Raw genomic sequence first — 1,153,433 nt, forward strand, 5'->3', positions numbered from 1 at the left:
GCAACTGCAGTTGAGTTCATCTTTAAATATTGTACTTTAAGTTTATTCCAGTAGAAAATGTTATCTTTCTGATCCATGAGCTACTTAATATGAGTTAAGCCTTTGTTCCTCTTTGCTTATATTGGATAATATCTAGATTTTGAGGAGATATAAGTATTTAATTTTTTAAAACCTGCATTTTGTGAACTAGAAATTATTCCTGCATTATTGGGTGAGCCTAGCTATGTGTGTATTACCTCATGTAATAACCAATTTTCCAAGGAAGCAACTCAGAGAAGGCATAATTGGAGAATTGTGTCACTTGCATGAAATTGAGGTATTTAATCTTTGCATAATTAAAATGACCCTTGGGCAGCCCGGGTGGCTCAGCGATTTAGTGCTGCCTTCAGCCCAGGGTGTGATCCTGGAGACCCGGGATCGAGTCCCACATCGGGCTCCCTGCATGGAGCCTGTTTCTCCCTCTGCCTGTGCCTCTGCCTCTCTCTCTGTGTGTCTCTCATGAATAAATAAATAAAATATTAAAAAGAAAATTAAAATGGCCCTTTATAATGAATCTGTACCTTGTTTTGGAAACTCATGATTCAGTGACAGTAATTGTAACTGTATGATGTAAAATAAGGTCTTGGTGGCACTAAATATGTAAAAATATTTACTTACTTCCTCATACTGTTAAAAGAAACCAAAAAATTAGCTTATTTAGTCTCTATCTGAGATTTGGCTTTGAACAAACTGCTCATTTAATATTAGAATATATCGTACTGCTCTTTCCTTCACCCTTGGTGTTTTTAATTCAATGTTAGAGAAGAATGATCCAGTCCTTACTTACAACTTTCTCTGAATATTATTATTTTATATTCCTTTGTAACTAAGAGTAAGGTAGGTGATAATTGACAGATTATATAACAATGACTTAATAATGATACCAAGTAAAAAATGCCATATAGTGACTCTTGAATCAGAAACTCAACAAAGGCTTTAGTTTGAAAATAGTGGGCAAATCCTTTTCATCAGCATGAATTTTTATGTAATCTTTGACAACATAGTTTTATTGGCAATAAATAAACTTGAGATACATGGATAAATTGAAATGGTTCTAATAAAATGAAGTGTTAGTATGAAACTCTGGGATCCTTTTCCTTGTCTCAATTCAGTCACTAACCATCAAAGTGACACCATGACAATGCTTTGATCAAGTTCCTAGCTATAAATTAAAGGAGAAGAATGAGTGTTCCTCTCATTGTAACAAATATGTATATTTAAGAAATTGTCTTAATAGATGTAAAATATTAAGACAACCAAGTCTTAAATATATCTATTACCATGTGAGTAAAGGAGGAAAATAGTAATATGGGTTAATTCTAAATAGTTTTTTGTAGAACTATTACTTATTTCATAAGTGAGAGAATTAAGAGAATGAAAATGGATGGTGGATTTCAGTGCTCTCTTTTAAGTGATAGGGAGGGATGAGAAGCATCTCATCCATTAGTTTGGATCCCTGATCCCAGCCTAACAAAAGAACAAGAAGACCCACTTCCTTTATCACTGCCTTATAATCCTAGCCAGAAGGATGGGGCCAGGTGGAAGAAATATTTGTGTATGCCAAGGTTCCTTAAGGTTCCTTGATTTTTGACTTTGTAATGGCTTATATTATATTAGGGGTGCCAAATTTGCCTCATGAAGTGCTTGATTTAACCATGTCCTCAACAAAATGGAATGATAGTAAGAATAATGAATGTACTCAAAGATGCAAATTTTTGCCAAAAAAATTTAACTCTGCTGTGACAGTAACACTTTTTTTTTTTTTTTTAAAGGATGTGATCTGGTTTCTACACATCAAAAGATAGAAAAGTAAAATAAAATTGTACTAGTGAAGGTATTTCTACCTGTATGATTTTGGGCAAGTCTCTTAAACTTTTTATCTCAATTTCCTTATGTGTTTTCTGAAACTTTTGAACTTCCTGATCTCTGTAGTATTCCATGATCTGAGCATACTGTGATTCTGGGCTTTAAGAACACAGAACACTTTAAGAGACCTTGGGGATTTGAGGCGAGAGACATAGGGGTGTAAATTGGTGCAAGGAATAAGACTAAGTACCAAAAGGGAAATATATTATGCATGAAAGACCTGGATTTGTGGCTATTTTTGCTGGTCAGTAAGGGAGGAAATTCTTGCAGAGCAGGAATTTTCTTTATTCAGACCACAATATGGATGTCTTAAAAATGCAATCATGTTTGGAAGATTTATACTCTGGTGAAGAGAGAAGATCAGATAAGTACATGTGTAGGACTCCAAATGAAATGTGAAAGGAAAAAATTATTAAAGGTCGAGTCACCTTCCCCATATATTATAATAAGGGTAGTATTGGGAGGGGATTCCAACTGTATTTTAGGAATAAAAAACAAGAAGCCACATTCCTAGACTTAATATGTATAAATACAGTGTAGAAGGGCAGTTTTTTGGGTATACTTGACAGTACAGTAGGGGTCCTAGCTGAAGTTCATTCTTTATGGTAGCTAATTTAGACATGTCTGAGCCTCTTTGGAAACCTTGTGGAATTTGCCTGCCGGGTGTTTCTTTGTAAGGGGAATTTAAGATTCTTTTTGGAAAGAACCCATCCTGAGGGAAGAAGTCAGCCAGATGAGCTGACCCAACCATAGCCCAGTCATTGGAGTTGGGGGTGGGGGTTCTTTTTTATGTTTTGGTAAACTTTTACAAAGATACATTTCTGGATGCAGAATAAAAATGAAAAGAGCCATTTCACTAAATTCTATTAGGATGTGAATGTTCATTGCAGCATTAAGTGGGTTGCATTGATGAGATGTTATGCTAAAGAGGAAGAGACACATTCTCCCTAAATTAGTTTCAAATAGAATAGCTCCTGTCAATCTGTGGCTTCATTAGATGAGGTGGCAGATGGTGAAGATGCCACAGCATTGCACAGGTGGTAAGAAAATACAGAGGTGGCTAGTGAGAAGTCCAGAAGGGACAGTAATGGAGGTAACTGATAACCGAAGTTGCAGTGCCAGAGGGAGTTGACTGACCTAGGATTCTAGATATATAAAAACACCTTAAACATAAGAATCAACAATGATATCCAACTGTAAGAAAAGTAACAGAAGTTATGAACAGAAATAACAAAGGTTAAAATAAAGATATGGAAAACTTGTAAACAAATAATAAAAACAGGCATAATTTGAGCTAAGAAGGTTAGAGAAGAACAAGATTATTAAACAATAATGAAAGTATTATGTATTGAGATTTTATAGTGTGTCAGTAGAAAAGAAGATGATAGGATTAAGAATGAAGGCAGAATGTTAATTATAGCACTGAAAGACAAAGATAATTTCTATAAAACATGTTTTAAGAAAGAGAATTGTGCTGAAATGGAAGAATGAAAAGGCAGCAGTTGACAAGAAACTCCTAAACTCCAGGCATTGTTTTAAAAACAAAATACATTATTTCATGTAGTCTTTTCTTTTTTTTTTTTTTAAAGATTTTATTTATTTATTCATGATAGTTACACAGAGAGAGACAGAGAGGCAGAGACACAGGCAGAGGGAGAAGCAGGCTCCATGCAGGGAGCCCGACGTGGGATTCGATCCCAGGCCTCCAGGATCGCGCCCCGGGCCAAAGGCAGGCGCCAAACCGCTGCGCCACCCAGGGATCCCTCATGTAGTCTTTTCATCAAACTATTTACCCTAAACACAACTACTAAATGTCGAACCTGGATTTGAACCCAAGTTGTGCCTCCTCTGAAGCCAATCTTTTTCTCCCCTTCTCTTGGAGAAAGAATAAGGACTAATGTTAGAGTTTCAGTCAAAGGCTAAAGATAAAAGTGATCCAACAGCAGGCATCTTAGTTCAAGAAATGAATACCATAACCATGTTGTCGAAGAAAGGAAATGATTCTGGCTCTGATGTTCTCATTTCTGAGTTCAGAAAGACTTTTGAGTTTGTCTAAACAATTTTTTGGCTGTTTTTACTGACATATGGGAGAAAGATGAAATAATCAACAAAATGAAGTCAGGAATTTCAACCAAATATATTTTTAAAAAGGGAAAAGGTGGGCAGCCTGGGTGGCTCAGTGGTTTAGCGCCGCCTTTGGCCCAGGGCCTGATCCTGGAGACCCAGGATCGAGTCCCACATCGGGCTCCCTGCATGGAGCCTGCTTCTCCCTCTGCCTGTGTCTCTGCCTCTGTGTGTGTGTGTGTGTGTGTGTGTGTGTGTCTCATGAATAAATAAATAAAATCTTTATTAAAAAAGGGGGGAAAAGGTAGAGAATTAGAAACTAGAGGACAATAGCATCATCAAATGACAATCCTGATTTCTCTAGGAATCTGGTTTTAGAGATAAGCAGAGGAAATGCAACATGGGAACCCTCAGAGAGCCAGTAAATGCTCTGTTAGCCAAAGTGTTACAAATGGGTGCTCTGTGAGCTATGCTCAGCAGTTTTAGAGGCTCTGTGGATTTTTGGTTGTATATAATAAAAAGGTTTTATTGAGACATGCTTTGAAGAAATTATGTGCCTGATTACTGCTGAAAAAACATAAAAACTTTACAAATCAGTGTAATCAGTTTTATCACAATTGGGTTAAATGTTGACAATTTGATTCCAATGGGAGCTATGAAGAGTTAAGAAATTTCAGAGAAAGGAAAAAAAATGTTTTGGACTTAATCAGTAAGAAAATACCACAAGGGACACCGGGGTGGCTCATTTGGTTAAGGGTCCAACTCTTGATTTCTGCTCAGGTCATGATCTCAGGGTTCTGAGATGGAGCTCCAAGTCAGGCTCTGAGCTCAGCATGTAGTTTGCTTGAGATTCTCTCTCTCCCTCTCCCTCTGCCTCTGCTCTCTTGCTCTCTTGTTCTCTCTCTCAAAATAAAGACATAAAATCTTTAAAAAAGGTAATACCACAAGACTTTGTGATATTGGTGCTAGGATAGACTAATAATTCAAAGGAATAGAATTGAGAGACCAGAGACAGACCACACTTGATTCTTGACAAAGCTGTTACTGCAGAGGAGTGAGGAAAGGACAATTCTTCATTAAGTGATATTGGGTCAATTGGATACTCATATGGAAAAGAAAAGAAACTTGAGTCATGTCAAATTATATAAAAAATCAATTTCAGGTTAATCAACCTGGTTGATCAAAAAAGTAAAATAATAAAGCTATAAGAAGTAGCAGTAAGACATTTATTTATCATTTTAGATTAGGCCAGAGTTTCTTAAACAGGAAACAAAAGCTCTAATCATATAGGAAAATATTGGTAAATCGGGCTACGTTAAATTAAGAACATCTTTTCTTAAAAGATACCAGTAAGAAGTGAAAAGGCAAGCTCAGAGTGGGAGAAGATATTTGAAATACATTTGACAAAGGTCATTATACATATAACTGACAAAAGGATAGATATTTCCTATACATATAGCTGACAAAGACTATATAAAGAACTCTTGTGAATCATAAAGAAAATCAGACAATTGAGTAGAATAATGGGCAATGAGTGAATGAAAAAGAACTTCACAAAGAAGATATCTATTTGGTCAAAGAACATATGAAAAGATGTTCAACTCTTTTAGTAAACAGGGAAATGCAAATTCAAGCCTTAAAGACATACTTCTAACACCTAGCAGAAAGGCAAACGACAAAGAAATAAACAACCATAAAACTGACAATACTTAGTGTTGGTGAGTTTGTAGAGCACCTGGAACTTTCATTGCTATTAGTGTAATTTTTCAGGAAACTATTTGGAAGTATCTATTAAAACTTAAGACACGTTCCTATGACCTAGCAGTTCCCTGCTAGGTATATATCTAATGGAATTGTGGACACATGTATATTAAAAGACAAGTTAAGATTTTCCATAGCAAATATTTAGGATAGTAAAAACGTGGGAACCATCAAAATGTCCAGAATTGATTAATAAATGGCATTATATTCATGCATGGATTACTGTACAACATTAAAAGTGATTACTGCTATAGGTATCAACATGGATAAAGCTCAAAAACATAATGTAGATGAAAGAAGCAATTCTTAAAAGAATACATAAAAGAATCCACATAAAGTTCAATAGCAGGCACTACCCAATTTATGATACTAGGAGTCAGGACAGACTTCCTTAAAGAGAAGGGCAGGGTGATAACTGGGAAGGGGTGGGACTTCCAGGGTGTTGGGAAATTTTGTTCCTTCCTTGACCCATGAGTAGTGAGTTGGAAGTAATAACATTGTGATAATTCAGCCATATTTATACTTCGGATTTTTTTTTTTAATTTTTATTTACTTATGATAGTCACAGAGAGAGAGAGAGAGGCAGAGACACAGGCAGAGGGAGAAGCAGGCTCCATGCACCGGGAGCCCGACGTGGGATTCGATCCCGGGTCTCCAGGATCGCGCCCTGGGCCAAAGGCAGGCACTAAACCGCTGCGCCACCCAGGGATCCCTATACTTCGGATTTTTGCAAATTTATAGTGCTATGTTATATTTTAATAAAAAATTATTTAATTTTTAAAAAGACCCTAACAAATCATTGTAACAACATTCCCATGCTCATGGGGAGGGGAGAGGAAGAATTAAAATGACAGAGCTGATATCATCTTGTCATTCTGTGAGTTCCCTGGCAGAAAAAGGAAAATGTATCTAAAACGAATCATGAAGCAGAAAAAAGAATGGTCAGAATGCAGGTGGAATTTAGTTATTAAGATATTTTCATATGTTAATAATGAGAGAAAAGAAGTTAGTATTTAAAATAAACAAAAAAAGGTACAGATAAAGTTATAGCAATTGTCAACAAAAAGTTTCTAAATATATCAGAAGAAGAACAGCATAATATTTAAAACGTAAAGTAGAGGTTAGTGTAGTAAAAGCATTTGGTGTACTCTTCAGGAGGAGAAGGTTAAGGATTGACCTAGTGCCAGTTCTTACTGATTTACTGTTATGTATGAGCCTAACCAGCAGATTAAGTGGGCATTTCTTTGGCTTCTGCTGATGGCTGACAGTGTTGTAATTTACAACTGTTAGCCCAGTTTATGCCCCTGAACATCCCATTTTCCCTAGACCCCTTTCCCTTGTAAACTGTTTGGACCTGTCGTCTCTAATATTTCTCTTCCCAGGAGTATAGTCACTCCATTTTGGGGCCCATTACTCTCCACTGGCTAATTTATAATTTTGAGAACCATCAAATTGCATAGAATTCATCTCAACAGGAATAATACCTTTAGGGAATCACTCTACACTAGTAATTTTCAATTCTGTTCTACTTTTAAAAACTAGTGGGAAGGAAATGAGTCACCGGAGTGAAAAGTTTCAAAAACAGAAAAAAAAAAAAAAAATCAAGCAGTTGGAAGAATGGAATGGGGAAGATAAAGCAGTGAAGGTTACAATCTGAAGACCTAATGCTGGAAAGCAAGGATGTGTAGCTGAAGAAATGCCAAAGGAGGTTGAAAGCTTATACGATACAAGCAATTATTAACATAAGGCTTAATACATCAAAAGAAAGCTTTAGTGGCACCTGGGTGCCTCAGTAGTTGAGCGTCTGCCTTCAGCTCAGGGCATGATCCTGGGTCCTGAGATTGAGTCCTACATCAGGCCCTATAGGGAGCCTGCTTCTCCCTCTGCCTATGTCTCTGCCTCTCTCTGTATCTCTCATGAATAAATAAATAAAATCTTTTAAAGAACAAAAAGCTTTAGTAATCTGGAAAACTTAAAGAATAGGATAAAGCGGAGATATTGTATGGGTTGCTCCATTAAAACAAATTGCTGTTTCAAACAACCATATAGTTATGAGTCAGAAAGGAATATTCCTTCAGCAGATAGTGTAGGGAGAATCAGACACAGCCAGTGATGGGGAGGAGGAAAATAGGTAAATTTTAATTGCAAAGAATATATTTCTTTAAAGGTACAAAAAGTAAGAATGAGAGCTATGATTTCTGAGAAATCAAATATATATATTTGATATAAATAAAAAATACTGAGAAAGTTAAAACTGAAGCAGAGAAACAGTAATAATTACAGGAGTGCTTTATATTTGCATAACACACAGTCTATATCATATTTTCACTTCTACTCCTTTGTGGTGTTTTAGGTTTATAATCCCTCACCTCATGAAAGTTGGCTTTAGAAGTGTTTCTGTCTGCAAAAGGAGTAAAGTAATGGTGAAACAATGTAGGATATTGACTACTAAATGGGCACTAAGGAAGCCCTTGATGGAATGAGCACTGGGTGTTATACTATATGTTGGCAAATTGAATTTAAATAAAAAATAATTTAATTCAGGGTTTTTATAGAATTAAATGTTTAATTATTAGGCACTCAGCTGATGTTAGTTGTTACTATCCAAAGCTACACTGCTCATTAATGGCAAGCTTGTACTCAAGTCCAGTTTTTCTGCCTCCAAATCCAGTGCCCTTTCCTTGATACCTTTTTATTTTTCCTCCCAGATGAGTTAGAATCTGGGCCTCTAGCCAAATTGAGGTCCTGAGAGTCAGAGCCAAAAAGTAAGAGGGCAGTCTCTGAGGGATTGGTGCAGAGATGGGGCATGATCCAGCTCCCAAGTCATTCAATCTAGGTTAGCAAGCAACAGTCAAAAGCATAAGGCCCAGAGGGGCAGACAAAGAGCAAGCATCAACTCTAAAGTGTTTGTTCTAACATGGAAATCAGGGAAGATAGTGATAGTATTTTGAGATGGGAAACTAGTAAAAATCCCTCAGGCAATGGTCTGTTTTATTATTGTTACTTTTTGGCAGTGGGGATCCAATTGTAAGTATTTATGGAATAATGATCTACTTGGCTTCTACCTCTGGCAGCTGTGACTACTTCACACCTTACCTGCAGGTCCAACCTCATCTCCATTTTCTATGCCAGTTGTGGCCCTTGCCAAAGAGAATCTTACGAATCTGCTAACCAAATAGCATCAAGTGCTTCTTTTAGGTAGACACAATCTGATGCTGTGCTTTGTTTCCCTAAACAAAGCCCTGTAATACAGTAGTTGTTTGAGATTCCATAAATTTCTTTGAGAGTGGTCACCTTTATGCTAAATCTGAATTCTGGTGAATGAAGCTAGATCTCCATTGCCTGAAGCTTTCCCTCTCGGTGGTGAAACTCTGCACCTTTTCTGTCTAGTAGTTTCATCTGTCATTTACTGTCTAACCCACTGCACTGCCAGGACCGTTATCTGTTGCTTACTCATTTGAGCTTATAGTTACACTTGCCTAATGCATTCTTTTTTTCCTGACTTTCTTTTATTTTTTTAAAGGAAGGTATTTTTATTTTAAAGATTTTATACATTTATTCATGAGAGACACACACACACACAGAGGCAGAGACACAGGCAGAGGGAGAAGCACACTCCACGCAGGGAGCCTGACATGAGACTCGATGCTGGGTCTCCAGGATCAGGTCCTGGACTGAAGGCGGCGCTAAACCACTGAGCCACCCGGGCTGCCCTTTTCCTGACTTTCTTGATGAAACCTGTCATACTGTATACTAAACGTTTCTCTAGTTTTGACATACATGATATATTAATCTTAAAAAATAACTCTTAGCGAACACTAGACATTTCTATATACCAGACTCTTTGCTTATACCTCTTTTCTTATTTAATCTTTCCAACAACCTATGATATCGGTACTATATTGTTAGGCTTAGTTTTCAGATGAAAAAACTAAGGCTCAGGTTAAGAAAAATTTCTAAGGTCACATAGCTAGTAAGTGGGAAATTTGGGATCCAAAATCAGTAACTCCAAAACCTAAGATCCTAAACATTATGCTTCATGTTACTGGTAAAAGAAATAATAAAAGAGAGAACATGTGGAACAATTTGGAAGAAAACTGTTCTGTAAAGACAAACTATAATTAGTAGTATTAAAACTGAATTTTCCATCTCGATGCTCATTTTCCACAGAAGTATCAGTGAGATACTATTTGAGTTTTTTGAGGTTGTCCTGTGTCTGATAAGAAGATAGAGACAGTGAGACAGGATAGAATTTATTTTTTTTGAAAAATATTTTGTAGTAGTCAGTATGTAGGATGCAAATGAATGGGAATTATAGAGTGTGGAATAACCCACCATAATCAAATATTGAGACATAATCATTATAAGAGATACAAATAGTCACAATTAACACTGACCAGGTATGGGATGGGATATTATGAAATGTACTATATTGAGGATCATTTATAAGTTAAAAAGAAAGTCGTTGGTCATTAGTGACTAAGTAAGTGGTAATCAAATGTCTTACATATCTCATACAGCCTTCTTAGATTTAAGGGGGACCCTTAAAACAGAAAAACTAGAACAAATAATATAATTTTATTTGTTCAGGACTGAAAATAGTTGTTCAGATCAAAAATAGTTGTTCTTACCTTCTTTTAAAAATTCACAAGCCCCTTTGCAAATCTAATAAAAACTACATACTCTCTCCAAAGGAAAATACATAAAGTCCATATCCTCACACAATTTACCATACAATTTTATGCTGTGCCCTGAAGCCTATTCGTAGACCTAGGCTAAGATCTTTGATTTGGAAGAACTCTTCTTGACTTGGGGAGAATTCCAGTGCAAGATTAAATCCTAGTGAATATCTTTTGCCAAGTACCCTCAAATAGCTGTGGTATTAGTATCTTGATTATGCATACTTATTTGTAAATAGAATAGCTGCTGCTGTTTCAGAATCTGAGGTTTTTCATGAGAGGCGAGTGTAAGTTCACAGTCTTATTTATTCTGTTTTTGTTCGCAGTTTTGTATAGATAATCCTTTTTCCAAATTCTGGTGGACAGTTCTAAGATGGGCAAGATATCTTTTGAAATCTTTTGGTTTAGCTGTTTTTTGTTTGCTTGTTTGTTTTGTTTTAATTAGGATATATTTCTTCCTTATGCCACAAAATTACAGTAGGTTGTGTCACAGGCATTTTCACAGTTCAGGCAGGTTTTGGGCTCTGATTTTAGTGTAATTATCAAACCCACTGACAGGGTGTGACAGGATCTAGACACCTAATACCGACTTAGGTAATCAGCCAGCCATCTTTGCCATTTTAACGTTGCATTAATGCTCTGGGTACCTCTTTCAAGTCATTCTGCCTTGAGTATTTATTCTAATAATATTCTTATGTAACTAAATTCTATCCATTTTCCTCTTCCATTTTAAATAAGAAAATGAATACACAAGTTCTGTGGCATCCACGTATAGATTGGAGATATTTTGAGCCCTTTTATTATCCTTAGAGTAGTTTATTCTTTACAGTCCTCTTTGGCTTTATCTTTTGTAGCCACAAGAAATTGACATATAAATAAATTTTACTCACACAAACCTGAAAGGGTAGCCCTGAAACATGTCTATATTATGCTAGGCTAGATGAGGAAGTCTGTTTTGTCCCTCTTCTTTTTTCTGAATGACACCAATATTTTCTTCCATTTGTGAATTTAACCTGATGCATGGATAAAGCTGAGATTCATTTGTCAGATGAGAGGAACATTTGGATCCCTAAAAAATAAAGCTAACTTATTTTAAATAATTGTTTAAGCCAGCTTAGATGTAAGTGGCCACGTGGGCAGGGAGGTCTAGGTAGATCCAATGGCACTTTCCTCAGTACTGGCAATAACTATTATAAGATGAGTAGGGCTGACTTTGAGAATGAGAACTACAGAGTGTGATGGTTTATATTAACAGGGATTTGTCTCTTTGTGTGAAATTACCCCCCCCCCCCCAGCAAATTCAAAGTGGAAAATGGAATACATTTATTTTTTGGTAGGTGAAGGAATAATAACTGGTTTGAATCATCATCTGTGTAGGTATTATGGAAACTTTTCCACCTGTCTCTGCCAGTGAACATGGAATCTGACATCAGTGCCCTGTTATTCTACTCCCAGACCTCTCTTGAGAAAATGCTGTCAAAGAGCTGAGTCAGGTCATTGGAAAAAAAAATACATGGGTACATATGTGTTGTAGGTAACTTACTAATAACACCTTAGGAATATGATGTAAAAAAATGCAATGTAGAGGAGACCATATTGACATTCTGAATCAAATAAATCAGTTCTTGGCTATGGACATCGAGCATACTTTCCAGTATGGCCCAATCCAAGATGTATTACCAAATCTGCAGACGTGAAAGGTCACTGTGGTCACCCACTGGGACAAACATAGATCCTCTGCACATACAGTTCTAATTAGTCAGGGTTTTAGGGCAGGGCACCAGTCATTTGTACTCGATGGTGATAGTTTTATTGATTCTTGACAACTCAATGACTCTTTGAAGGATGCTGTAGCTGCTAGATGGAGAAACACTGCAGGAAATTAAAGGAAGAGGCCCAATTTCTGAATGAAATTTGTAGCCCATCCTTTCAAAAATTCTTTACTGGTGGAGTTTCCACAGAGTGCATTAACTGTCTCTTTCTGGAAATTACTCAGATGCTATGTTGAAGAGTAACTTATGAAATATGTTTTCCTAAGTTGGCACTCATCCAGTTTGGTACCATCTTCTCCCAACCTGTTTGTGCCTTAGCATGGACAAGTGTCTTCCAATAAAAGCCTCTGCTCCAGCAGGTAGGAATTTTCAGGGTATCTCTCAACAGGCCACCCTTATTCTGATCTACAGCAAACCTTTTTGAGTTAATTTATTGTCTTTCAAATTTGAGCTCTGCTTTAAGTGAGAGAACTGGGATTTGAACCTAAACCTCTCTGACTTTGGCAGACTAAATAATATCTACAAGTCAGAAAGACTTGAGTTAGAGATCCTGTCCTGTCACTAGCTAGTTGTATCAGTTTGATCAAGTTATTAACTCTTCTGAAGCTGTTATTTTTCTTTAAATTAATTTGTAATAATAGCTTGAAAGCTTAAAGCTGGACTAAAATGAGATCAGAAACATAAAGTACTTGCCACAGTGCCTGGCATATAATAAGTAATAATTAGTAGTTAATACTGCCACTTACAGATGATCATGTAAATATACTTATTCTTGAAGGTTTTTTTTTCTTTTGCTTCCATGCCCTTATCATATAATGAAATTTTTAAACTCAGAGAGCACTATTTTCTGTCTTGTAAAATCTTAATATTGAATGGTTAGTATATATGTATATATAAAGTAAAAATAGGTATTACAAAGATAGGAAAAGAAAAGAGGAAAAAACAAAGGGTAGGATATTAAGAAAAGTGTGTCATCTTATCTCCAAACTTTAGATTGAGTTAAATGTAAGATTTTGGGAAAAAAGATTTAAGTAGTGAGAATTGTTTTGAGAGACATCCAATGTTATGGATGAAAGTTTTAAGATCCGCTGTACACCACAAATTCCTTTGGAAGGCAAGGTTGTTGTTGATTGCTTATATTCTTTGCTTAAATTTATTTTCAGTCTGAAACTTCATAGGGGACATTTAAAAACATATCCTATGAAACAAGCCTTGGCACTGGACGTTCTGTCTAAATGGATGAGTTCTGTAAAGTTGGATCAGCTTTACTTTTTTACTAGTGGGGATTTGTAGGTAACTTACTATTTTCTCAATGTTATCTACTATTTGTTGTAGTAATATTGGCTTATATTTGGTTACTAATTCTGTCACGTAGCAGTAGTGAGACTTTAGTAAGTTACCTAACCTCCCTTATCCTCAGTTGAATTTTTCTAGTTATGAATTGAAAATAACAATACTTACTTTGCTCTTTTGCTGTGAAGATTGAAAGTAAAGAGTATGTGAGGCAGAGAAAGTAAAAAAGTATATAGATCATGAAATATTAAAGTGGTAAAGGTGAGTTCTTCCTCTTCTAGAATATAATAAAAATATAGAGTACCTCATGCACCTGGCTATTGGTTGTATATTAATATAAATGTGAATTCTTATCAAGGTATATAGTTTATAAGATAGTATTTTAGAAATTCTGATAATTAAACAGCTATTCACATATAAAAGTTGAATAGGAATATATTAACTTTTTGAAATTATTATTATTATTATTGTTGTTGTTGTTTTAGGACAATTGTATGGAGTTAAAGGAGGCTATGTGTCCTAATAATAGTTAAGGAGTCAGGAGACTGTTCAGGAGATTAAGCAGGAGACTTCTGCTTTTCTGAGCTATTTCATTTTTGTGCTTAAATTGGGTTACACTAAAAAAAAATTCTGATTCACTACAGATGACAGCTGAGCCAAAAATGATGCATTTTTGCTCTCTAGTTGATGCATTATTTTAACTCAGTCTTTAATTCCTTTGGAATCCAAATATTATAAATTCAGGATAAATATATTTTAAATCCTTGGAAACAATTTTATGCACATGTTTTTTCTTTCATACATGCAGTTGGGACTTTACAGTCCTTGTTTCCAACACTTGTTTTCAACATTTCTGTGGTTTTGTATTGCACTCTAGCAGATCTGTGGACCGAGAAGAATTAGGAATAGTGACTATGGTAGAAGAGCCAAAAGGAGAACATTTAGCCCAGGGAATTTGTGAAATGCTCTTTATCCGAATATATGCCTTTGGCTGGCATATAACAAGCATTGTCAGGAATTGACATTGATGCATGATTTTTGGTGCCATGCTCTGTTAAGCAGGATGGTTTTTTTTTCTTTTTTTTTTAATTTTTATTTATTTATGATAGTCACACACACACACAGAGAGAGAGAGAGAGAGAGAGAGAGAGAGAGAGGCAGAGACATAGGCAGAGGGAGAAGCAGGCTCCATGCACCGGGAGCCCGACGTGGGATTCGATCCCGGGTCTCCAGGATCGCACCCTGGGCCAAAGGCAGGCACTAAACCGCTGCGCTACCCAGGGATCCCTAAGCAGGATGTTATAAAAGAAGTAAAAATAGGATAAAGATTTCTATTTTTTTAGGGACAGGACAGAACTCTGTGTGTGTGTGTGTGTGTGTGTGTGTCTGTGTGTGTTTGTGAACTGCCTCTGGGCAGGCCTGTAACATTGGTGGGTAGAGCTGAGTTTCAAGTCTGGTATTGATAACTTGGTATCTCCTCCAACACTGAAAGAATGGGGCTGGCAGATTTCAGCTTTGCTGTTGTTGTTTTAACTATTAGTAGTCATTCTCCTTGAAGCAAAAACTGTCCTGAAAAAAAAAATCTGATGCTTTAATAGTATAGGTCTCCTATTTTGTGCAGTGTGATGAAAGTTTTGATCAGTTTGATTTAACACTTGATTTTGAATAATGCAAAACGATTTAGAATCAAGCTGAACTAAAGTGGAATCAAGGTAAGTTTTTTGAAGATCTCCCAGAGAGCTGGGTGATTTCTGAGAACAGGTAGAGCAATTGTCTTGTTTTGCAGCAGAGAGAATCAAAAATCAAAAAGGTTAAGAGAATTACTCTACAATACTGAGCTAGCTAATGATAAAAATTCATCTTTTAATAAAGAAAAAATGCACGATGACAATTCAATACATTATTTTGATAAGGAATGAATACCTAGATGTACTGGGTCTACGCTACCTTGGAAATCTTATGTACTTCTTATTACTTTGTTTTATCTTTTTTTAAAAATTTATTTATGATAGTCACAGAGAGAGAGAGAAAGAGAGAGAGGCAGAGACACAGGCAGAGGGAGAAGCAGGCTCCATGCACCGGGAGCCCGACGTGGGACTCGATCCCGGGTGTCCAGGATCGTGCCCTGGGCCAAAGGCAGGCGCCAAACCGCTGCGCCACCCAGGGATCCCCCTGTTTTATCTTTTTTATTGGTTTTGTCATTGTCATTGGAGTCATCTTTAAGGTAAGCCCACCAAACTGACTGAAACACAGAGGAAAAACGTATCTAAACGGCAAGAGACTTGGGACAAGAATGAAGTGAGGTACAGAAGTATAAGATATGGGTGTCATTGATAAAGTGATTTAGTTTCTGATGACATTTTGTTGCTATGAAACTTATGTGCTGATAATCCTTTTTATTTGTGAAGAAGTTAGGACACATCTCCTTGCACATCTAAAAACAAATTTCATTCCGTAACTTCCAAATATTTTAAATCTCTTTGATGCCATTTTCAGTGGCACATTTAGAAATTTAAAACTAAATCTTTATTTTGGTTTTCTTTTATTTGTAGATGATAATATTCTGTTATGGAGCGAGGTATCTTTTTTTCTTTATGATATGATTATGATTGTCAAGCAAAACATAAAGAAGTCAATTTAAACAAAAAGAAATGTTTTGCTTAATGATCATCTCCCCTGTATAATGGCACTGTACTGAAATAGAAGAAAAAGCTGATAAAGAATGGTGATATGTTCAGTAAGATTATCATTGATGGTTACTGCTGAATTACAGGCTAAGAATGTTATTTTTTGCCTTCATCCCAAGTCCGAAAATCTTGCTCCAGGAAACCAGAAGACCACGAATAGCACTACTGAATCTCTGCCTCTCCTCTCATACATTGCCTGACCTCTCATTCCAGAGCCTAACATACACTACACCTAATAGCAGGAGACTGTTACTTTGTTCTGAGAATATAGAACTATCAGGTAACTCCATTTTAAGAAGTGTGGTGGCCAGAGAAGAATTATTACTTCCTTTACTTTGTGGCCCTGGTGAGAACTCAGGAGGTGAACCTAAAAAATGAGTGCCAGATGGCTGTAGAAAAGATGTACCTGGGGTCCACTGCTGTCTAGAAACTCTAGAAGGAATGCCTTTGAAGTTGATCATCTACAAGCTGGACTTTGTATAGCCCAGATATCTACCCCCTTGGGGGCAGGAAAACTTGCTCTTCCATAGTTGTCACCAGACTAATCTCTCTATTGAAAATGAGCCAACTCAGTTGAGGCAACATGGCACCTAGAAAAATGCTTATTGTTGTATTCACTCAATTAGGTCTGGGTACAGTCTTCATCCATCAGTGAAGTGAAGAATTCTGGAGGGCAGGAAAGACCTGCTGAGACTAAGGGCCAGGTCTCCATTTGTGCAAGCCAAGGGAAACCTGGCAGGGCCCTACATGTGAAGGATTAATACTGGTCCTGAAGGACAGGGATTTTGGAGCTGAAAATAGCATAAACTTTAGCCAGAAAGCAAATTGGCTGGGATGAAATAGTTTGATATGAAAATTTGATTGAACAAACATATGTTTGTATTATTTATATATATATGTGTGTGTATACATACATATATATATATAGAGAGAGAGAGAGAGAAATAAGCTACTGTCACTGTATTCTGGGATATTATCAATAAATGTATATTATTATCATCATGTTATTTTTTGGGTGCCCAGTGATTATATTTTGAAACATTTATTATTTTTAAGCACTTCTGTATTTTCCTTATTTTTTTCCTTTTTATTTCTAGTTCATTTTCAGCCTATGATTTCTGCTATGTATTATTTACAATAGTAAAAGAGTTAGAGTAACTCAAGTGTCCAGACATTATATATTAGTTTTTGGGGTTTAATATTTCAGAAACGGTATAGTTTGGTGAAGAAAAATTGAGTATTGCTCTATATCAAGCATTGTGAGGTAAGTACATTTATCATCCCATTTAGAAAATGAGGTAACTAAAGTCTTTAGAGAGCCTAGAAAAGTGAATAGCTCATTACATAGCTGTAACTCCCGATGGAGCTAGCATTATATCTAAATAGACTGGTTCCAGAGAAAATGTTTGTGTATCATCATGGGACATATAAAGCTGAAAGAAAGAATTGCAAGTCATTAAAGATGAAAAAAGATCAATGAAGTATGAAGATAGGGCATGATGAAGTGTTCACATGGATGTTAATGTCACCCCAGGCTGATGGTAGATCTAGGGAAAGAGAGAAATACAAGACAGGGGGTATAGCTCTGGATACCTTGATACATATATGAGATAAACTAAGGGTTGGTGAATGATAAATAGAGGGTAATATATTACTACCACTATCAAAATAATACCAAGCTATTATTTATGGAATCCTTATTATGTTTCCGGCTTTTTGTGGAACTTTTGCAAAGCATTGTCTCAGGGAATCTTTTTTTTTTTTTTTTTAAAGATTTTATTTATTTATTCATGAGAGCCAGAGAGAGAGATAGAGAGAGGCAGAGACACAGGCAGAGGGAGAAGCAGGCTCCATGCAGGGAGCCTGATTTGGGACTTGATCCCAGGACTCCAGGATCACACCTGGGCCAAAGGCAGGCACCAAACCGCTGAGCCACCGAGAGATACCCTGTCTCAGAGAATCTGTGCAATAATTCTTCAAGGAAGATACTATTTTTATTCCCATTTTCTGGATAAATTAACTCAACTTGATGAAAATTGAATGAATTGCCTAAGTCTCCTGTTTCAAGTCATCTAGGATATCTTTGTGAAATGATTTTCAAAGAAGCTACCCATTTATCCATCCGTCTGTCCATTTGCTAGGTATTAAGCTCTATCAATATTTGCTAGTATTAAGTTTTAGGGATAGAAAAGTATTTTAAACCTTGATCCCTGCCTTGAGTCTGATGAGAAAGAAAGATATGGGGACAATTAGTAAAACCTCTATTAGATGTATGATTTAATTATTTTTAAAATGAAGGTGTTGCTCTGTCTTTAATATTTCTCCCAATTCCAACTCTGTGATTGTAGAAACAGCAAGAAGTAATCAGTAAAAAACAAAAGTATACGCAGCTTGGTAGTATAAAACTTGAACCCACTTAACTGTTGTTTGCATAAGACTATCCATTTTCTCAACGCTATGCGGTCTAGCAAATTTGGCAGCCAAGGAACTGAGCATGAGGCAGCTGGGCATGATTTTGGATGGGAGACTCAAATTCAATGTTGGTGAAGTGTTTACAGTTTACATGTGCATTGCAGGTGTGTGACATCACTTCCTATGACTGATGCAAATGCTGGGAACAGTGGCAGGAGACTGATAGCCTGCCTTTAACCCTTTCCAAACAAGCCATCTTGTGGGCAGATGTTGACCACACCTTCTTGCTCATCTTTCTAGAAGAGCCTGGAGATGAGCCAGTTTTCGCTGATTTCAGCCTTGATATTAGAATGCGTAAGCCACTGAGCCTCTTCAAGAAATGGAGATAGGAAACCAAGTGCTTTTTTTAATGCCTCAGGTGATGAAGATGAAGGGATAATCAGCATTATTTTCTTGCTTAGACTATAATTCAAACTAATCACTGAGATGTATGATGATTTGAAATTTTGGAGAGGGTGGTAATAGTCTTCCTCTGGAGGAGAAAGTTCTGTTAAAGAAACAGTTTGCCAAACTACTAGTGTAAATAAAATTGCAGAGAGAAATATTAAAAGTATTTAAAGGAACAACATGTTTTCATTTTTTCAAATAGTTCTCTAGTTTATCCAGTGCAGGCTTTCTATTGACATAAGGGAAACAAACGGAATAAAAAGTTGTGGTAATGTGAAATTACCTCTATGCAGTTATTGAACAGAATATGGTTTTGGTTTTTGCATGTTCTGAAGTGTTAAATCAGGCATTAGATACAATGCCTAAACAATTTAGAATTATGACAAAAAGGTTGCTAGAAGTGGCTAAGGATTTCTCATATTGCCTATATTATATACTTTCCTATAACACATGTGTACATGTACATACTCAGGTAAACTAAAAGTAAATGTAAGTTTTAAATGAATAAACATAATAATACTTAATTTAAAGTAGCCTGTATTTTAGACTTTCCAGTAATTTGTAGCTTTCCCTCTCTTTACTTCATATTATAGAAGATTTATTAGGCTACTTTTTACCTTGGACATTTATAATGTTTCAGGTAGTATTGTGGCTGTTACTTTTACATACAACTTTAATGTGGTGGTTACTTACTTACAGGTTATCACTGGAGAAGGCTGAGCCTAGTTTTGAGGACTCAGTTTATTATTAATCATTATTTCTGGAATCTTAAGGGCTATTTGAACAACTGGAGGAAAATGGTGTTTGAAAATAGGTCCTATTGAAGAAAATGAATAGCCGTATTGCAGCTTGGTTCTTCTTCCCATATCAGAATTGATACTCTGGATAAGTGTCTCTTTGGATCACATTATCTATGAACTGCCTTTGACAAAACTGCTAGCTCTCTTGCAGCTGCAAGTGCTGATTATTTTGCTTGGATTTGTAGCTCTGTGATGTTTTCTGGCATGCATGATTTTATAAAAGGTTTAGACATAGCCTGCAATTTTTTTTTCAATTCCTAGACAGTTCTGATTGAGTAGGTCTGATTAACATCAGTTCAGAAGTTTGAAGCCAAACCTTCACAACCCTGCTTTTGAAAGGTGTTGAGATTTGTGGGAGGGGAGATTACTTTTAAGGAAACTAAGCTTCCTTATGTTTCAAATTTGAAGATGAAATGAGATTGTGTCTGTTAATTTGCAGAGCTTTACATACTGTAGAGACAGGATAGCAGAAAGAAGGATATAACATTTTTTAAAGCAATTTCATTTCACAGTATTAAACTGTAATCACAGCAATGCTAGAAAATTTAGATGACAACTTTATTTTTCTAGTTAAACTCACTTCTCCTGTTCATATGATATAGGCCACAGGAGTTAGTCTTAGAAAAATGCAAGAGAAAACCTTAGAGGAAATTTCTCTTTTATTATCTTAGGAAGATATCCACTTCTAAGATGTTTTTCTTTGACAGTTTGTGTTTATGAGTAGTCTGTGATACTAACTTACAATCTCCTTCCGTCATGACCGTGATATGGCATGTCTAAATACACAACTGAAATTAGAATGGTGAGTATACCTTGGAAAACTCAGAAGCCAACTGGAGATCCTGCTGCAACCAAACTCAGGCACCTAATCAAAACCAGGTTACCGTTTTTAAATGAGAAAATTAAAATGACATGTACTGGCTCTGCTGAAGAGCCTTGGCCCCATCTTACTGGTAGTGGCAATTCATAATCATGCATTGGGGAGGGACAGAACAAAGATGATTGTTACTGGCTGTATTGCACATTTTTTCATTGTCTTTCCAATATTTTGGAAATAACCTTTCTTAAAGTGATGAAATTAAAAATATCCCAAATGTACAATTTGTTAATCATTTTTATAACTTTTTATTTTGAGATTCATATGCAGTTATGAAAAGTAATACAGAGAGATCCATATATCCTTCACCCAGTTTCCCCCACTGGTAACATCTTGTTTAACTATTATATAATATCATAACCAGGAAATTGACATTGATTAATCGATTGGCCTTATTTAGATTCCTCAGTCTTAGATGGATTCACTTATATTGTATGTGTATTTAATTTTGCTCAATTTTATTACATGTGCAGATTTAAATCACCATCACACTCAAAATACAGAATAGTTCTGTCATAAGTATCCCTAGTGCTAGCTATTAATTTTTAATGGAAGATGTACTCAAAAGATTTATTCATCAATTTGAGTAACTTCTCAGAGGCTATGTTGTATCTAACATAGTTTTGAAAGACAGTAAATGACCAAGAAGACAAGAAGTTAACCACACTAACTCCAAGGAATAAACTGAAACTGTGGGAGCTGATCTCCTTGTGAAGTTCTCTGGGAATACAAACAATGAATTACCGCGCAGCTTTAGAAAAGAGAAATTGCTGAGCAGAGAGTGGAGAAAGATGTTAATGGTATCTGGAACAAAAAATAAGGCAGGGCTTTAAAGACACGGGTTAGGTAGGTCTTTTGCACAGTTTTAACAAAAGGAAGTTAAAAATTACAGGCTCAGATTCTTCTGTGTAAAAAAGAAGAAAAGCAAAGTCAGCAAGAATAAAAAAAATCATTACTGGTCTGCATTCTGAAAAGAGCTTTCTCCCCTTGGGAAAACAATAAAAAATTATTTGCCCCTGTATCAAATTTAGGACCACTTACCAAAATGGCTAGCTTGGCAGAGGCTGCTGCTTAGCTTAGAGCTCAATTGTGCGATTCACTTGTAGCTCAGCATGAACTTTCCTCATAGACAATAGACATTTGTGTTCACACATTTGAAAATGAACTTACACAAACAAGTACAATTTATACAGTTTCTTAAAACCATAAAACATTGACACTTTTAAACTAATGGATTTTGGGCTACACTCAAAGCTTTGTGTTCTTTGCTGCTACTCTTTATATCTAGGGTAATGAAGACCATCTATAAAGTGAATTGTTAATAGCAGAAAATTGTGAGAAGTCAGTCATAAAAGCTGCATGCCAGATTTTTCCCCCTTCTTTTGTCCCTTTGGAATTAAAGATATTCCTTTCGATATGGTGGTTTAGCTATAATTAAAATTCTGTTCTTTTCTACTAATAGGTGGAAAAAACGGACATACTACTAATTAAACTATTAGACTTACTACCTCATTGATCAGCTGTACTGAGGTTTATCTTTCAAGACCCAAATTTACTGCTAGATCTAAATGGTAGAGATCTAGGGAAATGAATGACCTTGAAATACACCAAGTAGGATGTTATTTCCTTAGAAAATCCTAGGAGAGGGACGCCTTGGTGGCTGAGTGGTTGAGCGACTGCTTTTGGTTCAGGTAGTGATCCTGGGGTCATTGGATTGAGTCCTGCATCTGGCTCCCTGCGGGGAACTTGCTTCTCCCTCTGCCTATGTCTCTGCCTCTCTCTGTGTCATGAATAAATAAAATCTTTAAAAAAATAGAAAAGCATTAAGAAAATACTATTATCTGGTAAATTGCTTTGGCAATTTCTCTTGTAAATCAAGTATCTATAGTAATACCACTTTCTAGTTCTCTTTGTTTTAAAATGTTTTGGTATAAGGAAACTCCCTCCCCCCTTTTTAAATAAAGTTTTTATTTTAATTCCAGAATAGTTAACATACAGTGTTATATTAGTTTCAGGTATATAGCGTTTTTTTGAGAAAACTCCAGATTCTCTTCTATAAATAATAATGAATTTTGTGTGCAATAGAAAAGTGCATATATCCATTTATGGTTTTTAGTAAACATATATAGTTTTTATTAAAATTTCAAAACATAAATAGTGCTTTGCATTCCCATATACGGATCTCACAGAAGTCTTTGAAACTCGAGTCAGTAATTCCTCAATTCCAATAAATCTTAGGATGAAAAACTCAGGTCCTTAGGAGGTCAGAAATGAGTCTTTCTTGATAGCTTGCCTAAGTTTATGATTTTAGTACTAAGCCTTTACTGAAATGCTGGATAATAGGTAAGTTAACTATTAAAAGAAGCAAAAGTCTATAAACTTCATTTTCAGTACTACTAATAAATAATGTCACTTAATCTTCCTTTCTTTCTTGTATCTTTGTTTTTAGATTAAAAAAAATATATTTAATTTATTTACTCATCAGAGACACACACACACAGGGAGGCAGAGACATAGGCAGAGGGAGAAGCAGGAACCTGATGCAGCACTTGATCCCAGGACCTGATCATGACCTGAGCCAAAGGCAGACTCCCAACCACTGAACCACCCAGGTGCCCCTTTGATTTTAGAAGTTGAGTTTTTCCTATACCTATTCTTTTGCATTGCTGGACTGATATTTATGTGACCTCTTTGCTCTTGTTTCTCCAGTCATTCCTGTTTGTAGCAAAACTTTCCTCCTCACCAAAATAATCATGGGCTAATAGTTGACCTCAAATAGGGGCAGTGACTTATCTAATAATACATAAAACCAGATCTTAATTATTTAAAAATGTACATTGGTGGATAATATGACTCCCATTTTACATCTATATTAGAGTGGGCTGTCATAACAAAATACCACAGATTAGGTGTCTTATACAACAGAAACTTAGTTTCTCACAGTTCTGGGGGTTGGAAGTCCAAGATCAGAGTGCCAGTGTGGTCGAATTCTGATGAGGATTCTGTTTCCAGCTTGCAGACAAGCTTGCAGACAAGCTTGCAGACTTGCCTTCTTGCTGTGTCCTCACGTGGCAGAAGAAGGCAACAAGTTCTCTGATATTTCTTCTTCTTTTTTTTTTTAAGATTTTATTTATTTATTCATGAGAAACACAGAGAGAGGCAGAAACACAGTCAGAGGGAGAAGTAGGCTCCATGCAGGGAGCCCCACATGGGACTCGATCCCAGGACTCCAGGATCAAAGGCTGGACTGAAGGCAGGCACTAAACTGCTGAGCCACCCAGGGATCCCCTGATGTTTCTTCTTATAAGGCCACTAATCCTATCAAGAGGACTCCACCCTCATTACCTCATTTAAATCATATTATCTGCCAAAAGTCTTATCTCCAAATACTATCACACTGGGGATTAGAGTTCCAACATATGAAATTTAGGGGGACACAGTACAGTCCATAGCAACATCTCTGAGAGAGGAATATAGTGAAAGGTATATAGGGACCAACTGTTCAAGGAAGACTGGCCCTCCAGCTATGGCTCAAGTGCTTAGAAAAGGAAGCAAGTAAAAATTACAGATGCAAGGGTAACAACAAAGAAAGTAGGGAAGAAAAAGGGCAGGTAGGGGCACCTGAGTGGCTCAGTGGTTGAGTGTCTGCCTTTGTCTCAGGTCATGGTCCCAGGGTCCCGGGATTGAGTCCCACATTGGGCTCCCCTGAGGAGTCTGCTTTTTCTCTCTGCCTGTGTCTCTGGCTCTCTCTATGTCTTTCATGAATAAATAAATAAAATCTTAAAAAAAAAAAAGAAGCAGGTAAAAATCAGATGTGAGGGGAAAAACAAACAAATAAAACAGGATTTCTAGAAGTAGAATTTTATTCAGCACTCAATATCTGTTTGAAGAATAATCCTTTTCAGAATCCAAAGTGGACAGATTGGGGACCCAACCAGGGAAAGACTCTGTTCCTCTAGAGGTAAAAAATGTATTTTATTTTAGTAAATTGCTCAGTTTTGGATTTAGGATGAAAGGTTGGAGAGCAATTTTAAGCATTGACCTTAAGTGCTACTGAACTAACAAAGAGTGGTGAAGATAAGTGATACTTAAAAAGGTTTAATATTTTAAACTTAGAACAATCTACTAAGGTGAAATTTGCTTATAATTTATCCTAGCATGATATGCTTAAGGTCTTGGAATTATCTCCTGGGTAGTATTTAATGAGTTTGCTTTTACTGCCATGTATGATGAGTCTTAGACCACATTGGATAGCAGGGAGAGTTCATACTGCTGAAAAGAACTGGGTTTGAGTTGAGATGCTATCATTGTGATGACTTTTTTGCTTATTATCACAAAGTTGTTGACAGGGAGTGATCTCAAGACAGTGGCAGACTTGAAAGAACACTGGGATGATCCACAGTTAGGTATTCCATTGCATATCAGAAGAATGGTTTTAAATTATGATATGATTCTAGCATTTTTCTTTTATGGAGATATTTTCTGTAAGATTGGAAAGGCACCAGCCTAAGAATAGCAAATCAGGGGTCTAGCTCTCTGACAGACTGTCTTCCTAGTCTCCATCACTGAGGAGGAGTGGTTCAGAGTATGAATCCTAGTGTCAGAAAGTTCAGTAATGAATCTGGCAGTGCCATCTATGAGATTGGGGGAATTACATGAACCCCCCTAGTTAAGCTTCAGTTCTGCCATCTGTGACCTTGGGGGATTTACATGAACTTACCTAGTTAAGCTTCAGTTTCCTAACTTGGTGCTTGTGAGGATTGGTTGACAAATGTAAATAAAGAGGTGAGTAGAGGAATTGGCACATTATCTGCAATAATACCTGTTATCACACTGATAATTCATCAATGTAATGATTGACCATAAAGGTTGGAAAGAGTTTAAAAATAACTATCAAGCCCAGTTTTATTTTACAAACTGCATTGATGACTTTAAGAACTAACTTCCCCTTTCCTCTTACTAGTGGTTAGTCATGACCCTTGTTTCTACTTTCTTAGAATGCCAGGGAACAAAAGTAGATATGTACATTCCCCCATCTTTTCTTACAATAAAGATTCCTGTAAAATTAAAAAAGCAGATGAAGTGAAATTCGAATGAGAAACAGTAGCATACATTCACCTTTTGGGCGGAAAAATCAATTAATTTTGGTTAAGTATGTATTAATTAGACCTGAACATACAGGGCTTATTTTTGTGCACAAAACTAAATTGATTCAAGATGGAGTCAGTTCATTAGGTTTTATTTATTCGGCCCATTATCTAAATAGAGTTGGGTTATTTGAGTTGTTTCTTGAATCAGGAATTTTAGGCATAAATTGAGAATATTTCTATATATGAATATATTAAGCAATTTATATTTGATGGTATAGTATACTGCCAAGAAAGAATTAAAATCCAAGAACTTGAAGGAAAAGATCTCTACCTGGCTCCATGCTAGGAACTTATGTTTTTAATGGCACATTTAGATAAAGTTGTAAAGATGGATTTTACTCTGAGAGGACGAAGTACCCGTGACAGCCACTTCTAATAGTGGGTATTATGACCAAGTCTGGTACAGTAACCAAACCACAAGAGAGACAAAACTGTTTGCCTGCGAATAAGGAAGGATAGTTCTGTTTCATTCTATCCTTTTCGTATTACTTTCTCCCATACAGATGTGCAGCCTCAGATCAAAATTCAGCTCCTTTTAATATAGTATATTAGTCTAATGAGACTCAATAGCTCCATTGTGCATTATTTTCTCAACATCTGTTAGCCACAGTTCCTGAACTTAACTTTAAAGCTTTCCCCTTTGCTATTAAAGTCCTATTCATTTGCAGTTTTTTCATAACCCAATAAAACCACTCTTTTGCAGCCCAAATTTAAGATACTTTTTGTTTGCCTGCGGCTGACTATGCAGACAAGCTCAGTGTCAGCTAAAGTGTTAACAGGTTATTCTAGACTCTGGAGTCATAGTAATTGCCTAAAAACGCTAGATGGCACAGGAGAGATATAAATGGATCAAGGAGTACAGCCCCCAAACTTTATGTATTTTTAAAGAATTCTTAGGGTTAAAAAGAGCCACACTTTAAGATATTCTTATATGTTCTTTTCTATTAATTTTTCTATTGTTGTTTTAAGCTTTATCCTTGGATTTTTAGAACTGGATAATGTGAGATAAAATTCTCCTTTTTAGCTTGAAAGCAAATACTTAAAAAATTACTGGTTGAGTAGTGCCTTTATTTCTTTTATTTATCATAGAAAACACACATATACATGCTATATGTATAATGATATATATGTGTTTGTTTATGTGTGTGTTTATATATGTGTATGTTATCTTTATGATGAATTAAACATGTGCTGTTCCAGGAAACTTGGAGATAATGTACACCATGGTGTGTATAAATATACATGTGACTCAACTTATTGTTTTAATTATGTGACTGACTAAATAGAGTTGAATTATGAGAATACTTTTCTAAGAGAAAACATCTAACCATAGAAATTAGTGTTATGTAATTTCTATTTTTTCTCAACTTGCAGTGAATACATGTATCCTAGGAAGGTTCCATATGTATTGTGTTTATTAAATATGAGGTTAATTTATCATTTCCTTTAATGGAAAAATGACAAGGTATGAACAGGAAAGTATATTTAGTAAATACTGAACATTGGGATTCAAAGCTAGTACTGATTACAAGAGTACTATTAGCCTTAGTTGTAGAAATTCTACTGATTCATAGGGAACATTATACATGTAAAACCATGGACTAATCAGTGATTTGCCGTTGAACAATTTCTCAAATTTAGTGGAGAAAAACTATAAAAAGGAAGCTTAAAACAGGTCATGCTAAAAAGAGTATTACTCAGCCATAAAAAAATGAAATCTTACCATTTGCAATGATGTGGATGAAACTAGAGAGTAATACGCTAAGAGAACTAAGTTAATCAGAGAAAGACAATTATGATTTCACTCATGTGTGAAATTTAAGAAACAAAACAGATGATTATACAGGAAGGGAGGGAAAAATAAGATGAAATCAGAGAGGGAGATAAACCATGAGACTTTTTAAAAAAAAAGATTTTATTTATTTATTCATGAGAGACCGGCGGAGACATAGGCAGAGGGAGAAGCATTATGATGGACATTATAGGAGGGTGCTTGAAGTAATGAGCACTGCATGTTATATGGAACTGATGAATCACTAAACTCTCCTCTGAAACTAAAAAAAAAATTACAACAACAATAGCAAAAGATGTGTAGAGAAAGCTGGCATGATTATCAGAGAATGAACAGATTCTCATTAAGAAATATATCTGGATTATTTGAATTTCTTTTAGAAAGTCTTTGTCAACTACTGGTAGCTTAAAACCTATAGAAGCTGTTTTAACATCTGTTCTTTAGCCTTTCCTAAGAGTAGTTGAGTTCACTGGGACCAAATATTGTTTTCTTATTTGTAATATGGAGAAAATAACACCTACCTTGAAAGGTTGTTTTGAGAATTAATGGTAATACATGTAAATGTATATCAATTTAAATAACCTTAGGCTTCACAGATTAACAACTTTATTGCTAAGTTAGGTAATTGAGAAATAAAACTCGTTAGAAACACAGAACTACTATATCATCTCTAATCATAATTTAAAAAAATATGTAAGTCCACATATTTCTCATAGTCATTTGTAAAGAATTGACCTGCAACTACTTTTAACTTTTCTGTATTTTATTTTGGAAGGTATGATTGTACAGTACATCATAAATCACATATGAGATAGCTATATTTTAAAAATCATAGTTACTAATATTTTGGTAGAGGTATCATTCTTTACTGAAGAAAGTATGTGTTTAGGGTTCCACAGACATGGGTTCAAATTTTGGTCCCACCACTTGTAAACTAAGTAATCTCAAATACTTAATTCTCAAGGTCTTATTTTCTCATTTGTAACATGGGATAAATACCATCTTATCATACAGAGTTGCTAGGAGCTAAAAGGATTTCTCACCCTCAGCACTATTAATATTTGGGGCTGAATAATTCTTCACTGTGAGGATTGTTGTGGGGGTTGTCCTATATTCCTTGTAGGATGTTCAGCAACATCTTGATATCTACTCACTAGATTCCAGTTGCACCTCTCCCACAGTTTTGATAACCAAAAGTGTCTCTAGACATTGACCAATGTCCCCTGGAGGACAGAGTTGTCCCCTGATTGAAAACTATGTTATGTATACACCTTGCATAAAACTGAGTAAACACTCAAATAATGATTATTAATAACTATTATTCCTTTTAAGTATTATTTCTTTTTAGCTGAGCAATAACTCCTAACCTTGACATTAAAGACCTCATTAGAAAATGACAGAGGTATCCAAATTATGTAATTTAGGGACCTTTGTTTGAAATAGGAACTCAATAAGGATATTTTCATGAAGTTACTGATTTATACTTGTGGGTTAACTCAATGAGTCAATCCATTTAATAATACTTTAAATCAATCAGTTACAAAATATAGATGGCATTAAATAATCAGTAGAAGCAAAATTATAGTAATTGTCACTTCTATAGAGAAAATTCTTAAAGGACATGTATTAAATAAAGAGACTGATCTGACCCCTTTGTGGGCCTATCATCAGGATGCTGAACAGCAAGAAACCCAGAAGTCCTCTTTATCTCTCTGGATATATGGCAGTCACTCATCAGGCAATTAAGTGTTCCACTCTAATTTCAAGCACTGTTTAGCCCTGTGAGAAGTCAGTGCCATTCTTTAGTGATTCGAATGGGAAAGATAGATAAACCAACATCAGTAAGATCTGATTCATGGACTACATTGTGTGGAGGATCTCTGAATCCATTAGGAAAGTAAGGGAAAACCTCTTGGAGAAGGTGAAATCTGAGCTAAACAATGAAAAGTGTAATAGAGTGGGAGTTGGAAGAATGGATATTGTGTATGTATAATAGCAGGTGAGTAGGGTGTAGAGAATATGGTGTATTTAACATAAGTCGAGGAGATTAGTGTCTTAGGTGAAAGATGTGATTGAAGGGTCAGATGGCCATTTTAAATACTTCATACACATTCTAAAGTATATGGAATTTATCAGGAAAGCTATAATATCCATTAAATCACTATAAGCTGAGCTATGACTTCAATTAATTTACATTTTAGATCAGTATGGTGTTATATATAGGAGAGACTGGAGGGGGAAGGCAAATGAAGGAAAAGGGAAACTAACTATTTAGAAGACATTGCAGTAATCCAGATAAGAAATGAGGAAATCTTAAAACTTCGATAAGAATAGAAGAAGGAAGAACTAAAGCACATTTAGCAGGTAAACTTGAGAGGAACTATTTCCTTGAGAGGAACTTCAAATGTAAATGAGGAATGAGAAAATATGTAGTACTTAGAATGACAGCTATGGTTCTGATTTGGATGATTAGAGAATGGTAATTTCAATTTCAGAAACAGGAAATAGAAGGGAGGATGATGGGTTTGTAGTGCTGGAAGAGTATGGGAAGAGACAGATGTTGGGTTCATCGTTGGTCATAAGTGTGAGTTGTTAGTAAAATATCTGAGTGGAGAGTCCAATCAATTGATAGATAGCATAGGTTTAGAACTAAAGGAAGACGTCAGCCTGGATCTAGAAATACAGGAATTTTCAGGATATAGATAGTAATGGATGGGTTTATTAAGAGCATGAAGACTAAGACTTGGACTGAAAACAAATCACGGGCAATATGAATACTTAGGGTAAATAGAGAAATTAGAACACCCAAAGTAAACTGAAAAAAAAAAATGGTGATAGAAGACAGTAGAAGACTATAAGAGTAGAGGTAGAGAACTCAAAAAGAGGAAAAAGTTATGAGTATAAGGGGAAGAACGCCCATTGAACTGACATCATTTGTGCTTGCTAGGGTAGTTTGAATGAGAGATCCATAGTAGTTGGGTAGTCAGGTCTGGGGACAGAATATGGAGTGTTTTTCAACAGTTTTAATTTTGAGTATGTTCAGTTTGAGTTACTGCTTTTCTAGCTTCTACATGCTACATTACTTTCTACTGTCTTATATAAGGTAGAAAATGGGGTCAGAGACTGTAGGTCTCAGTAAGGTTAAATAATCAATATACTGGCATTAGAAGACAGAAGGAAGAGCAAAACATACATTTTGTTATTATCTAATACTGATATCTGATAGACTAGTTATTTGAATGTCGACTGAAACTAGTTTCAGGCACATGGATACTGCCTAAGTAGAAGTCAGGAATTTGAAGATCTGTGTGGTAGTGGAACTGCTGAACTGAAACAGTCTGGTAAACTCTAAAGATGTCAGTTTAGAAGAAGAAATTTCTAGAGAATTAAAGAATAATATGTTTTATTGCCTATAATTTAAAACACAAGCATAAGCAGTGTTGTATGTATATGTGTGTGTGGGGTGGGATGTGGTTTAAATTTAAAAGAACCAAATAAGGAATATATATGTTTTGGGGGGAGTATTGGCAAGCACTTGTGAGGCTCCAATCAAATCCCAACACTTTGGAGGTGTTGAAGCCAAGCTTTAAGCTCTCTTTGTCTCAGATCAACACCAGATGGTATGGTGATTAGTGTACTGGATGCGGAAATGTTTTTTCATTGGTAAAATTTGTTATGTTCAAGATGTTTATCTGTGATTGGCTAGGTATATTGGACTGAGACTCCTTCATAAATGGGATTTCAGAATAGTATACTTGACAGCCTCCATTCCTTGAATTTTTAATAAAGATTTTATTTATTCATGAGACACAGAGAGAGAGAGGCAGAGACAGAGGCAGAGGGAGAAGCAGGCTCCATCCGATGTGGGACTCAATCCTGGGACTCCAGGATCACACCCTGGGCAGGCACTAAACCACTGAGCCATCCAGGGATCCCACCTTCATTCCTTGAGAATGAGCCCTCAGTTTAGGATCTCAAACCATTTGATCTAAGTGCACTCACCTGAAGGTTTTTGTTCTTTGCCCAGCTCCTACTGGGCTAGCTGAATCCTGCCTCTAGAACATTGCCTTTTCTGCCTTGCATTATCCCTTTATGGAGGATGCTGTTGAATACCTGAAACTATAGAGAGCTGGTACTTCATTGAGCCTATACAAGTGGTTGCTGCATTAGTATTTTTATGACTTCCTTTAATTAAAAATTTGTGTGTGGCAGGATTTGGTCTGAAAGCATTCATCTATGGCATTATTAAATTCAACATCAAGGCTGGAAATGAGGAAAGCTATCTATTAAAGCCAGTATCTACCTCCAAAAATATGGTTAAGTGTGGATTACTAAGTCACTTTGTAACCATCTGATACTCATTCTTCTGAGTGAGATAATGTAAAATTGCTTATTCCTTCATAAGTACCTGAGAAAATCTTGACAAGTCAATGACTGAGCTGTGATTTTCATGTATAATAGGCCAAAAATAATATTCACCTCATGAGTAATAGTAGCTTATATTTTCTGAATACTGTTCTGAGAATTTACACATATACATTTGGATTTAATCTCCATGCCACCTTATGAAGTGGTTAAAACTATTGTTGCCATTTTTTGGATGAGGACATTGAGACACAGTGAAGTTAAAGTAGTTTTTGGGTTCGAGATTATACAACTAGTAAGTGATAGGCCTGAGATTATGAGCTGAGGCAGTCTGGTTCTAGAAGCTGTGCTCTTAAATATATCCCTCTGTATTAACTCTCTAGATTAAATAATATAATTTATGTGAGATATAGTTATTAAAGTATCTGTCACTAGATAGACACTCAAATATTGATGAAATATGAATTGGTCTTAGAATGATACAAACTTCATATATATTTATGTACTTGTTTTATTTTAATGGACCTGCATTTATGAATTAATCACAGCATTCATGTACAATGTATAAATCTGATAGTAGGAAATCACTAAGATAACCTAAAAAGATACTTATGGTATAATGAATACTTCTTTAATATGCTTTAGTGTGCAACCTTATCATGCATGTGTTACATCCGTGTTTTACTTTGGTTTTATTATTTTTAATAGATTCAGTAAAACTTTATTTTGAACACAGTATTCCCACAGTTAAAAAATTCAAGTCTTTTAATAAAGCTTACTTGCTTAGCAATGATTGTTATTCCAAAAATTTTTCTAGATTAAGAAAAATCAACTTACTTTTTAGTTAGAAATTTCAAAAAGCAATCCTGACTTTTCCACTAATTGTTGATTAGACCTTGAGAAATATAATTGGAAACAAGGTTATTTTTTCTGTATTCTACTTTCACATACTAATTTTTACTGACTGAAGTATTTTCTTGGCTAAGTTTCATTGGAACTAGGCAAGAGATTAAAGAGCTTGCTTTTCTTTCATTTCTCTTTCTTCTTTTTCTCTTCTTCTTCTTCTTCTTCTCCTTCTCCTCCTCCTCCTCCTCCTCCTTCTCCTTCTTCTCCCTCTTCCTCCTCACACTCTTCTTTCTTTCTTTTTCTTTTCTCGCATGAAGGGAAATACAATTCCCTCCCTCCCCCTGGGTACATATCAGCTCTAGATAACCCTTGTGAAATTAAGAACTCAACAAAGAAAGGTAAAAACATTGCATCTCAGTTTTAGAGTTTTCACCAATATGTTCAATTCACCTAATAGCATCCCAATAGAATGGCCAGGGGAATATGGAGGAGAAATGAGATTTCATTCTGAGTTTTAGAAGGGGGAGGAGAGAATGTTTGTTCCATGTGCTCACTCTTTGGAAAGCAAAGGATAGTCTGTTTGTCATTAATATTAACATGAATTAGTGTTGCTTACTTCCCATTGGAGCTCTTATGGTATAAAGATACAGTGGGCCAAACTTAGTCCCAAGAAAGATGGGTAAATATTCCAGAAGAGCTATAGACCTAGTGTTTGAAAAATGTAAACATAGATGAAAGAACAAAGTATATAAGAATGATGGAGACTTTTTTCATGTCTGCCAATGTGCATTCAGTTGAGGTACATTTTATGTGAGAAATACAGTGAGGAAAGTAATAAGAGTTGAATGGGTTTTCTATGTAAATTGAATTGATTTGCTCTTTTCTAAAAATTAAGTCATTAAATGAATGTTAATGTTTCATCATAATGTGTTTCAGTTTATAAAGTAGGAATTTGAAAATAAGTTTTTTCCTCCTTATACATTAGTTGGTTATGTTAAACTCTATAAACTAATAAGGAGAACAGATCTTCAATAAAGCAACCATTTAAAGACCCCAATTCAAGGTAGAAATGAAAATAAACAGTAACTTTTGTAGTATATAATGTCATAATGATAGCTGACATTTATGATGATAGTTACTATTGATTAGCTATTGTTTATAATTTTATAGGAGTTATTTCATTCATTCAAAGCAACCCTATTAATATCCTTCTCACTCTATGTTTGAGGAAACTGAAGGTAATAGAGATTAACTTTCCAAGATCTCATGCTTAACTGGTGGATTTGGGACTTAACCAAACACATGTAATACTGCTTTTACATAGTGTTGTTTTCTGAACTGGACAAATTTTTGTGAACTTTTCTGTTTCCCTAGAAGATGTAGAACAGATAACTTGAGAAGACTGAATGCTCTGCTCTTGTATTAGAAGCTGGTCACTTAATTTTTATGGTATGTATAATATATCAAGTAGAAACTTGACTTGTTGAATGTTTCTGGTAAATGTTGTTGGAGGATTATCATAAACTCTTAATCCTAGTCATATCAGGATCGAGACCAGTTGTATAACTCTGCCTATTGAGCAGTAGAACTCTTAATAAACTCTAAATGCGAAATATGTTACGATTAGTGCTTTTTAAAAGTGACTTTTTCTAAAGGTCAAGGTCAAGGAGTCAAGGTTGAATGGTAGATAGAACAGGTTATAAGTGACCATATGATATGCTCTTGGGCTTTTTGTACTGTTAAGAGGCTCTGACCAGAAGGGTTGATTATTTCAAATAGAGTGATAATTTCTCCTTAGACTGACATCAACCTCTTGAATTTGTTTGCAAATAATAATAAAAAAAAACAAACAAGGATATTTACGATTAGAAGATAATGAAGAACATTGACAATGACTAATATCATCTAATTTTCAAAGTTAATATTGTTGAGTGCTTACCCTTATCAGAAGCTAGCTAGACGTTTTCTATTAACTTTTTAAAATCCTTTTAACAACTTAGGAAATAGGTACTATATTTAATCCTTCTTTTATAGAAGACAAAACTGAAGCATTAAAACTTTCTAAGGTCATACTTACTAAGAAGGAACATCAGAGGTATTTTCCATTCAGCATACTTTTCTAATCTTTCCTCGGGCTATATTAACTCTTCTGCCTTTTGTCATAATATTGTCCAAAGGACTTGGAGTGTCTGGACATTGCACAGAACATCTTACTATGTCTTATTGGTCTACTATACTGATGGTATCATAGCAGTTGAACCAAATGCACAAGAAAAGGCAAGTACATTGGAAGACTTGGTATGTAGAGGAAGGGGAGGAATCTTATGAAGATTCAATCACCCATAACATTAGTGAAGTGTTTTAGAATCTAACAGACTGGGACATGTTGCAGTGTTCCCTCCAAAGTAAAGGACAGCTCATCTGTATCTTGTCTTCCCCTAAGAAAGAAGCATAGTGCTTCATAAACCCCTTGATCACTTTGGGCTCCTGTGGCAAGGAGGCAGTTAGCAAGAATGGGGTCAGCACTTGGGCCGTGATAAGTGACCCTGTTCATCAGGAAGAGGTAGGGTTGCTGCTAGACAACATGGGAAGGGAATACAATGTTTGGAATTTAGATGATTCATTTGAACATCTCTTTGTGCTTCCATGCCCCTCAGCCATATCCTGAGGAGAGCCCGAGGAGAGCCACAGCCTGAATCCTGAAACATAGGAATTCAGACCCACAGAGATGAAGGTCTGAGTCCTTCTACCTTGCAGTTTGCCTACTCCATGCTCTCAGTGTTTCAATGAAAATGGCCAGGGGATTATGGAGGAAAAATGTGATTTCAGTCTAAACTTTAGAGGCAAGAGGGGAGGCTATTTGTTCTGTGTGTTTACTTTTTGGAGAACAGGGGATTGTGTCACTAGAATTAGCATAAATTAGAGCTACTAGCCATAGATAAGGGGAGTCTAGAAAAGGAGATGGAAAGAGGGATGTTGATTAATAGTTACAGCTTTAAGAGATATAAGGGTGGGGGCTGCAGTGGATTCCACTAAGACACTTCTCTGGTAAGTGTTCTCAGAAAACAAAAGCAATCAGAACATGGTAGAAACTCTTTCCAGGAGGAATGAATTTACAACAAGAGGGAATCAATCTGCGAAGTGCAGTGGTAGACTGTAGAGGATTCTCTTGTTTTCCACCCAGATTTTCAAGCTGATGGTTCATAGCTCTGTCGTCCCTCATTGAAAATTTCACCTAGCCCCAGGGCAGTTCCCCATCCAAGGCTATTACACAGAAAATTTGGTTTGTTTCTACTTCACAATGTTTGGGCTTCAGCTAGGAAGACTTGAATTCTGGGAATGATTCTGTGGTTGGGATGTAGGGAGATTTGGAGGCATCTATTCTCAGATGTCTGAAAGTCGATGCTGGTTGTTGGCTGAGATCTTAGGTGTACTGTCGGTTGGAACATCTACACCGTGGTCTCTCCATCTGACCTCTCAAATTCCTCTCGTTTGAACTTCACAGCTGGGTAAATGGGTTTCAAGAGTTACTATCCCAAGAAAACGAGGCTTAAGTGCTTAGCTTTTTATGATCTAGTTTTAAAAGTCATATACCATCAATTCTGCTGTACTCTAGTGGTCAAAGAAGTCACAAAAGTCCACTCTGCTTCAAGGGGGAGAGGACACAGACTCCATCAATTGACGGGAGTAATACTGATGTCACATGTAAGAAGACCATGAAGGATGTGAGCTATTGTTGTAGCCATCTTTGGCTACAACACGATCAGCCATTTCAAGGAAAAGATTAAGTGCTTCTCTTGTCTGTGCATTCTGTCTTTTCCAGCACATCCTTGGTGTATTAAATTTCTTATAACAATATCTTGAACAAAGCAATTTCTTGAAAAACAAAAAGCAGAACATGAAACTGTGAAAGTCACCTTCCTGCTTCTTGAGTGAAGTCTAAATTCCTTAAGTTAGCATTTAAAATCCTCCAAAATTCAGATATAATCCCTTTTGCTCCTTACTTTCTACTACTTTTAGGCATATACTGTAGCTTATGACTGACCTATATACATAATTTACCATTGTCAGAATGTGTCCTGAGCTTTTCACTTCTGTATCTTTGTTCATACTTTTTCCTAGTCTTAGAATTCTGCTAGAGAGGTATCTTCAGTGTTTACTTGATATAGGCCTACTCATCCTTTAAGTCCTTTGCTTCATGCCCAAACCAGGAGTGATCACTTCTTTCTCTTTCAAGACTACTGAAGCATTGGTTAATACCAATTATGTGCCATTTATCACACTGTGCTAAAACTGCATGTTATTTTGGGAGGAGGCAGTGCTTTATTGTGATTTGGTTTGATAGTTAATGCTACTGCCACTGCAGAAAGGATGTCCTTTCTCAGCAGAATTCAGAGGAGAGACCATATCTTTCTCTAATCTTCTTGTTTCCATGAATTATTTATTTATCATAATATATCTAAAAATCCTAAGCACTTTGCATTGTCTTATTTCTTCTAGATTTCCAAATATTCAGAGGGTTAGTTCATATCTTACTGAGTTTCCAGGGTACCTAGAGTATTAATATGGAGACATACAAGCTATTTGATAATGTTGATGAGCCACAGAGTGATTATTCTGAGGTAAAGTTAATTGGAATTAGTGACATATTAATTTCTAGGGAACAATTTTCACATGTACTAAGCATATATATATATATATATATATATATATATGTATATATATATACGTATATAAACTTTTGTTTTTAAGATTTTATTTATTTATTCATGAGAGACACACAGTGAGAGGGAGAGACAGAGAGGGAGAAGCAGGCTTCTTGCAAGGAGCCTGATGCAGGACTTGATCCCAGAATCCTCGGATCATGCCCTGAGCCAAAGGCAGATGCTCAACCACTGAGCCACCCAGGTACCCCTAAGCATTTTTTTTTTCAATTTCATAAAATTTGTGAGGAAGATGAATTTAAACAGTTCAGGATTTTTATAGGTTTAATTCTGCTAATATTCTTTCTAAGAAGGGTCTATAGTAAGGCAGCATTTTCTAAATTTATATAGGTGCCCCTATGAGTTACAGGTCCAGAACTCTTTCTAGGAATTACTTCTTAACTGTAAATATTACAGTGTGAGTCTGCCTTTTGTTGCTTTGCCTGAAGGAAAAGTTGATTCAGCAGGACCAGTGAGTATTTGTTCCAGAATTTCTGAGTTTGGAACTGAAAGAGAATGGAGCCAATCTTGCATGGGTTCCTGGACTGTGGGTAAATTATGACACTTGGTAGCCTTCCTTCTCACTATGTAGTGAAAGGAGACTGGTTTTTACTAAGGAAGAGGAGAATTAAGCAGGAAGGAGGGAAAGAGAATATGTCCTAGGAGCTCTTGAGTCCTTTGATTGAGCTGCTTCTGAGCCTAGTCACATTCCTGACCTTAGGTTCCATGTGACATTTCGTATTCCTTATAAATATTCTCTAGTTTCCCCAATTTAGTTCTTTTTCTTTCCCCACTTACAACCAAAAGTACAGTTAACCCTTCAAAAACAGGGGTTTAAACTGCATGGATTCACTTATATAATATAGTACCATAAATATATCTTCTCTTATGATTTTCTTAATAACATTTTCCTTTTTTTCTAACTTACTTTACTGTAAGAATACAATATATAATTCATATAATGTACAAAATATGTGTTAGTAAACTGTTAATGTTATCGGTAAGGCTTCCAGTTAACAGTAGGCTATTTAGTAGTTAAGTTTTTGGGAAGACAGAAGTTACATACAGATTTTGAACTATGTGGGGGTTGATACCCCTAACCCCTGCCTTATTTAGGAGTCAACTGTATTCCAATTAAAATGCCTTGTTTTCCAGAGCATTTTATGGGGTTAATGTTACATAGAACTCACTTTGGATAAGGTGGCTATCAGATAGTAAAAATTGAAGAAAAGGGGCAGCTTCTCCAAAGCTCAGTGTATGACAGATTGAACAAAATTGTGACTCATCTAAATTCTTAATCTGTAGCACATTTTCATTTTGTATTTATATGTACATGTTTTAAAACATAATCATAAAATTTTGGAGCCTCAGGGGTCCTTGAAAATATTATTGAACTTTAGCATTTTATATATAAAGAAATGGAGGTCCAGAGAGTGTCAGTGTTTTACTCAAAATCACACATTTAAACTACACATATTCCATACATTGCTCTCCAGGGTAACCCCATTGTTAAAGACTCTGAATGCAAATACACCTCAGTAAATCTTTCCACATCTTGCTTGTTTGCAAGGAAGTGATGTGTGCAACTTCCTGCACACTTCTCAGAGGCTTACTACTTTCTCTGAACTTTCTATTTCTTGTTTTACACTCGCTGGATCATGGTGACACCTTCAGCAGTCACTTTGGACACAGAGATGGAAACTACAAATTGAGATAGAGGTGCCCCAGCAGCAGAGTCCGTGAAGCCTCACAGCCTCGTAGAGCAGAACCTTTACTTATCGTGGAATTTTACACAAGAGAATGACCAACTTTTGCTTTGTTTACGCCATTGTACTTTGGCTCTTTGTTCTAAATTGTTTATCTTATACCTTAGATAATATACTTCTAAGAATAAACCTTCATGAGGTTGTTGTAAGATTGCAACAGGTAAGTAGAATAAGAAATGAATACACAATAGCTTATTATTTTAATTTTTACTGAATACCTGGCCCCCTTTTGTGACTGACACTTCAAACTCTGTCCTTGGTTCCTGAACTCATCTTTGTGTTTTCTTTAGTAAGTCATTTTATCCATGCCAGTAACTGTAGACCAGGGATACCCCACTCTAAACCCATCCTAGATATGGGAAACCTGTTCTGAGTTAGAGTCCTAATTGTCGAGGAAGTGAATTTATGGAGTTACAGAGGTGATACTAGAATCCATATCTTATTATATCTTGCTCTCAGGGAGAAATTAGTTCATTTTGAAGACTAAATGATTGTGCTATTTATTTTGTGTTCATCTCTCAGATTGTGGTGGTATATATTATGAGAAGGAATATATGTGTTCATTTACTCTTGCCAAAGATTATTAAATATGGGCAAGGCTCACATTGGGAGGTGAGAGATAATTTGACTGCTTAATTCTCCAGCCACCACCAAGAAGTATACAAATAAGTACCCAAATGAGCAGTGATTTTGGTCTGGAATGATGCCCAAAAGGTGATGGTCCAAGATGATAAACTCATTTGAGTTCCTGAAGTTTCACTAGTTTTCTCTTTACTAATGCCATTTTCAAAATGTACAGATATCCTATTCCTTCCAACAAATCAGATTTCAAAAATGTAAGAATCATGAAGATAAAGAGAGTGGGGAGAGACAATTTATATCTTGTAGTGAAGTTAGGTTATATTTTATTTTTGAATTTTAAATGAGATCCAAAGTGCCTTTGTACCAACATATGAAATAATCTGCTCCTTTGTGATTAATTAATATCACACAGTGGTAATGATCAGGAAGACAAAGATACGCTTAGAAGCAGGACCTGTTAACCTTAATACAGAAGATGCTGGCTTGCTTGAAAACTCAATGGTTAGAGAACGATTACTGGAGAAATGCCTCCTAGTCTTGAGCCAATGCAGATCTGGACAGGGATATATAAAGACATTATTAATTTGGATGAAAGTTTTGTTTTTGCCAGTATATCTTTTATTTGGCTACAGATGAGAGGATTGTTCAGAGCTTTTCAAAAGACCTTTAGTATGCTATTTATTAGAGAAACATTCATTTAATCAAATAACACTCACTTTATAGAGGAAGAAATATTCCTCTGCTTTGAGGGCCATAGGTCATACATTGGAGTATGGCTTTGGTCACTGACAGTGCTGACATGATGGGGGTTTTTTTCTCTTTTCCTTATGAAGATTCTTTCTGTAACCTCTGGCTGCATTAGAAACTTCACTGCTTAACAGAAACAATTGTTCTTTGTTCTTGTGGCCAAATGAAAGCTCTTGTTTTTTCAGTCCAGTTCTGCTGGCAGGTTAGATGCAATCAGGGGTGTCATCAAGAGGAGATGAAAATATGCAGAATACAACCACTTGTTGTTTTTGGAGGCAAAATGCCCACTTTTTTGGCAAAGTCAAGGCTAAGCACATGTGAGAGCAGAGAAGGCTAAACTATGGATCTTTCAATATAATGATGGTTAATGCTTTGCACAAATTCAAAGTGATAGTTGAAAGCATCAACATTTCTGACCACTTTCCTAAGATAGACACTTATTTAGGCAGACTTAGACATTTTTACATGTCTTAGAAAACCTGAGCTCAAATTTGCATCAAATACATCCAGAATGCTAACACCTTGGTGCTTATATATTTGTTCAAGAATCTTTCACTTGATGTCTTCAGTAAAAAATCCTATAATAAAACTATTTGGGGAGGAAAAGTGGCCGAAAGTATGTAGAGAAGTCTCATTTGTTACAGGTTTTAGGATTTTTAATTAGGTTGATATCACAAAGGGGTAGGTCTTTCCCTCTCCACAAACACTTCATTTTTCATCATATTGATTTTCCTGCTGTTAAATAGCTCTCTGGTTCTGTGGTCATTATTCATGAATTATCCCCATTAAAATGCAGTGGTACCTACTCTTTTAGTTGTAGACAAAAGCTAGGATATTGGGAAGATTCACATTTGTGTTTGTAATTCCCGATTGTACTTAATCGCAAAAAAATTAAGATAGAAGCTAAGATCTGACTCAGGAAAATACATCATGACCAAGACATATTGTTAGAAGCTGTATCATTAGTGTCTTCAATGATATGTGGGTGGTGCAAATGCAGAGAGAAGAGGGGCTGAATCAGCTCATGTTCTAGAATGCAAGCTGTCAAGGGACCCATTAGAGAGAAGGGAAAGTCATTGAGGAGCCACTGGAAGAGGAACTTTGAAGAAAAAGGAAATGGCCATTCTCCTTAAAGGTAGCAGTGTTTGAGGTCTAGGAAGAGACTCTTAAGAGAACCAAATGAGAGGAGTCTCAGGGGAATTGTTAAGGAAAAAGACTACTCTCAAGCAGAAAAATTTTAAAAGCATACATTTAGCCATCTGGAGTTTTTTTTAAAAAGGAACATTTTATTTTGTATTTTGAAAGGAAAGATTTTACTTTTAATGAGAAGTCTGCGTTTTATCTTAAAGGAAGAATACATCTTCAACTTAATTATTGTCCACAGAAAAAGCCTCTTCCTGTGTGTCTTTTGTATGCTTAGTATATACACTCAACACACATGTTTTAGTAAAGTTCTATCTGGCATGACAGACACATATGAATGGATGATGTTATATGTGCTCCCAGAGATTTTTTTTTAATCTTAGGTCATGGTTGTAATAAATAATATGTTGGACTGAACCAAAAACTCTAGTGGTCCTCAGAATGGTTCTCTGAAAGCACTGATTGATGATATGTATTGTGGAGTCAGTATTTCCAAATCTCGTGCTACTAAGGAAAGTATCACATTACTGTTAGAAAAATAATAGCCTCAGGAATCAGATATAAGTGCCTATCATGACATTTTAATCTGCTACATTGGTCCAATGATACTTGTTTATAGGCTTGTTGTGAGGATTAATTGAAATAATCCATATGAAAGTATTTTTAGAAGGATTAGATTTCTGTGCAAATGAATAGCACAAATAAAAGTTGTGTATAAGGATATTATGATACGTCAAAGACTCTGGGAGAGCATATATATAGTATTTACACTACAGTTTAAGGACTGGAAAAATGTGTTCCAGGCTCTGGCAGATGTTCTTAAATCAAATGATGTTTTTGTGAAAATTTATGTAAAATGTTCAGCTGATGTAGGATTAAACATGAAAAGACAGTATAGTGGTTTTGCTTTTGGTTAAAAAGAGCCATTTCAAGATCTTGTGTTATTTTAGTCATGTGTTTTAGATCTGGTAATGGATGTAAAGGGAGTTTCAGAAGAGGCTATTAAACTATTTACATTTTGAATGTTTATCCTGGATTCTATTAGGATTTTAGACATTTTACAATAAAAGCACAAACAGTATATGGCAAATTACAAATTAGAAGTTGAAAAATAGAAAAATTAAATAAAAAGTAGAAACCAAAGGAGAAAATAAATGAATATAATTAGGATTTACAGAGTTGTTATGGTTTTGCCACAATTGTTATGTAGTTTTTTCAACGTATAAAGTAAATTTTTAAATAGAATATGTAAAAACACAGAAAACTGTATAAAATGAAAAATAAAAATCTCCCATAGTGGCACTTGGGTGGCTCAAATGGTTGAGCGTCTGTCTGCCTTTGGCTCAGGTCATGATCCTGGTGTCCTGGGATTGAGTCCCGCATCATGCTCTCTGTTCAGCAGAAGAGCCTCCTTCTCCCTCTCTTTCTGCCTCTCCTTCAGCTCATGCACTCTCTTTCTCTAAAAATCTTTAAGAGAAATCTCCCACAATTTTTCCAGCCAGAAGTAACTATTAACATTTTGATATGTATCATTTCAGCAATTTTGCTCTCTATTAATACAAACCTAACTTTTATATACACATTTGGGCTCATATTTCACACATTGTTTTCTTTACAGTACATTTTCTATTCCTTTGAAAATTCTTTGAGAAATGATTTTTTGTGCCTACATAACCATTACACAGATAACCATAACTTACTTAACCAGTATCCTAGTACTAAACATATATTTTTTCTTCAAGATTTTTTGCTATTGTAAATGGCCCTCAACATACTTTTGTACAAATCTTTATGTCAAACCTTATAGTTTACTGAAAAAAATTTCTAGAAGACAATAGATTTTTTTAAAGATTTTATTTATTTATTTATGAAAGACACACACACACACACACACACACAGAGAGAGAGAGAGAGAGAGAGAGAGAGGCAGAGACACAGGCAGAGGGAAAAGGAGGCTCCAATGCAGGGAGCGCAACATGGGACTTGATCCCTGGACCTGGGATCACGCCCTGAGCTGAAGGCAGACACTGAACCACTGAGCCACCCAGGGATCCCCCGACAATAGATATTTTTATTGGGTCACAGGTCACAAAAAATTGCACAGGTGTGCAATATAGTGATTCAACAGTTCTATACATCACCCAGTGCTTATCACAAGTGTACTCCTTAATCCCTATTACCTATCTCATCTATCCACCACCCACTTCCTTTCTGGAGACCATCAATTTGTTCCCTGTAGTTGAGTCTGTTTCTTGGTTTGTCTCTCTCCTTTGTTTTTTTCTTTTGCTTATTTTTTTTTCTTAAATTCTACTTATGGTGAGATTATATGGTATGCATCTTTCTCTGACTGGCTTATTTCACTTAGCATTATACTCTCTAGCTCCATCCATGTCATGGCAAATGGCAAGATTTCATTCTTTTTTATGGCTGAATAATGTTTCATTGTATGTATATATACCACATATTTATCCATTCATCTATCAATGGACACTTAAGTTGCTTCCATATCTTGGCTATTATAAGTAATGTTTCAGTGAACATAGGGGTGCCTGTATCTTTTCAAATTAATGTCTTTGTTTTCTTCAAATAAATGCCCATATCATATGATAGTCCTGTTTTTAATTTTTTAAGAAACCTTTGTACTGTTTTTCTTAGAGTCTGCACCAGTTTACATTTCCACCAAAGTGCACAAGAATTTCCTTTTCTCCACATCCTTGCCAACACTTGTTATTTCTTATTTATTTTTATTTTTTGATGGTAGTCAGAAAGTCATATTTCATTGTGGTTTTAATTTGCATTTCCTTGGTGATTAGTGATGTTAAACACCTTTTTATGTGTCTGTTGGCCATCTGTATGTCTTCGGAAAAATGTCTATTCAGGCCCTCTTTCCCATTTTTAAATTGTATTGTTTGTTTCCTTGGTGTTGAGTTATAGAAGTTCTTTATATGTGTTGGATATTAACTCCTTATTGGATATATCATTTCAAATGTCTTCTCCCATTCAGTAGATTGCCTTTTTTGTTTTGTTGACCGTTTTTTCTTCTTGTGTAAAAGCTTTTAGTTTGGTGTAGTTTTGTTTATTTTGCTTTTGTTGACCTTGCCTAAGGAGATTAAAAATTCCTACTGCAGTATTTAAAAATTCTTAATATAGTCAATATACTAATCCTTTGTCATATGTTATATAATTTAATTGTTTTTCACCTGCATTTTAACTTTTTTATGTATTTATGAATTAAGTCTATCTTTACAGTCATAGATAAATGCTGTCTATAAATACTTCAGAATCCCAGAAACACACAATTAGGTTGACATTTCTTTGGAAAATTTAGGACTCTATACAAGGCTCAGCATATTTTTATTTGTCCATGAGGTGGAAAAATCCACTGCATTATGACCTGTGAGCATGGTGAGGATATTTCTTAAGAAATATTTATGAATGTGTTTCAGAATTTTAGTGAAGGCTTGCTTAAGTCTCCAATGTTCCACTCCCTAAATTAAGCCTAAGGTGATTTTGATCTGGAAATATTTGAAAGAAGTTGTAAGCAGTTTCTTTCCTACTTTTCACTAAAAATAAAAATCTCTGTTTATTATTATAAAAGATAATCTTTGGATATCATTTGTGATTTATGACAATTAAACCATATTGACAGAGTTTTAGAGTATATCCTATTTTCTGTGGTATAAGCCAAATATCTAAATTATATAAAAGTTATTAAGAAATATGTGCTTTTCCAAATTGTGTCTGATTTTTCAGAATTGTGAACTGCTCTGACTCTGGCAGTGGTATTAAATAGCAGGTTTTGTATGAACATCAGTAACCAAAAATCTTTATCTCTTACATAATATACCACAAATAATCCAAGGCTGAGGAGAAATCAATAAAGCTTTCAAATTCTCTTATATAATTTTGAACCAACTGTAACATGAGATGACAATAAGTGTAATATAGTTAAGAGAGCTGTGCTTCAAGGCTTCTGCTTGTAAGACATTGGTCTCTAAACTCTGATATACTCTGAAAGTGTTAAGGAAGAAACTGATGTAAAGTTTACATATGGTGCTCAATAAACAGATTCATAATTTTGGGACAATGAGGACTGACACACAGATATGTCTTTCTCTGAACTCAGATTGCATTTGTGATTATTTCTAATCTGTTTAGGATTTAATTATTCTCTACTTTTTGATTTACATGTGCCAGTTTCTTTTCCAACTAGAGTGGAAGCTTCCAGAGAACACTTACCACATCTAATACTTCTTTTTATGTCCCTGATATTTTTTTAAAGATTTTATTTTATTTATTCATGTGAGACACAGAGCGAGGGAGAGAGAGGCAGAGACACAGGCAGAGGAGAAGCAGGCTCCATGCAGGGAGCCCGATGTGGGACTCGATCCCGGGTCTCCAGGATCACGCCCTGAGCTGCAGGCTGCACTAAACTGCTGCACCACCGGGGCTGCCCTGTCCCTGATATTTTTAACAGCCTACGACACTTATTAAGTGATTAATAAATCTATTGACTAATTAAAATTCTTTTGCAGATGTTTTCTATCACTTTCTTTTTTAAGTTGAAAAACTATTTCATCAGGAAAAAAAAAAGTGATCCAACTTTATGTGTCTATCTACCACAAGTCTTTGGGCCAAAAAGACTCAAGAGCAGTGATGCTCTCATCAAGGTCATTCCCAAGTCCAACATCCACTAGAAACAGTAAGTAGGAAGACAGCACATCCCCCACCACAGTTTCTTCACACAATGAGGCATGCTGGGAGAAAAGAACATAAATGGGAAACTATAGAAGTATTGAAGAACAAGAAGAACAGGAAAATGGGCAGAGCAGAGGAAAGGAAGAAGTGGTTTGAACTTAGCAATGTAAATTAAGGTCCACAGTTCTGAGGGGACTGAATTTACAGAGCTAAGAACGTCCCAGAGACAGGATACCATGAATGGTATATTCTCATATACAACAGTAGCTCAGGATTTCAGCCCACACACATCCCACTTTGATATTCTGTGTTGTCAAAGTCCCTGATGGCCTCCACTGCGTCCTCTACCCAGTTCATGTGTAGGAAGGAAAATCTTTCACAATGTCACATTTGTCGACTAAACCACACACCTCAAACTTTGCCTGAAGCTATTTGTTAATAGAGGTGGGGCTAATGTTGCCCACATGCAACTCTGGAGTTTTTGCTCTTTTTCTTGCTGGCTTCCACATTGATGTCCACCCTGTGCAGTTTGTAGGGTAGAGGTTGCGTACAGATCCTTTGCTGCCATCTTGTCCTCCACGTGCCCAAATAAGTTTTTTTATTTCTTTAAAGATTTATTTATTGGTTTGAGAAGAGAGAGAGAGAGAGAGCAAGAGTGGGAGAGGCAGAGGCAGAGAGAAAGAGAATCCCAAGCTGACTACATGCTGAGTGTGGAACCCAGGGTGGGGCTCTATCCCAGAACCCTGAGATCATGACTTGAGTGGAAACCCAAAATCAGGGACGCCTGGGTGATTCAGCGGTTGAGTGTCTGCCTTTGGCTCAGGGCATGATCCCGGAGTCCTGGGATCGAGCCCTGCATCAGACTCCTTGCATAGAGCCTGCTTCTCCCTCTGCCTATGTCTCTGCCCACCCCCCCATAAATAAATAAAATCTTAAAAAAAAAAAAAAAGAAACCCAAAGTCAGGGGCTTAATGGACTGAGCCACCCAAGCAACTCCAAAGTGATAGTTCTTAGTGATGCCACATTCTAGCACCTTCCCATACTGCTTAAAGAGTGAGCACATCTTCTGCTCTGTGGCCTTCTTGGGCATGTTTCCAAGGAAGAGCTTCATTATTTGGACACTGCCTGCAGGGAACTCAGCAGGGGCTCTTCCTTGTGGTGCAGATGTTTCTGACAAAATGATAAAATGGCAATGGCCACATCAGTGATTCTGGGTAGAAGCTGCTATCATTTTAGATGGACTGGTACTCAGGTAACCCTGCATTTAGGTTATACAGCGACATCATTATCAATGCAAGAAGCAATGCCTAAAGCTGGACCAGTTAGGCCATTCTTCTCTGCTGACATTGGACAAATCACAGGGGAGAAATTGGATAGTTTCTTACTGCTATTCGGACTTGTCTGTACATTAGGCTTTCTGTTGCAAAGAATGAGAAAAGCATTTTTTTGGAATTATTGAAAACCTAGAATTTTAGCCTTAATAAGCCTTATAGTCTGTTGTCTTGGAATTTACTCATTTCTCTTTATAAACAAACATCTTTTATCAATATAAAATCTTAAATTATTAATATTTTAAGAAAATGTATCTTTTATTCCAATTTGGAACTTGAAAACCACACTATTTGAAAGAATTTATGACAGATTAAATTTATCTCTTTGGGTTGATTGAAAGGAGGAAATTAGAGTTCTGGCATAGCAGAACTTGAGGTTTTCTAAAAAATTCAGTAAAGAGCTTTAGTCTTAAGTAAGAGTGTGTGCGAGCCTGCATGTGTGTGTGTGTGTGTGTGTGTGTGTGTGTGTGTGTATTTTGTGGGAAAGGGTTGGGAAATATGTTGAAATCTCGTTTGGAAATATGTTGAATAATGCCTCTAATTCCTTTCCAGTGTTAAAATTTTGATAATGTGATGACCTTAAGCTCTATAGCTGATTCAAATAACTTTAATTACTTTGAGATGTTTCCTCATTTTAAAATGGAGAGATTGAATGGCTAATCTGCCTCAGTTTGTAGGAAACAGGGAAGATCATACTTGTCTGACTTTAGAAAATGACAAAGCTATAAAAATGCTTTTGTTATCATTGCTGTCTTTGAACTCATGATACACGTTTACATATATTTAAATTAGTCACTCATACTACTCAGTAATATAAAAATCCTCATATTCTGCTGACAGTGACCTGAGTTATGGTGGATTACGCCTGGAAATTATACATGCTGATGAAATTTTAGTGTGTGCTCAATTGTAAGCACTAACCCTAAAGTAAACCTGTTCCTGAGGTACCTGGGTGGCTCAGTGGTTGAGTGTCTGCCTTGGGCTAAGGGTGTGATCCCAGTGTCCTGGGATTGAGTCCTCGCATCTGGCTCCCCACAGGGAGCCTGTTTCTCCCTCTGCCTATGTCTTTGCCTCTCTCTCTCTCTATCTCTCTTGACTAAATAAATAAAATCTTTAATTAAAAATAAACAAACAAACCCATTCCTCACTACCTAGTAAATGTTTCTGAACTAATTATTGAGCTGCTATCAGCTGGAGTTGCTGACAATCATTAGGAACTTCCAAGCTCATTATGTGTTCAAAAATACAGCACTTGGCACCTTAAGAACTGCTAATTATGCCCAGATCCTAATCTTAATTTTCCAATTTATTGTGATTTCTTCATTATGTCCTAACAGTCTGAGTAAGCAGCTTATCTCCCAATATTTCCACTTGCCTAAACAGATGTTCTCTTTAAACAGATGTTGGCGCTTCCTGGGAAGGAGCCAGCCCTGTTTGAAGAGAAGAAATGATAATTTACTTAATCTTGTATAAAGCTTTAGGGGGAGGAATTGCATTGTTCTTTCCCAAACCCCTCCTCATTACCCACTGCCAGTGAAATTCAAAACACACAAAAAAGTAGAGGTAGCTCTGACTTTCTTTCTTTTGTTCAATTTTTTCTTCCTATCATTTCATGTCTCCCTCCATTTTTTCTTTTTAAAGTAGTGTTCTTGTAGTTTAAACTGATTGAAGAATTCAATTCATAATTAAAAATCTGATTTAAAAGTTTGAAAATTATACTGTAATGTTCTCGTCATGTGTGTACAGTCAATGACAAAGATAAAATAGTCAATAGCATAAAATAATCTAAAATTAGTTGAGCTTATAGTTTCCTTACATCTCCATAATTTGTGTTGAGTGGGAAATCCATGACAGATACTGAAAACTAAGAAATTTCCTATGAATTGTGAATTTTGCAGTCTGTATAGGCTTGAAGTTTAATGTTATAAGAGAAAACAAATATGACCCTAAAGGATTATCTAACCACCTCATTCATGGGTAGAAAAAGCTAAAGTTCTGATAAATCCAGTGACTTACTTAAGGATATATGCAAACTGATTGTTGGTAGATCTACAAAGGAAAACAAGCTTGTTTCCCCACTATTTAAACATTTTATTTAGAAATCGAATTTAAAGAATTGATAACAGTCTTTCCCCCAGGTCCTGGCAAGGTATTCAGTATATGGTACATGTTCATTAAATATTTACTTTTAAGCAAATGCTTTTGTTTTATTAACATCTTTCTCATTAAGAAGTACTATTGAATCACAGTTATGGGTGATGGTTCAGGTACCACTATTATCTAGATTAAAAATCTGGCTCCTCAGTCAACAGTTATATTATCTTGCACAAATGATCTAATTTTCCTGTGCGTCCATCTCCTAAATTTCTGCAAAATGAGGATAATAATTAGATCTGCCTCATAGATTTTTATGAAGAGTAAATTAAAGCACTTGAAACAATGCTTGGCTAACACATAGTAAATGCTTGAAAATGGGAGTTATTATTCTTTCTTTATGAATCAATAAAACACATTTTTATAGGAATGAAAGTATAATTTTTCTTTCATGAATACCATATAAAAATTGAGGCATAAGCATGTAATGGAGGTTATGAGGATGGGATCGAGTGGGGGTAAATTGCTTATTTTACAAATACATCTTTATTGGCAAAACCATTGACTGTAGGTTTCATTTAGTTGGAGAACATTTTTGGTGAGTCCATTTGAGTGCCATTTTTTATATTCTTTATATTCTTAGTTACATAACAACATAATCCAAAATCTTGAAGTGACTTTAGAGTTTCTATGGACTACTTTTATCCTATAGAAATATTGGTTTTGTTCCACTCTACAGAAAAGTTAGTATAACAAACTATTGAATCTAAGAGTAATTATAAATAAGAAAAAAGCAGATGAGACAAATTAATATAACTTTATTGGATGTACCCTATTGCTGGGAAAATAGAAGGAAGAGGTTGTTTGTACATTCTTTGCTCTCTTGTGGCCCTGTCAGGATTTTAGGAAGATATGTAGATTTTTTAAAAGATCTTATTTATTTATTCATGAGGGATGCACAGAGAAAGACAGAGACCTAGAGGGAGAAGCAGGCTCCCTGCGGGGAGCCCGATGCAGGACTCGATCCCCAGACCTGGGATCATGCTCTGAGCTGAAGGCAGATGCTCAACTGCTGAGCCACCCAGGTGTCCTGATATGTAGAATTTTAAAGAAAAAGACTAATGTTCTTGTGAAATTAGTCCATCTGTTTTTTAAGATTTCATTTATTTATTTTAGAGAGAGTGAGAGAAAGAACGAGTGTTGGGGGTGAGGGAGAGAATCTCAAGCAGAGAGGGGGAATCTCAATATTGAGTTTGGAGCCTGATGCTGGGCTCTATCTCATGACCATCAGATCACAACCTGAGCTGAAATGAAGAGTCAGATGCTTAACTGACTGCACCACTCAGGTGCCCCTAGTTCATCTATTTTTTAAGGAAGAAGCTGTTATATGGATGCTTATCATAAAAAAGTAATTTATTATATAATTTTTGCCAACAGATAAGCAAAATGGTTAGGTATTTTATTTTTCAGGTACTTTATTTTCTCTAAATTGGAGAGGAAAAGATTCATGATAGCAGTGGATCAATGAGTGAAACAATCAATCATGCCTTGCTCTTTGTGTTTTAAAAATCTTTATATGATTTTAAAGTCATGTTTATTGAAGTATAATTACATATTATAAAACCTAACCTCTTTTAAATGTAGTTTGAGTTGTGATAGATGTACACTGTCATGCCATCAGCATTTCAGTCAAGATATAGACCATTCCTACTACACTAAAAATCTCCCTTGTGACCATTTGCAGAAAACCTCTATCTCTCACTCTCAGTCCCAAGTAATCATTAATCTGATGTCTATCCCTAAACTTTTGCCTTTTCCAGAATATTATATACATAAACCCATATAGTACATAGTTTTTGGTGTCTGGTTAATTTCACTTAGTATAATATATTTGAGATTTGACCATATTATTGCATGTATCAGTAGTTTGTTCTTATTTATTTTGGAGTAGTATTCTATTTTATAGGTTGTCTTTTCACTTTGTAAATGGTTATCTTCACTGTGAAGAGGTTTTTTACTTTGATATCCCATTGATTCATTTTTAAAAATTTTGTTTCTTGTATTTTAGTTGTCATATCCAAAATACCATTGTCAAGATCCATGTGTTTATTACTATATATTCTTTTTAAGATTTTTATTTATTTATTCATGAGAGACACACAGAGAGAGAAAGAGGCAGAGACACACAGACAGAGAGAGAAGCAGGCTCCACATGGGGATCTCGATGTGGGACTTGATCCCAGTACCTCCTGGATCACGCCCTGGGACGAAGGCAGGTACTAAGCCTCTGAGCCACCTAGGCATCCCTCCTATGTATTCTTATAGGAGTTTTGTGGTTCCAGGTTTTATATTTAAGTCTTTAATTGATTTTGTGTTAATTTTTGTGAGTGGTATAAGATTTGGGTCTAGTTTCATTCTTTTACATGTGAATGTGCTATTACCTAAACATCATTCATGGAAGAGTCTTTTTTCCATTGATCATTCTTGAGTTCCTTGTCAAATATTAGTTGTCTGTACATCCTTCAGTTTATTGCTAGGCTCTTGATTATGTTCCCTTGATCAATTTTTCTGTTTTAATGCCAGTACCATCTGTTTTAATGACTACAGATTCATAGTATTGCTTGAAATCAGGAAGTATGATGTCTCCTGCTCTGTTTTTCTTTCTCAGGATTTTCTTGTTTTGTTTTGTTATTTAGAGTCTGTGGTTCCATACAAATTTGAGGAGTGTTTATTTACTTCTATTAAAAAAATAACATTGGAATCTTGATAGGAATTGCACTGAATCTATAGATGTCTTTGATAGTATTAACATTTTAACAATATTAATTTTTCCAATCTATAAACAAGGGATGATCTTCCATTTATTTTGTATTTTCTTTGATTTCTTTCATCAGTGTTTTATAGTTTTCAGAGTAGAGATCTTTTACCTTCTTAAATTTATTCCTAAGTATATTATTGTTTTTGATGCTATTGTAAATGGAATAAATTTTTAAACTTCTTTTACAGAAAATTCATTGCTAGTGTATAGAAATTCTACTGAGTTTTGTATGTTAATTTTGTATCTTGCAACTTTGTTGAATTTAGTGGGATCTAACAGTTTTTTCTTTTTTTTTTTTTTTTTTAAATATTTATTTATGTATGATAGTCACAGAGAGAGAGAGAGAGGCAGAGACACAGGCAGAGGGAGAAGCAGGCTCCATGCACCGGGAGCCTGATATGGGATTCGATCCCGGGTCTCCAGGATCACGCCCTGGGCCAAAGGCAGGCGCTAAACCGCTGCGCCACCCAGGGATCCCCTCTAACAGTTTTTTCATTGAACTTTAGGTTTTTCTATTTTTAAAATCATGTCATCTGCAAATAGAGACTGTTTTAATTCCTCCTTTCCAATAGTGATACTTTTTATTTCTTTTGCTTACCCTATTGCTCTACTTAGAACTTCTAGTACTGTGTTGAAAGGAATGATGAGATTGGACACTTGACTTTTTTCTGATCTCAGGGGAAAAGCATCTAACCTTTCACCACTGAGTAGAATGTTAACTGTGGGCTTGTCATATATGGCCTTTATGTTAAATGAGATATGTTCCTTCTTTGCCTAATTTGTTAGAAATTTTTACTATGAATGGATGTTGAATTTTGTCAAATGCTTTTTCTGCATCTATTTAGGTGATCATATGATTCTTTTCTTTAATTCTATTAATGTGATGTATCACATTGATTGATTGATTTGCATATGTTGAATCATTGCATTCCACAGATATAACACATGTGATTATGGTGAGTGGTCCTTTTATGTGCTATTGAATTCAGTTTGCTAGTATTTTATTGAGAATTTTTGCATCCATTCATCAGGGATATTGGCCTATGGTTTTCTTTTTTAGTATTGTCCTTTTCTGGTTGTGGTATCAGAATAGTACTAGCCTCATAAAATGAGTTTGAGAGTGTTTTCTCAAGTTAGATATTTTGGAAAAGTTTGGAAGTGTGAATATCATTAAATATTTGATGAAATTTACTGGTGAAGATATCTAGTGCAGGGCTTTACTTTGTTGAGAGATTTTCAATTACTGATTCAGCCTAGTAAGAAGACTTACTGATTCAGTCTTCTTACTAGTAATTTGTTTAGATTTTCCTTTTTTAAAGATTGCTTTTGAAAGAAAGAGAGAGAGAGAGGATGAGGAGAAGTGGGGAGGAGGAGAGGGCAGAGCCAGAGGAAGGAACAGATTCCTGGCAAAGCAGGGAGGCTAAACCCTACATGGGGCTGATCCCATGACCCAAGCCAAAGGCAGAAAGGCAGATGCCCGACCCACTGAGCCACCCAGGTACCCCTCTATTTAGATTTTCTATTTCTTCCTGATTTGGTCCTGTCAAGTTATATATTTCTCAGAGTTTTTTCATTTCTTCTAGGTTGTTCTGTTTGTTGGTATATGGTTGTTTCTGCTATAATCCTTTGAATTTCTGTGGTATCAGTTGTGATTTCTCCTTTTTCATTTATAAGTCTGTTGATTTGGGTGCCTTCTCTTTTTACCTTACTTAGTGTACCTAAGGGTTTGTCAATTTTGTTTATATTTTTGAAGAACCAACTCTTAGTTTGGTTAATCTTTTTTATTGTTTTTCTGTTCCCTCTTTTATTTATTTCTGCTCTAATCATTATAATTTATATTATTTTGCTAATTTTGGGCTCAGGTTGTTCTTTTTCTCATTACATAAGGCGTAAGATTAGGTTATTTATTTGAGATCTTTCTTGGTTCTTAATGTAAGCACTTAATGCTGTGAACTTCCTACTTATAACCGCTTTTACTGCATTCCACAAATTCTGGTAATGTGGTTTTCTTTTGTTTGTTTCAAGCAACTTTTTAATTTTCTGCTTAATTTCTTCTTTGATCCATTGGGTTGTTCAGGAAGAATTGTTTAATTTTAATATGTTCATTAATTTCCTAGTTTTCCATTTGTTATTGATTTCAGATTCATGCCATATGGTCAGAGAAGATACTTGGTTGATATTTCAGTCTTCTTGAATTTGCTAAGACTTGTTTTGTGAACTAAATTATTGTTGATTTATTGTTGATTCTAGAAAATATTCCATGTATGCTTGAAAAGAATGTATATTCTTCCATTGTTGGATAGAATGTTTTGTGTATGTTTGTTAGGTCCATTTAGTTTATAGGGCTGTTCAGACATTTTGTATTCTTATTGACTTCTTGTCTGGTTAATATATCCATTGCTGAGAGTGAGGTACTCAATTCTCCAACTATTATTGTGTTAATGTTTATTTCTACTTTTAGTTCTGTTAGTTTTTGCTTTATATATTTAGGTATTCCTGTGTTGGGTACATAAATATTTGCAATTATCATATCTTCTTGATGGATTGGCCCCTTTATTGTTATATAATGGCCTTCTTTGTATCTTTTTAGCATTTTTAGTTTCAAGTTTATTTTGTCTGATACAAGTATAGCTACCACTGCTTTATTAGGGGTTACTATTTGCTTGAAATATCTTTTTCCTTCCCTTCACTCTCCGTCTATATGGTTTTAAGGATAAAGTGAGTCTTTTGTAGACAGCCTATTGTTTGATCTCATATTTTAATCCATTCAGCCATTCTGTGTCTTGTAATTGAAGAATTCAATCTGTTTACATTTATTTATTTATTTATTTATTTATTTATTTATTTATTATTTGTTTATTTATTTGTTTATTTTAATATATATTGTGTGCACAATGAAGGAAAAGTGATGCACAAGGGGTGAGGGTTGAGGGAAGGGAGGTGAGTTAAGGGTGGAAATAAAGACAGGGTAAGTCAAGTATGGCCCTACTCCTCAGGGAATTTGCATTTAAATTATTGATGGAGAAGGACTTACTATTGCAATTTTGTTAATTATTTTCTAGTTGTTTTGCGGGTCCATTATTCCTTCTTATCCTCCTGCTTTTTTTTTTTATGTGTGTTTTTATGTCTTTTGTATCAGTATACTTTAATTTCTTTATCATGTTCTTTTGTGTAATTACAAGGTTATCTCTTGTGGTTACCATGAGATTTACATAAAATATTTTAAGCTTATCACATCCTGTTTTAAACTGATGCAAGTTAGCTTCTTTAGAATTAGTAAACTTTACACTTCTAGGTTACTACTGTTACAATGTACATTTTTTCATGTTGTGTAACTAATAACAGATTATTGTAGCTATCATTATTTTTACTATTTTTTAGAGTTTCAAGTGAATTATGGACCACTTTTACTGTACTGAAGAATCTAACTAGACTATATATTTACCACTACCAGTGAGATATACACTACTTTTTTGTGTTTTTATGTTAGTTAGCATTATTTTACTTCTACTTAAAGACTCTTTTTAACATTTCTTGCAAGGCAGGTATAGTGGTAATGAACTCCTTCAGCTTTTGTTTGTTTGGGAAAGTGTTTCTAATTTCAGTTCTGAAAGACAGCTTTGGTGGACAGTTATTTTCATTCAATATTTTGAATATGTTATCCCTTTTTTGTCTGGTCTGAAAAGTTTCTGGTGAGAAATCTACCTTTAGTTTTTCTTGTATGTAACTTCTGTCTTTCCTCTTTCAGGCCTTAAAATTCTTTTTTTCCCTGACTTTTTTTTTTTAAGATTTTATTTATTTATTCATGAGAGACACGCAGAGATAGGCAGAGACACAGGCCTCTGGGGTCCTGGGATCATGCCCTGAGCCAAAGGCAGATGTTCAACCACTTAGCCAAACAGACATCCCTTTCCTTGACTTTTGACAATATAATTATGTATCTTGGTGTACCTTTATTTATGTTTAACCTATTTGGCATCTTTTGGGCCTCATGAATCTGGACTGTCCATTTGTCTTCAAGTTTGGGTAGTTTTCAGCTATTATTGCTATTTTTGTGTGTCTTATGAATTCCTGGCCTTTCTTTACTCTTTTTCATTCTTTTTTCTTTGCTCCCCTGACTGAGTTAGTGTCCAATATCCTAACCTCCAGGTCACTGATTCTTTCTTCAACATGATCAAGTCTATTTTTGAATCTTTGTGTTGAATTCTTCAGTTGTTGTATTTTTCAGCAGTTACTGTATTTTTGAACTCTAGGACTCTGTGTCTTTTTCTTTCTTTCTTTCTTTTTTTCTTTCTTTCTTTCTTTCTTTCTTTCTTTCTTTCTTTCTTTCTTGATGGTTGCTCTTTCCTTCTTGAAATTCTCATTTTGTTCATGAGAATTTCCTTCTCATTGTTTTCTTAATTTTGTTTGGTTATCTGTCTGTGCTTTTTTATAGTTCACTAAACTTCCTTAAGAAGATTGATATTCTGAATTCTTTGTCTAACGGTTCATAGATCTCCATTTTTTTAAGGGCATATTGGAGTTCTATTAGTTTCCTTTGGTGGTATCATATTTAACTGATTTTCATGATCCGTGATTCCTTACATTGGTATCTGTGCATTTGAATAATTGGGATCCTCTTTCAGATTTACAGATTTGCTTTGGCAGAGAGACAATCTTTCACCAGTCAGCTTGGTTTGGGTTTCTAGGTGTGTCTTCTAGTAATGTCCTTGGGCTGGTGGGGCCTGCTATTATGGTCTATTTTGGGCTAAGGCAACTGTTCAAGCTCTGAGGATAGGGACGGGGATTGTATCTGTAGCTGAGAACAGTTGGGTAGGACTGCTGGCTTGGTTCCCTGCCCATGTGAAATGATAGGTTGGGCTTCATAGTTGCTTGAATTCTCTGGTAAGGCTTACTAGATATTAGGAACTGGGTACTATATTCACTAGTAGATGGGGGTAAGAATTAGCTTCCCTGATCTGGCAGGGCAGCAGGATGGGACCCAGGGCTTATACAGGTCATTATTTGGGCACCTGAGTCAGTCCAGAGTGTGAACTGAATCCCCTGGTCAAGTGAGGCCACCAGTTTTGCTCTGCAGATTGGGGAAATCACAAGCTGTGCTCTTTGTCCAAGTGTCAGTAAACATAAGACTGAATGGGCTATGTATCTTCCCATGTGCTTTGGTTGGATTCCCTGGTTTGACAGGTTGAAGGTTGTATTTTGCAATGAGTAGGACTATGAATTAGATTCCTCTGCCTGGAGGCAGTGGAAGAAGTAGCCCTGAAGTCAATAAACTTCTTTGTTGTCTTAATTAAAGCCAACCTGCACCCCAAGTTCCCTGAAGAAATAGGGCCACTGGCTTTGCAGAAATTATCTCCTGCTTTTCTGATAAGAAAGAGTGGGGATGTATCTCAGCTCCCTTAGCTGGGTGGGTGGGAGAGAGGCTCCTTTGGGTTACTATTAATTTCCCAAACAGGCTTCTCAGTTAGGAGGAACTTGGAGCTATCCAGCCTTGGATATAAATTTATCCATTTTCCTGTAGGTAGCATAGCAATACTCTATGCCTCATATTGGCTTTTCTTTTGGGGGGTAGGGTAGCGATCAGCTTTTCTTGCCTGACTCTTGTTCCAAGCACTGCTTGGTCAGCACAGCTTCCAGAAGTGGTTTCCAGCCCTTCTGGTCAAATGGGGGTAGAACACATTCTTTGCAGTGGATGAGTCTGTTTTTCAGCTTCTTGGGCAAACCAGGCTCTAGAGCCTACAAAACTCCTTATTTGAAGATCTGAATCTAGCAGATCTACACCCTACCAGATTCTCTGTCCAGAGTATACCCTTGACTTGGTTCTGCAGATGAGCAAAATTGCTGGTTGGGATTATTAACTTGGGTACTGAAGGTATGAATTCCATCTGACGAGATCCATGTGCTGTTTATCTCAGGTGCCTCCCTGCCTTCTCTATCGTAGATTTCCAGCAATTGAACACTGCAGATTCCTTTACAATCCCTGTGATGCAAGATCAGATTAGGGTTTCTGGCCAAGTGGCACACAGTCATGGGGATTTGGCTTGTTGTACCCACTGGGTTCTTTTTTTTTCCACTGGGGGAACCAGAGGCTCAGGGGAGACCTGTCTGCATGGTGCTACACTGAACTAGGGGAGGAGCAGTGTGGTCAATATGTAGCTGCTTCTCTTATTCTAACACAGTCTTTCTTGGCCTACGTGGTGCAGGGGAGTACATTAGCATTATCCCTATATTCTTGGATTCTCTCGGTAGTGTCTTGTTTTTGAATAGTTGCTAGTTGTTCTTGTGAGGGAGAGTGAAGTCAGAAGCAACCTATGTCACCATCTTGGTGACATCACTTGAAAAGTTTTAGGCTATATCCTAGATTCAAGTATTTTATCAGACGTGGGTATTACAAATATTTTCTTCTTGTCTGTTGGTTATATTTTAATTTTTAATTATCTTTTGAAGAGCATAGTTTATAATTTTTGTGAGGCCTAATTTGTCAAGTTTTTTCCTTTTATGGTTCAGATTAAAAAAGTAATCTTGGTCTATAATTTATTTGGAGTCAATTTTTATATAAGATGCAAAGTAAATATGAATATTCTTTCTTTCTCCTTTGGCATATAAATGTCCAATTGTTATGGCACTGGTTTTGGAAAGAAAAACCCACATTGAATTATCTTGGCACCATTTGTCAAAAATAAAGTGACCATATCTGTGTGGGTCTATATTTAGGTTCTCCATTCCAGTTTATTGATCTGTATGTCTAATCTTTAAGACAGTATCACACTACCTTGATTTTTATAGCCTTATATAAATATTAAAGTCAGGTAATGCAGATTCTCCAACTTTGGTTTTCTTTTCAAGAAGAAATGCTATGTCATTAGCATGTCATATACATGCTTTGGCATTGTATAAGTTTCAAATCAGCTTGTAAATTTTTACCAAAAAAAATCTATTGCAGTTTTGTTTGAGATTATGATAAATCTGTTGGTCAATTTGGGGAAAATTGGTCTCTTAACAATATTGAGTTTTCCAGTGAATGAACATAATATGTCTCTCCATTTTATTTAGGCCTTTAAAAATTTCTCTTGGGATTTTAATAGTATTCAGCATAAAAATCTCACATTTGTTAGATTCATCTCTAAATACTTCTCATAAACTATTTCTACTTAACAAATACCTCATGATTTTAGAGTGTGGTGGTAAGCAGGTATGTTTACCAGTACTCCAGTTTTCCTTTTATTGGACTTATGTCATGCTTATCTTTTACTGCCTCTTTGAAGATAAGCCTACTTTGGCCACTAAAACATTTCTAAGCAGAAGTCTAAGAGTTGGTGAGCAAGTCACCCTTCATCTTGCCCCATCACTATGAAAAAAGTACAGGAAAAATGATGTATGTTCATATATGTAATATGTGCCAGGATGACTGGAACGTAGGGTACGAAATGTGAGGAAGCCTAGAAAAGTAGTGATCAAGATCATGATGACATTTAGTACTGAGCAAAAAGTGTTTGAGCTTTATTTGAAAAGCAGTGAAGGAACTTCTGATGGTTTGTGAACAGGGGAATGAAATTACTTCTAGAATGGCAAATCTAGAATAGGAAGGAGTTGGTTGAAAAAGAGGAAATACTAATGATAGAATGATTAGGGAACTATTCCACCAGTTTGTTGAGATGAGGAGAGTTGTCTATGTTTGTAATAGAGCAAATAGAAAAAAGTCACTATTAGAGAGAAATAGTAGAATTGATAAATAATTGAATGTAGTAAACAGAGAAGAAAAAAATCTTTGAAAGAAAATCTTCTCTGGCAGTAACATAGATGACTTTTCTTTTGGGGGCACTCTTTGGTAAATACACACGTTTACTGTATCAGTAGAGAGGGGGCTATCATGTAACAATCACCTTCTTAGAATTTCAGTTTTTGCTGGAGTGTTCAATGGGGTTCATATTTTCTTCATGGGATGGTATGAAGGGTGGGAAGGAGAGTACCAGAGAAATATTCTAGATTCTAAGACTCAATAAGAAAAACTTCCTGACTTGGTATATAGAAATAGTGAAGGTGTTTTGTTTGGTCAGCTCTTTTACTTGGTACTTGAAGTACTCTGTGAGCAGTCATGAGTGGGCTATCCCTGGAGTATTTCTAACTTTGAATCTAGGACCTCTTATGAGACTGAGTTTCATTTTTCTTATTTTTCTAATCAGAGCTAGAGGGTAAGCTTGCTAACATAAAAGACAAAATGTGAACATAACTGTGTTTATTCTCATGAGAAAATCTGGTGCTTTTCCAGCTTTGCTTTCTCACGTGAGAGACAAACATATTTTCAACAGTTTAAGTGTCCTCTCCCGCCTCTGTTCTGCCCAGACTCTGTAGAGCTTAAAGCTGGGTTGCCTGTGAGAGTGGTTGTGACCTGCTGCTTATTTTCAGAACATCAGTTTTGCTGTCTGGTGCATGGAATTTCCTCCCTAGATTTTGGAATTAGAGTTCTAGTAATGCCTTAGAGCAGAGCCTTGCTGTAATTTATCCATTTTGCCTCATAGCTCCCCAATGCTTTGAGATATATTCGTGCACAGTGAAGGAGTTTTTACATATCTTGTATTATTTGTCGGTTCACCTGGAAAGTATACACATGTAAAAGGCCATTCATTATAGTTGCCAGCTTTGTCAACAGTGTATGTCCTGAGGACTGATCTGACTGCCACCAGTATGCTGCTTAGATTTGGCTTGGGGAATCCATGTCTGTGTTTTACATTTTTAAAATGAAATTCTGTAGTATGTAATTGGCAGTTAAAAAAAAAAGTGCTTATATTTGAACACTAGAATCTAAGGCAGTTTTGGAGCTAAATCTTGTTGCTTCTCTTCAGTGCTGAAGAATGTATAAAGAATGACTTTGGAAGTACCCTAGCTAGGAGCTAGGAGTTTCAGATAATCAGTACAATATTTCTCATTGGAACAAAGTAGGTCTTCTCCCTTGCATTTGCTTAATTTAGTGATTAATAATAATGAAAAGATATACAGTGAAAATAGTGTCCTCAGCTGTGTATTAAAATCTGTTGTCAATCTAGTATGTTTTAAGAATTGAGAAGAGGACTGCAGCTGTCTGCTGTGTCTGCCAAGTGGTATCCAGACACCATGGTGGACTTAGACAATTTGCAGAAAAGCTCATCATCTCTAGGCATGAACTCTCTCTTCCTATTCCGTCCATTTCTTTTATTCTTGATCTCTGGTCTCTCCGCATACCTCTTTGTTTTTTTTCATTTAGATCAATTTCCAAATTTCATTCCCTTTTTCCTGACAAAATGGTAATGATTTTATCTCCTATAATATAGAATTTTTTGGCATATTTTTTACTGGAGTTCATTTTGCCAATATACAGTGTAACACCTAGAGCTCATCCCGTCAAGTGCTCCCCTCAGTGCCCGTCACCCAGTTACCCCATCCCCCCCTGCCCATCTCCCCTTCCAATACCCCTTGTTTGTTTCCCAGAGTTAGGAGTCTCTCATGGTCTGTCACCCTCACGGATATTTGCCACTCATTTTCTCTCCTTTCCCCTTTAATCCCTTTCACTATTTTTTATATTCCCCATATGAGTGAAACTCATATAATGTTTGTCCTTCTCCGATTGACTTACTTCACTCAGCATAATACCCTCCAGTTCCATCCACGTTGAAGCAAATGATGGGTATTTGTCATTTCTAATGGCTAATATTCCATTGTATATATATAGACCACATCTTCTTTATCCATTCATCTTTTGATGGACACCGAGGCTCCTTCCCCATTGGCTATTGTAGACATTGCTGCTACAAACAACAGGGCGTAGGTGTCTCGGTTTTTCACTGCATCTGTATCTTTGAGGTAAATCCCTAGCAGTGCAATGACTGGGTGTAGGGTAGCTCTATTTTTAACTCTTTGAGGAACCTCCGTTTAGTTTTCCAGAGTGGCTGCAACGGTTCACATTCCCACCAACAATGCAGGAGGGTTCCCCTTTCTCCACATCCTCTCCAACAATTGTTGTTTCCTGTCTTGTTAATTTTCACCATTCTCACTGGTATGAGGTGGGATCTCATTGTGGTTTTGATTTGTATTTCTCTGATGGCAAGTGATGCAGAACATTTTCTCATGTGCTTGTTTGCCATGGGTATGTCTTCTTTGATGAATTTCTGTTCATGTCTTCTGCCCATTTCATGATTGGATTGTTTGTTTCTTTGCTGTTGAGTTTAGTAAGTTCTTTATAGATCTTGGATACTAGCCCTTTATCTGATATGTCATTTGCAAATATCTTCTCCCATTCTGTAGGTTGTCTTTTAGTTTTGTTGACTGTTTCTCTTGCTGTGCAGAAGCTTTTTATCTTGATGACTTCCCAATAGTTCATGTTTTCTTTTGTTTCCCTTGCCTTCATAGAGGTATCTTGCAAGAAGTTGCTGTGGCCAAGTGCAAAAAGGGTGTTGCCTGTGTTCTCCTCTAGGATTTCGATGGATTCTTGTGTCACATTTAGATCTTTCATCCATTTTGGGTTTATATTTGTGTATGGTGTAAGAGAATGGTCCAGTTTCATTCTTCTGCACATGGCTGTCCAATTTTCCCAGCACCAGTTATTGAAGAGACTGTCCTTTCTCCAGTGCATAGTCTTTCCTGCTTTGTCGAATATTAGTTGACCATAGAGTTGAGGGCCCATTTCTGGCTTCTCTGTTCTATTCCATTGATCTATGTGTCTGTTTTTGTGCCAGTACCACACTGTTTTGATGATCACAGCTTTTTAGTACAACTTGAAATCCAGCATTGTGATGCCCCCAGCTCTGGTTTTCTTTTTCAATATTCCTCTGGTTTTCAGGATCTTTTCTGATTCCAAACAAATCATAAGATGATTTGTTTCAACTCTCTGAAGAAATTCCTATTTTGATAGGGATTGCATTAAATGTGTACATTCCCATGGGTAGCATTGACATTTTCACAATATTAATTCTTTCAATCCATGAGCATGGAATATTTTTCCATCTCTTTGTGTTTTCCTCAATTTCTTTCAGAAGTATTTTGTAGTTTTAGGGTATAGATCCTTTACCCCTTTGGTTAGGTTTGTTCCTAGCTATCTTATGCTTTTGGGTGCAATTGTAAATGGGATTAACTCATTAATCTCTCTCTTTATTTCTCTTTCTTCAGTCTCATTGTTAGTGTATAGAAATGCCACTGATTTCTGGGCATTGATTTTGTATCCTGCGATAGCCAAATTGGTATGAGTTCTAACAATCTTGGGGTGGGGTCTTTTGGGTCTTCTATGTACAGTATCATGTCACTGCAAAGAGGGAGAAATGACTCTTCTTTGCCAAATTGAATGCCTTTTTTTTTTTTTAATTGATTGCTGAGGCTAGGACTTCTAGTACTATGTTCAAAGCAGTGTTGACAGTGGACATCCTTGTCTTGTTCCTGATCTTTTTTTTTTTTAATTTCTTTTTATTTATTTATTCATAGAGACAGAGAGAGAGAGAGAGAGGCAGAGACACAGGCAGAGGGAGAAGCAGGCATCATACAGAGAGCCTGACGTGGGACTCGATGCAGGGTCTCCAGGATCACGCCCTGAGCTGCAGGCGGCGCTAAACTGCTGCGCCACCGGGGCTGCCCTTTTTTCCTGATCGTAAGGGAAAGTTTCCCAGTGCTTCCCCACTGAGAATGGTATTTGCTGTGGGCTTTTTATAGATGGCTTTTAAGATGTTGAGGAATGTTCCCTCTATCCCTACACTCTGGAGTTTTGATCAGGAATGGTTGCTGTATTTTGTCAAATGCTTTCTCTGCATCTATTGAGAGGATCATATGGTTCTTGTTTTTTCTCTTGTTGATATGATCTATCACGTTGATTGCTTTATGAGTGTTGAACCAGCCTTGCATCCTGAGGATAAATCCCACTTGGTCATGGTGAATAATATTATTAATGTATTGTTGGATCCTATTGGATAGTATCTTGTTGAGAATTTTTGCATCTGTGTTCATCAGGGATATTGGTCTATAATTCTCCTTTTTTTTGGTGGGGTCTTTATCTGGTTTTGGAATTAAGGTGTGCCTCATAAAACGAGTTTGAAGTATTCAATCCCTTTCTATCTTTCAGAACAGTTTTAGTAGAATAGGTATTGTTCTTCTTTAAATATTTGATAGAATTCCCCAGGGAAGCCATCTGGCCCTGGACTTTTGTGTCTTGGGAGGTTTTTAATGACTGCTTCAATTTCTTGCCTGGTTATTGGCCTGTTTAGATTTTGCATTTCTTCCTGATCCAGTATTGGTAGTTTGTGGTTTTCCAGAAATGCATCCATTTCTTCTAAATTCCCTAATTTATTGGCATATAGCTGCTCAATATATGTTTTTAAAATCGTTTGTATTTCCTTGGTGTTGGTAGTGATCTCTCCTTTTTCATTTGTGATTTTATTAATTAGAGTATTTTCTCTTTGTTTTTAATAAGGCTGGCTAATGGTTTGTCTATCTTATTAATTCTTTCAAAGAACTAACTCTTGGTTTTGCTGATCTGTTCTACAGTTCTTCTGGTCTCTATTTCATTGAGTTCTGCTCGATTCTTTATTAACTCTCTTCTTCTGCTTGGTGTAGGTTTCATTTGCTGTTCTTTCTCCAGTCCCTTTAGGTGTGAGGTTAGCTTTTGTATTTGAGTTTTTTCCAATTTTTTGAGGGATGCTTGTATTGCAGTGTATTTCCCTCTTAGGACTGGTTTTGCTGTATCCCAAAGATTTTGAACAGTTGTATCTTCATTTTCATTAGTTTCCATGAATCTTTGTAATTCTTCTCTAATTTCCTGGTTGACTCATTCATCTTTTAGCAGGATGCTCTTTAACCTCCACATGTCTGAGTTTCTCCCAAATTTCTTCTTGTGATTGAGTTCTAGTTTAAAAGCATTGTGGTCTGAAAATATGCAGGGGACAATCCCAATCTTTTGGTATTGGTTGAGACCAGTATGTGGTCTATTCTGGAGAAAGTTCCATGTGCACTTGAGAAGAATGTGTATTCTGTTGCATTCAGATGCAAAGTTCTGTATATATCTGTGAAATCCATCTGGTCCAGTGTATCATTTAAGCTCTTATTTCTTTGGTGATGTTGTGCTTAGAATATCTGTCATTTGCAGAAAGTGCCATGTTGAAGTCTCCTACTATTTGTGTATTATCTAAGTGTGTCTTAACTTTGGTTATTAATTGATTGATATACTCGGCAGCTCCCACATTAGGGGCATAAATATTCATGATTGGGCAGCCCTGGTGGCTCAGCAGATTAGCACTGCCTTCAGCCCAGAGTGTGATCCTGAAGACCGGGGATCGAGTCCTACATCGGGCTCCCTGCATTGGGCTCCCTGTGTCGGGCTCCTCTGCCTCTCTCTCTCTCTCTCTCTCTCTCTGTCATTCTCTTTCTCTGTGTGTGTATGTCTCCCATGAATAAATAAATAAAATCTTTGAAAAAAATAAATATTCATGATTTTTAGGTCTTCTCGTTGGGTAGACCCTTTAATTTGATATGGTGTCCCTCTTCATCTCTTACTACAGTCTTCGGGATAAACTTTATCTGATATGAGGATTGCTACCCCTGCTTTCTTTTGAGGACCATTTGAATGGTATATGGTTCTCCAACCTTTGATTTTCAGGCTGTAGGTGTCCTTAGGTCTAAAATGAATCTCTTGTAGACAGCAAATAGATGGGTCTTGCTTTTTTATCTAGTCTGAAGCCCTGTGTCTTTTGATAGGATCATTAAGCCCATTCACATTCAGAGTTACTATTGAAAGATATGAATTTAGTGTCATCATAATACTTATTCAGTCCCTGTTTTTGTGGATTATTTCTTTGGGCTTCCTCTTTCTTTTAGGGTCCCTCTTTAATATTTCTTGCAGAGCTGGTTTGGTGGTCACATATTCTTTCAGTTTCTGCCTATCTTGGAAGCTCTTTATCTCTCCTTCTATTCTGAATGAGAGCCTTGTTGGATAGAATATTCTTGGCTGCATGTTCTTCTCATTTAGGACCCTGAATATATCCTGCCAGCCCTTTCTGGCCTTCCAAGTCTCTGTGGAGAGGTCTTCTGTTAATCTAATATTTCTCCCTATATAAGTTAGGGATCTCTTGTCTTTTGCTGCTTTAAGGATTTTCTCTTTATCTTTGGAATTTGCAAGTTTCACTATTAAATGTCAAGGTGTTAAACGGTTTTTATTGATGGGGGGGGCGGACCTCACTATCTCCTGGATCTGAATGCCTGTTTCCCTCCCCAAATTAGGGAAGTTATCAGCTGTGATTTGCTCAAATATGCTTTCTGGCCCTCTGTCCCTCTCAGCGCTCTGGAACCCCAATTATACGTAGATTTTTTCCTTCTGAGGCTGTCATTTATTTCCCTTAACCTTTTAAAGACCTCATGGTCTTTTAATTGATTTTCTCTTTTTTCCTTAGCTTCCCTCCTTTCCATCAACTTGTCTTCTATGTCACTCACTCTTTCTTGTACCTCATTAACCCTCATTGTTAGGATCTCCAGTTTGGATTGCATCTCATTTAATTGATTTTTAATTTCAGCCTGATTAGATCTCAATTCTGCAGTTATGAAGTCTCTTGATTCCTTTATGCTTTTTTTCCAGAGCCACCAGTAGCTTTGTAATTGTGCTTCTGAATTGGCTTTCTGACATCGAATTGTAATCCAAATTCTGTAACTGTGGCAGAGAGTATTGTTTCTGATTCTTTCTTTTGTGGTGAGTTCTCTGCTCAGTGCAGAGTGGCTGTATGAGCAGGCTGAGTTAAGAATATCAACCAGACCTAAGTAAATTTCACCCTAGATGATTCTGTTGAGGTCAGAGACTAGAAATTGAAAACAAAGATCTGAACAAAATAAAACAAAAGGACCACTAAAGTGAGAAACAAATTTTAAGACAAAGTAGTAAAAAATAGAAGGCCAAGAATCCCAAAGAAGAAGAGGAAAAAAAAAGATAAAAGAAAAAAGGAGAAGAAAAACCGTGGTGGGGGGGGCAGACTGGGAGATGGTGGTGGTGACAAAGTTGTAGTGGAGGGAGAATGTAGTCTACCTGAGGGGTTCTAGAGGGTGTTCCTCTTGTTTCTGAGTATATTAAGTTCTGTATGTTAGAAGATGCTCAGTTCCAAATTTATATAAACCAGAAATACTTGTAGAAGGCCCCAACATTGACCACCAAAACATAAATGAGATAAAAGAGGGGGCAGAATGGGAATGAGGAATCTCACAGAATGAACCAGCACAGTATACCACTTGTTTCTCGGTGCATGCTGATCATGCTTTAGAAGGTATTAACTTCCACCAAGTGTAGAACAAAATGAGGCAGAGAAAACAACACACACACACACACACACACACACACACACACACAAATCTTGTATATCTCCCAAAATTTAGTTGAGTATGTTGAAGGGAATCTAGAAGTGGAAAATATATCTAGAATCTGTAATTGTAGAAATATGAAAGTCAAAAGAAGCATGTCAAAAATGAAGAGGTGGTAAAATATTGTAGTCTGATATAAGAATGAGTTGTACTGGAAAAAGGAAGAAAAAAATATAGGAGGGGGACCCTCTAGTTCTATATACTATAAATCCCTCTGACTTCCCCTGCAGCTTTACAGCACTGCTGGGTCAAGAACTTGCACTTCCCCTGTCCTTCCAGCTGGTCTTCTGGGGGAGGGGCTGCTGTGCTGATTCTCAGGTGTGTGCACCTGGGGGAGCTGCCCTGCCCCTTGCCAGGTGCACGGCTCAGTGGCAGCTGTTTACCCCATGTGGCCCCTGTTCCTTGGTGGCCCCGCTCTATCCTAGGCACAGGGTGACACCGGGAGGAACAACTACACTGGCCGCGGCCAGCTCTCCAGCTCTGGAGACAGCTCCCGCAGCAGCTCCCAGTCTGTAGCGGCCTAGATGCTCCGGGGGTGGGGTGGGGGCGCTGACCTGCACAGCTTGGGGGCACCCGGTGGCAGGAGCATCCTCATTGTCCTGGGCCCTCCCTGACTCCGCCTATCCCAGGGGGAGCACAGGATCCTGGGCTGTGCCCCCTGGTGCCCTGGGATCTGGGGCCTGCGCTGCTGGAATCGTGCTCCTGGGCCGTACTCCCGAAAGCAGCAGGGTGCAGCCCCCTCCCCCAGAGCCCACCCTGAGCTTCTCCGAAGGCCCTGCCTGGTTGAGTGCCTGGGCGCACTCCAGCCCTTTACCAAGCTCGGCCCACAGTCTGTGGCTCACTCTCCCCGAGGCGCACCTCCTCTATCAATGACTCCGGGAACCTGGAGGCTCCACTGCCCACTCCTGCAGTCCTGCCTGAGTTCCCTGCTAAGGGCCTCTCCGTCCTGGAAGAATCTGGTGCAGATTTTTTACAGTTCCTGCTTCTCCGGGGCTAGGCTTTCCTGTCCCAGAGGCTTTTGCAGCCGGCCTTAGCCCGGCTCCTCAGGGCCCCTCCCCCACTTGATTCTTTTTATTTTATTTTTTTCCACCTTCCTACCTTGTTGGAAACGAAAACCCTTCTCTCTGTAGTGTTCCAGCTATTCTCTCTTTAAATCTCAGAATTTAAACCTCAAATTTGTAGGTTTTCAGTATGGTTTGAAAGTAATCTAGGTAAGTTGATGGGACCAGGTGAGTTGAGGACCCTACTCCTCCACCATCCTGCCTCATACCCATCATATAGAATTCTTTTTAGACATGATGAGATATAGGTGCTAGTTGTCCTTGATATGTTTATTTGTCCATTTTTGGTTTTCATTTCAATAGTATATTTATGTCTTTGGGTGAACTTAGGACATTAAGGTACCATTTAGGGTACTTTTCCTGAAACACCTAAGTAACAAATTTCCCCTATCTAGAAGTGGTCATAGCAGTCCCCAGAGTCCTTATCAATAAATAACTTGATACTAAAAATTACCTACTTACTACATAAAGCATGGTGGAAAAATGGAATGGAAACTGACATATGAATTTGGTTCAAAATATAAATTTAATATATGTATATGTTTTTGTCAATGGAGACTGACAAAGGAAGATTGTTTTCTAGAGGTTATTGTGGTTATTTGACTTTAGTTGAGAATATTTTTAGACTCAAAGTACAAGTAACATAAACTATATGTTCTCAGGTTCCAAGTGTTTATTCATAGGAAGAAATATCAACTTCAAAGGAAGCTTTCATATGAAGAAACAATTTGAATGAACAGAAAAATGATGGACTAGAGAAGGCTGAATTTGAGAAGTAATGATAATATACCACTATTTCATTTTGCATAAGAGAGCATTAAGAGATGTTTAAAAAATAAAAATTTGGAGTTAGAATTTCCAGACACCTGAATGTTGAATATGATCTGGTGACATAGATTCTTTTGGTATTATCCTAGTCAGTGGGTAAATTAGATAGCTATAGATGTAACTTTAACACTTATAATAATATAAATACTTCTAATGCTTGATATTTTTCTAGTAGATCTGGTAGATAATGGAAAATATCTTTGTAGGACTAAACTTACAAGACTGCTTAATTTATATGAGGGAGTAATGTAGGTGCTAGGATAATCTGGTTCACATTTACCCCTCTGGTTCCTATATTATATATCAATATAGAGGGGATAGTTCAACACTCAATTAGATACAATCTTTCCCCAGTGGATTTAACACTAAAAATAAATAGATTTCCAATCAGAATGTGGTGTTATTCATTCATAAAATGAAAATAATTTCAAGTAGGAGCATGTGTGTGTGCAAACTCATACTGCTGATATATATATGGCACATGTTTTTTATTGCCACACAGGGATACAAATGAGAAAATTAGGCTATATGTCTTGATTAAAGTTTCATTATATGAGCATTTAAAAAAACAGTGCCCATGAAGCAACATTCTGATATTTTACCCTGGCTTTGCTATCCTTTTGGGTAGCAACGTGTTCCTTGTCTAACAAACAAGCTTGATGTTATTAGTGCCACAAGGCTCTTCCCATGTGGTATAGATCTGTCTCATTTCTCTGAAATGTATTCTCTTGCATTCCAAAGTCTTTCCTATATTTCCTCTGAAGAAATCATTTCTAATTTAGAAAACTTTGTAGATGGAATCCATATATCATTTTACTATTTAGTGGGGAAGGAACTTTCTTCTTTGGATACTGGATAATAATAGATTTTGTGGGTATTTCAGCAATATGGCTAGATTCTCTGTGAAAGAATTGCTTTCATGCTGTTATTTAAAAGAAGAATAACAGCCTTTGTTATTGAAGGAATTGCTTCTTTTCATCGAAAATCCTGATGTATCTAATTGACTCCGAGGATATTCCCTTTCTGTCCATGCTGAGATTCTGCCTCCAGCATAGATGTTGAAACCACAGATGTCCACTACACCAGACTAGAAGCATTATATTTAAAATAGTTTCTTACTTTCAAGCATCAAAATTGAAGATGTGATCACAAATAAAAACTCTTTTTTGTATAATAGTTTAAAAATGGAGAGACATTTCTGGCAAAGATGACATTCTACATTTTGAGCATTTTTAGGGGAGATGAGAAGCAGATTGTCATTGATTATTCATAATATGTTCTTAGAGAAGAGTTTAATAAGCACAATGTTCTAGAAAACACAGCTTTGGAAGGGTCACGTTGCCTGGCCACATGTTACATATTAAGGAGAATTAATACGATTGGAGATAATTTCTGCTGTGGTGTTACTGCTGCTTGTTAAAGCAAGAGCTGGAGGGTATGTGAACTAAATGTTCCTTAGTTCATAGGGTAGTGCATGATACATTTCTTTTTAGCTCTTCACACAAAGTTATAAATTGAATGAGCTGTAAAAGAAATCCAAAGGAATTTTCAGAGCACAAGTGTTTATTGAGGGCTATTCTTGATCAAATAGCTACTTGGCTATATTATCTGAAGAGCATCACATAATCTCTAACTGCTTTAATTACTTCATAGGTCAGTTACAACTCAGTCTGTGTCTACATTGCACCATTGCAACTATTTAAAATCAATGGACTGACTCTGAAAATGAGTTCAACTGATTCTGTCTTTCCCTTGAGTTGACAGGTTTGTTTGGGTGCTATGTAGACAAAGCCTCATTTATCAGCAGTAAAATCCCATCCATTTAAACTACTGATACATAATTTGTGTTGTTTTGACTTGGGTGGATCTAGCGTTTATCTTAGTATGTTCTGTCAAAGATAATAAAATTAGTATGCTAATAGCATAAACTAAATAACTATAGAGGAGATAGGATCAAGATGGAGAAATGAGCACATGATCTTATTTTCTCCTCTACCTCAAGTTCCTAGATTAAACAGAGAAAATATTTAGATATTTTAAAATAATGAGTCCATAATAACACTATAGAAGAAAGAGAATGACTGTAATAAAACATGGAATCAGTTGACTAAGGAAACTATGTACCCCCCCCAAACTACACAATAGGATCATGCAAAGTATATGAGGCGATCCCTAAGGGGTCTCTACATTTAAGAACTTCTGATCTAAGGGACAGACGAATCCCTGGGGAAAAATAAAAGCAATTGATTGGGATGTCATAGTCGGACAAGCAGATGAATTGTTCTACAACCAATTCCAAAGTTCCAAGCTGCTATTTTTTCCTGGGATTGTGAATGTGAGGATTCAGGTCACAGATAAGGTCTGGTCCTTGGTGGCTTATGATATCCAGATAGGATAGAAAGCCTTCACTTCTGGGGGTGCCTAGGTGATCCACTTGGTTAAGTGTCTGACTCTTGATTTTGGACTCTGGTTATGATCTCAAGGTCATGAGAATGGAGCCATACATCAGGCCCCTTGCTTGGCAAGGAGTCTGCTTGAGATTCTCTCTCTCTCTCTCCCTCTGCTACTCCCTTCCATGTGCTTTCTCTCTCTCTCTCTCAAATAAAATCAATAAAATCTAAAACAAAACAAAAAATAAACAAAAAACTTCATTACTGTAAAATGTCTTGCTGATACTTCTTGTTGGGTAGATTGTCCTACTTCTTTACCATAATGGCAAGATACAGATCACAGTAAATAGAAATAATATTTATAAACATATGAACAAAGATAATCAAATACAACCATGTGCATAAATCTAAGAATCATCATGCATTAGTGACAGTGAACTGAATAAATAGAATACCCCAAAGAAGGAAGCCAGTAAGGTGTGTAGGAAAGTGCTTGGAAATAAGTATAAATAATACTCCCAGTGGAATGAGAAACTATATCTCATCCATGAAACAAGAAATCTTGGAGATTAAAAACAGCGTAACTGAAGAGATAGGTTTAATAGCAGATCTATTGACTCAAGCAAGAATTAATGAGTTGTAAGATTAAGCAAAATAATTCCAGCATATAGCATAAGGAGGATAAATAGATGGAAAGGATGAAAAAAAAAGTTGAGATAACCAGAAGTTAAAATATCAATGTTATAGAAGTTTCTGAAAGTGAGAAATAATCAAAGAAATGATAGAAAAAAATTTCCAGAGATGAAGATAAATATGAATTTTCAGATCAGCTGTGAGGGCTGAGCTAAGTGAATGAAAAAAGACCCACTGCAAATAGGTATAATGTGATGAAATCTCAAAACTAAGGAAAAAAATAAAATTCTAAATATTCAGAAAGTAAAAATAATGTATTTCTTATGATAAATGGAAGTTAGACTAATGTTTGATTTCTCATCAGCAACATTGGAGACCAGAAGGAAATGAAATATCTTAAGAGTTTATTTTTTTAGAGATTTTATTTATTTATTCATGAGAGGCAGAGACACAGACAGAGGGAGAAGTGGGCTCCTCACAGGGAGCCTGATGTGAGACTTGACCCCCAGACCCGGGATCATGACCTGAGCCAAAGGCAGATACTCAACTGCTGAGCTACCCAGGTGTTCCTCTTCAGAGTTTAAAAGGGAAATAGTTTTAGATACATAGTTCTATACATTCCTAAGCTAGCTTATAATATGTGGGGGTAAAGAGTTAATTTTTTTTCCAGATTTACAAAGGCTCAGAATGTTTAATAATCACAGAAACATTCTAAAAGAAGTACGGAAAGGTCATTTAAGAAAAGCGTAAGAAAAACACAGATACAAGGGAAATAAGTAGGGTATAAGAAATGATAATACATAATAATAAACTATGTAAATAGTGTTAAAATTGTAGTCATACCTGCTTAAAGATTTATTTAGCACATACTATTTTTCAGGTACTTATTTATTTAGATTCATTTATGTTAGAGAGAGGGAAAAAGCACTAGTGGGAGAGACAGAAGGGGAAAAGGGAGACTCTTAAGCTGACTCCACACTCAGTGCAGAGCCAGAGGTGGGACTCGATCTCACCACTCTCAGATCACAACCTAAGTCAAAATGAAGATCCAGCTGCTTAACCAACTGTTACCACTCAGGCCTCCCCTAGGTACTGTTTTAGAAATAATAATTGATAGAATGTTTAAAGATTCATGTTACAAATATAAGGAGGAACACTGGTGTACTCAGGGTAATATGTATATCTCCTGCATCGCCAAAGGAAAAGGGTAAAATGAGAAGAATTAATCCAGCAACAACAAGAAAGGTACATGGGAAGCATCCAGAGGCATAGTTTATTAAAACAATAACAGAGAAAACAAGATGGAAGTAGCAAGTCCAAATATATTGAAATACATTGTCATAGTCATAATCATGTTAAAGTTGTAATTGTATTAAAAGATTAAATTCTCCCATTTAAAGGTAAAGATTTAGATTTGGTTAAAAAAAAAGATCAGGTTATTTGATATATCTGACAGCCTCAGAGTCACCCAGCTATTTCCTTCCATCTAAATACAACACTTAGCTCTATACTAACTCACTTCTACTGCCTTTATGGAGTCCAGAGAAAAAGAGGAATGTCTCAAAAAGAATTGTAGTGTGGCTTTTGCCACATGGGATTGAGTGTAATCCAATACACAAAGATCCATAGAGAGACCAAGAAAGTTTTTGAGAGAGCTACAAAGTATCAGCATGGATTAAGAGACAGTGACACTTCAATATTTAGAAGAACCTTTTCATCTTTCAGTTTTCTACAACCTGGAAGCAGGCTTAGAAAGCACTTATCAACTGATAATGGGATATTCCCCAATGCCTTCTTTGGATATAGCCAAGGAAGAGGGAGGATGTCCTAAGAATTGATCCCATAGCAAGGAAAATAATGGACTTGGAAGTCTACTAAGAAGCAAGACTTGGGACTAATTAAGACACATTTTCTGTGCCAGGGTAGGGGGAACTATCCAGAATGATTTAGAATAGCTATAGACCAGTGGCTGGTATTTGCCTTCCATTCTTCCCCTTTTGAAATAGTGATGCTTATTGCATTATCTTGTCCCATTTCCACCATTTGTGTTGAGTGTGTGGGGTAAGGGAGTAGATATATTGTCTTTATGGTTTCAAGGTGTATGTCCACAAAGGTTTATATTTTACTCATGCTGCCTGTCCATTGAGGATTGGCCGTGGCTTTACTTTTGGACCCAGGCTGATAGAGCAGCTTCAGTCTGAGGCATTGGTAGTCTCATGGCTAAGGGGGAAAATGAGGATGACAGAGCATATGCTAATTCTCAAAGTTTCCAGCCAAAAGCAACCAGTGACAATACTGTTCATATTTCATTGCCATACAAGTCACATGGCTACTCCATAGTGGAGAAATGTATTATCCTCCTCTCATAAGGAAGATCAGCCATTACAGGTTAATAACAAGTTAAAAAAAAAAGAAAAGAAAACTAGATTGTTGTAGTGCCAAATGTAGTCTGTGTCATTTCTGCATAGCTTCTGTAAGTTGGTATAAAAGCACGTTGCTTATTATTATGATTAAAAGAGAAAACTTTTTATAGTGAGGTAACTTCAGCTTTTTTGGGTCCTTTGTGTGCTTGCAACATGTATAATGGCATGTTCCACGTTATGTTGAATGTTTGGGGATTGAAAGTAAAATCCTCAGTTTGCCCATTTGGCTTTTAAAACCTTTCTGAATTCTTAGGATTTATCAATTGCTTGATTATAAAGAGTACCAGTTTTTGAGTATTTAAATTCTGACTGCTTTTTTTTTTTCTGTTGTTTGAGCTCTTAGAATCTGTTTTATTAACAGCAAAATGGGAAGAATAACATTTATATTTCTTTGCATATCTGTAAGGATCAAAAAGACATACTTTGAAACATCTGCTGATTCAGGTATTCAGTAAATTGGTAACTACTTATTGTTACTGTTTTTCTTGGTGCTGTTGTTCCTATCCAGGAAATTTCTTAGATAATCAGCCCTTTGCAGGTTAATTTTTTTTAGTTATTATATATATATATATTCTATATGTACTATTCAAATAGATGACAGTAACATGAGTCTTTTTTAGTATAGTGGTTCCCAAAGCCCAAATAATGGCGGTCAGATAAAAATACTATCAACCCATTTATTATTATTGTCAGCTAAATAAAGAAATTTAAAATACTTTTCAGTAACAATAATTTTTATGGACACAATAATTTGGAAACTACATTATCATTAGGAGAATGACATATTGGGCCAGTCATGAAATATTATCATAATTAGCCAGCATCATTCCAAGGAGTGTACTCAGATATACATCCTTCAGAAGGTAGCCTGTAATGTTTTCACAGCTGGCATATGTAAAATTTTGTCAGATTCCTTAACAGTGTTGTTACTTCTCTTTTTTTCTATTATTCGAGCTCTAGGCAATATATGCTATAGAATTCAAAATCCAGAATGTTTTTGCTCAAAAGGAACCACTAAAAACCCAGCATGCTGAATCTTCTTTGAACTCAGAGGAAGAATCACATGAACAATGCAATTTGAGAAGAACTACCTGTGTTCTAGGAAGGCAGAAGATTTGCCCAAGATTTATGAAGCTTTGCTCCTTGAGATAAGATGTGATAAAAGCCAGGTTACCTCTGGAAAGGTGTTTCATGAAATCAGCCAATGACACTCAACACTGTCTTGAGAGATGTAGAGTGTACATAATTGGGAGACTTCATGGACTCCATTTTTTTTCATTAAATTGTATTTATTGATTCATGAGAGACACAGAGAGAGAGGCAGAGACATAGGCAGAGGGAAAAGCAGGCTCCCTGAGGGGAGTCTGTTGTGGAACTTGATCCCAGGACCCTGGGATCACAACCTGAGCAAAGGCAGATGCTCAACCACTGAGCCTCCCAGGCGTCCCCATGGACTCCATCTTTAAGCAGTTTCCAATGGATACTAGAAGGTAAAATAATAAATATGTAAAACTATGATGTAATATTATGTCAGATTAGGCAAATATGCTGTAAAAATTCACAGAAAGGTATAATGAAGATTTGAGAGAAATAAAGTATGAATTTAGCCTTGAAAAATCAAAATGTTACAAATTATGGGAAGATCATGAGTAATGGTAGAGGGTGGGGAAGAACTTGCTTTGTAAAAAAGTGAGCAGATCAGAGTAATTGTTGTAGGGCTTGATCTCATGACCTAGAAATCATGACCTGAGCTGAAACCGACACCCAGCTGGCTGAACCACCGAGGAGCCCTTTTGTTTTGCCTTTAAGTTGGTTAAAGATTAAGAATATAGGATCTTTATTTTTATGGATCTCAAAACTAGTGGCAAACACATCTATATGAAAACAATACATTCTCAAATAAGTACGTATTTAAAATTATGATCAAGTCTGAAGGACAGAAAGTGAGTTTGAAGCACAGTAAGTAGAAAAGAGCAGCATGAAACTGAGGATGAAGTCTTTGGGTGAGAATCATGGTACTATAGGGGCTTTTGTGCTAAGTGTCATGGAAAAGACATTTTCTTATACTAGCAACGGGCAATCTATTTAGTTTTGCATTTTGTTGTTTTTGTTAAAACTCCATTATTAGAGAAGTTTTAGGTTTAGGTATACCACGGTATATTTATTTACCTGCCAAAGGACATTTGGTTGCTTCCAGGTTTTGGCAATTATGCATAAAGCTGCTACAAACATTCATGCACAGGTTTTTATGTGGACATATGTTATCAGCATTTTGGGGTACGTACCAAGGGGTGGACTGTGTGGTAAGAGTATATGTTTAGTATTTTGAGAAATTGCCAAACTTATTTCCAAAGTGTTTATACTATTTGGATTCCCACCAGCAGTGAATGAGAGTTCTTATTGTTCCTTATCTTCCCCAGCATTTGGTGACATTAGTATTTCGGATTTCGAATATTCTAATAGGTATATAGTGGTATCTCGTTTTAATTTGCGTTTCTTTGAGGATATATTATGTGGAGCATCTTTTCATATGCTTACTATATGTATATTTTCTTTGGTGAGCATGTGTTCAGGTCTTTCACCCATTTTTGAATCCGGTTTGTTTTTTATTATTGAGCTTTAAGAATTTTTGTGTATTTTGGGTAATAGTCCTTTATAAAATGTGTCTTTTGCAAAATATTTTCTCCTAGTCTGTGTCTTTTTTTTTTCTAATTTTTATTTATTTATGATAGTCACACAGAGAGAGAGAGAGAGAGGCAGGGACATAGGCAGAGGGAGAAGCAGGCTCCATGCACTGGGAGCCCGATGTGGGATTCGATCCCGGGTCTCCAGGATCGCGCCCTGGGCCAAAGGCAAGGCGCTAAACCACTGTGCCACCCAGGGATCCCTCTCCTAGTCTGTGTCTTACCTTGCCATTTGATATAATGTCTTTTGCAGAGTAGAAGTTTTTAATTTTTTTTTCTTTTTTTTTTTTCTCCTTTTCATAGAGAGAGAGAGAGAGAGAGAGAGAGAGAGAGGCAGAGACACAGTTAGAGGGCTCCTGGCATGGAGCCTGACATGGGACTCTATCCAGGGACTCCAGGACCACGCCCTGGGCCAAAGGCAGGTGCTAAACCACTGAGCCACCCAGGGATCCCGAAGTTTTTAATTTTAATAAAGTCCTGCTTATCAATTATTTATTTCATGATCATGATCATGTTTTTGGTGTTTATTAGTTTTGCATTTTTGAAAAAGCATTCTGGTTGCTATGTGAAAAAAAAAAGTTTGGAGAGAGATAAAACTGGATACAGTAATAATAGAATGCTACTATAGGTATATAGAGGAGTTACACAGAATGGCAGAGCACAAGACCTACTTGATTCTAGTTTCCTATGACCAAGGAGAATATGAATTAATCTGCAGGCCACTAAGGCAATGTTAGATTTCTCTATGGCTTTGTTCAGTACAAAAGGCGTCTTGACAGTGTTTGGAAAAAATAAAACACATTTATTCCCATCAGGTAATATGACCTTAACTAATCATTGTGTCTCTGTTCCCTTCTCAGAAGCTTTAGCAAATTATCAGAAACTCTTCTTTCTCTGTATTTTCATCTTTCCCCTTTATTTCCTTGGAATAATGTCATGTTTCTAACATATAACAAAAAATAAACATGCTGGTACGAATAAAGAAGCAGACTTCCAAAGTAGGATTAGGAGTCATAGTAAATCTCACATTTTAAAAATAGAGACTCATTATCTTCAAACATGCTCTGTCATACTCACATGTGGTACCAGGCAATGGTGTGATGAGTTGTCCCATCACGTGTGCTCCAGCCGTGGTGGACACACACCAGACGCACATGACTTTTGAATCAGGGAGTAATTCAAGAGGCCCATTAGGTCATTTTGAGCATTCTGCTGCCAGGGTTGCATTGTTCCTTAGCAAAGAGCTTTAACCTCCTGGCCTAGTTGGGATTTAAACAGCTCATGTCAAACAGCTTTTCCCTCCTTTTAGGGTCTCTCTTTATCCTAACTGAAGCTTATGAAATGTTTTTTCATTCTTTATTCTTTTAGGTTAGGCTTTTTCTTTCTCAGTTTTCTTTTTCATGCTATATAAAGATATAGAATTTAATCTAATTCTTTTTTATTTTGGCATGTCTGAGGCTTAGGCAAAAACAAGCTATTGCTATTTTCAGCAAAGCATGTCAAGGGAGTTTTGCCTTTGAAATGTTCCATTTGCTAGGTAGTCATAGAATCTGGTCCATGGGATCAGTATATTATACTAGATACCTAGATAGTCCTTCAGAGCTACTCAGAAGCCTTCTGTGTCCCTCCTGTTACTTGCACACCCAGAGCAAGACTACTCAGTCACATTCTCCCTTCTGCAAATGTATCCCCTGGAACTACTCTTTGGAAATCTATCTATCATGGGTAGCCAAAATGACGCTATTTATAAAGTGGGGTCCGTCTCTCTATTTTTAGGTAAGTGTACACCACACACTTCAAAAATCTACAGCTTCATCCTGCCCAACTTGATTTGCTTGGATAACTTTTATATTATATTCAAAAGAGATATGTGTCTCGGAATAAAAATTCATCAGTTCATGTGTGCTAAAAAGAACATTGGTGTGATGTTTATTGGTTTGTAAATCTGCCAGAATGTAAAGAATGAGATGCTGCTTTCATGTTGACCATCATTTCTATCCTTAACAGAAAAGAAAATGTTATTTCTGCTCATCAGTACCTATAATTACAGGCATTTCTGCATTTAATTTTGACTAATTATGTAAGACAATGTTTTGATAGACTTATCTCTTATATATTAATATCATCACCTTATGAAAAGTATATGGACATCCTATTCTTGTGTATTCCTAAAACTTCTCTTTCAGTAAACACTGACTCTTTGAAAATATTCTTTGCATTGGACCTTTTTAAGGTCAAACATTTTAAAAAGACACAAAAACTAAAGTCTTTTCTCTCTGTGTCTCTCATGAATAAATGAATAAAATCTTAAAAAAAAACAACTGAAGTCTTAACTTTACACCATTAGTGGTTTCTCTCTTAAAACTAGGAACTTTTTGTTGAGCTTGAGTTTAGATATCTGGTTCTGTGATTTTTTGAGATGCTAGTCTGTGAGTTTTTGTCTTCTGCACTTTCCCTCTTCATCCCACTACCGGTAGTCCTTCCTGTGGATGGTGATTGTGTAACGCCTAACCGCTGGGAGGCCTGTGGCAAGACAAACAGTAGAAATAGTTCACAAGTCTTTAAGGACTTAATGGATGACAATTATTGGTTATAAAATAATTATGTTAAAGAATCATGAGATGAAAATTATTTCCTTCTTATATATCTTTAACATTTACTTAGAGAAGGAAAAGGGAGGGATATATGACCCCAAGAACATAGCAGAGGCTGCCTTGATTTTTCAGTGTGTATGGGCTGAGACTTTAGGGAGTAGAGGCTTCATGCGGTATCTAGTTTGGTGAGACCACGGGCAACTTTGCAGAAGCTTTCCAAGCATGGCAGAAATTATGAGGCTACTGGACATGAAGAGACTAGGTTGAGAGTCACAAGACATCTCAGTGCTAATCTGGGTGTACCAGACCACTAATTTACCTAAGTGCTGTAGGTAACCAGAACTCCCCAACATCTTGGTACTACATCAGTTCTTTGGTATAGCATCTCTAAACATTGGCATGGACTACAGAATTTCTTTAATGTCTGTCCATAAGTTTCCCACTGGTTTATTGAGATGACAACTTGAAATGTAAATTAAGTTGCTTTATAGAAGTGTTGATTATTTCTCCCATGTTTGGATTTGTGACCTGATATTTATATTCTCTACATATATGAATGGTGTTCTTTTAAGTCACTACTTCCATAGGAAGAATTAGCTTAAATCTTATAAATGCATATCCTAGAGTTTTCAAGGACATTGCTATCTGGGACATATGGCAAATATGTCCTCTTGGAACATCAGTCTTTAGAAGAAAGAAGAAAGCAGGCATTATTTCTAGGCCACTTTGACTTCTGAATTTTAAGAGAATTTGTTTTTTAGGAAATCATTGTTATCCATACAGTCACTAAGAAAACCCATGATTTACGATTATTTTGGTTGAACTGGCATTTCAGTATATATTTTCCAATATTTTTTTCTTCAAAATTGAATTGTGTATGTATGTATATGGCATAGCATTTTCTTTCTGGCTCTTCTCTGTTCTGTTAGCTTTAATACAAATGGAAAAAGCACAAAGGAAAAATAAAAATTGAGGGAGACAGGAATTATTGGCTTCTTTTCTACATTTAGATTGTTGACAAAATATGTACAGCTTTAGATAGGTCAAAATGTTATAATTGAGTATTTAGTGTAGGACTTTACTATGCCAAGTCAAAATCTGGGCAATTTCTGTTTATTAGTTGACAATATATGCTTGGACCTGGCTACCAATTCAGATTGCTCAGTAAGCCTTACCAAAGAAGGCCTCCCAAGTACCATCTTTTCAAGAGCTATGGTGACATAAATTAAAGAACAAAGGACCATTTTGGAAGAATTTTCTGATGGATGACATTGAAAATTATTAAAAATTTTTGAGGGACGCTTGACAGTGGTTTATCCTTCAGCCTTATATTATTGTGATAATTGATATCAAACTGTTCCAATTACATATGTTTGCTTCTCTGTATTCATGCATATACATTTGTTTCTGTTGTAAGAAATACCCCAAAGAACTATAAAACAATAGGGAACATATGGCTGAACTGAAGAGAGAAAAACCTAGGGGAAAATGAAATAGAAGCTTTCAAAAGGACGGAGGACTATGAATTAGGATTGTTAGATTTACCAAATAAAGAATACAGTTAAATTTGAATTACAGGTAAATAATGTATATTTAAAAAATATAAGTATGTCCCAAATTTTGCATGGAATGTAGCTATAGTAAAAAGAATATTCATCATTTATTTGAATTTCAGATTTAGTGGAAACCTGTATTTTATCTGGCAACTATACTACAAAGTAGGCATGGTTTGTGGATCACTTCCTCTTGTGGGGTGGAGGGGGAGTAGCTTCCTTAGAGAAGTCAGATGTAGGGTCTAGAAATAGTGGAACAGTCCCAGGACAAATTCAAGAAAATCCTGCATCCTGGAGAGGAATGTGGGTGAGGCCTAGTATCCTAGTATTTCCTGCTTTGAAGGAATTCCTCTGTATTCTCATGAGAGAGAAAGAAGTCAGTGGATTGGTGAGCGGACGAGTAGTAACTGATTCTTAGAAATGACCATTTTAGAAGGGAAAGAACAATAACAACAACCAAAAAGTAAAGAGTTTTGAGTGGTAAATAACCTGATGTTAAGAATGAAACAGAAAGGGGCAGCCCTGGTAGCGATAGCACCACCTTCAGCCCAGGGCCTGAACCTGGAGACCTGGGATGGAGTCCCATGTCGGGCTCCCTGCGTGGAGCCTGCTTCTCCCTCTGCCTGTGTCTCTGCCTCTCTGTCTCTGTCTCTGTGTGTGTGTGTGTGTGTGTGTGTGTGTCTCATGAATAAATAAATAAAATATTAAAAAAAAAAAGAATGAAGCAGAAATCTTGAAAATGCCCACCTTGGTTATCACTGAATCTCCTTCTGAGCTCTCTATTCCATGTGCTTCCTTGGAGAAAAAAAGAGATGTGGATGGGACTGGATTTCCTAAATCTCAGCAATTAAGATTGAATAGGAGAGAGTCTGGGGTTTCTTTTTTTTTTCAATTTTTTTTTTGCATTTATGTATATTTGCACTTTATACATATGTAGACTCATATAGTAAAAAGTAGTGTAAATGTAGCTTTTTTCTTGGCGATATAAGTAATAACTCTAAGATTAGTGAACAATGCAGTATGCATCTTAAATGTAATGTAGGCCAATATTTTGTTCATTTTTATTTCTCGTGCATTTCCTTGTTCTTTACTCTGGATTCAGCAAATGTATAATTCATAGTAATTAATTTAAATTTTCTTTTGATGTTTGATCTTCGTCGGCTTTTAAAAACCAAATACTTTACACACCAGAGATTCTTGTTTTAATCCATGAATGTAATATTATGTATTTCATATTCCCCTTCATGTGCTTGCCATTAGTAAGCCTCCAAATTCTGTTCTCAATTACCACAGATATGCAAAATGTATATATAGCAGAAACTTGCTAATTTGTAACTTAAAAGCCTGGAAAACAATGGGCTTAAATTAATTGGGTATCTGTTTTTTTTTTTTTTTTTAAATTATAAAACAACTGAATGTTAACTAGGTTGGGAAAGAGCTGTGCTTTATATCATGCACTATTTTATATGAATAGGTAATGGCTTACATGAGACTTCTGAGTTAGCTCACAACTATAACTGTGATGCATATATGTGTATGCATTCAGGTAGTGGTTGTAGGTCACTTTGCCAGAAGTCAATTTACTGAATGACAAATTCACTGAGTTACAAGAAATTCTTATAATTGTACTTTTTCCTTGTTCCTGCCCTTTCTTTCCATGTAGTTATATGCAAATGGGTGTTTTCCCTTAAATGCAATTTGTTAAATTCTCTGTGTGTATTTATATTTGCTCTTGTCGCTGGTGGCAAATGGTTAAGTTGGACATTTGCATTAAAATATTAGGCTAATGGGCAGCCCCAGTGGGGTGGCGCAGCAGTTTAGTGCCGCCTGCAGCCCAGGGTGTGATCCTGGAGACCTGGAATCTAGGCCCACGTAGTGCTCTCTGCATGGAGCCTGCTTCTCCCTCTGCCTGTGTCTGTGCCTCTCTTTTTCTCTCTGTGTGTTTTTTCTCTATGAATTAAAAAAAAAAAAAATTAGGCTAAAATGTTAGTTTGGGCCTTTGGTACTGAGGAATGCTAAACAGAGAACTAGAAAAGAGCTTCGGTCTGATGATGAGGAGGCCTGGAATCTGGCTTTGCCGTTAAGGAGCTCTGTGACCTTGAACAAACAATTCATCTTCTTAAGGCTTAGGTATCCTGATCTCAAGGTATTATCAAGTATCTCAACTGCGAAATGGATCTACAGGAAAGAATGAAGTGGATTTGCATTGCGTACAGAATGAACTGAGGAGAGCTCGTGGTCCCCTTTACCCATGGAGAAGGGTGTTACTCATGTAAATACTACCTGTTGTGTGTGTGTGCTGGTGGATAGAGTTTGAGGACGTGGTCTCAGATCCCTTCTAGCCCTGATAGTCTCTGATTTCATGATCTTCTAGGCACACTAGAACTGATGTTTTTGGTGTAGAGTTTCTGTGCCTGTGATTTAAGGGAGTTTCCACTTGACAGTTCTCCAGGAGATTTACAATGTGGATTTGGATAATATGCTTAAGCTAATAGGATAGAAAAAAACAGACACTTACAACAGTTTTATTAATAAAATAAACCTTCCTGTGTCAAAACAAAATTGTTTAACATATGTGTATATACCCTTAAGTCATTCATGCATTCAGCAAACACTTATCATGTACCTGCTATATTCTTACAGTCGATCTGGAGCATAGAAGATAACAGTTTTCACAAAGAACTCACAATCTTTTAGGAAGATGTCATGCAACCAAGGATGCAAATGTAATGAGTGTGGTAAGTCACAGTGTGATGAGTTCCTTGTGAGTTATATACAAAGTTATATTGGATATGACAAATCTTAGAGTGGTAACACTCCACAGCTTTGTGAGATTCCTTCACCATGGATCACATTTTGCTGTCCAATGGATTTGCCACTGTGGCTTCAGCTGACTTGACCTGACCCCAACACAGTACGTCTAGAAGCTGGACGGTGGCCTGTGGAGCAGGGTGGTAGGAAAGAATAATTCAATAGAGATAATGGTGCCTAATTGCATTGATAAATTATTCTTTTCCAAATAGTTTGAATTCAATATGTAGAAGAGATGAGGCATTTGATAATGGGAACAGAAGCTGGAATGCTGTGGTATATAATAAAGAGGGAATGTGAGAAAAGGGCTTAACATATTCCTGTTTCTGAGGATAAGATGACATGTCAAGGAACTGCCTTGGGTCCTTGGTGCTGTTCTATTTCCTGAGCAGCAAATGCTGTCTGCCTGAGGCCTAACTGGGTGGTTATTCTGGCTTCCCTTGGGGTCTCTTTTTCTCATTTATATTCCTGTTCTTACAACAAATGTCCATTTATTTGTAGACTGAGTCTGTTTTTGGCAATGTGAAGTACAGGACATAAAGGTACAACGAGATGATGAAAGAGAGAGTCCTGATTCTATATCAAGAAGGACATTATAGAGGAGAATGTGTTTCATATGAAACTTGATGGACATGTAGGGTGGGCCAAGGGAGGATGGGAGACCAATTGTGCAAGTGTAAGGAGGCAAGGAGAACAAGTCAAGTTCAAGGAACAAGTAGTAGTTTAGCATGATTGGTACAGAGGAACTGGGTGGGGGTAGGGTATGAATATGAACTGCCAGATAAGGATCAAATACTGCATTTTATACTGTAGGTAGTGAGAAGTGACTTGTGGAAATTTCCAAACAAGTACCTCAGTAGCATGTGGAGGATTTATTAGATAGGAATAAATCTGGGGGATAGTGCATTGTTGTATAGATGCACAACAACTATAACTGTGATGCATATATGTGTATGCATTTAGGTAGTGGTTGTAGGTCACTTTGCCAGAAGTACTTATACTTAAGTATAAGTATAAGCTTATAAGTATATAAGTACTTATATACTTATATAAGTATAAGCTATAAGTACCTTAATTAGGGCAGAAACAGTGTGTGTAGGGAGTAATTCTTAAAGAGATTATATGAGCAAGAATTGGTAACTGATTGAGTGAGAAGGAACCAGGAGTTTTGGTTCAGGTGATTGGTAATGGTCAAGGTAATGGGTTTCTTGAGCAAGAGAACATGGGAGAGAAACAAATTTGGTGGAGGAAGATAATAAATCCATTTTTAGTTCTTTTGGATTTGAGGCATAATGTGTATTATTTTTTGATTATGAGGTCTAAACTAATGATGGAAGATTCTATAGAAATCAAGATGATACAGAAACTATTTTAGGTTCTGAGTGAATCTGGCTTTGCTCTTTTTTTTTCTTAATTATGGGGCTCTCTCAGCATAAATTTATAGTAGTGAGAGATGCTCTCTTAAAGGATTGCTGATTTTGTAGTTCTTTGCCTTCCAGGTGACTCTGGGGGGCAGCTGGTTGGGGCACACTGGTTTCAAGCCACGTCTTCCTATTGAATGCCATAATACACTGCACCGGGCCATATAGTGGTGGGCAGAAATCGGGAGGGGGGGCGGTGGGCAGGAAGGAGGCAAAACAACAGCAAACAAAAACTTCTTTTGGTTTGTAATTTCCTCTTGTTGCTCTCTCACTTACTCTAAAGGTAAGATGATGGCCTTTAATTTCTATCTTGTTCAGATTCTTTGACTCAGAGAGAAGTTGTGCTCCTTTCTGAAGAGAAGGATGCGTTATATAATTTTAAAGCGCTTATTACTCTTGTCCTCTCAGCCTCCTTTGTCCTCTCAATAGTTTTTAGGTTCCCTTAGTGGTTCTTTTATTATACAATGGTGAAATTGTTTACCATTAGAAGGAGTTCATTGGGTGAAATGTACCCAGGGCTTACTTAAAACTGATGCTGCATGCATGCATGAACTGCTTCCAGGGTTACTCACTCCTTTAGCTTTTGCTAAAGGATCTGTCAGTCAATGAGTAGCTGCTGACAGCAACTTTTTAAGACTCTTTTCTCTTATCCATAACACATTAAACACTTTGAAAAGAGATAAGCAAACGTTTTCTCACAGTCTGTTGTGCATGTTTCCTTGCTGCACATTTCAGTATAATGAAATTCATGTTTTACAAAGAATTTCAGTGAAATGGATCAAATTTCATTCTTTACCATTTTGTCCATATGGGTATGGTTTCCTAGAAATCCATGACATATAGAGTTAGTGTGATTATAAGTTTCCATTTTAAAGATGAAGGATCCTTATTATGTTCCACAACTCAACTTCAGTTCTCCTTGTGAAAAATGTTATGTTTCTGTTTGGATCTATCGTCTTTTGTTTTGTTCATCTTCTCCATTAATGGGAATCTAGCATTTTGAAACCAGGAGAGCCATTAGTAGTGGCTTTTTTTAGGGGAGTACCCTCACTGTGATGCAATACCCAAGAAACTATATGGAAATAGGCTTTATGATGATAAATTACTGTTGCAAAAAAATCTCAGTGACACTGATAAATATTAAAGAGCCACTCTTGCCCCCATGGAAACCATTTTATTTAGTTGCTTCTAAAATCTATTCTCTGTACTTCTCTTCCCTTTTATTTATGAGCTAATTTACATAACAACAGAGTCTCTGGTCCTTGGGAGTATGTGTGCCCTTGCTACTGTTCTCTACTTTGAGTTGTCACTGTCTCTTTGCTGAGAAGATGAGTGACAATGAAGTGAGGAGTAAATGGCTACTGGAGCAGATGAACTCTGAGAAACAAAGGTCCCCTTTTCATGCAAATGTTCATAGTAATTTAACAGAAGGAAGTAAAAAAGAAACCAGGGTACAAGATATCAAGAGAACTAGATGGAATTCAAGGTTGTTTTCTGGAGCCTTGACATCTCTTTAAGAGTGTCATCTATCAAAGCATTTCTTTCCCTTTCATATAAAGTGAAAACACATTTCCATTTGGTAGGGAAACATGGAGGAACATAAAATCTAACCTCAATCATAGGATCTGGGTGTACACTCACACCACCAGTCCCCTCAATGTCATTTATAACTTTGTCATTCATCCCTAGGCCATAAGAACCTATATAGGTATGCTAACTTATTGCCCAAGTTATCCACGCTGCCTAGGGGGGAGACCTGCTCCTCTTCCTTTCTTACTTAACTCTTGCTTAAACTTTCTATACCTTCAAAGCTCAGCTCAAACCCTGCTCTATCATCCTTAGAGACTTTCCTGGCTCCAGACTGATCATTCCTTTTTAAGAATTTCCATTGAATTTTGAATTAGTGTCTATAACTTAATGACAGATTTCTTTCTATGAGCTAACTTTTCTCACCAAAATTTGTTGAGGAGAGTGACCATGTCTTATACTGCATTGTTTTTTATCCATATAGCTTTGGGTGTAATAGCAGATATATAATATGTAGCTCTTAGATGGACTAGCTGCCATTTAAGAATCATGAAACTAAAAAAGATACATTTATATGAGAGATACAGCCTCCATGATCATTTTTCTTCTAACTTTAAAATTCATGGCATCTTGTCTTAAAGATAAAACATGGCTTGCTTTTAATTAGTTGACTATTCAGTGATGGCATTGATCCCGGAATGGCTAATCTGTACGTTTCAGTTAAAATATAGTTTTAAAGATTTTATTTATTTATTCATGACAAACACACAGAGAGAGGCAGAGACATAGGCAGAGGGAGAAGCAGGCTCTCCATGGGGAGCCTGATGCTGGACTCCATCCCTGGATCCCGGGATCATACCCTGAGCCAAAGGCAGATGCTTAACTGCTGAGCCACCCAGGCGTCCCAGTTAAAATAATTTTTAATTCAGAGATTTGATGCCTACTCAGATATTTTATTTGTTTATTTGTTTTTTTTGTGGGATATAGTATAATAATAATATTTGTAATAACAAATTCTCAGAGCTTTCCTTGTGTTCAGTATCAGCATTTTAAGTATAATCTTGTTAAATCCTCACAATAACCCTATGAGTAAGTACTATTGTTATCATCACAATTTTATAGAAAACGAAACTGAGTATTATGTAACTTGCCTATAGTTACAGAATTTGGACCTTAGCAGGCTGGATCTGGGGTTTGTGTTCTTAACCACTGTTATATTTTGCCTTTTTTGCTGCCATTGGATTATCCTTTCTTGTGAATGATGTCCCTCACCTTCCAAACTCAGAGACCAGAGATTCTGAGAATGTTTCTGACAAGACTTCTATTTTATATCTTAATACCATACAAAACTCAGGAATGGATTTGAGTTGGATAACGAAGTTCACTCTAAGTAAATAGTTTAAAAATTAGTGAGAATGTGGTACTAATAAAACATAAATAAAAGCCAGTAGGTCAGGTAGTTTGATTAGAATTCTTTTTAATTACCATTTCTTTCTGTTAGTTATTTGTTAAATTATGGAAGGGATGAGTGATGATGAAATTATATATATAAATAAATAAATAAGCTTTTTATAAAGCTAAAAGAAGGAACATATAAAGCTGTTGGGAAAATATATAATATAAAGAAAATAATCCCTGGACTTATTTCTCTTCATGTTATAGGGAAAGATTTCCTAATTAAGAAGGAAAAGATTCCTCTTCACTCTGATATTTATTTATGGAGCCAAACTTGTGTTCTGGGACTGAATTACTATTGTAGTGTAGGGTATTCTTTAAGTAAGTTGAAGAACAAGAGTTTTTTTTTTTTTTCTTCAAATGTGTGTTTCTATGCCAGTTTGAGAAGATTATAAGAGTCATTTAGACTATAGATGTATTTTCTAAAGTAATATATGGTGAAGTTAAGGCTCCAACACTGTCCTGTCATACAGAGAGATGGGAAGAATTATAGGTGGGAGCATACTTTGAATCCATGTCCACAGTGCAAAAATGTGATTCCAAGGACACTCCTTGTGGAATTTCAGAGACTTTTGTTTGCTATTCACTAGAGAATTAAGCCTGGTCATTCATAAATCAACCCTTGTTGGAGAAGGTGAGATGTTCTATGTCAGCCAGTATTATTGTTCTTACTAAGTAAGGTACCTGTTTTTCTAAGTTTAAATTATAGAAACCAAGCACAACCACCATGAGTCTAGAAATTATTTATTTATCTGCCATATATTTACTGGGAACCTTCTGTTTGTCAAGTACTATACTAAGTACAAGAGATAGAAAAATAATGAATCACACATTCTGCCCTTTAGGATGTCATAATCTGGGGCAGAGGAAGGAAGGAGGGGCAGGATGAGGGAAAATTTGAAAACCAATATTACAAATTGCAATAAACATATAAAGTGATGTCTAGGTTGTTCAAACATTAAAGAGCAGGACTGTAGAAAGATTTTACACAGCAGGTAACATTTTGAGCTAGCACACACACCATACACCTATCTCAGTAGAAGCATGGTAAGGAACAATTTTCCAGAGGGAACAGGTTATAGAAAGGCATCAGAGCATGACAAAGTAGGGTTATGTTGGGGAACGGCAATTAGGAAACAAAAACTACAGAAATGTTCTTCCATTCTGTTATAGCCTGTAGTTCTCATTAATTTAGAATGTTTGACATATTTTTCTTTCTTTTTTTAAAAAGATTTTATTTATTTATTTGGGAGAGAGAGAGAGAGGGCATATGAATTGGGACAGTGGCAGAGGGAGAAGCAGACCCCCACTGAGTGGGAAACTTGATGTGGGGCTTAGTCCCAGGACCCTGAGATCATGACCAGAGCTTAAGCAGATGCTTAATGACTCGGCCACTCAGGCACCTCTGATCTATTTTTATTGATTCATCTTTAAAACTTCCCTCTGAGAATGTGTCTTGGGAGTTCACATCAGGTTTGAGCTGCTATGCATGATAGGTTGGTCTTGGTGAAAGACTGGCCTGGATTTTTCTGGGGGCATATGCTGAGCACAGAGGTGCCTATGTTGTAGACAACAGATGATGAAGGAGAATGTATGTGATTGTTGGGTCAGAGCTATGGCCTTTAGGGGAGCTGATGTGCTGTTCCCTGTATGTCCAGTTGCTCTTTTGCATTTCTATGCATTACATTCCCTGTTCCATCTGCTTCAGATGTCCTCCTCCCCATTTACTGCATGAGAAAATCTCATTCTTGTCTTGAAATAAAGTGAAAATTAAAGGTTACTCTGTGGAAAAATTTCTCTCCTGATCTGTGCATATTACACACATACACTTGGCTTAAGCCCTGTGTAGGAACATATATAAAGCTTTTCTTTCTCATTTTATAGTGTAAAGTGTTTGTCTGAATTTATTTTAGTCATCTAAATTAGTCACGAGTCAAGACAACATCTGACTTTCAGAAACCACAGTCATCATAGTTTGGTAATAATTTCATCAGTATGAAGTGTGTGCCTGTGTGTGCGTGTGGTGTGTATGTGTGTGTGTAGAGGGAAGGCATAAGACAGTGGGCTTTTCATTCACAAGTACAAAATAACCTAAAGATAAAACATTCTGATGTTGTATTCTGCAGTTTTTCCCCCCGAAAGCCACTGTATTCCCTCAAAATCATCCTTTGTAGAATGCTTGACAGGATGCTTGGTGCCCTGCTAAAAGCATAATCACTGCAGACACATTGTCTGTGGTGTTAAGAGGCAAATATTATGGCCATAGCCATGGGTTTAACCTTTCAATTGACATCTGAATATAGGCAGTTGTTTTAAAGTAGTAATTAGCCGAACTCTCCAGGAATTTCTTTCCAAAATGCATACTAGTCCTTATGTGTCTCATTATTTTGCTTATGCAGGCTGTCTTGTTCATCTAAATAAATATATGTGGTCATTATCTGGTTTCTTTAGGACTTCTACATTAATGTTCTGTTTGTTTGCTTGTTTTAGAGAGCAAGTGTGTGTGCATGGGTATGCCAGTGGGTAGGGGGAGGGGTGGAGGGAGAGGGTGAGGATCGCAAGCAGCCTCCACACTCAGTGGGGAGCCTGACATGGGGCTCTATCTCGTGATCCTGAAATCATGACCTGACCTCAAACTAAGAGTTGGATGCACAACTGACTGAGCCACCCAGGCACTCCCTTACTTTAATTTAATAAACTTAGGAAATGATGGCCATGCCTGTAGGCTACACAAAAGTCAAAGATATAATGTAACAATATGGAGATATTTATTTGGTTTCTGGAGTTTATTTTTAACTTAAAGAAGAAAAGAAATTCTGATATATTTTTAGATTATGATGTGCTTACACGTGAGGAGATATACTCTAGAGATGTAAATACATGTTGGCAAAAACAGAAAAGAGTAATTTGAGAATTTGGCTGACAGTGACTTCCTACTTTGATCCTATAGTGGGATTTGCCCATTCCACAATTTGCTCATTCCACAATGTCTGTCATAAGGTGATATTCTAGCCTTCAGACTTTTTTTTTTCACTGAACTGTTCTGATTTGCTCATTCCACAATATCTGTCATAAGGTGATATTCCAGCCTTTAGATTTTTTTTTCACTCTTGCTTAAATAGACAGCCAAAATATTCTGATGGTATTGTTATGTTCTCTCTTCAAAGAGTATAGAACAGGGGATAAGCCTAGAAATATGTGGAAAAGCAAAACTGTTCCTATTCCTTGTTTCTTCTTACTAATAGAAATCAGTACATACACAATTAAATGGACAATTTATAAAAATTATATGCATTTCTTCTTGAATATAAACATCTTGAACTTCCTCACTTTTTTTGAATTGTAGTGATTTTCCACTATAATATATGCTTTGTATTTTTCAATTCTTATAAACAAAAGTACTATGGAAAATAAAAGCATCAAAGATATAATAACTTTTAAAACATTCTTTGCTCAGTTTATGGTGAGAGTCACATCAAAATGAGATAGGCTGTCCTTGAGCCATTTGGGAGTTTCCCACTCACATAATGGACATACTTCAGTGGTAAATTAGATTACTGTGTGGATAATCTGACTCATTCATTGAAGGAGTCAAATTAATTGATTCCATTGTTTGGCCTTTGTGTTCATAGGATGAATTATAAGTAGAACACATTTGCTATCCAGACTCCCTTTCCTACCATGCTAGAGACAATTCTGACCAAGCTCAGTAGAGGACAGTAGATCTCTTCGGTATCTTAACTGACTTGCCAATTCCTCGTTTTCTCTGTAAAACATACTGATTATGGTCCAGAGCATATGCAAGTGTCCTACAAGCTGGCTCCTCTGTGGTGTTCTTATGTACCTTTGTTCCTATAAATTTTAAGTTATTATAATAAAGAGTCAGTTGTTTTATTCATAATTAAGGTGCTTGGGAAGCAGATTCTGAGATGGATATTGGCCTGCTGGAAATTTGTTAGAGTGTGCTCTTGAATTAACACCTGTAGAGGCAAGGGAAGGAAGCAGGCTTCAAGCAGAGGAAGAAGTTGTGCTACTTCAGAGTCTTAAAAAAAACCTGTGGTCCACTTCCACAGAAAGGTGAATCTGGAATGGTCCTTTAGAGATTTCTCAAGTTGGAGGCCAGTAGGCCCAGCCAGACCTTATTCCTTCTGTGTTGACTGGCTGTTGGCTGTGGGCTACCCCAGAAAGTGGTTTTCTCTTTAGCAGAGGCAGTTCCCAAGGAGGGCTGGCACCTAAGGGCTATTTGTACAACACTCCCAGAAACTGAAGGAATAAGGCCATTAGTCCTGAAAGGGAGTCTGAATAACATATTATAGATTTCACTAAACTTGTTATAGAGATTGTAGTTATTGGCAGCACATTTGTTTAGTTAAACATTATTTATTTATTTTTTTTAAGATTTATTTATTTATTTATTTATTTATTTAGAGGCAGAGGGAGAAGCAGGCTCCATGCAGGGGGCCTGACATGGGACTTGATCCCGGGTCTCCAGGATCACACCCCTGGTTTAGCGGCACTAAACCGCTGCGCCACTGGGACTGCCCAAGTTAAACATTATTTAAATCTGCATAAGATAACATTCAGAAAATGATAATTTTTTTATATGGGATGTAAATTGATTGTGTTTTAAAAAATAGAATAAAGTGTTAAAAATCAAAATAGTTGCAAAGTATATAAATATTACTATTTTTGTAGGTTATTGGTGAACTTTATGAAATGACCTTTTTATAGGTCAAAATGGTTCAAAATTGACAATTCTATATGGAAAACACTAATATAAATGGTTGGAATATAGAAATGAAATGAAATGGTCAGAAATCTAGAAAGAGTCCACAAGCAAGTTATTTTGTGAGATTCTTCCAGTTTTAATTTTATTTAACATAAAATTAAACTGAAAATTACAGACTCAGTGGTATGGGTTTAGTTTTTTGAAAAGATATAGTACACTAATCAGTGACATAATCAGAGGAAATCCTATGACTTTACATCAACAAAGGGTCAAGGAGGTACCCTTAGACATTTCAAGTTAAAATGAAACTGCTGTTCCTAATCCTACTGATAAGAAGAGGGCTTCTACAGTCCTAAGAGTCTCCTCTCAAGCCATCTGGTGGGGTTTGGAAGTAATCTTACTGCCCTAAAAATGGGATTATCTTTTCCCTTGGGTGACCTTGGCACCTTTACACAACAGAATTCTACATTTTTTTTTGTCAGGCTAAAGGCCACTCTGAGAACCAGGAACGGTATCCTAGTTTCTGAGACCCATGCAGCTTTCTAGAATTCTAAGCATCAGTTATTGGCTGTCTGCTGTTTCTTCCTGGTGTCTGTGTTATTTTCTATTCCTTTCAATTTGCTGATTGATGTTCAATTTCAAAATAGGAATGGCTCCAGGAATAAGAATGTGCAGCCTAAAGTGCGTATAAGCTAGAGAATTCTAAGGAAAAGAATCCCAAATTACCAATGAAGAATTAGGTGTAAAGTGATTATTTACTTACAATTTAAAAAATTACAAAAAATTGCTAACTTAAAACTTATAAATAGTACAATAATAACTAAATTAAGAAATATTATATTTTTATTGTCTGTCATACCTCGATAATACTATTTTCTTACATTTTATGCTTGCATACACTTTGATTACTTTTTCAAATGAAAACAATTTTGTGGTTTTTTTGGTAGTGTTCTCACAGAGGAAAATAAAAGGGTAATTTGATCATTCCTCTAGCATGGCTGATTACGTATACATTATTGATAGTTTATTTTTTAAAATATATTTTATTTATTTAAGAGAGAGAGAGCAGAGGGAGAAAGAGCGAGAGCGTGAGGGAGGGGGAAGAGATAGAGGGAGTGGTAAGGGGCAGAGGGAGAGGGAGAAACAGACTCCCCACTGAGCAGGGAACTCAACATGAGGCTTGATCCCAGGGTCCTGGGATCATGACCTGAGGAAAAGGCAGACACTTAACTGACTGAGCCACCCAGGCCCTATTACTGACAGTTTAGAAAAACTTTCATCTTTACAAATCATTGTTGGTAACCTTTTGACAATGTTTAAGGTTGCTATTAAAAAGAGGAAAACCTCTATCAAGTTTCATGTATAAACTTTCTCAGGATATAACAACTTTTTTTTTCAGTATCTAATCTTCAATCCTCTGATTTCATAACCTTCATAATCACTTTGTCATTGATGATATCACTGGAGTGTTTTACATTGTCTGAATGTTAGCATTTTGTATAAAATTGACAATCTTTAAGCATTTTTCATATATTTCATTTGACTTATAACTTTATTAGTTGAAATTATAAATCTGCATTGAAGCAGAGTTTACCTCCTGTGCTTGGCTTTTTTTTCCAGTTTCTTCCTTTTTTTCCTATTTTTTTCTCCTTCTGGAATTTTAGCATACCACTCAGCTGAGGACACATATAATGATAATAGAAAGCTCAAAAAACAATGAAAAACTCAAGTAGATTCACGAAAAAAAGTACATGTTAATAGGTTAATGAGAATAAAAGTCTTCTTCCACCTAAACCTGGTTGATTTTCATAATCTGGTTTGAGATTATTTAGTGTGTAAGTGAACAGACTTAATTTATTGGAAATTATTCCACAAGAATTCCAGACACCATACCTTGACATATGGATACTTTATATATTTTAGTTATTGGATGAGATGTTGGCTAAATCTATTACATGAAAGTTTCTGTCTTGCATTTCTTTGGGTTCCGATCTTCTCCATAGTTCTACTTTCCTAGTGAGGCAGACTTTAGGTTCTTCAGCATCTAATATTACTCTTGATATTACTTGCTTACCTTTTAGAACTGTTAGACAATTGGTTTATGTGGCACGTATGTGGTAGAAACAATTTCAGCTAGCCAGAAGTGGGCTGAGGTAAGGTAAGTTTCTATATGTTATGTTTCACACATTTTCCCTGGTGTTCTCAGCATTCTAGAAGCTATACTGAGCCCTACTGTCTAGTACATGCTCATTGATGTGTTCAGAAATTAGAGACCATTCACTGAAATCTCACTGTAGGAATAGGAAAAATGTGAGATCCTAACAGGTGAGTGGAGAAACATAACATCATTATGAATGAAAAATGTTTTTATGTAAAATTGCGACTTGCAACTGCAGTGTGATAGCCACTTTTTTCCTAATGAAATATGAGAAAATATTTGTTTATTTAAAAAAAATGTTCTTCAAAAACTGTTTTTAACTTTGAAAAATTGGTTTAAGATTTCTGTTCTCTGCCTTTTAAATAATTGCATCAAGCCTCCAAAGAGCTTTCCTTAAAGATACATGCCTGTTTTCAAGAAACTATGAGTCCATGATTCTCAAACTTTGGAATCTTGAATTAATCTTTTTACTTGCAAGATAGGATTTTTTCCTTTCCCCATATTTTAACAGCAGTAACAGCAAATACCAAGTATATGTGTTTATGGTGTGCAGGTCTTTCCGATGAAACTATAAAAACTGAGGCCCCACATTTCCTTGTGATTGATGATTTATTACCATAGTTGAATAGTTCTTTTCATTGGCATAAGATTTTTTTCAAGGTGTACTTGATCATGATTAATGAGCCTCACAAAATCCTAGAGTCTCCAAAATCCGAAGTGTGTGGCTTATCCTTAACAAGTGTTAATTACTTAAAGAAAATTCAATGAACCTTAGTTTTTAAAACTTTTATATAGTTGCATTCTAGAAAATAGTTCTATTACATGTAGATAAAATTAAAGATAATTTTCTTTTATTTGAATAACTTTAAATGATTTAAAAATGATGAATATACAGAAATAACTTATGAGTGATGTATATGTATAGAAAATAATATGTAACAATCCATTAAATTAAATTATACTCAAGAATAAGCTTTCAAAGTAACTAGCCAATTATGCAGATTACTATATTCCAAATGATAAAAGTTTTTGGTATAATATTTCATATAACTTTTCGTGGTCCCAAATAGCAGTGATTCTCAGTGGGACTTTTTTGTTTTATTTTATCCCAAACCAAACACTGTTCTGATAGGTGTAATAACCAGAAGAGATTGAAAACTCTCAAGCAAATTTGATTATTTATAGCTAAGTTTACTTTCTGTATTTCTCTAATTATGTTAGTATGGCTGTTTCTTCATGGGAATATTTTTGTCTTGAAAGTAAGGTAAATATAGAGTACTTAAAAAAAAGGAAAAAAAAAAAAAAAAAAAGGAGAGAGTACTGTATCCTAAGAAATATCCCTGTGATGCTAACATACAAAACGCTTGGCTGTCTTTCACTTACTGGGCAGTTATATTAAATAATAATATATAACAAGTGATTAGTTTTGATTACAGCTATTTAATTGGACTCAATAACTGATAATCCTTACATTTTAATGCTGCTATAGTTGAAATGGCCTGCTGTAGAGTACATTTTTTTTAAAAAGATTTTATTTATTTATTCATGAGAGAGAGGCAGAGAGAGAGACAGAGACACAGGCAGAGGGAGAAGCAGGCTCCATGCTGGGAGCCCGACGCGGAACTCGATCCCAGGTGTCCAGGATCACGGGCCAAGGCATGCACCAAACCACTAAGCCACCCAGGGATCCCCATACATTTTGTTTAATTGAGAAGTGTTCTTTATAAAAGTGACAAATTTATAAAAATAGAATTAATTACACTTGGGAATTTATTGAAGCTTTATTTTGTTAAATTTTTATTGTAGTCCCATCTAGAAAGAAACATTTTTCTGAGTTTTCAGGCTTGGTGATTCTGCTGTCCAGTGATGGAAAGCAAATGATGTACTCTGTTTGGGTGAAAAAGTTAAACTGCTAAAATTAGAAGAATGGCAGCAGGTTTGACAGGCTCATGAGAATATGAAGAAAGTATTTTATAAAAATCCTTAGCTGGACTACTTAAATTATTAGCCATAATTATTAATACAATTATCTGAGAAGTTGAAATTCAAATAAACATTAATTAGTACATATTTTTTGAGTTCCTATTTTGAGTATAGTGCTGAACTGGGTATTGTAGAAAAAACAAAAGTGGTATTTATTATTACATCTGTCTGTAGGAATATAGTGAGGCATTTAGTGAGGCAGAAATAATCCATATAAAACAACGTAACCCACTTTTCATGGAATATATTATAAGAATACATTTTATTGCTCAGATCTCCTCACTGACACCTAATCTTTCAAAACATCAGATCATATCAATGCAAAAAATAGTGATTACTTGAGATGCACAATGATACAATAGGAAGAATCTGGAATTAGGAATCAAAAGACTGTGTCGGATTCCTATTTGGCTCAAAGTTACCTTCTTTCAGCCTACATTCGGTGTACCCCAATTCGTTGCTATAGCAACTAGCTGGGGCAGGAGTAACGTGACTGAACCTCATCTCACTTGCATTGAGTACCTGTCACTATGCACCTTCTCAGATGCTTCCATGTGGGAGATAAGGAAGCCCACACAACTACTCTGGTTGGTGTGCAGCCCTCAAAATGTGAGAAGCTAAAACTAAGTGGGGAACCTTTGGTCAATGGGGAATGTGAGCTAGTGAATAAATATTTGTTTCTGCTGTCCCTTGAGTATTCAATTCTGAGATGCATTCTTTACACTCCTCAAAGGTATCAGTGGGATGAAACCCCTGTTGTTATCATTGAAATGATCTTTATAAGGCATCCTTGAACTCGCTTTCAGCTTCTCTCCCTCACTACTATGATGTTTTCTATTCCTATCTCTTAGGGTCTATTCCTAAAATAAATTACTTGCCCACAAACCTTCCTCTCAGGTTCTGCTTTCTTTGGGAAATACAGTGTAGATATTTACTAAGTGTGTGAACGTGGAAAAAAAAACCCATTTCAAGAGGTAGCCTGGATTGCTTGGGTTCAGGCTCCAGGCTTGTTAGTGACTAGCTGTAGGACCTTAGGCAGACTACTTTAACTCTTTGTGCCCTGGCTTTCAAAATGGCAATAAAGTTAATGCCTACGTTTTAAGTATTGCTGTGACGATTAAATATAATACAAATTTCTTAGCAGTACCTCATTCATGGTAAGTGAGTCTGCAATGATTTCATTCATGCTAAGCACTTTAAATAATGCCGGGCACATTAGTAGTTTAAAATAATGCACATTTATTATCTTACAGTCAGGAGGTCAAGTCCTTGAGTTCTGTGTTTCTTCTGGAAGTTCCAGGGGAGAATCCATTTCCTTGCTCTTCCAGCTTCTAGAGGTTGCCCACATTCCTCACCTCAGGGCCCCTTCCTCCAAACTATTCTATTGTCATATCTACTCTGAGTCTGACTTTCCTGCCTCCCTTTTATTGGGTTTACCAGGATAATCCAGGATAATCTCCCCTGTCAAGATCTTTGACTTAATCACATCTACAAATTCCCTTTTGCTGTGTAAGGTGACACATTCATAAGTTCGAGGGATTAGGATATGGATATCTTTGGGGAGCAATTATTCTGTCTACTATAGTACTCAACAAAATTGACTGGATATATGCCTCTGAGTCCCAGTTACATCATTTATTACAATCAGAATGGTTATAATCAGAATGATATGATATGATAAGATTAAACAAGAACAGTCTATATTTATTATATAGATTTCTATCATTACAGAATCATGCTTTAGAATTGAGCTTTCAGTAATGTCTCTTAATCCTTATACTGCTTCATAGATAGCTTTATTCCACTTCATGTTAAGTCTGAGCCTGGGTCATACTAAGAAATTCTCAGTTTCTCAAACTCCAGTGGCTCAACATTTGCCCTTACTGTGCTATATTTTATTTTTTACTTCTTTTTCTCCCTTAGAAGGCTGTAAGCTTCTTGAGAGGCTGTGACCCATTTTTCCATGAATATCTTGTGTGCCCATATCTAGAACAGTAGAATATTTAAAGGGTAGTTATTACATCTGAGATTGTTTCTTCTAGAACTATTGAAAGAGTTGATCATAAATATTTTGCTTTTAATCCACTAAACAACAGAGATACAATAATCAGTATTATATTACAATTGTCAAATATTTTTGTCGTAATATTTTGAATGGATATGCTAGGGAAAGTATTTTTAGGAAAGTATGTACTACAAATCAGCCTTAATCGCTATGAGCAGAACACATAAATTAAATACAAGCCAAGGTCAACTTCTCCCTCAGAAAGCAAATACAGAACAGATGATTTCAGAATTTGTGTGAAGGATGGAAAAACAAGCCCTTTGAAGCCACTTCTCTGGTAACATGCGAATGCAAGAAAGTATCACTGCTGCACGGTTTATCTCTGCAGCAAAAATATGCAGCTGCATAGGCAAATTAGGTGGTGCTTTAGGCAGTCTGGAATTTTGCCTGGAGTGCCTCAGGTGACATGAGGTTTTGACGGTGCCCTGAAACTACATGCCAGAATGCTAGGAGTTTCCAGTCTTAATTTTGTCATGAAATTAGGTGTGAATGTGATGACTGATGTAATGTATGCAGTACTATCAGATTTATACTTGACATTAATATGTTGCTTCTGGGTACAGTAGTGACTCCCAATTTTCCCTGTCCCTTGGTCTTTTGGAAGGAAGCCATACAACAGTATGATGTCAGGCCAAGACTCTCTTTCCAATTGCTGAAATGGCATATGGTATAGGACACTGCAGTATTTTGTGTGGTCTACGGATTGCATTTCAAGCTCTAAATGTCTTTCCTTTGCATTAGTAGTGTTCCTCAGTAGGATTGTGATTATTATATGGAAGGAATTTTTGTATAATTAAGATTTGATATGCTCAGATTTACAGAATCATTGAAATTTTAAGATTTACTTAAGATTTAGAATAACAAAACCAGTTTCACTAATATTGGTTTTCTGTGATGTTCAAAGTTCCCCAAATTGGAAATTTACATGTGAGCCCCTATGATGGTTAGTTTTATGTGTCCACTTGATCAGGTTATAGGATCCAGTTGTTCAGTTAAACACTAATCAAGGCATTGCTGTGAAGGTATTTTTTTTTTAGATGTGATTAACATTTATATGAATAGACTATACAGATGAGTATAGACATAATGGGAAAAATTGTGTAGAAGTTTGGAAACTACTGGCCTTTATAACACTTGGAAGTTTTTATTTTAAAATTTCTTCCTTTCAATTTAATATTTTAAGTAATATATACAGATTTAAAAATTTTAAAACTGTGTATAAAATAAAACTTTGAATTGAATGTCAGAGAGTTAAATATAGTTTCTGACAATAGGATGCTTTGCAAAATTACTATAAAATGTTATAGGGGTACCTGGTTGGCTCAGTTGGTCTCAGAGTCATAAATCTGAGCCCTGTGTTAGACATAGGGATTACTTAAAAATAAGTAAATAAGTAAACGAATAAAACATCATCTATTTGTGGCACAGCTGTGTAAAGGAATTAGTATTAGATTATGTAAGTCTTGAAGCCATTCTTATTGATTCCAGTTGGAGGGATAAACATTACCACACATAAACACACCTACACACACATACATATACACATATAAACATATTCATTCATTGATTTATTTAATTACTCAATTGTGGGTATAAATTTACAGAGAATAGTTTAGTGGGTAATCAGGGCATTTTATTCATTTAGGTCTAGTAAGGGAAATGTTTTCAAAAGAAATGTCCTTTAGTTTTAGATGATGGAGAATAACAGGTGAATAAGCTAATTCAAGACAAAGATTGTTTCAATAGGAACTATAGACATAGATCCTTTACTGATGATCAGCAACATCTTGCTACATTTGTTGGGAATTAAAGTACAATATTTATCATTGTGTTAGCTACAGAAAAGACAGTATAATAGTTCTGTGAATGAATTTTGGAGCTAGGTTTGGATTTCAGCTCTGCAGCTTGACTCTATGGAAAGCTTACTTAATCTCCTTATCTATAAAGTAGGGATATGTAATAGTAAATGATTCTAGAGGATTCTAAGGATTAAAAGACCTACTATAAAAAAATAAAAGAGCTACTACCATATGTGAAGCCAATAGAATAGTGGCTAGCACCTAGTAAGTGGTCAATAAAATAATGATGCTCTGGCACTTTCATTTTCATATAGCTTTTAACACAAAATCAATTTTTAAAAAAGCTAGGAAGGAGTTATTTTGTCTTAATATTTTTTAAGTGTGACTAAAGCTGACAGTCCCCATATATTTTGTGAAAGTCATCATTGTGCTACATTGAATAGAATGAGAATTAGAAATATCTAGAATGTGTTACATAAATCCATCTCTATTACCCCTTAAATATGATTTTGTAAGATGTTGAAATTTCATAATTTCAATTTTGGGGTACTAATCCATGTTATTGTTTTAATTTTCAAAATTAAAATCTTCAGGATGCATTAGATGTCAGAGACACCTAAAATAAATCAGTTTAGAGACTGAAATGTAATCTGGGTGCTAATAAATACATTCTTCTTTATACTTAGCACACACATTCTGAACCAACATTCATCTTTTCATACAATTGATAAAGCCATGAATAGTACTACTCTGCTATAATGCTTTTTCTTGTAACATATAGAAGTCCACACAGCCTTTGAACACATGTCCCACTCAGTTCATTTTTATGAGAATTATTGCATGCAAATGAGGATGAATAATGCACGTTCTGTTTTCATTTTTTGCTAGAGAGACCAGAATACCTTAATATAAATTACATCACTAAAAGTAAACTTTAAATATATTTTTTGCCTACTGATGACCACTTATTGGTTAGACTATTTCATTTCATGTTTCTTCTTGACCATCTTTTGAATAGACCCAGTGTTTGTAACAGAATTTCTTTGGTCACATCATCTATGCATGTATAATTCCTCACATAGGGCTTCCTGCCATCTGTTTCACATTTTATTTCCCATGTATGCCTTCTTGTTCCATCATCTGTATTAGTTTGGAACTAATTCTTGGGTAAGAGGTAATGTTCTTTCCTGAATCTGTTCTGAATTGCCAAGAGTTTGAATATGTGAAAAACCTTTATGAAAAAGCAGTGAACATTAGGGTATTTAGTGAAAATTATCCTACTTTGAATATTTTATGCAGAATTATTTTTGAGATTTAAGTTCAACTAGTCTTAGTGTTTACTAACTTGATCTAATTTATGAGATCTTTTTAAAAAGATACAGAAGAATTATACGACAGTGCAGTGTTTGATAGCCATGGTAACAAGTTCATAGAGAGAAATTTGGAACTTGTGCATAAAGATTTCAAAAAGCATCCTGTTATATAACTAAGCTGATAACTAAGCTTTTCTTTCAGCTTTCATATAAAAGAGAAACATAGTGTATTGGTACTATCTTCTAAGTAGAGAGGTAAGTCAGTAACTGGAAGCTTCTTCACCTTTGCCTGTAGACATTTGCATTAAGAAATTAGAGCAACCATAGTGATTAACACTGAACATGTTGGGTAACTGGGCATTAGCAAGTCTATACTATTTATTGAATTACAGAGTATGTATTGTGTATCTGTTTAGTTATGGAAGTTTTTAGGTCAGTTTTCACAGGCTGTTCAGCCTCCAGAGAGTATTGAGGAAGTTTTAAGAGACGCTGATAAATTTAAGACTTAATGCCTTGATGTATGTCTTGTCCTGCCTGGGTATATTAGGAAATAATGGAAGCCAAGGACAGCATTTCTTTATACTTACCAGAGGCACTGATAGCTGTATGTCCTGGGGTTTTCAGGTTTAGAGAAGAAGAACATAAGTACATCCTTAGTCTTCTCTCTGAAAGGATGCCTTGGGCTTTTGAAAAGAAGATAGCTCTTCCTATGGATAATTTATTGAAGTCTTACATCCTTTCACAATGAAAATTAAAGATAACGTGTTCTCCGGGAGATGTTAATTTTTACCTAAATTAAACATTCATAAAAAGGTTCTCATTAGACTGGGTCAGGTTTTTTGGGACCTGAACACAATCACAATGTTCCACAGTGTTTAACACCCAGATAAAATGTGAACAGTTTGATTTATTTGTGAGCCCATCTACAGCAGATAGTGCTGGGATTAAGGGTATTTTGGGGCAACAATCTGAATGCCCCCCACAGGCATAGATTCTGAAATATAAAATCATTGCATTTTAGAGGTGGGAACAATTTAGAAATAAAAGATCTGGTCATGTCGGTTTCTATGACATATTGTGATGACTTCTGTGCCATTTTCCCCCTGATTAATTATGTGGATTTTTAAGAAACACTGGATTATGAGGAACATATATTATGCTAAATGTCATGGTCTTGTTCATGTAATTTACACATAATAGAAAAGAATAAAATTAACTCTATTCTTACACTCTATAAGAATGTTTCATTAGTAAATTAACAACTCCAAGAGATGTTTAATCATTTTTCTGTTGAGTGAAGTTTGCTGTGTTACAACCTATTTCTGTATATTCGACCACTCCATTGTTGAGAAGTAATTTTTTTAAAGGTCTTTCTCTCCCTGGTGCATATTTTACTAAGCTGTTATATTAAACCTTCCCTCTGTTATATCTTTGCTGTCAGGTGATGCTAAAATAATAAAACTGCTCTGTGTGTAGTTCAGCAAAATGTAATCCATTTATGTTTGACTGAAGAGTCTTTAGAATAAATCAACAAGACATGTTACATATGTAATTATTTCAGGAAACAAAGTGGCCTTAAATACTGTCCTTTCCATTTAGCCTTTCTATGATTTCAGTTGTTCCCCAGTTTCATGAACTGGCAGGAGTAAACAGTTAAGTGCCTCCCTGCAGGGTTATAGTCTGTTGGAACTCTCATAACTAATGTGTAGAGCAACTACACATTATCTAACTACTTATCTACTGGTAATGGTTGTGACCCAGTGGAGTATTTTCATAAGGTTTATGCGTGTGTGTGTCTATATACACACACACGCATAATACATACATAAATACTATGTATAAAGATGCATGCATGTTTAAGCTTTGCTGAAGATATTAATGACATTTGTAATGTGATGAAGGGAGAATATACCATGTGCTGCTTTCCCTAATGGCTGAGATAAATGACTATTACTTAGTCCTCAAATGCAAACCATCCCAATCTGAAAGCAGCTCTGCAGAAGAGGAATGTGCACCTCATTTTGGGGCAAAGAATTATGCAGAATGTGTCCAAGACACCTGCAGAAAATTAAAGACTTTACTTCTCTGTATGTGAAATTCTCATGAGGTAATTACCCTCAGTGTCAGACATAATACCGCTCCCATTAGACAGAACACATTGAGGAAAAATTGAATAGACTTTTTGTAGGGAGTGCTCCTAAGGATTAATAGGGCTGTCTAAAGCAGTAATTGGGAGGTTTTCCCCCACTTTGCATGCAGCCATCCTCACTTGTGTCTTTCAGGTTTATTATTAGGCCATTGCCATTCTATTTACCATGGAGGCACAAGCATCTTCCTTGTTAACATCTCCTGCCAGCACCTTTGTTTCTTTGGAATGGGCTGCTGCCTTTAACCACTTCCCCTTTTGTACTGGCCTTGCCTTGCCTCCCTTTATTTCTCTCCTTGGTCACAGTGCCAAGAGCTGGCAGGAAAGGGGCTCCTTTTCCATGCATCGCAAAGATGAAAGTGACCAAATAGGGCTTGATCAGCTAAAGCATCTCACTTTGTTCCAGAGTCTTTCATCCTTCAGGGAACTTCCTCAGCGGGAATGGAGCTGAGAGCTAATCTTTTTGTGTTTTGGCATCTGTAACACCAATATCCAGTTTATAGATCTATACAGCAAATGGTCTCTCTATTTGGATTTTTAGTATGTCTTTAATTATTGCATGATAAGATTTCTGAACTAAAAGGAGATTCAGAAATCTGTGTCATATTATTTTTTCTGCGTCTCTAACATATGGGACTATGTTAAAGGATTCATACTAAGTTGCCACAAATTATATACTGTTTATCAGTAGCAACGTTTGGTTCAGGTTAGAGTAAAAGTGGACTTTAAAATATTAGATGTACAATCAGGATTTTGTATATCAGAACGACTGGTTCAGGTTGTGTGTATGTGTTTGTGGGTACGTGTGAGTTGTCAGGAGGAGGCAGGGAGGTTGGGATGGGAAATGAAGAATATTTAAGTGGGCTAATGATTTTGAAATTCTCCTTCTTGGATACTGTACTTGAAGCAGAGATTTTTAGTTTATTACCTTTGCCTCTCAGTGTATAATTGAAGGCTTTTGTATTTAATGAAAAATATCAGAATGAAATGTTTTCTGCTGGTTATGTAGACAAATGCAGTTAATTGAGCTGAAATAAATCAATGAGAATGAAGAGACACCACCTGTCCCTCATCCTTCTTTATTCCTAGGTGTCAGTTTTGTGACTAAATAATGCTATTTCAACCCACTCTCAGGACAATCAGATGATTTAGAAGATTACTATTGTCGAAATGTTAATTTTAACATATTTTACGTTAAAGTATATTCTTGTCTATTAGAAGAACTTAAAGACATTGAATATTTGATTCTGCTCAATATTCATTATCTTCTTTTTTTGTTTTTAAGATTTATTTATTTATTCAGATTGAGAGAGAGGGAGAGAGAGAGAGAGGCAGAGAAAGAAGCAGGCTCCATGCAGGAAGCCTGACGTAGGACTTGATCCCAGGACCCCAGGATCACACCTTGGGCCAAAGGCAGGCACCAAACTGCTGTGCCACCAGGGCTGCCCAATATTCATTATCTTCTACTTGTGTTTCTTATTCTTCTTTCTAGACTGTAAAGTTCTTAAGGATAATATTTTCTGATCTTACTTTTGCATATGTCCTGCTTTCGTAACACAGAATATTGTCAATAAATATCTGTTAAATAGAACCTTTTAGGGTAATTGTGATGGTTTTCATAAATAATGTTATCAGCAGCTACGTAGATAACACTTTTAATTTAGAGAGGACTTTACTACTTTTCACTTTTACACTAAACAATGTTTTTTTTTCTGATACTAAGGATAAAGAATAAAATAAAACAGTGACCAAGGAAAATTTTAGTTTTAGATATTGATCTTTCAGGAATTCTTTTTACAATTTAGTGACATGATCAATCCTTATCCTTGTGGCCAATTTCATACATATGCTTATATCTATATAATAATTATAAATTATATAAATATAAAATAAACAATATAACATTATAGTATAACATCTATAGGGATATATAACAATAATATAATTATATATATTTTACATATATATAAAATCAGTGCAGTTTGCTCTCTGTATATAGTCAGTACAAGTATGCTCCAGTTAAGGAGAACAAAACGTGGACATTTAAATTTGTAAAACTGATAAAAAAATTTTTATTATGATAAAAGGATTCAGCATAGACAGGTCTTACAATGCATTTAAATACAATTCAGTATTTTAAATTTAGACACAGAAGTATAAACTGCATAACACGATGCCTCACACTTAGTAGGTGCTCACTAAAAATGGCAGCCACTATCACTCTTCTTGTTTTTGGTTCTAGGCATCCATATAATAGTGGATCCAACAGGGAAGTTTAACTTCTACTCAGAATATGTCCTGATTCAATATTACCTCTCTGAGCTTGGACAAAATTTTTACCTCTAAAGATAATTTTTTTCATCTCTTGTGATATGTGAACTCATTTGATAAATTGTAAAATTCTATATAAGGAGGAAAGTATCGTTATTTGGGAATGTTGTTTTCTGGCCAGTTTTTAAAGACTACATCTATAGTATAACCTTGATACTTATGAAGCACATTTACCTGCTTATCTACTATTCTAAGATTCTTCTGATCTGTGGCTGATAGATTTTTACTAGAATGTACCACAGTGAGTTGTATGAGATGTCAGATATAAAGTTTCTGGGACTGAGATTTTCAAAATGGCTGATTCAGGGACACCTGGGTGGCTCAGTGGTTTTGTGCTGCCTTCAGCCTAGGGTGTGATCCTGGGGTCCAGGGATCTAGTCCCATGTTGGGCTCTCTACATGCAGTCTGCTTCTCCCTCTGCCTGTGTCTCTGCCTCTCTCTCTTTCTGTATGTGTCTCTCATGAATAAATCAATAAAATCTTTAAAAAAATGGCTGATTCAGATAAAGGCTTATTCAGCAATACACGTACATTTTTTTAAAAGATTTTATATATTTATTCATGAAGACACACAGAGAGAGGCAGAGACATAGGCAGAAGGAGAAGCAGACTCCCTGTGAGGACTCTAGCGTGGGACTTGATCCCAGGATCCGGGGTTCATGACCTGAGCCAAAGGCAGTCGTTCAATGGCTGAGCTACCCAGGTGCCCTTAACCTACATTTTTAAAAATTGTCAGTGCCAACTGAATGCTGTAAAGGAGCCAGACTGACAGTTCTATAATGTGTAATACCCCCTCTTTATTACATCGGACATACTACGTTTACCAGCCAGCCTTGGCTAGGAGCCTCTGTGCCAACCTGGCTAGGACCACCACAGGCCATGAATGGGCTGTTCAGTCAAAAGACCTCCTTGATTTCTGCCCTCTCCTCCCCTGGGCAGATTTTAAGCAAAAGCCTAATTAGTGGTGGTGACACCTGCCCACCAAAGAATGATGGAAGACCATCAGCTCGTGTCTCAAAGATCACTGAATGTCTAGTAGGTTGTGAAAATATTTGGTCATGACTCATTCACCACTTGGACTAGGTTCAAAGTAGGAAAACTCATTCCTAGTTCCTTCAAGTAACCAGCTACCTCCTGTGAAGAAAATACATAATACCACCTAAGTATAATCTTACACCTTCTAGGATTTGGGCTCTTTTGCAGGTTAATAATTGTACACAGCCATATAAATAAATATTCTTTTAGTATGGCAAATCTCTTTGCATGTGTTTGTTACATGACATTAGCTACAAAGATGATGAAATTTTTAAATATATTCATGTTGAAATATTCTTTTTTTTGCCTATAATTTTCACACTGATGAAACATGACTTATGAAAACAAACAGTAAACTTTTTTCCCTCATGAATACGTACAAAGTGAAGCTAATAATTTCCCTCTGCTTTTTCTAGAAAAATAGTGATTTTATTTTTTCTGTGGTTTTTGAATCTTTAATTCTTTATATTTTTGGAGGTGACATAAATAAAGTGGCATGCAGAAAACATTGTGCAAATTTTTGTTTATACTGTGTTCAATATTTTTTAGTTCCCTGTATCCTCCTTCTACTTTACTCCATTTAGAGTCTTTTTTAAATTTTTTTTTTCCTCTAGTGGCCATTATTGTTAGACTATTTTACTTTTTTCCTAGCTATTTACTGCTTCCCTATTTTATGTTAAGGGATTTAAAAACAACAACAAAAAATCAATCTCAAAATGTCTATTAGTTGAAATTTTTTTCTCATCAAAGATTCTATATCTTTTAATGCATAGGATATTTTCCTTAGAAACATTTAGAAAATACTTTATACAAAGGAGTATATAAATTCATATGTACAAAAAAATTATAAAAATAAAATAAACAGCCATGTATCCATCATCCAGGTTAAGAAATAAAACATGCCCATAACCCTCCCAGATCACAATCTTTTCCCTGTCTGTATTCTGTGTCCAACTACATGTATATAACCTAATAGTATGTTTACCTTACTGGTATTAAACTCTGTGAAAGTGGAATCATAATGTATGATGTATGTTTTTTATACCTTACATCTTTTGCTCAACATTATTCGAGATTCACTTTTGTTGCTATGTATAGTACTATATCACTCATTTTCATTGAGTAGGGAATTTCAATATATGAATGCACCACACTTTATTTCTCCACTCCACATAGCACACATAACAATGTAGCAACAATAGCTTAACACATTTTGTTGAACATTTGTTTTGATAAACATTTGTGGTTTGTTTATAGGAACAATGCTGCTTTGCATATTCTTATACAAGTCTCCCAGTATGTAGATGTAAGATTTTCTCCTAGGAGTAGAATTACAGGGCTGTAGCATGTGCGTATGTTCAACTTTAAATGCCAAATATTTTCCAAAGTGTTTGTTCCAATTTACATATGCACTAGCAGTGGCTAAGTGGACAAGTCCTCTTGTCCCACATTCTGGCACAGATGAACATTGACTCACTTTTAAATTTTTGCATAAAATTTTACCTCCATGTAGATTTAAATTATATTTCCTGATTACAAATGAGGATGAACACATTTTCATGATGCATTTGTTTCTTCTTTTGCAAAATGCCTGTTTATGCCTTTGCAATTTTTACTTTAGGTTGTCTTTTTTTTTTTATTAATAAGAACTTTTACACATCCTAAGTACTAATCCGTGTTTACAGATGCTGCATATATCATCTTACAAGTTACAGCTGGTCCGTTTATTCTCTTCATGATGTATTTTCAGGAACAGACATTCTTGATTTTAAAGCAGCCAAATGTATCATTTTCTTTATGATTGTATCTTTTATATCTTGTTAATGATTTGTTAATATCCCAAGCTTGCTAATTGTCAACTTAAAGGTTTATAGATTTTTGTTTTATAAAAAGGAAGTACTTAATATATCTGGAATTTCAGATTTGTGTATAATGTGAAGAACCCTATTTTTCCTTGTTTTTTTTTTTTTTCCTTTTTTTCCCCTCAGATGAATAGCAACTCTCCCAGAAGCTCTGTTGAAGAGCCCAGCCTTTGCCACCAACCTGCAATGTCAGCTCAGTTAGAAGTCATTTATATATTGTGGATTCATTTCTGTTATCTCTCTATTCACTCATATTCTTTATCTTGATATTTTGTATCTGTTATATTTATGATACATTATAGTAACTCTTTGATATATGACAAGGTATCTTATTATTTTTCAGGCATGTTTTTGTTGTCTCTGGGCCTTTTTAATGATGAATTTTGGAATTAGTTTATTTTATCCCATTAAAACTCTGGATTTTGACTGGAATTGCTTTTAATCTATAAATCAATTTGGAAGAATTTACATCTCCACAATTCTTGATATCCCTATCGAAAAACATGATATGTCTTCCAAATACAATTTAAAAAGCAGTTACTTTCAGTGGGGATTTATAAATATATTCACACACATTTTACAGATGTTTTTAGGTTTACTTTTTATGTTTCTTTTTTGGTCTTAAACATATATTTGTATATATTTTAAATTGGCAAACATTATAAACAAACAAAAAGCACACAAATTATAAAGTTCATCTTAATTTTTGAAATACAAACCGTGTCTATCCACTGGTTAAGCAACAGAATATTGGGAGTTCTCTAGAAGTCTCATTTATGTGCTTTCCTGGTCATAACTTCCTTCTAATGTTTCTCTCTAGCTGCTCATTTATCTCTCTTTTCTCCTTCATAGTTAAACATATGAAAAGCGTTTTCTAAATTTGTTATTCCACTTCATTTTCTTTGTCGATTTCTCAACCATCTGCAGCATGGCTTCTGCCCCTCTCCTAACTGCTGTCACCATAATTGGCAATGACAGTAAATCTAAGGAACATATTTTAGGTTTTATCATAATTTTTTTTCTCAAGAATATATGTTACATTTGACCATTCTTTTCCTCATTAAACTTTCTCTTTTCACTCTGATTCAAAACTCAACATATATCCTCCTACCTACTTAGCCACACCTTCCTAACTTTTTAAAAAAAAATTTTCCAGAATTTGCTCTACTCTGAATTCAGTTCTGGGTCCTATTTCATTCACTCCAAATATGCAGCTTGGGTAATCTTATCCATTCCAATTCCAATTCTCTCAATTATTCTTGATAGACTGATGGCTCCTCATACCCTACTGCATATGCCATAAGTCATATAAATGTTTCCCAGGTACTAAACACTCAGTATCGCAAGTTGAACTCACCATGTTTTCTATCCTGCCATCCCTCTGAAGTTCCAGTCATAGCAAATGCCACACAACTCAGGCAGTTGTCCAAGGCAAAAGAACTCTAAGAAATAAAAAACAAACAAAATAAACTAAGTCTTTCTTGATTGCTTCTCTTTTTTTACTTCAGCCCCCAAATCTGGTAAATTATTATTTCCTGTTGACTTTAATGCCTTTTGAATTTCTCTACTTAATTTCATCTCTACTAACATCGCCAGAGATTAGCTTCTGTCATCTCTTCCTTGAATATCAATATGTGATTTCCAAGTGATTCCCAGCTTCCTGCAGTCTTTATTCTGTTGCATTGGTCCAGCCAGAGTAGTCTTCATGAAGAAAAATGTGATCATCCTGTCCTTTTTGAAGACTTCCAATTGCTTCCCATTTAGTTAGTTAAAATAGGCAACCAACCAAACAGACAGCAACCAAAATTCATTACACAGTCAACATGGACATGAACAATTTGGTATCCTCTCCTCTCCTCATTTCCTCCTCATTTCCTCCTTTTAAAAATTTCCTACCACCTCTATCAGAGAACACCTCTTCCCCAATTTTCTACCACATTGCTTCCCTAATGTTCTGCATATCCCCTCTCCTAGAACTCATTATATCTTAATATCTACAGGTTTACTTTTCTGAATATCCTTTTCAGTAAGCTCTGTGAGTAGGATTACCAAAGTTGTTTGATTTAAATAAATTTTTATACTTTTATTTAAATTTTACTTAAATACAGTGCAATATTGGTTTCTGGAGATTACCCAAGTTTTTAACAAAAATACTAACAAAATGGTTTTGACTACTGTAAAAAGGAAGTTATGATGTAGAAAATATAATGACAGTAATCTATATTATTATATTTTAAAATGATATTTTGCAGTAAAGTTGAATTATTTATCATAACATAGTAATATACTTAATCTGAGAAAAATACATTTATGAGTTTGATTTTTTCTCTTTTCTTTTTATTTAAATATAAGACCATCTTGTTTAAAATTTATACCTGACAAGGCTTTCTGTGAAAGCTGACCCATATCCATTTATTCACTGTTGTATACCATGTACCTAGCACAGGGACTGACACATACTAGGTACTTGCTAAATAATTGTTGCCTGACTGAATGAATGGAGAATGTAGGGGAACAAGAAGAAATAATTAAGTATTGGTATTTATCTGGGGAAATTAGGAGGGCTGTTACATGTCTATTAAGATCAAACATACAGCAAAAATAGCAGGTATAGTATGTGGAGAAATATTTGGAGATATAGTGCTTCCACACTCATTACTTTGCCTTGGTCATTTTTTTTTTTTTTTAAGTAGACTCCAAGCTTGGGGTGGAACCCAATGAAAGGCTTGAACTCAGCAGCCCTGAGATCAAGACGTGAGCTAAGACCAAGAGTCAGACGCTTAACCGACTGAGCCACCAGATGCCCCTGTGTTGGTCATTTTTGACCTCCTTTTCAAAATAGCAATTCAGCGAAATCCTCGCTTTTGAAAGAAATTATTTTGTTAAGGAAAATAGATCTGATCAAGCTATTTTTCCTACAACAATATTGAAGTGAAATTTCTCTTGTATCATGCTTGGCATGTAGCAGCTCTGCTTCTACCTGCCTCTATTGATAAGAATCAATACTGAGGCAACTGTGAATATTCTCTGGATTGGTAGTAAGCAGACTTTATTTGTAAAAGACCAGATAGTAAATATTTTTAGTTTTGTGATATCTTTCCAACTACTCACCTCTGACTTTGTGGTGGGAAATCAGTTATAGGTGCTATGTAAATAAGTGTGTGTGGCTGTGTTCCAATAAAAATTGGTTTACAAAGCTAGTTGGGCCATAGTTTTGTAATCCCAGATCTAGAGGAAATATTGAAGGGAGATGGAAAGTTTATGAGAATAAGCCTAGATTAGAGCTTAGCTCTTTATTTAGAGTCATTTTTCTTCTTTTATAAAAGATGGGAGACAATGAACAGCAGAGTCTATGTCAGTGAGAAGAGGAGGAATGCAAATGTACCTCCAGTCCCTATTCTGAATTGGCAATTTCACCAAACACATGACTTTGCTTTTCCAACCTCCTCTGTGACGCCTTTGACTTTCAGTTTGAAAAGCAACTGGTTTAGAAAAAATAGTTTCTTTGGAATAATGGTTTCAATATTTATTTTACATGAGCAAGATATGTTTGAGATAAATTTGGGCTACTTCCAAGGTAGCTCCAGGGACTTCTGTGGTAGATCTGTAAGTGTTTACAAGGCAGAGTTTGCAAATTATTTTTAAATCAGGAATAGCTTGGTAACTGAATGTTTCCTCATTGAAAGGGCACTGGATATCCCCAAGAAAAAACAAGCACACTAAGAACAGTCTGACCACTTCAACAGAATTTTAATAAGTTCCAGGATATGTGGCAAGTGTGGATATGGCAAAGAAAGCAGCCGTTTTTCTGCCATATGCATCCACCCATGTGCTATATGTGTACATCTTAATACTGTGTCATCAGTGCTATAATCTAGTTTGGGAAATAAATGTCAATAAGAAATCTAAAACTAAATTCATATTTTTATTGTAACATATTTTTGAAAAATTCTATTCCATGATTTCTCTTGATGCAGTAAGAATTAAACTATTTCATTCAAGTCTTATGTTTGGCACCCTAGTGGGACATTTTCTCAGCATTGTTATACTCTACCCACTTGGGTTACATGATATCCTAGAGTAAGAAACTGGTCCAGTTCACAAACAGGCTTTGTAAGTCTTTAAGAGAATATCATTGGAGACTGAGGGTTGTATAGATCCAAGATTTTAAAACAGTGAAAGAAATAATAGGATGGTGGCTTTTTAAAAATAAATTAAGACTTATTTTTAGGGCAGTTTTAGCTTCAAGAACAGTGGCTTTTAAAATTTTAGGCTCACCAGGGGAGCTTGTGCAGATGCTTGGGATTTATGTCTAGAAATTATGATAGTGTATATCTGAAGAGATGCCCAGGAATCTTCATCTCTTATTCATCACCATAGATAATTCTGAGGCAGTTGGTCACACACTTCCTTTGAGAAACATTGCTCTTAAAGCTTATTTTCTTTTGTGTCTCATGGGCCTGTAGCAAATAGCTCATTGGGATAGAAATTGTATTTCACCTTTGGGTTGCCTCCAAAGTGTTCTCTGGTGTATGAAAAATTTTATGATTTGAATTGTGCACTTCATTCAGCAAGATCCTACTGGCTCACACATTCAACAGTAATACCATGGAAGTTGTACTAAAGAGGCAGATGCTTGGATCCTGCTGTTCATGTGATAGAAGTGATCATATTCAGCAGCAAAATCCAGAGAGACTGGATGAAACCTAATCAGTCAAGTCAGTTTCCAGAAATATGATCCATTCCTAAGAATGAAGAACAATAGAATCCATCCATTAAAATCATTACATCAGTCTAGCATTTGAAGAAGAGATTTTTATGTTTCTGCCTTGTTTTATATATAGCCAGGGCTCTTAATCCTATAATTCTCTCCACTGACTGCCAAGATGACATTCTAAGAATGAATGGAAATGACATTTCATGAATTTCACACTTGAAATGATTAAGGATTATTTGGTGGTAAAAGCGGATTTGTTAATAAACAAATAGTCTGGAGACATATACTATTATGGTTGACGAGCTATAGTTATTTCCCTAAAAGCTCCATTTTATTATTTGAATAATATCTAATAGTAAATATTTAGGAGAAATGTAACTCATCAAATTATATTTTCAGATGCCCACTTTCCTTTCTTCCTTTCTCCTCATCCTGTCCTCCCTTTCCTCCTTCATACCTTTTCTTCAAAATGTATACATTTAAGGAAAAGCTTTGTTAGATTTTGTAATGGCATGGGCTAGTGAAGTTCTTTCTCTAAAATTTTGATCCTGTTGTTGACTAAAAATTTTAAACAAATATTTTAGCTTTTTCATGACTAGCATTTCCTTTTTTTTTAAGAGTAAGAAGTTTTTTATTAAGAGTAAGAAGATACTGGCTGCACAGCTCCAGGTACATAGGCAACTGAAATAATATAGAAACCTTAGCTTAGGGGTGCCTGGGTGGCTCAAGGGGCTAAGCATCTGCCTTCAGCTCCGGTCATGATCTCAGGGTCCTGGGATCCAGCTCCACTGAGGCTCTTTGCTCAGCAGGGTGTCTGCTTCTCCCTCTCCCTCTGCGCTCTCTCAAATAAATAAAATCTTTTAAAAAAAGAAATCTTAGCTTATCCTACAGTACTAATAGGTAAACACAAACATTCCCATTTTCTATAAGAGATTATGTTAAAGTGATTTTTTTGAAGTTGACTTTTATAGATTTATTTAAATCAACATTATTTTGCTGAGGTGAAATATAGCATGTGCCAGAGAAGAAGCCTCTTTCTGGCACTTATATTGACTGTAATAGTGCCTGACCCTCTCTGGTGAATAACTGCTCATAAAAATAAATTGTTGACATTTGTGGAGAGAATATACTCTTTCATGGCTCTGGCAAGCTCCTTAACTTACATTTGATCCACCTTACAACTGGGTCTCTCTTTGCTGCAATATCATAATGTTGGTCAATCATTATTATTTTTAGCTCTTTAACCATATTTAGAAAATATTTAATTGTACATTATGCTGAAAGGATAGAATAATTTTGTTTTGTCAGCACAGGCATAGTTTTTGCTCATTTAGATGCAAACCATAAGAACATCTGTCAACAACTCTTTGTTAATAAGAGCCCCAGGATTTCTTTCTGATGCTCTCAGAGACCAACACACACCAGCCTCTGAACCTGCTTTGTGACTTCCGTATCCCTTCTGTAAATTTTGCTGTCCAGCCCACTGTGACATTGAAGTTCTTCAAGTAATTTACTGTCAAAAAGATATCAGGAGGAAGATAATGTTTAGATGAAGAAAACCTAGCCTATAGTAAAACAACTGAATAATGTCAGAGTCACCTTCTTAAAATTGTAATAATTTAATGAAATTAATATTATCCTGCAGGAAATAGAGCATTAGAGACTAGACCACGAACCAAAGACCTGGCAGGGTCACTGAATGACCAAGGCAAGTAATTTAATCTATCTGAACTTCATTTTTTCTGTAATTTCAGACAGAAATTTTTTTTAAAAAGTTCAGAAAAAATTCATAAAATGAATTTTTGTAATCAAATGAGATAATCTGCTTTACAGTCCATTGTGAGCTGTGAATTGCTACACAATGTATGGAGATACCATTCTTGGTGTTGAATTCATCATATTCATTAGATTAAGAATGTTATAAATGGAAACTTTTGTCTAAAAATTTGAAATTGGAAATTTCAGTTTCCAATGAGTGAATGGTTTATAGTTTATTTAGCAAAAAGCGTTTTGTTGTTGTTGTTGTTGTTCTCTAGAAAATAATTTCCACACACTTTTTTACCACCATAGAATACTGTGTAGTCTAGTAATGTGAAATACTCTATGACCGGATTGGATTATGCTGTGAATGTTCTTTTCTCTGTATGGACCAAATCCTAAGAGTGGAAAAATCCAAGTCTATTTCATTTGATCCTTATGAAAGTATTTCTCTGCTCTCACACCACATTCTCAGAAAATGATTGCCCCTCTGGTAGGTTGAAATACTAGCCAGAGTAGAGCTTTGCAAGTATTAAGGATAAAGTACAGTTAGAGACCTATACACAGTGGTTAAAACACTAATTAATTAGTCTTTCATAGAACCTGGACAAGAGATGATAAAACTAGGAGCACTCTCTTGGGATGCCTGGGTGGCTCAGCGGTTAGGCACCTGCCTTCAGCTCAGGGCGTGATCCCGGGATCCAGGATTGAGTCCCACATCATGCTCCTTGCAGGGAGCCTGTTTCTCCCTCTGCCTGTGTTTCTGCCTCTCTCTCAGTCTGTGTCTCTCATGAATAAATAAGTAAATCTTTAAAACAAACAGACCAACAAACAAAAAAGTAGAAACACTCTCTTCTCTTCCTATCCTACTCCATGTGAAAAATGTGTAGTTTACAATTTGGGAAGTAGGATAGTAAAGAAAGGTTGTATATATTTTGAAAAAGTTCCCATGGTGTCATTGTGGTGACCTTCTTGTTAAGTCATTTTCCCCTCCTCCTCCTCTTTATTGTTCCTCTGTTTTGTGACTGTATTTGTACTTCAAAAATTTATAAAAAATAAAGTTGTGCCAGAGATAAGGACATTCTCTTCTGTGAGAAACAGATGAGAAATTTGATAAGCATTTAAGAAACTGAAATTTGTTGAAACCGTGGTTTTAGTACAAAGATAAATAGCAGGCAGATATGTTCCTTTTATTAAACCATATTTGTAGTTTTTATTTTGCTAGGATGAGTTGAAAGATGAGAAATGCTAATGTCTGGGTTATTTTAAAAAGCTATTAAGGAAGAGATATACAAAATATGTATTTGGGCAGGTTATTGTATATGAGAGTTTGCGAATTTGTGACACCTGTTAACTTTAGTTATTTCCTTCCATCCCCAAACACTTGTAATCAAAAACAGGTAGTGTATAAGGAGAGAATTCATTGAGTACCATCATGGCCGTGTGGCCTAAGTTTTGTGATCTTGAGCTATAAAAAAGAGCTTCTAAGACTAGAAGAATAAAAAAGAAAGAAGAAAAAAAAATGATACCACTATGGAAAAATAGACAAGAAATTTCTCCTTTCTGTTCATTTCATGACAAATGATATACTATGTACCTATGCCAATTTCAGTGATCAAGTTACTGTCATGAAATATGGATTCTGACAAGGATTGGGATTTTGGCACCATAATATTGAAAGCAGGATTCATTGCTGAGACATTGGGTTAGGAACTGCAGAGGCAAGGGACACTTTCTGAGTCCCTATGAAACATGGGTGTATGTGTGGGTGTTTTATAGAAAAAGACGTTTCAGAAAATTCTCAGTTTCTGTATTCATTCTATGGATTTGATGTTTGCTTTGTTGATTACAGTCTTATTTGAAACTCTTTGTATAGTCTTATTTGACACAAGAAGACAGTATTGGCTACCCTATAAATCATGTTTTCTGGATATCTCATATAAGGCCAGTATGAACTAAATCGAGATAAACTAGTGATCAGGGCTGTGAGGTTTTATGGTTCAATTCTATAGGAAAGATCCAAATAGTTAATTAATTGTGCTTCCTTTATTTCAAATAATTTAAAGTTATTTAAAAACTATGGAAAATAGAACAAATTAGAATCTGATAAAAATATTTGCAAAAGAAGAAAGTTAAAACCACTGTAAGGAAATGACTTAAGATGGAGAGGGGGTTGGCAACGCACAGAAATACTTATGTCAGAAGTTACTCAGTTGCTTTGGGTGAGTACTAAATGGAGCTCTAAAATTTCTAGTAGCCAATAAGAAATGTTTATTCAATTTCAAGTGTCCATTAAATAAAACAAAAGTTCCTCAGGAGAACATTAGATTATCATAGAGCAGCAATGAAGGAGCTATTCTCCTTCCTTACATTTTTTAAAAAATAAAATACATGTTATAGAATACTAGTCTTCAAAATAGTCTAATATTCTATAATTTGGAAATCTCCAAATCCACTATATGAGGCTACAATGCCAAGACAGTAGAATGACAGACTTCAAATCAAAAACCCAGAATTTCATCCACACGTTAATTCTGGGCTCTGTAATCATCATTTATTATTTGTGAATGGCTTTGTTGTTCTCTTATCCTGAAGTGATAAATAAATAAAACAGTTAACATTCGTATTTGAAGAAATTGGCTTTGCTCGTCCAATGGAGGCTCATAATATTTTATAATCTCTTCCAAATGGAGAGGATATGCAATATTTTTCTTTTTTAAAAAAAACATTCAGTATTCTTCACCTGGATAGTTTTTTTCTGCCTGATACTCCATACATTCATTTATGACTCTTTGCAATGAAGGGCTGCATGACATCTGTTTCAAATCAGATTCTCCCTAATTTTTATGTATGCCCTCTTGTTCCATGATCTGCATTAAAATTCACAAGCAGACATGATCTATTCCACCCTGGATTTCATCTTCTGTACTACAGATCTATAAAACCTATCTTTACTGCCTTGTTTCACAGGTCTCTTCTGTAAGCATTTGTCTTCTTGGCATTTCTTTCTTTCACCTTTGACCTGAAATCAGACAAGTTTTGGGTTTTCCTTTTGGCATGTCAATGGCTAAAGCATCTTTCCATAAAGGAGAAGAGCTAATCAAGTTGGCAATCCAAGAGAGGTCTGTGTATTCTCACTTCTCAGATTTGCAACACCTTCTCATCATTCTCTTAGTGCCCTTTCTTATTTCTGTGGAGTTTTAAAAATAATTCCCCGGCACAGTGAAGACATCTGGACATTCTGAATAAGTGTCTGGTTGTACATTGTGTATGTGTTTTCCTCTAAAAGGAGGCAAATTCCAGTCCTTGTGCTTGTGTTCATTCTTATAGGATTGGTAAAATTCTTACTTTGAATGGAGTCATTCTTTCCCAGCAAGGTAAAGCTTTTGGAAATTTTGTTGGAAACATCTGTGTGACATCTCTTTTATCCTGGAAAGCAGCCTGCTCCTGCAGTGCTGAGGGATTTGTTTAATTAAGAGGGACAGAAGCCTGCTTTGAATCGCCAAATGTTACCACTCTAAATTTTCTAGTCTTCTAGTAAGAACTCTGGTCTTTGCAGCACATGATTGAGAAATAGAAGACAGGGTTTTACACTTTCAGGGAATATCCTTCCATTTGGATGAATGCATTCTGAGATAAAAACATAATGAACAACTTTATGACTCCTATATTCCATTAGAGCTAGCGGATTGAGTGTACTTGAACAATGATTTGCTCAGTACCTACTATTTTTTAATTTTTGGCTAGTATACCTATATTACTCGTAGCTTATACTTAAAGAGATGGTGAATAGTACATTGCTCATGACAGTGAGTTCACAATCTAATAAGAGAGACCTTATTTAACCACTTAGAAAAAAAATGAGTTGATTGTTTTAATACTGATCTTTAGAGACCTTTAGCGCAATGGAAGAAAACTTCCATCTTCACGTAACAGTCTTTTACTTTTACTTCTTTAAACTTTGTTTTCAAGCTCTGTGGTTTGAAACATGCTTTGTGGAGGAGGATTACCAAATGTTTTGCAGTATCTTTGTTGTTCTCTCCATTTGTTCAAATATCTAAAAATTCTTTTGCATTTGTAGAATCAGTAATTTATAATGCTTTGGCTTAGTCCTATTGCAAGTGGGTGGACAAATTAAAAATATTTTGGTTTGGTCTTTCATGTAGCCTCAAGCTACTGTAGTTACCTACTGACAGTTTTGTGTTGTTCTTGCCTGGTTATAACTGGAATACCAGTTAATGATGAATTATTATGTGGAACATTCTCTTGATTGACTGGAGCTTTAAACTATGGCCTTTGGCATTGAAAGATGTATTAAATTGGGGTTTCATGCTAGTTAGGAATCATGCTATTAATTATAAATTTAGCCATCTTCCTTTCTTGGTCCACTCTTCTATATTTTTCTAATAAACATTTTTAAGAGGAGACTGTGATTAGTATTTATGCCTAATCTTCAATATGCAATTGTTCTTTTAATATGTTCCCTAAACCTTTATATATAGTTGTAATTATCTTGCTAACAGGAAATATCAGGAATACACTAAATCATGTAAGTTGTAATTGGTTGGGTATTAAGAGAGCATCAATATTAAACAGGGGTTAAAAAACCATAGGCTGTGAGTCAAATCTGTTCTACCACCAGTTTTTGCAAGTGAAGTTTTATTATAACGCAGCCACACCATTTGTTTATCTGTTGCCCTTAACTGATTTTGTATGTGAAGATAGAGGCCAGGAGTTGCAGCAAAGGCTGTATGGAATGCAAAGCCTAAAATAATTATCATTTGTGCCTTGAGGATGGCTCTGTTTATCACTGCAACTTCCCAGTGCAATGGTGAAGTCAGAGTTCAATTTATTTTTCTTATAGTATCTGAACACTTAATTGTCATAGGCAGACTAGGACATATGAAAATCTCCTAATATAATTTACAAAGTCACTGATTTCACATATATAAATATATTTCAAACTCCTTATAGCTTGATGTGACAAGATGGCCGACTCTTGAGTGATTTAGTATTTTGATACTCTTAGTAGATAATGATATAATGATATAATTAAGTCATTAATTTTAATGACTTCTCAGGAAAAGGAAATAAAATTAGTTGAGTGCCTCCTATGATTTAGACTCTATGCTAGCTTCTGTCCCCAGGTGGCATTTAAAACCTAGAAAGTAGAATATCAGCAACATAGAGAAAAAAGGCATGCTGAGGTCCAAGGGAGACACTTTACTTCTTATATCCTCCTCCATCCAATTCTCATTTTACCAATGAGGAAATTAAGTTCAGCATGGTTAAATAGCTTGACTAAAATTAGAAATTAGAAAGTGGCAGAGTTGACATCCTAATATAAGGTCTGCAGGTTTCCAAAGCCCATGCTTCTTATGCTAAACCATGTTCCTTAGTATTTTATATATAGTATATCAAGATGTAATATGTCTTCAGAAAAATCTGCTTGATTTTTGTGGCCTCTTTTTTTTTTTTTTTTTTTTTTTTTAAATAGAACTAAGATCTTTCTCTAAACTACTTGCAACATCTTATTAACCCAGTATGTAAGAAAGTTGTTAGGGTTTTCCCAGATGAACGGCGGAGAAATTGAAAATGGCAGAGCCAGGCAGTAGGTTGGAGAGTGCTTTAATGGGGATCGCTCCCGGGGAGGTTCCGTGATGGAGGGGCTTGAGTCAGGGAAGTCACGCCCAGGCAAACCGCAGGGGGGTCTATAAAGAGTTTTCCGAGGGAAGATGGGGGCAGGGTGGCATTCCAATTAGGGCAAGGGTTACAAGTCTTTGTAAGCTAAGTTAGGGTAGGGAGGTAAGGTGGTGTTGGTGGGAAGATGGGGATAGGGCGGCATTCCAGTTAGGGCAAGGGTTACAGGTCTTTGTGTGCTAAGGTAGGGTGGCAAGGCGGCCTTATTGGGAGGTTGCTGGCCTGGGGTCGGCCGTTTTGAGGTCACCAGTCTTGCCAGCCCAACAAAAGTATCGAGCAGGTCTACTGTAATATCATTGTATAAGGGGAAAGAAAGATACCAAAATCAGACCCACTTCAAGAAATTAACAAAGTTTTATAGGAAAAGGAACACTAGGGCTAAAAGCCCTCTCAATTGTGACTAGATATGTTATATCCCTTTGGCACATGTGGAAAAATGTTAATTTCTCTCCTAATTTCTTCTGTACAGGCCACTCTTTTCCAAAGGCTAATATTTTTATATGACAACAGCAAAGAATGATAGTGAGCCAGCAGGACAGTGAATCAATTTTCGAGCTTATTATAGGCCCCGATGTAACAAAATGACCTATCCTGCCATGTCCCTTGATGCTAGTTCCTTTGGTTCCTTTTAATGGCAAACTTCTGTAAGAGTTCCTGTTGATACTCTACTCCTTGACACTAACTTCATTTGGAGAGAAATTAGCAACTTCACAAGAACTCCAGACTTGTAGAAATATTTGTAATACTTTAGTTCTTTTGTGACAAATCATTGGCTCTCTTTAACAAGCTGACAATGAAATGAACTTTCCTAAGAATTGTAAAATTTTCGGGGATGACATATCTGTGGATTGTCACTTTTGTCATCAATTTTTTCCTTTGCAATATGGCTTTAACTTGGCTGACTGAATCAAACCCTGAAGCAATTATAAACTGGTTTATAACTTATTTGAAATAAAAGTAAATCTTTTATAAATAAAAGTATATATATATATAGCTTAGGTTTCAAAATGGTTAAATCTAGTTAATTATAATTATAATCTTGAATTATTTTAATTGTATTTCTTTTTTTGCATATAGAATTCAGATAATGGACTATATTTATTAATTTCTTATTTATGGTAATATAAAGCACATTAGGTGAAAATAAATTAGGGTGTAAATACTTTGTTTACTACTTTACATAGGTATAACAAATTCTAACTTATTTAGGGGTTCTGCTGCCAAGTGAAATCTGGTGGTCCTGATGAGACAAAATAAGAGAATGGATTGTTTGGGCTCAACTTTTTGGGTAGTGCTAAGCATATAAGATTGATGGGGGAGTATACACTTTAGAGGATGTGGATAAAAAGAGCTGAAAAAATACATATAATCCACGTATTCTACATATAAAATTGTAACTATATCATAACAGAAAACATATGTGGTGCCATTAGTTTGACTTGAATTACTGGACATGCACATAGGCCCTTTTTTCCAGCATTTTAAATAAGGGCATACGATTCTAAACGTTGTTTTAAGAATATATGTCAAACTAACCTGATGATTAAATAGTATCAAAAAATAAAAAAGTTTGGGAGGAAACACTGTCATACAAAATTTGGACCTTAAATTTATAAATAAAGAGATGAATTTCAATAATAATTAAGCTGGCATTTAAATACTTTTTTCTAAATGTACAAATCATGCTAATCTTGTTGTCTGGATATGATTAGCTTATTATGACAGACTGTGAGGTCATTAAGAAAATTAACATATTCCAGGTGCATTATTCTACTGGCATGATGCCATGGGGAAAATGTGTTTATTCATCTGAAACCAAGAAAAATATAATTTAATTCAGATGTGCAAGATAAAACTCAGTGCAAAACTACTAGTGGCATTTCCCCCCATTGGCACCAAAAAGCACAATCTGAGCTTTTAACAATGGTTAGCAAATCACAAATGTATTTTACAGGCGTGTTCTCAACCCCAAATTCCATCAACATAGTGAATGAGGGATATAATACATTTTTGAGCACTGAAATTTTTTTGCAGAAATAATCATATATCAACTTTTATGAAAATTAGGTTAATGAACATATTTACACGTAAACACTTATCTGATTTATTAACTTAGTAAAAAATCTTGAGTGCCTGCTATGTGTCATGCTTTGATTTTAGGTATTTATTAATGAGTAAAACATCTCTCAAATTAAAATACCTTTTACATTTAGTTTGCTCTGAAATAGTAATTATTTTTTGTGAATAAAAAAATTAATATTTAAAAAAATGTTTTACTTCCCAATTATTTGACTTTTTATTTAATTCCTAGTTGGTTTTGCAGTATTGGAAGAGACCCAAATATTTAAATGTAAAATATAATATTTTATTTTTCTTTTAAATATAAGAAAAAAAGGAAATACTGATATTCTTCCTAGGAAAAATAGCATAAATTAAGACTATATCTTGGGATGTCTGGGTGGCTCAGTGGTTGAACATCTGCCTTCAGCTCAGGGAATGATTCTAGAGTCCTGGGATGGAGTCCTACGTGGGGCTCCCAGCATGGAGCCTGCTTCTCCTATGTCTCTGCCTGTGTCTCTGCCTCTCTTTCTGTCTCTTGTGAATAATTAAATAAAATCTTACAAAAAATAAAATTAAATTTAAAAAAGAATATGTATATCTTGATTTAATATGAAATCATGAGTTCCTCAAAATAATTTTAGCTTGTTAAGTTTTTTGCTTCACAACTGAATTAATATTTCATATTCAAAATGTTTTTTAAGATTCTCTTTTAACCTATTTTGTCAATTTCTCTCACACTAACAGAGGAGAAACTGACATTTACAGAATGGTACAGTGTTCCTGACAATGTAGGTATAAACCATATTTTTCTGTAACACAAATTTTCCCTAATAAAGTAATCATCGGGCAGCCTGGAGGGCTCAGCAGTTTAGCACTACCTTCAGCCCAAGGCCTGATCCTGGAGACCCGGGATCAAGTCCCATGTTGGGCTCCCTGCATGGAGTCTGCTTCTCCCACTGTCTGTGTCTCTGCCTCTCTCTCTCTCTGTGTATCTCTCATGAATAAATAAATAAAATCTTAATTTTTTTAAAGTATGCATTGGAATGCCAGATTTGAATACACCTAAATTATTATTATTCCCCAAAGCAAGTCTATTTTAAGTCACTTCTTTCTTAATACTAGTCTAATACTAGTAAGTTGCCTTTGTAAGAAGAGAAAAATATCCAGTAGGAATTTAACTTTTGGTAAGTTACATTGAGGAGTGAGGTGGGAAATTTTCCTTTTAGAAAGGAAAGTGTACTAGTATTAATAAAGTTATATTTATTAGTATAATTATCATTGATAGATTAGTATTTTTACATCACAAGGTGTTGATACATCATACTTAAGCTTGAAAAATGTGATTTAGAACTATCATCTGGGATATATCCTTATCTGTCTCATCTTAAATTTCTTTATTTTTTTTTTAAGGCTTTATTTATTTATTCATGAGAGACACAGAGAGAGAGGCAGGGACATTGGCAGAGGGAGAAGCAGGCTCCCTGCATGGAACCCAATGTGAGTGAGACTAACCCCAAGACCCCAGGATCACACCCTGAGCCCCAGGCAGATGCTCAACCACTAAGTCACCAAGGTGCCCCTCATCTTAAAATCTTGATTAAATCCTTAAATCCTATTTCTATTTCTGCTTTCAGTTTTAGGGTAAAACTGCTATTCTGTGGAATATCAGCCAAACCTAAATGTTCATAGTCCCCCTCTCCTGTTTTTTCATAAAATATGGTGAATGTGAGTGAATTCTTTTAAAAAAAATAATAATTTTTAATTTTTTTAAAGAAGGGTGAGAAAGAGATGGGTAGAAGGAGTAGAGGAAGAGGGAGAGAGAATCTTAAGTGGATTCCATGCCCCAGTGATATGGGAAAGCTTGGTTCTTGTCTCACGGAGTCAAAGAATGAATCTCAAGGACATAGGAGATTGAATAAAGGGATTGAAGCTACTAAATAAAGATAACAGAGAAAGCTCTCAGAAGTTGAGAGGGGTCCCAGCTGGGGTTGCCACTGAGGGCTTGTAGGATTGGTCTTTTATTGAGAGCCTAATCAGGGAAGCTAAATCCTTTTAACATATCCATTGATACCACCATTGAATAAGGACTAGTGATAACATCTTTAATGGCTTACTTCCTTTTTAGAGTCTGATGATTTTTTTTCTTGGTCATAGATGACTATCATAAAAAGACACCCTCCCCACCCATACCTAGGGCATGGTTGTCTGGCTTGTTCCCTTTTCTCTGGTATCCTTACACCTCAGCATTTTGGAGATTTTTGTGAGCCTGCTTCTGTGGCCCCCTACCTAGCTCTGCCTAGCCCCATTTATCCTTAACTCACCATCCGAAAGCCCACTGATGAGGGACTCAAGGGGCTCAATCTCACAACCCTGAGATCTTGACCTGAGCTAAAATCAAGTGTTGGATGTTTAAGCAACTGAGCCACCCAGTAAGTTCTTAAATAACAATTCCATTACAAAATAGTTTGGAAAATTGCTGACATTTCTGCTCTCTAATCTAATTGACATATTTTTAACATTAAGCCTATATACTCAAATTTTATCTTTTTTTCCTGATTTAATAGTCTGTGTGAAAAAAATGTCATTTACTTTGAATCTTCAGTGTTTTGAAGTAGAATTAAAAAGTTCTTGTGTTTGTTAAAGCCTCCACAACTATTTAGAAAAGTATAGGCTACAAAAATCAAAGAAAACTGAAATGTTATCATGAAGATTGATAAGATTGAGAGCTAAGAAAACAGAGGACTCAATACAAGTGGTTTGAGATAAGGAGTCTTTATTCATTTATGTGGTTCTTGGTGATCAGGAAATTAAAATGAGACCAGAGGAGTCATTGCAGATTTACAGTGTCATTTCATGAGGTACAACTGCACAACTGCTAAAGCAAGCCTTTCAAAGTCTTTGAATTCTTGGGAGACAGGCTTCATGAACCCAAACACAGAAATGTACTTGAGTAATAAGCCACATTACATTGTTATCTCTACAGCTCTTAATCAGGCATATGCTAGATCTCTTTAGCTATGACCTTGGCTGTGCCTTTGGAATCTACAAATAGGCATTATTATTTTTCCATAAAAGAAAAAATGGAAACTGAACAGAGCTAATGTCTGCAGGACACTTACCATATGCCTTTGCTCTGCAAATTTTTATTCTGACAGAAAAAGAACCTGTCTTGAGGAAACCAGGCCTTGTGGAGGCTGGTCACCACTGCTTTAACCAATGGGTCAACAAGCCTGATTGTCTAGGCTTATGAAACAAAATGCTTGTTTGGTTGAGTGTAAAGTAGATATGTGGGATTTTGTCAAATTTCAAATTGTGTCATGGGTTACCATTCTTTGCATTTTTCTAAAAGAGTTAATAAAATGAAAAGATATGAAAATGATAGATGTGTTTAGAGGAAAAAACAGTTATCACTCTTATTTGCTGAAGCAATTCCTCTAGGGGAAACTTTTTGTGTGTGTGTGTGAAAGATTTTATTTATCCATTCATGAGACACACAGAGAGAGGCAGAGACATAGGCAGAGGAAGAAGCAGGCTCCCTGCAGGGAGCCCTAGGGGGGACTCCATCCCAGGACTGGGATCACACCCTGAGCTGAAGGCAGATGCTAAACCAGGTGTCCCTAGAATGGTGTTCTTAGAATGGTTCCATAAATGTATTTTTGCATCTGATATAATCTAACTTTATATATAACTTTGAAAATAATCTCATGATTCTGAATTTTTCAACAGATTTCTCTTTTTCTCACACTCATTTTAGTTATATTTTCCTCCCTCTGTCTTCACAATATTCTTGTGGAGGCCGAGAAAAATTAAGGCCTTCCCACCTAAAATTTAGCATTAGCACAAGTACAGCCATCTTAGGCCCCTGTGAATAAGAGCTGAACTTTACAGGAAAAACTGCAGAATGTCCTCAGCAGGGAATCCCATATCAGAAAGACAACAGAGTCCACGCCCTTAGTAGAATGAGGACAGAGCTCAATGCCCTTGAAAGCCCCATTATCAGAATGTAAAGGGAACTTGAGAAATTCCTCCACCCCTTCTGAAAATCCCCTAGACCAACCTATAAAAAACCCAGCTGTCCCTGCTCCACTGTGTTGGGTATACTTGGACCCAAGCTCAAGCTTGCTAATAAACCCTCATGCGCCTGCATCCGTGTCGGCTCCTTGGTGGTTTATCGGATTCGCAATCTTGGGCACAGCAATTCTATGATTTTTTTTAACAGTATAAATAGGAGTCTTTGACCAATACTTTCTCATTGTTATGCATGGTTTAAATAATTTAATTCTGGAAAAGAGACTTAATTTTCAAAACTTTTTCAATGTTCTGAACTGAAAGAAACTTGAAAAGTCATGTATCATTCCTTACATGATAAGGGATATATATGTCTCTTCTGGACTTGCCCTCCAAGTGGGGAAATATCATGTATTTTTTTTAAAGGACTAGATCAACTGAAATTAAACCTTCTTATCAGAATTTTATAGAATAAACAAATGTGAAATAGGAAAAAAGTCTAACTTAAAGACACAACTAAGAGAGAGAGAGACGGATCTAAACTGGGTTGTTTTTTGTTCTGTTTTGTTTTCTGCTGCAGAGATATATGAACTTCTACGCTTTCTCCTGTTTTCTAATACTTGCTAGGTTATATTCTGTCCAAAACAGACTATTTAGATATTGTCTTTTGGAGAAACTCAATTTACACTTCCTTTCTGGCTATTATGTTGGTAAGACTAACCGACAGTGTCTCCTTACATGTTTAATATGCTTATGTTCTTATTAGAGGAAATTCTCCAGTGCTTTTTGTTTCTCAAAAAATATTGACAAATAAAATAGGAAAATATTTTAATTTTAATTACAGTAGAAAAGAGACCCAATTTGACTCTGTTACAATACTTTTAGCACTTAAGGCCCAGATTATTCTTCCTGTCACTTGAAATAAAATTTAAAATTTTATATATATAATTATATATATAATTTAATCTAAGTTTAAAATTTTATATATTATATATATTTAACACAAGTATATACTTCAAATGAACTGTTTTAATATGAATAATAATGAATATATGTGCCTCAACATCTTAGCTATAGTATTATTTGTAATATATGAGTGATTTTATTCCCTTTTATGCATGTTTTTATTCAATATAAGTACAATCTTAATCCCTTGACTGAGAAATCAAGTTTTTTTCTTAGTGCGCATGTGTGCAGGGGTGAGGGAGTGCGGGGGAGGGGCAGAGGGAGAGGGAGAGAGGGAATTCCAAGCATGGAGTGCAGAGCCAGCTGCAGGCTCAGTCTCAACCCTGAGATCATGACCTGAGGCAAAAACCAATAGTTGGGGGCAGCCTGTGTGGTTTAGTGCCGCCTTCAGCCCAGGGTGTGATCCTGGAGACCCAGGATCGGCCCCCTGTGTGGAGCCTGCTTCTCCCTCTGCCTGTGCCTCTGCCTCTCCCTCTGTGTGTGTGTGTGTGTGTGTGTGTGTGTGTGTGTGTCTCATGTACAAATAAATAAAATCTTAAAAAAAAAATCAAGAGTTGGATGCTTAACTGACTAAACCACCCAGGCACCTCGAGAAATCAAGCTTTTGAATAATTAAATGATAGACTAATCATTTAAACAGATAATTTAACAATAGAACTAATATATTAACAAATTGGAAAGTGTTGCCTGTGCTCAATAAAATGAGTTTTAGAAATATCACATGCTGAATGAACACTTCTAGGTAGGTTTCTAAAGATTATAATTACTAGAGATAATGATAATCAGACTGTTTCAGTGCTGATAAAAATTAATAGAAAGATAGTTTTAGGATGGCATTCATATGAAACTGAACATAAGTCCTTTGTTGAGTAACTGTCTCACATTTTCTATGATTCATTTAAAACTCATTATTTGATAGTGCAGTTAAATGAATTCAATTTAGTTGATGGTTTCAGAATTAATAACTATTTAAAAAATTACGATGGAGAAGTTGAGGCTGAGAGAGGCTTGTTTGACCAAGTTCATAAAATTTGTTTTCAGGACAGAACCAGAATGAAGGCTTAGCTACTCCTAGTGTTGTCCTTTCATACAAAACTAGACATACTATTTTAATGTAAATAAACTTTTGGCAACCCCCTTCCACGCAAGATGAATTTATCCTCATCCATGGAAACTGAACATGTTACATTACATAGCCAAGGAGAATAAAAGTTGCAGGTAGAATTAAGTTTGTTAACCAGTTGCATTTAGAGAGTGTGTCCTTTGTTATCCATGTGTGCCCAGTATATTACAAGAGCCCTTGAATATGGAAGAGGAAGGTAGAGGAGTCAGGGTCAGGATCAGGATGATGTGACGTGAGAAAGATTTAATGGCCATTGCTGGCTTTGAATATTGACCATCAGGGCCAGGAGTTAAGGAATGCAGACAGCCTCTAGAAAGGTGAAAAGCCCAGAGAAAACAGATTCTCCCCAGAGCCTTAGAAAGAATGCAGCCCTGCAGACAACTTGATTTTAGCTCAGTGAGACCAATTTCGGGCCTCTGACATCCAGAAGTGTAAGATACTAAATCGCCTAAGATTTTAGGCCACTAAGTTTATATGGCACTTTGTTACAGCGGTAATTAGAAACTAATACACATTAGAAACAGAGATAGAACATTTTAAATTATAAGTAAAATTGAATGATTTCCACACATGAGGAATGAAAGATCTTGTTAAAGACATGCTAAGAATAAAGAGGATAGGAATGGATGCTTTCTCTCCTGTAGGGTTCACAAACAAGTTCATTCTCTCTCAGTTCTTTCTTATCAGTGAGCATCGTACAGCTGGCATATTTTTATCCACAACTGGGAAATAGCACACATTTGTGCTGTTATCTCCTTTAGAAATGGTGTGGCCTGCTTTGTTAGGTGAACATCAAAGTTTCCACTCATGATTGTGCTTTAGGAAACTTAATTATTTCTTAATTTTTTTTTTTTTAATATGTGGAATGGGAGTAATGCTACTCATATCCTACATAAGGTTGGGATTTTCTCTTTGAAGACCTAATGTGGTAGAAAAATTCATTTGCATGTTTATTTTTTACAATAGAGTTGGCTAGTCTATACGACAATCCTGATGCTTTGTTCTTGTTCATTGACAAACTGATTTTCAAAAACTACATTGTTTTCTTTTCCTTTGTTTTTGTTCACACAGTTAAATTTGCTTTATTTGGGATTATTTGGGTTCACTGCTATTTTCATGACAGTTGAAGGACTGTAGTAGTGACCTTCTGCTTCCACTGTGGCTATAATAGCTTCCATCTTTTGTTTTTTAGGTCCCTCTCAGCAGTCATGCTGAAAGCAGTATTATTAAGACCAGGCAGATTTGATTTCTTGGAAAGAATCCTGGGAACATTGTCATATGAACATTACTAAAGTTTGTATCTGATAAACAAGGATCTTACTCAGACTCAAGCAAGACGGTTAGTAAGCTGGCATAGCTGGGAAACAGGTCAGCATCACACAACAGTATGTTCTCTAGTTATTAGCCCTTCACAGTGGTTGATTCATTTTCTTGCAGGAGTTATACTAAATGGTGTTACTAGACTAAGGATTAAGGACCCAGTGGTGCCTTGCAATTGCAATTTTTGTCTTTAAGGTATTGTGGTGTGCAATTTTGAAAAATCAAAGCTTAATTTTAGTCAAACTAGGCACCTGGCTTCTTTTTGTATTGACATGAGGAATAGACACCTTAAAAACTATAGAGTCATTACTCTTACACTAATGGATAGATTTAAAATTGATAGATTCTGGTGAGAGTTGGTACATGGACATATGACATTATTTATAAAAACTGTATATATAAATTTGTTAATGGCTAGGAAATACTACTACATATCAATAACTTTATTAGTATGCCTTTAAAGATGGTTGAACAATTTTATTTAATGCTAGTATTGTAAAATAAAGTGTTTGGCTGACCTTAGGTCCTGGAATTTCCCAAACTCTAGGATTGTCTTTGTTATATCTGGGATCACACCTGAGTTTATGCTAACAAGGTGACTCATGGTGGGCCATAGATAATTTCAACATGGCGGCTGATCAGCTGGCTAGGGCTTTGAACCATATGATAAGACTTGAATAAGACTGCACTCCTGACCTTGAGGGTGAGAAGAGAGCTGGAGATTGAATTCAATGGCTCAATCATTTATGCCTAAATCATTTCATTTAGGTAATGAAATTCCAATAAAACTCTGGACATCTGAAACTTGAATGAACTTTCTGTTTGGTGATATACATCAGTGTGCTAGGATTATGATGTGTCCTGAGGACACAGAATTTTTGCATTTAGGACCCTTCTGGATCTCATCCTATGTATCTTTTCATTTTGATGGTCCTTATTCATATCAATTATAATAAAACTGTAATTATAAGTATAGTGTTTTCCTAAATTCTGTGAATTGTCGTAGCCAATTATTGAACTTGATGAAGTAGTGAGAACTCCTGAATTTGTAGCCAAATGATCAGAAGTGCAGGTAACCTGGGAACCCCAGAGCTTGATTGGTATCTGAAGTGACAGATGTCTTGTTAGGATTGTGCCCTTAACCTATCAAATTTGACGTAACTCCAGGTAATTAGTGGCATAATTGCAGTATAGCCAATTAGAACTTTCTTCATACATAGAAACACATATATATTTATGTATGTCTGTATCATTGGGCTAATTGTGCTGTTTCAATTTGGAATTTTGATATTTATTTATTTTTGTCTTGATGCATAGTATATGGAACTAACATGCTTTAGAATCATTTTGTAATTCAGTGAATTTACATAGCTCTTCATAGATGAGGCATGGGGAAAGGAATTATCCTAGTCTTTTTGATGAAACTAAAATTATTTGTACTTTAATTATTATCATTATTTTTAAAGATTTAAAAAACTTATTTGACAGAGAGAGAGTACAAGCATACATGGGGAGAAGCAGGGAGAGAGGGAGAAGCACACTCCCCACTGAGCAGGGAGCCCAACATGGGGCTCTATCCCAGGACCCCAGGATCATGACCTAAGCTGAAGGCAGATGCTTAGCTGACTGAACCACCCAGGTGCCCCTGTTCTTTGATTATTAAAATGCCTGCTCCATTCACTACTAAACTGGGCTTAGGGAATGCTGGGACGGTTGCTTGATAATCCAAATTAGGCACTGATATGCATAGTGTTGGTAGGTTAAGGGTTAACTGATCATACCTTAAATAGTATCTATATCTTAGACACAGTACTGTTATGGGGACAAATATCTCCTTTGATCATTATCCAAATGCATGCTGCCATTCATTATAATTATTAGAATTAATCATTAAAAACTTGCCTAATACTCTTTAATTGAAACAAAATGGTCATATGTTAGTTTTTTTGTTTCAATTAATACTACCTTTATTACCAATGGCAAAACTGAAACATGGGAAGTTCATGTAAACTGAAAGTTACATAAGTTGTGAGTGGCAGAGCCAGTATCAGTTTCAGTCAGCCATGCCCTTGTCCTTGACCACTGAACCATTCATTGGCCAAGTGTGTTCACACCTCACATTAACAGTGTTGATTTTCAAACACTGTTATAATTAAAATATAATTAGATATATTAAATTCAGTGTCAGTGATTCATTTATTAGTAGCATTTACAGAGCACCTATCCTATGTCAGGTACTGGCTGGTTACCAGAGATATAACTCAAAACAGAATTGTTTCACTTTATTTCAGGATAGGGACATCTGGGACGATTGCACCAGGTGTTCCTCTCAGCCCCAACTCCTCCAGCATACCCATGGAGGACATCCTGGGCTTGGCTTCTTCTGTGCCCTTTCCTATGGGAGAAAGGCATAGTGTTACAAGGAAAAGATGAAAAGAGCAAAATCAATTCAATCAGACTAGGAGAATACCTTAAAAGAACTGCATACAACTGATTTTTTTTTTTGTCTACATTTTTATATCCTTTTATTTTTAGTCCTTTTCATTAGAAAATCTACTTACATTTAAATGGGATTTTACAGTTCTGAGGTTAGGTTATCAGAACATTTTCATTTTGAAGAATCCTAAATATTAGTTGCCCTTATGTATTTCTTTCTATTTAACTTTTCTTTCACTTGACATTTTGAGATCACTCAGGTCCCCAATTCTGGTTCTTCCATTACCCCAATTTTCCTAGTAACTATAATGTATTAGTTTTGACTTTCTCTCCCTCCCTGTCTGTCTCTCTTTTTAACACACACACACACACACACACACGCACACACACACACATGCCATTAAGGAGAAATGAATTTAAAATATAATACTGTTTCATACATAAATTGCCTTTGAGTCTTTATAGGGATTCAAGTCAAATTTCTGTCATAGGAAGACTGGAAAATAAAGCCATACAGTATTTAGCTAAATTACATTATAAATTATATGTAAGTATTTGGAGCAGTGTTATGTATATTTTTAAATTTTGTGCCTTTATTTGAGATTGGAGGTTCTTTTTAATCTGAATGTAGTATTTATGTGTGTCAAAGTGATTATTATACACATTTAACTAATGGGCTCATTAGATTTTGCATTATTTAAAAAATGTGCAGTTGCTCTATGTTGGCATACAGGCAATTAAAAAAAAACAAATTTTATGTCATTTGTTTCAAGAACTGTTAAGGTATTTCAAGATACTGTTTAGCTGGAATCTGCATATTTTACTGAAGTGGATAATTGAGATAATTACTTGAATTATTCCAGAAAAACTATCTTTCAATCAACTGTATCATCTTCTGATTTTTTTTTGCCAGTTTAATCCAATTATATTTTCAGTTTTTAACATCAAGTTCTATATACATAAACATGCCAACATATTTTTTTTTACATCATGTGGGACTGCAATTAAGAATTATTGTTAAATAATAGAATAAACAAAATGGATATTATCTCAAAGCCAAAAGGCGAATATAAAGTGCTTTAGGAATAGTTCACTTAGGGCAGCCAGGGTGGCTCAGTGGTTTAGTGCTGCCTTCAGCCCAGGGGGTGATCCTGGAGACCTAGGATTGAGTCCCACATCAGGCTCCCTGCATGGAGCCTGCTTCTCCCTCTGCCTGTGTCTCTGCCTCTCTCTGTGTCTCTCATGAATAAATAAATAAAATCTTAAAAAAAAAGGAATAGTTCACTTAATAAAATTAATATTATATCAAAGCTAAAAGATAAATCTATAAGGTTTTAGCAATGTTTCATATAAGCTTCCTTCTCTACATGTTCATTAAAAAAAAAAACTGTAGGAGATTAAAGAAAGCTGTGTCTCTTGTTTCTACTCCCTTCAGCCTTCTCAGGTCAGTAAAACACAGGTATGTGTGTGGGTGTTCTGGGCATTTTGATGGAAGTTAGAAGGTCTGCTCACTGCCGTATATCTGGGAAGAGACACACTGGTTCAGGGTGATGGCAATATGCTATTTCATGATCTATGTAGTACATACAAAAATGTTCACTATTTCCTTTTTCCTTACATTATTTATTTATATATTGTTTACTTTTGTCTTGGTGCATTATATTCCATAATTTTAAAAAGAAAGCAAAAATGCAATCTTATTAAAGGATATAAAACATAAACTAGGCAAATTGAGAGAGCTATGGTGCTGGGTAGAAAAACAATATAAGCCTAGCAGTTCTTTTGATTTATATATTTCATGCAATTCTAGGCAGAATAGCATGTGTTCTCAAAAATTAGATAAAATTAGTTGCAAATACATATGAAAAGAAGGATGAGTAAAAGAATATTAAGCAGAAACTTGCCTTTGCTTACTACCAAATCATCAGAATTAAAAAGCATGGCATCGACACTGTAATAGAAGAGCAGATTACTTTAACACAATAGGAAACGAGATGTAAAATCAAGGGCATAAAGAGATTTAAAATAATGTGAAGATGATATTACAGTTTAGTGGAAAAAGAACAAGCTATATAATTAAAGATGCTGACGTAGTTGATTATCCACCTAGCAAAGACTTTAACAAAGCTGAGATTTTAGAGGATCAAAGGTAAAAATCCAATAAGAAATATGTCATTCCTAGCCCAATATAGATTTGTCTAAGCAAGATAGGAAACTCAGAAAAGATAAATATATTTGATTTGAGAAGGAAGAGTAAAAAGTTTGAATGACAAGACTATATTAAACTCAAAAGGCAAACTGTTGTCGAGGAAGAAGAACATTATCTGTGACTGTCTGATGGTTGGTATATCTAATTGGCAAAAGACTTGTAAATTGAAAATATAAAAATGTATTTGAAAAAATGGGTATGGAGTATGTATTATGCATAGTATTTTGTCTCTATTAAGAATTTTCCAAAAATTATTCACCATATTGGGAATCACATCATAATTTATGGTTTTGAATTCATTAACACAACACATCTACATATGCATTTGTTTATGACAAAATATATTTATTTTTATTTTCTTATTTTCTTTTTTTTGAGGTATAACTGATAGATAATATTATATTAGTTTCAGGTATACAACAGCCTTTTGGGTTTTGTGGGTTGAGTCCTGTTGGTTTCAAAGCCAGAGGTTTTAGGGGTTCATATCACCAGTGTATGTCTTAAGTGTTGGGGTGGAGAACAAACCCTTTGCTCCTCAAAGAGATGCTCTAATTCGTAGGTTCCTCCCGGATTGTGAGTCCCTGCACCAGGGTGGGGTTTATGGTGAGACCCTGTCTCAGCTTCTCCTACCCACCTGGATATGGCCCTCTTCTCATTTAATGTGAAGGAGCTGTTCAGGTAATTCTCAGGTCTTTTTCTTTTCTTTTCTTTCTTTCTTTCTTTCTTTCTTTCTTTCTTTCTTTCTTTCTTTCTTTCTTTCTTCCTTCCTTCCTTCCTTCCTTCCTTCCTTCCTTCCTTCCTTCCTTCCTTTTTCTTTCTTTCTTTCTTCTTTCTTTCTTTTCTTTCTTTCTTCTTTCTTTTTTTGTATATGTTTTTTATTGAAGTTTGATTTGCCAACATATAGTATAACACCCAATGCTCATTCCGTCAAGTGCCCCCCTCAGTGCCGGTATGTAGCCATAGATTTGGTGTGTCTGTGGAAGGAGCTTGAGTTCAGAATTTCGTCACCATCTTGGAACACCTCTCTTCATTTGTCCATTATTGTAAAATGACATATATAGAGAAAAAGTATTGATGGTATTTCAGCTGAATATTTATACTGGATTTTATGACATGTCCCACAAATGAACAGGTAGGTATTGAATGCTTACCCTGCCAATGTACTGTTTTCCTAATAAAGCAATGAAGTAGTCAAGATTTCGAGGTAGATGGAACTGGAGGGTATTATGCTGAGTGAAATAAGTCAATCGGAGAAGGACAATCATTATATGATTTCTCTCATAGGTGGAATATAAGAAATAGTGAAAGGGATTTTAAGGGAAAGGAGGGGAGCTGAGTGAGAAAAATTAGAGAGGGAGACAAACCATGAGAGACCCCTAACTCTGGAAAACAAACAAAGAGTTGTGGAAGGGGAGGTGGGTGGGGGGATGGGTTAACTGGGTGACAGGCACTGAGGAGGGCACTAGATGGGATGAGCACTGGGTGTTATACTATATGCTGGCAAATTGAATTTAAATTAAAAAATGTAATTAAAAAATTAAGTGAAAGTTTTAGTACCAAGTATATTGATAAAATGGTAAGATATATAAGGCATTTCATTTATCAGGGGTTAAAGATTATTCTTGGAATGTTTAAAAAAATCTGATCAGAAGGATGAACACTGTGTTTCTTAATGAAACAGCTCAAAGAATTGCAAAATGCTTTAATTAATAAAATAGAAGAAAAAATAACCTTTCTACAAATTGACCAAAATCTAAGTACCTTATCTATTTGGTTTATGAGTGAAATTTGAGTAATATTGTCAAGATGGTGAGAAATGTTGAAATTTATGTAATGAACCGGACTCAAGTGAATTTTCATCTTGATAATGAAGTTTTACTTTTGGCATATAAAAGGTTCATACAGAATAGTCATAGAGTATATGTGCTGCTGAAGCAAGCATGAAATAGTCATAGTGTAAACATTACCTTCAAAATTACTGATGATGGCTATATAGGGTTGTTAATATAAGTATTTATAAGTTATTTCACAGAAAAAAATTCTTTTATCCAATGTCATTGTTACACCAAAGGTGTAGCACAAGCTATGATTACTCACTGTACAAGTTTTCAGTCCATTTTAGAAACTAGCACCAGATGTTGTAGGAGTTCTTTTTTTTTTTTTAAGATTTCATTTATTTATTCATGAGAGACAGAGAGAGAGAAGAGAGAGAGAGAAGCAGAGACACAGGCAGAGGGAGAAGCAGGCTGCACGCAGGGAGCCTGATGTGGGACTTGATCCCAGGTCTCCAGCATCATGCCCTGGGCCAAAGGCAGGCGCCATACCGCTAAGCCACCCAGGGATCCCCAGGAATTCTTTACCTTATACTTTGACAGCTCTTAATCTAAAGGGTGTAAGTGAAAGACTCAACAAATTAATGAATCTTGTTTTTAATTCTATTAAAAAATGTATGATTGACCACTTGATTAATAGATGATTTCATATATTGTAGAACAGTCTCATTCTACACACAGTAGATGATGCTCCAAAGTTAATAGTTTAACATTTAGAAATATTCCATATTGTTTTATCTTTGTTATTCAATCAATAAAAAATAAACATCATAATTAAGTAGGGCACTTGGATGGTATAGCTAATTGAGTGTCTGACTCTTGGATCCCTGGGTGGCGCAGCGGTTTGGCACCTGCCTTTGGCCCAGAGCGCGATCCTGGAGACCCGGGATCGAATCCCACATCAGGCCCCCGGTGAATGGAGCCTGCTTCTCCCTCTGCCTGTGTCTCTGCCTCTCTCTCTCTCTCTCTGTGACTATCATAAATAAATAAATTAAAAAAAAAAAAAAAACATGTCGTGGTCTCTGGGAGGTAAGATTGAGACCTACATCAGGCTCAACACTCAGCATGGAGTGTGCTTGAGGTTCTCTTTCCTTCTCTGTCTGTCCCTCCCTGCTGCTTTCTCTCTCCCTCTCTCTTTCTAAAGTAAATAAATATATCAGAAAGGGAGACAGAACATGAGAGACTCCTAACTCTGGGGAACGAACAAGGGGTGGTGGAAAGGGAGGTGGGCAGGGGGTGGGGGTGACTGGGTGACGGGCACTGAGGGGGGCACTTGATGGTATGAGCACTGAGTATCATGCTATATGTTGGCAAATAGAACTACAATAAAAAATAAAGTAAATAAGTCTTTAAAAGAAATAAGCATCATAATTGGTATTAGTGAAATTGTAAAAATGGTACGATAGCTTTTGAATGGGTTTGCAAATTCTCAAGGATGTGGGTAGGTGAAGGGAAATTTATAAATTCCGCTTATAAATTATAAATAAGCTTATTTTAAGCAAAAAAAAACTTACTAAAATGTTTTCATTTCCCTATTTGCAGCCATTTATTTAATTTATTTAGGATAGTTTTTTTAAAATTTTATTTATTTATTCATAGACACAGTTTTAAAGACTGACTTGAAAATACTGCTTTTACTTGAATGCTCATTGAAAAGGTTTAATGGGTCAGATTTAAAAAATCTCCACCTCAGTCTTTTCCAACTCAGGTGGTGGTAACTTCATCTTTCTAACCCAAAAGCTCTGGAGCCATTCTTGATGCATCTTTTTCTTTCAAGCCCCATGCCTGATAACTTCAAGAAGATCTTATTGGCTGTCTATTCAGAATCCAACCACTGCTCACCACCTGCATGGCCACTACTCTGTTCTTTTGGGTTAGCTACAATAGACTCCTAACTGGTCTCCATGCTTCTATTCTTGTGCCTGACCCTCTCTCCTCAAAATAGGAGACAAAATTACCTGGCTCCTAGGTTAAGTCATGTAAATTGGATCTTTCTTCAGTTGAAAACTCTGTGTGGTTTCTGGTTTCACCCAGGGGCAAAAATCCAAAGTCCCTGTGTGACCTATGTGATCTTGCTCCTCAGTGTCAATTCTCTTTGCTTCTATCTCCTTCTTTCCTCTTGTTCGAACTAGAGCAGCCACAGTAGCTTTCTTGCTGTTCCTCCAATGAGCCTGATAAGCTCTTACTCTAGTGCCTTTCTTTGCTCTAGATATTACCTTTCCCTGGATAAAAATCTTTCTCCATGTAAAGCTTCAACTTACTTCCTTATCTCCATCAAGTCTTTGGTTAATAAGTCCTATCCATACCACTTTATTTTATTATAGCAATCTCTCCTCCTTCCTCCTTTACAGTTGTTTTTTTTTCTGTGCATTTATTGCCCTATAACATACTTTATATTTATTATTTACTATTTATAATGTACTTTCTATCTTTATTTCCTAGAATATAATCTCCTCAGGACAAAGGATCTTTTTCTGTTTTGTTCATTACAGTCCCTACCAAAAAATTACTAGAAATGTATAAGAGGATATTTGAATCTTTTAAAAAATAGTATTCAAATAAAATATTATTTTTTTTTCCCAAATAAAATATTATTAAGTAAGAGATACTGGGTCTCATTGCATTAGATTAATGCAAATTTTTTTAAAAAAGTATTTCATATTATTATTTTTAAAGATTTTATTTATTTATTCATGAGACACATAGAGAGAGAGAGAGAGAGAGAGAGAGGCAGAGACACAGTCAGAGGGAGAAGCAGGCTCCAAGCTGGGAGCCCGATGTGGGACTCGATCCCGGGACTCCAGGATCAGGCCCTGGGCTGAAGGCAGGTGCTAAACCGATGAGCCACCCAGGGATCCCCATTTCATATTACTTTAAGCTTATAATGTTTAATTTCTTTTGTAGCACAATGATAAGAAATTTATGTTGTAAAAATTAGATGTGGGAATAATTTAATAGTGGCTTACCTGCTATTTTAATTTTTAATTTTTATTATTTTTAAGGATTTTATTTATTTATTCATGAGAGACAGACAGAGAGAGAGACGCAGAGACACAGGCAGAGGGAGAAGCAGGCTCCATGCAGGGAGTCTGATGTGGGACTCCATCCCTGGTCTCCAGGATCAGGCCCTGGGCTGAAGGCAGCGGTGCTAAACCGCTGTGCCACTGGGGCTGCCCTGCCTGCTGTTTTTAAATCTTATTCTGATGCTATCCCCAGAGGTTTACTGTATATTCTTTTATTATTGGTTCTTTTTTTCCAGTCTATTCTTCATGCCTCCCTGACTTGTTGAAGGATGCATTCTTCCAAGGTCTTTTGAAGTGCTAGATGTTGAATATGTGTTAAATGTCAACATAAGGATTTGTTTTCTGTGATTCTTAATCACTACTCTATCTTCTATTGTGTTGGCCTTCTTATTGTTACATAATAATTTTAGAGGCTTAAGTCAACATTCATTTGTTGTTCCACAGTTTCTGTGGGTCAGGATTCTAGGTACAATTTAGCTGGGTATCTGCTCAGTGTCTGATGAGAATATAATCAGCATTGGCCAGGGTTACGCTATCATATAACATATAAGGACCGAGACCCTTCCAAGGTCATGTGGGTTGTTAGCACAATTCATTTCTTTGCAGCTAGCTCACAGAACTCACAGGAACTTCTTCAAGGCTAGCAATATAATCTCTCAGACCTCTATATTATTTTTAAAGGCTTCACTAATTGGATCAGACCCACCCAGGGTAATTTCCTTTTCTATTAACTCAAATGAAACTGACTGGGGACTTCAGTTACATATGCAAAATGCCTTTCGTCACATCCTATCTCTTAAATGATACTCTGTCACCTTTATTATATCCTATTGGTTAGAAGTGAGTTATTAGTTTCATACACATTCACAGGATAAAGAGATTACAAAAAGGTGTGAGTCATTGGAGAGCTTAGAATTCTATCTACCATACATATCATCCGTAGGAAAGTAATTAAATTAAAAAAACTTATAAATGAGACCTATTTCATTTGTAATAATTTGATATTTCCTTTACTTCAGTCATTTATCTTGTTACTTCTATTTCAATTAAAGTTATTCCCTCTTTATTTCATCATGTTCAAATAAATAAGATAATACAATTTATTTATTTATTTAGTAAATATTTTATTTATTTACTCATGAGAGATACAGAGAAAGAGAGAGGCAGAGACACAGGCAGAGGGAAAAGCAGGCTCCATGCAGGGAGCCTGATGGTGGGACTTGATCCCGGGACTCCAGGTTCAGGGCCTGGGCTGAAGGCGGCACTAAACCCCTGAGCCACCTGGGCTGCCCTATAATTTATTTTTGCATTAGTTTTATTTTGCTATTTATCTATGTCAGCATTCTTTAAAATTTCCCCAAATTTCTTCTACAGAATGGCTTTTCTTCTTTTGTTTTATTTTAAAATTATTTATTTTAAGTAGGTGCAGGCAGATAATTACTTCATGGTATTATTTAATATTATTGTCCCCTAACATTTTTATGTTGATATTTTTAAAAATTATTTATCAGGAATATTTTTATTCTATTCCCTATGTTGCAATTTGAAACTATATGTGTAAATAGGTGATATATCTATGACTTTGATTTCAACATAGCAAAAAATTATTGCATTTAATTTTAGGATGGTGAAGGATGCATTACTAAATATTTCTAATAACAAGTGGGCACACAGATAAGCTTTAGGATTGTTTAGATAGAAATTTAAATGACACATTTGAATAAAAAAGAACCAAAGACTCTACTAAAATACTAACATATAAAATTATAATCTGAAAGGAGGTGGAAAAACTTTTTGAACAAATGTAGGAATGAAGAAAAAAATACAGTAAACCATTTTAAGTGAGAACTGAAGTTATGCATTTGGGCAGGAATAAGACTGAGATGCTGGTTTGAATCCCTGATTAAAATCATTATTATATGTGTGTGCCTAATGTGCACATTCTTTTTGCTATTTCCATGATCATTCAAATGAACAATAGCAGGCAGTGCAGTTAAGAAATAAAGAAAATGCGAGTAAGGCTTAAATACATGTAAGTCAGATATCGAGTAGAGTATTGATCATGTGCCCACTTCTAGCAGCCATAAGAATATATGTCACAGACCTTCATCTGCATGTGATTGAGAGGCCCCAGGCATTTTCACAGAGGCCTTGCTTCCCATGGGCTGCTTCTAGTGTGTAACAGCACAACAGGGACACTAAGGCAGGCCTGTTCCTACCAAACACAGAATTCCTCTGATGGGTGGCTGTGGCTTGGCCATCCTGACAGTCTGGTTGAAGCTTCTTCGAATTGCATGAAAGTCTATAGGATGCTTTCACCCAACCTTTCTTTTGACTTCACTTGGAGTCAGGTTTGTTTGTCTTGATGTCTCCTTCTCCCTGGCTCCCTCCCCATTTCCTCACACAGGTATTTTCCTTAATAAAATCTTTACCTCTTTAATCCCATCTTGGATCTACTTCTAGGAGGACTTGAACTAATTTCCTCTTATTTCAACAAAATGGAACATTAGAGTCATCTCATAAAGGTCTAACACAAATAGAATTTTTGAGTATTTTTCATTTCTCTGACTTGTAAAGTAATTATTTCAGGTGGTAGCTTTAAGCCTTTATTCATTCTCAAAGGAATCTAATTACATCCCTGGGATGGCAAATGTCACTTATGATTATATGTTTTGGCTTAGCCTAGTGGTTTCTATTATGTTTTTTTCTAAAAGTAGGGGGCAGTATCTTTTTTGGTTACCAAACCCATTATCTCCACTGTGGTTTACATAGTTTTAAGTTGCATTGAAGGCATTGGGAGATTTTTTTTTTTTTTTTTTTTAGATTTTATTTATTTATTCATGAAAGACACAGAGAGAGAAAGGCAGAGATGTAGGCAGAGGGAGAAGCAGGCTCCAGGCAGGGAGCCTGATGTGGGATTTGATCCTGAGACCATGGATCACCCCTTGAGCCAGGGGCAGGTGCTCAAATGCTGAGCCACCCAAGCGTCCCGGCACTGGGAGATTTTTATGATGATTGCTCTGAGATGGAAGATTGAGCTATAGGATGTCATTATTTTCTCAAAGCAGTGCAGGTTAGCACTGTATCTGATGTGACACCAGGAGCCATCAGTGTGGATTTAGTTAAAAACAAAAGGCTGTGGGAGGTAGACTTATTTACAGATAAAAATAGTTTCTCTTTAATTGGGAAAATAAAGCAATTTTCTTTTTTTGTTTTTTTTAAACATTTTATTTTATTTTTTTTATGATAGTCACACAGAGAGAGAGAAAGAGGCAGAGACACAGGCAGAGGGAGAAGCAGGCTCCATGCACCGGGAGCCCGACATGGGATTCGATCCCGGGTCTCCAGGATCGCGTCCTGGGCCAAAGGCAGGAGCCAAACCGCTGCACCACCCAGGGATCCCAGCAATTTTCATTAGTTTGTCTAGACTTCTCAGAAGAATTGTGAACATCTTGAAGAAACCAAATTCCCTGTTCTAGTATTTTTTTCTCATGATTAACACTTATATATCCCTCATTGTCAGTGGAATGTCCCCTTTTTTCCTTTCTTACCAGATTAATAATACATGTGTCAGAAATACTGTGACAAGGCTAAGTGAGAGAGCAAATGCGTATTTGAGGGCCTGTAAGGTTAGGAAAGTCCTTAGAGATTCATTTGTTAGGTTCAAGAAAAAATGACCATTGATTAGAAAGAATTCATGAAGTCACTTTTAGTTCTGTAGTTATCTTAAGTCAATTCCTAAGTTTATTGTCAGGGAATAGGAAGCTGCAAAATCAAAAGTCTATATTGGTCTAAAGGAGACAATAGCTTTATTTCCTAATGCTAGCTGCTAACCACTCAACCTTCCCAAAGTTAATGAGACATAGTTAAAAGGAGTGAGACTGTTTCAGGTCCCTTTGCAGTCATGTTATGCTAAAGTAACTCTGACTTATTTAGTATTTCTCATATTAATATCATATTGAATTTTATGAGCAGATCCCTTACTGATCTGATAAAATTATACCTGTTAAAGAATATAAATTTTAATTATGATAAATTATGTGATTTTATTATTTCAGGATGGTACTTATTTTCTATTGTTTTTCATGCTTCTTAATGTCCAGGTTAACATTGGTGATGTAACACAAGAGCAAGATCAAAACCTGAGAGTGCATGCCTCATTAAGTTTTATACCCTGAGTGCTTTGCTTGCCTCATGTTAGTCCCAGATCTAACTGGGACTGTCTTTCCTTCTATGATCCTTTCCTTCTATGATCACACTATTTGGCAGGATCAACTTTCTTAAGGATGGTTTATTCTATACCAATGCACCTCAGTTCCTTGACTTGACAGACGCATCTTCCAGTAATTTTGTCAGCTGACAAATTCTGTGTCTGTCTCTCACTGCATCTAACTTTGATAACCTTCAGAGAGTAATGGCTATTGCTTCGTTATGGATGCAGATTTCTCTTTTGTCCAACTTTAATCTAGAGACATACAGAGAAATGGGTTTTATAAAACTTAGTTCTAGCGTACTCAAGTCATCACAGTACAAAAGCACCACAACACTTATTTTGTAAACTTCTCCTGCTTTCTGTTATTGCTTCAGCTCATTCATATCAAGAGTTTAATACCATCATGTCATTAAATCATTTCTTGTAATGTTTACTTGTGAATTCATGTCATGAATTTCAATAATTTCTCAAACATTGTTAATTAACCTTTCAGCTACATTTTTGCAGCTCTAAATAATTCTTTGCCTTGTGTCAGGGACACACAGTCTCATATTTCTTCCTTCCTTGTTGGGTAGACTTCTCCATTTTTATTTATAGGTTCTTTTCCTCTTTATGACCTCTAGAGGTTGGAGTGCCCAATACCTTGCTTAGTTCTTACCTTTTCTACCTATTTTCACTGTGCAGATGTTCTTACTAATTCCCATTGTTTAAACATCATGTATATCCTGATGACACCCATATTTATATTATTAACCCTAACCTTTATTCTAAACTCCAGACTTAGGTATATAGTTTTCTACTTGATACCTTACTTTCAGTGGTTATGTTTGACATCTCAAACATGTTTGAGTTTGAGATGTCAAACATAACCATCCAACAAAGAACTCTATCAACTTCCTTAAATCTGATATTTCCCAAATTGTTCCTAAAATTAATTTTTTAAAAATTTTTATTTATTTATTCATGAGAGACACAGAGAGAAAGAGGCAGAGACATAGGCAGGTTCCATGTCAGGGAGCCCTATGTGGGACTCGACCCTGGGACCCCAGGATCAAGCCCTGGGCCTAAGGTAGGCACTTAACTGCTGAGCCACCCAGTCGTCCCTGTTCCCTACAATTAAAGGATACTATTATTTACCCAGTTGTTAAGACCAAAAATTTCCAAGTCATTTTTTAGTTTCTTTCTTCACCTTACTCTATCTAGTCTTTCCAGCTTTTCTTTAAAAACATTTCCCTTAATTTGATGGTTTCTTGCTGTATTCTCTTCTATCACCCTAGTACCAAACCAGTACCACTTTACAACTAGACCCATGTAATAGCCTCTTAAAATGTTTTCTTATTATCAAAGGAAAGAGTGCCCTTTATACTCATTTCTTCACAGAAGTCAGTTTGTGCTTTCAAAAATGTAAATGGATTCCCATCATACTTATTTTGCTTACAAGAGTATATAATTTAATGTCTTAGAGATAGGGTTCCTACTATTCTCTTTTGCATCTTTGTCTTGTACCATTCTGAACTATTTGTTTCTTGAACATATCCAAGTCATGACTCTAGTTTGGTTTTTGTCCCTCTTGAACGTTAATTCTCTTGCTTAACCTATTCTTGAATTTTTTTCTTTCTTTGGATTCTGGAATGCCATTTCTTTTAGTTTCCATCTGTCTTTTTGGCTACCCTTCTAAAATTTCTTCTGATCACATGAGTATGCCTATAGTGGGCCGAGTGCAGATGATGCTGGAATTGGGTCCATCTGGGACAAAATAGACCCTTTCCTTGTACTGGAGGCATTACTTTGATAAGATTGGGTGAGAAAAGACACAAAGGTAGATGAAATTCTGAGGCACTATTTTAACATTGTGAATACTAACTATCCCATTTATATTGGTTTCACTGGTTAGGGTAGAAATTATGTAATGTTAAGTAAGCTCCAGAAATCATGAGAAATCTTGGATGACCTACCAATTTCAATTCCAGAACTACCTATGATGGATAGAATATGGCCTAAGAAATGTACTTTAAGGCTTTTATGATATTCTTATTCAAATCAGTGCCCCATGTACCAGGCAAATTCTCTTGTACCTCCTCAATAAAAACTATTATCATGACTGCTAGCTTTCAAGGGCTGCACAATTTGGTAAAATAATTCAACCAGAGATGTTGCAGTCTGATTGATAAATGCATGCATGTTAAAAGTAGGTAATTGTCTTAAATTTTATCATATGCTTCCAGGGCTTAGCAGTGAGGAAGTGTAGCAGCAGGGAGTGAATGATGTGAATGATGTGGGAATTTCATTTACTATGGCAAGACTGATAGAGGAGTTAATGTTTTTAAAAAATATTATAGAGCTTTGTGAATCTAAAGTTGATCCTTTTTATTCTTGTTATTCATATATATATATATATATATATATATATATATATATATATATTTTTTTTTTTTTTTTTAGGTTCCCAAACCAAGAGGATTATGACATTTAGCTAGTCTTGACTTTAGAATTAGAAAAGAGAAACCTCTGTGGTAGCAACAACAGTCAGGGCAATTAGATACTCAGGTGTAAATGAGATGTTTTTGTTTTCATATAACACTGGTAAATCTTTTTTCTCATAAAGATAACATATTCTAAAAGTTGAAGTGTCATGCTCTGAAAAGATGGTTGCAGGTCTTGGAGGTTTATTCAATAGGCTTTCAAAACATGAACTATCAGCATTTATATTCTAAACATAGCAGAGTCTTATCTCTGAAAATAAATCTTCTGTGGCATTTTCCATTCTAGTTACCATGAGAGCAGAGACATTAGAATCTCTTGCAAACTCTCCACTCATGTCAGAAAGAATGGCGTACATTTTAGCTTCCTAAACTCAAGTTGTTTCTGCATCAGATTACTGCTTTGCAAATGAGTAGCATTTTTTTTTTCTGCTGTGGTCTTGTGGTCTAATATTAATACATTTTCACAATGGAAACCCGATGGATTAGATCATTTTCTTAGGTTTGTGTCCCAAGGGATATCTAACCTATGTTGCTTGTTTTAATTAAATTACCACATTTTCCATATGATTAAATGCTGGAATAATGAAGACTTATGGGACTAAATGTTAACGCACCATACATTAATATGAGCGATGGGGGTGGGGGAACATACAATTTTACTTTAAGTAAAATATTTCAGTAGCAAATGTTTCACCTCTTCCCTTTTTTCCCAGAGTAAATGAGAGTTTCAGCACTGCAGAGCACCAACCAGTAGAGCCTCCTGCAGTGGCACTCAATGAATGGGAAAGAGCATCTTTAAGATTTTCTTTTAGACCTTGCCTTGGAATATGGAAGGAGATTCTGGATATGGGCCAATGTTTGTAGAGTAGTGATATTGGCTGACTCCTATTCCTGCTGGAATAGGACCACTTGCTCTTTTTTTTCCCTCTACATGTCAGATATACTTATATCAGCTATGTAGACCTATCAGCCCCTCAGTATGGATAGTCATGGGGTATCTAATAGGAAAATTGTGTACAACCACTTTAAATTTCAACGCAGAAGAGTTGGTACAATCTTTTTCCTTTTTCAGTATCATCATGATAGCCTCAAAGTCAAAAATAATTAGACAAAAAGGGAAAAGAATATACCTTGATTTGTATGTCAGAAACGTTCCCTAAACTATGGTTATTAAACTAAAAATAAACCCTCTAAAACCGTAGTAAATGTTGTGCATACTTTAGCCAGAAGTGATTACATTTAGTTACATCTGAGATCAGTTAGGTGTTTTATTTTCTGTTTGTTCAATGATAATTCTAACCTAGAATTATATATTTTCGTACTTTAACAAGAATTTAATTGAGTAAAATTTAATTGAATATGAGAAGGACTGTAAATATATTGACAAAGGTTTTTTTCTTAGACTAAGCTTAAAGAGAGAAATTCTAGCATCGTTAAAGAGTTCTAACAGTGTTTTGTTTGCTTTTTTCCTTTGGACTTCTTGAGAAAAAAGATTAAAAAGGAAAAAATCAGGAAAATAGCTTTTGATTTTTTTTTTTTTTTTTTTTTTTTTTTTTTGGTAAATTACAAGGGTAGAATAGGGAAAGAATATAGACTTATTGGGTTCAAATCCTGGTAACTTGCTAGCTATATAAATTGGGCATCAGTTTTTTCATCTGTATAACATGGTTATGAGTACTTACCTCACAGGATTATTCTGATTAAATGAAATGCTTCTTTTGAAGGATCTAGTAAGTACCATGTAGTAAATTCTCAGTAAATGTGAGGTCCCATTTCTTTCCTCTTTCTCTCTGGAAGCTTCCATCATATATGAGTGAAAGAAATAAAGGAGAAAATGCTTTTTTTTTTTCCTTTCCCCTTTTAAAGCCATAAAGTATTTAAGGGAAATACTATAGTAGATTCTGAGATGGATAAAACACATGCATTTGGTTTATTAACGTTCTAGTTAAGAGATTTATTTCCCAGCTCGTTTAAATATTTTGAGAAACATACTGTTACATTTAAACATGAAATCTGTCTCCCTTACACTTCATGAAGCTTTTCCAGTTTCCTGTCTTCAAGTTAGGAAATGATGAGGTTGAAAGCATTCTGGCCTCAAGACACTGACCACGAAAGTTCATTCAACTTCTCATAAATGCCTCAAGACTTTCAAATGTAAAACATTTGGGCAATAGACTTAGTCAGGGGGGACATGATACCAGCCTCTTGTGTTGTGCCATTCATCAGAACCTGATTTGTAGAGTACAAAGTTTCAAAGATTGACTTTTCTTCTTAGATGCTGCATACCATTCAGACTGTCTCATTCCCTGATGTTTGTACTCCTTCTTGCCCATGATTCACTTCCTATTCTGCCCAGCTTCATATCGTCATAGTTATTCTGCTTGTGGTTTTTCTCCTCCTTTAAGGTATTTTTCAGAATTTAGAGTTGTGGGAAGGCAGTATCAGTTTTGACTCATTTAAGGGACTTCAATTTATACTTCTGACAAATATTTGCCCTAAATAATTTTAGTAGAGCACTCTGATCTTAATGTGTTGCTGGTCAGTAATACCATCAGTGTTGCCCCTCTCGGTGTAAACAAATAGGATCTCCTAGTTAGTAACCATGGAGAAAGCAAGGGTTTACAAACATTTATACACAGTTATAAAGCTTCCCTGGAGTAAAATGGATGCAACTGAAGGGAAGATAAATTATCTTTAAGGATGTTTCTCAGATTGGATTGTTCTTAATAAATAATTCTGTTCTCTCTTGGAGCCAAATTTTGCTTTTGGTTTGTTGGCCTGTTCTGTGTGTTCACAGAGGGAGGTCCACATGGGAAAGCATACTCTTGCCTCAACTTTAAAGAATTTAGAAAAAGTAAAACCATGCTTTGCTGTGAAGGTGTATTTCTATCAGTGGATATTTCTTGAGTGCCTACTGTGCGATTATCATGAGTGGGAGCTTTTTAGGGAGAGAGCGAGGTGGAAAAATTAGTCAGTGACACAGGATAGCAGATATCAAAGTACCAGATGACTAGACATTACTATAGAACAGTAATTCTCAGCAGGGGTGATATTGTATCCCGCCCCTACCCCCAAAGGCATTTGGCAGTGAATGTCTGGAGGCATTTTTGATTCACAAGTAGAGGGGAGATGCTTCTCATATCCATTAGGTGCAGCCTTTGTAGGATGTTTAGTGGCATCCTACAAAACACAGCATAGCCCCACAGCAAAGAATTACCTTGCTTAATAATGCTGAGCTTGAGAAACCCTGCTGTAGAAATGTCAAGGAAGAGAGTCTGACAAGTAGAAAGGCCTTTCTTTTGCAAAATTCTGTCATAATATAACTTAACCCTTTAAAGATGCTTATTTCTTTGAAGAATTTGGAAGATATTTGTTATCTTTGTTCAAGAGCTGTTTAAGTGCCTTCTAGTTGTTAGGTAGGTACCAGAGTCCTACTTATTATGTGCCTCTTAGTGTCAAAGGTTTTGTGGAAAATGCTTGTTGAATTTTGGCTTACAGCCTCTCTCTTGGGCTCAGATAGGAGTCCATGAGACTTGGTGAGGTAACCAATGTCCATGATGCACAAAATTCTATCTTTTCTCAAGGTTTCCTTTACTCATTCCAAAACTATCACATAAATTATCTCCCAGAAGGTGCCCCCACCAATCCATCATACCTGCCAAGACATACCTGTATCCCACTGGAAGACAGGGCTAAGTCCAAAGTTGATATCCCTGCACTTATTTGGGTGCTTTGTAATTAAAAAACAAATGAATAAGAGGGGGGGGTGGAATATGGAGGGTGGGGAGACAGGGAAAGGAGAAGGGGAGAGCGGAGAGGAGAGGGCACACATGCATGAGGGACAGTACTTTTGACATCAGTTTATAACTATTGTAATGTGCCAGATTTGGGGGAGGATCTTTGGTTTGGCTATGGTGGTTCCTTTTCTTCAGAGAAATGTTTCTGATCTTCACAGAGTTAGAGGATTTTCCCATATTCTCCCATACAGTCTCTGCATCTCTCTGTGTATTTATATTATAATTGTCTCTTTAGGTGTTCATCTTCCCTAATAGGCTGCAAGCAACTGAAGGGCAAGCAGTGTGTTAGCTCCCTGTTGCTAGCTAGGACAGTGCCTGCTGCATGATAGGCATAAATACCTGTGCAATTGATGAAAAGCCAGTACCTACTATGGTGCTTCACCAAACTTCAAACAAGGAGAACACTTAACGAAGTTTTCCATTTTCTGCCTGCCACCTCTTTCTTGGTGGACAATAAAGGGATATATGGCATATTTTCTTCTTATTTCTTTTACCTATCAGCCCAACCACAGTATAGGCTTTATTTTTTTGCTCCATCTCTCTTGCAATTTCTCATTGTAAGTCTCTTTTCATGATTATTGTCTTTATTTGTATTGATTATGTGTTTTATCTCTTCATTGAATTATTGGCTCTAGGATGACAAAGACTCTGCTATATCTTTGTTTTTTATATCCAAAGTACTTAATTTCACTAGGGCACGTGAAAATGCCTAGAGTTGCTGTAAATGTATTAAGATTGACAAAAGAAAAAAAAAAAGAAAAAAAAAAGAAAGATTGACAACAGCTAGGGTTTGGGCTTTTGTCTCCTAATGCAGAGCACTATGAATGAATATCTATCTATCTATCTATCTATCTATCTATCTATCTATCTATTTATTGTGAAAAGGCAGAAAAAAGTGAAATGAGTAGGAGTTTTAGTGGGAGGAGAAAGAACAAGATTTTAATGGGAAGTGAAAGAACAGTAGGATAAAGCTTACATTAGAAGTAAGATAAAGGACATGGGGGAGATGCAGAAAATGACTGAAGATGGAGAGTAGGGGGCGGGAAGTGTATGCCATCAACATAAGTTTGTTCCGGGAATCTTGGGTTTCTGTTCAATTTCTAATTTTTTGTGACACATAAGTAGCAGACTCAAAAGAGATAACATATTAAGGAGCAATTATCTCAACTCTTTAGTCTCACTGCTACTCTGTTGGAGAAATTACTTCAAATAGAGAAATAATTATGCCATTTTTCATACTTAGCTCCATAGTGCTGAATTAAATTTGTTTAGGCAAGGTCTAATTTTTCTCAGATACTATGGGGACTTCTCAGTGTGGGGTTTGCAAATCTGTTGCTCATGTTTTCACTTTATGGTAACCTTAATTATTAAGTAAACTTAGAGATAACTGATTTTCTCTCTCCTCTCCTTTCTCTATCAATCAATTATTATATCTTAGCAATTGGAGTGAACATATATCATCTGATTTCAAATAAAAATGTAAAGGCATGCAAATCATTTCCCCATGGCTGAAGCTTTGCTCTTACATCGTACATTAGTAGACACACTCTTTCTCATTGCAGAATTATGAATTGTAAAATATATGCAACATTCTTATACAGTTTATGATGAGCAACTGACAAGAGGGATTAAATCAGGAGGCAAGATGCTCTGCTGGAATTGACTGGAGTCACTGCTGTTGAAATGCCAGAGCACAGTATGTGCATATTTTCTCTCTTTTCTCACTGCCTAATTGAGAGAGGCGTTAATGCAGTAAAGAGTGCTGAAAGCAAAATGCCAGCTTTGTGAAACAGGAAACAGATATGTCCAATTATTTTTTGGTTGGACTACCGTCCATGATAAAGCAGAACAAATGTTGCTGCTTTGCCTGTATTGAAGTTATGAACAACAGAGAAATTTGGCACGAATTCAGCAGTTGATAGCACCAAAAAAACACCAAGAAAATCAAGGCTCCGGTTATTTGGATTTAATAAGGGCCTCAGTTGATAAGTATGAGTTGAATAAAATATTCAGTATACATTTGGTCTTCTGCATTGACTGGTATATACTGAAGGAAGAGAAATATTGATCTCACATTTCACTAGTGCCTTTAGGATTGGGAGAATGAATTTTTTTCCCATTGTCTCAAATTGCTTTGGATGAGCTCTCTCTAAAAAGATAAGTTGCAATTATGGAATAGTGTTTAGTCTTAACATGAAAGAAGATTGGATAGGCCAAAGTATCATCATTAAATACAATGCACGTAACATACTGGCTCATGTTAATTAGTTTGTTAGTGAAAAGCAAGGAGCTCCAAGTGACTGTGGGAAAGTGACTTGGTGATTTGCTATTGCTGGTCAGCCTCACAAAAGGAGAATTGTCTATTGTGAAAAAGTAGAGAATGGGAATCAAAGAATCTGATAGAACTTGGATATGGTAGTAGTTAGTTAGAGCATTAAGTAGGAGGGAATCTAAAACCTATCATTGATTTCTTGAAAATATAATTTGATTTATCTCTGGAGTTCCAGAGGAATCTAATGGTTAGAAGATTGGTATTTTATCACGTAAACTGTTTTTTCATATTTATTCGCATCATTCAGGTCAGCAAATTTAAATCTGGCAAAAAAATGAAAGAACCCACATTTTAGACACCAGAATTTATCTTCAGTACAGCACACAAAAACATAATGCAGAGCAGAATCACAAGAAGCTGAACTTATTATGCAAATTCCTTATTAAAGCTTTCAATTTCTATCTAGGTGGTGCTGCTGCATGTACATTACTTCCTTGGTTTGGCTACATGAGGAAGTCATAATTATAGAATACAGATTTAAATTATTCTAATGAATAGAAACCATACTCAACTAGTATATTTTGACTTTTATTAATAGTATAAAAAAAGCTTAGAAGAGAAGATGGCAAGCTGGAATCGCCACATGAAGGATCTGCCATAGATAGCATTTAAAATAATTATACAGATTTTATTTTTTTAGTATAATTAATGTCCATTCAATGGCTAATGACCAAGATGTAAAGAAAAAAGTAGAGCATAGTCTTCTTTGAGCAAATGTAAATCACTTACTATCAAACAAAGAGCAAAGTACTTTGTCAAGTACTTTTATTTTATTCCATTAATTTTGTTCTATTCATATTATAATTTATGCCCCAAACAACTTGAAATAAATGAGTTGCTGACATTTTTATTAGGTTAAATTATTTATATCCCACCCTTCATCTCTTCCTCCATCCCTTCCTCCCTCCCTCTTCCTTTCTTTCCTTTCTTCCATATTTATTGAACAGCTAACCAATTCCAGGCATTTAGGTATATGCTAATGACACAATGAGGATTAAGGCTGAAATAACATTACCGATATATATGGACTAAACATCAATTGAGTAATTGTCAACATATCCTTCAGATGCAAACTCTTGACATTGTTAAGTTTTAACATTATGAGGTAAGGTTCCATTTCATTAGGGGATAAAAGAAGCATTTGAACACAGAAAGGCAACTCAGACATAAAAATAAACATACTAAAACAATGCTGTCGATCTGTTACATTCCTTATTTTAACATCTTGAGGGTACATAAGTATTTCTGATATAATTGAAGAAGTCAATATTGATTTCTGTCTAGCCTGTTAGAGTGATGGAGTCAGGGAACTGGAAGAGATTGTTAGAAGACATTAGTTCCATTCCTCTGCTTTTGTGAAATGTATAATTTGCCAGAGTAGCTCTGTAAGTCAAGTGGGGAATAGTGGAGTGGCTGGTTTCTCTTCTACTTTTATTTATTTATATTTTTTAGGTGAGTGTAATGTAGGTGGTATTTAGCTAGAAATCCCTTGGTCTGATAGGACTCTTTCCTTGGATTACAGGTTCTTTAACTCAGCACTACTGATGTAGAACCTGAAGAAGTTAGAAGATCTTCACTATGACTGTCAATGGGCAAGCCAAATGCCTTTCAATCACATTGAATTTTTTATTCATATATCGTTCAAATAATAGAAGAAAGTTCTTTTAAAATCAAATACTATAGTATACCCTTCTTTGTGTAATTTTGTAAACTAGTTTTCTTCTTTCCTCCCTTCTCCCTTACTCTTCCTTCCCCTTTCCCTCCCCTCCTGAAATCAGAGTTCTGCTTAGATAAGGGTAATGTGTCTTGAACTCACTTATACAACAACACTGAGATTTTGGTTAGAGGGTATGAAGATTAATGTGACATGATTCCTATCATTTAAAGCTCAAAATCTAGCAGGGTCAGCCATATAAACAAATAAATCGAATTCAATATAATAAGCCCTATAGTAAAAAAAAAAAAAAAATAAGCCCTATAGTATAAACAAGTGCAAGTTTCAGAGCTTAGTACAAAAGGGAGATAATAAAAATACACTCTTTTTTTTTTTAATTTTTATTTATTTATGATAGTCACAGAGAGAGAGAGAGAGAGGCAGAGACATAGGCAGAGGGAGAAGCAGGCTCCATGCACCGGGAGCCTGACGTGGGATTCGATCCGGGGTCTCCAGGATCGCGCCCTGGGCCAAAGGCAGGCGCCAAACCGCTGCGCCACCCAGGGATCCGAATACACTCTTTAAATAAATGTTTTCCTCACTTTACTTTCTCCAATTAAATAACTATTCTTACAGTATTAAAAGACAGTGGTTTGTATTGAGAGTAGAATTATTTAATAGAGTGTTCTAGACACAGTACATGAGATGGCTGAGAATGGGAGAAAATGCCTTGGTTTTGTTTTCTGTTTTTTGCTATTTTACCACTTTTGTGTTAAGTCCCTTAACATTTCTTTCCAAACTATCTCTAATTCTGTCTTCCTTTCCATTCTACCCTCATGTGTTCTTTTCTTTTTTTGCAATCCTCAAATTCCAACCATTTCTTAGCTTTTTGAAAAGTAAAAACTAAGAAAGCTTTAATGTCTCTTTAACTTAAAGTCTCTCCACTTGTTTTTACACATGTCTGGAGTCATATTTAATGGATAAAAATAATCAGGATATTTGTCTACAGGCATAAAAAAAAAGACTCTTCATCTAAAAAAAAATAACAAATATCTCAACTTGACAACAAATAATTAGGAAAATCACAAAAACTTGGGTCACCTGGGGTACGACAGTCAGTTGAGCCTCTGACTCTTAGTTTTGGCCTATGTTTTAATCTCAGGGTCCTGAGAATGAGCCTCACATTGGTTCTGTGCTCAGCATGGAGTCTGCTTGAGTTTCTCTCTACCTCTGCCCCCTCCCTGCCATTGCAAATAAATAAATAAATCTTAAGGAAAAACCCCACCACACTCAAGAGATGGGGTTGGTCTCTGTCCTTCTTGGGAGTTACTGTGGTGGCTCTTGAGGTAGTAAAAAATTTATGGATGGGACATGCACATTTTAAGTCACTCTACCTTTAGTTATAAAGATTTTCTAATGCTAATTTTAAGAAACCAAACATCAAAACTTCAGAAAGAATAAAGGGGAAAATTGGTTGAATTGTTCAGAAGGTAAGAATTGGCTGCAACTTAGAATTCCATCTAATTCTCTTAGTACATGTTGGCCTGATACATTTTCTTCAATAGAATTGAGATCCATTAGAGTAATGAGGATGTAGAAGTACAAATTTTACTGTTGTAGGACTATCTTGATCATCTATATCACATTGCACTGATCAAATAATTGATTCCATTCACTATTTGGTGGTGGCCTTATGAACAATGAATTAATTAGTTTTAGAATAATTTGTTAAGTCTTATTAATATTTTGTTACTTTACTATTTTAAAGCCATTTCCGACAATAGTAACAAAGAATATATACTCTGTAAGCCATTCAGTTTTGTTTGTATAGGATGATATTGATAATATAGGGTTCTGATATTACATGAGGGTTTCTAATAGTCAAGTTATTTTTTATCAAATCCATTTTAAAGAATAAATAATATGTAATATGTCATACCTGTTAATACTTATTTGAACAGGGATCCCTGGGTGGCGCAGCGGTTTGGCGCCTGCCTTTGGCCCAGGGTGTGATCCTGGAGACCCAGGATCGAGTCCCACGTCAGGCTCCCTGTGCATGGAGACTGCTTCTCCCTCTGCCTGTGTCTCTGCCCCCCTCTCTCTCTCTCTGTGTGACTATCATTGAAAAAAAAAAAAAAACTTATTTGAACATATTTTTCAGGTACACATAATCTATGCTTTACAGAATAGTGATTTATGTGGTTCGATTAAGAAAAGGAGGTTGTTCAGGGCTTAAACGCTCCTGTGGGTTTATTATGCATAAAATCCTGAGATTTAAACATTTTACTGAAGTGGTTCCATGATCATGCAAAGCAAGTTATTCTTGGCTGCCTAAAAAGAAAGTAAAACACATTCTTGGTCTTATTTCTGTCTTTTATTCCCACCTGATGTCATCCTCAAATCGTGCAATATCCTTAAACCGGGAGGTTACAACTAATTCCAAACAAACTTTATTGGGGACTTTCCTTCCTGCAGACATTTCCTAACACAGAAAATACTATAAACATTCTCAGAGCTCCCAGACTGTCCTAATGTTTGGTTCTCTTTGCAAACCCTCAGCCTTGGTCTGCTACACGTGATTGTCAATCAGAAACCTTCCTTACCCTAGCAGAACGTTGCATGGCATACTGAAAGACTTCCATTAAAGCAGACTCAAACAGATGAATGCTGATATACTGGGGAAATAAACAGAAGGAAAAATGGCACGTTTTCTGGGAGGCAGTCAAAAGCAGTTGGGTTGCTAGGCAAGAGGAAGTCATATAAACAATTTTAGATCCCAAATTCTATTTGGATATCTGAGTGAATCCAGTTGAGTTCATGGCAAAAGTGTAAAATAAAAAAAATTAAAGGAAAAAAGAAATTCTTGATGTGTGTCAATCCCATTCCTTCAAGTTTTGCTTTCTTTTAGTTTCCAAGTTTCCATTCTCCTCAATCAAACTGTATCATTGCTTCAGATAGTTTGCATTTGAGATTTGTTTTGGTATTTGTGAATAGTTATAAATTGTATAAAAAGAAGCTGCAGTTGCACTTTATTTTTCCAATAAGGATTTAATTTAGGTTTAATAGGACAGTTATCATATGTTAATTAAATATTGATGGATTATGAGAAACATTTATTCTGGTTTATCAACAAGGTACAAAAATATGTTTTTAATCTAAATTTGGCATTTAGCTACTTTGCAGATTCTTCTGTAGAGAGATAAAGTTCTTCAGAGTTAATAATATGTTTATTTTGCTGAGATAAAATTGTACGTGACAGTTCAAGTATTTGTATTTGCTATCAGGTTTATAGTTATATTACAGAGATGTATGTGGATATGTTTTAGATCAGTGAGCACTGGATCTTCCAACAGCAATTATATATTTAAAAATCAATTGATCTTTTTTATAGCTACATTTGTATTTTTGGAATTTGTCTCTAACAGGTAGTTACAAAATGCTACCCAATAGAATCTCTTCTTTTTATGAATTTTTCGATGTACTTTTTATTAAGAAATGATATATTTTAGGAATGTTTTCTTCACATCAACACTTGTCATCTATAGGACCAATTGTAGTCTCTAATTCAGCTTATTTTCTCTCACCATAGTTATGAATACACTTGATTGAATCCACCTTTTTTGCATCAGAGCCAATATTCCTCCTCATCTCTCTCTTTCTTTTTTGTATGAGTGATTATAACCTACTTTTTTTTCTGTCTCCTCTTGTATCATTTTATCCCTAAAGTCTCCCCTAAGGACTTACAGCCTGGCTCTCCACCAAAGTACATTGTCTGGAGTTAGAGATCTTAAGAGTGCTGAGTTAACTTATCTCTTGAGTTTCTAGGCACTTTATAAAAGACTACACAGTAAAACATTGAGAGCCAGTAAAAGTAGAGAGTTGAAGAATTATCTGAAAAATGTGACCAATATGCACAGCAAATCTGGATCATTTCATCTCTGATTTTTCCCCCTCAATAACAGGATTATCTGGGTCTTGACACTTGCATTAAATTTCCACTTCTTTGGGCATACAGAGTTACAGCCAAAGGCAAGAGGTGATTTTGAGTTTTCTTTTTATTAAAGCAAAATATCTGAAATCCTTGACACATGAGCTCTTATAACATGTCTCATTGTACTTAAAAAGGAAGAAAAAAAAAAAAAAGCTACAATTACTTGTGTGCTAAGGAAGAGAACACAAGGTGGCAGGGCCACAGCAGAAATTGCATCGATATTGTGAGAATACACATACAGGTTGGGTCAGAGATATAATTTAATTTAAATCATGATATGATATGATATAATTTAAATTCTCTGGGAAGTGCATTTTTTTCATTCAAATTTCACATAATGTATTATTTTCTTTACCAGTAGCAAATCATTAATCCCTTTAGAAGGCACAAAAATCTTAGTTTCTAAGTTAAAATTCATAAGGATTGCAAGCAGATACACTTAGCATTGTAAATTATTTACCTGAAGTGTGTGTTGCATTATTTTTCTTAGCTTTTTATGACATAAGCTTTACTTTATTTCAAAAATGCCTTAGGAATAATTCTATGATCCAGATGATTTGAATATTCCTGATCTCTGTTATACTTCAGAGTTTTTTGGCTCTGTGGGAATTATGGCATTTTCAGCATTTTATGAAATAGATCAGTGAGTTTTCCTTTGTGTGGTTCAGCCAAGAGAAGTATATAGTAGTGATAGATATTCCAAGCCTTTGATGGTAATAAACTGGAATATTTATATTCTGGAGAAAATGAAAGTGCTTATGCTAGTTAAGGTAGCAGAACTTCTGTAAAATAGAAGTACAATAATTTCAGTAACTTAACACAATGGAAATTTAATTCTTGCTAATGAAAAATATTAAACAAGCATACCTGAGTGGCAGGCAGATTTTGTTAAAACATTGATTGAGTAATCCAGTTTCCCCTATATGTTGGTTCATAATCTTCAACATCTGACTTCTAAAATTACCATAGAAGGGAAGGAGCATGGGAGATTGCAAATGTTAGGTTGTGTAGGTAAAGCGTGGCAATAGTAGTTATCACTTCTACTCACATTCTGTTTGGCCAGAACTCAGCCATATGGCCTCATCTAACTGCAGAGGTTGCTGGGTAGTATTGTCTATCTGCATGTCTATGAGGAAGAAGAATTAGGTTTGGTGACCACCTGCCTCACCTTTGCCATAGTGCTATTGGTGATTTTAACTAAATTACTACAAAAAAAAGATTAAGAATCATGGCTACAAATAGATATTTGGGAAGATGTATGTATCAGTTAGGGTTCAACCAGAGAAACAGAAGAGTAGGAAACATATATTAAGAGAATTGGTTTAATGTGTGAGCACCGGCGAGGCGAGTCTGAAATCTTAAAAGTCATCAGGAAGGACAGACTGGAACTCTGTTTTGGAAGAAGCTGCAGTCCAGAGGTGTGGGATAGTTTCCTCTTCATGGAATCCTCAGCTCTGTTCTAATGGCTTTTGCAACTGATTGAAATAGGCCCACCCAGATTATCTAAAATAATTTCCTCACTTATGATCAACTGATTATGGATTTTAATCACATCTACCAAATACCTTCATAACAATGCCTAGAGGGATGCCTGGGTGGCCCAGTGGTTACGTGTCTGCCTTCAGTTCAGAACATGATCCCGGGTTCCTGATCACCACAGGAAGCCTGCTTCTCCCTCTGCCTATGTGCCTGCCTCTCTCTATGTGTCTCTCGTGAATAAATAAATAAATAAATAAATAAATAAATAAATAAATAAATTCTTAAAAAACAAATAACAATGCCTAGATTATTTTATTTTTTATGTTTATTAAATAGCTGGGGACTATAGTCTAGCCAGCTTGGCATAAAATTGAACATCACAGTATTTATATATGTGTATATAGTTATAATATTTGATTGTTAATATAATTAAAAATTATTTTACATTTGTCTTTTGACACTTAGAAACTATACAGACACATTTCCATATGTACTATATTTTGGAAGTGAAAACATTCTTCTTTGCAGTTGTACATTTAATTAGCAAATAAATAAAATGCAGCATGACATCAGTAGGATAAATCCAGCTTTGAAGTGAAACAGACTTGAGTTTCAAACCTTGTTACACTGTTCACTAGTAATTCTGTGACCTTGCACAATATTACCCAATCACTTTGAGGCCAGCTTTTTTTTTTTTTTTTCTAATGTAAGAGGAAATAATGATTGAATTTGTGTATAACATATTACAACAGTCCTTGGTTTGGGATAGTTGTTCAATATATAATAGGTATTATTAAATGAGATAGGAGATAACCTATAGCCAGGGCTGGACACTCTCCTAGAATGCCAAGATTCAGAAGCCAGGAAAGATTGCTATGACATTGTCTCTCTACCTTAAGGTGGAAGTGACAGGCTGCATCATGCCTGAGATCGTCATTCTTGATGATCATTCCTGATAATAGGAGAGGCAGTGTTCAGAGCAATGTTAATGTCATGGAAAATGATTTCTAAGGCCGTAAAAGTCTTTCCTTAATCTAGGTCTTTGCAATGAAAATTTTAGCTGTTCTCAAGTAACTCCTGAAGAGCAATGTGAATGTCAGAATTTCGTTCATTGTATTTATTCTTTTTTTTTCATTCAGTAAAATATTTATTGAGTTTTTACTAACTCCTTGGCATTGTTCTAGATGAAAGTAACAGAAATATATTGAGATTTGTGGAGAGGTGAGCTTTAGAGTAATAGTTTACAGATTGGAAAGGTGGGGCAGGTAGTTAAGTATTTCCATTAACAATGTCCCTGGTCAGGGTGGTGTTGTCTTCTGCTGTTACAATTTATAAAGGCTCATGTAGCAGGTTGGGTTTTCTTGATCTCAATTACTCTTTTTTTTTTTTTTTAAGATTTTATTTATTCATGAGAGAGAGAGAGAGAGAGAGGCAGAGACACAGGCAGAGGGAGAAGCAGGCTCCATGCAGGAAGCCTGATATGGCACTCCATCCCAGATCCTGCAAGCCCTGAGCTAAAGTCAGATGCTCAACCACTGAGCCACCCAGGCGTCCCTCAATAACTCTTCTAACCTTAACATACTACTTTAAAAAAAATTCCTGAGAATCTAAACTTTTCTATATGCTATTTAATCTATGCCTTTGCTTCTTAAAATAATTTTAAAAAGCAGTCTGGTTGCTATTTCCTGTATATGACTTTTGATAAAAGGTCAATATCTTTTTTTTTAAAAGATTTATTTATTTATTCGTGATAGACAGAGAGAGAGAGAGAGGCAGAGGAGGGAGAAGCAGGCTCCATGCCGGGAGCCAGACATGGGACTTGATCCCGAGACTCCAGGATTGCGCCCTGGGCCAAAGGCAGGCGCCAAACCGCAGCGCCACCCAGGGATCCCCCAAATGGTCAATATCTTAAGACCAAATGCTAGAAATCTAGGTTCTAAGAAACATCTGAATGTGAAGTATGTGAAAGTGGCCATTAGTTGATTGGAGAACCATGTGACTAGTGATGGTTTTCATAGTTGGATATAGTTAATATTGTTTATGAATTCAGTAGTCAGATTCTTTCAAAGGTTTTAAAATAATTCATGAAAAACTGATTATCTAAGTCAATACCTACAGTACTTGTGGAGACAGGCTGGGAAAGACTTTCACAATGGCCTATGTCTGACAGACTACTTTGGAATGTTAATAATAGTGTGTAATTGCATGTGACCAGGAAAAATTACTTTATATCATATACTATTAATTGTTTTAATATAAATTTATATTATATATAGGTAGACTTTCTCATTTTCCCACTTACTAAGTATCATATACAGTTTACCTCAGAAATAGTTTAGGTTTGGTTACAGATTATTGTAATAAAGTGAATATTTTAATAAAGAGAGTCAAATGTATTTCTTGGTTTCCTGGTACATATAAAAGTCATGTTTGTACTATATTGTAGTCTATTGAGTGTGCAAGGCATTGTCTTAAAGAGACAATATGCATACCTCAATTAAAAAAAGCTTTTTTGCTGAAAATTGCTAACCACATCTGAACTTTCAGCAAGTCATAATCACTGATCAGAAATCACCATGACACAATAATAATGAAAGAGTTTGAAATATTGTGAGAATTATCAAAATGTGACATGGAGACATGAAATAAGCAATTGCTCTTGGGAAAATGGCACCAATAGATTTGCTCCACACAGCATTGCTACAAGCCTTCAATTTGTAAAAAGCACAGTATCTGTGAATTGCAAAATGAGGTATGCCTATAAATTTAAAAAGACATAACTTGTCAACAAATGCATTTTCAAATGCCACATGTTTGGTTTAGGGACTGCGTGTGTAGTCAGTGTCAGCTAAAACATAAAACTACATTTTTTTGGTATTAAAAATAGACCAATAGAGCAATAATCCTATATTTGGCTGGCTTATTTTTATAATTTTCTTACTTTTTCTATGTGAAAATTATACATATATTGCAGGAATTTATATATATTTTTCCCAACAAAGGAAAAAAGACAATAAATTTTCTCTTATTTTTTCACATTTTAGAGACTTCTTAGTTTGCTATATGAAAATATTGATCAGATGTGTGCAATTTACAAATAAGATGAAGGTATTCTTTTCAGCATGTTGGCCATTTTATAGCAAAGAAAACTGATGTTTAGAGATGTTTACCACTGCAGAAAATCAAGTGTGAACCTGGCATTGTGGATGAATCTCAAAATGTGTCTGTATGTGTATGTCACACAAAGATTTGATAGCTAGATGTCTCTTTTTTTCCTTTCTTTTGTCTTTTTTCTTTGAACAATCACTTGTATTTAAAAATCTGGTAGAACTATTTATGACTTTAAATATACTTGCACCAACTTCCTTCCTTTCACAGAATTATAAGTGGCATTCACTTTGGATTTTCAGTGATTGTTTCACTGAATTGGCTTTTCATCAACAGCAATAATGTGATTTTATTTAAAGAAAGCAGTAATAGAAAATAGATATGAATAGTGACCTTTTTGGCTTGTCTTGTAAAGTTTATCACGGCTCTATGACCTAAGAGCATTTTTATTAGTATTATTACTTGCTTACTATTATAAACTGGTATGAGTTGTGCTATTCTCTGCGAGACAGACCCTCTCCTCACCCCCTGGGACTTGAAGAACACTCTTTTCCATTTACTTGGTAGTTTTGAAATGTCCAAATGAATTCCATTTCTTTTAGTTACAATGTTAAAGTTAACTTAGTGGGATCAAACCTCTTTGGATAATCCTTTGTAAAGTGTGCCTGGATCCCTGTATATTTGAGGAAGAGCTTTTGCTTCATTGCTGCTTCTTGGACAACAAGCTGATATTGTCCTGAGGCAAGATCTACATGTGTAAGGAGCCTGGCTGGCTCCATATCATCTTTGTGGATAAGCCCCTCTGGCTAAAACAAGCCATGTACTAGTTCTGTCAGGCACTGGAGGAGCAGAAGCAGGATCTGAGAGTGAAGCAAGTGGAGAATGCAGAGAGAGAGTATGTGGTCTGCCTCCCACCCAGCTGGGGCAGCCAGTCACATGCTTAGGAAGCACCCTGACATCAGCCTCTGGGCCAGCAGGGTGAAGTTTTCACATGGTGCTGAGACTGAGTCAACAGTGGGCTCCTCCAGGAATGGGGCTCATCTGACCCAGCCATCTACCTTCTCAAGCTGAGCATCTGTCACTTTGGAAGCTTTGCATCTTTTTGCTCTTTGCTAGCCATTGTGGGTATACTTGAAACGTTTTTATGGGGGCTGGGGTGGGAGCTTGCTGGGTCCTGATTTTGGTGGTTTTATTTTTGTGTTCCATATTTAATAAATTTCATATTCTCTTTAAAAAAGGTATAAAGTTGTATTTAATAAAGGAATCAGAAGGAGTTGACACCTGTAAACTGCAACAACATTACATGGAAGAGGTCATAGAAACTGGTGAAGTTGTAGCAGTTTGAGTGGTTTGTAAAACTATAGGAATTGAAGACCTAGAGGGAGTGCTAATTCAAAATTATTTTTTCCATAGTGTCGCTTTTATCATCAGAAGAAATTTGGGTATTTTTAGTGTATCTTTTCATACACTGTATAGCCCTCATTGATTTTCTGACATTCATGACATCTTGAAGTCCTGAGAACCCTCTTGATGTTAATTTTTATAGTGCATAAACCAAATAATATGCTAAATGCTCGCAATGTTCCAATCCTAAAATCACATTTTGCAACCAGATGATCCTTATAAATTTGTTTCCCAGAAGATCATAATCCAGTATTGAAAAATTGTATTTTAATATCAGATGTTTTCTTAGTTAGCATCTGTTTTGTAAGGTTCATAATTCAGTAAAATGTCATGTTTCAAAGAACAGAGTATTTTTAAATAATTAGGAATGGGTAAGCCAAATTGGAAGTCTGACAAATTTTAGCTCTTTGAATATGAGGAATGTAGTGGTAGAAAGAGCAGAAAGAGGATCTGGGATAGAGTCTGCTCTGATATTATAGGTAAGAGAAAAAATTTCACCAGAAAGAGCCAAATGAGATATATTGTTATGCATAAATCATTACACAGCTGTGTAGCAGACAACTCATGTTGGATTCATCAGACTGTTGGTGAAAAAAACAGTTTTGGAAAGTGGGGGAGGGGCCATGGAATAATGGGAACAGGTAAAAACCCCATTATAATAGATTTCATGAGACAACTAAACTGTTATGTAGTGACTGGAAATTTTGCTGTAAATATTTCCATTTTGCAGGAGGGAGAAAAAGCTTAAGCAAAGCTTATCCAAAACAAATTAAGAAGAAAAAAAAAATCAGTGCTTTGAAAGCAGAATTAAAAATTGAGTGGTGATTGGTATACCTATATTTTTGTGGTCCAGTGGCTTGTTTTATTGTTCTGTTTGGAAAGTTTATAGATTTTTAGAGTGTAGAGCATTGGTATTCTTGAAGAATGAAGATATAAGAGACATTAATCTAGTATTGTTGATATAGTAAGTTCACAAGGTATTAAACAAATAAATAAAACGAAAGTTAATTGCTGCTTGAGGCTGGGCTATGGTGGCGATGGGAACATAACATTATGACTGATTCAGCTTTAGTATGCACTTCCTCGTCTTTCTTGTAGAAGAAGTACACAGACATCAGAAAGGATGAATATCTATCATTTATAGTAACATGGATGGAACGGGAGGGTATTATGCTGAGTGAAATAAGTCAATCAGAGAAAGACAGTTAAATGGTTTCACTCATATGTGGAATTTAAGAAATAGTGAAAGGGGCCATAAGGGAAGGGAGAAACTGAGTGGGGAAAAAATAGGAAGACAAACCCTAAGAGACTCCTAACAGAAACAAAGAGTTGCAGAAGAGGAGGTGGGTAGGGGAATGGAGTAACTGGGTGATGGGCATTAAGGAGGGCACGTGATGAGATAAGCACTGGGTGTTATACCATATATGAGCAAATTGAATTTAAATTAAAAAATTGTGCTCTAAAACTGAAATCATCATCTCTTTCTCTGCTTCCCTTTGATGCTCTTCACAGAAACTTGAAAGTCAAAGGACCTGGGCTCTTAAATTTACTCAGGTGGTTCCAAGTAGTATAAGTGGTTTTCAGTGAAGATCCAACAAACTGTTTAAAAAAATTACTTCCCTCAAAGAAGGTACAAACTCTCGCTATAAAAATTATTTTTTTGGTGATGGTGGATCATTTGGAATAGAATGATAATAAGAAAAGAAAAACACTCTTGGATAGACAATCTCTTGAACTCCATACATCAGTGTTCTATAAGAAGCATCTTAGGTTTGGCCCTTCTACAATATTCTTCCTATACTAAAAACTAAGCCTTTTATGTCCTGTCTGCATTGATAAAATAAGACATCATTCCCCTCCTAATTACCCATTGCAGACACTCACATGTGATATCTTTGAAAATCACAGTATTTTGGAGACATAACAGTCATTTTATAGATGAAGTAAATGAAGATCATACCAATTACTCTTTGGGCAGGTATTAGGCTTCAGGCATCCTAACTATATTCATTTTCTTCTATTTATAGTTTTACTACTCCCCAGTTCTGAAAACTCAAGATTTTTTTTTAAGATTTTATTTATTTATTCATGAGAGACATAGAGAGAAAGAGAGAGGCAGAGACACAGGCAGAGGGAGAAGGAGGCTCCATGCAGGGAACCTGATGTGGGACTCGATCCCTGGTCTCCAGGATCACACTCTGGGCTGAAGGCAGCACCAAACCAGGCTGCCCCTCAAGATTTTAATCCTATTCTGCACTGGGTTATAAGATTCTTCTTACAATTAATGTTAATTAAGCACTTGCTAAGCGTAAGAGCTCTAGGAAGGCAAAAGATCTAGCTGTGACCCTCACACCCTTCTGATGACCTTTGATCATCTGAAGTACTTGAGAAGTTGTATAGGAATGTAAGTTCTTTGTTTCCATTTCATACCTTTTGAAAGAAAATCTATGTGTGTAGGTCTCAGGACTTTATATTTTAAAAAATACCCCAAGATAAATAAAATGATGAGATGCATTTGGTACTGTAGCTTACAAAATACGTACACATAGAATAAAAACTAATTATTTGGTGCTATGGCTTGATCTTCCCCACACCTCTTTCCTCCTTCAGCTCTTTCCATCTCAGTCAATAACAACTGTCACCTACTGAAGTGCTCAACCCAGTAAGCCTACAGCCATCACTTCTGTTTCATCTGTTCTATTGGTTTATTCTACTTCCATTGTTTCTAGAATTTGCTCTCTTCCATCTGTTCTCTACAAATATAGCTGAACTGATGAATTTCCAAAGTGAACACATTCATTCCCCTCTCCTGTGTAAAACCTTCTGGTAGCCTATATCAGTGTTGCCAAAGTGCGTTCTCTGTAACTATATAATAGACATAAAAAAAGAAATGAAAGCCCTGTCCTAGATCACACGGGCTGCTACAATAAAATACCACAGACTGGGTAGCTTAAACAACAGAAGTTAATTTTTCAAAGTTATGTGGGCTACGAAGTCTGAGATTAGGGTTCCAATATGGTTGGGGTCATTCTAGTGAGGGCCCTCTAAATGGCTTGCAGACTGTTGCCTTCTTACATGCCTCAAATAGTGGAGAGTAGAAGCCTTGATGTCTTTTCCTCCTCTGATAGTAGCATTCATCCCATCACGGCGGGCGGGGAGGGGGGGGGTCTCACCTTACCTTCATGACCTCATCTAAACCTGCTTACCTTCCAAAGACCATGCTTCCTAATACCATCACATTGAGGAATGGGAATTGAACCTGTGAATTTTGTGGGGACACAATCATTTGGCTCATAGCAATCCTCACAGTCAAATCAGCTTTTAAAATGTTGAGTTAGCCAGATAAGGATTTTAAATGTTACTATTTTTATACCAGGATTTTGGCTCTTACATGTATTATATAACTTTAAGAGGGTGGGATATATCGTAGGCACTATTTTCCAGAGATCTTCAACTATAGAACTCCTTTTCCTACAGAGTATCCTGAGGAGCTAATGTCTAGGAAATGCACTCTGGTGTTGCTGTGTCTTGGCACTGGACATCTCTAGGGTTTTTTTTTTTTTTTCCAATCTCATTACAGAAGCCCATTAGTAACTTGGCATGTGTATGAGACTACTGCTGTAAGGGGACATTTCATATATTACTGTGTCTCTTGGGGCTAGAAGGTAAGAAATGTTTTCTACATGTTTTCTCTTGACTTGTCTCCTGCTCTTGGGAGATTGTAATTTTTAAGACATAATGACCTAAGAATATTATGGATATTTGAAAAATATCATAAATGTGAATGGACTTAGTGTTCTACAGTAAGCCAAAGTATTGTATAACCAAATAGATTCTAACTTCATGATAAGATTCAAAGTCTCCATTAAAAAAAAAAAAAAAAAAAAGATAAATGCGTTCCTGTCCTTCTGGACAAAAGAATCAGAAATGAAACCAATTTCTTTAATTTTCTTACCAGCTTATTAATTTGATGTCATGTAGATACTACTTATACTTTATGTTATTGACGAGTCAAGGAAATGAAGTCATTTGTACACATTGGAATTTTATTTAAGCATCCATTGAGTTCAGTTAAATAAGCCTACATCCAACTTTTAAGTTAAATGTAACTTTAGTCACTCTTTATTGTTTATATATATTTTTTATAAAGTGAATAGAGACTTTTTTGTTTTCAATATGCTTAATAAATAATATTGGAAACTAGATTTTAAAATAATGTATAAACATATAATATTTTTAAATGAAAATAATTTAAGAGTGGAAAATGGAAAAATCATATAATGTTTTCAAACTGTCAGTGCTGAATAGTTGTATATTTTAAAAATATACAGGCCTTTGTTTTACCGGATATTCGAAATTGTTATAGTCAAGAGGGAAGAAAGATACAGGCCAGAATGTTGGGCATTTGCATGTAATGTAAAAATAGGTCACCTTTGGAAGGCATGTAGAATATGTAACCATTTGCTTATTTGTTGCTACTTATGGTAACAGTGTTCCTGAGAGCTAAGATAAATAGGATTTGGAGAATGATTTCTTTCTTAAGAATTTAAAAATGGTATACACTTATTTATGGATAATTTTTTCTTGGTGTATACTAAAAGAATGTCCAATTGATTAGGAAACATTGCATAAATTTATTTTAAAGTATATTTGTTACATTTCCAATAATATGCTTAATGTATCTTTTGTTTAAACCTCTAGACACTTTTTGAGGTCAAATATCTTTAAGTTTAAAACAATGGGTTCAGTTGTTAAACGAAGTACAAAAATATACTAGCTTCCTATTTTTCCAGATCTTCTGATGCTCTGTAGTGTATTTGTTATATTTTTAACATAAATTTTCTTGCTTTCTGTAAATGTAAACATATATGAACCCCATATCAAATGATAGATGGTTGCCAATGAGGCAAATTTAGGGCAAAATCAAGTATATTAAGTCACTTCATGTTTTATTAATAATAGAGGAGTTCCAGGTTAGACTTGGAAAAATTTAAATGGAGAAATGGAAAACATTACATTGCAAAGGAATGTTGATTAAATGTGATGGCAGTAATCAAGATGATTTCATATACATGATTTATTATGAAATATATAAAAAAATTACATTAAGTCAAAAAGATATTTTTATTCTTTGCAAAGTGAAGTTTACCCAATTTATCCTGACTGCATTCTCTATACTCAACACTGTTTCTGCCAGCTTGATTTGATATTCTTTTTTTAATTTTTTGGTGTATTTTGAATAATGAATAATTTTCTCTTATTTGTTTCTTTTGTTTTGTAAAATGAAGTCCAGTGTAATGATGGAGACATTTAATTGTTACCTTATAGATGAATTCTAAAATATTCCTTATTTCAAGTTAGACATCAGTTGTCACTACAGAGAAGTTACTGCATCAAAGATCTCTTTGAAATTCTAAGTACTTTGGGCAGCCTGGGTGGCTCAGTGGTTTAGCACTGCCTTCAGCCCAGAGCATGATCCTGGAGACCCAGGATCAAGTCCCACGTCGGGTTCCCTATGTGGAGCCTGCTTCTCCTTCTGCCTGTGTCTCTGCCTCTCTCTCTCCTCTCTGTATATTCTCATGAATACATAAATAAAATCTTTAAAAAAAATTCGAAGTACTTTAAAATAAGTACACACACCCAAATAAAACCAGAATCCTCATATTGCTGTTTTAATAATAGCTAAGCATATTATCTTTTTATTTTTTTAGAGGTAGGGACAGAGGGAGAGGGGAGGGGCAGACGGAGTGGAGAGGGGCAGAGGGAGAAGGAGAGAGAGAATCTTAAGCAGGTTCCATGCCCAGTGCTCAGAGCAGAGCCTGACTTGGGGCTAATTTCACAACCCTGAGGGAATGACCTAAACCAAGATCAAGAATGAGTGGCTTAATGGACTGAGCCCCCAGACACCTCTAAAGCATATTATCATTAGAGATAAAGAGTTAATTAAATTCATCAAATATTTTTTTAGCACCTACAGTATCTCTCAGAATGCCGATTGTATAATTGGCACTCCATTGACACTGGATTTTTGGAATGAGTGGGCAGATGGAAGCATTTTGTTAGCTGAAGCAAGTTTCGTATAAAGGTATGTAAATATTACTTGTTCTCGAGATTCTTTCAACTAGCTGGGGATTCAAGGAAGTAGACGGAAAAACAGGCATTTAAGGAAGAAGGAACTGAATGTGGAAGAGAAGGAAGTGCAAATGCTTAGGAAGTACATAGGCTCAGCTTGTGGCCCCAAATGCTCTGAGTTTAGTGCTCTTGTAGGGTAGATTGGAGACTAAACCTGGAAGAGTGACTTGACTTCTCATTTTAGAGATATTTTAACCTAGACTACATTTATACTTCAATGGTTAGAAAATATGAGGATCTTAGAAATGTTTTGATTGGAGAAATGACATGGCATTAGGGAGCTAATTGGATGAGTGTTCACCAAGTGAACTGTACACCTGAGAAAGGGAAGCTGCCAGAAGTGTTACAGACCAGACACAAACCAGGCCATTTGGCTACAGTCTATGCTATGTTTCTCAAATTAGTATTTTTATTTTCTGAATTCTTAGGCTAGCTTTCCATTGTTCACTGGCAACTCTACAACACTTTTTTTCTTAGCTTATCTTAGCTAATGCTCTCTTAAATCCATATCATAATATCTTTCCTCTCTTTCTTAGGTAGGATATTTAGCTAAAGGGACCTTATTAAAATATCTTTTTAGTTAAGATCATGCATGCATGGGTGTGTGTGTGTGTGTGTGTGTGTGTGTGTGGCATTGACTGCGATTGCTGTTCATCCTGGATATCATTAGAAACTCTGAATAGATGTAGGTCATAATTGGAAAAGAAAAAAAGTATGTATGATTGCCCTTAAGATAACTTATCTTTTTTGTATTTATTATAGTCAGATTTGACAAAGTCTTTTGGAACATGAGCTGTTTTCCAGGTATTTTCATTCACTAGTGATAATGAACTTTTGTAGTGTATAATAGTCATTTTGCTAACAGATTACAGATAGTATGTAACTTCATAATTGCAATACTGTGGCTTATATATTGTCTTACTTCTTTCTTAGAAGAATAAATTGAGGTATAGAGACATTAAATATTTTTCTATATGTCAGGCAGCTAATAAGTGATAAAGTAAGTAATGAAATTGGTCTGGTTTCAAATAATACTACTTTGTCACCAATTAATATAATTGAATCCTTGTAGAAATAGCTTTATGCAGTCTATTATTATTCCCATTTATTTTTAGGTTAGAGAATAGACTCATCTGGGTAGAAAAAAAGGCTAAAGTCAGATTAAAACAAAGGATTTCAGGCTCCACATTCCATGACCTACATGTTGTATTAACTTTCTCAACTTTAGGACTAAGAAACAAAGTAAAATAAATAATTTGGAGCCCCAAGATGCCTATTAATCAGTGACTTCTCTAAAATATTACTTTTTGTTTGTTTGTTTCAATCATTCATACCCCAGCTTTGTTTCCATTAATTATAGTCTCAAACTCAGTGGTTTATGGTGTTAAATTTATTAACGAATACATATTTTTAGTAAATTTAATTTCTATTGTTGTCTAGCACTGGGACCTTAGAGCTCCATATTCTTCCCTAGAGCTTTATTTAATGTTGCCTCTAGTCATCTACTGGAAATGGTATGTATGACCTTAGGCATCTTCATGGTAGATTTTCCTGCCACTTTCTTCTGTCTATTCTATGCAGCTGCCTAATGAGTCATTTCAATGTCTACTTCATGTTTCCCAGCTGCATTTCATTTAGTTACCCAATATATTGCACATGCATGAAGAAACACTTATAAGGTTCGTGTTCAAGAATGCTTAGATTAGTGGGTGGCTTAGAGAGGGGGAGGAGGATGACAGAAAGAAATTAATGGATTCCCCACAGAAAGGTAATACTTTAAAATGCACAATAAAGAATTTCTTGTAACCCAGATCACCCCATCGACATACATAATACAGTTTGAACATACACCTATGTTAACTTTTGAAACAACTCTTAATTTATTAAGGTGAAAGAGCTTGTTAGCATTTGCTTCAGCGTGCACAGGAGAGGTAAATGATTGGTTTAAAAATGTTTGATGATGAAGGGTTAATTGTTGGGCCTTAGGGACTTAGGATTCTTCAGAATTATGTTTTAAAATCTATAATACAAGCTTTAAAGCACCACCTGCAAAATGAAAAAGTATTCTGGTGCTTGAAATATATTGATATGAGCTAAAGTGAAGCTCATAAATTTTGTTCTGTTTCTCTTCTGAACAAACACAGCTTAGGATTGTATAATGCGTGCCTGGGGTGGTCTTGGTCATTGTGCTGTCAGAAAGCAGTGTGCTGTGTTCTTCCAGAAATATAGATGTGATACATCATATGCTGGGAATAGTGGTTTTTTTTTTCATGATTTTTCAGTTTTATTCTCCCTTCCTTTGGGTACAGTTTTACCTTAGTATAGAATAAGCAAAGTATTACTAATAAACAGTGAAAGGGCTGACCTACAAAACCATCTTCAAGGGTTAAACAGATACTTGGCACTAATCATATGTTAGATCTAAATGAAAGTAGTGAATATTAGATAGCATTCCTCTTAGAAGTTTAAAATGATATCCCCAAATCTGGTTTTGTCCAATGGATGTTTGGCCCACACATTGTTTTTTAACAATTTAATTAGTTTCCAACATTCAAAATTGGAAGGTTTTACCTAAAATATCAGAGTTCTGGCTTCTCTTAAAAAATATGAAGGTCTGGCAATATTGAGAAGACCTTCCCGCATGACCATAGTTGATGAGAACTGCAGAAAATACCCACTACACACATTTGCTAGAATCTAAATTCCATGAAGACTCATGAAGAAGGAACTGTTCCATGAAGAAATGAAGTCCTATGAAGTACCATGAAGGACTGGTTTGTGGGTTGAAATAATCTGAATACATGGAAGAGTGTCTGGCTATAATATGTTTAATACATTATCACACAAATCAGTCTTTAATCTCTTACTAAACATTTGTTGAGCAACAGAGTATAGGTTCACCAGGATGATACCCACGAATCATTACTGTATTGTACTGAAAACACCTTTTCATTTATGTTATCTCTTTGGGCCCCTTCTCAGGTATTTACATTTTTTGTTGCTTTTTAAAAATTGTAGTAAAATATACAAAACATAAACATTACCATATTAAGCATTTTTAAATGTACAGTTCAGTGGCTTTAAATATATTCACATTATTGTACAATCATCACCAGGACTTTTCCATCTCCAGAACTTTTTTCATCTTCCATATATAGAATATGGTTCGTATAAGGAATATCTTTCTAAAAAGACTTATCTAAGTCATTGTAGAAATTTTTATTTTGGGATCCTGGATGGCTCATTGGTTGAGCATTTGCCTTCAGCTCAGTTCATGATCCTGCGGTCCTGGGATCAAGTCCTGCATTAGGCTCCTCCCAGGGAGTCTGCTTCTCTCTCTGCCTATGTCTCTGCCTCTCTCTCTCTCTCTGTCTCTCATGAATAAATAAATAAAACCGTAAAAAAAAAAGGAAATTTTTATTTCATTTTTAATAGTTTTGGGGAAAGAAGGTTGGCTACTCTGGTGAACATTTAAGCATTACTGTAGCAACTATACATGGAAGATTCTTTTGTTTTGTTCAATTATGTTTATAGAGATTTGTTAACCTAATGTTTTCATTTATAGTGAGATTTTATCTTCAGAAAAGTAATTTTTTTCTTGCCCAACCTTTGTCTTTAGATTGATGTTCTCACATAACAATCCAGGAATGCAGATATTATTTGCTAATTTTAAGAAACTCTGGTTTGATGCGATTAGGTGATTGCTGGAATATCAGCCCAGGTTTTCTGTTTAGCTCAGTGTACTTTCACTGCACCAGGAATTCCTGATTATAGAAATTTTTCAAAATGGTTCAAAACCTGTAATTTTAAAAGATTTTGGGTAAATATATATATTGCATATTTATTTGTTCTTGATGTTGAAAGACCTCTGAAATTCTTTCAACAGCTTAGCCCAGTCCTGGAGATGATGCAAACATTTTGCCATGGCAATTCTTTGGATTTGTGTTCACTAGCCTATGTAAGACAACTGCTTGGTAATGGTGGAAGAAGTTTATAAATCTTGTTGAAAAGCAAACATCGAGATCACAAACAATATAGATATTTATTAAGGACCCACACTTGTAAAGCCAAGATTTCCTTAAAAAAAAAAAAAATGAGGCATTTTGCTCTGACAAGAAGACAATGGAATTTAATTAAGTTTTGTATACCATATACTTTGCAGTTGGAATCCAGTGATGTAATTAAGTCGTCTCACTTTTCATTGTAAAATGGACTTGCAAAAGCTTGTATTTTGCTCATGGTTAGTAAATTTTCAGTGAAGTTTTGTTAAATTAGTTAAACTATATATTATTAAAATCTCTGAAGTCATATAACAGGCTTAAATGCTAAAGAATATGATATTAAAGACATTTACATTATTATTTGTTATGTTTTATTTCAAACAAATTAGTAACCCTGTTCTTAGATATAATACTTAATGAGTCCTGTGATTCATCTCTTGAAAGACTGACATATAATTGGTAATGAAGTTATCTGCTTTTGACAAAAGTTTCTCCTATGACTTTCTGATGATATTTTTAAAAGGCTGGATTTATAAAATCCATAAATTTATGTGTCTTTTGAGGAAGGCCACTTTTATATTAAATCTAATTAGTGATGAGGGCAGTTTTCAAGTTTATCATATTCTCACAGTTATAACATATATTTTCTGAAATTATGCCCTTTATCATGATAGCAGCTTCCTTATTTTTTTACTTCTATTATTTTGTCTGATTAGTTCTCTCAAATTTCAATCTTTGTGTTCTCTGAGCTTTCTCTAGTGTATTATTAGTGCCATTGATTTCTCAGATTAATCTTAAATTAGTTATTTTCATATTTAAAACATTTAAATCTTTTAGCAAGTAAATACATGCTTAAGATGCATCTGCTTGCTTAATAAAAGCATGGAACAGTGCTGTATCTAATGTAAATGACCTTCACAGAGGATTGTTTTATAATATTCCATAGATAACAAAATTATTTTTAGTAGTAATCATGAAATGAAATAGATACTAATAGCAATAATAGAAAAATAAATGAGTTTTGTATGTATAATCATGCCAGTAAAAAATTTAGAAAACAATAAAAGTAATAGATTAAGATTTTTTATTTCCATAAAAATACTTTTTTTTTGAAAAATAGAAAAGAAAGAAATGAAGAATGCCTTCAAGAGAATAAATTCTTCAAGATTTGGAGGGTGATTTGTGCATAGAATTACAATATTAAGGTAACTCAAGTACTGTTTCTTCATCTTTACAATCACTGTGCTTTCAGTGTTTATTTTGAATTTGTAGATGCAGATGTATATTGAGCCGTAGATGTTGGAGTTCTGAACTATGCCCAAAAGAAGCTCAAAGTATTTCAAACCATTGTGAATTTACTCTTGAAATGAATGAGGGCAGCAAGGATCACAGAGTTTGTGTGTCAGGGCTGACTGGGTAACTCAAAGTTTTCCAAATTAATCTGCCTGTAGAATATTATTTTCATTAAAGCTAAATAGTAATCAAATGCTAATTTGGATTATATATGTATTTTACTAAAACTCAACAGTAACAGCAATTACATTTAGAACATAAAAGCAGAGATTTGCATACTATAGCTTATGGGGCCAAATCTCCCATGATCCCAGGTAAGCCATTTTTGGGGAGAGCAAGAGAGAGCAAGAAAAGGTTCAGACACCATTTCTGAGCATGCGCATCCACAATGGGACTAAATTCTGTTGTGTATGTGAGTGTTGGTTTTAGCACACTATATTAAAAGCAAACACAGTCTATGCCATTTTATTTTCCAGGTGCTGTGTATCTTAGGTGTTGACTTTCTCTGTGGTAAATGTGGTTAACTTGAGTGTGGTTCAGAAAATGTGTCTCATGTGCTTTAACCTCTTTTATTTGAGCAAATAATCCAAGCTCAGATTTAAATCAAAACCTTCGAGGAATTATATTTCTTCAAGCAGCTTCACCTTGATAGAGTTTTGTTATCTCTTATATTTTTATTAAAGATAGATTTATGAGCAGAAAACTGTTGTTACATAAATATTTGCAAGCTGTGTCTTTGAAATAATTTCTCCCCTTTTGATCTAACCTTATATAAAATAAAAAAAGCTGTTGATAATAGTTAAATTTCCTTGACTTTTTCTTTAAAGTGCATTACTTTATTTATAGGGTCTCAAAAATGTTTCTGTATATTAAAAAAGTAACTATCATATTTTAGCAGACCAGAAATATATCTTGTAAGGAAAATCCCTTTGGTACTACTGTTAGCTTTAGCCATATGGACTATCATGTTCTTGGTCTCTCCGAGGACCTGTGCCCAAATGGAATAGTCTTTGCTTTATCAATAGATATTTTTAAATTTATGCTGCAATGACTGCAAATTTTGCAGCATAGTCTACTTGGTTATATTATTTCAATTATGCTCATTCTTTAATGTAGTCTTTTTTATCCATTTTGTGTTTATCATACTAAATAAAACACAAGTAGGAAATACCAATTTTAAGTCTTTAAACTATATAATTGCATCTGTAACTAATAAAGGGATATGACTGTATACTTAGTGCACTTTAAGTTTTCAAAGCTTTGAGAAATAAAAAAAAACCCATTAGATCATTTAGCGTGTAATTTAGAAAAGTTAAGGCCTAAGAACTGGCTTTTATATACTCTTGATGTAGGACCAAGAAGGTTCTGGGGCTGGTACACTTTAGTTCATTGTGACCCTTTGAAATATAAGGATCACCAATCAGCCATTTTATGTCTAAGAGAACTAGACTATAGGCTCCGGGAATACTTGAATACTGATGAAACTCAAGTTAATAAAAATATAGAAATTAATTCTGAGTTTTATTTTATGTCAGTAGGCGTTCAGCTGTTCAAACTGATTTTTCAAAGGAATTCACTACTTTGAAAGATTCAGGCCCAGATAACCAACTAGTTGATTTGTAATTTGGAAGTAATAAAGGATTTCCCTCTGTTAGGATGGTGCAGATAACATTTTATGCCCAGTCTAAAGGCAGTTGACCAAGAGTAGTATGAAAGGACCAACAAAAATCAGGAATGCAGTAATTAGGATAATCAGTGGAAAGAAATCAGTTCCTATGTAAGGTGACTTCCTCACCTTCTTTTCCTTCTCTTCCTCCTTCATCTTTTCCTGCTTCTTCTTACTTATTTTAATATATATCTTTTGTAATTTTTAGTTTTATTTATTAGATATATACATGACAAATCAATAAGCAAAAGGCCTATATAACATATTGGAAAGTTTTATAAAAGACATGAACAGGTAGTGAAGTTCCTTCTGGGCTTCTCTCCAGGAAGAGAGGACTATTGCTCCACTATTTCATTAAATGGGGAAGTATTTGCTATTAATCTACAAGGAATCCTTTGCCAATTGGTATATGTACTGTCTCTGCATCTTATAATAAGATCACCTTTTTGTAAAGGCACGTGGGATCTTTTCAACTCCTATTTTAAAGCCAACAAACAGAAAAGCATCTCTCTCTCTCTCTTTTTTTTAAAGAGTTATTTATTTTAGAGAGAGAGAGAGAGCACGTGCACAAGCAGGGGGAGGGGCAGAAAGAGAGGGAGAGAATCTCAAGCAGACTCCCTGTTAGGCATGGAGCCAGATTTGGGGCTTCATCCCAGGACCCTGAGATCATGACCTAACAAATCAAGAATCAGATGTTCAACTGACTAAGTCACCCAGGTGCCCCCAAAGGAATAGCTCTTGTGGCAATTAAAAGGTGCTGTTTTCACATAATTTGGTCAACTTGGGAAATACTCAAACCTGAAACAGGACTTCATACCATACTGCTAAGAAAGTTATAGCACAGCTTCCATAGACTTTTCAAGGTTGTGACAAGAACAGGATGCAAGAATCCCTCTGCCCCCTCAAAAAAGGGCACATCTGTGGAATGGAAAATTAATTGTGACCAGGAAATATATATGGATATAGTTTTGGTTGTGATTTTTAATAGTGGATCAACCAACCAACCTACCTGAAAGAAATGCAAATGGACTACCTTCACATTAAACTGCATAATCTTGCTCATAATTAAAGAAATAAAAATTCAGACATAAGAACTTGATTCGCACTTATTTTCTTAATAAAGTACCTGTTGATGTACAATATGTAAATATATAGAATGGAGAAGTAATAGTTCTCATTCAAAGATAGTGACAAATACCCACCATTTGCTTCAACGTGGATGGAACTGGAGGGTATTATGCTGAGTGAAGTAAGTCAGTCGGAGAAGGACAAACATTATATGTTCTCATTCATTTGGGGAATATAAATAATAGTGAAAGGGAATATAAGGGAAGGGGGAAGAAATGTGTGGGAAATATCAGAAAGGGAGACAGAACGTAAAGACTCCTAACTCTGGGAAACGAACTAGGGGTGGTGGAAGGGGAGGAGGGCGGGGGGTGGGAGTGAATGGGTGACGGGCACTGGGTGTTATTCTGTATGTTAGTAAATTGAACACCAATTAAAAAAAAACAAAAAAAAAAAACAAAGATAGTGCCATCAAAATCATTTTTAACCTCTTTAATGGCAGCTTGTCACATCTATAAAAATATAAATGTACATTACTTTGACCTAACAATTTCACTTCTAGGAATTTATCATGTAGTTTATCTTGCACATGTATGCAAGGGCATTTCTACAGAGATATTTTCTGCATCTCTGTTTATGAAAGCAAAAACTGGAAAGTACCATAATGTTTTTCATTTATTTATGAAATAATATACTATATATATATATATAGTATATATATATATATATATATGTAGTATATGTATATATATATTGGTGTATACCATGGAATATTATACAACCACTAAAAAGGATAAAGAGTAAATCCATTTGTTTACATTAAGAAATCTCAAATATAATTCCAACTAGAGACATCAGTTCCCAGAGCAGTGTTAAAATTTAATAGCAAATTTATTAATAAATTGAATAACAGTGTTAAATTCAGTATGTGAATTTTTGTTAAAATGAAAAATATAGATAGATTATAATTCTGGAATGATGCAGAGTAACTTAAGTGTATTCTCTTGGGCAGGAACATGAGGACTAGAGAACTACTTTTCCCTCTATTAACTATACTATTTGAATATTTACCATGAGTTTTTTTTTTTTTTTTTAAGAAATCAAAAATCTAGTAGAAGGAGTGTAAATGGCATTTTATAAAAACTAATGTTGGACATCTCACTGAAATGTCTTCTAATCTAATTTTGTTGTATTTGTGAAGTTATTTTAAAATGCATCAAATCTAATAGTGTTTATGCAAGGAAGATTTCACATCAATGTTTTACCACCTCATCACTGATACTTCCTTATTCTATTGGTAATTTTGTTGATTATCACAATGGATGCAGAAAAAGCATTCAATAAATTCAATATTTTACCCACATACACATGCCTATATGTATTTTTGTATGTGTGTATTAAAAATAGTGGAGAACTTCACTGATTCTGCTTGTATCTACTAAAATTCAATGCAAAACATTATACTTAATTTTTAACTTTAGAAGCATCTTAAAAAGTGATGTTTGCTATCATCGCTACTGCTCAAGTTGTAATCATTTTGGAGGTTCTGGCCAATATAATGTGATTTCTTTTCTTAACTCATGGATTACTGGATCGCTTGGATGTGATTTTTGTGGTGTTCAAGTATGTGGTATTTTTGTCTTTTTTTGTTTTAGCTCTATTGATTTTTGTCTTTTAACTTCATAGGACTGTGATAAGAAAGAGAGTCTTAGAATAGCATTTATTTGGAATTTGTGGAAGCTTTATTTTTATGGCTTACTATATAGTCAATTTCTTCTTGCTGAAATAGCCCCTTTATAATTTTTTTTCAGTGAGAAACTGACCAAAATTTCTGTGTTCTTGATTTCTAAAAATGTCTTTAATTCACTCTAACTCTTGAATGGTAGACTGGCCAGGCATATAATGAAGTACAAGGTAATTTTCCTAGAGTCATCTAAATATATGATTTATCTGACTTCTGTCACATATTTCTGTGAATAAGAAGTCTGCCATCAATCTTATTGGTGAAGTTTCCTTATAGAAAATTTTGCCTTTTTCTGGAAAACTTAAAAACTTTTCTTTGCTGCAAAAGGTAGCAAATTTCATTATGATGTGTTGAGATTTGGTTTACACATATGGTAGGTTTTTTTCAACCTGAAGATTGATATCATTAGTTCTGGGAAAAATCTCAGCTCTTACATCTTCAAATACTACATCTTTGCAGTCTTTTCTATTTTTCTCTTTTTGGAATTAGGCAGATATATATGGTCCTCAAATTATTTCTCATGTCTCTTGATTACCCACCTTCTCCCTCATCCATTATGGAAAATTCTGTTAGTCCTGTCTTCCAACTTATTAATTTGGTTTCTAATTTTCTTTAAGATTTAGCCTACAGTTTTAAGTTTTTAAAAATTTCCCTAATGACTCTGTTTTTTTAATTTCTAAAATTTCTAATATTTTTTCCTGTCTGCTGTTTTATCATCACATATTATTTTTTTCCTTAAAATATTTTTTCTTTTTATCTCTTTGAGTTATTTAAACCTAATTCTCTGGGATGCCTGGGTGGCTCAGCAGTTAAGCATCTGCTTTTGACTCAGGGCATGATCCTGGAGTTTGGTGTCAAGTCCCCCACCAGGCTCCTTGTGAGCCTGTTCTCCCTCTGCCGGTGTCTCTGCCCCCCACCTCTGTCTTTCACGAATAAATAAATAAAATAAATAAAAATAAGCCTAATTCTCCTAATATCTTCTCAAATTATGTTATTAGTTTGATTTTCTTGATTCAAATTCTCTCATGTTGGAGGCAGTAAACCCTCTTAGATATTTATTAGTTTGTGTGTTTGCTTTAACTCCTGCTGTGCATAATATATGCTCTATGAGGGCATGATTTGTAACTATTTGTTTTTCACTATTGTTTTCTTAGCACTGGCAGAGCACCTGGCATATAGTAGGTACTCAATAAATATTTGTTGCATCAGCAATTCATGTACTTTTGTTCTTTGTAAATCTTGTTTGTAAACTTATCCTATATGGGTTTTCCATGGTCTATATAATTGCTTTCTGTTTGTTTCTGCCCTAGGCTTATAAGAACATTGTAGCTGTTTGGCTTAAAACTCTTGCCCTGTGTAGTGGCACATATCCATGCCACACACCCCTAACTTTGCATCTGTTCTGGGCTATAGTCTGGCAGTTTATTTCTACCCCTTTCACAGGAAGAAGGCATAGATCTGGCTTTCAGGTTTATGCAGGTCTCACCCATGACCTCTTAGCCTGTATTTGGCTTTATATTCATGGACTACATGACCAGATTTTCAGTTGCTTGCTTTTCCTTCTCAGTTATACTTTTCTGCTTTATGGATATATATCTGTTCAATTTATAAATTTATCTCCATATTTTAAACAAAAAGGAGCCATTACCTGTTATTTCTGTATTTTAAGAAGAGATAATTTTCATGTTTTTTTCTCTAAAGCTAGAATATATGTGTGTGTGTGTTTGCCTATAAAATCAAGAATTATTTATTAATCTCTTTATTTCAGCACAAAAGGAGAACATATACTGTCCTAGCTGTCCAGTAGAGTTATAGCACATAGATTTGTAATATCTTCATGAAGGATAGCCATCCTGTCTAAGTTCCAGAAATTGCATATATCTGTGTAGTCAATAGGAGCAAGAAATACGACCTTAAATCTAATTCATGTAAATGAAGTAATGTAAGCCTGAACCATGAACACCGTTATGTGAGAAGGCTTAGATATCTTTACTGATAGACTATGGTCCTCAATGGGAAGAAGCCACCTGCATGTAGATCTGTGTAAGATGTAGCACAATCTGGTCGCAAACAACACACTGTGCATGCATTACTAGATAAAACTAGCCATCTTATAAAACAAAGACATTCTGTTTCTTATAGTGGAATAATAACAGCTCCTCTTAGAGAATAGTAATTTAACAAGATTGATACCACAATTATACTACTGCATCAAATCCTTAAACTTCAGAAGTTCAAGTAAGGCATTTATGGTGGGTGCTTTCACTTTCAACTTCTTAAACCCATATTCTCCCTGGCCAGGTTGTATATTTAGGGAGAGAATTAAAAATAGGTCAAAAGAAGAGGTACACAATCACTTTCAACATGATTCATACATCTATAGGCATTCATACAAATGCCAAGTAAGGCTTCTGGACGAGAGCAGGCTTTCCTACAGCATGAATACCTTTAATTATGTTGTTTTTTTTCAGTCCTCAGATGAGTTTCTTTTTACCATTTATCAGTGTCTCCTTTCATGTCTTTTTTCAAACATCTAATTGGAATCTGTCATTCTCTTAAGTTTACCAAACTTCATCTAGCTTCCAAACAAACATTTCTGAAATATCAATTTTTCTCTGGAACACTTTTCAGAACATTTAGAAAAAAAGAACACTTTCTATTTTCTATCCTAGACTCTCTCATAAACATATAGTATTCATAAAATGCTCTTATCACCCTTAACTATTTTCTCCAGTGATTGCCCATATGATTACTATATCAATATACATGAATTTAAGTCATATGGTCTATTTTGTCCTTTTGTATATGTAGATAATGATTTTGTGGTTGTGCCTTATAAAGCATCTGAATAAATAGTAAAAATTTATCTGGATATTCAGCTTTATGGTGGTTGGGCTTTATATGCTTATGCTTAGCTGGCTTATATTTTTGCATTTAACCTGTAGATTTGATGTTCTATAACTATATAGTTAACATAAGTTAACAAGGAGACCTATTATCTATTATCTATTATCTTTCTTTGTGTATTCTTTTGTTACTATAAAGTAACTTATTATACAAGTAATCCAGACAGTACAGAATTATGAAAAAATAATATGAGTATCACTTTGCTCTTCTAATCCTACTTGTCTGAGGTAACCAATTCTAAGAATTTGGTAATTGACTCTGAAAATATTTAAATAGTACTTTCTCCATTTCTGGTATGATTCTTAAAATTTGATTTTATTGCATGTTAGTTTTCTTATGATTTTGCTATTTCTTAATGGTCCTCTTTGGCAGCACAATCTAGTTTCAACTTTTAAATCTTTCTAGTTGATATAAGAGTTTCTGGTATATTTTGCCAAATGTGGCATCTACCATTAGCTAGTCAAAAATGATAGTACCATTGAGTTTTCTTTTTATGTATAACATTGCTAAAATATTATATCATGAACTACAGTGACTTCTGTAAATGCTCTAATATAAGTTATTGGAGGCACTTGCTTATAATACCTGCCACAAACAGGTAAATTATACTTTGATACTTTCCCCCTGAATAACATTTTAGCCTGAATGATCTTACCACAGTTCCAGTTGCACCAGAAGGGTCTATTAAGTTACTGTACTTTTCTCTTAGAGAAATCAATACCTATTACCTTTAGGTTACACTTAAAAATATAGGATTGTTTGAATTAGTATGAATGTGTCTTAGTATCATGTAAATGTTTTTTTTTAAATTATTATTATAAGGAATCAATCTAAGTCAGGCTTATAAATAGAAACTTACAGCTAAGAATCTGAATGGACAATAGGAGAGTCAGCACTTCAACTTTTACATGTTTAACAGAAGATTATGGAATTGTCCTACAAGCATAAGCTAAATCATGAAAATTTACATTTTCCTTCTGTAGGACAGTTCCTTCTAACATTATCCTCTGAACAACAGCTCATTTTCTTGTGCCAGTATTCTATTCCCTGAGCTGCAGCTTGGCAGCAGCCAGGTCTCAAATTTCAACCACATGTATTTCAAAAAATCAAAAGATCCTTATTTGGCACTTTAGTCACATATCTTTAAAAGCAGTGTTTGTGCGTCAGATTTAAAAATAATTGAAACCAGGGGCTTCAAAAAACCAAACTTTACTTCCAAGATGTTTCAACTTCAACTGATTCCAAAAACATTGAAAGCAACAGAATGGAAACGAGAATAGAAACTTCATGCAGACTGCAGCTTAATATACTGACAGAGCCAGCAGAAATAGGCTCAAAATGTGTGCCCTACCCCCAAGCCAGGATGAGGATCCTTATAGTGCCTTGACCCTGTTTGCATGATAGCCTGCCTGAAAACAGGTTCTGCAAGTCTATGGGATCATTTTCTCTAACACTGAATGAACTCATACCCAAAGATGGGAACATATGTAGCTGTTTTGGGTTGGTTATCCAATATTAAAAATCACATTAAGAAGTATATGCATATATATTTCATGGTCAAAATTGACTTTCCATTCCTCAGACTTGCCTTTTTTTTTTTTTTTTTTTTGGAGAGATTCTTATTTTATGTTCTTGTCAGAACCTTGAAAAATCCTTTAAGGCTGTGTGCATGTCCTTGTGAGCAGCATGGTTTGGAGTTCTGTTTCAGTTTTGAGTATTTGTCAAGTTGACCTAATCATGTGAAAACAGCAGTATATAATTGCCTTAAGATATGTTCTTTTGTATTTGTTGGTTTTAAGCTGAAAAGAGCCCAGATGCCTTTAAAGAGAAAGAAGAACTTACTGTAAAATGCAGTTAAAGGACTTACAGAAGTTAGGAGAGGATTCCTTGTAGATTTATAGTGCATGCTTCTCCATTTTGTGCAGTAAGGTAGCAATAATCTCTCTGGTCTAAAAGGGTAATTACTCTTCTCTTCCTGAAGAGAAGCTAAGTAGGAACTTCACTCTGACTGTAGAGGAAATAGGATAATAGAGATATATAAAAACAGTAAATAAAGGAAAATGACCTCATTTTTATGTAAATGTATTTACCTCTAAAGTTTCATATATAAACCTCTGGTGTATGATTGAGGGGCATAAAACATGTTATTTTAATCAGACAACCTTTTATTTTAGACCACACTGCTAATTTAATAATTTATGGTTCTCCCAGATTCCATTCTTTCTTTGTTCCAAATGTTTTTCATATTGTGTAGATGCACCTTTACAGAGAACTCCTTTGATTGTTCCCTGATTAGCAAAAATCCTCATTGAAGCACCATTTTCTTTCATTCAATCAATGAATGAAAGGTCCAAGTACCTTAGACTGGAACTAAACCTTACAGTTTTACAGTTGGCCTTCACATCCCTTCTATTCTTAAAGCACATCATCCCTTCACCTCTTCTTTGGCCATCTTCACTTGTAGAGTAGAAAAATCTCACTTTTTAAAGCAGAGCATATTGCAAAGAGAACAGACAACCAAAACTGAAATTTTAACATCATCACTTATTTCTGTAATCTTGGAAGAACCATTTAGTATTTATAAAGTATCTCTGTGCTTCCTATCTCTAGGGTGATTATACTTCCAAGTGAGAAAATCCAAAGGAAACATTTTTGAAAACTAAAACATGATCTACGATTAATTTCCAAAGTGCAACAGAGTCCTAACTACATTTTATTTTCATAATTTTATATTAGAAACTGGTTCCATGCTTGCACGTGTTTGATGACTCCTAGCCATGGATTATTAGCTGCTGACTTGGATAACTCACTTAATTTCTTTGTAAATCAGTTTTCTCATTTGTTAAATGGGAATAATGCTAATAGTGGCCCTCTCAAATAGTTCTTGTGGGAGTTTCAGTTGAGTTAATTCTTATGAAAAGTTTAATGAAGAGTTAATATTTGAAAAAAATGCCCAGAAGAGTACCTCCTGTGAAGGAAATGTTCTATAAGGGTTTGCTGAATACATAAGCACTACATTAAACAAAGTTAAGTAGTTTTTTTTTTTAATTTCAGGATTTATTAGCAAACATGCATTGTTGTTTTCTAAGAGAGAATATAATAGAGTTTCTCAAAATTATTTCCTGAAGTAAATTTCTTTTGATGAGTACCTTGAAAAATGCTGCCCTTTACCAATAATTATTTCATTTCTTCTTAATAAATGGTGATTTTTTTCCTCACTGCCTAGCTTCCTATTAGGGAGGTATATGCGCCTTGGCAAGCCTTATTTAATTTGCATAGCACTATATAAATAATAGTGAAAGGGAAAATAAGGGAAGGGAGAAGAAATGTGTGGGAAATATCAGAAAGGGAGACAGAACGTAAAGACTGCTAACTCTGGGAAACGAACTAGGGGTGGTAGAAGGGGAGGAGGGCGGGGGGTGGGAGTGAATGGGTGACGGGCACTGGGTGTTATTCTGTATGTTAGTAAATTGAACACCAATAAAAAAAAATAATAATAATTTGCATAGCACTGAAAATATCTTTTTTTAAAAAAATATTTTAGGCAATTTGAGATTCACAGCAGAATTGAGTAGAAAATATAGAGTTCTACACCACACAGGTACATTTGTTATGATTGATGAACCTACTTGGACGCATCATTATCGTCCAACGTCCATAGTTTACATCCTGGTTTTGTATATTGGGTTTTTGACAATGTATAATGACATATAACCACCCTGATAACATCATGTAGAATATTTCACTGACTTAAAAAATCTTCTGTGATCTGCCTATTTATCTTTTCCATCCCCATTATGTCCTACAACCATTGAACTCTTTACTGTTTTTAGTTATGACCTTTATAGAATGTTACATGGTTGGATTATACAATATGTAGCTTTCTGAAATTGACTTCTTTCATGTATGCAACATAGTGTTTGTATTTAGGCTTCATCTGTTTCTTTTCATGGTTTGATAGCTCATTTATTTTTAGCATTGAATATTTTATTCTATTCTCTGGATATATTATAGTTTATTTATTTATTTAAAAAATTTTTTAATCCCAGTTAGTTAACATACAATATAATATTAGTTTCAGGTGTACAATATAGTGATTCAACACTTCCATACATCATCCTGTGCCCATTATAACAAGTGCACTCCTTAATCTCTAACCTCCTATTTCACTTAGTCCCCTGCCCCCGTCCCCTCTGCTAACCATTAGTTTGCTCCCAATAGTTAAGAGTCTGTTTCTTGGTTTGTCTCTCTCCCTCTATTTTTTCCATTTGCTCATCTGTTTTTTTCTTAAATTCCACATATGAATGAAATTATGCGGTATTTGTATGGTATTTCCCTAACTGACTTATTCCACTTAGCATTATGCTCTATAGCTCCATCCATGGCCTTGCAAATGGCGAGATTTCATTCCTTTTTATGGCTGGACAATATTCCATTTTATGTATATGTATGTATGTATGTATGTATCTATCTATCTATCTATCTATCTATCTGTCATCTCACGTATTCTTTATCCATTCATTAGTCAGTGGACACTTGGGCTGTTTCTGTAATTTGGCTATTGTAAGTAATGCTGTTGTAAACATAGAGATGTATGTATCCCTTTCAATTAGTATTTTTTTATTCTTTGGCTAAATACCTAGTAGTGCAATTGCTGGATAGTTCTATTTTAACTTTTTAAGGAACCTCATACTGTTGTTTCAAGAGTGACTGCACCAGTTTGCATTCCCATCAGCAGTGCAAAAGGGCTCACCTTTCTCAGTATCCTCACCAATACCTCCTGTTTCTTGTGTTGTTTATTTTAGCCATTCTGACAGGTGTGAAGTGATATCTCATAGTTTTGATTTGTATTTCCCTGATTGCGGGTGATGATGAACATCTTTTCCTGTGTCTGTTGGCCATCTGTATGTCTTTGGAAAAATGTTTAATCATGTTTTCTCTCCATTTTTTTAAATTGTACTATAGTTTATTTATTCATTTGCTTACTGGAGGAAATCTTGATCACTTCCAAGTTTTGGCAATTAAGAGTAAGGCTGCTATAAACATACATGTACATCTGTTTTAACATGGACATAAGTTTTCGATTTCTTTGGGTAAATACCAAGGAGCATGATTTCTGGATCATAGGGTATGAGTATGTTTAGATTTGCCAAACTGTCTTCCCAAGTGGATGTACCATTTTGCATTCCCACCAGCAATGAATGAGAGTTCCTGTTGCTCCACATCATCTTCAGCATTTGGTTTTGTCAGTGTTTTTGGATTTTGGCTATTCTAATAAGTATGTAGGAGTATCTCATTGTTGTTTTAATTTGTAATTCCTAATGACAGATGATGTTAAACATCTTTTCATATGCTTAAATATCTTTTCATTTTCATTTTGATTTTCCATCTGCATATCTTCTTTCGTGAGTTGTCTGTTCAAGTCCTTGGCTAATTTTTCAGTTGGATTGTTGATTTTCTTGTTGAATTTTAAGAGTTATTTGTATATTTTAGATAACAATCCTTTATCAGATATTTCTTTGGCAAATATTTTGTCCCAGTCTGTGTCTTCTACCCTCATTCTCTTGACAATGTATTTTGTAAAGCATAAATTATTAAGTTTATAAATTCCAACTTATCAATTATTTATTTCATTGATAATGACTTTAGTATTGTATATAAAAAGTTATTGCTATAGCCAAGGTTATTTTTTTCCTATGCTATCTCCCAGGAACTCTGTGATTTTGTATTTTACATATACTCCATTTGAGTTCATTTTTGTGAAGGGTATAAGGTCAATGTATAGAATCATTTTTTTCCATGTGGACCTCCATTTGTTCCAGCATTACGTGTTGGAAAGATGTCTTGATCCATTATATTGCCTTTGTACTTTGTCAAAGATCAGTTGACTGTATTTATGTAGGTATATTTATGGGCTCTGTATTCTGTCCCATTGACCTACTTGTTCTTTTGCCAGTACTACACTGTCTTGATGACTGTAGCTTGATAGTGAGTCTTAAAGTTGGGTAATGTCATTCATCCAACTTTGTCCTTTTTAAATATCGAGTTGGCTATTCTGGGCCTATTGCTTCTATCTATAAACTTAATAATTAGTTTGTTCATATTTAAAAATTAGCTTGCTAAAATTTTGATTTGGATTGCACTGAATCTATAGATTAAATTGGGAAGAATCGACCTCTTGGCTATCAATACTGAGTATTCTGTCCATGAATGTAGAATATTTCTCCATTTATATAGTTCTTCTTTGATACCTTTCACCAGACATTTGTAGTTTTCCTCATATAGATTTTGTACATATTTTTTAAGATTTAAACTTCAGTGTTTCAATTTTTGGATGCTCATGTAAATGGTAATATGTTTGTTTTTATACATATGTATATGGTTTCTTTTTAATTAATTTTCAAATTCCAGTATACTTTACATACAGCATTATACTAGTTTCAGATGTACAATATAGTGGGTCAATTATTCTAAATTGAATGAATTTATAAAACTCTCTCCAGACTTAAAAAGAAAAAAAGAGAAAGGCCTCAAATAAATAAAATCACAACTGTGAAGAAATAACAACCAACACCACAGAAATACAATCACAAGAGAATATGATAAAACACTATATTCCAAAAAATTGGACATCCTAGAAGAAATAGAGAAATTACGAGAAATATATAAACTTCCAAAATGAAACAAGGGGAAATAGAAAATTTGAACAGATCAGTTACCAGCAAAAGAACCCCACAAAAGTCCATGACTTCACAGGAGAGTCTACCAGATATTTATTTATTTATTTTTTTTCTACCAGATATTTAAAGAAGAGTTAATATCTTTTCTTCTCAGACTGTTACAAAAAATGTAGAAAAGGAAGATAAACTTCAAAGTTAATTTTATATGGTCAGAATTACCCTGATATGAAAACCATATAAAGACACCACTAAAAAAAGAGAACTGCAGGCCAATATCCCTGATGAGTGTAGAGGCAAAATCCTCACTGAAATACTAGGATACTGAATTTAACAATACATTTAAAAAATAATTCACCACAATGAAGTGGAATTATTCCTGATTTGCTAGGTGGTTCAGTATTCACAAAACAATGTGATACTTCCCATCAGTAAGAATTATATGATCATTTCAAGAGATACAGAAAAAGCATTTGACAAATATAACATACATTCATGATAAAAACCTTCAACCAAGGAGGTTTAAAGGGAACATATCTCAACATAAAAAAGGCCATATATGACAATCCATAGCTTATATCATCTCAATGGAGAAAAACTGTGAGCTTTTTCCTTATGATCAGGAACAAAACAAGGATGTCTACTCTCACCACTTTCATACAATATAGTCCTTGAAGTCTTAGTCACAGCAAACAGACAACAAAAAGAAATAAAAGGCATCCAAATTGGTAAGGAAGAAGTCAAACTTGAACTATTTGCAGATGAGATAATACTATATGCAGAAAACTCAAAAGACTCCACCAAAAAACTGCTAGAATAAACAAAATCAATAAAGTCTCAGGCTACAAAATTGTATGGAAATCTTTTGTATTTCTCTACACCAATATTGAGGCAAAAGAAAGAAATTAAGAAAATAATCCCATTTATAATTGCACCAAAAATGACAAGAGACCTAAAAATAAACCTAACCAAAGAGGTGAAAGACCTGTACTCTGAAAACTATAAAATAAATTGAATATGACACAAAGAAATGGAGAGACATTCCATGCTCATGGATTGGAAGAACTAATATTGATAAAATGGCTGTACCACCCAAAGCAATCTACACATATAATGCAATCACTACCATAGCAGCATTTTTCACAGAATTAGAACAAAAAATTCTAAAATTTGTATGGAACCAAAATAGAACCTAAATAACCAAAACAATCTTGATAAAGAAAAACAAAGCTGGAGGTATCATAATTCTGGACTTCAAGTTACATTACAATGTTGTAGTAATCAAAACAGTATGGTAATAGCACAAAATAGACACAAAGATCAATAGAATATAATAGAACCAGGAATAAACTCATCATTATATGGTCAATTAATCTTTGTCAAAGCAGAAAAGAATATCCAATGGGAAAAGGACAATCATTTTAGCAAATGGGATTGGGAAAATTGAACAGCACCATGCAAAAGAAAAAAAACTGGATTACTTTCTTACACCATAGACAAAAATAAACTCAAAATGGTTTAAAGACCTACATGTGAGACCGAAAACCATAAAAATCCTACAAGAGAACACAGGCAATAACTTCTTGACAATGGTTATAGCAATTTTTTTCCAGATAGGTTTCCTGAGGCAAGGAAAACAAAAGCAAAAATAAACTATTGGGACTATATCAAAATAAACATCTTCTGCACAGCAAAGAAAACAATCAACAAAACTAAAAGGCAACCTGTGGAATGTGAGAAGATATTTGCAAATGGTATCTAATAAAGAGTATACAAAATATATAAAAACTTAAACAACTCAACACCCATAAAAAAATAATTCAGTCAGAAATGGGCAGGAGATATGAACAGACATTTCTCCAAAGACATCCAGATTGCCATCAGACACATGAAAAGATGCTCTTCATCACTTATCATCAGGGAAATGAAAATCAAAACTACAATAAGGTATCACTTCACACCTGTCAGAATGGCTAAAATTAACAACTCAGGTAACAACAGGTGTTGGTGAGGATGCACAGAAAGGGGAACCCTTCTGTGTTGTTGGTAGGAATGCAAACAGGTACAGCCACTATGAAAAACATTATGGAGCTTCCTCTAAAAGTTAAAAATAGGACTACCCTATGATCCAGTAATTGCAGCAGTGAATATTTACCCAAAGAATACAAAAATACAATTCAGTGTTCATAGCAGCATTATTTACAATTGCCAAGATATGGAAACAGCCCAAGTGTCCATAGATGAATGGATACAGGAGATACACACATATGGTGGAATATAATAGAATATATATATAATGGAATATTTCTCAGCTATCAAAAAGTGAAATCTTGCCATTTACAAGGACATGGATGGAGCTAGAATATAATGCCAGGCAAAATAAGTCAAAGAAAGACAAATACCAGATAATTTCACTCATATGTGGACATAAGAAACAAATCAAATGAATAAAGAGGGAATAAAAGAGGGACAGAGATAAACCAAGAAACAGACTCTTAACTATTGAGAGCAAACTGATGGTTAGTTACTAAAGGGGAGGTGGGTGAGGGGATGAGTAAAATAGGTGATGAGGATTAAGAAGTGCAGTTCTTATGATGAGCACCAGATGATGTATGGAAGTGTTGAATCACTATATTGTACACCAGAAACTAATATAACACTTTAAGTACCTGAAATGAAAAGAAAAACTTACATTTCTGCAGGCAGGTCTACTTTTAACAGAGTTCCTCAATTTTCATCCATTTCTCTTTCACTCTGAGGATGGTTTCCTAGGGTGCAGGATTCTGGGTTGGTAGTTTTTTTTTTTTTTTCTCCACATTTTAAATATATCACTTCATTCCTTTTGCTCACATATTTCTGAGGACAAGGCAGATGTAATTCTTATCTTTGTTCCTCTATAGGTAAGATTTTTTTCCCTTCTGGAGTTTTTCAAAACTTTTTTTTATCTATCTATTTATTTTTGTAGTTTGAATATGATATCCTTGGAATAGAGTATATTTGGTTTTTGTCTTTTGTATTCTGTGTGGTGTTTTTTGAGTTTCCTGGATATGTTGTTTGGTGTCTGATATTAATTTGGGAAGAGATTTTAGGTCATTATCTTCTGTTCCTCTCTCTTTTCTCCTTCTGGTATTCCCATTAAGCATATGTTACCACATTTAGAGTTGTATCACAATTCTTAGATATCCTGATTTTGTTGTTGTTATTATTTTACTATTTTTTAAATAGTTCTGGAAATTTCTTCTGTCACATCCTTAGGCTTAGTGACCTTTCCTCAGCCATGTCCAGTCTACATTGAAGACATTCTTCATTTTTGATGCATTTTAAAAAATCTCTTAACGTTTATTTTTGATTATTTCTTAAAATTTCCATTTCTCTGTTTATATTATCTGCTTCTTATTTCCTGTTGTCTACCCTTCCCATTAAATCCCATAGCATTTTAATCATAGTTTAAAAAATCTCTGATTTTGCAACATTCCTGCCATATATTGATTCTGATATATGTTCAGTCTCTTCAGACAATTTTTTTACCTTTTAGTATGCTTTGTAATTTTTGGTTGACAGGTGGACATGATGTACTGCATTGAAGGAATTGCATTTAATAGGACTTTAGTAATATGGTAACAAGGGGTAGGGGAAGGGGAGACATCTGTAGTTTTATTATTAGGTCTAAGTTTTTTGGTGAGCCAGTGTCCTGGACTGTGAAATCGGCCAGTGTCTCTCAGTTGATTTTTTGCCTGCTTAACTTGGACAGGTTGGTTAGAGTAGCCTGAAGTTGGGTATGTCCCTTTCCCTGTGTGGATTAGATTCTGATAAAACCCTATCAGGTTAGTTTCTGGTAAAATAGAATAGAATTGAAAGCTCTGGTGTATATTAAAATGGTTATTTTTTCCCTCCCTCTGCCAGAAGAATAAGGAGATTTTTCTCTGTTATTCACTGTGAGGCCCTGGTAGAAATAGAACTCTTAGAGATAAAACTTACTAAGTATGGGAGTTGCCTTATGACTGCCATCTCCTTGGAGTTTTAACTTGCAGACTTGTCCATACAGAGCCTCTAGCAATTTAGCAATTACAGTTTAGGTTTTCCTGCCTGGGTTAATTCCCGTGGACGTTTTTGCTTCTTTAAGTTCTAATTCTCTGAATCTACCTATTTGTCTCTCCATTTTGCCTTGTGATCTCACTGTCTGACACATCTTAGAAGAGTTTTTTCAGTTTATTCAACTTCAACTTGGAATCATGACTTCTAAGCTCCTTACACACCAGACTGGAAACCTGAGGTAATATCTTTTTTTTTAATTAAAAAAAATTGCAGTGGCCTGCAAACATTAATAATGTATTACTGCTGAGAACAGGAGTGATACTTAATACTATTAGTTGTATTTCTAGATACAATGGTTTTTAATTTTTAGACTGTATATAATATTTGAGATTGGGTTACTTTTTCAGTATAACATTTTATTTCTAAAATTACTTCTGCCATCTTTTGTCTTTCATTTTTCCTTTATTTGTTTTAAGTATTTTATATTTACTATATTTCTGGATTTCCATTTCTTCTTGAAATATATTAGGAGTATTTCTCTAATCTTGGCATAAGATTAACATATATTTTAATTTAAATAATCATAAAATCAGATTAAACAATTTTTTGTTATTTCTGTTTTTGAAGAGTTTCATTAAACAATTTCATTGGGGAGAAATTTCAATTGTGAAATAATATATCATATGACATTTTATAGTATATAATACATTAAACGCACTGCACTGTTTGTATATTATGATTGGCACTACTCCTTTAAGTTCATTTGTTACCCTAGGGAAAAAAACCGCTGAAGTATATTGGATGAGTTCAGCATTTTTTTTTGGGGGGGGGGTTATCTTTTGAAGCATTCATAAGTACCCTTTGTTTAAAATACTAAATAATCTATCTACTGTAAACATTAGGACCATGCACATAGTTTTTCTTCCTGGTATCTGTATAGGCTTGAAACAGAATGTACTTATGGAATTTACTCAATTTTGTTAGCAAAATATTTTAGCCAATAAATAGAGCCAGGAGAATTTCTTATGTCATTAATGTTTTATTGTGGTCTTTTATCATTTGATTTATCAAGTTAGGAGGAATCAGTCTAATAAACTAATGGAGCTTTAAAAAAAGAATAATACCATTTTTCTTTAAAAATAAACCGAACTTTGTAATTATATCTTTACTGAAAAAAATCTGACTAGACCTACTTAAAATCTGACCTGGAAAGGACATTCTTTATAAGTCTAAAAATTGTACAAAATCAAATGTTCAGGGGATCCCTGGGTGGCTCAGTGGTTTAGCACCTGCCTTCAGCCCAGGGCATAATCCTGGAGTCCCGGGATTGAGTCCCACATCAGGCTTCCTGCATGGAGCCTGCTTCTCCCTCTGCCTGTGTCTCTGCCTCTCTCTCTCTCTCTCTATGTCTCTCGTGAATAAATAAATAAAATCTTTTTAAAAAAATCAAATGTTCAACAAAAGCCTTATCCAGAAAGAAGGAAAGAAGGAAGGAAGGAGGAAGGAAGGAAGGAAGGAAGGAAAGAAAGAAAGAAAGAAAGAAAGAAAGAAAGAAAGAAAGAAAGAAAGAAAGAAAGAAAAGTACTATTTGTTTTTCTTATTTTCTTGGATTTCTTGGATATTATATATATCTTTGACAGGTATTTATTTCTATATAATTATATCTAAAAGCAAAACATGTTGTTGTCCATACCCTTTACCTATATTTTTGTATTCATTCATGTCTTCGCTTTAATATAAACTGATAAATATACACATAATTGCTTAAGGGAAGATACAATATTAAAAAATGTATAGCATACAAAAAGTATCCTTAAAATACCATTTCCCAAGGTGAAGTAAATATATTACTCATAGAATATGAAAGTAGTGTTAGAGACAGGCACATGAACAATCTTTTAAATTGTTAATTATTGAGATCCCTGGGTGGCGCAGTGGTTTGGCGCCTGTCTTTGGCCCAGGGCACGATCCTGGAGACCCAGGATCGAATCCCACGTCGGGCTCCCAGTGCATGGAGCCTGCTTCTCCCTCTGCCTATGTCTCTGCCTCTCTCTCTCTCTGTGACTATCATAAATAATAAATAAAAAAATTTAAAAATAAAAAAAAAATAAATTGTTAATTATTTTTATGTGAATTAGAAAAATACATTCACATCTTGATTTCAGGAGAGATAGGATAGCTTTAAAAAAGTAGACCATTAGGGGCCCCTAAGTGGCTCAGCTGCTTAAGTGCCTGACTGTTGATTTTGGCTCTGGTCACGATCTCAAGGTCATGGGATCCAGCCTGGGGTTGGGCTCCACCTTCAGTGAGAGTCTGCTTCTCTCCCTCTTTCTTTGCCCCTCCTCTTGCTCGTACATGCTCTCTCTTTCTAGAATAAATAAATATTTTTTTAAGTAGATCATTAGAAGGAGACCTGTTAAGTTATTGATGGTGCAGTATGTGACGGTATGCCGAAATGATAAAGATGAGTGAAGTATGGAAGTTTGGGAAACAGTACATTAGGAGTAAATATGAGCATTATAATAGCATTTAAGTTTATATATGATTAATTTCAGTAGCCTATCTTTGTAGTGTATTTGATTACAATTTAATTCACAAAAAAAATGAATGATATCAAGTAGCTCAGTTCAGGTTCAGGTAAAACACATTTATCACTCTCATACAAGGAGGGAAAAAAACCTAAAAATACTAAGTTGCATTTATTCACTAAGACAATTTTAGTGTAAGTGCTTTACAAACTCAAATTTTTGTACACAAAAAAGGAGTGAAGGCACATACTATGACTTATAGAGCTTTATAGAGCTTAAAGACTGAATCCTTTAATTCTGTAGTGATTGATCTCTCCCTTCTAGTTCCCTCTGAAATAAAACCATTTGCCTTAATGTTACAGAATCTCATCAATATCTTTCCACCTTCAGTGTATAACCCATACCCTAAAAATTGTCAAGCTTTGTAACATAGATACACTCTTAATGAGTTTGCGGTGTACTTTTAGTAAAAGCAATTCTGAAAGTGGATGGGGGAAAAATAAGATGTTTAGGGATAGAATACATTGGCTTTAATCATACACATTACTCATACAACAGCCTTTTACAATTATACAATTTCTACCATGCTCTCTAATATTCCTATTTGTTACAGTAAGTTACGCTTAATGGACTAAACATCAAGGTCTTTTTAAAAAAGTTTATTGTGACCCATTAACATTTATTTGGATATTACCTTGTGATATAGGGAAATATTGCATTTTGTTGTGATGGAAACAACTTTGAAGTTTGAGTCCCAAATTTTTCAGTTTTTGTAGAGACATATAATCATACTTGGAAAGGAGTGGATAATTTAGGGGGAGCTCAGACTTTTAGTGCTTGAAGAGAAAATTACAGAAAAGGTACTTGAAGTAAGCTCAAAACTTTTACTTTGTTCATTTCTTCATTTGTACGTGATCTATGCTATTCTCCCACTAAAGAAGATGTGTTAAGCATCTCCTTGACTTCCCAGATGATGCTGGAATCTGCTTCTCAGTTTCTTTGGGTTCTGTGTATTCCCTCATCACGTGTTATTTGGTGAAAATACTTATAAGGAAATTAAAAACCTACAAGGTAATGATTTTTCTTATTAATGATAAATATATGAAGTGATTTACTTCTTAACATCAGGGTAGTTTTTATTTCACAAACAACAGCCATTTAAAGGTGAAGGACATGTTAAGGATAATCTTTGACTATTTTCCTTGGTGAGCAATTTTTAAATCTTTAAGGATTTTTTTTGCCACTTCATAAAATATAACAACATACCTGTTTAACATATGAATACATCAATTGAAATAAAGAGGAGAAGAAAGGAGAAGAGGAATAGTGGGAGAATTTCTCTTAGGGAAAGACTTAGTATAGAAATGGACATGTGTGGAACTATTTTGTCAGAAAGATGTAGATCTGTATAAACCCGAATGGAAAAAAGAGAAGCTAAGTTGATTTACAACAGAAAAAATAAGGTTAGTTGTAGATATGGCAAGGCAGGTAAGAAGGTGGTCCAAGATGAAGAAAGAGGTACCTGATTTCTTAGCAGCTGAGGTTTATAATATTAAATTAATGATCTCACCTTATGACATAAAATTCTGTCCATTGCCTCTTGTTTTGACTTTGAGTTGATAGTGCTAAGGAGAGGGAAGAGGCAGGACTCCAATGAGAAGGATGATATGCTATAGATAAAGAGCATTGCTTCTAGGATGGGGAATGCAGAACATGATTTAAGAATTGAATTGAACATGATGAGATTAACACTAGGTATTATACTATATGTTGGCAAACTGAATTTAAATAAAATATTAAACAATGAATTGAATAGATGTCTGTTTCTTATCTTTGTAACGCCTACTAATTTGAGAATCTAATGATTATGATTTTTTACTGTTTATCATTACAACTTTAAATAATATATTACATCTCATTCCATTGACTCTGATCTGAACCTTGGTCCATTTCTGTGTAGGGTTAAGAAAACTTTTTTTTTCCTACCTTTTCAGTGTCTGACCGCCTTTAATTATATTTTTATTTTTGTAACACTTAAGATTTTTTTTTCATATTGCCTTTCTCTTTTACAGTTGTATTTTCTTGGATTCTTGTATCTTTTTTTAAAATAAATTTGATAAATGTATTTTTTTCAAAAGATTTACTTATTTATTTTTGAGAAAGAGAGTGAGAGAGAGAGTACATACCTGAACACATAAGGGACACATAAGGGAGGGGCAGAGGGAGAAACACATAAGGGAGGGGCAGAGGGAGAAAGTCCCTTGATCCTGACTTCACAACTTGAGCTGAAAAGCAAGAATGAGTCACTCAACCAACTGCACCACCCTGGCACCCCATAATATGTTTTTTAAAGTAGGCTTCATACCCAGCATGGAGCCCAATATGGGGCTTGAACTTATGACCCTGAGAAGAAGACTTGACCTGAGATCAGGAGTCTGCAGCTTAACTGACTGAGCCACTCAGGTACCCTAATAAAATATTTTTAAGTATCATTCAAGAAAATATGATAGAGAAACTTTTTTAGACATTGATTTATGCATATTTCTCTATTGTCTTCCAGTTGATTATCCATTTGTTGGGTATAGAATTCTAAGTTCAAATTATTTTTCTTTACAAAGTGAAATTGTTGCTTATCTTTTAAAATGGGATTCAGTGGCATAGAGGGTGAACTACAGGGCTGCCAACAGCAGCAGGTGATAGAGAGTTTATTGCATTTGGGGAGAAGTAAAAAATTAGTTATGGGATCCTGAGTGCATAAGACTAGAAAGGCAAAAGGCTCTTCAGATGCGGTCATTTTTATTAAAGGTTCTGACCTCATTCCAAGAGCAAAAGAAAGTTTTAGATAGTCTATTCAAGAGAAACAAGAAACACTTTAGAAAACTCATGCTGCTGATATCATGAAGAATGAGTTGAAGGGAAAAGAGCCTGGATATAAAGAGGTCAGTTAGGGAAACTTTAGGAGCTTCATGTGGGAGCCCAGGTCTAGGATCTTGGCCATGGTAGTCAAGCCAAATGGAAGGATATGGTAGATATTTAGGGGCAGATTCAGTGGAGCTTAGTGATTTTTGGGACATAAGAAATGAGGAGAAGGAAGGACTTAAAGATGATCCTCACTCAGGCTGTGTCATCTGAGTCTAGAGTGAAACCTGGAATAGGGACAGGTGTACAGGGAAAGTGCTATTGCTGATAATTTGTTCAGTGTGGGACGTGTTGAACCCAGCTGAACCAAGAGTCAGCAATAAAGAGGAAGAAAAGCTGATAAAAATTACAAGGTTTGGGGGTCAGTTCCAGTGCCATTGGTGTTAGATTCTTACCTGGGTTGCCCTTCATGCAGAAAGCTGAAGCATTTTATTTTTGTTTTTATTTTTGTTTTTATTTTTTTTTATAAGGTTAGCCCTTTATTTTTTTTTTAATATTTATTTATTTATGATAGTTACACACAGAGAGACAGAGAGAGAGGCAGAGACACAGGCAGAGGGAGAAGCAGGCTCCATGCACCGGGAGCCCGACGTGGGATTCGATCCCGGGTCTCCAGGATCGCGCCCTGGGCCAAAGGCAGGCGCCAAACCACTGCACCACCCAGGGATCCCTATTTTTGTTTTTATTAAGGATCAAAAACTATCTGAGCAACTCTAACTAAACCCATAATGTGAAATCAGTGCTCTATATAAAGTAGAGAAACAAGCTATTTTAATAAATATAAACAAAAATAAATGAATTAATAACATTGCTATTTTGAATTCAAGAAATATGGGAAGATAAAGAGGTAGATGGATAGTAGGGCAGGGTTTCTAAAAAGGCATATTAGAGGCTTGGTTTCTTTGAGATTTTTTGAAATTGCTCCCAGGGAAACATGGACCATTTATTTCTTTATATCTAGATCTAGATCTGTCTATTTATTTATCTATCTGAAATAGAGAAAAATGAGGTTTTCTTAAGGGAATTGGGAGAACCGGAAAACCTAAGCTAAAAAATTAAGGAGTAAAAGAGGATAATACAGCTGAACTTTCATAATACGCAAACTATGTGCCAGATCCTGTTTTAGGAGTTTCCCACATGTGAAATGCACTAATCCTCATATGGAAGCTAATGCCTTTATCATCCAATTTCACTAAAGAGTATATACTGAGGCATGAAGCAATTAAATAACTTTTTTAATTTCACACATTTAAGAATTTGTGGAACTAGGATTTAAACCTGGAAGGTTGGCTCTGGAGCCCACCCACTTATTTCTTATTATATAAACTTCAGTTAAGTAATATCTGCATATGATATAGTCATAAATAAAATATATGTAGATAGGTAACATATCCCACCCAGGTCTATATTTACTAGAACCACTATTAAATAGAACCACTGGTCTATTTACTAGAACCAAATGCTTGACTGAATGTTCAGGTGCTTTCATTAATACACCACAGAAATCAATTTAACTGATATGTATATGGCTTTATCCATGTTATAAGTATATATATCTAAGGTAGCACACATGAAGTTGTGAATAATGATAGAATCGGAAACCCACTAAATTTGTATATACTTTGCATTTCTGTGATGAAGAAAGGGGGAAAATAATTTAACGGTTGGTTAGAAAATTTGCAGGATAGGCCAAGAAAGTGACATTACTGGGTTGTGAGAGTCCCTAGAAATAGCAAGGATGGAAGCAGAGTGACTTTAGAGTGACAGAAGAAGTAAGAGAAGTTTTGAAAATTATTATTTGTTTGTTTAGAATTTTCACATGTGAGTTGCTCATAACATGGGCATTGCTAAGCACAGCTATTTTAATCCCTTTACCATGGTTTAATATGAATAAAATAAAAGTTTGTCTAAATAAATATACATAGTCTAATTTTGAATTTTTTAAACAACTACAGAAAATTTCAGTTGAAAATATTCATGTGCATATTTTCAAGAGAAATGTAAAGTCATTTAATGCTGCCTGTGGCAGTTTTCAAAGTATGAAGATAAATAAGGATTTAATTTTCTCACTTGAATATTTTCCTAATTTGATGAACATGCTGGAAAAGTAGAAATGACAGCCATTTAAATGATCTTCCAGAGAAGCATAAAGGGGGCTTCACAATTTCATTTTTTCTTAAAGGCAGTTCTGTGGGTGTGTGCCCAGGCATACAAACATTTTATAATTAATGTTAAAGCTTTAGAATATTGTCTTAGATTCAGTCATCTCATAACTGTGAAGAAAAGGATAAACCAACTTAGGGGCTCCTGAGAATTTTTAAGCAGGGGACATAATTCATAGCATCCAGGAGACAAATTTTTTTTTTATGTAAAAGTATAAGAAGAGATGAGTCATGAACATAAAAATATCACATTATGAGAAAAAAATTTCTAGACTCTAGTAAGGGCAGAGGGTTGACCTAAAAGAATTGGGTGTATTCAAGTATCCCTTATGTTTCTAATAGACTTTTGTTGTTTGGTTTTGACTTAACGTCAGTGACAGGAAATAAAGGTTGAAATGAAATACCACATCACCGACATGTGACTCACAGCAAATAGCAAACAGGTCAGACATTCGTCAATGCTAAACACCTCCCTGATACTTGTCATTTAGGTAACTGTTGAGGGTTTTTATAAAAATAAAGTATTAAAATTAATTTTAATAATTATGGTCAGTTTATAGTCACCATAGATATTTAAAAACATTTATATTATTTTGGATGGTACCCTCTGACCCAGAAAACTTATGTATGTATGAATGAATATGCATAATTGCTTTGGGAGACAGCATATTAACACAATTTATTCTCATACCATTTGTTTAGTGGTTGTCTATGTGCAGCTGGATAGCTTATTCCTGGTTTATATAAATAGTGGAACCAAGAGGTAGAATAGTCACATGCCAATTCAGTTGTTCATGTGCTCTCATTTTTTTTTTTTTAATTGGTGTTCAATTTACTAACATACAGAATAATACCCAGTGCCCGTCACCCATTCACTCCCACCCCCCGCCCTCCTCCCCTTCCAACACCCCTAGTTCGTTTCCCAGAGTTAGCAGTCTTTACGTTCTGTCTCCCTTTCTGATATTTCCCACACATTTCTTCTCCCTTCCCTTATTTTCCCTTTCACTATTATTTATATTCCCCAAATGAATGAGAACATATAATGTTTGTCCTTCTCCGACTGACTTACTTCACTCAGCATAATACCCTCCAGTTCCATCCACGTTGAAGCAAATGGTGGGTATTTGTCATTTCTAATAGCTGAGTAATATTCCATTGTATACATAAACCACATCTTCTTTATCCATTCATCTTTCGTTGGACACCGAGGCTCCTTCCACAGTTTGGCTATAGTGGCCATTGCTGCTAGAAACATCGGGGTGCAGGTGTCCCGGCGTTTCATTGCATTTGTATCTTTGGGGTAAATCCCCAACAGTGCAATTGCTGGGTCGTAGGGCAGGTCTATTTTTAACTGTTTGAGGAACCTCCACACAGTTTTCCAGAGTGGCTGCACCAGTTCACATTCCCACCAACAGTGTAAGAGGGTTCCCTTTTCTCCGCATCCTCTCCAACATTTGTTGTTTCCTGCCTTGTTAATTTTCCCCATTCTCACTGGTGTGAGGTGGTATCTCATTGTAGTTTTGATTTGTATTTCCCTGATGGCAAGTGATGCAGAGCATTTTCTCATATGCATGTTGGCCATGTCTATGTCTTCCTCTGTGAGATTTCTGTTCATGTCTTTTGCCCATTTCATGATTGGATTGTTTGTTTCTTTGGTGTTGAGTTTAATAAGTTCTTTATAGATCTTGGAAACTAGCCCTTTATCTGATATGTCATTTGCAAATATCTTCTCCCATTCTGTAGGTTGTCTTTGAGTTTTGTTGACTGTATCCTTTGCTGTGCAAAAGCTTCTTATCTTGATGAAGTCCCAATAGTTCATTTTTGCTTTTGTTTCTTTTGCCTTTGTGGATGTATCTTGCAAGAAGTTACTATGGCCGAGTTCAAAAAGGGTGTTGCCTGTGTTCTTCTCTAGGATTTTGATGGAATCTTGTCTCACATTTAGATCTTTCATCCATTTTGAGTTTACCTTTGTGTATGGTGAAAGAGAGTGGTCTAGTTTCATTCTTCTGCATGTGGATGTCCAATTTTCCCAGCACCATTTATTGAAGAGACTGTCTTTCTTCCAATGGATAGTCTTTCCTCCTTTATCGAATATTAGTTGCCCATAAAGTTCAGGGTCCACTTCTGGATTCTCTATTCTGTTCCACTGATCTATGTGTCTGTTTTTGTGCCAGTACCACACTGTCTTGATGACCACAGCTTTGTAGTACAACCTGAAATCTGGCATTGTGATGCCCCCAGATATGGTTTTCTTTTTTAAAATTCCCCTGGCTATTCGGGGTCTTTTCTGATTCCACACAAATCTTAAAATAATTTGTTCTAACTCTCTGAAGAAAGTCCATGGTATTTTGATAGGGATTGCATTAAACGTGTATATTGCCCTGGGTAACATTGACATTTTCACAATATTAATTCTGCCAATCCATGAGCATGGAATATTTTTCCATCTCTTTGTGTCTTCCTCAATTTCTTTCAGAAGTGTTCTATAGTTTTGAGGGTATAGATCCTTTACATCTTTGGTGAGGTTTATTCCTAGGTATCTTATGCTTTTGGGTGCAATTGTAAATGGGATTGACTCCTTAATTTCTCTTTCTTCAGTCTCATTGTTAGTGTATAGAAATGCCACTGACTTCTGGGCATTGATTTTGTATCCTGCCACGCTACCGAATTGCTGTATGAGTTCTAGCAATCTTGGGGTGGAGACTTTTGGGTTTTCTATGTAGAGTATCATGTCGTCGGCGAAGAGAGAGAGTTTGACTTCTTCTTTGCCAATTTGAATGCCTTTAATGTCTTTTTGTTGTCTGATTGCTGAGGCTAGGACTTCCAGTACTATGTTGAATAGCAGTGGTGAGAGTGGACATCCCTGTCTTGTTCCTGATCTTAGGGGAAAGGCTCCCAGTGCTTCCCCATTGAGAATGATATTTGCTGTGGGCTTTTCATAGATGGCTTTTAAGATGTCGAGGAATGTTCCCTCTATCCCTACACTCTGAAGAGTTTTAATCAGGAATGGATGCTGTATTTTGTCAAATGCTTTCTCTGCATCCAATGAGAGGATCATATGGTTCTTGGTTTTTCTCTTGCTGATATGATGAATCACATTGATTGTTTTACGGGTGTTGAACCAGCCTTGTGTCCCAGGGATAAATCCTACTTGGTCATGGTGAATAATTTTCTTAATGTACTGTTGGATCCTATTGGCCAGTATCTTGTTGAGAATTTTTGCATCCATGTTCATCAGGGATATTGGTCTGTAATTCTCCTTTTTGGCGGGGTCTTTGTCTGGCTTTGGAATTAAGGTGATGCTGGCTTCATAGAACGAATTTGGAAGTACTCCATCTCTTTCTATCTTTCCAAACAGCTTTAGGAGAATAGGTATGATTTCTTCTTTAAACGTTTGATAAAATTCTCCTGGGAAGCCATCTGGCCCTGGACTCTTGTGTCTTGGGAGGTTTTTGATGACTGCTTCAATTTCCTCCCTGGTTATTGGCCTGTTCAGGTTTTCTATTTCTTCCTGTTCCAGTTTTGGTAGTTTGTGGCTTTCCAGGAATGCGTCCATTTCTTCTAGATTGCCTAATTTATTGGCGTATAGCTGTTCATAATATGTTTTTAAAATCGTTTGTATTTCCTTGGTGTTGGTAGTGATCTCTCCTTTCTCATTCATGATTTTATTAATTTGAGTCTTCTCTCTCTTCTTTTTAATAAGGCTGGCTAATGGTTTATCTATCTTGTTAATTCTTTCAAAGAACCAACTCCTGGTTCTGTTGATCTGTTCCACAGTTCTTCTGGTCTCGATTTCGTTGAGTTCTGCTCGAATCTTTATTAACTCCCTTCTTCTCTTGGGTGTAGGATCTATTTGCTGTTTTTTCTCTAGCTCCTTTATGTGTAAGGTTAGCTTTTGTATTTGAGTTCTTTCCAGTTTTTGAATGGATGCTTGTATTGCGATGTATTTCCCCCTTAGGACTGCTTTTGCTGCATCCCAAAGATTTTGAACGGTTGTATCTTCATTCTCATTAGTTTCCATGAATCTTTTTAATTCTTCCTTAATTTCCTGGTTGACCCTTTTATCTTTTAGCAGGATGGTCCTTAACCTCCATGTGTTTGAGGTCCTTCCAAACTTCTTGTTGTGATTTAGTTCTAATTTCAAGGCATTATGGTCCGAGAATATGCAGGGGACAATCCCAATCTTTTGGTATCGGTTCAGACCCGATTTGTGACCCAATATGTGGTCTATTCTGGAGAAAGTTCCATGTGCGCTTGAGAAGAATGTGTATTCAGTTGAGTTTGGATGTAAAGTTCTGTAGATATCTGTGAAATCCATCTGGTCCAGTGTATCATTTAAAGCTCTCGTTTCTTTGGAGATGTTTTGCTTAGAAGACCTATCGAGTATAGAAAGAGCTAGATTGAAGTCACCAAGTATAAGTGTATTATTATCTAAGTATTTCTTCACTTTGGTTAATAATTGATTTATATATTTGGCAGCTCCCACATTCGGAGCATATATATTGAGGATTGTTAAGTCCTCTTGTTGAATAGATCCTTTAAGTATGATATAGTGTCCCTCTTCATCTCTCACTACAGTCTTTGGGGTAAATTTTAGTTTATCTGATATAAGGATGGCTACCCCTGCTTTCTTTTGAGGACCATTCGAATGGTAAATGGTTCTCCAACCTTTTATTTTCTGGCTGTAGGTGTCCTTCTGTCTAAAATGAGTCTCTTGTAGACAGCAGATCGATGGGTCCTGCTTTTTTATCCAGTCTGAAACCCTGCGCCTTTTGATGGGGTCATTAAGCCCGTTCACATTCAGAGTTACTATTGAGAGATATGAGTTTAGTGTCATCATGTTATCTATTCAGTCCTTGTTTTTGTGGACTGTTCCACTGAACTTCTTCTTAAAGGGGAATTTTAAGAGTCCCCCTTAAAATTTCTTGCAGAGCTGGTTTGGAGGTCACATATTCTTTTAGTTGCTGCCTGTCTTGGAAGCTCTTTATCTCTCCTTCCATTTTGAATGAGAGCCTTGCTGGATAAAGTATTCTTGGTTGCATGTTCTTTTCATTTAGGACCCTGAATATATCCTGCCAGCCCTTTCTGGCCTGCCAGGTCTCTGTGGAGAGGTCTGCTGTTACCCTAATACTCCTCCCCATAAAAGTCAGGGATTTCTTTTCTCTTGCTGCTTTAAGGATCATCTCTTTATCTTTGGAATTTGCAAGCTTCACTATTAAATGTCGAGGTGTTGAACGGTTTTTATTGATTTTAGGGGGGGATCTCTCTATTTCCTGGATCTGAATGCCTGTTTCCCTTCCCAGATTAGGAAAGTTTTCAGCTAGAATTTGTTCAAATACATATTCTGGCCCTCTGTCCCTTTCGGCGCCCTCGGGAACCCCAATTAAACGTAGGTTTTTCTTCCTCAGGCTGTCGTTTATTTCCCTTAATCTATCTTCATGGTCTTTTAATTGTTTGTCTCTTTTTTCCTCAGTTTCCCTCTTTGCTATCAACTTGTCTTCTAGGTCACTCACTCGTTCTTCCACCTCGTTAACCCTCGTCGTTAGGACTTCTAGTTTGGATTGCATCTCATTCAATTGATTTTTAATTTCTGCCTGATTAGCTCTAAATTCTGCAGTCATGAAGTCTCTTGAGTCCTTTATACTTTTTTCTATAGCCACCAGTAGCTGTATAATAGTGCTTCTGAATTGGCTTTCTGACATTGAATTGTAATCCAGATTTTGTAACTCTGTGGGAGAGAGGACTGTTTCTGATTCTTTCTTTTGAGGTGAGGTTTTCCTTCTAGTCATTTTGCTCAGTGCAGAGTGGCCAAAAGCAAGTTGTATTGGGAAAAAGAGAAAAAGAGAGGAGAGAAAGAAGGAAAGAAAAGAGAAAGAGAAAAAAAAGGGAAGAAAAAAAACGAAAAAAGAAAAAAAAAGAAGAAAAAGAGAAAGAAATAGAAAGGAGAAAAAAGAGGGGGTGGGGGAAGGAAACAAATCAAAAAGCAAAAAAAAAAAAAAAAAAAAAGAACCACGGGGGAGTATCTTCTGATTCTGTGTACTTTAAGTCCCTTGGCTTCTCCTGGAAGTTGTCCGTCTCGCTGGTCTTCTGGGGGAGGGGCCTGCTGTGCTGATTTTCAGGTGTTAGCAGTTGGGGGAGCTGCTGTGCCCCTGCCTGGTGCAGGGCTCGGTGGGGGTTGTTTACCCCGTGAGGCCGCAGGAGGAACAGCCCCAGTGGCGGGGCAGCTCTGGAAACCTGGATTCAGCTCCGGCAGGAACTCCGTCTGCAGGGCCTGGAGGCTCCGGGGCGGGGCCGCTGATGTGCTCAGCTGGGGCAGGAGCGTCCTCGCTGTCCTGGGCCCTCCCGGCCTCTGCCTGTCCCGGGGGAGGCCGGATCCTGGGCTGTGCCCCCGGGGCCCTGTGCCTCCAGGCCTGTGCGGTTGGATTCGCGCTCCCGCCCCGCAGCCCCCTCCGCGGAGCCGCCCCCGAGCCCCCCCCGAGCTGCTCCCCCCCGCAGCCCCCTCCGCGGAGCCGCCCCCGAGCCCCCCCAGCTGCTCCGGGTCCCGCCGTGCGCGCTGCAGCCCTTAGGGAGCTCGGCGCACTCTCCCGGGGCGCAGGTGTCTGTTAGTGTCCCCGGGAGCCCAGGGCATCCCCGCCCTCCTGGGTCCTGCTCCACCTCCCCGCGAGCCCCTTTCCCCCCGGGAAGGTTGGTGCAGCTCCTGCGTCTCCGGGACGGGGCTCTCCTGTCCTGGGGACACTCACCCCGGCCTCAGCCCGGCTCCTCGCGGGGCCCCTCCCCCTCGGAGGCCTTTGTTTCTTTATTTCTTTTTCCCGTCTTCCTACCTTGATAGAAGCGCGAACTCTTCTCACTGTTGCATTCCAGCTGGTCTCTCTTTAAATCTCAGGCCGAATTCATAGATTTTCAGGATAATTTGAAGGTTTTCTAGGTAGTTTGGTGGAGACAGGTGATTTGGGGACCCTACTCCTCCGCCATCTTGCTCCTCCCCTCATGTGCTCTCATTAATGCACCACAAAAACCAAGTTAACTAAAAAACTTTCCATGTAGTTACTTAGTGTGGCAATAGAGGCACTATTAGGTTCAAATTATATTTAAATTTATTGTCTAGAATAATTTTCCAACTTTGAGTAGCATAGGAACCCAGTCAATTTATTCATACCTGAAGGCTTGCTCTGACAATCTGATTTAAAAGCCTCACCCAGGAAATTTTTTATTTGGTTTTTATTAAACGTTCTATTTCCAAATTTTATCCATTCATCATTTTGGAGAACTTGGGGATAAAAATTATTAGCATCAAACCATCTTGAGCTATGGTTATTTTTTTTAAAACTGGGAGAGTTATTTTTCTTACTGAACATTTATAACCTTTTCCTGCCACTGAGTCATAAAAATTAAATCTAAAATCTTGCAATTGTTAAATTAAACGTGCATTGGTGTCTTTTGGATGCACATACAAAAACAAATAAGCAGTAAACAATAAGTAAGGTAAAGGATTAGTTGAAAGGTGACTCAGGTGCTCTCATAATCAAAGAGATTACCAGAAATTGATACTCTTGAAGCAGAGCCAGGCAGCTTGGGGGACTTAGTAGTAGGACTTTAGTGGAGCTTCTCTCTCAATCTATAGTCTGAAAACTATAGTTCTCATGACAAATACAAAACACCAAACACCATTGCCTCTTTTGTGCAGCCTGCAAGCCAAGAAAGGTTTTATTTTGTCTTAAATTTTTGAATGGTTGAAAAAAAGAAAAAGAATACTGTTTTGTGGCACACAAAGACTATGTAAAAATTAAATTTCAGGGTCCATAGATAAAATACTTTGGAAACATAGTCCCACCCATTCATTTATGGATTGTCTATGGCTATGTTGCTCTGCAAAGATAGAATTGTAATGACAGAGACCTTGTTGCCTGCAAAACTGAAAATATTTACTATCCGGGCTTGTATAGGACAATTTACTGACCCTTGGCCTAGAGAGAACTGACTTATAACTAGTTTCTAATAACCCTCCGTGGTAGTGTCTCCACTTGTTTCAAATAACTAGAAGAAAGAGTCTGATAAATTCAACTAAACTTGGATCAAGTTTCCATCCTCTGACCTGTGATCATAGATGGGAGAGATTAGTTTATAATTGGACTAGCCTTGTGGGGTTTTGTTTGTTTGTTTTTTTTTTGTTTTGTTTTGATTTTGTCTAAAGCAGTGGAATCTGTTGCAAACAGAAGGGAGGATGAGTGAGGAAAGCCTTTGAGCAAACAAAAGCAATGGCCATTTCAACACAATAAATTATCATTGCCATCTTTTCTCTAATTCCTTCATTAATGCATCTTATATTTCAGTAAAAAATAAGCACTTACTAAGTATCTACTTTTTATATTCCTTTCATTGACTTAGGCACCAGATAGACATACAAAACTGTTACTACCTTTGAGGATCTCATTGTTCTAAGAGGAAGACAAGTATTCAAAAGGTGAAATAAAAGACTATGTTTTAGATATCGCAGAAGAGATATAAGACAAATGGAAGAGGAGCAAAGAGAAAGAAACAACTGAATTTTTTTTTAAATTTTTATTTATTTACGATAGTCACAGAGAGAGAGAGAGAGAGGCAGAGACACAGGAAGAGGGAGAAGCAGGCTCCATGCACCAGGGAGCCTGACGTGGGATTCGATCCCGGGTCTCCAGGATCGCACCCTAGGCCAAAGGCAGGTGCCAAAACGCTGCGCCACCCAGGGATCCCTGAAACAACTGAATTTATCTTAGAACTTTAAGAACATTATTAAAGAACACATGAATTTTGAGCTGCATCTTTAAGGATGACGTTCCAATTATTTATTGCTTTAAAACAATTCTAAAACTTAGTGGCTTACAACAACAATCATTTATTTTACTCATTAATATGTATTTTGTGTAGTGCTTGGTAGAAATGAATAATGTTTGCTGTATTGGGACAGCTTAAATAGTGACTAGAAAACCTCCTTTCAAGGTGACTCCCTTACTGTCTGGCTAGTTGGTGCTGGCTGTTGACTTAGAGGTGCTTGGGTCTATAAATAAGCCTCTCCCCAGGCTGCTTGGGATTCCTCACAGCATGGTAGCTAGGTTCCAAGAACTAAGGAAGGTCTCAAGCAAACAAGGTGAAGATATGTTTCATTTTTTTCTCAACTAGCCTTGGACTTCATGTTGTGTCACCTGAGACGATCACAAAGTCTCCCACTCAGGTTCAAGAGGAATCAGATATAGACAAGAGTCTCTAAAGAAACATGACAAAAATAGATTAAGAAGCAGTTGTGCTGACATTGTTTATTACACCATGCTAAATAATTTGTATTCTATCTTGGTTGTTTGTTTTATAATACTTAATAGAACATAATCCTTAAAGATGCAGCTCAAAATTCACCTATTCTTTATAACGTCTCTGGAGTTCTGAAGGTAAAATCAGTTGTTATTTCCTTGGCCTTTGCTCCTTTAACACTTTGTTTATATCTCTTTTGTAGTGCTTATTACATAGTATTTTATTACTTCTTTGGAATAACTATCTTCATGCAAGTATAACAGCAAACCTACAGAAGTATTTGAATAGTAGGGCTATATTATCAGTTTTGCTTTGTAAGAGATTACTCCCCTTTTTTTGCTTTGTTATATCCTTGTAGTTAGGAGTATAAACACAAATATAAGTATAACCATATCTTATAAAATGAAATTTTACTAATATACTGTACTTACACCACTTACTGTAACTTCACTTTTTTTTCAAGTTGTCACAGGTTGAATGTATGGCCAACTTGGAATTTTTCTGTGATCAAATGGAAATACTTCTTACTAAATACATGAACCACAAATCACAAACCTGAAATGTCAAATTTTGCAAGTAAAGCATGTGGGTATTTATCACCAACTTTGGCCTAAGAGTTTTCAGTTTTCAGGAATATCCCTGCTCCTTGTATATCCTTTTAATATATCCTTAGCACTTGATTGATCATAATTTTGAAATCTGTGGTTTTTTTTAAAACTTAAATTTTTTTAAACTCAATAAAACTTTAAAACTTCTTTTTTTTGGGGGGGGGGGGAACTTTTCTTATGCCATACAGCTTGAAACTAAAATATGAATATTCAAGTGTTCCTAGGGTAAGAACTGTGTCAGTGTTTAATTGCTGTGTAACAAAATACCACAGACCTAGATGCTTTATTAGCTTATACTTTTTGTAACAAAATACCACAGACCTAGATGCTTTATTAGCTTATACTTTTGTAGGTCAGAAGTCTGGGCACAGTGTACTCCAGGTCTTACAAAGCTGAAATCAAGATATTGGCTAGTGCTGTAATCTCATCTGGAACTCTTCAAAGATAACATGGTTGCCAGAGAATTCAGTTCCTTGTGGTTGTAGGACTGAGTTCCCAATTTCCTTTCATCAGTCAGCCAGGGATCATTTTCAACTTCCTAGAGTCTGACTGGATTCATGTGACTCCCATCTGTTTAACAAGGAATGGACACTTTCCTCTGTATCATATTCCTGTTGCACTTCAAATCTCCTTCTTCAGGAAGAGCCCTGTACCTTTTAGGGATTCATTTGATTAAGCTGGGGCCATCCCAGATAGTCTTTTTTTCATAAAGCCAAATGTGCCACATCACATAATCTAATCAGGACAGTGAAATCTATCAAAGTCACAGTGCCTGGTGGGGAGGACTCTTGGGTGACAAGTGTTCAAAATGGGACACTTTTGAAATGAAGGGGAGGCACTAATACTTTTTGCTAATGATCACACTGAGACAATAGGTAGATACTAGTGATGTCTTGAGAAAGATATGGTTATGTTTATACTTAATTATTTTCTTTGTTTTTGTCTTTCATTAACCCTAAAGTGTACATGTTTACTTTTTATTCCTTTTTATTTTCTTTTATTTTCAAATTTATTACATAGTTTTTGAAGTATGCATGCAACGTGTAAGTTATGAAGCACAAAAACTTGAAAACCATTAATCCAACATTCAACTTAGGACTTTTTTTTTTTTAGTTTATTTATTTAGGTAATCTCCACACCCACTTCAGGCTTGAACCCACAACACCAAGATCAAGAATCATGAGCTTTTGCAACTGACTCAGCCAGGTGACTCTCAACTTAAGATATTGGACATACTAATATTGTGTCTGCTTTTGGGCTTCTCCTTGGTCCCATTGCTCTGCCCTTCCTATTTGTTCCACTATTATCTCTGGCTTCTGGAGATAGAGTTTGGTTGTTATCACATTAGATTTGAACTTTGTCTGAGAGAAGAGAGACCACGGTGTGTGGAGTTACCAATGTAAAAATTACCAAGATACAGAATAGTTCCCTATGTTTATTGTGGTAGTTTAAAGTTAGCATGGTGCTGACCCCCTAAAGTAGAAAAGTCACCATCATTTAGAGTCACCTACATTAATGCCTTTTGTAACTTCATGTATTTAGTGTACTATTCCTGGCCATTTGCTACCTGGAGGTGAACCTTATGACCAGGTACTTTCATCTCAAGGCTCTGCTGTCACCGATCATGGTCCTCCAATTTTCCTCCCTGGTCCTTCCCCATCTGCTCCTTCCATAGTCATCCATCTTTTACAGCTTCTGCTGCATGAAATTGTATCCACTAAATTCCTAGAAGAATCCTTCTTTTGACTATTTTGAGTTATATATACAGTGGATACTTCCCATAATGCAAACTCATTTGCATCATGTTGTATATAAAATCATTGAAATGTCTTCCTTGGTGACATCAGGAATATCATATTTTTTAAATCCTCATAATTCTTTGGTTTGTAGTCTTACGATATTAGCAAGTTAGTTTTAAGCCTGAGTTTCACTGGCCATCTCTGTCTGCTCTCATCTCTAAAACCCAATAAAATCATAAACTACTTTGCATTGATAATACTGTATTTTTCCACTGTCAAAGATGAGTCTTATCCTATGTACTTCCAAAGAATTATTTTTAAAGATACAAAACATTAATATCCAGTTTGTCAGGACCGGTCTAATTCCTAGAATTTTAGTTTTTCCACTTTTCACAGCTAGTACCAATTGATTGCAGTGGCCAAGCTCAGTTCTACTGCTGGCATATGGGGGAAATTCTGGCTTTAAAAGGAAGAGTTGAGTAGTTTTAGCACAACACCGTTAGACTGAACATAAAGCCCTTCTGCTTGTCTGACTCTGACACTTGCACCATTCTCATTATTGCCATTGTGCCTTGTTCTGGCTAACCAAACATTTTCTCTACTCAAATCTTTGCCTAGATATGTGCCTTAATGGGACTGGAGCCTTGCTAGCTCATGTCATGCCCTTTTCTTACTCTTGATTACATAGCCTGGGATCCATAACTTGGTGCTACAGTATCCAGACACTAGTATCCATTTTCTTCCATTCAGGGCACTCTTTGATCCTGACCACTGTATGGCAACTGCTCTTTAAATATTGTATTTTTCCTCCACTTTTCAGAATGTGCAGCTCAATCTCTGCCTTCCAGTACCTGACTACTGTCACCGCACATCTATTTTAGATCTCTGTCTGTAGAGAACTGGACCATTCTGCTTGGAACTCCAGAAATGAGGCAGAATGGGAGCCATATCAAATTATGTGCAATAAAATATTAAATTTTATATGTCGATAAGGTAAGTTGACAAACATTTATTATATGTCTACCATAAAGCAGGCTTTGTGCTGGACAATAATTTTTAGTGAATTCAATCCCTCAGTCCCTTGCTGTGGTTTGTCCTCCTTCTAGTAAAAGTCTCAATCTTGCCTGCACTTCTGTTCAGTTTTCATAGACAGTTTCTTTAATCAAGTTATAATTTCTTTATCTTCACTGATTATTCCTAAAGAAAATAAACTCCTTATCTAAGATCTGATTAATAAACTCATCAAAATGATCACAATGCGACTTAGACACTTAATCCTAACCTTATGAGTAAGCTAACTTTTTCAGCTCTAAGTTCTCATCTCATATTCTCATATTTGAATTATAATAAATTATCAGTACTTGGCAAACTGTTATTATCACCTGCTACTAATCTTGTATTTTCTTTGAATTCACATGATATTAATGGCTTCCATCATGTAGCCCTTGCTAAACAGCTGCTTTCATCCCTTTGAAGTGCAGCTTCCTAAAGATGCTCTTAATGGTCTTCTTTCCCTTCCCAAAGTCTCTTAGATGTTCCTACTTTCACTCTTCTTTCTTTCATTTCGTCCTGAAGTGTTGCAAATGACTAAGAAGATAAACCTACAGACATAATTTCTTTCCTTTTTTTCACCTTCCTTTGCTCTCCTTCTTCTGGCCTCATTTCTATCATCATGCTCTACTTCTTTGTCTTTATTCTGTAATTCCTCCCTTCGATGGTCCTGATTATAGATGATAGCTGAGACTCACCAGACGCTTGGCAAAAGCAAGGGGAACACAGTTCAGGTTGTGTTTTTCCTAACTCCCACGGGCTTCTTCCTCCAGATGTTCTCAGTGCTCTCCCTGCCCCCACTAGTTTTGCCTACCTGTGCCTCCGCACCATACTTCTCATGCTCTGCCTTCTGTGCCTCTGAGTAGCCCGTGGGAGTTACTGCAGCCCACTCTGTAACCTCTCAGTGTCACCACTCTGATTCTCACGTGTAAAAACTATCCTGTCTCCCTTGCAGCATTCCTTTGCAAATTATTTTAGGTAGAAAATAATTTGAATATGCAGTCATCTCATGTACAGATTTATTCCTCAAGACCCTTTGCCCACCAAGATGAATAAATTGGGACATGGATAGATCAAAAGACTTTGGAATAGACACAAGGCAGTTAAATGTTAGAAGTTGAGCCTGTTGCTAGGTCTTGACTTGTAAATTCAAAAAATGTGGAACAAATTGGATGTATGGAATATCTCTATTCATTTGATCTAGTTTATTCTTGGCCAGAAATACTAATTTGTAAAAATGCCAATCTACTATTATTATGTTGGACTTAAAATTATCATTAGGAAGGTCATTTCAATTTTAAATGAAAAGATTGCAGGTTATTTTGTTTTGGGTTTGAGTACCAGACCAAAGTTCAGATAGAAATATCTGTCTTTTTACATTTTTTGGCTTGGATGTGGACTTCGAGGGAACTTGAAATTTAGTTTTATAATCCTTATAAGAGTGTATTGCTTAAAAAGAGAGGGTCTGTTGTTGTTAAGAGTATATTGCTTAAAAAAAGAGGATCTGTTGTTTCTTTTCACCTAAGAAAAGTGAATCTATACCATCAATTTCTAATATCATTTCCATCATTATAAATTAATTTTTATTCTAAAATAACACTTTACAAGCATATCTCTAAACAACTTTGATAACTTTCTCTTAACCTGATTTCTAATCCTAGTAAAAATATAGCTGTATAACTCCTCCAATATATAAAATATCAGAAAATATTCCTGATGGCTTCAGAGTGAAGATCTTAATTTCCAGAGACAGTCTTTATGTAGAAAGAATCTTTTGGGCCATGTCTACCCAAGTCTGAATAACTAAAGGTTGAGTCAAACAAAAAATAGATGTTATGGTCCCTAATCAACTAAATGGCTCACAGTCTTTTTTCTTAAGCTATTTCTAAATGATATGATTGTGATATGATATGTCAAATTGCATACAGAATAAGTTGAAAGTGAAGGTACATTTATTTTAAATGTTTTGTACAGTATCAAGCATAAGGCAGCTAACAATGATATATAGGCTACACTCCAAATAAACAACACTTATGAGAACCTTGTATGTTCCTGATATTTCTCTAGTGCTCTGCAGGATGGACATCATGGTGGTCCCTGGGGGCAGTAGTTCTAACTCTTGAGGCATTTAAACCTTTGTTTGGGAAATAAGATGAAAACAAGAGAAAGAATGTATAAATATAAAATATAACTATTTTAATCCAGCTTCTCATATCTTAAAATGTTCTGCAAGTGATCTTAAGACTTTTAAAATTAATACATTCATATTGTGACATATTTATGATCCATAGAGTTATTTATTATTTGTGAATTTTCTGTTTGTTTTACATAGAGACAAATTTCTCACCTTTTATAAGGACTTGACTTTTTTTCACTAAAGTTCTATTTAGTGACTAAGAAATAGTATTTGAGTTTAGAACAAGCTTTATAAAATGAACCCATGTAACTGGAAAGATTAATGAATCTTCAAAGAATGACTTCACCAAAATGAGTGAGTTCAATGACATTTTAAATGAATTTTTAGGGTAAAATTTACTCCTTAAAACTGTAATATATGTAATGTTTTCCTTACAAAAAGTATAAATCCCTAAAGATTAAGGTCCTTTAGTATAATACATTTTTTTAACAGGTATGACTACTCTCGTGTTTTTTCTTAGTCTATTTGCATGTGAAACATTCTCTATATTCTTTTAGTGTGAAAAAAAAATTCTCTCTGAAGTTCCTACACTGGAAAGTGTGAAGCTGTATTTACCCTAAAATTCATTTAGTTATTTATTAATTTACAGAAGATCACTGAGAAATGTAGTTTGTATTTTAGTGGCCTTTAGAATAAATAGACACACATGTAGGATAAATTGCTAAGATATAAGGAGAATGGAATAATGGAAGAGAGGCTGAAGAGAAGTAGGATGAAACATAAAGAGAGACAAATTCAGTAGAGAATGACACTATTTTGCATATGTATTTTTCAGAATCAAATGAGAGCATTTTCTGTAAGATATTTTTCTCCCAACTGTTCATGTGATTTAAATTATTTTTCAGCATATAAAATTTTAAATTTATTTGAAAGAGAGAGAGAAATGCACAGGGGGAAGGACAGAGGGTGAGGGAGAGTGAGTCTCAGATACCTCGCTAAGTATATAAAAGTCATAGTTTATCAGTTTGAAAAACAGTATTCAATGACTTGATATTTACTTTTGTTTATAAAGTATATAACAAATAATAACTTAAGGTTGAGGAGGGGATCATATACCTCCTCCTCTCTTCTTAGCACTCACTAGCCATTGAAAATTGAATATTATTTCTAACTCTCTTATGTTATGAGTGTTCAGGATACTGGCTTAACATACCAGTTCAAGTGATCACTTGCCATGCAGTCAAACTGATCCTCATGGACATTAATTTTGTGAATCACATTCTCCCTACAGCTGGCCTTCCATCTCTTGTTCTCTCCTAGGCTTTATGATTTAGGTAAAATGACATCTTCTAGAAGACTTTCCTAGTTCCAAAGGTATAAGAACACTATGCATATCTTTATTATAAAACTTAACATATTTTACTGAATGTGCCCCTTATGTCTCTTAAAGTCTTTCCCATGTAAGATGGCAAGTTATTGAAGTGGTTATGGGGTGAGAGAATGAAAAAGAGAGCAGACACTATATAATTAATATATCAGTCACCTTGTTTTCTTTAGGACCTAAGAGAGAGTAGGTGTTCTATAAATATGTTTTAAATAAGTAGGGATGAAGCTATTTCACAATCACCAACTGGTCTTACTCCCTTTTAAGGCCTGTCTTTTAATAATCTGCATTGTAATAACTAGTATTTTATCTAATGTAGAGGTAGTTATACTTTCATCTTTTGTCTGTTAAATTTATTTTATTTTTTTTTTTTGGTGATATTGTGGTGATATTTTTCACGGGTCATTTATAGACAAGTGTGAGGACCATTGAATTTAAAAATCACTTTCATAGTCCAAAGATCTTTTCCAATATTGTCAAATAATTCAGCAAATGAGAGACTTTGGTGATTTAAGGAGATTTGTTAAAATACTATGGATTTTTCTACAACCTCATAGTTATTCCCCTTCCCTTAAAAAAATTATATTCCTTAGAGTTATCTGGAATGTGGAAGACAGCCCTTCATGTAAGTGTTTATTTTCTAAAAGGTCTCTTATAATTTTGTCACAGTTTGGGGGTTTACATTCTTAAATTGGCATAATACTTGCATACCTTTCCCTCAGCCTAGCAAACTTCTAAAGATGATTTGGAAAGTTGATATGAATGAGAAAAATTGATACTCTTTTTTTTTTTTTTTAATTTTCCCACAGCATGGGAGTGTGAGGGTGGAAGATAGCAAAATGGGCTTTATTAGGGAGAGTATATGCCAAACAGGCCCTATGTTGTAGCTAAAGTTCCACTTTGAGAGAGTGTATTTAAACTCCATCCCCATGTCTGGAAATGTTGAGCATAATTGCAATCTGACGCTGGATGAAGTAAATGTTTTCTTAGAGTAAATGTTTTCTTGCCTAAAGAAAGCCCCTTTTATTTAGGAGGACCCAGGCGCCTGCTGATGAAGAGGTCTAGATCCTCCTGTCTGGGAGTGATAGGCATTCCCCTGTTTTTGTGCTGTTTTTGCCAGCAGGATCCTATGATTCCCAAGATGGGAATGCACTCAGTTCCTGGAATTTTCACCATCCTAACACTCACTTGGTCATAGGTAAATTGATTACTGTAGCTTAGTTGCTTTGTGAACAAAGCACTCTGTCTGTTTTGATTCTCAGTCCTCACTCTTCATCTGTCATGCATCATATATTGTTTTTTTCTGCACCATTACCCACAGTGACAGACTAGACAAGGCTGTGTCATTGACTGCAGACTTCATTGCAGCCCCTCCAGAATTGAAAACATATTGTTGATTATTATGTTTAAAGTTCCTAACCTGCATGCAATCTATTTAGGGTAAGAAGATTTTGATGTTAGCTTTCTGGTTTTGTGAACCATGACAAAACTTAAATCTCTCAGGCTACTTGCAAGGAAAACCAGATCTTGACCATATAAAGCTAAGAAAAGACAGGAGAAAAAGAAATATAAAGTAAAAGAGCTTATGGCAGAATATCCTAGGAATCAATTCACAGAAATTGCCAAAAAGTATATAATTTAAAAATTAAACTTAGTTATTATCCTATTTCATTTCAAAGGATTTGAGTCAGAGTAAAAATTATATTTTTTCTGGTTTAGAAATAAAATAGAAATATGAAATAAAGTATTTTTTTAACTATCCTACCAGAACTTATTTGTTTAAATGTATTTTCACCTTCAAAGTAGATGCTTTAGGGTGCTAAAGCTTAATCACACAGTCTGCTCCTTTACATTGCTTTTCAAATTCTACTGCATGTATTTTAGGGCAGCTCCAGTGATGGCAATTATTAGTCTTTTGTGGATTGTATATATTTTTTGAAATGGCTTAAAGTCCTTTGTTTACATATTTCATCAGTAGGGAGCAAATATAAGCTAGATAATATACAATTTTTATTCTAGATTGTCACATAAAAATATTACAATTGATTTTTGTGTATATTGCTGATAAAAATCGAGTCTAAGATAATGCCAGAAAAAGTTTCAATAATTCACTTGTATATATATTTTCTTTGTTTTATGTTTTACTCCCAAATAATAATTTAAAGACCTTTGCCATATATTTCAAATCTATTGAAAGATAACCCACCAGCCATCACATGACTTCTGTCTTCTCTATTCATACCTAGGCTTCTTTTAGGGAATTTATACCAGCTGAATGTAAAGAAAGTTTCCAAGTTTTTTTCTAATTCGGTTTGAATAGAAGATAGTGCCACTTTTTTTCACAGTGGAACTACTAGCTTTACCTTGTCATATTCAAAGGGTAATTAATTATTTCTACTTCCACTGACTGTAACTTTCAAGGTATCATATTGTTCCATCCCCTTATTATCAATGTTATCATCATTTTCCAATGATCATTTGCCAATTTTCTGTTTTTCTTCTTTGCAATGGCAAATGATAATCTTCATATTTTCTCTGATACCAAATTATGTCTGCTTCATATTCAGCAAATCCACATGACTATTCCATTACATTGCTCTATACTCATTTTTCTAATTTACATTAAGTTCATATGCCACTTTACTTTGATAATTAATGTACTTACTTGAAAGGTCCATGTTTAGCTGTACATTATGTTGGTCATGGTCAGGAGCTGGATCTCAATTACTTTTAGTAACTGACTTTTATGATTAATAAAGTACCAGGCACAGTGGCACTATGGAAATGAAGATGATTCAATATATAAAACAGTTATTAAAGACCATGACATTGTTTATATGTCAAGAAAAGCAATCCCAACAGGACACATGCCAGCGCAATATTTTACTAACCCTATAAGTGAACGATCTGACAAACATTTTAGATGCAAGCTCACCTTGAGAGATCCTGTTTTGACTCTGTTGACCTTTCCAACAGTCTGCTCTGTTCATCCACATCTGTGATTTGAAGGTATAAGCAGAAAGACGTTAAGAGGAGTCAATCATCAACTGACTTCAAAGTCTTCCAGAAAACATATCACCATACATTTCAGTATTTCTTTGTGAAATACAGTGAACTTGTTGAATATATTTTCATATTGTTTGAAATGGATTATGTCAGACATAGCTTTAAAATGATTGGTAGCAAAATGTGTCATACTATTAGCTTTGTGATTATTTATCCTTATAGTCAGAGCGCCCAATTCAAAATGTTCAAATTGTGGAAGAGAGTGTGACTCTGATGTAGTAAAATATAGATCAACATAGAGAAAAGAGATTAGTTTCAAACCGAAAGGCTCTTCATAAGAAAAACATTACATGCTTTGTGGTCTTAATGACAAACACTATAATGAATTAAAATTACTTCCCTAAGTCTACAACCTTATTTTTGTATTTAATAACCCTCCTCTCCCATTATAAATACTGATTGAACCATTCAGAATCAATTCCAGATTGATTATTTTCATAAGAAAGTAAATTCTCAAAGGATGCCATCTAATCAGAGTGCCATCCTCTGCACATTGCCTGGGTTTCATATTATCGATGTCAGTGCAGGAAGGGTTATAGATTCATTTAGAGTCTACGATATGAAAATTTTTATGGTCTTCCTAGCTTCAGGGTTATCGTCTTTCTGCATAATCTGGAATACAAACTATGTCATTAATTTATAAAGTTACACAATAAGTTTTGTCTTGAGTTTAATTATTTTCAACTTAAAAGTAATATAATTCAAACAACAATTCAAACAGATACTCTTCCTTAATTCCTCCTCATCATAAATACATACATTATTTTCAAAATCCCTGTGGGGAAGTAAAGTGAGGCCTGGGAGAAATTGTTTCCTTCCACTTAGATGTACATGTTAAAATCAGGAATTTGGTTTTTCATTTGTACTATTTCTATAATATGGTTACATTTGTAAGATAAATTTCATCAGCTGATGATGTGTAATTGAGTCTTCTCAAAGAGGTGTTTGGACTCTGGAGAAATTCTTACGGGCTCTACTGCCCAATTTCATCATTTTTTTTTTTTTTTCTGTATGTCAGTGTTAAAGCCCTTGGAGGTAAAGGTTGAACCCTCCTCCCTGCCAAATAAACAAAGCTTAACACTGACGAATGCCTACAGTACTTTGTTCTAAACTATGTCAATAATAGTTCAGTACATTATTAACAGGAGCTTAATAGAGGAAGAATTGCATAGTCAAATATTGTATTATTTTTTTTACATAGCTCCATAGATTTTATGACACATGATCTATTAAAAAACCAAACCAATAACTTAATTATTTGGTGGGGAGAAGGTTAAAAAGCAACACTGCTACAGAAAATGTACCATTTTTTTTAATATACCAATTTTAAGATATTGCTTAATATTAGCTGGATTAAACAGGACATTTGGGAAATTCTGCGTTGTAAATTTACCTCTTGGAAATTCACATTGGGCATTTGTAGATTAAAAGTTCTATCTATATAATAGCATTTGGAAATTGTAATTCTAAAAAGTGAAGTACAGATTTTTTCAAAGGAGATACTTTGCAATATGTTCTTTTTTCTTCTATTGTAATCCCGTCCTTTGCCTTTTCACCATACAGTCTTTAGTCACAACAAAATATACAAGTTTCCTGAACAAGGCATTTTTTTCCCTTACCTTTGTGCCTTTTATATGTTGTTTTCTTTGTGTGGAATGAAATTTTATCCACTTCTTTTTGATGAATTTTTATTCTTTCCTTAATATTGTTTCTTTATTATTCATTTAGAGGTCCATACTTGTTACTATATAAATTCATACTGCTTTTCTTTTAATTCTTACTATGCAGATAATAGCTGAGGTTCTTAACCTTACAATTTCTTCTGCGCTCTGTATACAGGTTTGGTTGACTTTTTCTCTTTAAGATTTTCTAGAAATATTTTATTTATTTGAGAGAGAGTAAGTGAGACAGAGAGCATGAGAGGGGAGAGTGTCAGAGGGAGAAGCAAACTTCCCACTGAACGGAGAGCCCAATGTGGGGCTGGATCCTGGGACTCCAAGATCATGACCTGAGCTGAAGGCAGATGCTTAACTGACTGAGCCACTCAGGTGCCCTTAAAATTTTTATAAAAGCAAAAGCAACCATCTTATTTTCTTAAATAAAAACAGAATTATTACCTTTAATAAAAATAAAACTTGGGCAACAGGAATATTCTGATTATCTAATGTAAGCATGGTCCATGCTGCTGCTCAGCACCAGACACTTAAAATTAATCAAGAAAAGAAATTGATTCCACTTGTGAATTGGCAAATAGATTGGTTCCTGGTCTCAGGATTTTTCTTTTTGTGGGTGTGTGGTGGGTATATGCTCCCAATTGTTGCCTGCCGTTCAAAATTAATGTCATTTAGTTTAAGCATATTTTACAATTCACCTCACCAATTCACTCTTAAGGGAAGAAAGAAAGGTGTCGTCTACTATTTGCTACAATAAAGACATTTCTGAGAAGCTGGGATGGCCTGTCACCATCACAGTCTTGGATGATATCACAAATAGATTAAGAATGGGGAAGACATCAAAGAGATTGCTTGTATTATTTGTTCAAAGAAGAAAAGTTGGGACAAAAAAACTCTCTATTTTTCTTTTACTGAGTTTTTTTTTTAAATAACTGGAAATAATAGCCATTTTCCTGGGTGAAGTAGCCTACTTACTAAAACCTAGTGCAGAATAAATTTGCTAATTTGGATATTCTAAATGGCCAAAGTTAAACTTTTATATGCAGAAGTTAGTGATACTTAAAAGAGGCCTTGAGAGGGGATCCCTGGGTGGCTCAGCGGTTTAGCTCCTGCCTTTGGCCCAGGGCATGATCCTGGAGTCCCGGGATCGAGTCCCACGTCGGGCTCCCGGCATGGAGCCTGCTTCTCCCTCCTCCTGTGTCTCTGCCTCTCTCTCTCTCTATGTCTATCATAAATAAATAAATCTTAAAAAAAAGAAAAGAGGCCTTGAGAAGTATAACAAAGACTACTTAACTCATCCTGTGGGAAACATTTATTACCCTTGCATCTTGAGGTTTCCTGTTACCTTTTTATGCACCCATTTTTTTCTTTCTACCTGTAACACCATACTTTTATATCCTGGTATGTTTTGCTTTTTCTTCTCCTAGATTGTGAATTCTTGCAGAATGGAAGCCAACTATGACTTATTCAATTTTGTATCCTTTTCACACAGCAACTGGCACTGAGGAAGTGCAAAAAAAGGTTCAGTGAATGAATGGAACACATATGTGAAGTAAGAGAAAAAGGATTATATGGGAAGGTAGAATTGAATAGTGGTTAGGCATCTATAGCTTTTGCAGTTAGGTAGATTCTTGAGTTCACTTGCCAGAATTATGACTTTGAACATCTATTTAAACCTTTATAAACCTTAACTTTTTTATCTTAAAGCCAAGAAACATGTCTACACCATGTTTTTTTTTTTCTTTTTCTAGATCTTTTTTTGTTTGTTTTGAGAGAGAGAGAGAGAGAGAGAGAGAACACAAGCAGGGGAAGGTGCATAGGGAGAGGGGGAAGCAAACTCCCCCACTGAGCAGGGAGCCCAATATAGGGCTCAATCTAAGACCCTGGGATCATGACCTGAACTAAAGGCAGCTGCTTAACTGACTGAGCCACTTAGGCACCCCTACATAGTAGTTTTTTTAAGAAGATATAGATAAATGTCAGGTATATAAATACCTAAGTTCAGTACCTGGTACATGGGAAAGTTTCCATTGTGTTACTGTTATTTTATTAACAAGAACTGGTACTTTGGCAAGAGTTAATATTGTGTAGAAGAGCAAAAAAGACCTTTTTAAGTGTCATTTGTTCATAAGACTTCCCTCTACTCTCTGTTACCTGCATTCCAGATCCCTTACGCCAGAGATAACAAACTCTTACTATTCCGAGCTTATTTTTCTCCCTTTCTGTCTTTATTTTCCATTTGTAGTCTTGCTGGAAGAGGCTCAGTGAAGGAATAGAAATTGGGATGATGTAATTTCGAGGTGGTCCTTTGTAGTGCTGGTTCTGTATATATGTTATATGCTTAGTGGTACATGATGATACAGATATGAATTAATAATTCACTTCCCCCTAACTTTATTATTGACCAGTAATCTCATTACTGCCTTCACACATTTATTCTTTTCAAACTCAAATTCCCATCTCTTTGTATATCTTTGTTAGCTTTAATAAAATTAATTTTTAAAAAAGATTTTCTGAGTACAGCTGCCAAGTTGCACAGCACTTGGGGACACAATTCATATTGTACTCTTTGTCATAGAATCTATGAGAATGGCAGCCTTTGTAGCACAATTCCATTCACATAGAATGCAACTTGAATGGTATCCCCTGGACACTGACACCAAGTATCACTGTGAGCAACAAAAGCATACTAGTGGGATGCCTGGATGGCTCAAGGAGATAAGCATTTTATTTCTCACATGCTCAGTGGCACTCTTGCTGAGCTATAGAACCCACAGGGCCAATATGGTGCTGTGTTTTCTGAAGGGGAGTTGGAAAGAATGCTTTTGTAAGAGTATTCTGGGTGTCTAGAATTGTGGCACCACTCCTGTAGGGTATGTGAGAAAGGAGTATAATATGTGTCTCTTGAAGTTTTGGGATGTCTTTAAGATAAGGTACTTGTTCTTGAATCATGCTTAGAAATTTCTACAAGACAAGAGAATCTACAGACCAAGATTGCAGTTGTGCACATTCATAGGCTTGAATGAATATTGGCATGGGGATGCCTGAGAAGACACCATCTCTATTCCATCCAAATTATCTGTAATCTCAGAGGGTTCAGAGGAGAACCCTAGCATTTTTCAAGGGTTGTTAATCTTCTATGTTTTTCTGCCCTATATTTCTTTATTTAATCTGTAATTTTATTATTTTCTTCTTTATGTTAGCAATGAGAATTGTTGTGGACTTTCTTTTGTTGTTGTTCTTATTTTTCTAGTTCTTAAGGTGTATTGTTAAGATAGTGATTTGAGACCTCTTTTCTTATTTAATGTGCTTACTACTATAAATTTACTCTGAATATTGCTTTTGCATTACATAAATTTTTCTGTGTTTTTTTCACTTTTCTCTAAGTATTTTTAAAATTTTCATGAGACTTTTTGACATACTGGTTGCATACAAGTGTATTATTTAAATTTTCAGCTATTAAAAAATTTTTTTTCAGCTATTTGGGACTTTTCCAGTTTCCCTTCTACTGCTGATTTCTTCATTTCATTGTATCTGGAGAGGATATTTTGCATAATTTAAATAAAGTTTATTGAATTTTTTTGCAGTTTAATGTTTTGTTGTGAAGATTACTTCATATGCACTTGAAAAAAATGTTCATTCTACTGTTGCTGATTTGAATGTTCAATATACATCTGTTGAGTCCAGTTGATTTGTAATGTTTTTCAAGTTTTCTGTTTACTTATTGATCTTCTGTCTAAATGTTTTATCCAGTATTGAAAGGGGGATTTGGAGTTTCTAGCTATGATTGTAGAACTGTCTACTTTTCTCTTCATTTCTATCAGTTTCCTTCATTTTTTGTGTCTCTGTTGATTGGTGCATATGTGTGTATAATTGTTTTATCTGATGTTGAATTATCTCTTTTATCAATATACAATGCCCTTCTTTGTCTCCTGCAATGGGTTTTGGATTAAATTCTAATTTGTCTGATATTGATGTAGCTATTCCAGTTCTCTTGGTTATTATTTACCTGGAATATCTTTACTTATACTTTCACTTTGAATCAATTTGTGTTTGTATCTGAAATAAGTTGGTTCAAAATGAAAGGATGAGTAATGGTTTCTAGTCTAGCATGCTATCATTTCATTCTGAGGGATTCCCTTTAGCGTTTCATTTAGCCTTCATGATTTCTGATTAGAAATCTGCTTATAATCTTAATGATAATTCCTTGTATAGATGTTTCTTTCTTACTGATTTCAACATTTTCTATCTTTGGCTTTTGATTATTTATTTATAATGTGTTTCAGTATGAATCTTTACACTTAATTATTTTGGGGTTTATTTTGGGGTTCATTGAACTTCTTGAACGTGTAGATCTATGTCTTTTATCAACTTTGGAAAAATTGTAGCCATTATTTCTTCAGATATTTTTTTCTGCCTCTTTCTTTTCCTTCTGGAATTCTCATGGATGTAAAGGTAAATTTGATGGCATCGTACAGGTCTCTTAGGCTTTATGTGCTTTTGTTCATTCTTTTTTCTTTCTGATTTCAGATTGGATGATTTCAATTCAAGTTTGCTTATTTTTTTCCTTCTCTTTGCACAGGTCTGCTATTGAAACCATCTAGTGAGTTTTCATTTCAGTTTATTGTAGCTTTTAGTTCCAGAATTTGTTTGGTTCTTTTTGCATTTCAGTCTCACTGTTGATACTATTTGATAAGTCTAATATCTGTGCTTTCTTAGGGAGAATTTTATATATATTTTTTCTGTGAATGAGCCATACTTTCTTATTTCTTTGCATGTTTCATGATTCTTTGTTAAAAATTAGACATTTTGAAAATTACAATGTGACAACTCTGGAAATCAGATACTTTGCCTTACTCAGGGTTTGTTTTGATCTATGCTGTGTGCTTTAGCTGTTTGTGTGCCTAGTGACTTTCTAAACTATTTTTGTAAAGTCTTTCTTCTTTGTCATGTGTGGTTTCTGAGAAGAGGAGTGAGAGAGCAAGAGAGTGAGAGGAAACAATAAATAAAGAACAAAAGAAAGGAAGGGAGGGAGGGAGGAAGGGAGAAAAACAAGCCTGAGCTTCTTCCAGTCTTTGCAGATTGTGTGTGTGTGTGTGTGTGTGTGTGTGTGTGTGTATGATGGACATTCCTTTAATGCAATGCCAGGTTGTTTACACTCTTAGTTTTCACTTCTTACTTGCCCTGAATCGAAAGATCAGTTGGAGCTGAAAGCTTAGGGTCTTCTCAGGTTATTTTTGAGTTTGTGTCTTAGTTCACTTGGGCTACCATAACAAAAATATCATAGACTGGGTGACTTAAACAAGAAACATGTATTTCTCATAGTTCTGTAGGCTGAGAAGTCCAAGACCAAGGCACTAGCAGATTCAGGGTATAGTGAGTGCCCACATTGTAGTTCATAGAAGGTTGTATACTGTATACTGTGTCCTCACATGATAGAAAGAGGGCTAGCAAGCTATTCTCATTCACTCAACTGTATTTTTTTTTAATGTTGGCTGTTCATATATCTTAACAATGTTTTTGAGGAATACTTATTACTTTTCCAACTGAATGATTTTTAGTTAGGTAAAACAAAGTACCTTAGGTCATTCCTTCAGTTATTCCTTAATGAGGTTATAAAAGACAAATACAATTCTTCACGAATAAGGTCTTCTCTCTAGAACCAGAAAGTAGGAATGAGAATGTTGTTTATCATCTTCAAGGCTGCTGCCAGGCCAGCAAAAGAAGTGATGTAAGCAAGGTCAGCTAAAAATGCCACAGAGATTACCTGGTGGTGTTTGTTTGTTTGTTTGTTTGTTTGTTTACAGTAACCTTTAATATGCAATGATTCTGTACTTTAAATAATATTTTTACATTTACCATTTTTGTAAAAATATACTTAAGAAACTTCAAATATTTTAGTATTTCTTTAATTTGTTATGCAAATTCCACCATCTTGTCATATAACCCATATATCATGTGATTAAATGCTCCTTCCTGAAATAATTTTTAACATTTTTCTCTATCTTTAGCTTTAATGTCTTGATTCAATGCCTAAAATATTTGATTATTCCTTATCATTTTGAGGCTATTTTGCTTGACATGTATCTATTTTTAATGTTGCTCTCAAAATATTTTCTTTATTTTTACAATTACAGTATAAGGCATATAATATAAAATTTACCATTTTCATAATTTTTAAGTGTGCATCTCCAAATTGCTGTGCAACCATCACTACTATCCATCCTCAAAACTTTTTTCATCTTGCAGAATTAAGCCTCTATCCCTATCAAACAATAACTCCCTATTTTCTCCTTCCTCCAGCCTCTGGCAACTATAATTATACTTTCTGTCTCTGTGAAGTTACCTCTTTGAATTTATGAGTGACTTATTTCTCTTAGTGTAAAGTCTTTAAGGTTTATTCAGATTGTATTATGTGTCAGATGCCTTTCCTTTTTAGGGCTAAATAATATTCTTTTGTATAAATGTACTACATTTTGCCTATCTATTATCCTACAGGTGGACACTTGAGTTGCTTTTACATTTTTAACTATTGTGAATAATGCTGCTATGTATATATGTGTATATCCCTACCATTTTTACATTGCATTTTTCTTGATTTGCATTTTCTAGGTTACTATGAACCGTTAACTATTCTCAAGAATTCTAACAAACTTGGTTTTGACAGTTTTGTTTGAGTTTTTGATGTTTTTGTAAAGAGACAGCCCTTGCAGCTACCTAATCCATCATTTTCACTGATGTCAACTGTCATTCTCATTTGTTCAAAATTATACAGTGGAGTTTTCCAGAGGCTGTATGACATATGATAATTTTGTCACTCTAACATCACTTTGAGGCAAGTCATTCAGAGTTAAAGAAAAGGAATAGAATATTTGAAATGTAGACATGATGAACTCTTTAAAAGATACTTTGTTATAGCATTTCCAACTATTGATGTAAAACCCATTTACACATCTGATGTTGAAATATTGCAGTATATTCGTTGGGAAAGCATATATGAGTGTCGAGAAGATAATATCACCTTGAGGGGATCCCTGGGTGGCTCAGCAGTTTAGCGCCTGCCTTTAGCCCAGAGTGTGATCCTGGAGTCCCGGGATCGAGTCCCACATCAGGCTCCCGAGATGGAGCCTGCTTCTCCCTCTGCTTGTGTCTCTGCCTCTCTCTCTCTGTCTGTCATGAATAAATCAATAAAAATCTTTAAAAAATAATATCACCTTAAACATTTGACTTAGCTAAATGTCTTCTGAATAAATGACAAAACTAAAGGAAATCATGACACTGCTACAGTTGAACAATATGATAACTCATTAAATTAATGATTTAGCTGCAAAAATAACTGAATATCTTATCTACAGGATTGTACATTTTTTGCTTTTTAAAGATTTTGTTTTTTTGAGAGAGAGAAATAAAAAAAACAGAGCACAAGCGGTAGAAAGGGAGAAGCAGGCTGCCCACCGAGAGAGATCCCCATGCATGACTTGATCCCAGGACACTGGGATCATGACCTGAACTGAAGGCAGCTGCTTAATGGACTGAGCCACCCAGGCACCCCATATTATACTTTTAAAAAAGATTTATATATTTATTTTAGAGAGAGAGTGTGATGGGGAAAGGGGCAGAGGAAGAGGGAGAGAGAGAATCTCAAGCACACTCCTTACTGAGCATGGAGCCTGTCTTGGGGCTTGATTGCAAAACCTGAGATCCTGGCCTGAGTCGAAATCGGGAGTCAGAGGCTCAACCAACTGAGCCACCCAGGAGCCTCTGTACTTTTGATTTTATAATGGAACTATCTATAGATATCAGTGGACTTACTGTTTCACCTTTATTTGTTGATTTTAACCCCAATTAGTCAGAAAGGAGATCTTTTATGTAAATGCTTAGCAGCAAACACTAGTGGTACTTCAATAACCATTTTTTTATACTTAACAATTTTTTATTCCATTTTCTGATACCAAAGGATTTTGGTTATTTCGCTATGGATATTGAGAAAGAAGTGAAAGTATTTTATTAGACATTCACGGGGGAAGAAAATATATAATGGATGTGGCAAATGGGCCAGTGATATGGAATGGAAGGATGAGGGTAAGAACAATCTTTTTTAATAAAATTGCTTAAATCTGAAAGGAAAAAACACTGAGGTCTTAGAAGAGTGCTGAAGCATTCTAGTAAGCAAATGGACTTGATACAGGTTTTTGCTTTCTTTTCATTTTACGACTCAGTTTTTGAAAGATTTGGGCAAATGTTATTTAAGAATTAGATCTTTCATTTTCCTGCTTATAGACTAATAATTGGGAAATCTCAATTAATGAGAAAATGGACAAAGTATTCTAAGAAATAGCTTGAAAGAGAAACATGGCTCCATATTTTTTTCTATGGTTTGATGATTAAAGTTTCATCTGAGATTAAATCTTTTGAAATTTGCTTTTTGTTTTATGCAACCCCCCATGTTTATTAGCTAAACAGTTCTGTGTTCCTTTGTAAATATTTCTTATTTATTCACTGGTCTCGTGGCTTTGATATTGGACAGACAAAAATGGTTGGAGAAAGAGAATCTAGGCTTCTTAGATATGTTTTCCTTAATAATGTTAGCAGTGATACATTTGCCAATTAGAGTATAACTTGAGGGTGAATTTTTTAATGTAATAGCTATTATGAAGCATATTATTTACATTGTAAAATAACTTTTTCAACTCAGATGATTTTTCCTTAGAAAGCTTGTACTGAAAAAAAAAAGAAAAACAAAAAAAAAAAACTTGTACTGGTGATACTGAATCCAATGGTGAGTAAAACTGATGATACCTTGGTGTGAACAAAGACAGTGGCACCAAATTATACTAGTCATTTTATTCTTTATTGCCATGCCCTCACATTAAAATTAAATGGCAGTTTCATTTAGAAATGTCCTTGATAAAGAAGTAAAAATTACTAATTTTGTTAGTGTTTGACCTATTAGTTCACTTTTTATAACATTTTATGAGGTGAAATGGAAGATGTGCACAAAGAACTTCTGTTCAACAAAGTGTAATGATGACTTTGGGGAGAAGAATATGTGAGATTTATGTGAGTTTTGTGCTGAATCAGCCCATTTTTCAAGGTACAAAAACTTCACTGAAAGAATAACTAATAGACAATATGATTTGGGGACTAGGATATTTGACAGACAGATTCTTGAAAATGAGCAAAATAAGCCTGCAACTACAAAAAAATAAATAACTAAATAAGTGATGGCATTTATTATCAAAGATAAAACTTGAGCTTTACATTAAATAATGAGAATTTTAGAATATTTGTGCTTAATAGTGTGAGCTTAACAGTTCTCCAAAACTAAAAGAAAAAAAAAAATCCTGTAAGATTGATGGTAATATTAACTAATATGATTTCTTGACATACCAACATTTGTTTTATCTGCATATCTCAGTGAACACGTATTATTTTATTTGAACAAGTATTTTTTTAAATGATCAGTGTATGCTGTTATTAAATCAGGCATAGAAAAAAGATATATTAAAAGGCACTATAGACCACAGAGTCTGAAAAGTTTATTGATCTTGTTTCAGAGTGCACAAATTTTTAAGCATCTGATTTTTTTGTGGTAAAAAAATACATAAAATTTACTACCTTAACTATTAATTGTACAGTTTAGTAGTGTTAAGTATGTTTATGTTGCTGTGGAATAGATCTCTGGAGCTTTCTCATCTTGCAAATCTGAAACCCTATATTCATTTAGTAATAACTTGCCTCTTCTCCCTCCTCTTACCTCCTGGTAACTGCCGTTCTATTTTCTGTTTCTTTTTTTTTTTTAATTTTTATTTATTTATGATAGTCACACAGAGAGAGAGAGAGAGAGAGGCAGAGACACAGGCAGAGGGAGAAGCAGGTTCCATGCACTGGGAGCCCGACGTGGGATTCAATCCCAGGTATCCAGGATCGCGCCCTGGGCCAAAGGCAGGCGCCAAACCGCTGCGCCACCCAGGGATCCCCTATTTTCTGTTTCTATGAAATTAACTATTTTAGATATCTCTAAAAAGCAGAATTATATTTGTCTTTTTGTGACTGATTTATTTCACTTAGCATAATATACTCAGATTTACACATTTTGTAGCATGTGACTGGATTTCCTTCCTTTTTTAGGCTGAATAATGTTTTTTTTTATGAATATGCCACATTTTATTTATCCATTGATCTGATGACAAACATTTGGATTGCTTCACCTCTTGGATATTGTGAATGGTGCTGCTATGAACATGAATATGCCGATATCTCTTAGAGACCCTGCTTTCAATTCTTTTTGAGTTGTAGAAATTTTTTCTTTTTTTTCTTTTTTGGGAGAGAGAGTTATAGAATTTTTTGAATTGCTTTCAAATCTTTTACATATAATATACCCCAGAAATGGGATTACAGGATCATATGGTAGTTCTTTTCTTAATCTTTTTAACAGCCCAATACTGGTTAATAGTGGTTGGACTCTTTTGCAATACCACCAATACTGCTCAATGGTTATAATTTCTCTATATCCTCATCAATATTTACTCTGCTTTTTTGTTTGTTTTATCTTGTTTTTGGTAGTAGGCATAATAATTAGATGTGAAATAATATCTCATTGTGGTTTTGATTTGTGTTTCTTGATGATCAGTGACATTGGGCATCTTTTCATATGCTTGTCAATTATTTGTATGTCATCTTTGAAGAGATCTCTAGTCAAGATCTTGGCCATTTTTCTAATAGGGGTATTTTTGTTGCTGAGTTGTAGGAGTTCTTCATATATTATGGCTATTAACTCCTTATTAGATATATGATCGGTAAATATTTTTGCCTAGTTGCAGCTTTCTTCTAATTTTCTTGACATTATCTTTCACAGATAGAAGTTTTTTAATTTTAGTGAAGTCCAGGTTATCAAATATTTCTTTCATGGATCATGTCTTTGGTTTTGTATGGTAAAGGCCATCACCATATTCAGGGTCATCTAGATTTTTTCCTATGTTATCTTAAAGGATATCTTCAAGGATATCTTCGTTTTACATTTAGTTCTGTGCTCCATTTTAAGTTCATTTTTGTGTGGACTGCAAGGGCTGTATCTATATTCACTTTTTAAAAATTGCATTTGTGCTCTCTATTCTGTTCCCTTAATCTGGTTGTTCTTTCACCAATAACATACTTGTTCATTACTGTAAATTTCTGTTAAGTCTTAAAGTTGGGTAATGTCAGTCCCCCAAATTTGTTCTTTTCCATCAATATTGTGTTGCTTATTCTGGGTTTTGTGCCTCTTAAGAAAGTATGTTGATATCCATAAAGTGACTTGCTTGAACTTTGATTGGAATTGCAGTGAATTTATAGATCATTTTTGGAAGAACTGACATCTTGTAATATTGAGTTTTCTTATTCATGAACATGAAATGTCTTTTCATGTTTATAATTCTTTGACATTGTTTTTCAGAGTTTTATAGTTTTCCTCATATACATATTATACATATACTGGAAGATTTATACCTAAGTATTTCAGTTTTCTCAGTGCCAATGTAAATGGTATTGTGTTTTTAATTTCAACTTCCAGTTTTTCATTGGAAGTATATAGGAAAGCAGTTTACTTGTATGTTGACTTTGCATCTTACAACCTTGTAATAATTGCTTATTAGTTTCAGGGTTTATTGTTGTTTTGTTTTGTTTTTGTTGATTCTTTTGGATCATCTATATAGACGGTAATGGCATTTGTAAGCAAGAACAGTTTTATGTCTTCCTTCCCAATATGTATTTCCTTCCTTCCTTCCTTCCTTCCTTCCTTCCTTCCTTCCTTCCTTCCTTCCTTTCTATGTATCTATCTATCATGTATCTATCTTTTTTTGTTTTGCCTATTCCTATTAACTAGGATTTCCAGGACAGTGTTGAAAAGGAGTGGGGAGAAGAGATGTTTTTGCTTGTACCTAATCTTAGTGAGAAAGCTTTGAGTTTCTTTTTTCTTTTTATTTTTTAAAAGATTTTATTTATTTATTCATGACAGAAGGAGAGGCAGAGACATAGGCAGAGGGAGAAGCAGCTCTCTGTGGGGAGCCTGATGTGGGACTCAATACCGGTACCCTGGGGTCATGATCTGACCCCAAGGCAGATGCTCAACCACTGAGCCACCCAGGTGCCTCACTACTGTGCTTTAAATGTTATTGTTCCTTACTCTCCCATTTAGAAGTGGAAAAGTAATCTCAGATTGCTGACTCACCTGATCATACCTAAAGCCTTTGTCTTTCTACTTCTCTACCAGTGTTCTTCCTTAAATTGCATGTACTTATTCTTGTCGATGTACTCATTTCAGGGGAGAAGGATGCATGCCGCAAACTATTTTTGTGTGTGTGTGTGAGAAACATACTAAAAGATAACAATATGATGTTAAATGGAATCCTTTAAGGAATGTTAAGACAAAAACCTAAGAAAAGTGGTCATGTTCAAGGCACCCAAAAAAGATAAATTGTGACAACAGTTCAGATACCACTAGAGCTACAGGATTTCTATCATCTATGTAAAAGGAGTTTTCCCTCAGTGAAATTTAAGCAGCCTTATAATTTATTTATCATTATGATGGTTTTAATAGTTGGAATTATTTTGCCCTTGTCCAGCTTGTGGAGTGTTAGAGACACCGTTATGTCTTAAATTAGAAATATATTCTCATAAGAAACATTTGAACAATAAAACATGACAATTTCTTTTCAAATGTTCTTTGAATTCTTTCATTAGCTTCTAATTCAAAATAGTACATTATTTCAGAGCTTAATAGAATAGAGCTTCTAGGATAGAAATGCCCTATTAGAAACTTTTACACTACTGTTTCTTTAAGTGGTGTAATGATGAAGACATGAGCTTTTGTGTTCTGAACGGACATTGTGCTTCTCATATGCTGTTCAAAGCATTGGCCAGTCTATATTTCGCATCAATCAGAATCATCTAGGGGGCTTTTTAAAATAATGAACTCATGAACCCCACCTGTAACCTATTGAATCAGGATCTGAGTGTGACTTCATAGTCTCAATCTCAATATTCATGACATAATTTTTGTTCATCCTATAATGTAAAGCCACCCAAGTAGAAGAAAGCACTTAAGTAACCTTTTGCTTCAGGAAGTTTTTTTTTTTTTTTCAGGAAGTTATTTTGATGATAAAAGGACTAACTCATTATGTGCACTTACCAAGAATAGTCTAGGGTTCTGATGATAATAGAGCCTAGGTAAGATGGTAAGACCCGGTCTAGAATCAAATGCAAGGATATCTCAGTGTATCAGACTAAATTATTGAGGGTACAAGTCTTTTAAGATTGTTGTGAATGAATAGACTTAGCTAAGACACTTGAGGGAGGGTAGGTTCATCTCTGATTCAGAATTACTTAGGACAGCTGCACTGGTGAAGGCCTGGAGCCCTTTCCATCAGTGTGCCTCCATTAATCTCAAATATGTGCTCCTCTGAAACTTTTATCTGATTGGTAACTCCATAATTATAAAGGAAAAAAGAATCTCCTAATCTGCATCTTCACTGCTTTTGTACTAATCCCTTGGTGAACACAGGGAATTTTTAAAAAATGGTGTTAAGGAAACATTCACATTTTAGCCATTATGCCTAAAATTTATCTTTTTATTCTTCCTAAACCTAATTAAAATTCATTTGTAGTAAAAATAAACTCATTTACATATTTCAGTTCTAAAATCGTAATGGAGGCATTATTTGAACCAAAACTGCAGTCATGAAAAAGAATTTACTTGAGCATAAGGACAATTTACCAAAAACACTATTGTAAGTTTTCCATCATTGTAAGAGGAAAAAAAGAGAGAATTCTTAGTAAAGAAAGTTGCATGTAATGCATAAATCTGTTATCAATGCAGATGACTCCTAATCCCCACTCTGAAGAGAATGTGAACAGGAGTGTATCCAAGTGTTCTTTCATATATCAGTGACAAGAATGCTTATGGAACAGGAGAAGGGAGTGAAATTATGGTACTCTTTAGCCAAGATTCCTCTCAGTGCCAAAAAAAAAAAAAAAAAATCTCAGGACTCTTTGGCTAAAATCAATTCCAGAGAGTTTAAAATATTTGTGAGAAGAGTTTGTGACACAATTTGATTATGTTTGCTTGTATTAGAAGTCCTTCCTACAGTGTGGTAGTAAATCTTATTAAGTAGTATTCTTAGTTTTCATTACAACAAAGCCAATATTTTTCTTCATCAAGCTACACCTTCAAGTACAGCTGTAGAAACCATAACAAGGGAAGAAAAATTTGCATTTAATGACTAGAAATTTCATCATAAATTTTATAAGACTCCATATTAATAAACTCCAGAATAATATAGAGAGTAAAAGAGATGAGTACAATATATTAAGTTAAAAATAAAACACCTGATTTTTATATATAATTTGGCACTGTAATAATTATTTCTGGCACATGTATCAACACAATTATAATTGAAAGTAATGAATCATTCAAAATTGAAAAATATATTTCCTTTTAATGTCATTTATGTAAAATGGATAGGGTTATATATTAATAGCTATTAATAGCTATTCACTTTAAAGTACCTGAAATGTGTCCTATTTTTGAAGAAGAGTGACTATATGATCTCTTCTTGAAAAGAGATTGGAATATATCAAACATCCAAAGGCTATAAAACACCTTTTGTAACTGTTTTTACTTTGTTCTTACATTGGTCTACAAGCCATTGTAAAGATTTTGAAGAGTAATATAGTCACTGACTCCTCATAGAATTCTTACTTATAAAATCATCCAGTTCGATTTTTTGGTTTCTGTTTCAATTCAGGTGTAAATTTTGTTGTTACTTTTATTACCTACTGAATATATATCTGTTCATCTCAAGTAGCTATTGGAAGGTAATGACTCCTACCTGTAGTCTTCAGCTGGAGTCTAAACATTGACCTTTGACAAATCTCCCCAGTATTCAATTGAGGGGATGCTGTTTTCGATTTTGGGATCTTGGTGGTTGCTTGTGTCACAGTAGTAGAGAGATGGACTTTAAAAAAAGGGGGAGGAATGCTCTTTTATGTAAACTCTCTCCTTTTTACCAGGCTGATGAAGAACAAAGGCTGAGAGGGAGGAATTGGGAATGGCAGAGATGTAATTTTCATGTACTCATAAGTGAAAATGTGGGATGAATGTTGCCAAAACAACTTTTGGAATGGCATTCTCCTTTATTTTCTCAAACTTAAGCACTCTTTAGATATTAATAGATTTTGTGGGCAGGGTTAGGAATTAAAGACTTTTCTAAATATTATTAAATATGCTTCAGAGGGATATGTTTGTGCAGTTTGAATGAGGAATAATTAAATCATTCAGCCATTCAATCTCAATTGAGGTTAAAGATATTTGTATTTATATGTGTTGTATGGCATTTTACTTTGATACATGTATATATTCACTCTGTTCAGATTAAAACATTATAGATGTTCTTAGGGTACAACATAAACAGTTTAAAACTCTTGGGAATGAATGACTATATTTTGCTATAACTGAGGGATATAATGGAAAAAAAATAAGTGGATGGTCAGTGCTCTGGTTGATCCATGGCCAGCCAGGTTCTGACTTCATTGACACGTTTCATGGAGAGGGTGTTTTAATGAAGGATGGAATTGTAGATAATTTATTCCATGCTATGAGGTTAACCACAGCCTCTAAGAAATCACAAAACTTATTTTTCCTGCAGATGTGCTGGAACTAAAAGCAAGGATTGAAATTCTGAAAGCACTGTAGTTTTTTCTGACTTGATTTTATTGTGAGGCATACGCTGATTAAGTGGACAGATGGGTGTGTGTGTGTGTGTGTGTGTGTGTATTAAGATATGTAGATATACATATATTTCTGCTTTTTCTTTTAAGAACACTTCTTTTTATTGGTGTTCTGTCAGTATAATTGAAACACTTTCAAAGCGGTAGCATGCTGCAAGTGTAAATGTGCCCTGTATTTGTGCTGCTTCCTTGCATAATGTTTTCACAGGGAAGTCTTCCCCAGTGTTATTATTTCTATTTGTACTCCAGCATTTGACTCTCACCTCTTAGCTCAGCAATGTAGAGCCATCATTATCACATTAATAAGGTAGGCTCATAGTTTTGAAACTTTGAATGTTCTTCTCTCCCCTTATTTTCAGTAACACCTGAAATAATTGGGTCATAATTGGGTCATAATAATGGTGGTATGCATAGCAGCTTGACAATTCTGGACCTAGGCCAGAGAAAAAGAGATATTTTGGAATTAGCCACATAAAAAACAGATAAAAAAATCTCTTCTGGGTTTTGAGTATCAAAATTTTAGCCCCTGAGGGAAACTGGGGAATACAGAATGGATTCAGACATAACAGGGAAAAATAAAAATGTATGTTGAAGGAGAGAAATTCTTCCCATTATTGAATTTAGATGGATTCTTTAGAATTGGGGAGGGAGATGGGGAATGAGAAGGAAAGCAAGATGCAGAGCATTTAATTCCATTTGTCTTCCCCCTTTCTTTCCATCTCCCCAGCCCTCATTTTCTTTTCTCACCCCTACTGCTCCAGGCCTTTGACAATCTCAGTCTAATAGAATAAGAGGTGACTTGAGGTTCTAGTTTTCTAGGATTGTGTGGTTAGAAAAGAAGGGTAACTAAACCTCAACCTCAAGGACTCTTGGCCAAGAAATGCAGGGCTTGGTGGAATATATACCTCATGCCAATGTGGTTAGTTGATAAATGACATCCTGACACTAAATTATCTGTCAAAAACTTAGATACAAACCTGGGGAATTCGAAGAGGGTTTCCTAACTGAATAATACTAATTTCTGACAGTCTGGTAGAATGTAAGCTCAAGAAATTGCATTGTGAATTATAGAAATATTTCATTTTAAAATATCTCATGTATTCATTTGAGAGAGCAAGCACAAGTCAGGGAGAGGGTAGAGGGAGAGGGAAAAGCAGATTCTCTGCTGAGCAGGAAACACAACATGGGGCTTGATCCCAGGACCCTGAGATTATGACCTGAGCCAAAGGCAGACACTTAATTGACTGACCCACCCATGCACCCCTGAATTATGGAAATATTTTAAATTAGTTTTTCTTTATACATAAGTTTGTGGCCTGAAATTGGTAACTGAATAACCATGGGATTAGAACACAGGATTTAAATGAGATGTTAATCTGAAAAAATCTAATATAGAGTTTGTGTAGCAAAAGGAAAGTAAAAGATTTGGATATATTTATAGGTAAGTTGGTAATAGGAGCCTGGACATATAATGACATGTCCACATTGGAGAATATATCTGTTCTTCTGTGAATCATCACTTTATGTAGAAAGGTAATAAGATTTATTTTTTAATATGGTATTCTTATTCTTTCAGAACAAGAAGAGAATGGTACATTGATACCTATATATCTACTGTAGGTTATGTGGAAACATTGTTAGCCTCATTTGCTGCACCTGTATCTTGTCATATTTCAAGTACCTTGTATTTATCTGTTGTGAATTCTAAAATCAAATGTGTCCTTACTGGTACCCAGCAATCATACTATATTACCCTCAACTTTTTCTTTCTTTAATGCTTTTTCCATAACTTCTCCCCTTTGATACCTCCTGATTTATTTTCAATTTCACAGAAATAAAAGAGGGGATCAAAGAGCTCTTATACGTTACCACCACATTAGTGTCCCATCATCTATAACCATGTACTCTTGCCCCTTTGCCTGTTATTGTGGATGTATTGTCCATATCCAAGTCAGTATTTTGCATTATATCATTTCACTCAAAAACCGCATTCTATTAATTGTACCTTCTTTTGCTTCATCACTTCCCTCTCACTATTGGATTATTGCTATCATCCTATAAAAAATCCCCCCCCAAAAAAAACAAGACTGTCCAATAACCCCCAAAACTATAATGGCTTCCAATTAAAAAATTCTAAAATAACCAAAGCATTCTTTGATCCAGTCTCCCCATTTCTCTTTCAGTTTTGGCTCATTTCTCTCTTCCATTTTATTTAATTTTATTTTTAAAAATTTAATTTCTCCGATTGATTTATTTCACTCAGCACATCATATGGTCTCATTTATTTAGGGAATATAAATAATAGTGAAAGGGAATAGAAGGGAAGGGAGAAGAAATGGGTAGGAAATATCTGAAAGGGAGACAGAACGTGAAGATTCCTAACTCTGGGAAACAAACTAGGGGTGGTGGAAGGGGAGGAGGGTGGGAGGTGGGGGTGACTGGGTGACAAGCACTGAGGGGGGCACTTGACAGGATGAGCACGGGGTGTTATTCTGTATGTTGGCAAATTGAACACCAATAAAAAATAAATTTATTATTAAAAATTTTTAATTTCAGTATAGTTAATAGTGCTATATTGTTAGCCTCAGGTATACAATACTATAACTCAACAATTCTACACATTACTCAGTGTCCATCAGGACAAGTCTATACTTAATCTCTTCACCTATTTCACTCATCTGCCCACCCACCTTTTTTCTGATAACCATCATTTTTCCCCTATATTTAAGAGCCATTTTTTGTTTTGTCTCTTTTTTCCTTATTCAGTTTCTTTGTTTCTTAAATTCTACGTGAGTGAAATCATATGATACTTGTCTTTCTCTGACTGACTTATTTAGCTTAGCATTATACTCTCTAACTCCATCCATGTCCTTGCAAATAGCAAGATCTTATCTTTTTGATAGATGAGTAACATTCCATTATGTATGTGTATACACAGATACACACCACCTCTTCTTTATCCATTCATCCATTCATCTATGGACACGTGGGCTACTTCCATATTTTGGCTATTGTAAAAAATGCTGTTATCCACATAGGGGTGCAGGTATCACTTTGAATTAGTATTTTCATATTCTTTGGGTAAATATCTACTATTGCAATTACTGGATCACAGGGTAGTTCTGTTTTTAACTTTTTAAAGAACTTCCATGTTGTTTCCACAGGGGCTGCACCTGTCTGTGTTACCACTAACAGTGCAACAGGGTTACCCTTTCTCAGCATCCTCATCAACACCTGTTATTTCTTGTGTTGGTTGATTTTAGCCAACTACCAGATGTGAAGTGATATCTCATTGTAGTTTTGATTTGCATTTCCCTGATGATAAGTGATGAAGAGCATCTTTTCATGTATCTGTTGGCCATATGGATGTCTTTGGAAAAATGTCTGTTCATGTCTTCTGCCCATTTTTAAATTGGATTATTTTGTAGGGATAGTTGAGTTGTATAAGTCTTTTATATATTTTGGATACTAACCCTTTATTAGATACATTATTTGCAAATATATTCCATTATTCCATGGGTTGTCTTTACTCTTGTTTTTCTTTTTTCCTTTGCTGTGCAGAAGCTTTTTACTTTGATGTAGTCTCGATAGGTTATTTTTGCTTTTGTTTCCCTTGCCTCAGGAAACCTATCTAGAAAAAAAATGGTATGGCCAATGTCATAGAATTTATGGCCTCTGCTCTCTTTTAGGATTTTTATTATTTCAGTCTTACATTTAATCCATTTTTAATTTATTTTGTGTGTGGTATAAGAAAGTGCTCCAATTTTCTTCCTTTGCATGTTGCTGTCCAGTTTTCCCAATACCATTTCTTGAAGAGATGGTCTTTTCCCACTGGATATTCTTTCCTCCTTTGACAAAGATTAATTGAGCATAGTTGTGGGTCCATTTCTGGGTTCTCTATTCTTTACCATTGATCTGTGTGTCTGTTTTTGTGTGAGTACCATAGTGTCTTGATGACTATAACTTTGAAATATAGGTTGAATTGTAAATAGCAGAATTGTGATGTCTCTAGCTTTTCTTTTATTTTTTTGAAGATTTCTTTGGCTATTCAGGGTCTTTTGTGGCTCCATAGAAATTTTGGGACTGTTTATTCTGCCTCTGTGACAAATGCTGGTGATATTTTGATAGGGATTGCATTGAATGTGAGGATTGCTTTGAGTAGTGTTATAAAAATTTTAATAATATTTGTTCTTCCAATCTATGACCATAGAATCTCTTTGTTTCTTTGTGTTATTTTCAGTTTCTTTCACAAGTGTTTTATAGTTTTCAGAGTACAAGTTTTTCACCTCTTTCAGTAGGTTTATGCTATCTTATTACTTTTGGTGCAATTGAAATTGTTTTCTTAATATCACTCTGTGCTGTTTCATTATTAGTGTATAAGAATGCAACATATTTCTGTAGTCAATTTTATATCCTGAGAGTTTACAGAATTCATCAGTTTAGAAGTTTTTTGGTGGAGTCTTTGAGGTTTTCTATATATAGTATTATGGCATCTGGCAATAGTGAGTGTTTTACTTCTTCCTTACCAATTTGGATGCCTTTTATTTCTTTTTGTAGTCTTAGTACTCTGGCTAGAACTTCCACTGGTGAGAGTGGAAACCCTTGTATTTTTCTTGATACTATGGGAAAAGCTCTCAGTGTTTCCTCATTAAGAATGATATTATCTCAGGGTTTTCCTGTATGACATTTATTATGTTGAAGTATGTTTCCTCTAAACATACTATGTTGAGAGTCTTTTTTTTAAATTTTTTAAAATTTTTTTGAGAGTCTTTATCAGGAATTGATGTTGTACTTTGTTAAATGCTTTTTCTGCCTCTATTTAAATGATTAAATTATTTTTATCCTTTCTTTTATTGATGTGATGTATAACATTGGTTGATTTGTGAATATTGTATCAGTTTTGCAACCCAAGCTTATAAATACCACTTGATTATATTGAATGATTTTTAAAATGTATTTCTGGATTTAGTTTGCTAGTATTTAGTTGAGGATTTTACATCTATGTTCATCAGAGATATTAGTCTGTAGTTCTTTTTGTGTTTGTGTGGCTTTTTATTTTTTATGTTTTTAAATGTAAATAAAATTTAATTTACAGTTAATCAAAGTATTTTTTTGCACAAATCAAATGAAATATAATTCAGAACTTTAAGGCAAAACCATTGTCTTCGTTAATTAGTTCATACAATCTCATCTTCCTTTCCCTTTCAGAGCCTCTGTGTTTCTTTTTTTTTTTTTAATTTATTTTTTATTGCTGTTCAATTTACCAACAAACAGAATAACCCCCAGTGCCCATCACCCATTCATTCCCACCCCCCGCCCTCCTCCTCTTCTACCACCCCTAGTTCGTTTCCCAGAGTTAGCAGTCTTTATGTTCAGTCTCCCTTTCTGATATTTCCCACACATTTCTTCTCCCTTCCCTTATATTCCCTTTCACTGTTATTTATATTCCCCACATGAATGAGAACATATAATGTTTGTCCTTCTCCGACTGACTTACTTCATTCAGCATAATACCCTCCAGTTCCATCCACGTTGAAGCAAATGGTGGGTATTTGTCATATAGCTGAGTAATATTCCATTGTATACATAAACCACATCTTCTCTATCCATCATCTTTCGATGGACACCAAGGCTCCTTCCACAGTTTGGCTATTGTGGCCATTGCTGCTATAAACATCGGGGTGGGGCAGCCTGGGTGGCTCAGCGGTTTAGGGCCTGCCTTCAGCCCAGGGCATGATCCTGGAGACCTGGGATCGATTCCCACATCAGGCTCCCTGCATGGAGCCTGCTTCTCCCTTTGCCTGACTCTGCCCCTCTCTCTCTCTCTCTCTCTCTCTCACTGTCTCTCATGAATAAATAAATAAAAAAAAATTTTTAAAAAAAACATTGGGGTGCAGGTGTCCCGGCGTTTCATTGCATCTGAATCTTTGGGGTAAATCCCCAACAGTGCAAATTGCTGGGTCGTAGGGCAGGACTATTTTTAACTCTTTGAGGAACGTCCACACAGTTTTCCAGAGTGGCTGCACCAGTTCACATTCCCACCAACAGTGGGAATTCATTTCATGATTGGATTGTTGGTTTCTTTGCTGTTGAGTTTAATAAGTTCTTTATAGATCTTGGAAACTAGCCCTTTATCTGATACGTCATTTGCAAACATCTTCTCCCATTCTGCAGGTTGTCTTTTAGTTTTGTTGACTGTATCCTTTGCTGTGCAAAAGCTTCTTATCTTGATGAAGTCCCAATAGTTCATTTTTGCTTTTGTTTCTTTTGCCTTCGTGGATGTATCTTGCAAGAAGTTACTGTGGCCGAGTTCACAAAGGGTGTTGCCTGTGTTCTTCTCTAGGGTTTTGATGGAATCTTGTCTCACATTTAGATCTTTCATCCATTTTGAGTTTATCTTTGTGTCTGGTGAAAGAGAGTGGTCTAGTTTCATTCTTCTGCATGTGGATGTCCAATTTTCCCAGCACCATTTATTGAAGAGACTGTCTTTCTTCCAATGGATAGTCTTTCCTCCTTTGTCGAATATTAGTTGACCATAAAGTTCAGGGTCCACTTTTGGGTTCTCTATTCTGTTCCATTGATCTATGTGTCTGTTTTTGTGCCAGTACCACACTGTCTTGATGACCACAGCTTTGTAGTACAACCTGAAATCTGGCCTTGTGATGCCCCCAGATATGGTTTTCTTTTTTAAAATTCCCCTGGCTATTCGGGGTCTTTTCTGATTCCACACAAATCTTAAAATAATTTGTTCTAACTCTCTGAAGAAAGTCCATGGTATTTTGATAGGGATTGCATTAAACGTGTATATTGCCCTGGGTAACATTGACATTTTCACAATATTAATTTTGCCAATCCATGAGCATGGAATATTTTTCCATCTCTTTGTGTCTTCCTCAATTTCTTTCAGAAGTGTTCTATAGTTTTGAGGGTATAGATCCTTTACCTCTTTGGTTAGGTTTATTCCTAGGTATCTTATGCTTTTGGGTGCAATTGTAAATGGGATTGACTCCTTAATTTCTCTTTCTTCAGTCTCATTGTTACTGTATAGAAATGCCACTGATTTCTGGGCATTGATTTTGTATCCTGCCACGCTACCGAATTGCTGTATGAGTTCTAGCAATCTTGGGGTGGAGACTTTTGGGTTTTCTATGTAGAGTATCATGTCATCGGCGAAGAGGGAGAGTTTGACTTCTTCTTTGCCAATTTGAATGCCTTTAATGTCTTTTTGTTGTCTGATTGCTGAGGCTAGGACTTCCAATACTATGTTGAATAGCAGTGGTGAGAGTGGACATCCCTGTCTTGTTCCTGATCTTAGGGGAAAGGCTCCCAGTGCTTTCCCATTGAGAATATTTGCTGTGGGCTTTTCGTAGATGGCTTTTAAGATGTTGAGGAATGTTCCCTCTATCCCTACACTCTGAAGAGTTTTGATCAGGAATGGATGCTGTATTTTGTCAAATGCTTTCTCTGCATCTAATGAGAGGATCATATGGTTCTTGGTTTTTCTCTTGCTGATATGATGAATCACATTGATTGTTTTATGGGTGTTGAACCAGCCTTGTGTTCCGGGGATAAATCCTACTTGGTCATGGTGAATAATTTTCGTAGTGTACTGTTGGATCCTATTGGCCAGTATCTTGTTGAGAATTTTTGCATCCATGTTCATCAGGGATATTGGTCTGTAATTCTCCTTTTTGGTGGGATCTTTGTCTGGTTTTGGAATTAAGGTGATGCTGGCCTCATAGAACGAATTTGGAAGTACTCCATCTCTTTCTATCTTTCCAAACAGCTTTAGGAGAATAGGTATGGTTTCTTCTTTAAACGTTTGATAGAATTCCCCTGGGAAGCCATCTGGCCCTGGACTCTTGTGTCTTGGGAGGTTTTTGATGACTGCTTCAATTTCCTCCCTGGTTATTGGCCTGTTCAGGTTTTCTATTTCTTCCTGTTCCAGTTTTGGTAGTTTGTGGCTTTCCAGGAATGCGTCCATTTCTTTTAGATTGCCTAATTTATTGGCGTATAGCTGTTCATAATATGTTTTTAAAATCGTTTGTATTTCCTTGGTGTTGGTAGTGATCTCTCCTTTCTCATTCATGATTTTATTAATTTGAGTCTGCTCTCTCTTCTTTTTAATAAGGCTGGCTAATGGTTTATGTATCTTATTAATTCTTTCAAAGAACCAACTCCTGGTTTTGTTGATCTGTTCCACAGTTTTTCTGGTCTCGATTTCGTTGTGTTCTGCTCGACTCTTTATGAACTCTCATCTTCTCCTGGTGTAGGATCTATCTGCTGTTTTTTCTCTAGCTCCTTTATGTGTAAGGTTAGCTTTTGTATTTGAGTTCTTTCCAGTTTTTGAATGGATGCTTGTATTGCGATGTATTTCCCCCTTAGGACTGCTTTTGATGCATCCCAAAGATTTTGAACGGTTGTATCTTCATTCTCATTAGTTTCCATGAATCTTTTTAATTCTTCCTTAATTTCCTGGTTGACCCTTTCATCTTTTAGCAGGATGGTCCTTAACCTCCACGTGTTTGAGGTCCTTCCAAACTTCTTGTTGTGATTTAGTTCTAATTTCAAGGCATTATGGTCTGAGAATATGCAGGGGACGATCCCAATCTTTTGGTATCGGTTCAGACCTGATTTGTGACCCAATATGTGGTCTATTCTGGAGAAAGTTCCATGTGCACTTGAGAAGAATGTGTATTCAGTTGAGTTTGGGTGTAAAGTTCTGTAGATATCTGTGAAATCCATCTGGTCCAGTGTATCATTTAAAGCTCTTGTTTCTTTGGAGATGTTGTGCTTAGAAGACCTATCAAGTATAGAAAGAGCTAGATTGAAGTCACCAAGTATAAGTGTATTATTATCTAAGTATTTCTTCACTTTGGTTAATAATTGATTTATATATTTGGCAGCTCCCACATTCGGAGCATATATATTGAGGATTGTTAAGTCCTCTTGTTGGATAGATCCTTTAAGTATGATATAGTGTCCCTCTTCATCTCTCACTACAGTCTTCGGGGTAAATTTTAGTTTATCTGATATAAGGATGGCTACCCCTGCTTTCTTTTGAGGACCATTTGAATGGTAAATGGTTCTCCAACCTTTTATTTTCAGGCTGTAGGTGTCCTTCTGTCTAAAATGAGTCTCTTGTAGACAGCAGGTAGATGGGTCCTGCTTTTTTATCCAGTCTGAAACCCTGTGCCTTTTGATGGGGTCATTAAGCCCGTTCACGTTCAGAGTTACTATTGAGAGATATGAGTTTAGTGTCATCGTGATATCTATTCAGTCCTTGTTTTTGTGGATTGTTCCACTGAACTTCTTCTTAAAGGGGAATTTTAAGAGTCCGCCTTAAAATTTCTTGCAGAGCTTTTTGGAGGTCACATATTCTTTCAGTTGCTGCCTGTCTTGGAAGCTCTTTATCTCTCCTTCCATTTTGAATGAGAGCCTTGCTGGATAAAGTATTCTTGGTTGCATGTTCTTCTCATTTAGGACCCTGAATATATCCTGCCAGCCCTTTCTGGCCTGCCAGGTCTCTGTAGAGAGGTCTGCTGTTACCCTAATACTCCTCCCCATAAAAGTCAGGGATTTCTTGTCTCTTGCTGCTTTAAGGATCTTCTCTTTATCTTTGGAATTTGCAAGCTTCACTATTAAATGTCGAGGTGTTGAATGGTTTTTATTTATTTTAGGGGGGGATCTCTATTTTCTGGATCTGAATGCCTGTTTCCCTTCCCAGATTAGGAAAGTTTTCAGCTAGAATTTGTTCAAATACATAATCTGGCCCTCTGGCCCTTTCGGCGCCCTCGGGAACACCAATTAAACGTAGGTTTTTCTTCCTCAGGCTGTCGTTTATTTCCCTTAATCTATCTTCATGGTCTTTTAATTGTTTGTCTCTTTTTTCCTCAGTTTCCCTCTTTGCCATCAACTTGTCTTCTATGTCACTCACTTGTTCTTCCACCTCATTAACCCTCGTCGTTAGGACTTCTAGTTTGGATTGCGTCTCATTCAATTGATTTTTAATTTCTGCCTGATTGGATCTAAATTCTGCAGTCATGAAGTCTCTTGAGTCCTTTATGCTTTTTTCTAGAGCCACCAGTAGCTGTATAATAGTGCTTCTGAATTGGCTTTCTGACATTGAATTGTAATCCAGATTTTGTAACTCTGTGGGAGAGAGGACTGTTTCTGATTCTTTCTTTTGAGGTGAGGTTTTCCTTCTAGTCATTTTGCTCAGTGCAGAGTGGCCAAAAGCAAGTTGTATTGGGAAAAGGAGAAAAAGAGAGGAGAGAAAGAAGGAAAGAAAAGAGAAAGAGGAAAAAAAGGAAGAAAAAAAGAAAAAGAGAAAGAAAAAGAAAGAAAGGGAAAAAAAGGGTGGGGGAAGCAAACAAATCAAAAAGCAAAACAAAACAAAAAACAAAAAACCGACGGGGGAGTATCTTCAGATTCTGTGTACTTTAAGTCCGTTGACTTCCCCTGGAACTTGTCCTTCTAGCTGGTCTTCTGGGGGAGGGGCCTGTTGTGCTGATTTTCAGGTGTTAGCACTTGGGGGAGCTGCTCTGCCCCTGCCTGGTGCAGGGCTCAGGGGTTGTTTAAACCGTGAGGCCCCAGGAGGAACAACCATGGTGGCGGCAGCTCTGGAGCCCTGGAGTCAGCCCCCGCAGTAGCTCCGGAGCTCTCCGTCTGCAGGGCCTGGAGGCTCTGGGGCGGGGCCGCTGATCTGCTCAGCTGGGGCAGGAGCGTCCTCGCTGTCCTGGGCCCTCCCGGCCTCTGCCTGTCCCCGGGGAGGCCGGATCCTGGGCTGTGTCCCGGCGCCCTGTGCTCCGGCGCCTGCGCTGGTGGATTCACGCTCCCGCCCCGCAGCCCCCTCCGCAGAGCCGCCCCTCCCCCCTCCGAGCTGCTCCGGGTCCCGCCGGGTCCCGCCGTGCGCGCTGCAGCCCTTAGGGAGCTTGGGGCGCATCTCCCCGGGGCGCAGGTGTCTGTTAGTGTCCCCGGGAGCCCGAGGGCATCCCCGCCCTCCTGGGTCCTGCTCCACCTCCCCGCGAGCCCCTTTCCCCCGGGAAGGTCGGTGCAGCTCCTGCGTCTCCGGGACGGGGCTCTCCTGTCCTGGGGACACTCGCCCCGGCCTCAGCCCGGCTCCTCGCGGGGCCCCTCCCCCTTGGAGGCCTTTGTTTCTTTATTTCTTTTTCCCCGTCTTCCTACCTTGATAGAAGCGCGAACTCTTCTCACTGTAGCATTCCAGGTGTTCTCTCCTTAATTCTCAGGCCGAATTCATAGATTTTCAGGATAATTTGAAGGTTTTCTAGGTAACTTGGTGGAGACAGGTGATTTGGGGACCCTACTCTTCCGCCATCTTGCCCCTCCCCCTCTTGTGTGGCTTTTTAGCTCTATAGTGTCACTTTTGGTCTCTCGTTTCCCCTTAGAAGAGTCCCTTTCAGTATTTCTTGCAGGACTGGCTTAGTGGTCATGAACTCCTTTAGTTTTATTTGTCTCAAAACTCTGACTGGTAGTCTTGCTAGATAGAATATTTTTTGGCTGCAGATTTTTCCACTCAGCACTTTGAATATATCATGGCATTACTTTCTGGCATGGAAAGTTTCTGCTGAAAAATCTGCTGATAATCTTATGGGGTTTCCTTTGTACATAACTGTTTTTTGTCTTGCTGCTTTTAATATCTTTTCTTTATTATCCATTATATTTTTGCCATTTTAATCACAACATATTCTGTTGTGGATCTACCTTTGTTGATTTTGTTGGGGATTCTTTGCCTCCTGGATCTGGATATCTGTTTCATTCCCCAGTTTAAGTAAGTTTTCAGCTATTATTTCTCTAAATTAATCCTCTGTCCCCTTTCCTTTCTCTTCTTCTCTGATTCCTATAATGCAAATGTTATTGTGTTTAATGGAGTCACTGAGTTCCATAAGTTTGTTGTTTTGCATAATTCTTTTTTCTCTCTGTTCTTCAGCTTGATTACATTATTCTGTCTTCTAGGTTATTATTAACTCATTCCTCTGCTTTTTACAGCTTGCTGTTCATTCCAAGTATGTTTTTCATTTTGTTTATTGAGCCCCTTATCTCTGCTATGTCTTTCCTTATCTCTGTGTTAATGGACTCATGATGTCCTCCACTCGTTTCTGAAGTCCAGTGACTATCCTTATGACCATTGCTTTAAATTCTCCATCAGGTGTTACTTAATCTGTTTCACTTAGATCTCCAAACATGGCCTCATCTTGTTCTTTCATTTTTCACAAAATCCTTTGTCTTCTCATTTTGTCTAAGTCTCTGTGCCTGTTTCTCTGAGTTATTAAAGTCAGCTATGTCTCTTGTTCTTGAGGGTAATGGCTTTATGAACAAGAGATCCTGTAGTGCCTTGCAGTATAGTATATAGTATAGTGTCCCCTGTTCCCCAGTGCCTGGCATTTCTGGAGTGTTTCTAGTGTGTAGTCTGCTGTTGTGACCTGGCTGCTTTATTCTGTAGGCCAGTCATATAGAGGTTTCCTTTGCCCATTGTGGGCAATGTTTTGTCCTTGCCCTGAATGTGGTGAGTTTTAACTAGTTATGCTCTCGTCTGCTTGTGAAATGAGACTCAGTTCCATTGCTGCTGCCACTGGAACTGAGGTCTTGCAAAACTCCCATGTCAAGAAACATGATGTAGGCAAGAGTTTGGGCTAGGCTTCTCGAAGAGGAAGCTCACTATGGTACTGAGGGAAGTACCATAACTGGGAAAGGTAGTTCCCAGTAGTTCTCTAGAGCAGGATAGGGGTGAGGATTGGTATAAGCAAGTTAGGTAGTGAATGTTATGTTGCTTCCCACAGGTGTCACTATGCTTATGCTGAGAGGTTGGGGAGGGAAATGGTGCCTTCTAGTTCCTTTGTTTCTGGAGGGGTATCTCCATGAAAGTTTCTTCTGCGGGACATAGTCGAAGATGAGCTACTAACCTCCCTCATGTGTGCCCCTAATGCTCTTTAGAGTGCTGTTTTCAGTCTGTATGTTCCCAGACTGTTTGCCCTGGTTTCCTTCCAAGAGCAGCCACTATGTCCTTGGAGCTCTCCCAGAGCCAAGCCTGCTGACCATTAAAACTTCAGGCTTTAGGCTAGAACTCAGAAATTGGTTGCTAGAACTCAGAAAATTCAGTCCCGCTTGCTTCCTACACCTAATGTGGTAAGGATTTGTTTATCCCATATGCTCCCCTGTGTACTAGTTTGTCTCTTACCCTTCTTCGTAACCATGGCTTACTCCACACTGTCCCAGCCATGATTTGTTTCTCTTCTAAGCTGCATCTCTGCATTTTCTACCTTCTTTGATGTGGTTTCTCCTCTACTGTTAGTTGTAAAGTTTGTTTTGCCAGTCTTCAGATTGATTTCTGGGGTATTTAGGATGATTTAATGGCTATTTAGTTGTGTTTGTGGAATGAGGCAAGCCTAGGGTCCTCCTCCACCACCATCTTCTTCAACCTTCCCCCCATAGTTAGTTCTTAATCTAATTCCTTTGACTTCTGAAGCATTGGGCACAAGTGAGCTCTTTTTTTCTCTTGAAAGACTATTTTCACTTGTCTTCTATTTTCCCACCTAGTTCACTAGCACTCCTTGTTTATAAAACGTTCAGAAAGATGAAAAGAATTTCAGAATTTTGCATATAGTACATTTTTAATCTCAATAAATAAAGGAATACCATTACTACTGGACTTTAATTGCAAACATTTGCAATGAAATGAAATTGCCATGACTAACTAATGTTTGACAAAAACCCAGATATTAAATTTTAATTTCTATTTGATGGACTTTAAAACAAAGAGTGGTGTTATTTTACTTCTTGCTTATTTTGATAGAGATTAATGAAATTAATCCAGCTAGTTTAAGTGAAGCATGAAATAAGGAATATACAAAAGATATGAAAGAGATGCTAGTAATAATATAACTAACAATTTAGTGTACAGAACAAAATTATCAATTAATATGCTATGAATTTGGAATTTTGATCACTGTGAGAAAGAAAAGAGTTTGCCAAAATCATAAGAATGTAGTCAGTATTTGGGAGGAGGGACTTTATTTCTTTAAGAATAAAATAAACATTTTATGAACTATTAAAATTTCTTACTGGCTTTTTGGCAAAACTTTACGTTTTTTGTTTGTTTTTTTATATTCCTTTAAAATCAACATTTATGTAGGCCTTGGTGTGTGTTATTCTTTGTAATGTCTATCCAAAGATGCTTCAGTAGATGATCTGGTCTTTCCTTCTACTATTACACTGGTAAAAGAAGAAGCTTGAAAAAATAAAAGCCAACTATAATGTGAATTAAACTTATTAGGAATATCAGCTTCAATTAATATTAAACACCAGCTCAACTTATCTTAAATAATAAGGAATTTATTACTTGGCATGATAAAAAAGTCTGGAGTTAAGGCAGGCTCAAGGTTAAAATTCCAAGTTAATATTTTTATGACCTAATCAAAATCCAGGTTCTTTTCACTCAATATTAAGACTGTTAGTTAACTTTAATTAGAACATGATCACAGTAGGTCTAAATATCTCATCTTTATACTCCTAAGATGTAAAGGAAGAAAAAAGGCTTGTATTTTCCATCTATCTATATCTATCTATATCTATATCTATATCTATATCTATATCATCTATATCTATATCTATATCTATCTATCTATCTATCTAAAACTTTCACTAGATATCTCTAGCAGAATTCTTTTCAAGTCTCAGTAGGTGGTGATGAGGAGTGGGATAATCCTGTTTAGCCTAAGGCAATCATTATTTCTATAGTTCACAAGGGGAAATGGTGAGGACCAGAACAAAAATCAGTACTCAACAGACATGGAAAAAGAAAACAAAAAACAAAAAAACTGAATAGGCAGCCCACCACCTTTATTACTGTCAGGAACCAACCTATGTGCCAAAGAAATTAGCCTTAACAACAACAACAACAAAACAACAACAAATAATAATAATAATAATAATAAATAATAATAATAACACTCACATTTATTAAGCTAAAAGCAAAACATTAGAAAGCCCACTGAAATGTATTTCACTCTAATTTGTCATCAGTTAAGCATACCAGTAACTCCAATTGGTAAATATTTTATACTTTTTCAAAGATTCCTCTGTATGTGCAAATCATTATAGGCAGGCAAGAATTAAAATAGAGATGTAAATAGGTGAGAAAATAGAGGCAGCCAAGTTATGCATCTCTCAATATTTCCTCCATAAATAATACACAATAGCATTAAGAAAAAAGTAAAATTACACAAAAACAGCACTTTCAGTATAGCTTGAGACAGAGTGCCAAACTTTAATATCACTGTAAATAAAGAAAACCAAACCCCAGTGAATGATCTCATGCAGAAGTGGTGATGTGGGCTGGATCTCATGACCCTGAGATCATGATCTGAGCTGAAACCAAGAGTCGGATACCTTACCAACTGTACCACCCAACTGCCCAGTATGAAAATATTTTAAAAATATCATGGTGTTCTATATGTTGACTAATTGAATTTAATAAATAAAATAGAATCTAAACCGTTTTAAAAATGTCTTGGTAAGTCAAAGAAAAACTACAGAAAAGGGACTTTGAAATATTCATGATACAAAGCAATAATAGACGCATAGATTTTAATGAAGAAAAAGACAAATATAAAGAAGAAGCATTTTTTTAGAAACTAAGTGTCAAAGAGAAAAAGCAGCAAAGGGTGAAACTTACATCCTGCAAAATAAAGGGGAACAAAGTATTGAAATACACACAACTTTATTCTTTGTCAAAAAAATAAAAGTCTGCATAAATATTTAGACTGATAGAAGAGGATGTTATCAAACTAGGAATCTTTCCCCAATGTCATAAGAAACTAATAACTAGATCCATACAGAGTTACTACAAAAAAATCATAAAATGTGATCCTACACACCGAATTAATTAAAATTTTACTCCTACTCTAAAATTATGAAATAGAAGAAACCTATAAGACAACATTCCAAACTGAATTAAATATATTAGAACAAATATTTAGGGATACAAATACAGTTTTGAATCAGAAATGCAAAAACTATAGGCTAAATAAACACAAAAATGGAAGAAATTAGGAACATTCTCCTATGTATGAAGACTAAGTTACCAAGTGTGCATCAGAGAATAGATGCACTCAATAATTTTGCAAGGAACTTTGAAGGAAGTTAAACAATCAAGAGAATGTAAATGTGATAAAGGAAATTGTTTTTTTTTTAAGAGAAAAAGTGGTGGAAATGGAAGGTATAGAAAGGAAGGATAACATTTATAAAATGAGTATCTCTGAAGAAAAGTATAGAATAATGTAGCAGAACTCATACTTAAAGCTGTAATCTAAGAAAAATTTCCAGAAATAAAATAATCCCCGAATCTACAAATGAGAGGTTCCTATAAGGTACATAGGAAAATAAAGTTAGAATGTTCAACTCCAACATGTATCCTTATAGAACTATTAGACTTCAAAGATAAAATAAAAATCAAATATTAAAAACAGCAAAAGAATTATACTGGTGTCATGATTTTCAAAAGCATCATACAAAGCAAGGCAGTAATAGGAAAGATGTTTTTTAAAAAATTCAAAAAAATATGTTAGCCAAAGATTTTATATCAAACCTATTTTTCAAGCATCAAGGGTCTAGAAAAAACTTTTAACATACAAAACATAGAAAATTCTACATATGCATAAACTTTTCTTTTAAAATAAACTAGCAGATGAGTTTCATTCTTTAAGAGATTACTTAGAATACTACAGTAAAAGGACTAATGGTGAGAAATACACACACAGACAGAGACATGTATGTACATACACAACAAAATATAAGAAAGGATGAAGGGATGCTTGGGTGGCTCAGCGGTTGAGCATCTGCCTTCAGTTCAAGGGGTGATCCTGGGGTCCTGGTGTCAAGTACCCTATTAGGCTTCCTTCGAGGAGCCTGCTTCTCCCTCTGCCTGTGTTTCTGCCTCTCTCTCTCTCTCTCTGCTTCTCATTGGGCACAGGGGAATTAGGGAAAGTTAAAATAAAATATAAAATAAAATAAAAATAGATAAGTTCATTTATTGCTGTTCAGACAATAGATGGGAATTAAGGATCCCATTAAAAGCTGACAAACTAGGGCAGCCCAAGTGGCTCAGTGGTTTAGCGCTGCCTTCAGCCCAGGGCGTGATCCTGAGACCTGGGATTGAGTCCCACATCGGGCTCCCTGCATGGAGCCTGCTTCTCCCTCTGCCTGTCCCTGTGTCTCTACCTCTCTCTCTATCTCTGTCTCTCATGAATAAATAAATAATTTTTTTTTAAAAAGCTGACAAACTAGACAGTAAAAGATAAAATAAGGAAACAGTGGATTAAGGAAATAAAAAATATATGTGTACAAATAGGTCCACTAGGAAAAAGATTTTATTTATTTATTCATGAGAGAGGTAGAGAGATAGGCAGAAGGAGAGGCAGCTTCCTGCAGGGTGCTTAATGCTGAACTTGATTCTGGGACCCTGAGATCATGAGCTGAGCGAGCTAAGCCAAAGGCAGATGCTCAACCACTGAGCCACCTAGGTGCCCATAAGTCAAACCTTCCTAAATACTGTGTGTTTATATTGTTACTCTGTGTGTGTGTATAAATATATTTATCTTGTAGAGAAAGAAATACAGCAAGAATAATAGGTATAATTTATAAAACATTATGACAAAGTTAAGTCAAATATATCAGTTATATATATTTAACTCACTAAAAGAAAAAAATAATTTCAATTTGGTTCATGACAAAAGACTCAACAATATGCTGTATGTAGAAATTCATCTCTAAAAGAAATAGTTTAGGAAGGTTTAAAATGAAGGCATGGATAAAAGTATACCAGGGCAGTGGGAACAATAAAATAGCAGGATAGCTGCTATCCTCTTAGCAGCCAATATAAAGCAAAAATCATTTAAGGTTATAAGGGCACTTGTACTAAAAATCACAAATCACATGATGTTTTAACACTTATAAATATTTATGCACCCAATAATATAGCTACCACTTCTATGAAACAAACTACATAGACAGAAACAGACAATATGAGACTTTAACATATTACTCTTAGGATGACGTATATGAGGTCCTCCTTCCAAAGACCACCAGTACATTCTATAACTTAACAACTTGAGTTTAATGCTCATTACATTATGGAAAACAGTACACCATGGGGAAACTTAGAGTATGCCAAACTTAGAGCATGCCTTAGAGTCTTAGAGAAAAGACTTACCTTAAAGATTGGGCTTATTTATGAGATATGGAAAGAGTTTATAGAAAGATACTGTCAGGAAAGTTTATAGAAAGATACTGTCAGGAAGTGTGGGTAATTCTATTTGTAGTTTATTGTATTTTATTGTAATAAATTTTATCTAGAAGGAGAGGAGTAGGAGTGAAGCTATAGCAGTAAATGATAAAAGGGCAGAAGTTGCTCATATTAACTGGATAGGGAAATATTTACCATTTTATGGTTTATATAGTGACCTTATTTTTAAGTCTCTGCTTAGACAAAATTATGAAATAGTCTTGTTTTTGTTTTCATCACAGCTACAAAATGACCTTGTCAGGTATCAGGTGGTTTTGTCCAAGAGTGGATCAACAGGCCTAGATGAGAACACTAGGCCAACTATAACTCTTTAAGTCTAGTTTCTGGTTATCAGGATCTGCTTTCTTCTTTTTTAGATAAAATGCACACAGAATAAGAAGAAAGTGGAATTACTAAAAATATAATCAGTAAGTTGAATTCTATAGTAACATATCAAATTTCATACCCTCATAAGAGAATACCTCTGTGTTTGTCTATGTATGTCTATGTAACACTTCATAAATGTATATGTATTAGGTCACACTCACATACACACAGAAACTTCAGTAAATCCCATGAAAGAGAAATATCATAACAATGCTCCTTAATCACAACACAATAAAACTAGAATTTTTAAATAAAATCATAAACCAACAAAGCTCTTTAACCTAGAAATTTAAAAAATACTTATAAAACTTTCAGATTAAAGGAAAGATAAAATTATAGTATTTTTTTTAAAAGTACAGAATACATGGGGTGCATTAAAATACTCCAATCACTAAACACTGTAATAATAAAATGAAGTGTTAAAATAAATTACTCATTTAAAAACTAAAATAATAATAATGTAAGTCATAAGAAGGCACAGAAATGAAAACAATAGAGATAAAAGCTAAAATTAATGAGCTAGAGAATAGAAAAACTGCAGATCTAATTATTAAATAAAAATCCTAGTTTTAAAAAAAGACATCTGCTTATTTGAGCAAAAAGAAAAATACAGGAAGCTTAAACCAAAAATTGATGAAATTAGTTAGCTATAAGAGATGGCTGAAATAAATGGAAAGAATGGGAAAGAGGGAATGATATAGAAGGAATGATGAAGGAGAGATATTCCAAGCATACGTTTTTGTTTAGTTTGACTTTTAGTACATTGGCTATATTTCCCATATGTAAAATATATAAATAAATAATTAAAATCAACTAGGACATTGGAAGAATACAAACTAGAATAAAAATAATAAATAATAAACATACCTATACCAAAGACAATTACACTAAGGTGTTAGGGAAGAAAAAAATTAACAAAATTAAATTTTAGAAAACAGCAATTTGACTTGATATTTTAAAGCCAAAGACAAAAATGGATGCATACAAATGTGGTGCTATAGTTGGTAAATATTTCTTCATAAGGTTATGGAGGAACAATTCTGAAGCTACTTTATGTGTAAACATATTGTGGATAATGAAACCTAGGTTTCTCACTATCAGAGAAACAAGTTACAAATGGAAAGAGAAAATACTAGAATCAACTGTGAGCTTGGTTTGGATCAGATAATCAGATATGTGTGTGTAGAAATACACAGATAAGTATATAGTCATCCTCAACCTTTGGTGGGGTTGCAATGTTATAAATCCATCATAAATTGAAAATATCCTATGTCAAAATTCATTTAATTCACCTAACCTACCAAACATCATAGCTTAGTCTATGATGTAAGCATAGACTTACATGCTTACATTAATCTATACTTGGGAAAAATCTAACACAAAGCCTATTTTATATAAGGTATTTAATATTTATGTGATTTATTAAATACTGTATTGAAAATGAAAAACAGTCCTGGTTATACAGATACGTAATGGATTAAAATGTATTGGTTGTTTACCCTTGTGATCACCTGGCTGCCTGGGAGCTGTGGCTGGCTGCCACTGCCCAGCATCATGAAAGAGAGTATTATACCACATGTTTCTAGTCTGGGAAAAGATCAAAATTCAATACTTGAATTATGATTGCTACTGAATGCATATCATTTCACATGATCATAGAGTTGAGAAAAATCATAAGTCAAACCGTTATAAATTGGGGACTGCCTGTATATTTATAGACATAATATTACCTAGTTTTGCTCACTGAGAAGCAATAGCCTCAGTCGCAATGAGATCAGCTAGCTTCCACATTTTGGTTTCTAAATACCATTCTCTGATGAAAGGGATGGGACCAATTTGGACAAGTGTTTGATCCAGGCCTTGGTCCAGGAAAGCTCAAAATAAGCCTTCATATTGAAAGGACACAGGTACAAGCTTGAAGGAGCTCCTAATGGCCAAATCTAGGATAATTGGAACCACAGAAGAACTGATTACATTAATGAATGTAATTCATAAAGCCAAATAAAAATCTGTGAATTTGGGGCGCTTGGGTGGGTCAGTCAGTTAAGCACCCAACTCGGTTTCAGCTCAGGTCATGATCTTGTGGTTTTGGGATGGAGCCCCATAGGTCTCAGTGCGGTAGTCTGCCTCAGATTCTCTCTCCCTCTTTCTCTCCCTCACTCTTTGTCTCTCAAGTAAGTAAATAAAATCTTTTTTAAAAAGTCTGTGAATTCACAGTGTTATAGATAAATTAATAAATAAAATAAGAGTTCTCTCTCTTTGAATAAAATTCTAAATAATAAATGGTGAAGGGAGGGCAGAAATTAAAATTAATATACCATAGTAATAATTGTTGCATCAGTGGCTGCTAAAATGAATCAGGAGAAGCATGGTTGGTACACAGGATTATTGTGTATCTCAAAAATATCTACCTAACAGATACTTATATAGGAAAAGTAATAATTGTATAGTGGAGTAACCTAGTAGATACCATCTTAATCAAGTGATCCAAGTTATCACTAGTAACAGACATATTGCCATGCCCTGTCCCCTGATTTGATATACTGAAAGGAGCATAGTATCACTTATGTGGACTTCTTACCAAAATAACTCAAAATCAATTTTGGGGGAAATAGTCAAACTGAACAGTTAAGGCTGTTCTATGAAATAACTGGCCATTTTCTTCAAAAGCATTAGGGTCTTGAAACCTAAGCAAGAAAGAAGCGCTGTAATAGATTATAGAAAACTAAGGAGACATGATATTTAAATGTAAATGCCCTTATTTGGATCCCAGATCATAAAAGGATATCCATGGGACAAGTAGTTTCTCTAGATTATTTAATAGTATAGTATTACTGTAACTTTTCTGATTCACATACTTTCCTATTGTTGTGTTTCTTATTTCTTACCTTTTGGAGAAGTTTAGTGAAGGGTAAATGGGAATTATTTATATTATTTTTGCAACTTTTTATAAGTCTGAAGTGATTTCAAAATGAAAATTTGAAAAATAAAGCACACATTGTGATATACATAATGATGGCAGAATGTATATATTCAAAATTAGCACAACTGCATGTGAGAATAATTTGTTCAAGGGGTTGTCAGAGAAAGATTCATTAAGGAAAGTATAAGGTAATTGGTTTTGGAAAAAAATTTAAATCATCTAGCTGAACACACATTTTAATATGCTAATTTGAACATTCCAGTTGGGTAATATAAATGTAGCTTTTCTCAGCCTTATCTTTTTTTTTCACGAAAACATTTGTTGACATAAGTTCTAAGAAATATAATTTATTAAACACCAATGCAAGCAGCGGTTTGCTAAGAAGATGTTTTTAGTATGGGATGAACATGAAAGATTAACCTTCATAGAAGTTGAGTCCAATCATCTGCTCCAAAACATAACTATGCATAATAGGGATATCAGCCTTTGTCCAGTCCGTTAGCCGATCCTGAGGCACAGGCACATCTGGGTGTATTCAGTGAACTAATGGGACAGGCCTTAATACAAAGTCATTTCACTGCATTGAGGAACCTCCTGGAAAAGACTTCATGCTTTGGCCGTAATTGGCAAACTGACAAAATGGAAGAAAGGTAGTTTTGCAGAATCTGTCAGCAAAACAACAATAATCGATAATGGTGACAATGATGAAGATGATAATAAACTGATTCTGGACAGAGCCTTATATGCTGAGTGGAAGAATGGCAATGAATAGACTTTCTCCCTGGCTGGGGTCTATGCTTAGAAACCAGTGAGAGAGAGAGTTGAAATAAGTTGAAATACCACTTCAAAGATGCATTTCCCTACACTGAATAAAACATAGGAGTATACTAACGCTATATTCACACCAACCATTCTTGCAAAGATTTGTAGCTTTGACTCTGTCTGAGTCCTTTTGCACTTCCAGGTGATGCCAGCAGTGGCTGAAACTTTTCCTTTGCTCTTCTTGGTGGAATATTAGCAAAACTGGCCAGCAAAGCAGCAATGGGAAGAACTTGATCATAAGCACATTTGTCACATACACCAGAAAAATCTCTGGAGTACATATAGGTTGCTGACATTGAGACAATTTGAGTTCTAGCCATTTTTGAAACTTTTAATGGTTTTTGTTTGGTGCTGGGGAGACCAGAAAACAAGGGTCTCTTCTTCCCATTCCTTCTATAGATCCACAGAAGTCAGATATGACTGTTTTTCTTTGGTCTCAAGGCTAGCTTGGCCTACAGAGTAGAGTTTCAATAACCAGTGACTGTCAGTATACTTTTAATTAAACTCTGAGCAAATCAGTAAAGTCATCAGAATGTATTGAGATTGTTATACAACACAACCTCTATAGCTAAACAAAATAAAGCAAAACTTGTTTCTGAATATGTTCTGTAATATGTCACCACTATATTATTGTTTTACTCAAAATTGATGACCCTGTACCTCTAGCTGCATGTATGGGCACATGTGTGTTATATGGGAAGGGTTCTGGGAATGTTGAGTAGAAAGGTATGAGGTGACTGTATTTGTTTGACTTATCTTTTTAATTTGTTTAGTTATATTTTGTTAGTGTTACATCATTTGAGCTCTCTATGCCACTTAGTGATATATTTCTTCTGTATTTTCTTCATCGAAACCTGTGTATCTTTTACTCCCATGTCATAATGGTAGAGAGATGCATGAGTTATAAAATTCCTTCTGTCGGCCATTTGGATAGTTGCCTTTTATAACATCCTCATTCTTCTAAATATATTCCAGGGGAGTCTGGATTTGTGTGTGTGTGTGTGTGTGTGTGTGTGTGTGTATTTTTGCTAGTGGTTCTATGTACAACTATTCAGGATATACATATATATTGAATCACATGTCCTGTCTCAATTTACCTTTTCCTGGATATATAAAACTGTATAGTTGCTCGAATACAGTATTATATATACCCTCAGACCTAGAAATTTAATGAATTTCCCTGATATTCATGTTTCATATAACTCCAATCCAAATAAAGCACCCTATTCATTTTGCCACTGAATAGGAAATGATCCCAGCTATGGAATACCCAACATCCTCTCTGGTTTGCTAATAGACTTTTATTAACATATTTTTGAAAATTAAGCTCCCTAGCTGAGAAGGGAGATTCTTCTTCCAAATGTCTAAGTTTTCCTTGCCTCCAAGAAGAATAAGACAGCTACCATTGAGCACAGCTCTGGGACTTCCCAGTCATCCATGAATAGTCTTCTCACGACTGGGGACATTCTCATCCAACTGGAGAGTTTTCTGTTACTATGTGAAAATCTACCCTGAGTCTCAGGCAATATGGATGTGAATGAATCTCTTGAGATGTTTGATACCATCTTACAACTACTGGGACTAATAGGGATTTTGGAAGAATAGTGGAAAGATGAACTGAACACTATTATATAATTTCACTCAAATCTGTATTGCACAAAAAGAACAAATATACATACATTTAATCTTAGTTTAAAAAAGTACTCTTATTCCTATATATAACTCCCAAAACTTTGTTTTCTATCTTAGTTATTCCAAGCTTTTTTTTTTAAGATTTTATTTATTTATTCATGAGAGATACAGAGAGAGAGACAGAGAGGCACAGATACAGGCAGAGAGAGAAGCAGGCTCCATGCAGGGAGCCCAACATGGGACTTGATCCTGGATCTCCAGGATCACACCTTAGACTGAAGGCAGCACTAAACCACTGAGCCACCGGAGCTGCCCTATTCCAAGCTTTTAGTACATATTTCTATTTCCAATATTGTATATCTAAGCCATTGTTTAAATTCCACTTATTATAATAATAGATAAGGAAAAATAACATGTTCATGAAAAAACTTCATAATTCAAAAATATTCTATCAAATGGATTATCTCGTTTGGTCTTGAAATAAACTATGAAAAGTAAATGAGAATTTTATTATTATTATTATTATTCATTTTTTGGTTGGGATACCAGAGGATTTAAATGATCTGCTCATTATCATATAAACACATAGTAACAGATTATAGGAAAAATGAAATTGAAGTCTAGGTCTTGTAACTACAAAAATCAGGACTATTTCAACCATGCTGTGCTTATATACTAACCTTATTGAATCTTTCTTCTTTTTTCTGATATTGTTCATATTTTTCCATATTGTTCAGTTGCCTTGATCCTTGCTCTTTGTATGATGACTTCTTAATCATTCAGTCTTTTAAATTCTCCATTCATGGGGCATCCAGATGGCTCAGTGGTTGGGCATCTGCCTTCAGCTCAGATACTGATCCTGGGGTCCTGGGATCCAGTCCCTGCATCAGGCTCCCCACAGGAAACCTGCTTCTCTCTCTGCCTGTGTCTCCCTCTCTGTGTGTGTCTCTCCTGAAGAAATAAAATCTTAAAAAATTATCCATTCATAACTTCTTTTATCATCCCTTCGTAGTATTATAAAATCATAGATCGTTAATCTTAGAAGGTATACTTTACTCCAGATTCCAGAGAATGTTTTAATTATTTTCATAAAATCCTGGATTTATATTCTACTTTTTACTGAATACCTACTCAAATTTTGATCTGAGTTCTGCTACCTGAAGCAGAGCATTTGCTCAATAAAATACTTACCAGTTCTTAAGATTTAGGGATCAAAACTGCATTTGTTTTTAATTCATCTATTAAGCCATGCAAATCTTTAAGACAGTATGTTTGCAATCACACTTCAAACGATGTCAGTCAGTACAGTAGATTTTATGATGGATAGGATGTTTTTAAAATTATTGAAGGTATAATTTATTTTTATAAAAGTCAGTCAAAGAAATTCTCCTTTCACATAAATGTAGAGGTAAGCATTCAGAAATCTCATTGGACTTGATTTTGTTTTTCTTGACTTCATTTTTTTCTTTTACATTTTCCTTTCTCATGTCTTGAACTGCAAAAATAAGTTGCTTGTTGAACATTCTGGTATAGTTTAGCATTTATGTTTTAAGTAAGTTTTTCCATATGCTTGTTTTTGCCTCCATGAGGTCTCTTTGTCTCAACTTTCTTCATCCCCTACTCTTAAATTAAAGAAAAAAAAATCTTTAGCTTTCCTTGTTGTGTTTGGCTACGATGTGTAGAATCAGTCATACCCAGCTCTCTACTGTAAGTTTATAATTTTAATTAGCTTCCTATAAGCTGACTCCATTGCCCAGTTAAAATAAGTTTCAAGTTCCTCAACTCCCAAGAAGTGGGATGTGCAGGAAGACAGTGATTAAAGGATTAAAAGGAAACCTCTAGAACTCTTATTTCTTTGAAGAAAATTAGGTCAGTTTTTGCCATGTTTTCTGCTTGGATTCATAGTTCATGGCTGGCCATCAATATTTGATGATTTAAAATGGCTTTTGGCTCTCCCTCTTTAAAAACAAGATTAGTTACGTATGTCATATGAACTCCTACATTTGTGGTAGCACACACTAGAATTAAGGTTATTACTCTTTTTTCCATTACTGTATGCTGTCTTTACTCAGAAGTTCCTTAAGAATACTCCTTCTTGGACTGGAATTTTGAATACTTGGTCACATATTGTCCCGTTACTGTTCATCTCAGCACATTCAAATCTTCAAAGGCAGAATCAAAACAAATATTGGGGCATGGTAGAGACAAAGATAAAGATTTAATATCCTTTGAATAAAAGTAAACGAGGCAGCATCTATATAATCAAGAGACACTGGGATGTAATTGAAAGATGTAGTCATTCCAATTTTCCAAACTGTTTCACCAATGTCCTGTTAGAGGCAGAAATTAGGAAAATGATGTGACCAGAGTAGCAGATAATATTTTGAGAATGAAATTTGCTTATTTTGATTTCCATTTTACTTCTGTTCTAGAAATGAATTCAAAGTCAATATAAGTTACATTACTTAGGTATGCATTTTATTCAAAAACAGAACTAGTAAGTCTTTTCTCATTCATTTTTCTGACATCATTCTGTTCTTCATGTTCTCTAGACGATCAGACATAGGGGTTTAGAAGTATCACATCCAGTATCCTCAGTGACTTTGGACACTTTGGGGTCAGAGATGAAGTCCATCTATTACTTACTTCAGTAGTAGTTTGGCCAGAGTTTTTTGTTTTTTTGTGTCAGTTCCCCACCATTCATTTCTTACAGGTTTTCACGAAGAAGGTCAGAGGCCATGAGCCATAAAGTGAGCTGCATTACAGAGAGGGATCCTTTTCTTAAGGAACTTATTACTCTTTTATATTGGGCAGTGAGCATGCTTGTCCTTTGCTCTGTACCGAAGCATTATCTTCATATGCCAAGATTGTTCACTGTACTAGCATTCTCCATGATAGTCTGAGACAAAGGACAGTTATTGCTTTGCTCACATGACATGTAAGTATGAGGGATGAAACCTATGGAGAATTGTATCCCAGTACCTATCCAAGTCATTCATACATGTAAAAGATAAGCACAAGATGTATTAAATATAAAATTGTATAAATAAATAAGGGTGGTGAGTAAGTGATATTGTAAATGTTTTGAAGAAAATAAAGCAGAAATGTTTTTGACCTTATGGTAAGGAAGTTCTTAAGCAAGTAATTTTTTTTTCTTAAAGAAAGAAAACATTGATAAATGTGGTTACATAATCATTTTTTAATTTTAGGAAAAGGTAACAGAGTTTCTCCAATAACAGAATTGGAGAAATTATATATTATTGTTACTGGAAAAATTATGATATTATTAATATTAAAGTCAAAGTCTTCCCAGATTTGTCAGTACATTTGATTTTCATCTAGTTGAATTATTCAGGATGATGGTGATTCTGGGATTTCCTCTTCCTGTAATGTGATTATTTCATTATCATGAGGATAATAATTAGCAGTACGAACTGACCAACAAACTGTTTTGCCTTGGAAACAAGTGGATAGAATTGTCTAACTTATTTGCTGAAGAATTCACCCTTGGACTTTCCTCTAGGAAGTGATTACTTTACAGTTAATAACTGCATTAGATGTAGCAATGATTTTGATGCTTAGTAGAAGTGGAACCACAAACAGATGTTTTGCATTTTTATTTATTTATTTTTGTTATGTGTTTTTTTTTTTTTTTTTGCATTTTTAGATGGTGAAACTTTCATTTGGAGCATTGGTAGACCTTGAGTATTTTTTATTGTTTATTCTCAATCTCAGTGATGTTTTGTATGATTATGAGGCTGGTAAACAGAAATGCAAAGTGTCCCAGAAGCTAGAAAATAGGTTTATGTGGCTTACACAGTTTTTGGTGAAGACATGACAGAGCTGATACTGAAACCAGTTTTTACTTTTCTGGTGTAATATAATATAAACACACACACATACTTCAAGCAAATTGAAAAGTATGGAGAATAATATGTTAAGTACTCATGCATCTTATTCTAGGCTGGTGACATCTGAATGGCAGATAGTATTTGCATTTTTAAGGAATTTTTTAAAAGATTTTATTTATTTATTCATGACAGACAGAAAGAGAGACAGAGACACAGGCAGAAGGAAAAATAGGCTCCTCGCAGGGAGCCTGATGTGGGACTTGATCCCAGGATCCTGGTGTCATGACATGAGCTGAAGGCAGACACTCAATTATGGAGCCACTCAGGTGCCTCTGGGTCTTGATTTTTTAATTCAGCATGATAATTTGCTTATTAATTGGAGAACTTAGTTCATTTATATTTAATGTAATTGCTGGTATGATTACATACATGTCTATCATTTTATAATTTGTTCTTTATGCTGTCTATTCTGTTTTTAGTACCTTTGATCATTTTCTATCTTCATTTATGTTAATTACATATTTTTAATATGCCACTTCTCTTTATTTTAGCTATAACTCTTTGCATTATTTTAAAGTATTTTTCTCTGGAGATTATAAAATGCACCTATGAGTTATCACAGTCTAATTAGTGTTCAAAATGGGGGATCCCTGGGTGGCACAGCGGTTAGGCGCCTGCCTTTGGCCCAGGGCGTGATCCTGGAGACCCAGGATCGAATCCCACATTGGGCTCCCGGTGCATGGAGCCTTCTTCTCCCTCTGCCTGTGTCTCTGCCTCTCTCTCTCTCTGTGTGACTATCATAAATAAATAAAAATTAAAAAAAAATGGACTACATTATGTAAAGTATGAGAAGCTTGTAATAGTTTAATTCCATCTGACACTGCCTTCCATCCTTTGTAGTATGTTCTCCTATATATTAGGTTTATTTATTAAAATTAAATAGGAAAGCATTATTATTTTGATTCAGATACTCATTTATCTTTTTAAAAATTTAGAAAGAGAATGACAAACATAACTCATATTTGTCTCCATTATTGTCATTTTTTATTGCTTTATTCTTTCTTATAGATTTGAGTTTCCACCTGATGTGGGGTTTTATCTTTTTATCCCTTCAGTACATGACAATGTTGAATAGAGATAGTGTGTTCACCTTTTTTAAATTGTAGCTTCTAATGTTCTTATTATGAATAATATGATTACAGGTTTATCAAATGTATTAAGGTAAAGCATTTTCCTATATTATCGGTTTGCTAAGAGTTATTTTCTTGAATGAGTGTTTAATTTTATCAGAATCTTAAGTATATTTAATGGGATAATCATGTTTCCCTTTTTTAATATCCCAATGTTGTAAAGGCCATTTCTAGAATTTCTATCTTAAAATCAATCTACCTTGTCCTTGGACAAGGTAGCCAGGGACGCTTGAGTGGCTCAGCAGTTGAGTGTGTCTGCCTTTGGCTCAGGTGGTGATCCTGGGGTCCTGGAATTGAGTCCTACATCAGGCTCCCTTCAAGGAACTGATTCTCCCTCTGCCTGTGTTTCTGCTTCTCTCTGTGTCTCTCATGAATAAATAAATAAAAAATCTTAAGAAAAAAAGAGAAGGTAGCCATTTTTAATAATCATTTTTAGATATAGTGTAGAATTTAAATTGCTGTTTTGGATTTTTATATTTATGTTAATGAGTAGTATGGATTTTCTAATTTTTCAAATAATATTTTTCTTTTTCTGGTTGAAAATTCCTATGTAGTTTTACAGTTCTTTGGGTAACAGTATTTAAAATTTTTTTTTAAATTTTTATTTATTTATGATAGAGAGAGAGAGAGAGAGGCAGAGACACAGGCAGAGGGAGAAGCAGGCTCCATACACCGGGAGCCCGACGTTGGACTCGATCGCGGGTCTCCAGGATTGCGCCCTGGGCCAAAGGCAGGCACTAAACCGCTGCGCCACCCAGGGATCCCGGTAACAGTATTTTAATGGCAATTGTCTCAATTTTTGTTTACCTGAAAGTACCTTAATTTCATTCTCATCTTGATTATTTTTCTGAGTGTATATTAATTGTCAAAAATTATTTTTGCAACACTTTGAATGTATTATCCCATCTTTTTTCACTTCTATTGCCCTATAAGAGTCATTTTATTTTTTATAATACTTCCCTAGTAATTTGTTTTTTCTCTTTAGTTGCTTTTTAGTCTTCTTTCTCTTGAGGTTCTCTAGTTTTTACTACTATAAATTTAGCTTTAGATTCTTTTTCATTTACTTCATTCTGTTCTTGTTTCATGAAATATTTAAGCAATCTCTTGAACAATTAATGTCTCAGTCATTATCTTTTCAAATTTTGCCTCTATAGTCTGTCTACTCTTTCATTTTTGAAATCTTATTTGGATTTCCTCATTCTGTTCTTGATATTTTTTTCCTATTTTCTACTTATTTGTCTCCCTGTGTTCTAAGCTATGCTTCTATTTTACTCCTGAATCTCTGATCTTTTTTATTAGCTATTTCTTTCTCTTATGTTTTTAAAAGATCATTATGTTTTATTAATTATTTTAAATATACTTATTTTGTAGTTTCATCTGAGAGGGTTATTGTTTGAAATTCTTGGTGTTCTAATTCTGTTGATGTTATGCTTGCTGACTTTTGCTTATGGTGTTTTACAATTTTGGAGTAAGCTTTTTTTTTTTTTTTTTTTTTTTTAAGCATAGCTTTATGTGAATCCTGGAAAACTTGAGGAAGGATTTGATTTACTTCTACCCTTTTATTGTTAGTTTTTTCAGATTGAAATGCTCTCTCTCCAAATAACAAATATTTTAAAATCTATCATACTTCATGGTAGATCCATGACTACACTTTTCTTCATCTTCTACCTTATGATTTTCAGTAAACTGGCCCAGCAGAAGAACACTGCACTGATAAATGTAAAAATTGCATATTATTTCATTTAAAAAGTATATTGGTTATCTGAAATTCTGAGTGATAACATAGGAAAAGGAGATATATAAGTAATTAAAGTATTATAAATACTCATTTACTGTGCCAAAGTAGAATATTTACTTAAAACAGGTCTAGGGATCCCTGGGTGGCGCAGTGGTTTGGCGCCTGCCTTTGGCCCAGGGCGTGATCCTGGAGACCCGGGATCGAATCCCACGTCAGGCTCCCGGTGCATGGGGCCTGCTTCTCCCTCTGCCTGTGTCTCTGCCTCTCTCTCTCTCTCTGTGACTATCATAAATAAAAAATAAAAATTAAAAAATTAAAAAACAAAAAGAAAAACAGGTCTACTCTATAATTTTGAGGAGGGGGTTACTAGTATATTACAGTAATTAAGAAAATAATTTCTATGATCTGTGTTTCCAGGCACTGAAAAGTTACAGGAGTAAGCTACATTTGAAGTGTATAAGTGCCAGAGTGTATATTAACATAAATATTTTGTTATATTATTAGTAAACATGATAATAAAATAATTTATATTTATCATTTGGCAGTTCACATAATGGTTCCAGAGAAGCAGTTTATTTGATCTCTAGAAATGTTCTAAAGGCGGTATGAAAAAAAAAAAATTAAAAAAAAAAAAAAAAAAAAAAAAAATAAAGGCGGTATGGCCAATATCATTAGACTCATTTTCCATACAGGTAAATTTAGCTTTAGTCTAATTAAATTTCTGTGTAATAGTTGGAGGTAGGATCTGATTCCAGGTTTTCTAACACTGAGTCCATTACTATTGTAATTACATCTCTGTGCTAAATATACAAAGAATAATCATTTTAAAAATACTTAAATTATTTTTACACTGAGTTTTACTAATTATTTTGATTGAGTTTAGGAGCTTGTAGAAATCTTTAAAAAATCTCAAGGAACAGAAACATTGGAACCCAGATTTTCATTGAATTTTGTTTTCTTCTGTGTGTGTTATATAATGTAATTGTAGCTTTTGAAGGATCCTAATGTGTTAAATGTTGAGTCTCTGAACACCACGTTTATCATATAATAAACAGTAAAATAATGTGTTCTTTTAATTAATTTAACAAAGAAAAATTATGTTAAAATGATCTTTTTTTGTAAAATGATCTTAAACTGTGGCAATGTAGATATTTTTGTTAAATCTAACAATAATTGACTAATGAATGAAGCTAGAAGATTTCTATTTTTGATATTTTTCCATCTAATTGGGTATAGCACAGTCTTAGCATCTGAGATTTTATTTTTTCCTATTCTTCAATATTGTTTATTAAATTAAATGAATGTACAGGAGACTATAAATGCCCAATACTTCTATATCTATATATATACTTATATATCTATCTAAAACTAAAAAGCTAAGATGCCTTGAAATATAATCATCTTTCTGTGGATTTTCTCATAACTTTACAAGAAATTCTATTTCTTGTGTCAACCTGAGAACAGATGCTCTTCATTTTTTATTTTAATTAATTATTTAACTTTAGAACACAAGATTTTTTTTAAGTTTCTATTTATTTATTCATGAGAGACACACACACTCACACACAGAGGCAGAGACAGAGGCAGAGGAAGAAGCAGGCTCCATGCAGGGAGCCTGATGTGGGACTCAATCCTGGGACTCCAGGATCATGCCCTGAGCCAAAGGCAGATGCTCAACTGCTGAGCCACCAGGGATCCCAGGAACACAAGATTTATTTAAATATGCATTTAAAAAAAATACAACTTGATCCAATTACTCCTGGGCCTAAGGTCTTCCAAATAGGGTGAGTTTTTTTTTTTTTTTATTTGAGGTGTAGTTGATACACAATGTTAAATTAAGATTAACATTAATTAACATAAACATAACATTAATTTAAATTAACTTAATTTTAATTTAAATTAACATAAACATTAACATTAATTTTAGATGTATGACATAACTTTAGTGATTCATCTTCTCTCTAAGTGTATCATTTGTCACTGTAGTATAGCTACTGTATGCCATAGTACAGTGCAATACGATTGACTATCCCTCTGACTGTCCCTGTGACATACTCATTCCATAACTATAAGCCTGTATCCCTCACTCTCTTTCATGCATCTTGCCCATCCCTCTAGCCCTTCCCCTCTGGAAACCATCCATTTATTCTCTATATTTATGGATCTGTTTCTGCTTTTTGTTTGTTTATTCATTTTTTTTATTTTTTAGGTTCCACATGTAATTGAAGTCATATGGCATTTGTCTTTCTCTGTTTGACTCATTATTGTCACAAACACCAAAATCTCACCTTTTTAATGGTTGAGTAATAATCCATTGTGTATATATGCCACACCTTTATCCATTCACCTATCTTCCATATCTTGCTATTGTAAATAATGTTGCAGTAAACATAGAGCGCATATATCTTTCAAAGTATAGTGCTTTTGTTTCTTTGGGTAAATACATAGTAGTGGAATTACTGGATCATATAGTATTTCTATTTTTACTCTTGTGAGGAACTTTCATATTATTTTGCACAGTGGCTGCACTAGTGTTAATTCTTAACAGGACATGCTTCCTTTTTCTCCACGTCCTTACCAATACTTGTTATTTCTCGTCTTTTTGAACCTACCCATTGTATAGGTGGATACCTTATACAGGTATAAGGTGATGTCTCATTGTAGTTTTGATTTGCATTTCTTTGATGATTAGTGATATTGACATCTTTTTTCATGTGCTTGCTGGCTATCTGTATGTCTTCTTTGGAGAAATGTCTGTTCATATCTTCTGCCCATTTTTTAAATTGGATTGTTTTTTGCATGTTGAGTTGTATAAGTTTTTTAATATATATTTTACATATTAACCCTTTATTGGACATATCATTTGGAAGTATATTCTAATTGCTTCTCAGCCTTTTGGCTAAGATCAAGTGTGGAAATATATTCTAACATTCAGTAGGTTGCCTTTTTATTTTGTTGATTGTTTCCTTTGCTGTGAAGAAGCTTTTTATTTTGGTATAGTCCCAATAGTCTATGTTTGCTTTTGTTTCCCATGCCTCAGGAGACATAGCTAGAAAAACATTGCTAATTCCAAGGTCAAAGGAATTACTGCCTCCATTGTTTTATAGGAATTTTATGATTTCAGGTCTTACGTTTAGGTTTTAATCCATTTTGGATTTATTTTTGCATATGGTTTGAGAGACTATCTTTCCCCCATTGTATATTCTTCCCTTCTTTGTTGTAGGTTAATTGGCCATATAAGCATGAGTTTATTTTTGGGCTCTCTATTCTGTTCCATTGACTCATGCATCACTTTTTGTCCAGTACCATAGTGTTTTGATTACTACAGCTTTGTAGTACGTCTTAAAATCTGGGATTGTGATACCTCCAGTGTGCTTTTCTTTTTCAAGACCACTTTGGCTACTTGAAGCTTTTTATAGTTCCATACACATTTATTTATTATTTCTTCTAATTCTGTGAAAAATGCTATTTGTATTTTGAATGTCTGAGATGTTATTAAGAAAGCTGTACGGGGATCCCTGGGTGGCGCAGCGGTTTGGCGCCTGCCTTTGGCCCAGGGCGCGATCCTGGAGACCCGGGATCGAATCCCACGTCGGGCTCCCAGTGCATGGAGCCTGCTTCTCCCTCTGCCTGTGTCTCTGCCTCTCTCTCTCTCTCTCTCTCTCTCTGTATGACTATCATAAAAAAAAAAAAAAATTAAAAAAAAAGAAAAGAAAAGAAAGCTGTATGAATTAAGCCTTGGCAAAGTGTTATATCAAATACTAGTACTTTTTTTTCTTGCAACCCTTTTCGTAGAAATGCATATGTATATATGTAAAAAAGTACATATGCATAAAAAGATACAATGTATTTATCTTTTGCTTTATTTCCTAACTTCTAAAATAGCCTGATAGTCTAAAAAAGAAATTATAGATGTTGGTATAATTTTGTCAAAACTATTTTGATTTGAACTGTGATTTTGTGTATTTTGCTATTGGTCTTTGAGTTCTTTTCAAATTGGGGCTCTGAGCTCAGATTAGTGTACTTTGGATATAATTTATAAATTATAGTTGAAGTATAAATGTTTATCAGTAAATGTAAATTATTGAGTAATATTTATTTAGCATATTTTTAAATATACACATATCTTTAATGATATCCACATGTTTCTAACTGCTGTTATCTTTGATAAAACTGTATGTTTTAAGCTAAAAAGTATGTGTTTGTCTATTCATTTATATGAAGTTGTTCATTGCAAGTTATTGATCTCATGAATTATAGCATTTATATTATTATTTGATAAATACTTAAAATATTCAATTGATTTCATGAGTCAGGTATCATCTTGCATAGTGATGTAAAATAAAAAGTTAATTAGAAACAGGAAATGGGCAGTCCAGGTGGCTCAGCGGTTTAGTGCTGCCTTCAGCCCAGGCTGTGTGTTGGCAACCCGAGATCGAGTCCCACGTCAGGCTCCCTGCATGGAACCTGCTTCTCCCTCTGCCTGTGTCTCTGCCTCTCTCTCTCTCCCTCTGTCTCTCATGAATAAATAAATTCAATTTATTTACTTTTTTAAATAATTTATTCATGAGAAACTAAATTAAAAAAAGAAACATAGGAAATTTTAAAATGTTTCAATGTAATGCTTTAAGGATAGTGTATATTATGTTATCAACAGTAACCTTTATGAGATATCTAGAGGCTACACGGTACTATGTGGCATCTCAGATCTGGAGTTGTTTGTATATTTTTGCTTGATTTGCCCTTCTAAATTTCTCTTCCATGTTCTTTTCTGCTTTTGCTTAATTTATGAGACCCCTTTTATTTCACTGAAGTTATTTATTTGGTCTTTCAAACTATTTTGATTCCATAGAGTCTATTAAGGTATGTAAAATGTATGGAAAAAGATGATAACTAAAAACTACATAAAATATCTAATTTAGAAGAATATTGAATTTGAAACTGATTCAATTTCACCAACTCTTTGACTACAAAAACAAGAATTAATTGTAAATTAATTTTTATTAGTAGAAATGTATGTATAAGAATTGTTACATATTTATTTTTATTTAATATAATAATTAGATATTGCAGTAAGAAGCACATTATATATAATAGACCAACTTCAAAGGATCTGACTTATCTTTATAAACATGCACTTATTAAAGAATCATTCATATTTATATTATAGTGATAAGGAATTATAAACTCTAATAAAATATAAATTGAATATATAAACAGTTCCCTCTTCCCCCAAATAGTCATAATTCAAATTTTTCTCCAAAGGTAATTGTAAATCTAACTTATGTTGGAGGTAATGCCACCATGAAATAAATCTGTCGCTGTCACAGTAGGGCAAGGGATAGTCAAGAAAAACATCTTTCCCTGACAGTTCATTTTCTTTCCATGACACAATTTACAAAAGGTTTCCACAGGTCAGCTTATGGGAACATAAGGGCAGTTTCATTTGAACATAGCATTTTCTCACAACAAAACTATCTGGCAGTGTTTGAAAACCCCTTGCTAGTTGGAACGATCTAAGATACAGAGATCAAATTTTTAAGCTAAACCAGAAAACAGTGTCAGGAGTTCAACGCAACACTGATAAACAGTCATCTCCTGATGCCACATGTCACAGCTGATGGAGTCCTGCAGATCCATTTCTTTCACCATCCGCCTGACACTCTGCTTTATATAGCAGTATTTTAGGGCATAGTGAAGGGCTTGGATGTTGAACAGTTTTTCCCACTGAGCATCTGTCCTTGAGACTCTCATGCATGTGTTATTTACTTTGTTGTGTAGCATATCTTCAGGCATGCAAAGAGGCATGGTGCATGGAATCAGAGTCAATAAATTGCTGTGATTTCATGAGTCTGTATCCAACCATACTATCCAGCATATGTGAAACTAAGCAGCTCAAACTTCCAAAAGAAATACAAATAGAAGTTTTCACCAAGAGGTACGTACTATACAGGAACATACTATCTTATGATAAAACTGAAGAGGAAGAAATCAAAATAATATTCATGAAATTCAGTAGGTACTTTAAAAATAATAAAACCCTACATCTACATATACTCAAATATGCTGTTCCTTTTCTCAGACTGTCAGTGTTTTTCTCATTCCAGTTCCTTTCATGTTGTCTTCCTTTTTCACTGTTTTCCTTCTTTTGCCTTGTCAATTTAGAGGAATACTAGATTCAGTATGTTTTCATTAAAGAAATTGAAAGCATCTGAAAGTATTCAGAGAGGCAGGCAGTGCGTTAAATGAGTCCTAGAGCACTTTAACTTGCGGAAACAAAGAGAAGCATTCCTGTGTAATATAATCATTTGAGAAATTAAATATTAATAGTAAGCATTTGGAAATAGTACTATTAATTTACCTTCAATAACTTAATTTTCCCACTTCTATTCTGGATTTTACATTTAATGATTCCAGAGTACTGAAGATTTTTATTTTTTATATCTTTATTTTATTTTTCATATTTTTTAGTTACTTTTGCGAGTGTCAAGCCTCTACAGTACGCAGTAGCAAATATTATCGTGGAAGTAAACAATACACATAGTATTAGCACAAAATGATCTTTAAGTGTAAAATAGTCGAAACAAATAAATGCCTAGTTATTTAATTACGTGATACAAAGCAATTGATTTAAAAAGTGAAAACATCTAAAGAACACAAAAAATAGAGATATTTACAAATATAGGAAGATTACCGACTTTTTAGCTTGTTTTTTAAATTTTGTTTATTTTTATTTATTCATGAGAGACGCAGAGAAAGAGAGAGAGGCAGAGACATGGGCAGAGGGAGAAGTAGGCTCCCTGCAGGGAGCCTGATGTGGGACTCGATACAGGACCCAGGGATCTGTGAGGGATCACGCTCAACCACTGAGCCATCCAGGCATCCCTTTCAGTTTATTTTTAAATCTAGATTTTTTGTATGTTGCCAGAGGTACAGAACACAAAATTTATTTTTTTCAGTTATTTTTATTTGAATTCATGTCATGAGAATTTGGTAGAAAATATGGCTCTCTATTCCTGAAATACACAGAAGCCAACTTCAATAATTTTTTAATATAGACATTTAAGTTTGTTCTTTTAATATGAATATATTAGGAATGCCACATGGATTTGAACTTTATCAAACAGAAAAGATTTCAGTGTGATTACAGTTAGTGAAAATAATTTTTTAAATTATTTTAAATTTTTTAAATTTTTAAAATATTTATTTATTTATTTATTCATGGTGGAGAGAGAGAGAGGTAAAGACACAGGCAGAGGGAGAAGCAGGTTCCATGCCGGGAGCCCGATGAGGGACTCCAGGATCGCGCCCTGGGCCAAAGGCAGGCGTTAAACACCTGAGCCACCCAGGGATCCCCGAAAATAATTTCTTGTTAGCAAGGTGTACTAGCAGAATGCGAAATGGCTATTAAAATATACATTTTAATTGGAATTACATATCTCCAAGAGAAGATCATGGTATCAGCAAGGTGGCACAGTAGAGATTGCAGCCTTCATCTCCTCACAAAAAAAACAATTAGATACCTATTCATGACTGAAAATAGCTCTGGAAGCTCAGGAGTCCAGTTAAGAAGCTACAGCAACACAATGGAGGAAATAAAACAAAACAAAACCCTAAGAATAACTACACAGAAAGTGTAGGAAGCACAATTTCATTTTGCCTGCATCATCCATCCCCTATGCTGATACAGTTCAACACCAGAAGTTTCCCTGACAGGGGAAGAGGAGAACAGAATGAATGACCAGCATCCCTAGTATTATAGGGTATTGCCTGAAGAATGTGCTTTGATTTTTATCCCATGCAGGTTGCTGGGGAAATTGGCATAGTGGAGATGTCTGGAGATTCCTAGGAACAAAGAAGGATGGGGACTATCAGTGTCAGCCATGTGTTAGGTGTAACATGATTCCCAGTGGCCTGCTCTGCAGAGAACCCAAGTAGCCTTTGCTGTTGGGGACCTCACAGCCCTTGTGGCTGCCATGGACATCCAATAGCTTTCACCACTGAGGACCCTGCTGTGTTCATTACCGTGGATCACAGCAACTTTTTCTATGAGAATCCCAGTAGCTTTTGCTAGTGAGTCTCTGCTAATGCCAGTGAACAGCCATTTCAGCCACCATGGATCTTCTGCAGTTGCACCAGTGAAAGTCCTACTTTTTTTCCCCTTTTGCCTTTGCAGACTACAGCTACCTAAGATACCACCTATCTGGAGCCAGTCCACCTAATGCCACTACAGGTGCCTTGGCCCCAGAAAACAGTGTGGGCAGCATGTGTGCACTCACGGTTTACTTCAGCCCCTGCCACCAGCCCTGGCTCCTCCTGCTGTGTGTATGCCCATGACTAACTGGTGCAGCCATGTGTGCACACACACTTGGCCCCAGTACTTGCTGTTAGTCCTCATCACTGTACACATGCTCACAGCTATCCTTAGTAGTCATGCACATTTATGCCATTAGTTATAAACACCTGTTGCCTACCTAAGTGTACCCTCCAATGGACCTGGTGGTGTTGCTGAGGACACCCAGCTATCTTGTATACCACATTACTTTTGCTACCAAGGACCACAGAGTTGCTGACATTGCAGACCATAGCAGTCAGGGCCATCAAGTCACTGTGATCTCAAGACCCATAGCTGCCACATACCTCACATTTAGAAACCTGTATGCCATCAGCCATGGCACCATAGAATGCTTCTGTATAATCCCCTGGTCAGTGCCTCTGTACCCCCTTCCCTCAAGTGACGGTCTTTCCTTACTGAAGCTAGTACATAAAGTCTTGAATATGTGATTTCTTCTTCAAATGTGCAGGTACCACTGCAAGAAATAAGGAATACAATAAATCAGTTAAGATACTACCAAAAATACAATAAACTTTCAGTAACTGATGCCAAATAAATGGAGATCCATGAGTTGCCTGACAAAGATTTCAAAATGATTGTTCTAAAGAAGCTTACCAAACTATAAGGGAACACAGATAATTTAATAAAATCAGGAAATAATATAACAACAAAATGAGAAGTTCAACAATGAGAAAACATTAAAAAAATCAAAATGTGGAGCTGAAGAATACAAAATATGAACTAAATAATGCAATAGAGAGCTTCAGCAGCAAACTTGATCAAGCAGAATCAGTAAGCTTAAACATAGGCCATTTGAAATTATCCAGTCAATGAGAAAAAGAAAAAAAGAATGAAAAAGAGTGATGAATGCCTACTTGATTAATAGGATTAATAGGATTAATTGGTTCAAAGGAACCAATACATATATTATGGACGTCCTAGAAAAAGAAGAGAGAGAGAAAGGACAGGAAGCTTATTTTAATAATCAGGGGTGCCTGGGGGCTCAGTCATATAAGTTGCCTTTGGCTTAAATCATCATCCTGGGTACCCTGAGGTTGAGCCCCATGTCAGACTCCTTGCTCAGTGGGGAGTCTAATTCACCCTCCTTCCACCCCCATGCTCATTCTCTCTCAAATAAAATAAAATCTTTAAAAAAAAAAAAAAAAACAATAACTCAAAGTTTCACTAATCTGGGGAAAGAAATGGATATCCAGACTCAGGAATCTCAGATAGGTTGAACATAAAGATATGGACATCAAGACACACAATATAATTAAAGTATCAAAAGTCAAAGAGAATTTTGAAAGCAGCAATAGAAAAGCAACTTGTTACATACAAAGAAAGCCTCTTTATAAGGCTGTTTATGGATTTCTCAATATAAGCTTTGCAGGTCAGGAGAGAGTGGTATGGTATATTTAAAATACTGAAACAAAAACATTGTCAACTAAAGAATATTCTGCAAAGCTAACCTTTAAAAATGAAGGGAAATATAAAGTATTTCCCAGAATAAAAACTGAGGAACCCTGTCACCATTAAACTTGCCTTACTTACAATAAATTGTTAAAGAACTTCTTTAAATGAAATGAAAGACACATTAAGTGTCTATGTGTGTAAGCATATGAAAGTATAAATCTCACTGGTAAAGTAAATATATAGTTAAATTCAGAATAATTTAATATTGTAATGTGGTTTGCAAATCAGCTGTATCTGATACAAAAGCTAAATGAAAAAATTTAAGAATACTAAAATAATAAAAGTTTGGTAACAGATGCATATATACAAAGAAGTAAACTCTGACTTCAAGAACACACATGAAAGTGGTGGGGGGGACATGGTAAAAGTAGAGAGTTTTTCTATGCAATTAAACTTAAGTTGTTATCAAATTAAAATAGATAGTTATAAATTTATAAGAAAACGTATACAAGTCTCAAATAATCATAAAAGAAAGAACCATAGTAGACACACAAAAGATAAGGAGAAGGGAACCAAAGCAAACTTAAAAAATCATCAAATAAAATAAAAGAGCAAAGAGTAATAAAATAAATGCAAACCAGACAAAATCAATTAAAAATGGCAATAGTAAATCCTCATTTATCAACAATCACTTCAGATGGATTAAACTTCCCAATCAAAAGGCATTGAGTAGCTGAGTGGGTAATAACAACGAGTTCCAATGAAACACTGTCCACAAGAAACTCTACACAGAGACTGAAAATGAGGGGATAAAACAAAGGTATTCATTCAAATAACTAAAACAGAGCAGCGTCGGCTATACTTATATAACATGAAATAGACTTTAAGTCAAAACTATCCCAAGAATCAAAAGTCATTTTGTAAAGATAGTTAATTCAGTAGGAGGAAATAATAGTTTAAAAAAATGCACCAAATGTTAGGTCACATAAATATATAAACAAATATTTGCTCAGTTCATGTCTCTGTGTCACATTTTGGTAATTCTCACAGTATTTCAAACTTTTCCATTATTATTTATTGTTGTCATCTATGATCAATGATCTTTGATGTTACTATTTTAATTTTGAGGGGCTTCATATACCATGCCTTTATGGGACAGTGAACTTAATTGATAAATGTATGTGCCTCACTGCCCCACCAACCAGCTGTTTCCCTGTGTTTCTCCCTCTTCTCAGGCCTCTCCATTCCCTAAAGCACAAAAAATTTGAAATTAAATCAATTATTAAACCTATAATGGGCTCAAGTGAAACAAAGTGTTCAAGTTGCACATCTTTCACTGTTGAGACCTACTGGTCAGAAAAAAGATTCCTTTCAGAATATTATTACTCATTGACAATGCACCTGGCCAGGTGCTCTAATGGAGGTGGAAAATGAGTTTGTTGTTTTTACACCTGCTAACACAACATCCATTCTGCACCTCATGAATCAAAGAATAATTTTGACTTTCAAGTCTTGCTATTTAATAAAGACACTTTTAAGGGTATTGCTGCTGACAGCAATTCTTCTGGTGGAGCAGCTGTAAATTGAAAAACTTCTGGAAAGGATTCACCATTCTAGATGCCATTAAGAACATTTGTGAATCATGGGAAGAGGTCAAAATATTAACATTAACAAGAATTTGGAAGGAGTTGATTCCAGCCTCCATAAATGACTTTGAGGATTTCAAGACTTAGTGAAAGTGCAGATATGGTAGAAATAGCAAGAGAACTGTAATTAGAAGTGGAACCCCAAAATGTGATTACTGATTACTGCAGATTAGATAACACTAACAGATTAGAACTTGCTCTTATGGATGAACAAAGAAAAGTGAGGGGGATGAGTGGCTCAGTTGGTTAAGCATCTGACTCTTGATTTCAGTTCAGGTCATGATCTCAAGGTCATGAAATTGAGCCCTGTCTTGGGCTCTGTGTGGGCATGGAGACTGCTTAAGATTTTCTTTCTCTCCTTCTGTGCCCCACTCATGTGCAAAATCTCTCTTTAAAAAATTAAAATTAAAAAAATAAAAATAATAAAAAAGATTTCTTGAGATGGCATCTATTCCTGATAAAGATGCTGTGAAGATTGTTAAAATGACAGCAAATGATTTAGAATGTTACATAACTTTACCTGATAAAGCAGTAGCAAGATTTGAGAGAGTTGACTCTAATTTTGAAAAAAAGAGTTTGTGGGTAAAATATTATCAACCGCAGTGCATATTCATGAAAGGACATCGATTGATGCAGCAAACTTCATTATTATTTTGTGAAATTGCTGCAACTTCCCTAACCTTAGCAACCTCTACCCTGATTAGTTAACAGCCATCAATATTGTGGCAAGACCCTCCACTGCAAAATGATTGTGACTCACAGAAAACTCAGATGATGGTTAGTATATTTTTAGCCAATAAAGTTTTTGTAACTAAGATATATGCATTGTGTTTTAGACATAATGCTGTTGCACACTTAATAGACTATAGTATTGTGTAAACCTAACTTTTATGTGTTTTGGGAAACCAAAAAAGATTATTTGACTTGTTTTATTGTGGCAATCTGGAACCAAATTCTAAGTTTCTCCAAGGTATGCCTCTGTTACAAAGCTATTGTAATCAAAACATGGTAGCAGCATAAAAGCAAACATACAGACCAGTAGAATAGAGAACACAGAATAAACCCACACATTTAAAGTCAACTGGTCTGTAACACATAATACAAATGATAGGTTTTTTGATAAGATATATTGGAAAAGATGGATATCTAAGTGCAAAAGGAATGAAATTGGATCCCTATCTTACACCATGTATAAAAACCAACTCAAAATAGATTGAGACTCACATATAAACTTTATAAAACATAGGGGAAAACCTTCTTGACATTGATCTTGCTCTTGATATTTTGGTTAGGACACCAAAAGCATGGGCAACAAAAGCAAAATAGGCAACTGGGATACATCAATCTAAAACTTTTTCACAGCAAAGAAAATAATTGATAAAATTAAAAGATAACCTTTGGAATGGGAAAAATATTTTCAAACCATACATCTCATAAGGAGTTAATATTGAAATTATATGTCATGAAACCAAAGTGATATATCACTTCAAAACTGAGTACTATCAAAAGAAAACAAAAAATGAGAAGATTGGTGAAGATGTGAAAAAAGAGGAACCTTTATACATTATTGGTTGCAAAGTAAATTAGTACTGCTGTTATGGGAAATAGTATGGAGCTTCCTAAAAAAAATTAGCACAGAGCTATCATATGATACAGGAATCCCACTTCTGGAATTAACCAAAGGAACTGAAAACAGAATTGTAAAGGAACATGTGCACTTTATGTTAACTGCAGTGTTATTCATAATAGCCAGGTGTGGAAACAACCTACATGTCCTTTGATGGATGAAAAGCAAGAGATGCTATTATACATGCAAAGGAATATTATTCAGCATTACAAAAGAAGGAAACCCTTCCATTTGTGACAACATGGATGAACTGGGCGGGCATTATACTAAGTGAAATAAGCCAGACACAGAAAGATAACACTACATGATCTCACTTAAATATGGAATCTAAAAAAAATTGAACTCAGGATGCCTGGGTGGCTCAGCGATTGAGTGTCTGCCTCTGGCTCAGGTCCTGATCCCAGGTCTGGGTATCGAATCCCACATTGGGTTCCCTTCGAGGAGCCTGCTTCTTCCTCTGCCTATGTCTCTGCTTCTCTCTCTCTCTGTCTCTCATGAATAAATAAATAAAATCTTTAAGAAAAATTGAACTCATAGAAGCAGGGTGTAGAATGGTGGCTAACAGAGGCTTGGGGGAGGTGGGAAAAAACAAAAGTTTAATTATTTGGGATTAATAATTTTTTTGAGATCTAGTGTACAACACATGATAATAGTTAACAATATTGTTACTGTATGATTGACATTTGCTAAGAGAATATATTTTAAATCTTTTTTAACACACACACTCAAATGGTAACTATGTGGACATGATAGATATTATTTATCCAATTACCTGATTATAGTGATTATTTCACAATGTATATGTATATTAAAACATCAAATTATACCTTAGATATACATATTTTTTACAATAATACACCTTAAATATATGTAATTTTTGTATGTCAATGATGTCTTAATAAAGCTATCAAAAACCCATAGCCAGGGCAGCCCCGGTGGCTCAGTGGTTTAGCGCCACCTTCACCCCAGGGCCTGATCCTGGAGACCTGGGATTGAGTCCCACATCGGGCTCCCTGCATGGAGCCTGCTTCTCCCTCTGCCTGTGTCTCTGCCTCTCTCTCTCTGTGTCTATCATGAATAAATCAATAAAATCTTAAAAAAAAAACCCATAGCCCATAAAAATGTACACTCACTATATAAAACTATTTTAGAATTAATATATAATTTGAATATTGTTTATATAACAGACATTTATTCTCATCTGAAGTTATTTGTGTTCATAATGTTTATTTGGGTCATTGATATCCAGATAATTTGTGAGATGTTTAGAGATATTTAGAATTCAATTTATTTTGTGCTGAATTGCATCTAGGTATACAAAATAAAAAGACTTGTTCAAGAAATATAATTAATTAAGCATTAAAGCACTAGCTAAATAGCTATTAAAATGAATGTACGGATGCATCCTAAAGGGGGGTGCAGATGTACATCAGGTAGGCTGAAATAGGGAAGAATTCATGCTGCAAATAGATCTTGAACTAATATATTGTGGTTAAAAGAGAAATTAGTGTGTTTCTTCAGAAAACACAGAGAAGGTTAATGTACTGGAGTAAAGCACAAATTACTATTAATAAAGCAGGTTAGTTAAGGTAAATGGAGTTAGGCTTTGAAACCTTTTTTAATTATTAAAAGTTACAAGCATTTATGAAAGGAAGATGAAGAAATTAATTACCAGCATAGGGCCGATCTTGATCTCCCACCCATAACCCCCGGTTTATGTTAAAGCAAACATGAGACATCATGTAACTTCATGTATAAATAATTCAGTATGTTTCTCTAAGAGATAACTATCCTTTATCCTTTTTAAAAGCCATAGTACTCTTATCACACCTAAAAATAATAGCAATTCCTTCATAATATAAAATATCCAATCAGTGCTATGAAAAACAGTAATACAGAAATGGGATTCCAAGTTTATCCTGTAGGCATTGAAGAATCACAGGCATTTTTATTATGCTGGGGAAGAACGCTATGAGAGAGTATTTCCAGATGGGAGTCAGGAGAAGTGACAGGACAAAAATAACTGGAAACATATGGAGTTTCAAGAAATGGTTGTAATAATTCTTTGATTACATTCTGTCTAATAGAGACAGAATATTCTCCATACAGAGCAGAAAATGAAATTGTGGATATTCACAAACGTAAAGTGTTAGCTGAGCATTTATTATATATCAAGCACAATTTTCTGTGGTGGGTTAAGTTTATGTATTATGGAATGAGACAGATTGACCCTTGTTCTTTTATATACTACATTCTAGAGGTGGAAGATAGGTAACTAAACAAATAAAGAACCAAATATTTGAAATAATAAAAAGTGCCACAAATAAAATTAAATAGAAGTTAATTATAAAATGAAATGATAAATTTTTTTTAAGAGAAAATGCCTTTATATTTCCCCCCACCCACAAATTAGGTCAGAGGCCAAAAACACAGGCCCCAGAGACCAAGTATGTAGCACCAAGACTCCTGTTGAATTTATCAGATACCTTGTCTTCCAACTCAGTCCTCTGACCTATCTGATTATTTTTGACAAGTGCAATCCTTTCAACAGAACCATTCAGAACACTTCGTTTACACAAAAGCTCTTCAGAAAGGATCTCTCTTAACTGCTCCAAGGATCTCTCTGCTGGTAACAGCTCTTCTGTAGTTGTAGAAGGATAGTTGAACCGCCTCCAGGCTAACCTGTTCCAGCAGCCAATCCTCCAGGGAGCCCAGTGCATCCACGATCCAGGAGCATCCACTGAACTCTGAAACTTGAGTAGTAAGAAGATGCCAGCCTTGGAAGATCTAAAGACCTTCCCATGGCAAGTGTTATGGACTTGTCTAGAGAGAAGAACAAATAGAAAATCAATGAAGCAGAAATGATCTTGATCTGTCCAATGAAGTATGTGATGGCTGAGGGAAGAGTGGCAGGGCAAGATGATATAGGGCTTTGAAGATAATCTGGATTTTTTTTTAGCATGCGATGGGATGATACTGAAGGATTTGAGCATGTAAATAATTTGAACTACTTTTTAATGTAGTCATTGTGGTGAGAAGAACTGAATGAGACTGAAGTCTGGGATATCAGCAATAAACCTTTATCCTTCTTCAGGATTATTTATACTTAAAACAGTGAAACTAAAGCAGCCAGGATCAATCTGTTCATTTTAGCAATTTTTGATTATAGTATTTCTATTAATGAATCTGCAATGACAATGACTGAAAAGGTAAATGACTAGAACTACACTTCATTCCTGAGTATGCTTTTCTGCAAATTGAAAGTATATGTACACAAAAGAAAAAAAATTATGATGTGTTGACATTTACATTATGATGTGTTGACGTTAGGTTTGCATTATGAAATCTGATTATATCACAATAAAAATGAAACAATAACTAAGGAATAGCTAAAATATTCCCTCAGATCAGGAAATAAAACAAACAGCACTACAAATAACATTTTCATATGCTTTGAATGGAATGTCAATAAAATATTACATATAAAACCTGTGAACATGTAAAGCAGGCCTTAGTGGAACATTTAGCTTAAAAAATTCCTTTTTTAAGAAATAGGAGAAAATAGAATGATTAAAAAACTTAAAACTTTTGAACGCCAAAGACAGCAATATAACTTGAAATTTCAAAAGAGAAATTACTATCAAAAGAGCAAAAATAAGACTGACAGAAATAGTAGAAACCAGAAAAATCAGGAGATTATATTTCTATAACAATGAAAGAAATTATTGTCAACTTGGTCATTGAAAAATATCCTGCAAAGATGAATATGAAATAAAGAGTTCTTACCTATGCTATGGGAACACTGGGGATTCCTGCTTCTCCGGCACAGTTTGGGACTTTTGTTCTCTGTGTTTAAGCAGTGATCATACTCTGATTGCATGCTTGCACCACCGAGGAAGGGTTTTTCTGATTCCTTGCCTCCTATTTTCATATGTATACCTGGGAGAGATCCATGGAAAGCTGAATGTGAGTGTGACTTCAGTCTGGGTCTGGGATATCCTGGGGTTCTAACATTGTCATATACCTAGACTCAAGAGATAAATTAAAATTTCAGCTTATTTTTCCTTACCCATTTGTATGGTAGCTACAGTTCTTATACTTTGCCACAGAAGAGACAATCTGTACTTTGTCTTTTCTCAAAGGGACTTCACCTCTGTGGAATTCATCCTTTTTGGCTTCTGTGTGTTTATCTCTCTCATGAAATCTAGAAAACTTATTTTGCAGTTGATCTGGATTTTTAGAGTGGGACTCATGCTCTTCCAATTTTCTTTAAAGATATTTTTAAACACACAGAAAATACAAAGATTCTTCATTATTAGACCTACAGTAAGGAAGATAATAGAATATGTTCCTTCAAATAGAAGGCAAATAATCCTAGATGTGATCTCAGATATTAAGAAGTAATGGTAACCAATAGTAAAGGCGAATATGTAGATAAATCTAAACAAATTTTGACTTCTCTAAAAACAGTAATGGCTTACAGGCTTAAAACATTTTTATAGATAAAATACATTACAACAAAGGTACATAAGTTGGGAAGAGGTGGACAGTAATAGACTTAAAGTATTCTAAAATCCTTGCATTTTCCTGGAGGAAATAAAGTGCTAATTTAAATAGTCATGGATATTCATCTCTAAGTGCATGCCTGGGTACGTATTATAATCTCTAGAGTAATTGTAGAAGAAGTAAGAGATTAATAATAGAGTAATTCAATACAAAATAAACATTCAACTCAAAATATGAAATGACAGTAAAGCAAACACAAGGTAGCAATTACAAACAGAAGTAAAATGGAAGACTGAATTCAATATTTAACAATGAGTATTTCATAATGATTAGAGGCTAACATCAGAAAAATGTATACCTTCAAAATACATATGCATGTTATAGCATATTCTTAAAATGTACAAAAATAAGTGGATTTGAGGGGTATTTGGGTAGCACAGTCAGTTAAGCATCCAACTCTTAGTTTCAGCTTATGTCATGATCCCGGGGTGGTGAGATTGAGTCCAGAGTTGGCTCTGCATTCAGCGTGGAGTCCATTTGGGATTTTCTCACCATGCCCCTCTCTCATTCTCTCACTCTAAAGTAATAAATATTTTAAAAAACAGTAAAGTAAATAAATAAATCTTTTTAAAAAAGTGGATTTGAATTTTAAAAAGATGTTGCCACACATTTAGTGGGAAATTTTAATACACCTCTGGAAATTGATAAAGAAAAAAATTATCAAGAATATAGAAGATTGAGCAAGCAGAGAGATAAAGAGCAAAATACATTATTTTTTCATTCATTTATATTTTTAAATTTTCATATATTTTTAATTGACATATAATTGACATACAATATATTCAAATGTATAACATAGTGATTTAACACTTATATACATTATGAAATGCTCACCATGGTAAATATAGTTATCATCCGTCACCATACAAATTTATTATAATATTATTGACTGTATTTCCCATTCTATATTTTATATCTCCATGACTTACTTATTTTATGACTGGAAGTTGTCATAATCTCTTAATCTCTTAATCTCTTTCCCTTATTTCACGAACCGCCTCTCCACCCCACTTCCCTGTGGTAACCAACCACCTGTTGATTTCCTGAGTCTATGAGTCTGTTTCTGTTTTGTTGGTTAATTTGTTTTGTTTTTTAGATTCTACTTAGAAGTGAAATCATATGATATTTACCTTTTTTGTCTGACTTATTTCACTTAGTATCATGCCCTCTAGGTCCATCCACATTGTCCAAATGGCAAGAGTTTATTCTTTTTTATGAATAAGTAATATCCATTATATATGTATAACATGTATACTACATCTTTATCCATTCATCTATCATTGGACACTGGCTGTTTCCATATCTTGGCTATTGTAAGTAATGCTGCAATAACTAGAGGGATACAGATATCTTTTGAAATTAGTGTTTCTTGTTTTGTTGGGGTACATACCTAGCAGGGGAATTGCTGGATTTTATGGGTTTATATTTTTTAATATTTTGAGGAAGCTCTGTACTGTTTTCTATTATGGCTGCACCAATTTATATTCCCATCAGCAGTGTATGAGGGTTGCCTTTTCTCCACATCCTTGCCCACACTTGTTATTTCTTGTCTTTTTGATACTAGCTGTTCTGACTGATGTGAAGTAATATCTCATTGTGGTTTTGATTTTCATTTCCCTGATGAATAGTAATGTTGAGCATCTTCTCAGTGTTTGTGAGCCATCTGTTTGTCTTTTTTTTTGGAAAAAAGTCTACCATATTCTCTGCCCATATTTAAACTGTATTATTTGTTTTCTTGTTCTTGAGTTGTCTGAGTTCTTTCTATATTTTGGATATTAATCCTTTATTAAACATATCATTTGCAAATATCTACTCCCATTTGGTGGGTTGCCTTTTTGGTTTTGTTGATGATTCCTTTTGTTGTGCAAAAGCTTTTTAGTTGATGTAGTTTCAGTTGCTTATTTTTGTTTTTGTTATCTTTGCCTGAGAAGACAGTTCCCCCACAAAAGAGATATTGCTAACACTGATGTCCAAGAATTTACTGCCAATGTTTCTTTTTTGAGTTTTATGGTTTCAGGTCTTACAGTTATGCATTTAATCTATTTCAAGCTTTTTTTGAACATGGTATAAGAAAGTGGTCCAGTTTCAGTTGGTTAAACGTTTGCCTTTGGCTCAGGTCATGATCCTAGGGTCCCAGGATCCAGTCCCACATCAGACTTCCTGCTCAGTGGGGAGTAAGCTTCTCCCTCTCTCTCTGCTCCCTCTCATTCATAAATAAATAAATAAATAAATAATCTATTAAAAAGAAAAAGAAAATGGTCCAGTTTTATTCTTTTTCATGCAGGTGTGTGGCTTTTTCAAAACCATTTATTGACGTGACTGTCTTTTTCCCATTGCATATTCTTGCCTCGAAGTGACTATCTTTTTCCCATTGCATATTCTTGCCTCATTTGTTATAGATAAATTGACAATTTAAGCGTGGGTTTATTTCTGGACTTTCTATTCTTTTCCATTGCTCTATGCCTATTTTTATGCCAGTACCATACTCTTTTGATTACTTTAGCTTTGTAGTATATTAAAGTGTACATGAAACATTTGTAAAAATTAATCTTAGGATAGGGAATAAAATATGTGTCAACAAATTTCAAGAGAGTGAAATCATACAGTGTATGTTCTCTACCACAGTAGAATTAAGCTATAAATAAATAGTTACCAATGCTTACCACATACTTGATAATTAGCTAAAGCATTTCTAAATTATCATAGTGTTAAGGATCAGCAGTTATTTTTGGCAGGAGAAGTGGTCTGTTAATTGGGAAAAGTACTTTACTTCTTAATCAGGTTGGTCATTTATCTGTACTCTCATGTGTTATGTACCTTTTGAATATTTGTTATACTTCAAGTGAAAAGTGTGTATAAAATAGTAACATTTGGGATCCCTGGGTGGCGCAGCGGTTTGGCGCCCGCCTTTGGCCCAGGGTGCGATCCTGGAGACCTGGGATCGAATCCCACGTCGGGCTCACGGTGCATGGAGCCTGCTTCTCCCTCTGCCTGTGTCTCTGCCTCTCTCTCTCTCTCTCTCTCTCTCTCTCTCTGTGTGTGACTGTCATAAATAAATAAATAAATAAATAAATAAATAAATAAATAAATAAATAAAATAGTAACATTTAAAGAGACTAAAGGAAAACATTACAGAGTTGATGTGCAGTTATATGTATGGGAGACTGATCTGTGGCAAAAATAGCATCATAAATTATTGAGCAAAGTTGGGCAAAGATGAACTTTGTGATTGTCTTGGGAAAACAGCCTACTAAATAAAGAATACAAAGTTTTAGAAAATTGAACCTATACATCAGAGTATATATAATACAATCCAAATAACTAAAGCTTAAATATGAAAAGTAATACAGTGAAATATGTGTGTGTGTAATATGCATACATGTACACATACAGACAGAATAATGTCTGTACCTATGAGGAGGGAAAAGACTTACTAAGACAAAATGTTCCAAGCATAAATGAAAACTTATGGATGTGACCATGTTAAATGTATGTTGAGGAACATGAATGATGGATTTAGAGAGTACTTAAAATGATTTTGGTTTAATATCTAGAAAGTACAAGAGAACTTCTAATCAACAACAATAAGAAAAAGTAAGAAACTTCAAATAAGTATGTAAATAGATAATTCACAAAGAAGAATATATAAATTGGTTAATTATCACAAAAAACAGGCGATTTTCAATCTTGCTAGTAACCAGATGAAAGAGAAGAGGTTTTGTTTGCCAGTTTAATTATAATTTTGGTTTCAAATTTAAAATATTTTTTATTTATTTGAGAGAGAGGGAGCACAAGCAGGGGATAGAGCAGAGTGAGAGCGAGAAGAAAACTCCCTGCTGAGCAGGGAGCCAGATATGGAGCTCAATCCTGCGATTGATCCTGGAACCTGGGATTACGACCAGAGCTGAGGGCAGAGACTTAACCCATTGAGCAATCCTGGCACCCCAGGTTTCAAGTTTTTATTTAAATTCTAGCTGGTTAACATTTAGTGTAACATTGGTTTTGAAGTAGAATTTAGATTCATTATTTACACGTAGCACCCAGTGCTCATCCCAGGAAGTGCCCTTCTCAATACCTATCACCCATTTAGTCCATCCTCCACCTACCTCCCTTCCAGCAACCCTCAGTTTGTCTCTTATATTTAAGTCTCTTATGATTTGCCTTCATCTCTCTTCTTTTCATTCCTTCCCCTATGTTCATCTGTTTTGTCTATTAAATTCCACATGAGTGAAATTTATGGTATTCATCTTTCTCTAACTGACTTATTTCACCTACCATAGTACTCTCTAGCTCCACTCACATTGTTGCAAATGGCAAGATTTCATTCTTTTTGATGGCTGAGTAATATTCCATTATATGTATGTGCACATGTATGTGTATATGTATATGCATGTGTATACATCTTTATCTGTTTATCAGTTGGTAAATATTTAGGCTCTTTCCATAATTTGGCTGTTGTTAATAATGTTGCTATAAACATCAGAGCCCATGTGCCCCTTTGAATCACTATTTTTATCCTTTGGGTAATTACCTAGTAGTGTATGCTGGATCATAGGGTAGTTCTATTTTTGCTTTCTAAAGAACCTCCATTCTATTTTCCAAAGTGACTGCCTCAGTTTGCATTCCTACCAACAGTGCAAAACAGTTTCCCTTTCTCTGCAGCCTTGCCAACACCTGTTGTTTCCTGTGTTGTTAATTTTTGCCATTCTGACAGGTATGAGGTGGCATCTCATCGTGGTTTTGATTTATATTTCCCTCATGCTGAGTGATGTTGAGCATCTTTTCATGTGTCTGATAATTGTCTGTATGTCTTCTTTGGACAAATGTCTATTCATGTCTTCTGCCCATTTCTTGACTGGATTATTTATTTTTGGGGTGTTGAGTTTGGTAAGTTCTTTACATATTTTGGATACTAACCCCTTACCAGATATGTCGTTTGCAAATGACATATCCAGGTTGCCTTTTAGTTTTGTTTATTGTTTCCTTCACTGTGCAAAAGCTTTATATCTTGATGAAGTCCCAGTGGTTCATTTTTGCTTTTGTTCCTCTTGCCTCCCAAGGCAGGTCTAGTAAGAAGTGATTGCAGGTGATGTCAAAGAGGTTATTGCCAGTGTTCTCTAGGATTTGGTTGGTTTCCTGTCTGACATTTAGGTCTTTCAGTTTAAATCCATCAGATTGGCAACTATGAACATGTCAAATAATACCAAATGAATGTGTAGATGTGTGGAAGCAACAGGCCTCATGATCCGCTTACAAGAGTAAAACAATTTAGTCATTCTGTAGAGCAATCGACAAAACAATGAAATTATACATTAATATGGAAATTATAAGCATATCTTCCAGAGAATTATTTGCACAAATCCATAAAGTCAAAAGCATGAAGGATGTCAGTGCAGCTTCTTTGTGGTAGGGAGGAGTTAGTGATAACCCATGTACTTACCATTATAGGAGCACATAGATTAAATATAGTGGGCATATATGTAAAATATTTTGAACCATTAAAAACAATTGAAGTAGAAATAGCTATAGAAACTTGGGTTGATGCTAAAAATTGATTTTGAGTAAGAATTTGAAAACCAGTATAGATATAGCAAAATACCACCCTTGTATATTAAAATACATAGCACATACACAGGAAGCCTATCTTTTGTGAGAGTACCTGAATATGCAAGAAAATTAATGAAGCAAATTAAAAGGTATACATGGGAGGGAGAGGTGAAAGATGTGATGAAAAAAATGAAGGAGAAAAGTAATATAAAACAATATAAAAGAAGGCTCTTGGCAGGACTGATCATGATACTGTTCCATGAACAGAATAGTTATGATGAACTCACTAGGGTCAAATAAAACCGTATGTGCAAAAGGAAAAATTGCCATGAGATAGATTGTATGCCACCATTTTATATTGTGGGATGTTAGGCTTTTATTTTCAGATAGTTTCCCCTACGCTAGCTACTTCATTATTTTTCACATAGACGTAAAAGTGAAATTGAGCTGAGTAAAATAGGGTAAATTCTTGTTTGGAGTTTCTTGCCATAATGAATCATTAAAGTCATGTAAAAATTATATCAAAATACGATCTTTAAAATGAGAAACACACTGGCACTGAATACCAGTTAATAAGTTATCATACATTTTATTCCAATTTTTGAATTCTCAGGCCAGTTTCCTAGAAGTACTAAGTACATCACAGGAACTTAACAAGGTATACATCACAGAAGAATTCTTATAATTCTCAAAATTTTCTTCCACAAATTGTTGATTGTTAATCACACTTAAAATGCAGGACCATCCATAAAAGCAAATTTAATATTTACTTTTTCTTAAATGATGTAAATTAAGAAAGTTATGCGTATGCTTTTTTAGAAGCAATAGTTTTAGCATCAATATGATAAGGATTCTTTTTTTTCTCTCTCTGAAATTCTCAGGTAAAGATTGGTATTCTCATTCTGTTTGTCTTAGAATGCAAGCTGTGTTAAGTGTAACATTGTGTAAGTGAAATGAAAGATAAAAATGTTCTGAAGTATATAAGCTGCACAAAAGTAACCTCATAGGCACAATTACCATATGTTTTTGAGCTAAGCTAATGAGAGAACTTTGTTCAATTGCACATTGGCTCAATCTGAAAATAATAAAACCATGACTTCCATGAGTTAAAAAACATGCCCCTCTAACCTCCCTTTCTCAACCTCTAGTTTCACTTATTGAAAAACAAGGAAAACAAATAGACATGTGGCCACCCACATGGTTGTGTAAATTGAAAAAAAAAGTGAAAATAACGTGCGACAGAATGCCTGAGGGGTTTGCTTAGTCCTTCACACATGGACTTAATCACTTTGGCAAATTCTCTCTCCCTCCCATCTGAACTTTATAGACCATTTTTCAAATGAAAAGTGCCCTCTCTTCTTTCATGTTTTAAGAACTAGTGGCTGAGGGAAGAGCTTGGAAGTGATTTGGGAAACTGTATCATCAACTAGGAATTTTGCTGCTTTTTACAATTCATTGGAAATGTGCCAATAATGTGGGATGCTGAAAATTTCCGAGGAACTTCTTGGTATGTGTGATGGTGTGTATATGTGTGGGGAGGATGTGTATGTGCATATACACACTCATTATCTACACCTAAGTCTTCTGTAAAGCTGGGAATGTTTAAATTCCACTGGATACATATACCTTTTAAGGGCAAATCAATAGTCCTTTGGACTTTCACTTTTAGAGTTATTTCTCAGGGCTTACTGCTAATGCATATCAGTGATCAGAGCTAATGGCCAAAATCATGTGATTTGATTAACAATGAAGAGTGGCTTAATTCTAAACCTACCTGAAAAAATTTCAGACAAGACCACTTATTATTTAAAAGGGAAAACAATAAGCTCTGTAGTGAAATGGGGATCTTTCCTTTCCTAATAATTTCATGGACAGTTCAAGTTTACATGAGAAATATGAATAACTTTGCAGAGTGACAACTGTAGGTCCATACAGAAAGATTTAAAAAAAAAAAAAGAAAGAAAGAAAGATTTCATGGATATGTATACACAGAGCTGGTAAAAAAAAAAAAAAATTGCATCAGGGTGTTCATGTCATTTAGCAAATTTGTGGTCAGCAGGCACCTTGGCCTGATTAAGGTGCTCTTGTGAGTGTTTTGTGGATGAATTGTTTACCTTCGCTGTAATTTCAATCCTTTCTAATTCCCTTGCTTTATGCATGTCTGTTTTGTAAGTTCCGTTCCTCTTGGCATGCTTCCTATCTATGAGCTGATATATGGCAAAGACCCCTCCACCTGTCAAAACACTTTTATATCACCACTTCCCTATATTTGTCAGTCAAGTAATTTTAAAGGTCAGCTAATATTTTCTGTAAAGAACCAGATAGTGTTTTAGGCTTTGCAGGCCAGAAGGTGTCTGTTCCAACTACTTTAGCTGTTGTAGTGTGAAGGCGGCCATAGATATGTGAAAGAATGAGAGTAGTTGTGTTCTAAAAAACTCCTTTCTTTACAAAAATTGAATTTGACCCTTGGACTATAATTTGCTGAACTTTGAGCCATAAGACTAATCAGATGGGAGAGAATCTTCCTCTAATTTGCTGTAAGGCTTAGAGGACTAAATAACACAGACTTTACATTCGTGTAAACAAACTTTTTTTTTTTTTTTTTTTGCTGCATAGTGGTGAAGAGCATAGGCTTGGTGACAGTTAAACTATAAGCTCTATGGTCTTGCAAAAGTGACATACTTTCAAATCTTTATTTTTCTCATCTATGAAATAGGATAATAACAATATTATACTTCAAAGAGTTATTATGAGATAAAGCAGAAAATGTGTATAAGGGGACAATATAGTTATATTTTAATATAACTTAATCGACATACATGGCTTTGTATAGTATCTGGCAGATAATAAGCCTTGATAATAATTATATATTGTGATGTTTTTATTGTTCTATTTTAGTATTTAAGGCAGTATGTGACATATTAATGATAATATATATTTTTTAGTGAGTGAAATATCACAAATAAATCATTTACTTATTTATTTACTTACTTATTTATTTATATTTTTAAAGGTTTTATTTATTTATTCATGAAAGACACACAGAGAGAGAGGCAGAGACATAGGCAGAGAGAGAAGCAGGCTCCATGCAGGAAGTCCAATGTGGGAATCGATCCCTGAATTACAACCTGAGCCAAAGGCAGACGCTCAACTGCTGAGCCACCCAGGTGTCCCTATCACAAATAAATTTAATGAATATATGTTATATGCTATTGCAAGATACAAGATAAAATGTAAAGCTATTTTATTGTCTAATTTTTTAAGTTTTCTTTCATGGCATGCGTCAACTTCAGAAGCTATATTTTTTAGAGTTGCTAGAAGAATTATGTGCTGAGACTCTGGTAGGAATAACTTAATAATTTCCTGCATAACTCTAACTTATAAAGATAATTTTGCTCTGAAATTTATCTACTCAAAAAATATACCCGTGAATGTAGCTTCAAGTGTTCTTTGGTAATCACAAAACAGAGTTCTCTTTTTTTCCCCCCGAAGATTTTATTTATTTATTTGAGAGAGAGAGTGAGTGGGAGAGCACAGAGGCAGAGACAGAAGGGCTGAAGGAGAAACAGATTCCTGGCTGAGCAGGGAGCCCCACACAGTTTGGTCCCAGGACTGTGGGATCATGACCTGAGCTGAAGGCAGATACTTAACCATCTGAGTCACCCAGGTGCCAAACAAAATAGAATTCTTGAGAACAGTAGAAATAAGGATGTATTTTATTCTTTGTTTGATCATCTTAACATTTTCTATTGTCCCCCAATTGTAAGATTTTTTTTAAACACAGGGTAATGATATACGGAATTAACTGAATACAGTTGACCCATGAACAATGTGAGGGTTGGGGGGGATGTCCCCTTGCATCTCAAAAATTCATGTATAATTCTGAGTCCCCCCTAAAACTTAACTACTACTAGCCTACTGTTGACTGGAAGCCTTATGAATTACATAAACAGTCGATTAACACATATTTTATAGGTTTATGTATTATATACTGTATTCTTACAGTTAAGTAAGCTAGATAAAAGAAAATGTTATTAATAAAATCATAAGAAAGAGAAAATACATGTATACTACTATACTGTATTTATTGGGGAAGAGGAGAAACCCACATGTAAATGAACCTGCACACTTCAAACCATGTTATTCAAGGGTCAGCTCTACATTATATAAGAAAAGATGTCCTGGTTTAAACTTAGAAATTTTTAAAATATTTTATTTATTTATTCATGAGAGACACACAGAGAGAGAGAGAGGCAGAGACACAGGCAGAGGGAGAAGCAGGCTTCCTGCAAGGAGCTCTATGTGGGACTCTATCAGGGATCCTGGAATCATGCTCTGAGCTGAAGGCAGATGCTCAACAGCTGAGCCACCCAGGTGTCCCTAAACTTAGAAATTCTTAAGTTATAGTCTTTAATTTATGATTTCAATATTTCTGATTAAGACTAGTTTCCTTGTATACATTTACTAGAATCACCAGGAAGAATAAAATAAGACAAATATAACACAGGTAACTTTAGAATATGGAGAGCTAAAAGGATTTCTCTCATGTGCTCCCCAGTTATAGTACTTATATTACTGGAATGATGCAAAGACAGAGCTCAGCTACATGAGTTGCTATCACAGTAATTTATAAAATGAATTCACTTGAACATTTCTAAGTTTTTTTCCTTGTTCTTCTGGCAGAGCACTGCTTCAAGTATCTCTTTAGATATTGTGAAATATTATACATTGGTTTTTATTACTAATAATGATAAAACAAATTAAAATAAGAGCAAAAGCAAGGAAGCAAAATAGAAACTATAAGCAGCAAACCAGGATTCCTAAGCTTGAAAGATTCCATGGACTTCATCCTTTCTATTTAGCAGTTTATTACCTTATTATGCAGAAAATTGTTTTAAGTTTATAATGAAAGCTATGAACATCTGATGATGACTTTTCATACATATGCACTTTTTTTTAAAAAAAATTATCAATTTTTGGGAGAGTAGGGGGAGGGGCAGAGGGAAAGAATCTTCAAACCAACTCCCCATTGAGCTTGGAGCTTGACTTGGGGCTTGATTTCACAACCCATGAGATCAAGACTGGAGCTGAAACCAACAATTGGATTCCCAACCCAGGTGCCCCACATACGCATTCTTATAACAGAGATAAGGTATCTAGTAAGAAGAAGGCATTTGAAATGGCTTTCAGAAGTGAATCACCTAGCTGAACAATATTTATCTAAATTTATAGATCTAAATCTGATCTTCTAAGAAATGCCCCTGTTTCTTCTTCATTGTCTTAGTCCTAGCATAACGGGGACACATAATTTCCCCAGACTCTAAATTCAAATTGATGTTTGCCTCATCAATTCAGTTGGAGATTTTCACATTCCTTGAAGGGAATAAATTAAGAGCAAATATTTTTGTTGCAGTATGAAGCCAAATTGAAATGGTACAAAATATGAATCTAATAAGTATTTATGCTCAAGTTTGATTGACTTAATAATATGCATTTAGTTAAAACTATTTCTTGACTGCTGCTTTAGGAAAAGTGTAATGTACTAAATTCAGCATGTATTTTTAAAATTCTTTCCTTGTGATGTAATTATTTCACTGATAAGCCTTGGTATACAGCTTTGACGATAGTGCCAGACTGAATGCCTGGGATCATTCCACTGGACCATTAGACTGTGGCTAGTGCCACACAGATCCACAGAACCTGAGGACTTGCCCTCTTCCTTGCACATAAGGGCAAGAAACTCCATCAATATCTGTCAATTTGAATTTATTCTCATAATAGGTGGATCAGTATGAATGCACACATAGTGTATTATTTTTGAAGTTAGAAATCTATGCTGTGTGTTTAGATATCTTCTATATTTTTCTGAGCAATGGTAGAAGATAAGATTTATAGTGATATACAAAGAAAATTTGGTGGTAATGCTACCTAAGAACATTTTGGGAAGTTTACAGCAATTGTCCAAACAACCAAGCTCTTGTCTTCACCTTCTTCAGTTTTCCAGATTTCATACTATCCTTTAAAATGATAGCTTCTAGACTAGTGAGTTTCCATATGTGTCTTTTAATGCAATTCAAATGCCCTACTTTATGTATATATCCCTGTGTTTTATTACATTATTTTCAAAAACATTTTCTCCTGATAAGTTTCCTATAATATTCTAAGTCCCGTGAATAAAATCATCTAGTCTCTTTTATCAGGAATATTGTAGTATAGGCAAAACTTAAAAAAAAAATTCTATTTAAAATACAGATCACAACATATGAAAGATATATTCTTGATCCATAAAGAGCATGTGATGTACATTTTGAGTGAAAATTAGTATTTAAATCCATACTTTATATTAGTGTTTAGAATTTATTCTGTCAGTTTAAGACAATTTCTGATGGTTAATGTATACATAGTAGTATATATAGACATATACTTCAGTACAGTGTAGAAAGTGAAGATAGTTTTTCAGCTGCTGGTAAGTTAATGAAGAAAGAAAGAAAAATGGATTCAAGTGGGGTTTACATGCTGTAACAGTTCTATAGTGCAGGGGGAAATGATGAAATTGCCCTATAAGGACTCTTGCCCTTATAGGGCAATAGGACTCTTAGATAATTTTCTCCTTGACTTAAACTCTGTACTTTTACCCCTGTTTAGCTTTTAAAATTTCCTGTAGTGTAAAAGGGAACCCTATTACACTGTTGGTGGGAATGCAAAAGGTACAACTACTGTGAAAAACATTGTGGAGGTTCCTAAAAAAATCATAGATAGAACTACCCTACCACCCAGCAATTGTACTACTAGATAATTATCCATAAGTTAAAAAATACTGTTTCTAAGGGGCACATGCACCCTGATGTTTATAGTAGCATTATCAACAATAGCCAAATTATGAAAAGAGCCCAAATGTCCATTGACTGATGAATGGATAAAGAAGATGTATACAATGGAATATTAGCCATCAAAAAGAATGAAATCTTGCTATTTACAATGATATGGATGGAGCTAGAGTGTATTATGCTAAGCAAAATAAATCAGAGGAAGACAAATACTATGTAACTTCACTCATCTAGAGAATTTAAGAAACAAAATAGATAAACATAATGGACAGAAGAAAAAAAGGGAGGCAAAGAATGAAAGAGTCCTCTAACAATAGAGAACAAACTGAGAGTAGCTAGGGGTGAGGTGGGTCGGGGATGCACTAACTGGGTAATGGGATTAAGGAAGATACTTGATGTGATGAGCACTGGATGTTATATTAAGTGATGAATCACTAAATTCTATTCCTGAAACTAGCATTACACTATATGTTAATTGACTAGAATTTAAATAAATATCTGGAAGATTAATAAAATAAAAATAAATAAAATTTCTTCTAGTGCAATTGAATAACACCAAAATTTTAAAACCACTTTATTTTTTTTAAGAGCATTAGAGAGTGGGTGTATGCATGAAGAGGAAGGGCAGAGGGAGAGAGAATCTTAAGCCAGTTCCACGCCCTGCATTGAGTCCAAGGCAGGGTTCAGTCTCTACACCCTGAGTTCACGACCTGAGCAGCAATTAAGAGTCTGATGCTTAACCAATTGAGCCACTGAAGCACCCTGAATAACACCAAAATTTTAAAATATAAATGGCAGAAAATTTTAAATCTGGGAAAAACAACATAGTTGCTTTTTCATTCTGTCTTTGCTGCTCATGCTAATGATAATTATATTTTTTGTCTTCATTATCCTTCAAGCCTTCCTGTAAGTGAGCAGTAACACTGCCGTCACTGCCTGTCTGTAGGAGTTCCATAACTTTCCCTGGTGTAGAGGCTCCATTGAGGATAATGCTTGTCTTATTCTTCATCATTGTTGCTTTTGCCCAAACTTTCTGGGAAAATGGGAAGTGTTGAAAAGTATGTACTCTCCCCGGCTTTTTAGGGAGGGAATTGTGGGACTGGGATTTTCTCCACACACATTTCATCAGATTCATGACTTTCCTTGAGCACTGATTGGTTGGCAAATTGCAGAGAGGTCCAGATTACTGAACTCCTAATGGGATACCAGAAATAGATAAACATGACCAAGGATTTCCAAGTCTTTAGCCAGCCAGTTACAGGATGAGACCATAACCCAGAGGCTGCAGTATGTTTTACACATTATTTTAAAGCCCTAGACAACTGGACTTGAATTCTTGATATGTAGGGATTTTGCATTAAAAAGATCAGACAAGGTTTGGCTGGCTTGTGCCTCAGAATGCTGGGATCAATTATTATTTGGGAATCAGATTTTTTTTTTCTTGATAGGAAGCATTGTGATGGAAGGTATTATTACATTGTCACATTGTTTTAGGAGCTGAGCTCCAGGCAGCCTTTGCTCATCCCTGGCTGATTTAGCCTGATCAGGACTGATGGGAGACCAACTTCTGGTTCTTGCCATAAACCTGCTTCATCATCTGGGAAAGTGCAACTGCAAACCATTATTTCATTTTTTTGAGAGTTTATGATAAATTTAGCTGGCACACTGAATTCAACAATAAATTAAAGGCTTTCATATTTTATTGTTTTTAAAAGAAGAGCTCTCAGCACCACAGCACAGTTTCACAAAATTTGTGATGAAGGTTTGGCACAAAAATATTAAAGTTTCATTACCAAATATTTAAACATTAACTCCATAGCTGATGGTCTTTCGTTATGAAAATCTGTTTTATTAACTAACATGATTTGCCCAATATTAAAGGGTTTGTCTCTTCCTTTGGTCCTTCATAAGCAAAATAAAGTTCAGAGGTCAATATTCTGATAATTCAAATAGATTCATGTTTACATTAGTCTCCTGTGCTTTTATTTTATCTAGGGGATAAATGTCCTCAGCTAGTCCTTTTATTATAACAAATATATATGATTCTTAAAGTGAGGAATTTTTCTATTTATTTTAACATCTTCACCTTAGAACAAATATAAATTTCACCTACTAAGTGGGAAAATTTGGAAGACAGAGAGTACTTTTCCCCCATTCTCCCTGTCAAAACACATCCCTCTAATTTAAGCACATTCCAAAAAAATATTTGCACGTAATATAAATAGATAGTTTGTAAGCTTTTGTGAGTCTATACAATCTTACATAAATTAAAATGTCTGCATAACTACTGAGATATATACACAGCATTTACAACAATTTCATATAGTTAACTCTAGGTTTATGACCCCATCTCAGGCAGGAATTGGGCCTTTTAATTTTTTCCCAATGGAATTTATTTCTCTGTCTATAGTGGTGGTAGTAAATATTGTCTTACCACTTATATACCAAATATTAGGTAAAATTAGTTAAAATTAGAAATAATACTGTTAACATTAGTGAAGCTCTCCAAAACAGGTATTCTAGATCAATTATTTCTTTTATTATAAAATAACTCTAAGAGATAGGAGCTATTATTCTCTAAGCTTTAGGCTCTAAGACTGAGGTAGGGTAGTATTAAGGTCCTACTGGAGGTAGCCCACAGCTACCTTGCACACGATGGTAGAGTCAGGACAAGAACCTGGTCTAAGGAGCTCATATTCCCCACCACTACCCAATGATACTCTAACAAAGATTTTTGAAACTCATTCCCTGTCTTAACTTGTAAATGTCCAGAGAGTTGAAGCAGGGATATCACACCATCCCATTCTTTTGGAGCCCATAGTGTAACTACATACCCCAGTGTAACCATATACCCAAGTAAATAATTCAAACATTGTGATATGTATTACAATAAGTGTATATACCAATGTCCACACGAGGCCAGAAGAGGGAGCAGTGCATTTGCCTGGTGAAAATAGAGAAGGCATGCTGGAGGAATTAATATATGTGCTGGATCTTAAAGGACTTGTAGAAAATGCCTGGGTAAAGTTGTAGGAAGAACCCCACAGAGCAGTAAACAGAATGTGAGAAGGCTTGCAAGTGTAAATTTCAGAAAAGTATTTTACTTGACCAGGAAATTCAATTACTTCGTATTTTCCTATCCATTGGTAGTCTGAGGTTTAATACCAGCCTACTTATAGAATTCTAATTACTTTTTTTATTTAAACACAGTGGGAGGGCCAGAAGCTAGCAAAACATTTAGCTTCAAAGAAACATACATAATTATTTCCTATTTAGATACCATTGGTTTAGAATTTTTTTGTGCATCAGATTAGAGTTATAGATCTAATGAGGTAAAAGGACCTGATTTTCTCATCACTTTTAAAAGAAATCTTATGAATTTACAGTGGATAGCAAATACTGCATTTGGAGAGGAGAGAAATCAGCAGAAATAGAAATCCTGACAATGCTATGAAATAATTAGATCTAAGCTTCATGAGGACAAGAATTTTGTCTGGTTTGTTCACTGCTACATCAATGGTACTAGAATATTCCTGGTGAGTCGTGGGCACATAACAGATATTTGTTGAATGTTTTTGAGTGAAATAACAAGCAGATATGAAGAAAACATACCGAAACAACTAATATAAAGGCATATAGTCAGCAGTTGTCCTTTGGAACAGTGGTGGCAACAACAACAACAAAAATACATCTGCAGCTAGGTGTATGAAACAGTGTATAACCTGTAATGTTCTGAATGAAGATCGTGAAAAGACAGGAAAAGATTAAATCATACCAAAAAATAAAATGTGGAGAATTTGAATTTTTAGAAAAAATTCAAAAATGATTAGAATAAAAAGTCATTGCACAAAGCGATAAAATTCTTTTTTCTTGAAAGTTTTCCTTTTTTAAATATATTCCAACAATGTTAGTAAATGAAGTGTTGCTGTATTTTTGAGTGTTAATTTAAATACGCAATAACTATAACTTCTACAATATTATTTTGTCTTAAATATTCAGGCAAATTTAAAGTTGACTGTCCATTGAAAACAAATCATCTAATACTGAAAAGTACTTAAAATCACAACATAGTTGAGGATTTTTTCCCCCAGGGTTTACTTAAATAGTTTTCATTACTATAGGGTTTAGTCGTTTAATGAGAGTCAAAGTACTAACTACTTTGATTCATTTTGAACAATTAAATATGAAAGCTTTCTCTTTTTTCCAGCAAGTGAAACAAAAATAATTCAGCGATTATGTGCCAGCTGACATTGTAAATCAAAACACTCATGATCTAAGCCATTAAGCAGGCCTTCCAATATTGAATATGGCTTTTGAGAAGTCTTTTTTTTTTTTTTAGCAGAATAAGAATGATTTTATTCTTTCTTTGTGAATCAGATATATTTTATTTCTTGGTCTTATTTTAATGTACTAACGAGGCTCCTCTACAACAATCTTGGAGCAGGAATGGGGCATTTTTTTGTCTCATTCCTAATTTTAAATACAGTGAATCTGACATTTCATCGTTTTATTCTGTGGATGTTTTTTATTGGTAATTTTTATATACTTAATGAAGTTCCATTCTTTTTGTACTTTACTAGGACTTTTTGAAAATTAATGAACTTTCAGGACACCTGGGTGGCTCAGCGGTTGAGCTTCTGCCTTTGACTCAGGGCATGATCCTGGGGTCCCGGGTTCCAGTCCCACATCGGACTCTCTGCATGGAGCCTGCTTCTCCCTCTGCCTATGTCTCTGCCTCTCTCTGTGTCTCTTATGAATAAATAAATAAAATCTTTAAAAAAATAAAATAAAAAATTAATGAACTTTTAATTTTAGAATAGATTTAGATTTATAGAAAAAAAGTTAAAATAATACATATATCCTTCATCCATTCTCCCTTGTTTTATAAACATTTTTCATTAGTATAATACATTTATAATAGTTAATATACTAGTGCTGATATATTATTATTAATTAAAATCTATACTTTATTCAGATTTCTTTCACTTTTATCTCACATATTTTTTCTCTTCCTGGATCCTATCTAGGATCCCATGTCATATTCATCTTCATGTTACCTTGCCTTCAGCTACACTTGGATGTGATAGTTTTCCAGACCTTTTATATGACCTTGACAGATTTGGGGGGGGGGGGGCAGTACTAGAAAGGTATTTTGTAAATTCCCTCTATTTGTATTTTTATGTTTATGTTCTCTTATGAGAAGTTGACAGAGAAGAAGTATGGTGTGACGACACCATATCAAGGATCCGTACAATCCACGTGATTTATCAGAGTGTTAATCTCAGTAACCTAGTGAAGGTTTGTAAGATTTCTGCACCGTGATGTTCTTTTTCTCTCTTACTACATTCTATGTACAGGCCACTGCACAGTTGTGTTCTACCTCCCCAAGGATAAAGTATCTATATAAACTGGAATTCTGCATGGGATATTTGCCTATTCTCCCCCATATATTTATTTATTCAGTCATTTATTTGTATCAGTATAGAATCATGGATATTTATTTTATACTTGATCATAATCCAATACAACTCATTTTGCTGCTCAGATTGTTCCAGCTTTGGCCACTGAGAACTCTTTCAGTTGGTTCTTATGTCCCTTCGACACATCCCATTATCATGCTTTTGAGTACTTCCTAATTTTCTGGCACTGTACAATGCTCCAGATTCATCTTGCATATTTTCTGCCTCATTTCTAGAATCAGCCATTTCTCCAATGATCTTTGGTTCTTTTTATTGAAAGATAGTATTAGAAACCAAGAACAAGGTACTAGAGGTGCTTGTTGCAAGTGAGGCTTCTAGGCCTTCTCAGATGATGGAGGAAGTAAATATAAATAGGTGGACCTAGAATCTTTATTTCATACTACATAGAACCTACCTCAGGACGTTTCAGTAATATGTTACCTTAAATCCTCATATTTGATTAAATTGCTTTGCATTGAATTTTCTATTATCAACAATTCAAAGTACTCAAACAGATAAGAATAAATTGGGAATAATGAAGATTTAGGCTATGTAAAATTCAGTGGATTTACATTCCAGTATATCTGCTTTAACTCTGTTTTGTTGGTTATCTTTCTCAACTTGTCGTGGTCATACATTTTATATATTACTTTTATCTGTCACATCTAAACAATCTGTTCAATATGTGAAATAAACTATTTTAATGAATTAAAATTTTCCAAGGGCTCTATCAGCATAGAGCTCAACACAAAATGAATTAAATATAAATAAAATAAAATATTTTAAATAATATGCTTCTATAATTCTTTTGATTTATCTTTATTATAATTATTTTTTATATTTCCCGGACATGATAATATTATACAAATGCAAGACTATTTTTTTTTACCTGATACCTGATATAATAATTAGGAACTTCAAATGTTCTATATATACTTTTAGGTGAAAAATATAGTTGGTTATAGCTTCATTCTATATTATTATATCTACACTACAATTAAACTGTTTTTGAATATTTGCTTGATCTGTGTTATAAGTAGATAAATCTATATCCTCCTGTTTTACAACCCCTCCTCCAAAATACTTCATGATAAACCATGTTAATTAAAAACTTACTATATATCAGGGATTTTATTAAAGTTTCAATTCTTTTAACTATGTTAATAGGTAGGTATACCAACCCATGTTGTAGATTAGACAATTAAGATTCAGATAGATTAGTCTCATACCCAATATTACATAGTTACTAAGTAGCTTCAGGGGTGTTGCTAGCCCTATATGACTCTAGAATCACTTAATTTACTCATTGAATTTTCAGGTTCCACAATTCTTTCATCTTCTGTCTTTTCCTCTCAGTGCTTGCCCACTTGTGTATAAAAACTATTGTGTTTTAATCTTCCCTAGAACACTTTTTGTGGGCAAACTAGAGAGGAAAGTGGGACAGAAGGAAGGAGAAATAGAGCTTTCCCATGGCCAGAGTCACTGCTGGAATAGATCAAATCAATAAATTTTAAAGAGTAAGCACATGTGGATAGCAGAATGGACTTGTTGAAAGTGGCTTCCTCAATGTTCTGTAGTGAAAACATGGGTTATAGATGAATCTCTATGCTTTTCAGGGACTCTGATAGTGTGGATCCTACTTGTAGAGGCATGATTCTAAAAGAAATCCACATGTTCTTTTGAGATTCTAATTTATTTGCTTCTTTCTTTTCCTCTGTAGTTGGGTAGGGGGGGAGGTAAGTGGCACATCTTTTTTAGCCTTCCATGACATGGCCCATATGGAACTCCTTTTGTCTGACAATTCTTTTGATGCTAAATTGGTAATGATTAATCCCTTTTAAATTAGATGCATTATCACATTTGCTTGCAAAACCTTTTATTTTAATTTAAATTTTTTTTTCACTTAAAATTTCTCAGTGACTGAAAACTTAGAAGGAAGATTCGTGAGACAATGAAATTATGACAAATTTTTTAGAGTAAAAATTCAATAAGTAAATCATTCTTTTAGTCCTATGGAGCCCAAAGAATAATTATATAGAAATGCCCATAATGAATATAATACATATTTTGATTATTAGACAATCATAATATGTCTAATGTCAATTATTAGACATATTTGATTAATGACTCCTTTGATGTTATCATAGTAAAATTTTACATGGGTCAGAAACACTTTGAGTTATGTAGTAATACATGAGGACAATTCACCTTTATCTGAAAAAATGGAATATATTGTACGATAGATTCAATTATGTAAAATTGTTAGAGTAATTCTTTATACCTTTAGAGAGTATTGAGTAGTAACGACTGAACAGTAGATTTTCTATAGCCAGATGAAAGTAAAAGTCTGGATATTTGAAATGTTTCTGTTTATGCAAATCCAAGCAAACTGCAAGTTTGAGCACTCTAAAAATTTACAGCGAAATAATAATAGCAAGTTGTATTAGGTATTTAAAGAAAATCATTTCCTCCCTCCTGTAAATTAATTTTCCTCACCAATTCAATTAAGTAAAAAATGAGAAAAGCTCACTTTAAACCTAATTGGTAGATTAAAGTTTTAATATGGGAAAGCCTTCAGGTCAGCAGTATCGGTTGGATATAGTCTGATGGAGGTGTGATCACTGAGTAGGCGATTTTTTGAAGATGCTTTTGTTTTGCAAGCCTACTTTTTACCCCTTGTAGTTCATGTTTATGGTGTCATTCAAGTTCCTCAAATCAATCATTTCCTCCTGTGTTTGTATTGTATAGCAAAGAGAAAAGAACTTGTGGTGTCTTTGAAAAATTAGTGATGATCATTAAGAGTCTGATGACTATTTGAAAAGTATGGCAATAGCTTACATAGTATATAGTCAAGATGAAGTTGCCAATTATAATACATACTACTTTTATGGCCTTGGTATTTACTTGGTAGCTTTTTTGTTATTGAATAAACCTGAATAACAAGGAAAGTATAAGTTTATTATTCATATAAATATACATGTATAAATATATATATTTTTTCCATGTGTACTGAGAAAGATGTTAGGTACTTTTAGTTTCAAAGAGATAGAAAAACTAAAATTTTTACACATTGATAGAGCTCACAAGAATAAAATGCAGGGCTATATTTTTCTAGATTTTTTTTCCCATATTATTGGACCAATTCCCTTCTATGTACATGGGCTCATGGCTTTTCCAATAAGATTTATGTCAGTTTTAAAATAGCTTTAACTCAAAGCCTCTGCATATTTTGCAGAATTGGAATGTATCTTAAAGACACCACTACTATTTATTATATATATTATTATATAAAATATGATTTTTTAGAATTTTTATATTTTTATTATTTATGTATAAGTAATGTGTGTTTTTGAAGCTAAATGCTTATACCACTTATGTCATTGCAGTAACTGTCATAGGAATATCAAAGTGTGGTTCATGATATCCATATAAAATTATTGCACAATTAATTTTATTGAACTGTTATATGACAAAATGCTATTTTTAATGATGAGACACATTTGTTTTTTATATTTGTATATTCTATATGTAATATAAATTAAACAAGAAAAAACAGACTGAATTTTCAAATTAAATAAATTATCAAAATAATTTATTATAATATAATAAAAAAATTAAAAAAAAGAATTTGTATTGTTGATACTATTTTGTTTCCATTTTTAGAAGAGTTAAAAAATTCATAGGACTTATGAATACAAATATAATACATTAGTGTAAAATATTAAGAAGATTATTTTTCATTATTCTATAGCTCTTAGATTATTCATTATTAAAATACTGAACATATATATAAAGGAAAATGGAATGCATAAACATTCTTCTGGGTAATCTCAATATGGATAGTTTGCTTCAATTATTTAGGTATTTTAAATCTTACTTGAGCCTTATAATATACATAATATACCTAGAATAGGGGCAAGGTAGGTTCTTTTCCCATTGGTAAATGAAAGGCCATAAGAACTTAGAATTTGCTGATGTACAAGAGGTCATTAAAGAACAGAGACAAGAGTTAGGAGTCTTTCATGTTCTGTCTCCCTTTCTGATATTTCCCACTCATTTTTTCTCCTTTCCCCTTTATTCCCTTTCACTATTTTTTATAGTCCCCAAATGAATGAGATCATATAATGTTTGTCCTTCTCTGATTGACTTATTTCACTCAGCCTAACTTTGGGAAACGAACTAGGGGTGGTGGAGGGGGAGGTGGGTGGGAGATGGGGGTGACTGGGTGACAGGCACTGAGTTGGGCACTTAATGGAATGAGCATTAAGTGTTATTCTATATGTTGGCAAATTGAAAATCAATAAAAAATAAATTTATTAAAAAATTTAAAAAGAAAGATACGAATTTGGTGCATCATAAAAAAAAGAACAGAGACAAGAATAGATATAAGCGCTACTGAGAATGTGTATTCTTTCCATTTTAACACATCTATTATAAAATATATAACATAGAGTTAGGAAATATATTAGGAAAATAGTTCCCTAAGAATAGTAATATATATGTTATATATGGATAAATTTAGTAAGAAATATGCATGCCTATTTGAAGAAAATAACCATATTTTACTGAGGGGAATAGAAAAAAATTTTGAATAAGTGGTGGGAGAGATGTTTCTGGAGAGGAAAAAGTCAACTCGCTCCAAGCTAACCTATAAACTTAGCACATTTCTAATCAAACTCCCAGTGGGACTTTTTTGGAACTTGTCAAATAATTCTAAAGTTTATCTGGAAAAACAGCTAATGAATAGCCAGAACTTTTATTTTGAAAGAAGAACAATGCCCCCAGCAGATTGTAAAATGTACTATTAAACTATAAAAATCATATTCAGTAGGGTTGTGCCAGACTAGACAGAGAGATCTGTGAAACAAGACAAATGCAGAAGCAGAACAGCTATATTTGGAATATTAGTATATGATAGAGATGACATTTCAAACTAGTGAGGAAAGAATGGATAATTGAATAAATGGTATTGAAGCCAATTGGAAACAACCTCACACCTTACACCGAATTCCAGATGAGTTAAATATTTATATGGAAAAACTGAACTTAAAATGTACTGGAACAAAATATAACTGAATATTTATATATTCAGAGATTTTCTAAGACCCGATACCTAAAAAAAAAAAAAATTCACAAATTTGAGTACATAAAAATGTTAGAATATAATATAGCTAATTACCATACTTCAAGTTAAAAAGGTAATTGATAAACACAGAGCTAATGACATTAGTAAATTAGGGATCTTATTAATAAGAAAAGTATGACTATATAATATAAAAATGAGTGAAGAGCAAGTGTAAATTCACTAAATGAGAATTACAAATGAACAAAAATCAAACAAAAATGTTCACTAGTTTAGCAAAATAAGCAAATTAAGTTAGGGCAGTGATTTTTTTCTAATGGAAAAATCAAACTGATTTTTATTATTGAGAACATAAAAGTTTTTAAGAAATTCACATAGCAAAAAAAAAAAAAAAGAAATTCACATAGCTAGCTTTGCAAATGCCTATTTATACACTGATAGTAAATCAGAATCTTGTGAATATTTTTCTGTTAAAAAATATCTAAATTTCTAATTGATATTGATGTGATAGGACAATAACATGTAGACTTCGATTTCCATAGCTACTCAAGTATTGGCCTTATCAAGTGCCAAATTGTGTAGAGGCTATGGGCATCCTAAGATGACACTGCATTATTAGTAACATTGTTATTTTGGTCTGATGCTCATGAGTAATCTTGAAGAGCCTAGATTCCCAAAGAGTAGAAGGTCTACTATGCTATAATTGGACTATGGTAGGGTTTTTTCAAGGAAAGAGCTGTGAGTTCCAAGTACTCTTTTCCCTATTATAAATGCATTCTTGACACTTCTTTGAATTGCTTTGTGTCTTTTCCTCTCATAAGCTTTCTTACCACCTTGAGAGAAACAGTGGAGTGTAGTGGTTAAGAATATGATCTCTGGAATTAAACTGCCTGGATCCAAATCCTAGCTCTATCACATAGGAGGGTGACCCCGGGCAAGTTACTATTCCCCAGTGTGCCTTATTTTTATCATCTGAAAAATGGGCATCTTAAAGTTTTGTGAAATTTAGATTAATTCATGAAGAGTGCCTAAAGCAGGGTCTGGCTTATAGGCAATATTATAATTCTTAGCTATTACTATCTTATTATGACATATGAAAAACATGGAGACTTCTCACCAAATCAGTATGCCAGCATGCTAGTTCAGCAGGGGAGGAGAGAGCACAGAAGCTTGGGACCAAAGACTTAGTTGGTTACATTTGTAAATTGGATTGATGTATCCTCTAAAATGTGTATGTGCCTTCGTTATCACATAGGGGAAACTATGGCTACAGAAATGGGTTAGAAATTTAGACTACCAAACCCTGGTTTCCTTATCCTTGAGGAAATGGTGTTTCTTATTGATAATTATCTACACATGTGGATAGTATTTAATTTTTTTGTAATTGTAATTTAAAATAAATTGATATAATTTCTAATAGTGCAATTTGGATTGTAAATAGTTTTATTTACATTTTTACATTATTTTTCAAAAATATTTTATTTATTTATTCATGAGAGACACAGAGAGAGGGGCAGAGACACAGGCAGAGGGTTAAGTAGGCTCCATGCTGGGAGCCCTAAGTGGGACTTGATCCCGGGTCTCCAGGATCAGGCCCCGGGCTGAAGGCGGTGCTAAACCACTGAGCCACCCAGGCTTTCCCTTTATGTTAATATTTTAAAACTAAAGCTATTTTTGTAAGAATTCAGAATTTGAAGATCAAATAAAACAAAGTCTTTAAAGCTACCCTGCTTATTTTTTTCCTACATATTTTCTGTTGTTCATGCTAAAGTAGTATTTTTTAAAATTGTGAAGTAGGTAATAGGTGTTGTGTAGAGGGATACCATAGGTAGGTCTATTTATCTTAAAAAGTAACTCAATATCTTGAAGTCAAACTGAAAAATACTGCAGACAGTAAGAGGTTTCAGATGCTAATGATTTCCATGGATGAATCACATGACAGCTGAAAAAATACCATAAAACATCATAGCATAGACTAAATGGAAGTAGAGTTTCACAGCACTTCATGAGAAAGTATGTTTGTTTGTCCTTATTGTAGGTTTTTCCAAATCCAAATATACAAAAAAGCGGTATTTCAGAAATTAAAAAGAAAAAAAAACGTAATAAAAGTATCTTAAAATATTTGTTATACTTAAATCCATACATGTTGTTTGTAATTGTTTCCCAACATTTTCTTTTTTAAAAAATATTGAAATGTATGTAAATTTAAGGTGTACAATGTGTTGATTGATACATTTATATATTATATGATTGCCATTGTAACAATAGCACTTCTTGTTGCAAAATTCTTTTAATGATTGTAATAATTAAATTCTAGTCTCTTAGCAAGCTTGAAGATAATAATACAATATTTTGCATATATTCACTATACTGTGCATTAGATCTCTAGAACTTATTATTTATTTACTATTTCTTGTAAGTTCAGACCTTTAAACATCTGTCCTATCCTCCTCTCCAGAGCCCCTAGTAACCACCATTTTACTCTGTGTTTTTGCAAGTTGGGCATTTTCAATTCCACATATAAGTGATATTATACAGTACCTGTCTTTGACTTCTCTCACTCAGCATAATGCCGTTGCTATGACTACAGCTTATACTGGATCACAGGGGTAGACTCTGTGAGTTTATTCCACAGCCCAAGGTAAAGATAAAGGAAATTAGGACTAAGGACTCTCCAGGACTGCAGTTCTGTCTACTGTTTGCTAAAGAACCCCAGAGACTCTCTGTAGCAGTGACATTGTTATGGTTGACCAAATTTTCTTTTACACTTCTCTGGTAACCAATAATTTATAACTGCAGCATATCTTTTCGGTTTTATAAGATATGTGGCAAGGAAGTTTGGGACTCTCACAAAATCCTGTTGGGGCAGAATGGGTTTCTTATAATTGTTTTATCAAAGATGCATCTGGTATTTCTCAGGCTCTCCAACCTGAGGCTTTTGGTTCAATAGGTATGGGATGAGCAGGTGGGGACAGAGTCTCATGATCTGTCTATAAGAGAGTATTGTAGAAATAATTTGCCTTTAAAAAGCTAAAACCTCTGTTACAATTAATGAACCTACACACTGACACATCATTATCTCCGAAAGCCTATGGTTTCCATTAAGTTTCACTCTTGGTGTGGATTCTATGGATTTGGACAAATTTATAATGCCATATATCCACCACAGTACATATTATTATGAGGGAGGCTATGCATCTGTGGGGTCAGGGAATATATAACTCTCTTTTTTCACTCAATATACCGTAAACCAAAATTGCTTTAAAAAATAAAGTGTAAAAAAACAAAAGCTAAAACTAAAAAAGTGAACATCAGACCTTGAATATTTGAAATAAGTAGATGCTGAAGAACATTGTATGTTTATGAGATTTTGAAGAGCAGATTTGAGAATATGAGAAAGAGATAACCAGATTGGTCTAATTTTAATACAGATTTTCAACCTGTTTTCTTCCCCAGTGATGCTTAGTGGTTATTTAACTAAAGTGGTTATTTTATTCACCTTCCTTGTATTTGTTATATTTTCTGTTAAAATCCCCACCCATTCTCAGTGTGAATCCTTGTATTACCACTGTGCTAGGTCAAATTTTGTTTCAGTAGCTAATAAGGAAATTTTATTGGGTGTACAATCACTCTAAAACCTCCAGTTTACCTCTTTCTTTTCTTTATGCTAAAGTGGAAGACAGTTTCTTTCTCTTTCACAAGGAAATTTCTTCAGCTGTGCTTTAAGCATGTTCTAAGACTTTTCTTCAGCAATTCTTCTCCCTCTCCTATGCCCTGTAATTTTGAGCTCTTGTCTTTTCTTCCTTGATAGCTCTTTTCTTATTCCCCTAAAGAGTTCAATTCTCACAATTCTGCTTTCTTCACTCGCTACACCATCTGTTTTCTCTCTGTATCATGACCCAAATCCTTATAAGAATCACTGGTTCTTCTGTCTCCTTTTCCTTATGTCCCACTGATGTCCCATTTAAGTTTTTTAATCCTTATTGACTTCTTCCCTCTTCCTATGTTATATCCCAATCATCTACATCTTCAAAAGACTTGTTGTATTTGCCCAATTAGCACTTCCTGTAGTTCTTATCCTCTGGCTTCCAGAACTCCATTCTCTCTCTGCTATTATTTCTGTAGTTCTTTTTCCCAAGACTCCTTTAATAACTTTTCTTCTGTTAAAATATTTACTTTTCAAAAAAAGTAAAAGCAAACAAACAAAAAAACCACGTAACTCTAATACAAATATAAAGTATTTTATTCAACTTATCAGTTAATGAGAGAACAGGTAAGATGTTACAGAATGTTCAGAATGTTTTTAGATAGGTGGAAAGGGGGGATCCCTGGATGGCTCAGTGGTTTAGCCCCTGCCTTTGGCCCAGGGCGTGATCCTGGAGTCCTGGGATCAAGTTCCACATCGGGATCCCAGCATGGAGCCTGCTTTTCCCTCTGCCTGTGTCTCTGCCCGCCCCCCCATGTCTCTCATGAATAAACAAATAAAATCTTTAAAAAAAAATGTGGAAAGGTGTGTGTATATATGTCTTTGTGTGTGTAGTCAGTTTAATAAACATTAGGATTAAATTCCTGTTGGATGGTTAGTTACAAAACGTTTTTATATCTTATGGGCAATAAACCTTATCTTTTGTGGTTGTTTATCATATAGTCCCATCTGTCCTCCTCACACCCATACCCTCCCTCTGCTTATAGGATAAAGAGAAGGAATAACCTTTTGTTGTGTTTATGGTGACTGGGATTGTATTAATTTCCTACTTCTGCTGCAATAAATTACTCTAAGTTTAGTGGCTCAAAACCACACAAATGTATTATCGTACAGATCTGAAAGTCAGAAATCCAGAATGAATTTCCCTGGGTCAAAATCAGGGTGACAGCAGGTACAGCATGCTTGTTCCCTCTCTTACCTCTAGAGGAAAATTTTGGTGATTACATCCACTGTCATAGTTTTCACAACTTGTGTATTTACAACAACAGCACAGATTTCTCTTTTGATTTCCAGACACCATATCCTACTGACCCTCTACCTAATTCACTAATCGATTATCTCACGAACATCTCTGCTTTAGTCAATTCAGATTACTGTAACAAAGTGCCATAGACTGTGTAGCTTATGAACAACAGAAATTTATTCCTCATAGATCTGAAGACTAGAAATCCAAGGTCAAGGTGCCGTCATAGGGTCTAGTGTTGCAGACTGCTATTTTTTCTTATTCTTACATGGCAGAAGGGTTGAGAGCACTATCTTGGATCCCCCCCTTTTTTTTCTTGAAATCTTTTATTTTTTTAATGACTAACATATAATGTATTATTAGCTTCAGAGGTAGAGGTCAGTGATTCATCAGTCTTATATAATATCCAGTGCTCATTATGTCACATGCCCTCCTTAAGTCCATCACTCAGTTACCCCATCCCTCCTTTCCCTCCCCTCTTGGATCTTTTGTTTAGGGGCAATAATCTCTTTCAGGAGGGCTCTACCTTCATGTTGTAATTATCTCTCAAAGGCCCTACTTCTTTATATCACTTTGAGGATTAGGATTTCAACATACGAATTTTGTAGAGATAGATTAAGTTCATTGCAACTTCAATAATTCAGTGTTGATCTTCTACCTCAGATATGCTTCTCCTACAACATCTCCTATCTTAATAAATACCTTCATTCATACAGGGATAGATTCAATCTTCCCCCCATTTTCTCTTTTTCCTCATGTCTATTAAGTTAGCAAGTCCTGACAAGTCTACATCTATAATATATCTCAATTTGTTCTTTCTGCTAACATTATTAGTCTTGGCCATTATTACTTATTGCCTGAGTACTACAGAAGCTTGCTTTCTTTCTTTCTTTCTTTCTTTCTTTCTTTCTTTCTTTCTTTCTTTCAAGTTTATTCATATATTTAATATCTCTACCCCAGTGTGGGGCTGGAACTCACAACCCTGAGATCTAGAGTTGAATGGTCTTTTGAATGAGCCAGCCAAGTGCCCCCAGAACCTTTTTCTAGTTAGTCTTTCTTCTTCTTCACAATTCCTGTCTTTAACTCATTCCCTGCTGAACAAACAAAATGATTTAGTTCAAATGTAAATTTCCTCATCCCCTATGACAATCTGGCTATAGTTACTTGTGACTCTTAGGATAATACTAAAAATCTTTAACAGGGTTGTGTGTAATTTGCTGTCTGCCACCCCTGCATTTTTCTCTTTCTCTCTAGGTTTATTTTTTTGCTGTGCCTTCAACCTCCCATACCCTGTGCCCTAGGTATTAGTATGCCACTCCACTTCCTAAGGTTGCTTAAAGATTCCAAGCTTCTTATGACTGTAGGACTTTTTAAAGAGTTGATCTGTATATGACTTTCTTCCTCCTCTACTGTTTTTGATCACCTTCTACTATTCTGTCCTGCCCTAGCTTAAATGCTGCCTCCTTGATCTGTTAGCCAAAGAATAAGTGCATTGTTTATGTTTCTCTCTGTGTTCTTTCATGGCAGCCAGTATTTCCCCTCACAGCCTTTCTCACAATTGTAATTTTATACTTACCTGTAGTATTATTTGTTTAATATTGATCTCCTGTATTATTTTAAGCTCCTGTATAGTAGACGCATCTCTTACTTCTTTGTATATTGCCTAGCATAGAACCAGGCACTTGCTAGCACTGAATAATTTACATGTTGAGTAAATGAATCAATGAGTAAATAAGGGAATGAATCAATTATTCTTAGTATACAGTGGCTGATTCTGTTTCAAGTTTCTTGAATGACATCTGCATAGAACTTTGTGTTCCCATTCCTTTCTAAAAGTCCATCTAAGTAAGCTTTGACAGCAAATACATTTTCCTGACCATCTATCTTATTTTTCCTTATCAAGACTCAAATTTTGATTTTATATATTTGAGTGCACTCGTACTAAGTACCTGGGCCAAAACCACAACACAATAAAACAGAACTCTGCATTATTATATCATGCAATTCTCAAGTCTGAATGATGGCATTATTAGTCCCTCTCAGTTTGCTTAATGTGAAATACAAAAAAATTCAGGAGAAACACACTACCACAAATGATAAATCTTATATGCAGTGTCCTTCGCTGATTCAGCCATAAACCTATGGAGTCAAGAAATTGTTTATTTGAACTGGTTGCAATTGGAGTCATAAGTCAGGCAGTTTTGGGTTCATTGAGAAAAAGCAATCAGTTAGACTACTCATTCTAAGAAAAAAAGAGAAAAGAGCTCTCTGGTTAACATGCATATCTCTAGACATGTTCTTCAGAAAATGCAGAAAAGCATTTTAGTGCTTCAGTGATAATGAATTCTAATGGACAAATGCTACCATGGGATAAAATGGAATCTGTATCCTTAAAATTACAGTTTGTTTGTTTTAGTTTTTGTTTTCAGTTAACAATTTTAATCTGACTTTTAGATTTTCTGAATTCTACAAAGTCAAACCACAAGAAGTTTTACTGGGAAGAAAAAATATAAAGATGATCAAAGGAAATATATAAAGGAATAAGAAGAAATGCCATTTTAATGAAATAGGGAGCAAGATGAAATTATAGGCACCACTATAGAGCTTTATATAGAAATAACACTTGGTAGTGACATTGCTTTCATATTCATGATCTCTGTAATATTAACATATTTTATCTTCTTTTCCTTAGTGGACAATATAAACCCATACCAAAAGAAATCTCATTTTATCACTCATCTTATAAATAGACTAGCTTTTTAGGTATTTGAAATCTGGCAGTTGTGGATAGATGCTTAACTTAAACCAATCAGCATTAAATATGCGTATACTGGTTTTGAATTAACTCAGAACATGAACATTAATAAAATTTTGAACTAAACAAAGATTATAAGTTTTGAACCTAGTTGGATTAAATGGGTATTTTTAAAAATAAAAAATGACTTTAAAAAATAATTTTTAAAAGTAACAAATTACATATTGGTTTATATTTACAAAGTGCATTTTTGTTTTTTGTTTTCTTTGCAAAGCACTTTTATGATTATGGCATACTCTTCTAGTTTTTCATATGAATAATAAAGAGCAGAAATTTTAGTGGATTATTGAAGGTCATGTATCTCTATAAGCATAATATTATGAGTAATATAGAAGTTCTCCAAAAGATTTCTTTAGAATATTGGAATAATTTGGTTTTAATGAAGATATAAATGTTAACTCTTTGCACCTTAATATATTTAATTTCAGTATTTACATTTTAAATAGGCTCAAAAAATCCCATAATTCTGACTGTGGAAAGAATTGGGAAGAAAAATTTGTTTATCACATTAGACTTTTAACAGGAGTCTCCATTTTGCATTTTTGATGAAACATGTTAATGAGAGGAAGAGTAGGCACTATTTTACATTGTTAATAATTGAAAATATATTCCCCAAAGGACATGAAAAATAATCAATTAAATTTTAAGTCCTACTACTTATAGTCTATAGCCATAAAGTATTAAATTACAGGGACTGGTTTTAAAGAGAAAAGTCTCATATATATTAAAAAAAAAACCCACTCACCCTACAAAAATTTATTATAAAGCCTAGGACTATTAAAATTTTAAAACACATTCTTGGCCCCTTGATTTACATTTTTGGAATACCACCTACCATCCCACAACACTTGTAATCTTCTTTACATTCAGATACACTGTGTTCCACCTGACCCCTCCTTTATGAAGTTCAGAAGAAATTCTTTTTGTGGGCCAGGGTAATATTCTCAGGGTGTAAGTTTATTTGAACTCTAGACTCTAGAGTAAATGAGTTTTGTTCTTTTATTTTTCTACTGGTAATAAATAAACTCATTCTTTTAAGGTGCTCATTTTCTACTATGGGTTTCATGGATGGGCTACAAATCCAGGGGACTTTTTTTTAAGCCGTTGAGAAAGTGACTTATAAAACTGATTTTTATCACAAATGTTGCAAAGCTGTAAATATATACCTATCATATATCTTGAGTTTCAATAAACTACTTGCCCATTGTCTAATGCAAACCTGCTTGGGGCAGCCCAGGTGGCTCAGAGGTTTAGCGCCGCCTTCAGCTCAGGGCCAGATCTTGGAGACCTGGGATCAAGTCCCACGTCGGGCTCCCTGCATGGAGCCTGCTTCTCCCTCTGCCTGTGTCTCTGCCTCTCTCTCTCCCTCTCTGTGTGTCTGTCATGAATAAATAAATTTTAAAAATCTTAAAAAAAAAAAAGAAAACCTGCTTGAAAGGTGTAGAAACTGAAATCTGAATGACATCTTACAAACTCCTGCTACAGTATCACAGAATTTCCACATATATTTTTAAAAATACGTATCCTATCTATTCTATTTTTCTAAAGACTAGCTTAAATTGAACTCTGTGCCTAAAAGAATACTAATACTGTTGTACTTTGCTTTTTTTTCCCCCCCGGTGTCATTCCATATTTTGTCATCAAGGACATCTATCTCCTATTACTGAATATCTTTGCGAAAGTAAACAATATAAGAAGAAAATTCATTTGACTTAACAAGTGTTTGACTGATTTAAAAACATAAGACTCAGAGTTTCTTAGGCTTTTGATTCTTTTCAAGAATGGTACTTTGTAAAACAATACTAGCAAATCAGGTGTTAAACCAGGAAGTGACATAAAGGGTGTCCAATATGTATTTCCCTTTCATAGCATTCCTAGAAATAGCTAAAACATTGGACAGCATTGGGGCACCTGGGTGGCTCAGCCAGTTGAGCGTCCAACTCTTGATTCTTAGCTCAGGTCATACATGATCTTGGGGTCTGGGATTGAGCCTTATGCAGACTCCATGCTGGACATAGAGCCTGCTTAAGATTCATTCTCTCTCTCTCTCTCTTTCTCTCACTCTCTTACTCCTTCCTTTCTTCTACTCCTCTTATACCTCTCTCTCTCAAATGAATAAATCTTTAAAAAATAAATAAAATGTTGGATAACATTGAATTATATTAAGAAATCAAAATATAGGGCATGTATCAAACCTCATATGGTTAACATTTTGAAAAATCTAATTTCCTGACAAACACTAACATTTCATTTCTTTTTTCTGGGCTATAATAAAACCCTTCTTACTTCTGTAAAGATCTTGCCCTGCCAATTTGCTCATTCTTTCATCCTTACTGAAGCCATTTGCAAACTCATTTGGGTATAGGCAAGAACTTCCAAAATCTCTCCAGTTTAAACAAGCATTTCTTCATCCCCATCTGGAGCTAACCTTTTTTATAAACACATCACTATGTCTCTATAAATTATTGGGGACATTTTAGAGTGATGACTCAATATATTGTCTCATATAGCATTTTTATAATGCAGTGTGAAGCAGATACTTCTCCCCCCATTATCTTTTCATAGTCTTGATTGATTTAAAGAGTTCTGTAGTACATCCCTCCTGAACAGGATAGAAAGAGGGTCTCCCACTCTTCTCACAAATTATTACCTTAACCTGGCCTCATACTGCTCAATTTTAAGTATTAGCTATCCAAAATATTCAGTATCCTTTTTGAGGATAAGTAAGGAAATTTACATAATAAAGTATTGACTGATAACTTTAGAAACACTGTGCTAACTTAAGAATGACATTTCTTTGTTTTGCAATAATTAAGACATCACTGGAAATGGCTCTTGTGGAATGCTGCATCTTTCAGCTTTTTGGACTATATATTACTTTATTTCTCCTGGCTCGGTTCCTTATGTTAACAGTTTTACAACTGGTTGTTGAAAATGGCTATTTGTGTATAGTATGGTCATATATAAAAGCAGTACTGAAAGCTGCTGCTTTAAATTCTGAACTTATTTGGTTGACCTATTTTCTGTTTGGTTTAGACTTCCACTCAGACTTCTTGGATGATTTTTTTTCATTCAGTGATGACTTTATCTACTTTTTATAATTTTTAAGAATTAATTAATTAATTAATTAATTGTGGGGTGGTGCAGAGAAGGAAGGGGAAGGAAGAGGGAAAGAATCCAAAATAGAGCCTGTGCTGAGTGCAAGCCCCACACAGGATTGCATCTCATGACCCTGACATCATGCCTTGAGCCAAAACCAAGACTTGGACACCAGCCTGACTGAGCCACCCAGGCACCCCCGCTATTTATTAATGATACCAAAAAGACAAGATTTCTACAAAATTGTGGAAGAAGTAAGTCATTCTTCATTCTAAGGGCATTGATTTTTAGAATATTCTCAATACTGATAATACAGATCATTTTTGTTTCATGCTCCAAACCGAATTATTTAGCTTTCTCTATATCTAGCAAAGTCAAGTCTCTGATACATGTTGGATTGGATGGAAAATTGGATTGATCAACTCAAATTCACTACTAGAAGTCATACATATGCATATATAACACATACTGTACAATCAAGTTTTATGACCTTCTTAGCATGAATCAATGAAAGGGAAAAAACCCTATGCAGAAGCCAAAGGTAATATGATTAGGTAGATGCTACATCACAGTAACTTTTCAAATATTTCCTATTTATTTTAACTCTACTCTTATATAAAACTTCTCTTTTCAAAGTAGAGCATGAACTTGGCTAGTGGCACAGTATGCGGTACAGTAGCAGAAGCACTAGTAACCATGACAGTCTTCTAAAATGTTAATTTTATAAAACAGTAAATAATTTTAATCACTGACATGTTATAGATATAATGAAAAGCTTATTAACAATCTTCACATATAAACTTGTGACTTCAAAGAAATCTCCTGACTTTCACAGTCCATCTCAGAAGATGTCTCTCTTTTTTTTATCCTTAGAGGCACTTAAGTGAACCAGTTTACCAAACAAGTATCTGAATTGTCTCCACTGAAAGTAGCTGATATAGCTGATATATTTTGATTTGAAGTGATTCCCCATCTGAAAAGAACTTGTTTGCTTTTAATTTTATTTATTTATTTATTTATTTATTTATTTATTTATTTATTTATTTTTGCTTTTAATTTTAACACAAATATTTAGAATGATTTCAATCTGAGTTTTCCAATAGACTTTTAAAATGTGAATATACCATTAGGAAAGGATGATCAATTAATTTGCTATTTTTATCACAACTTGTGCTTTCAACAGATAAACAACTACATAAGGTTTTAAGAAAAAATAATTGTGAAATATCTATGTAGGCAAGATAGTATGTCAGTAATTATGTGGAACACCCTGATTCTCTCCCCATCACAAACACTCATACATATATATACTAGTAATAAGGATAGTCATATGGCACTGAATAACTAAAGGATTATATAAAAAATACCGATAATCTTGGGGGTGACTGGGTGGCTCAGTGGGTTAAGGAACTGACTCTTGACTTCAGTTCAGGTCATGATCTCAGAGTCCCAGGATCAAGCCCTTGTTGGATTCTACACGGAGTGTGCAGCCTGTTTAAGATTCTCTCTCCCTCTGCCCCTCTTCCCACTTGCATTCTCTCTCTCTCTCTCTCTCTCTCACACACACACACACACACACACTCATATTGATAATCTCATGAAGTAGAAGGTATAACTAATTGGTTGTTCAGCGTTGAAGATAAAGGTGCCCTAGTATTCACTGGTGGGAAGCAAAAACGACATTTTTGTCCAATCTGAAATGTATCATAAATTGATTCTTTCAAGAGAGTTAAGTTTGCCAAGTTGTGTGGAACTAGGTGCAGGCCTTATAGTCTAACGCATCCTGGGAGCAATTTGGGCGCTTCTCTTATGGCTCTTAGTTCCCTCGCTACATACAGATTTAAGGCTAAGAATTTTTCAAAAGCCTAGCCTAGTGCCTTGACCTAGAAACTACTTAATTACATTTAAATCTTTTCTTACCTCTCCTCTTATACATTTTGATAATTTACTACTAGGTTGACAGTAATAATGCCACTGGCCAAAAAGATTTATAATGAAATTATGCCACTGCTCCCCTACTTTGTAGTAAGTGGAACATGTTCAACTAGTTCACATAATCAAAAAGATTTACTGCTACACATTTGTGTGCAGTAATGCTTTTTCACTCTGAGTTTTTCTTGTTTTTATCTGAGGTCTCTGCCTGTACTGAGTCAATTTTATTATCATTACCAGTACTTTCAATCTTTTGGCAACATCTTGGTAGGCTCAGGGAGGGCAGCCAACCAGCAGAAGAAAGCAAAGACAGAAACAGGAGTTGGTGGGGAGGGTTGAGGGAAGAGGGACCAGGAGTTCAGCCAACCAGTCAGCCAGGGGGACTCAGCTAGTTCCAAGAGGTCAGGCATCAGTCAGCCAATGTTTGATAAACAAATGAACTCAGCTACTAGCTTCAGACAGCTTCATTCTACTGAGTTCCATCTTGGGAGAGAGTTGACCTGACTCTTCCTTAAGTTCCAGAGGGCCTTCCAACTAATCGCTGTGTTCTGGAGCCAAATTTTGAAGAGCATTACATATATGGCAGAAATTATGTCCTTTTCATCTGTGTGGGGAAGATAAAAATATGAAACAAAATTCAAAGGCATTATCCTATTTGCCAAATCTCCTGATCAATAATGGTGTAATCATATTCTAAATCTCACAGGACAAAACATATGGTTGAATTTTTATTATTTTCACTTATTATTTTTAATTTGCTTCTTTATGTTTTAGAATAGTATAAAATTTACATTCAATTTTCCAGATGGTCCAAAGAACTAGATTCCTCTCCCAAAGTTATCCCATGTTCTACAGTCTCTAATTAACACAATACTTCATATTGTTCTCTCTTTCTTCCTCCAAAACAAAATTTTCCTATGTTGTCATCATACAGGTCTCTCGATCAAGAAATCAGCATTGATATAACATTGTCATTCAGTTTCACCAACTATCTTATTAATGTCTCTTTTTCCTTACTTGTCCAGGATCTTATTCAGAAAGGGATGGTGCAATTAGCTGTCATGTCTCATCAATTTTCTTTGCATTACTCCTCAGTCTTTCTTTGCCTCTCATATTCTTCATAGTCTTGAGGAATGCAATCATTTAATTCTACCAGGTGATCTCAACGTGTGTCCCACTGATGTTTCCCCAGGCCATACTTTTTGGCTGAAACATCACAGAAATGATGGAGACACATGATGTCAGCTTGCCCTATGACTTGTGATATTAACTTCTGTTACTTACACTAGTTACTATCAATCTTTTTTTTTTTTCCAGTATAGTCATTATTTTCCCGAAGACTAATATGTTGGGGGTGTTATTCCAATATTTCCTAATATACTGTGTCTCATCAAACTTCTAGCCACTGGTTTTAGCATCTATTGATAATCCTTAGGTTTATCAGTTACTACTATGATGGTTACCAAATGATGAATATCTATTTTGTTCATTCTTTCTACATTGATTAGTTAGAACTCTACTGTTTTTTTTTTTTTTTTTAGTATTTTGTGATTGAGATCCTTTTCCTTTGTAAAGTAGGGATTGATAATATGATTTCAAAATTTTTGAAATCAATGAAAGGAGCAATTATATTTTTAAATTTAAATAATTAGTATACTAACTTCATATTCTATAGAGTATCCCTAAGAAGGAAACAAAACAAAACAAATGATTACTTAAATTTAAGTGAATTAAAACTGATACATAATGAAAAAATTCTCAAAAATACCAAATAAAAATAAAAACATAAAGAGTCCAGCAAATGAATTTTGGACATTGAGTGTATTCATAACTATAACAGAAAGTTATAAACTGTAGATCATGCTACATACCATATCATATCATACCATGCTACATATCATGTAGATCATGATCATACCATCATTTGACACATTTTGGTGGTAAGTCAAATGAAATATGTGCATTTTAATCTGATATGTGTAATGATATACATAATTATGGTATTTTTTAATTTAGGTGTTCATCATTGACATAAACTCAATTGATGATATTGTAAAGTAAATGAATATATGTAATATGAATATGTATAAATATATATATTTTTCCTTTTCTCATAAGTCCTTCAATAATAGTCACTTTGTTTCTTGGTATGACATACCATTTGATATTCATTCAACACATATTCACACACAAAGAATAGATGCCCAGGATACTATGTGGTAAAACCCTAGATCTGGCACTCTAGTAGATGAAGTTTCCATTATTTCTTATTTTCTTTCATCTGGGTAATTCTTTATGATGGTTTTTCTTCTTTCTTACCATATATATTTCCCTCTCCATCTTCTTGCTTTTTCTTTTGGACAAAGACCACATGTAGAAAAGAGAAACTTAAAAAAAAAAAAAAGAGAAACTTTTTCTGATTAGAAATCATTTATTAGCATGACATCTGCTTATAGCCTAAATTTAGATATAAATCTAGAAAGATATGTGATATATACACAATGCTCAGTCTCAGTTAGCTTGAAGGTATTGATAATTATATAATTCTGTATGATCTGGAAAAATATTATACAGCTTATATGAGTCTACTAACATTAGAAAAAGAAGTTACCACCAATAAGAAGCCTAGTTATATATCTAGGGCTATGAGTTGGAGAAACCAAGTAGGGAACATTTAGTAAGCTGTGAGAGGCCTAACGGAGCCTTTTGGTAAGAGATTATCAGAGTTGCTAGGTTGATTTGATAGGGCCTAAAATTAGTGAAAGAAATGACGTAGGTGGTATTTTTAATATTATCCTCATCATTATTTTTATCCATGCCTTTGAATTTTTCTGCAAATGAAGCATAACCTTCTTTACCTTTTATCATGGTAGCAAAATGATTATTTGAACCACTATTGTATATGATATAATCCATTACCTGGCTCTTCCAAAATTGAACTCAGTTCCTGGTAACAATCCATTTTCACAATAACAGTCTATATAACAGAGACCAAATGCATTAGCATCAGTAGTCTCAGTAATCTTTTCTTGGCCTAACTTCATTGGCCCACATGCAAGGTTAACTGAGGGATAATTTCACAGAGAAATTTAGAAATAGTCAAAATTTCATGAATCTTTTATTGAGCTTATTATGGAATTGAAACATATTAAGAAGACTGGAAGACTATAAGAGAATTGGAATTGGAAATATTATCTAGGGCAGCCAGGGTGGCTCAGCGGTTTAGCGCCACCTTCAGCCCAGGGCCTGGTCCTGGAGACCCAGGATTGAGTCCCACATCAGGCTCTCTGCATGGAACCTGCTTCTCCCTCTGCCTGTGTCTCTGCCTGTGTGTGTGTGTGTGTGTGTGTGTGTGTGTGTGTGTCATGAATAAATAAATAAATAAAATCTTTTAAAAAAAGAGAAAAGATTATCTATATAAGATCTATCTACTTATACCTTTTAATTGTGTTCATGTTATCATTGTTAGGGAATAAATAGGTTGTATGAAAAATAGTATTTTAATGTAGAAATGTATTCCAAAGTTGGTTTCAGTGTTTCTTTTTAAACAACTGCTTGTCATATACTTACATCTACCTAAAAAATCCCATCTAATATTCCATTTAAGATGTTAAAATCCTTGGTTATGCATTTCCCATTAATACCAATTGATTATCTACAAAATATTTTTATTGGTAGCAAATTTCTCTTGGTTTCCTCAAATATTGTTTTTTTATATTTTAGCAAAATGGACTCTATTAGCAAAAACATAAATGGCCTTCTTTCTAATTTCTTGGATTTCCAGTTAGCTACTTTTATTTCTTCAAGATCTGTCTATTCTTGGCTATGATAATTGGATTTCTTGTCTTGTGACATACTTTCTTTAGGTAGTCTTTAGTTTTATCATCTTTATCTGACTCCTATTTCCCTCCTTTCTCTTCCTACATGGACATGTGTGTATGCACATACTATACTCTACCATTACCATTACCATCAATAAGGCAACAATAAAACATAGGGCAATAAGAAGTATTTCCAAACAGTGAATAAAGAGAGCTTGAACACTGGAAGTACTTAATATATGTTGGATACTGAATACATAATTTTTCTGACTTCAAGTTAATCTATCAATAATCATCTAACTTAGGCTTACTTAAATTTCTTAGAGCTTTATTTCTTTATCTGTAACATGATGGGAATTGTCCTTTTATTCCTTCATAGTCCTTCCTTGGTTGTGAGGACCAAATAAAATAGTAAGAAACACTCTGAAAATTGTCTATTACTTAAAACTAATTTTTATCATTATCATAATTATAAGAAAAGTGTAGTTCTAGTCATTGTAGGCCCATATGTAACTGAGTAGGTAATAGCTTGCCTAATTTGAAAGCAAGACCAAAGATTATATTTTAATTCCTGATGCCTTCTAATTTATGGTGATTTAAATGTAAAGTTTTAAAATGTAGTGGGGGTGCTTGGCTGGCTCAGTTGGTAGAGCATGTAACTCTTGATCTAGGAGTGGTGAGTTCAAGCCCCACTTTGGGCATAAAGTTTACTTAAAAATAAAATTTATAAGAAAATGGTTTGAAATAAAAGATGTACTTTTTGTCACATGAATGTTAGAATAACTCTGGAATCTTTGAGATAAAATAATTCTTCATAAAAAAAAAATAATTCTTCATGATTTATCTCCAAGGTCACAGTTTCTAAAAATAGTTTTAAAACTTCATTTTATATGTACAGCTATAATAGAAAATGTGGAATTGTAGTCAGTAGCAGTTTTATTCTGGATTACATTATTTCCTATTCTACTTTAAGAGCAATTTTCTAGATGAGCAGTGCTCACAAAGCATACTAAATTGTAACAAAGAAATCAAGGAAATAGGAAAATGGAAAATTTGATTCAAAATACTATTGACTAAAAAGAAAACTTATTACTTTAAGTTTGTTTTGGGCTCTTGGTCTTCTTGTTAACAAGGTAGAATTTTCTCTGCTATGTTTAAGTGAAAATTACTAATATTTTCTCTACATAGTACCATTGAAATTTCAAAGAGTTCATCTGGGATATTATTACATTTTTAATACAGAAAACTTGTTCTTACTCAGAATCTAAGAATATCTGATTTTTTTTCTGCAACAAATACAAAGTATGAATGATCATCTATGAGTTAACTAATAGTCATAGAAGTTTCCATTTCAAAATTTTTTTATAATTAGCTACGATATTTATTTTAAAACAACAAAGTGTATTTTCAAGGGATATATTTTATTAAACTTTGCCATTTTTGTACTATTTAAATATAACCAGTATGTTATCAGTTTAAAAGTATTAAAACTATTGAGCATTTCAAGTAAAACCTGTTGTTTATTTCATGTTTTTTAAAAATCTCTCTAGTTTTTTTTTTTTTTAATATCTTATTTATATGTTCATGAGAAACACTGAGAGAGAGGCAAATACATAGGCCAAGGGAGAAGCAGGCTCCCTGCAGGGAACCTGATGTGGGACTCAATCCCAGGACCCTGGGATCATGACCTGAGCCAAAGGCAGATGCTCAAGGCTGAGCCACCCAGGTGTCCCAATCTCCCTAGATTTCTATCTGAAGACCTCAGACACTCTGCAGAAGAGTGTGTGCCATTTCTAAATTCACAAAATAGAGATTGAAATAAATTGTCCTGTTTTTTATTACAACTGATGACTTGTAAACAGACATATTCACTATTTTAGAAAGTTATAAATTGTAAAAATGCCATTGGAAAATCTGTTATAAGAAATATTAAACACCACATTATCGCTTTCTCTTCTGACCATCTATTTCCTTTTTCTCATTGGTGTTCTGACTACTACAGGAAAGGTCTGTAAATTAGGCTTTGATTTTCTATATAGGACTTCCTAGAACTGATGTTATCCAGACTGACAATCTTGGCTTTTTATTTGGAGTCCTTAAACTGTTTACATTTAAAATATGTGGTTTTAAACCTACCATGTAATTATTTGTTTTCTATTAGCCCCATCTGGTCTATGTTATTTTTTCTCTCCTTTTCTCCTTCTTTTTGGATTAAGTATTTATTGTTGTTGTTGATGTTATTCCATTCTTTCCTCTTCATTTGGCTGAGCATTATACACTCTCTAGTTATTCTTTTTGTTGTTGCCAATGAGTGTACAAGAAACACTGTGACTTATATGAATTAAGTTTTTGGGCAATGTGAGGACCTTAGAACATTTGAAGTCCATTTTCACCTCCTGCCTTTTATTTTATTCCTTTCTTGTATTTTAAGTCTCTCTAATAATTCCCGTTCCACAACTTATTACTATCATGGTTTTACATGACTGTATTCATTTGTAACTACCAAATATCTATACTTTTTATCGTTTTATATTCCTTTCTTCATCTCTGCACTTCCAACTGTGATTCATTTTTCTTCTAATTGAAGAACTTCGTTTAATATTTACTTTATTACGTCTCTTCTGGTACTGAATCCTCTTAAAAGGTTTTGGTGCTGTTGCTATCTATATGTCCTTCCCCTCTTTTCTTCTCCAACTTTATTTTGAAAATATTCAGACCTAGAGAAAATTCGAAAATAGCACAACAAAATATATCTTTCACCTAGGGTTGACCTATTTTTAACATTTTGTTGCATTTACTTTCTTTCTCTACTGATATTTGTCTGTTGGACTGTCTGCCTCTCTCTCTGCCTATGCTTTTATTCTTCTTGCTGAACCATTTGAAAGTAATTTGCAGATATCATGACATTTCTCTGAATATTTTAACTTGCATATCCTAAGAACAAGGGCATTCTCCTTCGTAACTATAGCATTGATATAACCAAGAATATTTATTATCTTTAGCATCGATTCAATAACATAGTTTAAAATATAGTCCATTCTACAGTTCCTGTGATTTTTCCAAAAATGTTCCATTTAGAATATAGCCAGTATTGATACATTGCATTTGGTTTTATGTACCTACTCCTTTAGTTTGGAACAGTGATCTATATTTGTATGTCTTTTGTATGACTTTGTCATTTAAAAAAGTTAGATGTCTTTCTTATATTTTGGATTTAATGAATTGAATGAATTGTATCCTAATGATTATATTTAGATTAAAGAGTTTTGTCCAGAATTTTGCAACAATTATGTAATACTGTATACCTCTTGTATTACATCGATACTCTTTCATTCCATTTTTTTGATTACTTGGTTAAAACAGTGCTTGCTAGCACTTTCAATTGTAAATGCAATTCATTATCTATAGGATGGTATGTTGAAATTGTATTCTGTTCCCCAATATTCATTGAATGGCATTACATGCTTTGATGCTCCTTCATTGAACTCATTCTTACCATTTCTCTGTCATTTAATAGATTCATGGATTTTAAAAAAATATGTTGTGATATGCTATTGTCAGTATTCTTTTCTAATGCTGAGAAATGCCCCATATTTGGCTAGTGAAATAATACATTAGAGTTTAAACATCCTCATTTTGAAGATATACTTACTCTTTTAACAAAAACTTGGTATTTTTTCATTTATCTAATAGTAAGAATTCTGCTATGTGTGTGGAGATATCTTACTGTGGATTTCATTTGCATTTCTCTGATTGGATATGAAATTGAGCACATTTTGATATGAAAAATATCAATTTAGATATTGTATTCTATGAACTGCCTATTCAAGTCTTTTGTACCTTTTTAAAAAATTGTTTGTTTTGTTAATTTATAAGAATTGCTTATTCCTTACATTCTGTGTGCAAGTTTTTCATCAGACATATGCATTGCAACCATCTTCTTCCATTCTTTTGTTGTTTTCACTCTCTTAATGTTTTCTTTTGATAAATACAAGTGTCTAAGTGCCAAATGTTAGATGAGTATAGAGCAAACAAAACTCTCTTACATTGCTGGTAGGAGTATAAATTTATACAACTGTTTTTGAAAACTTTGGCACTGTCTACCAAAATGAAGATATAAATACCCTGTGACACATCATCCTAATCCTAGTTATAAACTTTTGAGAAATGCATATATATTTTTACCAAAGGGCATATGAAAACTGTTTAGAATGGACCAAAATGTCAGCCTCAACATCTCTGAGCTTTCCTTCCCCACTCCCCCATAATCATGGCCCCTCAAATTGCTACTGCATTAGTAGTGGTCCAGTACTTCCAAACAGATTTAAAATACTTTCCAGTTTTTCTAGTTACTCTTGGCAGAAGATTAGTCTGCAGCACACTACTCAGTCATTATCAGAAGCAGAAATCTTAAAGTGATATTATGTATGTTTCACATATCTAGTCCTAAATCATTAAGTAGGATCATTAAGTTAGAGTAAGAAAAGACTCTAATAAAAGAGCAGCTTTTATTGCTATAAGTTGTAGATATAAATGCAGAGTTTCTGAGTTCAGACTTAATTTCCATGTGCCTTTTGTATAGTATCAGCACTAATAAAAACTGGGTGGTCAGGGTTTTCAGCTTTCTTAGGGATTCAGAGTCAACCTCTAGCCTGTCTGATTATTTTACAGCATTGACTTGCTGGTGGGTCTGGGATCTCTGGGAGTGTTACTGCTATTGTGTGTTCACTGTTCCAGAAGTTCAGTGCTCTGCCTTGAAAGCAAGAGCTTCGGTCTCATTGCTCCTTTCTAGCTGTGTTGATCATTTTCTCTATGTGACACCAAAAGGGCCATTTCAGATAGGTTTGTCAACACAATAATTTCCAGAATATTGATGTTAATTAATACATATACGTAACAAGTAACAGTTATTATTATTAGTACCCAAAATATTCAGTGATTAAACATATTCAATTGAAGTCTCTAGGAGAAACATAAACATTTTACTTTCCTTGAAACAGAACATTTTTGTCTCTTGAGATTTAGAAAAATAGGGTTCCTACATTTTTCAAGATTTTATAATCTGCTGATTTGCTTTGAGAAAAAAATTTTGGGATTCCCCAGTGTGCCTTTTAAATGTTAAAATGTTGAAGTCAGTAGGACTGGACCAAGTAGAAAAGCAAACATCAAATACTGCTGAAATGAGTCTTGCCAAGGGATGATCTGGATGACCTAATATGGGGTTTTGCCATCACTAACACCTAAGACTTGAGGGACTTTTCGATTAACTACATTGGAGCAGAGACCTAGCTGTCTTCATTGGAAATTTCTGTGTCTGGTGGGGTATAAGGTCACATAGTTACTTCATCAAGTAGTGTTTTACAAAGGGAAGGTGGAGAGATGCAGCATAGGCCAACAATAATCTAAAATAAAGGCTAATCATTATATACCGCTAGCAAGTCCTGTTACATTTAAACTTAGATACAGATAAATTCACCAAATTCTCTATTCTTCTCTTTGGTACAATACTCAGAATGTGTTAAAATGTATTTGCAACTTAGTTGGCAAAACTAGGAAAATGTGAACTTTCATGGATGATTGAAGAATAAAGTTGTACAGCCCAACAAATGGCAATTTGACAATGAAGTAACCTCCTTCTGTATCATCTGTGATATTATGTGGAATGAAACATAATGATGTTGGCCATTGGCTCTCAAGTGAGAGTCGACTATATATTCTTCCCTGCTTGGGGAATAGGGTGAGATTAGGAATTGAAAGTCTGATAGGCACTTGGGACTATCACAGGGAAGTTCAGTAGTGCTTTCTTATCCATGGGGGATACATTCCAAGACTCCAGTAAATGCCTGAATCTTCAGATAATACCAAACCCTATAAATATTATGTTTTTTTCCTATATATAAATAGCTATGATAAAATTTAATTTATAAATTAGGCATGGTAAGAAATTAACAGCAATAGCTAATAATAAAATAGAACAATTAAAATAATATGTTGTAATAAGAGTTGTGTGAATGTGGTCCCTCTCTCCCTCCCTATCCTTCAAAAATCTTACTGTACTGTATTCACCTTTCTTTTGCAATGATGTAAGATGATAAAATTCCTATGTGATGAGATGAAGTAGGGTGAATGGGTAGGCATTGTGATGTAGCATTGGGCTACTATCGACCTTGTGACAATGTGTCAGAAGGAGGGTCATCTGCTTCTGGACCCATAGTTGACCATGGGTAACTAAAACTGTGGGAAGCAAAACCATGGATAAGAAGACTACTGTATAATTGCCTGCTTTTTTGTGATAATTCTTCTGTTTTCCACATATACAAAACAATTACATGGAAACACTTTTTGTTTTTTTTGCTGAAAGACTGAAAAATCCTGGTTTACATTAACTTGCAAAAACACAACACTGACATTTTATACAGTTGAATTTTGGGTCCCTGGTGTGGTGTTACAGGAGTTCATGTATTGAAAAACAAAAGAATATACATATACATGCACACACTCACATATATATATATGTGATATATAAATATATATATTTTGTAAACAATTTTATTTTTTGAAATTTAATCTATAGATATTCTTCCACTCTATAAATGCCAATTATTAAAGGTTACTCTTTGAAACTTTATTGATAATAGAAAAAGACTAGAAAAAGTACACATTTTTAGCAATAGATCATTGATTAGATATGGTATGAGGTATATAAGATATACCTATAAAAGAGATTATTAAAATAAAATGACTATTTAAAAAACAGTACATTTATTGTGATGAACAATGAATAATGTATTGAATTGTAGGATCATTATATTATATACCTGAAGCTAATATAATGCTGTCCATTAATAAATTTTAAAAATAAAAATAAAACAATGCCAAGTTATTTCTGTAAAGAACATCAATTTCAATAAAATACAAGTCAGCAAGATAAAAGATTAAAAAATAAAAGAGAGATTATGTACTGAAAAGTAACTCTCTTGAACTGTTTATAACATGTTCCTTTTATATTAAGAATTCCATATATACATCTGTATATGTAATGAGAAATTATGGAAGGAGAATTAGAAACTCCGGAGAGTGACTTCCCAAGGTGGGGACAAGAGTGAGGTGGCACAGTGATGGTAGAAAAGCTTTGCATGCCTTTCTATATTTTTTTGGAATCATGCAAATATAGTACTTCTGAAAATAATATTTAAATGGAAGCCACAAAGGGAAGACCAACTATAATTTATATATAAGAAATCTAGCAACAATGATTAGATTGATTTTGTGGGGTTTTTTTTTGGGGGGTGGGGTTTTTTAAAGATTTATTTATTTATTCATGAGACACACACACACACACACAGAGGCAGAGAATAGGCAGAGGGAGAAGCAGGCTCCATGCAGGGAATCAGATACTGGGACTCCGGGATCATGCCCTTGAAGGCAGAGGCTCAACCACTGAGCCACCCAGGCATTCCTGATTAGATTGATTTTGAATTGTGCCAGAGTATTAGTTATTTTTCACTCTTTTGTACTTGATAGATTTGTCGGATTATCTATTTTGTCTTAAAGATATATCTCACAAATTGCAATGCTGACAAAATCCCATACCTTACAAAGATCAAATTCCCTGCTTTTTCTTTGTAAGAACATACATGGTCAGAACACTGTATTTCTTTTTTTTTTTTTTTAAGGTTTTATTTATTTGAGAGAGAGCGAGAGAGAGCACATGCACAAGCAGGGGGGAGGGGCAGAGGGAGAAAGAGAAGCTGACTCCCTGTTGAGGAGGGAGACCCACCCAGGACTCCATTCTAGGACCCTGGGGATCAGGACCCGAGCCCAAGGCAGATGCTTAGCTGACTGAGCTACTCAGGTGTGCAGAACAATGTATTTTCAATAGTCTGTTTTTAGTGTAGTATCAAATGGCATACTGGATATACACATTTTTTGCATCACAAAATGAAATACGATAGCTGTGACCCTTCAATTTACATTTTTTGCAATCACGGAGCAGCTTGCAGCATTCTATCCAATCTTTTTCCTGGTTCCCTAATGTGATTAGCTAATTTAAAAATGTTGGTTTAATCCTTGTCTGTGTATTCCATGAATGGTGATACGACAATATATATTATATGTATATCTGCCTATCCGTCCATCTATAGATATATATGTAAATCTTACTTATATGTATATTTGCTTCAAACTTACGGTGCATAAATAGGACTTTAAAATACATTTCGTGTAATGGTATTTAAATGAACGTCATTCCTGATGAAAGAATTCTCCTTGGGAAATTTACATATATATTCTGGTCTTTCCTTAATACATACCTATAGACTCCTCTTAAAATTATCCTTAGAGACGTCTTAAGAGACTCTTTTTAGAATGAAGTTTAACATCTTCTAGTCACATATATTTTGCATCCAAAATAGTATTATTCTGCTGATGACTGAATTGGTTTGCTAGAGCTGCCATAACAAATACCACACAGTGGGTGACTTAACAACAGGAATTAATTTTCTCACAGTTCTTGAGGTTACCAACCTGAGATCAGGGTATTGGCAGGGTAGGTATATCCTGAGGATTCTCTCTTTTGGCTTGTGGATGACTGACTGTCCCTCCTCCCTTAACAGGGTCTTCCTTCTGTATGTGTCTGTTTCCAAATCTCTTCTTACAAGGACACCAGTCCTGTTGGATTAGATCCACCTCAATAAACTTATTTTAACTTAATTACCTCTTTAAAGGTCTTATCTCTCAATACTGTTACATTTTGAGATACTTGGGGTTAGGACTTTAACATATAAATTTGTAAGGGGGGCGACATAATTCAAATCATAATGATTTACCTTACCTACCACCTTAATTCAAGCAGCTTCTTGCTGTTTCCAAAAATCAAATCGATCCTCAAAGGATGGAATTTTGGCACTCCAATCAAGGTTCTTCAAAGATTGAGACACTTATTTAGGCCATCCTACTAAAAATTATTTTGAGCAATGCCATCTCATTAGAATAAAGGCAAAAATCTCTCAAAATGAACATTCATTTGCATGTAACTATTATTACTCAAAGTTTGACCATAATAACAAAACACTTTCAAGAAAGAAGAGGTTTAATACAGATAATTGATTAATACACGGAGTTAGGTACTTCCAAAGTTGATGGGAGGGCTGTTGAATCAAATGTCTACGAACACAACAGGTTGCTCCCAGGTTTGCTCTGCTTCAGGCAATCCGGAAGGTAATGGCACTGTCCTAGTCTGTCACTGGAAGTAACAGTTGCTGTTACCCACAACTATCCGAAGCAAGTCAGTGGGTGGATGATTTCTAGAACAGAGGCTGCAGGAGGTAGCGGAGGTACAACCCCAGATGGGCTGAATACCACGAGCAGGACAGCAGTGCTGCAGGCAGAAAGTGGAGGAAGTGGCTTCCATTACACTTGCAGAATCTTATTCACATTCTTCTCACTGACTGAATCTAAATCTGATTTCTCTTCCAGCAAGGCTGCCTAGGAAATGTGTATCCAGTATTACAGACCTGTGATTCAGGGTAGAGAAAATCAGACAGTGAATACTTGGGAACAGACAAGCTGGCAAGCTTTGGTATGTTAATTAATAATTAAATCCTTACACGATGACCATAATTTATATTCACATTTTGAGAGGAAAAAATAGCACATCGAACACGACTTTCCCATTTCCCGATATGCGTAATTTATTTGCAATCTCAGGACACTTGTCTGTATTCAGCAGATGTTTTAAAACAAAAGATGTTTTAAAAAGATTCAGTGAAGACTGGAAGATTTATTTCAAAAATCAGTGCAATGTGTATTTGAATTTTCCTCAATTATTGCAGCTGTTATTACCAACTATTGGAATTAAGGCTTTAAGAAAGTAACTTCATTTTTTAAATAATTTCGATCCAGGCGCTAAGAATCCGCTAGAAAATATGCTTCCTTTTGATGAGTTTTTGATTAGTAGAAGTCAGAAAAACTTCTGAATGGTGCAAATACAATATGTCCTTAATTTTGCTTTCTCTTGGGTTACAACACAGCTTTACTTCATTCTGTTCTCTTAATCTACTATTGAAAGTAATTCTGGATATCTTTATTATAATAATTATTCTTTACTTATTTTCCATAGTTTCAACAAACTCTTCATATTATCACAAAACACAAGAAAACAAAACACCAGACTTCTCTTCCAGAAGAAGCTTCTGCTTGTGTAAAATGAGTCTAGTGGCTCTGGAGGGAGGGTGCAGGGAGGTGATAAGGAAAGTAGAAAAAGAGTTGTGAAACATGATTCATTTCTCCTAAGATTTTTTCCAACTCTCATTGCCTAATTTTCCATACTTCTGTTTGATCTTACCTACGAGGATATCTGCTGATGGTAGTATGGAAACGGAGAACCCATATAGAGATATATAAGTTGGTCATTTTGAAAGCTTTTAGATGATGTGACTAAAAAGTGGAAGTTTCTGCCAACCTCACACCTTTGCGTGATTCCATAATTTCTTGTTATGGTTAGCTTGGTAGGCATGAAAAAATACCTTCTCTGCTCAGTGAAATATTACCAGCTCCCAGAGTGTGTGCTACTTTAGATGAAGATAATATACAAAAGATATTGCCAAATGTTCTCCTCCAAGATAGGAACAAAGTGCTTCTGAGACAGATGCAATCTCATTATAAACAACAACTTGGATTGGGGATATAGAAAACTGAAGTTCCTTTGCAATGGATCATTAAGGCCCTGACCATATACAGGTACATGGAATTCATAACTGGTGTTGCTAACGTTTAAGCATTTAATTTAGAAGTTTCTTTGCACTTTAAAGAAACAAACAATCCAATCATGAAATGGGCAAAAGACATGAAGAGAAATCTCACAGAGGAAGACATAGACATGGCCAACATGCACATGAGAAAATGCTCTGCATCACTTGCCATCAGGGAAATACAAATCAAAACCACAATGAGATACCACCTCACACCAGTGAGAATGGGGAAAATTAACAAGGCAGGAAACAACAAATGTTGGAGAGGATGTGGAGAAAAGGGAACCCTCATACACTGTTGGTGGGAATGTGAACTGGTGCAGCCACTCTGGAAAACTGTGTGGACGTTCCTCAAAGAGTTAAAAATAGACCTGCCCTACGACCCAGCAATTGCACTGCTGGGGATTTACCCCAAAGATACAGATGCAGTGAAACGCCGGGACACCTGCACCCCGATGTTTATAGCAGCAATGGCCACAATAGCCAAACTGTGGAAGGAGCCTCGGTGTCCAACGAAAGATGAATGGACAAAGAAGATGTGGTTTATGTATACAATGGAATATTACTCAGCTATTAGAAATGACAAATACCCACCATTTGCTTCAACGTGGATGGAACTGGAGGGTATTATGCTGAGTGAAGTAAGCCAGTCGGAGAAGGACAAACATTATATGTTCTCATTCATTTGGGGAATATAAATAATAGTGAAAGGGAATATAAGGGAAGGGGGAAGAAATGTGTGGGAAATATCAGAAAGGGAGACAGAACGTAAAGACTGCTAACTCTGGGAAACGAACTAGGGGTGTTGGAAGGGGAGGAGGGCGGGGGGTGGGAGTGAATGGGTGACGGGCACTGGGGGTTATTCTGTATGTTAGTAAATTGAACACCAATAAAAAAAAAATACCTTCAGGAAAAAAAAAAAAATTTGGGTTATTTACCCAAGGAAAATAAAGATATTAATTCAAAAAAAAAAAAAAAAAGAAGTTTCTTTGCACTTTAAAAGTGATATTGCATTGTCATAGTAGTATAAGAATTAATTGCTCATGTTTCCTATTGTAATAAATAGATATGAACTTCACAATAACTAATTTTCTTTTAACTTGGTTGTGAAACACGAATATTTAAATACTGATGTCATTTTGTAAACATAGCTGCCTTTCCTAATGCCATAGAAAGCGTCTGTACAATATTTTCATTTTGCTTTGTTCACACAGGAAAAGAAAGAAAGGCAAAAAAAAAAAGGTAAGGAAAAGAAAAAGCAAATTATTTAATCATATTTTGAAAACAGAGATGTATGAAGTTCTCATTTCTAATTTTGGCCAGTCTATTGAATGGAATTAACCATTCTTTCTACTTTCATTTTGAGAATCTATTATTATTTATATTTTTATGAAGAAATATTAAGAAAACATCAGTACCAGGATAACTGGGTGGCTCAATTGGCATCTGCCTTCAGCTCAGGTCATGATCTCAGGGTCCTGGGATTGAGCCCCGCATTGGGCTCCCTGCTCAGTGAGGAGCCTGCTTCTCTGTCTGTCCACCCCCACTCACACTCTCTCTCTTTTTCTCTCTTTCTCTCATAAATAAAATCTCAAAAAAAAAAAAAAAAGAAGTAAGAAGAAAACAACAGTAACAGGGGTGTCTGGGTGTCTCAGTCCATTGAGTGTCAGATTCTTGGTTTCTGCTCATGTCATGATCTCAGGGTCAGAAGATCAAGCCCCATATGGGGCTCCATGCTCAGCAAGGAGTCCGCTTCTCTCTCTCCCACCTCTTCTGCCCCTCCCTACCTCTTCACTTGCTTGTGCTCTTTCTCTCTCTTTATCTAAAATAAATAAATAAATAAAATCTAAAAAGAAGAAAACATCAGCACCATTTAGCATAATACAGAGAAGGAATATGTATCATATGCAATAACATCTGTACTATTTTCAGAAGAAAAAATGGGTATAAATGAGATTTTTAAACAGATTAACTTTATATAATAGAACTGAAGCCTATAATTTCATAACACTTTTTCATTTAAAAGAGAAAGCAAAGCGGCCCCTGGGTGGCTCAGTAGGTTAAGTGTCTGACTCTCAGTTTCAGCTCAGGTCCTGATCTCAGGGTTGTGAGATGGAACCCGGGTTGTTCCACGAACTCAGAGAGGAATCTGCTTTAAGATTCCCTCCCTCTGCCCCTCCCTCCACTCTCCTGTGTGCATGTGTGCACGTGAGTATTCTCTCCCTCTCTCAAATAAATAAATAAATCTTTAAAAAAATAAAAGGGAAAGTAAAATCTCTATATAGAAGATAATACTGTGATATTTTTAGCCATTGCACATTACATCACTGTTATTCCCTGCTGACTCAGAAAAGATATTTTAAACGTTTAATATATGGTCAACTATCATGCACAGTGATTTATTTTTAAAGATTGCTTTGGCTATCCAGTAGTCCTTTTCTACGTGCATTTAGAATCAGATCATCCACTTATGAATAAAAAGCAGTTGGAATTTTAATATGGATTACCTTGAATTTGCAAAGCCTGATATTTGGGGAGTATCGCCATCTTAACAATATTAAACTCTTCCAATTTATAAATATGGAAGCTCTTTCCACTTACTTGGATTACTTTTAATTTCTTTCAACAATGTTTTGTAGCTTTAGTCTTGCTCTTCTTAGGTTAATTTTATTTTTGAGATTTCTTTAAACATCTAGAACCAAAACAATCTTCCATTAATTAATATGAGTTTCTGTGTGTGTTGGACACAAGATCAGTGCTCATCCAGGTAGGTTAAAATTGTGCCGTGGCCTGCACTTCCTACATTTTCTTAGAGCTTTAAGGTTATCAGGACATGACAACCTAAGGCCTTCTCAGGTCTTTTCTGAGCACATGCACAGCCATGAGCATGTGCATGAGTTTCTAGATTCCCAGGAAAATGTTGATGCTTTTCAAAGCCCATATGGACATCTCATTCCCAGCCTTTCCTCCAGGTGTTATTGTTTGCCTCACTGTTAATTATCACCTCAGCTGTAAATATTTTTGACAAATTCCCTCAGAAGTAGCCATAGGCTTTAGAAATAAGCTGGTCAGTTCCAATAAGTGAAATAAAGAGAAACCTTTGTGTTGGTCTCCTAGGGAGTCACAGGTCAGAACAGATAATTATAATACTTTGTGAATGAGGTTCATTCTCTTCTCTCTGGCGCTGGAAACTTCAAGACTTTGGTTAACTTCAAGGTGTGAAAAGTCGATTCTGACAGCTTTTGCCCATTTTTAAAAATTGCTTTATGGAGAGGCAGGATTTTCAATCCCTTATTTGGCCATTTTTACTGATGTGCTAACATCACCGTATGATAATTTTTACTAAAAATCTTTGCCCTTTGATAAAGGGTAATTGATTAACAAATTGATAATCTTATATTCTTAAATTTTTTGTTAATTGATGGAAACTTTTTTTTTTTAAGTCTCTGGTATTATCAGCCATGCCGATAAGACTGACAGATGTGTTTGTACAACCTCAATTTATTCACCAGACATTAAGTAAATGCATGTTCTATGTGAGGCACATGTCTTACCAGACACAGGATATACAATTAAGTAACCCAAAGTCTACAAGTATCTAAATAGCACAATCATTTACACATTTTTGCCACTAAATATTGATATCACATTTCTCTGATCTGAATAAATTTACCCATTGACTAAGTCATTCAAATAAAATAACAAGATTAATTTAGCACCTGGGTATTTCTAATGTTGAAAGCATAGTCCTATTAGGGTATAGAACAAGCGCTCTTAAAACCAGACATTCTCCTTTAGTTTGTTTAACTTGGACCAAGGACCTCATAGCCTGAATGACATGCTTCATTCCAACTTTTAAACTGTCAACTGAATTAAGATGTGTTGATGAATATTAATTTCTTTCACCAAAAGCTCTGACACTGAGACATTCCTGTTGTCTGCTTGTTCCATCAAATAATGAAAGGTCTTGGTGATTTCCTCCAAAGTGTGGATGTTGGCACCTAGAGCTGAGGGGCATATTTCAGACAACCTGTGCTATAAACTACTCTGTTTTGCCATTTCTGGATGGCCTCGAAGGTGCCTTTACTCTATTTCTGCTGCACGTGTTTGATACTGTAGACCCCTTTTGAGACTATTCCAGGGATTATTTATAATGTACTGATGTTACCTTATTAGTACCTGCTATTTCTGCACAGAAGCATGAGGTTTGTTGACACTTGTTTTACTGCTGAAACTTTATTTTTGGTGTCTGGTGGACCACTATGGAGTTTCACTACTGAAATGTTGTGGCAACCGGAATGAAAAGTCATCCCATGTTCATTTCCCTGTGGGCTCCAAGGGTTTAAATAAGCACCTGAATAAGCTTTAGAACTTGACAGATAATGCGATTTCACAAAGTTATTGCATTCCTGTTTCAATTGGCACTTTTAAAACTCTCACAAACAGTTTGTGGTGTTGGTAACTTTCCTTTGCAGGAGTATTTCAAAAATAGGTCCAAACCTACAGCACAAATGTGAATTTATAGAAAGGAGAAATATTAAAGCAATTTATTATTAATTTTGGAACAGTGTTTTTTTGGCACTGATAATTAATTTCCAGAGCTGGCTCTCTTGTGATCTAGTGACTTACACGCAGAAACTACGTAACATGATGGAAACCTTCACTCTGCTTTGCAGGCAAAGCCTTTTTCTTCAGTTTCTTGATGAAGAGCTCCAAACTAAGGGACTTTGGGCAGTCCATAGTTCATTTTCTTCTCTGCCCTTTAGATGTTTCTGTACCATCTCTTTTCTAGCTTAGGATGGTCTAAACATTTTTAAATGAATGTATACAAACTGAGTTTTAACTTAAAATACATCATGGGGGACAAATTTTAACAAAACTATATTTCCATTCTTTGAGGGCAGTTGTGTTTTTTTAATTAAAAACTTTTCCCCTATAAAAATATAACCAAGACTCTTTTATAGTTTCATTTTGCTTTGGTTATAGTATAAGCTATAAAACACAAAGGCTGGAGCTGTATGCAAAATAAACTGAAACTTTTATAAAACCTAGGGTAAGAAAGTGACATTTCTCATATGTGTGTTTGCATTTATGTGTGTGTGTATACATATATATGTACAAATTACTCATCAGTATCTATATGCATACACTGCATATGCATGTATATGCATTGTGGATACCTACTGTATATCAATATGTATATGTGTATATATATATTTATGTATATTTGTATATACATGTATATATGCACATATATGTTTGAAATGGCTAAAATTCAGGAAAAGGTAAGTAGAGTGTAAGTCATCTCATTCATTCATTTAGCAGCATTTGCTTTTAATTCCTTAATGCATGCCAGTTATGACACTCAATGCTGAGATACACAGTGGTCTATTAAAATATGATCTTCCTTTCAGGTTATTTACACTATACAGGTGGTTACAGACAGGTAAACAGAGATTTGGAATGGCCTTCAAAAACTGCTGATAGAGCAAACTGAATGTACTAGAAGAGGAATCTAAATTGCTTGTGAAGACTTCCTCGAGGAAGTGCTATCTATTGAGATCTGTAAAGTTGAATCATCCTTAGTTAGACAAAGAAAGTGGGTGATGAGCAGAAAGTGAGGAGGCAAAGCAGAAGAGATGGGAAGTATATCTGAGGACCAAGATATAAGAGAGCAAATAGCCAGACGAAGCATGAGGGCGTAGAAAATGATATAGCTGGAGAAATAGGCAAGGTCTAGATTAGGAAGGTTCTTATAACTTGTGTTAATGAGTTGTAAGTAGGAGAATGAGATGATCACATTTGAGCATATGGCAAAGAGCTATACAATGATGAGACTGGAAAGCCTAGTACAATATAGCAATCAAGGAATTTAAAATCATGTGATTAATATCTAATAGTTCTGACTTTTGTAGTCAGGTCTCCAGGTTTGCAATAATTACGGCTGATCTTGTTTTATCCTATAAATTCATATCATATGTGATAGTGAAGATCACTTAAAAATTCTGGTTGACTTCACTATAGATGATTTATCACTCATTAGAGACAGTAGATGTCCTTCTCTTCTTAGTTTAATATGAATAGCAATTAGGCAAACTGAGTTAATAGTAAGTTGTCATAGAGAATTATTGATATACAAAAGTCTATTTAAGGATGAAAATTAAGGTTCTCTGTATTTTGGAGTATCAACTGTGGACTGGTCAGATTACCTTACAAAAAAATACCAAGGAAAAATTCCTTTATGTTATAAACATCATCAGGCTCCAAGTGGGGGCAGGGCTTAAGGAGAAACAGTGATTGCATATACAATGAAATTTCAGAGTTTCCAAAGTTGTCAATGGCTCAAAATACCTGTGCAACTGGATTTCCAAGATTTCTGGAATTTCCACTTTTTAGTCAATTCTTTGAGTGGATCTGACTCTTGAAGCTCATTTTAAAATGTTCTCATATCTCCTTGAAAGAGTTATCATATATGAATATATGAGTTCATTATCCTTGATTAGTCTGTCAACCTATTAGACTGTGGTCCAAGAGATAATAGAGTTGAGAGGAAACAAGAATCAGAACACATGTATTCCGTGTGATAGACATAGGTTTAGGAAACTTGGAGATTTTAGAAAGCCAGGCTCGAGTCGTGAACAATAACAGCAGTCTCACTACCTAGGGATGGAAGGAGGGGACCAGGTTCTCAACATTTAGCAGTTTACTAAGGACCAATTAAGGAGAAACATTCATCTTGAAACTGCTAATTGCACACTGGTTCTAAGTATAAATTTAATCAACAGAATTTTAACACAATTACAGCTATCTGGACAATACCTTAAAATTAGCTGTAATGAGATGAATTTTACAATTAAAGTTTATAGAATCAGTGCTTACTTGTCTGCAGGGCAATTTTCCCCCTTGAAGAAGAAAGCACAAAGGCTCTGGGCTTGTCACACACTTACAATGGCCTCTGACTGCTTTGATGCCTGAGTAACATCAAGAAGTCAACAGCCAATTAGATTTCAGAAACCAGGGGTGCTACCTGGGTGGCTCAGTAGCTTAAGCATCTGCCTTCAGCTCAGGTCATGATCCCAGAGTCCTGAGATTGAGTCCCACATTGGGCTCCCTGCTCAGCTAGGAGTTTGCTGTTCCCTCTCCCACAGCCTGCCTGTGGCCACTCTCCCCTGCAACTTGTGCATGTGCTCTTTCTCTCAAATAAATGAATAAAACCTGTAAAAAAAAAAAACAAAAACAAAAGAAAAACAAAAAACTCTGAAATGATTTAACCCAGTGATTTCTAAGGTCAAGGTGTGTGTTCTTACCACTACTTGTTCACTTGTGTAATGTAAGTAATGAATGATTTGCTCATAAGTATTTCATGAATAAATGAGCAAATGAAATAATTGCTTTTTGAGGAATTCTTGCATTCTGTGGAGGAGCATTTGAGGTCAGCATGGTGGGCTGGCAGAGGAGAAGGAGGGGAGGTCTGGTAGCTGGGGCTCCTCCTCTCAACCTGAAGAGAACAGAGCATCTGTTTTAGTGATTAGGACTCCATGTAAGATTTCCTTGAAAAAATTCAATTTTTTTTTGTAGAAGAAGAAAAATGAATGAGTCAGTTTTTCTCATCTTGCCATTAAAACACGGTCCACAGAGGGCTAAGCTCAGGGTTATACCCATATTAGAGTAAAACCAGGCTGTGACCCTACATGGCTTGTTTTCTAACTCCATGTCCTTTATTCTCCACGATACACGTTTACAATATGGTCAATGCAAATGGGTATTAGCTTCTTAATTAAGAAAATGTATTATCCTGCAATACAGAAAGCATGCTTTCTCAATCATTTTTGCTTACTTAGTCATCTCCTTTAATTTCAAAAATTCATGGCTAATGCTGATATAGTAGATGACTTATGATGTATTTGGTGTGAATTAAAAGTAAGCCCTGTCCTTTTTTTAATGGCCTCTCTAATTCTCATTTGTGGATGAATCACATGAGATGAATGAGATTGCTTTTGATAAATTTACTTCTGCTAAGTAGAAATGGCTCTTCTTGGGATAATAATGGATATGGAACACACACCCATACTTGATCATATTTTTGAGTGTTGTGTGCTTATCTGCATGCGTGTTTTCCTGTATCCTATTAGTGGCATGGATTGACATGAAGTATTCCTGAGACAAGAGATTGCTTGGTAAACTTGCTGAGGGCTGTAACCATGGTCTTTTTGATAGGCCTGCTGGAAGTAAACATTCTTTTATTAGTTGGAAGCATGCCCATTTTCAAATTTGTTTAAAGGAAAAGGAAATTTTCTCCTCACTGCTTATTCTATTTCTAAACATCTTGTAAAGGCCTCTTTTTCATCTTTTATTACAGGACATTATGGGGATGGCAAAAATTAGACTTTCCTGGGCACTTACAAATCTAGTGTTTTGAAAGGTATATTACTTTTTCCACTGGAAATTAATGTAATGAGAAATGTTTTACAGACATTCTAAACTATAAAAACACAAACACATTTCGTGTGTGGCATTTCTTTTTCAATGGAGCATTAGTCTCTGGGTAAACCTATTCCTCCATGGTCCTGACACTGTGGCCTGTGCCCTCACAGCTCCCCAGCTTGTCTCCCTGGCTCACTTTTCTCCTGAATGGTCTTTGCATTTACATTTACACTTACTTTCCTTTTATTTTTTTTTAAAGATTTTATTTATTTATTCATGAGAGACACAGAAAGAGAGGCAGATATGCAGGCAGAGGGAGAAGCAGGCTCCCTTTGGGGAGTCTGATGTGGGACTCAATCCCAGGACACTGGGATCATGACCTGAGCCAAAGGCAGACACTCAACCACTGAGCCACCTAAATGCTCCTTACTTTCCTTTTCAATCTGCATTTCTTTCTTGTTTCCTTTCTCTAACTATTCCACTTCTTTATTAGCTGGTATTCCCATATAGCTGACATCTTCTTTTAGACTTGTTAGATACATTTCTATTTTTCCTGTAATTGTATTATTCTTCCATCTTGAGGACTCCTCAGTTTATATCCCTATCATTCATTGCCTTTTCCATGTGCATATAACTTCTTATTGGACTTGCCCACTGGAAAGGGCCACAAGCTATTCAAGCAAGGTCATATCTGACTTCTCTTTCTCATCTCAGTGGCATCGTCATTAACCCTTGCCAGCTGACATGGGAGTTTTTCATTCTATCTCTTATTTCCCAACTTACTCTATGCATTACCAAATTCTATAAAAATTCAAGTCTGTCCCTTTATTTGAAGTCATTCTTAACCTGTGTTCATTCATCAGGCTGTCTATTCCTTTTTTGTCTTTGTATGACAGGATGTTGTTCAAAGGTGCTTCTTTTTTTAATATTTTATTTATTTATTTGAGAGAGAGAGCAAGAGAGAGAGCATGACTGGGGGTGGGGAGGGACAGAGGGAGAGGGAGAAGCAGACTCTCGCTGAGCAGGGAGCCCCATGTGGGACTTGATCCCAGGTCCCTGGGATCATGACCTGAGCCAAAGACAGATGTTTAGCCAACTGAGATACCAGGCACCCCTCAAAGGTACTTCTATTAGATTTAACAATAAATAACGCATCCTCCTTCTCTTAAGGACATTTGCTAATTAATAGGGTCTTTAGATCATATAAACTAATATTAATAACAGGAATAATTATTACAATATTGAATGAAATAAATGATATTTTAATTGGTTTCAAGTGGTGGCTAATACAGACTAAGTATTATACGGGTGTTAAAAATTTAAATTGAAAAATACAATTTGGCACTGTGGCTATGAGAAAGAATATCCTTATTTTAGGAAATACACATTGAAGTACTTAGGAGCAAAGATAATGATACATGGAAATCACTGTTAAATCATTCAGAAAAAAATTTTATGTACATACAGATACCTGCAAACACACACCGTATAATATATAGACTTGTATAGATAGGTAGAGAATGAAAAAGTGAATGGGGGAGACTATTAATCATAGGTGAGATAAGGTAAATTTTTGCAATGTATATATCAATTTGAATTTTGAGTAAAAAGTCTGTTTCTGAGAGAAAAAGTTAGTAACAGCAACAAAAATAGTTATTTGTACCAAGCTATATTTTTCCACTTCATCTGCAACCCACTTTTCCCCCTTCTCCTCCTCCCTAAAGAGGTTCGTGTCTCATGAGCCCCTACTCTCTTTTTCAAAGAGGGGAATGCTTTGTGGTTTGCAGAGGGAGAGGGAAGAGGCCATTGGTCTTTTTGGTAAGGGGAGAGTCATCATTGTGATGTCTATGTTTTATTTATATGGGTAACCTAAGTAAATTCCTTTAAATGTGTGAGTGTTTTCACAGACTAATAGAAATTTTTATTTACTTGCATGGTTTATTATTTTCTTTGTTTTTAACCTTACTTATCCATAAGCTAATTTTCCACCACAGGATACTAAAAAGTTAATTATGCCAATACTGATTAAAAATGAATGACATTCGGGCAGCCCAGGTGGCTCAGCGCTTTAGTGCCACTTTCAGTCCACGGCCTGATCCTGGAGACCTGGGATCGAGTCCCACATCAGGCTCCCTGCATGGAGCTTTCTTCTCCCTCTGCCTGTGTGTGTCTCTGCCTCTCTCTCTCTCTCTCTCTCTCTCTCTCTCTCTGTGTCTCTCGTGAATAAATAAATAAAATCTTTAAAAAATTAATGATATTCAAAATATTTAAATACTTAACAACCAGTAGGGTCCAGGCACTAAACAATCAAAACAGACACTGTCATGTGGGTTGACCTGTGAGATCAGAAGCCAGGTGTGCAGTGGCAGGTTGAGCTGAGTTGGGACATGCTAGCGGAAAATTAGCTAAGATATTCATACTTTGAATAAAAGAATGAGAAACATCTTTTAAGATAAGAGATAAGAATAAAAATAAAGAAAAGAATGGATGATACTTAACTGGTTAGATAGTTTTAAGTTCTGTCCCCCTTGGGTCCCCAAAGTTGCTGTCCTCATAGAGACTTTATAGAGCATGGCTTTACATGTTATATATTTTCTATCAGGTATAATGATATATGTTTTACAGACAAGGAAACTGAGTCACAGAGTGGTAGATAACTATGAAAATGCTTTTAGGGGCACTTTGGGTGGCTCGGTTAACCGTCTGCCTTCAGTTCAGGTCATGATCTCAGGATCCTGGGATTGAGTCCCACATTGGGCTCCCCGCTCAGTGGGGAGTGTGCTTCTCCCTTTGCTCCTTCCCTCTGCTCATGCTCTCTCTCTCTCATAGACTCTCTCTCTCCCAAATAAATGAATAAAATCTTTTAAAAAAAACTTTTAAATTATGAGTTTATTCTCATTGTTAATACAGTAAATTCTACTCTTCCAGAAGAATTAGTTTTAATTAAGTACATTGGTTTATTTAGTCTAACACTGTCTTAACTATACATTTATGCATATATTTTTAATAATTATGTACACTGCAATCAGTGATCTTATCTAAGTTGCTTTACACACATTTTCTAAATTAATTTTTTTTCAAATAATTTAGTGATAATCCTAATTTGAATTATTTTTGGGGGAGTAAATACTCAGAAATGTGGAAGTTGGTGTTCATGATTTTAGGTCAGCAAATTCTTTCAAGCTTCAAAACTTGCCCTATGTCATTACTGTATGTCATTGTGCAATTATTTATTCACTGAATTGATATTTTAGTATTTGCAGTGTACATTGCACTCTCCAAGACTTTCTCTAGCTTTGCATTATTAACATGGATAAAATTAAGCATTAATTTAGAACATTCTATAAAATGAAGCATACACTATAATGCTGATATTATCTCTGTAGTGGATAAAGGTCCTGGAAGTAAAATTGAATTCAATAGATTACCTTAGTTGTTCCAATGTGGTTTTACTAAAACCATTAAGCGTGAATGAAAACAACCTTTAAATGTGGATAATTTGAATACTTTCTATACATTTTTAATGTTCTATTTTTCTTACTACCTTCCAATCATTAAGTTAAAAAAAATAAAGCAATTAACTTTTGAATACATACTTGAAATTCCCCTAGGGGCCTAATTCTGAGGAAGATTAAACAAGAATAATAGAAGAAAGGCAGGCTAGTTTTGTGTTTCCCATGAGCTGCTGTCTGATTTTCCTCTGGTCTTCATTAGATTTACCTTATGCTCCTTATAGTATCTGGGCTGGTGCTTATTTCCAAATTTCATTAAGATAGTCAATTTTGCTATTACTTTTGGACTTTTAATCTGAACCTCACTATTTTTTTTTAGTACTTGTTTACTCTGAATCTATAATGTGTGGCAGGAAAGCCAAATTAAAGGCATCAGTATAGATCAAGAATTGGAATGTTTAAGAAACTTTAAAAAATGAATTTTACACTAAAACATTTTTTAAAATATTAAAAAAGTTCTCTCTTTCTCTCTCTCCTTCTTTCTTTTATTTATTTTTTAACTAGGATTTATTTGTGTCTTTTAGCCACACAGGGGATGATGTCAGATGACAATAGAGTGTTATAATGTCTATATGAATTATCATAATAGATTACAGACTAGAGACAGTCCACCATGACCTCACCAAGGAAACTAGGTTAATATAGATTTATATGTTGGAAGCATACAGTCTGAAGCTGTGCTGGTGAGTCAGAGAGTAGATATCTTAATTTGAGTTCCCACCACCCTCCTATCTCTAAAACACTAATTCATCAACATCCCATAAACTACATTAGTCTCAGAAAATCACTGGCAACAAATTTTATTTTTAGATAGGTGACTAGGGAAGTTATTTCTTACTGTATTTTAAAAATATCTGTATGGTTTTATATTTTTAACCTAAGAAGTACTTTAAAGAGTTAAAGTTTTATTGTTTTTATGGTTGCAGCGTTGAACCTGTGTGCATGTCTGCTTAACTGCATATGTCACTTTACCAGCAGTGATTTACTTTGGGCTTCAATGGTACAACAGTGGGTACTGGTTGAATGGAAGAAATTTATGTATGACTAGTGGGCAAATTACATCATTGAGTGGAGAACTTCTTTTTCAACACTTATTCTACATTGGACTGACAAACTTAAATTTTAAGAAAAAGTTGTCTATGTAGAAATTACACATTTGGGTTATTATGTTTGATAATTTTGTGTGATAGACTAAAAGTAGCATTTCCAAAAGTGGCAGGTGATCCAAAATAGCTTCAGTTAGGGACAAGAAGGCAAAAAGAATTTATGTTGACCACACTGAAATGAAAGTTGCTTTCACTTTAAGTACTACTTAGTCTGGAGTGAATTAATTGCTCTCTGCACAGCCAGTGGAAACTCAATTATAACATACTATTAGCTGACTGTCTTTTAATCTTTACATCTTTAGTCATTTATACTTGAAATACCTTCAGTTGAATCATCCCATCTGCAAACATTTTACCTTAAAACTGATAAGATAGTCTCAGATCTATTTATTATACATTTAAAACATATATGTTTGCAGTAAAATTATTTTTGATATTAATAAATATTAATTTTGTGATTTATCATTAGTAGTCAAACAATGCTTTAATATTAGCCCGACATGACTATCTTAGCTTATGAAATTCAGGATGTTTTCAGTTTTTATACATCAGTACAGACAGCAGCTAGATGATGGAAAACATGTTATTTTTCCTCATGACTGCTTTTCATGTGAACCATGAATAGGAAATATTAAACAGAGAATGAGGGTTTTAAGATTAGGCCAGCCTAATGATAAAGATAACACATCAATATGAGTGTCCAAAAATAATTGAGCAAAAGAACACATGAAAAATGTAGAGTTCTTTTCCCTTCCAAAGCCTTTTGCTTATCAGCTCCAACTGTTAACATATGATATCCCTTTTTATCAGGTTGAAACTAAAGTACAGGTTTTGGATTTTTTGTTACCTTTCTGAGTTCTCTCTTTTTTCACCTTGCATGTCTTATTTTTTTTTTTTAATCTGTTCTGAGAAGTAGGTAACTACTTTCCACTTTCTTATTTGATTAATAGTTTCTAATTTATATGTTTTTACATGTATGACATCCAGCTCTATTAAGCTATGGAAAAGAGGGAAAAAAAGTCTAAGAGAAAAGGATCCTAATATAACTTAACCAGAAAAGACAAAGAGGATATCATTGAGATTCTGAAAGAAATATATATGTCTTTTTATCCACTTATCTCAGAAGCTTAGTACCATACTATTTTGCTGTCTCAGGTACCATAATTAACCAACTATGTTACCTTTTTTCTTTTTTTTTTAATAACACTTATTTTAATGACTTTTTTTTTTTATAACACTCCCTGGGTCAATGTAACACTGACTTTTCTGATATGCAATGAAAAGATGCTTGTTGGTCTATCTAGCTTAATGATGTTACATCCTAGTCAAAACTTTTAGTCATGTAAATTTCTTCTAACTACTTTTCTTCGGTTTATAACTTTGATCTTGCCAGGTTTGGGGTCTCTTATCAAATGCCCAGGGATTTTTTTATTTTATTTTATTTTTTTTTATGATAGTCACACAGAGAGAGAGAGAGAGGCAGAGACACAGACAGAGGGAGAAGCAGGCTCCATGCACCGGGAGCCCGACGTGGGATTCGATCCCGGGTCTCCAGGATCGCGCCCTGGGCCAAAGGCAGGCGCCAAACCGCTGCACCACCCAGGGATCCCGCCCAGGGATTTTAAATGAGAACTGGATGTACAAGTGGGTTTGACATTTGTTGAGTACCAGCTATGAATTGGAGCCAGGGGTGCTTTATAGGATACACCACTTTCCTTCAGGTCTGGGGAGGAGCCATTTGCCGTTACTTAGGCAGACAGTGGAAAATTAGGAGTAAAATATTTTCTTCACTTCCCTGTCCTCATCCTCACACTAGATATGGAAAATTTGAGGAAGTCTCAAAGCATCAAAGTGACAGCAAAAGAAGAAATCATTGTGAAAAATTAGTTAATAGAAAAACAGTATAATCTGGACTATGAAAATAAAGTATATGAGCAAAGAGAGAAAGCCTCATAGATTATTACTTTATGAACCAATAAGTTTTTAGAACAAGTTTGTCCATAGAAAGACATTAGGTACAGCAATAAGAATGGTTTGAGATGAGAGGAAAATATGTGTGGCTAACAACGGAGAACAATGACATAAAAAATGAATGCACAGGATTAAAGCTCTACCAGAGTGGTCAAGGGCAGATTTGACACTACAGAAAACCAAACCAGTTAAGGAGAATTGATGTGGGAAAGCACTCCAAGAATTCAGTTTATGTAAATCAGAGAAACAAGGAGAAAGCAGGCCTTGAAAGCAGGCCACAGATTTTCAATCTACAAATAGTAATAATTTCTCAAAATACAGGACAAATGCATTAAAAAAATAGAGTGTAGTTAGAAGGACAGTTACTGAACTTGAAAAATAAAACATGAGATGGAAGATTTAGAAGAGTCAATATTTACATGCAAATAAAGTGAATGAAGATGTTTTTAACAGAAGTCCTAGAAAATTACTTTTACTACAAGGAATTAATTCGACAAGAATTCAGGTAAAAAAGCCTATTATTTATGAAAGTTATAAAATGATATCTTTAATAATAAATTACTAAAGACAATAGAGCAATATCTGACAATATAATTTTAAAGTAGAAAAAGAAACTCATTATATGCCTTTCCATGAAGATACACACATATGAAAAACAATTTTTATATCTATAACATTTAAGAAAATATATTATTCAGGTAACACTTCTGGAATCATAGCGTAAAAAAAATATAATTCCAAAGAAGAATTAAAGTACAAAGTAGCAAGTTATATTAGAAAAATCTTGCCGTCACTGGTTAATAAAAAACATTATCCCCTAGTAGGAAAGAGGATTACATGATTACATTGATGAATGAAAGTATAATCATACAAAATATAAACAAATAAAAAAAGATGTTTAAAAGGTTAAAGAAACAAAAACCATAAAGGAGAGACAGAAATGTGGGGAAAGCAAGGGCTAAATAATTTCACACCGATCATAGTGGAAAAAATATTTTTTAAAGTTTTGTATTGGTATCAATGAATAAATCTTATTACAAATAGTAATAAAAAGCTCTTGAAAGCATAAAATATTACAAAACATAGATCAAGTAGATAAAGTAGAGGGGTTAGGCTAAAGATGTACTCATCAAGTTTAGTAAATTTGACAATGAGGTTTGATTATTTTTTAAATAGAATCTAGTAGTATTATGGTGGGTATTCATCCTTTCTGATGGCTGAGTAATATTCCATTGTATACATAGACCACATCTTCTTTATCCATTCATCTTTCGATGGACACCGAGGCTCCTTCCACAGTTTGGCTATTGTGGACATTGCTGCTAGAAACATCGGGGTGCAGGTGTCCTGGAGTTTCATTGCATCTGTATTTTTGGGATAAATCCCCAGCAGTGCAATTGCTGGGTCGTAGGGCAGATCTATTTTTAACTCTTTGAGGAACCTCCACACAGTTTTCCAGAGTGGCTGCACCAGTTCACATTCCCACCAACAGTGCAGGAGGGTTCCCCTTTCTCCACATCCTCTCCAACATTTGTGGTTTCCTGCCTTATTAATTTTCCCCATTCTCACTGGTGTGAGGTGGTGTCTCATTGTGGTTTTGATTTGTATTTCCCTCATTGCAAGTGATGCAGAGCATTTTCTCATGTGCGTTTTGGCCATTTGCTTCAACATGGATGGAACTGGAGGGTATTATGCTGAGTGAAATAAGTCAATCGGAGAAGGACAAACATTATATGGTTTCATTCATTTGGGGAGTATAAAAATAGTGAAAGGGAATGAAGGGGAAAGGAGAAAAAACGAGTGGGGAATATCAGAAAGGGAGACAGAACATGAGAGACTCCTAACTCTGGGAAATGAACTAAGGGTGGTGGAGGGGGAGGTGGGCAGGGGGTGGGGTGACTGGGTGACGGGCACTGAGAGGGGCGCTTGATGGGATGAGCACTGGGTGTTATTCTATATGTTGGCAAATTGAACACCAATAAAAAATAAATTTATTAAATAAATAAATAATAAATAAATAAATAAATAAATAAATAAATAGAACCTATCTTCTAAGTATAAGAGGTAGCAAAAATTCAAATTACTTTAAATACTAAAAAGAAAAACCATATATAAATTGAACTCAAATAAAAAGGTGGATCTCAGGATCCCTGGGTGGCGCAGCGGTTTAGCGCCTGCCTTTGGCCCAGGGCGCAATCCTGGAGACCCGGGATCGAATCCCAGGTTGGCTCCTGGGGCATGGAGCCTGCTTCTCCCTCTGCCTGTGTCTCTGCCTCTCTCTCTCTCTGTGTGACTATCATAAATAAATAAAAATTTTAAAAAAAGGTGGATCTCATATTAAATTTAAATTTTAAGTTGAGAAAACTCTAAAATGAAGGAAAACCATTTGATTAGGATATGTTGAAATTTAAGGTGACTATTATTACATCTCTTGGATAAAAAAAATAGCAAAAATATTGTTAAACAACCATTTATATACATTTAATATATATTAAATATTAAATATATGTATATATTATCAAATATTTATTGAACATATTGAATAATATACTAATATTAATTAGTATTAGTACACCAGATCACATCAACAAAATCAATAATGAAATTGATTAAAGTACAGATAGAATAAAATGCATCACATAGAACATTTTGTAGATGTAGGATGTGCTTTATATTTATGTATTTATTTAATATTTATAATTGATAATCAAAAAAGAATTCCAATAAATACAACAAGGCAAAAACTACCAGGGTTCTATTTTTTCTTTTTTTAAAGATTTTATTTATTTGAGAAAGAGAAGAGCACAAGCAGGGGGAGCAGCAGAGAGAGAAGGAGAAGCAGGTTCTCCACTGATTTGGGAGCCCAATGTGGGGCTGTATCCCAGGACCCTGGGATCACGACCTGAGCCGAAGGCCGACTCAACTGACTGAGTCACCCAGGCACCCCTAGGGTTTTATTTTCTGATTAAGATATAATGAAAATCAATTAAACTGATTAATCCAACAATTAAAAGAATCATAAATAACAGATCAAAAAGAACTAATATATCTTTGTACAATCCCAAGATTCTAAGTGATTCCTTCTTTTTAACATTATTCTGCTTTTTCTATCATTCAGGAAAGTATATGGGGATTCAACTGAATTAGAGTGACTGCATTACAGACAGAGAATTGTTCAAAATCAAATTTCTTGCTACTTAGGCTATTAGTCTCAAAATAACCCTCTGCCCTCCTCAAATCTTGTGAACACTCTACTCATCCACTCATCTAGAGGCATCTTCCATGTTGTCATACTGATTGCTGTTGTTCCGAATCCCAAAGGATTATGTATCTCATCTTAATCTCTCTGAGATTTTTTTAAGATTATTTATTTATTTATTTATTTATTTATTTATTTATTTAGAAGGAGTAGTGTGTGAGCCATCAAGAGCATGGGGAAGGGCAGAGGGAGAAGGAGAGACTCAATCTCAGGCTGACCTGGTGCTGAGCCCAATGCCAGAGAATTTCTCAAGACCCTGAGGTCATGGCCAGAGCCAAAATCAAGAGTCAGATGCTTACCAAATGAGCAACCCAGGAGGCCCAAGATTTTGTTTGTTTTTTTAATCCATCTTTGCTTGTATAGCTAGTCTTGTTGGAAATTACTTTGATTGTTCCCAACTTTGTTGTTTTCACCGAATTCATGTAGCAGGGTGAATCAGGTGTCAAATAGATATTATTTTATTTTATTATTATTGAAATATTATTATTGAATTATATCTGCAAGAACAACTCACACATTTCATTTTTGATTACGATTAAGAATAAATGAATTTGTGACACATTTCTTTTTTTTTTTTTTTAATATGTTTGCTCTAACCATGGACTTTTTTCTCAGAAGAAAAATTCGCCATGCAAATTACTGAGGCAGGCTTAATTTCATCTTTAATATACAGATTGGACTACATTTAACTGCTAATGACATCTGTTTTGTCATTTCAAAATCTGTGTTTCTATAGGGTTTAGACTCAGACTCAGGATTTTTATCTTGTACAGAAATTACTATGTGCTTTTTTGAAGAAAATTATTCATAGGTTATCTGAAAGGAAGGCAATATATTTGTTTCATCATAGCATTGGAAACCTTGATTTGAAGAGAAAAAAAATCCTGTGTCCATCCTCCGGATAAGGCCTGTATCACTGCTGACAATCAACCAACCCCTGAGGTTTGATCAGCTTATACATCTTAACAAAACTTCAACTCCTGAGTCCTTCCTCAATAAACCAAGTGCATCTAGTTCTCCACCACCAGGCCCACAGTCCACTCTCCTCGAACACTGTTAAGGATAAATCTACTAATTTCTCTAATTCCTGATTCCACTAGTCAATGTCTAAAATGATAGCCTTTGACTATCAAAGGCATCAAAGGCTATCATTTTTTTTTGCCACATCAGTCACCCGTAATGCTCTGTACCTCTTCTATCTTAACCCTTCATTCTTACTATGCTGGAGTTGGTCTAAGTCAGTGCTCTCCAATAGAAATATAATGTAAGCCACATACACAGTTAAAAGTTTTCTAGTAGCTGCATTTTAAAAAGTCTTTAAAAAGGTGAAATTAATGTTAATGATACTGTATTTAACCCAATAGATGCAAATATTACTATGTAATTTGTATTGACTGATTATATATTGTGTATTAGTTATATATTTAATAATATATAATCAGTATGAGAACAATTTACAAAATATTGTATATTCTTCATTATATACTAAGTCTTTGAAATCTGGCACATAATTTCCATTTAGGACATTTATTTCAAAGTAGCCAGAGTCCAATGTTCAGTAGCCAGGTGTAGCTAACAAATACCATATTGGGCAGTGTAGTCCACTAGGAAGGTAGCATTGATTCCTAATCCTTTCTTTATTTCCTGGATTTCAAATTTAGGGATAAATTTAACATTACCTAGAGACATCCTACACAAGACTTTGAACATAGGAGTGAGGCTGAGACCATCATTCCTTTAGAGTGGCAACTGGCAAGCCATGTTGGATGTGGTGAGTGTGATGGTGGGGCTCCACATTCTGCTTGGTCACTTCCTCCATGGGGATGAGGCAGTGCTGGCAGTAGACTGGGGGGAGCAGTGTCAGAAGCCACCCCTTCTTTCCTTCCACTTGCATTGGGCTCCTGCAAGATTCTCTGAATATCCGGTTGTCTTTTACCCTGTCCTTTCTTCCTTTAAATAACACCTATTTCAAGAACTAGGCCAGGAAACACCTTCTTGGGAAGCATTCCCTTGACTGTATTTACTTTCCTACCAACATATACTTCTTTACTAAGTACTTATCACACTTTTTATAATGCCTTCTTAACTCATCTGTCTTAATGAAGGCAGGGATAGCCTCTTTACTATTGCTATTTTTAAAAAAGATTTATCTATTTCAGAGAAAGAGAGAGAGCATGCAAAAGTGGGAGGGGTAGGGAGAGGAAGAGACAATCCTAAGCAGACTCCACACTGAGTGCAGAGCCCCACTCAGAGTTTAATCTCAAGACCTTGAGATCAACACTTAAGCCAAAACCAAGAGTCAGATGCTTAATTGACTGTACCAGCCAGACACCCCACTATTGCTGTTTAATTATTGCTATTATTATTAATTAAATAATTTAGCATCTGACGCATGTTCTGAGCCTATGTTTATTAAATGGATGGCAGAAGGATGGAGAGAATAACAATGGGCAGAGTATTTAGAGCTAGGAATAGGATGATTCTGGGGCATGTGGCACAAAAAGAGTTCTTTGATTGTAGTTTTTGGTGGCATGGGCAGTTTCTGTGTAACTTAAGGGTCCTTTGTGGTCAGCATTGGGGAAAAATATACAAAAGTGTAAACAAAGGAGCATCAGGTGGTTCTAAATACTTGGAGAAATGCTTGGTGTTTAAATACGAACAACAGGGCAGCCCAGGTGGCTTAGCGGTTTAGTGCTCCCTTTAGCCCAGGGTGTGCTCCTGGAGACCTGGGTTCGAGTCCCATGTCCGGCTCCCTGCATGGAGCCTGCTTCTCCCTCTGCCTGTGTCCCTGCCTCTCTCTCTCTCTTTCTGTGTGTGTGTGTGTGTCTCTCATGAATAAATAAATAAATAAATAAAATCTTTAAATAAATAAATAAATAAATAAATAAATAAATAAATAAATAAATAATAAATAAAACATTGCTCAGGGTTGAGCAATGCACAGAGTTGTTCTAGTAGGTGTCTAATGAGTACTCACTGACATTAACTAGGTAATGTTAGTAATGTAGATAAACAAACATGCGTTTGATCCTGACGTTTCTGCCTAAATATTTCATTACCTCTAACAACTATTTTGTCTTTTCTAACTTAACGATATTAATTTTGTACTTAACTGAGTCTCAGTAGAGATGAACTGACCAACCATTTGTTAAAAGAAACACGTTTTCCTGCCTTTTGATTATAGCCTCCAAGGAGGAACAAATCTCAAAAGGAAGATTCTTCTTTGTAATGAATGATAATATAACTATTGCTTCTAGTATCCAATCACTTGGAGACCACCCAGTTCTCTTTGTTTTGGACTCCTAAATTCATGCCTTAAAAAGGCTCTCTTTCAGTATACATTTATTTCATTCTGGAATGTCAATCAGATCTTTCATGACATGTTTTCGTATTTCTTTTGGTTGTTGTGTTTTGCACTTTAACTGTTGGCAAAGTGTCTGCAAGATTGATTTGCAATTTATTTACAGTTTCTGGAAACTTGACAAAAAAAATGAAACAATGATGGAATATGAGAAATGAGTTTAATTGAAACTTAGGAGATTTACTTAATAGTTAAGGACTTCTATTACGAGTTTTGACATTTAAGAGAGATTTTGTTGAAACTGTATCTTAATTTAGGATAAAGAGTTAAAAGATCATTCTGAGTTGTATATAAAAATCCTACAATCATATATTCTCTTTGCTCCAAGTCACTACTACTAGCTATTATAGTTGGGGTAAAATTCCAGGAGGGAAAATACTGGTAAGAAGAAGGGGTGAGGTGAAACCATGGAGAATCCAGATGGCACTAAATGTAGAGGCATAATGAGGATTTGTTGGGCTATCCGGACCCCCCCCTTCATATAAAATCCTTGGATTTCCTTTTTAATCTGCTTTTTGGCTATATCTCTTCTTTTCTTATTTTGTCTCAAGTATTGAACTCCTACTTTTCTTTCCATAGAAAATGCGAGTTATTTTCCTTTGAAGCCCCTCCCTGCCATTTCACTGTGGAATAGAATTCAGTTTCATTCTCACACTTTTGATTACAAAATTGGCACAGAGGCTTTTTGTAGATACTCTAATAATTTATCCTGAGAGCAACAGGAAGAGATAGATGCTAAAATTCTAAAGATTTTTAATAAAACTTCTCCCTATTACTCATTAGAATGTATTAATAAATAGAACTGAGCTCTGATAGTTTTCACATAATTATCACATCTTACTTATTAAGAATCTCAATATGTCTTCAGACTTCCTTTTGATTAGACTAGGGACCTGCCTTTATTGCTCCAATCTCCCTAACACTAGTTAAGACCTGTTTTTTTTTTTTTTTTTTTTTAAAGAGCTAAAATTTTCCACAGGGGGCTTTATTGAACAACATGTCTGCGGAATGTTAGTATTATATGAACGAAGAATTCTCTGAGGATCTAAGTTGAGTCAATGCTCTAACATAGGTATTGAAAAGATTTTCAGAGATTTTGGTATGCTGATGTGTGAGGAAACGCTAAGATGAGAAAGAATATTGAGTATTTCCCCAGCCAGTTTAACTAAAGAAAGGTCTTGGTTTTTGCTTTTTTTTTTTTTTTTAATTTTCAACTGAGAGTATTGTTATACCACAAACGTACGTTTCTTTTTTTCTCAATAACTTGAAAAGGTACATTTCATATACACAAGAATAGTAAATGTAGCTTTTTTTCTTAAAAGACTTTATTTATTTATTCATGAGAGACACAGACAGAAAGATAGAGAGGCAGAGACACAGGCAGAGGGAGAAGAAGGCCCCATGCAGGGAGCCCCACGTGGGACTGGATCCCGCGTCTCCAGGATCACGCCCTGGGCTGAAGGTGGCGCTAAACCACTGAGCCATCCGGGCTGCCCATAAATGTAACTTTTAGTTTCCAAAATACTCAGGCAATATCAACCTTCAATTCTGAAGTAATCTAGACAGTTTTTCAAGAGTCTATTGTGTTTACAGAGATAAGTCTGACCTTTCTTTTGGGGAGAGAAGAACTAGTGAAGTCTTCTCATTACTCTATAATCCCTGCTATGGTGGGAAGGCATAAAGAAGTCAAATCAGGAATTGTCTCTCTAACACTTGCATCTTTCCCCTAGATATAGTACTTTCTACAGTGTCACTCTCATTTTGCTCAGTAAAGTAGTAGTCGCCTAGGTATCCTAGTAGGAATGAGTTTTAAATAAAATTAGTAACAGCATATCCACCTTAGGGATCCTGGGGGAGCAGAAGGTAGGAAGACTGCTGCTGTCAAGGCCTTTGAAAGTACTAGGATCACAAAGAAGCCACGACAAATAGAGTGGGCTATTCCCAGCATCAGAGTATATGTGAGAAAACTCCCCTCACTCCCTAAACTGAGGGCAAAACACATCTGTCATCTTTTAGTGCCTGCATGCCTTTCCACAATGGCCACCAGAAAAGAATGGTGTTTTCTTGTCTGCCTTTAAAATCTTCCAGGATCCTGTCTCATTGGCCAAGTCTACACAAACCTACAAGTGAGTCTGTAAAATATCTATGGGCTCTAATGGTCTCTAATCTAGGAGAGAGATTAGAAGAGATATAAAACCTGGAGATAAAACCTGAGTATCAATAAACATGTAGTATACCTGAATTATACGGGTAACAAGTAGAAATCTATAAGGAGACAGTTGTATGGAATAGTGAATGGCCTGTATATAGAGAAAGGAAAAAGAAATTACAAAGAAACAATGGTGTTCCTTATTCCACTGCTTGGTATAATCAGTTATCAGAAAGCATCAAATAAACCTATGGTTCTTAAAATACAGTCCCTGGCTCAGCAGCAGCAGCAGCATCACATGAGAATTTGTAGAAATGCAAAATCGTGGGCTGCCCTAGACAATCTGAATCAGAAACTCGGGATGGGGCCTAACAATCTGTGTTTTAACAAGCTCACCAGTTATTTCTGACACACACTAAATTTTGAGAACCGCTGGTATAAAGTTTCTGAAAAGAGTATTCCATGACTATTACTTTGACTCTAGGAAGGGTAAAGAATGCTTGAAGCTTTTTAAACTCTTGCTAGAGGCTAAAATGACTGAGTTTCTGTCCAAGAATATCTGGGTAGGGCTGAGAAAGTCAAAGTAAACAAAACCAGCTGAATTTTGTATTTTACGTGGTACTAGTGTAAGAGTGGGAAGATCTGTGCTTGGATTGCTGCAAAATGAGTTGGCACTTAGAACACAAATATATTAAAAGGAATCAATGTAAATAATTCGAGTTTTTATACACTCACTGCGTAAAAACGGATGAGTGTGGGGCATGGATATGGTTCAAACCACCAGAATGGCCAGACCAATTCCATGGTAGTCTTGAAATTCATGCATCCTGAGCAACATTGCAGAGCCTTGGGTGGCTTCTGTTTTGTGTTTGATCCACTGTAAGCTTCCCTGCGTTAACCCTTCATCAACTCACGAGTAGCGTCTTGCACTGATGGAACATGAGGATGTGAAGACAGGCTTTACAGCCACCCCAAGACTATTATAATCAAAGGAATGGTTTATTACTTCCCAAAGGGATCTCTTTCTTTCCCCACCCTTACTTTTAAAAATAACTAAAACAAAACAAAAAAAAAGAAAGAAACAGTAATCAGCTAACAAAACTGAGTGAGTTTGAACTCTTCTGCACAAATTAAAAACAGGTTTTCAAACTGTCTTTTTTAATTTAAATATTGCTTCTGTATAAGATTTTCCAAAGTCATCTAGCAGGTAGCTCAAGGGCAGAGTTACTCTAGCAGCCATGCTTCCCTGGGGATTGAAAGGAATGACTTCTGAAACCAGGCATTTCTTAGCAAATCACATAAAAACCTCACTGGAGACTTTTGCTGCCAGGAGACAGATTTTAAGCATCCAACGGATGAAACCTCTAAGACAATAAAGAGTGCCAGATGCACCAGATTTGGATTTTAAAACTGCTGATGTCCACATTTAACCTAAACATGCTTTATCCAATCTTGAAAAACTAATGTACTGCTACATTCTTGCTTGTGAGGTAATGTCGTTTTGGCGATATTTTCTTTCCTGTTAATACAAATCAGAAGGCGAGCTGTCTGTATAAAGCAAAGAAAAACAAAAATAAAAATAGAACATCCTGATTAATACTGGGAAGTGGTAAAGAAGGATATTTTTTTAGGGGGAGGACAGTTTAAAACGGAGGGAGAGAGAGAGATGCATATACTTGTCCCCTATTTTGAAGGAAAAAAGGTTGAGTTGCTCAATAATTATATTTGATTTTATGTCTAATAATTCTATAGTTGAGTGCCCTCTATAATAATCTATATATATAATCTATATATATAATCAGAGCCAAACTAAACAACGTAAGATATTGAATTTTTGTCATGGATCAGGGTTTTAAAAAGTAGCGGCTATTACATTGCTATACATATAGCAAAGTTTGGGGAGTGATAGAACAGTTCTGTATCTCGATTCTGGTATTGGCTACATTGCTATATGCATTTGTCAAAACTAGCAGAACTGTACTTGGAAATGGGTGAATTTTACTCTAGTAAATTAAACCTTGGTAAGAAAATTGCTCTCCATAGTTTAGACTGCTGAGAGATGCATCATTATTCACAACATCTCTGAAGTTACTGTTACTAAAGCATAGTCATTTAAAAAATTTTTAATTTGTTGAGTTAAATAGTACAAGAAGTATGTTTACAGTGTGGGTTAAGATCAAGAGCATCTATAAGAAAAAGATAAATTGATATAAAACAACACAAGTAGTTTAATTTAGCACGGAATACAAATGTTTTGATATAGCGTTTTTGAGTTTTATTCTTCATATTCCTCCAAAAGCTAGATTCATCTCCATTTTAAAAAAGGGTCAAATGAGATGACATTGGCAATCTTCATCATAAACATTTTACACATTATATAAATATTCCATGACATGAGCAACCAATTATTTTTCAGAAATATGTGCACAGACTTTCACATAGATGCTTAAATATGGGGGACTCTGCATTAACCGATGGTGTAAAATTATCTTATATCCGTTTCACTTTCACAATATGAAATTAATGATTTTGGATTTTTTATTTTTGCTTCCGTGTTTTGCTTTATTAAACATTTTAATAGGGTCTGTTTTTGAAACTGATTGTTAAAATGATTTTTAACATGGGTATTTTCAATCTCTTTAGACTTTGAATTCTATCTCCTCCTTTGCCTCCTCTCCCAGCCAAGCCATTTCAATCTTCTAATGGGTCCCTTATTTTTTTCTTGTTAAATCTTAACAATCTGTTACTAGCTCTAGGCTGGTCTGGCTCGCCATAGAAATATATGCTCTCTTTGAGTTTTAAGTGCTTAAGGGCTTTCTGGGTCAGATAAGGGCCATGGGTTAGCGCCAAAGGAACTGGAAATGTTCGTACCTAAAAGAAATCTGAAATGAGAGATTATTACGGAGAGAGTGATGAAGTGAGAAGCCAGGAAGTTTGTATGTAGCTTACTGTATTTGCTGTTTGACAAAACCATCCTTTGAAAATAAAAGCCCACTTTTCACTTAAAAGAAATGGATTGCATCATACCACCATTCTTTCATCTTACACATGTCCCAATGCATTGATTGGCCCAATTAATTAATTTTCTTTACCCAATATTGTAGACTTATAATCCATTTTTAACAAAGAAAAAAATATCTGTTGCTGTGATGCCCATCATTTCTTTAAATTACCAATTACCATTTTCTTTAAAAGTAGAATCTTCAAGAAACTTAAATTGTAATTACACTGGAAAGTTTTTCAGTGAATAGAATTATCTAGTATAAATCACCACAATAAGCTACCCTATTATTTGACAAAATGTAATATTCTTAATTTTCAATTCAACATCAAGCTTAACATATCCAAACTGGTACTAATAGGCAAGTTACATAATGTCACTGAGCATATAGTATAAAGTTTTAGGCACTTTCTAGTTTATTAACTTTTCAAGGCGTCTTGAAAAGAGGTGAGAAATTAGAATGGGTAGAATTGGAGCAGAAAATTCTGGAAAGATATTTGTATATACAAATTTACCTGGTAAAACTTCACATCTTACTATTTATGCAACTAACATAATGAAGCAAATCCATTGACTTTGGACATTTGACTTTATTTTTTCTCACTTCAGTTTTGTTTAGTTTTGTAATGACCACTCTACCCAGGGTAAGACTCCAATTGGACCTGGTGTAATTGACAAGAATTTAAGGTGTCTGATAAACTGTCAAGGAATAGGATGGATTAGGAATTGGGAAGAAAATGGTTACACCCATTAGGAAAAAGAAAATTAGGTAACCATCTGACTTCTTCACTAGTTGGAAATGGAAAAGGAGGGCAGATTTCTTCTATGTTATGGTCACGCTGCAAAAGCAGGGGAGACTCTCACCCAAAATTTGGTTCATGTTGATGAGGCCATGGGCATACATAACCAGCAAAGTATGAACAGATTTATTTCCTACGTGATTGAGGTTTAGGTGTGAGCATGAAGAGAGGGGCCTGGCTTGGGTTTTAATTGCAGTGCAGTTTAGGGGTGGGGCTAGAGTAATAGTGCCCATTCTGGGTGGGGACTTGAATCAGGTGCTAAAGGAGGGAGAAGCCAGGCTTTCTTATCAGCTTGCCAGATGTAGGACATGAGGGGAAGAAGGAGTGTAAAGACTTCAAAGCTGTGCTTATTAGCAGTCAAACATCAAAAAAAAAAAAAAAAAAAAAAAAAAAAAAGGATCCAGACTCCTCATTATAATCTGAACTGCAAATTTCTGCAATTCTCAAAAGTCCCATCTATTCTCTTGAGAAGAAAGTCCAGGGTTTTGTTTTGTTTTGTTTTGTTTTGTTTTCCTATATCCCATGACAAATTTCCTCAGGATTTTGGAGTTACCTTAAAAACTAAAGTCCAGGGGTGCTTGGCTGGCTCAATAGGTTAAGTGTCTGCCTTTGGCTCAGGTCATGATCTCGAGGTTCTGGGATCAAGCACCACATCAGGCTTCTCGCTCAACAGGAAGTCTGCCTCTCCCTCTGTCTCCTCCCCACTCCTTTTTCCCCCCACCACTGGTGCCCTCTGCTCTCTCTCTCAAATAAATAAATAAAATCTTTAAAAAAACAACAAAACTGAAGTCCATTGTCTTATTTATCTGTAGGAGGGAGAAAACTCCCATGTTCTTTTTGATGCTTATATAGACAACTGCTGGTTTCCAGAACAGCCTCGTCTAATGAACTCCATTTTAGGCATTGTCTCATTGCTTAAGAGGAGGCCTGGAACAGTATTGAAACCCAGGATTTCCACCTGCAAGAACAGTCCTCCAGAACCCTCCCTGGTTTTCAATGACTCTACAGTCATTTATGTGGTGTCAGCTGATTTGTGCAGGCCTGGGTTGTAGTTCTCAGGGCAGAATATTAGAATCTTTCTGGAGAAGGGAGCTCCTCAAAATCTCACTCATTTCTGTGGGTTGAGGAGACAGCGATAATTCCATCAGTGGTAGAGAATGCCGGGGCCATTTAAAGTAGTCTATGGCAATAACTTCATGATATCCTTCCAAATAACCAACACAGAGAAAAGCCATTTATTTCAGGGCAGATGCCCACCCTGGCCCTCATTGCATCAGAAGCCTAACAGTTACATAAAAGCCCATGGTTAGATTTCTCAATGTCTAAGTACTTTAGTTTTTTTTTTTTTTAAGAATTTATTTATTTATTTGAGAGATAGAGCATGAGTGGGGTGAAGGGTAGAGGGAGAGGGAGAAGCAGACTCGCTGCTGAACAAGAAGCTCAATGTAGCATTTGATCCCAGGACCCTGAGATCATGACCTGAGCCAAAGTCAGATGCTTAATGAACTAAGCTACCCAGGCGCCCCTAAGGTTTTTAGTCTTATCTGTTGTGAGAAAAATAAACTGTCTGTAGTAATGATTATAATATTTAGATGCTTCTTCAGGGCAGTGTAGAAATTTCAGTTAAAACAATAAGATGCTTCTGCTAATGTGTAGAGTATATCAAAAGTCTGCTGGTGTCACATGATAAAGCATGAGTGTGTTAGATTACTACTTTAGGTTAGTGGCTCAAAAAAGTGCCTTTAAATGGTGATATTAAGAGGAAATGGAGGGTTTGGCTAGTAGGTTGGGTGGAGCTGAGCTCCTCTACCTGTGGCCATAGCTTAGATGGGGATCCTCTCTCACAGCTGTAGCTAAACTAACCTCTTTCTGGCTCCAATAGCTGCTACTTTCCCCTTACCCTATCAGACCTAGGGGTTGTGAGTTTCATTTTGTTGCTAGCTCCAATTTTTGTTTTCCCTTTGCCATCAATAATCTCATTAGGGCGCCTGGGTGACTCAGTTAAGCATCTGCTTTCGGCTCAGGTCATGATCCCAGGGTCCTGGGATTGAGTCCCACATCGGTCTCCCTCTTCCTCTGACACTCCCCCAGCTTGTGCTCTCTCTCTCTGTCAAATAAATAAACAAAGAAGCAAACTCCTAATCCAAGTCTTCATCTTTGCAAATAATCCTCACATAAAGTCTCCCCAGTTACTCTGAATTTGCCTTTCTCCACTTCTGGGACATTGGCTTATTTATCTGAAAGACAAGAAGGAGTTAGTCATACAATGTTAGGGGAAGGGCCTACCAAGCTAAGATGCCAGCAAGTACATTTATGTGAAACACACAAACGTGATGATGCAGATAGTTGTATCGCAATACAAAGGTGATAAATTCACTGTGAGACACCCTGGGTCATATTTAATGGGTAATTTTTCTTACATTATTCTCCAACAAATATTTTTGACTACTTATTGGCTTAAGATGATGAACTAGGTACTGCAGCTATATGGATCCTATTCATATGTTGCCGTATTCATTCTCGATTTCAAGTTTGTGAATAGATATTATTATTTTGGTATTCACTTACTGGAGTAAAAGTAGTAGGAAATTTTATGGTGGGGTCACTTAAAGATATCCTTCCTTAGCAACAGAATATGAATTGAGATGACTGTTTAGAACTTTCTGTTCCCTCATGCTCTTACACACACACACACACACACAAATCCACAAAATAGTTTTCACTTACTCAAAGTGCAGTTTAGTATTTGAAATTGTCTCCAACAAGGTCATGTAGGTCCTCTGCTGCAGGTTTTATACATCAAAGCATATTGTAATTAGTTTGGCTTCTACTCTAATATTGCCTTCATAAGAACATTCTTTTCTGTTTTGGAATGATATACTGCTTTGATATGATTAATGATGGTCCGGTATTTCCTTCACTATTTCAGTGGAAGAATTAAGCATTTAATATATGGTTTTTCACAAAATGTCCTCATGCGATAAATAGATGCCAAAATTTTGTTCCATGCAATTTTCATTAGATATTAAATCAGAAAAGAAAATGTAACTTGGAGAAATAAAAGGGAGTCCTGTTTAGTCTTGGTTTTCTGGGTTGGTCTTGTTTTTACAGTAACTTTTATCAGTCCTCTTCACTATCATGAAGCTTGGGAAAGCTTGGGCTATTTCCATTGCTTTTCCTGTTTTCATTTGGCAGATATGCATTGTGGAAAAAAAAAATGTCTTCTTTTAAAAGCCAAGGAAAGGGAAAGAGAAGCTTTCCTGAAATTTTGATCATATTTTTTCTAGCCTGAATTTTAAGTAACTTGCAATATTCTGTCTCTGTTTAGATTATACATTTGATTAAAAAATAATTCTCAAAAAAAATAATTCTCTATCAATCAACTATTTTTGTTGATAACATACGATTTTTTAAACTTTTGCTGGGTGGCATAGTTTTTAAGAAAGGTGTTCTTTCTTTTTCCTATGTGATATATTTATCTAAGGTACAAACTAAGAAAATTTCTTCTGATGAATTTTGATTCTTGTTATTATGTTTTTGTTCAATTAACTTTTAAAGTTTCTTTTTAGTTCCAAGAACTTTACCCCTCCCTAATTAAACATTTGAACAAAGATGAAATTAGGTAAACTACAAAGAAGTATATTACTTTGCATATGGCACTTTATTATTACTGTAGAGACTAGAAGAACATTCTGAAATCTTATCAGGGCATTTTTTGTTTTTTTCTTTTTCTTTTTTTTTTAAAGATTTTATTTATTTATTCATGAGAGACACACAGAGAGAGGCAGAGACATAGGCAGAGGGAGAAGCAGGCTCCTACCGGGGAGCTTTATGTGGGACTCGATCCTGGGACCCAGCATCACGCCCTGGGCCAAAGGTAGATGTGCAACCACTGAGCCACCCATGCGTCGCATTTTTTTGGCTTTTCTAATTATGTTTTACTTATAGTATTATTTAGAAGACATGGCATAATGGGCATAAGACATGGCAGATGGAATGGTCTCCCAAAGATGTCCACCTTCTAATTTATGGAAACTGTGACTATTACATGGTAAACGTCAGAAAAATTCAAAGCTTGAAATACACTCTATTAGATTATATCCATCAAATATTAGCAAACCTATTCCATTTGTATCTTGGGAAGAGCTGGATAATAGTCATTTAAACACAGAACTCTCTGGAAAGTCCTTGAAATTCCAATATTTTATAATTGTTCTTACATATATTGACACTAGATGGATATAGATGTTAGATGAACAAATATAAAATCAAAAATTTTGTATCCTATCTGTGTTTGGGGGAAGGTGCAAAACTGCCCTCAAGGTTTGGATAATGTGTTGGGGTATTCCTAGAACTGAGGATTTTATACAAAATAGTTCAAGGGGATGCTGGGGTAGGTGTTTCAAACTCAGGAAACTGATGGAGTAGAGATTTGCCTCATCTCAGTATACGGCACTACAACCCACATACCTGCTCAAACCATAATTTATAAGTCATCCATGATCTACTTCCCTTCCTCTCGTTCCAAACAATTAGCAACTCTCTTTCCGATATAGACTCTCTTTCCAATATTTATTATTCCATTCATTATGTCTCTCCACACTCACTGCTACTACTAAAAAAAAAAATGATAGCTAAGACATATTATTACTACTAAGCACATTCATGAAATAATTATTACAGTACTTCTGTACTCCCTAATTTTAAAGTGATAAAGAATCTAGAAGTGAAAGGTCAAGTAACTTGCTCATATTACACAAGGAGTAAGTGGTGGTGAAGTGGTTTGACAATCTCTTTCCATGCATATACTCAAACATCCCATTATATTCTCTTCCAAGTTCAGGTGTAAGGCACCTCTATGTCTCACTGATACACCAATACTAGTTTCCATTTGTGGACATTTATCTAGGGAAAAGCTGCCTCTTAATAGCCTTGCTTGGTTTTAGGGAGTTCTCTACCATGTGGGACTTGGTTGGAATCACTTCCGTGGTTTTCACTATAGAAACCAAAAGAGCCAGGTTCTTTCTGTTTCATCTTCTGGAAGTTTGAATATGGGCATATGACAAAGCTCTGACCTTTGATATTACTCACAAGTTTGAATTTGAAGAGAATGGTGTGCAGAAGCAGGAAGAATTAGGAAAATGTATATGACAACATGCAGGCATCTAGCAGAGATTTTGAGAGTTTAGCACATACACTGTTGAGTAACCAGTGACAGTGGCATTGAGAGAACAACTCACCATATTTTATCTTTATCTTCTTTGGGCTGTGTTTTCTATTGTCCACCCTTTCTCAGTTTGTGTTTGGATTCCATATCTGATCTCCCAGTCTTCTGGATGATTCTGTAGATTACTTGATATTCTTTGAAACAGTTCCTTTCTTATGCAAGTTAGTCAAAGTCTGTTTCTGATGCTTGCAGCCAAGAACCTTAATAATTTTACAGCTTTCACTCTTGATCTACTTACATTCTCTCCTCCTTGGCAGTCAGAGCAGTCTTTAAAAGAGGTTAATTGATATTATTCCTCTCATTAAGAACTCAAAATTGCACTGAGAATAAAATGCAAAGTCTTTACCAGAGCTAATGGGCTTACAAAGTCCCATCAATATTTACCCTCCTATCTACTTTTTTTTTTTTACCTATCTTTGTTCTAATATATATTCCATATTTTTCAGAGTTATTCTTTATGATGAGAACACTGCCCAGTTCACAGTTCAGTAAATATCTGTTGAAATAAACTAACATATAAAATAGTAGATGAATTTGTTATATTTTGACTGTATATCTTCCCACTTTGTTCTTTCCATTAGTATTCTGTTCTCACTTCAGGAAAACTACATTTAGAGACTGCTTTGGGGAGAGGTAACTCATGCTTCCAATGGAAGCAAAAGGGGCCAAATTCTCTCTCCATTCCCGTGAATCCAGGGTGGAGCAGGTAGTGTAGGCTCAGCTGTCTAGACCTCAAGCTCAGGCTAGGTCATGCAGTTAGATGGAGGTCATATTTTATCCAATAGCAAAACTGTATTGGACTGGCCTCTTGCATCTGTGTAACTTTTGTTGTTTTTTTACTGCCTCATCTTCTCGAAGCTCTTAGTTCTTGTGAGTTTTCCAAAGCTCAAATTCCAGGTTCCTATTATTTCTGTGAGACCCTGATATTTTTCCAATAAATTCAATTTTTTTTGCTTGAGATATGAACAGAGTTAATTTTATTCCTAACTGCCAAGAACTCTCAATGATAATTATAGCTTAGTAACCTAGGTTTTAGTGGTAAGAAACAGAAGATTCAAACTTAAAAGAAAAGACCAAGGCATAACCACAGTATAGTCCGTTGGATTTATGGCTGGAGATGCAGATAAATGATATGCAATTAGTTCAGGAAGTTTGGTTCATTAATCACAGGCATGTGCCTGGACTGATACTTTATATTTTGGAAGGAGATATATACTACTTCTGCCTAAGTAAGTACCATGTCTATGGAAAGAGCAAATATTTTTCTCAAAAAAAATTTAGATAGACCGTGTGTTTACTGAAGTGAGAGACAAGCACTTGTGTAGGGCCCTAGAATTCTATGCCTTAAAACACTGGAGAAGTGAATTCTTCTGTAGAAGAGAATATTCCTTAGTTATTTAAGGATTTTTGAATGTCTAGTTACATGTTGTTACACAGTGTGGTATGCAGTAGCTAGAGTTCACCATAAATAGAATCCTATGACATTGTTACCACCTGGACTGCACTGTAATAGGAAATCTTAATGATACAGAACCGATGCCACTCAAATTTGACAACTCAGAATTGAATGAATTCTTAGTTGGGCCTCAAACAAAACTCTTAGCTGATTATTTTCTCAAAAATTTACTTACATTTATTAGATGTGGGCAGGAGGTTCTGTTGCTAGGGACTTTGCTATGTTTGTGACTTTAATTACTATATTTATTTTTCTGCTTTCTCTATAATCCATTCCCTATGATCCATTTATCACACAGTTGCCAAAATGCTCTTTTAAAAATATAATTTTATCATGTCATTTTTTTGTTTAACCCTGTAATGACATCCATTGCATTTTCTAAAATCAAGATGCTTGTCATACTCTGAAAGGAGTGACTACATCTATTACTGTACATTTTAACTTTCTAAAGTCCAGTCACACTTGTATTCGTGGAACATACCAAGCTTATTACTACCTCTTGCCTTTTGTTATCCACTGTTACCTCTGCCTAGAATGCTATTTTCTTAGGCAGGCCTACCCTTCCTGTATTGCATTTCAAATGTCATCTCTTCATCTTTTCATGAATGTCTTCATTTTCATTTCATGTTTACCCTTTCTCTTTTTTTGAATTTTATTTATTTATTCATGAGAGACAGAGAGAGACAGAGACACAGGCAGAGGGAGAAGCAGGCTCCCCACAAGGAGCCTGATGCGGGACTCGATCCCGGACCCCAAGATCACACCGCAGCCAAAGGCAGGCTCTCAACCCCTGAGCCACCCAGGCGTCCCTCAAATTTACCCTTTCTTTTTTTTTTTTTTTAATTTACCCTTTCTAAAGTACTTCCTATTCCATCATTTTCTATGTTTTACTTGTTCAAAGCACTTAACACTTTCTTATGCTGTATTTACCTGTTTTCTGTCTACTGTATTGAAATATAAGCTATTGATTAGGCAATCTGTTTGTCATTAACTGAGAAATTCCCTGCATATAGAACTGTACCTAGTATGATTATTAGGTGAGTGAATAGGGGTGTTTTCCAGAAGATGGAAGTGAAGATTGGTAAATAATGCTATATCTGTTAATAGGGTTGTGGATTTCCTACCAAGTGACAGCAAAGTATAGTGGAAAGCCAGGAAGTGGGTGATACAGGATAATGGTCATCTGACTTAGTCTTCCAAATGGAACTCTGACGATTTCTTCTCAGTGTAAGTGATTGGGGCTCCCTGGATTAGAAACAGTCTTTGATATACCAGTGGTCATATAGCCTTCTGTCAGGTCTTAGTTCTACTTGCACTCACTCTACTTCAGGAGCATCCCATCCCAATCCACAGGCCTTATTAGAAAGGAATTATAGCTTGGAATTTAGCCAGAGCTAATCTGAGCTAGGTACAGAACTCAATTAGCTTGGCTTTTCTACCAGATTTCACAGCCAAGTCAGTTCATCCTTTGGGCCTCCTGTGAATACTTCTTAGAATTACACCTGCAATGAAGTATGACTTCATGGCAGTTACCAAGTAAACAACAAAAATGCAGAAGTATAACAATCAACAAGAGATGTAGGAACAAAAAGTACGAAGATTAACTGAGTAGTTAGGTAAAGGCTATACAGAAAGGTGTTATTTGAGTTTGGGATTAAGAGATGAATAAAATAACACCAAGGCAGAGAAAAAGGGACCCCTATGACTAGAGAAAAGAGGAAGAGGGAACCCCAGGCATATGTTAAACAAAATAACAGTAGTGGGAAAATCAATGTATGGGTGATTGTGGTTAGACTGGCATCACTAAGTGATGGAGGAGTGAAAGAAGTCAAGGGATCATGGAAATTGATACTGGAAACATCATGAAAGTCCAGATTAAGAAGAAGCTTGAGGGTTAAGGAGTTTCAAATTCATTTTATGTGTAACACAAACCTAACGGTGTTGCTTATTTTGAACAATTTCAAAATCAATTTTGCATCTGAAGCAGCTACTTTTAGTATCGTTCATTCAATAAATGCATATTTATGAAATGCCCACTCTTTCCTACACACTATGACAGTAAAGAAAAATGAAACAGTCCCTAACATTGAAGATCATATAATAAATAAAATAATGTATTTTAAATACTACACCTAATATTAAATACTACATCTAGATGCACTGGTTGTTTGGGAATATTCTGGATGGAATGCTCAATAAAGTAAGCCAGAGTCTAAAATTGTGGTAAAGAGGACTGCAGTAGTGTCTAATTTCTCTCCCCTTGAACCTGGTATGACACTAGAGGCATATAATCAATAGGCTAAAACAGAAATGACTTTCTGGAAATTCATAAGCAAGACCATTAGAACATTTGCAGCTTTCTTTTTTCTTTTTTTATACATTTTAAAGGTTTCTTCTTTTAAGATTTATTAATTAATTTATTTATTTTAGAGAAAGAGAGAGCAAGAGAATGAGTGTTAATGGGGGGTGGGTGGTTGGAGGGTGGCAGAAGGAGAGAGAGAAGCAGACTCCCCACTGAGCAGGGAGCCCAATGTGGGGCTGGATCTCATGACTGTGATATCATGACCTGAGCCAAAATCCAGAATCAGATGTTTAACCAATTGAACCACCCAAACGCCCCTGCAGCTTTCTACTAGACTAGCTCTTGTAAGTCTAGATGGCATTTAAGACGTTTGGCCACCCTTAAGACACCATGATGGAAAGACTATATTGAGTGGAACATACGAGGCAGCCCCAAGATGACGTGAAGAAGAATTTAATGCTTGGTCAGGCTTTACCTGTCCTCACCACCAGCCATTAGAACCTACTCAACTGAGATATGAGAAAATGTGGAGTATAAATTAGTAGTACTTCCCAGAACTTCCCAAATCATACACACATGAGACATTTTAAGACGCATAAAATGTCAGGAGAGTTCTTCAATCCAAAGAGAGAAAGAGCAATAAATTCAAAGTTAAATTGTCTGAAGACAAGTAAACTTGGTACAGTAATTTCAAGAATTAGAGGAAAAAGGAAAACTTTAGGCTAATTGTTATAGAGGGTACTAGTTATGCAAATATACTGTAGATTAGTCCAGTTTAAGGGCACAGTGTCAGGGAAAACAACCATGGAAATATGGAAGAATTGCCATAATGAACTGTTTAACTTATTAAAATGAACAAAAAAGACAGGTATAGAAAAGAAATGTGTGTCATTCCAGAATGAAATCATAGAAGATGATTGAGTGACAAGCACATTTATGTAAATGTGGTTCTTAATTTTTAAAAATAAACCATAAAGAAGTAAAAATCCATAAAGAAATGTGTGTCATCCCAGATTGAAATCATAGAATAGATTTTTAAACAGAATAGTAGGATTGAGTGACAAGCACATTTATGTAAATTATGGTTCTTAATTTTTAAAAATAATCCATAAAGAAGTAAAACTCCCTCATTTTTCCTTTATGAAAACAGATACTATGTTTGGGAAGTAATATTTATATGAGAAATGAAAAAAGTTTAGGCATGGGATGAACTTGAGCAGTGGAAATTTGGCATATTTAAGAGGTCAAAGCTTTATTGGGGTGATAGGCTTCTGAGTAATTATTTTCTAGCAATTTTTCTTTGCTATATTGATACATTGTTGTTTTAATTTAAAAAGTTAACAAGGCATAGAAAGTGAGAAATTCAGAGAAAATCAATTTCATTTTCTTAGCAATTAGTACACTTTCATTTTGCTCAAGACAAAACCAGGTTTTCTTCAGTTTTCTTCATTTTAGTACTGGTATTTCCAAGTCTTGCTAGTTTTATTTTCTCTGGAAGATCTGCAGACGTTCTGTACATTTCCCAGTGTTGCAAATTTCTTTCAATTTGCTAATTTTTATTGATGAGAATTTCTTGTGAAATTTCACCAACATTAAAATGTGGAAGTAGGAAAGTTTCTAAATTTCAAGGGTATTTTAAAGAATGAACTTAAATCACATATTAAATAATATCATTTGTGGATAGAGAATGGTGGCAATACTAATAACTGCACTTGACCTTGAAGAAATTTCATTTTATGTAAAATGTTTGTTTTCAAAGATTCTACAGTTAAGCACCTATTTCCTTAAAGGGGTTCACTCTAAAATATTTTGGTGACATGAAATTTGTCTTCTTGTAGCATACTCTGTACTCTTTATATATTTATAACTTGATTATATTTAATGCTATAATTCCAAAGTGGTATACTCTGAGATTTCTTAGCAGTTATCAGTAAAGGTAGTTTGATTATAATCATTCATATATTTAGTTAACAGCAGAAATATATATATTCATTGAGTGAAAGAATAAATATTTTTAATTCTTCAAATTATTTGAAACAATATTGATGTTATTTGTCAGATATTTAGATAATACTTATTTATCCTTTATATTGATATCCTCTTTCTTAACCAACTATAATATTCTTGATTATAAGTGATGTCACATTATATCTAAGTAGAAAAATAATTCATCTATAAAATTAAGTCTGTAAAGTGCCTATTACTGGTAAAACTGAAGATTAGACATTTTCTAAATATCAACATTTGTGAATATTTTATATGTATACTTTTAAAAATCTTAACTGTGTTTGCAACTTTGAAGGTAATCACTGATATCTAATACTTCCTGTCCCTATTTTTAGGTTCATAGGCTATAGTTTAAAACAAGCACAGTGGAAAGCAAAGTATTTGCATAGTCTCATGGAGCTTGCACTGAATATGTTTGTGTGAAGGAATAAAGGAAGCAGAAAGAAAAAAAGTAAATAGATTCATAAATACAAAACTTGATAGTAGATACTATATAGAAGTAATTCTTATTGACTATAGATAAAATATAAGTATTTTTTACCATGCCCATTTATTTTTCTATTTAATATGTTTTCTTCAGAATAGTGGGACGCCTGGGTGGCTCAGTGGTTGAGCGTCTGCCTTTGGCTCAGGGCATGATCCCGGATTCCAGGGATGGAGTCCCGCATGGGGCTCCTTGCATGGAGCCTGCTTCTCCTCCCTATGCCTGTGTCTCTGCCTCTCTTTCTGTGCTCACTTTGGCAGCACATATACTGAAATTGTTTTCTTCAGAATAACTAATTCCTTCATTGATATAATGAAATTTGTGACTTTTTTTTATAAATACACCCATCATAAAACAGCATTATTAATGTTCGAATTCTACAAGTCATGTGTGCATGCTATACATAATACTAGATAATGGAATAAAAATTATTAATAGTACATAATTTATATTATATATAAGAGCTTGGGTATTTTCAGTGTGTTTCTAAAATACAGAAGTTATTCTCAGGGGTTTTAACCCTCAACTTGATTTTAAGTATGCAAATAAGCACATGAACCACAATTATATGATTTAAAAGAAAATTATGCAGGGATTAAGTTAATTACTCCTGATTCCTTTTATTTATATTCTTGGTAGTTAGGGGATTTGAGATATTCATCAGTACTTGTGACTTTAGACATATGCTGAAACAGAATCAATATTGTCTTATTTTGAAATGCAACATCTGTTATATTATGTAGTTTGTCCTTCCCAAGAACAAAAATCCATAACTCTTTGCAGCCTTGAAATACTTTATATATTTCATTTTTCCTTTTATTTCATGTTTTTTCCCCTGCAAAGTTAATCTTTGAAGTTTCAAGGTCTTGTTAAGTTTACTGGTATAAGAGATCAAACATGCTTCAAACTACTAAAGTTTTATGCAATCAAAAAAAGATCATCAGTCATTCATTTCCATGATGATGTCCTTTAATGTTAAGTTAGTTACATAGATTTACCAGAACATGAAATTTATAATGACTATTTTTAATGTATTTTATGGTGAATTTTCATATGGAATAAAACCTCCTTCTCTGTTAAAGTCAAAGATGTCATTTTTAATTTATTTTATATATAAAAAGGCACTCATACAACTTTCTGAATAATATTACCTTTCCACCTTTAATGTAATTATGAAACTTTGCCTTTGCAATCTTTAACTAAACATTGGATATTTGTAGTATTACCACTAAAGTTTCCCTAGTAATTTAATAAATGTGAGCCCTAAAATGAATATGACTTGTGTTTTTACTAAAGCAAAAAATCAAGTTTAAAGTGGGATACCCAGCACATATGGAGAAGATTTTATTGACCCAGCATCAGTTAGCCATGTGTCTTTAGTTGTTTTTCCAATAATTGTAATGGATTTACACTGACTCATCCACACCCTTTTATCCAATTCTCACTGTGAAGAAGAGCATACATGTGCAAGATGGCTGGAATACAGAGTACATATGATAGTGACGGAACAAAGGGAAGTCTGTACGGGGGTGCTTATACCTTTATCTGTTTGTAAGTCATCTTTAATTGATTCTATTAATGACATTTTGCATGGAGGAAAATATAATCAGCTTGTTGGGTTGTATAACATAGTTTTAAAATGTTCATTAAAAGACTTTTAATTCAGCTTCTTTAAAAACAAGTAATTCATATGTGTGTACATTTTACCCCTGAGGTTAAGAGGCAACCATATACGTGTAAATGTCCTTTTGGAGGATGTAAATTGGAGTTAGAGCTGGAGCCCACAGGAGCTGTTGGTCTTGGGGAGAAACCAAATGGATGGGGCTATATGCAGAGACATTCTACTACTGGAATTAATCAAGAAAAAAGAAAGCACAGAGTCCAAAGTGTGGAAGGCAGAGCAGCTCTATACATTCCAAAATGTGTCCTTAAAACTTTCTGAAAGTCTGACAGATGAGGTCGTGGTTGAGTAGACATTTAATTTTTTAGAGTCTATTATCTATCTATAATGTTAAAACATTGATTACCTGAGAGATTTCTTGAAATTACTTCTGCAACTATATTTCCTTGGAAAGAAAGCAGAAATCAAGATGATTTAGCCAAGTGTTGTGGTACTGGGGATAAATAGTAACTTTGCCCTGGTCTGTCAGTGCTGACTGCGAGAGTAATTCAGTTCTGAGTGTCCCTAATTTTTCATTCTGAGCAAGATACAGCAGATGTGCTATTATTAATACACATCTGCTTGTCACCTAATAGATGAGCCTAAGGGGCACATAAACCAATGGAGCTCAACTATCCACCTTCAGATGTATCCTCCATGGGCAAGATAAACCAGTGAATAACAAGGTAACCCTTTTGTCCTCTACTTCTGAAGGCGGGAATTGGGAGAAAAAGTAGTAACATATGGCTGGATCTCTGGTCACATTTGTCCCTGTTTGTATATCTTTGTAAAATAGGCAATCACAAAGATTGATTGGTTTAAGGTTTAAGGTTTAAGTAAACCATCAAGCATACTGCCGTACTGGAGGGATCTTTTATAATATTTTAAAGTAATTTACGGGGCAACCGGATGGCTCAGCGGTTTAGCACCGCCTTCAGCCCAGGGCGTAATCGTGGAGACCTGGTATCGAGTCCCACATGGGGCTCCCCGCATGGGGCCTGCTTCTCCCTCTGCCTGTGTCTCTGCCTCTCTCTCTCATGAATAAATAAAATCTTAAAAAAAAAAAAGAAAAAAAAGAAATATATTAATTTACTGCCAACATGTTTTCCTTTATATTGCTGTAGTTGAGGTTATTCCTTATTTTATATTTATAATATATACTTTTTTCTGAGTTTTATAATTTTACACTTTTATTGTGTGCATAATATGCCAGTACATGTGCTTGGTTGATTAATTTTAACCTTTTCTTTATTTTGAGAGATGTAGTTAATTTTTTACTTTCTTCTTAATACGAATATTGTTTGACAACATTGTTGGGAGGAAATCTTTGCATATATGGACATACCTTATTTTATTACACGTCACTTTATTGCATTTTGAAGATAATTTAGTGGACCATGAGATTGTTGTTTTCATGCCTGCTAACTCAATATACATTCTGCAGCTCATGGTTCAAGTAGCAATTTTGACTTTCAAGTCTTACTATTGAAGAAAAATAAAAATATACTGTCATAGATAGTAATTCCTCTGATGGATCTGGGCAAATTAGGTTGAAAACCTTTTGGAAAGGATTCATCATTCTAGAAGCCAACAAGAACATTTTTGATTCATGGGAAGAGGTAAAAATATCAACAGTCACAGTAATTTGGAAAAAGTTTATTCCAACCAAAAAGTTAATTCCAACCCTTATAGATGACTTTGAGAGGTTTAAGACCTCAGTAGAGGAAGTAACTGCAAACATGGTAGAAACAGCAAGAGAACTGGAATCATAAGTGAAGTTTGAAGATGTGACTGAATTGCTGCAATCTCATGGTAAATCTTAAATGGATGAGTAGTTGTTTCTTAGAAATGAGCAAAGAAAGTGGTTTCTTGAGATAAATCTACACATAGTAAAGATATTGTGAAGATTGTTGAAATGACAACAAAGGATTTAAACTATTACATAAACTTAGTTGATAAAACGGCAACAGGGTTTGAGAGGATTGACTCCAATTTGGAAAGTTCTACCGTAGGTAAAATACTATCAAACAGAATCACATGGTACAGAGAAATCATTCATGAATGGAAGAGTCAATAGATGCAGTAAATTTCATTATCATCTTATTTTGAGAAATTGCTACAGACATCCAGCCTTCAGCAACCTCCACCCTGATCATTAACATCAAGGCAAAACCTTCCACCAGTAGAGATTATGACTTGCGTAAGATTCATATGATGGTCAGCATTATTAGAAATATTTTTCAGTGAAGGTAGACATTTTTTTTTAAATCTATTTTTTTTCTTTTTAAATTTTTATTTATTTATGATAGTCACACACAGAGAGAGAAAGAGAGAGGCAGAGACACAGGCAGAGGGAAAGCAGGCTCCGTGCACTGGGAGCCCGATGCGGGATTCGATCCCGGGTCTCCAGGATCACACCCTGGGCCAAAGGCAGGCGCCAAACCGCTGCACCACCCAGGGATCCCATGGTAGACATTTTTTTAATCTATGTTCTCCTCTAGGATTATGATGGTTTTCTGTCTCACTTTAGGTCTTCATCATTTAAAATTTTTGTGTATTGTATCCAATTTCATTCTTCTGCATGTTGCTGTCTAGTTTTCCCAACACTATGTTGAAAAGACTGTCTCTTTTCATTGGATATATTTTCTTTCATTGTCAAAGATCAGTTGACCACATAGTTGTGTATCAATTTCTGGGCTTTCTAATCTGTTCCATTGATGTATATGTCTGTTTTTGTGCCAGCACCATACTGTCTTGATAACTACAGCTTTGTAATATAGCTTGAAGTCCAGAATAGTGATGTCTCCAGCTTTGATTTTCTTTCTCCAGACTGCTTTGGCTATTTGAGGTCTTTTGTTCGTTCATGCAAATTTTAAGATTGTTTGTTCTAGCTCAGTGAAAAATGCTGGTGGTAATTTGATAGGGATTGCATTAAATGTATAAATTGCTTTGGGTAGCAATATTTGTTCTAATCCCTGATTAGAAGGATTAAAATGGAATATTTTTCCATTTCTTTGTGTCATCTTTGATTTCTTTCATAAGTATTCTATAGTTTTCTTTGAATAGCCTAGAACAACTTCTTACTAGACATATCTCCAGAGGCAAAGGAAACAAAAGCAAAAATGAACTATTGGGACTTCATCAAGATACAAAGCTTCTGCACAGTGAAGGAAACAATCAATAAAACTAAAAGACAACCTATGGAATGGGAGAAGATATTTGCAAATGACTTATCTGATAAAGGACTTCTCAAACTCAACAGCAAAAAAACAAATAATCTAATTAAAAATGTGCAGAAAACATGAATAGATATTTTTTCAAAGACAACATACAAGCAGCCAACAGACGAATGAAAAGATGCTCAACATCACTTATCATCAGGGAAATACAACTCAAAACCACATGAGATACCACCTCACACCTGTCAGAATGGCTAAAATTAACAACATAGGACACAACAGATGTTCGTGAGTATGCAGAGAAAGGGGAATCCTCTTACACTGCTGGTGGGAATGCAAACTGGTGCAGCCACTGTGGTAAACAGTATGGAGGTTCCTCAAAAAGTTAAAAATAGAACTACCCTCTATGATCTAGCAAATGCACTACTAGTTATCTACCAAAAGGATACAAAAATACTGATTCAAAGGGGCACGTGTGCTCTGATATTCATAACATTATTAACAATAGCAATTTATGGAAAGAGCCCAAATAAATGTCCATCGACTGATGAATGGATAAAGAAGACAGTGTGAGATGTGTGTGTGTGTGTGTGTGTGTAATGGAATATTACTCAGCCATCCAAAAGAATGAAATCTTGCCTTTCAGAATGATGTGGTTAGAACTAGATTGTATTATGCTAAGCAAAATAAGTCTGTCAGAGAAAGAAAATATCATGTGATTAAATTCATATGTGGAATTTAAGAAACAAAACAGATGAACATAGGGGAAGGAAATAAAAATCAGAGAGAGCAAACCATAAGAGACTCTTAACTATAGAGAACAAACTGAGCATTACTCTATGGGCTAAATGAGTGATGGGTATTAAGAAGGGCATTTGTGATGAGTAATGGGTATTGTATGTAAGTGATAAATTACTAAATTCTACTCCTGAAACTAATATTATACTATATATTAACTAACCAGAATTTAAATTAAAACTTGAAACAAGCAAACAAAAAGACACATACGTTTATTTTTTAGACATAATGCTAGTAGACCACAGTGTAAGTAAACATAACTTTTATGTGCACTGGGAAACCAAAAAATTCATTTGACTCATTTTTTTCTGATATTCACTTTATTGTGATAGTCTGGAACTGAACCCATAATATCTTCTATAATATAAAATATATCTCCTCCACCACTTGATAAAATCTTACAAGTGAGTGTGTTTAAGTCAAAATGCAACAAAATGCTTAAGATTATTGTTTGTTAGTTTTTTCAAGATTTTAATTATTTATTCATGAGAGACACAGGGGCAGAGACATAGAGGGAGAAGCCGACTCCCTGTGGGGGGAACCTGATGCATGACTCCATCCCAGGACCTGGGGATCGTGACCTGAGGTAAAGGCAGATGCTCAACCACTGAGCCATCCAGGTGCCCAAGATTGTTAATAAAAATTGTCAAATGGCTTTTGATAATATTGATTTTACTTCCATTTCCTGGAGCAGTGTGTGAAAGTGCTTGTGGGACAACACCTTACGAAACACCTTGTTAAAAGTTTGATACCTGAAGCAGGAGGGACCAGAATGTTCACACATTCTGCTAAAAATAGACAGAAGGCTGAGACGTTGTGGCATAAAAGCTTGGCCACTTCCAAATACCTAGATCTGAGGCAGCCTGAGGCCTTCTAAAGCCAAAAAAACTCCTCACTACTTATGTAATCAATTATGCATGGTCCAAGCCAGAAACTGAGTCCCACAGTCTGGGAACATGATTGTGAGTGTGAAATAACATGCTCTCTCAAAAATAAAGTCATATATAGATTGTTACTATAGTACCTATGCATTATTAAGTCCTAAACCTAAAGGTTTTTTTCCCTATACCAGGCTCACCCTTTTTATATCATCTAATGAAGGAATGTTTTTAAAAATTGCCTGATGTGATGCCTTCCATCCGATTGCTTAGAAGCAATGGTTTCACTCCCTTTGTCTAGAGAACCTACATACTTACGTAATAAATTATATAATTATATTATTAGTTTACATAAAAATGAGGTAGTCATAGAGGTTTAAGTTCTGATAACTATTAGTATGAACTGTTAAGAGTTTTAGTATTAGGTATGAAGTAGAACAAAACATTGACTAAAGAAAAAATGGATATGAAGTAGGCTGAACATTAGGAAATGGTTTTGACTCTCAGACTCAGCGATTTCCTACTTTAGCATAACTGTTTGGTGAATACTTAGCTTTGTTCAGATGAGCACTGAACTGAAAGACTGTAAAAGAAAGTAACAAAATTTAGGTCATTAGGAGGTAGTATAAATATATTATTAAAAATTGTGCCCCAAATTTATTATTCTGGTAACAAGATCACTTATTTCATGTAAGTCTATTGCTTGGCTTTCTTCCATTCTCTCAATGCACTATCTCAAGAACACGTCATGCAGAAATGTGGAGGAGTGTATGTGCATGGGAATGTGGCTGGAGAAGCATCCAGTGAGCTTAAGATTCTGTTTCCTTTAAATTACTCCTTAGCATATCTTATTTATTTGTTTGTTTGTTTGTTTGTTTGTTTATTTATTTATTTATTTTTTTGGTTCATCATTACTTGTGGGTTATAAATTATTTATACTGTTTTATTTTAATAAAAATTAATGTAAAATTTAAGCTTTTCATTGTAAGTGCTAATCTACTGCACCAAAAATGTGCACAATGAAGAGACTTCTTATTGTTTAGTCTCAATCCAAATTAAGCCTCCATCAGTATTTGAGGGCACAAAAGTCCTGGCAAAAGTCCATTTTTGGGAAGATGCTTATCTAATTCTATTCATGGGTTTGGGTATCAGTTAACTAATATTAAAGAATTTAATTCAAAAATAGTTTTTCAAAATAAAGGTTTTCTTCAAAATTGTAACAAAATATGATTTTCTTTTCATTATAGCCAAATCAGAAAAGGTAATGAGAAAGAAAACTATATAAAATATCTATCATTGCATATTGGATTAAATGCTAGCAAAGGTACAAAATAATTATCTTCATACTCTATAGACATTCCTTTCTTTACTCATAGTTTTCAATACTCTTTTCTTTCCTATTTTCTTCTTTTGATAATAAATAATACAATAAATACATACTAAAATTGTCTTGAGACACTTGGGTGGCTCAGTGGTTAATTGTCTGCTTTTGGCTCAAGTTGTGATCACAGGGTCCTGGGATCAAGTCCCACATTGGGTTCCCTGCAGGGAGCCTGCTTCTCCCTCTGGCTGTCTCTGCCTCTCTCTCTCTCTGTATCTTTCATGAATAAATAAATAATATCTTAAAAAAATAAAATTGTCTTAATTGTTAGTTGTATTGTTTTCAAATAAAAAGTGTATATTCATGATATTGTGCTTTTTCTATTTTTTAAAATATTTTATTTATGTACTTGAGAGAGAGAGTCAGAGAGATCACAAAGGGAAAGGGAGAAGCAGACTTGCTGCTGAGTAGAGAGCCTGATGTGGGGCTTGATCCCAGGACCCTGAGATCATGACCTGAGCCAAGAGCAGATGCTTAACCAACTGAGCCACCCAGGTACTCCTATGCACTTCTATTTTTATAGCCAAAGTAATAGCATATGAGTGTGAAGAGTAATCAATAAGCTAATTATAAAGTAAGTTAAAAAGTTAATTTCTCTATACCCTATTATATATTTGTTACCTGTTGCTTTATGCAGCCATGAGTAAAAATCATAGGGAGAAATAATTTGTTTTGCATTAGGTAGGATTCAGTTGACTGAGTTTCTTTCTAACTCTAACATTGTACTGTATGAAGAGAAGAGTAGTAAGGACCCAAATCATAAAGTTGACTAACATTTCCCTATTATTGATTACTTGCCAGCCTTTCTGTTAAATGTTTTAGAAAACTTCTCATTTCATTCTCAAAATTATTATTTTTTATTATTTTTTAAAGCTTGATAGTAAAATTAATATTATTCTTTTGCATTTATTTAAATTACTCCTTTACTTCAGCGGTGATATGGACTTTTAAATATTTTTTAGCTTACATTTAGCTTGATTAAGTACAAAAACTTATTTTAACAGCATTAAAAATACGCGAGTATCATCTGTATACCATATATTATGCTAGGGACCAATGATTATAATATGTTCAAACAATTACTGATGATGGCTGCAAAAATATACTTCAGCTTCTTCTAGTGGCCAAATCAAGGAAAATAAAATAGTTATAGTAAATACGTTCATAATATAAACAAGGCAAGCAACTTTTCCTGGTGTTAAATTTTAGTGAATTGCACCATTAATCTCTATTCTTCACTTCATTCTTATGTTTCCTATTTGTATGCTTTTTACCTAGTAACTTTATAGAGTCTCTTCAATCTGGGTTAACATTCTTTTCTATTCCTCCAGTCTGAGTTCGGTCACGCTATTTGACCAATGGTGTGCTAACGTGTATGATACAAGCAGAGTCTAGAAGCATGCTTTTTTGATTGAGATTGCTGCAATCTTGCACACCTGCTGTTAAATGAGAAGACATGCATGTGTTAGCTCCATAAGCCCAGTAGAAGAATGTGAGCAACAAGTAGATTATCATTGCCTTATATCACTGAGTTTTGGAGTGGCTTGTTAATCAACAATAGCTAATTGTTACAAAAGTCTTGAGATAAATTTCTCAGAAGGCAAAATGAAGCTTATGGTTAAAATAATCTTTACAAAGGGATCACCCGGATGGCTCAGTCACTTATGCATCTGACTCCTGATCTCTGCTCTGGTCTTGGTCTCAGGGTCTGGAGTTTGAGCCCCAAATTAGGCTCCACGGTCGGCATGGAGCCTGCTTAACTTCATTTAAATAAACAAACAAACAAACAAACAAACAAACAAATAAATAACTTTATCTGTATACTAACTCATTTTCCTCAAAAAAAAAAAAAATCAGTGATATATGCAAAACAAATCGATGTAACAGTTTGCCAAACTTAGTTTCATTCCAGATGAGTGACTTGTAGCACATATATGCAGTAATAAAAGTGTTACTCAAGTTTTGTGATTCTCAAAGATCATCATCATTTCCAGGTTTTTTCCCTTCTCCAATTCTCTTGCCATATATTAGCCATAGTCAGCATTCTGAACCACTCATTTTCTTATCAGTTTCCTGCTAAAATCTTTCATTTGCTCTTTGTATAAAGCTTAAAGTTCTTAACATAGTGCACAGAGTCTTACATATCTTCTACATCCTGCTTAATTTTCTAGCTTTATTCTATATCCTCCTGCTTCTTCTACTAGCTCTTCTTCTGTCATACTACACTTTTCATTTCTTTCTTCCTAGCTGTTCTCTTTCTCATCCCTGTGGCTTTTTGCACACTGTTCCTTCCACCCAAAATGCGCACCAGTCCATTCTTTTTTTTTTTTTTTTTAAGATTTATTTATTTATTTATGATAGACATAGAGAGAGAGAGAATGGCAGAGACAAAGGAGGAGGGAGAAGCATGCTCCATGCCGGGAGCCTGACGTGGGACTGGATCCCGGGACTCCAGGATCGCGCCCTGGGCCAAAGGCAGGCGCCAAACCGCTGAGCCACCCAGGGATCCCCACACCAGTCCATTCTTTGCCTAATTGTTATGTATTTTTCCATTTTCAGCTTAGAAATCAGTTCCTGTGGGACGAATTCCCTAAACTCCTAGTCTGAATTAGGTCCTCCTTCATTTAGGACAAAGTACTTCCTATTACTGTCAGTCATCATACTGTAAGCAATTATTAGTTTGCTTAACTCTTATCAGATAGAGTGCCTTGCATAGTCACTTATTATGTTCTTAAGTATTTGCATGGGCTCTGGCAAGTTAATAACTTGATTTAACTTATATTAGTCTCTCTAAAACGGGACTAGTGAATTAGACAGGTAAAATAAAACTAAATAGGACTAGTAAAGACCCCAAGCTCTTAGTCACTTTGACCACTCAGTCATACTTATAAACCTAAAAGTTATTGTTTGAATGCTCTGTAGTCTGTTCACAAGGATACATGTATCATTTTGCAAACTTGGGGCAATTTGATTCATTAAACCTCTCTGTTACATATATTTTTCATGATGACTTAGTCACATTATTAGTGAACCGTATAAACCAAGTGTAGTTTTGAGTTCTTTAGGCATTGTCTCCATACTCTGAGTGTTTGCCTGGCTCATGCATGGTAGTCGCCAGTATAATCATTTTCAGCACTTTTTTTAACTCGCTTTTATTTTCATATATCTGTATATAATTTTGTTGTATTTATAGTACATATTGTGGTGAAGACAACCAATATACATTTATTTGTATTTTGTGTCTATTTTATATTAAGTGAGTTTGAAAAACCTTATGGATAAGTCATTTCTTAGTGTTTTTTTGGAAACAAATACATAATTAGTTTAAAGCTCTCTTTCTATATGGAACTCTTCAAGAAACTATGTATTTCTATATGTATTTCTATGTGTAAAGTATGTATATGTGTAAAGTATTTTTTAATACTGTGTGTAAAGTTTCTTTCTTTCTTTCTTTTTCTTTAATTACTGAGACAGTGTTTCTCCTGAGAAGCTTGGTAAGAGTAGAAACTGTGTAGCATTTGTTTTGTTTTTCCTGGGAACAGGACTTGTATTAACACTGTCTCATGATGATTCTGGTAGTATTCATACATACATATAATTACTAACTAAAGGACAGAGGTAAACCGTTCATGGAGCTGAGTGCTTGGACTTTGTTAATACAACACTAAATCTTTTTGTTGTTGTTGTTTTGTTTTGTAGACCTATGTGGCCATAATTCAGATGAAAATGTTCACAAAGGCCAATTTTTGAGAAGGAAAATAGAATTACATCCCGTTCGCTTTGGTGCATCGATTAAAAAGCCAGATGTTAAGAACAGATGTCAATGAGTTATTTTTCATATGCCATGGTTTACAGTTATGAACTCTCCATTTATCACCTCAGATGGGAACAGTTAATTTGACAGTGAGTGTTTTGGTTATTAGCCAATTTCAACATGGGTCCTTGGGTTTTTGAAATCTGATGTACAGATATGTGATAAAAAGACTTACAGTGGAAGTGCTGTTAACTTGATTTTTGTGCCTTAGAGTTTACCAACACATAATGCAATGGGAGTGAATATTCCTCCTGGTGAATGAGCATAAATCCAGCATTGGCAAAGAAACAATGCATATGTTATGACCGAAATATAGAATGGTTAATCCAACTGTAAATTCCAAATATCCAAATGTCAGACCCTTGGACAGGTGTATGGCTTACTGGGTTTTGCTTATTTATTATTTGATTTAATGGATAACAATATCCATTAAAATATTTTTCACAATATTTGTATTAAATATGTTTTAGAATTGGTTTTAACATTTTATCTACTATGGGACGCCTGGTGGGCTCAGCAGTTGAGCATGAGCATCTGCCTTCAGCTCAGGGCATGATCCTGGGGTCCTGGGATAGAGTCCCACATCGGGCTCCCTGCATGGAGCCTACTTCCCCCTCTGCCTATGTCTCTGCCTCTCTCTCTCTCTCTCTCTCTCTGTGTGTGTGTCTCATGAAAAAATAAACAAAATCTTTTTAAAATATTTTATCTAGTATGGAATAATTTTCAAACGTAGATGATACCATATTTCAAATTGTTAGCTATATTGACATAATAAATATTTTTAAGTCAGCCATTTACTATCTTGAGCTAGGATATTTAAGTAGCAGACAAGATAGTGGGATAATAATATTTTTAAAATATGTATGGACAATATTTGGAAGATTAAAAAGCTTTAGCATATCCTATATTTTATATCAACTTTGTGAGCTAAATCATTAATTTTATTATTCCCAAAGTTGGAAAGAATGGATATGGGATTTAATTTTTTCCTTTCATTTTCTATTCTAGTTTTCTTTCTGCTACAGTTCACTACCTTTCCTTTAATTCAGAGCTCAAACAATATTTATTTCAGTCCAGAGGTTGAAAAGTGCATCAGATTCTACTGTAGGAGATCTGATCATATTATAAACAATTTAAGCCCTTTTCACATCTTTACATAAACTGATGACTTTGATAAGTGCAATAGAAATTGGCTTATATAGCTTACCTTTAACCAACTGCTAGATTAACTGAAGCTCTCCATTTTCTCTGTAAACATATTGATTAGAGCCTATAGTGCATTGAAACCTCCGCATTTCTGCTCCTATTACTTTCATTGTATGTTGAGTATGCATCAATAGTGTCTTCTCAAAACTCTTTGTATCAGGGCAGCCCAGGTGGCTCAGCGGTTTATCATGCCTTCAACCAGGGGTGTGATCCTGGAGACGAAGTGGGATCCAGTCCCACATCAGGCTCCCTGCATGGAGCCTGCTTCTCCCTCTCCCTGTGTCTCTGCCTCTCTTTCTCTTTGTCTCTCATGAATAAATAAAATCTTAAAAAAAAAAAAAAAACTCTTTGTATCAGTTGCATCTGTTGTATTAATGAAATGTAATTGACTATTGTATAAGTCATTGAAAAATAAAATCAAACAAAAAATTACTTCTATGAAGACTAAATGACATGATTTGAAAGATTAAATATGGGGTAGTTGCAAACTTAAGTGTGTACCTGAAAATGTAGAAAAATTGTAGAGGAAAGGAATTATGAAGCACTAGGAGGCTCTTGCATTCAAATTGCTTTACATTTCTTTTTAAAAATTCTAGTTTCTCCTTAAAGAAACTTAAATTGGTACATTTTGCATATAATTGATTCAAGAAAATTTAAGAAACCTGCAAATTGTAAACCTAAAGGAAATGGCTTTCTTCCTACAGTAAAGAATAAGCAAATCAAGTTAAAATTGCTATGTTGTAAGTTAAATGTTTAAGTTATGACTACATCACTATTTTTATGATTTCCAGATTTAACTTCCATTTACAATGATCTTACTTACCACTGACTGATTTCAAGTGTGCCAGATATGAGGGATTCAGTTGTTTCTAAATACTTAATATTAACTCATTAAATATCTGCTGCCTAACTCAGTGTCCAAGTCACAATGATGTTTGTTCATAGAGACCTAGAATATTCTACCAAAAATGTTAGATCTATCATGTGAAATCTGCAAAGTGTGGAATCTGCACTGTCCATGGTAGGTAAGGAATGAGGAGAAACTTTTGTATGACGTGAAGAAACAAACATATTACTACCTCACAACAAATAGAAGCAGTGAGGGATCCCTGGGTGGCGCAGCGGTTTGGCGCCTGCCTTTGGCCCAGGGCGCGATCCTGGAGACCCGGGATCGAATCCCACGTCGGGCTCCCGGTGCATGGAGCCTGCTTCTCCCTCTGCCTATGTCTCTGCCTCTCTCTCTCTCTCTCTCTGTGACTATCATAAATAAATAAAAAAAAAAAAAAATTTAAAAAAAAAAAAAAAAAAAAAAAAAAACAAATAGAAGCAGTGAGTTTTTCAGGAATCTGATGTAGCATTCTGGTTCAGAGAAGTTCTGGCTGTGCCTTGGGGTTGAGCTTGCTGTTTATCACTTGAATGCAAGGGACAGATGACAAGGGGAAGTTTCCCACATGTGAATCCATCCTTGGACCTTAAAGAGAAGATGATGGATGTTAGTGTGGTGAGAGATAAATGGGCTCAAAGTAATTATGCCCCTGAGTATTCTGGCTTAAGTCTTTTTTAATATAGCATTCTCATGTAAATTATTTCTTTCAAACCTTTTTTTTTTCAGGCTAAAGGGCTGAAAAATCTTTGGTTAGGATAAACAAAACAATTGTAAAAATATTTTTATACTCTAAATGAAATTTAAGTGTACTCGCAGATACTCTATATTAACTCTGGTTAAATTTCCTAGAACACATAATACTCAATTATACCACTGAAACTTCTGTTTTGGTCTCTCTGGCACCTAGATATATTTCAGAGAAATGGCTAGTTTTGCACACAGATATTGGTGATTACTAGATGGCCTAAAAATTTGGATTATTTTGTTAATTTAAATTTGGCTTTCTTAAAATTCTATAATTCTATTTTATGATCCAGATAAATATGACCTAGAAAGGGAAAATGTGTATCTTAAAATAAAATATAACACCCATAAGTTCTTAGGTTTTGTTTTTTCATCTGCAGTTCTGCAAAACACATTCCATTTCCATCCACAAGTTAATTTTTTCAAGTTATCTTAAGAATTTTATCTGCATGAAATTTTCAATAACTGCAAAGTAACTGGAAATTTCTCTGAAGATATTATGATTAAATTACCAGCAAAAATCTTATGTGCTTGGAATTTCAAAATGATTTGGACAAGCAGCCAAAAACTTCTTTGTCATCAAATCTGTGTTTACAAAGTACAGCTAGACACATTTCTGTGCTTTACATTTCTTTGAACAGAAAAATTGAGTGTACATGTATGTATACATATGTAATGAGGCCATATTGACTAGACTGACCCAGTACAAGAAGGAATAATCATCAGGAAAAAAAAAATTTTCCCCCCAGATTTTTTTTTGCTATTGTCTACTAATTTAATAAAAATGTTCAAACAATGTATGTATCATTAAAACCTGAGTTCTTAGTGTAGTTCAGGTTTTTTTTTTCCCACTTCTTTTTAAGATTTATGATTATCTTCTAGAGCAGTTTTAGGTTCACAGCAAGATTGAACAGAAGGTACAGAGATTTCCCATCTACCTCCTGCCTATACATGCAAAGCCCCCATCCCCCATTATGAACATCCCTTACCAGAAGAAACATTTGTTACAATTGATGAATCTACATTGATATACCATAAACAAATAGTTCCCTTTTATGCATTAAATTCTGATAACCTACTGTGTACCTCATATTTAAATGGAACCTTGAAATTTTATGAAAACATTAGAGGGGTGGGTGCCTGGGTGGCTCAGTGCCTGACTCTTGATCTCAGCTCAGGTCTTCATTTCAGGGTTGTGCGTTCTAGGCCTACGTTGAGCTCCGTGCTGAGCATGGAGCCTACTTAACAACAACAACAGCAATTGAAAAACACAACAATAAAAAAACCTACATGTGATAAGTAAAAAAAATTTGATGCCCAATTGGATAAATAAAGTACTGAACATGTTTTCCTTTGGCTTTAGCATGAGATTTTCATACAACTTCTGAGACACCATCTAGGTTTATTCAGTTTAAATTTATCCAAAATAATCTCTTTGGACAATATAAGCCTATACTTTTGAGTTATTTCTGTTATTCATTAGGAGAGTTGTAGACTGATAGCTTCAATTGCCATCTTAGCAGGAAATCTCCATCAAATGTGCTAAATATTTATAATATTTTAAGGGAGTGTGAACACATTTTAAAATGTATGCAGAGCAACCAAGAGGTTGAAGAGTTTACAGACGAGATTATACATAATGATCAAAGGAACCGGGCACATTTCTTGTTGATAAAACTGATTCTGAAGAAGGCGTGTATTGAAATACCTGGAGGGCTGCCATTTAGTGAAGATTTAGACTTACTGTTTACAGCTCTAAAAGGCTGAGGGAACCAAAGATAGAGGGAATCCACAGGGAAACATATTTTAGTTTAAAAGAATGATATTTGTAAAATTGGGATGGTCCAAAAATTGGAAGAAATATTTTATAAGATTGTGATATATTTTCCTTTGTGGTATGAGAACATACTTGGCAAAACTTATTTATTTTATAACTGAAAGTTTGTATCTTTGACCACCTTCCTCCAGTTCCCCCTCCCCCAACCCTCCACCTCTAGTTACCACAAAACTGATCTTTTTTTTTTTTTTTTCTATGAGTTTGCGTGTTTTGGTTTTGTTTTGTTTTAGATTCCACATATAAGTGAGATCATACATTATTTGTCCTTCTCTGTCTGGTTTATTTCATTTAGTGTAATGCCTTTAAGGTCCATTCATGTTGTTGTAAATGGCAGGGTTTCCTTATTTTTTTTTTGGCTAAATAATACTCCATTGTATACCACATCTTCTTTATCAATTCATCCATCTATGGATGCTTAGGTTGTTTCAGTGCCTGGACTATTGTAAATAACACTGCTGTGAACAAAAGGGGAGCTGATATCTTTTTGAGTTAGTGTTTTTGTTTCCTTTGGATTTATTTCCAGAAGTAGAATTGCTGGATCATATGGCAGTTCTGTTTTTAATTTTTTGAATATCATCCATACTGTTCTCCATAAGTGCAACAGTGCCCAGGGTTCCCTTCTCTCCACATTCATACCAGCTTTTGTTAGTACTTGTCTTTTTGATGATGGTTATTCTAACAGGTGTGAGGTGATATCTCATTGTAGTAGTAATTTGCATTTCCCTAATGACCAGTGATATGGAGCATGTTTCTATGTACCTTTTGGCCATTTATATATCTTCTCTGGAAAAATATCTCTTTAAATACTTTGCCTATTTTTCAGTTGTATTACCTTTTTTTTTTTTGTTGGGTTGTATAAGTTCTTTGTATATTTTGGATATTAACTTTTGCAGGTTTGCAACTTTTTTCTCCATTTTGTGTGTTGTCTTTTCACTTTGTTGATGTTTCTATTGCTGTGTAGGAAGTTTTTAGTTCGATGAAGTCCCAGATGTTTATTTTGTTGATTATGACAGAACATTCACATTTAAAATAATTATTGATATATTTACATTACTATCTACCATGGTTGTAACTATTTTCTATTCATTGCCTTTGTACTTCATTTTTCCTCTTCTCACTATTTTCCTGCTTTTTAAATTGAGCATTTAATATCATTCCATTTCATTTTTTTATTTCTCATAGCATATAAATTAAACTTCTTTTTATAGAATTTTTAGTGGTGACCCTAGACTTTGAAATATACATTTTAAACTAATCTGAGTCAACTTTCAGATAATCCTTTACCACTTCTAGCTATTGTAGGTTTCTTATGAAAGAGTTTTCCCATTTCTTGTCTCCTACCCCTGGTGACATTGCTGTTCTTCATTTTATTGATCCATATGGTATAGTCATCCAATACACTGTTACCATTTTTACTTCAAACAAATAATTATGCTTTTGATCAGTTAAAAATAAAAAATATATTTTATATTACCATCATTTATTCTTCTCTAATGTTCTTAATTTCTTTATGTCATTTTAAGTTTCTATATCATTTTCATTCTCCCTGAAGAATCTTTTAAAGCATTTTTTGCAAGACCATTCTTCTGGTTATGAATTCCTTCAGTTTTTATTTGTAGGGAAAAGGATTTTTTTCTTCTTCTGTTTTGAAGGATAATTTTGCTGGATATAGAATTTTGGGTTGATGGTTTATTTATTTTCTTTGAAGTCTTTAAATATTTTGTTTTACTCTCTTCCTACTTCTATAGTTATGAGAATACCACTCTAATTCTTATCCTTTTTCCTCCATAGGTAGGGTATTTTTATCCCTTGGGCTTTTTTCAAGATTTTCTTTTTGTCTTTCTTAAGTTTGAATATGACATGCTTAGGTGTGGCTTTTTAGGTATGTGTACCACTAGGTATTCTTTAGGCTTCCTAGACTTTTCATTTGGTGTTTATCATTAATTTTGGAAAATTTTCAGCCACTATTACTTGTTGTGACCAATTTCCAATGACAATATTAGAGCCAACTCAAAATTGGACACTGACTGTGATCTTGGTCAGGGATTGCGATCCTGATAATCACACATGTGCACACACACACACCCAAGAGGATATGAAAATTTTACTAGTCATGTAATGAGGCTTTCTAGGAAAAGCAGGGAATCTTCCAAGCAAATGCTAAACTGCCCTTGAGAGTGTAGGCATAGGATTTTCCTTGGAGTAATTATGGTGGTTAGGAGCTAGGGCCAGGATGAGAGTTCCTGTGCATTGTTTGAACTGAACAGGTCCCAAAGGAGCATCTAGGTTTTTCCAGATATAGGAAAGAAGGTTCAGACAGAGGCATGAGGCTTAAAAGATGTCAGAAATCAAATATAAAAAATTGAGTTAAACCCTTCATTATATTACTTTCAATATTTTTTTGTTCCAATCTTTTTCTAGTATTCAACTCTATATATGTTCTGTCTTTTGAAATTATCTAATTTGGATGTCTGTTCTGTTATTTTCCCAATCCTTTCTTCTCTTTGTATTTTAGTTGGGAAATTTCTACTGACCTGTCTTCAAGCTACTGACCCTTCAGGCATGTCAAGTCTGCTGATGAGCCTATCACAAGAATTCATTTCTGTTAAAATGTTTTAAATTTCTAGTAATTACAAATTATTTGAATTTCCTTCTCTCTGCATGTATTAGTGAGGTTCTTTAATATTGTATTCTTTTTGATTAGAGCCCTTAACATATTAAATGTAGTCATTTTAAATTCTTTGATAATTCCAACATCTGCATCATTCTTTGAATCTATTTCTGATGATTGCTTTGTCTCTTAAGGCTGTATTTTCATTTATTTTTTTGTCATGTCTTACAATCTTTTTGTTTAAAGCCAGACATATTTAACTGGATGATAGAAACTGAGGTAAATAGACTTCTTGTGTGGGAATTTATGTTATCTGCTGGGAGTTAGACTGTTTGATGTTTGCTATAGTTACACTTGCTAGAGGTGTTAGATGTCCCTGGTATCTTTGTTTTCGTCTCCTCTTTCCACCTTGGGCTTCCCTTAGCATTCTTCATCATGTGATTGAAGTTCCTTCATCTCTAATCCACTCTAATCCAGGATCTCTGTTAGTGTGATGGGCGAACAGGAGCATTCTATAATCTTCTCATTATACCTTAGTGTTTTAGTATGCCCCATCTCAGGACTGTGCCTTTGACAAGTGTTTCTTTAGTGGCATAGCATCTTTCACTGACCCCCATACACCTTTCTCTCATTTCAGCATTTTACATCCATTTCTTTGAAGCCTCAGACTTTGTTAACTATGTTTTCTTTCTCTTTTTCCCTTAGGTAAGACAAAAAGACTAGAGAGGGCAAAGTGGAAGGATGCCCTTTTTTCACTTGGGAAAAAGCTCTAGCCAAGTCTTTTCTTTGGAGAGTGAGAATTTATGATGACGAAAGTTTTGGGCATTTCACAATCATCATTCTTATTTTGTCATCACCAGAGCCACAGAGTCTTTCTTAAATACTCACCTGTTGGGGTTCCTGGAGGCAAAACCAATGAAATTGTGAATCTTTCCTAAGCCTACATTTCCCAGGAGTTTTTCACTCTCAAGCTAGTTCACACTTGGCCCCCAGATATTCATCAAAATTGCCAGTTAAGTGTTCCACTAGTTCATGGCTCTAGTGGTTTCTATTTGAAGTGAGTCTATCTTGGCTGGCTCCCTGGATAAGGCTGCCTCTCCAGGTTCCAGGGTGACAGTTTGCCCTACAACTTCATTTCTTGATAAGCCCAAGAAAAATAATTAATTCTTAGTTTGTTTAGCTTTTCTGTTGTTGTTGTACAAACAAGAGTGATGACTCCCAAGCTCTGTACAAACTGGAGTTAAAACCTGCTTTCTTATTTTTAAACAATTGGGAAAAGTTTAAGGAAAGTTTTCAAAGTTTACATATTCATGAATAGTATAGAGATGTCTTCTTATCTCGGGATATTTGTGTCTGGTTTCTCATTTTTCCCTAATTCTCCTCACCACTTCCTTCTTATTCTTAAATCTCCTCTTAAAAGTTACGTTTTTAGTGATGCAAGGAGGATTTGAGATGCTTTGGGCATAGAGTGTAGTCAACTTGCATGTTTCAAAGCAAGCTCCCTTACTTACTAGTGGATAACTTTTAGCAAGTCATTTATCTAGTCTCTGTCTTAGCTCCCTCACTTGTGAAATGGAGATAAAAGTAGAATCCTATCACATTAATAAATTGATTAACATTAAGTTCTTAGGATAGTATGTGGCACATAGTTAAGTGCTCTACAGGTGTTATGTATAATATTTAAGTGGTCTACAATGAGGATAACTTACTGTATGTCTCTATCAGTTACTGTATTTCAGATCTTCACTTTGAATAATTGGTGAATAACATCTTGATTTTGTGAATTCCCTAACAATCCACAGAGCCATTATAATGACATCCAAAGCTACTTTTTATTCTGATCTTCAGAATCCTCTGAGAGAGATTGGGGAGACATTGCCTTTCTCATTTTAAAGGGACATCATTATCTTGCCAAAATCCCACTAGTAAGTAAACTGTGCTAGAGCTTGAAGCTAGGCTTCTGATTCTAAGTGTGGTGTTTGTTCCATATCATGTACTATGTCAATAGATTTTTTTAAGTTTATTTATTCATGAGAGACACACACGGAGAGGCAGAGACACAGGCAGAGAGAGAAGCAGGTTCCCTGCAGGGAGCCTGATGTGGGACTTGATCCCAGGACTCCAGGATCACACCCTGGGCCAAAGACAGGTGCTCAATCACTGAGCCACACAGGCATCCCCTATCTCAGTAGATTTTAATGAACTTTTAACCATATTCAAGTTGTAGTAAAATCAGTGTCCTGTTATCTTTGAGAGAAGATACTGAAAATGAGAATTTAAAATTCTTTTCCTTTTCATCTGCAAATATTATATGATCTGTGCAAAGCCATAGCTTAATAATATTTTTGCTTTTCTTATTGCAATGCATCTTAAAATGTCAATATTTGTAAAAATGAGGGTAATCATACAGAAAATGTAACTCAGAAAATGTAACTCTAACCAGTAGTTCTGTTCATAATACCAAAGAAAACCAGGGTGAATATTTTGAAGGAAACCGAGTTGCTGTATAGTCTCAATTCTCACTTCATTTTAAATTTGTAATGTTACATAGACTCACTGACGATTTTGTTATTACATTAGAATTAATGCATAGGTGTAGTTAATTATAATTGCTTCTTATTTTCCAGATCTAAGTTATTAACAATAGTTTATAATATTCTACATTTTATGTCTCCTTTTGTTACCAAATGCTTTGGTATGTATATTGTCTTCATTCTATAAGTTAGCATCCAGCTGCAGTACATTTTCAAGTTGATGAAGGAAGGAATTATTACATGGGATAAGGAACTTGTTAAATGACAGAAGGAGCTAGGAACCATTTATTTTACTTTATTTTTATAAACTTGTTTGTAAATCTTTGTAAGTCTATTTTTACAAGTTAAGCGGTTTTATATGTTTTAAGAGCAGTATACTGTGCTGTTTATTTTTTTTTAAATTTTTTTTTAAATTTTTTATTTATTTTATGATAGTCACAGAGAGAGAGAGAGAGAGGCAGAGACACAGGCAGAGGGAGAAGCAGGCTCCATGCACCGGGAGCCTGACGTGGGATTCGATCCCGGGTCTCCAGGATCGCGCCCTGGGCCAAAGGCAGGCGCTAAACCACTGCGCCACCCAGGGATCCCTACTGTGCTGTTTAAATTATTAATTGACTCTGGATAGGTCATTGATCTAGTGACTAGGCATTCTTAAATCCACTTTAATATGTTTGTTTGGCTTTTCCTAAAAACAAGGCTGGGAAAGAGGAATTCAGAGTTCTAATGGAGAAAATGCTCATTTGTGCCACCAGCACTTCTAAAGAATACATTTGTTTTCTGGCTATATGTAATACATATATTTTATTTTACTGTACATAAATAGGAAGTTTCCATAGTTTTGTAAACAGATAAACTATTGTTCAGGCTTCCTGAACACAGTCCATGTTATTGGCCAAGCTTTATTATTATTATTATTATTATTATTATTATTATTATTTGCACTGACAAACGTGCCCATATATTTTCATTTGCAGCACAGGTTTGTTTTGTTTTGTTTTGTTTTTTAACAGAAAACAACAAAAACAAAGTCTCCCAATAAAATCTAGTGATTTTTTTTTCAATGAATTGTTGAGAATAGTTATTCTCTAAAGAATGGCTGCATTCTCATACTTCATGAAACAGCAGATTTCAGAATGAGTTCCCAAGGTTGTAGGAAATGCCTCAGGGATATTTCAGAGAGCTGGCTGAGAATTGGAGAGGGCAGGTAACATTTAGTGGAGTTATTAATTTTCTGCTCCCACCTCAACCTGCATAGAGGTTGTTTGTAATATTTTATTTTATCATTAGGGAAACAAGAATTCTTCTGCTAAAATAACACACATTTGAAAGCCCCTATTCTTTAAAGGTGATATTTTGTACAACAATATTTTTAAAGGATTGATGTTGGAGTATACTGTGTCAGGAAACAGCATTAAAAATAAGTGTGATGACTTAACTATAGATTTTCAGAACTTTCAATATGGATCAAAATTTTGAGGACAATGATAAGGCTGAGAATTCACAGAAGGAACAGATTAATTCATATAGTTTATGTATGTGAGAATATAATGACCCTGGAATTTCTGTTCTGCGAAGCAGTCTGCGAACATCCAGTTGGTCATTGTTTTTAAAAATTGTTGTTCAAGAGGGACATGCCTAGACCAGCCAATTACCCGTAAATGTCCCCTCAATACTGAAGACTATTTACTTCCAAATACTCTGAAAAAAATACCATGTTTTCATCTTCTCCCTAAAACTTGGGGAGATCATTGAATTACAATAAGGTAATGAAATTCTAAAAAGTAATTTTAGTTCAGTATTTGTACAGTCATACAAGAAATGTTACTTGCCAGCAGATGAATTGTATTGCAGAAGTACAGCTAGGACATCTATAAAAATCCAATGTAGACTTTTTTTTTTTTTTGCTTTCCCTTTTGCCCCCAAAATCCTTTTGTCATTTTTCAACCTTTAACCTTAAACTTCATTTGACTGTGAGGCCTGCCAAATTTTCATCAAGACAGCAGCATATAGATACAAAGGGAAGCATAAATTATTATCATTAATAATCCATCCTGTTCTTCCCCCACCTCATTTAAACTAATGGACCATATGTTGCCATTTTCTTTTAACTGTATCCAAGAAAATTTCAGAACAGAAGAGGAGAAGAGTTGTAAAATATATGACCACAACCTCACATTTATTTTCCAATTAAGACAAGAAAAGTAATGATAACTGTGATACTTTTTTATCTGTCTCCATGGAAATATTTCTTGATGAAAAATAGAGTAATCAAATTTAGTTATTTAAGGTTTCAAAGGAGAAAAATATTTTTGAAAATGTTTCAAGGATTTTTAAAATTTTTAAATGTTTCAAGGATGTTATAATGGATAAAGATCAACAAAATTTTAGTGTATTATTATTCTTCATAGCATACATTTTTTTCTTTGACTACTCAGGTTAATTGGCCATGTTTTCATTTGTTGGTGAAAATCTTAACATTTTTATATCCAGTCAAAGGTATATATACCATTAGATGAAAGGAAATGCTGTTCAAACTAGGGAAAATAAGAGCAAAACAGTCAGAGTAGTTGGATGTAAATTATTTTCAGGATGCAAGAAGTAGTAGAAAAAACTGAGATGGAGCTTACATAAAGTAGAATGGAACTTGACATAGGAATTTTGAATATTATAAATCAGATATGACTGGAGGATTAGGGGAAAACCAAGCAATCTATTGAGAAAGAATTTAGCAAAGATAATATGGAAGATGTTTGAGGCATAAAAATTAGGTTCAGAAAACTACACAAAGGTAAGCAGAAAAAATGTGGTTCTCAGTATGGTGTAATAGTGACCCAGGCTATCCATGATTTCAAGTCTCAGTCCTGGGCTGGGAGCTCATCCTAACAGTTCTTTCTCAAAAGATGTTAGGAGCACCGTTGGTGTTACTGTCATTGGAAAGAGGAAATCCCTAGACTTCAGCAATGCTATAAGATGATGCTGAGGCCTAGTCATCAGATTTCTCACCCTTAGGCTTTGAAGGGTTATTATATGAGCTGGAATATCTGCAGTGATTAGGGGTGAGGCTAAAGAAAAGATATTTTCAATTGTTGTTATGATCAGGGGCAAGTCAGGGTAGAAAGCATTTACATATTTTTCCTCATTGTTTTTCTAATAAATAATATATGGAGAAATTATGATAAACTCTAAAATTGTAAAAATTGTGTACTTAACTCATGCTTGATGACTCATTCAATTTGACTTCATAGTTTAAAAATTATCCAGTCCACATCAGTTATACACCAGGTACCATGCTAGGCCTTAGCTATAGAGAAATGAAAAAGTGAGGTACCTGTTCTCCAAAGCTTTTGTTTTTGTTTGATAGGATTTTCTTTCTTGAGACTTTTCTTTTACTTTGATCTCTAAAAATGTTGGACAGGACAAAAGAAAAATGAAAGGACAGGAGGACAGAAGGAAAGAAGGATAAAGTATAGTTTCAATAATCTGCCATCTGGTCTCCCTTTCTCTTCTTGCTTCTCTTTTGATATTCTCCATAGGGTAAGATCTTTTTGGATTAGATTGCCCCCAAAAACATGCAGATGACTTATCATATAGCTTAAAGAATAAAAGCCTAGCTCCTAACTTTGAACACTCTATCTCATGAGTGTACATTGTAAACTTCAAATATACTGGTGTCTTTCTTCCCCTTTACACTTCTTGCCTAGCACCTTTGCACTAGCTCTTGCTTTGACGTGAGAAACTCCTTGCCTGGATCTTGTCATGGCCACTTCCTCCTTCAGATCTGTCATCTCTCCAGAGTATTCTTATGACTTTCAAATATAAAGTGGCCCCTCAGTCATTTCCCAGAGTACTACTGCCTTATATTATTGCCTTTGTGTGAAGTCTTACTACTAGCAGTCAGTTGCTCTACTTACTTAATTATGTTTTACTCATTCAAATGTAAGTTCATATGTTTGTTTTACATGTTTAACTACTAAATTGCCATATCCTAGAAATAAATTCTTATCTAAGATTTTCATCAAAACTTCTCATGAAAATCTCCAAATAAAGAGAACAAGCTCAGTTAAGAAATGCCAGAGAAAAACAATAATAACAATAATAAAATCCAGTAGCACTCCTGAAAAGGTTACCCAGATATACATTCAAAGTCTCTGGAAAACAGATTTAAAAATAAAAAACTTTTTAAAAAAGAGTATAATGTGACCTCTACATTAAATACTGAATCCATTAAGGGTAAAAAAAAAAAAAAAAAGGTAAATTTATTGGTTCATTTAAGTGAAAATTCCAATGATAAGACAAAATTTCAGATAGAGTTGAATCTATGTACCCTAAAGTTATTTTGAAAATTCAGTCACCTTATAGTTATGTCCCCAGTCTGCTTCTGTTATATTAGCTTGATTCTCAGACAGGCTTTCTCCTTATAGTTGTCTACCATTACCTCAAAGCTTCTCATCCTATAAGGCAGTATTCTTAGCATAAAAAGTTTTTTTTCCCTAAAAATTCTAGAATTAGCTATTATTGAACTACCTTGGGCCATGTGCTCATTCTTGACTTAAGTACTATGGAATACTTTGACCAAAGCCTTAGAGCCACATGAATAGGTAAGACTATCTGAAACAATATGCAATGAAAGTAGGAGAGGTTGTTCTTCAAACAGAGCAGGAGATTGTCACTTGAGGGAAAAGATAGATTATAAGCTGGTGAAAACCAAAAAATATTCATGGCAAAATCAAAAAATGTTTTTGAATATGCTTATAACACAAAAACAATACAGATTATAATATCAACTCTACAAATAGAATGCAAGAAGTGGAGAGGAAAGACAAAACCAGCACACTTTATTTCAAAGAAAATCCAATTTTTGTCATTAATGTTAATCAGATTGATATGAATTTAGAAATTATTTGAAAAATTTTAAGTCCTTGACAAATGCATTTATAAAATTAATGGCTATTTTCTGAACTAATGGTACATGATCTACATGGTATATTATATACTACTAATTCTTAGCTGGCTGATGTTGATTTGATGAGACAGTACTTTTGTTTTATGTTGCTGTAATATTAATATTGGCATGAACACAATATATCACCAAGCAATATAAATAAGGAAGAATTTTTAATAGTGAGATGGGGTATACAAATTCTGTGATGTCTTTTTGTAATGGAATCTGATGCAGGTCATACTCAATATGAACACTTCAACCTCTGAAACACCATCTACTTCCCCAGAGCACAGCTCAGAAAGAAATAACAGAGTACCTAGAGGTGGGAAGATCTATTACAACTTTCCCATTTCTGGAAAATAGCTGAGGTCTGGGTTTGAGAAAGAGCTCAACATGGAAGAAGGGCAGGGATGGAACTCCATTAAAAAAATAATAATAATAAAATAAGTAAATAAACAAGCAAATAAGTTTACCAGAAAACTTTGTACTTATAATAAACAAAATAATTGTGGGCAAATATGTTTATTTATTTATTTATTTATTTATTTATTTATTTATTTATTTTTTGCATCAGCATTAAAGACCCTCTCACACACAAGATTTTCTTCAAGTATTAGATGACCTGCTAATGGCATGGTTTGAACTGTATCCTCAAAGTGTGTATCCTCAAAGTGTATATGTTGAAGTCCTAATCCCTGGTACTTCAGGATACAACCTTATTTGAAAAAAAAAAAGGTCCCTTAAACAAAACAAAACAAAACAAAAAACAAAAAGACTCCTTAAAGAGTGGTAATCAAGTGCAGGTGAGGTCAGTAGGGTAAGTCCTAGTCCAATTTGACTGGTAACCTCTTAAGAGGAAGAACTCTGTCAGAAAGATGCCCATAGAAGAGTATGTGGAAAGACACAGAAAGAAGACAGTGTCTACAAGCCAGAGAGAGGCCTGGAACAGATCCTTTCCTCACAGCTCTCAGAAGGAATAAACCCTGGGAACATCTTGCCTGCAGGCTTCTCACCTCTAGAACTGTGAGATAATTAGTTTCTTTTGTGTAAGCCACCCAGTCTGTGGTACTTTGTCTTGGGAGCCTTAATAAATTAAAATAGTCTGTAAATAGAGTAGAAAATGGAATAGCATAGGAATGCCTGGATGGCTCAAGGCTTGATCCTGGAGTCCCCGGATTGAGTCCCACACCTGGCTCCCCAAGGGGAGCCTGCTTCTCCCTCTGCCTATGTCTCTGCCATTCTCTCTCTCTCTCTCTCTCTTTCTCTGTGTGTGTGTCTCTCATAAATAAATAAGTAAATCTTAAAAAAAAAAAAAAAAGGAATAGCATAGACAAGAGAGAACAAATAAAGACAATGAAAGAAGATAGTCTAGGTCAGAAGAGAAAGATTTCCCACAGCCACACCCATTTTTTTTTTTTTTCTTAAAAACAAATTAGAAGTTGATACTGGATCCACATTATGTGTCCTTGTGTACAATCTGCAGTTTGTTGTGTTTGGTAGTGGTCTAGAAAATCACACATAATTCACATTATGGAGGCTGAGTATTCAAAATAATCCATTTTATGATCTTTATAAATTAGTTAAATGAGTATCTTTAATATGGGTGAGTTGAAAATACATGTTCCTTGAGAAATAGGCCCTTGGTATTCTATTCTATTTGGGAGATACAAAGACAAATGCAGTCCGTGATATGATTTTAGTGTTCCTACTAACATACATATATATGTAATTTAGGGATAGTCTGCTCATTTAGGGGTATTTATACCTGGATTGGTACCACTCTTTAAGGAACAGTGCATCGAAAGAGCTCACTTCTTACCAGTTGTACTCCACTTATATAATTCCACTTTATGTCCTCTTTGAATAACAGGCTAAGACTTTATCATGCAAAAAAGACAAATGTAAATTCACAGTTTTGCTTTGAGTCACAGCCTCTGCAACTTACAACATTTAATGTAAAAATGTATATAAAACAGAGATTCTAATTTATCAGTTCGAGTTTACTCGGTAATTGCCAGTTCTTAATCACAGCCTAACAGTGTAATCTAGTCAACAGTGTTTGAGTTTTACAAAGGGAGAATATCATTTGAGTATTATTATTCTTTCATGTATATGCTGTTTTTTAGTGTAAGGTAAGCAAACTCTTCCTAAAGGAAAAGTGAGGGATCTTCTGAAACATATATTAACATTTTCTGTGTTTCTCATTAATTATACAGATTTGGGTTTGGGTTTTAACATGGCATGCTGTCTCAGATAAATATAAAAATCTCCACATCATTTATCTTATGTTGTTGTTGCATTCTTTTGGTAAAAATTAGTGATTTTAGCCTTTGATTCTCAGGAGCTCACTATCTCATCAAAAAAATCCATTGTGCCAAATTAATTTTCATGTAATTTATTAAAGTTAGTGCCTCATCAACCTGAAAAACTGTCAGTACATATGGTTATTCTTTATTTTACTGGGGGATAAATTCAAACCATCTTCTATATTTAGAAATTCTGAAAGAGGCAGCAAGCTGTATTTATTTTACTTTCATCAGTTTATGAATTTGCAAATAGGTAAGAAACATGTGATTATTTGAAAAAGTTCTTAACTGTGCTATATATATCATGAAAAGCCAGGATAAAATGTGTAAAACATTAACGGAGTTTTTAGGATTATCTGTTAATGAGGCCTCGTTAAGGAGTCTTCTTTTCTAAGATGTTTACATTTGTAAGTCATTATTTTTTAATTAAACGAAATCAGGCACATCTGTGTCCAGTATGTGAACAAAAAATCCCTATTTGTTACCTCAGCCATTTTACTGCTGATACTAAGTGAAAAATGTACACAGCACAATTTCTTCCCCCTGAAACAAAATACCAATTAAATAATCTGGAAAGTGTTACTGATGAGCTGGAGTCTGGCTTCTATACTTAGATTTGAAATAAAGCATGCTTTGCCCTTTCACAATGTTTTAATTTTGAAAACTGTCAGAGAGTGTTTAACAGGAACAAAAACCACTGTGTGAATGCTTAATTCTTTATCAAATTCAACCCACCTGCACCTATATTATTAGCATTTTTCTGTCACCGTTTTGTTGGTTCATTACACTTTGAAAGAGAATTGTAGAATCTTCAACTTAGGGGAGTAGACTGCCCTGTAGGTCAGGTTTAGTTGAGAAAGGTTTTTCAGAACAGAAAAATAAGTGCAGAAATATACATGAATTTTACCATATAACATAGAGCAAGAATATAACCCACATTAATAGGTTGAAGTCTCCACTCATTTTTGTCTTTTGTACTTTCAATTTTTCTTTTTCTGGTTCTGTTTCTACTTAAGGTGCATGTATGAGACATCAGGAAAAATAGTTGAAAGATTTATGAAATTTTTAATTGTTAATTGTATTACACTATTTTATATTCAATTATATTATTTTTAATAATATTAAATAGCTTGAAAGATTATGCAAAGAGTTTTGTTGATTGTTTTTCTCTACAATTCATTGATTTTTCACTGACTGAAATATTAGGTGATACTTGGCAACATTTATAAATAGTTCTTTTCAATCAGCTTCTTTTTTTTCTAAAAAAAGAATTTCTTCCACATGTTATTCTTAATTTGGCTCTCATGGAATCATAGGATTACTTGAGTTTTTAAAATATCTTCATTCTTTATTCTCTCTTGTTTTTCCATGCTAAGAAAGAAGTTTTTAATTTATTTTTTCAGTTTTTTAACTTTTATTTTAATCCCAGTTAGTTAACATACAGTGTTTTATCAGTTTCAGGTATACAATTTAGTGATTCAGCACTTCCATACAACACACAGTGCTCATCATAACAAGTGCCCTCCTTAATCCCCATCACCTGTTTCATCATTCCCCTCACCCTCTTCCCTCTGGTAACCTTCAATGTGTTCTCTATAGTTAAGACTCTGTTTCTTGATTTCTCTCTCTTATTTTTACCCTTTGCTTGTTTGTCTTTATTTTCATTCTACAGAATTAAAAGCCAGAAATTATGCACTTTTGATTATTTATTTTTTTCTTTTTCAGTACATAATTTTAAAAAACTGACATAAATATTTTGTTACATTAATTTGCAAAATTTACATATGACAGATGCTGAATTCTGCATCTCCTGATTCCTTAACGATTGTTTATTGGACCAAAATCATAAAGCCAGACAAAATTGTTCTAGAGCATTTCTATTGCTTAGTGTGTACATAGTCATATTTTAAAGAATACTTGATCTTGTCATAATGAAGTCTACATACATCTTGAAATAGAGTCGAAAGCAAAAGTTGTAAGGTCAGATTGCCTGGGTTCAAGTGCAGACACTAAAAATTACTAGCTCTGGGAACATGGGTAAAATTCCTAACCTTTATAACCCTCAGTTTTCTTACATAGAATATGGGGGAAAATAATAGTGTCAAACTCATAGTTCATTGTGAGGAGCAATTACGATCTATGCAAAATGACCAACAAGGTACCTAACAATTTGTGAATGCCCAATAAAGGTTGAGTATTTTTATATTTAAAATACTTCAATGCTTTCCTTAAGTTATGATTAAATTCATTCCATCTTTACCAAGTGATTTAAAAGACATCATTTATGGGGTTTCACTAATTTAGTAGTACTAAATATTTGTTACCTCCTACTGCCATTACTGCATGCATTATTTTACCTAATAGAAGCAAAACATAGAAATGCTTTTCCATTCATAAGGTGGATACACTGGAACTTTTTTTTTTTTTTTTTTTTTTTTTTTTTAACTTCTGGGTAGCTTAGGAGCTTCTCAATACATTTTGGAAATTTAATTGGGTGCATAGCCATACTGCCATTGAAAATATCAAATTAACCTTCAATACAAATGAGAATTTTGTAAGAAAAATTCCATTATAGAATATTTATTTAGTACAACAGCAGTCTTTGTTAAAGGTCAGAGTAAAATGAATTGCCTTTTTTTCCCAAGTTAAACATATGAAAATTTAGAGCTATAATTTCACTTTTCATTCACATTTCCTTTCTTGATGGTTTCATTATATGCATTCTCATGTTAAATGAATAAGTGTATTCAATTAGCAAGTACATTTTCAGCATTATTTTTGTCACAGTGATTCTGGATGTTCCACATTTGAGGATATAAATTAAGTAATAAAGAAAACTTTAAAAAGTTTAAATTCAGGGATCCCTGGGTGGCTCAGCGGTTTGGCGCCTGCCTTTGGCCCAGGGTGCGATCCTGGAGTTCTGGGATCGAGTCCCGCATCAGGCTCCCAGCATGGAGCTTGCTTGTGTCTCTGCCTCTCTCTCTCTCATTCTCTCTCTCTCTCCTCTGTGTGTCTATCATGAATAAATAAATCTTTAAAGAAAATTAAATTCAAGCAATCATTTCATTTTGCAAGGTATATTTTACAAATTTTCTTCTATCATATTTCAGAAAAGAATGAGTTATAAATTCTGAACAATTTTATGCCATCTTTAAAAGCTTATTTTTTTAAAAGATTTTATTTTAAAGACAGGGGCGGTGGGGGGGTGGGTTAGAGACACAGGCAGAGGGAGAAGCAGGCTCTGTGCAGGGAGCCTGATGTGGGACTGGATCCTGGGTCTCCAGGATGGGCCCCTGGGCTGACAGCTGCACTAAACTGCTGAGCCACCAGGGCTGCCCTAAAAGAAATTTTAAACGTTAAAGAAATTAAGTAGAGCATAGGGATATGAAGGATTCACAATATGACTATACTTTGTTATCTGGAAGTTAAACATTCTTTGAAAATAATTACATTTCTAGAACTATTTTTGCCGGGGGGAAAGTTGTATATTTTGGCATATTTCTTTGAAATTTATAGGAAAGTCCCTTTCAAGGTGCTTGTGTACTTCAACTATCTCTCATTGCTGGCCCAGGTCAGTAATGACTTCAGTCTTATTGTCTGCCTCCACTCTATTTAATACTTCAATTTCTAACTAAACTTGAATGAGTGAGAGTTAAGCAAAATTGAAGGCAATCAACTTTAATTGAGACAGATGGGTAATTTTATTTTGATAAAAATTATAATTCCTAATGTAGATATATCCTTTATTACATTTCAAACATGTGTTATGCTGCCTCAAAAATACATATGTAAAATTGTTAGAAATCAAAAGGAAACTAACATAAAACAATTGCTGAAAATTTTTGCATATGTTGATCACCTGACAATGTTCAACACATCAAATATATAAGAACGTGGAGAAAATTTGAATGTTATACTTAAGGTTTAATTCATGAATTAATAATGTTGATCTTCTGTTCATCTCTCTTTCTGTGTAAGACCAAACTTTCTGGTACTAGCAATGGCAAAGAGAATAATTTTGGCAATATTTTATCTGGTTTTTATTTGGTTTGCTCAACTCCAGGCCAACTTAGGTGGATCATCAGAATAGTGAACTTTTGTCATTTTGAGCTTATAGTTTCTTCTCAGTAATGATGTCAATAAATATAGTAGATAAGAATATGTAGGTACATTTCTACCTGTAAAGATTTTGCCAAGTTATAAAAGCTTTCTCTCTCTCCTCTCTCTCTTGATATACAGATATATAGGTATGTCATCCATGGTGGCCTAGCACGTGGAATTCGCAAAGCTGCCAAAGCCTAAGACAAGTACCAAGCCCATCTGTGTGTGCTTGCCTCCAACTGTGATGAGCTTGTGTAAGTCAAGTTGGTGGAGGCCCTTTGTGCTAAACACCAAATCCATGTAATCAAGGTTGATGACAAGTATCAAGGGGAATGGGTAGGCCTCTGTAAAATGGACAGAGAGGGAAAACCCCATAAAATGTTTGGTTGCACAGTGTGGTGGTTAAGAACAATGGCAAAGAGTCTCAGGCACAGGATGTCATTGAGGAATACTTCAAATGCAAAAAATGAACAAATAAAAAGCTTGGTTTTTGTTCCTCAAAAAAAAGTAACATGTATACAATGTTACATATGTTCATATGTTATACATAAACATGTTATATATAATATAAAATCTTTAAAATATATATTTATAATATATGACATATATAAAACATCTCAATTCATTTCTAACATCCTATATCTCATTTTTTAAAACAAGAATAAAAGAACAATTCTTCTATCAAACAATCCATCTTAATCCAAAAGCCTATATCCTACTGAAAGTCAAAGTATAGCATTGGAAGGACTTCCTTGAAGAGACAGGCATGCTTGCTATCACCATAACAACTTAGCAGCGGACTACAGGTTACATAACATGCTGTCACGCATTTTATTCTTCAGCACATCATATAATCTGTTCTGACATAAGTCAAAAGAGCCATTTTTTTTTTATTTAAATTCAGTTAGCCAACATATAGTACATACTTATGTTCAGATGTAATGTTCAATAATTTATCAGTTGTGTATAACACCCAGTGCTCAAGGTAAAATATAATGCAGAAAACGCACAAATCCAGGTGTCCAGAATGCTAAATTTTCTTAGAGTATACTTGCGATGTCAGCACTCTGTTCCAGAAAGAAAATATTACCAATTCCTCAGAAGTCTCCCTGGTTTTCCCGTCTAGGCACTACTCAGCCCAAAGTTTATACACTGTCTTGACTTTTAACTCTATATATTGTTTTGCTAAAAGCAGCTATTGATTAACTACATTTACTTATTAGATAAGGAGACTTAGGGTTTGTCGTAAAGCCATTGCTTCGTCAATTAAAGGCAGTAAATTCTGCAAGCAAGAACTAGGTTATAAAAGTTGGAAGCAATATTAAATAAGCTAAATATTCTTGTCATAGAACTGAAAGTACGGTTACTATTCTTCACAGGCCTCCCTTCTGAAAATAGGACCTCAGACCTGGGAATCTGGCCTCTGTGCCTTGCTGGAAATTTTATCGTCAACCTATTTTGACATTGGCCGTTGGGAGTCTGAAATAAGGAACTCGGATGCTTAGTTCCAGATAGAGAAGATAGTCTTAAGGGGAACTGTGGGATCTGAATCTCAGCAGCAATTGTTGAAATCCTTTTTTGTCTGGCTTTAGCCTTTGTAAATACAATATTCACCTTCACTTTCTCCCAAGGAACATGAATAGGCCTGTATAGGAATTGGTAAATGAGCCATGGAGAATGAGGATGGAATCAAATTGAGTGAAATAATTTCAGCTGCTGGGAACTCTTAATAGGCATGTAAACAAGAAGGGGTTTGTTGTGTGTGAACGCTCTCACGGAGGTGCATGAACCCTTATCTCTTCATGCTGGCTGCATTTGGAGCGGTTCGTGTTTAATTTGAAACAGTCTCCTGATGGTTCAGTTCAATTTGAAACTGTGCTCAGCCCATTATTTTATTATTTTTAGCTTAGAACAAAAGAAAACATTTGGAAATAACAGTCATTTCAAGTGGTGGGTTGCATGGGACACTTCATATCATTTTCCAAAGTATGTCTGCAGTATTTGGATATGTAGCTAAAGGGTTAGGGGAATTGAATGTGATGCATTTTATTTGCTTGTCAGAAGTAAAAAAAAAAAAAAAAAATAGTAGAGAAATCATGCCTAAAAATAATGCATGTAGCTGTTTTGTTAACAGGTCTGTATCTTCCCTTTCTTTTCGCCATCCCTAATCCAGTATAATGGCATTGTCAGTATATCCTTGCTTTGTGTTTGTTTGAAAAAAAAAACCTTTGATCTTCGCCTCAAAGTCTCCCTTCCTAGCGTTATTTTTCATTCCTCGCTATCATTTTCTAGACCTTTCAGTGCTTGTACCAAAGGACTATTTCCCATTTTGAGAACCTGTGATGCTTAGGGTGCGACTGTTTTATATATGGTTAACAGAAATGCATTTTAATTAGACCAACTATTGTATGAGTAACAGCTTTAGAATAAATAAAAGACACGAAAGTCTGTGTGTCTATGATTAAAATGTTTGCAAATACATATTAACAAGTTTGTATCAGTCAACATATGTATTGAAACAAATTTTCTGAAAAAAATCCTTTTTTTCTACAATTAACTAAACATACAAGGAATTGTAAGAGAGTACTAATTTTAATACCCTGTCAACTAGAAGTTATATATTCCTTCAGAATAAATCAATATGCTATATTTAGTGATCTTTAAACATAATGGAATTTACCCCCAATTTTTGGTGTTCTAAACTCAGACTTACTTAACTGATGCAGACATTTGACAGAATTAAGTTTAATGATCTCTTCAGTTTTCATTATCTCCACTCTGCCTGGGACTTTGCTAAATTTTTACTAAGAAAGAAATAGGGAAAGAAAAACCTAATCAAATAGCTTTAGTGAAACATAAGCAAGAAATGCTATATGTCAATAAATTAATATAAACCGATAATAATGTAACTGAAGTGATCCTATACTGGATTATTAATTTTGATTTTGAACATCATCCAATCAGGATTCATAACCAACAAGAGGATTGAAGGAGAAGTAGCCTGGGAGCCACCAGGGATTCTAACTTCGAGTGAAAGCATGGCTTTGGGTCTGTTTTTTGTGTGTTAATTTTGTTCTTCAATAGATGTCAAACAGTCACAATGAATCATTGTCACAACACTTCAGGAAGAAATATAAAAGGCAACTTTTTATCTATAGCTTCTAGGTGGGAAAAAAAATGCCTCAGTGAAATTTAGTAATATATTTCTGGCCAGAAAAAGGAGCAAAACCAACATCTTTAAGCTTCCCATGTTCTGTTTTCCTTTTAAAAAAACATTCTTCCCTCTGCCACCCCCAGACTAATTATGATAGAAACATGAATCACAAAGCCTATACTGTTCATATAATTAATTGGTGATCTAGTGAAGATGTTAAAATGGGACAGTCTTTCCAAAAAAAGAAAATGAAAAATCTATTAGTACAAATAACATTAGGAACTGGTGGAGACTTTTCCCTATTAGCTCCTATTCTAGAAGAGGAATGGGCCAACTAACAGTCCTAAGGCCAAATCTGGTCTGATGCCTGTTTTTGTAAATAAAGTTTTGTTGGAACACAGCCACCCGTATTCATTTATGTATTTACTAGGGCTGTTTTCATGCTTCCACTGTAGCAGAGTTAAGGAGTTGCAATAAAGACCATATGGCCTACAAAGCTTAAAATATTTATTATACTATCTGGTGCAGTAGAGAAAAAGTTTCCAGACTTCTGTTTTAGAAAATAAATCTCACATCACATCTCTGATTACATGAATCATGCTTAATCACTGTGACCGATTAGTTCTATTTTTACGTCTTTATTCAGTACTTAAATCCATGTAAACCGTTAATAATAATAGGAATAATATCTATCTAGATTTATTCATCACCTAATGTGCGGGATAATGTACTAAAATGGGCATTGTTTTAAGCGTTAAGTTTGGGGTAATTTGCTCCACAGCAATACAAAGCTAATTGAGTTGGCATTCCTATTTTGTTGATAAAGCACCTGAGGCACCAAGAGACTAATGTTCCCACTGTCACAAGCTAGCAAGCAATAGATTCTGTGCTCTACTTTCGACTAGATCTGCCTTACTCCAAACTGTTGGAAGCTTTTTGGTGTCTCTTGGAAAAATCTTTTCCAAGTTTATTTCCTGCCCCATATCATGGATCTATATTTCTAAGAGGCTGTTCTTAGTCTCACCCGCTGGACAGGTTTATTAAATCAAGTAAAATGGAAAGGGAAATGTTGGAATGTATTTCAACTTCTTTTCATCTGCAGGATGGATCAAAATATCATTAAATTTTATGCTAGAAGAAACAACCATTGTTTTTAAAATACTGCATGTGGTCTGCCTTATTATAAGATCATTTCATTGGAGCAGGTGGTTGGGCAACTCATCATTTTAAAGTGAGATATATTACCGCTTCTCAGCCTTTTGGCTAAGATCAAGTGGACTGTTCTTATCAGTTTAATAAAGTGAGACATGTTATGCACAAAGCAAGCCTATCTTATCACTTAAGACCTAAGAAAGCAGAGAAATGTAAACCTGTGTTATTATAAATTTTCAAATATAGGGACAAAATAGAAGAATTGGAAATCCAAAATATGACCACATAATAATCAGGAACAGTTTACAATGATGCTATTTTTTTTCTCTATGGAATTTATTAATATTAACAATAAAATAAAGGTAAAATGCATTATAAAGTACAATCAATTCCTGGTGCGAATTTTCATTGCATTAGGAACAGTGTAATATTTACATTTACTCTAGAGGTAATGGAGCCACTCAACAATTAATGGAGGAAAAGTTATATATTTAAGATGTGACATGTCATGTCTGTCTAATTAGACTGCTTTGTTATTCACCAAAGAAGTGTGTAAGGAAGTTGGAGATTTTATCCTGGCAATATCTGGTTACTGTAGGCTAATCAAAAGTTGATAGAACATTCTGGAGTCCTCTTCCTCAGTGCCCTACACCTGCGTTTACAGAGAACCACAAGACTGTTCTTTCTATGGTATATCAGAAGCATCACTTGGATGCTGTTCATCTATTTTGTGAAAGGAACTTTACTCAAAATTTCCTAAGCCTGGAAATTTGTAAACCAACTAATCATAGTGCATGTTCAATATTTAAGGTTAATTCAAAATCTACAATAAATCATTAAGAGTTTATAATTAGAGCCAAATGGTGACAATACATCAAAAACCTAAAATAAAACTTCCCATCAACACTAGTTCTTTAAAGAATTATTATGTTTCCTCTGTGTGTGTCTGTGTGTGTGTGTGTATATATACACACACACACACATATATATGACAGTGTGATTGGCTTTGGAGTTTTTATTCAACAACATTTTACTGAAATGAGCACAAGAGTGCAGATTAAAAAGAAAGACTCAGCCCAGATGTTTTGGGTTGTTTTTTTGATCTAATTAATAAGAAATTATATTTTTATTATAATAAAATTCAGACCCAGATTATGGGAAAGTATAAGGTATTAGAAACTTAATGAATTTTGAAAGAACAACATTACAAAATATTTCATAAATTTTAACTATTTTTTAGGATACAATTAACACCTTCATTTTGACAGCTTTGAAAAACTAGTATTCAATATTTAGAGAAAATAATCATGAATGTCATAAAACAATATTTTTATGTATTGTGTAAGAGGTTCTTTATATAAAATAAATAGTATAGAGATGTTTTAAAGATAATTTACTGCCAGCCACCTGTGTGGCTCAGTTGATTAAGTGCCAGACTTGATTTCAGCTCAGGTCATGACCTCCAGGGTTGTGAGATCAAGCCCGCATTGCTCCACATTGGGTGTGGAGCCTGCTTAAGACTCCCTCTTCTCTCTGTGCCTCTCCCTTTTCCCCTCCGCATACCCTCCCATGCCTGCTTGCCATAGGCTCTCCCTCTCTCTAACAAAAAAGATAATTTTACTCCCTATTAATCATAATTATTGAATCAGTAGCTACAAAAAGTATTATGGAGTCAAGATTAGAGACTATAAGCCTATATGGAGAAACTTTAAGAGTTATTTATACCAAGACTTTGTTTTTTATAAGGAATTTTATTTTAGTTACTAAAAGTAAATAAAGATTATGTGAATAAGCTGAAAATGATTAATCATTGTTTCTGAAGTCAGGAAGTTCCTAAATCAAAATATGTGATCTCTCTACAAGATACTGGATGTCTAGTTTATCTTTCCAGAATATTACTGAACACTATCCTAAAATGAATCAAAGTGCATACAGCAGAACTTCACCTGACAGAAATTATAAGCTTCCCTTAATTTGTTTTTAGTTATTATTTTTATTGTTGTACATTTTGCAAAAACTTGGAAGTATCACTGTAGTGTTCATCTAATGTTCTTTATTTCACTAGAGAGATAAAAAGTGAAAAGAATATGGGATTAGAAAATAAACATGTCCAAATTCAATCCTGTTTTCACTTCATACATGAGTGAATTGCATAATCTCTACTTGGTTACTCGTATTCAAAATGGTATTAATTGGGGGTACTGGGCTGGCTCAGTCCACAGAGCACACAACTCTTGATCTCAGGGTTGTGAGTCTGAGCCCCATGTTGGGCATAGAGATTACTGAAAGAAATAACACCTTTTACAAAACAGGATTAATTGTACCTAGTCTTCAGCACTGTTGGAAGGATTAGGGATGGTGCCAGGACAGGGTGGAGTGCACAGAACTAAAAGCACTTCCACATATGTATGCTATGATTTGCATTCTTGCAAAAGTGACATCATCACTCTTAATGATGAACTTCATCATTTTCTCACAGACTGAGAGATGTTTTCTAGGTTGTAGCCTTTCTGTTTTTCTTAGATAAAAGTCCACCTTAGCTGTAATTTCTTTAGTCAAAAAATATCACTAGCTGGGTATAGATTGGAACATCAGTAATCATATGTTGAATTTGCTCAAAATGCTGCTACTCATTATTCTGATCATTCAGGTATTTTGAAACCTGTAGGCATTAATAAAATTATTAAATCCTCCATGGGGGGCACTGGGTGGCTCACTCAGTTGAGCCTCCAACTCTCAGTTTTGGCTCAGCTCATGATCTCAGTCAGGGTCATGGGATCAGCTCTGAGGCAGGCTGTGTGCTTAGTAGGGAGTCTGCTTGGGTTCTCTCTCTCCCTCTCTCTAAAATAAATAAGTAGATTTTTAAAAAGAATTATTAAATCCTCCATGAAAACATTAGGTGGCCTTGTAATTAAACATAACTTTTGGAGGTTTTAAGACTAGGGGATATTAAAACATTGAAATTTAAATTACTTCTTTTATATTTGACTCTGTCTTGCCTTATAACAAAAACAACAAAGAAATGTAAGGTGTAGGATAAGAGGAACAGAGAGTAACACAATAATCTGGAAGAAAATTAATGCCATAAAATAATAAATGAAATAGAATGTCAAATTTAACTAGGCATACAACAGTGAGAAGTCAAAACCCTGCCCTCATGGAGCTAATACTCTGATACATGTAATAAATCTTGCTTGGAATTCCTAAATTTATTTTTAAATGGAGGAATCAAATTAGGGATTTAGAATTGATGACCATGAACTTTGCTATTTTCTCAGTGGAACAATTTCATTACCCAAGACACCTTATAAAAATAGGGGAGGGGGTGGAATTCTCATATAAGACAACCATCTCTTTAAGCAGCAAAGAAAAACTTAAGATATTTAAAAGCAAACAGCAAACTATAACAAGATCTCTTTTATTATGGTGATTAAATTTTCAAGGTTCCCTACCAGGAACGTGGCATTTTTATTCAGATTTTAGTCTCCTTTAAAACTCCTTTGTTTCATTGAAACTTCTAAATCTCTCCCTAATATCTCAGCACACACACACACACACACACACACACCCTTATATAATACATCCATATAAATATACATAAATATTATATATTCTTGTTATATTTATATATTTTTAAAGATTTTACTTATTCATTCACGAGAAACACAGAGAGAGAGAGAGGCAGAGACACAGACAGAGGGAGAAACAGGCTCCATTCAGGGAGCCTGATGCGGGACCTAATCTCAGGTCCCCAGGATCACGACCTGAGCCAAAGGCAGACATACAACTGCTAAGCCACCCAGACATCCCTATTCATATGTTATATTTTAAATTACTTGTATATTCTTAGAAACTTTCAGATATACTCTACTTATTATTGGATTCATATAATTAGTGAAGAGGCTAAATAACACTAGATCTCCCATCAGCCTTTAGGCTTTCTCTACAATCCCCCTCAGCCCAGCCCATTACACTGCTATTTATCATACTTTTTTAATATTTGTTTTTCTAATTCTTCAATCTTTTTGGTATGTTCCATAATTAAACAATGCAAATTCGTTTAGCTAAAAAGAAATAAATGAATCCTTATTTTGAGTTATAAACTTTCATTTTACTGATCTAAATTCATCCAGTCACTAGAGTAAGCTCTCAGAATACCCAAAAATCGGTTTTAAGTTACTCAGCTATTTTTCTTCAATTAAGGCAGCTCTCTGAAAGGATGTGCTAGTACAATTTAAAATTTATTGAGCAAGTTAATTGTATGAGGATTAAGAAGAGGAAATGTTAGAATCTCGGGTGTGTTTTTCTGAAGACTTGATCCTGTTTCCAAAATAGTAATTCGAATCTATTTTTACATCTTCTTTTCTTACTGTCATAAGTTATATACGTCCATTACAATAATAAAAGAATACCAAAAAAAAGCTTAAAGCTGCACATACCTAAATAAAAAATAAAAGTCATCCTACAACTAAGATCTAGAGATAAGTACTTTTGACCTTGTTATATACAGATTTCTAGTGTTTTGAATTATTATAAAACATATCTTTTAAAAATTGTATTATATTTTTAAAAATATATTATTTTAAAATGTACAATGAGGGGCACCCAGGTGGCTCAGCCAGCTAAGCGTCTGCCTTTAGCTCAGGTCAGGATCCCAGGGTTCAGGCTTCCTGCTCAGCGGGGAGTCGGCTTCTCTTTCCTCTGCCCCTCTGAACCCTGCTTGTGCTTCTCTATCATGCTCTTTCTCTCTCAAGTAAATAAATGAAATCTTAAAAAAAAAATTAAAATGTACAATGAATGTAATTTCCTTTAATGTAGTTGGTAATGGTTGCATGGTGTTCCACTATATGGATGTTTAGTAATGAATTCGCCTTCATTTTGGAACATTTGGGTTGTTTACAAGTTTTTGGCACTATAAACAATCCTGGAGAGAACATGACTGTAGCTGCGTCTTTCTACAAACCCTAATTATTTACTTAGGATAAATTCTAAGGAATGTAATTACTGAATCAAAGTTATATATATTTTTGAGGTTCCTATATGAATTGCTTGGAAATTCATATCAATTTAGAGTTCTGCTTAATATTTAACGTGCTGTTAGCATGAACCCTTACTAAGATTGACTAGCTTTTAATTTTTATAATTTTGTTTCAATATTTTTAAGTTGAAAATGACACATTATAACTCACTTTTTATTATATTCCTTTGATTTTTAGACAGTTTAAACTTTCCCCCTACTTATTTCAGTAATTTTAACTTATTTTATGTAAAGTTCCTTTCATCTCCTTTGCTATTTTCCTTCTGTGGCATTAATAGTATTTTTCTTAATTTGCTAAATCTCTTTGAAGTGTAAGGAAGTAAGTATATTATCTGTCATGACTTTTATATGTTTTTTCTTAAATTATGTTTATAATATACTTAAATATATAAGTAAAGTATATCATTTTTAGTGTATAGTTTCTGCATTTCATATTACCAACTTTCTCACAAGAAACCAATACAACAGAAATAATCCTAGTGTCTGGCAGATAGTAAAGACTATTTAAGCATTAGCTATTGCAATAATTCTCATTGTGATAATGGAAGAAATATATATATGCATATATACATGTGTTTATATGTATATGTATTTATACATATATTTTTTTTTCAGTGTTTATACATATATTTACTTGTATTTACAAACATATACATGTAAAATGCACTCGAGGTCACATAGCTGAAAATGTGTACGTAAGTACAAACTCAAGCTGATAAATTCTTAATTACTTGAAAACTTAAGTCTTATTTAAGACTCTTTCTTCAAGGAGTCCTAGTTCCCTTTAGTGGGAACTAAAATCTAGATCTCAGCTCAAGAGGTACATATTGCTAATGTTGTATCATTGCTTCTAGGCTCCTCCAGGATTTTCCAGCTCTTCTTTTTTTTTTTTTTTTTTTAAGATTTTATTTATTTATTCATGAAAGACACAGAGAGAGGGGGTAGGGAGGCAGAGACACAGGCAGAGGGAGAAGTGGGCTCCATGCAGGGAGCCTGATGTGGGACTCAATCCCGGGTCTCCAGGATCAGGCTCTGGGCTGAAGGCGGCGCTAAACCACTGAGCCACCCAGGCTGCCCCCAGCTCTTCCTAAAGAACTAGGACACACACATTGTCTTCCACAGAGTTCTTCCTCACTTTCCATTGGATGTCTGTATCTTCTTTCTTCCACACTGAGTCTTCTGGTTCCTGAGGATATCAATATGTTTACATATGTGATCTATTCTATATCACACATAAGGAAGATTTAGATTTAACTACATTCATACCCCAACAATAAACCAACTAAAATATAGCCGATCCTTGAACACCATAGTTTGAAGTGTGTGAATCTACCCATACATGGGATTTTTGTTAAATATAGTTAAAGTACTGGGATCCCTGGGTGGCGCAGCAGTTTGGCACCTGCCTTTGGCCCAGGGCGCGATCCTGGAGACCAGGGATCGAATCCCACGTCGGGCTCCCGGTGCATGGAGCCTGCTTCTCCCTCTGCCTGTGTCTCTGCCTCTCTCTCTCTCTCTCTGTGACTATCATAAATAAATAATAATAATAAAAAAATTAAAAAAATATATAGTTAAAGTACTGTGAGTCCTATTTTCTCTTCCTTATGATTTTCCTAATAACATTTTCTTTCCTCTAGCTTTCTTTATTGTAAGAGTACAGTATACAATACATGTAACCTATGAACTACATGTTGATTGACTGTTGATGTTATTGGTAAGGCTTCCAGTCAGCAGTAGGCCGTTAGTCGTTAAGTACTTGGGGGAGTCGGTAGTTATATGATTTCCGACTGTGCAGGGGGTTGGTGCCCCAAACCCCTCATGTTGTTCAAGGGTCATCTGTAATTCCTTTGTGGTGATTTTTCTCCTTAGGATGTCTACCACTAAAAAAAAAAAAAAAAAAAAAAAAAAAAGAAAAAGAATGTCTACCACTAACTGTTCTGCCAGAGGACTGTGTCCAAAAGTTACTCGACTTTATTTTATTTCTAATGTATGTTATTAATTGGAAATGAAGTTTGGTTTGTTTTTGTAGATGGAATGGGAGAGACTATTTTATCCTTTATAAGTTTATTTCTGAATATGTGAAATACTAATGTGGTTCAAAAGTCAAACCATAGAGAAAGTTAAACTCCATGAATTCTCACTCCCAGCCCTATTCCATTAATAACATTACTTCCCACTCTCTGAGTAATGATTTTTTATTATCATAATTCAGTTTTCCTAGTCTTCTTTCCACAAAAAATAGCAAGTGCATACATTGCCTTCTGATTTTTTTTTCTTTCTTACAAACACTGGAGTATGAGGCATTTGCACTTTATTTTTTTAAGCTAGTATGTCTCAGAAACCATTCCATAGTGGTTTATAGAGATTCCACACACGTTTATTTATGCTTCCATAGAAATAGATTTTGTTAGGTTGTTTTCAGTATTTTGTTACACAAATAATAATTCAGTGAATAATTTTGTTTATGTGTTATTTTATATCTGTTGTAGTATCTTCAGTTAAACCCTAGAAGTGGGATTGTGCCAGTTGGCCCTCTTACTAGTAATGTATGAGGAGGTTTCTCTCTCCAGTTTTGCCAGCAGAGTGTAGCAATAGACTTTTGAATTTTTATTCACTTTATAGGTGAAAAATAGTGTCTTATGGTAGTTTTAACTAGCATTTCTCTTTTTTTAAATTTTTTAAAAAGATTTTATTTATTCATGAGAGACACAGAGAGAGAGAGAGAGGCAGAGACACATGTGGGCAGAGGGAGAAGCAGGCTCCATGCAGGGGGCCCAATGCAGGACTCGATCCCGGGTCTCCAGGATCACACCCTGGGTGGAAGGTGGCACTAAACCGCTGAGCCACCTGGGCTGCCCCTAGCATTTCTCTTAATAAGAGTGAAAATGAGCGTATTTTAACATGTTTAAAGATGTTTTACATATCATTTTTTCCATAGGCTGATCATTAAGTTGTCCTTTTTAATTGAAGTATAATTGACATACAATATCATATTAATTTCAGGTGTACATCATAGTGATTTGATATTTTTGTACATTCCAAAGGATCCCCCTACTAAGTGTAGCTACCCCATCACCAAAGTTATTACAATATAATTACTATATTCCTTATGCTGCACATTATGAACCCATGACCTATGTATTTTATAGCTGGAAGTTTGTACCTCTTCACCTATTTTGCCTGCCCCCCTGACTAACAGTTTGTTTCCTGTATCTATGAGTCTGTTTCTATTTTATTTTGGTTTGGTTTGGTTTTTGATTCCACATATAAGTGCAATCATAGAGTATGTGTCCTTCTCTGACTTATTTCACTTAGCATAGGGCCCTCTAAATCCATCTATATCTCTTCATACTGTTACAAATGGCAAGATTTCATTCTTTTTAAAGATGTAATATCATACCTTCTTTACCCATTCATCTATCAGTAGATACTTAAGCGATGCTTTCAAACCTTGGCTATTGTAAACAATTCTGCAATAAACTTAGAGGTACATGTATCTCTTTGAATTGGTGTTTCCTTTCTTTGGATAAATATATATAAGTGGAATTGCTGGATTATATGTTCATTCTATTTTTAATTTTTTGAAGACCCTCCATACTGTTTTTCCAAGTGGCTGCACCAATAAATATTCCCACCAACAATGTATGACAGCTCCCTTTTCTCAACATCCTCACCAACATTTGTTATTTCTTGTTTTTGATAATAGTCATTCTTACAGGTGTGAGACTGTGGCTTTGATTTGCATTTCCTTGATGACTAGTGATGTTGAGCATCTTTTCATGTGTCTGATGGCCATCTGTAGGTCTTCTTTAGAAAAATGTCTATTTAAGTCTTCTGCCAATTTTTTAATTGGGATTTTAAATGTGAATTTGTGTAAGTTTTTGTATATTTTAAATATTAAACTATATCAGAAGCATAATTTTCAAATATCCTCTCCATTCAGTAAGTTTTGTTTTGTTTTGTTGATGATTTCCTTCACTATGCAAAAGCTACTTAGTTTGATATCATCTCTTTTGTTTATTTTAGCCCTTTTTTCCCCTTGCCTGAGGAGACTAGACGAAAAATAAATATTGTTAAGACTGATGTCAAAGAGTTTACTGCCTATGTGTTCTTCTAGGAGTTTTATGGCTTTAGGTCTTGCACTCAATTCTTTAATACATTTGAATTTATTTCTGTATATGGTGTAAGGTAGTGGCCTAGTTTCATTCTTTTGTATGTAGCTCTCCAGTTTTTCCAGCACCATTTATTGAAGAGACTGTCTCTTCCCATTGTATATTTTTATCTCCTTTGTCATACAGTAATTGACCATATATACTTGGGTTTATTTCGGAGCTCTATTCTCTATGAGTCTATTTTTATACTTATATCACACTGTTTTGGTAACTCTAGCTTTGTAATATAGTATAGTTTGAAATAAGGAAGATAATAGCTCCAGCTTCATTCTTTCTCAAGATTGCTGTAGCTATTTAGGTTTGCTTGTTTGTTTGTTTTTTTGTGGTTCCATACAAATTTTATTATTCTTTGTTGTAGTTTTATGGAAAATGCCATTGGTATTTTGATGGAAGGTGGATTTAATCTGTAGATTACCCTGGGTAGTATGAACATTTTAATGATATTAATTCTCCCAATCTAAGAGCATGGTATATCTTTACAGTTTTCATGTTGTCTTCAATTTCTTTCATTAATATCTCATAGTTTTTAGTGTATGAATCTTTCACCTCTTTTGTTTTAGTCCTAGCTATTCTATTCTTTCGATGTAACAGTAAATGGGATTGTTTCCTTAATTTCTCTTTCTGGTAGCTCTTTATTAGTATTCAAAAATGCAACCAATTTCTGTATGTTAATCTTGTATCCTGCAACTTTATTGAGTTTATTTATTAGTTTTAATAGAGTTTGGTGGAGATTTTATGATTTTATATATTATCATGTCATCTGCAAATAGTGACAGTTTTATTCCTTTTTTTTTTTCTGATTTGGTTGCCTTTTATTTCTTTTTCTTTTTGAATTGCTGTGGCTAGGAATTCCAATACTATGTTGAATAAAAGTGGCAAGGATGTATATCTTTCTTTTGTTCTAATCTTAGAGGAAAAGCTTTCAGTTTTTTACCATTGAGTAGGATGCAAGCTGTGGGTGTCATGTATAGCCTTTATTATGTTGAGATACATTCCTTCTGTATCTACTTTGTTGAGAGTTTTTATCACAAATGGTTCAATTTTGTCAAGTGTTCTTTCTGAATCTATTGAGATAATTGCATTATTATTATTTTTCAACATTTTATTTATTTATTCATGAGAGACACAGAGAGAGAGGCAGAGACATAGGCAGAGGAAGAAACAGGCTCCCTGTGGGAAATCCCAGGACTCTGGGATCATGTCCTGAACCAAAGGCAGATGCTTAACCACTGAGCTACCCAGGTGTCCCTAACTGTATTATTTTTATACTTTGTTTTGTTAATGTGGTATATAATATTGATTAACTTATGGATTTTGAACCATCCTTGCATCCCTGGAATAAATCTCATGTGATTTTGATGTATCTTATTGTATTGTGGAATTTAATTTGCTAATATTTTATTGAGGATTTTTCCATCTGTGTTCATCAGGGATATTGGCCTGTTTTTTGGTTATTGTTATTTTTTTGTTTTCTTGTTGTTTTTGTTTATTTATTTATTTATTTTTTATGTCTTTGGTTTTGGTATTAAGGTAATGTTGGCCTTATAAAATGAGTTAGGAAGAATCCCTTCCTCCTCAATATTTTGGAATAATTTGAAAAGGATAGGTATCAATGCTTCTTTAAATGTTTTATAAAATTTATCTGTGGAAAGCTGTCCAGTTCTGGAGTGTTGCCTTTTGGGAGTTTTTAAATTACCAATTTGATTTCATTACTCATAATCAGTCTATTTAGATTTTCTATTTCTTTTTGATTCAATCAGAGAAGGTCTTATTTTTCTAGCAATTTATCTATTTCTTCTGTGTTTTCCAATTTGTTGGCATAGTAGTAGTCATCTCTTTTGATCCTTTGTATTTCTATGGTGTCAGTTGTAACTACTCTTTTTCCACTTCTGTTGTTATATATTGGCTTTTTTTCTTCATGAATCGAACTAGTTTTCTTGAACATTATTTTGCCCTTTTAATAAATTGAGGATTTGGTCTTTTTATTTTCCAGTATTTAAAGAGTCCTTTATATATTAGACCTTTAGCTGTAATATATGTCACAAATACTTTTTCCATGTTTTCAGTTTTCTTCTGATTTTGTTCATGGTATTTTTCTATATGATAGCTTTTCTTTTTAATGTAGTTGAACTTACCAAATTTTCTTGTATTGCATCTGGATTTTGAGTCATAATTAGAAAGATTTTCCCAAAAATAAGTTTATAAAAAATGTGTTTTCTTCTAATAATTATATTAACAATGTTCCTTTAAAAGTAGAGCAAGCCCTATTAATAATACAGTTGGCATTTCAAATGTAACACAAGACTGCCCCAGGAAAACAGGGACATATAGTTCCTTGTTTATAGGTATTATCTCATTTAAACTATAGAGCTAACATCTATATCATTTACCTTATTTTCTTTTTTTTTTTCATTTACCTTATTTTCTTACTTAATTTTAGGTTAAAGCTGTAGCTGTTTTGCTTTCTCAATCTAAAATTGTTTATCATTTCCTTATAAGTGGCAGTGCTACTCTATTAAGCAAAAGTTTGCTGTATTTTTAGATATTATCATATTTCAGGACAGATATACATTAAGCATATTCTGCTCCTTAAATCTTCACTGACTGAAGAAGAGGTTGCAGCATGCATTTATTCTGCCTAAGAGTTGACCTCCAGATCGTTATTTTTCTTTAATAACTAACAATTATATTCTGTAAAAAGAAATAATTAGTCATTTTAAATTTTTCTAAATGGCAAAAATTCTATATCATTCTTGAAATTCTTCTATAATTGTTGTCATTGGTTTAAAAAAAGTAAATGCAACCATCCATGTTAAAACCAAATTAATTTCAGTGGGGGAAAAGGAAATTTACTTTAGAACTATAAGTTTAATTTGTACTGATGTTTTTACCTATGTTATTTCAATTAATTCTTCAGAGAGCTTAATATAGTCTACATTACCATCCTCATTTAAGAAGGACAGAAACAGAGGCCCAAAAGTTAACTAACCTATCTAAAGGCAAAAAGAAATAAAGTGAGTATATAAACTCAAGAATGCCTCACTCCAAAGACCTTACTTTTCTACAATACTTTGTGGCTTCAAATGAGAAACAAATTGCTAAGTTTTCTAGGAATTTCTCAGAGTGCAGTATTTTTACTTGACTATCATATGTTAACAATGTAGCTATATAAGCTATAAGCTATAAGCTATAAGCTCCCGTGACGCCCAAATTATCACTCTACTTCACGAACAATTTAAAGATGAACCCTATATTCCAGTGAAATGAAGCACAACAAATCACAGAAAATAAATTCCTATGCAGTCATGCTGATAATCCTCCCAGATCAGCTCTCAAGTGGGTGTTGGCTATCCCTGTGTGCAGGGATATATGCCTCCTTCATTTAGACTTTCCTCCCATTTTGTTGTCATCTTTACAAGAGATGTGTGTTCTTGGGACATGGAGTTTCTTTAAAGGTTTCTTTCAGTAGACCGTTGAGGGATGGATTCGCTTCTTCTCAGGGTCTGAGAAATTAAAGGACATGCATAGCCTCAGGCCCTCATTTTGAAAGCACTATCCATTCCTTATAAAATGACAAAAAAAGCAGCAAAGCCAACCTTTTATTTTCCTACCTTGGACTTCGATCTATTTAGTAATGCCATGACATTTCTATCAGGTTTCCTCCATAAGGCCCTTTCAGAACACAAATAAAAGAATGAATACAGGAGCTGAGCTTTCTCCCATTCAACTTTCAGCTCTGTTAGCTTTCAATACCAGAAATGTATTTAAAACTGGATAAGGTTTGTTAACTCTTATATACCACTGTCACTCATCCAGATAGAAAAGAATAAAACTATATATGTGATAAGATTTGCAATTCAAATCAAACCATTTCACTTTGAAAATATAGAGTGTTGTGGTTTGGGGAAGACAGGAAAAGCAAGAATAAAGTTTCAAATTTACCTTTGGTAATAATATTGTAGTTGATGTTCATGAAACTAGATATATACATTTGTATATTCTTTACCAAATATTATACTATAAGTTTTCCAACCAGGTTATATTTTGTTGTTTTTTCCAGGTTATACTTTATGTTTGACTCTAACTATGCTTTAGCATTGAGCTTTTAGAAAAAAATAAGTATATCTCTGAACAAATTTAGATTTTTAAAACTATGAAAGCCAAATAAAGCTACTTTAGAGTTTTTCAAGATATTTGTATATTTTAAGTCAGATGTTAAGGACCTCATCCATATTTCATACAACTCGGGAAATTCTTGTAAAGAAGCAGACAAAGAGAACTGGATGGGAATAATTACAATCTTTTAATACACAAAACAAAACAAAGAACAAACTCTTTTCATAACAGTTCAGCTAAATTCCACTGCCTGTCACTCAGATTGCATTATTTTAATAATTCTGTAAGAAGCTTACTCCAATAACTTCAACTTACTTTTAACTTGAAAAATAAACTCAACACATTTTACATAACAGTGTCATCAAAATACATTGGATTAATTTAAAGTGAACTTAAGAATTTTCTGAAATGAGAACATCATAATGTTTCCAAGTGCTATGCTGTGAGTAGTGATTGTGAAATATATTACGGGTCTTTAGGAAAAAATGTGGAAGCAAAGGAAATAATATGAATTCAGCATATGTCTACTGCATAAATGTAGTTAGGGTAGTTTCAGTAGTGGAAAGTAAGTTCCATCATCCACCCTCATTCATTTATAGATGAATCAGAATAGAAGGAATAGAGAAAAGCTTTGACACTGTTATGCTAAACCTCCTGAATCTAAGAACAACCTACTTGCCACATATGAATAGTCCATAAGCAGTCAGCTTCATGCTTCATGACTTTTCCCAGCCCACGTTGATTTGCCTAGCAGCAGAACACCTAAACCAAGCAGATCCAATCAGATTCTTTCTCCCAAAGGTTTGGCATTTTGATTTGCAGAGTAATATCTGGGTTCTGACTTGTGGCTAAAACAGGCCTGTGATTCTTCTATGAAAACATATGGGGAATGTTACAGCCAAGATCTCTGAAAAGATTCTTATTACCACCCTTTCTAAAGCTTAGTAGATGGGCTCATCCTTGGATTCTGTGAGTTATTCATTATCCTTTTAATAATTTTCCTAATTATATTACCTCAAGTTAGTTTCTATTAACTACGAGTGGAAGAATTAGCAAGAAGTCTCCCAGTTTAACCTGTTCCTGGTATACCTCTTTATTTTTAATACCAAAACTTTATAGAATATGCATACCTCTAAATATAATGTTTTGGGTTATGTTTATAGAAAAAATATGCCTTCATTTCCAAATGTTAGAAATTTTTTAAAAGATTTATTTACTTATTTTAAAGAGAGTATGTGAGCGGGGCAGAGACAGAGAGACAGGGAGACAATATCAAGCAGACTCCCCACTGAGTGTGGAGCCAGATGCGGGCCTAATCTCAGGATCCTGAGATCATGACCTGAGCTGAAATCAAGAGTCTAATGCCCAACTGACTGAGCCACCCAGGCACATAATTAGAATTATGTGTAGGCATTTTGAAAAGCATGTCCAATGTCAAAAATGGGAATGCGCATCTCAGATGTAGCTGATATTGAGAGAGGTCATTACTCTATATGAAGCCATCTTAATTGATATTCCAGAAGAAATGTTTTAAGCACTTAACATTTTTTTTTTAAAGATTTATTTATTCAGAGAGAGAGAGAGGCAGGGACACAGGCAGAGGGAGAAGCGGGCTCCATGCAGGAAGCCCAACGTGGGACTCGATCCTGGGTCTCCAGGATCACACCCCAGGCTGCAGGTGGCACTAAATCACTGCGCCACCGGGGCTGCCCAGCACTTAACATTTTAATGCAAAGCTACCTGATAGTGTTTTAGTTTTCTGGAAACTGGTTGAAAGTTTTGCTCTATATATGAATTATACATTTTTTTGGTTAAAAAAAAAATAAGTGGAGAATAGTTTCCATCCCCGACTCCCACCCTGCCTTTCCCCCCCACCCCAGTCAGTAATTGTTTAGTAAACATGAATAGGAAATTCCCTTCTCTAAATTTCCATGCAGATACTGCAGTCTATTGGATGAGATGACACAAATGCAAAGTTGAAAGTGTAAACTGTCACAAGAAGGGTAAAAGAATAAAGTTATGACAATTTAGAGGAAACAGAGGAAATGAGACCTAACATCATGTAAGAGATGCTTGTAAGCAAATCAAAAAAGGTTCAAGAGTTGAGACTAAGATTTTGGAGCTCTTTGCATAGACATAATAGATAAAGGATTGCCAAATAAAAAGACTTTGTTAGAGAAAAGATAGTGTTCTTTGGTAATTTTTAAAAAAGATTCTACTTATTTATTTAAGAGAGTACAATTGGCACAATTGAAGGGAGGAGCAGAGGGAGAGGGATGAGTAGACTCTGTGCTGAGCTCTGAGTCTGAGGTGTCTCAATCCCACAACCCTGAGATCATGACCTGACCCGAAGAAATCAAGAGTCAGACACTTCCCCAACTGAGCCACGGACATACCCCAAGACAGTGTTCTTTGAGAAGCCTTTTGGAAGATCTTTGAAATCATGTGCTAACACATGTATGATGTGCAGTTTTTTTTAAGATTTTATTTATTTATTAATGTGAGACACAGAGAGAAAGAGAGAGAGAGAGAGGCAGAGACACAGGCAGAGGGAGAAGCAGGCTCCACACAGGGAGCCTGACATGGGACTTGATCCCGGGTCTCCAGGATCAGGCCCTGGGCTGAAGGAGGCGTTAAACTGCTGAGCCACCCGGGCTGCCCTATGCACTTTTCTTAGGAAACGACCAGACCTTTCATCAAATTCCCCTTCCACACTCAGCTGGAAATTACAATTTTTCAAGAAACTTTTATGATTGTTTTTTCAATTGTGCTTTCTATAAGAAACATGAAAAAGAAAGTTTAAGGTTATATAAGGAAGGAATTTAACAATATTTTCCAGAGATGTTTGAGTCTAGACCACTTTCTTAGTAAAACGGGTCAATGGAATGCTTAAATAAGCAAAAAGATCACCATTATTGAGTTAAAACAGAATCAATTCATTTAGAAAGAGCATAGAGATAAACATAAATCTCTAAACCACTTGAAGTAATTTCCATACCAGAATGACTAGATTGTAATCGCAGTGAAGAATTTTAACATATCTAAAGAAGGAATATAGCAAATAAACCTAAAAGAGAAGGTTTATTTAGGAAGAAAACCTTGGAAAATGATTGCAAATAAAGATATTGGTATGCCCCCATCTCTTCTTAAACCTGTCCAGGAAGAAGCTAGCCTGATCAGGCCCAAGAACCAAATCCGTTACTGATGATGGTCTATGCCCATAACTGAAGGACCAAGGCATTATTAGGTTGTTTAAATCTTAAAAAAAAAAAAAAAAATCTGATGCCTTTTAGCATTTTAAATCATATACCAATCTTTCTTAGTCACATTTTACAATCACCAAACAGCATTTTGATTTTGATTTATAGTGTTTTGAAATAATAGGAAATATATACCCCCAGTTCCTGCTAATAGTTGGTATTTGACCCCAGTTCCTGACACATCTCCAAAACCATTGTGATTTCCTGAGTGATAGGAGTGTCTGACACAGAGCTCCTAAATCCCTGGCAACTTCCTGGGTAATAGGAATATCTTTTGTTGTAAAGAGGTTACTCTTGGTAGGCTTCTGGATATGGGCTGATCACCAGAAAGACCAAGATTAGAAGCCTGGAACTTTCAGCCCTCACCACCTACCACCCCCCTCCAACCAGAGGGCTAGGAAAATGAGTCAATCATGAGTCAGTCATGCCCACATGACCTAATGGACCCTACTTAAAATCCTAAATGTATGGTGTTTGGAGAGATTCTGGGTTGGTGAATACATTCACATGCTGAGAGGGTGGTGCACCCCATCTCCAGGGGGATATAAACTTCTATACTTGGGACTCTTCCAGACCTTGCCCTCTGTAGTTCTTTATCTGGCTATTCATCTGTGCCCTTTATCATATCCTTTATTATATAATAAGCCAGTAAATATATGTGTTTCCCTGAATTATCTGAACCATTCTAGCAAATTATCAAACCCAAAGAGAGGCTCATGAGAACCATATTTATAGCCAGTTGGTCAGAAGTGCAGGTGACAACCTGGGATTTGTGACTGGAGTGTGAAGAGGGAGCAGTCTTTATGGGACTAAGCCCTTAACTTGTGGAATCTGATCCTAACTCCAGGTAGATGGTATCATCTATACATAGTGTAGAACTGCATTGAATTTTAGGACACCAAGCTGGTATCAGAATTGGTCAGTGTAGGAAAAAAACAAACAAACATATCTGGTCACAGAAATGTTCTGAAAGAGTAGTAGAGGAGAAACACAAGAGTTTTTCCTAATAAGCCAATAAGGAGAAAAGTGGCTAACTAGAGGATATATAAGGGTCAAATCTTTTAGTAGTTATATTTCTTCCTAAAATAAATATAGGAGTAACTTGATTATCTATTCACCATCTTCCACCATTTCAGAGAATTATAAAAATGTAAAATTCTAAAAGATAAAAAAAATCATGAGAGTCTCATGGAAAGACAATATGGTCTGGAAAATAATATAGCCAAAAATATATCAATGAACAGAAATTGAACCACATGACCCATATAGCTGACAGAAGTGAGGATGTAACATCATGGCACAAGGATGAGATCAAAACAGAGAACAAAGTATAATCATTTTTATATCACTCAAAAGAATAAGCAAACTGGCTGTTTGGAAGATCTGTTTTTGCTTTATTTGTTTTTCTGTTTCTAAGATCTGGAGTCAATTTCTCTCATGTATTATGATAAAGAGAAAACTTTCATGTGAGAGAACAGGTCTTTTTAACATCCCTAAGATAGGTATTCTAGGGAGTGAGTTTATATCATGCTTTCTTCTAATATGACTCAACGTAGGTCTGTAGAATAATGTTGATATAAGACACAATAAATTGAATGTAAAAAGATTTGAAACAATGCTGTCCATATATGTTCTTTTCAAATGGTTTATTCTCATAAAAGTATAAAATTTGTATTTCTAGAAAAATGTATGGACTTCCATTCTCCATAATTATTGTTTTTATCAATAAAACAGTTGAAATTATAATCTCTGAAAATTACCTGGAGTGAGTAAATACTGTTTTTAATTAAACGCACTTCATTTTTTTTGATAAATGCAAAGTAAAGTTTCCTTTATGAAGACTATAAAATCCTAATTTCAAAATTTGCTTCAAGGTGTTTAAGTTATTATGATTTACTCTTATGGTAGACACTATTAGTAATCATCAATATTTGGTTTCCTTTTCCTTTTTTGGATATAAGTAAAGACTATATACTTTCCAGCCCCTTTATATAGTTAGGAAGGCAGTGTTGCCAGTTTAGACTGTTGAAACATGAACAAACATGATATAAGGCACCTCTTTTATAAGGCAATGTAACTGCCTGTTGAGTTCTTAGGTTCATCCCTTCCTCTATTATAACAAAAATGTTCATTTCATATTGAAATGGTAGAGCCACTAGGATAGAGTCATAGCATCTTGGCTCACAGTTACATCTAGCAGAGAACTATTATGGAGAGTGTCGACTTATGGTGGATCATGTGTGAGTGACAAATTTTTATTGTGTTAATCCCTAAAATGTAGTAGGCGGTATGTGTCACTGCAACAAAATCTAGCTTTAGCTTGTCAGGGCACTTGATTGCTTCTCTTTTAATTATTATTTTAAGTAACAAGTAATAAATTGACATTCTGATTTTGTTCTTTGTAAGTTTTACCAAGTCACTAAACATTCAATGAGTACTTATTGTCTGCCAGGCACTGAACTGAGGAGAAAAAGATAATTTCTGACTTTGGGTGATCACAACCACCTAAATAGAAAAAAAAAAAAAAAAGGATTTAAATGTCATTAGAATTCAATTTGGTAAGAGAAATGATAGAGATATGCAAAAACTCATGGGAATTCTGAAGATGAATGACTAATTCTCAGGAAGTAGATGTGGTTTCCTTTGCTATTTGAACTTGAAGCTGGCATTTTGTAGACTGGTAGATTCACATTATATACATCGCATACCCAAAACAAAAAAATATAAGATACAATTGTGGGTAGTCTAAATTATAAATTGTAAATTCATAAAGAACCAAGTTCTATTTTTTAAATTTTCATAAAATAAAATAAAGGTTCTGCTTCTAATTTTCATCTGCTGGTAAGGGAAAAGTTTCCTCACACCAAACAAGCAATTTTCTAGACACCAGCAGGTGTCCTACAATTTGACTCAATTCTGACACTATTTACCTAGAAAGGAATCTGCCCCTCCCTCCACCAATTTCACATGTTAATCATAAGTCCAAATTGTGACCTGTGCTTCTGACCAACTGGCTATAAGACTGGAGGTTCCAATGAATCTCTGTTTGAGTTCCATTAATTTGCTAAAATGGTTCACAGAACTCAGAGAAACATTTTACCCACTAGAATACCAATTTATTATAAAAAGGTATAGCTCATGAACAGTCAGATAAGAAATATACAGGGTAAAATATGCATCCATGTGCTCTCAGAGTGTGCCACTTTCCACAAATCACCACATGTTCACCAACCCTAAAGCTCTCACCCTTTTGAGTTTTTATGGAGACTTCATTACACAGGCATGATTGATTAAATAATTGATCGCTGGAAACTGATTCAACCTCTAACCTTTCTTCCCTCCCCAGAGGTCAAGGGAGTGGGATTGAAAGTTCCAACCTTCTAATCACATTATTGGTTCCCTTGGCAACCAACCTCATCCTTATAGAGTCCAAAATTCACCTCATTAACATAACAAAAGACACCTTTGTTGCTCTCTACACTTAGGAAATCCCAAAGGTTTTAGGAGCTTTGTGTCAGGAACAATGGATGAAGACCAAATATGTTTCACAATACCACAACCACCAAGCCTCCTTTATGGGGCTATTTGTGGCCATGCAACTAAACTGTAAAGAAAAGAAATGTTAACAAAATGATGTGTGTAAATTATGGATTATATCGATAAAAGGAACTTGCTTGTCCACCACTTCTCATTCCAATAGCTTAGAATAAAGATACAGAATTAGTAAGCTATCTTTGACCATGACATGTAGAAAGTATCATAGCATATATAGGAGTCACAGATGGAACACCTCCTTTGTGGAGGAGGTTTTGTCCTTACCATTTGAGCTGTTCACCTCTCAGATCCTTATGTAGTATAGCCCATTCCTCTTCTTCCTTCCTGGGAGTGGGCTTGCCCACAGAGAAAATATTCTAATCAGTTAGCCAGGGAAGACACTACTGGTTTCCTAGCCTCACCTATGTAAGCATGTATAATTCTGAAGTTCAATATTTAGAAATACTTGCCCACGGCAATGAGCCCCTTCCTCAAAAAGCTAGGTTGTTCAGCCATTTTAATAAGTTTATATGTGGATTTCCCTTTTCTGAAACTCCAGTTGCAACATTTGTTAAGTGTGAACATCATTATCTATCTACAACAAGAAATATTTCCACATTCACCACTTTCCTCCTTTCGAGTAAAGGGTTCCTTTGAGAAAATAATCAAATGTTAATAAATACAATGAAATTGTCAGTGAACATATATATATACTTTTTACTACACATGAGACATACAGTATTCAACATATAGAAAATTATGCACCATAACATGAAATTCAGGGCTGATGCTTAGCAGAACTGAAGAACAAAGATGCCCCTGGCTGATTCTAATGGAATTCTTTTTTCACCCTGTAGTATCCGAAGTTACTTTTTAATGACCCCGTTAATGTTGGTTTGTAGTAACAGTTAAAAGAACATTTATGCAATTGATTCAATTTGCCTTATAGAAACTGATTTGCACTAAAGGATATAATAGTGCTCCCTATTTCCAATGTAAAAGCCATATTCTATATTAGGAGAGACTTTCAACTCAAATCTCTGACTGTAGAAGCACAAATTTACATATACATCTCTTTCTATTTTCTTGTTTCACATTTCCCTTATTTCCCACAAGATAAGGATACAATTGTTCTAGGACTGATATACTGTAGCTACAGCTCTTTTATATAACACTAAGAATTTCATTTACTAAATATTTTGCTTAGAGTTTTTCAATCATTACCATTTTTAAATCAACAAAAGAATATGTTTCCTTCTCAAGTGTCACATTTGAAGATAAGTGTCTGCAGAGCAATAATAGGTATTATAGTTATGGAAATGAGAGCTGATGGGGAATAATAAATACTTACTCTAAATTAATATGAAGTTTCTGATTATTCCGCTCTTTAATGCAGGAACATATTTTTCGGTAGTGCAAAGTAAAATACTATTTTTAATCCCTATAGAATAATGTTACCATATTTCCTTTCTACTACAACATGAGCGGATAACATAAACATAATTATTTTACAATAATATATTATTTTTGTGTGAGGGTGTATAGTAAAAATGCTATTTATATATTTAGCTGTCTGCATTCTTTTCTGAAAGCAATTTATCCAGTGCTCAAAAGCATTTAATGAGCACTAATATTCCATAGACACTGATATGTACATTGAAGATGTAGCTTTGAACAAGACAGCAGAATTCATATTTCTCCTGGAATTTATTTTCTGAGAGAATATGGGAAGCTAAATAACTTACTTCAGATAAGGAAATGTGGTACAAATAAAATAAAACAGGGTACCAGAGCCAATAGATAGGTATGCTAGGTTAGATAGGCTTAGGAAATACTTTCTGAGGAAGAAATATTTGGGCTGAGACCTGAATGATGAAAGACAGGCAACTATGAGAAAATCTCTGGGAAATGCATTCCAGGCACAGAGAACAGCAAGTGTAAACACTCTGAGGATAAACTTATGCCTGTGAGGAAATCAAAGAAGGCCAATAGGTGATGCATCACAGCTGAAGTGGAGATGAGGTCAACTAAATAGGCATGAAGCAGACCAAGGAAGAGAGCTTACATACTATAGGTTTTGGATTTTATTCTAAGATTCTCTCAAAGTACAGTGGCATGTGGCACGTCCTAAAGTCTTGAAGTTTCATTCTGGATACTCTGGAGAAATTACTGAGGAGAAATGCATAAAAATATGCCAGCAATAAAAACAAGTAATGCCTATGTGAGAATAAAGTTTCACTGTACTCCAGATAGAGAGTGGTTTTACCCAACCTCCGAAATAATGTAAAAAACTAGACAAAATGTATGAAACAATGGTTTTCAAGACATTGGACATGAGGTAATGAAGGTCAGTAATCCCTAAGAGATAATGGGGTAAGCCCTATAATTACACTACGTTTACAGTCTTGAGAGAGTTTCTAGGTTGTAGCATCAAGGGAAAGCAGGTGAGGCACGGTGGATTCTATTGGTTAAGGAGACAGAGCTGAGAGCTAGGGGCAGAACACAGAAGAGAACAAAACTGGACATACAGAAAACTCTGAAGGACTAAAGAGGATATACCCAAGTATTCCACAGAGTACAAATCAATATATGCAAGAGAGGAAACTACTCAAGGCTATAGAACCATCTCGCAGGATTTGAAATAACAATAGCCAGGCCTCGTGGAGCACTAAGAATAGTGCCTGTTTTTTTTGTTGTTTGATTCAAGTCTTTCTTTAAATTCTAATTACTAAACATATAGTGTAATATTGGTTTCAGGAGTAGAGTTTAGTGATTTATCACTTACACACAACAACCCAAGCTCATCACAACAGATGCCTTTCTTAATCCCCATCACTCCTTTAATCCATCCCCCACCCACCTTCCTTCCAGCAACCCTGTTTGTGCTCTATAGTTTAAAAAATGTACAGTGCCTATTATCACATTCAGACTGGAAAACCTCATTGTTCATATGGGTTAGAGTGCTCAGAAAGTTCTCTTACAGTAATTTCCTAGGGCTGTAGCAACAAAATTCCACAGACTGTGTGGTTTAAATAAGAGAAATGTATTGTCTAACAGATCTGGAAGTTAGAAGTCTAAAATCAAGGAGTTAGCAGAATTGGCTCCTTCTGAGGGCTGTGAGGGAGAATCTGTGCCATATCATTGTCCTAACTTCTGTTGGCCCCAGGTGTTCCTTGACTCAAGGCAACATAACTCCAACCCCTGCCCATACTTATTTCTGTGCATGTCTATATCCAAACTTCCCCTAATTAAAATGCTATCAGTCATACTAGGGCTCTTGTAGAAGAGTGACCTCATTTTCACTTGTTTAAATCTGCAAAGACTGTATTTCCCAATGATGTCACATTCTGAGGTACTGGGTATTGGAACTTCAACATATCTTTTTTAGAAGGGACACAAACCTCAGTAAAGGTGAATGACCAGATTTAGAAGAAATGCTACTCTCATTCTACCTAAAAAAATCTTTTTTTTTTTTTACCTAAAAAAATCTTAAATGCCAATAAGAATCAAACTGTTTCCAAGTTACTCAACTGTGTCCCAGAAAAAACTCAAGAATATGTACAAGGAAATAAAAAAAATAACTACCACCAAACAAGGTTAAATTTACAATGTCTGGCATCCAATGAAAATTACAAGGCAGGAAAATATGAAACACACCAAAGAAGAAAATTAATCATTTTGAAATCAATGCATAGCTGACAGATATATAGGAATTAATAGACAAGAATATTAAAATAGGCATTATAATTGTATTATATAAGTAGAAAAACCTAGGAGAATGAATATGCTAAGCAGAGAGTTGCAAGATACAGATATGTATCTTATGTATATTTGAAAATATATTTACATTTTATTCTCTGGAGATTGACTTCATTTAAGTCATTTTGTTATTTTGTTTTTGGGCAGGAAGTGCCTGTCATTTAGCCATAAATTCTTAGTGCTGTCCTTGGTATGATCACAATGTTTTGTGTGTTCTCAGGATAGGGCTTCTGTTTTTTTTTTTAATTTTTATTTATTTATGATGGTCACACACAGAGAGAGAGAGAGAGAGAGAGAGAGAGAATGGCAGAGACACAGGCAGACGGAGAAGCAGGCTCCATGCACCGGGAGCCTGACGTGGGACTCGATTCCGGGTCTCCAGGATCGTGCCCTGGGCCAAAGGCAGGCGCCAAACCGCTGCGCCACCCAGGGATCCCAAGGGCTTCTGTTTGAGTAAACATCTATAGTGTTACTATTATACATCATGCATTATTATAATGAAGACAATTTGAGCAAAATGAATACTTGATAAAACTATGTGGAGACAGTTATGATGCCATTTGCTCTCAGGTTCTAGATGGTAGATAAAACCTTATGATATATGAATATAAGAGATGATATAACTTTAATATTCCATAGTGATTTTGAAGAAAATTATTCATCTTATATTTACATAATATATGTTTTTCATATTATAAAATGATACCCATTTTAGAACATATGTAAAAAAAGATTTAAACACAATAAATTTATATAAGTTGTGTATCTAGATTATTTTACTTTGATATTGTCCCATGAGAATTATTTATACCATTACCATTTAATTTTCTTTTTTGATTTTATTTACTTTAGAGAGAGAGAGTGCAAGTGAGTAGGGGGAGAGGGGTAGAGGGAGAGGAACAAACAGATTCCATACTGAGTGTGGAGCCTGATGAGGGCTGGATCCCAAGACCCTGAGATCATGATGAGAATGGAAATCAAGAATTGGACACCCAACCAACTGAGCCACCCAGGCACCCCCCATTTAATTTTCTTTAAAAACATGTTTTCAAATGGTTACATAATATTTCATTACATAATTATATAATCTATACTAAAATGTAAGTATTTCTTTATCTTTGGGTATCTTGGAATTTTGGACATTGATTTCTCTTAAACAAGTTCTTAGCTAACAGAGCTGCTGTGAGATTGTGGGAAGCATCAAGTACACAAAACTATCAGTATAAAACAACATGTTGAGAACTGTATATAACTGTTGCATATTTTGTAAGTATTGACAAATACCTTAGTGACTTTTGTCTAGTTTGACAATGCATAGTACAAAAAAGCCCCACATAATCTAAAAGTTCATTAGATTAATTAATATTAATGGCTTCTAAAAGATAATGAATTATCGATTTAAAGATAAAAACTTATCAATTTAAAAAAGAAACAAACTTGTAATATTTGTTACATGTGGAAGAAAATGAAAACTAAGGCTTTTAACCTTTTTAGCAAAATCTGAGAGCTTGGGCTTAATTTCAGATGTACCATTTCCATTTTATGATGAACTGCTGGGCCCATTGGTCCATATGATTTGGCAGGGCAGGTTTTCCCTTGGTCAAGTATCCATCTCTACTAAGGACCAGTAGCATGCCTGGAGCTGTTTCTCACAGGGTGTATAGTTCTCTCCTATAGCCTCGCTCCAGATTCCCAGGGGTCTGCATTATGATCCTCTTGTTTGCTGTAGTGCCTACTGCATCTTTTCCCATCAGGGGTGCCTCCACACAACAGATCTGCGCAATTGTTTGGCCTACGAGGCAGGGCTGCTTGCATTGTATCCTGGACCAACTCCAGAGCTTTTTACCACTGTGGGACCAGCTCAAATTTGGCAGCCTTCCATTTTACGTAGTATATGGGCTGGGGCAGTAGTCCTTGGTGTGTGATTTTGAGATCCAAAGAAGCCTACTAGAAGACCCTTTGCTTCCTTCTTTGTGCTAGGGGATGTAAGATGCATAATTTGCCTCTTTTTTTGGAGGAGATATCTGGGCAGGCCCTGACTATTGCACTCTTAATTTTCACTGAAGTAGCATATACCTCTGAACCTTCATAGGTCTTAACATTCAATTCATGAAGCGCGTATATCTTATCAAGGTCTCCAATGTACTAGCCATCTCTTGCTTGTTCTTCTCAATTGGCATGGCATCATCAATATAACTGATAAATGTGGTATGCAGGTGATATTCAGGTGGCTCAGATATCTGTACTGTTTTATGATGGAGGACAGAGCATTAACACAGCTCTAAGGAAGACCATGAATGTGCTATATTTGGCGTGAGATGTTGCCAAATATAGAGATGTTGCTTGACTTGAGTGTAGTAGTCTAAAATCATTCTTAAGGATATATACAGTTTCTCCAGTAGCCCGGCTGGCAAATTAAATGCAGATATGATTGGGACCAATACCTCTTAAATCTTCATGTCATTAATAGTGGTGTTAATTTCTGCCATCTCACCCCCTTCTTTACCTCTGAGATGTAATATTCCTTTTTATTTACTAAAATGGTGGGGGAGGGCAGTTTCATAGGTTTCCACTTGGCCTTACCTACTCTGAGTACTCTTCCCTATATGCTAAGTGTGGGGGGGATTATTCTAATTGCAAAGTATAACAATTCAAATTATACACTTGGGTGTTGGAGAAAGGAACATTTGGTCAGTCCTAGTTGTCCACTGTGACCTGGACTTTAGCCAGGACTCCATTTAGTAGGGTTCCAGTAAGCTCCCACTTTATGCCATGATGATACCTTAATGTCTACTCAGACCCTGGTTCCCCAGCTGTTCCAGTATTCCTCCTACCTCACTATGTAGTGACTTGAGTAAATGATCATAGCTCCCTTTGAGGGAAGGACTGGGGGAACCATTACAGTATGTAATCACCGTGGGGCTCTTTCTCTGAGGGACCAGGCCACTTCGTTAGTCAATGGGTTCCAGGTTTGAAAATGCCTCAGAGAAATGAACAAGAGCTCGTTACTTTTTAATGGGGGCAATTGCCCTCATCCCTCTGCTCCTGCATTTTGCCTTTCTTGGTTATAGATGCTAAGCAACACCCTTCTTGACAGCACATCTGTTTTGTCCCTGGGGATGCTGTGCTTAATTATCTCCCCAAGTCCCTGAGGATAATACCCCCTTGGTGTCTCCACTGCCGTTGCCTTCCAATTATAATTGTAGCCTCCTGGCTTCTGGTGATTAAATAGTGCCATCTGGCTTCTGTTAGTGGGGTGCATCTTCCCTATGGAAGTTAGTGAGTTCAGCTCTGTGACCTTTGTGACCAGCTTCAGCCCCAGACCACAGAAGCCAGTTGCCAGTGAACTTCTTTATGATCCTGAGCTTTGTCACTAGAATGAGGTGCATCTCGCCTCTCACCAGAGCGTGCCTAAGGCCCTCGATGAATGGTATGTCCTTACATCCCTCCTATGGAACCTAGCCTTCAGGTGGGTGCCTTGCCTTTTACATATATCCACTCAAGCCTAGCCACTGCCCCAGGCCCTTTATTCCTTCCTCTGACATCTGTTAGGTAATTCGGGCATTTCCCCTTTACAGAACACAGGCCTTGTTTTTTTCTAAGATTCTTTAAACCACACTAGTAGGGAGTTTGCTCCATTCCCCAGGGTCCTTTCCAGGATGTTAAACTCTGGGTCTCTGAAACAATGAGCCCAAGTGAATTCTTTTTTGTCCAGTCTCACATTCTAGCCCCTTTAAGTCACCATCCTCAAATTCCAAACCTAGGAATGTTTTCTTGGCTCCTACTTGTACAAACTAACAAATTCTTAAAACTTTTTGGTTAGATAGTCTGTTTCATCACTTATGAAGCCCAGCACCTCTCCAGACAGGCTAGAAAGGGATGTAGCCCTGGAGGAAGCCAGAAAAGGTATTAGGAGAAGCTCCTGAGGGGTTGTTACATGGCAGGAGGTGGAGGGGTGGAAGTGTGATCTGTAACATCATTCAGCATGGTAGAAATGCTAGCTCTTAACAAGAGAAGGGTGGGCCACCTCTCTAAACCTAAGGGGCGGTTTGAGGGATCTGCAGAGCCAACATCCCCAGGTGCATACATCCAAACCTCCCTTTCTCATGTTGCAGGATCCCACATTTTCCTTAGTAAGACTTTGACCTTTACATAACACTTTGGCTGAGTCTATTCGTCCAGGTTCTCTAGGAAAACAGAACCAGCGGGACGTATATCTGTTTCTGTCTATATGTATAGAGAAATTTATTATGAGAAATCGACTCATGCAATTATGAAGGGAGAGAAGTCCCACCATCTGCTGTCTGCAGGCTGGAGACACAGGAAAACTGGTTAATTTGAGTCCTGAGAACCAGACGAGCCAATGACATAGATGCCAGTGCAGGTATGAAGGCCTGACAGGCAGGATGCTGAGTGCAGGGGATCAGTGTCTCAGCTGAAGCAATCAGGCAGGAAGGAGTGAAGTAATACTCCTTCCTCTACTTTTTGTTCTGTTCAAGTCCTCAACAGATTGGATGATGCCCACCTGCACTGGGAGGGCAATCTACCAATTCAAATGCTAATTTCTTTCAGAAACTTCCTCACAGACACACCCAGAAATAATGTGTGATCTGGGCACCCTGTGGTCAATCTAATTGACACACAAAATTAACCAACATTGAACATTCAAAAATCTTTGGACTCTGTTACAACTATTTATCCTCCTTAGGTATTTTTGCCTTTCCCCATTAAATCTTTAGTCACTGAGATGATACCTTTTGCTAGGGACTGTCTGTGCCCTAATCTACCAAGTAGGATGGAATCTTTTTGTGTGCGTAGTGGTGAGTGGGCCAGTTCCAAATCCCCATCTTACAGCCTGCTTTCTGTTTTATTAAGAATTAAAAAAAAAAAAAAAAAAAGAATTTTCCCCAACTCCTACCATGAGCTTTATATATCTACTTATACAAGCACACACATAGTTTCTCTCTACCTTTTACCCTGTATGAACACACAGTCCTTCTAATTAAAGCCAATGCCTCCACTTTTGACTAGATTCTATCCCCTCTCACCTACTTGGATAGCATTCTAGCATCCTCCCTGTCTCTGTTGCACCATCAAATTGGTACTCTATCTGCATTCATCACTTTTCATTGCTTACACTGTTAACAGACTACACTCAATCATCGTAAATACTCAGACCACTATCAGGCCTCCTAAATGTTCTCCCTAATTCCTCCTTTCCCCCATCCCCAATCTATTCTCAACATAGAGGCCAGAGGGAATCTTGTAAAATTTGAATCAGATCATGTCCCTCTTCCGATCAAAGTTCCTCAGCTTCTTCCCATCTTAGTAGCCAAAATCTTGACAATATTCCAAGAGGACTAACATGATGTGGTTGTCCCTTACATCTCTGAACTCATCTCCTAGTATACTTTTCCCCACTCTGCTTCTGTTGCATTTTCTTCTTTGTCTATTCTTGATTATGTCAGGCATCCACCTTAGAATTAGCATCAGCTGTTCCCTCTGTATGGACTATCCTCCCTCCACAAATCCACCGGGCTTATGCCCTTGCTCCTTTCAGATATCTGCTCAAATGTCACCTTTTCAAAGGATACACTCTGACACTTCATTTAGAATTGCAATGCTACTATCCTCATTAGCTTGTTTCACTTTTCCCCCATAAGACTTCTCATCCTGTAACATATGACATATTACTAATTGGTTACAACTATTCTTTGTTTGCTGCCTCCTCTCCAGAGAATATAAACTCTGAAGATGACATTTAATATGAAATGTGAAGGACAAGAAGAAAATACATTATAGGTACAAGCGCTAATGTTAAATCCTTAAGGAAAAATGGGCTAAGTGTTTTTGAAGAACCAAAGAAGGTCAACATGATGGGAATTTAGAAGGACACGATTGGCTCAGGAATCAGAGGGTTCCTGGAATGTGAGATGTTTTCAGGCTTAAGACGAGAACAGTCTCAGACAAGCGTTGGTCTTGGTCACTGTGATAGGCGGAATTCTAAGATATCCCCCAAGAGTCTCACCCCATGGTGTACACACACCTTCTCTCAATTATTTAATCAAACATCTAAGTAGGTGCTGCTGTGAACTCCCTAATCAGTTGACTCTAAGAAAGGGAGAGTACTTTAGGTGGGCCTGACCTAATTAAATGGGCCCTTAAAAAGAATCTAAAAAGATTTCAAGCAGCATGGGTTTTCCTACCAACTTGAAAGTAATCAAGCAGCCGTGTTATGAATTGCTTATGCAGGAGTCACATGGATAGGAACTGAGCATTGCTCTCAGCTGCTAGAAACCAATCTGTGTAGCAGCAAGAAACGGGGAGTTAAGTCTTACAACCACAGAGTTTAAAATCTACCAAGAATTTAAATGAATTTGATAGAGGGCTCAAGCTTCAGATGAGAGCCCAGCCCTGGTTGACACCTTGATTCCGGCATTGTGAAGACCTGACCAGGAGCCAGTTATGCCATGCTGAGACTTCTGACCTACTGAATGTGTAAGGTAATAAATGGGTATTAAATGGCTAAGTCTGCAATAACTTGTTACACTATAGTAGAAAACTAATACAGAATCCTGAAGCAAGGAGGGGTTTTTAAGAGAAATTTAGAGGAGAGGCAGGCTCTGGATCATACAGTGTTTTGTATTTTAAGTCAGAGGAAGGAGCTTGGATTCAGTGCTATTGGAAGATAAAAGGTTATTTTAAACTGAGAGGTGCACAATGAAACATTTTCCCCGGGATGCTCATGACCACTGGATCCTTAAAAATACAGCAAATGGGGCAGACCTTGAATCCTTATCAAGTTTATCTGTCTCAAAAAAAAAAAAAGTTTATCTGTCTCACCTCTGTAATATATGTGTCTCAACAAAGCCCCTGGTAGTGGATCGGTGAGATGTTCTACTGTCCAAGTAGTTCAGATCTCTTTGGACTATTATTATGACACCCCACTGGGGAGTTAAGGCAGCCCTGGAGCAAAACTGTGAGTGTATTCTGTTGTCTGTTCCATGCGATTATGAAGTTTTAGTGAGATTCTTTTATCGATAATGTTATAGGTAGCAAAGAATACATTCACCGAATCAATCATTATATGCCATGTCCAGAAGACTGTATGATGATCTATTCTAGAAAATATACCTGGCAAGGGGGCTGCAATTGGAGCTATTGCTTAGTTAGGTTTGCAGCGATCTATTTTTATTCTACAGTATATTTCTATTTATGTAGGAAATAGACTGGTGAAGTAGAGATGTGTAGGAACCTACACTGTGGAATTTTTAAAATCCTTAATGGTGATACGTATTTCCATCACTCCTCCTCCAAGGCAATACTATTTTTGATATATTGTACTGGTTAAGGGTGGGTATGGGCTGTTTCAGATGCTGCCAGTGACTTTCAGGTGTCTGTTAATTGATCCCAGCTTTTTGTTATCTTTTCATAAGGCATACATTGAGTTTAGCCCAATTCAATTTTATTTTTCTTAAATTTCCTATATTCTCCAAATGTTTCAAACAACTGACAAATTGTGCATTCCTTTCCACTGGGATATTGTTCTGATTAACAAGTGAATTTTTTTAAAGGTTTTATTTATTTATTCATGAGAGACACAGAGAAAAGAGAGGCAGAGACAGCAGGCAGAGAGAGAATCAGGCTCCATGCTGGGAGCCTGACGTGGGACTCCATTCCCAGGTCTCCAGGATCATGCCCTGGGCTGAAGGTGGCGCTAAATCGCTGAGCCACCTGGGCTGCCCCACAAGTGAATTTTTAACAAGTTGAACCAATACCTTGTGCCAGGGACTATCCTGTGCTTACGTATCACAGGTGATGGGTCTTTGATGCCAGTTGGTGACAAATGATCCAGCTCTGAGACCTATCTGAATGCCTGCTTTCTTGGACCACTCTTAATATCAACTGGTTGGGTCTGTGACAGACTCTGAGATGATGTTAAATGTGCAGATATTTTCTAGGGAATAGTACTAGAAATTAGTACTTTTGGAAGGTAGGTAAAAGAAGCAGGGTTGGGCAGAGAAAGATGAGCAGTAACAAAGGTCTGACAGTTCAGCCCTACCACATGGCGCACTGAAGATACAAATTGCCCTTTAGGGTGTCCATCAAAGCAGCTATCCTTGATTATGTTACCACCAAATAAGTCCTCAGTAAGCAGAGGTTTGATCTTGACATCGGTCATTTTCATGACTCAGCAGTTCAAAAGGCTGGGTATTTTTACTCTTGCTTCCAGCAGTCATTAGATATAGAGATGTGACCTTGGATAAGACAGCTCTCTGTAGCTGAGACAATACCCAAAATAGTTGACTACTGAAAAATATCTGCTGATAGCAGTCCCTGCAGCCAGAGCAACCAATTCTTCTATGAAACGGTATTTGAAAGTATTTCTGAAATATTTTGAAAATATTTCAAAATGATGGTCATTCTTGACAAAACTTGTCTTGAGTATGAAGCTGAGGCTGCACTTGGCACAGTGGAAGGGCCACTTCCTGGTGTGGAGCTGCGGGTGGTTGATCGGGTATTCCTTCTTTCTCTAGCACTTCTTACAGTCAGGACATTGGAAGGGACACTCACCTGTATGCAGGGTATGCAAGCTTTGGGAAGCCAGAAGTACTCAAAGCTCTTCCTGCGCTCCCAGATACCGGTGGTGCTGGACCATCTCAAAGCCTACTGGTGCCTCCTGGCCAGGAGCCACCACTTCTGTGTGCAGTGCTTCCTATACTTCATATCCAGGTGCAGCAGTGGGGGTGGGAAGGGCAGGGGGAGAAAGCCTCTGCTTGACTGCCTTGTGGCAAAGAGGCTGTCAGAAAGATTCACTGTCAAAGGTTTCCAAACCTGGGTGGCTGTGGGTGCTGGAGTGCTACCACTGGAGCATGCCATGGAGACTTCTGATTGAGGTAACTACAAGTATGTGGCTGCTGAAATTTTTACTACAACCAGCTAGGTTGAAGGGCATCTTTGGGTCTGGGGGTTCACTCTGATAGCTCAGCTGTGGAGCTTATCCTGGGGAAGAGGCATGCAGGGAGGCAAGTGGCAATAGCCCATGCATTCATATGCCTCATCATTACCTGAGTGTCCTCTGACACAAAGTCTCACTACTCTCTACTCAGGAGTTCTTTTTTTCTCACAAAGTATGCACTAGAAAAGAGTTCCTTGTATGAAGGGGAAAAACATCTGAAGTTGTAATTATAAATCTCTTTGTAAATTAAAGGGTCTTTTTTTTTCTTATAATTATAAAATAAACATACTACTGATAATGGGATGTTCTAGAGCTATCAGAATAATCCACTATATACTAATAGTTTTCGAACTATAGAGAAGAATCCCCTGGAGTGTTTATATAAGATAGATTTTTTAAAAATCTACTTCTCTAGACTCCAACTTACTAGGATGAGGTGGGGTTTAAGAATTGGCATTTTTAGCAACCATGGTAGATAATTTTGATGTAAGTGGTGAGCAGTCATCACTTAGAGAGTTATGACAAAAAGCTTTTATGTTCATAAATGGGTTGATATTGTTAGGAGAAAGGAATCTTGGCAAACAGTGGTGTATAACATCGTAATCTCAAAGAGGATAAACTGGAATCTCAAAGTCCTTCACCTTGAAGTCACTGCCAGAACTCAAGCCAATGCTCTTTCTGTCACCACCTTGTAACTAGCATGTCGTCAAACAGATGCAAGGTTGGTTTACCAGAATTCAGATTCAAAAACTTTACTAAATTCGTTAAGTTTTACAACGACACTCATGAAAAAGTGGAATCCTTTACTCTTTGATTACTGTGTGATTATGTTGATATAAACAACATAGATTCTTCACTTTCCCAGAGATACGTTGATAGGCAGAAATATCATTACATGTCTTCATAGAGCTTTGCCTGTGAAAAAACTCTTGCTTGTACACATTCTTTAGTAAGGTCTTGGAGATAGAGGTGCCTTACTTGCAACATGAAAGCTTGAGCTAATATATAGATGTAAGAGTCCAACTACATCAACCCAAATCTATTTGGATTGTATATGTCCTCTCCAGAGATTCTAAGGAATTTTTAAAAGATGCAAAGACAATTTATCCCTTTTTTCAACTTATATCCTGGTAGATACTGTGGTTTCTTTGGATAGACATTGAAATATAGTTTTAACATATGGCCCATATGCGTTTCTAATTAAAATGTTCAATGTCAAGTACTAAAGATTCTTCTTCCCATAAATTACTTTGCATTTTTCTTGGTTTTCCAAGCTGAGAATTTTGGGAAAATACCATTTGACTATGTGCTTTCATTGGGGAATCATGCTTTTGGCCCAAAGTTGTTCTTATTGATGTTAATTCTTGGCTTATACTAAAAATTGGAAAGTCTAGTTTGCTCAGCAGTACTATTTATGAAAATGGGAGAAAAAAAATGTAGGCAGTAAACCATGCTGGCATGATAAAGGGAACAGAGTAAGCAGAGTGCAGTGAAAGAATATAAAAAAGGCAAACTGGGCTATTTTAGAATTTAAAACATGAAATTATAATAGATTTAGTATTAGATCTGATTGTTTTACATATTTACCATTTGACATAGCAAAAAGTCACTTACCATCCTTCTAATTTAGTTTGTGAGTTCTCAACCTTTTATACCTTATATTTTTTCAACCTGTCTACCTCCAAGGAAAACATTCTAAAAAAAAATGCTTATAACTATATAATCCTTTCAGAGTACCTGAGTGGCTCAGTTGGCTCAGGTCATGATCCCAGGGTCCTGGGATCTAGTCTGCATCAGGCTCCCTACTCCTCAAGGAGACTGCTTCTCCCTCTGCCCCTCCCACTGCTCATGCTTGCACGTGTCTCTCTCTCTCTCTCTCTCTCTCTCTCTCTCTCTCTCGCAAAAATAAATAAAATCTTTTAAAAAGCTATATAATTCTTTCAGAAAAAATAGCCTTTTCTTTTGTTTACAAGAATTGGTATGGACATAAAAATTGTAGTGGTAGCTTTGAGTGTAAATTGTAATGCAAATTCTTGGTAATTTTTATGAAAACCTTTTGTTTTATTTGAGCGACTGTATCCCACTCCAGTAAAAGGAATGGGTGTTGAGAAAGGAGCAACAAGGTTTAGGAATGTGGTGAAGAATCATCTGAAATGGGGAGTGAAGGCAAAGCAGTCAGGAAGGGGTAATGGCCCAAAGATGGAGTGAAAATTGTCTCATTCATTGCTTTACAGTAAAATTGAATTTAAAGTTTTAATTATTTAAGGTTTGTTAATGACCCTAAGTCAAAAGAGTAATGTTAAATATTTTTCTCCTGAATTTGAGAATATAGATGTTGATCTTAGCTTTGAATTTTGGCAAACAGGAACTTGATTCTCTTTCCCCTTCACTTTGTCATATCCTATCCTTTTCCAGGGGTCAGTTTAAATATCACTTCTTAATTCCTAAAGTAGTTAATGTTACCGATTATACATACCCATACTGCAATGCATTTTTGCTGGGTTAAAGTTCATCATACTTCTTTTAAATTTATTGCTTAATGACTTGTTTATAACTACCTTGTAACCTTCAAGAAGGCGCTTTACCAAACAGAGTAGGTGATCAGTATTTGTTGTGTTGTCTCTAGGAGGATGCTCGTCCCTCTTTTCTCACTGAGGACTTTTTTTGCTTACTTGGCCCAAAATTTCAGATATTACTATACCACAATTCATTTGTTTGTTTTATTACACCAACTTGTCTAAAAAATATGTGCTGTAAAAATAGCCTTTTTTTTTTTTTAACATTTATTTGAGAGAGAGAAAGAGAAAGAGTGCATATACATGCAAGAGGCAGAGGGAGAAAGTCTTGAAGCATACTCCTGGATGAGTGTGGAGCCCAATGTGGGGCTCAATCCCAGGACCCTGAGATCACGACCTAAACTGAAATTAAGAGTCAGACACTTAAATGAGCCACCCAAGTGCCCCAAAAGGAAAATCTTGGTAGTTTATGATAGGCTGTTACAAAAAATGCTATAATGCCAGGAAGGGACCCTTGCTCGTTGGAAGAAATTATCCATTTATGGAAGACAAGGAAGTGAGAAGAGGAGAAACTAGGAGGACAGGGACTGGCCACATTCATAGCCCTGGGAAGGGTCAGTTAAAACAAAAAATCAAAGTATGCTGGTAAAAATGGAGTAGGGAATCTTGGGCTCTCCTTAGAAAGTACTTCTTATGATAATTGGTAACAAATTATTTTCTATGACTATACCAGCAAAATGCAAGAAGAAGGTATTTGATCGTGACATACTATTGACTATTTTTCTCTTCTGAAGGGGCGGCAATAGTTTTTTCTTTGCATGTTACAATGAGGAAAAACAGTGTTTTGTACGATTTTTCTCATTTAACACAATATTTTTAAAATTGTGATTATATTCCATGTTCATAACTCAGCACAACACTGTGGCTTAAAAAAAAAGGGGGGCAGGGGATGTAATCAAGGTTTTTTGTTTTTCTTTTTAGCTAAGAAATATTTTTGAAGTGTGAAATTGTGTTGACCACTGACAAATTTTGACAATGTTCCTATTTACTATATGTGAAAGGAAACTTGCCCCAGGAATGTTACAAAACAAAACCTAAAACGTTGACTTCATGCTATTCAGAATGGAATTATTGGTAGTGAAAAAAGTATATTAGAAAAACTGTACTTTTCTTAATTTAACTCCAAATATCTCAGCAAGTGTGTGTATAACAACTTATATTTAAACTGAGTGTGTGTGTCATTCTTTGCTCTTTATTAAAACACAAAAATCCACATTATTTTGAAAGTCATTTTAAAAACTAAACTTACCCCAATCTCTTCACCCTACTAAGTGTCTCTTTGCCTTTCCCATCCCTTCAACAAATATCTTCGGAAAATCAATTAGTTCCTTGAGCTTCAATTATGTCATATTTCATAAAAAGACTGTCTTAAGCTGAACTATTATTCAGATACCTTCCAGAAGTGTTTGAAGTTCCAGAAGACACAGCTGCAAATCATTCAAAACACATTGTCAAGCAGACATTAAACAGAAAAAAGTTAATTGTAGGTCCTTTCTTCCTTTCCTTCCTTCCTTTCCTTCTTTCACCCCTTCCTTCCCGCCTTCCTTCCTTATTTTCTCTCTAGCACTCTCTCATTGGCCAACTGAAGGGAAAAATATTTGTATACAATAACTTTAATTTTTAAAATTCTCATTTTTGGATATGTGTTGTTATATGATTTTTTTTTTTTTTTGTCTCTTGCTTCCAGCAATGTTTCGGCCCTTTGCCACAGGATATATAGTTTTAAGACATTGTAAACAATTAAGTTTCAATTACACCTATCATAAAAAAAAAAAACTTTATTTCTCTTTTTTAGAGGATTTTAAATCCTGTAAGTATTTGACCACCTTTGAAATCTCCACAGATATGAAAGGAACAAATATCACTGAAATAAAAAGAATCATTTAATCAGTAGTAGTAGCAATAGTATTTGTAAATAAAAATAATAGCCAATATTTACTGAATATTGCTTTTATTTGAGATACTATTATGTTTGACATTTCATATACACAGGTAGTTTTTTTTCCTATCGATGTAAAAGGAGAAGCTTCAGGTTAGCACTGTTAAATAACTTATTCAAGATTATACAGCAACTAAATTCCTTTAGAGCCCATGGTCAACACCACCATGCTAGAGAAACAAAATAGAAAATAAGTTTTCTATCATCCCGTCAACTGGACACAACATCTTTTCAATTGTCTGGAATGAACCTCCATGCCTAAGGCCATTGTTGGTGCTTTGCCCATGTAAAGACCATAGTGGTGATGTCCTCAGTGCTTCCAGGGAAGCATGTGCTTCCATGCTCCTCTGCTTCCAGGGAAGCAGACCTATTCCAAAAATCTTGTGTAGTCAATAGCCGAGTCTCCAAAAAGTATCATTGTTTGGGGGTAAATCTTTAAAATATCATTATTTGGGAATAAATAATTCTCTTTTTAGGCCCCTTGTTTTAAGTTCAGATAACCATCAAGATGGATAAGTGTTAAGTGGTTAGTAGTTATTAACACTTTACAAATACTATAGATATGAAGTTGAAATTAGTTACCATGATCACTTTTGCCTCCGAGTCTATGCTAAGCAATATGTGCTTATGCATAAGCCTGTGTTTTTGGATTTGTGCACACATGTGTCTGTGTGCATGTTTATATTTTCATTCTGTCTATAAAATAACCAGTTTATGGAGGAAAAAAAATTGAGGCTCAGAGTTTGTAAGTAATATGCCAAAACTTCCTTGCCTGGCTGATGACATGGTAGAAAGAAAATGTAATTTGGAGTTAGATATAACTGAATTTTTAATCTCTCTGCCAGTTTCTAAATGGGAACTTGTAGAAGATCCTGTCAGTTTCCACATCAGTAAAACTCAGTAATATACAACTTAGTTATGTTGTATGAAATTTAAATGAGAAAATGTGTATGTCTATGTGATGTATGTAAATGTATATGTAATATATAAATATCGAAAACCACATAGTACATTGCCTACAGGGAGTAAACCATTTTTCCACATTGCCCAAGTCCAACCACTCTGCTTCTGAAAGGATGAGCAAATAGGTTCATCTTCTCAGTCTACTAGGAGCTTTGTAGCACAGGCTTCCAGGAGAGCCAGAAGGGAACAGTGGTGGTAATAAATTATTTCCTCAACAATTAGTCTATGTGAGAGATTATCACTGTACTCATTTACAGCCTTCCTCTCTGGGAGGAAGAGCACCATCCGCAGGCAGTACAGCACCCTTGGTGTAGAGCTGCTTCCCTTGCCTCCTGCGTGCCTCTGGGCCCTGCTGGCTGGCTTTATGTGCACGGTAAGGACACAAAGACGGAAGATCCCATAGTTTGACTGCTCGCACTTCACACTCACTATGTATTTAGAACCAGTGAAGTCATCTCCTGATCTGCTTCACCAAACGCATCAACATCAAGTAAGAGAGGCTTGATAAATTCAGTGATAATTTGAAAGCTGTGTTGAAAGCACATTTTGCTGAAATGGAACTACTAATAAAACCATGGACTCAGAAGGAGTCCATTATCTTCCTCACCAAGTTTGCAGAGAAATTGCCTCTCATTAGTTCCCATTCCCTGGCGGATTCAGGCTATTTTTACAACAGGGTTTGAACAGAGCGTCTAGGACTACCTGCCAAGGAAGAGCAGGAGCTTTGTTCAAGGGGCTTGCTCATCACATGAGGTAATGGCACATCTGTTTGGACCGTCTGAGCTGAGCTGAGATAGCAGATGCTGCTGCAAACTGCATATTTGGAGAAACAACAACAAAAATAAAGAGAAAGCTACCCTGAAACGATCCCCCTTCAGCACAGATTCACAGGCTGCTGCCAAAGACTTGCAGAGAGCTGTCTGCACATCCCAAACATGATGGGGCAGCTCTGATGCATCACAGATCTCCTTGGCCAGTTGGAAGGAGTAGTTGAAAATAACTTTTTTTTTTTAATGTAACAGATTCCTTGCAACATTAGAACATTCAAAATGATATTCTTAACTGGTGTAACTTCTGGCAAATGGTAAACTGCTTTGTGGCTCTGTTCAACAAAAAAGGGTTATGCAATCCAGGCTAATGTTGAAAATTGCCAGATATCATTCCACCTCTGGTCTTCATGGACCTCACCTTTCTGGGCAGTTCATGTTCTATATCTGGGTCATTTTAAAACCTGCAACAATCTATTTATCATTAGTTTTTCGTTTCTCAGACTGTCCATCCAAGTAATCCAGTAAACTGAGCATCTGGGCTTTGTTTCATTTAGTTCTTAGACTAACTCAAATTGTGTATTTTAAAATAAGTTATTTAATATACATTTTTCTTGGGGATATTGGAGGAGATAGTCAAAATAGGTTTTCATTAATGAGATCTGTTTCTTTGTATCTATAGAAAACAGTACAACGAGGCAGATGCTAGATGCCCTACGCATAGGGTGACTACAACTGTGTGTGTTTGCCCCAGTAATCCCTATTTTTGCCACTTATCCTGGTATTTAGCTTGTCATTTTTCCTAGATTTTTCTATCTTAAAGTACTAATTTGTATTAAAATCAGCTTGGATGAGTTTGGTAATTCTCACATTGTTCTCCGAACTTCTGTTAGAGTTTCAGCTGGTAATTTTGAGATGCATTGGCAGTAATCAGTCTTATTTAAATATGTAGTTAAATGTGCAAGTTGACCAGTTTCCCCCCACCCCCACCCCCATCATTCTCACTTTACAACCCTTTACAGATCCAAACTAACTACTCATTCAAAGGAAACACAAAGTTTGCTGATAAAATGAAGTGCTCTCAGCTGTACATGGCTAGAGCCTGCTAATTCTTTCTTATTCCAGTGGTGGCAAGAGGTGTTTTTTGTTAGGTGACCAGTTTTTATTTTATTAGAAAGGAAACAAGTGAGGACCCCAGTTGCTTCCAGGCACTCCTGCTGGGAAAATGCTAGACATCCAGTTATCATACCTAATGCTGCAACGTAGATTCCTTCATCCTTAGACCACAGAAATAAACCCCATTGAACTGCTCATTTTTAGTATCACCAAAAACATGTCATATATTGACAGCCGAGCAGAATTTGCTCCTATGTAATATTTTCACATATCTCCCAAATACAGACAACCTGGAATTTCTTGCTGCTGCAGGAGCCCCATAAAGCATGGGGAGAGAGCATTTGCTGCAGAAAAAAGCATTTATAATCCATAAGATGTGATGTTGGGTAGACAAAAGAAAATAAGTAGAAAAGGGCACCTGGAACTAATGTCCCTTCCCCTTCACAGTGATTGAGCCTGGGAAATATGTCTAATATCTATAAAAATATGTGTACCTGTTGGTGGATTGGTGGGAGGTGGGCAGTCCCAAAGAAGTCCCTCATCAGTGGGTTGAAAGGAAAGAGAAATAAGACAGGGTGAGGTAAGTTGAGATTTGTGTTCTTGTAGGAAGACTGGTAACTAGACTGTTAGCTGTCCTGGTGGCCTTCAGTCCAGTGTGAGCCAGGTGCTGAAGTGACAACCTGGATACCATCCAGTCTTTAACCCTTCGCCAGCATAGGGTTGCACTGTCTGGGTCCAAGTAATGGTGAGGCCTTTGTGGTGGTTAAAATGGCCCCTCATCTTGAGGTTGGCATCATATGGAAGCTGTGGATGGAGATGAAGAGCATGAGCAAAGGGGTACGCAGTCCCATTCAGATGACTAGGGAGTAAAAGCCAGCACACTCTAGTAACCAAGGACCCAAGATAAAGGCCCTGGGCTGCCAAGAAACTCAGCATTTAATTTCTAAAGGATGTAGTATAAGGGCATGCCCTGAGAGCACAAGGACGTGCTATTGCCTGAGAAATCGTGAAGATATCAGTCTTCTAGTAATCACAGTGATGGGAAGTATAGGAAATTATAGGTTATGCATATAAGAAATATGTGATGAGTGGGGTTGAGCTGTTTTTCTGTGAAGCTTACAAAGAATACTTTGAACATTCTTGCTATAGTCCTATGGTTACATATTGTATAACACAAGCCTATAATCGAGTATATGTATATGTGTTTAAATATACATATAAATATATTTTATATAATGTACAAATATATTTATAATATACATATAAATATATTTATATAATATAAATATATTTGTGTGTGTGTAAATATATATATGTGTGTGAACTTTACACCTGGGTCTGCTCTGGTAACCCCTATTTTTGCTAATTATCCTGGTATTTGTCATTTGTCAAGGATTTTTCAGTCCTATAGTATTCATTTGTATTAAAATAGGCTTGGTAACTACAATATTGTTCTTTGAGCTTTTGTCATAGTTTCGATTAGTTCTTATTTTAACATGTAGTTAAATAAATATATGTAAGTTGACCAGTCCTCCCCATTCCTTCTTGCAATATATGTGTGTATGTATTACCTAGTAACATTTTTAATGTTGCAATAAATCCTTTCCACAATAAGATGCTTAAGATCTAAATGCCTATATAATGAAAAACTTAATAATGATTTTTCAAGGAAACTGATGATGAATTGTATAACTTGACAAAATATTTGTTGACCTTAATCAACCAACATAGGGGCTGCAGTGACAACACAAAAATCAGGATGCTTCCTAAGAGGCATAAACCAGTAATTTAAATGTTAGTAATTATTTAGAAGATCACAGCAACAATTTAACATGGCCTACTACAGAGGGTGTATTTAAATAGCATTTTGTCTGTCTTTTTGTGTAGATCAAATGACAATTTTTTAAAAATTAATTTTACTTATTTTGTATTCAGTGTGTTTTGTTTTGTTTTTAGAGAGAGCGCATGTGTGTGCTAGCAAGGGTTGAGCAAGGGGAGAGGTAGAGAGAGAGAGAGAGAGAGAGAGACAGACAGACAGACACAGACTGAGAGAGAGAGAGATCCCAAGCAGTCTCCATGCCCAGCACAAAGACCCGGAGATCGTGACCTGAGCCAAAATCAAGAATCGATTGCTTAACCTACTGAGCCACCCAGGTATCCCTCCCTATTCTTTTTAAAATACTTTAGTTATTTATTCATGAGAGACACAGAGAGAGGCAGAGACACAGAGGGAGAAGCAAACTCTTCTCAGCCCAATGTGGGACTCAATTCTAGGACCTGGGATCATGCCCTGAGCCAAAGGCAGACTCTTAACCACTGAGCCACCCAGGCATCCCTCAGCCACCCCTATTCAAAGCTGTTTTTTATGTGTAGATATGTAGTAATTGATGTAACAGTTGTGAACTCATTAAGAGAAAAATTTGCAAAGTTTTTTATCTGCATCATTAGATGCTTCTGATAGAAAATCAGATTAATTCAAATAATTAAAATTTTCCCATTCCAAATCATAGAATCAAACCTCTATTTTTAGAAAGTCATTCTGTTGAATGTAAAATATCTGACATTATTATACATGGTATTATAAATTCAATTGAAGATTTTATATTAGGATAAATTACATGTGTTTTCAGTGATAGTGCAAGTACATAGATGGCAGAGCATGGCAAGTGTAAAAAAAATCATATTCTTACTAAACTGGAAAACTTGGAAGTGGTTTCAGTGAATGCATAATTCATAATTTTAGTCAAACAAGTTCATATTCTCCCAGTCAGAAAAAGGCTCTAGTTATCAAAATATATAAATATCAACATTTAGACGAAATATGATTTTGGTTAAGCATAGTTTTAAAAAAATGTGGAACAACAGGCATTCTCATATATTGTTTGTGGTATATAAAATTATTCCATCACATTGTAAAAATTTGTTTGCAGTTTCTAATAATGTTGAACACTTGCTCTCTCACCCAGTAATTCCACTCTAAATATGTATCTAAGAGAAATAAATTAATGTAATATGTTCTCTAAAAGACTTGCAAAATAATACTTACAGCAGCTTTATCCCGAAACGCTGAAACTGCAGACAAATGTCAGTCAACAAGAGAACGGGTAAATAGAAAAATATGATCAATCATACAAAGAAATTCCTTTCTGCAATTAAAAAAAGATGAGTGAATGATATAAGTAACTATGAATGAATGTTACATAATTCAGAATGGAGGGAGCCCCACATAAAAAATAGATATAAAAGAGTAGGATTCCCTTGTTCTGAAGCTCAAGAACAGGTTGCACTAATCTTCAGTAATATAAATAATTCCAAAAATATAAATAAATAAATAAATAAATAAATAAATCAGTGTAGTATCTGCCTCTGGTTTGAAAGGGCAGTTGACTAGGAACAGGCAAAGTAGGTGATGGGAATATTCTAGAGGGTACATATGGTATATACATATGTCAACAGCGATACAACATCAATACAATTGATGTTGGCCCATTTTCCTATATGCAAACTATTCCTCATAAAAATAAAGTATTAAATGCTCAATGGATGTTCTTTATATTAAAATGTGTTTACATCATTTGATAAAAATGATATTTCTAAAAGGAGGCAATACTTTTAATTGAAGTATAGCTGACACATAACATTATGTTAGTTTTAGATGTACGGCATAGAGATTCAAAAAATTTATACATTATGCAATACTTACCATAAGTTTAGCTACCAGCTGTTACCATACAGTGCCACTACGATACCAGTGACTACATTCCCAATGCTGTACCTTTCCACCTTGTGATTTATTCTTTCCATAACTAGAAACCTGTATCTCCCCTTCTTTTTCACCCATTTTCGCCAAACTTTTCCTTTCTGGAAGCCATTAGTGATCTGTATTTATGGGTCTGTTTCTGCCTTTTGTTTGTTTATTTGGTTTATTTTTTAGATTCCACATAGAAATGAAATCACGTAGTATTTGGTTTTTTTTGTTTGTTTGTCTGTTTGTTTTTTTTTTGCCTGAGTTGTTTCATTTAGCATAGTACCCTCTAGGCCCATGCATGTTGTTGCAAATGGCGAGAGCTCATCCATTTTATGGGTGAGAGTCCATTATTAGTCTATTTTGTGTGTGTGTGTGTGTGTGTGTGTGTGTGTAACACATATTCTTTATCTGTTCATCTATCAGTGGACACTTGGGTTGCTTTCATATTTTAGCTATAGTAAATAATGCTGCAATAAACCCGGGGGTACATATATCTTTTTGAATTAGTGTTTCCATTTTCCTTGGGTAAATACCCAGTAATGAAATTACTGGATCATATGGTATATCTATTAATTTTTTTGAGGAAACGCCATATTGTTGTCCACAGTGACTGTTCCAATTTACACTTCCACTAATGCTGCATGAGCATTCTTTTTTTTTTATTTTAAAGATTTTATTTCTTATTCATGAGAGACAGAGAGAGAGAGAGAGAGGAGAGGGGAGGGGGCAGGCAGAGACACAGGCGAGGGAGAAGCAGGCTCCATGCAGGGAGCCTAACGTGGGACTCAATCCCAAGACTCCAGGGCTATGCCCTGGGCCGAAGGCAGGCACTAAACTGCTGAGCCACCCAGGAATCCCTAGCATTCCTTTTTATCCACATCTTTGCCAACACTTGTTATTTTGATTCCAGCCATTCTGACAGGTATAAGGTGGTATCTCATTGTGGTTTTGATTTGCATTTTCCTGATGATTAGTGATGTTGAGAATCTTTTCATGTGTCTGCTGGTTATCTGTGTGTCTTTGGAAAAATGTCTATTCAGGGCTTCTCACTGCTGGTTATCTGTGTGTCTTTGGAAAAATGTCTATTCAGGGCTTCTCACTTTTAATCAGAACATTTGATCCTTTTTTGGTGTTATAGAAGTTCATTATATTTTGTATATAAACCCTTTATTAGATATATCATTTGCCAATGTCTTCTCCCATTCAGGAGATTGCCCCCTCCTTTTTATTTTTTTTTATGATTTCTTTCACTGTGTGAAAGCTTTTTATTTTGGTGTAGTCCCAATAGTTTATTTTTGCTTTTGGGTCCCTTGCCTGAGGAAACATATCTAGAAAAATATTGCTAAGGCCCCTGTCAAATAAATTACCGCCTGTGTTTTCTTCAGAGAGTTTTATGGCTTGATGTCTCACATTTAGGTCTTTAATCCACTTTGAGTTTATTTTTGTGTATGGTGTAAGAAAGAGATCCAGTTCCATTCTTTTGTGTGTAGCTGTCCAGTTTTCCCAGCATCACTTATTGAAGGGACTCGCCTTTTTCTTCATTGTATATTCTTGCCTAGCAGTAATAATATTCTTCAAAACAATATAGTGACAGTATTAACCACAAGTGGCTAAGAAACTTACTAAAATACAAAATATATTAAAAGGATAACTATTTTTCTTTGTATTATAATAAAAATAAGTTTTTAAAATTTTACTTTCACGTGCATAGACATGCACCTTCAGTTTGGAATTGGTTTTCAAATAGGATTATTTTGTAACATCAACAATATCGTAAGTACCTTGTGAATCAATCTTTAAAAATTCTTAATTTTACTTTTGAAAAATGCCTCATTTTACTCTTAAAACTGTCCTGCTATGGACAGTAAATTATATAGTCACCTTATTTTTATATTTTATCATTTGAAATGGCTGGATTTCATGAGGTAAATGCATTACACACATTTTGCTTTTGAGAAAACTAATGCTTATAGAAGATAAATAATTTGCCAAAAGCTGCAAGGTATCTATTGTCAATTTGAGTAGAGGTGGTGGGAAGTATTGTGTCTAAAATCTTTCCACTAAGCCTTGATCACTGCATTTCCTTTAAACTGAATGCTTGCTCGCTTGATTAATGCACTTTAACAAGAAGCATTTATTTAAGGGCCACAAGATGCTATTCTCTAGCCTGCAGAGTTACAAAGGCCCCAAAATGTAATTGTTTCCTAGCAGAAGCTCAGAGTCTAGGGAAGGAGACAGAAAAAATTACAAGATGAGGGTATTGTGGTCAGGGTATGGACAAAGATTATGGGTGCATCTTCGAAGAACTGGCTAATCTTTCTGGCAAGTAGAGTTTGGGAAAGAAGTGATGTTTAAGTAACATATTTTTTGTCTCCACGTTGTTTTTATTTTTTACAGTGAGATATAGAAGTGAAAGAGTGCATGAAACATGTGTGTACACTTAAAAGATAATTAGAAAATACCTAACTACCATTGAAGTTAAAAGAATCTCAAAAGTCTCTAGGATCCCAGCCATTATATTGACTCCTGTAAAAATCATTTTGTTTTTAGAATAGTTTTAACATTTATTTATACATCACTAAAAATATAGTTTTCCTTTGCCTGTTTTTGAATATTTCCTAGCTGGAATCCTATAGTAATATTAAAGTGTCGTTTTGCTAGACATTGCCATGCCCTTTGGGATAGGCCTGGAGGAAATACCCACCAATTTCATCTTGCATCCCTGGAACAATCTGGAGGCAACAAAGGAATTTTTTCTCACTACCTTCAGTTGAAGGTTGAAATGAGAGAATTATATTCAATATTACTTATATTCAATATCATTATGAACTATTCTATAATTTTCTCACAAGTAAAATATGTATAATATTATTATTTGTATTTTTAGTAATACTAAGAGACACTGAATGCTAACTATGCACCAAGCATTTTTTAAATGCTTTACATTATATATTTTTTAAAGATTTTATTTATTTATTTGAGAGAGAGAGAAAGCAGGAGCAGGGGGAGGGCCAGAGGCAGAAGCAGAGTCCCCACTGAGTGGGGAGTCCAACACGGGGTTCTATCCCAGGACCCTGGGACCATGACCTAAGCCGAAGGCAGACGCTTGACTGAGCTACCCTAGGCCCCACAGTGTTTTACATTTATAGATGTGTAAACCTGTGTGCAATTTCAAGGTTTTCAGTTAGTCCATGAAGTGGTCTTTTGGCAGAGAAGGGCAAACTGATCATCTCTTCTCTTTTCATAGTGGATAGCAGAGCCTTGTTACCACTCAGTGTTTAAAAGTCTGAAGGTACAGAATGTAAGTACTTGGGAGTTTACTGAAGAAATGCAGAGTGGGAGATAGATAGCCAGGCCAAGCCAAATCAGAAAAGAGGTAATGTCTGCAGTGCATGCACTCAGGGTTCTCTATTAACTTTTCATAAGTTAAGAATATATATACATACACATACGTATACACACAGGCTTGACTGACCAGGTACAAAACTATATTTGTATTTGACTTTTGATTGACTTCGTTAGAATTCATATAATTGCCTCATTCAGACTTAAGGGCATCCATCAACTCAGCAGATATCTTGTCTTTCTAAAAACATTGCAAAATTTTACGATAGAGATTTTAATTACAAAATGCCATTATTAAAATCTTTCTGGCGACTTGGAAAGACCCAAACTATGGTGGACAGGTTGCCATATGTGTTAAAAAAAATCTTTGCTAGAAACTAAGTACGTGTGACTCTAAAAGACAAGAAGGAGTATACTTGGCTTATGATGGAATGTTATATATGTCAGCCAAGAAGACAATAACAGATAATGTATGTGTTGTTATTTAAATAATTACTGACATTGGAGTTTCTCACATCTGTCTAGTTCACAAGGGAAAGATAGGATGTTGTAAAAGCCATAAGATTAACATGAAATGTGAATTTACGAAGAATTTGTTCTTTTGAAGACCTATTTCTGTCAATGCTGCAACAGGATATAGAACTACACTGAAGACAATTCTTGAGATCATCAACCAAAAATAAGATATCCTAAACATTTAGCCATAATGCGTTTTCTTTTTGGTTTCTCTGATGCACACTACTTTGACACCTAAATGGAACAGGAATTCCATTCTCCTAGGTATATAAAGTTCCCGTTATACAGCTGCCTCCATTAGGACCTTGAGTTTGCCTGTGAAATCCCAACAGCCATTTTCATTTGTTTTTCCTTGTGATCCAGCTGAACGTAATTGTATCAAATAATGGGTGACCTAAAAGTCCCTAGGCAATTTTCAGAGAGTGCCCAAGAGAACAAAACTATAGATAACCATTTTGATATTCTATTATAGTTTTTTTTTTTTTTTCTGGAATGCTTTACCTTTAGTATCTGAGGGCCTTGTTAGACTTTGGAGCTCACCTTTCTCCATCACTTGTCTTTATGCGCTTATTGTTTAATCAACTGATTGGTAAACATCAGACCTTACACGCAGTTGTGTGTTCTGGCAAAATGTGTTCTTTTTAAAACTTCAAAGTGTTGCCATTACTGTCAGCATAATGCATTGGTTCCTTGATTGCTTATTTCTAACTCCTCAGCTCCACCCTAACTAAACACATTTTTTTTTCGTAATTGTCACCATACATTCAACCCTATCATATGTGTGTGTTTATCCTTTGAATGATCACTACAGTCCTTGCAATCATCCTGTTAGCAGGTAGCAGTAATGAAATTACAAGACATCTGCAGAACAAAGTTTTCTATTTTATCATTTAAATCTTAAACTATGGACAATGATTGCAGTTTATACTGCATTTCCTCTACCAAGCTGTTGCTTCCTTTCCTACTATTATTTATCCTTACAAATGTTTTGCCCCAAAGTACAAAAATATATTATGATATTACTTTAGTGGTATACAGCCAACAAATTAACATACACATTGAAAACTACCTAAACAGGTGAGGGAAAATGGTATGACTTTTGGGAGAGGCGAGAGCCATAACATTGGTTTGAGCTGATTCCAACCTTTACAGTGCCCACCTCATAAGTCTTAAGGTTAAAATGGGATAATCAACTCATACCCGTCATGGTAAGTACTCCAAATTTTTATCACCCCAAGTTCTTCTTACACCTGGGCATAGAGGAAAGCCAGCTTTTAAGAGACAGTTGCCAGTTAAAATTTGCATTTGAATTCCTTTAGTAAAGATGATTAAAATGAATTCCAAGTGTAGAATAAAAACACAATGAAGCAAAAATATAAAGAGGCTGCTTGTTCTTTTTCCTTCAGTTAGAGCAATGTATTTATTAAAACAAATGTAAACCACACTGTTATTAACTTTTAAAAACCTATTACTAAACTTTTTTCCCCATATTGAGCAAAACCAATAAATAAGAAGTTCCTAGTTAATAGGTCTCAATATATATGACAAAAGATTGTCAAATTATGTGAACAAGTCCTACTGCAATGGTATAACCACTCTACCAACATTGCTGGTTGACCCTTGCTTACAAAGAAGATCAATTCCTAAGAGAAAAAGAACCTCTTATTTTTACTGTTCAAAAGTGAACTTAAAAAGGTGTTTGAGGTGGAATGTATATAGAAGGAAAATAAGTATTATCTTTGATAATTTTTAATGGATGGGAAAACTAAGATGAATAAGTGATATGTTTGATGTGTCCATATATATATATTTTATATATATATGTATATATATATATACATATATATATGTATGAATGAATGAATGATGAATAAGTGATATGTTTGATGTGTCCATATATATATATAAAATATGTGTGTGTGTATATATATATATATATAAAAATATATATATATATATATATATATATATTTTTTTTTTTGCCTTCACCAAGCCTTATTCTGGAAAGGATTATATCCCAATTGGAAGGTGACTGGAAATAATAAATATTTTTTTAAAAAACTTGTCAAGGTGGAAAAATAGGTGAAATATTAAATAGAGGCAAAGAGGGATGAAGCAAAAGGAAAATATCATGAAGTCAGGACTGAGGCATGATGGTCACTGGTGTCATCCAAATACTAGTTTTGGCTCTTCCACAGGGCATATGGTAGGATTGTATTTTCATACCTTCTTGAAGTTAGTTATGGAAAGATGAATTAATTTGGTCAATAAAATGAATACAAGTAACATTTGTTGTTTGAAAGAAAGCTTTAAGGGCCACTGAGTATATTTCATTCTTTCTTTCCCTTTGTCATGGTGACCAGCAACATTTGTGATGCTAAATGCTCTATTAATCTAAGATACCAGTTGTAGACCTGCATGAGTGAAAAACAAACTTTTGCTTTTAAGCCACTATGATTTGACGTTGTTTGTTACCACAACAAAATCTAGCCTAACCTAATACATAGGGTTTGTACAAAATCCATAATGTGAAATCCTTCATGACTTAATAGAAATGGTTAAAAAAATTGGCTCTGTGTTTTCTACCCCACTTATAATTAGCAATTGGGTCCTTATGGTCCTATGAGTTATAAATGACCCAATTCCACAATCTGCTTCTGAGAACCACTTCCACTAATAATTGTGGTAGGCTTGGTGGTCCTAGAAGCTGGCCATGAGATAAGAGTTTGAGTTATAGATAGCTTTTTTTGGAGTATTTTATCCCAGGAGGCATCTGTAGAGGGGTGGGGAAATGGGGTGGTTAGGGATGAAATCCAATACTGTGAACACTAAAACATCCATCCATTTAGGACTGTCTGTTGAAACTGTATTGAGTACAACTCAAAATTATTCTTCCTGAGGACTGTGGAAGCTGTGTAAATAATCTAACAATTTTTTTCTGTAATTGGCTGAGAGTTGTTCTTGAGTATTAGCTCCTTGGCATTGTGAAAGCTAGCAAAGATTGGTTGTCGGAAAAAGCCCTCAGAATCACAAGTTCTTTATCTAGAAAGGTGAAGACTCAGAATGCAGACTGATTGTAGATTGGATATGAGCCATGCAGCGAAGTTAGTATATACTTCAATAATATTTGTTTATTTCTAGTATTTTGTTAACTCTAAACCAATACTATGAAAAATTGCGTTATAGCTATGGCTCTGTGATTCTGTTCTGTGTGTTTGTGTGTGATTGTCTAGAAGGTAAGTCATAATCCTTCAGCCTCATGTTCATGGACCTCACAGTCTGGACTCAATCTATCAACATAGAATTAGCTTCCATTTTATGGTATATATTTCTTATTCTAAGTAGTCTGTTATTTTACCAAGCCAATTTCTTCATGGTTATTATTATCATTCCTTGCAGTGAATGAAATGGCCAGCCTATATTTATCAGCTTGCCTAAAGTCAATTGATTTTTTTTTTTTTAAGGTCTTCCTCAAGCCCACTTTCTCCATCATGAATATTCATACTCCTAGTTGACCTCTCTTATTTTCTGAAATTTAAATGCTGGGTTATATATTTTACCCACCTTAGCACCTAGTGGCAGATTAGTTCTTAGAACTTTTGTAACCTTTAACATGGATTATATATGCATAGAAACCAAAGATAGCATTTTATTTCTTTTAATTTTCTGCTAATGTCTTGCCTAGCTTTGTAGCCCAGCAAGCACATAGTATGTTAGTGGAAGAATTATTGAATGAATAAATGATAGCATGATTTAGATGTTTCTGAGAGCCATTCATTTTCCTAAATCCATAAGCAGCTCCCTACTTTTTTGACTGAAATAGCCAGTTATAATTTTTCCTTTGATGAGAAAAAAAATCCAGTTGTGTCTGTATATCACAATTACATAGGGAGCTTGGAAAAAACTATCAATGACTAGGCCTCATCCTCAATCTACTGAATCAGGGTTAGAGGAATTTAGAAATCTGTAAAATGGGGATAATAATAGTACAAACCAAAATATTGCAAGGACTCAATCAATGGGGATTGCTATGTTCAATGTTAATTTTACAAATCCAAACTAAGTCTCTCCAAAGCTTGGAAATAACCACATTTTACAGCGTTTATAGACATTTCTTATGACATAACATTTAGGAATCTTTATACCATAGCTTAATACACGTTATTTAATACTATAAGAATTGCTTTTCTTGATTTGTATTTCATGGAACTTTGTTACCTCTTCTGTTAAACTTTCTTAATCCTAACCATCAACCTAATTTTATTTACCCTAAGGAAAGTAAATTTCATCTTCCTCCCCGCCCACCTCACAGTCTCTATACCTTTCTGATAGTGATTCTTAGTGCATTTTGCTGCATAGTGTCTGTTTCATCATTGGACCACAAGTCCCTGAAGTGCTAGAAGAAAGTTTTATTATCTACCTTCATATACAATTCCTAGAATACAGGCACTAACAGGTTTTTTAAATGCAAGTCTTAAATCTTTAATGCCATTCTTAGTTTCCTGACTCTTAGAAAATAAACTAGAAGAACCCAACATTAGCTCTCTTCCTCTACCTTCATTCTACCTTCAAATATACATGCCTTAACATTCAGAAAGAAAGAATGAATGTTCATGCATTAAGAAAGAAAAGTTCAGATGATTCCAAGAGAAATCATTTATTTGCTGTAGATTCTGTTTCTTCTGGAAATTTTAGATTTTTGCCACATCAGGTGTCTTTTATACCTAAAATATTTTTATTTTTGGATGAACTCCTTCATATTCTTCCTTCCTCTAAATATTTCCAGTATGATCATCTTTCACATATATACACACACACTTTATAGACCATGGTTCTTGCCTTTTTTCAGAGTTTTTCCAAACGTTTTTCTGTCTTCAAATTAACTAATATTCTTGATTATACTTCTGTAGTCCATGTCTCCAGTTCTCACTAGGTTGTAGCTACTTTACATTTAAACTATTTATTTATTTATTTATTTATTTATTTATTTATTTATTTATTTATTTATTTTTACATTTAAATTATTGAAAATTATATGAAATTAAAAATCTTATGAGTCACACTGGACATATTTCAAATGCTTAATAGCTAAATGTAGCCAGTGGCTACTATACTGGATTGTGCAAATAGAGAATTTCCATCATCACAGAAAATTCTTAGAGAGCACTGGGTAAGACCAATTTTCAAGTGACATTTCATGAATGAAAGATATACTCCTTTAGGTGAAATATGCATTTATTATTGAATATAGAATACATTGTCCTGAAATTAATAATTCTCTAGAAACACATTTCATGAATATGAAAACATTCATATTGCATCAAATTTATTTAAACAAGGAAGAATATCTGTATATGTTTATGTAAGAGCACATTACTGAAAGTCTCATTATAAAAATTCTAAAATGTATTAAACATATTTTTGAAATCTGAAAAGGGACAATAATGAAAACAAAAAGAAATAACTAAAGGTAATAATAAAGAATGCTTACATAGCAGAAGGTAAACTTAAGCGATATAATTGTTTCTCAGAATGTTTCTAGAATTCTTGATTATTTGAAAAAAAATACCAAGTGCTACCTAAAGAACAGGACTCAATTTATCTTGCCAGAGATTTAGATGTAGTAATGTTTTTTAAAACAAAAGAAGGCTTTATATTTCTTGAAGAGTGAATTATATTATTGAAAATATTGGTCATTTGAAAAATCTAAAGGTTATATTAATAAATTATACACATTCTTCAATTAAGTTTGACACCACATAAGACACATGCATAATTGATGTTCATTCAGATTAAAACAAAATGTAAATATCAAACCTTAGAACACTGGGTATTCAGTCTCCTTGGGCATTATGGTCAAGTAAATCCCATTACTTTTTAATGTCCGTTTATGAAAGATTGCATTATGTAGTATTGTCAAATCCTGTTCTTGTGTTTGAAAAAGCCTGTATCACATCTAACTACTATATAGGCCACATACATACCAAAATTTTTGCCAATATTAGTGGTAACGCAAGTGAATGATTTGCTCTGTTTAACCCAAATCTAATTAATACCTTATATTAATAATTAATATTATATTGGCTATTTAATAATTTAAAATGTACTACTTGTGAAGTAGAAATGTTAGATGGAGTTTTGGTGGAATAAGAATGAGAGGAAAGCAGAGCTTCCAAAAACAGGTTAAATACAATAGTTGATAGATGGATCTCTTAAACCAATATCGATTTCTGAGAAAATATTGTTTTGTTTTTTAATTCTTTATGTTATGATTTACTTTTACAAGGGAACTTTAAATTCTAGAATAGACATTTTAATCCCCAGCTTTTCACACTTCTGTCTCATGGTTTGGTGTGTGTGAATGTTTTCTAGTTGTAAATATCAGAGGTCAACTCAAGCCAGCTTAAACAGACCAACAAAGAAATCTACTTTAAGGATGCTGAGTTTTTGTTTGTGAAGATTTTAAATGAAACTCAAGTACAGAAGTGCAACTGGGCTTTACTGACAGGAAGTAGAAGTAGGAAAAAACCCTGTGTGGAATGTAAAATGTACACCCCTTGATTCTCATCTATGTCCTCTCTCTCATTGATGCTGAATTTTCTCCTTGCAATTGAGTTTTCTCTATTACTTGATTCACATGGCAGAAAATGGCTGTCCCCAAATCTTAAGTTTTTAGATCTCTACTGTTCAAGAGATCAGCATGTTAAATATACTTCTTAAGCCTAACTGGCTATCTAATCTCCCATGAGTGGGTCACCAATACATCTTTCAGGACAGGAGTTAGTCTTGCAGTGAGTTTGGACTATCTACCCAAAGTGTGATATAGTTTCATACTTGAATGCTTTTTCTTCATTTACAAGCCAGCCCTCACTGGTTATTGGGAAGTTGTAGCTCTCTTTATTTTGTCTGTAAATAAAGGAATGTCATATGGGCATGGAACTGGGACATTTAAGTACGTCATATATTTTCTTAGGATCTTATTTATTAATTTGACAGAGAACAAGAGAGAGCCTGCACAAGCACAGAGAGCAGCAGGCAGAGGCAGAGGGAGAGGGAGAAGCAGACTCCCTGCTGAGCAAGGAGCCTCATGCAGGGCTCAATTTCAGGACCCTGAGATCATGACCTGTGCTGAAGGCAGACCCTTAAACCGACTGAGCCACCCAGGTGCCCCCGTACCTAATATTTTGATCTTTAAGTACCTAATACAGGTCAAAATGGGCCGGTGCAGGCAAAGTATCTAGCCCTAAGCCCACTCTGAGATATACTTTTAATTTGTACAGTCACTTGTGAAATTTGCCACAAGATATCTGAGTACAGAAGAAGGTTGATTTATTAAAGGAGAGGATGGGCTAATTCAGTATACAACTTCTGCTAAAGATTTTTCAGAAATAATTCTTCCAATGTTCAGTCTTTATTCTTCCAAACATATTGGCTTGAGTTACATTTTTTGCTTCAATTGTGTTTCATCTGTGCAAATGATAAACTGCTCATCAGTGATTAGACAAACTTGCTGGAATTTGGCTGAATTCCAAGCAACCATTTTTAGGCCAATATGCAACAGCACATGCATATCAGTCTAGGTTTCATTGGAGAACAGATCAGATTTCTTATTTGCTCATTAGCTTTTGGTGCAAACGATTTTGAAACCGGGCAATGATTTCTATTCCAAGCTATTTTTAATTAAAATATGTTTCTGTAGCCCTTCTGTCTATTTAAACATACCTTCTAACCTTTTACTACCTGAATCTGGAGAACAGGCCATAAAACATTAAATATGAGAAAGCTGGGAAATGTAACACACTATAAATGCATGAAGGTAGGAGTTCAAAATGTGTGGACATAAAGATTTTATTTCTTTACATAAGGTTTAAATGAAGAGTCTGTTGTATAAATCTTTGCTTTCAAAGTGGACTATCATTTTTAAGCAAGAAGAAAGGAATGCTTGATTATTAAGAAGAAAACATACCTTAATAATTTTGAATAATTCAAAAGAACCATAAGAAAGGCTACTTACACATAGCTTGAAACACCCCATTTTTCCAAAGCATGATTTAAGTGTGGTAAATATTTTTAAAACTTATGCATGAATAATAAAATTATCTGAAAGGTGTGTATCTTATATAAACTATTTTGTTAGGGCATATTTTGTATATCATTTTATATTTGTATTAAGACATAATTTAAGTTTCATCTCCTATAAGTCCTATGTTTCATTATCATCCTGTATTTGTGAATAAGGAACCCATGACTGCGAGAGGAGAAAATGACTTACAAGAGGCCACATAGACAGTGAGAATATCTCCTGGCACGGAACCTATTTAACTTGATTAAATAATGCCATGATGTTTTAAATGACAAAATGCTACTTATTATTACTGTATATGTGTATGAAAGAACTTTAACATTAACTAAAATATTTTATGTTTTCATAAAGTTGTAGTGCTTCTAGTGATAGTATTGGTGATGAGAAAGCACTAACTGATAGTATGTTAGAAAAATACTCCAGGATCATGTGCCACTTAAAATTCACACTTGAACATGCACAGAACTAAAAACCAAGAAGCAAAAACCAGATAAGCCAAAACCTAAACAAACAAACAAAACAAATGTGGGCGGGTTAGGAAACTGATGCTAATTGATGAGCTGAATTTAACTGTGCATGCACTTGAATGAACACTTAAATAAAGCCTTTCAAAGTAAAGACTTGCTAAGTTTGAGATCACAGAACTATTTCACAGGAAATTCAGGTGAATTGTACTTATACAAATCTAGCACATACAATAAAGCAGATAAGGATAGATGAAAGAGGAATTTGCAATAAGAAATAAATTATCCCCAAAGCTAGCTTTTCTCTTCTGTATAATATATACAATTTAGGACAGTAAAACGAGGTTTTTAAAATCAAATATAAAAAAGAACGTACTTACAATTAGATTGAGACTTTCCCTCTGATTCTTGTGTGAGCCCGTTGACTACACTAAAAAGAGGATTAATCACATCTTCTAGTGAAAATCTAGTGAAAAGCTCACAACAGTTTTCCAGATAATAGCCTATGATTGACCAGAGAAATACTGGCCTGTCAGCTTTGTGAAATCTAAATATCTCCTGTGTCAAATTAGAAAAAACTATCTGCTCGCAGATGTGTAAATAAAATGAGGTGTGTGAAATCATTTTATGAGCTGCAAAGCACTATACAATTTGCAGCTATTGTTTTTAGTTAACTGTGATATGGAGATATATTAGAAATTAAGTTTTTCTAGTGATCTCTTCAGAAACATATTATTATAATCTCATGAATAAATGCAATAATTTTTAGTTATTCATTCTGAATCCACTAAGTATTCTTATTTTTGGTCATTAAGAGGTTCTTATTTTTGCAATGGCCAGTCTAAAAACTCTGCCACCAATATAATTAAAATAAATATATGCCATAGTGTTTTATAATTGTTAATTTTAAATGTGTATCCATGTCTCAGAAACTTGTGATTTTTTTTTAAATCTAGCAAGCTATTATGAAAATCACTAGTGACAATACTTTCTCTAAAATGTTAGCTTAAATTCAGTTTTTTAAATGATTACTCAACGTTATCACTGTCTCTACTGCACTCACTTATACATCTATTTCACCTTTTAGGTTTTACTACATTTCCAAGGTTTACATTCATTTTCATTACAAGGTTTTTTTTTTTTTTTTTAATTTTCTTTAAAGTATTTAAACACTGTAAATAAAATGAATCTTGAGCATACACAATAAATGTCACATCTGATTTTGTTGCTGAGGGAAAAACCAACTTTTCTTGAGGAAATTTGCTAGTCACTAGATACTAGTAAAAATTAGAATATTAATAGCATTTACATTATACATTGATTCTCCAAAACTCTGGTTTGACTCAAAATAACTGTTTTCTTCAAAATTTCTTTCAAATTCATGACAGACTAGGTGATAGAAGGAGGGTTTATGGTCTAGAAGGGTTTGCCTTTTTAATATGACAGTACCTTTAAAATAATGTCAAGTCACTGAGATAAAATATATCAGGTTGTGATTTTAAAATTATAGATAAAACGATAAATGAATATTTGAACTCAGGGTATACATTTTTTTATTTTAATCATTAAAAAAAATTTCCCATCGTTAATCAGAAAGTGCCTTGTCCATAGCAGGTGCTCAATAAATGTGGAAGGAACTAGTTCTGCTCACCAATACCGAACCAAATATAGGATTATTAGCTAGCCCCACTGAACTGCCCACTAGATGGCAGTACCACACAGAGAAGAATTTGGAATTTGCTTGGTAGAAAAATTACATTTATGCCAAAACCTGGGGGGTTTTTTGTTGTCTTTTACAACAACAAAAAACTTTTAAGTATTTTAAAGTTAAAACCACTTCAGCTTTTGATTTTTTGTCATTTGTCAGTTTTTCTTTTGATTTTTAAGTTAGTTTTGAGAATTATAAAATTACCATCTTCCTGGAAAATTGTATATCTCTTGGGTTCAAGTCACTTGAATGAAATTATTGCATGTTGTAACACTTCCAGGGATTGAGAAAGTGTGAGCAAAGCAAACACTGAAGGAACTTTCCTTGTTCATCATGGTACAACTGCTTGTAGGGGGTCATTTTGTTTTAAAGGTAAGCATACTGGAAATACATGAAGCACAGAGCATTATGTTTGCAATCAGTGATAACCAGTGTCCATGACTGAAGCAGGTGCAGACAAATGAGATTGAACAGAACATTGTGTAATTCACTTCCAGTATCCAATAAATCTTGTTAAAAAAAACTTTAATCCCAATATGTGGCGCTGTAGTTAAAGTGTATCATAGCTGAAGTTACGGATTTATTTTTGAATATAAGAAAGTTGTTCATGTCCCATTTTTATCATTCAAATTTAGCATTCTAAAAGCAAATATGAGAAAAGAATTATGTTTTCTTTGACTAAGGTAGATGTGATAAATATGTTTGTTTGCTGAAGGTTAATAACTGAGGTAATTTATAAATTCACTCAAACTTACTTTTTTTTTTTTTTTTTTTCCACACCTAACTTTTTGAGTGAGAGATACTAAGGGCTAATGTTAGAGGTTGATGACTAGCTATATTGGAAACCTAGTTGATTTGCCATCATTGCATATCAACACAACTTTCTAAGCCTCTGTGTTAGTTATCTATTGCCTCAGAACAAATTACCCTAAAACTTAGCTAAGTAAAACATCAAACTTTATTATCTAAAGATATCTGTGGGTAAGGGAAAAGCATGACTTAGCTGTCTGTCTCTGTCATAGTGTCTTTCATGAAGCTGCAATTAAGGTCTCTGTAGGAACTGTATCATTCATGTGACTATTGACAGTGCTCAGATCAGATAAGATCAGATAAGACAGTACTTATAATACTCAAAGTATAATACTGGCTATTGGCCTGAGACATCTGTGTGAACATCTTCATAGATCCATTTACAATATAGCAACTTTGTCCATTGATTGAATTCTAAGACAGGGCTATACTGATACAAAGTGAACAAGCAAGATAGATGTCCTAGTTATTTTGTAGCCCTATCCCAAAGTGGCATCCCATCACTTTTGCCATATTGTTTTCCTCAGAAGAGAATCACTAGGTCTAGGACACACTTAAAAGATGGAGATTATGTAAGACATTAATTACCCTTGGCAGAGACCATTGAGGGTCATTTCTGAAGATTTCTATTATTTATTGATTTTGCTACAACTGTCAAAATCATAAGGTGTGAATTTCTTCTGAAAAAAAAAATCGTTAAAAAGATAATGATCAGAAATAGTGATGAAGACAAAAATAAAAAATAAAATGTTGGAAAATTAAACAATGAAATGCCAAATAATATGTTGGTCGTGATTTATGGGTTTACTATTAGTAGAAGAATAAGAAAAGTATATCAAGTTATTTCAGTGAATGTTATAGACAGTGCAGCATTTGCTTATCACAAGAACTAATCATGGTTAAAGAAACTTGAAAATAGTTGATTCTGAGTAAGATTAAACACTAAAAATATATCATTTATATGGATTATTAAAAGCCTAGACAATCAACATGATCTGATTTATATTTTGCAAAAATTTGTCACATCTTAAGGAAACATTTAATGCCATTTAACTTTTGAAATTATTATAAATTAAAATATTGAACTTTTCTATTAGCATTCAAATAGACTGCATTTTTTATAGACAGTACATTTCTTATTCTAGCCAGTATAAGATTATATGTTTTCTGTCTAGGCACTGGACATGTAAATCATAGAAATTTTCTTCCTACCACTCGGAAAAACAGAATATATAACTTATAAAAATTATGGTACCTTCTGCCTCTGAAATATCAAGAGCTTCCTATCTCAAAGTATAATACTGTAGTATACTTGAGCATAATTTATATTGTTAAAATGAAAATAAGTTAATAATGGAAACACTGGTCATTTTGAAAAAGCTAACATTTATTAAATATTTATAATGTTCCCACCACATTGAAAATTCATTCCACTTGCTTTCTATGCAAAGTCATTTGGAAGATTAAACAAGATCATTGATGATAGTCCCACCTCAATTTTACAAATAGAGAAACCAAACCGATATTCAGAGTCATGAAGTGGCTTTATCCGAGGTTACTAGTTAGGATTAAAAATTCAAGTCACTCAAAAAACTTGAGCTCTTTCATGGTTTTGTGAGTGTGTCAAAAATTCTTAACAAACAGCATTCGTGATTTACAAATGTGAATTACGATCTTAGCTATTTAATTGCAGTGAAAACGTTATGTACAAAATAAAATGTTCTAAATGGAGTTTGGATGCATAAAAACTCAGCTTCTTCCTCAAATTTTGACAAATTTGATTTGTAACTTCAAGGAAACTAAGGCCTTTCTTTGAAAGATATAAATACAAAGAAGACAATAGAATAAGGAAATGCCTATGGAAATTTTAAATATAAAAATCAGAATAGTGTAAGAAAGCCCTATGTATCTACCCAATTTCAACAACTATCAATGTTCTACCATTCTTGTTTCACGTATAGCATCTTCTACCCACTTGATTATTATTTTTATATATTTTTAATATTTTAATATTAATTCATATTAATAAAATATATATTTTAATTATTTAAATTATTTAAATATTTTAATATTAATTTATATTAATAAAATATATATTTATATATATTTTATTTTTTTTTTTAAGATTTTTTAAATTAAAAGCACAAGTGGGGATAAGGGGTAAGGGATATAGGAAGAGAGACAAGTAGGCTTCAGGCTGAACTGGAGCCCAAAGTGGGGCTCAAAATGGGGCTTGATGTGGGCTCCATCCCAGGACCCATGAAATCGTCACCCGAGCTGAAGTCAGACACTTAACCAACTGAGCTGCCCAGGCTTCCTTTTTTTTTTTTTTTTTGTAGTTTTTAAGGTGATATGTATATCCAATGCAATGTAACACACAAATCTCTCAAGACCAAGAACTTTTCCTCACCCTGAAAGTTTTCTTCATCTCCTTTCCCAGTCTGTTCCCTCTCTGCTGCTTTCTAATTATTTCTCCCCCTAGAACATCTTTACTTATTCTACCACTCCATTTATATATGGAGTTACAAAGAATGTGATCTTTTTTATGTGGTTTCTTTCTCCTAATATAATGTCTATGAATTTTATCGTGTCTTTTCTTTTCTTTATAATGCCATTTATCCAGCTTTATGGAGACATAATTGACATATACCATTGTGTAAGTTTAAGATGTATAATGCAATGATTTGATATATATCGCAAAAATGATTACCACAATAAGGTTAGTTAACACATCCATCACCTCACATAGTTACCTTTTTGGTGTGTAATGAGAACTTTTAATATCTATTCTTTTAGCAATTTATCTACTCTTAATTTTCTTAAATGGAACCTTTTGCAGAGCAGATGTTTTAATACTGATGATTTTTGTCTAATTTATGATTTTTTTTCTTTTACAACTGCTGCTTACCTTAGGAAATATTTGCCTAGTCCAGATTTAAAGATCTTCTCCTGTGTTTCCTTCTAGTTTTATGGTTTCATCTTTCATATTAGGTTTGATCCATCACAAGTTAATTTTTTTTGTAAAGTGTGAGGTAAGGGACTTTCCTTTCCCCATTTTGAATTGCTTTGATGCTTTGCTAAAAATTAATCATATCAGTGCATTCATAGCTTTGAACTCTAAATTCTGTACCATATGCCTTTTTTTTTTTTAAGATTTTATTTATTCATTCATGAGAGGCAGAGAGAGAAAGGGGGGGGCAGAGACATAGGCAGAGGGAGAAGCAGGCCCCATGCAGGGGGCCTGATGTGGGACTTGATCCCAGGACTCCAGGACCACGCCCTCAGCCAAAGGTAGACGCTCAACCACTGATCCACTTAGGTGTCCCTATTCCATATGTCTTATCTGTCTTTTGGCCAATAGTACATTTTTCTTTTTTACATAGCTTCCTAGAAAACATTAAAATCAGCTAATATAAGTTCTCTAGTTTTCTTCTTCAAAGAATTATTTTGGCTATTTATATTTTCACATAAATAATAGAACTTCTTTAGTTTTTTTAAAAATGCTTCTTGGGGATCCCTGGGTGGCGCAGCGGTTTGGCGCCTGCCTTTGGCCCAGGGCGCGATCCTGGAGACCCGGGATCGAATCCCACATCGGGCTCCCAGTGCATGGAGCCTGCTTCTCCCTCTGCCTGTGTCTCTGCCTCTCTCTCTCTCTCTGACTATCATAAATAAATAAAAAAATAAAAAAAAATAAAAATAAAAATGCTTCTTGGGGAACCTGCATGGCTCAGTCAGTTAAGCATCTGACTCATGATTTCAGCTCAGGTCATGATGTCAGGGTTGTGAGATCAAGCCCAGAGATGGGCTCCACACTGGGCATAGAGTCTGCTTAGGAGTCTCTCCCTCTCTCTGTTCCTCCCCTGCTTCTTCTCTTAAAAAAAGAAAAATGCTTCTTGGAATTTAGTATAGTTAATATGTGAGTTAGATAGTCAACTAATATTGAATCTTTCGTTTATATAACTTTTTAAAACTTATTTCTGATATGTGAGCTTATTTATGTTCAAAATCATAATTAGCTGCTATCACATGTATTAAATTTAAAGACAGTGATACAAGGCATATTATGTGAATTTATTGTTAATATCTGAATATTTCTAATTTCACAATAGTTTTAGAGGTAATTAGAATGACTATCTTTTAATCAAGGATAAACTGAATATTATTAAACACATCTTGGAGTTTCCTTTCATCAAACTATGTATAATTTACAATGAGGATGGAAAAGCAGCTATTATGTATATAAAGATCTGCATGTTCACAATGAAGTCTTGAGTGTTTTCTTTACAATATATACTAATTTATAATCAGTAGTTTGTAAAGAATTGAGTTCCTTTGATGTTATCTGTTGAAACATTATCCAAACTGATATTGAAGTGATATGTGTTTAAAATGATTATTTCTTATATGATACTTATAGAAAATATGCTTATTTTTTACATGAGAGATGATACTGAAATTTATATACATACAATAGAAGCTGATAGGATGATAGAAATATGGACAAACTTACCTCTAAACACAATTATAAGTTTTAAGAATAATTTTAACTTAAGCATAAGAAACATCAAATATATATAAAATAATAGAAATACATATATTTAATAAACATATCCCTTTCTAAGAACATCAGGAAAAAAAAAACTCCTTTGAGAAAAACATAGAGCTTCATTCATGGGAGAGAATCCATGAAATTATTTTACCACCATCAATCAAATGCTCAAGTTCAGGAGTTCAATAGAGCAAAATCTTGCCTTCCTTTGTCTCTACTTTTTCCCCTTGCTTTCTCCATTAGCTGCTTCTCCTTATTTCCTAAACTCTTAATGTTAAGAGGGCCCCGTGGTTCAGTTCCTGGGTTCTCTTTTGTGTTTTGTTTCAATTTACTTATTTCATTTTATTTTATTTTACTGTATCTTATTGGTTGTTTTAAGTTTACAGTTTTCATCATAGCTTATCACAGTTTACTTTCAAATAATATACTACCTCACATATGGTGTAAGAAACAGCTGTACCCTTCCATTGATCCTTTCTTGTCCTTTATATTGTTTCCAGACGTTTTACACTTTGTATGTTAACAAATACACAATTGATTCTTAATTTTACCCTAAACTATACATAATATTTACAGAGATTAAACATATGTGAAAAAGTCTTTTACAGGTACCCATATATTTGCTTTTTCTAGCAGTCTTCATTCCTTTGTATGAATCCAAATTTCTATGTGGTATTATATTCCATCTGATACTATGTATCTAAATAACTTCTTTAACATCTCTTTTTAATAGTCTATTGTAAAGAGTTCTCTCAACTTTTTGTCTAGAAGTATTTAATCTTATTTTTTGCTTTTTGCTGAATATAGATATCTAATTTGATAGTGTTTTCCTTTTAATTATTTTTTTCATTTATTCATCCTTTTATTCTTTCATTCAATAAAAGTTTTCTTAGGAATTCAAGAAAGCCAGCACTAAGAATAGGAAGATATGTATTCTTTAAATTATTTAAAGATGTGATTTTTTTTTTCTAGCAAGAAGGCTGTAATTCATATCTTTGTTCTCTGTATAATGTGTCTATTCTGTGGTAGCTTTGCAGGCATTGTCTGTATTATTGGTTCTCAGTGATTTGATTATGACATGCCTTAGAGTTGTTTTCAATAAGTTTATTCTCCTTGGATTTAGTTGTGCCTTTTGAAACTGCAGGTTTAAATTTTTCTTCAAATTAGAAAATTCTGGTCTTCATTTACTTAATTTTTTCTGTTATTTTGTTCTAGAAGTTCAGTAAAGTGTTAATAACATTTCGTTTGATACTGGCCCACAGATCTCTGATACACTGTTTATATTCTAGTCAATCTTTTTATCCTCTCTGAGCATTATTTTGAATAGTTGGCTATGGCTATGTCTTTAAGTTCACTGCTCTTTCCTTCTGCAATATCTAATCTGCTATTAATTACATTCAGTATATTTTTCACATGTTTTTTCATCTCCATATGCTTCATATGGATCTTTCTTTTATCATATGTTCATAATTTATTCAATCTTCTTGAACATAGAATATGATATATTTATAGAATATATTTATACTTGCTATCTAAGGTCTTTTTTTCCCTAATTCTATCTTCTTTGTCATTTCTGGTTTTGTTTTGGTTGGTTGAGTTTTTTCCTCTGAGTTATGTTTCTGTGCATGAATGGTAATTTTTAACTGCATGCTAAACATTGTTAATGTGGAATGTTGGGTACTAGATTTTATTTATTTCTTTAAATGATTTTAGATTTTTTTTCTGGAAGGCAGTTAAGTTACTTGAAATCAATTTGACCCTGTTATAACTTGTCTCTTAGCTTCATTAAGATAAGCCTAAAATACCCATAATTGGAGGCTAATTTACCCAAGCAATTAAGATGGTATCCTTCAGAGAACTCTTATTCATGTCCCATGTATTGGAAGGTATTTCTATTCTTTTTTTTTTTTTTTAAGATTTTATTTTTAAGCAAATTTCACACCTTCTGAAGAGCTCAAACTCCTAACCCCAGGATCAAGAGTTGCATTCTCCACTGACTGAGCCAGTCAGGTGCCCCAAGATCTTTCTATCCTGACTGGTGACAAAATAAGTTGTTCTTCACTCTTTTGAACTCCTAGAATTATTCAGCTTATTTTCCAGTGGCTCTTTTCCCAAACTCGGGTAGTTTTCTCTTAAGTATGTACAAATTAGTACTCTGCCAAAGGCTTGATTGGACTCCCCTGCAGAATTTTGGAACTCTTGCTGTCTCTGTGACTCCCTCTCCTGTCCCGCAAATCCTAGTCATCTTTTCCTTCCCACCTCTGATCTCTCTTTCCTCTGATCATTGAGATCACTGGACCACATTTAGATTCTTCTTTTCCAGAAACTGCGTCCAAGAAATAAACTTAGGCTTCCTAAGGCTTTCCTTTGGATAGCTTTCTGTGTGAGAAACAATAGGATTTTTAAGATAATTCTCAATTTGGTTAGTCATAATATTCAAAAAAGCACCATATATTTTTCAAGACTTATTAGCTACAGGCCATAGAAGGTTGATAAAAAAGAATATAGGTTAAAATTACTTTTTAAAAAGCTTTGCATGTGTGGTGATGGTAACAATCTCTTGATAGAAGTTTGCAATATACAAATGTGTCTACTGTCAAAACTCGGCAAATGTACAACACAGATTTGTGAATTTATTGTCATATAAATTTTACATAAAGTGAAAAACACTATAAACAATATTGAATTACATTTAATATGCATGCTGAAACATTTAGTGGCAAGTTACAGATATCTGCAATTTACTTTGCATCAAAAAATAAGATTGATGAATGGATAACAGATGAAAAGGCATGTGATGAAACAAATGTAGTAAAATGTTAATGACAAAACATAAGGGATGAATTTAAAGATGTTTCCTCTAAAATTCTTTTAACTTTCTGTGTGTCAGAAATTTTTTCCTAAGAAAATGTTAAATAAACTGAATATACACCTATTTCTCACACAGAAAAATATGGCAAAACAGAGTAAGAGATAAAATACCAGGAGCCAAGAAGGAAGGAATCAGACAAAGAGTTCCTACATGTTTCTTTTATTTTAAAATATTTCACAGATCTGTGAAGTGAAAATTAGCCAAGACTCAGGGGAAAATTTGTGGGTGTTTGCGGGTGTTTGCAAGAACTTATGAATACTACTGAACATCTGCAAAAATATTTTCTATTCACTATATACTATTCACAGATATGTTTTCAATGGGTAATACAGTTTGCAAAAGCTAGTATGAACCAAGCTGTATGAAGAGAAATTCTTGGCACATAAGTGCTTAGTCTCTTCTGAGTACAATATGGTTAAATAATTCTACTTACTGTATTTCTGAATGTGTTAGTATAGTGTAATGCATACTTTTCCTTCCGGGATTACGCAATATAAAGAGATGGTTAAAAGAAATGAGTCATGCTTTGTCAGAAATAAGAAATAAATGATAAAACTTACCTTTTCATATTTATTATTTTTATTTGAATGTCCCAGAAAATTTTAGATAGAATGTTTTATTTGTACAGAATCTTCTATAATTAAAAATGGTAGTGGTTAACAGTCCTGAACAAATTTACCCAATTGTGAGTTCTGGCTAAATACTTACTAGCTAGCAATCTTTGTACGCATTCAGTTTTCTTACCTACGAAACAACTATAGTAATAGTAGTAATAGGAGTATTAATCTCCTAGATTGTTTTGAAGATTAAGCATTTATAACAGAGCCTGACAAATAGTGAGGGCACAAGAAATGGTAGCTATCATGAAACTGAGGCTTATAGCTGGAAAATCTTGATCAGATAAACTCTTCATATATTCAGAGATTACAGGGCCTGAAACACAATTCTGGTGCTGCTACCTATTCTAACCACAGAAAGTGTTGTATTAAAATGAGACCTGCAAGATCTTAAAGAATGAATAAATAAAAGCTAATTCAGTGTCAGGTTGCTTAAAGGGGTTCCAAAGGAGTTCTAAAATACAACTTCTTAAAATAATTCCAGGACTCTCTCCATAACATTGTTGGCTAACTACTTTTGGATGGGGTTTTAATTTCACTATGTCCTTAGTACCTTTAGGTTTCCTTGCTCTGAAACAGTCTGTAGAAGAATTATATGGAGAACAATGAAATAATATTCCAAAAGAGCAAATAACTAATGAGAAATAATGAGTGAATAAAAATTATTAGAATTTGTTTCAACATGAGTTTTTGGTGTTTACAACATTTTCCCAATCTATATATTGCACTTTATGTTCTTAAAAGCATGTCAGCCTTATAAGACATTGATTCCTTACACTAAAATAAAATGTTATTTAAACATATATATCCCACCTGTTGAGATTTATTGATTATGAGTATAGTTTCTGAGGCAAAACTCTTGCCCTCATGAAAAGTTCTCTTAATATTACTCTCTTCCCTGATGGGTACTGTGTGCATAAAATACTGGTGGAATGCTACATTGATTAACAAGAGCCAATCCATACTCATCTCATAAACATAGATGCCTTTGAGATTTCTATGGAAAAAGATAATCAAAAGAAGAGTGGAAATAATAAAATCCTGACTCATGGAATCATTGAAATTGAGCCCAGTGTCGGCCTAACACCATCTTTGACTTATCTGGGTCACAGATGCCTGGGTAGATAGAGTCTTCCTGCACTACCTCTTTTGGACTGGAAATTAAGACTCAATTTGTGTGGACATAGGTTTTGAAGAGTTTTGATGCAGAAATCTAATAGGACCTGTGTCTGGTGAGTGTTTTACTCATTTGTTAGTTACATTTATGCTGTAACTCTGTCCCCCCCCCCCCCCCATATTGGGTCTGGCTTATCATTTTTGGATACTGAAGAAATATCTATTTCAGTTATAAGAAACACATTTTTTTTTAATTCAGCAGGAATTTCTGTTTTAGAATGTAAGTGCAATAGGAAAGAAAATGTCATCATGAGTTGTGGGGTACATTACTAATCATCTAATTGAATTTTAATGGGGAGAGGAAAAAGCCTAGGGGTTATAATGAAAACATATTTTTCCATTCATTTATATTTATCATTCAAAAAAGTCTAGTAATAATATGCAACAAAAAGATTGAGTCATTCTTAGCTTCACAGAAATTAGAGCAGCCACAATTCTTATCCCACTATCCCTTTATGTCCATCACAATCCCAAGCAACCTCAGTGTTCAAATGTATCTATTACATCACTATCTAAATAATATGAAAGTTTAGGCACACCACACCTTACAAACAGTAATTTTGAGGTTATTTTGCACAAAAAGAGTCTTTGATCTCTTTTACTTATTAAGGAAAAATTCTGAAAACTACCTCAAACACAACAGTTTATATAATATGCACTCTTTTTAAGGCTAACAAAATAACAATGTAATTCCTAACTTAATACATTGAGTTTACAGAAAGATAATTAGGTAATTTTTTTGCCCCTATTATAAGCAAATAATAGGATACTCACTAAAAATATCTCAAGGACATTGAGATTAACCTTACCTGTTGTAAGGTTGCATTATGGTTTCCTGTATGCACTGTGATACTCCTGGCAGGAGGAACCTTTTTCTCACCACACATAGGTAAGACTCAGCCATTGATGCTTTGGCCAAAAATGATGAATGAAGGTGATATGGGTCTTCTGAGTAGAGGCTTTTAGAGCCAGCGTGTAGTTCAGCATGACTCTCTTTTCCTATGACATGAGGACTGGCTGTTTCAGAAGCTGGTCAGGGTGCTAGGGTCTCTGAGTTAAGATAAAAAAAGATAACAATGGCTACCCAGTGATGTGAGCAAAAAAGAAATTTTTTACATTTTTGTAAGTGATTGAGATTTTGAGCTTTTTTTTTTTTTTAATCATACTATCATTTAGCCTATTATGATTAATATATATAACACACAAAATATGTTCAGCTATATCAAACATATCTGTATGATTTTATAATACAGTGATAGTTTTATTTTTTATTTTTTTTAATTTTTATTTATTTATGGTAGTCACGCAGAGAGAGGAGAGAGGCTGAGACACAGGTAGAGGGAGAAGCAGGCTCCATGCACCGGGAGCCCGACGTGGGATTCGATCCCGGGTCTCCAGGATCGCGCCCTGGGCCAAAGGCAGGCGCCAAACCGCTGCGCCACCCAGGGATCCCTACAGTGATAGTTTTAAAATTATGAAATGATGTAAGTTAGAAAATTTACCAATGAAGCCAACGTCATGGAAAGTAAACTTGATGGACTAGTTGATTTTATGAAAGCATTACAGAATTTCCACAGTAGGACAATATACTTGACTTTTATGCCTAGATTAGAGCACATTTGATATGCTGGTCACCAGATGACAAAATGAGAATATGTATTTATCTCTCTGAAAATTTTAAATCTACAAACATGAATAGAAACAAATACTTTGATATCAGTGGGCTAATCTAAGAAAAAGTTAGATATAAATTATCAGAGGAATGATACTATGCTTTTAAAATAAATTTAAAAATTAAGTATAAATTCTATTTGAAAGTCAAAAAATATTTTTATAGCTTTGGAAATGTTTATTGGATAAACATTTGAAATTAAGAAATATCTAAGTATCTGACCACTTTCTCCTTATGTGTTTTTAAAATTACTTTAATACAATAAATGTAAATTTTAGTCTTAGCTACATATAATGGAAAATGACATCTTTCTTCTTAAATATCAAATACTATATTCTCTTAGTGAAAGTTTAACCCTTTTTATTACAAATAAAATAGTGAACTTGGTAGATTATATTATCAGCTATAGGTTTGAAAAGAACTATTGTTGAGAATTTGATGAAAAATATTAGAAATATTTGAATTCTCGTACATAATTATAATATTTGATATGTGCTAAGTTTGAAGGTAAGATAGAAGATATAGTGATGCATGAAAGCTCATAAGTAATAAATTGAAATATTTTAAAGGCTATAAATCACCTTCATAAGCCATGTTTATTAAAGAAGACCCAAAGGTCACTCAGAAAAAATTAGATTGAATGAAGGGGATCCCTGGGTGGCTCATCAGTTTAGCATCTGCCTTTAGCCCAGGGCATGATCCTGGAGTCTGGGGATCGAGTCCCACATCGGGGTCCCTGCATGGAGCCTGCTTCTCCCTCTGCCTGTGTCTCTGCCTCTCTCTCTCTGTGTCTTTCATGAGTAAAAAATAAATCTTTAAAAAATTAGATTGAATGAAAAGCATTGGACACTAAGGGTTATGATATAATAGCTGGTAGATTTTATTTTTATTTTTTTTATTTTATTAATTTATTATTTATTTTATTATTTTATTTTTATTTTATTTTATTATGTTGGTATTCTCAATGAGATGTATTTAAAAAGCTAATTTGTTTGAACCCAGTGATGATGAAAATATAAAAGGTCAAAACTTGTGAGATACAGCTAATATAGTTAATACACAAAGAAAAATGTACAACTTTAAACTGATATATTAAAATGAGTTCAGGTTGAAAGGTCAGAAAATTGAGTATGCATGTAATCTGTTCGAAGTTTTATTATCTATCATTTGTCTATCTATGTACCTATTTGAAGTATTGGAAAGCTACCAAGATAGTCAGGATTTGAAGTGCTATGATCCTGAATAAAAAGTGAGACCTCCTTTCAAGACTTTGCTGATGTGTGAGATTGAAAAGCTTAGCAGAAAGCTGCAGCTGAATGATTGATAATCTAAGTAGAACTTCTTGTTGGCTCAGTGGACTTCAGAAACCAAAATTGAAATTTGGGTATCATTGAAGAGAAAGACATATGTTGATCCTTTTTTTTCCCCTTAAGAGGCTACAGCCTAAGAGTAGGAGCAAAATGGAAATAGAAAAGAATTAACAAAATCTGAAGCCTGCATCTGAATTAGCTCAATTTCTAATTGGATGAAGATGGTATTTCCTTAGCCTACCTGACATCCAGATACAAAATGAACCATTTTTTTTTAATTTTTATTTATTTATGATAGTCACACACAGAGAGAGAGAGGCAGAGACATAGGCAGAGGGAGAAGCAGGCTCCATGCACCAGGAGCCCGATGTGGGATTCGATCCCGGGTCTCCAGGATCGCGCCCTGGGCCAAAGGCAGGCGCCAAACTGCTGCGCCACCCAGGGTTCCCAAAATGAACCATTTTTAGAGGAAAATTCCATTATACTGAGCTTTGAATTATCTGTATAATTTTTGTATACAATGCCAACCAACAAATAATTACTATGCATGTCAGGAGATTAAAAAAAAAAAAAACACAAAACCTCAAACTCCAAATAAAGCACAGTTGAAATAGATCCATAGGGAGTTATGAAATAAACTGTGCTAATCATAAGTAAAAGAAGTTACAATTTTATCAGAAATAAAGGGGACAATACTACTGATATACAGCTATTAAAAAAGACTAGAAAAAAAAAAAGACTAGAAGTGGAGGAAATCGATCAATTTATTTTAGGTGGCCAACATAACCTGGGTACAAAAAAAAAATGACAAGGATAGTACATAGAAATTAGCTTGCAGAGGAATCTCTCTCATAAAGTTAAATCTAAAAGTTCTAAATAAATCGTAAATACAAATCCAGCAATATAGGAAAATGTTAATAGTAACAGTTAAGTGAATTGCAGAATATTAAGTTAGTTTAACATATGAAATCAATATCAATCACTAAATTAACAATATATAGAATATTATAGAACTATTTCAATAGATGCAGCAAAGCATTGGGAAAGTTCAATGCCATTCATAACATTTAAAGAGCTTAAGTGGGGATCCCTGGGTGGCTCAGCAGTTTGGCGCCTGCCTTTGGCCCAAGGTGCAATCTTGGAGTCCCGGGATTGAGTCCCGCGTCGGGCTCCCTACATGGAACCTGCTTCTCCCTCTGCCTGTGTCTCTGCCTCTGTCTCTATGTCTATCATGAATAAATAAATAAATCTTAAAAAAAAAATAAAGAGCTTAACTGGACATGGAACAGAACTTTATTAATCTGTTGAATATCAGTAAAGTCCCATAGATATTTCTTTCTTACAATAAAATATTTTAAATATTTTCCTTGACATAGTAGATAGGATGTCAATTTTTACCACATCTGTTTGACATCTTACTATAGTTCCTACTTGGTACAATAAGAAAAATAAATTAAAGGTTTAAGAATTTGAAGAAATAAAACCCAGTAACAAAAACAAAATTGCCTATTTATAAAATCTATTTATAAATTCTATGGATAATCTATTGGAATTAGTAAATGAATGCTGTACAATCATTAGATATAAATCCAATATGCAAAAATATCAAAATTTTTATATGTAAACAAATTTAAAATTTAAAATAATGAAAATATGTGAATAAATCTTGATAATTTTCATATAAAAACAAGTCTGCAAAAGTTGTGTAAGATTGGTACTATTCCTTTCTTGAATAATTAATTCACTGTGAAGCTACATGGACCTGTTGAATGCTTTGTAATGTATATAATTTCATAATCAATGGATGTTAGATTATTCAGATTTATTTTTCTTCTTATGTCAGTTTTCTCGGGATTTTTAATTTTACATAAATTTTCAATGGCAGCCCCAGAATCTTTCTGCAAATGACAGGAACCACACTTGTGAGTCGATTCAGTTTCTGAGGGTGTTGCTAAATTCTCTAATCCATTACATCATGTGCTATTGCTTCCTATGGACTATCTTGCATTAATGCAGGGGCAATTTTAAGGGCTTCCACTTGGCCCTTCCTGCCATAATGTCTCTTAATCCATAGGTCAGGAGACAATCAAATGCTCTCCCCTTTGGTAAATATATACAACACAATTATGTACTTTGTGGACTATAGAAATAATTCTAGGATAAGTTCATGGACTAACTGGACTCACTTTGAAATAGACTTGAATCAAGACTGGACTCCAAAAGCCTCCATTGTAATTTGTGTACCATGTAGGTGTAACTCTAGCAACAGTATCAGTTTGGACTCTGTCAATTTTATATTTTCCTTTACCTGAGTCAAATAGCTTTACTTCCATTAGGGAAAGGAAAACTTTACGTCCATTTGGCACTTTAGTCTTCTTTCTCAAAGGGAACTGGCATATTTTTCATGTAAAAGGTTTATGATCTCAGAATGATTCCAGATCTAGAGACTGGATGAGAGATTCCACTTTTCTATCATTGCAGCTCACCTCAAGTTTAACTCCTCAGTTCTTGGTCTCTGTTGTCCTTTATGCAAGGACAACATCTTATTTGTTTGCTGCCTAACTTGCTCTCACTATCAATCTAATCTATTTTTCATTGCCACAAATTCCTATGGCTCTAGGCACTTGTGTTGTAACTTCATCTTTGCTTCCCAAATATTTTAATAAGTTTACCTTTCTTCTGACAGTTACATACTATGACCTGACGTCTACTAATCCATGAATCTTATAATCTCCAATAACAACATGGAGTCCAGTTCTATAAAAATATTTCCTAGTGTCAACTCTAGTCTAGAAATGACAGCAACCATTTAGACCAAAGATCCCAATGCTTTTCTCTCTCTCTCTTTTTAAAAAGGTCTATTTATTTTGATCGAGAGGGTGTATGTGAGCAGAGGTGGGGAGAAAGGCAGAGGGGAAGCAGACTCTTCACTGAGTGGGGAGCCCAACATGGGGTTTGATCTTCCCACTGGGAGATCATGACCTGAGCTCAAACCAAGAGTTGGATGCTTAACCAACTGAGCCACCCAGGCAGCCCCCAGTACCTTTCAACAAAGTGAATTCGTTATAGCCATAGCAAAGCAAGCATCTTTGGATACCACTTACTCCCAATAAACATAGTCATCAAAGTATTTAGATTTTATATAATAGATTTATTTTAACATTCCTGTTTACTTGAGCTTAATTCTCTGCCAAGGCAAATTATCTTATCTGATTTTCTGTAGACCATTATTATGTCCAAGTTTCTAGGACTCTCCCAGCAGCATGTGAGTACTGCATTATGGGGGAAAACTCTTTTTTTTTTTTTTTTTTTAAGATTTTATTTTTAAGTAATTTAGATGCCCAGTGTGGGGCTTGAAATCACAACCCTGAGATCAAGAATCACATGCTCTACCAACTAGCCAGTGGTGCCCGGGAAAACTCTTTTATATCCACCTTCATATATGTATATGTATGTATGTGTATGTATATATATATATATATATATATATATATATATATATATATATATAAATATTTTTATGGAAGTTCAATTTGCCAACATATAACACCCAGTGTTCATCCCATCAAGTGCCCCCCTCAGTGCCCATCATCCAGTCACCCATCCCCTTGCCTGCCTCCCCTTCCACTACCCCTTGTTCATTTCCCAGAGTTAGGAGTCTCTCATGTTTTGTCACCCTCTCTATTTTTTCCCACTCATTTTCCCTCCTTTCCTCTATAATCCCTTTCACTATTTCTCATATTCCCCATATGAGTGAAACCATATAATGATTGTCCTCCAATTGACTTACTTCACTTAGCATGATACCCTCCAGTTCCATTGATGTTGAAGCAAATGGTGGGTATTCATCCTTTCTGATGGCTGAATAATATTCCATAGTATATATAGACCACAGCTTCTTTATCCATTCATCTTTTGATGGACCCTGAGGCTCCTTCCACAGTTTGGCTATTGTGGACATTGCTGCTATGAACATTGAGGTGCAGGTGTCCCGGTGTTTCACTGCATCTGTGTCTTTGGGGTAAATACCCAATAGTGTAATTGCTGGGTTGTTGGGTAGCTCTATTTTTAATTCTTTGAGGAAGCTCCACACAGTTTTCCAGAGTGGTTATACCAGTTCACATTCCCACCAACAGTGCAAGAGGGTTCCCCCTTCTCCACATCCTCTCCAACATTTGTGGTTTCCTGTCTTGTTAATTTTCCCCATTCTCACTGGTGTGAGGTGGTATCTCATTGTGGTTTTGATTTGTATTTCCCTGATGGCAAGTGATGCAGAGCATTTTCTCATATGCTTGTTGGCCATGTCTGTCTTCCTCTGTGAGATCTCTGTTCATGTCTTTTGCCCATTTCATGATTGGATTGTTTGTTCTTTTCTATCCACCTCATATTTCATCTTCTTTAGTGCAACATCCACAAACTCACTTCTAGTCATTTTTTTTCAGCTCTGTAGCTACATATTATTGAGTTCCTATAATTCTATCCATGAGAAAACTATATACTCCCAGAACAGAGACTGTATTTCCCCTTTTGTCTGTGCTGACGACATTCCCCTTAATTACTCTGGAGGCAATGAGGTCTGAATCTTAAGGAGCAAGTCACCTTGTAATGTGTTTGGCTTAGATGAAGTCATTAAACAGTCTCTGGGCAAGAAGATCAGGCCATTGTCCTCCAGCAAGGGAGGAGGGATTGCCTGTGGTAGAATGGTAAGAGTAAGTATAGGGGCTCAGAACTCTCATTATTCACACATACATAGGCATTTTTTTGGGTTTCAGAATTCTACTTCTTTCTTCCTAGGGCCCTGATTTTAGCATAGAAGACTATTTAAGGTTGTACTTTCAGTTCCTTTTGTACATTTGTCACTCTTAAGATGAAATCCTTGGCTAGGGGATGCCTGGGTGGCTCAGTGGTTGAGCCTCTGCGTTCAGCTCAGGGCATGATCCCGGGATCCAGGATCGAGTCCCACATCAGGCTCCCTGTGAGGAGCCTGCTTCTTCCTCTGCCTATGTCTCTGCCTCTCTCTTAGCGTCTCTCATGAATAAATTAAAAAAAAAAAAAATCCTTGGCCAGATTTTAGCATCCGGATTTAGCATCATTTTCTGAGTTAATAGTTGGCTAACTTCAGCTGATGGTCATTCTTCTTCTTCGTCAGTGCTTCTAGGTGGTTAGCAAAACCAGCCAGTTTCACGAAATCCATGTAATGTATGTGTATCCATACTTATAAAAACTAAAAGTATTGTATGAATCAGTGCTCTTACTTTAATCTATATATCATCCCAATCTGCCACAAGGTAAAATTAGTCTTAATAATTAGAGTATTTCAAGATAAGAGTTATCATCATCCCACTTACTAGTTTGGATTCTTTTTTGCTTTCTGCCCATTGAATAATATATTTCTAGAATTTCATTATAAGCAACTGTTTTCTATGTCTACTTCATTACTCAAAGCAGAGCTTAAAAAATAATTTGGATGCAAGTAGTATACCTGGAAGATTATCCCAGAAAGCAGAGGTGAGAGGGCCAAGAGATTAAGAAAAGGGAGGAAAAGATAAGAGTTTAATATCGATTCTGTTCTGGTGGCAAGAGACCTCAATTCTACTGGGATTTCCTCAAAACTGTCTAAAATATCTCCAGAAACTCATTAAGTTGCAGAAGTTGTGAGCATTTACCCAGTGGCTTCAATATCCCATTGGTTGAAGCATTTCCCTGGGAATACTGATTTGCTCCATACGCAGACTGTGCTAAACGTGATGATATATTCATAGGTAATGGGACTATAAATTCATGTAGATGTAGATTCCCCTTAATCCCAAAACTGGTGTTAAAATTTAAATATGGTACACTATTGAAAATTAAATCACTGATAGTTCATTTGAAAGATAAGCTGAATTTTCATTTATTAAATTTAAATAAAATTAGTTATTTGATCTATAAACAAATGACATAATATTCATTTCTATGTTGTTTATAAACAAGAGATTTATGTTCTTAATCTCCTTTGGTCTTTCTGTTTTTTTTGAATGAACAAGGACTTTTTTTTGAGACTTTATCTGAGAGGAAGAGAGACAGCATGAGCAGGGGGGAAGGGCAGAGGGAGAGGGATAAGCAGGTTTCCCACTGAACAGGGAGCCTGATGCACAGTTTGATCTCAGGACCCTGGGATCATAACCTGAGCTAAATAAAAGCAGCTGCTTAAACAACTGAGCTACCAGGCTCCCCGAATAAGGATTTTTAATATAATAGGAGTATTTGTCCTTTGCTCTCCCTTGTGAAGACCTAAATAGTATGTTCTGTAACCTATTGTAATTTTCCACTACTGCCTTCCCAGAATGAAGTCTGTTTCAAGTCTATCTGGACTTGAACTCTGCACTAGAAGAAGATACGGTCCAAAAGGAGAAGATATTTCTGTATATCAGCTTGAGGCTTCCATTTATGTACGAATGACAATCCAGAAAAGAAAAGCGTGGACCCTCTTCTGGCTCCATGTGTGATTGTGATGCATTCATGTTAAGATTGCTTTTTACCTCCCTCCTGAATAGGAACTATACCTGTATATCTTTTCAAAATTTATATATCACGTTGTGTATTTGAATGTTACCTTTTGGGATTTTGACATTAGTATGATTGTCTGGCATGCTTAAATCAGCATTCACTGTAGAAACAAGCTAGATACCTTATATCATATCACCAAATTGTCACTGGGATGATTTCTAAGACTAGGAATTTGTCCAGGATAAACAGATATGGTAATAGGAATAACCTCTCACAAGTAGAAAAATACCATGGAGACAGATGTGCTAAACAGAGGAGAGCCCTTGAAGTGGTTGGATAAGGGAAAGTTAGCTAAAGCTAAAAATGCATGTTTCAGTCAGAGCCTTTGGACTATGCTTTAATATTTGAATTTATATGATGAATCCTATAGTAAATATCTAGCTCAATTTTTCCAGGGACTATTGTCTATGAAAAAAGGTTTTTCTGCACTGAGTAATCTGGAATCTTAACATAAAATTGGATTGCTTCAATTTTTGGAAAGTCTATAAGGAGCATTGCAAATTGATGGGACAATCTTTGCCAATATGAAAATCAAATGCACTATCACAAGTTGTGCTGATTTAATTGGACAAGTAGTCAACCTGTGCTGGATGTTATTATACTGGAGGGAAGGAAAACTTGTCCTTTCTTCTAGGTTTTTTGGCTGGCCTCATATTTAAACTGACCAATAAGATTAACAGGAAGAAAAAAAAATTAAATTTTTAAAAATATTTTTAAAGATTTTATTTAGTTGAGAGAGTGAATGAGAGAGAGAGAGAACATAAGCAGGGAGAGCAGCAGAGGCAGAGGAGCCCAATGTGGAGCTCTATCCCAGGACCCCAGGATCATGACCTAAGCTAAAGGCAGATGATTAACCCACTGAGCCACCAACCACCAAATAAATTTTAATTTTGTATATAAAGGAGTTCATAGAAATCTGAGACTTACAGAAGTGACCAAAGGATACAGTATTTTTTTTTTTTTTTAGGATACAGTTTTTATATCTTTTATTTTTTTATTTTATTTTATTTTATTTTTTTTTTAGTTTTTATATCTTTTAAACAATTTGTGACGAATTGGCAAAATAAGTTTGGGCTTTGGGAAGCAAATTAATGAAGGATAACAAGGTTTGTTAATATAATCTTCTTGGCCCTGAATTTCCTATCTCTGGTGATAAGGATGCCTTCTCCCTGACAGGTGCAGGAAAGGTACTCTTCACGTGGTGAATTTATTTCCTGCTTTCAGGGGAACAACGGAGTGGGTCAGAGTGACATTATTGCACTATATCTTATGTAATTTTAATTCAAAATAATCAGTATGACAAAGTGGCATATTTTGGGGACACTTGCCCTGAACCCTATCACTCTATGAATACTAAGGACTCAAATCTTATTCAAGCATATGGAACACGTGAGAGGGAAGAAAAAAATTCAAACGTAAATGAAACACAGAAAAATAATTTTTCTTTTTTTTTTTTTTCTTTTAGCAAAGAAGTTTTCAGAGATAATTGTCAGGATCAGAAAGATAATAGATGTTGTTGAAAGAGTGTGTTAGATCTAAGAGATTTTGTCCCAAGTTGTTTCACTAATTGAAATCAGTTTTGTCTATGTTTATGCTTCCCATGGGGTGGAATTCAGCAAGCCCAGGAAGTCAATCACAGACTTTCCTCACTAATTAGAGACATAAAGGGAAAGATGCAGCACAGTAAGGTAAGATAAATTAAAGAAGAAGCTTCAGGGAAGGAGAACAGTTTGGATAGGATGGGGATTTTGAGAATAAGGTAGATTGAATTACACAACCCATGAACCTTTGCATATAATTCTACGGTGAACAATAAGAGCCAATGATATAAGGGAATGTACTAAGGAACTTTTAATCAATGACATTTTCTCTTGGTATCAGGATCCATTAACCTTTCTACTTATGTTGGTATATAAGAAATTTGAAAAAGAATTAACTATAGGCTAGAGGACTTTAGATCCCAACAGCAAACAATAGGTACATTTAGTCTTATTTAAATAGGAAAGGACTAAGGGAACCAGTAAGTGATGTGAAGATGTCAAGGAAATAGCAACAATGGAAAGCCATCGAGTTAGGGACAAACAGGGCTAGGCTGGGCAAGGTAGAGGGCCACAGAAGCAGGGCTTACAAAAATCCCCCAAATGCTGAGGTGTCAGGAAACAGGCTAGACCACCTTGCCCTAGGTGTGGGCGGGGAGGGTGTCTTTTTATGACAGTCATCCCTGACCTACAAAGAATAACCAGACCCCAAAGAAGAAGTAAGCCATTGAAGATGTTATCAATAGTCTTTACTCAATGATGATGTCAATGCATAATGTTAAAAGGATTTAGGTTGCCTGATTTTGGCTCTCAATAAAAGACCAACCCTACAAACTCTCAGTGGCAACCCTGTCAGGACCCCTTCTCACTTCTGAGAGCTTTCTCTGTATCTTTATTTAATAAACTTCTATCCCTTTACTCACTCTCCTGTGTCCTCGAGATTCATTCTTTGACTCCGTGAGACAAGAACCAAGCTCTCCCGTATCACCATTACTACAACTAAGACTAAATAATACATGGAAACAGGGTTACCAGAGCCTATGAAACCTTAAGCCATTGAAGGAAACCCTCATGACATCTCTGACCTCCTGTCCTCTTATGCCAAAACTTTCATTGGCTGAACCCAACTTGAAGTCAGAGGGCAATGTAACTGGGGGAGAAGTATTCTTTGAGTTCACACCTCCTTGTCATTTCAAGTCACAGACCAGCAAATCCCCCTGACCCTTAAAAAAAAAAAAAAGTGGAGAATGAATCAGAGGAGAAAATGAAAAACAGCTCTTATAGTAAGACGGAACAAAAGGGATCAAGATTGGTGGAAATGCTGCTCCTAATTCTAGGATCCTCAAATGCCTTCCTGTTTCCTAATGTTAAGTCACAGTGGGGGCAGGGTGGGGGTGGGGGTGGTGCTATGGAAGAAGTAATACCAGATAAGGCTCACTAGAAAATCTTTTTCCTTTTAGGTTTGACCAATTGGAGCAAAAGAATGCCTCAGGGCATTTTTGGAGTCCATTTTCTTCTAGATACCAATGGAGACAATGGTTGGAGAATCTGATATAGTTTGAAATCTTGGAATTTAGAAAATAGTCTAGAGAACTTTGGGGGTGGGGGAAGAAACCTAAAAATGTCTCCTTATGTTAACAATTTGCCTTAAAGAAGTAAGTTTGAAATCTTTGGTTGACAAGGATTCTTTTGCACTGCTCTGACATTTCTGTAGACTACACCGTTTCTTAGCAGCGTAAAATCAGATTGAGAAATTTCTGTCACCATTCTCTTTGTTCTACCAAATATAGACAACCAAAGATCTAATGGAGATTTAGTATGTATGGTAGGGTGTTGCATAAAATCAAAACCTCTCACAAATTTGTTTTTGAGATGTCACTAGAATCTCAGTCATGCTTTGTCAGGGGAATACTTAATAGGCCCTCTGGGACTGTTGATATTGGAGCCAGAAGAGAAGCAGGCCTGAAATAATTATTAACACTGTGGAAACAAGTTCCCAAATTATTCTGTATCTTGATCTGAGTTTTACTTCAAGAGTGTGTGTGTGTTGGTATAATAAAAAATAAAATATTTGGTCTTTTTACCCAGTTCCCAGCACGATTCTTAAAAGGCTCAGTGTCTTTTCAGTGCTCAGTGCCTTTTGTATGCTAATGAATGGCTGATGGCTTCAGGGAGGGGGCTGGTCACCAAAAAGACCAAGCCATGATTAGTGGATTAGAACTTTCAGCCTCACCCTCTGACCTCCACGGAGGGTAGAGGGACTAGAACTGAAGTTAACAAACTTTGGACACTGATTTAATCAGTCATGGTCATATAATGAAACCTCCAGAAGGGCACTAAAGGTTAGGGTTCAAGGAGTTTCTGAGTTGGTGAACATATCAAGAGTGATATGCTCTGAGAGGACATAAAAGTTCTGCACCACTCCCTTCCTCTACATTCTTTGCCCTACACATCTTACCGTTTAGCTATTCCTGTGTAGTATCCTTTATGATTAATGAGTACATGTAAGTGAAGTGTTTTTCTGAGTTCAGTGAGACACTCTAGTAAATTATGGAACTTGAGAAAGAGTTTGTGGGAACTCCTGATTTATAGCTAGTTGGTCAGAGGTACAGGTGTCTCTCCCTTCTCCCTTTTGACTGGTACCTGTAGTGGGGGTGGCCTTGCAGAACTGATCTTGAACCCGTGGGGTCTGTGCTAACTCTGGGAGTATATGTCAGAATTGAACTGAATTGTTGGACACTGAGCTGGTGTCAGAAAAATCACACAATTTGGTATTAGAGGTGGTGTCAGGAAAAAAAAAGGCATTGCATATATATAAACAGTTATCAAAATGTACACTTAAAATCAATGTACTTCACGTGTTTAATGTGTATATATTGTACTTCAACTAAAATTTTTTTTAAAAAGCTTGGATCCCAGCTGTTGATTACCTTTGTGGTAAGTTTTGCAAATTTGTATGAACTTTTAAATTACACCAATAGGGGGATCTTAGAGTCCATGTAATTCTATTAGAACTCAGGGAAATATAGACTCATGTCCTTTATTATCAGAATTTATATGAGAAATAAGCAAAAGACCTCCCCCCCCTTTTTTTAAAAGTGAGTTTTATCTTGAAGTAGACTTTTGATAGGTAAGTTCCTTGGTTCTACCTTCCTTATCATCTTCACTGGTATTTTCCCTTCTTCACCTTTAAATATTAATGTTTCAGGGTTTTGACCTTGGTCTTTTATTCTCTATTTACATATGTGATCTTAATGTGGGTAAGGCTTTATATCATATCTATATGTTGATGATTTTCAAATTTATCTTAGAGTCCTGACCACTGAACTATGTACTTACATGTTCCCTATTCTGCATCTCCATTTAGATATCTAATAAATATTCAGTACATTTAAAACAGAGCTGTGTATGACCCATTGATAAGCCTGTTACTCCCCTTTTATATTTTAGCAAATAGTGGCACCACTTGTTACTCCAGGAAAAAATCCTAGAAACCACATTTTTTTTTCCCTCTCACTTTGTTGTAAACATCTAAAATGCAAGTTCTATAACTTTTTTCAAAGTGTGTTTTAATCTTCAAAAGATGACCACATTCATTGTCTTGGACTAGCATCATCAGACATAGAAGAATCAAAGTCATTATTGTTTCTCTTGAATTTTTAAGAAGACATAACTTTTCTGCCTCCAATCTTGCCCTCCATGGGCAATTTTTCTCAAAGCAATAAAAAAAGGATTTAAAAAAAAACATACACTAAATACAACACTCCCTTGGTTTGCACACTTCTAATTAGCTTAGCATCTCACCTAGAATGAGAGGCAGACTGACCGCTGAGATCTTCATGCCTCTCTCACTACAGTTATCTCCTGACATTTCAACTCCACCACTACCTGGTAGCTACAATTACCTTTCAACTCATCTTGCAAGTTTGTTCTCACTTCAGGATCTTGTTTTTCCTGTTCTTTGCTCATTATGCTTTATCCTCATATCTTAACACTGTTCACATTGCATTTCATCCAGGATTTTGCTTAAATGTTCCCTTTCCTGACCAACCATTGTGATAACTTTTCCCATCACTCCATTTTGCCCTGTACTTTTCATTAGAGATGGGAGGGCAGAGCACAAGATGGGGGAGGGGCCGAGGGAGAAGGAAAAGCAGACTCCCTGCTGAGTGAGGAATCTGGACCTGATGCTCCATCTCAGGACCCTGAGATCATGACCTGAGCCAAGTCAGACGCTTAACTGACTAAGCTACCCAGGCTCCCCTCACTTTTGCTTTTTTTTTTTTTTTTTTTAACAACACACAACACAACTAGATATTTTTGTTTTTTTGTATCACTTTCAATTTTCTGTTTGTATGATAAGACTCTAGGCCTGAAAGGACAGAGATTTGTCTGATTTTCCATAGATCTCAAATTAAAAAAAATATGTTTACATGTAGAAGCTCAATATATGTTTGTGGAAGTAAACAATGAAGTTTAAGGAGAATGTATAGAGTGATAAAAACTCCTCACTATATCCCTATGGGAGCCACAGGGAAAATTTTAAAGTCCCTTTAGTTATTAAAGTTTCAGTATTAATTAAAGTTAAGAATTTGAAATGGCTTCTTGGAAATTCCAGCTTCCCAGATGCAGGCATTTCTAGTGAGGAGGTGTTAGATTAAACATATGCACATACTGTGTTAAAGGACATAAGACTGAGAGATTGAAGCTATCTTCAAAGTTGCACCCATAGTAGCTAAGAATTATATACCCCTATATTTATCCTTGTTCAACAAAGTGTGTTGGAAAAGTATTCTGATAGCCCAGAGTATTTGAATCTAATGCTACTGTGAGAGAGAGAGAGAGAGAAAAACATTCTTGATGGTAGTGAAGGTTGAAGCTTTCTTCCAAAGCACAAGAGTTTACTATAAGAATGAAAGAAACTAGGTCTAATTCATGAGTTAGAATAAAATAAGCAGCTAATGAGTTAAAATGGGATCAATTGAGACTAGGATTTTTTTTTTAAGATTTTATTTATTTATTCATGAGAGACAGAGAGAGACCAGCTGAAGCTGAAGGCTGGGCTGAAGGCAGCGCCTAACTGCTAAGCCACCAGGGCTGCCCAGGATTTTTAAATCTTAGGCAAGGGAAAAGATACTTGAGCAAAATGGCTAGATTTTCTTTAATGGGCCATAATAACCAGAGATGTCAATATAGAATGTGAGAATAGCAATATAGAATGTGATACATTGAGAAAATCTATATGGCTAAACCAAGTGATCCAATGGAAAATGAAGGAGAGTAACACACTCTCACAATACATATGCATCATTTTTACTTAAAAATTTTGGAGTGTTCAATAGGATGCGGTGGTCTCTTACACCAAACGGTCTGAATCCAGACAGTATACTAATAGAGACCATTTCCCTTTGTATATCAGGACTGTTCCATCTGGATTCAGAGAGCTCCAATTATGGCATGTATGTGTGCAGTATCTCACTTTATTGAGTCACCTCCTGGACACATTCTAACCATGTGTATGGGGGCTGAAAATCTTTGGCTTTGGGAAAGTTTTTTGTTTGGCAGCTATGAAAATATCTAGAGTTGCAAACCCCATGGTAATAAAAATACCAGACAGCTTTTAGATACTTTCTGCTGAAAAGAAGCTGCATACCTGAGTGTTAACTGGTGAGAGGATGGCTCAGTCATGCTACCATGGTCTTGGAGGGAAGTAACATGTCCAGGGGAACACAGGAGCCTTTCAAGCGATAGATCTGTCAGGATGAAGAGTAGAAATAATGCATGGGATTGAAGAGAAAGGCATTAAGTATTTGGAAAATCTGTTTGAAGAATAGTTGACACAAATCTCTGCTTGCAGTCTGCCCCACAGACAGAAAAAGATAAAAAACAAAACAAAGAAACCAGAGTCTGTTTCTCCTGTTGTTGGTTTATTTTTTAGATTCCACATATAAGTGATATCATGATATTTGTCTTTATCTGTCTGGCTTATTTCACCTAGCATAATACCCTCTGGATCCATCCATGTTGTTGTGAATAGCAAGATTTCATTGTTTTTATGGATGATATTTCATTGTGTATATATATATATATCTATATATATATATATATATATCAATCACATCTTTTTTTTATCCACTCATCTATTGATGATCCATGCGTCTATTTTCCATATCTTGGCTATTGTAAATTTTGCTCGTAAATGATTCAGCTTTTTGAATTAGTGTTGTTATTTTCTTCAGATAAATACCTAGAATTGGAATTACTGGATTACATGGTACTCCAGTTTTAGTTTTTTTGAGGAACTTCTCTATTATTTTTCATATTATACATACATACATAATTTCAATATACATTCTCACCAACAGTGCAAGAGCTTTCCCTTCACTTCCTTACCAACACTTGTTATTTCTTGCATTCTTATTTTAGCCATTCTGACAGATGTGAGCCAGTATCTCATTGTGGTTTTGACTTGCATTTCCCTAATTAATGATGTTGAACTTCTTTTCATGTGTCTCTTGGCCGTCTGTAGGTCTTCTCTGGAAAAATGTCCAAGTCTTTTGCCCATTTTTTAATTGGATTATTTGTTGAGTTGTGAAATATAAAGGACAAATTAATGATTGCCAAGGGGAGGAATGTGGGATGGGTGAAGGGGATTTAGAGGTACAAACTTCCAGTTATAAATAAGTCACGGGGATGAAAAGTACAGCATAGGGGATATATTGAATAATATTGTAATATACTTATGTGGTGAGCATTTTGTATATAATTCTTGAGTCACTATGTTGTACGCCTAAAACAAATGGTAATATTATATGTCAAATATACTTCACTTAGAAATTTTTTAAAAATTCCCCTCCAAAAAAAGAGTGAAACTAAACTAAATCCAAACAAAGATGCTTTATCATTTAAATTTAATGAATACTTTGGTGAAATCTAGGTGACTGTTTAACAGCCAAAGTAAAAGTTGAATGTCCTCTTATTTAGGCGTCTGGCAAAATTGAGGGAAGGTTAATATACTTACAAGAGTGGTGATGTCCATCAGCAAACAAATGACACACACACATTTATTTTTATTGCTTTATTCTTAAATATGAATGTATAACCAGGGATAGCCATTCGTTTTAAGAAAGTAGGAACATAAGAGAGAATGACAGAGATAAATGATAGAAAAATATGACATGTAGGAAGTAAATATTTTAGGGAGAAAAGATATTATTAAGATAAGAGCAAAAACAGCAAAGTCAAAAATTCTTCTAAATAAAATCTTCCTGAGCTGCCTGGGTGGCTCAGCAGTTGTGTGTGCCTTGCGCTCAGGTCACAATCCTATGATCCTGGGATGTAGTCCCATGTTGGGTTCCCTGCTCAGTGGGGAGTCTGCTTCACCCTCTGCCCCTCTCCCCACTCATGCATGCGTGCACTCTCTCTCAAATAAATAGAATATTAAAAAAAAAAAAACCTTAACTCTTCCCTAATTAGTCTCATTAATCTGAGAGACTCTTCCTTTAAAAATATAGAATGCTATAAAATAGATCAGAAAATAAGGCAAGTTTCATGGAAATTAAATGCATGAATGTTGCAATTAAACAAAAATAACCCACAACAATTTAAAAAATGAGAAATTGATAGATGAAGTCAATGGCTTTATGAAAAGTAGGGCAAAAAGACGAGGGTAGTAAATATGAGAGAAAATCTAAAACATGAAAATGATTAATTCAAGATGTCTATTGTTTCACAGCCCTCCAGGAGCTTCTCTGATGTAATCTGAAATTGGCCTCTCTACTTAGAGGGCAGGGAGAGGCCAAAGAAAGTGGTAGGCCACTCCAGGTTGGTAGGTGGTGGTTTTAATGAAAAAAGGAACCTACATATGAGGCTTGTCTTGGGTGATAGTAAGACAAATGGATCCCTGCACCCACCCTCCAAATCTTAAAAGTTTAATCTTGAATTCTTATAGAGAGTCCTTAACTGGGTTCAGTCTGGTACACCAGATGCAAGTGTTAACACCACATCACTACCTCAAGGCTATGTCCCTTGGAGTGGGAAAAGCAAGCGGAAACCACATCCCAAGAATAGGGGTGGGGGTGAAGAGCCTCTGGGTGTCCAGCTCCAGCTTATGGGTCAATCAGTGGTCACATCATTTTGATGACTTTCCCCAAAAGTCCAACATTAGAATAGCAGGAGTTCCAAAAAGAATAAATAAAATGGAGAAGGCTGCCCCATTGTACATTCCCACTACCAGTGTGAAAGAGTTCCAAATTCTCCACAATGTCACCTAAAGTTATCTTTAAAAGAAAAATTATCCTGACAGATGTGAGGTGCTGCTACCTCAATATGGTTTGGCTTTGCACTTCCTTGGTGATTATTAATGCTCTTCTAGTGAAGAATGAACTTCTTCATATACTTGTTGGCCATTTGTATGTCTTTCGAGAAATGTATATTCAAATCCTTTGCCCATTTTAAATCTGTTTTGTTGTTGTTGTTGTTGTTTGTTTTTAGTATTGGGTTGAAGGAGTTCTTTTTGTATTTTTTTCTTTAAAAATAAGTTACTAGTTTTGGCACAAAATACTGGGAAAGCACGAGGGCAGCACCTGTGACCCCTTGGCTGTACTTCCCAGAATACACGTCAGGAAATGCTTTTGTATAACACCAGGCTTGGTCCCCAATACCCTCACGCCCTACCAGAGGAGTACAGAACCTGACCATGTGGGGAGTTTACACATGCCCCATTCACACTGCAGGGTTCCCCTCCAATCATGTACCAGATCTCTTTTGCAAATAGTGAAACTGCACTAGTTATTCCAACTGTACATTTCTTAAAACTCTCATGAATACTTAGGTCACAGGCAATGATGTCTCAAAACTCTTAGAACTCTTTAAGCTCCTTAGAAGACCTTTCTTAATAGCAGTTATTAAGGCCCTTTCTACGTTTCCAGCATTCTAAGCCCCAGGCTGCCTATGGCATCTGGACAGCAGCCCCTGGAAGTCCCCTATTCCTACAGCAAGATGGAGGAAGGCAGACCAGACCAAGCATGAGGAATAAACAGGACATTGTATTGGGCTCAGACCAGGAATCTGTGGGTCTTGAGGACCTCTGTGTATTCATCCATTTTCTTCTCCATGTTCTTTTAGACCTGTTTCTGTAGCCTTACAAGCTGTTTTTCCTTCTAGTAATGATCTTGGCCTTCTTCTTCCTCTTCTCCTCCTGAGTGTCTGTTACTGCTTGGTACTTCCAGCCAGCATGAGCCAGGTACCCCAGTTGAGTTAACTTTCGTGTAGTCTTCGGTTGCACAACCTTGAAGGCATCAGGAGCCACCATCTGCTTTTTCATGTTGTAGGGTGGTAGGATCCGATCAAACATCTGAGGCAGTCCAGGAAAGTCTGGCCTTGCTTGGTTTTATTGGGCAGCATGCCTTCCACTGTCCACCAAAAGATGTGGCTGGGCATCCTGGAAGTGATAGGGGCCATGGGATGGGTTGCTTGTGGAGGAAGGCCAGAAACAACTTGTGTCTGTAGAAATTGCCAGAAATGTTGATGCCCTCACAGCACACAACTATGACCTTCTGGCCTAGCGGCACCTGTTTGGCCACAACCGCCACCAGTGAGCCCAGGAGATGGCCTTGGCCATAGAGCACCAGGACTGCCCCTCTTCCATCTTCAGCCACTGCCTAAGAAAAGCTCTTGAATTTTGAATATTACTCCTTATTGGGTATATGGTTTGCAAATATTTTCTCCCATTTCTCCCAGGTTGTCTTTTCACTCTGGTGTTTCCTTTGCTGTACAGAAGCTTTTTCATTAGATGCTGTCCCCCATTTGTTTATTTTTGCTTTGTTGCCTGTGCTTTTGGTGATATGTCCATGAAATAATTGCCAAAACCAATGTCATAATGCTGCCTGTCTATGTTTTTTCCTAGGACTTTTATATTTCAGGTCTTACATTTAAATAATGAATCCATTTTTTTTTGTTTTTTTTTGTTTTTTGTTTTTTTAATGAATCCATTTTGATTTGAGTTTTGTTTATGGTGTGAGATAAGGGTCCAATTTCATTCTTTTTTTATCCAATTTTTCCAACTCCATTTGTTGAATAGATTATCCTTTCCCCATTGTATATTTTTGGCACCCTTGACCATTGTGCATAGATTTATTTCTAAATTGTCAGTTCTGTTTCTTTGATCTATATGTCCATCTTTAGGCAATACCATACTGTTTTAGTTACCATAGCTTTGTAATATATATTTAATTAGGAAGTGTGATACTTACATCTTTTTTTTTTTTTTTTTTTCAAGATTGCTATAGCTATCTAAGTCTTCTGTGGTGAAAATGCCATTAGAATTTTGATGGGAATAACATCAAAACTGTGGATTGCTTTGGGGAGTATGGCCTTTTAACAATATTAAGCCTTTAATCTATGAACACAGAATGTCTTTCCATTTATTTGTGTCTTTAATTTCTTTCATCAAAGTAGTTTTCAGCATACAAGTCTTTCACTCTTTGCTTATGTTCATTCTTGAGTATTTATTCTTTTTGATCCTGTTATAGATAATATTCTTTCCTTTTTGAATAGTTCAGTGTGTATAGAAACACAAGTGAGTTTCATCTATCAATTTGTGTTCTGTAACTTACCAAATTTGTTTATTTGTTCTAACAGGTTATTATTATTTTTTTTTGGTAGAGTTTTTAGAATTATGTATAAATAAGATCATGTCACCTATAAACATAATTTTACTTCTTCCTTTCCAGTTTGGTTGCCTTCTCTTTCTTTTTCTTGCTTCATTTATCCTAGTTTGGACGTACATTTGTGCTTTTGAAATATTAGCACATTTATGTGTTATGTAAAATTTCACTCTAGCAGATTTTTTTTTAAAGTCTATATTAAATGACAATGTACTTTGAGTCAGGGGGAGAGAAAAATTGAAAACCTGGAACTTGTTTCGGTTTATTCAAAATAAAAATATACATAGAATTATGAAAATATATGTTTACCATTTCCATCATGTAAATTGATCCATTATGTGTTATATAAAAGTTTTGGTCAAATGAACATGGTTTGAAAGGAAGAGTATCTTCAGATGACTTTGTAAGATATTTTTTATTTTCCACGTTTGTTCCAAATCATTTCATGTACCCTCCTGTGGTTCTTACATGAATAGAAATAGCATGGACAAAATTTGTTTTTAATTGTTAGAAAAAAATATATTGAAAATAGAGAGCTATTCCATGTTCATGGCTGGACTCTGAATCCTAGACGCTCTAGAAGTGAAAAATTCCAGTCATTATTAAGATTCTAGAAAAGTCATTTTCCTTTATCTGTCAGTGATGCTGGATGATCTTCACATTGTGATTAACTTGTTAATATAGATTGTATTAGCATCTCATCTTTTATTGGCTAAAGAATCTTAAGTAGTATTTTAAACTTAAGTGTGATCTTTGAAAACCCTTTGGATTTATTTGGATTCCACCCATCCTGTGAGATTAGGCTTCCATTGGGTTGATCTGTGGGAGCTGCAGTATCTCAGGTCTTACTCTGCCTTTCTGTTTTCCAATCTTGATATTTAGTGCATCCCAGACATCCTCTCCCTGCCCTTCCATTGGGATCTGCCCCTACACCTGATGTCATACAGTTCACCATGCAGACTCTGATTGCACCCTATTTATATTCCTGGGAAACCCCATACTCTACCTACTTGGACCTGTCCCTGCCCAGGACCCCTGGACATGTCTCATGATATTCAAAAGAAAGAAAATCCAACACTAAGTCAGATTGTTCATTATACTTATCTCAGTAATCACTTCACTATATATGTGTGTGTATACATATATTTATATCATATATAATACATATGTTTACTGTGTAATTTTTTTAAATTTATTTTTATATCATTATTTTAAAAATCCAGTGTTTATAATATGAAGGTCAGAGCTTTTCCCCAGAATAAGTTTATAAATTTTCAATTGTCTTGTCAGGCCAATAGCGATACTCCTTGACCAGTTTGATTTCTGAGAAGACTTCATTCAAGTCCTCAGTGGTGATCTGATCAAATGGAATTATGTTTTTCCTCCTCCCAGCTCTTTTTTATACTTTTCAATCCTCGTCTTTTAGGGAGACAAACTCAGCACAACTTTTCAAGTCTTCTTTTTCTTTAGCATCCACCTGGATGGTGTATTTATCCTCTCACACAGGAACCTCTAAGACATTAATCTAAAAGAAATACTTTTTTTTTTTAAGATTTTATTTATATAAAAAAAAAAGATTTTATTTATTCATGAGAGACAGAGAGAGAGAGAGGCAGAGACATGGGCAGAGGAAGAAGTAGGCTCCATGCAGGGAGACCGGTGGGGGTGGGGGTGGGGATCTATCCCAGGACTCCAGAATCATACCCTGAGCCGAAGGCAGACGCTTAACTGCTGAGCCACCCAGGCGTCCCAGAGACATACTTTTTTTAAACGAGCAAAGATAGGACACTACTAGATTTTTCTTTGGCTTTTTTTCAAACTAAAGAAAAAGGAAGAAGGTATGCAGACTGTATTTTTTAAAACTATAGAACCAATAATGATGTTTTTATCAAATTGAAAGAGATCATTCTTAACTCTTGAAAATGTTAGAAACAGCTTTTCCTTCTTCAATTTCCTCTTGGCAGCATATTTCAATGTTTGCTTTTTGTTTGGTGTTTTTGTTATTTTTCACAAATACATAACTAATGAATAGGCTTTCAATTAAGTTCTAGTGAGAGTTAGCCACCTACAACTCTTAGAAACTGCCAAAACAACAAAGAGAATTATTCAGGGTCTGTTTTATGAAAAAGACTGCTACTGTTATCATGAATATATAAGTGTTAACACAGAACTTAAGTTTGGCTTTATGATATAAAAAAAATTACTAGTTCATGTTTGTGCTGGTGGGAAGTATGATATAACAATTAAGTCAAATATAATTATGAATATTACAATGGGATCTGGATAGTGAATTTTTTGTGATTTTAATCATAATAATCAGCTATATTTGTCCAGTGATTCTGTTTGGAAACCTAAAGTACTTTGCAAAAACGATTTCACTCATCTTTATAATATCCCTTTTGTAAGAGGATATTTGAGTGGCGATATGAGACAACTATGCAAGTTGCTTAGTAAATCAGAAGAATGAGGAGAGTTACATACATTCCAAGTGACCCATCATTACAGTACCGCTGTGTCCCTGGATATAACATTTGCATGGGAACAGTTTGCCACATGCTTTAGAATTCTTCAAAAGATTGTACCAAGTGTTAATATTGCCAAAGGCCCCAGGCATTGGCAAAAGCTCTCTCCATTTGTTATCCCATATGTGATATTGTTTGTGTCTCGGTATGTTTAAAACTGGAAAATTTTGTTTATGGGATTTTTAATGTGTGTGCATGATTTTAAGCAAGTATTTTGCAGTCTGGTACTTAGAACAGCCTGTAAATATCCAAATAGATATAAGAAGTTTGAAGTTTACAAAAAACATTCCGAATACTACAGCTACCTTTAAAAGGGAATCAGGTTTACAACCTTTAGGATGAAGAACAGGACCCCTCCCCCTAATGGTTGTTAAAGGGCCTAGAAATGTTCACTTGTGACAAGAATAGAAACATAACAAATTTACATTAGATACAGACTCCTTAAGAAGTACTAAACAACAGCTTATTCATTCACCCATTTAATAAATTTTCACCTCCTGAAAGGTACTGTGAAAATCAGTAATTCAATTTTCAGATCTTATGTGCTCTAAGAAATAGAGCTAGTGGAACATCATTGTTTTTCAATGATTAGATTAGAAAACATTAAGAATATTTGACAGGTTGAGGACTACTGATCAGATCTTCTGTAGGATATCATTCAGTTGGGATTTGTCTGATGTTTTTTTCATGAGTAGACTAGGGTTATAGGTTTTGGGGGAGACCACAGAGGAATAGTGCCATTTTCAACACATCATATCAAGAGTATATGCTATCAGCATGATTTATCACTGTTTATGTTAACTATCATCACCCAGCTTGAGGTAGTGTTTGTCAAGTTTACTACAGTTAAGCTAGTCTTTTTCTCTCCCTCCCTTTTCATAATCCTTTTTGGAAAAAACACTTTCTGGAGCAATAAAGAGTTCTATTCCTCCTACTTGAGGGTGGAATACCTATATAAGTTATTTGGAAATTCTTCTGTATTGGAGAATTACATATCCTCCCTTATTTACTCAGTCATTTATTTGTATCATTATGAACTCATGGCAAGGAAAATCTGAGAAGTTCTCAGCCAAGAGAACCCCAAGGAGACATGATAACTATGTAATGTGATATCCTGGATAGGATCCTGGAAAAGAAAAAGCATGCAAAACAAAAACAGGATATCTAAATAGAATACGGATTTTAGTTATTGAGAATGTATCAGTATTGGTTTATTAATTATAACAAATAAACCATGTTAATACAAGATGTTCATATTAGGGACAACTGGATAAATCTGTTATCTTTGACATAATTCTTAAATCAAAAACTGTTCTAAAATTTAAAATCTTATTAAAAAAAAACCTTCTTCACAAAAATATTATAAATTCATTCAAGAATTGTCAAGGTGGGGAAGCCTGGGTGGCTCAGTGGTTTAGTGCCGCCTTCCACCCAGGGCCTGATCCTGGAGACCTGGGATCGAGTCCTGCATCGGGCTCCCTGCTTGGAGTCTGCTTCTCCCTCTGCCTGTGTCTCTGCCTCTCTCTCTCTCTCTCTGTCTCTCATGAATAAATAAATAAAATCTTAAAAAAAAAAAAAAAAAAAGAATTGTCAAGGTTCAGGAATCAAAGTCATACAGTTTTAGTGGAAATGTGAATTGCCACAATCTGTAAGTAACTATCAAAATGTCAATGTGCACATATATTTTGCTACCTCAGACTCCTTTCTAAAAATCTATTCAGTAGCAACAAAAGCAATATGCAAGTGTGCCATTGCCGCATTTTTTATAGTAGCCATAACAAAATATATAAAAAAAATAATTTAAAACAGCCTGCCTAATTATTCAACAAGGAGTAATGGTTGAAGGAACTGTGATACTTGTTCAGAGTACAGCATAATTAAATAATATATGCATATATCCTATTTTAAAATAACCAAGAAGGTGGTATTATATCTGTATAGAATCCTACATAATAAACTATTAATAGTAGTTACCTTAGAAAAGTATAATTGGAGTGGGCATTATTAACATTTGCATTATCATCTCTTTTTTGTTTGAATTTATACAACCCTCATTGATTACTTTTGTAATAAGTATATAGCTTTTCTTTTTAGAAGTAAAGGATACTTTTCCTTTACAGATATTTTATTTTTATTAGCACTTAAGCTATAATTTGTTAATATGCTCTTAGACAAACTCAGTTCAATCTCATACTTTCACTAATTGGAAATTATAAAATAGAGCCCCTATCTAAATTTGAGAGAATTAGATGTCATTTAGCTATTAACATTTTCACTCATTTAATAGTTCTCTAATATGTGCCTCCTGTGCTTCTATTATTAACGCTTGCCTGGGATTGAAAGGTGATAAGAATATCATCCATAATTTCAAGGCTCGTTGTGTGGTTGGGGAGACAGATGACTAATCAATAGAGCAATGTATTAAATAGTCAACTTTACTTTTAAGGTGTTTGTAAGTAATATGCCATTTTTACCAAACATTGAAAATGAGGTGGGATTTTAAGATTGTAAGACACAGGGTGTAATAGAGACAGGTCTGGAGAGATGTGGAATGAAATAAATTTGTAAAGTTAAGAAAGAGTCACATCACAGAAATCTTAATTGCTATGTCTTGGATGCCTATCGAGTTTTATCTCAGTTCTTTTAATTGATAGTGACTTTCTGCAGCAAAATGTTGAGAGGGATTCTTAGGCTGAGTACATCCTCAAAGGCACCCACTTTGATAGGAGTGATAGTCTTTCCAGATATTTACCTGACATTCAGAGGTTATTCAATGTAGCTCTGATTTTTATCCAGTACTATTTAATAAGTTATTAGACTTTAATCATCACTTATGTAGTCAATTCAAGAGGATTGTTTTCCTTCTTAAAGAGATTGAGAAGAAGTGATTAAAATATTATCAATAAGGTAGTAGAATATATAATGAATGCTGAGGTATATTACTACATAAATTCACAGGGATCATTTTATGGTTCTGGAATGAAACCAACTATGTCATACCTAAAACATCTACATAGTGATGGCTAAGAAATAGACCACTATACATAATTAGGAAAAATCTGATGATAGTTGTGAGGTATATAGGATATTATGAGATGTAATATACAATTAGAAGATGTACAAGTACAAATTCTTTATCTAGAAACCAGCTAACTAGGAAATAAATTATCTGTGTCTCTAAATATGGATAAGGATGTTTATGTATACATTACTATGTGTGTGTATATAAACAGATGCAGACATTCTCTTTATGAGAGAGATGCAATTTTTAAAAAAATATATCTATGAGGCAGAGATTTATTGGTCACTATGCATTAAGCCTCATGCTTTTTTTTTTTTTTTTTAAAGACTTATTTATATTAGAGAGCACAAGTGAAGGAGGAGCAGAGGGAAAGGGAGAGGTCTCAAGTAGACTCCCCGTTGAGTAAGAAGCCCAACATGGGCCTGATCCCAGGACTCCTGACATCACAACCTGAGCCAAAATCAAGAGCTGGATGTTCAATGGACTGAGCCGCTCAGGTGCCCCAAACCACATACTCTTAAGCAAGAATGTAAGAGATAACAAATGATGACTCAAGGCACTGTAAGACCCCAAGTCCAAAGAATATACTGTGTTTACTCAAATAGGGGAAGAGGAAATTGTGATTTTAAGTATTTTAATAAAAATAATTTTAAGATGTAAATGATTAATCCAAAAACCTAATTCCTTAAAAAATTACATAATTCAAATCCTTTTGAATTTTGAATTGTAGACTCTATTAAAAATCATTAAAATATTAACACATTTCTTTTGTTACAAAAAACCAAATGGAATAATGCTATAATATTGTTAGAAACAAAAACTTTTACATCCATTATAACTAGCCAATTGTCCAGCTTGTCAAATATTTAATAATGAATTAAAAATAGAATATTATGTTCCCTGAAAGCAAAAGTACATATGAAAGTTGAATAAAGAAGGAAAAAACAAGGTTGCCCAAGTGTCAATTCAAAAAGTGTTAACATTTGTTACTACATGTGAACAATGCAAACATTTATGTTAATAGATTTTTTAAATGTTTATTAATAGACATGAAAAATAATAATGCAGACTACATAAAAATTACACATCTAAACACCATGTGATGATTTACTGGAGACATTATCAAATCTTTTTTTTTTTTTTTTTTTTAAAGATTTTATTTATTTATTCATGATAGTCACACAGAGAGAGACAGAGAGGCAGAGACACAGGCAGAGGGAGAAGCAGGCTCCATGCACCGGGAGCCCGATGTGGGATTCGATCCCGGGTCTCCAGGATCACGCCCCGGGCCAAAGGCAGGCGCCAAACCGCTGCGCCACCCAGGGATCCCACATTATCAAATCTTCATGATTATTTTTTTTTTTAAATCTTCATGATTATAACCAGAATAGAAACTGTGTTTTGTATACTCACATCAGTGTGTCTCTTTCAAGTATTAAATGATGTGAGCTAGTGATATGAATAACATCCCAAAATAAAAGTCATATAGTTTTGTGCTTTTGACAAAAATATCTGAATTATGATCATTTTAGAGAAGATGATTAGATTAGGTAAGTAGGTCAGTAGGTAGGTAGGTAGGTAGGTAGTTGATAATCTTGGGTACATAATTGTTTTACTTGCAGACTTTATACAAAGTTGTCCTTTATCTCTGAGCATCATAAAACTTCTGTGCATTTAGATTTCTCCAATTACAATATTGGAGATCACAGTAGCAGGTTAGTTTCTCTTTTTAGAGAAATCTCTCTAGAGAAATCGCTCTAGAAATCCCTTTAGAGAATGGCCTAGAGACTTCCAAACCCATCTACCCTTATTCTCAAGGAGGCTAAGGCAACAGTCATTGGGATTGTTTTTCGCCAGGAGGAAGAAGAGTCCAACAGTGACTGAGATTTAGAGACCTGCCTGACTAGATCTCAAGGTTATTGCTTTGTGCTTTGGTTTCCTATCATGAGCAGTCCATGATTTTTCCTTGTTGATGAATGTTTTCATTACCTTATTATGTTAGATCTTGCCTTGCACATTGGAATTTGCTTTCGTATATTTTGATGTATTTAATCATTGATATTCTGCTCAGATTTCTATGCGTCATTGCTGCATTGGGACTGCCATGCTACATAGTCCAGTGCTACTCTATTGAGTGTGTCACTGATGAGAATGTACTGGTAGGCAACCTAGCATAACCTTGAGGCATTTTGTGTACAAATTAGCTAAACTATTGTTTTTTTTTTCTGTTATGTTTGCTTCTTTCAAGCCCATAGAATGTGAAATAATGTTGCCTAGGCTTATATCTAAATTATAATTTATGAAGTCTGCCTGTAAGTTATTCAGAGAAGTCCCTGAATATCTTTAGATATTTTTCATTTAAAAAAAATCAGTGAATTTTTTGAGAAAGAATAGTGTGTTATGGTACATAATGTGTATTTTAAAATATTTAATCATTGTAAAAATGCACATTGTGGGAAGAAAAGTGGGTAAAATAATGCAAAAAGTGGAAGAACCCTAGAAAATTGAGTTTTTTTTTTTTTAGTGTTGGCAGACATGAAAGAAAGCAGGCTTGTCAGGAAAATGAAGAGAAATTAGAATTTAGGACGACGATGCAATGCTAATTAGTGAGTTTTATATGCATAGATAGAATGAAACGGGAAAGGGGACAGTATACCCATAATTGTGCTTGTTTAACTTGCTGTTTGGTTAGCCAGAGCTTTTACAACTAGCTCTTTTATAGGTATGATATCTTTATGCAGCTGTCCTTTTCTTTGTCGGACTTGGTTGCCTTTGTACACATTTCAAATGTTTTTGATCAAGTGTATATACAGCCCAATGTGTTTTCCCTGAAAGCACTGTCCCTTGACTAGAGAGAGCCTTAAATTAGCTTTCACCAAGAATAAAGGTAAGAGAAGAAGGGTGGGAGGATGATAGGAGCCAGGATGCTGGCTATGTCTTTAACAGTTTAAAAGAGATTTGAAGGGAGAGGACATGACCATTGAAAGTCTGTTGGCTTGTCAAACAAAGTGCCTCTGCATAGTGGAAAGATTAGTAAAATACCGAAGATTCATGTGTAGCATTGGTTATAATCACCATTCCCTTTTTCCCCAGTTGGATGAAGTAAAAAGTGAAGTTCCTGCACAAATTCAGTGCCCTTGTCTCCTTCAATGCTGGCAGTGACCTGCACAGATAGGATTTCACATTCATACATACAGGCGGGCTAGTCTCCCCTGTTATCCTAGTGCTTCATGGTTATGATCTAAGACCTTCTGCTTCTCTCACAACATAAACCTTTCTTCTTTGGGAAAAAAATAAAAGGCGCTGAGCTAGTGGGGATAGAATATATTATTTCATTCTATTTGAGGCCTTCTGATGACTCAAGATTAACTAGACCACTGAATAATCTCATTTAGCTAAACAGGCATGCAGCTCAAATTGGATCATTCTGTTTTGTTCAGCACAGGAAGAAATAGGAACAAAACACATTGAAAGAAAGTACAAGTAGTATTAATTGAAACAGTCATTGTTAAAACAATCTCAACAGGATAATCCAACATTTTTTGTTAAACTTGGGTCTCTGGTGTTAAGAAGAAAGGAATTTTATTTGTGAATTTTAATTTTCTATATCATCCCTGTGGGTAATAAATATATTCATATATGATGAACCTTTATAAGATATTTATGATGTTTATACTTGATAATTGCATGTTTGCACAATGTAGCAAAGGGAAAGAATAATATAGTCAATTAATCTTCAACGAAGTAGGCAAGATTACCCAGTGGGAAAAAGACAGTCTCTTAAACAAATGATGTTGGGAAAACTGGTCAGCTAGAGGCAAAGGAATTAAACTGGACCACTTTCTTACACCATATACAAAAATAAACTCAAAATGGATTAAGGATATAAATGCCAGGCCTGGAACCATAAAAATTCTAGAAGAGAGCCTAGGCAATAACTTCTCTGACATTGGCCATAGCAGCTTTTTTCTAAATGTGTCTCCTGAGGCAAAGGAAATAGAAGCAAAAATAAATTATCGGGACCACATCCAAATAAAAACCTTCTGCCCAGCAAAGGGAAATAATCAACAAAACTAAAAGGCAACCTACAGAATGGGAGAAGATATTTATAAATGACTTATCTGATAAAGGGTCAGTATCCAAAATATTTAAAGAACTTACAACTCAATTCCCTAAAAACAAATAACCCAATATAAAAATGGGCAGAAGGCATTAATAAACATTTCTACAAAGCAGACCTCCAGATGGCAAACACATGAAAAGATGCTCGGCATCACTCATCATTGAGAAAATGCAAATCAAAATCCCAATGAGATAGCACCTCACACCTTTCAGAATGACTAAAATAAAAAATACAAGAAACAAGAAGTGTTAGCAAGGATGTAGAGAAAAAGGAACTCTTTTGCACTGTTGATGGGAATATAAAGTGGTACAGCCACTGTGAAAAACAGTATGGAGTTTCCACAAAAGTTAAAAATAGAACTACCTTATGGTCCACTAATCACACTACTGGGTATTCCCCCCACCAAAAAAAAAAAAAAAAAAAAAAAGGAAAAAAAACCCATACTAATTCAAAGGGCTACATGCACCCCAATGTTTTTAACAGCTTATTTACAATAGCCAGGTTTTGGAATCAGCTCAAGGGTCCATTGATAGATAAATGGCTAAAGAAGATGTTATATCAAACACACACACACGCACATACCACATACACATACAGAGGAATATTATTTAACCATAAAAAGAGTGAAATCTTGCCATTTGTAATAACATGGATCTAAGAGAAAGTCAAATAGCATATGATTTCACTCATATGTGGAATTTAAGAAACAAAACACATGAGCAATGGAAAAAAAAAACAAAAAAGAGACAAACCAAGAAACATACTCTTAACTATAGAGAACAAACCAATTGTTACCAGAGAGGAGGTGGATGGGGAGATGGGTGAAATAGGTGATGAGGATTAAAGAGTGCATTTGTGATGAGCACTGGTGATGTATGGAATTGTCGAATCACTATATTGTATACCTGAAATTAATGCAACATTGCATGTTTATGGATATAGGGTGGGATACAAGAATGTTATAAAGGAAAAAGTTCACCTTCTTATTAGAAAAACATATCCTTAGGCCTTTGGAAGAGGAATTAACCCATTGGGCTCCCAATGGATATATATATATATATTTTTTTTTTTTAAAGATTTTTTTTTATTTATTCATAAGAAACAGAGAGAGAAAGGCAGAGACACAGACAGAGGGAGAAGCAGGCTCCATGCAAGGAGCCTGATGTGGGACTTGATCCTGGGTCTCCAGGATCAGGCCCTGGGTGGAAGGTAGCACTAAACCTCTGAGCCACCCAGGCTGCCCCCTGGATATATATTTAAAATAAATTTTACATTTCAGAAATATCATTAAGAGGTATTATAATTCATCAAAGTTTACTATTCTACCTCTAACTTGCACGCTTAATTCAAAAAAGTGTTGTCTCCTTTCTATCTACCTGTATGTATGTATGTCTGTCTCTATATCATCTGTCTGTATCATCCCTCTACCCTACTATATCCATCCATCCCTCCCTCCATCTACCTACCTACTCACTTACCAATCACATGCATTAATCTAGCTCTCATTTATCTACAAATCTATTTAAACAAATACCTATTAGTCCATCTATTAATTTATTTTGGACTTGTGATAGAGTGTCTGATTATAGTTCCAAGTTCTTAGGACACTTAGAAAATTATGCCTTTTTGCTTTTCCCCTTCCTTCAGTCCATTCTTTCTTCCTCCTTTCCTTCTTTTCCTTCTTTTTTTTTTTTTAATTTTTTATTTATTTATTTATGATAGTCACAGAGAGAGAAAGAGAGAGAGGCAGAGACATAGGCAGAGGGAGAAGCAGGCTCCATGCACCGGGAGCCCGATGTGGGATTCGATCCCGGATCTCCAGGATCAAGCCCTGGGCCAAAGGCAGGCGCCAAACCACTGCGCCACCCAGGGATCCCTTTTCCTTCTCTTTTAATGCTTTCTCTACTTACATTCCTGTCTTACCATAAGTAGGAGATAATTTGATTTGAATTCTTATCATTTGAATAATTTATTTGCATATTATTTTGCTTATGTGCATATACACTTAATTTACATAAATGCTATCATGTTATAAACTCATTCTATTTTTTTTCCACCCAGAACCATGTTTTAAATATCTGTTGATGTTTCTGTGTTTAGATCTAGCTTTTTACCCCTAACTGCTGCACAGTATTAGAGTGTTCATGCAGCACATTTTATTGCCCATTTTCCCTGATGATGTACACCTGGGTTGCATTCAAGTTACTTGTATTAAAAACAACACTGGGATGAACATTCATGTATATATTCTCATACTTATGCAAGAATTTTTCTGGAACATACATCCAGGACATGACTTTATCTAGATCACAGCACAACCCTACATTGAATTTAACTTAAAATTGTCACATTATTCTTCAGAATGGCTGGGCCAGTTTAAACTTCCACAAGTAGTTCATGAGATTTTTCATATCTCCATTTCCTTAGACACTTGAATTATCTAGTTTTCTAATATTTTCCCATTGTATTAAGTATAAATTATTATGTCTTCATCTTAGTGGCCTTCTTTTGAGCCTTCTCTTTTGTGAAATGCTTGTTCACGTCCTATATCTATTTTCTCATTTTGATTTGCTGTATTTTTATTATGGATTGGCAAAAGTTCTTCATAAATTCTAGATATTAAACCTTTGTTGCTTTTAGATATTACAGATATCATCTGTGAATAATAGAAAACAGGTTTATTAACTTTGTCCATCATATCTTTTTCTTGACACACAGCCTTCATTGGATGCTGTGAATTCATGTGCTTTTCATCTGTTACCTTTTATTAATCTTTATTAACTTTATTGACTTATTTCTCACCATGATATCTTTGATTTAGGGAGTGTGTACCATTTTTACATGAAATGGAATAGAAATCCAGTTTTAGTTTCTCCATATAGTGAGCCAGTTTTCATATATCACTAAGTACCCAGTCATTAGTTCATTAATCCATGTCTTACTTAAAATCCATGACTTTCTTTTTTTTCCAGAAAAAATGAAAGCTAGTACTCAATGAAGAGACATTTATAAAATGGTGAAAGAAAAAAAAAATGTATATCATCAACCCAAAATTCTATGCCCAGGGAAAATACCTTTTAGAAATGGTAGGGTGCGGAGAAAGACATTTTCAGACAGATACTGTGGGAGTTTATTGCTAGAGGCATACTTTATAAGAAAAATTTAAAATTTCTTTAGGCCCTTGCAGTACATGTAAAGCAGTGTAAGTATTATTTGAAAATTTACTTTGACTAGTTAAATATATGTATTGTAAAGCCTAAGAAAATCACTAATTTTCCCTAAAAGAATGGCAATCCATAGAGGCGATAAAATAGAATAAAATTGTTGCTCAATTAAACCAAAAGAAAAAAAATAAACAAAAAAAAGAGATGGAACAAATAGAAAACAGCTATACAGATGATAAATTTTGGCCAAATATATCAAAATGATATTAAATGTTAATGGCCTAAACATACCAGTTAAAAGGCAGATGTTGTCAGATTACATTAAAACAAGAGATCAAACTATATGATGTCCATACAAATCTATCTTCAAATATGAAGATATAGATAGAATAAAAGTTAAGAACATGGCAAAAAATATACAATGCAAACCCCAGCCAAAAGAAAACTAGAATACCTATATTAATATCAGATAAAACATATTTCAGAACAAAGAATAAATAGGGATAAAGTCACCACATAATAATAAAAGTCAATTTTTCTAAGACATGATGATTGTAAGTGATTTGCACCTAAATCAGAACTTTAAAATATATCAAATAGAAAGATAAAACTGAAAAAAATATATATGGTTATAATTAGAGGATTTAAAACTCCAGCATCATTAGCTGATAGAACAAATATGTAGAAATTGGTAAGCATATAGAAGACTTGAACAACACTATCAATTGACCTAATTAGTATTTATAGAACACCTCACACCCAACAAAACAAAAAACACACTATTCTCAAATGCATTTTGAACTTTCACTAAGATAGACTGTATTCTGATCCATAAAACAAATCTTAAATTAAAAAAAAAAAAGGATACTGGGCAGCTCTGGTGGCTCAGCGGTTTAGCGCCGCCTTCAATCGAGGGTGTGATCTTGGAGGCCCAGGATCCAGTCCCATATCAGGCTCCCAGCATGAAGCCTGCTTCTCCCTCTGCCTCTCTTTCTTTCTCTCTCTCTCTCTCGAATAGAAAAATAATTTTTTTTTTAAAAAGGATACAGAATATGTTTATAGCAGAAAACTGAATTTGATTAGAAATCAGTAACAGAAATAAATTTGAAAAATTGCTGGATATTTGGAAATTTAAAAACACACTTCTGAAGAATGCATAGATCAAATGGGAATATTCAAAGGAATTTAAATAATGAAAATAAAATTTCAACACTTGAAAATTTAGGAGAATGAAAATAAAAATTCAACATATGAAAATTTGGGTGATGCAGTTAAAAGTAATAGATCAGTAATTTAAGACTCCACTTTAAGAACTGCTTTGCTTAATTTACAGATGTATGGATATTTTCTAATTTTTTGTTATTAGTTGCATTTCAGGTTTATTAGCATATTCTCTGATTTAAGTATAATGAATTTTTTTTAGTATTGCATTATGAGTCAGCATATATTCAATTATATATCTACGTGCATTTGAAAGAAACATATACTTTTCATTTATTTTATTGTTAACTAGGTCAAATACAGTAATCATGCTATTTATTCTGTATACTTCCTGCTTTATTGCCTGATTATTCTACCATTTAATAAGTTGTTAATTAAATACCCAAGATTACATATTTTGTTATTTCTTCTTTGACAGTATTTTGGGGCAATGCATTTGTCCCTCTCAAGTTCAAAGGTAGACATTTTGAGGTGGATTCTCACAGTTTATCTTATTAGTTCCTCAAATTCATGCTTCTTCATGTTCTTGAATTATTGACATTTCTCTGTGATAGATTTTTGAGGAGGGAGGCAGCAATTCAAGCTAGTTCTTGTCAGACACTAGAAGCCAAGTCCATAGGCTTAGTTTTACCCATTTCTCAAAACTCATAATTGATTAGTTATAGTTACATATATGTGTGTATATTTATGTATATGTACACGGAAGTATTGATACTGAGTTTTATGTGTATAACATACTACCCTGGCTTATGTTATTTTGCATATGACAATGTAACTTTTTAACCTTTATTTGGTGTCCTGCTGAATGTTTTCATAGGAAAACTAACGAAATATAGGACTGAATTTTCAAAGACTATTTACTTGAACTTGTGATTGGCTCACTGCCTTTCCATAAGTAGATGTTTCCTTGAATTGTGCAGCAATAATTGGACACTGGAGAGCTATTATTTGTGGGACCTCTAAGTAAATTTTGTTTTAATGCAAAGCCAAAGTGGAGTGCTGGTAAAGGGTATCTGGAAATATGGCTCAGTGTATGTAGTGGTTTTATATGGAAAACACATTTCCTTTGCACTAGGGCATAGCATCTAAAAAGTTGGCAATCTGTATAATCCTTGATACTTCTGGATAATGTCATAATCAGAGATAAAGGAACATAAGTACATTAACATCTCCAAAGCAGTGCACTGTTTCTTGCCTTTTTAAGTTGATTTTTCTGACATTTTTTTTTTTTTTTTGTATAAGATTTTATTGCTATTTAAAACCCATATTTAAGAGAAATCATTTAGGGAATATATTACCAGTTGTGGACTTTTTGTGAAATTTTATGAAACAAACTAAGTCACTAACTGGTTTAGAATCAAGAGTATTATGTGTTGTGACTACTTCCTCTTTTCTAGCAAAAGAGTTTGGGAATACATCAGAATGATATCTTAAGAATTATGCTGAGGTCAGTGCACTGTAGTGTGTCCATTCCTGGATGCCTGATGGTAAATTTCAGGGATCTGAGGAATAGGGAGGGTCTGAAAGAGTTCTAAAATAAAAGTGATAAGAGAGAAAGTTAGTGCCTTGGAAATGTTTCAACAAGAATTTGTCAGGATGAGATCTAAAGATGGAACACAAGGGAAAAAATACACAAGGCTTGCACAGGTATTTTTTTTTTTTTTTTATGTAAACATGTATGCATTCAGTGTTTTTTTTTTTTTTTTGAAAGGATTATCACTTATCTTGTTTCTTTACATATATATATACATACACATATATCTTTTTTATACATATATAAGGAAATGAAAATTAAAACCTATATATATGTTTTATGATATGTGTATATATGTGTGTGTGTGTGTGTGTGTGTATTTAAATATAAATATAATGAGGGAACAGAGGACTAATTGAAGACAAAGCAGGAGCCCAGGGCAGCACATTGATAAGTCCTTGAAACAGGCAGAGTGACATTCCTCTATGGACTCAACTGCCTGGATGTTAATACTTTGCTAGGGGCAAAAGGCAATCTTAGCCCAACCCCCAGGATCCTGTAAGTCTACTTTAACATATAAAAATTCCTTTAGAAATTTCCTTTATCTCTACCCCCTAAGATACACGTTGGCAATCATCCCCCAAGCACATGGCCCACCAATGTACATCTGAAGGGTTTCATGACTCAGGTTTTATTAGACAGTAATAAGTGACCTTTTCCCAATAATAGCTAGCCCCCTCAAGGTCCTGGAAATCTTGCTTCCAAAATTCCTTAGAGAGTACCCTATCCTCAACTCCTCCCAACTTCCAGGTATATAATCAGTACCCTCCTCCCAACTTCCAGGTATATAATCAACCATCCCTCACACAGACCCTGTAGGCAGCAGCTCTTCCTGCCCACAGGTCCTGTCCCCGTGCTTTAATAAAACTACCATTTTGTACCAAAGATGTCTCAAGAATTCTTTCTTGGTCATCAGCTCCATATCTCACCCCACCAAACCTCACCTATATTTCAAACTTCATCATATATAATTTATATATAATATCCCAGAAACAGATCATTAAAATTTTCCTCACCAAAAAATAATTGGTACTTTTAAACGTCTTTGCATGTTTTACTTGAAAAACTTTACTCCAATGTATTTTGAGCAGATAGGGATTGAAATCCTGTTTTATATGCTTTAAAACCTATTGAGTTTAGAAAAAAGCATCTGGACAGTAAATCGTTTTCTCTTTTCTTCTCTTTCTTACTTGTCTTACCTCCAGGATGTTCAAGGTAAATGCATGCTGCTGAGGTTTCTTTTATGTTCAATATTTACAAAACAATTTGTTTTCCTCCTTTAGACCTGTGTGTCACTAGCAAATAATAGCAGTAGATCCATTTGTAGCATTGTTATTTCAATATGAATCTTTTGAAAAAGTAGATACAGTCATTAGGACAGCTTTGAGAAATTATTGGAAGCTCTCTTTTATTCAGTGATATTGACCAGTGAGATACATGTTTTTCACTGATTACTTGGAGACTTTTGTTTAAATCTAGACTCTCCAAAAAGGCAAAGGGATTACATGCTTAATGAATGCGACATATATGCATATTTAAGATCATAAAACAGATGTTTTTGCATAAACTTGCTCACTAGAGATATCTGACACAAATCTCTTAAGGTTCTGCTGCACTAGAAATAAACCCAAAATTATGATCAACTGCCCAATACCTACATCCATGTTATGTGTAGTGTGGTTCTTTAGAGATTAGTGTAAAGCATCCCTCTTTTTTTCATACATGTTGAGAGTGATAGAAAAATTGCTACTTCTTCCTTTATAACTTCTTAAAATAAAATTATAATCAGCAGGTTTGGAGAGGGAGGCCAGAGATATCTTTCTATATTATCTTTTGATTATAAAGATGTAGTTTTGCTCTCCCTCATGAACCTTATATCTACTATCACCGTCATTCTAATTTAGCAATGTATGTGTGTATGAGTGTTAATGAGGGTGTGTGGTGCATTTGTGATTGAAAGGATACACATATTTTTTTTGTTTTTTATGTTTAATTTTTATATTTTTAAAAGATTTTATTTATTTATTTATTTATTCATTCATTCATTCATTCATTCATTCATTTCTCAAGAGAGAGAGGTAGAGACATAGGTAGAGAGAGAAGCAGGCTCCTCATAATGGGACTCGATCCAAGGACCCTGGGATCATGATCTGAGCCAAAGGCAGACACTCAACCACTGAGCCACCCAGGTGCTCTTTTTGGATTTTTTAATTTTAATTTTCACTTTAGGTATGCTATATAATGATTCAGCACTTATAAGCAATTTATCAGTGCTCATCAAAATAAGTGTACTCTTAATCCGCTTTATCTATTTCACTCATCATCCCACCCACTACCCCTCTGGCAAGACTAGTTTGTTCTCTGTATTTAGGAGTATGGTTTTGTTGTTGTTGTTGTTGTTTGCCTTTTTTTTTTCTCTTTTTGTGTGTTTTGCTTCTTTGTTCATGTGTTTTGTTTTTGTTTCAAATTGTATGGTATTTGTCTGTCTGACTTATTTCATTTAACATTTTATCCTTTAGGTACACCCGTGTTGTTACAAATGACCAGATTTCATTCCTTTTAATGACTGAGTTTTATATACATACATATATATGTACAAGTTATATATACACATGAGCAACATCTTCTTTATCCATTCATTTATTGACTACACTTGGGTTGCTTCCATATCTTGGCTATTGTAAATAATACTGGGGTAAACACAGGAGTGTTAGAATCTTTTTTAATTAATATTTTCATTTTCTTTGGGCAAATACCTATAATGGAATTAAGGGATCACATGTAATTGCATTTTTGAGGAGCCTCCACACTGTTTTTCATGGTGGCTATGCTAGCTTGCATTCCCACCAACAGTGTATGAAGTTTCCTTTTTCTCCACATCTTTGCCACTACTTGTTATTTCCTGTGTTTTTGATTTTAGCCATTCTGACAGGTATAAGGTTATTATCTCATTTACCACCTGATGATTAGTGATGTTGAACTTCTTTTCATGTGTCTGTTGACAATCTGTATATCTGTATGTCTTCTTTGGAAAAATATCTATTCATGTCTTCCCATTTTTTAAAAGATTCTTTTAATTATTTGAAAGAAAGAGCATGAGTCAGGGGGAAGGGTGGAGGGAGAAGCAAACTCACTGCTGAGTGGAGAGCCTGATGTAGGGCTTGATCCCAGGACCCTGAGATCATGACTTGAGCCAAAGGCAGACACTTACTTAACTGATTGAGCCACCCAGGCACCCCTCATTCTTAAATCAGATTATTTTGTTTATTTTGATGTTGAGTTGTATAAGTTCTTTATATATTTTGGACACTAACTTTTTGTCATCTATATCATTTGCAAATATCTTCTCTCATTTGGTACATTGACTTTTGTCCATTGTTTCCTTTGCTGGGCAGAAACTTCTTATTTTGATATAGTCCCAATAGTTTAATTTTGCTTTTATTGTCCTTGCCAAAGGAGACAGATCTAGAAAATTTCTTTCTCTTCATTGAAGGTCTCACTGAGGCTCTTCACTCTTTTTTTTCAAGCCAAGTAAGTACCTTTATGACCATTACTTTTGAGTTCTTTATCAGGAATATTGCTTATCTTCATTTCGTTTAGCTCTAGTGCTATAGTTTTCTCCTATTTTTTTTTTTTTTTTTCATTTGGGAGATATTCCTTTGTCTCTTCATTTTGCCCAACTTTCTGTTTGTTTCTATGTATTAGGAAAGACAACTATATCTCCTGATTTTGAAAGCCTTATGAAGAACAGGTCCTGTGATGGTCCTGTAGCACAATGCCCTGTTCACCAGAACTAGGTCTTCAGGATTATCACCTATGGGGTTGTGTGTGCTGTACAGTTGTGGTTGAGCTGCACTTGCCTTTAGTCCAGTCAGTTACAATGGCCTACTTTGTCTGTTGTGGGTACATTAGCAGGGTTGGGACTGATCTGGGTTCACCATGGTCTTGTAGTTGGGCAATGTCAGCAGTTAGGCCAGACTCCATCAGTCCATTTGTTGGGGCTGTAGTACTCACCTGCAGAGTGCTCACCCTGCCTTCTTTCCTGAGACGTTCTCATTGGTGGGTAGGCCAGCAGTCAGACCAAATGCCTGCACCCAATCCATCTTTTGGTGTACAGCAACCCTGAACTGTAGGGATATGCTGTCCCTAAGTGCTTTTTGTTGGTGAGTGGGGCCAACATCCAGATCAGATGCCTAGCCCCATTCCATCTGCTAGGGCTACAGAGGCACCAGGGCATTCTCTGTACTTTGCCAGTTATAAGATCCGGCTGTTGGGGCTGCAGTTAGACTGGTATGTAGGGCCATCTTCCTCTTTCCCCAGGAGGAAATAACTTTGGAGTGGTGCTGGTCCCTACTGGGGCAGCATGGAGATGAGCCATGACAAGAGCTCCTTTGGAGGGACTCCTTCTGGATGGGACAGGTTCAATGGGACAGATCTGTAGGAGAAAACACAGGCAGAGTGTGTGATGTTAGCAAGGTAGGGGGGATTGTTTTTGCTGGTTTTGGAAATGTCAGGCTATAAGGCTTGCAGGATGAGGAGGAGAGAAATGGTTCCCATAAGCTTTTTTGTTCTTGGAGAAGTCTCCTAAAGATCTCTGCTCCTAAGCACATGTTCTGCAATTAATAAATAAAAGATCTTTATGTAGACTCCAGGTACTTTTCAAACTATTTCTTCTACACTGTATCTCCATGGGGTTGTTTATTTTGCTGTCTCAGTTTCCTATTGCCCTCCAGCACTCCCAGAACTAAGCCAGCTGATTTTCAAAGTGTCCAGAGTTAAGCCCCACTGGTATTCAAAGCTGCATATTCTGGGGACCCATCTTCCTAGTCCAGGTCCCTGCCTGAGTTGCCTAGTGCAGAGTCTGCTCCTGTCTCTTCTCTGTGCTTGTGGTGTCCTTTCCATCTGTGGTTAGTTTCTCCAGGAGTTTGGTTCCCTACTGCATCTCTTCCTCTTCTACCCTTTCCATGTGGCCTCCCCTCTAGGATTAACTGTAGAAAGTCTGTTGTGTCAGTGTTTGGGTTACTTTCTTGGTTGACTGCTATCTAGATGTGTCTGTGGAATGAGGTAAGTTTAGGATTCTTCTATTCTGCCTTTTTTCCAGAAATCTCTGAAAGGATATATATCAAAATATGTATAGTGATTATTTCTAGATACTGGACATATGGATGACAGCTCTTTTTACTTTTATATGTGCTTTCTTCATTCAATATATTTATAATGTGTATATATTATTTTTGTAATGCCAAAAATATTTTGAAATTAGAAAGAGATTAATAACTTGATGGAATAAGAAACTTAGAGTAATTAGAAGTAATGTCTCAAAAAAATAATGTCTCTTGTTGTTACTTTTTCCGTGTATGGGCGTGGTATAAAGGACTATAAGAGCCTACCATAAATATTATTTGGAATGTAGATAAATAAATTTGAAGAAGTATAATACTTTAATTAAAATAGGGATGTTAAAATACCTTGGAATTGGAAGAGACCTTATAGGTCCAATTTTTACTTACATGATTATTCCCTTAAAAAAATGACTCTTCTTGCTATATTGCATTTGTGGCATTACTTGCTAGTTTATCTATGCCACTGAATGTTTTCAAGGAAAGGAAATATCCAAGTGTCTGATATATGAGATATCCTCAAGAAACATTTGTTGAACAAATAACTTGATGAATAAATGAATGCACAGGAGGCTACCTTTTCTAGCTTTGTATGGATTTCTCTATTAAAAATATTATAATTTCCTCAAGTGAATGACAGCACAGCTTGTATAAATTTCAGTCTTCAGGTCAGTGTTCCGTTTATATTAAATACTCAATAAATGTCTGTCAACTAGACTTCCCAGATACTTTAACAGAACAGTCTATAGAGTAAGAGAAGGCCACCCAGAACACTTGAATCACAATTATATTGCCTCCCAAGTAGCAGAAAACTGAACTCTATCTATTATATTTGACTTCAGCTATATACTCAAATATAATTCATAGCCTGAACATTTTTATGACTGATAGAGCATGAGTTTTTGGTAATTCACTAAGAAGAATTTGTAAGATAAGATAGTTGCTGTCTCTGAAGTTATCTCAGAAAATAATACCAAATTTCAATAATAAAACTAATTTAACATGGTTAGGAGGCTCTATTTAAAATATGCTTATACATAAATGCTTTATTTCTCACAATCATAAAGATTAAGGAGACTAATTGATTTCCTCAGAGTTACACAATTTATCAGTGATAAAGGCAGCACTCCAATATAGCTCCATGGACTTACACCAAGCCCCTTTACTGATTTACAGAACGACTCTTACTACTCTAACAATTCTGAGAATTCAGGGAAGGCCACAACCACGTCCCTTCCTTAGCTGGCTCCCATTTCTATTTCCACAGATACTGCGCTGGATATTATCAAGTCTCAGTGATAGGAGGTGAACAGATTTTGTAAAACAAAAAAGTAGAGTCTCAGAAAAACAAACTTAAGAATTTACAAGTATTGTAAATCTCTGTGTGATACCTATACATAGTGGCTCTCATATATATGAATATGATGTATGTATGCATGTATAGAAACTTAGATGTATATATATGAACATATATATCATATATGTTTGAATATATATAAATGTTGAGGTCTCACTTCATCTCTAATGGGGTAACAATTCTTACAATATGACAGCATGATAATTATAAAAATTGAGTAAATGGGGGCACCTGGGTTGCTCAGCGGTTGAGCATCTGCCTTCAGCTCAGGGCATGATCCCGGGGTCCTGGGATCGAGTTCCGCGTCAGGCTGCCTACAGGGAGCCTGCTTCTCCCTCTGCCTGTGTCTCTACCTCTCTCTCTGTATCTCTTACGAATAAATAAATTAAATCTTTAAAAAATTGAGTAATTGTTTTTTAATGTTTGAAGCTTTCTTAGAAAGATTACCCTAAGTTATCATCATACAAATATAAAAAGAATATGAGAAACAATCAAACAGTTAAACATTTCACAAGGGTGGCTTATGGTATTTTGTGTTCTAAGAGATCTCATGAGTCATGAGTCATCTATCATGGTGAATGACTAAATGCAAAAGTATAAAACCTTTGAGTTTTATTTGCTCTGAATTTTTTTTGGTTTATCTTTATAATATTCAATGTAAAATTCTACTTAATTCCAAATAAGCGGAGCTCATTATGTAATTGTACACTATATTTGTAAAGAATAAACCCAACATTTGAGCTTTATGGTAAATGTAAGACCAGATACCATATAAAGCAAAATCTACATGTCAGTATCAATAATTGCATACCACAATTAGGGTACTTTATAAGATCTCTCATAAAAAAACTGTTAAATTTTTTGCCTCTAATTAGCTGTTTTATTAAAGAAAGTACACATATGAATGTCTGAGTTATTGACATATTGGAAAGGATTCTGAGGCCAAAGACCAAGGCCTTGTGCCATGAAGCCAAAGATATTGCCACTTCAGGAATTGGGACTGGCTCAGTTCTCTTATTAATATCATGCCAGATTCATATATTACCCCCATGTTTCTCAGAATTCAGTCTCCTTTCCAGACATAAAGGAAAAAGAACTTAATATAAAGCTGTGAAAGAGTAATGCAATACATGTAAAGACATTTTACAAGACTCCAGCCAGATTTTTTTCCCAAAAGATTTAGAAAAATTTAAAGTAGCAGGGATGAATTGATCAGGATCTGGCGATAGTTAAAATGTAAAAATCCAAGATTGTATATCATTGCAACTAAGAAATTTTCATGAGGGATTATAGACTTTCATAGCTTTTCCAGGATTCTTATTTCTATTCCCCAAACTCAAGAATTGAATTCTGAAATCTAAATAAAATAGTTTTAGAACATTTTACTTCTCTTGAAAGAGTTGTCTTGTTTTCCTGTAAACTTTTAACTATTAGCATTGAAGTATTACACTTCAATGACAGCTATGCTTCTAAATAAATAAATAAATAAATAAATAATCAATCAATCAATCAATCAATCTGATTTTCTGATGTTTTAGAGAAGGCAGAAATCCATGACTGAAAAGCAGTAAGGATGGGATACCTATCCCATCCCAGATTTTGGATAATGCCAGGAGGGAAAGAAGAATGAAGGAGATACTTGGGAAAGTAGCATCAACCTGACTTTACAGATCTCTGAAATATTCAAGGAATGCTAAGGAAATGGCAGTTAATTGATTATAAATGATGTGTCCTTAGTTTCTCTAGATAAAGCTCCTTAGCATAGCATGTAAGGTTCTTTCTTATCTGACTCCACCTTGTATTTGCAGCCCCATTCCCTGGTAGTTCACCTACTTCAGCCACACACAGACACTTTCTGTTACCTGAATTTCCTATAGATCTTATGTTTTCATCTTTCCTGGAATGATACTTGCCATACATTGAATTGTTTATAATAGCTCTCTACTTGGAAGCTCCTATATACATGGAACTTTGCCTTTCAATATTCATTTCAAATATCAGTGACTATGTACCTTCTCTGCCTCCCTAGTGTGAGCTGGTGACTTCTATCTCTGTGCACCTGTATCACTGTTTTAAATGATTCAATTATATTTCACTTTATACTGTATTTATTCTTACTTTTTAGCTTGCCAATGAGAGTATTGTGTCAAATGCTTTTTCACCTTTGTCTTTTCTTTTCTAATGTCCAAAATATAGTAGGGCCTGAATAAGCAGCAATCTGACTTAGGGATTGTTACTTGAGGTGATTATATAATTAAAAAAATATTTGTTTTTAAAGAAGCTACAGAATTACAATTTTAGCATTGTTTTCCTTTATTCATTCTAGTTTCACCATGGAAGAATTGGGAGACTCACAATTTACTGGGGATATATATTTATATACATTATAATATTTAGGTATTTAATTAGGTACCCATATAGATAGGTACATGATATGTTTGAAAATTTAACTCTTTACAATGATCTCTTTATAATTCTTATAGAACTTGGTATAGTTTTGCAAAATGGCAAAATTGACTCATTAAGAAATTCTTTTCCTTGGATCTGAATCTGTATAGCCAGTTAAGATTTAAATCAAATGTTTGCAGTTTTCCCTGAGTATAATATTTTGTCATGTGTCACTTCAAGTGTTATTTAGCGACTTCTGTTTAACAGCGATTTATGATTACCCAAATAATAGTCTAATATTCAGACTGAGTTCAAATATTAATAAATGTACACCTTCATTTAATCATTTAAACTTTTCCATATTCAAGTTGAGGGATTTAGTTTTATATTGCATATGTCTTAGGAATACAACCTGTCAGACATTTAGTTAATTATAGTTGACAATTATCTATACATCTTATTATAAGGTTTAGGAAAAAGTTAGAGGCTTGAGAAATACTCTTTACAAAATTAAGTTGTCAGGTAGTTTTTGACAGTTGTATAATTTCTTTTTCTTTTTTTAAGATTTTATTTATTTATTTATGAGAGATACAGAGAGAGAGGCAGAGACATAGGCAGAAGAAGAAACAGGCTCCATGCCAGAAGCCCAATGCGGGACTTGATCCTGGGACTCCAGGATCATGCCCTGGGCCAAAGGCAGATGCTCAACTGCTGAGCCACCCAGGTGTCCCGACAGTTGTATAATTACAAGTGTATTACATTTTCATTGAGTAGAATTGACCATGTATTCTATCAATCACAATTTCTATAGCACAATTAGTGTTTCATTCTAGGTTTAAGGAAGATACAAAGAAGAGCATTCTGTGATAAAATAAGTTCAAGAAAACCTTAATTTAAAAAAAAAAATCAACAGAATTTTTACTCATCATTATTATCAATTCAGGAACTCTGATATTCTAATTCATTGTGGGTTTCCAAAACAGTTGATATAATATAAAGCATATTTGCTCATACAATTTTTTGAGGAACATTTTAAGTCATTGATACTATAAATGGATCTTGTTTTTTTAAGTACATTTTAGGAAAGTTAATATAGGTCAGACTGTCCTACTCAGGTTACTTCTTGATCTTCTTATTAGTATTCAGGGAGATTAATTTACCACTCAAATTAGGAGAGAATCAAATTCCATTCTTGAAACTGCAGTGTATGTTTGTGTGTGTGTGTTTAATTTCAGTCACTTAAGTTTGTGTGTGTGTGTGTGTGTGTGTATTGTATGCTTTTGGCATTCCTAAAATGTCATACATCATGGAAACTCGAGCAGTGCTGCTGATTGTCAAAAAAAAAAAAAACATGCTGAGTCTAGAAAATATTAAAAAAGTGCAGAGAAGTCATGGTATATAATAAACTTTAAAGGCCAAATGTCTGCAACTAACTTTCTTCAATTATAAATTGATTTAGATTTGATTAAATTATGCTTGAATAATTATATCCATCTTTTACTCTTATGTTTTCTCTATGGAAGTAGGGGGATGGGAAACAACTTATCACTCCATGGAAACATTTACATTGAATTAAGGGATCTATATTACACAAATAGTTTACAAGAATTATTTGTCAAACACAATTTAGCTAATAAGTATATTACATGAATAGTTTACAAGGATTATATGTCAAGCACAATTTAGCTAATAAGTGTATAATTCAAGGCCTAATATTTTTTCATACATGAAATGACTTAGTTCCATGGAATCTAATATACTTTTTTCAATCTCATGCTCTGATACTATAATCTAAATTTTAGAATGCTTTTGTATCACCAAAAGATATACCAGTTGTTCAACAATTTTAGAGTAAATACTCTTTTCTTCAAGGAGGTGAGGCCTTCTGAAATTATAATTATTTCTGTAACTATGGAAAATACTGTACTTTGGGAACTGCCTATCTGGCAGCAAACATATGCCTGAAAGGATGGTTTCAATGTCTTAGGTAGGTGCTTTTATGTATGAGAAATAGTTCAGATTGGCTAGGGTATAGATAAGTGTGTGTGTGTTTGTGTGTTTAATTTGTATATTCCTCAGAATATTTAGTGACCCAGTGCAGCTATAGGGTATAGTAAAGTGGTGGGACTAGGAGGCTGGGCACCTGAGTTCTGAGACTGTCTCTGCTTATTTGCTCTGTGACTTGGAGGGAGCCATTTCTACTCTTATATGTAGAAGGGAAAGTTGGGCCTGATATATGATACATTTCGCATCCCTTCCAGCACTATAATTCTACACATATTTGAGAAGCATGCTCTATCCCCTCTTAAAACTGATACGACAATACCTATTTCACAGGTCATCTTTGGTAAAAGTCTTTAAAATTCTCAAAGGACTGACACTCTATATAATAGGATAAAAGAAACAATATTTATGGAGTATTAGTTCTTCTGTTCCAGATTTATCTTCTGAAAGATTACTGAGCAAATAATTCCTTTTATCAGCATAATTTGTGGTTTCTGCAGCTGTCCTGCTTACCATACTAGTTTCATGGACTGTCACAGCAACTGAGCATCATGATTTTTGACTTGGCTCTTTGGAGGAAGTTGCCAAGTGACTGGAAGTGAACTCAGTTAGGGAAGGTTTACTAAGCTAACATGCAAAAGAACACTTCATTGTCATTCCCAGAGACCACATTTAATTGTGATCATAAGTTTTTATTTCATTCTTTCTTATTATAAAATAAACCCAAACTAATATAAGCCTCTAGAAATAGTAGCAAAATTAATTTGAGAATAATGCTTTTACCCCAGGCTGTTTTATTTTACAAAGACTAAAGTTAATAAATTGAATATGTGGGAGGAGGTTCCAGTGCCCTTATTTCTTTGAGGGCCTTGGACTTCAAAGGAGGATTTGGATGGGCGCCAGAAAGCTTTAGGTCCTTTGCGATATCAAGCAGGTATAGTCTAACAATGGCAGTCAAAGGAATAGAAGTTATATATGAAAATAAGTCATAACTCTATCCCACTTGTAATGAATAAGCACAGTGTACACAAATGATCAGAGAAGTAAAGGAATACCAAAACTTTGCAAAGATACTGGTTTTCCTCTTTCTCTAATCTTGGGAACGGATGCTTTGCCTCTTATGCCTGGCTCAAAATTTTCTCCTCGGTTCATTCCATCAAATAGAATCGCTATCTCTGTTGTGTTCTTGTCTTTCTAGAATAGACTCTAGCTAGAGAAATAGAGCGTATTTTTAAAAAATTTCACATAAAAGCAAGAGGATATGACATTCAGGAAAATCTCTTCTTATTTAAGTTTGAATACTCAAATGTCATGTAAGATCCCCCTTCCTGTCTTCTGTCATACACACTATATTCATTGTTTACTCTAACTCAGAGGTTCTGACTTCAAGATCCTGAGTATTTTTCTTGTTCCTGTTGCCGTGCATTTGCACATACTACTCTAGCTCTAGCTGCAATTCCTTTCTATTTTCCGAGTTTAATCTCAAGATCTCAAGAATAGCTCTTATCTGACCTCTTGTTCCCTCTTACCAGATGGAAAAATATATGTATGTGTGTATATGTTTATTATAATTCTCACCAAACAATATTATTTATCACTTATTAGTCACTATGGGTAATGATCATTGACTTCCTTATCTGTTTGTTTTTTTTTTTTTTTTCCTAATTCAGTTGTGAGCTCCATGAAGTTCAGGGTTCTGTCTTCCACGTTTGCATATTTTCTGGAGTGTGAGGTACACTCATACTCATTAATGGAGTGAGTTAAATGAATGATACTTGGAATTTCATGCAGGGCACAGATACATGTTTAATAAAGAGATAAGGGAAATTCAGTTCTAGTAGTGAAGTTTGGTTTTTCAATTTTTGTTAGCCTTTATGTTAGGATTGGTAAAAACATATTGAGGTAATGGGATGTCAGTAAAAGTTGCATTACTCAGAGATTCTGAAGTAGAATTACCCGGGATTATTTTTCCTGTGTGCTTAGAATAGTTCCAACATGTTCAGCTGGGAGAAAAAGACCTAAAACGGAATGGAAATACTTATATCACTAGGAGGGGTCCCTTTTAATGAAGAAGTTAGTGATTACCTGAACATCACTATAATCTATTACTGGTTTTGGAGGCTTCCAGACAAAAGAATAAAAACACAGGAGGACTAGAAGCTTTCTCATGCACCCTCACTTTGGGAAAGAATATAGAAACATGGACATTTGAATGTCAAGGTCAGTCATGGGCAGCGAGAGTGAGTGGCGATTTCCTTTATGGCTTCTGTGAGTCTCCTATTAATACACATCAAGTAGTTAGCAATTAAGAGAAGTCCACAGCTATGGGCTCTGGTTAAAAAATGCCTGTAAAAAGGTTCAGTGAATGTGCTAAATCTATATGCAGTTTTTGCAGAAACAAAAAGAAAAACAAGACTTCAGGTTTAGTTTCTAAAGGAAAAAAAATTCAATGCAGTGTGCTTGCACAACCCTCTGCAATGAACAATAAAATGGCTGTAATGTACATAATTTCTTCCCATATGGAAAAAATCTATTTGTGTAGCCCTGCTCTAGTAGAGACTTTCTGCTCAAGCTGTTTATTTGAAATTTATATGCTGCTTTGGGTGATGTTGGGTGATATCACGTGAGTAATTATTTTTTATTTTTAAATATCTGGTGCTCTACCACAATATATTCTTTAAACATGAGACAAATAAGCACATTTTCATTGTTTTGATATATTTTCATATATATCTCACTTGTACATACATGCTTGCAATACATTTTCAATGCTTGTAAAAATATATGTAAACCATATTCCTTCTACCTGGAGAAAGAGAAAATAAGTGAGTGAATTGGTAATAATGTCTAGAAGAGATGTGGAGCCTGGAGGGCTACTGAATTTAGGATAATCCACACAATAAGTCATATGGTACACAGCAGAGAATCAAATGGCTAGGGGCAATAAAATTATTTAATAATACTAACCTGTAAGCTTACCTTTCTGTTGTTGGAACCTTGTTTTAATAAATACAGTTTGCTACTGATATGACAGGTAACACAATATATTTTTTATGCTTGGTTTCAAGGTCAAATTTTGTTTTCAGCATTAAGAAATCTTACTGTGGATATTTAGAGTATCATTTCCTAGTCAATATATTTTCTGACATTTGGCTTCTTGGAAGTCCAACGATATTTTAAATGCTAGCAGTTATTGAACACTTACTATGTGCTAGCTAGCTACTGCTCCAAGTGCTGTGGTATTTCCTTAGGGAAATTATTACCAACGCTGTAAAAAGCAACTGCCGAGTCTCAGTGGCTTGACAATAAAGGTGTATTTATCATTCATGTCACAGTTTAATTGGGTTTCAGGAGGCGGCCTTCTGCATTGTGATCAAAGATGCTGTCTCTTTCCAACTCTGCCTGAAATGATCAACAAGCAAAGAGAACAAAGACCATGCCAAGCATTTTATGGCAAAACCTGGAAGGGGAATACATCACTTCAAATCACACTCTTGGCAGAGAGGTTAGGGTGGTGTCACCCTAACCTAAATGAAAGGGAAGCTGGAAGATATGATCTTCAGAGCCTAGGAAGTTAAGAGTAGGGTTGGTGAACATCTAGCTAGTCTGTGCCACTTTACTGTTAGTTTGTTTAATTCTCACAACATAGGTACTGTAATTATCTCCATTTCACAGATGAGAAAACCAAAGTGCAAAGAATTACATACATATCCCAGGTTTTACAAGTGAATGACAGAGCCGAAAATTAAAGCCACAAAAATTGTCTCTTTTGGAACATCTAATTATGATGAACACAAAGTTCAAATTAAATGACATTTAAATTATAATAGACTTTTAATTACTAGACATTATTTATGTTTTTCAGACCAAAGAGGGAAATTATTGCCCTTAACAGGTTATTTTCGTGCTATTTATCTCTTCATTGCTACTCCCAGTCTTCTGTGTCTGAATATGTGTGTCCATGTGTGTGTGTGTGTGTGCATGCGTGCATTTTGAAATATAGTCTTTCTATTTACTGAGTTTTATCGCAGAGCTATCATTATCAATCACCTTCATCATCACTGACATATTTATTAAACTCTGATCAGGAACTCAGATTGATTATTTCAGATCGAAAAAGCTTGGAAGGTGGGTAAGCAGTAGTATCATTACAATTTTAGAAATAAATTGAGACTTAGAGAAGTTAAGTCATTTGCCTAAGTGACATTCCTAAGGGATAGGGATGCTGGTCTCTGGTTCTGTGCTTTTTCACATTGTGATGATCTTCCATGTTTATTGTGAAAGAATTGAAAAATCTCTGAAATTTTGTCATTTGCATTGTATACTGCATCAAACTCTCCTGTGTTCTTGTTAGTGTTTTTTTTTTTTTTTAATCTGATCTTATGGGCTCCTTTTGGATACGAGGTAGACATACTGGCATCTAAAGTTTGGGAATTTAATGTAAATAGGAATTTAATTGAGTGGTAAGTGTTTTATAATCCTTGCATGATAAAATCCAATTGGCTAGTATCCTTCTTACTCTGGGACTATCCATTGTCCATTAATTCACGGTTTCTCCTACATCTTCAGCTCTTAATGCCCTAGGTATTGATTCAGTTGGCTTTAAACATGGTGGGATAAGCCAATCTTTTAAAAGAGTATATAAATACACACAGATATATATGTTATTGGAAATTTAGAATATCTGAAAGTAATCAGAGTATCTTACTGCCTCCTTGCCCACCTTCAACTAGTTCAGTTCCCGCCTGTAATGGATAGAATCTTCCAATGAATGCCTATATTTGGCTGGTCTCCCGTGCCTTCAAGTTTTTAAAACAGTATTGTTAATAATTTATAGTTGTCATCTGTGGGAAGTTGAGTTTCAGCCACATACTCTTCCCCCTTTGTAAAACCCGTCTTCCTCTAGCTTTTGTGGAACTACACTCTATAACTCCCTTATTTCCTCCCTAGAAGTTCTTAATTCTTTGTTTCCATTCAAAATTATTCAGAGATTGTTCTTGGGTCCGCTTCATGTCTCAACTTTCCCCTTTCCAATTATACTCTCTTCTAATTCCATGGCTTCAAATACCAAGCTATAGCAATGGCTTCCAAATTTTTAGTGTTAAGCCATAATCCCCTACTGCTTCCAGGCCAATATATTCAAGTGACATCATCAACATACTGAATATTCAATTGCTAATCTTTTCCCTGAGCTTTCTTTACCTCCAGTTTTCTATGTCTTGATAACTAGCACTACTAATGTTCAGGCCAGAAACCTGGGTGTCAATCTTTATATTCTACTCCGCCTTACCAACTCCCACCTCACATCCAATTATAGAATCTGGTTTTTCTTTATCTACCTCTACCTTGTAGCAGAGTTTTATCCATATTGTAGCCAGAATGACCTTTTAAAAATAAAATCTGATCATGCCGTTATACCACTTAAAACCCTTGACATCTTTGGAAGTGCTTAGAAGAGAATAAGAATAAGTAACATGACAAATAAGACCCCTGCTTAATACTAGAACCTTATCACATGTCACTGTCTTCCTCCCTCTTCCTATTATGCATCAGCTACATTAGTCTTTATTGTGTCTCAAAATATGCCCAGTTTTCCCAGTTATTGGACATTCACACATACTTTTCCTCTTTCTGAAAGAAACATTTTACTCTCCTCCTAACTCCCACAAACCCCCATGTATCAACATAAATGCTGCTTCTTCAGAGACAGTTTCGTAGTGAATATAAATCCCAGGCCAAAACAGTGTTGATTTTTTGTTTGAGCAGGCAGCTAGCCTTGGCTAATCATAAATTCCAAATTGTGCTCTTCTGCAGCGGGCAGCAGCTAAAATATATGTTCCCTTCTTCTACCTTAGCTGGGTTGTTTCAAGTCTGTCCCAGGCACCCTGGGTTCAGGGACCAGCCACAAACAAATGTGGGCTCAGCCTCTGTTGCTCTCTCCTGGGACCTTCCCCTGTTACCCTACAGCTTCTGTGGAAGCCCAGATGTCTTTTCTCTGATTCTTCAAGCCAGTAAGAGATGAGGCTTTTAGCAAAGGTTTGGCCTTCACAGTGGTGACTGAAACTGCCCTCAAGGGAAAAGCTATGAACATGGGAAACTTGGTGAGTGCTGTTCTCTTCTGCCAATGTGTTCACTATTCACCAGTTTCTGCTTCTTGTTTGCCTCCGTGTGTGTGTGTGCACATGTGTGCGCGTAAATTTCTATTTTGTTCCGTGTTTATCATTGTTTTCTCCAGGAGGTTTTTCCTGTTTGAAGCTTCTGCATCATTACCTGAAGTACAGCTTGTATTCAAACAGATGAAATATTGAGTACCAGTTTTGTATCAGATACTGTGCTAAATGGTAGCAATTGGTCCCTCATCTGATAGAATATATGTTCTGTTGGAGAGAGACATTAAATACCCAAATATTAGTTAAAATTGTCAAAAGGGATATGAAAGAGAATTTCAAGGGGACATGAGACTATTTATTCCAGGGAAACCTTATCTTCTGAGTTGAATTAGAAAGGTTTCCAGAGGAATAAAAGATTAACTAATATTTGAGAGTTATTACAAGTTCACTGCGCAAGGAAGTCAGGGTCAGCTAGAGTGGAAAAGCATTCCATTTATAAGGAACATTGGACTAGAATAATTCTCCTCCTTCTTCTTCTTCTTCTTCTTCTTCTTCTTCTTCTTCTTCTTCTTCTTCTTCTTCTTCTTCTTCTTCTTCTTCTTCTTCTTCTCCTCCTCCTCCTCCTCCTCCTCCTCCTCCTCCTCCTCCTCCTCCTCCTCCCCCTCCCCCCTCCTCCTCCCCCCCTCCCCCCTCCTCCTCCCCCCTCCTCCTCCCTCCTCCTCCTCCTCCTCCTCCTCCTCCTCCTCCTTCTTCTCCTTCTCCTTCTTCTTCTTTTTTTGGAATAGAATTCTTAAAGCAAGAAGGAATCTTGGAAAGAATGTCAATGTGATCAGGTTAGAGAATGAGGCAAGAATAGTTAGTGATAGAGAGTTTGTTTTAGAAGAAATAGAAGGTCATTGAAGCATTTTAAGTAGAAGAGTTATTTGCTAGTTTTTTAGTTTCACCACAAAAATAGCATTTGAGTGCATCACTTCTAACTTTTTAATGCAAAAATTTATCATAGTATAGGATGTACTTTGTTTTCAATTGTCCTTACAGGATTAGCATTTTCCTGTCTAATTAATTTGTATAAACATTTTATCAGGTCCATAGTATGGCAATGCCTTTTCAAATATTTACTAAATTTTTATTTGATTCTTTTTATTAGCCAATTCCTATAATGCTACTATGAATATCTCTGTACAAAAGCCTTTCTTACATTTAGGAAGCTAAACTATTAAAAATATCTTGTCATAGACCTTGAGAATTTAAAGATAAAGTAGCTTATAAAATACCATTAATGGAGAATACGTTTAAACATGGAGCAACTAAGCTAAATTTTAAAAATGAATTGCTTTCAGTAAAAGATCATTTACATAGTTATATGTCAGATATCTTTGTGAATGACCAAGCGAATGCAAATATTGAAATAAGAAGTTTTCCATCATAGATCACCCATATTTGTTTTTAAGGAAGAACCTTTCAGGATGCCACAAGTTGCTTTGGAGCATTAACATGATGACATTTGTGATTATAGTCACATAAATTGCTTGAGAAACTCCAAATACCTTAATTACTTTACAGCTGCAATATTTTCAAGCTTGTTTGAAGATTTTCCAGGGAAAATGAATTTTATGTCTGATTAGAGAACTATCCCAAGTGAAAACTATGGTTTGGCTTTCTTTATATTAAATCTGATCATGAGTGAATACTGCAGCTGAGGATGATTATAAAGAGACTATTAGAAACTTAAAGAGACAGTAAGTGTTCAATCAAGCAATTAATGAAAACACCAACCTCATGTTTTTTGTAATCTTCCATTGCATTAAATAAATTAACATTTTTTTTCCCATTCTGTAGCTCAGTATAATACTTTGTCCATTTTCCCACCAGACTGTTACCCTCATCTATGTAAGCATAAAACTGGTTTAGCAGAGCTTCTGGGCAAATATATGATAAAACCAATTCTTAGAGCTTCCTGTCTGTAGGTCTGTAAGTAATGCTGCAGTCATTTTGGATTAGTGATAAATGGTCATGAAATTGGAAACAGTTTCCTCCAGCTTTTCACAGAATCTGAAAAAAAAAAACACAAATACAGGCACCCAGAAAGTGTGAGTCCAACTCAAACATCATAAAATAATACACAGTGCAGGCTTAACGGCATGCAGGACCATATGAACATATTAAATGACATTGCCTAATGCCAAAGTCAAATATGGTTTCAACATTGTAGAAATTTGGAGCAGTCTTAGCTTAAACTTGAACTAATGACATACCATTATGTTTACCCGTGTGATAACAGGAAAGATGGTTTACTTTCTCTTCATCTCTTCCTTTAAAAGAGTTGATAAATGATGTTTTGCCAATTTATTAGCTTTGGAGATAAGGATTATAAAATGACAACAACAATAATGTTGAACATTTATAATGTGTCAGAAAGTTTCCAATTATTACCTCACTTAATTTTCACAACTGTCCTATAAGGTGGGTAAAATCACAATTATCACCAGTTGTAGTAGAGAGAGCTAAGTTTCTAGGCTGTAACATAACTAACTCACGGTCACAGCAGAACCAATAAATGGTGATGACAGATTTTAGCAAAGCATATTTGGGAATAAGGTGTTATTGATTCAAAAGTCCCTGACCTGGATGACATCCCTATATTGAAAATACTAGGCTTTTCCTAATTAGATAATTCAATTTCTTCTATGGAAATTAAATCCCACTTCTACCTTTGGAATGGCAAGAATGGGCTTGTATCAGATCTCCAGGGCTTTTCGTAAGATGTGAGGCCTTGTTTTATTTCTGTTCTTTTGCTTTTTCTTTCTTTCCTTTTTCTTTTGCCACAGATGACACTGTTACTCCTCACAGTTCTAGGATGTCCAATTCTAGAAGTACCATTAGTCTCAGAAGATTTATAAACAGGGTCATGACAGTCTTCACTTTGTGGTGAAGCCCCCGTGATCTCTTTATTCAGATATTCCAGAGACTGACTCATTGGAAGACCAACAAATTATTACCTAGACTTTGTAACTCTCCTAACATCCAATTTAAAGAGATCCCCTTCAGAGTTATTCTACTTAGTCATTCAAGCAGAAAACAGATCCAGCAGGGGACTTCCCTGGGAATGGATAGCAAGATATTCACCTTTAGTTTTATGTCTTTCTATTTATTATTGGGGTAATTGATAAGACATAGACATCTAGGATTTTTTTTTTTGAGGTAAAGTATGTGAACTTTGAAACTCCAAGGCATTATGTACATATTCAAATCTGAGAGTTTACTCTTCCTTTCATTCTGACTTGACTATTATATAAAAGTCTTTATCCCCATGATCATCCCTTATGAAATCTTAGGCAAAGCTTTCTATACATTCATAACAGATATAGAAAATACGTGAATGATTTGATAGCTAAATGGTAATTAGCACCGAGGTAGAGTAGCATTTATTAAAATATGATTTCAGGGATAAAAAGAAACCCCTGAACTTCTTACATTCATCTCACCTGCTCACAGAGACCATAAATTATTAAAGTTAATTACAGAGTCATTCCTTTGATTTAAAGCTCCTCGTCTGAGGTTAAAATTCACATGCACCTGGGAATGACAACACACCACGGTTTATAAATCACAGTGTGATGAGATAACCAGATCTTTTCATGAAAATGTGTTTTGATAGGACAGAATGTTTAACAGAGATGGGAGTGTGAGTCTAAGAAAAGAAAGCAGGCAGGATACACTGAGATGGCTTGGAAAAGGCTTCACACATTCATGACGGTGTCCTCTCCACATGCTTACTCTGAGTGATCAGGTCATTGTCATAGTGACAGAGACACTGAGGTGATCCTAATCAGAACGCTAGCCAGTCACTGCTGCTAGTCTGGAAAGCATGGCATATAGCACGGCAAGTCAGCATCGTGTGCAAGCAGCAGTATTGAACATAGGAAGTGTTGAAATAGACTCTCATACAGGATATAAACCCCCAAACCAATCAGCTGATTTGAGGAGGAAGGAAGGAGTCTGAGAAATCATTTATTCTGTATATCTCATCAAAAATTGTTAAGGGGCAGACACTTTGTGAGGCTATAAATCCATAACCGGAACACAAGTTAACGATTCTTCATAAGCAAGGTCCTCATGCTCTCTGTTTTTGAGATTTGTTCAGGCAATGACAGATCTGGGTTAGCATACTAATCACCACCCCAGATGAAATGACCTAATACCAATAAATAGCTTTTTAAATCATAATAGGCCTTGACCTTGAATCTGAAATGGATCACATTCCAAATGTTTTAGAGAGTTCATAATATTTTGTTGATGGTGATGATGATGATTAAAACAAACAAAAATTGTGTCTATCATTTCAGCACAAAGGTTTTTTTCTGGTATTTTCCAAAGTATAAAAAAGTGAGTCTCTGAAGCCTCTTTATACAGAAACCATTCTGGTACATATGAATTGTCCAAATAGAGCCAGTTTGTGCTTACTGAAGGAATCATAAATTTGAATTTCCTCACTTAAGGTCTCATAAAATCTCAATACCACACTCACGTAAGAATCTTAACATTTAATATGTTGTTATGCAACAGAAAGAAATAAAACCAAAGAGAGACATGATTGATTGCATATTGTGGAACTAAATTGAGTCATTGACTTGGGAGAAAACTTGAGGAAAGGTAAACAAATTAATCAGTTTGATGCTCATTTTTATGCTCAGGCATGATACAGCAGTACTTGTTGAAAGAGAAAATGGTGAAAACATGGACTGGCCTGAGGAATATTGGAGAGAAATACAAAGAAAGCTAACTCCTGGTTTATTGCTACCAGTAGCAGAGTTGTTTTATTCATATTAGTTCATGTAGCATAACTAAAGTCTCACCCGACTTTATACCTCAGACTTCTGTACTAATTAATGAATTATGTAATCAATTATACCTTCCAGACTACTTGTGCATGTCTTCTGCCCTGGACTTTTGGGGAAACTGAGACCTACAGTTGGAAGAGAGGCTTTATCCAAGAAACATAACTTATTAAGGTGAAAAGCTCATGAGGACTCTGAAGCAATCTTTTCCACAGGGTTCAGAAAAAATGGACTGTATGTTATATATGTTATAATCAATGGAATGATAAGCTCTTTCTATCACTTATGTTTCATGTTCCTTCAAGATCTTCAAAACATGTACAACTTATTTAAAATATTAAGATCTGAATTTTGGGGACGCCTGGGTGGCTCAGTGGTTGAGTGTCTGCCTTTGGCTCAGGTTGTAATCCCAGGGTCCTGGGATTGAGTCCCACATTGGGCTCCCTACAGGGAGCCTGCTTCTCCCTCTATTTATGTTTCTGCCTTTCTTTCTGTGTCTTTCATGAATAAATAAATAAAATCTTAAAAAAAAAACAAACAAAAAACTGAATTTGTTTCTTTGTATGAAAATACTTAAGCTAACATTTTGGCTATAAAACATGGATGAAACGCTGCTTTAGAAATATATCAATGCTTTACAAATTACTGTCATTAAAAAGTGATTCAGGAATAATGAAAAAATAGAAATATGCATGATTTTAAAGTTAAATATGTTTGCTAGAGATTGTATATGATTAATTAAATTTAAGTTCATTTTGAGCATGCAATAATTTCTTTCCCAAGTTAGTATCGAATTTGGGGCCTTCAACAAACATGTAGGGCAGGCTCAGTTTTAATCTAAAAGAGATAATAGTGACAACATTTCAAAATATGGCGCTAGTAAATGAGACTCAGGAATGCTAAGGGAAAGTTGATAAATTGCAGTATGAGGACCTGAACGTAGGCCATCTGACTTTAAATATTTAAAAACAAAGACTTTAAACACAGTCTTACATGAGTAAAATATATAATGCAAAATATGTTTATATTTAAGATAATATTTAGCATAAATTAATTTAAAGGTATAAACATTTTTTTTGGAAGATCTAATTGGCTTCATTAAATGATTCATGAATTGGACAGCATCCCATCTAGCAAGTAGAGCAGAGCCCCTCGTATAAATATTTTTAAAGTATAAATTTATAAGAGGTGCTTTAGTAATACATAGATACATGCATGTGGATATAATTATATATACATTGTGCATCTATATATTCTATGCACATATATCTGTATCTGCCTGTATATCTATAAAACATGATAGATATAGATAATCTAGTATGAAAGCTGTTGACTTTAAGAAATGGAGTATGCACTGTGGTAAGCAGCATTCTTCATGGTTTAACGTTACTAAATACTATTCAGGATATTGTCATTCCAGATAATTAAATGGACAAAGCTGTCAGATTATCACTTTTCTCAGATACCTTAATTTCAAGACGCAAGAACCTTATAGCAATACATAAATAAAGCATTAGCTAGCTTTTCATAAATAAAACTCCTTTTTGTAAATAAGTTAATCTATCACTGTCAACTGAAAATGAGGAATCTAGTCCTTTTATTAATTTTTTTTAGGGATACAGCAAATCTAGGATTATGCTCCCATCAATTACAGTTTTCTGAAAGCATCTTCAAGATCCATTCACCCTGCCATGTGGACAAATAGATCTAAAAGGAAAATTGGCTTATTAGAAGTACAGAGCTACTTTTCTCTAAAGAACTCATGACACTGTCTTAGGATTTTGCACGTAAAAGAAATCAAAGAAGGAAGCACATGGGACATACTGCTAGATGCACTAATATTTGCTTAACCTTAAAATTGACTTTGGAAAGAACAACTTCCCAGGGAATATGGAACCCTTGAAATAAATGAGGCAACATGTTCAGGAAGAAGCTGTGTGACAGGCTTTCCATAGCTTTGACCTTAAAGGTAAACACAAGGCCAAAGAGCCCCCTGGTGTTCTTGGAACCAAACCTACCCAAATGAACAAATTTGCTAGATTCACATTTAGAGAGGGCAGTGGATATTAAATAGAGACCCTGAAGAGTAAACGAAGGAGAAGTGAGACTTGAACTTTGTTACATGAATATGTTTCTAAGAAAGAATGTTCTTCCCCAATAGTAAAAATTTCATCCATCTGTGGCAATAAGAACCATAAAGGGAAGAGCTTACATATGAAGGAGCTTCAATTTACATTTCTACTCATCTCCTAGGTCTGCTTGGGTTTCTAAGACTTGGCAGAAGGTATGGTGTCATCTTGGTGGGCTGAAGGAGAGATTTACACCCTCTGTCTCAGCCAGCTTTCAAGTTATATTTGTACAGTCTGGGTTCTTAGGAAGGCTGCTCCTTAGCCTTGGCAAGTTAAAGGCTACAGTGAGGCATTCAGTACACCAGTCAACAACAAGAAAGTGGATTATAATCATGGGGACGGGGTTCTTTCTACACAAATGCTTTTTCTGTTTTTCTACATATTTCAGTAAACTGAACGTTTAACTTCCTTTGTTTTGAATTATGTAAGCCCTCAGGAGATTTAGCTGGTGGAATTTTAACCCTTTCTACCAAAGCAAACTCTCAGCTGACCTCTGATTTTCCCAAAGGAAAAAAAAAAAAAAAAAAAGAGGTTTCTAAGCTTCTTTGGGAAAGGTTAGTTGTGGGTCACTGACAATGGCAGAGTAACACTGGTGCCAGTGAATGACACATCATGAGTGATTATGAAAGAGCTAAAAGAGAAAACTAAGTGATGGTCCAATCTGTATGTATCAAAAAAAAAAATCATCTGTTTCTAATAATTGCTATATATATTTTTCTAACTCAAATTCTATTTCAAAGAGAAAGACACTGAAGCATGTTTGTATTACCACATTTTTAAGGCCCGCACTAGAACTGTACGATATCCCCCCTTATCTGTGGGGGTACATTCCAAGACCCCCTGGATGCCTGAAACTGCAGATAGTGCTGAACCCTATATGACATACCTCAGTTTAGTGCACTTCACTTTATTACGCTTTGCAGACATCACTTCTTCTTCTTTTTTTTTTTTTTTTTTTACAAATTTAAAGTTTATGGCAACCCCAAGTTGAACAAGCCTATTGTTCTATTTTTCCAAAGCATTGGCTCAGTTTGTGTCTCTGTATCACATTTTGGTAATTTTCACAATATCTCCATCTTTTATATTATTATTATATTTGTTGTGACAATCTCTCATTAGTGGCTAGGACTGGGTGAAAAACCCGATAATCAATAGCATTTTTTAGCTATTTTTAAGTTTTTAATTAAGGTATGTAAGTTATTTTTTAGACATGCTATTGCACACTTAATGGGCTGTAGGATAGTGTAAACATAACTTTTATAAGCCCTGAGATACCAAAAAATTCATTTGACTCACTTTATTGTGATACTTTATTGTGATCTGGAACCAAACCCAGATTATCTCCAAGGTATGTCTGCATATACCATATTTTTTTTTCTATACATATATACCTACAATAAAGTTTAATTTATAAATTAGGCACAGTAAGATTGACAACAATAACAATAAGATAAAACAAAACCACATACTTCAATAAAAGTTATGTGAATATAATATCTTTCTCAAACTATCTTACTGTACTCTATTCAGCCTTCTTGCAATGATGTGAGATCATAAACTGTGATGAGGTGAAGTGAGAGGGATGATATAGGCGTTGTGACATAGTGTTAGGCTACTATTGACCTCCTGATGATATGTCAGAAGGAGGATTATCTGCTTCCAACACCAGTTGACCTTGGCTAACTGAAACTGTGGACAGGGAAACCTTGAATAAAGGTGATGACTGTATTTAATAATGAAAATGAGAATTTACATTGTTTCAGAAATCACACGGACATTTCTACATCAATCTTAGTGGCATTACTAAAGTAATTATTTGCAAAGTGTTAGAAATACCAATTTTGCAACTAAGTTTGCAAAATTCTCGGTATAGGAATGCCTCTTTAATGTTTCCCACTCAATATTACTTAAGCTGCAGAAGCAGAAACTCCATGTTCTTATCCTAAGTGATTGTGGTTCATGATCGAGTTATTATATATAGGAAATACCTTACCTAAAGATGGTTTTGGAGAGCCAAATAAATCAAGTACTGCAGTGGGGTCTTTTTACTATTATTATTTCCAACAGAATTTAATGGAGTGAAAGGTTAGGAATTCCAGCAACTCAGTGACCATCTTAGCCTTACAAGAGGAACATTGCTTAGTTCAGGCATTGACTGAAGTCACTAAACAGCTTAGATTGTCCATTTGCTACCTACATCTCTGGGTTGCCTTTCATTTGTGCTGTGCTAAATGAGATCCCAGTTGCTTCTTTCTAGGATCCTGACATGTCTCACAATTAGAAAATGTTAGCCAGTTGTGCAGGTGAAGCTCTTGAGAGTTTGGCCTGTTCTTTTCTTTATGAATATAAGATCACTAAACTGTAATTTTTGTGTGACTTAAGTAAGTAGGTATATAATTTATTCTATATTAGTTTGCTTCACCATACTTTACCATATTGCAGGTAGTATACTGTTCCTTATCTACATCTCAGCTTAGTATCTTACTTAGAAGTAGACTAGACTCTAGATTCTGTGTAATGAGGAATCTTGTATCTTATCCCATGATTGTATTGGTAGCAATTGTTTTAGCGTTTAACAAATGCAAGCACTCAAAGCATATTTCTTGAATGAATAAACCAAGATCCATAGTTCTACAATTTTGTCTTTTTATTCCAATGTCCGTTTAATAAGTATCATGTAAGATGTAAGTACTGTGCCTTTCTTTTGCTGTGCCTTTCCTGTGTCTTTCCAGTTAAAGTATCATAGGGTCAGATTTCTGTATTTCAATCATTAACTCAACAAGCTTAACAATCTGAGACATTTTTTTTTTGCTCTTCATCTTAAATTATGATGATATTAGAACACATTAAAGCTATTGTGAAAATCTGTAAATGTAAACTTGTGAAAATTAATCCATAAATGTAAACCCTTTAGCACAGTAGCACAAAGTAAATGGTAAATATGAGCTCTTACGAGGGCAACTATCACTATTACATTAGTATCAGAATTCATGTGAAGATTAGTATTATTTTCATGGAATAAAATTTTGCTTCTTATATAAATCTTTTCCAAAGTGGGTTCTGAGGACTCCATGTTATTAGGAGTCTGCCAAAATGATTTTCCTTTAATATATATCCATACATTAGTCAAAATAAAAACTTTCATAAAAGATACAGCAGTTTTTACAATCAGTTATTTTTAGGACTTTATCCCAATTTCCTATTTAGGCAAATCTACCTGCTATAGCAAAAGGAAAGTAATTTTGGTTAGCAGGGCCATGTTTCCAAATTGTTGTGGAAGAAATTGATTTTTTTTTTTATTATGGAAATTGGAAGTATTATCTGAGCTCATGTACTGGCAAAGCCTTTTATTCCTCTGTTATTTTATTTTACTTTTTTATAATCAGCTCACTCTTCTATTTGAGTATAAACATTATCACTAAAAGTCCATTTAAGAAGGGAACAAGGGGTACTTTATAACTTTCAAAATATACTTTGACAGTATTTCTCCAGCTGTAAAAATAAGAATAAAAATACTTCCTCGGGTGGTAGAAATAATTTAGGAGAGAGGAATAAGTGAATCATAGGCTGTTCGAGCTGGAAGCAACCTTACGTATTATCTTGAGCAGAGATGGCAGCATTGCCACAACTTTCACAAGCCCATGCCCATGACATTCATATGCAGTAAGTCTTGAGACCCTGTTCCTGGGCCCAATACATTTGTTTGCAGACCAGCACCCCGGACATCCACAACCATTGACTGAGGTTGCTACTCAAAATGAAAATTATATTTCATCCCTGAGCCCCTGTCAATCTCTTCCTGTGTGCAAAATGTACTATTGAAAACCTAAGACTCTAGTTTGACTTTTTCCATGTCACAAAAATTTTAGTCATTTATTATTTATAATTAATTTACTTATTAATAGCCTATAGGTTTTCTGGCTCTGAATTCAGTATTCTTTCTATTCCAATACCTGGAAAGAATGATCATGTGTGAATGAAAAATTGAATACTAGCAATAGGCAAAAAAAATATTCTTAATCTACTTTGATTCTTCTAAATGTATTTCCAGGGAACTCAAAGTATTTTACGATAGGCAGATGGGTATAATGGGGTGGGAATGCATTTAGCAGTAGGAGGTGATAGCAGTAGGAGTAGCCACAAGTGTGCAAGGAAGCCACTGGTAAATATGGGAAGGGACTATGTACACAGTTAATGATTCAAATGGAACACTGACAGGTCTTATTATTTTTGAAATCTCTTGAAAAGCTGCCCTGGTATCAGGTTTTACTACCGATCCCACATGTAAGGAAGATTGTAAAAAGTTTCACAAATGTTTGGAAAGCTTTCGTCAAACTTGGTCCAAACTTAGTTAAGCATTTCATCAATGTAGCTTTATTTTCAGAGTCTTAATATGAAACTGGTAGTTTGAAATTTTTAAAAATGATTTGAAATGTGTGTAAAACAAGGCAGTTCAACTGTTTTGCCTGTAGTATGTTAAAATGTTAAATTAAGATCCAAATATTTGTAAATTTCTGAAACATTTACTTAATTTCTTTGAAATCCTATTTTTTCTCTTATGCCATGTAAACTTATTGCACAGAACAATTCTTTTCCACACACAGCTTAAAACATGCCTACAGATTTTCTTAGCCAGAGGAGAATAATGCTTTGCTCCATCCCCTTGTCAGTCCTAACTTCCTGAATTTAATTCTTCTGAGAGGAGTTGCTCTACCAGTTAACATGTGGTGATCAGCCTGTGGATAGCAAGCAAACCAAGTGCTGAAGTGTAGGAGAAATTTGAAGAAAAAAAGGAAACCAGGTTGTTAGTAGCTAGTGATGTGCAAGGTGAAATACCAGAAATTGCACTTGAGACCGCAAAGTAAGAGGGGGTTGGTGGTTAAGTGTCTGATAATACTGGAATAATAATAAATATTCCAGGCCTTTGCTGGATTTCAACAAATAATCTATAGAGTCCAGAACATTTTCTAACTTCAAAGGTAAATTCAGGCATCATTTTTTTTTTTTTTTTTTTTTAGTGAACCCAGACATAAAACATAACTGCAGAATGATGTAATAGTAAAAAAATGTGCAGGTTACCATTTGTAGATGAGGTTGTGAGGATGTGTGTTTAAAATGACTGGATAGTGGCTACAATCGATACAAATTCTGTCCTTCATTGGATTTTAAAACCTATTATAAGCCTTATCTGTTTGTACTTCTGGGCTTTTTTTGGTTGTTGCCATATAATTGAAATCATTTCTAGGGTATAGTTCTTCATGTCCTCTGAAGGTAGCTACTTAGAGTTATGCTTGGTATGTTCTCCAGCAAGTCACTTGTCAGTTTGTATGTTGGAAACAACAAATAAAAATTCATACAATTGCATCACTGCATAATGTTGCTATTGTAGAATTTTCTAAGGGTTCTTTTGAGAAAGTCCAGAAACATTGCAAAGCAGATTGTCAGTAGAACAGAGTTCCTCATGATTTACTTGTGGAAAATACACACTAGATTTAATATATATTGTTTCTTATGTTGCCTATGATACTCTCTTAAAAGTCTACATTTTATCAGGATACAGATATGTGTGTATGTGTGTGTATAGACACACACATAATCTATATAACGTGTTATGTGCCTTTTAATTAGTGATGGTTATTGAGACTATTCAATAATTTTATACTAGATAAATTTTGAATTTTCTTTTTGTCAATTTAAAATAGCCTAGATCCAATAAATAAATAAATAAATAAATAAATAAATAGCCTAGATCCAAGCTAGAATCTTTGAATCTATTGGTGTTCTAGTTATCTCCTGTACTGCATAATTTCATCGTTAATTCTACGTAAAGGACTGAGTGTCCTTCCAGTTCTGGAATTATGCTAAAGGAATTTCAGATCATTCCACTGTTTGCTTTCTTTTTATTTGCTCAGATTTATGTTTTAAAATGTTGTTTTAATATGTAGTTCCAGAAGGTAGCAGAACTTCTTGGACTACTATTTTAGCATTGTAGAGTCAAGTATTCTACTTAGTCTCAAAGAGTGCACTTTTGTTTTAATAAAACTAGCTGTGAGAAATTTTGAAATCATACTGACTATGAACAACCATATGTCTGCTAGGGTTCAAAGTTACTTAGGGAGGTCTTCGGGGGAAACTACCTTGATTTGAACTCTAAATCCTTCAAAGGCAGGAATCCTGCTTTATTTAACACAATATACTTAGCACCTTCCATTCCTGGCACATGCTGAATGAGTGGTTAGATGGATGGAGTGGAGAACAGACCCTGACATCAAAGTTCCAAATAAATGGAGACATTAGCTTTCGGAAGCTAATGAGGTTTTATGAGCTAGCCTTTGTATTCTGATGAACTGAAATAATCCAAACTCCATAAGGTAGCAATTGAGTAACAATTATTTCTATCAGGTTTTGATGATAAGACTACCAGATTGTAAAATATGCTATGTTTTTTTTTTATGGTGACTTGCCAAATAATTAAAGTTCAAGCAGAAGAGATCAATTTTTTAATAAAAGTAGATTTTACTGTTAATATCATTCTAAAACTACTTCAGAGAAATTTACCATAAAAACAGAAAAAAAGCTAAAATATCTTAGCATCCCTAACTGACTAAATGACTGTATTTTTTTTTCTTCAGCTTTGTTGAGATATATAGTTGACATACAACATGGTCATAAGTTTAAGATGTATAACATGTTGATTTGATTCATTTATATATTATAAAATGATTACCACCATAGCATTACTTCCATCCTGTCACATAATTACCATTTCTTTTATCTGGTGATAATAATTAAGATATATTCTCATAGCAACTTTCAAATATATAATAGTTTTATTAGTCATAATCACCATGCTGTACACTAGATCCCCAGAACTTGTTAATATTATAACTGGAAGTTGGTACCCCTTGACCAATATCTCCCTATTTCTCCCATTCCCCAATTCCTGGGAACCACAATTCTACTCTGTTTTTCTGTTTGTTTTTTTTAGTTCACTTGGTGAATTTGTTGTTTAGTTCTAATAGTTTTTGGTGGAATTTTTAAAAGTTGATTTCTTTAAAAAAAAAAAGATTTTATTTATTTATTCATAAGAGACACAGAAACAGAGGCAAGAGACCCAGGCAGAGGAAGATGCAAGCTCCTCACAGGGAGCCTGATGTGGGACTCGATCCCTGTACTGGGATCACGTCCTGAGTCGAAGGCAGACGGTGAACTGCTGAGCCACGCAGGTGTCCCTAAAGTTATTTTCTATATGTAAGATTATATCACCTGTAAATAAAATACAATTTTACTCCCTTTTTTTCCTAGTTGGATGCCTTTTTTTTTCTTGCCTGTTTTCTCTGACTAGGACTTTTAATACAACGTTGTGTAGGAGTGGTTAGAGTACTGTTGTCTTGTTCCTGATTTTTTGGCATTAAGTAGGACATTGGCTCTGGGTTTATCATATGTGTCTTTATTGTGTTAAGGTATGTGCTTTACATATTTAAGTTGTTGAGTATTTTTATCATGAAAGGATATCATATTTTCTCAGTTGTTAAAACTTTATTGAGATGAACAAATGATTTTTATTTTTCATTCTATTAATGCAGTGTATCACATTTATTGATTGGTGCATATAGAACCATTCTTGCATCCTAGGAACAAATCCTAATTGATGATGGTGAATTATTCTTATAATGTACTATTGAATTTGGTTTGCCAATTTTTTGTTGAGAATTTTTGCACCTGTATTTATCAGGGATATTGTTCTCTAATTTTCTTTTCTTATAGTACCTTACCTGGTTTTGATATTAAGGTCATTCTGACCTCATAAAATAAGTTTGAAAGTAACTACTCCTCTTCCATTTTGTTTAAAAGTTTGAGGTTTGGCATTAATTCTGTAAGTGTGGTAGCATTCACTAGCGAAATCTTCTGGTCCTGGGCTTTTCTGTTTTGGGATGTTTTTGATTACTGCTTTAATCTCCTTACTCATTATTGATCTGTTCAGATTTTTTATTTCTGTAAGACTAAGTCTTGGTAGGTTATATAATTCTAGGAATTTATCCACTCTTCTGTTATCCAGTTTATTGGCGTAGCAGAAAAGTGGATGTTCCCCTTTCTATTTCTGTGGTATCAGTTTAAAAACTTTTTTTTAAAGATTTTATTTATTTATTCATGAGAGAGAGAGAAAGAGATAGAGAGAGAGAGGGAGAGAGAGGCAGAGACACAGGCAGAGGGAGAAGCAGGCTCCATGCAGGGAGCCCGATGTGGGACTTGATCCCAGATCTCTGGGATCATGCCCTGGGCTGAAGGTGGTGCTAAACCAGGCTGAGCCACCTGGGCAGCCCTCTGTGGTATCAGTTTAATGTCTTTTCTTTCACTTCTGATTTTATTTTTTTGTTCTTCTCTCTTTTTTCATAGTCTAGCTAAGTATTTGTCAATTTTGCCTATTATTTTTCTTCAAAAAAAAAAAAACAGCTCTTAGCTTCATTCTTTGTTGTTGTTTCTTAAATTGTTTTTCTGACTCTCGATTTCATTTCAATTTCTCTACCTCTGATCTTTGTGATTTCCTTACTTATACTAACTTTGGGCTTATTTTTTTTTCTTTATCTAGTTCCTTGAGTTATAAAGTGAAGTTGTTTATTTGAAATCTCTCTTGTCTCTTAAATGCAGGTCTTTCTTGCTGTAAACTTCCCTTTTAGGACTGCTATCACAGCCTTCCATAGGCTTTGATAGATTGCACTTCCATTTTTATTTGTTTCAAGATGTTTCTTGATTTCCTTTTGATTTGTTCTTTGGCTCATTGGTTGTTTAAGAGCATGTTGGTTAATCTCCAGTATTCTAAAAATTTTCTAGCTTTCCTTTTGTAATTGATTTCTAGTTTCATACCATGTGGTCAGAAAAAAAATACTTAGTATGATTCTAGTTTTCTTAAATTTGCTAAAACTTATCTTGTGACTCGTCATCTGATATGTCCTGGAGAATGTTCCATGTGAACTTGAGAAGAATGTGTATTCTGCTGCTGTTGGATGGAATGTTCTATATATGTATATTAACTCCATTTGGTCTAAATTATGGTTTGAGTTCAACATTTCTTTGTTGATTTTCTGTCTGGATGATCTATCCATTTTTGAAAGTGCGGTATTGAAGTTATTAAATTGTTGTCTATTTCTCTCTTCATACCTGTTAGTATTTGATTGACATATTTAGGTGCTCCAATTTTGATGAATATATGACTGTTACATCTTCTTGATGAACTGATCCCCTTATCATTATAAAATGACCACCTTTTACTCTTATTACTATTTTTTTTTTTACTTCAAGTCTATTTATTGTATGTAAGTGTAACTACCTCTTTTGGTTTCCACTTGCATGCATGAAATAGCTTTTGTCATCCCTTCATTTTAGGCCTAAAGCATGTAACTTAAAGCTAATTGAATCTCTTACAGGCAGCATATAGGTCTTATTTTTTGTTAGTCATCCAGCCATTCTATACCTTTTGATTTAGAGATCAATCCATTAACATTTAGAATAATTATTAATAGGTAAAGATTTATTAGAGCTCTCTTGTTTTCTAGGTGTTTTGTAGTTCTGTTTTCTTTTTTTCCCCTTTTTTGCTCCCTTCTTTTGTAAATTAATTTTATTATTTAGTTTTATGTTTTGATTCTCTTCATCTTCTGTGTATCTTTTGTAAATTTTTGCTTTATGGTTCCCATGAGACTTACACAAAACATTATATAAATATACGTAAATCTGTTTTAGGTTGATACAAATTTAACTATAACCACATACCAAAACTCTATCACTTTACTCCACCCCTTTTATATTTCTGGTGTCACCACTTATATCTTTTTGTAATTTGTATCCATTAACAAATTGTTGAAACTTATCTATTTAACCTTTATACTAGATTGAAGTAGTCAACACATCACCATATTACAGTGTTGGGCCATTTCGAATCTGATTCTATGTTTTCTTTACCAGTGTGCTGTATATCTTCATATGTTTTCATAGTACTAATTAGCATCTTTTTATTTTATCTTGAAGAACTCCTTTCAATATTTCTTATAAGGCACATTTAGTGGTGATGAATTCCCTCAGCTTTTGTTTATTAGGGAAGGTCTTTATTTCATCTTCAATTATGAAGGAAAGCTTTCCTGTATATACTTGGTTGGCAGTTTCTTTAGGCACTTTGGATACATCATCCCATTTTCTTCTGGGCGCAAGTTCTCTACTGAGAAATCCACTGGAGCCTTATTATGGGGTCCTCTTGAATGAGTTGTATTTTTTTTTTCTTTTGCTGCTTTTAAAATTATCTCTTTGTCTTTGTTTTTATATAGTTTATTATTATATGTCTTGCAGTGGGTCATTTTTAAAAAATATTTTACTTATTTATTCATGAGAGACACAAAGAGAGAGGCAGAGACATAGGCAGAGGGAGAAGCAGACTCCCTGCTTGGAGCCTGATGCAGGACTCGATCCTAGGACTCCGGGATCATGCCTGAGCCAAAGGCAGATACTCAACCACTGAGCTACCCAAGCCTCCTGCAGTGGGTCATTTTGAATTGAAATTTTGTGGTGATTTATTAGCTTCATGAACTCTTCCCAGGTTTGGGAGGTTCTAAGCCATTATTTCTCTAAATAAGCATTCTATCCCTTTCTCAAACCTTTCTTCTCCTCTGGGTCTCCAATGATTTATACCTCATATTTTTTTATGGTATATCCTATAAGTCCTATAGGCTTCCTTAATTCTTTTTCATTCTTTTTTCCTTTTGCTTTTTTGATTGGATCAGGGGTCAATTTTAGACATATTCACAGTGATAGAGGCTAATACAGGTAGTAGGGCCAGGGTCAACTTTGGACTCCCTGACCGCTGCAGAGGATTTGGCCATCTCCTATGGCTACATATTATGTCTCTGGAACGCACACTGTGATGGGTTGGACTGGGGGCATGCAGATGTACAGGTGGAGAGACTATCTACAGTTTGGTGCAGTGGTGCTGGCCAGTGAGAGAAGGCAGGATCTGACCTGGCTTGCAAGCAGTTGTGGGGGTCCTCACTATTAATGTATTCACCTATAACTGCACTCTCTACCCCTGTGCCTGTGTGCTTCAGTGGAGGCTGATGACACGTCAGGCCAATGGCACACAGGTGCATGACTGGAAGGACCAGCTCAAGCATGGTCACAGTGGTCAGGGTCAGCCGAGGTGGCCCACGTAGGTGTCTTGCACTTGCACAGCTTCACAAACTTAACCTGGTTGCCAAGTGTAGCTCTTTGGCTCTGCTGGGGGTAGAGAGGGACTCAGGCAGCTAGTGTCAGTGATGGCAAATACTTGTAAAGGAAAAGATAGCAAGGTTTACAGAGGGCCCATGGTGGCAGTGCTGTGTGCTTCATGAGTGGCAAAATCTCTGAGTTTGTGTGCAAAGCAAGTGTTTGTGAATTATGCTCAATCCTACTACATGTCTGCTAATAATAGCCTCTGCTTTTCTCCCTTGGGCTGAGCTGCCTAAGTATCTCAGCTTTGTTCGTCTCTGCAGCATGAAACCAAAGCAGGACCTTTGTGTAGTGCCCCAAGAGGGTAGAGAAGCTATCTCTTCACCCTACTCTTCCTTTCCTGATGAGGGGAATTCTTTCTAGCTGGGAAATTCCTTGTTGGTGCTAAATGATGTTAGTTTAGGGGATGAGATGATGCAGGCAATGAAGTTGTCTTCCTTCTCTTCATGTTTAATTATTCTCTGTTTGTTTCTTTGTGTGCTTGCTTGTCCTACAGTGTTGCTAAGGTCCTAGTTTGTAGAGGTCCCTTGGAACTGTTTTTGCTAGGGAATCTATCCAGTCATTGATCTTCATGGGGGGAGCAGGGGCATGGAAGCTGGGTTTTGCCATGTTGCTTTTTTTTCTGCCCTCCAAACTAATCTAAGAGATTAAGTTTTGAAATACTTTTATAACTCTGTTGAAATTTTGTATCTCTTATATTTCTTATACGACTCAAGGTGTTAAGTAAAATCTTTAATAGAATGATAATTAGAACAGAAGGAAACAGTTTCATAAGTATGAGTCCTTAGGTTTTATTTTGGGAAGAGACTTGATTCCTGATCTCTGTTAGGCAAATGTGTTCTAGAAAAGATGGAAATATATACACTTAGTTGTGCCTACATGATTCAGATACTCCTGACTGCCTATGGAACCTATGATTTTTTAAAAAAAATATTTACTAATAGCATTTATCCTTAAGATTTTAATTTTATAAACTATAAAAATGTTTGACTTGTCTGACCAAATAAAATGTAAATTTTCTGCAGGTTAAATAACCATAAAATACATAAAAGCTTATCTAGGATATCTTTGTGCCATAGTGCTTAGAAGTGGCTTGTATTTACAGTCAGTATCACTTTTTTGACAGTAATTTATTTATTTGAATCATTTGATTGAGAACTAGTAAATCAGGTTATAATTAGTATAATTCTGGGTCCAGAGGAGACCTAGATATTATTTAGCATAAAAGCTTCATTCATCACGATAGTCTAGATTAATTCATTCCACATCTTTTTCTTCCTTCCTTCCTTCCTTTCGTTCGTTTTCTTTCTTTCTTTCTTTCTTTCTTTCTTTCTTTCTTTCTTTCTTTCTTTCTTTCTTTCTTTCTTTCTCTTCTTTCTTTCTTTCTTTCTTTCTTTCTTTCTTTCTTTCTTTCTTTCTTTCTTTCTTTCTTTCTTTCTTTCTCTTTCTTTCTTTTCTTTCTTTCTTTCTTTCTTTCTTTCTTTCTTTCTTTCTTTCTTTTTCTTTCTTCTTTCTTCTTCTTTCTTTCTCTTTCTTCTTTCTTTCACCTACTATATTTAAGATGCTCTTCTAGACAATGTGGAATCAGTGTAAGGAAGCATAATTCTTCCCTTACAGGTTTTACCATAAGTCACACAATGAGTTAGTGGGACTCTGTGAAGCTCATTAAACTCTTCTGTATTTTTATCTTTGGATTTGCTTTTTGAAATTTTCTCACATTCATTGCATACATTCCTTTTCTACCCCTAGTAATTTGAGAACTTCATTTTAGCTATTACCAAATTGTTATAAATATTTCAGTAGCAAATATTTTGTGTTTATGTGATCAAGTTGATTATGAGTGTTTCCAGAAAAATCTTACTAAATCATTAATTTAATCATGTGCATTCCTTGCTCAAAAACATTTGCCTATCTTTGCCTATACGGGAAACTGACTTTCCTCACTATTATATTCAGGACCTATTATGATTTAAAATTGGAATACTGTATCAGACATACTTTGACTATTCCCTTCAACCGCCAATCTAATTATTCTCCATGTATAGCTTGAATCTTTCTGTCTACATATTATTTATTTTGCTTTTTCTGATTTTAGCATATCTTTTCTCATCTCGAATAGTCTGTATGTTGTTGTCCTTTAGTTTCCAGTAACGTCTTTGATTTTATTTTCTAATTTGTTAACGCTATTTGCATACATATGTCTTCTCTTGGACTTAAATTTGGGGGAGCAATGATTGTGATTTTTTATTTTAAAAATATTTCTCTGTAATCACAATAAAGAGTAGAATATTTAATTAATATTTGATTACTTGATATAATTAGAGGGAAACAGAACAGTGCAAACTCCAAAAGCATGCTGTTCAGTGCTATAGAAACAAACAGCATCTGAGGGAAAGAACACTTCCTAGATAACAAGGAGTTGACCATATCTGAAGGGAGACATGACATCTAGAAAGAGTGAGGAAGGGACAACAAGCATTCATTGCCTACTTCACTATTTTGTTTAGACAGAATAAATAGAAATTCAATTAATGCATTCTATAGTTTTTCCTCGATGGTTTAGGTCTATAGTGGCAAAGGATGTCATCCTGTATTTCTATTTATAGTTTCTGAATCCAGCAGCTCTTCAATAAAATTTATATAGTGGTAATAACTAAAATAATATATGTATAATCAAAGCACTTCTCTTGATGACTAAGGCAAGTTTGGTGATAAAATTCAGCAATTACCTGTTCCACTTGAACAAATTAGACTTTAAAGTTCCATATTAGAACTTACTGTCAAAAGTTTTTCAGTATTTAAAAATTTATTTTAATTCACTGGAATGCATCATACACCCACAAGCGAACACTTTTTTCTTCCTTTCTTTCTTTTTTTTTTTTTTTTGTTAAAAATTCAATACATATTCTACCCATATTGAATTCAAGAAACAGGCTGAAGGAGAAGTAAAAAGTATTTTAAATTTGAAAAATTATGAATGATTTTTAAGAATATTTTCCTACTGTATCAACAACTTTGGGATATTGAATCCTAATGCACATGTTCCTTTCTTTAAGATGCCTGTTCAACTTTTCGTCATCATTTGAATCATTATTGGGAGAGAGATGGAAATTAAATGTATATATTGAACATATAGGGCTTGAGAGAAAAAGGAATAGTGTCTAATAAGACAAGGAGTTGGCCAAGAAAGAGGCAGGAAGCCCCTGCCGGCATAATTGAGCTATGTAAGTGGTATCATTTTCATGTACATCTGTTCTGGGATTCTTCCAAGGGCCTGATTAGGGTGAAAGTAAACTCCTATGAGCCTCAGTTTTTACGAATGTAAAGTTTCCAATTAATCTCCACAGTCTCCAAATAAGTTCAAACCATAATTATACAATCTTCTATCACTTTCCTGGTTTAAACAGTTAAACAGAAAACAAGCAATGTTTGGTGTATATATGTGTGATATATATATATATATATATCATACATATATACACACGCACCTCCAGATGTGGTTTACGCCAAATCCTTCATGAGGTGGACACATTGATATTCTAAAAGTTTCCCTGGGTACCAGCCATCGGCACTGTACTTCATCCTGGCAGCTATTTTACATGTACATAAATTATCCCAAAAGGTGCTTTTGCTTTATTTTGTCAGTGTAAGTCTATTAACATAAAGTCCCGCATTTTTATCTCAGATATTGATTTTTAACCTGGATCATTTGGACATTTCCCCCCACAATCTGAAGTTTTTCACACATTTTGCATATATAATCATTAATTTACTGTCATTTCTCCACCTCCTGTCATTACTGTGGCTGTTTATTCCTTCTCACATTCTCATCCAACTATTAATGAAGCTATCTCTAGCTAATCAACAGAACAGATTCTCACTGTTTCTGCTTCCTTGCCACTTCATCCTCAAATCTTTTTTTTTTTTTTAAGGTTAAATGTTACTGTCTAGAAACCTGTTGAACAGATAGAAGTATTCATGATGGGTACCATTCAGATCTGGTGTTATAATGTTAACATTGAGAAATTAAGCATGCAAGAGTGAGGAAATTCCAAAGTTGAAATTCCCATTAATTCATTCATTTAAAAGATGTAGAATTAAAAGTTCTTATAGGTACCTTAACAAAGGACTCTATACAGTGTATGTATATTTTTACAGTTAAATATATATTCTGTAATACTCAACATTTTTTATTTTTTTTGAGTGAAAGATTGAATTTGGGTTTTTTTTTGTTGTTATTTAATTTTAGTTTTAAGTAGTTAACACAGAGCAATTTTGGTTTCTGGAGTAAAATTCAGTGACTCATCACTTACATCCAACAACCAATGCTTATCATAATAAGTGCCCTTCTTAGTACTCATCACTCATCTAGCCCATCCCCCACTGACCTCCATCAATCTTGTTTCCCTCTCCTTTTTTTCTTTTCCTCCATCTGTTTTCTTTCTTAAATTCCAATATGACTTAGATCATACAATATTTGTCTTTCTATGACTGGCTTTTGTCACTAGACATGACTTAGTATATACTAAGCTCCATCCATGTCATTGCAAATAGCAAGATTTCATTCTTTTTAATGGCTGAGTAATATTCCAATATATATATATTGGAATATTACTAAATTACTATATATATATATATATATATATATATATATATATATATATATACCACCTCTTCTTTATCCATTCACCTGTCAACATATATTTGGGCTCTCTCCATAGTTTGGCTATTGTTGATAATGCTGCTATAAACATTGGGGTACATTTATCCCTTTGATTCTGTATTTTCGTATCCTTTGATACGAAAGGATCCTTTTGTATCCTTTGAGTAAATACCTAGGACTGCATATATGATATACTTAGATAGATATAGAGGGTAGTTCTATTTTTAACATTTGGAGGAACCTCTATACTGTTTTCCAGAGTGGCTGCACCAGTTTGCATTCCCAGCAGTGCAAGAGGATTCCCCTTTCAGCACATCCTCACCAACATCTGTTGTTTCTTATGTTGTTGATTTTAGCCATTCTGACAGGTGTGAGATGACATCTCATCATGGTTTTGATTTGTACTTCCCTGATGATGAGTGATGTTGGACATTTTTTCATATGTCTGTTAGCCATCTGGATGTCTTTTTTGGAAAACTGTCTATGTCTTCTGACCATTTCTTAACTGGGATATTTTTTTGGAAACTCACCTTTTATCATATATGTCATTTTCAAATATCTTCTCCCATTCTGTAGGCTACCTTTCAGTTTTATGGGTTGTTTCCTTTGCTGTGCAGAAACTTTGTATTTTGATGGAGTCCCAGTAGTTCATTTTTGCTCGTTTCCCTTGCCTGTGGTGATGTGTCTAGTTAGAAGTTGCTATGGCCAAGGTCAAAGAGGTTTCTGCCTATATTCTCCTCTAGTATTTTTAATGGTTTTTGTCTCACATTAAGGACTTTAATCCATTTTGAATTTATGTTTGTGTATGGTGTAAGAAAGTGGTCCAGTTTCAATCTTCTGCACGTTGCTGTCCAGTTTTCCCAACACCATTTGTTGAAGAGACTGTCTTTTTTGCACTGGATATTCTTTCCTATTTTATCAAAGATTAGTTGACCATATAGTTGTGGGTCCATTTCTGGATTCTCTATTCTGTTCCCTTGAACTATATGTTTTTGTGCCAGTACCATACTGTCTTTGTGACTACAGCTTTGTAATATACCTTGAAATCCAGAATTGTGATGCCTCCCGTTTTGTTTCTCTTTTTCAGAATTGCTTTGGCTATTTGGAATCTTTTGTGGTTCCATACAAATTTTAGGATTGTTTGTTCTAGCTCTGTGAAAAAATACAGGTGGTATTTTGATGGAGATTGCATTAAGTGTATATATTACTTTGGGTAGGATAGATATTTTAACAATGTTTGATCTTCAAATCAATGAGCATGGAATGCTTTTCCATTTCTTTATGTCATCTTCAGTTTCTTTCATATGTGTTCTATAGTTTTCAGAGTATAGATATTTTCCTTCTTTAGTTAGATTTATTCTTAGGTATCTTATTATCTTTGGTGCAATTGCAAATGGCATTGATTCCTTGATTTCTTTTTCTGCTGCTTTGTTATTGGTGTATAGATATGCAACAGATTTCCGCACATCCACATTGATTTTCTATCCTGTGACTTTGCTGAATTCATGTGTGAGTTCTAGCAATTTTTTGGTGGAGTCTTTAGAGTTTTCTACATAGAATATCATGTCATCTGCAAATAGTAAAAGTTTGGCTTCTTCCTTGCCAATTTGAGTGCCTTTTATTTCTTTTTATTGTCTGATTGCTGAGGCTTAGATTTCGAGTCCTATGTTAAGTAGCAGTGGTGGGGGTGGGTATCCTTGTCTTGTTCCTGACTGTAGGGGAAAGACTCAGTTTTTCCCCATTGAGGATGATATTAGCTGTGGGTCTTTTGAATGGCCTTTATGATGTTGAGGTATGTTCCATCTGTCTCTACGTTGTTGAGGGTTTTTATCAGGAAAGGATCCTATATTTTGTCAAATGCTTTTTCTGCACCTATTGATGAGACCACATATTATTTTTATCCCCTCTTTTACTAATATGGTATATCACATTGATTAATTTGTGAATGTTGGACCACCCCTGCAGCCCATGAATAAATCCTACTTGATCATGGTAAATAATTCTTTTACTATTAAATTTGACTTGCTAGCATTTTACCAAGAATTTTTGTATCCATGTTTATCAAAGTATTGGCCTTTCTGAGTGGGGCCTTTGTCTGGTTTGGAGTCAAGGTAATGCTGGCTTTATGAAATGATTTTGGAAGTTTTCCTTCCATTTCTTTTTTTTTTTTTTTTTTGGAGCAGTTTGAGGACAATAGGTATTAATTCTTCTTTAAATGTCTAGTAGAAATTCCCTGGGAAGCCATCCAGCCCAGGACTTTTATTTGTTGGGGGATATTTGATTATGGATTCCATTTCTTTGCTGGTTATGGGTCAGTTCAAATTTTCTACTTCTTCCTATTCAGTTTTGGTAGTTTGCAAGTTTCTGGAAATTTGTCCATTTCTTTTAGGTTGCCCTATTTATTGGCATATAAGTTTTCATGGTATTCTCTTATAATTGTATTTCTGTGATGTTGGTTGTGATGTCTCCTCTAGAATTTGTGATTTTCTCTATTTAGGTCCTTTCTCTTTTCTTCTTGTTAAGTCTGGCTCCAGGTTTACCAATTTTATTAATTCTTTCAAAGAACCAGCTCCTAGTTTCATTGTTTTGTGTTTTGTTTTGTTTACTCTACTGTGTAATTTATTTCTGCTCTAATATTTATTCCCCTCTTCTGCTGACTTTTTGCTTTATTGTCTATTCCTTTTCTGGTTCCTTTAGGTGTAGGGTTAGGATGTATATTTGAGATATTTCTTGCTTCTTGAGATAGGCCTGTAGTGTAATATACTTCCCTATTTGGATTGCTTTTGCTGCATCTCAAAGGTTTTGGGCTGTCATGCTTTCATTTTCATTTAATTCCATGTATATTTTAAATTCTTTAGTTTACTAGTTGACTCATTCATTCTTTAGTAGGATGTTCTTCAACCTCCATATAGTTAAGGCCTTTCCAAATTTTTTCTTGTGGTTGATTTACAATTTCATAGTGTTGTGGTCTGAAAACATGCATGGTATGCTCTTAATCTTTTTGTACTTGTTGAGGGCTGATCTGTGACCTAGTAAGTGATCTATTCTGGAGAATGTTTCATGTGCACTTGAGAAGAATGAGTATTCTGCTGCTTTAGGATGAAATGTTCAGAATATATCTGTTAAGTTCATCCAGTCCAGTATGTTATTCCAAGCCATTGTTTCTTTGTTGATTATCTGCTTAGATGATCTGTCCATTGCTGTAAATGGGGTGTTAAAGTCCCCTACTATTATTGTGTTATCATCAATGAGTTTCTTTATGTTTGTTATTAATTGATTTATATATTTGGGTGCTCCCAAGTTGGTGGCATAAATATTTACAATTGTTATATCTTCTTGATGGGTGGACTGCTTAATTATGGTATAATGCTCTTCTTCATCTCTTGTTACAGTCTTTGTTTTACTTTTTTATTTTTAATTTCTTTTTATTTTTAAAGATTGCATTTATTTATTCATAAGAGACACAGAAAGAGAGGCAAAGAAATAGACAGAGGGAGAAGCAGGCTCCCTGTGGGGAACTTGATGTGGGACTCAACCCGGGATCCTGGGATCACGCCCTGAGCCAAAGGCAGACACTCAACCACTGAGCCACTCAGGTGTCCCCAGTCTTTGTTTTAAAATCTAGTTTGTCTGATATAAGAATGGCTACTCCAGCTTTCTTTTGACATTTAGCATGGTAGATTGTTCTCCAAACCCTCACTTTCAATCTGCAGGTGTCTTTAGGTCTAAAATGAGTGTTTCATAGGCAGCATATAGATAGATCTTGGGTTTTTTAATCCATTTTGATACCCTTTTGATTGGTGCATTTAGTCCATTTACATTCAGAGTGATTACTGTGAGATAGGAATTTAGTGCCATGTGTTACCTGTAGAGTTCATGTTTCTGGTGATGTTCTCTTGTCCTTTCTAGTATTTGTTGCTTTTGGTCTTTTTTTTCTCCACTCAGAATCCCCCTTAACATTTCTTGCAGGGATGGTTTAGTGGTCATGAGCTCCTTTAGTTTTTGTTTGAGAAACTCCATGTCTCCTTCTATTTTGAAAGATAGCCTTGCTGGATAAAGGATTCTTGCCTGCATATTTTTCCCATTCAGCACATTGAATATTTCCTTCCACTCCTTTCTGGCCTGCCAAATCTCTGTGGATAGATTGCCTGTGAACCTGATATGTCTTCCCTTGTGGGTTAAGGACCTTTATTCCCTTGCTGCTTTCAGGATTCTTTCTTTGTGTATTTTGTGAATTTGACTACGATATACCTTGGTGATGGCTGGCTTTTGTTGAATTTAATAGGTGTTCTCTGTGCTTCTTGGATTTTGATGTCTGTGTCCTTCCTCAGATTAGGGAAATTTTCAGCTACTATTTGTTTGAATAAACCTTCTGCTTCTTTATCTCTCTTTTCATCTCTGGGACTTCTATAATATGAATGTTATTATGTTTTACTAAGTTACTGAGTTTTCTAAGTCTATCTTCGTGATCCATTACTTATCTTTCCCTATTCTTTTCAGCTTCATTTATTTCCATAATTTTATCTTCTATATCACTGATTTGCTCCTCTGCCTTATCCAACCTTTTTTTTTACAGCCTCTGTTTGTGTTTGCATCTCAGTTATAGCATTTTTAATTTTGGCCTGACTAGATATTAGTTATTTTAGCTCTGTACTAAGAGATTCTCTAGTGTCTTCTATGCTTTTTTCAAGTCCAGCTAGTATCCTTATAATTGTTGTTTTAAATTCTAGTTCAAACATCTTTCTTATATCTGTATTGATTAAATCCCTGATTGAGTTCTACCTCATGTTCTTTCTTTTGGGGTGAGTTCTCTCACATCATCATCTTGTCCAGAAAAGAAGAAAGAGAAAAAAGAACAACAAAACAAACAAACAAACAAACAAACAAAGAAATAAAACTAACCAACCAAACAAAAATGCAATAAAATAAGAAAACAAAACAAAACAAAACAAAACCGAAAAAAACATTAGATTCTGGGTGTGTTTTGGTCTGCTTGTTAAAACAAAGATCTCCCCCCCCAAAAACTAAATAAAATGAAAATAGACAAAATTTTAAAAATATGAAATTTATATATGTAAATTTATATATATAAATTTAAAAATTAATAAACAAAAAGGAATTGGAAAATACAAGAAAATAAATGAAAAAATAATAAAAATAAAAGAATTAAAGTAAAAATGAAGCCCGATTCTATTTCCCCTAGAGCTGAAGCTTTGTAACATTTTATGATTAATAAACTCAGTGTGAGCTAGTTGTTTAGGGGAGGGGCCTGTTGCACTGATTCTCAGGTGGACTTGTTTCAGTGGAGATATGTCTCCAAGGTCCAGGCGGGTGGGGCTTTATATGTGGCTCTGGCCTCCACTAGGTGGCATTGTTTTGCTCCTGGAAGGCTTTCAGCTCTGATGGCTAGATGAATTTGATGGCACTGGGCTCTGTAACATTGGAGCTGAAAGTTTGGGCCCCTCACTCCTCAGTGAGCCCTTACAGAAAAGAAATTGGTCACCCTATTTGTTTCCCCAGTTTTCATCTGAAACCTGCCTTTACCCTGCCCATGTCCAAGGCCTTTTTTACCTCAGGTGTGTGACTGAGTTTCAAAACTCCAAATTTCAGGGACACCCATGGCATGGGCTCACATAGTTCCTCTGGGGGACGGTTTCACCACACTTATTGGCCAGTCCCAGGCAAGTGGCCATTTGATTACCGGGCAATTTGGAGTTTATAGCAGAAATCTAGCACCAGGACCCACTGCTCTCTGCCGGCAACCCAGCTCCTATGCCTGGGAATAGAACAGCACCTAGGTATGGTTCATTCTTCCTGCAACCCAGGGGATCCTTAGACCACCCTGTCACTTCTGGTTTTCTGCCCCTCTTTGCCACCTGAGCACCTTTCATGCAGGCACATCCCCAATGGTAATGAACTTAAAGGTTCAGATTTGGCATTCTGCAGCTTCTAATACTATGTAGTAGCCAATGTACGCAGGCTCCCTCCCTGCTGCCACCTCCACAGCTATAGCTCCCATACCTCCTACCTTCCAGGAGTGGTCACTTTTCTATTCGTAGAATTGCAGTTTTTGTTCTCTCAGGGCCTCTGATTGACCTCTTGGGTGTTCAGAATAATTTGATAACTATTTAGCTGTGTTTGAGAGTCTAGAGAAGCTCAGCGTCCTCCTACTCCTCCTGTAGAGTGAAAGATTGAATTTCTACTCAACATTTTACATATTTCACAATTTGACAGTGATTCTGCTTTACAAAAAAAAGAAATAATGGAAATATGGAGACATGTTGCACTCACTGTTCTTAAACCTATCTAATTTTCACATTATCATGTTCCTGATTTAGAAATGCTTTTCCAGGGACGCCTGGGTAGCTCAGTGGTTGAGCATCTGCCTCCAGCTCAGGGCATGATTCTGGTCAGGGGATGGAGTTCCTCATAGGGCTCCCTGTGAGCAGCCTGCTTCTCTCTCTATGTCTCTGTGTCTCTCATGAATAAGTAAATAAAATCTTTACAAAAAAATGCTTTTCCAGTTACAGTCCAGTATGGACCTCTCACAACTCATCATTAAAAAATTCACTCACACATAGCATTTAACTTAGACTTAGCTTTGGCTTGCTCTATCAAGCCATCTTTTCATTATTATCCCAGCACTATATCTCATATAAGACTTTGCCATATCTGTTTTTCCCTTGAATAGTTTTCAAACATTCAAAAATGGTTAATAATTTTTTAAAAGAAGAGTACCTCAGTAAGTTTTTTATTTTAGCATTTAATATTTTGTCTTTGAAAATTATATAATAAGACATTTATTACTTTTTCTTCTCGAGTGGTTTATTAATATAATGTATAATATAGCATATATTAGTATATATATATATATATATATCCCAAGGCTATGGCCTAGCTTACTAATAATCTTTTTTATTTTAAGGAAGTTCAAAATATACATTGGATGTTCATCAATCAATGATTGTTACAGTTTTACTTGGATTCATAAAACAGGACGTTTTCTTTCAGAAGAAAGAAGGTAAGAAATATTATAACTTCTTTTCTATTTCTATTATTTGAGTTTTTAACTTTAAAAATTATCCCCTCTTAAAAATATAAAAAAAATTAAAAAATATATAAAATTTCCCCTCTTTACAAATCTTTTATAGTTTAATCTGTATATTTCCCCCTTGTATCACTATCAAGATTTTTTAATGGGATTTATTAATTTTGACTCCTTTCAGAATTTATTTTTTTCTCAAAATTTACTCATTACTTGGTAACCATTTGTCAAAAAATTGAGTCTGCTTATAAATTCACAACCTTTCTCCATTGATCTTCTCTATTGACATGGTGTAACTTGGCTTTAAACATATAAACTAGGTCATAATCGGAGGTAAATCTCACTTCATCTCTTTTTCTCTAACAATTTTACTTATCTTCAGAATAAAATTGAATATTCTTGCTTGCTCACCCTTTTATAAATTTCAGAATTATGTTATGTAAATTAAAAATTCCATTAAGACTTAATGTGAAATATGTTAAATTTATAAATTAACGTGGTAAAAACAGATATTTCTATAGCACTTAAGTATACCTAGCTGAGAATATGGTATGTCTATCCAGTTATTAATGTTTTATTTTAAATTTTCCATAAGAAATTATAACTTAATTTTTCATAGCACAGCTTTCATAAACTTTATATCTAAATAGAAGACTGCTTGTTATTACTAATGAAAACTTATTTTTTCCCAATATTTTTACTGTGATGATTGCTAGTAAATAGGGATGATGTTTCGTTTTATTTGTTATATATCCATGTACCTTTTTAATCTACTTAATTCATTTAGTTTTTTGTTTGAATTTGTCTTGTCAATCTCATACTTCTGAAAGAATTATCAGAATGCTATGGTATTAATATACTGGATTTAAAATAAGGCTGTAGCACTAAGGGAATCAACTTTGGAGTTTCTCAAAGTTAGTGAGTCAAAGTGAGCAAATAGCAAAGTGGTCTTAGTATGAAGTTGTTATTATTAATATACTTCCCATTATTAAGACATATAGAATATTATCTTATGGCATATGATGGAAATAGGAAAATAATGGACTTCATTTTTTTTGCATGCCCTTAAACATATTTTATATGTTTGTGGAAATTAGAGCTAATCATCTTCAGGGTTGTAGATGGTTTTGGAATATATCTAAAATTGTAACGTAAATAACACAAATTAAATCTTTGTGAAAAGTGTATGGTATAGAAAAATTAGAATACAAATGAAAGATCTGTTGTTAGAGACTATATAGAACATATGTGAAGTTATCTTAAAGTTTTCTCTAAAAGTTACTCTCTCAAGGCTTTTTTTTTTTTTTTTTCCTGTCAGGGAGATAATGATTTATAACTAACCTAAGGTTACTTATCATTTAACCCATTATAATGACCTTCTGTTGTAATTCTTTGTTATATATTTACACAGTCATTTTAAACTCCTGAGTTACCAATTGGCCTGTGGGTCTACTTATATTGTCTATTTTTATTCTTGATTATGAGCCACGCTATTTTATTCCTTGACATGGTTGCTAAGTTTTGTTTATATGCCAGACTTGTAGATGATACATTATAGAGACTCTCAAATAGTATTTAGTTTTGCTCTAGCACAGAATTATATACCTGGATCACCATGATCTTGTGGAGGTTTGGTTTTCAACCTTTTTGATTAGTTGCATCCTTAATCTTATATCATATCCCTTAGCCATATAGTTCTTGTTCCTGAGGCATATACCTTCTAGGGTTTCACTGAAAAATATGATATGCTTATTAAGCCAATCAAACTCCAACAGGGCTCCAACAAATTATTTCTCCGCAATTTGTGGTTGTTAAATTCTCTATTCAGATTAGTTAACCTTTCAAATATTGCTTTCTGCGAAGTTCCTTGGATTCTAATCTTACGTACAAATATTTTAGGAATCACGGAAAGATTTGGATGAAATTTATATCAGGACTTTGATGTTTTCCTCAATGTGACTCCCTTCAGCCTCTCAGGCAGTTTAAAATTCTGAAAGATCAGAATCCTTTGGTCATTTGAATGATTATTCCTCTGTATTTTAAGAAGTAATGATTTTTGTTTTTCTGGGTATCTATAATGTAACTTGGTATGTTTTTTCTTTCTTTTTTTAAAAATTTAGTTTTTAGTGGTCATCAAGCGTCTTGAATCTATAAATTTATGTCTTTCTCCCAATTTGGGGAGTTTTCAGCCCTTATTTTATCTATTTTATATTTTTTATATTTTCCCCTTAGCTCCTCTCTCTCTTCTTTCTAGGACTCCAAAATCCAATCAGTGAGAGTTTGTTCAGATATTTTCAGCAGATACTATTGTGTTTGGAGTATCAGTAACCAATAAAGATGCTGTGTAGAGCCTTTGGCTGGCACTATATGCCAGCAATAACACAGACTTTTATGGAAAAGTCAATGCCAAAAAAACCCAAAAACAAACAAACAAACAAAAAAACCAATGCGATCCTCTGTAGGTATTATTCTTTTGAGGAAAACAAAATAAAAAACAAAACAAAACAAAACTTATCTTTCACTACTGTGATTTAGTAGAAACTAAACACTTAAACAAGAGTCATAAAGTTCCCATGAGACCTAAGAGACTCATTGTGAAATGTATGTGATGTATCTATGAAGCATGCAGTTGGGTATGCCTATGCAGTGTCATAAATGAGATTAGGCTTGAGCATAACTGAAAAGTATAAGTAAATTATGTGAGCAAGTATGTTTCCTACCATGTTCTTCACTATCTCTCCTCCTGCTTTACTCTTTCCTCTTTCAATGTTTAGCTATAGCTTCTGGAAAGTTTCCTATGACTAGTTGGCTGAGAAAGAAAAGAAACAAACAAACAAAAAAACATAAGGCACAGCTTAATGGTGGTTCTGCAGTGGTTATGCTGGCTCCACCCTAAATTGGGTAAATTCAACACTATTGCCTCAAGGGTGGCCCTGAAAGAAATAGTAAAAGAAAATTGTCAAAATGGCAGAGTTTTGAGTAATGGGTTTATTGTTTATTTTATCTGGACTGAGAGCCAGAAATACAGATTTTATTGATTTATTGGCGTAGGTAATGATTTGGTTGGATGGTTAGAGACATAAAAGAATACAACTGGAAAATTGTGATAAGGTAGTATGAGAAAGATGACTTGGATGGTCTTTTTTAAATGGGCAGAGTTTAAAAGTATTTTTATTTCATGAAACAAAGTACTGCCCAGAGAACAAACAGTGGAAGAGAATGCTATTAATCAGATAGTTAAGATGACCTGTTCAGCAGATGTTACTCTGACTCTTGCCTCAGCCACCCTTGTTCTTGCTTAATAGTCTTACTAAGTAAGCTTATTGCTTGAGTTTATTATACTGGTTTAGGAACATGGCTTTTTACCCCGAAAGGCCAACAAACTCCCCCAAAACCCTAAACATAGTTGAGTACCCATGTACCATCGAGAGGGACCAACATTGATCCTGCTATGTGTAGCATGTTGATTGCACTAGAACATCTCTATGATAAAAGGGCAATGCTTTGTTCTCACTGAAATAGACAGTTACTATGGATATGGATATAACTTTCCTTCTCACAATACCTCTGCCAAAATTACCAATCAGTGACTTATAGAATGTCTTGTTTATAACTGTGGTCATCCACAGAGCATTGCTTCTGACCAGGGAGCTTATTTTAAAGTCAATGAATTTTAGAAATGAGCTCATACTCCTGTAATTCACTGGTGTATGTACCTCATCACCTGCAGCAGTTAGCCTGATAGAATATTTTAATTGCTTTTTGAAGACACAATATATGCCTTCAGGTGAAAAGCTGTATGTTGTTTGAGATAATATCCTTAAAATTGTGGTCTAGCCTCCGAATGAGCAGCCATATATGACCCTGTTTTTTTCAAAACCAGGAGCTATGGGTTCAGGGATCCTGGTATGGCAAAGGGAGTGATTTTATCACAATTACCCCTAAGATTCTCTAACAAAAATTTGGCTGCCTGGGTTAGTACCTTTGGGCTATGATAGTTTACAAGTGTTAGTTTGCAAGGGAGGACTACATTCACAAAGGGACAAAGAAATAGTTCCACTAAATTAGAAGCTGAACCTGCCACCCTACTTTGGGTTTATCATGCCACTGAACCAATAAACAACAAAAAAGGAAGTTACTTTCTAGAAGAAGTCATCCTGGTTACTAAGGGCAAAGTGGATTGTTAATACACCAAATTTCATTTCTGGGGCCAAGGAAGAGTGAGTCTGGAATGCAAGGAACTTTTCTGAGAGACTTCCTAGTGCATCTGTTTTTTACCATATGATATTTATCATGTGATAAATTTCAATAGAAAAAAAACCCAACTAAATAGAGACAAGACTTTGGCTGGATCAGACTCTTCAAGAGTTTGGGGGCACCTGGGTGGTGCAGTTGGTTAAATGTCCAACTCTTGGTTTCAGCTCAGGTTGTAATCTCAGGGTTGTGAGATTGAGCTCCTCATCAGACTCCATGCTTAGCATGATGTCTGTTTAAGATTCGTTCTCCTTCTACCCCTCTCCATACTCTCAAATAATTAAATCTTTTTAAAAAAGGAATAAATATTTGGAAATATACCAAGCAGTGAACATTAGCCCATGAAGTGCTTGCTGAGGACAAAGAAAACAATGTTTAAATAGTACCTATGGCCATGTGACCAGTGGTAGGGAAAAAATAAAAAAACAATTTTAGTAGTTATTTTTATTCTTTGATGTGAATGCATGTGTGTGGGTGTGTATTACCTAGTTCTTTTTCTTTTTTTTTTCATTTCTCACTCTTTCACTACATGAAATGTGTTAAGAGCAGTTGAACTTCTATCTCAGTATTTGAGTTGTAGACTATCAAAGAAGGAGGATGATTCAACTAGATGGAGGGCCTTAGGATGGATAAAGTGAAACTCTATGTAATCTCTTTACCTAAGTGTCAGCATATTAGTGTTTGTAAGACAGAGAATCACATAAAAGTGGTGGAAATATAATTTTGATGTTATCTATTTTGGAGATTATATATGGTTAAAAGATGATCATAAAAATGCTTCAAAGCTGGTAGAGCTAGATTGTGTGGTATGAATTAGAGCTGGCAAAAACAGAAACATGCATAAGGGCATTGGAAGGGTGGAAGTTAAGGGTGGAAGTGGTCATCATTCTCAGATGGTCAGATAAGTCTCAGACAGGCACATAGGTGGTCAGTGGGTCCCAGTTTATTTTCTCTTTATTGTCCAGTTTGTTTTCCCAAACACTGGCCCTGCTAAGACTGATGTGAAACCAGCCACCAGATGCTTGACTGTGGACTAACAAGAAGAAGAAGGGGCTCACCATAGTTGCTCTGTGGTCTCCCATTTTGTGCCTCCAATCTAGTGCTTTGATATGCTTCATGTTTGGGTTTGCCCTCGAACTCCTGCTTTTCTACTGGTGCTCATGCTTCAGGCAGATGGGTCAGTAATTCTTGTCATTATACATCAATTTACAACCTTTCACTTCCCTAGCACCTTCCATATTTGTGTAAGATATACTTTGTATAATAAATTTCTATTTAACAGCACTTGTAGTTACTCTTCATTTCTTAATAAACCTTAACTAACATAAACAGTGACATTATTTTATAAATTTCTGGCTAATATTGCTTCATTTATAGAAATCAGCCTGGTCTCCTTAAAATCTTCTCATGTTTTTTCATAACTTCTATTTTTTAGCTTATAATTTTATTCATAATTTTAAATGCATATGTTTTTATTCTGTATCTGAAAACCCTGTTATCTAAAATCATCAGTATGCATGCAAATGCCTCTTAATAGGTCACATCAAAGAATAGCATTGTACTCTACTGTAACTGAGAAAGTCTACCTTCAAGGAACCAAGAAATATTTCCCATTCCTAGCTCTTTCTGCAGGTAACTGCTCATTCATTATATTTGTGGGCAATTCGACATAAGCTCTTTGAGAGGACATTTTGAATGGTCTTAAATGAAGTTTTGAAGTTTTAAGCTAAAATTGTTGGGAAAGTTATTGGAATAGACTTAGATGTCACTGACTTGTAAGCATAATTAGCTTTTCTACCCAGCAAAGTAGGGTGTTTAATACAAATTTGGTGGCAATTATTGAAAAATAATTCTTTCATGTACTATTCTGTGTTGAACTCCTCAAACCTGTGAAGACAGACTTAAAAAGTCAAGCTCAGATCTCATTCTTTTCATCTCCATGGCCTTTACATTAGGTTCTCTTGTCCCAGATTTCCCCAAAACACCAGGAGCGATCTTCTCATTCCTGTGCTTATCTTTCTACAGGGGCAATCTAATTTTGTAATGAATTAGTGAGAGACTCTATTATATCATAAAATCTGTTTTAAATTCGAATTCAAGTTAGTTAAGGTATAGTGTATTATTAGTGATTCATCAGTTGCACATAACGTCCAGTACTCATTCCATAAAGTGCCCTCCTTAATTCCTTTCATCCAATTACCCCATCTCCCCACCCACCACCCCTCTAGCAATCCTCAGTATGTTTCCCAGAGTTAGGAGTCCCTTATAGTTTACCTCTCTCTCTGTTTTTATCTTATTTTTATTTCCTTCCCTTCCCCTCTATTCATCTGTTTTGTTTCTTAAATTCCACCTATGAGTGAAATCATATGATATTTTTCTTTCTTTGCCTAAATTATTTTTCAGAGCATAATATCCTCTAGTTCCATCCAGATTGTTGCAAATGACAAGATTTAATCCTTTTTGATGGCAGAATAATATTCCATTATATATCATATATATACACACACACACACACACACACACACCATATATATATTCATATATACCACAACCTCTTTTTCCATTTATCTATTGATGGACATCTGGGCTCTTTCCATAGTTTGGCTATTGTGGACATTGTTGCGATAAACACTGGGTACATGTGCCCCTTTGAATCATTGTTTTATCTTTTGGATAAGTACCTAGTAGTGCAATTGCTGAGTCATAGGGTATTTCTATTTTTAACTTTTGAGGCACCTCCATACTGTTTCCCAGAGTGGCTATACCAGTTTGCATTCCTACGAACAGTGTAAGAGGGTTCCCCTTTCTCTGCATCCTTGTGAGCATCTTTTATTTCCTGAGTTATTAATTTTAGCCATTCTGAGTGGTGTGAGGTGGTATCTCATTGTAGTTTTTATTTATATTTCCATGATGCTGTGTGATGTGGAGCATTTTTTCATGTTTCTATTGGTCATTTGTATGTCTTCTTTGGAGAAATGTCTGTTCATGTCTTCTGCCCATTTCTTGACTGGGTTTTTTGTTTTTTGGGCATAAAGTCTTTATAAATACATGTGTTTCCCTTTATGTTGTCTAGTTTGGTAGTGGTGATTAGAGAAGTATTAAAATTGGCCCAAATACTTAATGAAGTTAAGAATTACAGAATTGGCATGGGACTGATATTAATCTAGTAAAATTACCTGTATGATAATTAGATACTCTCTTGAGCTTTTTCTTAATTCTTTATTTTTTTCAATAATAAAATTAAAAATGTGTGTCATGATATAAAAAGATAAAACCAAAGACCCACATATGCTAGAATATTATACATTTCAATAATTACTTAAGTTAAGGACAGTATGAAAGCAGAGCTGCTTTTTCCAGAGAAAAATATTTTACTAATGGTACAAGTATAATAGCTTCTAAAGTTAGAAATGAGCTTGAAACATTTGAACTCATCTTAAAATTGTCTTCAGCTCTGGAATAATATAACTTTTGAAAAGTCATTTCTAGGTAAATATAGAAGCAGAGTAAGAGATTCAAGTAAATATTTTTGTAATTTGCACAGCTCAAGCTTCTATTCCAATGAGAGACATTCTAAAATGATTTCTTTAGCTATTATTTATTAGCTATTATAACAGTTCAGTGGTTTGGATCTTTAAAACTCCAAATTACAGTAATTTGAAAAATTTAGAATCCACATGTATCTATGAACAGTAAAACTTTCTGTTTGAGAACACTCTCCTCATGAAGTAAGATATAAATTTCCTTAATATTCATTTAAGTACATATTGGTAATACTGCAAATCCTGCCTAAAGTTTGTCCAAATGCAGTCATGTAGCTTTTATAATTGAAAAGACCTCCCAAGTCATCATTAAATGAAACTGCAAAAAGTATCTTGGCTTCATCTTTAATTAGAATCAAGCCTTCTTCCCATAGGACAAGCACCTCATTAAAACACATTTCCAAACGACTTACATGATTCTGTGACAAATGTGGATCTCCCAGGTGCTTTTTAGGTTGATGGGGGAATCTGCTGATTGGTGCTTGCCTTGAAGACAGTTCAGACTTGATTGATTTCAAGGCCTCAACTTAAGCACTGGAAGAAACTGCCAGGCCAGGCAGGAAAAGTGAGTTCCCCTGCAGATGTGCAGCTGATCATTTGTGTGATCTTAGACAATTCTCCCAAACTCTAGTGGCCTTTATTGGATAACTAAGTATGTGTGGGAATGACTATGTGGAAGAGAATCTCTCAACTTCTAAGAATCCTTTAATGCATAATTCTGGTACTGTGTGTTTATGAATGTATCCATTCCCCAAATCACATCAAACAAAATATCCGAATTACCATGGATTTTTCCATGCCTGGCCTACATTTATACATTCTCTTTGGAAATATTTAGCCCTATAACTTCCCTCTCCTTCCCTTCTGCGTATTTCTAAGAAAATAAGATCTAGAAAAGATTTTGTAATTCTGTCCCACCGTGAATATAGGCAAAACCTCAGATCATCTGGAACTAAATATCAATGTTACAGACTCATATCAATGTGCATTTCTGTTTCCTCTATTTCCTTCTCTTTTTTTCTAAGTTGTTTTATTTCTGTGTTTGGTTGTTTTGGAGGAGAGGTAGCATTCTCTCTTCAGCATTATTATTAATATTTACTTTGCAACTTTTAAAATTGCTAACATAACCTGCTTTTATCTCAGGCTATGGCTTGATTTCTTGCTTGAAGAACACTTGCACTTATCTGGTTTCAAATTTTATACATTTTTAAGGAAGTGTTTTGTAAATTCTCTTTTAGTGTTCTGTTTACTTCAGGATTGCTCTTATCTTTCTGTAATACCTACAATTAGTACGTAAAGATTTAGAAAAGATTTGTAAAAGTCCCTCAGGGAAAATATGTATCTACCATCCTGGACCCTGAGACAATTATTTAAACAAGAGAGCTGGCAAGTGTATTATTCCTTCCTTTCTTTCATATCCCTCAATGTATTTTTAAGAACTCATGATTTTATTTTTTATTCTGAACTGTTCTTAATTGCCAGAGCATTCCAAGTCTTTCTTTCCAGGAAATATCTAGAGCTGCATATGTACATTCTTAATCATCCCTACCTCAATGCAAATACATGTTCTTAGATGTTATTAATTTAGGATATATGTTTTTTTTCTACAGAATTCACACACACACACACACAATGTTATAAACTTTTTTATGCTGCCTGATTTTAAATATTGTATTTTTATGGTATCCTTTGAAACACATTTTGCACAATAGCAACAACATCATTCTAACTCCACATAGGATGAAGATCAATCAATTAGATGAAAGGATCTCAAGATTTTAGCTCTTTGTAGTTCTTCATTTTAGGGTGGTGTTTGAGCACTAGCATTATTAAAATAAAACATCAAATGAGCCAGAAACTCCTGATAATCAAGAAAGCTGTATGGAGAAGTGACAGAGAATAAGATTTAGCCAGATTTTAAGGATTTGTACATAGATCCAATATCATTAGTGTGTGTCCTTGAGAAAATTGTATATCTTTTCTATGTAGTGCAGTTTACTCATCTTTAAAATGGGATGCTAAAGTTACCTGTGTCTAAGATTTGTTTTGACAGTAAAATCAGAAAATGTATATGATTTACTTACGTCTAACAAATTGTATGTTCTTAGTAAACACTAATCGTTGTTACTGCATTTTAAAAAATCATTGTGATAAAAAATAGCTGAAAACATTCAGAATATTTGGAAATAATTAGAAAATAATAAATTGGAAAATCTTCAACAGCTCTTTACTCTAGTTGATCATGTACTTTGGGTGATTTAAAAACTTAAATCTCTTCAAACTGAAATATATATACCAAGTGATATGGTGAGTTTCCTTTCTTTGCCTTAGTTCTCTTTCTGTGTTTTAAAATTTGCATTGCATAATCTAATTTACATTTTCTCAGATCATTTATTTATTTATTTTAAAAAAGATTATATTCATTTATTCATGAGAGACCCAGAGAGAGGCAGAGACATAGGCAGAGGGAGAAACAGGCTTCCTGCTGGGAGCATGATGTGAGACTCAATCCTAGGACTCCAGGATCATGCTCAACCACTGGTCCACCCAGGTGTCCCATACTCAGACCATTTAAAAAACTTTCTCATATATATATATATGTGTATATGTATGTTCCTTTGTATATAGATATGTATGTATACATTTTACAGTATAAATTATGAAAGAAAAATATCTAAAACAATTGTAGTAGTCATACATGTATATTCTTTGTTATTGTACCTATGTTAAAGCATCATATAACAAATAATCAAATCCTTATAAACATTTTATATGAACTCTATGTATTCAACCAATTGGTCTTCAAAATGTGTACAAACCAGGATTTTAAATGACAAGATATTTGTGCCCCTATATAGTCCCCAACAGAGCTTGGGTCTGATTATTATAAGTTAGATTTCTTCTACCTCTCTTCCTTTCCATTTCTGAAAATTGACAAAGGCTTTTTAAATACTAGATTACTCAAGCAACAGACTCCTTAAATTTTTGAGCTATATTTGAACTCTGGGAAATCACTGTTAAGACCCAATTAATACAATTGTGATCAAATGCATCACAGACTTTATACAGTATTTTGCTTCAAAGAACATTATTCATTATGTCATTTTCTTCTTTCAAACTTCTTGACTCAAGTGAATATTATTGTGAATAGATAGTCTTTTCTCAATTAACCTTTTCACAAAAGGTTAATAGAACTTCTGTGAATTTAAAACTGTATCTGGAAAATTGCTAATACAAAAGAATACTAAAATACTGATTACAAAGCATATAGTAAAACACTAAAATATGTAAGTAGTTTATTTAAAAATATATTTACCCGATATTTTCTGTGCAAAAAGAGTTCTAATTTTTTTTATAAGAAGCTAACTAGCTTTTTTCTCCTTTAGAGGAAGAAAAAAATGAAAGTCTATTTACAAACTGATTGTAAAAGCATAAACTTTCTCCAGATGCAAAGGGTGTGTTTCAGGGTTTGAAAACCTTTGTATATCTCTATGTAAAATGCCAAGTAACATGTAAATATATCATGTTTAAAATAAAACTTAAAAGTTGGTAGATATAGCATTTGGAGGGTCATTTTGAGACTATGCTATGGTAATAAACGAAGTTTTGAAGTTACTTAATAATTTATAACTGCCTATGGGATCGATAATTTTGTTTTCATTTAAAAGAGGTAAGAATAACTTTTAGATTGTGATTACAAACCCTAAATAAAGAATTTAATAAAAACAGTACATAAGAGAAGCCAGTGCTGACCTAGGAAGCACTTGCGCCTGCTGTGCCATTTCCTGACAGTGACACTTTGAACTGAGCATTTCCTTTTCCATGCTCTCTCTCAATCTAAGATAGTGATATTATCTCTAAGTTTAGCTTCCATGTTAATTAAACAAGAACTAAAAAAAATTTTTTTTCTTTTTAGGACTAAAAAGTTCTATGAAGAAAAAACAATCAGTAATCTGGTTATTTTATTGTTACCACAGTCAATCAAAGTGTCATCATTTTCATGCAGCCTCCATATGAATTAGAAATGCACTTAATATGCAATGCACACTCTTCATGTATTTTTTTTAACTTGCTTGCAGTTTTATTTTGTGCTTTTTTTTCTGCCATACTCCCAAATGGGTTTGTAGAAACTTCAGACTAAACCCCAACAGTGACCAGTGTATCATATAAAGCACATGATCAAAATGTGAATAAATGTGGGAAAAGTAGGCAAAAATAAAAAGGTGGTATGCTGACACTAATAGTCAATAAATTTTCTAAGAATGAGACTTTAGATATCTGGCAGTCAAGGAAAAGGGAGAAATGTGATGTTACACTATTCTCTTTATAAAGGAGGAAACAAGCTGATATCTCAGGGAAGAAAAAAATTTCCTTGATACTAAGTCCAAGAGAGGTTTCCACAGGGATACTACAGTGCCAAGAGACACATTAGACAGTTTCTCCGGTTTTGTAACTATATAGTATGTATAGTAAGTATGTATCAAATACTGGAACTATAGCATTTTTTCAAGGATATTTTAAGATTTTTTATAGGATAAGTTTTAGTGAAAATGATGCTTATGAAATTCAGGTAACGTGGCCTACGAATATAGCATAATTCCTTCTACACAAATAATTCCACTAATAAAAGTAGGTACTTAAAAGAACAAAGAAAAAGAATATTCGTTTTGTCATCTCCCTAAATAATTCTGTCAGCCAGATTTCTGATAACCATATAGCAGAGTTTAGTTACGGCCTAAAGAGCTGTTCATCTGTACTGATGATGTAAGGCTATTTCCTCAGCTTTGGAAAACCAAGCTACAATTCCGTCTTGGAAAACTGAGAAGTATAACGTGATTGTGCCTGGAATAGAAGACTATTACATCTCAATTTAGAAGGAGACCTTATAAAACGTGCAACCAAAGTTGTAATTTTGCTAAAGAAATAGATTTAAATTAGTCTAGTATGTCAGAAATTTCCAAAGTCCTCATCATGAAACTTTAAAAGGTTATTTTTTTCCCTAAAAAACAAACAACCCCCCCCCCCAACAACACAGGGAAGACATATTGAATCATTTACCATAACAATAGGAAAGCAGTAATTCTCCTGGGATTGTACTTCATATTACCCTCTTCCATTCTTCTTAGCAAGGTGCAATAGTTGACTGATTAGGCCTAGGACTTGATGTCAATTTTTATACATAAGGATCCAATATTATGGAAAAATTAACATGAAATTATAGGGAATATTCCAGAGGAAAAAAAAAAGGTCTTGTTTTTCTTTCTTTCAGGACACATGCCCATCTTTTCTACCATCAGAAACCAGATTTAGAATCCAAGTAAATGTGCATTAGATTCTCCTGTCACTTAGGTTCTAATACATTAGTCAGTGTCAGTCAATTTTTTTGTCTTTTCCTTTTTTTATCCTGTTTCACATTTTTATTACTTAACTACATGAATGTATTATGTATCAATATTTATAATCTGACATTTAGTTGAGAAATGAAAGCAAGTGTGTTTGGAGGTTCCAGGGGACAGGAGATGAGAGCCTGAGTCTCGGGTGTGGGATTGTCCAGCAATTTGATGTGGATTCACCAACAGCCTGAGATTTTCTCCAGCCAAGTTCAGTATTCAGGTGCCTGCCCAGGGTCCCGGGCTTGGGCTCTAACAGAGAACAGGGCTTTAGTTAGGTAGTCACACCAGGGAATGAGCAGAACGATGGTGTGTGTGTGAGGGGGCTCACTATGAGAGGTCATAACCCATAGGCCTGGGGGCAGAGCTAGCAGGAGGGTAAAGGTGTGTGAAAATGTGCAGGGTCCTGAAATCTGACTGGGTCAGATGATGGGACTGGAGAGAAGGGGGGTCAACTGTTGGGGTGGAATCTTAGGAGAGAGGAAGTATGGGGACAGGGGGCTCCAATCACACAGAAGGAACTTCATAGTTGAGGTTATGGAAGTGTTGCAGTCACTGGTGAGGACGCTTCAGGGACACAATCTTGAGACAGTGTGGCTGAGTTTAGGTCAAATTTTTAAGCATTGCTTAGACACTGAATCAAAATGAAGAAAAATTGAATTATAAATTACAAACCAGGATAATTGGAATTCTGTTGCTACTTACTCTGCTAACTTTTCTTGTTCCCACTAACTGACCCAAGTGAAAAATCCCAAATCCTTCCTATACTCTAATATAGTTAGAAAAAAAAAGGTATCAAGAACAGAGAATGGGTTATGAAGATATGACAATTCAAGTTAAAAATAAATATATTTTATTCAATTTAAACAGTTTCAAATATTATACCAAGAATTGGTGAATTTTTTCAGTAAAGGGATACATAGAAAATATTTAGGCTTTGTGGGCCATGAAGTCTCTGCCCTAATTACTCACTTAGGAATTGTAGTACAAAAATAGTCAAGTAATATATAGAGAAATGACTACAGCTATGTTCCAGTAAAACTTTATTTGCCCAAGCAGATGGCAGTCTGGGTTTAAGCCATAGTTTGCTGATACCGGAGAACGAGTATCAGCAGATCACTTTGTTTTTATAGACTTGTTTTTGACTTTGCTTTTGGTATTCTTTTTAAAATTCCTACTTATAGGCCATACTCCTTGCATCTAACAAGACCTACTCATATCCAGATAGTAATCAACCAACCTAATAAAATCCTTTGTTAGAAATTAAATGTGACAAAGAGATGAAAAATACCATAGTGGTGAAACATTGTAATTGGACCCTAGACATGTTGTAGTATCCTTATGTTAGGTCCCATCATTTAAAATTAAGCATAAGCTGGATATCTGGGTGATGGTGGTTCTTCTTTTTCTTTTTCTTCTCCTTCTTTCTTCTTTTGTGTAATAGTTTTATTGAAATACAATTTAAGTATTATCAAAAATCACTCTTTTGAAAGTATATAGTTTGGTAGGTTTTAGTATATTCATAGAGTTATAACCATGAGCTCCTTCTAATTATAGAAATTCCCAGCCCCTCAAAAGAAACCATTGTATTTATCTTCTTTTCACTTTGCAAGTTACATCAGACATTGATGATGGTTTAATTTTCTTAGCATTTATTTATTTATTTTTTACCTCCTCTCCAACACTGTTCAGAAACTTGGGGTTAATAAGAGATCTGAGAAAGTAAATGTGAGAACTTAGATGATGGAAATTATTTTTAAACATAGACTTGGAATGAACTAATAGGTATTTTAAGCTCCAACCATATACTACTGTGTAACCTAATAACTATTTTCAATCTTGTTCCTGATTCTCACTGTTTGATTATGACAGATTTGTCAAGCATAGCATTATAATTGACTGTTCAGATTGAAAGTCACCCTGAGAATTGACTAATTCTTATGCATTATTTTTCTTCAGTGAGTACATGGATCCCACATTACAATATGTATAAGTGTATGTCTTCTATCGACTTTTTTTCTTTTTTTACTTCTGCCAAATTTTTATGTTCATTAAGCTTACTAAAAGCAATAAGGGGAATTGGAAAGGAATAAGTCATTGTATAATGACAATGAAAGAGGGAGGTAGCATCAGAAAATGAGAATTCAAATAGCCTATTTTATTTTTTAAAAATCTAAACAACAAACTCCATGTACTTCCTCCAAATTAATTGGATTCTCAGTATTTAAAATAACAGAAACAATTTGAAATTTGTGCTAAGTTTCTGCTTCAGTAAAGCAGGTAATTCAACAATGTATGTCAGAGTAGACACTTATGTGATGAAATGAGACCCACCTGGGAAGAATTGAGGTGGTCAACTCATATTTTAAAAATATATATTCAGGGATCCCTGGGTGGTGCAGCGGTTTAGCACCTGCCTTTGGCCCAGGGCGCGATCCTGGAGATCCGGGATCGAATCCCACGTCGGGCTTCCGGTGCATGGAGCCTGCTTCTCCCTCTGCCTATGTCTCTGCCTCTCTCTCTCTCTCTCTGTGACTACCATAAATAAATAAAAAAATAAAAAAAAAACAAAATAAAAATATATATTCAAATTAATAAAAAGGGAGAACTGAATTCATAAATAAGTGATGTTCAAGTCTGTTTTGATTAGCATCTCAAAGATTTACCTATTAAACATATCAGCTTCTACTACTTGAAATTCTGTCTCTATCTCCCTCTTAAAAAAAAAAAAATTATGAACAATGTTCCTTCAAGGCTCACTTCAAAATCTCACTTCAAAATCTAAATGAGGCCTTACTTTCCTGCCCAAATGAACTCTCTCCAATGTTTGCTCTAGAAATATCTCTATCATTTGTTTTTAAAATCATCGTAGACATGATGAATAGTCTTCTTGGTGGTTTTAGTTTTTTTAAAAAAATATATATTCTACTTTCCAAATTAGATTATAAGCTTGCTTATAATTTAGTACATTTCTTTGTGTTTTAGTATCCCCAGCCTGCATAAAAGGATCAATGAATCTTTATTGAGGGCTATAATTTAACTCTAAATAAAATTTGCTAATATTTAGAAATACTTTAAAAGACTGAAAATATTAACTAATATTGAGCTAGTCATAAAATTATCATTATTTAGATAGATAATATTCCCTATGGTTCAACTAATTATTTTGAAGTTTTTTTTCTTCAGTTGAATAAATGGATCCCAGAGAGCATTATATGGTCTATCACTTCTATTAATATTATCAATGTCCACATTTATGTCAGAGACATCTGTGATTTAGAGAATACAAACTTCATGAAAGGTCTACTCTGAATGAGAAGTTAATAAGGATTTGATAAGTCTTATTTGTAGTCACTTATACTTTTCTACTTAATTGTAAGAGGCATAGTCAGTAAATTAAGAATGAATTGATTCTCTTATGAAGGATAAAATGAATCATTTTAATACCTAGTAAAGGAGGTTACAGAGAGGACATGACCATAGGGTGACCCTCATACTGGACCCAGAGGCTCCTAACTCCAACCCCCTCTCCCCCTTGAAACGTATGATCTTCCTACCATTCCTGTAGTGGGAATCATTTTCAAGGACACAGCCTTAGAAAACAATGTGTTTTTGAGGTCATCTGTATGGCATACATAACTGAACCCAGACAAGGCCTCTATATAAACTTTTAAGATTTTGTCAGGCAGGTATGGCAGCTTGTCTGTGGCTACCCTAGGCAAAACTCATACGTAAGTTCTCTTGCTTATTAAACTTGCTACCTACCAATGTTGAGTGGTCTGATTCTTTCTTCAGTTTCTACTTACCCTCTGTATACAGGGGCCAGTTTTAGATTTTACCTGGGAGGTTCTGTGTTTTTAAATCAATAGGATCTTCATCAATTGTGTGAGTCCCTTGCCCTCTTGGGAGCACAGGTAGGGTGAAATCCTGACTATGTTTAACTTGGGAGACAGAGAAAGAATTAATTTCACTGGTCTCAAGAATTAGAAAGAAAAGTAAAATCTATTCACTAAGTTGAATTTTTAAAATTTTAAACCAGTCCACAAAGTAAGTGGCCAGAAAAAAAAGATCCGAATAGGAGTCACAGAACCTGAAATGGATGGCCAAGAATAGACAGGATCAGAATGGAAACAATTTGAGTTTAAACATGCGTGAGGATTCCATAATGGTTGGGATGCGTACTGTGAATACTCATTCACAGTTGGTTTTATTCTAATTCCAAATTGGGATGGGATAGGGAAGAGTATCTCCCAAACAAGTTAGTTGAATAAATATTATATTTTTCTCCATAATGAATTTAGAAATCCAAATGAAATATAATGTTGACATAGATCCAAATTCTTGTTTTTTAGTACCAATCTAGAGCAGTTTGCATTTTTGTCTGAGTTCATTTACATTTTCTGTTGTAGATTTCAAATCATGTAACTAATGACCATACATTCAAGATAGTCATTGCACAATATTTTGATTTTTAATGATAATTTTATAAAGAATAGTGAATTAGAATAAAAAATTTAAAAGTAATATGCACTTGTGATTCAACATAAGGAAATGAAGTAAAGTGACAACTGAAGATTTTTTATGATAAATGCTGATCTTGGTAAATGAAATATACTTGGTCAGTAAAAAGGATGAAGTGAACTAAAAAACACACTGTCCTTTGACACAGTTTATTTTTGCAATCCAGAAAAAAATTGTATATATATATATTTTGTATAATATATATACAAAATATATATGAAATCAATCTATTTCAAGGTTTTATCTATGACATGAGGACTCAGTAGATAGCAACAGGAAGCAATGATAATTTGGCATGTCTTCTTTACCTTTATATTTCTAGTGATTAGAATAATTTCTGACACATCTAGGAATTAATACTTTTGAATGTATATTTTGAATGCATAGCACCAACTAAATTATGTTAAAGTTAGTTTGTGCTTTTAAATCAATATATTCAATACCCCCTCTAGTATTGATAGGAATAAAATTTTTCAAAAAGGATTATAATTTGGGGGCACTTGGCTGGCTTATTCAATACAGCATCTGATTGCTGATCTCAGGGTTGTGATTTCAAGCCCCATATTGGATATAGAGATAAAATAAAAATCCTGAAAATAAAATCTTGAAAAAAGGACTGTAACTTATTTATAAATATTTTTCTTTAGATGCTATAGTGCTGGGGAAGATGCTAAGAGCCATAATTCCCAATCTCTAGGAGCTTAAAAATAGTAAGTAAAGATGTGAAGGGTGCATGAGTGGCTCAGTCAGTTTCACATCCAACTCATTATTTCAGCTTGGATCATGACTTCATGGTAGTGGGATCGAGCCTGGGTCAGGCTCTGCACTCAGCAAAGGGTCTGCTTGTCCTTCTCCCTCTGCTCCTCCCCCTGCTCACCCACTCACTTTCTCTCTCCCAAATAAACCTTAAAAAAAAAGAGAGAGAGAGATATCACATTTGTTTTTTTTTTTTTGTTTGTTTTTTGTTTTTTTTTAAATTTTTTTAATTTATGATAGTCACAGAGAGAGAGAGAGAGAGGCAGAGACACAGGCAGAGGGAAAAGCAGGCTCCATGCACCGAGAGCCCGATGTGGGATTCGATCCTGGGTATCCAGGATCACGCCCTGGGCCAAAGGCAGGCACTAACCCGCTGCGCCACCCAGGGATCCCGAGATATCACATTTGGATATAAGTCCACATTGATTTTAGGAGAAAAATTAGATTGAATGTGTAGAGCTAGATTGTGGTAGATCCTGATGATATCGGTGTGTTTTAGCTCATTCCATAGGGGAGATAAAGGGAGATATTAATGTTCTTGAAGAGAATAATGCTATGAAGATCACATGGCTTTAAAGTTTCAATTAACAACACACTTTATATACATTAAAAAATTGGAAGTCTGAAGTTCATTCTGTAGTTCAAATATCCACTGATGAAGTCCTGCCCCGTGAATGAGAGTGGAAAAGAAGGTAAATGCATGAAACAATGAGATAAGAAAAGGAAAAGAATAATGAATCCACTGATGACAAGTAAGGCATAAGGCTGGAGCAAAGGAATCAAAGAATGACTCTTCTTTTTGAGTTTATGTCTGTGATAATGATAAAATGAACAGAACAGCAAAAGAATCTATTCAGAGAGAAAGAGGAGATTGGATTCAGTTGTATACAGGCCAAGTTGATGTTAATAGAAAATTCACGTGAAAATATCTCAAATCAGGAGGAGGTAAATATTTGGGATTTATTTCAATAAACAGTTATGTGATAAATCCCTCTTCTACAATCACATTTAGAATCACTGCAATTAAACTAATGATTCAGATTAGGTTTAGAGTGATAATGAAATATAATCCGCAGTTATCTTCATCTTTGTGTAATTATTCCATATCTTGCATATTGTAAGTTGTGGAATTCTAAAAATAGACTAAATAAAGGATCTGGTAAATATTTGGATTGCAAGATAATTTGCTTTTCTTTTTTTGTATCTCTCTCTGCTTCAGTTATACTTTCTAGGCAGAGAGCATTAGCATTGTAATAACCACTTTAAGCTTTAAGTTGAAAACATTTTATTGGTTGACTGAACTTATCATCCATTAGGAATGTCCACATCTGGTTAGATGGAGAGTTCAGTGTTTTCATTCCCCAATCCACACTGCTGAGTTCAGATACTTTACTGGATAGTTTACAAAGCTTTGCTTTTTTATAGCTACTCAATGTACAGGCTTATATAGCATATACCTCCCTGAAGCAGTTTCTTTCTCATACCATCTGGTAATGAGAGGATCATTTACACTATATAAAACCATGGCATTTGGAAAGGAAAACTAATGTGAAAAATCAGTTGACTACCAGGATTGGCCATATTTCGATTTTATTTTTGGGAAATTTTTTATTACTTAACTATACTATACCAAAACGAAATTTAAAAAAATATTAAGCAAAATTGTGAATAAATAACACCAGCATATTTTTAAGTTTCAAACATATAAAATTTTCTAGGAAAAAAAATCCAAATAATTAAAAGCTGTATATTTTAGGAAGATATAAGGCAAACATTTGGAGGGCAAAGAAAGCTTTGGAATGAATGTCAACATTAGTTTTTAAATTAAATTTAGAGGTTGTGGCAATACCCCCATCCCCACATATGTAGCTCTTTTTCACATCCAAATGAAAACCACATAGCAGTTGTCGATAGGATTTGGGGGATTATGTATTCTTGAAAGAGTGAGAGATTCACTTAGGTCCCTATTATGGGGCTGCCTATGTACCAGGTACATAGGCCTGGCACTGAGGGCACAGTTTTGAACAACACAGGAATGGTCATTGCCTTCCTTACATTCTAGTGAGAGAGGAACAAAATGATGTAGATGCTGTAACAGAAAGAAAATAGGGTGATAAGATAGGGAATGACTGTTGGATGGTGGAGGAGGTGCCATGAATTAGGCAAAATGGCTGCCAAAGACAGATTGATCCAGAATAGGCCTCTATTAGGGAGGGAATGTAGGATGACATCTGAATGAACATGGGAGATAGCCAAGCAAATAGTGTGGCTTTTAGGAGAGAAGACATTGAGCCCAGATTGAGAGAAAACTAGAAAGTATCAAGGAAAAGAAGTCAGTAAAGGAAGGCTGGTGTGAAATCAGACACTGGACTGGACAAAGAGAAGGAAGAGTTTAGTACTAGGATGGAATGACAGTGTTTGGAAAAAATTTCTGTCACTCTGACAAATCCTGTTTCTGTGAGATGTGTGTGTGTGTGTGTATATATATATATATATATATGAAAATAATATATAATTATAAAAATATATGTATTAAAATAATATATATATAAAATTATATATAAGTAGTACATATGTTTAAAAGAAATTTAAAAGTCTCTTCTTACTCCAACAAGTCATCCCAAGTCAGATATTGCCCTATGTTTAACAGCTTTTTCAGTTTCCAGTGTCTGGTGGAAGAGTGATTTTAAATGGGCAGCACACCTATGGGAGAGGGAAATGTAGAAAATACCAGTGAGATATTTGGTAATAATGATTGAGGAAAGGTTCGTTTAGTGGGCAAATGCCAGGGATGCAATGCATAGAACAGTCTTGCTTAGCAACAAATTTTCTCACAGATCACACAACTTAGAAATATGCTGTGGCCAAGACATATCTCAAATGTTAAGCGTCTGTACACCTGATAACAAAAATTACAGGAAATTTAATAAAGTCTACTGCTTTAGGAGAAAGTCAGTATATAGATAAAATAATTAAAGGGATTTGACTGATGCTATTAGACATTTGAATTCACTAAGGACATCACATCTAGTTCATAAGTAAGTGCATAACTTTGATGCCATAACATTAATAGTAAGTAAACTAGAAAGTGAAATATTCTTACTGATTGGGTAAGAATTTGATAAATATTTCATATATATTTACTTTTATTAGTTTTTTAATACTTTTATTGACCACAGAGATGGGTACTGGCATATTAATTTTTTTCACTTTTGTAGTAAATAAGATGGAAATTTGACTTGATATCTTTTTTATTTTCCCCTTTCTCATTATGTACAAGTAAGATTAGATTACTGATACTTATTTTAATAAGTTTTAATAAAAGTTTGATAAATTATTTTATTTTAATAAAAAAGTTTAATACACTTAATTGTATTTTGTTTTCCTTTATTTCATATGCAGAATAATTTCTGGGCTTTATCACTTACATAAAAAAATACATCCATTATAAATTGGTGAAAGCATTTGATTATTTCATTACATATCATATGGTAGTAAAGGATATGTAAAGGCTAATTTTATCTCTGAATTTCATTTCAGCATAGTAGAAAGGAAAAGGTAAAATTATTTATTAGTCAAATGAGCTCGTATCTGATACAACTGAAAAAATTAGAGAATAGGAATGTGCATTTTGGAAAAGACATATTTGAAACATGCATTTGTTTTTGAAACATGTATTTTAGAAGTTGCATTATTGGCTGGTTTTTATAAAGTCCACTCAGATGACAAATTAATTGGGGCTTTAGCTTTTGCTAATAAAAATTCTTTAAAAGACTATCTGATTCTGGCTGGAGAAAAGTTTACCTTAGATAAAATACTCTCAAGATTTTATAAATGATACTAGGGACTATAGTACCCATATAATTAATTTTATTTTACTGATGTAAATATTGACAATAGAAAATACAGAAGTGTTTCTCTTCCTTTATGTTTCTTGTAAACCTTGATTAAACATGGAGTTTTAAAATAAATATCTTACCTTCAAATTATCTACATATCAAGCTCCAGGTATAGATTAGAGATGCAGCATTCTTCATCTATGTGAATTTTTTTTTTTTTTGCATATACTACTAAATAAGTTTGTAAAAATATGCAATTAATAATTTTTATTTTCTTCATGTTTGTGCGTGATTTAAATTTCTGGAATACTATATGGAAAACTCTGTCTAGGAGTGCCTGGGTAGCTCAATTGGTTAAGCATCTGACTCTTGATTTCACCTCCAGTCATGATCTCAGGGTCATGAGATGAGCCAAGTTGTCAGGCTCTGTGCTCAGGGTGGAGTTCGCTTGTCTCTCTCCCTCTGCTCCTCCCACTGCTCTTGCTCTCTCTCTATCTCTCTCTCCCTCAAATAAATAAGTAAAATCTTAAAATAGTGACAGAGATAGTGAGACACAGCAGAAGCGGGGAGGAGAGGGAGAAGCGGGCTCCCTGCTCAGCAGGGATATGGGACTCTATCCTAGGACTCCGAGATCATAACTTGAGCCACTCAGGCACACCAACAAGTAAAATCTTAAAAAAAAAAAAAAAAAAAAAAAAAAAAGAAGAAGAAGAAGAAAAGAAAAGAAACCTCTGTCTATTTGAGCAGGTGTAAATGTAGTCTACACAATGGGATGAAAATCTAGAAAACAGAAGTCATTCAATATAGAATGTCCATAGACATTCATCTCAACAGTTTGCAGTATTTGCCAAATAATATGAAGCCTAGAAATTATATCTCCCCTCAAAAAAGTCTGGTAAATTTGTAAAATCCCTTCTGTGGCAGCATAACATAGACTGAACAGCTTGTCTAGATAAAATTTTCACAGACATCAAGCATTTTGAAGAACATAGAGTTTAGTTTCTTTTTTGCATAAATCTGGAGAGCTCCTATTAAGAATAGCAGCAGCTAAATATACATATACATATATTTGATGTTCAGTGTATTTAACTTATTTATTATGCAAAGTAATATGACGAGTGGCACAGCATGGCTGCAAAGGAGGGTGAAGAAAGATTGCACAGTCAGAAAATGAACAATGAGAAACTGAGGGGATCCCTGTGTGGCTCAGCGGTTTAGCGCCTGCCTTAGGCCTGGGGTGTGATCCTGGGGTCACAGGATCCAGTCCTATGTCGGGCTCCTTGCATGGAGCCTGGTTCTCCCTTTGCCTATGTCTCTGTCTCTCTCTGTCTCTCTCATGAATAAATAAATAAAATCTTTAAAAAAAACCTGATTTGTGCTAGAACACAGAACAGATGTAAATAAATATGTTGACAATTACACACTGAGGTTAGATTGGCAATATAATAGGAGATATAGGGTGTCTCCGCACTGTATCTGTTATGTAACCACACTTTATATGATCAATAATTTAATATATGCCAGCCTCTTCATGTGTACTATTTTCTAACATATATCTTTTCATTGACAATTACTGTGTAACTTTTTAAAAGGGACCGCATATAACTATTTTATCACTGAGTCAGAGTAAATGGAATAGTTAAGAGCAAAGAGCCTGGCTGAAAAATTAATAAAAGTTTTTATAATCACCTAATTGAATGCTTATTGCATGTATATAACTTTCTAAGAATATTGTGGTATAGGCATTAATTTTTCTCATTTATGGTAAATGAACTTGATAACTTACTCAAGATCACATAACTGTAATACTAATGCCAAGATTTGAAATGACCTAATCTAATCCCCAAACCCATAAGTTTAACTACTACAGTGTCTTGTCTCCAGAAATCTGAGCCAGGTTTCCATTCTATCAAGCCTTTGGGGAGGTTTTGATTTACTAATGCCTTTATGTGATAGTTTTCTTTTATATTAAGATTAACCGCTAATTGTAATGATTTTACTTGACATATATAGTCACCAAGGATTAGTTATGGTTCTCTCTACTCATCAAAAGAGAATTGTAAGAAGTTTATTGAATATCTTCAAGTGTTTTGGTCAAATATTCTCAGATAGGCATGGCTCTAGAGACAATCCAGCTGATTCCTATGCATTCAATTAAATGAAAGAATAATAACAATATTTTCTGTAGTGACTGTAGACAATTCCAGTGGGGTTCTAACTGTACTCTGATTAGGATGGTAAACTAATTTGGATAGCTGGAAAATCACTTTGATAATCATGCTTATTATTAATCAAGAGATCTTAAGCTGATCGTTAGGACAAAGATACATGATAAGCAAAAGGTTATTTTGAAAATAGTGTTGGATAGTGAAGTGAATTTATTCAGTTTGGCTAGTCTATACCTCTCCCCTGCCATGTAGAGTATTCTCACAGTGTAACTTTATTCTCATAGTATAACTTCAAGATACTTCATTAACTATGCTTTGCAGTGTAGTTTGTTTCATACTTTCTTTTTGAAATTCATACATATTTGTAATAAATTAACATAGGTTAAAGATGGGGACATCTTAACCTGTTAACCTGTCCCCATCAGGTTTAACCTTACTTGAATAGCACATCTTGTAAAATATACCATAAAACAACTTGGGGTCTGTTAGACCCATTCCTTGTTTTTTTGGCCTTTACCAAATCACTAAGGGTCATATGCTGAAGTACTCTGTTAGTGGTAACATCATTCTTATTTGAGATTTATAAATATTTAAACAGAGTGAAAATGATGTATCTTATATGAGAGGCTTTACATCTTTAGCTCTTAGATATTATTTGGAAATGTATGTACGTCAAAACCCATGTTATTTTAGGGCCATGGAGTGCGGGGTCTCTAAAAGTTGTGAGAAAGGAATAAAAGTAGGAATACGAAAAGCTTAGAATTTAAGAAATTCTCTTACTATGGAGTTAGCCACAAGTCCTCATGTGTGACTTGAGTTGGTATGTATCTCCAAGGATATCTGAGCAGGTTAGAGGGCATCAGAGTGGAAGTCTGAGCAAGTGTGAAATAATTAATAAGGTGCTTGACAGCATAATTGTTAGTAATCTCATTGGAGAAAGATCCCAGCTAGATTATACAGGGGAAGGATCCAAGTCTTGAATGCAAGGGAATACATAGCATCTGGGAAAGGGCTCAGGCTCACAGAGAGGCTGGATGTGATTCAGAACAGGGATCCAGCCCTAGTGGGTGGATGGAGGTCAAGCCAGAGGCCTGGAATATATTCCTGGGGAACCAGGTGGAGGAATAATCGTAAAACTATGAAAGGAGGTGGAACCCAGAAGAAAGCTTTGTAAAGCTGTGGACCTGTTACTGATTCTGGCTCTAGTCTAACTTTCAGAAACACAATGATGTCCAAGTCTTAGCCACTTAAAAGGATGAGTTTCTTGATATATTTCCTCACTGGGTCAGTTATAGAGTGGGGCAGAAATTCTTGCCCTTGAACGAGGATGAAACAGTCTGGCAGGATTCAGTATTCAGTAGTGTAATCATTATTGGCAGAATCACTTATAATATAACATACATTAGGAATTTAACTTGGTTTTTATGTTGTAAATTAGTGCAGTATATAAGAAAGTGAACTTAAAAACATGTTATGTCTAAGTTGGGGTTCCCAGAAAATAAAGCTTGAGAGATAAAATTATTTGTTAACTACTCATTTCCATCTCAAGAAAGAGGAATGAAGAGAAAAAAGTCAGACATTTTAGTGGAGGTTCCTATCCTCTTATCTCAAACCCTGGAGTCAGATATCTTGATTTTCAGAAATGCAAGAGTTTATAGAGATAACAAGGTACAATGACCATACTTATTATAACATCTACAGTGAACTCTGGTGCAGCATTACTTAATCAAACAAAAGAAAGCATGAATAATTAAGGAATATAAAGAATCGAGTCCGAAAGAATTGTGTACTTGTACCTAGATTCCAGAAAACCTTCAAGCAAATATTCACTTATGACTGTGTGACGCAATTCTCTGAGGCAACACAGAGACTGTCTTAAAGAATGTATTATTAACAGGCCTCAAAGGAGCATCAGTTATTTGTCAGTTCCTAGGAACTTACCCCCTATTACTCTTGCTGCCTAGCTCTCTCTCTCCAGCTACTCTGGTCTTCTGGAAGGTTATCATGGACTCCAGGTGCATTCCAGCATCTAGCATTAGGTGTTCCTCTAGTGAAATACTCTTTGTCCGGACAACTTTATGGCTGATTCCCTTAGCAGCTTCAAGTTGTTGCTTAAGTGTCACCTGTTAATGAACTCTATCATACCCACTCTACTTAAAATTGTAACCCAGAAATGGGATTACTAAATCACAATAACAATTCCATTTTTAATTTTTGAAGAACCACCATACTGTGTTCCATATAAGTTGCAATTTTACAAACCTAACAACAGTGCACAAGTGTTCCAATTTCTCTCCATTCTCACACATTGTTTTCTATTCTTTGTTTTGTTTTTTTTTATAGTGGCCATGATAATGGGTGTAAGGTGTAGCTCATTGTTTTGATTTGCATTTAACTAATGACCAGTGCTATTGGACAACTTTTCATTTGCCTATTGACCATCTGTATAACTTCTTTAGTGAAATGTCTATTCGAGGCCTTTGCTCATTGCTTTTAACTGGGTAATTTTTTTTTAACATTGTTGAGTTGTAGGAGTTCTTTATATATTTTGTATTTCAACTCCTTATTAGATATTTGCAAATGTTGTTTTCCCATTACATAGGTTGCCTTTAACTCTGTTGACTATTTCCTTGAGACCCCAACATTTTGAAGTTTAATATATTACCAAAAGAATAGAAAGCAAGATCTCAAAGAGATTTTGCACAGTGTTCACTGCAGCTATTGTGGAAAATACAACAGCCATGAGTTAGAAGCAACCCAAATGCCCATTGACAGATGAATGGATAAGCAAAATGTAATATACATACACTACATACACAATGAAATATTATTCAACCTTAAAAATTATGAAATCCGATCACATGCTACAATAGTAATGAACCCTTAGAACATTATACTATTTTATTTTGTTTTTTATTTGTTTCACATTTTTATTTAAATTCCAGTTAGTTAACATGTATGTAATTTTAGTTTCAGGTATAGATTTTAGTGACTCATCCTTTACATACAACACCCAGTGCACATCACAAGCGCCCTTCCTAATACTCGTCACCCATCTAATCGATTCCTCCACCCAGGAAACCCTCAGTTTGTTCTCTATTGTTAAGAGTCTATTTCCTGTTTTGCCTCTCTTTTTCACCCTATATTCATCTGTTTTGTTTCTTAATTCCACATATGAGTGAAATAATATGGTATATGTCTTTCTCTGACTTATTTTGCTTAGCATAGTACCCTCTAATTCTATTCATGTTGTTGTAAATGACAAGATCTCATTCTTTTTGATGGCTGAGTATTATTCCATTGTGTATATATACCACCTCTTCTTTATCCATTCATCAGTTGATGGACACTTGGGCTGCTTCCATATCTTAGATATTGATAATACTACTATAAACATCAGGGTGCACATGTCCCTTCGGATATCCTTTGGATAAATACCAAGTAGTGCGATTGCTATATCATAAGATAGCTCTATTTTTAACTTTTTGACAAACTTCCCTACTCTTTTCCCTCGTGGCGGCACCAGTTTGCATTCCTACCAACAGTGTCAGAGTTTTCTCCTTTCTTTTCATCCTTGTTAACACCTGTTGTTTCTTATGTTGTTGATTTTAGCCATTCTGACAGATGTGAGGTGATATCTCATTGTAGTTTTGATTTGTGTTTCCCTGATGATGAGTGATATTGAACATCTTTTCATGTGTCTGTTAGCCATTTGTATGTCTTCTTTGGAAAAATGTCTCTTCATGTCTTCTACCTATTTTTTAACTGGATTTTTTGTTTTTGGGGGATCTTGATTAAGTTCTTTATAGATTTTGGTGATATTTTGTAATATCACTGTAATATCTGCCGTTTGTAAATAGCTTCTCTCATTCCATAGGCTAGGCTGCCTTTTAGTTTTGTTGTCTCCCTCACCATGCAGAAGGTTTTTATGCTGATGAAGTCCCAATGGTTTAGTTTTGCTTTTGTTTCTCTTGCCTGTGGTGACATGTCTAGGAAGAAGTTGCTATGACTGAGGTCAAAGAGGTTACTGCCTGTGTTCTCCTCTAGTATTTTGATAGTTTCCTATCTCACATTAAGGACTCATCCATTTTGAATTTATGTTTGTGTATTGTGTAAGAAAGTGGTCCTGTTCGGTTGTTCTGCATGTTGCTATCTGGTTTTCCCAATACCATTTGTTGAAGAGACTTTTTTCCATTGGATATTCTTTCCTACTTTGTCGAAGATTAGTTGACCATATGGTTGTGCATCAATTTCTGAGTTTTCTATTCTGTTCCATTGGTTTTTGTGTCTGTTTTTATGTCAGTCTCTTACTGCCTTGATCACTACAGCTTCAAGTATAACTTGAAGTCCAGAATTGTGATGCCTTCAGTTTCAGTTTTCTTTTTCAAGATTGCTCTGGCTATTGGGGGTCTTTTATGGTTTCATAAAAGTTTAGGATTTTTGTTTTAGTTCTGTCAAAAACCCTTTGATGAGGATTGCATTAAATGTGTAGATTGTTTTGGGTAATATAGACATGTTCACAATATTTGTTCTTCCAATCCATGAGCACGGGATGTTTTTTCATTTCTTTGTGCCATCTTCAATTTCTTTTGTAAGTGTTTTATAGTTATTGGAATATGGATTTTTTTTACCTCCTTGGTTAAATTTATTCCTATGTATCTTATGATTTTTGGTACAATTTTAAATGGTATCAATTCTTTGATGTCTCTTTCTGCTGCTTTATTATTGTTGTATAAAATAAGGCAGCCACAAAAAAACAGATAGTGTATGATTCCACTTATATGAGATATTAAAAATAGTCAAACTCATAGAAACAAAGTAGAATGATGGATGCCTGAGACTGGAGGGAAGGGAAAGCAAAGAATCATTCAATGGGTATGAAAATAAAATGTCCTAGAGATCTGTTGCATAGTGATGTGAATATACTTCACACTGCCGAACTGTACATTTAAAATAGTTAAGATAGTAAATTTTATATGCTTTTTACCACAATTTAAAAAATTGCAACCAGCTTCTTCTAACTTTTTGATCCTGATTATCCTTACCCTTCTTTGTTGTTTCCACAGAATACATTATCTTTTAATATATAAAAGAGTTTTCTTGTATTTTATTTTATTATCTGTCTTTCCACTATCCCTTTCCTCACCCAATATAATGAAAGTTCCACAAGGCATGGATTTTTGTTGTTGTTGTTGTATTTACTGAGGTATTCCTTTTGTTTGTTTGTTTGTTTTTTAAGAAAGAGAGTGTGTAAGGGGTGGGGCAGAGGAAGGGGGAGAGAGAATCTTAATATTAAGCTGGGCATGGAACCTGATTTGGGGCTCCATTTCACAACCCTGAGGTCATGACCTAAGCTGACATCAATAGTCAGGTACATAACTGACTGAGTCACCTATGTGCTCCTACTGAGATATTCTTTTTTCTTTTTTAAAATAAAGATGTATTTATTTATTTAAGAGAGTGAGTAAGATAGAGAACATGAGTAGGGGGAGGGGCAGAGGGAGAAGCAGGCTCCCTGCTCAGCAGGGAGACAGACGGATGTGGGGCCCTACTCAGGTATTCTTGACAATATCTGTCTCAAAAGGATATTTAATGAACAGTTGTTTACTGCAAGAATGGGACCCAAAATTGCAGTTAGTTAAAAATTACTAAACATATCTTCTTTATCCATTCATCTACTGATGAAAACTTGGACTGCTTTCATATCTTGGCTACGGTAAATCATGTTGCAATAAACATTGGGGCACATTATCTTTTTTGAATTAATATTTCTGTTTTCTTTGGAAAAGCCAGTAGTGGGATTACTAGATCATATTGTATTTCCATCTATAATATTTTGAGGAACCCCCATACTGTTTTCCACAGTGGCTTTACCAATTTATATTCCTACCTACAGTGCATGAGGTACATCCTTTTTTCTTTTCTACATCTTTTTTCTACATTTTCATGAATACTTGTTACTTCTTGTCTTTTTGATTCTAGCCATTCTGACGGGTATTAGGTGATATTTCATTGTGGTTTTGACTTGCATTTCCCTGATGATGAGTGATACTAAGCATCTTTTCATGTGTCTGTTGGCTATCTGTATGTTTTCTTTGATGAAATGTCTATTCAGATCCTCTGTCAATTTAAAAAAAATATTTTATTTATTATTCTGAGAGATAGAGCATGAGGGGTGGAGGAGTAGAAGGAGAACCGGATTTCCTATTGAGCAGGGAGCCCAACACAGGGCTCGATCCCAAGACTCTGGAATCATGACCTGAGCCAAGGCAGGTGCTTTACAGACTGAGCCAAATACCACATGATTTCACTCATATGTGCAATCTAAAAAAACAGAACAAACGAGTAGAAAAATAAACAAAAGCTGCATTGGATCTGTAAATACAGAAAACAAACTAATGTAGCCAGAGTGGAGGAGGGTGAGGGAATGGGCAACACTAGTGAAGGGGAATGGAGATACAGATGTCCAAATACAGAATGAGTAAGTCACAGGAATAAGAGGTACAGCTGGGAAATATAGTAATTGGTATTGCAATAGCATTGCTTGGTAACAAATGGTAGCTACACTTGTGATGAGTATAGCATAATGTATAGAGTTGTTGAATCACTATGTTGTACATCTGAAACTAATTTAACATTGTGTGTCAACTATACTCAATTTTTTTTAAAAAGGAAAGAAAATCATAAGAAAGAAAATACAAAAAATCCTTATCCTTTAAAACAATTTACTAACACAGAAGAAAAAAAGCCAAATTAAATGAGAATAACTATATATTACAGAATTTAATTCATAAAGACTTCAAATACTGTAATTTTCAATATACTTTGCAACTCGAATGCCAAATCAGATTTAGACATGCAAGAGATTTATGGGTGGAAATACTGATGATGGGTAAAGGAGAATGATCAAGAACAGGCTTGTGTCATGCCTATAAAAGAGGGAAGGAAGAACTGGATATGGAAAAGCCTTAGACCACATTAAAAGTGTGAGGAACTCCCTGCCAGTCTGATGGGGAGTCACTCATTGGAAGAGTCCTTCATAGAACAATAATGCACTGTGTCTAGTAACTCCACTATACTCAAATAGGGGAACATGTCATTAGTATGAATATTCTAGAGAATCCAAAGGTACAGCAGCAAGACTGCTTTCTGCTGTGAGTTCTCTTCAACTAGATCTATATGGCACACATCATCAGCAACTTCAAGAATTATAGAAAAGTAAAAATATAATAGAGAGTATTAAAGTTTTAAAAATTGGGCAAATTTGAAGAAGAACCAGTTAAAATTCTAGAAATGAAATAAAATGATGATTGATAAGAAAATAACATATCAGTTAAGTAGTAGCTTGGAGATAAAGCTGAACTCAACAATTAAAAGAATCACTTGACTGAGTTACTAAAGAATACATAACAGAGAAAGAGGAATGGAAAAATAGAGTTTAATACATGTGGAATAGCAAAAGTTTTGGTATATCCTAATCTAAGTTTCAGGTGAGAGAAAAGGAATTGCAGGTGTGGCACTATTGAGAGAAATAATGACTAGGAAACTTCTTGAATTGTTTAATGAATCCAATCCATGTATAACATACCCCAAACTGTGTTAAATAAAGTAAACCATTTATCAGGCAAAATAATTAAAAGTGTGGTACATCTTTTTTTCTTTTCTACATCTTATAGATAAAAGGATTCTCAAATCAAAAATCAGAATGCAACACCTATTTCAATTGGCATGCAGAAGCCACCAAAGTCTTCAAATTTCCCAAGTAGCTTTATCAAAAGATTCATTGCAAAAGGCTAAAGAAAAATTAAAGATCCAAGAGGTATCTAAAACAAAAACCCAAAAGGCTAATGTGACCCCTGCCACCCCCCTCTATCCTCCTTTACCTGAGTCCTCAGTCTACTAATCCTCTGTTTGAATTTTAAAAATTAAAATCAGTGGAAAATCTTGCTAAATTTGGTAGACACCAGGGTTACACTCTCTACTTTAAACAAGATATTTGAAAGTTTTCAAATATATAAAAAAACTCTAAAGAAAAAAAAATTTATATTCCCCAAAAGAATGAGAACATATAATGTTTGTCCTTCTCCAATTGAGTTATTTCACTCAGCATAATACCGTCCAGTTCCATCCACATCAAAGCAAATGGTGGGTATTTGTCATTTCTAATGGCTGAGTAATATTCCATTATATACATAAACCACATCTTCTTTATCCATTCATCTTTCTTTTTTTTTTAATTTATTTTTTATTGGTGTTCAATTTACTAACATACAGAATAACCCCCAATATTTATATTCTTTTGGGGAATATAAATAATAGTGAAAGGGAATAGAAGGGAAGGGAGAAGAAATGGGTAGGAAATATCAGAAAGGGAGACAGAACATAAAGACTCCTAACTCTGGGAAACGAACTAGGGATGGTAGAAGGGAAGGAGGGCGGGGGGTGGGGGTGACTGGGTGACAGGCACTGAGGGGGGCACTTGACGGGATGAGCACTGGGTGTTATTCTGTATGTTGGCGAATTGAACACCAATAAAAATAAATTTATTATTTAAAAAAAAAAGAAAAAAAATATTAAGATAGCTAGAGAGATTGGGCAGATTATCCACTTATTGTTTCCTTCCTAAAAGCAACAAAAGAAGACATAAGGCAGTGAAATAGTACCTTTGAAGGACAAATTGTCAACCTATAACTGCATATACATTTTCAAGAGGAAGGTGAATTAAATATATTCCCAGACAAAAAGTGCTGAGGTACTTCACATTAAAAAATTCTCATTAAAGGAATTTCTAAGTGAAAAACAAACAAAAACACTTGTAGATCAATCTAACCAATTTTAAATATGTATATTTTCACATACATTTTTATAGAGATAAAAATAAAAACAAACCTGAAATCTTGTATAATATTGTAAAAAACAAGGTAAACATAAAAATTTTGTGTAGTAATTAATCTCTACATTGTATAAGAAGGTAAGCAAATAAAAGCTTCTAATATCTTTTCTTGCTTATGAAAAGGAAATCTATAGATAGACTTTAATCTTAAATTAAAAATGCATATTAAAATGAATGTGGCTACCATTAAAGAACGACTAATTCTTGACTTCTATTCACATAGTAAAGTATCTTCAACATATTATATAAGGTAAAAGATTGACAAGACTACAAGGAGAAAATGATAAACACCTTGATAAAAATCTTTTAACACAACATTTTCAGTAATATAATATAGTATGATATACTCAAGATGACAGAATCAGAAAGGTTAAGTGGAATGTTTTTCTTTTTCTCTAGCTACACAGCTTCATTTAATTAGGGGAGCAGGTCTTAAAAAAATCCTATCTGATTTGAATATCAGCCTCCCATTTGGCCAACTTCTGACCATGGAGCTACTCAAAAAAGAGAGAGAGGGAAAAGAGTGGGAAAAAAAAAGGAAAGAAAATAAAAGAAAAGAAAAGAAAAGAAAGGAAAAACAAAAAGAAAAAGAAAACTTTCAAATATCTTCTTTAAAGTTTAAAGAAGAGAGTGTAACCCTGGTGCCTACCAAATTTAGCAAGATTTTCCACTGATTTTAATTTTTAAAATTCAAACAGAGGATTAGTAGACTGAGGACTCAGGTAAAGGAGGATAGAGGGGGGTGGCAGGGGTCACATCAGTCTTTTGGGTTTTTGTTTTAGATACCTCTTGGATCTTTTTTTTAGCCTTTTGCAATGAATCTTTTGATAAAGCTACTTGGGAAATTTGAAGACTTTGGTGGCTTCTGCATGCCAATTGAAATAGGTGTTGCATTCTGATTTTTGATTTGAGAATCCTTGCTTTCAGGTGTACTTCTTAAATGAACAATCTTGTCTAACTGGAATATTCCCCATAGTGTCCATTGTAATTCTAGGTTGACTTAGTAAGATTTTTCCATTTTTTTTTAAGATTTTTCCATTTTATGTCTAAGAACCATATATTCTTAGACATAAAATAAGCTGGTGTACCTGCTGTGGTGTTCTCAGTTCTGTGAAACTTGAAGATCTCATTTCTTTAGCTAAATCTTGGGTCTTGGAGTCGAATTAATAATTACAAGGGATATGCTACTGAGTTGAGGATTTTGTGATGTTTTACAGTGCACCTTGTTACATGGAGATTTTCTTGAGGTTGGCAAGGGACCTAGTATTAATCTACTCCATTTTGTGACCATCTGATTCTAGTGTGGGTGTCTTTGAATTAGGTGGCCAGGACTCTGAGAGCTTAAGTGTTCAACCCCTACCCACCAAAGGAACTGGCTTCCCAGATTCCCCTTAGCAACAGGCCTATTATTTCCTTCAGAAGATTTCTTTATAGTGGTATACACCCTGATGGCTTTTAATAGTCTCAATTGTGTCTACTTAGACTTTGATGGTGAAAATAGTCCAAATTTATTGTCTTGTTGCCTCCAAGTTTTCCAGGGACTTATTCCAGGACTACCTTGATGCTTCATGAATCCCCTAGTGGCTGTCACCTATTGTGGACTCCCAATGTAACTATCACAGAACCTTTCCAGGACCACTATTTCTCTTTATTTATTTTTTTAAGTAAAGTTTGTTTTTATCAGAGAGCTTCCCACAAGGAAGTGAGACTCAATCTGAGACTGACTTATACACAGCTCCCAGTAATGGCAAGAGGAACACTGAGCTCAAATTGTAGATGCCTTGCCTATGCAACTTGTCCTTTAGGCCCTCAGCAGTCAACTTCAGATCTCATTCTTCACAGCCAAAAATTGAAAAAATGATTGAAGAAGGGGCACCTGGGTGACTCAGTCAGTTAAGCATTGACTCTTTCTTTCAGCTTGGGTCATGATCTCATGGGTCCTGATATCAAGCCCTTCCCAGGGCTCGAAGCTCAGCAAGGAGTCTGCTTGAAGATTCTCTTCCCCTGCCCCTCCCCCCACTCATGTGCTCTCATGCATACACTCTCAATAAAAAAATACATAAATACATAAATCTTTTAAAAATGATAGAAGAAGATAATTTAGATGATACAAAATAAACTTTTTTTTCATGAAGCGAGCAGTCTCCTTTTAGAGAAATGCCAATGAGGCAGAATGAAGGATGCCTTTATAGGGTGAATAATAAAGAATGAAGAAGAGAAAAATAGAAAATATCTGATTGGCTGGGGCCACATCATCATTGTATAGGGTGAGCAGACTCAGAGATGGCTTGGAGTTTGGGGTTTGGTTCACTGGACATTTACAGGGACATAAAAGTTTTGGTTTGCTGATGAGGCACTCCCGGCAGGAGTGGCTCTATCTTGGACATAGAAAGTTATTTCAAAAACAAGTATTAAAAATTTCTTTATTAGTAATTCAAGTATAATTCCTTTACTCACACATTCATTAAGCATTTAATACATAAACTGTGGTGACATGTTTTGTGAGATTTAATGCCCTTTGAACTATCAGTACATAAACAGGTTTTCTTTCTTTCTTTTTTTTTTTTCCATAAACAGGTTTTCAAACATACTTTAGTAAAATGTAGAACTCCTCCACATAATTAGATCACTGATTTCTTTGGTATAATTACATCTAAGAGAAGTGAACTTAATAAGAGTCGTGGGGATCTGACTGGATTTTTTATGGCTTATTTATTGTTGCTACTGAGACCATGGCTATGGAAAAGCCCATCTTAATATTTCTTTATATATTCTTTTATTTATTTTGTATTTGAAACCTGATAATTTTCCCCAACATACTGAAGCTTATAATGACTTTTTTCTTTATCCAGAAGTAGTTAAATTGAGAAAAATTAAAGATGAATCTCTAGAAGAAAAAAAAATATGAATGAATGAAGATATACCTACAAATGTTTTCATTTATAAATTTTAGTGTCATTTAATATTTTGTCATGGATATACAATAGTCTCATTTGTGTTTTTACGTGTTTAGGGAAATTATCTGGAGTAGAATAATTATATTTCTGAGATCATCTCATATACTTCCTAAGCTGTTGTACATCTTTATAACACTTCTAGCATTTATGATTAATAATTATTTCATATATTTATCTCTCTTAGATGGTACTGTTAACACTATTACTACTACTAAGAGCTAACATTTTCATCCCAGCACTGATCTAAAACATTTTATGTTAATTGTCATTTAATTTTCTCAACTACCAAAATGACGTAGATACCATTATGATTCACATGTTAAGGATAAGGAAAATAAGGCAGAAAAGTTAAGTAATACAAAGATTAGTTCACACACTGTGGGGCCAGGATTATAAACTCCAAGAGAGTAGGAAATATAACCCACATATCCCCAAGGTCTTGTTCAGTGTCTGGTGCTTATAATGCTCATTTAATATTCAGTAAATGAACACATGAATGAGTGTAAGTTTAAGAAATACAATTTAAAGGTTTGCACAACATGTTTTCTTGCTTAGTTGAATCTAAATAATGATGCAAGATCTGAAAAGGATAATTTGACAAGTTCTCTGATTAATCTGATTTCTCAATAAGTCTTAGGTTATATCCATATGGACACAATGAATGTGCTACACCATATCAGTCTTCCTGTTATGATCTCTTCAGATAAAGGTTATGCTGTCATATAATTGATTTGACTTTGTGATATGAGTGAAATCAGATTCACTGGCTATCAGATTTATTCAGAACCTAACTCTGAGGATACCTGTGCCCAATCAATAGATAAAATCATTGAGTACCCTGAAATAAATACAATTCTCTTATATTTGAGGAAAGAGTAAGCATCAGATTTTATATAAATAGTTAAAGAAGTGGATAATAGTAAGTCATTTAGAAACATTTGTACTTGAGAGAAACCAAAAATAAAAGAGACAAAATTAAACATATATTTTTTTAGTAATAGAGAGAAAATTCAATGAAAACAGAGGTTAGGAAAGAAGTTATAGGAGTCTTTCAAACATTTAAGATGCACACTCATTTTGGAACTTTTCCAGGAAATTTAACAAAACAAATCGAAAGCAACTAATTCTTTATTTATCATTTTTCCCACACGAAGACAAGACAATATTCTATAATAGGAATATATATTTTGATCTCTAAGAGATAGATTTGGCACTGAATGAGATAAAAATTCTACATGAGTATCATATATTTCTATGTTACCAGGGAATTCAAGTTGATACAAACATCAAAGCCAACAAAGGAGTGAACTAGCAGTTTGCTTTTATTTCTAATCCCGTGGTAAAGCAACTCATATTAGTTCTAAAATATTTAAGAAAAAAAAGAATTGATAATACAACTCAATATTTACATACTTAGCTCATAACAAAAAGAATGTTCGATATTATTCGCCAAAAGAGAAATGGGAGAAAATGAAGATGTGGAAAGTGAACAAGTAGTTTGTTTTAAATTAAACATTCTAAAAATGCTCTTTTCTTTTAAAATGTGAAGCAATTTTGCAGAGTAACACTACTTTAACTTAAAATATTTACTCTGGGGGGTATTGCACATAGCATGTTCATTGTTGATAAAGTTTTGTATGAGAAAATGGCCAATGTAAATAATCAGATGTGAGATAAGTCACGTAGCCTTTGACAGATTTTCTTCATTAACATGTATCAGTGCAGGCTGAGGATTGTATTCATGCTGTCCTCAAATGATCTTCAAAATGGAACACTTTGAAAAGGGGGCTCTTAAATTCAGTCATACAACTTATTCAATTCCATCATCTCAAATTTGTGAAGATGAAAGACCCATCTCACAGGAAAGATCCCCTTAGGTGAATTAAGTGCAGTTTGACAGTCTGCACAAATGCAGAGACATTAGACTGTTAAGTGGCCACATGTGTATACACATGTTTAGTGTTAAGGCCATAAAGCAAACATTAGCAATCAAGAACATCAGATTGATTTTGGAGCGTATGTCTTCCAAGACCCCACAAAATCTGGACAACAGCTTGGGAAAGATTCAGAGGAGTTCTTAGACAGTACGCCTCAATCTCAATTGCAAGAGATTGTGCTCATATGCTAAACTTGCTCAGAGACTACCTAAAAATTCATCTCTACCTTTGATAGAAGCGAGAAGTGAAAATTACAAAATCTGTTTGTCATCACTGATCTCCATCATACTTCACCAGAAGACAGCAACCAGTAAGTTCCATCAAAACCTACTGGCTCTGCTGACACATTTAGAAATGTTAGTGCATAATTTGCTATTATGCATTACTTTATGTGCAGGCTCTCATTATCAGAGTCGTATAGTATGAGGCATTCGCACATATGCATACAGCATGTTCCCACCAGGCGTAGTCGGTCATCGTTGGTAACTTAGGGACAACAACAATGCTGTTTTGTTTTGTTGTTATGGTTTCAGACAAACCTTCACAAATTTATTATTTGGACACAAAATGAAACCTGCACAATTACGATTATCCAAATAATTCATTTAAAAATATCATTTTAGTTGATTAAATAGAACAGTGGTTTTCACTTTTTTCTTCTACTTTTTTTGTGATCAATGACATCTTTTATTCAAATAAATCTTGCACAGATGAAGCAGATAAGAAAAAAATGTCTTGTGGTTGAAGTGTGTGGGATAGGGGCAAGGGAGAACTTCATCTTCTTTGATGGCTGTTTTATTTTCACAGCAGCCCCTAAGGCATTTTTAATTGCTTTAGGGCTGTGTGCAACATTTTGAAAACTATTGATGTCCAGGAAAAAGCAGAATTTGTCTCTTCTTGAATTAGAGTAACTTTCAAACAGTAAATTAGGTTATTACTGTAATGATGTAACACTTAATGAACTTAATGAAGGTTACTTGATATTTGGGCACAGAAAATCTCTCCCCAAGGATTAACTAATACTCATCTTCTGCAGGAGACCCATATTGAGGTGGCTACAGGCATTTTTAAATAAATACACACTGAGTGTATTTATTCATTCTAAGTCACGAACGCAAGGCAGTACTTACACTCTCTAGTGAAAACAGCCTAAATTCCAGATTGGGGACAACTGGCTTAAGAATCAAAATCAGGAAGTGACTTCATCAAGAAAGTGACACAAGGTTTGTTTACTAACAGAAATCAGGGTTTCACTTTCAGCCTTTATTCACTAAATAGGGGCACTAAGGCTAGCTGTGAACACTGAGAGTTTAAAACCTAGTCCTGGTCCTTCAATTATCATAGAAGCATGCCACCCTTAGACGCAAAGACATACCTGATCCTAGAATTTTGAAAGAGCAATCCTATCTACCATAGAGCTATACTATCCCTGGTGTTTGAGTTACCTTCTCTTTTAGAGTCACAGGGATCAAGATCCACAAAATAAAGACAGTCTTTTCAACCTCATTTAGCAAATGAAAATGAGTTTATTAAATGCATCCCTAATGAAACATTACACATGCCATATGCATGACCTAGAGGAAAGCTGTTTTTCTTCCAAGGTTTAAAGACCTGCTCTCTTCTTATTCTGCTGGAAGCTATATCACTGGGAGGATCAAGGACATTCTGACCTATTACATATTTCTGCATACCAGTACTTTAATTTGGGAGCATAGTTGGATAATGAATACTGGAATCTCTTGCTAAGGAGAAGCATATTGCAATGTAGTTCGGTTAGTCGACTCAATGACATGAAAAATATTTGCTGGTAAAGTCTGGTGATGTAACCCTAAGCTATAATTTTAAAAGATTACCTAAGATGCTTTCATTGCTTCCAAGAATGCTGGATAAGGAGCTAGTCATTTGTCAGGCCAAAGTGCAATGCCAATGATAGGGTATAGTCTACTATTAGTTAATACTTTGGTTGGCACCAGATCTGGGGAAGAGATAGAGAAAACCAGAAACTACCAGAGTTGAGCATGAAGTATTCCTCTAGTTGGTCCTGTAGTGTCATATTAAAGAAGATATACAAAAATGCAAGGTGGAGACTGGGATGGATAGGATGGCCCTTTAAAATATTCTGAAGAACTGGAATTCTACCCTTTTTATTTTTGGAAAGAGAAATAAGCAGGATGGACCTGGTCAATTTTCTCTCCAGAGTCTGTCTACTTATTCAGTGATTCTAGGAGAACAATAGGTTAACTTTATGTCAGTAGTCATAGAAAAGAAGGTATGTTTTAAACAATGAAGAAACAACAGATGTTGGCATATGCAGAGAAAGAGGAACCCTCTTACACTCTTTATGGGAATGCAAACTGGTGCAGCCACTCTTGAAAACAGTATGGAGTTACCTCAAAAAGTTAAAAGTAAGATGGCCCTACCACCCAGCAACTGCACTTCTAGGTATTTATCCAAAGCATACCAACATAAATATTCGAAGGGGCATATGCACTCTAGCAGCAATGTCTACAATAGCCAAACTCTGGAAAGAACGGAATATTACTCAGCCATCAGAAAGAATGAAATCTTGCCATTTTCAATGAGAGGGTATTACGTTAAGCAAAATATGTCAGTTAGAGAAAGAAATAGAACAAATTGAGGGTTGCTGGAGGGGAGGTAGATGGGGGAATGTAGTAATTGGGTGATAGGCATTAAGGAGGGCACTTGATGTAATGAGCACTGGGTGTCATATGCAACTGATGAATCACTAAATTCTACCCAAAATTAATCATACAACTTTGTTAACTAACTTGAATTTAAATAAAATAAGAAAAAGAAAAGAAGATATTTAAAAAGAAATTTTAAGCTTAAATCTTCTATATTTATTATTTATAATGCTGAATTTACTTTGATTTTAATGTGTACATTTTTCTTCCCAATAGTGTGATAGCTCTGTGGGAATATTCCCCTCAAGAAAATACTTGTAAATCAGTATCACTGTATGCTCTGGACCAAGTACAGTTAGTGCCCTGAAAGTGTTGTGCAGCCAGAAATGTTTTGCATCTGCTAACATGTGTAACCCAGATCTAAGGATTCAAAGAAGCTATTGTTAGTATCACTATGAGGATGATCTTAGTATATAAATGAGAAGAACAAAATAAGTAATTAACTTTTTATGCATGTTTTATTTTATTTTATTTTATTTTTATTTTTATTTTTTTTTATGCATGTTTTAAAAGTTCAACTGTGTTATTTCTGTTGGTTGTCTAATTGGCCTTCATTTTCCCCTGTGTTATGCCACATTATATTCTTAGAACTGGGTCTGTGGGGCTTCTTTAAAGCTAACAGTGCTGGCTTTCTTGAGAGAATCTTTTACCGTGCTCCTAGGAGTACAACAACCTGACCATTTTAAACTAAATAATAAGCTTGAAATGTCTAGGGTTATATAAAATTCAGCTATAAACATCCATGAGTGCCATCATATGGGATCATATTCTCAAGGGAGAGGTGTTTTTCGCCCCCTCTCCTTTTTTAACTCTGTGGCAAGGTCTAAGACAAGCAATTTCCCTTGCTTTTTTTTTAAATTTTTTTATGTGGGTCAGATATATTTCTAGCTTACCCTCTATCCTGAGTTAAGTGTGGAGTTTCCTTTTGCATCCTCAACTTTGGGCAAGCCCAGAATGGTTTGTCTTCTTGCTCCCTGCAAAGATGACTCACCGGGGTTCAGCAAATCTCCCAAAGAAAAATCCACCTTTGACACTATTTCCATCTCTCAATCACGTTGTTATTGTTTTGCCTCTTATTATCCTTTGCCAGATTGTCAATTTATTTGAAAAGGCTTTATGCTTTCTGTCGTATTTTAATTATTTTCAGCAGTGGTGTAGTATCTAATAAGCCAAACGTGAAAATATGGCTATTATAACTGCTGATAATACTAAACTTCCGAGACACTGCTGCTTTTGTGATATTTAGTCCTTCTGTATGAAAAGTATCCATTAATATTCAAATATCAGCTCATATTTGAGAAAGAAGTACTTCTTGACAAATGAAAGAGTTGAATTCACCTTTAAACCTCACAGTATGAATATTGGCAAGGGAAATGAGGAAAATGTTGTAAGGAAGCTAAGGAGACAACATAGAAGGGAGTTGAGAACATCAATAAGAAGAGAGTCATAAATTCAAGAAAAGACACAAATTCCCATAATATGAAACTTGATTGTTGAAACTTCCGATATTACTCTCTCACCTTCTGAACACGGGCGATCCATTTCTTGTGCTCTAATTCTATTCCCTAATGTTCTGCGATGACCGCATCAATCTGTTCTTTCTCTCAGTTGTCGTTCACTTTCTTGTCCGTCCAGGCTATGCATATATTCTTTCATTTCCTCCTGCCAATACCTTCAAATTCCTCCATCCTCACTGACTCCCACCATGACTAGTTCTCCTTCCACCCTTCCTGGTGAAATACTGCCCCAAAATCTGATAACTAAAATGGAGATAAGCCCATGGCCGATGGATTTGTCTCATGATAAACTTGTAGTTGCACTTTCATGTGGATTTTCAAAAATGCATAAAACACCTTGTCGCCTCTCTCAAATCCTTCTCTCATTTGCCCATCTATTTTAATCTAAGTTTTCCTAAAGTCTTTTCTCTAATATCTATGCTTTCATTCCTGCAAATTATCCCCATCCTGCTATACATAGAAAATATATGCCTTCATTTGGATGTGGCTCAAAATCCTATCTTTTATGTCCCAACTTATGTGTATTTGTTTCCATCCTAATGCTTTATCTCAGTGAAAGTGATTCTTTTCTAGCACTCCCAGTATAATCTCCTCCCTTATAGCTCTGGTTTCACTTTTTCCTATTTCTCGTATTTTACTGTAACTTTCTCATTTGATATACTTGTCAGTTGAGGATATCCTGCTTACTATGTTCTCTTAACTTTTTTATACTCCAGAGTAAGTACAAATTCTAAATATTCATATCCTGCTTAAGAGCTAAACCTAATATTATTGTGATGTTATAAAAAAACATTATAAAGCATTTAATTGGATAACAGAATTATGCAGAACCATTTTTTACTTATTGATGAACACAAATCCTACTCTATGATGTATTTTCTAAATAATTTGATTAAATCATATATAACTCTCTTTACAGTCCCTTTATGTTACAACATAGTCACCAAAAGAAATGCCATGGCACTTTTCTTCCCAATTTTTCCACTTGTATCTGGTTCTAGAAAACTACAAATGCATAGCCTTAGAAACTTCCTAAGTTTTTAGTTTAGATATTTTACCAGATTTTTTGCCAATTTTATTCTCTGTTCATAAGTTCCATTTCTTGTCTATCTGATTGTCTCATATATATTTAATCCAATTATAGACTGGATGTTGAGACTAAAACTTTTTATGTCTAACTAGCTTAGGAAAATGGGATAGTCCAGAGTACTTCCCTGATGATGGGAACAAGTCATCCTTTAATGGCTTAGATTTACATTTGCCATTTTTACTTTTATACCATCATCATCTGTGTCTTCTTTGGAGATCTTCAAACTTAGGGCCATTAATTATGGTTAGTTTCAGAAAAGAGCTTGAGGGGCAGCTGGGTGGTGCAGTCAGTTAAGCATCTGCCTTTGGCTCAGGTCATGATCTAGGGGTCCTAGGATGGAGCCCCATGTCAGGCTTGGTGGGGTATCTACTTCTTTCTCTCCCTCAGCCCCTCCCCTCTGCTTGTGCTCTCTCTCTCAAATACATATATAAAATACATAAAGAGCTTGAAAATACAGTAGGAGCATAAAAACATGGACTGAGTTGCTAAGAAGAAATGTAAGTCCTCAGTTATTGCTGGTAATATTTATTAGGAGTAATAAAAACTGGTCATGAGGTGGTTATTTGAGCTGTTATTTTAATTTTTGAGAAGAAAATGACTCCAGCAGGCTAGATAAATTTGGGAAACTAAAGACAATGTAAGAAAGGAAGAATAGTGAAAGATGACACACTAATGAGATAAAATACTAGAGAGCCTTAGAAAAGGTGTTGAGAGCCTAAAAGCAAGCCTAGCCCTCTTTGAGAAACAATAGGAGATATCCAAGTCTTCATTTCTTTAAATTTCGACCTATCAACTGCCAGTGGGCCCTGAGTAATTTCTCTTCTTTACCTAGCCCAATGGGTAAAAAGGAGAAATAATACTAATCAAGGGGCCTTGCCTTTAAAAGAAGATGTTTTACCTTTTTTCTGTCCTCTATAAATTCCTATAATGTCTGATAATCTCCCCTTTAAAGATGAAATGCTGTGGCATTTTTGGATTCTAGGGATCACTGAGAATCATAAGCCAGAACACAGAGATTTGTCTCATCTTCTGATCTTAGTCACTCATGGCAGGAGTTGTAAAGAGGCCAAACCCTTTCCATAACTTGTATTTTTTTGTGTGTGGTGGACAATAGATGATAAAATGTAAACTATTTTTTTTCTCCAAAGGTAAGTGAGGTTTAGCTGGAAAAGACAACATAGTCCTCAGAGTGCTTAGTCTGCCTTGATTAGATTCTACTTAGTTTTAATTGTTTAGGAAATGAGTTGCTCCATAAGACCTAGTCTGATTTATCAGAGTTCTCGTCATTGGTATTGTTGTTTATCCTATAGACGTGTGGCTTTTTGGTTTCCATTTGCCGTTGTCTTTCATGGTTATGTCACAAATTGGGAAATTTTAGTGAAGATAAGCGTTTTAGGCTAAATTCAGACATTTCTAGGCTTCCTGGAAAAGAAGTTATTTTAATACCACTTGATAGCATCTCAGAAATATTTTAACAACCTACTTTTATGTATTCAGTAACCAGGTAGAGGAGGTTCAAACTTTCAAAATGACAATAATAATATAATAAAGTAAGAATAAACACTGGTCAAGAAGGTCTTAAAGTTTCCCTTACTTGAACTGAACTTTAGGCTGGTTTCTTCCTAATTATAGGCCTTGACTTCTATTACTTTAAACAACTTGCTATGATAGATTCTTTCTCTATTCCTCTGAAGCATATTTTTTTAAAGTCTCTTGCCAGTTTTACAACCCATAATATTTTCCTCAAGGGTCAGGGAGCCATAACAGTCAAAAATACTCAGCAGAAGATAGAAATCCTATATCTCAGTCTCTGATGAAGCCCTTATCTCAGTCTCTTTGTGAAGATTGGACCCTGACTTTGAAAGGTGACAATCAGCAAACAAAGATAGTAGAATCATAGACAAAAAATAAAAGAAAGAACAAAAACCTATTTGCAAACTCAGGAAGAACTTTGCAACTCAACTCAGTCAACCCATTGACCAATTGTCCCCTCTCAAGTCCTCCAGTACGATTTCATTAGCTCACCTCAGTACTTAAAAACCCTTCCACCTTTTATTTCAGCAGAGTTGAGTTCAGACTGAGTTCTAACCTCTCTCTCCTATTGCAATAGCCTTGAAGAAAGTATCCTTTTCCTATTTAACTTTGTCCAATAGAATTTTTGCTTTGATGAAACTTACATAGCACTCACAGTTTGCCAAGATTTTGAAAACCAGCACTTCATAAAAGAGATACTGTTTTTGCCTTTACTCTTTATGGAAGAGAAACTGAGGCCCAGAGTGATTAAGCCAATTGCTCAAGATGAATCCTGCCGGGAAGGAGCAGAGCTGAGGTTTGAACACACGTTGACTGGCTTGATAATCATTGCTCTTAATCCAGTGCAATGCAGTCATTCAGATAATTTTTAGGCTCATAAGAATTGATACAGAAAAGAAAAATAGCAGAGACTCAAATCAAGAAACTTGTGTGGAGTTTTGGAAAACAAAAGAAGGTATTTCTGAATGAAAGGTTGATGTAGTTCTGCTGGGACAGAATAGGCATTCATGTGGCTTTGAAAACAGATTTTATTTAAATTTAATTGGTGGACACAGATCTTTAGGACAGAATCTTAGGACTCTTTGACACAGATCAGGGATGGTTCCCAACTTTTGTCTGTGTACTGATTATTTATGTTTATGAAAGCAGTGAGGTAAAACTACAAAAGAAAATATTCTCCTTTAAACTAAATGCATTTAATAATATAGCCTACCTTTTGGCTACCTAATTGTTATGTGATATCTTAAAATGTTTATCAATTCATAAAATATTTTTTGTGTTAAATTATGGCTACTATTCTGTGATGGTTGGAGTGTGTTTATTTTGGAGAAAGGGTTCATCAAAGAAGAAAAAAGATATTGGTAAATCCCAGGTGGCTAGCCTTCCACAAAGGGAGTTCTTGTCTTTCAGATATTAGCGGTAGACCGAAGGCACTTTGTTTTTGAGCAGTACTCTTTTTCTTCTGATGTCCACTTTTGTTTTGCTAGCCAATCTGGTCTGAGTCACATGATCTGCATGGGTCAATGCTTCTCAGAAGAGAAGGCCAAAGACTTCCTTGGTGGTCTTTAGCAGATCTGTGGTGTTTGGTATGTTGACCTGTAGCATGATCTATAATCCCAGCTGTATCTACTAAATAAAGTTTAAACCAACTCTTCAGGTAATGAACTTTATTCTTTACTGTGAACTCTGAATCCTGTTTAGCTGATTAATTTAGTAATACTCTTACTTGATTCTGACAGAGATCATACCAGTTTCATCTCCCCCCCCCCCCCCACCCAATATTCTACTGTAGTCATTTAGCCAATGTCTTAGCTCTTTAGCAGAAATGCTAAACTCACAAACCTCCTTTTGGGACTCTACCTCTTACATTCCCACAGGAGCAGAATGACATTAGAATCTGGGTCTTCAGGTGCAAGCTCTTTACTAATGAACATAAGAAATGGGAATTTCCCAGCTTTATGCTTCTTAATTAATGTCTGCTAATGGAATCAGACTCTAATCAGCTGATCTAAATAGCAAAGTGTGAATACATGTGAAAAGTAAAAAATAAAACCAAAAACAAAAAATAGATTCTCTGACTTTAGTGATGCCTATACGGAATGATCCTTTTCCTGCTCTCAATTTATTCGCGCTATCTGTTCTTAACTTCCCTCTTTACCCAGCTTAGTTTACATACAGTTTCAGTAATGACACACACTCTTGCTTGTCTGTTATTTTTATATCATATCTCCCCACACAAACCTAATCCTCATGATCCCCGCCATACATTTTCTCTGGACTTGCAGCAGAGCACATGGGCAGAGGCACATCAGCAAAGACAAGTTCTGTTAGAAATTGATGGCCACTCACTCAATATACTGCTCACAATTTTTGCCGTGTTTCTTAAGTTTCAATCAACTCACTCAGTTTCTGAAAAATTATGTCAACACTCTAACCACCCTTGCTCTCCCCCCTCCAGTTGTTTGATGACCATTTCTAATTAATAGAAAATTATAGCCAGATGCTGAGAACTCCTCATTTCTCAGTACCAAATAGAAATGCAGCCTTGTTACTCCAAGGGTGCTCTGCTTACCGGCAGATCACCTGGAATGTGTTAGAAATGCAGACCTACTGAATTGAAATCTGCATTTTCACAGGTTTCCTAGCTGTTTTTGTGGATATTAAAATTAGAAAAGAATTACAATGAAGGCACAGATCATTTCTTTCTCTCCATTGAAAAGCAGGGGGAGGCATATTTCTATAAGGCGTATTTCTTTTCTTTCTCCTAATTTCTCAGAAATTTGCACTGAGATAGTTCCTTCTCTTTCCAGTGTATTCAGTTTCTCTCTTACAACTACAATTCCCTGCACTTACTTTTTTTAAGTCTCAAATTTCCCTGCTAAATGCTTACACTTATCCAGTTAAAGTAAAATAAACACCAGTTACTGCCCTAGTTTCTTCTGTCTTCAGAGCCAGATTTCTCAAATGAGATGCTCATAATTAATGTGTCCACTTCTCCATCTAACACTTTCTTTCCAACCCACTGCAAAGTGGCCTCTGGGCCATCACCCCAGTAAGTACTGTTCTCAGTAATTCACCTTTCATTCATCTCCTTACTCTCTCAGCAACATTTGACACTGTGGGAAGCCCAATGATGAATGAAGGACAAAAATAAATATTGACATTTCAGGACCCTTACCTTTCCACTTTCTTCTCCCAAGGATCATCTTTCTAGTCATTTCACCTTATGCCTCTGGTTTCTAAGCAAAATAAGCAGATATTAGGCACATGCAAAAACTGCTTCAGTTTTCAAAACTGCTCTAGAATAATGCTAGGCACTCAGATTAATACTCAGATTAATACCTAGAATAATACTAGGCACTCAGATTTTATCAAAAGAATGAATATGTGTTATAGGTTACGTGTTCTTCCCATAATCTTCCACTAAAAGTTTTATTTTTTATTTTAATTCATACAGTAATTACACATTGCTGAAAGAAAACATCCAGCCTTCTTTTTTTTTTTTTTTTTCCTCTTCCCTCCTCCTGCTCTGGGATAGACTTTTGCTTATATCAAAGGATATTCTTATATGGTGAGTAAACAGGATGGAGATAAGGAGCTTTTCTACCCTTTTAAGCTTGGGGTTTTATCCTTTATTTAACTCTGAAGTCTCTAGACTTCTGAGCAAGAAATTGGTTTTTCCACTTCTATTATTTGAATATCTGTTAGAAGTGGTTATATGAATTAATGGAAAGGAAGAGAGAAATTTCTAAGCCTTTGCTTTATTACAGAGTTCAGAAGTTTGAAAGCTTAGCACAATTTTATTCTCAAAGATGACTAGGGGTCTTCTAGATCGATTTAAGCCTGTGCCTATATAATTCCCTACTTTCTGCCAGTGTGTACTGAGACACTTAGTTAATTTATGATTATTCTGCTGGGTTATTGAAGAAAGACTCCTGGGGAAAAGTAATATATGCTCATTTCAATTGTGTTTTCTTAGGGTTCAACCAATACCCTATAGGAAAAATAAAAAGATACCACAATAAAATAATTTTGGGAATGTTTATATATCATCCTTCTATACTCCTGTTTTAGGAAATTCATCATTTGCATTATTATATAACCTTTATTTTAAAGGACCCTTATTTTATCTTAGAAATCTAATATTTTGAGAAATAATATTGAGGAAGCACTGTTAAAAAGGAGACCCAAAGTAAGCATTAAAAGTAGCTGTACAGTTAAGTCTTCAGTTGCCTTAATAATAATTGGAGCTCCTAATTTTGTAGCTCTCATCCACTGAAGTATTATATGTAACAAATTTTAAAACTGTGTATACTTCTTTTTAGGTAGGGACACAAAAGTTCAAACAGATCAAAAAACATCCTGCCTAAGATCTCACACTTAGTCATGACTGCAAACCAGGAAAGTCTAAAGTTTACCTTCCCTTCACCTTGTCTTCACATCGTCCCTTCCACTGTCAAGTTAGCCATTACAGTCGAAACACCATCTGCCTGGAGGGAAGTTTTATACTGTTTTCTTCCAGTTTTGAGCTTTGGATAGGAATTTATGCTTAAATTGACATAATCCCTGTATACTCATTTCCTTGGCTTTCCTCAAGACATAGCAGTAACATGATGGGTTGATTGAGTGTCCTGACAGATGTACCTTCCAAGAGTGTAAGATAAACCCTGTAATTTTCTCAAGATTCAAAGTTATTTTGTACTGACTCTGGTCAAAATTCATCCCTATACAGAGAGAAATTTTCCATATAAGGCATTAACCAGCATTGTGGTAAACCTTTCCAACTTCTATTGTTTCCTCCCTCCTCTGTAACCTCTACCACTGGAAAAACAATCCCCTACTCCCTCCAACAGTTTTTCTAAAGTGGACTGACTTAGGGGTTGCTGAACATAAATGAATTACCTATTTAAAAAAGCTACTGAAGATGCCTCCTCAGAGTTTAAGCTGTGACAACGGATTTGTCTCAACCTGATTATTTTACATACCATTCGAGCAAGCTAATTTCTGCTGGTATTCTTTTTTTAAAATAAAATTTAATAATATAAAAAGGCCTTCCAGAATTGCACCGAAGCTTATTCTTAATGAAGTATAAATTGTCAAGAACATTTGGGTATGTTTTTAGATGTCACCCCTAGATAATAATTTTGGAGCCCTTCACATCGTGGCTCAATCTCTTAGTAGATTGGACTTGGACTTCTAGCATTCCATTACTTCTTGTGTAAAAAGAAGCCTTTAATAGTTCCTATGGTTTAGAGTTATTCTAGGAATAAGTGATATGATGTTTATAATGTTCATAGCATAAAGCCTGGGATATAGTTTGTGCATGTTAAATATGAGGAAATTGAGATGTGATCTTTTCTCCCAAACATAAGGAATAAAAATAGATAAGTAGTTTATTTTCAGCATTAAAAAATGCTCATTTATTTTAGGTTACTACCTTTGCCTTATATTTTATTATCGTTGTTGTTTTAATCTTTTACAGGAGGGTAATCGTTCTTCCCGTAATCTTTGCTAGAATTTTTTCCTACCGCATGTTACTCCCACTACCCCTGCACCACAAGATCCTAGAAGTAGCCTTAGTTCCAACGGGAGATGGAGACTTCACAGGAAGTTTTTTAACGTCATATAACTATTATGGCTTATGATATATTTTAGAACCTAATATGAAAATCCCCATGCTTAGAAATTATAACCTCCTTTAAAAAAAAAAAAAGAATTTATTTATTCACAAGAGACCCAGAGAGAGGGGCAGAGACACAGGTAGAGGGGGAAGCGGGCTCCATGCAGGGAGCCCGATGTGGGGCTTGATCCCGGGACTCCAGAAACATGCTCTGGGCCGAAAGCAGACGCTCAACCGCTGAGCCACCCAGGGATCCCTATAACCTCCTTTTTTATATTGTTAAGGGCTCCTGAAATGAATAACCTTTCAGAACTCCAGGTAATGAATAAGGGATATGTTTTGAAAGTTAAAATCCTGCTCTGAATCTAAGCACTGTGTTATTAGCATTTATAGTGTTATGCTTTATGTTAGAGATATTAAAGCTGATATTATTAGAGATATTATTTTTTACCTGGTAGCTATGAGCTGCTAACACCTTGGGGTTCTCTTTAGTTTATTTTTTTTAAGATTTATTTATTTATTTATTTATTTATTTATTTATTTATTTATTTATTTAAAGAGAGAGAGCACACACAAGCAGGAGAGGTAGAGGTAGAGGTAGAGAGAGAGAGAGAGAGAGAGAGACTCCCAGGCTGACTCTCTGGTGAGCACGGAGCTGATAAAGGGCTGGATCTCATGATTCTGAGATTAAAACCTGAGCCAAATCAAAAGTTGAATGTTAAACCAACTGCACCAGCCGGGCACCACTTGGGGTTCTCTTTAGAAGTTTCATTTGGTGCAAAAATCATAAAATTTGTCTACAAAAAAATATTGATAGACATTTAATATGGAGCAAGAATTTTATTTTTAAAATGGGAAAGTCTGCTCTCATTTATACATTTTATTACTCTGTTGTCCCTAACTATCCACAAAATTTATAAACAGCAAAATCATACAAAGTACAGCACTATGCTATGAGAGAATTATAAAGCTATACTAAATGTGCTAAATTCCACCTTAGCTCAGGCAAATCTTAAAATTCAGTATCTGTATACCAGATTATTCTGCATTCTTAATAGCACTTGTTTCTTAGTGATATAGCTTAGAAATAAACTCTAATATTATATATAATCAATGGTACACGTGCTTAGCTATTTTATGATATGTAGCCCAGCAGATAGAATACCTTCAGCTAGCTTTTGGCTGCTTCTGCTAAATTCCCCCAACTAGTGCAATCAAAGAGAATTACCATACCATTTGTTTGTGTTTATACCATATGAGAAAGCTTTGGACATAGGTTGTGCAATTCATTCTGATTGCTACCAAGTAATTCTTTGCAGACCTGTAAATCAAAACTGTGGCTGATTTTCAGCAGTGTGATTGTCATGTTTTAGAAATTTGGCTAATTAAAACTTTATGAGTGGACAATTAAAAGGAAAGGTCTTGTATTTAAGAATTAAAACAGTGGATGGACAAGAATGCAGGCTTTTACTGTAGTATGTATACATGTATATATATACCATATATGTGTATATACATAAGCATATAAATATGTATGTGTATACAGAAGCATATATATATATATATATATGCGATTTTTTTTTATTTGGGCAAAGGGATATGATTGGTAATGTATTAAATAATTTTTATTTGACCTTTAAATCTTCTTAAAGTCTTATTTGGCCTTTTATCCTATAACCAAATCTACTTTGTTCTTATAGTTATGCTATGCTATGGTTGGCCATACTTTCCAGGGCTGATTCTCTAAGTTTAAGTAGAAATGAACATGGAAATAGTGAGCAGAAAATTTTCAGTAGCTATAAGCTCTTATAAAGCGTTTAGGGAAAAAGTTGTTTGTTTGTTTTAAATGCTCTCTACTGGGCAGCCCGGGTGGCTCAAAAGTTTAGCGCTGCCTTCAGCCCAGGGCCTGATCCTGGAGACCCTGGATCAAGTCCCACGTTGGGCAGGAACGTCGGGCTCCCTGTGTGGAGCCTGCTTCTCCCTCTGCCTGTGTCTCTACCTCTCTCTCTATCTGTGTCTCTCATGAACAAATAAATAAAATCTTTAAAAAAATAATAAAATAAATGCTCTCTACCAAAAAGGGCATGGTAACAAACATTTTAAAAGAAGAGAAGGGTCAGAAACATGGGGATATTTTTTTTAGTTCTCCTAAGGTTTGTGTTTGCCTAAAATCATCAAGAGAACCTAAAGTATTTGCTTGGTGGTTAACTAATGATAAGGCTAGTATTATTGGCAGTGTATTTATTTGAGGATGCTGGTTTGCATTTGGTTTAGCTTCTCATTTACAAAGAAGTTTCAAACATTGCAAAGAAGAGTTATGAAATAAACAGAGCAAAAAGGCGATATTTGTAGTGCACTTTACACTATGTTCACTATTCCCTTAGTTGTGATTTTTGGAAACACAGAGTAGGGCAGTCTAATTCTCCAGTGGTGAGGAGCTTCTGCATGACCCTCCTACATAATAAGTATTTAATGCACTTAGTTGATGAGGTCTGCCTATATGTGCTCTCTCCTGGGGATGGTAACATTTTAATATGTCAGACATTTAAACATTAAAGTAAAAGCATTTGAAGGTAGATGTTGAAGTACAGACAGTAAAGGAGAGTGTGTTACTTACGTATTTGTATTCTTATATTTCAGTTCCTGGGCCTTCTGGACCCTGGAAGGTCTACCCCTCCCAGGGCTAGCTGATTCCTAGAGATAGTTAAGGACTAAGACTATAAGTACACTCTTTGTATACAAACTAAACAATACGGAGCCCACCCCCCAACACACACACATACACACACACTTCTTGAGGCCTCTTATAGTCTGGGCCAATATTACCCTGCCTTAATCATCACAGGGTCAGGTACTGACTTACCTTGCCTTACTCCTTCCTTCCTTCTAAAACCACAACACAGGGTACGTGAGTGATTCAGTAGGTTAAGTGTTTGCCTTTGGCTCAGGTCAGGATCCCAGGGTCTTGGGACTGAGCCCTGCAATAGACCAAGACCACTGAGCAGGGAGCCTGTTTCTGCCCCTTCCTCTGCTTGTGTGCTCTCTCTCTCAAATAAATAAATACAATCTTTTTAGAAAAAAATAAATAAAACCACAACACATTTTCCCCTGGCTCCCTCCGTCCCCTGACAGTCCTGGTGCTTCTCCAAGGAAGAAGGGAAGAAAGAGTACAGAGTTATTAATATATTTAAATTATATTTTTTCTTTTTCTTTTAAATCCTGTTAAAGTCTCATTTGGCCTTACTTTCTATTTAGCAAGGTTAAATGGCCTTGCATGGCATGATGTGCTCCCATCTTCTTGGGAATTGTGAATAACAAACTGCCTTTTCAATGGCACTCCTTGCCTGATCTGGCCTCACTAGCTCAGAATAATAATAAAACCTACATTCTAAAACAGAGGAATACCTTGGAGACTGACAACTAGGACAAAAGGAAGAAAAATACAGCACTGAAAGTAACTCAGAGATTTTTAATCTATGAAATTCTCCATTTTTGGATATAAGATGAAAACAATTACTCTAATACATGGCTTTGCAACAAGTAAAATCAATTGAGGTTGGGAATTCATGAGGAAAAAACAAAACCAAACTTATTTCTGCCATTCCCATATGTCTGATGAAAATAGCATTGACTTGGAGACCATAGTCCTGTGCTTAGCCCCAGAGCAAACACATGGTCATAGATAGATGACCCATGCTAAGCCTTAGGGCAGAGAACACAGAGTAGAACAGGGTGATTCTGATGCTTATAAATGTATTTTTAAGAGTATAAATAAACTAGAGATATTCATGTATTTGCTAGTACTGTGAGTTTTAAGTTAGACAGAAATGTTGTATCAGTTTTAGTATCCCTTATTATTCCTATCTATCTCCCTCTACCTCTACATAAATATCTGTATATATCTGTCTTTCTAAATTGCTTGTTAGGAAGGTAATAGAAAAATGAGAAGTGAAAATGCAGTTGTTTAATATGATCCAAACTGTGTATCTATCTCTACTGAATCTTTTTTTTTTAATATATTTATTTATTTATTCATGAGAGACAGAGAGAGAGAGAGGAGAGGGAGAGAGAGAGAGGCAGAGACACAAGTAGAGGGAGAAGCAGGCTCCATGCAAGGAGCCTGATGTGGGACTCAATCCTGGAACTCCAGGATCATGCGCTGAGCCCAAGGCAGATGTTCAACCACCGAGCCACCCAGATGTCCCTCTACTGAGAGATTCTAACAATAAAAATATGTAGCAAGTTTGGGCAGAGGGCCCTGTGTCCCATTAACAGACTATTTATAAAAATGAGACAGTTGTCTTTACTGTGTTGCAAAAGTTGCCAGCAGTGTGCTTGTGATGTACCACTATTGACTGTCCTGTCTCTCAAAATCAAACCCCTTGACCTAATTCTTTTTTTTTAAAGGTTTGTTATTTATTTATTTATTTATTTATTTATTTATTTATTTATATGATAGTCAGAATGAGAGAGAGAGAGAGAGGCAGGCAGAGGGGCAGAGGGAGATGCAGGCTCCATGCACCGGGAGCCCGACGTGGGATTTGATCCCGGGTCTCCAGGATCACGCCCTGGGCCAAAGGCAGGCGCTAAACCGCTGTGCCACCCAGGGATCCCCCCTTGACCTAATTCTATCACTTTCTATTATCTCTTCTTTCCCTGTGTTCTTATTTCCAAAAAGGTAAAGGAATACTTCAGAGAAGGGAGTTAGCTGGAGCAGGCAACAAGGCACGTCCCACGTGTCTTACTGCTCTCCTCAGCTTGTGTTAGAAAGATCTGCATGATGAGTACTTTTGAGGTGGAATTGGAAGTAGGCAAGAGAGGAGAAAAGTTATAGACTATAATATCACATCAAAGCCAAGTTGTGTAAATAAGAGCCATATTATGACCATACCTTCAAGTGTCTACTCGGAAAAACCAAAAATAACAAGTATGACTGAATTTATCTTTGGTCTACATCTAAAATAATTTACAAATCTATCCAATAAATCTCAAATCGGAGGTCATAAAATTACTTAACATTATGACATGCTTTTTATCCTAATTTTAACATCTATAGAAATTACTTGCCCAGTTAGCAGTCATTCCTCTTCTCCCCTCCACACCACAGTCCCTGGTAACCCCTGCACTACTTTCTATTAGTACGGATTGGTCTATTCTGGGTGCTTCACATAAAGGGAACCATACAATATGTAGCCTTTTGTGTCTGCAATATTTGACTTAGCATAATGTTTTTAGGATTCATCCTTGTTGTAGCATGTATGTTTTGTCCCTTTTCGTTACTGAATATATTCTATTATATGAATATATTGCACTTTAATTATCCATTTCTGAAGGATGGACCTTTGGGTTTTTTGCCCTTTTTTGGCTGTTACAAATAATGCTGCTATAAATATTCATGTACAAATTTTGTACAGACAAATATTTTCATTTCTCTTGGGTATATACCTAAGAGTGGCATTATTGAGTCATGTGGTAACTCTATGGAACTGTCAAACTATTTTCCAAAGCTGATGCATCATTTTACATTCCCACCAGAAGTTTCAAATTTCTCCACACTCTCGTCAACATTTATAATTATCTGTTTTTTTTGCTTTGTTTTGTTTTATGGCTGTTATGCGTCTTTTTAATTTATGAAGTGTATGTAATGGTATCCCATTGTGGTTTTGATGTGCATTTCCCTGACAACTAATGTTACTGGATAATATTTTTTCATGTGCTTATTGGCTAATTGTACATCATCTTTTGAGAAATACCTATTCAATTCCTTTGTCCATTTGTTAAATGAAATGTCTTTTTACTCTTGAGTTATAAGTTATTTTTGTATGAGAGACTATTCTTTCAGGAATGTGCTTTGCAAATCTTTTTACTCGACCAATAGGTTGTCTTTCACTTTCTTGTTACTACCTTTTGAGGTAATTTTTTTTTTTTTTTTTAGTTTTGACCAATTCCAATATTGAATTTTCTCATGTGCATGTACTTTGGTATCATATCTAAAAAACCATTCCCAAGCCCAAGGATATGAACATTTATACAGATGTATTCTTCCAAGAGTTTTAGGGTTGTAGCTCTTAAATTTACACCTATGACTCATTTTCAGTTAATTTTATTTATATAGTATGAGGTTAGGTTCAAGTTCATTCTTTTGCATGTGGATATCCTGTTGTCCTAGCACCATTTGTTAAAAAGACTATTCTTTCCTCATTGAATTGTCTTGGCACCATTAATTAAAAACTAATTGATCCTAAACACAAGAGTTTATTTCTGGACTCTGAATTTTATTCCACTGAACTATGTGGAATATATCAGTGCCACTTTTTCTTTTAATTTTAATATCTTTCTTTTTTCCAGCTCTATTGAGGTATAACTGATAAATAAAAGTATAAGATGTTTAAGGTGTACAACGTGATGATTTGATTTACATATATATTGTGAAAGGATTTCCCCTTCAAGTTAACACATCTGTCACCTCACATATTTACTTTTGCTTTTGTTTTGTTTACCAGTGGTTTAATTATTATAGCTTTGTCATAAGCTTTGAAATTGGGAAGCATGAATCCTCTAACTTTGTCCTTGTTTTTCAAGATTGTTATTCAAGATTCCTTGAAATTTCAGGATTAGCTAGCAAATTCTACAAAGAAACCAGCTAGGATTTTGATAGAGTAGGGATTGTTTTGAACTTGTAGATAAATTTGGGAAGTATAGTACCTAAGCAGTATTAAGTTTTCCAGTTCATGAACATGAGGTATTATTCTATTAATTTAGTCTTCTTTACTTTCTTCCAACACTTTTTTCAGTGTATAAATTTTGCACTTTCATTAAATTTATTCCTAAGGAAATTTATGTATATTTTTGATAAATTTAAAATTTAATAGCTAGATCAGTCAGGCTTCTTAAGAAAAACAACAACAACAACAACAACAACAGAATTAGATAGGGAGGAATGAGGGTGGGAGAGATAGAGGGAGAGAGATTTGGTTTTAGAAATTGACTCATGCAGTTGTGGGGGCTGATAAATCTGAAACCTATCAGGCAGCCTAACAGGCTGGAAACTCAGGGGAATTTTATGCTGAAGTCTTGAGGTAGAATTTCTTCTGTAGAAAACCTAATTTTTGCTTTTCAGGCCTTTATCTGAATGAATGAAGCCCATCCAAATTATCAAGGGTAATCTCCTTGACTATAGATGTTAATTATCTCTTCAGAATACCTTTACAGCAATACCTAGATAAATGTCTGATTAAATAACTGGGTACTATAATCTATTCAAGTTGACACATAAGACTAATCATCACAATAACCAAAATATTGCTTTTTGTTGTGCATTTTATCCATAGTATTTCCTGCATTTTTTAGTGGATCACGGCTAGATTTGAAAGAAACTAAAAATTCTCTGGTATTTTAAGAGAAGTCATGGGTTTAAATGTTCTTTTACCCTCTGTAATACAGATTGATTAGACACATAATCTCAGAATTGCACTTTGGGTGCTGATTTTTTCTTAACTATACTGTGAGCACTCCGCAAAGAATTTTACTTATCTATCAGAATGAAAAAGAAAGAGCCCTACCAAGTCTTTTTTGTACCTTCCCATGGTTCTTCCCATATCAGATTCCCTTGCCTTTTTTTTCTAGATTAAATATAAAACTGCCTGTATTGAAGGAAGCACAGTGGGATGGACCATTCCTTCACAGAGTGGCAATGGGGAAACCTTCAGGTCTAAAGCTCCTTTAGTTTCTCCTCTCAGAGCTACTCCTGCTGATTTCTCTTTGTTGTGCTGAAAATAGTTGGGTGGTCATTAAATAGTAGGTGAAATGTGAATGGGTGAAGAAAGCAATCCATTCTGATCTCCATAACTGGTCATTACCTCATCCCCTGCTGGGTCAGCGTCTCCAGGAGGGATAAGATGGGCAGTTATAAAAAAGGAACAGCCAGAGAATAGCTATAAAATGTTTATAGAACACCTATAAAGTGACCCCTGAGGCACAGTGAAAAGGCTGCTTTACAGTTACAGCATAGATTCCAGACTACTGGCCGACTCCCTGCTCTGTGAGAGGCCACCTTCACACTCACTAAACCAATTCAACCCAACCACTTGCTTCCACCTTTCTTTTTGTCCTCTTATATAAGGAGGCTATAAATTAGAGGGAAAATGTACATCCCATTTGACTTTGAATTCTTTCGCTTACTTATGTTGTTGGTCCAGATCTGTGAATATACACCTTTACATTCATACAGTTGGTCCAGATGGAATATCAGGATCTGGTTGGACTTCAATGCTATGAGTCATTATGAAGTCATTATGGGTGGGCCACATTTTCTTGATCCTGACAACTTGTTGGTGGTGGTTTATGTGGTTAACAGCCATACACTTCTTCCTCACCAAGTTACAAAACATTTAAAAAGGTTGTCCTTTGAGAGGTATTCAATCAACTAAGAAATTACTGAAAATATAAGTGAAAAACTTATCATTTTTAAGGCCCTCTAGGCCTACCTCTAGGCCAGGTGACTGTACACATTCCTTCTATTACTCAGCATATTTTATTGAGATGTTAGTGTATAACAAAAGACTAATTTTGAGTGATATTTCAACTATACTGTGTTGAGGTCAGATGAATCATCTTATCTCACGGTAAATTGACTTCTTCAATAACTAGAAGATTCTTGTCTGTTTGGTTTCTCACTCTTGAATAATACTGGAAATTTCTTGCTTTTGTTACTTGGAATCATCATTTTTATTCTCCCAGTGGGCATGTGATAAAATTAAAATAGATTTAAGCTTTTTAATTATGCTCCAGTTTGACTCTATTTTAATACTGTGCTTTGATGGGTATAAATTGCTAAACTATAAGAGATAAGAATACCAACCTCAGCAGATATACTAGATCTTAATGTCCTGAAAAGGTCTTCAGGTAATTTGTGTCTTTTTTTCTTCCCAAAAAGATAGAGGAAAGTCAAAGGCAGGGATGAGCTTTCTGTAAAATTAATTACAAAGCCAAAACAATGGTCTCTCAGGTCATGTATTTTTTTTGTCTTCTAAAATATTATCTCATTAATTTTTGCAACATGAGTCATTGTTTTGTCACTATTCAAATGTTTTCTATTGGTTCTATATCATTGCCCTTCCTTCATCATTTCAGATTTTGGGAAAGCATTTTGGGAGACTTTTCCATCAAGATGTAGAATTATTGTAATCACAGTAAGACTAAGCATCTGAAACATGATATTAGGTTATAGTTTCTTGTAGTTCCTTCTTAATATTTACTATTTAATAGAATCTCACAAGATTAGATTTAAAAAGCCACATATTTTATATTGTGAAATAAAATTTCTGTGTAATTATCTTAGCTAAATCATCAAGTCCCATCTCCAACGTGTTTAGAGTTTCTTTAAATGAAATGTTTTGATCATAAAAAGCATACGTGTGCATTATAGAAAATGCAAGCAATATGAAAATCATACAGAAGGAGATGGGGTAACCATTATTCTAGATATCTCTGTACTTTATACATATTTTAGGCAATATTATTTTTCCAGAGATGCTGCTTTGCAAATCTTTTTTATTTAAAGCTATTTTTGTGCTTATGTCCATAAACAGGTATTGGTATTCATCATAAATATGCCTACATTATGCTCTAGTTCATGGCTGTATTGTAATTTATTTAATAAATTACTAACTGATATTTACAACTTTTCACTATTTTAAGTAGCACTGTAAAGAACAGCTATACACAGCCATCCTTACCAACTTATGCTATTACCTATAGTGGCATTCATTTCTAATATAGGAAATGTTGAGACAAAAAGTGTTCACATTTTAAACTTAGATAACAAATATTGCAAAAGAAGATTTCAAATAGATTGTGTCTGCTATATTCCTATTAATAATTCAAAGATATCTTCTATTACCTCCTAGCCTGGCTAACCCTGAAGTTGGCAAACATTTCATTGTTTTTAATTTTGTAAGCAAAAGAGATACATACAGTGATTTCCTTGGATTTTCTTTGTTTTAAAGAGTTGTTATTCGTGGAGTTCACTTGTATTTCTTTCCTATAAAGTATTTGCCTATTTTCTAATTAAAATGTTTTCCGCATGATTACTATTACCTTTACCAGTTCATTATTTTAGATTTTCTTAGATTTTTTAACAGGTTCAATGAACATTTATCTTAAATGATAAAATCTATCAATCTTATGTATATATTTTCTGGCATTCATCTACAATTTAGGGCTTCCCAGAGCTAGTTTTTAACAGAAACAGGTTGTTTTTAGATGTTTTACACAGAGAAAGACAAAGATTGACTCAGATAGTAAAGTGTAGATTTTTCTCTGATTTCATAGTTTAGGGAAAGTATATAAATAATATACTTCCTTTTTCTTCTTACAGGACAATATACATCTCTTGGGGGAAAAAAAAGACCAGCTTGGTCTCTGAATTCTTGTTTTACACCATTTGCTTTAATCAGAACTCTATATACATTGACTCACTTTCTCTGACATCTTTATTTTTAAAAGGGCTGTGATCATTCTTATTTTCTGTTCTTTATGGATGATCCAGTTAATCTTCCAGCATACTTACAGCATTATTCTGATACATAGCTGCATGAGGATATGTCTCTTACTTGATTGCCTTTCATTAATTTTTCCTGACCCAGTATAAGATATATTATTCTGAAACACACACACACATACACACACACACACACACACACACATATTCCTTCATTTTAGAAAAAAATATATTTATTGAATCTCTGAATATATATTTTTTTGAGATATGGCAATCAAAATTCTGGGTCTTTGTTTGCCTATCTTTTATACCTATGGTATCAATCAAGGTTATCAAGGAAAGCAAAACCTATAAGAAGATAACTGACTGCCTATCTATCAATTATATGTCTATATATGTATGTATGTATGTATGTATATATCTATCTACTTAAGTATCAAGGAGAGAGATTTATTTCAGGGCATTAGCTTTCAAGATTGTGGGACCTGGCAAGTCATAAACCTTCAGGGCAGACTGGCGTGTTCCAAACCCTGGGAGGAATGATGCTACGGCCTTGAGGCAAATTTTCCACCCCTTCCCAGGAAAGCTTCAGTTTGCCTCTACGGCCTTCAACTGATTGAATGAGACCCTCACCTCACAATCTCCTTTGCTTAAAGTCAACTAATTGCAGATATTAACCACCTTTACAAAGTAACTTCATAGCAACTGCTAGATTAGTGTTTTATCAAATAACCTAGTATTCTAACCTGGCCAAGTTGACACACAAAACTGTTAAAATTACTATGATCTGAATTTTCATCTTTATTCTTTCTCTATTTCTCTAGCAATTCATGTTCCTTTGTAGCCTGAATTCTATCACTGATCAGATTTTTTTTTAAGATTTTATTTATTATTTGAGAGAGAGAGAGAGAGACAGAGATAACTAGAGAGAGCACAAGCAGGGAGGAGAGGGAGAAGAGGCTCTTCCCTGAGCAGGGAGCCCCCATGTCCCAGGACCCTGGGATCATGACCTGAGTTGAAGGCAGATGCTTTACCCATCAGATGTTCTTATTAGATTTTGACTATGTGATTGAATTTTCTCTTTCAATTCATTTACATTACTCTGACAGACTCATTTAATCTTATTTTTGGGGTCTTATAATGTTGTACCCAAGACTGCGAATCCAAGAAACCACCAAGGAGCCAACACCGATGCAAGTGCATGAGGGTTTATTTGCAAGCTAGCTTGGGCCAAGTACACTGGACACAGCAGAGCAGGGACTTGGACCCTGAAGTGGGTTACAGCTGGGTTTTTTATGGGCTGGTCTAGGGGACCTCCAGAAGGGGTGGAGGAATTTCTCAAGTTCTGTTTACATTCTGATACGGGGCTTTCAAGGGCGTTGAGCTCTGTTCTCATTCTAATATGGGACTTTCTACCATGGGCATGGGCTCTGTTGTCTTTCTGATATGGGATTCCCTGCCACATTCTGTAGTTTTTCCTGTAAAGTTCAGCTCTTATTCACAGGGGCCTAAGATGGCTGTACTTGTGCTAATGCTAAACTTGAGATGGAATGGCCTTGATTTTTCTCGGCCTCCACAATTAGCCTATTTGACACTTAAAAATAATTTGTAAAATTTTAATTTGTTCTCTGGAACACATACTATTTTTCATCAACAAGGGATCTAAATATGTCATTTATCCTATTTCTTTCTAAATTCTTGATGAAGAATTTTTGCCTTGATTTGGATTAGTTTTTCTTCTTGTCACTTATTTTTAAATTGGAACAGTTTTTTTCAAACCTGTTGTTATTAAATGGAAAATAATAGGGCTAGAATCTCCTTAATTATTAGCCATTTGATATTAGTTTTGATTGGATACTATTCTTTAACTTGAGTTTGAAATTGTTGTGTTCTCTAATTTTCCACTCAGTTGCCTAAAGGATTTAAGCATGGGACTTGGAGTTAATGTGGAAGCATTTTGAGAAAGTTTCTTCCATATGTGTTGCCTCTAAAATTGAAAATTTCTGCACTAAACATAAACTCAGTTAAAGCCTTTTGGGTTTTCTCGAGACTCCCTTTTTAAGGATCTGGCTTATTTTGCTACTTAGGGAAAGAGCCCGGTACTGTGACAGAAGACATATTGGTAAAACATAATGTTGTTTATGGTTAAATCTGTTTGGTGAAAAGCATAAAATTATTTCTGAATGGGTTAACATCAAAATTAAACATCAAAATTAAAGATGTTTCTAAGAATTTGTTTCTTGTCCCCAAATCTTTATCCTGGACATTATTTTCCTGGAAGCTGAGTACAGATTAGGAAGCTGGCCCTTAAAATCCCATGACCTATCCTTTCATACTTAACATGATGTCTGTAACACACTGATAACATAGGCCTTTGTAAAGTTATTCTTCAGTTCTCTAAACACCTGCCATGTTTCTAGCTATACACCTGTCTTATAAGAATTCTTAGAAAAATCTATAAAAATAACTCTGCTTAAATTCAATATAATATACAAAGATTTCCAATAGTGTAACTGCCCATTAACTTGAGGTATACTTTTCCAACTTGGTACATATTACACTGTTATGGTAGCTACTTCTCACAAGTGGTGCTAGATGGATGTGGCTACCTTTATATCTCCATTTCCATTGCTTTCTTTCATTTTAGTTCTTTTAGTTGATCTTATCCAGTTCAAGGCATTCTCTGCAAATGTGTCCTATGCTGACAGAACTTTTTTTTTTCCTAAAATCATTTCACTTTTTGAATAAACCCTTAGCTGAATTTGTAAAGTCAGTTTGGAAGTGTACAAGGTAGAGAGAAAACTCCCAAACTCTAATCCTCATTTTCCTGTTAAAATTACTGTGATCTGAATTTTCATCTTTATTCTTTATTTCTCTAGCAATTTGTGTTCTTTTGTAAGCCTGAATTCCATCACTGATCAGATTTTTTAAAAAAAATATTTTATTTATTTATTTGAGAGAAAGAGACAGAAATAGCCAGAGAGAGCACAAGCAGGGAGGAGAGGGAGAAGAAGGCTCCTCCCTGAGCAGGGAGCCCGAGCTCCATCCAGGACCCTGAGATCATGAAGTTCCATATGGTAAAATAATTTACTTTAGAAAAATTTATTCTTAAATTATATTTCATTGAAGGTACAAAAGTTTTTGGAAACATTGACATTTTAACTGATTTTCTAAAAAGACCAATTTAGAAATTACAGAAATATTTTTAGTGACATTTCTTTTTTTTAAGATTTTATTTTAATTAATTCATTAATTTACTTGAGAGAGAGAGAAAGAAATAACGAGTGGGTGGGAGGGGCAGAGGGAGAGGGAGAAGTAGACTCCCTGCTGAGCAGGAAGCCAGTGACATTTCTATGTAAATAGTTCTATATATGTCTAATTATGATGACAAATTATTTTATTTTAAATTTCAGCTTGGAAAATAAGGATGGTCATTCATACTCCTAGTAAATTGAGAAATATGGATTATTAAAAACTCCTGTCCAGATGAATTAGAAACATGAGGAGGAAGGGGGTAATTGAGAAGATAACTTTTCAAAATTTGTGGGATCTAGTGGAAATAGTATTTAGAGGAAAATTTAGATGCATATATAAGAAAATAAGAAAGCTCTAAAAAGCTCTAAAATCAGTAACCAAAGCTTCCACCTTAGGACTTAGAGTTAGAAAAAGCCTAAAATAAGCATAAGAAAGGAAGTAATAAAGATTACAAATCATTGGAACTTAAAATAGGAAGGGAATATAGACAATTAAAAAAACCAAAAGTGATTCTTTGGAAAGATCAATGAAATTGACAAAGCTTAGCCAAATACAAAAATAGTACTTGAGCCTAGTATAGCAAAAGGTGAACTAGTTTCTTTAATTTATAAAGATTTACCGTGAATCAGTAATAATATAAAAATTGCAATAAAAATTGGGCCAAAATATTCCTAGTTTAGTTCACAGAAGGAGGAAAAATAAATGACAGTAAATATATACAAGATGATTAATCTCAAACCTAATTAAAGTTAAGAAAATCAAAATGATGATGTATTCCTCTACCACACCAACAAATACCGAGACAGGTAATCATATTCAGTTAGGCCTTGTAGGGGTTAGGGAAGACAGTTGCCAGTATTCAATGAATTATAGCTAATTTCATATCAGAAATATTACCTATAACAGAGATAAAGTAATGAAAAACATTTTAGTATACTGTTTTAAAATTAATGTATGTAATTATAAATATTTTGTATAGATTAATTTTAGTTCATTACTTAATAAAGCTTAAAATGTATGTACTAAGGTTTTTTTTTTTTTTTTTAGGCTTCTGGCACCATATGGAAAAGGAGTATTTTTTCTATGCTTTGCCTTCATTCTAATCTAGTTCTCTCAAGATCTGTTGGATGGTTTCCAGCCATACTACTTAAAATAAATATCTATAATTTTTATTGACAGCAGCTATCTTCAAAATGTCAAATCTACTACTATGTGTGTAAGATATTCTAACAGGTGCAATAATGACAGCTTGCAGCCTGAATGAAATACCAAAAAAAATTAATGAGACCCTGTATTTTGAGAGTATTACAAAATTCTTGTTATTTTACCAGTTCAGATGAAGGTCAAGAACAAGTATGTGTGTAGGTGTGAGGGAGATAGAAGAAAATGCCTTGCTCTTTCTGTAAATATTCAGAAAAGATAAAAAGTAGTTGCAAATAATTTTCTACTGGAGATGTGTTTACTTCTTAAAGTAAAAGTTAAACAGTGTAGGCAAAGCAGAGAATCTGGACTAAAGAATGGTTATCCTGCTGCAGAAAGTTTTACGCAAGTAGTATTCACCTTGGTGTATTCACACTGAGCTCTCAGCTGTGACTAGCTCCCCAGGTTTATGGCTGTGGGGGTGTAATGTTGCCTATTCATTGTGAACACACCTGTTCCACTAAAGCAGTTAGTTACGGTAACAAAGTGAATTTATCAACATTCATTCAGATGCAAGTAACAGAAAACCTGTATGCTCAGGTCTGTATTGTCTGGGAGAGTTTTAATTTCCTCATCTGGGGCATTGGCTAAATAAGCAAATTACAGCAATACCAAAAATCTGCTTTGGTATGAAACTGTTCTTCATTGTTCACTGGAGTGTACACTAGAGTAAAGTCCTCACATCATAGATAGGAAACTGGCAAGTACAACTTAACATTAATGCAGTTGTTTGAATTTAAGTAACATTGAAATGTGAATGTGTGATAGGTTTTAGCTGTATATTTATAAAAAGACTGGTGAGTCACAGTTTGCCTGGAGGCATCCAAATCTTTTTCAGCCTGGCCCCTTTGAAGATATGACCTAAGTTCTTGGTTAATGTCCTTGGGACCAGATTCCACAATCTCGAATTCACTTTCCTCTTGAAAAGAGCCAGGAGAGGTGATGGCCTTTTTCCACAGTAGTAAAAGACACATCTTGATTTAGGCCGTTACTGATGCATGTTCTGGGACCTGTTGGATAGTAACTGTTTTTCTCCTGGGAGTAGATGGTAAAGGTTGATTCAAAGATATTTGGGGACCTATAGGCGCTGTCACCTAATTTGTTCACATTCTCTTTTTTCTCCACTGTTGTCAAGATTCAGGTAGAACATGAAATCCTTTCTTTGGCTAAGGTTCAACTATTGTCTTCCTCACTCCATCCTGAAAAGCCCTGAATCTGCTTTACATCTGGCTTAGGTATTCATTATGCTCTGTGACTATTATATACCAACCCATATTTTGAAAAAATAAATTGCTCTAGTTTTAATCTTAGAATTAGACTAAGAAACTATTAAAACTGACTAGAAAATAAAAAAACAAACAAAAATATATACACACACATATATATGCATACATATCTCATGTAACAGATAAAATGAAAAACATGAACTTACATGATGTCCTAAAGGTGACAACATCTTTCTTAACTATAGAAACAGACATTCTTGATAAAATTTTAGGATTTTTATCATAACCAATTTGAATTTATTCAGGAACACATGGCTAGTTTTCCATTCAAAAACATTTCAGTGTAAATATATAAATAACAAAAAGTTACCTTTTCAACAGATACAGATAAAAGCATTTGACAGCATTCACCATACATTCTTGATAACCGTTCTCAACAAATTGGAAATAGAGGTAATGTCCTCAGTGTGATGAAATACATCTGTAAAACCAACAGCAGGATTCCTGGGTGGCTTAGCGGTTTACTGTCTACCTTCGGCCCGGGCGTGATCCTGGGGTCCAGGGATCGAGTCCCATGTTGGGCTCCCTGCATGGAGCCTGCGTCTCCCTCTGCCTGTCTCTCTCTCTCTGTCTCTCATGAATAAATAAATAAAATCTTTAAAAAAAAAAAAAAAACAACAGTAACATTATCAGAAGCATTGAATGCTTTCACTGAAAAAAGTCTGTTTTGCCATTTATTAAATGTACTCAAAGTTGTATACGAGTTAATAAAGCAAGGAAAAACTAAAGACATAAAGATTAGAATGAAAAATTAGCACCTTCTTATAGATAGAGCATGTGAAAAAAAAAGCATGTGATTTGTTACATAAGAATATTTTTTTTTTTTTTTTACATAAGAATATTTTAAGTAAATTCCCGCCTCCTGCTTCCTACTTCCCCCAATACGGAATAACTAAACTTGGTAAAATCATAGGATAAAAAGTAAAGAAAGAAAAGTTACCTTTAGTTCTATAGTATAGAAAAGAACATATGGAAATTGAAGTGATTTAATTACTATTTTAAAGCACATCAGTATATATATGAAATAGTTAAGTAAAGTTTAGGAAATATATGTAAGACCTGTACACTGAAAATAAAAAGAAAATTGGTAAGATAAATTAAAGATGACTTAAGTAAATACTAATTACATGAATTAGAAGATTCCTTATTATTAATAACTTAATTGTCTTTCAGCTGATGTGGAGATTCGAGTCACTGCAATCAAAGTTCCAACAGACTTTTCAATAGAAAATTTCAAGCTAATTATAAAAGAACTCAATTCATAATGTCTATAATCAAATAATCATAAAATATAAGAACAAGGTTTAAAAAATTGCACTACATGATTTCAAGAGTTACTACAAAGTTATAACAATGAGAAGAGTGTACTTTTGGCATAAGAGTAGACAAATAGATGAGTAAAACTAATAGAAAATTCGTAAGTGTATCCTTATACAATTTTTAGCCTAGGCACAGTCAGTTCTATAAAGAAAGAAAGCCTTTTTAAAAAAAAATATAGTTGACACATAATGTTACATCAGTTTCAGGGGTACAACATAATGATTTGACAAGTTGATGACTTAGATATGTTTACCACAGTGCAGTTACTGTCTGTCACAATACGTCACTATTACAATATCATTGACTAAATTCCTTTTATTCGTATAACTTATTCATTCTCTACTGGAAACCTATTTCTCCCACTGTCCTTTACACATTTTGCCATTCCCTTATTCCCTCCCGTCTCACAACCACCCATTCTCTGTATTTATGGTCTGATTCTGCTTTTCATTTATTTGTTTTGGGGGTATTGTTTTTATTTTTTGTTTCTTTGTGTTTTTTTTTTTAGATTACACATTTGAATAAAATCATACAGTATTTATTTTTCTTAGTCTGACTTATTTCATGTAGCATAATGCCCTCTAAGTCCATCCATGTTGTTACAAATGGCAAAGACTCATCCTTTTTATGACTGTAATATTCTATATATATATATATATATATGCCAGTCTTCCTTATCCATTCATCCATTGATGGTTACTTTTATATCATAGCTATTGTAATGCTACAATAAGCATAGAGGTACATGTAGCTTTTCAAATCTGGGTAAATACCCAGTAGTGGAATTATTGAATCATATGGTATTTCCATTTTAATTTAAAATACCCATATGGCCGAAAGCAATCTAAAGATTTACTACAATCCCTATCAAAATGTCAACAGCAGTTTTCACAAAACTATAATAAATAATACTAAGTCTGTATGGAACCAAAAAAGACCCCAAATAGCCAAAGCAGTCTTAAGAACGAAGAACATAAGCTGGAAGTGTCACGATTCCAGATTTTAACATATACTACAATGCTATAGTAATCAAAACGGTATGGTACTGGCACAAAAATAGACACATATGACAGTGGAACAAAATATAGACCTCAGAAATAAACCCACAATGAAATGCTCAATTAAACTATAACAGAGGAGGCAGGAATATACAATGGGGGAAAAGAGAGTCTCTTCAACAAATGGTAGTGGGAAAATTGGACAGCTACATATGAAAGAATGAAACTGGATCACTTCTTATTATCGTGCATAAAAATAAATAAAAATGGATTAAAGACCTAAACATGAGATCTGAAACCATAAACGTCCTAGAAGAGAACAGGGGCAGTTATTTCTCAGATATTGGCAGAGCAGCATTCTTCTAGATCTATCTCCTAAGGCAAGGGAAACAGAAGCAAAAATAAATGATTGGGACTACATCAAAATTAAAAGCTTTTGTAGAGCAAAACAAAAAGGCAACCTACTGAATGGGAGAAGATATTTGCAAATGATATGTCCAGTAAGGGGCTAATATCCAAAATATAAAAGGAAAGTCTTTTTTAACATATGGGTCTTACAAAACTGGAAAAATGAATGAGAAAAAACAACACTCTTTTCCTACTTTATTCCATACTCAACATTAAATTGAAAAGAATCAATTATCTTAAGTTCAGGAATACTATATGATGTCAGAAATATATGGTGGTAGAAATCAGAATTGTGTTTGTCAGTAGGCGATGGAGGTTAACAATGGGTAAAACAAATTTTTTGGTGTGATGCAATTGTTCAGCATCTCAAACAGTAGTTTGGTTATTTTGGTATATAGATTTCTCAAAATTCATTGAAATGCACATTTAATTTCTCTGTTTTTCACTGTAGGTAAATTTTATCTCAAAAAAATCTCAACTACAAGAAAAGGTGTTAATTCTGCACACTTTTACTTGCATGACACCCACAAGGAAATCTTGATAGATCTAAAATAAACAAAAAACACTTCTGCAATTACAATCTGCTTTGGGTTGGTAAAAATACAACCCTTCTTTGAAATTAGCCAAAAAGGAAGAAAATGGTCTTAGAAAAAAAAGGCTCCTTAAGAATTGGAAAATCGGCACAAAAATATTTAAAATAAAAATTATTGTCATGCCTCTGGAATACAGCTATGCCTGTATGATGCTAAATATCCAAGTGAAATGTGAAAAATTCAAACCTGCAGATATTTTCTTTCGGTCCAACAAGTATTCTGATGTTTTCAAGTCTAAGGATAGACATCTTTGTATAAAGTTGATTTTTGTTGGAATGAATCTAACTATATTAGACAAAGATGAAAAAAGTAAAAGGAGGTGGTGGAGATCAAGTTACAAGTAAATATTGATGAAAGTTGGCTTTGGGAAAATATTGTGTATTCCTGATGTAGAAGAAAGAATCCAAAATAAATTTGTGAAGATTCAAACTGAAATGGATCAAGTTCATGGCTGCAGCTCTGCTACTTATTATTCCTAGTTTATGTTTATGTTTTCTTAAACTACATAGGATTATATTTTCAAAAAGTATTTTTAGGTAAAAATAACTCATGATAAAAGATTGAAAATATGTTACCAAGTAAGCTATAGACTGTCTTCATACTTCTTTTCTTACCTTTGTAAGAAGGCTTATCTCCATCTTCCCACCATATAGAACTGTGAGGCTCCACTGATGGTATATTTGTAAATGAAGTTAAAAAATTATAAAAAATCTCACTCACTGTATGTGTCATTCTAAATATTACCATTACATAGTTTCGGCTGAAAAATGTTAGTAATGTTGTATAAACCTGTTTTAGGAAAATGTTTGAATTTTACCTATTATTTTTCGTTTTTTCACATATATATCTTTTTGATTTTGCACAAGTCCTCTAGATTCAGATAGAGACTTAGCATGTTGCTACCAGCCTTTGGTTATCCTAATCTTTTATATTTATATTTTCAGACATAAGCCAGAACATTTCACTTTTTTTATACAACTCTGAGCACATTCAGAATCCTTTTGATGTTCAGGATAAATATATATGGATCAAATAGCCTTTCTTTGTAGACCACAGTTAGCATTATCTTTTGTTAGGGTTTTAAGCGAGTGGACACTAATCAGAGAGGCAGATTAGCATTGTATTTATGACGATAGGCTCATAGGCTAGCCTGTTTGAGTTCAAATTCATACTCTGCTGCTTTACTAGCAATATGACTTTTAGAAAGAACCTAAGCTTTCTTTTAATCAACTTTCTCATCTTTAAATTGTCTTTAATTTTATATATTTCATAGTGTAGGTTTTCAAATTAAATATGGTGGTCCATTTAAAAGACTTAAGGGTAAAAATGTAACAAATATCAGTTACTTTGATTAAAAATAAGCATGTCTGTCAGGCTTTGTAAATTATATACACAATTATATTCTTCAGGTGAGAAAAGAGAGATCCATACTAGAAAGCTGATTTACAAAGAATCTTTATATTGTTGTAGTTGACTAGGATCTAGGAGTTCTTTGTGCCCTTAATAAAGCAAATGAGTCTGGCTGCACATTTTTTGTACAATGTCTCCTTGGGGATTATGGGAAGCAATCTGGCATTAAAAAGTGAGTTGATAGTTTCCCTCTTTAGTGGTTTGGCCTCACTTCTGTGTGGAATCAAATAAGCCTGTAAACCAGCCTGAATCTTCAATGAAATAGTGAAATAGAAATCAAAGTGTTAATTTTTGTGTTTTGAGATTTCATAGCTACAAATCAATTGATTTCTTATTTTCTTAAAAGCCATTTTGTTTATTTTTTAAAAAGGATTTTATTTATTCATGAGAGACATAGAGAGAGAGGCAGAGACCTAGGCAGAGGGAGAAGCAGGCTCAGGCTCCCTGCGGTGAACCTGCTGTGGAACTCGATTCCAGGACCCTGGGATCACCACTGAGCCAAAGGCAGATGCTCAACGACTGAGCCACCCAGGTGGCCCTTAAAAGCCATTTTTAAAGACAGCCTTCAAGAAGTCACATTACATTTGAAATATATATACTTCATATTCTTAAGTTAAAAGTTAAAAAAAAAAAAGTAGAGCATGCCATTTAACACTTTTAAATGCCTAAAGGCTTTTCATTCTCCTCTTGAAGATAGGGGATGTTTGTTCTAAGGCTAAGTATGAGTGGAAGATGGAATTGATCATGGGGATGGATATTGACTTTAGTGATGCTCAATGTATATTAGATTCAATATTTTGTTTATTTTTTGATTTTTGTTTCCCTTGCTGTATTGACAGATGATACATTTCAGTTGTGAGAGGTGTGTATTTGTATTTGTGTATTTTGTTTATTTTTTGATTTTTGTTTCCCTTGCTGTATTGACAGATGATACGTTTCAGTTGTGAGAGGTGTGTATTTGTGTGTGTGTGTGTGTGTGTGTGTGTGTAATGGATGTGACAATCTGAACTGAATAATAAACAAGGAAATGGTGTGATTCACTTGAATGTACTGAGAAGTTACTTTGGCAAGCAGAATATAAATTCCATGATGACACTCTGGCTTCTACTTACACTTATTTCTTTCTTATCTTAAGTGTGTGTTTGAGATGTCATGGGCATGTTCTTGGGCACAACGGACATGATCAATCACCTTTTTTCTTTCTAGAACACGGGGCTTTAGCTATTTAATAATGTTGCTATGTACTGTTCCTCTCTTTCATGTTGTACAAAATACAGTTCTTCAAAGTAAATCTCCTTACTGATATGTTCCCATACTGATGAGTGTATGTACACAGAAATTACCCTAAGCAAGGCGATTAAATACATTTGAGTCTTGGTATTGCTTTAATGGTTGAGCAATTGTGATCCCCCTGTGTGGTCTCCAGTGCATAGGTATAACTGTAAGAGCAGCTGTGAAAACAGTCTGCCTTCCTTGTGTTTAGATACCTAGCTGGGATCATGGAATAATGGCGCGAATAAAAACTGCACAATGTAATAAAGGTAGAAAATATACATTAGATATGTTTCTCCTAAGAAGAAAACCCATATTTTATCCTTCCTTATTTTTTCCAAATATATACTTAATATATCACCTTTTTAAGAAACCGTATACATTATACATCATGTTTCAATACCAAATGTACTCTTTTGTGGCTTTATACACAAGTGATCTAATGCTGTAACTTCAGAAAGTGAGGAGATAATTCCACTATATAAGAAAACTCAATAATGGGGTACTTTTCTAGATTCAGACTATAACAGAAAGCATTGTAGAGGTGGTCTAGTGTTTTTTTTTTTAATCAAATATTCCCTCCTTATTGAATCCCCTCAATCTTTAGGCTAAAGGAATATATTTGACTTATATTTGAAATATCAAAATTAGGTTCACTAAGCAGTGTGTTCAGATAGACTTTAGGAAGGATAGGAAAGAATCAAATTAACATATTTACCTGAAATAAAAGTTTCATTTCTTTTCATTTGAATTAAAGAATTGAAAAATGGCTACCTCTGATTTATCAGTTTTATTTAGGATGAGTAGTAGTTGGCAGAGCTCTTTCCTTTTTGTACAAAAACTATATTTGCTGAATACAGATTAAGATTTTTCAGGAATACTTTGCAAGAACCATGTTTGAAGAGATGCTACTCTAGATCCTCTTCAGATTTCTTTTGCTGAAACATTTAAACTTTAATATGAACTTTCTAAAGAAATAAAAGATAAAAAATACCTTTAAAGCAAATAATTACTGTATGAGTCCTTTTTTTTTCTTTTAGATTTTATTTATTTGTTCATGACAGACACACAGAGAGAGTGGCAGAGACACAGGCAGAGGGAGAAGCAGGCTCCATGCAAGGAGCCTGATGTGGGACTCGACCCTGGGACCCCAAGATCATGCCCTAAGTCAAAGACAAGACGTTCAACAGCTGAGCCACCCAGGCATTCCAATGTATGAGTCTTAATCTACATTAATCAGACACTTTTCCTTTAATAGAAAAATATCAGAAATATATGCTTTGAGTTTTGAGCTCTCTTGAACTAATGAGTAGCATCTTGATAAGTCACTTATCAATTTATAATTTATATGCTTTACCTGGGAAAGTAGATACATTTTTGGAGATTATAAGAACACTATCATACACTGAAAAAGGTACTTTTTAAAAATAGAATCATGTTCCTGGGGAAAGTACATCGTAATACAGACAAAGTGTTTAGGCAGATCCTGGGGTGCTGGCATAAACTGCTCACTTAGTTATGGGAATTAAACCTTGGCTAGCTAGCATGGAAAATAGAAGGGAGAGAAGTCCAGTGTATAATTCCTGGAAGGTAGTTTTGTCAGGAAGATGCAATAAAACACAAAAAGCAGGGATAAAAACCCTTTTGGTGATTGAGGGAATGGAGTTTAGAAGAAAAACTAAGTCTCCATGGTTAATAGAAGCAAAAAAGGATCCAAAATAGGCGCTCCATAGATTAAACATAATGGCCTTCACATCATGGGGATTAAGATAAAATGAATTCTAAATGTTTTTGAAAATCTTCTGTCTCATTTGGATTATTTTGAGCCTTTCATCTAGCAAATGATATACTGGTACCTGAAAATAATTGGGTTTGCTTCCTGCTTCCATCATGGGAATATAAATTTAGGCCAATCATATTAAACTCTCTAATGAATATACTGACTTATTTGATTGTAATAGACATTATTTATACATTTATTTCCCATCTACTTGCATATTCTTTAACTAGATTCTCTAGGGTTTATAAAGAGACTCTATCTATCTCCATTAAATTATTTAGGGTCAGTTATTATCAGAAACAGAATTTAAACATTCAGAAATTACAAATAAGTGAGTAACTCTATCCTTTACCAATTTGGATAAGACTGTCTTCAACCTCTTTTATTTGTTCTGGGAAGCGTTTTACTCTTTTCACAAAATAATGTTATATTAACTAAATTAATTATAACTAATTAGTTGATTATATTAATTATATTATATAATTTTAATATATAATATAGAATTATATATGGTATGGGATTATAATGTATAATGTAGAATTAAAACACACATATTATTGAATGAAGGAGGCAAACACTTCTTCCCATATTTCTCATGCAGGGGTAAAACTCCTATGACTATCTTGCCCATGTGAAATTAGTGGTATGGACCAGGTGAGCAAATGGGAAGGAATGCGCTTTGGCCAACTTTTGCTGAGTAGAAACGAGGGTTTGCTTTTGCCACATGCTTTGATTTTAATGAAAATAGAAGTACAGGTTTCTAAGTGAAATATTGATTTTTTTATATTAGAAGAATCTAAATACCTTAAAAATACTATATGAGTTCAACATAACTTGAGTGGCATCAACTAGGTTGTTGCTTCTATTAAAAAAAAAGTGTCATAAATAACAATCAAGCCATGAGTGTGTAGCTGGAGGTTTAAATTCTCTAAAATAAACCTGAAAAACAATCTCTATTTAAATAGGCTGACTTTTGAACAGTGAACTTGACTTCCTCCAAGGAGCTTTTGTAGGTTTCAGTTGCCCCTCAGCAGGATTTAGTATGTTCTTTCTCAAATTACCCTTAGCACACTTTTATGTTTCCAGTAGAGATATGTAATAATACACTTCTAAAACAAAAATTGGATATAAGATATAGAAGGTACAAAAACTAATGATGGGGTAGCTAATACAGAAAATATGGTGTATATTCTATCTTAGAAAAATCTTGGATCTATGGCTTTCATGATAGAATATTTATCACAATTTTATCACATTAGAAAATTATATAGTTGTACACACACTGTATTGTAACATTTTAGGGAAAAGAAAGGACTATGATTTCCATTTCCTATTCCTACCACCGTGGCCAGACTTTGGATGTTTAATATGTGTAGAGTCAAATTAAATATATCACTAAAGTTTTATTCTGATTTTCCATATCTTACCTGCTCAGGAGTGGTGATTCTTGGCACTGATATATTGAGAAAACTATCAATGCATGTTTATTCTTTGGCTCCTTAAAATACTTAAAGGTAGTATTATTACAGCAGGATTGATACATAACATGCACAAAAGTAACATGGAAAGAATGAGGCATAGCAAAGGGTATTGCAGTCAGATTTAGGAAGTGGTTGCCTAGTGAGTGAAAATCAGTGAAGGATTACTTTAATGTTTCTTCATCTGTGGGGAATCTATTCCAACCCAAACCTGAACTACAGAGGCCTTTGGATCCAAATCTGATTGAGTAAGGTGTTCCTATGAGCGTTTCCAAGGTTGCTGTTACCAAATGTTCTCCAGTTTCCTGTCACTTTTAAAAGAAGCTGTTCTTTTGTTTCAGTCTTAGATTCCAAGAGTGCACATTTTTTGAATGATTTTGTCATGCCCATGATTTTTTAAAAATTTACTCTAGATATATTTACTCAACTACACATGTATACACACACACACTAATGCTTTGAACAGGAATTTTTAAAAAAGTACTATTCATTCAATTTGTCAAAGATTTCAAAATGAGGATAATGATGGAAAATACCAAATATACAAACATGTTTCATTGTATTTGCCAAATCATTAAACCCTATTTTCTTTCTACAGATATTACACTAAAAGGATAAATCAGAAGTCTTAGAAATAATTATAAAAATATACTTGCTACGCTATGACTCAAAATCATTGTCTATACTTACAAACAAATTTCTTATGACCTTAAAATAGTTAGGAGTTGTATATTTCTTGACAGATTAGTGAAACAAACATCCACACCGACAAATATAGGAGTTTACATATATAAAAATAAAAAATTAGGATTTGGAGGCACCTGAGTGGCTCAGTGATTGTATGTGCATAGGCCTTTGGCTCAGGTCGTGATCCCGGGTCCTGGGATTGAGTCCCGCATCAGGCGAAGCCTGCTTCTCCCTCTCCCTGTGTCTCTGCTGCTCTCTCTGTGTCTCTCATGAATAAATGAATATAGCTTTTTTAAAAAATTAGGATTTAAAATTCAAACATACTTAGGTATTTCTTCACTGTATATGGTTGTAACTTTGAATTGTCACGACAGTGATAAACTGTGACCACCTGGCATGCTATCATGGATAATGACAGAAGGCTTCATAAATTTGATACATATTCCTTCTAAATAGGAAAAGTAATTAGACTTTATGGAAGCCATACTCCAAAGGGTATATACTTGTCCTTTTTAGAGTCCTTAGGATGGTTTTATTCCTCTAAAGGTTTAACTCAGATTTAACTAGAAAAGAACTTCTATATATGTTTTAATATTGTGATGTTCCCAAAATATTTTACTTTTTAAAATCAAAGTGTCTGAAAGAAAACTCTATTTTATTTTATTTTTTTAAAGATTTTATTTATTTACTCATGAGAGATGGGGGTGGGGGAGAGAGAGAGAGAGAGAGAGAGAGAGAGAGAGAGGCAGAGACACAGGCAGAGAGAGAGAAGCAGTCTCCATGCAGGGAGCCCAATGTGGGAATCGATCCCAGGACTTCAGGATCATGCCCTGGGCTGAAGGCAGCACTAAACCGCTGAGCCACCCGGGCTGCCCTATACAGAATTTTTAATGTCACCCAAGGTGGTCACTCAAGCAATATAGCTAAGCACAGTCACACTCTTGATCTCTTTTCTCTGGTAGAATTAGTTCTAAAGTGATCATGTGTTTATTTAAACTAATCAAAGTATCATGCTACCGGAAATTGAGAATCAAATCAAGACAGAACTCATGAAATAGAGTTTTAATTTTAATTTATAATGTTCTATATTAGCTGAGCTGATAAATGGAAGAAAATCAGTGAACTATCATTTAGAAGACTTAATTACAATGTGTGGGGCCATACTTTTATTGTTGTAATCATCATATAGATAGTTTAGGAAAATGTACTTAAACATGCTTCAGAAGACAATCCTAACATTAGGTATTTATAAACACATCAGGGTATAATTGTGTCTTAGAGTCAAATCTGCAGAAATTGTTAGCAGATACCAGCTCTATTAGCAAATTTTTCTCAAGTTAATGCAATATTGTTGGTATCTGAAAAGCCACACAGAGTATGACTAAAGACTTGCTAGGACATTTCCACCAACCAGTGTTCAAATGTATATTAAAATATAAACAGTTGAGAAAGCTGAGAACAATGAAAACTTCTTAAATATCATGTTTTCCATGTTTGCGCGCTGGTAACATAAAGACAGCTGAACTCCAAAAATCTTCATTTTTGGTAATACTCATGGTCAGGAATCAGCAGGGGAATTTTCAACCTGAAAGGATTATCTTTGTCAAAATTACGACGTTTGAATAATCTTAAACAGCCGTGTTTTGCCTTCTTAAATTCTGGTACTGTAATAAATTTGTTATAAGAATTCAACATGGGAAGCTAGCTTTGTCTTAAGAATTAATTTCGGTAATCAAAACAATGCCAAAAGAATAGTAATATTTTTCTTCCTCACACTCAAACACATTTGGTTTGGACTAAATACTAGCATAGGCTTTTAACCCTAGAGGCCAAAAATCATTTATTATTTATATATGAAGTATATAAGCAGTAGATAGGTATGTAGATCAATAGACATGTAGGTAGCCAGAGAAGGAAAGACAATAAAAGAAAAAGGAAGAAGGAAGGAAAGGGAATGAGAGAGAAAAAAGAAAAGTATATAGAACTTTATGAAAACTTACACAAAATATACACAGATTGTTCTTTCTTTATAATAATACCAAAAATATTTCTACTGCTGAATTTGCACATAAAAATGTGAAAAAAAACATTTTAGAGACTGCAATTTTTAAGACATAATTCTAACGCAGTGTGCATTGAAATGTAATGAAACAAGAAATAATGGAAATACATACACATAGCCTAAAAGGATTATATACTATCTTAGGAAAATCTTGGAGCTATGGTTTTCATAGTAGAATATGTATCATGATTTTATCACATTAGGAAAATATGCAGTAACTTTTGGGATACATGCATATTCCAAATATGGAATTCATTTGAGTATGAGAATGCATACATATATATATGGGAATACATACATTATTTATGACAAAAATCTCCTTTTATTTCAAATTTATGGTCAGGCTGTAATTGCTGGGTATGAAGTGTGTGTTAGTAAATGATTATGTGAATATTATGAATGTTGTGTGAAACATCAGTCTCTACCACTTTCTCATTCATCCTCTGCTCTCTCAATCACTTGTTCATATCTGGCAATTCTTCAGAGGTATCTTTTCCCGCTCATATCTATTAGAATAGGTATATCAAAATAATTTATAGGTTAACATGTTGGATACATTCTTATGTGTACTTCTATAATATTTTAATTACGAAACGGTTAATATCTAGAAAAATAATATCATTCACAATAATAATAGCTGAAACAACAGCAGAGTCAAGAGGCCTAATTTTTATGTCCATATATGACCTTGTGTTCATTTTCAAGCTTCTGTGTCTTCGTTTGTAAAGCTAGGATTAATACTCTGTGTAACTACCACCGAGATTGCTGTAAAAATAAAATGAGTTAATATATAAGAAATAGTGTGCTCTGTAGAAAATCGGAACACCATGTAAAATGTCAGGTGTAATTCTTGCTGTTGAGAAGCACCTGGACAGAATAAAGGTAATCTTAAACTGTTTTTTTTTCAGAGGTGATGGCTACAAACTGGGGCAGAGAGAAATTGAAGGCAGCAGGAAGACAATAAGCAGAAGGAGCAGAAAGAAAGCTTTCTATGTTCCTGTAGAACTCTCCCAGGTTGCCCTGGGGTAATTATCACCTGTCTCTTATGCATTGAAATACGTGATTATTCTCAGGCTTTCAGGCCAGTATTCACATGCTACTAGGCCAGTGTTACCATGATAATAACAGAAAATCAGATCCTGCTGTCCAACAGGCAATGTGATAAGTCATATGTATTCCCTTGTCTTTTAGAATATGTTCTTGTTTCTTCTGAGGGTTCGAAATTGATCCTTGAGCAGTAGGATTGTCTGGTGGACAGTGGCAGCAACGATGGGTAATTCAGTGTCTAAGGGGTCCAAAGACTCTCTGCCCATGTCTCATCACCTCTGGGCTGTTTAAACTCACTGTGCCCAGCATAGATTAGGGCCTTTCTCCTCTACAGAATGACCTTATGAGAGCAATTAGCTGGCATCCTCAGAGAAAGATGAGTTTGTAGCAAAAATATTTTTCACCATAAAACTACTATAAAGAATAAGAGAAAGAATATCCTCTGAAGCAGTATTATCGAAATAGTTTATTTGTGTATCTAAACTAATCATGGCAAATCATTTAATTTAAAATTATTGGCAAGATATTTTATTAATATATCACCATAGGTATGGTGAACTGAAAATAGGTTCACAGAATTACGAAAGGTAATACAATAAAGTACTGTTCAATATGAAATGGTGTTCAAACCCATTGGTCATGAGAGGAACAGAAATTTATTTTTTATTTATTTTTTTTTTTAATTTTTATTTATTTATGATAGTCACAGAGAGAGAGAGAGAGAGGCAGAGACACAGGCAGAGGGAGAAGCAGGCTCCATGCCGGGAGCCCAACGTGGGATTCGATGCCGGGTCTCCAGGATCACGCCCTGGGTCAAAGGCAGGCGCCAAACCGCTGCGCCACCCAGGGATCCCTTTTTTTTTTTTTTTTTAAATTTTTAAATTTTAATTTATTTATGATAGTCACAGAGAGAGAGAGAGAGAGAGAGAGGCAGAGACACAGGCAGAGGGAGAAGCAGGCTCCATGCACCGGGAGCCTGACGTGGGATTCGATCCCGGGTCTCCAGGATCGCGCCCTGGGCCAAAGGCAGGCGCTAAACCACTGCGCCACCCAGGGATCCCGCAGAAATTTAAATAAAGACTTTCATTTTATATTGCTCGATTGTCCAAAATTAGAAAGTTGACTGATGCCAATGTTGGTGAGGATGTGGGATAATAGAAACTCATATACAGCCAATGAGAGTACATTCTGGCTTGAGTAATTCTGGAGAAAATCATAGCATTAATATGTCTAATTGTTGATCTGCTCTATGCCTAGCCCAGATGTTCCATTCCTAGGTATTTATCTATGAGACATCTTCACGCATTTTTATAGAGTGCTCGGGGTTGCAGAAATGCTTGTGAAGGTGAAGAGTTTGGGGGAACTTTGGTGTTCATAATTGGAAAAATAAGTATGTATAATGTACCAAATTTAAATAATGAAATACTATGTGTATAGTGGTTCAGAGCAGAACATCAGATGTAAACAGGCTGAATCTGACACAGTATTGAATGAAATAATAAAGGAGAGCTAACTATCATATTGCCACTGATGTAAATTAAAATATATGTTCACAAACAATACAAGCGTGTTAGGAATACATAAAAGCAAAATTAAATAAACACATGTATGATGCAAGAGAAAGAAACTAAACAAGACAGCAAAGAAATAAATATTTACTAAGAGTAAGGTAATGTTCAGGCTTGGATTAGATCTGCAATATAATCTTGTCCAATATCTATTTTCTGCTAAGAATTTTTTTTTTTCTTTTAGGTATACTGATTTACTGGCACTTAATCTCACACAGTCTCTTGATCACACAGCAATCTCCTTCTTCCCTCTCATTTTCTACAAGAAAATCTCTACCTTGTTTTGATACACATAACATACCTTTAAAATTTTTGATTTATTGGGGCACCTGGTGGCTCAGTCAGTTAAGCATCCAACTCTTCATTTTGACTTAGGTCATGATCTCAGGGTCATGAGATGGAGCCCTCCCTTGGGCTCTGCTGCTTTGTTGGGAGTCTGCTTGAGATTCTCTCCCTTTCCCTCTGCTCCTCCCCCCTCTAAAATAAATAAATAAATCTTTTAAGAAAACGAACTTTTATATTTATTTTGCTTGAAAAAAAGATTTGCTGAGAATAGGATCTCATATGCAAATAATGCAAGTGAAATGGTTAGAAAATTTGCTAATATAACTAGTCATATTCCTGCTTAAAGTACATTCCAACCTGCGCTTATATTAAGTAGTATATCTTGGTAAGTCGAGACAAAATTTTGTTAAGGAAAGATTTTTTAACAAGATTTCAGTTTTATGTATGAATGTGTGTGTGTGTGTGTGTGTGTACACACATTAGTTTAACTAAAATACCACAATTTTACCTAGTAAAACTAGGAAATTTAAAAGTACAGAAAAAGTAAGCTAAAATCAAATTCAGTATGATACAATATTGATAATAAAATATGTTACTAACATATAAAATATTGATATGGCATATCTATTGGAAAATGTGTACTGGACTGCAAAGACCTAGATTAATAACAAATTTGAGACTGTAGAGAAATTAATATTCAAAACGTGCAACTTTTTCTAAAATGGAATATGATTCAAATCATTTCAGAGCACCTCTGTAAGAAGGTGAAAGTTCAGGAAGGAATTTAATATGAAACTGATTGTGGTTAGACAACCAGGAGCTGACCTTATTTTTCTTGAAAAAACAAAAGCAAAAAGACCTCAAATTTTACCTCTTATCCCAAACCCAACACCTAAAGCAACACTGTGACCTCTTTAACGTAGCTTGGGGACAGAAACTCAGAACTTATTTGCAAAATGGCTTTGTAATTGAAATTTTAATATCACTTTCTAAGCAGACTTACTCTCCTTGGGTGTCCAAAGAGTGCCACAGACACTTTTAGGCTATTAGTTTCCTGCTTATGGGGTCCCAGAACAAAGTGGGAGGGCTTCAGACCACAGAAAGTAAACTCAATTTTCTCCTCATTTTGAATAAGCAGAATTACACATTGTAGTGAATAGAAGATGTTTCTAAATTCCTTGATGCAGAGAAGAACTGTATTCCTAGTCTGTCTCATTACCCTAAATCAGGTCCTATGGGAACTCCATTAACACTTCTGTAGTACCTATATCTACACATTAATATACAGATAGCAATCCAAAGGTCAAATATTCCCCATAGCTAAATCTAGTGTAAGGTTCCAGAGTTTTGGCAACTGCAAATTCTGGTGGGTTCCTAAGTCTGCTACTGGGCAAATGGTATTTCATTTTATTTTTTTAATTTAAAAACTCAGTACCGTAGAACTATTTTGAGCACACAAATTCATTTAACCTTTGTAAACTCTCTTCTGAGACAGAGCGGTCTTCCTTTTTTTGATGGTAGCTTTTCAGAGGCGAAACAAACCAAAACCAAAACCAAAACAACAAAAATACACTGTATTTCTTCATCTCAGTCCATTTCCTGGTATTGGCTGCATCCAAAAAAGACAGAATGGAGCCACCACAGAAAAAGCTTTAGTCCTGGAATTCCAAGCCAGGCACAAACCAAAGCCTACTGGAAATCTCATGGGAAAAAGTGTTCGGTGAGGTTTCCATTCTCAAGACCTCCATCCATCACTTGAGTCAGCAGGTGATTCAAGACCATTCATTACTGATTATAGTTTTATTATTATTTTAAAAGGAGCTCTATTTTTACATCCTTGAACATATTGTTATGACAAATTTGCTTCTCCAAAGATATTGCTCCAAATTTAACCATTTCTGAAAACACAGAATTCTCTTTAATTTTCTTGTGTCTACAACCGCAAAATCTCTAAAGACACCATAACCTATACTTGTTACATCTCAAAAAGTTTGGTGAAGACTTTGTAATAATGGAGGCAAATGTTGAATTCACAATTTAGTTTTATATACTTTTTTTTTTATTATATGGGAGCAGAGAATTACAGACATTGTAGAAACCCAGGATAAGGATAGAAAAACTGCCAGGTTGTATGGGGAAGGGAGGCAGACCGAATGCTCACTCATGATGCAGGGATCCTGCCCTGGGCCGATTTAGCATCCAACCCTTTTGTGTTCTTCTCTAAAGCCCTTGACTTGACCTGCATCCTTTGCCACATCCACCTTTCCCCCTCAGGGGGAAAGATTCTTTCCCTTCAATACTTCTAAGGAGCCAGGCAGTATTTCCCAATTATAGTTCATACCTGGTTCTCACACCAAAAAACCTCAGTCACCTTTGTATGTTTTAAGGATTTTTAATTTTTTTAGTAATCAGATGGGACTAAGTAAGATAATAAACTCTGAAGCACTTCCATTATGTGACATTATTAAAATCATGGGCTACTACTGTTCATACTTTGTCAGTCCCACTATCTTTCTCCCTTTTTTACCCAATCTGGAGATTCAATCTGAGTGAAACAATTTTAGGTTTAGTGTGGCCCAATTAAATATCAGACCACTTCTAACCAAAATATGTTTTTTCTTCTGGATTTTCATCTGCTTATTCTCTACTGGGTCATTTCCATCAGCATTTTAAAATGACTCACTGCCTCTCATTTTTGAGAAATGCTTTCTAATCATATCTTTCCAGTCACCACCACATTTAACTCATAAAGTTCTTTGTTTAAGTTATTTGCATCTGCTTCCTTACTTCCCACTTCATTTAGCCTTTGATCCCTTCAGTCTACTGTAAGCATTCTTGTTAAAACACGAGTGAAGTCCAACATTGCTAAATCCAATGTAGAATTTTTAATTCTCTGTGTGTATTCTCAACTTTCACAAGTATTTAAAAAGTTCTCTCTGTCCTTCTCTTTGTGAAAACTCTCCATTTTAGTGCCTTATGTGACACCATTTTTGTTTTTTCTTCTGTATCTTTGATGTTTTTTTTTTTTTCATTTTTCTTTTCCATTTCCTCTCATTTTCCATCCTTTAAAATCTTTGGATATTTTCAAGTCTTTACTCATTACATACCCTTATTCAAAAGAAGTGTATCAATTCCTATGTCTTAAAAATACAGTCTACTTTTGAGAACTTTTGTTATCATTTCTCTCTGATTTTTCTTCTGACTTCCATTTATATATCTAAATGGTAAACAGACATTATCTGTTTTAATGACTAAGAGACATTTCAAAATTCAGATGCCCCACATGGTGCTCTTGACCCTCCCCTTCAAGTCTGGGATTCTTTTAGACTTCCCCCATTTCAGGATTAATTGGCATCAATGTCATGAACCAAGAACTTGGCAATTTTACTTTCCATTGCCTGTCTCTTAGCCCACAGCTCATCCCCAGGTATTGTTGAGTTCCCTTCCAAGGCAAATATCAAATCCTTCAATTGATTTCCATTTTCTCTGCTTTCCCTCTAGTCCACATCATTGTCCTCTCTCCTCTGAGGTATTGTGTGAGACTCCAAAGGGCCTCTGTCTAATGAACTCCTCACCCAGCAACTAGGATGATCTTGGTTAAAGATAAAGAAGGTTATGTTAGCCTAGCTTACAAGTATCCAATTATTTCTGATTGAATTTAAAATGAAATCCCAAATGCTTCTCATTAGTTAATCGTTTGTGCATGATCCAGTACTCATTATACTACTATATACGTGCTTTCTATATGTGCTTTCTCTATATGTGCTTTCCTTGCATCAGCCTGATTTTTTTTTTTATTCGTGGCACAATTCAAATGCTTTTATTCCTGAGGACTTTTGTACCTTCGGCATTGAACAATCAGCCTAGCTCTTCACCTGTTAGGCCCCATCGTTAGACAGTCCATGACTCAGGATTTTTCTGATTCCATAGTCTAATCTAGATGGCTTGACTACTACTTTTTATATTATTCAGTTGTTACCTTCAGAGAAAGTAATACAGCTAGCATTAATATGGTTTCTTTTTTTGGATTCCTTATTGCTTGTCCTACATACTGGGTTATAAGCTTTATTAGTCTAGGGACCATGCCCATATTTTTCAATGGTATACATTCAGTATAATGCCTATGGGTTTCAGAATTTTTATCCAATTTTTTTTGTCTGTGACATACATTACTGCCACTTTAGTCTACTTCAATTCTTTCCTAGCCTTACTAACTAAAAATTAAGGACTTTACTGTACATCCTTCCCCTCTCTCTGCCATTCTCATCCTTCTTATCCTTAAAATATGATGCTCAGTGTGGGTAATGCTTTTGATCCCAAATTACTGTTGCATGGGCAGTGGCTGGATGCATATGACTAACTTTAACCAGATCCTTTTGTTGTATACAGTAATGGCCAAAATGAGCAGCAAAGTGTCATGCAGCATTTTCAGTCACTGATAACCATCTGGAGAGCCCCAAGGGAAAAGAAAACAAGAACCAGAGGGTTGGCATATGCTGGAAGTTTCCTCCTGACACTAGAGGCAGATGCCAGCATCTGTCCAAGAGGTCAAGTGATCACATAGTCATCATGTCATGGAATGCACTTTCTTCTTTACAGGCATTCTCGGTCTCAAAAAGAATAATAATAAAACAACAACAACAACAAAACAAACTTGAAAATCTCAGCAAGTAGAAGAGAGATGATCTGAAGTCAGGAATTAAATGCCAAACTGCCAATACTGCTTAACCCTTTCTGGGTGCAGATAATGGAGTAGATCTTTGGCCCAGAGTTTAGTCTCCTATGTAGGACACATGTTGCTTCTGCAGTGCTGGAATGTCTAGTGTCTTCTTATTAACCTTACATGAATTTTTTGGCATATGTCTTATTCTAAGTGTAATTCTAATTCTGAACTTTTATCACAGAACAATATGTGTTCCTTAGTATGCCCTGAAAATTGATAGATTTTTAATAAACTTGATATGTTTTTAATAAACAACAAAATTGGTGTGGTGCTCTAATATCTAAATAGAACCTCTATGTATGCATCCTCTGGGTTATCCAAGATCCCTTTCATCATGACACTGTGGTGGGTATTATGTGAGTAGTTTGTAGCTGTTTTAGTGAGAAGAGATCACTTTCTAATAGTATAAGAAATGGATTACTATCTAATGGAATGTAAGCTATCATATTTCCATGACACAGAATTAAAAAGCAATGCACACACGGTGGCAATAACTTGAGAAAATTCAGTCACTTCATTAACAATGTAATATAGATTACATAAATATTACAATAATTTGCTATGTGCGGTTGCTGAAGTGATTCTAAAAAGCACTAAAAATCCAAGCTCAGAATAATGGTGGTGTTTCTATCAATAGCTCAAGCTATCCTTTTTTTTTTTTTAAAGTAATCTTTATGCTTAATGTGGGCATGAACTCACAACCTGGAGATCAAGAGTCTCATGCTCTCGTACCTGAGCCAGCCAGTCACCCCTCAAGTGATCCTTTAAATAACAGTATAGTTGGCAGGAGGATTGAAAGTGATATTGATCTCTAGGTTAAATAGTTGCTCATGATACTACCTGTTTTAATGCAAATGGGAAAACAAGCACATCTATCCACCATAAATATATATGGATCCGTTTCTCACTTTCTTCAGGGTCCTTATGCAATTTACTTATCACTGAGAATTTCCATGTAAATCTTATTTAAGTTATCACACACCCAATCTGGGATGCTCTAATGTACATTACATTGCTTTCCCTTTCTGCATAACACATAACACCACACCATTTGACATAGTAATATGCTTTTGTTGTCTGTTTCTCTACTATTAGAATGTGAGCTTTGTGAGGATGGGGCATTTGTTTTATTCTGTATTATATCCCTTAATGTAAAACAGTGGCTGAGATTTGAATAGACATTTAACTAAAGAAGATAAATGAATGGCTAATAAGCACACGAACAGATGCTCAACATTAGGGAATTGCATTTCAAAATTAATCATTAGGGAAATGCATTTCGAAATCACAAAGTACTGCTTCACACTAAGTAGGATGGCTATAATCATGATGATGTAAAAAGCAAGCGTTGGTGGGATGTGGTAAAATTGAAATTCTCATACATTTCTGGTGGAAATGTAAAATGGTACAATGATTTTGGAAAATTGTTTGACAGTTTCTTAAAATGTTAGATTTACCATATGACCCAGCAATTTTATTTCTAGGTATATATGTAAGTGAAATAAAAACATATGTCTACATAAAGACATGTATATTAATGTTCATAGCATCATCATCCGTAAGAGCCCCAGGTTGGAACCAACCCAAATGTCAATCAGCTAGTAAATATATAAATAAAATATACTATGAATAATAATATAATATAAAAGTATAATATAAAAGTATAATATAAAAGTATAATATACTTTATGAATATAAAGTGGAATACGATTTAGCAATAGGAAGGAGTGCATTATTGATTCTTATTACCACATGGATCAACCTAGAAAAACTATGCTAAGAAGCCAGGTGTAAAAGATACCATATGTACAATTCCATTTATATAAAATGTTCAAAAAAGAGACAGCAAGTTGGATAGAAGTTGCCTAAGGCTGGAGGTGGACTACAGATGGGCAGAAGAGATGTTTGGGGGATGAAAATGTTCAAAAACTGGACTGTGATGATTTTGGCACACTCTGTAAACTTATTAGAAATAATTTAATTTTACCCTTAAAATAGGTGAATTTTAGGAAATGTGAATGAGCCTTTAATAAAGCTGCTTAAAAAAGGGACTGATACAAAGTAGGATCTCCATATTTGTTTAACTTAAGAATGATTAAATAAGATCCTTACTCAGTAATGATTACAATCTCAGAACATGAAATTATTTGACTGATGAAATGTGTATAGCTATGTATATAAACACATACAAACAAAAATGTACTTTATAAACATACTGTGTGTGATAGAGACGTGCATGGATGTATATGCGCATGTGTGTGCATGTTGTATATATATGCATTTCCACAGCCTCAGGAAACATCTTACAACGGATGGAGCAGTAGAACCTAAAATATACAAGTGATGTTTTAGATGTGGTTGTAAATTAGGCAGAAACAAGTCAAAATTCCATTACCACAGTGGATTCTAGAGAGAAGAGTTTTGCCCGTGTACTGTCCCCACATACACTCATTATGGTTTAAAGGATCAAGGTTTAATGAGGAGGGGCTTCTGTAGTCTTAGTGAAATAGTCAGATGACCGGAAGGCTGCTCAGATTTGATGGTCTGCTGAAGACACAAGCACATGGGGCTTCTGCAGAGTCTCACTACTCACTCTCACAGTGTCCAATGCTCTCTTCCTCTTAGAGGTAGCCAGGAACACTCAAAGTAATTAGTTCTCATAATATTGGAAAATGACATCTGCATATAGCATTCAGAAGCTATTAATGCAGCAAAAGGCAAAAAATAGCAAACTAAAATTCTGTTAGATGCTTTCCATAAAGTGGCCACCTCTGACAGAAGTTCTGTATGCTTTTTAAGAGACTGAATTTTAAAAGGTTATTTTCAATAATGGAGGCTCTCTTTGTAAATTAAGCTTTGGCATTAACTCCTTTCACTGAAAAGGTGAGGTCTTGGCTTTTCCGTTTCAGGAATTGTTCCAGGTCTCATCATTTCCTCCACAAGAGGAAATAATTGGACTGGGTCATCTTGTTTCAGCTTACAAGTATTAGCCATTGCTTTTTTTTTTTTTCCTGAAAAAAGCAATGGCTTTTTTTTTTGACTTCAACTTCTTTTTATTATCTTTTTAGTTCACTTCTTACAATAATTTGTATCTGTGAAGGAACTCAAATTTAGTGAATGAAAAGCACTGCTTATGATTTACAAAGCAATGAAATAAGTTGAAGAGGTAGCGTTTAGTGGATTAAATAATACAGGGTTTTTTGGATCTGTAATTGATATACATTTAATTAAAAAACAAATAGTTTGTATTAGGTCACCACATAGGCAGCTAACAGTCTGTGCTTTGAACAGATTTATGAAACCAAAGAGCAGGGTTGGGAAGAGAAAGGACTCTGAGAACAAACAGTTGGGTTCCTGTCCTTGGCTGCCTCTCAGATGTGAGACCTCGGCAACTGAAATAGTTTTCATCCTCTAATATGTGACCAAAAATAAGAACAATGTTCAGACAGAAGAAAGTAAATGAACAAAAAGTTAATTTAATTTATTTTTAGAAAGAAGTAGGATGGTTGAAAGAAAGAAAACCACTTTCATGTTATCCGAACATTTAGGCTTTGGTAGCGGCCTGATTTTCTGAGTCCCACTCCCCTGAAATAAAACCTGGAGGGTTTGCTATGTGTGGGCAGAACTATGTCAGTAGTAATGAACTGGTCAAGGATATTAAAATATCCTTCTTTTCTCAAGCTGCTCCAAAGACTATCTGCCAAAATTTATTAATTGGATATTTGCTCCCCAAAGTATTTACATATCTGCCAAAAGTGCTTTTGAAATTTTTGGCATGAGTTACTCTGGATAAAAAGAAATATGAGCTGTAAAATAATAAAATAAACTTGAAAATAGCAGTTAAGTGTGTTTGATTTCTTTATGAACAGCCAATACCTCTATTATTTAAAGTAATTTGAATCCTTTAAAAACGATATGTATGGAGTACAGAGGATAAAACAACCACAGGAAACCTATCATAACAATATCCCTTATGTTCAAGATTTGCTACAAGAAGGGTCCATTTGTTATTCATAGAAGAGAGTTTAGTTATAGATGTATGAAATGAGCTCATTATTGGGTGATTTTATTTTTCAGAAATCACATGGCATGAAACCAAAGAAAAGCATCAGAGAAATGTGCTAAAATATATGGATAAATGAGCTCTTCAGAGATGAGTATAGAAAGAACATATATTAAAGTATTTCTTAAAATTACAGAGTGCTTAGAGATAATTCTTACAGAAAATTCTGTAAGAAAAATAGTTTTGGCTGGTGTTCAAAATGTCAATTGTTCTGAGTCTATATCTACCTGTACTTCCCCACCTCACTGTTATTCATTCCTGCATAATAAGGACTTACAATGTGATATACAGTTTTCCTTATTCCAAACTTACCTAAGTTGTTTTTCACCTGCTGACCTTAAAACTTTGAAGCAACTTGACTTAAATATTCAAACTACTCAATGCAACATGAGTTCACGCTCTTCACTCTCCTTCAGTGAGGAGGGCGTATCCGGAGTTCAAGTTTTTGTAATCCCTGATGTCTAGAAGCTGAATTGCCAAAGATGATTTACATTCGTAATTTGAGAAAGAACTTCAGCTCGTGTAATGATTTCTAAATTTCAGTTAGAGGACTGATGTTGATCTGTGATACTCTTTATCTACTCAGTGACAAATACAGAAAACAAGAGGATGATGATTCTTAAAGGTAAATTTTAAAGACTAACTTTGTATGTATACACACATATCAATGTGGCAATGGTTAAAAATCTTATTTTTAATGAAATGATGGTATCTATTAAGTATTTACTTAATTCAATTGTTTAACTGATTGGTTGAATGATTTTAACATCCTGATATGACAAAATTAAAAGTTGGCAATCTGAAGACGGAAATTCCTTCAATAATGCACAAAATCTCAAATTTAAAAATCAAAGGGTTAGAGGAACCTAAAGCAAAATTGGAAAACACAAGTCTGTGCCTTCCCTGTGCTTCCCCACACTTACAACCCATCGGGGCCATGCTATTTCTCATGCTTTCTGCATAAACCTTTACTCCGACCTTGGATTTCAAATCTGATGGATTTCTAAGGGACCACATTTTAATTAAGCATGCTACAGTATCAATTTTATTCCCATTTTTACTCTCCCACGTTTCCTTCAGGTTAAGAATGAAAAGTGAAGTTAATATATTTTGCATCAATTAAAAGACTTCTAGGTGTAAACTAATGTGTTGCTTATAAGCAATATATCAATGATTATCATGTCGAAAACCCCTGGGCATGTCTGTGCATAGGATGGTGATCTCTCCCGAGAGGAATGAGGCAAAAAAAAATGTGGCACAGGCTATTCTTCTTCTTCTTTTTTAAAAATTTTATTTATGTATTTATTCAGAGAGAGAGAGGCAGAAACACAGACAGAGGGAGAAGCAGGCTCCTCACTGGGAGCCCAATGTGGGATGCGATCTCCAGACCCGGGATCGTGCCCTGAGCCAAAGACAGACGCTCAACTACTGAGCCATCCAAGCATCCCCAGGCTATTCTTCTGTCTGAAAGCTAATCCCTTGATTCATTTTAGACCATGCTTCCTTCTAATATTTAATCTCTTTATTCATCAAAATAATTTACATTTGGCTCTACAGCTGCATCAGACATTAATCAAGGGTTTCATGTAATTAAAGGAAATGATTATTTGGGAAGATAATTTCTTTTTAATGTGCTTTATGAAGGTCCTTATAGCTCTAGGTTCTTAACCTTGCTTCTTTTACCTTCAGATCTGCCTGACTTCAAAATGATTTTCTGCCATTTTAATTTTCCTTCCCTTTTGGGACATCTTTCATTCTACTCACATGGATGGAAACCTCTGGAGGATCCCTACTCTTCTCAGTAACACATTTTACCAATCTTAGGTTGTTCAGTTCGGAATAACAGTCAACTTCAGCCTGTACAATCCCAAACCTCTCACACCAAATACTTCTGCTTCTCACACCACGTGTTTCCTGCATGCATTTTATTTTACACCGTGTAGGATTTGTCTGCACAGCATACAATGAAGCAAACAAGAATACACAACTAAAATTTTATTTTAAAAAATTATTATTTTGGTTTTGTTTTAAAGACTTTACTTATTCATGAGAGACACAGAGAGAGGCAGAGACCTAGATAGGCAGAGGGAGGAGAAGCAGACTCCATGCAGGAAGCCTGATGTGGGATCCTGGGTTCACGCCCTGAGCTGACACTCAACCACTGAGCCACCCAGGCATTCCTATTTTAAAAAATTATAAAAAATAATTGAGACCAGAAGTTCTCAATATGAATTTTATGGGAATATATTAGGAACAGTATAATCTAAATGTTTGGAAGACAAACATTGTCATGTGTCTTAATTTCTGCAATTTCAGTTTGATGACACATCAAATGGCTTGTGGCTGTTACAGAGCCATTATATTTTAGAATTTCCACAATTTGACTGTGAGAAAATAGTGTTTGTCTTTACCAAGAACCAAATAAAATTTTTAGAACAATGTTGTTCTTTCACTAAAATATGGTAGCGGAAGTTAGGTTTATGATTCTTGGTTATAAGCAAACTGCAGGGTTGAGGAGGAAGATGTTCTTTTTTAGTAATAGTTAAAATAAAAGCTCTTTGTAGAACAATACCTTGACAGTTCAGAATTCTCCTTGTTCAGAAGTCTCTTATTTTATTTTCCTCAACCTTAACAAAGGACTTTGGAAAAAAAAAAAAAAAAGGAAAGGAAAGGAAAGGAAAATGAAAAAAAGAAAAAAAAGAAAGTTTTGACTCAGAACTTTAATGCCTAGGTAGGCACACTTTTCATTAACTCTCTTTTCTACTCACTGATGGGCATTGCAATCCTAGAAGATACTGTATCAAACTGTCTTTTAAAGATAGTTATGAAGATGGATAGTCTTCTTAATGTATTGTTGTATCCTATTGGCCAGTATCTTGTTGAGAATTTTTGCATCCATGATCATCAGAGATATTGGTGTATAATTCTCCTTTTTGGTGGGGTCTTTGTCTGGTTTTGGAATTAAGGTGATGCTGGCCTCAAAGAACGAATTTGGAAGTACTCCATCCCTTTCTGTCTTTCCAAACAGCTTTAGGAGAATAGGTATGGTTTCTTCTTTAAACGTTTGATAGAATTCCCCTGGGAAGCCATCTGGCCCTGGACTCTTGTGTCTTGGGAGGTTTTTGATGACTGCTTCAATTTCCTCCCTGGTTATTGGCCTGTTCAGGTTTTCTATTTCTTCCTGTTCCAGTTTTGGTAGTTTGTGGCTTTCCAGGAATGTGTCCATTTCTTCTAGATTGCCTAATTTATTGGCGTATAGCTGTTCATAATATGTTTTTAAAATCGTTTGTATTTCCTTGGTGTTGGTAGTGATCTCTCCTTTCTCATTCATGATTTTATTAATTTGAGTCTTCTCTCTCTTCTTTTTAATAAGGCCTGCTAATGGTTTATCTATTTTATTAATTCTTTCAAAGAACCAACTCCTGGTTTTGTTGATCTGTTCCACGGTTCTTCTGGTCTCGATTTCATTGAGTTCTGCTCGAATCTTTATTAAGTCTCTTCTGCTGGGTGTAGGATCTATTTGCTGTTTTTTCTCCAGCTCCTTTATGTGTAAGGTTAGCTTTTGTATTTGAGTTCTTTCCAGTTTTTGAATGGATGCTTGTATTGCGATGTATTTCCCCCTTAGGACTGCTTTTGCTGCATCCCAAAGATTTTGAATGGTTGCTTCTTCATTCTCATTAGTTTCCATGAATCTTTTTAATTCTTCCCTAATTTCCTGGTTGACCCTTTCATCTTTTAGCAGAATGGTCCTCAGCCCCCACGTGTTTGAAATCCTTCCAAACTTCTTGTGATTTAGTTCTAATTTCAAGGCATTATGGTCTGAGAATATGCAGGGGACGATCCCAATCTTTTGGTACCAGTTAAGACCTGATTTGTGACCCAGTATGTGGTCTATTTTGGAGAAAGTTCCATGTGCACTTGAGAAGAATGTGTATTCAGTTGCGTTTGGATATAAAGTTCTGTAGATTTCTGTGAAATCCATCTGGTCCAGTGTATCATTTAAAGCTCTTGTTTCTTTGGAGATGTTGTGCTTAGAAGACCTATTGAGTATAGGAAGTGCTACATTGAAGTCACCAAGTATAAGTGTATTATTATGTAAGTATGTCTTAACTTTGGTTATTAATTGATTGATATATTTGGCAGCTCCCACATTCGGGGCATATATATTGATGATTGTTAAGTCCTCTTGTTGGATAGATCCTTTAATTATGATATAGTGTCCCTCTTCATCTCTCACTAGTCTTTGGGATAAACTTTAGTTTATCTGATATAAGGATGGCTACCCCTGCTTTCTCTTGAGGACCATTTGAATGGTACATGGTTCTCCAACCTTTTATTTTCAGGCTGTAGGTGTCCTTCTGTCTAAAATGAGTCTCCTGTAGACAGCAAATAGATGGGTCCTGCTTTTTTATCCAGTCTGAAACCCTGCGCCTTTTGATGGGGTCATTAAGCCTGTTCACGTTCAGAGTTACTATTGAAAGATATGAATTTAGTGTCATCATGATACCTATTCAGTCCCTGTTTTTGTGGATTTTTCCATATGACTTCCTCTTAAAGAGGAATTTTAAGAGTCCCCCTTAAAATTTCTTGCAGAGCTGGTTTGGAGGTCACATATTCTTTCAGTTCCTGCCTGTCTTGGAAGCTCTTTATCTCTCCTTCTATTCTGAATGAGAGCCTTGCTGGATAAAGTATTCTTGGCTGCATGTTCTTCTCATTTAGGACCCTGAATATATCCTGCCAGCCCTTTCTGGCCTGCCAGGTCTCTGTGGAGAGGTCTGCTGTTAATCTGATATTTTTCCCCGTATAAGTTAGGGATCTTTTGTCTCTTGCTGCTTTAAGGATCTTCTCTTTATCTTTGGAATTTGCAAGCTTCACTATTAAATGTCACGGTGTTGAACAGTTTTTATTGATTTTAGGGGGGGATCTCTCTATTTCCTGGATCTGAATGCCTGTTTCCCTTCCCAGATTAGGAAAGTTTTTAGCTAGGGTTTGTTCAAATACATATTCTGGACCTCTGTCCCTTTCGGTGCCCTCGGGAACCCCAATTAAATGTAGATTTTTTTTCCTCAGGCTGTCATTTATTTCCCTTATCTATCCTCATGATCTTTTGTTTGTCTCTTTTTTCCTCAGTTTCCCTCTTTGCCATCAATTTGTCTTCTATGTCACTCACTCATTCTTCCACCTCATTAACCTTCATCGTTAGGATGTCTAGTTTGGATTGCATCTCATTTAATTGATTTTTAATTTCAGCCTGATTAGATCTAAATTCTGCAGTCATGAAGTCTTTTGAGTCCTTTATGCTTTTTTCTAGAGCCACCAGTTGCTTTATAATAGTGCTTCTGAATTGGCTTTCTGACATTGAATTGTAATCCAGATTTTGTAACTCTGTGGGAGAGAGGACTGTTTCTGATTCTTTGTTTTGAGGTGAGTTTTTCCTTCTAGTCATTTTGCTCAGTGCAGAGTGGCCAAAAACAAGTTGTATTGGGAAAAGGAGAAAAAGAGAGAAGAGAAAGAAGAAAAGAAAAAGAAAAAAAAAAGAGAAGAGAAGAGTTAAAAAAAGTGGGGGGGAAGCAAACAAAAAAAAACAAAAAAAAAAAACCAAGGGGATTATCCTCTGATTTTGTATACTGTAAATCCCTCGACTTCCCCTGGAACTTTCCAGTGCTGCTTGGTCAATAATTTGTTTTTCCCCTGTCGGTCTAGCTGGTCTGCTGGGGGAGGGGCCTCCTGTGCTGATTCTCAGGTGTTAGCCTTTGGGGGAGAGTATTCACTTTGCCAATAGATGGGGGATATGGAAGATATAGGGAAAGAGAGACTATCTTTGTGGCCTTTCCCACAAAGGACAACATAATGTCATCTTTATATCAGTGTTTGCCAAAAAATGTGGTTCTTGACATTTTGTTCAGGAATTTGCCTACACAGTGCAAAACGTAGCAGACAGTAATAAACAAATAACAATTAACATATAAAAAATTATAAAGTTGTTTTAGTGCAGAAGTTCTCAATTTGATATTTATAGAATATTCTTGGGACTTCCTGATAAATTTTCTCTGCAGAGGGTCTATATATTTTTTTAGATTCTCAAGTGCCATAAAATGGATGATATGGGAAAAAAAAAAAAAGATTCTCAAGTGCTATTTAAGAGTCTCAAAGGGCTAATGTGCATTAATGATACATACCACAATTTACTGATACAAAATTAAGTGGATTATTATGAGATGTATATTTTACCCTGCTCTGTGTAGCATATTCTCTCACTGATGACTGTCCTAGTTTGGGATTCACAAATGGAAAGAGTTAGATGACTTGAGTAAATGTGTACTGTCTTGAAAGTTGATCAGAGAAGTAGGTGAGGGAATTGGGGGAGTGAGACAAGGAAGAAGAAAAGCCAAATGAAAGATTTGTTGTCAGAGTCACTTTATGAGTAACACACAAGTGCTTGACTCTGTGGGAACTTACTGAGAAATATACAAAATGTTTTTCTGCCTCGTCCATACTGACTTCCATCATCTCTCAAAAATTGAAAATTGTCCTCAGAGGTGTTAAATTCATCTGTCACACTGCCTTCTTGGGTTGGAGCCACTGGAAGGATGAATGTGCTTTATCTTCCCAGAAGGCCCCAGTGCAGAAAAGCAGGGAGCCACAGAGCATGCTGGTGATGAGGTACTGTTCACACATTCAGAATTGTCCACTGCTCCTGCAGAGTTGAATTACAAGGTGGCTCGAAGAGTATGTGACATGGGGAACAAAAAGCATCATCTCAATAATCAAATGTATACATCCGATTATTAAAATATATTAAATATATTAATAAAATATGTGGTGAAACATAAAATACTAGAGATTACATATTAGAAACCTCTATGGTGTGTGTATGTGCACTTCAAATTAAATTCCTCCATTCATAAAATTTGTGTTTAAAATTGGAAACACTGAGGCATCTGGGTGGCTCAGCTAGTTAAGCACCTGCCTTCAGCTCAGATCATGATCTCTGCATCCCTGGGATCAAGCCCCACATTGGGCTCCCTGCTCAGTGGGGAGTCTACTTCTCTCTCTCTCCCTTTGCCCCTCCACACCACTCATTCTTTCTCTCTCTCTCTCTCTCTAATAAGTGAATAATGTCTTTAAAAAAATAAAATTAACTTGGAATCACTTATGCAAAATGACCATGTGCTGTTATCCCTAGTTAGTCTTATACCAGCGAGATGTATTTCCTAAGATTGTGGGCAATACTGCTGAAAAGTATAAGTAAATATGTTTACATTAACAATGGAATGAAAAATTAGAGTATAATATTTCAGTTTGCCATATTCCCAGATTTGTTATATGTGTGTATGTATGTGTATATATACAATGATATATAATCTATCTGTATCTATCTATATCAATATCTATCTATACACAGAGAGAAAATACATATATTCTACAAAGACAGGTGGAATTTTGTTCTGTCCAATTCAATTTGCTTATTCTTTCATCCCAAAAGGAATGATGTCAGAAAAATATAAAAGCAATCTTGATTCTAAGCAGGCTCTTGGTTTAATATTGGTGAATTAAAACAATGTAACTGTGGTGAGTGCATCTATGATGAATGGGAGAGAATATAATCCTGTAGAAATATGTGGCATGTGTCCACATAACACACAGAGGCATGAGCACATTGTTCTTTGGGTCTTTCCTTTGGCAGATGAAATGTGGTATGCACAGCATAGGAAACGTGTTTTTCGGTATTTGTGCCTACTCTGACAGGGAGAAAGTCTGATTGTGTTTACCATCTTGTCTGTATGTAGCGCCAGTGCAGCTGCACGTCTTGAATTTGTTTATTCTGAAGTTTGGGAGGAAGAGAGTGTCTAGACAAAAGGATAGTTTGTTAGCTTCTTGCCATTGTCAGTCAAAAGCAGCATGTTCTCTGTGCCCTGGTCTGCTGTTAGGTGTATGCCCTTCACATTAGGCTGACATTGTTAGAGTTGTAGATACACCTAGTTCACTCAATGAAAAAAATAGACATTCTGTCCTGCAACAGGAAAGCAAAGAACCAGAATGGTTATAACTTTAAACATTAAAGAATGAGGATCAAATTCTTTTTTCACCCTTTCCCTTACTGCCACTGACACAAATGTGTAGATAAGTCCAAGAAAAATACAAACCATCCAAATATTATGAACATAAGTCATGCTAGTCTCAAAATCCCTATAAGATACATCATACATAACAGTTGGCTCACATGTCCTTGAGATGAAAAATAAAATGTTGAACAGCTTTGCATATTTTATGAAAAAGATTATTCAACGATTTTGACTATTATTTAAAAGAAATAATTTGGGTGTTTTGTTATTTTAGAATAGAGTGGGAAGTTTTCCTGTATCTTACTTCCCAGCTTTTTGATGGGTCAGGTTTTTGTTTTTGTTTTTATAATAGATTTCGGAATATAGTTTTATATTCAGATACTGTTTTTAAGAATAACATTGTGAAAACAAAAAGGCTTTTTAAATTCTGGGCAACAATTTTCTTCAAAAATAACTTTGTTCCATGTAACCTGCACTGTAGTTAAATTATGAAGATTTTTTGTTTTTGCATTTTATTCATTTATAATTTTCTCTGTATGATAATGCATATAGGCAATATATATATAATATATGATATATATATACAGAATTTTTTATTCCACTGTTCATGTTCATCTATGAACTGATTTTCTTAAATATTAAGAAAGTGTTTCTCAAAACCATCCAAAAGAAAACTTATTTATTACTATTTGTATGATAAGAAATTCATGTCCAAGAATCACTTTGGAAAAGGTGTATGACAAAGTACTAAGATCCACAGGAATTAAGTATAATAGAATAGTAAATATGCAGTTCCTGTCTATGTTAAAATGACTGAAAAAATATGGAAAAGGGGGTGAGTGGTTAGCATATCTCCCTAAGGGAAACTGTCAGAGTTGGTGAGACAGGCTACTGTGAAGACTTTGTACCCAAAAATCTTTTGGGTACCACCTCTAAAACATGCACTGAATTAATTTACTTCCCTCCGTCTTGACCTGCCTTCTCTAAAGTTCAGACTGCCTTGGTCACTCCCATGGACTACTAGAAATTGTCTTGAAGCTCTTACTGATGGAACCCTATAGTCCAAGCAGTCAGCATGTGCTTTTATTTTATCTATTTTATGTTTATTTCTTTTAAAGATTTTATTTATTTGTTCATGAGAGACATACAGAGAGAGGCAGAGATATAGGCAGAGGGAGAAATCAGTCTCTTTTCAGAGAGCCAGATGAGGGACTAGATCCTGGAACTCCAGGATCATGGCCTGAGTCAAAGGCAGATGCTCAAAAACTGAACCACCCAGGCATCCCTCAACATGTGCTTTTAAAAATTAGATTATTTATATGTTGAAAGAGCAGAAGTCAATAAGATACAAGTGAAGAAAATCCCAAAAAAACAGTTCTGTCCCCTTTCCAAACATGTGGATACATAGACATCCTCTCTCCCAGCACACACACAGCAAATACCAAGGTACCTGGTTCTTTAAATTCTTCTTCAAGTTAGATCCATCCTATACCTTGAATCAGTTTTAAATTAGGTTTCATATTTTTTGGTCACATTTAGATGAGAGAATGTCAGTTTTAATCATAAGAATTCTTAAGTGTAGTTATCAAAATAGCCAGTAAAAACTCAAAACAGTATTTTTGAAAAGCCTCTTCTCTCTCTCATCCTGGGGTTTGCTTCATGCGACAAGCAGCAGCATGGGACCTGGAAGGAGTCTTTGCTGTCTTGCCTTCTGTGGCTCTACTTCTTCTTCTCTTCCTATCGTCAACTACCTTTGGATCCTCCAGATTTAGATCATGGAAAGGAAGAGAAGCAATAAGCAGGAGAGGCCTGACTTCACTGACAGCATTGTAACTTGTTCTAGGTGCTCTCCTGGCAGGATTTAGATCTTACTCTTTAGTAAAGCACTTTCAAAGTTCCCCAGAAATGTCCTCACTGAAAAAGTCTAATTATAATTCCTCTGACATTTTGAGTGATTCTATTTTTCCTTTCATTTGCTCCTTAATAATAAAAACATTAAGATCTGAGCAAGCAGTGATTCAGGCCACACCGATTATTCTTCCTGTTGGGTTCCTTTTTTTTTTTTTTTTTTTTTGTAAAGATGTTATTTATTTATTCATGAGAAACACACACACACACACACACACACACACACAGAGGTAGAGGGAAAAGTAGGCTCCATGCAGAAGCCCGATGTAGGACTCGATCCCAGGACTCCCGGATCACACCCTGAGCCAAAGACAGATGCTCAACCGCTGAGCCACCCAGGTGTCCCATCCTTTTGGGTTGTTCTCGCCCTCCAGCTTAATAATATTTAAGACGATAGTAGAGTGTCTTGTTCTCCCAAGAAACAATCACACATACTTTGCTTCCACTGTCCTTTGAAGGAAGCATTTTCATTCACTTGGAAGCATCGGTCAGCAACAACAAGAACTGCCAACAGTACCACAGAATCCAAAGACACCCTCTCTTTCTCTTATCTTTCAACATCAATCCATTTGTTCCCCTAAATGTGTGTTGATAAAACACTATTCTGTCATTTTTGCCAAGTCACAAATAAAGTGGAACAGCACCTAACTTGTAAGAGATACTTGGAGACATATCATTATTGACTTAAGGCTTCATTCAAACTATGACATTTTACTATGCTGGCAGACATAGAAATCATACACTTCAAAGAAAAATCACTTAAGATTAGATTTGTGTGTGAGTAAAAAAGCCTCATGATATCCGTAGGCTAAATAAGAGCGAATTTAGTTTTTATCTCAGGCAGTAGTAGAAAGGTAAGGGGGTTCAAGCTGAATCATAACTGCTCTCACAAAGCCCTCAGAACCCTCGTTTGTTCTTTCTTATCATAAAGTGGGTGACTTCAAAATCTCAGATTGATCAATCACGGTCGAAGATGGCTTCTCCAGCTCTAGTCATCACATCTATATTCCAGCCAGTAGGAAAAAAAGGAACTGAGAAGAAAAGGAGGAGACATGAAACATCTATTTTTTTAAGGCAGGTTGCTTGAACTACCAGTTGATGCAGCTGCTTATATCCCATTTGTGCAAACTTATTTCATGGCTCTATTTAGCTGCCAGAGAGACTGATAAATCTATCCCCTTAACATTTGAGTAGTTGTGCATTCTCTCACTATGAAGTGTAAAGTACATAGATAGGTGGCAATTAGGGGTCTCTTCCCAACTTCCTAGAGCTTGTAGAATGAAATCTAAATTCCACAGTGAGGCCTACAGCTGGATTATCTGGCACCTGCCTATCTTTTCAGCCTCCTAAGATTCTTTGCCTGCTTACTGCACGTCAACCATGTGGGAATACTCAGAGTTTCTTGACCATTCCAGGCTCATCTCTAACTCCCACTTTGGCCCTTGGGTTCTTTCAACCCAGAACTTTCTTTTCTCAGAATTTCTCTTTGATAACTCTCTTCCCTTAACGTCCTCAACAATGCTTTCTGCACCAGTCAGGAAGTACTTCTTTCCCTATCCCAATCATTCTGTTTTAATATGTTTAATTGTATGCAGAGAAGGTATGTCACAGTCTGAAATTGCTTGGTTGCTTATTTCCTATCTGTCTCCACAATAGCACTATAACTGCTATAATAGCAGGGGATGCTGTCTTCTTACCATTTGATTCTTAGTCCCTACAACTCTGCCAGGCACATAGGAGGTACTTGATATTTATTGAATAAATGCATGCATATGCAAATATTTTTAATGTTTTTTTTCAAATGCAAAGCAGCTGCAAATGCAGTTGGTTGTGCCTGAATGCCTTATAAAAGTTTGTCATGGTTGGGGTCATGATTGTTGTTTTTATTCATCCATCCTTCAAAAAAGCCCTTCCTTTTGGTGTCACAGGTGGTTAAGCTCCCCACTCTTGGCTTAGGTTCAGGTTGGGATCTCAGGGTCCTGAGATGAAACTTTGTGTTGGGCTCTGAGTGAGGAGTCTGCTTAAGACTCTTTTTCCCTCTCCCTCTGTCTGCCCCCCTGCACTCTCTCTCTCAAGTACATAGATCCTTAAAAAAAAAAGTCTTTCCTCACCAGTTTATTTTTTTAACTAAGATAATCCTAGTATTTGTAAAAATAATTCTTGAAAATAATAGTTTTCAAGGAATAAAAGCTACTAGAGCTTACTTTTTTAAAGAAATGGGCTATATCACCCTGGGAATATTCAGTAAGTCTAATTTCCTGACTTTTTTTTTTTAATGGTATCTGAACCATAGATTTAATATTCCCATTTAGATAAACCACTGAGAATTACAATGTCCTAATTTTTATCCCTATTCAATTAAACTGTAATATTTCAAACATAGGTTTAGTTCTATCTTTTACTACTCATAGGTAAAAATAGTTTATAGATACTTAATGGTTTAAGCCATGATGTCTTATTATTCTTAAAAACACAACATATTTTCCTTGAAAACTCCTGAAGTCACTGAGAATGACTGGGTATATTTGCTCAATGATCCTAAGGCTATTGTTTTCCTTCCTTTTTAGTAGCCCTGCACATAGTCTTAGAACAGGTACTGATTATGATCTTTCAGTGTCATATTTTGAGGGTTGGGCAAGAACAATGCACTTTTCCATTATATATCATTCTCCAACTTTTATCTTCTTAAAATAATCACATAGAAGTAATTCAAGACAATCTTAGATATGTAACTACTGACTCTTGGAGGCTTTTAATCACCTGAGCTACGTTTGCACACTGAGTTACTAAAGAGGATTTCTCTGGCTTTTTCTTTTTATATGTTTTTATAAAGGACATTAATTTATATTTTCTAAAATTAGATATTAGGTATTTAATGCATATTTTACAGACTTTATATATTGAGAAAATGTCTCTAAACAATTTGAATCATCAGATCACCTCACTGTGTGTTTATTTTTATAAATATCTAAAATTAATGTATATGTAATGGCTATATGCAATACCTATTCTAAGCACCAACCTATCAGAGCTACTTTGCTTTGCTTAATTCACACATTATACCATTTGAATTCTTCTTTTTCTATCCAAATGGTTTACATAAAACTTCTGGACAGAAATTATGCTTTTATTTTTCTGTACCTTGAGTAATTACGTCCTACATGTTCTCATTATACTTGCCTTGTTGATTTGTTTCTGCCACTTAGAACTGATCTGTACATGAAGAGTTTCTTATTCTGTCTTCCAGTGCTATAACTAGCCTTTTGTATCACTTTTCTTTTGACTTTTTAAAAATCTTAAGTTGTGCATTTGTAAGGGTAAATGTATATGTGTATAACTGGTTGGACATTATTTTAAGATGCTGATTTTTTTCTACTTACGTATCTTGATAACCCTGTTAGATTGCAAATTTTGGTATACAGAATCCTCATTTTATTTGGTTTTTATCTGGCAAAATGCTAAATAAATTTATTTGCCTTCAATTAAAAATTTGTTAGCACCCATCTGAATATATATAAAACTCATTTTCCATGAAGTTCTTCAAGGCCTGAAAAAGATTCTCTGGGTTCAGTTCCAGATCACTGCAGAAAAGCAAATCAATTGGATTTTTTGGTTTCCCAGTTAATATAAAAGGTATAGTTACAAGAAATTGTAGTCTATTAAGTGTACAATAATAGCATTATGTTTAAAAAGACTAGTGTCCATACCTTCATTTAAAAATATCTTATTGCTAAAAAATGATAACCATCATTTGAGCTTTTATACTAAGTTATAATCACCAATCACAGATGCAATAATAATGAATATAATATGATAATATATAATATTATTGAACTATGTAATACTATACTATAATAATGAAATAAAATATGTAATATAATAATATTTTAGTTTTAAATATTGCTAGAATTCCAAAAATGTGACAGCAACATGAAGTGAGCAAATGCTGTTGGAAATGATAGAGTTGGTTGATGCAGGGTTGTCACAAATCTTCAACTTATTAAGAAACACAGTATCTGCAGGGTACAATAAAGTAAAGCACAACGGAGCAAGGTATACCTATATTATCCAAATCATCATTTTTATTAAGACCACCCTACTTAAGTCAATTTCTCCCATTTTCCCACTCCCTTTCTGTCACATTACCCTAGTTGTTGTTCTGTTAAAAGAGGAGATTAGCACACGTTTAGAGGAATACTACTGAGTTTCCCCATTATATAATCAGAAGGATTAAAAATAAATAATTTCTTAGCTCTGCAGTTCAAAGTTATTTAAGTACAATGATTCTGCATCCCCTAAGATCCTCTCCAGAATCACCAGAACCCACTTTGGCAGGATATCCATGGAGCAAAGATGCCTCAGTGCATGCAAACTTTAATCACTTTAGGTTCAAGGAAAAATGAATAACAGACAGAGAAATCCTAACCACAAATTTTCTACTCAACGTTTTTCTTTTAAATATTAGCAAGATTCTTTCCAATAGTTGATATTTAGGGTTATTATCTTTAACTATAACATTAAAAACTCATATGTTGGCAAATACATTTAAATACTTGGGTTTTTCAAGTTTGGGTAACAAGATTATGTTTATGAAAATTTTCCATCAAATCTCTTCTCTTCTTTTTTTCTCTCTTCTTCTCACTCATTGTCTCTCAAGCATGCATTTTTTTCCTCTTCTTAATCATACATAGTTAAAAATCTCAATTACTTACATACATGTATATTTGAAATAAAAATTTAAAATTTAAAGTAATAGGGATCCCTGGGTGGCTCAGCAGTTTAGCGCCTGTCTTTGGCCCAGGGCATGATCCTGGAGTCCTGGGATCGAGTCCCACATCGGGCTCCCTGCATGGAGCCTGCTTCTCCCTCTGCCTGTGCCTCTGCCTCTCTCTGTGTCTCTCATGAATAAATAAATATAATCTTTAAAAAATTAAAGTAATATATATTATGCCACACAGATTAATACCTCATGTTTCCTGAATATAAATCTAGTGCCTATACATAATTACTCTGCAAAATGTTGTACCAAATTAAAAGTTTAAGTTGTAAATCATAACTTCCTGTTCTGAAGATGTATGGACTTAATGTCATGAAAATATGTGGGGAAATAGATATCCTCTTTTGAAATATAAAGTTTAGAATCACTTTTGTTGGTCCCTCACTTTCTATTAAGTTGAACCTGGAGATTTTTTCCACTTTGGTCAAGAGACACAGCTTTCACCATTTATCAAAAGTTTTTCTTTGGAGATGTAAATAAATTATTTCCAATTGGAATGAGGCTCATTTCTTCTATGGTAGGCACCTGTCTATGGTAACAAGACTAAGCCCACCACTTCATTATTCACATGCCACATGGCAGATGGCAGATGACAATGACCTTTAGTCATTTTGTCCAGTGAGAGATTAAAGTTAGCTCATAAATTGCCAATCTGCCGAGCCATCTGGTCTTTCACGGTGGATTTTCTTTACGTCATTCACAAGGCTTAGGAAAATAATTTATTGACCACCTATGTTCTATATATTAAGGACTGTCTTATAATAATAACCTGTAAACATTTTGCGATGAACAGTGTTCTATAAATGCTCTACGTGAAATATGTATAGTGTATTTTGTACATTTGTATTTTTAGAATATTTAAATTCCTTTCATATTAGATGTTTGGCATCTCATATATTTTCTGCTATAGGAGTGAGATAGGGTAGAGAGTATAAATATGCTCAATGTGAACTCAAATAGTGAAGAACTTTTGCTTAGAACTATCCACAAAATTTATAGATAAGTACGTGATTTATATTTTTGTAATAACTATCTATTTTTTCATTATTATTGTTTTAAGGTGAAATTGGAAGAATTTCCACCAAACTTAAGATCCAGTGCTTAACTTTGTAATGTATCAACAACAAAAAAATACTTCAGTAAATTGTCAATCTGACCTTCATCTCAGGCAGGTAATTTCCAACGTCCTGTATTCTAAATATGAGGGGCTCTAAAAGGACCAGATCACACATACAGTATTGGTAATTATGAAAGCTTGGGGGCATGTTATGGTTGTGAACATCCAAAATTGATGTTCACATTTTTGGAACTTAGAGATTATTTCAATTAAGAACTAACTCTTATGTCAATGTTCTTAAAATAAATATGATGCTTTGAGACATATACTACTATAATCCTTGGTAATTCATAAAATTAATATATCAAGCAACTATTTTCTAAAGGTACAAGTGAAAGTAATAATTACAGGAAAGGATGGCCAGGACTTTAAACAAGCCAACTGTTTCCTTGGCAAGTGAATGATAGGAATTATTTGTTTTTTTTTAAATGCATGATTACTATTATTATTTTATAAAATAGTCATCATAGGAATGATCACATTTTTTTCTCTCCCTCTTTTTCCTCCTAATTCCATGACTGCTAAATTGGTGATGGTCTCTGACTTCAGGGAGCTTGCCAAATGAGAAAAGTGTATGCATGGTACTTGATTTCCGTATTTCCTGGCATTCCTTCCGGAGACTACTACTCATGAGGACTATAGCAGTCCAAGAAGATTCCATCCATCTGTCTCCTGGCTGCAGGGTAGATGTTGCATTTGTCATTGTTAAAGAGGGAAGACAATGGGAAACAATTAAGTGTACAAAATCTAGGGTAGAGGGTCTATAAAATGACTTTTGACAGAAAATGTGAATGTTTGGAGATTCTTTAAGGCTCTTTTCTGATAGTTACTTCCCTCCTCGCCCTGTATGTAAGGCAGTAGGATAGCCTGAACTGCAGTCGGGTGAATCCTTCTTCTCCAATCATTTCACATGTGCACATACCACCTTCATTACCATTTACTTAGTAGTTTCCTTTAGGTTAACTTGTTTGAGACCTGAAAATTGTAATGCATGCTTTCTTGGCAAAAAGAAGACTAATTCCAATACCCACTAATATACCCAAAAATAAATATAATAAAACGAAATAAATAAAAACATTTTTATAGATCCTGTTCCCTACCAAAAATTCTAGTGTGAGGTCTTCTATTTCTTTCCCAGAAAGGGAAGTTATCATGTATTAGAGAGGTATGTAAGGCAGGTATTTTCATGCCATGGCTCCTTCCTTGACTAATACAGAAGAATATAAAGAGAAGTAAAACACAAATCATTTTCTGGTTCTCTGAGTCAAAGTCTTAGAGTATGTGTCTATGTGCCACCTAAAATAATTTCTCCATATCACATTTTGGTAACCCTGGAACTAGGAGTTATTCTTTAAAGTCAGAACTATCTAAATTTTAATCCAATTTCTGCCATTTTCCAACTTTGTGCCTTTAGGCACTCACAATTACCTGCTCCTCCTCCCTTTACTTATTTTATAAACATTGGTACGTTACTTACTTCAGAAGGAAGCAATGAAGACTGAATGAGGATGTGTGTAACAATTTGTCTTGGAACTATAATGCACAGTTTCTGCAACAATTGGTGGATATTGTAATTTTTGAAAGGGGAACACCAAACAAAAATATGAAACTACTAGTCAAGGCATGCTAATGCCCAGGAAGTCTGTCAGTATTCTTGACTTTTGAAATATAAAGTTCATCATGACATTTGTGGTTCTTTGACATATTGTTTTCTGCTGGGGTTTTTAGAATTTCTCATTGGATTACTTTTAGATCAAAGTAAAACCTTTTATAAATTGACATCAGTTTTTAATAAAACAAAAAAATGAACAAATTTTTAATAAAGTTGTATTTTCCAAAGATAACTTGCCATACCACATGCTCTTCTTATGGTATAACTGCCATCCTACATGCTCTTCTACAGTGTGAAGTTGACAGTCAGGACTCAGTGGGTTTTTATGACTATTTCCAGGACTATAGTATAGAGAGAATGATGTGAGATGAATTCTGAATGCAAGTCATAAAAAAGCATGCATCTACCACATTGTTCACAAGATACTTGCAGTAGAGCCCTGATTTGTCGTGTGAGGAGTCTGATGGTTCTGAGGATTGGAATGTGAAAAAGTCCCAACCAGCCCCCACAGAGACTGAATGGAGAAGTCCGGAGAACTCTGGAGGAAAAAGAGGTGCCTGGGAAGACCCTGTTCCTCTACATTCCTCTCTACTGTCCCAGCTCCAGCTGCCATCTGACAGCTACTATGTGAGAGACCCCGAGCCAGAGATTGCAGCCAAACCTGTCCAACAGAAACCATGAGTGGAAATAAAATAATTTTCATTGTTTTTAGTCTCTAAATTTTGGAATCATTTGTTGTTATAACAATAACTAACCAGAACAACATCCAACATGATACAGTTCTTCATGTTTTTATACATACTGCCATATATTACAAGTGCTTTTCCTTTCTTTCCTCTTTTCCAAATTGCAGTAGGCTACTGTTCTGTCTGGAAAACATTATTTTCCTAAATGTTGCCTTCTGGTAATCCCAGGATCTGTTCTATTATTCTATTTTTTTTTTCTGGCAATGCTATTTTTTATATGTTTTATTTTTCTTTCAATGACAAGATACTGGAACATATGAGATGATTTTAAGTAGGTAATTTATAATAATTATAAATTATTACCTATGTTTTTAAGTTGTGATGAATTTTTTTGGGGGATTTAAGTTTCTCATTAAGGAAAAAAAATCAGAAAATGCTGCTATTAATACAGGACCATGAAGACATTTGCATACCATTTTGAAGAAAGACTTTTCCAGTCTCTAGTTGGAGGATATTTGGATTATTCAAATTTCTCTTTTCTTTTCAGAAGCCCAGAGGAGAAAAAACATGGCAAGTAATTAATTATATATGTTTTAAAGAAAATGTATTCCAGGAAAAATAATTAGTTGAGTAAATAATTTTTGGTAATTATAAGTAGCTGAGAAACTACCCCCATAAAATGACAGAATGATCAATAGTAAAGAAATAATGGGAGGCTCGGTGGTTGAGTGTGTCTGCCTTTGGCTCAAGGGCCTGATCTTGGAGTTCCGGGATCAAGTCCCACTTCAGGCTGCCTGCGAGGAGGCTGATTCTCTCTTTGCCTATGTCCTTGCCTCTCTCTCTCTCTCTCTCATGAATACATAAATAAATCTTTGAAAAATAGTAAATGCAATACAAAGAATAGCTAGAAAATTTTTTTTTTGCCATTTTCTTGGGGGAAAAAAGTCATTATATTATTTTTGGCAAAATATCTAAAGCTATAACAAAAGTTCATTTCCTCAAGTCTAGTTTCTCCAGTTAACCTCTCTTTCTAAACTACTACCAACTTTATAATCAGTAGAAACATTATCATAAGGTTACCTGGTTCTTTTGCTCTGATATTTTTCAACCAATGTATCAATGTAAGAAGCAATTTTTGGGGGAAGAAGTTTTATGTGCTTCTATTTTATACTGATAACAAAAAAACCCATATCATAGCATTTTGGTTCTTTGTTTTAGTTTGTTTTGAATGATAGACTCTAAATTGTCAACAAAAACTGAAGATTTTTGTATGAGAGTGGTAGCCAAATCCAATATGAATCCATTTTGAGATCTTCTGACTGCCAAGGGAGTAATGCATTTTACTTTCGTTGCTTTTGTCTGTTTTCCTAGTTCTACAAGTGATGTTTACAATAGCTTATCACTCAGGTTAAGTCTAGCATCAAATCCTTCTGATCTTGTGTGTTATATTTTGCTTTACTAATTCAGCCACGTTTATAACTTATTCCTCACCCCACAGAACTTTGGGAGTTTTGCCCTTTAATAAACACCTTTAGAATGAGGCCCTTCCTTTTTCTGTTAAAAATCTCTCTTTGCATTCAAGTTATTAGCTTGTTTTTTTTTCTTTTTCAAGAATGATACATTTTTCATTTTTTCAAGTTTTTATTAAATTCAGTTAGTTAGCTTGTATGTTTCTATAGCACACCCATACACTTACACACACACATACAAAGGAAGATATAAAGGGAGACAAGAACAGAGAGAGTATAAATTATTTTCTTTGTTTCCAATTAGTTATAATATCTCTATCAGGACAGCAGGGTCAGAATGTAAAGATTTTCTAAATATTACTTAAGATAATTACAGTAATATTCTATCTGAAGCTGAGTAAAGACTGCAATGACAGATCTAGTCACATAAAAGGAAAGATGTAATAATGTCATGTAAATGTTAATTTAAAATTTTTCTTTTCTTATTCAGGTGAGATAGACTAAACCTGTTGCTTTTCTGAGCTGTGGGATTGAGCATGTTACACACACATGTGTTTAATGGCCCGGATCTTTGTCATTCTTATATCTCATCTCACTGTTATTTGCTTATACTTGAAACAGAAAAGAAAACCCATTTCCACTTCTAAAAGGAAGATGATTATCATACTCACTATATATTTCCCTTTTTCCCCTCCCTGAAACACCATAGTACATACTTGTTGCTCAGCAAGGTCTCCTGAAGTATCTTCCAAGAGGAGTTACTAGAATGAGAGTATTGTATACTATCTGGACAGATTTTGAGGATCCACTTTAAGAAACTAAATTTCCTCACCAAATTTATTATAAGGACCCTCATGATTACTTTCACTATTTGTTTTCATTTATTTCCCCTCCAAATCATCTGCAATTCTCATAGAAAGCTATTTATAAGGGCACCATGTAACGGCATTGCCATGAAACTTTTAAGAAATGAGTATTCATAAATTTCACCAATTTAGTCCTTCTAAGTTAAATTAAGGTTGAATTTGAAAATTCGGTTTGACTCTGCCTTGTGGTGTACACATGTTGTCTAGAGTTCTAGAACTTTTATTTTTTAAGTGTCAAAAATGACATATTAAAATAATCGTTTGTTGACAGATTTAAAATAATCATTACAATTCTTTATAATGCTCACAGAAATAGAGAATTTTAATTGCTGAGCATAGTACTCAGTAAGTGCTAATAAAACGCTCTGTGCAGAACACAAAGGTTTATTTCACTAGAAAATATTTTGAAATAATTTGCCTTTTACATTATACTATGATGGGATGGGGCATTGCCTACTCTCAGGATTCAAATAAAACACATAATTTCAAGTTAACCTAAATTCAAGCCATATAAACATTTAATTAAGAATGAATGAAATATTGTACTTGAACAAAATATAAATATAAAGCATCTGTTGGGCAATTTCTGAAAGGCAAGTAGTATTACATTCTGTTATAGGCATTCTTAAAAGAAATGTATAACATAATTTAAAATGGCAGATATTTTTCCTTTAAATACTGCCAACTAGTTTTATAGATAGTGTTATTCTAGAATGCTACCCACATCCTGCCAAAATACATACCAAATAATCTTTTTTTTTCTCCCTTAAACTGACTCAGCCCATCCTGCAATATTTGACTTTCGTTAGGGAGTTGGGGCACATAAGATGACATGACTTGCCCTGAGTTAGCATCATACTGATCCATTTCACTTCCTGCGATTAATTTTACTCAGATTTGCCAATTCAGTTTTGGTCATTTATGTAAAAAGATAACTTTTTTCACTTTTAAATACTATCCCTAAAAATGATGAAAATGCAGCTATACATAAATGGAGAATATTTTTGATAAATGGCTTTGTGAAATTTATGAACAATACTTTAAAAATCCCTAAAAATTTAATTAAAAATATATTTTTATTTTAACTGGCTAGTTAAACTTTTCTTTTTTTTTTCTATGTGAAATTTGGGAACAACTCTTTAAAGTTTATTTTTGTTTCTCTTTAAACTCAACTTTATTGAAGTACCATCTACATACAATAAAATTTACCATTTTAAATGTGTGATTCAAAGAGTTTTGACTGAGGTATGAAGCTATGTACCTGCTACCAGAATCAACATATAGAACATTCCTATCTGTCCGTGAGTTGTACGTGTCCCCCTAGAGTCAATCTACTTCTCTAAGCCCCCATGGCAACCACTTACCTGATTTCTAATTATAGTCTTGCTTTCTCCAGAATGCCATATAAATGAAATCATATAGTTTGTAATCTTTTGTGTCTGACTTATTTCTCTGAACATAATGTGTTTGAGATTCATACATTCATTCATACATTCATTCATAATGTGTTTCATACATTCATACATTCATTCATTCATAATGTGTTTGAGATTCATCAAGACTCAATGTTGCATGTTTTCACAGTCCATTCCTTTTAACTGCTGAGAAGTATCTCACTGCAATTTGTTTATTCATTCACTGGTTGATTGCTTCCAGTTTTTAACTAATTTAAATAAAGTTATTTTGAGTATTGGAATACACGTCTTGTGTATTGGTCAGGGATCTCCACAGAAACAGAACCAGTAAGATTTAATGTACTTGCTGGTGGCTCATGTTTAAACATTTTGTCCACAAGGCCTAGTAGCAGGCCAAAGCTGTTTCTCAAGAGAATAGTTATCAGCAGAGGATGGCGGAGCTTTGTTCCAAGATCTTAAGGGCCTGTACTTCCATCACCCTACAGGGGCTTTCTAAAAGCTCTAAATAGCATTCCAAACAGTGGTGGAACTGCTTGCATAACAGCTGGGACCTGTTGTACAACCTTTTCTTACTGTAGAGCTAAAAAACTAGCAGTTTTTTGGGTCACTCCGTAAATGAGCCTGGCTGATACATCCAAATGAAGAGTATGTTTGTTCCCAGAATTCAAAGAAAATTGCTAGATGTTGTCCCTTTTTTTTTTTTTTTTTTTTTTTTTTGGTTGTAGGAAGGGCTAGATGCAAAAATTTCCTTCAAAGTTGTATCTCCATATGTCCCATGCTACTGTGCTTCTGGAAGTTTCAGTGAGGTAGAAGAAGGCCCCTGAAATTTTGTCAGATTTATTGCCCACCCTCTGTCACACAAATGTCTTACCCATAAGTCTAGAGCAGTTGCTACTTCTTGCTTTCTCAGTTCAGTCAGCATGCCATCAGTGTAATGGGCCAGTGCGATATCTTGTGTAAGTGAAAGGCAATTAAGATTTCTGCAAACTAAATTATGATTTAGGTTTCTGATGGAACACTGTGAAGATATATTGCTGGGAGATCAATAGCTACATACCAGCAACCAGAGGATGTGATAACTTCCTCAAGCAATAAAATCACACCTGGTACATAATTACCATTGGTATCACTCACTGGTTAAGCTTATGATAATTCACGGTGATTCTCTAAGATCCACCTGTCTTCTGTAAAGGCCATATAGGTAAGGTTAATGAAGATGTAGTGGAAATCATGTACCTGCCATTTGTATGTCTTCTTTGCAAAATTATCCAGGTCTCCCACCCATTTTTTCCCTGTTCCTTTTCAATTGGGTTATTATTATTATTATTATTATTATTATTATTGCTGTTGAGCTGTTGAGTTCTTATTTATTTATTTATTTATTTTTTAATTTTTTAATTTATTTATGATAGTCACAGAGAGAGAGAGGCAGAGACATAGGCAGAGGGAGAAGCAGGCTCTATGCACCGGGAGCCTGATGTGGGATTTGATCCAGGGTCTCCAGGATCGCGCCCTGGGCCAAAGGCAGGCGCCAAACTGCTGTGCCACCCAGGGATCCCGAGTTCTTTTTTATTTAAATTCAATTAGCCAACATATAGAACATCTTTAGTTTCAGATACAGAGTTCAGTAATTCTTCATTTGCATATGACACCCAGTCCTCATTACATCAAATGCCCTCCTTCACCAGTTACCCTATCTCCCTATGCCGTCCCCTCCAGCAACTCTCAGTTTCATTCCCATAGTAAGAGTCTATCATGGTTTGTCTCCCTCTCTGATTTCTTCCGATTCTGTTTTTCCCTCTCTTCCCCTATGATCCTCTGTGCTGTTTCTTATATTCCACATATGATAATCATGACTTCTTTATATATTTGGAGAGTAGCTTCTTAACAGATAGGTGATTTGCAAATATTTTCTCCCATTTAGTAGGTTGCCTTTTCATTTTGTTGATGGTTGTCCTTGCTGTACAAAAACTTATTGATAGAGTCCCACTTATTTATTTTTGCTTTTGTTGCTTTTGCTTTTGGTTTCAGATTTTAAAAAATCACTATGACATGTGTCAGGCAGCTTACAGGACTTTTATGATTTCAGATCTTATGTTCAAATCCTTAATCCATCTTGAGGTTTTTATTTTTATTCTTTCTGATTGGAGTTTATTGAAATATTTGGATCTATGATATTATAATTATTTTTTTGTAATTTTTATTTAATTTGAAGATTTTGCTTTTTTGTCATTCATTTGTTAAGCATATTCTTCCCCTTTTAGGGATTCCAAATAAATTAGTATTAGAATGTTCAATATTGTCCACAGGTGTCTAGGTTTACATTTTTTAAGTCTTTGGTGTATATTTCTTTTTTAATATTTTTATAATTTTCTCTTCCATTTTGCTGAAAAATGTTCTGTTGTTTAACATATGCACTATTTCCACTAATTATTTTTATTTTAGTAATTATGCTTTTCATTTTGGAACTTCTCCTTAGGTCTTAGTTTTTACACTTTTTCTCATCATATTCATTTTTTCCATCTACCTCATTAATATATGTAGTCTATATAGTAGCTGATTTTACACCACTGTCTGCTAATTTCATCACCTTTACTTTTTAAATATTTTTCTGTGTTGTATTTTCTTGCTCACTTCACTTCTAGTTGTTTTTCACCAAATGCCAGGCATTGCAATTTTAAATTTTCGATTCCTGAAATTTGTTGTACCTGTTAAATGTTTAGGTTGTTCAGATATGTACTTAAATTACTTGGATACAATTCATTTGTTTTAAGACTTGTCTTAAGGCTTCTTTAGGCTGGTTCAGATTAATTGTTAATATAAGATTAATTTGGCTCAACTACTAAAGCAATGCTCATTTGAAGACTCTACCCAATGCCCCATGTTTTAAGATGTCATTGAACTCTGGCTTATGGATACAAAACAATTCTCATCCTTAAGAGAACTTCAAGATTGCTTTGCCTATATTTTCTGGCAGAAATTCTAAGTTACGTAATTTTGGAAAAACTAATGATATTGGTTTTAGAAACTCTAAACTATTATTTTAGTTTCTTGGCCAATTTTACAATGAATTGAATATAACCAATGCATATTATGGGGAAATGTGGGAATTTTCAGAGTATAATTTAAGTTTACATTACAAAATATTATTCACAATATCACACATAGTACAGTATGTGTGAAGGATATGTGGCTCTGTGTGTAGAGCCTCTTTTACTTATTTGATTATTTGATCCAAGAATGGAGTCATTTATTTCTTGAAAAATAAAAAGTAGCATTTGATACATGATTGAATACTATATGTATTTGCCTTCACATTTTATTTTTTATTTTTTACCTTCACATTTTAAAGAAAAATAAAAATGAAAACAATAAACCCAGTTGTTTCTGCAAGGCTCAATTGCTGGAACTCCCTACTGGGTACCTGCTCATACCCTAGGACCTAAGGTTAACTATTAAGAAATAACAATAATAATAGCAGCACAGGAAACCTTTCCCCCAAAGAAAATTTAATTATCATTTATTATGTCAATACACTTATTGAAAACATCTGTGCATGTCCATGTCAAAGATTTATACTTTCTTTACATTTTCTAACCAAACATTCCAATGAACTTTAAAATTGAATGTGGAAAACTCCATACTTGCCCACAGTTGAGAGAAAATTTTGAAAAAGGAAACATGGCACACTTATTTTTAGGGACAATTAAATTTGTGCTCTTATGAGTGAACATTGAAGATACACAGTTTTGCATTTGTGACAGTTCTTATAATCTTATTTTTAAAAATGGTTTTCTTGTAAATGAGACAGTCCTAGGATCATTTCCTAGGAAATTATAAATTCTTAAGATTTAAACTTATGTCTGGATAAGAGAGCTGAAAATTTCAGAAATGAAAATTGCCCCTTCTAAATATACTTATACTAAATATACTTATACTAAATATACTTATACTTATCCATTATTTTTTATGTCATTTTATTTCTAGTGTATCAGATAATCTTATGGAAAAAGTACTAATTCTGGAAAAGGAAATATTTGAGAAGAAATAATAATTTAGGGATCCCTGCCTGCCTTTGGCCCAGGCCGCGATCCTGGAGACCCGGGATCGAATCCCATGTCAGGCTCCTGGTGCATGGAGCCTGCTTCTCCCTCTGCCTGTGTTTCTGCCTCTCTCTCTCTCTCTGTGTGACTATCATAAATAAAATTTAAAAAAAAATAAAAAAAAAAGAAATAATAATTTAAATCAAATTATATGATTTGTTTTCTGAATCTTCTTCAATGGTGAATATCTCTATTAAGCTTCACATTCTAATTCTGCTAACCATATTTGCACCTTTTCAAGTTTGTTATTTTCAGTAGTTTTGATTATTATTGCTCATGGAACTGAATCTAATATTATTGAAACAGATGAATCTTTCCTCAATAGCAAGAGAGAACGTAACTTTCTAGACTTAATAGAAAATATTTATTTGAATTATTAGTTACCTAAACCTTATTTAAAAACTGAAAGATGTGATAATTTGGAGAAATCACTTTATTTAAAAAAATTTTTAAAACATATTTATTATTTCTTTTTTTGGAGGAGTAGGAAAGGGGCAGAGGGAGAGAAAGAATCTCAAGCAGACTCCCTGCTGAGTCTGCTGAGTGTTGAGCCCGATGTAGGGCTTGATCTCATGACCCTGAGATCATGATCTGAGCCAAATCAAGAGTCAGATGCCCAACTGACTGAGACATGCAGGCCTACCTTGGGGAAATCACTGTAAGAATGTGCACTTTCCTACATTTTTTATTGTGTATTCTGCATTTAATATTCAGCTAAGTATCAAAAAAATGAAAAATATTACTAAGTTAACTCAGTGATTCTCAAGCCTCAACAGAGCAAAAGCCTCCTTGTCACATCAAATGTTTTGTAGCAAACACCTTACTGAAGTTACTAGATAGTGTAACTTTACTCTGATAAAACTTAAAAAAGGAATAAGCCCTATATAAAGCTGTAATTCTAACATAAAGGATAAATAAAAAAGAAGTGATCCATAATAAATTAATACTTTTAAGTGTGAAAATGTGTAGGCATGATTACACTGGGAGATATAATGAAGAAGACACACATTTGTACCTCTCACTGAGCCAGAAACGAGGGCAAATGGAACAGGTACAGACCCAGACTGATGCAAATTTGAGGTTGGCGATTCAGATACTTTTTTGACATGGTGATGTGCTTTTCTCAAAATGGAAAAACAATTCTTAATATGTTTTCAAAACAAAATTTTCTATTGACTTAAAAGTAATTACCTTCTGTGCAGAGTAAATTGTGAAAAATACTTTGCATTTTTATGTAACACATAGTTAACATCTAAACTAAATGTATCAACAAATACATATCTCATGTAGGTGAGTGTCCAGCAGAGCATTTACAACTCAGATAGCTTTCTGCCTAACTCTTTATAGTGCACGACTGCTGTGTACATTTGAGCATGTCTGCAATCTCTAGCCTCTTTCTATAAATCACCAGTATATGTCTCCTTCACCTCTACAAATTTAAAAATGCCCCAGTGAGAATGATTTCTATAGCAATAACTAACTTCATCTTTTCATAATTTCCTGAATAATCTTTTTTACTGTGCTGTGAGTTGGTGTTGTTACTGTAGGTTTTCTTCTGAAGATCTCTAAAATGTAGTGATGTTCAATTCATTCTTCCAGTTGCTGTAAGATTTCCGCTATTCAATTAGTGCCTTCCTAAGTGGAGCCCCCTATAATAAATTGTATTTTGTATTGGTTGCCAAGAAACTCAGAATTGAATATAAAACTGAACTATAACACTTATGTGAGGCCCTTCATCTACAACTTTAAACAGAAATCTGACTTTATTCCAGGGCCAGTATTTTGATATTTGGTCTGAAATTTTTGTTTCTTTCTGGTGTGTCATTATTTTATGTATGTGTGTTTTGTAAGCTGCCAAGATTCCTCTGGCAGGAAGTACTGAGACAGTGAAGTACCAAGATTGAAAATATGGTGCACATAACATGTATCAAGTTCTTAGTGTCATGGGTGTTACCTGTATTAAATTACCTATAAAGTTGAAGTGTTCCCCAGAAATTTGTTTTTAAAGATTTATTTATTTATTCATGAGAGACACACAAAGAGAGAGAGAAAGACGGACAGGCAGACAGACAGACATAGGCAGAGGGAGACCTACGTGGGACTTGATCCCAGATTCTAGGATCAGGCCCTGAGCTGAAGGCAGATGCTCAACCACTGAGCCACCCAGGCGTCCTTGTTCCCCAGAGATTTTAGAATCTGGGAAAAAAAGCATTGAGTAACAATACTTGTAATTTAAGATTATACAATTGATGAATTTATATAATTTATAATAATTGAGTTTAATGAAAAGGGATTGATATAAAATGTATTTTGTTATATACATTTTATTACATATGTGTCATACTTCATTTGACTATTTGTCTCAACAATAAAGAAATATTCAAAATAGTACTTCCTTAGAATGATAGAAGACTAAGGTAAGCGGAATGTACATGATACAAAAACATAAAGCATGGAAAACTTTCATTGGCTTATTCTGTCCATTTTTGGTAAAAACCATTTTCTCATAAGTAGAGAAAATCAGGTAGGTAGAATTATTGGCTAATTTAGCAATTAACATGTGTTTCAAAACAAGGAATTGAAAAAAACAGCAGTTTTATATGTGACAGATTATGGAAAGATATTGATTGGATTTGATAGGATATACATAAGGCACAATAATCCACACAGAGAAGATGACTATGTTTCCCTATAGACTTATGTAAGATGACCACTGTGAAAATATATAAGCATTATACTTTGTCAGAGCTAGCTAATTGTCTTAGAAACCCCAAGACCACCATGATGTATGACTTACATAATAGGCACATGATATAACAATGGTTAGAATATGAAAACAAAATTTATTTTTCCCTATTAATATTACTGAATACTTGCTTTTATCATAGTGACAGAGTTCTTTACTTATGTGATAAAATATCTGATATATGATAATAATTAATAAAATAAAACCAAGCATTGAAGATTACCCATAAACATCTATTTATTATATTTTTGTAAATATAAAACACCTTGGAAAACCTACAAAGAACCCTTATCATATTGGATTATATTTTATGCTATTTTTCCAAGTCTTCATCCCTCTCTACTTTATTGTATAACTCTGGCTTATCACAAGCATTCGTGTGTATGTGTGTGCACACATGCATATGCACATACACACAGAACCAGACTGAAATGTCCACTGTTGATCAAAAGACTCTTTGGATTATTGCTATAAAGTTAGCTTAAAAAATTATTTTATTCTTATTTTTTATCAGCAAATACAAAAGTAGAATGATGTTTGTTATTTAATTTTGATAATATATTTTTAGGGTGTAAAAGAGGCAGTATAGTATAGTAGACAACTGCATGGGGATCAGATTGCATGGGTTCAACCCAAGGCTCCCAGTTTAACAACTTGGTGACTTTGCTACTGCCAATAGGAATAGTAAAGTATCTACCTCATATGTTGTTACAAGGACTTAAAGAAAATTAAAATGTTTTGAAAAAAATTTTTGGTTTAAACTGTGGCATAAAATTAAACTTATTAGTTTATTGTATATGTGACTTAGTTTTTGACACAATAAAAGGCAAAAGAGACTCTCTTTCCTCTTGTAAAACAGCACTATCTTCCAGAATATTAATATAATGGATAATAGATATGCAAAATAATTATGTTCTTTTTGATGACTTTGGGTTTAGTCTTAGATTCCCATTTCCATACTGCATGAACATTATTGATTATACATCAATGGTTTTCTGTTTCTTTCTGTCTCTCTCTCATGCACATACACCCACATACAATGATAAATCATGATTTAAACATAATAATACTTGCTATATTTTGGACTCTGTCAAAAGTTTATCTCCTTGGAAGAAAAAGGCATTTATCTATATTTTAGCATTTTAAGATATTATATATTTTCCCAGAAAGTTCACTAATATTTGCAAAATAATCAAGCAACTGGAAATAATGAAATAACAGAGAATGTTTACATTTAAGCACAAGAGTGTTTGATGTAGCATACTCTATAATCTGCTGTCCTTTATGACAGTGCTTCATTTCACAGTTCTCTCTGCCCTCACACCTAGAACAGACAATAACAACAGTTCATAAAGAGAGGGTAATTTAATCATCCATTAAGAATTCCTAAGTTCATTCAATCAATATTGCACATAAAAAGGTCAGCACTCATCTTTATGAGATAATGTACTTTCCAATAATAGGAAGGAAGGGTATTTAAGAGTCATGGCCAAGTCTTAGGCAAGGGACCTGCATCTATGAGATGACTGTGAGATTTATATGTAGAAATTTTTTAAAAATTGCCATCAACTTATTTTTTATCATGAAGACATTATCATTGTTTATTTATTCAACAGATTATTAATTATATTTGATATTGTGCTAAGTAACAGACATTGTACTAAGCCCTGGGAGTTTAATTTAGTAAATAAGAGTTTATATCATCACAGAAGGTCATAAGAATATCAAAATAAATTAATAACATACTATTTCATAAATTATAAGTACTGTAAGAAAAATACAAAAGGAAAGGTTAATAAGGAAGGTCAGAGGTCATACAAATATATTTTAAACTTTAAATGGATGGACAGGAAAGACCTCACTGAGAAGGTGATAGTTGAACAAATACTTATAGGGCCCTTGAGGCTTGTTACTATCTAAAAGGGTAGGTATTCCAAGCAGAGGAGAGAACACTATAAAAGGTTGTAAAATAGAAGCCTACTTACTATGATTAATGAGTAACATTACAAAAAAAAATTTTTTTTAAAGAGAAAAACATTAAAAAGTCTTTGGAATCTTGGGCTAGGGATAATTCTTTGACTTCATACTAAAAATATGATATATAAAGGGAAATATTGATAAATTGGGCTTTATTAAAATTAAAATCTTTTGATCTGTGAAGGATTCTAAGATGATGAAAAAATGAGCTTTTCCTGGGAGCTCTGGGAGAAAAATATTTGCAAATCACCTACCTGACAAAGAACTATTATCTGCAATATATAAAACAGTTCTCAAAACTCAAATGCATTAAAATGATCAAACATTCCAATTAGAAAATGGACAAAACACGAAGAAAACTTCCACTACAGAGGATATACAGATGGGGAAAATAAGCACATGTTAAAATGTTTGACATCCTTAGCTATTAGAGAAATGCAAATTAAAACCACCATGACATACTAGTACTTTACTGTATACCTAATAGAATGGCTGAGTTTAAAAATAATGACAACTCCAAATTCTAGTGAGGATGCAGAGAAAATTGCTGGTGAAAACATAAAATACTCCAAATCATTCTGGAAAATTATTTCACAGTTTTCATAAGGAACCTAAAAGTGCATCCATCATATGACCCAATATTTGAAATCTGAGACATTCATTCCTAAGAAATAAAACATATTCTTACAAAACTTATATATGAATGTTTATAGCACCTTTATTCATAATATCTCTAAACTGGAAATAGCCTAAATATCCTATAATGGATTGAGTGTAAGTTTATGTATAAAAAAATGAAATTGAATTTTAAAGAAATCCAGAAAAATATATGAGCAAAACAGGCCAAGAGAATATTTTTTTTTTTAAAGATTTATTTATTTATTCATGAAAGACACAGACTGAGAGAAAGAGGCAGAGACATAGGCAGAGAGAGAAGCAGGAGGCCCCTCCTCCTCGCAAGGAGCCTGATCTGGGACTTGATCCCGGATCCTGGGATCATGACCTAAGCTGAAGGCAGGCGCCCAACTACTGAGCCACCTAGGTGTCCCAGACCAAGATAATCTTATAAGAAAATAATGGGGAGATACTTATATCACCAAATATTAAAACATATAAATACAATTGGCAAATAATGTATTATCATCACAAATATTTAAAGTTACACTGATAAAATGGAACAATGCTCAGAAAATAAATACTATGTTGTATGAGTTATATGTGTATCATATTATGCATATGCATATCTATAAATGATGATTTAACACTACCCATGAAAAGAAATGAAAGAAGCCAAGTTATCCAACCTCACAAATATTCATAGTAATGAGAATTGTATCAATAAATATTACTTATAATTTGGCAGAAATTTAAAATACAGTTAGGCTTGGAATAATTATATAAAACAATGTCATATGTTACTATTAGAAATACATGTATATTAAAAATTTTAAGAGTCATATCAAATACTAATTTATTCATTTCTAGTATCCTACCTTAAGTACATAATTGAAAAAATGTCAAAATATTTTTCATAATATGAAATATGGTTATGCAAGTTATCAGATAAAATATTTACAATATTTAATAACAGGGAAAGAAAAAATAGTTAAGTAAAATATTAAATATATAGTTTATAGGCATTACAATTATATTTTTAAATAATACAATAGTATAATATATTCCATATAATGTTGTTGTATGAAAAAGTTACAAATAGTTATTCCATACATATTTATGCCTTTTTATTTAAAAGTAATATACTTAGAAAAGCATATTATATAAATTATATATATTGTATCATATATATGTGTGTGTGTATTTACATATATTGAAAACCAGAAGATATTTTACAAACATGTTAATGGGGTTTATCTCTGGAAGTAACATAAGGACTTTTTTCCCAAATGTAGCACTAAGGGATTCTAATATAATTAAAGGAAACCAGAGATGAAGAAGCACTCCTCATCATCACCAAGTGTAGGTGTTGAATTACGTATAGGAATCTATTGATCAAAAGGAATGGACCTCTTGAGAGGCTATTGACCTGGACAGCTCCTTCAATAATCTGGTCTAGCAGGCTTAATTTCTCCACATTCGCTCTTGTCCACTCCCATTAGATCATTCTAAAGAGGTTAAACAACAGACATCCCAACCCAGATGCAAAAAAACATTTGGTGATGGGTTAGATCTGCCAAGCAATCACTGCTATTCATCAGTAAAATTAGATGTCCATCTGAATGTGCATACACAAGGAAATTTTAGTGTGTACTGTAACTGTGTGTGGCTATACGTTGCCATATAACAGTCACTTCCCTGATATTTACTGTCAGACATCATTCACAGATATTTCACAGACAGATGGTTTCTTTCACTGGCTCAGGAGCCACTTCAAAGTGTTTTGATTCCTGACCAAGTTGTATATCATACTTCTCTGGAAGATTTCTTCCCAGATGCAGACTTGAAAATAAAATCAAGAATAGTCAGAAAGCTACACAACTTTTTCAGCTTACCTACCTTCAAAGAGCAGACAGCAAAGGCTTCTTCACCATTGCAACATATTGGAAATTCCCTAATATTTAACATTTCTTCAAAGGCAAAATTAACATCATAGGGGATGCTCTCATTAAGACAATTGACCGAAAATGTGATATGAAAATTCACAGAGATTTGTATTTGTCATTAACATTACTTTCAAGCTAAAACCAAAGGTGTTGAATAACTGTATTTCTTCTTAATTTGCATTTATCCAACCTATTCAGCCCTAAATTCTTTCAGCAGTAGGACCTTTCTCCCTGCTTATTCAAAATCTAAGAGTTTTGAGATACATTAACTTTTTTTTAATGACCAGGGTTTAAAGTTGGGAACCATTTTTCTAGACAAAACCATTTTCACTAATTGAAAAGTTTAAATTTACAGGGACATAAAAAATTTGAAACAACAAAACTCAATATAAGATAAATGCTAGTGGAAATCATTATAACAGTAAACACAAAACAGTAATTTGAATTTTCAGTTCTTGTAGCATCTTATGTATCACCTTCTTTGGCATTCTTGTTCATTCATATGTGATTGTATCTATTGCATATAGAGACTAACTCTTACATCTAGATCTAGGGAGGATGATTTTGAAGGTATTCTGTGCATGTAGTAAGCAATTCTGATAAATTTTAGATATTAGAGACCTCAGAGAGGCAATTTTCATGTTTGGCAAATATAATAGAAACTCAATATTTCAAAAATTTAATAATTAAAATATCAGAGCTAATGAGAACAAAATATTCAAATTAGGGTTCCCTAGAATAATGTCACATCCTATTTAAATTTTATCATGCTGAAAAGTAAATAAAATATTGGTCTAAAGTCTTTGTTCATTAAAAAATTAAAATTTTAAATAATTTTATTTATCTAATTTTCCAAGTGGGAAATGAGATGAGACCAATTGAAGGGACACATTTCTTTAATGGAATAAGCCTTTGTTCATCCAATTTTTGTCTGTGTGGTATATCCTTTCCTTATCTACCACTAAGACTTGAATCAACATCCTTTGGCTATTAATTCTTATGAACAACTTCAATCATGTCAATAACTTTAATTTAGCCAACTCTGAAAATTATATTCTAATGTTTCATTTTAACTACTCTCTCTGCTTTTATTAACTCATTTTTATATCTCCAATATCTACAATTAGCCACCGTGAGACTCAAATATTTTCACAATCTATTAGCTACTCTCAAACTTTCCCTTTGCTTTCTAATCCATAACTAATAGTCTCCTACCACAGTTCATAAGAATTGTGAAGAAAAATCATACAGACATGGAAAGATCTGGTTCTCACTCCTGACTGGTAATATATCAGAGACTCCAAGCATTTATTCTTCCAATATGGTGCTACATGATTATTTTTTTAAGTTCCCCCTCTATCTTTAGTGAATAGGAATAGCTATCTATTTTCTTAGATAATAAAGTAAGAACTTCCTCAATATCCTCCTCTGTCATCCACAATGTGATTCTTTCTTTTCTCTTTCCTGTGACAATTGTCTAGTGCTTCTTGAAATCATAGTTTGGATTCCTTGCCCCCTCCTCCATTACTTGTCTATTAGGCATAATTACAGTTCTTTGGAATGCAAACAAAAATTTAAAGGCTAATACTATAAATATCACAGTATTTGTAAAAATAATACAGTAATTAACTGTTGTAAATCTATGATACTTTTTAAACAATCAAGTTTCAGCCTCTTTGATTGCCTCTTCATATGGTAATAATCTTAAATTCCTATAAGAGTAGAAAATAATTGCAAATTTCTTTTAAAATTATTATCATTGGCATTTTGAAATGTTTTCTACTTTAAAATTTGTTGTTGGTAATGTCATGTAATTTTTATGATCTAAATTTGGGAACCCTTTTATTGAATTTATTTTAAACTTAATTTGCTAAAATTCAGTATATATATATATATGGCAAAATCTGTAGTCCTGATTTTTATATCAGGATGATGGGTGAATTGGCATAGTGAAGGGGAAGTGCATTCTTTGCAGTCATTATTATTGCATAATGGCTTGCAAGAATATAACTATACATTGAAATAAATGTGAACCACAAAAATATATCCCACTTAACTAAAACAATGTATTTCCAACCCAGCTTCCTATTACCAGATCCCCCAAAGTGTCTGTGGCCACTGCTGTGCTACCTTAGACGAAAGATGTGTGTCTGAGGTAAGTCTGAATGGGAAGAGACAGTGGTCTTTACATTCGTGGTTAAAATATCTTACTTTTGCACATTTTACAAAAACATATGACCATGCAAACAGATTTTTAGAATACCCTCACAGGGCTTTGAAATGGGCTTATGTGAGTGAGAAGTCTTTTAGCTTGAGCTTCATTAGCTTCCCTCTAAGTATCCTTATAAATATTCTTACTATATTTCACCTGTATTTACATATTTTTGCATTACAATTCAGTTATTTATTCTCTTTGTCTTCTCATGCTCTAATCCTTGATTTCTCTATGATCCAGTGGATAGGGAAAGTATACCGCTTCATCTTGTACCTGTAGTGTTTGTTAAAGTATCTATCACAGAGATTGAAACATAAAGAAAAAAGATTGGGGCATCTGGGTGGCTCAGTGGTTGAGCATCTGTCTTTGGCTCAGATTGTGATACCAGGGTCCTGGGATCAAGTCCCGGATCAGGCTCCCTGTGGGGAGCCTACTCCTCCCTCTGCCTGTGTCTCTGCCTCTCTCTGTGTGTCTCTCATGAATAAATAAATAAAATCTTAAAAAATTATAATTTATTTAATTAACAATGATATAAATATTTTTAAGTTAAAAATCTGTATGTGAGATAACTAAAATAAATCAGAAATATAATTGAGAACATCTAAAAGACCAGGTGAGAAAAAAGGGTGGCTTGGACAGTGCAGAGAAGTTGGGGAACAGGGGATGCTTCAAGATCTATCTTCTACAACTAGAGTTGGCCGACTTGTTGGTTTGGAGGTAGTGAAGAGAGAGTGAGCTTCAGGAGAGCATTGGGTGTTTAGCTTGACCAATTATATAGAGTAGAACCAAAATGGGAAAGACTGAATAAACATCAAGTTCCAGTTGGAAACTCAAGACTTTACATTTTGGCATATCAAGTTTTAGGTGCTTATGAGATATTCAAGATGAGGTGTCAAGTAGGAAATTCAAAGTAGTTTACAGCAGAAAAGACCAAAGAGCTTCATGATATCAGAGAATAGAGGCGATGGCTTTGCCAAACAACCTTTAATAATTTAATGCAATTATGGGAGTCAGAGACATGTAGAAGCGAGTGCTTAGTACTAGAGAATGGGAACTGGATGAAGCAGTGATGGAATAGAGGAGTCTATCGTGGGAGGGAATTGAGTAGTGGTTGTCTGAGTTAGTGAGAAGCATTAATGTGCATGATGACAACTCATAATCTGAGGGAACTACTAATGCAAAGACCCACTAGGCACTAGCTTGTACCCTGACAAACTCAGATTTATTGACTCTGAAATGAAGGAGGACATTCCAGTGGAACCATGGAATAGCACTGAACAAGAGGAAGGAGGAAAACATCTTTCATACTATTTGAATTCCCTCTGAGGTATTCTGGGGAGGAGACTAAAGGAAGTGTAGGTGAGTTGTTTCTGTGACAGGATCTGAAGAAGGAAGATAAAGTAGAGATGGCTGCTGCCATGAGGTGAGGGTCGTTTAACAACTGGAGATCCCCAGTGACAGATGAGTATAACCAAGTGGGTCTTGGAGCGTCACTGGTAATAAAGCAGTTAGTTACTCAGAGACAGTTGTTTTGCCATTTTATAGCAGCTACATGACCTTACGAGCAAGAATATCTCCTTTCAACTTTGCAGCTGGCCTAAGCGTCTGCTCTCCCAGTGTAGTTAATAGTGAGTTTACTTCTTAAAATTTTAGTCTTAGCCGATTTTTAGTTTTTCCATCCCAGCTAGGTTTTAACTCTTTTAGTAAGAGGTGGAGTGCCTATGTTAATAAGTCTGGTTGCTTTAGGAATGAAGCCAGCAAAGGTGGTCCAGTGGGAGACACTGGAAGGTACAGTGGTGAGATCAACCTAGAGGCAAGTGCCTGAAAGGGATCTTTATTTCTTTAACAACAAGAGGGCTTGTTATCATAATGCCACTCATTTCTCTATACTCTATATTCTTTGAACCAGAAATTATACTTTTAGGGATCTATCCCAGGAAATCATGCACAGATATACACAAGATTTTTTATTTTTTTATTTTTTATTTATTTATTTTTTTTATTTATGATAGTCATACAGAGAGAGAGAGAGAGAGAGAGGCAGAGACATAGGCAGAGGGAGAAGCAGGCTCCATGCACCGGGAGCCTGACGTGGGATTCGATCCCGGGTCTCCAGGATCGCGCCCTGGGCCAAAGGCAGGCGCCAAATCACTGCGCCACCCAGGGATCCCATACACAAGATTTTTATGCAAAGATGCTCATCACAATATTGTTTATGTTACTCAGATGGCAGTTAAATTCGCTCTGTATTTTGAGATTCAAAAAATGTTAACTCAATCTCTTTCTTTTGGGGATCAATATATTTCAATATAATTGGTTTGCCTCAACCAACTTTTTGTTTTCCATTTTATTTTTGTAAATTTTCATCTGAATCTGAATTTCTTTCTCCAATGGAATTTTAGTTTCAAGTGATTATAATGTCCCAAGTCTTTCCTCTCCAAATAAAACATCTCATTTTTCTTGATTTCTCTGTCTCCTAAAATACAATTGACCTTTCAACAAGGTAGGGTTAGGGACACCAAGTCATGCAGTTGAAGAGCCACATAAAACTTTTGACTCCCCTGGAACTTGCCTAGTAATAGCCTACTGTTGAGTGGAATTCTTTTTTTTTTTTTTTTCCAGATTTTATTTATTTATTGATGAGAGAGAGAGAGAGAAAGAGAGAGAGAGAGGCAGAGACATAGAGGGAGAAGCAGGCTCCATGCAGGGAGCCTGATGTGGGACTCCATCCCAGGACTCCAGGATCATGCCCTGGGTGCAATGCAAGCGCTAAACCGCTGAGCCACCCAGGCATCCCTCCTGGAACCCTTATCAATAACATAAACAATTAACACATATTTTGTGTGTTATAGGTATTATGTTCTATATTCTTACAATAAAGTAAGCTAGAGAAAAGAAAATGTTATCAAGAAAATCATAAACATGTAACCGTGGAAATACATCAATTTCTTTCCATGTTTTCTTGTCATTGTCCCCAAACTGTGCCTATACAGAACCATTCCTTCTTCCACCATTTGCTTTAGTGTCAGTGTCAAGTCATAGACAGTTCCATGACATATATGACATAAAGGAAGTCAAAAGCATTCTTGAATAACTGGAACCCTTCTGCCAGATTGTCTAATCTTGATTTGTTTCCTGACACTGCTTCTTCTATACCTTTTTTCCTCATTGTCTAGCACTGGTTCAGAAGCACTCATTTCTATCAAATTGTCTTCTGTTAATTCCTCCGGTGTGGTGTCTATTAACTCTTGAATTTCTCCATGATTCATATATTGAAACCTTTCACTCTCCAACTTCTTTTTGGGGGAGGGGTTTATCCACACTCGCTTTCATACCTTGATTGGCTCTGTCATAAGTCTTGTGAAGTCATGCAAGGATTTGTTGTTTGGGGCTTGATGGCTTTCACAGGTTTTGTTTTTTGTTTTTGTTTTTGTTTTGTTTTGTTTTTACATAACAACAATGGCATCTTCAATGCCAGGCTTTCATGATATTCTCTCTTGCATAACATTGACAATCCTTTCCATAGAGTATCATATATAATGAAACTTAAAGGTCACTGTCACCCCTGATGTAGAAGATGAATTAGAAGTGTTGTGTTTCAGGGGAAGTAGACCACTTTGACACCTTCAGTGTTGAGCTCATGGCATGGCCAAAGGCATTGTCCAATATCAAAACAACCTTGAAAGGCAATCCCTTACTAGAAAAGTACTGCCTGACTTCAGCTACAAAGCATTGCTAGAACCAATCCAGAGAAAATGTCATTGCCCAGGCCTTCTTGTTGTACAGCCAAAAGACCAGCTTCTGTTCTTTACCTTTTCCCTTCAAAGTTTGGGGTTTAGCAGCTATATAGATAAGAGCAGTCCTGATAATAAACTAGAATGCATTTGCACAAAACAGTAGAGTCTTCCTATCCCTTCCTGCCTTAACTCCTGGTGCTTTCTTCTCTTTCTAACAATTGTCCTGTGTGACACTTTTCTCCAGAAAAGGACACTTTCATCTACATTAAAAACCTGTTCAGGCAGATATCCTTTCTCCTTACTGATTTTTATAATGGCACTTGGGAACTTGCATGCTGCCTCTTAGTGGGAAGAAACTGCTTCTTCTGTTTTCTTGACATTTTATAAGCCAAATCTCTTTATAAAATTATCAAACTATTCTTTGCTGGCATTAAATTTTCCAGTTTTAGATCCTTCACCTTCCTTTTGCTTTAAGTTGTCCTATGATCATGTCAGTTTTTCTCAAATCTTATTAAAGTCTATAGGTATGCCTTTCTTATAGCAATCCTGCACTCATATAAAAATTACATTTTCAATATAAGATAAAAGGCTATTTTGCAAAAATGCAAGATTTTTCTCACCTACTAGAGTAGAGTAACTGTGACGATGGCTTTATGAATTTCCTTTTTTTTTTCTTTTACAATCAACCCTACCAATGGATTTATTTAGCTTAAAATGGCAAGCAACCACAGCTGCAGACTTTAATCTGTGGTGCATACCAAGAAATTATTTTTCTTGTGATGTTATGACTTTTCTCTGCTTCTTCGGAGTACTTCCAACATCACTAGTGGCACCTTATATGGGTCCCATGGTGTTATTCAACATTAGTAGAATTATACTAAACATGATGAAAAATATGCCAGAATCACAAGATACCACTTTTTCCTGTGATATGGAATTTGCTGGTGAGATGAACTGCTCACGAGGAGCTGATTAGTATCAGGTGGTGTTTTAAACTGACACTTGCATCATTTGAGCTTTCTGCAATAGCAACTGGGGGGGAGAGGGGCTATGAAGTTATTCCAGTACATTGTGTACTATAGTTAATTTTACACAGTTATGATTTAATACTGAATCTTTACATTTTTCTCAGTTGCAAATTGCACTATGAACAGTCTGTGTGTATGTAAGTTTTGATAAATTTTAACTTTTATAATAGATTTGTGTATGTTTATGATAGTAAATGATAAAATAGATTAGAATCTATGTATATTTCATGCATTCACGACATATCAAACTTTTTAATTTCTTTGATAGTTTAGGCTATGTGGTTCATGTGCAAGCTTTTTCAAATTGCTGCAAATCTCCAAATAATGGTTCAATATATTTTTTGAAAAAAATCTGTGTATAAGTGAACCCATGCAGTTCAAATCCATGTCATTCAAAGATCAACTGCAGATTTATGCATGAATAGTGGGCTTCCTTAGGGTTTTGAGATGCTGTGTTCATTTGCTTTATTTAAATTACTTAAAAGACTTTCTTGTTCATAAAAACTTTATATATCTCAATATCATCAATTGTTCTCAGGCTCTTTTATATGTAGACTCTTAGATTCCCTTATTTGCCTCTCTGTACTAGAGTTGATAACTTCAAAGTGTTTGCAGGTGAAATGCTAGGGGTAGGTAGAACAATTATGGGTAAAACGATTTTATCTCTATTTTCTCTAACTTCCAAACTAATAGCAGGACCTGTGATGATTTCTAATGTCATATAATCTACTTCTTTTTCTATTTTTCTTATTTAATTTTTAGCTAATTAACATATAGGTAACATTGGTTACAGGATTAGAATTTAGTGATTCAGGGGCACCTGGGTGGCTCAGTGGTTGAGCATCTCCTTTTGGCTCAGGTCATGATCCTGGGGTCCTGGGATCGAGTCCCGCATTAGGATCTCTGTGGGGGGCCTGCTTCTTCCTCTGCCTATATCTCTGCCTCTCTGTGTCTCTCATGAATAAATAAATAAAATCTTTTTTAAAAAAGAATGTACTGAGTCATCACTTACATATAACACCCAGTGTTTAACACAAGTGCCCTCCTTAATACCTACCATCCGCTTAGCTCATTCCCCACTTACCTCTCCTCTATTAACCCTCAGTTTGTTTTCTACAGTTGAGTCTCATGGTTTGCTTCCCTCTATTTTTAAATTTCCTTTCCCCTATGTTAATCTGTTTTGTTTCTTAAATTCTACAAATGAGTGAAATCATATGGTGTTTTTCTTTCTCTGACTGACTTGTCACATAGCATAATACGTTCTAGTTCCATCCATAACATTACAAATGGCAAGATCACATTCTTTTTGTTGGCTGAGTACTATGTCATTGTATATGTATGTACCACATCTTCTTTATCCATTCATCTGTTGATGGAAATCTGGGCTCTTTCCATGGTTTGGCTAATGTGGACATTGCTGCTATAAACACTAGGGTGCAGGTGCCCCTTTGAATCAGTATTTTTGTATCCTTTGGATAAATCCTAGTAGTGCAATTGCTGGGTGGCAAGGTAACTTTTTGAGGAACCTCCATACTTTTTTCCAGAGTGGCCATGCTAGCTTGCATATGCACCAACAGTGTAAGAGGGTTTCCCTTTCGCTACATCATTGCCAACATCTGTTGTTTCCTGAGTTGTTAATTTTAGCCATTCTGACTGGTGTAAGGTGGTATCTCATTGTGGGGTTGATTTTTTTAAAGATTTTATTCATTTATTCATTTATGACAGGGAGAGAGAGAGACAGAGAGAAAGAGAGAGAGAGAGAGAGAGAGAGGGAGAAGCAGGCTCCATGCAAGGAGCTGGATGTGGGACTCCATCCCAGGACTCCGGGATCACGGCCTGGGCCGAAGGCAGGCACCAAACCCCGGAGCCACCCAGGGATCTCCCTGTGGGGTTGATTTGTATTTCCCTGATGCTGAGTGATGCTGAACATTTTTTCATGTGTCTGTTGCCCATTTCTATGTCTTCTTTGGAGAAATGTCTGTTCATGTCTTCTGCCCATTTCTTGACTGGATTATTTTGTTTTCTAGGTGTTGAATTTGATAAGTTCTTTATAGATTTTGAATATCAGCCCTTTATCTAATATGTCATTTGTGAATATCTTCTCTCATCAGTAGGGTTGCCTTCTAGTTTTGTTGATCATTTCCTTTGCTATGAGAAAGATTTTATCCTGATGAAACCCCAATAATTCATTTTACTTTTGTTTCCCTTGTCTTAGAAGACATGTCTAGCAAGAAGTTGTAGTGGCTAAGGTCGAAGAGGTTGCCATTGTGTTCTTCTTTAGGATTTTGATGGGTCTGTATCTCACATTTAGGTTTTTTATATTTTAAATTTGTGTATGGTGTAAGAAAGTATAGTTTCATTCTTTTTCATGTTGCTGTCCAGTTCTCCCAACACCATTTATTGAAGATACTGTCTTTTTTTCCACTGGATATTCTTTCCTGCTTTGTTGAAGATTAGTTGACCATAGAATTGAGGGTCCATTTCTGGGTTCTCTATTCTGTTCCATTGATCTGCGTGTCTGTTTTTGTGCTAGTACCATACTGTCTTGATGGTTGTAGCTTTGTAATACAGTTTGAAGTCTAGAATTGTGATGAATCCAACTTTGGCCTTCTTTTTCAAGATTGGTTTGGCTTTTTGGAGTCTTTTCTGGTTCCATACAAATTTTAAGATTGTTTGTTGCAGGTCTGTGAAAAATGCTGTTGGTATTTTAATAGGAATTGCACTGAATGTGTAAAATGCTTTGGGTAGCACAGACATTTTAACAATATTTGTTTTTCTGATCCATGAGCATGGGATGTTTTTCCATTTCTTTGTGTCTTCCTCAATTTCTTTCATAAATGTTCTAGGTTTTCTAGGTATAAATTTTAGCTCTTTAGTTAGGTTTATTCCTAGGTATCTTATGGTTTTTGATGCAATTGTAAATGAGATCAATTCCTTGATTTCTTTTCCTGATGCTTCATCATTATTTTATAGAAATGCAACAGACTTCTGTGCATTGATTTTATATCCTATGACTTTTGCTGAATTCCTGTGCCAGTTCTAGCATTATTTTAATGGAGTCTTTTGGGTTTTCTACATAAAGTATCATATCATCTGTGAAAAGTGAAAGTTTGACTTCTTCTTTGCCAGTTTGGATGCCTTTTATTTCTTTTTTGTTGTCTAATTGCGGAGGCTAGGACTTCTGGTGCTATATTGAACAACAATGATGAGAGTGGGCATCCCTGTCATGTTTCTGACCATAGGAGAAAAGCTATCAGTTTTTCCCTATTGAGGATGATACTCACTGTTGTTCTTTACCTATGCTTTTTATAATATTGAGGTATGTTCCCTCTATCCCTACATGGTGGAGGGTTTTCATCAAAAAAGATGCTTTTTCTGCATCTATTAAGAGGGTCATATGGTTCTTATCCTTTCTTTTATTAATGTGGTGTATCACATCAATTGATTTGCAGATGTTGAACCACCCCTGCAGCCCAGGAATAAATTTCACTTGAGGGTGAATAATCCTTATAATGTTCTGTTGGATCCTATTAGCTAGTATCTTGGTGAGAATTTTTTGCATCCATGTTCATCAGGAATATTGGTCTGAATTCTCCTGTTTAGTAGGGTCAAGGTAATTCCAGCCTCATAAAATGAGTTTGGAAGTTTTTTTCCATTTCTATTTTTTGGAAAAGCTTCAGAAGAATAGATATTAGTTCTTTAAATATTTGGTAAAATTCCTGTGGAAAGCCACTCAGTCTTGGACTCTTGTTTTTGGGAGATTTTTGAATACTCATTCAATTTCTTTGCTGGTTATTGGTCTGTTCAGATTTTCTGTTTCTTCCTGTTGCAGTTTGGTAATTTATATATTTCTCAGAATTTATCCATTTCTTCCAGACTGCCTAATTTGTTGGCATATAATTGCCCATAATATTCTCTTATAATTGTTTCTATTTCTTTTGTGTTGGCTGTGGTCTCTCCTCTTTGATTCATGATTTTATTTATTTGGGTCCTTTATCTTTTTTGAAAAGTCTGTCTAGAAGTTTAGCAATCTTATTAATTCTTTCAAAGAACTAGTTCCTAGTTTCATTGATCTGTTTTGCTGTTTTGTTTTGTTTTTTTAAATTTCTCTATCATTGATTTCTGCTCTAATCTTTATTGTTTCTCTTCTCCTGTTGGGTTTAGGCTTATTTACTCTTCTTTTTCCAGCTCTTTTAGGTGTAAATTTAGGTTGTGTATTTGAGACTTTTCATGCTTCTTGAGGAAGTCCTATATTGTTAGATATACTTCATTTTCATTTGCTTCCATGTATTTTTAAATTATTCTATAATTTATTGCTTGACTCATTTATCTTTAGTAGGATGTTCCTTAAGCTCCATGTATTTGTGGTCCTTCCAAATTTCTTCTCATGGTTGACTTTAAGTTTCATAGTGTTGTGGTCTGAAAATAAGTATGGTATGATATCAATCTTTTTGTACTAGTTGAGACCTGATTTGTGACCAGTATGTGATCAATTCTGGGAAGTGTTCCATGTGCACTCAAAAACAATATGTATTGTGCTGCTTTAGGATTAAATGCTCTGAATATATCTGTTAAGTCCCTCTGATTCAGTGTCTCATTCAAAGCTCTTGTTTCCTTGTTGATCTTCTGTTTAGATGATCTGTCAATTGCTAAGTGGGGTATTAAAGTCCTCTATTATTATTTATTATTATCAACGAGTTTCCCTAATTTTGTAATTAATTGGCTTCTGTATATTTGGCTCTCCTGTTAGGGGCATAAATATTTACAATTGTTAGATCTTCTTGTTGGATAGACCCTTTCATTATGATATAGTGTCCTTCTTCATCTCTGATTACAGTCTTTGGTTTAAAATCTAGTTTATCTGAAGTAAGGATGGCTACTCCAGCTTTCTTTTGAATCCATTAACATGACAAATGGTTCTCCATCTCCTTACTTTCAACTTGGAGGTGTCTTTGGGTCTAAAATGAGTCACATATATGCAGCATATTTATGGGTTTTGTTTTTTAAAATCTTTCTGATATTCTATATATTTTGAATGGTGTATTTAGTCCATTTACATTCAAAGTGATTGTTGAAAGATATGAATTTAATGGCATTGTATTATCTATAATGTCACTATTTCTGTTGATTATTTCTGTTACTTTCTGATCTTTGTTACTTTTGATCCTATTTCAGTTTTCTTGCAAGATTGGTTTAGTGTTCACAAATTCCTTTAGTTTTTGTTTGTCCTAGAAACTCTCTCCTATTCTGAATGACAGCCTTGCTGGATGAAGTATTCTTGGCTTTTTTTTTTTCCCATTTAGCATGCTGAATATATCATGCCAGTCCTTTCTGCCTACCAGGTCTCTGTAGATAGGTCTGCTGCCAGCCATATATTTCTACCCTTGTAGGTTAAGGACCTCTTGTCCTGAGCTGCTTTTGGGATTTTCTCTGTCTCTGTAATTTGCAAGCTTCACTATAATATGTCAGGGTGTTGACCTATTTTGTTGATTTTGAGGGAGTTCTATGTACCTCTTGGACTTGAATGCTTGTTTCCTTCCTTATATTAGGGAAGTTCTCAGCTATGATTTGTTTAAATAAACTTTTTGCTCCAGTTTCCTGCTCCTTATCTTCTAAGACTCCTATAATATGGGTATTATTTCACTCTATAGACTCACTGAGTGCCCTAAGTCTACTTTCATGACCTAATAATTTTCTTTCTCTCTTCTTTTCAGCTTCCTATGTCCCATCATTTTTTCTTCAATATCACTGATTTACTCTTATGATTCATTCTTCCTTGTTTTTATGGCCTCCACTTGGTACTGCATCTTGGTAATAGTATTTTAAATTTCAGCCTGACTAGATATTAATTTTTTTAAATCTCTACTGTAAGGAATTCTCTAGCACCTTCTTCTTTTTTTTTAATATAATATATTACCCAGTCATTTTTTTTACATTTTTTATTTATTTATGATAGTCACAAAGAGAGAGAGAGAGAGGCAGAGACACAGGCAGAGGTTGAGAAGCAGGCTCCATGCACCGGGAGCCCGATGTGGGATTCGATCCCGAGTCTCCAGGATCGCGCCCTGGGCCAAAGACAGGCACTAAACCACTGCTCCCCCTAGGGATCCCGTCTCTAGCATCTTCTATGCTTTCTTCAAGCCCAGCTAATATCTTTATAATCATTGTTTAAAATTATTGTTCAGATATCTTACTTATATCTGTTAATGATTAAATCCCTGGCAGTGGATACTACCTACTGTTCTTTCTTTTGGGGTGCATTTCTCCATTATGTCATTTTGTCCAGAAAGGAATAGAAGAGAGAAAGAGAAAAAAAAAAAAAAAAAACAATAATAACGACAATAGAAACAAACAACTAGTTCTTGGGTGTGTTTTGGTCTGCATATATATGTATATATAGGTATATATATTTGTTCTGCATATATATGTGTATATATATATATATAGAATTGAAAAAAATAAGAAAATAACTTTGAAAATTATACTAAAAACTAAAGAATAAAAATATACAGAGAACGCTATCTACTGTTTTCCTCAAGAGCTTTGCAGCCCTCTATGGTCAGTAAACTTGGTGAGAGTGTGTTGTTTGTGCTGGTCTTCTGGGGGAAGGACTTGTTGCACTGATTCTCAGTTTGTCTTGCCCTAGTGGAAATACACCACCAGTGCTGAGAGGCAGGGCTTGGCGTAAGTGCCTCCAGATTCCACTAGGTGGTGCTACTTTGCTCCTTGCCATCTTTCAGCATTGGTGAGGGAAGAATATGGTTGAGCCTCACCCTCTAGCCCTGGTGATGAAAATTGATGTCCCTCACTTTTCAGTAAGCCCTCATAGAAAAGCAATCAATCACTGTTGTCTCCCCAGTTTCCTCAGAACTCTTTGTTCACCTGGCCTGTGACTAAGCTTTTTTATCTCAGGCATGCAACTAAACTTCAAAACTATGAATTTTAGGGACTCCTACAATTGGACCCTTGCTGTTCCTCCTGGGGTGTGTGTGTGTGGGGGGGATTCACCAGGCTTCTTATTTTTGCCAGATCCCTCCCAGGAAAGCGGTCATACAACCATGCAGCAGTTCACAGTCCATGGCTACACAGAGCAGAAAGTGGGCTCCTAGGCTTACTGTTCTCAGCTAGCTTCTGTGCCTGGGAACTCTGCTCCACTCTGGCACCACCCATTCTTCTTGTGACCCCTAGGATCCTGAGACTACACTGTCACATCTGGGATTCCTCCCCATTCACCACATGAACATATTTGAGCCGAACTTCTAAAAGTTCCAATTTTGCATTCCACTGTTTCACAATGCCATTCATTATGGGAAGACATTTATCATGGAGGCGAAAACATGAATTGTAGAGTGAGGATCACACCCTTCTCTCACTGGATTCTATGGATAATCGAGTCTAGATTCTGAGAAATGTGAATACCAGAAAAATCCTGGTGATGAGAAGTAATGTGTCCCCATTTTATGGAAAAAAGCCCCCTTGTGGCCCAAGTTGAGATGCAACTACTGAAGGATGCTTAAGTTAGACCTCAGTCAGCAGGTTCTTGGAGAAGCACCAGCCATCAGTCTCCATAGCTTGCATGCTATGCTGTATTTCTCTGAAGTAATCTGCATTTCCTGAATAACTGAGAGACTACCAGAAACCATGTCTTCTCTCTCCTAAATTTAGTTAATTAAAAGTAGATTTTTAAAAATTCAGTTTTTATGATAACATGTAATCCAAATATAACTTAAAGAAAAAACCTAGAATTATCAGATTAACTATTAAAGTTTAATGTGGATTATGAAATAATGTTAAATATAAATAAATATAAAATTCATTCTAGCAGGAGCAGAGCTTTTCTCTCTAGGAGAAACTAGACAAACTATTTACTCTTGTCCCCCAAGATGCGTTCAAACTTATAAAATCATTTCAAACTTATTTATTTACCTAGTGTTAACCTTGAGGAAATTATTTAGCCTCTCTAATCCCCAGTTTATCCATATGTAAAGTTTGGATAATGTGATGGTTAATTTCATGTGTCAACAAGACTGGACTAAGAAATGACAATACATTGGTAAAATATTATGTTTGGATGTGCCTGTGAAGGTATCTCCAGAAGATAGCCTTTGAGTCAGTAGATTGGGTAAAGATCTCCTTCACCAATGCAAGATGCAAGTAAGCATCATCCAACGGGCTGAGAGCCTGCCTAGAAAAAATAAGCAGAATTTGTTCTCTCTGCTTGAGCTGAGACATCCGTTGTCTACTGCTCTTGAATTTTGGTGATCCTAGTTCTTGGGCTTTCAGATTCAGACCAGATCTTACAATATCTATCCTTCTCTTTCCATTCTCAGGCTTTTGAACCTATACTGAATTATGCCATAGGCTTTCCTGGTTCTCCAGTTTGTAGAAGGCAGATCACAGGACTTCTCATTCTCCATAACCACGTGAGTCCATTGTTGTAACAAATCTCTTAAACATATACATCTCTATGAAGATTCTATTGATCTGTTCCTCTGGAGAACCTGAGTAATAAAGAAAATAATAAGACTTAGCTTATAGAGTTCTGATGATGACAGATGAGTTATTATAGGTAAAGAATGCAAAACTACTTGATATATGTATATATATATACATATATATACACATATATATATGATAAATGTTCAACATTTTAGTTGCTTTTATCATTATTGTTATCATTGTTATTACTGAGCCTTTTGAGAGCCTGTAGTACATACATAAGAATCCCATATTTTGGCCTCCTCTCCTGGCACATTTGTAGATCTTACGAGGCACAAAGAACATGCGATTCCTGGCACCCACACTTAAATGTAATTATGCATTCCACACTAGATTTAGCTATATAATGAACCAAATTTCAACAAAAATGCCCTGTGTTTCTTGTTAAACACTGTTGAATTCCTGGTATATAACACAATACATAGGAGAGAAGTAGATATGAACCATTTCAGCTTATTCTTAGTTTATTGCCTGCAGTCACAAGGTCTTTAATATATGCTCAAATTTTAATTTTCCTTACTGGTACCCTGAATATCTAAACTGAAACTGAACTGCGTCATTCTATATTAAAGCTCGCTGTTGATGTGAATTGAAAGTGTGCAATATTCTCACTGATAATTCAAACTTTGTAAGGAGTGATTTAGCTTCTTCATCAATCAAGGTAAAGAGTCCTGTGAAGGACTCTACTAGGTTGCCACATTGTGGTTCATTGTGGTCTTTGAGAACAAAAATAAGCTTGGAAGGCTCAATTTGCCAGGACTTTTAAAACCTTTCTTTTATGACTCAGAAGTGAATTGGGATGTCATGTGTCTTCTTCACTATGAGATCAAATTCTATAATACTCTTAGGTTTATTTGTTATTATTAATAACAATTCCGTGTTTTGAATGTCTAAATGCTAGGTATAGAGTGGCATATTTTACATAAACTTAATTTAAATATTTATAAAATTAAAAAACAAAAGAGCCTTAAAATTTATGTACTTTCATACAGCTAGAATGTGTCAGAATTGGACTCAGAATGAGGTTTTTCTGACTATGAAAGTATATACTTAACTCATCTGAATATTATATTCCTGTATATAAAAATGCCAAAGGAGTAGCAGACATTAAGTTATGTGTTACACATGCAGAAATGAGTTAGAAGCCATGTGACCCATATGGGAGCTGAGATCCGTAAACCTATCCAGAAGAGTCTATAGATTCTAAAACTGAAGCCTCTCAAGCCATCATACCAGAGAAATGTGATTTCTTGAGGTCTTCATGGAAGGGATTTATATATTATCAGGGAGAGTAATCAAATGATAGTGAACATTAACAAGTTTGTTGAATAGAAATTGATTTATTTAACATATAAGAGCCCTTTACATACATGTTAAAGAGCTATGTAGGGACTTAAAATACTTGCTTTTTGGTATTGTCACTGCTTATTTCATAATGCAATCTCTGGTTGACAACATATTTTTTTAAGGTCAGTATGCTTCTCTTAAATGTCTGTCTCTTATTTCTCCATTTTTTTTTCTATTTCCTCTGAAGGATTGGAACTCAGTTCTTTGCATCTACTGCCATGTCCTAAAATTATAATTCTTGGTTCTTTCAACCTGCCACTTCCAATAACCACAAGGGGAAAAAGTGCTCTGCAAGCCAGTTGGCTCTATTTAGTATCATAAGGAAAAACTACATCTGCTTTTTGGATTAAACTCTGCTTATAAAACCATGCCTATTTAGTTGACAGGGAGAAAAAAAAAGTATAAATTACATGTTTTAGTTATTCTTGTTTTAGTAGACTTCAGAGCTTTAATTTACCCTAGGCTTACCCTTGAAAAAAAATACTGAGAATTTCAATTTGTTGGTTTCTGGCCAGCTGTTTTCTTTTAGACTGGCAGCATGATGTTTGCCAGAGTTACAATCACTTATGCCAATGCCTATTAGAGACTAAATACTGTTTGCCCCACGCACTTGTTCTTCTGACGTAAAATTAGTTGCAATAAACACTCAGCAAAACCATAAGTTAATTCAGAAAGTATTTTTTAATTACCTGTTCTGTGCATTGTTCAATGCTGGTGCTGTGACAAAGTATGATGAAATTTACCACATGGCCTATGGCCTTGAGGAGCTTCCAGTTTCATAGTAGAAGGAAAATAGTGTGACAAAGCACATAACAATTTTGCACAATAGTTCTGAAATAAATTCAGGGGAATCTATGATTCAAAAGACATGAAGATTTTCTCATGAAATAAGTTAAGATTGAGGGGAAAAATAGAGTGTGGTTGAAGTGTTCACGTCAGATAAAGTTTCATGGAGAAAGTACAAAATGAGAAAATATGTGGGTGCAAAGGAAACATCTTCTCTTATAAAAATGGTGACAAAAGTATTTTTTAAGTAAAAATAACTTACTGCTATGAAGACATAAAAATATAACAGTGAAAAAAAGATTTCATTACTTCTAATCTTTTCAATAATTAATTAATTAGCAAGTATTTAACATTTTATTAAAAAATATTTCTTTGGATGGAAAAGTTGAATGAATTGCTACCTCATATAGAATTCCAGTAAAAACTTGTGTTTACATGATTAATATTTAAAGTCATATCTCAAAAAATATATAGATTTCATTCTGAGTGCTACATATCTCAGGGTTCAGAAGGTATAAATAAATCCTGATACTCTTTCCATCTTCATTTTCTTAAAATTGTGACTTTGAGAATAATTTGGAGGGATAAAAAATAGTGTATACTGAAAGAGACACATCTCTAAGCCATATTGTTCTTACATAGGTTATAAGAGATATTTCAAGGGTCCAACAAATTTTAAGTGCTAAAATGAAGCCGTTAGGACAAGAATTTAGTAAATGTCTCCAGTGAGTTTTTGAATGACAGTGTTATTTGATGTTCCATTATATCAAAGAAGATAGTAATTCTATAAGAATGAAAATGAAAGAAAACATTGTAATTTTGTTTTTTAAATGTGGAACACCACTTGTTTAGAGTTAGCAGTCATTAATAGCCATTAAAGGATTTGTTGTCATGAAACTAAAGCATCTAGACTAAATATACTTAAACCTTGGAGAAACTAATGTTGGATATAAAAGAATTTTCAAACTTTGGTTAAAGAATACTTAATTTTATTTCTTTTTGTTTTAAAATAAATTTAAAAATTGATTTTTAAAAAATCAAATTGTTCTGAGTTTAATAAATTAATTATTTAGTTACTTTAGCATTCTATAGTCATAGCCTTGGCATGGAAAAATTTTTAAAATTTATAATGTCCTCATTAAAACTTAAAAGTTTAAGATGAAACTCTGTCATTAGAACATTTTTCAGTTCTAAGATGACTGAAAATAAGATTCTAATGTTTGCTCTATTAACACTTGATATCACTATCTTAAATGAGTTGAATTTTATGAAATTACTTTCCTAAAAATAGACACAAAATTGAAATGACTTATCCTGAAGAGTGCCAACAAATAGCAAAGTTTTCATCAACAGATGGCTCTTGAAAATCTAAATTTTTTACCATCTGTAAGTGCTATGATGCATTTTTTAAACCTCAGTTTTCCAGGTTATTAAGAAAATCATTATTTCTTTATAGATATTTCCAGAGGAGAAGTTTTCTGCATTAGAAATTTGTGATTTGGGCTTGGAAATTAAGACAAATATGTTTGTTAAACTTAATAATTTGAGCTGAGGAAAAGGGATTCTAGATAAAATCTTATTTTTTAGGTAGTATTATACAGATATACTGTTTTCTGTGTTTTATAATGTCTTGGATATTGTGCCACTACTCATAGCATTATAGCATTAACTAAATGACCCTTTAAAATGATTTTGTATTTCACATTAAAGGAACAAAATGCTCATATTTTACATAGTAAAAAAATATATAATACAGAGGTAAAATGTAAATGCTTTTTATCTTTTGGATCATCATTTAAAATAAATTATTAGAAAGAGTTTTATGACTGGAAATTTTACTCCATAAGCCATATTGTTCTTACATAGGTTATAGAAGATATTTCATTAAAAGTGAAACACTGCATCTTGGACTTTTAAATTAGAATCTCCAATCTAATCATTTGCTGATATGTTTATTTAATAAACAATGAAGACTTCAAGATGAATCTGTTTTTCCCAAACACAAATACCTCCAAGTCCATAAGAGAGACAGCCAAACAAACAGATAATATAAAATATTGTAGGTACCAAGACAGATGTGTGCTTTTCCAAAAATAAAAAAATAAAAAAAAAATAAGAGATGTAAACATGATTAATTTTATTAAAGGGACCAGGAAAAGGAAGCCATCAGAATATGAGCAAGTTTTTATTTTTTTTAACTAGGCAGTTTAATAGAAACAAGACATCAAAATTCTAAGTAAAGTTAACAATAAGTTTCCCAATTAAAATGTAAAAAAAGAGACATATTTCCTGACTGTATAACACTGACTGTATAAGCTTTGACTGTGTAACACTTCTTTCGATTCAGTTCATCACATTTACAAAGGACACTGATAAGCCAAACTATACATAAAGGAGAACAAGACAATAATTATAATAGAAACCTCTTCAGATGAGAAATGTTTGAGAAAATGGAATAAACAAACTTGAGATATGACACTTTTTTCAGATATCTGAATAACGGTTATTGCAAGAGGAAGGAGTTTCCATAAAGAGAAAAGAATTTAAAAAATAGATGTTAAGTTAATGGGGGACAGATTTTAGTTCAATGCTATGAAGAAATATTACAAAACCCTTGAGCCATTTAATACCACATATTTTGGTATAGATAAATTAAACCCATAGTTTTTGAAAGTATTCAAACAGGTGTCCTGTGCAAGTAGCAGTGCCAGTGGTGGTAGAATTAGTAATACTGTTACTAATAGTAGAACAGTAATTCTATATTTGTAGACTATATTAGTATATTAGTAATATTATATTAGTATACAATAATATACATATATGGTAGAATAGTATATATGTATAGTGTATAGTATACTCAGATAAATAACCCTCAGTGTATTGTGCTTTGTCAGTTCTAACAGAAAATTTTCAGTTAGTGTAACAATATAATTTAACTGTAATTCACATTTCCATAATTTTCATTAAGCATATGAAATGTTTGCTATCTTATGAAGTATTGAACAATATTTCCCTTTCCAGTATCATTTTAACAAATAATTATCATGATTATTTATAAAACTTACATGCAAGGTAATTAAGTTTTACCCTTTTAATTTTAAGCATTAATGCATTCTGTTAAGTGCAAAAAATGCAAAAATTTAAAGTTGTGGCTTTTTCAGTATTGCATAGACCTCTATGGCCACATTTTATTATCAGAATTAGTAAACCAAGATTTATTTGGTTTACCATTTTATTATCAGAATTATTTATTATCAGAATTAGTAAACCAAGATGTTAAAGTCTTTTAAGCTAAAACTGAATACAAAGATATGATTCTCTTTTCCCAAACTTTGGCATGCATCACAATCACCTGAAAGTTTCTTTTTTTTTTTTTAAATTCCACCTGAAAGTTTCTTAAAAGTGGAATACCGGTGTCCTTCCCAGATCCTTGGAGTCATTAATACTTACTATAAGATTAAGCTTTGAATTAAGCTTTAAATTTGAATAGAGTTTGTTGTTACAACTAACTGTGATTTAAATTTGCACAATATTCCAACAATAAAAATAATTTTATTAAATTTTGTATTATAAAACACTGAGTTTTTTGAGTGAAAAGTTCATCATCATTGAGATTATATTGCATCTTTAGATAAATTTAAAGAGAATTAACATTTTAATGGTACTAATTGCCTAATAGATGAATGTTGTATATTTTGCCACATACTTGTCTTCTTTCTCTCAGCGGTTTTATAGGTTAGCAGTGTAGACTTTTTTCCACATCTTATGATTCTTAAGCACTTTACATTATAAGTTACTTTAAATGTGTTGTTTTATTTTTAAAATCATTCTTGATGGTAAATAGAAAATTGGTTGAGTTTACTCCAGAGTAAATCTTGGAAAATTGTACCAGCCAGTATTTATGAGAATTTTCTTAATGGTACTCTTCACAAAATCTTCAAATGTGAAATAACAATGCATTTTGAAGTGACTACATAAAACATGAATTCACTTACTGAAAATAAATAAAAACTAAAAAAATCATAAACTACATACAGTATCTTAAATTTAAAAAACACATATGAGAATGAAAAAAAGTTAATTCTTGAAAACTACACAAAGTATGATATTTTAAACACCAAGGAGCATATTTTTATGATGAAACAATTTTAAAATTCATGGAAAAAATAAATCCCAACTTAATTTAATTGTTACCACTGAGAGGAACAAAGGGAATGAGATAGGTGAGAAAAAACTTTGGGTTGATACTGATGTAGTTTTAGAATACAGGTATTTTATGGGAGTTCATTTTATTATTATGATTTATGATTATGTATTACAAATACTGCACTAAAATTAAGGAATAGCATGTATGTTAAATAAGTAGAGAGACTTTCAAAACTATTAATATCATTTATTCAAAATTAATTCAATAAAATTTGTTGATATTCATTATTGATATTAATGTGCCAAGGACTATTCTAGATTATTTTTCAGACAGCAGAAGGGGCAGAACTGAAAAAAGAATCTCTTCTCTTATAGAGGTTGTTTTCATAGGAGGAAGTAGATTTACATAACTGAACAAATATTTATGAAATGTGGAGAGTGGGATTATCAAGAAAAGAAGAGGCATAGTATATATGGCAAGAGATACAGAGATAGAGATTAAAGTGCAGAGAAAATAAAGCCAGATCTGTAATCATAGACACATTATTGTCAGGAAAATGTGAGTGAGTGTGAGCATAAGGGATTAGAAGACAGTCGTGTACTAGAAAAATGTTTACTGACTGTGTGGTATAAATATTTAAACTATCAGTTTGGGAAGAGCACACACATGACTCTTGGGAGGCAATAGGAGCTGGCTCCAGTACACAATGATTGAAGATGTAGGCAGCAAAGAACTTCCTTTTTTTAAAAAAAATTTTTGTCATTTATTTATTTATTGTAAGATTTTATTTATGTATTCATGAGAGACACACAGGGAGAGAGGCAGAGACATAGGCAGAGGAAAAAGGAGGCTCCATGTGGGGAGCCTGATGTGGGACTCCATCCTAAGACCCCAGGATCATGACCTGAGCCAAAGGCAGATGCTCAATGACTGAGCCACCCAGGTCCCCCAAATTATTTTTGAAAATTTATTAATTTTAAAGTTTAGTTTGTTTTTAAAATATATATTTATTTACTTATTTATTTTAGAGAGAGTGTGTGAATGATGAGAAGGAGAGGGACAAACAGATTCCATGATGCTCGCAGAGCCGCATACAGAGACCCACATGGGGCTCCCCACATGCACAGAGCCCCACATAGGCTTGCTACCTTATGATCATGACCTGAGCCAAAATCAAATGTCTGCTGCTTAATTGACTGAACCATCCAGGTGCCCCAGGGAAGAACTTCTAAAAGTCACATAAGAAAAGAGTGAGCTGAAGTTAAAGGATGAAAAATGAAAATATTTAATAAATTTTAGTTTCTATTATATTTGAAAGTTATGAGAATTGGGACATTGAGGGCAGATATTGAACAGAAACATGGCTGTGATACAGAGTGGAGTCTTTAAATAGGGATAATGGTGAGGGTGCACTTAACTAGAAATATGTTTTTCAAATTTCATCATAAAAAAATAAAAAAAATTTCATCATAAAATTGAGTAGCTGAGATGTAATACAGAAAAGAAGCCAAAGTAATGGAAGACTAGGATACCACAAGATTCTGGTGTGTTGATACTGAAATCATAACAAATTCTTTAAGAAAATGTGGTGAATTTAGATGATAAAATCCTCAAACTGTATAAGGAAGTGACTTTTAATTCCAGATGGTTATTCTATAGGGGAGTTTTCTGATTATTGGTAGTGAGTTCTCAAGAGCACAGTAAGAGTTTTTGAGGTCAGAGAGGATTGTGAGATTGAGAAAGAATTAGGGATGAGAGATAGCCTGTGTCTTGACTTACTGTGGCTGAGTGTGGCTGAGGTAAATAGGGATGTTAAGTCCTAATTAGACTATTTCTGCTTTACTCTGTGGAGAGATGGTTTAAATGGTTTAAATCGTAAGCATTCTTTCAGGGATTAGTCTCCTAGATAGATTATGCTAAAGCAGGGAATGTTGGCAAAACATGAGGAGAATTTATGAGGACCTTGTGGAACTATGAGTCCCTTTTGAGTTCTGGCAAATGGAATCATATAGAGGCCAGGGAAATGAAGTTTTACCAAAAAACATACAAAATTGTTCTTATGTGGGCTTCATCCCACATAAGATGATTGTTGATTATCCATCAACGTAGCATGTTAGAGTTAGACTTATTTTGACTTATTTTAATGAAATAGAAGAGGGGCACCTCGGTGGCTCAGTCAGTTAAGTGTCCGACTGGATTTTGGCTCAGGTTATGCTCTTGGGTTGTGAGATTGACCCCTGCCTAGGGCTTCCCACTCAGTGCAAAGTCTGCTTACGATTGTATTGCTCTTCCTCTGTCCCTACTCTCTCTCTCTTTCTCCCTTGCCCTTGCATTCTAACAACAACAACAACAACAACAAAGAAGAAGAAGAAGAAAAAGAAAAAGAAAAAGAAAAAGAAAAGTAAAAAATTACCAATTTATTTAGTTATTTAGCAAAGACATTTGAATTCTTACACTGAGACAATGATTCTTCTGGGGATTAGATTCATTTTTAACATTCTTATTTTGAAATTATTGTGGATTCACATATAACAGAAAAATAATACAAAGATAACCTGTGTACCATTCACCCAATTAATCCCAATAATAACATTATAAATAACTATACTATAATATCTTAACCATGAAAGTGAATTGATACAGTTCCTGGATAATATGTAGATTCTTCCAATTTTACTACACTCATTTTTGTGTGTTGGGGGCACATGTACGCATATGTATTTAGTTCTATGCATATTATCACATCTGTAAATTGGTGACCACCATCACAGTCAAAATACACCACACTTCCACGACAAAGATCCCTTGTGCCCTCCTTTATTGCCACAGCAACTTTCCTCTATGCTCCCTCCAAAGCTGTTTTCTTATATAATTTTGTGATTTCAAGAATTTTACATACATGGAATAAAACAGTTTGTGACTTTTGGGTTTGGCTTTTCCCTTGGTACAAGTCTACTGAGATCCATCTAACTTGTCGCATGTTATGAGTAGCTTGTTCTTTTTACTATTGAGTATTCTTTTGCTGAGCACCACAACTGTGGATGTGCCACAGTTTGTCCAACCATTAGCCAGTCGGAAGATATTTGGATTGTGTCAAGGTTGGGATTATTATGAAGACAATTTCTACAAACATTTGTGTACAGACATTTTGTGAATATAAATTTTCATTTTTCTGGAATAATGTCCCAGAGTGTAATTGTTGGTCCACACGTAAGTGCAACTTTAGTTTTGTAAGAAGCTACCAGCAGATATATTGTGTTACATTCTCACCAGAAATGCATGAGATACCCATACATTTTCTGCATTCTCACTAGCATTTGAGTTTTCACTATTTTTTTTTATTTTAGCCATTCTGATAGCTGTATAGATATCACTATATCTCCTTGTGGTTTTAATTTGTTTTCTAAGTGGCTAAATATACTGAACTTCTTTTCATGTCCTTATATGCCATTTGTATATACTTTCAGGTGAAATATCCATTCATGATTTTTATCCATTTCCAAACTGGATGTTTTTAAAAAGTTGAGCTTAAAGAGTTATTTATATATTCCAGATACAAGTTCTTTGTTGGCTATGGGGTTTATAGTTTCTCCCCTATGATAGTTTATCTTTTCATCTTCTTCAATGGGTTTTGGTAGAGTAAGAGTTTTTAAATTTGTTGAGGTGCAATTCACCAGTATTTATATTTATGGGACATGCTTTTGGTGTCATGTCTAAGAACATTGTCTAGCCCTAGATCTCAGTTTTCTCCAATGTCTTTTTTTTTTCTACAAGTTTTTGTAGTTTTACATTTTATATTGTCTATGACCCAAGTTGAATTAGTGTTTCTATAGGGTGTGAAACATAGATTGATAGTTAATGTTCTTGGTTTTTTGTTCTTTTGTTTTGTTTTGTTTTTGCCTATGGATTTCCAGTTGTTCTAGCTCTAGCACCATTTGTTAAAAATACTCTATTTTATCCATTAAATTGTTTTTTGCACCTTTGTAAAAAATTAGTTAGCGATAGTAGTATGGTCTATTTTGGGGTTTTCTATTCTGTTCCATTGATATGTGTCTGTTGTTGCACCAACATCATTGATTACTATAGCTGATTACTAATATATATTACTATAGCTATATTACAATATACTATAGCTAGGATTTAATAGTAGAGTAATTCCTCTCTCCTTCTTCTTTTTGAAGATTGTTTTAGTTGTTCTAGGACCTGTTTCTTTCTAAATAACTATAGAATATGCTTATATGTGTCTACAAAAATCTTTCCTTTTTTTAGTAGGAATTAAGTTAATTCTGTGTATCAATTTGAGGATAATTGGCATTTTCACTATGTTGAGTCTTCCAATATGTAAACATGACATGATTTTCAATTTCCTGGTTCTTTTAAAATTTATTTTATGACCATTTGGTATTTTTTTAGAATTTTTGTTTTATTTGAGTATAGTTGACACACAATGTTACATTAGTTTCAGATGTACAACTTAGTGATTTGACAAGTTTATACATTCAGCTATGTCTACCACAAGCATAACTGCCATCTGTGCCTAACAAGCATTGCTGTCAATATAATATCATTGACTTTATTCTTTATACTCTGTTTTTTATTCCTATGACTTTCTCATTCCGTATTGAGGTCTGTATCTTCCTCTCTTTCACTGCTTTAGCCCAACTCCTGACCTCTCTACCCTTTGGCAACCATCAGTTCTCTGTATTTATAGTTTTAATTCTTCTTTTTGTTTGTTTTTTTCTTTTTTTAGACTCCTTTTATAAGTGGAATCATCTGGTATTTGGCATTCAAAGTCTGATGTACTTCACTGCACATAATACTCTCTAGGGCCCATCCACGTTTTCTCAAATGGCACCATCTCATCATTGTAATTACTATATACTATCCTATTGTGTGTGTGTGTGTATGTGTGTATACACATACATACATACATACATACCACTTTTCTTCATCCAATTGTCTATTGGTGGATACTTATTTTCATGTTTTGACTATTGTAAATGTTGCGTTAAATAGAGGTGCATATATCTTTTTGAGTTAGTGTTTTCCCTGGATATATGCCTTAAAGTATAATTTAATAATAATAAAATATTATTGGGTTATATGAGATTTCTTTTTTTTTTTTTTTTTTTTTTTTTATTGGTGTTCAATTTACTAACATACAGAATAACACCCAGTGCCCGTCACCCATTCACTCCCACCCCCCGCCCTCCTCCCCTTCTACCACCCCTAGTTCGTTTCCCAGAGTTAGCAGTCTTTATGTTCTGTCTCCCTTTCTGATATTTCCCACACATTTCTTCTCCCTTCCCTTATTTTCCCTTTCACTATTATTTATATTCCCCAAATGAATGAGAACATATAATGTTTGTCCTTCTCCGACTGACTTACTTCACTCAGCATAATACCCTCCAGTTCCATCCACGTTGAAGCAAATGGTGGGTATTTGTCATTTCTAATAGCTGAGTAATATTCCATTGTATACATAAACCACATCTTCTTTATCCATTCATCTTTCGTTGGACACCGAGGCTCCTTCCACAGTTTGGCTATCGTGGCCATTGCTGCTAGAAACATCGGGGTGCAGGTGTCCCAGCGTTTCATTGCATTTGTATCTTTGGGGTAAATCCCCAACAGTGCAATTGCTGGGTCGTAGGGCAGGTATATTTTTAACTGTTTGAGGAACCTCCACACAGTTTTCCACAGTGGCTGCACCAGTTCACATTCCCACCAACAGTGTAAGAGGGTTCCCTTTTCTCCACATCCTCTCCAACATTTGTTGTTTCCTGCCTTGTTAATTTTTCCCATTCTCACTGGTGTGAGGTGGTATCTCATTGTGGTTTTGATTTGTATTTCCCTGATGGCAAGTGATGCAGAGCATTTTCTCATGTGCATGTTGGCCATGTCTATGTCTTCCTCTGTGAGATTTCTGTTCATGTCTTTTGCCCATTTCATGATTGGATTGTTTGTTTCTTTGGTGTTGAGTTTAATAAGTTCTTTATAGATCTTGGAAACTAGCCCTTTATCTGATATGTCATTTGCAAATATCTTCTCCCATTCTGTAGGTTGTCTTTGAGTTTTGTTGACTGTATCCTTTGCTGTGCAAAAGCTTCTTATCTTGATGAAGTCCCAATAGTTCATTTTTGCTTTTGTTTCTTTTGCCTTCGTGGATGTATCTTGCAAGAAGTTACTATGGCCGAGTTCAAAAAGGGTGTTGCCTGTGTTCTTCTCTAGGATTTTGATGGAATCTTGTCTCACATTTAGATCTTTCATCCATTTTGAGTTTATCTTTGTGTATGGTGAAAGAGAGTGGTCTAGTTTCATTCTTCTGCATGTGGATGTCCAATTTTCCCAGCACCATTTATTGAAGAGACTGTCTTTCTTCCAATGGATAGTCTTTCCTCCTTTATCGAATATTAGTTGCCCATAAAGTTCAGGGTCCACTTCTGGATTCTCTATTCTGTTCCACTGATCTATGTGTCTGTTTTTGTGCCAGTACCACACTGTCTTGTTGACCACAGCTTTGTAGTACAACCTGAAATCTGGCATTGTGATGCCCCCAGATATGGTTTTCTTTTTTAAAATTCCCCTGGCTATTCGGGGTCTTTTCTGATTCCACACAAATCTTAAAATAATTTGTTCTAACTCTCTGAAGAAAGTCCATGGTATTTTGATAGGGATTGCATTAAACGTGTATATTGCCCTGGGTAACATTGACATTTTCACAATATTAATTCTGCCAATCCATGAGCATGGAATATTTTTCCATCTCTTTGTGTCTTCCTCAATTTCTTTCAGAAGTGTTCTATAGTTTTGAGGGTATAGATCCTTTACATCTTTGGTGAGGTTTATTCCTAGGTATCTTATGCTTTTGGGTGCAATTGTAAATGGGATTGACTCCTTAATTTCTCTTTCTTCAGTCTCATTGTTAGTGTATAGAAATGCCACTGACTTCTGGGCATTGATTTTGAATCCTGCCACGCTACCGAATTGCTGTATGAGTTCTAGCAATCTTGGGGTGGAGACTTTTGGGTTTTCTATGTAGAGTATCATGTCATCGGCGAAGAGGGAGAGTTTGACTTCTTCTTTGCCAATTTGAATGCCTTTAATGTCTTTTTGTTGTCTGATTGCTGAGGCTAGGACTTCCAGTACTATGTTGAATAGCAGTGGTGAGAGTGGACATCCCTGTCTTGTTCCTGATCTTAGGGGAAAGGCTCCCAGTGCTTCCCCATTGAGAATGATATTTGCTGTGGGCTTTTCATAGATGGCTTTTAAGATGTCGAGGAATGTTCCCTCTATCCCTACACTCTGAAGAGTTTTGATCAGGAATGGATGCTGTATTTTGTCAAATGCTTTCTCTGCATCTAATGAGAGGATCATATGGTTCTTGGTTTTTCTCTTGCTGATATGATGAATCACATTGATTGTTTTACGGGTGTTGAACCAGCCTTGTGTCCCAGGGATAAATCCTACTTGGTCATGGTGAATAATTTTCTTAATGTATTGTTGGATCCTATTGGCCAGTATCTTGTTGAGAATTTTTGCATCCATGTTCATCAGGGATATTGGTCTGTAATTCTCCTTTTTGGCGGGGTCTTTGTCTGGCTTTGGAATTAAGGTGATGCTGGCTTCATAGAACGAATTTGGAAGTACTCCATCTCTTTCTATCTTTCCAAACAGCTTTAGGAGAATAGGTATGATTTCTTCTTTAAACGTTTGATAAAATTCTCCTGGGAAGCCATCTGGCCCTGGACTCTTGTGTCTTGGGAGGTTTTTGATGACTGCTTCAATTTCCTCCCTGGTTATTGGCCTGTTCAGGTTTTCTATTTCTTCCTGTTCCAGTTTTGGTAGTTTGTGGCTTTCCAGGAATGCGTCCATTTCTTCTAGATTGCCTAATTTATTGGCGTATAGCTGTTCATAATAGGTTTTTAAAATCGTTTGTATTTCCTTGGTGTTGGTAGTGATCTCTCCTTTCTCATTCATGATTTTATTAATTTGAGTCTTCTCTCTCTTCTTTTTAATAAGGCTGGCTAATGGTTTATCTATCTTATTAATTCTTTCAAAGAACCAACTCCTGGTTCTGTTGATCTGTTCCACAGTTCTTCTGGTCTCGATTTCGTTGAGTTCTGCTCGAATCTTTATTAGCTCCCTTCTTCTCTTGGGTGTAGGATCTATTTGCTGTTTTTTCTCTAGCTCCTTTATGTGTAAGGTTAGCTTTTGTATTTGAGTTCTTTCCAGTTTTTGAATGGATGCTTGTATTGCGATGTATTTCCCCCTTAGGACTGCTTTTGCTGCATCCCAAAGACTTTGAACGGTTGTATCTTCATTCTCATTAGTTTCCATGAATCTTTTTAATTCTTCCTTAATTTCCTGGTTGACCCTTTTATCTTTTAGCAGGATGGTCCTTAACCTCCATGTGTTTGAGGTCCTTCCAAACTTCTTGTTGTGATTTAGTTCTAATTTCAAGGCATTATGGTCCGAGAATATGCAGGGGACAATCCCAATCTTTTGGTATCGGTTCAGACCCGATTTGTGACCCAATATGTGGTCTATTCTGGAGAAAGTTCCATGTGCGCTTGAGAAGAATGTGTATTCAGTTGAGTTTGGATGTAAAGTTCTGTAGATATCTGTGAAATCCATCTGGTCCAGTGTATCATTTAAAGCTCTCGTTTCTTTGGAGATGTTTTGCTTAGAAGACCTATCGAGTATAGAAAGAGCTAGATTGAAGTCACCAAGTATAAGTGTATTATTATCTAAGTATTTCTTCACTTTGGTTAATAATTGATTTATATATTTGGCAGCTCCCACATTTGGAGCATATATATTGAGGATTGTTAAGTCCTCTTGTTGAATAGATCCTTTAAGTATGATATAGTGTCCCTCTTCATCTCTCACTACAGTCTTTGGGGTAAATTTTAGTTTATCTGATATAAGGATGGCTACCCCTGCTTTCTTTTGAGGACCATTCGAATGGTAAATGGTTCTCCAACCTTTTATTTTCAGGCTGTAGGTGTCCTTCTGTCTAAAATGAGTCTCTTGTAGACAGCAAATAGATGGGTCCTGCTTTTTTATCCAGTCTGAAACCCTGCGCCTTTTGATGGGGTCATTAAGCCCGTTCACATTCAGAGTTACTATTGAGAGATATGAGTTTAGTGTCATCATGATATCTATTCAGTCTTTGTTTTTGTGGACTGTTCCACTGAACTTCTTCTTAAAGGGGAATTTTAAGAGGCCCCCTTAAAATTTCTTGCAGAGCTGGTTTGGAGGTCACATATTCTTTTAGTTGCTGCCTGTCTTGGAAGCTCTTTATCTCTCCTTCCATTTTGAATGAGAGCCTTGCTGGATAAAGTATTCTTGGTTGCATGTTCTTTTCATTTAGGACCCTGAATATATCCTGCCAGCCCTTTCTGGCCTGCCAGGTCTCTGTGGAGAGGTCTGCTGTTACCCTAATACTCCTCCCCATAAAAGTCAGGGATTTCTTGTCTCTTGCTGCTTTAAGGATCTTCTCCTTATCTTTGGAATTTGCAAGCTTCACAATTAAATGTCGAGGTGTTGAACGGTTTTTATTGATTTTAGGGGGGGATCTCTCTATTTCCTGGATCTGAATGCCTGTTTCCCTTCCCAGATTAGGAAAGTTTTCAGCTAGAATTTGTTCAAATACATATTCTGGCCCTCTGTCCCTTTCGGCGCCCTCGGGAACCCCAATTAAACGTAGGTTTTTCTTCCTCAGGCTGTCGTTTATTTCCCTTAATCTATCTTCATGGTCTTTTAATTGTTTGTCTCTTTTTTCCTCAGTTTCCCTCTTTGCTGTCAACTTGTCTTCTAGGTCACTCACTCGTTCTTCCACCTCGTTAACCCTCGTCGTTAGGACTTCTAGTTTGGATTGCATCTCATTCAATTGGTTTTTAATTTCTGCCTGATTAGCTCTAAATTCTGCAGTCATGAAGTCTCTTGAGTCCTTTATACTTTTTTCTAGAGCCACCAGTAGCTGTATAATAGTGCTTCTGAATTGGCTTTCTGACATTGAATTGTAATCCAGATTTTGTAACTCTGTGGGAGAGAGGACTGTTTCTGATTCTTTCTTTTGAGGTGAGGTTTTCCTTCTAGTCATTTTGCTCAGTGCAGAGTGGCCAAAAGCAAGTTGTATTGGGAAAAAGAGAAAAAGAGAGGAGAGAAAGAAGGAAAGAAAAGAGAAAGAGAAAAAAAAAGGGAAGAAAAAGAAAAAAAAACGAAAAATAAAAAAAAAAAAGAAGAAAAAGAGAAAGAAAAAGAAAGGAGAAAAAAAGGGGGTGGGGGAAGGAAACAAATCAAAAAGCAAAACAAAACAAAAACAAAAACAAAAACAAACAAACAAAAAAAGAACCACCGGGGAGTATCTTCTGATTCTGTGTACTTTAAGTCCCTTGGCTTCTCCTGGAAGTTGTCCGTCTAGCTGGTGTTCTGGGGGAGGGGCCTGTTGTGCTGATTTTCAGGTGTTAGCAGTTGGGGGAGCTGCTGTGCCCCTGCCTGGTGCAGGGCTCAGTGGGGGTTGTTTACCCCGTGAGGCCGCAGGAGGAACAGCCCCAGTGGCGGGGCAGCTCTGGAAACCTGGATTCAGCTCCGGCAGGAACTCCGGAGCTCTCCGTCTGCAGGGCCTGGAGGCTCCGGGGCGGGGCCGCTGATCTGCTCAGCTCGGGCAGGAGCGTCCTCGCTGTCCTGGGCCCTCCCGGCCAATGCCTGTCCCGGGGGAGGCGGGATCCTGGGCTGTGTCCCGGCGCCCTGTGCTCCGGGGCCTGCGCTGGTGGATTCGCGCTCCCGGGCCGCGCAGCCCCCTCCGCGGAGCTGCCGCCCGAGCCCCTCCGAGCTGCTCCTGGAACCGCGCAGCCCCCTCCGCACGGAGCCTCTTCCTCTGCCCGAGCCCCTCCGAGCTGCTCCCGGGGCCGCGCAGCCCCCTCCGCGGAGCCGCCGCCCGAGCCCCTCCAGCTGCTCCGGGTCCCGCCGGGTCCCCCGTGCGCGCTGCAGCCCTTAGGGAGCTCGGCGCACTCTCCTGGGCGCGCAGTTGCTGTTACTGTCCCCGGGAGCCCGAGGGCATCCCCGCCCTCCTGGGTCCTGCTCCACCTCCCTGCGAGCCCCTTTCCCCCGGGAAGGTCGGTGCAGCTCCTGCTCCTCCGGGACGGGGCTCTCCTGTCCTGGGGACACTCGCCCCGGCCTCAGCCCGGCTCCTCGCGGGCCCCTCCCCCTTGGAGGCCTTTTGTTTCTTTATTTCTTTTTCCCCGTCTTCCTACCTGGATAGAAGCGCGAACTCTTCTCACTGTAGCGTTCCAGCTGGTCTCTCTTTAAATCTCAGGCCGAATTCATAGATTTTCAGGATAATTTGAAGGTTTTCTAGGTAGTTTGGTGGAGACAGGTGATTTGGAGACCCTACTCCTCCGCCATCTTGCTCCTCCCCCCCGCCATCTTGCTCCTCCCCCCCATATGAGATTTCTATTTTAATTTTTAATACTGTTTTTCACAGTGGCTGTACCAATTTACATTTCTGCCAGCAATGCACAAGGGTTCCTTTTTCTCTACATCCATTCCAACACTGTTTCTTTTATGTATGTATGTATGTATGTATGTATGTATGTATTTATAAGAGACACATATAGTCAGAGACATAGGGAGAGGGAGAATCAGGCTCCCCGTGGGAAGCCCAATATGGAACTCATTCCCATGACCCCTGGATCATGACCTGAGCCAAAGGCAGATGCTCAATCACTGAGCCACCCAGGCATCCCTGTTTCTTGTCTTTTGAATTTTAGCCATTCTAATAGGTGTGAGGTGGTATCTCACTGTGTGTTCTTTTTTTTAAAAAAATATATATTTATTTATTTGAGAGAGAGAACAAACAGGGGAAGGGGCAGAAAGGGAGAATCCCAAGCAGACTTCCTGCTTAGCATGATTCAGGGCTCAAACCCAGAACCCTAAGACCATGACCTGAGCTAAAACTAAGAGTCTTGATGCTCATCCAACTGGACCAACCAGGTGTCCCTCACTTTGGTTTTGATTTGTGTTTCCCTTATGACCAGTGATGTTGCACATCTTTTCATGTATCTGTTGGCCATCTGTATGCCTAATTTGGAAAAATTTCTATTCAGGTCTTCTGTCTATATTTTAGTTGGATTGTTTGTTTTGGTACTGCATTGTTTGAGTTTTTAATATATTTTGTATATAAACCCTTTATCAGATACATCACTTGCAATGTCTTCTGTTCAGATGGCTGTCCTTTTGTTTTGTTGATGATTTTTCTTGCTGTGCAAAAGCTTTTTATTTTTATATAGTCCCAATAGCTTACTTTTGCTTTTATTTCTATTGCCTTAGGAGACAGATGCAGAAAATTATTACTATAGTCAATGTTAGAAAAATTACTACCTGTGTTCTCTTCTAAGATTTTTATGGTTTCAGATCTCACATTTAGGTTTTTAATCCATTTTGAGTTTATTTTTGTGTATGGTGTAGAAAATAGTCCAGTTTTATTCTTTTACATGTAGCTGTCAAATTTGCCCAGCACCATTGTTGAAAAGATTGCCTTTTTCCCATGGTATCTTCTTGCCTTCTTTGTTATAGATTAATAGACCATAAAAAGGTGGGTTTATTTCTCAAGCCTCTATTCTGTTCTATTGGTCTATATGTCTGTTTTGTTCCAGTTCATACGTTTATTTTATTTTTTAAGTTTTTATTTAAATTCAAGTTAGTTAACATACAGTATAATATTAGTTTCAAGTGTACAATTTAGTGATCCAACACTTCCATGCAATACCCGGTGCTCATCACAAGTACACTCCTTAATCTCATCATCTATTTCACCCATCCCTCTGGTAACCATCAGTTTGTTCTCTATAGTAAAGAATCTATTTTTTTGCTTTACCCCCCCCCCCTTTTCTCCCTCTGCTTATTTGTTTTGTTTCTGAAATTCCACATATGAATGAAGTATAGCATTTTCTTTCTCTGACTGACTTATTTCACTTATATAATACTCTTCCTCCATCTATGTTGTTTGCAAATGGCAAGATTTCATTCTATTTTTTTTAATTTTTTTTAATTTTTATTTATTTATGATAGTCACAGAGAGAGAGAGAGAGAGAGAGGCAGAGACACAGGCAGAGGGAGAAGCAGGCTCCATGCACCGGGAGCCCGCCGTGGGATTCAATCCCGGGTCTCCAGGATTGTGCCCCTGGCCAAAGGCAGGCGCCAAACCGCTGCGCCACCCAGGGATCCCTCATTCTATTTTTATAGTGAGTCATATTCCATTGTATATACCACCTCTTCTCTATCCATTCATTAAGTGATGGACACTTAGGCTGTTTCCATAATTTGGCTATTGTAGGTAATACTGATATAAACATTGAGAGGCATGTATCCCTTTGAATTTGTATTTTTCTATTATTTAGGGAAATGCTAAGTAGTCCAATTGCTGGATTGTAGAGAAGTTCTATTTTTAATTTTTGGAGGAAGCTCCATACTATTTTCCACAGTGGCTGCACCAGTTTGAATTCCCATGAACAGTGCAAGAGAGTTCCTTTTCCCCCAGCCTTGCCAACACCTGTTATTTCTTGTGTTGTTGATTTTAGCCATTCTGGTAATTGTGAGGTGTTATCTTGGTTTAGTTTTGATTTATAGTTCCCTGATGGGTGATTGTTGAGCTCTTTTCCATGTCTGTTGGCCATCTGTATGTATTCTTTAGAAAAATGTCTATTCATGTCTTTTGCCCATTTTTAAATTGAATCACACTTTGTTTTGTGTGTGTTGAGTTGTATAAGTTATTTATATGTTCTGGATACTTACCCTTTATCAGATATGTCATTTGCAATATCTTCGCCCATCCTGTAGGCTGCCTTTTAGTTTTGTTGATCGTTTCCTTTGTTGTGCAGGCATTTTTTGTTTGTTTGTTTGTTTGTTTTGATGTAGTCCTAATAGTTTATTTTTACTTTGTTTCCCTTGACTCAAGAGACATACTTAGAAGGAAATTGCTATAGCTGATGTCAAAGAGAATACTGCCTATGTGCTTCTCTAGGATTTTTATGGTCATCCATTTTGAATTTATTTTTGTGTTTGGTGTTGGAAAATGGTCCAGTTTCATTCTTTTGCATGTTGCTTTCCTGTCTTTTTCAACACTGTTTGTTGAAGAAACATTCTTTTTTTTCCCATTGGATATTCTTTCCTGCTTTGTCAAAAATTAATTGACCATATAGTTGTGGGTTCATTTTGAGTTTTCTATTCTGTTCTATGGATCTGTATGTCTATTTTTGTACCAGGGCCCTACTGTTTTGATGACTATACCTTTGTAATATAACTTGAAGTACAGAATTGTGAGGTCTCCAGCTTTGCTTTGCTTTTCTAAGATTTCTTTGGCTAGGCAGTCTTTTGTGGTTCCAAACAAATATTAGCATTATTTGTTCTAGCTCTGTGAAAAAAATGCTGCTGGCATTATTTCTCCTTTCTGTTGTACCTATTTTTGCTTTATATGTTCTAAAGCTCTATTCTTTGGGGCATAAACATATAGATTCATTATGCCTTTTAGATAAATTAATACTAATATTATTAGGTAATGTTCCTCTTCATCTCTTCATCTTTGTTCTGAAGTTTATTTTATCCAATATGACATAGCCATTTTTGCTTTTTTTTTTTTAAATAGTGTTTGCATGGTATTTATTTCTCCATATTTTTCTTACATTTTACCTTGTTTTTGACTTGCAGTTAATTTCTGGTAAACACTACACAGGTAGCTCTATTTTTAAAAATCCTTTCCGCCCATTGCTGTCTTTCAACTGGTATATTTATACCATTTACATTTAAAATAATTATTGATATTTTATGACTCTAATATTTCCTTTCATTATTTTGTTTTCTGTTTGTTTTCTTAGTGTCTTGTCCCTTTGTGTAATATTTCTTATTTTCCTTGGAGTACTTGAACATTTTCTTTTTTTGGATTCTGTATTGAGTTATTTATAAAGTCCTATGGGGGCCAGCTAATACTGGAGGCAGTGAAGTGCCAATTCACTCTGCTTCCTATCACCTACCTTATTCAGTTTCATTACTGCTGGTTATATGTCAAAATTCAGGTTCCTTGGTTCCCATTTGGGTCCAGTTGTCAGCAAGGTAAGGAGAAAGTAGAGTATTGCTATGTTTCCATTCACAATGCCTCAGTTAGACTAATTAATGCAGGGCAGGGTAGAGGGTCCACTCCTCCCTAGGACCCACTGATACTTGGAGTAGGGATGGGGAAATGAAGCATAATGATGACTAGACCCACATCAAACTGCATTGTCATGGTCTCTGCTTCAGGGTGTACATCAAGACTTACCTTCTATTAGACACTTATGACATTGCCCTGGTAGAATAACTAGAGTAGGACCGCCTCCAGTAGGAGGGGGATGGAAGATCAGTTTTCTCTGCTCCCTAACCATTGAAATCATGAGGGTGGTGCAGAGTGGAGTGAAGAGTTCCCGCTGATATTAGGCTGAGGCGGAATATTGCCAGACCACCCTTTTCCCAGACCTTTACCGAGGCAACCAGGTTTCCCTTAAAGCTTTTATCTGTGCCTATTGGCAGTTTCAGGTTGGGAGTTTCTGGAGCACTTTTTAGGCTATATGGGAAGCCATAGGGAACCCTAGGAACTCACAGCTGTGGTTGTACCTCAAGTCCTGAAGTCTCTAGGCAGTTTACTTTCTTCTTTTCACCTTTCAGGATCATCCTACGCTTCTTTCAATCCAGGATTTGTGTTAAACTTCTTATGATTGTGTTATAACCGGGATATTTTATTCCGGTGAGATCCTGAAAGAAATTCCACCTTGGCCAGAACTAAAAATCAAAATTAGATTTTTATCCATTTTTTATTTGGTGTATTATTCATAATTAAATAATTAAAAATAGAAGATACAAGAAAGAAACATACTTTCGAAGTCATTTGCAGCTTTTTGAAAAACATATCAAGTAATTTGTTGTATAGATTGATTTCAATTATGCTCATATACCTTGGTTTTGGAAAAAAGTCAATAATACACTGGAACTTGATGTCATAATATAATAACATAATTTCTTATATTTAATCATCCTACACAAAATGCCATAAATACCCCTTTATATAAAATAGTATATAATAAAGCTATGATAAATTATAAATAGTGCTGTTTAAAGATTGTGAAAATTGAATATACAATATTTTTTCTGAAGACTAATATATGATAAACAGACTTTTACAAATCAACAAGAAATGGAAAGATCACATGATTAAAGGCAATGGTATAATTGTTCACTTTAACCAAAATAATCCTAAGAAAATTCCCAAAAAGAAGATAAGAAAATGTGAAACAAGTAAAATAGAAATAAGATACAGGCTTCTTTGTTAATCTCGTATTTCCTACTTATGATGGAGTGATTTTTTTTAAAGATTTTATTTATCGGGCAGCCCGGGTGGCTCAGCGATTTAGCGCCGCCTTCAGCCCGGGGCCTGATCCTAGAGACCCAGGATCAAGTCCCATGTCGGGCTCCCTGCATGGAGCCTGCTTCTCCCTCTGCCTGTGTCTCTGCCTCTCTTTCTCTCTCCCTCTCTATCTCTCATGAATAAATAAATAAAAAAGATTCTATTTATTTATTCATGAGAGACACAGAGAGAAGCAGAGACATAGGCTGAAGGACAAACAGGCTCCCCACAGGAGGCCAGATGCGGGGACTGGATCCCAGGACCCTGGGATCAAGACCAGAGCCAAAGGCAGATGCTCAACCCCTGAGCCATCAAGGTTTCCCTATGATGGAGTTTTCTGAGGGATGCCTGGTTGGCTCAGGGGTTGAGCATCTGCCTTAGGCTCAGGGCGTGGTCCTGGAGTCCTGGGATTGAGTCCCACATCGGGCTCCCCAGAAGGAGCCTGCTTCTCCCTTTGCCTGTGTCTTTCATGAATAAATAAGTAAAATCTTTTTAAAAAAGGAAGAAATGATATTTTTTATTCAATCTGAGCAAAATAACAGAAGTATTATGCAAATAAATAACACTGACAGGGACACCTGAGTGGCTCATTAGGTTAATTGCTTTCAGCAGGTCATGATCCCAGAGTCCTAGAATCGAATCCCACATTGGGCTCCCTGGTTAAGGAGGAGCTTGCTTCTTCCTCTGCCTTTTGCTCCCCCTGCTGTGTACTCACTCTCTCTATCTCTCCCTCTCTGACAAATAAATTAAATCTTAAAAAAAAATGACAGCCACATGGTATTCATTTAATAAATATTATATAGAATCTTTTGTATATCAGGCTGTATTCTAGGTTTTGGGCAATAGCTAAGGAGTTAGCCAACATCTCTACAGTTGGGTTACTTATGTTCCAGAAAAATTTGACTAATCATTAGGAAGTAAACAAAGAAGAAATTTTCAATTGTGATAATTGCCATGAAAATAGTGAAGAGAAATGGGATAGGGATAAAGTGGGTGGATGGTCAGGGAAGGCTTTCAGGCAGTTCTATGTGAAATCTAACCTTCATGACTCAGAGAGGTTCAAATCCCAATTAAAGCTAAAACAGACATCCTAAAATATAGCTGCTACACAGATTTAATGGATTGTTATTGTGTTAATGAAGTTCCCTACTACCTGACTCTCTCAATTTTAACGTAAATTAGAAAATGGATTTTTATGGGAAAACCAAAGATTTTTAAACGTTGACAGCTGAGTTCAATTTGGAATAAACATTGCCTACCTACTCAATTCAATGAAAACGCAACACATTCTTAGGTTAAATCCCTCAGGTCACTAGTGTGCAAACCCCTTTGATAGATCATCCTTCTATTTTTTTCAACCATATAAAAAATTCATTTGCTTCATTAAAGAAATGAGAATTTTTTAAGCCCCATAAGTCCAGTAAATATTTACCTCCTTAATCCACCAGTTTTTCATCTCTATTCTAGATCATTAAAATTTTCTTCTACCATTATTACAGAGTCCATATTGCTTCATTGAAGAAGTGGGAATTCCAAAAGTCCAGAGGTCCAGTGACTATTTACTGCCTGGTGATTTATAACACTTTGCTCTATAGATTTTATAGGTTCACTTGTTATGGTACATGATAAATATGCTTTGTCTGAGCTCTAGTTCTGGGATAAGCATCAGGTTGGGAGCCCCCAAAACAATTAAATCACCTCTCATAATTTTTAATGACTACAGGGAGCTCATTATGTCTGATTTTACTGAGGCAGTGCAAACAGATATGAGCTTCAGATATCATTTTCATCTTTCCTAATTATATTTTGGAGTTTTACAAATGGATATCCTTAATCATAGTTTCAGGCATTATTTTTATAACACTGCTATGTCTCAAAGTCTGAATTAATTTTTCAATGTTTCATTGATTTAGCAGTGGCAATAAAGGTAGACTGAATAGCAGTGAGAATGAACACTAAAGCTTTTCTAAGTCTTACAAGCATACATAAAATATTTTTAGTACTCTAAAAATTTTAAAGCAAACAGAATTATATGTTCTAATTAAATAAGATAAATAATGATTAATCTAAAAATATTTTATAGATCTAATCTGTGTTCATAATTCCCACTTGCATATGGTGTTATGGTGTACACATTGGTGTACTATGATAAATTTTGTCTAGAGAACAAGTTCACTATTTACTCACTAAATTTATTTTGTCACACTGACCATATGTTTTTTGAGAGAAGAATTATACCATTACGATTCCACATAGTGTAGACTTTCTACAGCTAAGAGGTTCTTTTTGTCATAGCAGATGCAGTTAGGGAAGCTCAGGGACTTGATAAAGGGCATACATGTCCTTACAGATGAATAATTCTATCAGTAATTTTCTGGAAATTTTGTTTACATTTTTCTTCTCTTCCTGACTTAACAATCTCCTGCAATATAACAATCTACAAAAAATAAAAGAATAAATAAATCTTACAGCACTGGAGGAAACTCTGCAATTTTGTCTCAGTTTTTTTTCTGAGTCAAATCCATGCCCACTGTCAATTTTCAGAAACAAATGTTTTCCTTATGTAAAGCTGAGAGTCACTTGAAAATGAATCATTAAGAATGTTAAGTAACTGTTACTAAAAAAACTCATTGAATTTTCTAATGCATTTATAAACTTGATAACATTAATAATATTAGTGATAATGTTGAACATCAATATGCATATTTAAAAAAATTCTCTCAGTATTTTTGCATCTTATAAAAAGCAAACAGCTAGTATTCTACTGAAATTAATTATTTTATAAACTAATTTTGTGAAAATAATATTTACTTTGGCTGTTTTTGAATGATTTTTTTGTATATTAATGGCATTCTAATAAGTTATGTGTTACTATAACAGATTGGATATAATTTTATAAACTTGAAACATGTACTTTGGGAATATATCACCAAAAACTTCTATTAATTAAAAAAAATTGTCAAGATTCAAGTTTATTAATTTTTGTTTTGATAGTAAATAGATTTTTTAAATATTCATAAAATATCTTTTAATTTTCTTTATAGTGGTATGGAGACATGTACATAAAAAGCAAGTAAAGATTGTGGGAATATTAGTCTGATTTCTCCTTTGATAAAGTGGGCAGAGCATAAATAATTTTTGATTGAAATTTTTTTTTTTTGATTGAAATTTTTTCAAAAAATCTCATCCATATTGTGATTCATTTGAGCTTTTACAATTAATTACAATTAAAGATCCTTGTACAAATTCATTTTAAAAAGTTAAAAGCAAAACTTTATTTAAAATATAAAAACAACCACCAGGCATTTATGCAATATATTCACATTATTATATTAAATGACTGTATGTCATAAATTCATGATAAAAATATCAGATACATAAATATAGCTTATAGCAGAGTTCATTGTAATATACAAAACTTTTGGACGTAAATAATTGAAATGTAACATTTGATACAATGTAACATATTTTTCCCCCCAATTTCAGGTATCTACGTTAAAGAAATTAAATTAGAGAAATTAATGGCCACATTTATAATTCAGTCTCAGTTTTAAGTCTTTCCATAATTCTCTGTTCTTTTCTTTTGCACAACCAAGTTGGAAATAACTATATTCCATTTTTCTTATAAAGGGAAAACTCTCTTCAGAATACCAATATTGGAAATTAAGTACTAATAAATAAGACTCTACTCAAACTAGTAAAAGTAGTTTATAGAGATTCTTTCTCAAATTCTTGCTTAACAAGGTGAATATAATACATGTGCACATGCCAATAGACATAGTAAACATGAAAAAAATCCCAATAAATGGAATAATTTTTACATGAAGGAGAACCTGAAAAGAATGCAGTGCTTTCCCCAAAGCAGTTAGCCATCAAGTTAGAGAGGGCAATAGATGGTTGGCTAATACAAGATTCACAAATGAGAATTAGATTCATGAAATATTTTCAAAGATTGCCCCTCTTAGAATAAAATGATCATGAAAATATAGGAGGAAAAGAATTAAAAAAATAGTGATTTTCATATAGAAGTCCCAGGACACTGTTTACTTAAATCATACTGGAAACTTTGATAGTGTTTGTGTATGTGGATGTGAGTGTATTTTCTGTGTATGTTTTGTTTGTGGATAGGTTTATTATCAGAAGACTAAAACTTCTGTCAAAACACTTATTAATTTTATTATCAACTACAGAGCCCATTTGAAGTACAAAGTTTTGTAATTTGAGTTAATAACTTCTTCTATTGACAAAGAAACTCTGCAATAGCTAGTTATTTCCCTCTCATAGAACCTCAGAAAGGGCCATTGTTCAATGGGTTTACGGCCTTTGAGCATAGATAATTGATCATAAATCTTTAGGCAGCCCAGCTGGTTTTCCATATGACTGCAGAGAAGCACCATATGGTCTCTAGCACTCACAGGGATCCCCTGCACTCACGGGTTAGAGATTAAAAATCTGTCACAGTATTAAGAAGCAAGCTGCTCTCAAACTAGTGCAAAATAAATGATATTCTCAGATAAAGTGAAGAGAAACAGTTATCTTCAAAAAGCTGATGGCTATTTCTGCAGTTTTCATACCTTTCTGATAATATCCAAGTAATTTAGGTCTTGAAAGCTCAAAGAGAATACATTACAAGGTCCCCATACCCTGGAGAAAAGCGCTGTCTTGAAGCTTGGCTCAGTCCTAACAGGACCGGGGACATTGTTTGGGACTTACTAGCTCCCTTCTCTGCCTACTTCTGGATACTCTCATCATTTTTTAGATTTTTGTCCAGATGGTTGAAAATAATAGCTTCCCAGGTAGCTCCTTCCTATCACATACTTCAAAGTTTCTCTACTACAAGGAGGCCTGTTGTCTTGGGTTTAGCACAAATGATCCTGTATCATGATGGATTATGTGTCCATTCTTATATCTGTAGCAAAAAACAAAAACAAAACAGCTCCTTTATATTGTGATGGCTAAACAGAGGATAGTCCTGTAAAATGCATGAGTTTGTATTCCTGAGACCAAATTAGTTACTAGAAAGATGGTGATGATGATGATGATGCTCCACTTATCTAATCGCTTGTTTATGTTAGCTGAGATTTAGAGCTATGCCAGCAAATAGAATAAGGAAATATGATTATATTTAATATATAGTATAGACATTACCATCTATATACCAGGGCAAGGGGCCATGATCTGGGAGGAGTCTTTATTTATTTTTTTTCTTCAAGATTTTATTTAAATTCCAGTTAGTTAACATACGGTGTAGTATTAGTTTCAGGAGTAGAATTTAGTGATTCATCACTTACATATAACACCCAGTGCTCATCACAACAAATGCCCTCCGTATTACCTATCACTAGGAGGAGCCTTTAAGGCCTGAGCCCACGGGTTCTTATTCTGGCCTATGTTCTAGGTTTTCAGGAATTTAGGAGGCCTTGCCTAAATGACCCAGAGCCATAGTTCCAGTTTCTACATAAGTCTCTACTTTGAGACTATCCTGCTTAGGGGAGGATACCGTTGTGCACTTGCTGCTAGGCCTGAGAAATGGCCAAGAGGAGGCTCTTTAAAGAAGCTGTTTGGATGTATCCTAAAAGAAAGAGCTGAAGTGTTCACACTTGTGAGCATGAACTTCCTCCAGGAATAAGAAGAGATCAGGGATTAGAAGAAAATGGGAGAAGGCTGTGGGCTGAAGATAATGGGGCTTAGGTCTGGCTCCTCCTTGGCCAACACATTCAAAGACATCTGAGGAGTGTAGGAACTTTAAATTCATCCTGGTCTTTCAGGTTCTTGTGAAGGTGTATTTTTTATGGTAAAATATTGAATTAACTGATAGTTTGTTATTTGGTTTAAAAATCTTTAATAATTCATTTATAAACATCCATTTTTACTCAAAGTTTAAGGAGGGTCTGAATGGATAATTGCTAATATATATTCTTGTCTTCTACATCTTATCAAAGTGATTATTGATAAACTGATTAGTATATTTAACTAATCTATATTTCAGATGATTACAGGTTTAACGTCTCAAAATATTGGAGTCTCAAATGGAAAATTTATATCATAAGTTGACAATATTCAATAAAGTGCTAGCCTTTGAGAGAATTCTTAGGCTTTAATAAAACTTAGCAAACAGAGGGACAGAGGGTAACCTTTATTAACAGTTTTGTGGTAATTTATGTTCCTCATTTGTAAAATGAAGAGAGATCTATCTATGATGTAGCTATCTGTTTGTCTATCTTAAGTTTGTTGTGGGTACTTTTTTTAAAAAATCATCTTATTTCTCTATTTTAAAGAGAGACAGAGATAGCAACAGAGCTAGCACAAGTGGGAAGAAGAGGGAGAAGTAGGCTTCCTTCTGAGCAGGGAGCCCAATAAGGGGTTTGATCCCAGGACCCTGGGGTCATGATCTGAGCTGAAGGCAGACACTTAACCAACCAACTGAACCACCCAGGTGCCTCTGTCATGGGAACTTTTAAAACAACCGGCAATTGCCAACAACTTGTGAATATTAGTTTTGTTTTAATGAGCATCTAACTTTTCCATATGTCAAGATTATATCAGTTAATTGAATAAATATTAAGTACATCCTGGATAGTGCTAAGATGATAACCAATTGTATATTTCAAATTTTAAATTAGTGAGGCAAGGGTATAATATATGAAGGCATATATTACATTACTATGCAGGTTAAAATTTAACAACTTTTTTAAAGGTTTTATTTATTTATTTGAGAGAGAGAGAGAGAGTGAGAGAGCTATAGAGAAGGAGCAGGGGGAGGAGCAGAGGGAGTGGGAGACCCAGGTTCCCCACTGAGCAGGGAGACCAACCTGGGGTTCAATCCCAGAACTCCAGGATCATGACCTGAACCGAAGGCAGATGCTTAACTGACTGAACCACCTATGTGCACCCTATTTAAGAATGTTATGTGAAGAAAAAAAAAAAAAAAAAAAAGAAAAGAAAAAAAAAGGATTGTAATAAAAGGATTTGGTATTGATTAAAAGGCAACACTATCCGTTTGATACTTTTGAAGTAGACCTCTACATAAACCAGTTTGACTTAATTCATTACAAAATAAATATTAAATGAAGAAACTGCTTTTCTGACCTGTATATACCACTGACTCTAACTTATCTTTTAATTTTCAAATTATTTTAAAATTTGATGAGTGTAATTGTAGAGGTTTTTTTTTAAGATTTTATTTATTTATTCATGAGAGACATAGAGAGGCAGAGACATATGCAGTGGGAGAAGTAGGCTCCCTGTGGGGAGCCTGATGCTGCACTCAATCCTATGACCTGGTATCACAACCTGAGCCAAAGGCAGATGCTCAATCACTGAGCCACCCAGTTGTCCTAATTGTAGAGTTTTGAAGTTCATAAAGAGAGATTTATGTCTCTGTCCTCGAGGAGATTTATGTCTCCTCGACACACCTAGCAAAGAAAATCTTACTTTATATTGACTATGACTTCTAATTCATAAAAATATAATAATAAAGTGATTGTAAAATTAATTGTTAGCTTTCTTAGGCAAGAATATGGTTAAATATGTTTCTTATGGTAAAAATATGGTTAAATGTGTTTCTTATGGTAAAAACAAAAATGTAGCCCAGTTTAACAATATTTTTAAAATTTCCAAGATTCATTTTTTTCTAAGATTATGGAATTATTGAGTTACTTGCAGAATAGATTTTAAGCAAAGTTTGTTACATAAATATTCTATGCATTTAAATGGTAAAACATTTTCATGTAACATTAATATCAAAAAGTTAAACAATAATGTCTTAATACAAAAGCTACTGAATGCTATGCAAGTATATTATAGGAAATATTAGATCCCCCAAAATACAATTTAATTTGAAAAAAAAAAACACTCCCCAAATAATTTTTACTATTAAATCATCTTCAGAACTCTAAAAACTCTCCAAGGTAAAACAGCATAATAGAAATTAGAATTTACAATAAAAATATAAAAATTATTTACAAAGGCTTTTGAAATATGTGTTCCTAGAGCAATTTAAAGAGTCATGGTAATTTTTACAAATATTCTTCAAAATATTCAATAAAGAAAATGTGTATTTCCTGTATTTACTTTCTCACTGAACTTTAAATAAGTTAAACATAAACCATTTTTTGCACTAAAAATTATAGAAGTTGGATACATGACTTTGTTCAAAGACACAGGTCTATAAATACATATCTTAAATGACATGAGAAGACTGAATAAGATGAAGTATAGTCAAATACATACTTCCAACTTTATGTGGAGGAAATGCTTAGCTATACACAGAGAGGACACAGAGTGTGCTCACCAAGGAGCTGATAAAGTTGTACGGTGAAGAATGACATGAAGATGATCAAACTGAATGAAACATTCAAATTATAAACTATCGAGTGACACAAATAGTAATTATATATCATCTCTGGGCTGCTTCAGACAATCCTGAATCATGAACTGAAAGATCTCCTGCTTGTGCTGATCCATCACTTGCCACCCCCACCATCGGCTTACACTTCACTGCGTTTGCGATTACTGTGTATAGTTAGTGCTTGTCTTGTGCACTCTATATGTTCATGAGACATATTTATTTGGTGGGTGTCTCAGTTACCACATAATCAACATGCTAAAAATGAAATATATCAGCTCTTTTTTCTCACCAATGTACTTTACTTTGAGGATACCACCATTATTGATTTAAGGAGTCAAATCCCAAACCTAGAAACCATGATTTTATTTCTCCCAACACCCTGCCTACATTCATTCAATTATATTCTATCTACAACATGCATTTCTGATCCAACTCATTCTTCAATATCCTCATCATTTAATAGGCCACCATCAACTCTCATTGAGTATCTATAATTTCCTCTTCTCACATTTTCACACTTCTAACTCCATTTTCTGTCTTGTAGCTGGTAGAGTATTTCTAAACTAGGATATACTTTAAAACCTTAGTGAGGTTTATGTGGTCCTACTTGTTCCATCTCCAGCTATCTATTACTTTTCCTTTTCTACTTCACACCCATGCATACCCATACTGAATTTTATTTTTGTACATTATTAGTAAAACAAACCTGTTTTGCTTTCAGGCCTTTGCAATTCTCTTTCTTCTTTCTGTTCCTTCCACCTTTGCCTAAATAACTGTTTCTCATGACTTTTGTTTCAGTTCAAATGTTATTACCTAAGAAGTATTTTCAAACGACCTCTAGATAAGCTTAGGTGTTTCTGTTGTGCATACCCATTGCTTCATCTAATTGTCCAACATGCTTTAGTATAATTTGTTCAACATCTTTCTCTCTGAAAAATGGAAAGCCCTAAGACAGTAGCTGTGTATTTACTGATAATCACCATATTTCCAGAACATGGTACTATTTGTGATGTACTAAATACACAAGAATTATTTGCTAGGTGAATAATTAATGTGACTTATAGCAGTAGACTGCCACTAAAATTCAAAATTATTTGGAATTCTGAGATAGGCACATATACTTTAGAGAAATATAATGATGATAGAGAATATTATTCCTTTAACCTTTGGTGCTCCCCTCACAGACCATTCTGAATGTATCAAAAGATAGGACTTTATAAAGAAGTATCTGAAAATTTAATATGCTTGTCCCACGATTTTTTAATACTATGATTCTTTTTTTTAATGGTACATGAAGAAATCTGTACTATTGGATGGGGATCTGGATATATTTCATCTCATGATTCCATTTGTTAGCATTTCTATAAAAATCAATCTATAAGCAGACTAATCTGACATTAACTATGTTATAAAAATGCTGCACAAATGGATTGTTTTTGTTTTTTCTATACCTGTATAGTACCTCCAATTCCAGTTCTATTTTTTAACTTTTTGAAAGTCTCATATAACATAAAAAACCCATAAAATTACTAATATGAAAGTTTATATAAAAAGCCAACATTTGTCATACTCTTCTCTATTATAGATTTAAAAATACACTATATCTGAACTAGGCCAATGCATATTTATTTTCTTTATCAAGATAAAGGGAATCTGGAGTGTTGGATAAGCACGAATCTGTAAAACTATTAGAATAAGAAACACATGCTTCAAGGCAGAAACAAACAAAAATCTGCTAAATGCCTTTGACTATCCAGACAAGTAATGAATTGTGCCAAAAATGAGGCTACATATGATTTATCACCCTATATATGAGACTTAAAAAAATTCAGACTTCTGTGGAATTTTTAGAAATAAAGATGTTAGAAAAAAATAAATAGGAAAAGAAGGGACAAAATTGTCTCTGTTTGTAGATGATACTATTTTATACATGGAAAATCCTAAAGAGTCTACCAAAGAACTCTTAGAACTGATGAATTAATTTAATAAAGTTGCAGGATATAAAATCAACATTCAGAAATCAGTTGCATTTTTTTGTATATTGATACTGAAATATATTAAAAAGAAGTAGGAAAACAATACCATTCCCAATAGCATGAAGAACAATGAATGCTTACAGATAAATTTAATTGAGGAGAAAGATCTGTACACTGAAAATTGTGAGTTTTTTCTAAAAGAAATTGATAAAGACACAAATCAATAGAAAGATATTCCATGTTAATTTATCGGAATAATTCATATTGTTAAAATGTCCATACTACCCAAAGCTATCTACAGATTCAATGCAATCCCTATCAAAATTCCAATGGGATTTATCACAGAACAGAAAATATCCTGAAGTTTGTATTGAACCACCATACACCCTTTACAGCCAAGGTAATCTGGAGAAAGAACAAAACTAGAGAAATCACACTTACTGATTTCAAACTATATTACAAACTCACAGTAATCAAAATACTATTGCAATAGCAAAAAAATTGACACTTAGGCCGATGTAATAGAACCAAGATACTAGAAATAAACCTTTGCATATATGGTTAACTAATACTTGACAAAGAAACAAAGAATACTAAATAGGGGAACGATGGATAGTCTCTTAACACAATGTGGAATCCTGGGCTTTCTCCACAGCCAAAATATATAATTTGAGTAAGACATGAAATGCATAAGCTTTTCTCTTCTTATAGAATAGTTGGGAATTACACAGTATTTAGGATATTTGGTTGCTTTTTCCCCCATTAAAGACAAAAATTAAAAGCAGTTTTATACAAAGTTTCTAAAGAATATTTATTTATTAAGTATCCTGAAAAGCCAGTAACCCTTTGTAGTAAGAGAAATTGATAATTAACCAAGAAGCAGAGTAACACAGTGATTAAGTTTTAGAGTAACGGAATGTAAACTTTTCACTTGTGATAGTTACTAACTGTATGATTTTTAACAAGCCTATTTAAAGATATATTTTGGGAGACAGAAAACAAGATCTATAGGAAGAATTGTGTGGTTCAACTTTAGTCATAAATAAGATAGGTAAAATGTACATTAATTGTCCTCACTTAAAATACGGGATTTTCAATATCCAAAACAACACAATTCAACACCTTATGTGATATAAGTACTAATCCATAATTCGGTAGCTTACTGCAGTGTCTCTAGTGACTTTGAGGAAATGTGAACACCGGCAAAATCTATCATTGTACAGTCAATGGGCAGTAATAAAACTGAAAGAAAGGTTGCTTATACATATACCCACATATACCCACACACTCATACATGTAACATCCAAAAGAGTATCTCTCCTAGTCAACTCTGCCATTGGTCATTTTCAGTTAAAGTGATCTTACAAATAGTCTTCTAACTCCTTAAATCAAGTCACCCTGGACTGATACAGTATTGGCTCATTTCAGTGAAGAGCCATGACCCTACTTATTGGGTGGATTTTTCTTTCCATATATACATATATATGGAAAGAAATTAAAATTACATATACATATATATATGTAATTTTAATTTTAATAATGATGAACAGGAATGCACCCTTACTTGAGAATTATATGAATAATGGCAGGACTGATCTTGACACAAAGTTCAGGAATTGCTCTAAAAATCTTTAACAAAAATCTAGGTTTGCTCACCTAATAATATCTAGTTCCTTTTTTTTGTGAGACAAAAGGAATAATAATAAGAACAAAGTACAGTGGTTGATAGGAAAGACAATAGATGTCCACATTCACTTTTAAGTACTGCAAAATGAAATTTTTCTTAACACTAGTGAATAGATTAAAATAGATTAAATTTTCAGGAATTGTAATTTTGTATTGTAATTTTGCAGTTTTAAATGCTTAAAAATATATCTATGACAATTATATGAAACTGATTTTCCTTAATATTTTAAGCCCTTTGGAAGCCACAGAGAATTTGTATGTTGAATGGTCGGTGGGGGAGGGGAGTAGAGAGTAAGGGCAAATGGTAAAAAGAATAAGTGAACTTTTTGTAAAGTGGACTCTGTGAAATTACTTGTTACATCATATACCATTAGAGTTAAATAAAATATAAGGTAATAGTTCATGTGATGTACATCATGCTGGCTGTAGTTAACACCACTGCATGATATAAATGGATGTTAAGAGAGTAAATCCTGAGAGTTCTCAACAAAAGGACATTTTTTGTCTCTCTTTGGTTTCTCTTTTTATTGTATCCATATGAGACAATAGATACTAGTTAAATTTATTGTAATAATTTCACAATAAATTTAAGTCAAACTATTATGCTATATACCTTGAATTTATATAGTGATGAAGATAAGTTGTATTTTAATACAACTGGGAAAAATCATGAAAACAAATATAGAATATTGGATTGTTTTTGTATCCATAGGTATTTTTTCCCTGAAAATTCGAGAAACTGTTTTGGAATTACCATATGTATACTAGACTACTTTTTATCTATTATTTTTAATATATATTAAAAATATATATTTAATATAATATATTTTTAATATATTATTTTATATTGAAAATGATTTTTACCTAAAAATATTGACTTGGAAAAACAAATAGAATGTCCAGTCCTGTGCTAAAAATGTAGCTGCAAAGAGGATTTGGACAGATGTGCACCAAGTTCACATGTAGTGGCATTGTTATTAGAAATGACTTAGCACTCTGTAAGTCAGAAAGACAAATGACTTTACTAGCCAGAGGTTACTTTGGTACTAGTGGCAACTGGTAGTGGCAAGTGAATTACTGGCTGAAGAGGTGTGCGTGTCTAGTGGACATAAAAGTTTCAGTGCAAAATGAAAACCAGAGATTTGTAGAAGGATTTAACTTCGCACTATCCTACTCATAAATTAGGAGAGATTTGAAATTAAAAGAAAAATTAGTAGAGAATGAACCAAAGACTGGAATAAGGAGGATAAAGGTGATGAGATGAAATTTTTTAAACCACTGAAGAAAATAAACCCTCAATCAATAATTCAATATCCAGCAAAACTATTCTTCAAAAGTTAAAGATATTCCAAGAAAAACAAATACAAAGATTATTTGTTGATTATTTGTTGCTAGAAGACTTGACTTATTAGAAATACTAAAGGAATCCTTTGGGTGTTAGGAAATATCAATAAATGACAACATGAATCTTTAAAAAAATTGAAACATTAAGAATGATAAATATATGGGTAAATATAAGAGTACTATAAATAATTTTCTCAATTTTGCTCTTACTCCTCTAAAATTCTAATATTAAAAAATAATTATTGTAACACCCCATACTTGATTTTATAACATGCATGGGTACAGTGTAAGTAATAAGAGCACAAAAGAGGGAGAAGGGAAGAGAGCTATGTTGGAGTAACATTTTATTTTTATTAGAATTAAATTACTATTAATCTGAAGTAGACTGTGAAGAGTTAAGATAAATATTATAATCCCTAAAAGTCTTAAAAGAAGGTAACTCAAAACATATAACAATAATCAGAGGTACAACAAAAATATTAATTTAACATAAAAGAGAGTAGTAAATGAGGAAGAGAGGAACAAGACAAGAAACACAAAGAAACTATAGAGTAGTAAATGTAAATACAGCCAATAGTGAAAATTTTGGGTAAAGGTGAATGTTCTAAACATCCCATACAAAAGTCAGAGATGGTCAGACTGACTACAAAGGCAAGAACCTCCTTTATGTTGTCTATTAGACATACAACTTAGATTCAAAAAGCACAAATGGTTGGAAAGTACAAGGAGGGGAAAAATACACACCATGCAAACAGTATTAGAGAACTGGAGTTGCCCAGTTGATTGTCCTGTAAATCTCTCTAATAACAGAAAACACAAACAAGAAAAGCATCAGTATTTGAAGGCATAAAGGAGAGAAGCAAATTTCTACCTTCTAGTGACTGTTTCTAAACATTTTTATAAATTATTATAAGGCTTGCTTAATCTTTTTTAAGTGTGGCAAAAATGCATGAATGTAAAATTTGTCATCTTAACATTTCATTTCATTAGTGTTAAGTATATTCACATGGCTGTGCAAGCAATGTCTAGAACTTCATCTTGTGAAACTAAAGCTCTGTACCTGTTGAACAGCTTGCCATTTTCTCCTCCCCTCAGCCCCTGCAAATCACCATCATACTTTCTATTTCTGTGAACTTAACTACTGTATACAGTTCATGTAGGTATAATTGTGCAACATTTGTTCTTTTGTGACTGGCTTATTTAATTTAGCATAATATCCTTGTGGTTCATCCCTGCTGTACCCTGTGACAGGATTCTTTTTCCTTTTAATGTTTCCATGGCATTTATGTACTATGTTTTATTTATCCATTCATCTATCAGTGGACATTTAGGTTGTTTTTATATCTTGGCTACTGTTGTAGTCCAGCTGTGAATGTGAGTGCACAAGTATCTCTTCAAGATCCTGCTTTCAGCTCTTTTGTAAATATACCTAGAAGAGGAATTGCTATATTATTTATTAGAGAGAGAGAGAGATAGAGAGAGAGAGAGAGAGAGAGAGAAAGAGAGAGAGAGAGAGAGATCTCCATGTTATTTTCCACAGAGACTGCATTAGGACCAATAGTGGATAACAGTTCTGATTTCTCTACATCTTTACCAACACTTACTATTTTCCTTTTTTAAAAATTTATTTTGCTTTATTATTATTTTTAGTAGTAGGGTGATAATTGCTTTGTGGTTTTGACTTGCACTTCTCTCATTATTAGTGACGGTTAGCGTCTTTCCATATGCTTGCTGGTCATTTAAGTATCATCTTTGGAGAAATATCTACTCAAGTTCTTTGTCTATTTTTAAATTGGGTCATTTTTCTTGTTGTTCTTTTTTAAGTAGCTTTTTTAATTTTCCTTCTAGGTTTGTCTAAGTGCAGAATATGGTAGACATATTTTGAAGACCATATATTAGTTATAAACACCTAAATATCTTTCCATTTATGTGAACCACATTGTATTGACTATTTTTTTTTTTACTTCATCATGTATCCATGAAATAACATTAAAACTAAGTTATTTAGGGATCCCTGGTGGCGCAGCGGTTTGGCGCCTGCCTTTGGCCCAGGGCGCGATCCTGGAGCCCCGGGATCGAGTCCCATGTCGGGCTCCTGGTGCATGGAGCCTGCTTCTCCCTCTGCTTATGTCTCTGCCTCTCTCTCTCTGTGACTATCATAAATAAAAAACAATTAAAAAATTAAAAACAAAAACTAAGTTACTTAGTACAGTTTTTATTCCTTGGGGGTATTAATACCTTACATATCACACAAAGAAACATTAGTTGTAATGCTTTTTCAAATAAAATGTTATGAAATAATACAGTAGTGATTCTCTTAAAATTGACATAAACTTAAGGTAATTTTTCTCTGATATCTCTGGTTTAAATCCTTAGGAATCTATCTTAAAAAGCCACAAGAATTAAGACAGAGTAATTTATATATGTATGTAATATCCCACAATAAATAATCAGAAGTTGTTCATCACCCATGTTATTTAAGCAACATGTAGATTCTGATTAATTAGATTTATATATGCATATATATATACATAATTATATACATATTCATACACAACATGCCATTTGTATCCCTCTAAATCTATACCATGCAACAGCAGGAAACACCACAAACACCTCCTCTTGGAATCTAGCTATGAGTTTTTGGTCACACTTTATAGCCTTACAATTAATCCAGGATTGGATAATGACCTGTGTAAAATCCAGTCATCATTTCCAGTCAACTCTGGGAATATCTTTTCTTTCCTTTTCTTTAGTATAATTATGCTGAAACTAATTCTTTTTTTAGGCTAATCTGAAAGCATAAATTTTGCTTTGAAAATGAATATATTTTCATCACTTCAATTTATGTTCAGAAACAGATAAAAGAGATATGTTTTATCAGGTAGATTCTTTCTTATTTCTGTCCAAGGATGAATTTCTATTCACCAAAATAATATCAAAATAATTAAACCCATATGTTATATGGTATGATATACTGAGTTATAAAAAATGACTGAAACACACATGAATTCAAAACCGATGTATTTTTGTAACACTGAAGATATAATACATTGATTCCTTGTGGTAAATGTTTCACAATTGAATGGAAATTAGTATTACATTAAGATTATTTTAAATTTATATTGCTATAATAATTCAGTATTTATCATAGCCAAGATTCATATAATACTTATTATATTTCAAGCCACTTTTAAAAATGCTTTATATAATTTAAATTATTCAACACAGTTTGAAGTAAGAAATATCAATATTCCATGAGAGTTGACAAACATTATTACTGAAAACAGCCATTAATAAGAACATATGAAGATCATGAGACTGCTTAATGTTCTAAATAATACTGGTAGGGTTGAAAATTCTTGAGTTTATATGATAAATTGTTTTCATATCACAAAATATATTCATTTAGAATTTTATAAGCTGTTTGTTCACAATTTCCAAATGTCAACATTTGTATCCTGTCAATGCCAGAGAAAGATATGCAATGATGCAGAAAATAACAATAGTAGTACTTTCCTAAAACATAAATGATCATGGTGGCTATATGTTTCATTCCCATCTTGGTGTAGAATCTGATACAAAAGTATTGACTTCACAAATTTGGTTTAATTGAAATTCAATTTATCTCTCACTTCTAACCAAGGAAATACAACATACATAGATATCAGAGCTATAAAAATGTAAGATTTAAGTTTTTAATGCCTGTGTGAAAGTGGGAACCTGGTATCTTAATGATATCATGTTTTATAATCTTTAGCAGGGTCACAGAAGATGGAAGGGGAATGCAGTGTACTATGATTTACCAAAAAGTATTTTTATAACTTTCAAGTTTAGTATCAGTGAAAAGAATATTCTGGTAATCTATGAATGTTGGAATAGGGGCATATTTTTAATAATGTTCTAGATGTCTCACAGCAGCCCTTGGAGGATATGGCTAGGTCCTATGAAAGGAAGTTACATTCTTATTTAAAGAAAACTAAAAGACTTCTGGGTAGCAGGTGAATTAACAAAAATCATCAACCTGGGAAGACATTCCAAGGAATTAACACACAGTAAAATTAGGCATAACAGGAGAGGCGTATAGTTGTATTTTAGTGTTTGTGGTTGATTTTTGCCATAACAGTTCAACAGCCTTAAAGAGTTATCCCCCAAATATCACTTTACCAGAAAGAATCATAAATTCTTCCTGTGGAGCTGCCACTGTTTGGTTTGAGGGGAGAATAACTTTACCAGACTTCCATTGTGAAATGTCCAGATTTTCCATGGCGTGTGCCAGACTCTGAGAAGGCAAAAGGAATTGGACACATGATTCTTAGCCATACCAGAGAGAAAGCTTTAGAAAATTAGTTTTGAGTGACTCAGATCAGCAGCTGCTTATTTATCACACAGGATGTACTAGTCTGGAACTGTATGTGACTTGGGAAACCTCACTGTCATTCTAACAGACTCAGCCTGAACTCTGTATCTGCCTGAGGAAAGAGTGAGTACCACAGTGTCAGAAACTGGTGATGAAGATGATGAAAACTTCCAATTATCTGCCAGACATTTAGAGTTACCAAATTCTATACTGTTCTTCTTTAATTTTTTTAGATTTTATTTATTTATTCATGAGAAAGAGAGAGGGAGAGAGAGAGAGAGAGAGAGAGAGAGAGAGAGAGGCAGAGACACAGGCTGGGGGAGAAGCAGGCTCCATGCAGGGAGACCAACATGGGACTCGATTCTGGGTCTCCAGGATCAGGCCCTAGGCTGGAGGTGGCGCTAAACCGCTGAGCCACCCGAGCTGCCTTATACTGTGCTTCTTATCCAAGAAATCAAGAGGTCTTTAGGATGGGAATATGTGTATTTCCCCAATTTAGCTGAAAACAGTAGGATACCAAAGAATTGCCTTAAAATATTTGAAGGTGTGTCATGTGGATGAGTGATGGCACTAATTCCCTTTCCTGTCTGGAGCCAGTTAGAAAGAGAGAATAAGGATTGGCAGGCAAAACATACAGGGAAATAGACTTGAATTCAATAAAGTCTTCTGTAATGTTCCCAACTATAGTAATGTTTAGCCTCTAAACTCCTCATTTTTAAAAAGAATCTCCTTTTTTAAGGGAGCCAATTGTACTGCTAAATTTTAGAAAGACTTTCTTTACTTCTAGTCCACTGGAACTCTAAATGTTTTTGTGATATTAATTCTAAAGCCCTTTTACAATTACACTGTTGGAGAAAGGGAAGAGCCACTGGATGGCAATGCAGCTTTTAGGATAAATGAAGGCTCTTTCGTTATGCTTCTTTAGGTTTCATGTTAGGAGAGTTTCTTTAACAGAAAACCAAAGTACTCCTATCCCTGACCTGGACCTTACTCTCTTTACTTTAATCATTTCTGACTTACAAAAAGCCAGATTTAACATGCACCTATATATTTTTAAAGATTTTAAAAATTTATTTATGAGAGAGAGAATGGGGGAGGGGCAGAGAGAGCAACAAGCAGGTTCCCCCATAAGCATGGAGTCCAACTGCAAGCTTGATCCTAAGACCCTGAGATCATGATCTGAGCTGAAAGCAAGAGTAGGAAGCTTAACCAACTGAGCCAGCCAGGTGCCCCAACATGCACCTATATTGAATGCCTCTCTAAACTGAATCTACAATGACCTGTGGTGTACTAGCCAAGGTATTCCTCTTATACTGGACTATTGTCATGCCACTGACAATATTTTGTGCTATATGCACAAGAGGGAGAGTACATAGATAACCAAGAAATACATAGAAATACATTCTAAATTTTCTAAATGAGGATTTATATAAAGAAAAACCTATTTAAGCCCCCAAACAATTGTAGGTCATTTTTGACTATGTAGTACTAGCTCAAATTTTACAGGAAAATATTTAATGAAATTATTTTTTGTTATATATAATTAGTGTCTTTTAAATATTATATTAAATATGTAGTTTCCAAATATTTTACTTAACTATTGTTTCTTAATAAGAAAAAATCATTAATTTCCTTTTATTCAGTTATCTATGAAATATGATTATTTAAGATTAAATAATTTGATATCAATAATGTATTATAAGAATGAATTAAAAATGAATAGAAGTGTATTCATTGTATTGATTCAGTAAAGTAATTATTACTATTACAACCCAGTGTAACTTATTTATTAGTTTATAATAGTCATTTATAAAGTTATAAAAAAGTACCTATAAATACATAAACTTACTCCTTGCTGGTTGAAAATCTAAGATTTCTAAATTAGAAAACATTTTTCCATAGTAAGTAGAAGTTGTAAAATATAAACATTTGGTAAAAGCTACTGCAAACATTTCACTTCAGTCAGCATATTGGCATAGTGTAAATTCTTTCTTACTGTATTGTACTGTAGTGTGTATGTGTGTGTGTGTGTTTGTATACAGTAGTCTATGTTTATTTTTTTATTTTTACTTTTTTTATAAATTTATTTTTTATTGGTGTTCAATGTGCCAACATATAGAATAACACCCAGTGTTCATCCCCTCAAGTGCCCACCTCAGTGCCCATCACCCAGTCACCCCCACCCCCGGCCCACCTCCCCTTCCACCACCCCTAGTTCGTTTCCCAGAGTTAGGAGTCTTTCATTTTCTGTCTCCCTTTCTGATATTTCCCACTCATTTTTCCCCTTTCCCCTTTCCCCTTTATTCCCTTTCACTATTTTTTATATTCCCCAAATGAATGAGATCATATAATGTTTGTCCTTCTCCGATTGACTTACTTCACTCAGCATAATACCCTCCAGTTCCATCCACCTCGAAGCAAATGGTGGGTGTTTGTCCTTTCTAATGGCTGAGTAATATTCCATTGTATACATAGACCCCATCTTCTTTATCCATTCATCTTTCGATGGACACTGAGGTTCCTTCCACAGTTTGGCTATTGTGGACATTGCTGCTAGAAACATCGGGGTGCAGGTGTCCTGGCGTTTCATTGCATCTGTATCTTTGGGGTAAATCCCCAGCAATGCAATTGCTGGGTCGTAGGGCAGATCTATTTTGAACTCTTTGAGGAACCTCCACACAGTTTTCCAGAGTGGCTGCCCCAGTTCACATTCCCACCAACAGTGCAAGAGGAGGGTTCCCCTTTCTCCACATCCTCTCCAACATTTGTTGTTTCCTGTCATGTTAATTTTCCCCATTCTCACTGGTGTGAGGTGGTATCTCATTGTGGTTTTGATTTATATTTCCCTGATGGCAAGTGATGCGGAGCATTGTCTCATGTGTGTGTTGGCCATGTCTCCGTCTTCCTCTGTGAGATTTCTGTTCACATCTTTTGCCCATTTCATGATTGGATTGTTTGTTTCTTTGCTGTTGAGTTTAATAAGTTCTTTATAGATCTTGGAAGCTAGCCCCTTATCTGATATGTCATTTGCAAATATCTTCTCCCATTCTGTAGGTTGTCTTTGAGTTTTGTTGACGGTATCTTTTGCTTTGCAAAAGCTTCTTATCTTGATGAAGTCCCAATAGTTCATTTTTGCTTTTGTTTCTCTTGCCTTAGTCGTCTATGTTTAATGAAATGCCTGAAGGAAATGAATCTTTGATTGTAATTATATTGTAAGCAACATGTCTTCAAATTGTTGAGATAACATAGGATCATAGGATATTTTCCCATAGAACTTTTGGTTAATATTGAGGATGGCAGATTATATTTGTTTAGAGCTTTTAGGCACAGCAGTAAACTTATATACGCATTTGCACTCTGAGCTAAAGACCATCAAATTTACTGCTCCATATTTTTGATGCTTAGGGAATAGTTCTTAGTTAGTAAGTGATAGAATCAGGATTGAAACCCAGGCAGGCTGGCTCTAGGGGCCACACTCTTAACCATAACACAGTACTACCTCTCTAACTACACCAAGGTGAACAGACCTAATATTTTAGTCAAGTCCCATGATCCTGGGAAGCTAAAGAAAAGGAGGAAAAATGGACCAGGGGATTTCATGTATTATAGAAAAAATGGGGAAATAAGTACATGAATGGATCAGTGAAAATGTTTTTAAATTTAATTGTGGTATTTTGTTAGTAAATTAAACCAAGGTATTCCATATTGTAACTTAAAAATTCAAGATATTCATTAATCCTTTGATGATTTGTTCCATTTCAAAAATATCATCCAAATATTCCAAAATATATATTTTGACCTGATAAGTGGCAACAGTGGTTTGATAATGAAAACTACAATAGTCACGGTATTGACATTTCCTTTGATATATTTAAAAAGCCTATTTGTTCCATTTGGTTCGTCCGTAGTTTAAAAAAATAAAATTAATTAAAGTTAGATTTCTTTTATTAGATATATATTACTTGTACTAAAGTGTTTAATAAATCAACTCATAATTCATGTTCCAAGCCATCTTTAACATAGTGATATTAGTTGAGCACTAAATATAGGTAAAACATCCTACCTTCCTTTGTGAGTCATATTTAGAGAGATCATTTAGGAATTTCATATCCTAAAATATAATTCAAATGATTCACATATGGCTATTTCTTATTTTGTTTATTTATTATCAAATATTTGTCAACTCTAATATATGTCAAACACTGTAAACATTTAGAGATGCGTGGGTTTTATAATCCAGAGTGGAAGAACACATATAATAATGCAATTAAATATAAATTTAATTGTCAAAAAGAAGTATTAAGTTCTTACATAAGTACAGGATGGAGAACTAAATGGAATCTAGGTGGAAAGCTCACCATAGAAAAAGACCTGAAGGACAACTCACATGTGGTGATAGCAATGGAATTCTGGAACGATGAGCATTCCATGCAGATAGGAGGCCTATAAAAATGCCCTACAGGCAAATAGAGTTTTGAATATTCAAGAAATTGAATAATTCTAGATACATGTTAAAAAATAACACTGAGTAAATTTGGTAGGGTGGGCAGGAGCAAATCATTTGGAAATTTGACACATATTTGGTAAAGGTGTAGTGTAGGAGTCACTGCAGGGTTTTAAGCTGTTGAAATGTTATGACAAGCATCATCTTTGATATTGTTTTAATAAAATATGGCAAATAAAATGAGATAAGAGTCTATATAGAGAGATTAGTTATAATTTTATTAGTGGCCTAGACTTGATAGGATGGGTAGATGTAATTTCATAATTGAGATTCTTATAAAATATATTATGGGAGGTATTTAGGCCTAGTAATAGATTCAATATGGAGAGTGATAAAGTAGAAGAATGTGGATACACTGAAGTATGTGGGCCCAGTGTGAATTCTGAAAAGGATGCTGGTAAACTGCTTATCATAATTAATGGCACATAATAGGTACTCAAACTAAGTTAGCTCTCCTTTGTTGTTTCATTTCCTTTCTACATTTTACTGACACATGCTTTATTTCTCCAAAATGAGGGTAAATTAAAGATAAAAAAAATAATAGTACATAATACAGTATTGTAGACTATAGGCATTATGATTTATACTCTTTAAACACAAAACTTTTACTTTTTGGTTACTTTTTAGATTTTATTTATTTATTCATGCAAGACACAGAGAAAGGCAGAGACATAGGCAGAGGGAGAAGCAGGCTTCCTGCAGGGAGCCTAATCTATGTAGGGCTTGATCCCAGGACCATGGGATCATGACCTGAGCCAAGGACAGTCGCTCAATCACTGGGCCACCCAGTTCTCCTAAACACTAAACTTATAACTTTAACAATAAACTTTATACTCTTTAACTAATAACTCGCTGATTTGCTAATGGGATAAATCTTATGTTAAGTATTCTTTTCATGCACATACATACACATACAAATAGTAATATTAATAATAATATGTGTGGTAATAATAAAGAAGGTAGGAGAAAACTTTTAGAGGGGATGAGTATGTTTATGGCATAGGTTGTGATGATGGTTTCTCAGGTGTATACTTATCTTCAAACTCATTAACTTACATAAATTAAATATGTACAGCATTTTGTGTGTCAGGTATACCCTAGTAAAGTGGTTAGTAAAGAGAATGGAATGAGAAAGAAACAAAAAGACAGTAAGAAATAAATAGAAATCAAGGAAGAATCACTTGGATAGAGAGGCTGAAGAGAAATGCACTTTGTGGTAACCACATAATAGACCATTAGGAAGGGAGAGAATGAACACAATAATTGTGTACTCTTTTTCACTATTTCTAACCTTTACTTTCTATTTGTTTTTTAAATTTTTTCCATTGGGGATTTTAACAGCCCTAACTTTTTTCATTTACCAGAGACTAGAGAATCCATAAAACTAACAAATATTAATTTTTCTATAGTATAAATATTAATTTTATATACCTAAATGTGAAGGAATAGCTGATAATTCAGCTGTGTTGATATATAAATAAGGTACATATATAGTAAAAATTTGTACAAAATTATGTACTTTATTGGTTTAAAATACTTATTTTGATAACTCAAATAATATATGATAGAAATTAAAAATATGAAACATTCACAGGCTTGTCTTTTCATCATACTTCATCAAATTTTATAAGGAAAGTTAGATATTTGGGTGATATTAGTAAACTTGGAGATTGAGTAAATTATGAGAAAAAATTAATATTGTAGAACTAATAATTGATACACTTCTCGAGAAAATGTTATACTTCACAACTTGAATTCAGATTTGACATTCTCTTGAAAATACATAGGACATTGGGTTTCCCAAGTTTCTTTCTGAAAACTTTAGGATAAAGCAAAGTACAGCTGGAAGAAATTGCTCAGAATGCTTCAGTGTATGTTAAGGCATATATATTTCATAGGATATATTTTAAGATAATATAAGTGTAATTATTTTTCAATGAAATGTCTAAAAAGTTTTAGCTGTCTATTGGATTTAGATCATAGTAGTCATGATTGGAAAAATACCTGTTAGATTATCGTGTTCATCCTTCTGCTTGGGCAGGACATGCCTCAACTCTAGGAGACAGGAGTTAGCACTTCATTTTTGCCAAGAAATTATAATACCTTATAGGGTGCATATGAGAAAATTTGTTAGAGCCAAGTCATTGTAGGCCTTGACTTCTCTCCAGTAAACCCTTCAAAAAAAAAAAAAAAAGTGCTCTGTCATTCCAACTACACAGATCCTGGCAACTACATTCTTTTCTAGTTGGAGCATTTGCAAAATGTTATCAAGAAAACTAGCCAATAAGAATATATTGCTGTGCTATTTAAGGAAAGAATAATAGAAGAAAATATCTTGGAGTCAAAAGAATTAGGATGAATACATTCCTAAAATAATATTTGGAAGTACAAGAAATGTTAAACTGCAAATGACAAATACTTCTGAAAAAGATGAACTATTTATTCCATTTACTAGTAGAACAACCAGCAATGCAACTCATGCACATGGGAACACAGTAAATCCTACATGATGAAGATGAACAGTAGGACATGGAAGACTTTAAGACTAAGTTATGAATAATATCAAAACAACCTGTTTAATATTTGAGGCCCTTTCCCAGCACAAGGATCTAGTATTCCACAGCTTGTGGATAAGAAAATTTATTAACTCTTTGAGATCACTGCATTTTTATACCTCTGTTCATAAATTCTCAGCCTCCTCTGTTGGCTCTCTCTCTCTCTCTCTCTCTTCTCCCTCTTTTTTTTTTTTTTTTTTTTCCATATTACTCCTTAAATGGGATGGGATGGTCCTATGTAGAATCTGGTCTACACATTATGTTTTGTTTGGTATTCACATTGTTTTTGCTTTTTAAAAAAATAACTAGTTGTCAATAGTTAAGAACCATATTAATATCCAGAGTTTGAGCTTTCCTTGGCAAATTTTATTTATTTATTTATTTATTTATTTATTTATTTATTTATTTATTTATTTTTAAATTTTTTATTTTATTTTATTTATTTATGATAGCCACACAGTGAGAGAGAGAGAGAGGCAGAGACATAGGCAGAGGGAGAAGCAGGCTCCATGCACCGGGAGCCCGACGTGGGATTCGATCCTGGGTCTCCAGGATCACGCCCTGGGCCAAAGGCAGGCACTAAACCACTGCGCCACCCAGGGATCCCCAAATTTTATTTATTTGTTTGAGAAAGAGAGAGAGTGAGAGCACACAGTGGGAAGTGGCAGAGGGAGTGAGAAAGGGAGACTCAAGGAGATTCTGGGCTGAGCATGGAGTCTGATGTGGTGCTGGATCTCATGACCCTGAGATCAGTACCTGAGCCAAAAGCCTTGGTAAATTTTACAATAAGAAAAATTTATTGGAAATCATGGAACTCCCTTGAAGGTATTTGTTTCAGAACCACTGCTGTCTCCACCACTTTCTTTAAACCTTGACTCTGAGTCACAATGTCAGTGGCCACTTATCATCAGTTTATGCCATTATTATTATCTTTTGCATCAGCTATCTTATTGATTTGTATACCACCTTGCCTCAGAAAAAAAAAAAAAAAACTTGAGTTTGAAATTTTAATCTCCAAGGTTGAATTCCTTCATGATTCTATTCAAAAGTCTTTTGTCTTTTTATTTTATGGCACCTCTCTGGATGAGATGAAGGACTTCTAAGTCCGCAGTCACCAGCTATATAGTGAAACTCCACAATATCCTTTGCCTAGAGTTCACTGCTGAGTCCTAGATATTTTATATATTTGCCTATAAGGATATTTTTCTTTTACAACATATAGGAAGGTCAAGTTCAATATGTATAAGCTTAATCTGATCATTTTTCTTCTCTCAATATTCTGTTTCTTTCTTTCATGATCAGGTAACACAGGTGGAACAACCAAACACGGCGAGTTCCCACTCAATGTTTGGAGATGTCCATGGATTTTCTTACTTTTCCAATATGTCCATACACAATCAACCACAAAGGCCATAAAATTATTTATCCAAAATCTCTTTCAAACCCATTTACTTGTTTCTGTTTTTACTCCCTCTCTTATAAACTTAGCAGTTATTATGTCATCAGTCTATGCTAATATTTGGTGTTTTTTGAATACAAAATAGATTTCAAATTGGTATCCTCAAGTTGTGTTTTTCTTCAATCCATGCTCAATGGTAGATAGAATGTTCTATCAAATAAACAAATCTGTTCACGTGTCCTAAGTAAAACTTTATAATGTTTTCCCAATTTTCTTGAAATAGATTAACTCCTAAACATGTCTTACCCAGGTCCAGATGGCCCAAACATCGCTAATCTCTCACATTTCCCTTTTCTCTAAACACCCCTTACTCAAGGAATTACATTCTCATTTAAGTTCCTACAATATACTGAACTTTATCACCTCTAGGCATTAATTCCTAATATTCCCAGTTTGAAATCCTGTCCTCTTGTCACCTAGATAATTCATACTTCTCATTAGGTCTTAAATACTAATGTTCAGTGATGTCTTTATTGATTATATTATAATCTCTTGTCACCTCTGGATAATTTATTGCTTGGGTGTAGCACTCTAAATTTGTTTCAAATATCCATAATTCCTAATAGACTACATGTATTGGAAAAAATAAGTGTAGTCTCTGTTTTATTGACCATTTATCTTTAGCATCTACCCAAATGCCTGACATATTAGTCATTCGGTAAATATTTGTTGTATAAATGAGGTTATGAATAAGGAAATATTCATGTGTTACAGCAATAAGGTCTCTAGTTGAAACCATATGCATTCATTCTTCTTGAAGTTTGTTTGCAAAAATAAGCTTTAATTATTTTCATCCTATAACCCTCATTTTTATTACAGAGAAAAACAATTGCTTTATTGAAAAAATTGTCTTATTTTGACCACAATCAAAATTACTGTTAAGTTTTTATTTTTACAGCAAGATATTGGGATTTTTTTTTTTAGTAAGGATAATAGAAAATAATATAACACTGATACTGGAGAATCATGACCCTGAAACTTTCTTGTTTATTATATTCATTCAACTTCAGCAATTAACTGATCATATTCTATTTATTTCTTTCTCAGAAATTTGCTTGTTTGGTAAACTTGCCTGCTGGTAACTCCTAAAAACAACTTTCTGTCAAAACATATGTGAAAAACTCTTTGGCTAAGTGAGAAAAATTAAATCATAATGTAGAATGGTCTATGACCATCAGCCATTATAAGTTTGTGCCTATTGCCCAAGATTGTCATGAAATCACAGAACTAGAACAAACAAGAGAATCCAGGACACAAAAGAGATAAAGATTGTAACCATTACTAAAATGTATTGCAATTACAGCCCTGGTGGCTGCTGAGGAGGCTTAAGGAGTAAGAAATCAACAGTAGACATGAACAGGTGGGATCAAATGTGCACAAACATTAAGAAACATTCAGAGTCTTATTTGGAGTGCTACTAATCAATGGAGTTGTAGAAAAGCTGAGAATTATAAAAATCAATCCAGATGGAAAAATGGGCAATTATCTGACATACTACAGAGTTAAAGCATTATATTGCATAAATATCCTAATAAAAATTATATCTTTGAAGTTGGTAAGGATTAAAAGGCATGACAATATATTCAGTGTTAAGAAAATGATACTTGCATTTGTACCTTTGTATAAATCTCATGGTTATCTAGGAACTTTTAAGGAGACAATGGAACTGAGCAAATGTTCTTGTCTTTAAAATCTTTTTTTTTTTAAAGATTTTATTTATTTATTCATGAAGGACACAGAGAGAGAGGCAGAGACACAGGCAGAGGGAGAAGCAGGCAGAGGGAGAAGCAGGCTCCTGATGTGGGACTTGATCACGGACCCCAGGATCACACCCTGAGCAGAAAGCAGACGCTCAACCACTGAGTCACCCAGGCATCCCATCTTTAAAATCTTTCTGACATCTCAGTTTTTAGTCAATCATGTTCTAATTAAATTCTGTAAATTGACAATATGGCTTCACATATTGATATATTCTAGGATGGAATAGAATATTTTATCAATCAGGTTGTCAGTTGAGAGCAAGAAAAATTATTTTATCTCTTTATATGGAAAAGGAATTTACTAGGAAATAGTTGAGTTATTTACAAAATTGTCAAACTTTGTAGAGAACAGATTTAAACTAAACTCTCAGGAAACATGCCATGAAGACCACAGCAGATCTATCCTGATGAAAATACCATCCTGCTGAAAATACCAGCAGGATGGTATTTTCTGTTATTCAGCAGTCATTCTGTAGAAGAAATTGCAGACTTGGCCTCCCCATGAATACCATCTCTTGTGAAAGGCATGAGACTTTGCAAACTCTGATTCTAATTAATGCTATTTGCTTCTGCTCTCACCATAACTAGGCAAATGGATTAAGTTCCATGATTAATTCCAATTACTTATTTAAGAATTTAAATCCCTAACAGGTAAGTCTATTGTGTGTAAACATACCTACCTGTATACTAGCTGTAAAGGAGGCTGGTAGAATTTTGTTATACCTATGGTAAGTCGATCATGAATTTTTTGAATAAGGTTAAGTTTTTCTAGCATGTTGGGCAAATAGAAAATATGGTAAGTGATTTTATAAAATTATTAATATTTCCAATTAGTATTTATCTTTAAAATGTGGATTTTAGCAGTATTAGATTAATTGAGGTACATCTCATTTTAGCTGTTTCCATTTTTGTTCTATTTAGCAAAACTAGGACTTCTAAAGTTTATCAATTCAGAGTACTTTGATGACCATTTTATCAAGAAGGCTATAATTACGTATTTTGTCACTTGAAATTTAACAATACAACTGATAGTAAATCAAGAAATAAAATATTAAGGGATGCCTGATTGGCTTAGTGGTTGAGCATATGCCTTTGGCTCAGAGCATGATCCAGAGTCCTGGGATTGAGTCCCGCATCGGGCTCCCTGCATGCAGACTGCTTCTTCCTCTACCAGTGTCTCTGCCTCTCTCTCTCTGTGTTTCTCATGAGTAAATAAATAAAATCTTAAAAAAATAATAAGATGAATAAATCAAGGAATTAAATGTAATTCATTAGAGCCACTTGATAAATGTTAACAGTGCATTTATTTATTTTTAAATTTTAATTGCAGTATAATTAATATGTAGTGTTATATTAGTTTCGTGCATACAATATTGTGATTCAACAATTCTATACAGTTCTCTCAGTCCTCATTATGATATGTGCACTCTTAAACCCTTTTACCCATTTTACCCATCTTCCCACCATCTCCCCTCTGGTAACCAGCAGTTGGTTCTCTACCATTAAGAGTCTGGTGTTTGTTTTTTTTTTTTTTTTTGTCTCTTTTTGTCTCTTTTTGTCTTTATTTTTAACAGTGCAGTTTAACAATTTAATTAAGATTAAAACAATCAGGTCTACTTGAAAAGTTACCACTTGAGATTGTAAAACAGAGTAAGGGATATACAGCTGATTTTCAACAAGTATGCCAAGACAATTCAATGGGGAAAGAATAATAGATCTTTCATGAATGAATCTAGGACAACTGGATATTCAGATACAAAAGAATGAAGTGAGATCTCTCTCTTATCCATGCACAAAAATTAACTCCAAATTGATCATAGACCAAAATGTGAGAGCTAAAATTATAAAACAGTTAAAAGAAAAAAAAATATGAGTAAATTTTTGTGACTTTGGGTTAGGCAGTTTTGTTAGATATAGCATGAGAGAAAGCATAATTCAACAAAACTTAAAACATTTATGCTTTTAAGGACACTAGCAAGAAAGTGAAAAAATCCCCAAATTGGAGGAGAATATTTAAAAATGTTTTATATTTATAATATTTAAAGAACTCTTAAATACAATAATAAGAATATAATCCAATTTTCAAAAGTACGAAGGAAAGGAATAGACATTCTTGAAAGAATATATACAGATGTCTAAAAGGACATAAAAGGAAGCATAAATTCTTTACTTGAGAAACACAAATCAAACCAGTTATGAGACACTATTTCACTCTTGCTAGGTTGGCTATAGGAAAAAGACAGATAACACAAAATATCTGTGAGAATTGGAGAAATTGAAGCTGTCATACATTGCAGATGTGAAGGTGGAATGGTGCAGCCACTCTGGAGAACAGTTGGTAGTTTCTCAAGATGTTAAACACAGAATTATCTTTTGATGCAGCAGTTCCACACATAGGTATATACCGAAGAAAATGAAAAGATATATTCACACAAAAACTTGTACACCAATGTTCACAGCAACATTATTCCTAAAAATGGCCTAGAAGTGATGACCACCCAAATGTTTATCAACTGAAAAGTAGATAAATAAAATGTGGTATATAGATACAATGAATTATTCACTATTTAAAGTGAATGCAGTACTTATATACCGTGCAACCTGAATGAAGTTTGAAAACTGTGTTGAGTAAAAAAAACTGGTCACATATAACTACATATTTTGTGATTACATCTATATGAAATATCTAGAATAGGAAACAGAATATAGAATAGTGGTTTACTAGAGATGGAATCTTTTGAGGGAAATGAGGGATGATTGTTAATAGGCATGGAGTTTTATTTTGTATTTATGAAATGTTCTAAAATCATTGTGATGCTTGCATAAAATTCTTTGAAAATAATAAAAAGCATTGAATTATGCACTTTAGGAAGTGAGTTATATGGTATGTGCATTACATCTCAATAAAGCTGTTAAAAGTAAGTGGTATACTTATTTTTTTGTAAAGTATAAAAAACTGTATTTGAGTGGGTATTTATCTTAAATATTCTATTAGTCAAAATATTAATGGAGAAATGATAGAGAAAATTATGGTATTTATTCAGAGATTCTTCATTTCTAGTACATAAAATGTCAGCAAGTACAAATATACAGCAAAAGAATTATACCTGAAGCTAAGTTTTAGTTTCCAAGGAGTAGAAACACCAAGGGAATTACTGCAGTTAATTGCTGTCAATAAATTAAAGTACTTATAGCAATGACTTTACCAGAAAAGAAACCAAAAAAAAAAAAAAAAAACAAACAAAAAAACAAACTTAAAGAGTTGTACAAATGCTGCTGTTCCCATAAAAAAACCTATGGAATCTAAACAAAATGAAAAAATTTATTTTTAATTTATGCTAGAATTGTTAATTTATTCTAGAGCCTTTAGCGTTAATTTATGCTAGAACCTTGGTTTTACATAACAATAAAAAGGTAACACTCAAATGGTTCCTCAGTATTTTAATCATTGTGTTATAAGAAAAATGAAATCATTGACTCTATAAAAGCATATCTACAATTAGAACCAATTTTCCCAAGGATATTTTACAATTAAATTAAGACAGGGCATTTTATATACCTACTATTTTCATGACACAGTGGTAAGGACAGGGTTAATACTCCCACAGATATGAAAATAATAAGGTTAAGGAAAAAATAAACTAATTCATGTTATATATAGTGACTCACATACAGTACATTTTTTTACATTCTTCTATACAGTAAGGGAAATTCTATTATAAGATAGATTTATATGACTCATACCCAAAGTAATTCAGTCTATTTATTAAAAAGAAAAATCTGTACTGTGAGAACATAATCTACTAACAACTGAAAGATAGCACACATGGAACATTCTTTAGTTGACCACAAATTAACCTTTAAAATGAGTCTCAGTAAGTTTGAAAACAAGCAAATTATGCAAACAAAATATGTTTTCTTACCACAAATCAAATTAGAAATCAACAACAGAAAGAAACCTGGGAAATCCCCAAATACTTCAAAATTTAAAAACTTACTACTAAAAAAAAGAAAAAATAAAAAAAAATAAAAACTTACTACTAAAAAACGCATGAATCAAGGAAGACATCTGCAGAGAAATTCAAAAATTATTTTGAAATAAGTGAAAATGTAAACATCACATTTCAAAAAGCATGGAATGCAGTTAAAGCAATGTTTATAGGAAAAATTATATCTTTAAATGCCTTTAAGAGAAGTATTTCAGATATATACTCTAAACATGATATTAAGGAATTACCTAAAGAAAGAGTAACCTGAACCCAAAAGAAGCAGAAAAAATAAAATTATAAAGATTAGAGCAATAATTATTGCAACAAAAAATAATAAAAAAAAGAAAAAGGAAATAATTAAGGCAAAGTGAGCTTTTTAAAACAATGAACAAAACTGATAAGTCTTTAGTCTGAATGACCAAGAAAAAAAGGATATATATAACATGAATTACAAAAATCAGGAATGAGAGAGGGTGCATCACTACTGAGCCTACAGAAAATGAAAAGGATTACATGGACGACTTTATGCCAACAAATTAGTCAATTTAATAACATGGAAAAATTTCTAGAAAGACACAAACTACAAACCTGACTCAAGAAGAACGTAAAAAATTGAATAGGGTGTTAAGTAATTTGAATTTGTAATTAAAACTATATTCATAAGGAAAATAAAAATAGTTTTAGTAGTGAATTCTCTCAAATATTTAAAGAAAAATAATACCAATACTTCTGAAATTTTTTCAGAAGATAGAGTACTTTCAAATTTATTATATGAGGTCATGATTATCCATATTTTAAAACAAGATAAAGACATTGCAAGGAAACTAAATTAAAGGCTAATAACATTCATCAATATAAATATTAATTGTTAAAAAAATATTTTCGAATTGAACACAGAAATGTTTACAAGGGTTATACGTTAGGATCCAGAGGATTTAACATATTAAAACCAATTACTGTAAGTGCCATAATGACAGAAAGGGAAAAAAAGCCCACAGAGGTATGACAATAGTTGCAGAAAAATCACTTGACAAAACCCAAAACTGTGTAAAAACCCTCAATAAACTATAAATAAAAAGAAACTTCTATCTAATAAAGGACATTTATGAAAAAAACACATCCAAACCATATTTATTGGTGGAAAGGAAAAGACTCTCAATCTCTTATGAATAGGAATAAAACAAGGATGTCTATCTCATCAGTTTTGTTTATATCCTACTGGATACAGTAGGTACTGTTATAAGATATAAACCTATCTAAGAGGCAGGAAAGGAGAGAAAGAAAGAGAGATTAAAGGCATCTGAATTAAACAGAAAGAAAAAAGGCTTTTTTTTTTGAAACCACATTTTACATCCTTATTTAACATACTTGAGCTTTAGTTTCCTCTTTATAAAATTTGAAAAGCTATATTTTTCTACTTTCTTTAAAAAAATGAAAGACAATATGAAAACACAGTAAATTTTTAGCTTCTTTATAAATTGAAGTAGTATTTTATTTTTATTTAACTTGAAAGTAAATATATAAATGCATTCTTCCTAGAAAATATATAATAATTTCTAAATACATGTTATAATACTTCTAAAACAACCTCTATGTATGTACTATGGAACTCCTGCTTCTAAAAGCCACATATTTTGCTGGAGTGAGAAAAAAAATAAAACTTTCTTGATTGTCTCACTGAGTGTGGAGGTACATCTCTAAGCTGCCTGTTAAACAGGTTTCTTAAAGTTTTTATTTTAGAATACTAAAGTTTTTATTTTAGAAATACTGCAAAGATAGTACAGAGAGTTCCCATATACCCCACACTCAGTTTTCCCTCTTAGTAACATTTTACTTTTGTATGATACAATCGCCACAATTAATAAATCAAAATTGGTTCAGGATTGTTCATTAAAGTCCATTCACATTTCCTTAGCTTTTACATAATATTCCTTTTTGTTCTATGATCCTATTCAGGGATCTTTTCTGATCTCATCCATATTACATTTAGTTATCCTGTATTCTTGTTTTTATGACCTTGGCAATTTTAAGGAATACTGATTAGATATGTTGTAGAATGTCTATCAATTGAGATTTGTTTCTTGTTTTTCTCATGATTACACTAGGATTCTGAGTTTAGGGAAGGAAGGAAACAAATTAACATGCCATTCTCATCACATCACATCAAGTGTACATACTATCAACATGGCTTATCACTTTTGATACCATTCTTGATAATTTGGCTGAGGTAGAGTTTGTCAGACTTTCTCTATTTTATACTTATTCTTCTACACTTCTTTCTATACTATAATCTTTGGAAATAAGTCATGGTGCAACTCACGCTTCAGCAATGGGAATTATACTTCACCTCCTTGAGGGTAAAGCAACTCCACAAACTATTTGGAATTATTTGACATGGGAGATTTGTCTCTTATCCTCTGTGAGTTTATTTAGTCGGCCATTTATATCAGAATTGAATATAAATATTGATTTTATACTTTGAGCAATAACTCAATATTACTATATTTTTCACTCAAATAATTCCAGCTTTGACCATTTGGAAGCTATTTCAGTGGATCTGTGTCCCTTTGACATACCTCCAACATGTGTGGTTTGCTTCTTTATTTGTTTGTTTTCAATGTTCCTTACTTTCTGGTACTACAAGATGCTTCAGGCTTATCTTGTGTATTTCCTGCTGTAGTCTTAGAACAAGTGCCTTTCCAAGAAGGAAGTGTTGGTTCTCTTTACTGAATGGTGTTAAAAGCCAAGATCAGGTGCTAGGTGAGCTCTTTGCTGCTGTTCTTGCTTTAGGCCCTCTCAGTTGATAAAACAAGGGAATGTATGCACGTTTAGTGTAGTGTAGACTTACACATACGTAACCAGCTATATTTATATTAAGCTGAACATGAGTTCGTACTGATATCTACGCCTCTAATCCACTACCACATGGATCACTTCAGCCTCCTCCCTTTGCTTAAGTATAATCCCTCACTCCAACAGTGAGAAATGTGAATCCAGTTTGATACATTTACTTGGTTGTTCAATCCCAGTGTAGAGATAGGTCTATCCTAGGATCTCCTGACCTCTTAAGTGATTTTTTTAAAATTTATTTTGCATTGTTTCACTCTTTATGTTTCACTCTATGGGTCTTGAAAGATTGTGTTTTAAAAAAAAAACTTCTCATCACCATTAAAACAAAACAAAACAAAACCCTAGAGATGATACAGAATTATGAGACTCTGATCTGACACATTTCTACTGATTACAACTTTGCTGCCCATGATGTTCCTTATTCCAGCTCTACATGGCTAATACCTTTGGAAGAGAACATAGCAAGTGCTATGACCAAGAAATATAATGACCAGGAAATATCACCTTTCCCCTTTGGCTAGGGCATTGATCTAAATTAAATAAAATTAATTTAATAAAAGAATTAGGCAGCTAGAGAGGAACAGAATTAAGGAGGCATCTGGAGAAGAAGGGACACTGACAATCAGTACACTGAAAGAGGAAGTGGGGCACAGATTTAAATGTCAGTTTTTGTATAGGACATACTTCAACATTTAACCAAAGTTGAAGCTTATTGAGACAAGATAGAACAAGCCTAAAGCCAAAAGTAGTTTACCAAGTGGAGTTTTAATTGTTTTGATTCCTTCTCCCCTCCCCCCTTTTTAAACATCGGTCCTAGAATTTTTGTATTTTTATTTTTTAAAGTATTTTAATTCTAGTTAGTTAAACACACAGTATTATATTAGTTTAGGTGTATAATATGATTTAAAAATTCTATATATCACTTGGTACTTATCACTAGTGCCCTTTTTAATCCCTATCATCAATTTAACCCATCCCCCTACCCACCTCCCCTCTGGTAACCATCAGTTTGTTCCCTATAATTAAAAGTCTGTTTCTTGGTTTCTCTCTCTCTCTCTCTCTCTCTCTCTTTCTCTTTTTCTTCTATGATCATTTGTTTTGTTTCTAAAATACTACATATGAGTAAAGTCAAATGGTATTTGTCTTTCTCCGACTTAATTTACTTAACATTATGCTCTCTCGTTTCATCCATGTCATTGCCGGTGGCAAGACTTCATTCTTTTCTAATTTTTAAAAAAGATTTCATCTATCTATTCATGGGAGACAAAGAGAGAGAGGTAGAGACATGGGCAGAGGGAGATGCAGGCTCCTTGTGGGGAGCTTGCTGCAGAACTCAATACCAGAACCCTGGAATCACACTCTGAGCCAAAGGCAGATGCTCAACCACTGAGGCACCCAGGTGTCCCAACTTATTTTTTTTATGACTGAATAATAACCCATTGTATATATGTACCACATCTTCTTTATCCATTCATTGGTCTATTGGACATTTGGGCTGCTTCCATATCATCGCTATTATAAATAATGCTGTTATACACATGGGGGTGCAAATTTATCCCTTCATATTAGTATTTCTTTTTCTTTGGGGAATATCCAGTAGTTGCTGGATAGTAGGGTAGTTCTAATTTTAGCTTTTTGAGGACCTTCTATACTGTTTTCCAGAGTGGCTGCACTGGTTCGCATTCCTGCCAACAGTGCAAGAGGGTTGCTTTGGCTCCACATCCTCTCCAACATCTGAATTTTCTTGTGTTGTTGATTTTAGCCATTCTGACATATGTGAGGTGATATCTCATAGTAGTTTGGATTTGCATTTCCCTGACCATCAGTGACGTTGAGCATCTTTTCATGTGTTTGTTTAACCATCTATGTATCTTCTTTGGAGAAAAGGCTGTTTATGTCTTCTGCCCATTTTTAATTGGATTGCTTATATTCTGGGTGTAGAGTTTTATTAATTCTTTTATGTTTTGGATACTAACCTTTTATCAGATATGTCATTTGCAATATCTTCTCCCATTGCAAAGGCTATTTATGTTTTTTATTCTTTCTTTTGCTGCGCAGAAGCTTTTTATTTTGATATAGTCCTAATAGTTATTTTTGCTTTTGTTTCCCTTGCTTCAGGAGACATATCTAGAAAAAAAGTTGCTGTGGCTGATGTCAAAGATGTTACCCACTGTGTTCTCTTCTAGGATTTTTATAGTTTCATATCTCTCATTTAGGTCTTTAATCCATTTTGAATTTATTTTTGTGTATAATGTAAGAAAGTGGTTCAGTTTCATTCTTCCACCTGTTGCTGCCCAGTTTTCCCAACACCATTTTTTGAAGGGACTGTATTTTTCCTATTAGATATTCTTTCTTTCTTTGTCAAAGATAATTGACCATACAGTTGTTGATTTGTTCCTGAGTTTTCAAATTTGTTCCTTTGATCTATTAAACATGAGTAGGACTAAGCTTCTACTATCCCCTAGATAAACATTAGACAGGAAACTAAGGATATATAAATTATAAATCCAATTCTGCTTACAATGTGCTGGGTAATTTTTTTTTTTGTTTTATCATCTATATGGGAAAACTATAACATGCATGCATTTTATGTAATTCTATATAAAGTAAAAAAGTTCATCTTCAGATTTCAATTGCAATAGTTGATTTAACCAAAAAAATGAGAATCTTGAATTAAAGGCTTGCAGAAATCATTAAACTATTAAATAAAATCTCTTCATCATAAATCCTTGCTATGTATCCAATCAACACATGGCATTATAAAAGGTAAAATTTTATGGAGAGGTAAACATCATAAATTTTGCACTTGATTAGATCAGCCAAAACAAGCAAACCATACTATAGCTGAATAACATATTTTTATATGAAGAAAAACTGAGTAAACTCTAAGCTAAGAAATTCTGAGTAAACTCAGAGCTAGTTGGCTAAAATACTAAAAGAATTAAGTTGTTGGCAAAACTAAATGAATTATGGTAAAGCTAAAAGCAAATCTAAAGTCTGAGTATCAGTGAAATGAGAAAGAGAAGGAAAAAAAGAGAAGATGGAAAAAAGAATGAGTCAGCTTGAAAATGTTTTTAGTAATGCAGCATTAAAAAAAACACAGTCTCTGCTCAAAAATGTTATTCTCTTTAAGTGTTAAAGTAAAACTATTTTGAAGTTAAAATTTGATTCTTTATTCATACTTCATAATAATATACTACTAATAACTTATTGATCACTTACTATGAGACAGGCATTGTGTTCATCTCTTGCTAGACATTACTTCAATAAGTCCTCCCAAGGATCTTGTGAAGCTGGTATAATTATTTTGAGACATTTCTAGACATAGGCATCAAGGTTTAAAACGTTCCTATATTAGTGATTCACAGTAGCACAGCTAGAAAATCAGATTCAGTATTAAACCCACTCTAAAATCTGTATTCATAACAGCTTATTTCGAATATGAGAAAAGCAATTTCATAGTCTTCTAGGTTTCATAGATTTGTTTACCTATCCCACAAAAAACCACAACTTTTCAAAATGTCAGGAAGCATACGGATTACCAGCCTATCCTTGGAAGTTTCCAAGTAATCTGCATGGTATTTGCCACATAAAGAATGAATTTTGAGCACATGCACATGGTAAACATTGGTCCATATGGGTAGTGTGAGTGTGTGTGTGTGTGTGTGTGTGTGTGTAGTGTAGTGTGTGCTTCGTGATGTTGGCAAGGATTTCCCTTCATAATCATTGTTTTGATCTCTGGGGATTAATATCTTTCAGGCAGATTTCCTAAAATTTAAGTTTTGGAAAACATTTCATGATCGTGTTATATCTTATAGTATATTGGTAATAATGAATAGGTAAAGCATGAGTGAAGAGGTAGAGATAGTTTGAGAGGACTTTCTTCTAAATGGACAACTTTTGGGCAGCCTAAATATATAAAATAAATGGTATGATACTATATACACTTCTGATAATTTTTATTGTCTACCATTTGGAGTTATCTGCATTCTAAACAATCATCACCTATAACAAGCTTTAAAAGATGTTTCACCATGTTAAGACTATGGTACACAAAATTTTCATGTAATTATATTCTCTTTATTTGAAGGAATTCAGTAAGAAAGAAAAAATACATTTGTCTTATATTTCCTGTAACAAAATAACTATACTTCAATTTATATCCTATTAAACATAGTAAATTAATAGCAGCTGTTTGCAATGACCTTTTATAATCCATAGAGAGACAGAATTTCAGTGGAACTTGGAATCACAGAATTGGAATATTTCTTTGGCTTTGACTCCATTCAATATTATGAGACCTCCCAGCACTCTAATATTCCACACACATCTGAATTTGCTGACGTAGTTTCACACATGGTTGCATGTGGAGTTAGCCATTCTTTTTTTTTTTTTTTTTTTGCTTTTTTCACACTCCCTGATGTCTATTCTTGCAAAGAAAATGTCAGTGATGATATCTAAGCACTGCAAATAAATTATAGCTATTGACTCTATAGTGGTTTCAGACTGACACACCCTATTGAGGCACTAATAGTGGACATTCCAACTCTAAGCTGCTACAGCCATTTTCATATAATTCTGTGTTTCAAAAGTGCCCCTACACCTCACTACCAGTTTTCGCAACACATGTGCTTGTGCTACTAATGCTTTATAAATATTTGAATGAAAGTTTGTTTCAGCTACCCACTCTCCTAGATCCTCACATATGAATCTGTGGTGTAGGAGCTGAGGTCAGTCTGAAACACCAACAGTGAACTGAGAATCACCCACATGTGGCCAGAGCCTGTTTTCTTGGGGAGATCTATTTCAACTGAGGCTTCTCTGTCCCTCTTGATCATTGACATTTGACAGTCTTCCTGGCAGACTTTCCATGCAAACATCATCATCCTAAATATATCAGAGGAATACCACTGGCACTGTGAATGAAATATTCCTATAGTACTGAAACAGTTACTTCTGTTTGTAAGAAGGAATCCCTCCTGTCTGACTGCCTTTGGGCTGTGACAGTTTTTTTCTTGCCTTTGGACTCAAACTAACCAGCAACTCTCCTGTATTTCTACTCTGCTAATTATAAATCTGAAGACGTAGTCTCCATAATCATCTTGTGAACCAATTATTTATAGGAAATTAATTAGTATTTATATTCTTTATACTGTCTCTCTCTATATATAAATATACATACTCTTTATGTAGATATAGACATAGATGTAGATATATACTATTTATTGGTTCTCTTTCTCTGGAGAATCCTAATACGAAATGTAATTATTAAATAACCTAAATAATTATAATAATTATAATAATAAATACATAAATGTAAAATGCTTAAATCCTATAAAGGAGGGTACTATGTTGATAAATACAAATAATACATGAGATATATGATGATAAATTCAGAAGCAACAGGAAAAGGAAGGTGAGTCCAGGAGAATTTCAGACATAGAATACTATGGGATACTTTTTTTTTAACTGATTATATTTATAAACATTAAAGAATTTGATAGTAATTACGTATTCTTGCCAGAATACGTATTCTTGCACATGGATAGGTGTGTGTGTCAGATAAGGAATAATTCGAGAAAAACAAAACTATAAAAATAAAACACATGCCCACACATACAGTAAGTATATCATTTATGTGTGTGTGTAGGGTGGGGGGAGAGAATGAGAAAGGAATCCTTCAAATAAAGTGTTCTTCCCCATTTGTCTGCTAGCCTACAAATCATTTGTGGAGGTTGGGGCTCCAGTGGCTATCCTTGACCAGGAATTGATCTTGAGAATGGAATCTGATATTAGGACACTTGAGTAGAAAGTCAGAAAGAGTCTGTATTTTCAGTGACAGTGGAGCTATTTTAGGCATTTTAGACTAACCAGGATTTCTGTATTTACATTGAAAAGCCACAAAGGGAATCATTGGATTATTGTAGCTTTTTTTGTGTATTATCTGCGCTCCACAGACAATGAACACATCCTGCTTTGCTCAGGATAGTACTGGTTCACACTTGTTTTCTGTGTTTTCTAATATAAAGTTATTGTTTTTCTAGTCTCTGGGGTACCACAGGTTGACAGCTAATGTCCATCAATTTTCACAGTTTGGGATTCCCATGCTCCAACACACACACTTAAGAGTTCCAAGTTGCCCCTTATGAAGAAGCTTATCACCTAGCAACAGAAGAAACTCAAGGCAATTAATTAGTATTCTATTTTAAGATATTAATTAATAAAACATTGACAGGCATATTCAGAAAGCAATCAACTACAGAGAGGAGGCAAAAGACAAAAAAGAAAGTCCAACCCTACAGAAAACAATAATTAATGAAAATAATTTAAAAATTAAAAATAGAGCACTCACTAAAGAAATTGAGGAAGACACAAAGAAATATTCCATGCTCGTGGAATGGAAGAAAAAATATTGTTAAAATGTCTATGCCACCTAGAGCAATCTATACATTCGGTGCAATCCCTATCAAAATACCATCAACTTATTTCACAGAGTTGGGACAAATAATCCTAAAATCAGTATGGAACCAGAAAAGACTTCAAATAGCCAAAGGAATGTTGAGAAAGAAACCAAAGCTGGTGGCCTCACAATTCCAGACTTCAAGCTCTATTACAGAGCTGTAATCATTAAGAGAGCATGGTCCTGGCTCAAAAAAACAAAAACAAAAACAAAAACAAACAAACAAACAAAACAAACATATAGATCAATGGAACAGAATAGAGAACCCAGAAATAGACCCTCAACTTTATGGTCAACTAATCTTCAACAAAGCAGGAAAGAGTCCACAATAGAAAAAAAGACAGTCTCTTCAACAAACGGTGTTGGGAAAATAGGACAGCTACAGGCAGAAGAATGAAACTGGACTATTTCCTCACACCATACACAAATATAGACTCAAAAAAGATGAAAGACTTAAATGTGAGACAGGAACCCATCAAAATCCTATAAGAGAACATAGGCAGCAATATCTTCTACCTCAGCCACAGCAACTTGATGCTAGATACATCTCCAAAGGCAAGTGAAGCAAAGATAAAAATGAACTATTGGGACTTCTTCAAGATAAAAGGCTTTTGCACAAGGAAGGAAACAGTCAACAAAACCAAAATAGAACCTACAGAATGGAGAAGATATTTTCAAATGACATATATAAAGTCCTAGTATCCAAAATCTATAAAGAACTTATCACACTCAACACCCAAAGAACAAATAAGCCAATCAACAAATGGGCAGAGGACATGAACAGACATTTCTCCAAAGAAGACATACAAATGGCCAACAGAAACATGAAAAAATGCTCAACATCACTCAGCATCATGGAAATACAAATGAAAACCACAATGAGATACCACCTCCCACAAGTCAGAAATGGCTAAAATTAGCAAGTTGGGAAAAAACAGATGTTGGCAAAGATGTGGAAAAAGGGGAACACTTTTACACTGTTGGTGGGAATACAAGCTGATGCGGCCACTCTGGAAAACAGTATGGAGGTTCCTCCAAAAGCTGAAAATAGAGCTATGATACAACCCAGCAATTGCACTACTGGCTATATACCCAAGGATACAAATGTAGTGATCCAAAGGGGCACCTGCATCCCAATTTTTATAGCAGCAATGTTCACAATAGCCAAACTATGAAAGGAACCCAGATGTCCATCAACAGATGAGTGGATAAAGAAGATGTGGTCTATATATACAATGGACTACTACTTAGCCATCCAAAAAAGAAGAAGAAAATAAATCTTGCCATATACCATGATGTGGATGGAACTAGAGGATATTATGCTATGTGAAATAAGTCAGAGAAAGACAATTATATGATCTCATTCATATGTGGAATTTAAGAAAACAGAGGATCATAGGGGAAGAGAGGGAAAAATAAAACAAGACGAAATCAGAGAGGGAGACAAACCATAAAAGACTTCATCATAGTAAACAAACAGAGTTGCTGGAGGTGGGGGTTGGGGTAACTGGGTGATGGACATTAGGGAGGGCACATGATATAATTAGCACTGGGTATTATATAAGATTGATGAATCACTTACCTCTACCTCTGACACCAATAATACATTACATGTTAATTAATTGAAGTTAAATAAAATGTAAACAATTTTAAAATGGTAAAAATAAAAATAAAAAATAATCAAAACTCTCTGAGTCTACTCTGAGAAATTAGAGAAGTTGTTATATTTGCCAAATTATATCTATTATGTTACTACTAAGAAACATTTTGAGAACTTTAAGGAAAGTCCAGAGAGAAGCTGACTAATGAATGAGACTTCTTTACACAAGCAAATTTTCGAGTTGTTTTTTTCACAGTCTCTCCAGTATGAACTGAGCCGAGGATCATCAGGCACTTGACCCATCACCATCAGGGATGTTAGTGCTCTGTTGCTGTACTGATTGTGGAGTCTGAGGTTCAGTGAGCAGACTTGCACTTACTCCTCACACCTCCCTTCCACAGGCATCCAAGTAGATCCAAATTAGCTTCTTCAGACTACTTGCTGGTAAACATGAACACTTTAACTTGGATTTGCAGATCATCTGTAAAGCACCTCATATCCAGCCCTCTTTTTCCACCTTAACATATTAAAATAAACAGACAACAAATAGAATCCAGTTAATGTTTTCCTTATATTCTACATGCAAACTTTTTATTTAGTTTTTTGTTTTCCTCTCCTCAAGGCTTACTTTAATGCTCATGTCAGGAAATATCATAGTAAAGTATAGAGTAGTATCTGAGAGTGATTTTTTTTTTTTTTTTTTTTGGTTTCTAATTAAACCCACATTAGATTGATACTGGTAGCAACAAGTATAGACTGGAAAAAGAACAGATTTCAAAGGAGAGGCAGTTCTTAAAAATTTTGGCTTGGGTCCATTGATTTTAAACTTATAACACTGTCAGTATCTTTATTCTCCCTTTTGTACTTACCAAGATATTTTGAAATATTTTAATATCTATCATTTCAATCTAAAATAGTGTCATATTTTGAGTTACATATACCTAAAGTCTATTTTATGTCATTCCAAAAATATATACTTTGCACATGTACTTTAAGTGATTTAGAAAAGGCTTACTTTTTCCATGTCATTTTGTGCTTTTAATTCTATTTTATGAATGTTTACTTTTAATATTCTCTCTTTTTCCCCCTTAGGCCCATGTTGCTGAGTTTATTGCTGAATATGATTTCCTCTATTTATATAAATTCCCCAATCACATATCTACATCTTTGTTATTCTTTCTTTCTCTTTTGTATCCTGTGTGCATCCACCCTTTCCATACCTTCCATGCTTTAACTTCTTCACCGAAATCTCAAGCCCATATATCCATATATGACTCAGCAGTGAAACTGTACCCACTTACTCTCTTCATTATTGATAATAAACTTGAGAACAAGAAATTTATTTAGATGAAACACACTTTATACAGAGCTCACACAAACATAATGTACAATATCAAACAGCATATAATTGCAAACAAGGGTGAGATATTATCTTGAAAATATGTTAGCTTTCTGTAGTTTTCTTCAGCAAACATGGTAAATAAAATCCCTGATGGGGAAATATGTGTCTATTATTTTTAGTTAAAAAGTAAAATAACAGGTTTATATAATGGTCTGAAGTTTTATAACAGGAAAGAGAGTTTTTTTTTTTTAATGGAAATCACCATAGGGAAATGTTCTTACTCCTATATTTAGAGTGTATATTCTTCTCATTAGTGAAAAGACCACTGGTATGATATAAAAAATATGATATAAAAACCAATATGATATATAAAACAAGATTTCAGTCATTAGTTAATTGCAATCTGATATATAAAACAAGATTTCAGTCATTAGTTAATTGCTTGATCCTCATCAACAATTTTTTCTTATGCTAGAAATTTCCACATGTGTTTTTTTAGATTGAGTCCTAGATTTGATTTTCCTTGACCTTCATAATCAATAGTTATGTGATGCCTATCGGCTAGCAGGATTTCTTTAGCTGAGAATCAATGACCTCTGGTTTTATACTTATTTCCTCGCCATATTTATTTTTCAGTTCTTCTTGACAGTTTTCTAAGCATGCCTTTGATAATGTCATTTGTCACATTCATTTTCTGATAGTTTACATAATCTCCTTTATTCAAACTTCAGTCATATCTATACCCATAATAAAGCTTCCCTTATTGTACAGCGTTTGTTATTCTCCTTTGAACTATGATAATTTATTCACTAATATATAGGTAACTGGCCTTTTTGATGTTCCAAAATAGCATGGTACATTTCAATGCATATTGTAAATGTTCCTAAACATTTCTTAATTGCTTAAATAATTCTCAAAAAATATTCTTGAATGAGAATCCATGGATCAATTACATTCATCTAAAATTTTTGTGTATATACTGATATATAACATCAATTCTCTATAATTATCTAGTTCTAGGTAAACATAACACAACCATAATTATTTTTGTATTTATTATGCTAAAGAAGCACTTAAGATTTAATTGCTATGAGATTCATCCTTGTGTTCACTTGCATAATTTATCCTTTGTTATTTCTAATATCCCATTATATGTATATATAACTTATTCTTTCTTTCTTTTTTTTTTTCCTGCCAAGATCATCCAATTTAATAATTTTTAAATAGCTAAATTATAATCAAGGTCACATGGGCACCATACCTGTAACTATACACATACATACCCTGTTCACAAATGGTTAGCTTTATAGCAACAACATTCTGGGACAGTCAAGGGTACAATCACAGTTTTAAAAATTAAGAGTGAAAAGTAAACACAACAGGACATTTGCACAATAGCAGAGAATCCTGTTCTTGGCAGTGAACAGGAAATGACTGGCTAAAGAAATAAGAATAGGCATAATCTAGAATCTAAGTATTATAATCAGAGGAGTTATAGCTATACATATTCTAACAGCCTAATATTTTACCTTAGTAGCTTCTTATACAAAAGTTAAAAAAAAAACCTGCCAAAAACCAACCCAAATTATTCTTTTTCCTTAACCATTTTACTCCAAGTTGGTGAAGTCATGAGACTGTCTAGCTTAATGGCCTAGAAAAAGTTTTCTAGTTGCAAGATGTTCTTAGTCATTAATTAATAAGCTTAAACACTGAGTTGGATATAGAAATTGGAAACAGGATATATTTCCTAAAATTTGCAAAATAGGAGATGTAAGGCAGATGGTAACACCAAAAGCCACTTAAATTATATTAAAATGGCACCCTGAAATTATTCATAGCAAAACATAATTTCCTATTAGTTTTCATCATACAGGTCAAGTTATTCAGTCGATAAAGAATTTATGGAAGAGCAGCATAGTTATGCTGTACCTCTGAGGTACCCACACAAGGAAAATGACTTTTGGTGTCATGTGACTTCTACTTATCACCAGCCAGGAAGTCTAGTCCCCTGGACCCATTGTGTACCTGGGAGAAGATTGTAAAAATACTTCTGTAAGAGGTAAAGACTAATAATAATCTATAAGTGCACTCTAGAAAGATGTGAAAATGTCATGGAGAAGGAGCACCATATGCTGATTTTAACAGTTGTTTTACTGGAGAAATTTATTTGTCATGTATACACCATAGGAAAATTATCCCCCCTCCCCTCAAAAAAGGTCATGCAGAAAAACTGGATTCATAAAAGAATGTATACATTCAAAGTAGACAAAAATATGGTAGATGTTTTTAAAAAGAAAATATGCAAAATAATTTCACTATGGAATGCCTTGATTGGCATGTGACTTAGCACTTATTTCCTATTATCCAGATCCAATTGTTCTGATAAATCTCTATTATATATCTGTTTTAGAATATCTAGAATATCTATTTTAAAAATATATCTATTTTTAAGACAGAACATAAAACCTGTATTTGTGCATCCATGTATAAGCTATCTTGTCTGATATCTTCATGGATCCAAGATGCTAAAAGATTAATAAAATAATTTTTCAAAAACCTCAAGTCACAGATTAACAAATAATAGATTTCCTCAAGTTTTCTGAATTACACTACTAATAACTAGTAAGTTGTATTTATTAATGTGCTCTGGATTTTCAGATATAAATGCCAGTCAGTGGTTGGCTGGCTATTAAACTGTAAGTAAAATTATTCTTAGAACTGGTTCTTAATACATGGAATGCCTTAACTTTTCTTAGTTCAAAACCTGTATTTGACCCTAAAATACATAATCATGCCCTTTTCTATGCTTTAAGTTGACATACTGACTGTACAATCTATACTTTGTAAGACAGCAGGTAACTCTAGCACAGATGAAACTATATAGTGTGGCATGGGGGAGGACTTCAGTGGCATTATTCCATTTTTATTTATCCAGACTGTTGCTTTCAGCCCTGCTTTGAGGCCTCCTTGTATATCGGTTTCTAGTGTGTCACCAACCATCACACAGTCCCCAGGCTGTAGTCCAAGGAGATCACAGCGATGATAAAATATGGAATGGGCTGGTTTCTCTTCTTTCTGCTCTCCACCTATAACGATAGCATCAAAATAGGACTGGCAGGCACAAGCCTCAATCTTCTCCCTCTGGGTCTGTCGGTCTCCATTTGTTAATAAAAGTAGGCGGACTTCTTTCCGAAGTTCAGTGAGCATGGCTTTGACATCTTCTGCTAGTATCATATGCTGTAAACGTGTAGATTTCCACAGGAAATAACATTCTTCAGCCAATTTCCTATTGGCTGCACCACCCTTCGTTTCAAGGCTTGCTTCCTCCCAGGGTAAAGTCCTTAGGTCAGTAATGCATGTACTGGAAGGATGAAAACATTCCTTGCTGAGTTTAACTTGAGCTTTGTCACAGATGGTTTTAGCCTCTACTTTATAGTGGTATTTTGATTGTAAAAGCTTTATCACCTCCAGCATGCCTCTTCTGCTGGCCGCGGCCGTGTGGATGAGTGTGTTATCCAGGTGGAAGAAAACGGCTCGCACCCGGTTCAGACCATTCCGCCAGCCTAAGGCTCAGGGCCCCCACCACCCGCCGCCCCTCTTTTTTCTTTTTAAAAGGCGAATATGGAATTAAAACTATTAGAAAAATGTATAAGCATCTAAGTGATATACTCTTTCAATTGCACTAATAATGTAATGCAATTAAAGATTCGGTATAATTATCTTCATTCTTCAGTTTGGTTAAGTAAAATCTTTCATATCTTTTAAAACTCAGCCTGAGAAATTATTGTTCTATAGAGCCTTTCAATAAAGCCTAATGACGACAAAATTAATCCATTCCATGTATATGAAGTGTGGAAGAATGTGTGTATGTCTGTGTTGATGATCTATGAAGAAAAAAAACCTAATAAAAATTAAATCTGGTATACAATATATTTCATGGTCTGTAGATATTAAGCATATGGAACATATTATGCTAAGATTTAGTAATCTTCACTAGCTCTGTTCTACTCAAAGGGGGTGAGATTATTGCTATGACTTTTAATCTAAACTCTACAGCCTGCCTATACTAACACTTCACTAACACACCATTTTTCTTATGTTATTCTAATATTTTAATTTGACCACATTGTTCATATGAAATTAACATAGCAAGATCACCAATGTTGTAAGAGGGAACTATGAACTCACCATCCTCTCGCTCACAATCCAAAAGCCTTTTGTTATCTTTAAGTTTCATCAACAAAGTCTAAGAAATCACCGTATTTTCGTAATAAGTATCATCAAACAGATGGCCCCAATTTTGTGGAGAAAAGGCAAAATTGTTTTTCACTGCATCACTCATCATTGTGAATGCATAGTCTCCTCATTTGTATCTACTACCTATAGTTAACATTTCATTTCACTAATCTTCTACAGACCCAATGACTTTTTTAACATGTCAGAAACATATCTCTGAATAAACTTTTAAAATTGGAATGCTTTTTTTAAATCAATAATTGATATTTTTAAATAAAGTGACTAGTGAGGGCTGACTATTAATGAGGCAACTGTGGCAGAAAGTAGGCAATACAAATCTGAATACATTACAGTTGCCATGATTAAGGGATTCATTACCTCACGTATTGGTATGATTTCAGGATACAGAGTGTTGTTGAGAAAGTTCATACGCAAATTTTAGGTGATGGCCTGTCTTATTACTGATAAAAAGATGATAGAATAATACTCGTATGTAAGTTTACCTTACCAGTGTATGCTACTTGTCAAAGTATCGTTATACTAAGAAAACAGACAAAAAAATAGAATAACAGTATAAAGTAATATTTTTAAAATTTTTAGTTCTTTCCTTTTCCTATAGTTTTAATGGATTAGTTACCTTACTATAGAAATAGTAGGAAAACAGGTAATGCATATTAACAAAATTTATTTGATTGATATTATTCTCTTATTCTCTGTTAATTTTTATTAAATGGTATGAAGACTGTAGAAGATAGGAGGAATGAGGAGAGTATTGGTCAGAGAGGAGGTACATATCAGAGATGAAGAGTAAAAGACAAATTTTCCATTATGAATCAGATGCCTCCTTTATTTTCTCTTTTCTGTACTCATCAATCATGCAAAATATATGTTGTATATTAGATCTTATAAGTACGCTAATTTATTAACATTGACCAGGTGTGTACAATAATTAGTTTCTTTACTGCAACTATTTCTCATTCCACTGGATATACATGAATGTATACTTTCTAACACACTGATTCTTTTTTTTTAACATATTGATTCTTATAAATCCTTGTAAACTTGGTGATGCTTATAAAATATTTCATAAGTGAATCAAAGCAAATGTGCATTATACTATATTATTTATCATTCTTTGTATGTATAGTTGATCCTCAGTATTCATGGATTCTATATTTACAGATTTGCCTACTCAGTAACATTTATTTGTAACCCCCCAAAACAATATTTCTGGGACATTCACAGATATGCACAGAACAATGAAAAATTTGAGTCATCCAATGTGCACATTCCCAGAGGAGGTCAAACAAAGCGACGCTCTGCCTTGTTATTTCAGCTTTTCTACTTATACAAATGTTCTTCTCATGGTCTATTGAGCACACTTTTTTTTTTTTTTTTTAAGATTTATTTACTTATTTTAGAGAGAGAGAGAGACAGAGAGAGAGCATAAGAGCAGGGGGCAGGGCAGAGGGAGATGAAGAGAGAATCCTGGTCTGACTCATGAGGAGTCTCACTGAGTGCAGAGCCCAATGTGGGGCTCAATACCGGGGCCTTGAGATCATGACCTAAGCTGAAATTAGGAACTGTATGCTTAACCAACTGAGCCACCCGTGGGCCTTTAGCACAATTTTTTTTCTTTTGCATTTGTATGTGGTTTTTTTTGTTTTAGTTTTTTTTTTGTGATTTCACTGCTTAAAATAGCCCCAAAGTATAGTGATGAAGTGTTGCCTAGTGTTCCAAAACACAAGAAGTATCTTACAGAGAAGATACATGATAGATAAACTTCATTCAGGCTTTATTTATACTTCTATTGGTCATGAGCTCAATGTTAATGAATCAGTATTAGGGTACATCCAGAAAAAAGAAAAGCAAACTTGTGTTTCTGTATGTGAGGCTACTCCAGAAATACTAAATAACATCTATAATGTGAGGTGAAGCTGTGGATATGATGATAAAGAAGCTAAATTGTGGGTTCATGAGATGATGGTGGATAATAAAAGTGCTTTGGACAGCATTATTGTGAAGCTGAAAGACAAAGAAATTTATAGCCACTTTACCCAGGGTCATGAAATTATTAAACCTTTCTTGGCTAGTACTGGCTGATTTGTATATTTTAACAAGTTATATGCCTAAAAAAATTTAAACTTGTAGATAGATTCTCAGATCAAGAGCCTGTAGAAGAACTTTTAAAAATACCTACTAAGTGCTATACAGGCAGAGATTTACATATAATAGCACATTTTCAATGCTAATAGAATTGATTTGTTTTACAAAAATGTTGGCAAATAAAGTATGTAACACACAAGGTCTCTAAAATCTCTGACTTTAAGTCATTCCAATGCCATGCAAATAATTTATAAGAAGTATATATTAAATAAGAGGCTTTTAAATAGAAACATACATAAAACATGCTTATCTATTGATTAATTGATAAAAATCTTATGGCTAATAGGAACCTAAACCTGTAATTTCCCTAGGATGAATGATTATGTATTTGCTAAGTCAGAATCAACGTAATAGAATGTAACTCCTGTGAATAGTGAGAATCAAGTATATTCTTTTTAATGGCCACTGAATAGTCCACTTTGTAAATATAAACACTGCTATAGACTAAATGTTCGTGTCTCCTTAAAATTCATATGGTGAAACCTAATCCTCAATGTGACAATATTTGGAAGTAGAACATTTGGGAGGTAATTGGATGGAGCTCTCAGGAATGGGATTATTGCCTGTATCAAAGAGACTCCAGAGAGCTCTTCTGCACCTCCCTCCATGTGAGAAAAATAAAAGACAGCCATCTATGAACCAGGAAGCTAGTTCTCATTAGACATAAAATCTTCTGGCACATTGATCTTGGGCCTCTCAACCTCCAGCACTATTAGAAATTTCTTTAATTTATCCAGATATTATTTATATATTTTGTTGTAGCAGCCTGAACAGATTAAGTCAAAAACTGGTATTGCAGGTGAGTTGCTGCTAAAACAAATACATAAAAATGTTGAAGTGGCTCTAGAACTGGGTAAAAGGTAGAGGCTGGAAGAGTTTTAGGTGCATGCTAGAAATGTTGACATTCTGGTGTGCGATCACAAAGAGAGAGGAAAGCTAGAGAGCTGCAGCATGGGTTACAATCAGCAGAGCCAAATGTTGACTGGGGCCCTGGCAGAAAGTCACAGTGTGGGGCAGTACCCCACCAAGTTATGGGGAGATATTGATACCACAGTGGGTCCAGTACACAGACCATTAAGCCAAACAAGATTATTATTGAGTCTTAAGGTCTAATGGAATTTGCCCAGTTAGGTTTGGGACTTGCCTGTCACTCCTTTCTTTCCCATTTCTCCCTTTTGGGAATGGAAATAGGTATCCCAAGCCTATTCCACAGTTGCATTTTGGAACCACATAACTTGTTTGGTTTTACAGGTTCACAGCTGGGGAGGAATTTTGCCTCAAGATATCATCTATATATGATTTAGATGATGTTTAGATGAAACTTTGGAGTTTAGATTTTTAATGTTGATGCAGGAAAAAAGTTAAGACTTTTGGACTGTTGGGATGAAATTAGTATATTTTGCATGAGAGCAGGGCATGGATTTGGTGGGGGTAGGGATGGGATGTTATAGAATGAATATTTGAATCTCCCCAAAACTCATATGTTGAAACTTAATTCCCAATAAAATGGTATTAGGAGGTGGGATCTTTGGAAATTAATTAGGTCATGAGGATGGAGCCTTTATGAATGGAATTAGTGCACTTGTAGAAGAGGACCAAGAGAACTCCTATGTCCCATTGTCAGAGAGAAGAAGGTTGTCTATGAACTTGGAAAAGGGTCCTCACCAGACACTAAATTTGCTAGCACCTTGATTTTGGACTTCCTAGCTCCCAGAATTGTAAGAAATAAATTTGTTTTAAAATCACCCTGCCTATGGTACTCCATTACAGTAGTCTAAATGGACTAAGGCAACGGCTGATATAATCTTCCCATGGTATCTCTAACACTTTGACCATAGTGTATAAGATTGAGAATGGCAATAACATATGCTAAAGTAACTTATAAACTAAAACACAGCAAAGATATCTTTTATTTCTTTTACCAAATACTTTACATTTGACAAAGGTAGCTAAGACTCATAGACCAAATGCAATCTACCACCTGTTTTTTTTTAATAAAGTTTCGTTAGAACAAAGCGATACCACTTATTTATGTATTATTTATGGCTGCTTTCATAATACTAATACTGAGTTGTATAGTTATAAGAGAAATCTTATTGCCCTTGAAACCTGAAATATTTACAATCTGACACTTTATAAAGTTTGCTGATCTCTGACAAGACTACATCAGATAAGACATTTCACATCTCCCTTTAATCTAGTATACATGTTATCATTAATTTCTTATTTTAATCTGCTTACTAAGGCATTTTTAGTAGTTGTAGCAGTAGTACCACCTTCATTCTAGGATATTTGTAAAAATTATGTTAAAAAGGATTTTAAATATCACTGTATCTAATCTCAGTATTCCTATAGGTAGACAGAATAAATATAAAATACTATTAAAGTCTCAGTATCAAATCTAGCCCTAAATTAATCCTTAGCATTTTTCATTTTCTCCATCTAGGTAAGCATGGTGGCTTTGAACAAGGAACATAATCTATGTGAGCCTGAGTAAAATACAATGTTATCTACTGGTTTTTGCTATTTTAAGTGTGAGGAGAGTGTTTAGTACATAGAAGACTATCATAAATGGTTGCAATTGTTATTACCATTCTATATTCTGAGCCTCAGCTCTAAAGTCGTATTTCCTGGGTTTAATTCTTGAGTGCTCCACTTAAACAAGTCAGTTAACACATGTATCTATTGCCATGTAACAAATTACCCTCAAAACTAATGGCTGAAAATATTAAACACTTTTTATCTCACATTTTTCTGGATCTGGTTCAGGATTTCCTACAAGACTGTAGTCAAGTTATCAATTAAAGTTGTGCTCCTCTGAAGGCTTAACTGGGACCAGAGGGTTCACTTCCAAGTTCACACGGATGTTGCAGGAGACCTTGATTCTTGGCTCTCTGTTGGCTAGAAGACTCAGTTACTCACCCATGGCCTCTTCTCAGGGATGATTAAGAGTTTATACAACATGGGTAGCCCGGGTGACTCAGTGGTTTAGTGCTGCCTTCAGCCCAGGGCCTGATCCTGGAGACGCAGGATCGAGTCACACGTCAGTCTCTCCGCATGGAGCCTGCTTCTCCCTCTGCCTGTGTCTCTGTCTCTCTCTCTGTGTCTTTCATGAGTAAATAAATAAAATCTAAAAAAAAAAAAAAAAGAGTTTACACACATAATAACTCTTTTCCTTCAGAGCAAGTGATCTGACAAAGAGATCAAAGGGGAAGACACATGTCTTATATGAAGGAATGTCATAAATCAACACTGTAATCACATTCTCTTTATATTGAGAAAGGCACTAAGTCTGGCCCACACTCTATACGGGGGAATTGGGCTCTACCTTTTGAAGGAAGGAGTACCAAAGAGCATATGGACATATATTAAAATTGCCATGCTCAACCTGTCTCAATTTCTTCATCTATAAAAGTGAATATAAATAACAATAAAATGATTGAGTATTGTTTTGATATTAAAAACATGAAAATCACTTTAAAAAGAGCCTCAAACATGGTAAGCAGTCTATAAATATTAGTGAATGTTTGCTTTATATGTAACTATATATAGGATGTTGAGAATCATTAATATGTATCATTTTCAATTTAAACTTATTTCTGTATCTCTTACCTGAACTTGAGATTTTTCTTTCTTTGGGAGAAAATTTGTCTCTTAGGTTCAATTATTGACATTGTGAAGACAAAGCTTCCTTGTTTTTGTTTCTTTCATGTAAGAATTGATAGACCTTTTCCTTTACCAAAATGCTGCTCAATTTCATTCTCTGTTAGTGACCAGATATGTATCCTGTGTTGGATATGGCATAAATAGATTGCTTATCAAGGAGTAATCATAGCTATATTTCTGTATTTATGGCTAAGATGAACAGAAACATTATTTAGGAATACAGTGCCTATTTCTTTGTTTTCTGAAACTAAAAGAGGCCTTTAAAAATAAATTATTGAGGTGTAATTGACATATAATATTAATATTAGATTCAGGTGTACAACATAATGGTTAGGTACATCCATCTTTTATGTCACATACCATATATTTCTCAGTGTTTTAAATTATTTTTGTTATTTATTTTTTATTTTCTGAAATTTCTCCTTAGATTCAGAGTATCACAAACTACAGTATTTGTAGTGTAGTCTCATTCTGTGAAATATTAAGCTAGAAACCATAGATTATGTCATCAGATATAATGCTTCTCTGGACTGATTGTGGAATTATGCAAGCACATATACACTAATACACAAGGCAGGCAAGTCACATTGTCTCATTCTATCCTCCTCCATTAGGCATAAGAATGCTTGAGTATATATCCATTTAAAATGCAGTTTTGGGGAGATGCCACATCCGCTTTTTTCATAACTTATTTAATTGCTTAACACTAATTGTTGCATTTGGTTTGGGCCCAAAAGTCCAAATATAAGAATATAATCAAAGTCTATAAAATTTATATCAAGTATGACTTGGTGAGTAGAAAGGCTTTTTATTATGATTGGGAAAAATTGAAACCAGAGATCACAGTTTATAATTTGTAACAGTTTTCAGCTTTAACCTCATTTTCTCTGGGGAAATTTCTCTGACTCTCTTAGAATGGGCAAGGCTTCCTTGTGTTTGATCTCATGGCACTCTATTCTTTCCTTATCAAAGCACTTACCACACACTCTATTCTTTCCTTATCAAAGCACTTACCACACACTACCACACAGTACTTGTGTCCTTGAAGTTTATGTTGTCTGAATTTCAGTAAAGGATCTCTATCATATGTTGGAAGGCACAGTGGATCCTTTGTATACTACTGTATCATTAGTATTTGTGACAAAGTAAGTAAAGTTAAGATGATGTTTACAATATGGCTAAGAAAGATTTGATCTCCTAGAATCTCCCCTCCTTCCACACATACCCTGACCACCCAAAAATGTTTAGTAGGCTCTGGTTAGGATTCTGGAAGGATTTAAATTTACTAATAGATTATGAAAACATAATTAATAAATAATGGTATTTGAGATTATTACCATAAATAAATTCTGGTCAATTGAGATTGGCAGTAGGAGCTTGAGTACTATACTCGACTGCAACTCTTGTTACTATCAAAAACAAAGTATTGGAATACATGCAATGGAGGTGCAGCTTATTAAACTCTTTTTCTTTGTATATTATATTCATAAGTGTCTTTCTAAAGGATTATATAGTCAGCCTGTAATTTGAGTTGAAGTGGACATTAGAAGGCAAAATCATTTTATATTAAACTGCTCAGAACCTTCCAAAGAGTAACCATTAATTATTTAAAAAGCTTAATAACTATGGTAAGTATTCAATATCTACTATATGTCAGGCACTATGTTTGGTATTTTACAAATGTTACGTCATGTAATCTATACACCATGCCATAATGCAGTGGAGAGACTACCTTGAAATTAGATTTGGATTCATTTCTTTTTTTTTTTTAATTTTTTTTTTCATTTATTTATGATAGTCACACAGAGAGAGAGAGAGAGGCAGAGACATAGGCAGAGGGAGAAGCAGACTCCATGCACCGGGAGCCTGACGTGGGATTCGATCCCGGGTCTCCAGGATCACGCCCTGGGCCAAAGGCAGGCGGTAAACTGCTGCGCCACCCAGGGATCCCTAGATTTGGATTCAAATCATTAGTTTGCCACTTATATATGCCTGTGATCATGAGCAAGTTAAATACTGTCTTTAAGTATGTTTGTTCATCTGTTAAAACAGAGAAAGTATTGTTTTCTGGTATCTATTAATCATGCACTAATAATTGATAGTAGTTTTTATTATATTTGTACATATATACAGCTAGCAACCAGAAGAGATTGCACTCTCTCCACAGCTTGTATAATGTACCAGTATTTCCTCTCTTATGTATGTATATATGTATTTATTTATTGAGGTATTAGTTCCTCTCTTATGTACGTATGTATACATGTATTTGTTGAGGTATAACCAACATACCTTTATTAGTTTCAAACGTACAACATAATGATTTGCTATTTGTACATATTGCCAAATGAGCACAAGAGTAGGTCCAGCTAACATTGTTGCCATATGTAGTTACAGTATGTGCCAGTTTTAAACATATTTTATCTTCTCCATTTCATTTTAAATCATCCATGGCATAACAAATATCCTTTGTTTCATTTCCATTTCAATATCATATCTTAAGTACTTCCCGATCTTGGGAGAACACTCCCACTTTGTATGCCTTTGTGTTCATAAAAACATATCTGCACAATTGCAAAGCACCTTCTGTTTTTTAAAGAAAAATACAGTAGAAGACTCTAAATGGTTGCCCCTTCCTAGGTTATCCAAAGAATGATAAGTACTCCAAAGACTTTAGTATAGATACTTGTGGTCCCCTGGAGTAGTTCAAATTCTACATTTCAGGTCAGTTTTTAAAGAATCACTTCTATGACTTGTCACCAACAAAATCCAGATCTTTATAGTTTTCACATGAATTAAGTTTTTTCACTGAAGACAATTTAATTATATTTTTTCTCTTTTTATTTCTGACATATGCTTATGTTTGGTACTAAAAATATCTTCTGAGAGACTTGTATATCAATAGTGTCTAGAATTTAAATCATTTAAGCAGAAGAATGCAGAGTATGGAATTGTCAGATCAGATAAGATACTACTTACGAATGCACATCATGATTTCCAAGCATATAAATTAAAAAAAATTATATCTCATAATTCAGAATTTTGAAACTCTACAAGTTTTAAGAATTACAATTCATATTCTCAAAGAACTGAGAATTCTATATTTAGTACTCTATGCATAATAAATAATAAACTAATTGGCCATAATATTTTTAGAATTGATGAGGCATCTCTTGTGGATGAAATCACATACCATATGTCTTTAATGTTGTTCTTATAGTTCTCTGAGTACCTTCTATAAATTATATTTTCAAATTAAACTGGACATAACAGAATATTCCAAATAATATACTTAAACTGATCAGAAATAATATGAAGTTCAAAAACGATGTAAATGTTGGACATACTTTCTTTATAAAATATAATATCTATTTTAAACTATTTAGTAACTTCCTTTTAAGATTCTATCATTATCTTTAATTTACCTACAAAATCCCATCATGAAAACCTATTAACTAACTTAAATTGATTCAAGAAACAATGTAAGCTGGTTTTCTAATAAAGTTAAGTAATGCAACTCAGTAGATTTTCTGTGAAGAGAGTGAGCTCCAACCTCTTATTAGACTTGTAAATGTAAATTTTAAATGGAAACATTCTTTTGAATATGAGAGCAGTTTATAGTCTTATCCTGGCACAAAGTAACATAATAAACTGCTAGAATTTTAATTTAAAGCAAAGTTTAAAGGTTATTGTGGTTTGCCAAGATTATCCTTCATAAAAATTTCTTGAATGTTTATTTGTCAACAACTTATGTGATTATTCTAAATTAATATGAAACCAAAAGTGAACCCAACACTCTCAAATACTTTTGGAAAGCAAGGAACTTTTATTTATTTATTTTTTTTTTGGTCATGCTTTAATGGCTATGCCAATAAAGTAAAGGAATCTGAATTAAATAAGGAGATTGGGGGAGGGTAATGAGAAAGCAAGTCAGCTTTTGCAGTAAGAACTACTATTAGAAATTTAAAGAGACATTATTTTATCTCTAGGTTTTCAAAAAACTTTATGAGAGTCAAACTAGTGGTGCTTCTTTTTTCTTTCAAGATTTTATCACTGATAATAATTTTACTTTGGAGCAAATGTTATACATTTTTGATATTTCTATATCGTTTAGGAAGATGACTTGTGTTGGAGACCACATTTTTCTTTTTTTTTTAAAGATTTTATTTATTTATTCATCACACACACACACACACACACACACACACACACACACACAGAGGCAGAGACACAGGCAGAGGGAGAAGTAGACTCCATGCCAGGAGTCCAACGTGGGACTCGATCCTGGGTCTCTAGGATCATGCCCTGAGCCGAAGGCAGGCGCTAAACCACTGAGCCACCCAGGCATCCCTGAGACCACATTTTTCGAGTATGTTTTTATTATACATCAGCCAGGGACTGAGTCAATTGAGAGAGGGTAGCTCAAATATCTCCTTTTTCTAAGCACAAACTAAAATCAGTAGCATCTGTCTTCTTTCTAAAACTCAGATCTTTCAAAAGTTAGCATCACTCATATCTGTGCACGTAGACAGTTATACATATGGCCTACAGTGACTGAGTTGTGTGAGGCTTTCAAAGACATCATATACAATATTTTGTGTGCCATACAATCAAGAATTGCAGAATAATATGTGAGACTAGTATAATATCAGCCAAAATATGAAATGTAGCCTGTTGCTACTTTAGCCTGGTAGAGGACATATCCACATGTACCACTGGTACTCAAGCCTAAACTTGGCTGGGACACAGGCAACACAGTAAAAACAAAACTAAACAAAACAAGGAAACAAAACAACTGTGTATTATTCTCTTTCTGTGTATAGGAAAGAGGGAATTAAGCAATCATCCAATGGTAGTCATGCCTTTGTATATATTAGTACAGTCAAAATCTGACTTTAAAGCCAACTTGGATAAATTGGAGAAGTAAAAATGGTTGAGACAAAAGATTTGAGTTTATACTGTTGGAAGGTAGTCATCAAGCTGAATCACCACCACCCCCCTCAGTCTGTGAAAATTGCAAAAGAAACATTGTTCTAACATAGGATTATTATTTATGTGTCTAAATTGCTTCAAGATTAAAGGAATCCACCTGAAATAAATATGTAACAATCACAACTACAGTCATTGTCTGATTTTAAATAGATTTTCATGAGGCCATTGATTTAATAACAGCTTTTCAGGAAAACGCATGCAGCCAGACTTCAGAACATTTCAATTTTGGAAAAGTCACTTCTATTTTATTATCATGATGTGTAATGTGTCACTCACACTTTGGGGATCAATATAGGTTGAATAGGAAAGACAAAAACAGAAATTTACAACTCTGAAAACTAATGAATGTTCTTCCGATTATTTTTTAAAATATTTTATTTATTTATTCATGAGAGACACAGAGAGAGAGGCAGAGACACAGGCAGAGGGAGAAACAGGCTCCATGCAGGGAGCCCAATGCTGGACTTGATCCCAGGACCCTGGAATCACAACCTGAGATGAAGGTAGATGCTTAACCAGGTGAGCTACCCAGGTGCCTCTGTCCTTCTGATTATTAAGAAATTACTGCAATGTTTATATGAGTGTATTGTATTGAGTGATAAGGACAAATTGTAATTAATACAATGGAGTACAGAAGCCCTCTTAATTATGATTTTTTTTTTTTTTACCTCACAGACTGTGTTAAGCATGCATACAAAGACCACAACAGCAAATTCCTTATATGAGCTCTAATATTATATCACAAAAAGCAATCAGGACACATCAAATTTATTCTTCTTTTCGTATATGTACATTTGAGGTCTGTGTCTTCTAAGTTATACCAGAACAGCTTTTGAAGTGAAGAAGCTATTAAAGTGGTAGTTCTCCAGAATGTAAAGCAGGTAAAAGCAAACCTGCTCTGATTCAAGTCTATTTTGAACACTCAGAACATTATTTACTTGGCTCTCCAGAAGCCTCCCTCACCACTATAACCAGGGTTGTGTATCTCTAGAACCTTTTTAATTTGTAGAGACCATTTCAAAAATACCTACAGGGATATTTATGTGGCTCAGTTGGTACAACATCTGACTCTTGATTTCAGGTCTTAGTATCAGGGTTGTGAGCTTGAGTGCCCCCCCACCCCCAATTTGGAAGCCTACTTAAAAAAATACTACCTAGAAAAATAATGTGCATTTCTTTCTCTTCCTCCCTATCCAAATAATTTGGCATGGTAAAGAATCTATTGGCACACATGAACAAAATCTTTCAGTACTTTCAATGGCATTTGATATGTACATAAGACACCTGAAGCTGCTGGGCCTTTTGCTTGTTTGGCGTAGGCTTTAAAATCTGGAATACTTAAAATTTTATGAAGTGCAGGGAAAAAAATGGAATAACTATGGGATAGCATCCAGGTATTTTCGTAGATTATCATTCTTAGAAAGTTTTACACAAATGTCTTCAAACCATTTTGTGAATTTTGCTCTCCAGGAGGATATAACACTATAAATTTTTCATCCGGCCTCTACTTTCATTAACTCTTTACATATGTGAGAAAACACTTTGGTAAAGATGTGTTTGAGGGCTATGACTTAAAATGTAGATACTCACTGGTAAAAATATTTTCTTGTTGTTGCGCACATGGTCATAAGCACAACATTCAAATGTGGCCCACCTGCATAGTACTTATGAAGAACTTAAAGAAAGTCTGTATCTGATAAATGCTATGTATGTGATGTTATGATCTTCTCTGGCTCCCCTAGTGGATTGTTTACTGTATTCCCTCTTGTTATATCGAACACATTGTAGACGGTTTGAAACAGTCAAGTCTTGGCAAAATCCAGGGTCATTACAAGTTGTCCTCATTAATAGTATGCAGGCCTCTGTCTTCTTTTATTCACTCCACCCCCAGCTTCATTTTACAACTTCCAGGATTCGTGAGATCACACATATTTCCCTGGATTAGTGATGAACTACAGATTACTCCTTGAAATCAATGACTAAAAGGGAGGAAGCAAATCAGAATGAACAAACTCTGAAGGGAAGAAAGCTCTAGTCTTTAAACATCAGAAAATAGAGGAGGAGAAAGCCAGGGATACTCTTGAATCTGAAGTTAAATGTGGCTGAGTTACAAAAGCAGGGCAGGGAAAGTAAAGCCCATTTTTGGTCTAACTGTGAAATTAGTGAAGAACTCAGACACTTAATAAATCCTTTTGTTGTATTACTTAGAACTTTTTCTCTTGTGGATGATTTGTTGCCAGAAGCATTCCTATTATATAATTTGTACTTTCACAGATTTCCCCCACCACTCTTGTCTACTCTAAGTGTCCTTTACAGATTCATGCTGAAACCTAACAGGATCTGCTGCAAATTCCTTTTACACTTTGCCCTGAGAATATGGAATGTGCTTTCCCTTCAATTCTCTGCCATGGGAATTAATTACCTGCAGTTTTCAGCACAGTGTGAAAGTCTTATCTGCTTTCTTTGGCAGTAAAATATTACTGCAAAGCTTTAAACTAGTTTTGAAGTTTTATTGTCTTTTTTCCCCCTAGGTTTTAATTATGGATGTTTAAAATATTTTATGTCAGTAGGTAATCTCATAGTTATTATGGTAAAAAACAATGAAAATAATCAGACTGAATTAAACTATGAAAATAAAACTTTATATACAAGGCTGGGCAAGGTTTTAAAGACCATTGTTTTACTGGGTGTTGCAGAATTTTAGTGATTTGTGTAAAGAAGAATCAATATTATTTACTAATAGGCAAAAAAGTGGGTAATTTTCCAAAAATGCATATCCATTACATTTAATCAGATCCAGATGATAATACTAATATTTATGATGGATCCCAACCTCAAAACATAACATGAGAACGGGAAGAAATAATGATTCAAGCCTTACAGTTCCATGGAACAGTATGTGTTCTTGGTTTTAGGGGGAAATTAAAGTTATAAAGTTGGAAAGAGTGAGAAAACAAACAGCAATTTTATGTTCTGAGAGTATACTTTACTTCTTTAGTACATGGTGGTTTAAGTCATGTAATGATTTTCTTTTTCTGAACTTAAAGAAAATAAACAAATCAAAATTATAAATTAAAATAATTGATATGCTTCCAGATAAACTAGGTATTCTAAAACATCAAACTTTATGACAACTCATTTTTAGTTTATGAAAAAGGCAATGCTAAAGGCCAAATTGTGTAAGTCTTATATTTGGCCTGCAAAATTTTAAATATTTTTATTAACTTTTTACACATTTTACCTCTCTTTTTTATGGTCTACTGAGCTCATATTCAATTATGCGTACACTGTCTGGATATTTCAAACTACATGTATTCTCACTGATTTTTTTTTCTGTAGTCAATCTATACAGTGCGTACATTCAATCTAACTTAGAAAGTGAGATATAATATTATATGTGTTAGATTAAGTTGTTTATTTTAGATTTTTCTTGTTTCCTGACTTAGGCCTGAATTACCATAAACTTCCCTCTAAGCATAGCTCTGCTGCATCCCAAAGATTTGGGACCATTGTGTTTCCATTTCATTGTCTCCCTATATTTTTTTATTTCCTCTTTGATTTCTTGGTTGACCCAGCCATTGTTTGATCGCATGTTATTTAAGCTCCATGTGTTCTTTCTATATTTTTCTTTGTGATTGATTTCTAGTTTCATAAACTGTGATCTGAAAAGATGCATGGTATGACTACAGTCTTTTTGAATTTGTTGAGAGTTGTTTTCCGAACTTGTGGTCTATTCTTGAGAATATTACATATGCACATGAAACAAATGATTATTCTGTTTTAGGGTAGAATGTTCTAAATATGTCTGTTAGATCCGTCTGGTTATATTGTTATGTTCGGTGGGGTTGTTGAGTTCTCTTAATCTATTTTCACTTTTTATTATTCTTTTTTCTCTATCCTGTTCAGTTTGATTGCTTTCCATTATTCTGTTCTTCAGGTTGCTGATCCATTTTTTCATTTCTACTACTGATTCCCTCTATTGTATTTTTAATTTCAGTTATTGAATTCTTTATCTCTGATTGGTTCTTTTTTATGTTTTTTATCTCTTGTTGAGAGTCTCACTGAGGTCCTTCACTATTTTCTCAATTCCAGTGAATATCTTTAAGACCATTACTTTAAATTCTTAAATTCTCTATCAAGCATATTACTTGTTTGTTTTATGTAGCTCTCATCCTATTGTTTTGTCCTGTTCTTCCATTTGAGAGATATTTTTCTGTCTCCTCATTTTGACTAACTCTCTGTGTCTGTTTCTGTGTGTTAGGAAAGTCAGCTACATCTCCTGCTCTTGAAACTAGTACTCTTATAAAGAAGAGGTGCTGTAGTGCCCTGCAGTGCACATTTTGTAGGTTAGCCAAAGTAAAGCCCCTGGATCAATTCCAGAGAATTGTTCTTCTTGCCCTTCAAGAAGAAAATTTAGGAAGCCAACACAATTTAACTTCTTTAAAACTGTGATTTTTGTTACATGCTTCATCTCATTCCTTTTAATTATCCCACAATGATTAAAATGAAAAAAAAAAAAAACAACACGTATGCTTGACTTAGTGCATAGCAAGAAAAGGAGTGGCAAAGGAGGATGAGTTCCATTCTGCAGACATTTTTGTTTGAGGAATTCTGTAGGTAAAAGTAGATGGTAACATGATTACAGAAAGGGGTTATCAGGTTGAAACTGTCAGCAACGTAGTAAAGAAGAGTTTATACAGCTTTTCTTTGTTCTAAGACATAGGCCTGAGGTCTTAACTATTGATAGAACCATGGTATTTTTTCTCAATGTGTTTGGAAATCATTGAAATGAGCATCTTGAGGTTTAGAAATCTTTTATACTATGAGTGAGTTATAAAATACCATTGAAGATATATTACATGTCATAATCTGTTTTATTTATAGATAAAGTATCATGAAAAATGTGAGAAAAAACTGAGAAAGTTTGTGGAATTTCTTTCATTATTTAGGACTCATTGAAGATACAAAATGAACTGGATCTAATTAAATTAGTAGCTATATTTTGATAAATATATGCATTATTTTCCATTACATAACAAAAGAAAAGCAAAAGAAATATAATAGAGTCCTTCCTGTAAAGAAGAAAGATGAGACATGTGCTCATTTGGGAATTATTTTTATAAAAATATATTTCTTCAAATTTATTATATTCATGTCATGAAAAGCACCAAAACTCAAAACTGCAGTAAAGAGAAGAATGATACATATGTTTTTGTGTATAAAATGCAATTTATTTTATTCTATGAATAGAAAATAACTGTAAAGGAAAGCAAGATTGTAGATATATTATTTATATAGAAGCTTTTATGTTAGTGTCTTAAGGTTTCTAAAATATTAACTTGACCCTTTGTAAAGAAGGATTTTATTAAAACCACCTTTTTTCATAAATGAGGAAATTAGATTGTAGACAGTTTGATATAAGGCTTTGGAACAGAAACTCTGGCTTAAAGTAGTTCCGAATTTTCACAGCTCAATTATTGGAGAGATACTTCAATTTACCATGTAATAATAATGGCAGGAGTAGAACAAAAGGTGAAAAGAAAGAATAGTTCTGCAGTCAATATTACAATCTGGACTTATTCATTTCAAAATTATCTATTGGCTATTATATCTGTCAAGAAGACATGTATATGCACAATTATATAAGATATCATATCAAAATTTGAACAAAATATTATGAAATTATAGATGTGATAGTAGGTAATTTTCTTAGATAATTGAAATTTTTTGAGAGTAAATGGTCCTTGAAGGAAAACAACTTGACTTTCAAAAGCCAATGGCTAGATTATCTGCCTCAGATCTGCTGGTCACAGTGAGGCAATCTGGGAATGCCATTGCTACAAACAGATTCCATTTAGGAAAACTCACTTCTCACCACATGCCAACCAATAGTGTAGCCTGATTTATCTACAGCAGTGGCAACAATAGAACTCAAGTGGCTGACTCATGACCCACTGGTAGTGTTGGATCTGATTAGTTCCCAAAGGTTACCTCAATAAAGCCAGAGAGGGTGCCAGAAGGGCCATGCTAAATCCAAACAGGGCAACTGCCAGCTAAAATTGAAACTTTACATAGGATTAAAAATCTCCTAATGTAATGTTTAATTTGTACATGATACAATTAAAAATACTTTGTCATACCAAGAACCAAGAAAATCACAAATTAAATGACAAAAGACCAATGCCTAGATAAATCAAGTATTGGAAATATCTGACAAAAATTTTAAAGCTGAAATCTTAAAATAGATTCAATAAGTAATTATGAATTTATTATCAGTAGAGAAATAGAATTGATAAATATAGACCAAATTGAAATGTTGAAATGAAAAATGTAACTAAGTTAAAAACTCATTGGAAGAAATCAACAGTCCAGTGGAATCAGTAAAGGTGAGGACTGACAAATAAAATGTATTCAATTTGAAAATAGAAAAAAGAGCCTGAAAAGATACAAAAAATAGGCTCTTAGGAACCAGTAGGAAAATAAAGAATTAATATTTGTATCTTTGGAGTTCCAGAAGGTAAAGAGCAAAAATGTAGGGTTGAAAGATATTCAAAATAATAATGGTTGAAAATTTCCCAAATTTGGTGAGAGATAGAAACATATACTTCAGAAGTGAACTACAAGTAGAATAAATGCAAAAAATTCACACCAAAATTCATCATAATTAAATTTCTGCAAACTAAAGTCAAAAATCTCAAAAGAAGTTAAGGAGAAGCAAGGCATTACTACAAACACACACACACACAGCAAATGAAAATGCACTTCTCATTAAAAATCATAGAGGTCGGAAAGAAGTGGAAAATATTTTTCAAGTCCTGAAAGAAAAATAATGTATTCAGTGAAAAATCCTTTATGACTGAAGGTAAATGAGGATATCTCAAATTAAGGAAATTAAGAAATTCACCATTTATAGATCTATTAAAGAATAGTTAGCTGAAGTTCTCCAAATAAATAAGAATATAGCAAAAGAAAGATCAGAACTTTAGAAAATAATGAGAAAGAGAATGGGTGAAAATATGGGTAATATAATAGATAATACTTCCTGTGAGTCTCTTAAATTGTTTTTGGTGATTATAGCAGAAATTACAACATCCACTGGGTCACTCATTAATGTAGAGGAAATTGAGACAATTATATTTAAAGCAGGAAGAATAAATAGACTCTGTAGTAAAGAGTCTGACCCATAAGGTCTCTCAACAGCCTTCACAGCCTTTGCAACAACCTTCTCTGTAAGGCAGTCAGGAGCCTACCTTTACACACTGCCTTTGCAGGCAGTACCTTAACCACATCCAACTTTATCTAGAATACAGGTATGATATTTCATTGGTGGTATCCTCTTCTAAGGAGATTTATTTGATATAGTCATTTAGTCAAGGAGCTCACAAAAAGTGATGGGACATTACCCCACACATAGTAGAAGCCTCACCAGCTTAGCTTATACCTGAATTTTTTGGTACATCAAGAGTTGCTCTATCCCTGACACTATCAAGAAATGGCTATTTACCCTCTCAGCATCCACAGTTAAGATAAACTCAATATCTTTTATGTCTTTTCAGATCCTTGTAGTGGCATATTTTTCATTTAAAGAATTTACTTAAACTCATTTAAACCTTTACAAATCAGACCACATTGAATAGGATTTCCTATAATAAAAGTCTCTAGAATTTGTGCAGATTGTAATAAAACTGAGAATCCTATTAGTGTCCACCTTAGGTTCCTTTACTATAGAGGCTTTGCAACTTCCTCTCATGTGTCTTAGAGTTTCTGTACCCATGATGGCCATGAGTTGCTCATGGAATTCTGATGTAAGACACTGCTCTTTTTATCCCCATGTATCATAGTGTTTAATGAGACAAATGCTGTGTCCATGCCAGCCTCACCTGGAAACATAGGCTCCAGCACACTCGAAACCCATGACACTGTGCATCAAATGGTCATTCTGTCCTGTGTATGAATGATGCACTCTGCAAACTTTGCATAATTATCAATGCCTACTTGCTAAAATAAAAATAGTATCTACAGAATAGAGTTATATATGAGTCCTCTGGTACCTACCTATAGGAGCAGATGGTCTCCACTGTCTTCAGTACCTTATCAGATGCTACTCTACTAGAATAGGTCAGCCCTGTCCCAGACCTCTTAGATACTTTAAGAACTCTCTGAATCAAGTGGGTGAACAGCAAAAGCAGTTAGGGGTGCCCCTAATTAATTAGGTACTTAGGGTGTTATTGCCTAATTCTGCTACTCCTCCTACCATCAGCAAAGAGTTACTTCTGCTTGGGGGACCTCAGCAATCATCAAAAATAAAATGACAGCTGATGGAGAGTTGGATCCATACAGAACCACAGGTTAAAAACTAATTATTTCTTGGTCAGAGTGAAGAACTCTAGGGCACCTGGGTGGCTCAGTGGTTGAGCATCTGCCTTTGGCTCAGGATGTGGTCCTGGGGTCAAGTCCCACATCAGGCTCCCCACAAGAAGCCTGCTTCTCCCTCTACCTATGCCTCTGCCTTTCTCTCATGAATTAATAAAATCTTAAAAAAAACATATCATAACATATCATGAGCTTGCTGGGGAGCTCCTAGTTTTCATCTCTTAACCAGGATGTCCCTAATCAAGGACAAGACCCAATCAATAGTCAGGACAATTGGTCTAAATTTATAAAGTCTTCTTAATACTGGATGCCCTGGCAAACAATAAGCCCCACTGGCACGTTCTTAAGGGCTTTTTGGAAATTTCCACTGATCTTACCACCTGATCCAGTCAATGATATCAACAATTTCTTATCCAAGATTGCTTCCTTTGGGATAAAGAACTCTGGGAAACTCTTGTCTCACAGACCCAAAATATAAGTCTAGGTCATGCATGTCTCTGCAAATACTAAAGCCACAATACAAGACTCCACTAAGACACTACATGTCCCTTTCAGAGTTCCAGACATTATTGATAGTGACCAGCACACATTTTACTTCACAATAACATAAACCTGGGCTCTTGAACAAGATAGTCTACAGAAAATTCACCTTCCATATTTCCTTCCTTCTTTCACATTCCTTTCCAGAATTTGGATACAAATATGTGCCAAAATGGCTTAATGAAATACCTTCAAATAAAACATGGTACACTTCATTCATCAAACATTAAAGGTGAATGCAATAAAGAATCTCAATATATTTTTGATTTTGTTAGCTAACAATGTTTAAGCTCCAACATTCTCTCTCCTGCTCTACATCAGGGGAAGCTGATGGAAGCACAGGTGCTAGATTCTTTGGGAATTCAAACCATATAAGCCTGAAGCACAGATAGAAACCTTCATCCCCAAACCAATCCTTAATCACAATAAAAGCCAAGTCAACATTTTCCCTTGATTTCTCAAGTTATCAAGTAATCACTTAAAAACTATACAAAGTGATACACTTAAAAAAATCTAAAAATAAAGCAATACAGAATCTTACACAAGCAAACAAACAAAAACAAAGGATATTGAAGTAACCAATATGAAGACAAGAGAAAAGAAATAGAGATGAGAAGCAGAGGAAACACACAGACAATAAATAATCAAATGCCAAATATAAGTTCTAACATATCAATGAGTACTTTAAATGTAAATTATCTAAATATATCCTCTATAAAACAGAAATGTCTATTCTCACCATTCTACTTAATATGATACTAGAAGGCCTAACAATGCACTAAGGCAAGAAAAAGAAATGAAAATTCCTATGGATTAAAAAGAAAGAAACAAAATTTTTCCTATTTGCAGATGACATGTCTACATAGAAAATCTCAGGGATCTTCAACAAAACTACAAAAAAATAATAAATGAATTCAACAAGTTGACAAATATAAAATCAATGCAAAAAAAACATCAAAATTGCATAAGCTAACAATGAATATGTGGAGATCAGTATTAAAAACACAGCATCACTGGGACACCTGGGTGGCTCAGTGGTTGTGCATCTGTCTTTGGCTATGGTGATGATCTCAGGCCCTGGGATTGAGGCCTCCATCAGGATACTCACAGGGAGCCTACTTCTCTCTCTGTCTAGGTCTCTGCCTCTCTCTGTGTGTCTCTCATTAATAAATAAATAAAATCTTTAAAAAAATCAAACACAGCATCACTTAAAATTGCTACTAAGAAAAAGACATAAAGCTAGCAAAACTAGTACAGAATCTATATGTTGATAAATATAAAATATTGTTGGTAGAAATCAAGATCTCAATAAATAGATATACTGTATTCATGTATTGGAAGACAAAATATACTAAAGATATTGTCTGCTCAAATTTATATAAAGTATGAACGTAATTTCTATTAATATCTGAGCAAATATTCTTATAGACAAGGACAAACTTCTTCCAATATGTACATAGAAATGCGGAAGTCCTAGGATAGGTAAAACAATCTTGAAAAAGAAGAATAACATAGGAGGAATAACTCTATCTGACACCAAATCTTGACTATATAACTAGATTAATAAAGTTTGTTTGCTACTGTTAGAAGGACAGACACAGAGACTAATGGTAGGGAACATATAATTCAGAAACAGGCCTACACAATGATTTTCAACTGATATTTGATAAAGATGCAAAAGCATATCAATGGAAGAAAGGGAACCTTTTTAGCAAATGGTACTGATGCAATTAGAAATCCATAGACTAAAAACAACAAAAAACTAAAACCAAAAAATGACCTTGAGCTAAATCTTACCTATTACATAAAAATTAACTCAAAATGGACTGTAGATTTCAAAATAAAACACAAAAATATAAATGTTTTAGAAAAAATTTCAAGATATGAAGCTAGGTGAAAAGTTCTTAGACTTTATACGAAAAGCATAATATATAAAAGGGAAATTTGCTAAATTGGGTTTCGTCAGAATTTAAAACTTTTGCTTTCCAAGAGACTCTGTTAAGGGCATGATAAGACAAATTACTGACTGGGAGAAAATATTTTCAAACCTCACAAACTTTTCATTTCACTGAGGAGCATTTACAGATAACAAATAACATAGGAAATAATGCTCAACTTCATTATCCATTTAGCAACTGCAAATTAAAGCCACAATGAGATATATCTTACACACCGACCACAAAGACTAAAAAGAAAAAGTAGTGACAAAACCAAATGTTAGTGACATTGCAGAGAAACTGGATAACTAATACATGGCTGGAATGTAAAATGGTACAGCTATTCCACAGAACAGTATTTTATATGAAACTAAACAAGCAATTACCATATTATCGAGCAATTTCACTCTTCATGTTTATCCCAAGAAATTGAAAACTTATGTTTACACAAAAACCTGGGCATGATTGTTCATAGTAGCTTTATTTGTAATAGCCAAAAAGTGGAAACAATCCAAATGTCATACAATAGGAGCAGGAATGACCACTCCTCTCAACTGGGAGATTTCAAACTTAAAAGTTTCACTGAGAATAAAACATCGAGTTACTAAAAGCATGAAAAAAAAAAAAAGGAAAGATGAAAAATTGCCTTTTTAAAGGTATCTAGGGGTTGGAATCACTGAGCAATGTAATTTTCTTCTCATAAAATAAATAACGAAAAGAGAGTAAACCATGCTTCTGTCAATAACTTCATTGAGATCTGCACATTAAAAGAAAAAGGGTTCACTGTGGTTTTAAGACTATGTCAGTAAAGTACACTAAACTTTGATTTCCCTGCTAGAAAAATCTCAATGAGATTGGAGCAGACATGAGCGCCCAGAGTGCAAATTCTCTTTGAAGGATAAGGGCATATCACAACAGGCCAGTGTTGATGGGTAAAAATGCTGTGCCTTTCCACAAGGGAAATTGCTGATTGGAGCGTTCTTACTCCCAGTATGCCACATCAGTGTTCACTCATATTCAGTTTTTTACCCATTTACATATTATGTATTTATGGTAAATTAATGAGAAAAGCAGAAAAAGCTCTCCATTTGTGGAGCTTATGGACAGACAATATGTAAAATAAATAAGTATGTCATATAGTATGATAGTATATTATACATGTTACGGGGGGAAAAAAGTAAAGCAAGGAAAGGGAATAGTGAATGTGGTGAGGGGAAAAAGTTTGCTTTATAAACAGATGTTGAGGGAAGACCTCACGTTTTCTAGAAAGTGCCATTTGAAAATAGGACTGCACTGCACTGAAGATAGGCTCTGTGAGTTCGCAGGAAGTTTTATATTTGACTTACCAAAAGCTGTGACAGGAAAGGGAGGCCTTCTCTCAGTCTGCTAAGTTTTGGAAACTGTCACAGAGCCAACCGGGGCAACCAATGAAAGCCAAGATCTGGAGTCCAACTGGAAGGACCTTGAAGACAGTGAATGTCTGGCAGGCACAGACCCAAACCCAGGAGGTTAGAAAGCACAGATATTGTAACTCCAGAGAGAGATGACGTGCTTTAAGTCTAATGACTTCGTGGCAACAGGAAAGGAGCAAACAGGGCGTAAAATCCAAGTTCACAGTCTGAGGTCATCTGCAAGATTTCCAAATAGAGTGGGAAGAAATACAAAACAAAGACCAAATAGACCAATTTAAGTGCCAAGGATTCAAACCAAGTTGCAAGTGAGTGGCAGGAGGTCAAATAAAAAAAAAAATAGGCATATGTCAGCACACAGTTGCAGAGAGGAAGTGAGTTTCTATAAAATCAGGCAGGTCCACCAAGAAGCACAAAAGGGCTCTGACAAAGATCTGAGATAGAGATCAGCTGCCCCACCCCTCATATTCAATATGGTAATTTTAGTGTGCCTGCGTGCATGTGTGTGTGTGTGTGTGTGTGTGTGTGTGTGTGTGTGTTGGGTTGGGTTGGATTAGAGAAAACACATTCAAATGTTTAGCTCCCTGGGAGAACTATAGATGCTTCTTTTTACAGTAAAATTGACTTGCCACTGTGAGTCAGGAAATAGGAGTGCATTATGCTTTTGATTATTGCTGTTTACTTTATGTATGTCAATTTCTTATTTTTGTGTATGTTCCCAAAGTATCTTATATGCACTGTTTAATCACAAAAAATGTGACATTTAAGGTCAAAAATATACAGCAAAAATATACAGTAGAAGATTTACATATATTTACTATTATATTCAAACCCAATATTTCATAGTAAATATTATATGGAATCCTTGCCCCGATGAATATAAGTAAATATTATATAAAAATGAATCTAGGAGTAAAATTCACTTGGAAAATATTGAGTTCAACATGTAATTTATTAGGTTTTAACTGTAGGAACTATAAGATAAATATATATGATATAAATGTGTATTTTAATAATATAATTTCATTAACAATAGAACTCCTGTTTAGAGCTGTTTTGGGTTTACAACAAAAGTAAGCATACAAAATAGAGAATTTTCCACATTGAAACAGTCTCCTGTAGCCTACATAACATACTACAATGCTATATTCATCACAAACAATGAGCCTATACTGACATATCCTTGTCACACAAAGTCTATATTTCAGTAAGGTTTATTCTGGGTGTTGTACATTCTATTAGTTTTGTATCCATCATTATAATATCCTACAGATTAGTTTCAATGCCCCAAAAGTTTTCTGTGCTCAATCTGTCCTTCCTGCCCCCCCACCTCTGACAGTCACTGATCTTTTTTACCACCTTCATAGCTTTGCCTTTTCTAGAATGTCATATAGTTTGAATCATACAGTGGATGGCTTCTTTCACTTAGCAATAGACGTGTAAGGTTCCTGCATACCTTTAGAGAGCATATAGTTCATTTGTTTTTAGCACTGAATAATATTTCATTAATCATCAATGAAATGTTACATTTCATTTATTCATCATTCCATCACCGACGGAAGGACACTTCGGTTGCTTCCAGATCTTGGCAATTATGAATAAAGCTGTTATAAATATTCATGTGTAAGTTTTGTGTGTAAAATAGTTTATCTTCAGAGGTAGCTTTGTTAAGAAGAAGAAAGTGCTCTGATGAATAAAATGTTCTGATGTATCTCAAAATGGTACATTTGAGAATGTACCATTGAGAAGAGTGGTACATTCTTCTCCCTCTGCCTCTCAATCCTGAGGGAATTTTTTCTCTTATCACCAACGTAAGAACTTGGTATTAGGATGTTGGATGCAGACTGAGTTAGAAAGTATCCTCTCTGCTTCTGTCTTCTGTATGAACTTGTAGAGAATTGGTTAGACTTCTTTCCTAAATATTTGGTAGGATTCACCAGTGAATCCATCCAGGACTGGGGCTTTCTGCTTTAAAAAGTTACTTTACTAATTATTTATTTAATTTCCTTAATAGGCCTGTTCAAGTAGTCTATTTATTCTTGTGTAAGTTTTGGCAGGTTTTGTCTATCAAGGAATTGGTCGGTTTCATGTAGGTTACCACATTTGTGAGCACATATGTTCTTTTGATTTTTTTTTAATGTCCATGAGATATGTAGTGAGTCCCTCCTTTCACTTCTGATACTGGTAATCTGAGTTTGTTCTCTTTTTTCTTAGCCTGATTCTAGTGATTTCTTATTTTCAATTTCATTGATTTCTGATCTAATTTTTATTTCTTTATTTTTATTTACTTGCTTCATTTGGATTTATTTGCTCACATTTTTCTAGTGTCCTGAGGGAGAGTCTTAGATTAGTGATTTGAATGTTTCCCCTTGGGGTGCCTGTGTGGCTCAGTTGGTTAAGCATCTGATTCTTGATGTTGGCTCAGTGTCATGACCTCAGTATCATGAGACTGAGCCTTGTGTCAGACTCTGCACTCACTGTGGAGTCTGCTAGAGATGCTCTCTCTTCCTCTTCCTCGGCCCCTCCCCCACAAAGTGAAATAAATTAAAAAAAATAAATTTTCTTATTTTATGATACATGCATTCAATCCTAAAATTTCCCTCTAAGCTTCATTTTGATATTATATTAATCTAACTCCCATAATATATACTCATTTTGAAATAATCTTTTTTTGCAATTTCAAAAATTATTATCCCTAACAATTATAGGTCAGCACATTTCAAATCATTATCTTATAATTAATTGAAATTGGCAATCTAAACTACATTTTCCATGTTACAAATTACTGTGGCAAAACAAGTGGGTTTAAGAAAGGCTAGATCTCATAGAATCCATCATCAATCACATGCCACATTATCATAAGCTATAATAACACATAATTTGTAACATAAAAATCATGAAAAATAACTTATCCAAGAGATTCTTAAATTGTTTAGGGATAGATAAGTTCCTAAATCTGGAAAGAGTAAGTGGTATTTTTCCTTCTTTTAGTATTAGCCATTTTCAGGAATACATGAGGATGCATTTTATGTCCAAACACATTGGCATTTTAAAAGGTATTTTAAAGTTTGGCTGGCGAGTGCATTACATATCCAATGTAGGTGCTGCCACAAAAAATAAAATACAAAAACTAACAAAAGCAAAAACTAACGAAGCCAAATTCTCAGAACTTTTATGCTTTCCCAAATTTCTTTTTATTGTAATATACATTTTGCAAAAAATATGTTTTTAAAATTTTATGGAAGAAGACAGAACTGTAGCCATATTTTATCCTCCTCTCCCTTAAGTCTGTTACCTTAAATTTCAATAGAGTTACCTGTCTCCTAAGACTTGCCTCAGAATCAAATCCTGAGTTCCAGTGCCTATTTTGACACAGATATCAAAGTTCCAAATCTCCTGTATTTAAAGCAACTCCAAACATAGAAAACCAGCGTGTATTATTTTGGACAGTTCATTCACAGAGATAGAAAACATCTATAACACATTAAGTGAATCCAAAATGATTTACTTGAGTTTCACATTTAATAGCCAGAAGTCTAAAACTATAAACCTTGTCTTATATGGTCAAACAGTACCTGGTTCTAATATCACTTTGGCTTATATGATTATCTTCTATGATTTCATTTTCTACATTATAGTATTTTTGTTATATGTGACTTTGAGAAGACTTTCCCTCAGACTCTACATTTCATTTTACTTTTTTCAATGATGATAAAACTTAAGGTAGGTTTATTTAAAAAAAAAAAAAGCAGAGGTCACTAATGACTCCTACATTTCTAATTTAATGGTATTTTTGGTTCTCACTTGATTTGCATCAACCTTTCAAAATATGGACTTCTCAATCTTTTTTTTTTTTTTTTTTCTTACTGGCTATCAGGACATAATGTTCTCCTTATTTTATCTCTACATTTATGGACCCCCTTTTATGCCTCTCTTGCTGGATCAAGCTTTTAAGAGCCTTTAATGCTGGAAGTTCTATAAGGCTCTTTTAATATTTATTTGTATTTAGATGATTTTACTCACATTGATAGTTTGATGTATAATGTAATTACTGACAAATATATATCCCATGACCAGAATTTAGTGGAATCTCCAAATATACAAAATAACTACTTCTTAGTAATCTCTACTTGTATGTTTTTAAAATCTCTCCAGATGTAACATGAATAAGACTAATTTGAGATAGTTACCCAGACACCAATATTGACCCAATGTTTTTATGCTCAAGTAATGATGCCACCAATCATGCAGTTCCATAAATCCTTGATGTCTCCTTCCCCCTCATACCACATACTGATGAAAATTCCTACCTATTTTGCCCCTCAAATGTTTCCCAAATTCCTCTATTTCTCTCCCTGAGAAAATCCACCACCCAAATCCACCGCTATCATCTGATCTTGATCATCTCATTGGTTCCGAGTGGTTTCCCTATATTGAAAGTTGTTCCTAACAAACTTATTCATTACATAGAAGCCAGCGTATGTTTTTCAAAATTCAAATGATTATCACTTTCTTACTTTTAGCATATTAATGGTTTCACATTGCTTTCAGGATAAAGGCTGATAGTTCTTTAGCTTGATCTACAAAACCTTGCATGGAACAAAAAGGCCCAAATAGCCAAAGCAATCTGGAGAGACAAATAAAGTTGGAGGTATAACAAATCCAGATTTCAATATGTACTACAAAGCTATAGTAATCAAAACAGAATGGTAATAGCACAAGAAAGACTCATAGACCAATTGAACAGAATAGAAAACCTGGAAATAAATCTATGCTTTACGCAATCAGTTAATCTATGACAAAGGATACAAAAATATCTAATGGAGTAAAGACTGTCTCTTCAACAAGCAGTGCTAGGAAAACTGGATAACTACATACAAAAGAATGAAACTGGACCACTTTCTTAGACCATACCCAAAAGGAATGAAAGAACTCCAATGGATGAAATGCAAAATGGATAAAAGAACTCAAGAATAGACTCAAAATGAATGAAATAACTAAATGTGGGATTGAAACCATAAAATTGGTAGAAGAGAACATAGGCAGTAATTTATTTGACATAGGCCTTACCAACATTTTTCTAGATATCTCTCCTGAGACAAGGGAAACAAGGCAAAAATAAATGACTGGAACTACATAAAAATAAAAAGCTTTTGCACATCAAAGGAAAGCATCAACAAAATACACAAAGGCAGCTTACAGAATAGAAGAGATATTTCCAAATGATATGTCCAACGAGGACTTAATATTCAAGCATATAAAGAACTTATACAACTTCACACACACACACACACACACACACACCCCATCCGGTTATAAATAGGCACAGGACCTGAATAGAAATTTTCCAAAGAAGACATTGAGATGGCCAACAGAGATATGGAAAGATGCTCAGCATTACTTACCATCAGGGAAACACAGATCAATGTGTTTTATCAACCATAATGAGAGAACACCTTACATCTATCAGATGGCCAGAATAAAAAAAGATAAGAAATAACAAGTGTTGTTGAAAACCTGGAGAAAAGGGAGGGCGGAAGGATGGGGAAAATGAGTGAAAGGTATGAGAGATACAGGCTTCCAGTTATAAAATGAAAAAAAAAATCATGGGAATAAAAGATACAACATAGGGAATGTAGTCAATGGTATTGTAACAGGGTTGCATGGTGACAGATAGTAGCTACACTTGTGGTGAGCATAGCATAATGTATAAAATTTTTAAACACTGTGTGTACACCTGAAACTAATGTAGCAAAATGTAGCACTGTGTGTCAACTTTACTCAAAACAAAAGGAAAAACTAAAAGGATAACCTTTGCACCATTTGGCCACAACCCACTTCTTTAAAGTTATTTAAAGGGATGCCTGAGTGGTCCAGAAGTTGAGCGTCCGTCTTTGGCTCAGGGCATGATTCTGGGGTCCTGGGATCGAGTTCCACATCGGGCTCCCTGCATGGAGCCTGCTTCTCCCTCTGCCTATGTCTCTGCCTCTCTCTCGCTCTCTGTGTCTTTCTCAAATAAATATATAAAATCTTTTAAAAAGTAAAAATAAAGACATTTAAAATTACTCCTTTGCTCCCTGTTTCCAGTAACGATGGGTTGATGTGATTTGTCAAACATGCTATGATTAAACCTACAACATAAACTTAACATATAATGTCCTTTTGCCTGCAATGTATTCTTCCATTGTCTAGGTAATTTCCACTTGTATTTCAAATTGTAGATCAAGTTTTTCAGTCCCTCAGGAAAATGTCTTTTTTTTTTTTTTTGAAAATCAGTCTGAGTATTCCCCACTTTTAATCAGATGTGCTATAATCCATTTCTTTGTCACATATACACATTAAACTAGGGTCCCTATCTTCCTAACTTAAGTAAATTTTGCAATTATTTCTAGCATACATTTTTTATTTGATGTTTATACCCTTCACTTTACAACTGGTAAATAAAATATCCTCTATACATTTCAGTATTATGATTGTTTCATTTATTCAGCCAATTTTGAAATGAACACCTACCACGTACCATAAAAAATCTAGTTTCTGCTTATTAAACTGTAAATAATACAATACCATTCAAAGAACCTACTGACAAGGATTGTCATATATTGAATGAATGTAAAGAAAAGAATACAAAAAAATGAATATACATTAAAATGGCTTTGGAAATGTACATATGAAGAACTGAAAACAACCTAGTATATTAAAAATGGAACTGGTTATAGCTTTGTCCATAGGTTAAACAATGCTGGCAAACAATAAATAATTTAGTTGCTTGTTTAAAAGAATATTTGTTTCTGAAAAACAATATGGAAAACCAAGTATACAGCTTATTTTCAATAATTTAAAATTAATTACACTAATAAATTTTAGCATTATACCTAATTCTCAAGCTTGGAATACATTCACTTCAGAAAGTATCTTAATTTAAAGTACTTCTACTTTCTGTGTGATGTCATTACTTTTACAGTAAAATCTTGTAATATTTACCCTCAGTTAAAAAAAAAAATCTAAGTCTTTCCAATAAATATAATCTAACCATTAAATATCTGATATATAAAATTTTGGCCATAGAATGTTTCTAAAAATTAAAAACTAACTTTTACAATTTGACTATATAAGTGGAGTTTATTGCTTATTCTAGTAATGTGAAAGAACCCACAGGAAAAAACATATATTCTGCTACTCAGAGAAATATTTTCCAAGTGTTAGCTTCATGTGTTCATAAAGTTGCTAATCATTTTTTTCCCTTATTGACAGAAGAGATTTGTCTTTTTCACAGATCAATATAATTTTCTAACTTACTGATCATGATCTTTACATTTTCTATTTTTAACATCAGAAATTTAAATGTTACAATCAACAAGTTGGGGGTGGGGAAATGGGCCATAAGGTTTTGGTGAAGGATGAATATATACTCTTTTAGTATATATTAGAATACTTTTTATTTTTGGAGATATTCTATTCAATGTCTCTGGCTTCATATTCTGACTTAGACTAATAATTTAAAAACATTTGGATAACTATAATTTTAAATGAATGCATGAGGGGCATCTGAGTTATGCACTGCCTTCAGACCAGGGCGTGATCCTGGAGACCCGGGATGGAGTCCCATTCCCATATCAGGCTCCCTGCATGGAGCCTGCTTCTCCCTCTGCCTGTGTCTCTGCCTCTCTCTCTCTGTGTGTCTCTCATGAATAAACAAATAAAATCTTTAAAAAATTAAAAATTAAAGAGTATTGCATGATACTCTATTGTACTGATAAACTCTATTACTTCTATCTTTCTAGTGATGTACAACTGAGAGGTTTTTTATTTTTTTTATTTATTTTATTTTATTTTTTAAATGTTATTTATTTATTCATAGAGACAGAGAGAGAGAAGCAGAGACACAGGCAGAGGGAGAAGCAGGCTCCATGCAGGGAGCCTGACGTGGGACTTGATCCGGTGACCCCAGGATCACACCCTAGACTGCAGGCGGTGCCAAACCGCTGCGCCACCAGGGCTACCCGTGAGAGGTTTTTTAATTTTGATATTCGAAGCATGTAGCTAACATAATACATGTACATTACATATGTAAAATATCTTTCTAAATAGTATATCTTACATGTAAAATATAAAATTTCATATTTATGTATAATTTCTACTGGGATGTTATTTTATTTTTAACTCCAGAAACACATAAATACACTATTCTGAAAAATTAGCATAATATCAAAAAAGTAATAGTACCGAAGCAGTAACATTCCAAAGATAGTCATTAAAAACAAATTGAGGTACATAATTCTGAATGTATTTTTATGCATTTATAAGCATACATATACATAGAAATGCAGAGCTTGTGTACACATTTGACATAAGTGGGTTATACAGCATGTAAGACTTTGTTGCATCATTTTATTGTAGTAAACATACACTGAAAAAATTGCCACATTGGTAAATTTGATGTCCCTCTTCTGTTTTAACTTCTGCCGTGGTATTGTATGATATGAATACACCAAGACTTACTTAAATATTCTATTGACTTAACTTTAGCTGATTTCTTTATTTTAAGTTTTACTCATAAAACTAAACTTATTTTTAATACTTCTTTGTGAAGATGAGTGAATATTTACATAAGAGTGGAAGTAAGAACTAGACTTGCTACTAGAAAGTAATTTAAGCCTCACTAGTTGCAAGAACTCACAAAATTTAGCCTCTCTCATTTTCTAAGCAGCATTATCTGCAATTGCTAAATTATGGAAACAGACTAAGTATCCATCAATTGATGAATGGATAAAGAAGATGTGGTATATGTACAATAGAATATCACTCAGGCATCAAAAAGAATGAAACCTTGCCACTTCCAAAATGAAGGATGTGGATGGAGCTAGAGAATATTATGCTAAGTGAAAAAAATCAGTCAGAGAATGACAAATGCAACATGATTTCTCTTATATGTAGAATTAAGAAACAAAAAATAAAGGTGGGAGAGAGAGAGAGAGGAAAAACATAAAACAGACTGATAACTAGAGAATAAACTGATGGTTACTAGTAAAAATAATATATTGGTGTTACTTATTTGTAATATATTACTTTGTAATAATCACTTGTATTTTTTACCATTTTATGATATTTTCTTTTTGTGGATTAAAATGCATTATTTTTAATTTTACTTTTCTTTTTTTATTTGAGTATAGGTGACACACAACGTTACATTAGTTTCACATGTACAACATAGTGGTACAATAACATACATTATTCTATGTTCACCACAAGTGTAGCTACTATCTGTCACCATACAACACTGTTACAATACCATTGACTATATTTTCTATGATGTACTTTTTATTCTCATCATTTATTCCTTTCATAACTGGGAGCCTTTATCTCCCATTCCTCTTCACACGTTTTCCCCATCCCTCCACCCCATCCCTTCTGGAAACCATTATTTCTTTCTCTGTATTTATAGGTCTGATTGTGCGTTTTGTTTCCTTTTTTATTCACTTATTTTGTTTTATTTTAGGTTGTACGTGAAAGAAGTAATATGGCATTTGTCTTTCTCTATGACATATTTCACTTCACGTAATACCCTCTCATTCCATTCATGTTGTTGCAAATGACAAACATTCCTTTTTATGGTTGAGTAATAGTCCACTACACACACACACAGACACACACACACACACACAAAACCTCCATTCTAATAGTGGCTGTACCAATTTACATTCCTACCAACAATGCACAGTTCCGTTTTCCTCCACATTTTCACCAATGCTTATTATTTCTTGTCTTCTTGATTCTAGCCATTCTGATGGGTATAATGTGATATCTTATTGTGGATTTAATTTGCATTTCTCTGATGATGAGTGATGTTGAGTATCTTTCTATATGTCTGTTGGACATCCCTATGTTTTCTTTGGAAAACTGCTCATGGTATTTTCACTCTGTATATGTATTAATAATAGTATTTTGAGTATTTGAAGATGTTAAAAGGGGAAATATATATCATGAAAGGGAAATTTTATGCTTACACATTCTCATAGAGGATATTAAGCCTGAATATCAGATTTCATCGCAATTGTTAGTCGTCTAAAGATTATTAAGAACCATGAAGTTCAAGTGACTCAATTTGCCAGATCCCTACAGGATGTGACTGAAGACACTTTTCTAGTCAATAAACAATACAAATTATAACCAACTGTATTTACTGATGGACATATTTTATATTATCCAGTAGGTTTGTTTTCAATGTCGACTTAGGAAAACTATTGAGAAACTCCTTTCTCATTTGTAGTACTCATTAATCATTCCTTCTAGAATCCAATCATTCTAAAGAATTTCTTCACTGTCCAGTATTTCCCTGACTACAAGGTTAACTAAAGACTTAAGATAAACGAATTAGTTATTTAGTTGTCTATTTATATTCTGTGATCTTCATTATTTTATAATATTTTAGAACCATTTTTCATATTTAAATATTAAATAAAATATCTTTAACATTTTCATATATTAATTCATAAAGATTTGTTTAGCCCTTTTGCCTCTTTTGTACTAAACTATGCACTATATTTCATATGCCCCAATGTAATCATCTGTTTTGAATTATGGAGAAAATGACTGAAGCTTACCTGGATTTGGAACAGGTCCAAGTATTTGAATTGTGCAATCTTACACATTATTTTTTTTTATAATTTTAGACTCCTTGGATAATAAACAGTTGAAAATAGACATATTATTTCACTATCCCCAGAAATTATAGCTCAGAGTAAATTGAAAGAAGCAAGGACTTTTGCAGTGAGATACTGAGGTATAACATGAAGCATATAGATGAGTAAGTAACTCCTTTATTGAATGCATATCTGGACCAACTTAACTATGATTGTTTTTATAGACGAAAGACACTATGTGATAATAGATAATAAGTTTTTTTTCTAAAACAGAGATTGACAGATACATATGATAAAGCAACAAAAATCAAAATTGTATGTGACAATCATATTTGTATATCAATATTATTTGGTAAATAGAATTCTTTTAGACTATCTCAAGCTCAGCTAACTCTATATAATAAGAGAATGAATAAAATGTCTCTTACACATAACCAATATGAAGAAAGTGTTAAGTAAAATGTGTGTGTAGCGCAGAAACAGTATTCAGCACATATTAAGTTTTCAATTATGCTTGTGTTTCCCTGGGTGTGTTTTTTTCCTCTATTAGAGTACTTAGAGTGGAAATTTGGGCAGAGAGAGGTGCCCTTCTTTAAATCACTCCTATGCTTCTCCTGTATCTGTGAATATCATAGATTCTATTTTAATAAAGATGAAAAAGAAAAAACACAGTTGATCTGAAAACTGAAAGAAGACCCTAGGAAGAATAGAAGAGAAAAATGCCCTAACTAGTTTTCATATGAGATGGAAGCAGGCCCCCATCTGTTGACCAGATTCTGAGCCCTTGGATAGTTTCTGTTTACTGGGGCTGATCCCAGAAACATCAGCCAAAGTGGCTGACTATGAAAGAATAGAGAAGGTGGTGAGGGCTCAGAGGGTAGTCTGTGTGTGTGTGTGTGTGTGTGTGTGTGTGTGTGTGTGTGTTTGGGGTGTGGGGAATGTCTGTTCTTTGAATTCCAGGTCAATGAGAATGTCTGGAAAATAGATTCCATCTGGTTACATGACTACATGAAGAAGGGAAGGCTGTCATTGTGTACAGACTGGTGAATCAGACCTAAACAAAACCCAGAGTTAAGGGAAGCAAACCTAGGAGAGAAATTTCAGCTCCATAGTAAATGCCAACTATTGGGGTAAGCTTCCAACAGGAAGTAAGGGACAGCAAAAAGGGGGAACCTGCCAGAAATGAATTCCAGCTGGATTATTTCAAAGTGACAGATGTGTGAGGCCCTGTGCCACAGCTGGTTTACTTTTCTAGTTATCATTAGGCAGTTGGACACTCTGGGTGAAACCAGTCATTGCATGGACATCTTGAGGTTCAGTTAAGGACCTGGACAAGGTTAGGTAATCCATTCAATTCCAGGCAAAATCAACTTGAATATTTTCAAATTAGCTAATTTTATTCTTTTTTTGAAACAGTTACTAAATTACTACTTTATAGTATGTCTATCTGATGAGCAATATTTTTTCAAAAACTAAAAAAAAAAAAAAAATTTACCCCATAAAAAACTGTTACTTAGCTTCCATCATCAAAATCACAGAAAACAAGATACACTGTTCATCAGTTTCACTGGAGTGAGCACATGAGAGATAAAGACTTCCAGACTAGGATTGAAAAGACTGAGTTTGAGACAATGATTTAACACTTATTATGTGATTGGTCATGACAAAATTAGCTAACTACCCAAGGACTATGATTCTTCATCTGCAAATTATTATCTCTAAACTACTTCCTGCCAAAGATTTTATTATATAACATTGATCTCCATTTTAAAGTACTTTGTTAAAACAGAACTATAGCTGATATACCAGTGTATATATTATTGATCACCTGAATGCTCATTTATTTCCATGGTAGAGACACAAAACAAATAGCAGATTATCTCACTTCCTCAGTAGTAACAGTTAACTGATGTGCTAGACTAGTTCTTATGTCGTCCTTAATATACTCAAATTGTTTTATCTATCATTAAATCTGATGAAGATAGACATTCTTATCTTTAAAATCCATATTAGGACCAGAAATGCATCGTCCGGTAAATTGTCACAGTGTGTCATTTGACAAAGTTCCATTTTCATCTGTGGTAATGTCTATACATACACGCATGTGGAATGTGTGCATATACTGATGTATAAGTTAAATGTTAAGTCATAGGCTGTAGCAGATTGGAGAGGCTGGGCTCAAATCTGGAAACCAGATTTACCAGGCAGGGTGTTAACAGATGCGGTTAAAAGTAGGACAACAAATCCCAATTAGCATTTTTGTGTAGACGAAGGAACTGTGGTCATGCTCAGGAAGAAATTTAAACTTGGGTCTTGGGTCTCAGATCAAATCAAAAAGGAAAGGAAAAATTGTGCAGACATAAAGCCAAACTGAAATGAGCCCAAAAAGTAAGTTGGAATACTCAGGACAGAAACAGGAGCAGAAGAAACAAACAGAATAATGACTGATCAGAGAGAGGGAATTAGTATCTCTGAGTTCATGGCTGAGGGTCAAATTCTGAAATATTTAATTTTCAGTTCTGTGAAACCTTTGTATTGGTAGGTATGACCCTACTTCCCAGAATATGACAGGGCTCTTGTATTTATAACAGAACACTATAGCTTAAAAGGAAAGTATTATTTTCATGGAGAAATCTTTGAATGTCTTCAAATGTATGTGCATGTATCTGTACGTTTCTGTGAATACCTTCAATTCATCTTATGACATGGTGTAAAATAATAGATAATTGATATCATAAAAATGGCCAGGAACCATTGGATTTTTTATTTGATCACACACTAAGAACTTCCTTTTCTTTGTGTATGATGCCTGCTGAGATCCTCATACTGATGATACAAATTAAGAAATGTTGCTGTCACTGTCCAAAAGAAGAAACAGAGTTTTGAGAAAGATAGGCAAATTTCCCCAAGTTCACATAATTCAGGAAGCCAGAGAGTCAGGATTCGGATTCCAGTCTGACTCCAGAGTCCTTTGTTCCTAATCTCAACACTAATCTCTACGTTAGACTGGGCTAATATTATTTTACCCAAATGCTTCAAAAAATTGTGTTAAATCATGTAATACAGCTGCTAACAAACTACCACTTAAAGTGATTTGAATTTTGCTTTGCTTGTATTCTGGTAAAGGGAAAATAGGCAGCAAAAGGAAGAAAAACCAAGAACTCAATGAAAGAGCACAAAAGAGGATAGGGTCCTACCAATGCCTGGAGAGTATGATAAAATATGCTGAAGCAAGAGGGATGCAGAGAAGAGGACACATTCCCTTTTTCACCAGATTTCACCAGATTTCCTCTTTTCCCTCACTCCTGCTCTCCACTCAGAAACCCTAATTTATGATTTCTTATATAATAAATTCAGCATTTGTATAGTTAAATTTTGAAAGGAAACAAAATTCTACGTGACAGATGAGACCTTAGGACTCAGATTCAGTTCTACTATGCCTGAATTAAATTGAGTTGCTTTGCACATAGAACAGCATGGCCCAAAAAAAAAAAAAAAAAAAAAAAAAAGAACAGCATGGCCCGCTCCGCCCTTTCTAATTTTAGGGAAATGTATGATATATGTTGGTCTAGAAGCCAAGCAAAACTTTATCTTTATGACATCTTCTTAAAATTATATAATTTATATACACTTTTCTCTCTATCACTCTTGTAACCTAACAGTCGGTTTTACTGACAGTAAATGTTTTCAAATTCATAAAATGGGACTTCAAGTTGCAAAGGGAGATTATAATGAAACTAGGAAAATCAGGCAAAAAGTTAGTTTATGAATCTCTTCCCTTCATCTACACTCAGTCCTGTTAAATACTAGAGATATAACTAAAAGTCATTGGTGAGAACCTTAGGTTTACATTTGAATTACACACATGTGGCAATTTCACATGTTGAACTACATAATCTGCACATTCTGAGGAACACAGAAAGCCTTTACATATATTGTGGACTAAGCTAAAAAGAGTTAACTAAAGTAATGCCTGATTTGACCTCCCTTGTTCTTCCTTTAATTCATTCAGTTAAATGTGCCAGGTAAGAATGTCTCTAGTTGGCCCAATACTCAAGGTCGCCACCATGACTAATGGTCATTGTCTGGATAAGATTATTGTTATTTTAAAAGGAATGTTAGTGTTTCTGAGTAAATAGAGAGACATATTATTAAATTGTATAATTTAAAAGTTATATTAATTCCAAAGATGCATAATAAACCACCAATTTTTAAATTCACTCCAAATTCACTAGATTGTAGGTTTACTGAACACAAGAATCATAGCAACCAGTTCCTCAGTGCTTTCCGAGACAAGTATGCTATAAATGCTTTTGAAAATAAATGTTTTTATAGCTTTTATTTCTATTTATTTCTCTCTAATGAAAGTAAGCTTTAAAGTAAGCTTTCATGCATCTGCAATCAGGTCAATTGATAATAAAGTAATTAGACTATTTGTTGCAGTAATGCAAAATTGTTCATGTGAAAAGTGAAGGTTTTCTTGTTTTATGAGGCATTTAAAAAAGTCAGGACATCACTTTGGTAAATTATGTCTCTGTGAGAGGTTTGTCTTTAAGTTTTTTATTTTCCCTTTCCTTTCTGTTGTTGGTATAACTTCTAATCTTTCAAATACATTTACAGAGAGTCTACCGTCTGCAAAACACTGTGCTAATTCTGAGACTGAAATGGACATAATGTACATACAGCTAAGAACAAATCTAAAACAAGAAGTGTCAGGTTTGGCAGCAGCTCCTAAAGCTTAGGCAGTCTACTCCTGCCCCAAGTGAACCAACTGAAACATTCTTTTGAGATTAGAACTAAGTAAGAATGCATATAAGAACTATCTAATTTTAATCTGTTAAAAATTAATCTTATTTAAAATTTACAAAAATATTCTATAGATAGGAATCTATATTCAAGGTTATATTATAATTAAATGTATTAAAAATAATATTTTCCCTCACCAGGTAAAACGGTGTTATGAAAAATGTCATATGAAGATATGAAAAAGAACACTGGAAGATGTTTTGGACTTGATTATTCTCCTTAACTATTTGTTGGCTTTAAAATATATTTAAGAAGATCTGGAAAGAGAGTTAAGATTAAACAAAACCAAATGTGGATGAGAATAGAATTATGAGACCCTGGTACTACAAAAGACTTTGAATAGCCTTCACAACCTTAATTATTATTTTAAAATGACCCTAGAGATAATGATCTTAACATAAGTGCATCAATACCAATACTCATTTCTACTTAAAAGCATAATAAATGATATAAAAGACCTTCTCAAAGAAGACTTTTCTGGAATAAATGAAAGAGCTCTCTATTCATAGATAGTATGAGTAATTCCTGAGAAGGAATAAGAGACTGAGAGAGACACACAGAGGCAGAGAGATAGTATGATCTGCAGGTCAATAAAACCCAGATAAGACAACACAATTACAAATAGTGAAGACTATGGTGCAGGTTGGAAGAGGTAGGAGTGATTCTTGGGAGCTCTAATTTTGCCATGAGAAGACACAAGAAGGGGACCCTAGGGCACTCTTCAAATGAGTTTAGGAGTGGTACTTGGACCAACTAGGGCTCTCTGCCATCCTTCTGCCCCTATCTCTGGAAAACTGGCTAAACAGGCTGCTAGGCTAAAACCGAAAGTTCACATTCAAAGGTGGATGCTAGAGAAGAAAAGCAGTGTCCTACGAAGCTACTGAGACCAGATGCAGTGGAACACTTTGGAAGCACTGTGCAAGAAATCTTTTCTTTCCTCAGTAGGTATCAGAAGGTCCAATAATCCACATGACAAAATGATGAATGGGATTTGTGGACAAAAATGTGTCACAAAACATTTGAGGAAACCATTGCCTTTAAAGAGAGTCAGAAAGTCCCCCAAATAGAACAAGTGACACACAAAGTTACAATCAGTATCTTGTAAAGTAGGCAGTCAGACCCCTTTCTGGGAAAGACTAGGAGATTGGCATTTTGCCTATTCCCTCTTCAATTGCAATGATTTAGTATCTAACTCCAAGAACAGTTTTTGTGTTTTTCTCTTTCATGTCCATTATGTAACTATCATTATACTCTTCTCCCTTTTTAAGTGAATCTCTGCTAATGCATAAAACATACACATGCAATTAACTGTTAATATGTTTATTTACTCTACTCAAAAGGTGTTTAAGCACAAGGAAAGCTGATTCCTTCAGGAATACTCACTTATAATCACATTTTGTACACAAAATTGTCAATTCTCTTATACTTCTTTTTTTTGATAATAAATTTATTTGTTTTGGTGTTCAATTTGCCAACATACAGAATAACACCCAGTGCTCATCCCATCAAATGCCCACCTCAGTGCCCACCACGCAGTCACCCCCACCCCCCACCCTCCTCCCCTTCCACCACCCCTAGTTCGTTTCCCAGAGTTAAATTCTCCTATACTTCTAAGACATTATCTTTGTTAAAACAAAACAAAACGAAATGAAATGAAATGAAATAAATACTACAAGGATTTGTATTCTTCCATTACAAGAAGGCAAAGAATCTCCAGTAAGAATTATGAAATAGGCAAATCCTGTTATTAACATTATTTCAGAGATCCTTTATGTTACTCCTTTATTTCTATTCTATGTAAGCTCTAAATGCTCTTTCTACCTTTTTATGAAATGACTCATTACCAATGCACTCTGTGCTCAACTCTTTCAAAGGCGAGACTTTTAACAAATAAGTTACATTTGAATATAAATATCTTAATATCCAAAGATGGCTTTTAGAGATAAAAGTTAAAGAAAAAGACTACAACTTAAACATTGAAGTTTCATTTAGAAGGAGATAGGTCTAAAGGCCTCTGAAAGGTATGAAGCCCTCAAAATTCATCATTAACTTGTTAATATATGATGCTTTAAGTATATTAAGATTCACTGTGAAAACCTGATGCTTTCTTTTATGTTAAAAAAAAAAAGTTGGAACTCTAGCTGCTAATCTTCAAAACTTGCTATCCCTTTAAAGGTCAATTAAATGTCATTTTAATGAGATGTGATAATAAGAATGTTTCTATATCTAGCCACTACATTGACAGACTGAATGATTTTGATGACCTTTTCTAATGAAGCTGGTTGATAAATAGGCATGATCGATCATGTAGTCAAATCAATCTATACTGATGACTGTGACAGCTGCAGTGATTTGAATAAAGAACTATGGAAACATCTATGCTTACTATCTCAAAGATCCCACTTTATAACTTGTCATTCTCAAGAGGTAAATAACACAGGCTGTTTCTTCCATATTTTTATTAAAGACAGGAGTCCAAGTAGGAAATTAAATTTAGATTCTTTAAGTGATGAATTGTGTAAACATTTATTACATTTTCATCTAAGTAAGACAGCTAAGCTGACCTATTTTTACAGGGATCATATAAAAGAACATAAGGCAATAATCGTGCATGGATCCAAAGGCTCCATCTGTCTTCATGATCTCTTTTTCCATTGGCTTCATGTGGAACTCACTGGTTGCTAGGGTCGGTAGTGCATATTGAAACTTGATTAAAGTTTTAGATGAAATAGCAAGACCTTTTTATTCTTCACGAACTTGATCCATTTAAGACTTCACAAGCTCTTCCACAGATGATTAATGCTGCTCGCTCTGCCTGGATGGCAGTGTGCTTCCACAGCTCCTCTTTCTACTGTAACAGACAGACTTAGATTTAAATGTATTTCCTAGTTATGTGACCTTGGGCTACTGACCCCATTTCACTGAGCTATATTGTTTTCTGTCTATACAATGATGGTAGTATTTACCCTCACAGTGCTTTTGTGAGGGTAAAAGAAAAAATGAATATAAAGCACAAACAGTTCTGGCACATAGTGGGAACTCAACGAATGCCAATCTGTGACCTCTCCACCACAATATTGCAAAAGTGAATATTGAGGCTAGCCATTAATTTTTTTTAGAAGCAGTTTGATTCACATTGTGATTGATTTATGGAACACAAACATTATTATCTTTAGCTTAATAGAAAAGTCCTGACTTATGTACCTATATTTCATTTGGCCTAGTCCACTTTTCACTGGAAACATAACATTTATGAAGAATTATCCTAGGAAGAAAGAAATTGGTATTAAAGAACTGAAGTGCTTGTTATATTTTATTTATTTATTTATTTATTTATTTATTTATTTATTTATTTATTTCCTATTACTTTATTTCTTTAAAGAACTTTTTTTTTAATTTTATAGATTTATACTTAAATAGATTTATGTATTTTAAATATTTTATTTATTTATTTGAGAGAGAGAGACAGGGATAGTGAGAGCACAAGCGGGAGGACAAAGAGAAGCAGGCACCCCACTGAGCAGGGAGCTGGATGCAGGGCTTGCTCTCAGGACCCTAGGATCATTGACTGAGCCACCCAGGCTCCCCTAGAGAACAATTTTGATCACTCAGTATCTGGCTGTATTTACAATAGGTTTCCAGGAGAGAGGATACAGCAATCAATACATGAATGTATTTATTTCCCTAAACTCAAATTCTGAAATTTATTGTTACTTTAAATGTCCTCAATATCCTTTCCATAGCACTGTTCCAAGCCAACCCCATTATCTTTTGATCTAGGTTATTGAATATACAAACCTAATTGGTCTAACTCATTCCCATTTTGCTTTAATCTATCTTCAGCAATGTCTGAGAGCTATATCCCTAAGTGTTATTGGATCATGGCATTTCTTTCTTTAAATGATCAAGGGAATATGCTTCCACAGTACCTCTCACTTCATTCTGTGGTGCCATTTTGCTGTATTTTAATGAAAGACCATTTCCTTGTGAAAAAAAAAGAATATCCCAAATACTCAGCTAAATATTTTAATATTTTATTTTATTTTATTTTATTTATCTTTCTTTAAAGATTTTATTTATTTATTCATGAGAGACACGGAGAGAGAGAGAGGCAGAGACACAGGCAAAGGGAGAAGCAGGCTCCATGCAAGGAGCCCGACATGGGACTTGATCCCAGGTCCCTAGGATCACACCCTGGGCTGAAGGCGGCGCTAAACTGTTGAGCCACCGGGGCTGCCCTCAGCTAACTATTTTAAATGCCATTCCCATCCAGGCATTTAATCTTGTCTAAATGTACCAGTCTCCAAATACCCCTACTTCATATCCTGAGCTAGTAATCTATCTTGAATTCTTAGGAAAAAAATTAAATACCTAAGTCAGAACAAGTACACTTGTATAAATATGACCAGACTTTCTCTGGTTGATGAACATCCTATCTGTACATCATTTTATTGCTTGTGTTACTTAGTCTGGAAATTCTGTTCGTTTTCTCTTCCTATAAGAGCTCATTAATCCCCGAATAAGCAGCTCTAATGCCACTGACCCACATAATTTCTGTGTTTGCCTTCCTGGTAAGCAGTAATTCCTGTAGCATGTCCTTGTATTACCAAACTAACAAGTATTTCATTCTGTTTTGCAAGTATCACTAGATATTTTCTTGTCTGTTTCTCACTAAAAGATTTTCTTTTCAGCACTAGTACAATACCTTAGATGTCCCCTTATTTTTGTACTGGTTTTTCCTGTGTTATGAATATATTCAAATAATACCATTGGAAAATAGATGTCTCTGATGTAAAAAAGACAATAGTGATTTACTCTAATTTGAGGATCTACATCCAAGTAGCTTATTTTGTCTGTGGCCATTCACATTTTGTAAAAGTAAATGAACCTACAACAGAATGTGCACAGATTCAGGATAGTGAATCAGTCACTTAAATCCCGTTATGATCCTGGCCATTTATCTCTGTGACCATTTTTCTTCTAAGGAAAATCTTTTTTTGTCCAAACCATAGCATAGTGTCTATAATATAAAATATATGATAAATATGCTCCTTTGAAAACTCCTTTTCTTCAATTCAGTGCTGGTATGAGTTACAGAATAACAGAACCTCCCCTAAATGGTTGGTTAAACATGATAGAAGTTTATTTCTCATTCTGGGAAATCTGGATGTGAACAGCTCATGGCTGGTTTATAATTCTTGGCAGTCATATGGAACCCAGCCTACTTCCAGCTTTCCTTCTGCCACTGCCAGTGTTTGGCCCCCAATGTCATGGAATGAGAATGATTTCTACCATCACCTCCACATGGAGCCAGCCATGTAATTTCTGAGGCACAGCGCAAAATTAAAAAATGGGGTTCCTTTTTTAAAAACCAGGAAAATAATGCAGTGGAAGGTACTAAACTATAAAGCCACTTGTTAAGGTATGTTTTTATTTGCTTTTAATGTTCTTCTAAATAAAGTCAAGTAAAATATTTAAATTATTAACTTGAATTTTACCAGTCACTTTTATATTATGTAGTGCTAGTTGTAGATGCAAATATAAAAGCATTTGAGTCATATATATGTAGTCACCAAAAGGCACAATTCATATTTCACACATCATACATCTGGAGTGGTGGAACTATTATACAAAATTAACTCAGATGTTTTTGTTTCATTTTTTATATGTGCATAATCTACCAAAGCCCTGTACTACCCTTTATCTTACTGATAAATGAGGGGAAAACTGAAAGGAGAAAGTAATAAAGATTACCTTACTTTCTCTTTTTCCTTCCAAATCATTGTTTTCAGTTGGAGTGTTTGGGTAACTCAGGGAAGTGACACAGTAAGAAAGGATAGGAAAGGGTTCTCTGGTTCTTCATGCTTCATAGGATACTACTGTCTTCTTCCTAAATTTGAAGCAAGTTCTTCAAATACAAATATGGTCTTTCACAGCTGACAGCACACTCTACTACTTAACTTAAACATGTACCGTGTTCACCTTGTACTCATTTTCATCTCATTGAACTCCTCCACATCATCCACTGAAATTTTTACATCACAGGGCATTGAGAATACTATATATGAGGAACTTGTGAACATCTGAAACGTATATTCCATACACCTCCTCTTCTCAAACACATCCTTCATTGTCCCACAGGATTTCACTTGCAAAACATAAGCTCGAAGGCACAATTAAAGATTTTATAAGGGCTACAGCAGGGCAATTAATCAAGTGTGGGCCCTTCTAAGCATCTGATCCTATGTAATCACACTGTTTGAATGGCCATAGAGCTGATCATGTCTCCATATTCCACTTTCAAGGAGGTTAGCCGAAGGAGAGGATAAGGGGTGAATAACCTGCATCAGCTTTCAACAGTTTGCCTTGTCTTGCCTTGGCTTTCCTTTCTCCCTCCCTCCCTTCTACCTTTCTTCCTTCCTTTCTTCCTTCCTTCCTTCCTTCCTTCCTTCCTTCCTTCCTTCCTCCCTCCCTCCCTCCCTCCCTGCCTCCCTCATTCCCTCTCTTTCTCTCTTTCTTTTGGAGATCTTTGAGAAAATGCCGCATAATACCTCTGCTCAAAACCAGTGGCCAGAATTTTAATACGAGGCTACAACTAGCTGCAAAGGAGCCTGGGAAACATGATCTTTATTGTAGGTAGCCATGTACTTTGCTAAAGATAATAGGTTTGGAGACAGTAAGTAACAATCTGTGCTGGAAGATTTCTTATGTCAAGCCCCACAATAGAGGGGAATTGATCAAATGTGATTTAACTTTTTACTAGAAGATTGTTTTCTTTATAACTTCTAAAACTGAGGAAGAAAGTGAATGAACATTAACTTTCTAGTTGAAGGGAGCTTATTAAAAGCAAAGAAAAATAGCTATACATTAAAATTTACTATTTTGGCCCATAATATCCCTTTCTTTATGAGAAAATCTTGCCAGGTCTGATAATATTGCAAATCGAGTTGCAAGATTTGAAATTTTGTTCAAATCCAACATTTTTCCTGGGTTGTTTTTTTAAAACAGGGTCATAGACAGCATATTCATTATTCTCAGACTTTTTCCATTACTATTTAGAAATGTGGGTTAAATTATAAAATCATCCTTTTATTTGACCTTCACAACAATAACCTTTCAGGGTAGATTCTAAATATCCATTTTGTATGAGGACTTTGAGAGGATAAGAAACCACTACCACAGACAGCTTTCCATCAAATATTAGGTCTGACATTTTAACGTCCTTTCTCTCTTTATTCAACTTTTACTTCAGACGTCATTTTATAAAAAAAAAAAAAAAAGAGAGAGAGAGAGACAGAGACAGAGATATGGAGAAATAGAATCTGTATAATTTTGTGAAACGTTTAGTACTCTGAAAGAACCAACATATCTGAGTTCTACATATATTTATCTCCGGGAATAGCTATTACTTTAGAGCATTGTTTTAATCTCCATGGGTATAAATTTCTGATTTTAAATTAAGGACTTTGTTTAAGACCATTAACTTTCAGTTTGTGATCTATGGAATTCTTGTTTCAAAGGTTTATGAATTTTAATTTACATTTCATTTTTAATATACGATTATCATTTATATTAGTTTTGTTCTAGAAAGTTGCCAACAACATTAAATTAGTGAATATTTAAATGATTAAATCATAACAAATCATCAACACATTCTGGTAGATATTATTTTCTTTGTTTGACAAAAGAGAAAAGTGGACTCAGCAGTGTTAAGTTACTTGTCTGAGGCGACCCAACTCACAAGTCCCAGAGTAGAGATTCAAACCCCTTCAGCTGACCTCAGAGTAAGAGTTTCTTGTACTGTACTGCCTCCTATTGTCTTCTTCTGGTCATTTCTGAATGAGAGCTAAAACAAGCTGGCAGAGTCTTTCTCTTGTTTGACTTCAGGCAAGAATGGGCATGTTAGGCGACTCATTTTTTTGATAGCTCTGCACATGTTCAGAAATGACATGAAAGTGCAGTGAGTTTTGATTTGGGAGTTACAAAGAAGTTTTAGCATGTATATGAATTTGCAAATATAGAATCTGAAAATAATGAGGATTAACTGTGTTAACTTTTAAAGCAAATATAAAACAATATGAATAGTCAATGTGTTATATCTCATGTTACTACAATGATAAACACCATCTGCATTTTGATGCAAACATTAATATATATTTTGAGTTCTTGAAAATGTGTCATCAATTAGAAAGGTGTCAGTTCTCCATTTCTCTTTCTCTCAATCTCTCTTTCCCTTTCCCAATTCATGTCTGCCTGTGCATGTCCACTCATACATAAAAACGTACCAGGAGTACATTATCTCCAGCACATGCATGACTTCCTCAATTACATGTCTGGCAAGACTCAGATTCATCTGTTTCTTGCATGTCCTTGTCAGGATGTGATGGGCAATAGTGGTAAATTGAGTGAAGAAGAGGTATGAGTTGACAGTGTCTCGTAGGAGATCTGACCTGATGCTGAGGGGGAGGAAGTGAAACAAGAAATGCTCCCTTAGAGGATATGTAGGTGTTAACTAAGGAAAAACTGGTGAGAAAAGAGGGTTCCATACGATGGAAACAGGCAGAAAAGTACCCTCTGGTAGTGTGAGCTTAATGTGTAGGAAGAGTAAAAAAGCTTGGTGATACTGAGGACAGACAGATGAGGAAAAAAATGAGCAATGGTGAGCCCTTTAGGTCTTTATCAGAAAAGAGATGGAAAGACAATGTGTGTTCTAAGCAGATGGCACTAAGTTCAAATATGTTTTTGGAAAAGGTTAGTCATTATGTTAAATGGATAAGCGATCAAAGGGGGCAAGAGTGGTTTTGGAAAGATTAGTTAGAAGATTATTTCAGTAAATCAGAGAAGGAATGAGGGGAGACTGAACTAAGGATAGGTAGGAAAGATGAAGTAAAAATTGAGTTAGTGCATATAATTGATTTGTATATAATTTTATTATTTTGACACTTGAATGGATGAATACTTACATGCATTAGACAACAAGTAATTTATATATATATATTTTATAATTCCCATTTTATTATTTTTGAGTATAGTTGACACATGTTACATTGTGTTTTAGATGTACAATTTAGAGATTTGACAAGCTTATACATTACACCGTGTTCACTGCAAGTGTAGCTATCATTTGTTCCGTTGTATCGCTATTACAGTATCATTGACTGTATTCCTAATGCTGTGCCTACTATTCTTGTGACTTCTTCATTCCATAACTGGAAGCCTGTAGAGTACTACCAGAAAATAACCAGAGAATTAAAAGTACAAATGTTGATTATAGGGGCACCCAGGTGGCTCAGTCATTTAAGTATGTGATTCTTGGATTCTACTCAGGTCATATTCTCAGGGTCCTAGGGTTGAGCCTTGCATCGTGCTCCATGCTCCGTTCTGAGTCTGAGTCACATAACTCCCTCTTCCTCCCCTTTTGCCCTTCTCTGCATGCTTGGGCTTTTTCTCTCTAAAATAAAATACATGATGGTATTATCATCAACAGAATATCTTTAATATCGGGAATGTTTGACTATTTGTGGTACTGACACCTGATGGTGTATGGGGAAGGAGTCTATAGAAGTAATGTAATGGTAGTTACCAAAGGCTAATAAGTTCAATCAAGATCTATTTTTAAATGTGTAAAATAAGAATTCTATATGTGTCATAGTTATGTATTTAAAAAATTGTGCCCATTTCTTATATACTATTTGGCAGAATTGAAAGTTAGTGGTAGTCATTTATCAATAATATACTATAACCAAAAAGGTTGGGAATTATTATATTAGCTGCTAATGGGTATACTATTTTTCAAAGAATGAACTTAAAATGGTAACAATTTTATGGTCATATTTCTTTCCTGCTTGTTTAGGATTATTTTTCTTAAAGTATCACTAAGCCTGCTTGGCATAAGAACGCCATGTGAACCTTGACAGTTCCGGTCAGATTATTAATATTTCCTGTGTTTTCTTAGCAGGAGATTTAACAACCTAAATAAGGCCATAGCAGGCATGGACTCAGCTCACTTTGTTCCATACTCTTTGTGCAGTAACTATATATTCCATTCAAGACTCTAAAATAGAACAGAACTCTGCCATAGTGTCTTAGCAAATTGTTACTTACAGGTTGTTTGTTTTTTATTTTTTCTTAATGGTACCATTGCAACATTTTCTTTTTAGAATAGAAATACAGAAAGACTTCTGATTCAATCTGAAGACAAAAGCACACTCCATCTCAGCATATCTAGCAGATGTTCTCTTCATAGGCAGAGAAAAAACATGGCAAGTTACTGTATCCAGCTGGTTCCTAAATCATTCTGAAATCCTCCCTGTCTACTCCCAAAAGATGTAAATTGGCCCATAAAGAGAACAGCAGGCAACATGACTATAAATAAAGGCCACAAAAGAACTCATATTGCAGGAAGAAACTAATGGAAGATAGGAAAAAATGACTATTGTTTGAGTAAAGTAGGTAAATTAAGACCTCTCTATGAATTTACTACTATATACAGAGGGTTTAATATTCAATCAGCCAGGAAGTGGTTATCTTTTGCTTCTTTCTTTCTTAATCTTATATTGCTTTATTTTCCAATGTTCCAGATCCTTATTTTGACTTTGTCAAAAGGTCTGCAACAATGAAGTGCAATAAATAATTGCTGTGGGCAGAGGTTTTAAAATTAAGATGCAATCCTTGAAGCTCTAGTTTTTAGTACAACATGGACAGAACTTAAAAGTCATTGCTCCTCTCCTCACACCTAGAAAAAATGTGAACAAATTGAAAATCAACAACTCTTCTTAGGTCAGAGAATTGAGCTCATAGGGTAAATGTCTGTCCTGGAAACTGGAGAGACAGTCAGATGCAGAGAATCACAGTTTATTGAGGAAAAAAGCCCAGGAGCAGAAGCCCAAAGCCAAAGCCAATATCATCAGCAACATATTACATTGTAATTGACAAATTGTTGAAGGCTTAGATCAAGAGTAGACTAATTTGGGGAGCCTCCACACTTTTTTGAGTTTTACTTCTAGGAGTCCTACCTGTTTCTTACTGTGAAGAAGAAAAGGGAGCAGGGAGAGGGAAAAAGAAATTGTTTCGAAATAAGGCTAAAGATCTCTGTTCTCATTAATAAGGACTGTACTCAAGAGAAACTATTTACCAGAGCCTAACCAACTAAGGTTTAACCGGTGCCTAACCAACATGGAGAAAGGAGAATTCTAGCCTGCCCTAGCCTTTGATATCAAGAAAGGAAAATTTTCTCAAGCTTACTAAAACACTAATCATCAGATTATAGGATTATAGACCTAATCATCAGAATATAGAATGCTTACCCCCACTTGCTCTTCACATCAATAAGGCTCCTATATAATAATAGGAGATTACAGCTAAAATTACTGTAACCCTCAGGCTCTATTTTAGCAGTCTTTAGGAAAAGCAAAAGACAATAGGGAGACAAAAAAAGAATATTAGAGGGGCATCTGGGTGGCTCAGTGGTTGAGCCTTTGCCTCAGGTCATGATCCCGGGGTCCTGGGATTGAGTCCTGCATCAGGTTCCCTGCGAAGAGTCTGCTTATCCCTCTGCCTATGTCTCTGCCTCACTCTGTGTATCTCTCATGAATAAAAAAAAAAATATATATATATATATATATATATATATATATATATATATTAAAAGAATACTAGAGGAAATTTTAGTCTCTTATCCTATAGGCAAACAGTAAACATAACCTAACTCCTAACCAGATAAACACAAAACCTCACAAAACCTTAGTTCCTTATTCCCAATACATCATGCCTGGATTTCAACAACAACAAAAATACAAGATGTGGTAAAAAAGCAAACAAACAAACAAACAAACAAAAAAACAAACCAAAACACAAAAACAAAAAAGCAGTCTGAAGAGATAATGTAACCATCAGAACCAGATTCATTTAAGGCAAGGATGTTAGATCAGATCAGAAATTTAAAATACCTATGATTAATAATGCTATGAACTCTAATGGAAAAAGTGGGTGACATGCAAAAACAGATGAGTCATAAAAGCAAAGGGATGAAAATTCTAAGAATAAAAAGGAAATGTTCTTAAGCAGCAGACTGTGGGTCTCTTTGCTGTGGGCTGTGGCAGTTTGAGAGCAGAGAACCAACTTTGGCAAGCTGGAGTCATGCAGGACAAGCATTAGGAAAGTTTCTTCCCCTCTCTGCCCGAGGTTTAGGCAAAGGGCGTAGACAGAACTGTGACCTCAGGAGGCATTATGCTTCCAGAAAAATCTCAAGGAAAAGTATTTCAAGCGACTTTGGATTGGGCTCTGAAGAAGAAGGTGGAGAGAGCCAACCAGTTAGTGTGAAAGTTCTTCTCCCAGAACCAGAATACGGAGGCACCAGAGTAGTTCTAGATGACAAATATTATTTCTTATTTAGAGATGATGACATCCACAGAAAGTATGCAGACTGAAACAAATCATTATTGAAATGGCATCAAGTGAAGCTGCTCATTCCAGTGAAGTTGTGAAACTATTAATCATGTAAATAATTTCCATGTCTCTCTTTTATAATAAACTAATGGCATCCAAACTAAAAGCAAATGCTAAAAAAAATATATGTTTGATGATTCATCAGTAAACTGGGCAAAAAAAGAATTACTGAGCTTGCCACAGAGATATCAATAGAAACTTCCAAAACAAAAATATAAGAAAAAAAAAAAAACACAGAAGAGAATATCCACGAACTCTGGGCAATTATGAAAGGTGTACCTACATGCAGTGGAAAGACCAGAAAGAGAGAATATCAGAAAGAGAAAAAGGAATATAAAGAATGTTTGAACTAATAATGCCTGAGAATTTTCAAAAATTAGTAGGTAACATTAACTATAGATCCAGGAAGCTGAGAGTACATCAGACAGGATAATTACAAAAATACAAACAAAACTAAACTAAACAAAAACAAAACCTACACCTAGGCATATCATGTTTGAATTGTAGAAAATCAAAGCCAAGAAGAAAGTCTTGAAAGACACGGTAGAGGGTAGAGGGACAGGAAGTAGGGATGAACTTGAACTACAGAAGAACAGGGGAAAGAATTACATTGGAATTTAGAAACCATGCAAGCAAACAGAATGGGGTAAAGTATTTTAAGTATTAAATATAAAGTGTTAATGAAGAAAAAAGGTTACCCACCTGGTATTCTGAATCTAGCAAGTTATCCTTCAAAACTAAAGGTCAGATTAAGACTTTTTCAAACAAAACCTAGTGAACTTGTCACCAGTAAAACTGGCTTGCCAAAAATGTTGGATGTTCTTCAGAGAGAAAGAAAATGATAGGTCAGAAACTTGGATCTGCATAAATGAAGGAAGAGTGTTAGAAAAGGAATAAATTAAGGCAAATCAAAATCTTTTTTTTTTAAGATTTTATTATTTATTCATGAGAGACACAGAGAGAGAGGCAGAGACACAGGTAGAGGGAGAAGCAGGCTCCATGTAGGGAGCCGGATGTGGGACTTGATCCCAGGACCTGGGATCACGCCTTGGGCCAAAGGCAGACTCTCAACTGCTGGGCCATCCAGGTGTCCCGGCAAATCAAAATATTTTATTTTTCTTATTCTTAATGTAATAAATACTAATTCAAGGTAGTAGTATATATATTTGATTATAATTTATATATATATGTGAAATGAATGACAGCAACACTGTAAGGGTTGGGTTAGAGGTACTGAGAATACTTAGTTATAAGATATTTGCAGTATCTGTGAGGTAAAATAGTGTTATTCAAAAGCAGACTTGATGGGACCCTGGGTGGCTCAGTCAGTTAAGCATCTTCCTTCAGTTCTAGTCATGATCCTAGGGTCTGGGAATGAGTTCTGCATCTGGCTCCCTGTTAGAAAGGGGAGCCTGCTTCTCTCTCTGCCCCTCCCTCCTACTCTGCTCTCTCTTGCTCTCTCTCTCTCAAAAATAAATAAATAAAATCCTTAAAAAAGGGACTCCTGGGTGGCTCAGCGGTTGAGTGTCTGCCTTCTGATCAGGGCGTGATCCTGGGTTCCAGGATCGAGTCCCACATCAGACTCCCTCTGGGGAACCTGCTTCTCCCTCTGCTTATGTCTCTGCCTTGATGTCTGTGTCTCTTATGAATGAATGAATGAACGAATGAATGAATAAATAAATTAAATAAAATCTTTAAAAGAAATCCTTAAAATGGACTTGAAATAGTTATGTCTGTTGCATACCATACAGCAAATACTTTTTAAAGATGCTTTTATTTCTTTGCTCAGGAGACATATTTAGAAAAATGTTTCCACAACTGGTGTCAAAGGAATTATTACCTATGTTTTTCTCTAGTTTTATGATTTCAGGTCTCACATTTAGGTGTTTAATCCCCTTTGAGTGTATCTTTGTGTATGGTGTAAGGAAGTGGCCCAGTTTCATTCTTTTGCATGTGCACAGAGAAGGAGACCATCAACAAGGCAACTTATTGAATGGGAGAAAATATTTATAAACATTGACGAATGTTATATCTGATAAGGGGTTAATATCCAAAGTATATAGAGATCTTTTAAATAACTCAGCATCATAAAACCCCAAATGATCTGACTGAAAATGGGCAGAAGATCTGAATAGACGTTTTTCCAAAGAGGGCGTTCGGTTAGTCCTCAGATGCATGAAAAGATTCTTCACATCACTAATCATCAGGGAGCTCTCATGCACTGTTGATGGGAATGCAAATTGGTGCAGCTACTATGGAAAACAGTATGGAAGTTTCTCAAAGAATTAAAAATAGAATTAACATACTATCCAGTAATTTCACTATTGGGTATTTACCCAAAGAAAATAAAAACACTAATTCAAAAAGATATATGTACCCCTATGTTAATTGCAGTATTATTTGCAATTGCCAGGATATGGAAGTAACCCAAGAATAGAATAGAAACGAAGAATAAGAAACCAAGAATTCAACCCATGGAGGCATGGGTGAATGTATAAAAAGATGTAGGGTGTATATATATATATATATATATATATATATATATATATATATATACATGTGTATGTATATATGTATACACATATATATGCTATGAATATATGCAATGGAATATTACTTAGCCATAAAAATAATGGGAAATTGCTATTTGCTTCAATGTGGATAGACCTAGAAGGTATAATTACTAAGTGAAATAAGTCATACAGAGAAAAACAAATAACATATGATTTCACCCACATGTGCAATTTAGGAAATAAAACAAATGAACAAGTAAAGAAAAAAGAGAAACAAACACAAATGGACCCTTAAATACAGAGAACAAGGTGGTAGTTGCCAGAGGGGAGGTAGATGAGGAGATAGGTAAAATAAATAAAGAGGATAGAGAAACATTTATCACGATGAACACCGAGTAATGCACAGAACTGTTGAATCACTACATTGTGCATCTGAAACTAATATAGCACTGTACATTAATTATACTTCAATAATTTTAAGAAAATAAACCAATTCTGTAGCTTCTTGAGGATTTTTCCCTTCTGTTTCCAGAATTATATATTTTTTCTGGTGTCAATACTTTTTCCTATCATTTTCCTCATGGGTACGCAGGATATTTTTCAAATACCTGGTCATTTCTGGGCTCCTATTCATATTTAATAACAAGAGGGGAACCTATCAGGAGATAATGTATGAAGATAAGACTGGTTGAATAGCCTTTGGAATTTCTAAATGAAAGGGCTTTATTCTCAGCCATTAACATCCTCAAAATCTGCGTTTGTTATCCCAAGGTGATTTATTCAATTTCTTTATAAAAGAACATGCCAAGATATTTCCTGGGTAAGTCTTAAGAAGTTAGAAATTATGGCGAGAAAGATGATTAGGCTAGACTTTTTCATTTACTGATCTTTTAGGTCCTACTTCTCTTTCAATGTGTAAATTATTTCCACTGTCTTTAAATTATCTACTCTTGGCAGGTAACATCTTGATTATGGACAAAGGGGAAAATAGTCTTTTTCTACTTTTTTTTCTGCTGCTATATTTCACCCATTAACCATCCCTCCACTTGATACATACTTTCCAGAAATATGTGCAAGTCTCACATTTATTGATGTCATTTCTCCTATTCTCTTTATAATTAGGCTTATGTATTTCTTTACTATCTTTTCAATTGGTTATCAGACAGAAGGAGATAAATGGAGTATTTTATCATGTTTACCATCTTAAAATGGAGATTCTGTATTTTATTCAAGAAGAAAAATATTTGTAACAAAATAATGCAACTAAAAGTTAGCAGTGTAATTTAATTTAACCAAAGACATTCTGCTTTCATAACCTCATTTCTTCCTTCATATAATTCTGTCAAGCAGACCGTTCTTTTTGCACCTATTATATAAGGTGATAATAAATAAATGGATGAATAAATAAAAGGAATGACTGAAATCCATGATTTCTAATTCTAAATCCTATGCTATTTCTTTTAGTTGGTGGTATTTAATGTTTTATTCAAAGCAAATGGTCAAACAAAACAGCTTTATGTTCTACTATCTCGCTAAGCCCTAAGAAAGGAAAATTAATAATGGCCAAATTAAATTAAATTAGATGCAAAGATTCAGTATTGATTCTTTGAAGATAATTAATCAGAGAATAACTTATGAAGATCTCATACTAGAAGCTATTTAAGTGTAAAGATTTGCAAAGTAGTGCCTGTTTGGTAGCAGAAGACTACAGTAATAGAAATCAATAAAATAATTGAAAACACATACACTCACTCACTGTATTTTTTTACACGACCATCTAAATCTGGATAATTTGTTCCCACAACATGGTATATATGGTAATGCATTCTCTGAGATGGAAATTTTTTTTAATATGTTATTTACTTATTCATAGAGACAGAGAGAGAGAGAGAGACAGAGAGAGAGAGAGGCAGAGACACAGGCAGAGGGAGAAGCAGGCTCCATGCAGGGAGCCCGATGCGGATTCCATCCCTGTCTCCAGGATCACACCCCAGGCTGCAGGCGGCGCCAAACCGCTGCGCCACCGCGGCTGCCCTGAGATGGAAATTATTAGATAAGGCAACTTCATACTCTTTCCACTCCCCAAAGTTGCTCTTCAAGGAAGAATAATAATAAAAAAAAGATAAAGTCTTGAGGAGCTGTACAGATCATGACTTGATGGATGGCCTGAGATTAACTATTTGCATTTTAAAGAGGAAAGAAATGTGGAATAAACAAAATTTTGATAATTTACAGGGTAAATTGTCACCAGATACTAGGGATAAAAGAGGAAAATGAATAGGGTCGTAAATGTAGATAATAGTCAACTGTGCTATTTTATCAAATATTTTAAAGCCATTTCAGAGAAATCTGAAGAAAGTAGATGATGTGGGTGCCAGTTTTAGTGAAACAGAAAAACAACTTGAACTTAACATCTGAAGATATATGTTTGATTTCCTGTGCTCCTGTTTGCTATTTGATTCAGAGTAAATCGTATTTTTTTGAATTTGACATCCACTTCTATATTATAACAGAAAGTATAGTACCTTCCTTTTATCAGTGTGAAATTTAAATGTGCCAATGTATAGAAGAATTTTATAAAACATTATACATGTTCTAAGTTCTATTCTCACTTACAAAGTATGTGTGTCAGCTGGCCTGGATTGATTGCATGCTTGACTCTTGGCCAAACCATGAAACTATGGAACAAATGATTTCTAGTCTGTCAACATTGTTTAGTAGTAATAGTAAAATTTATTATTAGTATCTGGTTTTTATGGAGTCTACGGGTGGGGGGAGTTCAGCAGTTAGAGCTGGTGACATAGACAGAATAACCATACACGTCTACAGAAGCAGCTCACCATAGAGATCTACAGCACAAACAAAACATGGGTTTTTTGCTGATGGTTCAAGGTCAGATGACAATGGACATCTTTTTTGACCTGGCCCAGTTGTGAGATGACCACTTGTACCTGAAATCTCTGAAGCATACCTTTCCTTTGTTGATGATATTTGTAACTTGACAAAGGAGATCAGGGAGTAAAACCAGTTGGAGTCTCTTGTGTCTGCTCAGAAAACCAGTACTTAAAGTGATTATTATATAATTAACACAAACCTGATAGATTCACAGTTTTAAAAATGCTTTTCTGGGTCACACCTACCCTACAGCGTAATTTGCAATGCTGTCCTGAGCACACATGGAGATTAAACATTAAACTGAGAGGAAAAAAAAACTTATTTCTACCAATCAGCAATATATAAAGAAAAATACAAATAACAAGTGTTTATTGGTCTTCTACGATGTTCAAAGCACTGTTCAAAGTTCTAAGGTAGAAGAAGACATCCCTCTCATTATTGAGTTCAAAGCTTATCAGAAGAGACTGACATTAAATAAATACACAAATAATCATATTACAATGATTTATATGAAGTAAAATAAGTTTTCTGAGAGGAAATAATTCTGGATAGTGTCATTAATTTTCCATGATCACTACAATTTGTCCATGAGGAAATAGTGTCTCATAGGCAATGTGAAGAATGAAGCAAAGTCAGCAAAGATTGGAGGGAAAACATTCCAAAAAGGAAAGAAAAATGGCATGTGCAAAAAAGCATATTCAAAATCTGTAAGCTGGAAAAAGCGTGGAGAACCCTACACCTGATAGAAGCCCTGTATCATATATATTCAATGAGCAAGCAGAAGAATGGTGCTGGGTGAATGAACTAATATCATTGCATATGTAAAGATATGTAAATAAGTTAAAATATTTTAGACAGAAGGGTGGAGACATGATACGTACCATTTTAAAATTTCATTTTTGTTGCCATGAGGACAATGGGTGGGTGGGTAAAGTTTTCATGAAAGGGAAAGCTTGATCAGTTGGAGGCTCTTCTACATAGTCCGGATGATAAATGATGGTGATTTGGATTTGACTGATGCCCATGCAGATATGAAGAAATGGAAGGATTTAAGGTGTATTTTGGAGGTTAAATATTAAAATTTTGGAAATTTAGATGAGGGAGATGAAAAAGTATGATTGCAACTGGATGTGGAGGGGAGAGATAAAAGATTGAGTTAAACAAAATTAAGGTTAAGATTCTTAAAAATTTGCAAGTAGAGAGATCAAGTATTTAGTTCATATGCAAATCTAAGTATCAAAGAAAAGGATAGAGAGAACAAAGATAAGGTCCCTTGGCCAAATATTGTAGAATGAGAAGAGTTCAGGAGATTGCAAACGGTGATTTCACAACATTTGGAAGACAAGAGAAGGCTCTTTTAAGGAAAAGAGAAGGCTCAGTTATCCCTAGTGTTGTGATCATCAGTACTTTCAATATGGAAAACCCCAGCATCATCAGGCTTAAAATTATAGACAAAAAAAAAAAAGTTATAGCCAAAAACTTTAATCAGGGCCAGATCCTAGAATACAAACATATCCACTCACCTACTAAAATAGAGATCAAGAAAGTTGTTCCCAGATGAACATCAACAGAAAGGTGAGAATAGAGAGTACATTTGACCCCTAAGGTACCCATACTCTTCTGCCAAAGGAAAGACTGAAAATAAACTGACGACGATCTCCAGCTCTAAAACCATTTCAAACTTGTTTTCTTACTTAGCACTTCTGCCTTTTTCTATATAAATCTTCAACCTCTTAAATCTTGTACATAGGTGTGCAAGTCTATCAACCTGAGCAATGTGTACTTACGCTAAAGGTCATATTAAGAGCCACACCGTCCCTATTTCCTTTGCTCTGGTACAGGTTGCTGGCTGGTTAACACATTGCCTGCCTTCCCTTCTTCCTATCACCCCCACCTAGAGAATACTATTGGACACCCACAGTGCAATGATACAGGTCAACCAAATGAAGGAGGATAAGGGGTTACCACACACTGAAACATATAATACTCTCACTTATGTTTCCCACATGTGAAATCTGTCCTTTAAAGACCTGACTTAATGCACATGCTTGTATTGTTTAAGTCATAACATTCTCTACTTTTTATTTTTTTTATTTTCTTAGTTTTTGAAACTAGCATAAGGATGTTATAACACACCATATGCACATTATTACCCTCACTGTAGGTGTCTATTGATAGTATGCATTCTTCTATGATTCTAGAATGGAGCAGAAATATTGTGGTTAGTATATAATCTCGTTGTAACTGAGGAAAATATTGTAAAAAGATTTTATACTATTCATCTGCAGATTAATGTTTCCTGTGTTTTAAAAGGCATGTTACCCAGCAGCAGATGAATGGTATAAAATGTTTAATTAAAGTCAGTCATAGCCTGCTGGCAAGAAATGACCTTACCTTCAACTCAACACTGGGACCAAAAGCATCTATTGTTTTCATTTTAAAGGAATTCAATGAAGAATATTATTTTTTGGCTTAATTCAAAAGCCATTTATTGAGTGCTTATTATGTGCAAGTATTTGAGGGCGCTAGGCATTGGGGAGTTTCAAACATGGATATGAAAGCATTATGTCTAGAAGAAGCTCACAGACTGGTCATCCACATAAGCATGTGCCACTAAGCCGTGGTGTATGATATACCAGGGCAAGAGATGTGATAGAGACAAGAGTCACGTTGAGGATGGGATGGGAAGATTTCAGCAATGCTTTCAAACATGGTATTATTATATCAGATGATCTATATAGAAATGATTTTATTCCAAATAGAAAATAGAGAGGAAACATAAAGTCAAGCAAGTAAATCTGCCTGGTACATTGTGGTGCTGAGCGCATGGAAGATCTTTTATGACTTACCAAACATCTTCTTCTTGGATACCCTGATCTCATGAATGACAGCACCCCTGAGGAATTTTCCCAAGTCAGAAATGTAGCAAGCCCCCTTGATTCCTCATTTTGAATTACTTCCACACAAAATCTTCTGTCATCAAATCCGAGCAATATTACCTTTAAATATCTTTCAAAATTTTCCCTTCCTTTCTAACCTCACTGTCTGCCACTACCTAGGTTCAGACAATTCTAGTTCCTCATCCATGCTACTCAAAACAGCCTCTTAATCATTCTCTCTGTCTTTAATCTATTCCTTGCCACAATTTAACTTCCACATTTGAGCCAGAATGAACCTTCAATTCCAAATAGAACTGTGTCATTATCCTACTCAAAATCCTTTAATGACTTTCTAATGCCTTCAAGGCCCTATTTCAAACTCTTTGATCTGATAGAAAAGGCCCTTTGTGATTTGGCCCCAATTTCCCCACTTTATGTTTTTTACTCACTACTTTTATACCATCTAGGGTCCTGTGCTCATCAATCTCCAGTCTCTCTCTTCCCTTCCTTCTCTTTCTCTCATCACACACACACACACACACACACACACACACACACCCCTTTATATTCAGGGTTTATTTACCCAGAACGCTGTCTCTCTTGCCATTTCACTTAGCCAATTCATGCTTTAAGACTTCCTTGTTCATCACAGATAGCACTTCTTCTGACAGGTGGGAGCTCTATTTAATCTCTGAAACTTACTTCGAGTTTATATGCTTCTCCTATATGTCTCCATAGCACATTTTTTCATACCTCTTCCATAACACTTCTCACAGTGTATAATTTGATTTTTACTCAGCTGTCATGATTACTTTGAGGATGTTTTCATATTCACATTTTTTGTTTTAGTTTTTATCTCTAGCACTTCGTTCATTATCTGCACATAGTAAATGGGAAGTTTCTTAAATATTAACAAAAGAATAAGTGATCAAATAAAGGAATGGAAGTGCTTACCTGCTTTTGTTTGCCCTGAAGCCTTTCTTTGGAACCTAAGTTTGCCCTATTGCAACTGTATATCTCAGTCCTTCATTTTCTAGATTTAGAGAGAAGCATGCAGTCCAAGCTATTTCATGTAGAAGATATCAATAGATCCTTGATGACCACTTCTTAAAATATTTTAGGTAATAGTCAAGCATCAGAGGTGTCTGATTAAAATTTAGATTGTATGATTTAACAAAAGGGCAGTTTAGGAGAAATTTACCTTGCTTGTTGTAGTAGGGACTGGCTATTGCCTATCCAGGTGTCATTCACCATATCATCCATGTTTGGCTCACTTCAATTTTATTTAGGTGCCCAACCTCTCCCACATGATTTAGACTTAAATTCCTATCAGTCTAAGCCAATCATACAGTTCCAGGTTCCATGTCAGTGATTTGTTTAGAGGTCAGGGTAATACGAGGAAATGCCTCTTGGGGAGTTTCTGAGAAAGATTTTATGTTCTTAATTAGGACAGAGGAGTCCTTTTACATGAGGTAAAAGGTTTTGCTTCTTTCATGTTACTGCTGGAATGGTGACAGTCACCCCGAGATGAGGTATACCAGCCTGAGGCCAAGGCCACACATTTGGAATGGAAAAGTGAATAAATTCAAAGAAACTGCATTTTTGATGATATTAAGTTGCTGACTTAACTGCTTTGGGTCACCCAATGCTGAGAATTCTTGATATGTGAGATGGTAAATTGTCCTTATTGTTCACTCCAGACGAAATGTGATTTATGTTACTTGCAACAATAATTTTCTTAATTGATAGTGATGGTATTAAATTATTCAAATCTAAAATTAATACTCACATTTAATTCAGGGTTTTAAAGTTTTTTTCTTTGACTGTTTGAATATTTTGATAACCTTCCCCTTTCTCAAAATTCAATCCAATTACTTGAATGTTAAATAAAACAAACAAAAGTTAATAATATAGATGAAATGGTAGGGTATGAAGTGTTGAGAACCAAACTTAGTCACCTGATAAATGTGTGATACATTAAGATTTGACAGAAGTTTCAAATAAATATTTGAGGAAACATGATCTTAATCCAAGCTTCTCATACAATATCCACTTTGAGCTATACTGCATAATCTCACCTCACTAAAATATGAAGTATCACAAAGCAATCAAAAGTAGTATGACTGAGGAAATATAATTTTCCAAACACTAAAAAAAATTATGTCATTTTATTTGTATTTTAAATACAATGTAATAAATATCACAAAAATAATACATCACATACATATTTCCATATTATTAATTAGGGCAAAACAAAAAACAATATTTGTATTGTTCAATATTTTGTATGATAATTGCTTAAAGTAATTTGCTATATAACATAACTCAGTGATATATATAATGTTAAACATAAATATTAAATTAACTTTATAGAGCACAAATATATTAATTTAGATTGTTGTCAATTGGGGATATATTATTTTGCAGGAGAAAATAAAACTAATAATAATTGGAACAAAAATAACTGGCTTTGAAACACTAATAATTTTCTGTTTATACACTGAGTTCAGAAAAATTAAGGAAAATGTTGATTTTGATGACGAGGAGCCAAAAGATGAGGTAAATCCGGGTTTGTCCACCTCCCAAACTTACATACTTTCAATTTATACTCCACCATATAGTAGCAGGTGGAATACCTATTTTTTAGTAAGATCAATAAGAACTGATTTTTATCCCCTTAATATACTTTCTTTGCTCACATTGTAGTAAGAGTCAATCATTATGGCTTATTATAAAGTTGCATTTACCTTCAGGAAAGCACCGATTTCATTTTGGAAAAAGTACCCATTTGGACTGGAGAAAGGCAAACAATGATTAAGCGTTGATAAGAAAGATGGTTAAGACATGGGAAATTAGCATGAAATACTACACAGCATTTTAATGATTTTAATAGTCATCATTATTCCAGGTATGCAAGGATAAAGATAGCCAGTGTATGTATCCTGTACAAAATATTTCACTTTCAGTTCCCTAAGATATTCCCCCATGCTAAGATGGTGAAATTTTATATCAAAATGTCAATTAAAAAAACATGAAAAACATGATTTCCCATAAAGAAAATTTTCTAGAATATAGGTTTTCCCAGAAGACCATAAAATAAGGAAAACTGTGCATGTTGAATTTTCTCTTTTAAGATTTTATTTTTCCTTTTTTAAAAATTTTTTTTTTTTCATGAGAGACACACAGAGAGAGGCAGAGACATAGGCAGAGGGAGAAGCAGGCTCCCTGAAGGGGAGCCTGATGCAGGACTCGATCCCAAGACCCTGGGATCACAACCTGAGCCAAAGGCAGACATTCAACCCCTGAGCCACCCAGGTGCCTCTGCATGTTGAATTTTTAACTTAAGTTATATTGGGTTATGCTTTGGGTTGTACGTAAATGGTTGGAAAACATAACATGATTATACAGACTTCTGTTTCAAGGTGGCAGACCTAGCTCATATATTTATCTGACATATACAGTAAAGAAGGGATTCTTTCAACATATCTGACATTTTTGTGAATTTATAGACAATAAAAAGTAAGTGACATTGGAAGTAGATTGTAGTAAAGTGACAAAATTCTACCTTAGATTCTTTAGTTTCTAAAGTGACCATTAGGGTAATAATGAGATTTCTGTGGAATGTTTCTTTTTCTTCATCTATGAAAATCAGTTCCCCAATAATCAGTGATTCACAACTGATTATTTACTAATTTACCATGATAGTAGATATAAAAGGAAAAGTAAATTTCATCAAAATAATAAAGAGTTCACTTATGAATATATTGTGATTGATACGATGTGAAATATCTATGAGAAGACCTCCAGGCAGAGCCTATAAATGGATATTTTGTTTTGGCTCCACTGCCAATTTTATTTTTATTTATTTTTAAAGATTTTATTTACTTATTCTTGAGAGACACAGAGAGAGAGAGGCAGAGATAGGCAGAGAGAGGAGCAAGCTCCTCGTGAGGCTTTCCCAGGACCCTGGGATCATGACCTGAGCCAAAGGCAGACGCTCAACCTCTGAGCCACCCAGGCATCCCCACTGCCAATTTTAGATCCTATAGGTTCCTAGTTCCATTTTTCTTCAGTCCTAAAATAAAATGCATTATATTTAACCTGCTCTGGTTAAAAGCTTGAACCATGCTTTCAAGATTATTCCTTTTAAAATATGTCCATGGGTATCTCATTGTGGTTTTGATTTGTATTTCTTTGGTGGCAAGTGTTGTGGAGCAGTTTCTCATGTGCTTGTTGGCCATGTGTATGTCTTCTTTGGTGAAATTTCTGTTCTGCATCACTTGCCATCAGGGAAATACAAATCAAAACCACGATGAGATACCACCTCACACCAGTGAGAATGGGGAAAATTAACAAGTCAGGAAACCACAAATGTTAGAGAGGATGTGGAGAAAGGGGAACCCTCTTGCACTGTTGGTGGGAATGTGAACTGGTACAGCCACTCTGGAAAACTGTATGGAGGTTCCTCAAAGAGTTAAAAATAGAGCTGCCCTACGACCCAGCAATTGCACTGCTGGGGATTTACCTCAAAGACACAGATGCAGTGAAATGCCAGGACACTTGCACCTCAATGTTCATAGCAGCAATGTCCACAACAGCCAAACTGTGGAAGGAGCCTCAGTGTCCTTCGACAGATGAATGGATAAAGAAGATGTGGTCTATATATACAATAGAATATTACTCAGCCATCAGAAAGGATGGATACCCACCATTTGCTTCGACGTGGATGGCACTGGAGGATATTATGCTGACTGAAGTAAGTCAACCAGAGAAGGACAATCCTTATATGGTTTCACTCATATAGGGAATATAAAAAAGAGTAAAAGGGATGATAAGGGAAAGGAGGGAAAATGAGTGGAAAAAATTAGAGAGGGAGACAAAACATGAGAGACTCCTAACTCTGGGAAATAAACAAAGGGTAGTGGAAGGGGTGGTGGGTGGGAGGATGGGGTATCTGGGTGACAGACACTGAGGAGGGCACTTGATGGGATGAGCACTGGGTGTTATGCTATATATTGGCAAATCGAACTTCAATAAAAAAGTAAAAATAGATTTAAAAATAAAAATAAACAAACAAATAAATAAATAAATAAAATATGTCTATGGGGGTAGCTAGATGGTACAGTCAGTTAAGCAACCAACTCTGAGTTTTGGCTAAGGCTCTGATCTCAGGGTCATGAAATTGAGCACCAGCTCAGGCTCCAGGCTTGGAAGAGTCTGCTTAAGCCTCTCTCCCTCTCTGCCCCTCATCCTTCCCTCTCTGTCTCTCTGTCAAATACGTAAATCTTTTTAAAAAAAGAAATAAAATTGCCCATGATTCAGAATCAACTGGAAGTTAATTCTAGAATTTAATCCTGAAGTTCTCTCCAAATTTTCTGATTTGGTAAGTTTGATACATAGTAACCACTCAATAATGGATTGAATGGAATATACCAGATAAATGAGAATAAATAAGAACAAATGAGTGAATGAAATGACATTAGAATCTCTATGTATGTATTTGTACTCTTACAGGCAGTAGATTAATATAGGTATATATACTAAGAGCTATTTTTTCCACACAGAGTTTAGCTTTTTACTCAATAGAAATGACGGTTGTTATTGCTTTCTTTGATGTCTGTGTTATGAGTTGAACCAGAGCATCTTCCAACATAACCAAGTGTTGAAATTACCAACACTATTTACATCCAGAGAGAGCGTTATTACAGCTTGTAACCTGAAGATATCAGCAATCTGATTGGCAACATTTTGTGAGGCAAGCTCTAACTCAATTAATCTCTCTTCAATCACCATAATTGATGAGTTCTCACATAAATTCTCCTTTTTTTTCTTCCAAAATTACCTTGTCAACAATAAAAGCAAGGGAAATATGAAAGAACAAAGCACTTTTATAAGTTCCAAAGATTCTAAAATGATTTTTATCCCCTCTTGGTAGACACTTTCTTTGCGCAATACTTCTTTTTAGTAGCACATCTGACACTGGACGTCTGACCTCTGCTACTCTAATAGTTGTTAATGGAAACCTCACCTCATGCAAAGATAAAATGGATTTTTGGCAGCTGTGAGAGATTATGAAGAGTAAGACCAATCTTAGTTGGAATAAGAAGAAAAGAAGGCATCTGTACCTTAAACTCCTCAGCTGGTTTTCATTATACATCAAGCCTACATTTATTACAAAGAGGGTAGCCAAGAGACAGACATTGATAGGTCTTTGCACTTAGAATAAGAAGGCCAGTACTTGATAAATTCTACTTTTCATCTTGACTTGAGTTCAAATGACTCTTAAATCTGTTTGAATTATACGGGATATATCTGGGAAACAAACTCAAGAAGACCTCTAATTTTGTCCTTATCTGATTGGTTTGGCCTTTATTTTTATCTTGAGTATTGTGAAATTTTAGTTCTTCCAACTCATTAAAAGAAATAAGTGGTTCTATAAATCCCTAAAGTTTTATAAATAAAACTCACTTAAAATTGGTTTTATGATATGCTTTATATATTTATGTTTAATATGGTTTTGTTTGATGTCTTGGGAATTTACAATATGACCAAACAAAGAAGAGGGTATATACATAGTCCTGATATAGGAACAGCTTGATTTGAGCCTAATTTCCACAAGTAGAGATCAGTTGCATAAGAATTCTAAGGGTTATTCTTTGTTGTGTTTTATAATGCTTATGTATTTAAATGTTGGTAAGAGAAATAAAATTCTGGATCTTGAACATTTTCTAAAGCATTAATATAACTGTAAGTCTAGAATACATAATATTTTAGAGGATTAGAAAAGGGACAACAGAGGGCTTATACCAAGATATTTGAATCAAGGGAATAAAATACAGATCTATTCATATTACATATTTGAGTTCAAAGGAAGAATGGTAGTTTCAGAGGTAACATATTTGGAGAAGTTTTAAGTTACTTTGAGAGAGGAGTAAGAGAAAATGAGGGCACAGATCATTGGGAAAAGTCTATGAAGAAAACCAGTTCCATGCAATTCAATAAAATTTAAATAAACACTTGAAATATATATGAAACTTATATATAAGGCATTGTATTTCATAAGTTTTGAGATGGATAAAGGATATGACCCCTATAATCAGTGAGCCTATAAACTAATGACAAGCCAGAAGGGTACAAATGATTTTACCTCACTGTGAATCAAGATGGTGAGACTATGGCTAAGCTTCTAGAATTGAGGTGTTTTTAAATTTATTGGCAGATAATGTATTCACATAACTCACATAAAGGATATATATTTACTGAAAAGTCCTCTTTCTGTCTCTGCTCCCCTTTTTTTAAAATTTACTTGTTCATGAGAGACGCAGCGACGTAGGCAGAGGGAGAAGCAGACTCCTGGAGGGAGCCTGATGCAGGACTCGATCCTAGGACCCCAGGATCACGACTTGATGCCCAACCACTGAGCCACCCAGGAGCCCCAGTCTCTGCTCTCCTTAACTGTGATCAACTTTTAATAATTTCTTATTTATCACCTAGAGAATTTTATTCACATATAGAAGCCAACATAGATATAAACTGTTTTTCCCCATTTTTACAAAAATTATACTAGACCATATACATGTTCTGCATTTTGATTGTTTTGTTTTACAAAAGATGTTGACGATATTTCCATACAAAGCATAAAGAGCTTATATTTTTGTTTTGTGTTCCACATCCATGTTATTCTACTATATGAATATGTCACAATGTATTTAATCACCATTGAGGTATGTTAAAAACAAAAACAAAAACAAAAACAAAAACCAACAGGAGTTCCTGGGTGGCTCAAGCAGTTAAGTGTCCTACTTTTCATTTTGGCTCAAGTCATGATCTCAGGGTTGTGAGATTATGCCCCAGCATGGGCTCCACACTCCGCAGAGAGGCAGCTCCTCTCCATCTCCTTCTGCCCTTCTCCCTACTTGTCTATGTACTCTCTCTATCTCACTCATAAAAACATTAAATATTAAAAAAGCAGCAACAACAACATTGCTGCAAACATAACCTTTTAAACATATTTTATCCTCTTACATACCTGCTGGCGTAATTGTATGATGAATTTTTATATGAAATTGCTGAAGCATGGGATGTCTGGGTGGCTCAGTGGTTGGGCACCTCCCTTCCACCCAGGGTGTGATCCTGGAGTCCCGGTATCGAGTCCCGCATCAGGCTCCCTGCATGGAGCCTGCTTCTCCCTCTGCCTGTGTCTCTGCCTCTCTCTCTCTCTCTCTCTCTCCCTCTCTCTGTGTGTGTCTCTCATATATAAATAAATAAAATCTTTAAGAATAAAAAAAGAAATTGCTGAAGCAAAGGATATATATGTATATAACGTCAGTAGTATGGTGACGAGGGCTGCTCATCAATATTACTGTTCTTCCTCTGAGTACAAAGTGAGATTGCACTTCTTCATCCACTGAGTGATATCTAGAGTGGCCTGCCACTTCCTGCGATAATTATGTAGCATACAGGATTAATAATCTTTATTATTTTAGGCACTGAGCCTATTCTGTTTCATGTAGATAAGATTTCCAAATTGCCCTTTATAGGGAATATGCCAATATACATGCATACCAAAACCAAAGTCTTTAAAACATCGTTTATTTTTTTTTAAAAGATTGTATTTATTTATCCATGAGAGACACAAAGAGGCAGAGACATTGGCAGAGGGAGAAACAGGCTCACTGTGACGACCCTGATGTGGGACTCAATTTCAGGACCCTGGAATCCTGACCCGAGCCAAAGGCAGATGCTCAACCACTGAACCACCCAGGCATTCCCATTGTTGGTCTTTTTATGTCAGATTTTTAAAAAAGTTGTATTACAATGGAATTTTACTTTGCATTTTCATTAATGGAGTGAAATTAAATCTTTTTGGATATTGACTTACATGTCAGAATGACTTACATGTCTTTTTGTTTTTCTTTTTTTTTTTTTGTAAAATTATTTATTTACTTATTTGAGAGAGATAACGATATCGAGAGAGAGAGAGAGAGAGAGAGAGGAGAGAGAGAATGAGCAGAAGGGAGAGGGAGAAGCAGGCTCCCTGCCCAACAGGGCATCTAACATGGGACTGGATCCCAGAACCCTGGGATCATGACTTGAGAACAAGGCAGACTGAGTGAGCCACCCACTAGTATGTCTTTTGGTATGAATTATTTGTTCATTCTTTTATATATTCAAACAAATAATTTTGAACACTTATTATGCAGCAGCCATTATTCTAGGTGTTAGAGAAATTGGAAATGAACAAAATAGTAAAACCTTAACTTATTTAAGTTTACCATTCCAGTGAATGTAGGAAAATAAGAAACAGACCAATAAAATGCAAGTATTTGAGACAGAAATTACTATCAAAGAGAAAATAAACTAGAATAGAGATATGTAACTAATAGGATGAAGTTGGTTTGCAATTATGAAACCTAATCTGGAAGCATAGGGTAAGAGGAAATGAGATGGTGAGTCACGTGGATATTTGGGGAGAACATTCCAGAAAAGAGAAACAGCAAATACAAAACACCTGATGTAGAGTACATTTGGTGCTAAAAGAGCTGCAAAAAATAATATGTCTAGGGAAAAAAAATGATGCAAAAATATGAGGAGATGAGGGCACACAGGGCATAGTTCTGATTATACAAAACCCTACAGGTCATTTTAAGGACTTTGGTTTTTATGCTACTGGAGATGATTGACTCGAAGGGCAATGTTTTTTATGCTTAAAAGGATGATTCTGACTGCTGTATTCACAGTCCTTAGATTATTCTTATAGATGGTTTTAACATTTTCTTTCTTATGAATTGGTAGCAGGTCTGTTTATCAGGGAGATGGGCCTTTTGTCACATGAATGACATGCATTTTGTCTCACTCTGTCATCTGCTTTTGTCTTTTTAAAAGTTTTTCACTCTTATCTATTACTTTGTGATGCAAGAAAGATTTTAATATAGTCAATTTTATCAAAATTATCTTTTCTGATTACTACATTTTAGTTGGAATTAGCGTCTCCACTACAAAATTGTAAAATATTCTTGGTCCATTCTTATTTATCCATCATTTCTTCTCCCCATCTTTTTTATTTTTATATTTTTAAAAGATTTTATTTATTTATTCATGAGAGACACAGAGAGAAGCAGAGACATAGGCAGAGAGAGAAGCAGGTTCCCTGTGAGGAGCGTGATGTAGGACTCAATCCCAGGATCCCAGGAACACACCCTGAGCCAAAGGCAGACTCTCATCCACTGAGCCATCCAGGTGTCCCTCCCAACCTTTTTTTTAAACATAAAAATCTTTAGGTCACTTGGAACTCATCCTTGTATGTAGTATGGATCTATCTAACTACTTTCTCACAGATTGTTTTTCAGTTCTCTTAACAATTTTTATTCACTTTTACTGAATGGGCAATATTTTTCTGACTAATTTTTAAAGATCGCTTTTATCATAAAGTCTTGTTTCTATAGAGATTATTTCTGAACTTTGTCCTCTCTTCTGTTGGCTTGTCTGCTTAATCATATTATAAGTTAGCATTGTTTTAATAGTGGAAATTTTATAGTATGTTCTAGTAAGTGGTATATCTAGTCTTTATTACTTACTCCTTTTTAGCTGTTTTCTAAATTTTTAGTTTTCTATTTAACTTTAGAATTACTTTGTCTAATTGAAGGAAAAATATATTAATATGTTTATTGAGATCATATTAAGTCTATAACAAAATTCAGGAATATTTCTGTTAGTATGATATTAAATATTATGACCAGGGTTATACATGCCATTTCTCTAAGTCTTTTAAGAAAGCCAAGGAGTTTTTCAAGTTTTCATTGCAATTTTTTCTTCTTGTTAAATTTATGCTTTAGATATTATACATTGTGTATCATTTATAAATTAGATCTTCTATTTCACTATATCTTCTAATATGTATTAGCTTGTGCATATGGAAGTTTTTTATTCAAATTAAATTTATTTATTTATATATATTAAATTTTAATTATTTATTCATGACAGATACACAGAGAGAGAGGCAGAGACACAGGCAGAGGGAGAAGCAGGCTCCATGCAGGAAGCCTGATGTGGGACTCCATCCAGAGTTTCCAGGATCACACCCCAGGCTGAAGGTGGCGCTAAACCGCTGGGCCACGGGGCTGCCCCCAAATTAAATTTATATCAATGTTTTTTTGTTTTTGTTCTGCTGTTTTCTTATGTTATTGTTTATTATGTTTGGATTTTCCATATATACAGTCATATTATTTGAAAATAGTGATAGATATCTTTTTCTTTCCAACGTTATAATGTTTATTTCTTAACTTGTTTAGTCTCAATGACTGGTTTTCAAATATAATATTAAGTAAATGGAAGTGCATCAGGTTCTTATACCTGACCTTGCTGAAAATCTATCCACTAGTCCCCATTAGGCATGATGACAGTGTTTGTGTAGAAATAGATATACTTAATCATGTTAATAAGGTATTTCTTCTTTATTTTTTTAAGTTTTTGTTTAAATTCTAATTTGTTAACATACAGTGTAATATTAGCTTCAGGTATAGAATTCAGTGTTTCAACACATATAATGTTACAAACAAAACACACAGTAATACTGTCTTTCATATTTACCCTTTGCAGTTATCTCTACTAGTGTTCTTTATTTTTCATTTGGGTTCATGCTATTTTCTAGCAACTTTTTATTTCAAAAACAAACATATATAACACCCACTTTTCATCACAACCAGTGCCCTCCTTAATACTCGTCACCCACTTAACGAATCCCCTTGCCCACATCCCCTCCAGCAACCCTCAGATTGTTCTTGATGGTTAAGAGTCTGTTTTATGATTTGCCACTCTTTTTTTCCCCACGATGTTCATCTGTTTTATTTCTTAAATTCTACATATGAGTGAAATCATTTGTCTTTCCCTGACTGATAATAATACATATTACCATAAGTATATGTTTACCATAATACACTCTAGCTCCACCCACATCCTCCATCTTGCAAATGGCAAGATTCCATTCTTTTTTATGGCTGAATAATATTCCGTTGTGTATCTATACCACTTCTTTATCTATTCATCAGTTGATGGACATTTGGGCTACTTCCATATATTGGTTATTGTTGATAATGCTGCTCTAAACATAGGAGTGCATGTATCCTTTTGAATTAGTGTTTGTATATTCTTTGGGTAAATACCCAGTAATGCTATTGCTGGATCATAGGATAGTTGTATTTTTAACTTTCTGAGGAACCTCCATACTGTTTTCCAGAGTGGCTGCATCAGTTTGCATTCCCACCAACAGTGTGAGAGGGTTCCCCTTTCTCCACACCCTCACCAACATTGTTTTCTATATTGTTAATTTTAGCCATTCTGTTTGTTGTGAGGTGATATCTCATTATAATTTTGATTTGTGTTTCCCTGATGATTAATTATATTGACCATCTTTTCATGTGTCTTTTAGCCATCTGTATGCCAAGAAGGTATTTGTATTTAATTTCTTTCTATACAAAATGGATGTTAAATTTTATTAAATTTATTCGTATCTCTGATGATTTTATTTCTTTAAATTTCTAATATGTTATAATAATGTCAGCTGATGTGCCATATTTACATTCCTGGAATAAACTCATTTAAAAAATGTTACAGGGTTCTATTTTGAAATACCTTAGGATTTTTAATTAATATTCATAACTAAAATGTATCTATAATTTTATTTAATTATAAAGTAATCTGTTGGTAGACATTTGGGTTAAATCTAATTTTTGGCTACTATGAATAATGCTTCTGTGAATATTCATATACAAGTGTTTATGTAGACATTTTAAAATTCTCCTTGTAATATACATAAGATTGGAATTTTTCTGGGTCACAGGGTAACTTTATGCTTAACTTCTTAAACAATTGCCAAACTGTTTTTCCAGTCTTTTGTTTGTTTTTTGTTTTTTGTTTTTGTTTTCCAGTATTAAAGCCTATTTTTGTCTAATAATAGTATAGTTACTGTAGCTCTGTGTATTGCCCTTTGCATGGTATAATATTTTCTAACTTTATTTCACCCTATTTATGTTTTTAAATTTAAAATATGTCTTTTTTTGGACAGCCTATATTTGGATTATATTTTCTTCTTAACTTTTATATTAATTTCTACCTTTTGAATGGAATGTTTATTCCCTTTTATATTTAGTGTAATTATTGATGATTTAGTATTTATGTCTGTGATTTTGCTGTCTGTTTTCTATATGTGTTGTATCTTCTTTATTCCTCTATTTTTCCATTACTGCAACTTTTTGTATTAAGTAACTGTTAGATAATAAATAGATAATTTATCATTTTAATTCCCTTTTTGTTTATTTCACTGTATCTTAAGATTTATTTTCTTAGTGGCTGACCTGGTAATTACAATTAACATCTTAACATTTAACAATGTAGCTTAGACTAATACCGATCTGATTTCAGTAATTTCACTAATTACAGTAAATTTCAGTAAATACAGAACATTGCCTCTGTATAGCTCCTCTCCCTCCAGCTTCTTTGTTTTGTTATTGTCACACAAATTGCATCTTTTTCGTTGCATATGCATTGCTTCATACACTGTGTCCATCATCACAGATATGATTATTGCTTTATGAAGCTGTCTTTTTTTTTTTAGTTTTTATTTATCTTTTTATTATTTATTTATTCATGTGAGACACAGAGAGAGGCAGAGACATAGGCAGAGGGAGAAGCAGACTCCCTCCAGGGAGCCTGATGTGGGATTCCATCCCAGGACCCAGGGATCACCACTGGAGCCAAAGACAAACCCTCACCACTAAGCCACCAAGGCGCCCCTGAAGCTATATTTAAATAAGGTAGGAGACAATAATGTTACAAACAAAACACACAGTAATACTTTCTTTTATATTTACCCTTTGCAGTTATCTCTACTAGTGTTCTTTATTTTTTCATTTGGGTTCATGCTATTTTCTAGTGTCTTTTTATTTCAAAAACAGAAATGAAAACTCCCTTTTAGTATTTCTTGTAAGTAAAGTCTGACAAAGATGAATTCTCCCAGTTTCTGTTTATCTGAGAACATCTTAATTTTTCTCCTTCATTTTGAAGGATAATTTTGCTGAATATCAGATTATCAGTTAACAATCTTCTTTTATTCAGCACTTTGAAAGTCATGAAACTGTCTTCTGACCTCGTGGTTTCTAATTTGAAATCTGCTATTAATTTTATGGAGGTTCCCTTATATATGACAAGTTGTTTCTTTCTGTGTCTTTCAAGATTCTTTGTGTTGTCTTTCAACACTTACATTATGATATTTCTATCCGTGGATCTCTTTGAATTTACCTTTCTTGGAATTGTTGGATGTTTTGGCCATTATTTCTTTAGAGATTACTTCTGGCCCATTTTCTGTTGCCTGTCCTTGTAGGATTCCCATTACACATATGCTGGCCCATATGATAGAGTTTCAGAAGTCTCTGTGATTGTGTTCACTTTTCTTTATTCTTTTTTTTTTTTTTTTCTATTCTTCAGACTGGATAATCTCCTGTGATTTCTGTTTAGTTTTTCTTTTTATTCTCTCTTCTGCCCCCTCAAATCTCCTGGTGACTGACTAGTGAATTATTTCATTTATTATACATTATGATTCCAGAATTTCTATTGGAGTCTTTATTTTTCTCTTTGTTGCTAATCTCAGTCTGATATGACACTGTTCTCAAACTTTGCTATCGTTCTTTAAGAATGGTTTCCTTTAATTCTTTGAAAATATTTAAAAGAGTTGATTTAAAGTCTTTATGTAGTCTAGTTTCAGGGATAGTATTTATTGACTGTTTCTTTGTTTTCTAGATCTGTCGTACTGTTTATTTGAATATTGTGTAAATTTTGGTAAAAAGTGGACATTGTAAATAGCACAATGTGGCAACTCTGAAAATCAGATTTTTCACCTTCCCAGGATTTATAGCTGTTTTGATATTGTTATTGTTGCTGCTCATTTATTTGGTAACTTTCCTGGACTAATACTGTCAAGTGGTAATTCTTGGTCATGTGTGACTAAGGCTATCCCTGGCCGGCTTGCTTAGGATCAGTTAGTGCCTCCACAGAATTTTCCTTGAATTCCCAGCACTGGTCTCCCAGCTTTTGCCAAATGGCTCTGGGGACATGGTGAGAAAAATCTTTACCATCCAGCTCAGCAACATACAACTCCGCCTTACCCTTCACTTCCTGTCTTTACAGAACTTCACAATGTCCCTGGTCAAATACACTTGTGTGGCCTTCTAGATTTCCAGGAAGACGTTGGATTTTTTAAAACCCTTACTTGAGACTTTTTGACCAGTACCCCTAGGGGAAAATCTGATCTCTCCAAACAGGCAGGGACCAAATCTAAGATAGACAAGCTTTGAGAATAGAGTTTTCTACAGAATTTCCTGTCCTCTGAGAATGGGCCTTTGTAAGAATTCTATTCTATTTCAATTCCTTTAGTGATTGTGAAGCTGCTAATTTTCAACCTGATTGAAAGTCTTTTGAATTATTCCTTGGAGTTTGTTTGAAGAAAACGGTGGGGATAGAGCAAGTTAAAAATGCCCCAAAGCTTGCCCTTGTCAAGATTCATTCTTTTCTTTTCTTTTCTTTTTGTATGAATATTTCTCAGATTGTTATAAACACTTTTTTTCTTTTTATTAGATGAGTTACAACCTTTCATATTTTTTGATAATACAGATTTTTACATTTCTAACAAAACAGCTCATGTTTTATTTTCTATGTTTCAATTTTTGTTACCAAATGGTCTCTATGGGTATAATTACATAATTAACACAGTCCTTCATTCTTGTCCTTTTTAATACCCACTAAATTTAGGCAAAAGTAATGTATTTCAAATTTTACCTTTGTAATGTAGTATACTGTATTAAACTATACTTTGTAATATTATTTGTCCAAGCTTTTATTCCTTTTCTGTGTATGATTTTTGATATTTGTGTCACTCTACATTGTTTTTATAAGTTATTTTTACATTGTTTTCTGTGACTCATATCTCCAGTTGATGGACTATTAGTAATTATATTCAAAGCTCACTACTAGTGTTTTACTATCATTTCCCAGTTATTCTTTTATTAACTGAAGTTTTTCTCTTTTTCCTCAAATAAAGATCATAGAAATAACATTCCCTGATACCTTATATGTTCAAGTTTGTCTTCAGTTTTGATACCTAAAAGGCATTTTTTCTGAATTAAAATGTTTCACATATCCTTTCTTTGAATATCTTTAAGATGTTTATTGATTGATTTTAGATATTGGATTTTACTATAGACAAATTTGAGGCTATCATCATTTTACTTTCATATTTATGTTATTTTTAGCCTACCTGTCTAGAGAGAGTAATTTGTTTAGTTCTGAAATCTAGTATTTATTTTTATTTTTCTCAATGTTGACAATAATGGATCAAATTGTATGGCATATAGTATCCATTTTGGTAGAAACTCATTCTTTTATTTTTAGAATGTTTTTCATATTTAAACAATTAAATATTTGTTCTGTAACATTATTTTGATTTTCTTTTTGAAGATTACAAATATGCATATGCTGGAACATCTTGCCTGCCTTTGTTATGTACTTTTTTCTCTAATTTGTGAACTGCTTTTTACAAAAATATATATATATATATATATTTCAATTGCACTTATTTTTCTTAATTGTGACTTTTGCATCCTTTACTTTTTTTCTGAAGCCTCTCTTCACCTTTATACATATTCTATTTTTATTTTTATATCTGTGACTTAAAAAATAATCTTGAGTTCTTCTTGATTGTGTTTCATCACCTTCTCATATTCATTCTTACTTCCCTGAGTTTTTCTGTTTTTGTCTTAAGGATTTTCTTCCTATAGGATTTCACTTTATTTTAATACATTTATTTTTCTCTTTTTTTATCTATCTAATGCTATTGTTGGTCTAGTTAGTGTTCTTTGTTTGACAATAAATTTTTCCCCTAATTCCTTCTGTCTCATTGCATGTATTTCTAGGTGCTGGGCTGTTTTTTTTTTTTTTTAATTTTTTTTTTTTTTTATGTCTAGTTAAAGCATGTGTTAGTGTCTTAAAACCAGATATCTAAAAATATTCCCCTCGTGGGGAATGGTTACATAATATTATAAGATAATTGTTTTTCTTAATTTCAAATATTTCTTCTTCAATGCCACAAAGATACTTTCTAGTAAATGCTATTGTGTGAATGATTTTTTTCTTTTTAATTCCTTTGACTTTTCTGTTTTTCTAAAACTAAGTTAAAGAGTTTATTGACATTACCCATTTGCCTCAGTTTTCATCCCTTTTGTTTCCTCAGCATGTGATGCACAGCTTCAGATATATATTGAATTTTAATACTGTCCCATATTCAGCTCTGTTTTCCTCCACTTGACATTTCTTACCAGGTGGTGTTTATATGAACTTACTTGCTTTCTCCAGCTCTTACAAATAGTACAGACATGTCTTCTAGTTTTTTTGAAAATAGATTTCAAGATTTGCTTTCCTCTTCTACTTAGAGATTTCTATGAAAAGAGAGAATGTCTTTAGCTTATACAGTCATATTCATACTGGGAGTCTTATTCATATTTACTTATCATCTATTACGTATATGGAAATGTAGGAAGTTGACATTCCAGTTTTTATACTTTTCTTGTCTAGGAAAAAAATACAAGATGTTTTTAGGAACAAAATACATTACTAGTAAAATTTCCAGCATATAATAACCAGCAAATTATATAGGTTTTCAATGCATAAGGTTTTAGATTGTTTCACAACCAGCTACAAATTTATTTTTAAGATTTATTTATGATAGACAGAGAGAGACAGAGAGAGAGAGAGAGAGAGAGGCAGAGACACAGGAGAAGGGAGAAGCAGGCTCCATGCCGGGAGCTCGACGTGGGACTCGATCCTGGAACTCCAGGATCGCGCCCTGGGCCAAAGGCAGGCGCTAAACCGCTGAGCCACCCAGGGATCACCTACAAACTGATCTTGAAACATGAGTCTAAGTTACTAAATATGAACGCTTAAAAATAAATTCATTGTGAATTTAAAATAAAAATATAAGGTACAATTTTAATGTGATTAAAATGCTAAGGAATAAGTTTTATTAAAAAAATCCTGTCTAAAAAATTTAAAAAAAGATTAAATGAGACCTGACCAACTAATTTAATCTACTCTATAGCCAACTCATCTTCCACTCTCAGTTAAAATATCTAGTCATTGGCAATAAAATTTATTAAATAACTATAAGCTACTAAATAAGCTAAGTAAAGGTTATGTACTTGTTAATTTATTAATCACTCACCAGTCATTCATCATATATGTATTCATTCAACAAATAATTTTTTATCACCCATTGTATGTAGCTGATTAAGGTACTAATGGCCCTGCCCTTGAAGAACATAGTCTATTAGAGAAACATTAAGGAAGTAATTGAAAAAGTGATGTGCAAAAAAAAAAAAAAAAGAAAAATAATATTAGTAAAGAGGATTAATAAAGAAAAATGAGTAAAATAAAATTATCAAGGTAAAGTACAGATTTCTACAAAAGTATATAAAACTAGTTTTTTTCTTTTAAACTTTTTTCTTACATTTTATGAAAGAAAGAATTAAATTAATATTTTACAGTCATTTTCTTTTGTTGGGCTGAAAAACTACCAAAATAAAAACTGCGGAAAAATATAACATTAAAAATAATCAAAACAAGCTAGGAATTTTATCAACAGAACTTGAAAACAGGGTTTGATAAGGAATACTTTCCTGTTATTTTTATGTTTTTGTCAACCTTTTGATATTTCCTATTCTAATATTTATAAATTCAAAATTCATCCTTTTAAACACTGTTTTTGTTAACTATTGTGTATGGAAGAGTAAGATCTATAGGAAAACTAAACAAATGCCAATTTAATATTAAGTTAAAATTTATTTAGTTTTAGTTCATTCTGTAAATTTCATCTTTTTTACAGACAAGTATTCACCAAAGCAACAGAAACATGTTGTTTTAAAATTATTATTCTGTTGTAAAATGGTTTGTAGTTACCCTAATTATAGTAGTGTATGATTATCAATAATGCATAGCCTTTATTTTAAGCCAGGTTGTCTAACTCTAGACTCTGCTCACCTAATCACTGTATAATATGTCACTTATTATTAATATCCTCAATTGTCTGTAAGAATTAAACAAATTGTACACTCTATAAAAGCAAATTGAGGAACGCCTGTGTGGCTCAGTGTTGAGTGTCTACCTTTGGCTCAGGTTGTGATCCCGGGGTCCTGAGATCCAGTCCCACATCAGGCTCCCTATGGGAGCCTACTTCTCCCTCTGCCTATGTCTCTGCCTTTCTCTCTGTGTCTGTCATGAATAAATAAATACAATCTTTAAAAAAAGGAAATTGAATATATATGTGTATATATATATATATGTTTTCATATATATATATATGAATATATATATATATATGTTTTCATTTTGTTGACAGAGGAAGGTTATCAACAATTATCAACCTTCAGTAGTCCCACCTAAGTTTTCCAAAACAGAATGTATTGCTAAGTACTCTCCTTCTTTGGTGTAGTACATAGCAGTATTAATGACTTCTTTAATAATTTTACTTTTTAAGCTGTGGCTTGGCTGTGTGGTCTTCAACTTTTCTTTCCACGCTGAGTTAAGGGTTTCAGAGTGTAACTTAAACAGTGTAGTTGTAGCATACCAGCACAAGTAGCTCAATTTTAGGTAAGATTCTGAATTTTTTAGTGAAGTTATTTCAAGTTAAAATCAATCAGAATAGGTTCAATCTGTCAGTATCATTATCTGGGAATAAAGAGCTGGTTCTTTATTGGTGTATTTATTCTCAACATCTAATTCTAAGAGTAAGAAGTCTAAATAATATAGATTCTTACCTTACTTAGTAGAAAAAGACTTAGCCAATACTTTTTTTTAGGCACAAGCCACAAATACTGATTTTTCATTTTAAACCAGAATATATTTAATGTATAAAGATAAAGGATATTTAGAATTATATTTATTTCAGATTTACCAAGAGAAGACAATAATATTCCTTAGGATATATGTGTGAATACTTGTTTTCCTTTTTACTCTATACCATTCCACATTTCAGCCCCATAAGAAGGGAAATGTAATCACAACTATAACTGCAAATAATCACTTAAATAGCAAATGTATTCTATGTGGTTGTATTATTTCTTTTAACCAGTATTTAGTCACCAACTACAAAATGACAGAAACTCTATTTTTAAAATATTTTTAAAAATTAATTCTGATAATCTGTGAAGGGGTGGTATTAATGGGTAGGATGTAATCATGAAAAAAAAAAGTCAAGGAAAGCTTTCTATGGAAGTGCTGATTGAACTGAGGGCTAAAGAAGGAATAGGAAATAAGTGGTCTTTCAAGAAATAAAAGTAGATATAGGAGCCATATATGGGTGTTGTGCGTAGAGGACTAGAGGAGATTTAGCAGTCCCAAGGATGATGACCCAAGTCGAGAGTGAATCATAGCAATAGTGCTAAATATAGAGAGCACTGTGGTGTTGGGTGCAAAATTAGATGGAGTCTTGGAGAAGGGCCCACCAGCGTCTTATAGGCTTAAATGTTGGACTTTATTTTTAGAGAAATTAGAAGCCACTCAAATTGATCAAGCAAGGAGTGTGTGAGAAAGTGGGTATTATGGTCATAGTCAGATTTGCATTTTAAAATTATCTCCTTCTCTGAAGAAGGAAGAGTGAATATGGGTAAATTACCTTGCCATCCCTGGTGAGAGATGATATGTGATCTAGATTAATTCCTTGAGAGATGGAAAGAAACTGGACAGATTCAAGAGAGATTTAGCAGATCAACTGCCAGGATATGATGTATTCAGGTGAGGGGCAATGAAGGAGAGAGAATATTGGGGAATAAAACTTCATCTACTGGATTCAGAGGATAATGTTTAATTGTGCAACAGGGTAGTTAACCAGGGGTACCTGGGTGGGTTAGTGGTTGAGCATCTGCCTTTGGTCCAGGTCCTGATCCTGGGGCCCTGGGATCCAGTCCCACATCGGGCTCCCCATGGGAAGCCTGCTTCTCCCTCTGCCTATGTCTCTGCCTCTCTGTGTCTCTCATGAATAAATAAATATTTTTTAAAAGGATAGTTAACCAAAAGGCTAACTGTCTTTTGTTATCATTTGTATAGGATGTGAGGAGAGCATGCTACCTTAGGTTCAGCCCAGGTTTCCAAGTTTGAGCTTTATTTTTCTGGGAGAGGATTACTGCACCTCTGTTTTTGTTTTTGTTGTTGTTGTTTGTTTGTTTTCAAAAGCTGGCTTCACAATAGAAGATAGTTTGTCCAACAAGGGAAAGATAAGTGTTTGAAGGAAAAAGGAAATCCTAGATGATTCTATTTTTTTGAGATCCAAGGGATAGTAGGTTTCAGATGGGTGGACACCTTTGTTCTGCTCCCAGGAAAGGCCCTGAGAACATGATTGCCCCCCAAATGGGGTATTGCCTCAAAATAGGAAACTAAACTACAAAAAAAAAAAAAAAAAAAAAAAAGAATAAGAGCTGTGGGGGAGATTCTGGCAGAAAGGATGCCAAGAATGCAAAATGTGCTTCAAATAAACCATATATTTTGGAAAGTAAGCAATTCCAAGGTAACTGCAGTGGGCTGAAGTCCTGATGACTTACCCCAAGATTCTTAACGTTCTCTTTTCTTTGAAAGAGAGAAAAAGGGGCTCTCTACAATGACTCAGAATTGATTTCCAGCCAACACCGGTAAGTATAGGCTCAGCCAGTCTTGATTTGATGTAGAAAAACCTATTCCTGCAACTCAAATGTCATGCAGAAAATATTTATTGGTCACCATAGAATGACATTTAATGTGTCTGTTTCTACTTAGTAATGGATTCTTTTGTAATTGGCTTTCTAAGAAATCTCTTCTCCTTGTAACAAGTTGAGTATAAAACCCACCCCCCCATTATAATAGGAGCAGAGATCTGACACAACATATGGCAAACTGTAGAGCTTCAACTGGCATTTTACTGATAAACCAAAATAACAGATTAACAAGTTTCAATGAGCAGAATATAAATCTCAGTTTTTGGAAAGACAAAGCACTGAGCAAATGGAAAAAAGTTACTATTAACATGTAATAAGTACCTGGGGGCAATATACTGCAAAGCATATTGGAGAAAAACTCCTTAAAAGTACTGCTTAGGAAACATGGTAATTTAAATTAAAGTTTGAGCAAATGTGGTTGGAGAGACAGAGAAATATCTCTCTGTAAAGTGAAACTAGTATCACCTAGAAGTTTACCTGCTCTCAGTAATTGAGGAAAACTTGCCTTGAGCTCCTCATGGCATAGTCTATTTCCAACACTCTTCCCCTCAATATTTTTAACTCTTGCTTTCATCTTCAGTCTCTGTTCTGGTATCCACATAAGATATTTAGAGCTCAACTTCCACCTGGAAGTAAAATTTTAGTCCTGAATGCTATACCTTGTATCCCCAGGTCTTATTTATTTTATAACTGGAAATTTAATTCCTTCTCCTATTTTACCCTTAAGCCCAACTCCTCCCCTATGGCAACTACCAGACCATTCTCTGTATTTATGAGTCTGTTTCTTTTTTTTTGTTCATTTGTTTTGTTTCTTAGATTCCATATATAAGTGAAATTATATGGTGTTTGTCTTTCTCTAATTTTACTTAACATAATACCCTCCAGATCCATTCATGTTGTTGCAAATGACAAGATCTCATTCTTTTTAATGGATGAGTAATATTCCATTATATATATATTATATATATATATGTAATGTATATATATCCCATTATATATATCTCACATCTTTATCTATTTATCTATTGATAGACACTTAGTTTGCTTCCATACATTGGCAATTATAATAATTCTGCAAGAAATATAAAGATGCATGTATTTTTTTCATATTTATGGGTGTTTTTTTTTTTTTTTAGTTAGTTTGTTTGTTTGTTTGTTTGTACTATGTTGAATAAATCCCCAGTAGTGGAATTGCTGGATCATATAGCATTTCTGTTTTTAACTTTTTGAGGAACCTCCATACTCTTTTCTACAGTGGTTATACCAATGTACATTTCCACTAATAGTGTACAAGGGTTTTTCTCCACATCCTAACAAGAGCTTGTTATTTCTCGTTGTTTTGGCACTAGCCATTCTGACTGTGTGAGATGATACTTTATTGTTATTTTGATTTGCAGTTCCCTGATGACTAGTGATGTGGGGCATCTTTTCAGGGGTCGTTGGCCATCTGGATGTCTTTTTTGGAAAAATGTCTTCAATTCCTTTACTGGGTTATTTTCTCTTAGTATTTAGTTGTATATATTCTTTAAATATTTTGGATATTAACCCTTTAAGGTATATCATTTACAAATATCTTCTTCCATTAGTAGGTTGCCTTTTGGTATTGTTCATGTTTTCCTTTGGTGAGCAAGAGCTTTTTATTTTGGTGTAGTCCCAATTTATTTTTGCTTTTGTTTTTCTTGCCTGAGGAGACATAGCCATATATATGTTGCTAAGGCCAGTGTCCAAAAGATTACTGCTTGTGTTCTCTTCTAGCAGTTTTATGGTTTCAGGCCTTACATTTGTGTCTTTAATCACTTTTTGTGTATGGTATAAAAAAGTGATCCAGTTTTATTCTTTTGCATGTAGCTGTCCATTTAAACCATTTATTGAAGAGACGGTCTTTACACTGTATATTCTTACCTCCTTTGTAATAGATTTACTAATCATATAAGCATGGGTTTATTTCTACGTTTTCTATCTTTTCTTTTTGTCTATGTTTATTTTTGTGCCAATACTGTATGGTTTTGGTTGCTATAGCTTTGTAGTATATACCTTGAAATCTGGGACTATAGTACCTCCGGCTTTGTTATTCTTTTCCAAGATTGCTTTGGCTATTTGGGATCTTTTCTGGTTCCATACATATTTTAGTATTATATCTTCTAGTTCTGAGAAAAATACTACTAGTACTTTGATGCAGATTGCATTGAATCTGCTACCCAATTGCTTTTTGATAATTTTAACAATATTATCCTTCCAATCCATGAGTATGAAATATTTTTGCATCATCTTTGATTTCTTTCATTAATATTCTGTAGTTTTCAGAGTATAGGTCTTTTACTTCCTTGGTTAAACTTATTCCTGGGTATGATTTTACATCTTCTTTTGTAATATTTTTGATGATTTCATGTTTCTCACCTTCTATTTAAAAGCAAAAAAGCACGTGAGAGAAATATTATTCTGTTTTTTATCCCTTTGCATTTCTAATTTTGCAAGCTGTTTCTGCCTTTGCTTTGTTTTCTAATGGAAGCTGCATTGTTTATTGTTCATTGTCTATTTATGTGAGGCTTTGAATAGACATAGCAGAATAGAGGATTAAGATATCTTTTAATATAAAAAAGATTTTTATTGAGCATAGTTTGAAATTTGATTTTAATTTATCATCTATTGTCTTGTATTTATATTTTTCTTCTTTGGTGTATTAATTTGATGATATATTAATAATTTTCTAAAATGAAGCTATCTTGTATTCCCAGGATACATGATTCTTGATTGTAGCATCAGGTTAAATAGCATTTTGGGTCATAAGTTAAAGTTTTTTTTAGCATAACTTAATTTTTAGTAGTAAGTAAATAAAAACTTTCTTGAGATGCCTGTGTGGCTCAGTTGGTTGAGCAAACAATTCTTGATTTCTGTTCAGGTCATCATCTAAGCATTGTGGGATTGAGCCCTGAGGGGGGCTCCATGCTTGGTAGGGGGTCAGATAGAGATTCTCTCTCTCCTTACCCCACTGCCCTTCCCCCAACTCATCCTCTCTCCCTAAATAAATAAATAAAATCTTTTTTTATAAAGAAAACCTTTCTTCGTTGTAATGCTATATGCTTCAAAGTTGTGTATTAAGTTGTGCACACATGATAAAAGGAGTTAAAATAAAATTGTGTTACAAAACTGTTTAGTAGCAAAATAATTGTCAGAATTGTTTGAAAGAAATTCTTTGGTATTTTATTTAGAGAGGAAGGTTGATAAAATTCTTTCATGCCATTTCTTCCATTTAGTTTTATATAAATTGACACATTCATTTATTCAAGGGATATTTATTGAATGCAGTTTGATAGTCTTAGTTTTTTTTTCTTTTTTTAATTTTTATTTATTTATGATAGTCACAGAGAGAGAGAGAGAGGAGAGAGAGAGGCAGAGACACAGGCAGAGGGAGAAGCAGGCTCCATGCACCGGGAGCCCGACGTGGGATTCGATCCTGGGTCTCCAGGATCGCGCCCTGGGCCAAAGGCAGGCGCCAAACCGCTGCGCCACCCAGGGATCCCGATAGTCTTAGTTTTTAAGTAGAAAAGTTTCCATCTGGTATCTTCCCATTAATTGCCACATTGACCTTTGATTTTTTTGCCTTCAGAAAACACGTTCTTGTACTAATTATCTCAGAAGTACTGCATCCTATCATGGTCCAGCAAATCTCTTAAGCACAACACACACGATTCTCAGGAGTGTTCTTTCTTTCTATACCACTTTTCCCTTTTCCCTAAGAAATGAACCAGTGAGGATACATTATCTTCTACTTACCAGCTTCATATTTTTCTGTTATCCTTTCCTTCTTTTCTTTAATACTTAAAACAATTTAATAGCATTAGGCATCACCATTCCTAACAATTCAAGATGAAAAATAAATGGGTGGAGAGTGGAGTCTTCTTATTTGAGAGCTGCTTTATTTGTTTTGATAGAGTTTTTTAAAGAAACAGCAGAATAAAGAAAATGCTAATATGACCATTTAAATTTCAAAATAAATCTCACTGGATGCTGTTACATCTTACCACAGATTTTCCAAACCTGTTACAGAAGTTTATCCCATTGAAGTAGAGCCAATAAAGACTGTTGTACTGTGAGAATAGAACTAAAGTTTTGTGTTAGATGTTGGGAAGTATCCTTTTTCCACACTTACATCACTCCCTTCTCAAAGTTTTGTTCCTGAAATCTCTTATCCTTTACATACTGAGAAACATACATAAATAATGGGCATACTAAGTATTCTTTTAAGAATATTGCCATTTTCTTTGTCAGTGGTTCAGAATATTTTAAAATTCAATAGCGGGAATAAATTTTTCTTTCTTTGAATTAAAATAACCTCCTGCAAGTCTCTTCTGGTTTAATAATTATTATAATCACTTTTTATTTTAAACATTAATCAAGATAAGTGTTAGTCAATATCACAATAGATTATATAATATCAATCCCCCCCTTCTATTCTTGAATGTAAATATAAATCTGGAAATGACATTTTACATGCAGGGGGAAATTCCTTCCAGAAGAAAAAGTAAAAATTCTGAAATTACTATTTGTTTATTTGTTTCTAAGAGCATGAATCCTAGATTTTTTCTAAAATTTTCTTGGGTACTGGTATTTTGCATTTTGAAATAAGCTTTTTAAAAATTTTGACAGTTTCCGAATTTCATTTTAAAATTCATATTAAATGCAGATAAAACACTATTTTTAAATACACGTAGGAACTTTTTTTAGGTATTAGGGCTTACAACTTGTACATATGCCTTTATGTGCAGCTATTTTTTCATACATATTTTCCATTTTTTACTTTATGTTGTAAACTTTTGATAAAATTTATTTTTGTAAATGTACAAAACATACATTTACATGCTAGTTAACAGGCTCTTATAATAAACATTTCTTAAAGTTAATTTAGGTTTACTTACACATTTATTTTTACCAACTATTATTCTTTTTTAAAGTGTTTTTTTTTAAGAATTAGGATATATTTTTATTTAAGAAATCAAGAAAACAGAGGAAAATAAATGCTTTCTTAAAGTTCCTAAATTAGGATATATTTTTATTTAAGAAATCAAGAAAAAAAGAAAAATAAATGTTTTCTTAAAGTTCCTAAAAATGGCCCGCACTTACTTAGAAGGCCAGTGCTATATAAAAACCTATTTTAAAAGTTTCTATAATCATATCTATGCTTATAAAGTTAAACCGATATTTTTCTTTTTCAAGTTTTTCCAGTTAATTAACATATAGGGTTATATTAGTTTCAGGTGTCTGATACGATGATTCAACACTTCCATACAACACCTGGTGCTCATCACAAGTGCACCCCTTAATCCCCATCACCTGTTTCATCTATCCCTCCACCCATCTCCCCTCTGGTAACCATCAGTTCATTCTCTGTGGTTAAGAATCTGTTTCTTGATTTACCTCTCTTTCTCTCTTTTTTCCTTTGCTCTATTTGTTTCTTTTTTCTTTTTTGGCTTTTTAAGTTTTTATTTTAATTCCAATCAGTTAACATTCAGTGTTATATAATCAGCTATCATTATTATGCATGCATATAAAGGAAATTATAAACAAAATATTTGATGAGATTATACATAAGACACCTCTTCACATTCAGAAGTGGCTATTCAGAGTGACGATTTACTCTGATTCATTGATGTCTCTTTTTTCACACATTATTTTCCTCTGGGCCAGCAGTTCTACAGAGAGTGCTGCACTATTATCTGTTATTTTCTTCCAACTCTCTGACAACCATTTTGCAATTTGATAATCATTTGATCCCCACACCTTCTGGATTGCCTGGCAGATGTCTATGGAAGGTTTTCAAAAAAACTTGGGTCCATGGTCCTTTCTCAAATGTTCTTTCAGTAGTTTTATCTAAGCATGGAGGGTTTATGCTTCTCTGGTAATGCCTTCAGGAAAATATCCAAGTCAATACACTATTCTGTGAGGTTATTGACTGATGAATTTCTTTAATCCTCAGGCAGTATCAACTATCATGAATCTTCCTAGCCAATAGCAATTTTAAGATGCAGCACAATTTTGGATAAAATATAATACCATATGTATCCGGGACTCAGTAAAATAAAACAATAGTTTTTTGCCAACAGCAATGTCCTGTAGAAAACCGTTTTATGCATGGTAACCAGCCATCAGTGATACTAGATATTCAAACCCATTGTTTGTAGCAGCAACCACAACAACAAAAAACTGCCCTTTGCTGGCGATTTGGAAACCCATATGAAACAAAAGGAATGCTCTGGAATGAGCTGAGAGTCTGTGATTTGATTGATGGACATAAACCAAGCCATTCATCCGTAGCTGGTGTTACAGCTAAGCTCTTGAGTCCTTCTGGATGCAGTACTTTGGAAAAATACTATAACATTTTTTAAAAAGACGCTTAATTTTTATTGCATTTCCACATTTGCATATCACAGCAGTGTGACATTTTGGTTCTGTTAAGTCACACTACTTCTTGAACAATTTGCAACAATATTTTCTACTACACTTCAGATTTGTATTTTTTATTTTATTCTGCCTGTGATAAAAAAAAAATCTAGACCTAGCCATAAATATTTATTTTCAAATTATATTATTTTACTATTTCAGTTATTTTTTTTCTTTAGATTCTTTGGGGAAATTTGTTGAGTCTTGAAACAGTATAGCTCTTAATTAAATTATAAGAGTTTAAGTACCAAAAGGCAGAAGTAATCTTTAAAAAGAAACATTTTATAATACAGTTCTTCTCAGGGGAAGTGATGGGGCTGAGTATGAGAGAAATAAAAATCACTTGGGAAACTTTAAAAAATGCCTATGCTGTTTGCCATCCTTTGAGATTAATAATTAGCATGTAGAGAAAGAGCAGCAAGCATATATATATATATATATTATAAATATATATATTATATATAATATAAAAAGATAAATATAAAATACATAAAATATATTTAAAATATATATTTTAAATATAAAATATATAAAATCAATTAAGAGGTCCAGTTTATAACTTAACTTTTCCCTTCTGATTAAATCCTTTGTTGTGTTTTGTTGCTTCGTTGTGCCTAATAGGGGAACCAGAATCATAACTAACATTATCAGGTAACATCCCCCTGGCCCAGAATCCAGGCATGAAACTAAATGGGTTTCTTTAACTTGGGATCATTCTGAACATTTTCTGACCCAAATTAAACTATTTTAAGAATAAAAAAGAAAATTTACTGGAAGACTATTAAGAGTTTATAGGCCTGAGAAAAAAACTGTAGGATCTGGGGCAACTTTGGGACTTCAGGAAGAGGGAACTTGTGTTGCCAGGATCTCTCTCTCTGTCTGTCTCTTTCTTTTACTCATCTATTTGTTACTCAGCTTTGTTTGTCTTTACCTAGATGAATTCTTTCCTTCTATACTCAGGTTCTTGCACAGATTTTATCACTATAGGGGCAGCCTTGTATTCACATCCTAGCTTTGTGACATAAGAAACAATGGCATTTACTTCACTGGGTTAAGTGAAAACAATCCTAGGAAATAATATGCATTGGTCAAAATTATGTTGCGTGCCTCCTTGTATGAAATCGGGTGGACCGTAATACTACTTGGCCAAGCCTGAATCATATGGCCTCCTCTGTGATCAAGGGTATGTGACCGGCCTGTTACTGGGGAAATGGAGAAAGGAAGCATGTCAAGAAGATTAAGTAGTAGCAAACCCAGGAGTTTAAGATACTTAAAATATTTGTTGAGAATAATATAGCCCACCATTTAGAATAAAAAAAAAATCCACTTTATTAGAATTAACATAAGTGGGTAACACTTTTATTTTTTTATTTTTTTTTTTTATTTTTTTTTTTTAATTTTTATTTATTTATGATAGTTACAGAGAGAGAGAGAGGCAGAGACACAGGCAGAGGGAGAAGCAGGCTCCATGCACCGGGAGCCCAACGTGGGACTCGATCCCGGGTCTCCAGGATCGCGCCCTGGGCCAAAGGCAGGCACCAAACCGCTGCGCCACCCAGGGATCCCTGGGTAACACTTTTAAATCTAAGTCATGAGATTCTGCTAACAAGTCCCAGTTTCTTTTTCCCTCTCCTTACTGGTTTCTTTAGCTTCTTTTTAGGATCTTCTTTGGGGCATATTTCACTGCAGGATGTATTCTGTCATCTATGTGGTCCCACAGCTTTGATTTCTGTATACTGAGTGGCATCCAGTAGCTAATTTTTGATCAGCATCCAGTGGCTTTTCCTCTTATACCCTTTGCCATAACCCCATGAATGTAAAGTTATATTAGTCTATTTAGAGAAAATACTTCACCTAGTCTTCTATCTTAAAAGTTAGCACCATGTAAAAATATGGGTACTGTGGCAATGTCTGAATGTCAAGAAACAGGACCATTATTCTCGCTTGCCTTCAATAATGGCAGCTGAATGCGAAATAGGCTATTTACCCAACATAAAGCACCAGCCAGATTTAAATCCATTTTGCACATACCTCCTATTTAGAAAGTTCTTATTGTTCCTTTATCTCTTATCTTTTGATATTTTTTTGCTTTCTCATTACTTAACAGATTCTATCTTTCCTTATATCTCCTTACCTGAAACTCCCTTTATCTTTTTAAAAGTATAATTTACTATATTATATTTATTTGTAGTGTTATTTTCTTAGTTGGAATCAGGTTGCAAAGTTATGTATATTTTAAGTGGCTTGTCCATAGCTCTGCAACATGCTGTGCTATTTTAATTGCCGATTGTACAGAATGTTCAGGAATACATGTATCATACACTAGAAGAAATGTCTGTATATATACCCTTAAATTACAGAGATATTATTATAATAGCACACAAATAAATAATAAACATCACAATATGTTAACAAAGGTAGAAACATTGGACCTGTATTAGCAACTTGGGATAGAAAGATAAGAAAAAAGTATCATGACTTCCATTCTAATGAAGACTGTGTTCCATTTTCTGAGAATAGATCAGTCAGTCAAACAAATAAACATAAAATGTCAACAGTTAGAGCTTTGGAATAAATCAAGAACAGAGTGGCCAGAAAAGAATTATACCCAAGAAAGTCTGTTGTATGAATGTCTGAGATTCCTTGTGTATACCTCAACCCGATTTTTCTCTGGTAAAGACAATTCCCACGCACTTCTGGCTGGTTTTCCCTGGTTACTCTTAATGAGTATATCTTGTTGCCTAACATTTGGAATGGCTCATGTGTGATATTGATGGAGCTTCTCAAGATGCCAGATGTGCCATCTGTGTTAGTTCAGGTTGTGAAAATCCAATTAATTTTGACATGGTCATTGGTTTGGAGAACTTTCATGTGAGTTTTAATTTAATGCCAGTTTGATCTGAGCCTCTGTCTGCCAGTCTCTGAAAGAACATGGTGGTGCCCTTTCTTTGTTTATAGAATTTATCACATAACATCACTGAGTGGAATGCTTTAAAGGATCAGAATATGCAGAAAACTTTCAGCTGTATTCTACCTTTTCTTATCTATTGACTTACTTTAAACCCACCTACTTTTAGTAATTAGCCAAATTGATTCATGTTTAACTTTTTCATCTGTATTTCCCTATTTCAGTGATAATTAAGTGAAAATTCACAATGAAATATTTCCAGGCCCTTTTGATGCATAATAATATAACCAAAGACACTTGAGTGGCTTAATTGGTTAAGCATTTGACTCTTGATTTCCACTTAGGTCATGATGTCAGGGTCCTGGGATAGAGCTCTGCATTGTGGAGTCTGCTTGAGATTCTCTCTTTTTCTCTCCCTCTACCCCTCCTTCTGCTATTTCTATCTCTTTCTAAATAAACAGATACAATCTAAAAGAAAAAAGTATATATAACCAGACAAAGCAGCATCTCTGTCTTTTCTCTGTCTCTTTCTCTTTTTTCCTTCCCAAAACAGAAGTTAACCTACCTCTTTAATTAGGCATGGAGAAAATGTAGTTGCATCAGTTAAAATTGTTCATGAGTTTTGTGTGGAAAAAAGATGAGTAAAAGTATCTTTACCTCATTTTTTTCCTGAAACCAATAAAAAAGAAGAAATAATATTTTTACAGTTCAAGTCACAAACTGCAAAGAAGAACTGCCAAATACATGAAAAGCAGACCCAATGAAGGGACAGTTCAGATAACACATGCATATTAATAGAACGTTGACATCACAAAGAGTTTTCTGAAAGTATGTTTCATGACCCCACGGCTGTCCAATGTGTTACTTGAATCCATAACCTAGGAATAAGTATCAACAACAGAAGTGCCCCTAGATTTCATGCCACAATACAATATAGTATGGGAAGAGAGACTAAACAACTATAGAGGTAGCAGAATGCCAATGAGTACAGGGGTGGAGTGTACGTAGATGAGATGGTAACTAGCTTTTGAGCTGACAATTATAGGTAGCTGAAGGGGAATACATAATTGTTAAATTATTTCACAGACATACATGCACACACACACACACAAAATAGTTTACCGACTTTAATTGTGAGTTAAGCTAGTTTCCTCCACACTCAAAAGCATGGGAGTTATGAAGAAAAGCTCATTGGAATGATTGAATAGAAAAGATGATTAAGACCCTATTAGAAATGATTAGGACTCCATACATGATTTGAAGATTCCTGTATTCCCAGCTAACTTTTGTGACATATTTTTATATATTATTTGTCAAAAAATACCTCCAAATGTCTCTTATTTAAAATAATAGCAATCATAAGGAGACCAAGAGGAAGCTGTTGTTGGTTTGGCTACATAGCAAAATAGAAATTTTCATCCACTCACTTGAGTAAAAAGAACCTGGGTAAAATATTGTTTAAATATTTTTAATGAGGACTGTGGGCCGCTGGGGTCGGTGAAGGATCTCAAGATGGCTGGGCGAAAACTTGCTCTAAAAACCATTGACTGGGTAGCTTTTGAGGAGATCATACCCCGAAACCAGAAGGCCATTGCCAACTCCCTGAAATCCTGGAATGAGATGCTTACCTCCAGGTTGGCTACTCTTCCTGAGAAACCACCTGCTATTGACTAGCCTTACTATAAGGCCAATGTGGCAAAGGCTGGCTTGGTAGATGACTTTGAGAAGAAGTTTAATGCCCTGAAGTTTCCTGTGCCAGAGGATAAATACACTGTCCAGGTGGATGTTGAGGAAAAAGAAGATGTTAAAAGCTGTGCTGAGTTTTTGTCCCCCACAAGGCCAAGATTGAAGAATATGAAAAAGAACTGGAGAAGATGAAGAACATAATTCCATTTGATCAGATGACCATTGAGGACCTGAATGAAGTCCTCCCAGAAACAAAATTAGACAAGAAGAAGTATCCCTATTGGCATCACAAGCCAATCTAAAATTTATAAACTTGAGTTGAGGAGCAAGCCCTGGCCCTCATATTATAAACGTTGGACATTAAAAATAATGATATGGTGAAAAAAATATTTTATATGAGTCATTGTGTTGGCCAAAAAAAAATCAGATATAGACCAATAATTTATCAGTAATTATATTAAATATAAACAGAGCCAATAATTATTCAAAGACAAAAATTGTCAATTTTAAGCCAATTGATAACAAATTACAAAAACCACTACTAAATACTGCTTTTAGGCATACTTCACTAAATATTAGATCAATGAGAATTTAAAATGTAGGGAAGGTTAAAAATTTTTCTTTGTGCAAGAATTAAAGTTTAAAAAACAAAGATAACAGTTCTGACATAACTGACCTAACTCTACACCCAACACTGACATAGTTCATACCTCCTCAATTACACATGGAACCTGTATCAAAATTGATTTTACGCCTTAAGGAAACACTTAACAATTTCAGAGGATAGAAATCATTCAAATCTTTTTTCTGACTAGAACTGAACTAGAAATTTAAAGAAATAGAAAGTAAAAACAAAAGTGTAACTATGAAATGCCCAAATATTTGGACATTTATAAACTTCCAAGTAAATGATAGAAAAAAAGAACAAATAAAAGAATAATCATGAAAATATTTTAAAGTGGGCAGCCTGGGTGGCTCAGCGGTTTAGTGCTGCCTTCGGCCCAGGGCCTGGTCCTGGAGACCCGGGATCGAGTCCCACGTCGGGCTCCCTGCATGGGGCCTGCTTCTCTCTCTGCCTGTGTCTCTGCCTCTCGATCTCTCTCTCTCTCTCTCTGTGACTATCATAAATAAATAAAAATTTAAAAAAATAAAAAAAATAAAAACAAGATACTTTAAAAACTAGAAATGAGGTGATAAATAGATTTTATATGATTCTTCCTTTTGTGAAGCTTATGCTTTAGTAGATTAAAGAGATAATAATTAACTCATCACTTTTAAATCTAATTAATTTAATTAATCATAAATCAAGTTAATATGTGCATGTGAATAAAATTAAGTAGTACAGATGAGACTTAGATGAATACTGTCTCTGTCCCTTCCATCTGTCCTCATTCCCTATAATAGTCCTAGTGGGATTTACTTTTAGCTCTTAATTTTTTTTTATTTTGGTGGTGAGTGGTAATAAATGCAATATTTTCCCAAATTTTTCCACACTTAACAATTAGCATTATTCTTAAAGGTTTTCTTCTCTATTCTGAATTAACTTCTGTTTCCTCTGAAGTAATGTTTTGGCAACTGTTCAACATAATCTTTAAGCTTTTACAAAAGTTCAGTGGCCACTCTTTGGCCTTTATACTTAAAATAACGCAACATAAAACTGACTATGAACTCTATCCGTGGGTTAGGTTTCTTGACAGGTAAATCTTCATTTGAGAGTGATAGAAAAGGAAACTGATATTTGCATATTTAACTCAAGGAGCAAATACAGATACCTTGGTGTAGCACATCAGGTCCACATTAGAACCCCTAGTTCTCCTGGAAAATCTGTGATTTTTTTTTGAGGGGATTGGTTTTGGGGAGTTGATACTTGTTGCTCTTAGACCTGATGGTTAAGTTTGAGTGGGTAGTGAGCAGTTCCAATTGTTCGATTTACAAACCCTGAATTAATCTCTGTTCCTTGAGACTCATTAGTTCACATCTACCAGTTAGCACACTTAACATTTCGGAGTCAAGGTCCATTCAAGGGGAAAAAAAAATCATATAGGGGCTTTTCTGGACAGATTTTTTACTTCTAGGTCATAATCTCTTCTCCATTTTGTAATCATGATTTTCTCAAAACTTTCTTTTAATTACCACACCTCCATTCTCTTTCTAAAAGTCTACGTTATCTTTTCTATGCTAATGAAAAAAAAAATGTCAACAGCAGATGATTCACATTCAGTTGTCTCCCTGGCTGTGTGTTCAATTTATATAGTTACCATTTTTATTCATTTCCGTCATTGTAATTGATTTATATGAGAGATAGTGTGTATACAGTTTTGAATCAGACACATTTATATTTATTGACATAGATTACTTTTGAGTTTTCATTGTTTTGTAAGGGATAAGCATTTATAATAAAAAATTACTAGAACTCAGAAAATAAAGTTATAACTTCTATATGCAAAATTTCTCAAATCATGCAACACAAAATAGTCTATGAGACCAACCTATCGTTATCTATATTATTTCAATTCCTGGTCTTTTGCTTAATAGATAGCAGGCACTCAATAAATACTTATTGGATAAATAAAAATATATGGAAGCATTATTTCGAGACATGTTTATAAAAATTCTTTATGTTACAATGCAGTCTCTTTCCTTAGTTAAATCTTATGCAGTCTGAGAAGTCTGGAGCTGTTTAACAGAGGTAATTCTAGTAATGTACCTAAATAAGGTGGAAGCCTTAAGGTCAAAACATGACTTTTCATTTTTTAAAATTCCTCCATCAACTCCAAAGACAGAGAAACTGACATAACAAAGTTTTGCAAAAGATATTTTCAATAAAAAAAGCTGTATAATTATACAAAGAGATTTTCCACTAAATGAAATCAGGAGAAGCTTAAAATTAAACTTTCCATTTAACAAGAGCAATGTAACTGAAGACACGGTTTTAAAAATCCATTAAGTTACTTTGGAAAAAGGCAGTAAACACAACTTCTGGAGACTAGTGAACTGCATTTGGCAATCTATGCCATTAGTGATAGCATTTCCATTAAATTACATACATTCATACCCTGTTCTACATCCTTTCTTATAAAATACAATTTACACAAAGTTGTTTTGTTTTATTCCTAAGCACATGCTTGAAAGGATTTGCAATGAAAATGAGTACTCTTATCTATAGCAATTTACATCGGAAGAAGTCATGTATGTCAGGACTACTTAAGATGCAAATTATTTTTCATTGTTTCATTGAAGTGAGGTTCATTACAGTAATGTTACTATATTAGGATTTTCAAAAAATCAGAAAGAAAGTAACAGACAAGTGGTTTGTCAACTAATTTCGTGCTATTCTTAATTATAGAAATGGCAAGGTATACTATTAATGTATTCCTATTTTTTTCCTTTTTTAATAGTGAGAAGAATTGGTGATACATATGTTATAAGACGTTAGCATGCCATATATAACATTTCAAATCGGGTCATGCAGGTAATGGGCATTATTTTCTCCATCAAGCAGAATCTGTCCTAGGAATGCATTTTCTCCAGAGCTTTTGTGTAAATGATTTATCAACTCACAGTGAGATGACTGTCAATAACATTAATGATTTTTACACTTTTTGTAATTTGATCATTAAATATTGTATAGTATTTAAAATTTTTGTTTTCACCAATACTTGCCTTTGGTCCAAGAGAAACATCTCCAACATACCATTTTATGTATGTTGCTTATTATAAAACTGATTTTCACATGGTTAAAGTACAAAAGCTTCACTTCATAGTTATGTTCTACAAATGCAAATGTATTTTCCAATGTTCCATATCTCTCACTCCAATATTGTGTGATCTAAAATATAGTCCACTCTATTGACTTTGCAAAAGATTAGAAGTTAATGGTTGGTGGTTCATAACACTACCTTGAAATTTTATTAAGGCCAATGTATGGAAACCTATTTTTGTTCATGACCTGAGCAATGTATGGATATTAACTATAAAAATAGTTATTATATTTAGATCTAGATCACCTTTTCCCTGCAGTAATGCCACAGGAAGGGAAAATAAATCACAAAAGGTAAGCAATAGCTCTTACACACAAATAAGAACTCAATGTGGTATTAAACTTTAGTTGATTTAGTTAAACAATTTATGGATTGGAAAAAATGCTGGAGAATGAAGCAATTATTCTACAGCTTAATGAAAGTTCCTTATTTCTTCCCATTTTCAATTAAAGTACACATTTCATTATTGTATGTGCAATTCCTTTTTATATTTTGCTTTCAGTTAAAATACAAGTACAAAAGTCAAATAATTGTTTCATTGATTAATAATGAACCAATAATACTTAATTTCTTATACAACATAATTCACTTATACCACTCCACATTTATTATTTAAAGAGTAGAGGAGTGAAAGGATTGGCTTTCCCATAAATGTCACTATACTAAAGATGCAAATATAGACAATATTACTTATCACCATTTTACCTCATAGTATAATTTTCTGACAAGTACTCAGAGATTTTTCCAGTGTAAATTTAGCCTTCATAGAGTTTTGGTTACTTTGATATTATCCAAGAAAAGCAATGAAATACTGAGATCTTTTATATATTGAGCCAAAGATAAGAAATGCACATGTATGTGGTATGAAGTTTATACCTTATTAGGTCTCTGCCTTCATATCAATCATACGGGGAGTTGAGTTAAATAACAGGTGATATATATTTAATATAAGTACATATTATTGCCAATAAAAGGGAAATTAGTGTGAGCTGAGGTAATCTAGGAAGGCCTTTTAGACAGGATAGATGGACAATGAAAAACAAATAGAATGGCTACTATTTATGAACATTAATGTATAATTTATTTTTATAATTACTACATAAGTTGATATTATTATTATTCCTATTTAAAGATGGAAAAAATGAGGCACAGAGAGATTAAAAGTAATTTGTCCAAAATCACATAGGTAGTGTTTGTCTTGGTTCAGATTGCTATAAAAAACTACCATAGACTGAGTGGCTTTTAAGACTAGAGATTTAATTCTCAGCTTTGGAGACTGAGAAATTCAATATCAAGGCACCAAAAGATTTGGTGAGGGTCCACTTCCTGGTTCATAGACAACTGTCTTCCTGTGCCCCCATGTGGCAGAAAGGGGCGAGGAAGCTCTCTGAAGTTTCCTCTATAAGAACTCTAATCTCATTCATGATGGCTCCACCCTCACGACCTAATCACTTCTCCAAAGATGGAACTGCTAGTACCATAACATGGAGGGTAAGGCAGCAACGTATGAATTTGACAGGAGTGAGGGGATGCAAACATTTAGTCTATAGCAGTGTTGAACGTGGAATAATAATTTCAGGCACTGTAGTTCTAACTGATACTGCATCACAAACATGTAGAGTTTGAGTAAACACAGTTCATAGTTCACAATTATTTCAATCCTGTATGACATACTGTAAGAGTAAGAGAATTATTCAGGGTCCTCCTCGTGATAGTTTTTCCTTGTGTGTGTCTGGGGTGTGTATGTGTGTGTTTGGTTAGAAATTATTCCTAAAATTTATAAATTATAATTCCCTTTAACATATATTTTAATAAAACTTTTTGCTGAAGGCTTATATTAGTTAATATAAAACTACATAAATTATGTCTCTCACTGTAGAAGTAAATTTTATATTTTTAAATTATACATTTTTATATATTTCAAATCAAGTCTTGATTACATTTTTAAGGTTGTAAGCTTGTTAGATTTTATTTAGGGTGTGTGAAACTTCTTGAAAATAATATGTGTGTAATAATGGAATTTGCATTGAGAATTGTTTTGTGAAAGAAAAAAAACTTCAATACAAACTGAATTCTTATTCTCTCTAATACAAAATAATAATCTTTTTAAAATGTTCTAAAAGAACAGTTCTATTGTTAGTATAGAACTTCAAAATATTTTTATCAATGACTACAGATTTTAAAATATCGTAGTATCAAATGGTAATTCAGGGAGGTATAAATTAGCAATATGGAAACATTTATTTACTAGTCAGGTAATATCTGTAAGTGAAATGAAATGTACTTCTCACCTATGCCCATTATTTTTATTATTCCATCTGTCAAAATATTGTTCTGGCAGGGAATTTTAAAGAATAATAGAATAAATGAAAATACCTACATATAATTTAAATATTAAGATGATGTATGTGATAGAATTGTAATTACCATTCCAGGCTTTGCATCTTACAAAAGAGAGGGTAGAGGAGCATTTGGGATTTCTAATGACTCATAACTATATTCTGATTTTTAGACTGTGGCTGAGGTACACGTGTTAGTCCATCAATTTCATTGCAGAAAACAGAAATACTCAAGAAAGTTTAAGCAGAACAAGAATTAGTACAGGAATTTACATGCTATAAAATTATTTGGAGGTCTGATGGAAGATAACTTAGATGGCTGTTATTTGACTATTAAATCCAAACTGTAGTGCAATGTAGAGTTAAGATACAAAATAATACCCCAAAATGACATATATTTTTAGTCAGTTTTGGCCATATTATTGACCAAAAATGCTAAATAATCCAATCTATAGATATTTATTTAACATCTATGTAACAATATGATTAAGGAATTTGATGATGATGACTGATGATGAGGATAGCAAATGCTATAAAGAAATTTCTATGTGACAGGTACCATTCTTTATATGAAACATTTTACATAATCCTCACAACAACCCTGTGAAGTAGGGAGGGTAGTTATTGTTCTTATGTTATAGAAATAAAACTGAAGCAGAGAAATCGACTATGTTGCCCATGACCACAGGCTAGTAAGTGGTGAAAGTCATATTCGAACTCAGTTTATGCTTTTTTTAAAAGATTTTATTTATTTATTCATGACAGAGAGAAAAAGAGGCAGAGACACAGGCAGAGGGAGAAGCAGGCTCCACACAAGGAGCCAGATGTGGGACTTGATCCCGTGACTCCGGGATCATGCTCGGAGTCAAAGTCAGATGCTCAATTGCTGAGTCACCAGGCATCCCTCAGTGTATGCTTTTAACTACTGTTTTCTACTAGATTCCAGGTGAAAAAACAAGACAGAAATATATTAATTAAATAAAAATACAGAAGTTATTTAATTCTTAAGAGACAGGAACTGTGGATATTACTAATGATTATGTCAGAACCATAAGGCAATCCATGGGCATATGTCACTTTATCTTCTGGGGCCAATGTGTGATATATGAAACTCTAGAGAGAAGTGGAAGGAATGGGAGATTCTTATGTTTGAAAGGCATGACTGAAATTTGAATAGATGCTTTCTGACTTCTTTTCAAATTTCCTGGCCCAGAAATTATTCCATGACAACTACCTTCAAGAGAGGTGGCAAATGAAGTCTTTATTCTGGAAGACCATGTGCCAAGTTTAAAATAATATTTTGCTTGAAATATATGAAATGCAAATGGTATGATATTAGCAATATCCACCATACCATCTGAAAATACAGATAACCAATCATCAAATTCTATATTTATAAAGAGAAGACTTTTAAAAATCAAATGTCACCTAAAATCGGAGAAATTATTTGGTACATGTACCATAGTTGATTTTAGTTCCTTTCCTACAATTTGAGCTTTCTAAACTGACTGGTCACTGTGTCTATTAGAATGGGTATCCAAGAACAAACTATGAGTAGGATTTACTAGTATTTATAATTTGCTCTTGAAAAACTGACCACAAGGATGCTGAATACTTCTCCAATTTTGCATAGTTTTTTTTGTTTGTTTATTCCCATTTTTTAAATTGATGTTTGATTTGACAACATATATTATAACACCGTGTTCATCCCATTAAGTGCCCTTCTCAGTGTCCATCACCAAGTCACCTCATCCCCCCACCCACCTCCCCTTCCACTACCCTTTGTTCATTTCCAAGAGTTAGGAGTCTCTCATGTTCTGTCTCCCTCTCTAATTTTTCCCCACTCATTTTCCTCCTTTCCCTTATCATCCCTTTCACTATTTCCTATATTCCCCGTATGAGTGAAACCATATGGTGCTTTTCCTTCTCCGATTCACTTACTTCATTCAGTATAATACCCTCCAGTTCCATCCACATCGAAGCAATTGGTGGGTATTTGTCCTTTCTGATGGCTGAGTAATATTCCATTGTGTATATATAGACCACATCTTCTTTATCCACTCATCTGCCTAAGGACATTGAGGCTCCTTCCACAGTTTGGCTATTGTGGGTGCAGGTGTCCCAGAGTCTCACTGCATCTGTATCTTTGGGGTAAATCCCCAGTAGTGCAATTACTGGGTTGTAGGGCAGGTCTATTTTTAACTCTTTGAGGAACCTCCCACACTGTTTTCCAGAATGGCTGTACCAGTTCACATTCCCACCAACAGTGCAAGAGGGTTCCCCTTTCTCCACATCCTCTCCAACATTTGTTGTTTCCTGTCTTGTTAGTTTTGCCATTTTCACTGGTATGAGGTGGTATGGTATCTCATTGTGGAAGAGAACACAGGCAATACCCATTTTGAACTCGGCCACAGTAACTTCTTGCAAGATACAGCTATGAAGGCGAAGGAAACAAAAGCAAAATGAACTACCGGGACTTAATCAGGATAAAAAGCTTCTGCACAGCAAAATAAATATCCAACAAAACTAAAAGACAACCTACAGAATGGGAGAAGATATTTGCAACTGACATATCAGATAAAGGGCTAGTATCCAAGATCTATAAAGAACTTATTAAACTCAACACTCAAGAAACAAACAACCCAATCATGAAATGGGAAAAAGACATAAACAGAAATTTCACTAAAGAGGACATACACATGGCCAACAAGCCCATGAGAAAATGCTCTGCATCACTTGCCACCAGGGAAATACAAATCAAAATCACAATGAGGTATCAACTTTGCATAGTTAGTAAGGAACTATAAAATTATATTTAGATCTGAAAGACTCTGGAGTTTTGCCAGTAAACTTTACTCCTCTCAATAATATGGCAATAATAAAGACATAAATAAAAAATTGCTTTGAGGTACCCAGGGATAAATTTGTTAGGATATAATAAAATTGATATGGAAATTTACTGTTTTCAAAAAATATTACAAAACTACAGTATTGAAATAGTATGGTGCTAATATAATGAGTCATTTAGTCTAATGCAACAAAATACAAACTCTAAAAATAAACCCATGCATAAAGTGTCAACTGATCTTCAACAAAATTCCAAAAATATGCAATAAGGAAAAATAGTCTTTAACAAATGGTGCTGGAAAAACTGGATAGCCACATAGAAAAGGATGAAACTAGACCCATTATATTGCACCATACAACAAAATAATTTAAAAGGTATTAATGACTTAAACATAAGATGTGAAATTGTAGAATCCCTAGAGAATAATATTAGAGAAAAACTTCTTGACATTGGCTTTGGCAGTGATTTCTTGAATATGACACCAAAAGTACACTCAACAAAAGCAAAAATAGACAAATGTAACTACATCAAACTACAAAGCTTCTGCAAAGCAAAGAAAATAACCAAAAGAATATGAAAGCAACTTCTAAAATGGGGGAGAATATTTGCAAACCATAAATCTGTTAAGGAGCTAATGTACAAAATATATAAATGTACAAAATATATAAAGAACTTCTACATTCAATAACAAAAAGCAAATAAACAAACAAAAAATCATAGAATGGGCTAAGAGTTTAAATGTTTCTCTAAAAATATACAAATGGCCAACAGGTATATGAAAAGATGCTCAACATCACTAATCATCAAATTCAAAATCAAAACTAAGTGAGATACACCTTTAATCAAACCGCAATGAGATATCACCTCACACCAGTTAGGATGGTTATTAAAAAAAAAAAAAAAAAGACAACAATAGTTGGTAAGAATGTGGAGAAATTGGGACAACTCTACACTTTTAATGAGAATGTAAAATGGTGCAGCTGCTATTGACAACAGTATGGAGAATCCCCCCCAAAAAAGAAAAATAGAACTATCATATGATTCAGCATTTCCACTTCTTGATAAATATCCAAAAGAATTTAAATCAAGTCTTGAAGAGATATGGGCACTCCATGTTCATTGCAGCATTGTTCACAATTGCCAAGATATGGAGAAAATCTAAATGTCCATTAACTGATAAGTAGATAAAAATGTGATATATACATAAAATGGAACATTATTCACCCCTTAAAAAGAAAGAATTCCTGTCATTTGCAACAACTTGGATGAACTTAGAAGATCTTATATTAAATGAAAAAAGTCAGTTATAGAAGGACAAATCTCTTACGATTCCACTCATTTGAGGTAACTGAGATAGTTAAATTTGTAGAAAAATATAATAAAATGGTGGTTTCCACCTGGGAGAGGAAATGGGAATTGTTCAGTGGTTCAGGTTCAATGACTATAGTTTCAATTATGCAAGACAAACCAGTGCTAGAAATCTATGGTAAAACAGTGCCCACAGCTGACAATTCAGTGTTGTACACTTAAAATTTTTTTAGGAAGTGTTCTTACCACACACAAAACAAAAAAAGAGTAAATAAAAGGAGGAGAGAAGACTTTTGGAAGTGATAGGTATATGCTTATTACCTTGTTTGTAGTTATAGATTGGTGGATATCTACCTATCTCCAGACTCGTCCAATTGAATACATTAAATATGCCCAGGTTTTCTGTATATCATTTATATGTCAATAAACAAAAGAATATAAAAAGATTACTTAGAAAAAAAGAGGAAGAAATATTTTACATTATATCCTTAATAATGGCATTACCTTATTCGAATTTATTGTGGCTACAGGTCACAAAGAACTAAACCCAGACTTCACAGCTTACTAGTCAATATCTTCATTCAGTCGATCTTACCTTTCTATTACTAAGCCAAACTTAATTGATCCAGGCATATGTTAGTACTCTACTTCATTAAAAGTATTTTATTTCTTCCTCGATATATTAAGCTCACATTTTTCACATGTTTATAATTGCTATACATATGGATCCTTTGTCTTCTGTTTATTGCAGTTTAGGAACAATAATATATTCATCTGACAATTTAACAAAATTCCTGTTATAAAGTAGGCATCCATTAAACATTTATTTAAAAAATTTACAAGCTCAATTTACTCCATTCCTCATGAATTTCAACATCATAGCGATCTACTATTTATGTAGAATTTTCTTCAAATTTATGTTCACCATAAATTCTAAGGCCTTGATCACATAAAAGGCCTGAATTTACCATGATATTAGAGATTGTAGCAGCGAGGCTTCAGAGTAGCTAGTGTAGAAACAGATAATAGTATCTAAAGGAAGTTGGCAGCCTTGTCTAAAACTTCTTGACTATGTGTCTGTAATTAGTTATTTGGCTATAGAAAACTACCAATGTTATTGTAGAGTATTTTATAAACAAACAATCCAAAAAGGACTTTCTAGAAGAAATTTTTAAAAAGCTAGTGGTTTTTAGTTTTTAGTCTCAGAACTTATATGAAATTTCTGATGACTAGGCACATGGGGTGCTCAATAGTGGCTGATTAAAGAGTATTGTTTTATTTTGCAATTCTGGGATTATTCAATGTTGTCATATCTCCTACGAAACTATAACTATTTTAGTGGAGGGATTTATATATTTTTTCTTTATTCATGTGTTTTGTAGTCTTTCTATAGAACTAATAAATTTATTTTGACAGAGCATAGCCTATAGGTATAAGCATACAATGTTTTCTGAATAATTTTTAACCAGAAGGGAAGTCACTGTTTACACAAAGGACAAATAGATATTACTAGTTAAATGAGAAATCATTTGACTGAGAGGAGATAAAATTATTTAAAAACTGATTTCCCCCATAATTCAACAAGACTGAGTACAAAGAAGGGATAACTTCAGATGCTGTCTGCTGTTATAAACATGCAATTCACTTCATTTCAAAGTGAGGAAAGACATAGTGATAGAGAGCTGAGGGCTTGGGGCGAAAGTACAAAAACTTTCGCTGGAGATTAATCCATATAAATTAGTCTCTGTTCCAAAAAATGTGGCTTATTATTACTCTATTTTACTATTTGATAGGTGGCTTTACAAATCTTTTTTTTCCATTCTCAATAAGGAATAAATAAAATTTGGCTCTACATTATGTTCTGCAAGTTGGTCCTTAGCAATTTATGAAAAACGCTTTCCTTAATATTTCATTAATTACATCCACCAATGTGGCTTGGTGTGAACTATCGTCTCATTTTTATTTTTATTTCTTAATAAAGAGACTTCCAGATAATGACACCATCATTAAACATGTTCTTATGTCAATCAGGCCATTTAAAATGTCCTTAATAATAGAATTCCTATCATTAGCTCTAATAAAGCTAATAGAAGTACGAGACTTCTAAATAAAAATACTATAAAATGCTATTAAGGAATGGCTTTTTAAAAGATTCTAAATAACTGAGAGATATATCATGCATACAAAAGTATTTAATGGTGACAGCTCTTCCCCATTGATTTGTTCGTTCAATGTAATTACAATAAAAATATCGATGGGTCTCTTATGGAAATTGACAGAATGTATCTAAATTTATATGGACATGCAAATGTCTAATAATAGCCCAGACATGGCTAAAGAATTGTGAAGTGAAAGAATTTGCTGTGATAGATGACACAAAATATTATAAATCTATGTTAAGTTAGGCCAGATAGTATTTCCAAGGAATATTCAAATATTTCAACAAACCATGCATACATCAATTTGATTTATAATAAAAATGTCACTACAGAGCACCAAAAGAAGGTGCTTTTGATAAATGATGTTGAGTCAATTGGATATGCCTAAGGAAAACGAACTCAAACCACACGTACACACACAGACATAAAACAAACTTCAAGTGGATTGTGCATTTAAACATAGAAAACAAAATCAAAAAAATTTTAGACATCAGTGTAAGGATATATATTCATGACCTCAGGATCAGGAAAAACTTCTTAAAGGAGTCACAGAAAAAAAACTAACTTCCAGGAAAAGATTGATAATATTTACTACATCTAAAGACATTTTTGAGAAATAGAAAAGAGAGCCTGAATATAGAGGATATTTGAAGAACTTATTGTACAACTTTTCACCAAAAGTGTACCCAGTTGCCCACTAAATAGATGAAAATTTGCTCGTCATCATTATTCATTATGAAAAGGCATATTAAAAACACAATAACATGCCTGTAGCCTCACAGGAATAGAAAATTATAAAAACTAAAAGTATCAGTGATGGTGTGGAACAACAGGCATTTTTATACACTGCTTGTGGGAGAATAAATTGGTATATTCCCTCCAGAAGAGTATTTGGCATTTTCTGTTTTGTTGAACATAGTCACAGTGTAAAACAAATCCCGGCAGTAAGTGTATACTAACAGCAATGCATACATATGCAAAACCAAAACACATGTAAAATATTCATACCACTATGATTTTAATAGCTGAAAACGCTAACCATCCAGTTATTCATACTCGCAAAATGGGGAAATAAATAAAGGACTATTTGTAAAATGTTGGTACTATACAGCAATGAAAATGAGTTCACTGCAGCTGTACGGACAGCATAGATTAATATTATAATCATAATATTGAAAGAAAGAAGCCAGAGACTAAGGTACACAGTTTGAATGACCCCAATTATATTAATTCCCAAATAAGCAAATTATCATACTAGGAATTAGAATAGTAATTCACTTTGGGAAGAAATTAGGTTATTGATCAGGAGGTGGCACAAACAAAGCTTGGAGAATGAGGTCAATAGTCTGCTTTTTGACCTGGTTTTGGTTATAAGGTGTTTGCTTTGTGAGAATTCATTGCCCTCTACATTCATGTATGCATATTTTTTAATGTGATAAGCACTACAAAAACAGGGTAAAAAACCCCAGCTAAACTAGCACTTAAACATCATTGTGTTGACTGATTTTACTTTAAAATGAGAATCCTGAACTTTAAGCCGAACATGAATTCTATCAGGCAGTTTTATTTTATGTTTTCCCCTTTGATTAGGAGGAGAAATAATCATTTTCTTTCCTGGGTTTTGCATTTTCAATTGTCTTAATCTTAGTAAGTTACAAAATAATATATTCTGATGAAAATACAGAGTTTAGGGTGCCTGGATGGCTCAATCAGTTGAGCCCTTGTCTCTTGGTTTTAACTCAGGTCATGATCTCAGGATCCTGGGTTGGAAATCTGCACTGGGCTCCAGGGTCAGCAGGGAGTCTGCTTCTCTGCCTTTATCTTTGCCTCTCTCTCCTTCTGCCCTCCCCCTGCTTGCACTCTCTCTTTCTCTTTCTCTCAAATAAATAAATAAATCTTAAAAAAATACAGAGTTCAATATGAAACATAAACTTGGGGAAAAAGATTTAGAATCCTTGGTATGGGGTTTGAAATAGGATTTCACCTTGAGATAAACTAAAGTAATGTCATTACTATCGTATAACATACTTCCTAGCTTCATTTCTAATCATCTGTGGGGGAAATTCTTGCCAGTATCGATAAACTAAACTCCTTAATGGAAAATGCAAATTCCTGTCTTCATTCTCTTCTCTTCTCATTTGGTTCATCCCAGAGTGGGCACTAGATTAATCTTTTATCTATAGCTTAATTTGCAACAATCCAATAGTGTATATTAACATTTCTGGAACTCTCTAAGCCTTCCCCTGAGGCTCATCAGGTTTTCTGCGTCCTCTTTGGATTGACTGAAGTATATTCCTTCTTGAATGTTAAATCCGGTTCTTCCACTTAATAGAGATCAGCTTTTTCACACCTTTTTTTTTTCCACACCTTTTTTTTTTTTCTTAATTGTTTATGACAACAGTTATTTTCCTAGGAGACTTTCTTACTTTTTTCTTAGAGATTCTATTTATTCACGAGAGACACAGAGAGAGTGGCAGATACATAGGCAGAGGTAAAAGCAGGCTCCCTGTAGGGAGCTGGATGCAGGACTCCATCCTAGGACCTCAGGATCAAGACCTGAGCCAAAGGTGGACACTCAGCCACTGAGCCATTCAGGCGCCCCCCTAGGAAACTTTCTTAATTATATAATCAGCACCCTTTTTTCTGAGCAGACATCAGTGTCTTCATTTTAAAAAGCCATCTAAAAAGATAAAAATAGGGGTGCCTGAGTGACTCAGTCAGTTAGGCATCTGCCTTTGGCTTGGGTCATGATCTTAGGGTCCTGGGATCAAGCCCCATGTCACCTGACTCCCTGCTCAGCCTGTCTGCTTCTCCCTTTGCCCCCCCCCCCATGCTCGTGCTCTCTTTTTGTCTCTCAAATAAATAATTAAAGTCTTTGAAAAAAGATAAAAAATAATAGAAATATAAATAAAAAGCCATCTACAGAAGCAAGCACAATACAGTTTAAGTTTTTTAAAAAAATCCTGGTTAAATACAATGTAGTGTCCTGTGCTGAATCTTGGAACAGCAAGAAGACATTAGTGCAAAAATTAGTGAAATTTGAGTGAGGTCTGTAGTTCAGTTAACAGTACTGCATCATGTGAATCTCTTACTTTTAGCAAATGTACCACGGTTAGATACGATCCTAACAATAGAGAAAGGTGAATGAAGGGTCTATGAAACGGATTCTCTATGCTGTCTTTGGAACTACTTTGTAAACCTAAATCAACTCCAAAATAGAATTTAAAAAGGAGGGCCTGAAAATCAAACTACCTGTACCTTGTAATAATTTTTAAGAAAAAAATTAAAAATAAATATAATTAAATTGGAAGGAAACATGTTACCAGATGAAGTAACATGATTTTTGTGTTTGTTTATTTTTTCTATATTTTCCTTATGTTCTACAATGAGCATGTAACATTTACCAAATAAAAACATAAACAGTAACGTGCAAATACATAAACACACATAGCCAAAAATCACATAATTTACTAGATTAATCTCAGAATTAATATTTCTGAGCTGAGGGGTTGTTTTCAAAGCAGAGATAATTGGCACAATGTTCTTCAGCCATACCACCCACCCAGTTTACTTCCTCCAGACTTGCTGAATCTCTCACACAAGTTTTCTAATGAGTGCTAAATGTTCAATTTTAACAATATCCAAATACCTGACTTTTGAATAACAATGGCAAACATGCAGAAAAAGTAGAGTTGTTTTTTAATAGAACCAGCCCTGATTTTTAAATCAGTGATGTAACCACAAACTGCATGTAGTAGAATCTCATATTAATGCGTTAATACTTGTCATTTTCTAAAGATTATTTCCTGAAATTGGAATATAGTTATACCTTGTTTTCTTTGCCAGGAATATAAATGCCATAAATTACTTACAGCATTAGGACAAAAATTGTATCTTTCTCACCAGTGTAGTCAAGGAATCAAGTATATTAATATTTCATTTTAAATCCCTAAATATTTCACTATTGAAGATGATGAGATTGATTATGACTGAAGTTTCTAGAAATATATCATCCATTGGAGATTAGTTATTTCCAAGAATATGTGAAAATTTGTCTGCAGATACAAACATTTATATGTCTTTAATAAGAACATTTTTGAAATTAACTTTTCAATGATAAGTCAGAAATTCAGCTGAGAAAAATGTGCACTTATCATTCTTCAAAAAAAAGTTGATTAGAAAAGAGCTATAAACTATTTTCTTATGTCTGTGACTCTGGAGTGTAACAAGGGTTTTCTTATGTCTGTGACTCTGGAGTGTAACAAGGAGAAATGCAGTTTATCTTTTTTTAATTTATTATTTTTTAATAAAAAATAATCTAAGGAAACCAAAGTATTTTCTATATCATGAGAAATCTTTTCTTTTTGAAGAGAGTGTTCTCTGGCTCAGGCAATTTAACTTGGACTTAAATGTTACTTCACTTTGCACTTTCTGAATGATGTTTTTTTTTTTTCCTTTTAAAGAATGATATTAAGGATTCTGTTGTATTTACTTTTTGTTTCAAGACACATTAGCAATATGTTCCTTACAAGGAAAACAGTCATTATAGTGGTACTTTTATTTTTTTCATTTTGTTTTGTTTCATATCCACACTGATCTATGGGCTTTTGTTTCAGACATTTCTAGCTAAAGTTCTCCAAAGATGTTTCTTTCAAGCTATGAAAATGAAGAAATTCAAACTTTGTTTTAGAAATTAGATTAAGAAAGAAGAAACAACTAGAACCTAATTTACTGTTTGTTTTAATAACTAGCATAAAACATGAGTATATATTTCTTTGAAGTAAATTGTGTAGAGTGACATTAAGTATTTTATCATGAAAGCACTGTAACCACATATTGACCTCATTCTTTGGCTATGTTCATAGCTATGTCTACATATCTCCAAAACACTTTGTTTGATTTCTTTCACTGATTTATGGATTTAAACAGCCCCATTGTTTCAGAGTAGTATAGTAACTTACACCAGAGTTACTGTAAACATCCTTTTTGGCAAAGACTAAATTGTTGCATATGGTTGTAGGTGGTAATGTCTAATAAAAGAATTGATCTTACTAGCAGAAACTTTTGATCAAACTTTTACTTGGAATGTTCTACTATGCTCTACTAAAGGAAATGTCTTGTCAAATGGTTCTTTGCTACCATTTATACAGCTAAGAATGTTACTCAAGAATCCCTAAGATTTAACCTGGAGTTTTCTGTGCAAATTTCTCCAGACTCTCCATGTTACTGTGTCTAATATTCCTAACTGTAGGAAAAATATTCATGAATTAAATACAATAATAAGTGTACAAACACATTGTTAAATAAAAAGTTCATTTTTACAATATACACCATTATCATGAAGTTTATTGTATCAAGTATAAGAAAGTTAAAATAAAACCTAAGAGCATGGTCAAGTTGGCTATATAAGAAGTTGATGTAAATCTCATCAAGCATATGGTTTCAATGATTGCCATTAATAATATGCATACAATGGATGAGGGTAGAATTTATAGGATATTATGAAAGGTAAATGATATTTTCAAATCTATCTATAATCAGTGTCATCATATCTCTGCACAATTTCTTCCACCAAAGACAACTTTAGCTATATATATATAGACAAATACATAGACAATACATATTTGAAATATTGGATATTATGTGGCTGACAAACACAGTTTTAGCTGTGAGGCTTCTATTAAAGAATAATGTATAAGGCATCTCAAATGTCGCATTTCAAATCCTTTGAGCCTACTTGTCTCCTGGGCCCTTTATCTTCCCATTGTTTTTTCCTTCAATGTAGATATGCTGTAATGACTTTCTTCCAGACTATTAGCTCTGTCCTTTGCTAAATCCAATCTACTGTTAAATTCATTTCTTCAGATAAGAATTTCTTATCATGCATATTTTAGTCCTAGAATGTCTATTTTTTATGCATTCATATTCTCTGTTGAATGATTTCATCTTTTCATCTATATTGTTCATTTCTTCTTCTATTTTCTTAAACCTGTTAGTTATACTACATTTTTAAAGCTCTTATACGCAACTGCAGTATTTGGATCAGTGTTGGGTTCAAGAAAAGTATTTGAAAAGGAACAAATGAAGGTGAAATAAAGCTTTTTTTTTTTCTTACTTTTAATTGATTTAACAGATCTTTCCAAACTAATAATAGCAGCAGTGTATTTGGTAAAATAGATAAGTAAGATGAAAGCCAGCACTAATATAGCATAGAGGAAGAAAACAGGGTTTCTTTGCTTTAAGATACCTACATGATCTGTGAAGTTATAGTGTTATTTGGAATTAGTTATAAATATACTGCAAACTCTAGGGGGATCACTTAAAATTTTTTAAGTATAATTGATATGCAAAGAGATGAGATAAATGAAAACATATAAAATGTTTAGTTAAAGTAGAGAAGGTAGAAAAATACTGGAAGAGTTTTTTAAAAAGAATAAAGACAAGGCACCTGGGTGGCACAGTCCTTTGAGCATTGGGCTCTTGGTTTTGGCTCAGATCATGATCTCAGAGACATGGGGTTGAGCCCTCACACTGGGCTCTTCACTCAGCATGTAGTCTCCTTAAGATTTTGTTTTTCTCTCCCTCTGCCCCTTCCCACTCATAGTCTTTCTTTCTGTCTCTAAAATAAATAAATCGTTAAAAAAAGAATAAAGACAGAATAGAAAACATATATTAGGTATATTAAATATTAATCCAAATATGCCAGTAATCCTTTTAAAACTTCAAATATATTTAAAGTGATTATTGATGTATATTGATATTTATATATCTAAATATACAGATAGAATACATAAACTGACAACGTGGATAAAGAAAAGACTAAACTATATGAGATCCACAGGAAAAGAAAACAACACCTTAAATATAAAGAGCCAGAATAATGAAAATTAAAGGGATAAAGAAATAGCACACTGATACAAATCAAAAGAAAGCTGAAGTACTTATATTAATTTCAGACAAAGCTGACTTCAGAATGAAGAAATTTATAAGGGAATAAGGAAGGCCATTACATAATGATGAATGAGTTAGTTCTCCAAGAAGTAATGTGTATGTACCTAATAACAGAGCATTGAAATAAATTATGTGAGGCAAAAGTAATAGAACTGCAATGAGAAAAAAAAAGAAATCCACTATTTCTGAGACTTCAAGAGAGTTCTATCAATAATAGACAGGAATCAGTAAGGACATATTTTAACTGAACAGCATCATCAATCAACTGGCTCTAACTTACATTTATAGAATATTACAGTAAAAGATACATTTTTTATTATGGAACATTCACCAAGATAGACCACATTCTAGACCAATAATTTTAAAAGAACAGAAGTCATACAAAGTATGTTCACACAGACTACAGTGAAATTAAAGTGGAAATCAATAACAGAAAGATTGCTGGAAAATCTGCAAATATTTGGAGATGAAATACCACACTTCTAAATAATACAGAGGTAAAGAGGAAATCTCAAGAGAAATTAAAAATATTTTGAACTGAGTGAAGATAAAATGCAACCTATGAAAATGTGTGGGATGCAATAAATGCAGTGCTTAAGAGGAAATTTATATCATTGAATACATATATAAGAAGCAGGAAGATCTTAAATCAATAATCTAAGTTTTTATTTTAGGAAACTTGAGGATGAAAACCATTGTAAACCTAAAGCAATCAGAAGGAATAGAATAATAAAAATTAGAGCAGAAATTAAAGAAACTGAAAAAGGGAAAACAGAAAGTTAATGAAACCAAGAGCTGGTTTTTGAGATGATCAATAGAATTGATAAATTGCTAGCCAGGCTAACAAAGAAGAGAGATGAAAGAGAGAGAGAGAGAGAGAGAGAGAGAGAGAATAGACTTAAAAACTGATATAAGAAATAAAAGACTATCATTATTGATCCCATGAATGAACATTAAAAAGATAGGAATATTATCAACAAGTCTCTGTTCACAGACAAGATAGGGCACGTTCAGGGTGGTATGGCTGTAGACCAAGTCTCTGTTCACAAATTTAATAACTTAGATGAAATGGACCAATTCTTTGAAACACAATTTACCAAAACTCAAAGAAAGAAAAATAGATAATCTGAAGATGCCAATCTCTATTAAGGAAAATTAATCAATATCATAACCATCTAAAGCAGAAAACAGCAAGGCCTAATGATTTACTGGTGAGTTCTGCCAAATATTTAAGGGAGAAATTATACCAATTCTATCTAATCAGTTCCAGAAAATAGAAACAGAGGGAACAGCTCCTAACTCATTGTATGAAGCCAGCATTACTGTAATAACCAAAATAATACAAAGACATTACAAGAATGAAAAACTACAGATGAGTCTGTCTCATGGATATAGATACATAAATATTAGCAAATTGATTCCACCAATGTATACATAGAATTATAATCTCCATCGAGTGAGATTTATTCCAGGTATGCAAGGCTAGTTCAACATTTGGAAATCAACTAGTGTAATCCACCATATCACTAGGCTAAAAAACGCATCATATGATCACACCATTGATTCAGAAAATGCATTTGACACAAAACTCTCAGGAAACTAATAAGGGGAAATTCCTCAATTTGACGAATAACATCTTCAATAACGTGCAGGTAGCATCATAACCAATAGTGAAAAAAACAGATGCTTTTCTTCTAAGATCAGGAAAGACGCAAAGAAAACCTGTCTTACCACACCTATTCAAAATCATACTGGTGATCCTAGCTAATGCAGTAAGACACTGTAAGTAACTAAAAGGCATGCATATTAGAAAGAAAAAAAATAAAATTCTCCTTATTCACAAATGACATGGCTGTTTTTTTAAAATCCCAAATAATTAGCCAAAACACTCCTATAAATTATGTTATTGTAGCAAGTTTGCAGGATACAAAGTTAATATGGAGAAGTACATTGTTATATATAAGCAATGAACAATTAAAATTTGAAACAAGAAACAGAACCTAATTGACATTAGCACCAAAAAATAATAATGAAACAGATATAAATCGAAGAAAGGTATATGTATATTATATTATATTATATATTATAAAACTATTATTATAAAACTATAATAAAGGAAATCAAAGAATTTACATAAATAGATCTTCCATGTTCATAGATGAGAAAGCAATATTTTGTAGATGTCAGTTCTACCCACTTGATATATAGATTCAACCAAACCCTAATCAAAGTCTGACCAAATTAATTAGTGAAAATCAATGAATTGATTCTCAAGTTTCTATGGGAAGACAAAAGACCCTCGATAACCAATATAATTCTGCAGAAGAAAAATAAAGTTTAAGGAGTGACCTTACAGACTTCAAGATAAAGTTATAGTGATCAAGATATTGTGGAATTGGTGAAAAAACATAGACAAAGAAAGAACACAAAACTATAAATTATAGGATAAAATCAAATGTGACTTTGTAACCGACAAAGAGTTATAGCTACAACACCAAAACACAATCCATGGTATAAAAGCTTGATATTGTGTGTATGATTAAAATTTAGAACTATTGCTCTGTGGAAAACTATTTATTTATTTTTTTATTTATTTTTTTTTATTTATGATAGTCATACAGAGAGAGAGAGAGAGGCAGAGACACAGGCAGAGGGAGAAGCAGGCTCCATGCACCGGGAGCCCGACGTGGGATTCGATCCCGGGTCTCCAGGATCGCGCCCTGGGCCAAAGGCAGGCGCCAAACCAATGCGCCACCCAGGGATCCCTGTGAAAGACTTTATTAAGAGAATAAAAGAGAAACCTAAGACTGGGGTACAATATTTGCAAAACACATATGATAAAGGGCTTTTATCCAAAGTATACAAAGAACTCTTAAAACTAAACAATCAAAAAAAGAAACAACCCAATTTAAAAATGGGAGAAAGATCAGAACAGACACCTCATGAAAGAAAATATACAGATATCAAATAATTACATGAAATGTTCAACCTAGTATGTCATTAGGAAATTGCAAATTAAAAGAAAAATGTGATTTTGAAATGACTAGAATACTGTCAAATTCTTATTTCTGGTGGAAATGAAAAAATACTACAGGCTCTTAGAGATATTTTGGCAGTTTCTTGCAAAATGAAGTATAGTCTCACCATGTGATACTATCCTACATTTGTAACCTTAGGTATTTACATAAATGAGCTGAAAACACAAAAACCTGCACATTAATGTTTTTAGCAATTTGATCCAGAGTTTCCAAATAGAAACAATGAAGATATCCTTCCGTAGGTAAATGGATAAACAAATTGCTACATCCAATCGATGGAACATTATTCAGTGGTAAAAAGAAATGAGCTACCAAGCCACAAAAAGACATGGAAAAAAAACTTAAATGCACATTTCGTAATAAAAAAAAAAAGTCAGTCTCAAAGGGTACTTATTGTGTTATTCCAAGTTTATGATGTTTTGAGACAGGCAAAATTATAGGGACAGTGATCGCCAGGGTATGTTGACAGGGGAGGGATGCATACTCAGAACAGAGGGGTTTAGGGCAGTAAAATTACTCTAAGATATAATGATAAGTACGTGTCATTATGCATGTGTCAAAACCCACATAATTGTACAGCAGAAAGAGTGAACCCTGACATAATTGATAAGTTTCAGTTAATAGCAGTGCATCAATATTGGTTCATCAGCTGTAAAAAATATACAGCATTAATGCAAGATGTTAATAATAGGGAGGCTGTGAGAAGGAGAGGCAAAGGGAGTATATGTGAACTTTCTGAAGTCTGTTCAATTTTACAGAAACCTAAAATAGTGTCAAAAATGTCTACTAAAGGGACGCCCAATAGTTAAGCCTCTGCCTTGGGCTCAGGGCATGATCCTGGAGTCCCAGGATCAAGTCCCACATCGGGCTCTCTGCATGGAGCCTGCTTCTCCCTCTGCCTGTGTCTCTGCCTCTCCCTTTCTCTCTGTGTCTCATGAATAAATATATAAAATCTTTAAAAAATGCCTATTAAATTAAAAACTAAGATCTTAGTTGATTAAACTAAGGCTAATATTGTTTACCTTGTCCAGTATCACCTAAATAATAAGCATTAAGAACTTATTCTACATTCTCCTGTGACCTAGTAACAGTCATACAAATGTAGGTGATATCTTAAGCTAATGGTAAAGGATTTATTTCTACTAAGAAATACGTACACACGTGTGTGTATGTGCATGTGTGTGTGTAAATGGATGTGTGTAGTGAAGAGAAGGAAAAACAATAATCTTGAGCCTTCCTTGAAATAAGCCCCTTGATTTGCTTTAGGGTTTTATTTATTTTCATATATTGGAAGACAGTAAGTCCTCTGATTACCCTGAAGAGGAGAATTTTGGATAGAGTCAAAATATTTTGTATTAAAATGTATCAAGAATTATGTCTCTTTAGTCAGTAATTTTGGGTAGAAGGGTAAGGGATCCATTACACATGAATGAAAAAAATCTGGTTGTGATCCAGAATAGATCAATTTGACAGTGGTAGTGGAGGTCAGAGAAAAGGAAATAATGTCATGATCAAGAATTTAGTAATTTCAGGGGCACCTGGGTGGTTCAGTCTGTTAAACCTCTGCCTTTGGTTCCGGTCATGATCCCAGGGTCCTGTGATAGAGCCCTCTATTGGGCTCCCTTGCTCAGTGGGGAGTCTGCTTCTCCCTCTGTCTCTCTGCCTGCTGTTCCCCCTGCTTGTGCTCTCTGTCAAACAAACAAATAAATAAATAAAATATTTAAAAGAATTCGGCAATTTCAGGGACCTGAATTAAGTGTAACCCCTCACGTGAGAACATCAGTGGACTTTGTATAGAGGGCAGAACACTGAGCACTCTAGGGAGTATGGTGTGGGGGCTCCAACTACCCAATTCTGATATGAAAGTAACAGTTATACACAGAATAGAGGAGAACTTAGGGTCATCCTTATGGCATACTCTTGACTTCCAAATTTATTGAAAGCGTATTAATTTTATCTGCTCTAAGATTTCGACAGAAACATTTCCTTCCATGACCTTTGAATAAACCCCAAGGTTTTCATTCACCTTTCACGAACACATATACATAGGGGTGAATTTAAAGTATTCAGCTAAATTTATATACAACCATAAAGACATGTTTTTCTGTCTTTTCTATGACTTTTCATAATACATTGGGAGTGTCAACTGGACACAGATTTTTGTTGTTTTGTTCCCTGCTGTATTCACAATGCCTAGAAATGGACAAAGGAGTGTTAAGTAAATACTCATCAAATGATGCTATGTGTTAAGTTGCTTCTCTTTGTAAACTCTATAATCTTGAGTGTCTCTTCCAAATAAACACAATCAATTAACAAGATGTTTTTTTTTCCCCCTCACTGAAGCTCTAATTTCTGATGCAGAATCTAAAAGTTGAAGCCATTTCTTTTTAGCTCATAACAACTGAAAAGATCCAAATCAAAATGGAGCCGACATATTTGTTAACAAATCACAAGTAGACTGGAACTAACCACAACCCCTCCAAAGCTGTATTGTTTTACACCTTACCACATGTTCAAAACTACTCTTGTTGAAAAGAGTCAAAAGAGAAATTACTTTAAAAATCAGAGATCAGGATTTTACAACTCAGCATACAATGAAACACATGTGTTGGCTAAAAGGTCTCATTTTGTCTCATCATTTTAACTTCTGTGATCACATTGAACATGAAATGAATGAACCAGATACTGCGGTATCTTGCTTGATGGTTATCTAGTCGAGTCTCTAACTTTGCTAAAATTATTTTGAAAGGAAAATGTTTGCAAACACAAATGACCAAACCTAAAAAGGCATTTTCTTTTGCCTTCTTTTGAAATTGGTGTTAAGGTACAATTCAGTTGAAGATTGGTAAGGTAATACCAGATGGTGAGACGCTATAGGAGTTCTATGGTGAGATTCGACTTCACCAACAATTATTTCCTAAGTACTAATAATACTTTACACATGTGCAGTACTTTCCAGTTTTTAATGTCCTTTTGCATTTGATTCTTAGAACTCAGAGCAGCTTTTATTACGATAGAGACTCAAAGAAGTTAATAAGCTTTGGACCTAACATCACATTAAAAAGTGGTAAGGCCAGGTCAGACGTTGGCTTACAAGGATAAGGATATTTACAGTTGAATCTCATGTTATGCTATTATTTTGTATAAAAATTCACTTGAAATAGGTGCTCTTATTACTATGTCAAGCAAGGTGTACTGAGATAATCATGGATATTTGTGTAATGATGGTAGTAATAAAAATAAAATACATAGTAATAAAATACATAGTAATAAAAATAAAATATATAAAAATAAAATAAATACAAAGTCAATCAAAGTAAAACTACATTGATCGAGACCTGGGACAATACTGAGCACATTAGGTGGTTATCCTACAAAATTTTCTGAACATCCTCATCAGGTAGGTGCTAGTGTTATCCCAATTTTAACAGATAAAGGTATTGAGACTGAAACCACAATTGACTTTATAGAAGGTCATAAAGCAAAAAAAAAAAAAAAAAAAAAAGAAGGTCATAAAGCTTCTTAGGAGGTAGACCTGGGACTTGAATTCAGGCAAGAGGCCAGGTCTTAACCACTAGGTAATTCTGTCTTCTGAATACAACCTTTAACTACATATCTCCTCTTCATACCTATCACATGGATGTGATTATAAGTCCTGCTTACTGGGAATAGCATTAAGTTTTGAATAAGAAAATGGTTGTAAAAACCATTTTCAAACTGCAAATATGAAACAAATGTCAGTGTTTATGAGTTAAAATTCAACTTTTGGGGTGTTTGTCAGTAGTGGTTCTTTTCTTTTTGGTCTGGTTGATTGCTTTGCTGTGCCAGTGAGTGTAGGTGATAGAATTAGGTTTCCTGAGATCCAGTCAGCTGCCCTATGTCCCATGATACAGTTCCCAGTCAGCAGCTTCCCAATGAGAGTACTTGTAAATTAACGAATGTAAATTCATCATCATTGATTGAAAAGAAGTCAGTGGTACATACTACATTGAAAGTGGACTGTTAATGTTATAGTTGTGTATGGAGTACGGCGTATTACTTATTTTATATTTTCATCTAAGTTATTCTTTAATAACTCTGAAATTTTAGAACTCAGACTTGATTATAACATGGGAAAATCTTCATTGGTGTTTCTTTCCCCACAAATTTGTTAAAAAGAACCTACACATTCAAGTTAAATATGGTGAGCTGTCATCAGCTTCTAATTGTAGAATGAGAGTCCTCAGTAAAATTGGACAGTGGAATAAATCACTTATGGCACTTTATTTTTCCCCCCTTTTGGCTCTGAATCTATGTTGACAGGGCGACTTAACATTAGTTTTATGCTCACAGAAAAATGTGGCCCTATTTGCATTTGTTGCCATTTTTGTTCTTGCCCAAATGCAGAAGTGTGCCTTGCAATAAGACCACTAAAAATGAAAACTGATATCATAAAATGCCTCTTTTCATAAAAATGTTGAATGACCACTTGCATTGAGGACTAAAACAAATGACATGTGGCAAAACCTAATCAACATATAACTAAATGTCTTATCTCTTTGTCATCATCTATTAACCTAGTTCATTTTCTCCTTTTCTCCCAAGTTTAATATTTGTTACCTTGTGGCTGCACACATGTTGGTGATCAGCTAATTTATGCCTTATGTTGTATATAGAATTTAACGGCTGCCAATAATTACAGTGGTAGACAAACTAGAGATTTTTCACTTCTCTGCTCAAAACTAACCATGTGTTCTGCTTTAAAGCAATGTGGTTTTATTTTATGAATTTTCTGCAAGAAAAATAAAAAGAAAATCAGAGCTGTGAAATTTGCCATTATTCATGAAAAATTATCTGTTGGAAACTTGAGCCTCAAAGAAAGAGAGTAGGATTTTTTTTTTTTTAATTTGACTTTAGCATTAGGTATGTGCACAGAAAAGATGGTATTAGAGTCTAAAGACCCCATCTTTATGTCACATTTTAAGGTGATAGTTCAATGCTGGCTAATGGGAATCCTGTTACTTAAAAGACCTATTACTTGCTTCTCATTTGAACTCCTTACTTACAGATGAAATTAGAAATTTCAAGCTCACTTAAAATTTGACAAGCTACAGAATGTCACAGAAGCTTGTTCTTTTAGTCAAATGTATCAGTATTTCAAACATGCAGTCCAAAGAAAGAAAATGTTATATTGATATTAAATTGAATTTTAAAATACTTTCAAAAATAAATACCAACCTATCCTTTATAACTAGTTGCTTTATGCCTGCCTTCATACACAGTCTACATATCTTCAATAATTATTAATTTAATTGTCTAGGGCAGCCCTCGTGGCTCAGCGGTTTAGTGCTGCCTTCAGCCTGAGTTGTGATCCTTCAGACCCAGGATTGAGTCCCACATCAGGCTCCCTGCATGGAGCCTGCTTCTCCCTCTGCCTATGTCTCTGCCTCTCTCTCTCGTGCTCTGTGTCTCTCATGAATAAATAAATAAATAATCTTAAAAAAATTAATTGTCTAATGAAATAGAGTGTTCCCCCTCCCTGGATTATATGAAGATAATTTTCTGCTTATGTTTTTAAAAAAGCGTTTAGGAGTACATGAAAGTTTTTTTTGGGAATTAAAATAATTGTTATTTAAATTGTTTCTCTTCGCATAGGAATATTTTATATTGCTGTCCTTTATTTTCTTAAAGATTTATTTATTTATTCACGGGAGACACAGAGAGAGAGAGGCAGAGACACAGGCAGAGGGAGAAGCAGGCTCCTCACAGAGAGCCTGATGTGGGACTTGATCCCGGATTCTGGGATCACGCCCTGAGCTGAAGGCAGATGCTCAACCACTGAGCCACCCAGGTGTCCCTGCCCTCCCTTATTATACTGAAATTTCAAAATTATATAACATCCCACTTTCTTTTCTTACTAATTTGTTTCTTTACCTCTCTTATTATTTCCATCTCTGCTTTGCTTTTCATTCTTGGAAAGCCAAATATATTCAAAGGCAACTGATATTTGCAATGTAGAAAAGCTTTAGCATTATACAAATATGCATCAAATTTAGTAACTTTCAAGATATTTGTATTACATACTAAATATTTATAAATATGTTTTTCTATTAGTAATTGCACTTGATTACTTTATTAGGTTGAGTATAAGTTAACCTGCTGTTAAAAAGAGACTCTATAATACTGTATTTCAATATGGAGAAAAATATTTCCCTTCTATATAACAGTCTCAATTGGCAGAATGGTTCTGCCATTTTTACTACTAGAATTCGAGGGATGCCATGCCTTTCCCCAGGCATCCAGGGAGAGAATCTTTGTCTTCAAAGTGATGCCATCAAAGTTGCTCACAACAGTATTTCCTGACATACTAAGTGTATACACTTGGCAATGTCAGCCTAAGTGTATACACATGGCCATGACGGCCTACAAGTCAGTTAAAAAGTGGTTACTCACTGGATTAATTAGGAAGTTCTATTACAAAGAGGAAAATTGAGAGAATGGATACTAACCTATAGTTAACAGTCCACCCACAAAAGAATATTATTTGTCTTCAGAGTTGAGTAAAATGGCTGCTTATTTGCTTAAAACCCTGCATTTCTCAATATAATACCATTTAATATGTATGAAGAATATTAATAAATAAAATATATATTTCTCTAAAACATTTTCCATGATGAGAAAGAAGAATTAAAGCTCATTTTTTCTTACCTTTTCTGTCTTTTTTTCCTGTTATGCTTTACATTCTTAAAATGTAAGCAATCTGGTGTTCTCAAAAGTGCAGCATATATTTTAATCTATTTCCCAGTAAACCAACATTGATTCACAAGTAGCCTGGAAAGAATTAAGACACTAGTTTTGAGCCTAATTTTCAAGCATAGATCTATTACAGAAGTTACAAGCCTTTTCATCAAAATTTCATTTAGAGTAATGTAGTATTTAAATATGGTTCTATTAATATCATGAAAATTATTAGTAATAATTAGTAATTATTAAAATCTATACACAGCAAAAATGTCAAAAATAAACTATAACTACTTGCAAATTCTTCAGTAAAAGACAATAAAATATATACTTTGGAAACAACTAAAAACCTAAGCTTTTTAAAGACTGTTATCACCTTTTTGATGTTTATTAATATATTTCAATTGTATGACATACTTTCTCCAGAAGTAATTATACTCCAAATGTGTTTTGAATATTTTATGATATAGATTTATTGCTACAATCACTCACCTTCCATTTTTATTAATGTAGATTTTTTAATCTATAACTAATACTAGATCCCCAAAAGAAAATATATAGCCATAAAAATTATTAATTTTAATTTATACATATTCACTATACATATTCATAGGAATGTTTTACAGTTATACAATGTTTCATTTTCTCTCATTGGGCTGAACAGAGGAACATAATACTTTGTTTAAATTTTTTCCCAGTAAAACTAACTTTTTCTAATTTTGAATCATCAGGTATATTTCATATTTACTTATAATTACAGAGAAAGAACCTTGAGATTTTATTTATTTATTTATTTATTTATTTATTTATTTATTTATTTATTATTTATTTATTTATTTATTTTTAATTTATTTATGATAGGCACACAGTGAGAGAGAGAGAGGCAGAGACACAGGCAGAGAGAGAAGCAGGTTCCATGCACAAGGAGCCTGACATGGGATTCGATCCCGGGTCTCCAGGATCGCGCCCTGGGCCAAAGGCAGGCGCTAAACCACTGCGCCACCCAGGGATCCCCGAGATTTTTTTAAAACTAGTTTCTCTTAAAATGAAACTTGTCTTTCATGTGTATCTTATCCCAAATCATCAATCCCTGTCATGACTATAATTAATAACAAATTGTACCTAAAAGTTGTTATTTTTATGAGGAAAACATTATGAGGAAAATATGTACTGTTACTATAATTTTTGGTGTGTCTTATTAAATTCACCCTAATAATAAGATAGAGTTAAAGAATAAGTCATTTTTTTAAATTATGTTACTCTTAGGAATAGAATAACGAAAAAAAAACGCGTAGATGGTCTTCCTATTGCAAGTGTTGAAGGGTTTTTTAAATTTCACTTTGTTTTTGGATACACACATGGTATCTCTTATGGACACTGAAACACAGATGCCTTATAACTTCTCCAAAATGAAAATGGATATTTTCAAATACTCTTGGACATTATTTCATTTGTCTTATTTCAAAAAATTGGACAAAGCAAAAGTCTAATAAGTTTAGTAGTATCATTTACTCAGAAGAAATAACAAATTTAATTTATAATCTTGAAACCCTACTGAAAGGAGAATTACAACTCCTAACCTACCATCTATCATGACAGCTAACTGATTAATTCAGAAATGATGTAATTTTAGCTTGAAACTAGGGAAAGTTATTCATCCACCCTACACTATATTTCATTCATATGCTACAAAAGATTGTAGCTACTGATTTTATTTATAGATGACATGAGTTAAGTCTATGTATGGAAATTCAATAATTGCTTCAGGGTATGGAATTTCAATTACTGTGTCTCAGAAATCACACACTTACGTATACAAAACTTTAAGCTATGAATGATGCTTGTCGTGTTTTTCTACTCCCATCACATGTTTAACAATTCTATTATCTAATTTAAAGTTGCAGAGAAAGAAAGAAAGAAAGAAAGAAAGAAAGAAAGAAAGAAAGAAAGAAAGAAAGAAAGACCCAGAGTAGTATAAGGGGAGGAAATGATTAAGAAATGATTAGTTTTATAACATCTACTTTCCAACTAATACGTGTATTTACTAAAACAGCTGGTATAAACAAGGAGGGAAGGGAAATACTAAGTGTAAATATTCCTAGAAGAAAAATTAAAAACAAAAATTATTATGACACAGTTTAAAATTATATTTCATCTATGCATTCTACAATCACATGCTAAGTTGATATTTATACCCCACCAAGAGCAAAGCTAAGCACAGCACTGAGTTATTAGGTCAAGATACATTGTCAAGGAAGTCTTTGTCAACCATGATGGGAATTATGATTGTAGTAGGAGATAGCAATGAGTTCATCTTGGGTGAAGGGGCTATCCAAAATACAAGACATAATAATGATCTCCTGAACTTGGGCAGAAGTAGCAGAATGAAGAGAAAGCTAAATAAAAGCACTACAAACCTGAGATACCTAGTACTCAGTACCTCATTACGGATAGGATTGGGGAAGGGAAAATGCGAATATGCTTCTAAGTTTTCCTTCTGGCAACTGGAGAGATGTGAAACATCATAATTGGATAGTATGCTATTAAAATAATAAAATATAGAAGAAGAGATTGGATGTGTTTTGTCATGGCCTTTGCCCATCTTAATCATTTTGCTGGTCATACTATTCCAGTTCTAATGTCAGTCTTCAGTTCCAATCTTTGATATTGCTGCTGGATTAAGCTTACTTAACTACAATTTTAGTCATGCTGTATACTTTAATTTGTCCATTTAACTATCCATAAAGTCTGAACTATGCTGATTTTCAAGACCCTCAATTCTCATGTCTCAAGCTCTTTCTCTTTTTATTTCCAATAGATCTTCAGCTTAATTCTACTTATTAAATTAAAAACAAAATTTCCTATAGCCAAGTCCCTTGCAAGAGACGAGCAAGGAAACAAAAACATGAGAGCTATTGGCTATTCGTCATACATCTAGTTATAAGAGGTGTAGGTACCAGAAGTCAACAGTGGTTTGAAGTAATCGAGTGTCAATTGGAAAAACGCATGTTTATTCAAGTAGCACAGGCCAACTGTAGTCAGGGGGAGGTAAAGCATACCTGTCCCTGATAGATGTATAAAGCCTTCTCCATGCTATGGTCTACTCACTACCCAGCCTTATTTGTTATCAGCATGTCTCCACTGACTCTGTGCTCCCGTCATACTAAACAGCTTGCAGGTTCTAGAATATACTGGTCCCTCGGAGGGTGGAATAGACATTCCAGATTTAATCTTCCCAGAGGAAACTCAGTTTCTCAACACTAATCTTATCATCCCAGTAAATGGAAACACTGTTTCAGTCTCTAAAACTTGGAGTCGGGTTTGAGCTCTGCCCTCCTCTCATTTTCCATGTCTGTTATCCAATCTTGTTAACAATATCTTCAAAATGTATTCTGAATTGGACTGATTCTCATTATAGAAGTGCTACTCTTTTGGTTTTAGCACTTATTTCTGTCATGTGGATTATTAGGAAAACAGTGTTTGGTCTCCCGGCTTCCTCCCCTTCCTTGTACAATCTAAGCATACGCTGGCCAGAGTTCTTTAAAACTTAAATCCGATAAAAGCACAACTTTATTCAAAACCCTCCAGTTGGTATAAAATCCTGAGTTCTTCCCATGCCCTAAAAGGCCATTAATGTTCTTTCCACTTCTTTTCCCCTTTCATCTCTCCTTCAGGTCCTAACTCTCCCTCTCACTCATTTCCTATCAGCTGTTTCTTGAACATGTCACCCAAACTCCTGCCTCCAAGTCTTGTCCTTACTATTTCTTCTACTTTAAAGCTATTGTACCCTGTTTGTTCTCTCATTTCCTTCGGATCTTTACTCAAATGTCATCACTTCAATGGACTAGCCTTACAAAACAGTACCACTTCCCCAACTGCCCTCTATCCCCTTACTCTGCTTTTCCTTATATAATTATCCACTACCTGAGATTTTGTGTTTATTAGTCTATTGATTGATTGGTTTGGGTGAGTTTTGTGAAAACAGAGAAGTTGAATGTTTTCTTCAGGACAGCATCTACAGGGTCTGGCATTCAGAAATCACTTGCTGAATAAATAAAAGAATGCATCATGCCTGGCAGGTAGTCTCAGCCTTTATGTCTCTCTGCCAGTTTTTCCCACTGCTTGGAAATTTTATGTCATTCTAGATCCTGGCTCTCTGATGAACACATCCTACTAAACCTTTCCAGGGAGTTGGAATACTATCTTCCTTCTGGGGCTTCTTGGTGGCCAGTTGGTTAAGCGTTCCATTCCTCATTTCAGCATAGGTCATGACCTCAGGGTTGTGAGATGGAGCCCCAGGTCAGTTCCTAGCTGAGGGCTCCTGATTGTGGACTCTGGGTTCAATTTGGAGTCTGCTTGTCCCTCTCCCTCCCTCTTTGACCACACCCCAACTGCTTGCATGCACACATGCTTGCTCCCTCTCTCTAAAACACACAAATAAATAAAACTTTAGAATACTATCTTCCTTCTAAGAACTTCTCTGGCATTCTGCTCATGTCAGATTCCTCTACTCTTTCTTCTGGTAATCTATGGTAACCTCTGTGAACATCTTTCATATCTCCTGTAATACTTAGGTGTCTTTAATAATTTATATGCCTAGGGGCATCTGGGTGACTCAGTGGTTGCGAAGCTGCCTTTGGCTCACGTCGTGTTCCTGGGGTCTTGGGATGGAGTCCCATATGGGGCTCCCTGTGGGAGCCTGCTTCTCCTTCTTCCTATGTCTCTGCCTCTCTCTGTGTCTTTCATGAATAAATAAATAAAATCTTAAGAAATAATTTATATGTCTAAAAGTACCTTATGGATGAGATAACAAATTTTACTCATAATTGCCACTCAAAATGCAATCCCTGGGATGTAGTAAGTATTTAATGATTATTTGTTAAATCAATATGTAAATGGAAATCATCCCTACATGTTTAATATTCTTCTTTTGAAATGTTAATGGATGAAGAACTAAAGCTAAAGACCTCTGTTGTTTTAGCTTTATGGCCTTGTCTCTAATAACTTGTATTTAATAATAATGACTTTAGCAATGAAAATAATAATGTCAATGACATTGTGCATTTCTTCTTTATGGGCACTGCTCTAAGGGCTTTTATGGTAATAACTCATTTATTCGATCTGTTGAACTATTATGATCTTAATTTTACACTTGGGTACTTGTGGTACTGGGGTGTTAAACAGTTTGTCCTCACTCAATAACAAAAACACTCAGGCAGCGTGCCTCCAGTCTCTGTCCTTCATCGTTGATTGACTGCCTTCCTCACTGTGCAAAACTGTTTCTTTTTATTTTGACCCAAGATGTATAAGGAAAAAAGTTTTTGACAAAGGTACCTGTATATTGACTACCAAACTAAAGCTCAGAGGAACATTCATGAGTCTTACATAATATACATCTATTTCTGTGGTTCAATATTTTTCATTAAAAAATTGTACTTTATTGGCCTCTAATGTGTATGTATCTTATTAAAGGCATATTCTATGTGACTGGTTGTCTCATTAATTTTAAAAGCTTTATTTTATATCATTTTAATTTCTTATATGTATGTAAAATTTTGTAGTTAATTATTTACTTACAGATCAAACCAGGAATTATACAGCTATGACTAAGGTCTCTCTCAGGGGTAAATATAGCTTATTCTATTTTCCTATAAAATATTTTTAAGGAATAATTGTCCTGAAGGGAAAGGTCCTTAATACAGGTCCTTAATATAGAAGCATTAATTATCTTGTTGCATTAAGTTGTTCTAAATAGGGCAAATTTGAGGGATTATATATGGCTATTGAAATAATTTCCTTGATTTGAGCAATAGGAACCCTATTGTATCTAACTTTATCTGGTTATTACCATCCTAAAGAAGCACTTGACAATCATCTTACTCACATCACCACAATAGAGAGCCATTGAGAAAAGAGGGATGATGATCTGTTGTATTTGGAGAAGATCCAAAAAGAATGTATATAAAAATTATCAGATATAATAGGTGAATTTAGCAAGGTAGCAGTATATATAATTATTATACGTATACAAATGTATCAATTTGGAAAAAAAATAATTATATAGTGACTGTTGAACAATTCGGGGTTAGGGGGACTGAGTCCCCATATGTCAAAAATTCCTGACTAACTTTTGACTCCCTAAAACTTAATTAGTAATAGCATATTGTTGACTAGAAGTCTTACTGATAACATAAAGAGTTAATTCACACGTATTTGTCATGTATTATATACTGTATTCTTAAAGTAAGCCAGAGGAAAGAATATATTATTAAGAAAGTTATAAGGAAAGAATATACATTTACAGTATTATACTGTATTATTGATACTGTAAGTTTATGTCATCTGTTTACAAGTTGAATCATCTGCCAGTAGTACCTACATCCATTTTTGTTGTTAGAACAACTCAGCAAAAATGTTTTAAAATTGTTTTCTGACTTTTCATTTTACTGGTGTCATGATGACTCATTTTGGTCCCTATTCTGAGTCTCTCTTTTAAAGACCAGCTACTTTTTTTTTTTTTTTAATTTTTCTTTTACCTTTTTTTCAGAAAGCTCTACGTCCAGTGCGGGGCTTGAACTCATGACCCCTAGTCTCATGCTCTACCAACTGAGCCAACCAAGGCACCCTAATATTTTCTTATATGATACAAAACACTGTAGATGCCAATGTATTACTAACTATATATCAAAAATTTAAAGATAACATGAAAAATAAATTCATATTTCCTTAAAGGTACAACTATTCATGCACTGATAATGAAAAAGCATTAGTATAATTGCTTTATGGTAGCCTAGCCTATACACTAATGAATGAATCATTATAAAATGTTTAGGGAATCATATTCATTATATTCATAATACAGTGTTGGAAAGAAACATTGTTATGTTATTAAAAAAAAAAAACACTTCCCCGTGATGATAAGTTGACGTGCATTTTCTCTAATTGCAAAAGAGAGAGGCATACTGTAATGCATGGTAGTGTTATTCTTAGAAAGCAGTTATAAAACAATAAGAAAACTAACACATTATTAATGTAAGGATAGGCTATCCTCTTCCACAGATTCTTGTACATGGTGTTCTACATGATGAATACTTAGGCAATGATGATGCCTATTTAGTATTAAAGATGAATACTTAGGCAATGATAACACAGTTACTGCTGTAGTTCTTAGATTTTCACTTGAAGATACACACATGCACAACAGATAAGTTTATGAACTGTATGGCATGATGATTATTTACTATTCATTAAGTAGAAGTGGATCATCATAGAGATTTTTATCCTCATCATCTTCAGTTGTGTGGACTGAGGAGGAGGAGGGGTTGGTCTTGCTGTCTCAGAGGTGGCAGATGGGAGAAGATGTGGAGGTGGAAGGGAAACAAGAAAGGACAGCACATTCAGTGTAACTATGGAAATACGTCATAATTTCTGAGTTTTCTGCTTTTTCCTTTCTCTAAAAGTGTGCCTATATAGTACCAATCCTTCCACCATTTGCTTTAGTTATCAGAGCCCATATCATAGAAGAATCTATGTCATAAAAGAATTCAAAAGCGGTCTTGAGCAATCGGTACCCTCCTGCCAGTTTGTCTAATGTCAATTTATTTTCTGGCTCTGCTTCTTCTACATCTTCTTCCTCATTGTTTGGCACTGGTTTAGAAGCATTCATCTCTATCAAGTCACTGTCACTGTTCAGTCCTCTGATGTGGTGTCTATGAGCTCTTGATTTTCTCCAAGATCCATATATTGAAACTCTTCACCCTTTACCTTTTTTTTTTTTTTTTTTTGCCATATCCACGATCTCTTTCATGATTTTTTTTTGATTGGCTCTGTCATAAATCCTGTGAAGTCATGCACAACATCTGGACACAGTTTTCTCCAGCAGGAATTTGCTTCGGGCTTGATGGCTTTCACAGATTTTTCCACAACAATGATGGCATCTTCAATGGTGTAATCCTTCCAGACTTGCATGGTGTTCTCTCTTATCAGGGTTCTCTTCCATAGTGTTGACAATTCTTTCCATAGAGTACCACGTGTAACGAGCCTTAGAGATCCTTATGACTCCCTGATCTAGAGACGAAACTAGATACATTGTGCTTGGGGGCAAGGCGACCACTTGAATGCCTTTGTTTTTGAATTCATGGTGTTCTCGATGGCCAGGGGCTTTAGCCAATATCAAAAGAACTTTAAAAGGCAGTTTTTCACTGGCCAGGTACCTTCTGACTTCAGGGACAAAACACCCTTGGAATCAATCCAGGAAGACAGTTCTTGTTGTCCAGGCCTTCTTATTGTATTACTAAAAGACTGGCAGTTGTTGTTTATCTTTTCAGGGTTAACAGCTTTATAGATAAAGGCAGTCCTGATCATAAACCCGACTGCCTGTGAATGAAACAGTAGAGTTAGCCTGTCACTTCCTGCTCTAAATCCTTGTGCTTGCTTCTCTTCCTTACGAATGAATGTCTTCTGCGGAATTTTTTTCCAGAACAGGGCAATTTTGTCTGTTAAAAACCTCTTCTGGCAGATATCCTTTCTCTTCAGTGATTTTCTTAATCCACAATTTACTGGAGAGACAAACAGCTGATGCAGAGAGGGTTAGTGTCCCATGGTGTTTTAATTAAGGCAGATTCTCCCAACTTTTGTCTCAGCAACAGAGACAAGGTGACTACAAAATTACTACAGTAATATAGTGTGTACTACAGGTAATTTTATGCTGTTATTATTGAATACTACATCTTTATATTTGTTTATAGTACTGACTGTCAAAGGGCCATATATGGTCTGTGTTTGCATAAGTCTTTTTTTTCAAGATTTTAATTTTTAAGTTATCTTCACCCATTGTGGGGGCTTGAACCCGTGACCCTGAGATCAAGAGTTGCATGCTCTTCTTTTTTTTTTTTTTTAATTTTTTTTTAAATTTTTATTTATTTATGATAGTCACAGAGAGAGAAAGGCACAGAGACACAGGCAGAGGGAGAAGCAGGCTCCATGCACCGGGAGCCCGATGTGGGATTCAATCCCGGGTCTCCAGGATCGCGCCCTGGGCCAAAGGCAGGCGCCAAACCGCTGCGCCACCCAGGGATCCCAAGAGTTACATGCTCTTCTGATTGAACTAGCCAGATGCCCTTTTAGGTTTTGATAAATTTTAACTCCTTTTACTAGGTTTGTATATAATTTATGGTAGTAAGTGATAAAAGAGATTATTATGTACATATATTTTATGGATTCATGACATTCATTTTCCTTAATTTTTTGATATTTCTAGGCTACGCAGTTTTTGAATTTTTTCAAATTCTTACAAATCTCTAAAAATAGTTCCAATATATTTATTGAAAAAACTGCATGTAAATGGACCCATGCCATTCAAATTGTGTTGTTAAGGTCAACTTCATTTCTATACTGAGCAATACATTTTTAGTAAATGTAATATCTGAGGCTATTTTTAAGGTTTATTATGGAAAATTTTAAATATATAAATATGTAGAGACAATAATAAAAAACATGTACTATTTGTTCTTATCAACTGATGGCAAATCTTGCTTTCTCTGTAACTGCCAATTCCAACTACCTGTGGTTTATTTTGAAAAAAAGGTCAAGAATCATATTGTTTTACCTTTTATAATTCAGTATAGTCTATAAATAATAAATACTCATCTTGAAAAATAATCATATGTCTATTATCATAAATAAATTTCTAAGAATACTTCTCAATATTATGAAATATCCAGCTAGTTAAAATCCTGTAATGGTTTCAAAATTTCTTTTACAATATATTTGTTTCAATTGAGATACAAATAAGATCTATATATTAAAATTTTATTAAAGGGGGATCCCTGGGTGGCACAGCGGTTTGGCGCCTGCCTTTGGCCCAGGGCGCGATCCTGGAGACCCGGGATCGAATCCCGCGTCGGGCTCCCGGTGCATGGAGCCTGCTTCTCCCTCTGCCTATGTCTCTGCCTCATTCTCTCTCTCTCTCTGTGACTATCACAAATAAATAAAAATTAAAAAAAAAAATTAAAATTTTATTAAATAAAATTTCTCTTATAATATCAAACCCCTCTTTTTCAAACTTCTAGGATTTTGTTGTTGTTATTGTTTGTTGTTGTTTTAGAAGTTTATTTACAGAAGGGTTCAGGACATTTGTCCTATATAATTTTTTGGAGTATGAAGTTTGCTAGTTGCACCCCTTTGGTATTGTTAGGTTATATTCTCTTTCTTTAGTTCTCTATAAATTGGTAGTTATATGTAGAGGCTTGATCAGATTCTGGTTTATAATTGTGTTATAATACTTTGTAGGTGGCATAGTACTTCCATCCTAATATACAGAATACAGCAAGTTTAAAAAAGTAGAATGAAACTTCCACATATGTAACTTTGCCTCCTAGATTATTCTGAAATTACACTGAATCTGTTTATTGTTGCCTTATTCAAAGTACAAAGCATCAATTAAAAAATGTTGTCGAAAAATAATAACTTAAAAAAACATAGCACACAGCTTCTAATTTGTTTTATTGAAAACTGACTAAAATATAGTAAATTATGTCAATTTGCTAGGAAACTGTTAAACATAAGTAATCAGGAAGACTTTTAATCTTAAGTTTATCTATTTTCTTTTATAAGTGACCTTTGTTTATTTCATTTGCTATTAACCATTCTTTACAATATCATACATATATTTAAAAACTCTTTTGATCCTTAATTTAATGCCTGAAAACTCTAAGAGAGGAATGTTCAAGCATCTGAAATCTTAGGGGTAAACTGAGATTGTTAGTCATTTAGTTCTCTTTATAGTTCCTGTTCAAAGCAAATATAAATCCTAAGATGCCATTGCTTAAATTTTTAAAATGTCCAGGATAGTTCATGTCTCTCTCTGAGTTTGGATTTCTTCTAGTTCCAGATTATTAATCATGTAAAATTTAATTATGAAAACATGTAATTGGAAAATCATTTAGGTCTCCTTATGAGTAATTCTACTCTGATAAATTCGATGCCAGTGTGTGGTCACCAAACTTTATTAAAGCATTCTGTATGTAGTCACTTTGGATTTTTTTACAAGTGGTGTTTACTGCCAGTTCCAAATGGACCTTGATAATTTGCATGATTTATTCAGGGTATCACTTGGAATCAAACTAAAGACTCTTTAGAGACTACAAATATGAAACTGTATTCCAAAACATTCAGCCTAGCGGTACAGAGCACTACATCAGGTGTACAGCAAATATAAAAAGAAATGTAGGGTGAAAGTCTAAAAATCAAAGATAGAGCAACTGACAAGATATAAGGGTATAGATGACGAGAGAACTATAGAAGATGCAGAAATACGGAAATTAAAAACATTCGCTTTACATTGCAATGGGGCATAAGAAATTCAGCCTATAGATGAATTAAATTTAAGAGCAGTTTGAAAGAGGAGGATATATTGATATAAAAGAAGAAACTGGGCTGAAATAAGAAGAAAATGAAAATGTTAAGACCTGTTTTCCAGACCGGCTGACACAGTTAGGTCTAGATTACTGGAATTTCTGTTTTTTTTTTTTTTTTTTTTTTTTTTTTTCTTTTTCCAACTTGTCTTCTTAGTTTCAGGGACCCACTTTACCTTTTGTATTATTAAGTAAACAAAAAAACTCTATCAAACTCTCTAAAACAAAGTCTGTCTGACTCTAGTTTCATGCTTCAGGGACTTCAGTCATAATTCTAAAACCTAGTCCTTGAATCTACCCCAGTCAGTGACAGGCATTCTCCGTTTCTCTCTCTCTGAATTTAGACATTTTTGTAACTCAAGGAACAGAGTCTGTCGGCCCCTGTGGCTGACTCAGGCTACTCAGCAGTTCCTCATGGAAGAGTCCTGCCTGTTTCATGTCTCCCTTTCTGCTTGTCTATGTAGTTGGAGTGTCACCTAGTCTTGGACTTCCAGTCAATGCTGTGGAAATCCCTTACTGGTATTTCTCTGATGCCATGTTCTGTTGTCATTTGTGTTTAATATTGTGTTCTGCCTGCCAGATCCGATTTTCACCTGCAGTTGTATCTGTCCCCAAAGACTTGTTTCATTTGAATATTCATCTGGATCCAGTTTGAAAATGTCATGCCTTCTGAAGATGGCAATTTTAAGCCACTTAAAGAGTATGCATAACCGTGGTCAATAAAATGACCATTTTCCCCATTGCCCCAGGAAAGGATCCATGTTTTGGCATCTCAGTGACGGTGAATTGGAAATGCTGCTGCTAGAGAAATTGCCCTCCCACAAACACCCCAGAGTAAACTCCACACCGGCTATCACTGTGTATAACCAAGTCCTGCTGCTCTTCCAGTGATCTACCCAGCCTACTGCTTTTTCCCAAGACACTATCATTTTTTAAATATTTTAATATTTATGTATTTATTTATTTGTTTATTTATTTATTTATTTGAGATGCAGAGAGAGGGAGAGGCAGAGACATAGGCAGAAGGAGAAGCAGGCTCCATGCAGGGAGCCCGACGTGGGACTCAATCCCAAAAATCCAGTATCTTGCACTGATCCAAAGGCAGGTGCTCAACCGCTGAGCCACCCAGGTGTCCGAAGACACCATCATTCATAAGATTGCTTGTTGCATGTTAGTATCTGCAGCTCCCTCTAGGAACAGAGTATTTAGAAATCCTTATACCTCATGTTCCCCTGAACTGATTTCTAGAATGGGGTGGAATACTGACCCAGCTGCTGGAATTGGAGCTGGAGAAGAAAGGATGTGTAAAGGACACTAGTGTCTAATGGTGGCTATAACTTGAATCAGAATCTTAGGCATGCAGAATCACATACTTATGTATTTATTAATGTACTTAGCCATTCAACATATATTTCTTATATACTAACCATGAACCAAGCATGATAATGAAATAAAAACTAGTTTATTGAGTATTATTTTTCTTAGGATAGATTATAGATTTAATAGGCCTTGGTGAATAAGAAACCTGGTCACTATTATAGTATAATTTCTAAGGGAAAATTCATTTCAAGTTCAAAAATCAGTCTATCATAGACTTGCTAGAAAGCTTTCACTACAGTACTCTTACAACTGTGAGTTATGGTGGAATTATAGTCTGAAGTTACATTCCTGTTCTTATTTATTGATATCACCTAATGTTATTATGGGTGGTTATCCATTGGAGAAATCATGTTGAAGGAACATATAATGTAGTTTTAAAGAAAAATGTATAACTGTTGTTAGGAGGGCTACACATATATTTGTGAAGCTTGTGCACTTCATGATTCTGAGGGCCACTATTCAGAGAGATTGTAATGCGCTTTTCATCTCTTAGAGTTATACAAAGCGTAATCAAGATAGCAGAAGGGATTCTGGCTGCCTATCGGACTCTTACCTCTACCTTGATCTTGAAAGCAGTATGTCTAGACTATAGATAGTTATAAAAATCTCAGGGCTTGTTATTTGTTTAGTTGCATGCTTTATCAAAGCACCAATAATTTCTACTTTATTGATAATTTCTTCTTTTCTACATCAATTACTTTTCTTTTTTTGAAGATTTTATTTCTTTATTCATGAGAGACACAGAGAGAGAGAGAGAGAGAGAGGAGAGAGAGAGAGGCAGAGACACAGGCAGAGGGAGAAGCAGGCTCCATGCAGGGAACCCGATGTAGAACTCGATCTCGGGACTCTGGGGTCATGCCCTGAGCCAAAGGCAGTTGCTCAACTGCTGAGCCACCCAGGTGTCCCCATCGGTTGACTTTCTAAATAACCTCACGTTCAGGTAACAGACAACAAAAAAGCAGACACCAGTTAACTATAATACTGCTGTTTTTCTTAATATACACTCAGTTAAACCATAATGAGGCAATATTCCCAGTACATCAGGAACTGAGTACCTTTTTAGTCCTAAAGGAGGAACTTGGGAAAGGAATCACAATCCCTACTACAGAGTAAGAAGTGCTCAGGAGGGAGATAGTATAGTGAGGACAGTTAGACAGAGTAACATCTCAAATGTGTGATTAGCATCAAGTTGAATTTGAGTGTAGCTTGAATGCATCAGTTCCATCAAAGAAAGTGAACATCACAGAGTCAGGTTATTAGATGACAGCAGATAATTATCCAAATATCTGAACTATAGTTGTCTCTAGGGAGGAAATTGAGAAGCTAAAATTAAGGAGTGAACTAAAATAAGACTATTCTATTTAGTGACTTATTTAGAACTCTGGGAACAATGCTATTATATCAATAAAGGAGAGAATATGTGAAGATAGAGGTGAAAAAGAACTCCTCAGGCCTTAGATCTAGTCTAAGATATCTAGATAAAGGGAAATTCAACTTGATGAGGGTGAACTACTTCTGGTCTCAGGGAAGCAGGCTAGGATGAACTGCATTGCTGAATACTTTCCTGCCCTATTGCGTTGGTGGGGTCAGCAGCAGGGCTAGAAGCAGTAGTAGTTTGACCCATCTCCAAAGTGAGGATGTGAATTTCTCATCTTCCCTTCAAACTACTTTGTTCGGAGATAATTCTGCTTAAATGAACCTCAGCAAACAAACATACCATCTGATTTTGTATGGCCAACAACATCACACAGACCCAACGGAAAGGGCAGTAGGAGATTCTTGACAGCTGTAGAAAGCATTCCTTTCTTATTTCCTACAGGTGAAAGTAGAAAGGTTTGACCCTTTGGGCTCAGGAACTTCCAGCATTCTCGGGAGTTTTCTCGGGAGGTAAAATTGCCAGGTAGGGAAGAAAGGCATCCATATTATGTAAATAGTATGTGAGAAGGCACCTCATTTAGTATTAAAGGGAATATGATTTCATTCTGTACCTTATGTAGTAAAATAGTTTTACATGAATATTTTAGCTCTATGTCTCTGCTTGGATACGATTTCTTGAATGCAGTCCAGGGAGGTGAAACAACACAGAACTGTTTGGTTTGGGAGACAGATGACTGGTTGAAGGTTCAGTGCAAGTTCTGGGCTGAGGGCTAGGTTGTACAGACTGTGCAAGGCTTACCAGAGAGCATTGGCTGTAGGTTTAGGAACCAACTCAAGATCCTAAAGGTAGGGCCACATTGGAGTTCTTTGGAGTTCTAGTCCAGATAGAGAAGAGAAACCACTTAATACCATAAGCATTTAGTTAAGACTCCAGAAATGCCATAGCTTTGAAATATTATGCCCCAGAGTAAAACCCACTCTCAATATATACTTATAAAGCCTCAGCAATATCTTTAGGAGACTCTGAGTGTGGAGGTAAAGTCCCACCAAATTAAGGAAGTTTGGAAAACCATGGCTTCCCACAGAGGAACCCTAACAAAGTATAAACAGAGCCTTTCAAATTCAAGTGCTTTGTCAGTAATTGTACTACACACTAGAATTCAAAGTGATATTCTTCAAAGGAATATAACAGAATAAGAAACATTTATAATATGACATATGCAATATTTAATATTAAATCAAAGTTTACTAGGCATCTTTTAAAAGTATAATATGGCCCATCGTCAAGGAAAAAAGCAACGAATAGAAACTAATCCCATGACCACCCAGATTTTGGATTTTTCGCAGACCAACAGTCTTGAAGGCTATTATAAACTTATTCATGGACTTAAAAGAAAATATGGTATTTCTAAATGTATAGAGATCTTGGTAGAGAATAAAAACTGTGGGGAAAAAATAGAAGCAGCACTCCTAGGAAATTCTAAAACAGAAAAATGCAATATCTAAAATGAAAAATTATTTGACAGGCTTGAGGGTGACAAGAAAAAAAAGAGTCAATGAAACTAAATAAAAATAAAAATTAACCAATATTAAGAAAAAAGAAGATTGAAGAAAAATGTGAGACCCAAATCTATAAAAGCTCCTAGAAGAAAACATAGACAGTAATTTCTTTGACATCAGGCATAGAAACACTTTTCTAGATATGTCTCCTCAGGCAAAGAAAACCAAAGCAAAAATAAACTATTGGGACCACACCAAAATAAAAAGCTTTTGCACAGGGAACCCTGGGTGGCTCAGCGGTTTAGCACCTGCCTTTGGCCCAGGGTGTGATCTGGGGTCCTGGGATCAAGTCCCGCATAGGGCTCCTGGGATGGAGCCTGCTTCTCCCTCTGCCTGTGTCTCTGCCTCTCTCTCTCTCTCTCTCTCCATTTCTATCATGAATAAATAAATAAAATCTTTAAAAAAGACATTAAAAAATAAAAGCTTTTGCACAGTAAAGGAAACCATCGACAAAATAAAAAGGCAGCCTAACAAATGGGAGAAGATCTTTGCAAGTTGTATATCTGAAAACGGGGTAATATCCAAAATATATAAAGCACTTATATAACTTAATACCAAAACAACAAATAATCTAATTAAAAATGGGCAGAGGTCCTTAATAGACATTTCTTTAAAGAAGACATACAGATGGCCAACAGATACATCAAAAGATGCTCAACATCATTATCATCAGGGAAATGCAAATTAAAACCACAATGAGATACCACCTTACACTTGTCAGAATGTGGAGAAAAAGGAAAGCTCTTGCACTATTTGTGGGAATGCAGATTGGTACAATCTCTGTGGAAAACAGTATGGAGATTCCTCAAAAAATTAAAAATAGGAATACCATATAATCTGGTAATTCTACTAGGTTGGCATTTACCCAAAGAAAATAAAAACACTAATTTGAAAAGATATATGCTCCCCCATGTTTATTGCAGCATTATTTGCAATAGCCAGGATATGGAAACCACCCAAGTATCCATCCATTGTCCATTGATGAATGGATAATGAAAGTATTTATAAAATAAATAAATAAATATAATATAATATATATTATATATATATATATATAATATATATATATATATCGTCCCATACTTTCTTTATCCATTCATCAATGGATATATCTTAGTATATGTGCTGCCAAAGCGAGCACATCAATGGATATATCTATATCTATATATCTCGCCACATATCATATCCTATATTCATATATATATATATACATATATATATATGTAGGATATATATAGGATTATTATTCAGCCAAAAAAAGAATGAAATTATGTCATTTGTGGCAACATGGATGGACCTAAAGGGTATTATGATAAGTGAAATTAGTTAGAAAAAGATAGATACCATACGATTTCACTTAAATGTGGAATCTAAAAACAAACCGAATGAACAGACAAACAAAAAATTGACTCTTCAACACAGAGAACAAATTGGTGTTTGCCAGAGGGAAGGGGATGTGGCTTGGGCAAAATGGATAAAAGGGAGTTGGAGGCTCAGGCTTCCAGTTAGGGAATGAATAAGTCATGCGGATCAAAGTTACAGCATAGGAAATATAGTCAGTCAGAAGAGCATGTATGGTGACAAATGCAACTACATTTGCTTTGAGCACAGCATAGTGTACAGACTTGTTGAATCACTCTGTTGTATACCTGAAGCCAATGTTACATTTATGTGTCAACTCTACTTCAATAAAAAAGAAAGAAAAAATATCACAATCTGGAGAATTGATGGGCAATATCTGGCAAGCTAATATATGTAATTGGTCTGAGAAGGAGGAGGCTGTGAGAATACAGTTGGAAAACATTTGAGGCTATAACGGTCAGATTTTTTCCCAGTTTGATAATATCAACTATCCCCTCACAGGTCCAAAAAGCCCACAGCTAGCTGAAGATCAGAGTAAAAAGAAAATCAAGAAGTTAGTTCTGTAAAAAAGACATTCCATCCATAGAAATAATGATATAGATATGGCTGATTTTTCATCATAAAATATGGAAGTTGGGGTAGCTAGGTGGCTCAGTTGGTTAAGTGTCTGTCTTTGGCTTAGTCAGTCCCACACCAGGCTTTCTGCTCAGTGGGGAGTCTGCTTTGCTCTCCCCCTGCCCTCCACCCGACTCATACTCTCTCTCTCTCCCTACCCCCTCAAATAATTAAATAAAATCTTAAAAAATATGCAGGTTAGAACAAGAAAGACTGCTTTAAAGTGCTGAAAAAGCAGTCTATTCAGAATTCTATTTCCAATTATCCTTCAGAAAAACAAGGATGAAATAAAAACATTTTCAGGGGGATCCCTGGGTGGCTCAGCAGTTTAGCACCTGCCTTCGGCCCAGGGCATGATCCTGGGGTCCAGGGATGAAGTCCCACATCAGGCTCCCTGCATGGAGCCTGCTTCTCCCTCTGCCTTTGTCTCTGCCCCTCTCTCTCTCTCTCTCTCTCTCTCATGAATAAATAAATAAAATCTTAAAAAAAAAACATTTTCAGATAAATAAAAATAAAAAATATTCATGGCAAGCAGATGTGTACAGTAAGAAATGCTAAAGAAGGCTCTTTGGTTGATCGAAAATGATATCAGATGAAAACATGGTTCTAAAATTAAGAATGAAGATACTTTCTAGAAATGGGAAAAGAAAAGGTGGGAGAGGTTTTTTTCCCCTGATTTCCATAGACAACGGTTTAAAACAAAAAGGCAACACTGTTAGATAGGGTTAAAAATCTATTTAATATGACACAGTGGCACAAAAGATGAAGAGAGATAAGCATGTAAATGAAATTTTATTGTTATAAAATTGTTACAACTGTAAAGTACGGGAAGCTTACAGTGTTAAGTAGTACAATATTGACTAAATAATCGAGAAAGGGAACTTCTGTTTATATTTTGATAACAAAATATCCAGGATATCACAATATCAAGGACTATACTAATGATAAAGATAATCAAAATATTATAAACAACCAAAGGAATCATTGTATACCAAAGAATAAATTGGTATCCTAAGCCTTTTTCCTTTATAACGTTGAATTCCTGAATATTATGGTTGTTAATTTAGGTTCTGCAGGATTACTTTTTTATTACATAAATATACAATTCAAAACTAAAATAGAATGTTATTTTTTTTCTAGCTAAAGTCAGTCTCTGATGAAACTTGAACCAGACCAGTGAAGCAGTTTAGTCATTATTTAAATCTACATGGGCCCACTGTTAGAAAACTTCACATTAACCCTAAGCATTCTTTAAAAAGCATTTTTTAAAAAGCCCATTCTTTAAAAAGCCCATAGACAGAAGGAAGGCTAAAACTCATGTTTGACAGGGTTGTAAATATTTCTACTCAGAAAATGAAATCAAGACTCAACTCTAGTTGAGGAGAACACGCCAACTTTAAGAGAAGTTGAAATTTTGCACGGCCTACTTATCACTGGTTTCCTAAATGACCTAGGGTAAATAGAAACAGCCTTTTCATGTGGCTGCTCTGATTAAAGCAAGGTCTGTAAGTTGGCAGTACATCATCTGAAATTTCAAAGCTTAAGTGGAAGCTGGGGTTTCTTTTCCTTCCAAAAAATCCCCCTACTCTTTATACGTGGTCTATCTGAGTAGCTGGCGTATAGTTATAAAAGTCACTGGGCAGTAATCAGGAGTGCACTGGTCCTTGTGGCAGGCATCAACTTGGTTACTGCCAGGTCTTTGAACTACAAAAATAAATAGAGAATAGAAGTGCATTGTATTGGCCAAGCCTGAGGCCCAGTCATCTGTCTTGGAGCATGCTCTGGTGAGAGTGTTTAACTTGGATTCCTTCCATCACATGTGGTAGCTGCAAGAGTGAAAAAGGAGAGGAAAAGAACAATGTTAGGTGGTATATTTAATAGTATGTTGGCTTAACAATTCTCAGGAAACTGTTACTTGTATTTTTCTCTCAGCAGCCAGAGGTGGGATTCTGAATGAGTGGATGTGTACTTTAGACAACATGATTCTATTCCCTCCACTCTTGTCCATTGTTTTATGGAGGACTTGAATAACAGGCATAGATATTCCCCCAAACGCTATCTACTAAAGTAAGGAACTTAGCTATAGCAACTCACAGGACAGTATTTTTTTGTATTCAATTTCACCAGCAGCCTTGACATCCCTGAATTAATGGGTCTCTTTCACTCTAAACCTGAAAGTTTGAAATTCGTGGTAACTGGATGTTTGTTGTTTTTGGCTAAATTATCCTCTTCTATTTCTTTTCAAGGCCAATGTAACACAAACTAAAACAATTTAGGCTCTCTCTGCCTTTTCATTCTTCTAAGTTTTCTACAATAAGAAAGGAGAACCTTTACTCAGCCGCACTGTGCCCATAATAAACTTGATTAAAAAAAAATACCTGTGGCTACAGGAGTGGATTCTTTTGTAAGGACAGTGAAGCACTCAGCTGTTCTATATTAGAAGAAACTTCGCTTGTTTTCACAGCTGAATTATCTTGCTTTCCATATTATCAGAAAGAGTACTAAGAAAATCAAATAAGAGATTTTCAAGGGATTTTAAAGGAAAAAAATATATAGCTTTTTACAGTCAAGGTTTTAGTTCCTAGCACATTTTTTTTCTAGATCATGCAGCACATATTTTGTAACCCTCATGAAAGAGCATAAAATAAATATGTCAAGGCTTCCTGTAGAAATGCGTTCATTCAGAGTTGCCAAAATAAGAGAAGCTGTTGAATTTGCCCAGACAGATGGTAAGATAAATTTATGAGCAAAATCGTGTAAAAATACCAAGCTTAAGGGACTATGTATCAGAAGTGAGTGATTTGTAATGTTATATTGATTTTTTTAAGCTATAGATCAAGAATTGTATGGAAATTGATGAGTTGTATTGTACATAGTAGACATTTTCTTAGGGTGATAGTTGACCTTAGTTATATTTGCCACAATTTATACAAAATAGGAATAACTTTCAAGCCAATTCATTAGCCAGTTTTTTAAAATATTCTTTGAAACAACCCATACAATATTACAAAAAAGCATTCTGTATGTTTTAAAATGATTCTAAAGTAGTACAGATTGAATATTGCCAAATTAAAACATTCATTAATTCATTCAGTTAACAAAAAGGACCTACCATATGGAACAGGCTTTCTTTCTATATCCTAGACAGACAGTGGTCAGCAAAACACAGTCCTGGCATTATTGAAGAAATGTATTAGTTTAGATAGGAAGATAAGAATAATCCTGTTATGGTTAGCAATTTGAAATTATTTTATTTACATACACTATAATTAAATTTTACAAAAAATGGATTTATGGTAAAGTTGAAAATCTACTATGTGATGAAATGACGTTTTGGGTGAAAGAGAAATATTGACCATGATCCAAAAGAATCTGAATTATTTGTGAACATGCAATTAAAGAAAATCAAATCTCATAATTTTTAAATCATTTTAGCTTATATATTTTCATGATTTCATGATTTTCTGAATTTTAAATTTGAGATTTTCTTCATTCTTCAGAAACTCAGTATCTGGGCAGCCCCAGTGGCTCAGCGGTTTAGCGCCGCCTGCAGCTCAGGGCATGATCTTGGGGACCCGGAATCGAGTCCCACGTCGGGATCCCTGCATGGAGCCTGCTTCTCCCTCTGCCTGTGTCTCTGCCTCTCTCTCTCCTCTCTGTGTATTCTCATGAATAGATAAATAAAATCTTTAAAAAAAAAATAAACTCAGTATCTTAACATAATAGTCATTTAAAAAATTCTAACTGTACATACCATAATATATACTTTATCCAAATCAGCACTATTCAAAGCCTAATTCTGGACAGAAACAATGTAATACATAGGGGTTATGTTTCTGGAAAAACTAAGTGGTTTATTCTAATACGAAATAATGAGAATTCTTAGAGTAAAAATTCGAGGTAAATAAATATTATTCATGAAACTTATTCCATAGCTAATGAGGTTAATGTTATCTTAAGCTTAGGCTCAACAACTAGGCCTCATTATTCTTTGCTAAAATTCAGCCATATTAGAACTGTAAATTTAGTTAACTTTTAAAAAATATCAGAAGTCAACAAAGTCTGTACAAAGAAAATATTGTGATAAAATTCCCCGTGAAGATATTCTCATTGCAGTGTCAGGTAATATTTCTCATTAGGACTATCCACTTCAACATTGATATTGATAAAAGAAGAACAACGCAATCAAGGACAAACTTGTACATAGCTAAGGTTCTTACTGCATATCTTGTGATTTTTTTTTTTTTTTTTTAGATTTTATTTATTTATTCATGAGAGACAGATAGAGAGGCAGAGGCATAGGCAGAGGGAGAAGCAGGCTCCCTGTGCATAACTCAATGTGGGATTCAATCCCAGGACTTCAGGATCACAACCTGAACTGAAGACAGACAACCACTGAGCCACCCTGGCGTGCCTAGGTAGCTTGTCACTTTAAGAAATTATATATTCTTTTCAAATTATATTTATTATAATTAAATATATTATATTATATGACATATATTAACATATAAATATATATTTACAGTTTGCTATCACATATAATTGTAGCAATATCTTAATGATGAGTTTTAATTTCTGTTATGCAATGTGAAGTTCTTTTACCTCACAAACTTAGGATTTCCTTCTCATCTATAGTTCAAATTTGGAACTCATTTTTTTTTCCACTCCTCCCAGCTAGGTTGGCAGAACTTTTCTCTGTCTCTCTCTCAATCAGTCTAGAAAATTATTTATTTATTTATTTATTTATTTATTTATTTATTTATTTATTATTTATTTATTTATTTTTTATTTATTTATTTAGAGGGAGAGAGAGACAGCACGGGGGCAGGTGGCAGAGGGACAGGGAGAGAGAGAATCTTAAGTAGACTCTCTGCTCGGTGTGCAGAGCCCAATCAGGGCTGGATCCTATGATCCTGAGAACACGATCTGAGCTGAAATCAAGAGTGGGTTACTTAATCGACTTCACTACCCAGATGCCCCATAACTTCTTTTCTCTCATTGACATTTAAGTAGCAATGTATAGGAGAGAATGGAAATTGATGTAATAACAGCAACTATAAACTTCTATATCCTTGTTTTATAAGAATAAATAAATTATTAGATCTTCTGAGGCAAAGCCCTAAAGCAAAGAAATTTCCCAAAGTGTTGCTTTTCAGGGCCTTAACAGATGGATTAAATTCCATCAGCTGAAATCCTGTCTTTATCAAGAGATCCCCTACCTGTCTCCTCCCCAGTGTATTTAAACTCCAACTGCTACATTTAAAATTCCATATACCTGCTAAAATATGGAGGTACCTTAAATTTTCTGAACCTCATACAGACATTTAAACTTTAAAATGAACCTCTTCTAGGCAGTAGAAAGTTTAGAAAGTTTTTTTTTCTTCAAATAAGCAAAGTCCTCTACTCAGAAATTTTCTTTTAATTTCTCTATTATAAAAGTTGGGCAGTTGGCAAATAGGTTTACTTAAAAATATTCAATAAGACTAACTCAAGTCAAATAGATTCTGCAATTGAGTGATATGTAAGGTAGAAAAGATAAATTATTTGGAGTTCTTGAGCAGAAGCATAGTGCCTTGCCATATAAAGCATGCTGGTGTGAGAAAGGATTTCCAAAGCTTCAAAATAAGTAAAAGAGAATACTGTTCTCTGGGCTTGCAGTTTTATTAATTTTCCATTGACTAGACTATTTTATACCTTTTTAGGGACAGAGGCCAATTTGCATATTTTTTTTCTGATAGGTATGCAAATCATATCTGTCCTACAGGAAAGATAAACTGAAAGGTTATGGCTTATTACTGTGTCGGACATTAACCACTTTTGTATTTAACCCAGCAGTCTTACCCCAACAATCCTTTCGATTGATTATATTTGCCTCTCAAATGTTCTTTGTACTGGTGTTAACATATTACTAGTTCACCGGTTAATTAATGAGTTAAAGTAAAAATCTTTTTTTTTTTTTAATATTTTTTTTAATTTTTTTATTTATTTATGATAGTCACAGAGAGAGAGAGAGGCAGAGACACAGGCAGAGGGAGAAGCAGGCTCCATGCACCGGGAGCCCGATGTGGGAATCGATCCCGGGTCTCCAGGATCGCGCCCTGGGCCAAAGGCAGGCGCCAAACCGCTGCGCCACCCAGGGATCCCTAAAGTAAAAATCTTTAACGGGTATTCTTCTTTATAATTGCTTGAGAGTCATGATTTTATCTCTTTGAAAATAATACTTTAACACTGGGGAGAGGATCCAAATAGATTTAGATGTTACAACCTTTAAAGAAGTTGGTTGAGACATTAGCACTTTTATTTTTATTTATTTATATATTTATTTATTTTAATTTTTATTTATTTATGATAGTCACAGAGAGAGAGAGAGAAAGGCAGAGACACAGGCAGAGGGAGAAGCAGGCTCCATGCACCGGGAGCCCGATGTGGGATTCGATCCCGGGTCTCCAGGTCGCTCCCTGAGCCAAAGGCAGGTGTCAAACCGCTGCACCACCCAGGGTTCCCAACTAGCACTTTTAATCTGTTGTACTTAGTAATGAACTCACCCAAATTTTATAATAATAAAAGTTGATTTCATTGTACAAAATACACAGAGTACTAAATTGAAGAATCTATGTAGCTAATAAAAATAATTATCAAATATTAATTGACCATATTTCTTGAGGGTGTTCCTCCTTTAATAATTGAAGTATATTATACTACCACAAGAGACTACACCACTCCCTAGACCAGAGATGTGTCTTTTTCATGTACCAATTCCCAATATTTCCCACACCAGTTGCCTCAGAAAATGTTTGGCAAATGTTGAATTTTTGGTTCTTATTATGTGTGTCACATGTCTTCCCGTCTTGGCTAAATAAAATCAAGTCACTCGAATTGATTTCATTTGTGATACTGCCCTGGGACTCAAGTCTGCCAAAAATATTTTCAAAGTTCAGTGAATTGAGATTTTAGAATTGTTATTTCACTTACCTATTTATAGCTTAATTCTCATAATTATTTTCTTCCTTTTCTCAAAACTAAAAAGAAAGCAAAATGACATTAGCCTGCATTAAGAACTAGCTTTGCTACTAGCATGCTACATGCTTATCAATATTTCATTTCTCTTTGCCTCAGTTCATTGAACTCTAAAATGAAACATGGGAAAGGAAATTTTTTAAAGTCTCATTATTACCTAAGAATCTTTTATGTCATGTTGACATCTGTAGCAATTTGATCCTGTCTTGTGACAGTGGCTCTCCTGTTATCAACTCTACAGCGTTACAAAGTTTAAGAAGAATTTATACTCGTCATTAAGCAAGACAAGTTAAGGATTTTCTGTGTTTATGTGTATGATTAAGAAGATGACGTAATACGAAATAACATTTTGGGACACCTGGGTGGCACAGTTAGTTGAGCATCTGACTCTTGGTTTTGGCTCAGGTCTGATCTCAAGTTGTAAGATTGGGGCTCTCAGACTCCACACCCGGCAAAGAGTTTGCTTATGTTTCTCTCTCCCTTGTCCTCTGCCCCTCCCCCTTTTACTCTCTCTGTCTCTCTCTCTCAAATAAATAAAATAAATCTTTAAAAAAATTCATCAATTTTCCTGCAGTGTACTTCGCAGAATGTCTAAGAATTTAACATGTAGTGTTTCTGGAGCACAGTCTCATATAGTCCTCAGGACTACAGGTACCAAAGACCACTGCTAATATCTTTGGAGAAGGTACAACGAAACAGCATCACAGATTGCTAAGTTTTTGTTTGTTTTCTTTTGTTTTATGGGTCTGTGTGTGTGTGTTAATATTGCCCCTCTGATGACTTTGTAAGACTATTGTGTTGAATATGAAAAATATTGTGACATGAAGAAGAAGTTGCCAGACTTAACATGAAACCTAAGTGTAGGCAAAACTAAATCCTCACCAGTCATAAGTAGGCCTATCAAAAGTATTTCCCAGATTGAACTAATATAAATATCAGCCTTCAGTTCCTGCCATACATAAACCAAGTAGCTATAAGGTCCTAGAAACAAATATTTCATAGAGAACTTAAGATTTAAAATAGTCATAGTCTAAGAATATGTGAGCTCTTAGTATGTGAGCTTTTTGTCAGATTTTTTTCTAGCTTTGTGATGCTGAAAAAATAAATTATATGCTATATATTACATTTCCCTGTTTTAATTTTTTCTCCTTGGTGAAGCATAGTTTATAGCTATGAGAGTTCCTGGAAATTTTTCTAGATTTAATTTTTAATATTATTTAATGGTTAACCTTATTTTTAAATCTAATCTAATTCTATTTATTTAACAAAGGGGGGCTTATTTTTTAATACTTTATTTATTTATTAAAGGGGGGCTTATTTAACTCATTTCTCCATTTTCCTTCCAAATTTAAATCTCATAGTCCAATAAGAGAAATGACATACTCACTTTTCACTTGCGGAGCTTTATTCCAGAGGTAAAGATTACCTGCCAGTTGTTTTTTTGAACTATTAAATGTAACTGATTTGCTTAAAGGGATCATATATCTCAGCCTGTTCTATAGAGTGTAAATGTAAGTGGTGTGTATATCAACAAGTAACACACAGACCCCATCCCCCTACGGTATGTAAGTTCAGAAGTTGGATTCAACAAATCCTTAAACTGAAGCTGAATACCCAACCAAGTTCATACTACTAGGCCTCTTATTATATTTACTTCAAAACATACATGATTTTTTTTGTTTTTGTTTTTTTTCAAATGTAACTCAGGTTTTCCATGAACTTGTTCTACCTATTGTAATCTATAGTGAGACAGAAATAGAGAGTTAAGTCTGTGCTTTCTAACCTCCCACATGTAATCCAATTTTCATTTATAAATCCCTAGGTGTGTATTACCTAGAGAATAATAAAAGATAAGACTTTTCACATCAGTCCCTCCCAACAAATATTTCCTTTAATCATTCTTACACCTTATGAACATTTCTCCTGTATTTCTCCTGCATAATACATTTTAATTGATTTTCACAAACCATTCATATTTTGCATCTAAAGAACAATAAAAAAAATTAATTATGTACAAAATCCACAGAGTCTTTCAGACATTGATTTTAAATTTAGGACCACATTGTTCTCATCCTTAATTAGATACTTAAGAAAAATGCATTTCTACCTAGAATTTTTCTTAATTTAGAACAAGACAAAAGACTACTTTTTACTCTAATTCTAAACCTTGTTGAAAAAGCTGAAACATTACCATGGAATGCCTTGTTTATTGCATTATTTTGGTTATTATTTTAAGCATGTCTTGATACCATATACAATTGCAATATTGTCAATTAATTATGTATATATTAATGAAATGAGCTCTATCATCCGTTGATTTGTCCTGCATTGTAAAGTCAGTGAAAAGAGATACAGAATTTATATATTGCTTTGTTGTTAGAGTGATCAGATTCCCTTTTCAGTTTTGCTACTTTTGTTTCCCTTTTTTGTGAATTAATCAGCTTAAATTCCCTACCGTATTGATCAGATATCTTAGAGTATTATAAATGCAGTGCTTAAGTGTCAGTAGTAAAGTATCTGAGGAGGAAAAATGACCTCAAAGGGGAAGGTAGCATGTCAGGGCTGTCCTTTGTCTTCCTTACTGCAAGTCCTCTCATCCTAACCACACAGCCCACAAGATTATGTTCATGTCAGCTTATCCCACACACGTTCAGGATTGGGCTTTATGACAGCACTAGGGCTCAAGCAATAATGTGCCAGCACATAAAAGCCTGGACCCTTTCTAGTCCCACCACACCAGGCTGCTGCTCCCTGGGGCTCTGGGGCAGTCCTAACTAGAATCCTTCCCCTCACAACACAAATCTTGGCAATCTTGTATTTAGAATTCATGGTTTCCTCATTAAAACAAGATTCAGAATTAGCTCTGTTTGCCAGAGCCTTAAATGTTTTGGTGGTTAATGTTAATCTACACAATAATCCCAAAGTTCACGACCCTTCTAATTTAGGGAGCTAAAAATCACCTGGGATGCCGGTTAATAACACAGATCCTATGTTCACCAGTAGGGCCCACGGATATGAATTTTATCTAAGTCTCAGATGGCTCTGATGCAGATGGGTTTATGGAAGGCAACACTTTGGAAAAACTTTCATAGGTATTATCAATCCCATTTCACAGATAAGGGAGCTACAGAATCAACATATTTCCTAAACTGATAAAAAACACAGAACTATCTGGGTCTGAAGATATACACCTTCTAAAATACGTGAAAAGCATTGCTAGATTTATGAGTTTTTTTCTCCCCCTCATGCTTTGCTTTTGCATTTTAAAATATACCTTCCTTATAAGGAGCCAGCATTCTGATTATTCACATAGAAATACCCACTTTAATCAAATAAATCTGCTTAGCTTTTCGATTGAATCAACTTCTCGAATTGATCCATCCTTGAATCTAAAGGTTTGTTGAAATAGTGGTGAAGCTGACAATAGGGGAGGGATGAGTGAGCTTTGTGATTGAACTCAATATTATAATCTCAATATTATAATCTTAATTAATCTGAGTTAAACAACACACATACACAGGTATGTAGATGAAAATAGGGCATAAAGTAGTTTCAGGTAAAGCAATCTCAAAGGACAGTAACAATACATCAAGTTAAGGGAATTTAACAAGCCACTTGTCTTCATATTCCCCAAGTTTTATTCAACTGTGGGCATATTTTAGTACTCTGACATTATGAAATGTAAAGTTTATGTTCTTTGAGTATCATTTCAGACACTTCATATCCTTTCAGATCTTTGAGAGTAAAAATCAGGTGAATTTTAACCACAGACCAAAAAAAAAAAAAAAAGGAATATTTTTGTAAAAGCTTGTATTAGGATATAAAAACATTCATGATCTCATAAATGAGAAATTCGTTTACTCAGGTCCAGGTTTGTCTTTCTGCTCTAGGTTTCTTGGGTAGACGTGTTGACTGGAACAGCCTTTTATGGCTGATTATGGATTGGAGTGTCTGGATTTCTAGAAGCTCCTAAGTATTTGATAATCTCTCCTAAAGCAAACTAAATTTCTTTGTTTGGTTATAGTTAGTTGCATGTAGTATGCAATTGTATTTTTTTTTAAATATCTGAACTTAAAGTGAACTCCATTTTATAACATAATAGTATTTGAATGAGGAAAAATTGTGAAAACTTCCAAGAACAAAATGCCACCCCCACACCTTAACAACATACACATATGACATATATTGAAAATATAAGCATGAATCATTATTCGACTTTATAAAGTAAGTTGTTTAGAAGTTTGGATTTAATAATTATTTTGTATTAATAAACTCAGCACCTTTAATAACCTTTCTCATTTTGTTAATAAAATTTTTTGAGAAATAATTAATAGTGCACTTTGGAAAGCAATTTTCTTTACAATCAGTCAGTTGACTATTAGCACTCATAACGTATATTTCCACCGATTTAACACAAATTTTGTCTGAGTCCAACTAGATCCTTGTTCCTTTTAACGCTGGGCTATACATAAACTGAAGTCATGAGTTTGGGTTTAACAAGAGCATTTTGGAGAAGTTTAAAAAGCATACTCTTCTCTTGTTTATGCTGCCAAATATGTTATTGTTTGGCCAAGAGTCTGCAAAATGGATATACTTATTTGTGATGTCATTCTCTGGGCCACTGTAATATAGTTCTTATCTGATTCTTTCTGCAGGAAAGCTTCAAAATGAATTGTGTTGATCATTTAGCACTGTGATTTTAAAATAATTCATTGATACTTGATTTCAAATTACAACTCTCTTAAATTTGTCTTGATGCTTTTTTAGGTTTGTTCTGTTAATTCTGTACTCATGCTCTTGGTTTTTTGTGTTCTTAATTTTTTTTTCCCCTGGCACAATTCCATTTTAATTTAAAACGCTGGAGCAAGGGCTCTGGATCTCAGAATGTGTACATTGCCTTCCAGATGATAATCTGGTTAAAAGTTAAAGTGGTTTTATGTGTGATGTGATTTGTAACAGTGTTTATAATCATGCATTTTATTGTACTGTAAATGTTCTTTTAACATTTTGTGATTTTATAACATTAGACATTTTCTTCATAAAATTGGATTAGATTTAAATGTAAACTGTATCTATCAGATCAAAGAAAAGAATAGAATATATGATAAACATTCCATCTAGTGAGCATTGAGAGAGAATTGCAAGTAATTTGCAAAGAAGTCTCAGTGGGATTAAGGAACAAACAAGACTGAAGACATGTACTTATATAGGTCATATAGAATTAAATACAGTTCAGTGTTTTCCAATTACTTTTGTTCTCAGTATGGTTCTCCATAACTGTTACCCATTCAAGAATAGTGTTTCCTTTCTTGGACAACAATTTCATTTTATTCTATTTCATATCATCTCTTTTTTAATGATTTTTTGTTCATAATTATGTTTTATTTTCTCAAACTTATATGTTCTTTAAAGAGTCAAATCCTTTTAATGAAAAAGAGTGGTCTTCTACCCGCACCCCCCTCAAACACTCCCAATTCTCATCATTCACTGCTTCCCAGAGGCAATTATATTTAATTATGTTAGCTGTTACATTTGTTATTTATCTCTGTATCTCGGGGATGTAGTTCTCTTTCCACTACATCCAACAAATACATGTTCCTTCTGTCCATTCTTAAAGGTAATTACAGATAGTTAGGTCAGTAGCCTGCATTATATTATTATGAATCTATAGACATGATTCACATCTAAGTCACATAGCATATTACTTTTATTTTATTTTTTTTGCTTGAACAACCTACTGTCTCCCTTAAAGTTGGAAATTATCTGTATTTTCTTAATTTTCGATGAATTAATTGCCAATTTTGTGTACTAACCATCAACCCAAGTTTACCTCCAGAAGTAAAATAGTTCTCTAAATATATTCACGTACATCAGATGTCAAACAAAAGTCATCCTTTTGGAAATATATCTCTGTGATTTCTGACTTGCTCTAATCTAGATTGTTTGCTCTCTCTAGACCTTCCTTCTTTACCTTTTAAATCTCTTTTCCTTTTTTTAGATGTATTAAAACACCTGTAGCTTAAAATAGTTAATAATTAAATAATTAATTTTCTTTTAAGCCTATCCACTAGCCGCTTTTTGAGAATGAGTGCATGGAGGTAAATAGTTTTTTAACACTCTGTATATCAAAACATCTGCAGTCACATTTAAGTGACATTCTTTTAGGAATAGAATACTAAATCAGAAAAAAACATTCCCTCAATATTTTAAGGCATACTTTCTGTAGTCCTGTAGCTTCACATGTGATTTGCAATTCCTTGTATAAACACAGTTTTCTCTCTGAAAATCATGCTTTTGTCATTGATAATAATGTCAGAAGTTGTAGGACTATATGCAAAGTTAGATCCACTTTTATCCATTGTTCTAGGCACTTGGTGGGTCTATTTATTCAAACAACAAATCCTTTCATTCTGAAAATAATTTCTTGAGTTAATTTTCCCTCTCTTTCTCTCTCTCTCTCTCTCTCTCTCTCTCTCGTTTCTTTCCCTATTAGCTCTTGCAAGGACTCTTTTCATTGAGATGTTGAGACTCTAGACCTGACCCTCTGATTTTCTGATCTTTTCTCTCATGTTACCCATAAATGTGTCTTTTTGATCTATTTTTGGTCTATTTTATGTAAGACTCCCTTAATTTAACTTTCTAGCCAATATATTGAGTTTCTATTTTTACTATATATTTTATATTTCCAAAAATTAATTTTTGTTCCCCAAATATCTCTTTTCTTCTTACATCCTGCTCTTCTTGCTTGGATATATTGCTTTCCTTTATCTCTCTGAGAATATTAATGGTGGTAAGGTTTGCCTCCTGCCTAGTGTATTTCCTCCAAGTTCCTTTCTTGCTTCTCTATTTGTTCTGATCTATTTATTATATATGGAGGCCTCCCCAGATATTTCTTAGCTATGGGTGTCTGTTTACCCTTAAAAACAGTGCATTTAAATCTGATCTGAAACGTTGTCTATATATTACAGGTCTTCTGAGCTATGGGTCTCCCTTATTAATGAGTACTTGTTAAATTCTCTTAGTAACCTGGCTTGATTGGTTCATTCAGAAGCCTGCCTCTCCCCCTACCACCACCACCACCATCACCACCACCACCACCACCACCGTACCAGCAATCTTCTGATTATGGGATGTGGTAGTGAATGCCTCCATTTTGGGATATGAGAAAAGTTGGGGGTGAGACAGTAACCCAACATTTAAAAGGAAACTTCCATTGAATCCTACCTTTCTGTGTAGTACTTCAATTTTCCACTTGCCCGTTGTCAAGTCCAGAGACCCTATTGTGTTCTCTTTATGAAGTAAACCTTCAATCTTCTGCTGGGATTTGAAAGGGTCAGTCTCTTTTTTTTTCTTTAAAGATTTTATTTATTTATTCAAGACAGACACAGAAAGAGAGAGGAAGAGACATAGGCAGGGGTGGAAGCAGGCTCCATGGAGGGAGCCCAATGTGGGACTCTATCCTGGGACTCCAGGGTCAGACCCTGAGCCAAAGGCAGACACTTAACCACTAAGCCACCCAGGCGTCCCTGGAAGAGTCAGTCTCTTAATTTTAGGGAGCAGGGGAGAATCATAAGGACATCTAAATACTGTTCTAAAGCAAAAGTTCAAATTACCTCCCTCTTTTTAGCCACATATTCACCACAACTTTAAAATGAAAGTAGTTTGTTTTCTTTACACATTTCTTCTACATTAAATGTGTAATCTATAAAACAAATATATGCAAATATTTTACATGTTTTAAAAATATTAATATACAGCATCAACATTATGTTTTTAGGAGTTACTCATATTGGAATATGTACCTGTGGTTCATTTATATTCTTTTTAAAAAATACTTTAAGTTTTACTCTTATGATTTCAAATTTATAAAATAGGGGAAAAATTAGTATGGCTATCAAATTTACATTGAAATAAATTAAAGGCAATTCTCTAAAAGCATAGGTTAATAACTGGTTATCCTAGAGAAGGAAACAGTATTCTATAGCATAAGACTTTGTCCTCATAGATAGGCAACAATTAACTCTTTTGAAATGGCTGATCCTATTTGCTGGTGGCAATATAGTTTACTTTTTTGTTTTGTTTTGTTTTGAGACGTTTCTGGGACTCTTCATAAACAAAACACAAGAAATGTAATGAAGCCTAGGTAAATGTACTATGAATTTAGGGAATGTCTTGCTTCCATAAATTATGATCATAATACTATTTGATCACTTAAATAACACACAGATTTCATTTTCAACTCCATTCATAAATTGCATAATTTTTCTAAATATAACAACTTTACTGTCTAAATTATATTATTCACGCATTTAATCTACAAGAGGATACATTTTCCAAAAACAATTGTAAAAAAAAAAAAGTTGAGATTTTTTGAGTTATAAAGAAATCAAAATAAACTGTTCTCCTTGTGGATTAAGATCTAATAAATATTTTGAGGTAAAAGTAGACACTCAAACTCAGGAAATTAAATAAAAATATCTCTAGGACTTGAATGGTAAAAGTGCTAATGCAAAGATAAAAGTTACCAAAAAAAGATGAAGACTTAGTAATATGTTATTCATATATAGCATTTTCCTAATAATTCATACTATGTATTTACATGCATACAGAGGCTTGCGTACTTTGCTATTAAAATTGGAACCTTGGCTTCTCTTATTTTTCTACCTTTAATATTTTATCTAGAGAGTATTATGAAACATTTCAACAACAAAGATGTAATCAATATATTTCTTTTCCTATAAGTACAAACATTGTAAAAATAAAATTCCATTTATATAAGCAACCAAATTTACATAACATAGAAATGTAGCTTTTAAAAATTTAATCTAGCATATTTTATATTATGTTTGGTCTCCAAGGGTTTACAATATATGTATATTGTCATTGGATCACTAATTTAAGTTTGAATAATACTAATTATAACCTCTAAAGTTTAAATTACCTAGTGAGTCCTCTGTATCACATTTTATGAAAAGATTATAAAAGTTTCAGGCAGTTAAACTTTTGAAATGTATGCAATGAAGAATTAGGGTAAAACTTTTTTCAGTCTCTATGAAAATGAATTTTAAATTAACAGAACTATTTTGACTCAACCAGTATCATAGGGCAGTTTATAAATTTTATAAATTTAAAGCACAGATTAAAGTAGCTCTAAAATTGAAGGTCAAACTAGTTATTGTTGCATATCTACTATCAGTCAACCACTTATATTAATCTGTAAAATGAATCTTTCAAATTTATAGAAATCTTCTTCTTTTCTAGAAAGACAGTTGTCCAGTCTGTATGTAGATAGATTCTAAGGTTAATATTATTTTAATAATACAAGCTCTCAGAAAAAAATATATTTTCCAATCTTAATATATATATATATATATATACCCAGATTAGAATAACGGGGAAGCATATTTTGTTTACCTCTACCTGAGAGTTGTGATTGTTTTGCATAATGTCATTTCATTACAGGTACTTACCTAAGTATGATAGCGTGTACTTAATTTGCTGATGTGGAAGCATATGAAACCGACAGAACATCCCATTTCAGACTTATGGTTTATGATCTCCTACTGATTGAGTGGAGTGTGTTATAATTTTGTTTTCTATAAAGTTTTGTTCTTAGTTTGACATTATGTAATTTCCCATGCCTATTCTCTCCTTGAAGAGCTTATATTTTAGATCATGAGGAAAATCTAAACAAGCAAACAAAAAAACAATATTACCAATTTTATACGTGCTATAATAAGAAATAATAAAGCAGTAAAGAGTGGGAAAGACTTTACAGAAGGGGATCAAACTTCTTTGTACATAAGTACAAACTTCTTTGGGCTGAATCTTAGAATATAACTATTAGATAGTCAAAAAAGCCGTTTTCGTACAAAAACTTTATTGCTAAACATTATAAAGTATTAGCAGTTTTATGACCCAACTGAATAAATATCTATAGAGTTATACACAAACTGGTAAGGCTTTTAAACAAACAAGAAGTATCATATTTCCATCTATTTATCAAGGCTCTTTTTGGGAAAAATATAAGAAAATATGTTTATTTTATCATTAGGCAGATATACTTTTTATAATACACATAAAAGTAAAAAAAAATTATTACCTGGGATGATATAATGGAATGTATATCCAGAAAGTTTATTTAACTTTTTGCTTCATTTTGATGTTTTCACTTGTAGAGCTGGTTACCTTGATCAAAACATGGAATATGCATATATAATATTGCTAAGGTCTGAGTATTTATGTCTTCTCGAATTCATATGTTGAAATCACCCACAGAGATGATGATAGTATGAGGTGAGGCCTTTGGGAGGTGCTTAGGTATGAGGCTGGAGACCTCATGAATGAGGCTAGTGTTCTTATAAAAGAGGCCTCACAGAGATCCCTCACCCACCCTCCACTACCACCACCATGTGAGAAAGTGCCATGTATGAACAAGGAAATGGGCCCTCAGCAGAACACAACACTGGTACCTTGATCCTGGATGTCCCAGCATCCAGAATGAAAAATAAATGTTCCTTGTTTATAAGCCACTGATCTCTTCTTTAGGGAGCAACCAGAGGGCCTAAGCTAAATATAATGTATTTTTAATAAGTTATTGAATCACTTATCTTAACTCTATTCTGCAGACAAAACTCTATTCCCAACCTTTGCTATATACTCCATAAATATTGTTATTAATCAAACTGAGACTAGACCAAGGACATGTGATATGTTACTGCTATTCTTTCCCATCCTGCATAGCCTATGTTCTTTTCACTGTTCTTTGGCATATCCAACCTTACCAAAAATGTTCTTTTGGCTCCATTAATGATCTATTCTATCCAAAAGTCATATTCAAAATATTAAACAACTAGTCCAACCTGGGAACAGATCACTCAAAGCAAAAACCATCCATTCAGGAAAAAACTTTTTTCTGTGATGATTGTGGCCCTTCCATGCAAACCTGCTGAAAAGCAGGCCTGATTCTAACCACAGGAGATAATATATGTTATAAAGAGATGGAGAGAGTGACATTCTATATGGAAGAGGTCTGAATAAAGAGATAGATACCTATTGTTTCATTTTATTCTTAGATACAAGTTTTTTGAATATAAAGTATTAAGAAACAACCAGCTCAATTTCTGCACTTAACAGATACCCTATTTTCTGTTGAAATTCTGATTTTTTGATATCGATTAATTTATTTACCTTTTACAAAGTGAATCATTATCATTAAACTATCATCTGTTAGAATGCAATTAAGAGTACATTTAAAGCTCCATTAAATGGCTTTCTGGTGTTAATTAAGCAGTTAACAATAGGCAACCTTGCAGAAACCAGATCTGTTAATACAATCATGAAAACAAACTTCCAACAAACTATGCACTAGAGAGCATGAGCCGGACCGCAGATTGTTTATTGTCAAAGACTTGACTGGCTAATAAATGCTGGCAATGGCTTGAGTGCACTGGAATGCGGTGCAGCTGCTGCATTAGTCAGACTTTCCCTTTTCTGAATGCTATAATCCCTTCAATATTGCATTAAATATGTTTTCAATATTTATCTGGATAAAAATGTGCTGAATGTTGCAACAGTTTAATTCTGACGTTTGTCACACAGGAAATCTGGAAAAGGCAGAAGGTAACAGCATCTTTATTGTTAAAATCTAATGCAATTTCTTTCTCTTATCCTATAGGAGAGCACTCATTTAAGACTTTGTGATCACCTCGAGGCAAGCAAATGCCAGCAGCCCTGCAGCCAAACATGAGGACTTAGCGCTTGGCTGAACTAATTTCACCGACCCCTTGCCATCCACGAAGATCTGAGTTTGGGCAGGCCTCTATGACTCAATGTCATGGAGTAGAATATAATAAATGGCTTTGGGGCTTGCTATATTCTATACAGTCCAAATCCTTGACAAGCCAGAAATAGAAATCATTTATTACCATGTCACATATTTTTATTAGGTTTCTCATATGATTATCCAAACCAATTGTTAGTTAATCTACTGGATGGTATGTAGGGAAAGTCACTGAACTTGGAATTAAGATGTTTGAATTGTATCCCAGCTTTGGCACTAAGTTGCAGTAAGCTCAAACATCCCTCACAATCTTTCTTTGACTCAATTTAATCGATAAAATGTCAAGAGTGAGTGTGGTAGATCATATCTTTATAACTTTTAGTTCTATGGCTATTTTTATTTAAAACATAGCCATACAAATGTTTAAATAAATAATGAAATCATGTAATTATAATAAATAATACAATGTCACCATTGAAATGTAATGTTTACATCTTAAAGCTAAATATTGAAATCATAAGACTAACATAACGGAGGATGTGTGACACTGAATCAGAGAAATTTGTATTACAGATTTTCCTAGGGCTGAATTTTCTTGCTGATATGGCAGGAAAATATTGCATTAGGGAGATGTTTCCTCAGTTTTGGAAAAAAAACCCTCCAAACTTCTTGATTTGAATGTGCAGAATTTTTAGTTTCCAAAAACCATTTAACTGGCATTAAGTAAAAGGCTAAGAAGTGAACAGTCTCGACCTTTCTGTATCACTTAATTTAACTTAATCTAGATAATTGAGACTCCTCAAGACAAATGAAGAATGCAAACAAATATGGTATTAGTATATTTTATCTGTCTACCTTTATCTGTCATTTAGACTACCCTTGAAGTTTCTTCTCATTGACCGTGAAAGATGAACAACTTTGTCATGTTTCAAAGTGGCATTGTTGAGAATAGACAAATATAAGACTTATAACCAAGTCAACCTTGAGAAAGTGTATACGCTCTACAGATCAAGTTCCTTAATAACCTTCTTTGAAAGCTGAGAAATTTCTGTTCCCAAAAAACTACAATGACCCGATATAATCATTTTTGACTACCTTACTCAAACCTTTGAAGAACTTTCTCAAGCTGGAGCATTGAACAGTCTAACATGACTCAGCTTGCTTCTCATCAGAAGTTGTTTATCAAAGCCAGTCCTCTGCCCTGCATTCTACCCCATTTCAGAAGATGCCATATCTTTTCCATTTTTCATTATTTTCTGACAGTGTATATTTGATACCCGAGAATGTCATTCTGAAACCCAACATCCATCTTTATTATTAATTCTAATGAAGTTCTCCCAAATGAAATATCTCCACAACCAAATTAGCAAAATAGTGGCAGTTCATAAGTATTTCATGGCTTTTATCAAATTTGGATTGGTGCTACAAATATATTTACTTTCTCAAAGGATGAAAATCTCCTGAGGTCTATGATTATCCTTTTAAAAATATAACATATTTACATACTATACAATTCACACATTTAAAGTATGAAATTCAATAGTCTTTAGTATATACTCAGAGTTGTGCAACTATCACTATAATGAATTTCAGGATGTTGTCATCACCCTGAAACAAGCCTTGTAGCAATTAACAGCTCCTCTTACTCCTTCCCCGATGCTGTCAGTCTTAGGCAACGACTAATCTACTTTCTGTTTCTAGATTTGTTTATTTTGGCAATTTTTTAATATGTGAAACCATTGTGGCTTATGATTGGATTCTTTCACCTAAGATCATCTTTTCAAGGTTCATTTATGTAATAACATATATCAATATTTCATCCTTTTCTATTGTGAAAAAAAAAACTTTCCATTGTGTGGATATACAGCATTTTATTTTTCTATTTATTAGTCAATGGATATTTGGGTCATTTCCACTTTTGGGCTATTATAATTCGGCTATGATCATGTGCTTACAAATTTTTGTGTGGAAATAGGTTTTCAGTTTTCTTGATTATATATATATATATATATATATATATATATATATATGAATGGAATATCAGGGTCATATGATAATTTCTAGTTTAAACTTTTGAGGAACTGCCATGCTGTTTTCAAAGTGATTACATCACTTTACATTTCCAACAACAATGCCGGAGTTTTCCAAATTCTCTATGGCCTCAACACTTATCTTTGTGATTATAACCCGTTAGTGAGTATGAAGTAGTATTAAATTATGGTTTTGATTTACATTTTCTGAGACTTAGTAATATTGAATATTTTTATATGCTTAATGACTATTTGTATATCTTCATCAGAGACGGCAAGTCTTCAACCATTATTTCTCCAAATATTTTTTCTATCCCTTTCTCTTTCTCCTTTTATTCTGCTCCCCCTATTATATGTATGTTGGTATCTTTTATTTCTCTGAGGATTTGTTTATTTTTAAAAAATTCCTTTTCTCTTGGCTCCTTAGACTACATAATCTCTATGAGTTTTTCTTCAAGTGCACTGACAATTCCTTTTACAATTTAAAATCTGCTGTTGTGCCCCTTAGTTATAGTAATTTTTAATTCCAGAATTTCCAGATTCTTTCTTTTCATTATTTCTATCTCTTTATTGGTATTCTTTATTTGATGAGACAGTGTCATCCTCCATTTATGCTTTCCTTTATTTCTTTGAAATATTTGTAGCATTTTGTTTTGTTTTTACATGTTTGTTAAAGCTAACATCTAAATAGTCTCACAGGAATTTTCCACTGCCTGTTTTTTTCTTTTTTTTTTTTTCTATGTGTGAGTCATGCTTTCCTGTATCTTTTCATGTTTTATAACTTTTTTTTTGGAAACTGGATTTTTAAAAATATATTGCTGCAATTCTACATACAGATCTTCCTTCTGTAGGATTTGTTTGCTTTTCTGCTTGCATATTTGTTTGGAGACTTGCCTGAACTATCCTGATAAAGTCTATTTCCTCTGTAGTGTGAGGCATCTGCTATCACTCCTCAGAGGGTGTAGCCAACCTTGGGCACATACACAGACACCCTGGTATATCTGTGGTTTTAGCACAGCTCTTTTTTCCCCCCTTTCTCATTCTACTCTCTGCTAGGCTATCTGTTGGTATCACACCCAGTAGTTAGGATCTACCGATGTAAGCTGATGGCTCTGTGAAATCTAAATTACTCCTCACCCGAATCCAACTAAGTCTGAGGCCCTGCAGAAATAGTTTTTCTAGTCTAGAAAATAGTCAGTCTTCAAGGTTTGTTCTGCCTTCAGTGTGGCTGTCTTACCTGCTCTTTCTTGCTTCTATCTGTTGGTAGTTTGTAGTTCTCATGGCTTGATCAGCCTCCTTTAAATTGCTTATTACCAAAATCTTCAGTTTTCCAGATCGCCTTTAGCTTTAGTTTTCCCACACTGTTCTAAATACAGTTATTTCCTTTGGGTAGAGCTTTGGAGCTCTGTGTTCTTAAGTTCTGTCTTTACCCTTTGGACAAAATCCCTGAGCCATTGATCCTGAGCTGGGAGCAGAGAGAGTGGCCTTCTTTCAGAGAGTATGCTCTGGTTTAATAACAAGGCACCATCTGGACTAGTTGCTTCTAATCTTCTCAGCTTGCCTTTTCCTGCACAGAACCTCTGTTCTAGAGGCCAGCAGGGGCAAGGAAAAATAAGGTCCCCCTATTATTAGTCTTCCTCTCCTGAGGTAGAACTACCACTCTAGGAGCAAGAGTAGGGTGGAAGAAGGAAAGCTAGATAGAGGAACAAAGTCCTGGCCTCTCAGCTGTACAGCTAGAATTTAGGCTCTGCAGCATGGATCTTGGGAGAATGATACATGCTGGTTGCTTGCCTCTCCCAGGGAGACACTATTACACTCGTGGTTGCCGAAGACAGAGGGACCCCCATTATCTTTGCCATACCTACCAAGGGTAGAGATGCTAGTACGCTACTCTGTGGAGTGGGGAAAACAGGAGCAGGTAATGGCTCAGGTACCAGGGATTATTGCTGTTCTTTAAAAAAGTATATTTTCTTGAATGAATATTTCTTTATTTGCCATATGCATTTAGGGCAATATCCACAGACTTAAAAAATATTTAAAAATTTTTTTCATCAGTAATTGTTATTTTGCTGAGAAGCTAGTCTGCAGACCTCCTTATGCCTCCATTCTAGAAGTGTGTCTTCATGTAATTGTTATTTTGCTGAGAAGCTAGTCTGCAGACCTCCTTATGCCTCCATTCTAGAAGTGTGTCTTTATGTTTCTATTTTAACTCTAAAGTACTTGCTAATAGTTGGTGCTTAGAAAAATAATATCTCAGAAAAAGCACACATTTCTTTAAAAGAATACTACAGGAGACCAATTTAACTTCAATGTTAGAAAATGTTGGGTTATGCAGTACTTAGGGTAAGTATTTTCATAGCTCACAGTAAGTCTTCCCCCATGGAAATCTGGGTAATCTAACTACCAGACAGTATGGTTCTCTGTTATACTCATTCATGTTGTTCAGTTCATATAGTATCCAACAAAATATGTTTTATTAAATTGGATAGTTAATGCTACCTAAGAAAGTAGAATAACAGCAGTATCCTTGCACTCACACATCATCCCAGCACACAGTACACTCTAAAATATTCTCAAATTATTTATCTTTCTAAAGTGTTCAGGTTGCTGGTAAGGAAGTTGTTATTGTAGATTAATTAAGATAACATTAGCTACTTTAGTAGATAAAATCCAAAAACTCAGTGGTCAACACATTTCTCAGTCTCATAAAATTCAGAAATTAGTTGACTTAGTGGCCCCCACTTTTTAAATTGTTTTGGCTCTTTAATCTTCAAAACATGGCTCCAGAGGTTACCACTGAAAGATGAAAGGTCATGAAGCATAATAAGTCAAAAGCTTTATGGCCCAGGCTTGGGACTCTTATTTTTTATCTTTTATATTTACTTTGGGATACTGGATTGCTGGCAATCTTTGGCAATTCTTGGCTTGTCAAAGTGTTATTCCATTACCCACCTTCATCTCCATATAGCATTCTCTCTATGTCAGTATCTCCGTGTCTAAATTTTCTCTTTTATAATGACACCAACCATGGTAAGATTAGGGTCCACCCCAGGGATCTCATGTGAACCGAATTACATCGGAAATAATCCTATTGCCAAATAATGTGACATTATGAGATACTGGGGGTATCAATATATGAATTGGAGGGGGAGCAAATTTCAACCCATAACACCACACAAATAGAACATATTATTCTTCTGACCATGAGTAACAACTGTAACTTCTCATCAGTAACTGCATTTAGCACAAAGTTAAGGTTCATCACCTGATGCATAATTCTTTATATAAGATCCAATATTCAGTGACCTAAATATTGAAAACACAGGTTATCATCAAAAACTAGAGTATAGATTTTACCTTGCTTATAACCTAACATGTTAATTTGCTATAGTGTCATTGATGATAAGAAAAATGACAAGTCTCAGAGAAAAAGAACCATACCACTCATGCCACATCAGGTTACATGAGTTTCATGTTTACATCAGGTTCTGTTGACATCTCAAGTCCCATGATTGTGGAGTGTCCCAGGCTGATGCTGTTCATGCAGTGAATCTGCATCACAAATGAGAAATTCTGAGCTTTTGAAACTCCCAATCTTGCAATGAGACTAATACCAATTTTGCTAACCTTTTCCCTCGTGGGAGATATTGTTGTGTCCTTATGATGTAATAACACATTAAATGATTATAATCTATTATTTGCTGTGGAGGCAGACACTATCTCTATCTCCCAAGCTCAAATTCTGCCCGTTGGAAAGAACTCACTTTTTTCAATGTTTTACATGGCTCTTGTGTTTATACTCTGGGAGATTTTTTTTCTTGACATTACTCTCATGGACACATCTGAAGTGAGTTTTGTAAAATGTACATTCTTCTGTGACTATATAATTTTCATGACTACTTTTGTTAGTGTACCTTTGGAGACCTGAAATTTATTTTAAGACTGGAATTGTAAAAAGACTTTTACATACAGACCTGTGCTTTCTTTGGTATTATATTCACTTAAAATTTTGGTAAGCTATATTCCCTTTTGCTGTATTTTATTTGAAAATAATAAATAAGCCAGTCTAGTCTGAAAATTGTGATTCTCAAAATAAAGTCATGGAGTAGCTCTACCAGGTATTAAACTACATGACAAAATGCAAAAATTGAAACAGTTGTAATGGTACGTACATAGATATATCAGTGTAAATTATTTATAGACTTCATTAATAGATATAAGCATAAGTGGTAATTTAAAATATTAAAAGATTAATTTAAATTGGTAGAAGTTCTATATTTTTAAACGAGTGTGGTTGTGATAACTTGTCATCCATTGGGAGATATCTCACTTTCCAATGATCCTAAAATATTTGGGAATAAATAGGAAGGAGAAATTGAAATATAAGAATATTAATACTTCTTCTATTTAGAATATTTTTATATCAGAGTTAGAAATGTCTTTGAGAATTTGACCAAACTCTAGGTTTCATTAAAGGAACTACAGTTGGCTACAGAACCATTGAAAAAAAAATGCAAGGCTCAAGTGCCATAAATAAAATCAAAATACAAACCAAGACTCAGGAAAATACTGTATAATTTCCAAGATGTATATTTTGGAAAAAAACAAATTACAGCATAGTGTATAGTGTACTAAAATTTGTGTAGGCAGTATAAATAGGGGTAGGTGCTTGTATGTACATAAATCATTTCTTGAATACATTAAAAAAATACTGTGGCTCTACAAAGGTAACTCTGGTCGAGAAACATGATAGAACATTTGAGCATATGTGCCCATATATTCGAATATACTTTGTGTTAAAATTTAATAATCATTTTTATCAATATTTAAATATTAAAAGCAACAACAAAAAAGAAACCTAAAAGAATCTATCAGGTAGAAAATTCTTGTCTAAACAAATTAAATATTAGTTTATATAGCAGAATTTGATTATTCAAATGGATTATCCCAGCAGTCATAAAATGATTCATATAATTTATATGTGTAAATCTAACTCTTCTGATCACTATTTCTTTGTAACAAGTTAACCTTGTAACTTAGCATTATAAAACAACCATGACGACTCTGGTCTAGGAATATATTATATTTGTGGCAGAATAACCACAGATAAAAGATTATTATTTTTTCTTCTATCTGGGAAGAAGAAGAGGAATTTTTCCCTTGGTCCCCTAAAAGAAGACATGGAAGTCATTGTGATGATTTGCTTATGAAGGTCTGAGATTCTCTACATTATGGAGAGGAAAGAGGGTTACATTTTTCAGAGAAGCTCTGGGTTTTTAAATTTCACAGTCTTTTAAGGAGTTGGGAGTAGCTGCAGCCTAGGAAAGCCTAGGACTCCTATGTATTGAAGACCCTGAGTGGGACAGGAACAGTGAGTAACTACAGTAAAGAATCAACTCAGGGGGATCCCTGGGTGGCTCGGTGGCTTAGTGCCTTGCCTTTGGCCCAGGGCATGATCCTGGAATCCCAGGATCGATTCCCACATCAGGCTTGGTGCATGGAGACTGCTTCTCTCTCTGCCTCTCTCTTTCTCTCTCTCTGTCTCTCATGAATAAATAAATAAAATCTTAAAAAAAAATTAAAAAAGAACCAACTCAAGATGCCAGGTTATCCAGACTCTACACAATCCAAAGAAAGGCTTGGCCCTTGAAGGGCTCCAAGAGGTAATCTCTAAGTTTTCGTGCCATGTGCCATTTTCCCTAAGAGTGTTTTGTCTATTAGTTTTTCTTGAGGCCGTGGGCTACATGGTATCATTTTGTTCTCTGTAGTGGCTGGAGATTGAGTGACTAAGGCCAGCCCTGCAGGTGTTCATCCATGGTTAAGTGACCAACCCCAGTAATAACCCAGCAACACCAAAACTCTGGTGAGCTTCTCTGGTTAGCATTACTTAGTACATGTTGTCACACATCATTGCTGGGAAGTTAAGCACTATCTTTAAGATCCTACCAGGAAAGGACACAAGGAAGGAAGATTATGCTTGTCCCTTTAGGGACTGCTCTATGTATCTTTACCTTTGCTGATCTCAATCTGCATCCTTTTGCTATATTAAATTCTAAATGTAAGTATAATGGTTTCCTGAGTCCTGTGAAACTTTTCAGTAGCCACTACATTTAATTTGAAGGTGGTCTTGTGGATTATGGATACACTAATGTAGCAAAATTTAGTATTGCAGAAGATGGCTCAGTTGGGAGAGGTGTACATAGATTATAAGGGTACACCTCAAAATGTGGTAGCCTCGAAAGCTTAGGAAGAAGTACAGGTAGCTGAAGTTAACAAATCTGAATGGATCAAATTGGCTTAGATAATAGACATTGCATTGGAGACCATAGTGAACTAAAGACCAGCAATATTTAAACCAAATTACTTCATTGTATAAAACTTCAGAGCTAAGAAGGGAAAATGTCCTCAAGATAAAACTAAACTAAAATTTTCATTAGTCGAGTAAAAAGGACCTTAAGGTTATTATGACAAAAAATACATATGTGTTATTTAAAGATATAAATACATTAAAATTAGTTGAACTGGTTACTCAATATTACCATTTGTTTTATTATTTTTAGAAATATTCTAAATTATTCTGGGATTTAATAAGACCTGGTTGACAATATTACTACTATTTTGCTAAGTATATAAATGTTAAACTGAAGGCAATTTAGCCTTGCATGTCAAATCACTGTTCAATATAGTAATTTTATTTTTAGGAATATCTCCAAGGCAATAAATCATAATAGTGAATATTTAGATACATAAATATATTCATTACACATGTAAAAATAATCAAATAAAAATAAAATAAATAAATTCATCACTACATCATGGAAAATATTAAAAAATTTGAAGTATACCAAATGTTTGTTGTGATTAAATGTATAATAGATTTTCTTAAAAAAAAATAATAGATTTTCTTGGTTTAGTTTTACTTAGTCATATATATATCTATATGTAGTAACATGGAAAATTATTAACATGTTAACTCAAGAAGATGAATATGGAATTGAAAATCTGTTTCATAAGTTGTTAATATTTAAATTGGTGATATACTTAGAATGATGAAGCCATACAAGTTATGAAGTATATAGAGTTGCTTGGAGCAATAAAATTATTTTAATTAACTCGAGATGGGACAATGTTAGAAATGTCGAAAAGCACATGTTTCTCAGAGATCTATTTTATTTAATCCTTTCAGTTCCTCGTCAATTAAAATACACAGACACACACACACACACACAGAGACACCCATACACACACAAAATACTCATCATGCTAAGAAAATATTCAACAGTAGAGGTTAACATATTGTCCTATAAGAGAGAAAGAAGTTCACTTGTCAATGAGAAAGATGCTTCATTCTCATCCATGCAGTGAGAGATTGGAAGGAGGGCGAACCCAGGAACAGATAGCATTGCCTTTTTTTTGTTTTATTTCCTTGTTCTCCGTTAATGTATTCTGTATTTAGTGATTGAATATCAGTAGTAGCTTTTCTCAAACTTTTCTGTCTTAATCACTAGATAGCATTCAGCTTAATGAAAACATTTCCCCAGAAGACAAAAAGTAACATAAACAATTTATCATCTTTCCCACTGGTCAAACATAAATGTTTTCTGAATTGGAGATGGAGTTTTGCCATGGCTTGGTGGAATTTACTATATGGCAAAGGCTGTGCAATTGTAAAGCTGAATAATTTGTTTTGTGGCACAGTAGAAATATTTATTTTGGATGGCAAGTAGTTTTCAGGAAAAGAGAAAAATGCTGACCAAGTAGAATACATGCTGGTTTCAGGAGTGGATGTGAACAGAAAAGAGCAGAAAATTCTTTAAGCTTAATTTTACTCCTAAATTATAAAGGGATAAACATGAAAAGCAAGTAGCGCAGCACTCTCTATCCATCCACCTGAGTTTGGACCTTTTCTTCCAGGCATCTTTTTTCCTGATATGCATAAATATATTTAGGGATTATTATTTGTAAGAAAATAGAATAATCTTTTGCATATTATTCTTCATTTAATTTTTGTCTTACTATCTTTTCATAGCAATACAAATCTATATTGAGAATATATATATTTTTTTTCTTTCTTTTTCATGGCTGCTCTGTATTCGATTTTATGGATCTATCATACTTTAATATTCCCGTATTGATGGAAAAGTAAGTGGTGTCCATTGCTAGCACAGTGCTTCCGTGAACATCTGTACTGTGATGCAATTTCTGTAAAACAGCTTCCTGTGCACAATTAAAATTTAATGTATACTGGCAAATTATTCCCCAGAAGACTGTTACCAAATTTTATACTCACTGTGAATATGTGAGTACCTAGTCTCCTTTGTCTCCTCAAAGAATGTTAGAAATCTTTAAATTGTTTACCAGTCTGGTGGGTGAAAATTACATCAATGTGATACTGTAATATGAAATTCTGTATTGCCAGAGCAGGAGTATGTCAAAATGCAACAATATTCAGATAATATTTAATCTTATTCACCCAAATACATGAAAGATAAAGAAAAATAGATAAAATGATATTGATTACATATGTACTTATATTTTATCAACAAATATCTTATAAAATTAACTGTATTTTCAAATCTGATAACTCAAAATATTGGTTTATAAATTGTGTCTCTCCGGTGATATGAAGTCATGATGAAATGATGAAAAGTGTTTTTAACATGAATTTATTTATTTACTTAAATTTGAGCTATTCGTCTTATGTATTTAGCTTTATTGGTGATCTGTGACTGAAGATTGTTCAAGGGGCAGACATATCAGCCAAACTAATACAGTTTAGTTTAGTATCACTCAATATGCAAAGCTAGAACATGTACAGATGCAAAATGATGGCAATATGAATTAAGTGAAATCTGCAAGTAACTTGTTTTTTAACCAAATTTGGTTTTTATTTTCCTAGATTTCGAATTATTTGCCCTCAAGTTAGCCAACACCTCATCTCTCAAGCCAATATTTTATTCTGGCAATCATCAAAATCTGTGAATGAAATGGTAAGCAATGCTTAATCATCAATTCATTTACTAGGCATCTCTCTCTCTCTCTCTCTCTCTTTCTAGTTTTTTTTTTTAATTTTAATTTATTTATGATAGTCACACAGAGAGAGAGAGAGAGAGAGAGGCAGAGACACAGGCAGAGGGAGAAGCAGGCTCCATGCACCGGAAGCCTGAGGTGGGATTCGATCCCGGGTCTCCAGGGTCGCGCCCCGGGCCAAAGGCAGGCGCTAAACCGCTGCGCCACCCAGGAATCCCTCTCTCTCTAGTTTTAATCCATGTTTTATTTCAAACCAGGATAATAACATGAGCCTTATTTCAAAATTCACATCTGGAGAAATTTCTAACAAAAATAAAATCTTTTATTCAAATTTATTTGGCCTTGGAAAATGGGCCTGCATTTAAGAGAAATGAGCTAAAATATTATTGAAATTGTTGAAAATGATTTTGCATAACTAATGGAGACAAAGAAAGCAACATTTTAATGATGTAAGTGCAAAATAACCAGAAACAGACAATTTCTATTTTCCTTTAAAAGTCTCTTGTTGTTTTGTTTTAAATCAAGAGAGCAGTATTCAGCAAAATATATTTTGGCCTCTATTAGAATGTAGAAGAATAGAAAATCTTTCTTTTATTTATCTTAAGGCAATTTTCAAACACAAGTAATCTTCTTGACTTTTACTTTCCTGTAGTAAAAGAAAAGATACACAGATAATCTTTCCCTCTCAAATGCAAGAGGGGAATATTTTCCCTTTCTTGCATCTAATTTGTGAAGCCTTAAATCACAAGCTATTCTGTAGTCTTGCCAGTATTCTTTATGGAGAATAGGCATACTTGGTTATTTGCAATTTTTTGCAAGGATCTATTAGGTAACATTAGATACGTAACTCTCTCTCTTTCTCAGTATACCTACTCTATCCTTTGGTCGATTGAAGTTTTCTTCTACAGAAAACAAAACTAAACAAAACAAACAGAAACCAACAAAACCCCACTGTTAGTGGACACTTTCCTGAAAACTAGTCCCCTAAGCAGTTTCATCTTAGGCAATGTATCATTAATCATTAGGCTAAAACAGTTTGGCTCATCAAAAATAAGTAATATAAAAAATGTTATATACTTTTATAAAGGTCATAAAACTACAATTACTGGTTTATATTTCCTATCTTGCTAAAAATATAATTGGAAGCCACTCTGCCTTTATGCTTTGTGTTTCTCAGGTTTTCTTTTTTTTTTTTTTTTTTCCCTAAACTCTGTTTGTTTGTTTGTTTTGTTCTTTGGTTTTATTTTGCTTTAATTGGCAGGAACTTCATATTAAGCCAATTATTCTCAATTAACATGTTCCATAACGTGTATGGTTTATTGAAGCATTAGAGAAAGGATGTATTAAGCAACAATACATAAATTGTCTCCATTTGTTCATATTTAGGCAGGAACTACACTTAAAAGAATATTAAGTACAGCGTTATTAATCTAGTTATAAATATTACAGATTATTGATAGCAAATGGAGCAGCCCAAAAGCTATTCTTTCCAGAAGCTTTTATTTTACTAGACATTTTCTTTCAAAGTAATAAAAAAATTACACAAGTATGATTAAAATGAACTGGGGACTAGAGATAGGTGATTGTTCATTTAAATTTAACACGATGTGCTAATGATCTCAGCATTTAGGATTTTCACTGATATAGCACAGAAACAAATAATTGTTCATTTGCTCTCTCCAGATTTGAAAATAATAAGGATCATTTTTTATGAGCATCATTTTAAAAATCATAATTTGTATGAAACCAATTTGTTCTGAGATTAAAGAAGTTTTACTTTTACGTCATCAAAAATCATTATCTTCTTTCCACTTACTTTCTTCCATTTTGTTTTTCGCAAATAAATGGGAACACTAGAGAGAAAAACAATGAGAAACTTTTTTGCCAGCAAATCAGTTGGCAAAGATTACAACTAGGACCCACATCCCTGGACAATATAGCTGCTTGTTTAAGCTTAGGTACCGATTTTAGTTTTAATTGACATTCTCTTCAATTATCCCATCTTACAGATGCTCCTCTGCTCTTAAGATAGCCAATTCTGGTCCATCTTCCATTGTGCACTTGGAAATCTCAGCCATGCATTTTAATCTAAGCACAACAATTGACTCTGCACTGTGTGCTTTCCAAAATAAGCACAGCTGCGGTCTTCATATCTTTAGCAGCCTCCCTCCCAGTACTGCACAGCAGTCAGAGATGTTCAGCTATTCCAAATTTAAAGTCAGAAAGATCAGCTTTCTGAGAAGCCACAGGAATTGCTTCTCCAGCCTGAGTTATAACAAACCATCATTTCTGTATGGAGGAGCAGCTTGAAAGCTGAACAAGTTATCAAAAGCATTTCACTAAAGTATATATACCACGCTGGGCTGATTCCAGTGGTTTCACCTTAGGTTAGTCAACTAAAGTAGATAACATATATCTTCTTCTGAAGTGTTTAGTACTAATGCTTACAGTCAAGGGACACGGGGCTTCTCTCTGTCAGGATGTAAAATGTGCCATGCTAAATGACCTATATACAATTGTCAGGGTTGTAAAATAATCCACGAGTGCTTAGAAATTTGTTAGAACATTATATTCTAACAGAGAACAATATTTTACCAGGATAATTTAAACCATTGCTGTAAACCGTACATTGTTCTAATAGAAGTTATTTCTGGTCAATCAGCACCCAGAATAACATAAAGTTACATACAAACTTATGCTTCTATATTTTTTTTTGCCTCAAACATGGTCAGCATACACTTGGATATTAGTCTATTGTGGAACTCTGAGAGAATCATGTTATATAAATAAAATACTGTTAAGAACACCATTATGATCTTTCAGTGTCTGTAAGGATATGCTCTTTTAAACCAATACGTGTTCTCTTTTGACCTGCATTATTTCTCAAATCCTCCTGCCTTTAGCATTCTGAGAACAAATTGTATATAACCATTTAGAAAAAATAACTTCCCTCACATATTTATAAGGTGTTGATATATATATATCAGATATATCTCTATTTTCATCTATTATCTATCTATCGATCGGTCGATCGATCTATCATCTATCTATCATCTCTATTTTTAAGTGTTATAGTTTTATATCCCCAGTGTCTGCACCTCCTGCTTGCAACTGATGTCAGGCAGGTAATTAGAAAACATTATTTTTGGAGGGGCTGCAATGTCAACAATCAGTGAATTAAAATTCATTCCAGATCCTCTTCTTCATTTTCCCAGCTCTCTGCCCGCTCTCATACCAACCCAGGAACCAGTAGGTAGAAGATAGAGGGATATTCTCCTTGTTTGCCCCCTGCCCACCAATATCAATCAGAAGGCAAGATTGATTCTAAAGAAAAGATTAGTACCTGTTTGGATAATTATGATTTTTATTACATCCCTTAACATTACTGTATGGTTGTAATTGTCTTCTTTTTTTTCCCCAAAATAATTTTGAAGTTGTAGAATTTTTTTATTTTATTTTATTTTTTTTTAATGGCAGATGCTCTCTTCTTAAAGTTGGGGCAGGGGTGGGGGATGGGGAAGCCTTGGCTTGTAGCTGAAGCATTTGGGCAAAGTTCTTTATGGCATTAAAAAAAAAAAAACTACATTTACTTGAGAAAATAGCATCGTGTGATAGAACCATAGCAATCATAACACCTTAGGTGCCAGAAAACACTCACTCTGGGTGGCTTGGGTGATTCCAGATTCTTAAGAGCATTTTTTTTTCTTGGGGTAGAAAGTCCCTGCAGTGCATTAATTTCTACAGAAAGCTAATAGCAACCCTGTCTCTAAAGCAACTGGCTTGCAGTTTATTAGCCTGCGAGGCAGAAGAATAACAGACACATATCACTGATATTTAACAAAGCTATCTTTCATGATTTTCTCTTTTTTTGCCCCTTTTCCATAAATCTCTTTTGCAGAAAAACACTCTTTGATTAATGACTTAAATGATTTCTGAAGAATAATTTCCTTCCCCAAATTATCTAAAGTCTTAAAAATGCCACGATATTATTTTTGCAATTCATAAGGTCTCCTTCCCCCTTTTATTAGACATATGACAATGCAAAATTGTTTCTAAATTCTAAAACATGTTTCTCTTTTTGCATCTGATATGTGAGGCCTTATATCATGAATAATTCTTTAATCTTGGCAGTATTTTTATAGAGAAGGGGCACATTTGATTATCTGCAATCTTTTGTAAAGGTATATATAGTAATATTAGTATCTTACATAGACTGTGAATCTGCCTTTGAAAAATATGATGTTCTGTTGTTTTATTTTTTTTTTAAGTTTATTTTCACTCTGAATTGTCACGTGTGGAAAGAGTTATCCTAGGGAATTAATAGATTGGGCTCCAGAGTTTTACTCCAGTAAAATACCATAGCTTTACCAACACCCTTTTCCTCTTGGCAGATATATTTTATGGCTGGTACCACAATTAGCCTCTAAAGTATTCTTATTCCTCAGATGTTCTGGCTTGATGTGGACAAACATTCCAAAGTAAGTTTATTAAGAATGGGAAAATGAAGACAAATAAAATATGGGATCTAGACACAGATAAATTTCCATACAGATTCTCTTCTTTGAAGGTAGCTGGAGTCTTTACCACTGATTGACTCATCTCACCAGCTTTGAAGGACTTAAAAGCTTTGGTTCTTTTTCCTTAATCCTGTCTGGCTTGTCTCTGACCAGTAAAGATGACTTCAGGTTGTTACCCTGAGTGGGTGGGTAGAGGGCCCAAGAAATTTTGAAGCATCTCTGTCTGTTTTTCTGCTATGTCATACCTCAGTTCAGACCCAGTCTTGATTTCTAATCCATCAAGAACTCTCCCCTATCTAGTGCAAAGTGATTCCTCTCTCTTCAGACTGACTGCAGTAACTTCCCAGAATTTATTGCCCTTGTTTATATTCCCTCCTAGAATGAGGGAATTCTCATTTCCTCATCTTATGACTCTCAACCCCAAGTATTTTTTCTCTATCCTAGTTCTTTTACCTAAGAAGACTATTCAAATGCCATCAAAACCAAATGGGGAACATGAATATGTGAAGTGGTGCTGAGGACAGAGAGGTAGTAATTATTTGATCTCAATGGCTTTCAAAATGGATCCCAGGGCCAGCATCATCATCACTATAACCTGGAGACTTGTTAGGATGAAAATCCTCAGCCCTGCCCAAGGACTAATTAGAAACTCAGGGAGCATTGCTCAACAATCTGTTTCTTAACAAGCCCTCCAGCAATTCTGATACATCCTAAAATTTAAGAAGCTATACTCTAAGGTATTACACTTTTCTTTTCTTTTCTTTTCTTTTCTTTTCTTTTCTTTTCTTTTCTTTTCTTTTCTTTTCTTTTTTTTTTTTTAACGTAGTGGAAATTTTTCTTTCTAAAAAATCCGAGTCTAAAGCATATTCTCTAACGGAATGTTTGAGTTAGTTTTATGTTTTAGAACAAAATATAGATCCTGCCTTGGTATTAGTCAAATGAAGGGTATCTTATTTCCTCCATCTTCCTAAACTTCACCCCATCCCAACTTGGACAATAGGTCTTCCTGTTTCAAACTTTTTGCCCCCTGGTGGAATTTTCAGGAGACTGATTTTTCTTTTTCTTTCTTTTTTTTTTTTTAAGATTCTATTTATTTATTCATGAGACACACACACAAACACACACACACACACACACACACACAGAGGCAGAGACACAGGCAGAGGTAGAAGGAGGCTCCTTGCAGGAACCATGGGATCAAGCCCTGAGCTGAAGGCAGACGGTCAACTGCTAAGCCACCCAAGAGTCCCAAGACTGATTTTTCTTTTCTCTTTTTTTTTCCTTTTATTTCTGTACTGTTCTGTTCTTTTCCTTTCTTTCCTTCCATTGCTTTTCCTTTTATTTTATTTATTTATTTGAGAGAGAGAGAGAGCACAAGTAGGGAGGGGCAGAGGAGGAGGAAAAATCTGAAGCATACTCTGCACTGAGTAGAACCCCACCCGGGGCTCAATCCCAGGACCCTGAGATCATGACCTGAGCTGAAACCAAGAGTCCTATGCTTAACTGAGTCACCAGGTGCCCCCAGGAGACTGATATTTCAAATGTAAAAGATGCTTCAAATTTTCAGTTCATTTGCGGAGTCTTAATAATTAACATCATCACCAAAATTATAAAAGTAAAAGGATGCTATATTTCAGGTTACCAATATCTGCCACTTATGTGCAATATAAGTAAGGAGATAATACATTTGAACTTCCTGTATGAGATCCAGCTCAGAAACTATTTATCCTTATGTTTATTCACTGTCTTTAGCTCTAATTGCCTTCCTTCCTTGCTGATTTAATATTAAACACAAATAATCCAAAAAGGAGGAATTTTTTTGTGGCCAGCATGTTCCTCTACTTTATGCTCTCAATGTAAAATTTCACATCTAAAATTACTTTAGTAGAAGAGCCTTTTACACTTGTAGTGAAGTAATAAGATTTTGAAGAGTCCTAATACCTTTTTCCTAGATAGGATGCTATTTACATAATATTCAAAGATTCCAGTTCAAATGCTTTTAATAGTGTTAATGATATTCCATCAAGGTAGATATATAGATTGAATGCGTGTTTAAATTAGAACCTCTTTTTAAATTAATATATTTCCAATGGAAATCCAAACTCTCCACTAACATATGGTTTATTCATGCTTTATATAAGCTACACAGAATTTTAGTTCACATGTCTGATTTATTTAATCATCTTACATCATTTAATGTAACTGAAAAATATTTCTTGGACTGATACTGCACACCATTCCTTCTTTATAAGTGAGATAACTTTTAGTTATCCAATTAATAAGCTGAGTTGATGATGTTTAAAACCAGACTAGTATAGAAATAAGCAAAGTCAATCCAGGTTTTAACCAGAAAATCTTTACTCAGATAAAGCAAAAGCAAAGCCAAAAAAAAAAAAAAATTCTAGGGATTTCTGTATATATATCTATATCTATCTCTCTCTCTATCTATCTATCTAAAAATTCTAGGGATTTCTGTATATATATATATCTATATCTCTCTATCTCTCTATCTATCTCTCTATTTCTCTATCTATCAAGAGAGAATAAAATGTCAGGAGAAACTGAACCAGAAAAGATACCTGGAAGTGTTTGCTATACTGTAAAAATTGATGAAAGGAAGCAGAAAGATAGACACCATAATAACATTATCTATATATCCCTTGGCTTCCATCTAAAGGAGAGTTCATAGCCTCGTTGCAGAAATGAAGAACATCTGGAAGGAAAGGTGTGTTTAAACAAATGGTCTGGTCCTTTAATCACAGATCTTAGGTGATAGATGGCTGTTTTAGGATTATTCATGTACTAACCAATTCCAACACAAAAATCTCAAATATTTAGTTATTCATTAAGAAATATTTGTAGAAGCACTACAAAGTGCATGCTGCTCTTCTAGACAATACATTGAAAATAATACAAAATTAAACTAACTGGATATTTTCATTCAAAACATTAAAGTTTAATTGGTATGTGTGTGTCTGTGTTTCTGCATGTGTGCATCTTTGGTTATATTTACTTGCAAATTTATAAATGTGTAAGTTGGATTCTAATCTAGGCAGAAAAACAGAATTATGGTAGCCTGAGGATCTGTAGGAACACTGAGAATCAGGCCTAGAAGCTATACTGCCAATAATAATATCTCAAGGTCACTGCAGGGGTTATAAAAGTGGAAGTACCAATCTTGCCACCACTAAGACACAGACAACACAACTCATATCAGTGTATTAGCATTGTGGGTTGAATTGTGTCCCCAAATTCATATGTTAAAATCCTAACCCCCAGTGCCTCAGAAAGTAATGTGCAGATGTAATTAATTAAAGATGCAGCCCTTAGTCCAGATGTCTGGTGTTCTTTTTTTTTATTTTTTTTTTTTAAGATTTATTCATGAGAGAGAGAGAGAGAGAAAGAGAGGCAGAGACATAGGCAGAGGGAGAAGAAGGCCCCATGCAGGGAGCCTGATGTGGGACTCGATCCCGGGTTCCCAGGATCAGGCCCTGGGCAGAAGGTGGTGCTAAATTGCTGAGCCACCCGGGCTGCCCTGTCTGGTGTTCTTATAAAGAGGTGAAAGTTAGATACAAAAAAGCACATGTGATGATGAAGCCATGATGTATCTATAAGCTTAAGAATGCCGAACATTCCCAGCAAACACCAGAAGCCGGGAGAGAGACATAGAACAAAGTTTCCATAACAGCCCTCAGAAGGAATCATCCCTTCCAACAGCTTGATCTCAGACAATCAGCTTCTAGAATAGTGTGATGACAAATTTCTGTTGTTTAAGCCATTTAATTAGGTACTAGCAAACTAATACAACTGGCATTGAACATAGAATTACTTACAGTATTGCCAATTCAAAAGCTATATGTTTCTGCCTTAACCTATCAAAAATATCTATTTACATTGCTACCACTTCCTAATATTGCTTACTTCTAAATGAAAATGTTTTGCATGGGCATCTGATTGGCAAATGCTGGATCACATGCCTGTGCATCAATAAGGGAAATGACAAGTGAATTTTTCTTCTTGGAGAGAATTACTCAAATTATCAAATATGGAAAGAGTGTTCAAGAGGTGTCAAGCATCCATAAATGTAAAAAGTCAACATAATAAATACATACGTGTCTATGAAAATAATTCTGGTTTTCCATGACTCAATCTCTCCCTGCTCCACTTTTGTTTTATAATGGCCTGGACCATTATTTTATTTTAGGATTTATTTCCTTTTCTTTGTGATTGCTATGAATTCTAGGGATTTCTGTATTATGTTGGCATCTTTGGGAGGAATAGAAGACTATTAAACCTTAATCTGCATCCTGATCTAGCTCCACTCCATTTTCCCAAGTAAAAAGTCCATTGAGCCTTTATGGCTTAACCTTGCAACTAAAAATACACACACACACACACACACACACACACACACGCAAGCAACCACCATTTCGCATCTTAGAAAGAATACCAGGCTTCTTTCATTGAAGTCACATGAAGAGCTTTTTACTCTATTTAGCTACTGGGTCCAAGGATTTACCTTACTTTCAAGAAGTAAGTCACTGTCTTATCTGCCCTTATGGATAAACCTATCTTGGGTTTCCTTTCCTGCCTCATCCTTCTACCTTCTTCCTGGGATCCTGTTCTATAGGGCAGGAAGCAAAAACTCTTCTTAGGTTAGCATATCAACATCTAACCATCTTGTTTCCACCAATCTTTCTCCTTTCCTCTCCATGGCCAGAGGCTATGAAACAGTTTCTAACTGGCCTTCTATTTTTTTTTAATGTCTTTTTAGAGTAAATTTTATATTGTTTCTTTCTTTTTGTTTTTTATATTGTTTCTTTCAAGAGTAGTTTCAGGAAACACAAAAGCTGAGAATTATTTGCTTTTCTGTTAAAATACACATTATGTGAAGCACTGAATGCACTTATCCCAAATGTAGAAGGACTGGCATTTAGAAAAGTAGTACAAGATTTATGGGGAAGGGAGAGGAACACTTCTGACTCATTCCTGATTTTGTCTTCCATATGGACAGATAGCCACTGATATAAACCCCTGACTTCTTGCTGTCCCTCCTGGATAGTCTCCTACAGCACTGCAGGCTTGGCACAGCAAATCTGGGGAATATAAACTGACAACGCTTGGCTCACCTCTTTCCTTTCTGGGAGAAAATCTGCCTGCTGAGAATATATGCTATTTTCTTCTCGCCAGCACGAAGCGAAAAGGGTTTGCTTCCACAGGAGATGCCTGGGATCATTCAGCACAGTCTGGTAGAAGATGGGTGAATTTGTTGAAGTCTGTGGTTCATTACAAATAGTGTAAACATATGTGCCGGTTTGTCAGGATGGTCTCAATTTATGCTTACTGTAATTATTAACATTGATTTTTGTTTTCTTTTGAAAGTGTCCTGGTTTGGATACTAAATAATGTAGTTATCCTAATTGTGAAGAAACCTACTTTCCCACAGATAAGACACTTCTAGAGTCAATCCTCAATTGATACAGAACTCAAGGGAAGGGAGTGTATTTTTTCTTTTTTTGGTCCTTTGACCCAATGTGAATTGAACAGAACAACCAGTATGAGAGAATTACAATCATGCCATTTGGGCATTCAGGAGAAGAACCAATTATTTTAGGATCAAAAAGTCATAATTGATTATGTAGATGGTAGTAGTTCTCTTGAAGCATAATCACTATTCTACTGATTTTTTGTGAAGCTCATAACTGACTGTATTTCTGAAAGAGGAGCTCTGTATGTGGAACTTTATTAGGCTTATATTCTTTAGAAAAAAGATTAAAGGTCTCATTGTGTAAACATCACAGTAATATTCCTCATAGTAATTCCAATACATCTAGGAAAAAAAAGGAATCAATATATCTGAATAATGACTTTTCCAGTGGAATTCTGATTTCTTAAATTTATAAACCCATTCCACTTTGTCAACATTTATTTTACCTTGGATAGGAATTAATTATAACAGGGAAAAGAAACAATAACAATTTTAACTAATGTTTTAGAAACTCCAAAGTGTGGGTGCTGGTATACTTGTATACTTACTAAACTCCTGCACTATTCTGGGTGATTTAGATAGTCAGTTACACAAACAGAGAAAGCCAAGCCTTTATGCATCTTGTGTTCAAGTTTGAAGAGATTATAGAATCTAAATTCAAGTAGTCAAACTTGTAAAAAACTAATTAATTAATTAATTTTAGAGAGAGAGCACAAGTGGAGGAGGAGGGATGGGGGGAGAGAAAAAAAATCTTACAAGCTCCAGACCCAGAGTGGAATCCAATGTGGGGCTCAATCTCATGACCCTGGGATCATGACCTGAGCCAAAATCAAGAGTCAGATGCTTAACCAACTGAGTCACTCAAGTGCCCTACAAGTAATCAGATTTTTTGGCAGTCATATGTTTTGAATCTTTTCTATGACTTCTCTCAGAAACAGCGTATCAGTCACAACCAATACTATACACATTCAAGTGATAACATATGGTGTAATGCCCATTTTGGTTAACTGTAGGAGGAGCAAGTAATGAATTTGGTTTCATTATATGAACTTGGTATAGTAACTAGGAATTTTTCAAATTTTCCTGAAAATGTGATGTCTGTGTTAGTAAAGTAAGACTTCCAGACTCTCTAATTTATTTTTAAAAGTTGTCTAATAAATAAATGAAAACATAATAGGTAAAAAGAAAGAGATAGTTTTGACATTTACTTATAGGCAGTAACAAGACTGGAGTAAAACCTTCAAAAAGCTCTGCATTGAACTCTGTTTTGCTATGCTCTCATACAAAAATGAAATAGAGTTTTGTTATACCATTATTGCCTTTTTCTCTAAAAGGAATTTCATTATGTTGCCCAAACTCACAGGGTGGTTGCTAAAACTCAATAACAAGCAATAGTGGTAAAACACTTTTCAATTAGCAATGCTGGAATTGCTATATGTGTGAAAATAATTTTCCATGTAGCCAACTCCTGGGAGAGAAAAGAGCCCAAAATATAAAATTATTTCTAAACATTAAAAGAAGTCAAAGATATTCTCTCCTCATAAAACCCTGTTGGGTAGAACTTTTCCATCAAATGGTTTGTCTGACATTGAATCTTAGAACAGATGATTGTGCAGGACAATTCACTTCCTCTTCCAGAGAGAATCCAGTATTTACGTCTGTGAAACATTTGTTTCCTTATCCATGACTCTATTTACTGATAAAGAAGCTTCCCAAATGTTGAGAGAATGTTTACCTTCCAATCTTAAGATTGGGGTGATTTTTCCATTGGTGCTGTATATGTAGGAAACAATCCAAAAGAACTAACTTTGAAATTCTCATCTGTTTTCTGTGGCAATGAAAACCAGCCCACAGTTGTCATTTGTTCTGGTGGAATGTAATGCATTAGCTTGCATGGCAGTAGATCTAATAAATCTATTTTCTCATGGAAAAAGAAATACAATTTTGGGAAAAACTCTTGCTTATGAACAATGATTTAAATCATAGATTTTCAAACCCTACTACCCATTCTTGGAATTCAATATTTTGCTTTCACTAATTCACTTACAATATTTCATAGAGACTTCAATTTTTTTTGCAAAAATTAATTTAGTGGATAATAAAACTACTAAATTGATAATTCCTACAAATAAGTAGCACATTGAAATGTAAAATAAAAAACAGCGATAACAAGATGCTGTTGGATAATAACACAACTTTTAACCTATTACTGCTTGTTGCTGATATGGATACTGAGTGAGTGAAATATTTTTGTTCTTAATGGTAATCTTAAAGATTTAGAATCTAATTATGTAAGAGTTTTACTTATTTAAGCTAGCACTTCAATTAACATTGTCTCTACAAAGCAGATCTTGGAAACTACTCTTCTGAATAGTCCAAAAGTTTCCACTTTTATGCACACTTAGAATGAAATTTTGTAAATATATCTTATCTGCAACACTAAGACCTGTGTATATGCTCATGCATACAGAGGCATTTCATAATCCAAATATTACATATGGAAGCTATTAATTATACCAAATAACTGATATTACAATACATATCTATAGGTGTCAAAAGTTGTGAGGGTCTGAGATTATATACTGCTTTGAAGTGAACAAGTTAGCTGTTGAAATTCTATGGATGCTGGTAGAAGACACAAGGCTCCTGGGTCAGAGACAAAAGAAAAACATGGAATACTTCACACTATAGCCAGATATAATATGGAACATGTTTCATGTCTGCTAAATGATGGTTTCAGGTAGTAATGGTGACAATTTGAATGATATAGCCTTAAACAGCAGCTTACTTCTAGTTTGACTTACTACAGAATGGGTCTTTGAACATTTGCCTAAGTGGCCTAGGTAGTTTGATAAGGAGCCCAATTTTTTTTTTTTTTTTCTGAAATTCATGGTCCCTAAAAGAGGTGTCTTTAATCTGCCAGTCTGCCATTTTTAAAACAGCAGATGAAGCTTCCAGGCCATTGGCAAAACTCAAGAGTCAGTGAAATATTACAATCTTCATCAAGAGATTGGTTAGAACTATGAGAATGGCCTTGAGTTCTGACCACTAAGCAGAGTAGCCTTGTCTGATTTTAGCTATACATAGCTGCTTTTAAGGCTGAATAGCCTCACTGGCCCAGTGATAATAGTGCATTTAGTTTAGTTGAATCATCACTGAAGCTAGCCCAGGCATTTAAGGGAACCTAGGTGAATTGAGGGCCCTAATCAGCTTATAGCTTTGCTGCAGATGGTTGAATGAAGGATTACTGCCACTTTTTCATATAATACCAAGATGCCACTGGGACTAGAAAGGTTGTATTTCTTTAATATACCATTTTCAATGGACAAGGAAGGCTTTTGAGTTCTTTCCACCTTGTTAGTTATTGAGTACAAGTTGATTTACTCCATCATGGTGATATCAGGCAAGAGAGTCAAAAAGCATACTTGGTCAGGCATTCAATTTTGACAAGATTCTAGGAACAATCTAATAGCTGCTTTCAAAAGAAGTATACCTGACAGCAATATCAGGAAGGTAATGAGTCCAAAACTCTAGGGAGTGTCTTTGGGAGTATATTTCTCCTAGTTGGGGACTTCAAACTAACAAGACCATCAATCAGAGACTTGTAGTCCAAAAAATCATTTATGATGGGGCACCACAAAGATAGCACACCACAGGTAGATGGACAGGTTTCAAACAGCATATTAGTTTGCTCACTAAAAGGGTGTTTCTTTGTGGATCAGCCAATATAAAAGATCAAGAAGAATGCATTAATGAGACATATGTTATCTCCAATACCCTCAAACTCCAAAAAAGATGCTAAGCTTTATTTTTCTTGGTCAGGCAGTTTTCCAAAGAAATAACTGATTTTCCTTGACTGCCAGAAGAACTAAGAATTATGAATCTGTCCACATAGTCCCTAGAAACACTACTTGGTGAACAGCCATTTGAATTATCTAAGTGTTTATCTGTCATTCCTGCTGGCAGGAATTTGATAACATTTATGATTAGGATCATTGAGGCTCTGAGTTGCCAAGACAATTCAGAAGATGGCTGAGAGAACATCAATCAAATAGTGAAAAATTTAGGCATCAGTGGGTAGAAGTAGTTACATTAAATCTTCATCTACCAACTGGTGGCATATGGCAGGAGAATATGTCCGATTAGTATTTCTCTATTGCTGGACTTTCTCTATCAAGAGAGTCCTGTCTCATATTTATGTGATGTACAAGTGCAATCATATAGCACATCATTTCCTACAGTACATTTAGATGTAGAAGAAATAACAGTACACTGAATTAGCCCAATAGAGTCATATCAGGTCCCACCTGTATGATCATGTTGACCTCACTTCCCCACCAGTAGTCTTGTCCAAATCCCATCAGCTAAAATCATGCATATATTGCCACTATAGGTCCATATTGGTCAGGGCCATAAAAATGGGAATACTTCATTTCTCCAAAGGTCCTCACCACACTCCATGGGTGTGCATAGACTTTAGTACACTTTGAAGAGAAGGGGACCTCACTGTGACACCTAATCCTTTGCAAAGGAGTCCATCTTCCTCCATGGTATAACAAATTGCCCCATAGTAATTTGTTATTACCCCAGGATAATTAATTTGTCATGAGGATATCTCTTAAATTTATGCCAGGTTTAATCTTAATGGGTAGGACAATTTTTTTAATGCTCAGAGAAATTCCCCTAGAGAGAGCAGGAGCTCTTTTACATGAGCTAAAACTCACTGCATCCAAAAAATGAGATATTTTATCATCATGCTTTAAATCTTTCTAAAGTTGGCACAGTAGACACCAGGAGAAGCTAAGATCTAAGACAGTCCAGCTGTTACCCATCTTCCTTAACAAACATTATAGACTTCACTCCCTCAGAATCAAAGTACTCACAATTGATTTGGTTTCTTCCCATTGCATTCCTGAATTTTCCTCCATTCTCACTGAGCATAGGAACTTAACCTCTTTATTTTCTGAAAGGGAAAGAAAACTCCTGGATACTAGGATGAATCCTAGTATTGGTACAACAGAGTAACCACCAGATTTGAAAAGAAGCCCCCTGCTTGATATCCTATCAAGTGTGGTTTATTTTAGATTTTACATTTTCTTAATGTCTAATGATGTTGAACATTCTTCCGTGTGGTTATTAGACATTTTTAAATCTTCTTTAGAGAGATATTCATTCAAACACTTTGCTTAATTTTTTATTTCGTTTTCTTTTTTTTTTTCCTTTTTTTTTAAGATTTTATTTATTTATCCTTGAGAGAGAGAGAGAGAGAGAGAGAGGCAGAGACACAGGCAGAGGGAGAAGCAGGCTCCATGCAGGGAGCCAGATGTGGGACTCGATCCCGGGTCTCCAGGATCACCCCTGGGCCGAAGGCGGCGCTAACCCGCTGAGCCACCCGGGCTGCCCCTTTTATTTTGTTTTCTTTTCTCATTTTTACTTTAAGAGTTCTGGTAATAAGCAAGAAGATACTCTTCAGGAAACTATCTCTGAACTACTTTACAGTACTCAGCTGATAACAACTGTCCCAATTCTTTCTCATTAATAGGGAATAAAATAAAGGATTGTTTATTGCCCAATTGGCCTTATGGTATGGCCAAAATGCTTGTCCTTTATTCTGATGGTTATCCATTAAATCTTGTTAATTGATCTGTAACAAACTTATCCTTCCTTTTCCAGAAATCCATGTCTCTGTCGGCATCCCATTCTCATTGCCATAACTGTTTTTATGGACTATGTCCCTCCAAAATCTATACGTTGAAATCCTTATCCCCACTGTGACAGTATGGAGTTCAGGGCATTGGGAAGTGATTAAGTCATGAAGGCCAAACCCTCATGAATGGGAATAGTGCCCTTATAAAAGAGACCAAAGAGCTCTCTCACTCCTTTCACCATGTGAGGACACAGAGGAAAGATGGTTGAAGAAGCAATTCCTCACTAGATAAGGGATCTGCTGGGAATTTGATCCTGGACTTCCAGGCTCCAGAAATAAATGTTTAAACCATCCAGTTTATGCTATTTTTGCTATAGCAATGTAAACTGTTTAAATCAACTGTCAAGGACTGTGAAGGATCTGAGATGATCCCATATTTGCAAGCTAATAAGTTTTATGAATTCTCTTAGAGGACACAAGATTTCTGGTTCAGTAACATAGCATCTACAGAATTGCATCAGTTTCCTTGCCCTCATATCCCATAGATTAGTGCAGAAGAACCCAGAAGCATGTTTGCATATGCAGTGGGTGTATTAAAGGAGAAGAACCTTGAGTTAAGGGAACTTCAATTTTTATGAGGAGTAAGCATGACTGTCCTTTGATCTGGAAGGAGAAATTATTAATGGCTGTTCCTTTTATGAATATCTTTGAAAACATAATCTTAAAAAATACTTCTTCTCGGCAGCCCAGTGGCTCAGCGGTTTAGCGTGCCTTCAGCCTAGGGCCTGACCCTGGAGACCTGAGATTGAGTCCCACATCGGGTTCCCTGTATGGAGCCTGCTTCTCCCTCTGCCGGTGTCTCTGCCTCTCTCTCTCTCTCTCTCTCTCTCTCTGTCTCTCATGAATAAATACATAAATAAATCTTAAAAAAAAAAAAAAAAAACTTCTCATAAGATGTGAAGAAATGGCAGGGTTCCATGAAGAAATGTTTCCAAATTTTGATACTTGTTTGTTTGATGGGACTAGCTTCCGTAATGATGAGATTCATATTTATCACTTTATCATGTCAATGACTCTTAGTGCATCCTTATTTGTGTACTCTGCTTCTTTATTTTTATCTTATTTAAATTCAGTTAATTAACATATAATGTATTAATGGTTTAAGAGGTAGAGGTCAGTGATTCATCAGTCTTATATAATACCCAGTGCTCATTACATCACATGCCCTCCCTAATGCCTATCACCCAGTTACCTCATCCCCTCACTCCCTCCTGCAATGCTTAGTTTATTTCCTATGATTAAGAGTCTCTTATGGTTTGTCTCCCTCTCTGATTCCTTTTTGTTTTATTTTTTCCTCTCTTCCCCTATAATCCTCTGTTTTGTTTCCTAAATTCCACATATGAGTGAGATCATATGATAATTGTTTCTCTGACTTATTTCATTTAGCATAATATTCTCTAGTTCCATCCATGTCATTGCAAATGGAAAGATTTCATTTTTTTGATGGATGAGTAGCATTCATTGTATATATGTACCACATCTTATTTATCCATTCAACTGTCTGCTTCTTTAATTATATGAATTAAATCCTCACAAGCAGCGAATGCTTATAAATAGTATGATAAGACTTGAGAGTGAATTTTTTTCTTAAAAGGCTACATTCAAATGAGTTGACCTAGGAAGAAAATTTTAAGATGAAGATAAACAGATGTATTATAATATCTTCTTTGACTCTCTTTTGTATTTCATCTTCTCTAGTTTTCCCTCAATATCTAAATCTTTCATAAGTCTACTTTATCGGTATCTCAGTCATGGTCATCTCTATATGTCTTATGCTTACTTTACCACTTGGCCATTTATATATGTATTTCATTTGGCTGTTGATTTATCTTCTCTAGTTTAGAACCAGTTAGGAAAGAGGCTTTATCTCCTCCATGCTCTCTATTTTTATCTGCAGTGATATTTAGTTCTAGGCTTGTTAGATGCTTAATAAATGTTATGTAATTTCAGTTCCAAAAGTTTAACCTATGGCCTTTTGCTGAAACTGACAAATGGTTTATTTTAAAATTATTTACTATTTTATTGCTTTCTTTCATATATCTTGAGAGCACGTTTGTATATGTGTATGTGTGTGCTTGTATGCTCAATAGATGGTTTCTCCCATGACATAAAAGTAAACTAAATATGAGAAAAGAATGAAAAGATGCATGCTTTTAAAATATTGGTCTCATATTTAATTTTTCAGCATCTCTGATTATAATGAATAAAGCATTTTCTTATTGTTCACAGATGCTAAACTTGGATTTCCATATTTACATTTGGTTACACAATATCCTTCTGAGAAAATACTGTGAAATAAAGAGTGAGAAAATTTTCCTGTTTTGAATAGATTTTTCTTATAAAATAAAGTGTTTTGAATAATCTTAATTATCATAAGTCAGTTTCTTTCATTCTGATAAGTCCCAATTCAGCAATTTTGGACTTTAAAAAAGGGTCTATTCTTTAAACATTAAATTTTATGATTCTTAGTCCCCACCCTGCTTGTTGCATTATTGCAAAAGCTCCATAGAATCTTCTCTCAGTGTTAAGTTCAAGATTCCTGGTGATAATTACATGGTTTAGGTCTGGATATTAATTTTTGTAAAAGATAATTTCAGGAGAGTTAGGTAGAGGGATATTTTGCATTCATCCAAATATTTGAATAACTAATATGTGGCTGATAGTGTAATAGATACTGAGGGTCTATGAGGGAGTCAAGCCAAAATGAAACCTAAGTCTTAAATCTTAGTCTAGTAGAAGAGTCATCATTTAATCAAAGAATCAAACAAAATAAAATTATAACAGAATTATAAATGAGAAATTCATGAAACTATGAAAGCACAAAACAGACTGATCTGACCAAGTCAGAAGTGTCAGGGAAGACTTCAGTAAGTAAAACTGAGTTATGAAGAAGAAATAGGAGTTTAAGATGTGAAAAGGGGAAAGGATGAGCATTCAATGTAGAAGGAATACATATGCAAAAACACTACTGAAAGAGGGACCATGGTATATACAAGTCCTTGATTATATGCAAAGACTATGGCCCCAGGATAGAGAGGAAAATTAGTATAAACTCTAGCTGAAGAATGAGAACTGGGACCTTCATCCTCCACATAATTTAACTCTCAAGGACTGAGAAGTGAGTCACCTGAGTCAACAAGGCTTTGCTATTGCCTTCAAAAAATTCTTGTTCTGGAAAATAGGATGTAAACCAATAAATACTTCCCTGGTTCCTTTGGTAAATTCCTACAGACCAATCTATCTGAACAAACTAAACTGGGAAATAGTTCATTGATCAGAAGAATGCATTGCCGTCCTAGACAACCAACTCATTGATCAAACAACAGTTTGTTTAAAACTCACTTCTAAGTTGAGTCACTAAAACTTCAGTTATTATGATACAAAATGTGCCCAATCACGATAAGCTCCCTGCCTTGAAAGATTTTCTTTATACCACTTGAGTCCGGATTTCAAAACCTCATAAATATTCTCCCCTGGCCTTCTTCTGAGGTACTACAAAGACTCTGTCAAGGTGAAATTTCCCTGAATTGTGGTATGTCTAATAAATTTAATTCTATTTGACCAATGGACATATTCTGACTCCTTCTTATGCAGAGACTTGCAGGTCACATGAATTTTTTCCCCTCTCTTCTTGATCCTAACCTATATACAATATAATACGCTTGAAATATTTTAAATGGGAATAGACTGTGGCACTAGAGTGACACTGTGATTAAAACTGTATTTTTGAAGGATCACTCTGGCTTCAGTGCTGCAAACTTATTGGAAAGAGCCAGCATGAAATAAGGAAGTCTAGAGGAAATTTTAATACTGATTTTAGAGATGATGTTAGCTTAGCCTAGAATGATGGCAATTATATGTCCAGAAATGGATGTATTTAAAGCAGTAAGTGTTGGGATCCCTGGCTGGAGCAGCGGTTTAGCGCCTGCCTTTGGCCGGGGGCGTGATCCTGGAGACCCGGGATCGAATCCCACGTCGGGCTCCCGGTGCATGGAGCCTGCTTCTCCCTCTGCCTATGTCTCTGCTTCTCTCTCTCTCTCTATGACTATCATAAATAGATAAAAATTTTAAAAAATTAAAAAAAAAGCAGTAAGTGTTCCATAAAATATTTAAGGTATGGTGATAGATCAAATAGGAGGGGTAAGGGACAGTAAGGTACCAAAGATAGATAGTAGATTTCTAATTTACATAATTCTCATATTTTGAATTTTTCTATAAATTTCTAAAGAGTATCATTTTTGAAACATTGATGACAAACGTCTCTTAGTGTAATCCTCTTGGCCTATAATCTATTTAAGTTGTGAGTGCACCTTTTTAGGAGCTTGGTGGCCAGACAACATGACATTAAACTTTTTTTGAGGTGGGGAGGATTAAATTATTACAAAGAAGTCTCTTTCAACAAAAGAAAAATCAGACGTGTCATGATCCATGTGACCTTGCATTGCAGACTTTCTGGACTTCACATAACTGAATGTGTGGTTCAGACTTGCTTTTTTTTTATTGAAGTAGAATTGACATACAATATTATATTAGTTTTAGTTATATAACATATTGATTTGATCATTCAACATGCTACTCAGTGCTCACTGAGTATGACTACCATCTGTCACTGTTCAAAATTATTACAATATTTCCTTTAATTCCCTATGCTTTAGTTTTCATCTCCATGACTTACTTATTCTATAACTGAAAGTTTGCACCCCTTAGTCCCCTTTATCTAGTTTGCTCATCCCCCCATCCACCTCACCCTGGCAATCACCAGTTTGTTCTCTATATTTAAGAGTCTTTCTTATTTATTTGTTTTATTTTTTTAGATTCTTAAGTGAAGTGATATAGTACCTGTCTTCTTATGTCTGATCTATTTCACTTAGCATTATACCCTCTAGATCCATCCATGTTGTGCCAAATGGCAATATCTTATTCATTTTTGGCAGCTGAGTAATATTCCACTGTATATATGCATACCACATCCTCTTTATCCATTCATGTATCAACTGGGGCTTAGGTTGCTTTCATAATTTGGCTACTGTAAATAATGCTACAAAAATGTAAGCGTGCATTTATTTGTTCAAAATATTGTTTTCATTTTCTTTGGATAAATACCAAGTGGTAGAATTACTAGATAATAAGGTATTTCTAGTTTTAACTCTTTGAGAAACCTCCCTAATGTTTTCCACAGTGGTTGCACCAACTTACATTCCCACAAACAAGTGTACTAGGGTTTCCTTTTCTCCACATCCTCACCAACACAGACCTCATATGTTTTTTTATGTAGAATGTTGTTCAGAAATGAATAGAATATTTCATTTCTCCTAGGAACCTGGCATATTCAGAATGAGTGGGCCCAAATACATCTCGGTCTTGTATTCCATTTTGTCTCTGTCTCTGGAATATAATCCTTGAAGTAAAAGAATACTATAGATTTTATTGTGCAGATATCTCAGCTCTCTCAAGCTCTATATGTGACCCTGGGGATTTTTATTATTCACTTGGCTTTTGGGGTGAAAATATTTCATCACATGGGGCAAATCAGGAAAGAATTAGTACAATCTCTCCTGGGTAGAGGACTTCGCCCCCCACCCTAGTCATTTTGGATATTTTAGGAGCTGTAAATTAATGGATAAGTGGTTGCTGTGGTCATGGTTGGAGGTAGTCCAGTTGGTTCAACCATCTCTGAACATGTAATAAGCCCTCTGGGAAGGGCCAAGCCTTGGTTATTGGTAAGTCTCTGTAAAATACCAGGTAATTAAGACCACTTTGCTTTTGATTTTGGACTCTGGTAATTTCTAGAACAGGAAGGAAAGACCTACACAATGGTCTACTGCATTATCAATGAAATATTCAATTTTCAGTAACATTACTTTCATTTATTTTATTATTTATTCTTTTTAAGCCCATTCCTAACCCCCTATAGATAGTAAAACCCCTTAATGTGCCAGATATATATCATTGTAAGTGTATGTATACTTGTAAATTGGTAGTATGGATTTGTTTGATAGGTAGATAGATTGATAGATATAGATAGATAATAGATTCTCAAAATCTGTATTGTTAGCAGCAATATTCTGTTTATATAATAATATTTGTCCACATGACTCTGTCTATATCTAGATAACTAAATTGTTTTAAACTTCTCTCTACTACACAGTACATCGAGATGAAAATCTTTGTACATATCCTCTAACAGAATACTGTGTGAATTATATTGAGTAATATACAAAGAAAGATTGTTAGGTTGCTGGGTCTTAGATTTTGTGGTTGTGTGTGCATGCGTGTGATATATATGTATATGTTTACATGTTGAATTTTATTAAGTACTATAAGATTGTTCTCTAGAAGTCTGTACTATATTTCTCACATCAAATGCAAATGCAATATGAATTACATTTCCCCACTTCTCTCTAAACACTTGACAGAGTTTAAATTTTAAATTTATTGTAGACCTGGTGAGTGCATGGTAATATTTTCTTATATTTGATTCCTAGTGAATTTTTACATCTCTCTATACCAATATTTTCCATTTGAATATAATCTTTCATGAATTATATGTTCATGTTTTACCTATATTTCTATAGATTGCTCATTTCTATTTATTATAATAATTTATTTTGAAGTATTTATATTAGTGCTTCTCAAATTTAGGGAGTGTAGGCATCTTCTTCCAACCTGTCAACTGAATCTTCACATCATCTATAATATCCACATTAACAAAATGTGTGTATGTGTTTAACTATTCTGTGATAACTACAGATTCACACTTAGTAGTAAGAAACAATACGGGATAATAGGTTTCCCTTAATGATAACATTTCCAAAATGATACTACAAGATCACCACCACATTACTAATACTGAAGTAGTGAAGACATATAATGGTTACATCATCAAAAAGATCTCTTCTGTTGTCTTATTATAGCTATAGTCATCCCCCTATTCCTAACTCCTGAATAGAATCCAGGGTAGGATAGATAGAATCCAACAATATGTAAGCTTATAGGGTTCTTTTTGTCACTCAACATAATGATCAGGAGGTTCATCCAAGTTGTTGCATGTATCAGTAGTTTGTTCCTATTTATTGCTGAGTAGTACTCCATTGTATGGATATACCACAGTTTGTATAACCATTCACCCATTAAAGGACCTCTGGGCTATTTCCATTTTAGCTGTTTTAAATAAATCTTTTATGAACATTACTGTTCCAGTTTTTTTGTGAACTTAAATTTTCATTTATTTAGGATAAAAGAGGATAATCTTTAGGATAATCTTTGGGATAATTCTTTAGGATTATCGCACTCTTGGGAGTGCGATTGTTGGATTGTATGATACTTATATGTTTAGTTTTATAAGAAAATAACAGTCTGTTAGTTCGAGTGGCTATGTCATTGTATATTCCCAGTATTCACTGGTATTGTTAAATTGATATATTTTTTCCACATCCTTGCCAGAATATACTGTTGTCATTGTTTTGTTTTGTTTTAGCTATTCTGATAATTGTGTAGTGATATGTTATTGTGGCTTAGTATTTGCATTTTCTAAAGGGCTAATGATGTTGAACACTTTTTTATGTATTTATTTACCATCTGTATATCATCGTGGGTGAAATGTCTATCTTTACCTTTTGCATATTTTCTAATTGCGTTTTCTTTTTTTATTATTTTTTTAAAGATTCTATTTATTCTATTCATGAGAGACACACACACACAACAGAGAGAGAGAGAGAGAGAGAGAGAGAGAGACAGGCAGAGGGAGAAGCAGGCTCCATGCAGGGAGCCTGATGTGGGACTCGATCTTGGGACTCTAGGATCATGCCCTGGCCCGAAGGCGCTAAACCACTGAGCCACTCAGGGATTCCCCCTAATTGCGTTTTCTAATTGCATTGTTTTTTGTTGAGATGTGTGTGTATTTTAGCTATTGAGTTTTGGGAGTCATTTTTATAGATACCATTTTTTTTTTGTTCAATATGAAGTTTGCAGATATTTTATTCCAGTTGGAAATTTGTGCTTTCATGATTTTAATAGGGTTCTTGACAGAGCAAACAATTTTAACATTATTTTCCTTATTATTTTCCTTTTCCTCTTTGCCTAGCCCTAGATCCTAAAGGTTGTCTTTTTCTTGAAAATTTTATATTTTTATATTTTCATTTAAATCTGGATTCAGGGCCCCTGGGTAGCTTGTGGATTAAGTATCTGACTTCAGTTCAGGTCACAATATCACAGTGCTGGGATCAAGGCCCCATGTCAAGATCCCTGCCTAGCAGGGAATCGGCTTATCCCTCTCCCTTTGTCCCTCTTTCCCTTCCCCCACTTGTGCTCTCTCTCAAATCAATCAATCAATCAATCAACCAATCAATTTTGATTCATTTTTTTGTTTCTTTTCCCCCCAAGTTCTTATTTAAATTTCACTTGTTAACATACAATGTAACATGAGTTTCAGAATTTAGTGATTCAGCACTTACATACAACACCTGAGCTCATCACAACAGGTGCCCTCCTTAGTCCCCATTGACTATTAATCCATCCCTCCACCCCTCCCCTCTGGTAACTATCAGTTTGTTCTTTATAGTTAAGAAAGAGTTTCTTTCTTGGTTTGCCTCTCTTTTTTCCCCCATATTCATTTGTTTTGTTCCTTAAATTCTACATATGAATGAAATCATATGGTATTTGTCTTTTCATTTGTTTCAAGATTTTATTTAAATTCCACTTAGTTAACATACAGAATTATATTAGTTTCAGGAGTAGATTTAGTGATTCATCACTTACAAATAAAACTCAATGCTCATCACAAGTGCCCTCCTTAATACCCATCACCCATTTAACTCATTTCCCCCTGTCCACCTCCCCTCCAGCAACCTTTAGTTTGTTATCTACAGTTAAGAGTGTGTTTTATGATTCACCTCTCTCTCTTTCTCCCTGCCCTATGTTTATCTGTTATTTCTGAAATTCCACATGAGTGAACTGTATGGTACTTGTCTTTCTCTGAATGACTTATTTTGCTTAGCATAATATTCTAGCTCCATCCACACTGTTGCAAATGGTAAGATTTCATTCATTTTAATGGCTGAGTATTATTCCATGATATATATATATATATATATATATATATATATATATATATATATATATAAATTCCTACCAAGAGTTTAACAGGGTTACCCTTTCTCCACATCCTCACCAATATGTATTTTTTTCAAAATTTTTTTAAAGATTTATTTATTTATTCATGAGACACAGAGAGAGAGAGAATGAGAGAGAGAGAGGCAAAGACACAGGCAGAGGGAGAAGCAGGCTCCTCGTGGAAGCCCAACTCCATCCTGGATCCCAAGCCTTCCGCGGGAAGCCTGACTCCATCCTGGATCCCAGGATCATGACCTGAGTTGAAGGCAGGTGCCCAACCGACGAGCCACCCAGGCTCAATCCAACGTATTGTGTTTTGAATTATATTTTATACAAAGCTTATGATATGAATAAGGATTCTTTTTTTGCAAGGGGAGGGCAAGGGATACAGATATTAGGTTGTTCTAGCACTGTTTGTTGAAATGGATAGCCTTTCTCCAGTGGATCGCTTTTACATTTTTATCAAAAATCAGTTAAACATATGTGTGTGGCTCCATTTCAGGATTCTCTATTTTATTGCACTTATCTATGTGTCTATCCCTTTTACAGTATTCTTCTACCACACGTATCTTGTTTACAGTGCCTAAATAGCAGGCCTCATATCAAGTAGAGTACCCCCCTCCCCAGTTTATTCTTCAAGATTTTAAAGCTATTCTAGAGTCCCTGCCTCTCGATATAAATTTTAGAAGAAGTTTGTCTATGTCAATAAAAAAGTCTTACTAGACTTTTATATGAATTGCATAGGGTTTAAATCATTTTAGGGAGAACTGACATCTGTACTAGATTGAATATTTCTCTACATTTATTTTGGTCTTCTTTGATTTCTTTCATCACCATTAAAAAACTCATCATACAGATTTTGTTCATGTTTTGTTAGGTATATACGTATTTTCTTTGGCATGATTATAAATAGTACTATGTTTTGAATTTTTATTTCCACATGTTAATTATTTCTATGCAGGAATGTGATTAATTCTCCTGTGTCCTTGCATCCTGTAAAATTGCTAAATTAACTTATTAGTTCCAGGAGGCTTTTTGGTAGACTTACTGGGATTTCTATATAGACAATCACCTACAATTATGATCTGTTTCATCTTTCTTTCTAACCTGTATTCCTATTTTTTCCTCATTGTCGTGGTTAGAACTTCTGATGCTTTATTGGATAAAAGTGGGGAGAGCAAATATCCTTGACTTATTCCAGATCTTAAAAGGAATACATTCACCATTATGAAGTTAGTTATAAGTTTTATTAACTTGGGAAGAGTTTTTAACATTAATTAATACTGGATTATGTAAAATGCTTATTCTGCATCCATTAATGTGATTATTTTATTTCTCTTTATTAGTCTGTTAGTTATATTAATTTTCAAATATTGAACCAACTTTTTAAACTTGAAATAAGTCTCATTTTGCCATGATCTATAATTATTTACGTGATTTTGATTTTGATTTGCTAATACTTTGTTGAGGATTTTCTCATATATATTTATTAGAGATGTCAGTCTATTCTTCTCTTTTTTTTGAGAGGTCAATCTATTTTTGTTTTTTTGTACTGTGTATATGGTTTTGTATTAAATACTCTTGGTGTCAAAAAATCAGGAAGTATTCTCTCTCTATTTTTCTCAGAGATTTTATAAAATCGGTTTTAGTTCTTTAAAATGTGTCAGTGGGGCACCTGAGTGGCTCAGTTGGGATGCAGCCCTGTTGAGGTCCCTGCTCAGTGGGAGTCTGCTTCTCCCTCTGCCCCTCCCCCCTACCCATACACACTTTCTCTCTCGCTCAAATAAATAAATAAAATCTTTTTTAAAGATTTTATTTATTCATGAGAGACACACAGAGAGGGAGAGAGGCAGAGACATAGGCAGAGAGAGAAGCAGGCTCCATGCAGGGAGCCCGATGTGGGACTTGATTCCGGGACTCTACGACCACACCCTGAGCTGAAGGCAGACGCTCAACTGCTGAGCCACCCAGGCATCCCAAATAAAATCTTTAAAACAATGTTTGTTTCTATTAAAACAAATTCATCAATTCCAACTTTTCTTTCTCTTTTTTTGCTTAGTGTGTACTTTTAGAGATTTTTTTAAAAGAAATATTTTCTAATCTCTGATTCAAAAAGACATACCACAAATCTTTACTTTTCATACTTAATCTTTTACCCACCATGATTCCTAGTTTGTATGTTGTATTAGGAAATATTTCATTTTTTATAGTGTGAGCCTGTTTACCTAACTCCATTTACTATCTTCTTTTTTTCAATTTTTTTCTTTAAATTTAAGTTAGTTAACATATAGTGTAATACTGATTTCAGGAATAGAATTTAATGATTCATCACTTACATATAACACCCAGTGCTAAACACAAGTGCCCTCCTTAATACTCATCACACACTTAGCCCATCCCCACTTTCACTATTAATTTGCCATTCTATGTTAACATTGTCAAGATTCCATAGATATCTGGACTTGTCCATTTATATACTTATGATTCTACTGTAGTGTTTTATGACTTAATATAATAGCATTTACATATTCGTAAATGTCAATTCTGGCTTCCTTGATATTTATCTAAATTTTAGGTATCCATCAATTGTTAGCCTTTAATTTAAATGTTAAGGTGCAGTTTTTCAAAATTTCCAAGTGAAAATTTTGTTGCCTTTATATTAATATTGAAATAATTGATAATATTCTTCCATTCCTTAGTATATTATGTATTTCTGTTTATTCAAATCTTCTATGTTCTTTAAGAAAGGTTTAAAGTTATCTCTGTAAGAAAACTGTCTACAAGGAGATTTGTCCTTTCTCCCCTATTTATTTATTCGGCAATTAATTTGTATACATCTTTTTTTTTCAAAAAATATAATTGGACAAATGGTGGGTTATTTAAATATAAGTTACACATTCAGCCTTAAGACATTACAATGATTCTTTCTCTTTTACTGAAATTGATGGATAAAATTTGCTTACTACTCTTACAAAATAAAGAACTTTTCTAGAAGGAAGAGTGGGGGATGGGAAAGGAGCAAAAGGAGTATGGAGGTTAATTTAATGCAAAGATAATTGTTAACTGGTATACTTCTATGATTTATTGGTTGATACAATTGGCTCAACTTACATATGTCACAGGGATTTCCACTCCATTTAACCCAAAAAGCCATTTAACCTGAGCTATTATTCCTCTTCATTTCAGGCTAAACTCAGAAATAGCTTTGATTTGTCCTCCCTCCCATAATTGCTATATGAAGACCTCAATGATTATTTTAAAAATCAATTAAGGGAGTTAGTTGTGTGGAAGAAATGTGAAATGATGTTATATAGCCAGTACTAAAGCTGTTGTTGCTATGACCCACTTGGATTACAGTTGCCAGTCTGGTCTCTACAAGTCTCCAGGCCATCTGACCCTCCTTACTTATATGACCTCTTGTTTTGTTTCTTTTACCTGACCTAACTTGTTACATCAGTCTTGCAGTTACTTGAACACTCCATGATGGCACCTGTTTTAGAATTGTTGCACTCACTCTCTCCCCTTCTGGAATGGTGTTCTTAGATAATGTTGATGTTTACTATCTCTTTCTCTTTTCTGTGTACATTCTAAGGCACTCTCTCTGTGAGTTCTTCTTCCTTTATTACCTTAGATTATAATAATTCTCCCTTTTATTAACAGACTTTAAGTTCTTTCCTGCACTATATCTTATCATATAATTTATTACCATTAACATACTATATGTTTGTTGACTACTTCTCCTCACTAGAATATAAGCTATATGAGGGCATGAATTTATATTTGTTTCTTCACTTATGCATCTATAACACCTAGAGTAGCTCTGGATACTTAGAAGGCACTCAATAAATGTTAGCCATTTTTAAAAGGCTTATGATCAAATAATTATTTATATGGCTCTTCTAGATTTATACTACCATGCAATAAAATCTTTATATATAAACATATATATTTATATATAAAAACATATAAAACTATCAAATATGTGTATTTTTTATAGTTCCATAAATTTCTTATATAATTTTGCATATCAATAAGAGATAAATTGAAGTGGGTGTATATCTAGTTACTTTATAATTCCTAAGTGTGTGTATATATATGTGTGTGTGTAGTTATAGATCAAACTAGTAATGGTTACTTATTTTTATAATGGTAACTTCCCATTTTAAATGAGTGTGTTATAAGCTATGAACCTTTCAGAGTGCTTGAATGACTCAGTTGGTTAAGCATCTAGCTCTTCGTTTTGGCTCACGACATGATCTCGAGGAAAAGAGATTGAGCCCCACGTTGGGCTCTGCACTGAGTATGGAGTCTGCCTGAGATTCTTTTTCTACTACTGCCCCTCCCTCCACTCAGTCTTGCTTTCTTGCTTTCTTTCTTGCTCTTTAATTTTTAAAAAATTAAAATAAGCATTCAGCATAAAGATTAACTCTGACAAAAAAAATCCTCTGCAGAAAATCTCATCTTTTCTCTCTTCCAGTTTTCTTTCACCTAAAACTAATGATCATAATTTTTGGTCAAAAGTTCTGTGACAGTTCACCTCCCCCAAAATAAGGAAGTGTAGAAGACATGTTCATAGTATATAAACAACTATCACTGTCTTTCTAGATTGTAATTTTAATATGAAAACCAAATATATTTTGGATAAATCTAGATAAGATTTCAAGGAATTGTGGGGGAAGTAAATAATTGTTTTATGTTCTATCTAACAGAAGTTTTCTCTTTATAAACATAAGTAAGCACATGATACTCTCCCAGGGACCATAAACATACATTGTACATAACTGTTGAGAAATCTGACTCGTGTTTTTCTGATGGTGAGATTGCAAAGTTATCCTTTTCTTTAACTCATTTGGCCATCTTTTATTATAGATACGACCTTCACACTTTTATGTGTGTACTGGAGGATAGACAAGCATGAATATTATTCTTTTTTACAATTTTGCCAATATTTTTTCTTTTCCGTTGCTGGGATTCAAATTCGTTATTTCTTTCAAAAGAATTTAGTTAAGAATAGCACTCAGCAACTTCTTTGGATATTCTCCGAATTTCAGCATATTTTGTGAGCTTTAAGATTTAGAGCAGGTCAGCAAAAATTGCAGCTTCAATTTGATTTCACAATTTAAAAATTCACTTTCAAAACATTGCTATCATTAGTGTTCAGTTGTGCGAGTTATTAAGCTAGTTTTCTTCACTTGTAACCCATCCTTCCACACAGTGATTTGTGATCTGGGGGCTAGAACTTTGCAAACTACAGTTATGCTTTGTCAGCTTCTTCCTGTTAGGCTCTGCCAACAGAGGAGAGATTGGAAGGCTGGAAGAGAAAGAAAGAGATTGTTTCTTTCTTTTTGCTTCTTTAGCCTTCCCATTTTTTAAAAAAGATTTTTATTTATTTATTCATGAGAAACACAGAAAGAGAGGCAATGACATAGGCAGAGAAAGAAGCAGGCTCCCTGTGGGGAACCTGATATGGAACTGGATCCCAGGACCCCAGGATCATGACCTGAGCCAAAGGCAGACACTCAACCACTGAGCCACCCAGGTGCCCCTAGCCTCCCATTCCTGTTAATGGCACAAAGCCTTCGTTCTTCAAGTCGGCAAAAGCAGGTTCATTGCAGTTATCAGCAGCTGGGGATTTTTCCAATACTTGAATTTATGACCTTTTTATGACACTGGCATGAGCTGGTCAGTATCCCTCCTCAGAAGTCTGATTTCCAACCCATAGAGTCCATCTTCTAAGCTCTGAGATATAGCACTAGACAAATAGTATGCCTGGGATGTTAGGAGGACCCCTCTTCAAGCTTCAAAGGTTTTAGTAATTCCAATCTCTTTCCCTCATTGTCCTAGTTCTAGGGGTGACATCTGCTTCCTACAGTTGTTTCCACCATAACACCTTAGTTTCTCTTTTAATATGTCTCAATTCTCAATTTCTTCAATAGCAATTTAACCATTCTTTATGTAAAGTTCTCTCTGTTAAAAGAACTGGTATGGTAATAATTTCATATGATAACAGCTGGTAACTAGAGTTATTGCGGGGATCACTCTGTAATTTATAAACATGTTGACTCACTGATGTACACCTGAAACTCATAGTATATTATAGCTCAATTATACTTCAATGAAAATAAGTGTTGTGACTTATGTGTCTTGACTAGACTATCTATACTATACTAAAGTGTCCTTTAGTATCTTCCTCTCCATCTCTTTTTGGATATTATTGAATGTCTTTTTTTTAAGATTTTATTTATTTATTCATAGAGACACACACACAGAGAGAAAGAGAGAGAGAGAGAGAGAGAGAGGCAGAGACACAGGCAGAGGGAGAAGCAGGCTTCATGCAGGAAGCCCGATGTGGGACTCCATCCCAGGTCTCCAGGATCACACCCTGGGCTGAAGGCAGAGCTAAACTGCTGAGCCACCCCAGCTGCCCTATTGAATGCATTTTTAAGATAATATAGTAAACATCAATTATCTTTTAAAAGAATAGACAAACTAAAGAACAGAAGGCATTCTTTTCTGATTTCTTGATCAATGAGATTTTATGAGATCTTTATTTTATTTTAGTCTATGTAGGCTGTATCTATTTTAAGATTATGAACTATTGTAAACATCTTTTTCAATTTATTGCATTTGTTCTAAATTGATAATAATTATTAAAGAAATAGTATATCTTCTCTAAGTAGATGTTAGAATTAAATGATACTTATTATTTTACTCTCATTGTATAAACATAGCACATGCCAATCCCATTCTACCACAACATAATGAAATATAACTGTTAGCTCATCCTGAGTGTCCACTCTCAAGGAAAAACAATGTAGGTATTAATAGAGGGAAAATGGCATATTAGTATCTCCAGATCAATTGCCTTTGGGACAAACTGGTTTTCATAAAGAAATAAACCTTGAAATTATTGAAATATGCTTTTTCCTAGGTTGAACTACATGAGAATAAATTCTCTAGTGTTGACCCAAAGGACTTAAAGTCAGAAGCACACAAACAATTTTTTTGACATAAGTATCAGTAAACAAATAATTATTTTATTTTATTTTTTTTAAATTTTTATTTATTTATGATAGTCACACACAGAGAGAGAGAGAGAGGCAGAGACACAGGCAGAGGGAGAAGCAGGCTCCATGCACCAGGAGCCCGATGTGGGATTTGATCCCGGGTCTCCAGGATTGCGCCCTGGGCCAAAGGCAGGCGCTAAACCACTGCGCCACCCAGGGATCCCAGTAAACAAATAATTAACAAAGAGAGTGTAAACTTATTCTGAGCCAGCCAAAATAATAATAAAAAGAATACTTAGAGAAAGTCTTCAGCTGTTGGGGATTTTGGGGGATGGAAACTCTAGTTACCAGCTGTTATCATATGAAATTATTACCATACCAGTTCTTTTAACAGAGAGAACTTTACATAAAGAATGGTTAAATTGCTATTGAAGAAATTGAGAATTGAGACATATTAAAAGAGAAACTAAGGTGTTATGGTGGAAACAACTGTAGGAAGCAGATGTCACCCCTAGAACTAGGACAATGAGGGAAAGAGATTGGAATTACTAAAACCTTTGAAGTTTGAAGAGGGGTCCTCCTAACATCCCAGGCATACTATTGCATTTCTGTTTCAATAATATAGCTCTGGGTTAATGCATCAGTAATTTTTATTAAGTATGCCTCTATATTCAGAGGATGTCCTCCACTGAGCAGTGATAGTTCATTTGCTTATAAGGAATACCTTCAATATACTATAAAATCAAGTAGTTCTAAAAGTGCCTTTATATATGATTTGTTTGTCACCACTTATGCTTGAAAAATACTCATATTTAGGAAAAGACTCATATTTAGGAAAACTTACATCAACACCAAGTTGTAAATTGAATATCTGAATTAATGTCATTTATCCTTGTGATAGATTCTAAGATATACTTATAATCCATTAGGAAAAATGAAACAACTGTATCATTTTAAAAACTTTCCTTTATAATATAATAGCTTGGTAATAAACATATTTAGCATTTATATCAGTCAGATATCTCAAATATACAATAAAGAACACAATGGAAAAATTATTCTTTCAAGGCAATAACTACCAAAAATTGTTTTGACAATTCAATTATTGTTTGTTTGTTTGTTTGTTTGTTTGTTTTATTAGAAGAAATGAGGTTAAGCTGGGTTTGAGTCAAGTATGCACAAAGTACATTGTCTTTGGACCAAGATATTTCTCCTTCCATACTATACTCCTAATTTTATCTTTTAAGAGCATTTCTCAATTAATATAGAGTGGAAATAAGACATAAACAAAAGAAGTTGCAAATAAATTGGAAAATGAGAGAAGCCTCTTTCAAACCCATGGTATACTACATAATATTTGAACCACCAATTGGGGTGTACAGCATTTGAAGATTTTAGGGGAGAAGACTTAATTAAGATTATAGATTTTATAGCTTAACATATTTGAATATATTGAAAATATAAGAAGCAGACAAAATGGCTCAGGAAAAAAGCATAGAGACAAGTGGAGGGCAAAGCACAAACTTAAGGGAATACAAATATAAGATTAGAAGGTGAGGGAAATCAACTGACAATGGAAAAGGACAGTCAAGAAGGTAGAAAAACCTAGAGATTAACCTAGAGTGGTTAATTGTACATAAACTGTTATGAGAGTTCTAAGAAGGAATTATGGAGTGTTATGTATTATAAGGAGGCAAGTTTCCAAGAAAACTGAGAATTGTTCACTTAATGATTTAAAAGATTTATCAGCAGCCTTTACTAATATATTAGGAGATATTGTGTGGCATATGGTACAATTGAATAATTTACGTGGAACAAATTAAGATAGAATATAATAAATATTTTTAGAAAAAGAATGTAGCTCTTAAACAGGAACATGTGTAGAAAATCCAGGAACATTGTGTTCAAAATGATTTAAAAGGAGGGCATGTTGAATGCTTTTCTCAATATTTTTTTCTCAAATAAATATATCCCAAATTTGAACTTTGAGACAGAGGGAAATCCTGAATAGAATGGAATTATATCTAGTCTCAGTACTTTGGAGACTCTTACCCACCTCTGGTTGCTGCATTAAATGTTAGATGCTGGGAGAATTAAAACAATAAAACATGGAGCCATTTTAAGGATGATGCTTTCTAGTTTGTATTGTCTAAGATCTCAGAGCACTGCAATGCTATTTATGGTAAAGTCTCTGGCAATTTCTTCTTGGAATTGGCTATAGAGACAATGGATAAAGACATTAAAAGAACTTTGATAATCTCTATCTACCCAAAGAAATGTTAAAAAGGACTTGGTAGAAAAACACATGAAAGATAATGCTTGCTAATATGGCAATAAAACCTTGCCTGGGATCCAAACCCATGATGAAATTAAACAATTTTATTTGCTGGCTAACCTCATTTTAAATAATATTCTTTCTTCCCTACGGGAGAAATATATAAAATGTAATCATCTTTTCATTATGAGATTGCAGGTTGTATGTTTTACGAATCCCTAGTGTAAGTATTCTAGAGCCCTATATATCAAAGAAAAGTAACAAATATTTTTGCTCCTGGTGTCTCCCCTTTTCTTCCTTAATATAATTTCAGTAAGGGTAGTAACAATTCCCTTTTACCAGTCTTTGAAAAGAATTGCTGTTCTAGTATGAGTGGTCACTTTAAAAAGACCATCAAGTTTTAAATCTATTTTATTATATCTCAGGTTTTAATTTTGAAAACTTTTTCAAACATTATATTTAGGCTTATTGAACCTTCAAATCTACTTGCTTTTTGGTAGTACTGAGGGCCTGAGTATGCCTTTGTAGCTTTTATCATGGTCCTTAGAATTTTTCTTTGTTTCTCACTGTCACATGAGTGACTATGAGCAGCTTGGGCAAAAAAAAGATTATTCACATTTGTATCTTCGTGAGCTACTATAGCCCAGTATATGTTGAAGAAAAAGTAAATGTAGAAATAAATTGTGGATTGAAGTAGAGTTAAATATACATATATATATATTTATACATATTATACATATATATATATTGAGATGATATATACAGAATCTCAACATAACAACGTGCTTTTTAACAAAACACAGTTTTAATAAAAAAGTTTTATAGTTTCTATGAATGATTAAGAAACAAATATACACAATATGTTTAGAATTTTCCTTAGAGAAGTATAACTGCTCCATTTACATTCTTGTTGGAAAGATTATTCTGTAGTTGGAAAGACCATTCTCATTAATTAAACAAAACTCTGGAAGGCAATGAGGAAGGGAATAATATAATCAGCTAGCCAGCCAGATCAACTAAGTAAACCTTGGCATTAAGCAAGTTGATAAATGTACCAACAAATAAAGGCTGTTGAGTAGATGATATTTCAAATTGCAGTAAAACACCCACAGTATCAAAATACAGATGATGTGTTATTGGTGAATAAATTCAACTCTTTGGCTAGCCCAAATCTTCAAAAAGGGGCAAGGTGTGTGAAAACTGATTTCTTCTTGGTGGAGATGGGGGCATGGTGGTGATGTCTTGGGATCTTTTCAGTCTTCCTCAGTTCAGTGTAGAGTATATACTTTGTAACATCAATGCTTTTTCTATTTAGCCTAATAAATAAAAACAAATAAATGACAAGATTTTCCCTATTTCTTGTACCACATAGTAACTGGAAAGGGCCACTGAAAATTGTTTTTTTGTTAACCTTGCAGTACTGCAACCCAACATTTTGTACAGTCGAATTTTTGGATTTACTGAGTTATGGCAGGGTTTCATCGTTTACACAATTTAAAATAAATTCCTATCATGCCGAGATTATTTCATGGGTAAACTGTATTTTAACTTGCAATATGTCTTTGTAAATCATAAAAATTTCATACTATCCTCAATGTCTTAAAAGTAAACAATACTATGATTGAAACAACCTTTAACAAATTGAAACTTAAACAAGTATTTCCCCCAGAAACAAATGCAAGTCTGATTGAATGTGCCCAAATATAATTTTGGTTTACTTAAATAAATATTTTAATTTGAAAATTTTTTCCAAGGCACATGTGGTCATATAGTAATTAACATATAACGCTGCTCCTCATAACAAAGACTTCTTTTCAATAAATATTATGTTACTGAAGAAGTAAGAATTAGAAAATCTAATTTCATATGGGGATTTTAAAAAGTAAATTTTGAGAGTATTAGATCCACATATCAGCACAGAAGTATATTAACTTTCAATTATACCCCTGAAGATATTCACTGAAGGAAAACAAACCAATGAACAATAAGCACTGTACAGGTAAGATTTTCTTCTTAAATGGAAATTTTTTTTCATTTTTTTTTTTTACCACGTTAGTTTCACATTTAAAATCATTGGACCAAATGTAGCCCAGTGCTCAATTTGCAATATAACTCAGACAATACTAATTGACAATACTAATTTTGTAATGGATAAAACTACATTACATTTGCCCAAAGGCTGAATGGGCAATTATTTAATAAGTTTACTACAAAGCTTAATTTCTTTTAATGTGTCTCACATGGGTTTCATGTTAATTTTCACTTTTATGTAAGAAAACATTAAAATAATTCATTATTTTAAAAATCATCTAAATATATCTACAAGTTTAAGATTCAGTTTTACATATACATTAACACAACAGGAAATAACAAGAGAAAAACCTCAACTATCACTGGTTTTTTGCTATGCTAATACAAAACAATTCCTTCATAACAAGACAGCCATGTAAAATTAGCTACTGACCATGCAGAAACTTATGCAGAAAACACAGCTTTTAGGAGAATACATTTTCACTGGATTTGGAATGTTTTTCTGGGCAATCATTACAGTTAAGCATATTAAACTCTTTCTCCTTTATGTCAAAGTTAATTTATAGTTCACTTGCAAAAGGATCTTTATAGTCAAATACAACTTTGTGAGAGCCCATGGCTATTGCTTAGTCATTTGTTTTTATAGAGATCTCAACAACACTGCAGTATTCAAAAATCAACTGTACTCCTTTTTAATAAAGGGAGGGTCTTTTTTCCATCATAACAGGAGAAAATCATATTTAATGATTTAGAAACATCTCTGTCTGTATCTTCTAAACTTGAAACATCATTTGGCTCCTTTTTTTGTTCTCTGTCATCTCCCTAGAAAGTTTTTTTAGTCTCCTTTCCAGATCCTCCTCATTATTCCAGCATTCAAATGTTGGATTAACTGGAAGTGTTTGTTTCATCCGTAGCTTTGTGTCTTGTCTTAACCCTCACCCCTGTCCAATCCTCTGATAGTGAACATGTCCAAATTTACATTTTTCCTCCAATCTCCTCCCAAACCTCATACATCCAAGTGTGTACTTGACATCCACAGGAGGTGTTTAATGCATTGCTCAAAGTTAATTCACTCCAAGCAGAACTTTCATTTCTCCACCTTCCAAATCAACCCCTCTTTTATTTTGGAGAAATGGTTCACTTTTCATCCATTAACTCCAGAAAAAAAAAAAAAAAAGAAAAGAAAAGAAAAAGAAGAAAGAAAGAGAAGAAAGAAAGAAAGAGAAAGAAAGAAAGAAAGAAAGAAAGAAAGAAAGAAAGAAAGAAAGAAAGAAAGAAAGAAAGAATCTCCCTGACAACTACTTTTCTCATTGCACATGTTCAATCCATTAGGAAACTCTCTCAGCCCTACCTTAAGACTGTATCCAAAATCTGACCACTTTCTACATTCTCTATTGTTACCTACCACCCTTGTGATAGAAGAATAAATCTACTGCCTGAATCTCAATTCAAAGGGGGACTCTTTGGGGATGGCAAAGAGGAGCCTCTGCCTGTCAGCAACCTCAGGATCTGTCTCAGCTGTGCTGAGCCAGCCCCTAAGGATACTCCCCTCCCAGGAAAGCTCACATTCTCATCAGATGGCTGAATGAATGGAAGGTATACAGCCTAGTATTTTGGCCTTGTCATCTAAATGCAGGATGCTCTACTATACATGCCAGAGCATTTTAATGATAATCTATACTGAAAAACGAATTTTAAAATGTAAACTGCTCACTGATATGTTCTTTGAATTATCCAAGTTTTATGATATTTATGACTGTGTGTATATAATAGACAACTGAGAGTTTTGTCCCTTAGTAAGTAAGACTATATGGCAAGATGATGATATCTTTTCAGTGATGTTTTAACTTCTATTATTTGAAAAATCATGTTAGTTATCACCAGTAATAGGACTATCACTGCCCCTACCGTCTCTAGAAGGCTTATTTTGTGGCAATTTTGAAAGATACATTGGTACAAAACAATAGAAAAGTGTGATGTGATAGTTTGAAAAATAATTATTCCAAGTAACTTCACTTGCATTATTTCTGAGGTTGTTCCTAAAATTATAGAACATTTGGATTGTCTCTTTTGTTTATTAAATCTTATTTCCTTAAAGAAATATTGTAAATAAAAGCCTAATGGGGTTAGACTTCCAGGAATAAACTGCCAAATTGAATAGTTAACTATTTTTTTTGTATTTGCAAGTCTAAAACTTTTATTCCCTGAAGTCATTTCCTTTCAAAGTTGACATGCCTCTGTAGCTACCGTGTCATGCCAGAGGGCAAAACTAACTACATCTAAAACAGAATTTGAAAAAAATAATATTGTTTGAGGTATAAGCACTTTGTAAATCTGAGTTTAAACACCTAAAATTAACAGGTGAAAGACGAACAGAATTATAATCACTTGTGTGAGGTTTTAAAAAAATATTTCTAAAGTATCTCTTTATTTAACTTAACACTTTTCATTTGTAAATGTGGAAATATAGAAACTATTTATAAGAAGCTCATTATCAAGTAGATGAAGTATTTATTATATTGTTTCAGTCAATTGGCCAGAAGAGCAATATAGAATTGCAATTAGAGTTTTTCAGATAATCAAAATATTTTTTATAATCAATGTTCTTATAACTATCTGCTCTGCACGAATTGGTTTATAGACTATATATATCAGCTTGTTTTTTCTGTAATTAATCCGTAAGTCTATTCAATAATATTTTAAAAAGGTTTTATTTATTTATTCATGAGAGAGAGAGAGAGGCAGAGACACAGGCAGAGGGAGAAGCAGGCTCCATGCAGGGAGCCTGAAGTGGGACTGATCCCCGGTCTCCAGGATCACACCCTGGGCTGAAGCCAGGCGCTAAACTGTGGAACCACCCGGGGATCCCCTATTCAATAACATTTTTACCTCTTGAGTTCAATGTGAATTGTTGGAGGCTGGCGATAAGTAAAGGAAGGATGAAATAACTTCTCTTACTTTTATAGATTTTTAATATTTTTTTCTACTTTTAAGATTTTGATTAGCTTACTCACAATGACATAAAAGCAACTATGTGAAATTATCCCATACACTTCAAGGCTATTCTTTCCCTGGCAAAAATATTCTAAAGTGTACCCTGAAAAGAAGACCCTATTGAAGGAATTTAGAAAACATAGATTGTCAAATATCAGAATACATCTATTTCTGTAATAGCTATGGGATCTGCTCCCAACTCACACCCCTAAATGAGGAAAAACATTTTTTTCTGTCTCCCCTCTTCCTCAGTCTGTGCCCCAGACTGATGGATTCCCTCTTCAAGGCTATTCCTGCTCCTAGGGGAAAAATTAAGTTCAACATATATGCCTCCAGTGGTGCCCCAGTAACATATTTGTCTTATCATAAAATTTTAAATTGCTTATTTCTATTCAGAGCTTAGCTGTTCAGATGTTTAGGTTTCCAAAAAAGCAGTTTTCCTTATTAATGGCTTCAGTTTCTTTTGTTAACTAGATACTTTGTCATTTATAAAATGGTATCTTGGAAACTACTACAGTGAAAGAATAGTTTACTCTTCATATATACAAGGCATAAATCAGAACTAATGATTGTTTTAAACCACTTAAGGATATGTATCACAAAATGAAGAAAAAAATGCCCAGTTCCAAATGTTATACAGTTAAAAAAATGTGCTCTTTGCTTCCACTGGTGTACTAGAAAAGGGGAGTTTAAAAACAATACTATTAAATCCAATCAATTTATGACATCTGTGATTGAGTCACTTAAAAGTAAAAAAATATGTACAAAATATGCAATGTACCTAAGCAGTTCTGTGGCTGGTGATACTCATAGAGGGATCCTTTCCTTCACTCCACAGGATTTTACTGACATTGAATTTAGAAATTTAATATGCCTTAGTATTTGTCTTTATATGTAATATTTCCAGATGATGATACCTCATCCCAGTGATGTATAGGCATGCCTTGTTTTATTGAACTTCATTTTATTGCACTTTGCAGATGTTGTATTTTTATAAATTTAAGGTTTGGGACAACCCTGCATTGAGCAGATCTATTGGCACCATTTTTCCAACAGTATTTTCTCACTTTACCACATCATGGTAATTCTCATAACATTTCTAACTTTTTTGTTATTATTATATTTGTTATGATTTGTGATCAGTGATTTTAATTGCTGTTATTGTAATATTTTGGGGGTGCCATGAATGATGCACATCAGACTGCTCCATCAACTGGTTGTTCCCTCATCTCTCTCTCTCTCTCGGCCCCTCTATTCCCTGAGACACAACAATATTGAAATTAGACCAGTTAATAGTCCTACACTGGCCTCTAAAGTATTCAGCAAAAGGAAGATTTTCACACCCCTCACTTTAAATCTAAAGCTAGAAATGGTTAAGCTTACTAAGGAAAACATGTTGAAAGCCACGATAGCTTGAAAGGTACGTCTTTTGCACCAGTTAGTCAAGTTGTGAATGCAAAGGAAATGTTCCTGAGGGAAATTAAAAGTGCTACTCCAGTGAACACAAGAATAATAAAAAAGCAAAACAACCTTATGCTGATATGGAGAAAGTTTTAGTGGTTTGGATAGAAGATCAAACCAGCCACGACATTCCCTTAAGCCAAAGCCTAATCCAGAAAACTCTTCATTTCTACAAAGGCCAAGAGAAGTGAGGAAGCTACAGAAGGAAAATATGAAGCCAGCGGAGGTTGGCCCATGAGGTTTAAGGAAAGAAGCTATCTCTATAATATGAAAATGTCCTTCTTATACCCCATTAGTATGTATTATTTTTAAACATTTAAAGTCCTGTGAACATCTAATCATCTTTCCATTGTGCATTTAATTGTTAAGGATTTTTTCGTTTGTTTGTTTTTTCCACAAAAACTTTGTCAGAGGATTGTGAGACAGATCTATGAAACAAGGTAGATAAATCAAACTTGTACAGCTGAGCATTGAGGGTGGGGCAGAGAAAATAATGAAAGTGGGACTTGCTTAATAAAGATGTGCCTGTTGTTTCCCAAGTCATTTAAAAATGTTTGTGTTATCCACATAGCAGTTTTTTTTTTAAAGTACAACAGTTCTGTGATTGCAGAGGGAAAAAAAAGTGCTGATATAGAAGCTACAGCAAGTTATCTAAGGGATCTAGTGAACATCATTAATCAAGGTAGCTATACAAAATCATATATTTTTTTCTATTTTTAAAAAATGATTTTATTTATTTGTTTGACAGAAAGAGGGTGTGTGAACAAGCTCCAGTAAGAGAGAAAGCGGGAGCAAAAGAGGCAGAGGGAGAAAGAGAAGCAGGTTCCCCACTGACCAGGGAGTCTGATGTGGAACTCAATCCCAGGACCCCAGGATCATGATCTGAGCTGAGGTAGATGCCTAATTGACTGAGTTGCTCACCCCTAAATCATAGATTTTCAATGTAGATGTAAGCTTCTATTGGAAGAAGATACCATTTGGAGTGTCCTAGCCCAAGACAAGAAGCCAATGCCTGGCCTCAGGCTTCAAAGGAGGGCTGACTCTCTCATTAGGGGGTGAATGCAGCTGGTGATAAGTAGTTGAAGCCAGGACTCATCTATCATGCTGAAAATTCTAGGACCCCCCCCCCAAAAAAAGAAAAGAAAATTCTAGGACCCTTAAGAATTTGCTAAATCTACTTTTCCTGTGCTCTATAAATGGAACAACAAACCCTGTATGACAGAACATCTCTTTACAACATGATTTACAGAATTGGTTAAACCCACTGTTGAGAACTACTGCTCAGAAACAAAACAAAACAAAACAAAATATCCTTTCAAAATATGATAGCTCATTCACAATGCACCTATTTACCCAAGAGCTCTGATGAAGATGTACAATGAGATTAATGTTGTTTTCATGCCTGCTAATACAAAACCCATTCTGTAACCCATGGATTAAAGGGTAATTTAGACTTTATTTTTTAAAGATTTTACGTTTTTATTCATGAGAGACACAGAGAAAGGCAAAGAGACAGAGGCAGAGGGAGAAGCAGGCTCCATGCAGGGAGCCTGATGTGGGACTTGATCCCATGACTGCGGGATCATGCCCTGAGCCAAAGGCAGATGCTCAATGACTGAGCCACCCAGGCGTCCTTAATTTAGACTTTCAATCTTAATATTGAAGAGATACATTTTGTAAGGCTATAGCTGCCATAGAGAGATTCTCTGATGGATCAACGTCCATCAGTGTTGAGGCAAGACCCCTCCACCTGAGAAAAGGTTGTCACTCCCTGAAAGCTCTGATGATGATCAGAGCTTTTCTGAGCAATAAAGTCTTTTTTAATTAAGGTAGTAGCTACACATTGTTTTTCAGACATAATTCTATTGCACATGTAATAGATTTTAGTCTAGCATAAACATTGCTTTTATATGCACCGGGATACTAAAAAAATCATTTGACTCACTGTATTGTGATATTTGCTTTATTGGGATGGTTTGGAACTGAAGCTGCAACATCTCTGAGGTCTGCCTGTAAAGTAATTTTTCCAAAATTATTTTCTCAATAACTAAAAAAATCTGGGTTAAAATCTAGATGTCACAATTTTAGTTTCATGCTCTCATTCCTCATGACCATGCTGAGTTACACTATACAGATAATGAACCTTCCTTAGGCACCTGGCCTTTAGGTTTGCTCTCAGTTGTATGGAGCTCAGTACATCCTTGGGGTGACCGCTAGGATGTTTCATCTATACCAAGTCTATCTTTCATCTCAGCTTGCTGTAACAGTCTCATGTTTTTCTGTCTTTCATACTTAGTCAATATCTCAGTTCTTCAGTTTTACTTCTGATTATCTGTCCAAATTTTACGTATTTAGAATAATCTCTTTAAACCCTTCGGTAGCACACCACAGAGTCTCTAAGGCCCTGTGAACCTTTTCTCAGGAAGACCTCCTAGATGCCACCTTCTTGTCTTAGATGTCTCAGCAGCCAGTGCCTTTGCTCACAAATGTTGACCATTTCAATCTATTATTTGCTTCTTGAAGTCACATCACCTAGAATTCCATTTCACTTCTCTTTTCTCTCCCTATCTAGCCAAAGACAAATTCCAAGGTTGTGTCCTAACTGTGGGAATTCACAGTCTAGGCCACACTCAGAAGGAAGGTGAGGCATTTGTGTGTTGAAAAGGGAATTTGACCACCAGGTATCATGTTAACATGCTCACTGTAGTCAGAATGCACTAATGGAAGACAAATTTGGCTTCATCCTCTTTTTTTGTTTTTTAATCCTCAGAACTTGCATTTTTATATGCCTATTGTTATTGTCTTAAAAAGAAATCTAAAATGGTTATTTGAAGACTGAAGTTAGCAGGCTGGACTGAAGAAGGCTGGAGGGGAAAAAAAAAATCACCATCAAGTGAATCTTTGAAAATTTTTAAATTTCATTGGGCCCTATGGCTATCTATAAAACCTCAAAGCAGAGGGATGAAAGAATCAATAATAATTTTACTCTTATAACAGAATCTGGCCCATTTTGAAATAATATTTTCTCTTATTATCTTTTATCTTGTTAATGACATGCATTCAATAGGAATCACAGTTTCTAGCTTATTTCAGAACACTTGCAGATAGTCTACAACGTAAGCCAACAGAAATATCATGCAGAGATGTGTATGAGATACCCCACAAATGAAAAATAAACAGAGGCTGCTTAAAAGGAATGATAGATTAAATGGAACTTAAAGTTGTAGAGCACCGGACTTCTTTAGGTAAAAAACAAACAATTTTTTTTAAATTTTATTTTACCTGTGAAATTACCTAGAAACTTTATTCATAAAAAGTATTCAGCCTCTATATGGGAATATTTGACCCATCCTTGATGTAATCCAAAGCAAGTTTTCTTTCAACCCGTTTTTTATTAGTTTGGTTAAAATATTTTTTTAACTTAGTTATAGCAGTATTCAAAGAATAAAAATAATTCCTAATGCATCTGCCAATCAATTAAAAAAAAAAACACAGTAAAGCTCTTTTGCAACTGGAATTAAGATTTTGTTTTAAACAAGTAAAACTGTCGACTAGAGCAGTCCTAACTATTTAAATCACTCTGGCTACCCCACTACCTTTCATTTATCAGATTGTCAGATTTTTGCATGAGATTCTGAAATTGGAGTATGACATAGGTATTCTATGTCAGAGCACTTAATATATAGCCTGTGCTACTTCATGGAGTGCTGACTTTTTAGAATGCCAAGAAAGGTACAGAATATATCTTACAGTGTATTACATGTTAATATTATGGCTAAAACTAGTAGTTAAATCTAGTTCTGATCTAGAGTTTCTTGGCTGAAACTTGAAAGTAGCAGACTGTATTGTCTCATATAGTATTTTAAGAGATCGTTTTTTCTGCCCCATTCATTGCATTTGGAAAGGGTTTATTCCTCCAGTATATTTAAGTTTCATGTGCAATTTCTTTCTCTTTTTTTTTATCAATTCTTTTATCTAATGAGTTAATTGTTTATAGTTGGTAATTTTATAAAACTACTGTTGTGTTCTTTATTTACTGGTTTAAAGCACACTGTGTGGGTGGGCAAAACAATATTGCGGAGCCGCCACCATGCCAGCTGGCCACCTCGGTGTCTCATGGTGGGTGTTCAGCTTTGTTCAATTGCCATATGACATGAAACAGGGCTTTGACCCTTACAGCACTTCTGCTTGTAAAAGTGAGCTAAGCTATAAAAATCACGATGATTTCATCAACAGTAGGTCCTACAATGATACATTCCATGCTTTTGGATATTTACTGTACATGGTCAGCAGAGTAATGCCTTGTCAAATTTAGCGGTTTGAGAAATGTTTAAAAAGTCTGGAAGTCGATGGTAGTTGCTAAAGCTTTTCTTTAGACACTGCAACCAGAAAGTTATTATTAGTTGTCACATCTTGTAACACATACTATACCAATTTGATATCAGCCTCATTGTGTGGGGTTTCATATTTAAGCTCATTTCAGAGTTGATAGTTATTAGAATATACAGTGTCAGAAAAAAAATTTTATGGTCTGAATTATGATGTTTTATTCTTCTTTGACTATCTGAACCATATTTCCATGCAATGCTAATTCAAATTATGCATCCCACATGTGGAGCTCTTTTATTTTATTTTTATTTTTATTTTTTTTAAAAGAGATTTTATTTATTTATTCATGAGAGACATGGAGAGAGGCAGAGACACAGGCAGAGTGAGAAGCCGACTTCCTGCAGGGAGCCTGATGCAGGACTTGATCCCTGGACCTTAGGATCAAGCCCTGAGCCAAAGGCAGACACTCAACTGCTGAGCCACCCAGGTGCTCCCCAAATGTGGAGCTCTTTTAAAGACAAATGCAATAGTGCATGATAATTGGAGAACTGAAGTGCAAGGGATTGATTCTTCTTTTAGATTTTTATGGATTTACATGTGCAGTCTTATAAAAAGCAGACAAAAAGCAGTGCAAGAATATGATAACACTAGTTTATTCAACAAAGACTAGAAAACTTTTGTTTTGTCCCACCAGGACAAAGGAAACCCTAATAACCTTCTGATGAACTAACAATAACTACAGGATGTTCCTTTATATTAGTGCAGAGCAAAATCACTATGTCACAAAATCTGTTTAGAAATTTGTAAGCATTATTCTGGTTTAGATGTGGAAAGAATGTGCTGAGGAAAGGGCACACAATGCACTGAGAAAATGGTGTACATAGTTATGTAGCACTGAACCAACTCTCCACCAAAGAGATAGAATAAACTGGCCTTCAATATCCCTCTGAGTGTTGAGCATTTATGATTCTGGATATGACCACCATACATGAAATTTTCTATGTTTTAATATCAAAGTCAAGAATTTTCTAGTCATTAAGTATCACCATTATTTGATTTTTCTAAATCAGTGAGGGTCTATTTATTTGCAAGGAAACAATAAAGCCTGAGAAGTAGAAATCTGCTTAATTTTGCCATGGTAATAGAGGAACTGGTGTATATCCATCTTTTTTTTCCCCCAAGACACATCTTTTCTCATTATACCCTGGAAGTATATGTCAATGAAATCTCCACTTTTAGTTCACAAGTAGTCAAGTTTCAGGAAGCTCCTTTACTAGAGTACTCCTGTTACTCATCCTAATCATTTCAGATTATAATGAACCAGTTAGATTTCAAGAATATGAGGGGTACATGAATAAAAGATAACAAGATAGTGTTGTGCCAAGTAAGAACACTACTGAGTCTACCTTATAGTCAACTTGATACATTTTATTTTGCGTCTGTTTTCTATGGGCTAATACAAAGAACATCAACAAGCTCCCTTCAGATCTCCAGCAAGATTGTGAGACTCCTCCACACTCACTCCTGCTACCCTACACCAAGCCTTGACCAATGGGGAATATGCTGACCAGAGTAGGTTATGAAATGTTTTTAGTACCTTGTAGATGACCTTTCTAAACAGGTGCTATAGAGGCAGGCTTAGGGGATGGAAAAAAACCACAGTATAGAATAGTGCACATCTCCTTAAATAATCACTTTTATTTTCAGATTAGTCAATATTTTTAAATAAATGTTTCTATATCTTGGTTTTAAAAGATTATGTACCTCTATTTTTGTACATTCTGACATACTAATGATAAAAGAAATATAAAAACAAAGACATAATGAGATTAAGAGGAATTTACTACTACTGAATTAGGGAAAATCTGATTTCATACTGATGAATTATGCTGTAGAGAATGAGAACTTTGAGTTAATATCAAAGAATAACTCAAGGAGTTTGTTTAAAGCATTTGTGTTTATATAAATATATATGAGAGAAAGGAGCCCATGTGTAGACAATGTCAGACCAAACGCAAGGATGGGGCTCACAAAGATAAAAACCACAGTGTTTTACAGGGAAAAGTGATTCATCAAATTGAAGAAATCTTTGTTATATTCAGAATTGGTGATTATACCCTTTCTTAGTGTGGCTTTGTTGAATGAATGGATGCTATCTAACACCTGAATTACCACTTGGACAAAGAGAGCTGTAGGAGGAAAATAGGTAAGCAAAGAAAAAACAATCCCACTATTAAACCAAAATTTAAAAAAATATGAAGTTTACTCATCTTTCGATGGACACCGAGGCTCCTTCCACAGTTTGGCTATTGTGGACATTGTTGCTAGAAACATCGGGGTGCAGGTGTCCCGGCGTTTCATTGCATCTGAATCTTTGGGGTAAATCCCCAACAGTGCAATTGCTGGGTCGTAGGGCAGGTCTATTTTTAACTATTTGAGGAACCTCCACACAGTTTTCCAGAGTGGCTGCACCAGTTCACATTCCCACCAACAGTGTAAGAGGGTTCCCTTTTCTCCGCATCCTCTCCAACATTTGTGGTTTCCTGCCTTGTGTTATTATGTATGTTGGTAAATTGAACACCAATAAAAATTATTTTATTAAAAAATATGAAGTTTAAAGAAAATGCATTGAGGTAATCTTTCAGATTACTAAATAGACAAGAGGGATGCAAAATCATTGCAGATACATATTTCATTACCTTTGCTCATTTTCATCCCTCTCCTGAAAACTTGCTTGTAATTACTACAGCAGTATATATCCCTGAGAAAGTAGAATGGCAAATCACTTAGAAATAAAATTCTGAATTTATTACTTTATATTGGGATTATTCATTCTGCTTGGTTTTAGGACGAGTCCAGAACATTTAAAGCATGTTCTGGCTGAACTAATAAATCTCTAGTTAATAAAATCTGCATTATAACTGTTGGGGACCATCAGAGCAACATTTAATCACATTAGTGGTGCTTGATATTCAGAGATGAAAGCTTGAGATGAAACCCGATATTGTCTCAAAGTATCTCCCCACAGTATACTTATTGATTACAAAGGAAATAAAGTGGGAATGCCTGGGTGGCTCAGTGGTTGAGCGCCTGCCTTCGGCTCAAGGCAAGATCCTGGAGTCCTGGGATTGAGTCCTGCATCCGGCTCCTTGCATAGAGCCTGCTTCACTTATGCCTGTGTCTCTCATGAATAAATAAATAAAATCTTTAAAAAAAAGAAAATACAGTAACTTTATAGTAGACAAATCTTGCCAGTGCCACCATCACCAACTGATCAATTTCATATCATTAGTAATGGGGCAAATCACCATCATGTGGTTCCTGATATATGCTCAGAAGAACACAAATACCTTTTGTGAAATTCCATCAAAATACACAATCTGAATAGAACGATGAGGAAATATCAGACAAAGCTAAACCAATACACACTCTGTAAGCCTTGTGTCAAGGTCATGAAGACAGAGTGAAAACCTATTCTAGATTAAAAGGGATTAAAAAGCATCATAGCTAAAGGCAACATATGATTGGATAGGTAAATGACATTAGTGGAGAGATTATCAAAATTTGCAGAATGAAGATCCATAAAAAAAATGAAAGGGTGGGCAGCCCGGGTGGCTCAGCGGTTTAGCGCCGCCTTCAGCCCAGGGCGTGATCCTTGAGACCTGGGATGGAGTCCCATGTCGGGCTCCCTGCATGGAGCCTGCTTCTCCCTCTGCCTGTGTCTCTGCCTTCTGTGTGTGTGTATGTGTCTCTCATGAATAAATGAATAAAAACTTAAAAAAATTTTTTGAGTAAGATCTAAGAATCAGGGAATTGTATTATGTCAGTGGTGACTTCCTGATTTTTATAATCATACCGTGGTTATATGATTATGTAAGAGAGTCCTTGTTTTTAGGAAGTTATTTAAGGGTAGAAGGAGTCATGTCTGTCATTTGTTTTTAAATGGTTCAAAAAGTTTCATAGACTATAAATATTTTATGTGTTCACGTTTAGGGAATCTGGGTGTGACGTGTATATAGGAATTCTATTTTACAATGTTCTGTAAGTCTGTTTTTATTTCTCAATGAAATGATAAGAAAATAGAAAGTCAGTCTCAAAGTCCATGATATTCAGAAGTTGCTAGTCATTTCTGAATGATCCATACTTTTAAATCTACCGTAACCATAGTAGTTTTGCCCAGACTTTGCTGATTTTTTCCGCAAGAAATCTTGAATAATATTTTTGTCAGTCATACCTCACACAGTTTTGTCAGTCATGGTTTACATACTTTGCTTCTATAGAATTTTATTCCAGCTATTGATTTTATTAGAAATTCTTTGGGTGCAAAACAGTTTGACCTTATCCAGAAGAATCCATTTATTAAACATTTTCTGAACCCCTTTATCTGGAAACCTTGAAATATTGTTTGTGTCTACTGAGGCAAAAGTGAAGAGAAGAGATCAAGTAGGTATATGGATAATGTACCCTTTTAGGAAAAATAAAAGACTAAAGTAAATTTTTCTCCACTCTGGCAAAATTTCATAATCCTTCATATAACTGTCTCTGAGCAAATTCTTTATAATACATAGGCTGGGACACCCATATTTATATTGTTGGACCCATCCTTCTGATCATATTAAGTTAGACCTGAGTATACATTTGAGCTAAACAGAGTCAATAAATTGGCTATGGTGCAGACTGATATTATTGTTGTTGTTGTTTATTTTAATTGAACTCAGAGACACACGCTATAGGCTCTGGAGCTAAAGTTCCACTTAGAGTCGAGGTCTGAAGCAGCACTATAATAAACCTAAGTAAAGTTAAGGACAAACACAGGCTATGAATCAATAGAAAAATCAAATCCACAGATTGGAGACTTGAATAGGAAAGAGTGTTTCTTCTGAGAGCAAGTGAAAAGGAGCAGACATGAAGTCACCACATGACATTCTGATAACACATTAAATCCTAGTTCTACATCACCAAACTCACGGGAATCTTCTTTCCTGTGAACCTCTCATTGCCTTTTCTGCAAATTCTATATTTAGCCTGGTCTTAGTTTCGGTTCTTTGAAACGACAACTAATCCTTTCTACTCCTATTGCTCAAAACTAATTCCTAAAGGACTAAACATCTAACAGACAGCTGATTTTTAAAAGATAAAATAAAAACAAAAAAATTACAAGACTCTTCAATATACTACATTTGCATGTATGTAAGTAGAGAGAATGTAACGCTAAGGACTAGAATATTTGGGCTATGGTTCTGGTTCTGTCACTTGTCAGCCTCATTGCTTTGAGTAATCAATTTTTAAACATATGAACACAAATCTCTTTGTTTTCTACAAATTTAAGAAAGCTTGTCCATATTACTAAGCTAGAAGAATACCATTACATAACGAAGTTGACAATACTTTTAATACCTTTCACATTCCAAAGTTTTGTATATCTGTTAATGCCAATCGCATTTTATATGAGGAGAGAGGTTAACTTTGGGAACAAATTCCCTGTTACATTTGCATCAAGATTTTAAAAATATAAGTCTTATGGAAGGAAAGGGGAAGAGTCACTCAGGGTACAATAAGAGCACAATAACAAGTAGGATGTAATCCCCATTTCCTTTCTCCAAACAATATTTGTAGAGTACCCCAAATGCCAATTTCCCTTTTCTCAACTGTTACAGCCTTATGTCTTTAATACTGTTTCTCATCTTTGGGTTCTCCATAAATATTTGTAGTATTTAAAAAATGAGTAAACAATAATTTTACTTCCAAATTTTAGCAACCTAAGAATCATTAATATTTTAACTTTGATAGTTTAGCTTCAGAGTCTCAGGTTGAATCATGATTCTGGAACTTAATTTTTGGTGTGGATTTCGGAAGTCACTCTGTCAAAATAAGCTACGTGTGAGCTTTGCAAGGATTAAATGAGATTGTTTATGTGATAGTGAATGCTCTCTGCTTTAGATTTGTGATTAAGTCAGTTTTTTTCTGGAATAATCTTGAGACATCTTAACAGTGTTTATATATCCTACCATGTTGTGTTTGTGGTAGAATATATTGATTGATACTTAAAATCATTTTTTACAAGTTCCATAAATTCAGCTTCAACCAGGGCACATAAAAAGAGAATATATATATATATATAAACATTATTTTATATATGTATATCAACATTATTTTATAGATGTATATATAAACTTGGCAGCAGTTGTTGTGCTCTGCCTATCACCATTGTGCTGACAGAACGAAACTGAGAACCTTTCCTCAAATCTGTGGTTAAAATCTCTGGGAAGGCCTGTGATTGGCCAGGCTTTGGCCAAACTGCAATCCTGAGTCCATCGTTTTTGGACTCAGAAACACAGATTAAGATTCAGATAAAAAAGCAGCTGATCTCAGAGAAAAAAAAAGAAAAGAAAAGAAGAAAAGAAAGAAAAGAAAAGAAAAGAAAAGAAAAGAAAAGAAAAGAAAAGAAAAGAAAAGAAAAGAAAAAAGAAAAAAAGAAAAGAAAAGAGAGGAAGTTGAGAAATGTGCCAGGAAAACAGTAGATGTTACTTAGGAATGATATCTCAAATATTTGACAGCTGTTAATTCATGACCTTCCATCAATCAGAGTAGAAGCTTGCTAGAACAAATGTTGAAGACTCGCTATTGGACAGGCCTTTAGATGCAGGCTGACTCTCTTGTCTCCTTAAAATTTTATTAAAATGTCAACATCCCACTGAGTCCTTCTTTGGTAACTCTTAATTCCATAGTACCATATATAATATATTTAGTCTTTTGAAAATTATTTTTAGATAACTAACCTCCATGGCTATAAAGATTTGGTCCTGTAATGCTATGTTTCTAGAGTCTAGAAGAGTACCATTTATAAATATTTATTAAATGAATGACCCAGACTCTTTGTTTAGAATGTTGTTGATACTGTTTTGCCTTATTACTATTGGGGGTCCGATAAAAACTGACATTACACGGATGGCTTCATTCAGGAGGCTTATTTATGGAAAATGCCTAAAATCTATGGAAAATTGAAAATAAAGATATCAAACTGAAAATAAAGATATACACTATCACACTTCCACATGAAAAAAATTTGTTATATTATAAATTTAAAAAAGCACATGTTTTCAAATAGGCTTGTAATTTGTAATATAAATACATAGAAATGTCTATTTCTCAAATTGCTCTTTTAGTTTGGATGTCAGAATTCTGACCTATTATATAGGAGTCTGGGAATGAAAACAAAACACATTCAGGCTTATCTTTTGGGTCTGTAATGAAAGTCATCACAGTGGAGACTCCTGGAGCAGAGCTGAATAGGTTTTCAAGGCAGAGGTCTGTAATCCCTAGGAGAGAACGGCCACTGGGAAGCCCCAAAGAATAAAGAACAGAGATTAAGTTATAGTTCTGTGTACATATTTCCTTTATCTTTGCTTTCTCTAGTTCCTTAGCATGTGATCAATGGGTGGTCCTTGCCTGTTCCAGTTTTCAAGTCAACATAACATATTCCCTAAAATAATTCTGGTAGTAGTCTTCACTTACCTTTAGCTCCAATTTCTTTCATGGGGTGATGGGGGTGGGGTGGGCCAGTTGTTCGTATTTGCACGGTGGGGGGATTTTAAATTGATCATTTTGCTGGTTTGTTTTTGGAACAGTGACTTTGTGTGTTCTGGGGAGGTGGGTAGGCAGATAAGAACTACAACTATGAAATTTCTCAGGTTTTGGTCCTCTGCTTGACCATCCAACCAGATCCATGGCCAATGTCTAGTGTACAGTTATGAACTATTGGTTTCTGTGTAATAACAAGACATGGGACTCCTTATTATTGTTCTTTTCACAATAACTTATGAAATCAGCCTATCTGGTAAATCTTCTTAAGTACTATCCCTTTTAACTCATGCCCATTAGTAGTAATATGCCGAGATTCTAGAACTAAATTCGTGGTCAAGCCCATGCCTTTTGTCTGAGTCCCAAATGTACAGACAAATATAAAACAAAAGAGGTATTTCAAAATAACAAGGAAATGCTAATTCATCCTTAGACATGGAGTCAGTGCCATTAAAAACAAAACAAGCTCTGAGACTGAATCTTTTGTATACGTTACTGTTGAGTCTTTAGTTCAAACCTACATTTTCTGAGTGTTTCCATAGTGTAGAGCTTATCACATTCACCTCACAATTTGAACCTACACTTTTTGTTTGTTTGTTTCAGGTTTTTGTTTAAATTCCAGTTAGTTAACATAAAGTATAATAGTTTCATGACTAGAATTTAGCATTGAACCTACACTTTTTTTAAAGATTTTTAAAAAAATTTTTAAATTTATTTGTGATAGTCAGAGAGAGAGAGAGAGAGAGAGAGAGAAAGAAAGAGAGAGAGGCAGAGACACAGGCAGAGGGAGAAGCAGGCTCCATGCAGGAAGCCCAACATGGGACTCGATCCCGGGTCTCCAGGATCACACCCCAGCTGAAGGCGGCACTAAACCACTGGGCCACCAGGGCTGCCCCACTTTCTTATTCTTAATGTGCCTTGTGTGGCTGTAGAAGATTTAGGACTTAGCCAAATGCAACACCCAAGCATAGCAGCATAAATTGAAGCTTTAAGAAGATAATGAATTTAAACCAAGAGGCAATTGCTAAACCTGCTGCCTCATTAAAATGGCAGAAAGAAAGGCAAAATGCCCAAGTATAAACTTTATAAGATTATTATAAGATGCTACTGATGTGTATAAGAGATATAAGTTGAAAGATAAATGCTATTCTTGGAATAGAGGACTTAGAATTTTACAGATGACACTTCTTCCTAAATTATTTTAAAAGTTAATGAAATTGGGACACCTGGGTGGGTCAGTCAGTTAAGCATCCAACTTTTGATTTTGGTTCAGAACATGATTTCATGGTTGTGAGATTAAACCCTGTGTTGGGCTCTGCATTAGGCATGAAGTCTGCTTAAGATACTCTCTTTCCCTCTATCCCTCCCCTTCTTAAAAAAATAACAAAATACTAAAATTATTTACACAATTTCTTTTGGAAGAAGAGATGCTTCTAACATTATTTTGAAAAATGCATAAGAATAACCAGGAAAATTCTAAAAAATAAATGAGAAGAAGAATAAAAGGTAAAGAAGGAGTAATATACTCTATCAGATATAAATATTATAAAGCAAAAGTAATTAAAATTGTTCTTTCCTGAAGCAGAAATAGGATGACAGAACAAAGACTGGAAATCGACCCAAATGTATGGATAAACATAAAGTAAAAGAGGTATTTCAAAATAGTACAGAAATGGTATAAGGAACAATTGTATAATCATAGGATACACACTTGGCTAGTTGATTCATTCCTTACACAAAAGAAATTCTAGAAAAATAAAAAGTTTAATGTAAATAAAGAAAAAATAAAAGGAAATACTAAAAACTAATATTTCATATAATGACAGCAAAAATTACTCTGCTAGTGATATCTAAAAATTTGTAACAAAAATTGATAAATGTAATTGTTTAAATATCTTAAAATTTTCCATGGAAGATATACCATGCATACATTTAAAAACCCAAAGACCACCTTAAAAATATCTATGATATGAGATTGAGGAAGACTAATATTAGCAAAATATACTTAAAATATAAAGAATTTGAAAATAAAATATGTATTGACAAAGAATATACAATGGGCAAAAAGCGTAGATACCCCCAAAGGAAATAGAAATACTAGTTCTTAAATTCATGAACAGAAAGTCAACCTTCCTTATTTATTTAAAAAGAAGGACAACTTAAAAATACAATGAGGGGTGCCTGGAAGGCTCAGTTGCTTGACTGTCCAAGTCTTGATTTTAGCTCAGGTTATGATCTCATGGTGGTAAGATTGAGCCCTGCCTCAGGCTCCACACTCAGTGCAGAAGCAACTGAGATATTCTCTCTCCTTTTCCCTCTGCCCCTCTCCCAACTCACTCTAAATAAATAAATATTTTAAAAAGTACAGTGAAAAAAGTTTCCCATATCAATTTGTGAAAATAAGTTTGATAATATTACATTTTCAGTGGGGAAGTGGGCATTCTTAAACATATTTTTGGACATATAAAATAGCACATTGTCTTTAATAGGCATTTTGAAAATATTAAATTACAAACACATGTATTTTTTGAGCAAGAAGTTCTTGTTGTAGAATAATATATTTTATAGAGGTACTCATATGTGTACCCATAGAAAAATATATATGGGTATGAGGATTCTCATTGTAGTTATTTTATTTCAAAAGTGTGGAAACAGCTGAATGGGTATCAACTGGAGACTTAGTATTTTAAAATAGGAATGCAATACATATTAAGAGTTATAGAATGTACCACTGAAATATACGATAAACTGAATTAAGTAAAAAAAAGGGGGGGGGGGAATCAAGAACCATGATTTACCTTCTACGTAAATAAGTAAAAATGATATGGGCATATATGTTTATATATGGTTAGAATATCTCTAAGAATGTAATTAGTAAGAAATATGGACTAGGGAAAAAAAAGAATAGGGACAAATGTACTCTTCATTTTAGATACTTTTATACTTTGACTTATATTTTAAAAAAAACCCACGAGTATGAACTGTATATGCAAGTAATAAATGTTTGTAAAATACTTTAAAATATATACATCTATAAGTTTCAAAATTCCTTATTAAAGTATTCTGGATAGGACATAAATTTTAGAGTCAGAAGCACTTGGATTCACCTGCTAGCTACAAATTAACAAACTGTGGCTTTAGATAATATACTCAATCTTTATGATTCATTTTTTAATCCAAAAATTGGGTGACAAAATATAATCCAACTATTATGATTTTCTTAGACCTAAGACTCTCTTATGTATTTTAACTCTACATTATCAAAATCAGAAAATTTAATATTTCATAATATTGTTAGTCCACAATTCAAATTCATTAGCTGTATAAATAATAGCTATTTTTAAGTAGATTTATAGATTCTTTTTTTCCATTTTTCATCATCCAATTCATATTCACACATTGTTTTCAGTTGTCCAGTGTGGAATTGTTCCTTAGCCTTTACTTGACTGTTTTTCATTTAATATCCCTCAACTTGAGTTGATCTGAAGCTATATCATAAATGTATTCAGGTTATACATTTTTGGCAGAAATACTGCAGAGTTGATAATATGTTCTTCTTGGTCCATCATTATCAAAAACACGTGATATCAGTTTATCCAAATAAAGGAGATATGAACTTTTATTCTTCTGCTACTGGAGTGTCTCACAGCTATAAAGTTATTTTTATTTTAGTTAATAATTTAACTAAATTTATTATTTAATCAAATTTAATAATTTGACTAAGTCAGGGAGATACCTTAAGATCATGGAAATTTACTGTTCTTAGTCAAATTTTCATCAACCAGATTTAAAATCCATGGATGATTTTCTTTTTTTTTTTAATTTTTTTTTTAACTTTTATTTATTTATGATAGGCACACAGTGAGAGAGAGAGAGGCAGAGACACAGGCAGAGGGAGAAGCAGGCTCCACGCACCGGGAGCCTGACGTGGGATTCGATCCCGGGTCTCCAGGACCGCGCCCTGGGCCAAAGGCAGGCGCCAAACCGCTGCGCCACCCAGGGATCCCCCATGGATGATTTTCTAACGCCATCATTTCTTCACTATCTACTGAGGACACCTGCAGGAAAGAGCTTTCCGTTTCCTAGCATTCATTTGTCCATTTATTTCTTCATTTATATTAGTAGAGACTCATAGTAATTTTGTTCTAAGATTTTTTTAATGTATTTTACTTTCTTTAAACTTTCTTAGTAATTCCATTGAGTTTACAATTTACCTTTATATCCAATTCAAATAATATCATACTACATCATGTGTAGTAGTACCTTAAAACAGGATTCCCAGTTCCTCCCATTCATCCTTTATGAATTTGCTATTATTTATTTTACTTATTCATAAACTATAATCACCAATTACTTTATTTTTAAAAGATTTTTATTTATTTATTCATGAGGGACATAGTGAGAAAAAGAGGCAGAGAAGCAGTCTCCCCACAAGGAGCCTGATATGGGATTATATCCAGGATCCCGGAATCACGTCCTGGGCCAAAGGCAGATGCTCAATCACCGAGAGCCACCCAGGTGTCCCAATCACCAAATACATCATGGCTATTATCATTTTGAACAGTGTTATCTGTTATCAATTAAGAATAAGAAAAATAAAAGTTTTTCTCTAAAGTCCTTCCTTTACTAATGTAGATCGGTTTCTGACCCATTATCATTTTTCTTCTTTCAGATGAATAATCTTTTAATATTTCTTGCCTGGGAAATCTTCAGGGGACAAATTTCTTCAATTGCTATTTATCTGACGATGTTTTCATTTCCTCTTTACTCCAAAGTGCCTGTCTCAGGTTACACTTTTGTCAGCAAGTTGTTAAAGCATTCTCACCCCCATTTGGTCTTGTGGGTCATTTTAATTTTACCATTTTAGTAGATGGGAAGTGTAACAGTACATTCTTACAACTAAAAAAAAAAAATACACATTTCCATGATGACTAATAATAGTGAGCCATTTTCAGATGCTATTTAGTCATTTAAAAACATTCCTAGTTAAGTGACTGTTTCAGTCTTTCCCGTGTTTTTATGGGGATGTTCCTTTTTTAATTACTAATTGCGTGTGTGTGTGTGTGTGTGTGTGTGCTATTTTCTTTTAGTCTATGGTTTCCTTTATTTTTTAAACATTGCCTTTAGTTGATGTCTAATTATACATCTTTCTTTAATTGTTATTGGTTTGTGTGCTTTGTCAAAGATTTTTGTGTATACATTCATTAGGGCTGTAGCTTTGTGATTTTCTTTTTTCTTTAATGTCATTGATTATCATATTCTGATGTTAGAGCTCACTTCATATGATGATGCTAGAGTTTCCCTATTCTCTACTTTCCAAAATGTTTTGCATTAGTTTTAGCCTATTTTTGATATATTTAAATATATGTATATTTGATAAATATATTTGATATATATTTGAGATATATCAAATATACATATACTTTATAATATACTTCTATATCAATATCAATATGTATATCAAATTCAATATGTATATTGATATATTTTTGATTTATATATTATAAATATTTGTATATATATTTGATATATATATATATATATATATATACACACACACACTTTATAAAATCCACAAGTCGATCATATAGGTCTAAAGTTTCTCTGTGGACAAAGTTTTGCTGGCATATGTAACATATATATGGTTATTTGTGGTTTCTATTTCACCTTGTTTCTAAACTGGGTTTATCAAAGAGTTTCTGTATTTTATCTATGATTTCAAATTCATTAGCATAAAATTATTTATGAAACCTCTTATCTTTTAATGTTTGTAATATCCTTGGCAGTAACTTTCAATGTTTTTCTTTACTGAACTGCACTTAACCTACAATAATATATTAGTTTTTGGTGTACAACATAATGATTCAACATTTATATACATTATGATATGATCACCACAATTAATCTAGTTACCTTCTGTTACCGTACAAGTTTTCTATAGTTTTATAAACTATATTTCCTATGCCATACATTGTATCTCTGTGTCTTATTTATTTTTATAACTGAAAGTTTGTACCTTTTAATCCCTTTTCCCCATTTTATCTCTTCCCTACCTTCCTCCCTTTTTGCAACCACCAGATTATTCTCTATATCTATGAGTCTGTTTCTGTTTTGTTTGTTCATTGTTTTGTTTTTCAAATTCCATATAGAATTGAAATCATACAGTATTTATCTTTCTCTCACTAATTTCACCTACATAATTCCATCTATGTTCATTCATGCTATTGTGAGGGCGAGATTTTATTTTTTTATGGCTGAGTAATATTTCGTTATATATGTATATAACTTCTATATCCATTAATTTATCAATGCACGCTTAGGTTGCTTCTATATTTTGGTTTTTGTAAATAATGCCAAAATAAATATAGGCATGCATATATCTTTTCAAATTAGTATTTTCATTTTCTTTCGATAAATAGCCAGAAGTGCAATTGCTGGGTTGTATTGTAGCTGTATTTTTTATTTTGGGGGGAACCTCCGTATTGTTTTCCATAGTGGCTGTACCATTCCCACCAAGAGTACACAAGGATTCTCTTCTCTGCATCTTCACCAACAATTGCTATTTTTTGTTTGTTTTGTTTTGTTTTGTTTTGTTTTTTTCTTTTCAGATGTTAGCCATTCTGATAGGTGTGAGATATATCTCATTATGTTGTGGAATTTTTTTTCTTGTCGTGGTAATTTGTATTTCTCTCTTATTTATTATCATTCTTGTTGGTGATTTTTCCTTTTTTAAAATAGTCTTAAATAACTGATTTTTTACTTTAATTCTTTCCCGTTCTGTTGATAAATCTTCATATCTTTATTTTGTTTCTTATTATTTGAGTTGTATCTTTTTTCTAGTTTAAATTGAAATATTAGAAGACATATTAAACATCTTCATTTCTAAATTAACTATTATATTAATTTCCTAGGACTGTTATAACAAAGTACCAATAATTGAGTGACTTTAAAACAACAGAAATTTATTCTTTCACTGTTCTGGGGGCTAAGAGCCTAAAAATCAGGAATTGGCGGGGCTGCACTACTTCTAAAGTGTCTAAGAAATTATCTTGCCTTGCCCCTTAAAACTTTTGGTGTCCCTATGCATTCTTTGGCTTGTGGCAGAATAATTGCAGTTTCTGCATCTATCCTCACATGGCCATCTGCTCTCTGTGTGTCTCTATCTTCTTTCTACAAAGATTCCAGTCATATGAGATTAAAGGCCCAGCCTGCATGTGGGAGGTTAAGCAGAAATTTATGAAGAGAAAATTATCATCTTGTTTTTAGAGGAGGACTAAAATTTGATTAAGTAAAGGAGAAAGTTTTATGGTGACTTTCATCTTGAGAAGTTAAGGTAATCAATGGTATCAGAGATAAATGACTGATTTTTGTTTGTAATTTACAAACAATTCAGGGCTAAAAAAAATGCTCTGAACAATACGGTATTACTTTTAAAAAATGGTTTTAGGCATTACTCATCAGGTAACACAAACTTCATGAATAAGCACTTTCAACATAGATGTTATCATCACTTAATAGAGGAAAGAATTAAATGTCAGTAATATAAACATTTCTGTAAAAGTCTAGTGCACCTTGCTTTAATTAGAAAAAGGTGTCCTTTTTCAGTTAAACTAGTGATAATATTATATATTATATATTAATTACACTAAATAAATATTTTGTAACATTTTGACAACTAATAAATTGAAATAAGAACTACATCAATTTTTGCATCAACATATTTCTATTAGGAGGCAAAAAGTATTATTATTTTTAAAAATTTTTATTTATTTATTCATGAGAGAGAGAGAGGCAGAGACACAGGCAGAGGGAGAGGCAGGCTCCATGTAGGGAGAGCCTGACAGGGACTCGATCCCAGGTTTCTAGGATCATGTCCTGGGCTGAAGGCAGCACTAAATGGCTGGGCCACCAGGGCTGTCCAAGAAAGCAAAAACTATAAATACAAATAAAGTGTGGTTATTTGTGAGGGGTAAAATTTTGAATGATTTAAAATCTACAAATGATTTTCAAATTTTGGCATATCTCTTTTGCAGTATTTCTTATGGTGAAAATATATTATCTACTTTCTTAAAGGAAATATAAATTAAGGAATAGTACCTCTATTACCAATTATCAATGAACATAAATTTCTTGATTTAGTTGGCCTTTTCTTCATATTGATTCCATTGATTACAATGCACATTTCAGCACAAATCATATCATAGAATTTGGTTTTTATTTTATCTGTACTCAGCGACAGGTATTTAAGTAATATTAATGAAGTTTAAAATGTGGAAATCAATATCTAATAATATTAAATTTCTATATTACTAATTTATACTGAAATTGTGATTTAAAGTGAGCGAAAAATGCCACAAGTTCATTATAGATCATTTCTCATCGTTTAATTATGCTCATCAGAGACATGAAAATTATTTGTGATGAATCTCAATAACCAGTAGTTAGATTACACCAAATGTATTCCACAAAAATAGGCTTTTGTGATATTGGAACCTTAGACGGGAAACCACTGTAGAGTCTATTCTCAAAGTTCATCATAGTGTATAAACCAGCTTGCTACTGATGAAAGCCAAAACACAATTTGTTCATTTCATAACTCTAGATGTACATCTTTGTACCTGAAAAATGGCGTTGGATGAAAGATTAAGTAGGTATATACTCCCTTGGGATTCTGATATGGAGCTGGCATTTCTTTCTAGACCCCCCACACTATGTAAAGATATAAATTTAATAAACAAACCATTTCTGATCTCAGCAAGGAACTTAGCAGGGATTTTGAAAGTCAAACACACAGGAGCCATGCTTGACTGTGGTGGTAAAAGTAACATCTGCCTGAGAATTTTAAACAACAGGCTTTTTAAATCACTTTTAGAGCCACAGTAGGAGATGTGACAACCATAAGCAATACCTCAAGCAGACCAGGACTATGAAAGCTGGAAGAAGTCAATTGCACTCAAATACTGAAATAATCCCTATCAGGGGGAAACAAGCGGAATGAGTTAAAGTTCCTGTTTATTTTTGCCTACCCATGCTTTTCTGTACCCTTTCTAATCTTCATTAATGAATGTAAACTGACTTGAAAGAAAGAAAGAAAATAATTAACATTGAAAAAGGTTAACTTTATATTGAAGTTACAGTAGTAACTTATTTCAAATTCAAATTTAATTCCTACGGCAGTAATTTTACATAAGATATGTAGGATATCAAGAAATATGTACCAATTAGTGCTGGCCTGGAAAATAATAAGGTTGTAAAAAGGACTCTTGCAATGGGATAACAACAGAATTCTGGAAAACCAGGGTGAAAATATAACACACAAAGTACCTTAGGTCTCTGGAACTCATTTAAATGCATTGTGCCTTTTCATTATACCTGAAAAACTTGTGAAGATCTCATATGTATTTTTACTTTATGTGCTATGTTGTACCAAATGTGTTATTGGGTGATTCACTTGATTAAATACAGCAATTAAAGCTTAAGGCATGGTGCAGACTCCAAAGAATAAAATAGTACTCGTTTATCTTATACATGTCAATAAAAAGAAAGAAAATCTTCTTTTATGTTGATATAAATAAACTACATGTTCAGATCTTAAACACTGCATCACATTTCTATTTATTAAAAATTATAGGGGTGCCTGGGTGGCTTAGTCAGTTGAGCATGGACTCTTGATTTTTGCTTAGGTCATGATCTCAGGGTCTTGAGATTGAGCCTGGCTTCAGGCTCTGTGCTCTGTGAAGTCAGCTTGAAATTTTCTCCCTCTACCCCTTCCTCCATTCTCTCTTTCTCTCTCCTCCTCTCATTTATTAAGATAAATAAATAAATCTTTAAAAAAAATCATAGAGCAGTGAATGAAAAATGAAGAATATTTCAGAGACTGAAGAGAGAGGAATAAAGGGGAAACTGTTCCACAGTAAATAAAAGAATGTATAGTTAATGTATGCATTCCCTTTATCCTGTCTCTTGTAAGATATTTAATAATAACTCAGAAACCCTCAATGGTATCTCATTAACTCTTGCCAAAAATGACCCATGCAATGACATAAAAATAAATGTTAAAAATATTTTATAGAGAATAAAACACTACAGAGCTAACTGTAAGGCTATAGTTAAAAGACAATAGATGTATAATAGATGATAATTTAATAAATGTTAATTAATAGATAACTTATTTGAAAACTTTATGATCATTCACCTGAGAAAAGTAAAATATAGAGACAAAGTTTCACCGCAAATGGTCAAGAATTGTACCCTTCCAAGAAATGTTTTGAAGTGTTTTTCTCTGTTACCTGTGCAAGTGTGTAGGAACACAATTCCCCAATTACCTAAATGTAATGCCTTTAATTCATTTGCATTTTAATGAGAGTCAACTTAGTGCAAAACAGTCTAATGAATAGGCTAATAGCTTACTGAAAATTATTACTTTAGACTGAAGGACTACCTAAGACCAAGGAACACAACCAGTAAGTGATTATTATGTGGTAGTTAAGACTGGAACTAATTTGGATAGTTGTGACACCAAATTCGGTAATATTTCTGCCATATAACATGGCAATTTAGCCACTAAAATGAAAATTTATTATTAAATTACTTTAATGTACTATATATCTATGTGAAAATTTCCAAAAGAATGACCTGATTACAAGATCAATGGAAATATATTTTATATTTTCTTCTCCATGATATTTATGGAGATCAGCTTATTGATACATTGCTAAATCACTAAGGAATACATGTAATTGTTTTATTCCTAGAGAAAAATCAACTGAAGTTAAAACAAATCATCTTGAGGAAATATGAAATTTCCACTCCTCTGAATTTTTAGAAGAATTCTTAAATTTCAAAATTTCCAGCTGTATATAAAATCAGAATCATTTTGTGTCTATCCAGTAACTATATAGCTATGTATTTCATATTCAACAGCCAACTCTTTCTTACAAAATTCTGATAAAATAAAATACAGATACAATGAAACAGAATACTCACTTATTTTCATGTATTCTGAGTTTGTTAGAGATGCCTTTAGATTAGGTTAATATCTTTTCAGAGAAATTAGCTTTGCTGTTGTACTTACGTTAAACTCTAAAGATTGCAACATTTTATAAAACATGATTGATTTAAAAATTGATTAGGTCTACCTAATAAAAATAAAATAATAATAAAAAGGTGAGGAAGAACTACAACTTGTGAATCATTTCATGATTGTAAATATACCGTGCTGACTTTACAAAGCACTCAAAAGTTGTAAAGGGTATTTATTTGAAAATATTTTCTTCTGGAATATAAAGCATAAACATGAAACAATAGTTGTCCTTGCTTCTGCTAGTTTGAAATTTCAAAGTTATTTGAAGCATATCTAACTGTCTGAGAATGCAGGAATCATAACATGATTCTGGGTACCTTATAACCACATCTAGTGATGTAAGATTTGGCAACAAATAACACCTGCATTTTTACAGAATACAAATACACCCATACATTTTTCTTGCACGCTCTCTCTCTCTCCCTCTCTTTCTTCCTCACTTCTCTATATCTGAAGTGTGTGTACATCTAAAGGAATCGATGATTTCTAATAGAAACAGACATACGCTAATCGTTTCCATTACATGCTGATTCTTTCAAAAATGAAATAAGCTATCAAAACTCTAGAATGACAACAATGATAATGCAGATAAAAATGAAAGAATGTGAAATGTGTTACTGGGTAACTTCTCCTAAATAACCATCTGCATAATCACCTATTTAACAAATATTCATAAAAACCTATAAAGAGAAAACTGCTGACTACCAATTCAGGTTTATAAATGACATTCTTTTATAGACTGGAAAGGAAGGAAAAATGATGCAAATAACAATTTATTTCAGAAAAAATAATCTTTGTTGTCTTCATCCAAAGATTATTTAATTTTAAAAAACTTAATTTAAGATGTTTTAAGACATTATTTAGGCCCTACATAAAATACCTGACTATTTGACAATCAAAAATAGAATGTTGGTCAAAATTAGTATTTTTTAAGAAATTATTATGAGTTTTTCTTTTATTCAAAAGAATTTACATACATATATTGAATATACAAAACAGTAAATGGTTTCTAACTTATCAGAGAAAATACAATGATGTCCACTGTATTCACACTGTATATTTACATCTTACCCTGTTTTTTCCTTTAGTAAGACCTTATAGTTTCTTGAAATTTACATTATATTAGAAGCATTAATTTTAAAGATATAGAATCATATCCACCATGAAAAAGTGAGAAGAGGGTGCAATGGTTTACTAAATTCTAAGAAGGAGTGGAATTATTTTGAATTTTGAAATGGACCAAATTTGGATGGCAAAATAATATTATGTAAAAGACATGGCATATATCTAATAACTCATGAATATTTGTTAACATTTTTCAAAATGATCTTGAAACTAATATTAACATCTTATCAATATATTGCCTGTGAGGATCAAGACAGTATAGTCTTTGTGGTCAGGAGATCACAATAGTGTTAAAATTATTTTCAGTTTATTTTTATTTTTTATTATTATTTTAAATATATTTTCAGTTTACATTATACTTGTAGACTCTGGCATATGACAGAGTGATGTGGAGAAGATAGCCCTTAGAAAAGATCACTTTAAATATAAAAAATAAATTTGAAAGAAAAAGTTGCCAGACTAAAAACTCACAACAACGGATAAAATTGAATGCCATAGATCATTTTTATTCAAATAACTGCCAAAGATAGATTTGTTGAGAATGATAAAAGAAAACACAGGGACTGGAGTATTAAAAGTTGTAAGAACTTTGATGATGAGCCAGAATTAGTGGCTCAACACCCCAACTTCATGTATAGCCCTTTTGGACTTGATGTGTTGCCGTACAAATCTTGAAACATTGCAGTAAATAATTCAAGTTCACTACATGTAACTTTTCCATATCTTTAATTTGAATGATTACAAACATAAAAATCTAGATATATTTTAATTTGTTACTGGTTTAAGTAATGCTTTTTAAATTTGCATCACATTTTTATTTTAATTCCAAACTCTTTTTTTGAAAGCATTATTTTTTATAGCTGCTACTTGGGTGGTGTATGCTTATATGATCATTTCCATGTGCAAATATTATATAACATCAAAGACCATGAATTTATGAGCTTTAACTTTCTGCCAAAGTTTGGTGAAAATTTCCAATTAGAGATTAAGTCGGCAACCCCCCAAATACTTTCATTATTATTATTATATGTTTCAGGTGTACAGCTTTATAATTCACCATCTGTAAACATTACATAAGTGATGACTATCACAGTTCTAGCTGCCATCAATCACCATACAGTTGACTCCCTTCACCCTTTGTGCCCACCCCCTAAACTCCTTTCCCTCTGTTAACCACTAGTCTATTCTCTGTATCCATGAGTTTGTTTTGCTTAATTTTGTTTGTTTTGTTTTAGACTTCTATACATGTTTGAAATTAGTGGTATTTGTTTTTATCCTCCTGATTTACTGTGCTCAGGATAATACCCTCAAGGTCCATCAATGTTGTTGCAAATAGCAAGATTTTTTTATGGCTGAGTAGTATTCCATTGTATAAATATACTAGTTCTTTCATCCATTTTTCTACTGCACATTTAGGTTGTTTCCATATCTTAGCTACTGTAAATAATGCTGCAATAAACATAAGGATCTATATGTCTTTTTGAATACTGTTTTGTATTTCTAAGATAGATAACCAAAAAATGAAATAGCTGGGTTATTTGGTAATTCTAGTTCTAATTTTTTGAGGAATGTCCATACTATTTTCCATAGGGCTGTACCAATTTACAATCCTACCAACAGTGTATGGAAGTTCTCTTTTTTCCACATTGTCTAAAACACTTATTATTTCTTGTCTTTCTGGTGACAACATTTCTGGTGTTAGATGATATCTCATTATGGTTTTGATTTGCATTTTCCTAATAATTAGTGATGTTGAGCATCTTTTCATTTGCCTATTAGCCCTTTTTAGGTGTTCTTTGGGTAAATATTTATTCTGATCCTGTTCCCATTTTTCAATTGAGTTCTTTTCCTTTTTGTTGTCGAGTTGCATGAGTTCTTTATATATTTTGGATATTAAGCCCTTATTAGGTATATGGTCTGTAAATATCTCCTCCCCTTTAGTAGGTGGTCTTTTCATTTTGATGACAGTGTCCTTAGCTGTGCAGGAGCTTTTTAGTTTGATGTAGTTCTGTTCATTTTTACTTTTGTTCCCCTTGTCTTTGGAGTCAAATCTACACACACCTATCACTAAGACCAATGTCAAGGAGTTTACTGCTTATGCTTTCTTCCAGGATTTTATGGTTTTGAGTTTCACATTATGTTGTCTTTATTTTGTTTATTTTTGTGTATGGTGTAAGATAGTGGTCTAGTTTTATTTTTTGGCATGTGGCTGTCCGATTTCTAACATCAGTTATTGAAAAGTCTATCTTTCCTCATTGTGTGCTCTTGGCTCCTTTGTCATGGATTAATTATCTCTATAGGTGTGGATTTATCTCTGGGCTTTCAGTTATGTTCTTTTGATCTGTGGGACTGTTTTTTTGTTTGTTTGTTTGTTTGTTTGTTTGTTTTTTGTATTAGTACCATTCTGTCTTGATGGCTATAGTTTGCTATAGTTTGGCTTGAAATCAGGGAGCATGATACCCCCAGCCTTATTATTCTGTCTGAATATGACTTTGGCTATTTTGGATCTTTTGTGGTTCCATATAAATATTGGAATTATTTGTTCTAGTTCTGTGAAGTATGCCATTGGAATGTTGGCAGGTATTGCATTGGATATATAGATTGCTTTGTCTATTATGGTTATTTTCACAATATTAATTCTTCCAGTCATTGGGCATGGAATAGCTTTCCACTTATTTGTATCATCTTCAATTTCTTTCATCAGTTTCTTAAAGTGTGCATTTTATAGGTCTTTCACCTCCTTGGTTAAATTTGATCCTAGCTTTTATTCTTTTTAATACAATATATTGATTATTCTACACTTTAATCTGTTGTGTCCATGTTCACATATTAACATTTAAAATTATCCTGAGTTTCTATTTGACATAGTCAAAATGAGATAAGGATAAGAATTAACCCAGATAGATTTACGGAGAGCCAGTTTTGAACTAAAGCCAGGAATGTGCCAAAAGGTGAAATTTCTGGCTGGGAATCAAAGGCTTAGTGGGTTTGGAAACCAGTAATGAGGTTTGGGAGTTAGGCTATCAATTTGACCAATTTATTTAAAGTATAATTAATGAGACTGTTTTAAAACTTGGGAATACAAAAAGATAAATGTGAGTGACCTTTGCCTTTGAATAACTTCCTATCTAAATGTGAGCTGAACTTTCAAGGATGACAAAGTGTAGCAGGTGGACACAGGGATGAAAAAGTGCAATCTGCTGCCAAAATCCACCACCTTCCCAATTTACCCCCACTGCACTCTTCAGCATCAGTTGGCTCTGTTAAAATTATCTTAATTTAGAAAAGAGTAGAAACAAAAAAAAAATAGTGTTCTTGAAGCATTACAGTGAAGGAAAAAAGAGAGGAGAGAGAGAGGATAAGGATAACAACAACAACAAAGACAAATGATTTTATTTAGTAGAATTGCCCTTGGAAAATTTCAGGGAAAAAAAAAACACACAAAACCTCTCCAGGATCCCACAGTGAGCAATATATGAATTATTTTAAAGAGCTCAAAAAGTGAGATGATTAATGAAAGAAATAGAATTACTTTCTTCAAAAGGATTAAAAATTGGTGACCAGAACTTGGGGAAAATTTATGGTAAAATTAATCATTTTGAAAAGTAATGCCACTTCAGAGAGAAAAAATAGATTCTGTTGAAAATAACTTGGGGCATGGATAAGAAATGTCATGATAAATGCAGTTAATAAACCTAAGAAATAAAAAGCATGATGATAATAGATATAAAAGTTAAAGGAAATCTAATCTATATAATTGGCAATTCTAAATAAGGAACAGAGATTTGAAAAAAAAAACAACTAAGCTATTGAAAGAATTGCTTTCTTAAAGAATGGAATGTATAAATCGGAATATATACTTTGTAATGGGAAACTCTAACAAATAATATTCACATATTAATATCTTGGTAAATATTATGAATTTAAGGGACAATCAATAAGAAAATCTTCATGATGTAAAAACATCAAAGAAGAAGGAAATAAGGCTGACTTCAGACTTCACAGAGCTTTGTTCACTGACAGAAGAAAGTGCAATTATGTCTTTAAGTTTTGGAGAAGAAATAGAAGTGTTTTATGTTCTCAAGCATGTGAAAACTTATAGATTGCAGCCCAACAAGTTAGTTTTTGGAAAACATTTAAGAATTATTTAGCCCATGAAAAAATGAATAAAAATAAAGAACTCAGGAATAGAAAAGTAAAGGGATTTTTTTTTGTTTTGTTTTTCGTTGGTTTTTTTCAGATGGTGAACACAGAATACCACTAAAGATTCAACAATAGAGGTAATTATTAAAATAATCTGAAATGTTAAAAATCTTCTGAAAAACGAGAAATTCAAAATAAAGATAATAAGTAAAGTTAGATTAAAATATAGGTGTTCAAATTTTCTCTTTTCCTAGTGAAGCATCATTGTTTATTAGCTAAAATGAATAATTTAGGAAATATAAGTTTTAACTCTACAATTGATAGTTGTGAAGAATAGAGATTATAGTGTGTAGCTTCTAAAATCAGATATTAACAAAAGAAACAGCTTCCAGCAAAAGTTAGAAAACAAACAACAATAATAAAATATCAAGAGTAACTTAATAAGGTGACAAAACTAGAAACAATAATATGTATATTGCATTTTAATACAGTAAAGTTAAGCATATGTCTTAAAATGATGTGTAATAAACCTAAAATAGTTAAGATGCAATTATAAAAGCTTGGTTTTGGGAATGTGGATGTTCAGTGCAAAATACTTAAGACTTTTCTGTATGTTTGATAATTTTCATAGTAAGATATTTAGAAAATGTACTTCATCTATTAAAGAACAAAAAATCCTAGTTAAATGAACTATTGTACACATTTGGGGAAATATAGAAGATGAGAAAAAAAAAACATGAGGAATTAAAAAGACAGTAAGACCTTTTCATGCATGGTACAAAACACAGAAGCCATACAAAAGGTTTGAAGAATTGCTACTTTAATTAAAACAACAATACACATGGAAAAGTAATGATAAATCCATTTTTTAAAAAAAGTGAAATTGACAAAACATGACAAATCACTAATATGGCTATGCAACATTATCTTAAAAATCAATAAGAAGAAAGACAGCTCCAGAATCAATCATCAAAAGAACAGACATTTCATGACAAAGCACATAAACATGTCTATAAGCAGAAGTCTTTAGTCTCACTCAAAAATAAAGAATTACAAATAGAAGTCCAGTTAGAGACTTTTTCTTCCATATCAGGTTAGTAAAGATTAAGAAGTGTGATGATGCCTGTTTTTGGCAAAGGCAAAGAGCAATAGGCAGTGTCATACATCGTTGACAGAGTGTAAAGAGTTGTACTCACTTTGGCAGGAAACTTGGCAGGATCTGCTCAATATAAACTTGTGTAAGTTCTTAGACCCAGAAATTCCACTTCTAGGAGTTTACATTAGGAAAATATTAACACAATGTGTAAAGATCGGCAAAGGTATTTGTTGTAGCACTGTTTATAATAGCCAATTAGGACAATTTAATTTTCTACCAAAAGAAGGTAGGTTAAATATATTGAACCTAAATAATATGCATTTAGGTTAAATATATTGAACCTAAATAATATGCAGTTAGAAAAATACTGAATCAGATTTAATGTAGTAATATCCATAGAAGATTATAAAGGGAAAAATAAAGCACTGAACAGAACAATCCATATGGACAAAATGTGGCCCTGGTTTTGCAAAATCCTAGAATATTCATAAAATAGCCCAGGAAGGATATACAAAAATTATGTTACGAATGGACTTTGGACCTTAAAAGAGATGAATTTTTGCTTTTTACTTTATATGCTTGAGTTGGATCCAGACCTATGTCTGTTTACTTTTAAAATAAATTTTCCCAGATACTTTGGTATACTATTGATTAAGATCAGTAGCATCTGTCAATACCATTGAGTAGAGTACAGAGAAGATTTAGAAATCATTCCATATGTTGACAAGGTAGGGTTACAAGAAAAATTCTGTACCAGGTCATTAATAGTTGTCTGTAATAAGCAACCATTCTGAGAATGGGAACGTGGTAAACTAAGATTTCAAAGAACAAGAAAGGCAAAAATGAGTATGTCAGGACATCGAGTGGCTGGCCCAGTCAGAGAGCCAAAAACAACTGTGCAGAAGTCTAGTGAAAGAACATTGTTCTACTTTCTGATGGTTATATGTGGAACCAGCTTGCTTTCTGGGTAGTAAAATAACTTTGTTAGTGTAGGCAAGAGATAATTATATTTAAGGGAACTGTGTCGGTGGATATGTTCTCATATCACTAATTCTAATCATATTTGAGGCAGAAGTAGGATATAATAGTTATGAGTATATGTTTACAGACATCAAAAATATTTAGGCCACAGTCCTTCAACCTGAGATACTGGTTAATATAAAATCTTTGACAGCCTATTTTTTAGTTCAATCCTCAAATGAGTCAAACTTTTACCTAACAATTGCAGTAAGGATCTTACTGCTCTCTACCAAGTGACTTATTGCCTCACTGTGTTTTTGTGCTGCTGAAGCAAGCACATTGCCTTGCTGTGACTTACCCACACTCAGATCTATAAATATAACCATCTGGTAAGTTTAATCATTGTTGAGAATAGGCATGAAAGTGTATTATTAACTATAATATCTCTTCATTAAGCCAGAATGGTATGTTTTTACACATAAAACAAACTTGCTTTGATAAACACTTTATTAGGATGTGTCATCAAAATGGAAATTTATGCCTATATTCTGTTTCCACAAATTTAAGTCATCAAATGTGTTGGCCAAGTCAGATTTCATATCCTTTTTGAGCAACTCTGTATGGATCCAGCAGGTAAACATCACATCAAAACCTAGCAGAATATCTAAAAGATGTCCAACCACATATGAGCCATCATGAGGAAGAATTAGAACCTTGACCACAATTTGGATTTCATACTGGAGGACAAAAAGCAATCATATAAAATACTGTTAAAATGTAAGAGAAAAAAAAATAGCATTGTGAAGCAGGCCTGAGGCCAAAGCTGAGGAGTTTAGAAAGAAAATGATTTCAAATTTTGTATAAAATGGAAACATCTCCTACCCCAACCCTGTTCTACACCCTACCTGTTTCCCATCAATGAGAGTTCTTATGCAAACCTAGGAAAGATGCGTACATGATAAATTGATGAAACTTTGTCTCTAATGATTCCAATTCCTTTTAGATGGACACTCCTTTGGAAAAGTTGGACAGTAGGAAAGAAATAATTTTCTCTCTTTTTTGAGGAGAGAGCAACAGAAGTGGTTGGGGCCCTAGTTCTGGATAGCTATGCTTGAGAATGCACAAATGCCCCCAAATGTGGGAGATAAATTTTAATTAGTGACTTAATCCCCAGCACAAGGCTTGAGTAAGCATTTTTTTCACTTTGAAAAGTAAAAGGGAAAAAAAAAAAGAGAAAGAGAACAAAAGAAAGAGAGGAGACTAAGGAGCACACAAAGACCAGCCAGATGCGTAAACAGTATCTCTCTAATTAAGTTATAAAACCATGACTGTCCAATCAGAGCTCCCAGAAAGACAAAAACAAGGAGGTACTGTTGTTAGGTAGAAGCTCTTAGCTATCAGACCAAAGCTAATGGGCTTGGTATTCAGGTTTTATTCTTATGATAGAAAAAAATCATGTCAGCATGATAGTATAATATTGTCTACATTTTCATCAAACAAATGATCCAATTTCCTCTGATAAGGGTATGTTATTCCTGATACTTAATTCAATTTTATTTTTTACATGAATAGGACTACTTTGAGGAATTTTTCTTTTAATATTAGATGGCATAGATAATGTCAAAGTATTTATCCTTATTTGCATAGATAGCTGATCACGTTTATTTATTTATTTGAGAAAGAGAGAGAGAGAGAGTGCAGTACAGTGCCTGACACAGGGCTGAATCTCAGGACCCGGAGCTCATGACTTGAGCCAAAATCAAGAGTTGGACGCTCAACTGACTGAGCCACCCAGGCATCCCTGATCAAATTTAAATCATGAAGATAAAAGCTATCCATTTCACCTTAGGGAAATCAAATAGACAAAAAAATGTATTTACTCCATATACACATATTTCTTAGAATTTAGTAAATAATCTTACTTATATGATCTCTTATTCTTTGTCTTTTCTGGAATTCCACTGCTTCTAGAAGAATTTAGTATTAGTTTTGCATTCAGCTCTTGATATTTGTGTTTATCTACCCATTAAATTTTGCAATTTCAGGTGGTATGGGTTCACGTTTATTATACTATTATATTGCAGTGGATTTGGCCTAGATTTTTACATACTTACATACCTTTAGCCTCCATTACCATTAATAATTTACCATTCCTTGATGTAAAAAAGATGTTAGGTTCAAAGCCAACAGCCAAGAAAGAATTCTTCAGATTTCTTTTGTGCAAAAAGGTGGTTTTATTAAAGCAGAAGGACAGGACTGTGGGCAGAAAGAGCTGCACTGGGGTCAAGAGGAGTGGCCCATTATATACTTTCAAGTTGGGAGGGGGTTAGGGATAGTGTCATCCTCCCAAGTATGTTGGAAACAAGGTTTCCAGGAGCCTGAGGGGGTTAGCTGCTATTTAGAAAGGTCATGTATTACTGTTTATTTAAAACTCAGTCATGAGACCCTTCAGATATATATCAATGGGCCATGTGCTTGGAAGATGATTGCCAACATGCATATTGGGGGGTAGAGATAAAGAAAGTTTCCAAAGGAATTTTTATATGTTAAAGTAGACTTACAAGATCCTGGGGGTTGGGCTAAGATTGCCTTTTGCCCTTAGCAAAGTATCAACATTGAAGCAATTGAGTCCCTAGAGGAATGTCATTCTGCCTATTTCAAGGACTTGTCAAGGACTGTAAGTAGTAGGAAATTTAATTTTTCTTATGTCTTTGTTTCCCACATCAGTCCACAAAGTGGAATCTATGAAATCCTTTGGGCCAATAGGATCTGGTGATCCTATTAGTGGAAGTTCTCTCGATATAGCAAAAGCATTTTCTAAAAATCTAGTTCCCTCCCTCACCCTGGACAACAGGTTGCCTGTCTGAGGAAGGCCTGTGAAAAGTATCCACAGGTTTCCTTCCAAGATCTCTACAAGGTCTCTTCCAGTGACTGACCAGGAAATAAACGTACTTTGCATTATTCTATAATGGCACCTTATTTGGATTGCTTTTCCAAACCATTAGTCTAAATTACTTTTAGTGAGCTCCATAGTTTACTGATTGTGGGAAGCAATGGACTGTGAAGCAGGAATTGCTAGGGGGCTCTTTTCCTAATAGAACTTTTTTTTTTTTTTTTTGGTTATTGTTTTTGTTTTAACAGCATCTTGGAAACGAGTTCATTTATACAAGCAGTAAATAAGGCAAGATGAATGACATTTCAGCATGTAAAACGCAGGCTCTTCACCAGAAGAATGTAGATAATGGCATGTGCTGTAATTTAAACAGACTGAATTGTGTTGAGGATCAGTGACATAAAGCAAAGTACTTAGAGACAAGGAGCAGAAGGCTGATGAAGAGGCACCCTTTTCCCTTTCATGGTAATGTTAAATAAGGAAACCAGTGAAACCATACCATGGGCAATGCTTTGGACCAGTGGCAGGAGAGAATTAAACATTTGTCTTGAACCTTTAGAACGAACTGTGATGGTCCAAGAGATAGCTGGAACGACTCCATAACCATTTTAAGGATATATCATGATAAAGAGAGACTGTTTGAAGAATCCAGAGTATTTTTCATTCATAAGATTTAGAAAAAAAGATTTTCCATTTTATTAATAATTCAAGTAAACAAAATAAGGATCACATATAATTTCAGAAAATACTTAGAGCATATTTGCAATGATAATCCCTATATTTCAGGTTATACGATACAATAATTGCTGATGAGAGTGTAGTAGCTTATTAGACATCAGTAAGTAATTCAGGTAGATTCATAGAGGGAGTTAGTATGTCTGGTTGTTTACAGATTGAGAATTTTCATATAATCTGTGATCCCTATTATATTAAACTCGGAGAGAACAACAGCAACTAAATATGAAAGACTTTGACAGGTACACAGTTTAAAATTTATAATGAGAAACACAGGGTTTAAATAGACTACACCTGCTCCACCCAACATAGAGGCCGGTGGCCATACAAACCTATTGAGCACTTGAAATGTGGCTAGTCCAAACTGAGATGTGCCATAAGTGAAAAATGCTCAGTGGATTTCAAGATTTATTCAAAATATAATCATTAATTGATTACTGAGTAAAATTAATTTTATATATTGGGGTAAATTATATAATTACAGGTTGATTCTTACCTGTTTCATTTTCTTTTTTTCAAAATGGCATCTAGGAAATTTAAAATACACTATATTTTTATCGGGCAGTGCTAGCCTAGACAATTCTATGAATTTTACTAGTGCAGACCTTCCACTTAGAAACTAAGTTTCTCGGTAATTTTAAACAAGGCAAAGACAGTTATATATTTGAAATATTTACTGGTTTTGGTCTGTTTATCTACTACATCTATCTCTCTATTAGGGATATACTTGCCAAGTATGTGAGTTTGCTAGTAGGGTGACTCTCTTTTCTGGAATGTGCTGAATAAATGTTGCCAGCCTTTGTTCTAAGAGCCATTCTATCTTTACCCTTCTATGTGGGCAATTCTCTTTTGCTGACTTCTTTGATTTAATATCAGTTTCACAATAATCAGATGTCTATGGATGCTGACACAGTCACCTACAGAGAAGTGATAAAAAAAAAATGAGGAGGCACATGTGGAAACTGGTAAACTGCTGTGAACAAGAGAATTTATTTTCCACCCCCCAAAATGTGGAGGAAGTCACATAGATGCTATATTTTTCTAATAGGTACATGGTAGAGGAATGCAAAAAATGCTGTCAAAGTATTGTCAGCTTTTTTGTTTTTAATAGATGTGTGTTGGATAACTCTCACGATCTCTCCCTTCATACCTCTTCTGACACCACAGTTCATTTTCCACTCTTCTCCAGCCATATTCTGGAGTGTTGATATATACAGACTTCAACACTAGAGTTGAAATGGAAAGCAGCAAAAAGAGAAGGACTAAATGAGGGAGAAGCACAAGTATTAGAGTATTTATTTCCTAATTCATAGTCCTCCCTCCAAAGAAGGAGGTTTTTAACCATGATCCTACAATTTCTTCCATGACTGCAGGGCTTCTAGAATTACATTTCATTTTCTAGTTTCAAGTAGAATGACCATGCATTGAAATTTACCTAGAAAAATCCTAGTTGTGCTCCTTGTAGACCAATTAAGGCCTTAATCATTTTTAGTATCACCCTTCACTATCAAATGTGCTCCTATTTGATGACAAATTATATGATCTTTTTTTTAAGATTTTATTTATTTATTCATGAAAGACACACAGAAGTTGGTGGGCAGAGATATAGGCAGAGGGAGAAACAGGCTCCAGGCAGGGAGCCCGATGTGGGACTCGATCCCAGGACTCCCGGGATCACACCCTGGACTGAAGGCAGGCGCTAAACTGCAGAGCCCCAGACATCCCTTATATGGTCATCTTACTTGTTTCTTTATAGTAGGCTTCCTACATCTCCAGTTTAACTAATCACTTCCTTGTTCTCAATTTCGAGACTGTGGACACGCTGACATCTTTTCTTTCCTTCTTGAAACAATGAAGGTAGTTCTTCCTAGAATCAAGAAAATTCTCCAAAGTCAGGGCAGGGGATGTATCTTTGGAATTCTAGCCTTGCAGAATTCTAACATTCTTATAAACCAGTGACTATTTGGTTTTTCTAAATATTTCCATTTCTGAATGGAATATTTTAATGTAGCTATCCCTTCCTGCCACTGAACTTACCTTTATTAGGTGCACATATATGTGTTGGTGGAGGGAAGAATTAGATAACATGGATTTTAGTTTGCAAATCACTAAGGGACCCTCATTTGGAACTAATGCGGAATATAGTACTTTATCTGCAAATCCCAAATTTCAGTCAGAGATACTACCTGTATGTATCATTGTGTTTTCTCCCCTGTAGAGGGAGTGCCTGTGTTCACACGAGGAAGGAGAGTGAACATGGAGGTTTATGCGACCACAGAGGGGATCATGGCAGACCAGTAGTTGCATATGCCAAATCATTTTTCCCTTGTTCCATAGCAATAGAGTTTTAGCTGGCAGCCATGTACCCTTCCTTGCAGCTAGGTATAGCCATATGGCTAAGTTCTTACCCGCAGAATGTGAACAGATGTGTTATCTACTGTTTTTAGGATCTAGGTTTAAACATCATACACATATGCTCAGTCATGCTCTTTTCCTTCCCTGCCCTTTGGAATACAGAACCTGGCAGAGACACAGTGATATGAATTTGACAATTTAAAAAAAAAAATAATGCTCCCAACATATGTTGGAGCAAAACAGAAGGAGCTGATGTCCCTAAAACAATCCATTAGAGTAGAGTTACTGCACCACTGTATACTGAAAGGACTAAATATAAAAGAGAATCAATTTCTATTTCTCTTTACTGAATTATGGAGGTGTCTTGCTATTTGGCAAACACAAGACTCAAATATCCAGATTTTCTACTATGGTTGGTATAAACTGTAGACTAGCAACAGGTGGACTATGTAGTAAGTGGCAGTTTCATTATGGACAGACCGTTTACATTTTTGAGGTTGTGAGTCACAACAGTGTTTTCTCAAGTAAATATCAATATGAATGGTTTTCCTCCATACATACAGAACATCTTCCATGTAAGCACTGAATTAGTAACATTGTCTAGAACTGCTACTGTAGAACTTTCTTTTTTTTAAATTTTTATTTATTTATGATAGTCACACAGAGAGAGAGAGAGAGAGAGAGAGAGAGAGGCAGAGACACAGGCAGAGGGAAAAGCAGGCTCCATGCACTGGGAGCCTGACGTGGGATTCGATCCCGGGTCTCCAGGATCACGCCCTGGGCCAAAGGCAGGCGCTAAACTGCTGCGCCACCCAGGGATCCCACTGTAGAACTTTCTTAATATTACTCAGTGTAAACCCAGAATTAAATTGCATCACTGCTGTATGAAAAATGATGTAAGTCACATATTTGTATAGACAAAATCTTAAAGTTTGATTATTACCTTTATACCTACCAAAATGCTGAAATTTATTACTAAATCAGATAAGCAATTTGACATTAAATTATACAGATGCTTTATCAAAAACATATTATAATTAAAATGTATAATTATTTTTGTGGGTAAACATATTTTTTGAAACATATTTTTAAAAAGTGTTAAAAATAATGTACATATGAATTTAATGACAAGTTCTGCACGTTATATTGGGCCCAGACAGGTACAACAAGCCAGTCATCTGTGCCGAGAGGGGATGGAATTGAAAGGCTGTTTGCTTCCCATTCCTGAGGTTTGGTCTGTGTGTGCTATTAGTCAAATTAATTGACATTCCTAGAATAGCTTTAAAATGAGAATAATAATCATCTGTTCATGAGGTTCTAATGAGAATTTAAAGATAAATGGGATGAAAAGAAAGGGTAAATTTTATATAATATAAAATAACTATTTTACAAATATAAGCTAAACAGGTACATATTTAAATATGTACACAGTTAACAATCACCATAAATCTTTAACCAATTCATGAATTTCAGTCTTAGATTAGTGTATTCCAGTGTTTCTGTGTCGTTTCACTTTGTACATACCTATCTTGAAGAAACATTCCAATTGATATAAACAGCTATGACTGCTTTGTTTTTAATCACTTTTTAAAATTTAAATTCAATTAGCCAACATAGAGCACATTAGTTTGAGAGGTAGAGTTCAATAATTCATAAGTTTTGTATAACACCCAGTGCTTATCACATCACATGCCCTCCTTAATGCCCATCACCCGATTATCTCATCCTCCACCGACCATCCCCACAGCAACTCTTGGTTTATTTTCTATAGTTAAAAATCTCTCATGTTTTTTCTCCCTCTCTGATGACCTCACATTCAGTTTTCCCTTCCTTCTCCCACAATCCTCTACACTGTGTCTTATATTCCACATATGAGTGAAACCATATGATAATTGTCTTCTTTGATTGACTTAATTTGCTCATCATAATACCCTCCAGTTCTATCCATGTCAATGTAAATGGTAAGTATTCATCCTTTCTGATGGCTGAGTAATATTCATATATATATATATATATATATATGGCACATTTTCTTTATACATTCATCTGTCTATGGACATCTGGGCTCCTTCTATAGTTTGGCTATTTTGGACACTGCTGCTATAAACATTGGGGTGCAGGTGCCCCTTTGGATCACTACATTTGTGTCTTTGGGGTAAATACCTAGTAGTACAAATACTGGGTCATAGGGTAGCTCTATTTTTAATTCTTTGAGGAACTTTGATACTGTTTTCCAGAGTGACAGCACCAGCTTGCATTCACACCAGCATTGTAAGAGGGTTCCCCTTTCTCTGCATCCTCACCAACATTTGTTGTTTCCTGACATATTAATTTTAGCCATTCTGACTGGTGTTAGGTGTTATTTCACTGTGGTTTTGATTTGTATTTCCCTGATGCCAAGTGATTTGGAGCCTTTTTTCATATGTCTGCTGGACATTTGTATATCTTTTTTGGAGAAATCTCTGTTCATGTCTTCTGATCATTTATTGACTGGATTATTTGTTTCTTGGGTGTTGAGGTTGACAGATTCTTTGTAGATCTTAGATTCTAGCCCTTTATCTGATATGTCATTGGCAATACCTTATATCATTTTGTAGGTTGCTTTTTAGTTTTTTTAACAATCTATTTACTTTTTAATGAAATGTAGAATGAAAGTTTTATTTACATATTTTGCGATTATAAACCCAGTAAAATCAGAAACATGTATACAAGTTAGGAATGATTGAAAATTAACATGGAAAAACATCATTGGAAAAAGGCATGTAATTTCTTTGATACTAACTGTATACTGCTGGCATATCAACTCCATATAAAAAGTTTTACTTATTGATATTTACCAATAAAAAAAGATAGCACTTTTTTTTGGCTTTTAAAAAATTGTTTAAATTCGATTAATTAACGTATAATGTATTTTTGGTTTCAGGGGTACAGTTCAGTGATGCATCAGTCTTTTATAATACCCAATGGTCCTTACATTATGTGCCCCCTTAAAGATTGCCTGTTAGTATTGTTGACTGTTTCCTTTGTTGTGTAGAAGCTTCTCAACTTGATGAAGTCCCAGTAGTTCATTTTTGTATTTCCTCTGCCTTTGGAGACATGTCTAGCAAGAAGTTGCTGAGGCTGAGGTCAAAGAGGTTACTGCTCATGTTCTCTTCTAGGATCTTATGGATTCCTGTCTCACATTTAGGTCTTTTATCCATTTTGAATTTATCTTTGTGTATGGTGTAAGAAAATGGTCCAGTTTCATTCTTCTACATATGGCTATCCAGTTTTCCATTTGTTGAAGAGACTGTCCTTTTTTCATTGGCTATTCTTTCCTGTTGTGTCAATGATTAGTTGACGATAAAGTTGAGCGTTCATTTCTGGGTTGTCTATTCTGTTCCATTGACCTATGTGTCTGTTTTTGTGCCAGTACCATACTGTCTTGATAATTACAGCCTTGTGATATAGCTTGAAGTCCAGAATTATGATGCCATCAGCTTTGGTTTTCTTTTTCAACATTCTTCTGGCTATTTGGGATCTTTTTGGGTTCCATACAAATTTTAGGATTATTTGTTTCAGCTCTGTGAAAAATATCAGTAGTATTTTGATAGGGATTGCACTGAATGTGTAGATTGCTCTGGGTAGCATAGACATTTTAACAATTTTTATTCTTAACAATCTACAAGTATGGAATGTTTTTCCATTTCTTTGTGTCTTCCTCAATTTCTTTCATAAGTGTTCTGTAGTTTCATAGAGTACATATCCTTTACCTCTTTGGTTAGGTTTATTCCTAAGTATCTTATGGCTTCTGGTTTAATTGTAAAAGTTTTTAATCACTTTAAAGAATCATTCTTCATTTAGCAGATAATATATGAATGCTATGAAAAAGTTATTTATTATTTATTCATTAATTATATTTGGTGGAAATTAGTAGTTTCAGGATGTTTTCTGTATCACTTTTTAAGAGTTCAGAATATAGAATTGTGAATTAGGAGCATATGATTTAAAGCCAGAAAGACCTGAATTTGTAGTTACTTTTGCCATCTTTTAATTTTGTAAATTAGAATAAGTTTCTTAATCTCTCTAGGGCTCAGTTTTTCAAAATGCTGATTTACATATTAAATTAAACCAATAAAATCTATGAACTGAGCTTCCACAAGACTTAAACAGAATGCATGGATCTTTGCAAATTCTTATTTAAGATTAGCTGCTTATCTCTCTCTCTTTTTTTTTTTTAAGATTTATTTATTTATTTGAGGGGATGGGAAATGAATTTGGGAGGGGCAGAGGGAGAGGGAGAAGCAGACTCCCCGCTGAGCAGGAAGCCTGACACAAGGCTTAGTTCCAGTACTTAGAGATCATAACCTGAGCCAAAATCACAGTTACCTACTGAGCCACCCAGGCACTCTGAGCTATTTCTACTTTAAGAATCATTAGTATTCTAATAAATGTAATCTAAGTTCAATACAAACTAGTTATTATTTTTCTTTTTAAAAATTAAAAATATAGCTTTTATAAAGATGTAACATTTTGTATTCCATTTCTTTCTAGCATATTTCCAATGTGTTCTCTAAGATACTCTGGAAATAAATGAGTAACATCTTTGTCATAAACAAAGTTGTTTTATTATTAGAAAGAATATACCAAATTGTAAAGATTAAATTTTCCTATTCTAATTACACTAAATGATTTTAGTTCATGAAAATAATTTGAATTATTTTTGCCAGTTTTCAATTTAAACCATGTCATATTATTAAATATCTGTACATACAGTGCTTTTACCTTAAAGATGGAAAATACCAGTACAGTTTTGCTACCATAGTTTTTCCTTTTTAACTCTTTTTTTCATGAGAAATGCATACAATTATTTTTGAGAAAAAAATCCACATTAAGACAATATTTTATTTGTTTAAACTGATTACTCCTTAAATATCCTTAGTAAATTATCTTATACACAACAGAATGAATAAATTTGTAAAATGTTAATTAAAAAAGACAGATTTGACATTTTTGCCTTGGGCTTGGAAATTGTAAAATAATTACCAGATTGAGTACTTTGTGTTGAGTATTTTAACCATGTACTCTGAAGATAAAAATATATGAATAATTAACAAATGAATATACCTAAATTTTGCACTTTGTTGTTCTTATTAAAACTCACCACTGTGGAATTTGCCTGGTATACAAGATGATTGTATCATCTTATACAAGATGATTTATGTTTTAGTCCTTGAACTGAATCTCTGTCAGTGGTTGTCATTCTCTACTCAATCTATGATCCTGCTCAGCTTCTCAGGAGCTTTCTGAGGGATGGCATTGCCCACATGAGAGAACCTTGTTCTCCACATGTGCTTCAACCACAGGAGCTGTGTTTTTGTTTTTGTTTTTTTAAGATTTATTTAAGAGAAAAATAGAGCACAAGCAAGAGGGGTGGAGAGAGGGAGAGAGAGAGAGAGAGAGAGAGAGAGAATCTCAAGCAGACTAAGTGGGGCTGTGTCTCATCACCATTGGTCACTTAACCAACTGCACCACTGAGTTGCCCCAGGAGCTATGTTTTATATGTTTGATATGTTTAGTTTCTAAGTAAGAATTTATTTGAAGAAAGAGTTGAGGGGCAAAAGATATATAAATGCCTTTAAAATTGCCATTATCACACAATTCACTTTTTTGTATAATAATTATTAAATATGCTTGTTTTTGGTTCCAAAAAATTATACATTTTATTAATGAAAAGATCATTTTCTACTTTTTCATCATATTTACATATGCATATAAACACACTAGTTATGATGTGAGTGTGTGTATGTGAATGTGGCTGTTTGTTAGGAGAGAGCTATTTCAAACTTTATTTTTACCCAGAGATTCTGGTTACCACAGAGTAGAGTTATAGAAATCTCCATTAAATTGAATTTACTAAGTGTTTTGGAGGCTAGACATCAGTTTGAAATTCTGACACAGTTGCAAAAATCTAAGGATGCTGTCTAAGAACCTGTTTTGAGAGGTTATTATGTTTTCACAGTTGAGAAAAGTATAGCAAAGTCAAGTATTGAAGAATGTATTTGAGTTATCTCACACTCAGAAATATCTTAAAATTTCTATTTCTAGTAGATTATTTGAAGTGATTGTGAAGACCATTTCTCTCCTTTCTGTACTATATCTCCCATATTGAGATGCTGTGATAACTTAGGGAGCCATTTTTATTTCTGCTTCTAGTGTAATCATACTTTTCATAAATTTCTAATCTAAATTCTAGAGTTAGTCACTGCATTGAAGAATTTGGTAATAGCTCATTTTATAAATTCCCTGAACTTTCTCAGTGTCTTTCTAAAAACTGACTAGATTTTAACTTCAGTCTTGGTCAATAACAAAAAGAAACATAGAGCAGCTCTGAAACTAAATTTACCTAACTATTCTTACTTCAGTTTCTTCATTATAAAGTAGAAATAAAGCGATTCCTACCTCAGAATTGTTATGAAAAAGAGTGAAGTTAATATTTTCAAAGCATAGATGATAGTACTTGACACATAAAAGTAATATATATGTCTCAATTAAATAGCTAATCTTTGAGAATTTCCACTTAAGTACTTTTTCTGTCATAACTTCTATTCTGTTAACTTTCTTATTTAAAATCCCAGGCAGCTGTTTTTTCAAAACTACCTCTCCCTACCAGCTTATTCCCTCCCCGCCAAATGCAAAATATCAGATTGAAAATAGACTTTTCCACTCTTTTCAAGTGACACTTTGATATATACTATCCCAATACAGGCAACAGATGGGCATACTTAAATGTTTTTTTCCTAGGAAAGAAGTCTTCAATTTTTGTACATTTACCTCACAGTAGGCATTTTATATACAAGAGAAGAAAATATTATCCATAGCAAATTAATAAAATGAAATAACCCTCCATAGATAGGACTCTGCAGTAGCACTCAGATAAAAATCTTAAAAAGTGAAGCAACTTTAAGTAGACTGACTTCATCTAATATCCATAAAATCAAACTTTACATTTCCTTTTCTCTTCGGGAAGGTGAAAGGCTATGATTGAATTCCATATGCTTTGGGGTAAAATCTTTCCACTAGTTCTGCATTCTGAAACAATTTTGTAAAACCTAGCTTACTTACACACATACACATTCATAGCAAATTTGCATATAATTCCTTATGGTTTAAAATCTAGTATAAAATAATTATAAATTGATTTCATTAATTTTTATTTTTATATGCAATTATTATACTATTAATTTTATTTTATATAAAGTACTAAGAGGTTAGGATGTTGAGCTCAATAAATTAAGACAAGTAAAAATCCGAAGATCATTAGAGGCAAGGCCAATTTAATTTTTCTCCCATGTGATACTGTATTAACAGGCTATTGTTCTGAATACTGATTCTCAATTATTCTAAGTCAGAATAGTTTGAATTGATGCCATTTCTTTCAGCCTGTCAAGAATCTTGGACAAAAATCAACTGTGACTTTGATTTCAGATCAGCAAGTCAAACAACTATTCATCAGACAGTATATAATCCAGGTATTTAAATTAATTCTATGATTCTTTTTTCAAAGAACCTCAAAAATGATTCCTATCTTTCTTCAGCCTGATTTATCCATTTTATGCATTCCAGTTATTAAAATTAATAAGAAGTGCTTTTTTACATATCTGCACATCTAGACCCCACCATTCTGGAATGTCCTCTGGACATCATTAAAACCAGATGTTTCTAAATGTCATCATGCATATACTGAAATGATTATAAAATGAGAGTTTTTTTTTTTTTTTTTTTTTTCCAGGCTGTTTCTGTTCAGACAAGAATGCCAGTTTCCATTGGTTTGGAGGACACTTTTATTTCTAATAGCATGAAGCTGGTTCATGATTCAAAATATAGTTTTGTTTTGCTTTTTTTCATGTCAGGGATGGTACAATATTGCCCTAGAGAATGTATTTTTAACAGCACAGATTTTATTAGAATTAATTTGTTTTGGGCATGTAATGTTATTTGGTGTTTGATTTTTATTTATGGAAATTATAATTTTATTTTTTGTATATATTCAGGGATTTAATTTAAAAAATGGTAAATTGTAACTCTTAGGATCTGTTGTTTTCCCTGTCTGTTATGAAATGGAGAGTAATATAGCTTGACCATGGCAATATGTCTAGGAGAAATTTGCTGTGATTATACTCTGCTTATGTGATCAATCTTACCATACTCAATGGAATATACTATTTAAGTGTTTATAAATCCTCACTGTTGGCCAAGTTAGGGAAGTAACAAGTTTGATTTCTTTTCTGTCTGTTATGTAAGTATTGTTAACTAATGATTGGTTTTCATACATCCCATGTGTAACTATGGACCATTAAAATATAATTAGGTATAAAATAGAGAAATACAATCTTATGAAATCTTTTGAAATGATTAATAGACATACTTGTTAGTTTTCCTTTTTATACTAGGTTGAAGGTAAATTAGTCTAAAAGTTAGATTATCTTTCTATCCATTTTTTGGAAAATGAAACATAAATTTTCCTTCTTGGGGAAAATAAGATCCATGGCTAAGCTAGCAATATGAAGAATTAATGTATTGCTTTTAAATAATTGCTCTGAGTGTATTATTTTAATGCTGTGTTGATGATCAACATACTAATTATCTTTTTTCCTTTTTTTTTAATCTATGGGTAAGTCCATTGTGAACAAACTGCTAAGTTAGCACTAAAGATTTTTCAAAATTTTTCATCAATGACATTAGTGAAGAAGTAAAACAGACAGATGGAAAATTTAGAACAAAATTTTTATATTGAATATCTTGAGAATAAAGACATGTTTTATAATCAATCTAATATCATTGTAGAAAAAAGAAAAAATCACTATTTATTTTACTAAACAGAAATTGTCATTTTGTAATTGGTTAGTTGTACACATATCTACTATTTGTGTGAGAAGAATATATAAAAATCCTTATGAAAATATATTTAAAAAAAGAAAATATATTTTTAAAGTTAATTTTTATTCCTTTTTGGTTGTTATATCTTGAATAGAAATGCAAATAAAAGCCCAATTGCTCATATATTAGATTATACATAGTTCAGTTGATTTTTTAAAAGATTTATTTATTTATTTATTTGAGAGAAAGAGAGTGGAGAGAGGGGCAGAGGGCAAGGGAGAGAATCTTAAACAGACTTCCTACTGAGCACAGAGCCCAGTGCAAGGCTTGATCTTACAACCCTGAGAAATCAAATGTCCGACATTTAACCAACTGAGCCACCAAGATACCCTAAGACAAAATTATTCTGAGCACTACCAACATGATCTTTGGGGGGGAGGGGGCTCTAACTACTCTACTTAATTTTTTTTTTAAGTTTTTATTTAAATACCAGTTATTTAATATACAGTGTAATATTAGTTTCAGGTGTACAGTAAAGTGATTCAACACTTCCATACAATTCCCAGTGTTCATCACATGTACTCTCCTTAACCCCTATCACCAGGGCACCTGGGTGGCTTAGCAGTTGAGCATCTGCCTTTGGCTCAGGGCATGATCCTGGTCTGGGTATGGAATCCCACATCGGGCTCCCTGCGAGAAGCCTACTTGTCCTCCTGTCTATGTCTCTCCTCTCTCTGTGTGTCTCTCGTGAATAATAAATAAAATCCTTAAACAAGAAAAAAAAATCCCCATCACCTATTTAACCTATCCCTCCACCTATCTTCCCTCTGGTAGCCATCAATTTGTTCTCCATTGTGTCTATTTCTTGGTTTGCCTCCCTCTCTCTCTCTTTCCTTTGCTTTGTTTTGTTTCTTAACTTCCACATATAAGTTCAATCATATGGTATTTGTCTTTCTCTGATCTATTTTGTTTGGCATAATACTCTCTAGGTCCACCCATATGGTTGCAAATGGTTAGATTTCATTCTTTTCGTGGCTGAATAATATTCCATTGTATATATATTCCATATGTTCTTATCCATTCATCAGTCGGTGGACGCTTGAGCTGTGTCTGTAGTTTGGCTATTGTAGATAGCTATAAACAATGCTATAAACATTGCTATAAACAATGAGGTGCATGTATCTGTTTGAATTATTATTTTTTTATTCTTTGGGCAAATACCTAGTAGTGCGATTGCTGGATCATAGTGTAGTTCTATTTTTAACTTTTTGAGGAAACTCCATACTATTTTCCAGAGTGGCTGCACCAATTTGCATTCCCACAAACCAAAAGAGGTTTCCCCTTTTCTACATCCTTACCAATACCTGTTGTCCTTTGTGTTTTGTCTGTTTATGTCTTCTGCCCATTTTGGATTGGATTTTTTATATTTTAGGTGACAAGTTTTAAAAGTTCTTTATATATTTTGGATTTTAACCCTTTATCAGATATATCATTTGCAAATATCTTCTCCCATTCTGTAGCCAACATGATCCTTTTTTTTTATCAAACTTCCCAGATTACTCATTTAGATTTCCTTCTGTAATTATTTTCATATTCTAGGAAAAAAGATCTCATGCAAGTGGCTAGTATGTATTTTAAAAATGGTATGGGTAAAGCTGTCTTTGTTTTATTTCTATTAAATATTTAATACATTTTATACACTTTACTAAAGTATTTCATAAATTGTATACACTTAGTATAGATCTCATTTCTTTCTACTACCTTCTTTTCCAGTTTCTGTTTATCTGACCTTCCATGAAAATAGTCAACATGTGGAAATATTATAAACAGCTATTTTTCAGGAAAGCCTATATTAAAAAAAATAATCACAAGTATATGTTCTTCAACAATTGGAATGTAGACAAAAAATAATACTTGTATGTGGAGTAATAAAAAAAGGCAAGATCATCAATCAATATTAACTACTACTACAGATTCACATTAAAAAATTACAAGCGATGCTTCCAATCCAGAGATTTTTTAAAAAATATTTTATTTATTGATTCATGAGAGACAAAGAGAGAGAGAGAGAGAGAGAGAAGCAGAGTCACAGACAGAGGGAGAAACGGGTTCCATGCAGGGAGCCTGATGCAGGACTCGATCTCGGGACTCCAGGATCATGCCCTGAGCCGAAGGCAAGCGCAAAACCGCTGAGCCACCCAGGGATTCCCAAATAGGAATATTATACATTTTTTATCCTTAGGTTCAAATAGAGTGTAACAGAATTAGACTAATATAAATTCATTTTTGAAAGCTAGGTTTTCACTTGACTACATGGTGAAAGAAAAACACCGATTGTACAATGCACTTTCAGGAAAAAAAAAAATGACTGTCATACTTTATGGAGGCTTCCCAAAGACAGGTTTTTTTTGTATTACTTTCCAATAAATCCATTTCTTACACAGATAGAAATATACTTCAAACTGTCCCCTTGTCAGACTGTGTCAATAGAAAATATTTTAATAATTTTTAATTCCCACACTAACACAGGAATAATTTTTGACCATCACACTAACAAACTAGATTAAGTGTGAGAGAGTATACAAATTTACAAAGAATCTGCAAAACTTTATGCATGAAAAACAGCTGGAGACAAAATCCAAAAATAAGAAAACAACCAGATTATTTAAAAGAGTCGAAGACTAAACAGACACTTCACCAAAGGAGCTATACAGCAAGGAAATTAACATATGAATAGATGCTCCACAGGATGTGTCATTAGAGAAACACAAGAATGAGATATCACTATACATTATTAGAATGGCCAAAATCCAGAACACCAACAACATAAAATCCTGATGAAGTTATGGAGCAGTGAGAACTTTCACTCATTGGTGGTGTGAATGCAAAATGGTATAGTCACTTTTGAAGACAGTGTGACAATTTCTTACAAAATGAAACATGCCCTTCTCATACAATCCAGCAACTGTGCTTTTGGGTATTTACCCAAGGGAGTTGAAAACTTATATCCATCAAAAAACTGCACGTGGAAGTTCATAGCAGCTTTGTTCATAATTACCAAAACTGTGAAGCAACCAAGATGCCTTTAAATTAGTGAAAGGACAACTAAATGGTGGTACATCCAGGCAATTAAATATTATTCAGTGCTAAAAGGAAATAAGCTAACAAGTCATGAAAAGACATGGAGGAAGCAAATGCATATTACTAAGTAAATCTGAAAAGGCTACATACAATATGTTTCCAAGGATATGACATTTTAGAAAAGGCAAAATTATGGAGACAATAAAAGGATCAGTGGTTAGCATGAGTGGGGAGATAAATAGGTAGAGCACAGAAGAGTGGGAACAGTGACATTGATTTGTATAATTCTAAATGGTGGATATATGTCATTATAAAGTTGTCCCAACCCATGGAATGCATCACACCAAAGTAAACCCTCATGTAAACTGTGGACTTCAAATGATAATGATACGTCATCATAGGCTCTTCAATTGTAACACATGTGCTACACTAGTAGATGGCATTGAAAATAGGAGAGACTGTATGAGATTAGTTAGGGAGTATATGAGAAATCTCTGTATAATCTATAGAATCTATTGTTTTAAACCTAAAATTGTTCTATAAAACAGTCTATTTTTAAAAATCTGCTGCATAAACTAGCTAATTTTCACTTGCAATGGGTATAGGTAGGGGGAGAATGTTGACAATTTTCAAATACTATTTAAAGACTGTCACATTGGAGATTTCTGATCAAACTTTCTGATGTTCATTAGGTTATGTTAGAACAGAAGGTAAGATATATCAGAAAAAGGATTTCCTAACCATGACAATTATTTAAAAATGGAACGAGTGAATTTGAGAAAATTGACAGACACTCTTAAAGAACGGAAATGCTTACATTGTAGATGACTTAGAGGCATGAAATACCCTATGGCCAATTCTCAGAAACGTTTGAGAGGGGATTACTAATTTGTGCAGGAACAAGGAATAAAAAAAAAATACTGTTTCTCTTAACTAACATTTTAGGGCATATCTGTAATTCATAAATTACTTAAGGAAAAGATACATTATTGTTTTTCATACCGTTTCCTCTACTTTCAACAGTTCAGTGTGAAATCACAGTTATTAACAACATCTGCAATGCTGGCCAAGAGAAAAAATAGAATGCATTTGGAGAAGAAAATTCACAAAAAAATCGAATAGACTCTTTATGATGAAGTCAAATATTTCCTCAAGAGGAAAATGCTTTTTCCTTTCCATTTCCTGGCGGTATCTGATTGTTTACAGCAGAAGTTGCTTTGGCAAATTGTTCTTTCTGGCGGAATTTTGAGGGGACTTATTTTGATACTTATAATAGCATTGCTTCATTTTACGTGATTGAATTATATAATTCCTGGCAGTCAAAATAGCATATTAGACGTTCTCATTCATTTAAGACCCAATATCAGAAATGGGTTACTGTTTTCTGGATTACTAAAGACAAAATGTTTTTGTATACGCAGGTAAAATTTGTCAGGCAAAGGAAAAACATGTAATTTTCTATTGGTCTGGCAACATTAATCTACTAGTTTAAACATTAAAACATAGAGACTGAAAAAATAAAATAAAATAAAATAAAATATAGAGACTGTATTACTTATAGAGATTCTCATGTGTATGCAGATATTTCTCTTTAAAGATACACCCCAGGGGCAGCCCAGGTGGCTCAGTGGTTTTGCGCCGCCTTCAGCCTGGGATCGAGTCCCACATCAGACTCCCTGTATGGAGCGCGCGTCTCCTGCCTGTGTCTCTGCCTCTCTCTCTCTCTCTCTGTGTCTCTCATGAATAAATAAGTAAAATCTATATAAAAAAAAGATACACCCCAAAATTTGAAAGAAATAATTTGTTAAATTTTTGTTGAAAATGTGTTAGAATATTCAAGTTATATACAATGCGCTACAATGTCTTCTTTTATTTCATCAATTTATTATTTCTTTGCTAATAGTTTTAATTAAACACATATGGTTCTTCATTTCATGTCCTTATGCATTTTTTTGGTAGGCTGCATAATATAAAAAGTACAGTTCAAGTCTTTGCTTGTATTATGGTTTGCAGGAACACTTCACATACTAGAGGGTATTTTAGTAGTATATTTAAAGAAAAAGTATTGCAAACACAAAATATGTACATTTTATGATAACTTAAAAGCAAAGACAACAGTAATGGATTTTGAGTAAATTACTAAGTAGCAGCTAGTAAAAACTGATTGACAATTTATTAGTTTACTCTCAGCAGCTTTTAAATGATTTTTAATCAAAATTTTCAAACAAATTATATATCATAAAATATTTTAATGGATAAGATTTAAGATTTAAACCCATTTCAATGGATATTTTATTTGAACTTTAAGGTGTCAGGTTGAATAAAGATATTTCAAGAAATATATTTTTGAGTGGTTATGATAAAAGCTGCGGGTAGCCTCACTCAAGTAAGCGTTGACGTTTACTGGGTCTTATCTTAAATGTTTTTTTACATTGTGTGGCAGTGACTATGCCACCTCATTATAGTGATTTATGCTACCTTTTGTTGTTACAGAACTATGAATGATTCCCATCTTTTTTTATTCCTCATGTCCCCTTTTCAGTGATGCCTACAAGTTAAAATAGGCTAGACATAGATTTTATAACTGTTTACAACGTATTTTTATAACTATGTTGAATATATTTGTAGCTCTAGATCTATATAGACTATTGCTTCTCATCACGTCTTACTTATCAAATGCATGGTGCTAAGGAATGTACTTAATCCAGTGCCTGGAGGCAATTTCTAAACATACAGAAATAATTCTTCAGTGGTCATCTGAATTTATTTTAGAATATTTTTGATACGTCTTTTGTAGGATTGAAAAAAAAAACTACCAATGCTCATTGAAAGTGAAATGGTTCAAATTCTTGAGGGACAGTCTTATGAGTTAAAAGCATATTAGATGATAAAGTCTTTGATACAATGGTATTTATTCTGGCTATCATAACCAATATGGGAATAACTCCTCAAATAGTTATAGGCATTTATGTTTAATAAATGGAGTTTCAAAGAGGTGTCAAAATGATTTGAAGTTGATACAATAATTACTATGAGCTTAAGGTTAAAAAAAATGAATATAGAAAAATACTGAGACTTCATCACCCAGGAGTACCAATAAGTTAATTTCCAGTGTAGTTAAGTTTTATTTTAGCAAACCATCCTACATATTTCTGAGGTTGACATGTAGCTTTGTCTCTAGTCTACAGATGCAGGCATGTTTTATCCACTCAAGAAGTATTAGAGAACAAAGAGATTGTGATTACAAATTTCACATTAAAATAATAAAGCCAATCTTAAACCGAATTTTTAATCAGGCAAGAGTTTCTCTTGATGGGTTTTCTACATTCCATTTCAGCTCATGTGTAATACTGGTTTGTTTAGAAACCCAAGACCTTGAATTCTTTCCCTAAACAAAAAGTAGAAGTCTCTGTTTCCAGTCATGTGTTCAAGGGAAGTAAATGGACAACTAGATGAATTAACAATTCAAACTGATTGGAAGAATGAAGTTTACTCTCCTAGATAAAGCAATATTTGCACATCAGGACAACATGAAGCTTTTATTAATGTTTTTTGGGCAGTGAGACAATACAAAAGAGAGTATTGACGATGTGAGTGTGAGCAATGGCACAAAGAAGGCCATTTTCTATTCTGACAGTACTCATGACCAATTCTAACCATATGAGCTAACTTTTTTTTTTTTGAGCTTTTTATATGCTGATAAATTAAATTTTTAAAAAGTGCTTAAAATGAGTAAACCTGATCTCTATAATGACTGTCATAGGAATCACTTTGAGGCGCACCTGGGTGGCTCAGTGGTTGAACCTCTGCCTTTGGCTCAGGTCATGATCCCAGGGTCCAGGGATCTAGTCCTATATCAAGCTCCCAGCAGGGAGCCTGCTTCTCCCTCTGCCTATGTCTCTGCCTTTCTTTATGTGTCTCTCATGAATAAATGAATAAAATCTTTAAAAAAAGAATCACAATAAAATTAAATCCATTCATTGATAATATTGTTCAACATGTCGAAGCCATTTCTCTTGGCAGGATGAACAATAATATATGTTATATCAAGTTCTGATCAGTTGATTTAATACATCTATATTTGAACTCACAATAAGGTAGCTTGTAAACAGATGTTGGTTATGATTAATCTGATCCTCTGGGAACCTTTTAACTTTATGAACTGGAACAAATATGAAGACAGTTATGCAGGTGCTGATTAATTATTTTGAAAGCATACAAATAAGAATCCATGCAAAGAGACAATAGACCATTTGCACAATTAGCTCAAATGATGATAAATTTGAGAAAAGCAGGCACAAACAAGTCCAGAACTTAAAATGATGGAATAATAGAAAACAAATTCATGAATATGCAGTTATACTTTAGGAAAACTGACAGAAACATATGGCACCATTCTTTATATCATTGCCTTAGAGTCTAGTGGAATCTACATCAGCATCCAGTTGTTCTCCTTATGATTGTCCAAATGAAGAACAATTCATATGAGCTAACATGTTACCTGTTGATCTTGGTTGCTCTTGTTTCTTGATCTCCTTTTAACTCTTTTCTCTCTTCCTTCATTGGACTTCTTATTTTTTTTTTCAGTCTGGGGTAGGATATAAGTACTTCATAGATATACATTAAGATTTTTTTCTCTAATTTGATAGTAACTGTAATAATAATCAACATTTTCACTGTCAATTTTAAGTTTCTTATTGGCATGTTTTCTCCTAAGGATATGGGATAATGCAGGTTATTGAGAAATGAGAAATAAGTGTAGAAATTCAGTGAGTTCAGATGAGGGAAAACACAGCAAATGATACTCTGAAGAATGGTACTATGTATGTTAATTGTTCTAACAACTGTATCATTTGAGAATGTTTCAGAAGATCTCCTTAGGCTTAGATTAAGCCTTGCAAAATTCTTGGATTAATTAGCTTGATCTAACTGGCTTGATCTCATGACCCTGAGATCATGATTTGAGCCAAAACCAAGAGTTGGGAGGGCACTTAACCAACTGAGCCATCCAGTTGCCCCTATTTGAACATAGATCTTAATTAAATAAGATTAATCAAAAACTAAAAAATATGTTGGCAAAAGAATAACTAATCTTTAACCATCTAGAAGTCTCAATTCTAAGGTAATTAATGTGATAAAGACTTCTGATAAAAAAAAATTCCCTGTTCTTTTTTTTTTTTTTTCTAAGATTTTATTTATTTGTTCAGGAGAGACACAGAGACAGGCAGAGGGAGGATAGACCATTTGCACAATTAGCTCAAATGATGATAAATTTGAGAAAAGCAGGCACAAACAAGTCCAGAACTTAAAACGATGGAATAATAGAAAATATTTATATCATTATATCATTGCAATAGAAAACATTTATATCAGGCTCCCTGTAAGTAGCCTGATTTGGAACTCGATCCCAAGACCCCAGGATCATGACCTGAGCCAAAGGCAGACACTCAACCACTGAGCCACCCAGGCGACCCACATTCCCCATTCTCAATAAAATTCAAGGGAGCTCTAAAACCATTAACACACTCTTAAGGAAACTGCCTTTTCATCTGAATATATCTTCTGGGAAATGAAATCTTAGAATTAGTCAACATTTAGTTAGCTGTCATAGGGCATAAATCTTCTAGCAGCAACTGAATAGAAATGTGTTAGACTAGAAATGGTAAGCATAGTTTCTATGGTAGTATGCACTTGATAAAAGCATTCTCAGCTGATTATTGGCATTTTGCTCATTTTTCACTTGACAAACTAGGTCAGTGTTCTCAAACAGTAGTGTACAAACACCAACTGGGATCTTGTTGAAATGTGGATTCTGAGTTAATTGGTCAAGGATGGACTTTAAGATTCTTCATTTCTAACAAACTGCCAGAGGATACCAATGCTGTAGATCCGTGAATCATACTTTGTGTATCAAGGATTTAGGCAACATGGAGTAAAGCTGATCCAGGTGGAGTGAGAAATAGGCCATGTGGTTCAGACCTGCAGACAGTTCTGGGTAGGTTGATGAATTAATCATTTAGTGCTGCTAAACTTAGATACCATAGTGTAGAGTAAGTGGTTGTTAAATGACAGGAATTAACTTCTCCATCTTTTGGAAACTGGAAGCCTCAGGCCAGGGGCCAGCAAAGTGGATTTTGATGAGAGTCCTTTTCCAGGTTTCATATTGCCAACATTTTCTTTCTTTTTTTTCCCCAACATTTTATTTTATCCTCTCATGGTTATTATTCATGTTTCATGGTCACAAATTCAAAGTTGTATACAGAGCTGAATATGTCCAACTAAATCATCAGTCTTATTCTTGTTTTATTGAGCTTTGCCTTATTTCAATTTGTAGATATTATGGTTTTTTATTTTTATTTTTTTGCAAATTGAAGATTTGTGGCAACACTGTGTCAAGCAAATCTATTGCCACATTTTTTCAATAACATTTATTCAGTTGATGTCTCTGTGTCACATTTGGTAATTATCACTATACTTCAAACTTTATCATCCTTATATTTTTATGGTGATCAGTGATTGTGATGTTACTATTGCAACTGTTTTTTGGGCACCATGACCCACACCTATATACAAAAGCAAAATTAATAGATAAATATTGTGTGGGTTCTGAGTGCAGCACCAACCCATCATTACCCATCTCTCTCCTTCTCCTCAACACAGTATTGAACTTACGTCAGATAATAGGTGTAGAATGGCCACTGTGTTCAAGTGAAAGGAAGAATCCTATATCTCTTCAAATCACAGACTATATAGGGTTATGCTTAGTGAAGAAGGCAGATCACAAGCTGAGATAGCCCAAAAGCCTGTCCGCATGTGCCAAATAGCTAGCCAATCTGTGAGTGCAAAGGAAAAGCTCCTGAAGAAAATTAAAAGTGCTACTCAGTGCGCACACCAAAGATAAGAAGGAAGAAAAGCCTTAAGATGAGATGAGAGAGTTTTAGTGATGTGGATGGAAGCTCAAATGAACCACAACATTCCCTTAAGCCAAAGCCTAATCCAGAGCAAGGCCCTAACTCTCTTCATTTCTCTGAAGGCTGAGAGATGGGAGGAAGCTGCAGAAGAAAAGTAGGAAGTTAGCAGAGGTTGGTTTATGAGGCTTAAGGAGAAAAGATATCTCCATAAGAGTGCACGGTGAAGAGCAAGTGCTGCTGTAGAGGCAGCAGCAAGTTATCCAGGAGCGCTCGCTAAGATCATTAATGAAGGTGGCTATACTACATCAGAGATTTTCTATGTAGATGAACAGCCTTCTACTGGAAGAAGATACCACCGAAGTCTTTCATAGCTCGAGAGGAGAAGCCAATGCCTGGCTTCGGGCTTCAAAGGAGTGCTGACTCTCTCCTTAGGGGTGAATGCAGCTGGTGACAAGAAGTTGGAGCCAGGGCTCATCTATCATGCTGAAAATCCTAGAGTACTTAAGAATGGCACTAAATCTACTCTGCCTTTGCTCCATAAGTGGAACAACAAAGACTGGATGACAGCACATCTGTTCACAACATGGTTTACAGAATTGGTGAAGCCCACTGTTGAGACCTAAGGCTCAGAAAACAAAACAAAATGAAACAAAATGAAAAAAAAATATCCTTTCAAAATATTACTGCTCATAGATGGTGATTCCTCTGGACCAGGGAAGGGAAATGGAAAGCCTTCCACAAAGGAATCACCATTCTAGATGCCATTGGGAACCTTTGTTATTCGTGGGAAGAGGTCAAAATATCAACCTCTGCAGGAGCTTGGAAGAAGTTGATTCCCACCCTCATGGATGACTTTTCAGGGTTCAAGACCTCATGGAGGAGGTGACTGCAGATGTGGTGGACATAGCATGAGAACTAGATACAAAGCGGAGCCTAATGATGGGACTGACTTCCTGCAACCTGATGATAAAACCTGAGAGGATAAGGAGTTGTTTCTTAGGGATGAGCAAAGAAAGTGGTTTCTCGAGGTGCATTGTACTCTTTGTGCAGATGCTGTGATGATTGCTGGAATGACAACAAAGGATGAGATGATTACATAAATTTAATGGTGAAACAGTGGTGAGATTTGAGAGGATTGACTCTTAGTTTGAACAAAGTTCTTCTGTGCGTAAAATGCCGTCAAACAGTATTGCAAGCTACAGAGCAATGCTTCCTGACAGGAAGAGTTAATCAGTGTGACAAACTTCGTTGTTATCTTCTTTTCAGAAATCTCCCCACCCACCCTACCTTTAGCAACCACCACCCTGATCAGTCAGCAGCCGTCAATGTCTAGGCAAGACCCCCACCAGCAGAAGATTACCACTTGCTGAAAGCTCAGATGGTGGGCAGCATTTCTGAGCAATAAAGCATTTTTTAATTAAAGTGTGTACATTGTTTTTTAGACATAATGCTATTGCATACTGAATAGACTATCATATGGCACAAACACAACTTTTATATCACTGAGAAACCAAAAAAAATTCATTAGACTCACTTCATTGCTCTATTTGCTTTATTGGGGTGGTCTGTTACCAAATCCACAATGTCTGTGATTGTACCCGGGAACTGTACCCGGGAACTGTAGATAGTAAGCACAGCATAGATGGTGGAGCAAGTAGACTCACTGAGAAGAGTGCAATACATACTTCGCTCAGGAATCCATTCATTACCTCATATACCTTGATCTAATGAAGGGGATAAAACAGCATTTTGGTGTCTGTATCAGTTTAGATGACATGTTCAGTAGCCCTTGAAATATGTATATGCCTTTTACCCCAGTGTACAGTTACTCAAGTAAATTTCAAGAGCCCTTTGAGGAAAGATTTTGGAAAATATGAATTTTTGATTCCTTCTATAATTGTAAAGTTCTTTCTCAAGGGGTTCTTATCTCCCTTCAATCAATAGTCTCTGGATCTGAGGACTGGTTCAGATCTGGAAAGTTAGTGAAGTATAGTAATTTTTCATTACAGTGGCTGATATCACTCTTCTGTCATGTTAATCATTTTTTCTTACCTAAGTCAAGCAATAACAGCATTGGCTACTATATCTTGGCTTATGAATGTCATGATCTGTTAGCCATTGCCAGAGGTTGTGGAAGATCAACGTTCCCTAATTCCCATTTCTTGTCTCACTGCTCACTGTGGAAATTATAAAACTTTGCTTCTGATAATTAAGTGCTGCCACATGGCTTCTATGATTTTTCAAAAAGTATTCTTATTGACACTAGGTAGCCAAGATCAATGACAGCATCTCCTACATTAATTTTGGCCCACACCGAACAGCCACCATTGAGTTTCTCAATAATATCAGTGTCCTCTTTCTCAGCATTTTAGCGAAGAGTGACTTCTGTGTTCTCTTGGGAAACATAAACAGCTGCTGGTTGTCTAGCTTTACATAATTATTCCATTCTAGCATGCCCATATTTCTGAACTTTCTGTATTCCTCTTCAATATTTGGCAGAGCATTTCAACATTGCTATCTCATTAATTCTATGTCATCTACAAACTTTAAGAAGTTATTCCTGGATAGTATTAGGGCTGAATCCAGGCATTTTTGCCAGAATATTAAATCCAGATTCATGGGAGAATGCCACCCTGTCAATAAACATTCCCCTATCTGTCATTAACTTTTGTCTCTGAACTGATCCAACATTCTAACATTTTACTTCCATGTATGTTCTCTCAGTTCCTGTTTTCAGATACTTTAGCTCGGTTCTGCATCTTTTGAGTAATTACCACATCTTCCCCCAAATAGGGATGACACTTTATTTCTCAGCTCTTGCTGAAATCTGACTCTCCTTACTATTGGAGAGTGATGAGGGGAGGCAGGGCAGTTCTTAAAGAAGACAAACATTCTCCTGCTGTGGATCTACTTTACATGAGTCTTTTGCAGAGTCCTCAGGAAATGAGAAGCTGGTGGTTTCCACTAGCAAAAGACAAGGAGAACCTAGGGAATCCAGTTTTTCAGGCAAGTCCATTCAAATGACACAGAGAGCTTTCAAGGTCTCTCTATCCTTGCATGGTTCCTGACCTTAACATCAGAGCTTGCTGAAGCTGTGAATTAATTTTCCTTTGAAAATCCACATTTGGGAGCATTCTTATTCCTGAGTTTTAACATAATCTGCCTTCTGAATATGAGATGATAATATCTAAATATTTCCATGGAAACATTCTAGCTTTCCCAGAGTATCTGAGCTGAAGTTAGGTGAGTTGAGTGTCTTCCTCTTTCTTAATGGTTCCTATAGCATTTAACAAAAAACAGCCAACTCTACAATCCCTATAATTGCATTCCTTCAATAGTTTTCAAGAGTTTGTGCTTCTCTATTTATGTATTGTTAAAATTCACCATAGATGAAAATTATTGTGATACTGCAAGAAATCAGAATCATCACTGTCCCACTTTCTATCTACATGATGATCCTCATGGTCATCTGAGTAACAAGCAGTCAAATTCCAGAATTCTAGTCTAAAGATATAATCTCTAGGTACATTCTGGATGCCAAATGACTTACACTGGGTTACTCCTAAAGCAGAACCTGAAGTTAGAATCCAAGGTAGTTCATTTGGAAGGTAAACTCAGGAAGCATTCTAAGAGAATGGGAAAATGGAACATAGGAGGGGAAAAAATGAGAAAAGGTGTGGCTAGGTCATACTTATAGGTAACTGGAGCCTAATTTCAATAGAGATCTTCTGCGAGATTTTGTGGAACACGCTTCTGAATTGTGCCAACACTTACTGTCTCCTGATTAACATTGCTCCAGAGTGAGCCAAGCACATCTTACAGCCAAGAACACCTTTATGCAGAGAAATGCAGGAAGACTTCCAGAACTATGAGAATTGTTTGTAAGCTACCTCCACATAGGCCAAGATGATATAGGTGGGGCACTGGCAAAGTCTACTACAGTAATTTAGCACTTTTTCTACTTTTAATTCCAATGATCTTAATTATAAGTTACTAAAAATAATGATGGCTACTTTATTAGAATGCTGAACGAGAGTTTGAGATATTTCATGGGATAGAATGCATTTAACAAGTGCTAACTACCATTATATTTTGTGTTTCATCTCCATGCCTTTCCTACAGTGACCAAACATTATGAATGTGCACCCTATAATTCCACTCTACACTTTTTTTCAACTCAGCCTTGAATTTTTGTCCCAGTCTTATCTATCTTTATAAAGCCTAACCAAATGCTCTTCTCTCCATAAAAAATTTCTATTTCCTCAAATGATTATGTTTTGTTAAAGATTTTATTTACTCATGAGAAACAGAGAGAGAAGGGCAGAGCCATAAATTGAAATAATTCTATTAAATAGATATCAGAACCCTTATTTTGAAGATAAGGAATGAAGTTCAGAGAAGTTAAATAATATTTTTTAAACGGTAGGGGTGGGATTTGAACCAAACGTGTCAGAAGTCAAACAATATACCTTTTACCTTTAAGTTTCACAAATCTTAAAAAACATCACTACTTACTTCGTGAGTTTAAGCAACTTATTCAGTACCATTGTTTTGTGCTTGTTTGTTTCATTGGTTGATTGTTTTTTATACCTTATCCTATAAAGACAATATAACATAAGTATTCAGGCTCAAACTCTGGAACCACACTGCTGGGAGTTGCAACTCAGATCTTGTGGTTATTATCTGAATGACTTTGTATGAAATGTTTAAACTCTAAATTTCTCACTTTAGTCATTTATAATGAAGATAATGATAATACACTATCTCATGGAATTGTGGAAAGATTAAAGATTTAATGCTTTGAAAATCCTTAAAAAAGTTTTTGGAACATAGTAGGAACTCTAGAAGCACATCTTGTATTGGTTTATAAAGTACAAATCCATAATGCCTATTTTTACTTAATTCACAGGGTTTGGAGAGAAACAAATGAGTGAGTTGGTGGTTGCAAATGTCTTCGTGTAATAGAAAGTATTTTATTAGTTTAAGATTTGTGTATTCCTTATATTTATATACCAAAGGCAAAGGATGTAAGTTTGGATATGCATTTAAATACAGATAGCATATAAGTACTAAACTGACAATGTTCAATATGGCTTTTCAAAAAAATACTTAATATACTTTAAAATTGACTGCCTTGAAGTAGGTCAAGCTGGGTAATATAAAAATTATTTTCTGATTTTGGAAAATATTTTTTAAATATATCATGTTATTAAGATCTTCTGATGCAAAACCCGGAATGAAGATACTGAAATGTAAAAACATCCACGTATGTTTCACCTAATTCTTGTATTTATTCCTTCTTAAAGGTTGTGTGTGTTTTGTTTTGTTTTGTTTATAGGATTTCTGTACTGCTTAAAGGCATGTAAGATTTTATTTGTACATGTATGTATTATATATGCACAAACTTCTCTACTTACACAAGATTTCAACCATCCAGTGGATTGTGGGGATGAGCCACATGGCACAGAGTTGAAAATAATTGCCTTTAACAAAAACCATGGAGTATTCAATGGCTTGCAGCATAGTCACTGACTCCGGCTGTATATAGGGCTTCACACTGCCCAGCATGTGAGCAAATAAACTTTTAGATTTCCCTAAAGTGAATTATTTGAATTCATGACCATCGATCTGAAAGGTAAGACCACTACTGGCTTAGACATACAATTAATCTATGTTTGTTTTTAAATTTATGAGTGTGGGTATAGTCTAATCAACCTGAAATCCAAAATGTTAGACATGGATTCTCTGAGAGAGAGAGGTTGAGAGAAAATGTGATCATGTGTGTTTGGGTGTGGGGTGCAGGGCAGCAGTGTAAGGGAGAATTAAACTGGAGACTGCCTAATTCAGAATTTCCTATACCTGGATCTTTGGTGTCTCTGACCACCAACAGAGTTTCCTCCATCGAAGCAGTCTGGATTAAATGTGTCTGCTGTACATTTTAGCTGGCCGGAGAGTTCTGGTAAAGAGATTTATCTGCTAAACGCCATAGAGACTGCCAGATTCAACATACATCAGTTTAAGTGTATAGCATCATATGCTGCCAGCAGTAGGTTATTTGATTTCTTTTCCTTTTAGTCTTTCTTTTGAGGATGTTCCAAGAATATTGATTACCTGCATTGAAAATCTGTACTCTCCATGGAGAATTTTATTGCTTCCCTCCCACTAGTGATTATATATGTTTAACGGAGATCTTTTACATAAGTATGTACAATTGAACAAAATTAATTTTCTCAATGAATCAAATCACCTATTGTTTTGCAATGAATTGTTGGCACGCTGACTTAAAATAACAATAATAATAAGCCTAACACCTTTTGTTGAAGAGTTCTGAGCAGAGTGAGGAAATTAACATTATGGAGTTCATATTGTATGCCAGACAATTTGTTAGTGATTCTACATATTTATTTTTTATTTTTTTATTTTTTTTTATTTATTTTTTATTGGTGTTCAATTTACTAACATACAGAATAACCCCCAGTGCCCGTCACCCATTCACCCCCACCCCCCGCCCTCCTCCCCTTCTACCACCCCTAGTTCGTTTCCCAGAGTTAGGAGTCTTTACGTTCTGTCTCCCTTTCTGATATTTCCCACGCATTTCTTCTCCCTTCCCTTATATTCCCTTTCACTATTATTTATATTCCCCAAATGAATGAGAACATACAATGTTTGTCCTTCTCCGACTGGCTTACTTCACTCAGCATAATACCCTCCAGTTCCATCCACGTTGAAGCAAATGGTGGGCATTTGTCATTTCTAATAGCTGAGTAATATTCCATTGTATACATAAACCACATCTTCTTTATCCATCATCTTTCGTTGGACACCGAGGCTCCTTCCACAGTTTGGCTATCGTGGCCATTGCTGCTAGAAACATCGGGGTGCAGGTGTCCCGGCGTTTCATTGCATCTGTATCTTTGGGGTAAATCCCCAACAGTGCAATTGCTGGGTCGTAGGGCAGGTATATTTTTAACTGTTTGAGGAACCTCCACACAGTTTTCCAGAGTGGCTGCACCAGTTCACATTCCCACCAACAGTGTATGAGGGTTCCCTTTTCTCCGCATCCTCTCCAACATTTGTGGTTTCCTGCCTTGTTAATTTTCCCCATTCTCATTGGTGTGAGGTGGTATCTCATTGTGGTTTTGATTTGTATTTCCCTGATGGCAAGTCATGCAGAGCATTTTCTCATGTGCGTGTTGGCCATGCCTATGTCTTCCTCTATGTCTTTTGCCCATTTCATGATTGGATTGTTTGTTTCTTTGGTGTTGAGTTTAATAAGTTCTTTATAGATCTTGGAAACTAGCCCTTTATCTGATACGTCATTTGCAAATATCTTCTCCCATTCTGTAGGTTGTCTTTGAGTTTTGTTGACTGTATCCTTTGCTGTGCAAAAGCTTCTTATCTTGATGAAGTCCCAATAGTTCATTTTTGCTTTTGTTTCTTTTGCCTTCGTGGATATTTATTTTTTAAACCTATTTATTTTTTAAACCTATTTTTCTCTACAGTCTTGTGAAGTGAGAAAAAGAAAATTATGAGTGTTTAGGCTTTCTTGTTTAAAGGTCTGTCTGATGTAAAAATCCATGTTCTTTTTATTTTTTGTTTAAGTTATTTTTTAGTAATAAATATCTTATTTAAGACATGTTAAAATTTATAGAAAATTTGTAGACAGTAGAGAGAATCTCTTATAATCCACACCCAATTTCTTTTGTTAACATATTAAATTATTAATATGGTATATTTGCCACAACAGATGTATCAATATTGTTAAATTATTCCTTAAAAAGCTCATACTTGGGATCCCTGGGTGGCGCAGCGGTTTAGCGCCTGCTTTTGGCCCAGGGCGCGATCCTGGAGACCCGGGATTGAATCCCACGTCGGGCTCCTGGTGCATGGAGCCTGCTTCTCCCTCTGCCTATGTCTCTGCCTCTCTCTCTCTCTCTCTCTGACTATCATAAAAAAAAAAAAAAAGTTCATACTTTATTCAGATTTCTTACTTTTTACCTAATGTCCCTTTTCTGTATCTGAATCCCACTCAGGGTATCACAATACATTCAGTCATCATATCTCTTTATGCCTCTCTAGACTGTGACAGTTTCTAAGATCTTCCCTGTTTTTTGAGGACTTTGGAAGTTTTATTTTATTTTTTTTTTTGTAAAAATCTTACTTATTTATTCATGAGAGACACAGAGAGAGACAGAGATAGAGGGAGACTCCATGCAGAGAGCCCGATGTCTGGCTCGATCCTGGTACTCCAGGATCACCCCCTGAGCCAAAGACAGAAGCGCTTAACCACTGAGCCACCTAGGTGTCCCAACTTTGGCAGTTTTAAAGAGTATTGATAAACTATTTTGTAGAACGTTCATCAATCAGTTTGTCTGATGTTTCTCTTGTGACTAACCTGGAGTTTTGGATTTTGGAGAGGAAGGCCACAGAGGAAAGCGCCAGAGTTATCACGTTATGTTGATAGTACATGCATCAGCACCTTTTATGTTGCTAATATTGACCTTGATCACCTGACAGGTAGTGTTTTTCAAGTTTTTCCACCATAAAGTTATTCTTTCCTCTCTCTTTCCAAACTGTACTCATTGGAAGGAAGTTCATATGTACCACCCACATTTAAAGGACGGAAAGTTATCCTTGATCTCCTGAGGAGTGTGATAGTTCATTTTATGCATCAACCTGGATAGGCTACAGTGTTCAGATATTTGGCCAAATTTATTCTGGATGTTTTTGTGGGGCTCTTTTTTGAATGGGGTTAATATTTAATTTATGTGCTTTCAGTAAAGCAGATTATCCTCCAAAATGTGGGTGGGCTCATTCGATCAGATGAGGCCTTCATGAAAAAGACTCATATCCCTAAACAAAAAGGAATTCTGCAAACAGACTATCTTTGGACTAAAACTGAAACTCTTCTCTGAGTCTTCAATCTGCCAGCCACCCAGGCAACTTTGTTAATTACCAAGACTACGCAATCATGATATGAATTAATTTTGTAAAATCAATCTCTCTCTGTCTCTCTGTCTCTCTCTCTGTCTCTCTCTCTCTCTATATATATATATGTGTGTGTGTGTGTGTGTGTGTGTGTATGTATACACACACACACACATTTTATTGGCTTTGTTTCCCTGGAGAATACTAAATAATTTTAGAGAACTATTTATAAAATATATTTGCAATATATATTCATAGGAAATTTGCATTTATTTTTTTCTTGGCTTATTGACTTTGTTTATTCAACTATTTACAGGCATACATTAGAGATATTGCAGGCTTGGTTCCATACACTGTAGTAAAGTGTATATCTCAATAAAGGGAATCAAATAAATTCTTTGGTTTCTCACTGAATATAAAAGTTATGTTTGTGCTATTTATAGTCTATTCAGTATGCAATAGCATTATGTCTAAAAAACAATGTATATACTTTAATTAAAAAATGCTTTATTGCTCAGAAATGCTGCCCACCATCTGAGCTTTCAGCAAGTGGTAATCTTCTGCTGGTGGGGGTCTTGCCTAGACATTGACGGCTGCTGACTGATCAGGGTGGTGGTTGCTAAAGGTAGGGTGGCTGGGGAAATTTCTGAAAAGAAGATAACAACGAAGTTTGTCACACTGATTAACTCTTCCTGTCAGGAAGCATTGCTCTGTAGCCTGCAGTACTGTTTGACAGCATTTTACACACAGAAGAACTTTGTTCAAACTAAGAGTCAATCCTCTCAAATCCCACCACTGTTTCACCACTAATTTTGTGTAATCATCTCATCCTTTGTTGTCATTCCAGCAATCATCACAGCATCTGCACAAAGAGTACACTGCACCTCAAGAAACCACTTTCTTTGCTCATCCCTAAGAAACAACTCCTTATCCTCTCAGGTTTTATCATCAGGTTGCAGGAAGTCAGTCCCATCATTAGTCAGTCCCGTCATTAGGCTCCACTTTGTATCTAGTTCTCATGCTATGTCCACCACATCTGCAGTCACCTCCTCCATGAGGTCTTGAACCCTGAAAAGTCATCCATGAGGGTGGGAATCAACTTCTTCCAAGCTCCTGCAGAGGTTGATATTTTGACCTCTTCCCATGAATCACAAAGGTTCTCAATGGCATCTAGAATGGTGATTCCTTTGAAGAAGGCTTTCTTTCCATTTCCCTTCCCTGGTCCATCAGAGGAATCACCATCTATGGCAGTTATAGCCTTACAAAATGTATTTCTTCAATACTAAGATGAAAAGTCTAAATTACCTTTTAATCCATGGGCTATGGAATGGATGTTGTGTTAGTAGGCATGAAAACAATATTAATCTCAGGGTATACTTCCACCTGAGCTCTTGGGGGACCAGGTGTATTGTCAGTGAGCAGTCGTATTATGAAAGGATATTTTGTTTTGTTTTGTTTCATTTTGTTTCGTTTTGTTTTGTTTTCTGAGCCTTAGGTCTCAACAGTGGGCTTCACCAATTCTGTAAACCATGTTGAGAACAGATGTGCTGTCATCCAGTCTTTGTTGTTCCACTTATGGAGCAAAGGCAGAGTAGATTTAGTGCCATTCTTAAGAACTCTAGGATTTTCAGCATGATAGATGAGCCCTGGCTCCAACTTCTTGTCACCAGCTGCATTCACCCCTAAGGAGAGAGTCAGCCCTCCTTTGAAGCCCGAAGCCAGGCATTGGCTTCTCCTCTCGAGCTATGAAAGACTTCGGTGGTATCTTCTTCCAGTAGAAGGCTGTTCATCTACATAGAAAATCTCTGATGTAGTATAGCCACCTTCATTAATGATCTTAGCGAGCTCTCCTGGATAACTTGCTGCTGCCTCTACAGCAGCACTTGCTCTTCACCGTGCACTCTTATGGAGATATCTTTTCTCCTTAAGCCTCATAAACCAATCTCTGCTAACTTCCTACTTTTCTTCTGCAGCTTCCTCCCATCTCTCAGCCTTCAGAGAAATGAAGAGAGTTAGGGCCTTGCTCTGGATTAGGCTTTGGCTTAAGGGAATGTTGTGGTTCATTTGAGCTTCCATCCACATCACTGAAACTCTCTCATCTCATCTTAAGGCTTTTCTTCTGTCTTATCTCTGGTGTGCTCACTGAGTAGCACTTTTAATTTTCTTCAGGAGCTTTTCCTTTGCACTCACAGATTGGCTAGCTATTTGGCACATGAGGACAGCTTTTGGTCTATCTCAGCTTGTGATCTGTCATCTTCACTAAGCATAACCCTATGTAGCCTGAGATTTGAAGAGACATAGGACTCTTCCTTTCACTTGAATAAAATGGCTATTCGAGGCTTATTAACTGATGTAAGTTCAATACTGTGTTGAGGAGAAGGAGAGAGATGGGTCAATGATGGGTTGGTGGTGCACTCCAAATACACAGAACATTTTTCGATTAAATTCACTGTCTTAAGTGGGTGCAGTTTGTGGCATCCTGGAATTGTTAAAATAGTAACATCAAAGATCACTGATTACAGATCACCATAAAAATTTAATAATAATGAAAGGTTTTAAATATATTGAAAAATAACAAAATGTGACCCAGAGATGGGGAGTGAGCAAAAGATTTTGGCACTGACAGACTTGCTGACACAGGGCTGCCATATGTCTCAATTTGTAAAAAATGCAATATCTCTGAAGCTCATGTAAGCAAAGCACAAGAAAATTAGGTAACTATCAGTTTGGACCCATGGATATTATTTTATACTTATTTTATAATCTCATAACACTTATTTTATTGCTCAAATTATTCTAGTTTTGGCTAGTGAGAACTCTTTTCCTTGGCTACTATGTCCCTTTATCATACCATATACCATATCATGGTATATGTGGTGTGTATGTATCTATTTTGTTTGTTTGAATATCCCTTCCCTCCTGGCACTACAAGATGTTCCAAGTTTATCAGTATATTTCCAAGCCAGCCCTAGCACTAGCCAGTATTTCATGCAGTTTTGGGTAGAGTACACTGACTAGAATGACATTAAAGAAAAGGACTACATATGTCTATTAGCTTACCTGAAATATATGTAATTAGAACTTTGTCAATAATGGTTATTAAGTGTATTTGAGATGAACACTTTATTTGGCACTATGAGATATTATAAGTAAATTCATACATATTATACTTCTCATAATTTACAATAACATCTGAAAGGTTGAGAACATTGAAAACATATCACTAGTCAATGTTTATGATAAGTTATGTTACATAAATTGATCAACAATTTGAGATGCAAGACCTGGGGCTGGAGCCATTGTCAAGTGTAACAAACCATTAGATGTCATGACCTTAAAACCTGAGGTTTAGTTGGTAAGGAGTTGAAAGATGTCATCAAACCTGGTCCCTTTGATATTTTAAACACTCAGTAGAAAAAAAAAAAAAACAGTAGGCACTAGTTGAATTAATGGATATGTACTCAGATTGGAAAACCAACGAGTGTAGGGTAAGTAAATTAATTTGGCTTGGGAAGAGATTGCATATGGAACTTAAAAAGCAGTGAACAGTACAGAGGGAGCAATACATACATGGGCTGGAGCACTGGCAAGAGCTGGATGAGGTTTGGATTTATAGAGGAATGGCCGTGTGGTGTTCAGAAGGTGGAGAGGGGCTGCTTGAGTGTAATTTATACATATCTAGGGAATGGCTAAGATGATGGACCTGCCAGAAGTCTTTTTTTCATATGACACTGAAGGACCTTCTTAGAAAGAACAAATCTAAGTGAAATAAAATGTGAAAAACCCAGGAAGAAAGGTGTAGTTTTCTCCCAAGGGCAGGCTAATGTTATAAATGCTGAAACTGGAATTTTTTTCTAAGCCTCTTTCTCTTTGGTTTGAAATATTTGAATTTCTTTTAAAGAACTACAGAGAGATTTTGCCAAGGCCAGGCTGGGGTTGGGGGGAGAAGGTGGGGATTAGAGAGACAGAAAGCCCCACTGACTTACTGACCACATGATCCATACAACTACTTGCCCCAAGTCTGCTACTTGAGAGTAAAAGAGATAGCTGTTAATAAGTATGCAGAGGCAGCAAGAGTAATTGGGATTATTGGTAACTTTGGCAAATCATTACAATACTTATTTGGGACTTTTCTAACAAAAACAAAGTAAGGAAAAAGACTCTCCACCTAGCTTGTGCTACCAGCCCCTGCACTGCATGGTCATGAGGAGAGAACTGGTGAAGCAGAAACTTCAGTGCCTTGCAGGAAAGAGTGGGACATCACTAGTGCACACCTTAGACTATTTGGATGGGCTTGTGGGCAAAGCATCATAAACACACAGTAGAGACAAGAGATTTCTTAAAGATTAGCAGATTTGAGGATCAGGATTAGAAGTTCTTTATTAATGGATAAAAGAACCAGTCAGTGAAATCTGAATTATCACTTAAATCATCTATATTTACCATGTTGAGGCCAGGAGAAATTCTATCTCATTCCAATCTCCATTCACTTCCAAACACAGTGTCTAGAAAATAAAGGCATATATGTTTATTAGCTAATCAGAAATTTATGTAATTTGACAACTATCCTCCAATCCAATAGGAGGATGGGGATAACTCTGATATAAGAGGTCATGAGGAGAACAAAGTATTCGAGGAAAATAATTTTAGCACCTAGATGAGGATGTCTTTGGAACAGAAAGAAAGGCTGGAGTTGCAGGACACCAGCTATGTGTATTACAGTTTCTCAGTGGTAGAGATAGAAGGTGAGAAGGTCTTACAACAAAAATTAAAGTGTGAATCTGAGACAAAGGAGATCGGAAGCATTTGACAATAACTGGTTATAAAAAGTAGAAATATAATAATTATAATAATAATAATAAGTACTTCATTTTTCAAAGCTTGAAAGGCTCAAAATTCAGTAAAATGTGTGCAAAATATTCACAATGTGAATATTCAATAAGTGTGACTAATGGTTTTGTGTCTTCTCTGTGCATTTAGCTTCTCAGCCTGCAGAGTATCATTATTGTTACCAATAGCCATTTCAAAATAGCATGACTACAAGAGTCTCTTTTAGTATAATGCTTATTACCAATCCTTTTTCATGTTCCAAAGCTTTCTATATCCAGATGATAAAATAATCTGCCTCAAATATTTCATCTTAACATTCTGCAATTCAAAACTACCCTTCACTAATAACATATAGATAGTATATAAACAATTATATTTACATGTATTTATGTATAAATGTAACTATTGCGATGTATGTGGGTTATTTGAAATGTACATTGATTTTTTAAAGATTTATTGATTTATTTGATTTATTTTTAAAGATTTTATTTATTTATTCATGAGAGACACACAGAGAAAGAGGCAGAGACACAGGCAGAGGGAGAAGCAGGCTTCATGCAAGGAGCCCAGTATGGGACTCGATCCCAGGACTCCAGGATCATGCCCTGGGTTGAAGGCAGGCGCTAAACCACTGAGCCACCCAGGAATCCCCTATTGATTTATTTGAGAGAGAGAGAGAGAGAGAGAGAGAGAGAGATTGAGAGAGAGAGAGAGAGAGAGAAAATGAGTGGGGGGGAGGGGCAGAGAGAGAGGGAGAGAGGATCCTGAAGTAGACTCCCCACTAAACATGGAGCCTGATATAGGGCTCACCATAGGGCTCCACACGACTCTCTATCCCAGGACCTTGAGATCATGATCTGAGCTGAAATCAAAAGACAGCCACTTAACCAACTGAGCCACCCAAATGCCCCAGAAATATACATTAATTTTAAGTGCTCTTTCCCACCTTATTTTGCTAAAGGATTTAACAGCTGATGGTACAAAAAAGGTCAGTTGTTTCAAATCAGAGTTCCCTTTTATTCATATATTACAGTTATTTATACTAACTGTATTTAGTATAAATCATATTATAAATGAGTCTTTGTGAATATTTAAATGAAATCAATATGGGGGGACACCTGGGTGGCTCAGTGGTTGAGTGTCTGCCTTGAGCTCATGGGATGCAGGATCAAGTACCACATTGGGCTCCCTGTGGGAGGCCTGCTTCTCCCTCTGCCTATGTCTCTGCCTCTCTCCCTGTCTCTCATGAATAAATAAATAAACATTTTTTTAAAAAGAAAAAAAAAATCAATATATGGTATTTCTAAATTTTCCACAAAAATTTTTTAAACACATGCTAATTGTCAAAGCTATATCTATGCAACTATTTATTGTGTTTGTAACTTTGGAATCTTTATTATTTGTAAGAATAATAAAAAAGTGAAATGTGAAAGATAGAAAATCACTAGTGTAGTTGACATTTATGGTTTTACTCTCTAATATCAGAAGAACAGAAACATATAAATGTATTATTTCCACTAAGCATGCTACTATAGGTATATGTATGGTTGTAGAAATTGTATGCATGTAGCATTCACTGGATATTGGCTTAACAAAGCCACATATTTTCTGCAAATCATTTCAATCTCAATGCATTTAAAATAAAATTCCAGTTTGAGTTAGCTTGAAAAAAATGTAAGAAACTTTTGAAAAATCACCATTAAAATTGAAGGAACAAAAACAATTGCACTAGTACCATTTTCCCAAATAGTGGAATTATCTTATTGGCTCATAACCAAGCATTATTTCCTAAAGGCTGACATAAGATCCAGTTGTAAGTCTCTACACAAATCCAGCTTGACAAGAAACGTAGGGGGAAAAAAACACAGCTAAGCAGGTCTTGTTGACAAATTAATTTCTTACAATCAACATAAGCATCTGAATCTAAAAATACTTTATATTACCAACTCAAAAATAAGTCAAAAAGTGCAAAAATAAGATTTTTTTTTTTCTATTTTGATTTGATAGACAGTGCTTCTCAATCCTCAGTGCAAATTATACTCATCTGGAGACGTTTGAAAGAATTTGCAATACCTATACCTACTCTAGCCAGAACAACTGGACTCTCTTGGGGTTAGAAGTCATACACAAATTGTTTCTGGTTTTGCTTTTGGTTTGGTTTCATTTTGTTTTGTTTTTTAAGCTCCCTAAGTGATTCTTCAGGCACCTAAATTTAAGACTACAAAAGTGGTGTCACAACTTTGATGTTAAGAATCTAATGCAATTCCCTGGATAACTGCTAATTGCTTCTTATTCTGAAAACCTCTATGCAGTGGGGACCTGTGCATGGTTTCCATAATCCTGCTTTCTGCATCAGGGTTCATCTACATTTAAGGAGTTTGATTTTTTTTTTTTTTTAAGAGAAAAAGAGAGAGTATGCAAGCATTGGTGGGAGGAGCAGAGGGAAAGGGAGACAGAGAATCCCAAGCAGGTTCCACCTTCAGCTTGGAGTCTGCCCTGGGGCTTGATCTCATGACCCTGAGATCATGACCTATGCCAAATCAAGAGTCAGATGCTTAACTGACTGAGCCACTGAGGCAGCCCTGAGTTTGATCTTATTAATGTGTTTGTTTGTCTCTAAGTGACAGTGTGTTTCTTGAAGGCAAAGGGAATTTTTTTCCCTCTGAATCTGATACCTATGCTACAAACTACAGCACAAACAAAAACTCAATTTTGAAGAAATGCATGCATGAAAAAATGACTTTTCCCTTAATACTGCTGATATCACTTGTAATAATCATGGAATATTTTCATAATTGCTTCCTTACAAATTTAATGCAACTAGAAAACTGAATGCAATGGAAATGAATAAAGAATAATAGTTATGGGATTTACTTAATAGAAGCCCACTTAGCAAATTAAATGAAAAGTAATATTTAGATTACTTGTTCTTAGCAGTTCTATAAATTGCTTTCCTTAGTTTTAAAAATAGAATTTCTCTCTACTTGGAATAATACACTAAACAGAATAGATTCAATTTGTGGCACAAATGTCATTTTTATTTGTATATATACAAAAATAAAATGGACAAGATATCCCTGGCTAAAATATGGAACTATATATAGGAGATGGAAAGTGGACCCAGGGAACATATTAAATGCTATTATGCTAGGGAAATTATGTATATGCAATTTTCCTTATAACTATAGATTAACACAATGGTAACTTTTAATATCTAAAAACAGAGTAGGAAAATCATTGAATATAATTTCCATCATGCTTCTCCTTCTACTTTATTCCAGCTACTTTTTCCAGATGACTACATGCCCACAGGAATACCTGTGTTCCACACTAAATGAGAATTGGGTCAGAAAAAGAGGTAGTCTGATATTTGTTTAACAAATGCCTTGTACTTACAGCAGCACGAAAGGGGGATGCTATAAATGAATATATGCCCTACAAAATGCCATAGGATTTCTCAACCTAAGCCCTGAAAATTACAGCTGGAATCAGTTAAAATATACATTCCATTAATACTGTGGAACATTTAAAAGTTGACCTGCTTCTGCCTAGCCTGTTAACAACTGTGAGCTGGACACATTCAAATATTCTGTTTATTATTTTCCTTATTACCTCTCTTCTTAGATGAGCATAAAATGTAAGTGGGGAAAACTGGCAACATACATTTTATTTAAGTACAAAAGGACGAAAAAAAGACAAAAAGAAATACATTTCATTTAAAAATCTATATTATTTACATTGCTTTGTTAAAATTAATTCATTATTATTGGACATGTTATGTTCTTTAAATTGGAGAAAAAAAATGAGTGCTTAATTATCAAATATATTTGCAAGTGTGGGACTATTATTCAGTAAGCATCTGGCCTAGTTATAAAATAAGCATCTGTCTTATGTTTACATCGTAGAATATTTGATTCATTTAAACCCAGGGTCACAAGTTCAGATATTTATCTTCAATCTGATTGAAAGTACCTGACTCCTAGAGTTAGAAGATAAATCAGATGAGATCAGATTTCACCACCTCCCATACACTTTTCCCTCATTGCCCTTCGCAACTTGAAAACTTTATAGCAACAACGAAAATAGAGACAACATGAAAATAACATCATATGAATTGTTACCAACAAAACCTAATTCTCTTCTCAACTTTGCTCATCTACCTTGAATGAAATTTCCCTTTAAGAGCATCACACTAATATAGAATCATGCGTATCTTTCTACTATTAGAGCAAATCATCATAAAATATCTACTCTGTATTACACTTTATATTCTGTGAGTTATAACGTCACTTGTTCCTTAGAACTGTATTGTTTATAGGCAGAGCATGTACTATTAAATATATATTTTAATATATTTATATAATACACTGACAGATGAAACTAAATTCTCAGGTTCCTAAGGTCATATTTTTACCAACAGTTTAATGCAAGGCATGTATTGCTATCTATCAGATTAAGTATTATAAAACAATGTGATCTCAGGAGTATTTTTTCCTCAAATAGCCATTTACCATACCAACAACATATAAACTCCTTGTATAATGTTCGGTTATGTTCTAAACTAAGTTCCAGGGACGCCTGATGGGTGGCTCAGCTGTTGAGTGTCTGCCTTTGGCTCAGGGGGTGATCCCAGAGTCCCCGGATCAAGTCCTGCATTGGACTGTCTGCATGGAGCCTGTTTCTTCTCCCTCTGCCTGTGACTCTGCCTCTCTCCCTGTGTCTCTCATGAATAAATAAATAAATTCTTTAAAAAATAAACAAATAAACTAAGTTTCCAGCCTATCACCTACTTTTGTCTCAGGCACCTACTACTTCATCCAAATAAACACATTTGCAACTTTTCTACTTCCTTCCTTTTAAGAATTACTCTCTCTGTCCTGTTTTAAAATTTATTTAAAGGTCTTCTGTAGCACATGGCATCTTCTTTCACTAGAACAACTTTTTTATTTTAATTTTTTTGCACTAGAACAATTTGTATGTTGGGCTAACCAGTGGGAAGTGAGTTCACAGTGGCAAAGAGTTCATTTTATTTCTCTCTGAATATTTATTAAACATACTGAGAACTCTTGTGCCAAATGTTGTGATAAGCACCTTATGTCATGATAATTAATCACCACAACATTACCATTATCATACTAAGAATTAGCACAGTTTTACTGATAGAGGAAAAACTGTGGCTTTTAGAAGTCTAGCTCATGACCAGGCTCATATGGCAAATATATGGGAGTATTAGGATTCGAATTCAGGACTCTCTTAAAGCACATACTGTTAACCACAGTACTTACTGGTTCCCAAATTAAAGGGTGTGAACATGAATAAAAGAAAGCAATAAAAGCAAATAAAGCATACAAATAAATATGTACCTGTTTATGTGGCCCAGATGTCCCCAAGCCTGGCATCACAAAACAAGGTCATATTTTCATTTCAGAAGGGAGGAGGACTCCACTCCCATCTTATGCCACCCTGCTTGCTCTGGCCTAAGAGGAGGGACTGTACACGTATTAGTGGGTGGGATCACTATGTGCTAAAATGTTCATTGTGGTTCCTGAATCCATAAGGACAATGCCAGACATCTGGTCTTCTCTGCCTCCACTTACACCCAGCTGCAGCCTGCTCCTTGCTTCTCTATGGAGGGTGACTCATGGTAAGATTTTAATTTGGGCTTATTAGAGGGTAGAAAGTCCTTCTAAGACCTTCAGTTTAGGCCACACGTTTACAAGAGATATTTGGTCATCATAATCTTGTTTTCCATCTACTATTGTTACCTTAGGAACCACAGAGGAAGTAGTGAGATAGGGCAGATAGGATTTTGGGTCTTTTTTTTAGGTGGCTGAATAGTATTGTGTGTGTGTGTGTGTGTGTGTGTGTGTGTATCATCTTCTTTATCCATTAATCTGTCAATGGACATCTTGGATCTTTCCACAGTTTAGCCATTGTAGACATTGCTGCTATAAACACTGGGGTGCAGGTGCCCCTTTGGATCACTACCTTTGTATCTTTGGGGTATATACCTAGAAGTGCAATTGCTGAGTCATAGGGTAGCTCTGTTTTCAACCTTCTGAGGGACCTCCATTCTGATTTCCAGAGTGGCTGCACCAGCTTGCATTCCCACCAATAGTGTAAGAGGGTTCCCCTTCTCTGCATCCCCGTCAACATCTGTCATTTCCTGACGTTAATTTTAGCCATTCTGACTGGTGTGAGGTGGTATCTCATTGTGGTTTTGATATGTGTTTCCTTGATGCCAAGTGATGTGGAACAGTTTTTCATGTGTCTGTGGCCATTTGTATGTTTTATTTGGAGAAATATCTGTTCATGTCTTCTGCCCATTTCTTGATTGGATTATTTGTTCTTTGGGTGTTGAGTTTGGTAAATTCTTTATAGACCTTAGATACCAGCCCTTTATCTGATAATACATTTGTAAATATCTTTTTCCATTCTGTCGGTTGTCTTTGGTTTTCCTTTGCTGTACAAAAGGAAACTTATCTTGATCAGTCCCAACAGTTCATTTTTGCCTTTGTTTGCCTTTCCTTTGGAGATGTGTCTAGCAAGAAGTTGCTACAGCTGGGGTTGATGCTGCCTGTGTTCTCCTCTAGGATTTTGATGGATTCCTGTCTCACATTTAGGTCTTTCATCCATTTGGAGTCTATTTTTTGTGTATGGTGTAAGGAAATGGTCCAGCTTCATTCTGCATGTGGCTGTCCAATTTTCCCTAAACCATTTGTTGAAGAGACTGGCTTTTTCCCATTGTATATTCTCTCCTGCTTTGTCAAAGATTAATTGACTATAAATTTGAGGGTCCATTTCTGGACTCTCTATTCTCTTCCATTGATCTTTGAGTCTGTTTTTGTGCCAGTACCATACTGTCTTGATGATTATAGCTTTGTGATATAGCTTGAAGTCAGAATTGTGATGCCACCAGCTCTGGTTTTCTTTTTCAACATTCTTTTTGGCTATTCGGAGTCTTTTCTTGCTCCATATACACTTTAGGATTATTTGTTCCAGCTCTGTGAAAAATGCTGATGGTATTTTTTTATTTTATTTTTATTTTATTTTTATTTTTTTTGCTGATGGTATTTTGAGAGGGATTGCATTGAATGTATAGATTGCTCTAGGTAACATAGATATATTAACAGCATTTGTTCTGATGATCCATGAGCATGGAGCGTTTTTTCATTTCCTTGTGTCTTCCTCAATTTCTTTCATGAGTATTCTATAGTTTTCTGAGTACAAATCCTTTGTTTCTTTGGTTAGGTTTATTCCTAGGTATCTTATAGTTTTTGGTTTAATGGTAAATGGGATCAACTCCTTAAACTCTCTTTCTTCTGTCTCATTGCTAGTGTATAGAAATGCAACTGATTTCTGTGCATTAATTTTGTATCCTGCCACTTCACTGAATTCCTGTATGAGTTCTAGCAATTTTTTTGGGGGGGCGGGGAGTCTTTTGGATTTTCCACCTATAGTATCATGTCATCTGCAAAGAGTGAGAGTTTGACTACTCCTTTGCTGATTCAGATGCCTTCTATTCCTTTTTGTTGTCTGATTGCTGAGGCTAAGACTCCTAGTACTATGTTGAATAACAGTGGTGATAGTGGACATTCCTGCAGTGTTCCGGTTGTTAGAGGAAAAGCTCTATTTTCCCCCACTGAGAATGGTATTTGCTGTGGGCTTTTCATCTATGGCTTTTATGAAATTGAGCTATGTTCTCTTTATCCCTATACTGCAGAGAGTTTTTATCAAGAAAGGATGCTGTACTTTGTCAAATGCTCTTTCTGCATCTTTTGAGAGGATCATATGGTTTTGATCCTTTCTTTTTATTGATGTAGTGTATCACATTGATTGATTTGCGGATGTTGAAAAATCCTTGCAGCCCGGGAATAAATCCCACTTGGTCAAGATGAATAATCCTTTTAACATTCTGTTGGATCCTATTGGCTAGTATTTTGGGTGAAAATTCTTGCATCCATGTTCATCGGGGATATTGGTCTGTAATTCTCCTTTTTGGTGGGGTCTTTGGTTTGGGAATCAAGGTAATATTGGCTCAGAGAAAGAGTTTGGACGTTTTCCTTCTATTTCTATTTTTTGAAACAGCCTCAGAAGAGTAGGTATTAATTCTTCTTTAAATGTTTGGTGGAATTCCCCTGGGAAGCCATGTGGCCCTGGACTCTTGTTTGTTGGGAGTTTTGCAGTTCTGTGTGATTCGCAAACTTGTCTTAGCCAGATATCTTCCGGGGAGGCCTGTCTGCTCCCGGCAGAATTGCACTACCCCTGGCAGGGGGCTGGGCTAAGTAAGTTGTTCCATATTGTTCTATGTGGCTTTGGTTCCCTAAGGGCTTTCCATGCAGCTTTAGAGAACAAGAATGAAAATGGTGGCTTCCCAATCTCCAGCCATGGAGCTAAAAGCTCAGGGCCCTACTCCTCAGTACACTCTCAGGGAAAACCAGTCAATTACTCCTGTCTCCCAGATTTTGGTCCACACTCTGTGCTCACACAGCCTGTGACCCAGCATTTCTACCTCAGGCTCTTGACCTCATTTTGAGTCTCTGAACCCTGCCCACTCTTGGGGCGCACATCCGCACCGCTTCTTCTCAGGAAGGAAGAGGAGTCTCCCTGTGGTTCTGCTGCTTTTTGTACCCCTGCTTAGAGAGCAGTCACCCGGCTGTGCTGTGGCTCCAGGTATATGGCAACCTCCAGCTGAGAGCCCACTCCTGGGCTTGCTGATTGCAGCTTACTTCCTGCTCCGATGCCTGGGAACTCTGTCCACTCAGCAACCCCTGTCTTCCTGTGACCCCAGGACTCTTGAGACCACACTGTCCCACCTAGGATTCCACCCCACTTTGCCATCATCTGAGCACCTTTCAGGCATGGACAACCCTCACCTGAGCAGACTTCTAGAAGTTCTGATTTTGTGCTTCGCTGCTATATCACTTTCTGTTTGCTGGCACCCGGAGGCTCCCTTCTACACTTAATCTTCTCCTATATTGCCTCAAATTCACTTCTCCTACACCTCCTACCTTGCAGAACGTGGTCACTTTTCTATTTGTAGACTTGCAGGTATTCTTTTCTTAGATCTCTGGTTGGGTTTGCAAGTGTTCGGAATAATTTGATAGGCTGTCTAGTTGAATTCCCAGAACCAGATGAAACTAAAGTCTCCTAGTCCTCTGTCATCTTGGACTATCCAGGATTTTGGTTCTTGAACTTCATTCCAAATGTCATTTCATATTAAACTAAACTCCCCATTATTTATAAATTTTTTTGACATGCATGCATTTAGTTTATTTCTTTTTAGTTTGGTCTTTAAATTTTCTCTGGTTTTATGGAGGCAGGATTGACAAAAATTTATATATATTTAGATGTAAAATATGGTATTTTGATGTAAGTATAGCTTGTGTAATGATTACCACAATCAAGCTAATAAGCATATCATTATCTCACATACTTACCAATTGTGTGTGTGTGTGCGCACTGTGAAAACCCTTAAGATTTATTCTTAGCAAATGTCAAGTATACAGTATTTTAATGTAATTATTATGTTATACATTATATATCTAAATTCTGTTCATCTTATAACTAAAGTTTTTACCTTTTAGTCAATGTCTCCCATTTCCCCCATGACCCAGCCCATGGCAATCACCATTCTACTCTGATTTTATGATTTTGACATTTTAAGGTTTGACATAAATGTGATAGCATGAAATATTTATCTTTCTGTCTGGCTTATTTCATTTCCACACTGTATTCCAAGTTCATCTGCATTTTCCAAGAGGTGGGATTTCATGTTCTCCAAAAGGCTGAATAATATTCCATTATATAAATGTATATTTATTACTATATTAATATAATTTATTATATAAGTAATATACACATATTCATACATATATATATCTATACTGAATCTCTAAATTTCTTTATTCATTTGTTTGTTGGCATTTTGTTTAGTTCCATATCTTAGCTATTGCAAATAATGCTTCAATGAACATGGGAAGGCAGGTATGTCTTTAAGATACTAATTTCATATGTATATACATATATGTATACACATATTGACATACATACACATATACATATGTAGACAAAATATATATTTTTTAATTTATTCACAGAGACACAGAGAGAGAGGCAGAGACACAGGCAGAGGGAGATGCAGGCTCCATGCAGGGAGCCCGACGTGGGACTCGATCCTGGGTCTCCAGGCTCAGGCCTTGGGCTGTAGGCAGCGCTAAACCACTGCGCCACTGGGCTGCCCCTGTAGACAAAATATTAACTTCACATATATACTCATATATATACTTGCTTATATGTATTCATATATATATATATGAGTATTTATATACAAACTGAAGGATACTCACGAATAGGATTGGTGGATCACACAGGAGTTCTATTTTTATTTTTGTAAGGAACTGTCATACTATTTTTCATAATGGCTATACTCATTTCCATTTCCATCAAAAGTGTACAAGAGTTCCTTTTTCTTCACACCCTTGCCAGCACTTATTATCTCCTGCCTTTTTCATACTAACTATTCTTGTTAACATGAGTGAGGCGATATCTTACTATCTTTTTAACATTTTTTTAAAATTTAAGTATAGTTGACACACAATGTTACATTAGTTTCAGGTGTATCATATAGTGATTCGACTTCTCTGTATTTATGCTCTGCTCACAAGTGCAGCTACCATCTGTCAGTACAATATTGCAATATCGCTAACTATATTTCCTATGATATGCTTTTTATTCCCATGACTTATTTATTCCATAACTCAAAACTTGTATCTTCTACTCTCCATCTATTTTGCCCAAATCCTTTAGCCCTCTTCCCTCTGGCAACCATCAGTTTATTCTCTGTATTTATAGATCTGATTCTATTTTTGTCTATGTATTCATTTGTTTTTTAGATTTCACAAATGAGTGAAATCATATGGTATTTGTCTTTCTGAATCTGACTTCTTTCATTTTGCATGAAACGCTCTAGGCCCATCCATGTTATCACAAATGGTAAGATCCCATCATTTTTTATGCTCATGTAATATTCCATTGTGTATATACTCTTCTTTATCCATCTGTCTATTGAAAGACACATAATTACTCACTGTGACTTTGACTTGTATTTCCTTGATTATTAGTTATGTTGAGTAAGTTTTTGTGTGTGTTTTGACCATTTGCATGTCTTTGGAAAAATCAGTCAATTCCTTTGCCATTTTTTAATTGGTTATTTGTATGTCTGCTATCAAGTTGTATATATCTTGGACGATAACCCTTATCGGATGGTTTTCAAATATTATCTCTCACTCTGTAGGCTGCCTTTTCATTTTGTTGTTTTCTTACTTAAGCAGGAACTTTTTTGGTTGATGTAATCCCATTTGTTTATTTTTGTTTGTGTTGCCTGTGCTTTGGTACCATATCCAAAGAAGTATGATCAAGACCAATGTCAAGGAGCTTATTCTCCATGTTTTCTTCTAGGAATTTTACAGTTTTAGGATTTATGTTTAAGGCTTTAATCCATTTTGAGTAGATTTTTGTGTGTGATATAAAAAAAGGACCAAATGTCATTTTTTGGTATATGGATATCCAAGTTTCACAACACTATTTACTGAAGAGACTATCGTTTCCCCACTGTGAATTCTTAACTGTCAAAGATTAGTTGATTGTATATGTGTGTGTTTATTTCTAGGATCTCTATTCTATATTATTGGTTTATGGTTCTGTTTTTATGCCCATACCATACTGTTTTGATTACTACAGCTTTGTAATATGTTTTGAAACCAAGCAGTATGATACCTCTAGCTTGGTTCTGGCTCAAGATTATTTTGATTATTTAGGGTATTTTGTGGTTCCATATGAATTTTTAGGTTTTTTTTTTTTCATTTTTGAAAAACCTGTTGAGCTTTAGGAAGTATGGATATTTTAACAATATAAACTCTGAACATGGCGTGAACATGAAACTCTTTCCATTCATGTGTGTGTTCTTTAATGTATTTCAACAGTCTTGAATTTTTTGCATAACAGATCTTTTACCTTTTAGGTAATTTATAAGTATTATTTTTGATGCTTAGTATTTTCTTCTTTCTCTAGTTCTTGAAGTATAAAGTAAGATTGTTTGAGATCTTTCTTTTTTTCAGATAGATATTCGTTGCTATAAAGTTCCTCTTAGAAGCACTTTTGCTAATTCTATAAGTTTTACTATGCTGTGTTTTTATTTTAATTTGTCTTAAGTTACTTTCTGATTTTTTATTTGATTTCTTCTTTGACTCATTTACTTAGGAGTGTGTAGTTTAATTTTCACATACTTGTGAATTTTCCAATTTTCCTATTGTTATTTATTTCTAGCTTTATACCACTGTGGCTAGAAAAAGCACTTGATATGATTTCAGTCTTAAATTTACTAAGACTTGTTTTGTGGCCTAACATATGATCTATCCTTGTGCACTTGAGAAGAATATGTGTTATGTAACTATGATAGTTTATTTCTGGACTCTTAATACTGTTTCACTGATCTATATGACTTACCTTATGCCAGCACCACACTGTTTTGATTACTGTACCATTGTAGTAAGTTTTGAAATCAGGAAACATAAATCCTCAAATCTGGCTTCTCCTTTTCAAGGTTATTTTGACTATTCTGGGTCTCTTGAATTTCCATAGGAATTTTACGATCTAGTTGTCAGTTTCTACAACTAAGTTAGCTAAGTGAATTATTTGGTCTTGCATCTCAAAATGTGCTGCCTTGGGCATACGCATTTACCCTGAAATGACAGTGGTTTTAGCAGGGCTATTTCTTGCTGCCTCTTTCTCTGATCTCTCTGCTAAGCTATCTAATTTGGTATTACACCTAACTCTTAATTAGCAGTTGGTCGTTTTACTGGTTTGACAATGCCTTGGAACATAATTACTCCCTAGGCTGATTCAGTTAAATATTTGCCCTTTTGCAGAAGTAGTTTTTGAGGGTAGTCTTTGAGGTTTGTTTCTGACCTCAGAAAGACCCTACTTGTCTCTTTCCAGGATTCTCTTTGATAAATGCCCTGTTTACAGTTTAGCTTTTTATCTCATGACACTGCCATTTTTTTCTTAGTTGCTTACAATCAAAATCTCTTTATTTTCAAGAACACTGCTAGGCTTAAATTTCCCCTCAATTTCCCCTCACTGTTCTAAATAAAGTCATTTCTTTCTTGGAGGGTTTCAGAGTTCTATATTCTTATTATGGTCTGTCTTTTTCTCCTGAGAAAAAAATCTCTGAGCCGCTGCTCTTGAGCTGGAGGTGAGAACAATGGCCCACTTGGTTAAACTCCTTATTCTTAATTAACAAGGACTCTTTTTTTTTTTTTTTTTAATTGATATCTCTTTTCTTGTGGGCTGTCTCTTTTACTGAGCCAAAATCTTTGGCCAAAATCTCTGAGCAACTACTCTGGACATTGGGTGGGGTAGTAATCTCTGATCTTTATTGCTTGCATCTCCTAGCATGGAACTTCCACCCTACAAGACAAATGGGGCAAAGGCAATTGAGGCCTAGTTTTGGTTTGCCATGGCTCTAAGCAAGGCCTTAACTTGTCTTGCACCCAGGCTGAACATAAGGTAGAGACTCCATAAGTAGGTTATAGCATCTATGCACTATACATAGATGGGGTAAAGTCTGTATCTTATGGTTAAGGACTGGGTTGAGTAAGGAAGCCTGTTGGTCATAAACACCAGGAAATTAACCTCGTCAAATTGAAGTTAGAAGGGTTAAAGAATGCTGGCAGCCTGCCTTGCCCAGTTAGACAAGGTAAAAAGCTCAAGGTTAAAAGCTTGAGCAAAGGAGAGCCTGTTCTTTGGCCACAAATGCCCTAAATATAACTTCCATCAAGGTAAGTTAGGGGGAGAAGGTGTTGCAAAGCATGGCTCATATGTCACAGACTTTCTGTTATTACTGAATTTTAGGAGATTTTCTTGAATAATTGTTTCTTCACTTGATGTATAACTTTAGTACAATTAAATGATTGTTCTTATATAATTTTAATCAGCCTTGTTTGTTTTACTTGGCAGTGGGTTTGTATACCTCCTCACCACACCATCCTGGAAGTCACCATTCTCTCCAATTAGGTGATAAAACTGAGTTTAAACTTAGATATACAACTATAAAATTCATGTTCTTTTTTATTAGTCATTAAGAATCTCATTCTGTGTGAAGTATACACAACTAAATGCATTGATAATTTCTCAAGTATTGTAAGTGACATTAAGATGGACACCATGATGAGTACGATATGTAGGAAAAGACTTCAGAAACTTATAATAGATAGAGGTTTATTTAATAGGAAATATCAAGGAAAGCCCTGCAGTGTCCCATCTTGCCATGTTCATGTTTCACTCATACACACATAACATAATTTTTAGCCAGTTACATATATGGGTAAATTATCTGGGACATTTCAGGGACTTCTGAATCTTGAAATGAGACCCAAGAAAGATAAAACCTACTTCTATCTTTAGATATTGTGCAAAAAATATGATTCCCATAGTTGGTGCATCTACCATAAATCCTGAAAGATGATAATCCAGGAGGAGGCATATTAGGTGAGAATGAGAAAGAAGAAAGACTGGAAAAGTCTGAGGCTTTGATGCCATTAACCCTTCCTGAGTATCCTTTGACAGGATATAAAAATTTCCATTGAATAAGCAATTGATTTGGAGTTGTCCATTACTTCCAGCCAAAACATTTTGATAAAAGAAGAAAATAGCAATTTCGGTTGATTTATGGAAACATCATGACCATAAATCATGAAATAAGGTCATGAATTAAAAAAGAAAAAAAGAATTAGAGGAGCTATAGTAGGAAAGAGGCCAAAATGGTGGATCAGGTAAGTCATCTTAGGACATGTTAAATAAATCTGTTCTTGTTTGTTTGCTTGTTTGTTTGTTTTTCAAGATTTTATTTATTTATTTGAGAGCATTATCAGGAGTTGGGGCAGCAGCAAAGCAGACTCTGCACTGAGAGGTTGCCTAACACAGGGCTCAATCCCATGACCTTGGAATCGTGGCCTGAGCTGAAGGTAGATGCTTAACTGACTGAACCACCCAGGTTCCCCTAAAGGAATCTGCTCTTATCAAAAGGACAGAAGGAAATGAGTGGCAGGTTTTAAGCAAAGAAGGAGATTCAGATTTATATTTTGACAGCATTGTTCTAGCAGAAATGCAGAGGATGTATTTGCAATGTAGAAACAGCATATACGCAGATAGATCAACTGAAGGCAATGGAATCCAAGAGAGAAATGACTGAAACTGGGATTTTCAAGTATGTATTAGAAGTAGAGTGAAGTTGTCTAAGCAGTAACCACAAAAGAATTTTGATGGATTGGATTAATGGAGTGGACTTTAAATAGTGTCAAGAATGATATCTATGTTCTGTTCTTGCAGAGGGCTAAATAGTGATACTATTTATTAAGATAGTAAACAGTGGAAGAAGACCTTGCAGCAGGATAGTGGACAGATTGTGAGTTAAGTGAAGAATTCAATGAAGAGACCTATGGGAAGGTCTTCACAGAGAAAGACTATCTATCTATAGATGTCAATTAAAGCTGTTCATGCAGCAATTTCAGATCCTCTTTTTTTCTGTTATTCTTTAGTTACTTTATTTTTAGTGCTTTTAACTTCATTACTCATGATGCTGCCTCATCCTCAAAAAGCCAATGAACATCTGCTTCCACTGACCCTTAGTGACTGTTATGCTTTGTTGATGATGTCCACAAATATAAATTTTACTAGAGTGCATAGGAGAACTTGAATCATAATCCTTCTGGCCATGTTCAATTATTATTTGGAGTATTGTGGGCTAAAAACAGAACAACAAAGCTTTCAGTTATAATTTCTCTTGAACTCTTTAAGTCATAGTCTTTGTGTTCCTAAAATGAGATTTCTTTCAATGTTAACTGCAAATCTGTCTACTACATGGGACCATCGATGAGTGAAGTCAAGAGTTCTGTGGCAGAAGTTTCATTTATGCAAAAAAATGTCCACTTCTAGTTTTCATAATGGGATTTTTCAATTAAAGCATGAGGAAATTTCAATTGTAAATGTTTATTGATGTTGTGATCAACACTCTTAAAAAATCTTAGAGTGTATTGGCAGGATTATCCCTGGAGGACCGTCTGAGTTGGTGATGTGACTATTGTTAGTGCCAATACCTGGGGGTGCATGAGATGAAGGACACCTCCTGTCACCCCCTCTGCCTTTTGGTATTATGGACCAGAGGCAGCACCATTGCCAGAATAGTGACAGCCAAGAGCCCATGACCAGGCTTTATATGGATCTAGCCCAAGGGTCATCAGTAGACATTTGTAGCCCAGAGTCTAGAATTCTTTCTATGTCTTTTGTGAATGAGAGTCACCCAAGATCAACATATCAGGGCCATTTTGGTAGCCCAATCACATGCAATCCCATGAAAGAAATACTACCTTGGAAAAAAAAGAAAAAAAGAAAAAAAGAATACAAATTAAAAAAAAAAAAAAGAAAGAAAGAAATACTACCTTGGTAATTAGATGTGACCCACTTACCATGATGCTCTCCTGGACCAAAGACCATCCACAGAATTTTGAGATGACCTCATCAGCTTTTGTGTCAGAGCTCCTTGGGACATCTGGTAGGTCCCATGCATGGGATCAAGGTTGGAGTTTTCTAAGGGAAGAAAGACATAGTTTACATCATTCTGCCTGGACAGGACTGCAAACCAAGACAGTCCCAACTACCAGGGAGAGCATAGCAAATTTTGAAATTGGTGCTTCCAGAGGCCAGGGTTCACATAAGATTATATTCAGGCTTGGAGCACTCTGCCCAGATGAATTTTCAAGGCACCTCAACTTCTACTCATCCTCACTCTCGATCAAGTCTGGGATAGAATACTTGTACATCTCACCAACAGGCTAGAGATTTATGGAGAGAGAATTCACAAAATTCAAGAAGAAAGCACAAAGTAAAGCTCTGCTTCCCCGGAAAGCCAAGTGAGAGTAGCTCTTAGAGAATGCCTTAGAGGAAAATGGGAGGTGCATGTTAAATGAGGAACCTGGAATCTCAGGCCTCAGTGAACTCTTTGGTAGTTCTGATCCATGCAGAAGCCTGAGAACCACTAATGGAAGGATTGCTATGACTCCTAGGTTCAAATACTTGGGTTTCTAAGGACATAAAAGAGGAAGAGATGTTGTTTTAGACTACCTTTCACTGATGCCAATAAACATTTGAATCATTTAAATCCCATTTCTTTAATTCCATGATTTGCTAAGCAACTTCATTTGAACTTTATATCAGTGAAGAAGCTAGAAGCTTCATTTAGTGGAAATTTCTAATCCAAACAGAATTAAAAAAAAAAAAAACAGAATTAACAAGGAAAAGGTGTTATCAAATAAATGAATTAATGAATGACAGAATGGGGTAGCTTTCACAGTTGGTTATTTTGGTGGCTCGGTAATACTATCAAGGGTGAAAGTTCTTCATATTTCTTTTTTATTCTCATAATTGTTCTCATGTTTGCAAAATTGTTGCAGCATCCCAGGCATGACTTATAACTACAAAAATATTCTTGTGCATAGTTTAAAGAAGCTTCACAGCTGTCTTCCAGCTCTCCTTGGTCAGATTGTATCAGACCCAAGCCTAACACAATTAGTGGCAACAGCATTTGAATCACCACAATTAGCTTTTTTTTTTTTTTTTTTTCAAATTTTTATTAAATTCTAGTTAGTTAACATAGAGTGGTTTGGTTTCAGGAGTAGAATTTAGTGATTTGTCACTTACATATAACACTCAGTGCTCATCATAACAAGTTCTCTTCTTAATACGATTGGCTTAAAACAATTAGGAATCATCCTCTAGGTTGTGTAGGAAGCAGGTGGCAAGTGTGAAGCAATTTGGTGCAAGCCAATTTCTTGCAATAAATTTCTCAGTATTCATCTCCTACTGGTTCTATGTTTCTAGCTAAACCTGATTCATATGCTCTGTATCATAGATATTTACAAAATGAAATGTATTTATTGTAAAAAGCATTACAAATATCTTCCTAGTAGCCCTACCTTACTTCATGGTCCTATTCAAAATAGAAAACCTATTTCACATGAGGGCGTATCGTGCTGTTATTTAGATACACCATGAATTAAAAATCGGTTGTGAAAGTATACTATGAAATGTAAAATATTTCATATTATAGTATGTGTAATATTGTCCAAAATAAATTTTAAAATAGTACATTTGCAAGTTTTATCTCCCAAATATATGTGATCAGTTAATAATCCCATCTAGAGATCCTGGTGACATCATTAACCACAAAATGAAAATGTAAAAAATAGTTAGCTCAGACCAACAAAACACCAGAAAGAAAACTTGTGTAAGACACTGAATATTTTTGGGATTATATTTTAAAACAGTTCTTTAAAATTGTTTTATTTTTATTTCTTCTATATATGTGATACTATTTCCTTTTTAAAAAAATTTGTATTTGCTACCCATTATTTAGCTAGAACCTTGGCTATTAATATTCTTTCCTCAGAATACTTTCCTGCTATTCTTTCCAATAAGGGAATGGTTGGTGAGTCCAAACATGGTTGTTTAAATGAATGAATGAATGAATGAATGAATGAGTGAAAGAATCAAAAGTGAAAAAATGTATGACATTGAAAATTTTCAGAAGCACTTTGCCATAAGTTTAAATGATTTAATCCAAGAGCAGTTAAAATATGATCAGTCATCAGGACTAGATTGGATAACACCAGTGAAAATATAAGGAATAGAAATGAATCAGTTAGGGGGTGCCTGGGTGGCTCAATTAAGTGCCTTCAGCTCAGGCCATGATACCTGGGTCCTGGGATAGAGCCCCTGGTCTGGCTCCCTGCTCAGTGGGGATCCTGCTTCTCCTTTTCCCTTTGCCCTACTCCCCATTCATTCTTTCTCTTGCAAATAAATGCGTAAAACCTTTTTTTAAAAAAATTAATCAATTAGCTGACAAGTTTTACTAACTAGCTTTTGTAAATCAGGTTATGTTATTATCTGATTTCTATTGTACATAAGTGTTATGTAGAGGAAGGCCACACGAGGTCATGGCTGATGCTGAAGTCAAAATAAACAGGGTCTGGAAAGGGCTCTTTTGTCTCTGCACTATCCAGGCATCATTGGAATCCTGGGAATATTATTTTTAAATATAAAGTGAGTGAGTTTCCTTTTGGAATTAGAAAATATTCCAGAATTAAAGTTTTATAATCTAGTAGGGGGAAATACTTTAAATTTCCTAATTTGATCAAGTTTAAAATAGTGATTTAAGCTGATTTTTTATTTAGATAGAGTGAGGGTAGTGGATGAATAGAGGAGATATAAGTCATTAATGAGGAAACATTAAAGGATAACAGAAAATGACCCAGGACTTCCTCACATACATCACTGCGTCTGTTAGCTCTGAAAAGGTGTCAGATGTATGTTCTTTCATTCAGGTCTGTCAGGGTTCGAACTACTTCCCAAAGGGTTCAGTGGTATTTTTCTGATTTCATTTTTTTTTTCTTAGCCCAAGATGAGATAAGGTAGGATCACTGGCTGATGAAGTCTAATAATCATTGACCTAAAGCTGATTAGGACCAGATTTAGCGGTTTTTACTCTATTCATCAAGATATAAAGCTTTGGGGCTTTGACTACAGATCATTTTTTTTTTCTTTAATAAAAGGGTATAATTTTATTTCAGTGACCTTTTCTAAAACCTACTTATCTACTTATATGTGAAATTGCAAGAACTGAAGCTTGAGACTCTTCCAATCCACTTCTTGAGACCAGAACTATTCCTCCTATGACACAAATCAGAATTTGGTTACGATCATTTAAACATATCATGTTCAACAATTACTTTTATAATCCCACATTTCTAAATTCTTTCCACCCTTGGCTTTTCAACATCTGCCAGAAAAAATAAGAAGAGAAATGAAGAGACAACATAACTTTCTCTCTCTTTTTTTTTTTTTTTTAATTTTTTTTTTTTTTATTTTATGATAGTCACAGAGAGAGAGAGATAGAGGCAGAGACACAGGCAGAGGGAGAAGCAGGCTCCATGCACCGGGAGCCCGATGTGGGATTCGATCCCGGGACTCCAGGATCGCGCCCTGGGCCAAAGGCAGGCGCTAAACCGCTGCGCCACCCAGGGATCCATCTCTCTTTTTCATTTAAGAAATAGAAGTATAAAGAAAAATAATTGAATTAATGCAGTGCATATCTGTTATTTTAGATACCTTTAGAAATTTCATTCATTATTTTATTCACTGGTTCAAATATTTACAGAGTCCTTAATAGGAACCTGCCAATAGTATAGGCACTGAGTATAACACATAAACATGAAAAATTCTTGCCTTTATAAAATTTATATAATAGTGAGTGGAGGTAGAAAATAACTTGTAAGCAAAAACTATTTCAGATAAGGATAATGAACATGAACAAAATGAAACAAAATAATGCATGAAAGTGCATGTTAGATGGTCAGGTGGGAGGAGGAGGCATGAAGAACATCCCTAATTAAAGCTGTCAGCAAAAGCCAAACTGAGGTGATGGCATTTGAGTTTGTATAAATCCAATAACCAAATTAAAAATATAATAACATGTCATTGAAAATTTTCATTTAAAGCCAGTCAGATGTTTCAATGATTTACGAAATACGTTCAAAGGCAAGTATCATTTGTAAAATTAGGGAAAATTTCATATTTATCTATAGGTATTGATAGTACTATAAATACTGTTAAATATATTAAGTGACTAATATAATTTGATAGTCTAATAATATACATTTTATTATATATTTATCTTTGTTGTATATCATTTAATTCATCTGATGAGTTAAATCATCTGATGTCAAAATTATAAAATAATAACAAAGTCTCAAGATGAGTTATGATCTTGTGTATTAAAGATGATTCACGTATCTAAAACCTTAAGAGAAGGGCACATGGGTTGCTCAGTGATTGATCCCACTGCATTTGGCTCAGGGCATGATCCTGGTGTCCAGGATCTAGTCCCACATCAGGGTCCCCACAGGGAGCCTGCTTCTTCCTCTGCTTATGTCTCTGCCTCTCTCTCTGTGCGTTTCTCATGAGTAAAATAAAAACCTTTAAAAAATGACTAAAATCTTACGAAAAAGGTGAGGGCTGGAATACGTAGAAGTATGAATCTCTTAATTACATAATAAAGCTAAATATTGCCTTAGGTCATGGATATTTGATTTTTCACAAGAAGATACTGAATACCAAGTTATTGAATTCTCATTATATCTCTGAGGTTGGCTTAGACATCTGGTTAGCTAATATCTGTAGGTTTGCAATTCCAGCCAGAAAAATATCCATTTTGTTTATTTTTTTAAATAAAGTTATTTTCTTAATTTTAACTAATATTCCTATGTTAAGTATTATTCATTTTTTTATTTAATCCTCTACAGTTTCCTTATTAAGCTATCAAAATACATATATATTATTAAGAAGTGTGAGCATTCAAATTCTATGCTTAAAAGGATTCCTTTTCAAATTCCTATTAACTTGTCAGTCTTTTTCAAAATACTTCAATGATATGTCCCAAATTGCATTGGACATTAAATATATATCTCAGGGTATTTTTCTATTGAGTTGTATTTTACATATAGTTAAATCAACAAAATTTAAGTGTATGATTCAACTCATTTTGAAAAATTCCTCACCAGGGTAACTCAGACTTCTATCAAACTGTAGAGTATTTCCATCATTTGAGAAAGATCCTTGGGATCCCTGGGTGGCGCAGCGGTTTGGCGCCTGCCTTTGGCCCAGGGCGCGATCCTGGAGACCCGGGATCGAATCCCACATCAGGCTCCCGGTGCATGGAGCCTGCTTCTCCCTCTGCCTGTGTCTCTGCCTCTCTCTCTCTCTCTCTCTCTGTGACTATCATAAATAAATAAATAAAATACAAAAAAAAGAATAAACAGGAGAAAGATAATCTTTCTCTAGAAAAAAAAAAAAAGAGAAAGATCCTTTATGCTTCTTCTCAAACTTCCACCTCTCCTTATTCCACTTGTCAAGAAGCAACCATTGTTCTGATTTGTTTCCTCATAAGTTGCTTTGACTGTAACAGAATTTCTAATATAAATACACTGTTTCTAGCTTTTTTTGAACATCTGAATAGCTTAATATTTCTTTTTTAAAAAAGATTTTTATTTATTCGTAAGAGACACAGAGAGAGGCAGAAATATAGGCAGAGGGAAATGCAGGCTTTCTGCAGAGACTGACCTGAGACTCCATCCCAGAACCCCAGGATCATGACCTAAGGCCAAAGGCAGACGCTCAAGCACTGAGCCACCCAGGTGCCCCGATAGCTTAATATTTCTGAGGTGTGTCCATTTTTGTGAATATTAATAGCTTAATCCTTTTCTGGTTTAACTTGAGAGTTATTCCACTATGTGAATATACCACAGTTTGCCTATCCATTCTGCAGTTGATAGAAATTTGGATGTTTCCTCCACAGAGCAACTATGAATATCTGTGATATGTTATGGATAGCCCTGTACACCTCTTTCTGTATACATGTTTTTCTTTCTCTTGTTTGATTGCCCAAGGATGGAATGACTGGGTCATATTTTTAAATATTTACATTTAACTTTAAGAAACTAAAAAGCTAATTTCCAAGATTATTTTTATTATTTATTCTCTCACCACTAATTTCCTCATCTATGCCAACAGTGAGCCTTCCTAGTCCTTTTGAATTCCAGTAAAAATATAGTATGTAGTGTGACTTTGCTAAATTCATTTATTAGCACTGCTAGTTTTGAGTTATCATTGTTTTGATTGGATTCTTTAGGATTTTCTATGTATAGGATCATGTCATCTGGGAGTATAGATAACTTTATTTCTTTCATAGACTTGGTATTGTTATTTTTTTTCCCTTTCTCTTGCCTTATTGCACTGGTGAGGACCTCCAATTCAATGTTGAGTGGAAATTAGGACCAGACATATATGTGTCATTTGCAATTGTAAAGGGAATTTTCACAATTTTTAACATTTATTGTATTGTTGTAGTTTTGTTTTTTGTATATGTACTTCATCTGTCTATTGATAGAATGCTGGTGACTTCTATTATGAATGGGTGTTGAATTTGTTCAATACTTTCTAAATTTCTTGATATAATTTCATGATTTTTCCCTTTAATGGATATGAATTATATTGTTTGATTTTAAATAAAAGCAGGGCAGACCCAGTGGCTCAGTGGTTTAGCACCACCTGAACCCCGGGGCATGATCCTGGAGCCCCGGAATCGAGCCCCAGGTGAGGGTCCCTGCATGGAACCTGCTTCTCCCTCTGCCGGTGTCTCTGCTTCTCTCTCTCTCTCTCTCTTTCTGTGTGTGTTTCTCATGAATAAATAAACAAAGTCTTTTAAAAAAATAATGTGGCATTTATATGATAAACCAAATTTGGTCATTGTATATTAACATTCCTAGAGATTGCTAAATACATTTTGCTAATATTCGTTTAGGATTTATAGCACCTATATCATCAAGGATAAAATGTTATTGGAACATGCCTATGCTAATGTATTTACATATTCTCTATGACTGCTTTTGCTCTACTATGAGAGAGCTGAACAGTTTCAAAAGAGATAGTATGGCCCTCAAAGTAAAAAATATTTACTCTCTGAGCTGTTGAAATATTTGCTGCTCCCAGGCTAATTTTGATGAATGATGTTAGAGTGTAGTTTCTTTTTTCTTTAATGTCTTTGCAATTACTGGCCTCATACTATGAAAAGTGTTTATTATTCCTTTATGAAAACGTTTGTGTAGAATGTTTTTGTAATTTTTTTCCATAGAATTTGTATAAGATTTCTTGCCTAAAGTTTTCATTGTCAGAAGGCTTATAATTAAAATGCAATACTTTAACATGTGTAAGGTTAATATTTTTTACATTTATCTTGTGAAAGTTTTGGTAGTTTCTTTTCAAGGAATTTGTCCATATCTTTTAAGTTGTTGAACTAATAATTACATCATACTACTCCTTTATTATCTTTTTATCTGAAGGATCATGATGTTTCTTATTTTATTCCTAAATTATTCACTTTAATTTTCTCCGTTTTTTCTTAGTTTAGTTAGTGGTTTATCAATCTTATTAATCTTTTTTAAAGAATCAAATTTTTTTTTGTTAATTATGTTTTGTCTTTTACTGTTTTTTTTTAATTTTATTTGTTTATTCATGAGAGACACAGAGAAAGAGAGAGAGAGAGAGAGAGAGAGAGAAGCAGAGAAACAGGCAGAGGGAGAAGCAGGCTCCAAGGAGGGAGCTTGATGTGGGACTCGATCCCGGGGTCTCCAGGATCAGGCCCTGGGCTGAAGGCAGCGCTAAACCACTGAGCCACCCGGGCTGCCCTGTTACTGTTTAATTGATTTCACTTTTTTTTTTTACTATGTCATTTCTTTGCTTACTTTGAATTTCATTTGCTTTTCTTTTTCTAGTTTTTTAAAGTAGATGGTTAGATCATCAGATCTAAATGTTTGTTCTCTATAAATTTTCGTTAAGTTAGCTTCTAAGCACTTCTTTAGCTACCTCACAAGGACTTTGATGTCACTTATCATTTATTTAAAAATGTTTTCTAATATCCCTTATGATGTTTTCTTTACCTCACAGATTATCTAGAAATATGCTGCTTAATTTCCAAATATTTGGAGATTTTACAGAGATTTATTTTTGTTACCAATTTCTGTGTAATTTCATTGCTGTGAAAACACATTTCAAATATTTTATATTTATTGAGAATTATTTTATGGTTTGGGATATCTCTTACTCTAGTTAATTGTCTATGTGTAATTGGAAAACAAAGTGTAGACTGTTGTGTTTGAGTGTAGTTTTCTCTAAGTGTCAGTTAATTCAGTTGGCTGATAGTATTACTCAAGTCTCTTATAGCCTTCCTGACTTGTTATATACTTTTACAAATTTAAGTTCAATTAATTAACATACAGTGTATTATTAGTTTCAGAGGTATAATGATTCATCAGTCTTATGTAATACTCAGTGCCCTCCTTCTTGTCCATCACCCAATTGGTGGTTGTTGACATTTCCAATTATAATCTGAATTTGCTTCTTTATCACTTTGGTTCTCATATTTTGATCTTTGAAGCTTTTTACTACATACACATATTTTCAGAATTGCTATGTCTTCATGATTAACTCAACCTTTATTAATGTGAAATTACTTTTACTTCTAATAATCCTTCTTATTCTGAAACTGGCTTTATTATTAATACAGCCACTCTATTTTTTATGATTGATGTTTGTTTGGCCTTTCTTTTCTCTTTCTTCATTGAGTCTATATGTGTCCTTACAATAATTTGTCTCTCGTAAATATTATCATCAATACTGGAGATAGTACAGATTTTGCAGGCCCTAAATTCTCACAGCTTTTCTTTTCTTAGAAATATCTTTATTTCCTTTTCATTTTCATAGCATATTTATGTTGGATATCAAATTATAGGCTAAAGATTTTTTTAGGAAAAACTTTTAATTAATAAATATGTATTATTCTTTATTTTGTTTGTCTAAATGTAATTTGTCTTTTTTCCCTTAGTTCTCTTAAAGTTTTTGTCTTTATTGGTTTTGGTCATGATGTTTTTGGTTTATTGACTTTTGATCATGATACAACTTAATGTGCATTTTGTTATGTACATTCTGTTTATTGTTTATTGAGCTTCTTGACACTCCTGATTTATATTTATATTAAAATTTAGACTATTTTGTCTTTAATTATTAAATAGTTTTGCTTAAGTTTATCTCTCTTCTCCTTACTATTTCCAATTGTATATGCATTTGAAATGACTTAATATTTTCCCTGAGTTTCCCAAAATAGTTTTATTAAATAATTGCTATATTTCAGTTTGAAGCAGTATGAAGAATAATTTTCTTTCCCTTTATTCATGTTCAAACATTTTATTTAATAGGTTCTTATTTGCTTATGAGCCCGTCTTTGGAAATTTTCACTTTGGAAATCTAGTTTTCTGTTTTGAATGGCATGTGGTTTATTTTTACAGTATTCATTTCTCCAAGGAGATTTTACATTTGTTCTCTCATTATCTTGTGTTTTTTCTTAAATATTTGAAAATAGGATATCTTTTAAAATTATTGCCTACTAATTCCACTGACAAGTCTGTTTCTATTTCAGTTGACTTATTCTTCCTTCTTCCTTGTATTATGAACATGTTTTTCCTGCCCCTTTGCATATCTAGTAATATCATGTTGGATTCCAGACAAGATGGATGCTACATTAATGTATGTCTAAATTTTACTGTCTTCCTTAATAGAGTTTTGAGGATTTTTTTTCCATGGCATTCAATTGATTTATTTGAACATTAATTTGATTCATTAATCCATGGTTGTTTATAAGTGGAAAGACTAAAAAATATTTTATTCTACTGTTAGAGTAGTTCTAGTCCAAAGTGATAACTTCTGAAGTCTATACTTAGTGTTCAGCTTTTCAATGAAGTCTCTTCATTTTTGTTTTTAGGAACTTGAATATTTTTCAGTTTAAGTCTATTATCATACTTATATTTATATTTATATTTATATTTATATTTATATTTATTTCTGTGTAGGCTCCTTCTCTCCTGTCCTGCAAATTTCTGTCACTTCAGTAGCCCTGAGCTCCATTTTCTCAATGAGACTTCTATGAGTTACTCTTCCTTTCACTGTGCCACAGTACAGAAAGAGTTGGTTGAAAGTCCGAGTAAGTGTGGACTCACATCTTTTGATTCCCTTCCATTGGGATCATATTTTTCACTACCTATTGTATAAAGTCTGAAAATACTTTAGCATATTTTCCCAGAATTATAATTGATTATCATGAGGAGTCTAGTCCTCTATCAGTTACTCCATCACTAATGGCAAAAAAAATTTCTCTAGGAGGTCCTTTAATTTATCTAACAGTAATGTTTTATAAATGTTACATTTTTTTACTTCTAATATTTTATTTTTTTAATTATGGCAAGTGTACATTATGATAATACCATAAAAATTTTATTTAAAGTAATTTTATGTGTATTTTGACAACTCAATGTAACCTCCTAAATTATTTATAAATTAAAATTTATAAGAAGATCATTTATACCTACCTTATTTTTTTATAAACATCAGAATTCTATCTCATGCCCCTAGCCTCAGTGTTAAATCCTTAATGTCAAAATTTCTGTTCCATTCACACCAAATACCATGCAATAAAGCATATGCAAAATGTTATTTCCTTTTATGTGTCTTTGCTCATTCTGTTCTGGTTGTTTGGGTCAAGGTCCATTTTCTTCATTCCCAGAGTACTCGGAATATTTCAATAATAGTATTTGTCATTTTGTTTTATAATTCCTTGCATAAGCTAGTTTTTTAAACTAACTTTTTAAACTTTAAAAAGAGAAAAACTCTTTTTTTTCTTTATTTTAGTGTCTGGATAATGTTGATCCAAAAAAAAATTTTGTTGACTTCATTTTATTTATGGAAAAGAATGTTGTCTGCTAGATATGAGCATGCATCAATTTCCAGTGAGAAACCTTTATGAGAAGCTAAATTGTAAACAGAAGTTAACTTCAGAAGTAAAGCAAAGGGGAAAAACAGAAGTTGTTTAGATAATGTGGCAACTATCATTGATCTATAATTTCCATAATAATCTAATTTCATTAAAGCATCCACCCCAATTCAATCAGACTTACAGATTCAGCTGGTTGGGGTATTTACTCCTAGAAATAGTGCTAGAAACCCAAAATCTACAATCTGGATTTATTTTCACTCATTGAATATAAAAGTTATAAGATATTTCAGAGATCACTCAGTCTATAATCCTCATTTATAGCATAGATAATTATTCAAGGTTTACTCATGTAGCCATTTAGATTGCTTACTGCTTTCCTCACAACTTTTATAACCTCCAATAGAAAAAAAAATACGTAAAGGAAGAAACCAGTTCATACATGACATATGTTTATGACTTTCCAATCTTCTATCAAGTGCACCCAATAGAACTTGGTGAAAATTTTCTATAGACTTACCTTCTAGATTGCACTAAAGAGCCAGATAATAGAGTTGTCCATTCCAAACACTACTTAAGGAGAAGTATTGCAAGCAAATAAAAGGTGAAATCCTTCAAGAACAAGCTTAGGGAGGCAGAGATAGTAAGAGTAATTTATTATCCTTTACAATGGAGAAGCCCTATAGGTATATCAAAAATTGATACATCAATACTTAGAGATATATGTACACTATACCAGTTTTAAAAGTAACCCCCCAAAACACTGGAAACTGATGGGGGTATTTTCTAGTAAGAGAGACTAAGCTAGAGAAAGAGACTTTTCATTTTGAGCCTTTATTACTGTCTGAACTATGTTTTTGCCATATATATGTGTTATTTCTATATTTTGAGAAAGGAAAAAGAAAAAATATTTGAGGTCTTTCATACAATTATAGATTTTCAATTTTCAATCAGCCAGTATGTACCTGAAGTGAATATGATAGTATAAGTTGGATTTCTGTTTCTCAGTCTTTGTATAGTGGACAAATTTGTTTTCTACTGCTGTTCCATTTGGTATATCTGATGTGACTGCTTCGAATAACATGTGTAATAGAACAAAATGCAGTCTGATTGATTATGACATTTAGTTATATCACCATTTCTATTCCACTAAAGCCAGATGTTACTGCCCTAATTTCTCTTGTGTCCACTTTAAATGTAGGTGAGAATAAGAGCAAATTAAGAAGGTAGTAATTTACATGAATAATGAGGTAGAAATCAAAGAAAGGGGCATAGCAGAATTAACTATCACCAATTAATTGCCTTCGAATAAATCCACCTTTCATCACTTGGAAATTTGGATATCAGGTACCTTATAGCCATTTCACTATTATTGGCTACCTTGGGAAATATACCAAGGCTCAGAAAGAATTATTGTAATTTAAGCATTCATTGACAAATGAAAGACTAATCCAATCTGACTCATGTAATAACTCAAGACAGAAAAAAAAGCAGAAAAAAAACTCAAGACAGATTAATGTAACCATTATATTTTTCGATATGTATATATAAGTAATTTATGCACACAACTTGTATAACAAACATCAAATAACCCTATGCTGCTTAATGGTATCAAGGTGAAGGGGATCAAAAATGAAAAAATTAAACCTATCAGAGGCAGTAGATTGTAGTTGCTCACTAAATGCCTTTACAGAAATTTACAAATGTCACAAACTATTGAATTGTAACAATAAAAACAACACTGGTAATTTTTTGTTGCTGACAGAAAAATCCATCCTAAAAAACCAGAGCATCAAGAATATGATTTTTAATCCTAATGGGTATGTGAGAGAAATGTTTTGTTTTGTAATTTCCTTAAGAAAGGAAAAAATATTTATAGGAAAAGAATTTTTAAATATTTGAGCATGGGTTGTTAAAGACTAAAGAAGACACTGAGAAATAAAATAATTGTGTAAGTGTATAATGCAATTGCTATCATGATCACTCACAAAAGATAATACAAATTAAAATCCTATTACAGGGATCCCTGGGTGGCGCAGCGGTTTGGCGCCTGCCTTTGGCCCAGGGCGTGATCCTGGAGACGCGGGATCGAATCCCACGTGGGGCTCCCGGTGCATGGAGCCTGCTTCTCCTTCTGCCTATGTCTCTGCCTCTCTCTCTCTCTCTCTGTGTGTGTGTGTGACTATCATAAATAAATAAAAAAAATTTAAAAAAAAATCCTATTACACATAGCTAGCTCTAGAACTATTTTGCAGGATATGCTGTGTCTTAAGAATAGTCTGCTGCAGGGCAGCCCGGTGGCTCAGCGGTTTAGTGCCACTTTCAGCCCAGGACCTGATCCTAGAATCCGGGGGATCGAGTCCTGCGTTGGTCTCCCTGCCTGGAGCCTGTTTCTCCCTCTGTCTGTGTCTCTGCCTCTCTCTCTATATATATATCTCATTAATAAATAAATAAATAAATAAATAAGAATAGTCTGCTGCATAATTAATAGTTTCTTCTGATGAGTCAGTCTATATCAATACCACCAAATTATAAACAAAAGTAGCTGCACAGGTCAAAACAAATACATAAAAGGACATTTTCCTATTTATTATTTAATTGATTCATCTATATAAGCAGTTGTATATTAATTTTATTTTTTAATTTTTACTAATCCTTAACAAAATGTCTAGACTGACTATACATAGGTATGTGGTAGTTTAATTACAGTAACTTTTGTCCTGAATACAGTACACTCTTCCCTTTTTATTTAAATTTAGTTTGTCAAAATATAGTATAACACCCAATGCTTATCCCATCAAGTGCCCTCCTTAGTGCTTGTCACCCAGTCACCCCATTCCTCCACTCTCCTCCCCAGGTTACTGTTTACATTTTTAAAATATTTGCCCATGGGGTGCCCGAGTGGGTTGGTTGGTTAAGTATCAACTCTTGATTTCAGGTCAGGTAATGGTCTCAGGGTCCTGAGATAGAGCCTCAGCATAGAGCCTGTTTAAGATTCAATCTCTCTCTCTCTCAAATAATAATAATAAAATAAAATTTAAAGAATAAATAGGGGCACCTGGGTGGCTCAGTGGTTGAGCATCTGCCTTTGGCTCAGATAGGGATCCTGGGGTCAGAGGATCGAGTCCTGCATCAGGCTTACCTCAGGGAGCCTGCTTCTTCTGCCTATGTCTCTGCCTCTCTGTATCTTTCATGAATAAATAAAATATTTAAAAACAATTATTAAAGTTTCAAAGTCATCCAATTTCTTTTTTGAAAGGTAATAGCATCATGCAGTATGTGATTTGCCTAATGATTACAACTGTAGCTACAATTGAAATGTTGGCCTTCAAAGCAAAGGTGACTCCTTCTAATGTGCTATTATGGTGAATACAGCTTGGAGGCCTCTAGGGAACCACAGTCTGGTACTTGTAGGTAATAATGCTATGTGCAGAGAGGTTTTTAGTCAACCTTACTCAGGAGTGACTCTATTAGTCAGTATTCCCCAGAGAAATAGAATAAAAATAAGATAGATGGATAGATACTGATATTGATATATATCAATATTTCAATATCTAGATCTAGATAAAGAGAAGGAGAAGAGGGAGATTTTTATAAGGAATTGGCTCATGCAATTTTGGAAGCTGAGAAATCTCACAGCCTGCCATCTATAAACTTGAGACTCAGGAGGACTGGTGATGTAAATTCCAGTCTGAGTCCAAATGCCTGAGAACCAGAGACACCAATGGTATAAGTCCCAGTCCAAAGGCATGGGAAAGACCAATGTCTCAGTTGAAGCAGTCAGCCAGAGAGAGAAAATTCAATTTTTCTCTGCCTTTTGGTTTCATTTCGGCACTCAACTGGTTGTGTGTTGCCCATTACACTGGGGAGGGTAGTCTGCTTTGCTCAGTCCACCAGTTCAAATGCTAGTCTCTTGCGGAAATACCCTCACAGGTATGTCCAGATACAAGTTCAAACAGACACCTGAACATCCCATTCGACATTATGTGTCGAATTAACACATAAAATTAACAATCATGGTGATGGCACCCCCTCAATAGAATATCATGAAGATTTCTATTCAGGCCAGTTATTATGGATTTTACTTAAGGGCCACGTTAAGAAATGGGATAAGAGCATTTTTTTTTCTTTCTAGAATGTGATATGTCAGTGTTCTCTTTGAGAGAGAAAGAGCTACCCACCAGTAAGGGGAAGAGGTGAAAGGAAATTGACATCCTAGAAAAAGCATCAGATATAAGGACCTGTGATAGCCCTCAAAAGTTATTGGGGGAAAATGTCTGATTTGGAGACAAAACATTATAGTTATATGATAATTTCTTGAGAATAGCAGGAGGTCTGCTCTAGCCTAACTGATCAAATCACAGCACTCAGGAGAATGAAGGGATTGTGACAACTCTTCACCAAGAACTAGCATCATAAGGTAAAACCAAAGAGGCAACTTTTGAATATGACCAGCTATTGGAGGCATACCTAGGTCTCACAAATAAGCCTGCTCGATCTACTACTTAGTCCTAGTGAGCCTTTCCAGGGAGACAATTCTAATATTCTAATATTATGCCATTTAAATAGTAAATCAGACTAGAAAAATCTTTAAGTATACCAGAAGACAAAGAGAAACCAGGTTGGCCCAGAAAATGTCCCATGCCGGCCCAGTTGACAATACTTGGCCCTCTATAAGTCATCTGAAGAAAAAAAATGTGCTTATTTGAAAGCATTATGCCCATGCACACTCAGGAATGTTCTAAATTTCTGGAAAAGAATCTTAAACATTGGAATGTATTTGTAAAGTAGACAAAGCAGGAAGAAGAAATTACAGGAAGCAAGTCACATGGAGGCTTCTTAAAATAGGTTGCTCAGGAAATGTATTTAAATTACAGAAAGATATCAGAGTAACAACACTTGGAGATGAAATTATCTAAAGGTCAATAGAAAGGAGAGGAAAATCCCAGGAGAATTTTCACGATGCATTTAAATGCACAATTATATCTGATTTTGAGGCAATTTCTCTGACTTGCCTAGTAAAGTAGAAAAAAAAAAAAAACAAAGGTTAAACAAAGGGGTGAAAAATAATTGAATACAAGGAATTCCTCATTGATTTACAAATCTCCGTAATAATGTTGAATTTTGCTCATTCTAAACAAACAAAACACTTCTTACATTTGGAAGGCAGAGAAGGGAATTGCAATTGAGCACGGTCGAGCTCTCAGAAGAAATGATTAACCAATAAAATAACTGTGTCTTCCTCAAAGATTCCTATGAAATGTAGGTCATAATTTTACATGGCATCAGTTTAGTCTAGACTTAGGTCAGGAACTGCTGACTATTCCCAAGCTTCCTTAAATATGGTCTTTTGGGACTGTGCCCCTGGCAAAAATCCATTAGAGTTCTGTGGTTTCTAAAAGCATGGTCTTCCTGAGTGTACATGCAATGTAATCTGTTGTGGGCTCTAAATATCTCTGCCTTTTAACAAACTAGGAATTCGTATATTAATCAAACTATGGCAGTCAACTTAATGGTCAGATAATTAAAGTTTATGTATGTGCAAGGATAAGGATTAAGTGAACCTAGCCCAATTCCCTCTGAAAGTTTTTCTTGGATTAACTTTATAGATTCAGGAGACATTGGTAGGGAGCATGTTAGGACCACCAACCCTGCCATATTAAGTTGGAGTTCTTTATTTTTATGGAGATAGAGCAGCCCTGACCAGGTCAAGTAAGTGATTAAGATTTCTGTTGTTTCTAGTAACTTTGAGTTTGGCTCCAGAAAATTGTATAACTTTGAGAGTGACAGAAATTGTCATTTGCATTTTCAAAATAGGATTGTCCATTGTACTTAATAATCAATATATCTTCTGGCCAAACAGTATCAGGACCCTCTTCATAGATGAGGAATTCTCCACCTTATGAATTTTGGTAGGAAGTAGAAATTGCCTCTTATTATGAAAAAGTGGAGAATCCCAGGCATTCATTTTCACAGTCTCTCATGCAGCCCGAAAGTAGACATGTCATCTATGTCTTGCCAACTCAGGGGCACTCATTTCATACTTGACTCAAGAGTTACTGACACGAGAAGCAGAAGACAGAATGTTTTTCCTCTTGGGTAGTTTTAGGAGGTTTTGGGTAAGTAAGATTATATCTCTGTGCAAAAATGGCAGTCACTGAGCTAGGTGGCTCAGATAGTTAAGCATTGGCATTGGCTCAGGGCTTGATCTCAGCTTCTCCCTCTCCTTCTGCCTGCTGTTCTCCTTGCTTGTGCTCTCTCCCTCTGTCAAGTAAATAAATAAGATCTTTTTTGGGCAGCCTGGGTGGCTCAGTGGTTTAGTGCTGCCTTCTGCCCAGGGCTTGATCCTGGAGTCCTGGGATCGAGTCCCACGTCAGGCTCCCTGCATGGAGCCTGCTTCTCCCTCTGCCTGTGTCTCTGCCTCTCTCTCTCTCTCTTTCTGTGTGTGTTTCTCAAGAATAAATAAATAAAATCTTAAAAAAAAATCTTTCTTAAAAAAAGAAACGGCAGGCATATCAGCAACATTAGTAACTAGAATTCAATTAAATTTCTAGGGCAAGAGAAGGAACAGATGTGACAGCAGTTAAATTAGTGTCTAATGATGATTTCAGTAGTTCTGTCACTAGATCAGTTGGATAGCTTAGTTTGGGGGAATTACTCATGAATGTTTAATTGGAATCTTTCTTCTCTAATTCTTCCAAAGATTCTATCAGCTACTTTATATCTATTTAATGGATTCCTTTTTTTTTTTTTTTTTTTTTTTTTGGTAAGAGGGAGAAGTGTTGGGAGGTGGGTGCAGAGGGAGAGGGAAATAGAGAATCCTAGGCAGGTCTCATGCCCAGTACAGAGACTAATGTGGGCTCGATCTCACAGCCCTGCGATCATGACCTGAGCTGAAATCAAGAATCCGATGCTTAACCAACTGAGAACCCAGGCGCCCCAATAAATTTCTTTTCTAACTCTGGCTAGAGTTGGTTTGGTTTATCTTACTAGAAACTAGCAACTATGACGGACAAAATACCTAGTTAATATTTTTAAATTGTGATATATTATGGTCTAACATTATGTTTCCCAAAAGTAGATCTTAAGACAAGGATTTGAATGTAAGTAATGTTATTTATGAAGTGATCCTGGAAAACACTAGTTTAAGAGTGAGAAAGTAAAGGGAAGGGAAAGAGGCCAATAAATATTGTATTATTGAGCAGATTATTGTTTTCAACATCTCTGGGAGAAAATGTAGGACACACCCCAGAGTTATGCATCCTCACCTAAGAGGGGATGAGAAGTCTTACTGTAGCCAATTAGCCTCCTCTGAGCAGTGCAACTCTAAGGCAAGGACCTCCCATGTGGCGAGGCAACCAAATCCCCCAGGGCATAGCACAACTGAATGGCAATCGCTGGCTAGACAGACTAGTCCTTATTTAATCAATATACCCAGATACTGACACCTAATCAACATAGAGACTTGCCTTTTCCTTCCTCCTGTGAGTTTCATCCTTAAGAACCTATCCAGACTCTGTGGTTGGATGATGTACTAGTTTCCTCATTCTGCTGTGTCAAAGTATCATACATTTCATGGCTTCAAACAATACAAATTTATCCTCCTATAATTCTGAAAGTGAGAAGTCCAAAATTAGTGTTACTGCCCAGTTTCAAGGCGTCAGTAGTACTAGTCCTTATGGAGGATAGGAGAGGAGAGGAGAATAACTTTGCTTTAGCTTTTTAGCTCCTAGTGGCTTCCTGTGATAGTTAATCTTATATGTCAACCTAACTGGCCTATGAGATTCGCGGATGGCTCATAAAACAGTATTTCTGAGTCTGTCTGTGACAGTATTTATTTCCTAATTAGCATTTGAGTCAGTAAACCAGGTAAAGAAAACTGCCCTCACCAGTGTGGGTGGGCATCATGCAATCCATTGAGGGCATGAATAGAACAAGGCAGAGGAAGAGCAAATTTGCTCTCGATGTTTAAGCTGGGACATCCATTTTCTCCTGGTCTCAGACATTAGTGCTCCTGGTGTTCAGACCTTAGGACTCAGACTAGAGCTTACACCAATTGATTTCCCTGCTTCTCAGGCCTTCAGGCTGGACTGGAAATACATCACTAGTGTTCTGTGTGCCCACCTTGAAGACAGCAGATCATGGAACCTCTCAGACTCTAATTTTGGTAATCAATTCTTTATATAAGAATCTTTTTATCTATCTATCTATCTATCTATCTATCTATCTATCTATCTACCTACCTATCTATCATCTATCTATCTATCTCCTATTGGTTCTGAACATCTTGGTATTCATTATTCTGTCTACAACAAATGGGATTCCTTGGTTAGCAGTAAAATGCATCTTTCATTTTGAAATGCATGTAGTTGTTTTGTAACAGTGGCAAAGCTGGGCATTTATCTTTCAACTCATATTCTTATTAGCTAGAAGTTGCTTTAGGGTTATTAACTTCTTCATAGTTTCTGACTTCTCCTATTCATTACTCATTAGCCAACAGAAAGTCCTAGGGTTAAGCATTGGAGGTACTTTTAGTAAGATGCTACTGGAATACACTGGGATGTGAGTTTTGAGGGGACATGAGCATGGCATCAACAATGCCCAAAGTATATTGAAAGAAACCAAAATCCATAAGCATTTGCCAAATTATACCCTTAATAATTAACTCAATATAGGGTAAACAAACTTTAGGTAATGGGCATGTGATAACTTGCACTTTCCTTTGAGACCACATTTAAAAGTTGACCCCATCAGTTGCCTACTTTTCCATAGTTCGAATATTCTCTGCTGATAAGACATAGGAAAGGAGGAATCTAAAATATACTTTATGACAGACATTTGAGAGTTACCTGTTAAGAAGGAGAAGGCAATTACTCAAGAATTTTATGCCAACACTTTAAGGTTCAGGAGAGACATCATTGTCAGAAAATGATGTGAAGGAAGAAGCTGGGAGATCTAGTCATAGAGGTGATTTCAAGGAGAGTATTTAAAAGTCTTCTGTTAAGTTTCTTGGAGAGTTAGTTTGAGTCCCCTAGTCCCTCTTGGAAACTGAGCATCAAAAACAAGAATGAGGAGTGCCTAGGTGGCTCAGTTGGTTGAGCGTCTAATTCTTGGTTTCAGCTCAATTCATGATCTCATGGGTCTTGAGATCAAGTCCAAGTTGGACTCTGTGCTCAGCAGGAAGTCAGCTTGAAGCTTCTCTATCTCTGCCCCTCTGCCCCAGTTCTCTCTCTGCATCTGTCTCTTTCTGTCAAATAAATAAATACAAAAATCTTCAGAAAAAAAAAACACACTAAGAATTAAATTAAGATCTTATAGCGCAGAAATCTCTCATAAAACCCCACAGTAAGTCAGACAAAATTCGTGTTTGGTCAAAATTCTACTTGGAAATCTTTTGTTTTAGCCATAGGTATAGAAATCAGAAATTAAAACATTTAAGAGTTTTCCAGTTTGGAAGATATTAACAGATTTCTGGATGTCTTTTTCTTTTAACGAGGATCTTACTAGTTTTCACACTTTTCTCTTGACCCTCAATTTGCTATTCAGTAGTACTTGAAGATGCACATGGAATCGTTCCTTACACTTGATCCCATGAATAATGCATTTTGCTTTGCTGTCAGTAGTCACAAAATTATCTCCTTGTTATATCCATAGGCTGAGCCATAATACATTGAGAATCATAGGCTTAAATATTTCACACTGAGTTTAGAGGGATGAGACTGAAAAAAGAGTAAATTTAGATCCTTTCTTTCATGCTTACCGTGAGGAACTTACAAACCATGCTATGTAAGCTTCTGTTTTTTGCTCACATTTTCTTTTAACCAAGCCATCATATTTGATTTTCAGTTAATCAAATAACTTTATGATAGCGTGACTTTGAATGTTGATCCTGAAGCCCAGCCTGGGGTACATCCAGGGTTTATTTAATTCCTGACACTTATTCAATTTGGTGACCCTTCCTTAAGTATACTATAATGCAAAATTACACATATGAAGCTGAGTACAGAGCCTTGTAGGGATACCTTGGGAGAGAAGGATGCTGGTGTGCAATTTTCAGTAGGTTCAGGGTAAACTTGCCTTTGGGGTCCAAAATTTAATCACTTGACCTTGAGGAGACATGAAGAGTTTTTGAGCAGGAAAATACGTGGATTCTAAAAATAATGTGGAAGAATCATGTCATACCAATTAGAGTAGAGAGAAGTTTAATGAAAGGAAATCTACTGCCATTCTATTGTAACAATCTAGGCACAAAAATGTTTTAGTCCTAACTGGGCTGATTACATTGGCATTGGGACTGAAAAGGCTTCCTCAGGATTTGAAGATAGATTAGCAGAAGTGAAGGAAAAGTGAGAATTAGGAACAATTCCGAGGATCTGATGTTTCAAAGAATAGCATATGGGACAATACTGCTGCCAAGTGGAAGACAAAGAAAAGTCATAAAGACAGTCAAACTTATAATTCGAATTTTTGACATTTTATGATTAACTAGTTGTAGGCTGAAAGGAAATTCAGGTCAAAATACTGACCAGGAAGTAAGCTAAATTGCAAGTTTGGTAGACAGTTTAGAATGTAAGGCTGAGAAACACAGTTGTCTGTAAAAGGAACATAGAATAAATGAAGCACAAAGAGAGAAAGAAATTGAAATATCTGCCCTCACGCACACTGTAATCTCACATAAGAAACTGGTAGTTCCATTCTAGCCAGTCTAACATATTCTATCAGGGTTGGGAGAAATGAAGTAGAGCAGTAGAGCAAATATAGCATATAGATAAGAGTATGGGCTTCAGAATGGACATTTCTCTGAGAAAGGTATCTAAGTAATTTATGGCAAGTTATTTAGACTTTTTATGGCTCAGATTCCTCAACTAAAATAGGGATATAAATAATCCCTTCCTCATATACTATTGTGCATATTAATCCAGTTAATGCATTAATACGCTTAGAACAGTACTTAACATACATATAGTAAGCCCTTGATAAATGTCAGCCTTTATAACAGAACTATGTGGTAGGAAAGAATCCTTTTATTTTTAATAGTAATTTCCATCTGCAACATTCTCTTTTCTTCTTCAGCAAAATTTTGGAGAATATATGCACCAGACTTCTCATGTCATATCTTTCCTTCTATTTCCTTAAGACGATTTGTCATCTTCGAACTATTTTAATTTTGATTTCCACAATATTACTCAAGTCATGATTTTAAAAATCTATAGAATCATTTTTGATTCTAGGATATGGCAATCTTCTCCATCATGAATCTGAGAGAACTTCTTACCTTATACTTTTCATATACTCTCTAAAATTGTTAGTAATTTTTTAAAAGTATTAAGATTGCAAACACCATGAAGACAATGCCAAATCAAATGCTTCTCTGTTTCTTTTATAACGTCTGGACTGATTTATTTTGAAGAACAAGTGAAACACTGAGTACATTAACTTCTTAAAACCTGTCTTCATGTAATGCATTATTGCTACTCAGTAGTCTCTGTTAATTTTCTCAATAATTTGGACATTCTGTTTTAACAAAATATAACTTCTGTGATGTGGATACTAACCAGATATAAATATCAAATATCTCTATTATATATAATGGTATCTTTCATATATGGTAGATAGATTATTGAGGTAGACATTAGGGAATTTCTAAAGAATGGTGTCGCCAAGGAGAAATAAACATCGAAATTAATAACTTTTATTTAAGGTAAAAGTTCTGTGAAAGCCTCTTAATTACTGGTGCCATTCTGACTAGGGTAAAAACATGGATGGGAAACAGTTGGCTTCAACCTTCCAAAAAAAATAAGCGAACCCGAAAGTAAAGAATGTCAGTCATTAAAATGGAACAAAAATGGAGAAAAATAAATACTACCAAGACTAGGACAATATTGGAAAATATCTTAGCAAATTAAAGTTTCCATAGAAACATCAGGTCTCAGAAAAGTTGTAGGTTCTGATTTGGAAAGATTATGGTGGAGACCACAGGTGGCTGTCATTTTTTAAAAGCACATATTGAAAAATAAGACATTACTGATTTTGACAAATGAGTACTGTTTCCATCTAATATCATCTAAATAGCAGTACTAACATAGTGAGTACAGTAACTTCAGTCTTTTGTAAGAAGTCATACCACATATTCCTCTTATAAACATACATATGGAAATATATATGAATATATTTAACTTAGGAGTAATGTTCTCTATTATAATGTAATCTTTGTTTAGTCTTGTGATTAAGTAATAAATTGTTGGGCATTTGCTCTCATGTTGATCAATTTCATACATAAGTAAAATATGTCCTTTGTTTCTTATTTAAAGTCACATGACTGTTACTCAATGGATTTTTGAGAGAACAACATCTTGCCCATTACTTCCTAATGGATGGTAACATTCAAAGAGGGAGGTTCGAAAATAGGCTACTGTGGGGACTGAGAATTGCCATCATTATCCATCCTTCCCACCATTTTAAGTAAAAGTGACAAAGAAAAACCTTAGCTTGCTATAATATTAGCAAAAATGTCAATTTGTGGATTATTAGTTTAAATGACTACAGGCAGTTAATACTGTAACATCTGGATCTAATGAAGAAATGCAGAGCCAAAAACATTTGGTGAGAGTTTAAATGAGGTCATTCATCTGTTTCTGAACAAAGATTTCCTACCCCCAGTCCCACATTCAAAAGTGAGCAGTCTTTGATTAAGACATTACTTTAAAAATGTATCAGTTAAGCTACCATAATATTCTATGACCCAATAAAATAAGAGACCAGATTGAATATTCAATAATTGACATAATAACACCTGAATCTAGACTGGCTTTAATTTACAATATAAAATGCTTCTACTTATTAAAAATCGTATCAGTTACCTTATTATTAGATAACAAAAGTCAAAATTTGAAAATATTATAATTATACACAATTTCAGAACAATGCTATCTGGTCAATAAGTATTTGCAATAGCTTTATAAATTCAATAAAGATGATAGGAAAAATATAATTAATTTGTTTTTTTAACAGTAAAGGTGATTTATTTTGTGTTTTGATGTGATTAATTTAGGGTTTAATCAATGTTATTAATTTGATATTTTAGAGAAGCAAACTTTAAAGAAGTAATCTATATATATATATTTTAATATTTTTTAAAAATTTATTCATGATAGAGAGAGAGAGGCAGAGACACAGGAGGAGGGAGATGCAGGCTCCATGCCGGGAGCCCAACGTGGGACTTGATCCTGGGATTCCAGGATCGCGCCCTGGGCCAAAGGCAGGTGCTAAACCGCTGAGCCATCCAGGGATCCCCCAATCTATATTTTACAGAGAGTCGTTCAAACATTGATTTTTGCTTCATATTTTCTTAGATACGCATTTCTATATGAAACTTGAATGCTCATGGCAGCAAACTAGGCTACTGTTTGATTTCCCATACAATGAAGATTTGCCAGTAGCTGCAATTAAAACACCTTTCTTGAGAAGTAGGAACAATTAAAAGTACTGAATTGAGGTAACATGCAGTATTTTAGCTAGCACAAGTTTTTTGAAGGAAATGCTATTGCCAGGCTCAAATGTATTCTCTCTCAGAGTAGGGGAAAACAAAAACCGCTGAAGCTCTACAGGCTTTTAGTTAATATTGACTCCCTGGATACTATGATCTGTTCAACAATTTCTTGCGAATCAAGAAAGAAAACAGGATATCGTCGTTATTTAGATGTCAGCAAAAAGAATGTCAGTCAAGAGAAAAAACAAAATGAGAAACCAAAAGCAATAAAAAGAAATAAAGGACACTTGGATGGCTCAATGGTTGAGTGTCTACCTTTGACTCAGGTCATGATCTTGGGGTCCTGGGATGAGTCCTGTATTCAGATCTTGTTAGGGAGCTTGCTTCTCTCTCTGCCTCTCTCTGTGTCCCTGATGAATAAAGAAATAAAATCTTTAAAAAAAGGAACAAAGAAGAAGCTACAGGTTCTTTATTGCCATGTGTGTTCCCAATCATATTACTAATGGATTCTTTTAAAAGCTCTATGAATGCAATGGGATAGCTAAATGTGAATTAAATGACCTCCAGAATTTAGTGTTTTAGTGTTGAGTTTCTAGTGTCTCAGTTTTTAGTGTTCAAATTGTTACTGAAGCATTGTCACATTCAAATTCTCTAAAGAAAGTTAAAAAACAAACCAAAAATACCTTAGTAGTGCTTAGTCCACCACTGCTTTTCATTAAAATTGTTTTTAACTCTTAACACTCTCTAACAGCCAAATTTTAATTTATTTATTTTGGAAACCAGCCATAGGTCATTTAAAGCTGCCTTTAAATAGGCTCTACCCTAACTGCTAAATAGTTTACAATGTAAAACTAGGCATTTGGGTAGATTTTTTTCTATTAATTTTGGACTCTGCTAATTATAGCCTATATGAAGTGCCATAATGAAGCCTATGAACAGTTCAGAATCCTTAAGATTTTAAAATCTGTTCACTTTTAACAGTGAGATTACTTTTAATGACACAATGAACACAAACATGAGCCAAATCTTTATGGTGATGGCAGTCTGTCTGCTACACGGAGGATGAGCCCTTCACATTAAGGTCTACATCATGCATGACCAATGTAGATTGAAGCCCCAGATACCAAAGCAAAGAATTTTGAAAGCTTTATAGCTCATTTCTGGTTTTGAAAACTTAATATCTTCTATAATTTATCTCATTTTAAATTATGCTTATCCTTAATTCCACAACATGAATTAACTGAAATAACAAAAGCTTAAAAAAACTAAATGTTCTATACATTAATTTAAGAAGGGTAGCAAATTTGAACAAAAATTCAAGAGTCGAGTTAATAGGAAATGTTAATTATATCCAATTTTTTCAGGAATAGAACAATGGGAAATAGCATGAGCCATTGTGCTGGGTTGAGCATTTGTGCATATGTGAAATTAATGTTTTATGTAAATATTGTGAGGCAAAGCACAACAAATCTTCATGAGAATTTTCTATACTTTCTGATCTCTTATACTCCAGTCTTTGAGTACTCATGTAATTAAATTTTCTTTTGAGTAAATTGTCATTTATGTCATTACTTTTACACATTTTTTCCCCTCCTACATGCTAAATTTAAAGCAATAAACATCAGTTTAACACATTATGTCTTTAAAGTTAATTGGAAGGAGCTTTAAAAATTCTTGAATAAAAGCAATCTTATTTTCTATTTTTTTTCAAACCACGGTATTTGTTTCATAGTGATACTTTGCATCTATGAAGACTGATCATAATTCTAGCATGAAACATGATCCTGTTTAGCAGGGATTTAAAACTTCTTGCCAAATATACAAGTGAGAGAAGCTAGAGAAGACATTTATTGTGCCTAAATCTCTCCTTGATTTTCTAGTATCTAGCATTCTATTCATCACTTTCAGATGATGTGCTATTATGTGGTACTTTCTCTGGTATCTATACCTACCATTTTTTCATGTTTCCTTCTTCTAACCTTTTCATGATTTCAGGTATAATCATGCAAATCAAGTCAGATGATATCTAGTGTCTTCTTTTAATGCCCTAGAGTATGGCTTATTTTCCCACATTTCCCACATTTCCAATGATGCACCTTTCAAACTACTCATTTAGTAATGCTCTTTTTGACAATTGTTGATATTGGAGGATAGCCTGGATCAGCTAATCTGAGTTGCCTAATTTCAAAGTTAGAACATGAAGGCTGACGTGAAACATCTCACAGCATACAAAAGAATTAACTACTTTTCTAGGCCTAGTAATAATACTGGACAGCCTTTGTGGAGTGCTTTGACTGTGCTATAGACTCTTTTCCCAAGTATGTAGATGTAGGACTCCATATAACCCTCACTAACGCTCCATGAGGCTGTTATATCACTAGATTAGAAGTGATGACACAATCTTAGGTTCATAAAAATTGTACAAGCTTACCAAGTTGGCAAGTGAGAGATCCTCTATCCTATAAAGTATTGGGAAGGCAGTGTTTCAGGGGTCTTATATTTCTATACCTCCTATGAGCAGGGACACTGATTGTCCATTCCTTTTTTTTTTTTTTTAAGATTTATTCATTTATTAGGGGGGTGGGAGACAAAAGGTTGTGGAGAGAGGCAGAGGGAGAGAATCTTCAAGCAGACTCCCCACTGAGTAAGGAGCCCCAGGCAGGGTCTCGATCTCACCACCATAACATCATGCCCTGAGCCAAAACCAACAGCTGGACACTTAATTAACTGAGCTACCCAGGTGGCCCTGATTGTCTTTGTTTTGAACTACTTGTTCTTTCTTTCTTTCTTTCTTTCTTTCTTTCTTTCTTTCTTTCTTTCTTTCTTTCTTTCTTTTTCTTTCTTTCTTTTCTTTCTTCTTTCTTTCCTTTTTTTTTTTTTTTTGAACCACCTTTCCAAGGATGTTTGTACAGCATTGGAAAATAGAACTAGAATCTCCCTCTAAGCAAAGGAGCAGGCATGCTTGTATCTCATTTTATAAGATTCAGGTTCTTTTAGCTCATGTAGTGTGACATATTTTGTGTACAGTTGTTGCTTAGCCTTCTTCATACCATCTTGTGGGAATTGGGCTCAAGGAACTGGCACAAGAAAATGCTTATGTACCGACTACCATAATTGCCATAAGTAATGAAGTTCTTTGTTCCTTTTCTAGGAGTCTCATGTCTTCTGTCAGCATCCAGAACAGCATGAAAAGCTACTTCCCTATTAGCTTGCAGGTAGCATAAAATCTCAGACGCTCTGCAGTTCCTGATACTTACTCTGCTATAATACTTTATCATATATTAGCAGTAATATCTGAGAAATTCAATTTAGTTGTGCTTATTTATAAATTTTGACTGATTCTTTAAACTTATGTCATTTGTTCTTAAGAATAAAGTACAATCTTCTATAATTGTTTTATAATTCAGCATAAATGTTGAATTAAGAAAATATTTTATTAATTTTTGCATTAAAAATTAAATAGTATAATCATACAAATTATCTCTCTGATATGTACACAAAGGGATGCTTTGCAACCAATTGTTAAGGCAAAAACTTACATTTAAATTGAAGATGTTATGTAGTTTGTACCACCGTGAAAAGAAAATGCATTTATTACAGTCATTCATTTTCATATTCTTTTATTGCATCTTAAATATTTTATTATGCCTTTATCCACAAACAATACATTGGGGCATGATTAATGCATACTGATAAATAGGACTGGATGGAAACTAAAATATTTATGGTTAAAATGCACTTACAGAGACTCTTCCTGACCTCAAGGAATTATTTCCTTAATAAAATAATTCACCAAGAAAACAGTGAAAAAAATAAATAAATGTAAATTTATTAAATTTAAACTTTCCTTCATTGAATAGGATGCAATGTTTGAGTCACATGTCCCTAATAAAAAACAGTAATAGCATTATAAAGACTTCAATGACTAAGCAGCAAATAGCTCAACATAAACGATCTAACCATTTAAAAAATTTTAAAAGATTTTATTTATTTATTCATGAAGAGAGAGAGAGAGAGAGGAAAGAGAGAGAGAAAGGCAGAGACACAGGCAGAGAGAGAAGCAGGCTCCATCCAGGGAGCCTGACGTGGGACTGGATCCTCGGACTCCAGGATCACGCCCTGAGCCAAAGGCTGATGCTCAATCCCTGAGCCACCCAGGCATCCCATAAACATTTAAATTTTTTAAAAAAGGAAATTTCAAAGGCACCTGGGTGGAAGAGCGGTTGAGCATCTGCCTTTGACTCAGGTTGTGATCCGGAGGTCCTGGGATGGCGTCCCACATCGGGCTTCCTGCAGGGAGCCTGCTTCTCCCTCTGCCTATGTCTCTGCCTCTCTCTCTGTCTCTCTCGTGAAAAAATAAATATTTTTTTTTTAAGAAAGGAAATTTCGAACAATTAATAAACAAATAAACAAATGCAAAGGTGCTCAAATTAATTCATAGTTTCAGATACTAAATATAGATGCATTAAAATCATTACACAGCAATCCAAAAAAAATCAAATAAAGAAATAGAAATGTAACTATATCAAACGTTAAAGAGGATGTGGAATTTAGGCAATCTCATACACAACTTGTGGGAGTACACATGTGTCTTAGTTATCAATTGCTATGTAATGAATATTGCTATGTAACAAACCAAATGACTTAAACAACACACAAATACTACCTCACAGGGTCTATGGGTTAGGAGTTTGGACATCACTTAGCTGGATATTCTTCAAGGTTGCACTCAAGTTATTGGCCAGGGCTGGTTTTTCATCTGCAGGCTTATCTGCGGAAAGAGTTCACTTCTAATCTCCCTCAGAGTGTGAGCAGAATTCCTTTCTCGCAGCTTCAACACTGTAGGTCTTGGCCTCTAGCTGTCACTGTCCTCAACTGAGAGGCTGCACTCCTGCTTGCCCCATGAGCCTCCTAATATGGGCACTTACATTTTTAGAGGTGACAGGGAACCAAGTCTCTATACAAGCCTGCCCTATGTTTTCTTCTAAGAGTCTTATAGTTTGAGGTTATATTTAAGGTATTAGGTATTACTTTGAAGTCTCTAATCCATTTTGAATTATTTTTTTGTGTATGGTGATAGGTTAAGAATCCTATTTCATTCTTTTGCATGTGGATATTTACAGTTTTCCCAGCATTATTTGTTGAAAATAATGTCCTTTCCCCTGGACTGGTCTTGGTCCCCTTTCAAAAATACTTTTGCCATATATCTGAGAGTTTATGTCTGTGCTCCTTAGTCTATTCTGTTGGTTTACATGTCTGTCTTTATGACAGTACCTTATTCTTTTGAGTACTGTAGCTTTCTAGCAAGTTTCAAAGTCAGAAACAGGAATCTTCCTCCTATGTTCTTTTTCAAGGTTGTTTTGGCTATTCATCATCCCTTGAAGTTCTGTACAAATTTGGGCAGCTCGCGTGGCTCAGTGGTTTAGCACCGTCTTCAACCCAGGGCATGATCCTGGAGACCTGGGATCGAATCTCACATCAGTCTCACGTCTGTCTCTGCCTGTGTCTCTGCCTCTTTCTCTATGTCTCTCATGAATAAAAAAATAAGATCTTAAAAAAAATTAGCAAGGATTTTTCTCTTTCTTTATAAAAATATAAGGATTTTGATAGATATTGGATTTAATCTGTGAATCACTGGATAGTATCAACATCATGAGTCTTTCTATCCATAAGCATGGAGAGTGTTTCCATGTATTCAAGCCTTTTAAAATTTCTTGCAGCAATGTTTTCTAGTCTTTATTATACAAATCTTTCACCTCATTAAGTTAGTTAATTTCTAAGAATTTTATTCTTTTTGATGCTATTGTAAATGGAATTATTTTTTAATTTTTCTTTTTTATTCTTTTAAACTCTAGTGTAATGTACAGTGTTACATAGGTTTCAGGTGTACAATACAATGATTCAACAATGGAATCGCTTTCTTAATTTTATTTTCAGATTACTCATTGTTAATGCATGGAACTACAGTTGATTTTTCTGTGTGGACTGTGTGTCCTGCTTCTTTATGGAATTCTCTTATTAATTTTAAGTAATGTTTTGTGGAATCCTTGGAATTTTTACGTATAAGACCATATCATCTGCAAGTAGATATAATTTACTTCTTTTTGAATCTATAGGCCTTTTGTCTTTTTATTGCCTAATTGCTCTACTAAACTTCCAATACTATGTTTAATAGAAGTAGAAAAGCCGGTTTCTTTGCTTGTTTTCTTATTATAGAAAGAAAACTTTTCAAAGTGTAATATTCATTGTAGGTTTTTCATGGATTGTTTTTATTATGTTGAGGTAGTTTCCTTCTAATCAAAGTTTATCAAATGTTTTATCATCAAAGGTTCTTGAGTTTTGTCAAATATTTTTTCTGCATCAATTGAGATTATCATGTGGTCTTTTTCCTCCATTCTGTTAATGTGATATATTAAAGTGATTGATTTTTTTTTATTTTTTTTTATTTATTTATGATAGCCACAGAGAGAGAGAGAGAGAGGGAGGCAGAGGGAGAAGCAGGCTCCATGCACTGGGAGCCTGATGTGGGATTTGATCCTGGGTCTCCAGGATCGTGCCCTGGGCCAAAGGCAGGCGCCAAACCGCTGCGCCACCCAGGGATCCCAAATTGATTGATTTTTATATGTTGAGCCACTCTTATATCCCAAAATAAATCTGACCTGGTTATGATGTATAATCTTTTTAATATGCTACTTAATTTGGTTTGTCAGTATTACATTAAAATATTTGCTTTAATATTAATGTTAATTAATAAAGGATATTGGTCTATAATTTTCTTATAGTGTCTTTGACTTTTATACCAAGATAATGCAGGTCTCATAAAATGAGTTAGAAAGTGTTCCCTTCTTTTCATTGTTTTGGAAAAGTGTGAGAAGGATTGGTGTTAGTTCTCTAAATATTTGGTAGAATTCATCAGTGAAGTCATCAGAACCAGGGCTTTCTTTGTGGAAAGATTTTTGATTACTTGTTTAATCCCTATTAGATATAAGTATATTCAGATTTTTTTATTTTTTTATAATTAAGTCTTAAGATACATATATTTTTAGAAATTTGTCGATCCCATTTAGGTTATGTAATTTATTGGGTACACTTCTTCCTAGTTCTCTTGTATAATCCTTTTTCCCCCAGTGGAGTTGTTAATAATCTCCTCTTTTTATTATGATTTTGAACTCAAGAGGATTTTTTTTTGTATTTAATCATGATCAAAACCATGACATTGTCATAAAAAAGAACATACAAATTTATACTTCTGCCAATTCTCTACAAAATGTTCCCTTCATTTCCTCTTTGCCAATGATAAATACAATAATATTTTATTTTTTTTCTAATCTAATCAATAAAATTACATTATTGGAGAAACTAAATATCATTTCACCTATTTATTGGGCATTTTCATTTTTCTATGAATAACCTGTTTATATAATTTTTCACATTGTTTTGCCTTTTAACATTAATTTGTAGCATTTCTTTATATACAATGGGTTTTCTGTATTTTCTTCTTAAAGCAAATATTTTCTACCCATCTGCAAAATGCTTTTTATTTCATTGTGCTTTTGCTTAATTGTTTTGAGACATTTTCTAGCCATCATACTCATGTATTACTTGAGTAATAAATGAACACTACAAAAATTCTCTGCTCCCTCATGTATTTTCATTTACTTTCATTTCATAATTTGCAAAACTTTTGAGGAATAAAAGATTTTGCAACATAGCAATAAAAGCAACTGAAGAATCTATGTTAGGTACTTTTTGTCCTTTTTGTCCAATCTTAGCCACTTTTTCAGACTGGGTTCCAGGTTTGTAGCAAGTATCTTTTGTTTCCTTGGCTTCTCAGAGCCCATATCCCCAAACTTACACAACTCACAAAGGAATTTCAAAATATTTTCCCCAAACAAAAACAAAGTGATCATAAAAGAAATTCAGGTTCTAGTTATTAGGATTGCACAATCTCTAGACTAGACTTCTCCTAAATGCCCTTCTCATACTTGGGAATTAATCTTGCATACCATCTCTGAAATATATTTTTTCATAAATGACCATTATTATCCCATAGACTCTTGTTTGAGGACTTATGGTGGTGAAATTAACTGTCAAATAAAACTTTTTCCTCAATAAGTATCTTATTCCAGTGATTTTGAACTTTTACTAAACTTCAGTCCCCATCATTTGTAAATTCTCATTATACCATCCCATTATTTTTCCAGTCTTTTTTTATTCAGCATCAACTTCTGCAGAAATCCTTCCTCAAATACTCTAGCCCACTTGACCAATCTCACTCTGCACTATCTTTTTTGGGGGGTCACATAGTTCAATACTTCATTTGCTATTGTTTTCTAATTTAATAATCAACAAATATAAAATTTTGCTTTCCTAAAGTAGTTTTTAGTCTTCTCATATTATCCACCCTTTTTTAACCCTTAATCTTCTAAGAAATATAAAGCTAATGATATATTTTCATTTCACATATTTAGATTACAAACAATAAAGGATACCTGTAGAACAAAGTCCAAAATTTTAGATAGTAATGTATTCCTTTAAACACTTGTCTACTTTAAGTAAATTATAAAATCAAAAGCATAACCAATTTTTTCCTTTTAAACACCCACACACGTACGCACTTTACTTGACATTTGGCATCCTATTTGACCAGATCACATTATAAGTTTATTCTTAGCCATTCTCCAAGTTTATAACAGATGGGGTATGAATTTTTGGCCCATGCAATTTTATCTTATAAAATGTATATAAATAACATATTTTCTACAGCTGATTCAAGAATGAAATATAATCCAATAGAGCGGTATAAGCTGTTTCAAATGTCAGAACTTTGAATGAATGACATTGCATAAGATTTTAATGCCATATAAAGAGGGGACAAGCTTTCAAACTTTCAAAAACACCCAGTTTCTTATATGAGAAACTAACCCTTGGTGACAGCAATCACCTGAAGTGACCAATCTCTGACTTCTTCCTCTAGTGAAAGGTGATTAAGAGGGTGATAGCAAACTAACACTGTGAACATCTGGAATTCGACAATAGACTGAGCCAGATGTGATCATGTTTCAGTTCTGAAGGTGGAATAGAAATATTACAGGTCATACTAACATAGAGGTTACTTCTGACTCCTAGTCATAGCAGCACTTTGCATTTTTGACCACATATTCTCACTGAAGTTATCATAACATACAGTCAACATAACATGGGGGTATAAAGAATTTTTTCCCCTCGCCTTGCCTTTTTTTAATTTCAGTTCAGTCAGCATTCAGATCATTGTAGCAAAATAGAAGATAGAGAATTATATGTTTTTTTCCACTGATATAGATATATATAGTAATAAAAATATACATATGCCATATTTTATCATGTACTTTGACATGTTTCATTTCCAAATTTCCTAAAACTCCTTACCCAATTAAAATCCACACAAATGAAAATAAATAAATAAATAAATAAAATAATGTTCACACAAATGAATATTCACAAAATAATTTTGAAATGTGAAAAGTTTTGGAGCATCTGGGTGGCATAGTCAGTTAGGCTTCCAACTCTCAGTTGTGCTCTTAGAGTCATAAGATTCAGCCTGCCTGGGGTTCCCCACCTAGCATGGAGTCTGCTTAAGGGTTTCTCCCTCTCCTTCTGTCCCTCCTCCCCATATCACTTGTGCTCTCTCTCTCAAATAAACAAATCTTAAATAAAATAAAATAGAATAAAATGTGAAAAGTTTTATCACACAATGGGTTAGTTTACATTAATTCAAAGAAACCTATTTGTGTTGTTTTGTAACAGCTCCATAAAAAAAGGAAGTTCCAAGCCCATGCTCATTTATCATATTTTGAAATGTAAAATACTTCTACCATTCAGTTAAAATAATCTTCTTCCTTGAGGAAATATCAATAATGCAAAAAAAGAAACAAGTTATGATAAAAAATAGTGTGTATCTGCTAAAGAATTAAATGAGGTGAAATCAATGAAAATAGATAAATAAAAACAAACAATGCTATAGTACCATGATTTGTTTTCTATGGTCTTTGATAATTCCCTATCACCATGTATTCCATAGTGATGAATGTTTCAGGAGGAACCCTGTGTGACAGAATTTATCTTTGTCGACCTCTGAGCTGGAAGGTTTTCTTATTAATTCTAATAGTCATACTATTCAGAATTTTCATTTCTTTTTTTTTCATTTATTTTATATCAGTATCTGTAAGTTGGGTTTTCTAAAAACTATGTAGCCACATTTTCTAAAGTTTAAAATCATTGGGAGAAGTTATTGTTATTTATGTTCTTATTAAGAGTTTAATGCCTTCTTGACCTTTTGTAACATCCCCTTTAATTCAAGGATATTGTAGGTGTGTGTTGTCAGGTGTTCAAGTGTGTGAGTGTATGTATTGTGCTATTTATCTTATGTGCATGTATAATATTTTCATGTGTATTTCACATATTTTATATATTTCGTATATATTATACTTTCCAAAGTTATAATTTTTATCTTTTCCTATCCTATAACATTTTTTTCTTCATTTACTCTCTTACCATTAATATTTATTAATTACATTAACTGAAATGGAGAAGTCTTGGGACTTGTTGGGAGAAGCCAGTGGAGTGAGAGAAGTCCAGGAGCTGATTTTATAACATCTTAACTTTGACATGTCTATTATGCATCTAAGTAGAGATCAATATAAGTCAGAGTTTAGAGGCATCATCTAAACTAGGAATATACATTTTGCCCTTGTCAGTCTATAACAGTGATCATTTAAAGCCATGAAGCTAAGTAAGATCAGGAGCAGGAGTTCAGATAGAAAAGAGAAGAAGTGAAACAACTGAGCACTGAGACACTGATCAAAGGCCAAGGGGATGAGAAGGATCAAACAAAGAACACTGAGAAGGAGCAGCAAATGAAGTGGGTATAGAGCTAGAATATAGTATGTCCCATGTGGAAAAAAAAATTCAAGAAGGGATAATCAACTGAATCAAAACCTCCTGTTGTTATGTTAAGTTGAATGAGCACTTTCAATGTTGGGTGAAAGCCTGATTAGAATGGGTTCATAGAATGACATATATTACAAGATGAATAGCCTGTTGAAGACCTTTGCTGCAAAAGAGAGAAATGGGGGTATGAGCCAGAGAAGAAAGTAGAACTAAGAGAGGTTTTTCTTGAATTAATGAAGACAAACATTTTATTTATTTATTTTTATTTTTTAAAAGATTTTACTTATTTATTCATGAGAGACACATGCACACAGACACAGGCAGAGGGAGAAGCAGGCCCCATGCAGGGAGCCTGATGTGGGACTCCATCCCGGGTCTCCAGGATCACGCCCTGGGCTGAAGGCAGTGCTAAACCGCTTAGTCACCTGGGCTGCCCCAAACATTTTATTTTGATGAAAAAGATTCAGTAGAGGAATTTAGCCAACATTCAGGAAGAGAGTGAAAATTGCTGCAACAATGACACCACAAGGTGAGAGGGATGAGTCACAGAGTGAAGTCCTACGATTTGGATGCAGATGTTCACAAGTTGTGGATGTGAGATGAGGACTTGTGAACTTTGTCTTGACTTGTTTCTATTAATCAGTGAAATAGAAAACAACGTGATCAGCTGAGATCAAGGATAAAGGGGGAAGCTTGAAAGGTTTGATGAGTGAGGGCAAGGTACAAAATAGTCAAAGACTGAGCATGTGGTTTGACCAGGAAAATGAGAATGAATGTTAGGCACCATTGATACTCCCACCTGAATTTAATTATTATGACCTTACAGTGAGAGAAGTTAAAATTATTTTTATTTCTCTTTAAAAATGCTAAGCTGCATTGGTGAAGGCACAAAGTAGATCACATTTTGAGTTTAATCAGGCCTTTTATTTTGCATAATAATATTTTTAACTGAAAAAGGAAGAGTTTAAATGTACAAATATGATATAATCAAAGTAATCAAAGAGTATAAATATGATATAATCAAAATAACCATGGCATTTAAGGCCAGTAAAAAGGAATAAATATATGAAGTGGGCAAGAGGTTCAATGTTCCCTGTAAAATGAAGAGTCAGTATTAAAGACACTGAACTGGAAAGGCCAGAGATGGTGATCTGAGGATGGGATGATGGAAATGGTGGCTATGAAGTGGATACACTTACTGGTAATGATAAGGTCTAGGTATGACTTTGTGAGTGACTGGCTCAAAGAGTATAGAAATTGATATCATTGGAAGAGTTGAGGCTGATAACTGAAAGAGGAAGGGCATTGGAAAGAATTTGGCTCAGGATTTTGAAATCACTGGTAATCATAGAGAAACAGTTTGGAGAGAGTTATTGTGAATCAGAAGCTAAGGTATTTAAGAAATTAGAGGAAGAGATGAGCAGGTCAGTTGATAACCACAGTAAGAAGTGTTGATGCAGTCGTCTGATGAGAAGAGATCCTATACTAATAGATTTTAAGAAAAAGCAAAGGAAAATAGTCTGAAAATGGCAATGAAAAGGAAGGGGTATGTGGTAGAAAACAGAAACCATTCAATAAAGCTACAGGGGAAGCTGTAGTGCCTTTAGGAAAGCTCCAGGTTATAGTTACAGCCAGTAGAGGAAGAGAGCATGCAGATGGAAGATCAGGGATCTCGGAGACATTGCTGATGAACAACAGCAGGCTCCTAAAGACCCTAGTGGAAGGATTCAGGAATAGAAGACTGAGAGTCAGGGTTCAGAAGGAGGATATATGGAGTATTATGAAGGAAGCCTTGGGAGACAAGGGCTTCTCATGGTTAAGATGTGGAAATAGTACTAGTTTATTCAGTTAGTCCTCAATTTATGGAAATTCCTTTCTTCTCAATTAGTCATTTGAGGATAGATTTCCAGGTAAGGGCCTACGTTATAAGAATCCCATGTGACCTATTAAGGGTGAAGGCTAGCCTTTTAGTTTGCAGTTGGTGCTAGTCAACCTAGAAACATAACATGTATATAATATATACATAACACCTAAATATTTGGAATACAGCTCCTAAAGTGCCATTGTATGGGCAAGTAATATAGTAAAATTTATTAACATCAGCTATATAAGTAATAAATAATATATTCCCTTTTCTTTCTTTAATTCGTTTTCTGTGAGATTTTGATATATGTGACGGGGAGAGAGATTGACGGTTTGTAAATCAGTATGGATATATTACTTATAGGATTATTTGGGCTTTCCAAAAATATTTTTCATGTAGACACAGCCTGATGTTTTTTGATAATAGAAAAACTTAAGAGAAACACTTTAATGGTTTGAGCTACTACTTGGAATTTGTAGCCAATGACAGCTGAAATGGATTTTTGCCCCTAATACATCACTCCCTGGTTTGCAGAACTGAACTTCGTTTAAATTGTGGCATTTTAAACCCGGGAGGATATTAACTGGTGAATAGTTCACTACAGGTATTTTTCTCATATTTTTCTCATTTCTTGTGAGTGCCTGGTGTGAATATAATTTTTCTATATTTATACATTTTAGCAGAGACTTTTCTAGAAAGTCTATCACCAAATATGCCTCAAAGAATATGAGAAAGGGAGTATTTTACTTATTTTTTTTCCAAAAAAGTATTTTGTAAGCATTTACTTTGGAAGAATGTTATTATAGGCACTGACAGGCCTTTCCATCTGTATTTATTTTCCCTGAATTTTAGGATTGAAATTCACCAAAGATGTTGGCTGCAGACCATGAAACAGTCAATCATTCATCAATGAGGAATAAGTATTCATATTGGTGATATAAGCAGTAAACATGATAGAATCCCAAAGCTGGAATAAGTTTAGTATTTTCTGAAAAAGTTCAGAAAAAACTAAACTGGGACTAGGCAGGAATCAGGTAGAAAGATAATAAAGGATCATTCAGGATCATGGGTTCCAACAAAACTGTTATTTCTAAAGAAGCCTTCATTAAATCCTCGTTGCAAACCAAACAGTAATATATTCCTATAGTATTTTATATATAACTGAATTGTGACAGTGAGTATATTGATATTTCATCATTTTTGTGTATCTGAAATATCTACAAATTGTGAGACACTCCAGGATGAAGATTATGCCTTATAAAAGTTATATTCCAATATTTTAAAAATATTGATCAACTTAAACATTTTTATTTTGTCTATTTTTAACAGGTGATATTCACATGTACAATATTTAAAAGTTATAGTTTCTTTATATCTTAGTGCATCACGTTATCAAACTTTTGGCTCTTTACTAATCCAATAAGTGAAAATATTCTATTTTTGTTGATATTTTCCTTTCTCATATTTTGAGTACGGTTGAATATTTATCTTGTATGCTTAAGAGACATTTATATTGACGGGCACTGAGGAGGTCACTTGATGGGATGAGCACTGGGTGTTATATTATATGTAGGCAAATTGAACTTCAATTAAAAAAGGGGAAAAAAGAGACATTTATATTGACTATTTTCTGCAGTGTCTGATCTTATCTTTTGTTTTTTTTTCTCTTGAGGCATTTTTAATTTAATGATAAGCAGAAATTCTTTATATGATAGGGTAAATTGGCCATTTGTATCTGATAGGAGTCACTAGTATTTTTCTCTGGTTTTTGTTTGTCTTTGACTTTACTTTTGTTTATTTTGCCATGTACATAATACTTCGCTGTGTCAGTTTTCTTTTAATTTTCTAATGTGTTTTCTTTAAACTAGGATGCAATTTCTGCCTTTGGTTTTATAAAAGAAATCTCCCATAATTTCTTCTCATTTCTTTGATCACTTATAATATACTGAACTCCCATTGTGTTTATGTATTTATGGATCTTTTGCCAATTATGATTACACTTCAAATCCAGTCATCTTTGTGTATTTTGTGAAACAAGAGCTGAACCCTGTAAGGATTTCTCCTCTCCTCTAGTTGGCCTAATGTTAGGCTCTGTCCATAGAGAACCTAGAGTGATACTATGGCAAGAGGAAGAGACTTCTCATCTTGCTTCTGGTGTGCTGTTTGGTTTTTGTTTGGTTTTGGGTTTTTTTTTTTTTTTTGGTGCCGATATAAGAGGATCAGGAGCATGAAGCCACAGCAGAAGGTTAAGGTGTACACCTTCCCACAATTTTTTCAGCCACCCAGCAGGCCACTCCTATAATCAGCTTCAGCCCCACTGTACCATGCAATGAGCTTCTCAGCTCTTCAGTGGAGAATTTCCTGGTGCTGCCCTACCCACATCCTCTAGTAAGTTTTCTGGTCAGGTGGTAAAGTGTATCAAATGAACCCAGTCTGTCTGCACCCATTGGCAAGTTTCTCACAAGTCTGCTACTTCAGACTAGGTTTATCCTTTGATTCTCACAAGTCGGTAGCAGCCAAGGAATCTTCAGTATTATCTGAATCCCACTCTTGGGGTGGGAGTGTGAGATCTTCTCTAAGTTCTTGGTTCCTTTCTTGTTCACCTTCCCTCTGTCCTGAAGGTAGTATGTTTTGCTTATGTGTTTGCTTTGCATTACCTATTTCTGAATCCCTTACTGTCCTCTCTTACTCCTTCTAGTCATTAACCACTTTTCACTAGTTGACTCTCCTTCAGCAAAAGTTCTCTTCCCAAATGACTGCTGTGGTTTCTTTCCAGCTGAATCTCAACTAATATACTCCTCTCACTGAATTTTTACTCCCTGTTCATCTAGTTTATCCATGTGCTGGTGTGTCTTTTTTCTCAGAAATTTGCTGGCTAATTTTGCTTTTTTATTTATTTTCTAGTTTAAAATCAGCTGACAGTTTTATTGGGGTTACATTACATTTGTTGATCATCAACAACAGAATTTAGATAAAATTATACAGGAAAAAAGTTTACCTCCTCCTTTATTCACATCTTCCTTTTTATCTATATGAAGTTCTCTTCAAACAGATTTGGCAAATGCTTTGGTGTTTCTACACATTTTAGCTTTCTTTCTGCTATTACAAATGAAGGCATTCCATCATTAGGACTTAATTTTTTTCTCTTTCAAGTTTTTATTTAAATTCCAGTTAGTTAATATACAGTGCAATATTAGTTTCAGGCGTAACAATTAAAACTTTAAACTTTACATATATTTTTCATGAACTTTAATATTACTTCTCTAACCAAGCACTTCAATCTTCTGCCTAGAATATTTTTCACTGTAGCACACATATATTTCATTTATTTTGTTAAGCACCAATCCTCTTTTTAGGTTGTCTATGATCCCTAGTTTATATTATATTAATTTATATTGCTCTGTATTTACATTAATCTTCAGCCCACTGAAATCTGTAAATTTATTCATCTCAATGCAAAGTGCTTTCATGAGTTTTAACATCTAACTTCTAACTGCAAAGTTTTTCAATGCTTATGCTTCTAAGGCTAACTTTCCTTTTGATTGCTTAAAATTGACAATATTGCCTTTTCTCTTAAAAATTTACTTTCTTCCATTGATGTTACCAACACTCAAAATTCTTTTTTTCTTATTCTGTCATAATGTATACTCTTTCTCATTAGCTTCTTCTGATTTTTCTTCCTTTGTTCATTTACTTATTATTTCTGTTTCTCAGAGTTCTCCATGATCTTTAAGTAATTCTTGGAATCTTCTTACATGCTTCCTGGTTGATTTTATTAACTCAGTTGCCTCAATAATCCCCGGTAGAATTCAATGACGTCCTTATGTATTCACGTAATATCTCATATTTACAAATACTCATGATGCCAGGCAGATAAACCACCGTGCTATGTGGCTTACCTATATTATGTCACTTGAGTCTTATAAAATACGTATAAATTAGGTGTTATGATTTCCATCTCTGTTTGTTAAAGGAGGAAACTGAACTATATACTGTTTGTTAGAGGTGAAGTTGCAATTCAAATACGGATATGTGGCTTCAGAATCTGACCGTATAACTACTTTCCTGTATTCCTTCCTACTGTTCTCCTGAGTTCTGGGAACCTTTAAAAGTAAATATTTAAGCTCATCAAACTCTGCAGAGTCAAAATGGAACACATGAATGGAATTCTTATTTCACAATTTTTCTACTCCTTATGTATCTTTCATTGCGGTTAACAACATTACTGCTGCCCCCACCCGAACTGAAAATTATGGCTCCCCATGACTCCTTTCACATCCATCTCCATAATTTATATAATGTCTCTTGCCCCAGATCTTCTCTGCCATTTACCTCCACTGTTGCTACTAACATTTAGACCCCATTTAAAATTCACCAGGATTAAAATAAAATAAAATTCACCAGGACTATTTTTGTCCTTCTTAATGTTTTCCTTATCTATATGTATTTTTTCTCATTTCCAGTCTATTAGCCAAATAATGTGCAAGTACTGTTCTATCCTTCTCCTCTTATAGATTTCCCTACCCTACCCAAATACTGGAATAGCTCAGATTAAAATCTAAGTTCTTTTAATAACAACCACACCTTTTTAAAAAGTCCCTTAAGATGAAATTCACCTCCACTCACTCTTTTCTATAAACATCATCGAATTGAGAGTTAACCTCAAACATGCTCCAGGTGGCCATACACTCTTGTCCTCGAGCAGATTGTTCCTTTTGCTTAGAATGACTTTCTCTTTCTTTCATGTCCGTAATTCCAAATATTATTTTTTTCTACAAATCTAGTTGAATCCTTGAATCTACACATATATGATAAAAATAATAATTTCTTTCAAAGTTTATGCCAATACAATCTTGTTAGACCCAAAATTTTTATATGAAGATAGTCTGTTATATTAATTGTAAGAAAAGGAAATCTTTGTATTTTATAAAGTTTTGGAATTGTAAAACAGACACCAAAAATTGTATATCACTGTCCTTGAAAAAAAAAAAAAGCTCTAATTTTTATTGTTTTCTTCTGTTTATTTTTTGTTTAAATTGTTCTTTATCTCCTAGTTTTATATGACAAAAAGCTTGAGTTCTTGATTTTAGAATTTTTATTTTCTAATGTATGCATTTGATGCTATAAATTTCCATGGAAACAATGCTTCCACTTTATTCCATCAATTTGTACAAGTTATATTTCATCTTCATTTAATTCAAAATATGTATTAATTTGTTGATATTTCTTCATCGACAAATGTGTTATTTAAAAGCATTTCATTTAATTTCTAAACATTTGAGAATTTTCCAGCTATGTTTCTGTTTTTGATTTCTTCTTTTTTTCTGTTTTTGATTTCTAATTTAATTGCATTTTGGTCTGTAAGCAGAATTCATATGATTTCTATTATTTTTAAATTTCTTAATCTAATTATATCATCACAAGTTTTGGTGAACGTTCCACGTTAAGCTTGAGGAAAAATACATATTCTGCTGTTGTGTGTCCTTTATAAAGTCAATGGATTAAGTTGATTATTATGCTCTTCATGTCATCCCCATGAAACCTGCACTTCCCACTCCCTTATCCCCTTTTTGCCCAGTTCCCCACCCAGCTTCCCTCTGGACAGCACCAGTTTGTTCTCTGTATTTATGGGTCATTCCTGCATTTGTTGTTGTTGTTGTTCATTCCTTTTTTTTTTTTTTTTAGATTCCATATATGAGTGAAATTATATGGTATTTCTCCTTAACTGACTTATTTTACTTAGCATAACACCCTCTGGATCCATCCATGCTATTGCAAATGACAAGATCTCATTCTTTTTATGGCTGAATAATATTCCATTGTGTATGTATACACACAATATGTACATATTCTTTATCCATCCATCAATGGGCACTTAGAATATACAATGGGGAAAAATAAGTCTCTCCAACAAATGGTGCAGGGAAAACTGAACAGCTATATAAAAAGGAATGTAATTGAACCACTGTCTTACAACATATACAAAAATAAACTTAAAATGGATTAAAGATCTAAATTTAAAACTCAAAACCATAAAAATCCTAGAATATATAGGCTGTAATCTCTTTGACATTGGTCTTGGCAACACTTTTCTAGATATGTCTCCTCAGGCAAGGGAAACAAAGGCAAAAATAAAGTATTGGGGCTATACCAAAATAAAAGTCTTTTATACAGTGAAAGAAACCATCAACGAAACAAAAAGGCAACCTAGAGAATGGAAGAAGTTATTTGCAAATGATGTATCCAATAAGGTGTTGTTATCCAAAATATACAGAGAGAACTTATACACCAAAAAAAAAGTCCAAATAATTCAATTAAAAGTGAGCAGAGCACCAAAACAGATATTTTTCCAAAGAAAACATACAAATGACTAAAACATACAAATGACTAACAGATACATGAAAAGATGCTCAATATCACTAATCATCAGGGAAATGCAAATAAAAACCACAGTATCACCTTATACTTGTCAGAATGGCTAGAATCAAAAAAAAAAAAAAAGAATGAAATAACAGGTATTGGCAAAGATGTGGAGAAAAGGGAACCTCCATGCACTGTTGGTGGGAATGTAGATTGGTACAACCACTGTGGAAGACAGTATGGAGGTTCCTCAAAAAATTAAAAATAGAACTACCATATGATGTAGTAATTTGAGTATTTACCCAAAGAAAATGAAAATTCATTCAGAAAGGTATACGCACTGTGTTTATTGCAGAATTACTTTCATAGCCAAGGTATGGGAGCAATCCATTCCTTTATTTCCAATCTAGTTGAACCTTTTTATTTAAAGTACATCTCTCATAAGTAATTTTGTCTTATTTTTTTCTTTGGTACTCTGACACCCTGTCTCTTAATTAATGTATTTTGACCATTAACATTGAAATGATTATTGAAATAGTTGGATTAGTATCCACTGTTTATAACTGTTTCCACTTTTGCATTTGTTTTTTGTTTCTTGGTTATAATTTTTACCTTTTTTCTAGTTTCAATTGAGCATTTGTATGAGTCCATTTTCTCTCTACTCAGTTTGCCAATTATATCTTTCTTTAGTTTTTTGAGTGGGCCCCAGAGTTTGTACTATGCATTTGTAACTAATCCAAGTCCCCCTTCAAATAATGTTATACTGCTTCATAGTATGCAGGTAACTTATAACATAGTATTCCCATTCCCTGTCTATTCTTCATAATATTACTTGCCTTTATTTTTACTTATTCATTCATATACTGTAATCACCTAATTTATTGTTGTTGTTATCACTTTGAGTAAATAGTTATCTATTAAATCAAATGGGGATAAGAAAACATAAATATTTCATTTTACCTTCATTTATTCCTGCTCTGGCGCTCTTCTTATGTAGATCAGAGTTACTACATTTTCCGTCCTCTCTGAAGAATATCTTTTAATATTTCTTTCAAGGCAGTTTTACTGGCAGCAATTTCACTCAGTTTTGTTTGTCTAAGAAAGTCTTCTCTCTACTTCACTTTTGAAGGATAATTTAACTGGATACAAAAAAAATTAGTTGGAGTTTTGACAGGTTAAAACTCAACAAATGATGTTGGAAAAATTGGACATACACACAGAAAAAATCAATATAAAGATCTTACACTTACAAAAAAAATCCTACACGTGACATAGAAATTCCTTGAAAAAGGACCCTGACCTAAATGTAAAATGCAAAACTACACAACTTCTAGAAGATAATATAGAAAATCAAGGTAATCTTAAGTTTCATGATGACTTTTGAAATATAAATAATGTAAAATCCATGAAAGAAAAACTAGCTAATTGAGCTTTATCAAAATGAATAAATTCTGCTCTGTAAAAGACTATGTTAAGACAATGAAAAGACAAGTCATAGAATGGAAGAAAATATTTGAGAAATATTTTTATCAAGTATCTGATAAAACACTTGGATTCAAAATATACAAAGAAAATTTACTTGAGTGCTTGGGTGGCTCAGTTAGTTAAGCATCTGCCTTTGTTCAGGTCATGATCTCAGGATCCTGGAATCAAGCCCTACATCAGACATCCTGCTTGGCATAGCAAACTATAGATTCAGTGCAGTCCTTGTCAAAATCCCAAGAGTATTTTTTTCAGAAATAGAAAAATTAGTCTTAAAATTTATAGAGTCTCAAGGGATGTTGAATAACTAACACAAAAAAAGAAGAACAAACTTGGAGATTCCACACTTCCTGATTTCAAAATATATTACCAAGCTACACAGTAATCAAAATCAGCATGCTGGCATAAAGACAAATAGATAAATGGACTAGACTAGAGTTTCTGGAAATAAATCCTAGCATATATGGTCAAATTTACTACTCAAGTGTCTACAAGAGTAGTAAATGAGTAAATGGGGAAAGCATAGTCTCTTTAACAAATGATATTTGGTGGGATCCCTGGGTGGCGCAGCGGTTTGGCGCGGGCCTTTGGCCCAGGGCGCCATCCTGGAGACCCCGGATCGAATCCCACGTCGGGCTCCCGGTGCATGGAGCCTGCTTCTCCCTCTGCCTATGTCTCTGCCTCTTTCTCTCTCTGTGACTATCATAAACAAATAAAAATTTTAAAAAAATAAAAAAAAATCCTTTGATGTTTAAAAAAAAAACAAAAACAAAAAAACAAATGGTATTTGGAAAGTGGGGTTTCCACATGCAAAATAATGTAGTTGGGCCCTTGTCTTACACCATATACAAAAGTTAACTCAAAATGGATTAATGACCTAAATGTAAGACCTAAAACTACAAAATTCCTAGAAGAAAATATAGGGGAAAAGCTTCATGACATTGGATTTGGAAATGATTTTTGGATACGATACCAAATGCAGTCAATGAAAGCAAAATTAGACAAATGTGAAAAGAAATGGTATATATTTGAAAATATAATACATATTATGCATTTGTAAACATGGTAGTATGTTTCTTTAGATACCTCTCTAACCATTTATATACATATGCATGTATATATGTTTGCAAAATTATTTGGTCACTGAAATATGTTTATGACATATTGTGTTCCCAGCTATTTTACCATTTATCCTATAGTCACTAGTCATATCATTAGCTAATGAAAAATTATGTCTTATGATAGCACAGTCATTATTTTTAAAACTCCATAATATATTTTGAAGACATTTAAGCTCTTGCTTTATTTTTGTGGCATGACTTGTTCTTCAAACTATATATTATTTCCCCTGTATTTGAGAATTCTTTTTACTTACTAATGAGAGAGAAGAAAAATGAAAGTATATACTGAAACTATGATAACAAACCATTCAGCCTTTTGACCATGAATATTTTAGAAAAGTGTCATCAATTTACTGAAGCAAACATATATTCTACATTCTTTATGTATTTATGTAATGATAAAGAAAAATAATCCTTGAAAATAGAACAAGTGCTTCTTAGAAAATTAAATGTTGAATTCATTTTGGACATTAGTTCAATTTTTTTTAGTTACATTTAATGAATCTCTTCGATTCTTTAATTATGTTTTAATAATCATTTGTAACCATTTCACATCTTCTTCATTGACTGTGACAAGGTTAACTAGGAGTTATTATTGTGACTTGGTTAATTAAATTTTTTAAGAGATTTCAACATTTTTCACTGAAATCCTTACTTGCAGTCATAAAAGTTGACTTTGGATTAACGTTTTACATAAGTAAGATATTTTCATAATTTTTAAGATAGTAATGTTATGAAAAACTTCTTAGCGTGTCATTTCCAACCTGAAAATATATTCATCTACGATTGAATATCAAATGGAATCTACATAACATTTTTATTTTTAAAATATTGGAAGTTTCATTAAAGTCTCTATTTCCAAATAAGAAGCTATTTTATAATAAAAACTACAAATTTATTAAAAACAACAAGAGAAAAAAAAACAAAAAAAACCCAAAAATACCAAGGGAATGATATTTCTGTGTGTACCTCATTGTAGAAATGAATAAGTCAAGGAATAAGTCAAGGATTCTTATTTTATTTCTCTTTGCTAGTAATTAACCCTTTGTGTTCTGCAGATCCAGATTCTCAATGGTTAGAGTCAATTTATTTATTTCTAAAAGTCATGTAAATTGTATGCATAATATGCGGTCTCATTATGTAGTTTATATTGTGTGTACGGGTATGTATACGTGATAATATCAAGGATGGGAGAAAAACTCAACATAATCACTAGCTTGAGCCTAAGTTCTGTTCTAGGATTTAAAAATTGGGGGAAAACAGAAGTTTATTATATAAACAAGCCTGTACAACAGAATTCGTCAGCCTTACTGCTAATGACATTTGGGATGGTTCATTCTTTTTTGTGGGGTTTGTTCTTTGCATTGTTAGATGTTCAGCTAACTCTACCCACTAGAAAGTGATAGCACCCCTCTTCCATCTGTGGTAACCAATGTTTCCAGTTCCAAATGTCTCCTACTTCAAGGTAGGAAGATTGCTTGTCCAACATGCTCATATTTTTTGTGCTCATATTCACTCATCAGTTCAGTCTCCTTTAGACTTTTCTGGTAATAAAAACTGAAGAGGCTGGCAAAAATATTTTGTAGAATGCCAGAATGCAAATAGTACTGCTGTGAAACCCATGTAAAAATATGGAAATTCTGTATTGTTTCAGAGAGCACAGTGAAGTTTTGAACCTGAGGACTTTGGAAATCAAATGAGTTTTAAAAATTAAAAACAAACAAACAAACAAAAAACTAAAATTAAAAGAAAAACAAACAAAAACATTTTATTACTAGTGGCCCCAGTAATAAAAGTGAAAGGCAACAAAAGCATATAATATCCCTTGAAGAAAGGTAAAGATGCCCAGGTAAAGTGACTCGTGCCTTGGCACTGGTGGCATTCCATTAGACATCACTGGAAGACATGTTTTTTGGCATTTTAACCCAAACCTCCCTACAGAGTATATAGCGTGAGAAAAGGAGAGAAGAGGTAATACTTACCTACAGAGTCTTTAGTATGGCAAATGCAATGCTCTTAACCACCACTCGAGTATAGGGTTTGCTAGAAAAGTCTAAAGGAGACAGAACTGAAGCATAAATAGACACTAAGCAACTTCTCAGCTTGCCTCAGTTTGTTTTGACACACAACCTCATCTTAGTCCTCTGAAAGGTGCACACCCTTCTTTATCTCTAGCTCCCTTCATCCTTTGTGCACTCCCATCCCTTTCCCAGCCAGCCCGGCTTCCAGCACATAAGCATCTGCAAGTGCAGAATGGCATCTCTCCAAAGAAATGAACATTTTGTTATTAAATCCCCAGTCATTGATTTAGTGGGTACTATTTATAACAAAAACTGTTTTATCAAAGTTTTATGGTAAACACTAGAATATCCTTAGTAAAATAACCTGAAAAGAGTTAAAACTAACAATCTATAACTGATCTGTTTATAAATCTGGGACATATTATGCTGCTTCTTATGGTGTAGCTGAAATAAATGGATAAGAAAATTAATTCTTTTCCAATTTCTGATTGGTAATTATTCGGGGCTTTTTTCTTCCACAAAGAAATATCTCAAATGAAATATGATACTATACTAAAACATATTATTGTAAAAGGAACATTCCAAATGGCCTTTCTAAAAATTTTAGTTTTCTGTATTACCTCAGACTTTAAAACAGGCTAGTGAAACTCAAGAAACTGTTAAGTAACAGCTTGAAAATTCACAGGAGAAAGATAAATTAAAATAATGAAAATACATTCGAATTGATCTCAAATTCTGAACTGAACTGGCACCTACATTGCCTCTAAAGTAGTTTCAGTTTGTCTAGTGAGGAAGCCAGAGTCTATTCTCTTAATCTATAGCTAAAGCAAGAATATAAAAATAATAAAACAATACAAAAGAACCTTTTGACAAGTCTCTCTTCTAATCTTTACTATGCTGATCTCAAAATAATAGTATTCACTCCAGTTTTAATTGTTAATTGCATATTAATTCTTCTCTATTAAAAACAAATAAGAAAAATAATTGAATCAGACTTTTTCCCAAAGGGAAAACTGCTTAAATTCTATCCTCATGTAAAACACATTATATTCAGAGTTTTAGTTTTGAAAGGGAATGAAGTCTTTTAATTTTATTTCCCAAACAATGCTGGAATGGATTCTACTATTTATTGGTCAAATATTTCTTAACCTGCACGAGAATAGATCTAGTAACAGAATTTTCATGTATTTTCAATAGAGCAAACTAATTGTTAGGGTGCTCTTTATTTAATGCTGTCTAACCCTTCCTTCCTGTCCTTTTAAAAAAGTTTTTTTTTAATGTTTAATTGAAGTGTAGTTGGCATTTAATATTCAATTAGTTTCAGGTGCACAGCATAGGGATTGAAAATTATACACATTGCAAAGTGCTCACCATGAAAAAGATATTACTATATTATTAACTATATTCCCTATGCTATACTTTCCATCCTTGTGATATGTTTATTTTATAAACAGAACTTTTACTTCTTAATTCCTTTACCTATTTTGTCCATTCTCTATTCCCCTTTGACACCCACCTGTCTGTCAATAGGTGGTGAATGGACAAAGAAGATGAGGTATATACACGATGGAATATTACTCAGCCACAAAAAAGAATGGAATCTTATCATTTTCAATAACATGTATGGATCTAGAGGTTATTATGCTAAGTGAAATAAGCCAGACCAGAGAAAAACAAACACCATATTAATTGACTTATATGTGACACCTATAAAAACAGCACAAAAGAACAATCTTCCTTCCTGACTTTATCATTCATTGGCTCGAGTTATAATCTCACAATCTCTAAAAGAACAAATGTGTGTGTGTGTGTTTGTGTGCATGTGTGTATTTATTAGACATTTTAAGGTAGAAGCCATGGTGTTTCATTTCCCCTTATTTACTTTTGTCTCCTTAAATATAAATATGCCTTAAACTTTACTTCCCTGTATAACACAATTTTTTTAAGATTTTTATTTATTTTTTATTTATCCATGATAGATATATATATAGAGAGAGAGGCAGAGGCACAGGCAGAGGGAGAAGCAGGCTCCATGCCAGGAGCCCAATGCAGGACTCAATCCCGGGACTCCAGGATCGTGCCCTGGGCCAAAGGCAGGCACTAAACCCCTGAGCCACACAGGGATCCCCGTATAATACAAATTTTTACATTTTTATCAACTTTCTCCATATGCCCCAGTGTTGTTCATCTCCATTTGAAATATGTAATACTAAAAATTAGTCAAATGGTACCACTCAACGACAGAAAATTACCTTAGGCAATCAAGTTTACATCTATGTTTAAGACTACATCTACAATTTTAAACACTATATCATAATATAGCCATATATGCTATTTTTGAAAACAAAACCCAAGTATTTCATCATGCTCATTATTTTCAGAAATGTCCTTCTGCATCTTTTCTTTTTCTCCTGTACTTATTCAATAGCTGTGTACTAAAATCCTAGTATGAATTATATATTATTCTAGAAAAGGATGAAATTTCACTGTCCTTTTCCTGTAGTTATGGTAAAGAGAGAAGATTAGAAAAGCAAACTATTGTAAAATAAGAAAAAATATTATAATTAAGGTAGCAAAGTTCAACAGTAGCATGAGAAGATGAGGCATCTGGTGTGTCCATAGTGGAGAGTATGCTAGAAAGGCCTGGAGACTCGGAGGCTTATTGCACACACCAGTTAAAAGCTGATGCAAGGCTGAGAGTGTGTAATGACAAAGTCGATGAAGAGGAGAGCATAGAGGCATTATTAGTAGGTCGGAGAGAATTTGGTAGTCACTAATTTTTGTGGGGGATAAAGAAGAGATTTTCTACAAATCTCTCGCCAACATAGAAAAGAAAATGAAGAAGGGACAAGAGGGATGCTCAGGAAACATTTCAATACATGTTGCCATAGAGAGAAGTGAAAAGGGCTGTCTTCTGGGGTCTAAGAAGAAAGGTTCCATCAATGAATCCTAGGGAAACTGAGGAGTGGTGTGGCTTAGGATAGGGCCTGTTCTGTAAGTACCATCAGACTCTCCTTCCTATCTCTTCTCCACCTCTTCGGATGCCAGCTTTGTTTTTATTTTGGTTTGTTTAATTTTTGCTTTAGAATAACATTTCCCTGAGTCACTGAGCCGACTTACCCATTTGGGGATCAGCTTCTGCTACCAAAGTCTCAAGGAACCATTTTGCTTGACTTCACTTGAGTCACATGTTCACTCCTCCACCAAAGTAGCGAGTCACAGGAGAGCAAGGCACTCACTACCAATGATCCAACCTGGTTTGGCTGCTTAAATTTTGACCAATCTTTGTAACATATGAGATTGGGTTTACTTAAATAGATTTTAGGTTCCATTCCATTGTTTTCACTAGAATGGGGGTCTTATAGATCTCTGAAAAATGAGGAAAACTATTTCTCAAAAAAATGTTATGTGGTAGAAAGGCAAATGAATAGGTGTTCATGGCATAAACAAAACCCAGATGGGCATATGGAAAGTACCACTGAAAGCTTTCTTGGACAGAATAGATGCCTATGCTTGGTCCTAATGGTCAAGTCCTGGTTAAACAGGCAGTGGACTAAAGGGAATCAGTGAGTAGAATTCAGTTTAGAAAGAAAAATATAAAGTGATGTGTCTGATGTCCTGGGACTATAAAAAGTTCAGAAATTGTCAAAAGTAAGGTGGAATGTAATAAAAGCTGTGGCTGGAATTGAAAACGATTCATCTTATAAAAGATCTTCTTTCTACCTTAAAGATACTGATTTTACACTATAAGTAGTTGGCCTCAAAATGTTTTGATCATTCTGTTCCCCTCCATATGTAAAAATTTTCATGCACAAATCACCATTGTAAACATATGTATTATTTACAAGGAACTATATGTATTGTCCTAGTACTCTAGCATGTAATGCATTACAAAAATAAACAAATAGAAAATATAATGAAATAAAGATGAATTAGAAATTTCAAATAATTTTCACTTTAAATATTATTATTAATAAACTTTTTAAAAATCCATCTAATCATGAAAGGCACAATATATACTTAGGTAATATCTATCATTAACAATAAAGGATTTAAATCCATATTTCATTTAGTCTTTTTAATAATTTCATATTTTTCTGATCAAAATAATTTCACCATTTTTCTGATCTTACTGATCAGATTAGGCTGTTAAAGATTTCACATATTTTAGTGACATAAAAAGAGATTTGTCACAGAAAGGAAAATATCATTATGACAAATTTTTATTGCCTGGCAATTCTTACACACTATTTTTTTCCAATTATGGTTTCTTTGCATGAAGTTGTATCAATTTCTTTTCTATTTAGTTATGGTAACCTCAGTAAAAAGTAAATGTGATCAATGAAAAAAACCTAGCAAGTTTGTGTAATCTGAACTATAAAGCAATAAGCTGAAAATAATTAAATATCTGAAAATGATACAATTTAACATTTTTTGGAACTCTTACCCTAGCCTTAGTTTATCCCATATAATTTAAGGGATAATATTTGATTGTCCGATATATGGGTCAAGAAAGCATGCTGCTGTCAATGTAGTTATCGAATATTATCAATAAGCAATCTCTTCATTAGCTTTGTAAAAATATATATAAATATCACAATATTTTTCACAATATAATAAATCTTGGGCATTATTATGGGCTTAAATGTTGATATGCTCCTCAAGTTCATATATTGGAATCTTAACCTCCAATGTGATGATATTAGGAGCTGGGGTCTTGGGAAGTGAATAGCTCATGACGGTAACCTTCATGAATGGGAGTAGTGCCCTTATAAAATAGACCCCAGAGAGTTTTCTTGTCCTTTTCACTATATGAGGACACAGCTAGAAGACACAATGAGGAAATAAGTGTTCACTTTGATGGCATCTTGACCTTTGACTTCTCAGCCTCTAGACTTATATGCAATAAATATTTTGTTTAAACTACCCAGCCTTGTTTTATCACAGCAACCTGAATGGACTAATAGAGGCATGTATCTAAATGCTAGATAGGGAAAAGGTATAGTTAAACTTTTGTTTCAGAAAAAATGTTTTGGGTAGTGTATGGCGAATCTTGAGACTAGAGAAAGAATATTTTATATGGAAAATAGTGAGGACATGAGCAAAATCAGTGACTGATAGGACTGAGAAATAGGATGGACTGTTGGATACATTAAAGGCATGGTCTGACCAGCTTTGGCTACTGGTTAGATGTCAGGTTGAGAAAAAAGGAGGTGTCAAGGATGGCTTCTAGGTTAGGCTGTTAGGTCAAATGCATGGTGATGGTGTTATTCACTGATATGAAAACTAGAAAAAGGAAATAGAATTTGAATAAAGTTAGTAGGGTTTCCAGTCTGACATGTAGGGAGTGTAGACATTATCACTCTGTCCTCACAGCAAGTAAAAACCTGAACAAACTGAAAAAATCAACAATCTCTCTTATATGTGTCAAACAAGGGAGGTCATCAGGCAAACTGCTACTTCAAAAACTGGAGAGATAGAAAGATACAAAGAATCACAACTTACCAGAGCAGAAGCCTCCAAGGAAATCAGTGTCAGGGTAGGAAAATCTGACGTGTAATTGAGAAATGCGAGTGGCTCCCTGTGAACAAATCTAAGAGTTAAAAACTCCAGGGGGCCTAGTCATCAGAGGGATCCCACACTTTTGTGAGTTTTACCTCCAAGTTACTTATCGAGGGAAAATCAGGCTCCCCGCAGGGAACCCGATGTGGCACCCAGGACCCCGGGATCTGAGCCAAAGGCAGATGCTCCACCACTGAGCCACGTTGAGTCTCATGTTTTCCTGACAAGACTTGACCTCAGGAGAAACTCAGAGCCTAACCTGCTGGAGTTTTATCAGAACCTATCTTAACCTGGTGGTAGGGAAATACCTGACTCTAGCCCCCTTTAGGATTCTTGTCCCAATTAAAGTGGAGGAGATCTGAGAGACACTGGGGAAGTTCAAAATCCATGGCACAGGCTCACCAAAGAACAGAAGTCTAACCAAAAGCTATAGAACAGTTCTCCTCCCCCAGGCCTCACTGCCACATTACCAAAGGCCCATTTATATTAGTTTTTTTTTTTTTTTTTACAAAAGATAGTATGTCTAGATTTCAACAAAAAATTACAAGGCATGCTAAAAGGCAAAAAATGAATTTGGGAGAGACTGAAGAAGCAGTAGAACCAGAATCAGATATGACGGGGATGTTAAAACAATCATCATTAATATGTTAAGAGCTATAATGGAAAAATAATAGACAACATGTAAGAACAGACGGAAAATATAATGGAAAGATGGCAATTCTAAGAAAGAATCAAAAAGAAATACTAAGCACTGCAACGAATATAAAGAATGGCTTTGATGGACTCATTAATAAAATTAATAAATTCAGTTTGAGGTTCGTTCAATTTAAGGTGCATGTGAGATGTAGAGATGAAGAAATTTAGTAGTCACAGTTCTAGCTCAGGACAGAAGTCCAAACTGGAAAATGAATCTAGAAGTTGTCTATGGACAAACAGAGATTAGAAAAGTAGGCCAATATTAAAATGCACAGGGAGAGTATTAGAACAATGGTTCATAAACTTTATTGAGTCACATTCTGACTTCAAAATTCTGGATCTCCTATTCAGAAATAGGTACATATATATGGTATTAAAGGTATAGCTTCCAGGGTGAGCTGGCCAGTCAGCTTTTCAGCTCAGGATGATCCCAGCGTCCTAGGATAGAGCCTCACATGAGGCTCCCTGCTCAATGGGGAGTCTGCTTCTCCCTCTGCCTTTGCCTGCTTGTGCACTCTCTGTCAAGTAAAAAAATCTTTTAAAAAATTTTAAGAAATAAAGATATAGCTTCAGGAGTTTTATTGGCTCCTTAAAGTCCATTTCAAGATCATAGTTTAAACACATCTGATTTACAGCAAAAAGACTTGAGGCCAGATTCCTGAGGAAGACCTTACATTTAGTTATAGTCCTAATGAGTTTCATCATTTAAGAAAAGGAGGTGCTTACAAAACAGAAATGGCTGAAGAAAGTGAGAATATGCGAAAATGTGTAAATAAAAGAATGAGAATCTTTTAAGAAGTAAGTTGAATTTAATTGTATCAAAAGTTGAACAAACTCATATATGTGTACACATATACATATATTCTTATATATGCATATAGGTATATAATACATATTCAAATTTTGATGTATGTATATTTGTATGGGTGTGGGTATGTGTGCTTAGCCTAAAACAAACATATTTGTATGTTTGTGTGGTATGTGTGCTTAAGCCTAAAAATACTGCATACAATGGAAGTAATTGATGGAGTAAGATGGACTCTACTGGGGCTGTGGATTTAAAGAAAATGAAGAAGGGCTGGAATAATTGCTGAGGGGAATGGGAAATAGGCCAGATAAGAAAAATGCAATAGGATTGCCAAGCAGTTGTGGTTACCTCTGAGTTTGGATACCATAAATTTGCTATGGTACTAATCTGCAAGATCATCTGGTTTTCTCTAGTGGTACACAGTAACATGGGTGCAGGCTCAGAGCGGAGGAGGCCGATGGTTGAATTAATCCAGTGTTTCTCAAAAGGTAAAATATATATATATTATATATATATATATATAATATATATATATATTTATATCAGAGTCATCTGGGAAACTTTTTCAACTGCACACGTCTATAATACAGGACTAGGAAAATAATTTTGCAATAATGTACCGGTGAGTGTCGAATGGATAGAGAAAGAGAAAAGCTAGAAAAGGCTTGTGCTTATGACCACATTTCACAAAGTTGCTAAAATAGAAGAGGTAGAATGAGTGGAATTAAAGAACAATTTATTACTGAGTCTGTGATATTAAAATGATTAAATTAGATTCAAACATTTTCAATATTATAAGATGTGGTGGAAAATCATATGCTTTTAGATGAAGAAACATGGATGTGGAAAATAAATTGGCTGTGTAGAACCATTGGATCGATCAAATCGTTCCTTTCGAGGTGACATCAATGTCTAAACATGAGCTGGAACCATTCTTGCTTTTTAATTCTAAACTAGGTTTTGCTGTCTGACTCCAGCAAGTTACTTTGCCTTGCTGTGTCTGGTTTCCTCATCACAAAATGCATGTTTGTTGTGGTAATTAAATGAGTTAATGTATTTGAAACACTTAGCACCATACCTGAAACCTTGTGCACACTTGAAAGATGTTACTATGATTACTAAATCTCAATTTTACCATTATTTTATAGATGGGACTCCAACCAGCAAGACTTCTCACTTAATGGAAAAATGTATGTATTTTTTTAGTTTTTTTTTTTTTTACTTTTTACATTTTAAATTCAATTAATTAACATATAATGTATTATTAGTTGCAGAGGTAGAGCTCAGTGATTCATCAGTCTTGTATAACACCCAGTGCTCATTACATCACGTGTCCTCCTTCATGCCCATCACTCAGTTACCCCATCCCCGCACCACCCTCCCCTCCAGCAGCCCTCAGGTTTGTCTCTTATGATTAGGAGTCTTTTATGGTTTGTCTTACTCTCTGATTTCATCTTGTTTTATTTCTCCCTCTCTTCCCCTATGATCCTCTGTTTTGTTTCTTAAATTCCACATATGAATGAGATCATATGATAATCGTCTTTCTCTGACTGACTTAGTTAGCTTCGCATAATATCCTCTTGTTCCATCCAGTCATTGCAAATGGCAAGATTTCATTTTTTGATGGCTGAGTAGAGTTCCATTTTGTATGTGTGTGTGTGTGTGTGTGTGTGTGTACATATCTTCTTTATACATTCATCTGGAAAACAGTATGGAATTTCCTCAAAAAGTTGAAAATAGAGCTACCTTAAGACCCAGCAATTTCACTACTGAGTATTTACCACAAAGATGCAAATGTAGTGATCTGAGAGGGCACCTGCACCCCAATGTTTATAGCAGCAATGTCCACAATAATCACACTATGAAAAGAGGCCAGATATCCATTGAAAAATATGTGTTTTTAAAATAAAAGCCAATATCTACATAGAATTACCCATAAAGATTAGCGTTTCTTAAAATGTTCACATTGCAGTCACCTTGTAAAATAGATTTTTGATAGATTTATCTTCCAGCCTTACTTCCTGACAAACTTTTAAGTATACCTTTCATATTAAGTAAATCAGAGCCTTCAGACATAACTCTGCATAGCATTCTCATCTTGGTATATAAAACCCATGGTTCTCCTTTATTGCCTTCACACCATCCTTCACATAACCCCATGACAGTAGGCTGTAAGAAATGTTTCCTGAACGAAAAGGGTTTTCCTTTTTTTTTAAAAAAAGGTTTTATTTATTTATTCATGAAAGACACAGAGACAGAGAGAATGAGAGAGAGAGGCAGAACAAGAAACCAGCTCCATGCAAGGTGCCTGATGCAGGACTCGATCCTGGGACCCCAGGATCATGCCCTGAACCAAAGGCAGAGATACTCAACCGCTGAGCCACAAGGCATCCCTGGCTAATTCTACTGCATACTTATGTCTTTTAAGTCTGTTAAATCTCGTTTTCTTGGTCTCATGCTCATCCATTTTAGAAATTAAAATTTATCAATCTAAATATTTATTATCTATGATACTTACTCTCTGGTACTCCTGATAGGGTGCTGAACATTGACCCATGTGTGAGGGCAATAGCAATGGTGTGGTGCAGATATACTGAAGCCTAAGCATATGCACAAAAATCCAAAACAAACACAAATTTATTTCCATGTTTTTAATTTTATTTTCTTTGTTTTTAATCTTATACCATATGTTGTATTTCTGAATAGTAGAAAAAATGGGATGCCTGCACAACGTCTTGGATAAATGTAAATACGGATATATCATCTTACTTTAAACTTCTGGGAAACAAGAAAGCAGAAGACCTGGCAGCATGCAAGGTATTCCACATGGCCCATGATGGGAAAAACCAGAGCTGAAGAATCCGTCTCTGTGATCCAGATAATAAGCGAAAAAAGAGATGAATGGTTTTATTCAAATGAAATTATTTCATCTCTCCATTTCTCCTGTTCTCATTTTACATTGATCTTTTCTCTTCTACCCCACAGAACTATAGCCCTATAATATTTTTTGCCCTATAATATTTTGAAAATATATTTTAGCTTTCAATTACTCAAGGAAAGTCTGACTCTCAGTGATTCAGCACCTATTTGTTTGAAGGATAAAACTTTAAAATATATTTTTGGTTTTACTTTTACAACTTCCTCTCTTGATATGATATATACATATGATATATATATATGATATATATATGGCTAATATATATAATATAATGTATATATATGATACATTTACAAAGAGACTTAAGAGACACTTTGCCCTTTAGAATATCAAATAAAAAATGTCGTTGTTGAACCAGGGCATTTGTCCATTTCTTTTAGTATCTTATCCACAAGATAGACATATATCTATAAACACAGAAACAAAAACTATGAGTTTCTAGTAAAATCTTAGAATATGACCTGAGGCCACACTGCACTTAATCAATATTCTGATTTTCATTAAATACTTGAGTCATAAAAAAATAGAAATATGCAAAATCAGATATATTTGAGCAATGGTTTCGATAGATGACTTCATTTCTCCTGATGTAATTTTTTAAAAAATGAGTATTGTTTTATAGGTAAAAGAGCAGAAACTCTAAATAGTTTGAAACAATAGAGAAATTATTTTTCCTGGACAAGTTGCTTCTTCAACAATGATGCTAATACTTTGGCCATGAAGGAACGGAATACCAACATGGCAACTCTTGGAGCTTTCCATGGGACACAAATGAAAATGTGTTTATGAACAAAAGAGCAAATATCCTTCTAAACACTCAAAGCCAACAATGCTTAAGAGAACCGAATTGACCAAATACATATATAACTCTTTACAGATATGTTAGCTCATTTAATTGTCCCAAAACCAGTAGAGGCTATTTTAATTATCTTCATCTTGTAGATTAGAAAACCAGCACACTCAAATTTAGGAGATTTGCTATGTTCAGGTGGTTAATGAGAAACACAAATAGAATTTAATACCATTTTGCTATTTTTACATTTGTTACATTACAAAAGGATAACTGCTAATTAAAATTTTGAAACAATTGAAAAGTATATAAAGTAAATACTAACGTATTATATATAATACTTCATATATAAAGTATATAAAGTAATTGCTTGCATTTTTATATATACACAAGTATATGTATATAAATACGTATTAATATACATGCTTATAATTTTATTTATACAAAATAAATTAATGCCATACGTACTATTCTGAAATTTATTTAGCTACCCCATTTCTAATGGCTTATAATTTTCAGTGTATCACTAAGGAGATCAGGGATCTTTTTAATTCCACCAGGTCATAATTTTGCTCGTGCTCTTCTGCTTTATTTGTAATAGACCATATGTCTTATTCTTATTGATTTATAGGGTTCATTTTTCTTTGTATTAAATATTTTGGTCCTATCTTGGTTACATATTTCACAAATATGTCATTTGAGGTTTTTTGTTTGTTTTTACTTTTGTTCATTCAGAATTCAGAATTTCAGATTTAAACAATCAAACCAGTTTTTTATATAAATTTATGACATTTATACTTTACATCTTATGTTTTTTTTATTGAAAGATGATAAAATAATAGCATCTTAAATAATATTCCAGAATTTATTTAAAATTGCTTGTGGGTAATTTATAAAATTATAAACTAATTTATAAAAATAAACTTTGCTGTAATGTGAGGCAGAGCTCTAAATTTATCTTAAATATACAATCAATTATCCCAGTGTCAATTTTTCCCATATTTAATATTAAAAGGTAAAAAGGTAAACTTCAAATGTATTTATATCTATTTCTGGGCATTCTCTGTTTATCTATTTCTATGCTAGAAATTTATTGCTTTTATTATTACAAATAGGCGGTTTTTTTTTTTTAATAAAATTTAGTTATCTCTTAATAACAGGAGCCCTTTGGCCAGTGGGAGCTGCCAAGATTGCTCAGAGGAGAAACAAGTTTCATATACCAGGTTGGAGTGTGTCAGTGAAGTAAAGCATACCATTGGTACAGATATGCTGCCATGCAAATCTAGATACAGGCTTCTTTTTTTTTAAGATTTTATTTATTTATTCATGAGAGACAGAGAGAGAGAGAGAGAGAGAGGCAGAGACACAGGCAGAGGGAGAAGCAGGCTCCATGCAGGATGCCTGATGCAGGACTCGATCCGAGGTCTCCAGGACCAGGCCCTGGGTTGAAGGCAGGCGCTAAACCACTGAGCCACCCATGAGTCCCTAGATGTAGATTTCCACGTGGTGATCAACACTCACTAAAGAACCCTTGTTTTTATATATAATAATGTTATAAACAGAGTATAAGGTGATACAAAGCTTATATTTCAACTTAAGTACAAAGAAAAAATATTCTGTTACCATGAGGCTAATTGTGGTGGATTATCTGTGAAAATGGCCATTCTTATAAGCACATGCTTCTTCCATTAAAAATGAAGTTTATGGGGACTCCTGGGTGGCTCAGTGGTTGAGCACCTGCCTTTGGCTCAGGGCATGATCTGGGTGGGGTAATCCAGTACCACATCAGGTTCCCTGCAGGGAGCCTGCTTCTCCCTCTGTCTATGTCTCTTCCCCTCTCTCTATCTCTCAAGAATGAATGAATGAATGAATGAATGAATGAATGAGTAAACAAATAAATTTAAAAAATGAAGTCTATTTTCTCTCCTATTCATCTTCTCAAACCATGTCACTTTTTTTGAGTAATTTAACAAATAAATGTGATTGTCTAGGATTCCTGAACTTATACCTTAAGAGACCTCAATTTTCTGATTTTATTCTAGGAAAGCAGTTTCCAGGTTAAGAGTTCCAACTACACAGCTTCAGAAAATGGCTACATGTAGAAAGAGAGAGGCTGAAGATTAAGAAAGTACAAAGGGAAAAAATAGGGGCCCCCGGATGTTCCAACATCCAGGATGATCTATCAGATGAATGAGTGAAGCCATCTCACAGCTAGTTGAGCTACCTCAGTGAACACCACACAAAGAAGAGGTAAGTTGTGCCACTGGGTCCTGCCCAAATTGTAGACCAAATAAATGGATGTTATCCAAAGCTAAAAAGTCTCGAGATGGTTCTTTTACATGGGAGTGTATTTCTGAAAAAGAGAATTCTACTGTATTAGTTTTCTGGTTTCTTTTATTTAAGTTTCCAGATAAATTTTAGTCTTAGCTCTGAAGTTTTGTGTAATATCTCTTAGTATTTTGTTTGGAATCACACAAAATGTATACATTATTTTGGGAGAAAGTAATATCTTCATAATGCTCTCAGAGATTTTCCAGAGGAGAATTTGAGCTCTCCTATTTTGGAAAAGAAGGTCTAATTTAGTTTTGCCGTTTTTTACTCCTGTGTACGCCTCTTGTCTTTGGATGATACAGTTAATGTCTGGCTGGTCAGAGGGAAGAGAGATCAGAATTTATGTCTCCTGATGTTAATAAGATCTGGAGGCAGATTTAAAAAAAAAAAAAGAAGAAGACTGCATAAAGAAGGAACTCCAAGAACATGTAAAAGTTTCTTTCTAGTCCTTGGCCAACTCCTAAGCTATGAATGCCCAGGATGCCATAAAAAAAAGACCTAGCATAGAACATCTGCTGAGATATGGGAGCTAAAAATCAATTCAAGTGTTTCTACAGAGCTGGAGAGATATGGTTCTGGCTCAGTCACAATAGAGAGACCTTGTTAACTCCTCAGGTGATTTATTTAAAAGCAAGAAAGGCCAGGCCCCAAAAGAAAAAGGAGTACATAGTAGCAATGAAGGAAAAACTGAATTAGACCCTCCTTACTATAACTTTAAACCAAGTCTTAGCAAAATAAAATAAACTGCCAGTAATTTAATTGCTGGATGAACAAAACACAATATGTGATGCGCAGAAATAAATCTCTACAATATATCGTGCAAAATACTCAGCATATGTTTATTTTTTTCCAATATATGTTTAAAAATTACTAACTAGATGGAGAAGCAGAAACGATTGATGATTAAAAAATAAACTAGCCATTAAATGCAGATGTAGAATAATTTAATACTGAAGTCAACAGACAAGAACTTCAAAATAATAACAACTGCTATGTTTTTAAATATAGAAGATATGGATAAAATGAATGAAACAATGGGATATTCAATGGATATTTAAAATCTACACAAAATAAATGTGCATTCCAGAAAGTCAAATAAACTATATCAAGTTAAGCAGTATTATATGGATTTAACAGCAGACTAGAACATAAATTCATAAAGCCAAAACTAGTTGAGAAAATATAAACTACAGAAAGAAAAATATTGTTTTTAAAAAGAGCAGAAATGAAACAAATGTGATATAGAGTCAATAAGTTTAACCTACATGTAATTGGAATACAAGAAGAAAAGGGGAATTACATGGATATATATATATATTTTTAAGAATGGTGAAGTTTTCCTAATTTGATAAAAGTACAAACTCATGAATTTAAAAGGTAAACAAAAGTGGATAAAGAATACATCTTCTAACCATATCATAATCAAACTGAAAAAAAGCAAAGATAATGAAACAATCTTAAGAATGACCAGAGAAAGAAGAGCAGTTAGGTGGCTTGGTCAGCTAAGCATCGGACTTCCTCTCAGGTCGTGATCTTGGGGTCTTTGGATAGAGCCCCACATCAGGTTCCCTGCTTAATGAGCAGTCTCCCTCTCCCTTACCCCTCCCCTTGCTCATGTTCTCTCTCTTTCAAATAAATAAATAAATAAAATAAAATAAAAAAAAGAAGAACCAGAGAAAGAAGACATTTCCTGTAGTAAAACAATAATATTTGATCTCTCAGCAGAGATTACAGAGTTCATGGGGAGGCTGGCGGTTAGTCAGTATAGCATGTGATTCTTAATCTCAGGGTCATGAATTTAAGCCACATGTTGGGAGTGGAGCCTACATTACAAAACAAAAAAAAAAAAACAAAAAAACAAAAAAAAACTATAGAGTTGGGTTTGGGGGCTTTGTTTTGTTTTTATATATATAAAATCCCAAGAAACTTGTGTGATATGTATATCAGAAAATATTAAAATGTATTATTAATGTATGGAAAAAACCCCACAATGCCAACCTAGATTTTTATACTCAGGAACAATAATCACAATAATCTTCCAAAATGAAGTTAAATATGAGCGTTTTCAGATATTTTTTTTTTAAAAGGCCTAGTGAAAAAATGCCAACACATCTGAACTACAGGAAATATTAAAGAAAATTATTCAGCCTTAAGGGAAATGATCACAAACAGGAAATAAAGAGTAAGAAGAAATAAAAGTTCCAAAAAGAGTAAATACAAAAGTAATTGTAAAAGACTACTTATAGTTTATAGTTACAAAAAAGAAAATGCATTTTGGATTTTTACCAGAAATAAAAGTAAAGTATGTGGGAACAATAGAAAAAAAGGCAAGAATAGAAGAAATTAACTGTTGAAAGATTCGTGCATTGTTTTGGATGTGAGGCCCTACTAATTTGAGGTGAACTATAATAAATTAAGAATGTATTAATTCCTGGGATAACCAATGAAAGAATACTAAGAGTCACCAAAATGTGAGTAAAAATGAAAAATGGAATAATAAAAAAAAAAGTGCTTGTTTAGGCAATAGTAATTAGATAAGGAAGAGTAAAGAAAAAAAAAAGTCTAGATGAAAAACAAAACTAGTATTAAGGTGATTATTTAAATACTAATAATTGGTGATTTTTAAAATTTCCAATTATATGCTGTTTACAAGAACTATGCTTTATAAATTATCTAGAGTTAAAAGTAAAGTTATGGGAAAATATGCCATGCGAATACTAATCAAAATAAAAATTGGAGTGGCTATATTAACACCAGGGAGAAAAAGAGCTTACATTAATGAGTATTTTCAATGAATAAAAAATGACATTTTTTAATGATAAAAAGTCAGTTTATCAAGATGTAACAATCAAAACCCACTAAAATGAACACACAGAAATTCTCTTTTCTAGAAATTCTACTCCTAGTTATATGCAATACATGACAATTGAGTGCAAATATCCACCCAAATACACTTTTTGAAAATACCACATTAAGTAAACAAAGCTAGTCCCAAAACACTATAGATGGCAGTGAAATAGATGAGTGGTTCTGCCCTTCGTGGGAAACATGGTCATGTTTAGCCAGTGCACACAGCATGACTTTCATCTCATATGATGAAGCCATGGAGTTTCTGCACCACAGATCGTGAGAGCCCCGTATTTATCTGTTAGAAAATTCTCATTCACTGCAGTCATTAACTGAAGATCCTTGGAACAGTTCCCTGAATTGTCCCTTTTACCTCATCACAACTGAATTTATTCAAATGAGTTGAGAATAAGAGGTAACTACATCCTCTAAAAACAGTTATTTTATCTAATCAAAGATTTGCAAATAAATCTCTTATGAATTAATTTATAGTCTAGGTGATGTAAAGAAGTTACAATATAATTTAACCAGAAGAAGTTCTATAGGACACTTTTTCAGGCACTTTCCAAACACTATTTTTTCTCCCAACATAATTTTATTTTTCGATTTGCTTTTTTTTCTCTTTCTAATATAATTTTAGACAAAGGATTTCCTGCTTTTTATTTTATGTTTCAAGATCTCAAAGACTGCAATTAATTGCTTCCTGAGACTGCTCAATATCAAGTAAATTCTTTCAAGTGGGTATGTGCTATTAAGAAATGGTCTTTTCTAGATTAATGTAGTTCTTTAACTTGAAAATGATTTAGTCAATGTTAAAAAATTATGAAGATTAACTTTCCCTTATTTCTTTGTTTTTATTGTTTTCTCTAAATTCACAATTAACCTGAAGACAGATGCTAATTAACAGCTGACATTATAATTTGGCTTCATTTATTCCACGAGCCATTTATATCAGTTCGGGAGGAGTGGAGACATGGCTTGAGGAGTTTTCCTGTTGTGAAATGTAAAGACTCTTACCGTTGTGTGTTGTGTTTTAAGTTTCATTGCCGTTCTACTTTATTTGCTTAGTCATTTATACTATTTAGTATCAGTTTTCCTTTTGATGAAGCAATAAAAAGTCATGTAATGGGGTAATAGTAATTTAATGACTAACTACAAGCTTTTAAAATCCCAAGAAATTTGTGTGACAGGTTTATAGTTGATATATTACTTGCAACTAAATTTCTTCCTGTAGGCACTTCTGTAACAACAAAATTAGGTTCCCTTAAGCATGGCCATCCCTAACATGAAAAATTAGGAACATATTGTGCTTTCAGAATATATCTTTTATTATGATGATTTCTAATCATATAAACACAAACATAAACACATATTTTTTCCCTTAAAACATATTTTGTTCCACCACACTACCACCAGATTATTCATTTACCTCTTCTCTGGATGCCATGTATAAATGCTTTTCTGCAACATGTTGATTACAGAGGACACTAACTCAAAAGAATGCCCCTTCAGGCAACACTGACAGAAAACAATGGAAGCCCCACAGCTCCAGAGAAACCAACCAGACCAAAATCATGCTACAAAAAAAAAAATCCCAAACTTGAACTGTCTTTAGAATGGCAACAAAAGCAGGCAGGATCTACCTGTTAAACCTAAAGATTTAAAAAAATAACACATTTAAAAAGGGCTCTAAATATCCAATCCAAATAGATAAAATGTCCAGGGAACAATAACAAATCTAAGTTCTTATGAAACTAAAAATACTCTTACCATATGATCCAGCACTCACAATCCTAGTTATTTACTCAAGAAGTTGAAAACTTATGTCCACACAAAAACGCAAGCAACTTTATTACTAATTGCCAACTTTATTCATAAAGTTACTTATTTGTTCACTTTATTTACAGCAACTGTATATGTAATTGCCAAAACTTGGACATAACCAAGATGTCCTTCAGTAAGTGAATGGATAAGTAAACTGTGCTACATCTTAAGCAATGGAATATTATTTGGAGATAAAAAGAACTATTAAACCATAAAAAGATACAGAAGAACTTTAAATGTATGTTGCTAAATTAATTAAGCCAATACTAAGAAGGCTACATACTGTATAATTCCAACTATAAAACATTCTGGAAAAAACAAAATTATCAAGATAGTGAAAAGATGGCTGGTTGCCAGGGTGAGGAGGGGAAAGGGATAAATAGGACACAGAGAATTTTTATTTTTTATTTTTTATTTTTTTGAGAATTTTTAGAACAGTAAAAATACTATGTATACCATAATGATGGATACATATCACTATAAATTTTCCATCCCATAGAATATGTACCACCAAGGTGAAACTTAATATACACTATGTACTGTGGGTGATACTGATGTGTCAGTGTAGTTCCACCAGTTGTAACAAATGTACTGGTCTGGTGGGAGATGCCAGTAGTGGGGGAGGCTATGCATGTGTGTGAGCAGAGAATATATGAGAGTATGAGAAAATCTCTATACAGCCCTTCAATTTTGTTGTGAATCTTTCAATGTTCGAAAAAAATGAAGAATACGTAAAAATGAAATAAATTGCATTTATGTATTGTGATTATGATGATTACAGGTGGTGTGCAACTAGTGTATATGAAGGCCTGAGTAAATAGGCTTAATAGCTGTATTGGTAATGACTAAATCGGTGGCCAAATTGATATATTACAGTACCAAAGACAGATTTGCCCTCTCCTCTTGACCCTCACCAGGGGACGTGTGGCTACGACTAGAGGCATTTCTGACTTTTACAACTAAGGGGTACAATTGACATCCACTAAGTAAAACCCAGGGATGCTTCTAAGCATTCTATAACACATAGTATAACCACCCCTTACACTCTAAAAATTATCTATCTGGCCTCAAATGTCACAGGTACTAAGTTTGTGAAACTATATGTGGTTTTTAAATATAAAGAAAATATATTTTTTTCTTTCTCATCATTTCTTTTGGCATATAGGTGGGTGTACCTGTGTGTGAGAGATCTCTTAGTAGCCATTTATTTTATTTTTTTATTATACTTTTTTTTAAGATTTTATTTATTTATTCATAGAGACACAGAGAGAGAATGAGAGCCAGAGACACAGGCAGAGGGAGAAGCAGGCTCCATGCAGAAAGCCTGACGTGGGACTCGATCCAGGGTCTCCAGGATCACACCCTGGGCTGCAGGCGGCGCTAAACCGCTGCGCCACCGGGGCTGCCCTCTTAGTAGGCATTTAAAGGAAACTGCTAATTTTTAATTTTTTAATGACCCAAGATGTATTTCATACTTAGTTCTAGATAGTGCGCCTAATGTGTATGAAATAATATATCTAATTTTTAAAAAAATACAGCCAGTTTCCTGTATAGCTTTCTGAGTACAATGGATTTAGATTAAAACAAAATGGATATAAATATTTCCTTTCGAGCATTAACAACTAAACACACCAGCTGTATTTTTGGCTTTTATTTAAATGTTTATAGTTACTTGTGAACTTTGTCATCAGCAATTTTCAGAGTTTGGGGAATGTATGTAGCATCTGTATTTATAAACAATATTCCATTAATATTTCCAAATGCTATCATCAATGAAGAAAAGTGGTCTGTTAATATGTAAAAAATATTTGAATGTGAAAAAGGCTCTTATGGTTTATAAGCAAGTGACATTTCTCTAGAAACTAATTTCTTAGTAAAAAAAACCACCTGTACTTTAACAATTGTTCCTATTATTGATAGTTATTAAACTGATAGTTTAAATTGTTGACATATGTGAAATATTCAGAAAATATATGAAGCTTATTATAAATGTAAATAATCTCCATGATTATGGAGATTCTCCTTATGGTATGAAAATATGGCCATCACTTACATACGCTTTTGCCTTAAAATTTTTTTTAAGTAAAAAAAAATTTTTTTAAGTAATAGTATGAATTTTAATTTTAAGCCACATCATTTGGATTGCCCATACATATTCCATTATCCTGTATTTATTAATTTATTAAACATTGTCAGTTTCTATTTCCTTTCATTTCTATTGTTTAGAGAATGAATGCCAGGTTTAGCAAATAAAAATATAGTTAAATTTGTATTTCAGAAAAAACAAACAAACAAAAAAGTAGTGTAGGTGTCACCAGTACTGCTTGGAGCATTCTCATGCAGTTTTAATTTATCTGAAATTCAAATTTAAGTGCCATCTTTTATTTTCTGTGGCAACTTTATTTTGAATTCTTCTAGTAAATGCTCCATTGTGTCCTTTCTTATTGTGATGTTTCCCTTTTCTTTTCCATTCTTTTTTTCATCTTTTTTTTCTTTTTTTTTCTTTTTCTTTTCCATTCTGTAACTTATGTTCTCTCTCCAGAGCTTTTTACTTGTAACTCCTTCATAATTATATCTTTTCCCTGTTGTATTTTAAATGTTTAGTATATAAACTGCCTCCCATGCTTAGCAAGTAAATGCATTCAAAATATTCATATAAATTATACGACTTGACTATTTACTTGGATCTTTTTGGAACTTTAGATATTGACTAGGAAATTATTTGTAGTATCCTTATATGCGGTCATAATATATATAGTGGGAGAAAATATTGACCCTGAATTGAGACAGACTTTTTGATTAAGTAAATACAACTCACTCTTCTGCATCTTGTGAAACAATATATATGATCTGTAGACAAACGTCTTGAGCACTGAGGTTTATATTAGGGCAGAAACAATTGTAGGGTTGGAAAGAATTCTTATGTGCGTTATTAAATCTAGGCTTCGGTCTATGGGTTATGCGAATTAATCAACACATAGCCTTTTATTTCCTAGATGTATAATTCCTGGGATCTTTTGCTGTATTCAAATTGTACACAGGCCAAAAATGCATGAGAAGCACCTGTTATACATAGTCTTTGATTGGAAACTCCAGGATATGAAGTAACATTTTTTATAACTTGCAAATCAAATCATTTTCTAATGATTTTTATATTAGCTACTACTTTACTGATATTTGACAGCAAATCACTATGGTTATAATTCTCTATAGCATACTATTTTGTCACCAACATACTTCTTAATGGCCTTTCAACCTATGAGTGGATTGCAAATTTTAGGTAAGTTATAAAAACATTATATCAAACGCAACCATTTCTTTTTCTTCCCAATGAAAAGGAAGATACCAATGGCAGCATTTCATCTCAGCTTAATAAAGATAGTTTTAAAAGTAGGTGAATTTATATGGCACCTGAGTGGCTCAGTGGTTGAGCCTCTGCCTTTGGCTCAAATCATGATCCTGCGGTTGGTTCTTGGATTAAGTTCCACATCAGGCTCCCTGTAGGGAGCCTGCATCTCCCTCTGCTTATGTCTCTGCCTCTTTCTCTGTCTCTCATGAATAAATAAATAAAATCTTAAATACAATAAAAAAATAAAAATAAGGAATTTAGACATCAAGTCATTTTATACTGTATTTAATCTCTACTAAACTTTTGCTAAAATAATACTAATTCAAAATTAAGAGTATAGAAATGATAAAAACTGTATTATGTATAGGATTAGGTTAGAAACTCCCAGATATAAGCTAACATTTATTAGTATTTATAATAATTTTCTACAAATCAGTCTTGTGTTTTATGATATTAACAATAGCTAACTTTTCCTGACTCTTATTACATGTTATGTGTGTGTATATACACTATATATGTTTATATATATAAACATATTCTTTCACTTAAGCTTTTTAAAAATCCCTCCAAATTAACTATTAGAAAGGTCACAATGCAGAGCTAGGCATCACCAATGCTCTTAGAATGCTCATCCTTTGAGATGATGTAAACACTACTCTCCTGGAATAAAGAAATAATCGGATTAAATCAATATACTATCAATTAATTAAACCTTGCAATACTGCTTTTGTAGTCTTTGACTCATAACTAAGAACATATGTAGCTTTTTCATCACACGCTTCACGGAAAGAGCAATTTCCCAGTTATTATAAATTTTCACTTTCTTTTAGATCAGATCATGATATAAAGGTTAAAATCAGTTAAGGATGAAGAAATCTTTGAACCTCTCTGAAAGCCCAAATATTTCTCCAGAAAGTCGTCTAACCTTATTTATGCTTTTTTTTTCTTATTTATGCTTTATTATGTTTTGCTTTATGTTTCATTTACCTACACCTCATATTAGCCATGTCTATAACAAAACTATAAGTTGATTAATAGAACAAATGTTTAATTTGATTTAGCAGTCATAGTGATAGAATGCTTTGAATTATGACTTAATGCAACACTTGTTTTGTTTCACATGTTTTTGGTCTTTTACTGTCTGATAATATCTCATCTGTTCCCCTGCTGATGATTGATATGATTCAATATCATCGTAGTCTTTTAGTGTTTTAGGCTGACTTTGTTACACATAATCCATAAAAAATTTCTGCCTCTATAGGATACTTGTAATCTTATGACTTAATTTAATGGGAGCAGTCAATAGTAATACAACAAAAATTAGAAGAGGATTTCAACATATCTTGAATAACAACATCTTTTGCTATATATGTATTATCACTTTGAATCTGTGTTCTTATAATATATAGCATTAAGTAGAAAACTGAAGAAACAATATTCCTTATATTTAGAAACTTTACATTTCATTCACAGCACATGATGCTAATGGTTTTTAAGAACTAAAAATAAGTTAAAATCAGCATTGTCTTAGTCTTTTTATTTTTATAAGACATATTTTCAAATTTATTTTCATATTAATCCATATAGATAGGCTAATTGTTTAGATTTTGAAAGTATTATTAAGGACTTTATGCTTCTGACACAGGAAGATTTGTTTTACATGTAGTTTTTAAGACAATCCTCTTGAATTAAATTTCAAATGAATATGTTTGAGGCAGAAGGCTGTAAATCTGCACTTGTCTCATTATCTTATTCTTTGTGCCAACTCAGTAAATTCCAAATGAAATTATAATGTTTCTGAACATTTGCTAACATGCCAATTGAATCTACACTGCATCAAATAAATTAGATGAGAGTTAAATGTGCTCCTGGGAAGCAATATGACGAATAACGGCTAAGACATTATTTTAAACAGAACAAGAATGACGAGTTTAACGGTAAATCACTGACCTCTACATTAGAAAATATTGCTGAAAATACTTTATAAATTGACTGTTATTATTATTATTATTATTATTTTTACTTTTAGTCACTTTCTGCAGAAGGGTCAATTCCTCCTGACACATATCACCACCCAGTAGGAAACTGCAGTCTAAATGGGTGGTCCAGACAAGCATTAAGCAGTACAATTCCGACTTGGTACCTTTTACCTCCATATCATGCAGTCTCCATTGTTTTCATTTTTTATACTCTATGTTGCACCAAGAAAGTTATGAACAAATATATATATATATAAATGTATACACACACATACATGTTTATGTATACACACACATATATATACACACACATATATGTGTATATATACATTGTAGATAAAATAACTTGCCCTGACACAAACGTCTTGAAAAGTATTGGTTCCAAACTTGTTTTATTTGCCACTGAATCCAGCCGAGCATAGTGTCTGGCACTCAGAAAGAATTAAGTAAATATTTGCTGAGTGAATGTTGAAAAAAAAATTATTCCTTTTTTTTAATTTGAAAATGTGTAAAAGAGGAAACTTTTTTTCTGTACAATGGGAAATTAAATAATTAACTGTGATTGACATATAGTTTAGGATATTATGCTGTCATATGATAGTCTGAGCAAAACATTCAAATGATGTACATTTTGAAAGTCACTGTTTTTTCCTTTTGTTGTGTTGACAAGTAGAATAGAAAAAAAATAAATGGGTTGTATCATTCTCAAAGATAAAATAATGATGTATTCACAGCTTCAAGATGAAGTCAACTTTTAATTGTTTATGTTAATGTAAGATATAAAAGAAAAGTAGACTGCTGAAAACAGATGACAAAAATGATTTGTATCAATCTTCAGAAAGTAGAAATATACACAAAGGCATATAAACAAGCATATGTTTAGACAAAAAAAAAAACTGCACTTCATGATTTACTGGCTTGATTCTACAGGCTTTCTCTAAAATATCTGAAAAGAAAAATACTTAAAGCACTGGAGCTAATCCACTGGCAAGGAATCAGAAACAGATCATATTTCAGCGATTAAATAAACTGAACAAGCCAGGATATCCCCACAGCAGAGCCTGCTAGTTCCACCAATAACTAAGTTTCCCCTCCTTCTCTGCATATAGGTAATGTGAGAAAGAGGGGTTAGGTGAAGCTCCTGAAAAAACATACACACACACGCAAAAAAAAAAAAAAAAAAAAAAAAAACAAAAAACAACTCTTAAAGACTGATGGAGGTGGCTTTCCCCCTCTGCTTCTTTCTGTTCATTATTCTTTCTGCCTGGAATGCGGATGTGAAGACTGGGGCTCTAGGAGCCACCTCATAATGAGGGGGACCTCAACAAGTTGAAAATATAGCTACCCTACAACCTAGCAATTGTACTATTGGGTTTTTACCCAAAAGATACAAATGTAGTGATCTCAAGGGGCACCTGCACCCCAATGTTCATAGCAGCAATATCTTCAATAGCCAATATATAGTATATATTATAGTATATAGCACTATATGTATATATAGTACAATATATAGTATGGACTACTCTTCAACCATTAAAAAAAGAATTAATTCCAGTTGCAATGATGTGTTTGGAACTAGAGGGTATTATGCTAAACAAAAGAAGTCACTCAGAGTTAGACAATTATCATATGATCTCAGTCATATGTGGAATTTAGGGGAAAAAACAGAGGATCATAGGGGATAGAGGGAACAATAAAACAAGACGAAATCAGAGAGAGAGAGACAAACCCTAAGAGACTGCTAATCATAGGAAAGAAACCAAGGGTTTCTGGAGGGGAGGGATGTGGGGGGACGGGGTAACTGGGTGATGGGCACTAAGGAAGGAATGTGGTACAGTGAGCATTGTGTGTTCTATAAGACTGATGAATCACTGAACTCCACCTCTGAAACTAATAACACTATATGTTAATTAATTGAATTTAAATTAAAAAAATAAAAAATAAAACGAATCAACAAAGAAACAAAAAATGAGGATGAGAATCGAAGTCTAAGAATGACAGCAAAATACTGGGTGAGCTAGAATGACTGTTAATATTTAGTTATTCCAGGCAGCTGGTCTTTGCCAGCTTCTGTTCCAATCATACCTCTGTTTTCCAGGTCTGTGTAATTGTTTTCTGAATTCAATATCTAATTGATACACTCAGCATACCTTCAGTCAAATATGTCAAAATATAGCTGTTTATTTTCTCCTTTGTATCTCATTCAAATAAGTTTCTCTTAACAATTGCCTGCCATCCATCATCAGCTCAACTACTTTTATCTTTATTCACTCAACTTGGAGTGCCATGGTTAACTTCACCCTTTCATTTCCTAGATTAATGTAAATGTGTGTATTTTGTAAATACATTTTGTCGATTCTTCTTTCTAAGGTTTCTCAAATCTATTTTATGTCATTCTCATTTCTAAATTCATCAGCATTATTGTTTTATATCTTATTACTATTTGTTTGGGGATGCTTTCTTCATTTCTTCATTGTTTTCATCATATGTATCTTCCTTCTTTTCTCCCTTTTTCCTCCATTCCTTTCACAGGGATTCTAGTTTTACTTAATGAATCCATTTTTAAACTCCTAATGAGGTTAAAGCATATATCTAAGACCTAAGCATATATCTAATCTTAGATATATGACCCCAAGTTTAACCATGTCAACCCCTGTTCAAAAATACTCAATGGCTTCTTGCTACATATTTTATATTAGGACTTCACAGTTCTATTACCACTTTCTTAAATTTCTGTTTAGAATTAATTGATTTTTGAGGAAAGTGAAAATCAGAGGTAGCAGTCAGAAATTTGGAAATTCTTTTTTTAAAATAGTGTATTCATTCCCTAGGGCGTCTGTAACAAATTACCGCAAACTGGGTGGCTCATCCCAGTATTATCTCACAGTCTTGTAGGGTAGAAGTCCAACATCAAGGTGTTGCCAGGGTCACTGTCCCTCCGAAACCCATAGGAGAGAATATCTCCTACTTCTTCTAGCCTCTGGAATCCTTGACATTCCCTGCCTGTGTATATGCATCATTCCAAACTGCCTCCATGTCACATGGCTGTCCTCTCCTTATCTATGCGTCTTCACATGGCATTCTTCTCCATGTATATACCTGTGTCTAAATTTCCCCCTTCTTGTAAAGATACTAGTCATGTTGGGTTAGAAACCATTCAAATGACCTTGTATTAACTCGATTACATTGAAAATATTGTATTTCCAAATTAGGTTATATTCATAGAAACAAAAGGTTAGGACTTTCTTTTTTTTCTTTTTTTTTTTTTTTTAATTAAGATTTTATTTATTCACTCGTGAGAGACACAGAGAGAGAGAGAGGCAGAGACACAGACTGAGGTAGAAGCAGGCTCCATGCAAGGAGCCTGATGTGGGACTCGATCCAGAAACTCCAGGACCACGCCCTGGGCCGAAGGCAGGCGCCAAACCGCTGAGCTACTCAGGGATCCCAAGGTTAAGACTTTCAACATTAATTTTGGAGGGAGACAATTCAACCCACTGCAAACTCTATTATGCATTTTATCCCTTTGTAAAACAAACACAAAATCATAGTGTGTTTAAGGTTTATATTGTGAATAGGTTTACAGCTAAATGTACAAAGAATTAGGAGTTTGCAAGGGCCAAAGAGGCAAACTATAAAATTATTATGAATTTTGACATTTTTCTCCTAAATAAGCAAAAGCATTTGATTAAACGATTTTTACCTCCCACTCTTCTGGCAAGGTCTTCATGGTAAGTAAGTCAACAAAAAGTATTAGTTTACTTTAAGTTGGAACAGTCAAAAGCAGCTTGTTTCTAATTGTTTAGAGAAGCTCAGGCAGTGAAGTAGGGTGTTGAGTCCTACTGAGCATGGAGTGTTGGAAATACACAGTTCACCGGTTTGGATAATGCTTTGAAACCCAACACAATTTCAACCGTTCCTTTGTAAACAGCTAAGTAATGAACGCTAGCCATGACAGTGAAGCCACAACTAAAGAAGTGGATGAACATGCCCTCTATGATCATGTCTGTTTGAAGATAAGAACATACAAAATACGAGTGGTTTCTCAGTGGTTTCTTTTTATTGGAGGTACTGATCCTTAAGTAAACAGGCTTTTTCCCCCCACTTCTAAATGCTTTGTGGAAAATTTAAATCTCATTGAAAACCGTGGACAGGTAAGGGGTGATCAGTACAGGCTAGTTAGTAATATTACTAACAAAACTGGGAGAGAAATGAAGAAACACGGTATCTCTTGGCTAGTTATAACAAGGTGTTTGAGGAAGTTCTGAATAGTAGTAGTTACTGAAAGAACATTAAGCCTATTATATAAACTACGTTGCTAGTAAGTTGGTATCTGTGACAAAGACAATGTATCATTATGTCCCAAGGAAACTGTTGGACACAGAAATAGGGAATGAGAAAGATGATTTTCACTTCATTTCCCCCAGTGGTGGCTGCCACTTGGCCTTGCCTATTTCCAATCTACTCCCATACCCTTATTGTATCACACAGTTGTGTCAGTTATCATATGATACCACGCTTGTTTTGTTAACTATTTTACATATGGTTTGTCTTTACAACTCAATTATGAATCCTGGACCATATTATTTGCTTGCTACTTTTGTTTGTATTTCCTTTGGTTCCAAGACTCTATCATTATAGAAAACATCAATGAAGAACTATTAGAGAATTTTTAAAAAATCTATTTATTATCTTTGGCGGAAAAAAAAAAACTTAGTTTACTTTAATACTAGATAAATGCTAGAAAAAAAGAACAACTCTTGACAAAAAAAAAAAAAATCCTTTCCCTATTTCACTTAATATGAATTATACAGATACTATTGTGGGTTGGTTTATGTCTCCCCTAAATTCAAGTCCTAACTTCTGATACCTGTGAATGTGACCCTATTTAGAAAAATGGTCTTTGCAGATGTAATCATTAAGATGAGGTCATGCCAGATTAGAGAGAATCCTAATGACCTTATAAGAAGAGGGAAATTTGGATACAGAAACACGGTTGAAAGCCTTAAAGACAGAAGCAGAGGTGGGAGTAATATGTTTACAAGCTAAGGAATGGCAAAGAATGCCAACAATTTGGGGCAACTACCAAAAAAACTAAAAGAGACAAGGAAGGACGCTCCCATAGAGCTTTCAGAGAAAGCATGCTTCTGTCTACATCTTGTCTTTAACCAGTTCAGGCTGCTGTAACAAAATATCGTAAACTGAGTGTCTAATTGTTGTGACTTGTTAAATTAACATTTGTTAAGTAGAGCCCAGGATGTGGGATGCTGAGCCCTGGTTCAACAAAGACCACAGGGAAACTAAAGGAGAAAATTTAATTACTTACAGACCCTGGAGGAGGTTCACAGCATACCTCAAAGGGTCATAAGGAAAAACATATATATATTGCATTTTCTTTATCCATTCATCTGTTGATGGACATCTGGGCTCTTTGCATATTTTGGCTATTTGCTTCTGAGGACATAGCTGCTATAAACATTAGGGTGCACGTGCCCCTTGGGATCACTACGTTTGTATCTTTGGGGTATATACCTAGTAGTGCAATTACTGAGTCATAGAGTAGCTAGCTGTATTTTCAACTCTTTGAGGAACACCCATACTGTTTTCCAGAGTGTCTGCAGGAGCTTGCATTCCCACCAACAGTGTGAAAGGGTTCCCCTTTCTCCACATCTTTGCCAACATTTGTTGTTTCAAGTCTTGTTAATTTTAGCCATTCTGACCAGTGTGAGATAGTATCTCATTGGTTTTGATTTGTATTTCCCTGATGCTGAGTGCTATTCAGCATTTTTCATGTGTTGGTTGACCATTTGGATGTCTTCTTTGGAGGAATGTCTCTTCATTTCTTGTTTGGATTATTTGTTCTTCGGATGTTGAGTTTGATAAGTTCTTTGTAGATTTTGGATACTAGCCTTGTATCTGATAAGATATTTGCAAATATCTTCTCCCATTCTGTAGGTTGTCTTTTGGTTTTGTTGACTGTTTCCTTTGCAGTGCAAAAGCTGTTTATCTTTATGAAGTCCCAATAGTTCATTTTTGCCATAACACTCTGATTTTAAATATCTATTTTTCAAGACTGCAAGAGAATAAATTTCTGTTGTTTAGTCACCCAAGTTCGTGGTATTCTGTTACAGTAGCCCTAAGAAACTAATGCAGACTCCAATCAGCTCTTCAATTAATGGTTTTAAACATTAGTGATTAGTGGGTATGAAAAATCCTTACAGGTCTATTGGTCCATATAAAACTACTGAAAATGTCTGGCATTAGTGAAATTCTCATATAAAATATATTAATTCGGGATACCTGGGTGGCTCAGCGGTTTAGCACCTGCCCTCGGCCCAAGGCATGATCCTGGAGTCTCAGGATCAAGTCCCCCATTGGGTTTCCTGCATAGAGACTGCTTCTGCCTGTGCCTGTGTCTCTGCCTCTCTTTGTGTGTCTCTCATGAATAAATAAATAAAAATCTTTTAAAAATAAAATAAAATATATTAATTCAAATGCAAAGTAATACTTCAACTATAAGGCATATATGTATAATATATATATAATATATATTTTACATACATAAAAAGTTATATATGTATACATATTTCTTTTTTTACATATTTCTTATATATTAAGAAAAGCTTTCTATAGATGTATATGTGTTTATGTATATATATACACACACTTTGTATATATATATACACATATATTTCACATAAATTAATACATATAATACATAAATTAATATATATATTAAGTGAAATAATATAAATATATATATGCTTATAACTTTTTACAAATCATTAATCACTTATTACCTTTATAAACAAAAATTTCTCAGCCAAACCCCACAATTTATAGTCTGGGGCTGACAGGATAGAAATCTGCCTATTTCTACTATTGCAGGAAGTTCTGCTACTGGTAGGTGATCCACAAACCACTAAAGATGAAGAACTTCAAGAGCCCCAGATAAGTTCAGTTAAATTTGCAAATATAAACAAAAGTTGTTTCACATGCCACAAATGCAAAAATGATGCAATTAATCAAATATGGCATTATTTTCTAGGGATCTAACCACAAGGGAAAATTGGTGAGAAGAAAATCAGAAACTCAAGCTCAAGCTCCAGATAAGTAAAAATTCCAGATCTTTTTTTTTTTTTTTTTGTCAGTAGGGAAAGCTCACATCATAGTATAAGTATTGTTCTGACTAATTACTGCTGTCTATGTCAGTGGGAATGCTAACCATAAAACAGCGGGAAAGAACACTCCCCTCCTATTCCACTGGAGTTAAAAAAAAAAAAAATCATTTAAGGCAAGACTTAAGAAATCAACTGAAAACAGGCAGACTCATTTGAAGATCAAATGGCTTATTTTTCTAGGAAATAAGTCAATAAAAAACATAATTTTCTTCATTTATTTGCTCTTATACTTTTTAATAAAGAACCAATGATGTTAAAGTAATAAACTAACTCATCGTCACAAATACCATTGAAAATAAGCTCTTTAAATTTGCTTTAATTCCTGTCCATTCAAAAAAACATGATTCTCTTCTGCCTTATTTTATTTTTGATAAAAATTTGTTACATTTTCCAACTGAGTTCTAGTAAGCCAGCCAACATCTCACTGATATCTAGTGTATATTTTGGAATTTAAAGCATAAAGTCAGCAGTGACTTGCTGTGGGGTTAAGGAAAATAAGTTATTTCAGATTAAGACTCCAATTAGATAAAAATCACTAAGAAAATAAGTAATTTGGTAATGTCAGCTAAATTTACAAAAGCTCATATTCATCCTTAAGTCAAAGGTTGTGTGTATAATGGCAAGCTAAAATGAAAAATTGAGTCAATTATTTAGATAATTCAGATCTAAAATTGCTGCTATTTAGGAAGAGAATATTTAGTTAATGGGGTCATGATTTATGTAAATAAACTATCAACATTGACCAATTAACAACCTTTCCCATTTCATTCAGAATATACAGCACTGTCTTAATGATTTTCATGGGAATATGTTATAAGAAATCCTCCATGTTAAATGAAAACCACAGAAGACTTCATAAGTCAAGCAAAGTAAAACCAAATAGCTCAGTGTGTACCTTCTCTTTGTCCCTACTAAGATCAAAGAAAATAGGAAACAGGAATTATGCTGAATTTCAAATATCTACGTTTCTCCTTTTTTATTAATCTTGAAAGGACTCCTTTTTCTCTCATTTGTTAAAGTAAATTGTAAAGCTTCTAATAAAAGGTAATGTTTCCACATGATTTCTCTTTTAAAAACAATCTTAAAATAATAGAAACGAGCTTGTAAAGCCAGCATATTCTGCTCATTTTGTTTCATTGTTTGCCTCTTCCCTGATCACTCTTTTCAAAATTGGGGCAAGGCTAATAAATATGTATTAATACTTTTACTGAAATGTATTGACACTAAAATCACCATAACCAGATATTTGCATTTAACTTATTTTAACATATAACTGCCAGAGCAGCTAATATGTTCCTAACATTGTGGTTTAGAAAACGTCCTTGTGTTATCTTCAAAATTTTGTAACTTCAGTTAGCTTCATTCCTATCCTATGACATAAACACTTCAACTTTTCAGATTCTGTTACCGGAGTTTAGAAAGGTTAGATAATTCCTGGGACAGATAGCTCGTGATGTTAGAGCTTGGATTTTAAACTCTTGATGTTTATGCTGTGCTTGTTATTTCTAGTTGTTGAATGAAAAACAGTTTAAATACCAAGCTAAATAAGGAGCTCTGGAAAGAAAAATGTGGTGTGCGTGTGTGTGGGTGTGTGCGTCTAATGGGAGGGTAGCTGGCTGAATCTTGAGGTCATAGGGAGCCTAAGTTGCTAGCTTCAGGTTGAAAATTTTGTACTTCTTTAAATATTTTAGGGCTGTGGTTTTCAAACCCATTTAGGTTAGAATTACCCAGGCAGGTTAAATCAAATGCCAGTGGTTTGAAAAAAAAAAAAAAAAAAAAAAAAAAAAAAGAATTAAAGAAACTACCTTTCAAAGGCTTCAGACTTAATATCATTTACTTTCTACTATTTAGGGATTTTAGTCAAAGACTTGCG

General features: G+C 34.6%; 1 protein-coding gene, 5 long non-coding RNA genes and 4 pseudogenes across 35 annotated transcripts in view; 3 read left to right on the forward strand and 7 right to left on the reverse strand.

Moving 5' to 3' along the window:
- Nucleotides 1-46,765: 46,765 nt before the first annotated feature.
- Nucleotides 46,766-47,600, reverse strand: LOC144291908 (RNA-binding protein 4 pseudogene; annotated as a pseudogene).
- Nucleotides 47,601-169,821: 122,221 nt separating this feature from the next.
- LOC144291523 (uncharacterized) lies at nt 169,822-946,964 on the forward strand. 14 transcript variants are annotated; one of them, XR_013358835.1, is made up of 7 exons: nt 169,822-170,162; nt 172,466-172,582; nt 337,771-337,873; nt 411,119-411,234; nt 567,480-567,575; nt 674,069-674,180; nt 674,675-676,407. It is a non-coding gene; the product is annotated as an uncharacterized LOC144291523 (long non-coding RNA). The 14 variants fall into 14 exon arrangements; XR_013358836.1 differs by lacking the exons at nt 337,771-337,873; nt 674,675-676,407 and adding exons at nt 706,871-706,963; nt 946,869-946,964 and having other exon boundaries at nt 169,823-170,162; XR_013358837.1 differs by lacking the exon at nt 337,771-337,873 and adding an exon at nt 606,092-606,166 and having other exon boundaries at nt 169,823-170,162.
- Nucleotides 415,378-415,475, forward strand: LOC144292011 (U2 spliceosomal RNA; annotated as a pseudogene).
- Nucleotides 427,731-435,249, reverse strand: LOC144291909 (uncharacterized). Its single transcript, XR_013359458.1, has 3 exons — nt 435,119-435,249; nt 429,288-429,374; nt 427,731-427,999 (listed from the first exon to the last, which is right to left on the reverse strand). It is a non-coding gene; the product is annotated as an uncharacterized LOC144291909 (long non-coding RNA).
- On the reverse strand, nt 503,499-506,152 carry LOC144291339 (large ribosomal subunit protein uL13 pseudogene; annotated as a pseudogene).
- Nucleotides 539,442-626,590, reverse strand: LOC144291525 (uncharacterized). 5 transcript variants are annotated; one of them, XR_013358843.1, is made up of 7 exons: nt 626,503-626,579; nt 620,939-621,015; nt 617,120-617,191; nt 615,880-615,940; nt 588,669-588,765; nt 566,583-566,730; nt 539,442-539,726 (listed from the first exon to the last, which is right to left on the reverse strand). It is a non-coding gene; the product is annotated as an uncharacterized LOC144291525 (long non-coding RNA). The 5 variants fall into 5 exon arrangements; XR_013358844.1 differs by lacking the exon at nt 620,939-621,015 and having other exon boundaries at nt 626,503-626,585; XR_013358846.1 differs by lacking the exon at nt 617,120-617,191.
- Nucleotides 772,753-869,402, reverse strand: LOC144291522 (uncharacterized). 11 transcript variants are annotated; one of them, XR_013358823.1, is made up of 6 exons: nt 869,188-869,402; nt 859,782-859,902; nt 854,879-854,974; nt 784,007-784,180; nt 783,317-783,524; nt 772,753-773,167 (listed from the first exon to the last, which is right to left on the reverse strand). XR_013358823.1 is itself a non-coding variant. In XM_077861109.1 (4 exons), exons 1-4 carry the CDS (start codon nt 869,282-869,284, stop codon nt 826,086-826,088), a joined length of 345 nt encoding a protein of 114 aa, XP_077717235.1. In that variant the 5' UTR covers nt 869,285-869,393; the 3' UTR covers nt 824,929-826,085. The 11 variants fall into 11 exon arrangements, 1 of the variants encoding a protein (XP_077717235.1); XR_013358822.1 differs by having other exon boundaries at nt 859,754-859,902; XR_013358825.1 differs by lacking the exons at nt 772,753-773,167; nt 783,317-783,524; nt 784,007-784,180 and adding an exon at nt 819,197-819,608 and having other exon boundaries at nt 859,754-859,902.
- LOC144291521 (N-acylneuraminate-9-phosphatase pseudogene) lies at nt 776,126-777,739 on the reverse strand (annotated as a pseudogene).
- LOC144291910 (uncharacterized) lies at nt 917,971-926,781 on the reverse strand. Of its 2 annotated transcripts, XR_013359459.1 has the most exons (5): nt 926,693-926,781; nt 924,113-924,159; nt 920,253-920,311; nt 919,519-919,641; nt 917,971-918,966 (listed from the first exon to the last, which is right to left on the reverse strand). It is a non-coding gene; the product is annotated as an uncharacterized LOC144291910 (long non-coding RNA). The 2 variants fall into 2 exon arrangements; XR_013359460.1 differs by lacking the exon at nt 919,519-919,641.
- Nucleotides 946,965-1,128,733: 181,769 nt separating the features above from the next.
- The window catches only part of LOC144291911 (uncharacterized), a 37,861-nt gene continuing 13,161 nt past the window's right edge, over nt 1,128,734-1,153,433 (forward strand). Inside the window, exons 1-6 of one of the 2 annotated variants that reach the window (XR_013359461.1) lie at nt 1,128,734-1,128,809; nt 1,129,470-1,129,511; nt 1,131,028-1,131,138; nt 1,133,210-1,133,307; nt 1,134,092-1,134,299; nt 1,151,428-1,153,433. The exon at nt 1,151,428-1,153,433 is cut by the window's right edge and continues 90 nt beyond it. This is a non-coding gene — a long non-coding RNA (uncharacterized LOC144291911). The remainder of the gene's footprint in view (nt 1,128,810-1,129,469; nt 1,129,512-1,131,027; nt 1,131,139-1,133,209; nt 1,133,308-1,134,091; nt 1,134,300-1,151,427) is intronic. The other variant, XR_013359462.1, reaches the window with a different exon arrangement.

This window comes from Canis aureus, chromosome 20, assembly GCF_053574225.1.
Source record: "Canis aureus isolate CA01 chromosome 20, VMU_Caureus_v.1.0, whole genome shotgun sequence".
NCBI lineage: Eukaryota > Metazoa > Chordata > Mammalia > Carnivora > Canidae > Canis > Canis aureus.

What these genes read in the sequence shown, in the direction of transcription:
- LOC144291522 (XM_077861109.1), bottom strand. An exon ending in TATGCCATGAGGAGCTCAAG is followed by an intron (nt 854,975 to 859,781) that starts GCAAGTTTTCCT and finishes CTCTTTTCATAG; the next exon opens with AAATCTCTAAGTAGAAGAGG. An exon ending in GTAAGAGCTGGAGAAAGCAA is followed by an intron (nt 826,209 to 854,878) that starts GTAAGTTCATAT and finishes ATTTTATTTTAG; the next exon opens with AGAGAAAAAGCCCAAGCATG.